The sequence below is a fragment of the Strix uralensis genome, chromosome 26 (assembly GCF_047716275.1).
Source record: "Strix uralensis isolate ZFMK-TIS-50842 chromosome 26, bStrUra1, whole genome shotgun sequence".
Taxonomy (NCBI): Eukaryota; Metazoa; Chordata; class Aves; order Strigiformes; family Strigidae; genus Strix; species Strix uralensis.
Window position 1 is genome coordinate 4,851,421 of NC_133997.1, and position 1,120,562 is coordinate 5,971,982.

Below are 1,120,562 nucleotides of genomic sequence, written 5' to 3' on the forward strand. Positions count from 1 at the left end.
TGTTATTTGCTGAGTATTTGCCCTCGCGCTCTTCCCTTTGCCCTGCGCTGCCTCGGCTAATGAGGTTATTGTTTAGCCAGAGAGAGGCATCCGCTCGTGTTTGTGCCTGGCTGCAGCGCGGTTCCAAGCAGAGATCCTCCTGACAGCGCCAGATGGCGAGCCGCGAGCGTGGGGAAGAGGGGGGAAAGGAGCCGCAGCTCTGTCCCCTCCCGGGAAAAAGCCTGGTGGGAATGTGTCTGCCCCAGCTCTGCTGCTGCTTTGGAGTCTGGAAGGGGGAGATGGAGCACAGTCAAGGAGTGGGCCTCGGGATGGCTGGGGTGGGCAGTGTGTCAGGCTGGGAGCATCTAGTTTAGGTTTTCTTGTGCCTCCAGTCCTGTGGTAATGAACCTTACATAAACCTAGCCGGAAGCACAGCATTAATATTTAAAAAATGACATTTAAGGTATTAAATATATGCTACGTTCCCCAGAAGAATATCTATGTGTGTGTGTGCGCGTGCACATGCTTGGGGCTTTGTTTTCCTTTTTATAGTGTATTGTTGCGTGTATGTATTTTACTTGGGGTATTCTGTGCTATAATAAGAAGGGGGAGGGAGCGGGAAAATACTGCTCTGTTTATATACACTGCTGTCAACAGCGATGCTGCATGTTTCAGATTTGCATCCTCTGTGAAGCACTCTGGATTCCAGGCAAACACCACCCTTCCCCCCTTTATCCCGAGATCCTTTGGGAGGATTGCCTGAGCCTCTCCTCCCATACGCCTCTTACCCTCTCCTGGAATTTGGCTCTGGTGAATGTGGCACACTCCGTACCCAGCATGCAAACAAGTCGATATGCTAAGGTTCAAAGGGACAACCTTGGAAAATGTCAGAGCGGTGTCTCTGCACCATTGTTCTGCTGCTCTGATCACAAAAAGGAGCTCTCAGCGAGTCAGGCTGTAATTTTCAGGCAGGGGGAGAGGGGAAGGATGCAGCAATGCCCCTCTCTCTGTGTCTATGTCTCTCCTGAGCTTCTTTGACACTTTTCCCAATGTCTTTCACCTTCGTGAGTCTTCGGAAACACTGATGCAGGGCTGAGCCTGAAATGTTACTGCTCACCCATAGTTTTCATAAATCTCAGGTGTAGCACACCTCCTTTCCCTCCTCCCTGAGCTTTTATGTGGTTAGGTTATGTGGCAGCGGTGTTTTTCTGTCTCTTCTCCCTTGTTTTCCCCTCTCTCACCCAGCCCTGAAATAGTCAATGAATGTGCCCTTTCTTATCTCTTGATACAGGCCTCGAGGGACAGTTCCTTCCTATCCATCTCCTGAATGCTGTAAGAGTAGGTAGCTTGGGACATGCTGGAAAAGCGCTGGGTCTGAATCCGCCCTTTTGATATAAGTGGACATTATGCATTTTTAATAGACATAGAGTTCAGTGAAACCCTTAGTACTAGCTGAATTGGCACAAAATTCCCAGGCAAATAGTCTTTGGAGCCGATCTCTCCCTAGGTACCTTGCAGAAAATGAGACCAAGGACAAAAAAAGGACCATGTTCCCTTTGATTGCAAGAACTGCCTTGTTTTGCAGAGGAGGTGGCTGAGGAGAAGCTAGCCCGGCTGTGCAGTCTCTTTAGCTGTGCATGAAGGATTCTGGATTGGCAGTCCTTGTTCATCCTTCTCCAACCACAGAGCAGGTGCAGTTTGAGGGGAGAGGCTGTTAACAAAGTGCCTTCCTTCAAGCATCACCCTCTGTGGAGGCATCATCTCCCTGGTTTGTCCAGTGCAGGCCCTGCCAGTCTCAGCAAAGCTCACTTCCAGCCGAGGCAGAGGCTTGGGGCCGTGCGTGGAGTCCTCCAGCTTGCTTCCCTTCAGGAGGGAAGAGTATGGGAGCCGCTCTCCGTGGCCCTGTGATGGTGCAGTTAGGATGTGTTGGTATGTCTTGATGTTTGATAATTTGTGGGTGATGCTTTGACTTCCAAGCAACATAACAGACATCTCTGCTCCCAGGTACCCCTCAAGGTGCACAAGTTAAAACTGGGGTCTGAACGCTGTAAATTCAAAACAAAAAGCCCCGTGAAAACGGTGGGAATCACTGGTGAAGATCACTGAGATTGCTCCACAATGTGGACCTCAGGTCCCTGAGTACTGAAGCTTTTCACAGTAACTGGAAGGTTGTGTTTTTAATTTGTCGTTCCTTTTTTGGTAAAGCGTAAGTAAATCTCCCTATACCTCCAGGTTACCATGGCACTGTAACCCTACCAGATCTGGAAGAGTGGGAGTAAGAAGGGAGTAGCTGTAGCTGTGGATCTGTGCGTGTCCACTGTGGAACGTGTAACCAGGAAGAGAGGGTGGTATGTGGAGGGGGTTGATCTGGTTGGAAGCAGGAGAGCAGGCGGCAGCAGCAGGTAACAGGTAACTCGCCCCCAACCTCGAGAGTGACTTTTGGCTCGTGTTAAACTGTCCAGCTGCGAGCGTGGCATTCGGAGACATACGTACTGTGGTGTTCAGCCATCTCGGAGAAATCTGCTGCTGAGCATGAGTCAGCCCTGCCTGGGTTAACTATTAAAGGGCAGTATCAGGAGATAAGATCTTTACTCTGGTCCCCAGCCCCTTCAAGCCCTGTGTCCTCTAGGGGGTCCCTATGAAGGATGGGAGCATCCCTAGGGTCCTGCTGCATTGTTAGAGGTCACACAAGTGTCCTGTCTGCCCTCTGGGCTTGGTGCAATTGTCCCCAGATTAGGGGCAGCCCTAGTCACACCCAGAGCCCCCTTCTCATGGGGGAAGCATGTTCATGCTGTCCCGTGCCCAGTGCCGGGGCCCTTAGTCAGCTGCCAGGGCAGACGTGGGGGTACCTCACTGTTTGGGTAGGGATGGCTGAGTGGGGCCATGCAAAGACATGGTGTTAGATAGAAGAGGAGCTGCACGAGATCTAATGAGTGTTACCCACTGCTGGCAAAGCCCAAGTGAACTCAGCCTGGGAGCCATCACTCCAGGCACGGAGACATGCACTACGAGGAGTGGAGGGACCTTCGGCTGAAGAGTGCGTGCAGAAAGTGGAGCAGAGCTGAGCCTGCCTTCCCGAGAGGCTGGAGGGAACCTTGCTTCTCACCTAGCATATGGTCACTGCTTTCTCTCGGAGAGGTGCCGAGCCTCCTCACCGGCAAGAGCCTTCCCTCACACCCAGCCCTTCCTAGCCTCACACTTTCTGTTTGCCGGCTGGGCTGGGGGAGCGTCTCCCCTAGCCTGTGGCAGCAAACTCGGTGGGTGATGCCGTGGAGTGAAGAGAGCAGGAACCAATTCCGTAAGGGGCCATCTCAGAGCCTTCCCTGGCTTTTCCTCCCGTCGCAGGGAGAAGTGCCCCTGCCTAAGTGGAATAAATTGGTACAGACCATTAGCAGCGCAGGTCCTCCTCTGGTGGGGGGGAGGGAAGGGGCTGTCGGCACTGCTCTGGATACAAAGCAGCCAGCCACGCTCTGGCTCCTTCCTCCCGCACCCCGTTGGCCTCCTCCTCCTCCTCCCTGTTTGCACGCTCCCTCCCTCTTTCACTCTCTTTCTTTCCCTTGACGCCACGCTGCAGAAAAGGAGACCTGGGGAACCGGAGGTCCACAGAGGCAGTGGAGGAGGAAGCATCTCTCCAATGCTGTTTCTTTGCAAGTGAAACGGCGAGGCAGAGAGGCGATGAAGGAGTGTCTTGCTTGCTGCCTGGATTAAGAAAGAATACATTAGAAAAAAAAAAAAAAAAAATCCGGACCCAACAAACGAGGAAAAAAGGGAGGAGAGAAGGAGGAGGAGGAGGTTGCTGCGGGGAGCCCACTCTGGTGGGTGAACAGCCGCTTTGAATCGTGCCTCTGTTCCCAGGATTAAAGCATGAATGGGAGCAGCTTCCCAGCCACGATGGAGAGAGAAGGAGGCTCAGGCTGTGGGGATAAGGTAACTCTTGCCTCTTGCAGACATTGCATGGCTGAGCCGAGCAGGACAGAGATCCTTTATGCACAGGGCTGGGTGTGTGTGTGGATGTGTGTATGCAGCGGGCAGGGAGTGGGAGGAAGCAGCAAAGACTCAAAGCGATTTTTCTACCCCTCCCAGTGTCTATAAAGAATGCAGAATGGGTCCCGGGGGCTGCAGTGCTGGAGATCACTTTGCCCCCCCTTTTTCAGGCTGGGTCCCTGAGGACACCAAGCTGTTTTGCCTGGGGAAAGCTGCCTGGGTTATGGGGAAATGCACCCGTGTCTCGCCTCCAGGAGCACTGTGCTCTCAGTCTTGCCCTCCCAGACCTGCACTTGCTCTGGGGCTGCCCTCGTGGGCTGGCGTGCGGCTTTCGGGGAAGCTGAGTGGGGACGACAGTGGCCCCGCGCCCTTCCAGCCCGCCGGTGCATCTGTGCAGAAAGACAGGAGGGAGGTGAGAGGCGACCAAGAGAGTTGCTTTTCTCTTCCCTTGGTCATCCTCTGCCTTTTCTTTGCAACAGAAAGGGATGGGATTTAGGAGGAGGGGGAACTGAAATCCCTTTCATTCATGCCAGCAGTGGTGAGAGCCAACTTTGAGGCTGCTTAAAGGGAAAAGCTTTCTGAGTGCTGTCCTTTGGAGGAATAGGAGATGGCTGAGCGATGCTTTGCCATCTGAGGAGTGATCTCTGTGTTGTGTTATGTTGTGGGAGTGGGTGGGGATGAAAAAGGATGATTATGGGGGAGAAAGTCCATGGTGACCAGTGAAGCTGTCCGCAAATGATGCTTTCCTTTTCTCTGCTGGGCCTCTCTCTGACTTGATTCCTGGGTCCCTGACCCTGAAAGTCCTAATTTCTCTCAGTTAGACCAGAAAGCACAAGTTCAAATAGTATTGGGAGGTGGCTTAGCCCAGATGTTTGGGAGAGCACTGAGGAGAAGCTGGTGTATACAGCTGTGGAGCCCATATCCAGTAAATCCCAGCAAGTAGAGGTCTTGGCTGGGCGGCTCTCACTATGTTTGGCAGGATCTTGCTGCTGCAATATCCATTTTTTTCAGTGCTGTCCATCGGATACCCACTCCTCCCCTTGCCTTCAGGGCCTTCTTGGTGGGTCTTGGCATGGGGTTAGGAAGTATTCGTTTTAGTTACTTAGATAACGATGTGTCACAGAAGTCCCTGCTTATGTGCACACAGTGCAGAAAGTCATGAGCCCCAGTGTGCTGTGAATTGATGCGAGAGCTTGTACACACATCTAAGGAGCGTGTGGTCCAGTGATATGGACTGGAAGAGGCTGCGCAGTCTGTTGCATAGGTCTGTACGTACTTGTGTAAGTAGTTGGTGTCCCTGAACATCTACAGTGAGGTGACACCAACTTGTGTAAATGAGTGAGGTTGGGTGTGTTTGTCTGTGCACATAAATATGCAAGAAGGGCTGTGTAAAGGTACAGTGGAGCTTCAAGTCATTCTTCTGTTTCATGAGTAATCCTTGCTCATATGAGGAAATTCTCCTAACTCACCCAACATGCATCTTGCTTGCCTTGTTCATGTAACTAGTCCTACTCTATACACAGACCTCCAGTGCGAATGAATTAACCAAGATTTGGCTGGAAGCTGACAGTGGTTGGGATTGCTTGACTTACCTGTCAGAGTTGGGATCAAATAGGTGTGGGAAAATGGAGGCACTCAGGAAAAGAGGGTAAAATATTTTCTTCTGGTATGTAGCACTCCACTCTGTTTTCTGTGTCAACTTCAAAGCATTGAGGAATATGGAAGATGTTCTGGTGAAGGAATTGAATGATTAGTGAAAAAGAAGGTTGTTGCTCTCAGGAAGATTAATTCTATGATAGGGCCAGGAGCTTTGGAAATGGCCAAAGCCAGCAGGACAGTGGATGCTACTAGAATGGGAAGGTAGCTGACCAATAATTTTATTTTCCTGGTTGAATATGTATGGGGGTATGAAAGACAGAGGAAGAAAAATGAAATCGGTGACATTGACTCCGAGTACTTTCCCATTTCATGCAGCTGAGTTACAGATCCCTCCCTGCACCCCCCATAGGCATTCCTAGTGAAGCGCTGTCAGCTTCTCCGGCGGAGCACTGAGAACTTGGAGTCGTTAGCAACGCAGCAACAGCTTTAATGAGAGCTGGCTCCCTCCAAGCCGGGCTGACCTGGGGACCCAACTCTCATGTCGTTTTGCAAAGCAAGAGCGCATCCGTAAAGGTCTCCCTCCACATGCATGTGTTGGCAAGGAGGTGGGGTGAGCTTTCCCACCTGTTAGTTGGCATCCCAACCCATCGAGGTAGCTCATAGTGGAGTGTGAATGCAAAGGGGGGACAGTGCCCTGACCCTAGGAAGGGACTGTCACTTATATGCATCACAGGCCTGACGCGGTGCTGCTGGGGTCAGCGATTCTGTTCTCTGGTGACTTTGTCCTCATCAGGGCAGTGTCTCGCAGAGCTCCAGCCAACTGCAGCCATGCCTGGATTTGCCCTTTTTCCTCCCTTGACCTGCAGTGTTGTTCTGTGTCTTTCTGGTTTTTGCTCTGCAGTTGTGCACTTTCTGAGGCAAGAACAGCAGCGAGTGCCTCCAGTATGCGGGGACTTGACGGTTTTTAGCACGCTCACAAATGCTGCATCTTTCTGGCAAACAATTGCTGTAGCTGGGACATCTGGCCTAAACTGACCAAGAAATTGTCCAGTAACAAAGTGTGAGCACTTGTGCAAAGCTGGCTGCTCGGTGTCAAAATAATCCTTTCTTAAAGGAAAACAGTGCATCTGCCCTTTTAGTCTTTTCCAGCACCCTCATGTTGCAACAGCAGAAGCCTTGGGAAATGAAAATAACTGTCTTTTAAGAGACACTAGGGCAAATGTTGCAATTTGGTTTTTAGTGTTTCTTGGACAGTTGCCTTTTGCAGTGCTTTAGCTCTCTCTTGCCCTCGTTCTATTTCTACTAGCTCAAAAAAGAAATTCGCGCAAAAGCAGTTTTTTCTTCTTCAAACAAAACCCAGTGGGCAGGTATGAATCCACAGGAAGACAGGGTATGGTCCTTTCTTGCACCACTGTGCATTTTGTCTTGTAGGGTTGAGCAGTGTCAGAGGCTGCCTGGCTTCCAAGGGCTGCTTTTCATGTGGACTTACCGGCAAAACCTCTGACTTCTGGGAACGCAAGATGGCCTTGCTCAGCATCTTCCTCTGTGGGGGATGCCCTCTGTGGCTTTCTCACCCTTTGCTTTTTCTGCAGCCCTCCATTGCATGCAGTAGCCTTGAAAAGTTAGGTGTGCTGTAGCTGTAAGTCTTGTTTGGGGGTATGGCTGGAGATGCCTTTGGTGTGGCTTCAAGCCACCTGAAGGCAAAGCATCTTCTGGAAGCAATGTCATTGGAAGAGCCTTCTGCAGGGTCTTTTTCATGGGTCCTTGTCCTCTGTAACGTGTTGTCTTTTATGTTTTGCTTGTGGAGATCCTTAATCGGTTACCTACCGGTGTTCTTCTCTGGTGGCAAGAGAAGTGATCTTTGCCACGCACAAGGTCTGCAGAGTGAGAATAGATTCTCCCTTTTTCTCCTGCTAGCCCTAACTGTTGGTGTTTGGGTTGGCAAGCTGACATCAGGGCTGGATTCACCTTCAGAAGCTAATAAGGGCTTTGCTGAGTTGGAGATCACAGGGTGTGGCCCATAATCAATCTTTGTATCCTGATCTAGACACATGAACACCCCCAAGTGCTCCAAGTAATACAGCCTATTAGTCACTATTGAATATATCCTCCTACATTTTTTTTTTTAATGGGAACCCCACGCCTCCAGGGAACGGGGGCACTGGGAGATTGAGGAAATAACTGAGAACAATTCACTGTGCTGGGGAGCAGATCCCAGTCTCTTGCAGTGATAATGGCTTTGTCCCACAAATTTAGCCAGTTTAGTCCTCCTCCTGTTCTCGACCCTCTCCGTCTGTGGACCCGTTAGCTGTGTCAAGTGGCCCTTTCCAAAGTATGTTGTTCACAGGCTCATAAAATGACTCCTGCACAGCGAGATACCTCATGGATACCTGGGCTGTCCTGGAGCACACTTGCACAGCTTTGCACACCTACATTTTCTATCCTGGCCTGTGTGTTCTTCCCCTTGTACAGCCGTGTGCAGATACACACATACTCCGTGTTTCTGTCTGAGAAATACCCTGTACTGCCCAAGTACCACAGAGCCTTTAAGAAGTTTTCCAGCTGCAACGGCACCTCAGAAATCCCTCCAGCTATCCTATCCATATAAGCCATGGGGAACGCGGTGTGATATGCTTGGCAGTGACAGCAGAATAAATAGGAAATGCTCAAGATCCCCCTCCTGCCTGGATCTGAGCTGTTTTCCTAAAGACAGGACAAGGGCTAGTTCTGTACAAGGTTTCCTGTGCTTCTTGGGCTGTTCTTTAAGAGCAGGTGATGTATTAGCTCTCAAAGGGTGTGTTAATGTACTGGACACTGCTGGCCCAGCTCCAGCCTGTACACTGCCCTGGAATGTTATTTATTGTTAGTTCCTGAGATATGGTTTGATACTCTAGAGTCCTTGGTGCTGTGAACATCTAGGCCCTGCACTGGAGCATAGCACGTAAGTAAACAGGATGGAAGGAGAAAATACTACATATTTGGGTTTGATGGAAGTGTAGCCAGATGCTGACAAGGGAAAGGTGATGGTCCTGCGATCACATAGGGAGTCCCCTGGCAAAGTTAAGGGAACCCAGAGAAGAAATTCTGCCATTTAGAATGGGACAGTCTTCAGAAAGGCATTAACCCATCTCTGAAACCTCTGGGGAGGGGTTTTACATCTTCACATCATGACTGAGAATTCTCTCCGTTCAGCTCCGGGCTGTTGCAAAGACACGTGTGCACTGCAGAGCCCACAGAAGAGATGTCCGCTGATCCTCAGGTTCCTTCCGCAGTGTCTGCTGGAGACTGGTTATCCTCGCTGAAATAGCAGCAGCTGGTGCCCTGCTAATGCAATGTGGAAAGTAGAGTTTAGACTCTCTCCTTCCATTCCTGCCTTGTGCATTCTAGACTGGTGGGCTGGGTTGTCAGAAAAATTTGCTCTTCTGCACTGCTGCCATCTGGGAACACTGTCACAGCCCAGTGGGTAGGGAATTGAAAGCTGTAGCTCAGAGAACAAAGTCTGCTTACCCCCCAGAAAGGTGGGGAACCATTTGCTTAAGTGTACTGAAGATGTGATGTCGGCTCGTGTAGTAAAGAGAAACGAGCGCTTCCGGGGTGCAGTTCATCTCATCTGAAGACACTCATCTGAAACAGGCCAAATGAATCCTCCCCGTTGATTGCACGAAGAATCTAGGCAGTGAGCTCTGCTGTGGGGATCCACACCGATGGCACCTCAAGGTCAGTGCAGCTCTCGGTGGGCCTTTTGTGAGCGGGAATTCATCTGGAGGCCGATGTCCACATCGGCAGCTGCGGCACGAGGATCTCCTCCCGGCCGGCTTCAAGGTCTCCCTCCTCCAGCCTCGTGACCACCGCACATTGTCTTCTGTGGGTGGCAGAGCCCCGGTTTCTCCAGTGCCACAGCTCGCTGTGGTTATGGGGGTCAGAGCTCGTGGAGAATGAGACGCGTTTCACTTTCTGACAGGAGAAAGCGTCATGGGATTTATCTCAGCTGCCTTGCTGGATATCATTCTTAAATGCCCTAGCACAGTTTCTTCCTCAGATTTGGCACCCGAAAGACAAAAGAAGGCTAATCCAGAAGAAATACCTTGACTCTGCCTCACCTTCCATTCAGCTGGAAAGAGACCAAGAGCGAAAGGATGGATGCTGAGGCTCTGCTCTGGATTTCATGAATGGATGAATGCAGAGATGCAAGTGGGGATTTTGAGGGGATTTGGAAGCCTGCTCCAGGATTTGTCTGGCACGGAAGGCATTTATAACACTTCCAGCATTATCATAACATAATGCCAGCGTGATTCGGGGCCCACTCTGGCTCTCAGTGAATAAAAAGCATAACTCCTATCGCCATCAGTAGCAGAGGGATCCCGCTTCTGATAAGTTGTAGTTTTGCATAGCCCGTACTCTTCTCCTGGTGACACAAAGTGAGGGTTAAGATGCTTTCGTGTGCTGCTGTGAATGAGTGGGTCTGGTTGCATATGTGTGTGGGTGCTGAGCAAGCTGCACGAGTAACGCTGCCTCGGAGCAGCGCACTGTGGCCTCCTGCAGAGACACGCAGTGTGACAGTGGAGTGGGTGCCTGGGTTACCTCCCCCTGGCCTGGTCTATAAATACCAGGTGCTGAAGCGTTCTGGCTAAACTCCTTAGATTTCATCCTTTTGTTTTTCCATCTGTTTATCAGCTTCTAAAGCTAAAGAAGAAATGTGTTCCAACGCATTTCTCTTAACACAGGTGGCCCTGTGAGGGCCAGGACTGTGCTTACCAGCAGCTGCATGGGAAAGTCCTTGGGGGAGAGCAGCTTCTCAGGGAACGAGCAAAACCCAGCAAGTGGCGTTGCTCTGGTCACACAGGACCTGACTAGATGATCTTCGGTGGTTCTTCCATCTGCATCCCCTAGTCTGTGACATGGAGAATAAACCTGGAGCTGTGCTGAGACACCGATGGCCCTGCAGTGCTTCTGGCAAGTGCATCCAAGTGAGCTTTTTCCAGCTTCAGCTCATGTCTTCCCATCCAACCGCAGAAGCGTAGTGCCAGCCTTGTTCTGATGCAGCAGTCCTGGGGTAGGAATTAGTACTGTGGGAACCACTGTCCCAAGGCCTTCAGCCCATCCCTGCTCAGGAGAAGCACATCAGAGTGCTGTACCATTTTGGGACACTCCAGTGCAGGATTTTGGGCCTTTTTACAGTCTGCTCTGATGTGCTCTGCTCATTTTTAGAATGGCTGTGGATGTTCAGAGTGCAATAAGAGTTGCACTGAGCCTGCATGTTTCCTCCTGCCTCCTTCTCTCTGTGCCTGCCCACCCAGCCTTGCTGGTCATCAGCAAAGGAGTAGCACTTCTGGAAGGATTTTTTGTGTGTGGAGATGCTGAAAGAAATCATTCATACTGTTTCAGTGGGCGTAGGAGCCATCCTCCAACCCAGGGCAGCTATTACACTGTCCTGAGGAGTCCAGCACTGCCACATTCACATTCAGATTTGATGAAGGGAAGCAGAGCTTGGTGATTTTCTGTGAGCCCCTGCGTGCCTGCTGTAGCTAGATGCCCCCCTGGTATGCAAAGAGCTCTGCAGGGGCCTGTGGCAAGGTGCTTGGTAAGTCACTGTCCTCCTGTGGGCACCACGTCACTTCCCATGTCCTCCTTGCCCCACCATCCTTCCATCCCTTGGGAAACTGTAACTGCAAGCCCAAGGGAAAGGCTGGAGTTTGTGGAGTGTGCAGGAGGTAAGCGATATTGTGCCGAAGCCATTAACGAGGTACATTAACTAGACAAGGAGGGAGCGGCCCGACAGGGTTGTTAACTCCTGCCCCTCACCATAACAAAGCTGTAAAACCCTCCGGAAGGATCAAAGCAAGAGCAGCACTGCACTCCTCTCAGTTGAGTCCAGGTTGAGGAAAGAGCAGCTTTGCAGGAGGAATTTTGTTAGACTGGGTGCGGTACCTGGAACCTATTTTGGCTCATGAATAAGTTGATATTTCTTCTGAATAATAGATGCACATGATGGTTGCTGAGAGGCAGATCTGTGAGTGGGTTGGGTCTCTGAAGGAGGGAGTGAGACACAGGGAGTAAGCTGCAGTCCTCTTCTGAACTGGGAGCTTGCTGGCTGCTGGAAGCCTGGCAGGACTGTGCAAGGATGACGTCTGGATGGTAAACCTGCATGGCTGAGGCAGAGCGAGTGCCTGTTTGGTCCTTTCCTGTCTCCTGTGGTCAGTGTATACCACTGCCCAGCTCAGGCTCTGGGGCTGAGGAAAATAGATATTTGTAACAATACCATTTATCTGCCTCCATCAGTGGCTTGGTGTGGCTGTGTGACTGGGACGAGAACGGTGTCGTGATTAAATCCTAGCACAGTTTATGGTGGGGGTCAGCAACCCATGACGTGTGTCTGCCGGGGCAAGCAGGCAGGTTTGGGACAGCACGAAGCAAGGCTGGATCCTGAGAGCTGTGGCTTTTTTTGGGAGGCAGCGGCTGTGCTCAGATGAGCAGGATGCTTTAAGATGCTGCCTCACACAGTGGTGCTGAGAGGCAGCCTCTTTGCTTCCTTGAGAGACAGCTTTCACCTGACTTTCTAGTGGCACGTTTTGCTTCTAATTTGGGAGAGAGAAGTATAATCTGGCACAAGCCTGCCACCCTTGAAAGGCTGCCAGCCAGTTTATGGCACTCTGTCTGCATGCTCCCTACAGCCTTGGTGAGATACAGGAATATTCCATCCTTCCCATCCTCAGCTCTTGCAGTAGCTGCAGGGATGTGGTGCCCCAGGAGAGGCTGACTTTGGCTGTGTGATGTGCAGTTGTATGGACATTCAAAGGTTTATTCAGGTGGGCTGTGATCCACTTGGATGAACGGCAGCTGGTTATGGAGATTAGAGCTACAGAAGTCACTACTAATGAATAATTCTTCCAGTGTCTTTCTTATAATAGTGGCACATCCACAAGGCGTGACTCTAACATACTCATTTTCAGAGAGCGTGCAGCTCCTGGAATGACCTTCTGTGAGGGTTTGGAAGTATTTGTTTCTGTTTGTCAGTTAGATGAGCGTCATTTCTGGCATGATTTTTACCAGCAGAAAGTTGGAAGCGCTAAAATTGGGAGCGGTGAAAAGATGGGGTGGAATCTGAGTGGTAAGGGTGGGGACCAGGACAACTCTACCTGCGTGGGAAGCCATTGGTGTGCACGTGAGATGCCTGAGCAGGGAGATTCAGGTGTGGCAGGAGATTGTTTAAAAGAGACTGTGAAGCGATGTGATGGGAGTTCAACTCGTTCTTGGGTGGCTCAGTTTGAAGTCACATCTACCTTAGACAGAGTTATTAGTTACTCTGAGTTATTAGTTACTTTAGCTCTGAAATTCTCCAAGTGCAAGCAGCCAGTGTTCAGCCAAGAGCATTGAGAAGGGGGCCTGGCAGGCATAACTGTGAATAAAAATACTCTTAAGATGAATCCCTTGGCAGCAAGGTGGAGCTGACTGGATCCTGGAGGTGTAGATACTATCTCTGCCTCGAGCCTGGCAGACTAGCCTCAGGAAGTAGCAAAAATGGCAATAAAAGGTGCCTTCCTATAAATAAAGCCCAAAGGACGGTAGGAGGGGGAGCTGCCAATTTCTGCCCTTTGTGGAGGAATAACTGTCCATGGCATTGTGAGGATACTGGGATTATTGTCACCGTAACCATGTGAAGAGGTGCTGGGGTCAGGAGGACATTGCACACTGTAAATCTGTTACTGCTGAGTACTTTGGGGGTTTTGCACTAGCAGGACACGTGTGTGGAGGGGTGCTTTGACCTGTGGAGCAGGGGGACCTAAGCTGTCTCCCTGTCCCCTGACTTTGGGACATTTGACAGCTGTGAAGCCCCTGGTGGCAAAGGATTTGTTACAATCCTCTGAAGCTGTCACCCCACACATACACCTCCTTTCTTCCTCCAATTTATCTTTTAATAATGCTGCCAACATTACTTCTCATCGCTGTCTCGTGCGCTCTGTCCTCTGCCTGGCAGTCCTTTTTGTCTCACCCAGGCATCTCGTACCATAACGCTCTAATGGGAAGAGACTCTGGCTGCTGAAGTTAATAACTTATCCGACAGCCTGAGTCATTCTCGTTAACAGAGAAAATTGTGAACTATGCAGTGATGCAGGGCTGAGACCCTGGGCTGTGGGGGTAAAAAGGTGTTGGGGAGTAGGTGAGCGTTCGCATTCAGGTTGGGACCAGCACAGGCAACTCCTCTTGCTGCTAACGCTATGGTGCGCTTTTTGGCTTGTAAATCTTGGGCTGCTTCCCAAAGCAGTGTTGCATTGGGTAGATGTGGGAAAACGGAGGATCAGGGAGTCCAGGGAAACCTGTTCAAAAGGGAGCCTGTGGAGGAGGCAGAATGAAACGAGGTCTTCACTCTGCACTGAGAAAACCAACACATTCAGAGAGACTGAAAGAGGAAATTCTTCTCTTTTTTGTCAACATGACAGCGACTCAGAGGAGCAAGTGTGCTGAGATGTTCCCACAGACGTGCCGCATCCCCCATTTCTGTAGCTGGCATCCTGTATTTGTCAGGAAGCCCCAGTCCCTCGAGATGCAGAAAGGCTTTAGGGCCACATGCAGCACTGAGCCCTTCTGGGTCCAGGCAGCACTGATCTCTCCTTCTCAGTCTCAACCATCATTATTGCTCTGGCTCATTATCAACTGAGTCAAAGAGTTTAGTAACTCTTGTTTTTAAAGATTAGTCATCTGCAAGAATGACATTTGAAAGACTGACAGTTCCAGTCAAATGACAAGGGCTGCACTTGTGCTTGAAGATACTTGTTTAATTAAAAAAAGGTAAAGTCAACCTGACTAATTAAGCCTTGTACCTTGAGATACAGCCTAGGAAAGTACAGATGTGGTCCTAGTCACGTGAGGAAGCTCCCAGGCTGCAATCGCATGGGCTGGCCAGGCCTGAAGGGAGTCTGGTGGGTCTGTGCTGTGGCTCTGCTGATAGTCCCCTGACCCTGTTCCCTCCCTGGGCAAGGGGTGGCCTGCCTCTCTGTCCCTGCCACGCAAGGTTGGTGACAGTCGTAATAATAACGATGTAATTTGCCTGGTTGATTTGAGAGGCACCATAATTACTGCATGATTACAATATTCTTAGAGCAGCCATTACAAAACCCTCCAGTTTTCTCAGAGCTCCCCACGGGCTTGTCTCGCTCTTCACCTTGCAAGTAGAACCCTGCAAGGGAGTCTGTCGGCCCAGCAGCCGTGTCAGGTTACGTGTGCATGTTTTCAGCCACGTGTAGCTTAGAGTTCCCTGGTGCTGAGACACTCTGCGGACCACAGGGAGGATTTCCCTCTGTCCCCGCTAGTTTGGTGGCAGGATGGTGCTTGGCTGAGCAGGTCGAGCTTTTGCAAGTGATGAAGATGCTCTTAGGAATGGCAGGGGCTGGTGAGGGCTACTGGGAGCTGGGCAGCAGGGAGAGGTACTCATAGGTGATGGTCTTTCCTGTTCACTGCTTTTTGGAGTTGGGCTGCGAAACTGTTGGCTTAATTCTGTCTCCAGCTTTTGTTTGGCTTCTCCATTTTTCATTCATATGGAGAAGATCTGGGCTGGATTTGGCCCTTGGGTGAATCTAAAATTAGGAGACATGACCTTCCCCAGGCATGCACACCAGGCTGTCAGATTGGTGTGAGCTGGGCTTTGCCAGCACCTCGGGCATCAGTGCTTGTGCCATTTCTGTATTTAGCCTGTGAGCTACTTGAGCCTTGTGATTCCTGTCCAAAAGTAGGCAGCTATTTTCATCTCACCTCTAGAGCAAGCCGAGGTGCAGGTGAGCCAAAGTAACTAAGCCATGGGGGAAGCCAGAGTCAGAACCAGGCCTAGACTGGAAGCTTGACAAACTGGTAGATTTAGCCCTCGCCTTTCCCACTAAGAGAGAAACTAAGAGCCAAATCCCACCGCCTTGGGCAATGGTGGAATACCTCTGGGTTTATTGGATTGGCAGATGGGGGTTTTATGCTAGTAGAGGAAAAGAAATCATTTCCTTCCAAATGCCTCTCAAATGGAAGATGGGCCGTGTTATTTTGACACGTCAAAGGTTCCCAGGTAGACAAAAGCCTCCGTGTTCACTGTGGAGAAAGGACGTGAGGGAAGAAAGATGAGGGCATCCTGGGAAGCCCTGTGCACTTCCTTTCAGTGGGCACAGTGGGGTTAGGACCAGAAATTGAAGGGAGATAATTTTAAAATGACCTTCCTGTTTCCAAGGAGAAGATTGTGTAGGTTTGTGGCTATACTAATGGACTGCAGAACTGCAAGCGGCGATTGATTGTGTTGCAAGCTGCTGAATTATAGTTGGGTGTTTGCTTTATCATCCCAAATCCCCCCGCCTTCCCTTTCCACGCTGTAGCATGAAAGAATCGATGTTAATCCCTCAGTCCCATTAGTGACTTTTGCAGAGGTCACAGGCTGTCGGACTCTCTATGCCCTGCTTGACCACCCAGCACTGAGCAGGGCTTAGGATTTGAGCCTCGTCTCTTTAAAGAAGCCATCTAACAGAGAAGGGAGCTGGGGGGTTTCTCTGTAGGTTGGTGTAGTGGTTTTGACTGTGATTTTTTTTTTGGCCAACCGCTAACCAGGGAGCTGCGGGATCTCTGAGCGCCACGCTGCATCTTTGCTAGGTCTGTCCCCCAAAGCCATAGGAGAAAAAACCTGTGGGAAATACTTCTGTGACTCAGTGAATGGCCCTGTCCCTCTAAGCACTGCTGCTACGGTATAAATATATTTCTGCAACGTTGGGGTATGCTGTGATGCTGGAGGGTTTGTTGCTCAAGCAGCAGCTAACAAGGACTCTTGAACGGGCTGCTTGAGTAGGGTGCAGCAGCTGACCTGGGAGCCCTGGCCCTGTTGCAGGCTTGTCTGCAGTAAAAAAGTAGTTTGCAATAAGGCAGAAATTTATATGTGAACATATAGCCCAGCAGCTCTTCAGCTCACATTACCTGCATGGCTGCTCCTAGTGCCTCTGAAATACAAAGCAACTCATTCCAGGCTTCCGCAGCTGCCTCGTGAGCAGCACGTGTTGGAAGTGGTGTTGTGGGAAGGAGTGTGGAGGAGCTGCCATGTGTGAATTCACAGCGTGCTAGGAGCACTACTCTGCCCCCAGGACCGTTGTGCTCCCCCGGCAATGGACGCTCTTCGCTCCTGTCCCGAGCACCTCTCAGCCTGGACACGTGCACTCTCACAAGCAGCTCTGACAGCAGCTCCTGCAAAGCAGTTTTTACTTCAGTGGCGTCTTCAGGGACTTGTGCTTACAACAGCTGGTGTTTTCAAAAGTAATGGAGAATTTGAATGCCTGCATATTTTTTTCCCCAGCCTTCAAAAAAAACACCTTTAAGATACTTGATGTTGGCTATTGAAAAAAAAAAAATTACGCTTTTGAAAACTAAATCCCTTTTTAAGGTATTTAGGGTGCACAGTGGTAGCTTGCTGCAGTGGGAGAGGGCTAGCTTGCTCACTAGCTCCGCTAGGCTTCTTTTTTTCCCCTTTTTTTTATGCATTAGAATCAGGTTATTAATAACTCTTTTTAAATAGAGCAGGATTTATTTTTTTTCAGGGGTAGGGAAGAACTCCGTAATTAAAAGTCAGCGCTGATGGCTATGAAGCCAGCTCTGAGGTACGGAGCTGGCGCTGAGAGGCGTGTGCCACGTGCTGCGTGCCCTGACCCGCAGCTGAGCGGGGCGGTGGGCTCTGCTGCGCTCCCCCCGCCTCGTCTCCCCACCGAGTCAAGAGGTAACAGCGTGTGGGAGGTGAGCAGTCTCATCTCCAGGTCTGGAATTGGGAACATACTGCAGAGCCAGCTGGGAGATGAAATTAAGGCTTGTGGCTTGCTGGGCACAGCTCTTCATGATCGATGGTCGTATTTGTGAACTTTCCCAGGTGCCAGTGGAATGGGAGGCAGCCCCCAGTGGATCCCACCAGCTTGGGGTTCTAGATGCACCCACAGAATCCTACACCCTTAATTCAGACGGTGTATAAAAGCCTGGGGCTTCTCTCAACCGCTAACAAGTAAAGCTGTGAAGTGCGTGGTGGTGAGGTAATCCTTACTACAGCATTAGCCAGCATCGCAGGCTTTCTTCTGACAGCCATGTCCGTTCTTTCATCACCCAGCTGTGTTACGCATATTTAACTTCCTTGTGCAGAAGGAGAAAGGCAAGTCCACAGGGAGCCTGGTGTTATCTTGACATGTTTGGCTCAATGATTGAGTTTTGCAGATCCTGAAACAGTGGCCTTCGCTGGCCTGCTGGTTGGAAAGGTGAGGCTGGGTCGTTGCGGCCTGCCGCCTCTCTTAGATGAGGTATCACACGTGTCTTCAAACCCTTTGGACAAAGCGTATGCAAAGCCTATTATGGAGCTGTGGGATTTAGTCCAATCATGTTGAAATTGGGTCATCCTTTGTTAATGTCACTTTTTAAAAATCTATGAAAGTCAGCAGTGCACAAAATATTCAGTGCAATGCAGACCACAGAGGTGGAAATAGAGGGTCTGGAAATCTGTCTGCTTCTGACAATGTTGACGTGGTCTTAGCTGAGCAAAGGGGATAACTCAAGGTATCGTTGTGTCACCCGTTCGAGAAGACTTGATGGAGAAGCCCTTAAATGAGCTAATTGTCGGAGCAGTCTTTTCCCAGCACTCATTCAGCATTCACCCACAAACAACCTTAAAGAAAGTCGAACAACTTTTCATGGGTGTCATCAGCATTTCCCCTAAGAAAACAACTCCCAGTTGTCTTTCTATTTTGGAAGTGGGCTGTAATTCAAACAGCTTTTCATCTTGATAGAGATGCTTTTTAAAAACCATGTGTGAAGTGAAGTGCAGCCGTTTATCAAGAAGTATTGGGTGCTGTAAATGCTTTCTCATCCAAGACTTGAGTCAACCCACAGCTTTCCTTACTTGAGAGAGAGTCTGGACCAAGCCTTGCCAATCCTGACTGACAGACCAGCGCATCCTCTGGAAGCAGTAAGGGCAGCACTGCCTCTATGACAGACAGGATTTCCTGGGTGGCCAGGCCAAGGCTGATGAGACTCTCCCAGGCACCAAGGATCCACATCAGCCTCACCACTTTCTGTTGCCAAGTGCGTGACATGTTTCTTGCTTCTGCTTTGCTTATTACAAGAAGATTGCAAAGCCCAGGTTCAACCCTCTTCAAAAGCACCGAAATAAAAGGCTACCTGTCCCTTCCAAGGTTTCCCCCTCTGTGTCTGTGGAGCAATAAGGAAGGAAGTGCAGTGACTGTAGCTAAGGATCTTCAAGAAATCCCGGACAGCACTGGGCACTGTGGTGACGGTTGTAGTGTAAGAACCTGTACAAGGAAACAAACACATTTAGGACAATGCATTAAATCTTTTAAATATTTCACAGAAGATCTGCCTTGCTGTGGGAAGCAGTGAGATCTTGGGAGTAGGCAGTGTAGCCAGCATAAGAGCAGGGCCATCACTTCTCCTGTCCTGTTTCTAGCTCTGGCCACCTCTACCAGCATCTGCAGAGGTGGAGCAGCATGGGGGGAAGATTAATCTGGAGAAGAGAAAGTTTCTGATGCTTGTTAAAATTTGGCTGAAGCTCCGAAACTCAAGGGTTTATATGTTTTCCAAACTGGTGGGTGGTTCATTCTAATTCTGGATATGCAGTTTATTCGCATACACAACTAATCCTTTTTCGAATCCTGTTAAGTTCTTGTTCTTTTTAGTATCCTGTGGCAATAAGTTACAGGAGCTAATTGTGCTTGTGTTGAGCTCCCTTGATCCACTTTGCTCATGCTTGCTTTAAATGTTAAGTGTTGTTCTGAGAAGCTTGGTTAATATTATTTTTTTCTGTGAGATAATCTGAGTTCTTGATCCCATTTGTTGCAACAGGGCTCAGGGACTCACAACTGGAAGGGGAGAGTAGATCAGGTTTTGCCTCAACTGTTGCAAGGTTGGGGAAATTCTACAATCTTTGTGCCTTAATTTCTCTAACCGCTTGGAAGACACAAGGAGCGGCCCCTGTGTATGCACCCAAGGCAAGTGTAGTGACAGAACTAAGGTTTGCAGCTGAAGCTGGACAAAAGTATTGAGTGGAAAAACAGCCTCCTAAAACCACGCTTCCTTTCCAGGCTTTTCCAATATTTCTGAATTTTCTAATTTTTTTGCATGTAAAAAAGAAAGAAAGAAAAAAGAGCACCACATTATTACTCTATTTTTGGCCACAGGAATTATTTTAATTTTTTATAAAGAAGGAAGCAAATGTTGCATGAAGAGATGATGCAAACCCTCACCCTCCATCACAGACCCAGTCTACATTGGCTCAACATTTTTGCTTCCTGCGGATGAATGTAGTTCTCCTCTCGCCAGCAGATTGGTAACGGTGATCAGAAACACTTCTGACTCATTCTCACTCCCTTTCTTGACTCGCAGTTTCAGCTTCGCGTTGTACAAATTGGCTCTGGCTCAAGGATGGGACATTGCCCCATGTGGTGGCCCGTGGCCTTCTGGCAGGGCTGGGCTGCAAAGCCTCCATCCTTTTCTCCCGTGAGTCGGGAGAGTCTGAGGTTGAAGCTAGCACCCCTGATTAAATCCTTGAAGAACAAGCAATTCTGTGTGCTCATTATTCAGTGCTGGCTATGTTCTGCTTAATAACTAAACAGTAATTAGCTCCACAGTTTTGCTACTATACTTATAATAGCCCCCATTAAAGTTATGGGGTTTTTAGGCAGTAATGGCTTACAGAGTAATTAACGAGCACGAGGCTTTTATTACTACCTTTATTTTTAGCCTGTGCTTTACAAGCCTTTTCTGCCAAACACCAAAATCTTAGACAGAGGCTTGTCGTGCCTGTCCCCTGCCACACAGTGTGGAGAGGAGCAGGGCTCCTACGGAGCAACTCCAGCCGGCCACCAGTGTGCCCACATGCAGCCGGTGGTAGCCCAATGACCGAGCCCTTGTCCCCAGTGTCTGCTGTGCTGTGTGATTGCCAGGGAGAGCCGTAACTGCCCTGTGCCTCAGTTTCCTGATCTGAAAAATGGGCGTGACACTGCCGCGCTCACACGCCCGCAAGTCGTTTTCTGTGCAAGACGAGCGGCTCAGGCGCGTGAGCCGGGATGTGAGTTCAGAAGGGCTTGTTGGGTCGCTGGGGTTGTGCTCCAGCTGCTCAGTGCGTCGGGGTGGCCTCAGCGGAGGGACCAGCTCTGGCTTGTGCTGCTGCTCCATCATTTTCCAGCAGGGATCAGAACCAGTTGCTATGGCAAAGGTGACAGAAACCCTGTGTTTAGGTTTAGGGGATACTTTGCCCAGGGGGAAAGGCTATTAGTGAGAATATACTTTGTATCCTGAAGTATGAGTGGTTATTTTCTTTGTAAAGCTTTTGTTGAGGATTTGACTTTGTTATTTTCTGGCTGGCTTGTAATACAAGTAAGTGCTTGGTATGTTTGTTTGGGTTTTTTGTGTGTGTGTTTCTTATATCTGGAAAGTATTTCTACTCCAGTGACTTATGTATATATACAAATTCCGTTAAAGCAGTTCTTTAGTTTAACATGTTCTAAATCACTTCTGTTCAATGTGGGAAACCCGAGGAGTAATGACGCAGGGGCTGCTCAGCCCCAAAGGAAGAAAGAAGGTAAAACCAACTATAAACCAGATTGCAGATCAAATCAGTGTTTCCTATGGTAAGTGTCAGAGCCGACGCCAATTAACTTGATTTAAAAAAAGAACCTTCAGCATTTAATAATCCAGCACGTTACTAACACATGGCTCCAGGATTTATTAGAGCTTTTTTATTAGATGAGTGCCCTTTTAATATTGTCATGCCTTGACACCATTGCCCTCTGCCGGAGGATGTGAAATCTCTGTCACCATGTGGCACAGCCCTTCCTCTTGCAGCATGTCAAAATATATTTCTGCCAAGGAGCGTCAACAAACTGTGCAAAACACCTTTGGTTTAGAAATATTTTAACCCCCAAATCGTTTCCATTTAAGCTGGTGCTTTGTGTCTTTTGCATGATTTTTCACAACTGAAAAAAGGAAGTATACTTTCTGTAGTGGAAAAGGGAGTTTGATCTTTGTAATTAATTCATGTTTCAATTTGTTCCTTCTCCTTCTTTTCCCTGTGGAGGAGGAGATAGAAGCAGCCTAAAATTGGCATTCTGAACAAAGCCAGGTTTTGTTTTGAACCGTTTTCAGTGGGAAAAGGAGAGTGGTATTATGATGGGGCAGGGGTAGAGTGGATGCCTTGAAGAGGAGCATAATTTTCCCAGACTAATTTTTCACTAGCCTCACTTGTGCCATAGACAGCCACAAAAAGCATCGTTCTGCTTTGGTAGCAAGGGATTTTTTGGATGCGGGGTGAGTCTTGGGCTGTGAAGCTGTGACTTCTCGCACCAGCAGTGTAAAATCACAGGCGACCATGTATTTCCTAGCTGATGTTGTTCGCAGGAGAAAATGGATTTCACCTTTGGCAGCTTTAACACGTGACGGTGAGGTGGGAGCGTGGCTTTGTTACACTGAGAACTGGCGGCACCCTGCGCTGGGGCCATTAGTGTGTTGAGAGGGAACACGCTTGAAATACTTTGTCTGGATCCAGATTTCATAGTGCTCACAGCAGCCCCAAGCGAATTCTTACGCTGTCCTTCAGTCAGGCTTTTCAGGGACATCAATAAAATCAAATCGCTTCAGGAATTAACGCCTTTGCTGCAGAGCGGCGTGCGTGGTACGGCGTGGCTGCCGACAGGCAGCGCGGGGTGCGGGGGCCCGGGTCAGCAACCGGGGGTCAGGCTGAGCTCTGCGGCTCCCCGTTCTCCCCAGCTGACCCATCGCCATCTGCGATTCGGATCCACGCTGGGGTTGTGTCCCTCTGGGCATGCGAGCGCGCTGTATGTAGGGAAGGGAACATTAATTACAGCCACCGCGCGCGGGGTGTCCGATTCACATCTGCAGCCCGCAATTGCCGACGGTGCAAAAGGCAGGACGTGGGGAGGAAGGCTTCCCACGGCGGAGAGCGTCCCCGGGAGCTCTCTGCTGCCAGCCCGAGCAGAGCTGCAAAGCAAAACCGACAGCTCTCTGCTGGGGCACGAGTGGGCTGTGTTGGCCCTTGGCAGCTGGAGCAGCAAAGTGACAGATGAGTGACCAGGGAGCTGCTAAATGCTCTGTAGCAAATTAAAAGGAATCGATGCTGAAGAGACCAACGCACAGATTGTTGGAGGCTGCTTGTTTTCCCCTCTGTTGAGGGGATGGAAATCAGAGTAGCACCCCAGCCCAAAGCTTCTCCATCGTAGGAAGCCCAGGGTCAGCGTATCCTATGGGAGGATGCCGACAAGTTGAGCCTGAATTGGCAGGAGGCAGGGAAAAGGCGTCTTTAAGGTAAGAGCACTGTATTTAGAGGAAGCTGCCCTTGACAAACGGGGCATTTGATGCATGCCAGCCCACTGTGGCAGCTTGCCAGACGCTGTGAATTGACTCTGAGTGGCTCTTTTAGCATGTTGTTTCCTCCCACCCCCTCTCCAGTGGCAGAGGCCTTTCCTTGGTGCATTTGCAGCGAAGGCACTTTACTAGGCAAGGTGTTGGGTCTTTTCAGAGCTGCCCTGTACAGCTCTGTCCTACCGGGATGCTCAAGGGACATGTTCTGGCTTTGTTAGAGGATTCAGAGGATGCCAGCGCTCAGTGTCCTCTGTTCAGGCACTGACAGCAACTGCTGGGACAGCAAGGATGAGGCCAGATGCTCTTTCCTGAGGGCACTGTGTGCTTTGGCAGTGCTAGGCCAGTGGGATTTCTCTGGCTCAGAGAGCTGGACAGGGATGCAGCAGAAGGCTGATGTTTGCTGGAATAATTCTTCCTCTTCCTCCCTGGTTTAATTTGTCTGGATGAGGCTGCTTTCTCCGGTTCTGGAAAAAAAAAAAAAAAAAAAAAAAAAGGGACAAATCCGCGTTGCTGGGAGATGCTTCCTTGAAAGTCTGCAGGGTGTCTGGCTGCACAGAGCATATCCTTGGGTTCTGAAAAGATTTTTTTCCTGCTGGTTCCCCATACTTGACTGCAGGAAACTCTGCTTTCCATAGAACCAGATGGTTTTGGTGGTTCGTTTAGGGATTTGTTGTTGTTTCCTCTTATCACCCTCACTAGCTGCAGCTTGCCCTGATCCACCACAGCCTCCTTCCATACCTCTGGGTCCTTGCATTTCCTAAATGCAGTTTGCCAGCACGTCTGCTGATGGCGTGTTCTGACGAGGGTCTCCCGAGCGAGGCTTTGCCTCTGTGCACGGTGCCGGAGGAGGGAGGGTGCGCACGAGGAGGATGGGTCCCCAGCTCCATAGATGCGGGCAAGATTTTTGTGGGAGAGGTGGCAGGTCTCTCCCTGGTGAGAGACCTCTGGGTGGGGAACTGACTGTTTGCTAGTTGGCTGGAAATTTCTTGATGAGTTGGGGTTTTGTATGTGTGGAAAAAAAATAGAATTGCTGCAACTTTTGTTGAAGGACATTTACACGTCCCTTTTAAAGACAGTGTTTTCCCTATCCCTCATTTTTCCTGGTAAATTAATACCTCTGATTGAAGTGCTAATTTGGAAGAACCAGGCTCTGTCCAGCAACTTAAATATCACTTGCTGGCACTTTAAAAGGACAGCCCATGGGTTCTTGGAGCCCTTGCGCTGCAAGGCTTCCACTGGGCTCGGTGCCGGGGCTGACTGTACAGCCCAGTGGTCAAGGCACGGCCAAGGCAAATTCAGATCAATCCAAATGGGGCTAATCAGGGATTTGAACCTGGATCTCTCCGTGACTGCCCCATGCAACCAAGAAAAAGCCAGCTCCAAGGGTCTCAGGAAAAACATTTGCAAAGTAGCATCGTATCTACAGCCCAGGCTTGAGGAGCTCCCCTCTGATTTAAGGAGGGGATCTGACAGTTGCCAGGGCACTGCAGTGGCAGTGGGAGATGGGTGCTTTTCCCCAGAGCAGGCTGCTCCCTGCCTTCGACTGCGGCACTCTCTGGGCTCTCCCTGTCTGCAATGCAGCCCTTTTAGCAGCAGGCTAATGTGTTCCCCCACCTGGGAACAGCGGTACTAAACTGCTACCCATGTTTGCAAACTGTCCACCGTGCGTGTCCCTGCTAAGTGATGTACTCTGCTTGCCAAGATACTTGGATAAAATACAGTCTGCTTAAATCTTGTATGGGCTTGTATTGAATCAAACTAAGCCATTGTGGCAGTTTAATATACTCCGGTCGCAACACCTCTGAGATGGAAGAAATGAACCTGAACAGGCCATTGGAAGCTTGAGTTAAAACTGGCTGCATCAAAGATTCCAGCAGGATGGTCTGAGCTGAGGGGATTACAATGACGGGCAAAATGTGGGGTCACTATTCCCAAGGCTGGAGGCACAGTCACCCTGAGTGCTGTGCTGGCAGAGGGCGAGGGTCTGGTGGGTCAGAGCACGTGCTGTGTGTCAGGCAAGTAACACGGTTGTTATGGTCTCTGTTTCCTCCCGGGGCTTGGACCCAACACAGGGTGTTGGGAGGCTCAGCTGGCTTGTGGACGAGGGGTCCTTTCCCGCTGCGGGGATGGTTCAGATGCCGCAGCACTGAGCAACTTTTGCTTGGCCAAAGCAAGGGCTTTGCTTGACAAGGGGATGCAAAGGAAAGCAAGGCTGTGGGCACCCACAAGACTTCTCTCCCTGGAGGGGTGGGACACATTGCTGCTGCTCGCTGCCCCAGTTTGGTTTGCTCTTCTTGAGGAGGATTTGTGAACTCTGAGGAGCAGCTCCCTAGTACTTTTCTCTGCCTACTCACCCTTGCTCTGTGTTGCAGGTTTCCTTCCAAATGAGTCCCTGAGGTTCCTGCTGGCAGCTCCAGCAGCATCCTGTAGAAGTGCCCTCCTGCTCCTGGTCCCAGCCGAGGCCCCTCCAAACCTGCTTCTGCAATGGGTGGGTTGTAAGCACTGGTAAGACCTACGAGTCGTGTCGCCTTTGCTGCTCTCTCCCTCTCTCGCGTTCTCTCTCTCTGTCCTTGTTCCTTCTTGCCCATTTATTTCTGTTCTCCATGTGCTCTGCTGTTCTGTCTCTGGGGTTTTCACTGTCAGGTAATGAGGAGCTGTGGGTCCAGTCAGTCTTGGAGATGCCGAAGAGACGAGACATCCTGGCTATCGTGCTGATAGTTCTGCCCTGGACACTACTAATCACCGTCTGGCACCAGAGCACCATTGCTCCACTGCTTGCAGTGCACAAGGGTGAGAGAAATCAAACCAGCCCATGCCCAGTCTGTGCATCCCTCCCTCGTCCTCATCTCCTCTCTCATTTCATTTCTCCATGGCAGCCATGCTCATCTCAGCTCCCAGTCCATGCTCATGCAGAAGCCTTCCCACTTCTGCTGTAGGAACAGCCCAGTGCTCATAGGGGTTCTTCAGAGACATCAAACTCCAAGCCTCGGGATACACTTACTGCACTTGGAGAGCTCTTTGTGGCCTAAATCCAGAAGAGTACTGAAGGAAGATGCTTTTCTTTGCTCCCTGATGATCCATGAGAAAGGAGTCCCTTCCTGCTGGCCTTTGCAGCATTCTGCACACAAGTTAGTCCAGCAGGAAAGCTGCAAAAAAGAGCAGAGGAAACAAAGCTGCCACATGAGACAGCTGCTCTGGGAGACATGAGGCAAAGAGCATTTTTTAAGTGATCTCAGGAAAGCAGCAAACTGGTGCTCTTGCACTTGAAGGAGAAGGCAAGAACCAGCATCTCACCTGATTGCTCGGTGGAGTTACGATGCTATGAGAGTGTCAGCTTCCATGCTACCTGTCACACAAAGCATTAAATAAAACCCTGGCCTAAATCAGATGAATGCAGGGAGTTCTGAGGGATCTCCTCTGGCCAGAAAGGTCCTAGTTTTTATCCTGTTCTTGGCCTAGCAGCCATATCCAAGGGCTGTGAGAACTCTTGGGGGCTGGAAGAAGCCACGCTGCCTACTGTGCTCTTCATTCCTGGTTCTGCCCCTCTGCTGAGCACCAGGGCAGGCGGGTCAGCTTGGCGAGGTTTGTCTTGTGGTGAAGGAGGCCAGCTCATTCCCTCTCTAGTCCCTTTCTCTGGGAGATTTTCTCCCCTTTTCATTTTAATGTTTGCACGCATCCTCCACAGTTGCTTATCCTTTTGCTGAACAGTCTGATGTGTGGTTTGAATTGTCAGAAGTTCAGAGTCTGTCCTGAGCAGCTTTACCTTTCCCCTTGGAAGACTGACAGGGCCCCGTGAGGCTTTGGGCAGTTCTTAAGGGAAAAATGACTGTGATCCCCTCTGGAAGGTGGCCAGTGTTTCAGAGGATGAGGGATCTATTGGGCTCTAAAACAGGACTTGAAAGACTACTAAGAATACACTGGCTATATACCAGTTTGATTCAGTGGCCTAAAGCCTAGGAGCTGTTTTTTGTGAATGGCCCCAAACACTGAAGTTACAGCACAGGGACTGCTCTGCTCTGACTCCGTCATGAACCTACCGATGACCTTGGTAAGACACTTCCTGTGTCTCTGCTTCTCTGAGCCCCCAGTGGAAAAGGAGTGGTGATAGGGAAAGCTCTTGGGAGAAATTGCTTTGTTCTTGTAATGCGTTTTCTGAGATCCTGTGGTAGCAGGTGCTGAAAAAGAGATGTGCATCTATACACTAGGCGAGCCCAGAACGGCAGTGCCAGGTTTTACAGCTGAGGGTTTGACCTGCAGGGGTTTGCAAACTGTCTCAAGCACCGTCCTGGCTAATTACATTTGTGTCTGTGTCCAATGCATTTTGCAGATTTATTTCTGAATTAATTCCAGTGTTCTCTGCTTTCAGAGAGCTCTGCTGTGTGATGTTGATGTGCTTTGCCTTATACAGGGCCTGATACCAACATGTGCAGGACACCTTGTCCCTGCCCCCCGCCCCGAGATGCATCCTCCCTTCACCAATGCTGTGGAGTACAAGGCCTTCATTTGGTTCAGGGCTGGTATCAAAGTCTGTGCTGCTGGAAGAGTAACATGCTATGAAAAAACCATAGGTAGTACCCTGCTGGGTCAGATCTAATGTCTGTCTGTTCCTGTTCTTTCTCATCTGAAGTTCCTGGTAGTAGCCAGTTTTGCAAAATCTATGGCTCAAAGTATTACGTGCCCACTAGAGAGCAGCTGACTTATATCCTAAATGGAGGTGCCCCTTCATCTCTGCCAGTTCCTGACTGTGGACTGTGGTATTCCTGCTGGTCTACAAAAGTGTGAAAGTCGCACCCTGGAAAAGCAACAGCTGCATGGACATTTTTTGTTTCCTTGAGCTGATTGTGAATCTCTATTTGCAAGGATTTTATATGTTTGGGTCAGTGTATGCTATATGCGTGCTGTTCCCTGTTCACATCCGCACTACTGAACGGGCTGTTATGTTCAGAGATTGGTAGGGGCTTTTTGAGGAGAGGTTAGTCAGAGGCAGGTGAAAGTCTCTGCAGGAAAAAGCCTACAATTACAGGCTTTAATTCCTACTCTCCACTTCTGGATTTGAAGTGTGTCTTTCCCTGCTTCTCCCATCCCAGGCCTGTCAGGAGAGCAGGGGGTACTGTGGTATCCTGGCCAGCCGATGCTGCTGGGGGATCTTCACTGACGTGGTATTTTCCACCAGTTAGTTTCCAGCCTCCCAATCCAGGTGCTCCAGCGCAGAGCCGTGAGTCCTGTCCCGCTGAGCATGCTGCCCAGAGCACTGGAGCTCTTCAGGAATGACAGATTGTCAGTCCGTGTTGCTATTTTCTTTATCTAGATCTAATTGCTGTACAAACCTCTCTCTTCTGGGTGCTTTTTGAAGTTGCTTACTCTGAGCACTCTGCTGCAGCACTATCCTGGGCTCTCGGGCCTTGTTTGGTGCTGCTTTTCTAACAGCAGGAACTTCTTTTCTCATGTGTGTTTGTCCCGGATTCCTTTATTTATTTGTGTACTCGTTTATTAAAGCCTCCATCCGAGCTTGTTTCCTTTCCTCTGAAACCATGAGGGTGACCTGCTATTAGCAAGCAGCCTGCTGGCTCAGTTGGGGGGTGTTGGAGGACTGAGTCCATGCAGCTTTTTCTTCTCTCTCGTACCCTTGCTCAGATGATGGTGGTGACTCCCGGCGTGATCTCGCTGCAGGCTTGGACTCCAAGGAATACTGCCTGTCGGACCGGGACATTGTGGAGGTGGTGAGGACAGAATATGTTTATACCCGCCCACCCCCGTGGTCAGACACCCTTCCCACCATCCACGTCGTTACACCCACCTACAGCCGGCCCGTACAGAAGGCAGAGCTGACGCGCCTGGCCAACACCCTCCTGCACGTGCCGAACCTGCACTGGATCCTGGTGGAGGACTCCCAGCGGCGCACGCCTCTCATCACCCGGCTGCTGCGAGACACTGGGCTTAACTACACCCACCTCAACGTGGAGACACCCCGCAACTACAAGCTGCGGGGAGACATGAGGGATCCCCGCATTCCCCGGGGCACCATGCAGAGGAACCTTGCCTTGAGATGGCTGAGAGAGACCTTTAACAAAAATAACAGCCAGCCTGGGATTGTTTACTTTGCCGATGATGATAACACCTACAGCCTGGAGCTCTTTGAGGAGGTAAGACCCTGCTGGGGGGTCTTCAACTGGCTGAACGCAGCAGATTAGCATGCAGAGTGTAAAAGATGCCGTGTGCGTCCTCTCCTGAGTGCTGGATCGCTCTTGCCTGTATAGTGGTCTCGCTGCAGCTCTCCTGAGGTTTTCTCTGGGGCTTGGTCCCTGCGCTGCAAAGCTGTGTTTCCCAGTGTCAAAGGCATCCTGCGTGGTCAGTGTGAGGTTAATGGTTGGACTAGATGATCTTCAAGGTCTTTTCCAACCTAGATGATTCTGTGAAGTAATGGGAACCCCAGTTTATCCCGTGGCATGTCATCAGGAGGCAGATAATTTTTACTGGAAAGGAAGCTAATGAGGGGCTGCCTTGCCCCGTGGGGAGCCTGGTCAGGGTTGGAACATCACCTGCTGTCCGACGTGCCTGTGCAGAAGCACGTACCTAGCAAAAGAAACCTTGGCCATCCTCCTTCCATGCTCCAGCCTGGAGGAGATTCCCAGCTGGCTCCTGATCTGATGTTTTCCACCTTTTTTTCTCCACCGCCCTTATGTGCATCGCACTTGGCTGCCTGTTAATTCATGTTTGCTTTTGTTTGAGGAGTCCCTGGGGTTTCTCTTCCTTTCTTGCTGTTTGCATTCGTTTGCTCTCATCCCAGAGTGTCCACTGGTTAAATTCTGTAGCTGTCAAGAGCCTGGCGCCTGCTCTGCGCAGCTCCCCAGCGGAGGCAGCGGTGCCCTTTCCGCGTTACGTCTGAGCGGTGTCAGCACAGTCATAGCTCTTGCAGAACATCTTGTTCAGAGATGCTCAGTGCCGTTGTCTCTGGCCTGCCGCACACGCGAGGAGCATGCGTTTGTTACTGCTTGCTGCTTCTCTCAGAAAAGCAGAGCCTTTCCTGCACTGCCTTGGAGAGGGGCTGTCTCTCTGCCGGGAGATGTGGAGCACTCCGCTCCGGAGCGCTTCCTCTTGCAGCGTCAGGGGATGGGTGATCTCTCAGGTCGTCGTAAGCAGGCGATGGGGCCGAGATCTCAGCCTGGCAGTGTGCAGCTCCAGGAGCTGTGATGGCATGTCCTGACAACCTTGTCGGGCTTGAGCAGGGGAAGGTTCCCATGTGCTTTCCCCCCTTTGCTGTTTGTTCCACTCCTACTGGGGCTCTAAATGAACCCCTGAGCCTTTCCCTGTCTGCAGGTTTGCAGTGGTCGTACAGTGCACTGTACCTCACCTGGCTTCCAGCTCAGAAATTACTCATTCCCTTTGTCTCTTGCAGCAAGGGACAGGTAAGGAGGGTTGCTGCCTTCCCCACCAGTTGCCAGTTTTCTAACAGGGATCTCCTATTGATTTGCTCCATACATGCTGCCTTTCCCTTCCCTGATGGCTCTCCCTTCAGCTTGGATAGCCACAGCAATATACACACTTTTAAACCTGAAAGTAAATTCAGACTGAATGCTTTTCTTCCACAGTCCCCTTTGAGTCTGGCTCTGGCAGCATCTTGAGACAGCACCGTGCTTTAATAAAGCAGAAAGGGTTCCTTCGCTCACTCATGTGCTTTGCTCGTAGAGCCTTCTCCTTTCTGATATGGAGCTGCAGTTAAGGTCACATGGAGCCAATGAAATGTGCTGTGAAATGCAGAAGACACGCACTATTGTTCCCTGTGGACAGGGGCTGCCGTTAGCATGTGTATAATGCAGAAGGGCAAGTGCCAGAGCTCTTCTGGTCTGGTTTGCAGTAATTAGCAGTGATGAGATTAGCTCTGAGAGATCCCTGATCTAAGAACCTGGGCTGAGAGCAGAGCAGGAGGCTGAGCCTGCCAGCAGAGCAGGACAGGGCGCTGGGGGGCGAGTGGCCAGACTGGCATTCCAAGCATCTGCGTAGGCAAGTGCAGGCATCTCAAGTGGCCCCTTGTGGCTCCTATCTGTGTCTGTTGACTCTACAGGGAGTCGAGGCATCCAGCCTTGTTCCGCTGGGTAGCAGGAGCAGCTACAAACCCTGTTCTGCTTGCTGGGAGTTTCCGGAGCGCCTGCGCTTCTCAGCTGACCCTGAGGTTTTGGGCTACAGCTGCAGTGCCTGATGCTGAAGATGCTTTTAGCCTTATTGTGGCTCATAGGCTGAGAGTGCAGCTCAAACTCCTCAGCACCTTTCTTCCTCGATACGCCATTCCTGCATTTCCAGGTGGCCTTGGACAAGGTGCTTCCCTCCTCCGTGTCCTGATTTGCCCAGCTGTCTGTGTGGAGGACTGATGCCACAGCTCTAAAGACCTTTGGACAAAAAACCTCACTCTTAAATCTCAGTTATGTTTATTACTGGCAGCTTTGGTTTTAGGGCTGAACTCATGCCTGGCTCCATGGCTGTCCGTTACTATCGCTGTTGTTAGTTGTCACTTTCCAAAGCACTTTGCTTCTCCAGCTCCAGGATGCGCATCCTTGTGCAGATGAATGATGAGCTCTGCGGCTTTTTCCCAGCCACAGAGGGTGCCTGGGAACATAAGCCAGGCTCTTAGCTCTAGGGTTTGGGCTGAAGTTCAGGGCCATTCACCTCCTCCAGGACAGCGAGCGAGGTGGAAGTCGTTCTGCTGGGGTGCTGGTTTGTGAGTTGGACGTGGCAGGCAGCCGATCCTTCTGTGTGCACCCACCGTCCCCTTCTCTTTCCTTGCCTCCAGATGCGCAGCACCAGAAAGGTGTCGGTGTGGCCAGTAGCCTTCGTCGGTGGCTTGCGCTATGAGTCACCCAAAGTGAACGCTGCTGGGAAGGTCTACGGCTGGAAAACTGTGTTCGACCCCCATCGCCCCTTTGCTATAGACATGGCGGGGTTTGCTGTGAACCTCAGACTGATTCTCCAGCGATCTCAGGCTTACTTCAAACTGCGAGGAGTGAAGGGAGGCTACCAAGAGAGCAGCCTGCTCCGGGAACTAGTGACCTTGAATGACCTTGAGCCGAAAGCTGCCAATTGCACTAAGGTACGGTCTTGTCCTCCTGTGTGGGTTGGAAGGATCCAGAGGTAGGGGAAAGCCTGTTCAGCCCCATCCTTCAGTCACCTGGCCTCTGTGTTTGAAGGGAGAACACCCCCGTTGCAAGGGAGCTGGGAATGGGGGATTATGTATCAAAGTATGGGCAGGGCACTCACCTTTTTTTGGTTGCAGGCTGCTAGCGGTCGCCATAGGCCCTGAAATACGGAATCTTCTCTCCCCTGTAATTGTTCCTCTTTCTTATATTAGAAAAATATTATTTTCAAGATGGGCTTATTCGTGGCCTTGCTAATCCCATGGAGCAGGGAATTCCATAGGTGAAATGTATGTTGGTTGCTTTACCTGAATTCCTGAGGGGGGGGCTTTTGAACATTGGTACTCCTGTGATAAACTGGCATCACCTGAGATTTGGCCCTCTGGAACCCGTCTGAGCTGTAACCCAGGAGTACCAGCCACTCCAGGACAAAACTGTTCACACAGTCGCTGCCTTACTGCCAAGTTGCCTTCTCCCCCTTGGCACCTCTGCAATATCGCTCCAGTTGTCAATAACCTGGATCTGTAGTTAACAATAACCTGGATCTTTCTAGATCAGAGATAATGTAGAAATGTTTTAATGCCCGGGATGTTCTCTGAGCTCTAGGAGGCTTCCAGGAAGCTTCATTCTGGGGGGATTTTACTGCTGTCAAACGGCTGCTATTTATTTGACTGTACACGTTGCCTGAGAGCCCCCAGGTCATGGAGCAGGACCCCTGCGTGCTAAATAACGTAGAACCTCAGAACACAATGATGGTTCTTTCCCTGAAGACTTCCCAGGCTGAGATGAGAGACAACAGATGGATATCTATCTGGAACGACAGCGGAGCGTGCGAGATACAATGAGACAATGCTGGTTAGTGTGACAGGCATCAATCACAGCGCGTCAGCGACGGAGGTGCTGTCAGGAGCTTCTGAAAGCTTTGTGAGTGGGTCTGCTGAGCCCCGCAGGAGTGGAGGGGGTCCCTCTGAGATCCCAGACCCCTGTGGAGCACTCTCATGCCTTTGGCTGTAATAGCCACCAGCCGGTCTGATTTAGAGAGTCTTTATTGCTTCATTATCCCAGGAGGATTCTATGATTCTATGATGATCTTTTTTTGCAAATAAGCTGTTACCACCAACAGACCCAGTATTGGCTCCAAGTCTCCATCCCTTTGTCTCTGCTTTCCCTCTGCACTGCTCCACAGCCCCCAGCTGCGGTAAAAACAAGGATCTCAATGTTCAGCAGTGCTCAGGCAAGGAGTCAAAGAATGAGGAAGAGGAGCAGAGGGGGAGGAGCAATTTTGTTTATTATCTGATACCTGCTGTGCCTCATTTTTTAAATCTACATGGCTGTGGTTATGGCTGTCCAGCACTGGGACAAATAACACAGATGGTCTCCCAAGGGTGGGAAAAGAGATTGGATTAAAATTAGATCTCTGTTCTTGGGCACTGTGTGCCCTACTAGCTAAGAAGAAAGCCCTGGCTGGAAATAAGTGTGTTTCCAGCAGGCTGAGGGAGAGGCACAGGTTGCTTTTAGGCTGGTGTACAGAAGATCAGGGGTGTTTACTCCATGGCCAGTTATGCAATCTTTGGTATATTGTCCCCACTGTAAATAATTATAGGAAAAAAGCTGCATTAAAAGGCTGGGGATAGGAAATGACAGTTGTGGAGGAGCACATGGACGAAGGAGAGGAAGGAAAAGGTTGTTTCCAGGCAGGAGGAAAAAAACCGGTGCTGTCAGACAGGCTGCTGTGTCAGTGCTGTCACACCAGAGCTGCAGGTCAGGGATGGAGAGGAAGCAGGAATCTCTGGCCAGGATTTAAAGCAGACTGCATTTCTTTTTTTGGCTAGGCTGGGGAGATCTTACAAGGGTCCTTGTTGTGAACTGAATGCTGTCTGCTCCTGGCAAACTCTGAGTGCAGCTTTGCAGGTTGAGTCTTGCCTTTCTGCTTTTAGCTGATGCCAGCAGCCTCCATTTCCCAGTTGCTGTTTTGCTCACCCGTTTGATGAGGAGGAGAGTCCAGACAAGCGGCAGAGAAGGGCAAATGCAGACAGTGGTCTGGGGTCCTTTTGCCCCGAGATCAAAGCACAGGTTTCTTTTTCATTGTGCTAGTGTGCTCCCAGCAGTTGTCATGGTTTGCAGTGAGATTTACATTAAAAATTATGATGTGCTCAGACAGAGTCGTTAAGGAGGGATCAGAGAAGTATGTAAGATAAGCACAGACATCTGTTCTCCAAAAATGCTGCCTTCCCTGGGTGCAGTGCTGGTGTTCGTGATATTTATCAGAATTCAGCCCACAAATGCACACTCCTGCAAAAAGCTTAAGCTTTGGCCAAAGACATGTATCCTGCTTCTTTTCTTTCATTTGGGAACTGCCCAAAATGAAGGAGAAAATCAAGGAAGTCAGTATTAATTGCCGAGGGGAAAGGAGAGAGCTATCCCTCCCTACCAGGAGGGAAGTGTTGGTTTATACTTGAGTTGTAAGGAAAACAGACTTTGCAAGCATGCTAAGTACTTCTGTGTTCTGCTGCTTCTGCATTTTCCCCCACACACACCCCCAAAGCAAACCACACTCTCTCCACTGACACAGAATCGAGGTCTGAGATTTTACATTCCCATCAGCTTGATGTAACTGGGACATACTCTGCTCTCCATTTTCTATTAACACCTGAGGAAGCGAGCTGCAGTGTGCTCAACCAGGGAGCCCTTAAAGGAGAGAGACTTTTGAGTGGCCCCTGCTATTGAAAAAGCCTCAGCTTGGGCTGACAGGAGAGGCCAGACCACAAAGTACAAGATCATTGGAAATGAGGCGTTTCTTGTCCAGCTGCTGCTGGAGTCACTTGTTTCCCTGGGGAGACAGGCACAGGTATGTGTCTTTGGGGAGGCAGGCTTCTGTACTCTCAGGTGGTCTCCGTAGCAATTCCCTGGGATCGAAGTGGTGGCTGAAAGTAGTCATTCCTCCTCTCTCCTTATCTCTTGGCTGTGTGAAATCTGAGATTAAATCTCAGCTCGGTGTTCAGGTGGGTGTTATGAAAGGGAATTTGGCTGGCAGCTTTTCCTGCTGGACTGGGAACGGCTGTCTCTGAGCCTTAGAGGCTATTAAATGCCACAGTCGGTATAACAGGTTGCTGTCAGACACTGGCTACAGAACGGGGAGCAAAGAGAGCTCTCCCAGCAGTACCTGAACCACATACCAACGCCGTGGGTCTTGGAACTGGCTCTGGGAGAGGAATAAATCCTCATGTGCATGGAGGAGACCAAGCCTTTGGGCCCAGGACATTACACTGCAAAGGGAGACCAGAACTGGCTGCTTCATGATGTCACAGATCCAAAACAGCTAAAACTGGCTCAGAATGGGCAGGAGAGAGGGAAAATGTCAGCCTAAGGCAAGAAGGCTTGAAAAAGAGTATTTTTATCCTGTGGTGCTACATACGGCAGGGAGGGGAATCAGCTTCATGAGCTCTTTGTTTTCTTTGCCTTTCAGGGGCTGAGCAACAGGGTACAGATGGAGCAGATCTGTCCTCTTTTGGGTTAGATTGTTCCTGAGATCGGGCTCCTCTTTTCTTGTGGGTTTGTGACCAGTGGTTTGCGGTGAGCTTTCAGTATCCTGGCTGCTATGTGACAACACTTTGTTGGTTAAGCTTCACACACACACCAGTAAAGGCACCAGTGCTCAAGCCGTTGATTTTTATGACAGACATGCAAAACTTGGAGGGTACCTTTGGCCTTGTCTTGTCCTGATTAGTCACCAGAACTGCTGTGCCAATGCCATCCCCTGTACCACAGCTGAAAGCAGTCATCTACATCAGAGTAATTCGGGTTTTGCAGCACCGTCAGCCTGCACTGCTCCATGGTGGACCTTCAGATCTGTGCTGCAGCAGCAATAGCTCAAATCAGACTGCTGTGACCTCGTCTCCTCCTGTGGTCTTGTATATTTTGCCCATAATACCCAAATAATATCACAAAGCACAAATCTTCACGTTGGTGGAATTGCACAGTTGAAACTTACTGTTTGAACTCTGGCTCATTTAATAGCAGTGGCCACAGTTCTCTCGACGTGTGAGAAAAGCAAGAGTTACAGGGAGAAGCAATCTTTATTTGTTATACCAATGGATGTGCTTCTGGGAGAAGAGGGCCTCCACAATGCCTAAGGGAGCCTGCAGAAATCTGGTTTAGCACAAGCTGGGAGGAAGCAAATCTGTCGTTTCAGCTTGGTGCCTCTTCGTGTTGTAGAGTCTCTATTTCAAATAACAGTTATTGAAACCCTGCATGGAGGGTCTGCGTGCTCGAAATCCTGTGACCCCCTCCAACTGTAGGTCGACTTGCCTGTTTGCTTTTTCATTTCCTGTTAGAAGACAATGAAGAAATTTACTGTGGAGATGAATCCTTGTAATCTCTTGGATCTGTTTTGAGTCCTGTGATTCTGAATGGCAAGGCTGTAAACGATGGGAAGTGTTTCACAGTAGTAGAGATTTTTAAAGAGGACTCCCTCAGGTCATCTATATGAAACGACTGTTCAGGGAAAGTCAGATACTCTGTCCCCCTCACTGTTCTCTCCCTTGCAGACTGTACTTTTTGCACAAGCCAGAGCTTCCCCGAGGCATAAAACAAACACACGGCTTGTGGAAAAAATCAAGCAATTGGCTGAGAGGAAAAGCAGGTGTTTCTGTACTAAATGGTGATGTCCCTCCCACATTAAAGAACACAGCATGAAAAACGGTAGAAGCTGCTGTATCAAGCTGCAAACTCTGAAAATTGGTCCATTTTAGTTAATTTAATATAGCTGTCTTTTTTGGCGCTTGGCTACAACAATGCAAAAGTGGGATCCAGGTTAGAGGAAAGCTAATGACGTGTAGTTGTGGTCTTCTGTTTATGGCGTATGTGGTTGGAGTTGCTTAAGTGTGAGTCCCGTTCCTGGCAGAGTGCAGCCCTTGGCCATCTGCAGGGTTGAGTTTTTATGTGTCAGAAGTGGAAAGAGCTCTTACCTGCTCCTGCTGGAAAGGAGAATTGGCTACAAGATTTTTCTAGCACCTGGACTGCATCAAGGTTTATGCATTCTGTTTGTCGGATGAGGAGCCCGCCACGGAAGCTCGCGTAGCACCGAGAGCCACTTGTACAGACCTGTTTGGTTTTGCCTTTTCGTAGGAAAGCAACACAGTAATTGCAGCAGCATTGCTGCAGTGGGTGAGCAGGACTATAATAACGGCTAACTTTGATGAGCGGGCTCTGAAGTGGTTGTGGGGGAGCGATGAAATGGTTTTTTGGACCCACTCCAGACAGCAGTTGGTCTCTACTGCCTTAGTATTAGCAGGCGAGATTTAAGCCCTGCGCGGGAGGTGACTGCTCACATCAGAGACAAATCTGGCCCAACAGCTTCTTGGGAAGGTGGGGGTGCTCCTGTTTAACCAGAAGCGTTTGAAAAGTGCTTTGTACATCCTTTAGAAACAGAACATGCCCTCATTTCTCAGAAAAGCAGGGCCTGGGTATGAAATGGTTTGCAGATACTTGGATTAAATGTGCAGAGTATTGTCATAGCAACAAGAGGGAAACCCCTGCAAGGTAGGAAATATCAATGTGAGCAGGTGAAGGGAAGCAGGAGACTGTAGCTCTGAAGGGATAAAGCTGCTCCCAGCAATTCAGGTTCTAGGAGCAAAGCAATAAGTATAATTGAGTCTAGTAAGGGGAGAGTATTTTAAACAGCTTCCAGAACTGTCTGTGCCAGCAGTACAGCACAGCTAGTAGAAATTATTTACTCATAATACACCCCCCCCCCCAAAAACGTTAGACCACCTCTTCAATTTATATTTTTTCCGGTTCTCCACAGATGTTATCTATATTAAACTTCGCTGGTAAAACTGAGGGAAGCTTTTAGTAGAAGCTACAGTTCTGTTTTAAGCAAGTTGGAGAGGGGCTTTAAAGTGATACAGCACATTGTACCTGGTACAGAACAGAGGGGGCAGCATTTCAAAGGAGGGGGCTTTTGAGGTGATATGGTAGATTAGTGCTTCCTGGGTTCTAAAAAGGGCTGTGTACAGCCCAGAGCATGTGGGAGGAAGGGATTAACTAGCTCCTGCATCCTGCACCTCTGAGACAGCAGAGGTTGCAACAGGGAACCGGAGCAGCAGTCAGTGCTTCTCAGATCAGTGTCACTCCCCTATCTTTTTAGGGGCTTGAAAGAATTTAAAAGTGAAAAAGAAGTGATAGTGAGGTTAGGGAGCAGCCTGATGTTTTCCATCCAATAATGGATTTTCAGGGATGCACTGAAAAATCCATTTTAGTCTTGCACACAGCCAAAGGCAACGGTGAGGACTGGAGCGGCGGGCGGTGCTGGGTGTCACTGCCTCTTCCCTCTAATGCAGGAGTCCGGGTGGGACCTGATGTGGCAGGAATTTGCATTCCCACTCTGAGCACTGGCCAAGGATGTGGTAACATGCTAACCAAGAACCAGACTAAGGAACCTGGTCTGTGGGGAAACATGCATGTAATCCTCCAGTTAGGAAGGAACTGCCTTTACATCACTGAAAAGGTTGATGAGCCTTTCGAGGAAGATGGTTGATAACTACATGGAAGGAGCCGGTTAATGTCCCAAGACAGTACACTGTAAAATGGGTAATTTCTGTGCACTGTGCATTTTGGATAGCAGTAGGCCTGCCTAAATGAAGTTTTATGCAAACCTCCTTTCAGCTGTGAATGCGCCATTAGGCTCCAGGGTAGATGGTTAAATTGCACTATTGATTTAATGTGCAAGAATATTTGTTAGTGCAGTGAAGAGGTGCAGCTAATGACTTCTGTTGGCTTCTTCAGATTTTAGTCTGGCATACAAGGACAGAAAAGCCTGTGCTGGTGAATGAGGGGAAGAAAGGATTCACAGATCCAAACGTGGAAATCTGACTGTGCATGGCTGAACGGAGACCAACACCAGGTGAGAGCTCACATTTTTGAACAGTAATGAGAAGCAACAGTAGAAAAGGCAAAGACTAGGCAACGTCAGGAAAAAGATAAGAGCTCTTTTAAATGTGCTTTTTAATTTCCATTTTTCACATCCCTGACCTTCCCCTACTGCAGAGCTTCTTGAGACCATTAGTTAATCTCTATCTTTAAGACAAGCTGCTAAAGGGGGAATACTTGGTGAGAGGTTGGGGGGAAGAAGAGAAAGCCAGGGAGTGAGAGTTTAGGCAGAAGTTACATTGGTAAAAAACCAAACCCTTGTCTAAACAAGAAGATTGCCTTATTAACTGTGCTGATACAGCTTAAGCACCAGGGTGAAGGATGTGGATTCATCCACCTGCAAACACCTGAAGAAAGCTAAAGCAATATCAGGAAAGCATTTTTAAGTCAAGCAGCAGCTTTCACTGAGGGAAGAGTTTAATTTATAGCCACATCAAAGCCACACAAAGTCAGTGACAAGTAAGGCAGGGTGTGGATTAAACCCCACGTGAGGCGTTTGTATACCTACAGCGAGCGGCACGGCTGACTTCTTGTTCCTTTGTTCATTTTAATTACCTGAGCACCCCGGTGCATTCAGTCTTCTGTTATTTCCAGAGTGCACTCTGCAGTTGGTTTGCTATGGTGAAGAACGGGCTATTCGCTTGTCTCTGCATCCGGACTATGTTGCTGTGCTTTATTATGATGGGAGAAAAAAAAAAAAAAGTACAGTTTCCTTTAACTGGAGTGTAGAACCAGGCCTGGAGGGGAGAGAAGGGTGCTGCTTGTTCTCTTTTCCCCTTGAATATAGAGAAGTAAGAGGAGCAAAGGAAAGGGGTAGGTCTGCTCAGCAGCAGTGTATTTTTAACAGTAATGAGCTCTCTTACAGCACGTTCCCTCGGGCTAGCTGGATGGAGCCCTGCCTGCTGCAGCGGCCTGCCTTTGCGGCCCCTTGGCAGGACAGCAGAGGAAGCCTGCACTGCACATTATCAGCGCTATATATAGCAGCTTTGCAGAGAGGCCATAGCTCTTCAGCGCTGTCACAACTGCTTTTCACCAACACCCAGTTGCCTAGCAGCAGGACTCACAGATCTGCAATCCGAGATGGGTTTTGGGATAGTTCCAAGGGGTGGCAGCTAACTGCAGAGAGGCAGAAGGGTAATACACATGCTGGTTGTGTCTCTGTTGCAGAAGATTTCTTCACACACAGCCTGCAAGGTTCCTCTCCGCAGCATACAACCAGCCAGACATGCAGTAGCCAGGACCTCTGCTGACTTCCAAGAGTTTTAGCGTACTGAAAACAACCAACACTGCATATAAACTACCCGGATTCCCCTGCCCTTCCTCCCGGACTCTGAGCAGAACCAGACACTCTGGAGGTGGAGAAAAAGCACAGAAAATACAGGACTGACGTCAGCTTCTGTACAAGACCAGCTGCCTCGTGAGATGCTCAGTTTGGGAGAAGTGCATGCAGGGGACGATGCACTGAGGACGTGGCCCAGCTGGCATGGTAGTCTAGACTGAGGGGCTGTTTACAGGACCTGAAAGCAAGGGTGAGAATGCCCACGGGAGTGTGTTGGCCCCCAGTGACTTGTTTCTCCTGAGACACACGTACCTTGTGGCTATGTGTGCAACAGCCTAAGCAGCTCTCTGGCCATGGAGGGGACAGCTGCCTTCTGAGATGGCACCTTAGCCCTTAATTTTAAACCTACTTTAATCAGTGTTTATTACGCTGCACAAGACAGGAAGGTTTTGGGGAAGGGTGAAAAGCAAGGCAGGTTAGAACAAACCCATTAAGTATCTCTGTTCTCTTTGTATTTCCTCTCCTTTCCCTTCATTAGTTTCATGGGTTGGAGGGCACTCTGACATATCTCTGTGTTCATGGGAGTTGTGGAATAGTTTGGGTTGGAAGGGGCCTAGAAAGGCCATCTAGTCCAACCCCCCTGCACTGAGCAGGGACATCCTCAACTACACCAGGTTGCTCAGAGCCCAGTCCAACCTGACAGTGAACGCTTCCAGGGAGGGGGCATCTACCAACTCTCTGGGTAACCTGTGCCAGTGTCTCACAACCCTCATTGTAAAAATCTACCCTCTTTTAGTTTGTAAACCATTACCCCTATCGCAACAGGCCCTGCTGAGTTTGTCCCCACCTTTCCTGTAGCCCCTTTCAGTCCTGGGAGGTCGCTCTAAGGTCTCCCCGGAGCCTTCTCTTCTCCAGCTGAACCCCCCCAACTCTCTCAGCCTGTCCTCACAGGGAAGATGCTCCAGCCCCCTAAGTATCTTTGTGGCCTTCTCTGGCCCCGCTCGAGCAGGTCCGTGTCCTTCTGATGTTGGTGCCCCCAGAGCTGGACCCAGCACTGCAGGGGGGGGTCTCCCGAGAATGGAGCAGAGGGGGAGAATCACACCCCCCCCTCACCCTGCTGCCCACACTGCTCTGGATGCAGCCCAGCACACGGGTGGCTTTCTGGGCTGCAAGCGCATGTTGCTGGCTCACAGTCAGTTTTCCATCCACTAACACCCCCAGGTCCTTCTCCGCAGGGCTGCTCTCGATCCCTTCATCCCCCAGCCTGTGCTGATACCAAGGGTTGCCCTGACCCATGTGCAGGACCTTGCTCTTGGCCTTGTTGAACCTCATGAGGTTTCCACAGGCCCAGTTCTTGAGCTTGTTCAGGTCCCTCTGGATGGATCCCATCCCTCAGACCTGTCACCCACACCACACAGCTCGGTGTCATTAGTAAACTTGCTGATGCTGCCTCGAGCCCACTGTCCGTGTCATTGATGAAGATATTAAACACTCCTGGTCCCAGTATGGACCCCTGAGGGACCCCCCCTTGTCACCAGACTCTGTCTGGGTCTTGAGACATTGCCCTTAACCAGTTGACTGTTCCTGGATGGAGTTCTGTTTACAGCATGTGGTTCTCTCTCTATTGATCCATGCTAAAATAATTGGAAGTGGGTTTTAATGAGATTGTTGTGGCCATACACCACAATACTTCATCCAGGCTCAGATCGTGGTTCTGTTGAGCTCTACTTTTGATTCACATGAGCATTAGGTGTGGGATTCTCTGAAGGGCGCTCCTACATAAAGCCAAATTTCCAGACTTTAAAAATAAAAGTTAACTGCTTAAAACTAGGGATTGAATGGTAAAAGCTGATTTTAGTGCATTTACCATTCTACTGGAATGTATCCTTCAGCCCTAGCCCCTTTTTCAGGGCCATGCCCCACTACTGCAGAGTGTGTGAAAAGCCACGCTGGGGCTGTTGGAGAGTTAACTTCTAACGGATAGAGCAGCACCCTTGTAAAGGGGATCCTGTGCCAAGTGCTCTTCCTTCAGCACCCGGCTTGAGGTAGGTTGAAAAACTATTTATGTAGAACATTAGTCGCCTCTTCCCTGCTCCAGAACATCAAAGGACCTGAGATAGCATTGACGAAAGGGTGTTCTCTGATGAAACTGTATTTTGCTTCTCAGTGAGAGACAGAGGACTGAGCAATGCAGAAGAGGAACCTGGGTGCTACTACCTTGGTTGACTCTGTATTTGAGACTGACAAACTTGCTGAGGAAGAAATTGAGGTACAACATACCCCTTCTCCCCACCTCCAGCCCCTTTAAAAACAACCAAAACTTACCTCGCCCTCCACAGTTTTGTCAAACCTTTGATCAACCCCCACTGTCCCAATTCTTTCAAGAAGGTCTGAAGCACAATTTTACCTTTGAATTGAGGGAAAAACGTAATCCTGGAAATAGATGTGGTTATTTTTAGCCCTAACAGATAGAACTATTAAAATGCTATAGATTTGATTGTTAGCTTCACAGTGCAGAAGTCTCCCCTTGGACTAATGACATTGTGTATTTCCTAATATTTAAAAAGAAATATTTTTTGTAAGTTATTTGCTCCCACTGTACATCAAAACCATTGGGGGAAAAGTTGCATTCTTTAATTCCCAGTCACAGAAGCCTTGCTAGGTAGCCTTTACAAAAATATTCCTTTAGATGCACTGGCTGAAGGGCTACTTGGATAGAAAGTGTTTGATGCTACCGACCGCTGGCTGCTCTGTGGGAACGGGTATTGTTATCTTGTATTAAAACAGTAGCTCTCTGCACTCCAGCAGATTTATTCTGTTATTGTCCTAGCCTCCCAAGTCCACTTCAGTCTGCAAACCCTAGCGTGGAAAGAGACATTTTTAAAGGACTACAAAGTTTTCATACCATTTAAACAGTTTCCAACTGGCGTCCTCTCCTAGCTGCATGTTTTGTTTCACTAATCTTAATTCCAGTCCCTGCTGGGTTGCAACCTTCCCTCCTTGGAAGGAAATACCTTCCAGAAAAATGCAAAGGATCGAGTCCTGAACACAAGCCTGCATATACGCTCCACTCTCCTCAAAGTTGGTCACACGAGCCTGGGCCCTTCCAACTTGCTACCGTGGTCCCTGGGAGCAGAGAGACGCATGGTCAGTAAGACCAGCTCTGGCCAGGATGGAGGGTATTACAGCTGCACTGTCTGTTCTCAGTTTTAAACAAACTGTATTTAAATTTGTTAAATAAAATTATGGTTTCTAAGAGCCAGAATACCCCGCAACTCCATTATCAGAGACAGTGCGCATGTTTGGTGTTTCTCTCATAGCCTGAACCGTCTGGTTACTGGAACAGAAAGCAGGGGCTGAGCGACTTCTCGGGGATTCTGAACAGATGCGCAGCTTGAATTTGATCTCTTCCTCTCCCTAAAGAGATGGCAGCTCCTCAGTGACTGCGGAGCTGGTGAGTTTAAAAAAAAAAAAAGTCATGTTTTCCTAAATCCTGTGTTTCTGTTTTGAGGGACAAAAAGAAAACGGGACCCAAGATCCCAAGAATTTACAGCAGGTTTAAGTAAAAGTTATGGATGTGCTCTCCCATTTGCAACTGTGTGTGCAACCCCTTTACTTCTGTCCCAACCCAAATGTGATCCCTGCTCATTTTACAAGGGGGAATTTAATCTTTAGGTGCTTCAGCGAGAGCAGGGGTGGAGGGATGACTGGAAGACTAACTTGTCCTTTTCTCCTCCTGCACCTCCTCCTTGGAAGTTCCCATTCCTGCCTGGCTTGAAACATGCTGATATATCTGATAGAGGACAAAACACATTTCACTTTTTAAAACTTTTTTTTTTTTCTCCTTTTTGAGAGAGAGACAACCTCCATAGTAAAATTTAGTGGAAAAAAAGCTCGAGTTAATGTCACTTGACAACCACCCTGGCTTCCAACAAGTAATGGCCTCTTTGCAGAGCGAGTTGTTAAATTCTGCCTGGAAGCACCACAAAATGGTTTTCCACACCTGGTTACTCACATGTTCACCGACTATTTTCCCTCTATCTAATTATAAAAACGAGGTGGCCAGTAATAACACATTTTTAAAGTCACTGGAGAGCTGAGCTCAGCTTTCAGTTCAGATGGCTTCAGTTCTTTCTCTGTCTCTCTCTCTCTCTCTCCCCTGCCTCCAGCACCTTTTTACTCCCCCACATTCACCAGACGGTCCATAACATCATGCGCAGCCACCCGAGCTGTGGGTCCTCCGTAGTGCAGGGAGATGAGCGTCCACATCCATCTAGGAAACAATGGACTCTGGTTCCTTCGGGGCCCATCCTCTCTTCTGAACTTACTGCCAAAGAGCAAATCCTTTACCTGGGTCTAGTAGAAATTAAGATGCCCAAGTGCCTGGGCCATCGTGTCCCAGACATGCAACCAGGAGTATTCAAGATGAACCAAACATGGGAAAGAAGGTCTCATCAGTCCACGTACTGAGTTCTTCCTAAATAAGGTATGTCGACAGACTGTATTATCCGTCCTGCAGTGCGTTCTTCAAAAATGACAATCTGCAGAGGAGAGGGATCTATAAAGTTCCTTCATACAAAGGCTGAGTTACTTTAAACATTTTTAGGAGGAAAAGGCATGCGATCACAGCAGGGGAAGGAAGCATCATTTAAAGAGATCAATCAATATGAGTCTGAACAGTAACTGTGATTCTTCTTCAGCACCACATGATGCAGAAAGTGAACCAGCATCAAATCAGGTTTGTCTTGATTTTGAACTTGATGCAGTGCTTTGAAGTTTAGCTGCCATCCTCGTTCGTGTCTTAATGGCTGTCAGAGCCACAGTCAGCTTTAGAGCAGCACCTTCCCCAATTTTCACAGATCTTAGGAGATAACAGTCTCCTTCCTCTCTACTGCGCTGGTTTTCAGCCAGAGGTAGGTAATTAATCTACTGTATGTGTCTAGCTCTTTGGGACATGACTCAGAGCAGGATCCTTAATAATACCAACAAGCAAAGAGAAATCCCACCAAAGCCTCTCACCTCGTTGCTCCCTTTCCATAACCAGGGGCCAGGAAGGTAGAGTGTTTCCTGAGGTCCAATTTTCCAGTAGCGGCCCAGGTTCTGACCGTTGACAAACACAACTCCTTTTTCCCAGCCCTAGAATCAAGCCAGCACACAGAATTACTGATGCAGCTGTATTGCCCAGTTAGCATCCCCACAGGAAACTAAGTCTACTTTCACACTTGCGTTCTTTCAGGCCACTTTCTACAGGTTTTCTGCTTGCTTTCCCTGTGCCTGACACCACTGACATTTAAGTAAGCCCTGTTGAACAGGAGTTATCCTTAACGTACTAATTAAAAGGATAAAGCTTTCAAAAACGTGCAATTCATGATTCATGCTTGTACAGGAAACTTCATCCTTTTGAACAGGCATATCTTTATTTCTTCCCAAGCACAGAGTATCTCCCCTCACCTATTTCCCAGGTGACAGAAGTACTGTATTGGTACTGACTAGCGTAACTTACAACAAAGCATAAATGGAAAAGTGAGTACAATAATGATTGGCATGAACCGTGGCTCTAAGGGAGCGAAATTGGAGGAGAAAATTGAACAATACTTCATATCACATCTTAAGTTCTATGCAAGAGCAGCAATCTTCCACAGAAGGAAGATGTGAACACTAACTCTCACGCCATGGCCACAAAGAAGCGACTCTTTCCATATCACATTGAGGAGGCAGGGATAAAACTAGTGCCTTTGCTTTTTTTTTTTTTTTGGTGCCCTTTACTCCTCTGCAACTAGAAAAGAAATAGCATTTTTATGTCAGTGAAAAAGACTTAACTGTTCATTAGCAGCTCTGCAGGGTCAGTACTGCACATGTTTTCTCATCAGGATCACTACAGACTGAACAGAATTACCGGCCAGCTTGAGAAGACTTCTACACCCTCAAAGTAATTCTCTTTCTCCAAGATCAGAGGAAGACTGCAAAACTCCAGACTACAAGACAGAGCTCAGTCAGAGCTATTACACGAGTGTCTTTCTAACCAGCTTCTTAAAAAATCTTGCTCGAGAAAAAATAAGGGGGAAAGAAAAATAGGACTCGCCTGTAGCTTCAAGAAAGTGTCCTGTGGCTGATGCTCTATCCACAGCCTTCCACGAAAAAAAGCTGGACCGACAAAGTAATCTGGGACTGCGCTCCACCCAGCAGTATGTCGCAAGCTGTAAGAGAAGGACCAAACGGAGCAGGGAAGCACCAGGCAGCACTGAGAGACACAACACTGGTCTCAAGATCATTTCAAATCGCTGCTTACCATGGCAGGTGGATGTTGTTACAACAAAGTTGCTATTTCCTTGCATGCCTGAAATGTCAAGCAGCTGCTTTCTAGTGGTAGGGCCTAAAGGTAATATTCTTCACGCTGCAAAGGGACGAAGTGTTTATCTCCTGTAAACACTCAAGGCAAGCACCTAGCTGATCTCTCCCCGTCACTTAAGATGAGTGTACTGGTGGTACATGTCTCAGTCTTCATTATCCTATGCTTGCCACATCACTGATAGGCCAATTTCTGGTACAAGAAAAGGATATATGGGGCTATCACCATCTCTAGTACTTTACAGCAACGTAAAAAACCTCTGCTTTATGTGGGCTGCTGAAGTGCTGGTCCTCCTTCAGATACGACAGGGCCACGGTGCCAGCTTTAAATGCATGTGGCTCGCACAGGCTAAAGGAAAACCTGCAGAATTGGTAGGATTCAACACAGACATTCCTGCCGAGGAATGCAAACCCATCCTTGCAAGTCTGCAGTAATTGGGGGCAATCTGGCATTATTTCTTACCCGTGGAAACAATTAGGGGCCAAACAGAAGAGAAAATACGAGTGTAAAAGTCCCACAGAAGCCTTGAGCTTCTGTCAGAACATGTTTCTCCCAGCCCTTACAAACTGCACTTGGATTCAGGGAAGTTATTGATCCAGTGCAGCTCGACTGCTACCAAATTACTCAACTGAAAGCCCACGACAGTTCCTTTCACAACACCACGCACTCCATCCTCCTGCGCAGCGACTGTGAGCTGATGGTGTTTCATTGCTACCGGTCACCTGCCAGTACCCCACTGCAGTGCTGACTAATCTGGCTTTTCTTTGGGCATGGCAGTGTGCTTCCTTTAATGTTCCTCACTGAAAACACTCTTCTCAAACCCTGCAGGCCAAGGTTAGGCAAGTTACCCCAGCAATAAGAATCCTTCAGGTAGCTCCCCCCAGCACCTAAGAGCGTCCTTAGAAATTTCAAAATGTAGACTTTTTTGCCTTTTAAAAGCCATTTCAGTTTAATACGGCCCCTCTCTCCTTCCTACACAAGCTGAGGGAGCTGTGATATCTTGGGGGATGCAGATGTGTTACTTTCTGGTATTAACAACATAACTGAAAACAGTCTCTCTGGATTGTGGCAAGAGTCCAGAGGGCATCTGTTGCCTTAAACGTTTGCTGAGGTTTTCTGTATCTACTAACAGAGGCTCCTTAACTTACCCCTGCTAAATTTCTTTTTCAGTCTTTCTTGAATTAAAGCAAAATAACTTAAAAGAGAGGAAGCCATCTGGACTTGTTAATGTACTATTAGTAGCTTCCTAGAATTAATCTGTCCCTTGCGAGTTTGAATTACTAAATATATCAGCCATATTGCTAATTTCAAGAAAGACACAAACTTCTCCCACATGTGGGTGTGCTGGGACCCACCCCTTTGGGTAAGCCGTGCTTTTACCTACCCGATCTAACCCTGCTGCGCAGGCTGTGAGGAAGGAAGTCTTTAAATCCTCCACAGTGGGAATACATTTCACACCTAAATAATGGTATGGGTAAGGCAGCACCATTTTCTGCACTATTTCAGGCAAAGATATCAGTAAGGAATTTATCAGTGCAAAAACCCACTTACCTGCTTTTACCTTGTGTTGCCTTTCTGATACATTTAACTGCTACCTATTAAGATTTTGTACTGATGGTAAACAGTTGGTTTCAAACGAGGAAGAAAACATTTTTAAATCCCACAAACCTTTTCATGAAGCCAGGTTTCATCTCCAAACTGTAAATCTTGAAGTTCCTCAAGGGGGTTTTATTCAGGAAGACGTCACCAATTAAGCCTGCAAGAGCAATGGGGGTAATGAAGAGTTGAAAAACAGCTAAAGCTGATAGATTTTCCTATTTGAGTGCGAGGAACAGCAGGAGATGGAAAGCAGCCACATTCTGCAATGGAATTAGAGTCCATATGGTCCCATTGCTCAGCCAGATTGAGTGGGGAACATTACTATACTTTGGCCTCTCCAATCTCTCCTTTGCTTCAACTCACCAAGCCGTTAAACACCCTCCAAGCAGAAAACATTGTTGGCACACGCAGCAGATGGGGTTTTGTTGTTATTGTTGTCTTTTAGTTAGCTGTCCATGTATAGATTTTTTTTAAAGCAGTAAATCAGTTACTTCTCTAATAGGCACAGCAAAATATAACACGGGCAAGCACTAATGTCCAGTGCTGATCCAGTGCTTTTCATCCAAGGATCTTAAGACACCTTAATAAGTAATTTTCCCTTTAGCACTCTCTTGTTAGATAAAGTTATTCTCCATGTAGCAGGCAAAGCCTGGGTCCTAATCCAGCCTCCTAATTACAGGACTGCAGTTGAGACTGCCTAAGCAGAACAGAGGCTTTATGCACCTCTTCTGCAGTAAACTAAAATTAGTACAGTCACGTGCTAACTCCATTAGTCTATTTTGTATAGTTTTTGCATACAGTTCCCCACTAAAATAGAATCCTGGGGTTTTGACCTCTTCCAGCTCCACAACTGTGTGTGATAAGACTCGAACATTTTAGTAAATTCTGCTCAACAGGATGCAATTCATTCCTCCCGATACTGTGTGAATTTTTAAATGCTGTGATCCTCCAAAAATCAAACCCCCGGGGGAAAACACGGATTAAAAAAGGTATTTTCCTTCTCTTCCTGTGAAGTAACATGCTCACAGAGCAAGAGAAAAGGTACCCTAACATCACCTAGCAAATGTAGAGCAGAATAAGATTCACTTAGTGATTCACTTGGGTGTAGCTGTCCCCTATAAAATAAGGAGCCTCGATGCAAGCCATCAAGCAGCCACTGCTTTTCATCTACGATCGCTCCAGAGAGGGGCTGATGAACTGTGTTTTTTAACAAGTTCCCTCCGTCACACCATCTCCCACCGACTCCCAGATGGTAGTTTTGGCTAGCACTACGGTAGCTGTACTGGGTCTTCAGTTTGGTTCTGTGTAAAGCACACAAGAAAGACAGTTCTACAGTGTTTTAAACTCCGAGAACTATCTAGGACAGTTGGAGAGCAAAGAACTTCACTTACCTTTCCTCTGTTCATTCAGTGCCAGCCCATAATTGACACGCCCGCGGTTCTCTACCAAGAGTCTTAGCTGCCTGAATCCCTGTAAAAAACAAAAAAAAAAGAAGAGCATCAGCTGGACCAGTGCACAGCATGTGCTGTATCAGCCCTAGTGCTTGGTTAACAGAGGTCAGCAGAGGTGTTTGAGAGGGGAGGTGGCACCAATACCTTTGGCAATTGCGATTTATCCGTTCTGGATCATGTGACAGAACAGTGTCGCCGTACCTTATGCAAACACTTATGCTACTGAGGAACTCTCAGCTTTTTCATAAAAGTTTTCCTTCTTTATTTTTTTTTTTCTGTTGAAGTTTTAAGTACCGTTTTGATATCACCCACAGAGCCAGAAATGGAGTTTGACATAGTACAGGCTTATTTCATACAGCTCTCCCACAAAGTCATAAGAACAGCTAGTATATCCACCCACTCACCTACTCCTAGGAGCCACGCACAGCTCTGCTGACACGCCTTCAATCAATCTACTACTCTCACTGCCAACTTCTGCCAGGGTAAGACCGCTCTCAGAGCTAAAGAGAGACATTCCCCCGCCTTTCATCTGAGACTCAAAAGATGCAAAATCCCCCAAACCCCCTTAAAACCTGCTTTGTGCTAAGGAAGATGAAGCCTACACGGACTTAATCTGCACAAATCGGGTACTCCATGTCTACAGTTGTGGGTGTGGCAGGAAGGCTGGCAAATTGTGCACCGCAAGGACTACGATGACTTGTATTTTCTCCGTGGAAAAGTATTCAAAAACCATTCTCAATGACAAACAGTAACTTGGCAGTGAAATCACACTGTATTTCACTAATAAAATAGTGTCTAATTAGGGTGTAACAACCGTTCCCTGTGTCAGGCTACCGTGGCAGCTAGTTAAACAGATTAGGTGGGAGGTGCCTTCTTGAGAGCGCTGTCTCTTTAGCAGTCTCAGTTCTGTTATCCACATACCATTGCTGTGAACAACCTCCAATTAGTTACCTGTCCTTCAGGAAGGGAGAGCTCCACGCTGTTGTAGTCCAGCTCACCAACATACATGGTGTTTACAAACACCTGCAGAACAGAGCACAAGAGAGGAGAGCAACTTCTCATCAACTGTACTATAATCACGTGTTGCATAGCCTACTGGAGTTGGTTTTGGGGAGGAAATGGTCTCTACTTGAATCCAGAACTCAGCATCCGTAACTGTGTCACTGATTCAGTCTAGGTGGGGAAAAAAGAATCACATTTCTCAGAACATTCAATATTCTGAAGTATCATAAATTTTAGCAGGCTGGAACCTCAAGCTGATTTACAAATGATAAGGGGTGGTTGGGGCTTAGCTGAGACTCGAAAAGAGCAAATCACAATTCTAATCTAAAAATTCACATTTTCCTTCACGGCTGACCCACTTCCTGCCTAGCTGCCAAGACCAAAGCATTTACATCTGACTGCAGTCAGTCACCCTCTGCTCCTCACCTGTGCTCGGTCACGGACATGGTCTCTTGAATGCAGATGTCCACCACCAAATATAACAGTCTCGTAGAGCACATATCCATAGGACTGCCCGCTGCTATCATTTAGATGCAGATTCTCCATGTTAATAGGAAACTCTGACTTAATGGGCTGCAAAGGAGAAACAAATTTAACGGCAGAAGTAGCCTCTTGGCATTGACAGGCCACACAGAGGCAATTAATTTAAGACAGGTGTTCTGCTCTGCCACAGGTTACATTTACCCTGTAAGCCTCCAGAGTGTTCCAACCTGAATCACCTTATGCCTCTATGAAAGCTACAGCAGTAAGGACAAGGTACCAGAAAATGGAGCCAAGGCCTTGCAACACTGGAATTCTGAGAACAGAAGTAGCAGCAGAAAAGGTGAGACAAAGATTTGCCTCCTTCGCATATCCTTGACAAAACATTCCCCAACCTTGCCCTCATGGGGTAACAACCAGCACACTCATTGTCTTTTCCACCTAAGAGGTGATGCCTTTTAGTACCCAGCAGCATTAAAATTGGTAGTACTACCTGTAAAAGAGATGGTAACACATCCCAGAGAGAGATATATTGATGCAACAGGATTGCACCATATGACGCCTTGCTTTCAATCATGGGAGGGAGAGGAAGAGGCTGGCCTGTGATGCAAAAAAGAAAGATGAAACAGCTACTTCAGATGCAAAAAGCCAGCACAGATTTAAGGCCCCTCCAGGCCTCCTTTGGTCCTCCCTCCCACTTTCTGGAAAAAGCACCCAGTCAACCAACCAGAGCCACAGGGCTCCAGCAGAAGGGCCAGTTTAAACAAGTCTCTGCTTTAACACTGTAGGTAGAACAGTGTTTTGGTTCTTGCATTTATAATTACCAATGATCATGCTGAAGAGTTGTCGGAGCTTGAAAAATTTGGATGTATAGTCTCCAGCCTCTGTCAGCACAGCGTCGTAATCTGAAAAAGAAGCACATATGTTTCAAAAAACATACAGCAGCTCTGGGACAGCCTTCATGTACACTGTCGTCAAAGTAGTAAAAGCCCAAGACACAGTTTTCTTGGCACTGTCTATATTATGGAAACCTGTACATTTTTATCTGTGTGAATGTAGCTAGACAAGCACAGAGTTGCTTAATTTGGAGAAGAGCCACTCACTGAGGAGCAACATACTTCGAGAGATCTAATTTGCACGTATTCAGAACTTCACACGAGATAAAGTCAACAATTAACTATTTTAACAAAGGGCTGCTGGGATGAAAAGAGCTTTGCGGTACAATTTGACTTGGTAAAATTAAACACCAGAACTGTATCTTGGATCACCATCTTCAGGGCAGTGAAAGAAAACTCACCGTAACTGGTGACATCTGACTTGTATTCGTCGGCCTCCAAAGCGCCGTTCATGAAGCCGAAGTTGGTGCCTCCGTGAAACATGTAGAGATTGATGGATGCTCCTAATTTGAGGATGCTTGCTACAGTATTCACCATTTCTGTAAAGGAAGGGCAGTGCCAGGAAGGCCACAGACCAAGAAGCAAGGCTAATGCTCTTCCAGTAACTCAAGCAGATGCAAACATTCTGCTCCTTGTCAGTCACACCTGGGTAGTTACAGTGATTCGTGCTGTGATTTGTGTTTTGCCCTCAGTAAGGGCAGCACATCTGCTGACGTATCGGGACATATCCATACATTCATACATACCTCTCCTATAGCTGAAAATGGGTAAAGCTCATGCACTTGAGGAGGAATTTTGCTTTTAAGCAGAGGAGTTGTAAGGACTACTCAGTCAGACTCCTAAACTCAACACACTAATGACCCAATTACAAAGACAATTGCAGGAGGATGAGAAAGTCATTAAAAGTCTTACATAGCTCTGTTTTCACTGTACTTTAGATGCCCTGGAGGTTCTGGGGCTGTTGGGTGGGGTTTTTTTCAGTACTAATCTTCCATCCTAACGAGCTTTTAAACTAGAAAAAACCTGATACTTTTCAGAAGGTGCTATACTTGCAAGAGGCTTAAATTCATCATATTCCCACAAAAGGTAAAATAATCCTCTCTTAATGAGGAGTGTTTACGCACTAGACAAGTAATGCCGTTATGATCGAGGTTTCACAAAACTTGTGACAGTTCTACAAAATGCAAATAAAGTCTTCACAGGATTTAGATTAGCTCAGGAGACGAAACAGATGATTTAAATCACCGGGCTGCATTTTTTAAAATCAACCTAGGGTAGCACAAGGCCTTAGGACACATTGACATTAATAACTTAAGGGGTTTGGCGCTCTGCACACCCCACAGAGTTCGTCTCCGAGAAATAAAAAGATAATTTTTTTTTTTTTTTTAAAAAGAGCTGCTGTTTACTAACACTACTAAAGAAAATCCAAGGCACAGCAATGTGACCCACTCACTGAGAGATTATTCATTTACAAAGACTCACACAAAACAAAGGTTACAGCAGGACAGAAAATTTGAGAAAGCAGTATGTAATTTCTCCACGGCTGTTTGCTGAGCAATAAACCCCCCTATCTACAAGAACAGTCTATGGTGCTCACCGTCTGCATCAAAGACATAGTGAGGGCCTCCCCAGTTATCAAACCACCCGGTCCAATACTCCATCACCATCTTTGGCTGACCTCTCTGTATCAAAACAAAACCAAAGGGTTAAAATGGAGACAGCACAGTCTTGCACTCATCCCTATTTTCTAGGGAAGCATTGTTCAAACGCAGCTTGGCAATGTGGTTTGAAAGAGGGTGTTCTTCTCCTATTGGCATAAAAAAAAAAAGCAGCTAAGGAGCCCTGGACAAGTAAAGAACAAGATGCTGTGGGCCAGTGATGCCCAGAACAGGCAAGCAAAGCAGCAGAGAAGTCCTCTGCTAGGCACAAAGCAAAAACCACAGCACACAATCAGGTGATACCAAACAGTTCTGGATACTGTTGTTCGGTAGAGCTGTTGCAGAAAGACAAACCAACTGTCACTGTTTAGCTTCTGCTAGAAATACAGATTTATAAATGTCTGCTTATCAGCTACACCACTGCCAGCTGAGAGTTTGCAGGTGCACCGCAGCCAGAGCTTGCCAAGGTAGGAACAGCAGACCTTAGCGGCTTAATGCCTTTTTAATGCCGCATATGGTGTTGGCAGGAAGGAATTAGCCTTTGCAGGAATTAGGTCTTCATTAAAACGACTCTGCACACAGAGCAATTGCTTCCCATTTGTTGCTGCTTGCCAGCTCCCTTTGCTCCTGCAGAATTCCACCCGGCCCCATCACACCGGACAGGACAACATGTGCTCAGCCTGGCTGGCACTCCGTCCTCACGGTATTTATTTCAAGTCAAGGCAATTTTGTCCTTTATTTGAGAGGGGCTTTATCTGATGCCACATGAAATGGCCACGGTAAGTGGCATTAAAGAAACTCGTGTTTCATTAAGAGAAAACAACTGCAGGTGCTGTAATAATCTAATTGTTCCAGGTTCAGACCAGCTCTTGGAAATATGTTTTTCATCAATCCATCCGCAGTAAACTAGTCAAAGAGGGAGTTTTATCACCCTCTGAAATAAGAGATTGTAACAAGGAAAAGATAACATAGCTGCATAATCCTTACAAATATGAATGACAGGCTTCTTATCTTGTAATCAGTGAGTGTGGCAAAGGAGGAGCTGCTTTTATTGGGCCACGTTACATTTGGGTATTCAGTTGGTGGGGAAGGTGCCTCCTTCTGTTCGTTTGCAGGGTTTGGGGAATTTTGTAAGGCCTAAAGAAGGCAAAAGCACAATGCAGCAGAGCCCCTTTTGCCTGTGCAGGAAAAGAAAACAAATTAAAGCTGTAGGATTCAACGTTCAGCATGCCAGCAGCAAGGTTTCTTTTCACAGTACAAGCAAAAGCCAAAGGAAGGGATCAGAAGAGGATCGATCACGGCCTGGGGCACAGGTCAGTTGTTCACATCCTTCCAGGCTGGTATTTGGAGCAAGCAGAGCAACAAGAGGAAGAAGAGGACAGAGAATGCAAACAGAGAGAGAGCCTATCACCAAAAACCAAAACTTGTTATTCCCTCACTACTTCCTCATCACACAGTCAAGATGCTTTTTGCATCAAACGTTCATGAGGCAATTCCCTACCCCTGATTCCCATCTCTGACAGCACAGGACGCTGTTAAAGACACGCAAGCGACACCCTGAAGTCAAATGTTTTTCCACAGTGAGCGCTGTTAAATGCCAGGTAGGCTGGGCTGCGGAGAGGGCAGGAAGAGCCTGGGACTGCACTGTGTGGAAGGAGTTTTGTGAAGTTACTGTGGAATCATATCTGAAATCAAAGTGTTCCTCTGATCAGTTCTGCTGCAGATCTTTGCCGAAATAGGGCCAAATGCCTAATGGAGCCAATACTCACTTCTGCACAGCATGCCATTAATACAACTTCACATATCTACACTCTGTATGAGGTGCTGGAGATGACTGAAACACCCATCACAGTGTTCCCGGCAAGAACTGGGGGAAGCACTTGAAGGCTACAGTTTTCAATCATGCTCTTGACGGCATCCACAGCACCAGGGTAAAAGAGTTTGGGAAAGAGACGACTGAACTTCAAGACAGAGGTCTGACAGTTGCAAAGTGAGATGCTACTGGGTATCAACACTGAAAAGTGTGAAGAAATCTATCCCTTACAGCTAAACACAGGCCACAAGGCACAGCTGAAGGCCTTTAAGAAGGCGCTGGATAACAGCCTACTTAAAATCTCCTTAACTTTCCAGAGAAATCATCCTAAGTATTTTCACTGATTCCAGAAGGATTTGGCCTAATGAGAAGGAAGCCCAAGCATTTGTTCCAAAAAAGCCCCAAACCAAAACAGACTACGAGCACTTCATTTCTAATGCTGTCCTGGAAAAATCTAGGTGAACAAAGTTTTTCTGCATCTTACCTGTACTGTGTCCAGGTATTTCAGTAGCCCAGGTTCCAGTTTCTGGAAGTTAACAGTGGCCAGTGCTGTTGGGAAAAGAAAAAGCTTTTATTAATTGACTCACATACAAAAGGCCTAGGGAACCATCTCCTTGGGCATCAGCCCAGCACAAGTCAGGGGGAACCGGAGCATCTTCTGAACCACCAATACAACCTCCTCGGGAATTTCCCATCAAAGTCTGCACTTAGTATGCAGAATCTAATGGGACCACAGCACAGAGAGGAATACTTGCAGGCCACCTTTTTAGCTCTAACGTTCAGAGATACTAGAAAGAGCATCAGAGCAGCTCATGGGGTGTCACAAGCTTTAATTAGAGGCTGTAAAGCACTTGGAGATCCTCAGATAAAAGGCACCACATAAAGGCAAACTTATTATTAGAAAGTCATATCTAGATGCCACACTGATCTCCCAGGCTTTAGCTGCAGGAATCGCTACCCAGGCAATATCTTGCAGCTTGTCATGTCTGTGCAGGTGGGCGAGAGAAACCACAGTACAAGTGAACCAGATAGAAATTGTAATTGGAAGACTTATCTGTGCTTCTGCCCTGTGCAGTACGGGGGAACCAGCAACTAGTCTGTGTGTGCTGCATGTAGAGCGAAAGTCGCTGCACGATCTTCAAGCACTGGCGTGGGAAGACCCATCTGCAGGTCCTGATGCATTAGAAGACACTAATCTGGCATCAGTGTCCCAGCCCCTGGTACATTTTTGAACCATTTTCATACTTTTCTAGCCCTTGGTCACGCTGATGATCTTTCTCCCAAGAAACTTTAAAAATGCAGCAGCAATGATATGATTCTGTATTAAAACTTGACTTCTTACAAGAGAGACGGTATCAAATCCAGCCCCAGTTGTGTCAGAGCTCTTCAAACAGAATATTTACAGAAGCAAAACCTCACTCCTCACTATTTATACCTCGATTTTAATAGGCTGACCTACGTAGTGGGCTGAGGTGAAGAATCTGGCACAGGCAAACGTGGTGGGAAAACAAAATAAAACGTGGATTTAGCATTGATGTAATACGTTGGTTGGCAATCCTGAAGGCGAACGTGCCCAATTCGTGCAGATTAACAGCACACCATTGAAAATGGTGTAAAGGTGCAGAGAACCAGTCCCCAGAGCCTTATTCATCCTTTCCACAGTAGGTAGTTTTCACATACACACAGCTTTCCGCCATGGTGCTTCAGCCATGGCCTGGAGGGAAAGCAGAGTTTTTATTTTGTCACCTATCAGCTCCCAGAAGGGCTGTACCAGGTCAGATTAGAGCCACCCAGTTTGGGATTGTGGCCCCCGAGCGTGCCCGTGAAGGGAGGAGGATTGCAGAAGCTGCACAGGTACTGAGAGATCAGACTGACTGCTCCCGGCAGGAACGGCAACCTACAAATGCTTCTTGGAAAGAAATCTGCTGATGAACAGAATAAAGAAAACCACAGAATCACTGCATTCGTTTTCAACTCCAGTATGGGGTCTTCTCTCTGTTTTCTTACACATTTCTACAGTGGATTTTGTTCTCTCTCTTTTAGGGCTTTCATTAACCACCTTGCCGCTATACCGCTTTGAGCCCTAGTTATTCCACACATCTGATTACTTGACATGTTGACTCTAATGAGCAGATTGTTATGACATCTAAAAGGCAAATTGGTATCAAAGAGCTCTCAGCATGCGACATGCTGGAAAAGACAACTGCAAAGAACAAGCTCTGAGGCAGGAGACATTCCCTCCCTCCAAAGATGGTGAGGGCTAGACAGGCGTTTCCACAGCAGCCCCTCTGCAGTCGGGTTGCTGGCAGGGAGAGAGTGACTCTATGTGGTCAAGGCTGGAAAAGGCTGCACACCAAAAAAATACAGCTGAGAAGACCACCGTACTGGTGAAGGCCCACGGAGTTACTGAATTTGTCCCTCTCATACTGTCATATAAAAACAAAAGGAGGGAAAAGTCTTTTCCCTTCAATCATCTCCATCCCTGAGATTAGAAAATTAACAGTATTTACAACTGAGCGATGACAGGAGCACTCAAAGACTGCACCCGGCAAACACTTCATTCGGGGAAGCAATTACTACTCAGGCAGACAACTGGCAGGAACACAGGAGAGATCAGAGGCCAAATACGTAGTAAATCTCAGCTGAACTGGATCTGGAAAGCTGAAAATCAGCATCACGCTATGCCCCAACCAGTCAGATTTAGGGCACAGTGAAACTCAAACAGCTGTACCTCCATTTCCTCACAGTGAAAAGCAGGAGGGGTGCTAAGCAGCATTTTTAAACACTGAATAGAATTACACTTTTTACAAGGGAAAGGGAAAATGGACATCCTTTTGCATTATGCACATCTGATACCCTCCTTTACCTCCCTACCACAGGCTGTACACCCCAGAGCAAGCTCACTGAGAAGACAGGGCTGCCCTGCAAACTACTGCTAAATTTACAGAATATTAAATTTCAAGGTTTTGATGGACTTTTTTTTTCTTATCTTTTTAATTGGAAAGCAGGTATCTTAGGAATAAGTTATTACTATTGGTAAGTGCTGAGGTACTTGTTTAATATCTACTCTAATGAAGCAATAAGAAGTAGTATTTTCAGCCTTTTAATCTGGTGGAAGAAACCATCAAGAAATGCTAGGTGCTGCCATCTCTTAACTAACCTCATTGGGAAGTAGATGCCCAATAGCAGACAGAAGGCAGCAAGGTATTTAGTCTGCACACACTTAACGTCCTTGAAAGCAGAGGGACTGCCTCCCCACGGAGCTATCCTGCTGTCACCGTGTTACACCTTATGTCAAAAAAACCACTCTAAACCTTTTTGGGAAGGGACTGGGTTTGTTCTGCGTGTATACCAACCATCCTTCCCAAAACCAGAACACAGATAACGGGTGCAGCGTGGCGAACAAAGCGTACTGCTCTCCTTCAAAGGCTACGTTTCACCAGCTGCCCCAGACAAAGAGCATCTTACCTCGCTCGCCTACAGACACATACCTCCTTCCACCAAGCCAAACGACAGCCCGTTCTTGTTGTCGGAGGTCATTAACAGTTCTACAATCCCTCTGTTTAACAGGGCCTAAATTAAAGAGAGGAAAAGCCATTGTGTTAACAGCCCCAGTTTAGTATTTGTCAGGATATTAAAGCACTAAAGTACATTATCACCTCCTCTGGGGAGAGCTTGAAACTGGTAGTGGCTTGGTAAGAAATATTATTCCTGTGACATCTCCCATTCCTCCTGAAGCTTCCCTGCCTACTTTTTCCAGCTTAAAGACAACTGAAAAATCTTATTTTATTTGAGAAAGCTGGATCGGTTTCTCACTGATGCATGAAACTTCAGGATTTTATCTTCCTCTTCTGCGATCAGTTTAATAAATAGCTCCACTGCTTTCCATCAAAAGAGGGCTTCAGGTGGAAGAAGAGAAAGAAAAGCAGCTCACTCTTCCTGACTGTCTCACAATGGAAGCTGAAAGGAAAAAATAGCTGGTTTGCCCGTGAATGCCACCACAGGACAGCTCAGGTACCCATGCTCTTGAACAGTCAAGTCTGGATGAATTTACTGGTTCTTTAGTATCACAGCACTGTACAAAATAGCACGCTAAGGTTTTTTAAATGCATATGCACACACAAGGTTCTTCCCATTAGGATTGTTCTCTTAACAGTTGTTTTTTTACACAACAGCAGCTAATGTTTGAAGGAGAGATTAGGAAATCCTAGTTGCAGATTAACCCCTCTTTTCACTGCCTGCATTGGAAGTCACTCCTTCAGCTTCAAGGAGCTTTGAAAACAAACCTTCCGTCTCTTAGTTATAAATTATTAACTCTAAAATGGTGATAAAGACACACCAGCTCACACAGGAGTCACCTGTGTTGTGCACCAACTAGTTAGTGTCTGCTGCGTGTTTAAAGAAACCTCTGTGTATGGCACAGGTCCACACACCCCGTGAACAAAGAGCAGATCTGAGCATTACACACAGTCCCCATGAGAGAAGCGTCACAACACAGAGTTTAAAGACAAGCCCAGAGTTAAGACAACCTGGTTAATTTATCAACCTATCATCACTACATCGATACATGAACAGAGGCTGGAATCTTGACAAAATTCAGCTACTGGGGGAACTGGAATTTCTAACGAATTTTATTAAGATAATTCTTCGAGCACTGCATTAACACTAAGTTTCTTCCCTCCTTTTGAATATAAGTGCAAAATGGAGAAACGGCAGAGAGCTGCCACACATTGAAATGCATTACAGGATTTCAGGGTGCAGCAGAGAAACCAGGAATAGAAACAGCGTCTGAGGCAGACACAGGTGTGTGCTCAGCTAATCCCAGCTCATGCCCTGTGTGGGGAGGGAGGTGCCAATACACCCCTTCACGGCCTTCACGTTTTGGAAGGCAAAGGCACTGCACCCAAAAGAGGGAGATAAGGACAGGGATTTCTGGTTTTGTATGAGTTGTGGGGTTTTTAATGGGTATATTAATTCCAGGAAGAATTGCAACATTATCACACAAGCCAGAGGCAGATCGAATTAATCAACTTGCCACATTCAAAGCTCAAGGCCCAAACCAGAACAAAGACTAGGAGCTACACCTCACATTAGATCCCACTCCAACCAAAAAAAGGAAGCCCTGCAAATCCTGCTTTCCCACATTTTCATCTTTAACCACTATAATATATTTCCTCAGATGTGAGCTGCACACAGTACCTGAATATGACTAAACAGCACTGCAAAAATACACCAACCGGCCTGGCAAAGAAATCTGTTCTGACAAGTCTGTAAAACATCACAAGCTCTTTCATCACTGAGATATGGAGAAGCAAGCACAGAGTCGACACGCTGTTCAGACACAACAGAGTCTCTGTGCCCCATTCGTTTAGGGCTCCAAAAGCTGTTTGCTTATATGCTTGTCACTGGTGGGACACAGGGAGGGAAACTACATAGATAAAACAATTCTGACATTACCAGTTCACACTGGCAATTAACTCTCTAACTTGTTCATGTGTACACTTCATATTTAACCTTCTAAGCCGTGTTAAATCACTCCACGAGATGGAGTTAGTGCAGGAGCAGGCACCGCTCTAAGCAGATTAGGACTCCTGCCACACAATTTATTTGGTTGAAGAGTTTCTCTATACCTTGAGCAGTGGGACAACCTGAGCCTGAGCTAACCTCAGGGTGAAGCTGGGGTATCCTAAGAGTTTCCAAAGGATCTGATAATGCTGTAGCAGAAAAGCAGGGAACATACACTTTATAGCACGTACACACCACCGGATGGGTGACCGCTCTCAAGCGCAGCAGCACTTTTAAGCATTCAGTGAGAAGAAATTAAACAACGACCCTTGTAAGACACACTGCAGATCCTGTAAACTGTCTGCCTTGCAATTGTACTGGGGGCAAACGAACAGGTCAGATGCACGTTAGATCCACCAGGATACCCTGGCCTCTCTGGGCACTGGCCAACTCATTACCATTCAGTGCAGAGGCAGGAGCCAGGGCAGAGTCTAGTCTCTGTTTGACAAGAATAAGGGAGGCATTAGGCAAGTTAACTTGCCTGATGCCGAGCTCCAGATTACACAGGTTTAGGAGAGGGCTGGTGGCTTGTTCACATAAAGCTTCCTCCCAGGAAAGTCAACAAGGACTAAGAGAAACCCTTCTCTAACATCATCTAAGAGAAGCAAAACAGGACCAGCAGGAGAGAGCTTCTTCAAGGCCAGCTATGTTTTACAGATACTTCCCCACTTCCCTATCACCCTCTTCTCTGGAAGAACATGGGCTTATCAGTGTTGAGAGGGTCATATGCCATCTCTTCCACTCCAGGAGGAAACATCAAGGGAAATGCAGCTAGATTGTGCACTGACGTTTTCAAGCATTTCTGAAGCTATGCTCAAAAGTTATTCAGAAGAAAGAAAATACTATAAGGAAGGTGGTTTACGAGAAAGATTCACCACAGAAACAAGTAAACGTGCCAACGTTACCATTTTAACATAGGACATGTAGTTTGGGTCTTTGGCGTAGGAACCATATTCATTCTCCACTTGCACTGCAATGATGGGACCTCCTTTCTTGTACTGTTGGGAACAAAAAGGAGAAGTTGTTCACCATGATTTCTAACCAGAGAGAATGATATCACAGGGGCACTGGCTTGCAGGAAAGATGTACAAGTCTCAGATGGACTCAGCTCCACCCTCTCTTCCTCCCAAAGTCTATGCATAACCAAACGGACAGATCTGGAGAGCTGACACAGACAACTTCAGTCCATACTGGTTCCTAAAGCGAAGCTGGTAGGTTTGTTACTGCCTCGACCTGCTGCTGTTACACACAGCTCACAGTGCAGACAGTCCCCACGTGTGGACAGAGAGAGTGAGGGATTGTACTTGCCTGTAGAGGGACGACAACAGGCATTAGGTGATCAAAATAGGCATCCACAGCTTCTGTGAAGCCCTTGTACGTTGTCCTCAGTTGCATCTCTGGATCTTGCAGTAGCCAACTATGAGAAAAGCAGCAAACAGAATCTGAGTCTCCTGTCCAGTCAAAGCTGCCAGAGGCACCACCACCCACCGGCACCGAGTCACAGCTGGGCAGGAATCACTGATCTTTCAGTGCAGGTACGGACATGGCGAGCCGGTGCAGGACACCGTGTGAGGGTATCTACCACACACCTGCAAATGAGCCCAGGCTGCAACTGCCAAGCTGTTCCCCTTCTTTTTGTTCTGTATTTGGGGCCTAAGCTCATTTCATTAACTCTCCCAATCAGATTTCAAGGGCTAAACTTACCACTCTAAAGGTTACTCTGGAATTCCCTGCATCCCCAAGGGCACTCTACAACCAAGTGCTCCCTCATAAAACCCCAATCATCGCTCAAAACAAAGCTTCTGGTAATTGTTCCCATGGTTTCTACTGCTGATTTACAAGACACAGTTTGATGGTTTGGGGTTAACACAGAAAAGAGCAATTTGTTTAAGAGCAGAACAACGTAGTGCTATAACAATTTAAGCAGAGTGAGCTTGTACCTTCCTTGTCTCTGCAAAAGGAGGTGTTAACTAATAGTGATTCCAGAGGTCTGAAAGACTCAACTCCTGTATGCTATATGCAGCTCGGTGGACTTACAAAATCATCGCCTCTTTATCTGTAAAATGAGAATAGTACTGTTGCTCTTTATCAGAATCTTTTATCTAATAAAAAAAAAAAATACGTGGGCGATGTGGCAACAACTGACAATAACTTCTTGTAATCTGATGTAGAGCGAGCTACTGCCTCTGGTCACAAGTAGCCACTCTCTCGTGAGCAAGTCCCTGTCACACCTTCACAGTGCTGCACCTGAACCCTCTGATGCCAAAGGCGTGCTGGAAAATTAAAAGATTAAAAGAAATAATCCCCAAATTTTGCCAAGTGTCTCCACTGAGGTTTACGCTCTGTGAAGGTAAGGGCAACAAGCGGTGTGTAACCTGGCACTGGTTCCACTGGGATCTAGTAACCAGGCAAGTCTCAATGCTGGTGTGTTCAACTGGGCTCTCAAGGCCTCTTACCCACAGGCCAGAAAAGTGATGGGTCTTTATCACTGCCAGCCCTATAATACATATGTTCTAGCAGGGCTTCTAAAATGGACCTGAGATGAAGCAAATTTTTACATCAAGCTGCAAATACTACTGTTCGTATTACACTGAGAAAACTGGGTTTCCCCAATTCAATTTTCTTGCTGTAACCATTATGCCACAACACAATTATTATTTTGAAGAATAACCACTCAAAAAAAATCCTGGTTGCGGGCTTACTATCTGTACTGCTGAGGAGAGCTCAGTAACACAACAAGTATTCACCCGCTTTGGGGAGACAGAAAATAAATATTCCCATCTAACAGCCAGACATTCTAAATCTTTGAAGGAGGCTCAACTGTATGATCAGGGGGTTTGCTCTGTTTTATTTCCACGGTCTCAAACGCTTGCCTCAACTGCACTATTTACACACTGACCTGGGCAGGCCACCGAGGTCCCATTCGGAGCAGATGTAAGGTCCAGGACGCAGAATCACCCACAGTCCATTTTTAGCTGCCAGCAAAAGGAAGGCCCTAGAGATCCAGACAGCGTAATTATTGTCTGACTACAGAATCCCTACACCATGCACACCAATCACCATGAAATTTCAGTACCAAAACCAGAAGAGGATTGCTGGATGAAGCAACTAGACTGGATCTAGCAACTAGTATTAAATCTGTAAGTCCCCAGGACTCCAGAAAGCAGGGGAAGGAACGAGAGTCTCCACTGCCTGGTCAAGGCACAGGCTTCACTTCAGAAGCTGGAAATTACATCTTCATCCAGAACCGATACGCACACCCTCCCCTCAAAACAGGAGTATTGAATAATAGAGCTGTCTGTACCACATACTCTAGATCCAGGTTTTGACTGAAGTCAAACTTCCCTCTTTCTTGCTCATGGAGGTTCCACGGCACGTACCTGAAATGCAGAGTTAGGGCAGTGGAGGTCAAGGGCTGAAAAGGGCACTGCGTTTGTGAAGCACAGAAAAAAGCCTCTGCACTCCCTTTGTTAGTCAGTAACAGATGCAGAGATTACTGCATGTACAGATTACAAGCGTCTATTTGCATGTTATTTGTGGCTTTCTTTCATTTTTCTGACAAGTCCTTACTTCGTGGCACTCTCTCCTGTACTCTGCAATATCTGAGTTCCACAAGACCATCATACGTGGTCGCTCTCTAGGTATAGATTTCATTCTCCAAACCAGAGCAATTTCTAAATCACAGCCGTGCTGAAGGACTGTTTCAGCACCAGACCCTTCCTCCCTGGGTCAGCATTACGAAGGCACTTTCCCAGGACATCTGACAGACATCTGTCCCAGTCAGTATTTGAGGATACAGCAGCATGTGATGGTTAAAGAAAACCTGAATCTACCCTTTTCTGTCTCTTTTCTCATAACAAGTACAGGCAGACATTGTTATGGCCCACTGGAACTAACAACAAAGTCCTAACAACTTCTGTGGAAGAGGGGAGAGGCTACAAGGAATGTGTGACAGAGCCGAGGGAGTGGGGACACTTACGTTGTGAGGGTGTTTAAGCCACATGCTTTCATCTTAAGCATGCGGTCTTCCCAGTACTCCCTGGGGACTCGGAAATAGTGCATCGAACCCCCAAAGATGCGGAAAGGCATGCCTTCCAGCAGGAACTGCGAGTTTTCTGTCTGCAAGCCTAGGGTCCTCCCCCATAACCGCAGAGGGATCAGCTCACTCCAGTTAAACCTAGAGGGGAAACAGAGAGACATATGAGCATCCCATCTCTGGTAAAGAAATCTGTGCTTACCATAAAGAAATGTGACCCCCTAAGAGAGGCTGCTCACTTCACCCTACCTGGCAGGACGTGCTCTGACCTTCCTACTTCTTAAGCAAACCACTGTCATATAGAGCATATAGATTTTTCAGAAGACTGTAAAACAGATGGAAGATCTGCCCAAGATGTGTATTTAATACTCATTTCACTAGCAGCTTCCGTCCCGAATGCCCCGAGCCACTCTGCCATACTCCACAACTGAGATGTAGCACTACTCAGGCAGAGATCATCAAACTAACTTGCTGAAAATACAAGATGGGCAAGTTTTCACTCAATCCTAGCAAACGCTTTCGGCGCTTTCGTAACTTATGAAATGCAGGATCTGCCTGTTTTGCAGTAGGATGACATACGCTGGCTGATTTCCAGATCCTCGCTCCAGCAGCGGCTACGTTTCAGTATTGCTGCCCTGGATGTCTTGTGGTCTCTGAAACCTTCCAACTCAAGCCATGGAAAAAATAAAGAACCCTCATCTGCTCGCTGTGAACAGAGAATCTTCTCCTAAATTTTATGAAACTCCCTGGATTATATTCATCACTCAGGAAAGACTAAGTCACAAACTTACCTCTGCCTGGATCACTGCTTGTACTAACTCCTTAAGATGTTATTTGTCAAAAGAACCAGAGCAAAGGGGATACCAGGTTCCACAGCACTTACCAGCTTGAGTACTCTATCACAGCTCCATTCGGGTCGGTTCCTGCATGTAGGAAACTACTTCCTACTGCCTTACGTGACTCCCCAGTTCATTTTGGCTGAACCAAGAACACACGTTACCAACTAGTCCAGATCCAAGGCAGTTACACTGCCTCCGTCAGACCCTCCCAGCTCCACAACTCTGAATACACAAAGGAGTTAGACAATAGCAGCTTGTTCCTCTGAGACGTTATCACAGCCAGATGCGAGGGATGGATTCCTGTCTCGAGAAAGCAAGTGTGACCCACGCATTTGAGAGAAATGTCACATTCAGAGAAGAGGGAAATACCTGAGCCTCCGGCTGTTTTCTACACTACGTGTAGAGCGGGTATTAGCAGAGGGGGAGGACTTCTCAGAACTCACAGCTTATGGGGATTGCTAACCAGGAGCCTGAAGCGATTACCTGGCCTCCGACACAAGACAAGGGGACTACAAAGGAACTAAATCTAAGGCTTCCAGGATACTGCACGGGCTGGCTGACAAGCACAGCGGGTACCTGTGTAGCACATCATTCTCACAGGACTCTGAAACAATCGGCAGCAGGCATGGGTAATACCTGGAAAAGGAAGTCTAGATTAGATATTCACTGCCTTCAGTCAGAGAGCACTCACACGCATTTATTGTCAAACCATTTCCAAAAAAATAGTGCTGAGCATGGGGATTTTAACGTATCCCGTTCAGAACGTGGTGCAGGAATAGCAGAGCTTTTATGATTTTTTGAGCGCAGCTCAAAGTAGGAGAAATAAGCACAAAATACCTAACTGCCATATTTAAAGGGTGACTGCCTGAATAGGAACAGGATAAAAAAATGCCCATCTACGCAAGAAAGTAGGTACAGGCAGAGCGTGATGACGTGAGGCTGGGAAACAGCAGCATTGCTCCCAAACAATTACTGTGAATTTTACCAGCAGGAAAGGTGGTTCTCAATCCACACAGAGGATATCCTATGGCTCCCTGCCCCTCTCTTCTGCTAGAACTGCATCTCACACAGACTGCAACTTCTGCAAATCAGATCCTGAAACTGCAGCTATACCTACTTCTGTTGCTTGGTGGCAAGCCAGAGGCGGAAAGCTCAAAGGAGTCTGGAGACACAAAACTCTTAATTTGTAAAGATTAGGTTGGAAAATACCTAAATTTCCAATTTGTTTCTGAGCTAGGTAAGGCTCTAAATCACCCCTGCACACAACAGTACTGCCTAACTGCCACTGGTGCCAGAATGAAGGCTGTACATAGCCAGATAAAAATAAACAAATCACTTAAGCTTATCTTCTTAATCCTGGGCATAACTTAGTTGGCACGTTTCCATCAAGCTTCCTGCCTTAAAACTCCCTGGCTCCAGTGTTTTTTCTCACCAAGGACTGGTAGGAATCTCCCAGGCTCCCAATATTTTCAACACATTATGCTAGATATCCTGAAACCCACATCTCTCACTACGATCTGTTCAAGCAACTTCTGAAAAAAACTTCTGTGACTCAGCAGAACTTCAGCCCGTTACCCTCGATTTCCACAGCTCAAAGTCCACCACTCTGTGCTATCTCTTGAGAGCAATGTATAGCTCCCAGTATATTTTTTTTCACTTCTACAATGACAGCACAGATTGCAAAGAATCCTTTTTTGTCTTTGCTAAAGGTTACTGGCCTACTTTGTCCCTCTGTATCCATTCCCTCCCTGCTTCAGGAATTTGAAAAAAAAAAAAATAGCATTACATTACCAAGTTGCCCTGAAACAGAAGCATCAAAATTAGGTTGGACAAGTCAGTCCTTAATGAAACAACCTGCCTTTATAAGACGTTAAGTTGAAGTGCAAAACACTCCACGCGGAATAGGAAAGTCGCAGTTAACTGCTAAACCAGACAGCTACACTAAGGCATTTGTGCCTGTAAAACAAAAGCCTAGCTGAAGTCCTCTCCGCATGAGATACAAGATTTAGATTTGGTGTTGGTCTACCACATCCCCGGACCAGCTGGGAGAAAAACCCAACAGAAAAGAAAGTCAAAACAAGGGAAGAAGCATGGAGACCATTAGGTTGTTTTGCCAATACTAAAGGACGCGCTTCAGAGGACGAGGGACTTTACAGTTAATCCCTGAGCTCTGCTTAGACGTGCCTCAGAGGGCTTTGCTGTTTATTCTGGGCTTCCTCTGCCCAGGGAAAAGTGAAAGCTCTGAGTTGCCTTCACTCACGGCTCGCTGTCTTGCGGCAACCGAGGTGCTGTGTCGGTCAGACAAGCCCCAGGTGCACCCTGACCACGGCTGGATAACGACCGCTGCGATCTGTGGTGCCGTTTATTCTCGGGTGACCTGGGCCACGGGGAGAAACACCGGCTACCGACGGATAGGGTGGTTTATAGATACACTCTTACAGGAGACAGCCTTCTGTGCTTTTATCAGGTATCGGCTTGCAATAAGCCTCTGCTAAAAATGCATGTGGCACAAACCCAAGACCAGCTCTAAAAGAATTTTGCTTCTAATTATGCAAAGATTTATCAAGGCTTTTCTATAGCTCTGAGGATCAGGTAACTTCCCACTATGAATTTAAGAACCCATTATAAAACATCGAAGGTATAAAAAGGATGAGAGTGGTAACAAAGAACATCTTCCCTTGCTTGAATATTATCTCAGCACTTTGCTGTCAGGGACCAAAGAGCTTCTGTCACTTGGCACAGAGAAGCTACTCTGCAGACTGGCTACAACACGAGTCCAGGAAAGAGCATCGCCCCCAAAACGGGATCTAAACCACACAGATTTAAGTTAGAACCTTGAATAACTTTTGGTTACTCCAGGTGGGCTACAGAGGAACGGCTGTTGGCCCTGAGAGTACAAACGGGACCAGGAGAAGAAAGTCAAGGCTGTTGCGAAAGGGGAGCAGGACCCCACGGCGTGCTGCAGCCCGGCTCTCCGGGTACCGCCCTGCTCGGTCGGCGTGGGGACACGGGCAGGGAAGAGCCAGTCCTGGAATGGGCTGGAGCGAGAGGGAAGCAGCTCCGGTGCGAGCACGTCAGAGCCAGCTCAGGGATGGGTGAGATGAGACGGAGCGATCGATGGGCACCGGGATGCGGTGATGTAGAGCCTCACCAGGGCGAGCACTCGCCTAACAGAGACTCTGATTTATGGCGCTGGCAATCGGCCTTTCCATATCCGTACTTTTTATGATAGATGAGAAGTTGTGTAAATTACATGGAACGTTTATTTCAAGCTTTTAAATCATTTCTACGTGGAGGCAGCTTTACTCTCTCCGGTCCTTCCCACGCTCCCGTCCTGCTGGAGGAAAGCTCTCCGCCAGTGACTGATGGGGAGCGCTGTGCCGGCTTTCCCTCTGCGTTCCGATAAGAAAAGATATTTCTATTTTATCGAGCCTGGCTCGCCGTAAATTAATTTTCCAGGCAGCGAGAGGATAGCACAAAGTGAATCGCCGTTTTCCCGGTACCAGCAGCCCCCGGGTTCCATTCAGGCGCAGCTGCTCTCCACACCAAACCCCGGTCACGGCGGCAGGCCTGCGCTCGGGAGAGCGCCCGCAGCCCTGCGAGCCCGCCCTGCCCCGGCCCGACCGCCCTGGGGAGCGGGGGGAGCCCGCCCGCCGCCCCAGGGGATGCCCCGCCACCGGGGCGCGACCCCCGCCACCCCCGCGGCGCGGCGGGGCCGTCCCGGCTCTCACCTGCGCAGCAGCAGCCACAGCACGAAGACGAGGAGCGCGACGCCCCCGAAGCGCCGCTGCCGCCGCCCGCCGCATGGCCACATGGCGGCCGCCGCCGCCGCCGCCGCCCTGGCCCCGGCCCCGGCCGCGGCCCCGGCCCCGGCCCGCCGGCCCCCGCCGCCTCGCCCCGCCCCGCCGCTCGCCATTGGCCGTCCGCCGCCGCGCTCCGCCCCCTGCCCCCTCCGGGGCCTCCGATTGGTCGCCACCCACCCGCCCGCAGGGTGGGGCGAGGGCGCGGGCGCTGCCGATTGGCGGCGCTTGTGCCCGTCATGAGGCGGCGGGGCCGGCGGCAGGTACCGGGCGCTGGGCGCCCGCGGCCGCTCCCCCCCCGCCAACACCGGCCTCGGCGCGGCCCCGCGCCCGCCGCGGGGAGCCCCCTCACCCCGCCGCCGGGCGGGCGCTACCGCCGCCTCGCTGAGGTAACGGCCTGGCGCGCCTGTCCCCTCAGGCCGCCTCCCGCCCTGCCCCTGAGGGCACCCCGCGGCGCCGGGGACGGCGTCTGCCCCGCCCGAGGCGTGAGCGCTGAGGGTTTAACCTGCCCCCCTGCTGAGGGAGGAGACCTCAGGGCCTGCCGATGGCCTCTTGCCGCCTAGCCCAGCCCGAGATCGAGAAACACCCACGTCTGCCGCTCACGCTCTGTCCTCTCCCTTCCCTGCCATGTACTGAGAGAAACGAGGAGCTGGTTCATTCAAGAGGTTAACAGAGACCCTGTAAGTAAAAAAAACCACCTCAGAAACTGAACTTTTTTGCAATCCCCTGCTTCAGAAAGCTCCTCTGGTTAAATACCTGAAGCAAATTAGACTCACAGAATCATTCAGGTTGGAAAAGACCCTTGGGATCATCGAGTCCAACCAATCACAACTTCTGACACTCCGTAAAGTTGCCATCATTGCTTTATTGATTCCAAATCCGAGCAGAAAAAAAAAAAAAAAAGAGTTGAATTTACCAGTTTTTACTTCCCCTACATTGTACACAGGGAGTACTGATTTGAGGCAACAGAGTTAAGTGCTTCTGTGCAGGATTTTAGTTCCTTGATTTGTACCTCCATACTGCAAAGGCTTCTTTGAGATGAAGCACCAGTACGTGGTGGGAATAGGGAGAACAAGCAGCAGTCGGTACGTTAGAAAAGGTGTGCTGGAAAAGGAGGAGTGCTAGATAAACGAGAGGCATCCTGCTCCTCAGTTAAAAAGCCATTGCACTCTGCAGGTGGTCAGAGCTGCGGTACTTGTGGCCCACTTGTGTCCAGGGGCGCAGTCCACACCCAGGACAGGTTTTTAAGCACAGCAACTAGTTCCCTTGACCTAAAGATTTCCCTGCTAGAGGATGAGTCCCATGGGATCAGGCTGCACCTCTGCCTGAATTCCCATTTCAGTCCTGACTCAGCACAGATCACCAACAGGTCTAGTGTTTCTCTTTCCGAAGATCATGGGCTGCTTGGCATCCATCCTTAAGATTTGGAGACAAGAGGCTCGTATTTACAACTGTGATTTCTATCTTCAGGCTGCACAATACTAAACTGCAGCTCTGCCAGGCACAGAGTGCAGCTGTGGCAGCATGTGGGTGGCATCCAGCTGTGCTCCCGGGCAAAATAAGGCAGAAAGACTCTTTCCACTGGGGTATCCCCCTCTCCACTCCCTGGGAGAGAGTTGGTGAACAGGGGAGGGAAACAGTCCAAGCTGTAACAGGCGAAGTGATTTAAGGCTGGAGATTAGCTCCTGGCTTCAGCCCTGTAGCAGATTCCTGGCCACAATCATCCGCATCACCTCATTGGTACCTGCAGCAGAAGGGTGCAAAAGATACTTAAGAGATGGTCCAATTTTGCCCCCCAATATAGGCTAAAAGAATTCTTCCCTGATCTGCAGTCTATAGCACAGAAAAGGTCTTCCCACCAACTGAGGTGGCATTTAGGAGGTGCTGGGCCAAAATACAACTGCCAAGTGCCAGCACACTGCTTGGGAAAGGCTTCAGAGTGGGAGATGCTGGTGCTTCTTTTTACTGGGGCATTGAGAAGATGCGGGCACCAGGCGTCAAGCAGAACTGGATATACACAAATATCTGAGTTCTCTGCTTTACTATTTAATACATATACAACACACAGAAAGACAGTTTGTAGGCCCACTTGGTACTGGAAAGAGCACATCCCTTATCAGGTCCCCTGGTTGTAGGTGAAGGGATTTCAAAGGAGGGAAAACAAAATGGTTAGGAGGCCGGACTGAGATTCAAAAAGGCCAAGACACTGTTAGAGACACAACATCAAAAGAGTGACGGTACACTGGAATCCCAGGAAAGGAATTGTTGGGAAGTGTCAGCACCTGTCTGTAGGAGTATCGGGATGAAAGTGGGCAGAGGCACCGCTAACATGACAACTAGATACCTCTCCCTCCTGTAAGACTCTTAAAATACACAGTAACTGCGCCAGTCCTCCCAAGAGCTCTTGGCCAGGGGATTCGCACACATGACATCCAGGGACACCTCATGCTCAGAGCATGCTCTGAAACCCAAGAATCAGTCATGCAGGCAGGCAGGGGCCTCCGGAGGGGCTGTTCTCTCCTGGCTTCACTGCCAAGTCACTGGTAGTGTCTTTTACCTTCCAGGATCTGGTGGACTCTGATGTCTCGCACAAACTGCTGCACAGCATAATCCTTCAGGTAGCCGTAGCCCCCGTGCATCTGTAGAGCCTGGTTACAGATCTAAGGAGACAGCCGGGGACAAGTCAGCCACAGGAGCTCGGTAAGAACCCAGGAACCTGAGCTCATTTTTTTTTTTTTTTTTCTGGTCACCTAATCTCATCTCTTAAAGCCTGGTGTGACAGCAGGGTGCTCTCAGTCCCCATCAGTGCTGCTCTCAGTGCTATCATGTTACCTAAGTGCTGTTTCACAGTAACGCTGCATTTATGTGAACGTGACAGCACGGAAATACCTCGGAAACGCTTTACTGAGGCAATTTTTGCTGCATTTCTATGGTGCTACTGATGCAAAAAGCAAAACGGCAGATCCCCATCTAGTGGTCGGTCAGGCGAGGAGTCTGCTCAGGGCTCTGGTTTCTACTGAAACGCGACTCCATTTCTGTCAACTTGGGACATAAAACATAACAAACAGCAAAAATGCAGAGTGCTGAGAAAATAACGGTAGCTGCTAAATGACACTGATCTGGGAAGCGTCAAGGTGCAGATTTCCTTTTCCTTTCTTTTTCTGCCTTCTTGCATTCTCTTTTCAGGGAAATTTTGCAATAATGTATTTTTCAGTGGTCTGGGAAAGACCACTTGCTACCTAGCAATGATCAGCCTGCAACATGCATCTCATCCTTTGAGAATAAAGATGCTCTTCTCCCTGTCCCGTCTCCCTGCTTGGTCCCCTAGAAAGCAGTGCTGAAAGCAGTAGAAGCCAGGAAGCCTGAAGTGTGGAGAGGCTAATCCTGCAGCCTCCACAGGGTGCAGAATTCTGTCTCGTAAAACATCCTGGTCCTGAGTTGAGGCTTCTGGCTCAATGAACGTGCTTGGGTCTGCGTCCCTACAGCGTCAAACTTCTTTCTGACATCCCGAGCACCATGATGGGAGGTCTCCAAGCTTCCAGTTAACGACACCGACCGAGATTCGAGTAACCTACCGCAAAGCATTCATCAGTAGCAAAGAGCTTGGCCATGGAGCAGAGCACGGCCGCGTCCTCCCGTCCCTCCTGCAGCGCCCGCGCCGCGTTGCGAACCATGAGCCGCGCTGCCACCAGGCGCGTCGCCATCTCCGCCAGCCCGAACTGCAGGTACTGCCAGCGGGCAGCGCCAGAGGGAAAACAAGGTCAGCACCTTTGGAAGGGCCTGAACCACATCCCCACTGCCCTCAGGCAGGTCTCAGGCCTGCCATGCTTTCTTCCTCGGGAAAAGCCTGTCCCTGCCCGCTCCAGGGAAGACTCTGCAGAGCGATGGGACCTCCGGCTGCTTGTTCAGCCAGGATCAGAAAGAGCACAGCTCTGGGAGCGCAGATCGATGGAGAGGTTACCTGATTGTTTGCTAGGGGTTCCCCAAACTGTTTCCGGACAGTGAGATGTTCCTGAGCCAGAAGAACAGAGGCATGAGCAGCTCCTAATGAACAAGAAGCTGGTGGGAGAAGCCAAGGACACAGAGTGAACACGGAGCTAATGGAGACAGGCAACAAGACGATCCTGCCCTCCTCCCTCAGCTCCCCGCTGCCTTTCTTACCAATGTTTATCCTGCCTCCGTTCAGCCCCTTCATGGCAATGCTGAAGCCCTGCCCTTCGGCTCCCAGCCGGTTGCCAACAGGAACAACGCAGTCCTCGAAGATCACAGCCCGAGTCGGCTGGGAATTCCAGCCCACCTGGGAAAAGCAGAGCACCTTCCAGACTGCCTGAGGCGCAGCACACCTCCAGCTCCCGGCCCAGAGCTGCCCAGCCCGCTCTCAACGCCTCGGTTTCATTCCCAAGCTGCTGCAGAGCGCCTGTGGCCTACGTGGTTTGGCCTCAGTGTGCTGAGTTGGAAACTGGAATGCAGGTATTTGAGAAGAGGCACAGATCCAACCAACCTTGATGTTCCCCAGATTAAAATCCTTCACTTACCACAGGGACAGGTATTGTGCAAACTTCACCAAAGCTGGACTTGGCTTGGAAAAAACACACCAAGCTGGGACTCCGGTCCCACCTAGAAGAGATCCCTAATGCTTTGCACAGATGAGCTCGTCTCTGTCCTGCACTTCCCTCAAGCACACACGAAGTGAAAAACCAAGCCTCTTACCTTCTTCTCTTTCTTGCCAAAGCTGAGCCCTGGTGTCCCCTTCTCCAGCACCAGGCAGGAGATGCCCTTGGGGCCTGGGCCTCCTGTGCGACACATGACCACATAGACATCGGTGTCGCCTCCCCCGCTGATGAAGGCCTGCAGAAGGGCACAAGAAGAAAGGGGTGGGTTTTGTATGCTAACCCTGAGCCCGCAGCAGCAGCTGGGGTACAGAGATGGAGGGGAAAAGACCCCATGGCCAGGAGGTATTTAGGGACCCGACCATGCTAAGCCCTGGTGAATGCTCTGCAGAGCACATTCCACCTTGGCAGAATACACAGAGCAGTAGGAAATGGAAAGGACGGTGAGAGCCAGGCCCTCTTGCGCGTGCAGTGCCATCCAGCAGCTTTAGGAGGAGCAAAGAGGTACCTTGGAGCCGTTCAGGACGTAGGTGTCCCCTTTCCTCTGAGCTGAGGTCAGCAGGGAAGCTGCATCACTTCCGCTTCCTGTTGGAGAGGTGAGGAAGCAGCCAGTGAAGCAGCAGATCCAAACTCTCCCGGGGATCCTACCCGAACGACGCTCAGGTTTGTACCACAAGCATCTCAGCAATCATCACCTGCCCCTTCCCAACTTCCTGGTGATTGCCCAAAGGAACACGAAAAGAAACTTTTCACCTCCGCCTCCGTGCAATGTCCAGTTAAACCATGCTAGGAGTGAGGGAAGGGAGGAGGAGATTTCTTGGTTGAGGATGCTCACCTGGCTCAGTCAGGCAGTAAGAAGCAAATTTTTCCATGCTACAGAGCGATGGGCAGAACCTGCGCCTCTGTTCCTCACTGCCAAAGGTGTCGATCATCCAAACACACATGCTGGAGCAGGAGAGAAGGAGCAGCGTTACAAAAGTGAACAGGAAGGCGGCTCATACCAGAGCATCCCTGGCTGAACAGAAGAACAAAGCTCCGTGGGGTTCAGCCAAAAGCACCGAGGCTTGAAAGCCTGCTCCACCTCAAAACAGAACAAAATCAGGTGCCAGCAAAGCCAGGAGGAAGAAGATTGCCTTCCATTCACCACAGACTCACTGCCTCGGGGGACAGCAGGTTCCTATTTAATAGCCACAGTGTTCCCCTCAGCGCTAAGCCCTGCTGTCTCTTCAGAAAACTGCCCCTGGAAGCAGGAGTCATTGTCACTGCGCCGAAGGGAGCTGTCACTGAGCATGCCTGTCCAGCTGGCGCCTCTGGGCTCTGTCACAGTAGGACCAAAGCACAAAGGCTTTTTCCAGGCAGGTTACTATCTATAGACAGCTTAAGTGGAAGAGCAGGGAACAAAATCCAGAACTTAATCCCACCTTGCATGCCACAAAGCTAAAGTTACTTCTTGGTGGCATCTCAGTTTTTGTAGCCCATTTGTTTACTGTCATCGAGAGATCCCCACGGGGATGTGTCTGCTTGGGGTCCCAACTTTAACAAATAAGCAGCACCAAGGGAGCTGTTTCCAGCTGGACTTAGAGCACACACAAGTGTTCTTCAGCCAGGCCAACACCACCCACCGCTCCCCAGACACACTCACTTGTGGATGCTCATATAAGCAGTGGTGCTGGTACATCCTGTTGATAAAGCTTCAAAGATTATGGAGGTATCAAGTCGTGACAATCCAGAGCCACCGACGTCTGGTTTCACGTAGATCCCACCGAATCCTAGCTGGGCTGCCTTCCGCATTGTTTCCACGGGGAATATTTCCTATTGGGACAGGCAGAGACATCAGAAGTGAATATTCATGGTCAATTCAAGCTCAATATTCCATCTCAATATTCTCTCTAGTCCAGTCCCAAACTCCTGCAGAATTTAAGTTCCAGTCCCAAAGTCCTGCAGAGTTTAAGTTAATCGGGTGGGTTAAAGAAGAGCCAGCTACTAAGACAGATATATACCATCTTCTGGAGTAAATTCAGGTTTTCAGGTGATGGAATTGCCTGGCTAGGAAAGCTTCAAGGAATTCCTGATGGCTTCCCACCCCAGCTACAGCAGCAGCTTCAAAGAAAATCACTACAGATGGCATGACAGCACCGAGGGGCTATTGCAGGAACCCCTCTGATGAGACCCAAGGATCAGAACGCCCTAAGGGAGGAAAAGGTGAGCAGTACAGCCCTTCCAAGGCTGTCATACCTTTTCATCCCACTCAGCCATGTGAGGAGCCATCTCCTTGGAAGCAAAATCAAGGGCAACTTTTTGGAATTCCTTCTGCTCCTCAGTCAGGCCGGCAGACGCTAGAAAAGCAGGAAGAGGTCAGAATACGTGTCTGTTGTGGGAAAGCAAGCACCACCACCTCTTCTATACCCCAAACAATTTCAAAGTGTCCCTTAACTCACACAAACAGTTCAGGGTCTCTGCTGCAGAGACCGTCTCTCTGGTCCTCGGGGCCATACAAACTGTGCTGATAGAAGGCTTTGGGAAGGGGCTTCCTTAGGACAAAACAAACCCAAGGTCCCAGCTATCTCTGCTCAACGCAGCCCTTTGGAAACAGCATCTTAAGTTTTACTTAGATCCTGCATTTGAAACCTCCTGCTCTCTTTGCACGGAGATCTGACGTTGTTTTGCCAGTCCCTCTCCTAAAATTCACGGGGATGCCGCCGCTTCGATCCCAAGCGCCGTCACATTTAACCAGGGGAGCGACTGGCCCGGGAAGGGTCTGGCAGTGCTGTAGGAGGAGTCCGGCTCGCACCCAGCTGTTATCCCGGTAACCAGAGCCCACGCTCCGCCACCGGATGATGACTTCGATCACAGGACAACCCAGACCTACCGATGGAGTGAACCCTCCGCCGCGCTTTACCCGGCCTTTCCGAGATACTGGTTGATTCCCAGCCAAGCCTGAAAACCCGCGGAGACCCACCGAAGGTAGAGGGGAAGGGGACGGAGCTTTCCGTGGCGGCTGGGCACCGTCCCGCGCTGCGGGGTGTCGGTGCAGGAGCGGGGCCACCTCCCTCCCCGCTCACCGACCTGCTGTCCGGCTCCCTCCGAGGCCGCCCCCCCCCAACCCCGGCAGCGGGGAGCGAGGGGGGGATCCCCGCGGCCGGCTCGGCCCCGACCCGCCCCCCCCGCCGAGCCTTACGGTCGATGCAGGAGGCGATCCCTCGCCGCCCCGCCGGCCGCCGCAGCAGCAGCCGGGCCACCGCACCGGGGGCTACTCGCCAAGCCATGGCGGGGGCTGCTCGCCAAAGCGTGGCGGGGCCGGCCGGGAGCCGGCGGGGCAGGCTGGGAGCTGTAGTCCCGTCGGCGCGGTGGCTGCGGGGAAGGAGGCGAGTCTACAGGCCATGCCTTCGGTTTTGCATAACGGTCACCCACTTCCGACTGCAGGCGGGCGGGGGGCGGCCTGTTTCCTCCTCCTGCGCCGAGGTTTGGGCCAGGCGAGAGCATCCTTCACCCCGGTGCGAGGTGAGGGGGAGCCTGGGGTGGGGGGCGGGAGGGAGGGAGGGAGGGGAGCAGCTTGGCACAGAAGGTGGAAAAGTTGATGCCGCCCGCTCTGGCAGAAGGAGGCCAGCTCAGAGCCAAATAACTTCTAACGGGCTGCTGGCAGGAGGGGGCAAGGGTTGGACCAGCCAACTCGCTCCCTTTCCCGAAGGGACTTGGCGTGCAGAATCTGTGCGAGCAGCGAGCTGAGCCGGACAGCCCCGGTGCGAGGCCGGGGTGAGCTCTGGAGGCAAGCTGTTCTCCCTTTGCCAAAGGCACAGCCCCTCTTGCATGGCAGAGAGGGGCCACGCTTCGGCCGAGCACCTTCGGGACCCTTCTCCAGCAGCTGCGCCGCTGTGGAGAGGAGCCAGCGGCCCTCGGAGCCCGGCTGCGGCCGGCCTGCCGCCTCCAGCGCCGGGGTGTGGTCCTCAGCCAGGGCCAGCATTGCACTGATAGAGGAAACGGCTGAGCTCAAGGAAGCAGATTGATTTACTCTCCACTTACTGTACGGCTTTTACCATTCTCTGTCTCGGATATCTCCGCTTTTGTCAGCTTGCCTGAATAAGCAGTAATTCTTTCTTCTTCTCTCATTCAGCAGGTGCTTCTCAGTGACAAGAAGATAATTCAAAGAGACCAGGGATGCCTTGGCCGAGCAGAAAGAGAGACAAAGGAGCAGTAGCAGGTCTGTGCTGACATCCAAACTAATTTAGCATCTCTCACTTGAGGTTCCAAGCTATAGTGAAAGTACAGTCATCTTAACCGTCTGTCTTTCAGAGCCACAGGCCTCACAGACAGCATTTCCTCTGTAAAAATGGGCTGAGCACCCATGTGTGACTGACACAAGTCTGCTAGATATATGATAGGGACTGTGATGTATTCTCAGCACAAAGTGGTTAAGAAATGTAACCATTTATGAAGGGCTTTCACATCCTATGTGCCAGAAATGGTCAGTCAGAGTGTACCCAGTGTCGTGGCAGGAAGCTGATGTGGTACCATCCGCAGAAAAACAAAAAAACAAAACCTTGCACTTGAGGCACCGTTATGTGGTGTTTAAAGCATAAGATGAAGAAATTGCACAGTTGGCTCATCCATGCCACTCATCTGCTTAATTGACTCCAGCAAATAACCACCTTCCTACCCTTTAACCTCTTATTAACTGTATTTTGCTGTCTGGGTCCTGGACAAACACGGATCTAGACACCCTCTGAACAGGTAGCACAGTGGAGGCTTAATCTAAGGTTTCCAGCTACTGCAGTAATTGAAATAGCTTGCTTTGCTACTGAACTTCCCGGTTATTCACCAGACTCACCTAAATCAACTTTGTTGCCTGCAGCTGATTTCTCAGCAATTAATTAAAAAAAAAAATTCAACTACACTTCATGTGAGCAATCTGGTCTATCCTGGCTTTTTTTATGATTAACTATGACTATTCAATTACATTGGTGCACACCACAAAAAGAAAAAAAAATAAAATCCTTATTTCAGATGCAAGCTAGAAATACTCAGAAACAGTGGTGCATAATGCTGCTACCTTACCCATAGCATCTGGGGTGCACCAAACTTCTATTGCAGTCAAATATCAGTATGTGAAATCAGCTTGGATGACTAAAAATGTTTCAGCACCAGTCCTTCTTGGAAACAAAATGTGTTTTATCTGAATGGGGGGGTGGGTTGTTGTTTCTTTTAAGATAAAAAAGAGCCTGATGCAAAAATTGCCAAAACGGAGGAGGAGACTCCGGATAAGGAGGAAGAAGAGAAGTCCACAAAACCTCCAGCTGGGAGTTCCAAGTCAGGATGGAAGAACTGGAAGAAGACAAAAGACTCTGACTCCGGCGGGGAGGAAAGCAAGATAACGTATTGTCACTGGCTTCTGAAATCAGAACCAGAGAGCAGGCTCGAGAAGGGAGTGGATGTGAAAGTAAGCACCGACACCCATCCTTACTCAGCAACGTATAGAAGCAGTGTCACTACTGCAGAGCATTAGTGCCTGAACACAGCGTTACGGGATCAGACAACTCCGATTGTTTGCAATATTAACACTATTGTATCTTTACTTCTCAAAACCCATTTGTCTTCCTGGAAATAGAAAGACATAATGTCGTTCTCTTCCAGGGTGACAACCTTGGGGTTTGATACTTGTAATAAAAGAGGAAGTCAGGTCCTTGGGATGCTTAGCTGTTCGTAGCAGGGGCAGCATCTATTTCAGACTCTGCCTTTACAATGCTGCAGAGTTCCTCCTTTGTGAAGGCTTTTCTTTAGCCCCTGTGGGAACCGAAAAAATTGTGTCAAGTTTGTACTATAATTGAAGGAGCTACTAGGAACAAATGTTTGGGCACAATGTAGACAGTGACACAATAAAGATCAGACTACCTCCTGAACTTAACCTGCATTTTCATTCCATTTGGCAGTTCAGCATTGATGACCTGAAAGCTCAGCCCAATCAGACAACCTTTTGGGATGGAGTAAGAAACTACCAGGTAAGGAGCACATGTCAAAGCAGGAGTCACTGAAACAGCACCCACAGGCTCCTTTTGCCTGAAGGATTTCCTTTGGAGGCCCTCTGCCTGTTTTTACAGGTGCATTTTGTCAGGAGTCAAAACTCCTGCCTCCAGGTCAAAGGTAGATTCAGGCTGGGTAATATTCTGTCAAATCATCCAGTTTTTCTTTAGCTTAGACCAGCCTTTATTTCCCTTGACACCTTTGGCAAGTCCGTACTTGCCCGAATACTGTGCCTTGTCTGTACAGCTTTCTGCCCCAGGCCTCTCTGCTGAGGAGATCCACATGTGCTTCCCCTACTATATGTGCTTCCCCCCCTATATATGATCTGCTCTGCTGCTTATCTGCTGACAGATAATGTAAGTCTTCTGCCATCCCTGAACGAGGGTGGCTGAGCTGCTGAATTCCCACATACGTCCCAACCAACAGGATCTTGCTCTTTATCTTTGTTTTTACCTAATTTCACTGCATCACAAAACATCTGTATGACCGCTGTAGGAGACCTTATCTGAGCAGCTCTGAAGCACAGACACCTCTCTTGTTGTTAGTTCTTGTTCCTAGCTGCTTATAATGAAACCCCAAGAGTTTGATACAAAGAGCTCAAAGTCTCATGTTTACACCTGACAGGCGAGGAATTTCCTGAGAGCCATGAAACTTGGGCAGCAGGCCTTCTTCTACCACAGTAACTGTAAAGAGCCTGGCATCGTTGGCATTGTCAAGGTGAGTGCCTCTTTCTTGTTCTGTTTTGGGGAGAGGGGTAAGTAATAATCGATGGGTCATCAAAAAGCTCTGTGGCCCTATTTGTGTCCCAGCACCAAAGGAGTGCAAACGTTGTGCAGTCAGAGCAGCAAACGAGCGCAGGGCCTCTAGGCTCAGCGGTACGTATCTCAGCAGGGCTGACTCAGGCATCTTTCCCCAGAGAAATGGAACCAAGCTGCTGTTTTCCTGCTGACATTTCAGAGCTTCCAGCCAAGCCAAGTGTTGCTCCACATTTTGATTAAAATGATTCACTAAATTCTAGTCAGCTGAGCCTGCAAGGCAGTGGTATAAAACCCAGGGCACAGAAAAGCTTTTTAAGAGGAGAACTTGTCACAAAGACTATCATCATCTACCCAGTTTTCCTCTGTTGCGTGTGCTCTTTCCACACTGCTCTCCAAAGAGGTGATGATGCTTCTTTGACAGCCATAGTGTTAATGCAGCACGTCGACCCAAGAAATGTAAAGGAAAAAAAATATCTCTCGCCATTAGAATGGAGTTCAGGGAAAGCAAGACTGATTTTTGCACCAGGATTGTTCCTTACGTCTAGTCACAGCTTGCTCAAGGGCATTTCGTACCCTTTGCTGACAACAGTTTTTAACTTGTCTCACATTCTTCTCCCCTTCTGCTCCAGATCGTAAAGGAGGCATACCCTGATCACACACAGTTTGATCAGAAGGATCCTCATTATGATTCCTCCAGCAGAAAAGAGAACCCCAAATGGTCCATGGTAATGTAATAAACTAAATACAGCTGCTTCAAGCTCTGTGTGCAAGCCAAGTGAAGGTAGAAGCCTCTTTGCATCATACGGCGTATCTTCTTAAGCTCCTGTCCTGGCCTAGCCACCTTTTTCTCTCTCAAGAGAAAATCCTATCCTGATTTTTTCTCTACCTTTCCCCCACCTCTTCCAGAAGACTACCAAAATGTATCTCCCTAAATTTTCAAATCTTACTTGGATGCAGAGCTGACCTCCGTGCACGGCAGAATTCTGGGTTAGGAAAAAGAACAAACATCTTTAAGTACCACTCTCAGTCTACAGCAAACAGAGCTGTAGTTTTGAGGCACACTAAATTATAGGGAAGTGACTGTTCACAAGCTGGCTGCATCCCGCATCTTAATGTTGTATTGTCTGTGACAACATGAATGTGTGTTGCTAGTGCACAGTGCTAAGATTCACGTAAACAAATCGCCTGCCAGAAGTATCTGAAAGTTCTTTTAGCCTTGAGCAGGGAGAAGCTTCCATACCATTATAAGGTTGTACACATCAGCCGTTTGCTTCAGTTTAAAAGCTTTATCCCCCCAAAGATCTTATGTGACATCCAGAGGCTCTCTCCTTTTCCAACCGTGCTCCTTTGCTGCTCGTCACTTCCCAGGTGGATGTCCAGTTTGTGCGGATGACAAAGCGGTTCATCCCCCTTTCTGAAATCAAGGCTCACCACCTGGCCCACAAAGCAGATGGAGGCCCCCTGAAGAACATGATGCTCTTCACCAGACAACGTCTTTCCATCCAACCACTGACACAAGGTAAGAACCTTCCGCTCTGGACTCTCTCGGTGCCGTTCCCTCTGAGAGGCAGCCCTTGCTCAGAGAACCTGGAAGTTCCACTTACAGCTTTTTCTTCCTTACCTTTTCAACGCAGAGGAATTTGAGTTTGTCTTGAGCCTGGAAGAGGAAAAGCCACATTAAGAACCTGACAGCAGCACAGCTTCTCCCCAGCCCGCCGATGCCTCCTCCTAAACCAGCGTAATTCTCAAGTTTACTTGCTCAATCGCAGCAACAAGAACATGCCCGCACATGATTTGCAGCTACACGTCCCTTATTCTGACACACTGTTATTTTTGCTTATTTTTAAATAAAGCCTTTTAGAATCTATCGCAGCTACTCAGTTTTTAATAGTGGAGAAATCTGCAATTTTATCTCTTGAAGGACGGAACAGGTACATCCTCCTTGAGAATGTTTACTACAGAATTCAGTGCAGTTCCAGGTACTGCAGAGGGACATTTTTCTGCAGAAAGGTATCACTAAGCTGCTGTCTAGAACAAGACAATTTAGACGTATGTACGCATCCAGCCCGACTGCTGCAAAGCAGATCACAGTTAACTCCCTGCAGGTACAAACCTTCCCATGTTATTTTAGTACTGACGTCAGGGAAATAGAAGAAAACAGAGCTAGCTTGCTAATTTTTAAACTACATGGGTCCTCCACCAGCACAGTTTCTAAGCAGTGACATAGCTTAAAGACCAAGAATTTATGAAGATAACACAGGACAAACTCCTTGAGCATGTTTGGAGGACTGCACAGTATGGCACTAAAGAAAAATGTCTTAATACCATAAAAAGAAAAAAAAAGGCAAAACCAGACCCAAGCCAGGCAATATAAACCATATCAGACAAACTCATGCACAGCATTTGACAGCCAGGGCTGGCTCTTTTTAATTGGAGAGACAAAAAACCCAAGTTTTAAAATACAGCCATTGAAAAGACGACGAATTAAGAAACATGTAAACACAGCAGAGGCTTAATTACAGGTTGCACTGCTTGGTTTAGTACTGGCACACTCCCCCCTGCCTGACTCTGCCTGGGAGAGAGGGAATGACCCAAGTACTGAACAGAACCACCCAGCTCAGGGGGACGCGACTGCTCGAGTGGCGGCTGCCCCTCACCATGCTAATGAAATGCTTTTCTAAAGTACCTTGTCCTGGAGTGACTTTATGCTTCAACTTCTCTCTAAAAGATGCTCCGCACATCTGCTCTACCCCAGACAAACAGAGGGCCTAGTGGGTAACAGGTTGAACGGTCCGTTTAGATGAAGAAAAAATGTCTAAATTCCACAAGTAGGGACAGAGGGGAGAAGGGCACAAAGTAGGAAAAAAAAAAAAAAAAATCCAAACCTGACCCAACATATAGGCTCATGCACCTTTTCCAAGTAAACCCTCCAGAAGCGATGAACAGATGTTTAATAGAAATCTCCTTACAGTGCATTGTCTGGTCAGACAATTATCTTACACCCAGTACTGATGCTGTTCGGCCAGTAAACGAACTGAATGCAGAAACATCATCCATGGGGCTTCTTTAATACCACACGGCCTACAATCAGGAGTAGGCGAGGGGAAAAAGAATTGTAGGCGGGATGGGAGTTGAGGGAAAGCTAGAGGGTGGGTAGGGTGCTGCTGTGCTCAGCCTAGCCGTGGAAAGAGAGTCTGCTATCCCCAGAGGCTCCCGCGGGAGCTGCTCTTGTCTCTAATGGATTGTGTGTTGCCACGGCACAGGCGGTTCCCCCTGCACAGAGCGGGAAGTAGAGCGAGTGTCAACAGCAGCATGCAGATTCCTCTGCCACGCAGCAGCAGGTTACCACCCCTTGCCCTGGCGTAACAAGGGAGTTGTCTAAAGTAAGCTTTTGCTTCAGTCTTAGGAAGACACGGCTCCAGCCCATGGCACAGACTTCTCATGTAAAGAAAAGCAAGCCACGTCTTCACTATTACAGAGCAGAAACATGGTGTGACACACGCATTCAGCAGAGATGAGATCATTAGTGTCCTCTACAACACAGCGAGACTGTCCAGCTCTACTAAAAACCACAACCTTACACGTGGTGAGTAAAAGATAACTTACTTTGGCAAGCAGAAACACACATTTATCACTGAAATACAGTAGCTGTCTTATTACAGAAAAAGCTCCCCTTCCCACCCAGGCCCCACGCCCTCCACCAGCACTGTTCCACTAAACAAAGCAGAAGATACTTCCATTTCCCAGCTGCAAGACAACTGTTCTACATTCAGCTGTAGGACAGAGGCAGAGGACGTTCACTCTAGTCAAAAGGAAGCTGGACAAAACCCTAGCGAGCCACAAACTCACAGGGAAATCCAGACAAATCCCACTTGCTAGAGCTCATCTCCCAGCACTTCAGGCAGGCTTGTCTCTCCCTCTGGTAGGAGGTCGAACCACCTGCCTCCTTGAAGGGCATCTAAACAGGATGGATATTCTCCAGACTCAGTCAAGTCTACAAAGCCACATCTAATTTTTAATGGAGGAGTGACTCCCTTCTGGGAGCGCTCTCATGATTCTACTTAGCTGAAGACTAAAAGAAGCTTATTTTAGAACAGAAAAAACCCGCCTTCAGGTTCTCAGTTCATGGCATACCCTCAGACCTCACTGGTGATTTCAGCTCAGGCTTCAGGAATGTGACTCTGGAATCAGAGAGCTCTACCACCTTCCGGCTGCTGCTTGGCTTCACCTAGCAGCACACACAGGCCATGAGCTTCTTAAAAACGATTGCATCCACTTCCTGTCCTTATTAATCCTCATCCCACAGGTGCGAGGGAGCGAACAAACCAATACACACGTGTTTCTATACTGCCTCTATCCCTACTACAAAGCCTGCTCTGTCACAAGGACACAGATGCGAGCAGGGCAGCGTGTGCAGCGAAGCCCACTCCCACAACAGCCCCTGTTTATTTCTCACGTTCCAAAACTCTTCTCTAGACCTCCCAAAGCTGGTCTGCCCCTGCTCTGCAGCAGCAACTGGAACCTGTATGAGCGCAGCAACCAGAGAGACCGAATCCCAGGGGCACTTGGGCTGTTGGGATAAGACTAGGAAGACGCTGCTCTTGGCCAGGAGCCTTCCTGCCCCCACTTCTTGCCCACCCAACAGCATCAGGACCGTCACCGCTCTCGGCCCGACCTGTGTCACCTCCCGCTGCACTCGCGTGCCTCACTCCCTCCTCCCAGCCCCAGCTCCCCCCTGAAGCAGCCCTGCAGTCGGGAGCTCCACAGCAAGGACACAGCAGCACGCCTGCTGCCCGTGCTCCACGCGGCTCCGTGGCAGTCCCAGGGCTGAGTCAACTACGTTACACAACTGTTTGTGACAAGGAATCAGACGCCAGCGTGAAGAGGAAGGGGAGGCAGCGAGGGGATAACGCTAAGCAACTTCAAGTAGGCCGCGCCTCAGTCTCTGACTCCGTCCTCTACCTTCCAGCTAATCCCTGTGTCATTTTCCCTCGTGAAGATTTCAGAAAGGCAAGAAAAATATCCATCCTACACAGCCCCGAAGCAACCTCCACACCGCTGGGAAGAAGCGGCGGATTTGGCCTTCACTTGCTCTCTCCCTCCCCGCTGCCACGCTGACAGTGTCTCGGGGCAAGGAGGAGATCAGGCAGCTCCGCAGCCTCCGGACACGTGCCTCAAAGCAGCCGACCCCAGAGGAATGTCGTCGATTGGGAAGCGCTGAGGTACCTTCAACTCCGCACCACCAGTGCTCCAGCTTTGCCTTGCCCTCCCCTCCCCTTCCCACCCTACGAGTCCTTTGAAGAAAGGAATTAAGTCAAAAACGGATATTTATTTTCATGAAGTCTCTGAAGTGTTTTTTTCTTCCTCCTCGCTGCCGTCCCCAGTGGCTCCGCAGCAGCCTTCCTCTGCGCGGCCTCTCACTGCCGGCCGTTGTTCTCTGCAGGCTGGCTGGGGGTCTTGGCCTCGGTGTGCGAGGACGTCCCCTCAAACCGCTGTGAGGCGATGGCTGCTTGGTGGGACATGCTCTTCCTCACGATGTCTCCTTTTCTCCAAAGCACCACCTCCTGCAGTAACACAGGCTTGTCAGGGCTTGAGACCTTCTCCTGGCCCCACCCAGACCCAAAGGCTGAACCAAGCTGCCAAGCAGAGGCCTCGCCACGCAGCCCTCCTGGAAATTTGGGTAGAGCGCTCCTCCCCGGGATCTCAGCACACAGAGGCAACCCACTGCAAGTCCAGGGCAGCTCTCTGTTGCCGCTGGCTACCACGTTGGAATCGATCAGGTGAAGCACAGAAGCTGCACCACAGAGCAACAGAGAGGACGAGAAGTCCCACCTCCTACGTGCATCCCCCCCACCACACACACCTGGCCTGCGTGGACCGTTCCTTCTAGACCGTCTTTGCACACCGATATGTCTCATCCTCATAGATATTCAGTCAAGATCATGATTCTCCCCCCAAATTCCCAGAAGGTCCTTATAACAATATCCCAAGTGATGGTCTGCAGGTCCAAGAAGAACCAACAACTCTGTTGCTCACCTGCTGTTTAAAGTAGCGTCTCTCTTCCTCATCGATCAGCACCAGGTTGAGGTAATAACGCACTGAGAACTTCTTATTGATGTCCCTCATCGTTGGAGTCAGCTCGTAGCCAGCCAGAAAGAGTCTGATGGGAATGGACTCCCCTAGAAAGTGCACAGCACCATCAGCACAGACAGAACACACAAATACAAACTAGGAGAGCACCAGCAAAACAAAAGCTCACTAGGCTTTGTGACCATTCCCACAAGTGGAGTAAGATGAGCTAAAAGACCTTCAGAAATCAGCACACATGGTCCACAGCCAGATCCTGCCCCTGCTGACAGCTATTCCATCGCCACTTTAACAGCACAGGGCTCATTTGTGACCTGCATCAAGACAGCACTGCAGGAAAAAAATGAGTAAGGTGACATTTTCTCTGGCAGGTGACTCTGCTGGGCAATGGAACTGGAAAACAAGTGGCACAGGAGATTGGCACAGAGCTAGAACACCATCTTGCTGCTCCAAGTTGCAGCAATGCCAGCCGGTGGCCCATGCCAATAGTGAATTTACACCTATTCCTGGTTCTGCCACTGCTTCATCAAAAGAATAAAGTCATTGCAACTCATTTTGCCTCATTTCCCCCTCATCCTACCAGCAAACGAAGGGGATCATATTTAATCACGCATGCAAACTGCCGTGAGTCTGACAGTGAAACAGGATGCATACTACTACTGAGCACACAAATTCAGCTGAAGATACAGCAGGACTCATATTCCCACCCCAAAAAACTTCAGAAGAGGATTTCTGCAGGGCTCATCTGCCTTCTCACCTCTCACAGGTGCCCCATCCATGATCTCATATTTAGCTATTGTGTCATTCTCATGATATACGTTGGGTCCAGTCCCTGTTGTTTCTCTCTTGATGATATCTATCTCCATGTGTTTGATCTTGATTCGCACCAGCAGGAAGTAAATCTTTCCAACAATCACATCTTTTAAATGATACCTGGCACACGAAGGAAGAAAGCACCACAATCAAACACTGCGCAGCAGACCAGGACTCACACTGAAGAGCAGGAACGTGCTCGTCAGGCACTCTGCTCTTCTCCACGGCCTCAGCTTTAAATTTCAGACCGCATTATCACCCACCACCTCCACTAGGCTGCTGTAAACAGCACTTCATCTTTCATCCTCCGGTCTTTCAGAAATCAACAAGAACACGGAGCGCAATCAGATAAATAAAAAACAGAATTTCAGGCTGAATATCTGCAAGAAACCCCTGCAACAGCAAAACCTCCAAACCTGATTTTTTAGGTCAGTTAAAACTAACCCAAATGTTACACTGCAGGGAGGTTTGCTACCATCAGCTGGGAAAGATGCAGTAAAAGTAATTTAAAAGAGCCGTTTCCAACTTTTGTGCCTGAATTAAGCAGTATTCAGCTGTATTGCCTGGTAAAGAGCAGATGTTATACTTTGAAGACACCTGGAAATACTGATCTTGCCAAGGATACAGGGAATGCAAAGTTACTGCAAGAGCCTCACGCTGTGCTCCAAGCTCGGTAACCCACAGCCACTGCTCCCCACTCCCTGGTGCAGAGAGCAAGGAGAGGAACCCAAAAACCCACCACCAGGATCCAAACTGCCTGCCAGCCTCACTAGAGCACAGCAACAAAGAATCCCTTTGAGGATCACAACGCAAGACACGTGCCTCAGGCCTCCAAACCAAGCTCTCCCCTGTACCAGGCAGTTCCCCACAGCCACTGGCTGCTCTCGAGACACTTACTTGGATTTGTTATACTCGAACTCGATGTGCAGGCAATCCTCAATCCCCACCTCCATCTTAATAGAGGAGTTGAGCTCTGGGTAGGTGCTCAGGGTGTGCACAACTATGTCCATCTCCTTCACCACATCGTTCAGTCTGCGGCTGACCGTCGCTCGGAGGAAATACCTGTGAGGAGAGTCCCCCTCCTGTTAGGGCTGAACAGGCGGCAACAGGGATGAAGCAGGGAGGGACATGGGGCTGAATGGGTTGCATGGGGCTATCCAAGCAGCCTTACTGGTACCCAGCTTCTGGAGCCACCATACCCCACGTCGGAAAAGACAGAGAGGAATTTTCAAACAGAAAAGCAGACTCTTCTAAGACTTCTCTAACCCTTCACCCATTTGTGAGCCTGAGTTACCTAACCACCGTTTTGGGGATCTGAGTAACATCTTGCACATGTTCAAACCACTGCCCTTTTGCATGAGATTAGATCACACTGGTCTCCACAGACACACCTCTTTCTGCAGATCTCAGAATTTTCCAACCCTCCCCTTCAAAGCCAGTGACTGGATTTCAAGTCAGCTGGAGTGCCTGGATGTGAAATACAGTTCGCAACGTATGAACAAGATAGAAGCTAGGCATCTGTTTGCATACAGAGCACAATTAAAGTCGACAAGACTGATTACAAGGCAGCAAAAATGTCCCCATTGGAGACTAAAGCAAACAATTTACTTTAGTTTTTGGATTACCAAATAAATTAGAAAGCAGTGGTTGATTCAGAAGGGGCTGATTTCTCCTGTCACTTAAATGGGGCAGAACAAGTTCCACAAAGCCTGATGCATGCTTATAAAAGCAGAGCCCCCAAAGACAGCCTTTTACAGCTCATCCCACCAAAATGCATTTGGAGTCCCATTAGAAGCTTGCAAGGATGTCTGGGAAGGGATGCTGCACTCTGGTGTCATCACGGTAAATACCAGTACTTGCACACCACACAGAACCAAGAACTGGGGTCAGCAAGGGGAGGAGACTCACCGTAACTTCACATTCTGCCCCGTGTAGGACTCGTAAGGTTTTTCCACATGAGTGAATTCAAAGTCAAATGTCTGCGACTGAGTGAATTCACCGGGACGGGCCAGGTCTTTCACCAGAGACACGAATTCATGGTGGTTTCCTCGGTCATAGTAGAGTTCTAGGAAGACAGAAGTCCAAGTTAAGCAGTGACGCTTAATCCTGTGTGACACAGTGAGGAAAGACAGGAGATTTCACAGCTACGAGCAGCTCTCTTGTCCGGATCACTGCTTCCTTCGCCCCTGTTCAGAGAACCTACCAGGGGAGCTGCAGCTGCAGTGTGCTGCGTTTGTTCGCTGCTCTCCATCGGAGCCAGGTGCTGGCCAGTGACACGGGAAGGAAAAGGGCCACACAGCCTCACCTACTGCACCGAACCGGGAACTCGGCTTGCCTTAGTGTGGGTCACCTATTATCAACAGTAACTATGTTCAGACTGTTTGAGAAGAGGAGCCAACAGCTCACGCAATCCCTTGCAATAATTTTCTACACAATATTCCAGGCCAAAGGCATTGCCACTGTAAAGAGAGGAAGAAACACCACTGCTTCTCTGCAACAGCAGTGACAGAGCAAAAACGAAGGGATAGGCGGCTTCCAACTGTTCCCGCTTGTCCTTTGACAACAAAGATTTCTGAGTGGTCTTGATTCGCACCAGGGAGTAAGTGTAACTGTGGAGATCCTCACCCATTCTGCACAAAGCCAGCGTTCAGTGCATGGCTACCAAGTGTGCGGGGAGGCAGCTGAGTCCACCAGCCCCTGGAGAACGCACTAATGGCCACGTGAGCACCAACGAGGGAAGAGCACTCGCCTTTGGAAGCCCCGTTCCAGCCAGCTCAAGTAACCAGCACGGTCACATTGCTACAGTTTTCCTCACAACCTTCTTGCATCAGCAGGAAACAACCGCAGGTTTCCTCATTTAATGAAAGCAAGCCTCTCTACACTTCCACAAAGTTTCCTCCCTTAAGTCAAAGCCACAGAAACTTAAAACTCTACAATTTGCATTAACAGCTCCGTATTACGCATAACCATCAATGAAACCTGCCCTTCCCAACCCTGCGTGTGAGCTGTGTGACTACGAGACACCCACGCAGTCCTTCCAAAAGGTAAAGCCGTAGCCAATCTGATACGGTGAGATGAGGAAACACAAACCCAAGTCATCAGACAATCACACACACACAAGTTCACTGTCAGCACTAAACTGTGCAGAGGCGGCTTCTGAGAGGTATCACCAGCGTTCAGCAACTGCAGCCAGACTCAGTTCTCCGCTCCTTGAGTGCATGATGAGATTTCAGCTTTTTGTTACTTAAAACCTTTTGTTTCTTACACCCCTTTGCTCACCTTATCTCTATAATGGGAATACTGGCACTAGAACACCCCTCACTTAGGCGGAACAGCGAGTGCCATCAAGCCCTTCAGGCCAGGCAGACGGGTGACATAAATAAACCAACTCTCTCTGCACTGAATACGTGTCCATTGAGAGGAAAGTGCTTGTTGATGTGACAGGGCGAGGCCACGTGCCACATAAAAAGAGGAATATATCATCTGCCCACACGATGCAGGAAGCAACAATCGAATTCAAAGCAAGGGGAGGCAAATGTCAGCGCACCAAGTTCTCTGCTACCTTGGAAGGGCACAGATTGGCACTCTGCAGCCTTAAGAGGAGGAAGGATTGACGTTTCCCACACTTCAGAAGACATTAGCATGTCAAACAGGTATGAGCTGTAATTTCAGGTTTTCAGAGCTATAAAGTTTCCAGCTGAAAAAAATAACCTGCCAACGTTTTGGCTCAGGACACAGTAACAGCAGGAGAACCAAAATCTTTAAACGGGTTCTGCGCTCACCGGAGACCGCGCAGGGCACAGCGATCGCAGCCGGGATGCCGGTACCCGGTGTGGAACAGCCATCTTCCCTGTGACACATCACTCCTTTACGGCTGTCTCCCTACCTGTTAAATTGTCTCATACAGTTTACCGACCTCACGGCAGCGAGAAGTCAGTGTAAGGCAAGCTGTTTGAGATGAAAAGCATTAAGGAAGTGTGATCGCTTTAACAAAGTGACCCAATGGGCAAAAAGAAAGGACTGGTGTGCAGCCACAGCAGCCCCTAACACACCCTGCTTGGGCAATAATGTGAACTCAAAGCAGTTACTCTAAATACGTACGGCTCAAAAGTCTTCCAAAATGGGGACTGAGAAGCAGGCGAGGCAGCGTGGAGGAGACAGAGTGGAGCAGGAAGCAAAGTTCATGTTTAATTTCCACTGACGATCATAATCAAATAGCAGGAGGTCACAAGCTCGCTCCCGATGCACCGGCTCGCTCACACTCCCCCCCGTTTACCAGCTCTCTCTGCCCGCCCTCCCTTTTCTTTCCAAAAAGCAGTGTTACGCACAAGCGAGGCCAGCAAAAATATTAAAACAGCAGTATCAGGGTTGGGTGGGAAAACCTCTGGTTCACTTTCTTGCACCGCATGATTTGCAATGCAAAGGTCGCAGGCCCACGGCTCGCGCAGTGATTTTGAGGGTTAAACCCGAGCACGGAGAGCCACAGACGTGAGGCGTCGCCGAGCACGGTCACATCGCTGGGAACATCTTGAACTTATTTTGGCGTGCGGGACTCAGGCACGTCCATGAAACACGGACATCTCCAAGGCCGATCGAAGAGTGGGCGTGGCGGCTACCTTTCCTCTAAGAAAGCACGAAACAGGAAATCTAAATTGGTTACACGCACAGATAACCACGAGTTTTGAACAACTTGAAGCCGCCCAACTAACCGCGCAGGGGTGCGTGGTCACTCCCTCAAAGAATAAGAGAATAAAAGATGGAATCAGCCGAGCTGAGCCCGTAGGCCTCAAGAAAGCTGATCTACCCAGGTAAAAGGTGTCGTGGGGTAGGGGCTGGGAAGGTGCAGCGGGTGGTTTGAGACGTACAGGTAAAACCCACCCGATTCACCGTCCTCGGCAGAGCCGTGGCTTCCCTAACCGAATCGACAGGCGCAGAAGAAATGCAAACAGACAGCCCGTAGGGCTGCAAATAAAGACGGCCTGGAGAATCCGGCCCGAGAGCTGGCGTTGCTACGCTGTCCGGGCTCAGACCTGCATCTGTAGGACAGAAACTGAATTTTACCCCAGAGCTGAAATCGGTGACCGAGCAGAAGCAAGAAAATAGGACGGGAGAACAATGACCTGGAAAAGGACTGGAGTGCCCTCCCTTCCGCCGGGGCTCGAACCCAGAGAACCCACCGGATTGCCCAGCTCGAAGGGAGGTTGGAATAATTCCAGGCAACCGTGGGAATTGTCGGTGCAGCAAAGCCCCGCTCGGGAGCCAACGTAACCTACTTCGCACCGGCGAGGATTTCCGTGCCGTGGGGCGCAGCGACGTCCCCACCAAGGCGAGAGGAACGCACCGGGGCCTCCCCGCGACGCCATGGGGGAGAGGGGAGACCCCCGGACAGGGGTGTCGGGGACCGGCGGGCCACCCCCCCGCCCCCCCCTCTCACCGATCTGCCCGATGAACTCCACTTTGATGCCCTGGTGCTCCAGGCGCTTGTTGGGGTGCTTGAGGGTGAGGACCACCCGCCCGGAGACGGTTTCCCCGTCGTAGAAGAGGAAATATTTCTCCTTTTTGCCTTCCTCCGTCTTGTGCTCCACCCGCCGCCGGCTCTCGGCGTCGCTCAGTACCAGCTCCAGCTCCGCGCTCTGCCCGAACCCGAAGAAGCTCATGGCACCGGGAGAGGAAGGGGCGGCCCCCGCCCTGCCCCGCGGGCACCACGGACAGAGCTCTGCCGGGACGCCCGCCGGCGGATCGGCCCCACTCCCGGTGCCGGCGGAGGGGCGGCTGCCGCGCGGGGCGGGCAGCGGCACGGCGGGGACAGCGGGCAGTCAGGGCCGGGGCGGGGGGGGCCCGCAATGCGGCAGGGATGCCGGGGAGGGGGCGGCGGCGGCAGCAGCAGCAGCAGCGGCAGCAGCGGCGGCGACGGGGCCCTGCGGCCCGGGGCCTCCCCGGTGGCCGCTGGAGGGAGCCCGGGGCTGGCACCCGCACCCGCCCCCCCCCCCCCGCACCCTCCCGCCCTCCGCCGAGCGCGGCCCCCGCCTCGCCGCCCCGAGCGCTGGCGCCGTCCCGGACCGGGCCCCGCCCCGCGCATGCGCCGCGCGCGCCTCGCGCCGCCCTCCCCGGCCGGGCCCGCCCCGCCTTCCGGCCCGCCCGCCCCGCGCAGGCGCACTGAGGGCGGGCGGCGCCGCCGCTTCCGGGCGCCGGGCGGGGATTGGCCGCGGCCCGGGGCGGCGCGCGATTGGCCCGTTCGAAGGGGCCGTGGCGGCGGGATGGCGGCGGCCGAGCTGCCCCGGGCCCTGTCGGGGTGGCGGCTGCGGGACGTCGGCGCAGGTGAGGGGCGGGCGGGGGTCCCCGAGGGGTCCCCGGGGGGCGCCAGGCAGCGGCGGGGCTCGTCCGTCCGCGCTTCGACCCGCTCACGCCGTATTTCTCGTGACGCCTCGTTGGGATCTTAACGCGCGCGCGGGGGTGAGATGAGGAGCTAGGAAATTAAAATAGGAGAGAGAAATTAGGCACTCAAGAAATGAAGGTATAACTTAGTTTAGAGATAAAGATGGAAGACTTAGAGATCAGGCTAGGGGCTAGACGCTCATTAGTTAAAAGATAACTAAGATTGAATAGGATAATAGATCATAGTAGATGGGCCAGAGAGCAGAACAATATGGAAACCTTGATTAATAGAAGCTGTGAGGGAACGCTTCCTGATGGAATAGGAAGACAGCCCTAAAAACTGGTCAAAACCAACCCTATGGTCCAGCCTGAGTCCGGGAGGCGACAGAGACTGAGCAAGAAACCGAGGTAAAAAGCTCAACAGTGAGGAAGAGGAGCTACTTCATCTCTGCGACCCCAATCCACGACCACCGGGACACACTGCGCAGATGTGACTAGGAGGAGACCGGGGCGGAACATATGAAAAAGACTTTCAGGCTTTATTATAATACGAAGTGGGGATAGGTCATGCATATGCATAGGCGTATTATGAATATGTGATGTTTTGTAGCATAAAGCCAAGACAAGGTGCCACGAGAGGGGCACACGTTTGTGGTGGAGCGATCCCCGTGCGCCTCAGCGCTGAATAAACATACCTACTTTATAATCTTATAGGTTGGGGAGTTGTGTTTCCGCAAGTCGGGGGGACTTCACGTCTGACGCTGAGAAACTTCTTTTTTTTATTTTTATTCCAGCCTGGGTGAACACGGTCTGGGATCTGGATTTCACAGAGGCTGAACCTCTGGACCCCAGCATAGCGGAGGCCATCACGGAAGAGGGGCTGGACCCTTTCACCTGGCTCTACCAGTCCCTGTCGCCATTCGCAGTGGAGAACCAAGGGGACAGTCAGGTAAGGGCAGCGGCACCGGCTGTGATACAGAGAAATGATTACTTGTTTTAGGACTTATTTACTTATAGAAAACTGCTTAGCAACTTATTTACTTACTTCTAGCAAGTTATAATATTACTTATAATAGTTTTTAATATTGCTAAGAATCCTGCTTGCCCAGACTGTTCTGTGGAATTTTACCAAGGACTACTGTGTCCATCAAAACAAAGCAGATTACTGCGAAAATCTACCAAGAACTGCAGTGTTCAGCAAAATATCGTGTTTTTGTCCTTGAGGAACAGGTGTGCTCTAACTAGTTGGGTCTTGGTAATGAGTAAAGATAGCCATATACGGATTGTAGAAGTTTCATTGGTTCCCTTAAATAAGATAGGATGAGTAGACCGGCTGAAAAACATTTTTGTTGTTCAAGAAATTGGCTAAGAGAATCTGCGCATGCTCCGGGGAAAAAAGGTGAGAAAGACTACGAGCCTTCCTCCCAAAGACCCCCGAAGACGCCCCCCAGGAGGGAATGCGCAGGTGCAAAGAGAACATAAACTGTTGACATCAGCCTCTAGAACTAACCCAGCCTTACTCATGCATATGTATGTTGTGTTATGTAATCCAATGAATATGTATATCCACACTCTATAAGTTTTTGGTAAAATGTGCGGTGGGTCTGCAAGCTTTGTGGAGAAATCCCCTCGCACCCCGGCGCCGGAGTAGACATACCTGCTGTATAACTCTATTCGAGTTGTAGAGTCTGTTTTCCGCAAGTCAGCCGCCTTCCGCCTCACCGGCGCTGCTGTCACCTGAGTCCGTCCTGCCTTGAAATACACAGAATGTTCCATAAACCGCCCAAAACAACCGTCATCGTCTGTGCCAGAGCGCTTCAAAGAGAAGCTATTCCCAACTCTAAAAACTATCATTTAATATAACGCAGTATAAATGATATATAGTATTATATATTGTAACATAATTATTAAAACCTATTTTAAAATACATCTACTATAATACATATGGGGGCTGGTTGCAGTGACAACTGTTAAAATGCGAATAGTAGCTACTTGCAGGGAGTTATGTTACTGCGGGATTTCTCACTATTATTCACGTGTTTTGCCTCAGAATATCTGGACTTTGTTTGCCGAAAACGGCTTCTCTCATAAAGCTCTCGTGGCTGTGTTGCATCACTTTGTCCAAGAGGGCCAGCACAAAAGAGCTAACGCAGAGGAGAGGGTTTACGCTCTTCATGCGGCTGGGTTGTACTTCTTACTGCTGGAAATCCCAGGTGAGCGAAGGGGTGGGCCTCTTGCTGTTGGATAAAACATTGTTCAGACAAAGCCAGCTTCCTCTCATTTCTAAGAATTCCAGGTGCAACAAGCGATGGCTTTTGAACCCTTAGCTTGGTTCTTGGGTATCAGACTCCGCCGTGGTGTTGAGCGCTGATCCGCTGTTACAGTCTGACAGCAGCTCGGTCTCCTGTCATAAAGTGGCTCGATGGTCTCAGTTGCCATGTTCTTAGTAGTTCTGTGACAAGGTCAGTGGAGGAGTCTGCTCAGTACACAGGGCTGGAACCACACGTATCCCCAGCACAAACCCAGGCTGGGCGAGGAGGGGATGGAGAGCAGCCCCAAGGAGAAGGACTTGGGGGTGTTAGTGGATGGAAAACTGACTGTGAGCCAGCAACATGCGCTCACAGCCCAGAAAGCCACCCGTGTGCTGGGCTGCATCCAGAGCAGTGTGGGCAGCAGGGCGAGGGGGGGAGATTCTCCCCCTCTGCTCCACTCTCCTGAGACACCCCCTGCAGTGCTGGGTCCAGCTCTGGGGGCACCAACATCAGAAGGACGCGGACCTGCTCGAGCGGGGCCAGAGGAGGCCACGAAGATGCTCGGGGGGCTGGAGCACCTCCCCTGTGAGGACAGGCTGAGAGAGTTGGGGGGTTCAGCTGGAGAAGAGAAGGCTCCGGGGAGACCTTAGAGCAGCCTCCCAGGACTGAAAGGGGCTACAGGAAAGGGGGGAGGGACTCTTGATAAGGGGGTGTGGGGATAGGACAAGGGGTAACAGTTATAAACTGAAAGAGGGTAGGTTTAGGTTGGGTGTAAGGAAGAAATTCTTCCCTGTGAGGGTGGTGAGACACTGGCCCAGGTTGCCCAGAGAAGCTGTGGCTGCCCCCTCCCTGGAAAGGTTCAAGGCCAGGTTGGACGGGACTTTGGGCAACCTGGGCTAGTGGAAGGTGTCCCTGCCCGTGGCAGGGGGGTGGAACTAGGTGATCTTTAAGGTCCCTTCCAGCCCAAACCATTCCATGATTCTGACATCCCTCTGGTTTGACAGTAGTATGCAGTGAAGGCAGAGGGTTATTCCCGTTCCCCCTCTGTAACTAGCGAGGATTTCACTGTGCAGTGCTCTTGGACAGGTTAATTTGTGAAAACAGAAGTATTTGTTTAAAATAACTATCCGTTGGAGTTTTCTAGCAGGTTGATTCACAGCAGTATCCTTTTGTGTTCAAGGCTAATGCGCACTCTAAGGTTTTGCTGATCTTTGGTGTGCAGCACGTTACCAGCTAGAAGCGGTCAATCAGCTGGTGATCCTGCTGGCGAATGTCATCACTGATGACATGTCACCCTGATGCAGTTTGGCTCTGTTCAAACAATTATTTTTTAATTCTCTTGAACTTTCTTAGGCTCCCAGGACAATGGCTTTCTCCTGGCCATCTCCTTGGCTGGCAAAGCAAATGAGGTGGCCAGATGATTTGATGCTCTCTCTGTATTTTGTCTGGATGATGGCTAATGTTGTCTTTTCTGGGCAGGCAGCATAGCTAACCAGCTGTTCCATCAAGTGATGTTTGATAAATGTCTGCACACCCTGACAAAAACTTGGCCTCACGAACAAGATCTGATGAGGAAAAGGAAGAAGATGCACGCTCCAAGCTCTCAGACCAATGCAAGAAGAAATAGAAAGAAGGGAAAACCATGCAGGAATGACTATGTAAGATGTTTGTGTAATCTCTTCAGATATAAATCTCTATTAATAAGCGAATTGTTGGCAAGCTATTTCACTTCAGTGAAAGGTCAGTGTGATACTCATCCTCTTTTTCACCCCTTTTTTAATTCTTAACCTTTTATTCAGCAGTTCAGCTGTGTTCTTGATCCTCTACCTATTAGGAATTTCAGAGGTCTGATGATTCAACATTAGCTGCAGTTTCCTGGCTGCTGACTAATGGAAAAAAATACAGGTTATTTGTCTGTGGCATGTTGTTAGAAAGCTCAGTAGCAGAGGGAGAAACTAATGGATATCGGCTTCTTCAAGACACCTTTAAGCTGGTATGTGACCAGCTTGCAAATGGCGTTTGCGTTTCCTTGCCAACTTACTGATGGGAAGTTAAGGGCTAAGTGCTTTGGTTAGCTGTACTCAGCTGCTCCTTCTAACGTTTATATGTTGGGTTTTTTTAAACGGAACTGAGGATTATGCATCAGAAATCCTGAGAGAACATCAGTGCCGCAGGGTCACGACAAGCAAGGGAAGAAGGTCATGGGCACAATGGGAATTACTTGAGGTGAATCTCCAAGTGTCAGATTAGAATTCAGATAATTGTCTTCAGTTCTGATGGACTTTCTCCTTCAAAATGAGAACAGGCTGTGTTGGAGCTTCTTTTTTTGTATCCAATTTTCTGTCTTTTTTTTTTTTCCCCCACTGTTAAGTGCGTTAACTAATCCGAAAGAAAAGATTTGGAATTTAGGATGGGAAATCATGTAGGACGTAGCCTGAGCACCCTGTGAAGCACTGAAATGTGCAAAAGAGATCAGCCAGTACTGTGGGGCAGGGTGGTGGTGTTTCTTTTTTTCTACCAATGTAGATGGAAGAGATATCGGAAGAGGAGGAGGATGATGAGGAGGAGGAAGACGATAATGAAAATGTTTACTTTTCAACGGACGATCTTCTTCAAGTTCGCAACTCAATCTTCCTGCTTTTGAAAAACTTGTTGAGACTTCTACCTAAGTTCTGCCTAAAAGAAAAACCTCAGTGTGTGCATAACTGCTTGCGGGTAATAAGTTTGAACTTAAGGAACCTTCTGTTCCCTCACACAAACTTTTGGCGGGTGCAGAGCACTCCATAGCCACGGGAGCAACGGCAGCCCTGCCCTTCATAAACTGGGCCCCTGGTTAGACTCCTCAGGGTGAATCTTGCAGCGTGGTGCCTGCTCCGTGTCTGTCTCTTACGCTTAACACTTGCTGGCTGGGGCTGTTCTGAGGTGCTTCACCCTCACCACTGGGGAGGGGAAGACACACGGTATTGAGCTTCTGGGATTTGGGGTCTGCTTATGTTCTGCTTCAAGGCAAAGCGCCGTGGTTTGAAAGTTAGACTCTAATTCTCTGTGGTCTGACCCCCAAGCATCCAAGCAGACCTCCACGTCTTGCCCTCGTGTGGATTAGCTAAGCTTGGCTTTCTTTCCTTGCAGATCTTTGTTGAAATGACAAACTTTGAGCCAGCGGTACACGAGTTCGTGTTTTCAGCAGCAATGTGAGCAAATAATTCTTAATGTTTATATGGTGCTTTGAACAAGTAAAGCACTCAGTGCTTGTGTTGTTATTATCTTGTTTATACTAAAATGAAAATGGTGATTTCTTTCGCTAAAGATAATTAGAACGTGTTCTACCTAGCTAACAGTAAACAACGTTCACTGAATATTGAATGTTTTCCAGTCTATGATCACATTTAGTTGTAATAGTCGTAGTAAATGTTTCTCTGATGAGGGATGAAGACACATCTTTGCTTTCTTTTGCTTAGGAATGTTAACGAAGCCAAGTACGTTCCCGAGCTGGCCTATCATGGGCTGCGGTTACTGTGTTCCCCTCTACATGGTGCAGAAGATAAGGTAAAAGTTGGACAAAACCTTTAAAATCCTCACTGCAGTATTGAACAGGAGTCGTTTCTTTCCTTCTTTGCGCATCACTTTTGCTTGCGCATATTTTACTCTTTCCATTAGTTCTACTTTTTGTGTATGTGTGTGCTGGGTCAGAGGCAAGATGCTTTTTTTCCACCCTGGTCCTTATTTCCTTTAATTTGTATGATGGTGCATTTTGTGTGCACTGAGTTCTGTGCTCTAGTGACTCTTGTGGCAAATGAATCTAAAACAGAGGATAGACACAGTGGCATTAGATCTCTTTATATTAAAAAAGAGAATTCTAGGTTACTGCATTTGCCTGGAATTTTCTTGTTTCCTGCTAGGTGGAGCTCCAGCACTGCTCGGTAGCGTGCTGTGGCGGGTGGTTGTGCAGCAGTGAAGCATGATGGGGGAGTGTTATGCGCAGATGATGGTAGTAAGCAGGGTTGATTCTCATTAGGAGAATACCCTGTCATCATGGAACATCCAGTTCTACCAGAAAAGTGTCAGCAGCTTTACATTGTTTTTATTTAGTTAAATTATCAAGCACCCTGTGTCATCTCCCACTTACCTGTGCGCTGCCCCTGTGGATGGGGCTTTTGAACTTTGTGTGTGACCCTGCCACTGTGTTCACGAGTCCGTAAGCCCATCTGAACTAGTTCTGAGCCAGCCAGCCCAGGTATTAGCAGCTGTCTAGTCAGGAAAGCCTGGAGCTTAGTACACACTAACCCAACGTACACCAGGTGTGGGCCCAGCTTTAGCAGCCCCAGACCTGTGTGTTTCAGCCTCCTTGGTTTCTCAGTGCACCACGAGCTTTTCAGAATTGTTGACGTTTGTGGTATCAGGAAGATGTAGGAGCTCCTCTTCTCAGACCCACCTCATCTTCCCTGCCTCTCCTGTTTGGCTGCTCAGTGAATGGCAGGATAACGAGGCGTGCTGGGGTCCCAAGAGCACGGCAGGCAGGAAGCTCCAGAAGTTCAAGTGCACGTGGTGGTAAAAACATGCATTAAGATGTCTTCTGTGCAAAACCCCAATGAGTTTCCTGAATTCACCAGAAGTGTCTGGAATTTGAAGTCTGCTGTTTCCAAGAGGATCGGTTGATGTTGTCAGGAAGCCCTTTTTGAGCCTCACTGGACTTGTATGAGAACATCACAGCTAGGAATGATGTTGTGTGTGTTAAAGAATGGGTCCTCTTAGATTACTCTGCTGGGAGTCATGTTTTGACGGGTGCTGTTATTTGGACCTCAGTTTGTTTGTTTCAGAATTATTTCATAAACCCGATCAGAATGCTTCTCCCTGAGCTCCAGCAGCTACTGTCACGAACCTGAAAACAACCTTTTCTTTCCAGATTCTTCGTTGTGTCTTCCAGCGAATCCTCAACATCATTCTCATGCTGGAAAGCGCTGCGGGTTCCAGACGCGCAGTCCTTGCCATCACCTCGGCTGTGATCAGTGCCAGGAATCAGGCTATAAAATTCATCAGGTGAAGTACAGAGCTCTGGCACTACCCTTCCTGGGTATGTCTTCTCTTTCTTCTCGCCTGCCTTCGCTTTACTGTTTAGTTGATAAAGGGATGAGACAAACTGGCACCGGCTTTGAAGTTGTTTGTGCAAATGAGGTTTAATTAAAACGTCTGTAATGGGAACTTAATGAACTCGCTGGTGGAGGGGAAAGAAGGTGCTGTTTGACAGAAGAGTGGCGGTGAGTGGAAGGGACCTACCGCCTGTACTTTGCATCAGTTTTTCAGGTTTTGTAGTTTACTACAAAGTATTGTAAAGATAAAAGATTAATACGGAGCTCACTTCTGCTTAGTCCTTTGCTTTCTCCTGCCTAAAGATATGTTTTGCCTATGTTTATTATTCCCTGGGTGTGGGGATCCATGTTGGAAAGTGTGGTTTGTGCAGAGGTCCCCGGACAACATGTGCTAAGTAGACTGAGAATGAAGCAGCTTTTCCTGTTGTCCTTCTACATGTAGGAGGGTATTGAAAGAAATGTTTTCTGCCTGCAAAGCCGGGTTAAAGCAGAAAGTGGATCTGCTCTCCAACCACATCCTGTTGCACTAGCACTCGTGATTCCAGAACATGCTCTCTTCCTGGCTTTTGAAATGTATTCCAAAAGGAACGTCCTTGACTTGATTTTTGCTCTAAACCCAGCCTTATTAAATTTTGCTTCTTTTTGTTCTGTGCAGTTCTGTAGTAGATGAGCTGAAAGAAGTTGTTTTTCCTGTTCTTCGAATATTACTGCAACATATCTGTGCCAAGGTATGCTAAGCTTTGTTGCATGTAAGAGCTCATGTGTGGATACATTGCAGTATCTTTAATAGTGAGGAAATCCATTTTCACAATGTCTTGTAAAGAATGAAAAGATTGTAATCATTTGCAAATTTCCTGACAGCCTGATTGTGTTTTGTGTTGATCTTTGTTGGAGTTTTCAGAGATCTTAAAAGTAGTGTCACGCTCTAGGAGAATGCTGAGGGTGAACACTTCCACCCTCATTCACAATTGATTGTACCCTACTTTTGTCTTTACCAAAACTCGCAGTTCCTTTTACCACTGTTTTGGTAGAGGAAAAAAGAGGATTATGAGAGCTCTTTGCCTAGCTAACTATCTGAAGACTGCCATGTAGAAATACTGCCTCTGGATTTAGTCTGAGCTCCACCTTTGCCTGGGGGAATTTGCTGTGTGATTGTGGGTGAGTGCTGAAGTAGTGACCAAGGAGGCTGTGATTGTTCTCCCAGTCCTTGCTGAATGTGACCATATTGCCTCCTTAAATAAAAAAATACTCATCTTAAGCCCAGAAGTGCCATTCTTCCTTCTAGAGCAGAGCATCGAAATATCATACCATGCAATTGCCCTTGTGTTTTAGGTCCCAGATAAGGCTGATTATCGCACATATGCTGCACAGGCCTTGGTGAATTTGCTGAATAAACTCCCTTGTATAGAGTTTGCTGACTTCATCGCTTGGCTTTATAAATACTCACACAACTCTAAAGTAAGTGCATCTCCTTGGTGTGCCAGGGTTCAGATACAGCAGTATTTTGAAGAGGAAGGGTTCGATACCAATACTGAATAGCCTTGTTGTTCTTGCTGGTACCTAAAAAAGGGGAAATGGAGTAGGCAGTGCCTACAAAGTGTCTTTGCTGACGTTAACAGAGCACCTTGTGTGCTTTTTCTTCCGAACAGATTGCCTACAGAGTGTTTGCTCTTGACGTAGCGTTAGCTTTGTTGGATGTGCCCGAGAGGAACTTGGACAGCTCCTTGTCCCTGGACCATCAGAAGTTTCTAAAGCATAAGTTTTTAGTTCAGGTCATGGTGTTTGGCCGGTGTTCGGACAAATCACCCGTGGTCCGTAGCAAAGCTTTAAGCTGCTTTGCCCACTGTCTTGAAATGAAAGCTGCTGCTACCCAGGAGAGTATACAGGACTTATTACAAAGCTGTAAGTATTATGGATAAATGAGTGAAAATATTTCTTGAGCTTTCAGGGGGAATAATTACTGGGAGATAGGAGAACTAGTTGTCAGGAACTTAAAAATCTGCACATAGTGTCCTTGTGTATTGTGTCATAATGAGAAGTAATTGATGAGTCTTACTCATGAAGCCTTATATTTGGAAGGGATTTTTTTCTCGTATATCAGTTCCAGATAGATTCCTCCGTGAGATACCTTTTGAAGGATATTTATAGACGACTGAAATTGCTCAAGAAAAAAAAAAAAGTTCATTCTTGCCTGAAAGTTGATTAAATCTTGAGTTGCCTTTTATTTCTGCTGCGTTGTGTTGTTCGTGATTGGCATTCTGAACTCCCTCAGGTGTGGTAAAGGCCAGATGGCACGATTCAGAAGTATGTACGTAGCATCCTACAGTTAGATTGCTTGCCTGAAAAAATGTGGAATGACAGAATATCCCAAATTAAAATACTTCATTTAATTTCTTTTTTTATTTCTTTTTGGCAGCCACTGTCCATACAGACTTGGAAGCAAAGACGAACACTGCGAGTTGGATAGTCAGTACAGAAGGTATAGAGTCATTCTCTTATAGTAAGTCTCAGGCTTTTCTTGGCGTGCCATTTTCTAAAAATATGCACGTCTGTAAAACCTAGGGCATGCACGAGGCTCTGTGTCTAACAGTGAACCATTTTGCTGGGTGAACATATGCCTTTTTTTTATTCTTAAACTTTTAACTTTTCTTTCAGCCACGTCCAGCCATCCACTGAAGACGTCACCGACTTTCAAAACTATTGAGTTGACAGACAGTGGTGATACTGCTGTTCTTGATGGTATGTCAAAGTTACACTATCCTTTCCAGATAACTTTTCAAAACCTTAATTGAAATTAGACTTTCTGAAGTGTATTCATTGTCCGTTTTTCAAAGAAAGCGGAGAGAGCTTTCTGTAGAGCTGTTAAAATACACTTATGGGTGAGGAAGGGGGTGGAAGTACCAGCCATGAAGAAATACTGTTTCCACTCAAGTCTGAAAAATACATTTAATCTTGAAATACTGATGTTCTTTTATACTAATATGGTGGCGACGCTTGTTGAAAAGCAGGTAATTTATTCTTTCCAAAAAGGATGGTAAATGATGTGGGATATAATTCTTCTAACTCCATAAATTTAAGGGTAATTAAATCTCTTGCTCCAGTGCACAAAGATCTAACATTTTTGCTACATAAAACACAGCACCTTTGACTAGCACTGTTCTGTAGGGAAGAATTCACTTGTCTGCAGCATCAGGTATTGGCTGGAGTTGAAAGCAAAGTGTGAGGCGAAATGGACTGATGCAGAATGGCAAGCAGCTAGTTCTCATTTGTTGATAGCATGAGATCAGCATGTAAGTTGGCTTTTGTGGCCACAGTGTTCCTTCTTTAAATCTCTTCCTTTCTTTTCCTCTTCTGTGTAAAAGCTTTTCTTCCCAACCTTTAGGCCTCTGCCAGTATCTTTGCTCTTGGTTCTTGCTGTTCACCTCTCTTGAACTGCTGACAATTCAATTCGCTGCTTGGTTCACATCCTGCATTTGTGTCTTTGTTACACGTCTCATGCTGCTCTTCACATGGGATCTCTCTCCCTATCTCTGCGAGCCAGGCTCCTATCTTCTTCATTGAAAGCTTTCTTTTAAAACATTTTGCTGATAAATTTCATTAATCTGCTCCCTCAGATAGAGAAGTCCTCCAGGCCGCTTAAGGTATTGTGTATTCCCTATTTAGTTGCAGACTCCTTGTGGCAGAGGATGCCTGGTTTTGTATTTGATACCCAGCTGAGCATACACTTGGCACTTGGCAAAACAAATTAAGAAAAGGATGGAATGAAAAAGGACTGTCTGGAGCTCAAGAGGATAGCTGAAATACAGGGCGCTCCGACTCAGTCAAGGTGCATTAGCAAAGCTGTCTGGCACACGCTTGTGTTTGGCTTATGCCTGTGCTAATTTTGCACTTCTATGAAGACCAAACAGCTCATATTTTAGAAGCGAAATAAATCTTCACTGAGGATAGTCAGAACGTGCTAAATGCAGAAGGACAAAGATAAGAAGGGTGGGGATAATCTGCAGGGTGAGGTATGCACTGCAGAATTACCTCTGCCTAACAGCGTACAAACATTGTGTTCCCTTGATAGTTTTAGAGCTCAGGTTGGTTGGGGGGGGGGGGGGTGTTTGTTGTGGTTTTTTTCCTCTTTTCTATATCACTGTGAGTAAAATCAGTGTCAGTTGACAAAGTGTGATTATTTTAGCAGATTTGGTCACCTTCATGAGAGCTGGACTGTTTTAACAGCTAAATCTTGCAATAAAAAGGTTCTGTGCTTTTTCTGTCAGGCTGTTCTCAGGAGGAAGATTCGATTGCAGTTAGCTGCCCATTAAGAAAGTGCAGATCAAAGTCCCTTTTGCTTCTTTTGATAAAAATTTATTTTCAAACTACTTTTGATAAGTTCCTATTTCTTAATGGCAACAGAGTGGGTCTCCACACGAATCTCTCTAAGCAACAGATTTCCAATTTTGGCATATATTTGGGAAACCTTACTTACTGCTGTAAGAAACCTAACAAAGAGCAATAAATAGAAACCTTAAAAGCAATGGTAAAATGCTTGAAGTCAGTATTTGCAGCTTGTCAATAGTCGATTTAAATGGTTCAAAAGGTGAGAAATGGTTGATTGTGGCTCTGTGTATTCAGTTGTGTGTCATTTAATACGTAATCAAGATGATAGTTTATTTTTCCTGAAAACGTGCAGAAATAAGTATGAATGGCTATGGAAAGTAAAATTTGAGGCCTAACTTCACGTTCGGGGAGGGGAGATGTGTTCTGGTTTCCTTGTAGACTCTTTGGTGGTTCTTTGCAGCTGCCATTCTGCAGCCTCAAGGAATTCAGTCAGTTCATAAACGGAGTAATTTCCTCTCTGTAAAACACAGCAGTTCATATATTAGTGCTTTTTACCGTGTGGAGCTCTGAGGCATAACTCACCAAAGGTTGTAGGCATTCCAAGCTCCTGGCATACGAGGCTGTTGACCTCTTTTGGGTCTGCCTGGGATCCACTTGCCTGTGGTCTGCCCTCAATGTGTTTTTTGGTTACCTGTGCTACAGACTTCTGTTAGAACGGTGCATGATTCATCTGCTGTGAAGGGAGACTAACGTCTTTTATGTAGACAAATAAATAGGTCAGAAATTACAGATTTGTTTGGTTTTGCTGCATGGATCAAACGATTTGGTGTCTCACTTTCTTTTGTGATATGCCCTAAGATATATTTTCAGATGAAAGAACTTGGGAAAATGCAGGGGTTTTTCCCCTCTGGTTTATACCTCATTCTAAATTATTTTGTGTGGTTTTTTGCTGTGCTTTGTTCAGCCCTCCTTTCTTGCCCTCTGAAAGTCTCAGGCAACAAATTGCTGCTCAGTTGAGCTGCCGCACGCTGTTCAGTGTGTTAGCGCTGCTAAATGATGGCGTGGGTCATTTCGTTTTATCACGGTTTTGCACAGGAAAAGAAGTCATGGCCATCCTGCGACTGAGAGCCAAGGATGAGAAAACCAACGTGAGGAAATCTGCTCTCCAGGTACGGTGGCTTTTGCGTGCTTCCCTGTTCTCGGCGATTACCCGCAATGCCGTGAAAATGTACAATTAGGCCATAGTACTGTAGCGAGCTGTATGTAAGTTTGCCCACCTGTAGCTTCCTGCTGTTCCTGCAGAGTGCCTACAGGGTAAATAATGCAAGCATGAGGATGGAAAATTTTTCTAGTACTCTTGCTGGCAGTTTCTTATTCCGTCATTTAGAAAGAGAGGCTCTTTTCAAATGTCAATAGGCATTTCAATTAAGCGACTTCCTTATAAACTGAAGCATATTAGCTACTTAGTTTGTTTTGACCTTGTTAACAAAGAGATTAGGTTATATCCAGCCTCTTTGAGGTATGCGTTGCTTTGCTTGCTGCTCAATTTTTTTTTAATGAAGTCATTAGCTTTTAAAGAGATATGCTTTGATGAAAACTTCATCGCTTTAAAAAATGTGCGTCTGCTGGTGATGGCCTTCCTCTGTTAGTCCTCTTCAACCCAGCTCCTCTTCCTCAGCTCACACATTGATTTGAGCTTTCCAGTTAAGGCTTTACAGTTGTTTTAATGCTTTTTGATTTAAAAAAAAATATCCCCTCTTCCTTATTACCAGGCAAAAGACCTGGTTTGTACAAGAGACACATTATTTTCAAGGGCAAATAGTGACATTCACTCTATGCAAATGCTGTTATAAAATCAGAATGACTGAAAAGATGCTTTCTGTTTCATTCTACATCTCTGGTTGTTAATGTGATGTTTCACTCTGGGTGAGATAAATTAATCTCTGAAGTTGGTAGGAGGTAGATTGTATTTTTGATTTGCTACTCAACGCGCGTGGCCTGTATTCCCGACAAAGTTATGCTGGTATTTGGACTTGCAGGTCCTTACAAACATCCTGAAGCACAAAGTGACCCTGTGTACTGCAGAAGATTTGTCCACTCTTCAAGATCGTTGCCGGGACCCTGCTGTTTCTGTGCGGAAGCAGGCCTTGCAGTCTATAACAGAGCTCCTTGTGGTGAGAAAACAATGTCATGAATTCTTATGCAGACCTGAGAGGAGCGAACTGTGGGTTAAAAGGAGGAGGAAGCAGACAGATCTGGTACACGTCAGTTGGTCGTTCAGTGAATTTTCATTTTATGACTCTGTTTTAATTTTATTACCTTTTGACTTGAAAGTCATGACTCATTCTTATACATACTTGTGATTTATGTAGAATGCTTCCAACTGTTGGAAACATTTATTTTCGTGGCTGTTGATTTATGTGTCATGGAGAAAATGTTTATGTTGCTGGCCTTCTCAAGTTAAAAAAAAATCTGAATCACTTTACTAAGATGTAATGTGTAGATGATAGCACTGCAATATTTTTCTTTCTTTTCTATTTATTCACAAAGGGTTAGTAACAGGCTTAGAGCATCAGGTTTATATTAAGCAAAGCTCTCTTTTTTTTTTTTTTTTTTTTTTTTTTCTGTGTGTTAAATCATCTGCTGTACAGCTTTATTGCGATACTGTTATAATTATTTATAGGGTTTCAAAGCAAAGCATTACAGTACTTTAGCAGAAGCACCAGGTAGCTTGATCATACATATGATCAAATACCTCGTGGTGTCAAGTTCCCTTGTCCCATATGCTGCCACATTGCAGTGCTAGTTCAGCAGCATGCTGGGGGTTATTAAAATGTATTCTCAAAGTTAGTAGCTGAATCTGGGGGTTTCTGGGCCTTTGCTGATCTTACCCTTGTATATAGGATCCTCAAATGATTTAAAAATGTTTCTCATACAACATGTGTTTCTTTCAGTCTCAGCCCAATAATGCTCTAGTGCAGAAGGCGTGGTTAGAGGGAGTGGTGCCTGTGGTGATGGATGCTGAAAGTACTGTCCAGGAAAAGGCCTTGGATTGCCTTGACCAGCACTTGTTGCAACATATAAAATGTTATAATAAATTCAGGAGGGAAGATGAAAATCAGGCTCTAGCATGGGATCTCCTTACCCTGCTGACCTCAGAAAGCCGGGAGCTGAAGTAAGTGCATTTCTTCACTGTGGGCTCTGATGGCTTTTCTGTAATAGCCCCTTGTCCAATGCATCGAATGTTTTTATTGCCTTTACTATGTTAGCATTCAGGGACAAAGTCCAGAATTTTTTTTTTACTTTTAATCCTGTTAGAATACACAACTTTTCCTTTACAGAACAAAATTGCCTGGAGGACTAAGATAAGAGTCTGAGCTTCTACTCTCAGTGCTCTCATTCACTGCCTGGCCACAGACCATTAGGTATCATAGTTTACATATTGCTTAAATGCATGTGCTGGTTATGGTGCAAGGACAAGGAACTAAGTTGATTGGTTTGGGGTTTTTTTTAAGCTATTTAAATTCCCTGCTTGAAACAGCATAAGTGCATATTACTGCTAGAGGTGGAAACTATCATGTTGTGAGGGGCTCGCCTTGCTCTGCTGGTTCCTGGGACACCGGAGCCGTCGAGCACGGACAAGCTGGCAGCTGGTGGGCAGAGCGTGGTTTTCCTTTGTGTCGGGTATTTTCACTTGCTGCTCTTGTTACCTGTGCTCTCTCCCTGAACCCTGAACACTGCTCATGTACAGGAGTGTTGCGTGCTCTTCTTGATGTGTTGATAGCAGCATGAATATTTAAGTCAAATGGAGGTGTTCTGATGACAGAAGTAAGAGAAGATATATAAAGAAAGGAGAACATCGCCTTTTATTAATTCTGATGTACAATATGTTACTTGTCTTATGACAAATAGAATTATTCTGCCTTTTGCAGAATGCTGTGGGAAGAAGCAGAAGAAATGGGATGACACACAGTATGACAAGGACACAACATTGATTAAAGACAGCTGTATGTTTATTAGTCAACAGGGCATAATAGCTCAGAAATAGAAAATGAGATACTGGTTGTGCTGCCTTGCCAATCTGTGAAACTTGTCAATGTTCTAATTTGGGCTATTTTATAACATAGTTTGCAGATTCATGGCACCACCTTCTTCATGACCTTATTGTACCTTGCAGCTTGATAAATCTCAGAACTCTTTCAATGTGAAGTAAGTAACTAGGGTTAAATAGAAAAATGAGCAAGTTATGGTGTCTTAACATCACTGTACCCTGTCCCATTATGGGTATTAAATAGCAACTGCTAGAAAGTCTTTGTTACACATTGCTGAAATTACATTTTCTTGATGTGTCATGGTGTACCAGCTCGACCTTCTGTCCTATGGACACAGAGCACTACATCCATGCTTGTATGCCAGGTCTGTAGGGCGTCAGGATTAGGAACTGAGAGACTGAAAATATTGCTAATAAAATATCTACTCTGAGTAGTGGGAATGCCAAGCAATAGCAGCTTTGTTATGTTGCCCAGTGTATCCTGAACAGGGATGTTGGATTTTACTGCCAGTGTCTAAGATCAAGTGTTTTGTTTAATCTTCCTTTAATTTACTTTTCTTTCTTCCTTGTAGCCGTTACTTGAACAAAGCTTTCCATATGTGGTCCAAACAGAACAAGTTCCCCTCCACTTTCATCAATAAAGTCATGTCTCATGTGGAAACAGAGAATGCTGTACCAGCTTGGATGTTGCTTGCTAAGGTGTCAGGTTCTTCACCCAAGCTGGATTATTCCAAGATCATTGAATCCTGGGACAATGTCAGCAGGTATATGTGTGCTTTGAACACCATCCTCCATTCTGCAGGGGAGAGATGGGGGTGATGAAGAGGAGGAGCAAAGCAAGTGGGGACTTTCTGTCCTTCCACAGGCAGAGTGCTGTTCAGCTGCTCGGATCACAGTTCTTTATTCAGGCAATCGGTTCTGCAGCTAGGAAGCAAGCAATGGCCTGCAGATTTGTGCAGTAACCACCTCTTACCGTGAGCTTTTTGAGTTTTCATTTGGTTTGACAGGTCTGCCTTAGTAATGCATATCCCAGATGAAAGAATTTTTCTACTGTGATTTGGTGTTGGTTCCGTGGCATTAACGTTAGTTTGTCTGCTCTACCATTTTTCAGGCAGCAGCAGATGAACAGTGATACTACAGGACATATACTGTGTGTCGTGGGTCATGTTGCAAAGCACCTCCCTAAAAGCACCTGTGAGAGGCTGATTGGTGAGTGGCCCTGAGAAACTGCAGAGGGGAAGGCAGGGTTCATGCCTCCCATCTTAACAGTTATTTCCTCTCCAGAAGCAGTTGATAAGCTTAGAAAATGCTCATTTTATGTGTGTGATCTCATTTTCAGATAATATCAAGTGCTGGCTGAGGGAGTCTCAGTGTCCCTTGGAGGTGATTAGCCCAGCTGTGGAAACTCTGCAGAAGCTCTGCCGTGCGTATGCAGATGTGCCAGAGGAAGCACAGGTGTGACTTAAAATACATCTTTTAAAATAGCTTGTTTCACACTTAGGAGGGCTGTCTCTTCAAGGCAGCTTCTGTCTCCAGTCTGTAGGTTGATTACCTCTCTAAACAAAGAGGATCTGACTCCAGCAACTTGAGTCTGTTCTGCTCAGCTCTCTCACTCGCTGCAGTTGTGCTGGAGAGCGTCCTGTAGCAAAGGATGGGCTCGTAAGAAATCTTTTTTCAGAAGGACTTTTTCCGCTGCCCCCATCTGAAATACCTTGCGTTTGCCTTCTGTCAAAGTTTTGACAGAATTCCTAAAAGAGACCTATTGCTGTGCCTTTATGATATCAGCTATTTCTCAGGCTCGGTCCAGTTTGAAGGTATAGTTTTATACTATAAGCTCCGATTATTCTATATCAGAGCTGCTGTAGATACATATATTTTCTAGACCCCTTTCATGGGATCAAACAGGGAGTTAAGAACACATCACTTGCCCATTTCTCTTTTCTACCCTCAGTTGTTTTATGCCATAGCTTTGTTCTGCTCCCGTAGTGAGAAGGTGGGCTATCTTTTGCTGGTGAAATAGAAATCTCAGCCTGAGCACAGTCGCAGAGAAGCTAAAACTGATGCAGGTCTCCCTTGCTAATGATTTCTCTTTCTGTATGTATTATATTTCTTTTTTCAATATTGATGACAGCTATTTTGTAACAGGCATCCCAATAAAGTTCAGTAAACAGTGTGCAAAACTGCACACTCTGTGCTTCAAAAGCCGGGGTGGATTGATGGTTTCTTTGTGTTTTTAACTGGCAGACAGAAAATCCTCCCCTGTAGGTATAGTCATCACAGTAGGTTGGCTTACAACCAACTGCAGATGTTCCTGTACGTTGGTCACTTCAGCTGCCATCCGTATATGTATTTGGTTTCTTATGTTACCAAGTTGAGTTGAAAATAAAGCATTGGTTCTCTCTTTCTGACAGCTAAATCTGGTAGACAATTAACTTTTTTTGTTTCCCTTCCACCTCTTGGAATTCACATCGTGTTTTCATTTGACCGGAACTGCATTTTCCAAACAACATTTAAAAATTTCACACAGACAACCTCAAACATGTTGGATATACATGAAACAGTCACCTACCTCCTTCTTGTTTAAATCTGTGTGATTTCTATAATGAAGTAAACTTAGGCCTGTGGATCATTAAAAGCCAGATTCTCCAAGGCGTTTTGACACTTGCACACATCCTTTGATGTGCAGGAAGAATTTTAAAGCTCTAAGGCACTGTCTGATTGATTTCAATAGGATCTAGATTATTAAAAGCATATAAGGACTTTCAGATTAGGGATTCATGTGTGGACAGATATTACAGCTACATTTTGTTTAATTAATAAAGTGCTGAATTAATGTTGTTTAATTATGGAACAGAAGCTGCTCAACCAGGTGTGTGGAGATTTAGTATCGACCTGTGAAAGCTATATTTCAAATATAGTCCTCAAAGAGGATGGAGCAGAGCAGCTGCAAGAAGATCTCTTGGTAAGTTTGGTTCCTCTTCCCAGATTGGTCAAGGGATGTAGGTGGACTTGAAATTGGTGTTCGTTAAAGTTCACGCCAATAACTGTGTTACGTAGGAGAATACTGACGTGCACACCTTGTGCGTAAGCTCGTAATGAAATCTGGTATTTATGGGCCTGGGAGCATACAATGGTTTTATACATCAGCAGTTGCTTTAAAGATATGATACCCCATGTATTTTTAATAACATGACATGTTTCTTTGCTTCTTAGATGAGCTGTTTGGGAAATAAGTCTGTAAAACGCATAGAATGCTTTGAGGAGTATTTCAATATTATTAGTAGATGTGTGGGGGTTACAGCACATTAAACACACACACACACCATTTCTGTTTCAAAGCTTCACCTTCTGTTCTCTAGCTACTGTCTTCTTGAAAGGACTGAGGGAGTTCTAAGTTGTTTTTGGAGAAGTACCATACCAACTCCCGCTGACGTAATTTTCAGCTCAGCCGTTGCCTTTTGACTGCAGTGTTGCTTTCTCTCTGCAGGTGAGACACCTCTTTGTCCTGGGTGAGGCTGCCCAGCTGTGTCCAGCCAAAGTGGAGAAACGCATCTTTCTCCTGATTCAGTCCATCCTGGCTTCTGTCAGCGAGGACCAATGTGAGCCTCTCTCCCTACTGCCTTTAGTTTTGCATTTACAGACAACGCTGTTGACCAGAAAAGCACGTTTTCATTCCTGACCTGTTCTTTCCTAGTGTCTGGTTCTCCAGATGGTGAGGAAATGCCAGATTCTCAGCCACTGTCCCAATTCAGAGGATCAGCCATGCCTCCCGTGGTCAGAGCTCACGCATTCATTACTCTAGGTAATTGCCACCCTGCAGTAGAAGCGTGCCCTCGTATATCCAATTCCTACTCTTTGTGGTTAAAGTTCTGCTCAAAAGCTGTGTCAGTTGTAAAGGATAGCCACGGCACTCAATGTTTGCATTGCCTCAGCTCACAGCTTTTAGCAATGCAAATATCCATGGTAACAAGTTGCACAAACCATAAAAATCCTCCCAGCTATATGACTGCTTCTCAAGGCAGTTAATGTGTTAATGGTGATTAATAATTAGCAACGTCCTTCAGAATTGTACTTGGAGTTGGTTGCTGTCTGGCTGAAGGATCATCTTAGGTGTAGTAAGGCGCTCGACAGCGGATGAAGAAAACTTGGTGCTCTTGGTGCAGTTGAGAGCAGAATGAATTTGTTCTCCTCAGCACGAGTGAAGAGCTGCTTTGAGAGGAGCCTGGTCAATCCTGGTCGTCTGCGTGGAGAGTGCAAAGTGAAAGTTCTGGTTTTGTAGTACCTCTGTGGTTAGGAACAAGTCTTTTCTCTTGCAGATCGATAGTATTATTCTTTCCTTAACTGCTTTGGGACACTTAATACTTTTGTACAAGAGCTTAGAAACAGTTAGGGAGAAGTAACGTTAGCATGCAGGCTATTTTATTTTAAGTTGGTTTAGTGATGCTCTTAGAGGTGGGTGTCTCCCTGCTATGCCTATGACAGCTGGGGCTGTTCTTTTTAGCTGCTTTGAATAATACCCTGTACACAGAAATAGTTCTCTGTGAAGGAGGGAATTTGGCATAGAGACCCACACTATAGGTCTCAGAGGAGTTTGGAAGAACTCCTTGAAGTATCATTTCTTTGAGAGATCGTGCAGATTGCTCATCAAGTTTCAGCGTGTTTATCCCCCTGTTTACTTCCCGATTCCTTTCTTGGCTCATATTGGACTCCAAGGATGCAGTAAGCTGGGCTGTGGTGGTTAGGAAGAAGAATATATTCACAGCACTGACAGTCTCATCTCTGTTTCACAGGTAAATTGTGTTTACAGCATGAGGATCTGGCAAAGAAATGCGTTGCAGCTCTAGCTCGAGAACTGGAGGTGTCGCATGATGCGGCTGTTCGCAATAATGTTGTCATCGTTATGTGTGATCTGTGTATCCGCTACACATCCATGGTGGACAGATACGTTCCCAACATTTCGTTGTGTCTGAAGGACCCAAATCCCTTCATCCGTAAGCAGACGCTGATCCTGCTTACCAACCTTCTGCAGGTAAATAGAGGTCCTAGGCGTGTAGCTGGCAGCCCGCTTCAAGTACCTCAGGTGTGCTCAATACTGGCAGCCTGACCAGGGGGTGTATTGCTTGTACCTTGATTAATCTACACTTACTCAAGAAGGTTTTTAAACTATGTGTTTTGTTACTGCTTTTTTTTGCTAGCTAGGCAGGAATCATATCGAGGACACAACACAGTTGGATAACAAGATTATTTTTAGTCAATGGTTACCACTTTCCTTGTCTTCTCTTTGTTTCTTTGAATTCCCTTCAATTTTGCTCCTGTATGCATGAATATAACGAGCATCACAGCACCTTTTTTCTCCTACTGTCTCTGCTTATTGTTCTAGAGATGTAAATGTTGAGAGGCTCAAGATGTTTACCCTCCCAATGTTCATAGGAAGCCAACCAAGACAGATTTGGAATGCATTTGGCTCTGAGAACAGTGTTGAAGAGCATGTGTGCCTTGAGATGGGAGAACAGATTTTTCACGTTTCTGCTTTTTTTTATTGATATCTGTGGTAAAGCTAGATGCTTGCTGCTGTGGCATTTATGCTGTTTAAAGCATCCTCCAAAACATTGTTGTCTTGAGGTGTGCTTTGTGTGCCTCCAGCTGAAGTTGAATAGTTTGCTCATTTGCCTGATGTACGTTCTGCTACGCTCCCTCAGATGTTGTCCTGACTACAGTCTGAACGTTCACATTTGTTTTTTTTCTGATTCAAGTTGATAACGTATTGTCTGCCGCCGATTTCTTACAGGAGGAGTTTGTAAAATGGAAAGACTGTCTCTTCTTCCGTTTTGTCAGCGTCTTGGTGGATCCAAATCCAGATATTGTCAGGTAAAATAACACAACTGTAAAATAACGAAGGAGTTGAAGATCAGAGATGTACTTAAAACCAGTCTCAGTCTTGCACCTTCAGCATGCGAAGAAAAATTTCAGTCAGAGAGCAGATGATTATTCCATTAACCTCTTCACTTCTACAGTTGTTCACGCTCTAGGGTCTGCAGTGGTAGCAAAGGAATGGTGAACCTCTTTCCAAGTCATCTGAAGGTCCCACAGTAGCAAGCTGTGTGTTCCTGGCTGTCTGCAAAACACGCAGCTCTGCTCTATTTGTGACTCTCAGTTTTGTCCAGAAAAAAAGGAATTTTTGAAAGAAGCCTTTATGAAATCTTCCTTGTGGTTTTCTAACAAGCTCTGTCTTGAGCGCTGGTTTTGTTTTAGGAATAGGATTAAATATTCTGTTTTTTCTGATAAGGCATGCCTTGTCTTTTTAAGCCTTCTACCACATTTTGTAGTACTTAGGAATTATGCACACTGGCTTTAAGTGCGTGTTTGTAAAGTTTTTGGAGGTTTCAAAGTCTCAAGCTGCTCTGTTACGTGAGAAATGGAGTGGGGCAGGTTTCTCTAAGGATGGTAGATCGTGCAGAGATGCCGGATGCAGAGGAGGCTTGGACACCTTGTGACCTGTTTCCACCTGAAACAATCAACATGAAGATTGGTGTTTCCAGGACCATCAACCTATCGTTGCTTACTAGTGCATATTCAAACTTATTTTCTCTTCAGTGGGTTTTTCATATGTAAAAATGTCTTTCCAGTAGATGGTGACATTGCAACATTATGTTCCTAGAGCTTTAGCTAAGGAACACGGTGCTATTTCTTTGGGACCCTTTTTCTTTACATCTGCAGTCAGTGACTGCATCTAGACAAAACCACAGTCTTCAAGGCTGGGTTTGAGTTGCAGCTCTTGCAGAACTTCTGGTGATTGACTTTTTTGCAAAGTACTGTGAGTGTCTCAGCCACAATGGAACTTAAGTTATTTAAATAACAAAAGTGTTGTGCCTGGATTCAAGTTCAAATTTATTTTTGTCTCTGTTTTAATGGCAAAAAAAATGAAGTAGTATCGTGAGTGCTGAAAACGTCTATCTCTTTCTGAATGAAAAAAGGCTTAAAGGTAACGAGCCGATATCCTTGTTCCAGCCCAGATGGAACTGGGCAAGAATTAAATGTGGTGTTGAGGGAAACTTGGCAGGGGAAAACCATCCTCCTGCTTTACGGCTTGTGAACCCTACACTGTGTTTCAGGGGTGGCTTTTAGAAGCTACCTGATGAGAAGTTCTTTTTTTTAACTCCTTCCCAGGTTTGGAGAGTTCTGCCTGGTGCATCTCTTGCTGAAGAGGAATCCAGTAATGTTCTCCCAACACTTCATTGAGTGCATCTTCCATTTCAATAGCTACGAGAAACATCAGAAGTACAACAGGTTCCCCCAGAGCGTGCGGTCAGTTGAGCACATTTGTATCTCCTTATCGCTAAAAAATGGGCTGTCTGGCCACGCAGCAAAGGCTCATGGTGCTTATAATTATGTATGCAGCAGGGGGGAAACAGTGTTAAATTAAATGTCCTGCCTTCCCCGTGACACTTCTGGGAGGACTTCTGCATGTAATTTGTGGGAGTGTGTGGTATCCTAACAGCTTTATGGGTCTTGAAAGTGACATTCAAACATTCCTTGCTGATTTAAAGTCTTACTATTTCTGTGAGTTCGCATAATGTGACTTGGCCCTTGTAAAATGTCTCGCTCTACCACAGGGCAAAGAATCTTTTCTCTCTGAAGGGAAAAGATAACAAAGAAAAAAGGATGCGTATCTACAGGTTCCTGCTAGACCACTTTACAGATGAGCAGAGGTTCAGCATTACAACAAAGATCAGCCACAGCCTCCTAGGTAAGCGTCTGTCTTTAAAAAAACTGGCAAACAAGGAACTGGTGCCTATATAAAACCATTAGGCTCTCAAACCAGCCACGTTATCTTCCTGTCTTTACTGGCAATGCTGTTTCCAGTAAAATACTTATTTCTTTCTGTGTGTTCCAGCATGCTTTGTGGATCAGATCCTTCCACTGGACTTGGAAGCCAGTGAGCTGCTCTCAGATACATTTGCAGTCCTTAGCTGCAAAGAAATCAAGCTATCAACGATGAGATCAAAACCCGATGAAGACATTCAGCCCGATGAAGATGAAATGGCAATGGCCAATGCTGTCATGCAGGTGGCACAAAAAAAGCTCATCTCACAGGTGAATGGCACTTGATCTGGTGTGGGAAGAGGGCTGGCCACCATGCTGGGAGGAATTTTACCCTTCTGTGATGGATAATTTTTTTGCACAAGTTTCTCCAAGTAACGCAGGGATGCCAATGACATACTGTGCCCGTAGGCTGTTGTTCAGGCTCTGATCTGAGGGCACCTGGGGAAGCACCATGTGTTGTAAATGAAAATGTTACGGCTAGGTTTGTGAAGGATGCTTGTACTTGAGGGGTTAGTTGGAGTGATCAGAAATGCATTTCCTCTGAAGTCAGCGAAGCTAGGCTAGGCTAAATTTGTTCCACGGGTCTTTTACTGGTAAAGCATTTGAGCGTAACAATGTTTTTTGATGCACCTTTTGGCAATTTGCCTTCAACGTGAGAACTGACTGATTTAGTGATGTATCTTAAAAGACTCCATTTAGGTTAAAAGCCTATCTGCCTGCGTGCGGCCTAAGAGCAGGCTTAATTGCGGTAATTCCCTTGCTATGGAGTGATAACTCCTCTCGCTTAGGCCATTCATCTAACCACAGAGAGTGGCTTCTCCTTTATTGCACCGTGTAACTGTTGATGCCTTGTTCAAACAAAGGTTCAAAAGAAGAACTTCATAGAAAACATCATCCCAGTAATCACGTCACTGAAGGCTTTGATGGAACAGAAGAGGATCCCAGCTCTTCGGGACCTTATGTACTATCTACGGGTAAGGGGAAGTGTTTTGTTTTCGGGGGTTTTTTTTGACTCTCTTGAGTTAATGTGTTAGATGTGCAACCAGTAATGGAACGAACAGCCTTCTTAGAAGGAAATTTAGAAGGCATATGAAGTTGTGACACTGCCACTGTGTTAAATAATGTAGGAGGTGGAGGGATTTTAGATAAGGATCTCGCAGTGTGTTACGTGTGAGCCTCCTCAGTGGAATGTGGGCAGAAAGCTTGAATGCTGGAAAGCTTTTCCATGTTCTGAAGTACAAATTGGAATCGAAACTCTTAGTCTGTTAAAAACACCTCTGCTCTACCAACTGGTATTTCCTTTTGCACTTAAGCAGCTGTGATCTGAATGGGGACATGAATCAGTAGTCAGAAGAGATTTCTGAAAGAGTTTAAACATTCCTTATTGCTCCAGGAAATGATGCAAGATTACCGAAATGAAATCAAAGACTTCTTTGCTGTGGACAAGCAGCTGGCAGCCGAGCTGGAGTATGATATGAAGAAATACGAAGAGCAGCTGGCCATGGAGAAGGAGTCAGAGCAGGAGCAGGTCTCGGCAGCGCAGGCAGAGGTGGTTGGTGCCGTTAACTCTGTGCACGTGCTGTCTCCTCTGCTAAAGTTTGTGTACATGTAACACCCAGACCCTCTATGCCTGCAGACCTCGTTACAGCACTTGGAATGGTCATGTAATGTTCTCATGCCTCTTCGCATTTGCCGACAGAAGCTTTGGTTTCAGAGTCATTTGATACGCTTAGAACGACAACAAACAACACATTAGGCAAAGGGGAGCAGCAAACAATTAATGTAAAAAGAATTCAATTTAAAGGGAAGGCTAAGTCTAATTTGCAGCTGGCTGTGGCTGTGGTTACATGTTGTATTGTTCTCTGTTCCCAGAGTGATAAAAATGATAAACAGGTCAAAAAGAAAAGGGTTCATTTTGTCTGACTTTAGGTGGATACAGAGTGGAAACTTAGATCTGTCCTAGTCATGCAGATCCTCTTTCAAAGTCAATGTAAAGAAATAAGTATGTGCTTGGGTCAATTGTCCTGAACTATTTTAGATACCTACCTTAAGATGAGATGACTTCTACCCTGGAAGTACCTTTCTCTCTCTGCTGACTTTAAAAGAGCACCTATGTATAGACCTCTAAACTAGGACATACGTATCCCATCAAAACTTCCTCTTCGCTTCTTGTTAAAATTTTGGCCAATAAATTCTTTCTCCCTGGCACCCTTTTACATCCATCACACAAAGGGCAGTTCTTAATCACACAGCCTGTAGGTCTAAGCAGCTTGTATCTAGGATTTTCTACACTTGTATCTGTTGTTAGACATGATCTTTTCTCCTGTTTTCTGTAGCAACCTCCAACTTTGGAGAGAGCTGTACCTTCTGGTGGCCGGAATAACAATGCTCAGTCTCCTCAAAGTGGGAGACAGTCCTCACCACCCGGATCAAGTCCTTCCTCCGTGCCTTCTGAGTTTACTACACCTAGTGCTGATGTTCCAAAACAGCCGTTACTCGGTCGCAGGTATGGGTTTCTCTTTCTGTTACCAGTTATGATATTCAGCAGGGCTACTGCTTTGCTTATCCACTCCTTAGTGGTATGAAAGTCACCGGTGCTGCAGTATAATCCTCTCCATTGCATTTGGTGTTTAAGATCACAAGGGACTGGGAGGGGACAGGTCTCTCTCCTCATTCCACGCATCTCATCTGGGCTTGCAGAAGGAAAAGCACTTCACTGTTTCGGTCATGGTTTTTGCCCTGCAGGCCAGCATCCTTGAGCACACTTGCCATCCTGAACTCTGCCAGGAAAGTGATGGAAGCCAGAAGCAAGCAACGCAGCAAGAGTGTTGGAGGAAGTTTATCGGCTGTGGCGCTTCCATTGAGCGCAGCTGGCAGCAAGCAGGGTAGGGAGCTTGCTGCAAACTGACCTGGCATTGGACTAGACCGAGTTGACACAGCCTCATTGTTAGACCCTTGCGGTCTCTAAGTGAATACATTTCTATTCTTAATTATTTCCTTGTTATTTCTAGTATCCTTTCAAAGCTTGAATCAGCAGTCTACCGGAGAAAATGTTTCTGTGGTGGGCCGTGCAATCAGCACACCAGAGCGTAAGTATAACCCAAAGGAACCTGTTCCAAATTGGGCTGAGCACTCATTTGCTGAGAGAGGTAGCAGTGCATGGCTCCCCTAAAGAGCAGAGAAAATTAGTCACTGACAGCTACAGATTATTTATTTATCTAAATGATTGTAGTAAATAAGAACGGTTCTGAAATTGAAGGTCTCGGATGAATTATGTACATGGGAAAGGACAGTCCAATACGGTCTCCATTTACCTGTCAGAGGGTATTACAGTATGGAGTCAGTGTGGGAGAGCATTTATTTTGGGCTGCTGAAGGAACAGAGCTTTCTCCCTTCCACCACTCTGGGGTGCCGAGGAGGCATGTTGTGGTTCCTTCATAGCGTGTGTTGCCTGAAGTGTGCAAGATTCTGTGGCGTTTGTTCTCCTTGACTCTGGAAGTGTAGCTTAGCATTTTTAGACTGAATTACAGAACCCTGCTGTGGAGGGAAATACTCAAGGTCTGGTCCTTTTCAGCTCTGAGATGGGGAGTTCCTGTTGTCCAAACAAAGGATCTTAGGTGAGCTGTGACCTGCTTCTAGAGCAGGCAGCGAGCTGTGACAATTGCAAGAGAACACAGAGATCTGCTCAAGGGGGATTGATAACCTGCAGAGTCCTTTCTGACCGTGTGTCTGTGTGTTCTACCCTAAGAAAGAACTGAACTGAGCGTTGGAGAAGAAATGATTTGGGTTTTATTTTTAATGGTTGGACTAGATGATCTTCAAGGTCTTTTCCAACCTAGATGATTCTGTGAGGTTTTTTACTCTGCTGTGGAAATTAAAAATAGACAGAGAGGAATCTCTAATACACAAATTGTGAGAGTCTGCTGTGCTTATGTCCATTGCAGCTGAACTGCCATCTCACAAAACCTGACTTTCAAAAGTTTGGTTTTATTGGAATGCTTTCTGACAGCCCTGCAGCGTTCTGCGGCATCGCTTTCTGCAAGCACAAGAGGCAGTTACAGTAAAACACAAACGGAGCTGAGTTCTAGCCATAGATTCCCTTCCCTTATGTCAATTTGCTGCTGAACTCCTTTAGGGCATCTCCGCTGTGGTGCGAACTGTGAGTGTGATGAACACCCTCCCGCGTTCTGAGAGCGCTCCGATTAAATTGGGTGTAGAGGCGAGTGTCTGACAGGTCACCTCTCGTTAGGCAGTTGTGAATGGTTGCGGGGAGGGGTCGATGTTCCAGAGGCACAGCTGTCTGCCTGCCCTCTCATCCAGTATCTCTGGAAACACCCGACCTGTGTGCTCACAGGCGAGCAAACAGCCTGCGAATACCTGACATCTGCGAGCAGGCAGGAGCAAACCAGCGGCACTGATGTGCATCCACTGGAAAACCTGACCCGTCTCTTCCCCGCACGCTCCACTGTTTGGCTAGATTTGTCTGCCTCGATGTTTCTCTCTGCTGCCTGAGCAACAAGCAATGATCTTTGTGCAAAAAAAAAAAAAAAAAAAAAGGGAGGTGTGTTTTTAGAGAGCAGAAATCTTTAAGCGCCATATTTCTGTCTGGAAGCTTGCACGGCTGTTTCTCTTAAGCACCATATGGTGAAAAAGGAGGAAGAACGTTAATCTGCAGTGGTACTAGGACTGAATTCTGACTTTGCTTCGAGGCAGCATGTGTCCTTCAGCAGGGAGACAAACTGTACAGAGCAGTATCATCACTTCAGTTAGCGTGTGTTGAGCCATCTGCACGGTGGCGCTGGGTCTTGCAGGCTGATAGACAATCAAAATAAAACATTTTTATGTCTCTGGCATATCATTCGAGAGTTAGTGGAGATGCAGTTCTTTGTAAACCATTTTGTACTTGTGAAGTTAAGAACAGCTGTCTCTTCTCTCTCCCTTATTCGGCTGTTCTGGCTGTCACCCTCTTCCTTGCTGTCTTTGGGTCTCCTTCTCAACTCCTGCTCATTACTTAGGGAACAGCTAAGTGGGTCTGGTGTCGATTGCTTCACTGTGGTATATAAACATGTGTTGTGAAGATACCACTTTTGATTGCATGGGAACTCCTACTTGATGACGGTTCTCTACCGTTTCCTTCCCTCCTTTCATATAAACTTCTCATTAACCAAGATAACTTGTGAAGGCACACGCTGTACAAAGTCAGGACACCTGCAGGTCAGTCCTGAGAGATGCAGAGGCCAGCTAAGGCAGATAGATCAAGGTGAGTTTCCACTACAAGCTTCAGTGATTCCCTTCCAGGGCAGGGAAGCAGTTGAAGAGCAAACCCAGTTAGTCTGTAGAGAAAAGTCCTTATAGCAGAGTTTCCAACTCCTGGCCTATAAAGTGCTTTCTACCTTAATTCCTTGTGATAGATTCTGGGAAACATGAGCATAAAACAGAGCATTGAATAAAGTAAAATCTGAATATTGTGACATTTCTCCTGAGATAAATGACAGGAAAGAGACAGCTGACAACTCTGGCCTATTCAGGCAAGCTGAATTCTACCTAGCTTCCTTGTCAAGTGATTCCTCTTGTCTGGCTGCAGGCAGTTCCTCACAGGGGGGCTCTTCAGGCCCTTTGTCAGTCTTCAGGGGCCCCACATTGTGCCTCCACGAGGTAAAGCAACTGGCCTAACGTGTTGTTGTGAAAGATGGCAAAGCTTCAGTGGCTCTCCCACCTAGGTGGGACAAGGAGGCGTGTTGCCGAGGTCTCTTTATTTAAATTAATTTCCTCCACGTGGAAGGAAGGCTGTAAGTCTGGAGTATGAAGCTGATGCGCACAGATGGCCCATCAGATTTAGCGTGTAGTTTTGAGGCTGGATGGGAGACACAGATCTGCTGGGCTGGAAAAGAGATATGTATGTGCTTGCAATTAACTGGATATACTTACTCTGTGACACTTAAGTGTTCTACTACAGCATGCTTTGCCCTCTGGCTATGTCACAAGCTGGCTGCTAATATGTGCTTTTTCTTTCAGAGACCATTAATGAATTGACTTTCGGTGCTGGGGTCAGTTACATCAGCGTGATGCAGACACCCGGTTCAGCTCCAGGCAAGTCACCTTTGTGATTCTAACTTGAGGGGAGAAAAACCCCCAAATGATCAAATCTGTGGAGTTTTTAAAAATAAGAAAATATATGTGCTATTTGCAGAGAAGAAAGAGGCTGAGGATGAGCCAAGAGGTATTATCTGTTTGACATCACCAGAGCAACCGTAAGTTCAATGCAGGTCTTGAAATGGCAATCACAATGAGAAAGACTGGTAGAGTGCTTTAAAATAAATGGTCATTCTGCTCTCTTCTTCTAGCCCATCCCTGCCCCGGGAGTGGAAAGTAGAATCCCCAGCAAGGAAAAAGAGCAGCCAACGTGTCCCTCTGAGACGGTCCCAGAGGAGAACCCCACTGAAACCAAACAACTGAACCTTTCATTGAACTTTTGTACAGAATGATCGCATTCCCTGAAATCTGTCCTTTTCCTCTGTAACTACAAATCATTGTGGGCACACGTCCTCCCTCCCTTATCTATTCTTATTTGGCTTTTGCATGAAACTGTCTAGAATATGGGCATACAAAGCCTGCATTAACACATGTATGTATTATAAGCTGCTGCCGTTGACAAAGCTCACTGGAGTGCTAGAAAGCTGCAGTATAAAGGGAGGCTTGCTCTTCACTCACAGGATGTATAATTTGTCCATTTGGAAAAGTACGAGCGTAATGTTGCCACAAGCTTAGCAATAAATGCATTTATCACAGCTTGCAGGGAAGCGAGGGGCTCAGCTTATTCACTCGATCCCTCATTGTCCCTCTGGGTTATATACTGGAGTTGCTTTGATTTCAACAAAGGTAAAGCAGCTTGTCACTGCCACACCCCTAAATCTGGTAATTGCACGCTACATCACCTCTCATTTGTTGTGCAAACTCCTGTGTGTATGAACAGCCTTAATGTTCTTTTTATATGGAATATTTCCATTCTTGAACTATGTTATTTCCAGCTATTAACATTTTATGAAAATAAATGGTTATGGAATTAATTCCACCCACAGCTTCTCCCCTCTTCTTGATCTGACAGAGAAATTATTTTTTTCTGTAGATTTTTACAGCCTCTAAGTCTCTTCTACTACGTCGCTGGTATCTTAGGCACTCAGTTCAATTAATGTTGGACGCAGCAGCTTTTAAATATAGACTCTTATTTGACTGCAAGCAGGATATGAGTAACTCACTAAAATCAAGGTTGGTAAGTCATATGCATAGCTTTGTGCTCTGCGCAGATAACTTACCATAAATGCGCCGTGTAAATGGCCCATTCCTGAGTCTCTCCGAAGCGATGTGAACCTCACTGAAGTTCTTCCGTTGTTAACTTTGATTACAGAGCCCTTGCCCTAGATTTCATGGAAACTTGACAATGGAATCTGTTTTATTCATGCTGGTTTGTCTTATCCCGGCGTGAACACAGAGTAGGGTTTTCTGCACAAGCAGAAACAAAGAGGCTGAGTGTGCTTCTGCCACAGCCCTTCCAGAGGCACTTGCCTCCTGCACTGGAATCTCATCATTCCCCCTCACTTTCCCTATTCTGTTTTGAAGATCAGAGAAACCTTCAAGTGAGGTTAAATTTGATTCTCAAAATCAGTCAAAACCTAGGAACAGGGGACATAGGGAAGGGCTTTGGCTTAAGCAGTGGTCAATTATGGCCACATCCATTTATTTTGTACCTTCTCTCCTGCCTTAAAATATTGTTTAGCCACTCTGAATGGCAAATTGGAATAGTTTCTTTCCTAATTTGTGCTTTTCTGTCTGTCCTCAAGCAGCACTGAGATGAGCCCTGTGAGCGTTAATCTGTCTTCTCTAGAGAAGAACCAGGGGTAGACAGATGTCCAAGAATAAACTGATGAACAGCAACATACCTTGGACTTTCTGTACCCTTCAGCCCAGTACAAGTAAACGAGTGCTCTGACAGAAGAGACTTCCCCTCATTTCACTGAATTGAAAACAGAAGCCTCTAATAATACGGCTGTTTTAAAAAGAAAACCAAAATCAAACAAAAAACCCTACCAGAATGCTTTATAGCTTGGTATTTATGTAAAACATTCTTGGCAAAGTTAAACGTAATACATTAGTACAAACCTGAATATTATCCACAATGATACAATGAATTCCATCAATCAGATCTCATGAGCTGTATCGGGGGATCATCTCCCCTTCTCTCGTTAGAGATGCCACTGTCACATTTTAGAACTGAAAAATGTTTTGATTCTTAGCTTGCTGGCTTTTCCCATGAAGGCTGCCTTTGGCTCACGGTGAGACTGCAAACTGCTCCCATAGTCCCCAGAGCTACCCTGATTCAACCCTTTTCTTTCTCTCCCTTATAGATATCCTAAAAGCAGCATAGAAAAGGAGTAGTGGATATACTGAAGGTGCAAAGGAATGTTATGCTCGCCACTGTCATCGTTAGAGGCAGCGTGCAGCCGGTGAACGGGACTGTGCGGCTGGGGTGAAGAGCATGTCTTAAGAAGGTAACCATAAGTAGTTGCAAGATAGTGGTAACGTCCAAGTTACACAGAGAACATATGGTTATTGCTGCCCCATCCTTATTTTTACTTTCATTAGCAAAAGGAGAAGTGGTAACACTTTGTGTAGGCAAAACAAATGCAGCAATGGCATGTCCAGCGAGGCCCCTAGGAAACAAAGCAGAACACTAAAAAATAACACTGACAGTCCAAATCGTCAAGTATCCAAAATACTGTATACAGGAAAAGTTAAGACAACTCAATTCATATTGGAAATACAAGAACACTAAATTATGCTACATTAAAAAAAATTCTTAAACCACAGCACAGTTCTAGTGTTGCATCCACATCTTGCAGTCTTATATTACCCAACGCTGTTCAACACTATCAACATGTATGTTGCTGGGAAACACGTGTTTCCAATTATTCTCTCTAAAGCCAAGAGAAGTAGATTTTTTTTTTTATTTTTTCTTTTTTTCTTTTACCATCTAGAGAAAAGTTGCAACTGACACTACAAAAGTGCTTTTGTAATTGAGCTTTTGCTGTCCCAACTCCAGAAACAGTTGCCTTGGCTATGCAGCTTAAACCTGTAAAGTTGCCATAGCTGTCACACTGTGTTAGTGCTTTAGGGAACTTGCAGAGGGGTAGCAAACATTGAAGTCACTCTGTCACCTTGTTGGAACTGAATCCAAAAGCCATCCCTGGATATTTCTTGCAACAACAAAAACAAAATGTTGGTCACTGGCAAGAAAACTAAGTTTTATATATAAAAAAGTTGATAGCTCCTGCCATAGATTTACAAAAACTATCCCTGAGTGACTCTGTTCTGTGTCTGGTAAGACCTCTTGTGACAAGGAAATTGCTGAAGCTAGCTTAAGAGGAAAGAGATGCTGTTCCACCCGCAGTTTTTTATTACACTTTGCAATAATACTGATATGCTCTGACAGTGCCATACTATAGCGACATTTGAGCTCCTCTCTGTAGCTTAAACAGTAAAAAAATAGCTACGTTACTTAGACACTGCTGGCATCACGTATTTACACTTTAAATAGAAATGTTACCTTTTCTGAAGTAATCAAAATACATCTTTGCAAAAAATTTAGAATGTGGGATTTTACAAAATAAATGGAGAAGGTAAAAAAGCTTGAAGATATCTCAGTACCTTTTATGGCAACCTTAGCCCATGAAAGTATTTGGCTTTAATTTTCCTGAAAGGGATGTCTTAGCACTAGGTCCTCTGCCTCCACTCTAAGCCTCTTTACAACACCAAAAGACGCAAGAGGCAAGCCTGCTTTGTGCAGATTAGAATGAGGGGTTACCTGCGTGCAACGGGTTTTCAATAAAGCAGGGAACAGAAGCAGTCCTTCTGGCCTGACGCTGCCCCCGTTTCATGTTAAACGGAGTAACGAGGATTCGGTAAATTTACAAAAGGGCTGAAAAAACATCAGCTGCGTTTGCTGTACCGGTATCTGTCACTGGAGACTATTCAGATACCCCGTTCTGCACCTGAGCAGTCAGAGTCAACAGCGCAAGACAATCACACGCGTGTAAAAGTCACCAGCCAGGCCTGGGCAACAAGCTGCTGAGAGGAAGACTCCCCCTTGCACGGATAAATCTTACTCTTTGAAGTCCACCTATTGCCGTATCAGCACCTTTTTTGCCTACTAGTAATACGTACTAGTAGTGTCTACTACACGTTTACCTAACGCTGCTCCCCTGGTTGGTTTGCACATTGTGGCTGTGTCCCTGCAGCACAAATAGAAGGCAATTCCACAAACTTCCACAGCCCAGTCTCTTGGGAAGTATTACAACGCTTCCCCAGTCCAAGGACAGGTTTAGGTGATCCTGTTGGTATCTCCGGAGGCAGGGGAGACGCAAGTTGGGCAGTGAGGAGTTACTTTAAACTTTGGCAAAGAAAAAAAAGATATACAGATAGCTAGCTATCAAGTTCTTGTGTGTTCCAAACTCTTCCAAGCGCACTTAATTCATCTTTTGCTCTCGCTCTGAGTTCCTGGAGGAGGTATTTTCACACTTGCTTTTGCTGGTTTGCAATATTCTTTTGGCGTCTTATATGACAAATGAAGACTTGTGTCTGAAGTCACCCTGCAACAAAACAGTTCTGGAGGTAGGAAGGATCTAGTGGCTTTCCAAGCAACTCTTTGTTCCTGCTGCCCCCAGCTGCAACGTGCCCGTGAAAGGCAGATCCAAAGTGTGGAAATTGTAGCATTCTGCCCAGGTAGCCCCCCCGTCCAGCTGGTAAGGTGAGGGAGCCACCAGTCACACTGGCCAGGTCTTCCTGCTGTCCCCCTCACGTACCAAGGCACGGCAGGGGCCTTTCCCATTCCCTCTTCAGTATCTCTGCTCCCAGGGAGAGGCTTTTTCTGACGTAAAGCTCAGTGATCTATTCAAATCCCAAAATGCAAATTCTCTTGTAAAAGCATCATGGCCTGCCCACTTAATCCAATGAAACTCATCCTAAGGGGGTCAAGCCATAAGATAACAGACAGAGCAGAGCTGCACTTGACAGCTCTTGGCATCAGTCACTTAAGGCAACTTAAACTGTTCACCATTTCTAAGGAAATGACTCAGCCTTCACCCTTCTGTTTTCTCTCTGTTCTACATCCTTGCTTCTGAGTGGTGCCCACTCTAAGAAAGTCTGCAGGCCCTAAAAAAGCGAGTAGTCCTCTGCCCACCCCCTTCCTCTCCTAAACAGAGAGATGTTAAATGCAAATCATTTGTTACCTCGTCGTCTGTCCGGATATAGTTAACACCATCAGGTTTTGCTGGAGTCTTGTAGCTGAAATAAAGGAAAAGATCTCATTTCTGGGACAAGAAGACTGCAGGATTTTGGAGGGGAGGTGCCAAGAAAGACGAAAATGAGGAAGAACAGCCGAATAAAAAGAAAGCAGAGAGAAATCCAGCTCGTTGCTCAAATGATAGATCTGTGCTTATTCCATCATTTGTCATGACTGGGATTTTTTTCTAAGTTCCCCTTCAGCACAGGGTAAAAAAATTGCTGCATGCTTCCACAAGACTACCTCTGCACAGAGATTAACTGATTCTTTCCTGGGCTCTCCTGCTCCGGTCCCTGTGCAATACCTTTGTGTGTGCCTCCTGCATTGTTTCCTGTGCCAATTATAAGGTTCATTTTAAACCTTCACTGCCAGATGCCTCCAGCATTTTCCTTAGTTATAAGGAAGCGCCACTTGTTTGCAGTCCCACAGGAGTTCAGAATTTATATACGACTGTCAAGTCCGGTGTATGCCAACCCTCAGCTGCATTTAAATAGGGTATTTGGAGCTTTTTCTGAAAACCAAACCAAACCAAACAAAAAACAGACAGGACTTCTGCTGAAAAGCAACACTTAACATGGAACAAATCTATCTGGTGAGAATCTTGGGTTTACATATATTATCTCTTCCACAGATTCTGTAAGGACATCAAGGCTTGTTTCTGACGCTAATGCTGTTGTTTTTAACATTTTAATGTGCATTCTAAAATGGTTGTTTTTAATCCCAAATTTAGGTTCTCACAAGTAGTGAGATTTCCTGTAGAGAGCCTACTCTTCTGCATATATTTTCTATGCATGTCCTGATGCTTTAAACTAATTGCGCAGTGAGCTCTGCTCATTAAATTGTAGACCTCATTATGCCAACAGCACAAAACCTATTGGACAAACACCTGTAGGCATTTAATTGTGCTGGTCCCCCTTTTCTGTGCAAAGTATGAGGATATCAGAGCAGAGTTTTCACTCCTCTGTCTGGTCTTGGTAGCGAGCACAAGAGGAGCCAGACCAAAATCCTCCCTTGGGCAAATAAACCTTCAGCATGGTGCAGGGTTTACAGCAGGGAACTGGGCACTTCAAGAACTGGGTTGGCCTGTAGCCTTTGGTAGGGAACCAGGAAGAAATATGTCCGAGTCAGGCACTGAAATACATTTTAGCCACCGATTTCTGGCACCCTTCAGACTACTTCATGCTAGCTGTGGGTGCAGGGACTTGTATAAGAACACTCTGAATCCCAGCTTACCTTTCCCCACTCTCTTTGCTGTTTGCAAAGTAACCCCTTCTGTAGGCGCAGCAGATACCAAGAGTGATGAGCACCAAAACTGCCAGGACCACCAGGACTCCACCAATTATCCCACCGATATTGAGGTCATCTGGCAAAGAGAAAACCCATCATCCCCTATTTCTTTAAGGCAATAGCAATATTTTAGCTTTACATACACTAAAACATCATCTCTCAAATATTTTAAGCAAACCCCAGTAATTCATAGGCAACCCTGATTCCAAGCCTAAAACTGTTCATGAATCTGAACAGTGTTTTAATGTTTCCCTGAATTTTTACTTTTTTTTCTTCTTCCTGCATTTGGGGCTGTGAGAAAGCAGGAAAAACTTAATGCTCTAGGATGTGCCCCTTCCTTCCCTACGGTGATGACAATTTATTTACGATGATATATTAATCAGCATTGATGATGTAGAGCCACTCACAGACTTCCATCTCCTGCTCCTCGCACTTGGCAAAGCCAGCATCGTTTGTTGCTATGCAGGAGTAACGGCCTGTGTCGCCTTTGTGCACAGCATGGAAAACCTGGGGAGGAGAAAAGGGAGGGGAGGAGGACGTGAGAAACAGAAGGTACTGTGAGGGTATATGGTATAAGCAGCTCCCCCAGGCTTCACGGTGGGCTGTGAGACATCTTTCTTTTTCTAAAAAGGCAAGCGGCATTGGCAGCGATCAAAACCAAACAGCTAGGATCTTCTTCCATCATTAATCTGCCCTTTCCCCACTCACCCAGATCCTAGAACACCTAACCTTCTTCAGACTATACCTTCCTTGAAAGCCATGCAATGGCTTTTTTCTTTTACAAGCAACCTTAAAAATAACCTGTCCAGCGAAACAAGTCTTGATTATGTCTGTCAGGGCATTACCAGAGTGCCTGTGGTGGGGTTCAAGGTGTAGGAGGAATTCTGGAGTTTGGCATTCGATTTTGTGTCTGGTGATAAAGGTTCACTGTTGCGGTACCAGCTGTAAGTGGACTTTGGGTATCCCTCGTTTTCGTGGCAGTGAAGAGAGGCTGTCTTACCAACAGGTACAGCTTTAGGCACAGTACATCTAGGAGTCATAGGTTTCACTGTGGGAAAGACAAAAACCATGTGAACAGCACTGCTGAGCAGAACTAAATCATTTCTGACACACTTTCTAAGATGGCTGTGCTACAAAGGCATCAAAACTTTCCACTATTTCCAGCTGGTTTTAAACAACTTCCAGAGCGCCACTGTTTTGATTCTGGAAAGACCCGCAGCCTCTCCTGTTAGCTAGCAGAGCTTGCAGAGCTACCTGGGTTTGAAGTAATACCTTGGACTGTGAGCTGGATATTTATCTCATCTATGGTTTTAGTATCAAGAGGCGCTGCCACTTCACAGCGGTATGTGGCAGTGTCCATCCGAGTGGTGTTTTTAATCACCAGTGACGTCCGGCTCAGAATTTCTGCACGAGTTGCAAAGTCTCCTGATAGAGGAAAGAGAGAGAAAAAATTCAGGGTAGGCACGCAGACTGATTTTAGCCGTCTGAATTAAGTGGTTGATCTTGGACTCTTTCTGGAGTCAAGAGAACCAACTAAAAGGAATTTGATGCTTGAAAGTTAAGAGCCTTCCTTTGGCCAGTAACCACAAAGGAAACCAATGCTGCTAACCATGTAAGAGGATGAACTGGAAAGCACTGCTCCAAATCTCAAAAACTATGGCAAAATTGGACTTCCGAGACAGTCTCAGGTCTTGCCTCCTTTGGAAGATTCATTCAGATGTGGCTGTTGGTGCCATCTAGAGTGTTGGAGGAATTCCTGATGGAGTCAAGCCCTCCTGGCAGTCCTGATTTTCACCCTCAGGCCAAAGAGTCTGCTTCTAACCTGCTGCAAGGCGCTGTGCTACCCTCACAGACCCCCTCTGAAGCACAGGCAGAGCCCTCAGGTGTTATCTGGAAAGACAGTCCTGAGAGCTCAGACACCTAGTGACCACGCAAGGACCAAGAGGTGCTGGAGGAGGGAAGCTGGAGCATTTGCTTTCTTACCCAGGAAGTATCTCCTACACAGGACCTCGCTCCAGCTCTCTGTGGCTCCCTACTGCCACTAATGAGGGCAGAGAGCAGAGAACATCCTGCTCTCTCTCCATCTTGCACTTGGACTGCTGAACTCTAGTGCCAGAAGAAAGCAGCAAGACAGCCAGAGGTCCTGCCTTTTACAGACTTGTTTGTTCTCAGCTGTACCGTTTCTGAGGCTGTTTTGGAAGTCTAAGAACAATGTATCCTCATACCCTGCATTTTATTGTCAAAAAATACATAAGAAGTTTCGCCATCTCGGATTTTCTTCCACTCGATTCTGGGATCTGGTGTTACGGTGGATTTAATGATGCAGGACAGCTCAACACCTAGCAGGAGAAATAAAGGAAATACAGATTAATAGGAAGCAGCTGTATTTTTGCTCTGCTTTGAGCAGTCTTGCACAGTGTTTTATTAGCAGATGCTGCCCACAAAGCAAAGCCTTCTCTTTCATCTGCCTCACAAACAGAAACACTGCTGGGTTCCAGGAGCTATTGGGGAAGATGGATTTTGGCCAGCAAAAATAATAGTCCAACAGATATCAACTATGGAGAGAAATGAACACACTGTTCTCTACAGGCTCTAACTTATGGCAAACAAGACCTTATGACAGGGTGAGTCCACAGCACTGTCTCGCTGCTAATCAGAGCCTACAACATGAGTCAGGGATGCAGAATCTCCCTGGGTGGTGTCTGGTAATGTACTGAGGACCATGACCCCTGGGGATAAATTCAGCAAACCCACTCCCCTTTGAAGCAGGCATTGTCATCTCCATCTCCTCTGCAGAAGGCGGCATCGCAGCAGGGTGGAGAGGTGGCTCACCCACTATCACATTGCACGTTTGTAGTAGGGCCAAGATAAAATATAAATTTCCCGACCCCCTTTTCAGTATATTAATGGCAAGGCGACCGCCTTTCCTCCTTTTGGGATCCAGTTCAAAAAAGCACTTAGGCAGACGCTTTGCAATGCGAAAGGCTTGCAGGGGACTCCAATAAACCATTTCAATCAAGTGCTTTGCTGAACAGGGAGAGATACAGACATATTCTTAAGCACATTTCTGAATCTCAGGCTCTCTGCCTCCCCCAAGAAACCAGACACCATGAGCAATAAGCAAAATTGTTCTCAATTGTTTGGCCTGATGCAAATCCCCAGGCAGAGGGTAGTGCAGCCATCGCGCCAGGCAGCCAGCGGGCCCCCGCAGCACTCACTCTGAAATTCCTGCACCACGGGCTTGGTGTTGCTGGATGTCAGTTCCACAGCCGAGACTCTGCAGCCTGGAAAAACAAACAGAAGGTAATAAGAAATAGCACAGCTCATAAGTCACCCAGCTAGAAACACACTGCCTGCTGAGAAATCTTCTCAGCCAGCTACAAGGACTAACTTCCCTAGATAAAACCTGTTCCTGGCTATTAATGCCGGTCCAGCAGGCCTAAGTTTATTTAGGAGTTGTGGTGTAAATACAGGAAAATATCATTGTTAGAAATAGCAATTAAAGAGGATGATTAATACAATGGCACAAAACCAGTGCCAGCACAAGCCATTTCCTTGTGCCTTGTGCTTATTTAGATGGTAAAGGAAGGCTTACTCTGACGATGCAAGAGCGAGTGTATTGTTTTGCAGATTAATTTGATGATCAGGAAAAGACAGGAAGCAGACCAAGCTCAGGAGTTCCGCTCAGTTCTTCCTAGAAGATGAAATGTGCCAGGCCTCTCACATAGGCCCGTTACATCTTCAACTATTTTAAGACTTGGCGTGGTAATGTAAAATGCAAGGTAGTAAATCATGAAAGAGCTGCAATTCAGGAGAAAACAGAGGAGTTCAGCTCTTTGGGTAGAGTCCCAGCCAGCCTGACACTGGGACAGAAGCTCAACCATGCAATGCCACAAGGCATCCTTATACCACAAGCTATTTCTCTTTACTGTCCTTTCTCTTGAGCACCAAAGTGTTTCCAAGCAATACAGTTATTTTCCCTCTTTCATGTATTATTTTATTTTGAAAAATCTGCCTTCCGTGTCTTTTCTGCTGTGCGTTTCACTGGAGCAGGTACCAACAACATTCACATGCTGCTGGATACCCACACGTACCAACCACTCTCCTGAGGGAGAAGGGAACAAGCAGGCAGCTTCTGGCACGGCGCAGAAGGAAGAGGCAAGCTGTGCCTTCATCACAGAGGGTATTTTGGAACCCTCAGTCAGTATGCACAAAACATAGGCTGCTCCAAAGCCCTGTCTTACAGGAGCAGGATACATACTATAATGGGTGCCAGATAATCAGCTAGAGGGGCACGCCACGGCCCCGTATGCAACTTTGCCATTACAAATCCCATCAGAAGTTTGTTGAAATCTAAGGGAGGATGTCCGCTGCCTTCACTGGGCATTCGATCAAACGGCAAGTTAAAGATGACGGAAACCAGTGCCTCAGTGACATGAGATGTATCTAAAGGTTAAAACTGTCCTATTCAGAGTAAAAAAGTCATAACAAACCTGAATAGAAAGAAAGGGAAGCTGAAGGGAGATGTGGAGAAAGGATCTTTAGCATCATGACACAGCTGGAAATTTCTACATGCTGGCCAAAGCTTTTGGACAGAAGAGAATCTGACAATGCAGGGGCAAAATTCCTCTGGTGGAGTGGATCAGACAGTGTAACAGAGCAAGGCAGCAGTCTGAGAAACACCCAAGAGCTGTGAAGTCCCCCGCACTGAGAGCTCAAGGGCCTTGAACACCTAAAATCCTTTCAGCGTTCTTGAAATGTTCCCTGACGATTCTTGTCCCTCACTGTTTGTTAAATGCTGCCACTTTCCTGGGTGCCTTGGCTCTTGGTGCTTACACCCCAAAGACCCCTGGAGAGAGCTGAAGTTTGGCAAGGTTTAGAAGCTGCCTTTGTGTACAAAATAACTGTTACTCACATAAAAGCCACCGGCCGATGCAAACTAGTATTTGGCCCAGCCAAAACTGCTCTTAGCAGGACCTTTCCACCCTTCCCCCTTCTGCACTTGAGACATTCATGCAGCATTTGGGAGAAATCCAATATTGAACTAAGATGATAGTGCTCTGGGCTATGATGTAGCTATTTAGGAGGAGTCTTGTGTATCAGAGCTGAGTAACAGGGCAGTGCAGCAAGCACTTTGCTTTCAGTCTGCTTATGCTTCACTTGGTAGAGCCAGAAGAATGCCATTTCCAGAGCTGGTTCTCGGCAGGTCGAAGCAGGTGCTCCAGTCTTGGTTTCTTTCAGTCAGGAGGTGGTCTAAGCAACCACAAGTAATTTGTTCACGTCTGCTCTGAAGCAGAGTCTATTTTCCTCAGGCCTGGTGCTTCCAGACCTACCCCTTGAAAAAAGGTAATTATGCCACAAGACACTGACACGTTCTTTTCGCTCTGTTCATCCTTTGATCCTCTCGGGTGTTCTGTCTGGGGTTGTGATCCTTGCTTTTTGCTCCCTTGTGAGCATAAACAGATTTCACTAATCCCAGCAAAACCCCAGAGCATTAGAAGTAGCTAGTCACCAGAAAACAAGAAAGAGTCTTGGGAAAATCCTTTTGAAATCTTTGTTTTCAACAACAGTGTAGGGCATGTCATACAAACGAGGCATTTGATTGCTTCTGCTGTGAGATTCAGCCACCCGTGTGCTGGGCTGCATCCAGAGCAGTGTGGGCAGCAGGGTGAGGGGGGGGATTCTCCCCCTCTGCTCCGCTCTGGGGAGACCCCCCTGCAGTGCTGGGTCCAGCTCTGGGGGCACCAACATCAGAAGGACACGGACCTGCTCGAGCGGGGCCGGAGGAGGCCACGAAGATGCTCGGGGGGCTGGAGCACCCCCCTGTGAGGACAGGCTGAGAGAGTTGGGGGGGTTCAGCTTGGGGAGGGAAAGGGTTCCTCATTCCTTAAAGGAAACTTGATGTACCAGTTTGGGTTTTGTTATGCAGTCTTGCTTACACAAGATCTTTTTTTGAGAAAAATTGTGTCCCATCAAGCAGGAAGCATGGTAACAGTTCTACTGAAGTCCATCTACTGTAGCTGCAATCTAAGTTCAGTTGAAGGTGGAGACAGCAATACCACAGTGTTGTGTTACTTTGAAGGAGTTACGACTCCTTCACTCCAAGACAGTGGGACTCCACCAGACTCCGGCCCCATCTCGTTTCTCGGAAATTGTTCACAGCAGGCTTTTTCCCACCCACTAAACACAAGACATTTAGGCCTATCCCCAGGCACAAAGCAGGATGTCAACAAATTTTAGACAGAAGCTGAGTCCTTGGAGACTGTGTGAGAGGTTCTGACATTATTACATGTATTGACTGTGGGCAGAGATCAATGGGGCTGCTTAAATCACGGCTAAAACAGATTTATTCTTCCGTGTGTGGCAGAAGAATACTGCAAATAGCATGTTCTAAATTACGAGAAGACTACAGCTCTGCAGGGAGCAACCCGAAACAAAAACCTCAAGTGACCATATAGCTCCTTTCCAGCTCTTCTCAGCATTACTTTGGGGGGTCCCTTGTTCCCCAGTCTCCCTGGGGCTGGAGGAATCTGCACCAAGGCAGTGCTTCCCAGCTGTCAGCACTCTCCTGGCCAAGGAGCCGGGGCATCTCTGCTATGTCACATTTGCCAGCTGTTGGCCAGTGTTGTCTTTTTGGTGACCACACTTAGGGGTTGCTTTGTTTTGTGTGTTAAATCACCATTAGCGGCGACTTCCACCTTTTAAAAAGAGTATTCCAAAGAGGTTCCTTTAGGCCTCTTTCAGCCCAGTGCAAATAAGCAGCAAAGGTTTTGTGTTATGTAAATCTCACTTCCAAGGCACCCAGGATCTGGAGAGCAGCCGGGCCTAGACGTGCATTCCTTTCCAGAGCAGCACGCATGCCACAACAGACGCACCTACCAGATCTGTATGTGCTACATCTCCGAATACCTACCAGATCTGTATGTGCTACAGACTCAGCCAGACATATGGTTGAATCCCAAATGCCATCAGTTCTCCAAAATAGAATCCAGGACAAGGCAACGAAGTCTATAGCATATTCTTATGGCACTTCTTTCAGCTAAAGAGATCCAGCCCATGCTTGTTACTGTGACTCATTATCTGAATCATTTTAAAACGGTACACTGAAACTATAGCTTCAGAAAAAACCTAGCAGCTTTATAGTCATCTATACTGTGTTCAATCTCCTCCATAAAAAGGTTTAAAGTAAAGCCTGACCTTCCATCCCAATCTCTTTGTTTAAAAACTCTAGGCAGAAATTCGAAGAGGAGGTGAAGTATTCCTAAAGTATTATCGACAAGGTAAAAAGGATGACCAAGAAACAGTTCAAATAAGTTGCTGCCAACAGTCTATGCAGCAGTATCGTTCAACGCTTCTTTGCCAATATTGCAGTTATCTGATACGGTAATTTTAGTTAACGCACTGTCAGGCACAAGCAGTACAAAAACATGCAGCTGTATTTAAACACCTGCCCACTAAAGCAACAAAAATATGCCTTGCTTGAGGTGTCCATCATCACTAAGCCATCGCTTGATTTGCAATTCAAAACGCAACTAAGCCATGTGGGAATGCTGCTACAAACCACATGCCTTGTTAAGCATCTTCGCTTTCTGGATGGTTACTCGGTGTAGCAGGTGTGCTACGGAGTGAGAACGAGTGATATATTGTTAGGTGTTAGAAGCGTGTTAGCCGAACCCTCTGCGTGTCAGCAGATTTATGACTGCCAGTGTGGAGATGCCCCTCGGGGCATCCATCCTCAGTACCGTGAGCTGCAGTGAAAGACGCGGTGACAAGGACGGGACAGCAGAGATGATCAGAGCAGCAGGCCGGACACCAGAGCTGCTGTTAAGGGCAGCCCAGCTGACCCCAGGACTGTCCCTGCCTTAGAAGAGGTCTGTGTGTGTGTGCAGGAGGGAGGAAGCTGTTAAATGTGTGAGAAACCTCCAGAGGAAGAGCAGAGGAAGCCACACAGTGCTGGGCTGGAAAAGACAAGGAAAAGGGAGGCCAGGTTTCTGCCCTCAGCTTATTCTGAGCAAATCACCATAAGCCCTAAATTTCAGAAAGAAATCTGCATCTCGGAATATCCATTCTTTTGTCTCTCAGTGTTTCAGGCTCTTTATCCTCCCTCCTCTCTATCTCCAGCACATCTCATTGCGATTCCACAACGCAACTCGTGCCAGTGCAGACAAGGTGGCATAGGAATGAGATCCAAAAAACCCCTAACCCACTCTGCTAAGTTTTGGGGGTTTTTTGTCCAACTGTCCTTTGGCTGGCATTTTGGGAGTAGCTTAAGGGACTTAAATGTACTTGTGATCTATAAAGACTGGATTTATAAAGGGTCCGTAAATGTTTTGTAGCACTGTCTTAACTTTGACCTCTGGTCCAAGGAGCTGGCTCTAGGTTTGCTCTGGCATCCAAGCCACAGGTTAAAAGCCCCTTCAAGCTGCTACAATGGAGCAGGCAGTTGGACCATGCTGGTCAAGTCACCCGAGCGAGCTGCACGCCTTTCTTTTATTCCAGCTTTCCGTGGCGCCTCCCGGAGACCAGCAAGCCAAGCCTGACTCACGGGTGGGCTGCCCTGCTAGAGAACAATGTAGATGTGCAGCCAGAGATTAGCGGACAAAAGCTTAGGAGTGACTCCGTTCAAATTAAGTAACAGATGGACCTGATCTGTGTGGGAGCTGATAACGGTTATAAAAAGGCCATCACCAGACTGTGGCCAGCCCACCCTGGAAAAACCCACTCAGTTGTAAATCCTCTGTGCCGTTATAGCTGCCTGTGCTAGTAAGGCTTTATTTTTACCAGCTATCATAAACCAGCATGGCTTATTTTAGATGCATGGCTTGTACCGCTCCGTTAAAAGGGTGCCAGAGCTCTGATAGACACCTACAAACAGAGGAGATGTGCCCGCCTGGGCAGGGAACATGAAGCATAATTAACCTAGAGAAGGCAAACGCAACATTACAGCGCAGTGTTTGGCATCCCACATGGTTCTGGCTTTTGCTTTTCTCCTCTCTAAGGTAGCTAGCTGATGGCACTCGTTTCTTCTGAAATGCTGATAATCAGGGAGTCTCTGGTGGTCTCAGCAGGACCAGAACCCCACAGGACCAAGCTGTGCGGAAGACTACTGAGTATCTGTGTTCATCTGAAGATGTAAGAATTTCGGATTTTCCTCTTAATTTGCTCTCTTCCCGCTCACCACTAGAGAAGGCAGGGAGATGCCTGTCTGCGAATAGAGTACGTACAGTTCTGGAACGAAATCTTAAACCTGTTTAAATCTCCTGATTTAAACTCCTGATTTAAACTGGCACCTTAAAGACCTGACTGTATTTGCTGCAGAGAAGGCCCATTAGCATCCAGACCATGCACGCAGCCTTTTTTCATTTGCCTTTTTTCCCCCCCTTTCGGGCAGGAGGATTTACTGTTCTACCTCCTAATCAGACAGCAAAGCCGTTGGTATACACACAGCCTACACACTCACCCTCAGTAAGTGAAACAAGTTGCTATCAAGGAGATATGGAGCTCTCTTAAGACAAAAGCCTCTCTGCAAAGCAGCGTCTTTCTGCAGACAAACACTCCTCCTCTCTCCCCTGCTGGGAGGGAAATGTAGGTGTTGCCTGGTGAAGACCGCACAGTGCTTTCTGGTGGTTTCCCAAAGTTTGGTTTCGTCACATTGGGATGCAGCTGCAGACACGCTGCCTCAAATATCCATCTGACAAGGGCTTCTGGAGGTGAGAATTTCACAATCTTTGGTTGCCGTTTTGCCCGTGGCGTTGCAGTGTGTTTAGAGATGAGATATTAAGGCCCCTCCACCAAAATGAGACAGCCTGCTCTCAAGATCAGATTTGCACGCCACCCCCTTTGCAAATCCTTAGGCCCATGCTAGGATGAGGCATCCTGAGCCATGCTCTGGAGCTGTCTGAACAGGAGGAGTTCAAGCTTACTCACGGTCTTAGAGTTAAGTCTGAGCTCTTGGCTGGACGTGTTGAGCTTGGACCTAGTCCACCAGCAGGTTCTCATGCTCTGCCCTCCCTAAGGGAGCACAGATGGTTTTAGGAGAGAGCCAGAGCCAAGCCCATGGCTGGCAACCTGAGGAGAAAGCTCTGGGTGGAAGGGCCTAGCACGCTTAGCCCATTTTACTCAAACAGCTTTTCACCCATCAGGACAGACACGGCTCGAGAGACCAAGAGCCAGCTCTGCAAAGGTATCTCAGTGCTGCTGACATCAAGGGGAAGATGGGCATTTAATACTGTGCAGATGTGGCTGTACGTGCCTTGCCCAACATCCTAATCTGTGCGTGATCTGATCCTAGCTCTCCTGTTTTCCCAAGCTCATACCCCAGTTTCTGGCTCTTCTCCTGGAAAGGACTGAATGTACGTGCGAGACAGGAAGGAAGCAATACTTGGGTGGATGACTAATATCTAATACTTAAAAGAGATTAAGATGGAAGCAGCAAGGGCTAGAGAGTTTCCAGCACGTCAGATTGCATCTCTTTCTGTAACAGATTTTGGGCCATCTTTGGCTCAAAGAAAAGATGGAAAGAGTTAGAATTTGCCCCTCAAAATCTAATGGAGAGGGAACAGAAAGGAAACATGAATAGGAAAACTGTGCATAGAAGAGGCTGTTATTACCAGCCTTTGCATTCCTGAATTGCTTCTCCCTTCCCAAGAAACGCGAGGCTGAACTGAAAGTCTCATTTTCTTTGGGTAAGCAACAGGGAATAGGGCACGAAGCTTCTGCATTGCACAAGATACCACTAACCAGGGGATTAAGTCCTGCCCGGATCATTTATTTTGCCTTGCTACCGGCCTCTGAGGTCAAGCCCCTTACACAGATGCTTCGGGCTTGCGATGTCAGCCAACTCTCTAGGAGGAAAAAACAGGGGCAGGTGGCCGTGTGGCTCTGAGGGAAGGCCATTAGGCAGGAGAGCTTCTAATTATGGCCGTAGCAAGTCTTTGGCAAAAGCCAGAAGAGAAATAAGACAACAAGGAAACAATTACAGATCGCTTGGCTAGGAATGTATCAAAACAGTCACATTGTACTGAGCACCGTTCTTGCCATTTTCATTAACAAATGGACAGTGTAATTAGATCTTCAAACCGGTCTGGCTCACAGCCAATACGGACCATGAACATTAGTGCATTCACAGAAGATGGGACGTGAGGGGATCTCAGGAGGTCAGCTCGTCCCCACCTCTGCTTTAGGGCATGAAAAGCCAAGGAATACAAACTGGCCGGGCCCCTGGATGTCTGCTGAGGTTCTCACAGCATCTCCCCATGATCACGTTCATCTGTTAAAGTGCTGTACATTTATCAGTTAAGCCTCAGTCCCTTCAAATTCAGTAAGGATGTACAGTAATTCAGTAAGGACATACAGTTCCAGTACACTGGAGGAAAAAACTGAAAAAAATGAGGAATGGGAAGTCACAGGAAGAGTAAGGAACACACGACTTCAGCTGGCAGTGGATGTACCATTTTGTGACCTGTTTACCAGCTGAGAGTGCCTTACAGCAACAAAAGCAAACGCCAGGAACGAAAATGGTGAGTGCCGAAGTGGGAATATTTGCACAAGGCAGATTTGAAACCAACCCTTCCTGCCTATTCCCACTTGCCTTCCATTGTTTCCCTAGACAGCCCCAAGAATTGCCATACAGGCACATCCTACGTTATTTCTCACTTCAGCGAGTCCCTTTCCTCCCAAAAGTGGCAGATGCTGATACCAAATTAGTGCAAAGTGGGAGGGAACCAGCAGATAACTGTGATAAGAGCCAGGGGCAGTGGTCTTCCTCCTGTCCTCGCCCTTCCTCCCAGCAGGGCTCTCCTTGCAGCAGACAGATGCTAAGGGAAGTCTCCGGGGCAGAGTCAGGTCAGTGGGACGTGGCAGGAATCTACGGCCAGGATCGGGGAGACAGAATGAACTGTAACGGGAAAAGGGGCAAGTTCCTTTATTTTTGTCTTGTGTGGGAATTTGACTCAAGGATTGCTGAGAATCTCATAAGCCAAAGTGACGTTTTCCAGGCTGAGCGCCAGCCAACGCGCAGAGTTGATCTCAGCAGGTATTTGACTTCGACAGGAGCTGGGATGCTCGGTACCTGCCTGACCCTGGCTTTTGATGAGGGCACATATATTAAAAGCTGCCTGAAATGCAAAGACAGGAAATAAGCGGATATGCTATCAGCACCAGGCTTTGCAATACTCTTTAGTGTCTGGCTGTGTCCCAACCATCAATACAGAGACTTGCAGGGTTTTAGCCTATAATCCTCTATTCCTCTGTCTGTGACTCTAATCTCTTGATCCTCCGTTCTCCTCCAGCTTGACCAACAAAACACAGATCTGAAGTTCTGCTTATCAGAGACCAACCATGTCATCTTCCTGTGGAAAATGGGAGTTGGGAAGAGACTAGTAGTCATCAGAGCCAAGAGCTGAGAGTAGGCTAGAGAAGGGAACAGGAGAGGGCGTGAGCAAGCACACAGAGAAATCATTTATGACAAGACTGAAAACAGCTCTTTTTAAGAACATTTTTTCCGATTTTACAGTATCATTTTTGTCTTTTTTGCGTGTATAATTCTAGCCTCGGGTATAAAACACAATTGTCTAGCTAATGCGTTGCACAAAACATGTACAAATGAACGTTGCAAGGGACTGACTGCAGGCACCGAGGGAACATTCACATCTGCCTATGAGCGTGCGACCAAGAGCCTGTGAAACTACTGCCGTCATTCCACGCTGGAGAGGTGGGGCCATCTTCTGTAAGGCAGCTTTGAAGCTTTGCAGCGAATCTGTCAGAACAAAGGCTGCAGATCTACAAGGGGAAAAGGCATTCGGTAGAAAGCTGTGCGAGCCATGTGCATGCCTGAAGACATGTGAGTTGGGAAAATGTTGTTCTAGGGGCAGCCCTGAACCAGGCGAGCAGATCTGATCAGACTTAACATCAGCCTGAGCATGGGCTGCAAACCTGCAGGGGGAGTTGCGCTTGCAGGTTCAATAGAGATTATTTTCTTAGAACGTATATCGGGAATTAAAGGGAGCCCAAATGAAGTCACAGACAGATAAAGGATGAAAAGCTTGACATAGAACACTGTTAGCAAGATGCTGGCATAAATAAGCAGAAGAGGGAGGAAAGTAATGCCATGCCAGAGCGAAGAGTGAGGAGGAAAGCCATTCTGGCTTGTCCCAACCTGGATTCCTGACCAAGGCAAGCTTGTCTAAAGGAGCAGAAACAAGCCTTGGCGTGGAGGGGTTAAAAGATTACTTGTCCTGGAGGAGCTGAATTAGCCACATATCTGGGAACTAACTTCTCCCAGTCCCTGACTTGTTTTTCTCCTTAAACATCTCCTGCTGCTATTTTTAGCAGAGAATTTTCTCAGCCGAATGCTCCCAGTTGAGTCCTGGTCAGAGGCCCTTCTCCCAGAGAGACACGGGCCCGGCAGCACGTGCTGGTCCCCCGTTCAGCCTAGCTTAGAATTCACAGTCCTGCTGGCCTTGGGGTTTACATGTCGCACTGCCAGGTCTCTCCTGAGGCGTGGGGGACGATCCCCCCACCAGCCTGGTGCAGGCATATTAAATGCTCTCACAGACCCTAAAAGCCAGGGGAGGCTGCAGTCTGGTCTGCAATTTCAGAAGCAGCTAAAGAAGAGGGTGGACCGGACTTGATAACCGCCTGCAGGCTTTTTAGGAGTATGAATGGCAAAAAAGGTGGGAAGGAGATAGAGAGAAACGATTAGGCTGACGTTAATAACAGAATCTGCTTCTCAGCACTAAAATCTATTTGGATTCATTCCAGTTCCTCCAAGGGAAACCATGGAAGCCTTTATTGTTCATAAAAGTTGCAACTAAAATCGGTCTGGATAAAGCTTAAGGAAATACCTCTCGGAGGACAACCCTGCCTTGGCTGCTGGAAACAAATGAGGTAACTCCCTTCCTCTTCTCTGTTTTTCTTGGGGGACTTATTCCTCCTTAGCCAAACTGGTAACGTGTCCATCAGTCCATCACTCCCCTCCCCTGGCTCCTCGCTGCTCCAGCACAGAGCAAAGCTACCAGTCTGCTCAGGCCGTCTGCCTCTGTGCAATCAGCAACATGTCGGCGAATGTCTGGGGTGGTTCACGGGGAAGCAACGCTTCTTTTTTTTCTCTACAGCTTGATTTAATACCTGCTGCCAGAGATGGGCATGTAAATCCAAAGGCCAGATCAGGGCACACGGATGGACGGGGAATGAACCCCTGGCTCGTCTGGGCTAATGTGCGGTTAAAGCTGGGGGACCTGGGAGGATGGAGCGCTCTGGATCCTGTGAGCGAGGCGCGGGGCAGGCTGCAGTCCAGCGCTGGCTGGTCACAGCAGAGCCACAGTCAAGAAGGTCCCTCTAACAATGGCCCCTTCTTGGTCAGCGGATCTGTTGCCTGTGTGTCTTGGAGTCACGTCAGTGAAGCAGATTGGGAACATATTTGTACTCCCCACAGCAGTACAGAAGCCAACCCAGACATAGAAGAGCAAGCTGGGCTCTTTTCTGCTCCTTGCCTCAGTGCCAAGTTTCCAGCTCTGCTTGAAACCTGTGGCCGAGCCCTGCTTTGGCAGGGGTGAAGGGAGAGGACAGGCAGGATGGGGAAAAACTCCACTTCCAGCTCATGCCTGCATAAATTGGCAGCTGGCTACAGGAGAAGGGAGCCAGACTGATCTCGGCTGCGCACCTCCGAAGGCCCCCACGAGAGATTAAACCTGGCACTGTGTGGCTTTGCCCTTCTCCCCTGCTATGCTGAACCAAACGGGGCCGAGAACAGCCGTCACCTGGACAACCCACAGAGGCTGCAAAGGCTCATCCCTGTGGCAAGAGCTACCTTCAAAAAGCTTCCCCAAGCCCAGCAGGAATCCCAGGAGCCCAGGATTTCTCTCTTGACCTTCACGTAGACGTTCCAGCACATGGGCACTTAACCTTTGAGGCTCCTTTGAAAATCCCAGCGACAGCGGTTTACGGATGAGTATGCTTCCCCTAACATCTGCCCCCTGTATCAGATGCTGCCAGAGCTGCTCTCTCCTGGCTCTGCTCCCAGCTGAAGGACAGACAATAGGCATTTAAATGCGGTCTCCACTTCCCCTCCCAAACAGCCTGGGGGGAGATGGCATATCAGAGCCAAGGCAGCGCTGACAGCACAGCTTGCCAGCCAGCGACAAGTCTCTCTAGATCATGGCCTGCCTTTTCTTTCCCTCCCAGTGCAGCTGAACTTCTGGCTACCGTTGTTACTGGGTGTGCAGGCCGGCTCTGCTGGGCAAGTCGTGGCAGCATCCAGCTAGCCAAACCGAGGAGGTCTTTTCTCAGCACACTACTACTGGAGCCAGCCTGATCCCTCTCTGACTGCTGCCCAAATTGACTGGTGTCCTGGATTCCCAGCCCTGCCGGCCAGAGCACTGGTTAATGGACCTATCCTGGACCATGCCACCTCACCTGGAAACACACCGGCCACTTCTTGGACTTCCCTTGCGCACCCTTAATAGGATCCAGCTGCAATTAACTGATCCAGGCAGTGCAAGGGGCAGGGAGAGGAGCAGTTCCACCTCCAGGAGGTTCCACAAGGGTTCAGAGAGAGCTGGCTTGGATTCTCCTGAAGAACCATTGTTCCATCTTTCTAGAAATAGCTCTGCTTCTCGCATCCTGGAGCCATTCAGCCTGTTTGGCACTGTTTCTGCTGCTTCAGAGACAACAACAGAGAGTGAGAAAAACCTGTCTAGACACCGTTTACCTTCCACGGACTCCCATTGCCACATCAAAGCACCACTTCAAACCAACCCGCAAACTGGCCAGGTAATAATCCCCAGCTCTCCTGTGCCTGCTCCAGCCAGAGGCAGGCAGACCCATCTCATCGTGCTTCGGAGCTCATCTTCTGACAACAGGAAGAGAGGCAGGATGAAAAATCTCATTACAGGAGCATCCGCAGAGGTTACCCAGCCTCACACTACTCGAGCGGGGGGCTACGTCCTTTCTGCTCAGCATGTAGGTAGAAGTAGAAATCCTATCAGCAATCTGCAAACCTCCAGCTCCTTTCAAAAGCAGCCATCTAAGGCAGTCCTCTCAGCAGTCCCACCTGCTCAGATGCTGGATCCCTCACCTTCCCAAAGCCGTGTGTGTGATGCCAAGCAAGATTGAAGAATATCATTCCACGGCACCCAAGGAAATGGAGGTTGCCAAGAGCTACAAGCAGCTCGTCTACCGCAAGGCAGCAAGTCACTATCAGTGCAGGACAAAGTCACAGGAGCTCAGGTAAATGCTCAAGATACCTTGAAACCAAGGGAGCTGGAGAGGTTTTTAGGTCACTTGAGCACGAGTTACTTGAAGTCACTGCTTTGGGGAAGCACCTGGCACTAGCATCAAGCACTGACCCTACGCAGCCACCACAAGAGCAACATCTAGCTCATTATTTTAATAAGGGTCCTTTGAAATACCTTCTGTGCGAAAGACAGCTAAGAAAACCGAGTCTGGCTTTACTCTGTCTCGGGCAGAAACAGCCTTTATTTAGCAAACTGCTGCTAACAGCTCTGTCTCATTAGTCAGTGTTTAGGGAACCAGGCTGCAATTGTTCTGAAGTCTGGCATTGCAGAAAGAGGCTTGATAATGAGGTCTACAGGAGCCGATTCCTCCTGACAGCCCCACAATGACCCAGAAATCCTACTTAATTCCCTGTCAGTGAAAAGTGCTGAGTAACAGCGAGGTGCAGAGGCACTGGGGGCTGATTTGAGAGGGAGGCTGCAGCCTCCGTTCACACTTTGGGCTGTGATGCAAGAGCTCGGGGGTGGCAAAGCCAGCACCGCTCAGCTACGCAACAGCTCCCCAGATAAAGCAGAGGGGAGGCATGCCAGGCAGATAAACTGAGGTTTGTAGCCTCGTCTGTAAAAGCTCTGCCACCACGTAGAGCCTGAGGAGCGCTGGGAGCAGAAGCCTCTGTTTAACACACCAGTAGAGACAGGAGTGGGCACTCGGAAGCAGCCTGGCCCTCGTTAGGGCTCACTGAACCCCCTCAACTGCAGCACCTGGATGTTGTCTTCTCCGTGCAGTGGGCATTGTCTCCTCTGGGTCATGCTTTCTTGCGGAGTGTGCCAAAACCCTGCCAAAAGGCTTTATTTAACTCCCCGACTCAAACAGCTCAACTTTTATTGACGTTCCTCAGCCCAGCATGCCCAGCAGCTCACCGACCTCATCTGCACAGCTACTGCTGCTACCCACAGAGCCTGGGGTACGTCCTGCTGTGGAGACAGCCCCTTCTGCCATGTACCGGAGTCGTACCGGGTGCTGCCTCCTCTCACGGGGCCGTGGGATGAGCAGCTCCTCTCTGCCACACCAGGCAGCGTGCGTGCCCCGGAGCTGATGCTGAGCTTCTGACACGTTCTGCACCAACTGCTTTTCCCCCCCCGTTTCCTTGGAGGAAAATGCAGCAGGCTGGCACAGGCTTGGGCCACAGACACACCACTTTCAAGTGGTTTGTTTTCAACAAGCAGCGTGTGTACCACGGTTAGGAACCTCTGGGCTGGGTGGCTCAGAGCCAGCTAGGCCAGAAGATGAGGTAGAGGGACTCAGCTGGAATGTGGGCTGGATACAGCTGACCTTGAAGACCACCCCCAGTAAAGACCCTTACAGGCATGTGCTTGCCACCTGTTTCAGCCAGCAGACGAGGGACTCAAGCAGGAATTCTGGAAGTGAATGCGGAGTCTGTTAAAAAGTGGTCTAAAGACTCCCACCCACGTGAAGCTGTCGCTGATGTGTACAGCCCCTCGCAGAGGAATGCATCTTTGCCCATCATGTGCAAGGCTGCTACTCCCGCACTGCAAATGCAGCCCTGTTTAAAGTACAGCTCAAATCCGCAAAGGACTGCTGTTAAAAAAAGAAATGTGGAAATGAAATCACCAGCCGAAACAGTGTCTAGAGACAACTCAAGCCAAGTCCCTCGAATGTCAGCACCAGAAGGAGGGCTCTGAAATGGAGAACCTAGCTCACTCTGCACCGGCTCTGCTGGCACAGACAGAAGATCTGCCTCAGACATGAGGAAAAGACATATGCTGAGAAAGGAAGGACCAGCTTTATTTTACCAGCCTGTGTTCCCACCAGAGATGTGCTTTAAAGACTGCCTTGCAAAGTAGGAATTAAATCCAAAGGTGCCTATGCATCTTCCTTGCTGTCATCCCCTTATCAGTTATCTCCAGCCTGCGCTGAGCCAGAAGATGAAAGGATCCTACCACCACTTATCTTCCCACTTAAGAACACGCTTAACAGCTTGCTGTTAAAGAGGAGGACACTCAAGCCTCGGGAAGCAGCTGTAAATTCTGCAAATGGGTTCCCTGGCATTTCTTTGAAGGAGCTACTGCTTCTCAATGAGGGATACAGATACAAAAAGGAAACTAGGGAGGGAGGAAAAGAGGGAAGCCGTTGTAGCAAAGAAAGACTTTGCCTCACGTCCAGAACGTGAAGCTGAGTGACAGATGTGAGACGTATGGCGTGTGTCTCTCAGAAGTGACCGAGGATGAGCCAGGAATTGAAAAGCTCTTGGGAAATATCTAAGCAGCCAGAATTATGACATGTTTGTCACTAGACCACAAAAAGCTCCAAAAACACGCTCTCCTCGAGACTGTGTAGTGCTACAGCCAAGAAGGTTAGGGGATTCCCTTACGTGCTGCGGGCAGAACAGAGCTGCCTCGTCTCTGAATCGGACCCTCATCTCCCCTCCCTGTAGAGCTGTTATCACGGTGAACCTGGGTCCAGCTTGCCTTTGTCATTTAATAGCTGAGTCAAACTGTCAAAACGGCCAAACAGGATCTGTTCCAAATAGTTGCAGAAAGAGGAGGACCAAGGAGCCTGCGGCAGAACACCAGGAACCTCCCCGGGCGAGGAGAACAATCGCTATTGTTGACCCACGGCGGGCGACGAGCACGCCTGGGCGCATCGTCGGGCAAGAGCCCCCGAGTCCTCCCGTGCTCACAGAGCAAATGAAGTGGAATCCGGAGTGCCCCTGTGTCCCCTGGCAAAGCCCCAGCGACCCAGCACCACGGACTCATCAGTCCCCATCGCTGCTCAGCTGTTGGCTTGGGGAACTCGAGGCGCGGTCGGCAACTGGGAGAGGGGGGCACTGGAGTGCCTTTAGAAGCTGCTGCCAGCCCAAACGCAGACTTCAAAGGGCTCATCTTGCCCTGTTGTGTGGGAGAGCGTGCAGCGCCTGTGGGTGAGGACAGCTGTGTGTTGGCCAGGCCCACCAGAGGATTTTTTTGATGGAAGAAGAGAAACTAGTACCTGGTTTAACCTCCCCTCCAGCACACACAAGGCAGCTCTGGCAGGCAGAGCTCCGCACTGCCCTGTTATTTATGGGATGTTGAAAACTGGCCAGAATGAAGGGAAAACACCAGATACATAAGGATGCTTACCAACTCAAACAGCCAGTTCTGCCTGAGGGAGAACCCACGAGACGCAGAAGGCGATTACAAGGCACTTCTGCCTTTCATCTCCAGATCGCTGGTTCAAAGGCAACTCCCATCAGCACTGACCAAGCTGCAGCCAACTAATAGCTATTTAAATGAGATAAGCCATCGCCTCCTTGCTCCCTGAGAAGTCAGACCAGCCTCATCGATGTATATATGTGCAATCTCAGCAGAGTAGCTAAGACCAAAGAGGGAAGCAAACCAGCAGCTCCTCTGCTGTAGGAGCTGCTGATCAACGACGAGATCCACAGTGCTTGAAGCCAGCTCACTTCATGTCTATCCAGCCCCGTTCAGCAAAGCACAGATCATTCACCTAACTTGGGGTTGTGTATTACTCCTTCCACCTTTGTTGTTGGGATCTAGACCCCTCAACAAAACCCACCCGCTCTTCCAAGGACGAGGGACTCCCCCGGGCCTCAGGTACAAAGCTGCTTTGTGCACAGAGCTGGGACTTCCCTTTCTAAGGTCTGTTACTGATGTGCAGGACCTCGCTACTACAGAGCGGATGTTTTCCGGGTTCTAAAAATAACTAACTCCAAACAACATGGTGGGCATAAAGAAATATTTATCTTTGGGCTTTTGCGGAGATCAGTGCAGAAGGAAAAGATTAAAGCAATGATTTAAGTGTGTATTAAAAATAGCTGTTGATAAGATCCTTTGAGGGGATGAAAGCTATTTGACAGAAGCAGCAAGAGCTGCAGGACTTTGCAACACCTTCCCTGCAGTTAACTGTGTGAGCTCCCGGAAATCATTCAAGAGAGTGTTAGCAGCCAGATGCCTCAGGAGGAAGTCCATTAGCAGGCAGCAATCTCCTTAATGGACCCTCGGGGTACACGGTAGATGCTGCCTCGCCTATGGACACTGGGTTCTTTCCACTGCTGTGATTCAAGGGCTGCTCACGCAGCCATTATCATCCAGCACTCCAAGGAACGCTCCTCATCTTTATGGCAGCCCAGTAGCACGATGAATTACTCTTTTGGGTAGCTTTCATTGAGCGAGGACACAAATTGATATAGTGAGGTTCTTCTCTTTTTTTACCTAGCAAAGACAGACACTGATCCGCACATGCTACTGCCGTGCAGGTAAAAGCAGCAACATCTACCCTTTGTTTTCCAAGGATAACATCCTAGCGAAACAAAAATGGCTGATCTTGGCCCAAAAGATCAAGCAGAGCCGTGTACATTTATGTTTAGAGAAAATCATTAAATCCTCAGCTGGGCAACCGACTCGACTCGAGCAGGTCTGAGAGAGCACGCAGCCACCCCGGAGAGATCTGAAGCGGCAGGAACCTTTCTACTGGGGATGAAAAGCAGGACTGCTGTGCAGAGCGCTACTGGCTCTGTTAAAAGGTAAGCTTGGTTTCTCAAAACAGCTCTCTTCCGTGACACGGTTTGGCAGTCTTATTCTTTACTGCTAATGAAACTGAAATTCTGACTTACTTTGGATGTGTAGAGTATTACGGGCTCCTTCAGCAACCATTGAAGGACTTCATCTCGAGACATACTGGACAAGACTCAAAAATGACAAGTGAATTCGGTGTCTTGGGCAGAGGAGTAAGCAACGAAGTCAGACGCTTTCAGTGGACCTGAATTTTTAGAAGTATTATACTTCCACCCTCCAAAACAGAGTCTAAACCAAAGCGCCCTGATTTACACCCTACCTGTGAAATGCTGGCCACTTCTATAAGAAATTGCTCCAAAGTTTATTACGGTGGGGATTTTCAGAAGAGGCCACGGGTGTTAGAAACACAGCCTAGTAATGGGAACAAATCCCCTTAGATTTCAGTGGATTTCTCCAGCTCAGCAGAAAATCCGACCTAGGCCACTAAAATGCATTTTTAACAGTGCAATTAAAAATCTTGAAATACCGTTGAACATTGTCAACTGCTGCCTTTCAGCCACACGCCAAAGATATAGTAAGTCCCTGGCACATTGGCAGTTTTAAAGCTCAACATCTTCAAATGAGCCAGCTGTGCCCAAATGAATTAAGAGGACTCTTAAAAACCTGCTGATCTTACACTTGTGTTGTAATAATCAGGTACATCGATGCGAGTAGGTTAGAGTGTGTTCTGGCTCTGAAATCCCTGGGATTTATGACTTTTAAAAAAAACCCAACAAAACGTTGAGCATTATCTGAACACAATTTAATTTCATTTCCTCTATTGCTGCGCTGAAACCTTCATTTCCCCTTGTAACTGACTCTGTGTTAAGCCCCGTGCTCCATCCCGCGAGGGGCACTACATAACCCAATACATTATATTATTTATACTGACAAGTGATTCTTGCACGACAGAACAATTCCCATTAATTTTTCGAGCTTATCTCAAGTACCTGTGGGCTGTCAGGTTACCGCATGCATGTGACTGGTTTTCTTTTGAATTAGTTAATGCCAGCCCAGTGTTGACTGGACTCCCATCTCAGCAGTTTGCAGGTGAGTTCATGGGAATTCTACCCAACTGTGTTCTCAGGAGGGGGGGAAATTGCAGAGATGAATTCCTTTTTTTTTTTTTTTGCCAACTCCCATTCATAAATTTTGCTTCTACATCTGCTGCTCTTTTCTCTGCCAGTTGTCTGGTTTGGAACATGCACCAAAAGCAATTTCCTTCAATGCCCAATGCAGCAGACACCGAAGAACTGCAAGGGAACACCCTCTCTAGACCTTGCTTCTTGCGTATTAGTGTTTCTTCTAAGAAATTTAAAGGCCTGGCTTAGGATGCTACTCTAGTAAGAACTGGGCACCAGCTCAGTGATGCAGCTGTCTTGGTTTTGCAGTTCCAAGCTGTGTGTTAGACAGCTGAACTTCTGCACAGGAGCCACACAAAGCTTTCTTACAGGATGAAATGCAGCAAGGCAATCAAAGCGAGCGACTGCTCAGAAGAAGTGAGAAGAGAACCTCAGCTGGCCGTTCTTGTGCAGGAAACATCTCCAATATACACCTCCCTCAGTGTTTATCCCCAGAGGAAGCCTGCTTGACCTCCGCTTAGCTAAAATGAGAAGCAGAAGTCTGTCAGGAGTGAGACCAATGTTCTGGTGAAGTCCATGGAGTGCCTTGCTGTCCTGCTCCCCACAGATGTACTCTTTTGCTGGTAAGTCTCTAAAAAAAGAATTAAACTCTCCAAACAATACCTCTAATCTCAAGTTAATACTGAGGGTGTTAGCACTCTGAAGGGTCATAAGCAAACATATACCCGAGCTTTCCAGCCAAAAAAAAAAAAAAAAAGTCCAGTTTTTATATTACTGCATATTTTCCTGAAACTGAAAACTCTCATTGCCAGCATGGGAGTTTCAGAGCAGCAACCCAGCAGGTATTTCCTCTGCCCCAAGCGCAGCTGTTGACAGAACTGCACCCAAACAGCAATCTAGCCCCTCTGGGTGAAAATTAAGACTGTGTCCAGAACATTCATTAGCACAATTAAAGCCATTAACTGCTTCTTAGGCCATGCCCTGACTCAGCGAAGGAATGGGTTTTGTTGCACGGCACACACCCTTACTCCTCCACTGCATGGAACTGACGGTTAGTGGTTGAATTTGGTTTTGATCCTGTGTCTCACAAAAACATGATACTCCCTAGGGGTTCAGAGGGAAGGCAAACAGCCCTTATCAATTGGAAAAAGATGGTGCAGTTCATAATCTAGCTGATAGAGAAGCCAGATTGAGAATGTAATTATCCTAATTAATTTTATATCTCGAATTAATCTCTTTTTATATAAACAGCAGTCTCAAAGCAGGCCACCAGCTTTTACACACAGAGCAGTTGTTTTATCTTGTTGAGGGGCATGTTCGCAATACACGCTCTTGTTTTGCAGGAAAGGACTCTTGAGGACTCAAGATCCTGTTGGTCTGTGGAAATCTTTCCCCTCGCTGACTCCCTCCCACCACTTCAGGCCTGCTCCGTAAGGAGTTCACGAACCTTCTCCGGGTCATCAGGGCTTGATGCAATGAACTGTGAAGCATTAGCTCTAAATATACAGCTGGGAGGCCAGTTCTGCTTCAACACATAAACACTCATTGCAAAGGTGGATAAAGCAGTGAACGCCGTTTGCAAGAGAAATTTAAATAATAATCCAAGTAAGCTGCAAGGGAAGCAGGAGCGAGCCGGGGCTCACTAACGTTTTACCCGTTGGAGGGGGCTAAAGTTAGGGGCCGACTGGCTCAGAAACCAGGCCCACCCGCAGCCGTGATGTAGAACAGCTTCTGTCCTTGTTGGTGAAGCTACAAGCAGCAGCTCATTCCGCTTTATCTACTCGTCGAGGTGATTTTTGGCAACTCAACGTGTGTTCCTGGTGCAAATCCTCAGTGCGTGGACAGATAACTGAAAAACAGCCGTAGCGGGCCAAGAGACCCAGAATTCAACTTGTACAAGGAAAATAAACAGGTCAGTAAAAGAACCTAAGTTCACGAGCAGAGCAACATCTCAGTCCCCAGCTCCTTCTCCTCACTAAAGAAAACACATTTTACTCTTTGAATCTACTTGTGCTTCAGTAACCAAGTAATTCTCAGAAGTATTCAGAGCAAGAGGGAATGTGCTGGTATCACGTTCTTTGTCAACAGCTGTAAAGTAGATGTGCATCCAACTACTCTTTGGTGGTGATGCCAGATATTGCTTACCCAAATAGGAACACCAAGCCCTTCCTAAGAATTTTTTTGAAGATGTTATTAAGCCTCTGATTTTGGCACGGCTCTCAAAGCTGTTTGTCCTGATTTTTTACTGCCTGTTGAAAAGAAAGCAATACTGCAAATACTTCCCATCAGAAAATACCAACAAGCGACTTATCATAACTGCAGTAGAGCTAACAACATTTCCACCGAGTGATTTTTGGCACTGACAGCTGACTCGGAACAGTTGTTGGTGGCTGGGACAGATGGACTTCATATATTAAAAAAAAAAAAAAAAAAAGGAAATGAGAACTACTCTGTAGATTTTGAAAAGCCTTTTGCACAATCCAACATATTAACAAAACCTCAGAATTAGAGGTTTGAACACACTGAGCTTTAAAAATGAAATGGGCCAGGGACTTGCTGTATCTCCCCATCAAGGACTGTGAGGTATCAACGTGTTTTATCAACAGGAAATACTTGAGAGTTTTAGGAAGGTCTCCACAGTCTAGCATGTGAAATCCTCAAAATCTAAATGTCTGTTTTCAGGGGGGCGCTTGCAACAGAGACCTCAAGGTAGGACATAACACTGATGTCAATTTTAAGCCCCCTTTCCATCACTGACGTCTGATGATGACCACGGCATTTCCCTGGTGTGCAGAATCTTTAGATGCTTTTAGTGCCTAGGGCTGGGTATGCACTGAATACCCCATGCTTCACTGCCTCCCGTTTCGGGGCGATGTTTTAAGGCCGTGATCAAGAGCAGGGTCTGTTCTGGCAATCACACTGCAGGAGGAGGCAATCCCCGCTCCGCAGCCAGAGCAGCACCTTACAGCCTAAAGCACACAGGTCAGAGTTTTGCAGCCTGGGATCTCAGCATCTTTTTAGCTTTGCCCGCTTCCTTTTGTGCCTTTTTTTTTTTTTTTTAACAAATTGCCATCAAACCCATCCTTACGGTCACACTCCTACCTCGCTATCCAGCACCAACCCTGCAGACCTCAGTACATGTTTAATGTGAGGGACCGCTGACAGCGTAACCTCCACGTAGTGGGATGTGCCTCAGTACGTAATAGTGGAACAAACTTTTTCATTCTCAACCTCACTTCTGCCCACTCTTCTGGACTGATGACCCCAAATCTGAAAACAGCTGGAAATCGGTACAGCATGAGGCACTTCAATTTGGCCGTAACCCTTTGTATTTAAATGGAGAGCAAACCCTGTTACCACTTGGTTTACTCACCAGATAAATGTTCTCAGGCAGAAGTGTGAAACTAGTGGTGCTTGGCTGTTTTTAGCAACTTTTGTCTCTCTAAAGAAACACAGATGTATCTGTAGCTCAGTTCCAATCTGGCTATCTTTTAGGCCAGATTCAACAGGCACCGCTCACATCACAGAGGAAGGAAACGGGCACCTTTCTACCTCGCAGCTCAACTGTAAGGAAAAGTTGTGTTAACTCTGTCGTTCTTCTCACTCAAGGGGAGCATCCAAATCCAGAGTTAGCACCTGGAAGATTACGCGACGCTCCAAGGATGAGGCACTCCCAATTTCTCCTGCTGAAACTGTTTCTGCTACAAACCACAGAAAAGCAAGCGAACAGACCCTGGCGCGCGTGACAACCATCTCCTCATTGCAGGTGACTGTCAGAGTCATCTTCTCACCCCTCCGCTTACTTTTTTGGTAAATAATGCCCAAATCTCACTTTATTTGAGGCCCAAGAAGTTATCTGAAGTCACTGGAGAATTGTTTTGTCCTTACATAAACTATTTGAAGTATTTCAGTCTTGAGTTGACCCAAACCACTTATTTGTGTGTCAGTACAGGCAGAAACAGCCCCGTGTATTTTAGTTATCAGTTGCTGGTTGTCACCCTAACCCCACTCCATCCCATTTTCTCCTTCTGCCATGCGGGCAGACAGGGGGGAAGGGCGATACAAGCCCACCGGCTGCTGTCCCCCTCCTCATCCCCCCCCACTATTAATAGCCAGACAACAAATGAGCCCGAATTCATTCCTGAGGGGAATTAGCAAATGTTTTTGCAATTAAAACTGCAAACATTCATGCGGGGCCCCCGGAACAATAGGCGCCTGTGCCTGGTCTTGAATAGGCACTAGTGTCCGCCCTGCCTGCCTGCCGAGGCTGCACATTCCTGGCACCCTCAGCCCTGGACCCGCTCCTTGCTGAGCCGGGCTTTGGGCTCCTTTCCCCCTCCCTTGTGTCCGTGTGTGTCCCCACACACACACAGTCCCTGCAGCACCCTGCAACCGCGGGGGGAGCCGGCGGGTCCTCGCTGCGGGCTCCGGGGCTGACCCCCGGGGCCGGGGCAGCGCATCCCCCCCGCGGCCGGGGCAGCGCATCCCCCCCGGGGCCGGGGCCGCGCACCCCCCCCTCCCCGCAGCCTTCCCCGGTGCGCGGGGGTCGGGGCAGCGCATCCCTCCCCGCCGCTCAGCCCGTTACGGAGCCGGGGCAGCGCATCCCAACCCCCCCAAATTCAACACACACACACATACACACACACACACACACACACACCCCGACGCCCCTTCCCCGGGATGGCGACCGGGGCAGCGCATCCCCTTCCCCCCCCCGCTCCCTCCCAGTGCGCGGCGGGTCCCTGGGACGAGGCGGCTCCGGTGTCCGGGACTCACCGAGCAGGGGCAGGAGCAGGAGCAGCGCCGGCGGCCGCAGCGCCATGATGGGGTGTGCGGAGCCGAGCCGAGCCCCGCCGAGCCTGCGCACTGCCCGGGCGGCGGGGGGGGCCCCGGGGGCGGGGGGGGGGGGCGCGCTCCCGTTACCGCGGAAACCGGGCGGGGAGGCGCGGATCCCGGCGCCTGGCACCGCGGGGGGGGGGGGGGGGGGCGGAGGCAGGGAAGGGGCGGGGGGGACCCGGGGGAGCCGCCCGCATCCCGGCTGCTTCCCGGGAAAACTACCCCGGCGCTGGCCCGGGACGCTCCGTCGGTTGGGAAAGCGCCGTGGAGGAAAGTTCAGCGGGAGCAAGGAGCTGGGAAGACTTTTGATGTCCAAAACCTCGAAATTAGCTCGAAGGAAACGTTTGGGTTATCCAAACCCATCCAAGTTTTGCTCTAGAGTAGGTGTTTTCCCCCCGTGTTTCATGAGAACCCCTAAAAAAAAGGGATTTCTTTGTGAGAATTTCCCCTAAAAAGTTCTCTCACCTGTGTGTTTCACTATAAACTTTTAACCGACTCGAAGCAAGAAACGCAAGGAGCTGGGAAGACTTTTCATGTCCAAAAACTGGAAATTAGCTCAAAGGAAACGTTTGGGTTATCCATACCCATCCAAGTTTTGCTCTAGAGTAGGTGTTTTCCCCCTGTGTTTCATGAGAACCCCTAAAAAAAGGGATTTCTTTGTTTCCCCTAAAAAATTCTCTCACCTGTGCGTTTCACTATAAACTTTTTACCAACTTGAAGCAAAAAACGCAACCAACCAGCTGGGGAGGGAGCGCTTCTCCTGAGGAGCTTCCCCGAGCCCTCGTGTTGTCCCAAATTGTTTCTGACACAGCCACGTGTTTAATTCAGTGATTCTGCCCTGAAACGTGCCTCTGCATGGAGACCCCCCCCAAGCTGCTGCGTGGCCCTCAAAAGTGTCCCAGAGCCTTTTCCTTTGATTAACAGAAAGAAACAAAACTTCTCGGCACTGGACGCTCGCCCCGAATTCAGCGAGTCAGCCTGGGTCAATGCTGGTTCCTGCGTCACTGTCAGGAGCGTGTGAGGGGGATGTAATTAAGATGCTGTTGAAGATCAAGCAGCTGGAATGAAAGCCAAGCTCTCCTCTGTTCTCTAAACCAGCTCGGGAGAGCTGGTACAAATTACGGGATGTAAAAATCTATTTAACTTGATAATGTAGCAAATCTAACTCAAGATGCTAATGAGTAGATTTAAAGGGCTGATCTGAGCCTGGTGAAATTAATACAGAGATTCTCATCAATTCTAATGGCCAGATGGGACATTTCACTGGGGATGAAGGGGAAGGAATCGCCTAATAAGACTATATGGCTTAAAACCTGACTCCAGCAATCTTTGGGTTGGGTCCCTGTTGAGTAAGGAGTCATTTTAACACAGTCCATTTGGACTGAAATGACAGGAGATGTAAAATACGATGACATAGAATATAATCAGCAATAAAATGCAATCACTGAGGTGTCAGGTTCCTCTTTAACTTCCCGCAGCAGCTTAATCAGAGAAGATGGAGCCGAGAAAGAGGAAAGCAGGAAGGATGGGAGGGTTTCTAGCTCCTGCGCTCCTTCTGGCCTTCTAACTTGTATTTCCACTGCCGGGTGAAACAGGGACCTGCAAAGGCTCTGCAGCACCCTGCACCGTGGGCTTTCCATCTCCTGCTGGCCACGGGCCCCGCTGGAAACCGGGCTGGAGCGGGGAAGCGCCGTGCTGGGAGAGCAGCAGGTCGGCGGTGCTGCGGGGGAGCTGGAGCTGGATCTGTGCTAAGGAGCTCTTCTAAGTCTTGATTTCCCTCTCCAGGCTGCTGGAGCTTAGCCTAGGCGGGCGTTGAGAGTGTGTTTGTGAATTAATCAATGCAGACAGAGGCCGGGTTTGAAGGCAACTGGCAAAGCAGATAGGACCTTAGCGCGTACGGCCAGGGCACAAAACCTTGAACATCCTCTTGTATCTACATCCCCGCACAGGACAGACGTGCCAATTGCCTATCTCAGGCAGATCTCTTCTCTTTCTGCTGCTTCCGTGGTTTTATGACAGCAACGTTCTGCCTTTTAATCTGCCGTCGTCACTGAGGAGCCATTTGAAATGTGAAACTCAACAGGCAAAAGGAGTCACAATAAATATTATTTAGAACCGTAGGACAGCAAAGCGCTGCAGTGTAAAACATTGATTTTCACACACAAATGGAGCTCCCACTTCATTATTTAACGTTGAAACAAGTAACTAGAATAAAATACGCACTAAGAGCATCCCTGTGTAGAGCAGGGGTGTATTCAGGCATGATGAGGGGCAGCATAAAGCTGCCTCTTCCTATGATTTCTTTGTTCTCTGAAGAGCTTCCCATCTGTGCTCAAAACGAGAAGAGGAATCCGCAGGATGAGAGGGAGGGAGCACATGTCCTGCCACGGAGCCCTCCCCAGCTCCAGCGCGTGTTGGGCAGCGATGCAGAAGAAGGTGCGGCGTGACCCACCCCAAGGTGCTGGATAAGACAGGGGGGCCTCCCTCCCGGCACTTGTAAGAGCAAAGGGAAGGTGACCGAGGACTAAACTGGGAAAAAAAAAAAAAAAAAACACCTTAGGGATTTCTAAAGGTTGTGCGGAGCGTGTTGTACACCAAGTGTTTGGGATCTGAAAGCAGCTGAAGGCAACTCGGGGAAAATGAATATCCTTTTGGTGCTTGTAGTGCCTGGAGGCCCAAACTGAGGTTCAAGCCCTGCTGGGAAGAAGCTGCTCAGACCTGTAGTAACAGGCTGCGCCTGTCACGATGAGTTTTCAATAGCACTACACATGGCAGACAGGAATGTTGTTATTATCTGAGGCACCGGGGCTCCGAGGACGCTGCCAAGGAGCTGTGACATACCTTGCGTGCGGAGGAGCAGCCTGTCTGAGTCCTCAGGGCTGTCCATCTGGACCTTTCCCAGCCAGGAGGTTCTCTCCAGACCTCTTTAACTTTGAAGCTGTGATTGTGGCAGGCTGGCCTGCTGTCCTGTGAGGAAGGAGGTGCTGGCAGACGCCTCCGCCAGTGCAAGAGCTTGGCTGTTCTCAGGGGTGGGAGCTGATGGTGCTGGCCCGGCGGGAGGACAGCAGCCCCGGAGGTAACCCGCTTTGTTCAGCATTAAAGAAAAACTTCTTTCCATGTAAGAGGAGGGCTGTGGGCCACTGTGTTTGCTCGGGGGGTGAACGCCAGCAGACAGAGTTTTGTTAGACGACGTGAATTGTCTCTAGAGCCATCTTTGTGTGTGATGGAGGGAAGGTCAGTAGGTGACAGAATCGGCCATTGGAGAGGGAAAGTCTCCCCAGAGCTGCGCTCGGGTGAGCAGGATGCCACCACATTCAAGTGCATCCCACCCCTGTTTCCCCTCTGTGGGGGCTGGACAGGACCTCTCAGTCGAACTGGGTAGGACGTTTGGAAGCAAAGTCCTGCCTTGTCTTGGAGAGTTTCTAGAGTGACTTTAGGCTCTGCAGATAAAAAAGACACTCTTATTTACACATATCAGTTTTGATCTGAGGATCTCAGAGCACCGTGCAGATACCCATTTACCCAGGATTGTTCTCAGCAGCTCTGGGAATAGATGAAGGCAGCTGGCCTGCATCCTTCCCTCTTCCACGCTGCTTCTGCTGCTAGGACAGCTTTCTATGGATACACTCCTGCTGCAGCGCCTCTCACTCCTAGCTTAAGACAGCATCTCTTTTTTTGTCTGCTGTAGTCTAGACAAGTTGTTGATTCCCTGGTGTCACAGACCATGACCCCACTCCTACACCAGTCCCATCATTTTTCCCTAGTTCATTGCTCAGGCATATGCTTGTCTATTTTGAATCATTTGTATGTGTGAGGCTGAGGCGCTCCTAATCTTGTCTCCCTCCCAGGGCGTCAGTCACACTGGCATGTGCCTTTTCCCTGTCTGCCTCCCTCTGTTTATGGACTACAGATATTTTTAATTCCACCCTCTAATTAGAGGTAGTTTTCTCTGGGTGTTTTGCACACAAGGCCTCTCACGTCTGTGGTCAGCAGGGCACAGCAGTAAGACTGGTCATGCGTAGAAACCTCCCTGCTAAATAAATCCGCTGCCCTTCACCTCCCAGCAGAGATTGGGATGGGGGGGGGAAGGTTTGCATTCCTCGGGGGTCTGTCTGCAGCAGCGCTGTGGGATCACAGCTATCTAGAGCCAGCTAACCCCCCGAGAGAGGGACACAGCTGCCTTCTCGTCCCACACCCCCCTGCCTACGGCCGCTTAGAGCTCTCTGAGCCGCACAGTCAGTGCTCATGACTCTGCATCCACGGGGACCCCCAAGCCGAGCTCACTTACCCTGCGCTGCTCCAGGGGCGGAGAAGAGAGCGATACTAATGAGAGATGGCCTTGAACCCAGTTCCCCCAGCGAGGAACCTGGTCTTGCTGACTTCCCAGCACCAGGCTGCCCAAGCATCACCGCCTACCCAGCTCTCAGCATCCTCCCGAGCCGCAGCCAGGAAGGGAGCTGTGACCCCGGCGCAGGAGGGGGCCGTCGCCTGTGGTGGGTGCGGGCAGTCCTTCTCCCCCTCGACGAGCAAACAGCAGCTGGCTGACCCGTTAGGCAGCGAGCACTCCTCGGGCTGCTTGAAGATTTCCTTTCGCTCTCTTCACAGCCAAGTCCTCTCTCCTGCCCTATCCCTCGGCAAACTGGAGCCGCAGATTACCAGGCCAGCTGGTCATTATCACGTTACACTGCTCTCTTCCCTTGCCAAGGCGAGCTGGGGAGATGGCACCAGCTCGCAGAGCGGCAGGTTGGGCTACCGGGCCCAGGGGCTGCGTGGAGGAGATGGATGCTACTCCCTTTTTTGTCTCTGCCTGGGGCGTGGAAGCAAGGTTGGGCTCTCAGTGGGAAGGGGATGCTTCATCCCACCTAGATGCTGGTTCACAGACATACTTATAACTGTTAGAGCCAATGCTCTGTTGAATTTATCTCTATTTTCCCCATTTTTTGAGGGGAAAATATTTGCTTAAGGAGGGTGAGGATGTACTGCAAAGCTTGGGGCTCCCGCAGCCCTGATCTTACACTTGGGGTGCTGAAGGAGCTGCTCTGGTTCCTCAGCATTGTGGCAGGAGAGCAGTGGGGTCTCCCAATCCTTACTGTGCGGTACGAACAGCTTGTTTTTGCAGTGCCTCTCGCTGCCTGCCCACAGCCCTATCCCCCTGTAATCACCTTTGCTCGTTCCCTTCCTGAATCACTGTTTATTCTGGCTCCGAGGGCTCATGCTGATGTGGAGGAGCAGTCTTGTCTGCGAGCCGAATTTTCCAAACTCTCCGAGATTGTTTTGACATGCTCAACTAGCAGCCGCCGTGTCAGCCAAGGGTCTCCCACCACCCAAGCAGCACCTTGCTCGCCAAACACCACACGCCCTGGGGCCAGCAGTTAGCCATGCAAACCCCCCCCACGCACGCACACACCTATTGCAGCGCTGTATTGTTTAATGAGTGCCTTGGGTTTTGCCATTCCAGCTCTCCTCTGAGGCTCTCCAGCAGACAGCGCTAGGCTCCCCAGCTAAAACCAGTTTTAATGGCTCTGGTGGAAATCTCTGTGTTGGGCTCAGGATTGGCAGCTGTGCTCAAGTAGGTTGCTTGGAAAGGAGTCAAGAATTTGGTTCTTCTTGATCTCTCAGGTACCTGGTAGTGCTGTTTCCTGATCCCCATCTACCTGATGACTTAACCAGGTGACAGCCATCCCATGCCTTGAAATCTGAAGCAGTCAGAGGAGGGCTTGTCTCATGATGTGAGCTGCCCAGGCTCCCTTGGTGGCTAGTAAAAACGGGGATTTCTCAGTCTGAGGCTTGGCTGCGTTAGGGCTTGGGTTTCTGGAGGCCTGTGAGGACAGGGAGGACTTGCTCCGCGTAGCTGAGTGCCATCCTTCGTGCCCTCCCTCCCCGCTGCCCTTGAGCAGCCAGGTAAAAGCACTGCGAAGTGCAGTGCTTGGTTTGGAGGAGGAGCAGGGTCTTAATCTCTGCCAGTTGAGTTGCGCTCGCAAAGACGATTAGACATATGCCAGCTAATTCATAGTAAACAGGATGGAGGGAGAATTTGCCACTTATAAATGGCAAATGAGCAAGCCCATCATTCCTGTCACTCTTGGGTAATACATGCTGACATAAGCCCAGTTTAGCTGTGAGTTTATCATTGCTAATCCTGCTTGTCCATGCCTCTGCTCCCCATCCTCCTGGCATCTCTCTTCCCCTTCCACTGCTTTGCCTTTCTCTCCCTCGCTCGTGGTACTAGCACCTCTGGCCTCGTGGGGCAGCCAAACTCTCCAGCATCCCCCACCCTTCTCCCAGTAAATCAGTGTTAGTTTTCTTCCAAGGAAATGTTCTTCCTTGTCCAGAAAGTGGAGAAGATTAAAGCCACAGGGAGATCTTGTCATCCCAGGGTTTTGGATAGACAACTTCCCAACCCCGTTGTAGCTCTTGCCACCTCTATTTGCCTGTCTGCCCCACTCGGTGCTACTGCTCCATGTGACAAAGTGTTGCCCGTGTCCCTTCCCGGCGCACTTGGTGCGTGTCACCGATGTGTCCGTGATGCTCCTGCCAGGGCCCCAGACACAGGGACGGGGAGCTCAGACAGTGGGGGGACCCCGCAGGTCCCGAGCTCTGCTGTGCTCAGCGCTGGAGCCGGCCCAGCCTCGAGTTTATTTGATACTTTTACCTAAACAGACACTCCCGTGGGCTTCTTGCTAACAGCACCGGGGGGAGCCTTAGCCTGGAACCGCCCTGTTGTTTGGAGAGCCACATAGCCAACCTAAATACCCTGCTCTTCTGCAGGGGGTTGGAGCCTCGGGGAGGTGGAGGGGAGGATGCACGTCCACACCTGAGCGAGCCTGACCCGGCTTCCAAGAGCCGTTGGGGCTGTAAAGCTGAACAGTGGGACTGGGGACCAGTGCTCAGCTCTGGTGGCTCTTTATGCCCCACGGAAGGACCCCGGGCTCCCTCCCGAGTGCTGTGAGTCCTGCTGGGATGCAACACCTGCTCCCAATACACCTCTGTGGGTGCTTTGGGGTGGCAACCGGAGCCAGGTCAGCTACTTTTTTCCTGGAAATCTTGTTGGCTTTCCTTCACCGTGATGATACGAGTGTCCCAGCTGTCCTTGCTTGACTGATCCACCCACACAGAATATGTGGCTTTTTTCTCGTGGTACTATCAGATGCCTAAGAAACCTTGCCCTGCTGTGCTCTCCTTCGGCTAAGTGCTCCCCCGCATCCCGGGCGTGAGTCGTGTGTCCTGCCTGACCCTCATCCCTCGGATCCGATCAGCTGGGAGGAGAAGGTCAGAGGACAGGAATCCTGTGAACCGAAAACAGGGTCAGGACCCCGTGTATCCGTGGGACAGCACCTCCCTTGGGGCAGGGGGAGTTGTGGAGTGATGGGAGATGCTTGCAGGTAGTTTGGGGCAAGGGAAGGGGTCCAAGGCCTCTTGCTAGCGAGCAGAGAGTCCTTTGCTGGCCAAAAAACCCTCTCTGGAAAGAGGGGCTGGGGGTGCAAAGCCGTGAAGCATCTCTAGGACGGATTTCTCCAGCCCAGGGGTTCCCTCTTGTGGCAAAATGCTCCTGGCTCGGCTGCCCCGCTCGCAGCCAGGCGCGGAGCTGGTCCCCAAGCCCCGAGCAGGGTCCGGGGGTGCCGGGGGAGCCCGGCCCGGAGCTTGGGGGGGACTTGAGCCCCCCGCTCCCCATGGGCGCTGGTCGGCAGGAGCTGCACGCCGGTGCCTCGCTGGCTTCCGACGTGCCGCCGGCTAAAGAGCAGCACCCCTGGGTGCTGGTGTGGGGGGTCTTGGGTGTCTTGTGCAGGGGAATGAGCCCCAGCCGGCTCAGGGTTTGCTGTTCTTGTGGCCGCAGTGTCTGGCTCGGCTCAGCAGAGCTCTGCCTGTCACCCAGTTTGCCTCCTGCCTCGCAGTGGGTGATGAACCAGCTCTGGATGCCCGGCACCGGGTACCTCCACACCCCATCCCCTCACCCGAGCACCCCGCGTCCCCCCATCACCCTCTTTGTGTCAGTGCAGGGATGCTGCAGCGCAGCCAGTTTACGGTGGGTGACCCCCACATTCGCAGCTGTGAGGGGGGCTGCAGCGGGGCTGCGTGGCACAGCCAGGGCCTGAGACGAGGGCAACTCCCCCAGACCTCCGTACCCACCCCTGGGTGGCTGAGCTGGGGACAGACTGGGCTTCCCTCTCGCCGAGGAAACCAGATGCTTTGCAGCTGCCTGATGCTGTTTGTGGCTGCTGCAGCAGCCAGGCATGAAGAGGAGGCCTCAGTGGGCTACCCCACGCCAGGCCGGAGCTCTGGGCAGCTTCTCTGAGCCCCATCCCTGCTCGGCTGGTGCAGGGAGAGAGGCTGGAGCCGAGGGGAGCTGGTTGCCTTCGAGCCGTGATGAGTCAGCACCTCACTGCAGTGCTGAGCAGGGCTCCGCACGGCGCGGAGGCGAGCAGCACCCGGGCGGCATCGATGTTTATTAATGACTGTATTGGGGATGCTGTTTAGTCACCGCTCCCGTGGAGCCCGGGAGGCAGCCTCCCCTCCTGCCGTGGGGCGGGAAGCTCCTCCGCTGTCCTCGGGAGATGTCTGAGGCACCCAGGCACCCGCCTCACTTCAGCACGCTTGTCACTGGGTCCCCACGAGAGACCTCGGTGACGCCACCACCGCTTCCCCCCACTCCTGGCACGTCGCTCGCTGCCCCCCCTCCCAGCAGAGCACCAGGGTGATGATCTCAGCTCGAGGGACGGGGGAAACTGAGGCACGAGGCATGGCGAGGGGTGACAGCAGGACACGGCCTGGCCGCGCTGACCTCCTAATGGGCAGCGACGCAGCGGGCTGTGCCAGCAGCCCGCATCTGGCGCATCCAGGGGGATTTATTAACGTGAGAGGGCGGCAGATTTAACTAGGAAAAACGTGGACAAAGCGATTAGGGGGTGGGAGTGGGGGTACAGCCCTTAAAGTGCTGGGCAGCGGGGAGGGGGGGCTCTGGGCAGGCAGCGGGGCTGCCGGTGGGCTGGCACAGCCCTCCCCGGTGAGGAACCCGTTTAAGGGCCGGATGCTGTTATTAAACTCCGACAGGCGTTTTCCCGCTCTGCCATCTGCAGTGGCATGAAACTTGCATGAGATTTGAGATGAAAAGTCTATTTCTTTGAATGAAGTTTTAATAAGATCAAATCGGAAAAAGAAAATAGTAACTCTTCTCTCCTCCTCCCCCCCCCCCCCCGCCTCCCCCCCCGCCCCGATTCCTATCGAGTTTAGTCTTCTGGAGGCAAAAATCTTTGCAAATTGGCAGCGTCCCCCCGGGCGGGGACTTGGGCTGGATGCTGGGTGCCTCTGGGGGGTCTCCACAGGGGATGGCGATGAACTTGAGGGCTATAAAAGCTGTGTGCTCCACAGCATCACAACAGATGTCATATTGCCACGGCCGGGGGCTGTCCTCACGCTGGGGGTGATGGGGGCTTCACAGCCCAAAGCAGGGGTGCACAACCGACACGGGGTGTGGAGAACAGGGGGGTCCAGCCCCTCATCCTTGGTGCCTCGGGTCCCTTATGATGCTGGGAAGCGCCCAGCTGCAAAAGCCTTAGTTTAGCCTCCCTGAAATATGACTTGAATGTGCTTAAACCGAGTCTCTGCTGGATGGAGATGGGGGGGGGGGACGGAGGGGGGGGGGGGGGCGATGCCGCTGGCCTGCACCCCGCCGTTGCGCTGGAGCTTCGGACAGCGCGGGGGAGGGTGGCTGGTGGCGGGAGGCGGGGGGGCGGGAATGCTGCTGAGGGGAGATGCTGCCCATGGGGGATGCTGCCGAGGGGGGGATGCTGCCCATGGGGGGCCGGGGGAGGGCGGTTCAGGGCGGGGCGGGGCCGCCAGAGGGAGCCCGCGGCCGCGGCGGGGAGCAGCATCCCCCGTCGAGTATCAGCATCCCCCCCTCGACCATCCGCATCCCCCGCCTCGAGCATCAGCATCCCCCCCATCGAGCATCAGCATCCCCTCCCCGAGCAGCATCCCCTGCCGCCGCCCCCCTGGCTGAGCCCTGGGTGTCCTCAGCATGAGATGAGAGTCCCGCTCCGTCCTAGACACCCCCCCCCCGAGTCCACAGGACCCCCACATCAGCCCCCAAACACGGCTAACATGGCAGCAAGGCCACGGAGGGAAGCGATGGGGGGCCCAGGTAGCTGGGAGGGCTGAGCCTCAGCCAAGGAGGAGCCTGAGGAGCTGCGTGGCCTGGTTTGTTCTCTGAAGAACCACAAAGCCCAGCTGGCATCTCCGAATTTCCCAGGGAATGGCTGGGTGGCCCACGGCTGCACCCCACGTGCTGGCAGCGAGCAGCGGCCAGGTGTCACTTGGCTCTCGCTGCACAACCTGGCTGAACGCCGGGCCGGGGTGCAACACCCTCACAGGGGGCTGTGAGATGGACCCAAGACCCGCGGGAGCTGGCCCTCGGCAACAGCCAGGCCCCAGGATCTGCACTTGGGTCAGGCTCGGCAGATCCTGCTGCAGCGTCAGGTTGCCGAGGGGGTTAGGCCACGTCTGACATTAAGGGGAAAGTGAGGCACGTCCCAGAATGTGCGCTGGGGTGCTTAGGAGAGAAAAGGGGGTTCCTCCCCACTGTGGCCAGCCTGAGGAGCAGGACATTGAGGCCACTGTGCCCAGGGCTGCTGTAAGCTGTGAGTTGGTCTCAGTCTTGTGTCACCCACGCGGGAGGAGAGGTTGGGGTGTTTCGCACCGGCCCCCAGCGCAAAATCACCTTCTCCTGCGGGTCCTCGTGGCCATATCTGCTGGGAGCCAGCTTGTCGCTGCAGCCTGCGTGCCCTGACACGCTGCTGCCTGGCTTGCCGCCTCATCAGCGCATTAATAAACCATCTCTCGCCGGCCTTCCTCGCCGCTGCCGACTTCTGTTTTGATGCCAGAGGGCTAGTGCTGCTCCAGCTGGGAAGGGAGCTGGGAGGTTCCTCCAGCATCACCTCTTCCATGAGCTGCTACGGCCGAGGGAGAGGCGAGAAGCAACCCGGAGCTCAGGGAGTCTGTTAGCAGGAGCGACAGCCCTGAAAAAGCAGGCACAGATTCAATTTGCTCGGCAGCGTGGGCTGGATCCTGCTGCTGGATCCTCCAGCGTGGGTCCTGAGCGCCTGCAGTGTCCGTGGAGGTGGTGCTGCGGGTCCTTGTCCTCCCTCCGCTCCACCGCCCTGGCTGCTCGGTGGCACCATCCCCAAGCGACGGGTGGTTGGAGCCCGGCGTGGTCCTGAGGAATGGGCCAGGGGGTGCGATGCAGAGGGCTGAAAAGCTGTGACAGATTGGGAGGTGACCCCGAGACCCCGGGCGAGGGCTCTGCAGGGCAAGAGTGCGGCCGTTGACCTGTGCGTCCGCGTCCGAGCACTGTGGGCACGACTGGCCTGGCCTTTCCTTGCCCACTGGGGTGGCCCTGGTGGGTTCCCCTTCTCCATACGGCTGCAGGTGTCTGTGGATGCATTTGAAACCCTTGGATGGGTAATAAATAGAAGCAGGCCCGCTGCCTTTTGTTTTGATTGATTCCATTTGTTCTGCATAAGCAGCACCTTCCCCTTGCCAAGGCTCGGCTCCCAGGGAAGGAAGATGCTGTGAGCCGGAAGGGCCCAGCCGGGCCGTGCTGGGGGGTTTGAGGTGGCCCAAGGCTGAACACGGGGGAAACTGAGGCGCCCGACAGTGCCAGCTCTGCCTCTGCAGCGGGTGGATGCCCTTGGACAAGAAGGGAAACTGAGGCAGGGAGGGGTGATGTGCTGTGCCCCGGGGACATGTGGCGAGGCTGCAGGATCTGACTTCGTCTGGTGCCGGGTGGGTGCAAAGCCACCGATGGGCTGGGCCAGCAAAGGGTGATCCAGCAGCATCGGCCACCCCACGGGTGACGGGCACTGCTCTGCAGGGACAAACAGCTTCATAAATGAGCTCGGGATGAGCGCAGGAGCCAGGATTCCTGGCTTCCCTCACCGGCTCTGTCGCAAACAGCAGCCTTGGGCAAGTCTGGTGTCTGCCTGCCTCAGTTTCCCCAGGCAGGAGAGGCTGTTTACCTGTCGGGAGCTGGGGAACCGGCAGGTTTGGCAGCAGGAGGATGAAAGGCACCGCTCAAAGCCAGGGCGGCGGGTCTGTGGCTCCCTGTGGGGCGGCACAGCAGTGACAGCCCCAGCAGCGGGCGATGGGTGGGGGCTGGACGGACCCCAGAGCCATCATCCTGATGGTCCCCCAAATGCAACCCCACTTTCCGGGGCTTTGCTTCCTGGCCTGGGAGCCCCTGACATCCCCCATCCCCAGCAGGAGGAGGGATGGATGTACCCGGAGTGGGGGCTAAAATTATTCCCCCCCCCGCCCCAGCGCTGCCGTGCCCCCCGGGTGAGTCAGAGCGGCCGGGGGCGCGTGTGCCCGCACCCCAGCTGCGGTGCCGCGTCAGGGGGAGCGGGTGTAGGCCCGAAGGACGCAGCTGCCTCCTCGCCACCACGTCCGCTCGCTGCTCTTCTCCTCCTTCTGATCTGCCTCATTATCTCCTGAGTCATCGCTCCCACCTCCGCCGCAGCCACAGCCGCCCGCAGCCGGCACCGCGCAGGGGGCTGCTCCCCAGCCCAGCCGGGGCTGGGGGCTGCCAAAAAGATGAGGGAAGCCGGTGGGCTCCTGTGGGTGACCTCTTGATCTCAAAGGCGGCCCGATGATGCGGGGTGGGGGGCCCCACGGGTGGGCAGCGCTGCAGAGCATCTTCTCGACACGTGCCCAGATGGAAATATGGGATTGCGGCTGCTCCTGCCCGACGGGGACGGATCCCTGGGCACGGAAGCCACGGTGTTTGTCTTGCAGGGATGCTCTTGGGCTGGGAATCAGGATTCAGTGTGCCAGGCAAGGCTGCGAGCTGCTTTCCAAGCCCTGCCCGGGGCAGGAGCCGGGGATAGAGCTGGTCTGTTTGCTGGGAATGAGCTGCTCCCCAAATAGCTCAGGATCCGGCTGCTGGCGTTGCTAAACACATGTTGGCGTGGTGCAGATCCTGGGTTTGGCTGGGTCCAGGGCATGTCTGTCCCCGCCGGGGAGCCCGGGGGATGCTGCAGAGGCTTCCCCTCCGAAGGTGCTGGGATAAACCAGGGCCAGGGCTGGCTCCCATTTTGCTGCTGGGATGGGAGACGCGGCTCCGAGCTGAGCAGAAAGCCAAGGAGGTGCCTCTCTCTCCCCGTGCCCCTTGGCAGCCTCTTCCCAGCGTTAATCCCTCTTGCCGCTAGCAATTTGTGCCTTATTAATTCTAATTCGAGCTTGCCTGGTTTTCTCTCCCAGCCGTTGCTCCGTGCGCTGCCTTTCCCCGGCAGACTGAAGCGCCCGCAGCGGGCAGCGCTGCTCCGGGGGGTACCGCAGCCCCCACATCTCCGCTCGGCTGCGTGGGTGCAGCAGTTTAAGTCTCTTGTCAGAAGGTGTTTTCTCCCAGCTCTTGAAATGTCGCCGGCTCGGTGTGACCGACGGCAGGATGAGCTGCGGCAGCTCGGAGCCAGGGTCTATCTCACAGACCGTTTTGGAAGCTCCCTGGCCCTGGGTTAACTTGTCCATCACCCGTTTATTTCTCCATCTCTGGGCCTGGGATCTTCCTCCATCTCTCTCTGCTTTGTGCTTCGCCTCCCCGGCTAATAACTAGGTCAGGAGTCCTGGAGACCGGAGAGCAGCACCCGGGTGAGCAGTCATCTCCCATCTGCTTTCACTCCTTTCTCTTATTTTCCTCCTGCCTTTTTGGCTGGTGGGGCACGGAGACCCTCCAGCTTCCTCCTCTTCCTCAGGGCTGCGGAGAGGCAGGAGCTGCCCTGTCCACGGGACGAACAGGAGGTATTTTCACCCAGTAAATGGATTATGGCCCCACCAGCCGCCACTGTCGGCGGCGGGGAGCCCGTCCTGGCATGAGCATCCTTGGGGTGCAGCCCTCCCCGGTGGAGCTTCCCTGACTCCAGCTCCGATGTGGTACTGGGGGGACCCTGTGGAAAACCCCTGGGAGTGCCAAGCTGATGGTGGCAGCGGCCTGTGAAGGATGTCGCGAGCGGGAGGATGCTGCGAACAAAGCGCCAGGAGCTGCGTGGGGGACGCTGAATCGGCGGGAAGGCAGCAAGCGGCTGAGTGACAGCTACAAGAGTGCCCGAGGGCCGGCCACACGCTGCTGGAGGGCCTGGAAACCAAAGGCTTGGAGGATGCTCGTGTCTGCAGGCTTGGAGGATGCTCATGTCTGCAGGCTTGGAGGAGAAACGCTGCTCTCGGGAGGAAGGTCTCGCATGGAGATGCAAAGGCCACCTGCTTGCAGCGCCCCGCTCCAGCGAGGACTCTGCGTGACATTGAAAAAGCTCTCAGTGATGCAGCCACGTCCTTTAAAGCATTTCCTCCCCCGCCCGATGCCTCAGTTTCCCCTCTGAGGGGAAAACGCTGCCCTGGAAAGTTGCAGCCCCCGGGGGGAAGCTGCGCCGAGACGTGGGGGTCCCGCAGCAGCATCCGGTCGTTCTGGCAACGGCGGGGAAGGCGTCAGCATCCCGCCGGGAAGCGCGGGTGCCTCCGAACAGGCTTCCCCTTGTGCGCCGGGGCCGGCCGGCAGCTCTGACCCTCCGCCGGGGAGCGGGGAACAAGGGTGGCTGTGTGTGCCCGTGGCGCTCGCTGGCCCACCGCCCCGACACACATTTCTGTAACGGGCTGGGCTTTCCGGGCTGCCAGTGCTGGGATGCAAGGGGGGGGCGGTGTGCTGGCTACTGTGGGGGGCCTTGTTGTGGGTTTGTTGTTTGTTGGTTTTTTATTTTTTTCCTCCTTTTTTCTTTTATTAGCAGCCTTTGGGTGTCTTTTTGAGCAATTAATCTGGGTCGTGACATTCGCCGAGCAGATCGGAGAGCTCGGGGCTCGTTAGCACCCGGCCGAACGTCGCTGGAGAGATGCTCTCAGCGGCTCCGTGGCTCTGCCTGCTTGTTATTCCAGGCGAGTCGGGAGCTGCGGCAGCGGGAGAATCCTCTCGGCGGAGACCCCCACCGCACTGCCGTGGGCAGCGGGGGCAATGCGGGGTGGACGGGGTCCCCCTCCTGCCGCGATGGCGTGGCCGGAGCAGCCAGCGATGCTGCGCTGGCACTGGGGTGCCCGGTAATCAGCAGGCAGTGCTGTGCTGCAGGGCTCAAGGACTTTTGAGGGTCTCAGCCTCCCTGCTTCGGCTTCAGCTTGACTTTATTCCCTTTCCTGTCAGCTGCTCGAGTCCTCGGCAGCTACCTGCAGCGGCCGCTGCGCAGGGAACAGCATTGGGTCTGTGCGGCCGGGGCCCTGCCAGCCGTTTGCACGAGCTGATGCTGCTCCGCTCCCCTCTCCTGGCTGGGGAAACTGAGGCAAGAGACCTCGCCTGGCCCCAGTCCCGCTGCCCGCCCTGTCCTGCCCCTGCCAGCAAGGGGGGAACAGTCTCTCCCTGGCCAAAGCCACCCCAGCTGCCATAGGGAATCGCTTTGTGGTTCCCAAGCTGGGAGTCGTGTCCATCTCATGGATGTTTCCTCTGTGGGTTTGTCCGGCTTTGGCTTTCGGCTTCCACAACACCCACAGCCATGAGCTGCACCCGAGCTTCCTGTCCCGGCTGCACTCCCGCTTCTCTACCACAAGCCTTGGCATCAAAACCCCCGAGGTTTTCACCCCGAGCCTCGAGCCTTCACCCCGCTCCTGCCACCAACCTCCCCACGCGGCTCGGGGACGGGGACAGGGACGCCGAGGAAGATCCCTGCTCCTGGCTGGCTGCGGCGCAGCATATGTGCTGGGATCTGCTCCCTGCCTGCTGTTTATCCGCTTCCTTCGAGTTAACTTATGTTTCCATCGCTGCCCATCTGTCTCCTTCTCTTCCTCCCTTCCCTCCCATCCTTGCGCTGCCAGGCGCTGGCGGAGCACGGGGTCCCCGTCCCCAGCACCTCCAGGTGACCCCCGGGGGGTGGCAGCCATTTCGCCTCCCTCCGCCGCTCCCGCGTGGCCAGACGCTTTGCCAGGGCACTTTTTTGGGGGATCCTGGTTTGGATGCACCAGAGGCCGAGATGCGTTGAGCTCCGGCAGTTCCCTCCATCCACCATTAACTCCTGTAGCACATTTGGGCTGGAGGATCCTCTCTCTCCCGTTAAACCTGAAGCCGCTGGGGCTGTGTTGGTGCCGGCAGCCCCCTCGCAGCCTTCGATTCCCTCCCTCCCTCTTCCTCGGCTCCCTCCGCTCCCCGGGCTCGGCGATGCTCCTGTCCCTTCCACGCAGTATTTGCTTTTCAGCCATTTGGGCCTTCCCAGCTCGCAGGAGGGAAGCCCGGCCCCGCTCCCCGTCTCCACAGCATTCCCACCCAGAGCCCGGCTATTAGGGATACCCGGGCTTCTTCGGGAAACACAAAGGCATCGAGTGCCAGAGCCAATGTGCACCTGCTTTTCTTGCTGCTTCAGAAAGCCCTTGTGGCTGCTGCCTCCCACTTCTCCAGCTTTTATTTATAGTCTGTCTTGCTCGCGCTGGGGTTTTTTTTTCATTTTTTTTCTTTCTTTTTCTTTCCCGGGTGCAGCTGAGCTGCTGAACTCGTAACGCCGCGGAGAGGCTTCTCCCTTGGCTCGGCTGCACGCGCCATGGCAAAGGAGAGAAACTGAATGCCTGCAGGAGCGGCCCAGAGCCTTCGTCACCGCGCTCTTCGTTAGCGCCGATCGCCTCCTGCATGCGGCCAGGGGGGTTGTGTGTCAGCTCACTGCTGGCAGCCGTGACCCACATTCAGGACCTCATGAGGTGCTGTTGCCACGAGGGGTCTTGGGGACCCTGCAAAGGACAAACCAGGCCCTGAGGAGGGGCGTCCCTCCAGCTGTCACATCAGTTTGGTGGCAGCAGTCACTTGCAGGCTGGGAACCCGACTGAGGCCCAGCAAACTCGTGCCAGGCAGCGATGGGGTGGGCGTTTGTCTCTTTGCTGGTGGTCCCAAAACCTGTCACCTCACCGGGGCACTGCAGGGTGTCCCCGTGCCCAGGGCCACTCTCTGACGTGCAGAGGAGCATGTAGACCTCAGCTGAGGGACACCAGCATCACCTGGGGAAGCCCCGGGGTTGGCTGGACCCCAGTGCACTGGCCAGTGCTGTCCCACGAGGGACACTGCCGGCCTGCCACATCCCTCAGGGAAGCCACCAAGGGCTGCAGGGAGGCACCAAAAGCTCCACTCCCTTGTGCCAAAAATCTGGTACTCACCATGGCCACCCTCTCCTCTCCTCCTGGGAAGAGGTGGCGAGGGGACACAGCAGGGGAAAGGGAGGGAGAGGGGGCCACGGACCGAAATAACAGCCAAAAATTTACCCCCCCCCCCCAAAAAAAACAACAAAATCACAAGGCGAGAGGCTTGCCATCTGCCGCGTGGGTGCCAGAGCAGGAGCCGCCCGCCAGCCCCTGCATACCGCTGGCACCAAGTGACTCAGCACCGGGGAGAGAGCGATGCTCTGGGATCCCTCGGCGCTTGGCCCTGCACACCCCGAGATGTGCCCCGACGGGGGGACAGCCTGGAGAGAGACCCCCATCCCGGGACGGAGGGGTGGCTGCAGGCAGGAGCTGTGGTCAACCCATCGTGGCTGGGGTCAAACCCTTCACACCTCTGGTGTTCCCTCAGCAAGGAGGGAAAACCAGGTGGAAACATAGACTTTTCTTTTTTTTTAACACAGGAGCCACGTTTCCATGGCACCCAGTGGCGAGGTGCTTCTCCATGGATGTGATGTTTTGTGGGTCCAGCAGCACGGCAAGGGGAACCCAGGGTGCCCCTCCACCAACCCGGGGCACCCCCCGCAGCTGGAGGGAGCCCAGAGGGAGGACACTGCCCAGATGTCACCCAGCTGGGCACAGCTCACCGCAGGCAGAGGTGGCATGGCATGGCGTGTAAACCGCTGCGTGTCACCCCCGAGGTGTCACCTCCGGGTCCTGAGTGGGGCAGGGGGCTGAGGTGACCGTGGGGCCATGCCGGGGTGGCCCCATCCCTGGCTAACACCGTGCCGGCGAAGGAGACAAAAGTGCGATTACTCACTGCCGGGGAGGAGCGGCTCAGTGTATTACTCAGCCCCGCCAGCAAACGGGTCTATTCTTCGCGCATCAACCTGGGGGACCGGGGAGGAGGAGGAGGAGGAAGGCAGAGGGACGGGGTGGGGACTCATTTTTCCCATCGAGCTGTGACAATCCACCTCCCCTCTCCGGCCCCCTCCTCCTTCCTGCTGCATCACTGCCACCCCGGAGGGACACCAGGCTGGGGGGGACAGGCGGTGGAGGGGGGGGACAGCGAGCTCCAGGCCCTGGCTTTCACCCCCAGCGTGCGCTTTCCCAGCCAACACAGAGGGATTTCAGGGATGCTGATGTCTGTGGGGCCGTGGCCGGACACTGCTGCCCACAGACACCCTGCTCTGGGGGTCAGCGTGCAGCCCCCTGTGCTCCTCTCCCCCCACCTGGGTATCTCCAGGGGGGTCCCCAAAGGACGTCCCCAAGCCCCTGTCCCTGTGACGTGCCCGAGGCTGTGTGGAGGTGCTTAAAGCACAATGGGGGCTCTGGGTTTTGCCGGAGTCTGGTGGATACAGGCATGTCTGTGCATCACGCCGGTGCGGCATTTTCCAGTGGGCCACACGTCCCCTCCTGAGGTTTGCTCCTGGCTTAGAGGTTTTTTAAGGAGCTCTTGGCACGGCTGATGCCGGGATGGATGGAGGTGCCAATGGAAGGGCGCTGGAAAGAGGAGGCAGGGGTGAGGGATGAGCAGATTTGCAGCCGCAGATGCTGCTTCTTAATGGAGGAAAATAATCAATGTGGGTTTGGGTGGGGAAGGGGATTTTAAGCAGGGAAGTACATCGCTGCCCTGGGTGGGGAGCACAGGCGCTCCCAGGGATGAGGGGGACGAAGGGGGACAGTGTTCCCGAGGGATGTGGGGTGAGGAAGGATGCAGGAGCACCAACAGCCCTGACGGGGAGCACCTGGAGCCTCCCAAACCCTGTGGGGGCCGCAGCTGCAGAGTGGAACCTTTAAATAGGGGAGCAGGAGTCCTCCTAACCCCTCGGCTGCTCTGCCTCGGGTCCTGCCCGCCTCAGTGTCCCTGCGGCTCCTCTAGCCAGGTACTGGCAGCACAGCCAGACTGTGTGTTGGGGGGTCTCCTCGCTGTCTTGGTGGGGTGCTGGTTGCAAGCGGGTGTCCCCTTCAAGATGCCCCGTGGCAGAGCCAGGCGCTAGATCCGGACGCCTGGGTGGCAGTGGCGTCTGGGGAGATGCTTTTACTGAGAAATACGGGGTGAATTTGGGTGACTCGAGTCCCGGCACCCTGCCACAGCACCGATGGGGGGTCCTTACTCACCGCCCTTGGCACATCCTCAATATTGCTCCTGTTAATGCACCCACAAGTCCCTACGAAGCAATTAAAACCGCAGCTGCCCATAAAAATTCAGCGTGCCGTGCAATATTCCTCTCTCGCTGATGAGCTTGTCCCCACCTGGCCCGGGCAAGGGGGACCCCCGTCCATTTTGGAGCCCAACCGAGGGGAGGGCTGGCTACCTCTGCAACCGGTTGCCCCAGCAACTGTCACTCTCGCGCAGCATCCATCACGCCAAACATTTTTGAGCCATTATCGTGCCTTCAGTACAGCGAGGCTGCGGTGATGGAGCGCTGCTGGGGGATAAGCGTCACCCACGTCACCTTGCTATTTATCTCGCAGCAGTCATAAATATCCGCTGGCATCTGCGTGTCCCACTGCTCTAATCCCCTCGCAGCGCTGCTCGTGTGAAGAGTTACCCGAGCAGAGACCCGTGGCTGGAGGAGATTCGGCAAAAAACCAATTAGGATTTTTCGAAGCGCAGTGCTGTTAATTGCCTCTATGCTTGCAAATTAATAAAGCATCCATGCTATTGTTTAACTTTGCATCTGTGCGCGTGGCTTCGGGTGCAGCCTAGGAATATCTGAGGGGGCCTGAGTGATGGGAAGGGTTGTGGGGGTGATGGGGAGGAGGAGAGGGGTTGAGGAGGGGGCTGTGTCAGCCCGACATGCGATGTGGGTTGTGGAGCAAAGAGCACGGGCTGTCCCCAGAGCCGATCTGCCTGCCCGGGGTGTCTACAGGGTGCAGGGAGGATTCCTTGCCCAGCATGCCCTGTTCAGGCAGAAAGCGGTCTGAAGACTCTCCTGACTTTTTCCCCTCTTCAGGACATTTTCTACTGCCTTTATTCTGCTTTCCCTCTCCCCTAGCATCTAACCTGGCTCATGCTGGGGGATTCCTGCTCCTTTTCTGAGTCCACACCACTCTTGATCTAGTGCTTTGCATCGTTGAAGGACTTAAAATCCAGTGCAAAAATATGTTGTGTAAAATAGCCTTGACTTGTTTGGTGCCGCCTAAAAATAAGCAGGCTCTGAGGGTCAGAGCTGCAACTGGGGGGAGCAGCAGGTGTCTGGGGCTGGGCTGATTTATTGCAGGGGTGCTCTGTCCTCCTTAATTAAATCGTAAGGCCTTCTCTTGTGCTTTTACAAAAAAAACCCACAGAGTTTTGGCTCGCAGCATCCCTCCTGAAGGGAAGCCCAGCGTGGCGCGCTGTAGAAGACACCCGCTCAGCTTTGAGTTTTGTCCTCATCCAAGGTTTTGCAAGGGGATGCCTGGAAAAACCGTGAATCAGCCATTCTCTGAGCACAAAGCGGAGCGAGCTCCCGGCAGCCCCCCCGGGGCTTGGCTGGGATGGCTCCCTGCCTGCTGCAGGCAGCTTGCCTGCGGCGGAGGGGGGGCTAATTTCTTCGTATCCCCTCAAGCAACCAGCCAGGAGTGTCCGGGTCCTTCAGCTGTGCCCGTGCAGGGGATTTGGGAGCAGCATCTCCTGCCCTGTCTCGCTGCTCAAAGGCAGGTAACAGGCATGGACATTTTGGGGGAGGAAAGCCGCTGCAGGGAGGGGATTGCTCTGCCTTCCCCTGTTCCCCAAGGATGCTTGCTTCTGGGGGTGGTTCCCAGCTGATGAAGGAGAGGGGGGTCATTTCCCTGCTCTCCGATGGGACTGACCCCAGGGATCAGAAAGGCGCCAGTGGGTCCCCACGGGTGTTTTCCTGCCTTGGCTTTAGGTTGCGGGGCTGCTCCAGCCGTGCCTGGTGCTGCATCCCCCTAATCCACCTCGGTGCAGGGCCGGAGGGGAGATATTTATATATTCAAATGCTTTTGCATCTTGGCAAGGGTTCAAAGAGCTGGGGCTGTACATTTGTTTCCATTAAAAAAAAAAAAATCTGCTGTGATTCTTTCCTCCCTTTTTGCTGCTGAGGAGTCAGGCCCAGGCGTCGAGAGGGAAATGCAAATGCTGGTGGAGGAATGAGCCCATGGAAATGGGGAGATTAGCTGAGGGTTTGTGTCCTCCGAACCGTGGGACAGGTGAGGCCACAGCACGTGGAGCTCAGAGTGGCCCGTGGAGCAAGAACAAGCAGGACCAGGGGACGGAGCGATGCCCCTGCAGAGGCTCTGCTGTCTGCACAAAGCCTCGTGCAAGGCCACTGTGTCCTTGCCAGCCCGGGGTGACGCAGGTACGTGTGGCTGCTGCTCCCCGGCTGTTTTCCCCGTGGCTCGGAGCTCTGCAGCGGTGCTGGGAGCCACGGCCGCCGTGCAAGCCGCGGAGCGGGTGACCAGAGTGCTGGCGGAGCTGCAGCACAGCAGGGAAACGGCATTTATTTGCTGCGACAGCTTTGCAACAGATTCTTTGGCGGAGCTGACTGCAAACTGCAATCCTAAACTGTCGGACGGCTCCTTTTTCCAGCCTGGGAGTGTGAGAAACAAATTTGTTTGGGTTATAAAAACCATATTAAAAAGCAACACATTTTGTTTTGCAATATACATAGTTCTTCATGCCAATTTTTTTTTTTTTTTAATGAGTGCCATTCTAATCCCTTCCAGACAAAGACGTTTCTTAATAACTTTTTGTGGAGGTAATTGCTGGGGAGACGTTTTGAAGCACTAGGCAGGGAGCTGTCAGTCACACAGCCGCCGGTGATGGCTGTGCATCGCTCAGGTATGGAGGGAGGAAGGATGAAAAGCTCTTGGGTGTCTCCTGCCGCAAAAAGGATCCAGCCCTGGGGACCCGGTGCCCAGAGAGGTGATGCCTGACGCCAGCAGTGCAAGAACCGGGATGTCTGGAACAGCACAGGAAAGTGGCTTTTTGCTCATTATATGTGCCCAGATGGTTGACGTCTTGATGCACATGTCTTGATGTCTAGTTCTTTAGTATTTTACTGACTGCTGGCTTAGCTCTTCCCCAGATCCTGGGCTATGAGTATCTGGCCTCAAGGAGCATCTTCTGGGTACCACCAGCTTCCTTCACTCCTGGATCAGGGGATAACAACCTCCTGCTTTGGGCTCGATGACAATCAGGACCTCCAGCGACGGATTCCTCTGGTAGGAACAACATGTGAGGGACCCCTGGAAGCTGCAGGTGGGTTTTGACCCCAAACCTCCCAGTCTCCATCAGCTCCTCTAAACATCCACCCAACAAGAGGGGCTGAGAGGGGAATGGAGAAGCTCCCCACCCAACATTTGGGGAATTACCATCTTCCACCTGTCCTCTTTCACTGCTGGCACGAGCAGTGTTGTCACCTGATGGAAAGCTGTCCCACCAGGCTAACCAGACACTGCCATCAAATATCCATCTTTTCTCCAAGTGGTGCCTCTCCTCCCAGCTTCCTCAGTACCGGGGGTTAACAGGGGACGTTGGCATCACTTTCTGCTCTTCATTTTCACTACAAGGCTGCTTTCCGTGTCGCCTCTCCGTGCCAACGCGTGCCTGCCTCTCCCAGTTTCTGCTGTGCTTGTGGCCCATCCCAGGGTCTCTCCAAATCTGCTTTGGTGCCGTTGCAAATGAGTGGGTCCGAACCTGTTTTTCCAAGCCGGTGTCAGTTCCTCTTCGAATCAAGGCAAACGCTTGCGGGTTATTTTTTTTTAAATGGGATTAACTTTGATTTGTAATTAAAACACTCCATTTAATTAGGCAGGTACCACAGAACCTTTAGAAACATGACTGTTTTTATGTATTTACTCCTCTTGTGTTTTTCTTAGTGACTGGAGTTCCAATTAAAACAACCTCCTTATTAAACTGTTGGCTCTTAAATAAAACCAGGAGCTAAAAATACAGCAACGCCACCGAGCTGCCCTCCCCGTCCCCACACCTCTCCCTCAGACCATCACCTCTGCGTTGGTTTTCTCCCCGTGAGCTTCTCGAGGCACTTGACAGAGCTGGTGCAATCCTGGCAGTTGACTCCCTGGCTTTCCTCCACCAAGCATTCTCCTACCTCGTGCAGAAAACTTGCCAGCTTCAGGCTGGAATGTGCCCAGAGCAGCTCGATTGGGATGGAGGGGTGGGTTTACTATGGGGCTGGGATGTTGCAGCTGGTTTTCTCTCACCGCATGATCTGGGGAGCCTTTGGAGGTGGCTTCACCCTGAGAAGCCCATCTTGACGTGCCTCCAGCTGTAAGACAATGCCTGCCGTTGCTGTAGCGTGACTGGGGGGAACAGTTTGCTTTTGCTCAAAACATTTCTGTGCGATACATGCATTTGCAATATAGGAACAATAGCTGTCCTGCCAAGCTAAACATGAGCTGTTCCTGAGCTGTTGGCATTTCGCTTTTCACCGAGGGTCTAGAGAGGAGGCGGGTAAACAGCCATTAACTGCGAGCTGCAGCAAAGAGGTGGCTTGTTCCTGTGAGTTAGGAGAGGGGAGCTTGGGGCTGGAGGAAATCCCCCTCCAAGCATCCAGGTTGCAGCAACATCAGCAGCCATTGCTGCTGTGTTTGGCCTCTGAGCCAAGAGGACTTTGTGCTCAGGGAAACTGAGGCACACGGCCAGAGTTTCCATGCACAAACATGTGAGTTGGGCACTCTGAGGAGCACCATTTTGTCCTGGTTTCCCCAGCAAGGCCAAATCCTGCCCAGTGGCAGTTTTTGCCGGGCTGCCGAGCGCACCCCCCCAGGCACCACGCTTGCTGCAAGCTCTGTTTAACGGGGAGGTAATTTCCCAGAGGTGCCTGAAGTTGCCTTAATGCGAGCTGTCAAAATGATGTACAATTGCGCCGGGCTCCCTCGCTCCCCCTGCCTCTCCTGTGACAATTTTGTCAAAGCTGGTTTTCAAGAAGCTGTTTTGACGGGGTGTTAATGGCTCCTTCCTCATCAGGCAATTGTGTCCCCAAACGCGCCGAGTGGAAGCTGTTTCTTTCTGTGATAATTAAGAAAAATTATAATAACGGGTTTAAAGGAGAGCAACCGGGGGGTCGATGCTGCTGGGTACATCGGCAGCTCCGTGTCCCCAGTGATGCTCACAGCCTGTAAAGGCCAGAGGTTGCATCTCCTCAGTGGGTTGTGGTTAACCAGATTTTTGGGGGCATTTGGTGTCACCAGGGCATCCCATGTCAGACCTCCGAGGGTTTGCTGGGGGTGCGGGGCTGGGGCTGCCCCCACAAGCAGGGAGCTGCCTTGGCTTGTCTTGATAAAAAGCAAGGTTAAAAATAAAAATCAATAAAAGCCAGATTATCGAGATGGGATTAATATAAATTTTACACACCCCCCAACATAAATAACAACCCAGCGTAGCCTAGCTAATGAGATTGGGAGCCTCAGCAATCAAGGCGGGGGATTAGAGATGATCAGAATAAATCCCAAATGATGAGGGACGTTGACAAAGTCTATCCTTGGAAGACCCCACGGGCAGGGACCTGGTCATGGGGGATGCTTGGGGCTTGCTCTGCCCTGCCCTGAGGCCGGGATGCTCGTACCTGGCTGCGGGTTTGGGCAGAGGCAGCAGCCCTCGGTGCCTGCTTGGGTGTCAGAGCTCAAAACCCTATAGCACCTCATGGCCATGGCCAAATCCCACCTGTCCTGCAGCATCCCGTGGATTCCCTCCTCCGTTCCCGCTGGATCAGGGTGCTGGGAACGCTTAGACCTCGCCTAAAGCCTCTTTACCCACAGCCCTTGGGTAGCCCCAAGCGTCTTCTCCCGCAGCCACCCATGGTCTCCAGCTGTGCTCTCCCTTCCCAGTTCCCAGCTTAATCCCCATGCGTGTTTTTAATGCCTCTGCATGTCTCTAAGCTCTTCTGTACCCAGAAGCCAAATGCTCCTTGTAGGATTCAGATGTCTCCCCTGTGGATTAGATGGGATGGCTGCAAATTCCTTGTAATTTCCTCATGCGGGGTCTATTATCTGCTCCCGGGAGGCACAGGAGGAGGGGGCTCAGGGGCAGCCCCCCCTGTTTCCCATCTGTGTAACGCTGGGCCAGGGGGAGGTTTAGCCAGCGATCCCTCGTCAGGGCTCTGATTCAGTTATTCCCCTCTGCATCCTTGCCAGTGGCTACTGAGGAGCACAGTCCCGTGCTGGGGTTTGGTTGTCGCATGGTGTGATGGAGGTCAGCTCATCCCCGTGCCGGGGCAGGGGAGGACCACAGCCTCCCCCTTCCACACAGGGCTGATGCTGCCTGGGTGAGCTCTCCCCCTTCCCAGGCTAGCTGGTTCATCAGCTGTCCGTGCTATTAAATATCACTGCTGCTTAATTCGGGGGACTGGGATGCAGCCCTGGTTACAGGTTGGATTTGCTGATACAGCAGGTTCAGAGAAAATTCTTTCCATTACGGATGGGAGCAGGAGCTGGGCAAAGGGGAGGAGGTTTTGGGAGGGAAATCCTTTGATGCTGGGGATTTCTGGATGGTCTGGGCTGTGTGGTCCATGAGCTCGATCCCTGCTGCTGGTTGTCTTGTATCCAGTGGTCAGAGAACGAGTGAGCTGGTGCTTTTAGGTCCTTGAAGGTTCTTTCCCTATCCACGTGGCTCTAGGGACGGAGAGCATCAAGGGAAGGCAGCCCTGTGCATCCCACATCGTGGCATCCCCCCCCCACCCCGAGGCTGCTGCCGCCTTCCCGGGGCAGGGAGCCCGGATTTGTCTTTCTGATGCCTCAGTCAATGGCATCGATTGGGCTGGAGCAAAGAATCGATTGTAATTTGGTCAGAGGGCCCGGCGCTGGGTGCGAGAGGAGTAATTAGAGCAGCAGAGGCGGCGTGGGGCCGGCTGCCGCGAGGTCGGGGCGCTGGGGCGGCCGCTGGAGCCCATCACCTGGGGAGGGAGGGATGGATGAACATTCCCCGGCAGCCGAGATGCCCTTTGGCACCCAAAGCGCCCCCCCAGGTCTGGCAGGAGCAAGGGGGTTTACACTGCTAAGGCCTAACTCCTGAAGCCAGGCATTTTCCCAGCGTGTTTTCCCTCCCTCTCACCACTGGAGCAGCATCTCCAGCCCCAGGAAGCGATTTTCCCCAAATAGAGCAGAGGCTGGGTGCTGGAAGATGCCTGCGAGGGGGGAACCTCAGGGATCCACTGCACTCCCCAAGGAGCAAGTGATGGGGGATCCCAGCGGGAGTCAGGTCTTGCTACAGGCGGGGAAAAATAGGAAAAAAATTTCCCTGCGGCCCGAGGAAATGGCACCGAAAAGTCCTGAGCTGGGCTGCAATGCTTGCGTGTGCTGAAGTTTTCCTGGCTCTCCCTTGCCCTTCCAGCCTGCCTGCATCTTGCAGGCAAAGCCCGCTGCCCTCCCCAGCCCTGCCCTCGCAGGGGGCTGCGGTGAAATGGCCTTTCTGCTCTTCCCCAGCAGAAATTACGGGGCCATCTGGATTTCAAAGAGCAGCCGGGCAGCTGGTTTAATTGGAAACTGCTCCTGGCAGAAGGAAGGAGGGGGCTCAAGCCTGATGGACACCCCCAGCTTTGTCCTCCGGTGCTGTCCGTGGGGATGCTGGAGAACCGCATCCCGCCTGGGCTTTGGGGGATGTCTGCACACAGCCGGGCTTGGGAGAAAGCCGGGGGTGGTTTTCAGTGCTGGGTGGGCGGAAGGGAAGGGAAAGGAGGATGTAAACTTGGGGAAAAGGTCAGGCATGCTATAAATAAGTGGCATCCGGGAAAGAAATGTCAGTGTGCGGCAGTAGCGATACACCAGTGCTCAAGATGGGGAGGGAAATGGTTGTTATCTGGGCGATCAAGATGGGGAGGGAAATGATTGTTATCTGGGCGATCAAATCCATGGGAAGCGGGGCCAGGGCAGCAGTGGAGGGGGCTCTCCCTGCATTGGGTGGGACAAAGCGTGGCTGTTGTGCTGCCTGGGTTGTAATCGGGGATGATACTGCAGCCGAGCAGGGTTGGGGCACACGTCAGCTACAAGCCGCCCAGGCTCTCAGGGCCCAAAAGTCGTCCAGCTGCTGTCTGGTGGGGGGAAAACAGGCTGGAGCTGAAGATTTCCAGCTGCTCCGCTCCCAGGACCATCCTCAGCCCTTTCGTCAGCAAAGATGGGTAGATGGGGGCGCCTTTTCATGGTCCTCCTGCCCGAGCTGGGAGCTTGTGGGTCAGGATGGTGGGCGAGCATCCCGGGGGGGTTTGATTTTGGGGATGGGGAAGAGCCAGCAAAGCAGGGTGCCAGCTTCGGGGCATCCCCGGGGGCTGTGCCGCCCTTCCAGGGGAGCAAGACGCGCTCCCCGGGGCTGATTGCACATTTGTCCCCGAAGTGGTTTGACTCGCCTAATCATCTTCCCTGGCAGCCCTCTGAATGCAAGGCTGATTGCTGCCTGGCGGGGAGGGAGCACGGCGTGTGTGTGTGGGGGAAAGCCGACTGGGGGCCAAGCCCAGCTGCAGGGAAGCGATGCCGGCAGCCGCCGCGCTGTTCCCCGGCCGGGCTGACTCGCCAGGGTGGTTTCAGCGGCGAGTTGAGGACTAGCCAACTCATCTCTCTAGTTTGTGCCAGCTGTGGTTGAAGGGATGGTCTTGGGAGCTGTGTGTCCTGGTGATGCAGGACCCCCACGTCCCCAGCAGAGCCCTGGGGGGTTGTCACCTCTCCCCTTGTGTCCCCTGGGAGTGCCGTGGCAGGGCTGTAATGGGGTGACTGGGGAGGTCCCTGGGGCTGGAGGGGCACGGCTGGTCCCCGCAGCAAGTTGCGCTCTGACTGCTTCCCCCCTCCATGCAGCCCCCCCCGGTTTGCTCCCACAGCTCGGTTTCTGGGGGCTACTCGGCACAGCCATGGGGAAAGTGACACCGCAGGGGATGGTCTCCAGCTATTCGTTCCTCGAGGGCCACCCTGAGACCCCACTGAACCCCCCCGGGGATGCTCGGTTGGAGGGAGGGGAAGTGCAGTGGCTGATGCAACTTGGGCAGGGAGGTGCGAGGCTCCAGCCCCCCACAGCCGCCTTCTGCTCCCCTCTGAACAAAGGCGGCTCTGAGCCTCCCCTGCCTCTTGGCACGTTACAAGAGAGCCCTTCTCTCTGGCAGCAAAAGCCCTTTCCAAGCCTGCCCCCCCCCTTCCCGGGCAGGCTGCAACCCCCTTCGCTGCCCTCCGCCAGCCCTGCCTGGCAGCTGGAGCCCAGCCTGGCACCCCCCTGCCCATCCCCTTCCTGGGGTGCTGCAGCGTCCAGCTACAGAGGGGACCCCGACATGCTTGTCCCCTCCTGGAGCTGGGCCGGCACATTCCCCCATTGCTGGATTTTGGGGGGGCAATGCTGGTGTGGCAGAGGGTCCTGCAGCCCAGTGCTCCCCACCTGGCACCGGTCCCCGAGGCTTGGGGAAGCGTCGTGTGCCTGGGGGGCTTGGCTCGATGGGCTAGTCAACCCCCCCAGTTAGGGGTTCCTGCTGCGCCAGCAGCAGCCACGTGGGCTCCAGCCACGGGCACCGGGTAGCCCAGCGTGCCCCGCTGCCGCAGGGAAGGGGGAAGAGCTCCTGCCGCTGGTAATTACCGGCGAGGTTGATGCCACATGATTCAGGGACGTCAGCAGAGTGTGTCACAGCTGATGACATGCTGCATGTGCAGGGGCTGGAAAGGATGCCGGGGCGAGAGGTTGGAGTACCAGGACAGCAGCGGCTGCCTCGCAGTGCTGAGCCAGCCTCGCCGCCCGACCTTCAGTGAGTCACCTCTCCTCCTCCCCAGCCTGCTGGAGCGCCTCTGAAGTGGCTCAGCCCGTCCCTCTCCCTCCAGGAACTCAGCTCCTCGGCCGAGCAAAAGCTCTTCCCCGTGCCTCAGTTTCCCCACGGTGCAGGGGAGGCAGCAGCTGAGCAGCTGCCGTGGGGCTGTACACACACACACACATACACACACACACACCCCCCCCCCGCAAGAATAGATGCACGTTCCTGGCTTTTGGGGGACGTTCTAGGGGAAGCCAAGACAAAGTGTCGTTACTCATGGCGATGACAGCGCCGATGACAAGTCCCCCAGCCCCCAGGAGCACGTGCTGTGCCCATGCTCCCCGTGCGGGGAGGTGTGTTCCCAGTGCCAGAGAGGCCCAGTGAGTAATGGGGTGGGCGGCAGTGCCGGGGTGCCGTTTGGGGGGGGGGGGGGAGCAGCAGCACGGTGCTGCCAGGCTGGAGGGGGCTGCAGTCGGTGGCACCATCTCCAGCATCCTTTTAAGGTTGGGGGGACACACCATTGCCAGCCCCAGGAGTGCTGGGGGGGACCGTGGGGCAATAAGATGGAGTGGGGCTACAGCGCAGGGACAGTCTGCCTGGTGCTGAGGGTGAGATGGATGCCCAGGGGGGTCAGCGGTGCCTTGTTGCCCCTTGCCTGGGGGAGCAAAACCCTGCCCACGGTGCCTGGAGGTGGCTGCCATGGGTTCAGGGTCTCCCACCCGCCCTGGGCTGCACCTGCCCCAACCAGGGTCTTGCAGAGCAGCGCTGTGAGGCTGAGCCCGACCGTGTTGGCTTCCCCTGGCCGGTGTTGGGAAGGGGATGCCCTGCACGGTGGAGAGATGTATTTTGGCTGGAGAAGTAGGTGATGAGATAAGGATGGGGTATCGCGTTACGGGAGTCGGATCCTTCTTTGAGGTTAATAAGACAAGACAGACAATTGCTGCTGCTTGATCCGGGGAGTGCTGTGTGAGTGAGTCTATTAGTGGGCTGATGAGTAATCAGCAACGTTGGGGACCTGCAAATGGGAGGAAAAAGTTGTTAACGTGACTCAGCTGACCCCTCTCCCCAGAAGTTAGTGTGTCTTTTCTGAAACACCACAGGTGGATTATTCCACGACTTGGATGTGGAGCCGGGAAGGCATGGCAGGATATTCCTCCTTGCTTGCCAGCCGGAGTCACGCGCCGATGATGAGCCACCAGTGATGGGAGAGGGGACAGGGAGGGAACGAGCCTAACCCCGGCTCGGCGTGAGCTGAGCCCATCTGCCTGCTCATCCTTCGGTGACTCCGTCGAGGGGCTGTTTTCATCTTCCCCGTGGCAGGCTGGCTGTGCACACAGCGACGCTGCGGGCTGGCTCAGCATTCCCATGCTCAGCTCCCGCGTTTTCAGGGCTGCTGTGTGTCCCTGCCCTGAAGCCATCTCCCTCGCTGCAGTGGCAGGGATGGGGCAGGCTCCCTTCTCCTGGTCCCGGAGCAGAGCAGGGAGGAGGTGACAGCTGGGTGATGTGGGATGCCGTGAGACACCGAGTCCCACTTTCTGAATGTGGGCCGTTGCCTCCCGAAGTGCAGGAGGCAGCTCTCCCGGGAGATCAGGTGTTGTGAGACTCGTGACTCCACCATGCAAATGCTGGAGGCTGTGAATAATCATGTACTTGTGCAGGGAGACTCAGCCCCGCGTGGGTTGGAGCATCCCGCGGCCAGGCGGGAGGCAGCTGAGTCCCGATCTCCTGGATCGCCAGCAGCGAGGGGCTGGGAGGAGAGTGGCAGCAACTTGCACCCCAAGAAGCCCCATTTTCAGGTCAGCCCCTCTCTAGTGACAAGTATTTTTGCTGCCCTGTGCTGCTGAACGAGAACCTTGCTGCTCCGAGGGCTGGAAATCTGAATTTCCAACCTGGACTTGTAGTTCATTCCCACTTTTCTTGTGCCGATCCCCAAACCTAAACCTCTGTCCCTGATCCCGAGAGCCAAGTCCCAGGGAGCTGGCAGCAGGGCTCGACCGGGGCAGCATCTCTCCCAGATGACCGTGTGCGCGATGGGGAGAGCTGCATCCCCCAAGTCTCTTGCTCTTGTGCTAATCTGAGGACTGCTGCCTCATCTGTCAGAGTTTTCCAAAAAAACCCCAAAAGCAGTGACATTTTTATCCCTCTTGTTAGGCAAAGTGGTAAATTTATCGCTGGGCAGTTGTCGAGTGACTCAGCTGTGCGTGGTAGGCTGTGCTCTCCCTGGCCGCGCGCGGGGTGGAGGGCAAGGACAGTCTTAGTGAGCCCTGGTCTGCAGTGACTTTTTTCCCCTTTCCATCCCCTTTCAAGCCAGGGAGGCCACGGAGAACCCCAGGCCAGTGGCACAGAAGATGGATACGGCTCAAGCCAGCACAACGTTGCTGCCAGAGCTGCTCCAGCTTGGAAAGAGAAGGGAATTCACCCACGGGGTGGGAAGGTGCGGGCCCCAGGGCCACCGGCATCCCATCGCCATGCCCTGCGGGGACGGGGCGTGTGTGGCTTATTCGGCTCCAGCTCTTTCTCTGGCAGCTCCCATCTCGGTAGGGATGGCTGCCTGCCTGCTGCCTGCCTGCCTGCCTCCCACATGGCGGGCAGGAGGTGGCCATGGCCGAGGACCGGGGTGCTCCTCGCCTTGCCTCGCTGCCTGCTGCCTTCACCCGCTCCCAGCTCTGCCACCGCAGACTGACGTGAAAGTACACGGAGTGCCCTGCTCATGTAAATAAACCCAGCTATAAATAGAGAGGGAGAGAAGTGTGAAAACAGTGGGGAATGGATTTCATAAAACCAGCAAATTAGTCTGGAGAAACAAGGGTGTGAACTGGCAGCCGCGCTCCAACCCAAGCCCATATTCCCAGTTCCTTGAGGGATGCTGGTGCGGCCCCTGCGCTGTGCTCAGCTGGGGGAGGTACAGACCGGGGCTGGGGCTGGGTCCTCCCCATCTACCACAGGCTCCCCATGCCTCTCGGGCTGTGTTAGCGTAGGTGTCATCAATGCCCTTCGTTTTTTTTTTTTTTTTTTTCTCTTTGAAATTGTGGCAAAACCCAGCTAAAGACCTGAAGATGATCTGGCTGGTAACATGGACTCCAGCTGCACCAGAATATATCGACACCGTCCGGCTGGGCGAGGGTGGATGGAGCTCTGCTGGTCTTGGGCTCGCTCCCTCGCAGGCGGTGGGTGATGGCGGGGATTTTTTGGGTGCTTTGAAGCTGGCAGGACCAGAGCGGGGAGGATGCTGGCCAAGAGGCCGCTGCAAACCTGACTTTCAGGAAACAGGCTGCACCGACCCAGCTTGGCGCGTGATCCGGAGAGCAGCTTAAAGAGCCAAACCGCCCCGACGCGAGGGTCATCCTCGGCTCTGCCAACCCCGCCACCCCACCTCGCAGATTTGCAAGCTTTCACTTCAGACTTCAGCACTAAAGAGCTGAGTCAGACTTTTTATGAGGGTCTTGGATTTTGCTGGGGAAGCAAACCGCCCGGGCTGGGCTGGGGGATGCGATCTGCCGGGCCTCGTGCTGCCCACAGGCTCTCTCCTCTCCCGCCCAGGGCCGTGCGATGCTCAATAAGCGTAATCGCGGGCAGAGGGTGTGGGATGCTCCTCGCGCTCCTCAAACGCCTGCATCCTCTGCAAGGGATGGGGTTTTTTTTTTACCTCTTTCCAGGACACGCATGGGAAGAGGTGGGTAGATTCTGCTGCTCCAGCTTTTCCCCGGATACTCTCCCAGCGGCGTGGGCAAGGGGAAGACGGTGAGTGCTGGGGACAAAACGGCGTGTCCCCCTCTCCGTGCGAGCCTGTCCCCTCCCGGGCTGCCTGTCAATGCGGGGGAAGTTCAGTGGCCCGTTTCTCTTGCTGGCACGCTCCTCGGGGAGCCAGCCTGCCTGTTTGCCCATCTGGCGTCACCGGAGGTCTTTGCAGGGAGGAGAGGTGGGCTGGGATGGGAGAGCAGAGGGGCATTTTCTATTTTCTACGCATTTTCCATTGGAGGGGCCCCCAATTCTCACTTTTTAAACAGAGGTGTGTGCTCAGCGGGGCACAAAGCGGGGACAGGGTGACACGGGGCCGTCGTGAGGTGCAGGTGGCGTGGAGCGGGGGGAGGTGACAGCAGTGGTGCCGGGCAGCAGGAGGAGGTGGTACAGTCAGTGCAAGGGGTGGCAGGTGAATGTGACACCAAGCTGTGGCAGGTGGCCAGGAGGGGACTGAGCGGTGCAGAGGTGACAGCAAGCTGGTGCAGGGCGCAGGTGGCATGGGGGTGGTGGGGTGATGTGACCCTGGAACTCTGCCAGGGGCACAGATGGTGGCGGGTACGTTGCCCTGCGCTGATGTTGGCTGCAAGGTCATGGCGGCACCAAGCAGGTGGCAGGGAGGGGACCCCAGGGTGGGGCGGGGTGGCAGGGACAGACGGCACGGCTGGTGCTGGTCAGGGTGATGCGGAGCTGGGGCGGGGGGCGGGTGGCTCAGCCCGTGGTGGGGAGGGGACCTTGCGTGGGCGCAACGTGGCACTGGGGTGTCAGAGAGGTGATGTATGGCAGCAGGGACAGCTGGCAGAGCTGGGGACAGGGAGGTGACACTGTGCCACAGCAGGGGACACGTCTGGGGACAGGGAGGTAATGCTGAGCTGGTGCAGAGGGCACATCTGGGGGCAGGGGGTGACATGGTGCCAGTGCAAGGGGCACATCTGGGGACCGGGAAGAGACACTGAGCCAGTGCAGGGGGCAGGGAGGTGACACTGAGCTGGTGCAAGGGGCAGAGAGGTGACACTGAGACAGTGCAGGGGGCAGGGAGGTGACACTGAGCCGGTGCAGGGGACACATCTAGGGACAGGGAGGTGACACTGAGCTTGTGCAGGGGGCAGAGAGGTGGTACTGAGCCGGTGCAGGGGACACATCTGGGGACAGGGAGGTGACACTGAGCCGATGCAAGGGGCACATCTGGGGACAGGGAGGTGACACTGAGCCGGTGCAGGGGACAATGAGGTGCCGCTGAGCCGGTGCGGGGGGCACATCAGGGGGCCGTGGGGAGACGCTGCTCCGAGGCGGGTGTCCGGGCCGGCGGGGAGGTGACCGTCCGGCGGAGGTGACCCCGAGCCGCGCCGTGCCGCGCCGTGCCGCCCGCCCGCCGCTCCCGGCAGTGCGCATGATACTGCGGCGCAGGGGCCCCGCGCGCGCCAACCCACCTTGAAACGGGCCCGGGCCGCGCCGCCGGCCAATCACCGCCCACTCCGCCGGGGCGCGGCCAATGGGCGGCGGGCGGGGGCGGCACCGAGCCGCTAAAGGGCGCAGGCTAGGCTGCGCCCCGCGCCGTGCGGCGGAGGGCAGGTGCGGCGAGGCGGCGGCATGGGCGCAGCGGCGGCGGCCGGCGGCCGGCCCTGAGCCGCCCCTCCGGCCCGGCCAGCCCCGCGGCGGCCCGGGTAGCCCTGCCCCGGCCCGGCCAGCCCTGCCCCGCCTCGCCCCGCCCCGGCCGGGCCGCCCGGCGGGCGGAAGATGCTGCGCACCGGAGGCCGGTAGTACTATGATTTGGTATGTGGCCGCTTTGGTAGCAAGTGTGCTCGGTGCCCGCGGGCTGCCCGTCCAAGGTGAGTGGGGCCGCGGGCCGTTTTCCTCCGGGATACCCTCGGGAGGGGTCCGCCGGGCTCTCCGGGGCGGCGGCGGCCCCCCCGCGTAACCCCCCCGCCGGTGTACCGGCTGCGGCGGGGGTGGGGGGAATGTGCATGCACCGGGCTGGGATGGATGCACCGGGGAGCATGCACCGGGGGGGGCAGCACGTCCCGGAGCTTGCACCGGGGATGGGGGGGAGCGCTGCGGCTCCCCTGCGGCTCCGGCGGGGCTTGGCGGCCCCCCGGTACCCGTGGAGCGGGACCGAGCGCTGCCCGTGTCCCCGGGCGCCGCCGCTGCAGCTATTTCTTTATTCCCCGGTGCCCCGGGAAGGCGGGGAATGGCGCGGGGGGGGAGCAGGGAGCGCCCGGCGCATCTTCCCCAGGCGGTTTTTGCAGTGACCTCCCAGAGGGCAGCGGCCGCGAGTCGGGAAGTTTAGGAGGCAGGAGCTGGTGTGCGGCTGGTCCTGCCCCTCCGCCGGGCTTGGTGTTCCGGAGCCTGGAAATTCCCTTTGGGAGAAGGCGACAGGGTGGGGGGTCCTTGGGGGGAGCACCCCCGGGTGGGTGCGGGGGGAGAAGCGGGCAGGGTGGCCCCTGGCAGATTTCTTGCACCCCCATTTTTTTTCTCCCAGCCCGGGGGGAAGCAGCGGGCAGCGGCTCCGAGGGGCGCGGGCAGCGTTTGCCCTTCCCTGCAAGGGTAGCCCACTGGGCAAGGAGAAATGCGGGCAGGATTCGGAGCCTTCCCCTGTGCGCCTGGCTGCAGGTTTGGGGGTGACTTTGCCCCCCGCTGCCCTCCTTCCCCCCACCCCTCCACTGCAGGCTGGCTGCTGCGCCGGGGTAAACTGAGGCACAGGGTTGTCCAAGGTCAGGAGGGAGACGGCGGCGGGGGATAACCCTGATTTTCCTGCTCTGGCTTCTTTTCCTTCAGCTGCCAGCCCCTTTCCTCCCCCCCAGCCATCGCTGCAGGTAGAAGGGGAGCTGCCTGCCGCTGGTGCGGCACCATCTCCCATCCCTGCTGGGGGTGGTCCCTGCACCCCGGTGGGTCCCCCCCCCGCCAGGACGGGACCCGGGAGCTGCACCCTGGGTGTCACCGAGCCCTGCCCGTGGGGATGCGGTGGCCACCAGCAGCAAGGGAAGATGCCTGGCTGGCAGCCACCGCCGCTCCCCTCCCCGCGGCGCGGGGGAACGCTGCCTCGGCGGGCGCGGGTGGGCTGCGGGGTGGGAGGGGGGGGCCCCTTCGGCACGCACCGGGGTGCCGCAGCCCCCGCCGCATCACAGCGCTCCTTGAACACCCAGCCACGGTCCCTTGGCATCCCTGCCTGGCAGCTGGCTCCTTGGAGGCAAGGAGTGGGGGGGCGGAAAGTCAGGATGGGGCTGTCTTTTTGCGGGGTATGGGGCCCCCCCTTCTCGCTGTCGAGCAGCGGCCGGCTGCTGCCTGCCTGAAATGCATCCTGCGGCGTGGCGAGGCGGTGGTTTGCAGCAGCGGTTTGTAGAGGGATCACTCTGCCCTGGGAGAGGAGCAGAGCGGCGAGTTCAGCGCCGGAGAACTTGGAAATACCCTGGAGCCACTTGGTTGGGGGCTCCCCAACGGGTGCCTGGGTGGGTGGGTGCTGGGGACCCCCCCCCCCCCGGGTGCGGGGGTGCTGCGCGTATGGAGCGGCGTGTACGTGATGAATGAGCGTGCTGTGAGTAACGTGTGGGTGGGTGCTGGGTGTAGTGGGCGTTGCGGGCCGGCACGGCCCCCACAGGAGGGCTGCGTGGGGACGGGGAGCCCACGGGACTCGCCCCGGGCCTCTGCAGCCCCTTGCCCCACTGCTGTCCCCTCCTCGTGAGGGGCTGCCACCCCGCATCGCTCGGGGACAGGGCTGGGGCTCTCGCCATGCGCTGAGGTTTTTTCCCCTGGCTGTGGCCTTCCTCCCCACTCTGCCTCCTCCTCCTCGCAGAGCCAGGCTGGGGTGCAGCAGCGCTGGCCCCACGCAACCCTCTTGCCTGGCCCTGCTCTCCGAGGGCTTTCCAGGCGTTAATCGGCTCAGAGAGGGAAGGAGGGCGCGTTATCCCCTCTTACGGCATGGGGGAGGAGAGCCGGGACGTGACCGCGCTGGGAGTGGGTGTCGGAGGAGGGATCCGGCCTCCTGGCGTTCCCGGCACTGCCGTGACACCGAAGGGTTTTTCCTCTGTTCTCCCACGAGCGTGACGCAGTGTCACGGCAAGCGGGGCTGCTGGCGGATCCGGCAGGCGCGGTTTGAGGAGGGAAGGATTCGGCTTCGCCAGCCCCAGGCGAGGGCTCTCATCGAAGAGATTCCCCCCGGCCGCTGTGGCAGGCGATGCTCGTGGTGCTGACCTTGGCTCGCCGTGGCCGCTGCGTCCCCTGCTCGCTCCCGGCGCGGAGCCGTCGCACGCGAGGGCCGGTGCCTCTTCAGCCATGGAGGGGTTTGGACCAGCAGCCACTGACTTTGGCATACAGTGTGGCTTTGGCCCCGCTCTCCTCTGGCAAGGGGATGGTTTGGCACCGGGAGCGGCCAAGGGGGTTGGCCCAGCTCCTGTTTTCATCCTTCCCCAGAGGATTTCTGCTCCTCTGGACCTGTTGGATGGGAGTGCGCGGGGCAGGGAGGGATGCGTGCTTGGTCGTTGACTTGGCTTGCCAGAAGGATTTTTGCGGTGATGTTTTCCCGGCTTGGATGCCTTTTGACTTGGAAGATGCAGCTTCGCTGGTGACGGGTGGACCCTGCAAGCTCCTCTGGCGCTGCAGCGGGATGGGTTAGCTCCCATTCACCTCCAGTCCTCCATCATGGAGGTCGTGGCTTCAGCCTGGAAGAGAAGCCCTTCAGCTGGGCGAGCAGCGGGTCCAGCCCTGCGCCGAGCCGCTGGAGCAGCCCTTCCCTCTCCCTTCCCCTGCGGTAGGCATCTCCCGAGCTGGGGGGGGGCCGTGAGCGACCAGCTGGCCTTTGGAAAAACATCTCCCTTCCTTCCCGCTTCACGATGACGGAGAGGCTGGCGTTGGTGGGAGGGCTGCCTGAGCCAGGAACAGCGTGATTCAGGAGCTGCTGGCGGGCAGCTCGGAGCGCTGCCTGCAGCCCAGTTACCAGTCAGAGGGTTGTGAAAGCATCGGGGGGGTACGCACTGCTCTGTGGGGAGGGCGATGTGGGCAGCCTGCCTGTGGGTACCGGGGCCGTGTGGGTCTGGATGCGCTGGGTTGGGTTTGGGGGGAGGGCACAGCACCTTGGCAGCGCTCTCTGGCTGCAGGTCTCCCCCCCACCCCCACCCCGGGAGCAGAGTGAGCTCGCAGGGAGCATGCAGGTAGCTGCTGGTCGTTGCTGGGAGATGATGGTTCCTGTGGGGATGCTCTACGCCAGGCTGGTGGTGTTTAGAGGGAGGGGATGCTGGGGACCCCCAGGTGGGAGTGGGGACATGGGAGTGACCCTGACAAAGTAATTTCCTTGCATGCTCCACCTCTGTGCGCCATGTGCTCGGTGAGCTGCCACCCAGGTGGGCACGGGTCCCACTGGTGTCAGCCCGAGGAGTGGGGATCCACCATGGAGGGTGGGGGGGCTGCTGTGGGGCACCCCACTCCCCTGGGGGTGCCTGCCTGCGTGGGGAGGGTGGTGGTGGTCCCACAGGACACCCCTTGTCCCCAGGGATGGGATTTGAAGTTGCCGTCTCGCCGCGAACGGGGCGCCGAGCCACCCCTCGCAGCTGATCCCGCTCGTCCGCTGGCCCCACATGACCTTGAGGCATGTCACTTGACCTGCGCGTCGCCCTCCATCCATCTGGAAAATTCAAAACGCAGGAATCGCACTGAAAGCCCAGATGCTGCTTTCCAGCTGGGGGAGGAGGCAAGGGCTGTGCTCCTCGTCCCCGGGGCTGCCCCCTGCCAGGGGACAGGAGGATGCTCTCGGGGGGCCACGGGTACCACTGGGCGGGCAGGGGGGGACTGAGCTTGCAGTGGGGGGTGCAGCCCGTCCTCTGCCCTGGGCTGTGGTTGCTGCCCTCCTCGTTTCGTGACTGTGGCTGCCTGCTCTCCTTCCCTGCTGGCCTCCATATGCCATGCTGGTGGCCTTGTCCTCGGAGATTCCTGCCTCTGCCGATGTGAGCGGGATGTGTCAGAGCAGATCTTGTCTCCACTCGCCAGGCAGGAGAGGTCCCCAGGCTTGGGGCCTTGCGCCTGTCCCCACGGCAGGACAAGGATGGGGGCAAGTGCCTGGGGTGGGGGATCAGGAGGGGATCCCCTCTCTGACCCCAGGGTGTGTGCTGGGCAGGGCGGCCTTCCTGGGCTTTTCACCATCATCCTTTGGCCATGGGATCGGTGTTTTCCCCCGCTGCGAGCCGAGGTGCAGTGCTGTTTCATTTGGAAACTCGCTCTGCCATGGCCCCATCCTTCTCATGAAGCATCTGCAGGAAGGGTCCCGCTTCAGCCAGCGCACCCCAGACGCTGGGTACCATCAGCTTCACCGAGTCCCATGTCACCTTATTTCTCTCCTCTCGGGACGGGAGGAGCTAGATGCCCAGACCTGGGCAAGGGTCTTCCCAGCCTTGGCATCACCATCCTGGGGAGCCCCGTGGTGGCACCGTCTCTACGTGGCAGCAGCTTTCCCTCCTCTCCCTTTGGGATGCTGTTCAACTCCACCTCCGCATCTTGTATTCTTGCCTCCTGGCACGCGGCGTGCTTTTATTTTTCCTGGATCTGCTTGGATGACGAAGCCTGTTGATTACTTGTTTTTCTTTACGAGGCATCCCCCAGCTTCATGTGAGCTCCCGCACCAAGCGGGGAATTGGGGTCTGCGTCCCCGCTGCGGCTCCCTGATGTTGACCCTCTTTCCAAACCACAGGTTGAGCCCTGAAACCCCCCTGAACTCGGCTGGGAAAAAATCAAGTGGGTTTAAAAATACCTTGTATGTTTGCGCTCTGTTTCTTCTGGCGTCTGCAGATTGTTTTCAAGCGTTTCCCCACAAATGTGGGGGTGAGAAACGCTTCTTTGAATTGAGAGCTGCAGTCTCCATCACTCACATGCCTTCAGCAGCCAGGATGTGGAAGGAAAACCCAGTCGGGGCTGGGAGCGCAGGGTTAGCAGGTTGGGAAGTTGGGGAGACCCAAGGTTGGGGGGGTCTGTAAAACACCTCCCCAGTGCTTTCCTGCTGTCTCTGGAATCGGGGACAGGAGGGCAGGGGGACCGGTGGTGGGGCGGGTGGCAGCCGGCGAGAGCCGGGGGCTGGTTAGCCGCCGTGGCTGCCAGTTGGCCGTGCGTGTGGGGAGGTGATGCTCAGCCGTGCGTGCAATTCCCCACTGGCCTTGCGATCAGACACCGGCGCTGCGAGCTGCTGGGGCTGACCTATTTTCCTACGCCCGGGTGGTCCCGGCCAGGCATGGGTCCGGCGGAGTGACTGGCTGGTCCCCTCTCCGGGAATGTCACCCAGCAGTTTGCTGGGGAGCCAGTTGGGGATCCCAGTGTAGGGCTCCTGGTGTGACTCCTCAACACCCATCCCTGGGGCATCTGGGTGGCCTCTTGGGCAACGTGCTTCTCCAGTTGGGCAAGCATCAGCATCCCAGGCTCCATTTGGCGTTGAGGAGCTGAAAACCAAGATCACACCTTGGTACCCCAGGAGCTGGTGGGCTGGGGCAGGCGAGGGGCTCGGGAAGGGGCTGGGGTGCTGCCCCCTCCATCTTCTGCTGCCCGTGGAAAGCAGGACTGTCCCTTTGAAGGCGGCGAGGTGCTGGGGACCCGCTCGGGGAAGCACGCGTCCTTGGATGCTCTTGAGCAGCACGTGACAGCCGCTGTCCCTGCTCGGTGCAGGGGGGCCATGGGCAGGGAGGGGGGTTCCCAGCCCTGCAGCTCAGCACGCCCCCTGCCCCGGATGGGCACAGCGGGGTCGGAACAAGTCCTGGTAGCTCTTTGCCAGGGTGGCAGGGGAGAGCTGACACCGTCCCCGCTGACAGGCTGCGAATGCCTGAGCTCATCGGCGATGCAGCGATAACGAGGGCTGGAGAGGTGCAAGAGTGTCGTCAGGGTGGTGCAAAATGGGGGGCAGGAGCTGGGTGCATGTGTGGGTGCACATGGCACGTGTGTGCACAGCAATGCCACCGCCCAGGTGGGGTCCAGGCAGGGACATGGCCATGCGGGACCCCCATAGCAGGGCTGAGCGCGACGCAGCCTCTGCTCCTTGCAGAGGGTTCACAGCTTTGCACCCCAGCGTCCCCCTCCCCACTGCTAACTGACCCTCTCAGTTAAACAGCTGCCATCTAGTTCGGAGGACGCCTGGCTGGTCATCGGGCTCCTCGGTGGCGGTGCACCCCACACCCCTTCCCGCGGGGCCACTCGGTCGGCGAGCCCATGGGGTGGCACGGCGCGGGCCTCTCGCGGGTACACGCTTGTGCCAGAGCCAAAAATAGCCGGTGATGCTCGGCTCCCGCGGCGGGGAAGCGGTGATGTCACTCGCCGCCAATCACCGGCGGCCCTGAGGAGCAGCGCGGAGGAGTGGGAACGTGCTTCCCCGAGCATCCTTCCCCAAGCATCCTTCCCTGAGCATCCCCCGTGGAGCAGGCGGTGGCCGTGTGTGCCAGGAAAAGGCGGGGGGGGGGGTGTCCCTTCCTTGGTGGGAAGGGAAATGTGAAGCTGAACCTTGCGCCTGCAGTTTTGGGGACCCCCCTTGGCTCCCCCCAGCCCTGGGTTTTCCCCTCCCTCTCCTTTCCTGAACGCCGTGCTGAGGATGCAGCTTTGCTGCTGATGGTGAGAGCAGGATGACGACAGGCTGCAGCTGAGCGGGGAGGCACAGCCGGGGTGGAGCAGCGCCTTCGTTTGAGGCTGAGACCAAAGCCCTGCTTAATTACCCCAGCCGGGAGGAGCAGGGTGCCAGACTCGACATGCAGGTCGCAGCTGGGTTTCAGGCTCTTGGGGACACCCGAGGATGGGCAGGCTTGGCTGGAGCATTGCTGCTCCGGGGGCTCAGCCCAGGAGAGCCGTGGGTCCCTGCATGCTCGGTCCTGCTTGCCGGAGGATGCGGGGGCACAAGTGGGGCTGCAAAAGCAGCGTTTTCCCCGCTGTAGGGATGCAGGGCAGCCCTGACGGTGCTGCTGGATGGGGAGCAGCACTAGGCATGCTCCATGCACCCCCTCTGCTGAGAACAGGGTGTCCCCAAAACCCCCTGGGCACCACCCTGGCCCCAGCGCAGGGGGTAGGAAGCCATCCTGGAGCAGTGGGGACTTGGTGGTCACCATCCTGAGGCCTGGGGTGGCCCTGGAACTGAGTGGAGGAGCTTGGGGAACCCCCGCTTGGTTTTGGGGTAGGGGAGACCCAGGGGCTGCCGTCAGCAGAGCCAGGCGGCTGGGGACAGGCGTCATCTCTGATGTGGCTTTTCTGGGGTCCCTGTCCTCTGGATAACGCCAATGCCGGGGTCTGACAGCGGGATCAGCCACAGTTTCTTCCTTCGTCCCCTCACAGGTGCCCTCGGCTCGAGGGAGGAGCCCGAGTTCGTGACCGCTCGTGCTGGCGAGAGCGTGATCCTGCCATGCGACGTGATCCACCCGCTCACGGGGCAGCCCCCTCCCTATGTCGTGGAGTGGTTCAAGTTCGGCGTCCCCATCCCCATCTTCATCAAGTTTGGGTTTTACCCTCCCCATGTCGACCCGGAGTATGCCGGTGAGTCTGGAGAGGGGGGATGAGGGGGACGTGCCGTGTCCTGGGATGCACGGCTCCGCTCCACCCGTTTCTCTGTCAGAAACCGCGCGAGCTCTGCCTCTCGTTGCTCGCTTTCCACCCAGTTGGTTTTAATTAAGCAGCAGTGCTAGGGAGCCAGCTGGGCTGCGTGGGACGGGAGCAAGCGAGGCAGAGAAACCCAGGGTGACGCGTGGTGGCAGCGGCGGCTGCTGCGCCCCGGAGCAGCTGTGAGCCTGGGGGGGTCTGGGATGCTGTGGGGATGGATGGTGTTGGGGCCACGTGCCGGGTGGAGGTGGCAGGTTGGAGCTGCAGAGCCCACGTGGCCACTCGCCAAGGTGCCATCAGCCACGTGGACCAGCCTGGAGTGGGGTGGCGTGGTGGGACAGGCCTGTTTCCATATGCCATTCCTTGGAGAACACCATCCTGAGGGCCTTACCCTGGGTCTTACCCTGGTTCCCCGCTCGCCAGGGCTTCCTCTGCCCAAATTGCTCCCCTGGGAAGTCCTGCAGCAGGGAGGATGCCAGCGCCTGAGCCTGGGCTGAGCCCTGCCAAACTCAGCTCATGCTTGAGCGATGCCGGAGCCCAGTGGCCGCCGGGCTGGGGTGGAGGTTTGGACTGCCTTGCTGCCGGTCCAGTTTCCTGGGCTGTGCACAGGGTCATGGCGGGGCCATGCTGCTTTTTGGGAGGCTCCCAGGCCAGGGGAGAGCTTTGGGGCACACCTGCTTGCCGGCTGTACCGCCGCCAGCCCCCGGCCGGGAGCAGAAGGCCGGTGTCGCTGCGGGCAGACGCCGCTCGAGGCACCTCTCCTGGCCGTGGCAGCTTGCTCTGCCCTCCTCGCCAGATGGGCGAGCGCATGGCCGGCCGGCTGCCACCGGCAGCAGCGTGCCGTGAGGCTCAACCAGCCCCAAAACCGCGGACGGTGGGGCTCTGCCTGGCCTCAAAGCTCCTGCAGCGCAGGTGTCCCCTGCAGCGATGCTCCGGGGGGGGCTGGTTTGGTGGCGGGTGGCCATCATGCGGGATCGGGGGCCACCGAGCCCATGGCTATGCTCTCCCCGTAGGCCGGGCCAGCCTGCACGACAAAGCCTCCCTGCGTATTGAGCAGGTCCGCTCTGAGGACCAGGGCTGGTACGAGTGCAAAGTGCTCATGCTGGACCAGCAGTACGACACCTTCCACAACGGCAGCTGGGTCCACCTCACGGTCAACGGTGAGCCGGGCTGCGGCATCGGCAGGGGGGGGGGGGGCTGCAGCATCACCGAGGGGCCGTGGCGATGCTTGCGGGCAGTCCCAGTGCCCAGACGGGTTTCCCTTTGGTTTCTGATGGACGCTGGACATCAGTGGTATCTGTGTCTTGTAGATGAGCGAGCCCAAAGACATCCAGGCTGACTGCTCCAGCCAGGGCGTGACTTAAAAAGGGACAAACTTTTATTAGGGATCCCGCAGTTTAATTAGGCAGAGCTTGTTTAAAGGAGAGACATCAAGAAGCAGGGTTGGGAATGAATCTCCTCTTAACAAACAGATCAGGAAATCAAATCTTTGTTTTCTTGAAATTCAGATTTACTCAAATTACTTTTTCATTTTATTAAGGCTGCGTATTAAACTAATTAGCAAACTGTCATTTTCCACGTCAGGAGAGGTCTTTATTTCTAGCCCAGCAGCAGGGCTGTGCCTTTCCTGCTGCAGTGGGGTGGCTGGAGAGGAGAAATGGGCACCGGCAGCTCCTCGCTGGTCTTGCCTGACCTTGAACAATTAATTTACCCTTTGGGGGGGCGGGTGAGCTGCAGCACAGAGCAGAGCCACCTAATTGAGCCCAATTAGTGAGCAGGAGCTTTGCAAGCGGGGCCATCAGCACACCAGCCCTGTCCCTGCCTGCTGACGAGCTCAGAGGGCTTGGGAAGGAGGAGGAGGAGGAGGAGGATGGTGCCTGCCTCACCTCCACAGCATGCACGGATCCTGCAAACCACTGGCCAGAGGGGCTGGAAGTGGCCATCAGCACTGTCCCACCCCAGGCTCGACCCCTTTTACAAAATTATCTGCTTTTTGGGTTTTATGCAGCATGGGGCACGCAAGGACTTAGTAACAAAATTATAACCGTAATCCTCCCGGCCTGAGGAATTGCTTTCAGGGGGAAGGCTGTGGCTTTCCCCCAGCGCATTACAACGCTTAATTTTCTTAGGGGAAAATAAAAATCATTTGGGGAGAAACAAAATATAATTCTTTTTTTCCCCGAGCAGATTAAATTGCCAACCTGTCTTCCTCGAAAGTGGGCTTTAACAACCGCTGGTAATTAGGGGCGGGCTGTAATCCTGCCAGCCTCTTTAATCAGGAAGGAGCCTTTCGATCTGCACTGCGGCGTTTTCCCGTGTTTTGACAATAGCAAGTTAATGTGCAGCGGGGTGGCGGGGGGGGGACATGGTGCCGTGCCCCGGAGCTTCTGGGGAGGAGAGGGGACAGGGCTGGGGTACGGTGTGGCGTGGAGGGGGTGCCCTCAGCGCGTCTCCCCGGGGACAGCCCCTGTGACAGCCGCTGTCCCCGTCCCTGCAGCCCCGCTGGCCTTTGGGGACACGTGGCGTGTCCCCCCTTTGTAGGCAGCAGCCTCCCCTCTGTCCCTGTGCCGCCCTCCCCCAGACCCACCTGCAAAATGCAGGGGGGGTCACGGCGGTCTCCCCCTGCCCCGCAGCTCCCCCCACTTTCACGGAGACGCCACCGCAGTACGTCGAGGCGAAGGAAGGCAGCAGCGTCACCTTGACCTGCATGGCGTTTGGGAACCCCAAGCCCATCGTCACCTGGCTGAAAGAGGGAGACCTTTTGGGTGACAATGGCAAGTACCAGGTAGGTGGGTGGCGGGGGCTATCGTGGGGGCTCCTGGCCGTCCCGCCAGTGGGGATGGTATTGATGGGACCATGGTGGCCGCAGCTCCGCCGAGCCTGGAGCCTGCTGTGCTTTCTCAGCGCTTCTCCATGCTGAGATGCCCGTTTCCCACCCCCATCTCTGCCTCTAACGCTGCTGCCCCTTGGTGCAGGCTGGAGACCCCCCCCCCCCGGGGTCGCTGCTGCTTCTTGGGGACTTTCATCCCGGGGGCCAGTTGCTGTGCCGGGTCCCAGAGATGGGGTGGGGGCTGCAGCCTGGGGACACGGTGTCACTGGACAGGGATGGGTGCAGGGAGGGGTTGGGCAAGGAGGATTTTCTTCCCCCTCCCAGGACCCTCTTTGCATCCCAGAGGCTCCCCGAGCAGAGATTCCCCCCTGAGCTGTAATTGGTAAATCAGGCATTGGAATCAGCGCAGGCACTAATGAGAGTAATTAGGAATCATTTGTTACTAATTGAAATAGAAGGATGAGGCAGAATGAGGTGGGGAGGGGGGGGGAGAAGCCTGGCTGGGAGCAGGGCTCCCTGTGCGCGGTGGGGGCTGCTGCCCCGGGGGTGACGGTCCCCCCCCCCGTGTCCTGGGGAGGAATTCGGCTGCTCCTCTTGCACCTGGGAGGTGGCCCCGCGGGGGCCGAGCTGGGGTCTCCCCCTCATACCCTACGCCAGGGTGGGGAGCAGGGGATGCTCTGGTGAGGTGTGAAACGCGGATGGTGCCGGGGTGCTTGGCAGGAGCGGTTTGGAGTCTGCTGCCTGCCAGTTCTGCGGGAGATGAATACGTTGCGAGGGTTATTTTTTTTATTTTTTTTTAATTTTTTTTTTTCCCCTTCCCCTTGGCGTCGAGCGTGTGTTGGTTTATTAATATCCGAAGTCTTGCAGAGCGGGGAAACCCGCTTCTCATCCGCCCTTAAAAGCGCCGGCAGCTCTCTGCTGTGGGAAGTGGGGAGGGAGGGTGCTGAGCCGGGGCTAGGGCGCATCCCCCCCGCCCCACCCTGGGGGGTCCCTGCCCACGCTCCAGGGTCTTCCCTTGTCATCTCCAGGTGAGCGACGGGAGCCTGACAGTGCTCTCCATCAGCCGGGAGGACAGGGGTCCCTACACTTGCCGGGCGTACAGCATCCAGGGAGAGGCAGTGCACACCACGCGCCTGCTCGTTCAAGGTGAGACTTCACCCCCCCGACACCCCGAGCCCCTCCACCTTGTCCCCAGCGGGCTGCGAGGGGACTCCGTGGGGACAACGCCGCGGATCGCGGGGCTGTGGTGCCACCCCGAAGCGACCCGCCAGCCTCGTGGGCTCGGCATCGTGCCCCATGGCTCTGCGTCCCGTTTGTAGGACGGAAGAATCCCCTTAATTGGGGCACCGCGGTGCCGATGAGCAGCTGGGCCCCGACAGCAGCTCGGTTTTGTTCGGGAAACGGGGAAGAGATTGAGGTTGTCACAAAGCGCCTCGTCAGATAGCGGTGATGCATGGCAGGCCTCCCGCTCCTCGCTCCTTCTTTTATTAAATAAATCTTTAATTAGGTCAACAGCTACCGGCAGGGAGAGAGGAGTGCAGGGTGTCCTCTGCGTTCGCCGTGGTGGCGAGCTGCGGACGCTCGCTGCCGGCTCCTGGCACTTTGCTGTTTTCCCCCTGGATTTTTCTTGCGGGTGATGCGATCCTGGAAACGTGCCTGGGATGAAGGCAGGGGGGAGCTCCTGTGTCCTGGGAGAAGCAAAGCCGTGTGCCACGGGTGCGGGGTCCCCTCCCCAAAGCTGCAGAGATTAGGGAAGAGGGGTGGGAATAACAGATCCTCGAGGTCAGCCCTGTGATCCCAGCGGGGTCAGGGCCAGCCCCGGAGCCCTCCAGCCCCCAGCCGATGATGCTGTGATGGAGCTGAGCCCGAGCAACCATTGTGGGGACAGTTGTACTGGTGGGGGTGACGCTTTTCTCTCCTCCCTCCAGGACCTCCTTTCATCGTTTCCCCTCCGGAGAACATCACGGTCAACATCTCCCAGGATGCGCTCTTCACCTGCCAGGCCGAGGCGTACCCCGGGAACCTCACCTACCTGTGGTACTGGGAGGAGGAGAACGTCTACTTCAAGAAGTGAGTTGATTACATGTCTTATGAGGAGCTGCTGAGGGAACTGGGAGTATTTAGAGAAGAGGAGGCTGAGGGGAGACCTCATCGCCCTCTACAACTCCCTGAAAGGAGGGTGCAGAGAAGGGGGATGAGTCTCTGCAGCCAAGGAACCAGCGCCAGGACAAGAGGGAATGGCCTCAAGCGGCGCCAGGGCAGGGTCAGACTGGCTCTTAGGAAGGATTTCTTTGCAGAAGGGGGTGTTGGGCATTGGAATGGGCTGCCCAGGGCAGGGGGGGAGTCCCCATCCCTGGAGGGGTTGAAGAGTCGGGTTGACCCAGCGCTGAGGGATCTGGTGGAGTTGGGAACGGTCAGTGTGAGGTTCATGGTTGGACTGGAGGATCTTCAAGGGCTTTTCCAATGATGATTCTGTGATTCTGAGTTTGCAGCTGGAAGGGTGGCATGTCCTCCTCTTCCTCTTGCTCTCAGATTGTGCTGGGGCCACCACCCTGGGTCTCCCTGCGATCCTCTTTCTCTCTTTCTCTCGCAGCGACCTGAAGTTGCGGGTGCGGATCCTGATCGACGGGACGCTGATCATTTTCCGTGTCAAGCCAGAGGATGCTGGAAAATACACCTGTATCCCCAGCAACAGCCTGGGCCGCTCGCCATCAGCCTCTGCCTACCTGACGGTGCAGTGTGAGTGCGGGAAGCAGGGCCCGATCCTGGGGGATGGGTTGTCCTGCTGTGATGCTGGGAGGCTCATGTTGATGCGACATCAGCCTTCGGATGAGCATGCAGTCATCCTCAGCAAAAGGCCGAGAGCATCCCATGGGTGCTTGTGGGGTGTGGGCAACGAGAAAGCAAATAACCTGAGCATCCTGGGTAGCACCGTTCTGCTGGGAGTGGTTTTTGATGAGGTGGGCATCTTCCCACCACTGCTGCCAGCACGTCGTCCTCATCGGCTGCGTCGTGTCAGGCAGGGAAACATCAGATCGGGGCTCTCAGTCTCAACTACCTGCTTGTATTTTTCGGTATTTACTATGCGGCCTTGCTCCCGCGGCGTGGTTTTTTTGTGAGCTCGGTGGCTTTGCGTGTCATATTTTTCAGGCAGTAACTGATCTAAACAAGCGGAGGAGAAGGGGCTGTAGCAGGAGCGTTGCTTCCCACGCTTGTTCTCTCCAGCTCCCCGGGCGGTAATGGGTAGTGTGCCACCGGCGTCCCGTGGCATTCGACAGTAATGGCCTCAATTGCTGCCGCTCACAATTGCAATATTGCTTTGCTGTCAAAGACTGCGGTGGTTTTATTTTATAATGAAAAACAGGCTTGAGCAAAGTGGGCTCACGACTTGTGTTTTGAAGGCTGCCTTAGAGCTGCTGCCCGTAGACCCGGTGCTGGTTACTGGGAAGCCCCACGCCGGCGCAGAGCCGCTGTGAGAAGGGCTGGTGGGTGCGATCCTTCCCTTACAGGGATGGCTGGAGGGGCAGGGGCACGGTGTGGCTGGTGCTGTGCCCAGGCAGAGCCTGATTCGGGGCTCGGATGTGCATGGCTGGGCAGCTCCTGGGAAAACGTGCAGCCTCAGGGCATTAAATCTGCCCTGCCGCTAATCCAGGACCACTCATCAAGGCTGATAGCTGTTAAAAATAGCAGGAAAAAGGGCGTTTGGACAATCTGCTGTTCAGTCAACCCTGCGAGGCTTCGGTGCAAGGAGGTGTACTTGGCTTTTTTGTGCTGCAAACCCCTTTCCTTCAGAGCAAATTTCCCCATCTGTCCCAGGGCTGATGCCTCGAGAGGGAGGCTTCCCACTGAGGCAGCCGTTGGACGGGGACATGGCTCCAGGTCATTAGTGAGCCAGGCTGGCCCCCAGCCAGTGACCTAGTAGTGAAAGGCTCGATCCCATTACCCTCTCCCACGCCGCCAGAGCCCTTGATTACATTTCCTAAGAGGAGGAGTTAAGCGGAGGAGGGTAAAGCCAGGCAGCGCTCGGCAATCTGGGTTATGGTGCCATTGCTGGGGGCACACGGTTTCGGGGAGAGGTTGGGGTTATGTTTTGGCAGGGAGGGAGCAGAGCTCCCAAAGTTGGCAGCTTTTGCCCCAGGAAGGCAATAGGGAGAGGGCAGCCCCACATCCTCCTCCTAAACACTTTACCTTTACCCCTGGCTTTGTGTTTTTGCATCAGCAGCGCAGGGATGCTGCACCCCAAAATAATGAGTTCATCCCTTAATGCAGCGTAAGCCCCGTCAGGATTTTCCCATAACCTTGCGCTGCCGGTGTCTAGACAAGATTGTAGAAATACTCGCTCTCCTTATTAAAGGTAACTTTTTTTTTTTAAAAAAGCTTCTTATTAAAGAAAGTCTAGATTCTCTCCAACCCACTCGCACTTAATTAAAAAGCTCTTAGAAGCACTGTTAATGACACATTCTAGACTGGAGGATTGCGAGACGCCTCTCTGCGTGGGTGGTGCAGCGCGGTGGGGGTTAGGTACGTATTTTAAGCTTTTTGCATCCTGTTGGAAAGGGTGGAGGTGGCTGATGCTCAGCGCGACCCAGCCTCGATGAGGCACGAGCTGCGAGTACAAACAGACAGGGAGGTAAAGGGCTTGCAGCAGCCCGGCCACGGATCCCTTCTCCCATCTCGGTTGCTGCAGTTGGTGTGTTTTAAGGCTCAGGATTTGAAATAGTTTGCATGGCTGGTGTGCAAAACCAAAAAAAAAAAAAAAAAAGGGTGGTTTGTTGGGTGTGCATCCTCGTACGCATCCCGTGGTGGAGCAGCTCGGGCTTCAGCAGGACACGAGTCAGTGTGGATGTGGCAGCAGACGTGTTTAATATTTCTTTTTAAACGCAACTTTTAATGAGCCCCAGGCAGGAATACCCTGGGCCTGAGTAAAGCCTCCCAGAAATGCGAGGTATTACAGCGGATTTGTGTTTAGCAAGCCTGGAGATAACAGCCTGCGGCAACCAAGGTGGTGGTGGGGTTTGGAATTCATTATAAAAGCGATGTAGGTCCTCTGAAGCCGGGTGGTGGGGGAGAGATGGGCTCTTTCCCCGTGCTAACGTGGTGCTGCTGCTCTCCCAGATCCTGCCCGCGTGGTGAACATGCCCCCTGTCATCTACGTTCCCATCGGGATACACGGATACATCCGCTGCCCGGTCGAGGCAGAGCCCCCGGTCACGCTGGTCAAGTGGAACAAAGACGGACGTCCCCTGCGAATCGAGAAGGTAACGAAGCCCCCGGGGGAGGGACGTGTGGGGGCACGGAGGGGTTTGGACCCTCACGTCCTCTGCAAATGCCAGTGAGCATCGCCAGGCACCCCGCGCGTCGGGAGAGAGGAAGCCCCGTGGGTGGGATGACGCTGCTTTTCCTTATCAGCTGTGGGCAGAGTTAATTCGGGTTCTTGTGTGGAGCCCAGGGCATCTGTAGACGCGCTGTCTACATCTCCCAGACCTAATGCCTGCTTCCTTCTAAAGTCACCTCCTGATGGCCCTGATTTTTTTTTTTTTTTCCCCCAATGGCAACTGATGGTTAAAAGACCCTTTTAACAAGTCTCTGTCTTCCTATAATCATGGTTTGATAGTCTGAGCAAGGATATTAGCCATTAAATATTTAATTTAAAATACTGAGTGTTTTATTTTTTTGCTTAAATATTAACGATCCAAAGTTTTTTAATTCCATTTAAACCTATTGCTGCTGTGGGTTCCTGATCCTTGGTGCCCTCAGCTCCTGAGGTGGAGTTGTCTCCTTGGTGCCACCAAGACGAGTTTTACTTGAGGTTCGATAGATTCTGATGTTAAATCTTTTGGGTTACTGGAAGAAGCCTGGCTGCGTGTAGGGAGGAGAGAAGCCACAAGATAAACCTGCGTGTTGTTGGGCGTGGATAGAGCAGGGCAACCCTTCCCAGGAGGGCTGCCTTTGGACGGGCTGATCTTGCCCCTGTTCCCCCTCTCTGCAGTTGAAGAGATGACTTGGATGGTGGGAATTGAGTTGGGCATCTCCCAGGGACATGACAGCCGCCCTGGGTGTAGGTGGGGGGCTTGGCTGAAGGGAAAATAATAAACTGGGAGGGGGCGGTGAAGGATAAGTCAGCTCCCTCTTTCTCACTGTTGCAGTATTCTGGCTGGAACCTGCTGGAAGACGGGTCGATCCGGATAGAGGAGGCAACCGAAGATGCTCTCGGCACTTACACCTGTGTGCCTTATAACGCCCTGGGTACGATGGGCCAGTCTCCCCCTGCCCGACTGGTACTGAAGGTAACTCGCCTGCTAAAATCCTCGCTCCGCAGCCGGGCATATTTGCCAGGAGTTGTGGCCTCTCGTGCTGAGAAGAGCTGCAGCTTTGCGTGGGGTGCTGGGGTCCCGGGCCGGGCGGCGTGGAGGCGTGCGTGCTTTGCAGAGGTATCTCGCGCTGTAATTAGGCTTTTTTAACGTGAATTTTGCAATGTGTGTGTCATGGAAATGCCCCGCCGGAGCAGCAGCACGGGTTTCGGCACAGGCTGGGCCATGCCCAGTGTATGAGGAGTATAAGGCTTTGGTAGTGCTGGACCCGGGGTGGTTTGAGGAAACATGTCCCTGGGATGGTCTTTTTGCCAACAAAACGCTTAGCCCTGCTGACCCGGGCTTGGCTTCACAGAGGATTTTAATAAATGGATGATCTGAGCTCGAGAGATGCTTCACGTGCTCTTGCTGCGTGCGGAGCCCGAGGCACACTGGGCTTCCAGTGCAGTTCCCGGTGCGGCTGGGGTGGGAGCTGCTGCCTCTTCCTTCCCTGAACAAAAAGTCCCGTGCTTGCAGGCGGTGATTCATGGTCTCTCGCTGAGGTTCACATAATAACGCTTTGTGTATCATAGACACGCGCATCCGCTAAGGCGGCTGCGGAGTTGATGAAATCAGGTTGATGTCTGACGCGATGTGGGTGGTTTTTTTTTCCCCGTTTCCCTCTTTAAAACTTAAACAAGATGCCCTAGTGCAGCGGCTTTTCAGAGAAAACTTCCCTCCGGACGTATAATTTGGTGTACCTCGCTCTCCGCCGCGGCTTTGCTCGCGATGCCTCACCCTTTCCCAAACCGGAGTTTCGTTTGTTTTGCAAAAGGGCTGGTTTTGGTGGTGGGAGTTGGTGTGGGTTGATGCTCCTTGCCTTTTCTCTTGGCTGCAGGACCCCCCCTATTTCACGGTGCTACCAGGCTGGGAGTACAGACAGGAGGCAGGGAGGGAGCTGTTGATTCCTTGCGCTGCTGCCGGAGACCCCTTTCCCATCATCGCCTGGAGAAAGGTACCCGGCCTGCCAGACAAATCTGCAGTGCCTTTGGCTTTTGGTGAATATTGCAGACAGAGAAGCCACACTCTGTCCCGGTAAGAACAAACTGCAGGTACAGCTGCTTCGCTTTGGGCTGAGCCACTGCCGTCCTGTCCCGCAGGTGGGTGGGGGAAACCCGGCTTGTGGCCACCGAGTACTTGAATCCCGTGAAACCGTCACGGCAGCATCTGCAAAGCTGAGCGCTGCCCCAGCCCCCCCCGCCCTCCTCTTCCTCGCCAGTGCTTGCCCACAGGACACCCTCCTCCTCGCCGGCCTGCGAGGTGGTCACCGGCAGGACACGGCAGCCCCGTTCTCGTGGTGGGAAGGGATGTGCCACTGGAGCGTGTCTGGGGGTCTCTTGGCTGTGTTTTGGCAAGGGGCTGGACTGGTCAGCAGCTGCTTTGCTGCCCCGTGACTTTGAAGAGCCTGGGAAGAAGCCGTTTTAATGATGCTGGACTGGACACGATGATTTCAGGATGTCCCTTTCTGTAGAGCAGGGTAGGAGCTGGCGTGGTGGCACAGCCTGGGAGCAGCCGGGGCTTCCCGGTCCTCCTCCAGCCTGCCCTTTGCTTCCCACCTTCACTGCTCCCGTAGGAAAGCCACCGTGCAGGGGACCTCCTAGGCTCTGTCCCCCTGCCAGCATCTCTCCAAATGTCCTGTCCCCTTCTTAGGGCTCCTGAGAGCGAGCGGGGTCCCTGAATCACCCAGGGGCACCGTCCTCAGTCCTTGTGGTGTGAGGTGCTGGATCTCTTCGAGTTCCTTTTACCAGCACGAGTTGGTGATTTGCACAAGTTGCAAGTGACCTACCTAAAACTTCTTGGCTGTTTAGTCTTTTTCTCCATCTTATTTTTCTTCTCCCCAAACCCCCTCCCCTCCCCATTCTTACTCAGGTTTCTTTTCAACCCCTCTTATGCCTTCTGGCGGTCCTCCTCATGTCACGACTCTGGGCTTATCCCCCCCCAACTCCAGTCAGGGCTGGCTTGGGCTGGGCTCAGTTTCCCAGTGGCAGGAGCAAGCTCCCTCAGTCCCCATCAGCCCAGCAGCGCTGACCAGTCTCTTGAAGGACTCCTGAAGACTTGGGCTTGGCACTGGTAACCCCACGTGCCTGTCTGCTCCTCTGCTCATCCTGTGTGGCATCGAACCGTGGGTCCCCGTGTCGATCAGCAGAGACCTCTGCATGAAGAACGGCTGAAGAGGACTCAGGACAACGTGGGGTTTGCACAACTTTGGCTGATGGGCGTAGACATGAGTTGTTACAAGATCCATCTTTCTGCTCAGCTTGAGAGCTCCTGGGCACCTCCACGCACGCCATCCTCCTGTGTCCCCGTGGGGCCCTTGCAGCCCAGATCTCTGATGTGAAGGGTCCTGCCCCTCCTCTGCCGCTGGCTGAGGGGCAGTTTGGGCATCCCCTGGGGCAGGTGGTGCCTTCCCCAGCCTGGGAGGGTGTTTGCTGGGGGTGGCCGGTGCACCTTCCTCTGCAGCAGTTTCAGCTTTGGATGCTGGAGGTTGAGCCCCGGCGCTGGGCTCGGTGTCCGTGCAAGTGCCGTGGGGTTTTCCGCTTGCGTGCGAGCGCTGAGCATCAGCCTCCCTGACCCGTGCCTCTCGCGTTGCCCCGCCAGGTCCTCTCGAAAACGGGGGAACCGGCTGCCTTGCCACGACCGGAGAGACCAGATCCCTTGCCGGTGGCCGGCGGCGTCCCCTGGGCCGCGCAGGTAGCTTAGTGACCCCGCCGCCGCCTCGCCCTGCCCCGCAACCCGCTTCTGAGTCGTGTCTTTTTTTCTCTCTTTGCCCGGCTCCCCACCCCTGCTCCTTGCCCAAGGTAGGGAAGCCCAGCAGGAGCAAGCACAACACGCTGCCCGGCGGCACCCTGCAGATCCGCTCCCTCGGCAAGGACGACCACGGCGAGTGGGAGTGCATCGCCACCAACATCGTCGCAAGCATTACTGCCAGCACCCACCTTACCGTCGTAGGTACGGGCAGGGCGGGGGACGGGTCCTTGGGTAGAGTCCCCCAGGCAGTGCGTGGGCAAGGCAGGAGGTGGGGATGCTTCCCGTGAAGAGCAACACCTCCTTTAAACATTATTTACTGGTGGAGGTGCATTTTTCTGCTCTGTTATTTTTGGCTGCCTGTGGACACAGCTGTCCTGCTGCTATTTCTAGCAGAAATTCCACGTGGTCTTTGCTTGGTGCAAGAGGAATCCCCTCAAATCATGGCTGGGAGCAGCCCCCTTGACTTTGCCGGCCAGGGCGTGGTCTTGCTCCCCTTTAACCCCTCTCTCTCCCTCCGCAGGCACAAGCCCTCACGCCCCGACCAGCGTGCACGTTGTGGTCGCCATGACCTCTGCCAACGTCTCCTGGGAGCCCGGCTACGACGGTGGATACGAGCAGACTTTCTCAGTTTGGTACGGCCCTCTGTGAGTCATCCCGGCATGCTTTGCTCTCTGCTTCTTTTCTTTCCTAGCCGACCCGAGCTTCGAGCAGCCGAGGGGGAGGAGGGTGGTGAGGGTGGCCTTGCCCGCCTCTACGCCCGTGGGCATTGCAGGGCTGAGCTCCCGTTCGGTGCCTCGGAGAGATGGGTGGTGGTGGGATCACGTAGTTCCTGTGTTTCTTCTCCCTTCTGTGCTAGCCAGTATCTCCATCTGCCCCAGCAGGTTTTATTCTGCTTATGGTACAAGGGAGATGCTTTGCATTCATGTAACTTTGCCTCCGGCATCTAATTTCAAGATAAACTGTTTATGAAGCTTAACAGCCAGAGAGAGGATGGAAAATACCACCTTTATAGAGTGCGTCCTGGAAGAGCTGTGACTAAGCAGAAATGATCTCTCCTTGCAGTGTGGCTCTCTGGAGGTGGTTAAATCCCAGCTGAGTTCACAATCAGCTCTGAGCCTCATGGGGCTTTGCTTCCATTGCTCCCGTGCCAGCCTGCGCTACCCAAAGCCAGTGGGTGCATCCCACCACCCCACAATGGGGATGTTGGCTTTCCCCCAGGGCAGGGGAGGGTGAAATGTAGCTGCAGCAAAGTCAGGGTTTTCTCTGGGCTCTGCACTTGCTCTTGGCTTCCTCTTCTGAAGAGCTGGCCTTGGAAACGGGGAGGGGATGATGCCTTCCCTTCCCAGCCCTGGGCTGGCGTTCTTCAGCCTTTCTCCTCGCTCTCTCTTTCCTTCCTTGCCTTAATTTGCCCCAGTGGAGACTGCTGATAGCGTGGAGAGAGGGTAGATGCTGCCTGTAATAATTTCTGCTCTGCTCCAGCCTGAGGCTGCGGCTGGACAGTCTGTTGGGAGAAGGAAAAAAGAAGGAATGGAGCGAGCAGAGGGGAAAAATGAGGGAGCGAGCGGAGCGGTGCAGACTTTGCTCTGATAAAAACGTCCTTGGGAAGGAGGTGGTCACCTTGGAGGGAGCTGACAGCTGCTGCTGCCAGGTTCCTGCCTCCTCGAGGCTCTTCCAGACCCTGCATGGGGAGAGCACCAAGCTTGCCTGAGGGAATTTACAGGGATAGGGAGGTAGAGACCCATCCTGCCTGAAAGGTTGGGTGTGAGCCCTGGGGGCTGCGCTGCTCCCTGAGACCAGGGATCTGGGATGGTGCTGGGCATCTGTGTGTTTTCCTCCTTGCTCTAGCTATGGGATGCTCGAGCAAAACACGGCTTTGCCTCCTGTGGAGCTCGTGCTCCCCTCCCGCTTCTGCGGTTGTCGGTGCTGGAAATGCAAACCCTGCTCCCCAGGGATGGCCAGGGCCACCACAGCATCCCGCCTGCATGCGTGCTCTCCCTCATCACGGGTGGGCTCCCATCCCTGGGGGGCAATTAGTGCTGCGTTTACCCTCCGCTCTCAGCCCCTTGCTGTTGCGTGCCTGCCCGCAGCAGCGTGGGGAAGAAGGGTTGCTTGGTCGGTGGGGTTAAATGCTGCAGGAAAACCCTCTCAGGGTGATGGGCTGCTGCTTCTTCACTGCCCTTTACAGGGGCATATTATTTGGTGGATTTACCTGGCTGTATGCCCGTGGCTACAGAAATGCCCCCTTCCCGATGCAGAATAGTCCATCTGCAGTAATCCTTCCCAAATCCTCTGCAGACACCACCGAAACCTGCAGCAAGGGCCTGGGACTCCCTACATTATCTCTCTACTGATACTTGCAGTATCGTCGCAGCGCGGTGATGCTGCTTCGGGCCGTGGGGCCCTTTTGCCGCGGTGCTTCGCGGCGGGGTTACGGCTTGTGGAGGTGGCTGCACGCTCGCGTGGGCTGGGGTCACGCTGGCATGGCTCTGGGAGCCTTTTTTTGCCTGGGGCTTGTGGGTTAGACCTGTCCTGTGCTCCTCACAAGTACCTCTGCTGCACTGCTGAACCCCCAGTTATGCCCTGGGCTGTGCTGGCAGCCCCCAACTTGTGCAAATATGGCAAAACCGGTGATTTAGTTAAATGTGTCTTGTGGGATTGCATGTACAAGGCTACAGCTGAGGGAAAACTTGGCTCTGGCTCTGGAGCTATCGAGGTATAACTGGGAACAGGGCCCATCTCCTGCTCCAGCCATCCCCTTTGCAGCACTCACCGGAGTAGAAATGCACCAGCTGCCACTTTTGCCCATGGGAATCTGATGGAGATAACCCCCGAGTGGGGCTATTGGCACTGCTTTTGTCCCTGATCCTGCTCAGAGGGTGCAGGCGGTGCAGGACAGCGGGGAGGGCTGGTAGCTGTGTCCGTATGAGCTGGGGGATGCTGGTGTGGCCCAACGGGACGGTGCCCCATGCCTGGCAGTCCTCGTGTGAGCCGTCCCTGAGCCAGCTCTTGGGTGGCGAGCGGCTGCCCCACGTCCATACACATTGCTGCTGTCAAACCAAACCATCGCTCGGGAAAGCTCCATTCTCACTCAAGAAGTTAATGCTGCTTCTTTGTCCTCCCTGTCGAAGGCACCTTCCCTGAGGATGCTTCCTTTTCTCTTGGCAGGATGAAGAGAGCCCAGTTTGGCCCCCACGACTGGCTGTCTCTCCCTGTACCAGCTGGTTCCAGTTGGCTACTGGTGGATACCTTGGAACCGGAGACTGCCTACCAGTTCAGTGTCTTGGCTCAAAACAAGCTGGGCACCAGCTCCTTCAGTGAGGTGGTCACTGTGAACACTCTAGGTAGGTCCTCCGTGGGGAGAAGGGGGTTCAGGAGGTGCGTGGGGAGAAGTGGCCCTTTGTCTTGGTCCGTGTGTCCTATCTGCTGGGGATGGAGATGGTGATCAGCAGCAGTAGTTTCCAGCCACCTAGAAGATAGTTTGTGGAGGGTCCTGGATGAAGCTTGTAGGCTTTGCTGGATGCGTGAGGCTCCTGAAAGCTTGTCCTAAGAAGCAGCGTGGGAGAGCTGTACTGTAGCGCAGTCACTTTTCAGATCTTCCTTAAGTTCAGCTGGGGTCAGGAGGTATTAATAGAGCACAAAATCGCTTGCGTGCGGCTCAGAGCAGGAGCTATCACAAAGGGCCTCATGCTGGTACCTGCCTTGGGGCCGTCTCGGGTGGAGGTGGCAGGAAGCAGGAGGCTTTTCTAATGCTGTGCCCCTTTTCTTGGACTCACTGCATTGTTAGTCCCCTGCTTTTTTGGAAAGCCACTTTTATGTCTCTGGATAAGAGAGCACGTGCCTGAGACGTGCCCTAAACTCGTGAAGGTGGGAATGGCCACCACCGCGGTGGTCCAGCTGCTGCTGCTGGGGCACGCGTGGGAGAGCACCCTCTGCGCTTCCCCTCGCCCCATCCCAAAGGTGTCCCTGTCCCGTCTGCTCTGTCTCCAGCATTCCCTGTAACAACTCCAGAGCCTCTGGTGTTGGTTACCCCACCGAGGTGCCTAACAGCCAACCGGACACAGCAAGGCGTCCTCTTGTCATGGCTTCCTCCTGCTAACCACAGCTTCCCCATCGACCGCTACATCATGGAGTTCCGTGTCGCGGAGAGGTGGGAGATCTTGGACGACGGCATCTTGGGGACCGAGAGCGAGTTTTTTGCCAAGGACTTGTCCCAGGTAAGCAGGGAGATGCCCACACCGCACCTCTGGTGTCGCACCATCTGCTGCAGCTCTGGGGAAGCTTTTGGGGTCGCTCGGTCCCCTGTGCTGGGGTCTTCAAGGAGCTGGGCAAGGTTGGAACTGTGGTGGGGGACGTGACGGATGTGCTTGTGTTTCAGGACACCTGGTACGAGTTCCGGGTCCTGGCGGTCATGCAGGATCTCATCAGCGAACCCAGCAACGTTGCTGGCGTGTCCAGTACAGGTAAGGGGTGACTCCTTCCTCTACCCCCAGCTGGTTTTGTGTTTTTGAATGAGATGTTGAGGCTGGGAGCTGAGCTGACGGGTTAGGATCGGTGTCCTGGGCACGCTGCTGGCCCTGTGCTGCCTCCTGATGCAAACGGATCAGCGGCACTCGGGGCGGGTGAGGACAAACGGCCCCATTTAGTCCTTCCTGCAGAGCGCGGTGTTGTCGGGTGGCCGCTGGTGCAGAGTGACAGCGCATCTCGGCTCTGTGGGGGTGCCTGGAGAACAAAGCTCCGACCGGGCACTGCGCAGCCTGGAAACGGGAATGAAAGGTGCAGAGAGGGAAACGTAGCACTGCAGTGCAGAGTCCGGGAGGGGAAAAAAAAAAGCTTTGCAACAGGAGACTGCAACACGCCGCAGCTCCTGCACGTACCCTGCGCCCTGGTCCAGCTCAGGGGATGCTCCTCCAGCAAGGGACAGGACGTGATGGCGATGGGGAAGGCAAGGGCAACAGGAGATGGGGATGCGGCGAACCCTGCTTTTATGGAAAAGCCGAGGAGCCACCCAGCTCTGCTGCACGCAGGAATGCAGCAGTCTCTCTCTGCCCTCAAGTGGTGCCGGCGCAGTGTGGAGAGCCTGCCTGCTGCAGGCTGCCTGCTTGCCTGTGCCCTTCCTCCTCTCACACAATTTTTCTGATGGGGTTTGGCAGCGTCCCCGGGGTGTGCATGTGCCCTGGCCTTGGGCAGCTGCCCTCCCAGGCTGAGAGCTGGTGCTGCCGGTAGGCAAAGACATGCTGATCCTGCATGCGGGAGCACTGGCGTGGGCAGGGTTTGCGTCTGCAAATGGCTGCAGCCGAAGTCTGCTGGTGGTTTGGGTGTAGTTGTGGTTAGTGAAGGGGTGTCATGAGTGTTCGGAGCCCAGTTTTCATTGAAAAGCTGAAACAGAAGCACTGACAAACAGGGTGAGATACCGTGTGCTGCTGCAGCGGGTTGTTGTGCCAGGAGATAACTGCAGGTTTAGTGCAGCTGTGTGCGCTTGTACGTAAACGTGTATTTGTGTGGCGTGGAGGCTTCTTCCCTGGGGGTCCATCCGCTAAGATAAAAAGCTTTATCTGGTGCAAGGTCACTAAATCCCGTAGCAGTGGCCTGCAGCAGCACTGCCTGCCCTCCCCAGCTGGGCTGGCTTGGAAGCAGGGTCTTTACTTCAAGATTATCGTTCCTGCTACCAGTTGCCTTCACGCTGTGGTAGGTCCCCAGGGAAGGCAGCAGGCAGGGGTGTGTGCGTAACACCTAAATGTTGTGTTTTTTCCCCCCAGACGTATTCCCTCAGCCTGACCTGACGGACGAGGGTCTAGCCCGCCCAGTGCTGGCTGGCATCGTTGCCACCATCTGCTTCCTGGCTGCTGCCATCCTCTTCAGCACACTCGCCGCCTGCTTCGTCAACAAGCAACGCAAACGCAAGCTCAAGCGCAAGAAAGGTGAGCCCGTCCCCGGCGTCCTTCCTTCCTCCCTCCCGCCTCCTCCTCGTTTCTCCTCCCTGGTTGTGTTGTGGTGGTAACCTTCTTCCCTGTCTGTCTCTTCTTCCGCCCGTGCGCGTCCTCAGGTGAAGCCCTGACTTCATCCCTCGGCTGTGCCTGAAAGCGCCCATGGTCGGGAGCGGGAGAGGCAGGGTGGGTGAAGAGGAGACAGAGAAACTAGCCTGGGATTTCCGAGGGAGCGCTCTCGCGTGGTGATAACTCCTAGAGCCGGGGGTTTAGGGCTGGGATGCCCTCTGGGCCAGAGATGGGTGGGGGCACCACTCACCTCCTCGAGGTCCCACCCCCGGAGCTGGGCTCTCCAGCTGTTTTCTGCCCAGCCCGGAGCGGGCAGTGCCCGACTGCCGCACTAGGCTAGAGAAGACCCCTGCCAAGGAGACCCCGCCGCTCTGCTTCCCAAAAACTGGGGCTGCAGCTGCCGTGCAGGAGCGGCTGGTAGGGAAAAGGGCGGCTGGGGGAGCCAGAGCGGGCAGGGGAATTGGCTCCTTCTCCTCTAGCCTGCGAGACTGCGGCAGCAGGACGGGCAGGACCCTGTGACGGGAGCTGTTTGTTTTTAGCAACCATTAAAGCGTTGGAGCAATGAAACCTTGGCCTCTTGTTGAGTGTCTTTTGTTGACTTGATGTTGAGTTTGTCTTGCCTCTGTCGTGTTGCGCCTCCTTAGCGTTCTCTCTTCTTTCCCCTTTTTATTCTCTTCCAGACCCTCCTCTCTCGATAACCCACTGCAGGAAGAGTTTGGAGTCCCCGTAAGTATCTGTCTTGGATGTGGCACCAGGCTGTGGGTCTTCAAGGTGCCTCCTTCCTACAGTTGTTGCAAGGCTCAAATGGAAATGTCTGACCTTGTTTGGCTGCTTCTGATGAGTTGTTTTGGGTGTTCCCTGAACTTGTGGGAACACAACGGTTCACAAGAGACAGACAGGCTATGGAGCAGAAAGCAGCAGGGCCAAACGCAGCGGACTTTAAGCCCATTGGATCCCCGCTGGATCTGTGGACGTTGACCAAAGCTGGAGTTGACTTGTGGAACTCAATTGCACACCCTGCTTGAAGGGGCTCCTTAGGAGAAGGGTAGCCTGCTGCGTGTGGAGTCCTTTGTGCAAGCTTGGTGTAGTTTTTGGGTGCTTCTCTGTTGGCTCTGGTTTTTCTTGGGTAATTCAGAGAATCTTACACCTGTGTCTTTTCTCACGAAGAGTGCCCTGCTGAAGCCTCTTTCCACACATGCCCAAAGGTGGTGGATTGTGGTGCTGCAGTAGCGACAGCTCCTTGCAGGGCCCATCAGAAGCGTCTATAGCCACTAATCAGCTGCAGCATCTTCCCAGTGTGAGCATGGGAGTCTGAGATGTGGACACCTTATGCTTGGGCTCCTGGACCGTTGCAAAATGTCCTGATGCTGGTGGAGCTTAATCTTGCCTTTTTTTGGTTCGTCCACTGCACTGTCTCTAGATCTGTTATGTTTTGCCTTTCAATCCTGTTTGTCCAAGGCTTTTGGGATAGGGATGAGTGAACTATTCTGATGCTCTCTGCCTTTTGAGGCTCTCGGCCTTAAGTTTGAGTGTTGAGAATGGGGGAAAATGTTGATCTGAAATGATCCGTCAGCATCTCTTGAGTGAGAGTTGTGGGAGGGGACATTTACCTGATGTCCCTCCTCTCGGAGGCTTTCCCGGGCGTGGATAGCTCAGGTGAATGTAGGAAAACTTTGAAGCAGTTGGAAGTGAGCTCTGGATCTGTCTTTCGTTCTGCTAGGGCTGCGGAGCTTGTTGCAAGGTGTTGGTGGAGCTTGTTGCAAAGTGTTGGTATGAGCTCCCTGCTCCAGGGGGGATGCCGAGGGTGCCAAGCTCCGCTCCCGAGGAGCGGGAATGACGTATGCTGCTGCTGGTCCCCTGGCCTGTGCCGCGGCCAGGCAAGACTCTGCCATCCTGGTTAGCCCCTGCAAACTTCTCCCCGTGGTTCCTCTTGAGAGCTGGTAGTACGTTGTTCTCCGGATCCATCCGGCGGTTCTTCTGGGTGAGAAGACCTCCTTTCCTCTCCAGGTGACAGTCCCCTCTCTTGGTTTTTCTCCCCTGTGGTCCAGGTTGTCTTCCGGCAAGGTGAGTCCCGAGAGCATCCGCACGCTCCGTCCCCCCTCGGAGTCCTCCGACGACCAGGGCCCGCAGGCCAAGCGGATGCTGAGCCCCACCAAGGAGAAGGAGCTCTCCCTTTACAAGAAGACCAAGCGAGCCATCAGCAGCAAGAAGTACAGCGTCTCCAAGGCAGAGGCAGAAGCCGAGGCCACCACCCCCATCGAGCTCATCAGCCGCGGGCCAGACGGCCGCTTCGTCATGGACCCGGCGGAGATGGAGCCCTCCCTGAAGACACGGCGGATCGAGGGCTTCCCCTTCGTGGAGGAGACAGACATGTACCCCGAGTTCAGGCAGTCGGATGAGGAGAACGACGACCCCGTTGTCCCCACGTCCGTCACCGCCCTGAAAGCCCAGCTCACCCCTCTCTCCTCCAGCCAGGAGTCCTACCTTCAGCCACCAGCATACAGCCCCCGGTTCCACCGGGCGCTGGAGGGTCCCGGCGCCCTGCAGGCCACCGGCCAGGCCCGCCCGCCGGCCCCCCGGGCTTTCCACCACCAATTTTACGGTTACCTCAGCAGCAGCAGCCCCGGGGAGGTGGACCCACCGCCCTTCTACATGCCAGAAGTCAGCCCGCTGAGCTCGGTCATGTCCTCCCCGCCGCTGCCCCCCGAGGGGCCTTTTGGACACCCCACCATCCCCGAAGAGAACGGGGAGAACGTCTCCAACAGCACGCTGCCCCTGGCCCAGACCCCCACGGGGGGCCGGTCCCCTGAACCCTGGGGCAGGGCCGAATTCCCCTTCGGCAGCCTGGAGCCGGCCCCGGCGCCATTTCCCCACCAGCTCCAGCCGTGCGAGGCGGCCGAGGGCACCCAGCCCACCGGCTGCCTTCCTCGGGGGCCGCCCCCCTCATCCCTCCAGGTGGTCCCCGCGTCCTACCCGGGCATCCTGCCCCTGGAGGCACCAAAGAGCTGGACCGGCAAGTCACCCGGCAGGGGCCAATCCTCTGTGCCCACCACCACGAAGTGGCAGGACAAACCTATGCAACCCATGGGATGTCAAGGGCAGCTAAGACATACCAGCCAAGGTATGGGCATACCCGTGTTGCCTTACCACGAACCGTCCGAGCCCGTCGGCCCCAGCGGCACAAGCACATTCAGCCTGGACACCAGGTGGTACGAGCCCCAACCCCGACCTCGGCCCAGCCCTCGGCAGGTCAGGAGGGCTGAGCCCAGTTTACATCAGGTGGTGCTACAACCTTCGAGGCTTTCTCCTCTGACCCAAAGCCCCCTCAGCTCCCGCAACAGCTCCCCGGAGCTGACCGCCCGTGCCCGGCCCCGGCCAGGTCTCATCCAGCAGGCTGAGGTGTCGGAGATCACCCTGCAGCCCCCCGCGGCGGTCAGCTTCTCCCGCAAGTCCACGCCGTCGACAGGATCCCCCGCGCCGAGCAGCCGGGGAGGCAGCCCCAGCTACCGACCTACTGCCACCTTCGCCTCCCTGGCCACCGGCTACTCCGGCTCCCAGGGCTCCTCCCTGCCCGTGGACACCATGGATGTTTTCGGAGACATCCCCTCTCCAAGGAGGGCTGGCGAGGAGATTCTCCAACCGGAGCCGACATCCACCACGGTAGCCGCCACGGGGTAAGTGCGTGAGCCCCGTGGTGCCCCCCCACCCCGGCCCCCCTCCCGGCTTCCCCCACCCTGCCTCACCCGCTCCCTCTGACTCCCTCCCCGCCATCGCCATCCCAACTCGTAGGGTCTCTCTGGGCGCGCTGCAGCATCCCTTTTGGAGACGGCGTCCCGCGGGCTTTGCTAGGAAAGAGGCTGGTGCCGCGGGCGCGGGTTGCATGGCCGCTGCCCGAGAGAGCTGGGATTTAGGCAGGCGACCTTCCCGGTGCCGACGGCACGCTTGCCTCCTCCCCGGCTGCTCCCTTGGGAAGCCGGGAGCGCTGTGACTCGGGCTACGGGCCGTCTACCAGGCGTGCAAAGACCTGGCTCCCGGCTCGCTTAGGTAAGTGTCCTGGTGTCACCGGCGGTTGTTTCCTCTTCTAGCTACTGGCTCTTGGCTTTCTTCGAACGTTAGGGCCGCCGCCGCCGCGCCTCTGTCTTCCTCCTCTTCCTTCCCGCGGAGTCTAGAGAGCTTTAATGCATGAGAGAAACAGCTATCACGGTCACCGCCCCACCTGCAAAAGGGATGCTGCAGCCCCAGGACGCGGGCAGGGAGAGATCAAGGACTTAGCCACACCAGCAGCATGTCAGGAGAGGAGGAAAAATAAAAATAAACTAACCCCAGCGGAGATCGGGAGGCTGCCGGCACGCTCAGATCCTGCCCTAAAGAGGGATGTGGCTGCACTAGACAGTAGCGGCTGGTTTTCCAGGTACCAGGGTTGCTCCAGGCAAAAAGCGTCTCTCTCTCTCTCTCTCTTTCTCTCTGTATTTCTCCTCTTTCCCTCCGTCTTTCACAGCACCTTAGACCCCGTAGCCGTGCTTTCGTCCCATCCTTTCGTCTTGCTTCATTTCGGCTTGTTGTCTGGCGGGGTCGAACCGCCCCTCCTCCGGCTTGCGGCAGAGAGGAGTCGGGGGGCCGGGGCACCCAGCCCCACGGAGCCGGCGCGGTCGGAGGCGTACGGAGAAGAGGCGTGTGTTTCGGGGAGGGGGGAGGCAACGTTTCACCCCCGCAGCGCCCTCCGCATTTCACTCCCGCCCTCTGGTACCTGGAAGCGTTATGGCCTTAGAAAACCCCTCCTGGGGTGCGCAGGGGGAAGGAAGGAGGGCTCAGGGGAGAGAGGATGGGGAGGGAGAGGAGCTGAACGAGCCTGAAAGGACTTCTGTGTGCCTCTGGAAAACACAGCTACGGAGCGATGCAATTAAACCTGTAGACGTAGGTCCACGTCTCCTAGCCAGGGCACCCCAAGGAGACCCAGCTCCAGGACAGATCCGTGTTAGAGCAGCACTGTTGTCCGTGCTTTTACGCAGTGTATCCATTCGCTTTGTTGATTATTGTTTTCGTTTCTTCTTTTCCTTTCTCTTCTGTTTCTTTCCCCCTTTCTTCTCCAGCCTCGTTTCGTTTGTGTTTCGGTTTGGTTTCTTTCCCTCCTTTTCCTTTGGAGTTGTTGACGTGCTGATGTGTTGCGGAGCTCGGCTCCTTGCGGGTGTTGATAACTGCTTTGTTTTTGATTAATCTCAGCTATCTGGGCAGTGTTGTCGAGACAAGCTTCTCCTCAGCTCAATAGGTAAGGGTGATCCATGTCCGAAAGGATGGTGTGGGCGCTGTGGAGGGTGGCCGGGAGTGGGGCATGAGAGGGGACACGGAAGGGGCTTTTCCAATACCATCTCTTCCTTTAAAGGGGAATAAGGAATCCGAAAACACTAGGAAACACCTCTGGACGCACAGTCTCTGTGGCTTTTGGGTTTCCCCTCCCAGCAGCACGCCGCTGCTCCCCTGCCTTCGGGGAGACGGCGGCGCTGGAGAGCCCGGTGGTGGCAGCCCTGTCTACGTGTTGGGGTTTGGGATGAGCCAAGCTGCTGTCTCCCCGTGGCCGCTCTTCCGTTCTTGGGGGATGGCGACGTCTGGCAAGAGGGTCGTGCGGTGTTAGGGAGGAGTGTGTTGAGGTGGGGTTGTCCTGGATGATCCAAACCAGGAGGAGCTCATGGCCACCCCCTGCAGCCGGGTAAAACAGCCACATCTGGAGCAACCGGGCACAGACAGCGCTCTCGGAGTGGGGCTCCAAAAATCAGTCTCTAGCTGCAGTCCAGGACATGGAGAATTTTGCTCCCAACAGTGCCTGGATCTGTTTTCTTTTTCCTAAGCCTCCTCAATCGTGGAAAATGGGAAAAGTCTTTCTTTCAGGGTGGACTGTACAGTTGGCAGCAGCATAACTACAGTTTCAGGCTGCTGGTGAGGTGTTTTATTGTTCCCGTCACAAGTGCAGTCACAGTAAAAGCCCTCCTCCTCTGGAAAACTCCTTGGAGAAATCTTTAAGACGACTTCTGACCCAGCTGTAATTAAACAGCCCTAAGCAGATCTTGAAAGACTCTCCCAAGAAAATACTTCTCAGGCTGCCTTTGTGGGGTCGGTTTCCTAGAATAGCCATGGGCATCCCTGGAACTGGGATGGAGTAATCAGGAGATGGTTTTTCAGACCTTAGAAGCAGAGAATGTCACTAAAATGGCTAAAGCCAGATGGGATAATAGTCATTCCTGATCCCAAGGTTGGGAGGGCTGACCCGTTTGGCTCTCAGCCAGGCTGGTTACGAAAGGAGAGGTGGGATTGCAGATGGGACCATTTCTAGGGCCTGGCCATGCCCAAGCTTCCTTAGGACAGGTCTTGAAAATAGTTAAGCTCTGCTGCCTTGGATGGGAAGAGTCGAGGTTTTGGCTAACGCTCTCCTAACAGCCTGAGGAGCCTTGTTGGGCCACAGAAGAGCCTCATGAGGGAGAGATGAGATGCTTAGCGAAATCAGGTGGATGTTTCTGGGAGAGGGGAATTCCTCCAGCTGACCTGGAGGGTTGTCCTGGGGTGGGGAGAGCAGAAGAGGTGAGGGAAGGAGTGTTGGGTCACAGCGGTGGGAGCGGGTACAGGGTGTGTGCTCCATGGAGGAGCCACCCTCTTGGCATGCCAGAACCTCTCCAATTCGAGCCTTGCAGCCTCCAAAGCTCTTGAGTCCTTGGCTTCCTGCTTCTGTTTTCCCCTGCTGATCCCAGAGCAGGGTGTCCCATGAGGAGCAAAGCTGGCACCGAGCCTTGGTGAGATCTGGGCTGTGCCAGACTTCTCGAGAAAGGGGGAAGCCCTCAGTGAGGACGTGACTGTTTTCTCTATTCTTTTTCCATGGTGCTTCCCTGCTCCGGGAGCATTAGGGACACGAGTGAACATGGTTTTAGTGCAGGAGAGGTGAGTCCAGGCTCATGTCTGAGTTCGGTGTGGCTCTTGCATAGATCCTGGCTGACTCCTGTGCTGGGTGCTGCGGGCTGATGGGGTTTCAGGAGCAGGGTCACATTTCCCAGCAGGACACTTGCTGAGGAGCAGCCGTGCGTCCTACGCTGAGATGCTGCCAGGGGTTGGAGTCACAGGACCAACTCCAGAGTCATTATCCCCAAAAAGGGGAAGCCAGAAGAATAAATCTCACTTTAATAAGCGAGGAATCCTGTAAAGAGCCCAGCCAAGTAATTTCTTGATGATTTGGGGTCATAAAATTGTCAGTGCATGCGGAGCACAGGGGTTTTATACCAGACCAGCCAGATTTCTGTACTGCAGTAATAAAAGCTGAGAGGAGGCAAGGGAGAGGCCGTTTGTGGGCTCGGTGTGGTGGCTGCAGCACGGTGGCTTTCTCTGGGTGAAAGTCAGGTAGTTTTTACCTGTGGGCAGGGATAAATAATGCCATTACTGAGTCGGCACGAGCAGTTTTCCCGTTTTCTTCTCTCTGGATGCAGCGCGCAGCGATACATCTCCTAACGGGGAAGAGGGGGCTGTTGTCTCCCTGCAGAGGGAAACCCAAAAACCACAGACAAAGCACCAAGCTCCCATGCCCCTCGGCACCGCAGCCTGCCCTGGGCGGCCCCCCCGGCCCCCCCCTTGCCGGGGCAGCGCCGCCGACGCCGGGAGTTTGGGGGCTCGGCCGCGGCGTAGCGTTGAGTGATGAAGGGACGTCGGCGCCGGGCGTGCGGGAGGAGGAGCACCCCTCGCTCCCCGCTTGAAAGAAAACAGGTTCCCCTTTAAAGACTGTCCATGTGCTGATCCTCTGCATGTGTTTCATGCCTCCTCCCGCTTGGAGAAGTTGTGAGTCTGCTTGTCTGAGTGCGTTTTTCTTTTCTTTCTTAATTATTATTATTTTTTTCTTTTCAGTCTCTTTAATTTACTTATATATTTTTCTCACTCCTGTTTTTCATTTATCTTCCTCTCTCCCCCCCTTCCCCATGACTGTACCCACCTCTTCCTCTCCAGTCCGGCCCCTTTTCCCTCGCCCTCTCTCCTCCCTGCTCCTCTCCCGTCAGCATGGTCAAGTCCGTTGTGTAGGTGAGTTGTGGTGTCTGCAGACCTGTAGAAGGGACCCCCTTCTCCGGTGTGCTCCCCGCTGTGACCAGCCCCTTCCTCCCTCATTGCGGTGCCTTGGCAGCAGCAGCAGCTTTGGGGCTGGGGGCCGTCACCGCTGTGTTTCTCTAGCACCTCTCGCGCTGAAGGATCGCAAGCGATGCGCGATGGCGTTCCGGGATGGAGGCAGCAGCCAGCGCTGCCTCAGAGCAGAGGGGGAATTCCGACTTGCAGGACATCTCGTGGGATCGTGCAGGACTTGAGCTCGTGACGGAGCCTCGCGTAGGCGAATTGAGCTCTTCGTCTGAGAAGGATGGAGGGTTGAAGCCACACTGGCTGAGACACGGTGGGCTCTGGTCCAAGTGGGTGCTCTAACATGTCCAAACTATTCCTGGATGTCAGTGTCTTGACTCAAGGAGAGGAGGAGACAGGGAACATGTGTTGAGACCTCCACGAGGTGAAATACATGTATTGTGCCCTTGAATCTCCTGGACCCTTCCTCTATATTGGTTCCCCCTTTTGGGTGGAAGAGGTTAGTGATGCTTTCATGGGCCTTCTCCCTTGCATCTTTGCTTCCTGTGTGGAAAGAGTTTTGAAGAAGAGCAGCCGAGGTATGTGTTGGGTTGGATAGGTCTTCTCCCCCAGCTACCTGCTCCTGTCCTGGGGCTCTCTTGAGATCCCTCCATACTTCACAGCTTCTCCAGTTCCTCTCTGTCCATGCAGTTCAGACCCTTGCTCGTTCAGAAGGGTTGTTCTTTGAAGACTTAAGGAAAACTGCTGCTCTGGGTGTTTGTGGTGCCTCGCAGAAGGCTTGTGTAAGGAATTCACCTGTGCTTCCTGAAGCTCCTTTGCTCGGCTCTACGCTGAAGTCTCCAGAAGAAGTTCGCCTGCCTCCCTGAACCTCCCGTCTGCTGGTGTTCAAGATAGCTCTCGTGCATGGGCAGCTGCCCAAAATGCTAACTCTGGGGGCAGGAGGAGGCTTTTGGCTGAGCTTAAAATGAAAATTAATTTGAGTGAATCGGAGTCCTTTGAAGAAATAAAGGGTGGGTAGAGCAGATAAAATTTGGCTGGTGAGCAGCATCGTTTTGTCCTCCTTTATCTCTTCCTTGCCAGAGGTCAGACAGTATTTATGGTGACACATGGGTTCAGTGCGCTCGCTGTTTATGTTTGTGTGTATAAATACAAGTCCAATTATGGAGAACGAGTGGAAATGAGCTTCAGGCAATTTCCTCATAATCCCTTGTGTAAATCTGTCTAATTTTGTCAACATGCCATAGTAGCATCTTCTTAGAAGGCAAAAAGAATGGAAAGAGCAAGAGCCTTTTACAAGTTGAGCTTTAGTAATATTAGTGACGTTGTCTGGGTGGTGGGAACAGGGCGGGATGGTGGCAGGATCGCTGAGCTCGGCGGTGTCCAGGGCTTGGCACACCTGAGCTCCACAGGAGGTGGACTGGGGCTGCAGTGGTTGAGGTCACTGTTAGCCAAGCACCTGCATGAACGTAACTATTGTGCGCATCATAGAATGGTGGATATAAGTGGGAGAAGCCTGTTATTGACCATTCAGGCAGGAATTAACAGAGGGAAGTCCCATGCTGGTGGCCCTTTGGGTCACTCTGAGCCGGCGTGTGCGTGAGGTGCAGCCTGGCGGGTAGTGCCCTGACAGAGCTGGGAGCTGCCGCTCGCAGGCAGCCCCTCTCATGAGAGGCTGGTTGTGCTGGGAAGAAGGCATTTAAGCAACTGTACGGGCTTGTATACATCATCTTTCCTACGAGGGAAAGCTCTCGCTTGGATCCTGCCAGCAGGACTACCAGCTTGTCTAATGAGTTGCTTCATCTTCAGCTGATGTGCTGCTCTGCTGGGAGCTGGAACAGAGCCTCTCCAGGAGCATCCACGCCTCGATGTCTCTGTTGCGATGGGAAATATGAAAAGGGGCTTTTTCTATACCCAGTGTTTGGGTTTCTGTTGCATCTGCTGTGTCCCAGCTGCTTCATCAATTCACACCGCACTTTTCTTGATGCTCTCCAACGCTGCTAGCAGAACTGAGAAGCTTTGCAATCACACGCATCTTCAAAAACAAACCCGTCTGCTCCCCACGGGGAAAAATCCTTGCGAGCTCTTCGCCTGCTCCACTCCAGCTGAAGTATCACCACTCTGGCAGCCTCTTGGGATCTCAAGCGTGAAGCGTTGCTATCCCGCCGTGCTCTCTGCAGCGGTGGCGTGCATGGGGACTCTCAGAGGAAAGCTTGCGGGGTGTCTTCGGTGCTGGAGAGGCTCCACCTGAAACTCAAAGGAGGTGAGAAGCTCCCAAACCCGCCGCTGGGGGACGTGCTCTGGTACCGCAGCCCCGGTGTGCTGGGGCTCTGCGCCTGAGCCCCTGTGCTCGCCCGCTCCCTCCGCACCAGGCGCCGGATGGGTCGCACCTTACTGACAGACTGGGAGCGAGGTGGGTGAGTTCAGCCACGGCTTTTTGGTGACAAAACAGGAGTCTGAATGCACCAGGGCTGCCTCCTTGCAGTCAGTCAAGGTGACTCTTCTACCTGCCTTGTGAAGAGCCCGTGGCTTGTGGGGTTTGCTGATCCCTGCCCCGGTCACAGCCGCCGGACGATGCAGGAGTTGCCATCGGCGCTGTCCTCTGCGTGGCTGTTTTGAAGAGGTTTGGTCGCTGACCTCCGGTGACCGAGCTGTGAGAGCAGAGGAGTGTCACCTCCTCTTGAAGGGTAGGACAGGCTTGTTAGAGGCACACTGGTTTTAAATCACCAGGCTTTTCTTTCTGGAGCCTGGCTTTGAGTGTTGGCTTTCTCGCAATGAAAGGTGCTTTGTGGATGCTTCCCCTGTCATCTCTGGGCACCCCCTGTGTGCGTTGCTCTGTGGTGACTCTGGTTGATCCCAGGTCATTACCTGTGGCCTCTGCTGCCTTAACTCAGACTTCTCCTCCTGCGGCATTAGGTGTTGGTGCAACTTGGAGGGACGTAAAAGTGAAATGGAGAGGGGGAAGGAAATGGGAAAGCAGCAGGAGGGGGGGATGCTGTGATGTGTGATAGATGAGCCAGACTGACCGCTCTCCTAAGGAGGAGGTTTTCCTCTACTGCCCTGCTTTCCACAGCAGTCATACTGTCCAATCCTTGGATGGGGAAAAACAGGTACAGTGAAAAAAATAGAGCAAAAAAAACCCCTTTGCAAAGGGGAGACCACTTAACCTTGAGCTGGTTGCTGTAGAAGAGTTACTCAGGGGCTAAGGCTGGAGAACTGTCACTTACAACTGCTGCCTCTCCTGCGGGAAACACCCCTTTGCGAATCCCCTCCTTGTCCCCCCGCAATGAAGCCTTGTCAGTGTTTTCATTTCAACGTCCTGTCCTGCAGGGCAAGAAAACCCAGCTCCCAGCCTCTGGGTGTTAAGGAGTTAGACGCTCCCATGCTGTTGCGTTTCTGTTGTCGCTTAATAGCAGGGACCTGGGAACGAGGTACCGCTCCCGGCCGTGTCAGCGTGTGCCCTTCGTGTCCCTGTCTGTCGTGTGGCCCCTGGTTTTTTTGGCCGTGGGAGCAGGGCTGGGCAGGATCCTGCCTCTCTGCTGTTTGTGGCACCGGTGTTGTCCACCCCAGGTGGCTCATGGTCTCGATGCTGCCGTGCCGCTTCTGCCTGTCTCTTCCTCTCTCTCCATCCCAAGGGGGTTTCCCACCACTTCCCAAAAATGCCTTATCGGACATAGGATCTGCCCCGTCCTTTTTTTTTGTTGTTGTTGTTTAGCGGAGCTGGCATGGCAGGCAGGTGAGCTGGGGTGCCGGCGGCTCTCTTGTGGGGGGCCGGGTGTTGGACGTTGCCGGCGGGACCAGCCGGGCTCGCGGCACCGCTCGGCAGCGTGGAGGAGACGCAGGGGGACGGCGGGGACCCCGCAGAGCGGCAGGTGCGGGCGCCTCGCTTCCTCCGGCACGTCTGGCTGGCCCCGCTCCCGCGGCCCCGGGTTTCTCACCTTTTCCTTTTCCACGGCAGAGCTGGCTGGGGTTGACCGATCCCCCACCGGGGACATCCAGAGGCCCGAGTGTGGCCAGGAGCCGCTGACGGCACCTGTCTGCTTTTCCTTCCTAGAAAACATCCATCTCCGTCTGGGGACGCTGCTGCACCTGAGAGGCTCGAAGCTCTGAAATACCAGCGGATAAAGAAGCCCAAAAAGTCATCCAAGGGCTCCTCGAAATCCAGAAAACAATCCAGTGAGTGCGAGGACCCCACGGTCCCCAACAGCATCCCCTCTGTTCCTCCATGGGCAGAGCTCGGGCAGGTCCCTGCCGGCTCCAGCGCTGAGGGGGGGTCTCCAAGCCCGTGCCTGGATGCTGCCCTCACCCCCTGCCCCCCGAAGCGATGGCTCGTTGCCCGCAGGCTGTCCCTCCCCTGCTCTAAACCCAGTTCCACTCCCATGCGTCTCCTCTAGAAATTTGGTTTGGATTTTATTTCTGAGCGTTAATTTAATTTTCCCTGATGGCCAACGTGCTCCCTTCTCCCCAGGCGGCCGGGTTTGGGGCCGAGCTTGCCGTAACCTCCCTTTCACGGCACGCAGAGCGCTCTGCCTGCTGCCGGCGCTGCCGATAGCTGCCGGCTCTGGTCCCACCTGCCTTCTTTCCCCCCCTCCCCGCAGACGGCTCTGCCTCCCAGGTTCAGCAACTTCCCAGCTCTCAGGTACTGTGGCCTGACGAAGCTGTCTGCCTCCGCAAAAAGAAGAGACACCCTCGTCAGGACCCCTTCGCTCGCCTCTCGGCGCTGAAGGACGACCTCTGCCACCGGCAGCTCCCCGAAGACCAGACAGCCATTCTCAACAGCGTGGACCACGACGACACCGGCGGGCACGCCACGTTGCTTTAGCCTAACGCCGGCCCGAGAAGGTTAAACAGGAGGGGGTGGAGGGAGCCGACATCGTGCCGCCGGCGGACGGAGGGGATGGGAGAGACGGGGGGGGAAACCCCTATGCTGCCGCCTCTTCCCCGGGGTGGGGTTTGGGGATGAGCTGGGGGAACCCTGGGGCAGGTTGGGGGGACGGGGAGGATGCCTGGAGCTGGGCGCTCCTCGGATCCGCTTCTCCCCCCACCCCAGATGACTTTGGTGGGGCGGGAAGGGGGGGGCGTTGCACCTCGGTTTCGGAAAAGATCTCTAGGCTTAAAAGGCATAGACGGAGCTTTTGACATCCGCTTCTGCAGCGCGCGTTTAGGGAGAAAGTGTGGAATTGAGCAGCTGGCCCTCAATCGCCGGAAGAAATTAAATGACACAGGGTGTAATTAATTGACAAGAAACTAACAACCCAGACAGGAACTGGTAATCCCATGAATCTGATTATGATAAAAACATGACCAAATCATCCCAGGAAAGCTGTAATTGTGAAAATCTCCCTGCCTCCCCCTTCCCAGACTCCTTTTATGTGACGATAACAGCAACAAAACAATACGTGACATCTTTCCTTACCTGTCTCTGAAAGGGAAAACCAGAAAGACCCTGAGTCTTCGAATCGGTCTGAGATGTGAAAAATCACCAGTTTGTCTGTGCAAATGCATTCAAACCTTGCTAACGCGTACTCAACATTGCGAGCACGCAGGTATGGGGCTGTTTTCATCCAAGTGTGTGTTTTTCCCCCCGCCCCAAGTACAGTGTGTGTCAGCTTTGATGAGGGTGGTTTTGATTAATTCTTCCCGACACTCCGTATATTGCTGGCAAATGTTCTTCAGTGCTGTGTAGTAATGTGATTTCTTACTACGGTAACGTTTGTGATCTTTATTCATAACTGCAAAACGGGGTGATGCCGCCGCAGGCGTGTGAGCGAAGGGGGTTTGGCTGTGTTTGTCCCAAAAGCCTCCGTCGGCAGACGCTGAGCCCAGGCGAGACCGGAAAATCCCCAGCTCTGCGGTTGGAGACGGATGGCTCCTCCGAGCGACCGTGCAAAGCTAAGCCTGGCCTTTTGCGTCAGCTTAAAATGCGTTGCTGCTGGTTTTACTGTTTTCCCCTTCTTTCTCCTGCTCCAGCCTGGCCGTGTGGGCTGTGACACCCGCCGGGGTTGTGTCTCTCCCTTTGCCCCGTCCAAGGAGACCCGCTGTTCCCCTCTCGGTAATGCTGTACTAACTCTTCACCAGAATGTATTTCCTCCTCAAAATACTTAGGGTAGGTTTGGCGGCCGGTGGTTTTCTGGATTGCACAGGCCTTTTTATTTTTCAGCAGGAAAGGTGTAGCCCGCTCTGCGAACAGCCGGGCTGGCTTTCCTGCTCTGCCTCCGCTCTCTGACTGCGTGGCCTTGGGCAAGTCACTCAACCTCTCTGTGCCTCGGTTCTCCCAACTGTAAAATGAGGATAAGTCATATTTAAGCACTTTGGACAAGCACTTGGTTGCCTACAGACTGCAAGTGCTGTGTAAATGCTGAGTGCTATTACCAAGTGATCCCTACCTTTAAAATATTTAGAGATTTTTTTTTTTTGAAGTGGTAAAATCAACCGCTGCATCCAGGTTTGCACACTTCTTCCTCTGCGGTAAAGTGCTAAACCCTCCAGCCTGCCTGGGAATAAAATACTGAGTGTTTCATGTGGATATTCTTGCTTTGAGTGATTCAGGCTGTAGAAGCCTCAGGAGAATCGAAGAGCCTGTAGGCATGTTTTTTGCCCCAGGCTGTCCATTTGCATATGAAACTTTTGTTTATTCCCAGGTAGAATTGCCAAGAGATTCTCCGCAATCTCGCCTTTAATTCTGCTTTGCCTTGGTTATTGCTCTTGCTGCTGGTTGAACCTCGAAGGGCTTAGATGTTTGGAGAAAGACGTGAGCTCTCAGCCGGGCGGTTGGGATACGGCGCTCTGACCATGCCACGCTCCCCAGGAGCTTTTAGGTCGGAGCCTGTTCGTCACTCTGCCTAGAAAATACCTGGTTTTAGAGGTTGTGCTTCCTCTTCCAGCAGGATGCTCGGAAACCTGCAGCCACGGAAAGCAGAGCGCTGCGTCTTTTCCCATCTCGAAGCCCTGACTTTGGTTTGAACCACTTGACGATGAATCCTCTAAATCGATAACGAGATATCTCTGAGCTTTAACAACTTCGTGTAGGTGGTCTTCAAACCGGGAGCGGGTTTGTCTCAGGAAGGAGGGAGGGTCTCATAGAAACGCCCCTCTCTTTCCAGCCTGCACCAGGGCTTTTTACTGAGTACGTGACGAGTGACCTGATGTAACGCCCTCAACTATCAGAGTGAGAATTCAACTTCGCTAACAGTATGACTGCGGATTCCTTTTATTTGAGTGTGTTTTAGGGATTTTCCTAGAATCCACTCGGATCTGAATTGATTTAATGCCATTCACCCGCTCGGCAGTGGGGAAAACTCTGCCTGGCTAACTTCAGCTCGCCGGTAACTTCAGTGGGGCGGCGAGCCAGCGCGGTGCGGCGAGCCGGGCTGCTCCCGACGGAAAGGTGACAATTGGGGCCGGGGGATGCCCCGCCTGGGGGGAGGCGTGGAGGCTTTGTGCTGGCTGTGCCGTGGCTGATTTGCTCTTCCTTTCACTCTCGTTGCCTCAACCTCTCTCGCAGAAGGTTGTTTTTCCATTTGAGTGCTTTCCAAACTATTTACGACGCCCGTTCGTATGGGCAAGGCGGTGTCTTCAGGCTCTTGAGGTCGCTACCTCAGGACCGTGCCCTCATCCCGTCTTAAGGAGCTCTAGAGGACTTGGAGTGCAGGGAAGGTTGACGGAGCGCGCTGGCTTGCTGGGTCAGTCTTTTGAGAGTTGTTTTCCTTTTGCAGGTGTTTTGAGCCGCTGGGCCCCCCTGCTTTTCATGGTCTTCGACCTTTAGAGGCTGGAGCTGCAGCCCTCTCTCTTTCAGCCGTGTACCTGCCACGCTGCTGGAGTGGGAAATCCCGCCCGGGCGCCTCGTGGAAGCGGCTCTTCCCTAAAACCATCCTTAACTCCTTTTCCCGCTAGACCGAGTTACCTTCCGATAGACTCGGGCCGTGCTTTGGCAGACGGGCTCACCTCTTGCTTTGGCAACCTCCTCGCTTCTCCCAGCCCTCTGGTTTCCGTGCCCTTCAGGGGGTCGCTCCTCTCTCCTCCCGCGGACCTGGGACATCGGAGCTGTGTCAGACGATGCCAAACGCTTCCCCCATTTCATCCCTGTTTGAACTCCGTTTCGCTTTGGTGGTTTGCAAACCCAGCTGCTCTGCTTCATTATTTTTTTTTTTTTCTTTCATGCTGCAAAATATATCTTGATTTTTATCTTCCTGGGCCAAACTCTCTTATTATTTTGTAAGCTTTTCTGAGGTAGACGGCTCTTGCTTTATCAGTAAGCGTACAGTTCCTCCTTGCACGTTGCGAACGTGATGCGTTTCGTTAGGTCCCTCGGAAAATCCAGGACCACAATGAACAAATGCCTCTGAATCACAAGAATATTTGTCCCTGGGCTCTGCTGAGGCATCAGTGCAGTGGGCCCCAGCCCAGCTTTGGGAGGTCCTGGCTGCTGCCCTCTCCTGCGAGGTGGCCGCGGTGGGGATGCTCCAGCGCCGTTTTTGTGCTGCTGCGGTTCAGCCACCCCGAGCTGGGGGAGGTAACGTGGAGAGGTAGGTACGGGGGCGCCGCTGAGATCCCTCGGAAGGAGGGGGAGGTTGTGGGGTGCCGTCCCTCGCACCCTCTCCATCAAACCCGTGCCGTCCTGCTGCAGGCAGGTGGTGGGGCAGGGAAAAAGCTTTGCCTGTTTTTCCAGCAGGAGCTGCTGAGCAGTCGGCCGTGTATTTTTAAGGTGATTTTGCCACACAAACCCACAGATGCTTTTAGGTTTTGCGAGGTTGACGTGAAGGAAAACGCATGTTAGTGTAAGTGGGGGGAGTGTTTAAGGCTCGTTTGTGGGGCCCCGTTTCTGTACCTGCCGTTAACAGCATCTGTGGGTGCTTGGAGTGATGGGTTTGCAGGATGGGGGGGGAGCTGGGGCGTCTCTTCCCAGCTCTGCCACAGATCTGTACTGTGAACTTGGGCTGGAGCCCTCAGTGGAAGGCACCGGTGTCCCCAGACCACCGTCACGGTTTGGGATCTCACCGGGTGCATGCGTAGGTGCCCCCCCAAGCAGAGCGGTCCCCGGGAGCTGCCAGGGTGGTGGGGGCCAGGCGATGGTTTTCCCGCGGGGGGGATGCTCGCTGCTGCCGCTGTCGCGTGCCGGTCACTCGTGACTTGGAGGCTGGTTTTGGTCACCGGTGGGCTCCGGGCTGTGGATCTGGTGTTCGTTTCCTTGTTGGCTGGTTCAGTGCCACCCGCTTTGGGGGAAGGCTGGAGTTGACTGTGTTTGGGTAGATAATATAAAGGGAATAACAACTTTTCTGTACCTCCCTCCAGGGGGTTGAAGGCGCAGAGCTTGTGCTCAGCAGCCCAGGCACAGTCCCGGCAGGGCTTAGTCATGTCTCAGGGCATCCAGGCACGGCACACGCATTTGAGGTTTATTGCTGCTCACGCCTTGCAGTCTGTATTAGGATGAAACCTGCCTGGCGTTTTGGTTTCTCCTCCTGCTTCAGGCAGTGATGTAGATTTGGGATTTCTCAAGAGTTTTGGGTTGGTTTCAGCTGTAGTTCTTGGCTGGGGGTATTTTCCAGCAGGGCTGGACCAGCTGCCTTCAGGGATTTCCACACGTCCCACGTGGGCTCGCTGCGGCCCCGGGCTGGCAGAGTTGATGTTTTTTGTGGAAAGAAATCTTTTCAAGGAACCGGAGTAAAACGCACTGTATATATGAGATATAAATACATAGAGAAGCGTAGAACAAAGATAGATAGGTATGCAGAAGTCCAGTAGATTTGCATGTCGGGGGTATGTTTGTCTCTAGGGGAGAGTGTTTAGAGCCGCGGCAGAGTGGGGGGATTGGGATGGGTGAAGCCAGGCAGGGGCTGGGAGCAGCTGGAGCCTGGAAGGGGGGGGATTTGGGAATGGACAAGGCACTGCTGCCCCATGGCAGGCGTGACCTGCACTGCATCCCTGCTGCGCACAACCAGATCGATTTTTTTTTTTTTTTTTTTTTTCAATTATTCCCCCCCATTTTCATTTTTCTTTTGCTTTGTTCGTTGCATGTGACTCACCCCCAGGCCGAGAAGCAGGAGTGACAGGTCCTCTCCTCTGCGTGTCCGGTGCACGTGGGGCATGACATGGGAAAGAGACGTCACGTTGCCTCATCTCTGGTGCCATCGTTTAAAGAAAAAGCATCACCATGCAGAAACCCTTCTCTGAAGTCCCTCTAGATGCTGCTCTCGGGTTACTCATGTGCAAGCGTTTTGCTTTGCATCTGTTCTTCCCAGAAAAGCGTGAGTCAGAAGGGATGAGAGGGATACGGCTGAATTTGTCCCTTGGGCTGAGGGACGCGGCGCCAGCCGTGCCAGCCAGTCCGAGCAGTCCTTGGCAGGACAGGATGTTCTTGATAATGTCTTTTTTTTTTTAAACCTCATTAGCAGGACTTTTAGGGTCTGAAGCATTGAGGGGATTTGTTCACCGATGATGCCAGAGCCAGTGCTGGTGCCAGGCATGGGGGTGGCTGAATTCCTGCTGGATGCCCATTGCTCCCCAGGAGCCCATCCCCGTGCCGTCTGGGCACGGGGTAACCCTTAAACAGGATGTTTACTCCCATTTCTCCCCTTCAACTTAGGTTTTGTTTGTTTTGGTTTTTTTTTTCTTTTGCTGAATATCTTTGCTCCTCTCTGCCTGCGTTTGCCGGGGAGGAGAGGCTGGGAAGTGCAATTTGTTCCTATTAGAGGCGACTGCTGAAATCTGTCGGGGGAGAACAGGAGCCAAGTGCTGGATGGAGGCTGGGGAGCAGCAATGGCACCTCTGATTTGGCAGCACCGGTGCCAGCCAAAGAAAAAACTTACCGTAGAACTTAATTTCCCTCAGTCTGTACATCCCTGCGTGGTAAGGACCAGTGCGGAGCCGCTGGTTCCTGGGAAGGGGCTGGAGGTGGGAGCCTGTTCCCCTCCCCGAGTGCCTGGGATGAGTGAGGGCTGCCTGATGCAGTCTTTTCCCATTTTCCCCACTTTTTATGTGTTTTGGCCTGACAGATTGGCACCGTCTAAACTGTCTGTTCCTTGTCATTTGTGTGGCAGTAGGCGTCTTGCTCAGCGATGCTGGGTGACCTCAGGACATGTGTGGATGAGCATCCCCAATCCCCAGGGCTCTGCCTGGCTTTTGATACGTGCATGGATGGACAAAGGACCGTACCGGGGAGGGGGGTGGGCAAGAGAAACGGGGGGCAGACGGGCTGGTCCAGGCTGAGGGGGTTTGGATGTTGAAAGCATGTGCTGTAGTGGGTAGCTAAGGATTTTTATACTGATTGCAGTGGGGTGGGACACGTGGTATGGAGGGGCTGGCATCTCCTGGGGACGAGAGTTTGCCCAGATTTTCGCTTTACCATCGAAATGACAATTTCTCTCCAGGGGGGGCTTTTATTCTTGTTCTCCTGAGGTTACAGGGGACCGAGAGGGCTGCAAAGGAGGGGGGTGGCCATCTTCCCAGGACAAGGCAGTCCTGTGGTCTGAAAGCTCCTCTGAATTCCACCCACTCCCCGCCCAGCACTTATATTTAAAAAAAAAAAAAAAAAGACTTGAAAAATGAACCCCAGTATCTCTATCTAAAGAACTGATATTGGTGTATTGAAACTGCATTGTATATAAAATTAAACAAATATATATTTACTTTCTATTTTAGAAGGGGGGGAGAATAAATATTTAAAATAATTCCTTAGTAATAGGTGTCAGAAACTTCTGTGCAGCATGAGAGAGGCTGTCAGAGGTGGGGAGAGTCTGAACAGCGGGAGCAGAGCGACAATTTTTACATTATATTGCGCTTCAGCTTCGCTGCTTCTCCATCCACCTATAAATAGACAAAAATATATATACAAATATATATATATAAAAAAAAATTATATATATCTAAGTCACATAGCTGTTTTATTTTTGTATCCATGCCTAGTGCTGTTTGAGCAATACGGTGGCGAGGGAGAGGAGGGCTGGGCAAGGCTGGGGGGCTCCGAGGGGGATCCGCCGGCTCCGGCTGCCGTCCCGCTGCCGGCTGGGCATCGCTGCTGTTTGCTGTCGCGTTGCTGTTTCAATAGGGAAAAAAAAAAATTGAAAAGGGAAAAAAGCCCAGGGACGGGGCAAGCCCGGGCACCCCGTTCGCTGCCAGCTTGCCCGGTGCCGCGGCGAGGTGGTGGTGTTTCCACCAAGGGCTGTGTCTTGCTTGGGTGTTTTTTTGTTTTCCAGAGAAATAAGACGAATTTCAGCTCCAAGGGTGCTATTTTCAGCGGGAAGGACGAGGCCGGGTTGCAACCTGGTGGGGGTGGCACAGGACAGGGGGGACACTGCAGGGACAAGCTCCCCGTGCCGCTACCTCGCCAGGTGCCATCGGCCACCCGTCCTCGCCACCTTCATAAATCCTTTGGGTTTATGAAACCCTCCTACGGTTTCTGGAGCCCCGCCGAGCCGCCCGGGTGGCTGTGGTGGGGTCCCCCCTGGTCCCCGCACCCGGTCGGAGCAGGGCACCTTCTCCATAGGCACGTCAATACCTCTACAACAAACAAAAGATCTGCGACCGTCAGGGTTTTCCTGGGTGTCGTGGGAGCTGCCGGTACCCGGCTGGGCGCCGGGGCAGGATGCGGGGCTCTCCCTGCCCCGTGGGTGAAAAATGGCATCGAGCCCCGGCTCGGTGGGCGGCAGATGCTGGGGGGGGGGAAGGTGCTGGGGATGCTCGGGGCTTTTCCTGCAAAGCAGTACGGACCCGCCGGGCCCCCCGATCGCTTTCCCCGCAGGCAGCGGGGGCGAGAAGAGCTGTTTTGGGGACTGAGTGATGCCAGGGAGTGGGAAACCATCCCTTCTGCCTTGGATGCAGATTTGGGGATCGCCTTCGGGCAGCGGTGAGAGGGGCTTCTGCTCCCCTTGGGCTGGGTCCCGTGGTCCTCAGCCCTTTGGGGGGACCCGGAGGCTGGTTTTTGGGCTCAGATATCCCTGCAGCGAGGCAGGGGACAGCGGCGCAGACCCCAGGTGCTCCCATCCCTCCGGGGGCAGGCAGAGGTCCCTCACCGTTGTCATGCCGCGTCCCCCATGGGCTGAGGCACGAATGTAATGCCCGGGAGCTGGCCCCCTCGCAGCGGCACCGTGTCCTCCGTAGGTGTCACCTGTATTTTCCATGATATTTCTGTCTTCTTCGTTGGGGAGGGGAGGGTTGGGAGGGGGGGATGTTTCTATTATGAAGCCAAGATTTGTTCAGCACCAATTCTTGATATCGAAGCAAAGCATGTTTGATGGGACTAACTTGCATTTATTAGCGGTAAATACGTGAGTATTTTATATGTTAAAAAAAAAAAAAAAGGGAAAAAGGATGTGAGGAGAAAGAGAAGGGATGAGATTTCTCGCCGGTTGGTGTTTAGGCTGGGGGGCTGCGTTGTCCCCAGCCTCAGCCGGCGGGGCTTTGGGGTATTGCTGGGGGTGGGCTGGGGGGCGGGCAGCTTTCTCCTTTCCCCATCTCCCCTGGAATCACTTACAGAAAAAAAACAGGAAAAAAAAAAATATAAATGTTTACAAAGCACACTTTCCACAGTACCGTTAACCCTCTGGATGCCAAACAGACACATAAAGAGCCGCTCCTCCCCAGGTGCCGTGGGGCGAAGGGGCGGCTGCGCCAACAGCATCGTCCTGCTTCCCTTAATTTTATTTAATTTTATTTAATTTTTTTTGTACACGCAACCCCGCTTCCTCCATCTGCCGCAGCCGTGCGCATCTGGCAGGAGCTTGCTTTTCGAGGGGGGGGGATTTGCTTCCTGCCCCTTCCCAGGCTCTTCCCACTCGGCTGTTGAGAGCGGTGGGCAGAGCTGTGTGGGAAAGCGCCCAGCTCCTCTTGGGGAGGTTTGGGCTCGGTGGGAGATGCTGGCACCCGCTCCCTGCCCTCCAAGATGCACTTTAAGGCCAAACTTATCTTTTTTTTTTTTAATTATTATTATTATTATTTTCTCCATGGGGCCAGCAGAGAGCAGGCAGGGGATGCTCCCATGGCCCCAGGGGGATGCAGGACCTTCCGTATGGCCCCTTTGCATTTCCCGAGTGGGAAAGCAATGTAAAAATCCTCCTGGAAACACCTACGTTGCCGTAAGTTTCTCGAGCCATCCTTTGGGCATTCGGAGATCGCACCCGCATGCCAGCTCCTGGGGGAACATCCCTGGATCCCCCGGGGAGCATCTCCAGCTCACCCAGGGGAGCATCCCTGGCTCTCCTGGGGAGCCCAGACTTTTTAATCCCCTTTGATAGGTTTGTAGATTCTCTGAACCCTTGTAGACCTCCATAGGTAGCTCTTGATTTAATTCCCTCCTAACTCTGTAGTGTTTTCCCCTAAGGCAGGATTTTCTTCCGGACCCAACAGGTCTCTGGTTGCATGGGACAACTTTTTCCTCTTTTAAAGAAGAATTTCTTGCCTATGGATATAAAGACTAGACCATCCAACCTCGTTTCCATTTCTTGAATGTCGAGTATTACGATGTATAACACACGTTAGGGTGCTCTTTGGTGCTGTTTTAATGGTAACCAGTGGAACTGACTTTTTTTAATAACAATAACAATAAAGGAAACTTTAGTACCGCTGGTTCCATAATGTTTGTCGTCGTGACTTTTTTTTCCTCTTTTTTTTTTAATTTTTTTTAATTTTTACTAAAAAGTGAGTAGCGATCAGCTGCCGAATCTCTGTGGTGTTAATTTTATTGACTTGTGCACTGCGAACCGTTGGCCGCTGCCTTGGCTGGGCGGCGTGGGCAGCTGCTGCGAGCCGGGCGGGCTGTGTAACAGGTTAGTGGGAGTTGGGTTCGAGTCGCTTCGTTTTCAAATTGCACACAGCAAAAATAGCAGTTGGTGGGAGCCCAGATGGCAACTAGAGGGTTAATTTTTGAACTTCAGGTATGTTCCTCAAAAGAAGAAAATTTAAAAAAAAAAAAATAAAAAAAATAAGAGAAACAAAACACTATTTTTTCAGTAAGCTTTTTTTTTCTGTAAACGATTTACAAATAAATCTGACATGATGGTGCTGTACCAAAGCCTTATACGAAACTTATTCCGCGCTCTATATAATCTCTCTGTATCTGTATTGTTGCTCTTGGCCTCCGTGCTCACGAAGGCCGGTAAAATGCCAGCAGGAGGGACCGGGGGCAGCGTGCTCGGCATCGGCATCCCCGGGAACGGCCGGGCTCCTGCCCGGAGCTGGTCCGGGACCGTGGGGAGACGATGCCAAATTTCCACATCGCTCCCCAGGTGTGCGATGAGGGGCACGAGTGGGGGTCCCTCACCCCAAACTCTCCTTCCGATTGGGTGCTAGCCTGCCCTGGGCAGGTAACCGAGACCTCGCCGGGAGCGCTGCCCGCTCCTCCCGGCTGCCCTCCCGGCCCCCCCCCCACTGCAGGCAGCGGCTGGGCCAACTCAGAGCTCATCTCTAAGGGGATAACGACCCGCTGAGCCCCCTCAGCCAGGGGGGTTTTACATCTTCCAGCTCAGCCCGACCTCCGCAGCGCTTGGCCAAGGCAGACCTCTCCTGGCTCTCGCCCTGCGAGCCCTGTCCCTGCCCTTCCCCATCCTCCCTGGGGACAGCCGGGAGCTGGGTCTGCTTTGATAGCTCTAAGCAATAATCCCACTCTGCCAAGAAAGTTGGGTCCCTTTGGCTCTTGGACTGTTGTCAGTTAATGAGTTAAATGCTACTAAGCCAACAAAAATTGGAAGAAATGAGAGTTTGAAGCCCTGCCTTACTGGGAGTAGCTGATCCCTCGGTCTCTGCCTGTTGGGATTTTAAGGCCTGCTGAGTACTTAACAATTTATCGCCGGTAACATTGCATGTTCATAGATTGACTTTTTGTTTTGTTTTTTTTTTTATTTTAATGTACCCACTATAAGAAATTCTGGCAGTGTTGCAATGTTACGTACAACTAGCCATGCTGTAGGAGAATGATGGGTTTTGGAATCGATTAACTTGCTCCTCATGTAACATTACCCTGCTTCAGAAATGTTTTGTATTTTGATATAAATAAACATTTGCTAAAAAAAAAAATAATGAAAAAAGGACTTAATGTCATTGATTCGGGCTGAGGGGAGGAGGTGGGCTGCCCCAGGGATGGTTGCAGAGAAGATGCTTCTCCCTTGGGGTATTTGGGGTGCCCCAAGGTACATCCTCCTGCCAGGTCTCCGTGAGCTACGCAGCCACATGGGGCTTTTTTCTGGGTCCCTCCAGCCTTCCATAACGCTTCTTGCTCTCTGTGGTCCTGTTCAGCCACGCTCGCGGGATGGTTTATGAAAAAACCTGTGAGGGTTGCGCCCCGCATCCCCCTGCCCCATCGCCGGGTGCCACGTTCTTGGCTCCTCTGGGTGCCCTGAATTGGGGTTTGCTCCCTTGGGATTCGCTCTCCCTCCGCGTAGCTCCTTTGTCCCCGTCGCTGTGGAGCCCCGTGCCGGGACACGGGTGCTGTGGTGCCGGTTCCCGGGTCTGACCCCATAATATGCTGGGCTTGGGGCATCAGTGGGGTCACCGGTGAGCACCCAGGATGATCATTTCTGTGTGGCTGGTGCATATCACAGCACAGAGAGGCATCAGCGCTTCCTCACCCCCTGCCAGAGCCCAGGTAAGCACTGGGATGGGGAAGGGGCTTTGCTGGTGGCACTGGGGGCTTTGCAGCAGGTTCCCCCTGAAACAAAGGAATTGGCTCAACAGTAAAGTTTTTCCTGTTAAGCAGATATTCTTTATTAGCAGCGCTGGGGTCGCCCTGGGGATTCTCCACCATAAGGGCTCCCAAAAATTAGCAAGGGACATCAGTTTACATACACACAAATCATATATATTAATTAGATTTCCTGGAAAGGGGTGGCTTATGATAATGAGTTCCCGGAATTAAAGTCCAGGTGCCGCTGCCTTAAATCAGCAGAATCATCCTCCCTGTAATAGGGTCTCTGTGTCTCTTTGTGTGAGCCCCCCCTTATCTTAGTTTTCCCATTCTAGGAGTTCCCCAAGTGTCCATTGTAGGCCTTGAGTCTGCTACCAGGGATTTATGTAGGGAGCCTGACGAGTGTTTTAATCTCACCTAAACAATGAGACCTAAGGAAACAAGTTGAGGAGTCAGGAGTCCTTGAGAAACAAATGAAGCAAAACACAAGCAAAGCTTTGAAGCAAACAAAGCAAAACACAAGCAAAGCTTTCATACATCACGGTTTAGTCCTAATAATTGTCAGAAATTCATTTGTTTGAGCTCTTCCCTTTCACCCCCCCGCTGAGTGCCAGCTGGGGTGTGGGGCTCAGCAACCACCTCTCTTCCAGGGTATCCCTGCGGTGGAGGTGGGAAGGGGCTCGTTGATGGAACGGTGGCTGCGCAGGGTGAGGCCGAGGCGTGCGAATGCCGGTGGCAACCCAGGGGAGCCTGGCATTTAAATCCAGGGAGTTTTTCCCAGGTTTTCACGCCAAGGCAGGGTGTGGGATGCAACCTCCCGCGGTGCCTGGGGTTGATGGCGGCTTCGCTTTGACTTTGCAGGTCAAAGATGGGACCTCCAGGTTCTTCAGGTGGATGCTGGCAGAGGCCACATCGGCTCCTTCTGCGCGGCCGGCGGCGAGCAGGCTGGACCCCCAGGTTGTGATCCACGGCCGTGCCCCACAGCTGTGTCTGGGAGTTTGGCAAGGTGCAGCTGGGAGGTGCTGGGGATGGAGAGGGTCCCAGGGGCTCCTGTGGGACTAAACACACCCTCGGATGAGAAATCTTCCTATTCGCAGCGGGATTGAGCCACCCCGTGTCCATGCCACCACCAGTGTCTCTCCACCCCGTGGCTCCTCGTGCCAAGTCCCCAAACGCCTCTTCCCCCTCTGCTTTTGGCAGGGTGATGGGGCTTTCACTGCACACCCACAGGAATTGTCACTCGGCCACTCCTTCCCGGAGGACAGGACCATGATCCATCCCTTGAGGCGAAGGTAAAGCCCCGTGGTGCCCACCGGGACCGGCTGGGAATGGGGTGGGATGTGCCCCGTGGGACTGGGGAGCTCAGTGGTGGCAGCTGCCTCACCTGAGGGGACCAGCGTGGTTCTTACAGCCAAACCCAGCTCTGCTGCGTGGTGAGTGAGTCGGGGGACGAGACGGCGCAGGAAGGGCTGGAGCAAACAGAAAGCTGGTGAGCATCCCCCAGCACAGCCTTTGGGGGGGGCTGCCACTTTCCTGGGGCTCCCCTTGCCCTGATACCACCCAGCTTGCCAGCCCTCGGCAGGTTGAAGCCCAGGCTCCCGTTCACCCTGCTCCTGGGAATTAAAGCCCCTGGGCTTCAAACCCCTGTCCCCTGCAAGAGAAAGGGCTGGTTGGTCCTGGTGGACCCATGGTTATTCTGTGCACCCCCCCAACCTTGGCTTGCTGCAGCATGTCCCAGCTGGTGCTCGAAGCCAAGCTGGCCACCAAGCCGGCCACTAAGATGGACGCTGAGCTGGACACTGATGCCAAAGTCCCCCTGTCAAGCAAGGACTAGGAGGTCGGAGAGCCCCCAGCCCATCCGACGGGGTGAGGCTGGGCAGCGAGCGGGACCCCTCACCGTCTCCTTTGAGTCCGGGGATCCCACCCTGTCCGCTGCCGCAGCTTCCCTTTCTCACCCCCCTCTTTTATCCAGGCTGACCCCTCTCCGCTCCCCTTTACCGGCTGCCTTGGAAATTTTTTGCCACCTTTTCAGCGCTGACTCATCCGGAGGCAGCTCCCCTGCTAATAAAAATCTGTGTACGGTGACGGAGCGTGTGCCTCGTCCAGGACTGCGCGGTGTGTGGTGTGTGGTGTGCAGTGTGAGGTGTGTAGTGTACAGTGTATGGTGTGTGGTGTACAGTGTAGGGTGTATGGTGTTCAGTGTGTGGTGTACGGTGTATGCTGTGAGGTGTACAGTGTGTGGGGTACGGTGTATGCTGTGAGGTGTATGGTGTACAGTGTACAGTGTGCGGTGTACGGTGTGCGGTGCCGCACAGTCCCCGCCTCGCCGGTGGCCATGCCACGAGGTGGCGGTGCCGGCTCGGCAGCTCCCAGCGCTGGCGGAGGAGAGATGGCGAGAAGGGGCAGAAGAGGCCTCCTCCACCACCTCCAGCATCTCTGCCCTCCAGTATCCTCCCACGGGGCCGGGATGGTGGGGCTGCTGCTGCCCGTCTGTCTGTCCGCCTCCTTCCCCTGAGTCACCCCTGCTGCCCCCCGGTCCCCCCCCGCCTCCCTGCAATGATGATTTTTAGGGGCTGGCTGCTCTGCGGGAAGCTTGCGCTGCCCTGGGCATGTTGGGGAGGTGGCTCAGGGCGGTTCAGCATCCTTGGGGACCAGCTCCGGGCCTTCCCAGTTAAACCCCCTCAGCGAGCAGGGATGCAGAGCGAGGCCACTTCCACACCCCTCCCAAAAACTGGGTGTCGAGGGCAGCCCCTCGCCTTTCCTGGCTTGCCCCGGGTACTCCCACGCGGACCTGCACGCCTCCATCAGTGCAGGGACCAGGGACCCTCCCACCGTGGTTGCCACAACACCCTGCACCCCAGCAAGGATGGGCAGAGCCCCCCACCAGCCTGCCCAGCTTTCCTCCACACTCGATGAAGCCCTGCGGGAAGGAGGAGGGGGGAGGTGGGGAGCCAGCAGCCCCCCCTCAACCCCGCAGCTGAATCCTGTGTTACAGGGGGAACTGATTCATGCTGCGTTAGAGGGAAATGAGTGAGCAAATACGAGGTTATCAGGCTGTGACCGAAGCATTTGTGTAGCTAAATGATGCTGCAGGAGCTCATCAAAGCAGGGGGGTGCGGGTCATGGGCTGGAGGGGCAGTGTGTCATGGGGATGAGGGATGCTCACCTTCCTGGGGGTGGTTTGGGCTCTCTCTAAGGATGCAGAAGCCAAAAGCAAGACCTGGGTAAGAAGTCAAGGCCTTTCCAGTGTTTTGAATGTCCCCAGGTAACAAATTTAAATTTTCATCTCCCGTCACCTGAGCCAGGCACTGTCCTCCTCCTGCGGGGCTCTGGGTCTGGCCCCTGTTTTTTTCCCCAGCCTCGGTGGGGGCCAAACCTCTGCTGCCAGGGTGGGCGATGCTGGCAGGGAGAAAGGAGGTGGCAGCAAGGTGAGGGGATGTATGTCCTGCCCTGGGGGGAAGCACTGTGCGCCCCGCAGGTAGGTCTGGCTGGAGGCACAGTTACTGCCTATCAGTGAATTATTGATTGGAGTTACGGCTATGGCTCTGACAACACCATTACTGGCTTTGACTTCATGTTTAAATCATCACTCCAATAGCTCTGAAAGATGCAACCTTCTATTTAAAATGCACTTGGCAGCTTTTTCTGATCCCCTGGCTCGGGTGTGCTGCTGGGCGGGGGGCTGGGGAAGGGAGGAAGCGGTGGATGCACGGCCGCGGGAGCTTGATCCCTGCAAGAGAGGCTTTAGGGATGCTGAGGGTCACTTGAGGCCAACGTCCCTTCCCTGGGAGCTGTGCAAACAGGCAGGGGCTGGGTGCTGGGGAGCTGTGCTGTGTTTGTCCTTGTCCGAGCTCGCAGGGCAGCTGGGCTTGGTGGTCTGCAGCGGGGGCCGGGGCTGGCTCCCTGTGTCTTGCTTCTCCTCGCTGGGAAATGGGAATTGTGTGGTGACAGGGACAGCATGAGACAGGGGGTGAGGGAGGTCCCTTGCAGCCTGGAGAGGCAGCTTTGTGCTGGATTTCTGCATGGAATAACTCGCTTGTGTCTTGTGCCTTGGGTGCCAGCTCCCTTGCTCCAAGAGAGGTTGTGCAAGGCGTCAGCTGGGATCCCTGCTGCAAGAGTTACGGCCCCTTTCCCTCCTCTGTCTCGCTCCGGTCCCACCAGGATGCAGGAGCTCTCCTTCGCCGAGGCCGGGAGAAAACAAACTTCCATCTCTCATGCTCGAGATCAGGCGAAGGACTGCAGGTAACTGAGGAAGGCGAAGAGCTGTGGCAGCCGTGCCATCCCCTCCGCACTGCTCCTGCCCCCCGCTCCGCCTGCAGCCCCAGCCCTGCTGCACCCGCACGCACCCCTGCAGCTGAGGGAGCAGGCGGTGAGCATCTCCAGTGCTGCGTTCCCCCAGCTCACCCTGCTTTGCTCTCCCACACAGCCCCAGGCCGTCGCTGTCCCTTCTGCCCATCCCTGTGCATCCCCAGCTCCCAGCCCAGCCTTGATGCCCGCTGCTGTGCCTGCGCCTCGACGGCTTCTCTCCACCGTAACCTGGCTCTGGGACATGCAGGCTGCAGGTTTGAGGGTACAGCGATGGGAGTAGCAGCTCATCAGGCCAAAATTCCCCCTGTATCAAGCTGTGGGGCGCTTTGGGACGGCCCGTGCCATCCCCTGCCTGGGAAGCAGACCGCAGCAGGACGGCAGGGCTGTCTGCAGCCTGCTGTCGAGACGGTCCCCGTTGCGTTTTTATCAGCATTACCATCCAATATTCCCCGGCTGCTTTGTCTTTGCTTTACATTTATCAATATTACCAGCTGATCCTCCGGTCCCCCTCTGCGGGTTTATTAATATTGCCCTCTGATCTGCGGGAAGCAGCCGCGCTTTATATTCCAGCCCCATCCCCAGCTCCTCCAAACCCCGACGCCATGTTTAATTAGATTTTCTCCTTGGCTCAGGCAAACACAAATTGAGCTCCTGGTATCTCTCTCCTGCACTGGAACTGGTGCCTGGCCGAGGTGGACGGCATCCTCCATCGCATTAATATGCCAATGCTGTCCGAGGGTGGTGCAGTCTGCGGGGGACATTATTATTTTTAATCCTCCCCCCCCTGCCCCGTTTTGTGTTTTAACCTGGCAGGGAAAAAATATGTTTGCCCATGGGGTTCAGGGTAGCCAGGTTGAGGGCTGCTGATTAGGAAGCAGCCCAGGGTCCCTGGACCAGAAATCAGAAGCTGAGCTTGGGGCAGATGCTGCTGAACCCTCTCCCATTGCGTTACCCCCTTCCTGCTGCTCTTGGCCCATTAATGTCATTTTTTGAGGGGTCCTTCTGGGTCTGGCTTTCTCCAAGCCGGCGCTGGGGACCAGCGCTGGCCTCTCCCGCTGCTCCGTGGCAGTCTTTCCAGATCAGAGGGAAGGAAAATTGGTTATGCAAAGTTTGTCAGTTCCTCCAGGCATGAAGGGAAGCGCTGATTGTTCTCCAGCTATCTCAAATCTTTTGCCAATTTCCAAGATTAAAAATTTTCCCTGCGTCTTGCAGACATATTTGGTGTTTGCGCTTTGATTTCCAGTCTCACTGTCCAGCAGACGCTTGATTTTTTTTTTTTAAATTCTTACTTTTTCATTTTCCCCACACTGGATTTGTCTTCCTGCCACGGTCTCACCCGTGTGTTTCTCCTGGGGAAAACAGGATGGAATTTGCTTGAGGGATGCTTGCCTGGATGCTCATGCAGGGACCATAAACCACTCCTGGGGCTGGATCTGCCCTTCTTGACCAACCTGTGATTCCACAGGGCAAGATGGGGCAAAGACCTTTTTAACCCCCTCCAGCCTGGCAGCTTGCAGCCCCTTGTGCTGCTGGGGTGCAGGATCCGCGGGGTTTTATTGCCTCTCCTCTCCCAGCCGCTGCCTGAGGAGTGTGTTTGCCTGAGTCAATAGAAAGCTAATTAAGCTATTTATCTGGGAAAAGCAGCCACTCCTGGTAAGCACTGCTGTCGGGATGAAGGAGGAAAGGGCACAGCAGCAAACGGGGGAAGGCAGGGGCGAGGGAAAGCTGCTGGCAGCCCCTGGGAGGGGGAAAAATCTCAGCTGGGAGCAGCCCTGGGGCTGAGCGAGGTGGGTACCACCAGCAGCATCCCCAGTGGGGCCGCTGCCGACCCCCGCCAGCCGGCTCCTTGGCTTCTACACGCTGCCTGAAACCAGCCCTTGATGATGCCGTGATGACTAACACAGTGCTGAGAAGTTGGCAGTGTTTTATAATAACACCCATCGCTCCGGGCCATAACGAAGAATGGCATTTGCTGCTGGGTGAGCAGAGCTGGACCACGGTGCGGTGTTACCCTGTGCAGGGGACCCAGACTCTTTTTTCCCCTCAAACTCTCCTCTCTGGGCAGGGCAGGTTTGCTGTTTGTAGAGCATGGCTCTTTAGCTAAGCAGGCTGCACTCTAACTTTAAATTGACTTTTCTTAGCAAAGCCCTGGGAGGTTTTCCCGAGGCACACAGTCTATTCTTTGGGGGTTTTATAAGCCTTTAGTAGCTTAAGACACAACTAAGTTTGCCCTAATCTCTCATAAAAGCGTGTAGGTTTTCTTGCCCTTCTGCTGCATCAAGGTCTTAGCCTGGCACTTTCTTCCTCTGTTGTGTTTGTCTCAAAGATGGGAAGAAAACACCTTCGAATCCTCCTTTTGAAATACCCAGATCCTCAGACAAAACCCCTCAGTGGTGGCTGGGGGAGGAGACGGGCTCCCTGGGAGGGGTGCGATGTCTAATGGGGGATGTTGTCCTTGACGTGGTGGCACAAATCCCCCTGGTTTCACAAGACTGCAGCACCCGTGAGGATCTTGTACTGGATCATCCCTGAACCCTCCCTTCTTCCAGGGTGATGGAGACAGTGGAAGTAATTGGGAAAAATGTATTTCTGCAGAAAAACAGCAGTAACCCAGCGGTGAGAGGGTCCAGAGGGCTGCGCAGCTCATCTCTGCCCCTCTCCGTCCCCACGTGCTGGGTGCCCGGCGCTGCACTACGGGTGAGTTGGCTGATGCACCGCGTGGCCTTAGACACCTTGATCGGTTTTTATCAACCAACGTAGAGCTTCTCAAATTCTGACCGGGGTTTATTCTCAGAGACATCAGTGGAAACAGCTTTTGTGGGGTGGAGGTAAAGCTCTGCCTTGAAGATTTGGAGATGGGTGGGGGCTGAGCAGGAGCGGTCAGTGCTCAGCCGCGGGGCCGGCAGGCTTTTACTCCCCAGAGAGCAATTTTTGTGTGCTGAGCTGCGCCTCCATCTCTTCCAGACCTCACGCTGCTCCTGGGTCACTCTCCGGTGGGGTCTGTGAGCGCTTCAGACCCCAAAAGGAGGGTTTCTGCAGCCAGGGCAGGCTGCTCCACACCCCAGCACTGCTCACAGTTTCAGCACAGCGTGTTTGCCAACGCCGGCGCCCGAGCAGAGCCGGGTCCGCCTGGGCCAGCCTGGCAGGAGTCACACCATTTGCATATTCCTGGCGAGTTTATGAATTATGCAGCCACCACAGCACGTCCGGAGGAACCGGCTGCAACGTGCAAGTGCTGAAAAGCATATTTATCTTCATGTCTTATTGATTTATTTTCCTCTCCCGGTTTTCAAGCTTGGGCAGCTGCAGTGAGGAAGGGAAAAGGGCCCAGGCGGCTGGAGGCTGCTGCAGCCGGGCAGCGTATCGTCCCCCAGCCAAGAGGTCCCTTTGGGTTTCTCCACTTGCAGGATGAAACCACAAAGCTGAGCGCTGCCTTAGAGAGACCAACATCTTCTGAGTACTCTGACGCTTGTTTTGGTGGAGCAGGAGCCTGGGAATAGTTCAAAGACAGGGAGTAATAATTTCTGGTGGCAGCAAAGATGCTGGGATGCAGCCGGTTTGGGGAGCTGGTGTCTGTCCTGGTTTGCCAGCCTCAGGCAGGCTCATCGCACTGCGTTTGGACCAAGGGGACACGCTGGGCACAGCAGAGGAACCAGAGCCTTCTCCCGCTTGGCTGGAGGGGGTCCTGCTCCCCACTTTCCCAGTAGCTTGCTGAGAGAGCCAGTCCTCCGTGGGCAGCACCGGCTCCTAAACAGGAGGTTGCGAGGACACATCAGCACATTCGTCCTCATCCGGGTAGAAGCGCAACCATCCATTATGGCATTGCCTCCATTGTCTCTTTGTCCATCCATCTACCCTTTCCACTCATTAACTCCACCATCTGCTCCTTCATTTATCTGATATCCCCGCCAGTAAATCATCCCTGCCTTCCCCCTCCCTCCACGCATGGGAGAAGTACTCCTGCGTCCCCTCCTCATCCCAGATGCCCAGGGCCATGACCGTATTTTGAGCTCAAAATTCAGGGCTCCATCCAGGAGGAAAGCTCCCAAGTCTCTTGGGGCTTTATTTTACCTCTTACGATGGCTCTGAAAAGCTCCGAGACGCGGGAAGGGAACGGGACCCGCCCCATCCCCAGGTGATGGGCTGCGGGTGCCTCTCACATCCACACTCCGCCTGCCTTCTCCTGCATCCCTCGAAGTGTCCCGGCTCGCAGCCCTCCCGGCTCTGCCCTTCTCCCCCGGCAGGAAAGGTTAGCCGAGATCACACAGCCAGCCGGCTGCCCAGATTCCTGCTCCCTGGGGCTAATTATGGAACAACATTAGATAAAAGTCAACATATGTTGTAAAAGGCACTATGTATCACTGCCTGACAGTTCCTAACAATGTGCTCATGTAACAGCTGTCAGACTGCAATGCTCGAAAATGAGTAATATGTTGATTTATGGATATCAGATCTGCCCTTACGTTCACCAACAGCAACACGCGAGGCCCGCGCAGCAGCGCCCGTTTCGCAGCGGTAGCGAGGACGGGCTGTTTCCTAACACACGACTTGGCTCAGCCTCCCGCTTTCTCCAGCGAGGCTTAATTTCCAGATGTGCCCGTGTTTGCGTGGCTGCTCGTACGCGGAGCTGCCACTTCTTCTGCACGGTGCTACCGGCAGCGGGAGGAACCAGCCCCTCTCCATGGGCTCAGATAGTTCATTTCTATGCTACCTGTAATATTTTGTTTCAAATCCAATCAATAAATACTTGCCAGCCCCATAGAGCCCTCCTTCCCCCCCCATCCCCTCTCTGTTTCAGGGCTCTGGATGCTCAGACCTGCTGATGGAGGGGACAAACCTCCCCAAATCCTGCACCCCGCTGCTCCCCGCCAGCTTTCGGGGTGAAGCTCTGCCTTTTTACTGTCCTCTCCCCAACCAGGATTTGGTGGGGCCTGAATCAGCGATGTCCCCATTGCAGCAAAAGGCAGAGACCCAACCCAGCTGCTGGCAGAGGCTCGTTAGTGCTTCGCACTAATCAGCTTTGATGGGGAACAGGGGTGGGAAATTGCTCCTCACCTTTATTAGGCACACTCACGGTTCTGTCTGGGGGGTTCTGCTTCTTGCTGCTGTGGTGTTTTGGGCAAGATAAGAACTTTTGGGAAGTGTTTCTTTGCTGGGCAGGAGGGATGTGGTGTGTCCAGTGCTGGAGCAGCTGCTGGCTTCTGCTCAGTGTGATAAAATGGCCTAAAACTCATGTAATTTAGAATATATGTATGTATTTGCTTTTCCTCCTTGGTTTTAGCAGACCTTAAGGCTTGCTGGAGATGCTTCTTCCTGGGAATGGGGTGGGACTAGGTGTTTTTGGTGAAAGCTGGGGTTTGCTCTGCTGTGGGAAGGGGGTGTTGGGGCAGCCCCCCAGCTGGGGAGGCAGTGTGACTCAGGGCTATGGGCTTTGAACAGCCCTGCCTGTTGGGGTGGCAGTGGATCCAAAATTAATTTGAGGTGGGGATGTGTTTTCAGCTCTTAATGTTATGAGACATCAGTTTTTCTTTGGTTTTCCAAATGGTGATTTCTAGCAGGATTTGCATCAGCCTCTTTAATTTATTCCAACTCCCAAGACATGTTTTCTTGTATGTATGTGCTGGTTTTCCAACCTTTTCATGTGACTGTTCTTGTAGTTTTTGATGAATATGAATAAAGATATGAGCTACACTTGCTTTAACTCTTCTTTTTGGTGTTGGGGTCTCATAACTGGTAACAGCACTGGGAAGTTTCACGTGCTGCAGGGGAATGTGTAAATCCCAGTAAAACTGCTTTGTTTTGTTGAGATTTGAAAATATAACGAAACTGGTTATGCCATTTTATAAAAAGTAATAAAAAAGGTTAATGTCCTTCCTCAACTAGCAGCCTGTGTTTTTTAATCTGCAAAACAATAATGGAAAACTCCATTTATGGAGTTGTTGTGTAGGTTGGGCTGAGCCTTCACAAAACCTCGCATAAGACTAAATAAACTAAGGCTGCACTGCAATTTGCTCTTTATAGACTGATATTTACCAGCCTAGCAACTACTCTACTTTCTAACTGAATATATTTCATTTTTTCTAATACATATTCATTATTTACAAATTTGTTTCCCCTCTTAAATTTTTTGCTGCTTTGTGTGATTCCTTGTGGGAATTCTTTTAATATGCAGATTTGATATAAATTATTTTATGTATAGGTATTTTGGCTAGGTAATTATCAGGTTCTATTGTGTTAAATTCCAAATATAACTTTTAAATTCCCTGAACAAAGACGCTATTTCGGGTTTCCACCTCCTGGGGAGGTTGTATTAACTTGCAGGTGTGGCTAATATGTGGGCTGAGACCTGTGTGCTGGGCTTGCAGCCCCCTGGGAAGCTGGAGGGGAGGGCTGATGATCTCGCAGGTGGTGCTAGGAGGGCTTTTTGCTGGCTGGCATTGCTCTGCTCCCTCTTGGGCTGGATGATGATTTGGGGGACTGGCTGGCAAGGTGTTGGGGAAAGCATCCCAACCTCCCCATGCAAGGTAAATAAACCCAACCCTGGACCTGCCAGTGTCCGCTTTCAGTGGGAGGCGAGCTGAGAGAAGTCCTAGCTCAAGCCTGGTGTCGAAAACAACCCTCCTGCTCAATTTGGAGCTGCTGGGAAGATTTGCACAGCAGAAGCCAGCCCTAATGTGTTAGGAGAGGTTGCATAAAACCCCTGGGGCTGTTGCCTGCAGCGTGTCTGCTTGCCCCTTCATGTGGTAAGTGGAGCTAGCGGAGGGATGCTGGAGTGATGTGCTCACAGCTGGCAGGGGAAGGAAACGTGTAAGACGGGGCTTGGTGTGCGTCTGCCAGAGCATCCCCTCAGATGTGTGAGGGATGTCTCAGAGGGATGACTTAAAAGCACATCACCTCGCCCCTGGTTAGCTGTCTTTGTTCCCCAAGTAGAGGTTTAGCTCCTGAATTACTACAGCCTGCAAAACCACTTGAAACTATGACCAAAGCTAAGTGAGGGTGGTCTGAGCCACCACCTTCTCCACCACTATTGGGCTTCATCAATGAAAAGAGGAGATGGGAAAGCAGCTGCAGGCTGATTCTCTTGCCCTGAGGGGAAAAATAGGGTTTTTTTGAAGTCTTCTCTGAAGTCAAGAGTTTCTGCCTTGCACCTCTTTGATGCTGCTCTGATGGGGAATGTGAACTGGTGACCACTGGAGGAGCAAGAAGCTTTCTTCTCTAGCTGAGTATTTATCAACCATGGCAAAAACAAGCACCTGTTAATGGGCCTTGGACACTAAGCCTGTGACTCAGCAGGCCTGGCCCAAAAGCCTTCTGGCATTTGTAATGCAAATCACCCATCCATGCCTTAATCATTACCACCGGGAGACAATTAGGGTTAAAATCTAGATATCTCTACAACAAGAGCAAACAATAGAGAAATAAAAAGAAAGCCTTGATATGATTCATTTATATCAGCCTGTTGCTTTAGGGCTTAGGATGGCTGTTAGGGGCTTGAGCTGGGCTGCTTCTGCGGGGAAAACCTCCTCAAGCCGGTATTTCTGACCCCATACAGGGGCTAGTTTTAGGAGAAAAGTGGGGTTTGGGTGGGGTCCCCCACCTCAGGGGTCAGGGCTGGCTGTTCCTGCAGAGATCTCCCTTCTGGGGGAGCCCCTCTGGCATGAAAGCCCAGCAGCAAAATGGGTCAGAAACAGGGAAATGAATCAGCTGTTCTGGAATCTGATCGAAAGTGCAAAATAAAGGACAAAGGAGGTGAAGAGCAAATGGCCTTTTTTGGTTTTTTGTTATCTTGTGGGTTTTATGGTCAAGGTAAATTTAATAATGCGGGACAAGAGCCTTACTCAGCACTGCCCTGAGGTTATGTGGGGAGAAAGGGGCTGGGTAGGGGCATGGGGTGCTGCTGAGACCCCCAGGAGCTGGGGTGGGTGGCTGGAGCCAGGCTGTACTTCTCCTTTTGCCCCCCTTGCTTTTCTGTAGGGTTTTATCCACACCGGTCCCCCTGACTCAATCTTTATGAAACGCTATTATTTTTTTCCACTTTTTTTTTCTTTCTCTTGGAGAGAGGAGGAGGGGGGGAAAAAAAAGGCTAATTTCATGTGTTATTCCTAATCACATCCCCCTGTGGTATCTCCTCCTAACCCAGCTGTCCTGCCTCAGCACCATCACCCCAAGAGAGGGTGGGAATGATGCAGGTAGGTTGTATCCCCATTTTGCCTTCCTTTTGCTTTCTGCTTTCCCAAAATTAAGTGCAAAGGGGGAGGAATTGGAAGCAGTGTGTCCTGCCCAGCTCTGCCCATCCTCGATATCTTGGAATGCCCTTTCCAAACCAATACAGTGGCCAGAGCCACCACTACGACTTTGCATAATACTTAACCAAGATTGCATTTAAAACTCTCCCTGTGGGGAAAATACAACAACAACAGTGCTCTAATCTTTAATTAGAGAGTTAATTAGCCTCAGTAGCTATGTAGTGCATTGTGAGGGGGTGGTTGGACATGGGATGAAGCTGCTTTGTGAGTGTAAAAAAGGACAAAGACCTTTCTTTTTGCTGATGCTGGGTTTTTTTAATCTTTTTTTTTTTTTCTTCTTGAGTGCCGAACACCAGAACCTTGCAGAAATTCACTTTATTTACACCAGTGGTGTGGGTGAGGGGTTGTGAATACCCAATTGAGGATCTCCCAGGACCCTTCTCCTGGTGCTGGGTGGGGAAGGGTGGTGGGCAGGGGAGGTGGGCACCCCTGTGGGGTGGGGGCCGCTCATCCCACCTGGGTTAAAACTCCTTGCAATTGGGACAATTGCACTTGATTTGCAGCAAGTTTTTGGCTCTACAGCAAGAAAGACAGCACATCTGTTGCCTCCCTTCGAGCCTGCGCAGCAGTCCTTCCGCAAACCACAATAATTTTGATTTTTGAAAGACAGGGCAGGAACAGCAATGAGCTTCCCCTGCTGTCTGCCAGCTCCAAGCACCCATCCTGTCCCTGTCTGGGGTGCGCAGCAGTGTGCCATCGCTCCCTGCCCTTTCACAGCCAAAATAATCCAGTTTAACCCCAGAGGATTAATTAATTTAATACCCTCTCCCGGGGCAGCAGGGAGGTGTTTTGGCCAGAGGAGGGTGCTCTGGGCTCAAAATTGCCCCAGCTGAGCACTTGCCTTGCTCCAACTGCAAATATCCACACCCCCCCTCTCCGATCCAGGGAAGTCTCCCCCAGTCCAGCACCACCCCCCACCCCCACCCCCCCCAGCGGGGTCCTGCTTTTCCTCCAGTCTGGGTGTTTCGGGCAATGGGGGGGGATTCACCTCGGTGCCCCCCATCCCCCGGGGCTGCTTAATCCCAGTCAGGGTTTTGGGGACACCCCCCCCCAACTCTCTGATAAGGGGGAGAGCATGGGGAGAAGATACAGCAAATGAAGGGGGCTTGGCTGTCAGGGAAGGAGTGTGAGTGTATTAATGATGAAAAAAAAAAAAAAAGAAAGTAGAAAATCAACACAACAAAGTTGACTAAACCAAATATTTCCATCCCTGTAGGAGGGAGCCAGGCTGACTGGAATGCTAAAATCACCTCTATTTGCATCTTTTTAAATAGGAGCTGATAAAAGCAAATACTCCACCACCAATAATTAGAATATTTTAATTGCGTTTCTTCGGGGCTTTTGTTTTTCTGAGAGACACAAAGGCTGAGTTGCAAACTGGCAAAAAAAAAAAAAAAAAAAAAAATCCCTGCCGGTGTGGTTTTGGGTGAGCTTTTGAGCAGGATGGCTGGGTGGGGGTCCTGCATGTGCTCCCCAGGACCCGCAGCACCCCTCAGGCCCAGGTGGGGCGCACCCCCCAGCACCCACTGTAGGCGTAGGGGATGAGGGGGTGAATTTTGCTCCCCAGTTGCCTCCCTCCCACAGGGTTTTTGGTTACAGGGGTCCCCCCACTTCCCCGTGCTCCTCCTGTTGTCCTTTTACAGCATCTTTACAACAGCTGAACCTGTGGCTTTGGGACCCCCCCCCCAGCACCCCAAACCCCCAGGTTTGGGCAGGATGGTGGGCCAGGCAGGGAATTGCCACACGAAAAAGCGAAACCCCCTCCCTAACTCTATTTTCTTCTGAAAAAATGAGCCTCTTGTTAACAAATACATGATAAACTTGAGGGTAAACTCTGCATTTTCAGCCCTAACAGGGTTTTTGGGAAGCCCAGGGGGGAGTTTGTACTGCAGAGTAGGAGAGACAGAGGGTGTGCAGGAGGCTGGGGGTATTTTTCTTTCTTTTTGGGTTTAATTTCTTTGCTACAATAGAAAGGGTGGGGTTTTTTAATAGGTAAATGTAACTTGCTGTGTGCAGCAGCCTTCTCTCGTGCTGTTTCAATAAAGGGGATTTTGGTGGGTTTTCTCCCTCTGGGAGGGAGTCGTGTTGTGCAAATTGCTCCCCAAACTGCTCCGGGGTGCCCAAGAGCGGCTCCAGTAAAATAAACACCTTTCACTCACCCTGGGCCTCAATACCCCTGTGTGTGCCCCATGCCAAAATGAGCTGGTTACGATTTAGGGTTACCAAGAAGCGTTCCCCCAAATCACCCCCCATACTTTACAAGTGTAGGGCTTGTGTTTAGTGTCACTGAATGTCCCCTGAGCATGCCCGTGTGTTGCCCAGCTCCCTGGGGAGCTCCCTGGGCATCTCGGCCTGGGGGCTGCAGGAATAACAAGTTAATACCAAATTCCCAAAGTAATAAAAGTCAGTTCTGAGTTTGGTGTAAGCAGGGTTTGGTTTGGTGAGCTCTGTTCTCCCCCCACTTCAGGCCCTGAAGCTGCTAATTACTCCAGCACAGGAGGGCTGGGGCCTTTGCTTTGGGGAGCCGGGGATGGAGACTGCTGAGGGTGTCCTGGGGGTGAAAGGGTCCCCCCCAATTGTTTCTGTACCCCCAAACTGCAGGTGAAGGAGTGAGCAGGGCTACGCATGTGTGGTGCTTCTGAGTGTGAAACTTTATTGCTTCTGAGGGACTGGGTTTGCCATTTACTTTTATTTGGGTTTCCTTTTCAGGAAAGAAAATAAGACTCTTTTTAAATTATTTTTGTATTTTAGTGTTTCAGCTTGATACAAACCAGCACTTTTTGCCATTTTTTCTGTGTCCAGCCCCTGAGCCAGCAACAGCTGGTGGGGTGGAAGGTGGGATGGAGCAGGAGGAGATTTTTCCTTCTCTTTCCCTGGTGTCAGCATCCTCTGTCCTTCCCTTCCTGGGACACAAAACCAGCCCCAGCTTCACCCAGAGGTGTTGAAGCTGCTCCAGTGCAATGTTGTCCCATTTCCAACCTGTCCACCAAACTCGAGGGCAGCTGATACCTTCAGGTGCAAATAAATCTGTAATTGGCCTTTGGGGCTGGGGGGGGTCTGTTTCTTTTGGGTTAAAGTGCATTTAACTACACCGAGGTCGAGGGCTCTGCTCGCACCTGCAAACAAACCCGCGGCACGTCTTGTTTGCATGCACAAAGTTCCACATGCAATAAGATATTTGCAGGGTCAGGGACTAATAATTTAAACTGCCGAGCAAAATAAATAAGTGTAAAGCAAAACCAAACCCAGAGCGCCGCAGGAACAGGCAATATTGTTTGCTTTTCAAATAGACACACAAAAAATACAAACAGTAGCAGGAGGGATACAGAGATTAAAATTTTTATAAAAACAAAATACCAGAAATCCCACCAGGAAGCAGTGTTTCCATTTTGTATGTGCATAAGATTAGCAACACCTTGCTGCCTGCTTCGAGTGTCCCTCTCTGTCTCCCCCTGGAAAACTTTGACAAAAACCAATCTTTTTTGGGAATAAAAAAAGATTGAAATTTTCTGCAGAAAATATTGACTTTTTAAATTGAAAACTGCCCCTGCTCCGGCCTGGAAGGCAGCCAGGAAGCAACCCGTTTTTACTTTTCCTACACAAAAATTGAAAATTCGAAAGGAAATTAGATGCTTTCCCTGCAAATCTTGATGTTGCCATCAACCCAAAATCCGCAAGGCCACGGAGGGAGGAGAGGGATGGCCTGGCTCTGTGCAAGGGAACTAGAAGCCAGAGGAGAGCAAGGTGTGCAGCTGGATGGATGCTGTGCAGCCACGACAGACGCTGCTGCTGGGCTTTGTGTCTTCCCCCTGCGCATCATGGGTGGGGGATTGCTGGGGGGGGAACCGCAGACCCCTGGCTTTTCCTTGTGTGACCCATGTGTCAGGATTTGTTGTTCTGCCCTGCAAGGCTTTGCTCTTTCTTGAAAAAGTTTTGCCGAGCGGTTTCTGCTGCAGCCTGGCCTCTGCTCGTGCCTCCAAACATGGCCCTATCCTGTCGCCGGCACGGTTTGCTTGCGTGCACAAAGATACTCATGCAGTAAGATATTTTTTATATATTTCCAGATGGATTTCTGCTCCCACGATGGCTGACAACAGCTCCGAGTCAGGGCTCTGCGCTGCTAGCTGCTGTAGCCAGGGGATGTGCTGTGGGTTTATCCAGATTGTACCCTAAAAAACCAGGGAAACACCTCTGTGGGGCAGGGGGGGAAGAGGGAGAGCTTTGCTTTAATGCACCAGAGACTCAGCAGAGGAGCCAGGAATTGCGTTTCACAGCCAACTTCCACAGCAGCACCTTAACCTCAAAACCCTCTTTTCCTTTCTGCGTGCTCTGGCTCTGAATCCAAACCTGTTTAAAAAGCTTGCAGTGTTTTTTCAGTGAATATTTCAGGGATGTTTTTAGAGAGCAAATGTGCAAACAGCATAGGCAAAGGCCAGGAGCTATACATTTGCTTGTCCATATGTATGTGTTTAAGGGGAAGGCGCTGGGGGAGGATGGGGAGTGCGGATGCTGCCAGCTCCAGGGGAGGAGAGGGAGACGTGCCGGGGGGCTGCAGTGCTCGCAGGAGCTGCGCAGAGCTGGTTTAGTCTGACGGCTGTGGGGGAGCCAGATACACGGAGCCAAAAATTAGATATATGGAGTGAATCGGGTGGCCTCAGTCAGCAAAACAGCAATGATGCTCCCAGGCCGTGGTTTTCAGGCTCCCGGTGATGTATTTGCATCCCTGTGGGGATGGTCTGTGTGCTGTGCCAAAATCGCGCCAAGTTGGGCTGTAAATTGTGATTCCTGGAGTGTCACTGTGGGGCTTTTTGGTGCCGGGTCCCCAGGTAGCTCGTGCCTGAATCTCGCTGGCAGGGAGCGGTGCCTGCAGTCCTGTCTGCCTGCCCCCAGTCCACTGCTATCCCTACAACTGCTTCCCCTTGGTAGGGGAATATTTTCTGCCTACTCTATTTTTAGGATCTCTGGATGTTTGAGTTTTGAAGTTTCAAAAGCGTTTTATTGCATTTTTAAGAGAATAAATGACGTCTGTTTTGAAAGCAGAAAGTCATTGTACAGTAAGCAAAACTGGAATTTCTTCCTTTTCATTGAAAACAATGCTGAAATGGATGGTTTTGGCTAAGAAAAAGCTCGGTTTGGTTTGCTTTTCAATTTTGCTTTTGCCATGTGGCCTGGTAACACCTTGTCCTGGTTCTTTTGGGTCGCTCCTGAGCCCCTGGGGCTCCTCTCTCATGCTGTCATGTATCCAGAGGCAGCTTGGAAACAGGCAGAGCCGGTGTTCAGAGGTTTTCTGGACCTGGCATGGATGATGCTGGGTGCATCCCCAACCAGCACCCAGGCATCCCCCCAGCCCCGCTCCCTTCAGGCACCCATATTCTTCCCCAGGGCCGAACCCAAGCCAAAACGTGTGCCGGGTGGGAGCGGAGGGGAACTGCAGCGGGGCGGCTTTGACAAGCAGATCCCACCATCATCCTCGCCTTCCCCGCAACCATTTGTTGCTGGCGGCGGCGGCGGGGGGCCGGCAGCGCCCGTGCCCACCCCACCGCAGAAGGCTGGAGCCAGCATTTGAATAATGAATTCTGTTTAAGACTGAACGCTCGGAGATCCATCTGTAACAAGACTCGAAATAATTACAGCTGATGATTGCCTGGTACCTCAGCCAGAAAAAACAGAACAGATTTTGGCCGCCAGCAATTACAAGCAGCACCCGCTCGAGCACAGGGAGAACTTTCTGAACGAATTCATGAATACATTTGTGTGGATCGGGAGCGATGGGGATGGTGATTCGGGGTGCAGGACTGCAAGGAGGGGGTGTCTGTATTTGCGTGGCTCCCAGACCCCTTCTCTGGGGGGACGATGGCATGGGCATCCCCTCGGGGTGTGTGTGCCAACCCCTGCCTGTCTGAGCATTGTTTGGGGCTGGGAGGAGCAGGGCATCCATACCTGGACCAGAGCTTGTGTGGGCTTGTTACCACGCACTGGGATGAGAATTGGTGGGGAAATAGGAGGAAAATGGGGAAAAGAGCGTTATTTTCTCATCATCTTATAGTATTACAGCTATTTTGTTACCTTCTCCCTGCTGAGGGTGGCTGAAGCATTGGTGGTGTTTGGACACAGCTTGGTTCACTCTGCTTTCTGTATATTTTTCCCTAAACTGTGGTTGAGATGAGGCCATTCCCAGGAGCAGTGGGATACCTGGAGGTAGCGGAGGGGGGTGACAAATTTTGGACCTGACTCTGACAGCTGTTTGGCCCTGTTCCTGCTTCATGAGCAAGGGCTGAGTGGAGAAGGAGGGTTTCTCCACCCGGCGTGGCAGTGATGCCCTTTGGTGACTGCTGCAAACACACGAGCTGTCCCCAGAAGCTTTGCGCCTCTCCTGAGCTCAGATTTGCCTTCTGTATAATGGGGAAAATTTATCAAATAGTGAATAATATGCTTTTCTTCTTCCATGTCTCTTCCACGTATCATTTCAACCGGCTGAAAATTGTCAAATTAGACTATTTTCCTTGACTGTTCCATTTAGGAGTGGGGGGAGCTGAAGGCTTTGATAATTGTGCCGTGTGCTCCGCTGATGTCTTGTAAAATAAGCAGTGAGTAAAAACGTTCTTGCCCGAGCTTTGAGGAATGCCCTTTTTGGTAAAGCGTAGGCTTTCTCTCCTGAGGTTAGATGCTGATGATTTTTAAAAGTCTGTTTTCTTTGCCCCCTAGAGCGTGGCTGCCCAAGCCTGGCTGAGGCTGACGCGGGGAAACCTTGGCCGCCGGCTTCGCGAATCGCTCGGGGACTGTAAGTACATTGCGCTATCGCTTTTTCCCATCCGCCAAAATTGCATGTGCTTTGAATTGTCCTAGTGTAATGCGTCTATATTCATCATTGCTCCCTTATCTTGTTCGGCTCCAATCTACAAGGATCTGCTTAGTTCTCCTCTGCACCTTAAATTCTCTTTTATCTCAACTGGTGTCACCACCGAGCCTGCAGACAGCTGTAGCATCTTTCCTCCTGCAGCTGGAAAATGAGCGTGGGGACTCCCTGCTCTGTCCCCACCCCCGGCTTTTGCACGGGATGGGGGACCTTTGTGCAGCCTGGCTGGAGTAGTGTTGCTGTTAAGGAGGATGCGGTGGCCCATTATGAACAGGTGCCTCTGCTCTGCAGCCGTCCTCGTGGCCATGCAGGATGCTGGTGGGAGGGATGCTGGCCAGCCTTCGAGGGTGGCAAGGTGAGAGCTTGGTGTCAAATGAAACGCTGTGATGGGATAGTTGGGTGCTAAGTGAAGCTGTTTCCTTCACCCCTGACCAGAAGGACACCAGTGACTCCCCATTTCTGACAATGAGTCCACCTCTCGTGAAGAGCTCTTGAAGCTAGGAGACCTGATGCATCCCTGGGTATTCCCATATCTGGGGCAGAAAGTGTGCAGCCAAGTCCTGGGGTGCTTTTCCTTAATCTCCCGCACATGTACTTTCCATCCAAGCAAAGGTGAATGCAAAACTAGAAATCACTTTATTTTATGCCAAAGCAGCCTGCCATCCCCAAGTAGATACACAGGTTTTGCTGGTCCTTCTGTATGTTTTATATTCTGCTAAGCCACTATCCATCATATTTGAGAAGTCATGACAGTCTGGTGAAGTTTCCGCTGACTGGAAAAGGGGAAACATAACCCACGCTGTTAAAAAGGGAAAAAAGGAAGATCTGGGGAACTACAGGCAGTCCATCTCACCTCTGTGCCTGGCAAGATCACGGAGTGGATCCCCCTGCAAGCTGTGCTGGGGCACATGGAAAATAAGGAGGTGATTGGTGGCAGCCAACATGGCTTCACTAAGGGTGAATTGTGCCTGACTAATTTGGTGGCCTTCTACAGCAGGGTTACAGCGTTGGGGGATAAGGGTAGAGCAACTAACATCATCTACCTGGACTTGTGGAAAGAATTTGACACTGTCCCACATGACATCCTGGTCTCTGAACGGGAGAGACATGGATTTGATAGGAGCCACTGGGTGGGTAAGGAATCGGCTGGATGGTCACAAAGAGTTGCGGTCAGCAGCTCGATGTCCAAGTGGAGAGTGGTGATGAGTGGTGTACTCAGGGGTTGGGACCAGTGCTGCTTAACATCTTTGTTGGGACATGGATAGTGGAATCGAGGCACCCTCAGCAAGTTCCCCACCGACACCGAGCTGTGTGGTGTGGCCAACACGCTGAGGGAAGGGATGTGCCATCCAGAGGGACCTGGACAGGCTGGAGAGGGGGGACTGTGCAAACCTCATGGAGTTCAACAAGGCCAAGGGCAAGGTCCTGCCCATGGGTTGGGGCAATCCCAAGCACAAACACAGGCTGGGTGAGGAGGGGATGGAGAGCAGCCCCAAGGAGAAGGACTTGGGGGTGTTAGTGGATGGAAAACTGACTGTGAGCCAGCAATGTGCGCTCGCAGCCCAGAAAGCCACCCGTGTGCTGGGCTGCATCCAGAGCAGTGTGGGCAGCAGGGCGAGGGGGGGGATTCTCCCCCTCTGCTCCGCTCTCCTGAGACCCCCCTGCGGCACCAACATCAGAAGGACACAGACCTGCTTGAGCGGGGCCAGAGGAGGCCACGAAGATGCTCGGGGGGCTGGAGCATCTCCCCTGTGAGGACAGGCTGAGAGAGTTGGGGGGGTTCAGCTGGAGAAGAGAAAGCTCCGGGGAGACCTTAGAGCGGCCTCCCAGGACTTAAAGGGGCTACAGGAAAGGTGGGAGGGACTACTGATCAGGGGGTGTGGAGATAGGACAAGGGCTAACAGTTATAAACTGAAAGAGGGTAGGTTTAGGTTGGGTGTAAGGAAGAAATTCTTCCCTGTGAGGGTGGTGAGACACTGGCCCAGGTTGCCCAGAGAAGCTGTGGCTGCCCCCTCTCTGGAAGGGTTCCTGTGGCAGGGGGGTGGGTCTGGATGGTCTTTAAGGTCCCTTCCAACCCAAACCATTCTATGATTTTGAGCTGATCTTACACTGCTAGTGGGTTTTTGCAGGTCCTTTATTTCTGTTCGTATTAAGATGGGAGGATTTCTTCTTCAGTGATCCAAGTTATTTCCTTCCTTTCTATCTTTATCACAGGAGCTGGTTAAATAAAACAGGACTGCAAAATAACTTAGCAACTCTGGGTGCCAGGTTTGAATTATACCTAAAATATCCGATTCTGTCTCTCTGTGCCATCCTGTCTTGGGATGAAACACAAGGCGCCAAGTCTGCCATCCTGAACCGACGCGCTTCCCTCAGCCTCTCCTAGAAATCTCCATTTAAACCCTGCTCCTTCCCAGAATATAGGAGCTGCTTGGGCAATATAGACCGTGCAGCATCGCTTAACGGGGACCCAAATAAAGGGAACAGCTGGTTAATCAGTTCAAGTGGCTGGGAACCAGTTTACTGTGTATTAAGTATTCTTTGATTCTGTTTAATTGGGACATTGCAGAGACCCTGACGTCCAGTAATAAGGACAGTGGGAAGCTGATCAGACAGCTCGTTAACACTCAATTAATGTCGCTCTGTACAGCACAGCAGTAACTTTTAAAAAATGTATGTGCGCAGCCGAGGTGGAATGAAATTGTGACGGCAATTTCCAGAGTGCCTGCTCCGAGGTTGCCACACGGCACGGCGCTACCTTGGTGCGTGTGTGCAATTGAAGTGGAATTAAAAGTTGAAGTGCAATTTTTTTTTTTTAGGTGAATGCAGTCACTTTACACAGTACAGAATTAGTTCATTTTTAATTTATAGGCGCAATTAAAGCGCACTAAGAATAAAATTCATAAATCTTTTGCTAACTGACTGTGATTCTTCTGAAAACTCTTTTTGTTCCTCCTGATGCGGGCGATATGGGCACCTGGTGTGCCTGGAATAATAATAATAGCCAGCTATTCCCCTTCGCCCTCTTCCTTGTCAATCCTACGCAGGCTTTATTAATCTTACCTAGATGTGCCCTTGTGATGCCTGCGTGCTTGCTTTGTACCCGCAGTCATATAAAGGCTCAGCAGCAGGTTTAAGTGTCAGGTTTTGGCTGGGCGACCTGAGCTATGGGGGCGAATTTCTGCCCGTGTTACTGGTTCAGGTGCAGAAATCGAGCGTGGGCCACCAGTAGCCATCCTTCTCCTAGCTCGGGGGATCTGTGGCTCCTGGGGGGCAAAGGGACGTGTCCCTGGGCATCTCAGGGCTGAGAGCGGTGGCCGTGGCTGTACTGGGAGCCCTGGAAAGGGGTTTCATTGGAGAAGCGTTAACTGGCAAAGGAGGGAGGAAGCAGCGCTCTCAGGAGTGGTATCTTGGTCTGTAAGAGCTCTGGAGGGTTTTTCCCGTGGCATGGTGGAGGCAGATCTCAGCCAGTCAGGTTCAGCTTTCCCCTTTCCCAGTCACCTTCCCGTCATTTTCCCCCCAGCCAGACCATGTCCATGCTTGGCATAGCATGGCTGGATGGGTAATTGCCATCTCTGCATTTCCCTAATGAGCTCTGGGTCTGCTAACGAGCCTATTGCTCCTTGGCAAAGCGTGTCCAGCTGAGAACCTCTGCTCTGAGGGGGGCACAGCTTTGATCAAGGGATGTATCTTGTCCCCTGAGTGGTCAGAGGGGGACAATTCCCCGTTGGCCGCTTTGTAACTCAGCTCCCTCCAACCATTCATTGCTGTCAATTGCGGATTCATTTAAGGGCCTGATTTCCCCCCTGCTTTTTTCTTTTCTTTCTTTCTACTTTTTTTTTTTTATTACATCTGCGCACTCAGTCATGCAAAAAATTACATGATTTCAGAGATTCAGCTGACTCTGGTCTCAGATTGCGAGGGCTGCTTAGTACCGCCATCACCATTCAATTAGCCCCGGCACACAAAAGAGATGTGCCGGAATAATACGGCCTTTAAATGAAAAGCTGCTCTGTCCTGCGCTCCGTGGGGAGCACTGGCTCTTTCCCAGCCACACAGCACGTGCCGGTCCTCGACGCTCATCCTCTGCCCTCCTCCCTTGGGGTAGTGATGGGGACCGGCTCCAGGAGGTTGGGTCCAGTTTGAGCGTGCCAAGAGATGCAACAAACAGGGATTTAGGGGTTTAGTGCTGCTGGTCCCGACCGGGTGCTTTGGTGTTGCTTTGCAGAGTAGCTGGTTACATGTCTTCTGCAAAATTCAGGGTGGATGCAGGGTGAGCCCAGCTGTTCTGAGCATTTTCATCCTCCCAAGGGGCAAATCAGCCCCGTGGCAGTGCTGCTGCATCCTCAGCTCTTTGGATGTGCCCTGGAGGATGCTCGTGTGTGTGGAGGGTCCTGAACCCTGTCACAAACTCGTGCCCCCAGCCCATCGCTGTGGCATCGTCCTGCCTTTGCAGCATTTACGGGTGGGCTGCTTGAGATGGGGGGGTGTGAGGTTAAACACATGGTTGGGGTCAGCTTGGGGAGGTGGTGTAAGATTTTTTCTTGCAGTTTATAGACTACAAAACCCCACCTTTCCAACACTTTCCCCCCCTTGCTGCCAAAAGCCTCAACTCTACTGTTAAAATGTGGTTTGCAGGAGAGTCAGGCGCCCGCTGCTGAGCACATGTGCCAGTCCGGGGACTGAAGCGGGGCCAGCCCCTGACTGTGGCAGCCTCTCTGGCCGTCCCCTCCCCAGGCAGCTGAAACATTATGACAGCTTTGCCCTTTGTGATCAAACCCCCTGTTTTTTTTAAGAAGTTGATGACTGAAAGCAAATCTGTTGCTTTAAAAGGAGGGGCAGAAGGCAAAATAGAAGTTATTTCATTCCTTCCACCTCTGTCCTTGGGTAGGAGCTGATAAAAAGTCAAGGGCAGGTCTCTGCTCTGCCAGGAGATCAGACTCCACTCCGGCTTTGCCTAGGAACCGTGTGGATAAAATATTAAGCACCAGGGCTGGAGCAGCGTGGGTACAGCAGGCATAATCAGATGAGTAGTTAAAGGTCTGGCATCCTTTGGGGACATGTGTGATTGATCAGCCCTTGCAAAAATAAATAACCCGGCCCTTTAGATCTATGTAGCAATTTTAAATTTTTAATAAATCTGTATGTATGGTGAAGGATAAGTCGTCACCCTACGCTCTGTGCCTGTGATTCTCTGGGTGAATTTATCATGCTCTCCCTTTTGGAGGGCTTCAGATCCTGCCAATAGGCAGTTTAAAATTCCCATCCCATCGTTATCTTGCTGAGGTGTGACAGGGAGCCGGACTGGGTATCGGCCTTGCTGGGGATGCTCTGACTTGGAATGGGGGGAGAGGGCAGCCCAAAACGCGGTGCCTCTGGGTTTGCCAGCCCATGGTGGCCCCAGGTTTGCAGAGGGAGGAGGGAGAGGGCCTGAAATGTGTCGGGGGGGGGTACAAAATCCTCCAAACTGCTTCCCGAGGAGCAGCATGTGGGGCAGGGGCAGCTGCTGGTCACGGCGGCAGCGGAGATAACGCTGCAGCCTTCCGGGCACGGGGAAATGATGGCACTGGGCAAACACCATTTGCAAACTAATTATAGCAGGGTCTTCAGCGCTGGCCCTGCCTGCGCACCCCTGCGCTGGTGGGGGACCGGGTGAGAGACACAGCAGCATCCTCAATTTGCTGCCCGGGCTGCTCTGCCTGCAAGATGCGGCGGCGTTTTGGGCTGGGAAGCAGGCAGGGCTGACTCCGGAGCTGAGCGTTGCTAAAGAGAAGCTGCAGATGGCAGGGCTGGCTCCTGACCCGCTCCGACGGGGAGCAGATGGCTGCTCCTGCCACACACACAGGCCGGGCAGGCGATGGCCCCCGGCTTTGCCCAGCTCTTGGGCTCTCTCCACCCGCCTGCCTGCTCGGGGGGTGAAGGCACGAGGGGCCGATGTAGGTTGGTGGAGCTCATCGGATCCTGCTGGAGACAGCAGCTGGGGGCCTGGGCAAAGGGTTTGCTCCTCTGCGAGCGAGGCAGAAGGATCCAGGTGTAGCCAAGTTGCACATCCAGGAGGCACAGGGCCTGTATGAAAGCAAAATGTGCCTTTCCTGCGGCTTGGTGTAGGGTTCCTGGGAGGAGTTGTGGGGTGGTGGGACTCCCCTAGCACTGCCAAAGCTTTGCAAAAGACTTTGGGCCCTTTTGTGCTATTTTTCTGCTGTGCAGCTGTACAGTTACATCCCACTCTGCCCCCCATTAACATAACTCCGGAGTCAAACCAGCAGTGCTGCTGCCCCCCCTAAGCATGCAGAGGGGTCTGACATCCTGCGCAGGCTTTCTAGCTGAGGCTATAGCAGCCCTTTCTAGGACAGAGGATGAATTTTCTCACATTCCCCCCCTCTCTGCTGGGGTCTGGCCGAGGGAACACATGCACTGCGATGCCAGGGCTCTCGTCTTTGTAACTCAAAGCCTGGCTGGTCCCTCTTGCTGGGATGTCTGTGGTCAAACTGGGAAGAGATGCTGTTAAAGAGCATATCCCAGCTTGGCAATACAAACTCCATGCTTAGCGGGAAGGCAAATCTGAGCTCAGGAAGGGTTTGGGTTTTATTTTTGCCATTGCTGTGGGAAAGCCTGTAAATTCTCCAGAGCCATGGTAACGTGGATGCTGTCATTTCCCCACGCTCGGCAGTGCTGACATGTCTGCATGTGTCATCTGCACAAGGCCCGCGCTCCTGCTGGAAGCTCGTGGTGGTTGCAATTAGCTTGTACTTAAGCCCAGATAGTTACTACTGATTTTCTTTTTTTTTTTTTTTTTTTTTCATGTGGTGTGTATAACAGCCATCAGTATTTTTAAAACCTGAGCTAAAGAGATTACTGTAGTGGTAGGAGCCTCTGGAGTAGGAGATCTGTGCCCGGTGCCTCGTGGATGCTCTCTGCTCACAGTGGCTGCGGGAGCTTGGTTCAGGCAAGGAGAAGGCAGGAGGAGGTTGGCTGGACTCGAGCTGAAGCAAAACCAGTCATCATTGGTCATCATTTCCCCCTGCACAAGAGCTCACCTTGACCTCCTGCCCTCCCAGCCGGTGCCGATGGGCAGGCAGGGAGAGACCTCAGCTTTGCAGAAGGTCCATCCTTCCCCGCGCGTGGCTGGAACGTGGCTCTCGCCAACAGCAAAGAGGCCCAGCGAGCAGCCTTGGGGACAGGGGACAGCATACACAGCGTGGTGACAGGCAGAGGGAGCCCCAGGCTAGAAAGCAAGGAGAATGAGCAGGGAAAGGTGGCCAAGCCGTCCAGGAGATGCTCATGGCACAGCGGTGGGAGCCGAGGCTGCCGCCTCCGGGTAGTCCCAGCCTGGCAGAGCCGTGGTATCTGTCCCTCCTTAAAGGCTGCTGCTCAGCTCTTTAGGAAAACTTATTAAAAGCAAACATCTCCTGCTCCTGCAGTAATTTAGAGCTATCACTGGAGCTGCAGGATTCTCTTTAAAGCCTGGTAGGGGAGGAGAGAGGGGAAAAAGAGCGCAGGGATGAAGGCCAGTCAGGAAGGATGAAATAGCATTCAGTAACGTGCAGCTTTGCCTTGGGCATCCTGGCAGGCAAGCAGCCTCTGGGTCCTCCTAGGTGGGAGGATGCTGACACCTAGTTGTCACCTACTTTTGTTTTCTGATGGCATCTTTAACCTTTCAGAGGCCAGGAAAGCTGTCCAGCCCTGCTATCAGCGCCGGTGAGGATGGCTGCGGGCGCTTTGGGTGCGTTAAGTCACCTACGGTTGGGTTTTCTCCCCTGCATCTGAGGCAAACCCTGGCAATGTTTTCTGTGCCTCCCTTCTTTGCTACAGCCAAACGAGGTGTGACTCTCCCCCGAGGAGCCAGGAGACTTGCCCTGGGGTGAATTTGGCCCCGTGTGCGTTGCAAATCTTCCCACTGTTTTTTAAATTCTCTCATCAGTAGAGCCCAGATCTGGCAGCCAGATTCCTCGCCCAGGTTTAAATGAGGGATTGAATCCCTCCTGTGCTCTGTTTGTTGTCTCAATTTCTCTGATCACCAACAAAGATGATTTTTTAGACATCCTGTTTCTTGCAGATAATATTCCTCCTTGAGCAGGCCTGCTTGGGCTTAAATAGGCAAGGGGCGGTGGTGGTGGTGGGGTAGATTTTGCTGAGCTGCTTTATGGTGAAGGTGTGGGGGGCGCAAAATGCTGCTCCTGAGAGCAAAAAGGGCTTCACAGGGACAGGGTGTGGAGGGGAGGAGGTGGAGCAGAGCTGTGACGGAAGATGATGACTGGGGAAAAGCAATGGGGAGGAAGGCAGCATGCAGTAGGAGAAGGTTGTAACGTCAGCCCAGCCCCGTGCAGGAGGCAAGTGATTCCCAAGCACGCCCAGCATGTTTTTCTCCCAGCTTTTTTTGGATGGCGCTGTGCTTTTGGGTAAGTTTTTGCTCTGCTGCAGCCCCTGGAAGCTGCTGCCTGACTCGTCTCACCCTTGTATGTCCAAATCATGGTGTGAGTGGCATCTGATGGTCTCTCTGCTCCTCTTTGCATCCTTCCTCTTGTGACTGTATGTAAAAGCCACTTTCATCTCCTGGCTCCTTTAGCATCCTCCCTTCCATTCTTTTTTTTTTTTTTTTCTTTTTTCCATAAAAAGCAAAATTTTTGGAAATGAAGTGAGAGAGAGAAAGAAAGCCCAGATGCAAGTTTTTTGCTCATGAAAGGGAAAGCATGGAATACAACAAATTAAATAGCCACCTGGTGACAAAAAAGGGATTGGAGTGTAAAATGGGGAGGGGGGGGATAAAAGGTAGGCTGGTGCTGGAAGATGCCAGGCAGGTCTGGGAATAGAGGCATAGCATGGTGGTAAAATAATTGTGCCCCTTCAGCTGACGTCCACCACTTGCTTTCTGCCTCGCTAACCCAAGCCTGCCATCCTCTGTTAGCTCCTGCAATATTTTATCTGCCAGCTCCAGCTCTGTTTCACCGGCGATGGAGAGGACTAGATTAATTAGGAGAGATCTCTTTTACACAGCCAGCCTGGCTCTGCGGGGGGAAGGCTGGGAACTATTTAAAGGGATGAAGATGTACTGCAGCAGCTGCCATCTCTCTGGCTGGTAATGTGCTCACTCACCTAGCTGAAAATTCATCTCCTTTTGCCCTCTGCCAGTAATTCCCAGCAAATAAAAGCAAAGCGAGCGCCGAGGCCCGGCACGGTGCGCGGCTAGGCTGGGGTGTTGGGTGAGAGGCGGGGAGAGCAGGCGTATACGAGGAAACGGGAGCGAGATTATGTCTGGATGAAGCTTGGGACCTTGCAAAAGTCCTGAATGTTCCTCTTGTTTATTATAGCACTGCCTGTGGGAATGGGGCTGCGGGTTTCCCCCTGTCCAGGACGACCCAGGTGCCTTGCGGGGGGGCTGTGGGAGCGTTGCTCCCCCATTTCTCGGCTCATTAAGGCCCAGCCTTGCCTTCAAGTGACACAGGTAATGAATCCTCTGCAGGGTGCCTGCTGGCTTTAATAAGATGGAATGAACTGAGGAAGAGAATTAACCTGGCAGGATTAGCTCGCTCTGCAGTGAGATGCTGGGGATGTCTCCTCCCAGGTCGTGCTGGGAATCTTAACACCTCTCCTGCCCACGACCAGTCCCCAGCTGCTCTTTAAAGCTCCCAGCAGCTTAAAAACCCCCGGTGAGGCTGGGGGGGAGCGTGCAGGGGGTCACCACCCTTGCTTGCATGCTGCAGATATCCTTTTGCCTCTTTTTACCCCTGGGTGCAGGGAGAGGAGCGATGCTGGTGAGCTGATTTTTGGCAGCTGCCAGATGTGCGGTGTCCCAGATGGGCTGGCTTCCCTCCCCTTGCCACCAGCCTCCCTCCTCCAGAGAAGGAGAGGAACAGGTAGGATTTGGTTTTGGCTCGGGCTCCTGATGCCTAGTTTATCACAGCACTCGTATGCGGAGTCAGAGCGCCTCGCGCCTGAAAACCCTGCAATTATGATGCATTTGGTTGGGTCTTTTGGCTTTTTATTTTCAGTAAATGGCTTTGTAATGCAACCCCCCCTGCGGGGGACACTCGGTGGGGCAGGCAAAAAAAGCCCTAAAAAGCAAAAAAAATAAAACAAGTCCTAAAAGCCAGTTGGATGCTTTGCTGGCTGCGTGGGAGCAGTTCAGGGGCTGCAGCTGCGCCAGAGCCCCCAACACCATGTTGGGGCCCTCGCCCCCAATGTCCAGGCTGCCAGGGGGTCTGGGAAAAGGGGGTGCCGTGTTCTTGCTTTAACTCAGATTGCACAGTGCTGTTGGGGAGCACGTGCAGCGAGGAGCTTTCCTGCAGTGACACGTCCCCCTGCTCTGTGTCGTCCTCCCTCCACACTGCAGGTCCTGGGGAAAAACTCATCCTGGCAGCTGGGTGAGCCATGGCGGGCACCCGGTTGCATGAGCCATCCCTCGGGATCCCGGGATCTCTGGGCGAGAGCCCAACTGATGTCACCCATCCAGCAGGGCCTACAGTAATGGTTAATTGAATTGCACGCCTGGCTCCGTGGGCAGAGGGATGTGGGAAGGGTGGGCGAGGGTCAGTGCTTTGCCCACCAGCCCCGGTAAAGCGGGGGGAGCCCTGTTTTTTTGGGGCTGCATGCACCGGGAGCCCCTCTCCTCCGTGGGCATGGTGCACGCATACTAACTGCAGTAGAGGAGTCTTTCCCTGACAGATCCTTTAAGAAGAGGTGTGGGTTTTGAGAAACCCTTGATGGCACTGCTTGTAATTACAATGTGATCAGTGTAACTGAGAGCCCAGGGGCTGATTTGCATCTTCTTAATATTATATCGAGGCTTGTGGGGTTATCCCCCACCTTCCTCTGCCTGCTTTAGCGATGCTGGGGTTGGGTCCTTCCTCCTGCCCGTTGATGGAGAGCAGGAGGAGATGAGGGGGATGAGGTTTGCAGGCGCAGAGCAAACGGCTCTTTGTGGCACCGCAGCCCGGGTTTGAGGGCCACTGGAGCCATCCATAATTGATAACGCCCAGGCTGTAATGAGCTCCCAGTCCAGGCTAGGAAATCATTTGCAAGCTGATCTGGATTTCCATGGAACAAGCTTGATCTCTGAAGGGTTTTCAGGCTTTCAGAAAATACTCATTCAGAGTGCGAGGGTGTAAGGCAGAAGGTAATGTTTATACCTCTGGGTGGATAGTGGGGATGAGTTTTAGCAAGTGGAGAACGGACACCACGTGCTGAGGTATCTCATCCTCAAGATGCTGAAGCGGGAACTGAGGTCCTGTCCCTTGGCATGGGCATGAGGCTGGTGGCAGCCACCAGCTTCAGCACTGGAGCTGCTGGTGGCTTGCAGAAACGAAGCTCAAGCGTGAAGCTGGAAGTGGAGAGAACCCAAATAGCCCAAAAGGGTTTTGAAAGGGATGATTTAGGGCGAGAAGAGGGGGCTTTCCACCTCTCAGGGTGATGGAGTTAAGATTTTCCTAGGAAAAATCTGAGTGAAGGGCACGGTTAGTGGTGCGATACAGAAATGTGAGGGTAAGGGTACAACCCAGATAGCATGCAAGGTCAGGCAGGGTGGCTGTGCCTGGCCCCCCTCTAACCTTAATAGCTGGTCACTGCCCGTGGGGGTACGGTCTGTGATGAGGAAGCATCCAGAGAGAGTTTTATTCAGATGTGGAATTTTGGGGAGTTGCAGGAAGGCGTCTGCTTTTCTTCTCCAGCCCGGTTTGTGGAAGAAGAAAAACAATCAAAGAAAACCGGGGAGGGTGATGCTTTTAAATCTGCTGGGGCTTTGGGAGGATATTGTTTGTGCTTCTTGAATAATGGCTTTTGATATGTAATAATATATTGTGCAGTTTTTGATGGCCAATATTACATTTATTTTAAATGATATAATCAGCCCTCGGCGTCTCAGTTGATTTAGTCAATTAAGTTTTTAACCTCATGTCTTCAATCTCATCTGTGAGTAATTTAAATGTGGTGATTTTAATGAAAGTACATCTACCTGTTCATTTATCCAGACATATCATTGCCCTTTGGATCTCTGGTGGTAGAGACCGGAGATGCTTTTTCTCTTCTGCATCGAAATGTTTACCAGGGGTGAGGAGACAATAAATTGATTGGCATTAGGGAGTTGTTTTTTTTTTTTTTTTTTTTCAGAGCAATCCAAATATAACAGATGCAGTAATTTCCAAAGCGAAGTGACATGTACATTAAGGCTTTCAGAAAGGACAGCGGGCTTGCCTCTAATTCTGGGGTTGTGTTTAACCCCAAGAGGAGATGGCAGTAATTAACCATCCAAAGCCAAGAGATGCACAGCAGCCCTCAGACACTGGTGAAAATGCCCCAGTTTGCCCCAATAATTATGGCAGCTTGTGGGGAGCAGGCTGAGATTCAGCAAGAAACCCCTTTGCGCTGTCACCTGGTTTGGGCAACTCATTGCAGCAAAGTCCTCAGGGAAGCGGTGCTGGGGGTCCCTTCCCATCAGGATTGGGGTGCAGGGTGGTCCCTGGGGAAACACAGGGCTGCTGCAGCCCCTCAGGTCACCCTCGCAGCGCTCCTCGCTTTTGCCTCGTGCTAAATTCAAAACTGAAAAACGAAGCTGATGTTTTCTAACCTTCGCCGGCGTTGCTAAGAGAAATCAAGATAAATGACCCGGGGCTCCTCAGCGGCTGGCTTTGCGTGCTCCCAGGCATGCTCGCTCCTGCCAATACCATTTTTTGGCTGGGCAATGAGGGCTCTGCAGCCCCCCCCATGGGGGGGTGGCAGGTGTCCCACCGCGGGCACACACCTGCTCCCCTGGGAGAGGCGGCTGGTCCAAGGGGGATGTCTGCAGTAAACTTATTTCAAACCAAGCTTGGAAACGTTGGTATTGGCTTTTTGTTCCCATCTCATAGGTTGACATTCCTAAAATACATTTTCTCTCAGTTTTTGAAGCAAAAAATACTCCGAAGGGGCATTATGTGTGGTTTTCTCACAGAAGGCAACCTGCCTCCCCCTGAAAATACTTGTTTTAAAATTTTCAGTGGAAAATGTGAACAGTTTTTGATAAAAGCATTTCTATTCATGAGCAGTAGCTCATAGAGATTTGCAAGAAATAAATAGGTTTTGGCAGCATGAAAGTCTCTGTCGAACAAAGGGATAGGGAAGGTTTGAAACTTGATTTGGTAGAGTTTACCTGCGGAATTTCAGCAGAAGTTCCCCAAATTAAGTGTCAGGGGATGTTTTCCATTCAAACCCAAACCCAGATCTCCTGATGCTGGTGAGAGCTACAACACTCTTATGTTAATGATCATCTTCTTGGCTGTTGCAGTGACTTGCTCATTGGAGATTTAGCTCCACCTCACCCTGGGACATGTTTGCTGCTTGCTGGGTGTGTTGGAGAGCTGGCCTTGAGCTCCCTCCAGATTATTAGCAGGTGAAGGTCACTGTACTGTGTCTCATTGGAAAGTCAATTTCCCCCAGACTTTTAATAAACACACCACCTTATTAGTGCTGGTTCTTAACGAACTCCATGCATATCATAAGCCAGAGAAATGCAGGGACATTGCCTGTGTTTGAAGCCAGTTTTGTCTGTAATAGTGAGGTATTTATTTCATAGCCCCATTGCTAATGCTCCATCTCCTCTTGACCTGGGATATGAAGGTCCTTGGGGCAGGGGGGATTGTCGCTCTCTCCTATAGGACACTGCCTGGTGTAAATGGTCAATAATGCCTAGCTGAGGGTAAATGAGTGATTAATGTGTAATGAATTCACCAGGCTCCAGTAGCAAATTCTTCCAGCATACCCCTACTTGTATCAAGTCCTTTGCTGTGTTTCGTCTTGGAGATACGTGGTATGACCCCCAAGCCTCTTGTTTGGGTGTGCTCATACCAGGTTTGCAGACTGATGCTGGCTCTGTCCTGCCCTAACTCTCCCAGCTGAAGTTTTGGGTCTCCTCTCTTTGCTAGTTTGAGGCTATTTCTCTCCCTGCTGCCGTGGATGTGATAGAGCTGATGGTGTTTGAGAGAGTGAGATTCTGAGCTGTCAAAGTTGGTCCATCAAATACCCTGCGTGTCCCCACCACCTCCCCTCTTTATTTCAGAGCTGCTTATAAGGAGGCTCAATTGTGCTTGAAGACTGCATAAAAAAAAAAAAAAGAAAGGATATTTCCATCTCTGGTAAGGAAGCACTAGGAGCCAAGGATGATTGGAGCTGCCTTTCTACCTCCAGCTCTTCCCCCATGTCCTCATGGATGCAGCTCCACTTCCCTGTACATAAGGGAGACGGGAGGAGAGGCGCCCGCGCTGCTTTCCTTTAAGCAGAGATTCAGCTGTGGCTCTGAAAACAGAATTAGAGGTAGGGTTTAATCATACAAGCTCTGGAAATATGGTAGATTAAATCTTTTTTAAGGAGGGTGGCTAAGCACTTTATTTGCAGTGCAGGAATCTTCAGGGGGTCGGAGACCAGAGAACTGGATTTAAAGCTTTTAAATTCCTTTTTTTTTCTTTTTTTTTAAAAAAAAAGTTCTTTCACAATGCACGGTTGGACAGGAGAGACTTTAAAGTGACAGTTAAAAAAGACAGAGAGAGAAGGATGAGTGGAATGGAGACACTTGTCGAAAATAGACATGAATAATGTTGTGTTGAGTTGTCCGGCCACACTTAATCCTTAAAGTATGAGTCTGCTCTAGGAAGTGATTTTTTTGTGGGGGAGGGAGACCTTTCAGGCCTTCTGCATTGTTTCTTGCTGTCTTTGAGGACAAATTTACTCCGGGTAGAAATGGCATAGGTCTTTGCTAGCCCCATCCCCTCTCCTGCCTGCTGCAGCCTCCAATGTAGCAGGTGAAGATGGTTGGGGATGCTGGCAGTGCTGGGTGCTGTGGACCCAGGGGTGATATTTAAGCTGAGATTGGTGTTCTGTCTGGAACTGGGTTTTGTTTTGTTGGTGTGGTTTTTGGCTTTTTTTTTTTTGTAGCTAAGTGCTGCCTGCCAGCTCCCCGAGCCTTGCTTGGGGGAATTGGTCCCGTTCGGTTGCCTCTTAGACAGCCTGCCTGGGGACGTTCACTTGTGTTTGTCTTGCGTTTTTCTTAATTTCACGGAGCTGAGGAGATCGATGGGAAGGTAGGCCTGGGATTTCAGGCTGCCTATAGCATGGCTCCGTGACTGATGACCCTGGCTCTGCTGCTGCTCTCGGGGGTGGGAGCTTGCAGGGCTGCCGGGGCCAGCTGCAAAGCCAGGGGCTTGGTGCCGCAGGACGGGTGACATCCCCAGGAGGGATTCTGCGTCCTTCCCATGCCCGAGGGATACCCGTGTGGGTCGTGATGCTGTCACCACCCCGGGAGAGGAGCGGTAAGTCAGTTTTGAAGCCTCTCAACAGCTGAATTCTGTCCTGGGAGCTGCGGAGCAAGGTGAGCCTGCGGGACCATGGCCTCCTGTGTCAGCAGAGCGGTGCTGGAGTCTTGGTGCCAGCTATATCGGGGATGCTTGTTGCCATAGAAACATTCTGTGGCAATGTGTTTATTTGGAGTGAGGTGGCATTTGTACGTTGGCAGGAGCCCGGTGTGGACACACCACACATTAACAGGTATTGCTGCACTTTTCTGAGCTGGTGCAAGTGCTTTTGGTCACTAGGCATTGCGTCTGTGGGAAAGAAGGGTTGGCTTGGGTGACTGTGGTGGTAGGGCTGCAACAGCTGAACCCAGAAGATGGTGAAGGCAATGGGGAGAAGGTTGCCTTTGGTGGTGCTCCACCATCCTCTTCGGTGCAGGCAGCAACGAGGCAGTCTGTTCCAATGACACGGTTTGTTCCTGCTCTTTCTGTGCCAAAGGCTGCTTCACGCTGTTAAAACGGTTTGCATAGCTCCAGCTATCCCTGGGGAGACCTTTTTCCATCCTTCAAGCAGCATGGCAGCTTCCACCGCCCACCCCATCCTGAGACCCCCCACCCTTCCTTTTAATGGCCCACTTCCACCGAGCAAATGAGGCAGCGCTCCTCCGATCCCTCCCCTCGGTCTGCCAGTGAATTAGCACTCCATTAACTTAACGAGGGCTCTCCCGCCCTGGACATGGACATAGTGTGCAGTGCTGCCAGCCAGGCTTGGCTGGACCCGGAGGCTGCGGCAGAGCCCTTGCAGCTGGGCAGGGAGGGCTTTGCCCAGGGGTCTTGGGCTTGATGAAGCTTTGCAATGCTTCTCGGGCCTGTGGCGGGGACAGCCACGAAGGGGAAGGATAGTGGGAATGACTGGCGCTGCTGAAAGTCCTGGGTGGATGTTGTGGAGGCTGTGATGCTCCATCATTCTTTACAACCCAGTCTGTGGCATTGCCCCATGGCCACGGGGGAGCGAGCGGGGAGCCGTGTCCCTTGGAGGAGATCCCCCCACCTCGCCGGTTGGCCAGGCAGCCCTGCCTCAGGCAGCGCCAGCTCCCTGCCAAGGCTTTGTTTGTTGACAGAGTTAAATTTGCAATTTCATGGTTTGGTTACAATGAGTTTAGTTTATAAAATTCATGAGCTGTTAGGAGGTGTTGAGGGGGGGAGTGCCGAGTGAGAAAAATGCGTCTGTGAGTCAGCAGGCAGCCGGGACGCGGCTGCCGGCTCTTGGCGGTGTGCGTCCTGGTTTGGGGATGGTGTGGGGCTCAGAGATGGGGTGAGCATGTGAGAACCTTGGGCAGGGGGCAGAGGGAGGTGTCCCCACTGGAGGAGAGAGATGTTCCCTTTCCCTGGTGACACCAACCGTGTCTTGACCTGCTCGCTGGGCTGGAAGCTCTGCAGAGCCTCGTGGTGGCCTTCAGAGAGTCATTATCTGATGAAAATCCTTTCAGGGATGGAGCCCAGATGTTGCAGTGATGGGCTCAGCCTGCTGTGGGACCCTGGCGCTGGTTCATAATGGGAATTTGTGGTTCTTTAGGGCTTTGGGTGGGAATCCACAAAATGAGCTCCGTTACCTGGAGCTGAGGAGGGTTGGGACAGACACAGCTCCCCTGACCGGTCTACACTTGGGCAGCGTGCTTGAGCCCGTCGCCTTGTGAAATGAGCTGGTTTATCCCCTTACATTTGACTTTTCCAAGGGATTTCTTTGCGGCTTCTCCTGTGGGTTTGAGGGCTGACTTGGGAGCAGTGCAGACCCCCAATGCCACCCTCCACCCTGGCTGGCCACCCCCTGCCCCAGCAAAGGCAACGTTCCTCCAGCAACCCACGCCGGAGTTGCTGATGCACTGCAGTGGGAATCGAAAGGCGAAGTGTCAGGAACGATCTAAACAAATATTAGCCAACTAATATTACATGCTGGGGAGCTCAGAGGCAGGAGAAAGGGGAGAGCTCGCCAGAGGATACAAAGCCATGTGGTACCTGTTCTGCATGGCAATGGCCATGAGCCCCATGCGGCGTGAGCAGGAGCCAGCAGCGTGCATGCGGATGCGAGTGCAGGCACCACCGTGGCTGGGGCTGATGTTACTGCGATGTCAGGAACTGTATTTGCAGCTTCCTTACTGGCCAGAAAACACCACTGGACTCCACTGGAAATGCGAAGCTGTTGGGTTTTGGCATTCCTCAAAAGAAACTCGTTATTAGTCACTGCATGGTCTGTCACTGTGTGCGGTTGTTCACAGATGCAGGCCATAAATAGACATCAAAACCCCTTTTTCCTCCAGTGTTTATAGGGTTGGGAACTCCCTGGGGTTTGTGATCTCAAAGGCTTGGCAGCATCTGTGCCTCTTTTTTTTTCATGGATGTGGTAAACAAAGCCCAGAAGTTGTTGGTGGAAATGGAACTGTAGAGCAAGATGAGCAGCTAGATCTCACCAGGATCTCTGAGATGTCCAAAACTTGTAAAGGGGGGGTGATCCAGGCAAGACCATTGCCTTTGGGTAGTAATTAGTACCCACTTAGCTCGGTGAACCTCTCCATTTGCAGCCATTCACCATGTGAATCACAGAATCATCTAGGTTGGAAAAGACCTTGAAGATCATCTAGTCCAACCATTAACCTCACACTGACAAAATGTCTCCCTGTGAACCCATTGGGTTTGTTGGAGATCCTCATGGCTTAATCTAAGGTTTCTTTTTCTCAGTAACCCTTCATACATGACGGATGGTATGTTGATATACAGGACCCACGAGGGGTTCATGGTCCTTTGACTTGTGCACGGGGTCAACATGGCTGGAGCCTGTCTGAAAGGAGGTCTCACTCTCGTATCTTATTATTGGGGTGCCTATTTTCCATCCAAAGGGTTTTAATCACCCAATTTGTGTTAAGGAGCGTCAGATTTTGGTTTCCAGCTGTGCCAGCACAGAAGACGTTACCTTGTTAATGAATCCTGGACTTGAAACGTCTTCTATGCATGCAGGGGGACATGAAAGCCCAGGGAGGGGAGCAGACTTCAAGGTGCCTTGGGAAATTGGGGGCAAGGGCAGGACTGAGCAAAGAGACAAGACCACCCGCAGATCACGCTGCATTGTGCTCAATCCAGTATCCAAATTTTAGTCTTTTAAGAGGATTATCAGGTGTCTGTTTGAATTACTCTGACATGAACAGTCAGTCAGAAAATGTACATTCATTTGAAAGGTCAAGTACATCTGATTTCTGCATTTGGTATGCCGGGGCTTATCCTTTCAACTCTCCCTTTCTTAATGAGATTCTTGTTTCAAAGTGTCGCGCTGCACGCACAGGATTTGACGAAGTCAAGTGTGGTGGAGATAGTTTTTGTTAACATGTTTACCCTTTTATCTGCCTGTCCTTTGAAAGCTCCACAGTAGACAATAAGGATGCAGCAGGATGGCCAGCTAGGGCATGTTTGCCAGCAAAATGAGCCTTTTTCGGGCGGAGAGACGGGGATGTGCTAGCAGGGTTCTGCATCACCAGGAATTTTGATTTGTGCATGGGAAAGCATGCAAATGGACAGGGGCATCGGAGGCTTTGAGAAGACCCCTGGCCACCACGGGTGGCTTGGGCAGGCAGCGGGGTGCTAGCAGCTCCTGCGGAAACCGCGGCGGAAATAAAGCTGAGTTTGGCCTGGCATGGCAGAATAGTGTTTCTTGATTAAATTAATGTGTATTGATATTTCTCCTGGTGTTTTGACTTCACAGGCTGTTTAAATTCAGGCTTGTCACAACAAAATACAAAGGAGGTTGCTCAGAGATTGATTTTTTTTTTTTCTTTAATCCTGTCTCTGAAGAAGAGTATTTTAAAATTTTATTTTTTCACTACTTCCAGGTTGACAGCCAGAGAAGGCTGCAAATGTTAAAACTGTTGCACAAATAATTATGTTAAAACGCCGAGCATACATTATGGAGGAAGGTGCTCCTTGATTGTAAAGTACGAATCAATTTTCTGCGTCACAAAATTACCGACGTCGGAGTTTGCTTTGGTGATTTATTCCCTCGAATGACGATTTTGTGATTGCCAGCCTACTTTCCCCGGAGAGTTTTTTTTTTTGATGGGTGAAGCTTTGGTCTCCTCTTTGTTGTCAGCACTGTCTCCTCCCTGCTCGCGTGACGGTCCCCTCCGATTCTTAAAAATAGAGCATTTTATGCAAGCTGCGTCCCAAAATGCTCCGCCAAGTTAAATAATGTAGTCACAAAACCAAATATTGAATAATGACTGAGGAGAGGATTAAGGGAGGCAGTCAAGGAACAAAAGAGAGATTCTCAAGTGTTTTGAACACAAAATTGAGAAGACAGAGATGCACAGGAGGCTTTTTCTCTCTGCAGCCAGAGAGGACACAGATTAGAGGGGTCCCCCCAGGACCGTGCTCCCCCAGCCAGCTTAGGCTGCCAGATGCCTAAATATCTGCTTAAATCCGACCTTTTCGACAAGCCTGGATGGTTCAAGGGATTTCTGTTGGAAATAACCATTTTTTAAAAGGAGGTCTGGGGAAAATATCTTGTTTTCCTGGTAGAAAGTTCCCATGGAGATTTTTCTGTTTACTTCTGGGCTCACTTTCTGTAAAGGAAACGTTGTTTTTCTCTTGTTCCTTTGGAAGGCTGCAGCCCAGACAGAGCCATCAACCCCAATTCTTTACTTGATTCTGTATTGCAGGAAGATTTAAATAAAAAATGCTGGGGGGGTGTGGGAAATTCGCAGGCATGTAATTTCTCATGCGATTCGTGAGGTTTTTCTAGTCTACCTCTAACTTGTTGAGTTGCAGTAACCATGGGGTGGGTAGTTGTTGGATACTGATATGGCGAGAGAGAAATAGACTGAAGGAATCAGCTTCTGATGTGCACAAAATCTTATGTAAATGCCTTTTGTATAGCTCGAAGAAAATCTAGAACTCCTCTAAATCTAAGAGTTGGAAATTCGGTTGGGAAGCCATAAATTCAATAGATGTCTTTGCTGCAGTAAATTCAAAATCTTGGCCAGGGAAGAAGCATCCAAGTTCAGCTGTGGCAGAAGGGGTTACTGGACCTTCTGCTGGTTTCTCTTTTTTTTTTCTAGTTGGTCCAGAACAGGTTGAAATGTAGCTTAGGATAAATTGCAAGGTGATGATTTACATGGCAGATGACACTGGAAAGCACATTATTCTAGGAGGAAGCATGAGATGGGATGTATTTACTGCCTGTCTGGGCAAATTATCCACTCTCAGATGTCTGACATGTGCTTGTGTAGAGAATGCGTATGTCCAAAATAGCTGATAAAGTGGATGCAGAGAACAACAGTTAATAAATGCAACCCCCCCATGGCTATTGCTGTATCCCTGACACTGAACACTTTAACTCCCTCTTTGGAGAAACTGATGCTGGAGATGATCTGAAGTGAAGAAGCCGGTTTTGAGCGAGCAAGCACACAGGCAGATTGCCTTTCTGCTGTGGAGGTGAGACGAGCACAGCTTTTGCTGGGAAAAGGAGAAGGATCTTTATTTGCGGGGATGTCGACGCTCATAACCCCGTGTGTTGTGATATTGGAGATGCAGAGGCCAACTCCTCGTCTCGCCTCTCTTACTTAGCGGGGTTATAATGTCCCATCCCGCCGGGGAAACTTCTCATTTGAGATCAAGCAAATTATCCTGTGCTGGCTGCTCCTATTTCTCAGTCTTGTCAGGCTGGCTGTGATTTACTCTTAATATTTATCCCTCTTCACCTTATATTTCTTACTGATGAGTAAAAAACCCTGCAAAGTGATGAAGTGGAGGTGGTAAACTCTAAGCTCGTGCCATACAAGGGGACTGCAGCTCACAGGCGGTGATGGTTTGGGAATTGAAATGCAGTTTTTGAGACTCGACCTCCACTGCGTTAGTCACTCGTGACCCTTCACGTAGAGACTGCTTTAGGCCATATCTATTATGAATGGATTGCCTGTGTTTCCAGAAGGCTTCCCCCTCCACCACCCCGGGCAGGTTGCAGGATGATTGCTTTTTATTTGTGTGTGTGTGTGTGTGTGTGTATGCCCACGGAGAGCTCAGAATCTCATCTGGCTTTTAACTATATACTTCTGTTATCTAGCAGGTATTGTAGGTGGATGTGTAAATTAGTATACTTCTGTTTACATAGAAATGAATGCATAGTATAAAAACAATTTACTTGTAAAAGACTCATCCTGCCTCCAGAATATGTTTGAATCTTAACACCAGACAAAGTAATTTAATCCCCCAAAACCCATACGTTGTTTGCCTCTCATTTTTTCCAGCAAATTTTACCTTCATCAAAAGATAAATCAATTTGTAGCAGCTATTGGCAGCTATTTAAGCTGGCGAATTGAACAGCTTAATTAGTGAAAATATATTAAGGGATCTGAGAGATGCTAACCCGTTCAGTGCCTCCTCTTGGGTACGTGTCTGCATGGTTGTCCGCCCTATAGCAGTGTCTGGGGCTCCGTAGTTCACCTCCAATTTGCTTGTGTTTGCTGCTGCTTTTATCTGGTACTGCACGGCGAAGGCGGCCGTGGTGATGACAGGACTAATCTGCCCTATAAAACCTGGCAAATCTTTTCTTGGCCCTGCCAGTTTGGGGACTTGAAACTTTATTCTCTTCCAAAATTTTTTTCTTATTGTTTAAATCAAAGCAATAATAAAACTTTTATTATTGATGGACTCTTCCTAAAGCATCTGGGAGCATCCCCATCCTGATGCCCTGGCAGAGGCTGCCTGGAGCATGAGATGTAGTCACGGTCTCATAGTTTGCACCACACTGAAATCGATAGAATAGAAATGGTGGGGAGCAGCATTTCCCAAGTACCCCTTCCCGTTCAGCTCTGTTCTTACATGTTGTTTCCACTTTGAAGTAGGGGAGGGGGAAGAGCACCCAATAAAAGTGCAAACTGCATGAGTCAGGCTGAATCTGCTGTTGTGCCTCATTCCTCCCCATTAACAAATACCGCGAATGAGTGTGTGGGGACGTGGGTATCCCCTCGTTCCTAAATGACAGCTTGTTTCAGTGCTAAATTCATTAGTAACGCTGCTCTGACGAACACTGCCAGCCTTCCAGTCTTGCTCAGTCGATGCCGGGCGCTCCTGCCCAGCATCCCTGTCTCTCCCAGAGATTCTGGCTGTCGGGGTGACTGCTGTTGGTCTTTCCACTTCTAAAATGAGGATGCCTCTCTGCTGGACCTGTGCTGGTGGGAGAAAGCTGCTGGGGCCTCAGTCCCAGCCTACGAAAACCTGCTAGAAAGTGGATTTTTGAAAGGCATTTCAGGCTGCTCCTGTTTGGGAGGGAGAGCGTTGCCGTCATTAGCTGAGGTTTTCTAAAGCTCCACTTTACAGCAGGACTGACCTCTATCTATGGCTCTTCCCTTGGGTGGGTGTGTGGATCCAGGATACCTAGAGATGAGCAGGCTATGGGCTGGCTTCAGCGGATAAAGATCTTTTTCTTGCAAAGGCTGAGAATTTGCAGAGCTGAACTCCCCAAGGCTTTTAGCATGTGGGATGGCGATGGGTTACAACAAAAAAAACAATGTTCGGTTAATTTAAGCTTCAATTTGAGGTCCTCAGATAAAATAGAGTTGGTATCAGGATAGTCTTGCTTAAAAGAAGAGTATTGTCAGCGCAGACCAAAGCGTTCTCCATCTGTTCCTGTAGCTGTTAAGAGCCAATATTAGATATCCCCACTGCAGTCTGGGAATCCTTAAGTGAGTGCTAGTGGCAAAAGCTTCATGTGGGAAGTTTCTTCCCTCCTTTGCCTTGCTGGAGGTTAACTCACGCCCAAACCAGCCAGGCTTTGCAAAACAAAGTGTTCCTGGTGATATCTAGTAGTCATTTAACATCCTCCACTTCTCCCTGAAAGGACAGGGCCAAAAGGGGAAGGTGAAACATCAGCTGGAGAATCACCTTGTCATCAACTTGAAAATCTCCTAATGACCCAAGAAGTGGTTTCCTTGCTCTTGGAACTTGTAACAGATGACAGACCTTGAGGTTTTTCTTCTCCCACCTTGTGTTTTTTTGCTCCACGGCAACGGAGCCGATGAAGTTTTACTGCCATGGAAAACGATGAAACTTAGAAAACGAGAAGAGGTCTTGTGACAGGCTAACACCTCAGATTGCTTCGAACTTGATATTAAAATATATATATATACAATTTTATTTTTTCATTGCAGATGGCTTATTCCACGGTAGCATGTGCCTATCTGTGCCCATGCAGCACGTGTGTGTGTGCACATGTGTGTGTGTGTACATGCACAGTTATTCTTGCCTCAGCACAACGATTTCCTAACGATCTCTTACCCATCCAAGACAGATTGCTTTTCATGGTTCGGTGGTCACAGCTCAGGCATCCATTTTAATCAATAAAAAAGTCAAAAGAGAGAATAGATTTACTTGTTTCTGGTTTTTTACATTTAATTGAAAATTTTCGAGTGATTACAAACATAGATATTGTATAGATTGCGGAGTTTAGAAGACAATAAGTGCCAAAAGAAAAATCTCCCTGTAGTGTAGCATCTTCTCCCGTCGCGATGCACAATAGATGTCAGTGGTTTGCGCCTGGCCGTGTCCTTTCTTCTCCTTTCTCAAGGCTTGTAAAAAACGGGATGGATTTAATGGGGTTTTACCCAGACATCTCAGGGAGTGTTCATGCTGGTCTGTGATGAACACCGTTAAATCCTCTTACCTGTGACGAGGGAGAATCTCCCTTCACATATAACATTTAAGTACCAAGGGAAACCCGGAGATGCTGTCATCCCATGAGCTGGTTGTCAAACGTGTGAGAATACGCTGTAAAAACTCTCCAGATCCAATAAGAAGGGTTTAATTTTAATGAGAGCTGATTGAAAAGCAGTTTCAGGGAAAAAGAGCTTTAGGTCATCAACAGGGAAAAATATATATAATTTTCCGTTGTGTTTTCAGCACTCTTTCCAGCCTGCCCCTCCGAGATGTCAAAACCAAGTGCCTTCTTCAGAGGGCAGCCGTGGGAATAAACAGTTGGTGAATAAAAGGGGTTTGGGCAGCAGGAGGATACAAGTGCCAAATATATTTGTCAGTGCCGGAAGGTGGATGCTGCAGTGGTATTTATCCCTTACTAGTGGGCAGGTTAACCCTTTCTCACTGCCCTGGAATATTGCATTTAATTATTTAATCTCTTTACTGTTGTTGTGCCTGGAGAGATGTGTGCATCTAGAGATGTGCGTGTTTGTAGGGGTACCATGTATATAATAATTTCTTGAAATCTGAGTAAATACGTGCATGGAGCAACGTCCCTCTGGCTTGTTGTGTGGTTTTGTGGAACGGGTCTTCTGAACCCCCATGGCTTCCTAGCTTACAGCTCAGAGTGATGCCCAAGAAACTTTGCCTTTCTTCTGGGCAGGGGTCTTTGTGCAAAATAACAAGCCGTCTTGTCTCTCTGGTTGTAAATTTAATAAACCTGGAAGCAGCACAGCAGCTGAACATATAAAAGTCATAGACTGTTAACTCAAATGAATGCAGGAGAACTTTAAAAATAGTCATCGAGACCCCCGCGCTCTCTGCGAAATGAGATCTGATTTCTCTTTAAGTTGATTTTAATAGCTGGAATTACCGAAGATTGGTGTTTACCAGCTAATAGGTCTGTGAGCGAGCTGCCTGTTTGGTGCCCATGGTGATATCATTTACACTGGTATTCATGCGATAACCTCTCGAGCTCACAGGTCTCCTCACAAATTAAAGTTGAACCTTGTGTGCTGGGTGCGCTCTGTCTTCCAGACAGAGAATTTCCTCGATACTTTTATTGTCATCTCTGATTTACTCAGCTTCGTTGCCTGCTGGAAGCATATTTGTTCCAGCGTGGGCCAAGATGTGACTCCGGAGGAGCGGCTGTCATCCTCGATCTAGTCAAGGGCAGCCGTGCCCTGATGTCGCTGTCAGCTTTCAGTAAGCGTGGCTTAGTCCCTGTCCGCCCAAACCCAGGGTGCACATCTTACAGAGATGCCAGCTTGACACCCCCCGCCCCAAAGCCAGTGATAGGAAGGTTTGGGGAGTCCATCAGAGAAGAATAATGAGGTTTGGGGTGGTTTTATTCACATAACGAGGCATTTCTGTCTTGCTTATCCCCTGTACGACACTGTGAGCTGGAGACCCCCGGTGCGGCGAGGGGTGATGTGCAAACACATCCCGAGCAGCTTTGCAGTAAAAACAATTTTGCTGCCACCAAAAAAGTTTATAGAGTCATGGCAATTCCTCTCTTGGCAGCATTTCAACTCTTCAGCCCCATAGCATTTTTACAGTTTTTTTGGGGTGAGTTTCCCCCCTTATATATCCCTTGCCAGAAGGAAATGAGCGTTTTGAGGAAGAACAGATCCTTTTTGCGATTTTTCTTTTCGAACGCAAAATCAAATTCTTGTCGAAAAAGCTTCAAATGGCAAACTCTGACCAAGCCCATATTAGGGGGAACTTAATTTACTATGGGAAATTTACTATCTACTTTGAGAGCTGCAGATGAAAACTGCAATTTAAGTACCTAATATTATAATTATATACTGATGTGTTTTATTAATGGGATTGAAAGCTTTGTTAGTAATGAGCTTTTTTGAAGATCCGTATAATAGAGTTTTCTGATGGTAAGGACTCTGGCACGCTGTTCCCTCTAAAAAGCACCTCAAAACTCAGGGATTAGCCAGGGACAGCGTTAATTTATTGACTTGCGTAGTAATTAGTCGCCTGTCTCCTTGAGGAGCCCTTCTTGGAGGGGAAGAGAAAGCCAAACCTCCTGCTTGAGGCGCCGTATGGATGATCTGAAATCTTATTGTGGTGGGACAAGTGACTCTTGAGCAAATGAAGTGTTTTGGGAACCTTGGAGATGAAAGGTATCATGTTGACAAATTAGCACTTAGCAGATTGCTAGTATTAAATATCTGTGGGTTTCAACAGCGTGTACATTCGGTCCTTTCTGACGCGGAGGAAAAACAACTTTGCCATCCTGCAACACCATTTTGAATGCACTTCAGACAATGAATAGGAACAAAAAATCAAAACCGTGAGCGTTTTCATGGGCCAGGGGCCCCTCTCCCACCAAAGTTAGGCTGGGTCAGTTAAAATGGTGCACGTTTATAGCTTGCATCTGCTTGCATGTTCCATCTGAAAAAACCCTGCACGATGCCAACCTAGATTTTGAAATGAAGACAGACTTTAAGACAGATTTCAATTTTAAAGAAAATGTTGAAATGGGATATCTTGACGATTTAATTTTTTCTTACAGTCAATTTATCACAACTGACTTTCCTTTGAATGAATTTTGACTTGGATAAATCAACATATCGTATTAATTATATTAATAGACACATTAATTATATAACTCTTAGTGCATAAGATTTCAAGACACTCTAAGACTGAATAGGGAGAACATTGAAAATAAAGTAACAAATTGTAAAGCTGTTATAGTGGACTGGATATTTCTTATTAGGTCTCTTCTGACAGGAGAAAGTAATTTTTCAAAAGACATCATGATGTTCTTTACAAATCTTGCGTTTCTCTAAATCTTCCCTTTTATGCAAGAGCGTAATTAGCTTTTGTTAACTTTTGTATGGGCAGTTTTCATTTTGCACTTTCTTTGGAAACTGTGGCTGCTTTTCTAAAATAGCTGAAAGTTTTGTTTCTTCCCTCGGCATCTTTAGTCTCAAATTTTCGTGAAGAGGAAAATTCACGTTTGGCCTCCCCTCACTAGTTAGGTGTCCTTGATGCATTTATTTAGGAAATGCAAAGGCAGGCTAGTGTTCGTCCTTCTCCCTTTGTTAATTAACCCAATATGTACAGTCATATTTTATTTGGCAGCTTGACTTGAGAGCCCAGCTGCTGGGAGATGAGCCATAAGAGGAGAAACAGAAGCTTTGTATTGAGATAATACGTGGATTTTTGTAGCTTGTTCGTGTTTCCTGGAGCATCTGCTCCTTGGCACTTGCCTATCCATCTTAAGCTGGATGTTTCCAGGAAGGATGGAACAAGGTCTAAGGAAGGAGAAGTGGGAAAATGGGGATGCAAATGGGAAAACGGGGATGCAAAGCGGGTGGACTTAAACCACGTTACTGCGTGGATGCTGGTAGCTGCTCCCACAGACGATGTCTACATCAAAGAGCAAAATCTTTGGGCCGTTCTCAGAGCAAAACCTACTTCTCTCCTCCTGAGGCCGAGAAACCATGTCTGGCTTTCAGCATCATCTTCAATCACCTGCGGCAAGCTGGGTTTCAGGTGGGTGGGACAGCAGAAGATGGGCAGATCCCTGTCCTGTGTGTTCACCATCCTCGCCTGCATCCCTCCTGCTCTTCTCATTCATGGTCGCTGTCAGTAATGAGATGGGAAGACTGGGCAAGGAGACAGCTCCAGTGCCACCCTGTCCACCCCCACATTATCCTGACTTATTACATTGTAATAAATTGAACCATTCTACTTCATTATTTCATATTTGAGGAGATTTATAGATTGTCCTGGTGGCTGAAGAGGCAGTGATTAAAGAAGCAGTGTGCTAATGAATGAGCCTCAGCACAAAGCCTTTTTAATTAATGCACAGCCCAGGGGCTGTAAACGGCTTGCTGATAACAAGCCTGGCCCATTCAGGACATGAACTGACAACTTTGCACAAAATGAAGGCTTATGTGGAGACATGGGTATGGTATTGAAATGGCAATTAAGGCTAATAAAACGATTCGTCTGCCTATCCATCGCTGCGGTGCTGGCCCTCCTTCGCTATGCCCGGCCCTTTCTCTGCCTCAGAAGTAATGACAGGTGGAGATTTCATTTGGCTCTTCCAACCTTTCTTCGGTGATTTAATTTACGGGTTGGCTGCTGCATCTGTTCCTTCATGTGGCTCTTTCAGTTGTGTTAGAGATGGATTTTCACTCCAGGCTTTTCTCAATTCGCTTGAAATTTCCTTCAGTCAGATTTTGTATAGCATTTTCCACTGTTTTTTTTTTTTTAGTATTATTACTTTTTAAACTTTTCTAATGGAGTGTCTTGCTGGGAGAGGAGGCAGCAAACTCGTCAGCAGTTGTCCATCCATCCATCCTTGACTGCGGTCTTGTCAGAGCACTCAGCTAAGCAGAGGGTGGTCTTGCTTGCGGATGGGAGGGAGCCTGCCAGGATGAAATGTCAGCTTGCCGCAGGATGACCTCAAACCTGCCCGTGCTTTTTAACGGGTTTTGTTACCTCTTTCTGCACATACTCTGGTTGGTGGTGTCAATGTGCTGTTAAACAGGCTCTGTGCTTTGGAAAAAAAGACTTTGAAAAGCTACATTAAGGGACCAATCAATGTTTAAGTAAACAGTTGCAATAAACTGGAAGAACCCCTAAAACAGAGCGTTGTCCTTGGGAAGTTATGGCTCAGCCTAAGTAGGTCATTGCTGCTCCACTGAATTCTGAGGAATTACCCTAATTTGTGACAAATCCTGCGTGGTGGTGCTTTGGTGTGTTTAAATGCTGTGGGTCAACCTAGTTGCAAAACTCCCTTGATGCGTTCAGTGGCATGCAGCTATCGTGAGCTGAACCACATCGGACACCTCTGATGCTGCACGGGACCAGGCATCTCTGGAGTATTTGGGAACTCTGTTCCTCTGAGCATCCCTAGTGGCTTGGGAGAGATGAGGAACCCCAAACCTGGCACTGTCCCATCTTATCAGGGCTCAGCTTCTCCATTTCGCCTCACTGAATCCCTGACAGGTGGAAGCACTGTTTTTCAGTAACCGCTGTGGGGAGAGAAGGTGGCAAACTTTTGAAACAAAATAAAAAAAAAAAGGGCAAAAAATATAAACGATGCTGCCTGTGGCCTGCAGATTTAATGATATTTACCCATTTGATTGATGAAGATGATGAACGAGGCTTCGTGGCCTGTTGAGGGTGAGAAGTCTAAGTACCAAGATGGAGAGTAAATCAATCACTTCTCCGGCTCCCCTGCCAGATGGGTTCATCAGTTAACTGCGGTTCCCAACAGGGTCGTATATTACCCCTGGCTGAGGGACGGCACGTCAGCTATGGCTGCTGACTCTTCTCCGGAGAGATCGATAACCCATAGCCAGTGGAAGCAACACAGCCTAAATGAAACCACTAAAACTCCTCTCCAACTTTATTTTCGCGTCCGATTTTGTTTGCTAATATACATGTTCCCATAAAACGTCTAGCAAGGGTTGGACTAGGCAGTTGGGCCATGCAGTGCTCTGTTCTTCAGGGCCAGGTAGGAGACATTAACTGGAGAATGTGGTGGAAAGTGCTGGTGGTTTGTTGAAGAAGAGTCTTCTCTGAGTGCTTGCAGTGGCCCTGTTCTTTTTTGTGTGTGTTTTTTTATGGCCTTTATGTAGCATTTTAGCATTTGCTCATCGTTTTCATGCTGAAGTTGGTAGAGGTGGTTGTGAGGAATGGTTCTGCCCCTGCTTTGGGCAGAGGGATTGGGGCACGGGAGCTGAGGGTGGGAATTGTCTCACCTGAGCTCAGATGCTGCAATGTTGGACTCCTACAGCAGGCAGAGGACTCACTCCTTGGGCACCACAAGACATGTCCTCTACATGCCATCACCTTCTTTGGGCCAGGACTGTATCTTTATTATTTTGAGTAATACCGTGCAGAAGTCAGTGAATTTACCCCTGGTAAACAGGGTTTGAAAAACAGTTGCGCAAAACTGTGTAACAAGCTCAGGGCTCGGGATGTTCATCAAAAGTTTTGGGGTTTTATATTTCCCGAGTTCCACCAACCTTGTAAGCAAAGCCAATGTGATTTATGGCTTTGTGTTATGTTCCTGTGAAACTTGCAGGATTTTGATATAAAATTCTCCTGGCTTTAACTGTCAAGTTTCACCTGAGTCCTGCTTTGGAGGCCATTATTCTTTATGTTATCATTTCTGAAGAGCCTTTTACAGCAGGAGCTCGGCATTATATAGCACTTAGTAACGAGGAGGTTACACTCCAGAGTAAAGAACATTCTGCTATGTTCAACCCTTTTATGGTGATCATTGCAACTGTTCATGTCCAGGACAGATGTGCAGAGTGTTTTGCAACATATTTGTGTAGGGAAACGCCATTCCGCTCAAGTAGTTTTTTGTTTGTGATTTAGAGCTTAGAGGTGCTGGAGGATTTTTACACCATCTGAGTTCAGTTATTTAAACGAGTCCCAGGTTGTGTCAGTGGAGGAAGAGAGGCTCCTGCTTTTGGTGATGTGAGCTGCCCTCGGGAGGAGTCTGTCCCTCTGACTTGGCTTGTTGATCTCCCCAGTCTATAATCAGGACCTGCTGGAGATCTGGCCTTAATTACCTGCCCTTAATATTATGGGCTTAATGCCTTGGTCAGGTAGAGATGCTGTCACGTGCCAAAGTCCTTGCCAGCCATGAAGAACGTGGTGAGAAGTAAAGGGAGGAGGGTGTTGAGGTGATGCAGGAAAGCAGGAGCCGAGGTGGTTGCAACATGGGTGTCCAGACCCTGAGTTTTAAGAAGGTAGATGTTGTGGGCCAGGCTTGGTCGCCGTCACAGCACATGCAGAACTGGCACACTAAATTTTCAGCCGTGGGTGGTGTGAAAATAGGAGGAGGGGTGGCTTTCAGGCAGCGCTGTTGTACACGGATGTCTCAGCACTGTTTTTTTTTTTTCCCTGGCTGCACTGCAGACTCCTTCTGTGACCTTGGGGATGTTTTCAAATCTTTCTTTTCTTCTTGTATCTGTGCAGTCTGCTTAGACTGTGCTTCCTAGGGCATGGAACGTCTCTTGCAACGTGTACTTAATCGAGGCTTGCCTCTCATTTGAAGTTTCTGGGCACTGCTTTTGATATCAATAACAATCATGATAGTGAGAGACCAAAGACAAAGAAATGATTCCCAGGAAAAATAGAGCAGTGGTGCTCTCCTGTATTGGTAATTCAGGGGTAAGGAATATAGATGAGCTTTAACAAGAAATAATAAGAACCGGAGAGCTTCAGGCTGCAGTCCTAGTGTGGACTGATAGCTGGTATACAATGAAACAAGCTTTTCAGTTCTCCCTGTGCTCTTTTTCTTGGGTGGGAGGGGAGGAAGCGGAATGCAAACATTTCCTAGGAAGATCCGCTTGAATTCATAGGAACAGTGCCTAGAGCAGAGCTCAGCCTAGGCGAGGGTTGTGAGATGGGCCCTGAATCACGGGCAGGGGTAGTGGAGTTGGGGAGAACCCCATCTCCCCCAGTAAATCCATGCTGTGCCTAGCTTGCAAATATCATGTGAATCGGAACTTTTTCAGGTTGGAGTTGCTGGCTAAACTCCATGACTTATATTCAGCCCAATGCAGTCGTTAGAGAGGGGCTTAAACTCATTATCTCCTTTTCATTAGCATTAACCATTAACTCTGGATAGCCGTGTTATTGATATAAATGTCTTTGAAACCTTCCGAGCTCTTGGCTTCGTCAGATTTTATAGGCTGGTTGGGGAAAGTGTTTCTTTTCATCATTTCTGAATTTGTCACTATTTCAGTGGAATCAAAGGGGACTTCTTGTGTTGCAAGGCAGGGAGGATAGAAATACCAGATGTACTTTGTCTCTCTCATTCATTAATTCATATACATTTATCATAAGACTTCCTATTTGTCTCCTTTTTAAGATAAATAATTTCAGCCCTTCCAATCCCTTGTCATGTGGAGACAAGAATGATTTAAGGACCTGGAAAAGTTACATATGACAAGGGGTACAGAGACTGGTGTATTTAGTCTGGTCATCTCATTTCCTGAAGGATGGAGCAGAAGATGGAGATGACCAGGCTGAGTGTGCCAGTTTCTCTGTAGATGTCCCACTGGCTAACACAGGGACAAGTGCATGGATACACACGTCTGTCCACCCAAATTTTTTCTGCTGCTAACACATTTCTGGGCTGTGTTAGGTTTGACTTGAGTATGGAATAAGATAAATTTGAAAGGAGCTGTCTGTACGGCATCTCGGGTCCCAAACCCAGAAGTGGATGCTGAATGCGTTTGGGTCATTTACTCCACAGGCATGATTTATAACTTGACTGAGGTTATATGTGCATCACAAAAGCTGTGGCATTTGTTTAAGATCTGATCTAGATCTCCTGTAATTGCAAGGTGTCTTCTAAAGGATTTGGGAGACCTAGACTGCCTTATTCCTTTCCTCCTATTTTGAAGGTTAGGCATCCCCGTTTCAGTCTTTCATGGGATACTCAGGAGAATTCGAGAAGGAGTCACAGTCTTTACTCTGGGCAGCAGCAGCTCTGCTTCAGGGTACTAATCCTATTGTAAATCCCAGCGCTTAGATATCTCTAATAATAATTCCTGGCACTTGAATGGTGGTTTACATGCACCCGTAAAGCACTAGGGTAAACACCGAGCTAATCCTCCTAGTGCCCTGGGAGCAGCAAGGTGAACAACTAGTTAATGTTTGTGCAACGTTTGAGTGCCAAGGAGTGGTGGAAGGGTGCTACTGCTTCCCTGAGTGTGGCAAGGACACTGGGACCAGGAGGAGTGATGCCAGGAGGGGTGGCATGGCTCGCCCAAGGGACGGCTCTTGCAGCAACCTCACCGTACGCTGTGTTTACGAGCTCCCTGTGAGCTCAGTTGGAACAAACTGTTTGAGAAATCTCTCCCCGCAGCCGAGCCTAATTTGTCCTGTCAATCCGGTGCTCGCCTTCCCTCGCTCGTATTTAGCGCCATTGATTTATTGGATTGCAGGAATATTAAGAACCTCAAACTATTAGTCCTGATTACAACTTCTTGGCGGCTTCATCGGGCCGTGTGTCTTGCCATGCTCTGAGGGAGACTAGCCCTTTCGCAGCTCCTGAGCATCAGTTCCCTGCTCTCCTCCTCTCTGCCTTCTCCCCATCCTCTCTTGAACATGCCTTTCTTGCAGCCACAGGTATTTTGGGGGGGAGAGGGGAGGCGTGGGGAAATAAAACAACTTTCTCAAGCTGGGTTGAACTCACCTGTAGCAGAGCCAGGGAAATGAAGTTGCTTGTGTCCTTGCCCCGATGCTCCCAAAACATTGGGGCTCCCCTCATTTCTCCTCTGCTGCTTCCTATCCCTTTGCTCCCTTTGGGTATCACCAGTCCTCTTGCAGTTAGCGCTGGCTTTTCTTTCCTACCTTCAACGTGCGCTTTGAAAAATCCCAACATCTTTTGCCTTAGAGTGGCCTGCACAATGTTTTTCCCTTCTCATCCCTTTTTCCGACTCCTGGATGCTTCCAAAAAGAACTGGGGTCATCGTGAGGATGGATATTTACTTGGTGGGAATGCATTTAGCTCCTCTGGAGAGATGGAGATGTCACCCGCAAAGAGGTGCTGTGGTAGTCCTGGTTTTGAGGCTGGCCTGGATTAGGAGAAAAATAGCCTCTGGCAGGGAAGGAGGTGGGGGAGAGCAGGGAATTTGGGGCGAGAAAAGTGCTGAAAGGAACAGTCTGTGCGCCATGCTGTGCCGGGGAGGGCTGAGTGAGGGGGGGGTGCGGGTGGGCTGGGCCCCCCCAGGCTCCAGCTGGGGTGCGAGTGCCGGGGAGGCTGCTCGGAGCAGCTGTGTGAGCTTTCCCTGTCGCTGCAGGGATTTTGTGGGTGTGCGAGGGAGCTGCAGCCCCTGTCCCGTGCTCCGGTTGGGCTGGGGGGGGATGCAGCAGAGCTCGGTATGTTGTGTGAGAGGGTCTGGTCGCTGGTGCTGATGCAGGGGTTGTGTTTGCAGGGGTGAGCCTGTCCCTGTGCATTTATCTGAGGGGCTCTTTTTGCTCAGGCTGGTATAGATGAGTTTGTTTATGAGCCGGTGAGCCAGAAGCTGATGGTACTTTTGTCACCGTACTCTCCCATCTGTCTTCATTGGATTTGCAACCATCTTGTCCCTTTGCTTGGGTTTTCCCTCTGGTGAGGAGTTGTGGGTTTACAAAAAAGCCTCCAGGCTGGGGGGACTGGTGGTGACCCTGGAAGTCTTCATGGACAGGGGGGAAACTTGCCTAAGAGTTCATTAGTGGGGGCAAAAAGAAAGAGAAAAGGCTTTTAGCTGAATCTGAAAGCTCCACGTTATTAAGATCAGTGAGGTTCTTACCTCTGCAGTGCCCTCTAAACGATGCTGGGTGCTGCAGAGGTCCCCCAAAAGCCTCATGGCTGGGATCCAGCTCCCTGCCTGGGGTTGCCAGCTGTGTGATGCTTTGGAGATGATGTTCCATGTTGGCTGTCCCAGGGCAGAGGAGAGAGGCATCAGGCTCCCACCAACCCCCATCCCTTCTCCTCTGTGTCGGGGAGAACGTTGCATCCCAGCTGCTGGGAAATGGGTGGACTCCTCCATCGGGAGAAGCGGGTGCTGGACCTCATGTGGTGTCCCCACTCCCGACCCTCCTCTCCTGCCATCCCGAGGCTTTGTGGTGAGATGAGAGCTTCCTCTCCAGCCCTGTCCATCCTTCATCACTCATGGCCTTAGAGATATTTCAGAGAAAGGGTTTCCAGTCTGCTGGCTCGAGGCTTACTAACTCATCCAGGCAAGCTGCTGGTGAGTAATGGCTGGTGTGTTCTCCACAAGGACCTGGCCATTTCCCTGTGAAAAGCTTTCAATCATGCTTTCTCAGCCCCGTGGCCACACGGTGCTTTAGCCTAATTACAGCAGCGCTGCTTAATACACTGAAGCCACCAGCAGAAGGGGACTTCTAAGCTTTGACTGCGCCTCCCAGATTTTACTGCCCCCCTGAAGAGGTCTGATGTGCCGAGGAGCACCTGGTCCTGCCATGTGGCTGTCACTAGAGAGGGGTCCTGTTGCCTCATCCACCCCTTCCAGGGTAGGACAGCAGCATCACCTGTAGCTGGAGTTTTGGGTCCTGGCTCTTGGGTCCAGCAGAGGGGGAGGAGGCAAGGGGCACACCAGGTGGATTTGGATGGGTAAATTAGTAGTGGACAATTCTTCAGTTCACTTCCACTGTCCTATCCCTTGGCCATCCTTGCTCCCCGATCCCGTAGCTCAATGCCGGTGCCTGGGAGCGCAGCAAACACGTTACTCACGGAGCAGCCGGCCTGCTTAAGGAGCTTAATTTATTTCATTTTCTAAACTGCAGCTGGGAAAAAATAAGGAGCCATTAGGCTGTCAGTTGTCAGAGCTTTACAGGAGCATCAACACATGTGTTTTTCTTTACTAAGACATTAAATGTGTCAAGACCCGTGATGGACTGTCTGGATCACATTCAGAGGGCAGATGGGATGGAGAGCAAGGGCAGGAAGGTTTTCTCTGCTCTCTCAGCGCTGCTGGGCCGTACGGTCCTATGAGCCTCAGCAGTGCTGTGCTTTCTGAAATCTAAGGGCAAAGTCCTTCAGTGCTGTGGCCGGGGGCTGCTGCCACGTGGGCATTGTCACCTTAATGGGACCAGTCACGCTGGTATCTATGGGGATGTCGGCAGGTAATGACGAGGCTCGGGTGCTCGATCCCATTGGCATCGCTGGATGCAGCAGGACTGCACGTCTCCGGTGCAGCGCTTGGGTGGAGAATTTGGATGCTGCCCTGACCAGCAGACAGGAATGTTTCCCCCCATTTTCTCCCCATCAGGAGGTTAATGACTGCCTGGCCACGGCAATACTCCGGGGCGGAGAACTGACAGGGAGAGCAATGTGGAAACTGTGACTTAGGCTAAGGAGAATTCAATGTGAATGTAGGTTTTATTATTTTCCAAAGTATAACTGGACTCATGATTTTTATTTTTTTAATGAGTTTGTTGAATGCCCAGAAACCTCCCAAAGCCTTCAACATCACGAGGCTCTCCCGAATGCAGTGTTTGGTCTGCATGTACATGAGATGTATGGCAAATATTTTATTTCAGATGCTGGCATATTTGCACTGGCACTGACTGCATTACATGTGAGTGATGAAAGGCCCTGTATAAATATGGTGTTTCCATCAGTATTGATTGCATTATGATTGCAATTGCATTTGCAATGGAGCTGACTGTATTATGCGTGTCATTATATTGGCAGTCATCTTTAATGCTTGCCTGTGGCCACTTTCTTTTTCCTCAAGCTGTGTCTGGAGCAGGAATTGAACTGTTGAGGCAAAGAGGCAGAGGCAAGGTGAGAGCGGGGACCAGCTGTGGGTGCATGCAGGACAGGCCTGTGTGGTTTCAGGACCCAAGCAGGTCTGGCCACTCATGCAGGTGTCCGGTTGATGCTCCCCCGGCTGTTACTTCTCGGTACCTTCAGCTGGACGTCCCCTCACACACGAGGTGGCCGAGCAGCTCTGCTCTCCTGCCAGCTCCCGCTGCTGCCACAGTCCCTCCTGGGTCGTGTGCGTTGCAGCAAAGACCTCTAAAATTTCAAGATGCCATTTAAATTTCCTTCTTGCTCTCCATGCTGACCACCTCATTACAGAAGCTAATTTCCTCGGATCATCTCTGTAGTAAAATGCCTTTTCTTCTTTGATTGAACCTCCGTCTCTTTTTGTTTTGTGAGAAGAGGTGCTGTGGGCTCAGAGGCGGTTTTGATATTTTCCAAGTCAATATCCCTTCCTGCTAAGAACAAGGTGTAATCTGTGTGTCTGTGCTCACAGGCTCGCACAGAGCAAGCGTCAAGTTCCTGGAACAGGAAGAAAGGGATGCGTGTTCCCCAGATGCAGGCAGGGAGGGATGGCATTGCCTTTTACTGTCCTCTGAAGCTCATGAGAAGGATGCCCTTTGCTACCCTGCCCTGGAAATGTCATCCTGGGCGGGGAGGGAGTTTTGTGCCTGCTCCTTGCCCGAGGCTCAGGCAGGCTCCGTGGCAAATTGATTAAAAGCAGATGCTTTGAGCTCAGGAATGGTTTTCCCTGCCTGGGCATGTGTTAATGGGAAAGGTTACGGTTATGATGAGGAGCGAGGACTGGAGTGAGAAGGGGCAGACGGGTAAGCTAGGGGGTAGGGACGATGGGAGAAGGTGAGAGGAGCAGGGATGTCTGTGGAGGCTTTTTCATCTGCTCGCTTAATTAGAGAGGAGATGAGGAGCTGGCGTGGTGACCCCAACTTGGCCACCTCTGTCCCTTTGAAGGGTGGTGGGGATTTGCTCTGGACTCTGCCTCTGGCTCTCAGACGCTGCCCCAGAGAGTTTGCCTTCCACCTGAAGAAAGCCAAAAAAAATTTTAAAATCGATGAAGAGGTGAAAATGGTGAGGGGGAGGCAGGGATGAGGAACGGACACAAAATACACTCCCTCTGACAATCCACATGAGTTTGAAGTCAAAACATTCTGTGCATGTCTGCTTTTTTCTTCCCTCGCCACCTGGTAGCTATTATCAGATGACAATTTATTCCAGGCGTCCTCCTGGGAAGAGATTTCATAAGCATCAAGATTTTAAATCCAGAAAGGGCCACGATGAGCACAGTGGCGGTGTGAGCCAGAGCGTTTGGCTCCTGGTTCCCGTCCTGGGCCGTGTACCTTGCTGTTGGCTTTGTCTGTCCCCCCAAGCACAAAACCTCAGGCTTTGGCTCTGAAGTTTGAAGTCCAGGAGCCTCCGCCGGCTCTTGGACCATGGCTGATTGGGGGAAGGACGGTAGAAGGTGGTAGAGGCTGTGCGTGGGCTCTGGGCATGTGCTTAATGAGGAATTGCATCTTTTGTAACCTCTGGAGGTTTGCAGTGCTGATATAAATGGGAGCAGGTAGATTGCAGGAGCTCCTGTGGCCCTGGAGAAGATGTTTCCCACAGCAACGCTACGCAGTTGCCTCTAATTCAGGAGTTTATCATTAGGGCAAATTGCTGGTTCATGCAGTGCCTTTTGTCTTAGCTTTTGCTTTTGCCACAGAGGCTTATTAATCAAATTGTTAACTACTAGAATATTAATTTGCTGCTAATGACTTAGGAATAGGTTGCACTGGGGTAATGCAACTCCAAAAGCCCCTCTATCTTATCAAAGCGGATGCCTTTTCCCTGTGTATTATGGCTTTCCCTGCAGTGGGAAGGTTTAGCCTTCTGTCACGAGATTATTACTGTGAAACCCAGTGTAAAAACCCACCCCAGCTCCTCTTGCAGTTGCCCTGTGGCCACCCCGTTCCCCATGCTTCATGCAAGTGCATGCAGGCATGACGCACGGGGCTGTGCATACCTCGGCGCCTGCAACTTCGCCTCGCCGACGGTGAAAATAGACTTGTCATGTTTGGTTTGGTTTGGTTTTCAGCAGATGTATTCACAAATAACTTCATTTGATGGCGATGATGGGGAAAGAAAAGAAAATCATCCCGATCATTTCCTGAATGTTATCCAGTGATCTACAGAGCTAGTCAGAAATTTTAAAAAAAAAAAAAAAAAAGGGGAAAAAAAAAAAAAGGAATTGTGAATAGTTTGACAAGAATGTCAGTGTTTCTTGAACAAATTACTTGCAGCACATAATTCAATTGGCTTGAGTTTCTAGTGCGCTTCTGCGCCGGTTCCCAAGCACCGAGGCAGGGCTGTGCTGTCTGCGTTCCCAACACGCGAGGGACATGGCATGCATTAAAATGCAGTAAAAAATCACAGAGCCTTTAATATTGCTCCTAGGGCTTCAGTGCCGATGTTTCGGGGAGGGAAGGAGGGATGTGTTCAGATCAGTTTGGTCTTGGCTGCCCGAGGGTTGTCCCCTGTGTCTGCTGCATGAGCTGGAAGCGCCAGGGTTTACGGGGGCTCGGCTTGGTGGGATCTGTAAAAACCAACACGCTCCAGTCCTGCTGGCAGCATTCTGTGTGCAGAGGTCTGGAATTTTTGCAAGCAGGAGCTGGGTCAAATTGTCTGTGCCTGCAGGGTCCCATAAAAGTGATGCTGGTGGCAATTTGTATCTCATATGGAAAGCAAAGGTGCTGGGTAACTTTAGCCGAGGGGCTGCTGTTCAGGGTCTCCGTTCGAACTGGATTTTAATTTGCTTTTATTTAAAAGGTGGATTTGTTTTGTTGGCAGGCAGTGGGTGAGGGACTGGTGCCTGTGCAGCTGCTGGCCTGCCCCGGAGGGGCTGTGTCACTGCAGTGCTGGATTAGGTAGCACGAAGCAAGGAAGCGATAAATACAAGCGATAAAAAAATAATGCTGTAGGAAGACTTAATGCAAATTCCCTTCTTGTCCTGGCTGCGTGTCTGGTGAGTGACTCCTGCGACACGGGGTTTGGTTGCCAGGACTGGGGCTCTGAGATGGGGCAAGGGACCTGGACTTGGCTTGCTTGAGCACCCTGAAGAGAGAGCCTGACGCCCTGTCTGAGGGCTTGTCTCCGGGTGGCTGGAGGCACAGTGCGAGGCTTTGTCTCTTGTTTAGAGAGCTTTGGCTTTTATAAGTTCAAAATGAGCTGGCAAATTGAATTTGTTCATGAGCATGGAGGCTCTCTAGGGCTTCCTCTTTAATTCAGTAGACTTGCTTTAAGGGACTTTCTATTTTAGCAGAGAAAGGATGGGATCGGTGCTTTCATCTTTCTGGCTTCCTTTACTGGTTTTCCCTGTGGCTCCTGCAGAGTCTGTCTGAGAGCAGAAATGTCCCTTTCTGCAGCTCCCATCCGTGTCCCTGTGCACGATGCTGCACCTGGGTTTTTGGGCCAGACTCCTCTCCCTGCACAGACGGTTTGCAAAGTGCTTGGCAGGACCCATTGGCGGGGCTGCTGCAAAGCCCACCTGGGCTTTTGGGGCTGGCGGAGGGTGCAGGACCTCGGTCCTTTCTCCCCATCCTCTTTGCCTGCCCATAGCAAGGGCTGCCTGGGTGAAGCGTTGCCTCCGAGCACGGCTCGCTGGCAGCTGGCTTTCGCCGCGCGCTGTCGGTGCCATCTGAGCAACAGGCTAATGGGTGCCATATGGAGCGAGCGGCGAGGCTGGCTGTGACTCCCACCCCCAGCTCTTGCAGGGAGCCCTGGGGGGGTTCCAAGCAGTGACAGGAACAGTCACGGGCAGAGGGACCTGTTAGTCGCTCTTTCATGGTTCAGCAGTCTCTGTTTCCACCCAGTGCTCTCCGGGGAGTCCCTGTGGGCTGCAAAGGGTGTCGTGGACAGGGGAAGATGGGGGCTTTCGTGGGATGTGGGGCATCTTTGCACAGGACAAGGGTGTGCATCGGACCTGGAGCCCCTGGCTCTTCCCAAATATCCCCTCCCCAGACAGCGGAAGAAAAAACCACAGTGAGATTTTGCAGCAGCTTTCGGGAAGTGGGTTATTTCTGCCCATTTCCCTCCCTTTTTCATTTATATTGCTGCTGAAAAATGAAGGAGGGTGCAGCTGAAGAAGCAGAGGCTGCTTCAGCGTGTGAATATGGTTTGGGTTTGTTGGTATTTTTGTCTCTTGTTTAACCCAATGAAGCACTGTGGTCTGCTAAGCTCACAGGGCTGCAAAAACAGTGCTTGTAACAAAACTGAAGATTAGGTGAATTTTGCTGTGGTTTAGGTTTTGTTATGAGTCAGATGCCAGCCTGGGTTTGTCATCCTTCTGGGAGAGTCGGGAAAAGGCAGACGGAGAGGTGCAGCACTAAAATTCATTGCTGAGCTTGCCACTGGCGCGTGTACAAACACTGCACTTACAGCAAATCTCTGGGGTTGTAAACCCCGTGGAAAGGAGGTGATAAACCCTCCTGAGGCTCCCTGGCAGAGCTGCACCTCCACGTCTGCTTCTGGAGCTAATGGGACTTCCCGACGCACGTCGAGATCTTTACGGGGAAGGTGCTGTTGAAGGACAAAGTCTGATGATGTTTGGATCTTAATGTTTTACAGCTCCCCTGCCTTCGAACAATGCCTAAAAATACAAGTGTATGCAAATTATAAACTAATTTAGATGATGGAGCATGGGAATATTGCTCATACTCCCCAAGCATGGCATTTCCAATCATATCTTCGTTTCATTTTTAAGCAAAGAAATCATAATCTTGACATGTTTATCATTCAGTGCCTGCACCAATTATCTCTTTGGGTTCATTCTATAGTTCATAGAACTGATAGATTATGATCATGTTGTTAGGAGAATTGTGCAGTCATTATTCCTCCAGCTGGAGGAGAAGTTGAAAAACAATTATAAAGAATGATTCTCCTTTGGATTGCTTTCCGAGTTCATGAAATAGGCAAGTTCCTATTACTGGGGGCCATGAGCTGCTAGGCTACTGCTACTCTTGGTTTTGAACTCTTGTGATCCAAACCAGATGACTTGTAACACTGATTTTCTCGAGCAAGCTCCAGTTGTAGTTATTATTTTTTTATGGGTTGATATCAGAGAGATGAATGCTGCTTGGCCACGCAAGAGCTGAAACTCTGAATGATAATTTCCAGTTTAATTACAGTGCAGGAGTGGTGGTGATGCACTAGTTGCATAGCTTTTGGGGAGGGGGGTGGGTTAGAAATTGAGACCCAAGGCTTAGCAAATAACACAATATTGGCATCTGCGTGTAATTCTGACTTGAAACTGGATGAGTGTGGGTTCCCCAAATTAAGTTTTGTTTTCTTTCAAGATCCTTAATGAGACTCAGGGGATTGTGGCCACCCCCAAAGAAAATGTTTGTGGGAGCTGCTGCAAAAGGAGTCCTCTGGGAGTTTGAAGGCAGCATACTCCTGGGGGAGAGCTTTTCTTTGATCCCCAGAAGGAGCTCTCTAATCCCATCCATTAACACACTTGGGCAGCTCGAGGGTGATTTGGCAGCCTTCCTTCCGTGATTGATTGTCCCCAGAGGAATACATTGCCTTTCTGCTCCTCCCTTGCCCCAGTTCTCCACGCACACTATTGAATTTTCAAGTTACTTGACCAGAAGGGAACAGAACCAGAAAAACAAATGTCTTGTCAAGGCATCGTTCCCATGTCAGGATTTTGCCTCCTTGTCTCTCCAGGGCTTTCCTTCCCTTCCCCGTCTCCCAGCTGGTGTTCAGGACATGAGCAGAGGGCTATATCCAGTTCATTGGCTGCATTCATGCTTATCCAGTTTGGGACTGGATGAAAACCCCCTGTCCCCCAGGCCTTGTTGTTTTGCCTCCTTGAAGTGGTCAATATTGAATGCTTGAGCAGATCTATTTATTTAATAATGTAGCCTGTCAATATTTGTGTAGCTTGTAGCTGGCTGGGTATTCCAGATCAGTGTGGGTAATGACTGACGTGCAGAAGTAACTCTCCAGATGTAAAGTGCTGTGTTCCTGGGGAAGGAGGGAGCAGCACTTGAGGGGGTCTAGTGATTTTGCAGTGCCTTGGAGTGGCAGCTTTCCTCCCCGCACCGGTCACAGCTTCCCTTTTGCATTGAACTTCTTCCTTTTTCCTATCCACCCCAGCTCCAGAGGGCTGGCTCAGATTTTCCTCTGGGGACAGGAGAAGATCATGGCCAGAAGATAACGTGTTTGCTGTGAGACCCCCAATTCCTCTGGGGACCAGAGCTTGCTTCTGTTGTTAGTACGGGATCTGCCTAGATTGCGTGCCCCATAGCAGAGAGCCCTCGATTCGTTTTTTCAGGCGCTGCACGCTCATGCAAGAGGGATGCATCTCCTTAAACTAAGCTCATGCTTTAATAAAGAACCTGCTTTTATATGGGTGACCCAACCGTGGCTTAAATTTGCCAGCTCTCCTTTGCAAAGCATGGATCTTTCCCCTGGCATTGCATGGAAATGCACGGAAAGAGGGTCCCTCCCAGTCCTGCCAGCTGGTGCTGGTTGACCAGAGCAGCTTTTTCTGGTGTAAGCAGGAAAGCTGGGCGTAAAGCGAGCTGGGTCCCAGGTCTTTTGGCTTCTCTGGCTGCAAAGAAAGCTGGCAGGCTTGACAGAACGGTGTTGTGAGGCTGGCTGGCTGTTTTTGCATGCTTGAGTTGGGCGGTAGCGTCAAGAGTCCTTGAAACTTTAGAGGAAAGATGGAGAAGCAAGCATTACTATTTATTATTTTTGAACACCTACCACCCCGAGCTCCCGGAGTTAACAGGCTCCCTGTAGCTCTCTGCTTGCTAGTAGTGGGTAGATGGATAAACATACTTTATTTCTTTATAAAGGGGAAAGGTTGTTTACAAGTTTTAAAACAGAATGGAAATTCTGTTTTCCATCAGAAGTGTTTCGTGAACAATGACAAAATAATGTTTAAAAAGCCCTTGAAGTGTCCCTTTCAAACGAAAAACTGAAGTGCTGGGAGGAATATTAAATGCACACAAACCCAAGGTATTAATGCTTATTAATGAACTAAGAAAAAAAAATAAAAAGTAACTGAAAGCAGAAATCTATGCCTGGTACCAAAACCTTTGTGAAGACAGTGCCAGGCCTCCACAGGAGATGGTCATATCTTTATTTAAAAACAAAGAACGGTCACAAAACCTAACCCCACCCCGAACTCCTCTGTTTGCTGCGTGGCCACGGGCTGTGCAGGAGGGATGGGAAGCGGCACTGCGGGTGCCTCTGCCTTTGGGGAAAAATAAGCCCCAGGGCTTGCAGGCATAAGGTGATGTCTTATTAATGGTGGTCAGGGAAAAACGCTTTCTGGGAGGGCAACGCCCGAGGAGTTGGCTGTGAGGTTCTTGCATCTTCCTCTGCTGCTGTTGTAAGCAATGTGCTGTGGATGTGTTCAGGTGCTGCTAATTCTGCTCGCAATTGCTTTTCTTAAAGTGTATTTGATTACTTTTTTAATATTAGACAGTAGCAAGGGTAATATTCTTGGTGAATTCTCCTTTTTCTTTTAATTATTGTAGCAAGCATACTAAAAGAGCTTTTAAAAACAGGTTCTCTGACAGCACGTAATGAGTCAGAGCAAGACTTGCTTGTCTTGAAGAGCAGGTCCAAGGAGGACGCTGGACATATTTCCTTTTACTTCATAGCCAAACCCATTACAAAATAAAAATATTTCCAAGTGCCAGAGGAGGGAGCCAGCAAAACACAGGAAATCTGAAGGTTTTTGCTTTTTTAACGTCTCTTTTTCTAATGAGATCAGAATAAATTGAGCGGAGTGGCACCAAACTTTGCTGGCACTTGTGAAAGAGTTGATAGAATTGGAGTCAGTGTCAGTTGATGAGTTGGGAGCACTCACTTTAAAAATCAAGTTCGCGACTTTTTATCTCAAAGGACGGGGCTTTCCCCTCTCTCTTCTGCCCACCTGCTCCAGTTAATTTTTTGCAATAACCTCACGGGGTTTTTTTGACCTCTGGTCTTTCCCCTGCTCTTACAGCATGGAGTTACCCATGCGGATAACTCGGGCGGAGAGTTTCACTATAATAATGCTTGTCAGGGCCTGTCGCTGCTCGTCCTTCAAGGCAGAGATGGTTTTTTGCTGATGCACTCTTGAACGGGGCCAAGGTGCAGAATAATTGGCTCCACTGGCAGCTCTTCTTGCTGCTGCTGCTCCATGAAAAAAGATAATAACGGAGGGATAACCTTGGCATGGAACTGCCTTCCTGCAGCTGAGAGGATGTTGGGTTTGCACGGAGAGACGGGGGAATGGGGGGATGGCGGTGCTGCCTGGAAAAGCTGGGGGAAGCAGGGAAAAGGACATCTGTGAGATGCCGGAGGCGTCTCTCCACCCCGCGGCGTGGCTGTCGGAGGCAGTGATGGAGAGATGGAGAGAGGCATGCTCTGCCCTGGGCAATGCAGGTGTTGCCGTGAGGTCGTTGGCCCAAAATGTCCAGGCGCAGCCCCGAAACTCCCCTCTGGTGTCTGGGATGTGTGGGAGTTGCCATTCCTGCTCATTTTGGGGCCTTGCCTTTTGATTTACTTGTGCTCCATCCCTCTGCAAATTCCCATTCCCCGTCAACTCGCCTTGCAAAATGCCTGTGCCGCATATGAAATGGAGGAGATAAAATTACAGTATCTCAAAATTGGCCGGGCTCGGTGCAATATATAACATAACAGATGGTACTACATGATGCCTCTGAAATATCTGTGCAATAGCATTTTAAGAAACGTATAACTGATCAGGCAGCATATGGAAAATACTTTCTGTGCTGCACGAGGGTGCGGTGCCCCCTCTCCCGGCACCTGCTCTCCCTCCTCAAGTTAGGGGTGCGACACGGCGATGAGCATCTCCGGTCTTTAATGGAGATGTCCTCATCATGCTCCTGGGGCAGGGCTGCCCCTGCAGTTGGGTAATCACCATTTCAGCATGATTTAAAAAAAAAAAAAAAAGGGAACAAAGTGGTTTTCATCCAGGAGCAGAGTGAGAACATGGTGGTTTGGTGGCTTCTTCACAACATCCAAGAGGTCTCTTCCCCTGGGAGCATCCCAAGGATGGGGCTATTTGCGCAGAGTAAAGGACTGCTCAGCCTCCCCTCTGCTGCTCCTGGCTGAAAATGGGGTCTTGATCACATATTTCCCACTTCCCAGTGCCTTAACCAGGGGGCGGTGGGTTCATGGCTGCTACCTGGAGTAGACAGACCACCAGAATGCTCTCAGAGGAGGTTCCTGGTTGAGGGGAAGAACCACCTTCCTCATCCCCCGGGTGCAGCACAAGTGGTGGGTGTCCAGCTGGACTTTGTGCCGCTGCCCTCAGCCCTTTAAGCCCCCCCATTTCATCCAATTTCCAATGCACCTCATGCACTCATCTTGCCCATGCTGTCTGTGGGCTGCCTTTGGCCTTGTACACATCTAAAGTCTCTCCTGCGTATTTGCTGCTCCCTGCTCTGCTTGCTGGCCTGCTGCCTGTCTTCCTGGCCTCATACGTTGGTTGACCCCTCTGTCTAACAGAGAGGACAATATTTCCTCTCCACAAGGCTCAGCTCATATTCTTTAAGGTGCTTTGGGGTCACGGGATGAAAGGCTCCTTGTTGTTTCTGCAATGAGTCAAAGTTGAGCTAAGAATAGATCTATAAACAAGACAGCAGGAAGGTTTCCTAGCAGAGCCTGACGGGACCCTGGGATTATGTCATTGCTGGAGTCATTGGCAAAGGAGACGTGAACCCTGCCAAGCCCTCAGTCTGTGGGGTGCCTGGCTTTGTAATGGGGGGGATGGCTCCAGACAAATCCCCTCTCAACTTGCAGGTAGGGTTGCAAACCTCCCAGCCTGGTGAGGAGAGGGAGCTTCGGGTCTCATGATGGCTGCAGGAGCCTTGCCGTGGTGGGTGATGCTGCAGGAAGCAGCTGGTGGGCCCTTGCTGGGATCGGGAGGGATGAAACCAAGTCCTCTTCCTAAAACCAGGCCTTGCTGGGCGCCTTGATAGAGGAGCAAGGGCTGGGGCGAGCTGCACAGCTGGGTTTTTCACTGGCACGTGCGATGCTCTGGCAGGAGGCACTACGCTTGGTTGCTACCCACGCTCGTGCAGAGAGGTATTTAGAGCTGTCAGTCTAGCGTGCTGTCTGTCTGTCCACCCACCTAGATATCTGTAAAAATCCAGGATATATTAAATGTCTGTGAGAGCTCTGGACACTGCGCCCTGCTGCTGAGACGAGGGCTCCTGATGCGGTTCGTTGTCCTGTATCCCCACGTCCAGGCCAAGAGAGTTGGGATCAGAGTCTGAAATGTGCAGCTTGGTCCCCATTTCTGGAGTAATCTACATAAAAGCCAATAGTGGGAATCTTGCAGAAAGCAGACTTCCCTCCTTTGTCTTTCCTGACTTTGTCCTCTCTGTTATCTCGACGGCTTTCTGCTTGCTGCAGTGTTTCTCTTTAATCTGGAGCCCTCTGTTCTTACCTGAGCTACAGAGGCTTGACGAGGAAAGCCACTGAACTCAAAGAAAAATGAAAGGGAGCAAAGCTTAAAAAAATGTTTTCTTTCTCTCTCATTCTTTAAAAAAAAAAAAAAGGAGAGAAAACCCAACCCCCAGAAGCACAGAGCCAGTGAGCGATGCCTGAATTATCCTTGAACCGTCTCTTGCTTATGGATCAGGATGCCTCGTTTCTGCCCTGTTTTCTTTTCTTTCCCCCCCGCTCTTTCCCTGACGTTCAGTCATTTTGATCAAAGCTAGGCAAACAAAAGTCTCCTTTCTCGAGCCGCCGATGGGCGAAGGGAATCCTGCCCCGGTGCTGGCGAGCGTGTGTTCGGAGCTGATGGGATGGGGGAGCCCGGAGCGTGCAGAGATGGAGGGTGGTACAGAAGGAGCTTGACGTTTTCACAGAGATAATGTTTTGTACACGGCAACAACGGATAATTACTGTGATCAGAGATTTGTGTGAGGGTATCTTGCGTTTCATCGCTCTCTGAAGCGGGCCCAACCTCCTGATGGCAGAGGAGGGGAGCAAACTCCATCGCTGGCTTTTCCTACCGTCCTCCTTCCCACGAGGATTTCTCCCAGAAATAAGGGTGCTCTGGAGGCTGGGTGTTTGGGGGGGGGGGGTGCTGGGAGCACGTGGGTGTGCACAGGGGACAGGCTCTTCTCAGGGGTTCCCACAGAGGGCAAGAGGCAAAGGGCACAAATTAAAGACAAGAAATTATCTTTAAATGTAAGAAGCAGCTTTTTTAATGGCAAGGGTGCTCAAGCATTGGAAAAGGTCGCCCAGGGATGTTGCGGGTTCCCAGTCTCATGGTGCTGCTGCCTTCGCCGCTGCTTGTAGGGCATCTGTGGAGGTACCTCATCCAGCACGGGGCTGGTAATGATTCTTGACAGAAATTAGTAAGTACCCTGTCCATCTGGCCCCGTTCTGCCATCTAACAAGAAGAGATAAGTGCACTTAACAACACACCAGCTCTTGTTCAGACCCCTTCTTCCCAAGCCAGAATCAATAGCAGGTCTCTCCAGCTTTCAGAGACTTAGATCCCATCTTTTCATCTCTCTCTCACTCATTTTTTTCCAAGCAGCACGTGCTTGATTTTTCTTTTTTTCACGCTGCGGAAATTTTCCCATTCTACCTTTCATCTGAACCCGCTTCGGCGTTCACCCAGCCGGGGCTGCAGCTTGCACACCAGATAAGAAACCCCACTGTAAGCGGGTTCCCTGATCCCCATCTCCATCTCGCTCCCGATTATGAGTTCTCCTGTGGCTGCCTTTATCTTCAAAGTGCTTTACAAACACTAATTAATCCTCCCAGCACCTCGCTGCGGTAGGTGAGGGAGAGCTGTTTGCCTTCACCCACTTGTGCCGGTACCCATCTCCGGTGCGGGGTTTCTCTTCTTGGGGCATCCCCGTTTGGTGGGTTTGCTGGCCCTAGTTTTGAGGAGCAGGATGCTCTCCCCCGGGCAGGGCTAGCAGGACAGTTGGGGTCCGTGCCACCATGGCTGGGACCTGCATGAAAGGAGCATCGTTGCTGGGGACCTGCGTGGAAGGAGCATGCCTGCAGATTAATGCAAACCTCAGGAGCTTCAAGAGGTGAGCAGTGCTGCTCGCCGCATCAGCGAGCACCCGCCTGCTTCTCCCTTTGCTTTTGCTGCTAATTTAGTTGTCTTGCCCAGTTGAATTATTCTCGGTTTGCCTTCACCACGGAGCTGGACGTGTGCTGCTCGCCCAGCCTGGGGTAACTTGCTGTGTTTGCCCCTGGCAATGGCTCTAGGGATGAAGATGCACTTGGGGGGAGGTGATACATCTGCTGGGGTACCCGGGGATGATTGTTGAACTTCCTGGGGTCTGGCAGATGATCAGACAGGTCCCTGTGCTCCCCACACTGGGTCAGGGGTGGCTGATAATTGAAGAACAGGTCTGAGCTGAACGGCTAAAGCTGGGGGAGCAGAGTCCTGCCAGGGTGCTGGGGGCAGGCAGCTCAGGCTGCCTTCGCCTGCATCTTCTGTTTATTCCTGTAGTAGCTCTGAGTTCAGACAGGCGCCTTTTTTTTTTTTTTTTTTTTTTTTTTAAAAAAAAGCTACTTTTTTTTTTTCTTTCCTTGCATGAAATGCAAATCAATAGATGTTGTATTCACATTCTAACAAGATGTCAAGGAGAAAAGGGTAGCCTTTCATTCAGGCAGAGACACAAACACACAGAGGGAGAGGAGGGGGGGCAGGAGGGGACAGGAAGGAGGGATGGAGGGAGGGGGCGGGCACCGGGGCTGCCTCTCTGTGCCGCGCTGGGCATTGCTGCCAGGGGAGGGGGGAGCAGCGGGGGTAAAACCCGCAGCCACGCCGGTTTTTGGACACTTTCTGTTTCCCTAGAGCCTGGGGGAGCCCAACCTTCTGCTTCGCTCCTCCAGCAGCTCACAGCCCCGAGGACAGCAGCAACCCAGCAAGGGAGCACTTGGGGTCTTGGCAAAGAACCAGCCCTGCGGAGAGGTGCAGGGGGAGCTGGAAATTTCCTTGGATTGGGCTGGGAAAGGGTGATCCGTGGAGGCGGGTGCTGGGTGGCTGGGAAGGAGGGTGGGTGGGTGGCCAGGACGAGGCCAGGTGCCCGTGGGACCTGGTGGCCGTCGGAGAGAAGATGCTCTGCGGCGTGTGGTCCTGTGGTCGCGCAGGCCTTGGCCTCTCGGTCGAGGGGTCCGGGTCACGGCTGGGGTCAGGCTGGTGAAGGCTGCTTTGAGGCCTGGGTCCCGGGGACACGTGGCTGGACGTCGTGGTGGAGCGTCGGTGAACGGGGCAGGGCTGCTCTGCACCCCCCGCGCTCCTGCTTTTGGGGTGCCCCCCCTTCCCTGGCCGTGCAAGCAGAGGGCGAAGGAATCTCAGCTTTATTGAAGACTGAAGTGTTAACTTGCCCCAGAGACCAGGCTGGTCCCAGGTGTGAATATGCATTGAGGCAGCTTGGGAGAAAACCCTCTGAAAATACACGCAAAAATCATGTTTAAATGTGCCCAGCGGACCATAATGTCTCCTCACAGATCAGGTGCTGTCTGTCAAATTGAAATATGCATTTTAGATTCTCTGCTTGATATCAAAAAACAACCCCAAATATCCCAGAAAAGCTCCACCAGCTAAATGCATATTTATACATCTTTATTTTTTTTTGCATCTTGGAAATCAAACAACCGAAACGGGCAGTACCCTGTTTGGTCCTGGAGAGCTAGTGAGCAGTGATAGATTAGTTTGCCTGACCAAAGCACATGTGTTCCCATTTTGCAGATGGGAAAGCAAAGGCATCGATATACTAAAGGTCTGGTCCGAGGTCATCCTTCGAGCTGCGCTTGGCAATTTGGGTGCCAGCCTAATTGGCCAAAATAGATGCAGTGTGTGCTGGATTTGGTTAATAGTCATTGCCAGGTGAAAAAAAAAAAAAAGGCATATGGGAGTAATGTGGTGGGAGGGAAAAAAGTAAGAATGTGTTGTTTTGAAATTTGCCCAAATATAGCTTTTCAACTTGGGTTTTGAAAGCAGAGCAACATGTTTGTTCTGAGCCCATCAAACATTTCTGTTAATTAGAAATGATTTCTTTGTTCATTTCCTTTAGTTCCTTGAGGATAACAATATTTCTTTTTGCCTTGGGCGGATTCAGAGCTCGCTCTGTGGGTTTTGGAGAGTGAGCTGTAGCCGGAGGGTTCAGCTGAGCCCCCTCCCAGGCAGCGCAGTCCCCTCTGGGGACAGATGTCCCTGTCCTAGACTGTCCACGCAGGACGTGGGCGCATGCCTTGCAGCCCTGGGAAATCCCAAATGCCTCCTTGCAGCTGGTTTCCCAAAACACTTGTGAAGCAAAGGCTGAATTTGCTTGACGTCGGCTGTTTGGGTGTCAGTTAAAGGGAAATTCAGGATAGAAATATCGCCATCCTCATCTCAAGCTGGGTGAGACACTAGGCTCATTGTTTTTTATTCAGTTCGATGATTTAGCTCTTTTAGAGGTCAAGGTTATTGCAAACAACATAACTTTACTCCTGTTAAAAGAGGAAAGCCCGTGGGCGTGTTACCTTCGGCATGCTCCTAAGGATGCAGGAGATGGGATGCCTTCAACGGATAATGTGGGAATGTGGTTGAGTTAAAAGCTTTTAAAAAGTTGTGGTTTATTCATGCAGAGTAAAAACGAATAGAGATTAATGGCTAAAAGCCAGAGAAAGTTCATCCCGGCGATGCGTGCTCATCTCCCATCCCTCGCTGGGTGAGGGTACCCCTTCGAGAGCATGATGGATATGGCTTTGCTCCCTGAAAGCACCGTTCCTGTTCCTCCTGGTGCTGCTTTGTACGAAAATAGTGTGAGATAAGAGGTGTGTGCATGGAGGGGGATGCGGTGCCATCTATGTGATTAGTCTGCGTCATGCTGCGACAGGTGGGTGGGAGAAACCTGGGGAAGAAAGACAGCAATTATTGGGGTTCTGTGTCTGGGTTTGGATGTGAGGTGTTTGGTGGCAGAGAGGAGCTGGAGGGCCCCAGCCCCGACTCTGTCACAGATTGGGGGAATTAATGTTTGCAGCTGGGTGTTTGAGGATGCATCATCCTTCCAAAAATTGTGCACGCTCGATGTGGAGCATCTCTTTTTCCAGAAACTCCCTGAGATGATGAGTTTAATGCAAAAAGGAGTCTCGAGGGAGAAGAGTCCAGGGAACTGATGTGTCCTGGAGGACCAGGGATGGTGAGAGGATGCCCAGGCAGATGAGGACAGAGCAGGATGAAACCCTGGGTTGGGAGATGCGGGGATGGAGGAGTTTGTGACCGCTGGTGCCAAAAAGCTGTGGTGGGTTGATAGCTGGAAGTCCAAAGTGTTGGCCTGAAAGTATGATTGGGCTGGCCTGGAACCCAAAAAGAGACCTTTAGCCCTCAGTTAGTGGGGAAAGAGATTGTTTTGAGCAAAACTAAACATTTTAGTTTGTCTTTAAGCATTCAAGTATGCTTACAATTTATTTTTAACAAAGTGCAATGAATGCAAAATAAGAAACATTTTTTTTTGTTTGTTTAGAAAATGTCAAAAAAAAGTGCTGTTTCTTTCAGAAACTTACCTTTGCAACCTTTTTTTCTGGCAATACAGCAAACTTAAGCCCTAGCTGGCAAACGTGTTGATCTGGGGGTGGCTGTGGGAGGGGGGACATGGCAAGGCCAGCCAGCAGAGAGGTGGGAAGCTGGATCCAATGCCTTGTGCTGGGAATGCTCAGGGCTTGGCAAGGAGGTGGGAATGTGCCCAGGGAGGTCTGGGGAAAAACAGGGATCCAGGCAGGGTGGGGGAAGCTGTGGCAGCCTGGAAGGAGAGGATTGTATTAGAGAGCTGGAGGAAATACTCCTTGGCTGTGGTGGGAACGGGATGGTATCGGGTAGGGGGTCTGCAGGGGCAGGTGTCCTGGGCTCGGTGTCCTTTTGGGGCTCTGTGAGCCTGCTGAAGGGAAAAAATACAGCTCTGGTTGGGATGCACAGAGAAGATTGCTTCTTGGTTTCAGAGATTCTTGTGCGAAAAACACCCACTCATGCTAAAAAGCTTGGATTGCTCGCCGGTTTGCCTCTCTTGGCAGTAGGCAGAGCTGCCGGTGGCTTCCTGGGGAGGGGAGCAGAGCCCACAGAGGGGCAGGGGCGAGCCAAGGGGCTGAAGCCCTGGGCTGCCCCACTGGCCAGCTCCAACCTGGGGGGAAAAATATTTCCGAGCCCCTTTGCAGGCGGCTGGTGCAGGAGGAGTCGGTGGGACAGTGCCTGTCCCTCCATCCCGGGTACCGATGCTGGCCGGCACTGGGAGGGATGCTCAGGGGGTCGATGCCCGCATTTAACTCCCCGGTTGCAGAGTGAGACCCGCAGAAGAGCAAGTGTGTGTGTGTCAGTCAGCATCTCGAACCAATGGGTGCCTGGTAGGAGGTCTGCTTTCCCCCGTGCACGCACTGAGCCTGGTGCTCCTTCTGCTAGTTGTGTGCGTGTGTGCGTGCGTGCGTGTGCAAGGAAAAATCAGAGACACTGACTGCCTGCTCCCGTCTCTCTCTCTCTCTCTAGCTCACTAACTCAGTCTCCCTCCCTCTGCAAACATTGGATTTAAACCTGCTCAGAATTCAACGCAGACGAAAGCAGCGGCGGCAGCAGCAAGCAGCAAGCGAATCAGCCGCTAGTCTACCGCAGCTCCAAGATGTACCATCCTGCCTGCTGGATCGTCTTCACGGCCACCACTGCCCTGCTCTTCATCCCAGGTAGTGCAAAAAGCCTTTTTTTTTTTTTCCAGGGGGTGAGAGGGTATCGGCTGGCAGGGTGAGAAAGCCGAGCGGTGTGCGCGTGTGGGGGACCCGGACTTCATGCACATTGCGCACGAACGCGCACACAGAGGCAGTGAGTTGCTCTGCAGCAGGGAATTGCCAAGTGCTCCCAGCGAGTGGGGTTCAAACAGCCGTGCCTGTACCCCCACAGCAGGGCTGGCCACCCCCCCCTCCCCTCTCCCACCGCGCCGGGTGGTCCCCGAGCCACGCTGGCACCTGCGGTGGGGGCTGGCCAGGCTGGGCAGAGTCTGTTCCCTCGGGCAACCTCTGGCTGTAAATGATGGGGTCACCGAGCTTTTTCCCCCCTTCAAAGTTGGGCACCTGCTGTGCCCTCCTGCACTGTCACTCTATTCCCCGTGCTCCCCCTCATCGCTGCTTCCTGCCAGGAAAACTCGGGTGTCTGCCCCTCGCTCCTTTTTGCAAAGTGAAAACGAACCCCCCAATCCGGGCACCCCAGGGGGGGACCACGTCGGGCTGCGGCGAAGGTGCCGCAACCTCCCCGAGCCGAGCAGGCGGCTCCCGAAATGTGGGTTGGCTTCGTCCCCGTGGCTTTGCCAGGGGGAGGGCGAGGGGGGAGATGGTGGGTTTGGATCCAGCGCTGATGCTCGGCGAGCGGGTCGCGGCGGGGCAGCGAGCGCAGCCCTGCACTGCATCTGCGGGGGGGGAGCGATGGGGGCGGACAGCAGAGCTGCACGCCGAGGGAGACGGGGGGGGGGGGGGGAAAGTGGCCGGCATTTTTTTTTTTGAGGATGATGTGCACTTTTATAGCAGCTGAAAAAATTACGGTCCCTGTGCGAGCAGATGGAGACTGGGTGTCGAGGCTCAGATCCGATCTTAACCCAACATGTGTTTTTCATGACTGTCAGCGAGAATTACATTGGACTCGGGAGGGCAGGGAAGAGGCACAGCTATAATTTCAGCAGCTTTCCATGGTTTAGTTACAGCGCTTTGCTGTGCAGGGCTGGCGTGTGTGGGAAGAGGCTGAGGCTGGCGGGGGAGAGGTTAGCTGTGTCACAGCTGGAAAACGGCTCTTCCCACAGCTGTGATGAACACGAGGGGACTCAGGCTCAAACTTGCTTGTGGAGGCTCGTGCGTGGGACATCATCCACATCCAGGGGTGCCATGGCAGAGCGGCGCCACGCTGCAGCTCAAGCCCTGGAACGGGGCTGGGTACCACCGATGCTCTGTGAGGTTGCATGGGGGGGTGTGGTGGGTGTGTGTGTGATGTGCGTTAGCCCTGGGCCTCTGCCAGCAGCGCCTTAAACCAAAATGGTGCACCTGTAGTTTAGTCCGCGAGAAGGGTGACGCGGCTGCATGAGGTGCCTGACTTCGCCAAATGCAAGGGGGGGATTTAGTGAAAATATTATCTTGAGCAAAGGAAGGCGGGTGTGCCTGGTGCGGGGGCAGCTCGCTGTGCTGGGTAGAGCGTTGGCTCTTTCACCGTCTTGCTAGAAGAGGTTTCTCTGGGTTGAAATTGCAAAGAAATGGATGCGAGGCAGCCGTGCGGGTCAACTGGGAGACGTGTGACACTTGATGGGCCGTCATCAAGGTGTCCTTGCGCTGGCAGAGACCTGGCACGGAGCATTTGCAGTTTGCTGGTGCCCTGCTGCAGCTTCCTCAGGACGTGGCTTTTTGGCCCAAGGGCTGGGCTAGCTCTGACATCTGTGTGTGCCAGGGAAGGAAAAGGCCCCTGCTTTTAAACCCCCAATAACTTGGGAGAGGTTTCCTGATCCGCGCTTACACGGTTGTAGCTTTCCCTTCTTATTGCTCTTAAGCAGCAATATCTGCTTTGGCTTTGACCATCCCCTGAGCCAAACCAGCCCAGGACTTTGCCCAGCTGGGCTCAGCCGTTAATCCATCAACTGAAACCTGCTGCCTGCATTAGAGGAAGGGAAATATTCCCGTGCGCTGGGCTGGCTGCTTGGTGCTTTGCCTTCCTGCCCCCACACCGGCCGCTTTCTGTCTCGAAGCACAGGATTTGAACATCTCCTCTCCCTTTTATTTTTGCATGGCTTGCAGAGGTTGGATGTTTTTTTCCCCTCCCTGCCCAACCTGACCGCAGCACTGATACCAGTTGTGGTTTCGCTGCCGCGGGCTGTAACACAAGTGGTGTTGGCAAAGTCTTCCTGGATGGCAGCCGGTGCGGAGGGAAGTCAAATGATCCCTGCTGGCCCTTTGGAGCAGGATGTTTTTTTTTTCCTAGAGCTTTTTTTTTTTTTTTTGGGCTGTTTATTATTTGCAAGCGTAATCCCACGTGTTTTATGCAGGTGACGCTCCCCTGGGATATGCAGAGGCTGTTTGTGAAGTGTGAACTCTTTCCCTCTCCATTTTTATCCAAATCCTGCGGGAGTTTCACACGGGGTGGTTAAAGTGAGAAGGGAACCTGCTTTTAGAAGGTGTAATTAGAGTGAAGGGAAACATCACAACTTGAAGGCTCCTGCAGAAAATAGCATTGCAAAGTTATTATTAGCTGTAATAGCTTATTTGCCAGTTTTTCCTCTTTCTCTTGCTCCCACCTCTGTTCTTCCCCCCCTATTACTTCTGTTAGGAAAGATGCGTTTTTCCCATCGGGGCTCATGTCGTCTCGTTACCAATTTACTCTTGTGGAATCTAAAGACACGAAAGGTTAATGCAATAATGAAACCCTGACCCCTCTGGTCATACATTGCGTCTTACTCTGCAGCTTTTTATTTCTTTGTAAGACAAGTTTCCATCCAAAATAATTTCAAAGGCTTAATGCTGTTGTCATCTGGTGCCGTGGGGGAGGCGGGTTCCTGGACATCAGTTGCTCTGAGGTGGGCTCTTTCTGATGGGAAGGATGCTGAGGATTTTTAATGAGCCCAGCGCTGCAGGATGGGGAGGTGGAGTGGGTAATTTAATTGTCAAGCTATCAGCAAATGCTCTGAGCTGCTGGGCATTTTGGGTGCTGCTGTTTTGAGATGTACCAGGGTGGGCTGTGATGCCTTGGAGAATGAGTTTGGGGCAGGGGGGAGTATATTCAGCTAATCCGCAGTTACGGTGTGACATCATGGCTCTACAGGTGGCAAAAATCAATGCACATCAGCTTTTTCAGACGTTTATATTGCTGCCTTTGCTGGCTTAGCGAAATGACTTGTCATGGCAGCGGCTCCTTTCGGAGGTCAGAAATCTGGCGGCGCCGGGTGAGATGGACAATCCTGTTTTTTACTGCTCTTGGGCATCGGGGCCAAGATAAAGCTTGCAGAGCTTGGAGAGTCCCCCAGTGCTCTGCCATCACCCCTTGCACCTGGGACCTGCTTTCCGCATCCCCCCCAGGAGATTTTAACAGTGCAACCCCCCACCTCCCCTGCCTCACCTTTGTTTGGGCAGCACGGCTTTGGTGGTAGTTGTAAATCCAGTCTAGAGTTAAGAAATGGACATTGAAAGAGTTAAAAACACCTTTCCATCCCTTCCTAGTACAGAATCTGTGCCATGGGAGGATGTTTTTCCCCACTGCCACCACCGCCTATGACATGGCCATCACCTCCCTCTGGCTGGGCTGGTGAAGGGCTGATGTTCCCTGCCACTAAGCCCAAGAATAAGTACCTGGAGCACATTAGTTCCACTTTAGTGTCATTTCAATATGAGCAAGAGGGACTTAAAGGGATTTTCTGTGCTCTCCTAAAGGCTGGGGATACTAGTGGATAAGGTACTACAGCCATCAATCCTCCATCAGTCAGAGATGCTGGGGAAGAGGTCCCAGCAGGATGGGGAGCCTCCACTGGTGGGCATCAGCCCAAAACCACAGCTTGGTCTTCCTCTTCCTGAGCTTTGGGCTGTAGTTTCCCTGTCAGAGGTCGATTCCTCCATCCTGTGGCTCTTGGGACAGGGAGGAAGCTGGTGTCGGCCTTTTAGAGGATGTTTTGTTTCTGCTGGAGAGGAGCAGCACTTGCTCTCATTTCCAGTGACGCGGGGAGGGAGGGTGATGGGAGAACAAACACACGCACCTTTTGCTCCGTGTAAATCCCCATGGCACAAGTTTTCAGTACAATTTCAGAACAATTTGCGGGTTTTGGGACCGGTGGCTCTGGCAGCTGCCTTCCAGGATGCCCCAAAGTGGCGAACCTTGCTTTGCGTTTTCCAGCAGCTTCTCTTTGACAGCGTCTCCTTTGTGCGTTCACTAGTTGCAGGCGGCCGGGTGGAGGAGCTTTTGCTGGTGTGAATCCCTGTGAAAACCTGAAAAAGGAGAAATGTTTCAAAGGCACCGATGGGAGCTGAGTGCCTTAACTGGTGCCTTTGAAAATCTTCCCCAAAGGCTTGAATATTTGGTTATGGCGAATTTCGAGCTGCATAAACAGCCGTGTTTGTATTTTACACTTGAATATGCAATTTGAAGTTTGCGCTCTGCTCGATCGGAAACCAAAGTCACTGGGTGAGGAGCAGGGAAGGAGGCTGCTGGAGTGCTGTGACGAGCCACATTCGCGAGGCAGCAGGGTACCCAGGAGGATCCTTTTGCTGCCGTCAGGTGGGAATAGAGGAAAACTTGTGTTGTTTGGGGTTTTTTTTTCTGTAAATCCTTCATGACCCTGTGGTCAGCCTGAGCTTTGCAGCCCTATCCTTTTCCCCTCCCCAGTTAGGCAAAGCCGGATACTGGTCCCCATCCCTTCTTATCTTCTGGCCTGACCATCCCCTGAGATGCTCTCAGCTGCTGGCGTGTGCAGGATGGGGAATGACCTCAGCTCTCACGCTTCTTTTTGTTTAAACTTAAAAATAACAGCAGCTCTGCTGCAAATCTCCTTGCCTCCCAGTCATCTCTCCTTTTCCCTAATGAAGGCATGGTACTTATAATTACCAACACGGCAACAGCACATACAGAGGTGGCTTTGACACTTGCTGCTCTGTGGGTGGGTTTTTCCAGGGAACTCCTCTTCGTTTCATGCTTAGAGGAAAAAACCACTTTCCTGCCTGCTTCTCAAAAGCTCTGGGACTGTATTATCACTCTCTCAGGGTGACCAAGTGAGGTGGCTTCCTAGTTCTAGAGAGGTGGGAATGGCAGGGGATGCGTTGCCCTTGTGAATTGATGGTAGAGTGAGCCCAGGTATTGTGGGGTCCGGTTGAGCGGGACCTTGGAGCTGGTGGGCTCTCCCTCTAGTCTCAGCTTAGGCTCAGAGAGCATAAGGTGGTGGAGAGCAGTGGTTTGGGGCGTTGGTTTGAGTTGTGTGGAGGTGGTGGGCTTCTCCTGGCAGGACCAGGGAAGAGTGTTTTGCAGAGGAGGTGTCTCTTCAAGATCATCTGAAGCAGGGAGCAGTTGCATGGTGGCAGCAAGTGGGGACTGTGGTTTCAAGGGATTTCTGGAAAGGGGACGTGGTGCTTCTCACAGATCTCGTGTCCTGGATCTGTCACCGTGGGCTGAGTTTCCCAGCCGGACACAGCAGCCTTGCACGCCGAGGCTCAGCAAGCTGCAGAGACCCATCAGAGCATCAGTGTCGAGAGCAGCCTCCTTGGGAGGAGCCGTTTTGGGGAAGTTGGACCTGTTGCCTGTGCGGCAAAGTCATGTGCACGCAAAACACGTGTGAGATGAGGCGAGGAAGGGGGAAAAAGAAGAGTTATTTTTAGATTTACTTTTCTGTGAATTCAGCGCTAGTGAAAAGTGCTGGATTGACAGCTCTGGAGACTGAAGCGGGCTGAAAACTGCAGGGAATGGGTAGCCCAGCAAACCTCCCTGCGAGCTCCATGCTTCAGGGTGGGATGCTGGGATCAGACCTCATTGGCTCAGACTCTCTGGACAGCAAAATCACAGGGAGTGTCCGTTGTGTTGGCCAGAGCTGGTACATCCGTGGGGTTTTATGCAGAGGATACAAGCCTCCCAGGGGAGGGCAGCTGGGGTTACTTGTGCTTGATGTGGCTTTGACCTTCGTGGCTCAGCCCACGGTGAGTAAATCAGCCACGTGAGGACCAGCCAAATGCACAGCAGGAAGGCTTGAGCTTCCTTCTGGTACAGCAGGACCATTGCCATTCCCACTAACCAAATTGCCCAGGCACGTTTCTTCCTGTGCTCCTTGCAGAGCATGGAAGAAGAGGTCTTCACCCGGGGCTTCAGGCCCCCGCAGAGCAGCTCTGAACTGGTGAGACTGGGGGGGAGCCAGGCTGTCTGCACCCCATGATGTGCTCTCCACTTGCCAGCCCATCGCCTCCGCTCGCCCAACTGTTTACTTCTGGCTTTTGTTTCCCAGACTTGTTGCTATGCATGCGGCGTGTGGAAGGAGCTCCAGCGAATATAGGCCACACTTTGATTGTTCAGCAAGCTGGAAAATGATGATTATAATTTTTGACAGAAGGGAAGGAGGGGGAAGGAGATCTCTGGGCTTTCAAATCTGCTCTGTCATAAGCAGGATCTTGCAAGGGCCTTCTGATGACTTCTCCCGCCCCAAAGGAAATGGCGTTTGCATAGCAAGAGGGGTTAGAGGAAAAATTCTTCTCTTTACAAGGACAAACCAGCACTTCTTTCAGCAAGCCTTCCACCTTGTGCGGCGGTCCTGTCACAGCGCATAAGAGAAATACGGTTGGTGTTGGCCAGTAATCAAATGGGAAGCATCTGAGAGAAACCTGGATGCTGCTAAAAAAACCCCATCCCTGCTAGAGCAGCGTGCTCGGGGCGCATCCTTCGTGGCAGAGGGCCTGGCAGAGCCCGCAGCGCCAGCCCCAGGGGACACGGCCATTAAGGTCCTTAAAGCCAGCCTGTGTAGAACATCCTGAAACTGGAAATGAAGCCTGAAAGACCTCATAGACTAATCCCAAACAGTTTGGGGCCGCATCTCGAGTGGGACCTGTCTTGGCACATCCCTGTGCCCATGGAGACCTTGGCTGCTCCCGCCGTGCCCCTTCCTGGCTCGGCAGTCCAGATGATCGCCGTTGGCATCGGCTGCATGGTCCCCGCCAGATCTGCCCGTTTATTTATTTTATTTAATGGCGTTGGCTAATTTCCACTTTAATTTTTTTTTTTTGTTTATTTTAACGCGATCACTTCTAATGAGGCTAATGACATTTAGTCTCCATGGCGGCGCATTTTAATTTGGTCACTGAAATGTCAGTGCGAGGCAGCCGCCTCCTATCTACCCGCGACAAAAGGCACCACAGACAAAGGGGCTCTGTCCCCGGCCGTCCCTCGCCCTCCTTATCTCCTGCCTCCCAGGGATGGGCCACGACGTTTGGCAAAGCCACCCTCCCGCCGTCCCCTCCTCTGCTGGCACCAGGGGAGCGGGCTCAGCCGCCAAACGCCACGAGGATGAAAGGCGAGGGCTGCCGGAAACGCAACCTTTTGAGGCGAGCCAGCGCGACATAATTAATCAGATGTCAAAACCTCTAAGTAAAGTTAGCTTTGATCGGCAGGGAAATCTGTCAAATACGTTGTTCTGCTGCCCGTGGCGCTCTTCTGTCTTTCTCTGCCCATCCGTCTACGTTGCCACCTCTCCTTTCCGTGGCTGGGGTGGCAACCTCCTATAGCCAGGCAGGACCTTCCAGCTTGCAAAGCGTGGACCAGCATCTCCTCGCCCTCACCAGAGCTGGCAGCAGGACTGGTGCCCTGGGACAAAGCAGCATGGGCACTCGTGAGCCCCTTTGCTGAAAAGCTGTGGGCATCACAGGGTTGGAAATGGGACAACGGGGAGGGGTCCGGGGTAGCGGGTCCATGAGCCGAAAAAGGATGCGGACATTTGCAGAGGTTGAAGTGGTCAGCTGCTGCAGTGTGAAATTAGAGAGGGCTCTGGTGCAAAGTCGAGGTGTCAGGAGCAGCCTAAAACCTGAGGGAGGCAGCGCTGGGGTTGCAGGTGGCTGCACTGGAGAGATGGCAACTTCTCTGCATTGTGTTGTACTCAAATCCTCTCAAGATGTTGAACCTTAGAAGTCCGAGCCGTTTTGCTTAAGAATGAGTCCTTTTTTCTGCAATCTAGGTCCAAATGCAGCTGAATTTGATCTGTTCTCCTTTGATCTGTTCCTCCCCCTCCATTCTGTGTACCAGGAATGGATGAAGATTAAAGTTTGCAGCTTCTGAGCAAACTAGGTTGCTCATCACTGCATGATACCCAATTACCTGCTGATACCTCAGGAGTGAGAAGGTATTGATCCTGCTTGGATTTGAACTTGTTGAACCAAAGAGTCTGGATATTTCAAATCTGTTGCTTAGGACATGCCATTTCCTTCAGGAATCAAAGTGCCATGCAGGCTGTGTTTCTGCGCCCCGTGGTCCTCAGAGCTGATGGGAGGTGGGTCTGTTGTCTCTGCCACATGGGAAATGACCAATAAGTGATAAATAATAGCATCTGTACTCTCTGTAGTGCAGGAGGGATGTAGATGTAATGACTTCTGTGATGTACGTGACGCATATCTCCATTTTACTGAAAATGAGTCCCCAGAAACTGATTTTTTTCCCTCACATGGGTGGTTTTCTGTGCCCTCCCCACACACCATCTTGTTGTGAGCACCGCAGGCTGCAGAAGTGCCTTTGATGGCATCCCCCGTGTCCGCCTTCCTCCTGTCGTCTGCTGCCTGTCGTGTTCCCAACCAGAAATAGCCTCTCAATTCAAAACAAAAACAAAAATTCTCCCAAAATTACCTGGTGAGACGAGGCCTGAGGGACTGGATCAAAACATTTATTACTGAAATTTGGAGGTATCAGGTCTCTTGCGTAGTGGTTGTTTCCAGTAGATCTTAAAACACTTCACGGAGAAGAGAAATTTCGTTGTCCCTGTTTTTGCAGACGGGGAAGCCAAGGAATAAAGAGGGAAAATTACTTGCCCGAGGCATGTGCAGAGACATGTGTTAAAAGACGTGTCCTTGCTGTAGCTCCAAATCTGAAGTGGAGGTTTCTGCACGTTTTTCCTTGTGAAACAGTGAGTTTCAGCCTCCTCCTTTGAAAAAAACACGAGAAAGACTGTGAGATCTATACATTGGGTCCTAAAATCTCTGTGCTGGGCTGGCACGGAGCTGGAGCATCACAGGGCTCTTGGGCTTGCACTTCTGTGACTGTTGGAGCAACGGATGCCCTGGTGAGTGTCACCGGCAGGAGAGGCTGTACTACACTTCAGGTAGCGATGTCTGGAGGTAGGCAAACATGAATTCATGATTAACAAGACTTAGTCTGGCCTTGTGAGTTGAGGGGCACCCTCTGCTCCTCTTGAAGTTGGCGGGAGGGCGACGTGTGCTTGATCCCCCCCGCCCTTTCGCGTCTCATCTTGGCCTGGCTTTCCCCAAGGTGTGAGAGTGATGGTTTTCGAGTTGAAACCAGGAGATGAACAGAGAAGAAATTCTTTCAAGCACGCTCTTCACTCAACCCTTGGGCTCCAAATGGAAATGCTCTTTGTGATTTAACGGAGAGCGCGTGTTTGTCCCGGCGGTGCCTGCCCTACCTCTGCCTTGTGCGCTGCAGCATCCGCCGGCCGCTCCGAGGCCGAGAGTCGATGCCTTTGCCAGCCTTTCCGTATCCTCGGGATACTTTATCTTTATAAAGTAGCAATAAGTGGACAGTATAATATATTTCACTTTTAATAAGGTGTTGCCAGTTGCACACACTCCGCAGAGCAATTAGTGTCAAAAGCAGCTAAGCAATGGCGGGGAGCCGTAATTCGACTGTTTACCGGGTTGGAGGATTTATGGGCAGGCGTTGGGGAGAGACGCGGTCGCAGCTTGGCTGGAGATACGGTGCTGTGCACTGGCTCTAAAACCACACGCCTCTGAGCTATTGAGTCCTGCCGAGCCGTGGCAGCTCTTGAGAGAGAGGCCCAAACAAGCCACTACTTCATTTTGGTGGCCCCCCAGCTCCGAGGCTTGGGAGGATGCCTCTGTAAGGGGATGCTGAGCCTGCTCAGATGTGCCAGCCAGTGGACGGTTGCCCAAAATTCAGGCAGGGAGGACCTGTTTGCTCTTTGTGTGTTGGCCTGGAAGGCAGGGCTTTGCGGCGTGAGGTTGTCCTCATCGGGGAAGGGTTGCATCCGGATCAAAGGGAGACCCTGGGCTTGGTTGGTACATGGGTGTTGTGCTGATGGAGATGGTCTGACCATCTGGGTGGAGACAGGACTGGAGAGGGGAGTTTTCAGGTCTGGGGGAGGCTTTTCTGCATCCTTCCAGCCTGTGAAATACCTAGAAGTATCTAGAAATGATGGGGGACCATACTCGGTGACGCTGTTTTTTGTGAGAGTGACCCCGTTTTCCATCCCAGGCATCTAGGACTTCTTGCTTTAATTTTAATTTTCATTTTAACGTCGGGGCATGTTGGGCAAAGAGCTTCAGTGAGCTCAGCCCGGGGAGGTGCTCGTCTCTGTCTCCTTTCCGTGAACTGAACATCCCCTGCTTTTGTCTGGGGACTCTCTGATCATCACAGGTTGTACTGTGCAGCAGGAAGGCAGTTTTTATAAAGACTACTCCACGCGTTGATCTCTCTGCCGAGGCAGTCAGCTAAGTGATCCTGCCAGAGCCCTCCTACCCAGATCTAACCGGGCTCACGCTGGCACTCGGGGCGCAGGTTTCCAGAGGCTTGGCCCAGCAGTCCTTGGCTGGCAGTAGCTTTGTGGGTGGACAAAAAGCAGAGTTACTCTGAGGAGGTGGTGTGGCTGGAGCTGCCGCTGTGCCTAACAGTACAGATCAGGCTGCGGATGCTGTAGATTCAATCCAGCCCCGATCCGCTGCGGGGAAGCAATCTCAGTTTGTGTCAGATCTGATTTTTGGGGGTCTGAAATCAGCCTGTTGGGGAATGCGTGTGAAAGAGCTGGCTTGCAGCAGGTGTGATGCAAGGGATGCAGTGGATGGGTTTTGCATCCCCGGTCCCCAGGTGCCATCGACTCCATGCACCTGAACCTCCACCTCTCACACCTTCACCATCCCAGCTCCTGGAGCAGCCCCTCTTCCCAGGTGAAGCCTTCTCCTTCCCCCGTGGAGGGAACGGCCAAAGCGTTTGGTTTGTAGAGTAAGCACAGGCAATATTTCTGAGCCCGTGCCCCCATCTGCTCCCCCTTTCCCACCCCCTGTTTCTCAGTTCAATAAAGTCCCAGTTTCTTGGGTTTGCTCTCCGAATTGAAAGCCTTCCATTTTCACACCTCTGTAATTGGTGCTATCTGTTGAGAGAAACTCTGCAACTCCAGCCAGCCAAGGTCAGGAGGAGCTGAATTGAATTAAAAGGAGCAGAAATTGGTTCGAGGTGGGCAGAGGGCCATGGGGAGAACTATGCAATTTCTCTCCTCGGGGCTCCTGATGAGCAGAGTGAGCGGCAGCTTCCCATCTCAGCCCGCGGGGGGCTGACATCGGCCCACCCACACCTTAATCTGCACACCGAGGTGGGCACCTCTCAATTGAAAACAAGGAAATGAAACCCAGCATCTTCTCCTTTTATCTGGTCAGCTGGACAGGGCTCTGCTCCTCTGGTTCCTTGGCTAGGATGCTGACAACTGTCACTGAAATGACCTTGCGGTGATTAAATACAGCAAGAAATGATGTTTTTAATACAAAACTAAAGCTGTAATACAAGCTGATGGCTAGGAGATTTAAGATGCTGTGCATTAATCGTACCTGTAACTCAAACCCAGGTGGAAAGCCCCCAGTGCTGTCGGACTGAGTTAAGGGTGAGCATCCTGGCTTTTGGATCACGGTTCCCCAGCTCAGTCTCTGCTGGCTTAAACTGGTGTAAAACTGGAGCAACTTTAGCCAAAGCCGGTGGATTTATAGCCCTGTGGTAGAGCTTGGCTGGAGAGTGTGCTGGGAAGTGCCATGGTGTGGAGTTGTCTTAGGGGAATAGATGTGATGCTTATAGCTCTTACAGAGCAGCTTGGAAATTCCCCCCCTCCCCCGCCTTTTTTTACCCTTGAAAAATGTGTTTCTTCACTCGCAGAATGTATGAGCACTCTGCTTGGCTCTGGAAAGTTTGCTTGTCTTGAGGATGCTGTTTCCAGGAGCAGGAGGAGACCCATTCCGGGAAGGGAGTGCTGTGACCTCCAGCTCCTGCTCCGCCCTTATCCCTTGGCTCACATGGTCTGTCTTCCCCAGGCCAGGCTGGGCTGGCTTTCTCTTTTGGAGCTCTTTGACTGGGTGTATAATTAGTGTTTATAAGGGATTTGGCCCCAGGTCTTCCCCAGCCCAGCTAAATGTCCTTGGCTCTTCAGAAATAGAGCCGCTCTCGCTTTGGTGCTGGCTTGGTGGGTATTCAGAGTAGAGTGGTTCCAACAGGATAGCGCAGAAAGGGGGAGACGTTTCAAATGGTGAAATTTCAGGCAACAAGGGAACAATTTTCCACCCACTTCTGAGCTGGAGCAAAGCCCTTCCACTCTCTTTTTCTCTCGCCCCCCAGCTGGGCTGGCACCGGGGATGTGCCATTTATTCGAAGCAGCAAGAAGGCACGTGGCCAAGGTAGCTTTGGAGGATGCCAAGCGCGGTACCCCGGCTGCCCAGCTGTTTGGAGGGTGTGCTTGGAGGATGTCCCCAACCCCATTTTTTTTGCCCTTCCTCCCTGGGGGACGACTCGGTGTTTGTGGCCTCGCTGTCCCCTGCTCCCATCCCTGGGCAGGAGAGGAGCCATGGGCACGGCTGCAGCCGGCTGAGCGCCCTGCGACCGCCCCGGGCCCCCGCTCTGCCTCTCTCGTAATTTATACAAGAGCAAGCCGATGTTCCCTTTTAAATTGACAAAGGCAGAGAATGGAGCCCGGGAAGCCCTCTGACCCCAGAGCCCTGGTCCATGAAAATTACAGGCGCTGTACAGCGCGTTTCCTCTTGATGTACTTGCAGTGGGGAGATGCTGGTTAATTTGCCAGGACTCAGAGGTGACCCGGGTTTAATAAAGAGGATTAATGGATTTGAGCTAAAGGTCTCGGCTGTTTTGAGCTGATAGCCTTCTCCTTCGAAGACACTACGGCAAGGCACGGCTCAGCCTCTTGCGGGGAGAGGCGGAGGCGGCTCGCTTAAAGGAGCACGCTGCTGTGTCGGCAGGTGATTTCCTGGGGGGTTAATTAGCAAAGCCAGGTACCCCGACCCCGCCTGCCCGGGCACGAGCAGTGCTGCTGTGAGGCTGCCAACCTGCCCTGTCTCCTGCCTGTCCTCGCTGCCTCCAGAGACGGCAGCGGAGTGAGAAGGCTGGTGCTGCCCTGGGATGTCCCCTTCCCTTCCCACCTCCCGGCCACGTGGCTGAAGGTGAAGGAGTTGATGGCTGGACGCAGACCTTACGCTCAGCCTTTTGCTCCAGTTTTTGGGGTTTGATGCTGAATTTGGGCTCAGACCCATCATTTCTGCAGCTACCCCCGTGCCGTGGCTGGTTTAGACTAGGCAATGGCAGCAGTGCTGTCCAGCCTGCGCGTCCCTGTGGCAGTGATGACCTCCCTAAGATGAGTTTCTGTTTTGTACCGAGTCCAACAGCGCTTCCCACAGTGATTTACACTCTTCCCTGACCCCTTGAGGAGGAGAGGCAGGGGTTTTGGGATGGGTACCAGGAGACTCTGCAGCAGCAGGGACCCTGGGAGCAGCAAAGGAGATGGTTTGGCTCAGGGGCTGGATGCCTGAGCATTGTCACAGCTGGGTGTAAGGATCTAGGTAGGATGGAGAGGGAGTTTCTTTCTTGGGGAGGAAGAGGAGGATGCACGTGTGAGGGGTGGTGAGGCTGAGCATCGACAGAGGGGTGGGCAGGAGCTGCACGAGGGCAGTTTTTCTCAGCAGATCTGCGCTGTCCTCGCTCCTACGTGCCGTTCTCTTAAGGGTTAAAGACAGCCCTGTGAGAATGATCCCATGGGGCTGTCAAAACCCATAGCAGGAGTGATAATCTGCCTGTGGCCGTGATGTGGAAAAGGCTGAGCTGAGCTGCTGCCATACCCCCCTGCTCTGCCTTCTCTTAATGTTCCTAGCACTCAGAGCAATGAATTCCCTGTAGCGTCCCGCTCCCTGGCCCTGGAGTCTGGCGATATTCCCGTAATAAGTAAGTGGAGTGCTTTGGATGGGAGCAGTGAGGGACTGGGCCACTTTCCCTGCCGGGAAAATGCATTCACAATCAATGCAATCAACTTACCCTTCAGGTCCTTTTTGGGTTGGAGGGAAGAGATGCTCTGACCGAAACCCATTTATCGAGTCGAGAAGGTGCAATGAAATGACAAGCTGTAGCTTTTACCAGCTCCTGTCTTCTGCCTTGTCTTTTTCTTATCCAACAGCATGTCTAATGTTATGAAGTGTTATTTTCTTAAAACCCCATTTTTCCTCTTTTCAGAGGGGTAGGTAAACACCCAGCACTCCATGCTTTGCCAGCCATGGGTAGAAGTGTTCAACAAGAGATCCCGGCGTGGAGCTGGGTCATCTTCTAAACTATTATTTATCTCTCTAAGGCCGGACACTGACCTCTCTTACCTTGGCACTCATCAGGGAAAGCCAAACGAACGATTTCCTTGCAGAGCTGAGCATGAGGTCAGAGCCAAAGCTGTTTGCACTCTCCTCCCGGTGAAACCCCCAGCTCTTTAGGACAGGAAGCAAAGGTATTAAATGTATCACGGAGAAATTAAGTGCAGGAGCCCGAACAAATGATTCAGCAAATGCACTTAAATGTGAGGCTCTGCTATGATGGATCCAGATGGGTTGCTGGATCCCAGCTCCACGTGGAATTCCAGGAGGGAGTTTGTAAGGGTGCGTACAGCCTCACAAACCCCCAAGCATCATTAGGAATGAAGTCAAATTTTATCCATCCGAACATGTGTTTTGGTCACTTCTGGCTGATGCTGGCTATTTTTTTTTTGTCTGAAAACTGCGTGACTCATGGGAAATTTTTCCCTTTATAAACAGGCCTATTTTCGAGTCGGTGCTGAAATGAAAACAGAAAAAAAAAAAAAAAGAAATCATGAGTTTGCTGTCATTTAATCTCTTGTGCTGCTCCTACTAACCAGCCACCACAGAGCTCGGTGCAATAGCCTGTCTGGCAAATAATCTTTAATGCTCACAAGTGGCCAGGACTTGAGTTTTGTCTCGCATCTGCTTCCTCCAGCAGCCTGGCAGAAAGCAGCAGCATCACCTCCACACCATCCTCTTCCTCAGGAGGTGTGAGGGTGGGCTCCTGGCAGGGCTGCGTCCCTGCCTGCTGCGGTGAAGGTTTTCTGATGTGACAAGAGATTTGGCTAATGACCTTGTGTTCATGTATCCGGGGGGAGGCTGGGGACTGAATTTAGCTGTAGCTGGGTGAAGTGTCTATTTTGGTCAGCGGCAGGGACTCATCCAGCGTGCGGAGAGAGGAGCGCTTTGACCCCGCAGCTGCTTCCCGAGGGTTTTTCCTGGGAACGCCCTGACTGTGGATGCAAACAGCCACTTTGCAGTCAGGTCAGGCGCTTTCCCTCGAGCTGAGCCCTGCATCGAGCCCTCCTCGCCCCGCCGCGACCCGGGGGTGCCGCAGCGGGGACCCCCCCCTCCTTTGCAGCGGGGTCTTGCAAATGAGTCAGGCTGCAAGGGGGCTGTTGCCTTAATGCATTCAGCCTGCATTGTCTCTCCCCTGCGCTCCTGCCTGTAATTTATACCTGAGATTGTCATGTATTATTTAGCTCGGTGTTGGAGATGAGAAATGCAGTTTGCTGGGCAGAGTGTCCCCAGCTCCGGCGCTCACCTGGGTTTTGCGTGGGAAGCGAGTGGAGCAGCTCCCTGGTCCCACCCTTTGGCCCCGCGCTGCTGCTGTGGTTTTTCCTGGGATAACTCTCATCCTGGGCAACAGACCTAGCATGAAATTGCTGTTCACCCCTGCAGCAGGAGATTTAATTATCATTAGCTTAGCTTGCATAGCTCCACGTGGTGTCGTGCAGCTGTGAGTTTATCTGAGTCTTTTAAAAATCCAGCTGCAATATATTATTATTTTTTTTCCCCCCCTTTCCTTGTGTTTTTATTCTTTGCCTCTTACAAAAACTTTGCTGTCCTGTAATGTTTTGGGCCACTTTGGCAGCCTGTGCATACTCAAAGTGGGAGGATGACACGTATTTCAAGGAGACTTGCAACCAGGCAGCGGTAGCAACCTGTGGGCATGTTGAAAAACATGCAAGTCCCGTTCCCAGGGCTTGGGCAATTTTTGCAGTATTTGATCTTTATTTTATAGCCTATCAATTACACTGGGGGCGGGAGGGGGGGGGGAAGTCAGAAGCGTTCAACAAAATCACCTTTTCCTTGCTGGCAGGTTTTGAGTGGGAGTCAAAGTCGTGGTGGCTGTGGGAGGGAGGGGAGAAATCCCTGGGGAATTTCCCTCTCTGGTCTGGAAAAGCCAAACTCCCTAAATTGCCCAAATTTTCAAGTTTTTTCTTCCAAGACCCTGGCAGCCCGCACGATGGGCTGGCAAAAAAACAGCCCAATCTCTCCACGAAACTGCTGCCTTTTAGCTGAAGTTTGCTTGCATCACGCAGTTGCCACAAAACTTTCTTTTTTAAACCCAAATTGTTTTTCCTCCACTGAAAATCCACTTTTGCTGGGAAGTCCCTGTTCTCTGGGCCAAATCCCTGCTATGGTGACCTTTTCCCATGGCTTTTCCCATCCTTTCCCTGCCTGCCCCACTCAGCCCTCGAAGCCGCTTTCCCCCCATTGCCAATAAAGGCAAACAAAAATTAAATCTATAATTATCATTACTAATTCCACTTAATTAGTCACAAGCCAGCAGCCAAATTGGCTTTCTCATAATTATCAGATAAGCAGTAAGCACATCTCATAGATTATAATTAACACTGCTTAATTAAAATCTAATATACATACACCCTTTCCTCAACATATGCCTAATTGGGTTCACAAACAGAGGGGGTGTGAAGCCCCCTCATCCCCATTGCTTCCCCCCAAGGTTTGTTTCATGCCACTTTTGCGTTAAGTTGGTGGCTCGCGGGATGCTCTTCGTTTGCTTTAAAACCCATTGCTTTGGAAAAAGGCGTCTCCCTGATGCATGATGAACTCACACAAGATACTCTCCCGACTTAACTATTTTTTATTATTATTGTTATTGCTCCAGCTGTGACCTCTCCATAATCCCCCGTCTACGCTGGGTTCTGCAATAATAAAGCAGCTTGAATAAATTACACTTTCAAAGGCGAAGGCCGGATTTTGGCGCTGAGCTCTGGAAATTGATGTCTCTCTTATTTCCTCCTCCTTTTCCTGAGTGGGGTTGGGAGAGGCTCCAAGGCTGCAGGGAAGCTTTTTGCATGGAGGGAAACTCTTGCCCTTGCTTTGCACCCTCCCTGGCCATTCATATCTCTGTAGGAAACGCTCTCCTTTCCCACGGGGACAGCAGCTGTGCGGTGCTGGGGATGCAAGAAGGACTTTGGTACCCTCCAGGGCTTGGATGAGGGGTTGGTGCTGGCAGGCAGGAGCCTGCAGGTGATGGTTTGTGCACTGGGATAGCCTTTAGCTCCGCTTTCCCTGCCTTTGGAAACACTCGTGGGTGGGAAACTAGGGTCTGAGCCAGCTCTGCTGTCCCTGGGGAGCCACTGCCTGCCCGGGTGACACCTTCAGTGTCCCTGTGCGCGTGACCTGAAGAGGTGACTTGTGAGTGGGTCGCCGGCACTGCCGCTCTCTGACCTTGGGGCAATAATTACATCTTGTTCCCAGGTAGCTGTGCCTCCCGTTTGCAGAGAAGCTCTTGCCTATTTGGCTGCCAGAGAAAAACGGAAACTCCTGATAGTGCTGATTATTAATTAGATCATTTGCCTGCCAGTTTTTTGCTGAGCTAATATCTGACTGGTGAGTTGATTCACTGTGGGAGATTTGCGAAATGTGATTTCCGTCTTGAGAGACGCTGAGCTGAGCTCCTTGCAGCTGGGATGAAGGGAGGCTCCTTCTCCAGGACTTAATCCCAGCGAGGACTCCTGGCCCGTGGTGCCGGGGCTGGAGATCCCTCCTCTACGCAGGGCAAGAGATGGGACTGAGTGCTGGTCCTTGGGGGGCTTCCAGGTCTGGAGTGTCACGGCTGTGGGCGATGCAAGGGCATCCCGCCGCTCCGAGACGTGAGCTAGTCTGGAAAGGCCTTTAATGCGGCGGCTGCAGAAAGTAAAGGCTTGGCACGTGTTCTGGTGTCGGGGGAGGATTTGCGGATTAGAGATGTGTAATTGTATGTAGTGCATGACAAAACAAAATAAGTGGCAAAAAGAACTCAGTCGTATTAAGAATTCAAAGCAAGCGTTAAGCTTTTTTTACATTAAGGGGAAAAAAAAAAAAACAGGCGAGCAAAATGCACGAGGCAAAATCCCTTTTCCTCTCTGCAGCCTTTGCTCCCCCTCCGCTCTTGGCCACTGCGATGAGGCGCAGCCTGGATGCGGGGGTGCAGGATGCTCCCCGTCCGTGGGAGGGAGAGGGGCCAACCCCTTCTGAAAACTTCTCCTCCCCAGGTGCCAGACTTGGATGGATTTGCTGGCCGGGGATAGCTGCGCATTTGGAAAATGAAGGCGAAACACGGCCGGGGCTTCCTGGCTGGTTTTCCTGGCGATGTCGGCGTGCGTTGGAGGAGCCAGGTGCCTTGAGCCGGTGGTGTGGTCCAAAGCCCGTGGCAGGAGGGACTCAGCTGGGCCCCCCGCCCCTGCTGCCGTGCAGTTGAGCATCTCGGCAACTGACTGCTCGCGAGGTTTTCGCTAGACCGTGCGAGGCAGCTGTATGCTTTTTTCCGTGGGGATTTCTCGCCATCATAAGATCTTCCCAGATTAAGTAAATAATTTCACATTAGCTTAATTAAGTCTAATAGACTCATTAGTTCACTCTTTGCGCACATTCCCAAGGGGCAATGGCCGGGAACCGTGAAGAGTTGCTGCGGAGAAATCCTGTGGCAGTGAAGGCAGGCACCGGCAGCAAGGAGCTCTGCTCCTGGTTGAAGGTCGGCTCCAGGAGGTTCAGGAGTTAAAAATCCACGTCCTCTTGGCACCTTGAATCATGGGCAGGTTTTTCTTGCCCAAAATGCTGCTGGGTGTTGGGGCTGGCCGGTGGCTCAGGTGTGGCCCTGTTGGCGGAGCATTGTCCCAAGCAGGAACGTGGTCCAGACCATCTCCTGGTGTCCCAACAGCCTCTGTGAGCTGGGGGATGCCTTGACCTGCTTTGAACATGGTAGCACCATGAGACCAGTTTGGCAGTTACATGAGGTCAGACTTTGGAATGAATTTTTTGATGCTTTTGTGGCATTTTTGTTATTTCTACCTGACATGAAACCAAAAGGTTTTGAAGCCCGCTGTGCCTTGAGGCATGGAGAAGAGCAAGGGGTCCCAATCCAATGGGAAGGTTTGGACAGTCCCTCTGGTTGCTGCATGGGATGGCAGGTTGGGGCAGGAGCTGCTCCTTTCCCCAAAGCCGGTGGTCACAGAGTGACTGGTAGGGGACAGATGTTGAGCAGAGTAGCAGAAATGTGAGGAAAAAGGTTGAGGCTTCCCTGAAAAGAAGGTGATGGGGAAGGGAAAGAGCTGATGGAAGCTAAAACGTACATGTGTGTGCAGGCTCTGGCCAGGGGAGGGAGTGTATCTGGTCACAGTAGGGGAGGATTTTGGCTTTTCTGTTACCTGCCTTCCTGGTGGTGCGTGGTACTGAATTATACTGCGGCTCACAGGACATCTTTATGATGTGTTTTAAAGTTACATCAAGGGCACTGACAGCATATAGATAGGTGACCTTTTTTTTTTTGGCATTTGCATAAATCTAAATAAATAAAATAAAATTGAGAGAGGAAGGCAGGGACCTGCGGATCTCTTCATCCTGGTGGCGTGTTTCTATCTCCCGCACACAATGCCGAGGAGCGGAAGGCACGGAAGAGGGAGGTAGACATCTGGTTTCCCTTTCAGAAGTGTTGCCTGTTCTTTATTTATAAAGAAATGATTGTATTTAAAGCCAATGCTCATCTCTTGTACCAGCAGAAGAGCAGAGATAGGTGGATAGATTAGAGGGAAGTGGATTGTGCATATAAATGGGAGTTAATTTGCTGACTCTTTGGAGAAGTGAAACCCAGCTGAGAGCTGGGGTCCCTGGTGGTATTTTGCCTTCAAAAGCAGCATGAGAGGTGCCTATCCTGGCCAGGGGGGATGCTGCATTAGGGGGACCAGGTACCATCCTCTCTTCTGCATGGGAGAGGGGCAGGGTTGGATGGAGGACTGGCAGCATCCCTTGGGCATCGGAGGGGGCAACTTCTGTTATACTCGTTGTTTTTGAGAGTTGTGCCTCCAGATCCTGTCCGTATCATTTTTCTTTGCCCCGTGGCATGGCGTGACTCTGGATGGGCAGCAGGGTCTGGTCCTGGCGTGCATTAACTCCAGGAGGGATGGGAATGGGAAGAGAATAGATTGAAATGCTAAATATACCCAGCAGGAACCAGCTGGAGCCGGTGGAAACCTCAAATGTATACCTATAGAAGAAGAACACAATGTTTCATTTATTTTGTTTTATTTCACAAGAAAAATCTTCACAGCCCAAACTGTCACTTTGGAAATAATTCGTGGCTGAGGATTTCAACACCCACTCCAATGATATTTTATTGTGACCCTAAACAAAATCAATAGCTTTTTTTTCTCCTCCTTTTTCTTCTTCCTTGAGAAAACAGTATTTTTCAGCTCAGTGGAAGAAGAAAATAGATTCTGCCCAGTGTTGTTAAAAAGATATTATAACCAGTGTCTCTGGAAGTGTAAAAAGTACATGATCTAATATGTCTGAAGCAATTTTGAAAGGCTGCTTTATTTAGGATAATGGAGAAGCAGCAGTAAACCTCATAATCTTCCCGGATAAAGAGTACAGCAGGAGGGTTCAGAGCTGCAGCTTTTCTGCCCTGGCTTCTATTTTTTCACCTGTCAGAGCCAGGGTTCAATGCTGGCTGAAGCGCAGCGTGGTGGTGGTACCCACAAGCAGCCTGGGTCACCCTGGGGGGGTTTGGTTGGGGGGGGGTGTTTGTGTTTGGGTCTGCAAAGCTCCCCTGCAGAGGGGAGGGGGGCTCTGGGATGCAGAGGCATCTCTAGGAGGGTTTAGGGCAGCAGGGATGCAGCGGGGAGGGTGTCTCTGGCACTGATGCTGCGTCTTTTCATGTTCCCAACCTCTGAGAGCAGAGAGAAGCCTTCAGCAATATTGTTCTGTCGGTTGCCCTTCTCGGGAATTACAGAAAATCTTGTTTGTCAGAAGGGAGGCAAAAAAAAAAAAAAAGAAGAAAAAAAAAGAGAGGAGTCTGATGAATTTTAAAATAAATTATAAATTATTTTTTTAATAAATTATGAATACATTTTCTCTGTCAGGATTTGAGACTCTGTGCTCTGATCAAAAAGTTTCCGAGTGTGTTTTCTCCCCGCTTACTCAAATGTAGATGTGTGCATTCCTGCTCCTGATTTTATTTTATTTTGATGAATTTTTTACTCCACCAACAACAAATACTTTGTTTGTTCTTGACGGGCACCGAGGGAGAAAACTTTTGAAATCCTGCTCAAACACTTCACTTGCAATCAGGGTGAGCGGTAAGAGGATGCTCTGTGCCGCCGCAGCCCCTGCGGCACTTGGATGGGGAGTGGGAGGAGGCAGCAGGGAAAGGGGTGTAGAGGAAAAGGGAGGGTGGACAGAGCGGGTGCAAGGTGGGCTTGACGTGGATCACCAGCCCCGATGCTAACTGAGGTTGCTTGCGGCGTGAAAGCAGTTTCTTGAAGGTCTTTCCAAGGGTCTGAGATCTAAATCCTTTGAAGAAATGAGATCCAGCAAGAGATGCCACCTTACTGGGTGGTTTGCGTCCTCTCGTCTCCATGTCCAAGCTTCCACGTGTCCAGATTTTGCGTCCGTGCCAGGCTTTGGCTCTGCTCTGGCTTTTGCCGTGCGGGTGCAGGTAAGGACCCGGTTCCTCACAGAGCTTTCTCCTGTTGCCACCCAAGACTGCTGCCCAGCAGCATGTCCTCGGGCTGCTCGTTGAACTGGATAAAAGGGATTTTATTAGCCTTCCCTTCAGAAGATGACAGGGGCAATCACTCTTGTAGATTTTAATTAAAATGTTTAATTAAGCACGGTTCTAGCAGGCAGAAAAGTTAACACTGATCCTGGCCGAGTCCCCAGACTTTGGAGTTAGTGAAGGTGGGGGAGATGGGCACGGAGGAGATGCATTAAGCTGCCCATCGGTAGCGTTACAGGACTCCTGTTTAGACCGTGCAGGAAGGGCAGGAGACGACCGCGGTCACCGCGACACGTGCGTGTGCTGGTTATTGATTTCTCTCTGGTGAGTGGTGGCTTCCTTGGATCTCCTGCCTTTGTAGGCTGGTTCTTTACTTTTTTCATAGTGGTGGCTCATCATCTTCAACCTGAGGTGCACTGCGACCCCCAGGTCCTCTCAGCAGCTCTCTTGCTCAGCTAATCCCTTCCCAGCCTGGACCAGTGTGTGGGATTATTCTGTCCCGGGTGCTGAGCTTGGTGCTTTTCCTTGCTTAATGTCATAGATACTCTTCAATATTTTGAAGAACACGGCCGCTCCTGTGAAAACAAACCCCTGAAGCATGTTGAGTTTTGTAAAACTCATTTTCTGTGTGGAGGTCCCAGGAATAACAGTGCCTGAAGTGGCCAAAGAGCCAAGGCAATGGCTGGACTAATTGGCTACTGTTAATTGTACTAGGACAAAGAGAAGATCAGCAAGACAAGACCTGTCTCTGCTGGGTTTGGACTCTTTTTGCCCATTGCCTTGGAAGCACAGGTTTTCCATGCGAGTACATCCATGGCTTTAAAAAAAGCATCAGAAACCAGTTCCTGAAATAGACTGTGGGGAAGGAAGGAGGGGAAAAAAAAATATCAGTGCAATGTACAGCCTTTCTCCAGGGAGCAATTACCAGCCCAAGAAAAAGCTACTGGTGCTCTGCTCCCTTAAATGCCTTTCCGTGTGTGTGTGCATCCTCTGCAGCTCCCTTCCCGCTGGGTCCCCAGCAGCAGGTACAGAAGGAGCTGCCAGCCTGGCATCACCCTTTTACTCCTCCAGAAACCTCCCCCGAGAGCCTGGAGCACGGCTGCACCTCCCTAAAGCCTCACCCCATTCTGTCACCTCTCCTTAGGCTGAAAGGGAAGGGCAAACCAGGAGAGCCCAGTGAACATGGGAGCTCCTGGAGGTCTCCTGCCTTGTCTTGCAAGCGCTCTCCTTTTATAACAGGTTTCTGCTGAAGCTCTCCTGCTGCCCACTCTCTCCCGCCGCTCAGCACAGGGGGATGCTTGCCCCCTTGGCTCCTTGTGGTTTTTCCTCCTGCTGCAAATCCAACTTGTCTAAGCCACGTGAAGCAGCAATGATACCCCTCAGCCCCTTTCAGCCCTGCTGCAGGTTGGGGCTATCCTCACCTCATTCCCGAGATACTTCCACCAAGAAGCACCACGCTTTTCTCATGAGGCATGGCCAAGAAGCCCCATATCTGTTAACTTCGTTAATGCCTAATAGGATTCAAGCCATTTCCTCTATTTCTAAGCATTGTCCCTTAATAGGCACTCTGTGTCCTCACATATCTTGTCATTGAAAGTGCTTTGTTAAAGCTCCATCTCCTTCTTTCAAGCTTTGGGGAGGGGATGCTCCCACCAGGGTTGGGCTTTAGGACTCCTGTGTTACCAGCTGTGGGGTGAATTTTCAATTTGAGGGTGATAGTTGTAACTTCGGGGCTGGTGGACAGGATTGCTGAGAAGCTTCTTAATAATAATAGTAGTAGTAACAATAATAACAATAATAATCTACAAGAAGCTGAGATTGCAGGGGAATGGGATGACTGAGACGACCAGAGTTACCAGCTGGAGAGCGACGTGGTCTTGTTATCCAGTTAACACCTCGCAGAGCTGGGGAATATTTAGCTCTGGCTAGCAGGAGCCCCAGGGTGAGTGGCCAGGGGTTTTACGGCTAGCGGTTTGGTGTGAAAAGCCAGGGCTCACCCCGAGCTGAGGATGCAAACCGCTGTCACCGGTTCCCTGGTTAGCATTGGTGCCGAGGTCGGTCTTCTCCATCTCAGAGGCAGGCTCCTCTGCTTCCCCTCTCCGTGGCGATCGCTGACGTGTTTATTTCTCTGATTAATGAACTCTGCAAATTAACCTCCACGCTGCTCTATAATTGCTATTAAGGCTTCAAAAATCACTTAAGCGTTTCCGGCGCTTGCAAGCCCATTCCGTTTGGCTGGCCAGTGCGGCGTGCTGATTGCAGGGAGATAGAGCCCATCTCCTGACCTCCACGTTTACAATTAATTATTGCATTCAGCACCCAAATTACCCCCGGTCTCCACGTGCTCAGCTTTATCTCTCTGCACACACAGGCTTGGCTTTTAATTAAAGGCCCTTCAAATTAAATGAAAACAAATTCAATTATTGCCTCTCATTGGAACAGCTCACTGCAGACTCCTGACTATACTTCTTCTATGGAGAACCTGGGGAGTGCTGGTCTCCCATAATCCAGTCTAACTAAATTTGCCTGGTCTGCTATTTTCCTTATCATCAGTTGAGCTGTTCTCTCGCCACTAGGTCAGATGTGGGCTTGACTTGCAGAGAAAGCTGAGTTTTAAATGGTATTGCCCTCTCTTGTCTGAATCTTCATATTGTTGCCCTTCAAGGAGGAGATGCTCTTGTATGCTGTGGAGGGGTGGGACCATCATCATTAGTCTTCATTTGGGCTGCAGCGGAAGGTAAAGGACCCCAAAAATGAGTGTTTGGCTTCCTTTGGTGCTGGATACCCAACTGCCAGGCAGTGGGATGGTCCCTCACCCAAAGGGACTGCAGTGTTGTAGATGTACATTCGAGTGTGGAGTCCGCCGAGCCCCAGGTCTTCTCAAAGAGGAGAGCATCTCATGGGAACGAGGGCAAAAATTTTCCAGAAGTGTGACTTGCGTTATTGTTGGGAAAGCATCATGAGTTAGTGTTATTTCTGATGGCCTTTGCTTTGGCAAAAAACAAGTGGCTGAGAAGGTTTCACAGCAGGTGGACATCTTGGGGAGAGCTTGGCTCAAACAGGAGCTCTTGGCTGGAGATGAGCTTTATTGAACCCAAATGGTGCCTTCTAACTCTTAGGTGCCTTTTCAAATGATGTTCTTGCCTTCCCCCTTCCGTCTGCAACCCTCCAGCCAGGGTATCTAAGCTAGCAAAGCGTTTGTCTGTCCCACACTCTAGCGATGCCCTAAAACGTCCTTATTCATCTCCCATGTAAAGGAGAGAGAGAGAATGCGGCTCTGGCATTGCTCTGCCAAGTCGCTTGGTCCCGCTTATTTTTTTTCTCCCTTTGCGGAGTTTGTGCCATTATCTGTGCTGGCAGGAGCTGGCAGGAGGGACCAGCTCCAGCCTCGCTGATGCGGAGGGGGAAACAGTCCAGCGCGTGGAGGAGGGGAAACCAAAGTCATCAAGCGTGTCCAAAAAACAGAATGATAATTAACATCTGGGGTAAGACTCTCTGATGGTGTAAATTAGCAAAAGAGCCGCAGCATTTTGCCAAGTAACCATCAGCGGATGATCAGCCTCGTTAGCTTCACCTATGGAAAACCTTTCCCTGGCTGAAGGGTCTGCCCGTGCCCGGCGAGGGGTGAGCGGTGGGCGAGGACACAGGCACCGGGCAGCAATACCACGCGCCGGTGAGTCAGAGGGATGCTCTGCCGGCACGGTTCAAAAAACACCGGCCTGTGCTTTCCAGAGCAGCCAAACTCCTCATAACTCTCCTGCTGTGCCGAGCCTCTCTGTGTGCCGCTCTGTATGGTAATAACATGAGATTATATTGCTCTTTAAAAGGCCGCAGTGATTTCTTTTATTTTGCTTGCAGCCAAGCACCGCTGCCTTGTGGTGATTGAAGGTTAGGCTGCTGTGACCGCTCGCTCCCTGCCTCGAGGGCAGCCTGCCCGCTCCCCCATGCCGCTGCCCGGCTTTCCTCTTCATTTGGTCACCGCTGGGACCTTTGTCTGCGTCCCTTGCTCATGGTCGGGCTCTCTGCAACATCACCGAGGCCACCACGGTGACATCTCTTTCCCCAGGTCTGTGCAGGGTGTGGATGTCCCATCATCCAGCCTCAGCTTGCGGTAGGGAGCATCCTGCAGCACCTCCTTAGAGGCTGCAAGGGGTTTTGCTTTTCTCCTCTTGCTCCCTTGCCTCTGCCGGGTGCGAAAGCATCTCTGTGACATGAGCAGCCTGCTTGGCTTTGTAGTCCAAGGCAGACTCCGGGTGGCTTCGCTCCCTCCAGCGTGCTGACAGCGAGCTGCAGAGTGAGGGAGAAGCGTCTGTAAATACCCACGATGTATACACGGGCTCTGTCCCTCTGTGCAGCCACTGCAAGGGGAGGAGAGGGAGGCAGAGCCCATGGGAAGGGGGAGGTTTAAAAGCTGGGAGGTGAAGGAAAAGGTGGCAGGGATGGGAGGAGAGGCGGTGCAGATGAATGCACGGGGGGGACTGGAGAGGAGCAAGCACTGGAGAGCCAGAGCAAGCTCATCTCGCTTGCCCACGGGGTGCCCTGAGCGAGACGGCTCTGTTGGCATTTAATTTGTTGCTGGACACTGCGTCCCATGGCTCGCTCGCCTCCTCGGGGCAACGGCAGAGCCAGCTCCTCCGGGTCGAGGAGCAGGGCGGGTTTCAAAGCCAGGCATCGCTTTGTGGGTGTTTTTTTTTTTTTGCTACCACCCGGCGTTTGGGCAATTATTAGTCTAGAGCAGTCGTGGAGGATTTTCTGCTTCAGTTCACGAGTTCCCCCTTGCTGCACAAACACTCTGGTGGGGAACTGATTTTCTCTGTGATGTTCCCGCAGCCGCTGAGATGTCAGCTTGGCGTCTGGAGTATCGCAATGAATGTCTCTTCCCCATCAAAACCATCAGGAATGCTTTAATAACACCGGGTGAGATCCCAAGGTAACGGTCCTGTCGTGGCCGAGGATTAAGATAGGGACGTCAGAGTTTGTGTCCGAGGGAATCGCATTTTCCCTCACCCGCAGCATCTCTCCATCAGTGGATCTCAAGACGTGTTAATCCTCGCCTCTCGCCTGCAAGGCACAGCGGGGTTAGCAATCTCGGGCTGCTGCTGGGGGAAATTAGGCACGAGGGGAGGAATCACTTGTCTGGAGATGGGTGGTCGGAAAGGAGTCCTGACACCCATCAGCTCTGTGCCAGCCCTTTGCTTTTCATTAAATAAATGCAGTATAGTAAAGAAAACACTCTGTGCTGAGCAGTAAAGGGCTGTGCTGTGTGGCGGGAAGCTCATAAATGTTGGTACAGCCCGGGGACGCGGCAGAGGGGTTTTATCAGTCTTCTTTTTTCCGGAGGTTTGCAGCGTGTGGAAGAAACGCAAAGGTCTGAGTTCAGGTTTGACTGCAGTTGGGTGCTTTTTACGCACGTTGGGGGAAAAAAAAGAAGTTATTAGGCATTTTAGAAAGTGTTTATTTTGGGCATGCATTTGCCTTGAGAGGCCCATTACCGAGTGTGAGCCCGTACTTTGCAGTGCAGTGATGGCAAAGTATGGTTTATAGGCCTAATAGAGCAAATTTGTCACTGGAGCAAGGAGGTGTGACTCTACTCAAGTTGGCAAATTGTCCCCCTGTTTCTGCAGACTGCTGGTTTTTCTTTCCTTTTCCCCCCTTTCCTCCTCCATCCATCATCATTCAGTGCTTGCCACAATGATTTCCCCAAAGTCATCTATCCCGAGGCTGTGCCATTAATGCGCAGGCTTCGGCGTGATAGGTTTGTTTGTTCTTGGAAAGCTATAAATATTGCTGAAGTAATGGCTTAGAGGATGAAGCTGGGCCTTTTTTGGGTGTCTGGGTTCCAGGGGGCTGAAACCTAATTAAAAAAAATAAATAACTGACCAAGCTGGTTCGATGCTGGGAAAGGAATGAAGGTGTTGGGCAGGGTTTTGCCTCGGTCTCCATCAGAGACCTCATCCTTCCAGCTCCAGCTTGTTTTGCCCTGCTGCAGCACCGTAGCCCCTTTCTGCGCCCCATCTTGTTGTGCCCTGAGCATCCCGTGCCCCCAACAAAGCAGGGGAAGGGCCAGGAGTATCCCAAGGAGAAATGTTTAGTGGTTGCAATATGTAATTTGGCTACCATTGCTATTTTACCAGAAGAAAGTATCTTTTTCTGGTGTTTTGTTGGGTATTTATGTCTATGAAAAGTGTTATTTGGGAGGAGGACGTAGCTTGTTTTAAGCCAGCTCATCTTCTGTGACTGCAATATAGACATAATTTTGGTAATTAGCCACTGCCACGTGAACCCTTAATTCCTGGGGCGAGCGTGCTGCTGTCTGGCAGAGGGATGTTCATGTGGTGCAATGCTGGGGCCGTGTGCATGGTATCTCAGGAGCTTTCTGGGCTTTAGTAGTGGTGGGTCAAAATATTAAACAGGGTCTTCTATTAAAAATGAAGCATCGTTGGTCTGTGGGTGCTAGGGTCCCCAAAGAGAAGCTGTGGACAGGAGATGCTGGAGGGTAGCCTGCCCTTAGTCCAAATGTCCTTATCCCAGCAGTATCAAAACGCCCTCTTTATATTTAAGATACCTTCTCAGAGATTAAAAACAAAGATCACTTGACTTCTCCTCAACCCTCCACTGCAGGTAGAGCAAATATTTCATGGGAACTGGCTGTGTGGGATGGTTTGGCCGGACCCTGCTGTGAATGTTGATGATGGATGCATAGGAAAGGGAAAATGGAGATTAAATTATGACCAAATGAGACAGAGTCTGGATTCTGTGGATAATTTATTCATAGTGAAGGTTTTGATCAGGGAGAACTTTGTAGAGTAGGGCTGATGGTTGGACTCGATGATCCCGAGGGTCTTTTCCAACCTGAATGATTCTGTGATTCTGTGATGGGTAGTGGGTTGCATTGCCCATGGGTTTTCCAAGTCCTGTGGAGGACCTGCCGACACCCTGTCATTGAGGTCAGGTGAAGATACGTGTCGGTGTACTTGTGAAACGCTACTCTTCTTGGTTTCCCCTTGCCACCTAACAGCTCTTTCTGCTGAGGACAGAGCAGCTTGCTAAGGAGTGAGAAATAACTTGTGAACCCAGAGGATGGCACCGCCACTGCTGCTGGAGAAGGAGAATGTGGGTGGAAAAAGCTGGTTTTTGGCTCCTCTCTGCCGATTGACTTCTTCTCCTCACCAGAGAGCAGAGGCTAATTGTTATTTGTAGCCATCTACATCCTTTGCTTTATTAGCAGAAAAGAGCAAGGGGACAGAAGATGGATAGGTCTGTGGTGCACCTTTGCCTCGTTCGGAGAGGCACGGTTCTGGAGGCATTTTTGCTGTGAGAGATGATGATTATACAAGGAGTTTTGCTTTTCCCATCCTCCCAAAAGCTGGCACCATAGTCGGCAGCTGTGTAGTGAAGCAGGGAAGAGAGATAAGATGGAGAGAGAGTAGCGCCAGGGAATGAGTTAGACCTGTAATAGAGCATCTTCCTTGAAAGAGGCTGTTACTGAAAATCGTTGGCTATTATAATGCACCGAGAGGAGAAATGAGGCAGTGGGTATGGCATAGGTTTGCATGGGGAAACTTTCATGTAGTAAAGCTTTTAACAGGGGCTTCTCAGCATGGCTAATTTGCCTGGAAAGCAAGGAGGCGTGTTTTGCCTGATGCCTGGCCATTTCCCATGTTTCACGTGGCGTACCTGCTTCGTGAGTCCTGGTGATGCCTTTGAGTGCGAGCCCTTGCATGAGGGATGCGCCTACACAGGTTTACATCACACTAAGTAAAAGCAAAGCCAATAAAATCTTCCCAGTGAGCCCAAACTCTATTTTTTTTCTACCCAACCTGAATGCTGCCCAAGGCATGGCTAAGGTTAAATCTTTCCTTTTCATCCCCGTCTTCTGTGAAGACTGGACGACTTCGCTAAGTGTGATTGGAGCAGTTTGTTTTTAAGCTCCACATAAGCACTATGCTGGATTTATAGCGTTTTCATTCTTTCTGAATCGACCCGCTGGGAGCCATTAAACTTTTATTGCTCTCTGCAGTTGCCTGGCCAGAGCGGGATAGAGCGGCCCTGCTGCTGGAAACGCTCTGTCTTCAGCTGCCGGGGTTGTGTAGGAGAAGAGGGAGGCCAGGGAGAGGCATTCCCACATGCAGGGCCACCCAGGGCTTTGCTCATCAGCTGTGAGATGCTTTGGGTGCAATGGTCTCCCAGTCCTCTACAAGGCAGAGCGAGACGTACGAGTACGTCCTGCTGTTTCCTGCCTCTATTGACTGAGAATATTGCTGCTCGTCTTCAAATGCTTGGAATGCAGGAGATTTAAGACTATTATTTTTGTTGCATCCTTGGACTGTCTAGCTTAGGAAGTACCTGGTGCAGGCTGACTCACACTGTGCACCTTGCCTGTGCTGGTGAGGACCTTGAAACGTGTCCTCCAAAGGATGCGCAGAACCACTGCTGGGGGTTCATCTGGGCGTGTTGCACGTCTTACTCATTTCATCCACAAACCTCATTCCTAAATACTAACAAAAGGAGCCTACCTTTCAAGGAGTGGGAAAAGTTTATTGCATTTTATAGTGTGGGGAAGGCAAAACATGGATACTGTAGCCTGAGCTACCTGACTTGACACTTTCTTGGTACAGGGAGAGAGAGTAGCCTCCCAGGGAGGGCGTTTTTCTCATCACAAAATAGGTTTTCAGGATAGGGGAGATGAGTGCCTTGTTCTGGTGCTGGTCCCTCTCCAGTAGTGCTGAGGCTAGATGACCGGCTTGTAGCTGGGGAAGATGTTTCCTACCCAAGAGAGAGGGACCAGGCTAGGAGCAGGGCTAGATCAAACTGAGAAGGTGGTCCCTGACCTGGGTCTCTTGCGTCTTAACTGCTGTCCCTCAAATGCAGCAGCTGAAAAAGTTTCTGGTAGGAATTTGTCTTGGCGTTGCAACCTGTGGCTCCTGTCCCACTCTTCCCCATGACACCCAGACCTTCATCACCGTGGACTTTTTTCTCCAGCAAGGCTTTTCTATGAGAGGAAATGGCATTTCTGGGTTTTTCTTTTTGGCTGAACTTTCTGCAACCCTTTCCTCGGGTTCCCGCGAGAGCCCTCCTTCAAGCTCGAGTGCGTCAAGTCAGGGATCAACCACCCCTGGGGCTCCAATACTGAAACCGAAACATTGGGTGACTGGAGTTCTGCAAACAATAATTGAACAGACCCATCGTGGACACTTTCCCCTGCTGAAGGAAGGTTTGCATTATCCTCTTGTAGCTCCGAGAAGGCCAGGCTGGGGTACTTCTGTCGGCATGTTTTCTAATTTAATTACTTATCCTTGTCTCAAATTGTTTATGGTACACTAGGCTATTAAATGTGCCATAAGCAAATGGCTCTTGAAAGAGGAAGAGGATTTATTTGTTTTAGCAACCACTCCAACAAAAGTCTATTTCCTCAGCTAATTAAGATTCCATTCGCTAATTTAAATGTTATGCTAATTAAAGCATAATTCTGAAACTGTAAAAAGGAACTTAAAAAAAAAAAAGGAGGAGAAAGAAAGAAGCAGCAAGTAAGAAAGAAAACTGGTTGGCCTTTAGGAATTACATTAAATTTATTGCGTTGTTGTAACAATGGTGAGCGGAGTAATTATTTCGTTTGCCTCTCATGCTATTCATGCTGTTGCTTTTATTCATTTTCCCCCCATTCTCGCACTTCATCTCATTAACACCCGTTCTCTCCCCTCTAATGGGCATCATCATGCGACGGTTTAAGATGAATTGTGAGCATGATCCTTGTGTTTCTCGATGAAGGGCCACACGGAGAGTATTTGAGCTTGTTTATCTTCCAACCCAAGCTGAGACAACGCTCCATGGCCAAACTCGCTTACGGAGCTACATTGTGCTCACTTTAATTAAAATATAAATAATCTAGTTTTGGGGAAGAAAAAAAAGCAAGAGTAAAAGGAGCAAAGTCTGTTTTGTTTTGTGTTTTCTTCATTAGATCTCGCTATATGGGAGAGACCAGGACTGACTCCTATTCTCAGTTCACCCATTGGATTCTTGCCATGTAACTTAGAAAATAGTATCACTGAGCTCTTAAAAAAGAGATTTAATTCACAGGAGACTTTGGTAAGATTGTCGAGCTGAAACTTAAATACGTCGGGGAGCAGGGCAAACTTCAATTGAAGTAGGGAAGCTGGACTTGCGGTTGTAGTTTTGGCTGTTGGTTGAATGCCAAGTGTGCAAGGTCCATTGCTCACCTTCAGTCTGGTTGATGCCGCTGAGGTTGATCACCCACCGAGGGCTGGCATGGTCCTGGGACAGCCGGGGACATGTCAGGCTGTGGCTTGAGGCAGGCACTAGAACTACAGCCTGAGCATCATCTCCTTGCTTTGATTTTCGCCTTGCTGGCCTTGCCCGGTCCAGAGTAGCCACAGGCAAGATTCTGACGTTTGCTCGAGCCTCCGGAGGCCATGATGAAAGAGCAGAGCTGTCTACAAAGTGAAGAGAAACCAAGTTATCGGGAGCAACTGTGTGCCTGTACTGGAAAGGAGATAATAAAAGGAGAAGGGGGATGTGAAAGATGAGCGTAAGGAGGCCTGTCTGTGAGGAGCAAGCTGTGAGCACCAACAAAATGGAGGTTGTAGCAGACCCAATTTATCCCCCTGTACGTCCTCCTTGCAGGCAGGCTCCCTGCCTTCCTCTGGGACCCTCTTTGCCCCACAGACCCATCCCTGGGGTGAGGGAGCTCCCCTGACTGCCGTGGCTTCCCCCACTCCTGGCTGCTCCATTTTGGGGGAGAGGATTTGCAGAAAGTTGCTTTGCAGCGTTGTCTTGCTGTGTTAATATTATTAATAATGAAAACCAGGCAGGAGTTTATTATTTTGCTTTAATTTATGCATTTGGGTTTTTTTAAGAGGAAACCAATTAAGATTCTCTGATGAGCCCTCCAGCTCCCAGCGGCTTTGGGAAACACTTGCCACGAACTGCATTCAATCTGCAGCCAACACCTTTGTGTGTGGTCCTGATAAATACATTTGGGTGATGCTTTAATAACTGAAAATGTCTCCTCCTGCCTCCTCCGCTACCTCCCCAGCCCTAATCCTGCTCGCTGCCAATACCTTGCCTGGCAGGCTGAGTGCCTTGGTAGTAGAGGTTGGACTGGTGCATACTGGAGTTTGTAGAAAAGCCAGGGTGAACTTGAAGGCAGGGCTGGTTGACTTTCTGCACTGCTCAACGGTGTGGGTTGTGAGTTTTTAGCTTGGGTGCAGAACTGTGGGATGTTGCCTGCATCAGCTTGGTGTGTTGCTTTGGGTGCTCCCAGTTGGACGTAGGCATCTTTGGGGTGTTGCGCCGTATCTGTGGAGGGATGGGGACGGAGGGGTGCTTGTTCCTGGGGCAGCAGCTGGCTCAACCTCTTTCCCAAACACCAGTCCCTCTGTCCATCCCTAGCTTCTCCCTGCAGCTGTGCTCCAGCCGTGGAGCATCTCCTCTCCATCCCAGCTCAGCTCCCCGATCCCTCGGTCCGGACCCACGAGCAGCACCTGCTGTTCCTGTCCTAGTCCACAGATATATTTAAACTTTGATCTTGATGGGAAGTGACTGGTGATACATTAAAGCCATATGTTTTAGATGGAACGGCGAGGACGTGTAAGCTCAGTGATATTCACATCTAGAGAGAGCTGGGAACTTGTAGTGCCACCCACGCTTGGTATTTCTGCTAGCTCTGCGAGGCTTACACAGCTGTGGAAGGCAGAGTGGGAGCGAGATCTTCTGCTTAAGGGATTTTGTAGAGAGAGATGGATTAGATAGATTTGATGGAAACTGATAGTTTATGAAAATGAATTCACCTGCATCTCAATTTGGTTCTTGATGCCAGAAGAGAAGAAAGAGAAGGAAAAAAAAAAAAAAAAGGCAGGAGGGGGAGAGAAAAAACAATCCAAAGTTAATTAAAGTGCAGTTTTGATGTGCTGTGCTGGACCGTTTTCTTTTTAACTGTTTAGCAAGAGGGATCTCTTCATGTCAGCTTGCCAGAGAGGAGCAAGCAAAGCGATGCCGCTTCTTGGGATCTCTCTTCATCTCCTTTGACTGCCTAATCGTTGGCTTAGGAGAATGAAGTGGGACTGTGTCAAAAGAAGTGAGGAGAACCGTATTGGCCATGGGTACTTGGCAGCATGAAAAAAAAAAAAAAATTGCTTACGATGGCTGTGTTAATCTCCGAGGCTATCGGAAGTATCCTGCCAGGAGTTGAATGTAGAACTGCTAATTCAGCACCCAGCTGGAGGAGGCTGCCATCTCCGCTGGCTGTCACACTGCTCCCCCGTGTTTGGCCACTGGAAGCTTTGGGGGGGAGCCAGATGTTGGGTAGGCATAAGAAAAAAAAAAACCAAAAACTTTTTCAAACTTCCCTGAGTCAGCAGGAAGATGGGAAGCCAAAAGATGGGCATTTCTGTTGGAGATGGGGAGGATTGCAGGGGACTTTCCATCCGAGTCATGGAACGAGCTGTGCAAGCCCAGGGAGGGAAATGGGACCGTCTGCATGTTGAAGAGCACAGGAAGAATCACAACCTGCTTTTCAAAGGTTTTTGGTAGGCAGAGGTACCCCTGCCTTCGGTGTGCCCTCAGCGAGGGCGCAGGCAAGGATTTGCAGTGAACCCCTTTGGAGTCAGGATGCAGGTGGCTGTTTGACCTTGGTCCAAGTGTTTTCAGGTGACAGGGCCGCTGGGACCGGTGGGAAATCTGGCTTTTTCCTGGCTCTGGGTGCTCAAGCAGGGCCTTTCCTTTCTTCCCTGGGATGGAAAACCCCATGAGCAGCTTCCCATCCCAGGGAACTTGTATACCTCAGTGGTGAAATCCTGTTGTCAAGGGCAATGAAGGCTAGATAGATGCCTGGAGTATCATCAGAGCAGCAAGATCAGGAGCTGAACCGTGTTCTTCGTTGCCATCTATCGATACTTATTGCTAAATAACTATTGGCATGGACAGGCACAGGCAGCTCCTCAAACTCTGCATGACCTTAGGCAAATCACTTCATCTCTGTGCTTCAGTTCCTTCATCTAGACAACAGGAATAATAATCCTTATTTTCTCTCAGCCTGTGTTTCTCTTTCAATATAAATATGAACTCCTTTGGGCAAGAAGTGTCTTTGAAAACATGTGAGGAATGGCGAGTGTTTGGAGGTGGTGTTACAAATACGACCAGGATCTTTATTAAGGGGCTATACACAGCTCCAGAGAGCATTTTTCAAATGAGGATGGGAGGAAAAAAAACCCACAGAAAGTTTAAAACAAAACGTGTAGGTAAATTGAGGCATGTAATTCTCACCTTGGCGTGCGAGAGAAGTGTCTTTACCTGGTTAGTTTATCAAAGGGAGGTTAAGAGGTGATTTGGTTGTGGTCTACATATTTCTCTGTGGGGGAGAAGTTGCTGAAAATAGACAGGTCTTTAATCTAGCAACAAAGAGTGTATCAGGCTCCAGTGTTGGAAAGGTGAAGCTGGACTCATTTACAATAGAAGTGGCGTCCAATTTTTGAAGAGAGGGTAATTAATCATTGCAATGACTTACTCTGAACCACAGCAGGGCTGCCGTAACTGGTAAGCTTTAGGCTTAAGGAAGAGGCTTTCTGAAGAGCTTTCAGGAGCTACAAGGAAAGTTAGGAGCTTGTGTGGGACCCACTGGCCACAGGACCAGGGGGATGGGGATGGCGCGGCCCCACGCTGGCTGCTCACTTCAGAAAGCCTGGGCTTGCTCGGGTTGGGGGGTTCACCCCAGTTTGGATGTCTGCAGGGTGCTTGGGTGTCCCCAGGTGCACAGAACAATAGTGGATGCATTAAGCACTAATCATTGCTGGCCCTCCAGGGATCAGGAGAGTCATGGTGCTTTTTATTTTTTTTTATTTTTTCTTATCCCTTTAAAAAGAGTTTTTAAAAATCAATATAAATAAATAAAGAGGCCATAAATCTAGGAAGACGCCCGCAGCTCCCTCCGGAGCCCTCTGCTTTCTGGGGATGAGTAGGAAGGGTGACAGAGCATTGACCTGCCCGAGATAGATGGAAGGATAATGGATAGGTGCTGGAGCAGCCAGCGTGCCCTCCAAGGCTTCAGCAAACGGGGCTCAAGGGGGGGTTGCAGCAGTGATGGGCTGCAGCATGTATGTTTTGCACCTGGTTTAAGATATAGGACATCCCCAGCTGGCTGCTCACCAGGGGAAAAGCCTGGCTTTAGGAGTGTTATGCTAATTTGGAGGGAGAGGCCAGGGATTGCTTGGAAAACAAAACCAAGCCAATGCAGATCTGAATAGCAGCCCCTTAACTCATTGCTCCCCCTTAACTCATCTGGTCAGATTTGCTTTCGCAGCGCCTGAGCTTGCAGCTTTGGGGGCACATGTTACTCCCAGTCTAATTTATTTGTGCTGAACAGCATTGCCTGCCTTTGGCATAGACGGGTGGAAGTGATGGGTACTTTTCTGCACGGGGACCCGTCCAAGCTTCCTCTCATTCCTTAGCAGGAGGGGTGTTTTCATGGGAATGGGTTTGGAAACATCCTACCTGTCTCTGGGAACTTGGGGTTAATAGTGAAGTGCATTACCCTGCTGTGGAAAGCTAACTAGGAAATCGTAGATTAATTGTGAAATGCAGTGCAGCGAGTCGTTTCCAGTGCTCCTTCATCCACGGTTGATGGTACAAGCTAGTTAAAGCTCTTCCCAAGGGGCAATATTTTCTTATAAAACAGGAGATGCTGTGCATGCCCCCTCCTGCCCTGGCCAAACAAACACTATCTTGGGCAAGTAAAGCATATGAGCTAGTTGACATATGCAGCGATACCCTTTACAATATGTCATCATCCCTATGGTGTGCAGCAGAGAAGCAGCTCTGCCTTGGCAAGAGCCCTTCCGAGAGGGAAATATTTATGCATGGCACCTCCAAATTTATAGCAGTGGGAGCGGTGGGTGCTCAGGGTATCCTTGCTGGGTCCCTGGGAGGAGAATTCATCCCTCTGTGTGCCCAGCGTGATCTCAGCCTGTTGCATGGCTCTCTTGTTCCCCTTCCCCCTCGCAGGAGGCTGTTTGTCTGTCTCTGGCACGGAGGATGTTTCTCGGGCTGGCCGCTGCCTGGTTTTGCAGCAAGTGCTGCGCTACTTGGTAATCATAGGCTGTTAGCAGCCTGCGGAGGGTAGTCCAGCTCAACACCAACACTGTAAGGAGAGATAATGGTAAATAACCAGCAGCTATTGGTGAAGGTTGAAGTAAAATAAATGGATCCAATTTTCAGTCCTTCTTTTATTTTTTATCTTATTTTTTTCTTGCTCCATCCTTTCTTCCAGTGTGACAGAAGAGCAGCTGGAGCTGGTGCAGCCCTGCACCCAAACTAAAGGTGCCCTAGTCTTTTACTTGAGTCTCCCCCCAGGTTTCAAGTTTTTAGGTGGTGAGGGGGAGGCAAAAAAAGCAATCTAACTTCTTGTCAAAGGATAAGCTGGGAAGGAAAATGCCTGATTGCTGCTAAGTGGATGGAGGAGGGGAAAGGGGGCTCAAAACGTCTCCTAATGTCTTAAATAAATCTTTTCCCTAGTCTTGCTGCCCACATGTAAACAAAATGCATTTTCAACCTGTTCTTTCTCTATCCTTGACATCGCAGCAGCAGTTTTTGCGAGAAGTCCTCGGGGGCTGTTGGTGGAAACGTGGTGGTGGGAAGCGAAGGGTCCCTGTGCCCAGTGGGGGCTGTGGGAATCACGCTGGGTGCTGCTCACTGACCTCTGCTTGAGGCTTTGAAATCAGTGTGATAAAAACATAATAGTTTCCCACCTTGCACATCCTCCTTGTCAAAGCAGAAACGCTTCTTCCAGGACCTCATCCAGGACTTAAATACCTCCAGAAATTCCTCTGCAGCAACTCGCTTTTCTGTTTTACATCCAGAAGCTCTGCTGTCAAGCTGCTTTTCTTCCTTCTCGCCATCTCTTTCTCATTACTGCCTGCTGGTTTTGAGGAAATGGGAGGATGCAATCCTGATTGCCCTGATGGTGTTTTCTGTCAAGCCCTGGGATTGCATGTTCCTGGCAGGGATGAGTAGGTGCAGTGACTGATCCCACTGTTGGCATAGGACAGGGGAGGCCCTGGAGCCCCTTGTCCTTTGCAAAGTATTTCTGGGGCCAGGGTGAGCTGCTGTGGACAATTTGGGTGCCAGGGCTGGGTGCACCCCTTTGCCACGGGGGATTGCTGGAGCCCTGGGTGCCCGCAGGTGTCACGCCAGCCCCTTTTCCATCCCTGCTCAGTTTCCCGAGACTCAAGAATGACAAATATGCAAAGCACGGTTTAATTAAACACGCAATGCACTGGCTCATTAAGTGGTTGCTCAGAGTAAAGAGAAAGCCTTGCTGACAGCCCCGTCAGCCTGGCCTCTGAAGCGTCGCTGGCAGGAGCAGGGGCCGAGGAGATGACTCACGGCCGAGCACAGCGTGATGCCCAGCGTGTTTCCGACGCCGTCACGGGCTCCTTCCTTGCCGCATGTGCCAAGCAGGGATGCAGAGGCACCACAGCCCCTCTCCCCAGCCCATCTTGGTGCCATGTCCTGCTCAGCTGTCCAGACAAGGAATAAAATAAATCCCCACTGCGTGCACAGGCTCTTTATGTGCTGTCTGCTTTTCCAAGTTTTCCCGCAAAAGCATGTCAGATTTCCTTGGAAACTTCTGAAACTTCCCGTCCTCGGTGTGAATCCTCAGTGGTGTTGAGGATGTCGTGTGCCGCAGAGCGGGATCGTTGCCAGTGAGCTGTGGTGTTGCCTTGTCTGTGTCTGGGTGTTGCTCGGGGGGCGCTTTTTGCAGAGATGCTGCGTGTGTGGTACCCACCACCAAGGAGCCCCCAGGGACAGCTGCCTGCGGGGGCATCATCCCCATTGCAAGAGGTTTACCTGGGTGTGGGGGTCTGCTGAGGCCGAGTGATGGTATCTACTTTTTAGCCCTTCAGAAAAGACAAGGGGAATCGGTGCATCAAATATCGTAGGGGAATCTTCTCAAACAGCAAGGTCATCTCCAAAAAGAGGGAAGATGGAGAGGCTCTTGGGCACCTTTTTACAGCTGAAGAGTTCCTTGCCTTAGAAAAGGCAGCCTTGCCGACCTTCCCCACCACGCTTTCAGAGGGGAAAAGCCCAGGCAGCTCTCGTGATGCCCAAGCCCTTTTCTTCTCCCTCTTTTGCAATTTTCATTTTCTATAAAACTAACCCCAGATCTCTGGTGAAGGGCGGCTTCTGCCGAACAGACGTAGGGAGACGAGAGGAAAAGGGTCTTCCCTCTCTTCTTTAAGGCCTCTCTCTCGCCTTTTCTTTTTCCTTGAGCCTTGGAGTGAAATTCCGCAAGGGCTCTGTGAAAGAGCACTCACACAAGACTCTAATTTCAGGTGTGAATATGGAGACGTTTTTCATTAGGAAACATATGGTGTTAAGGTTAAAAAAAAGAGATGAAGTTTGACAGCCAGGAACAAAGCAATGAAATAATAACTACAGGTGGGCAAAGCCTCCAGCAGGGTTTGCAAACAACAAAACCAAGCCAGGGGCGGTTCAGATCCAAGTGTTATTGTTACTTATTAGAGTTAGTGGAAAATTTTACGGGGGAAGAGTTTTTTTGACAGAAACTTGGGTTTTCATCAAAAGTGAAATTTCCATGGGAAGCGTTCACCTTCTGCGGGAAATTTGGGCATCTGATAGGAGACAAAGAAATAAAAAAGCCAAAAAAGGAAGTCAGCAAGCAGCTGAGGAATTCATATGATGAGTGGTGGATGAAGTGCCCCCCCCTCGCTAGTGCAGGGTACTGGGCAAACACAGACTGGAGAGGTAACTCATGGCTAACTGGGTTGACTGGTCACTCAACCTGTGCTGAGGAATAGCTGATCTGACCTTCAGCTCGGGGGATGCAGGTCGCTGGCTCCATCCCTGGTATCAAACACTGGTCTGATCTTCCCGTTAAAGCAACATCATCTTGAGTCAAATACAGGCCAATTTTCCCCCCTATAAGAGGAGCTTCTTTCCTTTGGGACTTTGTGGAAGTCTTCTGCCTCCTCATCTAATGCTTTATCCTTATCACTTGGCAGCGTTGCCTAACGGGTAGAGATCTAGACTTGGATGTTTGAGAGACAGCTATTCTCTAAAACATCTCTTATTCCTCTTTCTCTCTGCCTTGTAAAACGGGGTTAAAGATATTAATTTTCTTGGTGAAATGCTGGGGGAGATACTGATTAAAAGCACCAGGCGGGAGGTAGATCATCGCTCCTGGAGCATTGCGTCCAGCCTCCCATCCCTCCTCAGGGCTTTGGGAGAAAGTTGAGCTTGAGAGCCGAATGTCATTGCCAAGGCTCTGCTTTCTTCTCCGCTCTTTGAATGCCAGGTCCCGAGCGACACTGCAATTTATGGTGAATATTTTATACCTCCAAATGATGTTTTGTGGGATTCCACTCGTCTCGCCTGCTGTGCCTCCGTCAGTCTCGGAGGACGGCTGCCTTTGTTGTATGTGTCAAGCTTGACGAGGCGCCGTTTTTCCAAATGGATAATTCTGTTCCTTCACCATCGAGGAAACTGTTTCCTTCCTGGAAAGGCTGCTCTGTCACTTAAACGGGGCTTTGGCTGCCAGCGAGTTGACTGGAGAAAATATGTCAAATGCCTGCAGGTGACCTTGAGGAAAGGCATGGATGGGTGTGTTGAGGGGGTTGCCTGCCTTATTATTTTTTTTACGGTCCCTTTCGCAGCTTGTTGCAGCTGGGAAGAGCTTCAGTGCAGGTGGGAAGAGGGCAGATCTGTGGGTTATTGAACCCTCAAGGTTGTTTCCTTCTCTGTGAGGGCAGTGGCTGCCCCCCATATATATTTCTTCCCCTTAGCAGGCAGGGCAGTATGGAGAACAAGCTGCTGCAGGGGGGCATGTTTCTCCCCAAAAGGGAGAAAGCTCAGGGACTTTAAAAAAGAAAAATTGAAAAGCAGTATGTATTTAAATGTGAAGATAAATGGCATGAGAAACAAGTCACTAGAAAGACCTAAATCAGGAGATCAGATTTGGCGTGTGCTGCTCGTCTTCCAATATCAGCCGTTACCTTCTGCCTTGAGGTAGATAAAACAGGCTTGATGCTGCGTGTGTCAGCCTGGCGATAGCGGGGCCGGTCCCGTCGTGCACCCCTGGAAGGCGGAGGAGGATGGAGCCCAGCCAGCTTTGCTCGCTGCCGTAGAGGCTGGAGCATCGCGCTCCGCAGGTGGCTGCATCCCATCGCCCTCAGCGTGCGCGCTCCCACCACGTCTGCAAAGGGCTTTGACTTCAGGGACCTGCGGGAGGAAAGGTGCCATAGAAACATGAGTTTTATTAATACTGTGGAAGGTTGCCAGTCGTAATTAAAGCCGTGAGAAGCTCGGTGGTTTCACTTCACGGAGTTTGGTACAAATATTTCTGTTGGGTTTGATCCACGCTGCTTCATAGCCACTTGGTTTCACCTTGCGCTGCCGAGCTGCATGAGGTCTCCTTGAAGAACTTGGTGGGTCCTTGCCGAGGTGCAGCAGGGCAAAGTCTTACGTGATTTGAACACTGACAGGCCGGCCAAGTTCGCTCTCAGTGGGCCACGGTCTGCGTGCAAAGTTAGGATAAATTGGATGGGAGTGAAGTAACTTAGAAAAGTCAGTCAAGTAGCGCCTTGTGTGGGATTTCACCGGCATATTTCCCGCATATTTCTCTCTGTCTTGGAGAGGAGGAGTGTGGGGAAGGAGGTGGGGAAGGAGCAGACTAAGAAGAGGAGGCAACCTTTCGTAACTGCGTAGAGATCTCTCTCCTCCTTCCCCACTCTTGCAGCGAGCCATCTGCTGCAGCTCAGCAGGCTTTAGCCCAGTCAAACTGTTTTTTTTCCCCCCTGCCTCGTAAATCGTTGCTTGCAAATTCAGGCAGGTGTAATCATATCAGTTATAAATGCATCGTTTTGGAGGACCTCTTTGCAAACATGGTTTCTCTGGGGACTGAGGGTGTTAGCTTCATGGCACCTGCATTTAGCCCCCTAAAAGTTCAGTCCATGGTAGGTGCCCCAGTTCCTCCATAGTCACTAGAGAGACATGGGTGACCCAAGAGTTACCGCTCACTTTTTGCATCTCTCTTGACGGTAGAGGAAACCTGGAGGATTTGCTCGACTTGGCACCTAACATTTAGATGGCAAAATCTGAATGAGGTGACACTTGGTGGGGTTTTAGGAGGAGATCTTCTTCCTATTTGAGCGAAAACTGAAAGGAAGGACAAACTGAGATCTGTCTTCAGGCTCCTACCCTTAAACTTTGAAGTTGGCTTTAATCAGCTCCTGAGGAATTGTGCCATCCTTCGTGAACTCCAGGGAACGGAGATGATGGCTTAACCTCAGTACACAGAAACATTTGGTACAGGATGTAGTAACTATGATATCATCCTTGTGACAACAGATGGCTCATCCCCAAGATGATGAGAGCCTCCCCTAAATTCTTAAAAGTCTTCTCTCATCCACACCGTTGAGCTCAGCCTGTTGGATCCAGCCTACAGACGCAGTCCCGCTGCTCTTCCCCTCTGTTCTGCGAGTTAAAGATATCCCTGAGCTCCGCAACGATGGTTTGAAGGTGGGTTTCTTGAAAGCGCCGCCTTCTTCCTCAACAGCGGCTTCCCAGCCGCGTGCAGCGGGGTTAAAAATGGAGAAAAAGATGAAGAGCTCCTTCCATCTGTTGCCCACCTCCCCTTGCAAATCAGATGGGAAGGCGGCACAGCGACTGCCTGCATTGCGGCTCCCCTCCCCGCAGCAGGCAGAGCAAAGGGGGCACAGCTGAAAGCGCGCCCGTGGGAGTCTGAACGGTGAGGGATATTTTTAACGCCGTTCCCCGAACGTGCAGTCGGCACCGGCAGAAAGTGCCAGATTGCCAGCCCAGCCAAGAATTTCAGGCTTGCGAATCGTCGGGGAAAGGAGCCTGAGGCGTGAATTCAGCGTGCCGCGCGTTTTCCCAGAGGCGTGTGTGCTGTGCGGGGACCTCCTGGCTGCACGGAGGGGGTTGGAGCATCCCTCCACAGGCAAGTCCTCCTGCACCACGCAGAGGACACCCCTGTTTGGCCCAGACGTGGGCTTCAGGGCAGTTTTCCCCTCTGAAGTGTCGCCTGTTCTGCAAATACCCTCTCCTCGGTGGCCATGTAACAGGGTGGGACCCATCACCCGTCTTGGGTCCCTGAGGATGGTTAATGCAATGAAGTGGTGCCAACCTAGCCAGGGTTTTGCTGTTTCTCCCCCAGAAAGGGACAGCTGACAGCCAGCTGCTTCCTCCTCTGTGGCAAAAACGGGGTTTTTCCTTGTTTCTGACCTAGAAATTGGGCCAGCCACCTAAAGGTGAAAAGCTCTGCATCCTATTACCCATCCCTGGAGCATTTTAATCTTCTGAACCGAAGATCTTTTGATCTAAGCAGCTCTGTAGCGCAGCCCGGTCTGGCCAGGCGGTGTTGAATGTTTAAAAACCCTCGGCTGCTCTCGCTACAGGGGAGCGATGCAGGCTTGAAAACGGGTCTGCGGTTCCTCTCGTGGCTGAGTTGTGCGGGGGGGACGCTGACACCTGCCAAACACCTTGGGGGCCACTTAGCTGTCTAATATCCATGTTCCTGTGCTGTTTTTCATTGTCTCAGGGTACAGCAGCATCCCTGGGGCTTGGGGCTGCTCTCCAGCGATGGGGCAGGAGTCAGGAGTGCAGCCATCCGTGCTGACCCTTTAATTTCCTCAGAAAACCCCTGCCTGCTTCTCAAGCTGGCCAGCAGCTTGAAAACCCACCAAGGATGGGGAGCTGCTGTCCTTGAGGCAATGCTGGCCAGGTGCTGGCTGTTTTTCTGGGGCTTGCTTGCACCCCTCAAACTGTGCTGTCTGCTCCATGGCTCTCCCCAAACCCCGGAGCAGAAAGCTCATGGGGGGAGAGTCTCGCAGCTGATGCCGTGTCCTTAGAGCCACTGCAAGAAAAACTTCATTTCCAGCCTCCAAAGCTGCACGTCGAAGCTACCTCTTCAGCAGTGAGGAGTATTTTTTGTAGAGCTGTTATCTGCCTGCTCCTGCATGCACCGAACGGCATCTGAGCCGCCGAGATGTTTGTCTAATGCCTTCTCTGCGTAAGCGCTTTTCTTGCTGCAAACAGGCGCCGTTTGCTGGCAGCTCAGAGAGGTTTTAGGGGATGCTTCTGTGGCTTGAGGAGGGAGCTGTGGCCTGGCAGGGCACAACCTTGGACTCTGACCTTACAGCGCCTTTGCACAAGGGCTTGGTGCCTGATGAGGCGGCTGCTTTAGTGCTGCGTGGCAGATCGTTGCAGGAAGATCAGCTATTATTGGAGTTGGTGCAGATGATTCGAGCGATGATTTGCTTCTCTCTCAAAATACAATTAGTCACTTCCACCAGCGCAAGGGAGAGCAAGGGCCTGAACTATTTGTGGCTTCAAGCTGAGGAAGCTGAAGGATTGAGTCCTCCGGCTCCTTTGCCCCCGGTCTGGACAACTCGGGATGAGCTTTGCCTCCCGGTGGCTTTTGTTGCTCACACTCAAATCGTGCTCTGTGTTACGCGGCCGCCTTAGCACCCTTACATTTCCAGTTGTGCCCTGGGTGTTGGGTGAGGTGGTGGAGGCAGAGGATGGGCGTTGATGGAGCCAGTGGGCTCCATCAATGATGCTGCAGCAGTAGGGGAGGGGGAGAGAGAAACCACTTGCCAGAACGCAGCACTGAGCGACTGTTATTTTGTTGTTCACTAGACTGGAGAAGGGCCGTAAGCAGTTGTAATTCTCCCCTTCCCTCTGACTGGTGGCGTTGCGACGGTTTGGGCTCAGCCATGTCCTCTGTGCCGTTGCCAACTCTGCACCCGGGACCGTTTCTCTCCTCGGCAGGAGCTAAGGAGGAACTTTGTCGGCTGGCAGGCTGCCTCCTCGCTTCGCAGAGGCGTGCTGGCTGCAGCTTTGCTCATTTGTAGGTGAGCTCTGGCTCGGCTGGAGCCAGCGGAGTCATGCACCGTGCCAAGAAGTTGCTCGGGTGAGATTTTTTCCTGGTTTGATACCCGGTGTTGGGTGCCTTAAAGGAGCCGCCTTCTCTCTGCATTGCACTCTGCCTTTAAACGTGCCTGGTTGTTAGTTGCTGGGAGGATGAAAGTACCTCGAGTCAATTGGTGTTTCTGAAAAACCTTAATTAAGTGCTTTTTGCTTCTATTGAGCTCCTGCCCTTAAAAACCGGCCTTGAAATTGCAATGCATTACTGATACCTTCAGGTTTCTTTATCATCTTAAGTTTCTGCTTACAGGGTCTTTCTTGCTCAAGCAATCACTTCTCCCTGCTTTCTTCTCTGCCTGCCAACCTCTGCTCCCCCTGGGATCTCCCCAGAAGGGCAGCACACACCCCATCCCTGCTTGAAACCTTCCCACCCCCGAGTCCTGCCAGGTTGGCTGTAAAAACAGGGTCAGGGTGGTGTTTTCATGCCAGTGGGGTGCGCTTAGGTCTGTGGGCTCCCAGGGCTTTGGTGCATGCAACGTCTTTGGGCTGCGTTTGGCATCATGCTGAGCTCTGGATCCAGGTGAGATTTGCAGGGTTTCTACTTTTTTTTCAGCCTCCCTTTCCCGGCACGGGCGCGCACCCATCCCGATGCCACAATGCAAGCCACTGTTACCAGCCCTCCTGCCCTGGCTGCACTGGTTGTCTTCACTCTCCCCTCCTCCTCCTCCTCTCTTCTTATTATAGCAGTGGTATTGTTTTAAGCTGTAACCACGGTGCATTGTGAATTTTCATAAAGGACACGTTGTAGAAGGGAATTGTATTGTATATACTGGCTGTGTGCTTCCTTTTAAACTATACCCCTGTCACCAGGCAGCTTTCTACAGGTTGGTTGCTGAGTGAACAGCTGAGAACCTGTGGGAAGACCCAAATGGCACTTAAATTATATTTGCTCTTTGATTTCGAAGACATTTAGTACCATTTAATAGAATCAGAATGCAATTTAACTCTGCGAAGTGGGGGAGGCTGCCTCGGGAGAAGTGACACTGCCATAGCTGGGGAAACAAAAAAATTTAAGTGAGCAAAACAGCAGGGTCGCGTTTACTATCCGGATAATTATTATTAAATAAAGAGCAGAGTGGGACTATGTCTATCAGCTTCCCCGTGCACTCGAAATGGCATTAACCACTTCAGCGCTGTGTGATGCTCTGGGTTAGCTGCACCGGAGGGGACATCTGCAGACGTGGCATCTGAAGAGGCCGTTGCGGTGGCGTGTTGATCGTCAGCCAGAATTAACTTGGGAGCTTTTAACTGGAGGCTGATTTTAGTGCACACAGCGTTGCTATACCATTAGCTCTCCTAATGCTCCCGTTACCCCGTCTGGGCTCGCTCCCCCGAGCATGCAGCAGCAGCACTTTAATGCCAATATACTTTTCTCCACCAGGAGCTGGTTATTAAAAAAATAATGCAGGAAAAGAGATGTTTCTCCAAGATGTGAGCTGTGCTGTGCTGACCGGGCTCTCCAGCACATCTAGGAGACAGCACTGGGGGGAGGTCTGTCTTTCCTGCCTCTCTGTTTTAAAGGATGGTGAATACTTCTTGTTTGACTTTAGCCAATATTTTTTTTCTTTTTCTTTTTTTCTCCTCCTTTTTTCTTTTTTCTCCCTCTGTTTTTTTCTGTTGTGGTGTTTGGGGTTTTTTTGTTTTGGTGGTTTTTTTTTTTGTTTTTGTTTTTTTTTTGTTTGATGTTTGTTTTGTTTGTTTTTTTTTCACTTTAAACTGGCCATTTCAGCCATGAGGAAGTCTTTAGGTTTGGCAGCACTAAGTTCTCCGCAGGCTGCAAAAGCCTGGCCGCAGCAGCTCAGGCTAGCTGCCTGGCAGTGCCCCACTTAAGTTTTTTTGTGGGCAGGTCTCCAATGCAGCGAGACAATGCCGTGGGCAGACTATTTCTAGCCGATGTTCCCTACCTGTATAAAGGAGATAATAGCCCTTTCCTACCTCACAAGGGGTTTGCGGAGGACAAGTCTATTAAAGATTGTGAGGTGCTAAAGATTCTTTACTGATTGGGGCCATACAAGTCGCTGAGGTATCTAGTTTAGGAAAAGCTCTGCAGTTGAAAAATCAGAAGATTGTCTTTTTTATTGCCTGCCAGCTCTGCCTGGCACCTGGAAATGCAATTGAGTCGTTAAAACTTATTTTTGCCTGAAAAAAAAAATACGGTAAACTGGGAGATAACATGTGTGGTGATGATATATTGCATTTCTCAAGCATGTTTTGGCTAATAGCCCCAAAGCTTCTTATGCAGCAGGGAAATACGCCCAAGCTGCAGATGTGGAAACTGAGGCACTGAGGATTGAGGTGATGGTGTTCACCTACCCTGCAAGGAACAATCTCGCTCTCAGCCCTTAGCATCCTCCAGACCCAACTGCCCAGGAGAGCAGCTGGTGGACCAGCAGGTCCGTAGACCCCAGGATGTGTTGGATGGATGAGAGTTGTGGGGAGGAAAGATCCCCCCCAAAACAGCCAGCAGTTATCTTCTGGTTTGTCCAGGCAGCCCAGCATCTCTGGTCACTGCAGCTCTGGTGCTGCTGGCTCTCAGTATGGATGTGGAGGCAGTGGTTGCTTTAAGATGAGTTTTCCCTGGAAAACATTGAGTTCTTGTAGAGCAGCCATGACAGATGCAGGCACCAGGTCCACATCCCTCTGCTAATAATAGGTGTGAATTTATGTCTGCATCTCTAAAATAGCTTGATATGTCCAATCCTCCTGGATAAAGGCGAGGGATTGAATTATTACAAAAGGACAATATTTCATTTCCTATAAGTGCCTTAATCTCGTGAGTAAATATTTCAGCTTTGTGCTATAATCCCTAAGCTGGTATATCTCTTCCCTTCCCAGTTACCTTTTGTGTTGATTTACATTTAATATGTTGCCATTAAATCTCTTTCTCTCTCTGAGGCCTATTATAAGTGCGGTATTTATTCTGTTGAGTCTTTTTTAGTCACATTTGTATTGTATTCTAATGTGCTCGCACAAAAGGCTGCCGGGCACATTCCTGAGATATTTGCATCTTTTTCTTCCCTACTTTTGTCTGCGCTGCTGAAAACACACGCTGGTTTGGCCCTGCACCCGAAGTAGCGTTCCTCATACTGATGAGATGCCTATGGGAAAGGCCTCTCTGCTAACTCCTTGGTCTGCTGGTCCTCCTGGTCCCAGGAGGAGCATCTCACCTACTAGATCTGAGCATCCTGGTGTGTGGAAAAAAACTGAATCACCCAGGGAGATCTCCTCCATCTCCTCCTTCCATCCTTAGGCTCAGGGTTTGCATGAAGCTACCTGATTCATTAGGCTGGTACAGGAGAAGTTTTTCTAGAGTTTGCTGTCAAAATTGATGGCTGCAGGGAATGAGTATTTGTTCACCATCTGGGAGAAGGTGGGCGTTTACTCTTAAATGATTGACCTCCATGAGTGTGTGTTCCCTGGGGTAGTGCTGATTTACCCAGCTGCATGTAATTAGTTAATTGTGTACAGGAGGGAGTGGTTTGCAAGATGGCTGCTGAGTATTTAATGGGTGCAGGTGAGAGCAGTGTGGAGACTGTAGTAAGGTACCTTTGGCGTGGTGTGGAGGTTTTCTGGCTACTTGCTGTGATGGTAGGTCTTTCTAACCCACTCCCTGGTTATCTGAGGGTTTCTTGCAGCCAGCTGGCACTTCAGGGAGAGAGGAAGGGGAGAACACAAATAATAATTGAAAGGTTTCTCTGAGCTGGGTGTCCTCAGGGGACCTCCCCTAGATCCTGTGGTTTGGGGTGCATGTGAGGAGGAGGTTGGATTTGGGGAAGATCAGAGGCTGTGGGAGGTGATGGAAGGGGACAACTCTTGGGGGCTGTGGAAGTGGTGGGGGGGGGCGCTTGCCTCTGTCTCCTTTTCCTCCCTGAAATGGGAGAGTGCATATCCAGCCTTGAAGGCACTGTTTTCAGGGTCACAGAAAAAAGCAGGGAGCATTTCACCTGCTTTCTGAAACCCCTTTCCCTGCTCTCAGCATCTGCTCTCTGTGGGCACTGCTCTGACTCGCTCACCTCTGCAGCCTGGCTGCTTTTTGGGTGCTGTACCTTTGCTTTCCAGGCTGTAAGCTCAGCCCTCGGAGGGAGGTTTGAGAGATTGGGGCTGTATGGTGCCTGGGTTGCTGAGTTCCTTGTGCAAATCCTTATATTTCCCTGTTTTTTTTCTCTCCTGTGTCCCCTCAATATAATAGCTTTACTCCTTTCTAAAGTGCCTGGATCTCTATAGATCAGGGGTGCTCAACAGGAGCTATTATTATTGCAATGTTTTTATTGCATAGAGAGACCGAGATATTAAAGGACTCCTTCAGCTTAGGCTTTTTGAGATAGAGGATTGGCCAGAACAGATTTGGGTGGAAAGTTCCACCCCAAGAGACAACCTTAAGCAGCGAAGGGCTGAGATCATCTGCCTGGGTTGGAAGAGAGACTCATGCTCAGACTGCAGATTTCCACCAGCAGTCTGAATGTCAGCTCTTCTCTGGAGCATCCTTGCCCACGGGAAGCAGTGATAAGCTTCCCTCCTTCCCACCTAGCCCTTTGCAGAGGGTTGGGTTGTAAAGCACGTGGTCTCACAGACTCAACTTGCTGTGGGGAAGCTGTGAATAAAGCCTGTTCCACGTGACTGGAGGAAAAAAAAGAAAAAAGAAGCAATATGTTGACTAGGGATCTTAATCAGGTTAAAAGTGTGCTCAGGGTGGGGTGTCCTGTGTTCCCCTGTCTCACATCACCACCACCACATCTACTAGGGACAGGTCTTCTGGCAGAGGCAATGCCAGTCCCTGTGCTGGGGCCACTCCGTCAATTAGCATGGACCAAGCATCACAGACTAGCAGGCCTTTCCCTGCGAGACTCGAGTCTGGGATTAAGGTTCTGCAAGATGTAAAAGAAAATGAGCACACACAAATATCCAGGGGTAGTTACAAAATGGCTGCGTTTCTGAGCTGTGCCAATGAGGCGTACAGCAAAGGAAGAAAAAACAAACGTTGGCGGTTGGGGGACACACAGAAACTATGCTTTTATCTCCTTTAAAATAACCCTGCTCTGTTTGATTTTAAATCTTCCATCCTCACTGGAGTCATTCTGCTACTCACTGCAAAGCTACCGGGGGAGTTACGGGGAGAGGGGGAAAAAAAAATTAATTGAATCCTTACGTTTGAGTGATGGCTACTCTGAGAGCTTGTCAACCTGATGGTAAATCTTGGGGGTGTTAATTGCTTTGAAATCCCTTTCCTCTCCGGTTCCTCTCGTCAGCGGTTCCCCACCTTCCATGCAGGCTCCCATCTCGCTTGTTTGCAGCCCACGGTGTGCTGCCCATGCACGGCTCCGAGCGTCGAGGGAAGGCTTGGGGTGAGAGGGAGAGAAGCGTTTTCCTTATTCCGTTTCAAATGGCTCCTGTTTGCTGATAAGGTTAATTGATTTCTTTTGCTTTAATTAACGAAATTCAATTTCCACTTAATGAGAAAGATTTTGCTGTGACACGTGTAAATGGCAAAGTGACGAGTGCCGGGTTGAGGCGAGAGGGAAGGGAGGGAGCAGCCTGCGTGCGGGCAGCCAGCCAAAGGGAGGTGGGGGCACCCTGGGCATCCTCCTCACCTCCCCAGAGCGACCTGCAGCCCCCAGCTCCATCTTCTGTGATACCCAGGTATGTTAGTGTCCGTCACCAAATATGTTTTGCGGTTCAGTAAAGCTTGAACTGTTGCACCCTCCCTGCCTGGCAGAGAATCGACCCTGGGATGGATAATATGCTTTTCTGCTGCTTTTACTGAATCCTTGGGGTGAGATTGGCAGGGCTGATGTGTGATGGCGTGAGGGGTGCTCTGTGTCTGGGAGGGGCACGAGGCATGGTTGGTTTGGTACCATCTATACATGTGGTGGGAGGCACCACTACCCTGTGGTGACCCATTTGGACCCCTGCACTGCTCAGTTATTTGTGCCACTCAGGCGAGAGCTCCGTGTTGCCCAAACCTGTGTCCTACCCATCAGAGAGGCTTTGCCAAGACTCGTGGGTGGGTTCTGGAAGAGGCTCCCAGGGAGAACTGCCACCCCCAGGCAGGGAACCGGGTACCAGCAGCATCTCAGACCTGCATCCCCTGTGCTCCCCAGCTATCAACAAGTGGGCTCCTTTCCTGGCCCTCGGCTGCCTTGTTTGCACTGAAACTGGTATCAACAGGAGAGGAGGGCGGGGGGATAGGAGGATGGCAGAGAGAGAGAGTCACTTCTCATCAAGTTGATCAATCTTTCTGCTGTTGAAGCCTCTCAATGAGTTGAATGTGATTTTCTCTGCCTTACGCGCAAGGTGGAAGTCGATCGCTTTCAATTTTCAGCATGCAGAACCAGCACTCTATCAAGCTGTTGCCTTGCATAACCATGATTGCTGCTGGCGAGGGCTTCCAGCATGCCCGGAGCCGTGGTGACTGGGCGGGGGGGTGGCCCTGGATGTGGGCAGCAGCCCCCCTGCCTCAGTGATGGGGGCTCTTGCCTGTTTGCTGCCTGCCCAGGTGACAGCCAGCTTCAGGCTGCTGAGAAAAAGAGGGTGAGATCTTTGTGTGGGGCTGAGCGAAATGCTGCCAGGGGTCAGTTGTGGTGTCAGTTTTATCACCCCAGGATTGCAAACCCAGCGCCCCAAGACCGTGAAACTCACTTCACGTAAGCTCTGCAGTCAAGGGAATGGGAAAGCGCTGAGTGGCGTTAACCCACCCGGGAGCACGGAGATGCTCTTGGCTGCCCTAAAAATTCCCATCTCCCAGGAACGCATCCCAGAGGAGGACGCAACAGGCGCCGGCAGGGTTATCGGGACAGCATGTGTCAGGGCTGTTCTGCAGCTCGGGGGGGCGAGCGTGGTCGGGGAGCCTCCTGCCCGCTGCACATAGGCCAGAGGCTGTAGATAAGAGAAAGTGATTTCTGGTTTTAATTAACTGAGCTTTCATTTTAGGATAAACAAAGGCCATGTTTGTGTGCTGACAGCTGGCTGTCCTTCTGGGTCAGATAAGAAGGCAAGTTATTGCCTCCAAGCTGTGAGAGGGACCAGGAGAGAGTCCAAGAAGCGGGAAACGTGAACAAATGCCGAGTGAACCTACATGCCGGCAGCGGGGATGCTTTATTGTGTGTGTTAAATAGTGAGTCTTGTGCTTATTCATCTGCTTGCCCCTGGGCAGGAGCTGCTGTCCTTCCATTGTCCGGGCAAATCCCTAAACCAGTGTGTTGGGGTGGGTGTCCAAGGTTTCCTCTGCAAAAGTGGGGTGATCCAGGGGGCTTTGCTGCCTTTGGGAAGGATGGTTGCCCATCCTTGCGTGAGCAGCCTTGTTGCCAAGGCTTGCTGGTACCCCAGGAGGGTACAAATGTCCCCAGTATCTGCTCCAGCAAGAGGGCGGCATTGCCCCGAGGCAGGGCACTTGCCAGCCGGGCACTGATTTGTTTTGGGAGCCCCTGGGCTTGGTTGGAGCAAAGGAGGAGCTGGTGGTACCAGGGTAAATGCCAACCTGCAGTTTCAGTATCACCTCTGAGATGAATTAAGTGTTTGAAGACCTGAGAAATTGCAGCATTCGCAGGCTTGTCATCTAAACAATTGCATTCAGTGGGGGAAAATGAGCGCTCCCAGGCCATCAGCAGTCACCTTCTGCTGCTGGTAGGTAGCAGTTAAACTGATGGAGGAGTGAAAATGCCTCTCCACGGCTGATGATTCAGAAATTCAGTCAACCTACATGGCACCTTTCCCCAGTCTTGTAAGGAGAGGGTGTTCGCCGTGTGTGCCGCTGCTGTGTTCTGGCTTGGCAGAGGCTGGGGCGTGCTGGATTTTGGCGAGGGCGCAGGCGTTGGCGGAGGGCACCGCTCCCTATAGATACCATACTCACCCTGTAGGTATCTACGTGCACTTCTGGTGGATCAAAGCACCGGGACAGTCACCTCCAGGTCTTGGGGGCTCTTCACAGGCGAAAGCAGGGTCAGCAGATGTGCTGCTCTGCACATCTGGGGGGGACAGGGAGCAGAGAGCCTCCCCCACCATGTGAGATCTCTGAGTTCAGCTCTTGTCCGAGATGGATGCTGAAAGGAAGATTGAGCTGGATGTTTTCTAAGCTAGAACATGTCTTTATTTTCTTTTTTTTTTCCCCCCACTGCCAGAAAGTCTCTTTATGACCAAAATGAATACATTTGCTGGAAGTTCTTGCATAGTCCAGGGTTGCCAGTTGTCTTTGTGAAAAATCAGAAAGCAAAACCTGATGTTTTTCAGACTGTGGCTTTTGCACACCATCCCTTCTTAACTAAAATAAAGTAGCATTATGTTCATTTCTTAGCTAATTTTTTACTCGACATTTTGCTTGTTCTTTTTCACTGAAGAGAGAGAAGCAAAAAACTTCAATGACTTTGTGGGATGTGGAGGAAAAAAGGTTGTTTTTCCTCTAATCTTCAGTAAAACAGGTTGGCAGTTTCAGTCCAGTTCTAGTCTTGGCACATTTTCTCCTTGTGCCTAATTTAAGGTGACCGCTGTAAGATCTGCTCTAGTTTCACATTCCTCAGCCTTGTGTTTTTGCACTTCCAAGACTGTGTGATGGATCTTAAGGAGTCTGCATTATGCAGCCCTGTATCCATCTGTTGTCCTTACAAGTTAAACAGCCTGAAAAAAAATGGATTAGAGCCTCAGCTCCTATAATGAAGCAGCAATTTGTCTCCAGATCCTGATCCAGGTGTAGCAGAGCTAACGAGCCGGCTGGCCTTGAGTGTCAGAGAATGTTAAATACGTTTTTTGGTGGAGAAAAAGCTTGAGCAAGGAAGAGAAAATGGTGTTGGGAAGAAGGAGGGAGGGAAGAAGAGCATCCCTGCTGAGCATTGGCCATGGAGCAAAGGGGCAGTCTGTCTGGCCGGGCTGGACGTGCAGATATCATTGGGCATCCTCTCCAAGATGTCTTTGAAGGCAGTTGCAAGCAGTTGTTAACCATCCAGTGGTGCCACGTGTTCCCGGGAACCTGGAGGGGAGGAGAAAGTCCCGCTGACACTGTCTGGTGGTTTTCCTGCGAGGGGACACCAAGGGTACGGGTTAATGGAAGGGGTCCCCCCAGATCCGCTCCTGCTACTTTCCAGGAGAGAAAGCAGGCGTATTAAGGCAGGTGAAAACAGCCGTGAGAAAATACGGAAGGGAGAAGGTCTCATTCCATTATGTAAGAGAAAATACCTCCCAATTAAAGAGAATGAGCTGAAAGTGGTAGATGTAGGGGGAGAGGGAAGGGGGGAGTCATGCAGGCTCCTGGGAGAAAAGCTGTTGCCTTCAGTGGGGCTGGTCTGCCTGCAGCGAAGTAGCAAGAGGAGAGGATGGGGAGGACAGCTGGTAGGGTAATTTTTTCATGGTGAGGAAGGTTTGGTTATGAAAGCGAGAGGAGAGGGAGGGGAAGCCAGGTTGATGGAGATCACGTTCCATTCAATTTGGAGAAGAGGAGAGAGAAAAGAAGATGAGCCTGAAATGAGGCTTAATTTTAATGAAGGAAAATTCTCTGCTAAGTAAGGAGAGTTGAAAGGGAGGGGAGAGGAGGGTTTGAAAATGATAGGAGCCTGACACGCTATTGTGGTGGAGAGATTTCCTTTTCTTTCTTTTCCCTTTGGTTAAAAAAAAAAAGATAATAAAGACAGTGGAAGGTGGGAGAGAAAAGAGAGGAGAGATCTAATAAATGAGTTGCAGCACCTGAGAAGAGGTGCCCTCACTGCTGGGGGAGGTGGCCCTGCAGTGACTCCAGGGTCCTGCTCAGGATTCCATGTGTGGGAGGCAGATTGCCTTTTTTTTTTTCCCCCCCCCTATGTCTGTGGCCCCCCATGATGTGCCATGCCTGCTGGGGTGGGTTGGGTCTCAGCCCAAACCTCATCATTGATTTTTCACTTAGAAATGACTCCCTTAATGGGTACTGGGGAGGGGCTTGAAGCACCCCAGGGACCACCTGATGGATGGGGCTGGAGAATGGAGCCAGTGCTGGGCAGTTGTGCGTTGTATCTAGCACGTTAAACAAAGTGATTCCCTTACTGGCACCCAGGATGAATTTCTGGACTCTTGAGAGTTGACTGCACTTAAGATGTGTGCTTCCGCTCATTCCCAGCCACTGATTTCCATTAGAAGTTAAAAATACATGAATGATTGTCTTTGTGTTATTTTCTTTGTCTTCTGAGCATGGTAACTGCAGCACCTCACCCACAGCTGTGGCACAGTCAATGTCGAGGGGAGGTCCAAGCAGGGACTGGTTGCAAAATAATGCTTCTGTGGGGTGGTTGGCAGTGATGAACCTGTGAAACCCCTTTTGCAGTGGTATTTTATTGCTCTGGGTGCTGGTGTAAATGCACCAGGAACCTGTGTGATCCTTCACTGGCACAAGCCCTTCAGCTATGCTTGAAATGTTTGGCTGAGTACTTGTTGCCGTTGTCATTCTGGCTGCCCTTGGTTTGGTGGGAATTACTGGGTATTTCATAGATTTAGTTTCAATCTGTTTCACAGATTTCTGCTCCTTCCCCAGATCTCCTGCCTGGCTTCTGGATGGTGGGTACACAGACTGAGAGCGCACAGGGAACCGCAGTTAAAAGCTCATCTCATCTTCTGCGCAATTCACACTGCAGAACTTGCTTGGTTTAAGGCTTATTAAAAGAGCAGCAACACATCCTCTAGGGACAAAGAAATCCATCTTGTTTCAAAATGCTTTTGTGTTTATGGGTACAAATTCAAATGCTTGGCAATAGCTAGCACAGGTGAAGCTCACCATTTGCTAATTTATTCTCTTGCTCAGGTGATTTTGGGTTCACACAGACTTCTTGTTCTTGATGAATAATGCTTAGTAGGTGTTAAAGTAGCATTTGTATAAAGCTAGCTGAAGAACTAGGAGGCAAATTGCCTTCGTTTGCTGGTTCCTAATCAACAAACAAACAAGGGACTCCTGGGCAATGGTGAATTGCTCCCTCCCCTGTCCAAGCTGTTACCCTTCCTCTTCACCAAAGTATTTGAGGATGCTCCAGAAAGGAGTGAAATTGCGATGATTTCATTTCCCATGCTCTGTCCTTTTTCCCCTCGCCAGGAGACAGCTGTGTGGTGAGTGCCAGCCTGTTTCTGGAGCAATTTCTTAAGGGACATGAGGAGGTTGGGAGGCTCTGGAAATCTCTGGTTTTGTTCTGCCAGTTAAAATGCTCACTTCCCTCTGATGGGGCCTGAAAATGCATTAGGAGAGTATCTGATCTGTGAGTTCTGGGAGGTGGCTCTGAAATGGGGTACGTAATCTCAGACTTTGGATCTTTTTTCTCTGTAATCCGAGGTTTAGATCCTTGATTTGGTGTGGACGATTCCCTCCTGCTCTCCTCTTCCCCCCAAATCCTTTCCCTTTGAAATAACACCTGCTCATATCCTTGTGTCTGTCATAGGGAGAGAGAAAGATCTTCTTATCACAAGGAAATGCAGTCCTTTCCATCCCCCCCACTGCCACACATCCTCTTCCAAAATACTGCATAATGTCAGACTAAATCCTTATCAGAAATTTTAATGAGCAAAATAAAACCTGAAATCTGTGTGATTAAAATCAAATCTTCCCTCTTCTGCTCTGCTGGAGCTGGCTGCCAAAACAGAGTCACAACGCTGACAATGGGAGGCCCCTTGTACTTAATTACCTCCGGCTTCAGTCGGTGCTTTAGATAGACGTCCTCTGTGGTCCCTGCTGGGGCTATGGGTAACCTCAAAGAGCAAACAAAGGGAGTTAAAGTGGTTTCCACTAAAATCTTTGGCAAGGGCTGCTGCTCTGTGCTGTTGGAGATGGCCCACTTCTGGCCCTGGGGAGAGTCCAGTATCTCCAGGGGTCTCTAGGGACAAGAGTTGGCCAACATTGACCCCAAGTGTTGCTTTTTCCTCCCCACAATGATGGTCAAACTTAGTGCTTGTGGAGGACTTTTCCAGGGGTGATGGTTGCTCACAGCAGCTGCTCTGAAGACACTCCTCCTGTCCGCCCACCTCTCTGCCAAATTTCTTTTGACTTCTCCCATCAACTTTGCAGCACCCATGTTTTTTCCTACCTCATAGAGATCCCCTTTGTCCTGCATCAGTTACATGTAGGTCCTTGAAAGACAAGTCATAGTCCTTTGCAGTTGCTGTTACGTAGACATAGTGCTACCAGCTACCACCATCCAAGATATCTCCCTTCAGACCCCAGGTGGATGTTCACCAAAGGGAGAGGAAAGGGTAATTCTTGGTGGCTCTTGCCAGCTGCCTCAGTGCCGTTCCAGTTCCACATCCCCCCTGTATGCATGGCAAATCCACCTTTCAGCCCCTTTCTTGAAAATGTGGCATCCCTCTGCTCCACAGTGCCTTTCAGCCTCCCCTGGGCACTCCTTGCAGCAGACCTCTAGTCACAGTTCCACGCAGTGCTTCAGTGAATTAATTGACTTATTTTCCTGTTACTTCTGTTCCTGGATTAATTCCTTGGGTACCTTTCAAAATCACCATCTGACTTTCCCAAAGTGTCTTGAATTATGTCTTCACCCATGTCTTCCATCGTTTGTCTCCTTCCAAGAGGCTGTTTCATTTCGTTTGTCCTTCGAAGGAAGTGGGAGCATATTTCATGAGCCGTAGAATTGAATCAAATAGAAGAGAGCAGGGAGCACTCACCTGAGCTCAGACCTTTCCCCATTAGAAAGAGAAAGAGATAATTAAGAGATACTCAGAAGGTGCAGCCAGCCCATGTTTCTGGCAGGCATCCTGACTGGGTATCTCTGTCTGCTTTGCCCAGAATGCAGGATGCTTAAATTATCATAATTTAATGGCAATAATATGAGAATCTAGATAGAAATAAGCTAGAACAAATGCTGGGACATGAATAGGAGAACTTCGGTAGCGATGACCTTACCGCATCTTAAAACCTGATAAGCCACGGTGACTTGAGCTGGTGAGACAGTAATGAGGTGAATATATGCAGATGGCAGTGTCCTCTTCAGTTCCTTGTGACATTGTTCACAAGCAGTTGGACAGGACTGCCATCGTGACTTGTCTCGTAGGCAGCTGGCTCTGAAACGGTGGCATGACAGTGGGATATCGACTCCTTATTGCTCTTCCCCCCTATTTTTTTTTTGGTGTGAATTGAGACGCAGGAGTAATTATGCCAAGATTAGAGTGCTAATCATCACTTGCAAATGGGGGAGTCATTTCGGAAGAAGCAATAATGTATTGAGAGAGAGTATGGATTGACTGACAGTGCAAGTCTGAGAGGAGCCATATAACTGTCATCCTTCAAGCATACGTCTCCTTGACCTTGTGAATCTGATGTTGCTGACGTGTGGGCAACATTAGGTCAGAAATCTGTAAAAATCATAAGAGAAATCCTGTCTTGATTAATGTCAGCGTGGCCAGATATTCTCCCTTTTTCTGTAACTAACCGTTCAGCTTGCTGAATGTGCTGGGAGAAAAAGACTTGATGACTGGCTTGTTGAGACAACTCTGTGTGCATTTCACTTGATGTTCTCCAAGCCACGTCCTAGGAAGGCTGGGCTGGAATAAACCATCTCCTCTCAGAAAAACGTGGTGGAACTGGGTAGGAGAGGAAGGCATTTCAAAGACTGGCGTAGTAGAATGCAATGCCTGCAGTCCCCTCAGCTTTGTGGGTTTTATTTTGTCGCAAATCTTTATCAAAAAGGAGCAGAGAGAGATGTCTTGTTGCAATTGTTGTTGCCTATTTGCCATCTCCCAGAAGCAAAAGCCCTCTGGGGCTGGAAATGTAGATGCTCCCTGGAGGACCTGCAACTCCTTCTTCCTAATTTCATTTCATTTGACAATGATAAAATAGAAAACCACAATTAAATCCATATTAATAGATAGAGTTACACAGAGTCATGGGGGCTGTTGAATTAAGATCCAATCCTGCTCGGTCATGAGTGCCTTTTCCCTCTGCTTGACTGCAGTGGGGGCTTGAGAGTTTGCAGGCTCTTATGTGGGGTACTCAGTATCTTGCAGGGTTAGGGCTTTTAATTTTGCAGATCATCAAAGGCAAACCAATCCATCAATTATCAACGCCTCAGCTTGCTGCTGAGTAAATGAGAGTATTACTGTGTATCAATTAGTAGCATCGGATGCCCTGAAATGATAACAGAAGAGCCTGCTTTTGAGACGTGCCTGGCATCTGCTCTTTCTCTGTCTGCAAACTGCGGCAGCAGGTGCCGGGATGTGTTGAAAAGTGGTTGTGGGATTTGGCCTGTTGGGGAAGAGGAGACGCTCGAGAATTTGACTTCAAGGGAAAAAGAAAGTGTCTGTGCTCCTAGATTGGTCCAAATCCCATCTCCTGTTCAAGAGTTGTAGCTCTTATGTAAGGTAGCTACTTATAGGGGTTAGCTGCTGATAATTAATTATATTTGTGGTGCTGAGAGATTTGGGATGCTTTATTTTTTTTTTTTTCTCAATGTATCTACTTCTGTAATATCAGATCAGTAGGAAATTCAGCAAAAGGAGCAGCATTCCTGACCTCGCGCTCTGCCCTCTGTGGCCTATTTCCCCCTCTTTTCAAGCCTCCGTGTTTGGGCTGTGACACGAATAATTTCACTGGAAATGCTGATCTGCAGGAGATGTTCCTAATTCCTTGGCACCCGTCGGGGAGCGCGTGTGCTGGCACGGCGCCGGCTCCTGTTCCCTACACCGATTCTCAGTGGTGGTTTGTCCTGCATCCCCCCTTAGTTCGTCACCACCAGGCTCTCATTATCTGTTCAGATTCATGCACTCTTTCTCCTTTTATTTATTTATTTGTTATTATTCTGCGCATTGAGCAGAGCTTGGTGAATAACACATTTTTCTGCTCATTTGCTGGATGGCAAAATTCCTTAAAAAAAAAAAAAAGGCGGGGGGGAGCTCAACCCCTTCTCCTGCAAACCCCACTGTTTTGTTTTGATTTCATCTATTTAAATATATTCCCAAAAGGTTTAAATAAAACAGAAGGAAACTCTGTGATGGGCCTTTGAATCGAATGCTCTGCATGTTTTTGTGCTTCAACATCTTTTGAAGTGGTTAATTTCTTCTCCTTCCTTGAAACAACCTGGTGGTTTAGATGCAGGAAATATTTTGGGATCACCAAACCTTTGGGTTTTTTTTTTTAGAGAAAGAAGTTTGATAGTTTAGGTTTCTTTTCTTTCTAGTTCAAAGAATGGATCTCACAGCCTTTCATGACATGGGGTTGAGTGATGCTGCCATTTTAGGCTTATGTTGTTGCTGCAAGGATGTATCTAATGTAACCAAAGTTAACGGGGTTATAAGCGATGACGCAGATGTTAATTTAGCAGCTGATATTTAACACCTCAGATGCATTCTGCAAACAATTCCCCCTTGAATTCCTCTCACTGGTGGCTTTTAGCATCCCCCTTTTCATCATGGGGGAAACCGAGTCACGGCAATTGGGCTGCCCAGACTCCCGCCACGGTTTGTTTGGGGTAAGGTGTCGCATCCGTGCTTCGCTTTGCGTCCAGCTGTTTGCAGCTGGCCAGCTGTGGCATGGGAGGGGATGTACTGAAATCAGCCTGGGTGTATGTTTTGGGACCTTTATGGTGACCTGCGGTGGGGTGGCGGAAGCTGATCCTCCCTCCTCCGTGTCCAAAGGCACCTGGCAGCATCGTTGGCTCTCCTGGGCTTGCTGCCTTGTGCCTAATATGCAATAGCCTTAAATATTCCTGGCATGTTACATATTTAAAGAGTATTCATACAGCACTTCTCTTAACAGCTACAGCAGTGCACCTGAGGGATTAGAGCTGATCTTTGTTACAAGTGTTTAGTGCTTGATACACATGTTTATTATATATTTCAACTAAATTGGAGTCAATAAACTATCTGCATAAATATAATGTATATGAACAAAATACACATCCCCTCCCCAAATAGGCTATTTCCTATGCAGGAGCTCTAAAGAGTTGCAGGGATGTCTGATTTTTACTTCTGTTGTAATTGGCATTAAAATATAATACCCTTCCTTCAAAGAAAGGCTCCCATACTGTGAAAATGCCTTTTCTGTCCAGGCAGGGGCCAAATAATAGCAAATTATAAGCATGGAAAATATTTAGAACAAAAAAAAAAGAAAAAAAAAAGAGGAAAGAGGACTCTGAATTATCAGAGCTGATCCATAGCTTGCAGTCTCGTACAATTTGTCTTTTGAATACACTATATGAACCAGCTATGAATAAAATCAGTCAATTTAACCCAAAATCAATGCGCTTTTGTAGAAGTGCTTAAAATCTAAGTGGAAGGGAAAGCTTTGAAGCTGCCTATCCCTTGGTAAACGCAGGACTTGCTCAACGTTTGATTTTTTGCAGAAACTCCCTTGGTCTCCCAGTGCCCAGCACAGCACCTTCATTAGAAATGCTGACGAGTAATTAGCAAATGTACGGAAAATGACTAAATTAATTTTTTTAAAAGGGAAAACAATGTTTTTCCTTTCCATGTTTGGCACACATGGCTTCCACGAGCCCTGCTGCAACGAGGTTGCGTACTGGCTTCCTTGGAGTCGTGTGCCAAGACCAGGGAATTGTTGGGGACACGTGTCCCCTGGCAAGGACCACACACGTCTTGTAGGAAGCATGGTTCTTCCTTTGTCTGCCTCGTGCCTCCAGGGAAAGCCCATTGCTTCTCCACCTTGGGAGAGCTGCCAAGGCTGGGAGCGCTGGCAGCCGCTCGCTTCTCAGCAGGTTGGCAGGCTTGCATCTTCATGAGGGATCCAGGCAAGCCAGGTTGGCTCCTGCTGCCAGATTAGAGTCTGTGGCGTGATAAAGACATGCAAAGTGGTTCCCTCATCTCCCTTTGGGAGGGAAGCTCACGGTCCCGCGGGCGCCGGGATAACTGCACCGGTGGAGGTGGCGTTTGTGCCGCTGTGGCTCTCCTGGCTTCAAGCCGTTGCCCCTTTGGTTTCACTCGTTGGCTACCGACAGTTTTATCCAAGCCAAATTTGCAGCCCGGGCAAGATACTAGTCCCTGTGCAGTGCAGATGGTTGAAACCCCATTGAATGAGATGTTTAGAAATGGATGGGATGTTACAGCCAAGGAATCGAGCCTGACAGGTCGCTGCGGAGGTGCCCAGTGACCCCAAACTCTCTCTTTTGAGTCCAAGTCAAGAGTGCTGTGATTCAGCAGCTGTGATCTGGCAGGGCTGGCAGGATTAAAAGGCTGCTTGGGTCTCGTTGAAAGGATTTTGCCCCTTTTGCTGTCTTATCTTGGCTCCCCAGACTTGCAAATGTGCTTTCTCCAAAGCACCCCTAAAGGAGATCCAGACCCCGCTGGGAGCTGAGACCAAGGAGATTGTGTGATGTGCTCAAGGTCTCGCCGGGAGGCTGTGGCAGAGCAGGGGGGTGACCCCTGTTATCCAGCACCCCAGACCCCACTTTCATCAGTAACAGCTCTGATCTTCCAGCTTTCCCCATTTACCAGTTATATTAAGGTGATGAAGGGTTTTGCAGTATTTAAGAGTATTACAGCGTTGTGGCTGGGCTGGTGGAGAAGGGGTCATTCCCTGAGCAGGTCCAGGAGATGGTTTTACTCTTTCTTTGGTGTCAGGTCTTGTGAAGATCCATGTTTGGCAAGGTGCTTTAACGGGGTAAAGTCTTGGTAGACAACTGTGCAACCTGCAGTCTTTAGGAGGTGGTGGGTCTGATCTTGTAAGTCCTCAGGTATCAATTACTGAAGTGAAAGGTTTTGTTCTCCCTCTTTGTTTCAATCAATTGTTGATAAATAGCTCAGTGCTGTGATGGATGTTGTGATCAGAAGTTTGAACTTACTCTGGGCCTGTCAAATTTGATGTATACCAGATGTCTGCACTAATTTATACAAATGCTTCACAGTGCTCAAAGAAATCAAAACCTTGGAAGCACAAGAGTTTGACCAAAAAGGACCAACTTTTCTCTCTTGTCCCCAAAGACCTTGTTATTTCAACTATATCCTTGGACATTGCGATGATCGTGGTGTTGTGAAATGCAGCATGGCTTTGAACCAAACCTTGTATGCTTGTAGACATTAATGCCTAGAGATCCCAGCCACGGTGAGCGTTCTGCAGCGTAGCTGTTGTATGCATGTGTAAGAAGACACAGCCTTTCTTTCAGAAAGTTCAAATAAACACAACTCTTGGAGGGGAAGAAGGGAAACACTAGCTTGCCATGACTTGCAGAAGGGCATGTAGCTGGTCGGTAGCGTGGCCATGAGTATAACGTGGTGTCCTGTGGCTTTGTCTTCACTAGATCTGCTGCTTTCGTCTCCCAAGCTGGCATTTCAAGTAGGTTAAATACAGAAATAAAAAAGCAACTCTCACTAAATTCCCCAAATAAAAACAATTTGTGGCTTAGCCTATTTATAGTTAGATGAGTGAAGGCAGCATTCAGTCAGGGGGACATCAGGAGGTTAATATGTGTACAGCTGGTTTGGCCAATTGATTTCTGTGACTATTAAATTCCACTCCTGAAAGCCTTGCATACACATTTTGGTTGATACATCTTGGATGGTGGTGTGCTCAAAGCTTTGTTTTTTCTGGTTTAGATGCAATAAGATGTGGCTGGTGAAAGGTGCTGGAGATAAACATGGCAGGGTTTTTTTTTTTTTCTTGGTGTTGTTTTTGCTTTTTAATTGGCTGGCAACTCTCACCATTTCTCCCCCCATCCAGTCCTTATTTAGTTCAGTATGTAATTCCATACACAATACGCACACGCTGAGGTGTGGTTTCAAGGTCTTAGTGTGTTTAGCAAATATTTCAGCCGAAACGATCTGTTCAGCTGTTACATTGATTGCCAAGATTACAGCACGACAACAAACATTATTTGGGGGATCAGAGACGAAATTACAGCCCACTCTCTCCGGCGTCTGCAGCGAGGAGCAGATGCACCGTTAATTTTGTGCTGCAATGTCCATTACTCCACGCGGCGGTATGGCGATGCATTAGCTTTGCAGCCAGCCGTGCCTGATGGTGCCGCGGCGGAGGCTGTAAACCCCGTTGCTCGCTGGAAGGATCCATGCAATGCCAGGGCATTTTTTTGACTACTGAGGGCTGTAGCAGTGGAGGCCAAAGCAGGGAAAGCAGAACAGGTGGTGGAGGTTGGCAGAGTCATGTTGAACGGCTGGGATGTAGAAAGTGACTCCTGAAACAGCGACAGCTCCGCAGCCTTTCTGTGGAGTGCGGGACGGTGGCACTGGCCATGGCGCAGGTTGGTTTTTTCCATAAGAGTAGCTCGTTTTGGACTGATTGAACAACTGTGTGACGATAAACCTATTTATTTTGGAAGGAGTAACGATGGGCAAGTGGGGTGTCCTCCCTTGGTAAGCTGGCACAGGGTCCCCTCCGGGCATGACATTGGGGCACAGTTGTGTTAGTTTGGGATTTGAACCCAAATCCGTTGGCTTGCAGATTGCGTGTGACTCTGGAGGTGGTGGAGCTGCAAAGGATAGAGGAGTTGGGCTTTGGATTGAGCTGGCTCCCTCCCTGACCTTGAGAGCTGAGCTGGAAATGGAGCGTGCTTACCACAGGCACTGGAAACCTGGCCACTGTGAACTGGCGTGCCTCAGTTTCCCCATCTGTACAGTGGGGATTGTCCTTCTGCAAGCGTGCAAGGGGAGCCACCGTGCTGTTAAGCACGTTTTGCTGAGTGCTGCTGGCACATCATGACTCAAGATGTTAGGGCGGTGTGCTATGCTGACATCCAGGGTGCCAGGGAGGGACCATCTGCAAGGGTGAGGAGAAGGCAGCAGGGTTCTGCCTCGTTCCCTCCTCCCTGTGCATGCTCTCAGGTGGAGAGGGACTGCAGGTGAGCAGGCTGTGGAGGAGGAGGATGACTTCCTTTGGGGAAAGGAAATCTGACTCCTGTGCTGTCCTTCCTGACACCTCTCACTGTGGTGCCTTCCCTAAACATACACTTTTCACCTCTCACATAGAAAGAGTAAAATATCTGCTCTAACACGTGAAGCTGGCGTGTGCCGAATGAGGTCACTGCGCTTGATCTCGTAATGAACTTTTTATTTTTATGGTTGGAAGTTGAATATACTGTGTAGTGGCCACGGAGGAGATAGGAGGAATGTGCAGCCTAATGCACAATTACTGCTTTGAAGTTTGGGGCTGGGGCTTTGCAGTCCCAAGGTCAAGGCTGGTTAGGGACTCTCTGACCTTGGATGTGCCGCTCTGATCCTGCCCGATGCTCTCGTGAGATTTCTGGCAGAGAGAAGAAGCCCAGCTAGAAAAGTGGATTGAATGAGATTTCGGCTTCTGTTCTGATGCTAGCAACGGGGTCACCCTTCTTATTAAAGTTACACTCATTGATAGCTCTTCAGGAGTCTGTACGGAGTTAATAAGTGGTTAGCAGATGTTAGAAACATATTGCAGATATTAGTAGTAGATTGGTATAAATCCATCAGTAGATGATGCTACTGGTGGCTCCACGCTGTGGTTATAAGCTGAGCACTGACTCATTGGCTGAGTATTTGGCAATTCATTAACTGTTAACTATTTGCCTCTATTATGCCTTGTTTAACTCCCTGTTAACCAGCCGAGAGTCCCTCTCCGGGAAATTTGGCCTGAAATAGCATGAAGTACAGAAATCTCTCAACATCTCTGCCAAAATCTTGGGTAGCAAGTAATTTGTAAATCTGATTCATGCCTTTGCCTTGGATCCCGCTCCCTCCTCAGCCCATGTCTCCCATTTATTACACATCTTTGTCCTGAGAGCGATAGAGGCACAAAAAGGAGGTGATCAAAGGGAAGGGGGAGGATGGAGCGAGATCAAATATTAAATTTCTGAATGTTTTCTGCTAAGTGACAGCGAGGGAGCAGGAATGAATTGAGTGTCCAATACCGCCGCTTTCCACGGCTTTCTCTTCCAAATGTCACTGTGTAAAAATAAAACTGGAGGGAAAAGGGACACAAACAGCGCCAAACAGCGAGAGGGACACATCACAGCCCTGCGTCTTGCTAAATGACACATACCGAATGCTAGAATGGTTTCAGTACCTTTTATAGGAACTGCTCCCATCTCAGTGAAGTTAATGAGTATCCAGTTTTCACTGCCTGCTGGGTAATGTCAGGTCTAAAATACAGCAAAGCCTGTCTGAGGCAGCCACTCAAGGGAGCAACAAATACAGGTTGCTGGCAGAGATGGCTCAGAATTGCTCTCCACGGCCCCGGTCTTCTGCTGTGACCAAGGAGCTCGTCTGCCAGTGCCGAATGGGGAGAGATGACAAAAATGGTGTGGAGCTGCATCCTTCCCTTAGCCAGGGAGGTATTTCTGGTTTTCTCTGCCTCTGGCTCTTCGGTGGCCCTCTTCCTCCACCCTAGCTGGACGTTGGCGTAAGGTTGTCTCTCACTGGTTTTCTTCTGCGAACGTGAAAAGTCTTTAAGCGTTCAAACACCTCCATTTAGCCTTGTGTTGGGGTTTGCAACAGAGTAGGAAGTCAGGGAAAAACTGCTGTAAAATTATCATCTGGATGGCTCACAAATGTATAGACCTAATGCTGACATTTCTGATTTTCTTTATTTCCTACCAAGCTGGCCTGTGTGGCCTGGTCTTTAGCTAAAATTTCTGTTCTATTGTCAGTTCTACTTTTGATTAAGCCATTCATCCTGAGATGAGCTGGCACAACCCACGTGGTCCCATAATTTCCCAGGGCATGTCTGGAGCCCACGCTGAGGCTCGCTGCTGACTCTCCTGAATGTCTGGTGACCGTGGGCTCTAATTACCTGCCGTGTGGCCAGTTGGGATGCGCTTGGGAAATTATTAGGTTGGCATGATGATGAGTTGCTTGCAGCTTAGTGAAAGTGTGATGAGTTGCAGGTCAGCCCCTCTCCTTCCCACCTCATGGAGGTAGAGGAGGGCAACAGAGAAGAAGGGACATGGAGAAGCCCATGTTGGGCTTGAACTCAGCTTCCGGGTGAGGAACATCTTCATTTCACAGCCATTTCGGTAACCTTGCTTGGGGTTTTTAGTGTCTGTGTGCAGTGTGGTTGCTGTGGGAGTCTTTTGGACCTTGGAGTTGTGCTCCCCTGCACTTTGCACCTGCATGAGGGACTCTTGGGTCCCAGTAGAGGAGAAGACCTGGAGGAGAGTCCACACATGGTATTCAGTGACGTGTCCTGGTGGGATGGTGTGGGCTGGGGAGATTTCCCAGGGGCAGAAAAGCCCAGGCAGTGGCTGCTTGACACCCTGGCACTTGCAAAACAGAGTCGGGAGCAGAACTGAGGTTTGCCAAGTGCTGTTGCCCATCCTTCATCCAGCGTGAGAGGAGGTTTCCTCTGGTCCGTCTGCATTTCTGCTGAATAATGGAGCTGGCATGGGGGAGCGTGGGTGGGTGTAATGTCGCCTGTTACCATGGCATCGAAGTGCTTCTGCAACGCTCGTGTCTCGGTGAAATGGGTCGGTGTTATTATTCCCATTAGATAGATGGGAAACTGAGGTGCGGAGAACTCGGGAACTGACTTGGACTTAGTAATACTGTCACTATTTTGGGAACACGGACCCCGAGTAGAAACTACAGCTCGAAATGAGGAGCTTGGGAGAGCTGGGTGCTTTGCAGTGGGGTGCTAGTGGGGATCTTAAAATCTGGGGACATGCTTTTCCCATCTGAAATATGTACCATCGTTCAAATAGGAACTATTCCAGAAATATTTTTATGGTTGCACTCGTTTGTAATAATGGCAATGGCCTTCCCTGGCTTTTTGGAGCCATGTTGTGCCTCTTGCATTTACTTTCATTTCTTTATTTTGATAATCCCCACTTCACAGAAGGGATCTGCAGCTAGAGAATTAGTGGCCTGTCAAGGCAATTTCTCACCCTCTTCACCCAGGGCATCTGGTTAGTTTACTTTAGGGATACTTTAAAAAATAATTGTTTGGAGTCCATAATTAATTTATTATTCACTTCAAAACATTTGTGTATGACTTTGCCTCTTTTGAGTTTTCCCGAGTCTTAGGCAGTTGACATTTACTGGAATTATTTTGTCCCTAATTACCTCTTTTTTTTAATGAAAGAGAATTAAGGCGTAATCAGCATCCCCAAAGTATCTGAAGTCAGACAACTGCAGAATGGGTTTGTTCTCAGCAATACTATATATCATGAGGACAGCTTATTTTTTTTAATCTTCTTGTTTCTTTATTGTTTATTTATACAAAGCTCACTGTATATTTTACTCTAGCATTTTGTATATATTTCATCTCTTTTTCTACCACTGGTGCCTGGAATGAGCAGGGATGTTTATATTGAATTTCATGCTCACTTATGCCCAGGCATGGTTTTTGCTTAACTGACTGACATAGCTTTAAGAACCATGGATGGTTACATATTGTGTTTCCAATTTCAGTTGGGTTTTTTTTATTATTTTGAGCCATTTCCAGTCACTGTAGCATGCCGCCAGTTTATTGCACAGGCACTATTTAAAATACCCACGTCTTGTTAAAAATAATAAAGGTTTAAAGTGTTATTCTTGGAGTATCTTTAGCTGGTAATGACCTTTCTACTTCTGCCGAGCACTCAGGTGAAGGAAAGACGTGGTTGTTCTTTATTACTGGAGGAGCCTAACTAAGCTGCATTTGCCAATGTCAAATTGCTTGCGAGCTGTTTGACCTCCTATTTACTTCTAATTCCTGCAAGCTGTTAGTAAGAGCTACACTAAATCAACCTGTCATTTGATCTCGCCTTTGGCGACCGTCACTGAAAGATTTTTTACTTATGAGCATCAGAGAGGAACTGCGTAAAACTCCTTAAGAGCATATTAGAGTTTACAAAGTGTGTAGGAAGTTGTTTGGGGATATAAATGGTACAAATTATAGAGGAAGGGCTGTGGGAGAGGAGACAAGCTAGTGTCTAGCCTGTGCTCCTCTCGCTGGAGAAATGTAGGGAGCAGCAAGGGAAAACACGGACTTCAAAGCGAGACTTCACCTGATGGGATTCCACGTTTATTCTTATTCCATGGTTTCAACACCGATTACGGGTTTACAAGATTTATTCTTTCCCCTAACTGCTGGAGCTGCAAAATCAAGCTGCATTCACCCTGCTTCTTAGCTCATCACTAATAATAAAGATCCTTCAATGGGAGTCGTGTTGACAGTTGTGCTGAGGACAGTCATCGCAGGAGCCAGCACCAAGAGCGAGAACACGTTATTGTTTGGCGTGAACCATTGTACCGACATAACGCCGCTCGTTCAGAGGCTCTTAAAACGCTGCTCAGTTGTTAAGCTTCTCGAATATCTCTGTTAGAGAGCTGGCGTTCAAGAGTTCCTGCTGCAGGGGAAACAGAGGCAAAGGGGAGATGAAAAGGGAGACGTGAAACAAGGCGGCGATCCTCTGATTTCTGCACCCGAGCCGTCTGTGGGAGGCTCGGTCCACAGCTCTGGTGTGGAAAGTGGCTCGATTCCCCTCTTTTGGAGAATTGCTGCAGAAATGTTAGTGTGATAAGTGCGTTATGGTATGTGGGCGCTGCGATGGGAGCTGGGTGGAGATGCCTGATTTTCGTGATGGTGAAGTGGCATGGCATAACTTGCTCTGTTGTTCTCCAGCTGCTGGAAATCAGCCTTTGACCAGCAAGCAACTTTTTCTGAGCACTTTTAAAAGCCTGATATTACACTGATGTATCTGCGCTTGCAGAATAGCGGCAAAAGGCATTGTACTGAAAACTCACTCTATTGAAGTATTTACTGATATATGTATATATAAAACCACTGCAGAAGGCAAAGCCATAACGGGTCCCTTCAGTGGGTATTTACGGTCAGGTTCTGCTGTATCGTCGTTCCCATTCCTCTTCCTGTCTCCGAGGAGCGTTTTGCCGACACAGTTCTCCAAGCAATCTGTCCTTGCAAAAACAACCCGGGGAGCAGCATGGTCCACCTTGGCGTGGTCACTTAGCTGGGCTTTGGGTGTGGGGTTGCTCGTTACGGGTTTTCCTGAGACTAGTGCTTGCCTGCTTACGTTGGAGAAAAATAAAGACTTTTGGAGGCCTGTAGACATCTACGTGCAAGATCTGCATGATTTGCAGCATCAAGAGAAGGGGACCAACAAAAGACAGAGTTGCAATATGAGATAAGGCTGGGAAGAAAAATTCCTGGCCTGTTCCATTGTGGAGATAAGTGAGGTGTAAAATTGGGTCCATATTTAAGTCTGAGGGAGAATTGCATTCCAGGGATAAGGGCATGCTCTGGCCAGTGCCTACAGAAGTGCTGCTGTGTCTCCTAATTGGGCTGTTAAAGGGTTAGGGAGCAAAAACGTGGTAATGACCTTCCTTGAAACAAAGCTTGAGAGAAGAGGAAAGATGTGGAAGTGTCTTAGCAATCTGTGACCGAGTGCTTAGCGCCAGGCGCTTGGATATGGGGAAGATGAGGGCGATAATCTGTCTCCAAAGAGATAGCAGCGTTGTGAAAACACAGAGAAGTAAATCACAGCTCCCTAAGCAGAGCCAGCCCATATAAATCAACAGTAATATCTCAGCCCTCGCTGAGTGCACGTCTGAGACACTGTATACAGCTCTAGTCACCGTGTTACAAAGAAGGAAATTACAGAATAAGAGAAGGTGAGAATTAGGGCAACAGGACCAGAGCTCTGTGAATATCAGATATTTTTTCTTCATAGCACTTCTGACCAATTGGGGTCAGATTGTTTTTGATTTTTTCTATAAAATCAAAGTAACACCCAAAATGAAATATCAGACAATGGAAAAAAGCCAAAATGTTTTGAAAAAAATCATGCCCTTCTCCAGGCATGGTTTTTATTTTTCTGGAAGCCAAAAAACATTCAGTGGGATTGGCATAAATTCACTCAGAGTTTCAGCAGAGCCAGGTGCAAATTTCTGGTGGAGCCAGTTCTCCCTGGCTCGGACTTCAAAATATATTGGAAAAAGGGCAATGGATGGAGGATCAAACAAACGTAAACCTTCTCCTCTGTGGAGGACAAAGAGAGAGCGAGCGAGCAGAGTTGCTGGAGAGGAGAGCAGGGCTGGCTGCTGCTTTAGTGGGAGCAGTGTCTTCAGAGGAAAAGCTGGTTTGGGCTGGAAGGGGGTCAGACAAGGCAAGGGGAAGGAGAATGTTAGAAGTCGGTGTGATGCACAGAGCTGGTCACGGCTTTTGAGTAAGATTAACGTTTCTTAGGAATACTGGCTTGCCTCTGGGGTTTTGCATGGGGCAGCATGATTCCCCTGGCCACATTTAGCCTGGCTGGCTGCGGCAGCAAAACCCAAACCCCGCAAGTCTGGGACATGAGGGACTACTGCTTTCATTGTCTCTTAACAGTGAAGATGGGAAATGCAATATTGCTGAGTGATATGTTCATTATAAGCCTCCTTTATTAATGCTCTGTAATGACCTTGCCAGGGCACAGTTGAGCACCTTGTCATCTGTCCTGAGCTTATTAGAGGCGTCGGCGGGATTCGGTGTGCTGGATTGTGAGTTACTCTTTATCTGGGTTGCCATCAATATCGTGCACTGCAGTTGTGTAGTCATGATGGGCTTGTTCCCAAGGGCCTTGAATGTGTCTAAAACCCTCTTCGTGACTTGCTATTTTAAGAGTCGCATTTATAAGGAAAAAATAGACAGTCGCAGTAGACCAACAATGTCTTTCCTATCAACAGCAGATATATCAGAGATAAAGTACCCTTTCTCCTTCCTTTTGCTGGTGCCATGCAAGGGAAGAAATCCTGTTGATTCATGGGCTGGGGGTGGCCATTGTCTCCAAAGCCTACTAATCACAGGTATTAACGGGGCCAACTGGAGAGGTGGGTCAGTGCTCGGCTTGAGTTAGAAGGGAGCGGGTGTCACTGGGAAGAAAAATGAGTGGAAAGCTCAGAAATGATGTTGGTGGGGGGGATTTCTGCAGTCAGAGGCTGGGAGAGAGCTGAGAGGAGAAAGGCTCTGGTATCTCCACAGCAGATATGAGCAAACATCTTGTGCTGTTGTAAATGGATGAAATTGAATTGCTTGCTTGCTTGTAAATTTAAAAAGATAGCGTGTTTCTATCAATAACCAGAGGCTTAAATAATAGACTTTGGCCTGACTACCAATCTTCTTTCCCCATTTAGGGAGAAAGTCTCCTAGAGCAGCGGGGAAAGTCTCCATGCAACAGTTGTAGCTCTACCTATCACATACCTTATCAGTGGGTGTACTGCAAGTTCTTGTACCAAGTCATCATCTTTTTCATTGTCTCTTCATCCTCTTCTGTACTTTAATTTGTGGTTTCTATAATGCTACTTGCAGGCAGGCAACGTGATGGCTCAGCCTAAACCACTGCTGGGATTCAACCATTGCAAAGGAGCTGGAAAGCAAAGCATGGTGTTTGTGCATGTAGAGGACGAACGGGGTCCATGCCTGTGTACATCCCAGCGTGGCTATAGGAGTTTCTGGGGTCTAGAAAGAGCCAAGTCCTTCTCTTTTTAAACACTCCTGCGTCTAAAAGTGCTCAGTGGCATCCCCAGCGTTCTACCTGGTTGAATGTTTTATGTCCCATCATTGGCTTTCCCCTGCTCTTCTAGGGGAGGCAGGCTGAACTTGGGCCTGTTGCAGTGCAAGAAATCTGTATGGAAATCTCTACCTTGCTGCACACTTGCAAAATGGGATCCCAACCAGGAGCTCTCCCGTTACCTCCTCAGCCGAGCCATTTTGTGCCCCACTGCCACCCTATTAAAATAAGCACGAATTGAGAATTAGTGCAGCACAGTGGAAGGGACAGGCAAAACAAGTCCGAGGCTCCAAACAACAAATTATTCTTGAATCAAACATCTCATTAATGGCTGCAGTGTCGCCACTCTGCTTTGCATAATTAAGTTTCATGGGGCGTTACAATTAACAGTTGTGCCGCAACGTAGGTAGGAACAATCTCCCGTTTATTTACCCTGGCTGTATCTGAAAGTGCTGTGTGGTGAATAAGACGCATTTACAAGTAGATTAGGGTGCATTCTGGGTCATAAATTGAGTAAGGCTGTAATTGCTTTCCAACAAAGGAGAGCTGCAAATAAGACAGGCCGCCTCTCTTTTTTTTTTCCTCCCGAAACCCCTTTTTTCCTGTTGATGTGTGTCTGAAAATTCTCATCCCCAGCTAAATAACACAGTTATGGCATTGAAAACCTTGTAGAAGCTTTTTCAACTTGACAGCTCCCACTCTGTAATATTTCAAGGCATATTTTCCCCCCTCTTCTTCTTCTTTCTTGAGACTCCACTGCAGAGACTTGTTTTAAAACCGCATATTATAGCTTTGTGTATTATCAGTCAAATATCCACATGTGCATCCACGATGGGGAGGGCGAGAGGGGAGATGCTTGGGTTTCAGGCACTTGGAATTAACTGGGAAAGAAGCCAAAATGTCATTAGAAGCACTCGGATACGGCAGAATGCAAACCACCTCCAGTCTATATTCAGACACGAAGGCAGGCCCAGGAATTAAACATTTATCAAGGCAGGGGGATTAAAGCCTGACCACAAATACTCTTCTTCGTGAAGGGTTTTCCCTGCAAGGAAGGAAGGATCCAGAGAGTTAGCAATACTGCTTGCATGCTTTTGAGGAGCAGAGAAGCTCTCAGTGCCTAGAAACTCTCTAGGCCAAATGAGCTTTTCTTGCTTCAAATATTTCTTAATCGTAGTTTCTTATAGGATTATGAAGAGACTGGTGGAGAATGTTAAAAAAAATGGGGTTTTTTTTCAGCCTCGTGAGTATTTCTTGGGTGGTTGGTAAGACTTGGAGCCGGAGTAGCTCAAAATGGAGAGAAAGATTCAGCTCCCGACCAATTCTGCTCCTCGTTATACACTTAAGGAAAAGCTGCCATTTCCTGCTAAAAACCCATTTGTCTTGCAAATTTCTATAATGAGCAGATTTTGGAATAAATACCATGTAATCTGCAGTGACAGTTCTCTCATTTCTTTTTTATTAGTTCAATCTTCTCAGCATCTGAAACACGTAGCAGTGGAGTCTCAGAAGAGGTTTAGGCAGCTCTGTGGGAGTTTTTTTAACACCTTGGCACACAACTCTGCCAATCGCTCCCCCATTGCATCCCCTCCCCTCTCCGTTACCTTCCATTTATTTATTCAGTTGTATGTTTTAGCAGCATCTGTCCATAGCCCCAGGCACCCTTTAAGTAATTTATAGTACACACAGTCGTGCATTAGTGAGACATGCCCCGTCACGTCATCCTCAATTCCTGCAACAGCCGGATGGGTACAGGCGCCGTCTCGCTCACTTTTCCGTGGTCCCAGATGCCTGGGGAAAAAATGGAAGGGCTTCCCATGTATCTCAAGGGGATATCTTAATATTTATCACATCTAGGAGGCAGATTTTTTGATGGGGATTGGCAAGGGTGGAATTTGTCCTAGAGAAGGTCAAACTGGTCCTTCTGAAAGCAAAGGATGAATAGCTTGTCGTGTTTGTCCTATGGCCGTGGTCTTGGCCATTGGGCTGGAGCTCAGGAAGGACAATCCCCATCTGGAGGGATGAATTGTTGCAGCTAGAGCTCAGGAAAGATGGATTGTGCTCACGGCTGTGGGTGCGAGTCGAGCTGTTGCTTCCCAGAGAGCGGGGCACCAGGGCTGGGGTTGGAAATAGTTGGTGGCACTGCCTGTTTGGGACTGCAGAGATGGAAAGCGTGATGTTAGCCCTTGGACTAGGCTGTGCAATATTGCTGTTAGGAAAAAAACTACATAAGAAAAAGCAGGAAGTGACTTCCTGTGTTGATTTAAGTTTTTGGGATGAGAAAAGGCAGCTCTTGCCTCTGAAGCTGCATCCTCCTGTTCTGCAGGCCAGGATAGGGCGGTGGAAAAAGCAGCTAAATGAGACTGTGAGAAATAAATAAGAAAACAGACAGCTCGCGGGATGGCCTCTGTAACCGTGTGCTATTCAAGCTGACCTTTACCAAAGTGTATTTAAAACTTGAGTTTTTTCCCTTTGTGTTTCCTCCGGTCTGCAAGTGAATTACAAATTCCATTGCTTTTAAAATGCGTAGTGTTATAATACTTGGTGAACTTTAACTTTTATTTTTATTTCTTCCATTTCCTTGTAGGTAAGTGGCATTTACTTAATGTTGAAGTACTTGAAGGTCCAGAGTGGGGGATGTAAAACATCCTTGCCCGGTTGGAGGTTCCTTTGCAGGTAAATCCAAATCTTTTTATTTCGTTTGTTCTTTTTTTTTTTTTCCCCCATGTCCAACCCAAGCTGTTTTTTCTCTCTTCTGATGTTATTGAAGCGGGCTGATGCTGCAGGGGAAGGGCTTGAAGGTGCGTGAGCTTCGTTTACAGTTCACTGCTTTGAGGAGTTGAGTTGCAATTTGGAATGGCAGCGTTGTCCGTCTTCTGTGTGGGGTTTGAGCATCGCGATGTGGGGAAACAGAGATTCAAAATCCTCTGGAAAGGTGATGCTGAGACACACTGTGCTTGATCCAGCCACGTTTTTCAGCAACACTGCAAACGGTCACAGCGCCTGTTGCCATCGTTTAAACACAGAGGAGTTTGTGCCAAAGCCGGGGTGGGTGCGATTGCGCTGGGCTGGGCGGGTTCCCCAGTGAGGCACTGAGTGAAGTTTTGCAAAGCTTCAGAGCTGTGTTTCCAGGAAAATGATGCTTAAACTCGCTCTCACCTCCCTCTGACCTTTTAAAGCATGGTGCCTGCCTCTGCAAAACCAACTATCATGTGCGTAGCTTTCAAATATTTCCCTTGTACAGTGATTTTCACAGTCAATAGCAGTTCAGAGCGGTTTTCTCCCCCAAGCCCTTCTAGCCCCAAACCCCACACGAGCTGATATTTTCTTTGCTCGAAGCTCACCCCTTGTTTCGTACAGAGCCCCAGACACCCCGTGTCCCGGCTGCCGCCGGCCGGCAGCACGAGCTGCCCGGGGCTGGGCGTGATGTGCTGAGCAAGGTTTCACTGCGTCGTATAACTCTCGGCAGCTCATTCCCAGCATGTCACTTTTTCTCAGGTCGGCGTATTATCTCACCCCGGCAGATGCAGTGAGGTAGAAATACAAGGCTATTTGCAATGCAGTTTATTAAGACGTGTTTTAGAGGCGGTTTGAGGGAGCACTGGCTGGAAATGTTAATCATCATCTCTGACAATGTATTGACCTGCCTTCTGCCTCACCCCGCTGCCTCGGGGAACTGGAGGGGAGCGCTGGCCGGGATATCGGTGTGCTTCAGCCGTGCCGTCCCCCCCGCCACCCTCTGCACCACCTCTCCCGTGCAGAGCAGAACGCAGCACTGCTGGCAAAGGGAGGAGAAACTTTTTGTCTGTGGAAAAGCGTTTTCTGGGTGGGGAAGGCAGAGGAGAAGAAAGTTTTATTTTATTTATTTTTCATTTTGCATTGGGTTTTGGAGCTGATAGTTGTCTTGCTGGGAGAAGGGAGTAATCTGAGTTCTGTGGAAACAAATGATACTGCATGACTACAGTGTTGCCTTCTCCTGCTCCGCCAGAAAAGGTGTCATTATTTTTCCCCTTTTGTTTTAGACTTCTGTGAACCAAAAGGGCTTGAGGATTTTAATGGTCTATCTCAAAGATTGAGAGGCCCTTTATATGTCAAGCCACAAACCCATCCTAGGCTGTACTGGCCTCTGTTTGATTTTATGAAGCTTATTTTGGATAGATGGTATTTTTATAGCTCCTGCCTTGCTTCACCGATGGCCATATTGATGTAGCGCTACAGGACAGGGCTAATAAATAGTTTATAAAACTGTAGGTTCATTCTCCCAAGTGATCTACAACTGCGACTGAGCAGACTGCAAATCACCGTCCCGGTGAGGCCGAGCCTCCGTACCGGTACCGCCACAGTCCGGGGCAGTCCCGTGGCACGCCACGGGGGAGGGAGGAATTAAAGCAAAGCTTTCTCTCGCTGAAGCTTACACCAAACTTTCCCTCAAGGTGATGTTTGGCCCCAGCAGAGGATGGTGGAGCAGCCAGCTTGGCGTTGGGTTAGAGCAGGCTGTCCCGGTCGCTGGAGGAGCACGCCTGCTCCCAGCCCTGCCCGCAGGCTCTGTGGGGCTGCCATCGCTTTGGAAAGCTCTTTCTTAGGCTACCATGATACTGTTACCAAAGCCAAATTTTGCTGACAATACTTTCTTTCTCATATGGCCCTTCCTAACCCTTGGGATGAAATTGCACTGAGCGATGGGTGTTTGAAGTGTGGTGTTAGGGGAAATGTGTTCCTTGCCCTGTTCTGCAAAGTCTCCACAGCTGATTTTGTGTTGGATGAAATATTGCAAGGAGTTTCTTATAGATACGGACCTGGTGTTGCTGGGAACGTGCCGTGGGGCTCCCACTTGTGGCAGGTCAGGATCTTACCCAGCACAGGACCCTCATTTAAATGCTGCCAGCCCTGATGAGCTGCATCTCTCTGTCATTGTGCCATCCTGCTGCGCTGCTGGTGGCACATCAGCTGACAATCAGCTGAAATGCTCCTCCCAGCAACTGCCTTAACACTGATGCAAAAGCTGTCAAGACAGGGTTGTAACGAGCTTGCTGTTTGAGGACGCGAAGGGTCCCCTCCCCTGTGACACGCCAGCCACAATGACCAGATTCTATGGTGTAAGGACATGAGAAGTGAAGGATGGACGACAGCTTGGCTGTCATGAACTCTGGTGTGGGAGGTAGCAGGCACCCATCCTTTGCTTCTGCCTCTCCTGAGCTGCACTGGCTACTGGGCCATCCACCTAGCACTTGAGTATGCAGTTCTAATAGTGATTATTTTTATTGCCTTTATTTTTATACCATGAAACTTTAGGCATGGCTGCCTGATTTTATGCATGGCTGGAAGGAGGTCAGTAGGCTGGAAGGAGGTCAGTAGGCTGGAAGGAGGTCACTAGGCTAAGCCTGGCTTTCTGGCAGGTTAGTAGGGAATAAGCACATCCTTTTGTGTAACCATCTGTTTCTATTAACCTTGGATGGCTCATGTCCCAGGAGGTATTACCCACCTTTCAGAGACGTGAGCATTTCTTCCATGCTTTGCATGGAAAGCTGTTGCCAGGTAGATTATCTCCAACATCTTCTTTAGGAGAGATGTGACCACTTGGTGACAGGGTGTCTGAGAAGGCTTGGTCCAGCCTAACCAGGTGGATGCAGTTCCCAGCCTTTTCGAGTCCATCTCTGGACAAATCCTCTCTCTGGCCCATCGGTGTACCTATGAAAGCATCTTAGCTGCTTGTGTTTGATGCAGGTAGTGTCCATGTGCAGATCGGGTTTATGGGCTGTGCAACCTAATGGGATCTTCTTGATGACCTGTCTCTAACCACGATGTCAGTGAGGATTGTACCGTGGGGTTGATGGGAGCCGGCTCAGACCCAAGTGGAGCCCTTTTAAAGATCCTGCCCTGTTTTTCACTCCTAAATGCTTATGTAGAGAGTTGCCTTTGAGTCTCTGTTTTAAGTGCCAAGGTCTGGTATCTGCTTGGCTTATTCTTCATTCTCCATAGCTGTCTTTTTACTTCTCCCCGTGAGCTGTGTGTGTGTGAAAACCCACGGCTGCCTGCTTGGATTAAAGGCTATATCGTGTTGCTTCCTTTCGGGTATTAGAAATATGAGCCTCCCTCATTTCTCCCACTTTTCAATCTTGTAACGCTTAGGATTGAAGAGTCAATGAGGCTTTCTCTTCGTGGATGGTGGCATACTCTGTAATGTGATCCTGAAAGGGACATGAGGCATCTTTATTAGTCTGTGTGTGTTGAAGCTGGGTTTACTTCATCGAAACACAGGATGTGCATGTGCAAAGAGGCAAGGGCTGTGATGTGGGTGTGGGATGTACCCAGACACACATATATATTTTTACTATGCCAGAAATGCCATGCATCCCCTTCATGGTCTGTGCTTGCTTTGGAATCGTCTCCAGACATTAACTACCAAAAAGAGTTGTCCTGTCATCACTAAGGAATTTATTCCTTTGCGGATAGCTCAGAAGAAGAAAAAAAGCAAAACCAACCCACAGCCTTCCCTGCACCCACCGTCCACACCCCGCTAGCATTTGGCAAATGATAAAATATTAAAGCCATGTTTTTTACTGCTGTGCTTAGTTACCACGTTGTCCTTTTCTTTGGAAAGAAAATGCAGTTGGGGAGACATATGGAGGTGCTTGTTCTTCTTGTTGCCATGGGTATGTCTGCAGTGTCCTCAGACATGCGGCTCTGGGTGCCCACTCTTGGCTTGGTCCCCTCAGCTCCACCGCTGCCGCACACTTACCAGGGGTGTTAGGTTCATATTGCTGGTGCCCTCCGTCTCTAAGAGGTGTCTTACACTGCTTTGGGATATTTTTCCCTGTCAGCTGTATAGTTTGAAGGTTAATTTGGCTATTACTACACTATTACTATTGCAATGATGTTATTACAAGGGCTTACTACAATCGCTGCAGCGATTGATATTTCTTTAGGTACATCTTTGTCACAAAGCAGGGGTTTCAGTCTGGCTTAGGGGCATTCAAGTCTGTTTTATGCAGGGTGAGCTTAAAGCACGTGCAACCTCCAAAAAGCTATTTGGGGTGTGCGGGAATGGCCAGGCAAGAACCGGAGCACCTCTGTAGAGGTGAGGCATCCAAAATTGGGACCTCCTGAGGTGAGTCTTGGGCTCTTGAGGAGTAACTGGCTATAAGGGATGAGTGGGTGATACCGATACATCCGTATCGCAAGCATACATCGTGTTTGACGCCAGCTTGCACAAGGAAAGGTGGGAAAAGACCCATGGGGGCTGTTGTGTCTTTTAATTTGTTCCCTGAACCAGTCTAGGACAAATTGGCGTGTTGGCGCAGGAAACCTTAGGCTGTCCCTGCTTGTTTTGTTCCTTGTTATAACTACCTTATGGTTAAATTTAAAAGACTTCAGTCTCCAGATAGCTCAGCTGAATGTTTTTTTTCTTTAGTACTGTGCATGAAAGAGAAGTGCAGCCCTTCTTCCAGCTCTGCGGTAGAGTTCAATGAGAGATTTGGAGTCGATGCATTTATTAGTAACATTAGGGCAGAGGAATGTGCACAGATACGTCGCCAGCTCCATGCTTTAAACTGGCATTTTTCCCCCTTGATTTAGATTGCTCTCACTCTTTCTGTGCTGATACAGGAAAGTCCCAGCATGGGATGATGAGATCAAGCGCACATTGGTAGCAAATGCAATTTGTAAAGCATTGGTTGTATAAATGACATTGTGTATGAAAGAAATGTTGCAACACAACCATACTAATGCAGCCATGTGACACCAATTTAATGTATTTTCCCCATTAAGCTCCTTGTTCAAGACATCTTTCGACCATTTTGAGTACAGCAGTGGTGTGTAAGGCCTCTATTTTCTGAGTATTACTCATTTTCCAGCTAACAGATGTCAGTGTCTATTTGTCCCTTATGGAAAAGTCCCCGTAAAGTTCAATAGGGATTAAATTTGTCAGGCTCTATAGAAACATAACAGGATTCTATGGAAATTACTCTGCAATCCTATAGAATGTAATAGATAATCTCCTCGTCTCTGGAGGTATTTTAACTCTTGCATAATTGTGGACCAGAATAGAAAATCTCCATTAAATTCAGCAAGATGGTTCAAAAAATCCTATAGGAAAATGATCATTTTCTATTAAAATCAGTAGGACTTTTTCATCAGCACGTCGGTATTCATTGGGAGGTTTTATTCATTTGCCAATCCTACTAAAAAGTGTTTTGTCAGGAGGCTGATACTTGCTTTGTTCTAGGGAACAGTGATTTGTGCATAAATGATGCCTATGTCCAATGCTCGTATAATTTATGGCGAGGCACTAAATTCCCTTTCAGAATAACTGGAGCAGGATGAGGTTTTAAGCCCTGCGGGGCGGAAAAAAAATGTTGCTGGGGATTTGGAGAAGGGGTCTGCCTGCGAAGACACCTCGGCGTGCTGCTATTATGTTATACAGGTCGTCAGCAGCCGAACAGCAGACCACAGGCAGGGTGATGTGTGCATGCACGGATGTGCCACGGACGCAAGCTTTTCTCTGTCATCTCTCTGGCTCTGGCGCTGCTTATCTGAAGTGTTCAGCCCAGGATGCTGCAAATTAATGTTGGATTGAAGCTCTGTTTCTGTTAAACTGCCCGTGGCTGGTTTGAATGGCTCTGCTGCCTCTTGCAGCCGCAGTCTGGCTTTTTACGTGTGGCCTGAGTGGTGCGGAGCATCGGCTCCGCCGAAATCCAGGGCTTTGCTCTTGGAGGTCGTTGCTGGTGGAGCTCAGCCAACACGTGGGCTGGAGCGGTTAATTACGGAGAGAAGGCTCTGCTTGGCTGGGGGATGTGTGTGAAAAGCCACCCCTGAAAGGATCATCTTCCTTTTCTCCAGCCTTGGAAGGTGCTGCTGTGCATTTTGATGAAGGCAAAGCACCCAAGTCAGAGGAGCATTAGCAAAATGCTTCCTGCAGATCATCTGCCGTGTCCAGGTGGCATCTCGGGGCGTTGCTTGAGCCCCACGCCGTACACAGATGCAACCTCACAAGGGAGCTTGCTGAAAGGTTGGGGACACGAGCAGCGTGGGCACGGTGGGTGGATGATGCTGTGGGGAGCAGGTAGAGCTGTGCCCATGACCGCTCTTGGGGGCTGAGTCAGAGAGGGGAGCGCTGTCCCTGCAGCAGACTGACATGGCAGCGTGATTGCTCTTTTCATGGTCCGTTGTGTAGGAGGATGAATCATCTTGGAGAAAGGCATTGCTAACTCCTTGGGGGGTATTTACAAAGGATAATTTCAGTGAGGAAGGTTGCTTTATTTTGGCAAGGCACAATGAGAAGGACTTTCTTAAAAGGGTGGTGAATCAACCCGAATGGCAGCTACGTTGGTGCCGGTGCAGAGGGGAGCAGCATCCTGCACTGTGGTTGTGCTGGCCAGCGTGCATCTGCCCTCAGCAGAGCGTAGTTAGCCGTGTGCTAAGGGATGGTGCAGGTCTGAGTTTTTCATTCGGACGTGGCCTAAAGCATACCTGAGCCTCATTGAGGGCTTACACCCAGTATGGACCTAGGAAAAGTCTGGGGCAGATTCTGGGATTTTGGTCTGTACGTGAAACACAGGGCACAGATGCGGCGTTTACATATCAGAGATGGGATCAGCTGATAAAGTTGAGAAGGTCCATGGCCAGGAGAAATGTAATGCCACAAGGTAAAGGTCAGCATGTGCCTCTTGATGGGGTGATACATAGAGACCAGGAGCCAGGTCCAATTTTAAGTGCCTGCATTCTTTGCACTTCCCCCGTGCCAACGTGCACAAAGCGAGGACTACAAAAATCAATTGACACAACATATGTAATGGTCTCATTTACTGGCGAATAGAAATGTGTGTAAATCTGGCATTAAACATGAGTTTACATTGCTCCCCTTCTTGGGAGAGCAGTGATTGACGGCGCTGTGTAAATGGCATGAAGACGCCGGTAGAAGCAGGGAAACATTTACCCTTCTGAGATACGTGTGTACATTGGAGAATTGCCTTGCCTCGCCGTGAGCTTAAACACATCTGGAGGGATCACTTCTTGCACAATTCCTTGCGGTTGCTTACAATTAATACCTTTGTGTGTAAGAAGCAACGCAAGGAGAAGCAGCCCTGTCTTGAACAAATTATAACCGGTGTTTTCTCTCCTCCTGAGCCATGCTTGTTCCCTCCTAGAAGGTGCTGGAGCAAAAGCTCCTGCAAAACCATCGTGCAGCAGCAGGTTTTCAAACTCCAGAAGCTGGGAAGGCTGCGTGGGTGCGTAGGGGCTTGGCTTCTCTTACTGCGCCCATCAGCCAGCTAGCCCGAGCGAAAATCCAATAACAGCCATTTGAGATTAAATTCTGAGCACTCGAGTAATCTAAAGGCAGTGAGGAGTTGGTGTCTCAGCAGTCAGTCGAATGGTCTGGGCTGTCATCTTATTAGAGGGAGAGAGAAACTTTGATTTAACCCAAGACCCTTAATTTTCAAACAAGGAGGCGAAGCAATAACGCTTTCCGACTCCCACTGGCTGTTACCGTTTCACAAAATCTTCGGCTTCTAAAATTTGTGACTGTCTTCACGGTTTGGACTTCTCAGGCAATTTTCTTTGACAAGAGGATCCGTACAAATCAATTAATGGAAGCAGGGGTGAAGAGCAGTAGGCTGTATGGGCGTTTGGGCGTGGAAAGCGCTAGAGCAAACTCCCTGGGATTGAAAACAAAGAGTTGCCATTAGCAATGCCTGTGGATAACAGTATAGGGAGGGAAAAAACCCGAACCCCACAACTTGATAGAAAGCTCTGCTGAAGTTCCTCCCAGCGCCGGTGACCCAGGTTTCATAGCTCTCCTCCTCAGCCTTTGCAGTGGTCTGGATTTAACTCTGTGTTCCAGCAGTGTGCCCAGGTGGCCGAGAAAGCCAACGGCATCCTGGCTTGGATTAGAAATAGTGTGACCAGCAGAAGCAGGGAGGTGACAGTCCCCCTGTGCTCTGCACTGGTGAGGCCACACCTGGAGTGTTGTGTCCAGTTTTGGGCACCTCAATACGAGAGAGATCTCGAGGTGCTGGAGCGAGGGCAGAGGAGGGCAACGAGGCTGGTGAAGGGCCTGGAGAATAAATCCTGTGAGGAGCAATTGAAGGATCTGGGACTGTTTAGTGTGAGGAGGAGAAGGCTGAGGGGAGACCTCATCACTCTCTACAGCTCCCTGAAAGGACGTTGTAGAGAGGTTGGTGCTGGTCTCTTCTCACAGGTGATTAGTGACAGAACAAGAGGGAACGGCTTTAAACTGCAACAGGGGAGGTTCAGACTGGACATGAGGAAAAAATGTTTCCCAGAAAGAGTGGTCAGAGAGTGGAATAGGCTGCCCAGGGAGGGGGTGGAGTCCCCATCCCTGGGTGTGTTTAAGGGTCGTTTAGATGAGCTGTTGGGGGATGTGGTGTAGGGGAGAACTTTGTAGAGTCGGGCTGAGGGTTGGACTTGATGATCCCAAGGGTCTTTTCCAACCTGAATGATTCTGTGATTCTGGGGTGCCCCGGTAGCACCTCTGTCCCTGCCTGGTTCTCGAGGCACATGCCGTGTTAAATCGCTGCCGTTAAAATGTTAACTGATCACAGCCTTCGGAAATGGCTGGAAATTAATTGCAAGCTTAAATACTGCCTTGGCCTTTAACTCTGCTCCATACTGAGTGAAGTAAAGGTTTTGTCTCATCAGAAAGACATCTTTCTGAAGAGGAGGAAGTTGTTCTTTTTCCCCACTGGAATCCATTTTCCTTTTAATTGCTTTGTGCAGAGCCCCGGCCCCATGCCAAACGTGAGAATCGGCCGTGGGCCGCTTATTTATTTAACTCTACATTTATTTATTTTATTGCAAATTCCCATTTCCTGACTGAGGAGGATTTTTTTTCACCCTCAGAGGCGAGCTTTAAAAATAAGCCCTGGTGTCCTCTCTGCTTTTTTCCCCCATGCTTGTGAACCAAAAGGGCAGTCAGCAAAGAGGTGTGAATTAGATTTCGGTGTTGCGGCGCAGGAGCTCTGGCTACGCCGCCTTCCCCCTTCAATGCAATCCTTCTAGAGCTGCTCGCTAGCACATCTCACCTCCTTCGCTGCTATTATTCTCGCATTTATTGCCTTCATTTCCATAGCACGTATGGCACCCGGCTGCATTCTCATACACAGCTCTCCCCTGTAATGAGTGACCTAGATAGTGCTTTCTTTTTGGACAAAGCAATAAACAATAGCTTCGCTAACAATGTGCTTGGCTGCTAATTCACGCTGAGTAGGGCTTGGACTTAGCATTAGAGAAATATTCACTTGGAGCCAGATTATCTAAGGTACTCCAATGCCCCCTATTACCATAGTATCTGAGCGCCTTGCGGCTTTTGAAGATGCTTATTTTCATGTTAACCCTGTGCTGTTATCCTTTTTTATTTAAAGGCTGAGTACTGAAGTATCCAGAGTGCAAGGAAAGCTCTGGGCACAGGGGCTAGAGTGGCTTTTTTGGTAGAAAAAAACCCGTGTTTATTTTCAAATAGTTATGCTGGGATGAAGAATGAAGGCTGGGCTGAGAGAGATGCTGTGGGGTATTAATATCAGGACTATTTTGTGCTGTGCCCTTACCATTCAGCCTCTGTCCAAACAATTTTCCCTTCACTAGGAAAAACCGATGTTCCTCTCTCCGGCTGGAGTAAATCGATGGAGCACAGCTCCATTGCCATCGCTGCAATCGCCCCGCGTCTGTAAAACTCTGAGATGTTTCAGAAGGCTCCAGGGCCCCTTTAAACCACCTTCTCCTTCCTGGTGTGAAGTGTCTGGTTCGTTTGACCCAGCTTGTGGTCAGTCCCGTGTGCCTGGGGATGTGCTTCCCCCACCTTTGCCATGTTGCAGGGCCAATAATTTACTGCACCATGCTGCTTCCTTTATCTCCGTTTATACTCGCTTAATGTGGTTGGGAATCCACAAATTCCCTTTTACGCTGTTCTGAACGTAACCTACTAAACCTTAATCATGGTTTGGGGAGTAGTAATTCTTTCTGTTATATGACTCTCTTTTTATTTTTTCTTATATAATTTTTCCTTTAAGAAAAGATCATTAATCCATGTTTCTGAGCCTTCCCATCAATCTATAATTGAATCATATAAAAAAGACTTGATTTTACATCCGTATAAGAAAGAATTCAATTCTCCCTAATGCCTGCAGATTTATAAGCCTTAATCTCCAGATTTCTCTTAATTTATTTTTTTTCTAATAACCCATCTTGTCTGGAGTTATCTAAATTAATTGTGAACTTGAATACACTGTGATCTGAGGAGATCAGTTATCTTTTTCCATAGAGGAGACGCCAACAGCTTAACAGGCCCATCTCACAGGGAAAACAAAACCACTTCTAATAGCTACCTAACCTTGGTGTGTTGGGAAGCATCCCTCACAGGCACCTTCAAAAGATGCTCACTTAATTATCGCATTTTAAATGCCGTATTGCACTGCGGGGCTTTCCCCTCTTAAGTCTCGGCTCTTCTATCACCTTCTCCTTTAAAAGTACAAAGGGAGCACGTGGTGCCTCGCTAGCTTGGTGGGCTGAGAGGAGAAACTGCCTTTCCAGCCCCAGCTCCACCACCAGTCTCGCTTTTAAGCCTCGAATGAGTTATTGCTATCGCCTGGTTCAAGGCATCTTCTCTTTTTAGTAGCAGCAGCCCCCCGCAGAGCACAGAGCCCATCCTTTGGCTGCGTTGGATGGGTCGTACCTGCTGGGGCGGATACCAAGTGCTGCTCTGAGCCTTTATTTTCGATGAACGCAGCTTTCACTGCAGTTTTAGTACACCCAGACAGAGGGGTTTGCCGTGAGGCTGCGCTAATGAGAAAGGGAGCGAGCGACCAACTAACTCGCACTCGAGTATATCTGTAAGTCTTGGAGCCCTCTGCCAACCTCCTCCTGAGCTGTGAAACAGTACTGGGCTTTTTATCCTGAAGCTGGGATGGAGCCGGAGTGTCTGTGGATGTAAGGCCCACAGGGAAGCAATGGCTTTTGCTAATTTAATAATGCCTCGAAAAAACTATGGGGTTTGGATTGATGGAAAGCGTCCTGCGCTGTCGGGCTCAAGCGTCCCAGTGACTTGGATGGCCCTTTATTTTCAAGCCAAACGGTGTCCGTTAAAGCAGCCTTTGCCCCAGCTTCGCCCTTGGCATCTCAGGGAGATCCCACCTCGGAGGCGCTTGGGCACCCCAAGGAGCTGGCTGCTTCGCCTTCTCCTTCCTCCTCCTCTCCGCAGCAGAGGAGGAAGACAAAACCAGGTAATTGTGCTGTCTCGCAGACAGTAAATTCCAGCCAGGGTGTCCATTTTAAGCGCGCTGCTTGGAGCCTTGACAGTGGCATGCGTGCGGGAAATTGCTCTGAATTCCTCCAGCATCCACTGTGTTTAACTCCTGGGAAAGGTGTTTAGAAAAGCAATGCATCTAATATTTGTTCTGAGTTTCTTGTACCGGGCAGAAGAGCAAAAGCCAAGGTTTTGCTGTACGTGCATTTACCAGCTTCCATCCCTTTCTTCTCTTGTAGGCTCACAGTCCCATCTGTTAGAGATTTCTTGTGCTGATGTGCTTTTTCTCTATTTTCATGCCATGCCTGTGCCGCAGATTCATCCTCTTTAAATGAGACGCGAGGATGTGTTAGCAGGTCTCCTGCTGCGTCTCCTTGCTGTCCGTCTCTCCTTCCAGACGTGCCCATTCACCTCCCCTCCCCTCCCTCCTTGACCAGCTGGTTATTGTTTTTTTGGGGGTTTTTTTTTGGGGGGGGGCGGGGTGGGGTGTGTATGCAGGAGCTCAGGGGTTGCAGGTTAATGGGGTTGGTCAGACCCCTGGAGCTGTGGCTCTGCAGACTCCTGCCCTGAAAGAGAGCACCAAAGCAGGATTAAAATCCTGGGCAGGTTTCCCTTGGCCTGACCCTATACCAGTGTCCGTGGGCAGGTTGTGTGTTTGGATGTGATTACCCAAATAGCTTAACTATCCCCTGGCTCCCAGTAACATGTTACCAGTTACTAGGGAAGCTCCCAGGTCTGTTGGAGCACTGGAGGTAAAACTGCTGCTTGGAATGGCTGCAGACAGATTTGTGCTCCTTTTTATTTTATTCATTACTTTTTCTCCCTCCTTTCATTCTCCTAGTTGCTTTCTGAGTTTCAGATGGATTATCCAGATTGCAAAGCCCAAACCCTCGCCTGCCTGCCAGGTCCTTCTGTTCCCTTCCAGTTCATCCCTTAAACCAAATGTTGCAGCCCCCTCTTTTCACAGAGCGGGGCCCGAGGGTTTGTAAGGATGATGCAGCAAGGAAGAGCTCTGTAGCATTGGGTGTCAGGGCTGTGGGTCACCTCTCGGACACCCATTTGTCCCACTGAGGTCTCTTGCTGGTAGGTGAGAGCTTGTTTGGCTGCAGGAGGAGGCCAGGGCTTTGCAGGAGCCCCAGGAGGGGTCCCTTGTGTTGCTTCCCCCAGCACAGACTCAGGGCTCACCCTCCTGGTGTGCCCTGGGTGGGGGTTACCCCAGGAGTGTTTCTGGCTGCCTGCCTTTCCCGAGCTTCCTTTCCTCATGCCCAATATCTCTTTTTTTGGAGAGCTTTAGGAAACAAGCTGGCTTTGAATGATGTTTGTAAAGGTAGAAAGGGAAGGAGCAAAGGGATCTTCAGCTCATTGCTGCCAAAGTCACTTTATGTCCCCTTGTCCATACAGATGACGAGCTGCCCCAAGCAGAGGCTGTCTGTACCCCCCCAGCACATGGGGGTCCCATCAGGGCTGGGGCAAGGATGAGCCCACTAGTGATTTCTCTTGGATGTTAGTTGGGAAATTGCAGGTCGAGAGACTGTAAGTGCTGCTGCAGCGACAGGAAAAAAAAAAAAGACTATTTTTCATTACTTTCCCCTTTATTTTGGAGGCAGAGGAGGAATTTGGAAACATGGTTCTTCCCTTGAGGAGTTCACTCTCCAGCTCGCTGCTTTGACTTAGCAGAAAGGGGATGTTTTCCCCTCCTGGAAGGGAACAGACATGACCATTTTCTTTCTGTATTGATTAAAACCAACAAACATCCTCGAGTGATCCTGTGCTTCATTAGGTGGAGGGAGAGAACAAATCCCAGGTCTTTGTTTGCTCGTCGGCATCGTGGGGCTTTGCCCTGTGCTGTCTGCAGTGCTGGCAGGGAAGAGCACTTAATCACTGCCGCCAGTGGGGTCCACCAAAAAGGGTGTTTGCTCAGGCTGTGTTGAAAAAAAATAAATTACTTCCCTGGCTGGGGTCAGAGGGGAAGAAAAAAAAGCAGTGTGATCTACTGACTAGGTGGCCAGACTGTAGATATAAGCCGTGGTTTTCAGTCTCAGGACACCGGGCAGGTCACTTTGCTCTTAGCCTGCCTCAGTTTCCCCGTTAGCAAAGCTTGATGTGTTCATTCCAACACTTAGCTTATTTTACGTGCAATGCTTTGTACCTGGGGATGAATATGTATATAGTAATGCACCTGAAATGCATAATAGGTACATATATGTGTATTAGAGAATAACATCGTTTCACTCTCTGCATATTAAATTCAAGGTGATGTCCCTGGCGACATTACCGTGGCAATGAGCCAGATTCAGGGCCCCAGCCCACGAGATGCGATTTAGGACTCTGTATAGGTGAACACAGATGTTAAATACTTTCTTGTGATTATACAGCCCTGGCTTGCTGATGTTTTCAGTGGATGATGGATGACTACTGAACAGCTGAGATTCTTTGAAATGTTCTGCTTGCTGTCAAGCCCTGTCTTTTTGCCTGTCTATCCATCTTCTCAAAATAACTATGTTCTGAAGTCCTCTTGCACACGTGTTCAGCTGGCTCCGTGGGGAGATCCTGGAGTGGGATAGCTGCAGGACTGTAAGGATTAAATTATTAAAAGCAGCATTTGTGACGCTGTTTCCTCCCGAGGGTCTCAGAGCGATTTGCTGAGGTCTCCTTTGCACATGGGGGAAGCAAGGCAGAGCCCGAAATTGTGCAGCAAGTCAGGAGCAATTTGGAAATGGAGCCCAACAGTTCTCCCAGCCAGGGGTCATGCTCTTTTCGAGGACTGAGAAGAGCAAAGTGTGCTTCTGAGTAGGTAGAAGGGGCATGTGGTGGGCCCTGGAGGGAGGCTGGAAGCTGCAGGATGACAAAGTCAGTCATTGTGTCTAAGCAGTGATGTTGGCTCCATCCTCCTCTTCTTGCTGTGTTTTTCTTGTTTGTGCTGCCCCTCTGGGAGTCCAGCTAAGGATGGAAGAAATTGCCTGGAAAAGCCATCAGCCCACTTCTAATTCCCTTCTGAATTGCTGTTTCAGGCTCTGAGAGTTTGTATTAAGCCTGCGACTTTGGAATAATAATTCTGTTTTCCATGATGAGTTGGTTCTTCTAGCTCCAAAGGCTCTTGTGGCACCCCTAGGTCCAGCCATCTCCCAGGTTTTGGCCAGATTTCTTGTTCAGGTTGTCCAGAGAGGCATTTCCAAGTGTTGAGACATGGGGGTGCCCACTGCTTGGCTGCCTCCGCTTTCCTGTTGCTTCCCCGGAGCAGCTCCTGGCTGACAGCAGCTTCGTCTGCTGGACACCAGAGCTGAGGGGAAGCATAAACCTGGTGACAGAGAGCAGCAACGCTCCTCAGTTCTGCCACACACAAGCCCCTCAAGATGTTCAGCTGCCCTGCAATTAGATAATAAATCAACTGGAAATGTTAATATTAAATATCATGAGGAAAGTACCAGCCTTGGCTTCCCAAACCACCCGATAATTTTGCATTAATTCATTAATTACAGGGTTGGTGCTTTGGCTGGCTTTTTTTTTTTTTTGGTGGTGTTTTTTTTTTCTGTTTGAGTTTTATTTGAGTAACTTTGCACAAGCAAAGCTGTGCAAGAGCGTGTCTCCACGCTCTGGTTTTCTTACCAGAAATCATAAATATTTGGAGCTTGTAGAAATCATTATTATCCCTTAGAAAGTCTGTTTTTTGAAACAGGAAGAGCTGGGGTTACATCTAGGGACAGAGCTGGGTATCTGCAGCATGCTCCATCGCTCTCCCCTTCCTGGGCCTTTTAACTGGAGGCATTGAGCCTCACCTTCCTCGCTCAGGGTGACGTCTGCACTTTAATTAGCAACTGCCACTTCCCTTGCAGGAAAGTCCTGTAGAGTTTCATGGCGATGATACTAATGAACGTCTGTGGAAATCGTTCCTGGAACATATGGCGATGAATATTTCTGTTGGGTTCGTTGTCGCTGTCCCACCGAATGCTGTGACAGGGAGATGTTTCCCCGCTTTGCTTTGAAAGTCAAACACACTCGCACGGTCTGTAATATGTCTGTAGGATTTTTCCATAAAGATGAAAGGTGTGAGAGGAAAGAAGAGTAATTGCTGATCCTTAATTATTGTTTTGCTTTAATGATATGAAGCCTTGGGCACCAAAGAACAAAGTCTTTGCCTCCTGGTCCCCTCCCTACCCTCTAATACACAAATTTAGGGTCATGTCTCTCATTTTCAGAGCTGCCATGAGCCCCATGCACATCACAGATTATCCAAGGTATTGTTCTGGCCCTGTTGTGGTCTGACTTTTGGAGTGAATCATCCCACGTGCTGTCTGTTTTACTCTTTCCCTCCAAACCCCATTGCAGAGCAGAGATACCAGCGCAGCAGGATTTGCCCTGTTGCTGTTTCCATGCAAACAGCTGCTGTCTCCTGTTGTTGCAGTCATATTCTTTTGTCCAGAAGATAAACTGCAGAGTTTTGCTGCACCGTAATCAGGGTCTGATCTAAACCTTGGGGAAACCGAAGGATCCTTCAAAGGCAAGAAGCAGTGACAGCCTTTGACCCCAGAGCGTAGGGCTGCTTCTTTTTCTCTGTTATCCTGTTGGTGACTATGTACTTCTGCCCGTTGGGAGGGATGCGCAGGAGCCACAGCATGTCCCGTTATTTTGCACTATCCCAGGTTTTACTGTAGGTAGAGCCACATCCCTGGTGATGCCAAAGCTCAGCAGCCTGTGCTGTGATTGCAAAGGAAAGGATTTTTGGGCTGGTGAGCGGTGGAGAGTCTCATTTGGAAATGCTGTGATGGGAAGCTTATTCCAGAGGCTTGAGTTTCTCCTGAGCTGGTGTTGAACATTTGGACCCCAGGAAAGCTCCACCAGTTTGGATTAAAGGTCCATCACCCATTGGCTGATAACCCCTGTATGGATCGCAGGGTATGGTGGGCATAGTTGTAACTGCAGCCTAATGGGGGATCCTCACTCTTTTTTGTTTTGTTTTATCTCTCATGCTGAGGTGCCCAGCTTGCATAAAAGTGCTTTACAGAGGAAAAACTCTTCCCTGTGCACCAAGCCCACTTCTGAAAGATGTTGTGTAAGCTTCTTGGTGAGCAAGTAAGTTTTGTATTTAGACTGTAATTGGCTTTAAATTCCAAAGGTCCATTGGTAATGATATTCAGAGCAGTTTAATTAAAGGGGCACTGTCAAGTACTTCCTTTATAGTTTTTCTTTCGTGTGTGCTCTCGGTTGTAATACCCTTTTTTTTTTTTGTAAGCTTGAAGGTAATAATTAAAGTAATTCTCGGCTGATTTTGTCCTTTTCTATTTGGCAAACTTTGATCCATTATTATTTTTTAATGGAGATGAGATTAACACGGCCACTTTTGTTCCGTGACCATTTTGGTTCAATACAGCACCTTTTTGTGCTGAGACCTCGTGGCTCTCGTGCCGGTGGCATCGCTTGGAGATGACATTGGTGCAGCTTTGGGAAGGGTTGCTAAGACAGCCGCAGGAGCTCGTGCTCCACCTAAAGAGTCTCTGAGCTGCCTTATACACTGCAGAGAAGAACCCAAATCTTTGGTGAAAGGTGGGGTTTTGAATTCCTCAAAGTGAGACAAAGATAAATCTCTCCTTTCCCTTACTAGGAAAGCCAATCTTTGTATATGTAATGATATTTTTCAGGAAAAAAAAAGTGTATTTGCAAGATGTCAGCTCATAAAGAAGCAATCTCATGATCTAAGTTATAAAAGCACTCAGTTCTAAGCTGTCTCTTTGCAGTTTTCAACTCCAGGCTGAAATTGGGAATAAATAATCTGTCTAGGACTTCAAACTCCCTATTTTCCCTGCTTGTTAAAGGGGAATAAACAGGGCTGAAGGATCGCAGCTGACTGTCCTACAGTCTTTTGCAGCAACTCAGCTTGCTCTGTGCTTTTCCCTTCCCACGTGTCTCCTCCGTAGGAAGAGCTGAGGTATGCTTGTCCTATCCGTGGCCTTTTTCCCCGAAAGTGCTGCCTGGAGGAAAGCTGTGCTGTGTGGTGCGAACACGAACCTGCTAAGGGAGTGGGTGGCATGGAGCAGGAATGTTTTGCCTGGGTTTCAGGCAGTGATGTGCCTCCAATTAGCTTTGGGACCCCATGACGTAGGTCGGGAGGGAAATAGTGACTGACCAAAAATCCTCTGCGTTCACCAGCCGCTGCTCAAAGCCGCGCTGTCTTCCTTAGAGCAGCCAAGTGTGGAGAGTGTTATTTAGATCCGAGAGGATAAGGCAATAACCATTTTAAGAAAGATATTCGCAGTGGGTCAAATTTTAAACAATGAGAGTTTTTCCACATGGCAGCCTCCGCCAATAATTGCTTGTAATTGCTTTCCCTTCAGTGCTGCCTTTTTTTTCCTCTCTCTTTTACAGGAGCTGCTGTCCCCTGTCCACCCTGTTTGGCTTTCTCCCCACCTTGTGCTGAGCAGGAGCATATTTGCAACGGGGTTTTTTTTTTGCAGACACTGTAAACCGTTCGATTGCATCTAGAGGGATAAAGGGTTCCTGCTTCCCATCTCCCACATCAAATTATTTGGCACCTGGTTATTGCAGCAGCAGTGAATTCACACAAGGTTCACGTCGAGGTGTAGCTCAGGGCTGAGTTGCTGGAACCAGCAGCTTTTTTTTTCTCCAGGCAGTGAATGAAGGTGCTAAGTGATGTGTCTGAGCGGAGGTCAGGGCTTTCTGGAGAGACCTGGGCAGTGGTATGTGGGGGTAACATGCACAGGGAAGGGTCCTGTATGTTCATGCATTGCAAGTGAGCACAAATCCTGGCTCTGGTCATGTCACGGGGGAGTATTTATGTGCAAACAAGGAGACTACATGAACCACAGAGACAGAAGCCCACCGGGCTTTACGTCGGGCTGCAAACACCTACTCCATCCCTGGGATGCAGCTCCCTGTCTGAACCCAGTGTTGGGAGTTTTGGGGATGCTTTGGGTTGGAGGCACTGCCAGCCCCAGCTGTGCTCTGAGGGCCACCACGGTGGTGGCTGCAGCCAGCCAGCCATGGTGGCAACCTGTGACTGTCCTCTGCTGAGCCAGCCAGCCCTTGAAGCCCTGCTCTCATTTAGCCCATTAAGGCTGACTTTCGTTTTCCCTGGTGAATCAATTTCTCAGTCGTTAAATGGTACCTTCCTTGTGCTAATCATACAATAGGACTACTAATGAATGTCTCAATTATTTAATGTTTGAATCGAGTAATTATTTTCTTGAGGTAGCAAATTGAAGTTTTCAGGAGAAAAAATACCATCTCCCCCCCCCCTTTTGCTGCTACATAATTAAGTAATTGTATAGCCAGTGATTTAATAGCTACAAGATCTGGAGTGACATATTTTATTCATTTTGAGCAGGAGCGTTTCTCATTTCTCCTCTTTCTAGGAGAAGCCCTGGCCACCCTCTGGGAAGGCAGGGAAACCGGCTGCAAAGCTTCACCGTTGCCTCTGTGGCATTTCTATCAGCATTTAAAGATTTTTCTCTTCTGCTCTGAGCTGCCTCTCACGTTGCCTGCCAGCGGGTGCTTTCCTGGGGAGTCCATGGAGGATTGTCTCAGAGGGATGCTCTGTGGGTTTGCTGCATCCCATCCTTCCTGCATGCACGTGGGCTGTGTCTAATGCATTTCGTCTAATGCTCTTGCATTTTTTAGTGTGTATTTGGAAGGAGGGGAAGAGCATGTACACTGTGTATCATTTAGCTGGGAGCTGTTTCTGCAGTCAGTGCAAGACCCCCCCCAGACAGTGCCCCGGTCAGGGGATACCTCCCTTTGGAGGAGACACCCACCACTGGCGCAGAGCGTTTGTCACACATCATCCCCATCTCGCTGTCGGTGAGAGATGCCGAGTGACAGTCGTGCTTGTGAAAGCCTCTCTACTGTTTTTAAATAAATAAAGAAGTTAATCACTAGGGAATTACCGTGCTCAGATGTTGAGACATCCTGGGGATGAAAAGAAGTGTCTAAGGAACAAGCATATTTAATGTCAGCTGAGCGTATGTCTGAATTACCCTTGTTTGCTTGTGTGTTAGATGTACATGGATATCAGTGCTGGAGGACACAGGAAGGCCTCTGTGGTCATCTGTACAAATAATTCACCTTCCTTGTTTTTCTTCCACTGATGGATGGACCGTGGTTTCTTCAGAGCCGGTTGCTGTAGCTGGGTATTTTTTTGCTAGTGGGACTTGATCTGTAGCTTGTTTGTAGGTAGTTGCTTGGAAGTAGAGACTTGTAGCCATAAAATGACCTGCTAAAAAATGGATGATGTCTTGTATTCCTGTTCTTCTGCCACAGACAGGGTCCCAGGCAGGCTGTGATGGCTTCCTCCTTGGATGAATGCAATGTTAAGCTGTGCTCCTGGCGTGAGCGTGCGTGACCGTGAAGCTGAAATGGGCTTTCTTGGCACGATCCCCCAGATCTCAGACAAGTTCCTAACAGCCAACTGTTTGGCAAGAGCGCTGGCAGAGGGGGGAGCGCAATTGTGCTGCGAATAGGCATTGGAGGGAATTCATTAACAGGACTTAATTAGCAAATTCTAAGTGGCAGCGCTCTGGGGAGGAGCAGGGCTGGACCCATCCAGGTCACAGTGAGCACCCCACCAGCCGGAGGGGTGTAAGGTAGGGATGTGCACGCAAGGACGTGCACACGCCTGTGCCTTCTGGAAAAAGGCACTTTAGCAGGAATTTGGTGTGGATCTGCACAGACACATCCCTGCGTGGCTGTCCTGCTCGGCGCCGTGTCACTGCCGGGAGTGACAGAGCCAGTGTCCCCTGTGACAGGGTTAAACCTCTGTGATGGTGAGTGATTACTCACCAGATGACAAATGAGGCTGTGGTGGCATTGCAACTAGATTTTCAAGGGCTTGGTCTGTTGTTAAAGAAATAGCGACTTGCTTGTAATTATTTAGTTAAAACTTTGTGTCGGGGGCTGCTTCCTCCGCAGCATCACGACTGCGGCTTCTCACACCTCTCTGATGTGAGAAGCCACAGCTTCAATTTTTCCACTGTGTTTGAAGCCCCCTCAGGTGGGAGTCTTGGTGGCCTTGCTGTAACATCAACCCCTTTGAAGCCCGGGGGATTACACAGCTCTTCGATGTGGTGGCCACCCTTTAAACCAAAACAGGAGCAGTGGTGATGTCTTCACAACCTTTTCCAGGTATTTTGAAACGCTGCTTTTTGGTGTCCTTATTTAACACGCACATTGTAATTAAGAAGAATTTCCTGTACTCCTCTGGGGCTCCTGAGAAATTTGAGAGCTGGAGGGTTTTGTATGTTATGTTAACACGCTTGTTAAAAAGGATAGGTCTCCTCGGCAGAGCTAAACGGAGCCCAGACACCAGCTGGGACAGCTGTAATGTTGGAAGACCTTTGGGAAGCACAAGTGTGGGATGGAGTCGGGTGTGTGGGAGACACTGTAGTGCCCTGTAAGGAAAAGGAGGTCAGGGTCCTTTGGGTGTGAACGGTGAGCTCAGGTGACCTCAGATGGCATGTGGGTATGCCTTGCCCCTGTGTCATCTTGCAGGGTGGCTCACCTTCATGGCTGGTGCTGAATTTGGAGGGAGATGGTGGATGCTGAACGCCCCTGGCTTTCCATGTCTGGTTATCCTGAGCCATTGGGCCATGTGCACAGCAAACTTCTCCCAATCATTAAACAACTTAAATCATCCTTCAGCCTGGGCGTGGGTCTGCATTTCCCTACCCAAATGAGTTCAGCCGTTCAGTTTGGTGGCCATGGGCACAGCTGTAGCGCCAGCTGCTACGAAGCCTTGAGTTGCTCGGACCAGAGGGCGGGAGCATTCGCTTCCCAAAGCCTCCTGAGAGTTTTGCTGTTTGTGGGTCAGGATACAGCCCATCCAGGTGCTTGTTGTGAGCTTGCTGGGACTCAAGGGCTGTAGTGCTATTCCGCAGCCTGGCCAGGAGGGTGCAAACATCTTGCTGGATGCTGCTGGGCCAAGCACTGTGCTGGTGGCATGGTGTCTTTCTTTAGCTGGAAGCTTTTAAAGTCAGTCACCATAGGCAGATATCAGCTGAGAGCTCAGCAGCATTGCTGATGCCTTGGGAGGAGGGAAGGGACTGTTGTTTTTCCTGGAATATCAGCTTGCTTGGGTTTTTTGTTTGTTCTTCCTTTATTTTTAGTTGAGCTTTGCACAGCAATTATAATGTTAGGAGCTAGCCAAGGGTTAGATAGCAAAGAGAAACTTGGCGAGTCTTCGCCTGGGACCAATCTGCCCTTTCCCTTTGTGCTTCTGCTGCTGCAGTGCAGATGTGTGCAGCTGTGCTTCTGCACCGCGCCTCGCACACAGCCTGCGAGAGACCCCGGCGTCTTCCCCCCCAGGACCTCCCTGCCGCTGTGCCGTGGCGGTGGGTGAGAAAGCTTGGATTTATGTGTCGTGACTTCCCGTGCCCACTTCTGCAACTGGTAGACAGCCTTGCCTCTTAGCTACGCTTTACCCCGTCCTCGACACTTCCCCGAGCATCTCCGCTGCCATCAGCACTGGGTGAGTTACCGGGTGTCCCTAGCGATAACCGTTACCAGCTGTTTACACGTCTCGAGATATCGTCGCTGGGGCTCTATTTCTTCTGCCTCATTTCATAACGAGGATTTGTATTTTGCAAAGTTAACTTCCCTCCCTAAATTCAGCTCTTCCCCGGGGCCTCGCTGTGGCACATACTTGTGTATTCCAGTATTCCCGTGGTGGGGCACTGGGATGTGCGAGGAGCATCCAGCCATGCACAGCGATCTGTTTTGGGCCATCTGAGTGGTTGTTTAGGACTGGAGGGTATCAGAGCGAGGCATATTATGGGGTTCCCATCCCCTCTGGATGGCTTCCCTCAATATAAGCTCCGTGGGGAAGCATGTCTGTAGCAACAGCACTGGGCATGACGGGTGAAGAGAGGCGATGATGCGCTTTGCAGGGGCAGGACAGCTTGGAAATCCACTCTGGTGTGAAAAAAATTAAAAGCAAGACGTTGTGTTTTGAAACATTCCCTGCGTGCGAGGTGTTTGCTTGCCTGTGTTGCAGTGATCCCAATTTAAAACCCAAGTTAAATAACTTTTTGGAGTTGTCATTAAAGGCCCCCTTCTTGGGTTTGTTTCTGTTTCTTCCTGAAGGTTGAAAGCTGTGGGAGTCCCTAGTTATCTTAATTTAACCTTGAGTGTTTTTGGCTGCAAACTTGTGGTGTTTGGCTTTGTGGAGATGATAAAAATCTAAGATTTCACTCGTGAAGGTTTCACTCAGCTGAAAATCCCTGTTGAATGAGGAGCATGGGATCAGACCCCTCATTTAGATCAATGGTTCAGGGGGAAAAAAAAAAGCAAGAGAGATGAACTCTGAGCCTGTGAAGAAAACCTGGTCGGGGGATAAGGGAGGAGGGGGAGAGCTGAGTTAATGGAAGAGAGATATCTCCAGCCTGGAAATGGATGAAGGGAAAGGGAACGTATCACGCCTCATCCTCCTGGGATTAATTTTGAATATCAAACGCTTGATCTCGAGCCGTTCCTCAAGGCAGCTGGTCATGTTTCTGTGAAAGCTGTATTTTGAAAAGAATTTTTCTGATGCTTTAAAACAGAGGAAAGCAAAGCAAATGACCTTATCCTGCTTTGCATTATGTCACACTCGATGATATTCTTTTGCAGTACTTGCAGATAGCTTGACACATCGAGGCAGACAGCCCCTTATTATTAAATCTGTTTGCAAATGTGCTCGGATTGCCCTTCACATCCACCCCTGGTTATGAGCGGTGGCAGACCGTGGCTGCGAATCGCAGGTCCCCATAAACACGCACCGAGCTGCCTCCCCTTCTCCCTGTCTCCTGACTGAGGTTGTCAACACTTTAGGATTTAATAAAGTGTCCTACTGGAAAAGGAAAGTGTTTTCTTCTGGTATACTAGAGGGATGGAGGGGAGGTTCCCGTAATGCCCTCTTCCCATGGGTCCTCCTCATCCTCCCACCGGCTCTTCGGCCTCCGCAGCTGATATACTGAGCCTATAAATGGCACTGAATAACCTGGTCCTTTTTAAGCTGTGTCATATCTCCCTCTGGGTCAGATCAGGCCAGCGGCACTTTTTTTTCATTTTTTTTTTTTTTGCTGTCGGTCAAAGCTGAATCAATAGTGCCTCATGCTGCTGAGCCTTGCTATTGCTGCCGGCGGCCGTCCCTCTCCCCGCACGCTGCGAGGAGCATGCAAAAGGCCACGTTCTTTGCTCCGATTTACATCCTTTTCTGAGTAAACCCACTGTGCAAAGCACCTCTCTTGTCAGCATCACTCGACTTGCCTCCAGCAGCAGTCGTTGCGGGGATGCCTCTGGTGCCTGGCTTCCTCGTGAGCGAAGGGGAAAAATCCTCCCGAGAGAGAAGTAAGGGAAAATTTTCTTTCCTAACTCCAGGCCATTGGTAATTGGCCTTGGACCTCTACGAGGAGCTGTTGTTAAATAAATACCAGGCTGCCCAAAACCACAAATAGGAAAGACTCCCAGGGGTTTTGCTTTGGCCTCCATTTGGATCCTAATAGATTTTTATCCTACAAGCAGGTCTTTGGGCTTCGATATTCGTGCTCACGTCTGATGCTGCTGCAAAACCTGATAATCTCTGTGCTGGTAGCTCGTGGCAAAGGCTCCTGTAGCAGCTTGGGCATTTCTGCTGAGATGTTGTCTATCGCTTCCAAATTTGTTGGCTTTCAGTGTCAGTGAATATGCACTTTTCATTATGGGATGATGAATAAAAGGCACCACTTAACCTTGTTTTTTGTTCTGCAATCTGTTTTTCTTCTTTCTTATCCTTCTCTTGAATGATACACCCCCAATTTTTTCATTTGGTATGGAAATGTGTTTAAGATCAGATTTGTTTTTTATTGTTTCTTCCTATCTTCTTTACATACATCTGTCTATCCGATGCTGAAGAAGATATTGCAAGTTGAGAATGTTGTTTTCCTCCACAATACCATCACAATATTTTCAGTTATTGTTCTCTCTCCCTTTCTCACTGTCTTGCTTTCTTGGTCACTGCTGTCTGTTGATCAGATGTTTTTGTTAAGTTGTCCAGAGTGATGTGTGGTTTTTTTCCTTTCCCTGAGTGCTTACAATTAAGTTAGAATCCATCAATGTGTATGAGTTGTTGGAAATGTTGCTTTTGATAGGCATTAACTTGTACTTGTCTGTATTAAATTTCAGCTGTCATTGTTTTCTTAATTGCCTGTGTTAGATAATGTTGAATTTCCCACAGTCCTCTCCTCCTGCCTAAAATGAATAGCATTTGTATCACAAATGCTTCAAACTTGACACCTTTTCTCCCCATGCCATTTAAAACTTCACCCCAGCTTGGCTGATTTAATCTGCTATCAACTTCTCATTTTTTTTAGTCATTGCTTGCTTTCCTTTCTGTCTCTCTGTCCATTTGCTGCTCTGCTGTCGTTGCTGCCCGCCGGCCTCGAGAAGTTTTTGCCGTGGTAGGTGTTATGCACACCTTGAGTTTATCTGTGATGGGTAAGGAAAGCTCCAGTTTCCTGCAGGTGCAAGGGTGAAGACGTAGCACAGGCAGTGTAACCCCTGCAGGAACTCTGGGATGTGGATTTGGGTGGTTAAACCACAATTTTCTCAGCAGTGGTGGCTTGAATCTAGCTAACGTGCATGTCATCTTCTGTCCTCCTTGCCACGTTGATGTGCTTGGGATCTGCCTGATACAGGGGTGGGAGAGCCATGACTCAGGAGATCTGGCTTTTCTTTTTCACTCTCCCACGTCCCTGCTTTGTGTGGCTTCTGACAAGCTGCTGCTCTTCTCCAGCTGCTGTCTGGTTTGTGTACTTTACGCTCCAGATTCCTTGTTCAAACGTGACATCCCTTCACAAGGCATCTCCAGGAAGATGGTTTTCATCTTCATAGCCTGCTGCTTCTTCAGGGGTATTGGTTATTATTAATTAAGACATTTTTGAAGGTCCGATGAATTATACCTGCTTTTCTTGAAGGTATCGTTGCCTTCCTCAAAGAACTCTAATAGATTAGAGAGGTGTGACTTTATTTTCTAAAAGTCATGCTGTTTGCCATGTCATGTTCATCTAGGTAGTTTATTACAACTTTCAAACCACTAATTTAACAGGTTTACTTAATGCTGAAATGAACCTTTGAAGTCTGGAATTATCTGCTCACTACCAAAGCAAGGGAGTGATCATTTCCATGCCAGCAAAAATTACCGAGTGAAATTGTATGGTAATTTTAGTCTTAATTTAGTTTTCAATCTATGAAAGTTTCCTGGCATTTTTAAGTGACATGAAAGGATCTGCTCTGTTCTGTGTTGCCCAAAATCCTCTGCCGCAGCAAATGAAACCATTTGGCAACGTGGCATTTATGAGAAACCTGTTGTAGCTTTTCTCCCTTCCTAACACCTCTTTGAGGAGGAACTGGCCGGCACGGCACGTTAGCTGGTTGGCAGACCAGACCTTCAGAAGGGGCTGGAGGGCCATAAAGAGGTGGAGAGACCTCTGGCATTGCTCTTGAGGCAGATTGAAGGCACAGAGAGAGTTTATGGACCCATCTGCAGGAGGAAGGCGGCAAGCTTGCCGGTTCAATGAGGCTCAATTGAATCCTTCCTAGTAAGGGTAGACCCAAAGTTAATCGCTAGGAGGTATGTCGGTATTTTTATCACTGCATTTATATTTTATGGAACCATCTGGTCCCATTAAAGCTCTGAAAGTCAGCTTAGGTTGTATTGAGTTTTACAGGATCTGAGAAGAAGAGAGGGGCAAGAGTAGGTGAGGTGTGGGGATGAAGCATGTCACATTGCAAACCAAGCATTGATAAATGCAACAGACTGTCAGGGTGAGAGGAACGACAGAGACTGAGCACAGCATTTAAATCCTGGCTGGTAATGGGGCTCCGTGCTGTGTCTCCCCTGAAGGTAACTGGTTTTCTAGCTGTAATGTTCCCATCCAGTGAAACACCATCAGCATCTTCTCCTCTGGGGTTACTCAGAGAGAAGGAGACCTTGGTAACTCTTTGAAAGCAGCGGTGACAGCTTGAAAAATGGCTCAGCCAGAGGGCGAGAACCCATCCTAGGCTGTGATGAGTTGCTCCAGGATGTTAATGTCTCCAGCCGGGTCCCATTGATGGCCCCATCCCGGTGGGGTGCACGAAATGGTCCAGCTACCTCCTTTCCCACCTTGCTTTCCCCTCCCTCGTGAGCTTTGGCAAAGCCAGCTAAATCCCTGCCGTCGGGAGAGGAGCTGCAGCCCGATGGTGGGCAGGCTCGCAGCTCGGGTCGTTGCTCTTGTGCTCTGGCGATGCCAATCCTGACAGCAGAGCAGCTGTGGAGTTATCAAAACTTGGAGCTTTCCCCTTGTCGTGTTGGTATTTGCTTGCTTGGGCAAGGCTCTTGGAGCCTGCAGGTCCCTTCCCCATTCTGCATGTTGCCTTTCCAGGGCTATGGGCTGGAAAAATAGGAGCGGAGGGGCGTGTGTGGATTAAATTACCCTCTGCTCAGCAGCACTGGTGGCTTTCCCAGAGCTGGCCTGGCTCACACCGAGCTTCGGTGGCGGTCCCGGTGTGTCTGGCTGGGACACGGTTACTGTGCGAATCCTCTGCTTTTCAGTGTGTTCCCACCACGGATGGTGATGGGAAAGGAATTTGTGGGTGTTTTGGTTTTTAGCAAACACCTCAGGTGCCATGATAATTCGACAATAGAAACATTTTTCTTTGGCTGCAAACAAAACTTGCTCTTCCTAGCTGGATCCAAAGGTCCCCTGCGGATTTGAAAGGCACAAAACAAAACTTTTATTGATTTCTTCCAGAGAATAGCTTGCATTTCCTCTGTAAATGCTCCTGTAACCACCCGTGATTTTTTTTTTTTTCAAACACCTTTAACCTAAGTCCACAGCTTGCTCCTCTGTGAGGATCTTGCAGCACCGGGGTACAGTAACCCCTTGTTCTCCGAAGGACTGGGAATGAGTGTCTGAGAAGCCCCTTGAGATGCAGACGAAAGTGCCTGCAAGGGAATCTGCCGGTTCCTTGGCAGAGGGAGACTTTTGCAAGCCAAGGGCACCTCCTCTTTGCAGAAAGTGATATTTCGTGGTGATAACTTGGCCTAGCTTATCTTGGTCACGATTTTCCCTCTTGCCCCCAAGTACCTCGAAGTTGCTGATAACACTGTGGTTTTGAGGCAGCTGCTCTTGAGCAGTGCTGTCCATGTTAGATTTGAGGGAATAATTCATGTAAGCAATTTATTCATTGAATTCACCAGTCTCAAGCTTGGGGAATGTCTGCTGGGCAAGTTGCTATTTCCTTCAATTTAGTAGTCGTGGAGTAATATGCTAATATACACTGAAACTTATGTATTAGAAAGCATTTGTAATTCAGAAAGCTGGACTGCCTGGCAAGCTCAGGGTGGCAGATGTGGGCTGGTGTCCTCCCTTCTGGTAGGGCTGCCCTGAGTTTTTTAGGGCAACATCCTTCGGATGGATGCACGGTGTCCATCTGCAGGCTTTATTTACCCAGGTGTTTGCAGGAGGTGGGTGCTGGAAGTGTTGCAGATAGCGGGGAAGCTGTTTGCTGGTCAGCCCTGCTGTCTGTTGAGCATGCCAGGGGCTCTGGGCTTTGGGAAGAGGAGGGACTAAAGCTTTTCATAGCCTTAAAACAGTGCATGCACAGGGCTTTACGTTCACCCTCTGCTCCTCAAAGGCCAGGGAGATTGGAGCTCCTGTTATTATTTAAGTGGCTTTCCAGCTGCTCCATCTCTTCCTGTCATCTCGCTGCCCATCTTTGATTAATGACTGGACCGTCCGTTCCAGCGCTTCCCTCTCTCCTTCACTTAATTCCCTTTTTTTTTCCCCTTTCCCCTCCGCTTCTGTGTTGCTTTTTTTTCCTCACACAAACTGCTGATCTAAATGTTCAAAATAAATTATGCTGAATAATGGATGAAGGCAGCTGCATAATTTATGGTGCCACAGGGTGAGGCGAAGCCGTGTATGCTCTTCCTCTGCTTCTTGCCCCCTGTGCCATCCCGTGCCCTTTCTCCAAGCAAACCAAGAAGGTGGTGGCACTGGGTTCACTGGTGACTGCTCTTTAGATCCCGTATTAACTTAGAGAAGGGATTTAACATCGCAGGATTATGCACACAGGGGTGCTGTGACCATCGGAGATGCGAGATGCTGCTGTTCAGCCCATCAAAGTTGGTTCCTGCCTGCTGGGGCAGAGATAATGGGGATTAATTAGCCCATGACATTCCCACCTTCTGCCTTTCTGGAACAGGATTGTGCTGCTGGAAGAGGTTTCAAAATCAGGTGGCAGGGGTGGGCTTCTCAATTTTGGGGTCTTGCTTTGCCCCGAGCACCAGCATGAGAATGTCTTCTGAAGTCCTGATGTTAACTAGTGTGGTTCATTTTGGCAAGTTGCAGCAATTTCTTCTGACTTTTATATAATATTCAGAATTTCTCTCCATAAGGATATCGGATATAATTATAATATGTTGAAATGAAGTACTTCAACCTTATCAAAAATAACATTTTGATAATTTTTCGCTGAAAATGTCAACACAATCAATAGGTTCTTGCAAATGTTTTGATTTCATTAAATTCAGCAGATTGTTCTGTTGGCATGTTTTAACCCACACTAAATATCCTTTTTTCCATATTGGGATGAACTTAGATAATAAGGTTACCTTTTACAAAGCCACATGGTGATGAAGTAGAGCTTTTTAGCAACAGCCTTCCATGTTCCTTAGTAAAAGGATGAAAGAGTGGCAGAGATGACTGAGACAGTGAGGGGAAGAAAAAAGGATAGACGGAGAGACATCATTTTTCTCTATCCAAGTTTATTATCCCATCCATTTGCCTCTGTCTCTTTGTGATGTCTTGTCCATCAGCTGCTAAAACCTAATTCTGTAAGAAATAAATACAACTTGAGTAAATTAAGTGAAAAGGCTGCACAGAACCCAATTACTCTCTGTCCCCCGGACATTTGGGAATGGAGTTCATTTCCCTGTAATGAACAACACGGTGAGTGACAGCCTGGCAAAACGAGCCATGGCTGGGAGCTGCTTTCATCCAGGGGCAAACATGGGGATACGGAGTATTTAGGAAGGGTTATGTCCATGTAGATGGAGATGTGGGGATGAAGGGTCTTCCCCTGGGATATTCCAGCTCGTGGCAGCACACGTTGCCTCCTTGGCCAGCCCTGGCTGGCTTCCTGAGAGAGATCATATTTATTATGGAAACCATTTGTTAATAAAAATCAGAGCAGCGGAGACAGTTAAAGGTGCTCAAGTGTTTATCTTCAGTCTCTCCTGGTTTCATTTGCTTGAAAAGAAAGTCTTGTCTTCTAGGCTGGTGTTGTACAGGCAGAGCCATCCCCTGCGAGCAGGGAGGTTGGAGAGGACTGCTCCGGACAGAGCGCTGCCTCACAGCTTACAGGAATGAACAGCAAAAGATGTAAAATCAAATGTATATGGCAGCTAGAAAGTGGCGTGGCTAAGGAATTGACCTGGGACGCAGGATTCATCCCTGCTCTGTCGCAGCCCTGACTGCGTGACCTTCAGCAAATCGTTTTACAGTCTGCTTCTCTCTTCCCCAGCAGTGCGTCATTTTGCTCACTCTTCTCTGATTGCAGGCAGGTTTGGTAAAAGATTTTGTTCCTCTTTGTGTGTATTGAACTTTGCACAAAAGCCTCTCATTCCAGCTGTTGCTGTAATACGTGTAGTGTGCTTTGTAAGGAAAAGGAGCGTACTGGAATAAGGCAGGAGGGAACCCATGCTGAAGCCCTCAGCTTGTTTTTCGTGCTGTGTGTGCACATGCAGCGGTCTGTGTTTGTAAAACTAAACCCAAGAGCTTGCTTAAGTCTAAATGGAGGCGTGCGTGTGCACGGGCATTGGGTTTCATAGGTTTCAAAACCGGAGGGGAGTAGATAGGGTGCCAGTCTCGTGTAACACAGGGAGTCAATTCGATTGCTGTGATGCTGGTGACTGTAGAGTCGATTGTGTATGTTGTTACCATAAATAAGATGAGGACGAGTGAAGGATCTTGCCTGTTCCCTTTGCCTTTTTGGATGCATAGACTCTTATATAACTTCCTGAATGTTCCTCTGACTCCATAGGGACTATCCAGGATGCTGGACTTGATGGGCTATTGCCCTCCGAGTCCCTGTGGCACGTACCTGGTCCCTGCTGTGTGCTTGTTTTAAGTCAGAGATGCCTGCGGCAAGTCTGAGCCAACACAGCTTGTTTGCAGGAGTCGTGGTGCATTGAGTAATAACTGCAGGAGAGAAGGAACTTGCAGTGCTTTATTAAGCGTAATATCCAGCCGGTGAAAGACAGCTGCTGCTGCTCTATGGAGTATTATATCCCCATAATCAATATCAGGGAGGAGGAACTGTTGGGCAACCTGTTCCCTATTATGGGCACTTAAGCAATGCTTGGGTTGACAAAGAACCTTGTACCAACTGCAGGCAGCACATGTTCAACAAGCTCCTCATATATCAGGGAGTGATCCAGCCAAATGCCCAGATGCTCTTGACAGCTAACTTTGGAGAGGAGCAAATGACAAAGCAGCCTTCTCAACCGGGTGAGCCTCCTTTTGCCTTGGATCCTCGGTGATCCGCTTTGCTTGAGTCTGGCGACCCAGGGCGGGGAGACTGATGGTTGTATGTAATTAAGCCAATAAATACCCAACCAAGCAGGCGAGTGGAGTGGTGTGATCTGATGTCAGGTGTGAAGGACCGGGAGCCCGGACTGCTGGGCTATTTTTCTGGCGCTGCCACTGATTCGTTTTGACTTTGAGCAAGTCATTTAATCGCTCAGTAATTAATTCTATTCATACAGCTAAATTGAGTACTGCTAGGTACACGAGCTCTCACTGCAGGCACACTGTGGCCATTCAAAAAAATCACAGCAACACCTCTAATAGAAGAGAAGGTGTTTGATTTCAAAGCGTCCTGTCCTGCCACTTGAATCCTTCCCATCACGTACCTATAAAGGGCCTGTGGCAGGTCTCTGAACAGCTCCGCTTCCTTACTGCGGGGAGGAGCGATGCCCACTGGCTAGAGCCTGGAAACCCGTCACCTACCTCAGCAAATAAGTGTTAATGAAGTTCGCAGGGAGCCTGGGAGGGATGGTACTAGGAAACGGCAGATAATTTGTGCTGTTTTAGAATTGATCTTCTCCCCGGCCCTTTGATTTGAAGCTGCCGTACCAGCCTTGGGACCTTCACGCCTGTGCTAACGTGACCCCCCGCTCTCCTAATCCTTGCACAGTTTAACCAAGGAGCCGCTGAAGTCAATCAGAGCAAAGTGTTTGCAAGCAAGGCCGGCGCCTTGTGCTGTTTTTATTAGCTCAATACAAACTGCAGCAGAACACTTATTGATTCCAGTGATCCATTGCCATCGGTAACATCATTTGTAAACTTTTGGGGAAGCAGGAGTGGTAGCAAAGCCTGCTGCATGATCCCAGTCGCTTGGGCATTCAAATTACCTTTACTGAGTGGAGTATTTACTCTTTAAGACTTGACTCCAGGCTTTGCTGGCAGGTTAGGAAGGGCCTGGCAAGCAGCGAGTGGATACAAAGAGCTGCAAAGCCCGTCCCAGCGCACAACCCCAGCCATGAGAGTTTGCCGTCAGGCTGGAGGCCGTGCACATACTGCTTAACCTCTGCATTGCATGGGAAAATGTGAGACCTCCTACGTTTCTGTCTGCCCTGACTTGAATTAATGCTGTCTGGAGATGCTTTCTTGTGCTCACAATAAGTAAAATTAAAGATCTTTAGACCTTTAGCTGCAGGGCGTTGCTCAAACACCCCTGTACTTATCCTTGCTCCTGGCAGACCCCTGTAATTGTCCTGTGTGTCTCTCTGTATTTATGCATATATATTGTATATCAATCTGCTACTGAGTGGGCTACTTTACTGAATAAAGCTGCTATTTGGTAGTCCATTAAGTACGTTTCGTTGACCAGATGTGGCACCACAGCCCCATCAGCGAAGAGTTTCCCCTCGTTGGCTGTTGTGGCCGTAGGTGAGGGATGTGAGTGTTTGAGGCTCTTCACAGATGGAAGCATCTGCAGTTCTGCATGTGCACAAAATGGCTTTGGGGAAGCTGGGATAAGCATCTTGTTCCTTTAGCTTTTGAAAACAACAGATCTCTATCGCTTGGAGGAGTTTCTCAGCTAAATAGTGGCAGTAGATCCACTGGGTACTCTGGGGGAACAATAGGCTTAATACAAAGTCAGGACAATTTAACTGGGATTTACAAACCCACCCAGGAGTTGTGGGTGCGTGCTTCGTTTGAATGGGAATTTAATACCCGAGTTCCCCCAGATGGCTTAGAAAGTTTTGTTATGTGTTTTCCAAAAGAAGGTTTTACAAAAACCTGGAAAACCACCAGTAAATATGTTTTGCCAGAATAACAACGAATTTGGGCTGACTGGCTTTTAACTTATTAGCAGCTATGGGAGGTTGTGGATTAACAGAGGATGCAGTTGTGAAATAAAACTCTAGCTCTTCCCTTCAGTGCAACTTCTGCCTGCACTAGAGATGTCAGTTTGTCCAGTACAATTTAAGAACACATAAATCCATGTGTATTTTTTTCTTGCTACATCTGTAGTAAAACTGTTTAGGTGGTGGGACAATGTGTACTTTTAGAGACACTAAATTGCATTTAGAAGGAGGACTTAGGAAGAGAAAAGCAAGAAAGGGAAAGCCAAGGTGGTACGAGCGGTACAGACTGTGAATTAGCTTTGCTGGAGCAAGCAATCTGGGCTACTGACTCATCTTTATTATACACACGTCAACTTTCCTTCCCTGCCGGGTCCCCAGGGCCACGATTCCAGGTCGTTTCCATAGTCCTTTCTTCAAATACACTTTCCTCTGCTTCCTGCCTCTCCCTCTGTCAGAGGTGGTGGTGTCTGGTGGAGTAATTGCTCCGGGGATAACGCCGGACTCTGAGATGAACTGGGAGCCATCTGACACTATCTTGCCTCTGGTCCTGCACTCCACGGGGAAATTTTAAGCGTGTCGGAGTGATGGCTTTGCACAAATTCCCAGCTGACGGGATGCGTGTTTGGGCTGGCTGGCTGGTCGGGAATTCATTAGGAACTTTTGTGTTTGCAGCTGTCTCTCGGATTATATCTTTATTGATCCTGCCTGCCCATGGCCAATGGGAAATATGTGGAAATGATGAAGCTCTTCTGAAGGGGAGTTCATAATCTTGCTCAAACAAAGCCAGGCCCCCAGAGGGAAGGATGAATGGCCTGTGTGTAGCCTATTTTGAGATGATATGGCTATCACATCTTGTTCCCCTTGTTTTACTGGGATAACATTCAATTACCCCTGTCAAGAGCAGCTTCCCGTAAGGGTTGTTGAGACAGCTAATCACTTGCCCCAGTTACTCCAAATGAGAAATACACGTCAGCTGCAGGCTTGTCTGGGTCTGAGAAGATCAGTGGGGCCAGCACCAGTTTTAGGACTCTGCAGCAGTCACCTGAAGACCTGAGATCATGGAGCTGAAGGTCAGCCTTGGCCCCTGCTCTGCCATGGCTTTGCTGCTTGACCACAGGCAAGTCGCTTCATTTTGTGGCGGGGTTTGAGCAAAAGACCATGGATGCTGGCCAGCGGGTCGAGAAGATGGCAAGTAGGGCCGGAGAGGGTGACTCTGTGGAGTGCGATGGATTATTTGGGCTCTGCTGAGGGGCTGCCAGCCTGGGTGTCAGCCGTGCAAGGGTCAGCGTCTTCTGCGGGGAAGCTTCTCCGCAACCCATGCTGTTTTGAGCGTGCACGGTTAGATCTCGGCAGAGCTGTCAGCAGGTAACAGCTTTCACTTGCGATTAGCCTGGGCTGGATTTGTGCAGGCACCCTAGAGAGGTAAAGCCCTAGCAGCCCCGTATCGATGCCTGACAGCACCTTCTTATTTGTATACCCGAGCAAGGAGACAACTTGTGAGACAACCGCACTTAGCCCCTGCCAAAGCCAAGCGCTGGAGAAGTCCCTGATGTATTTAGAGAAACACACTGTCTTGCCGTGTCTGCTTTGGAGAAACCTTGCTAATCCTTCCTGAAAAGCCCAAAGGGGGATCCAAAGCAGCTTTTCATTAGCCAGACAAGCCCTACAAGTCACCCAGCAAAACACATACAACAGGAGGGATGCCGCTGCCCGCCTCGCCGCGGCAGGCTGAGCGATGGGGGAGCGAAGGGGAGGGAAGGGGAGAGACGCAGCCGTTGTGCGGGAGCAGGGAGGGGGCTGCGGGTGCCAGCGTTGCAGCGGGAGGGGAGAAAATCAGGGTTCACCCCTGGGACTGCACCATCAGACGGGCGTCCCTTGGGGCTGCAAACCTCTACCTGCTCTTTTCCCACTGGAGCCTGTCCAGGCTCATTCCTTGGACTCCCTAATGATGGATAGCCCTCGCTGCTGCCCGCAGGCAGGCAGGGCTGCCTGGTGTGTTTCTCTATGCATGTGCAAACAAGCTATCCCTGACGCAGCGCCTTTATGCCAGAATAACTATATCCATTGGATTGGGCTGTGCTGTTTCTTGCTGAGCCGGTACAGCTAGTACAGGAACTGCATGTAAACAAGTCCAAAGTGCATGGAAAGCACTTATTTAGACTTCCTACCGCATTAGCGAAGGGATGGGAATTCATTTCTGAGTGAGGCTGGCTGAGCCGCTGCTGCTGGGTATCCTCAGGACCCAGAGTACAAGCCGCAAGGCCATTAACAAGGCTGTGGACATGTAAATACTCAGCTGCTTGCTTTCATGTGTACCTGCTGTGTACCTATCCCTGCCTCTGCTTCCCCCTCATCTCTGCCAGCTGACGGACCCTTGAGCTGCAGCAGGTCAGATTGCAGCCCGCTCGGGATCAGGCTAATAGGTGATGCTAACAGGTTGTCAGCTCCGTGGCTGTAAGAGGATGCATTTCCCAGGCTGCGGTAGGTAAATCCAGACGGACGTGACTTGCATGTCCACAATTCCCCTCTTAAGTTGCAAGACTTGCAGTAGCTGAGAGAGTGCTCTGGCGATATCTGCAGGCATGGCAGAAAATCATTTTCATTGGTGGAAAGTGACTTTGCTGTATGGATAAAATCTTGTGAAATTACTCTGGGGTAAGAACAATTTGTTTCAGTCTCCATCTCCTGAGATACTGATGTTAGAAACGTCCAGATTGGCCAGACTTGCTCTCCGTGTACCCATTTTAAATGCTGGTTTTGTTGGGGTTTTTTGGTTGTTTTGCATGGTGCTTGTGGCCTCAGGGACAAGAGTTCCACTAAAGCACATAAAGGGCTTTTAAATATGCAGGCGTGCTCTGCGGATGCATAAGCACCTGCTAAGGCGTTACGGTGTGATTAAAAAGAATAAATCCTTCCGAGGCCAGGAGAATACCTGGGTGAAATTAAACCCCTGCTGAAGAACTGGGTGTATATATGTGCGTACATAAATAAATGTATGTCTATATGCTAGTATATGGGCATATAGGCATAGATATATAGGTGTCATCGTGGTGACACGGTGCAGACCTGTTGGGTGTGAAGGGACTCTCCGAGGGCCCCCGCTGACGTGGCGAGGTGAAGTCAAGAGCAGCATTAATTTAGATGGTTTTCCTTCCCGTTCCAGGGCTGCTGTTATGGTGCTGTTGGTGTGTAATGAAAGACCTTTTAGTGCTGGGGGAAATCAAATACTCTTAGGCAAATGCAAATGCATCTGGACCATGATTGTCCTAATGAAATTGGAGATTCAGCTCTGACTCTGTGTGTCTATTCGCCTTTTCTTAGGGTGTTTTTTGCCAGTCCATGGATTGATAGATTGACATCTGAGTGCCTTTGTCATCGGGAGCTTGTCATTAAGGGTCTGTGCGTTGCTTAGAATTTAGACTAACCCATGCTTTTCTGGCTGGGGGATATTTTGGGAAAGATTGATGAATTTTATGAGATGGACACAAGTAGTGATAATGAAGGCTCCCGGATGGTAAAAAGTATTTCTCTTGAAGAATAGGAAAATATTATGAACCTTGACACCTCTCCCACTCCAGAGGCAGCCAGTGTACTCTCAGTGCTGGAAAATGACTTGGAGAACATGCCACAGGGAGGTGTTTCCTACACTCTGTTGTGCCCCCTCTTTCACACCCTCTCCTGGCTTGGCAGGGTTGAAGAGGCTGTAAAGGAGAGCACAAGGATTTGTCTGGGCTAAGAGAGCTCCAGCCCTCCTTCCTCCTTTCCCCACCATGGTTCTTGGTCCGGGTAGCATGAGTGATGCTCTGGGGTACCCGAGTGCCTTAGAAGCTCTGGCATCCCCGAGCATCAGCGATACTGGTCCAGTCAGGGTGTACCTGATGGCTCCCAGTAGCAGGTAGAGATCATTTGCCTAGGAAGGATTTTCCCTGCAAATCTCAGTCAGTTAGTGACTACCTTCTGTGGCAAAGCGTGAGGGTTTAGATCCCCGACACGTTTTTATCTCTTCTAATATAACGATGAGCTTCCTTATGGGTCTCCTCCATCTCTAATTTCTGTGAAGCGCTATTTCTGCTCCTCCATCATCGCAGAGCTCAAACCAGGCTTGTCAGAGGCAAGTGGGATGCAAAGCCACAGACCTTTCTTGTTAGAGACATGCTTCTGTGGGTTTCCTGAGGGCTCGGGGACTGCACTACCGACACTCTCAGAGCAGCAAATGCACTTTGTACAAACCGTTTAACGTCTCTGTGCCTCTGTTTACCCTTTTAAAGAGGTGTAATACCCGCAGAGATGCTGTGAGGATCAATTACTCTTTCTGTATTCTGAGATCCCAGGATAAAAGGGTAGAGAATTATCCTGCCAGTCTGCCTCAAATATTGTTTTCATTAAGATTAACAGTCTTCAGTAAACAGAACCGTTAAAGCTGTATTAGGTGTTTAATAAGTAATATGTAGTTGATATCCATCACGTTGTCTTTTTGTAGTGAGCTGTTGGGTAACGCACAGTAACAGGCCTGTGGAAGTGAAGCATCCTCCTCTAATTGCTCTTCCCTACGTATTTGATTAGTGGTACTTAGGGTTATGTGAGGATGATTGAGTGGACCTCATAAAAATTCCATGTCTCAAGGGCACGGAGGCAACAGGAGACGCAGGAACAACATAACTCTGGAGATTGTTGAGGCCAAGATGTGTAAACCCAACTCTGCCTTGCATAGCCTCCTAAATGTGGAGGGAGGCAGCTCAGGGCAGGTGGAGTGATTGGGACATGGGCAGAGGGCTGTGGAATCCTTCTGCACTTGGCAACTCTAAAAACCAAAATAATAAAATCAGGTGCTGTGTTTTCCCGTTGCCTGTAGGCAGTATCTGTGCCTACTTGACATGTAGCTATGAAATCAAGGCTGCTTTAAATGGAGTGCTTTTGTGCTCGGGCTCCACCAGAAATGAAGGGAGAGTCAAGTGGAGCTGCGCTCCCACTCCCCCATCCTTGAACTCTGTGGGGATGGCAGAGTTCACAAGGGGAAGATTTCCTGGTCTGTTGCACCAACTACTCTTTAAATTTACCTTCTTTTTTGCTGGTTCACGTGCTCCCAGACCCTTCCAGGCCAGGAGCTCTCAAATGCTGCTCCTCCTCACTTACAGAGACTGTCCTACAGCCTTGACCATGTGAACAGGTCTCTGTCTCTCCCTGTATCTGGGTTTTTCTTGCCCACACTTGGCTTGGCAAAAGCTATGTAGCTGAAGAAAAATAGAGTTTTAAAAGCCAACAGCCAGAACTGGGTCCTCAGCTGGGTCAAGTGCAAGTGCATAGAGCTCTGCTGATTTACACTGGCTGAGGTTCCGGCCCATAATCTTTTGTGATCTATCATAAATATTATGTTGATTTAAAATGAGAGGTCTGTCTCAAACTTGGCTGAGCTTTCAGTATAAATAGTGCAACCATTGGAAACCCGCTTCCATTTTGTCCTTGCTGCCCATGCAGGCATAACTCTAACTTAACACTGATGGTTTGGTAATGGAAGGGATTTTTCTTGCCCGTAATTTTGCTCAAACTTGGAGGCTTTTCCTTTCCAGTGGGCTAGACTGAGAGGCAAGCAGACTCATGCCTTGGGCTCCTGGCTACTGGAAGCCAGTTTACTGTCTTACAGCAGTTTTCCTCGCCTCTGGAAAAAGTGGTGCTGGCACTTGGTGACCGGTTGTGCCAAGTCATGTTCCCAGTTATTGATGGTAGCTCTTAGGTGCTGATATTACCACGTGCAAGCCTGGGAAGTGATGGGGACATCACAGCTGTGATGTGCAGCACGCATGGAGTTATCTGCCCTGGCAACTTGAACAGCTTTTAGCTGAGAGTGACATTTGAATAATATATATGAAAGCTAGTTGAGTTTCTGAGAAATTAGCTTAGTCTCAGAGCATGCCCTGACCCTGTATGGGTGCAACAGACCCGTCTCCATCTTGAATACTGGGTGACATTCCCAATCTGTACAGTGGAGACTGATGAAGACGGCTGCGTCCTTTGGCTTGCTGCGGAGTGACAGAGGAAATCTCTGCTGCATTTCAAGGCAGGCGTGAAATGACAGTGCCTGTAAGCCTTTGGCTGCAGGTTCCTTCCCCGGGGAGGTATGTAGTGAGATATCACTGACTCCGAGTACTGCTCTCCACTAAGTCCCAAGGAAATCCCATTCTGCCCACCAGCCAGAAAAGGAGTCTGCAGGATTTCTACCAGCCTGGAAATAATGGGAGAGTAACACTAATTAAGAGGACAGGCTCAGCCCGTCTCCTGCTGCTCCGCAGAGAAGATCAAGGCAGGTTTGTCACCATTTGAAGACCGGCCTTTGAGAAAATTGCCAGTGAAGATGTTCTGAAATCGCTCCAAACCTTGTAAGTTGCTGCTGCTCTGAATACAAATGGGTTGAGTGGAGTTTCATCTGAAGAGGAGCCGGCGGGGAGCCTTCCCCGCTGCCTGGCGAAGGGTGATGGAGCCGGCTCACCGCGGCGTGCCAGGGGGGAACCGAGTCCCGGGGTGCTGTGCCAGGAGGAGAGTGCTAAAGCTGGTGAGGAGCAGAGGCAAAGAAGGAGGAGGTTGAAGCAGGAGGGCATGGGACCAGCGCAGCAAAAGCGAGGCTGTTCTTTGCCTTGAGCTGGGGGTGAAGAGAGAAGGGCAGTGTTTTCCACCTAGGATTGCCTTCTTCCTTATAACCGTTGTCTTCTGGAGTGGGGTGAGGCCTGAGGAGGCAGATGGGATGGTACCACTGCATCTGTGTTAGCTCCACGCTCAGACAGCCTTGTCCCCAGGCTGGTAGTCCAATATTGAGCCAGCGTTTAACTGGGCATCACGTGGTAAAGGTCCTCTGGAGGGGAGGAGGAGAGATGTAGGAACATCTCTATCACGTTGGTGCTTCTTTAGTGAAGATCTGTGAGTGTGTTCTGGCTTTGGGGCTGACAGCAGAGCATAGCAGCCTGGCACAGTGTCCCTAGCTGGGCGTCTCCATCGCTGTGTTGAGGGATGGAGCATGTGGATGAAACCGTGGGGTTTTTTCCTAAACACAAAGACCCAACAGGCACAGCTGTCACTGAAGCACCAAGCTATCCTGCCACCTTCTCCATCACACAAGGTGCCAGCAAGGAGTGGCTTGGGCAGCGTGTCAACCTGCAGCCCCTGCGATTTGCAGCTTTCTGGCTCTTGGATTGGAGATGCCCAGAACTCCTCGGGTTTAGCGGGTGTGTTTTTAACAGTCTGCTTTCTGCCGCTGCGGTGTGAGGGCAGCTTGACCTTTCAGTGCCCCAGCAAACTCCTGCCAGCCCCTGGGGGAGCGGTAAGCCCGAGTCCTCCCACTTGGGACCTGGCACTGATCTTCGCCAGGTTTTGGCTGCTCTGAAACAAGGCATTTCATCTCAGGGGCAGCTTTATCCGAGCTCCCTTTGATGCTAACCAAGCCGTTTTGGGTTAAGCTGAGTGCCTGTGTTAAGTCTTGGCCCCAGGCTTTGGCAGAGGGGAATGCTTGTGGAGAGCAAGAGCCATGTCCCTCGCTTGCCTGAAAAGAATGCAGTGCCTGTGCATCAGTGCCTGGGCTGTCTGCACCTCTGACCCGGTGATTTATTTAAACCCTCCTTACAGAGTTTGCCTCTCTATAAGCCAAGCCCAAAAGATGGCTCCAGCAATCTGCAGGGCTGAATTAAACATGTGCTGTTGCTTCTTGCAGGCTCGCACTAATTTTTGTGCAGGCAGGGAGGAGGGAGAGCTCAAACAGATGGCCCAAGTACCAATCTCACTGTCTCTTACCTCCTTACTAAATAAATGAGCGGTGCAGAGAGAAATTTGGGGGGTGTGATGCGCTCTTAGGATGTGCACTTTCCAGGCAAGGCTGGGCTGTCTGAGGCTGCTGGGGTCAGTGTGGATGTTACTCTTGTATGCTCTTGTCTTGAGATATCAGTTAATATATGCAACTCTTGATCAGACTCTCATTATTGGGAGATTCAGCAGGGACAGCTAGCATGGGTTTGTTTTTTTTTTTTTTTCCTTGCTCCATGTTCATTTAGTTTGGTAATTTCTTTCCCTTGGGAAATTCCAGCTCAGATGCAGCATCTGGGTTTTAAATGAGGTCCATCTTTATTTTATGGTTGCAACAGGCATTTGGTTTTCCAGCTGTGAAAAACAACACACACACCCCCATTTTAAAGGACAGGTTTTCTTTGTATAATGGTGCTGGATTCTGTCAGAGCAATATGTGGGAAAAGGCCAGGATCAGAGAGGCCATGTTGGGAAGGTATTAGAAAAAGTTTCTTCTATCAAACAGGTCCATCCCGTGAGGAAGTTGGTGGCCCTGCCATCCACTGGTCTGGGGGTGGCAGATGGATGCAGTCACCCTATCCATGGTCTGAGGGCTTCAGCCAAGGATGGGAGGTCAGGCTTGGTGAAGTCCCACAGGGACCTGCTCTGGCTGGGCAGGGCAGACAGCAGGGCCTGGCCGCAGCCCTTCTTGGCCATTCCTCCTGCGTGGAGCCTGCTGGCTTGTCCGGCGTGGGGCTGCAGTGGAGAGTGGGAGGCAGAGGCGATGCAGGGAGGGACAGCAGCCGCTGATGGAACGGAAAATGCTGACATAAATTAATCAAACGAGGCATCTCGCAAGATTGAATTAGATCCTGATTTATGACTGCAGTGCTGCTGCTTCTGCAGTTCCTATGCTCCATGTTTATTCCTCACCCCCCTGATTTATGGGGAGGCTACTGCTGAGAAGGGGCTCCTACGGAAAGAGTAGATGGGTGGATGGATGGTGTTACCAGCTGGGCTAATACCAGCCATCACATCATGTTGTTCCTGAGGACTTCACCTATTCAACTGCTGTATAAGCTCAATTTCTGGGCGTTTTAGATGCATTGCATAGCTCTTGAAAGAGCGATGCCTAGAACTAGAGAGCACCTTTAGTCCTGCATCTTGTTCATCCTCTGCCTCCTCAGCACCACCAAGAAAGCCCCTACTAGCACTTTCCTGTGACCAGCTTCACCCCATCGGCTACAGAAAGGTCTTTCCAACCCCTCCAGATTATGAGAGAGTCTGGTTTCTCTTCTGAGAGATGTTTCTACTGCCCGGGATCCAAATCCCTTCACGTCTTTTTTGCTGTAGGAGCTCCTGTAGGTATCTGTTTCCTTATCGTGCCTGTAGAGGAGAGCATGATTTGTCTGGACGTGTCCAATACGTTTGCACGCTGTACAAGGCAGCAGGTTGTCGAAGCATGAAGTGGGCTGAGCATGAGCGCCTTCTCATCCCTTGCATTCAGAGAGGAGCCAGGGTAGCTTGAAGGAATGTGATGCCAAGGTGGCTTTGGAGATATTTATGGGGACCTCGCTCCCCATGCGGAGGGAGCAAGAGAAGGTAAAGGGATTAGATGAAAATTGAGTGCTTTGGCAGTGGACAGCCTCAGAGCAGAAAGTTGGTGTGTGATTGCTGATGGGAAGGGCCGTGGTCGGCGTGGAAAATAGAAATGTGTAGTTTGTATGAGATGGAGGAGCCTGAGGAGAAATGTAAAGGGTCCACGGAGCAGGTGAGGACAGGGCTTTGGAGAGAAATGAGTATAGTGCTGCCTTGTTTGCCTACTGTCCGTGTAGGATTCATTCAGCTTCTTTAATTCCATGTAGGAGAAGCATTTTCTAAAAAGCCAGCCCCTTTCCTGACAGTGAGTGTCCTTCTGTGCAGTGGCTGGGGTGGGAAGCAGGAGGACTTGGCTTCAGCAAGAGGGCAGTAGCCCACAGCCTTGTTTGCAGCGATGTTCCCTGGGTACCCGGCGTCAGAGATGAAGAATAGAAACAGATCTTCTGTCTTCCTGCAGCGTATTGATTTTTTGCTCCCTGCTCCGGCCTTTTGCACGTCCTTTTCAGCAGCTGGCGGTGGAATGAAATATAAGGTTTGAAAAACTAAAAATACAAAAAGTGACAGCTTCATTGCTCCGAGTGATGGTATTTCAAGGGGAAGCATGACCTGAAAAAAATGGAGACGATGCCGTCTGGCCTGTCTCCGCTTGCTTGGTGAGGAAGGGAGCAGTGAAAGGAAGGGTCTTGGAGCTGGGGTGTTGAATTGTGTCACTGCTGTCCTTGGGAGCGACCCTGCTCCTTCTGCAGAGGCAGCTCTGGGTTGCTTTGGAAGTTTGGGAATGATGGGATGTCTGCAGCCCCAGGATGTGGGATGTGCTATTCTTGTCCCTGCCACATGTGGGCATGGAACCCATCAGTTTGCCATGCCCGTGTGTCCCCATCCAAGAAATGAAGGTGGCTCTGGGTACCTCAGGTGATGGGAGCAGGGATAAACCTAACGCCCCGTTGCTGTGTATCTTGCACCATTGTACCTGGAGCGTGGTTTTAAGGCTATTTGCAGGCTTCTGAGTGGTTACTAATTAGCAACTGCCGCAGCTCGCTGCAACGCGGCATCCTGCCTTCGGTCAGAGAGTGCCCAGCGGGGTTTAAATTACTTGTCATTTGCCTTGTTTTGCTTGGCCATTTGAATGGTTGACTCTCTCCTAATTGGCATCGTAACCACTGGGGTGATATACTCAGAGATTCTTGATTGGATTCCTTATTTTTTGGGAGGGGGGGGAAAGCCTGGCAGGTGCCGCAGAAATTAAGCAATGGGATTTAATTCCTCTGTGTCGTTTGAGAGACAGGCGATACAGAAACAAGAAATCCTTCAGGTTTTCCATGTTAGGGTGAACTCATCCTGGGATTTGGGTGGTGCAGGTAGAGGTTGGGCATGGAGAAGCTTCATCCTTTCCATCCTCCCTTGGTGCTGTGGGCTCCTGGGCTGCGGGAAGCCTCTGCGGAGGTGGAGGGCTGGAGGTGCTTGGGTTGTACCAGCAGAGGTGGGTAATTTTGGAAGGTGTTTGAGGGCGGTAGATGGGTTAATCTGTGCATGCCTAGCAAGGAATTACACAGCCTAGAGCAAGCGTAAGAACTGCCCCATGCCATAGCAAGCATCACAAGCATGGCTGGTTCCAGCCCTGGGCTACTAACCTCTTAACTCTGGCTTTTCTGATGGGCTCACAGACTCAGGGGGTTTAGGATCCACATGAGCCCTCGGGAGTTTCTGTGCCCCCCCAGCACAGCCGAGCTCAGCGGTGTAATGTTCCTCTTATTAAATCCGGTGGCGATGAATGGGACATGACACCTGTGTATATGATTCAAATCGAGTCATCCCATTACACGGTGTAAATCAATAAACAAAATGTAGCCGCTGACAGCATTTACAGTTCCCCCTATTACTGCCAACCAGCCCATTTTCTGTGCACGAAAGAGGCATTTACACCCCATTTAACTGTGCTTTGATGTGGGATCCTGTTCCGGGGAAGAGTGGAGGCTTTGACAGGTGACATTAGGAGAAGGGGAGATCTACAGCGCTCATTTGCAGAGACCTGAGCCAAGGGTTGTGAAACATCTCTTCCCCTGTTTGCGCTGTCCATCACCCTAATTGATGATGTGTGGGGTTGGGAAATAGAGCTTGGGCAAAGGGTGGGGTGATGCTGGGGAGGCTGGGATATAGCTGCACTGGTATTTCCCAATGGATCAGTCCCCGGGAGAGAGGGAAATGTTGTGTTTCCCCTTCTATCCTGTCTGGGGAAAGGTCTTTCTCTGGAGCTGAGTGACAGGAAGAGAAAGGACGAGGGCGAAGCAGGCTGGGACACGCACCGAGAGACATCGCTCTTGGAACACCTCAACTGTCCGACTTGATTTTATTTAATGGGCTTTGCAATCTGGTGATTAATCTGGTAATCAGAGCAAATGTTACAGTAACGGCTGGCAATAAAAATATAACCTAAAGTAGATATAAACCCTCTTTTTCTTCTCTTTTTCTTTTTTTTTTTTCCCCTCGCTGAGAAATTGTCAGTTGACATCTCTCCCCTTTATGAGAGACGGCAGGAGGGAGAGGGAGATGCATGCGATAAGAAAACCTGCTGCATCTTACCAGGGCTCAGAAAACTTTCCAGCTCCTTGCTGGTGCAGTGGGGGTGAGCAGTTCCTCCACCCTGAATTTAGGTAATCAGCACCAATTCGTATGAGTATTTTTTGAGGGTAAGCATGGACAGGCATCAGATCAGCTGCCCTTGGAACTGAAAATTGATAGTTTTGTCTCGTTTCCTGGAACTCTACCAAATCTCTGAATTATTCCAAAAAGGACAAGAAAGGCCTCTTTTTCTCTCTGCCTGCCTTTGTTGTTGGTTGATTTTGTTGGTGTTTTGCCTCTGCAATTGGCTACGTGGATGAAAAGGGCAGTTTGTGACCAAGAGAGAGAGAGAGACGTGGTTAGAAAACAGCAAAAGAGAGCAGGGATTTAGCAAAATGTACTGCTTGAACATCATTTTGGCAGGATAGGGACATAAATCCAGGCATGTTTTTCACATTCCCCATCACATTTTCCTGCAGATTTCCACCAGAAAAGTCCCCTAAGCCCTAAAACGCAGCTTGGCGAGAGACAGCACTGGTGTTGATTCTGGAGAAACTGTATTCCCATATGCTTTGCTTAGTCCAGATCTGCTTCCAGTAAATATCCTCGGCAGCCGGTATTGAAGTTCGACTCTCTGCCAGTCATCCTCATCTAAGACTCGCATTTATTTATCCTTTGCAATTCCACTGGCGAATGTCCGAGGTGACTTTAGTCCTTTCTTTCCCCAGCTCCTTGAGCTTTTATCGTAACCCTCGTGGGAAGGCGAGGCAAGGAGCCCCTGCCCTCTGGTGCTGAGGGATGCAGGGGATGGGGATGGCATTTCCAGCCTGACTCGATGCCAGACCTGAAGCTGCAGGCTGGAACCCCGTGGAGATTTTGGGGAGCGGGCTGTCAAAACGGGAAACAGAGCTGAAGCTCGTGCAAGAAGTGGGAAAGGGGATGTTTCAATGCGACTGCTCATTAGAAAGGTTAAATATATCAAAACAGGTTGTTTCTTGTTAAAAGTGTTGGTTTTGATGCTTCTTTTCTAATCAGGAACAAGTCGAGAAAGATTTTGCATTTGTGTGCAAGGACCCTGGGGCTCTGCGAGAGGTGGTGGTGGGTGGGAGCAGCGCCTGGTGCTGTGGCCCGTAGAAAAAATAACCTTGGGCTTGATGAGTTTCAACCCCAAAAAAATTGAATGTCGGCAAGACGGCGCCCACAAACTCATTAAAACTCCTGGAAGGTGACCCAGCACTTCTGCAGCAGATAGCAACCAAGCGAGCTGTGGGTGTGTTTACCTGCTGGTGCAGGGTGCTTTTGCACCCTCTGGCACCAAGCACCGTCATTAGTGTTGCCTGATTTCACTTTGCTACCTTGGGAAAGATGTTTCTTAATGCCTCTGTGTCCTGTGTGCCCTCCTCTGCCCTTCTCCAGGCTGCTGAGCACCGTGTTTTAACTTTGAAGGAAGCGCACCCTTCTTATGCATCTCTCCCATCTTTCCTTGGCTGTCTATCACCTTTTGCTGCCAAATTTCCTGGACTGTGAAATGAAGCTTTTATTATCTTCCGAGAAGGGGGGGGACAAATTAAATTAGTGAAATTAAAAAGATGATGATGATGACGACTGTAACCTAACTTCAACCCTTTTCATTACGCCTCACGTAGCGAGACAGCAGGCTGTGTTCTGGGGCTTCTGCTTGGATTGCTGTAAAGAACCAAACTTTTACTTTCAAATTAACCTGTCAAATCATATATTTATAAAGGAATTGAAGGCAGGAGAATGAGGGTCCCGGATATTCCCACGCATCAATTAGGGGGAAAATTAATTACAATTTACTGGCATTACCATATTAGAGCTCCCTTGATTAGAGAGCAGATCGCTTCGTGCTCTGGAAAAAGTTGAAATAGAGGGTGTAGAGGGAGGGATGTCGGTCCTGGGGCTGGTTCTGTGGGTGGGCACCCTCTCGAGGGCAGCCGCTTGGGGTTGGTGTTCCCCTCAGAAGAGCTGTTTTGGGGTGTGAGGGCATTGAACACTCTGAAAATTGTTCATTAGACCTTGACAGAGGCCATGGATTGGGGTTGGGGTATTACCAATGGTGGGGCAAGGAAAAACTGGTTCTCCTTGTCAGCACCTCTCACCCCATCCTGGTGCTGCATCTCTGGGCTGATGAGCTCCCTGCTTGAACCCATTGTCAGGGAGTCCCAGAGCGCCATGAGATCTTCTGTGTGTTTATTCTGGGGGTTATTGAATATTTAATTTGTCTAAATTAGCGCTGGAAGGAGCTCCTGGGCTGTGGTTCCCCCAGTGTCTGCTCATGTGACTGCTAAATGGGACCCGCCGCCGCTCAGCAGAGACCTGGGGAAATGGCTGCAAAGCTGCTTTTTTTCCGATGGAAAAGCCAATATCATCTCCGTGCCTAACCACCGGGCCATTAGCAATTTGCTGCCACAATAAAAGGTTGCAGCAACGGGCAGAGGCCACGGGGTGAGGCGAGGCACAGGCGGTGCCCTGCCGATGATGGTTCAATCCTACACCACTTTATTTTGCACCCTCGGGCAGCTTTGTGCCACGGAGGCAGTGGCTGTGGAGGGGGAAGGTCAGAGAGGTCTTTGGTGGGGTCTGGGAAGGAGGGGAGGCAGATTGTGTGCCGCGGGGAGAGGGAGGGAGGGATTTCAGGAAACTTTGAGTAAGTTTGGGAACAGATGAACCTGGCATGCGGCCACCTTGCAAAGCCTGTTGTGTTGGGTTTTTTTAATATTCCTGGCATCAACCACGAGTGAAGATGAAGTTCATAGGCTCAGAAAGCCCAGATTCAGAGGTCGAATCTCAGGCAGTGATGCAAAATACTGAGGTGCTGAATTTGGACTGTGAATGTAATTATGTGTGGCTGGAGATCACCCTGAGACACAGAGTTATCATCTCTGGGAGTCAAGGGCAGCATGCCTACAGGGCTTTGCCTCGCTGTTTTATGTCCAGATAGAAGAGTGCCTTATGTGAGTGTACCTGTTTCCAGGCAGCTGGGACAGGGATATTTAATATTTGCCCTGGGAGGCTGAGATTAAGTGCTTGGAGAAATGGTCCAACTACTGGAACCGGTCCCAGACGGCTCTTTTTTTTTTTACCCCCTTGCAGAACGAGGACTGCTTTATGGCTGGGGTGTGCCACCTCTTATCAAGGACATGGCAGCCGTGGCACAAGGTGCCAGGGATGGTGTGGGAGGAGAGGGAGAGCCCAGGGCTGTTCACTCATGCCCCATGTGCCCCTTCTACGGGGATGGTGGGCAGGATCCAGCCTCTGAGTTTGCTGCTGTGCTCGGAGCCGCGCAGGCTGGGGAGGTGAGAGCTGACTGGGATGGATACACCAGGAAAGGGGCTGCTTTTCAGGTGTGATAGGGCTGTGGCATCTCCTGCTTCCCCAGTAAGAGCCTAAATCCTGCTCCTTGAAAGACAGCCCTGCCCCTGGAGTGAGCAAAATACCCACCTACCCTTCACCTGTAGGGTGCTACCATAAGAAGGGGCTTCTTAAGCCAAACACCTTTCCTCCCCTATTCCTAATCCCAGTTTCCCTTGTTTTCACCGTGGGTTATACACAGTCTGTCCCAGTCCCTCCAGCGAGGGGAAGGGCAGTCCCTCAGTACGAGCATCTCCTTCCAGGAGGACCTCTCCAGCGCACACCGTAACGGGTGCCTGGGGTGAAGGGTGCTGTGCCTTCCCCTGGGAGCTGTCCTGGGGAAACCAGGTGTTTTGGGGATTGCCCCCCCGTGAGTCTGTCACTCCATTCCCCTTTAGTGACCAGCACTTGCTGCTGGGAGTGAAACCTGCCGTGAGCCTGCGTGAGCACTCAGAGCGCTCTCTGCAGCAGCTCCAGGCTGATTTACGGCAGCGAAGGATCTGGCCCTCCAAGGGAGCTGAGGGTGGGAGAGGCACCGGGGTTAGGGACCCCGAAAGTGCAAACATCCCTCTGACAAGCTGTTTGAAGCCAAGTTGATCAGAGAAGGTGACAGCCCTGCCACATCTGGGAACAGTTTCTGTGTCCTCCTTGCTGACAGGAGGAGTTTGATTCCTTTAATATTTGATGTGTTCTGTCTTTTGCAATGTTTGTTTTCGGCATTGTGGGTTTTGGCTTTTTTTTTCCTTTTTCTTTTTCACTCTGCACTGTTCCTCAGAAACAGCCGCTCGTCTGTAGCATGGATGAGAGCTCTCTGGAGAGGCCAGCGGAGGGGGAGGCAGTATGACAGCAAATGTGACACTCGGGTGGCTGGAAACTCTGCCTGACCTGTGCGGTTTCTGCTGCTTTTCCCCATCCTCCTCCATCCACCCTTCCAGCTGGAGTTAGGTGATTGCATCCTTCCCATGTGCAAGAGGAGACAAGGGACCTGCAAGGGACCACCCCTGCCCATGTGCCACCATGTCAGGGTGCAGGTGAGCCCCGTCCTGCCTGTCCTTATGTGGCAGCCACCCCTCTGTGCCCACCCCTGGGAAACGCGTGGGCCGAGCAGGTGCCGGTGCTGGGGAAGGGTCTGGCCTGGCCCGTGAGTCCCCTTGGACCTGTTCTCACAGGGGAGGAGATGGGCGTTTTGCTGCTGTACAAGGAGCCTCTGTCTGGGTGACAGTGCATGATGTGACACTGCGAAGCCTTTGGTGGCTCCTGGGCAGAGCTGGCATTGGGGATGTTGCCACTTGGAGACTGGCACTTGCAAAAACTCCTCCGTGGCCGACATGCTAATAAGGGTTTTCATCCTCCTCCTGTGCCTGGTTCCCTCCCACGTCACACTGCTTGAAGAGGGGTGGTGGCAGGGGAAAAGGTGACCTCCTGGGAAACTCTTGGACCCTCTTGCTTCAGACCCCTTTTTCCGAGCCTGGGCCCTTCTCCTGAAGGATAATGAGCTGCTGGCGGCTCCATTGGAGCGTCTCCAGCAGCTGGGTGCCCTTGGGCTTGTGCAACAGCTGTGGCACAATGCTGGTGCAGAAGTCCCACCTGCGGGATGCCGTGCTCCCACGCCTGGCCCCCGCCGTACCCGTTGCTGCTGCAGATGGGCAAAGCTCCCACCTGGAGAGCAAAATTTCCCGCAGTCGGGAGGACTTCTGCTCCCCCGTCGGCTTCCTTCTCTCTCCCAGCACATCCCTGCAGAGGCAAATGTTCTTGTGTCTTGAAATGCTGAGCTGCGGCTGTCTCTGTGAGAGGAGAGGGTGGGGGAAGCGCATGCTGAAGTTGTTCTGAAAGATTTCGGGAGTCTGTGTGCAGAGCAAACATCTGCTTTTTCCATTTAAGGCTCATCATAGAGCAGGACCGAGCTGGGGAACATGTTCCCCTTTGAAGGGGAGCTTTGCTCGGTGGCACGCTGCCTGTATGCCTGGTGTGAAGGCAGGAGCAAGACCCTGGAGATGATGAGCGACGGCTCTCCCAGGCTGAGCACTGGCAGGGTGAGCTCCCTTCCATGCAAAGGCTTCCTCCCGTTGACATAAATTTAAGTGGGTGCCGCAATTACTGCAGGCTCTGACATCTGAAATGAGCGGAGCCACCCTTGCTGTAATTCATTGCCAATCTGATTACAAGGCAGAGCAGGGAAAAGTCAAATTATCAAACAAAGCAAAAAGAGAAAGGGAAAAAGTCATGCCTTGCCGTTCGAGGTCGGGTTGCCTTCCGGGGCAGGACGGGAGGCTGCTCTTGCACCCTTGCTGCGCTCAAGCGATGTTGTCTGGGCTCAGGTTTGAAGGTCTGTCACCCCTTTGGCATGGAGAGGTTCATCTCTGTAGGATTTGGAGGTGCGAGTGCCGGTGTGAGACAGGCCAAAGCAGAACAAATCAAGGACGAGCACTTGCTTGGGTAAATTTCTTATAAGCTGTTTCTGGAGAAGTGGAGCTGACATGGGAGTTAGTTGGGCTGGACGGAGATTACTGCTGCTTGGCTCCAGGTCAGTCATACAAATCCTGCTTTCTGGTTGCTTACCAAAAGCCAGGCATGATGTGCCTGACAGCAAAGCTGTGGCTTGAGCCTCCTAAGCTAACGAGCATGAATTTCCCTATTTCCTACTCTAAGTGCCTGAGCTGTTGGCCAGCTCTGCTCAAGGATGCTGGACAACCAAACTCCAGCTCCTACCCACTATCAGTGCTTTTGATCTCTGCCTGCATTTCCCAGGGGATTTTGCTCCTGCCCACCAGCTGGGAGGAGGAAGAAAGAAGGCACTGCCACACAGTCAGCCGCTCCTTCACACCCCCTGCATCCCCCCGGGGGTGCCTGGGCAGGGAGCAGCAGAGCTCCCTGGGTTGCTGTCGCTCCTCTTCTCTTCTCTCCCTCCTCCTTTTTCTCCTCCCAAGGTGCATTTCTACATCTGTCGGATGCGGCAGCGCGCCAGCTCGGTTAATTACAGTCTGCTTACCTGAATTCCCCCGTGCAATTCTGCCTGGATAACGTTATCCTTTGCTGGCTGCCCTTAAAGAAACACAGGCGGCAGGAGGGCTGCTGGACCCCTCTGCCTTTGGGGTCTGAACGTGGGTTTCGTGATGCTCTGAGCTCCCCCAAGGCAGCAGCAGGGCAGTCATTGTAGTTATCCTGAAAGGCTTCAGACCCCGTCCCGTGCCTGTTTGCTCGCTGTGTGGCTCCGGGATGGATCCAACATCCGTCTGTCCAGGAGAGTGACTCTCAGGGATGGTGGCAAATGTGGGACTTGGGAGCAGAGCCGGAAGCCACGAGCATCGTAGGAGGTGAATAAATACACTTCAGAGCTGCTCTAATGGTTAAGTGGACAAGATAACGCGATACTTTTTTTTTTCTTATTGGCCCAACAGATAAGTTATTAATGCATGCGCTTTCAAGCAGCGCGTGCGATTTGCATGGGTACAATAGAGCAAGATTTTCATTATTTGGCGGGGCGCTGCTGGATCAAGGGCTGCTGAAAGGAACTTGGGGCTGATTTTGTGCACTATTTATTGTTCTTCATTACCAGCTGGCCAGGCGCTTTATCCTGCCTCAGCTCAGCACCTCACTGGTGTATCATTAGCAAAAGAGAACCATTTCACCTGTGTCTTGTTGGATGATAAAGTTACCAACATTCACAGTTACTTTGCTTCACTTGTAGGCCCCGTTCAGGCTATGTTGGAGGCAACGCGTGTGATTTGTGTTACCAAAAGCACCCATCTCCCGCACACCAGATGAGGTGCGAGTCTGATCTCTCAATAAGAGGAGCTCAGGAGGTGTTGGCGTGGGAGGTCCTCTCCCCGTCACCCCGTGCTCCATCTCTGTCCCCTTTCAGGCCAGCCAGGCTAAATTTAGTCAGAGGAAGGATGCCCTGAACCCCTCAAGTCTCCAGCTTGGGCGATCCCCAGGACCTGCAGGGAAGCCGCGTGCTCCTGCAGACCCTGCTTAGCTACACACAGGTGCCCTCTGGGCACTCGGACTCTAAAGCAGCTTTTCTTTGCTCCGACCCATTTTTTCACACTCTCTCTCTGGAAGCCGATGTAATCTCTTTCTTTATTGACACTCACTGCAGATCTTTATTGACAATACAGTCCAGGGGCGATGGTGGCAGCTCGGGAGCTGGGCCGTCAGGTTACCAAAGCCCCGTTGTTTGCTATTGCAATTCCTGCCTGCTCATGAGCTGAGTGAGGCCTATGCCTGTGGTGTGGGACCCTCGGTGATGCAAATTGCTTGGAAAGGGGTTTCCCTTGCTCTGACATCCCCGCTCTGTGAACAGCAGAGGCTTTGGGGAGCTCCCTCCGCCTGGGAATTAGTCCCTTCCACCCAGCTCTCCAGAGCTTTGGGGTTCAGGGCTGCTGGCAGACGGGAGGGAGATTTGACATTCAAGGCGTAGGGGCAGGAAAGCATAGCCTGAAACGTGTCAGTCCAGTCTCATCAGCCTTTGTGCCTTTATTTATCTGAAATCCCACAGAGCCATCCTTCACTGTGGCTTGTATCAAAATTCATCTGATTGTGGTGTGGGTTTTGCAAGGTGGTTTTTTTCCTTAAAGCCCCAGTTCCTGAGACGGTGCAGGAATCTTAGGCTGCCTTTTCCTTCTAATGAGAAAGTTTCTCAGACTGCCAGAGCAAAACTGGGAGACATGAGCCTTTGGAGGTGAAGCTGAGCTTTCCTCGGGGTTTATGGCCCATAAGCAGCTGCCTTCCTCCTGTGCCACTGAGCTTGTCTAGGAGATGCTCTGAGCCAAGTCCAGCCCTGGTTGTTGTGCAGAATAATTGTATAGGTGTCTGTGTTTAAACTAGGTGTGAACCAGGGCCAAAAAGTAACTCTGTAAAGGAAGTAGCCTCATCATCTCCACCTGCTTCTTTTTACCCCATATTCTGTCTTGGACAGCTCAAGGGCAGTGCGATCCCTGGTCCGTGGGAGATCAGGACCTGGTGTGCAGGCTGGAGACTGGAACATCCTTCTGGCTGCTTTGCCTTCAGCAGAGACAAAGCGGCCCCTGGAAATGCTTTCAAGCTCTCTGCAGGTGAGGGGCCTGGGCAGGACGCTGCCTGCATGGCGCGCTGCCTGCGTGGCCGAGCCAAGGAGGGAGGGTCGTGCGACAGCTCTCTGAGCTGGCCGGCCCTTTGGCATATGGTGCTGTTGTGCTTGGGTGCTTCATTTTAAAGAATTATCAAAGAACCCATCCATCTGGGCCCCCTCGCCGCTGCCGGCGCGACGGGGCACCGAGCAGATGGTTTGCAAACAAAACAGTTTCAGCTGAGAAAGGGAAGGAGCCCTGTCCAAAGCGTGGTGTGTGGCTGGAGCTCAGCCCCGGCGCCTTGAGCCCAGAGCTCTTGCAGGAACATCTTCCCCGCGACGTGCAGGTGGACGTCTGCGGCTCTCACGTGCGTTTGTGCCCCTGCAAACCACCTCCCGACCGTGCTGCGAGGGCTTTGGTTGAACGTTTGGCCTCAGAGCTCTGCGCTGCTCGTCCCCGCTGCCTCGCTTCCCTGTGTGCGTGCACAAACGCGACTCCGCGCGGGCTCCTGCCTCCTCGGGCTTCTGCGTGTGAGATCGCTTTGCAAACGGCGGTGCTCAGCAGTTTAGGGAACGGTTGATCTGCTGCTTGCATTACCTGAGCTTTCCCTGAAAATCCTTCAGCCATCCAGTCGCTGACCCTGAGATGTGACAAGCTCACAGCTCTTGCCAATAAAGTAGTGACTTGGTTTGAATAATATCTGACAATTACGTGCTGAGCCCCAGCGTTATGCAATATTTATGCATGCGTCTGGACTGTAAAACAGTGATTATCTAAAAGGAGTAATTGTTTGCAATCTTACACTGAATTTCTTTTCTTCTTTGGCCTCAGAGAGCCACGCTGTTAACCAGCGGCACGCGCGCGCCGCTCATTAAACGCTTGCGCTAAAACCAGACCTGCCATTAGCACGGCGGGGCTCCGTGTAGCATCTTGGTGCGGTGGCACGAGGCTTTGCGCGGCGCTGGGCCGGACGTTTATTTTATTGCCTCAGGCTGTCCGATTGTTCATGCTTGAGAAGCATGGGGCGGCAAAGAAGGTCCAGCACCCAGCCCCTGCCAGCTGAGCCTGTGTGGGAAGACGGGCTTTGATGTGGTGAAGAGCAAACTCGTGCCATCAGCGAGAGGTGCCTTGGCAGAAGGGCTGAGCCCAGGCATCCTGCTTTCGGGGCAGTGGCCAAGCTCTCCCCAGCCTTTCTCCCTCCTGGACACGTCAGGCAGCTCGATCGTGCTGCCATGCCCTTGGAGTGGAGCAGTGATTGAAATCTCTCTTTGTTCCTCGCCCCCTCCACCACAGCAGCTGCCGCGTGCCTGACTTTTATTTTATTTTTTTTTTTTCCTCCCCTCCTCTTCTTTTTCCAAGTGTTGTTTGCTGTCAACTTGGGCCGAGGAGGAAGTCAAAGCTGAAAAGACAAATGCAGGCTGTCAGATTGCAGGGGTGGGGTGGGAAGGAGAGGGCAACGAGTCCTCCTGCCCTGCCGGCAGCAGGAGGAGGTGCTGCACGGCACACGGGAGCCCCCATCGCGCTGGGGCCGCGGGGGTGATGCTTGTTTCTGCAGCAAAGAAGAAAAGTCTATTTTGGAGAGAAAACGAGCTTTGCCATTCATTTGACGCTCTGCAGAGGCGGCAGCGGGGCAGACAAACTGTTTTTGCAGCTTGCACTCCATCACTGACCAGTGACAGTGTGGTCACAGCATTTGGCACAGGATGTATCCCACGGTAATTCCTGCAGGGATGCTCGGATTTGAGGTGGGGGAAGGCTCAGGGGACTGGGAACTGTACCTGGGTGGTAGCTCTCAGGCAGCAGAGACAAACGGTGTTGCCTGGTCAGCAAAACAGGCGATGGAGCCGGAGAGGCCAGGATTACTGCTGCCACAGCTTGTTAACATAAACTAATACAGGCTGCCGTGTTGGACACAGAGAGATAGGAGGGAGAAAAATGGGAAGCGTGTGCAGGAATAAGGGCCCTGATAATGAACCTGGCAATGAGAATGCAAAGCAAAACAAAACAGGAAGAAATGGTTTTGTTGCAGAGCCCGGGCTCTATCTGCTCTTGCTGGTTTTCAAAGACTTTCTTCATGGCTGGGATTGTGCTTTCCAGCAATGCTGCTGGGGTCCTCTCTTTGCCCCCAGAGTTGTGGGAAGAGAGAAATGTCCCATTTGGGGCTTCGCTGGCACCAAGCCTGGTTTGGCAGGGGTGTGCCACCATCGCAATATGGGTGTGAGCAGGGTGATGCTTTGCAGCATGTCCTGGGACTGGAGCTTACAGCAGGAGACACATTACCCAGGCCCAGGATGGGTTGTGCCCCCTTTCCAGCTCATGCAGGACTAGTTGCCTGCTGCTAAAGTAGAAGAACCAGTGGTGAAATGGCTTTGGGCTCCTGCAGCAAAGAGCAGGGCAGGGTCTGTAGCTGTTCCTGACAAATTTGGGGTGAGGGGAGTCCTCACGTGTCCTGGTGAGGGAGGGACGGGGAGGCAGCATGTGTCACACTGGGTTGTGCTGTGTCAGTAGGTAGCCACATTGAACTGCTGGGTTGCCAGAGGGCAGGTGATCTCCATCCTTTCTTTTTTCAGTATGAGAAGCAGAGGGGGGGGAGTTTGCTGCAGCGTGTAGGACCAGGTGCCCACGCCAGCAGCGTGGGGCCAGCCCTTGGTGAAAGGCAGCGTCGGTTTTATGAAGTGTGCTTTCTTGCCTAAAGGGTCCTGTCTTATCACAGGTCCCTCAGCCGTGGACAATTCATCTCTTTTTATGGTGATGACGGAAGAATCCAATCTGCAGCCTGTAGCCGGAAAGTTCAGAGCCACGCAAGGCTGGCTGGGGAGGAGAGCAGGTTTTATTGATGGTCTGGGCTCCTGGAGGTTGTGTGGGAGGAATCTTGTTAATGGGTCCCTTGGGCCATTGCCTCCTGACTCTGCCATATCTCCTTACTCACCCGCCTCAGCTCGTATGCTTTCTTTTTTCTTTTTTTTTTTTCTTATTTTTCTGCTCGCTTTTGGAGTAAATGTTGGTGTTGCAATGTTTGAAAACGCAGCAGAAGGGAAGGACGTGGGGCTGACCCAGGCACCTCCCAATGCTTCCCTTTTGCAGAGCCCTTACGGGAGCTGCCCCATCTCTAGTGGTGTGTGTCCTTCAGGGTCAGAGACTGCTGCAAAAGACGTCTTGGGCTTCGTGATGTGACTCTGACAACACAGAGTGATGGCCTTGCCTCCAGGGTGACCAGGGAGCTGTTGATGGGTAGCAGCCCCATCCGTCTCTGGCGTTGGTTCAGAGGGGTGAAAGGACGATCGCTCACTGCTCTTCCACGCAGCCAAAATAGATCTTGCAGAAACCATCCCATAGCCTGGTGCTTGGTGGGGAAATTGCAATTGCCAGCTCTGCAACCCCGACTGTGCATCCTTCTCGTGGGATCGGTGATGCTCACTTGAGCCTCTCTGATCGGCGTTGTGGTGCGTGTGGATCAGGCTCCAGCTTTCTGGCCTGGTTTTGATAATTAATTGATAGTCGAAAATGTTTGACAAACAAACAGCAAACAGAAATCAAACCCGCTCACGTGTGCATTAACATTTCATGTTGCCTTTCTTGTTTGTTTGCTTTTAAATCACAAAATGCTGTGATACATTTTTAATCGAAAGCGCTATTGGCTGTTTCCATCACTATTTCAATAACTTTCTTGATGAAAAAGAAGTTCAATACAGAGCTGTAATGGGATCTTTTAGGAGGTGGGCGATGGGTTTTTGACAACCGTTTTCATTTCTACAAAGGACGTTTTTGTCAGGCAGAAATATATTTAAAAACATGCTTATTTGAAAAAAACACTCTGAGCTCTGGGGATGCTCTTTGATGACTCTCTGCATCCTCGGCATATCGGGGCCGTACGTGGTGTGATGACTGCTTGTATTTAGTGGTGGCTGTCCACAGGGCAGGGTCCTCAGTCCCTCGAGGGGTTGTTTCTTTGAAATCACAGGGTTGCAACCCTCCCTAAGGCGCTCTCAGAAGAAAATCCTCCCTGCAGGCTAAACCCAGTGACTTGCACATGACTCTCTTATCTTGGAAGCTTGACTAAGGTTTTGCCCCCCACCTCCTTTCAAGGCAGAGATGAAAGGCGTGTTGTGTGTATCTGTGTGTGTGTGCAAGCACGGTAAATAGTGGGTGGGGAATATTAATACAGGACTAAACCCATCCCTGGCATGAATCACAGGGAAGACATATGTTGCGACAACTTTCCTAAGGGGGTTCTGGCCAAGGTAGATACCAAGTGTTCCCTGGAGGGAAGAAGGAGGGAATGACAGCTCTTTTCTTTCCAAGACTGATGTAATTAAAGAGTTATAATGTCCTTTAACTTCCCTGCCCTTGGCACTGTTGTGCACTGGCGTATTTATTTATTTATTTTTTTTAGCCCTGATGAGTGGCTAATAGGCTTTATGTGGAGAGGCAGGAGGCCCAGAATTACAGTTCAGCATTGCAAAGAGAGAAGATTATTGTATTTCCCTGAGAGTGAGTGTCCATTCATCCATCTTCCCGGTGCGGCTGACTCTGTGGCTAAGCGTGAGGTTAAAACCACTGTCCTTCCAGCTGTCGGCTAACACTGAACTTTGTAAAGGGAAGCTTATTTTAATTTAATAGAAAAATACATTATACATAATCCTCGCAATAAATTTCACTTCGATCTAAAGGAGAATCTACCGGTGTAATGCGTCCGCCCAACCCAGCCCAGATACCTGCAGATTTGTGGCTGCATGGCTTAAATTATAACAATAACAATACCAGTAGCAATAATATCCTTTGCTGCTGTCCTTGAGTGACAAAGATGATGGAAAATGAAGTTGTAGATAGCTGGAGATGACAATGTGAGTATCCTCTACCCATCTTCCAGGTTATTAGCAGGTGTCAGTCACTGGAAGGAATCTAATCATTTCCAGACGCGGCGATGTCTCCGAACATCAGCTGTGGTGCTGTGGCTGCAGAAAGCAAATGGTTTTCGTGGGCTCGATTCCCATTTCTGCTCTGTAAGGGTGCAGATGTCCATGGCCACATCGCATCGCCCGCTGCAGCGGGGGTCCCAGCACCCTGCTCCTGGGTGTCACCATAACAGACGTATGACACCCGCTACCTGTTGCTGTTGTGGAGTTGCACCACCCATCCTTTCGTACCTTGCTCTGCTAACTGCCCTTACCTAGTTACCCATCCTTCATCCTTGATTAAGCTGAGAAAGGTGGTGATGGTGAGGCTGTGGCCGTTGAGAAAGGGGGGAGCACGAGAGCATCTGCTTGCCTGCTTCCCCCTCCCTGCGGACGTGGTGTGCATTTCATGAGCTATTCTGGAGCAAGTCATAGAAGGAGAAATTGCGTTGCTCCCTTTGACTTGGCCTCCTTGATGGGGAGCAGTATGAACATGCAATAATAATTGCTTTTTGAATAAACACACGACAGACATGATGGGCGTCGAGGCTTGCTGCCGTGGGGAGGCTTGCTCCCTCGTGTCTTTCCCGGAGGGTCCGACTGGTCTGGAGGAGCTGGGGAACTGCACAAGTTCATTGTTTTCCAAGCAGGTGGTGCTCTGCGAGCTTAAAGTGAGCACCAGATGGGCAGAGATGATGAAAGAGGCATCGGTGTGAAAGGCTTCCCTCTAGGGTGTTAAATATTACATTCACCGAGCCCGCCGAACTGTTGAAACCAATAGAACTAATTAGAGAGCCGATGCCGGGGGAAGGACGCGCCTTGGCTAGCAGCTGAAAGAGATGCCAGATCGTACAAAAAACCTCCCTTTGTCTGTCCCAGCCTCTTGCATGAGCGTGGCGGACAGGGCACGCTGTCATTTGGGGGGTGGCGCTGGAAAGGGAGCATGTCCCATGTCCCAGGGCCCACCTTCCAGAGTGGATGAGGGCTGGGAAGCAGAGGGGCCAGCTGGCTCCTGTGGTGCAGGGTGTTTTTCCCCCCCCTTCTCATCTGCGAAGCAGAATGAGAAAACCTCATCAGTGTTCGCATGACTTTGGAGGGATATGCCGTGTCCCGTGCTCTTGCGTGAGGTCTGGGAGGAGTTTCCAGGGGAGAGGAGAAGGAAGAGGGGCTTGCCAGGATCGTAGGGGCTCTAGGGAGCGTGTTAAAGTCACCATCACACGGCTGTCACCCTAACGATATCACAATGAGTGACTACTCCTCTTTTTTGGCAACAAGTCAGGCTTTGTAAGCAGAGAGACCCAGTGAACCCATCAGCACAGGCTGAGTGCAGCGTCCGTGTGGGTTTTGTTGGATTTTGGGCTCTGAACCCGCAGCTATCCTGTGCTGCTCCCCAGTGGTGCCCTCGATGAGGGGCAAGTGGGCACTGCCACGCACCTTGGTCACCCCAAAATCAGTCTTTCCCCAGATTTCTGTCTCTGCTGTGGAAGCTCCTGCCATGGTATGCGGGAGAGCCGTCTCCACGTCGTGAGCGAGAATAAATCCATTACTGTGCCCTTGTCAGTCTGGGGTCCTATTCTCTTAATGGGCTTGTTAAGAGTGTGCGTGCCAACAGCTGCCCGGGAAGAGGGCAGGATTAGCCAAGCCAGCCCAGACCATCTGTGGCCTCTTTCGGAGCCGCTCCGTGTCTTTGTGCTGCAAGTGCCCCTCTGCCTCTCCCTCCCTGGCAGCCCTCGCGATGGAAATAATAATAATAATAATAAAAGAAAAGGAATTAAGACAAGTAGGCAAACATAAAGATGAGTTGTTGCGTGGCGTCTGTGCAGATTCTGATCTCAATGTCAAGGGAGCATCATTCCAGCCTAATGGCATCTTTCTGTGAAAGCGCTTTGTAGCAGTCATAAATAAACATGCCGGCTGAAAGGCATGATAACAAAAAAATGGAAACTGAGGCACCCGGGATCTTTATTATTGAGCGGACAAAGCATCTGTGATTAGCAAGAACAGGGGAGAGGAGAGGGTAAAAATAAAAGGCGGCCGATTGTGTTGCTGCCTTGTCCGTGTCAGGAGAGGATCTAGCTGTGGTAGGTTGACAGGTTGTCTGGATAAATAGTTTGGGGGCAGAACATACATTTCTGATGGAACTTTCTTTTTTACAGCTGAGATCAGGAGCTCCAGAGGTACTGTCAAGGACGGACGAAGCTCTATAAATCAGGACAGGCTTTTTTGTCTGTCTGAAAAGTCTTATCTCGGAGTTCGTCCAGGCAATTTTTTGAGGTCTCTCTAGCTTCCTCCCTTCTCCTTATCAGAGCTCCACAGCTTTAAATGCAGATAGATACCCTCTAATGGAAGCACAAGCCAGAGCCCTCACTCCTTGTAAGTGCCAGCTCGTAATTTAGTTGTGTGCCCTTTGGCACTGATGCATCCATCAAGAAAAGCAGAGGCAGCGTCACCTCCCGGCACGCCGAGGAGCGCAGTGGCGGCGGGGGGCTCGGCTGTGGTGAGGGGGACCCCCGGCTCATGCCCTCCTTGCCCAGTGAGGGATGAGCCATCTGTAAAATGGGCTGAGACCAGTGGATTTTTTTACCATGCAGTTGTGTTGAGAGGATTAGGGAAGGATAAAGAAATCCTTCCTGGTATCTGAGGCAGCAGGGTGGGGATGAGCAGGGCGGAGATGGTCCTGAGCAGCCATTTCTCTATATCTTTTAGTTTTTCTATTGCTGTGTCTTTCCCCTCACCCCCTTTTTGTATTTAAACAAAATATGCTGGGAAGGAAGGGCCGCTTTTTGCCTGGCTGTGGTCCAGAGGGATGTCATGCACCCAAAATCAGAGCTCACCAGGATGAAAACCAAAATGGGGTGGGCTTCTCCGCTGAGCGGTTTCATAGAGGAAGGTGTCCAGCAATCCCTCGGCTCCTGCAGCCCTACCCAAGCCTCCTCAAACCTCTTGAAAATCACCTGTCTTGCCGCTTTCTCTAACGAACAGCACACAGCTAATGGCGACGCTTCACCATTCCCGACAGCTCCAGATTGTTAATTCCCCCTGTTTTTCCCCCAAATAGCATTTTGCCTTCTGGCCAAAGCAGCGTGGTTGCATCAGCCCACGAGCTCCTCACCTGTGGACATGTGAAGGGGGTTTAATAGGCTTCTTCTCTTTGCCCCACTGGGCTGTGACCGGGAGGGGAAACCGAGCTGCGTGAGCCGCTAATTGCTTTGGCCCTGCAACTCCCGAATGATGAAAAAGATTAAAAGCGAAGGAAAACAGCTATTATATCTCTTTCTTGAAAAAACTTGCAGCATGAAAGGCTCATTAACATCATTAATGTTTCATTAACCTCTAGCCAGACAAATAAGCTGGAGGTAATTTAACAGTATAGGGAAAAGAAAGAAAATTAAAAATTACCCAGGTGTAGGTGACATTCTTCCAGCTTACCTCTGCTGTGCGTTTTGGAGAGGTGTGGGCTCCGCTGCCTTGCCTGACTGGGGCTTGGAGGGCTGCCAGCGGCGCTGGCTGCTCCGAAGGGCTGGAGGTAATGACGAGCGGGGAAAGTCATTGATTGTGACAAAATGGGATTCATTTGAACACAGCAACATCTGAAATCTTGAAAAGGAACACGGCTCCGCACAATGCCGACTTCGGAAAAAAAAAAAAATTAAAAAAAATAGAGGGGAGAGGGGGAAAGAAAAAAATCGGTGGCTGCAAAATGACTTTCTTTGTTTGAGTAAAACGCTTTCTCCCCTTGTTAATTTTTGTGGGGTTTTATTTGATTTTTATCTCGCCCCAAGTTTATGTGCTCCACCCCCACCCCGCTCATCCAGAGTCCATATGCGTGTATACACACACGGAGAGATGTATTTATATACATGCAAACGCACGCTCTGGCTGCTGCTTTGTGCCAGCTTTGTGAGCCCGATTGTAACTCATTGCCTCTCTCAATTGCCTTCCCTTTAGCCAGACCTTCTGGTGTTAGAGGAACATTGTTAGTTCCTCCCCGAAATCTAAAGGTAGATTGAAAATGTAAAGAAATTGCAGTGCTTTTTTTGCTCTTTTTTGAGGTGTATTCTGGTAGCTTCCAGAATTGCCTAATTAATCTGGTTGTCCATGAGCAAGCAATAAGAGGCAGTTCCTGCCTTTTAAGAGTAGAGAATAAGGGAGATTAGTGAAGGGGAGATGTTTCTCCCCATCCGTCCATCCCCAGTTGCAGAGCGATGGAGGTGACTTGCCCAAGGTCACTCAGAGATCACGCTGGAGCCGAGTTGAACGTGCTCCTCATGGATCCCAATCCTGTGTTTTCCACTTGTTCTCCCATCCCACCAACCGGACCTCGCACAACTTTACTTCTTCCACACAAGGTTTGCCTGTTTCTGGCTTATTTTTGATTTGTGGTGTTAGAACCAGCGGTTTCTTGCTTTTAGCCATGGGGGTGGGAGGAAGAGATCTCTGCTGCTTCATTAGCTCTAGTCCTGGCTCTTCTATTTGCTCTGTGGCCTAACTTCCACGGCTCCCTTTTCCCTAGCCATAAAATGCGGATAACTTAGTGTTGTTTGAATTAGTCCTTATAAAGAGCTTTAAGTGTGAAATATCACATTAATGCCAATTTTCATGTCTTTGCCCACTCCTGCCCAGCGTTTACTATGACAAGAAATCTCAGCAAAGTGAGTGGATGTTTGCTTGAGCTGAGATTGCAGTGGGGCTGTTGTCTGGCACAAGGAGGGGATGGGAGATGCTGACTAATGTTGCACCACAAGCTCTAGCTCCTTGTATTCATTTTCGGTAGCATCTCAAGCCCCTGCACTGCTCAGGTACTTAAAAAAGCTGCAGTCTTTAGCACTACAGGAACTTTCTCTCTAGTTCGAGTCAGCCTGAGACCTCTGTATTTCACAGGTTCCCGAAGTAGCCCGCAGGCGCAAATAACCTTTACGTCCTGCTCTCCACTCTTTATGTAAACCTGGCTTCTGCTTGTTCTTGTCGTGCCGTGCCTTCGCTCTTATTCCTGCGAGAATGGAGCGGTAGATAGAACGGGTAAAATTTCCTGGTGAAAAAGGGTCTCCTATGTGCACCACGAAGGGGAAACAGCAACGCTAGTAGGGGCCCTGCCTGCACCAGCATCCCTGTCCTGGGGAGCGATGCTTGGCGTGGTGATGCGGGAGGGTGCTCTCTTTCAGATGCCTTTTCTACGTGCCTGGGGCTGAAGAGCATAGCCTGCAATTGCAGGTACAGATGTGGGCACCCCACTTAGCCAGATGTGCAGGCAACAAGTCTGATTCTCTCTTTAGGCAGGGCAGGCAAGCCAGGAAGGGTCTGAGGAATGTCTTTAAGCATCTCCAAATCAGCCTGTGGGGTACAAAATTCAGCCGAATTTCCTGGGTGACCTGATACGGAGGAGTTGAGCTGAGACTTCTGATAAGGAGTGGTGATTTGGGGTGCTTGTCTGAGCAGGGGCCTGCATATGAGCAGTCATGAAGAGCTTTCTGAAAATTTGGGACCCTTTTTTGCCAAATTTTGCCTTTTTTGGCGCCTTTGAACAAGGTGGAGTTCAAAATCACTTGGAGAAATCTTAGTCTAGTCTTGCCATCCTGAAACAGCACAGACTGAAACACTATGAAGATAATTTTTATTGCCATCTATCAGTGTTTCTATCTGTGTTTCCATCCCATCCTTTTGACAACAGTGTATGAGCAGCCAGGATTTATCCTTCCCGGTTAAATCTCTTTTCAACCCATACAAGAAACCCAGGAAATGATTTGACAAAAATATATAGTTCACCGAAATTATTCAACCCTCAAGCGCTCAGGTTTAGGTCAGTGTAAATTTGGAATAAATATTTGTTCTGGTTCTTATCTTAGCCAAGCTGATTTACCCAGCAGCAGCCGATAACTCGTTTTAAATTCACTGCAGAGTCATCTTCTTCCAAATGCTTATTCCCCGCTTCTCCCCCATGTCCCTGCCTGGGTTTGTTATCGTGGGGTGGCACACACGGGTGCCAGGTTGCTGACGAGCTCTGCAGGATCCTCAGCTCCGTGTTTTTCCGAAAAGAAAAACATGCATGGGAAGTGCATGGAAATGTCTTTTTTCAATAGAATTTAATCAAAAAATTAGGAAGAGCTTCTCCAACTTTTCTTTAAAAGCCCAAATTGGGAACAGATGTCTGACTTGCACAATAAATAGTGTTTAGCTGGTTTACGATATCTTTTCACTTGTTCAACTTTTAAGCAGATTTTTTTTTTTTCTCTGAACTTAAGCATTTCCTTCTTTGACTACAAATCTCATACTTGAGGTGGAGAGCGCTTTGGAATAATTATTTACCCGTCTCTCTCTATGAACAGCCTTCAAATGAGCTGAAAACCAGGAGCTACACTTGTACCGGCTCCTGCCAGCACTTTGGCTGTGCCACCCCTTCCCAGCCCTCTGCATTTCCCACATCTGCCCCTCGATTTTCTGCAGTGCGAGAGTCGGAGGGACAGCAAGGAGGGTGGTCTCGAGCACCCCTGCCCGGCATCCCATCCCTTCTCCGCCGCATCCCTGCCCGTGCCTGGGGAAGCAGCACCATCTCGCGTCGGTCTGGGGGAACCCAGGGAAGTGCTGGCAGTCCCCAACACCAGCCCTTTCCCAACTGCCTTATTCTGCCCACTCAGAACCTGGACCACGCTTTCCTCTTTTTTATTTTATTTTTTTACTTCTTTTTTAAATCCCGTGTTTCAAGGGCAGGGACCTCTGAAGCCTTCTGCTAATAAGATGGTGCTGAACGGTTCAAAAGTGCATCTTATTTCCCAGGGAGGTAGGGGTGGGTCTGGTTCAGGACACATAGAGGTGCTGAGGTTTATTTGCTGTTGTCCAGACTCCTTTTGCACTGACCTATTTTATACCTGTCTGAAATAATAACTGCATATAATATAATTAGGAGCCCTGTTTATTTTGAGGTATGGTTTTCAAGGGTATGTATGATATAGTGTACTTCACATTTGCTAGTAGCCACGGTTAATAATTGTGCTAGGAGCTATAGTTACTGCACATATGGGGACAATTACAAGGTTTTGAAGCTTGGTTGAGCAAGACTTTGAAGCGCGGTCAAGCTGACCTTGATTTTTGATAAGAAGTTCATCAAGATTAAGCTTTGATCTCCAAACCCTAGAAAATAAAACAGAACATCCTGGACCATAAAAGAGAATGTCTGGGATTGTGTTGAGGATGAATTATTTGACAACCTGGCAAAGTGACTCTTCGATTAATTAACTTGGCAATGAAACTAACTTTAGGCTGTCCTAAAGTGAACTACCTTCATTATAATGCTAAAAAGCACAGCTGCAGGTCAAAAAGACCCCAGCCCAGGTTAAGACCCTTCCCCAAGCGTGTGTAGTAGTAGCAGCATTATGTGAGCTGTATGATAATTGTATGTTAATCACTAACCAATCAGTATCTAATAGGCGTGTTTGGAAAAGTGCTAACCTCTGACTTTTGTGTATAAAAGGAGCACGAAAACCTGCTGTTGGGGTGCTTGATTTGTGGAAAAGTCCACCGAGCACCCAGGCCTCAATAAATACAATAACTCTCCTGAGCGTGTTAGGATTGGGTTATTGCACGCTGGGCAAAATCTGCTTTTTTGATAACATGTCAGACCCCGATTTTACAGCACTAAAGAACAAGGAGTTGCCACATTCCCTAAGGGAGGTTTATCCTCTAGAAGGCTGCTGCCCCAAGAGACCATGACACCCAGTGATGGTGGGTTAAAACGATTTCTGATGAAACTAGGACTGGGGACAGCATAAGGTCCAGAGAAACTTGTTTTGATCGTCTGCTTTGAGACGAGTATTTCTAGCGCTGTGAGATGCTGAAAGGAAAAGCCAGCAGCATCTTGCTGGCCAGGAGCTGCGTGCGTCGTGGTGGGGAGAGGCTGCAAAGAGTGGGACTTGCAGCCAAAGGCCTGGAGATGGCAGGTCTGAGACTGAGCTGGGGAACGCATTTCTTTTTAGAGATGCGTAAGGTTTTTGCTGTGTTGGAAGCAGCTGAGTTCAAGCTGACGTTAAGATGCTGCTGTCTGGAAACGATCAGCTCGGTCTCTTCTTGAGAATATAATGTCCTCTTGGGGAAATTGAGGCACATTGTCTTTAAAACAGCAGTAAGAGCAGCTGTATCCTCTGTAAAGCAGCTCTGGGCACGGTGAGTGCAAGCTCAGGTGGGTTTCTGTTGGGAAATGTTGTGCCCCATCTCTGGGAGAGCTGCAGGTCGTGCTGAGGGGTTAAGCAGGAGCCTCCTGTGCTCACATGGAAGGAAGCAGAGGGCTGGAGTAGCAACAAACACTGGGGTAGCAATTAATACTTCTCACGAAGAGGCTCCAGTTCCTCTTGAGCAGCTCTGGCTGTGACATGGGGCACATATCAGTTGTCACTTGGATGGCTTTGCTGCCGTCTGCAGCTGCCTTGCAAACAGATGTGTGACTCCCCGCGTGACTTCCCGGGGCAGAAGTCCTATTTAAGTGCCTTCTCTAACCCAGAGGTGTGTTTGGACTGCCCCAAAAAGTTCTTGAAACAGAAGGCTGGGAGCATGCAAGGTAAGGGAAGCTGCCTGCAGGGGATTGGAGAAAGTGAGTTTTCCCAGGCAAGACTTTTTGCCGAAAAGCTGTGAAAAAAATATCAAAGAAAACATTTGGAGAAACAAAATACTACAGCCTCCTTCCCACCAGCAAGTGTGTTTTGTTTGGCTTGTTCAAACTGAGATATTTGCATTTGAAATGCACCTGCAAATGTATATATATTTACAGATAGACCCCTCGAAGATGAAACTTGTAGTTTCAGCAAAAAGACTAAAATAGCCTCATGTGTTTGCCTTTATTTTTCCATTCTGGCTAGTAAGGAGTCTGTTCCTGGCACAAGGCTACCTGGAAAATGCCCAACTGGAGAGCGCTGATCAGTACAGTCCAGTATCATATTGGTGGGGGCCAGCTTGGGTAGATGGAGAATAAATGCAATTCCCTCTGTTATCGTATGATATTATATGATTTTACATTCTTCATCATGCCATTGTTAGGTAGCAAATGCCTTTCTCCTGTGTTTTCTGTAAATTGTGTTATGTAAAACATGTTGTCTAAAAGCTTAATTGGCAGTGGGGGTGCAGGAGGGGCAGTGATGAGCGTGTGGCTGGTGACAGATTTAGCATTATGGGTTGTGGGGGGGTGGAGAGCAGCTCTGAATGTCACAGGGCTGCTTCGAACGGGGATTCTGGGGGCTCTTTGGAGCCATCCAGCAGCCAACTCTGCTAATGCACCGGGGAAAGAAGCTCTCCGTGCAATGTAGAAGCTCTCTGTGCAATAAAGTTTGTTTGCCAAAGACCCTCCCCAGGAGCTCTCCTGTGTCTCCCAGCACCCGAGACCAGCTCGAGGGATGAGGCCGGACCTCCGCGGGTCCCCGATGAAGGCGACAGCATCCGGGAGATGGCAGCCGGCTGCCGAACGCCCGCGGCGGCGTTTCGATGCCGGAGGGCCCTAGGGCGGGAGCCAAATTGGGGCTGGATATTGACATTGAAAGTTGGCTTTTTGAAAGGCACAACAGCCTTTGCTTGCTGCAGAGCTAATTATTATGCAAATTCATGCTAATAAACTCTGCCTTGCATGTTGTTGAGAAGCTGCCTTTCCCGGTTAACATACCAGTAATGAGAGGTAGATTTGTAATTCAGATGCCGGTGGTAATATCCTAAATTACTCTGCGCTATAATGGACTTTATTTCTTTCTCCCCTCAGCTCCCCCCCCAGACCAAATGTCAATGCAAATCAGTTACAACTTTGCATATTTATTGCAGATGTATTTATTGTTGATACAGGGGTGAGACCCTCAGCTAAACAGCTCCCCCCGGCACTGCCACGGTGCTGGGGGACTCGAGGTGAGGTTTTACCTGGCCGCCGCCGCACGGTCCCGCAGTGCTCAGAGGGCGTTGGGATGCTTTACATCCCTCCAGCCTTCTCCTGCTCCACTTTTGAAACGGGGAGTTTTGTGACTCTTGTTTCAAAGAGCTTATGGCTTTGGTCTACTCTGTGCTGGCCGAGCAGAGGAGGGGAACGCTGACTTGCTGCTTTTTTTTGGTAGCAGTGCCTTGCTAAGAGGCAAAGCCCAGGTAGTGTTTGGCACCGGGGGTTCTGCCAGCTGCAGGGGGTGGGCAGGGGAGCAGCATCCTCCTCTGGACCCAGCATCCCCCCTCCATCGCCTTCCCCCCCGCCAAGGAACAGCTCCGAAGTGGGGAGAGCATATGGTATTTTTTTATTCATTAATTCCTTAGCATCTTTCAGTGTGTGGTTTTACATGACTGCTTATTCCCTGAGTTGGTAGAGATAACCAAGGAAGCACGGATCATTTCCAGACTAAGCTAGGATTTAGGCCTAAAGCTAGTGAACTGAGGCTTAGATTAGATGGCATCAGCCCTCTGTAATCTGTCTCTGTAAGATTTTGGCCCAACTTTGTCATCTTAATCAATGGAAAATCATGCAAGTCAGCTGTGCTTGACGTTTCAGCTACCGTTGGGCCGCTTCTGAGCCAGAAATACCCTTCTGTTACTCAGTGTCCCATGTAGCAAAAATGTAAGCGCAGGTTTCTTTCTGCAGCCATGAACCCATGCTCGGAAAATGCTGATTTGAGGCCATCTGACAAGGAATGAAAAGCAAACCCATCCCCACATTGCGCTGTAGGTAACCAGTGGTAAAGAGTTGCCACCCTCACTCCTTTTGGGGTGAAAGGTTCTGCTCCTTCCTGGTGTTTGGCTTTCCTTTGGAGCAATGAAGGAGCTGTGCCAAAAGAAAAGAAAACAATTTGTATTACTTCAGATTATTGTGGGTTTTAGTTTTCCATCTTTATAGCTTTAATAGTTTCCCCTAGGAAAACCCTGCCAGAGGAGCAGGGACTGTTTCAGGGTATTTCTCTCCTCTCACTGAGCAGAGGGAATGTTAAAGGTCAGTTATGTTCTAGTGGGTTTAAATAAGCTTGGGCTTGGAACTTGCTGGTCCTGGTTTTCTGCTTGCTCTGAGGTGTGTTTTCATTTTCTTTTTACCTTGCTGCAGAAGAGACAGCTGCGAAGCTTAGGAGTACTCATGGCTCTCCAAATCCTTTGCATCACTAGGGACAAATTTGCAGTGACTTGAAAATTGGTTTTTGGGCGAATGTTCTCTGCTTCTGCCTCTTGGGGTGCTTATTTGGGGAGGGAGTGGTGAACTCAAGCTGAGCTTGAGCCCTCTGAGCCGTTGCACACACGCTGTGTGTAGGTTGTGCATCCCTCATGGACGATGCGTTTTCTTCCCTGGATTTGCTCCAGTTTGGGGTCAGAGCGTTGCACCCACATGTAAAATAGCACAAGGGTCCGGGGATGCTGCTCTGGGGTGAGACCTTGTGCAAGTGTGTGAGTGGAGACAGAAGCAGGAATGCCTCCAGCTCCGCCCGAATCAAACGCAGAGGTTTTTGAAACCTTTGAACATTTTTACTTTGCTTCCATTTGCATTCTGGCTTCTGTGTTGGGAGAAACCAGCCGGCCTGAGGAGAGAGGGAGAGACTTTTGAAAGGAACTAGGAAATGCTCTGCAGCCCTGCTCCTCCTCCTCCTCTCCATGGTCTCCCTGTGTGGAGCAGGCACACAGAGGGATGATCGCTAGATACCCAGTGTTTGCTCTGAGTCAATGTTTTGCAATTTTTTCCAAGGCCACGCTAAAATTGTCAGAATCATCCCTTCCAGCCTCAAAATATCGATGAGTCACGGAGAAGCAAAGGGGTGCAGAGCCAGAACACCGTGTGCAGCCTGTGGTGGGTAATTTAAGACAGAGGGTAGCCTTGAGGGTTGTGTGTTATTCCCAGCCCCTAATTTGCTTGTGTGGCCCCTGTGATATGCCCCAGCTTCACGTGTGTCCTCGTGCATCACGTGTGTCCTCATGCATCCTGGCTCCGTGCACGCCGCCACACTTGTGGTGGGGATGCCAAACGTTGCTTTGCACTAAGCAGAGACCAAAAGATATTATTGTAGCATGATGCCAGGCCTGGGGAGTGTGGGGGTACGTGCGGGTGGGCTGCGTGTGGCGAGGAGCCGGGAGCAGTGTGCAATGCTGCAGCTCTTCCACATGGTGCTGACAAAACTCCACGGCAGCTCTTCCACATGGTGCTGACAAAACTCCACGGAGAAGCCACCAGATCATCACTCATTTCCACAGGTCCACATTTTCCCCCACCACCCTCCATAGTTCCCCCATGCCAGACGTGGCGAAAGGCTGGCAGTGCCTACCTTGCGACCAGGACAGTATTAAACTTGACCCCAGGGATGCAGTAAAGAGGAGATGCTGCTCGGTTGGATGTGTTTAGACTGTAGCTCTCCCAATTGCTGTGGGGTCTGGAGACCCCAGGGACGTTCTGCTCCTCTTCACCAGCTGCTCTCCAAACCAGGGAGTCAGGATGGACAAGGGAGAGGGGGTTTCCTCCCATTTTCAAGTCAAAAGCTGAGGTTCAAAGGGCACATCCACACTCTGAGGAGCAGGGCACAGCCCAAGGACTTATATGCTGCAAGCTTGGGGGGCGGGGGGGCTTGGAGACAGTCATTTCCCAAGTTCTTGGGGTGGCAGAAACAGGGGTGAAATCTCCTCCCGTAACTGTGTACGCTGTGGTTTCACTCAAGAGCCAGCCTCCCACCGAGTGTCTGCAGCAATTTCTTAATTGCTTTCTTAACTTTGTTACTCCTCTTCTGTTGGCAGTGCCCTGAAGCAAGGAGTCCCCCAGGTGCATTAGTTCTTGCATGCCAAAATTAGCTTCTTTTATTTAATTTTAAATAAACGTAGCTTCCTTTGAGTGCCTCCCAGCATCTGCCGCGGAAGGGGGCAGAGGGAACGCGTGGTTAATTTTGCATGTGCTGTTCCTTAAAGAACTGTGTATTATTCGGCCTTCTGAAAGTTTTTAATGTTTCTGGCAGCTGTCCTTTGTGACCCTGTACAAGTCAGGCTCTGTGGCTACAAAACAAGGATATGAATACTTCATCTCTCCCGACGTATGTCTGTCTGGACTGGTTAGAGCTGACGCTTTTCAGGGTGGGTGTATGGGCTCTGGTGCACACTGCTGTCGTGCAGAGCTCCGAGCGGGGTTTAGAGGTGTTTCAGCCCTGCCTATGTTACGCTGAGCCTCAGGACTGGTTTTACCTGGGCAGAAGCACAAGATGGGACAGCATCTCTGCCACACGTTTCCCATATGACCTTGGGCAAGTCGCTTAGGATACCCATACCTCCTCTTCTTGCTGTTTGGGATCACGATGGGGTGACATTGGGATGGCAACTGGAGTAGTCTGGCACAGAGAGCACAGGGAAGCGTCTCAGAAGTGAGTAAAGCAGGAGGGAGAAGGGCCAGAAGGTCTCTCTTCTTGCAAAGTTTACTAAGCTAAGGACGGCGGGCACGTGCGTGTTTTACATAGGGCGCTAAAATAATTTATGGAGAGCTTCTTCCTTTCAGCAGAGGAGGTGGTCAAGACGAGCGAATAAATCTTTAAAAGAATAATGTTTTCAAAATCAGGCTCCTTGTCCTCGAACCCTTTGATGTATGAGAGCAATAGTAGGTAGGACACATAGTGAAATATACATGAGATCTCCCTGGAAGAGAATAGCGGAGTGGAGAAAATATTAGTGTTTACATCAAAACTCAATTGGAGCACTCGTTTCAAGATGATAGTTTATTATATTGAATGCAATTTAGTCCCACAAGGATGTTTCTTCTGCGGGTGACACGCAGGCTCGCTCCCCACCTCCTCCCCCCTCGCCGTACCTGGGCGCTGCCGTCCCCACTGGGTGATTCATTCGCTCCCTCTCGCTGCAATTTTGGGATGGTTGGGAAGAGAAGGGGAGGAAATCATCAGCTTTTGGCAGCTTTTCTGTTTCTTTGAGGCCTGGGGCTGGTGTCGGCTAGGGACATCTTGACCCCAGGTTGGGAGAGATGTGTTGGGAGATGAGATGCGGAGGAATTGCAGAGGGAGGAAATCTCTGGTGAAGGGGAGAGCTGGTTTTCAGGTCATCAGTCCCTCCTCTCCATCCTGCTGCTTTCAAAATCAAGCCAGCACCCAGTATAGCTATGATTAATGGATGGGAGAGGTTTGCTCCTGCTCTCAGCTCTGCTGGGAGCTTCACGCCTCTTTGCTGAGCCTGGACTTGAGCAGATCACCGGTGGGCTACATCTGCCAGTCTCCAGGTAGTTTAATATTGTGCCATGGGAAGGGGAGGGCTGGGGAGAAGAAAAGGTGGGCAAGACTCAGCACCCTGATGCAGTGGGGATGGGGAGGGCAGTGTTTTCAGACAGATGACCCATGGAGACCTGCCTCTTCTGCTCCAGATGCAGCAGATGTGGGGGATGCAGGCCTGCTGGGTGTATTTAATATGCTTCTATTTGCAGTGGGTGCACAATGTGACTTTTAATGGCTGGATACGCAGTACCAGGTGGCAGGTATCCTTGGGCAGAGGATCCTAGAGGGCTTGCCTGAATATTTCCTCCAGACCACACTGGTACCCATCGCAGAGTAGGTGACGTGGGGCAGCCTGGCTGTGCGGGATGCCTGACATCACCCCACAGCTGTATATGAAGCCCTGAGCATCCACAGCAGCACAGCTGGGCTGGGAGTCTCTTAGTGTCCAGCTTAGCCAAGGTGGAGGATATTTTAGTGCCTCCAGGCACGTGGCACAGCAGAAGTATATCATTTTGTTTACTCCTCTCTTCCTCAATGCACTTTCCTCCTGGTTATGAAGAGCTGTGTCAGAAATCCCTCCCGCCTAGTGCATTTTTTACCAGTATATTAGCCGCTCTGGATGGTGGGGATCTAACTTGCTCTTGAATAATGTTGGCTGTAATCTCTGCACATTTCCTGGGCTTGCAGTTGATGCGATTCCCCAGGGTTGGGGCTGTCAGGGCCAGCAAGTGTGATTTGCTTTGCAGGCAGAGGATGAATGCCCTTAGCAGAGTTATTAGTTCTGCGGGTGGCTGCTGCGCACGGGGGGCTGCCCCTGGGATGGGTGCCCCATCCTACCGGGGTGCTCTCCAATTGCAGGAGATCTGAGCTCTCATCTCTCCTCCCCTTCTCCTTTGTTTCCTAATGTGCAATTAGTTATATGTATGTAAATTACAGAGGGAGCAGGAGAGAGGGAGATGAGTGAGAGATTTAAAAAAAAATAAAAAATATTAATTTATTCCGGTGCAAATGTTGTTTTTCGTAACCCTGTTTCTCTCGGCAGCCCTGGGGTGGAAGGAGGGAGGCGGTGGTGTAGGCACTGGGCAGCAAACGGGAAGCGAGGATGAGATTTTCAAAGTCACCTGGGAGATTGAGATGCTCAGTTCCCATTAATTTTAATAAGAGGAGGACATCTGTCTCATAGCTGACTTTGAAAATATCAGCCCAAACTTTGTCTAACCCTTAGTTCTTTCTCCACCTGTTGCTCTCTTGTAACAAAGCTTTGATGGCATTTCACAATAAAAGTAGCTTTTAAACATGCAGGTGCTTCCTAACCAGCTGCCGTGATGGATTTATAGAGACCTTGTTAAAGGGAGAACACAGCTTTTTCATGGTTTCAGACCTGCTGTAAGGCAGCAGAGAGAACACCTCTTGTTTTTATCAATGATCAAGAGATCGGCCACCATCTCGCTAATACAGGGTCATGAATATCTTTAATTTATTCTCAAAACCTCCGAGAGGAGAATAATCTACATTCTCCCACGGTAACCGATTCCTGCCGGCGATACGATCCTCCTCGGGAACCAGCATCCCAAAGTGGACCCTCCCTGCTGCTCCTGCCCCCCCAGCTCCCTTGCAGCCGTGCGATGGTCGACTTGTATTTACCTGGTGATTGACTGTCTATTTGCACACCCCGCGCCGCAGTACCGCTGTCTATCCGGCGTTTGATTTCTTCATCCTAAGTGTATTACTTTGCAGTTGTCTATTGAATTTCATCTCGCTGATTTTTTTTTTTTTTTTTTGGCTGTTTGTCTAATTTATCACAAGTATTTTGAATTCTGAGCCTTGCTTCTGGAGCATTCCAGGCTCCTCTCTGCAAGATCTCAGGCTTTCTGTTTTATTACCGCCATCGCTGCTGAAATATAAAGCAAATAGACTCTGGCCCATGGCAGACAAGGGGAACTCATTTGAAATGCCCTCCCCGGTGATGGGGAAATGCTCACCAGCTATTCCCTACATTCGTTCAGCTGACGACATTTCCACCCCCAGCGCTGCCTGAGCTTTCTTCCCAACTTCACTCGTAGGGGATGTCACATGGGACGATGTCAGGCACTTTAATGAAGTCAAGGTATATCGCATCTGCTGCCTCTCCCCCCCTCCGATCCATGAGACCAATTACACCGTCAAAAAAGGAAATTAAGTTGGTTTGACATGATTTGCTATTGACAAATCCGCAGTGGCTGTTTCTTATCACTCCATTATCTCCTCAGTGCTCCCAAAATTGATTGCTGTGTAATTGGGCCATGCGTCTCACGGAGGATAGGGCAAAATGTGCACAACCCCTTGGGCAGCCAGGGAAGTGGAGGCAAAAAGCAGTTTCCTCCTCAGCTTTCGTAGTTTTGGCTCCATGTGTGACTCATGGTCAGCGTCCTCCTGTCCTCATGCGATGGGCACCTTTGATAGAAGTCTTGGTTGTTTCCATTTTGAAAGTGTCAAAAAAAAAAAAAAAGGGCTATACACTTGGTTATTTAGGGATTTATGGGGTCTCAGGGGAAGCTCAGCATTGATCCAATTTATCCCATTGACTCCCAAATCCCTGGAGACCGTAAGCAGATATCGAGTGAACCGGTTCTGCAGCTCTGCGCCTGCCCCTCCATCAGCTCCCGTGTTTACTCTTCTTACGAGCACCGCGATTTAGTTTTATGACCTAGCGATCAATTCTCCATCAGGAGCTCTGGAAAGGCTACTGATGTGTTTCCAATAAATGGTACGTCAAGGAAAATATATATGATCCTGTCCCCGTCTCATTTCCTTCTGCGCCGCATCCCCCTTTCGCAAACATCTCCAGGAGGCAGAAACGGGGACTCGTTGTTTGTTCGAGGCATTAGGAACGAGGAGATATCGATTCCTCAGGGATGGGAGGACCAGTGGAAAAGGAAATTCATGTGACAGCATCACCAGCAAGGCCGCTGGTCAACTGCAAGGCTGCCGAGATGGGGAGCGTGCGCCGAGCACGCCGTGGGTTTGCAAAGAGCAATTGCTCTGAAGTCAGAAATGAAACGGATGTCAGGGAAAATAACTGGAGGCTGATGTTAATAATTAAGCTTTCTAATGAGAGCATTAGTTTTTCTCCGGTAGATGGATTCAGCCTTTCCTGTCCTGGCGGTGTTGTGTATAAACCGCACTCAATTTTCCATCTGCCTTTGTTGTTGCTCAGGACAAAATACAGCACAGGCAGCAATTCCTTCTCTCTTGCCTTCCTGGATGGACAGGCCAGAAGAGGGTGGGAACAATTATATTATTATATTTAACATACTCCTTCTCCACCAGAGTTTGATCCTGCCGCTGTGACCCTCTGGTTTCCTCATCTGTAAAATGGACTTTAGGGATCCTGGAGCTGGGTGGATTTTGTTAAAAAAAAGTATCTTCTAATAGCAATCTGCATTTCATTGAGATTTACATTTGTGATGGTAAGAAGGGACTGGAAACAGGAGCATCTATTATGCCCCGCTTTTTTTTTTTTTTCCTGGGGAAAATCCAAACTAAGACATTTTGTTTGAAATTGGCACATCAAAACATTGCAAGTGCAGTTTGGTACAACGCACCGGTTTGATGAAACAAAAAAGTCCCCATTTCTGAATTTCAGCGTTGTGGAACTGATGATTCCAGAAAAACCTTTCAACTTCTCACCCTATCTCAAGATGAAAACAAATGTTGAACTACTGAGATTTCCCAGAGGAAGGAAATTCTGCTTTCCTAACACCTCTAACACTTACTTTTTGTTGTAAATCATTCTGAGCTCAACAGATGAAAAGCTCTTGGTAGATGCAAAATATTGCTGCTTTTTATTTTATTTATTATTCATCATGATAGTTCATGCCCAAAGAGGAATTCATATTCTTTCTTTCTTAGCTGCTGGGACCTATGAAAATCACCCAGCTATGGAGCCTGAATGCTTGTACTTGTGGAAGAAATGGGAAATTCATTAAAATTTCATCGTTTCTGGCTTAAAGTGTTTACTTGATTTGACCAGCTCTGCTGGGGGATGTCTTCTGGCTCCCGAAGACCCAGTGGGCTTTGCTTTGCCAAGGGCCGTACGTGCTCTTGGCTTGTTGCAGGAGGGGACGCAGGAAAAAGGGGGGTCCCCCGTGGGAACTGGGGTGCTCAGGCTGCGGGAGGAGAAGGCAGCTGACGAGCTTTGCTAATTGCCAAGGTTTGCAGGCAGCCAAGCCCCAGGTGGCGGTGGCAGGACCGTGTCTTTTCCGACACCGTGCCGGTTGGATTTGCTTTGGCATGAGGCAGGCACAGCACCTGCTCCCCGCCAGTCCTGGGGGGCACAGGTAGCTGGGAAGGGGGATATTAAAAGGATGCCTGGCAAAGCGCCCGTGTGGCAGAGGAGGGAGGGAGCCTTCGATGAAGTTTCCCCAAATATGCAATTAATTTTGACTTAATAAGACATTTATTGTATAATAAACAACAACTGATTCATGAAAAAATATTTATTGAGGATTTATGGCTGGGTAATGAATTTGTAGCTCAGTTTCCCTTGACTAGATTTATTTACATAGCAGTTAAACCCCAATCAATAATATGCTTTTAATAATCACTATATTTAAGTAGTATTTCAACAATACACTGTAATTAGACCATGAATTCTGCTGTAATTCTTTAGATTTAGTATACTTTGGGGTTCAGAGTCTCTCCTTGATCGTGATGCGAGTGCTCCATTAACATTAATTAAGTGCGTGCCAATCAAGCAGAGAATAAACCTCACTCTGTGCGATCCATCGGTGAATAGCAATAGGGTAGTGGGAGAGAAGCAGCTCAGGCTTCCCGGGGTAGATAGCAACTGTTTCGCTTCAGCATCCTTCACTGACTCGTATATCTTCAGATCTGTCAGCACCAGGATTAGCTCTGGGTAGAAGGAGACCGGCCCTATTGATGGGCACGTTGCCATCCACTGATGCCACGCTGTCTTGTGATTTGTGCCAAAACAGCACCCAAACAAGGCTGTATCTGCCCTTGAGATTAAATTGCTGGTTTATACCCATGGAGCTGTGACCACAGCTCAGGCCAGGGGAAGGACGTCTTTGCTCTGTCTCTGGGAAAGCAGCTCCTGAGCTGGGGGATGCTCATCCCGCTCCCTGTGCGGAAGGGATGTAGATTCGTGTTGGGTGCAGGGAACGGGTCCTGCTCTTTGTGGCTGTTCAGCTGCCGGTGCAAGGCAAGTGGCTACAGGGAGGTCTGGCACTTTGCTTCCCTCTACCCGAGGTGGTTTGAGCTTGGCTTTTTTGTCGGGTTTAGTATTCTGCTGGGCGCGCTGATAAACGTGAGCGTAGAGTGGGTGCACTTCAAAGCATGATTCTGCAAAGTTTTGCTCTATTCGCAAGGCACTTGGAAGTCTTTCTAGATGAATTATGCTTTAAATCCCCATTTTTCTCCTGCTCTTGGTCTGTCTGTCTGTCTAATCTCTCTTTGTCTTGGCAATTGTACCTCCTGTCTCTGTCTGCAGCTGATGATATCGCTCCTGAGAATGATACGGTTGTGTATATTTACAAAATGTCTCCTGCATTCCTCTCCCACAAGGGACATTTGAAATGGCTTTGAAAAAAAAAAAAAAAGCCCAAAAATATGGTCCTTCACTCTTTTGCTTCTGCCTTATTAGAACAGGGCCCTAGGCAGGAGTGGTGCCATGGAGCCATGCGTGGTGATGCACTGATGAATATTTACCACACCTGGAGAAAAGATTCAGTGCTAAGGACTTTATTTTTTTAAAAATTCGGTAAATCACCTCGTGCTGCAGTTAAAGTGTCATTGCTGGAGGTGTGTGGGAGGCAGAGAGGGGGGAGTGCCTGATGAGATGGGGCAAAAAACTCAGCGGGGTTAAAATCTCCGCATGAGAAACCCTATGTGAGCTTTCCCCGGAAAGGCACGGAGTCGGGAAATTAAGCAAGACAGCAGACAGGGAAGAAGGATGTGGCGTGTTATGGTAATCGCTCTTCTTAATTGCTCTGACTCCAATGACCAGTCATTTCTTATCCTAACAAAGACATGATAACTACCCGGTCCTGATTGCAAAGCAAATCCCAAAGGTAGCTCCTCTTCTCGCTCCCTTACAGACCCGAATTGCCTCGTGCCTGCCAGCCCCAAGGTGTAGCGTGTGTCGGGACATAGCGGTGGCCGGTCCGGGGGTCACGGTCCCATGAGGGGCTGAGCCTGACGGTCCCAGAAGGATTTTACCAGAGTGAGGGGTTGTGCGAAGCATCAGTCCAGCCACCTCCGCTCTCGCTGCCTGTGGCAACCACGGTACAGAAAGAGAAAGCAAGGCCGCTGCCATCAGTATGTTACCAAACCCCTTTTGAGCTAAACAGGATCCTGATGCTCAGCTATACAATTTGCACTGATTCCTCAGTAAACTCGCGGTCTAAAGCCAACAGGAGCGGGTGGAAAGGTGCCTGCTGCTTTTCAGCTGGGCTTGATCCAGCGCAGAATAATTGCATTGACTGTTTCACTCTGTGCCTGGCAGTTCAGGGCTTAGAAATCCCCCACAAAAGAGACCTGCATATAGAAACTTGACTCGGAGTCCAAAGCAAAGCTGCAACTGGCAGAAGTGCAGATCTTCAGGCTCAATCAGATGCATAAAGACAGGCAGGCAAAGCTGAGATGGGAATATGTTGCTTCAGCTGTGCACAGAAAGCTGCTGAAATTTTCCATATCAGAGAGATGCTTTACAAAAAGGGATAGTCTGGCTTGGGGTTTGCAGGGAGGAAAACAACAGTGATGACGATAGCAGCAACAAAAAGCTCCCCCTGCTTTCCACACTGGTGGGAATTGCTTGTTTACTCTCTTCCAGTGACTTTCCGAGCCAGCTTTCTCCATGTACAAGTCAAAAGCGTCTGCCTGTTCGCCCTTGGTGTGTCACAAGCTCCAGCAGCCCGTTGGGGAGGGTGTCTGCCACCAACGTCACCGGTCGCAGTGAAGCTGTGCGTCCGGCCCGGCTCCGTCGCCATCGTCAGAGCCAGGCTGGGGATGTGTTTGGGCTCAGAGATGCCCAGAGAGCGACCGCGTTGTGGAAAGGGGCTGGCAGAAGCAGTTGTGGGTATTTATTTATTTATTCTGATGCGGAATGGTGATTTCATGCATTTCTCCTCATTCCCTGCAATGTGCCTCTTGGTGATTAAATGAGCAGTTCAGCTATAGGGGGGCAAGTATTGGTCATGCTCTGAATTGTGCTGGAGATATTCAAAATGAGTCTGAGGAGGAGGGGAATGCACACTCTTGCTCTGCAGGAGATTTTTAACTAGTCTTAGATATTCAGTCCAAGTGAGAGAGGTCATGTTTTGTGATAGGGAAAACTTTGCTGCTACCAGCAACATCTTTCTCTCCAGCCTCTCCAGTAAGGAATAACTTGCCCAGCTTGGGCATGCAGTCAGGAAGCCTGGCTGGGCCCAGCCATGGCCACGAGAGGACTTTTGCCTCCATGCTGCATTATAATTCCCCCGGCATTGCAGTAGCGATGGACACTTGGACATCGGTTGCATTAAACATCGGGTCAGTCATTTCCCTGCCTTCATTCTTTGTCTGTAATTCTGCATCTAATGGCAGCAATTAGTCACTGTCCAAGAAGGGATGAGCAAGCTCCTGGCTCATCCCTGCTCTCTGACGGATCTGCTCCTCCAGAGGGATGGAAAGGTCATTAGCAGAGGGTTAGTTATTGATCGGCTTGGGGGAGAGAGAGGGTCCAGAGGTGAAGCTCAGCACCTAACTTAAGCAATGGGCCAGAGAAAGGAGAAGAAAAATAGGCTGGCAGCAGCCCCAGGGAGCCCACAGCCACCGTGCCACAGATGCAAAGGACAAATGCTTATTGATTAGAGAGGTGGTTTTGGAGGTAGGTTATTTCTTTTTCCTCCCTAAAGCGGGGACCAATTATGGCTTTTGACTGGCACAGACAAATGCCAGAAGCCTGGATTTCCTAGGGCCAGCCTGCTTCTCCTTACGGTGGGGTTTCAAACCCAACGTGCTAAAATGAGAGCCCCCCTTTTACTGCCTGGAAGAATGATGTCCCAAGAAGGGGGATGGAGCTGCTTTTGCGTGCGCTCCTCTGCCGGTTGTGCAGGAGCAGCTCTGCCCCGTGGCTTGCAAGATGGCGCAGAGGGAAACAAGTAAGGAATAAGTCACTCTTGTCTAGGCAAAACACGAATCAAAGGAAACCCCGAGTGCAGGGCTGGCGAAGGAGAGGTGTGTTTTGGGTAGTGGCTGTGCTGGCGTGCAGAGAGAAGGATCCAGGGCGGATTTGATGATTCGATCAGCTCGTTTCTGGCACTGACTTTAATTAAGTTGTGCAGCAGATAAATTAAGCCATTGCCAAGTTCCTAGGAGGGATGCGGGAAGCAGCTTTATGGTGGATGAGGGCCAGGCTGGCGTTGGGGTGGGGAGTTGGCGGGAGGCTGTCTGATGGGTTGGCGGGCTCTCCTCTCCCACCTCGGCCGTCAGTCACACCTCAGGGCCTGTTGAACACCCTCTGACCTCCTCTTCCATCACAGCCTTGTCAAAAAGAGGGATGAGGTTATTGACCGTGTCAACAAGGCTGATAAATCACAGCCTCCGAGGCCAGCGTCACGGCACGCCTCAGCTCAGTGCAGGATGCCCTCGGTCTGCTTGGGTTGGGTTTCATCCTCCCTGCCCAGCTCCCAGGGTCTCTCCATGGGTGTGGAGACTGTGCTCCTAGAGAGACATTAGTAGTGATGCTTCATGCTACCAAAGCTCTTCCTGAGGATCTCACCCCTGGAGGCTCCTTTCTTTCGAAAGGAGGCACAAAACCATTTCTGCTCCTCTGGTTCAAGGGTTGCACATCAAAACAGGGGCATAGTAGAGAGCAGGAGAGCTGACAAGCCCACCCAACCCTTGCAAGCAACGCTGCCGAGAACCTCTTGATGCCTAGTCCCACCGGGATGGCTGACAGCCAAGCTCAGCCCCGGTGGAAGCAGGGATGGCTTCATCCGCGGGTGGGAAGAAGGGAGGGCAGCAAGGTGGGATATCTGCACCCTTTCCATGGCTCGTGTTGTCTCCACCCTGCAAGTGATGGAGTGCAACACTCTTCTCTGTAGTGATTATCCTGTCCTCAGAGGCTTCTTTGACCTTCAACACCAGATGGATAGTGCTGCGGGCAGGCAGGAGGAAGGCTCAGGGAGCGCTGCCTTCAATACGGCTTCACCCTCCTGATTTATATGGGGGAGAGAGCGGTGCTGATGCACGCTACTGCTCATAGATTATCTTCATTCCAGCAGCAGTCAGGCAGACAGGAGAGGTAAACGGAGAGCTATCCACCACCCTATCCGTCACCTTCCCTCCGGCAGTGGCGGTGGCTGCCGCAGAGCCGTCTCTTCCAAGGGGAACTTTCCCTCTCCATCAAACACCGCAAAAAAAAGTCATATTCTGCGAAGGGGTCCATGCATCTCTGGAGAACTTGTCATGGCTGCGTCTCTCCCAGGCCTCCTTTGATGGGAAAATGCTGGAGAGGAGCTGTTGACCGTGGCCTCAGGGGAGTGGAGTCAGTGTTGAGGTCTCTGTTCAACTGGGAGGGTGATCAAGGGCAGTGCTGGGACTTGCGGCTGTGTTTCAACATCTGGGCATGGTGGTTCAACCAGAAGAAGGTAAATCGAAGGCACTGGGGACCCAGTGTGATTTCTTGCATTGTTTCCCCGCCCCGCCCCCCCCCCCCCACCCCACCCCCCCCTTACCTCTCAGGCCTTAGTTCCATGAACTGGGATTAGTCTTAATCTTGCTTACCTTCCTCCTAGGGGAGTGGGGTGGCTTGTGCTCTTCACATCTGGAAAATGCTCTGAAATCCTCCAATGAAAGGTACTGACAGAGCACCAAGGATTTTTAGGATTCCCGGACTTAGATAAATAGATAGGCAGACAACCAGTGGGAAACCACTGGGGGCTGAGGAGGTGGATTTATCGGCTGTGCCGCTGTACCACATCCTGCTCTGGCGGGGCTTGGTGTGCTGGGGCCAACTGGCAGTGGGGTCCCTGCGAGACGCCCCATACAAAGGACACAGAAAAGCCCATTTTTTAGGGCAGAAAGTAGAAAGTCTTGTACCAGTGCCATGCAGGAGCATCTCAGGAGGAGGGGTGGGAAGCCTGAAGGCAAGTTATACCTTTCTTCTCTCACTGCCTCTGAGAACACATGAATTATCCAGCCTTCGCCGCCTGGAGACTAGGATCAAACCCAGACATGGAGAGAGCTGGCTTTGCTGCCGAGGCTGGGCGGACAGGGGATGCGCTACGAGCAGGCATGGTATGGGGCACGCAGGCATGAAACCCAGTGCTCCCTCTTGGAAAGCATCATGTGCTTTGGGTCTGAATTTAATTTTAATTCCCCCTTTTCTTAAATATATCTTTTTATTTAATAAAATAGTCATGCTTTAGATCTTTGTACTCTTTTTTTTAATTTTTTTTTTTTATTAGCTGTATGTAAAATGTGCCCAGTAGCCCAAATATAATGAGTTTACTCAGTGTGGGGCCAAAGTAGTGTATGTGTAGAGCGTCCAAAGCCCAGCTCTGCAGGTTCCCAGTGCCCCTGATTTGCACACAGTTGTTGGGTAGCCCTGAACAAAATCTTTTCACCTAAACCTCTGCAGGCTTCAGGGAAGATGGGAGACTCTATATCCCAATCCTCCTTTTGCTTGGGAGGCCCCTGTTTCTAACATAAATCTGATTGCATCCCGTGGCCAAGCTGCCTGGGCTTTGGTGCATTCAAAATTGCCCTGCGGCATAAGATGAGCAAAATTTGAATGCCTGGTAAGCAGCAATCCATCGAGCAGGAGCAGGGGGATATATTACTCCAAATGGAAATAATTTCTATTGCTAGGGAAGAGAGTGGCCTGTTCTGAGCTATTGCACTGAACTGCTCAGTAATTTGCATGGTGCAGATGGGAGGACAGAGCCTTATTTCAGGAGAAAGCTCGAGTCAAATTGTTAAGGAAGAAACATAGTCAGAAAGAGCCAGGAAGCATAAAGATCAAAGTTGAAAATCATTTACATTTCATCAAGAACTTGTGGAAAAAGGGCAAGAAAAAACCTGCATCAGTTATGCTAGGTTTTCAGCAAGAGGAGTACAATTTAGACTAGGAGGAAAACACACAGAAATTGACGTTTCCCTGTATTTTCAAAGTGAGAATTGACTGCTGAGCCGCAAGTGTTACTTGAAGTGCCATTTGTGGACGCGTTGTGAAATCCTCAGACAGCAGAAAGCCTTGTTCAGCACCCAGCCAAATGTCACTTTGAACCCTGGGATGCTCTTGCGAGCGCTCTGACGACAGAAACACATCGCAGGATCCAGGGGCTTGGAGTAGAGATGGTATTGAGGTTATCCATAAAGGGTTGGCTGTTTTTTGGTCTGCTCCCAGCCTTTCACCTCTAGTTTTTGGGGCAGGCAGAGCCCTCAGCACCAGCACAAAGCAGCAGGTCCTCCAGTGCTGCTAGTGTGCAAAAGGGGGAAGCCGACACAGGCAATGCATCGTCGTGATGCAATTTGTCCTCTTGCCCAACTCCTTTGAATGTTCATGTGTCGTTCCTCTATCTGTAGCATTTTAATGCCTTTATAAAATGTTTCCTAATGACAGAAAGATAATTTGGCTAATGCAGCTCTGCGCAATTAGGTTCCCTAGTTAACATCATGTTCCTGCGTCAGATGCCCTTTCATCTCCTAGCCTATTTTTCATACCCTCAGTAAATATGTTTAATAATCAATTGGCATATTATTAACGCACAATAACGATCTTACTAAATCGAAGCTTGGTCTTTATTTGAGATACTTACAGTAAATATTGACTGTTCTGCAGAATTATGGCAGAGCCCTGAGCAGTCTGTTCCAATGGGAACTGGATCCATTTTTTAATACTAGTTATTGATTTTTAGCAAGCAAACTGCCTCGAGGCATCTGTGGTTTTTCTCCTCGCCTGTGAGCTGTTGGGAGGTAATGGACACACACCAGGTAGACAATTTCCCTTTGCTCCATCAATGGTGCCATCGCTAGAGAGGAGCAGAGCTAGTGGGCATTTCTCCATCGCCCTTTGGAGGTTTCCCCAAGGGCAAGGTCACTCCTGTCCCCCCGGCCACCTCCTTGCCATTAACCACCACGGTGCAGCTGAGCGAGGAGCGTGATGCCACCCACCGAGGTGACAACCGCCTGCCGTGAAGATGCTAGTTTAATTTTCTGCCCTTAATTGCTGCTAAGGAACAAAAATAGGCTCGTTTGGTCATTTGATGAAGACTCCTGCCAGGTCCCATTTTCTTGCTGTCCTGTGACCTGTCCACGTGAGGGCTGATGAGAAATGACACTCGTTTCTCCCTGCGCGTCCCTGGATGATGTGCCACTGCATCTCTGCGTGGACGAGCTGGCCGATGTGCGGGTGACATGTTTACAGCCCTGCGGAGAAGGCCCACTCTCTTCCTCCGTGCTCTCCGTGTCTCACTAATTCAGCCCTTTAATTAAGGCCAGCCTTAGCAGGACTTTTTTGCATGCTAATTTAGTTGCACATCCACACGAGTGAGGCCAGTTACCCTGCTCGTGCTGTTACCTGATGATAGTCCCACCAGCTCGATGTATTAGGATGCTTTCCTCTGAGAAATGGGTTTTAGCTTTCCCTCAGCGCTTACAAAAGCCCAGGGAAAAGAAGGCATCTCCATTTTTCCCTCAGGTGGGAGAGGAGGGAGATGGAAATTAATCATGTCCCATGCAAGATCTGTTAGCAAATGCCTCAGAGGGAGCAGGCAGGGTGGTTTTTCCCTGTTATTGTTTTGCAACAGCCTTGTGTTCTTCCACGGAGAGACATTTGAAGGGAAGATTGACTCTTAGGGCTTACTGCATGGCATGTACTGCACACGTGAAGTTCTTAGGGAATGACTTGGCAGATCGTTCTTTTGGTGGGCCAATGCATCTGTTGAAGCTAACAAGGGACGAGAAGCACCTTTGTGCTAGGTGTGTGTCCATGAATGCAGGGATAGCCGTCCACACTCTGAATCCAGAGGAACTTCCAGATGTAGACAAGCCCTTATAAATGACTGTGATGCCCGGTAAAGAGCTAATTCCTGGGCCATGGGCTTGTCCCCACGCCCACAGCTGGGGAAGGGCTGCGCCTTGGCCATAGCTCATTGAGATGTGAAGTCCATTGGCGTGGCTGACTGTCTATGTATATTTATGTAGAAGACTTTGCGTCCCTGGAAGGTGCTGTTGCTTGTTATTTTGACTGATTACAGGAGAGTGACTGTACTACAATAGCAGGAGCCACTCATTAGCTTTGGCGTAGCGAGAGAGAAATCGGCAACTCATTCCAGCCACATCCGCCCCTGGAGGTGAATATTAAACAGGAATTGATCCTGGGTAATGAGAACACAGCCCGGACTGCTGCGATTAGCACTGGTTGAATTTTAAATAGTTAATTATTACAACAGGCAAAGGGAGCTTGTTGGGGGCTGGGTGAGTGTGCTGCCTTCGGGGTGGCGGGTGGATGGTAAGGGATAGGAGTTGGTGTGGTCGCAGTGAGTGTTTTGGGGGGGATGTGGATGGGTCATGTCTCTGAGGCATAGGTGTGAGCAGGGGATGCTGCCTGGAGAGCGCTGGGAGGGCTTTTAGCTGGATGAGGAGGTAGGTGGGCAGCCCCATGCCTTTTGGGGGATTTGGAGGTATATATCTTGGAACAAACAAGTTTTGGGCAGGGTTTCAAAGAGCTGCTGGAGATGAGGGTCAGGGACATAAATGCTGCTTCACCTGAGTGTTGCAAGATCTATTTCCAGTCCTTCCAGCCTCAGGTCAAGTAAAACCCAGACTACTTGGGATAGGCAGAAGGTCCAGAAAGCTGTGGTGGGAATATATCGAAGCCAGTTTTTCTTGCGTTCCCCCATTTCTGCTGGCTTCCTTCTTCTGGAGCTCTATGCAGAAACAAAGGGAAGGTGAGAGAAGGTGGCATGTGCCAGGGGAAGGCATGCTATCTGCCTGGAGACAGGGAAATTATCCAGCTTGAATAAATATCTTTCAAAAAGAGAGGAAGAAAGAGAATTTCGCCCTTCTCCTCACCCCATGCCTCCCAAAATACCAAATCACCATGATTAAAAATTGACTCAAATGGACAAGCAGGCGCGGTAATTGATTGTGGCCTTTCATTCTTGCAGCCACACTTAATTAACCTTTAGACTCAAATACCAAGCACTGGTTAGACAGAAAGGTGTAGGCAGGGAAGAAGACGACAGTGCCTGTTGGGAGGATCCTGGGCTGTAAGAAGTCCTTCAGGGTGAAGACGCATGGATGAGGCTGAGGAAGAGCAGGCTACCCAATAATGTAAGGCTTGGGGGCTGGAGGTTTGTTTGCCAGACTGCAGAAAGCAGAATAACCCCTTTCCAGATATTTTTTTTCCCCCAGTGTGTTCCAGCTCAGCTCCATTTCATGTGCTGTTATTGATATTTATTGCTGTCGCACTTAAGACTGTAGTCAGGACCTGATGCCGAGTTGTGCTCAGTGCTGTAGGAAGCCATTGAGCTGACAAACTATGCACTGGTGGGTTTGTCCTCGTGCTATGAGTGTTACCTTGTAGTGGTGGGGGAAATAAAAAAAAAAAAAAAAGACAAAATGTCTGGTGAAGAGTTCTATAAATGGACTTGCTGGTAGTAAAACGCTGTTCGTTGGAAGGGTGCCTGTTTCTCCAGTGGTGTGTCAGGCTCACAGAGGTTAGTGCTGAATCTAATGGTTAAGATGCCTGCAAGATTGCCTTGCCCGGGGTGATTACCATTGACCATCAGCAGCATCCCAGCGTGTCTCCCGTTAAATGAGTCTCCAGAATTGAACTGTGGCCTTTCCCTTCGGGAAGGGCTCAAAATACATTGTTGGGTATAGGAATCTGAGAGAGACAAGAATAAATGTTCTGACATTGCGCTGTGTGGAGCTTGGTCTTCCTACAGTACTATCTCCTAGGCAGACCTTCCCAGGCTGATCCCTGAGGATCTGTGGGAGAGTGTGCTTGGGTGAAAAATGGGTATTTTAGATTCTTTGAAGATCTGCCTGACTCCCACACATCACCCTTTCTTTTCAGCCATGGACCCTGTCCTTTCATGCTCATGATCTTTAATGTAGAGATCCTCTGGCCTCCTTACAGCATGAACTGTCTCTGCTCTGTGCAGTGAAAACATGCATTGACCTGGAAAGCCATTACCAGCAGCAGATGGAGTAGACCTGCAGGCCAGCTGGTCCGTGTCCTGCCAGGTACTGTGGTTGCTTTGGTTTAAAGAAACTTTGAGTTGGCCCTAGAATTGGGGCTATATCAGAGGAACTTGGGGTGAGGTATCAAAATGTAGACTCTAAATGAGGTTACTCATTTCAGAGGAGACAAGGATGAATGATGAGGAGGCTCCGAGTGGTTGATCTAATGAAGGCAACGTGTCTTTGAAACTCCTGTGTGGTATCAGTTCTGGTTTTCAGATCAAACTCTGGTTCAGCGTAAAAATGGGATGCCTGCTTCGGAGAGGATGGCTGAAACCCAGAAGGGTGAATACAAATACCTTGCGTCGCTTGGCACCATAAATAGGAAGGGTTCCTACAGGAACAGTGGCAGCTCTTGAATGCCTGTGGGAATTTGTTTGCTTTCAGACTTGTGAATGCCTACGCATCAAGGAAGCCCGGTCCCACATTTTTGGACAGAGCTGTGATGAGATGGAGCGATGCCTGGGCTCAGCTCCTACTCCAGCCTTGGTGGCACTTTCCTTGTGGTGAGCTGGGTTGGACCTGCAGCTCTTTCTGTATGCATCTCCCTTCGATCGGGGCCTCGGGAGGTTTTGAGACAAATTGCATTTGTGCGTATCAGATGGAGACTTTGGGGGTTTGAGCAGGAATTCTCTGTCTTTTGTCTTTTATCATTAGGAGTCAGGGATGGAGGTGACAACAGAGTCATGTATGAATGCAGAGTAAACAAAGCTGTGTGTGGGTGTGATGACATGTTTCTTTTGTCCATAATGTATTCATCCTCTGAGTGCTCCAGGGTTATACATTTAATTTGTTGTGCAATTGGCAGCTTTAGAAGTACTTAAGCATCCAGCTATCCTTGCCTAAAAATAACTGAAAAGCAAGTGCTGGGTTTTTTTTCAGGATAAGGGGAAGAGAGGTGGGCCAAGGGGACAAATGAATGCTGCAAACTCTGAATGCAGCACACAATCCTGACAGGTCAACCATCCTTTTCTGGTTATTTCAGTCTTTACTCCATCCCTTCCCCAGTTAGAAGCAGCTCTGACTATGAGTGAATGTAAGGGGAGGCAGAGGAAGAGGACACTGGTGGTTAGAGCACCAGCCCAGGATTTAGAAGATTTGGGCTGAATCGCTCATTTTGCTGCTGTCTTTCTGTGTCATCCCAGGCTCTCTGTGCCTCTCTGCAGTCGTAATAATATCGCTTCTGCACAGGGGTGTTGCAAGAGTAAATATACTAAAGATTGGGAGGCATTAAGGTGCTGTGGTAGGGCTCCTGCGTAGCAAGAGCGTGCACTTGCAAATCTCGATGGCTCAGAGGGTCGACGAACGCAACCTCAAATTTATTATTTTTAATATCTCATTATTACTGAGTCAATCGGAAGATTTTGAGCCGACCTTGGCAGGGAGAGAGCCCTGCCTTGCCAGGTCCAAGGCAGCTGCTTTGTCTTCACTCGTTTTGTGCTGTTGGGTCCCTGCTCTGTCTTTCATTAGAACAGGACCCGCAGGAGTATCTCCAGCCCAAGATGGATCCAATACCCGCGGTGCTGGCAGCGCGGGCTCTCTCTGGCTGGGTAATTTTAGGGTTTTGAGTTAGTCTGGGTGCTTGGCACTCCTTGAAGCCTGGCCCACGGGGCTCGAAGGTGCCTGGTACCCAACTTCATCTCAAACCGCTCCGGTTCGTTCAACCCAACAATGCGACGTGGACCTGGTGCCACTTGTGGAAGGGACTCACGCCTCGGCGCACGCTTTCAGGGCTGTTCCCTGTCCCTATTTAGCAGCAGCACCACGCAGGAGCAGTTTTTGAAACGCTTGCAGATGTGTTTGGCAGCTGATAATGGGGCTGAACTTTTTGTTTCAGATCCTACAGAAGTTTGGAGCTGAAAAACCTTGTGAGCCCAGGGCCTTGAACCCCTAGGAAGATTAAAATTCCCTACCCCTACTTTGCAAAGGCGCTGAGAGTCTGTCTGGCAAGACAGGTTCATTAACAAATTAATAGAATAATCAGCGGGGCTTTGTGTGCCTTTTGCAGATAAAAAACTGGTAACAGCATTCTTTGGCTCTTTAATGGGCTGATAAGAGCCAACTATCTGCTCTGTGGCGGGGCTAATCGCCGAGATAACAGAGGTTAAATCAACTGTGGGGCTCTGGTGAGGGTACTCACAGAGGGAGCTGCTTTGCGGGGATGGATGGAGGAGGGAGCTCAGGGTTTTTAAACATGATAAAAGGGAATAGGCAGCAAAGTAAGGGAAGGGAGAGAAACCAGTGCCAGCTCCATGAATTTTTTAGGAGCGCTGTGTGAAGCCCCCAAGGGCTGCACCTCTGGGAGGCTGATGCAGTTAAAAAGTGGCTGGCAGAGCTGTAGGGAGCCCTGTCTGCTCTCCAGCCTTTCCGTGGCAGTTTGGAAAAAAGGAGAGGGTGGTTGCCAGCCTCTTCTCTTTACGATAAGCAGTCGGGGATGTGGGTTGTTTTAGGGGTCCTGCAGGGAAGAGGCGGGCTGGGCTGGTGCAGCAAAGCCGAGGCACTGCGTGGTCCACGGTCCCACCACCCAAAGTCCACGCAGAGCCAGGCGTGAGCCTCTTTACGAGGATTTTAAGCTCCTTAACACAAATTGGACTGGAAGGGTAGAAAGCAGACTACCCTTGGCCATGCTTAGCAGCTTGCTTACCTGTTATCCCAGCCCAGCATCCTCCCCGCTGCACTCCAGGGGCCAAACACACCGGCCATGAGCGGCAGGCGGAGGCGGCCGGGTTGGGTAGCGCTTCCCATCCCTTTCAAATCGAGGTGTCTCCTGGTCTTTTTGAACAAAGACCACAGCCTATCTCCTCTCCGCAAGCCTTCTGCACCTGCGACTCGCTGCAAGTGGGAGCAGCCCTCAAATTTGCAAGTAGGAGAGCCGCATACATGATGGCTTTCGCAGAAGTATCATTTTACCATCATAAATTACAAACGTGTGTGCTGAAATATTGATGACGATATAAGAGAGATCCTTGGGCTTGCCTGAGGAATGCAGCGGTGGAGAGAAATCGGGATTCAATGCTTGTTTCGCTTTCTGCAGTCTCCTCCGGGAAGGTTTTGGGGTGCAATCTGGCCTCCAGGGACCTTTGTTTGTGTGTCACGCTGAAGGTGGAGGGTTTGTCCTCATGTCACTTCCCCAGCCTGCCAGCAGTTTGCTCTTGGTAGGTTGCAAGAGCGGGTTGTGGAAAGTGGCCATGGGGGCTGTGATGGGAAGCGCTTGCCTCTGTCTTTCCCTGAAGGGCTATTAATTTATACAATATTTGCTTTGTTAAAGAAAGGACATTGTCAGGCGGCTTTCAAGTGATGTGTGAAAGTGACTCTAATAAGATGTTCTGGGGAAGCCTGCAGGCAGCTCCGCCTCTCCTCCAAACCTCTCCAGGTCTTCTTTGAAAGGAGCATCAGCAACCTTGATCCTCCTCCTCCACTAGCAGAGGCACTCGCCACACTCGCTGCAAACTTCTCCGCGCGGGGAGCTGGGGGTGGAGGTGCTGGGCAGAGCGGGAGGGCCGGGGAGCCAGACTCGGTGGATAATTGCACGCGTCTGGCTGCCAGGGAAGAGAAATGAGGAGGAGATGGCACGGAGGGGTGGGAGTTTTCTTTGGAGGAGCAGCTGCAGCTCAGGGCTGGCGCTTGGCTAATCAGCACGGCGTGGAGGAGACTGCAGATGAGACCTGGCTTTTCTGCTACCGAAGGCTTGTGGGCTGGTGGTCAGGGGCTGTGCTTGCGGGCTGGGCTCTCCTCTCCTCCAGTATCCTTTGGATGGAGAAGGATGGTGACCCCCAGTATGCCATTGCCACCAGCTTGTCCTAACCCTGGTGCCAGGCTCTGGGTGTCTTTGAGGGGTTTTGGTGCTCCCTGGGGTCTCCCTGCCATCCTTGCTGCAGTGTGCAAGTTAAATAAATTTAACTACCATTGCTCGTACGCTGCCTTTCTCCAACGGACAGCATGCAGTGGGGTCAGCTCTCCCCTTGCATATCCACAGTATGCTGCCTGCTGCATGTTTACCGTCTTCTCCAACGCTGGGATGAAGAGTGGTGTTATTTAAGGTGCTTCTTGCTGGGCCATTTCCTTGTATTATAGAGGAAAGTCAAAAAAAAGCCTCCAAATCAAGGCAGCTTCTGGTGCAATGAAGTACCAGGACCAGCATGTGCAACCCCGGGAACATAAATCTGTGTGTGTAAACCTTCCCGGGTAAACCTTGTTGTTTTTCATGGATTTCTTGTTTTGTTTTTGCAAATATTAAGGAATTGACTATTGATTAACTAATTAGTACCATGCACTCGTATCCCACCTTTCATCCCACAAACCTCCAATGCCATTAAAGATATTAGTGAAGCTTGAAAGCAGGGTGATTTGTGTGGCAAAAGGGTAAACTGAGGCATCTGTGCAAGCTCAGCAGCAGAGCTGGGCTCACAGACCCCTGCCTGCAGCTCTGCTCGCTCCTCTTCCTCACTCCCCTTCCTCTCTTCCCGCTCTTCTGCTGTCAGTCGCAAATGACAGGAGGCCTCCAACTGCCTCGAACAGAGCAGGACTGTTAATAAAACATCAAAACCATTAGAATCTAAAGAGCGAACAGAACTGGGAGATAAAAGCATGCCTCTGCTCCCTCAGTCCCCAGAGAGATGCTTGCACCCCGGGGGGGTGTTAACTTGTGGAAGGGACGTTTAGGAGGTGCTGGCAAGAAGGCAAAAAAAAAAAAAAGGGGGATAAATAGGTACAAATAAAAGGCTTAAGGATGTAGGAGTCCAACTTCTGCTCGGGGCAGTGGTGCGGAGGTAGAATCTGCTAGCCCCGAGCAATCTCTTAATTCAGGGGTAAGGAGCCTTAACATGAACTCTGGCAGTAACAAACTGCCTTTTTTATTTATTTTTATTTTCATAATGGTTCTGGGGTTGTTGGGAGGCTTAATTAATTAGTTGAGATGTTTTCCACTGTTATTGTGCCTCCCCTCAAAGGCTTCTGACAGTAAATTCTCATCAAGTGGAAGATCTAATAAGTGCCAATTATTGAAGTTTGCTAATTGCCAGATAATAATAATGCTGATTAATAATGCTTTTAACACCACTGTTTATTTCAAATGTGGGTACATGCACCGCAGCACCATTGATTTAAATAGTAATTTCTTATGCTTTGTGGCTAAGTGGGGTAAAAATCAGGTCAGTGGTGTTTTTTTTTGTCCAAAGAGCGTGTTGTTCTAACCCCTGCTTATAAAAACCTGCTAAGTTCATGAGCAAGAGATTTAAAAATAAATAAATAAGTGCGGGCAGATAATGCATTGTAGAGAAGTGGTTCGTTCATTTCCTTGACAAGTGTAATTTAATTTTAATTATTTATGATTCTTCATAGCCCGCTAGTAAATGTTCTGTAGTATATTTTGTAAAACTAATGAAGTCTTAGTAATAGGAGACCTAACTCGAGCCCTGCACGAAGCAGTGGGAAGACTCAACCTGTCTTTTGCTTTCTGGTTATTCCATATCGGACCGATGACGTTTTGCATAATGATCCTTCGTGGATCCCACCCAGGTGGGGATGCTGCTGCTCGGCACGTGCTGGCATGGGGGAAGCAGATCTCAAGGCTTTAGTCTGGGTTTACCTGTAAAACTTTTTCCTTTTTGGGCTGTAGCAATGGGACAGAGCTCCAGCAAGAGGGGAGGCTCGCCGTTGACGTGCAGTTAGAGCATCCCACACTGCCCCTTGGGGTTTGCGATACCGCTGGGGAGGTTACGAAGTGGGTTTTTCTGCTAAATTACTCCTTTTTGATTTCTGCTCCTAAATGCCCCAGAGAGTAAAGGAAATGTGGAGCAAGGAGGCTGCTTGCTTTGAAATTTGCCAAAGGGGAAGAAAAAGCGTGTTCCACCACGGGCATGGTGGCCAAGGTTTGGGGTGGGTGCGGGATGCTGGCGTCCTCGGCCGCTGGCGTTTGAGGAGCGGCGGATGGATCCGCTGGGCCAGGCATGCCCAGAACAGCATGGGGCGTTGAGCGGAAACCTAAATTTAAATGTTAAAAAGCTTTTGTTCATTACTGGTGGCATTTCCTCCCCCTCCCCATTTGTCACTTGGAGCGGAGCTGTGACTCTTTTAATATCAAACAAATAATAAGCTCCCTCTAAAGTGATTTTTCTGACAAGGAGCTCAATATATTAAACTTTATCTATATTTTAATAGCCAATTTCACACCAAACTGCCTTCTTAATAATGTATTTACCACCTGGGGATATTATTCCAACCCATCTGGAAAGAATTGGAAATTAACTGTCCCTAAACTGAGTCTGTGTGTGCTTTAGATGCAGCGGAGATAACAGCAGTGTCATTCCTAGGGGAAGTGGGGGAGGAAGCTCATCATGCACCGAGCAAAATGTCAGCAGCAAAGGCAATAGCTGGCGGCGAAACGAGTGCTCTCCTTTTTGCAACTGAGCGCCCAGCCCACCTCAGGAATATTCAGCTGCTCGGGGAGCGGCCAACAGCACCTCAAGGGCCTCTTCTGTGTTTGTAAGAGCGGAGGGTTTTGGTTTCTGAGGACACGGCATGGATGGAGGGCTCAGGGGAATGCCAGCATCGTGCTGCTGCAAGTGGGCACCCAAAGGATGGGAAAAAAGTTGTGTTCCCCCAAGCCGGTGCTGCTAATGGGAATTAATCTGGTTAGGCAGCGCTTTTAATTCGCTCCATTTTGGAGTGGTCCTCTCTGGGTCTCCCTGGTCACATCTGAATCAACAGTGTCTGATGCAGCCTAGACAGATTGCAGCATCCACTCTTCGTGTGTATGTGCAGGCATGTGCGTTTGGAAAACATCATTTTGTTTAGTCTAAGTCATATATATAGTTGCTGTTGCTATTCATTTACTTCCTACAGTTTCAAGGAGTTGACCAGTTTGGCTCCCTTGATGCTAGGTAATGTGTGAAGGTCCCAAACCTACAGAACTGGTTTCCCCTCTGGACAGAAAGCCAGGCAAGAGAAAATACCTCTTGTGGCTCTTTGCCCTCAAAGACGGGTGCCTAGTCCAGAGAGCAGAGCTGTCCTAACCACAGCGTGCTAAGATGAGCTTAAATAAGTTTTTTGACTATAATTCTTGTTAAATATAAGCCTATCAGGGTCTGTCTAGGTGATGTTGCTCGTTCCTGGCTGTACAGAGCATCCCTCGCCTCCATTTCATGGTAGGGAGAGGACATCAGGGATGCCATTGCTGGGACATCAAGTCCAAGCCAAAAGTGAGCTTTTCATTTCCCTCCCAGCAAAAAGCCCTTCCCGAGCCTCCCGGGTGTGTTTGCCAGGGGAAGACCGGCTGTTGGGGTCAGGGCTATTGGTTTTTATGCCAGACCTGGTCTGCAATTACTTACTAGACTGGCGATGGCTGATAAAGGCTTCGCGGTGCACAAGCGTCCCTGCCAGCATCCCCACGGCGTGGTGCAGCAGCACAGACCTCCCTTGCACCGCTCTCCCTGGCAGAAAAACCCCAAAGAATGTGACTGTTTTAAAGTTTTCCTTGAATTTGCCTGTGTTTGGAGGTTTGTTTTTATTATTCATAAATTTCTACAAGACATCACTGGCACTGAAGCAGATTAATCCCTGCAATGTTTCCTTTTGTTTTTAAAATAATTAAGGGCAGCTGCTACTTAAAGTCAACTAAAACATCCTAGTTTTTAGATAAAAGTGCCTTGTGTTTGTTGTTGTAATGAAGCAGTTTGACATCGAGATGAAAGTCTCTGCTGTTTGTGTTGTAAAAACTGGTTTTGACGCCATTTTTGAACAATGTCAAACTGTTTCCTTACATTTTGAACAAGACGTGCTTTGATCTAGGAAAAAAAACCCAAGATGTTTCAATCAGAACGGAGAAGCAGCAGTCCTTAATGATTTTAAAATAGGATCAAATTGTAAAATGTTTCAATCATTATGTTATGTCACATAATGACATCCTTGTAGCTGTGCTGTGTGATGCTCAGCGTTGCATTTAGTATCGTGAAATGTTGTAGAAATAATTCAAAATAATCTAAAATGCTGAAATGAAATACTGAAATTGCAAAGTGATTCTTTAAAGCGTCAAAAGAAAATTCTGGTTTCTGGCGTTTTTGGAGTTGCTGGGCTCGTCGGAAGAAAGTATGTGGGTGCTTTTGTATTTTTTTTCATTGCGAAATCGAACCAAAACAAAGCGTGAAGAAGTTGAAAGCGCCTTGTGAAATGGAAATTCTCCAAATCGACCCATTTTAGCTGCGATCCCATACTGCTCCAGTGAGAGGGGAAAACGCTGGGGAGGAAGAGTGGGGCTCCAGCCCCTGCAGATCAGGCCTGAATTGGTTTCAGATGAGTTTGGGAAGCGATGCGGTGTGTTTGCTCATCTCTGTGCTAAACCGAGCACTTTTGGGTACCTTCACTCTTGCTGCTTTTGGAATTTCCCGTTGGAGGTGTCGGGAGGGGAGGGATGGAGGCAACAGGGTTTGGGTTTGCATCCTGGAAGTTCCAAAGGGCTTGGTGCCGCAAGGGGCTTCCCTGATGTCACGGCTGAGCATCTGGGAGCAGGGGGGCGGTGGCAGTGGCCATCTCTGCGGTCCCCAAATCGTCAGCTAAGCACGGAGACAGCGTGTGACAAGGCAGGTCAAGGAGGAGAGGTGCGTAAAGGCTGCTTTAATCCTGCAAGGGGAGGATATGAGCGCTGACAGTTACCTGGGGACCCTGAGATACCAGAATCCCTAACTTAATCAGACAGATAACGGTAGCAGCTAGAGATGAGGCAGGAGCAGGAACCGCTGAACAATAGGAGCCAGCCCCCCCGGGCCCCCGTGCTGCGACTGAGATAATAAACTATATAAAAATCTGTCACCGTGCGATAAGTGATGAATTAGAATCAATTATATGTTTAAAATAATAGACCTCCCCATGGTGTTACCCTCCAGAACAGTGATGGCTTCTGCCTGGGCTTGGCAGCAGTGATGGCAGGTTTGCTGGCACTGTCACCATCGGGGCTGGGGCAGCTTTGCGGCGCCGGGGAGCCCAGTGTGGTGGCAGCCGAAATCAAAACTGGCAGCCGAGCTTTTGGCCTTTAATTTTGCATTTCCTCCCGGTCCCAGCAGAGCTGTGTGGCACATGGATGCAGCCGGCTTGCGTCGGGCACGCCTGGTGCCGTGATCTCCAGCCCGCTGTTCTTCGCTATTTGTAGTTTTTAGAGATTTACCATTTTTCCTGAATTATCGGCCGCTTCACGCGCATAGCCTTGCTGCTGCTCCCTGCGTGGAGCAGCTATTTCCGAGCTGCTGAGTGCTGTTCTGCTAAATAACACCGCTTGAGTGTTTTTTTCCCTCCCTCAAATGCCAGGAGGACAGCCAAAGGTGTGAAAATGCAAGATTAACCCCGTGAATCATCCATCAAATGATGTGCGGTTGGTTTGCGAGCGCAGGGCTGGCAGGAGCGGGGAGTATCCAGGCTTGATCGCTTGATTGTTGCTGCACGTTGGATGCAGGGGTTGGCAAACACTCTCCGTAAATCCCTCGTGGAGTGGTGGGAAGAGTGTGTCTGTCCAGCCCAGTATTTAATTTGGGTTGAAAACAGATATTTGGTCTTTCAACCATGCTGCTTGCAAAGGGGCTCAGAAGGAGGACTGGGGCTTGGATGAACATCTCGCCTGGAGGTGGTGGTTGTGTTTCTGAGCTGGTCTGCTCATTTTGGTGAGGATCACACCAATGGACTTGCTTTTCCATCCGAAGCTATGGTGCTGTAGCTTGTCACGGACTCACTATAAAGGGTTTTGAGACTGCTGGGTCTGTGTCCTTCCTAGGCTCGTTTCCAAACCCAGCCTTTTCAAACAAACACATAACCCTGCTCAGGTGTTGTCAGATGGTTTTGCAAAGCTGTATATTGCTCTAATTAAAGTTGATGTTTTTCCCACCAAACGCTGCCTGCTGCCTTCCTCCAGCCACGTTCCTTTCTCTCTGCAAGCTGGTAGGTCTCCCAGCTCCCTGCGCTGACGGGAGGGAAAATATTCTTTGTCCATCAAAAGTTGAACTGGAAACCCATGCCTAGCCTGGCTTGCTTTATTATTTTGTTAAATAGCACAAGTTGCAGCCATAAAGCCCCTGGAAGCCTGCGCTAAGCAGGGGCGCTGGGACCAGTGCTAATGGATTGAAGTGAGCGGCTCACCAGCCACAGGGGTGCCCTGGGATTTCCCTTTTGAATCTTATTTACATTCGGACTAACAATAGCTCCCAAGCTTGGCTATAAATAATTTCTAGGAAAGAGTTGTCTAATTAAACGTACATCAGCAAAGAAAGTACTTTTAACCACAAGGCTGGTGTCCTAATGAACGTAATCACTGGATGGGGACAGCTTAGGAAACAGAACTTGACATCTCCCGGCGGAGGCAGAGCGATGGAGGGGAAACATACTTGGGGAGAATTCCCAATCAATATTTAATTGCATAGCATGTAATCTGCCTTAATATTTTTTTAAAATAAAATTGAAGCCCCGCAGAAACTGGAGAACCTTTTAAAGCAGATTTGAGGAGGGGGAGCCTCTTTTTTTACAGCTGTCTGGGGAGGGAACAACATCTAACTGCCCCTGTAGGCATGCAAATTGTTCTGTAGTTGGCAAAATGGTCCGTAGGCTCTGATGGCATGGATTTACAGCCTTCCCCCATCCACCGCAGTCTTCCTCCTTTCCTGGTGCCTCAGTTTCACTGTCTGTGAGTGGGGAAGGCAGAAATTCCCCCAGAGCTCACAGACGCCCAGCTAGAGTTTGCATCTGGAAAGTATTTTGAGAATGGGAAGAAGTCAGGTTCTAACTGTGTGCCACAGTGCTGTATGGTTAAAAGAAAACTGAAAGCTGGTGGGACTGGGTGGTGGGCAGAAGGTGTGTGCTGCAAACAGATGGGCAGGTTGAGCTTGAGATAGCAGAGAAGCTACTGGGCAGGGCTTGATGCTGAACTGGGAGGTTCTGGCTGCACGCGGGGGTTAGGCAATAGTGTAAATGCCTGAGGAGTGGCTGGTCCCTTGCAGGATGGACCTGTGCTTAATAAAGGCAGCGTGTCCCCATCTCTGTGAAGTGTCACAGCGGGTGCTGGTGAGCCCTTGGGAAAAATCCAGCATGGAAAGGCGTCTAGGGGCTGTCCTACCCAGGAGAAGTTGCTGGGGTGGTGGGTGTCCTGCAAGAAATGAGCATGTAGCTAGGGAGCAATGGACAAGTAGCCACGGCTGATGCCCATCAGGTTTATAACGGCCTCAAAGCCTGTGTCTAGGGGTGAAATACAGCAAGGCAGCTCATGTGGCGTGGCTGGCTTGCACCCTGCAGAGTGTTTGGACTTCCGAGAAGACTTGGACACAAAATAAGGAAACCAACTGGTGTAAATTATGGCATCTCCAGCTGGAGGAGAAATGCTGATTTCTGCCGGGGGGGCCATAGTATCTTCCAGCATGGAAGAGGATTTGGGAATAATGAAATGCAGTTTCCCCTGGTTTGTGGTGGTGGCCCTGGCAGGGGGATGCAGAGGAAGGGCAGCGGTGGGGTGCTAGTGGCTTTTTGCCTCTGGCAGCTCAGACTGCACTGCCAGCCCTCACTCCAGCCCCAGAGGAAATACTCTGGCTCTGCTGCGATTAATCTAATCGGCCACTGGATGTCAATGTTGCCTCATCCAATTACAAGTGGGAAAGTACTGGATCTTCAGAAAGGGGGAAAAAATGCTGTTGTCAGAATAGTGGAGGTTGGATGTTGTTTTCTTCTGCAAAGTTCGGCTATTAAGCACCGTAGGGCCACGTACGAAGCTACTGAGGAGGAAACAGTCATTGCTCTTGTTTTGCTCAGCCAGGGCAGGATTTGATCCAGTCTGCGTAAAGACTAAACCCTGATTTGGGACAAAAAGCCTCAGCAGAAGGAAAAACTGGCTACAAAAATGTGTCCCCTTCTTTGAGGCACAGCTCGGTGTGTGCTGAGTTGGTGGTGGTTGGCATCAGGCCCTTACGTGATGTTCAGGAGGATGGTGATGTGTCCCCCGTGGAGCTGGATGCAAGGGAGGATTGAGGACATGTAGTCAGATAATACAGCTCTAGAAGGGGAGGATCCTCAGCAGCGTGTGAGAGCAGATCGGGATTTAAACATTGCAGCTTGGCCTCCTCTCCGTTATCCATCTTCTAGCCAGTCGTGGGGAAGCACAGACAGCAGCTGCATCCTGCCAAGATTCATGATCAAGAACGCCTCTCCCCCACCTCCTCCCTCCCTTCGACAAATATTTTAAATCCAGGCCCCGGGTTGGGAAGCAGGTGCAGCAGCTGGCCTCTCCAGCCTGTTTGCATGCCCAGATGGGGCATCTCTGGGGGGAGCACAAGTCCTTGGGAAACAAGAACCCTGAGTTTTGATGCAGGTCTGTAGGTAGGGCCCTGATGGGATGAGCAAGGATGGGGCGAGACGCATCTCCATCCTCTCCTATGTGCTCTGTGGTGTGAAACCACTTAACGTAGATCTCTCCACAAAGACCTGGGGTTGCAGAAGTTCTGCGTGCCCTTTGCTTGGGTAGCACGTCTCTGGCAGTGAGACCTGGGGGCTGGTGAGGGCTCCTTGCCTTTGCTTGCACCTCTGCAGCAGTTAGGCAGGACATTGCTCCCCTGAGCTGTCAGCCCGCTGCCTTTCTTTTCTAGCAGTAACAAGGAAGGAAAATGGACTCATGGTTTCCATCCCTTTGGAATTATTCCCCCCCCTTTCACGTTGGGTTCGTTTGAGCACGTTAATATCTCAAATTTAATGATAAGTCTAACGGAATTCATTTATAAGATAAATAAGATGTTATTAGTACATTAGTAGCAAAAAATGTGCAAGGACACTGCTAATCTAAGGTGAAAATGCCTTCCTGCGTGAAATTTAATTAGCAGATTGTGTTCTATTAGTGACTTTTATGGGGAGTTCATGAAAATGAATACAAATATGATCCAGGCAGCCTCTCCTGTGAAGTGAGAGCCTCGCTAACCTACCCCCCCTCTCCCCACCACACTGCTGCTAGCAAAGGAGAACACTGATGTATGTCCTCTCCCCTTGCCAGAGGAAGACTTTCTGGAGGCAGAAAGACAAGTGTGGCCACCTTGCAGCTCAGGGTTGTGGTTGAAGGGCAGCAAGTCTGGGTGTCACATAACTTGAGTATGCTCACAGCAAATGAAATGGAGTGGGAGAGTCAGAAATGTCCCATCTTTTCCCTCTGCCTGAGCAAGCAGATGGTCAGAGCTGCTTTTCCATGATAAAAGCAGTGATGGTTATGGAGATCTTCATGCTCTGAATTTTCTCCCTAGCCAGATGTCCTGCAGCGGTCAGCACCGGTAGCAGAAGATACCAGGTCCTGCAAAGGATCCATCACAGAGATTCGGCGTCAGACTGGCATGTGCTGGCAGACCTCTGCCTTCATGCACGCCTGTTGGCGTGTGGTAGCTGCAGGGGAATGGATCCCATCCAAGAACATCATACATCTTTTAAAGACTTACAGTCCCCTAGCAAGCCAGAGGGGGTTGTGCAGCTGCTACTGCCAGGCTGTGCTGGAGTCACGCTGGAGAGATGTGCTGGTGTCCTTTTTCCTCCTGGCTCATCTCGCAGAGCCAGCACAGCAGGGACTCCCATGAAGGAGCTGTGGAGGTGACATTGATGAGCCTTCCTAGGTTTTGTGCTAAATACCAGCGCTTGGGGTGTTTCCAGAGCTGGAAAACATTCCCATGCTGTGTGTGGTTTCGAGACTTTATAGATGACTTAGGAAGGAAAAACATCTTGGCATCAGCAACAAAAAAAAAGAAAGAAAGAAAAGGCTTCTCTGTTCTCGGTCTTTCCTGGGAAGACTATCTTGCACACTCTGCTTTGGGAGTATCTGTCACTGTGGCATAACCTCCTCCACATCGATCTAGAACCTTCTGGTCCCAGTCCGTGTGTGGCTTAAGGGCGATATCCCTTGGTGATGCTGCTGGCTCCTTGCTCTTGGGACCAAAATCCATGGTGGGATTCTGCCTCGGCCAAAACTGCTGTTGACTCTGGGGTGACTGGGAGGTCTGGACGCTGTGCAACAGGCTACCCGTGCAATCTTTGTTCTGTGAGGTTGTTGGAGCTCCAGAGAAGCAGAGAGAGGCTTTGTGCACTGAGAAGTAACATGAGAGCAGTCGCCTTCCCCTTAGCAGACCTGTCCCATCCCTTGTGTTCATGCAGAATGAGTCTGGTGACCCCTGCCAGGCTTTTGAGGCTGGGGGAGAGCCTGTTAGTTATTGCTGCCAGTGTAGGAGGCATCTGGTGGTGCTTCAGAAGATCCTTCCCTCCCGTCTGCGGGTGCAGGATCCAGCTCTTGCCGATTTCTTTGCTGAACAGAGGCGGAACAGTGAGGCAAATGCATGGGGAGTCATTATTCATGCAGATGATCCTCACAATTCAATAGAGATAATTAGGAGAATGATGGAGGAAATTAGCACTTTCTGCGGGTTTATTAATATTAATAAAATGATTCCACGGTTAAAAATAATAATAATAATATTAATAAAATAAATACAAAACTGCGGAAGAGCTCTGCCCAGCTACTAAATACCAGTCTGCTCCAGGCAGTGATCAACCAGTAGCTTGAATTAGTCTTCAGAGACAGGTTTTTTGCCCTCTGTTAAGATGATATCATAGAAGCCAGAATAGATTAAGGCATATTTGGGGTCATTTCTTGCTTCCCACTTTTATCTTCCACATTAGGGAGAAGAGCTGAAGCTCAGCAGATCCTTAAGGCATTGGAAAATTGAGTGGCTTGTCTTTAATGTGCCAACAGTCTTGAAAATAGGATGTTTTCTGAGAACTGCCTCTGATGCCTGTTGTCCTCTTGCTTCTTCACCTGCTTTGTCTGTAGTGGTCCTAGCAAGAAAAACGTTCCCACATCCCCACTTGCCAGAGTCTTGGTGTGATGTGGGTTCCTGGGTCTGCCCTGAAGACCCATTTCCAGGTTGCCCACTCAGTTGCGTTTCCCATTCCCTCTCGTATCGATCACAGCAGAGAACTGTGGGCCACTGCCACCGATGTGCCGTGTGGCCTTGGGAGAGTTGTTCAGCTCTCCGTGCCGCCAGCGTGCCAGAAACGCTGTGGTATTTGGAGGAGGTTATTTGCAGAGTGTGAGGAGATTATCAAATTAAAGACGGCACAGAATGTTATTAATGAAAATACATGACAAATGTATTTAAACATGTAAAAATTTAATTAGAGTTTTTATTATTAAAACATTGCTAAAAATGCTTACTGAAGCCCTCTGCTTTCCTTTGAGATCAAGGCTTTTTCGGTTTCTTGCATGCTAAGAGGAGGATTTGGGGTAAGGAAGGGAATAATTGATACCAAGTGGATTCATGTGGAGGGCAGTGGGGCTTTTGCTTTGGATCTTAGACTCAGGATTAGGCCTGGCTATACGCATGGGAATACCTGGCTAGACTTGATTCTTTTAGGAAGGCATTAATGGGGTTTTGCAGTTATCAAAGCACTTCTTTGCTGGCTAGGAGGGACATCTGGAGAGGTTCAGTGTTGGGCTGGGAACTGTGCTTAGCTCCAAGGATGGTGGAGACAGTTCTGGGAAGGGTGGGAATGACCCTGGTTGGGCTGTCGGACTTGTGACTCCTCTTCCATCTGTGGGAGATGTGTGTGCCTCAAAAACTTAGTAGGGGAGCAAAGAAAAGGTGCTCAGAGACCCGCTGAGGTCCCAAGCTGCGTGCTCTGTGCCCTTTCCTCCTCAGCACATCTCGCATCTCCCTGCTCGGGGCACCAGGGAGAAGCTCTGTTTGTTTTCACTCCGGGGAAGCTGTGAATATGTCGGTAACAGCTCTCTCCTGGCTGACCTGATTGCGCTCGCGCTCCCGAGTTAGAAATGCCGGTCTGGTGGGTGGTGCCAATTCCCAGAGCCTTCTCCATTCGTCTTTATTTAAATGGGAAAAGATCAGAGCAGTTGTGAACCCATTGCTTTAATGATAGATTCCATTATATTAAACAGTAATTGCAAAAAATCAGTTTCTATAATTAAAAAAACCCACCACAGCTAGACACGGTGGCTTTCTGCTGGTGTGATCTTCAAAGAACTCCATCTTCAGCATCTTCCTGCTGAAGATCCTTGTGTCCTCCCCACTTCTGTGTTGCATGGGGGCAGCGAGAGCACCCAGTGCTTTGTCTCCGGAGAGCTGCGGCTCCAGGGTCGGGAGCCAGATGGGTTTCCCTCTCTCATCCGCTCGTGTCTTGGGAGCCGTGCCCAGGGCCATATATCCTGCGCTGAGGTGGCAGAGCGGGCGAGTATTTCCATTCCAGAGGAATTTGCAGGGCTGGCAGTTTTAAGGGAGCGGGGGGAAAGCAACCCTATCTCCCAACTTGTAAATTAAGCAGATCTGGTCAGGAACTGTCATCACAGGAGAAGAAATATGAAACCTCTGGGGTCGTGTATGCAGAGTAATTTTTCTGACTGTAACTCTACTTAAAAGTAAGGATATGATGAAAATGCTTAGAGCGTTTTAAATGGACCCAGCAGAGATCTGATTCAGCTGCACTGAAGTCTGTACAGACTTCATTGGGTGTTGGCTTACTCTAAACTTGCTAACACCAGTTCCGTGCGTGGCTGAGAAATAAATTGGTTCCCTCTCCTTATTAACTGAAAATATTTGTAGATGAAGGAAAAGCAATAGTATTTTTATTTTTTAATTTATTTTGGTGGATTGCAATGCAGAAGAGCAAGGAGGTTGGTAATGTTGAGATGAGGCAGGTGGTGCATGTAGACTCTACACTGAACATAGGATGGGTCAGGTCTCCAAAGTGATGGAAACGCCCCAGAGGTGAAGTGGACCTTGAAAGGCATCCAAGGATGTCTGTGTGTTTGTCAGCCTCCCTGCGCAAATGCAAACTGGCCATGTGAGAGATTACAGGATAAGGCTCATTTTAAGGAGATTTAAAAAAAAAGAACAAGAACTTCACAAGAGCTCAAAATATAACCCAGCATGAACCTCCCTTGGGAGTGAATCAGGACAGCTCCAGTGCCAGTTCTGCTCCCCAGTCTTTGCCTCTCTCGCTTTGAAGCAGCTGAGCTGGGTGTGCCTGGCTTTTCCCCGGCGGCGTGCGAAGCGAGCCCGGTGAAACCTTGCAGAAAAACCCTTTGAAATCAGCTGTGACCCTGAAGCTGTCAATCTGTGGCGCATTGTATTCCGGGACATGCCGGGTGCGGGGAGTTCATTTAGGGGGAAAAAGCAGAAGAGATGCATCACGACCTCTCTCTGGCATACAAGGATGCTGCAGAGACTCTGCTCGACTCCCCTCCGCTCCCAGCCCTCCTGGCTCTTCCAGCAGGCAGGAGCTGAGAGCTCCTGCAAACCAGCTGCCCCATCAGCGAGATGTTTTGAGGGCTCATGCATGTCGGCTGGTTGCCGTGGGAGAGGTGTGTAGGTGCAAATTTTGCGTGTGTGTCAAGTCAGAGGCAGGCTCCTGGGCTCACTGGGGCGATGGTAGGCAGGGCGAGGGGTGCGTTGCTCCTCCTTGTGAGGTTTGTGGAGCCATCTGGGACGCCGCCCTCATGCTGCAAGGGAGAAGGAAGGTTTTGGAGCTCACGTCCATCTCTGTATGATTAGCTCCCTCTCTGCGGTGGTGCTCCCGCCTCCCTTGGCCATTCTCTCCGAAGCAGGATGTCTAGACCAGGCACATCATCCCAGGCAGCAAATGTAATTCCCTTGGTTTTATTTGGAGGGACGACAGACAGGGCAGGGTGTGCTCCGTCGTGATGTGGTTCAGTGGAGAAAGACATGCCAGGCTGGCCAGCTGGCCTCGTGAGACCCTCCTTCTGCTCTGGCATCAGGCATCCTATTTCAGGGGAGCTTTTTAAGCGCCCAGGTTACAGCCACAATAAGTAGATACGGAGGAAGTTGCTGCTTTTCTATTCTTTTCAGGAGTGTAGGGAACGCCCCTGATCATTAACCCATAAGAAAATAATCAAGCTGGCTTTAGTGACTAGTAGAGGACTGGGCAACTGTGAGTGCATTTGCATATGCCTCCATGAAATGCAGCGTTTGGGATTGTGGTGTGACGGGAGGAAATTTGGATGGAGAGGAGAGTGGAAGCCACCCTAGCTTTCTCCTTTCTTCCCCTGTCTCCCTTCCTGCCTCCCTTGGATTTCAGCGGTGTGAGATTTTCACCCCATGCGTTGGAAACAATATCTTGGAGGAGCCTTAGAGCCATTTGTTTGCCGTTTAATTGGCTAGTGGGAAGAAAATAACGAAGGGAAGTCATGCAGGGGAAGTTCTCATCGGTGCTGTTTTTGGCAACAGAGTCACAACATCCTAAATTTATTTATTTAATTGCATTATTAAAAGTATAAATAAAAATAAATCCAGGAGAGCAGCCGGATCTATGCTTTGCATCTCTAAAATAGAACCATAAATGCCACGGAGCACTAGGGGAATGATTTATTAGCCTGTTATCGTGAGTGACTGGGACGCTTTCGATGGAGTCCTTGCTAATTTCTAACAGCTGCATTAAATCACAGATGCTATCAGCTATTATAAAATAATCACCCAGCGGTCTGCAAACCAGCACGAGCCCAGGGTCAGTGCTGGAGCCCTTCATTTGTTTCACATCTCAGCCCCTCCGATTCCTGCGAGGGTGGGAAATAAATAGGACTTGTAGTGGCCTCATTTTATCATCCAGGAGTTGACAATAAATAAAACCTCTATAAACCTTTTTCTAAAGGAGTTTGGACTGGAATTTGCAACGAGAGGAAACCTTGTTTTGTGCTTAAATATGGCCATGTGATGTCAGGACTCCTGGGTCCTATTTCTAGCTCTGAAAGGGAGCCTGCGCTTGCTGATTTATCGGGCAGACGGAGGATTTCAGGGTTTCAGCTGCAGACGGGGCTGGAAGGAAGAGAGAAGGTCCTGTGGCAGTTGGGGACATCTGTCTCGGCTCCTCTGCCTTCACTCCTTGGTGCTGTTTCAGACAAGTCACTTAAATTTCCCTACAGCTTGACTGCATTCCTCTCGTTTGACAAATAACGTGTGTGTTTATGTGGCTGAGCTCTGGAGGGGGTTAATACTTGGCCTGGAAATCTCTTTAGAAGTGCCAATTTGTAGCGAGAAACAACAATGAATAGGAGAGCCTGCAAAGTCCAGAAGAAGTGAGGAAGTGGCTGCTTATCAGGATGGTGGCTTGCAGAGCCAGCTGCAATAGCAGGGGTAGTTCTAAAGGGTGAAGGAGATGGGAGGGAAAAAACACAAATAAATAAAAATAAAGCAGTTAGGAAGAAAATGCCGCCCATCTGCAACGCTCATATTTTTCTTGACAGTTTTGCTTTATGTTGGAACAGCTGCTTAACATGACAAATGCTGGCTTTAATAATAACGTACGTGAGGAGATGCAGGCTGGGCGGGCGAGGGATGGAGCTCCCTAGCTCATCGTGTTATCTGGGGCTCTTACCTGGGGATGAAAAGCCCTGGGCAGGGTGACCCTGGTGTCTTGCACTGACCTTGTCCAGCCTGGGAAGATAATTTTGGGAACGGTCATGGTTTTGCAGCCATGTGTCCTTGTCTGAGTTGCTGGGTAAAAGGGGCTTTGCCCTGAATACGGTAGAAGGAGCCTCAGGGCTATTTGTTGGTGGAGGAGCCAGCTCCTGGTGGCAACCTAGGATGCTCCAAAGCCATGTGGAATGGTGCATATTGGAGGGACCCTGGGCCTCCAGGGTGGCCTTGGGCAGGTCACTTCTTTGTCCAAAGGTATTTGGGTTCCTTTGTCTTTTCCTACCTCGTTATTCTCTCTGCAAAATGGGATAACGGGCTTTGCAGCTTGCAGGTTGTTTCCTTACTGCAGTATCGGAGATTGTCGGGTTGTCAGCAACCTGGAGATAGCAGGGATTGCTGACAGCAAGCAGAACTGAGTCAGTGCTGTGTACAGAAACCTTGCTCAGCCTTTGAAACTGCAGTCAAACCCTCCCCCAAGGTTACTTTTCTTCATAAAGCATGCTTAGTTTTGTTTGCTGCAAACCTAGATTTTAATCCCAGAATCCAGACAGACCCAGGCTTTGAAGAGAATTGGGTTGGAGTCAGAAGTGAATGGCTCAGACCAGGCTGACTCTAAAAGATGAATTAAAACCGACCTAGGAAGATGGAGATGTTCACATCCACACCCCGGCTTTGCAACTTGCATATTTATCTTGTTGTGCCCAATACCACTGGGAATAAATCAGCAACGAGACACGCACGGAGCGGATCCTCTGGTTCAGATAGCGAGGGACCTGCACCGGCATTTACCCACAGCTCAAATCAAACTCCCAGGGAAGTTTTCCAATGCCTGCAGGAACTGAGATCCTTCCCTCACCTAATGTTTTTTTCGCCTTGCTTCAGCCCTTAGAAGCAAGAATTTCAAAGGTGAAAAAACATCATCTGCACTGGCCACAGAGGGAAAAGACTGAAAATACTGAGAATTTTTATTTCTCCTGAGACTCGCAGCCCGTGAAGCCTGGGTAGTTCAAACAGGCTGAGAATAAGTGTTTAGACCGTTACCTGCTTAACACAACTGCCAAACCTGCCCAGCAGCACTGCGGCAGTGAGGGTGCAGGGGCAAGAAGGGGGAACGGGGGTGTTTTCCTCCCCAGTTCTGCAGAGACTCTGCTCGACTCCCCTCCGCTCCCAGCCCTCCTGCCTTTGCCCCTTCCAGCAGGCAGTGCAGGCGGGAGCTGAGAGCTCCTGCAAACCAGCTGCCCCATCAGCGAGATGTTTTGAAGGTTCACGTACGTTGGCTGGTTGCTTTGGGAGAGCGGGCACGCGTGTAGGTGTGAAAGCGAGTGTGTCAAGGCTCCTGGCCTTGCCTGGGGTGGTGGTAGACAGGGCAAGAGTGCGTTGCTTTGTGGTGAGAGCACATTGGAGGCTGTCTTGCCTGAGAGGAGAGGACCGTGTTGGAGGGGTGAGGGGTGCGTGGTGGGCAGGTAGAGCACAAAGTGCAGTGTTTCCATCCTGTGTTGCAGAGCACAAGCTGCTGCTTGCAAGGGAAGATAGGTTTTCAAGCTTCCATTCATCTCTGTAATTAGGCAAATTTTTGTCTTTCTCCTTCCCTCTTCATCTTTAAATCTTGCTGTCTTGGCTACTCTGCTGATACCGAGGCAGGTCGGAGGTTTGGTCTGAGCTGGCAAACCTAGAGGTGGGTGGCTCTCGTGTCTGCCAGGTGTGAAAAAAAATCAGTGTACGCTGCAGAGAATGGCTAGATATGATTTTCCTTTATTTCACCTTCTGAACGTGTGCTGCAGGCACCGTTTCTGAGCCTCCCAGGACAACCAAGAATGTGGCGTTTCCCTCTTCCAGCATCTAGCGTAGGTGGCACAACTGTGCTCTGATCATTTCCATGTCTCTGTATTTTGTAAATAAGCCCAGAGGCTATGCAATGGCTTCATATTTAGAAATAGGATAAACTATTTATTTGTTCTTTTATTCATTCAGTTAAGAGCTCACAAAACGCTTTGTAAGCCTCTATGAAATGAGCCTTGTAATGTTCCCAGGAGAGGGAAGAAATGTTCCTACTCCTCTTGGCAGAGGGGAGAAGCTGGGGGGCTTTGAGAGGCTCACTGCCTTGCCCGTGGTCAGGGCAAGACTGTGGTAGACGCCGGAGTAAATCCCAGGTCCTGTTTTCTGTTTCTAGTCTCTAATGGCTGCTAAGACTCAAATGCACATTGCATGCCCAGGCTCAGCAATGCGAAGCCACCTGTGGTCAAGATCCCCCTTTTCTGGCGTTTCTCCTGCTTCTGGACTAATTTGGGAATGTGATTGTGCCTCCACACCTCGTCCCAGTGAGAAGTCATTAGGTGATACATGAGTATGAGACTAACGATGGAGAAACCAGGTCAAACCCAGCCTGGCTCCTTCGCTGTCAGAGCTCATTCCCATCTGCACATCTTCCTTCCTATCTTACGTCCAGGTGACCAAGAAGGCCAATGGTATCCTGGCTTGTATCAGCAATAGTGTGGCCAGCAGTGACAGGGAAGGGATCTTACCCCTGTACTCAGCACTGGTGAGGCTGCACCTCGATGACTGGGCTCAGCTTTGGGCCCCTCACCCCAAAAAGCCCATTGAATGACTCGAGCGTGTCCAGAGAAGGGCAGTGAAGCTGGTGCAGGGTCTGGAGCACAGGTCTGATGGGGAGCGGCTGAGGGAACTGGGGGGGTTTAGTCTGGAGAAGAGGAGGCTGAGGGGAGACCTCATGGCCCTCTACAACTCCCTGAAAGGAGGGTGCAGAGAGGGGGGATGAGTCTCTTGAACCAAGGAACAAGCACCAGGACAAGAGGGAATGGCCTCAAGCTGCGCCAGGGCAGGGTTAGACTGGCTCTTAGGAAGCATTTCTTTCCAGAAGGGGTTGTTGGGCATTGGAATGGGCTGCCCAGGGCAGGGGTGGAGTCCCCATCCCTGGAGGGGTTGAAGAGTCAGGTTGACCCAGAGCTGAGGGATCTGGTGGAGTTGGGAACGGTCAGTGTGAGGTTCATGGTTGGACTGGAGGATCTTCAAGGTCTTTTCCAACCGAGATGATTCTGTGATTCCTTCAACTCCTCCATCTCAGAGATGCCTCAGGCCTGTCCTTGCTCCTGGCCCCTTGGACCTTGGGGTGGCCAGTGCCCTCAGTTGGAGACCACCATCCTGTGCATGACCTCTTCCTGGTTGCTCCCCCTCTTCCCTCTCCCTGTGGTTCAGGTTCAGCTTGTGGCACTTGAATGTTTGCTGTGGCTTTTGCCAAACTCTGTCCTCAGCCTCCTGGTGCTGAGTCAGCATTTAGGGTGAACCTGAGATGCTCATGGATGGTGGGAACCCAAGTGCATGTATGGCCCTTGGCTTTCTCTAGGCTGGCAGATGATTTTGCAAAGCCTGGCGTACTTGATAGGCTCGTGCTTCCTTGGATCTGGTGGGTGTGTGCAGCTGGGAAAAATGTCTGTGTCCCTCCCTCTGCAGAAAAGATATGTAAGGTTTTGGGGGCTGTTTGTAACCTACTTTGCCTCTTTTCCCTCTAAATAAGACTTCGGGCCACGGGTGGATGGAGCAGCCCTCCCCCTGTCCTCCTTCCCCCTGTCCTCCTTCCCTCTGGGAAAACCCATGGCCCTTTGGGGTAATATTGCTCCAATTCCCTCCTTTTGGCCCCAGTCTGATTTTTCCCTCTGCTTCCCAGGGATGTGGGAAATTTAGGAATGGGCTCCTGGATGCATCTATTTGATGGAGGCTGGCAGGGAGCGTGCAACGCGGTGGGGCTTTTGTTGCGCTCTTTGGCAATCAGCTGGCAATTTTTTTTTTTTTTTTTTTGCAAACAATGTCCTTTGTGAAGTAGGCTGAACTTTGGCGTGTTTTGATATGGAAATGTTTTGGCAATGAAGCAAAATGTCGTATGCCAGTAATGGTCCCCCCGCCCCTTCCCTCGAGAGTCAGGTTTTAAGGGAAAGACCGCATGGGAGTTGAAAACTTGCCCAAATGCACTAAATACCAACAGGAATGGCAACAACAAAAATCTTGGCATCGCAAAGAAAATCTTAACATTTTGCTTTCCTTAGGAAAAAGAAAAAAAAAAAAAAAAAGAATCTTGGATCTTTGTCAGAAATACTGCTGGAAAATGAAATCCTCGCCTTTCAAGATTTTCGGGCGATGTTGTGACGGTTCTGCCGCACCCGGGTGTCCCAGCCCCTTCGAGGTTTGCTTGAGCGGCGCAGGGTGTATTCAGAGCTGGTTTGTTTTCTTTTTTTCTTTAATATTTGGTGTAATGAGGGAGGCTGCTTTTAACTCCGCAAGGTGGGTGTCTTCAGAGCTGCCTCCTTTTTGATTTTCAGTTGTCAGGTTTACACGCAGTTTAAGCGTGCCATATGTCTCTGGTTCAGCTGGGGATTTTAGCTGCACGCTGAGCATTAAGTGTAAAGTAATCCCGTTAAAATCCACAGCTGTGGAGTTGAGCGGGTGTTGCAGGTCCTCCTGAACCACGACCTGCCTCGCCACGCTGTCGGCGTGACCCCAGGCTGGGTTTGCATGTTCTTAGAAGGATTTTATGGAAGTGGGGAGGATTTGTGCTGCCATTTAGGGCACGAGGATGGTGTCGGAGGAGCTACCTGGGCATTGACTGCTAAACCAGTCCAGCATTCGGGTGTTAGCAAGGAGCATGAGTCTCGAGTTTGCATTTTCTGCCCTGGCGAGCTCAAGCACCGCGATCAATTTGAAGAATAGGCTGCATTTTTTTCACAATTACCTCAGCGGGTTTTTTTCGCTAAATTCATGCGATAAAATGCATTAAATGTAACAGCACAGAAAATAAAAGTTCGGTTTGCAGAGAGAGCCTGATTTAGTGTGAAGATAAAACAAGATAAAACAACTGGAAAAATTAAGTGGGATAAATAAATTCTGCCGGAGGCAGGCAGGGGTGACAGAGGGGGAGATCTACGTGTGTGCCATTGGCTGGGCAGTGGTCAATCCAGCTGTGAACAGCTGTCCTGAGGATTTCAGCCTGGGAAGGGGGTGATGCTTTGTTGTACCCCCCATCCCACACACCAGCGGATGCTCAGCTTTACCTGGAGACTGAGATGTGATTCTCCCTGCTGTGCTATTTTGCATGGGGTGTGCGTCCTCCTCCTGCCTGTGCACGCTCTTGCTTTCAGGTGAAGAAATGAGAATATTGGGCAGCAAACGGGTAAAGCAAGAAGCAGGGCGGTGGCGGGGTGTGGGGGAAGAGGTGTCGGGATGGATTGCCAAATATGCTGGGTAAAAATTAGCAGCTGCAAGTGTGCAAGAGAAAAGGTGGCGAAGAGACGGGGTAGGGACAGATGGAGAGAAGGAGGGAAAGAGGAGGTGGGAGAAAAGGGAGGAGGGGATAATAGTGCAGAAAGATATTAGTTAAAAATCTTATAGCCCCAAGCCCAGACGCCATCTGTACGTAGCAGGATACCAACAAGACGCAGCTCTCTCTCTTCGCCATGAAGGTGTTACATACATCTTGGCCACACTATGTGGCCAAGATGTTCAGGATTAGAAATTTCACATGCCCTGGGAGAGAGATGCCTTAAAAGAGCCCTGAGTTTGGAAAGCGCCAAGCAGCTGTCTGCAAGCTGGGGACTGGGACTGGAGAGGAGCAGCGGCGTCTTTGAAAAAGCTTGTCTGGGTTTTCCAGAGGGAGATCTGGAGAACTTCCACCAGTGCTGGAGGGCGAATCCCTGGGAGCAAGGATTAGCTCTTTGATTAAACAAGCCCAGGTGCTCCAAGGATTGCTCTCCCCTACGGCTCTGCTGGGTTTTTGCTTTCCTGGGGGCAGCATTAACCCCTTCAGCTGTGAACAAGGCAGAATGGCTTAGAGACACCAAAGTTCATCTCAGAAAAAGAAAAGCAAGCTATTTCCCATTATCCTTGCCTTAAGATTTTGCAGTTTTCCCTGCTTCCTGAGGACTGTGTTTTCCCCTTTGATGAGGCCATGGTGGTTGTGCCCTCCGTAGGAGAAGCTGCTGTCCTGGTGTGAAGTGCATCTTGCTGGTGCAGCTGTGTCCGTGCTTCATAGCGTTCCTCTACCCAGGCAGGGCGCTTGTGGGAAGGCCATAGGCTGTGAATATCTGTATCTTGTTTAAAAGAAATACTCTTTGGGCCTCTTTTGGAAGAGGCAGTGTCCCAAAGGATGCTCGTGAGCAGGGAGGTGACACTGGCCAAGTGCAAAGGGTCCCGCTATCATTGGAGTCCCCCCATCCCTCGCTGCAGCTCATCTCAAGGGAGCTGGATTTGCTCCCTGCTGCTCAGAGGGCATCTCAGCAGACCCTGAGCTGTGTGGAGAAGGGGAAAATAATCCAAGAGCAGAGTGAGGCTGAAGAATAAAGTTCAGGGTGGCCGTCCATAGGTCCCGGCGGCTGCAGGCTGCTCCCCAGTGCGGTGCCGGAGCAACGCTGCTGTTGAGCTGCTCCGTGGCCCCCGAGCTCCAGTCCCTCACTAATTACTTCCAGGCCTGTACTCTTGACATTTGCAAGCTCCTGATTAGAGCAACGAGGGAGAAATCTCTGAGGGAGATGGAGGCCAAACTGCACCACTAATAAAAGCTGAGATTGACAATCGGCTGGGAGGTGAGAGACGGGGAGGTGGAAGGACTTTGTCCTTGCAGTCTCGGTTTCTTTCTGAGCCTCTGGGATGATGAGAGAAGGTCAGGGCTTGTTAACGTCACCGTGAGGAGCAGGATCCGCCACTGCCATATGCTTGATGCCCCCAGGGCCTATGCCAGCCTGAGTCCCTCTCAGCTAGGCGATATTTTTAGACATGGACCTGAACTGAAGCCACCCGCATGACTAGCCCATGCAACCTCGGGTCTGCAAACTGTCTTAGGCACAAAAGTGGCTCTGCTTTCCTGTCTGCTGACTTCGTGTTTACATCTAGATTTTGCAGCCTCCTGGATTGATTTCGAGTTCTTTTTCCCTTGCCCTTTTCTCCCCAGTGTCCCAGCTTGCTCCCTTCATTTGGTGGCATTGTGCTCACTCAGGAAGCAGCATTAATCAGAGCAGTGGGACTGGGAGATACTTGGCAGTGGGGTGGTCCAGAAGACGGGAGCAGGAGAGGCTGCTCTGGCTGCCTGTACCTGCTGTAGGATGCCCAAAGTGGTCTCTGAGGTGAGACACGTCTCCTGCATAGCTGTTCCAGGCTGTTGGGTCTCTACCCAGTTAGGCAGGTTTATGTTACGTAAATATGTATAATATTCCCTTTCCAGCTCCCTCTTTTTCCTCTCCGATGCCCCATATATGCTTACCTGTGCCCAGCTGTCTGCAGCAGCCAGTTTAGCTATCCGTCTGTCTGTTTATGCCCTGCCTTTACATCTGTTCACGTAGCCATGTCTCTCCAGTCTCCTCAGAGGCTCTTTCTGAGGCAGACAGGCTTTTTTCCCCTTTGAATCTCCCCTTTCCCGAATTGCACCGGCTCTGGTAAGCGTTCTGCTATGCGCACTCTGCCTTACAGCTTCCTATCCCAAGGGGTAAGCATCGTTTTACCCAGCAGAGCTTCTGGTCCCTGCAGCATCCTAAAGCTCATCCTGCTGCTGGACGAGGCTCGGCAGTGCCTGGGGTCGGGCTGTCTCGCTGGTGGGGGGTTTCAGTGGGTTTGTGCTGACTCTTTTCTGCTGCTGCTCCCTCCCTGCCAGCAGACACGGTTCCTCAGTGCCAGGGTGGGAGCAGATCGGGAGGGAGATGGGGTGTCCTTCCTCTCCATCCCTGCCCCCCGAAGGATGCCTGGCATTGAAGCAGCCAACCTGCATGTTCGGGGTTAAGCCAACTTTCTAGCAGCGGAAGAGCTTTCTGATGGAAAACTCAGCCCTGCTTTTCTCAGTGCTTCCTTCGACTCCTAGACTGTCCTATTTATCCAAGCTGCAGTGAGCATCCCTCTGGTGCCTGCAGCCATAGCTGGTGTTGGGAGCCAGCACGCGTCTCTGCAGTGCTAGCCCGTGGCTAGTGGTGTATTTAGGGTCACTGCATCCCGCTGCCATGTACAAAGGACCTGCAATGCTGATAACTGGGCTTGGGATCACTGAAAAACCGTTGTAAAACCTCTTTATCAAATCTAGCAGCTGTGTTTGGGTCTCTGGGTGAGGTTGGGGTCCCAAAATAGCTAAAACTCCTTCACTGGGTGTTAGGCTTCTCCTCTGGCCCCTGGAAGGGGCACGTTCCCCATGATATATTTGGTAGAAGAGGCAGATGCCCTTTGGAGGAAGGCACCCAACCAAGGTCCAGCCTGTCTTGGCTTGGGCATGAGGAACTGTACAGCAGGCTGGGGGGGGATGGCAGTGTGAGGTTGGGTTTCCTTTGTAGGCACAGAGACAGATGTGTCTGGGTGGTCACCGAGGTCTTGGTGCCCTTGGTTGCTCTTTGAGGAGGGAAATGGTGGTCTCTGGGTGTCTCCAAAGGAGGAAATGTGTTGCCAGTGTTGTGACCGGTGGGGTGGAAAGCCCTCGGGCTTCCTACTGCTACATTTCTGTGTTGGGGAGTGAGGACAGGGGCTCCCTTCCAGCCTTACACCATCCAGTGGGGCAAATGCATGGTGGCAGGACACGGTTTCTCACTGCAGGCAGGCTCCCAGCCCCTCTCCACTCCCCGGGCAGAGGGGAGAAAGCGGTTCCAGCCCTGCATCAACAGGTGGATGTGGAGAAAGATGCTGCGAAAGATGCAGCGAGGAGGTTGGGGTGGGCAAGGAAGCCCAGCGGTGTCTTCGGGGGCTCTACAGTGAGGGCGAGGCTGCGCATGAGAAAAGCCCCTTCTGCAGCTGGGGTGGAAATGGTTAAAGGGGGGGGGTCCCCCGCTTGGGCTGGTGGGATTCTCGGTCCCTCTGCTCGGCGGGAGCGTGGCGCGGCAGGGGTTAAAGACTGGCGTGTGAGGTGCTTGCCACCGCCCCGCTCCCCGCCTGCCCGGGCGCTGGGGGCTGGGTGCTGGGTGCTGGGGGGGGGGGTGCGGGAGCCAAAGGGCCGGTCAGTGATGGAGCCGCTGCCATGACAACCCCGGGCAGTCATCCTCCGCGCCGCTGGGGCTGGGATGCTGCTGCCTCCTCCTCCTTCTTCTCCTCCTCCTCGCCCGCTCCCCCGCGCCCCGCTTTTCAGCTGAGAGAGGGGAGCTGGGAGAGCAGCCCCCCCCACCCCGAGCCCCCAGCGGGGGGCGGCGGGGGGGTGGCTCCGGAGACCCACTTTGCGGAGCCGAGGAGCATCACCACTGGCTCTGCCTCGCGTCCGGGCGGTGGGGACATCGCCTGCAGCTCCGCGGGGAAGTTTCGATCTTGCGACAGAATCGGCATTTTGGGGAGCTTTTTGGGTTTTTTCTTTTTCTCTTTTTTTTTTTTGGTCTTCATCTTCCTTTTCCCTCAATGATTTAAACAAAAGAGCAACAGCCGGCAAACAACCCAACTCCAAGCCCGTTTTCCTCCCCCAGCCTATTTTTATGGCCGCCCTCCCTTTCCTGCCAGAGACACTTACGTTTCCTCCTTGGGTTATAAACTTTTGATGCCAGATCTCCGCAGCGCGTGCCCAACTGAATCTTAAAGTAGCGTCTCGAGCAGACACACATCTGTGACCTTCATCTCTTGCTCTGCACCTTCTCTCCTCCTCTTCCTCCTCCCCCCCGGCCCTCCCGTCCTCCTCCCTCACCCAAGGATACTGGGGACTCCCTCCGGATGCCGCTCGGCAGGCTCAGTGCTCGCAGGCTGCCTTGCCGGGGGTTCTCCTGATCTCCGTGGAGCTCCGCATCGCTCGCCCCGGTGGTTTTGCTCCCCCCCGTCCCCACACACACGCACCCCATCCCTCCTCTTCCTCCCTCCCCCCCCCACCCCACCCCCTTTTCGCTCCTGGTGGCCTTGTCGGGTGTGTTTTTTGCCTGTTGGAAAAGTCCCTGCTGCCCAGGATGGGGGTCGGTGGGTGCTTAGCCCTGCCCTGGAGGTGCCTAGTCGTCCTCTGTCTCAGGCTGCTCTTCCTTGTGCCCGCAGGAGTGCCCGTGCGCAGCGGAGATGCCACCTTCCCCAAAGCTATGGACAACGTGACTGTGCGGCAAGGGGAGAGTGCCACGCTCAGGTAGGAGCAGCTGGATTTCTGCCTTGGGGGGCACTGGGGGGGTCCTGGCTGCGGTTTGAGGGAGATGCTGTGCGCCAAGCGGGGCTGCCGGAGCCTTTTGGGACCGGCTGGAGACTTGGCGTGAGTCCCAGGGGCTTGGCCCCATCGTGACAGGGGACACCCCAGCCGAGTGGTTTTGGGGTGGGGGTGGGGGGGACAGATGTGCCGGGGCTGTGTGGCGGGCTGCGGCGCGCCGCTGGCAACCTCCCTGTCGGGGCTGCGGGTGCCAGACGAGGAGCTGACAAAAGGGTTTAGGTGGCAGACAGTGAGTTAGTGCTGCCTGACGCTCCCAAAGTTGTCTCGGTGTGTGTGCCTGTGTAGGAGGGGAGGGGAGGGGGGTCCGCACTGCTTGCACCGATGCCAGCCTGCATTGCCAGCGGGTTTCCAGGGCTGCGATGCCTCTGAGGTGTCAGTGTTTCGCCTTGATCGCTTTATAGTCTCTGCACGAATCTGTTAATATCAAATCAATCTTTTACTCCAGGGGTGCATCTTATGAATTCTGATGGATGCTTTACCTTAACGCTGTTTGCTGTAGGAGAAATGCAGGCAGCTTATATGCAGATGGGCCGCTTCTATGCTGCACGATACAGCAGAGCATCCCTTTTCGTTCCCTGAATGAGTTACAGGTGTACATGGTGCATTACCCGTGTAGGATAGCAGCTCTCAACAGACATCGCAGCAGCGTGGCCAGATGAGCAGATAGCAGCCCAGCCTTTCTCGGAGGGCGGTGGGGAGTCAGCTCGTGTCCGGGGCTTTGGGTCGTGCTTTGTGAGCTTCAGGCAGCCCAGGGAGGATCTAAACTGGTTAATCCAGCTGGGCAAGCAACCCTGAGACATAGGGCAAGAAGCCCAGGGATTGGAGGGGGTGGTGTGATTCTGGAGCAAGCGAGTCCAGAGGAGTTAGTCTGCTGCTTTCTCCGCAATAGTGAGCAGCATGTGGCCCCCCCCCACGAGGCTGGCTGCTCCCTCGCTCAGACCTGGAGTAACAAGGCTGCAGCAGAGAGAGGTTGCTCTTCCCAAAGCCAGGCTTAGGGATGGCACAAGCGAGCCGAGCGTGCCGTGCTCTCCGTCAGCGGGGATGAGGAGCTTGTGCTGGTTTCAGTGGAGGATGCTCCGCTTACCCAGGCGACGGAGGCACGGGGTGGGGGGGTCAGGAAGGATTTCTGTGGCTGGGGTGGTGTTTGTAGAAGGGAAATGTTGGGTGTGTAACGTGGTGGTGGGAAACAGGCTCCGGCTCGAGGTCTGTGCTGCTGAGAGAGGTGTCGGTCGCTTGTCTGCCTGCCTCCCGTCACGGCACCTGCTGGACTTTGGGATGTTGCCTGTGCAGGGCACATCCCTGTTCCTCATCCCCACTGGGACGAATTGTCATCACCCCATGTAACTGGGGGGCTGTGATAGCAGGAGAGCAGAGAGCGTTTCCTTGTGCTCTTCATAATTGAACTGCAACGATGATTAACCTGAGCTGGAGTGAGCGAGGCGGTGTAAAGACGACAATCCCCCTGAGAGATGCCTTTGGCCTTGGTGCTCTTTTTTTCCTTCCTGTCTGAATTTGTCTCCCCAGTGAAGCGTGGGGTTTGGGGCCTGCCAAGGCAATGCTCGTGGAGGGCAGAGCAGGATGGGTGCCTGCTTGGGGGGGGGTGGGGGCTGAGCCCCTTTCTCGGGGAGCCCCCGCAGCTCCAGCACTGGCCGAGCCTGCTGCCAGCAGAGGGCTGACTTGGATCTCCTTTATTTTTTTAAGCTTCTGGACTCTTTTCTGTGCTGTTTGCTAGAGGGGATGTTTGTGAAGCAGCCAGCCCCGGAGCGGTTGGGTATTTTATCCTTCCTGTAAGAAAGTGCGTCCTGCAGTGGAACTCAGAGTGCTGGCACTTAGAGGAAGCCCCCGTCCCAAAAGCACTTGTTCTCTACCCATTTCCCTCCTCGGCATCTGCTCCTGTCCGGGCTCTCTGATGCATCTTTTCCACGCTCTCATCCCCTCCCTTTTTCTCCTCAAGTTTAACTTTTCCCTGCTGCAGTCAGGTTCCTGGCCTCCAGCTCCCATTTGCCCTCAGTCAGCCCCATCCTTTCTTGCATTGTTGTTTTCCAGCGTTCCCCCCACCTTCTCTCCCTCCCCTATTTCCCTGCTGCTGCCCCTCTGGGTAGCGAGCAGCTTTCTGTCTTCCCTCGGAGTCCGGAGGTGGGCAAGGAATTCCGTGCAGTAGCCCAAGGGAGTAGCATCAACCGGGGGTTGCATGCAGCAGCCCAAAGATGGAGCGTCTCGAGGATGTGGCTGGTGTTTATTTGCAGGCTGTGGTGTCCCACGGAGAGCCAGGAAGGGGAAACTGCTCTGGGCAATCTTCCCGTGTGTGTGATGCTTGTGGTAGATGGAGTGTGGAGCCCCCCGATGGGGTTTTCTCCCCGCAAATAGTCTGTGCGCCCATAGTAGGAGAAGATGTGGTGTCCTCGGCTTGCAAAATGGCACTTTTTTGGGGCTCAAACCAAGGAGTTAGGCCTTGAAAAAACGAGACCTGTAATTCCAGCTTGTTGCACTTGCAGAATTAGTTAGCCGCAATCCTGCGAGGTCTGAAGGGGCCAGGTCCTCTCCCATCCTGCTTCGTACGGGCTGGTCATGAGACGGGCTGAGTCTGTGACTCTCGCTGGCTTTGACTGGGCTGATGGAAGTTCTTTGCTTTCCAAGGGCAGCTCTTTAACCACACGTTGCATTGCAGAAAGGAGGAGATGAGAGGGAGCAGAACCGCACGCTAGCGGTGGAGGAAACCTGGAGGCTTTTCAGACTGGTTGTGGTTTTCCTGTATTGGATTTTGGGCGCTTCCATTTCCAGCTCTCCACCCTTTTTCGGAGGCAAGCTTAGCATAATCCTTGCAGAAACTAAGGCTCCATCTACAGGCAACTTCTAGGTCATCTTAGATGAGCAGCAAATGATTCCCTTGTTTTAAGCAGAGGTTGTTGATAATTCACTATTTTTATTGTAAGAACAAACAATTCCTGTAATAGTCACGCACCTTTCCTCTCCGGGGAACTCAAGGCAGTTTGCAAATTCTCTGTGCACTATTAAAATCAAGCTGCCTCTTGCCTGACTCTGAAATACAAACCCCTCTGCCGTGAAGCGGGGCAGGTGTTTAGATGGCAGCAATAACCCATGTTACATGCCAGTTTGGGACACGAAACAGAACAAGGAGCACACTGGTAACGGACAGGGAGGGTGAAGAAGGTCACTTTTTAATTTCCCAGCTGGGATTTGATGTGGAAACAAGGATTAAGTCTCTGGTTTTGGGAAGAGTGCCATCGAGTCTCAGCTTTCTATGCATGATGCTTCTTGGATGCGTGCCCTGCGAGCCACGGGGCATGGGCATCCATCCCCTGAGTTGCTACGGGGGCATCGCTGGCAGGTCCCCAGCACTGTTAGCAATCCCAGCGGGCTGACCCTGGCTAGAAACCTCGGGTTGTGTTTGAGCCCAACTGCATCACCGTGGTGGAAACATCTTCACCGTTGCAGAGGGCCGCCGGAGTGCGAAGGCGATGCAGGTAACGCCGCTGCTGGGGCAAATATTCAAGAGGTGTTAAAAGGAGGATGTCTAGTGATCGTATTGCTCATGCCACCAGCCAACCGACCTTTTATAACAGGCATCAGTACAGTTCATAAAGACATAAAACAACAGCTGCTCAAAATTTCAAGGCTTTATAGTTTTATCTGTATTTAAGAAATATTGACTTCTTTTTTAAGGCAAAGAGTATGTTTCAGTGGTTGGAGGGAGTAACTGGGAGACGAGGCATGCTGGATTTTCTTCTGGGCTGTCACCGCAGGGGTGCTGGGACTTGAGGAGGTCCCTCTGTTGCTCCCTACCTCAATTTCCCCATCTGTAAAATGGAGCCAACAGCAGTTGTTTGCCAGCTATGACTAGATGAAATGAGTGCTCATAGGTGGTGCTAAGACGTGTACAAGAAATGTTAGGCATGTATAACTCGGCTTTTCTCTACACGACATAATACAGAGGTGCTTTTTCGCTGTATTTAAAAGGCAGATTTTCAAGTCAAATCCCCCTCTGCCTTTCTACTTGCTTCTGGCAAGGCCGTGGCCTCCCCCGTTGCTTGTCCATGAAGGAGACCAAAAAACCAAGGCGGCTTTGCTCATTCTCATCTGAGACTCCGCGACTGGCTGTATTTTGTCAATTAGTGAGTATGAGAACAATTCCAATTAAAAATAAAAAGCCAGAATAAAACATCATGAGATGCTGTTCTTCCATTTATTTTTGCAATTATAGTTTTAATTATTTCTGACAATGCTGCTTTTTTTTTTTTTTTTGCTTTTTTTTTTTTTTGGTGTAATAATCTACCGCAGTCTATTTCCCAGCACACGATGAGGCCTCAGTAAAATACAACCAGCAGGAGCAGGCGGCAGGGCTACAGTCGCTGGGCATAGGTCTGGGAAGTCAGGAAATCAGATTTTTTTGCCTCTTTCTCGGTCAAACTGCCAGTCCTCAGTTTACCTACCTGTTAATGGGGGTTGTGACACTCACTGGCCACCGTGCAACGTGCAACCGTGGTACCCAGCAGAGAAAAGAAGCATTAATGTAGCCACGTCTCTGCTGTTAAATCCTTGCTTAGAAGTGGGAAGAGAGTACCGCTTTTTTGTGTGCAAATGCTAAAAGCGTGGGGATTAGCGAAGAGCAGATTAGTGAGGACTTGCTCCATCGCTGCCCCCTCCCTCCCCCTTCCTACCCAAAAAGTTTTCTGGAGCAGCTAAATATATACCTGCCGTTTCCAAGGTAGAGCTCGCTGCGTGGCGGAGCTGTAATTGGCGACTCAGTGAAATTACAGCCACGGATTCTGGCATTTGGATCCTCCTGGCTGGCATAATAATTTCTCCCTAGGTAGCTGGTATTTAACTTGTCTTATCTGCTCCTGATAGTTATAATTACAGTGCCCGCTAATTTCACTGTAATATTGCAGCCCTTGGAAGGGTGGTTGGAGAAAGGTCGGGGGGTTGCAGGAGGGCTCCCTCCCTGCCCGTCGCCTCGAGGAAAACGCCACTGTCGAATCGCAGATGCTGAGACCACGCAGGTGGTGCCCAACCTTCCTGGTCGTGCCCCCTTCCCACCTTGGGGGGGCTGGAGCAGCCTTACAGCCCTCCCCGTGCCGTGCCGATGTCCTTGCTAGAGTCAGGGGAGGAGATGCTGGAGGGAGTTTGAAGTCGTGGTGTCCTTGCTGCAGGATGAAGCTTAGGCTCCATCTCGGGGGGTTTTGGGGGGGGTGCCTGCTTGGGTTGCATGGGGAGAGGTTGGTTGTCCTCTGCTCGGGAGAGGGGGAGATTCAGGGCTGGCTTTGGGGGGTTCCCCCTCAGCTGCTGCTTGTGCCAACGCCTCTCTGGCCTCGCCGGTGCAGGTAAGACAAGAGAGGCTTTGCCACGGGTGTAGGCAGAGAGCTAGAGCCCTGCTGACGCAGGGGTCGGAACTGGAGCACTGGGATTTTCCTTCAGAAAAGCCTGGTTTTGAGAGCGCAGCGAGCTGGTCCGGCTCTGCAGCGGGAGGAGTCGTCACTCGCCATCACCTTCCCAAGCAAGCCCAGGGAAGGTCCTCTTGCCTAGCAAAAAGCCAACCCCCACGCTAAGTTTTTGAGCTCTGCTAGCCAGAAATAGTTACAAGCGGTGATATTTAGCTCCAGGGGATGAGACTGAACTGTTAGTAATCCTTTCGCTATAGGGTACGCGAGATCTTTTTGCAAGCATAATGAACTCCCTGGGATTGCAAGCGGTAATAGCTGTCCTTCCCCTGGATCAGGCACGCTGCTCCAGGAGCTCTGGTCTTTGTTTCTAGAAAAGGATTAGGTGTTAACGCTGCAAAATGAAACAGGGGCACGGTGGCTGTCTCTCACATTCCTGGTTTGCCGAAGAGTTTCTCTGTTCCCTTGACTGCTCTCACAGTTTGCCTCCTCCTTGTGTTTCTCAGCCCTAAACCACGGATGCTTTTTACAACAGCTGGACATATTGTTTTAAGTGATAATCTTTAGATACTGCAGCCGAGCAGACAGTTCATAAGGAATATCTGATTCAGTGACTATCACTTCTTCTTCCGTCCTTGCGAGCAGCCTCTGAGGGTTAGGATGTTCTGGTTTTTCTTCTTTTTTAATGAGGAAAATAATTCCCCCACAGCCCCTGCCAAGATTCTTAGCCTGTAATGGGTTGTTTACTGCAGGTTTGATTTGATGCGTAGGTCTTGTCTTCCCTGACAGACAGAACCCTTCAAGGTCGGCTCTTTAGTGCAAAATACTCACATATTGTACTTCTGCTTTCCTATGAATATTTCCCAAGATTTACTTAAAATGAGTTGTTTCCATGACTATACCTGCTTGTTCCTCAGGATACAAATGGGTTTCAAAGTTTGCTTCTCTGTGAAGGGGGAGGATAATGAGAACAAAAACTGTTGTGGCATAGGATCAGATCAGGAAATTGTGCTGACGCCGATAAGGTGCTTTGTGCCATCTCCAGTGCAGGTGGAGTTCAGAGTGGGGAAACCCGAGGAGCCGTCCCATGGAGCATCTTGCTTTGTCTTCACTTGGTGCACCAAGACCAGGTGTCACCTCCTGTCTGGAGCTGGAGAGAAGAGAAATGCGAGGCCAGGAGGGAAAAAGCAGAACGAAGGAGGGGAAAATTTGGGAGGGGAAAAAGAAAATGGCAGGTGCTGGAAGGAAATGAGTAAAAGGGAAAAACAGAGTGTTGGAAAGGATAAACCGAAGAAAAAGCCACGATTGGTAACTCCCATCGTGTGAAGTTCAGCGCTGTGGGATGAGTTCCTAAATCAGAGCCCAGCAGTCAGCATGGTCCTTCTCTGGACCATGGGGATGTGCTGGCTGCAGGGAGCTGAGATGTGGGGGGGCTTTGGCTTGAGCCAGCTGGTACCCAAGTCCCAGGACCAGTCACAGCAGGGCAGCACATCCCCCCTGCCTCTTATTTGTTTATATTTTCTCTGTGTTGTGTGTATGTGTGTGTGTATATATATATGTATATAAAAAAATCTAACAAATTTCTAACCCATATAAATCCAATTACCCATGTTTTGCCTGCAGGGAGCGAGGGAGATTAATGTTTGGTATTTTGGCAGGAATGTAAAAAGAAATAGGTGGTAATAACAATGAAGGCTCGTAAAAAGGAACCGATAGCCGTGTCTGCGCCCGGGAACCCGGCCGTAATTCTCATGGGCATTTGTCGACAGGGTGTCCTGTTCCTGTGGAGGGACAGGGAAGAGCCAGGAGTGCTTCCTGGGCACCTGAGCATTCATCCTGTGAGTGGAGATGACATTAATGTGATAATAACAGAGGCTGATAAAAAGAAATGGTTTATGCTCCCAGGGCACCTTCTTATAAGACATCCCACTCTGTGTTGCGGCTTGAAAGAGCCACAGGAGCATGCTGCTGTTATCCCCATTTTGCAGAGAGGCAAGCAAGTCCCAAGAAAAGAGGATGAGCGTGGGTCATTTTTTGGAAGGAGAGATAGGAGCTAGGATCTTCACCCTCTGTGAGGAGTCTGTGGTTGTGTTGGCCCTTGCAGATCTGGCTTGGAGTGACACGGCCCAGAGTTTCTCGGGCAGTTATGGCTGTGGGTAGGAGTTGGGAGTATCAGAGTTGTGCTCTGGCAAAGAACAACATGTCTCATCATTTTTGACCCCTTCTCTGCAGTGTCTCTGCATGCTGAGTTTTCCCCAACTCTTTCCCTTCCCTAGCATGAACCCAGGCACGTGGGATGCCTTTTCCCTCATCTCTCTTGGCCAGGGGACAGTAGTCTTGTCGGAGGATGAGCTGTCACTGCAAGGGTGTACCCATTGCCTCACATCGGTGCTCGGCTTTGTCCCCTTCTGCTCCTTGGTCGCAGCCCACAGTCCGTCCCGTGGGGTGACCGCAGTCGAGAGGGTGTTGTGCTACCAGGCGCCTCTCCTCCCTCGGCTTTGACACTTGGGAGCCAGCCGCTCATCATCCTCCATCGATACCCTCCCCTCTGCTGCCCGGGTGAGGTCCCCTCTTGGGCACAGTGCTGCTCTCTGTGTCCCCTGCATCATGGGTTCAGCGCAGCGAGTGGCATCCCGCGCCGCTCCCACCACCGTCACCCGCGGTCATGTATTAATCACGGTTCAGATATTGCATCCCTACAGCGGTTTCTGCCTTCTCTGCTGGCTTTGCATCAGGCTCCTTGCTCTCCGTTTATTACCACCACTGGTTTTATAACCCACTTTATCAGATGACTTTTTTTTTTTTTCTTTCTTAAAGAGCATAACCCATGAGCAACTCATCATTTCAGAAAGAGGGAGAGTGCCGTTAGCAGAAGAGAAAGCCTCCATGCTTATACCTTAAATGAAGAGGCTGCTTTACCGTGTTGTTGCATTTAATTCAATCAAGGCAGTTAAAGCCGAGATTTAAAGTCCTTTGTGTGATCACAGGAGTTGCTCTGATGCAGCAGCAGGTAGAAGAAAAGATTGAGCCCATTTCCAAGGAGACTCGGAGTAACTGTTGGAAGCAGCCAGGCCTGGGGCTTACTGCGGCAGCAGCTACGGTGGGAAGCTGTTAGCATTCACGTTGCATCCCATCTCTCTCTCCGTCACCCTCCCTGCTCTTGCTCCTTATCCCCATATATTCCTTTAAGTGGAATTTTGAGTAGTTTGGCCTTTTTTTTTTTTTTTTTTAAACTGGGGGGAGGGCTGTTTTTAATTAATATTCTTAACTGTATGATAATTACGCTGGCTGGTCCCATCGCTGTCTGAGTCACCCTCTCCTCCCTTGTTCTTGTGAGAAGGCTGTTTGGACTTAATTAAAGTTAGGGATCCAGGGCTAGCGGGAACAGCGGGAGTCTTGCAGGGCTTTTGATGAAATGATTGCTGTGGGGGAAGCGGCTAGTTTCCTCCCAGAGCCATAGATTGTGATGCCGAGACACCGTTACGACCGTCTGGTTTGACCACCTGCGTCGCACAGGCCATTGCATCTCATCCCTCTGCCCATCTTCCACCTGCAACTCCTCCTGGACACCACAGCCCCTGTTTTGGGGTGGGATGAACCCAGTTTCAGTGCTTAGACCCTGCTTAGAGACATCCTGTCCTTGCGGGAGCTCAAACACCAGCTGAGCAACTCGTGCCTGTCGCCGTTGGGGTGTTGCGGGTCGTGGCGGGGGATGATGGAGAAGCTGCGTGGACTCAGCGGGTCCTTTTCATCTCTCATTTCAGCGCTCGTGCTAGCAGATAGCACTGCCACCAGAGCTCAAATGCAGCCCAAGCAAGAGCTTAACAAGCTCCGAGAGCTGTCCAGAAAGTTATCCTGACACCAAGTGACAGACTCTCAATTGATATCCTCTGGAGACTTTAAACTCACTTCTGCGAGGTTTCCAAAGCTGGTTTTGTCTCATACCTGAAGAATCCTTTATCTGCTGCGACGCCTCCCCTGCCTTGTCTCATTGCTCTTGACGTTTCTCTTTGTTGCCTGCTGCAGCACGGGTAAACTCCGCTGCAAAACTATTTAAGGGGGGGTTTCTCTTGCTCTCTGCTCCTCCTTTACTCTGCTTTACTCTCTTGCTGGGGTTCCCATATAAATTACCTGGGCCAATGTTCTTGCTTGACTCTGCAGGGAACTGGTTGGAGCTGCTGATCCTCTGAGGGGGGCAAGAGATGCTCCAGATCACAGGGGAAGGGTAAATATGGTGTCTGGTGTGAAAAAGGGAGGAGAAATTGTCCTAGGAGGTCTCTCGCCTTCCATTCTGAGAAAGCTCTGGAGCGAACAGTCAAGCAAAATTTTTGTGATTGACTAGGAAAGGGCGAGAAGCAGCGCCACAGCCAGCGGAGATTTGTCAAGGAGAAATTGTGTCAGACTTATCTAATATCCTCTGTACGACAGTGTCACAAGCCTCGTGGGTAAGGGGGGAAGCAGGAGATGCCTCAGACAGTGACCCAGGCAGGGCTGTAGCTGCTGTTCTGTGAGCTGATGGGAAACCAAATGAGGGAACCACCATCCAGAGCAGGCTGTAAGGGAACGGGCTGGCTGCTGTAAGGTGTTTCCCTGCTTTTGAGGCCCAGCCCAATACAAACTCTTTGCCCAGCTGATAGCAAAAGCTATCTTTGCAGTGGTTTCAGGCTGCAGCTGGTTGGTAATATCTTGCTGGATTGCACAGAGGGCTTGAGGGACTGTCTTTATGTCCTAAATATCCCTTGCACAGGATTCCTGGTGTCGAGTGTGTCTGTTTGTAGCATCGTTGTGCTGCAGGACTGGTGTTTTGGGATGCCATCGAGGACTTTGAAGGTTTCTGAAACAGCAATGTGCAGTCACTGATATTGTTGTATACTCCCTCTGATGGTTCCCCGTGTGAGAAGGCCCAGGGTGGAGCAGCATATTCTCTGGTCTGTAAGGTTGGGTTGGTTTTTCTGCCAGGCAGTGGGGACTGCCAGCCTGCTGCAGGATGGATGCTGGCCTCATCCTGCTGCCTCCTGCCACTTTTTTTGCATGGTGGTCCTTCTTGTGGAGAATGTCATGCTCCAGCAGAGCCGGCCAGCTCCCCAGCAGATCGCACCGACCCCTTCCCTACTCACCATACGGACCCCTTACGCACAGGAGAAGGTTTTAAGAGGCAGCTGGGGCCTGCCCAGACTCTCTAACTGGGGCTGCAAACTCTCACAGGTGTACTTGGAGCATTTTCCTTGATTTTGCTTTTATTGCCCGGTAAATCAGACCTTTTGCCTTCACTAAAAGGTGCTGGCTCTCCCTGTTGGCCTCATCCTGAGCTCTGAGGGTCCGTGGTGCGTTGTCACCTCAGCCAGCTTTCCTGCTGGCTGCTCGAGTTTGGACCCGCAGCAGGGATTACGCTGTAGCCGCATCCCTCCTGGCAATGCCCCGAGGCCAGGGGCAGCTCCCAGCTGTGAATCCCTTCACCATCCCTCTCCTAGCCCACCGCCCCAAGCCAGGAGCCATCTAAGGTGGCCAAGACCGACCAGTCCTGGCCACGGGCTCCCTCTGGGAAGGAGCTCTGACATCTGCTCGGCCTTGCTCTCCAAAACCCATGCTTTGTCCTGCGATTGCTGAGCTTGCAGCTGGTTTTCCAGACTGATGCTGCACTTAGCAGGGTGCTGCCAAGCCCACTGAGTCCAGCAGGTTATTTCCCTTCAGAAGCCATTTATCTTTTCTCTTTCAGACATAGGGCTTCTGTCTCTCATTTTTCTTTTCCTCCCACGTGGGAAGGAGCCCAGTCTTCCCAACCCTCCTAAATCACTGGTGCCAGGCATGGGATCAGACCCCATCTGAGGAGCACGGGGACATCCCGGGGAGCAGAGGCAGCGATGGGGAGTGGGCACTGTGGGCGAGGGGGTGGCAGGGCTTGGTTGGTTTCTGTGATGCGGCTTGACATCTATTGATTCCTTTATGGTTATTATTTAGAGGGAGATTGCTCCAGACTTCAGCTTCTTGTGCGTGTCTTTTTCGATCAGGTTTTCGGCTGAAGCTGCCCTGTGGGCTGGTGGGATGCCAGCAGGTGTTGGGCTCAGGTTTGAAAGCTTTTTTCTGTCAGGGAATTGGCGATTTGTCTCTGCTTCTCAGGAGTTTGCACGGAGTGAGAGTGAAGCTGAGATGCAAAATGTCAAATTGGAAGTTTAGGAGCGCCTTGGGCTCTGCCACTGCCTCTTGCTATGACCTTGGCCACCTCACTTACCTTGGGGCTTTGATCCCTCAATTAAAAAATCCAGGTCTCCAAATTTCCTGACTTTTGTTCCTATTCCCCGCAGCTGGAGGACTCTGATCCTTGGGTAGGGGCTTGCATGCTGCCGAGCACTTCTGAAAATCCCATCCAAAAGTTACCTTCAGGAGCAACACTCTTTTTCATTAAACACTAACTTAATAGTACAGGAGAATGTTGTGTGATGGTTATTAAAGTTTAACAACTGTGTATATCTATTACCTAGCTGCTAAATCTTTATATGCCTTAAATAATCAATTGATATTTAATTAGCATACAGTACTATTACTGCCTTCCTAAATCTATAATGATAAACCAAGTTACAAGTTATTGGACGTTAATTACTATCTGATGATTAGAAACAGCAAGACATTTACCAGCCTCATCCCAGATATAATACAGCGTGTCCGTGCACACTGCAGAGCCAAACCGCGCTTACTGTCTCTTAATAATCAATGGGTGTTTAACATGCAATATTTGTCTAATTAGCACTAAATTAAATCCTCATTGACAACACTTCAGGGTAAGAGATCTGCATCAAATATGATGGATTAGACACGGAAGGGCTGTTATTGTAAGCAGGAGATGTGCGTGTCATTTGCTTTGCTTGTCATGGCTGGCACATGCCTCCCTGTGACTGTCAGCCCGGTCCTGGGGGGACTGGTGATGGAGTGATGCCTTGATGTTGGATTGACAGTCCCAGAGACCCCGGGTCTCTCTTTACTCAAGCTGTAGACACAAGCAGCTCTTCCCAGCACCCTCCCCTGCTTCTGATCATCTCTCACCCACTTATACGTATATATATATGTATATACTTGTGCCTCCACCTAGGAGGATGGGCTTTGGGGGGAAGCTGGGTGTTTTCTGTGCCTGGTGCTTTCTGTGCAAGCAGAATTCTTCTGCCCAGCCATCGTGGGCAAACGTTTCTTCTGCATTTTGTGCTGCCAGGTAACTTTTTGGCGTGTCTGTTTGGGCAGTGAGGATCGGGGAGGTGTTTACAGCCATCAGTCTGACCTCGCACTGGGGACGCTGGGTGAGAATTGGAGGGATGTGGGGGTGAGAGCAGCCCCGAAACCCGACGGTGCGTGGAAGAACTCCCTCGGGGTTGGCAGGACGCTGCCGCCTCGCTGCGGTTTTGTCAGCAAACGTGGAAGCTGTTTTGCGAGAGCAGCGGGATGGATTGCACGGCCTCCGGCTCTTTGCGAGAATCGGCCTGTCCTTCACACTCAGCGTGGATGTAATTAACTGTGCTGATAGGATGTTATGCCAACAGCAAAGCAGAAAACACCAGAAAATGAGTCAGAAGCGGCAGCGGGGCTGTTCGGTGCGGGGAAGCGGCACCCGGGCGTGCTGCATGGCTCACCTCCTGCCACTCCACACGAAGGAGCATCGCTGCAGCCGGCCCTGCCTCTGACCAGGGGCAAGGTCAGTGCCCCGGAGAGGAGCAAGCACAGGGAGGCTCCCCGCAGGGTCTGCCATGGCTTTGCTTAGCGTACAGGGGGGGCGAGTGGTCCCTGGGAGGTGTTTCTCTCGCTGGGTTGCATGATGGATACGTAACTTCTAGCTACTAGCTCCCTCCTTTAATCCTTTGCAAGGAATCCCTATCCTTGCTATGATGTCAGGGGAGGTTTCTCGCCACCGCTTTTCCTGCTGCTTTCAGGGTTTCGCCAAAAGTGGTGAAACTTCTTGAAGCCTGAGCAGCTCCTTGGATCCTTACGGGTCTTTCTCTGCCCCCTCAGAAACCCAGGTCCTGCGAGGCACAGGACGGGCTGGGATGGATTGTCTCCTGCACTCAGCAGGAGCTGGGATGAGGAAGAAGGAAGGAGGGGGGGTGGGGAAAAAGACTTCCCATTAGCAATTGAAATTGTTCTTAAAAGAATTTGCCTATTCTGCAAGGAATGTTTAGTAATTGATAGCAATTTCTAGCAATTAAATACAAATTAATTCTTGCTACTGAGTAGCAGTTTATTTATGGCTCTGTATTTATGGGCACTCCCTCTCCTTAAAAATATCATCGTTGCTTTTGATAAGTAATTAGAGTTTACTGAATAATTTCCCAATGTAGGTATGAATTTTAAATAATTTTTAGTACCAAGCAAGTGTTTCATTGTATTGCTGAGTGAGAGATTATCATTATTTATACTGTGGTAGGGCCTAGAGCCTGGGACAGGCACTGTGCGAGTGTATAGCGAAGAGATAGTCCCTGCCCAGAATTGCTTACAGTGATTTTTGTCTCGGGTCTCCACATCAGGCTTCTGAGCATGTTTTTCCAAGAAATAAAGGTCATTTGCAGTCATTTCACCAGTGTAGCCTGGGCTGCAAGCAGCTGTTTTGCTGTAACTGTGTTTCTTTTTCCTCTTGATAAGTGGGAAATAGTAATTCCCTACTAGTAATAGCAGTGGTTAACCACTCGAAAGAGGAGGATCAAGCCCCAGACCGTGAGGTGGTGAACAAAAGTCATGTCTTTTGATTAGTTTACTTAAGTTTTGGATTTGGGGTGCCTTTTCTTTGTGGTTTTTCTCAGATGGTTTTTCTCATATGGTGGTTGCAAACTTTTGGTGGTGCTCCTACAGCTGTACACATGCGTGTTAGCTCTTTGCAAGGTGAGATCTTCATGTTATCACATTTCCAGGACCAGCTGTGCCAGTGGGTGTGCGACTCCCCTTGAAGCATCCCCTGGCATGGGTGGCATGTGAGGGAGATACATCTCCTGCTGTGTGATTTACAAAATGTGGTAGTCATCTTAAAAATGCTGTAAGACAGACAAGCTGGCCAGACTGGAGGGAAGGTGCTAATTAAAGCACATGGTAATACCATCCGTGTGAGGAAGATGATGGACAGAGGGAGAAACCCAAGCCTGGAGTGTGGGCGTCGCACTCGGAAGTGAGTTTATGAGCTGACAGCAGTGTTTGGGCTTGTGGTGCCAGGCAGGGGTACGGCCAAAAGTAGAGTTTTTGTGCCCTAAATGTGTTTTAGGGGTCCTGAGGTGGAGTGTATTGCTTCTACTGGAGTCAAACTAGAGCCTGGGAGCCTTGGGGAAATAAATACCCCATGGTGTTAATGTGTAGGGTAAAGCTTTGGGATTTACCACATATACTTATGTTATAGCTGAAGTGCCCATGAGCTGTTTGGAGCTTTGAAGCTGCTTGGGCCTTTCTGAGCATCACAGAGATGTCTGGCTCCGTCGCTGCTCCTGTCCCCTTTGTCACCTGTGGGTAGCAGGGTCGGCCCCCACCTCTCGTTCAAAGGCTGCGCTGATCCTGCCTGTGGCTGCACAGCCTGTTCTGGGTTGTTTCTGGCTTCAGTACCGAGCTTGATTAAATGGTACTTGTACAGCCAAAGGTTGGGAAAACACACAAAGGGACTTTTCTAGTTATCTGAGGCACTTAGATACCCTGAAGGGACAGAGATGGGCTTTGACATTACAGTTGCAGTAATGAGGTGTCACCCATTAGGGCAGTGTCCTCCTGGGCTCCAGATGCCTCCAGGGAAGGGAGAGGGTTGATATGGAGCCTCAGAACCGCCTGCTAAAGGCTCCTTTTGGAGAGAAAAAGAGTGAACTGGAGAGTTGCCGCCTGAGAGGAGCCGGGGACAAGTTGCTTTGGCTTTTGCAGAGATTGGGAGAAAATGAGGGTGGGAAGGTTTTGACCTCAGGATCTTCCTTCTGTATCTTATTTTATAGAGTCTGTGCGTGCAGTCAGGGATATTGCTCATACTGTTCGAGCACACAGTGGTGGATTCAGCCACCGTCTCGTGGGCTGTACGGGATGGGTACGGTGCATGGAGTGATGCTAAGAAAGGAGATTACTCTTGCCATGCCTCCGTTAACCCTCAAACGGGATGCGGTCTCCTAGACTGTGGGGTCAAACTTGTCTTTGGGGGCTGGGAAAGGCTGCAGCAGAAGGTGGTAAATCTTACTGCAGGTCAGGAATGGGTGAGTTTGGCCAGCCCTGAAGCTGCCGTCTCTGAGACAAGACCGCAGGGTCCACCCTGAGCAATGACGTGAGGCGGTCGTCTTGGCAAAGACAGGCACGGGAGGGAGTTTTAAGTGTGAGCAGCAACTTCAAACCAGCAGTCTTGTGGTCTTGAACTCTCCTGGTTTGGCAGTTTTCCCTTACATTTCACAGTCCAATTATTTCATGCAGTCCTTCTTGTGCTGGAAGAGTGGGGAGATTTCCTCCCTGTCCATCTGTAAACCTCAGCGCACGCTTCACTTAAACGTTTTCCTTTTACCCGTTCCCTGCTGCTGCGAGGGTCCGGGGCACGACGATCGCTTTCATCTCCTCTCCTTTCTTGTGATGATTCAGAGCTGGTGGCTTTTGGCCTCTGCACTACAGGTCTCCGGTTTGTTATAAGCTGTTGTGAGGTGGTTTGTGGCGTGCTGGTATGTGGAGGAGAGATGCTGCGGACTCTTTTGGGTTAATCAGCTGCCTGAGTGCCAGGGATGAGACCCAGTGACCCAGTGGGTCCCCTCTGGGCGCTGCGTAGCCCCCCACTCTTGCCCTGTGATCTGAACATGCTGGCACCAGGCTCATGTCTGGATGTGGAGATCTTAGGAGATGGTTGAGACTTTTAACTATGGTCTCTGATGGCCCCGCTCTCCTTTCCGGCAACTCCGAGACGCTCGCTTGTGTGATTAACTTCACATCCCAAAAGTCACTGCCTCTGTAAAGCTTCAGGACTCCGCCAGTGCTTCTGACTGCTTGAGTGCCCCGCAAGCCTCCAGACAAGGGTCAGCGAGGCTGCTGCTGTCACAGGAGCTCAAAAGCTCCAGGTTTGAAAGGCAAGAGTACTTCTCCTCTCTTTGATTGCAGACTGAAATGCCTGCAGACTGCAAGGGCTGTAAACAGGGAGTCTGGGCTCTCGGCAGCCTTGCAGTCACTAAATTTTTGTGCTCGAGCTCCCTCTGCGCAGAGCTCAGAAGGGGAGTGCCTTGGCAGGATGCTGGTAGATGCCAAAATAACCACGTGATGAGCAGGAGGTTCCCAGAGATGATGGTGGTGGCTCTGTCTGGCCTTGAGGCTGTGTCCCCAGAGATGTGGTGCAGAGGGTGGCCTTGCGGGAGGTGGTGGGTGAGGGGAAGGAGCTGAGCCATCCAAATCCCTTCTGGCATGATCACAGTTAAACTTCTGTGGCAGGATTGCTCACCCGTGATTCATCAGCCCTCTGCAGCTAGCTAGCGCTAGGGCGGTTCTTTGCTGTCTGCAGAAATAACACTTGGGGACAGGGGAGGGGGACGAGTCATCCCCTGGGGAGTTTTTGGTGGCTCTGAAGTGCCACCGCATGAATAACGGTCCAGAGCTGGGGGGGTTGAGGGGAGGGAGTTTGCAGAGCAGATGTCAAGGGAGGAGGTGGAAGTGCTGCTGGCATGATGACTTTCTGGTGTCTCGCTGACCGTGTGTGGCCAAGGGGTGCTCCTGTGTTGGGCAGCGGTGGGTGGATGCTCAGGTTTGGGATGCAGAGGTGCCTGTCAGCAGCTACAGTGGGATTTTGCCCTGGCCTGGCTCCCTCCCTTTTGCATTTTAGAGCAGATGCCTTGAACTTTCTCCATTGCTCAGCTAGAAGTAGCACCTGAACCAGATGAAACCCAGGCGGACCTGCAAGTGAATTTGCCAGATCGAAGCCTCGCTGCCTTTATTGCCATTTTCCTGACAGCAGCCCGTCCCTCCACCAAATAAAAATTCCACACACGGAGCTGGGGAAAAACATCAATTAGCTCTAAAACAATTATTATTTTTTGAAATGCCATTTTATATATGCAATAACACAACACAATAATCCTGGGTTATTTAACAGAGCATTTACCATGAAAACAGTCATTACTCTTTAAACGCTGCTGACTGTACAAGCCTCTTAACATTAAACGGCAAGTGAGGCAGAAGTCTTGCCATCAGAAACGCCACATTCCCCTGAATATATTAGAGACACTGTCACTGGGAAGCTCGCTGCTTGGCTGAGTGGTGTTTCCCAGCCCCAGGAAGCTCTCGGGATGCTCCCGGCTGTGGGGCAGCCCAGGGAGGATGGGGGTATCGCCCAAATTTTGCCTTGTTGGTTTAGGCATGGCCACATGTTGGAGAGGATCAGATGTGTTCAGTCCAACTTTGCTACTGCCCCATAGCTTCCCTTTAGCCTCATCCCTCCCTTCCGTACTGCTCTAATCTCCAGGGATAGCAGCCGTATTCATTATCCAGCCTAAACCCAGTAGATTTAGCTATTTGAATATTGGTGATAGGGCCTATCATTGCGCAGATAAAGACATTTTTGCTGCTAAGTCAAGAATGAATTTAGTAGTAAATTCTGCTTTTTCACCCCTTTTGTGGTTTTAGGGAATTGTGCTGGATGTATATTATTTACTTACTTATTAGACCTCTTCTAGATACCTGGCACGAACCCGGGGGACCAGCTGGAAATACCATTCTCAGGCTACCAAAAGCCTTTGGTTTAAGCAAAATAGTTGTGTTTAAAGATTAATTTAAGATGCTTTAAAAATTGAGCAGGCCATGCATTTTTAATATTGATTGATATTATTATAAAAGATTCAGCTGCAACTCTTCTCACCAGGACCTCTCTTGGCGCGCAGACAGCGCGTTTGTCTGCGAGGGACACGGCTTAGTTATTTTTAATCTTTGATACTCATTCTTGTGAAATTTATGGGAAGTGTCGCCTCGTGTCTGGCACACCAGAGCATCCCAGGCAGGAGGAGCCTGGGATGTGCTTGGGAGGGCCTGGGGAGGAGGTGAAGCTGGATGGAGGGCTGGTAGTGGTTGTTGAAGCCTGTGTCTTTGCTCAGTGAAGGAAAGGGGATGGTACGTGTTCTTCCAGTAGCATCACAGAACTGGGAGTGAAACTTCTTCCATTAAACTGGAAGAAGCCTCAGTGCAGCAAACGCCAAGGACCTGAACAGGCAGAAGATAAAATCTGCCCAAACAGCAAGTATGTTTGGTTGTGCTTCTTGCAAACCTCCCATATATTTTTTTTTCTCTTTATTTAACATTTTTTTACATGGAAGTGGAAAAATAATACTGGCACAGCACCCAGGAGTGGGTGCCTCCTTTGCAGAGGGCTCTCTTGATAATGTTTTGTTGGCAAGTTGGAGAGACAAAGCAGCTACCCCAGCCCTGGAGGAGCTGAGTTTGCTGCTGAGGAATAATTCTCCAAATTGCATTTATTTCACAGGCGTGAAAGGTCACAAAGTGAAGGGAAACAAGAACTGTATTCAATTAGACAATTCGATCAAAATAAATCTGTCAAGATGGCATTCCTGCTGAGGAATCAATTGACTTGGAAAATGAAGGCGGCTGCTGCTGCTGTTGTTATTATTGTTGTTATTATTATTATTTTAAATTAGCTCCAGTACCTGACATGAGTACCTGAGTTGGAGTGCCTGAGCGGTTCACATCATCTATCACTCTTATTAGATATTAATACATCCTCCTCCGCCTTGCATTTAGTGCCCTGTTAATAGTCAAGTGGCCCCAGAGTGCTTCCTGGGAGGTTGATATGAATGATTAGTAATGAGAAGGGATGGCAAGGCTTTTTTCAGGCAGAAGGTTAAGGGGGAAAAAAAAAAAAAATGAGAGAGGAGAACAAGTAAGCAAGTGTGCGGCCAGTGTGCTTGGTCAGGCACATTTCTTTGGTGGCTCTAAATCAACCTGAGTAGTATCTTGGCATGTTCCCCTTTGTTGACGGGTTATAGCAGAGAAGGTACCCAAATAATTTAGCTTATGGCTGGGGATTGGGAGGAAAGGGTTTCATCTTCCCCACGTCGCTGCTGCTCCTGCCTCCCTGGGTCTCCTGGCTCAGGCTGGCTTGGTAGTGCCGAGGGTGGTCGCCATACCTCCGTGGGTGTAGGTTTTTGCCGAAGGGTGCTACAGGAGGATGAGGGTAGAGGAGCATGGTCTGTTGGGTTGGAAGGTGAGGAGAGACTAAAGCGGGCAAAAGCTGAGACAAGGTGTGCTGTTACGGAATAAATGATTTTGCAGTGGAAGAAATTCTCCTGTTGGAGAGATCTCAAAGCCTACACAGTCCACTCCATCATTTGAGCTATTTAAAACTTGACTTGATAGAACACTGGAGAATACAGCAAAGAAACAGACCTGCCCCAGCTGGATGAGAGCCTGGATAACTCTGACAGATCCTTTCCAGCTTTGGCGCTTCCCTCTCTGCTGCTGTCAGCCCTTGGCGGCTGAACTGGCGTCGCCTCCCCGCTCTCCTAGGGATGTCCCCTCTTTGAACATACGATATGGGGAAATCAAATGTGAAGGTTTCCCAGGGCTGGCAGGTAGAAGTTGCTAGGAGTGTCTGGGCTGCCTGTGATAGGAAAGGTGATGAGAGAAGTTTCCTTCATCTTTTACCGACTGGGGTATTTTCCTTTGTATCAGGCAGCCTTGAAAAAAAACACAGAAAAGAAAGAAAAGCCACCAACCTCCTTTAAAGACAGACTTTATCACAGCAACACACTGATCTGCTTTCCAACTGCCTTCAGCTTGGTGTGCACCTCATCAAAGACGTTCTTCCCATGCCTTGGGCAGCTCTGTGACTGGGAGGCTTTGCCCAGGGGGATTGGGCGGGTGATTCACCCAATGTGACACCAGATCCTCCTCTCCTCCACGTCTCAGAAGACAGCTGAAGCATTAACGTTAGATGGCAGGGAAAAAACAAGGTCCTCCTGGACAGCTGGTAGGTACCAGCATGCTGGTGCGGTTCTGACCCCACACCCCAGCTGGTTTTTGTGGGCGTGACTCCATCCTTCTCCCCTGAACTCCCAGACCACTGCTCCATGCATTAAAATGAGCACGACTATCCTCACCTTGAGACTTTGGGGCAGGGGATGCGTATTGAGAGCCAGGCTGAAAATGTGCTTCCCTTTGCACACCTTTGTGTGCGGGTGGTCTGGCTGGGATCACTCGGGTGCGACGTGGAGGGCAAGGGACACCGCCGATCGCCACCTCCTCCCGTTGCTTGCATTTTTATTGACCGGTGATGACAAACTGGTTTATGGACAGATCTTTTATACCCGCTAGGACTCGGCAGTTATTTTTGAGATGATGCTTTGCCTCAGAATCTTCCTTCCTTCATCCTTCATAAATCTTGAGCGAGGCTGCTGCATTCAGACCAAGCTTAATATTCTTCTTGCAGATCTCTGCACCAAAATGGCTGCATCTGAGCAGGGAGGTGTAGGCGGATTCCCCTCCAGCCCTTTGCTCTGCTCAGAGGGCAGTTGTGAGCCTTGGTGTGAGGGTCTGTAAAAGGGTGTGGGGTCCTTGGACAGGGCAGAATGGTGCTACCTTGGGGGTGTTTTGTGTGAGGATCCAGTGTGTGGACGTGAGCCTCCTCTCCTCTTCCCATCAGGGTGTGGGTTGCGAATAACGGGGTTGGAGTACGGATGTGGTGACGTTGGCCAGGGAAGACTGAAGGAGAACAACGAGGAGAGTAATGGGAATAAGAGAAAAGAGTAAGGAAGAGACAGAAAGAGAGACTTGTTCTGCAGCCGTGTGTTGCTATTATTGGCCTTTTTCAAGTAAAAAGTGGAGGAGGAAGAGTCCAGCCCCCTCATTTCACCTCTCCTCCACTAATGCATTCCGTTGCAAAGGACAAATCCCATTCACTTGGCCTTTCTCCTCTCCTCATTAACTCCAATGACCTTGGGGCTGTAGTGAGAGCAAAGCGTTTATCCCAACAAAAGGATTATCAAAATAAATAACCAGAGTTTTCAGAAAGGTCATGTCCCTCGCAAGCCCAGGCAGAGGCAAAACCTCTGTGCTCAGCTCAGTTTGGACTGGCTTTTCTTCCCAATGTGTTGGGTGATAAATCCCACTTGCTGTCACCTCACCTATGAGCATCGTCTCTTCCCTACTCTCTTCATGGCAAAACTGAAGAATATTTCCCTGTGAGGGTGGGGATGTCTGAAAAGCCCCGCGGGGCCCCAATGTTGAGCTGTCATCGCCGTTCCCCTTCCCAGGGCATCTCAAGGATCTCCCAGTGGGCAAAATAAGCCCCCAGGGTCCCTGTTAGCAGGTCACTGGAGTGGTCCTCCTGTAGAGAGGCTCCATGAGATGAAGTGGCACGAGCTCAGATGGAATAAAATGCTGGAGAAGGATGTGTAAGAGCTACTTCGGCAAGCTGTCAATAAATCCTCATCAGCATCAAGCAAGGGGAAAAAAAAAACCCACCTGAATTTATCAGTCGATTTGTGTTCTTCCAGTTTTGCTTATGAAATGCCTTTTCAGCGTATGCTGTTCAGAGCAGCCCCAGACATTGAGGGGTTCAAAATCACGATTGGAGCTGCCGGCTTTTGAGCAGGTCTTTGGTGAGAAGAAATTAAGGGTGCACCACACGATATAAAAACAAAGTGCACGTGTCCTGGGAGGGGGCATGAGAGCTGGAGGTGGTTCCTACAAATAGGTGTGTGTTGTGTGTATGTATGCACGCGTAGGTGGTTCCCAGATAAGCCACAAAGTTGTAACTCCTGCTCTTGGAGTTAATAATAATAATCCTTCTAATTTTCATTGCTCCCCGGTGTACTGCACTGCTCTGGTTTTGTTTAGGCTGGGCTCAAGAGGGGCCGGTTTTGCTCTCAACTTATCAAACAGCACCTTCTTTAGCAGATGGTCTTTTTTTCCACATTTCCAACAGCAAACAAACATGTCTCTTAGGTGCTCCGACTGTCTCCTTTCAGTTTCTCTGAAAAAAAAATACATCTTTGGCTGGCACGAATAAATCTGCCTGCTTACAATCAGCCCCATCGTAGGCTGTCAGCAGAAGCCAGGCATCATGCACCCAAGTTTTGAAAACCAAGTGATGAGCTGATGTGAGTGTAATACCTGTCTGGTGGAAGAACAGAGCTGAGTCGCTGCTGGAGGCTTTCTCACATTATAGGGTGAGATCCTGGTTGGGATCTGAGCCGGCTCGGCTGCTCGGCACTTCCCTTCTGCTCCTCTCGGCTCTGTGCAGCTGGGGAAAAAAAAAGCACCTGCCTTTGCTGCCGCTGCCCGAGTGAAGTGTTATCAGGTTTTATTCTCCTTCCTGTCTCCCTTTTTCACACCTGTGTACCACAAAAATGTCTCCTATCATCATATGCCCCATGAAACTCTCCCGGAGCGTTTATCTATTTGAGAGAAATAGCGGAGGATGTGATTTTGAGGCTGGCGTCCTCCCTCCATCTTTCATCCCTTCCTTTTGACATGATTTAGCATCTCAGAAGTTGTAAAGAGCGTCTCTCTTTGTGTAGGTGCACCTGCTCCGCATGTGCGCAGGTGGGCGGCGGTGGTGTTGTCATTGTGGAATTTGTGAATAATTTACCACGCAACCAAAAGGATCCATAAAGCTTTAAATTATTAAAATACATTTCAGTTCGGAGGAGAGATATTGGAGATGTTTGCTTTGGCTGTGGGCTCTGCCTCGGAGTTGGGGTGGTGGGAGCAGGAGTGTCTCTGGAAGGACTCTGATGCCGCAGATAGGCTTGCGGTGATGTATGGGCTGGCAGAGCGGGAGCCAATGAAATAAATAAATAAAAAGATCCAGATAGGCGCAAGAACAATCCCGACAGCTTTCATTATTTAAACCGGAGACGCCCTTCCCTGGGAAAGAGGGGAAAAAAAAAAAAAATGACCTTTTGTTGCATTGCCAGAGAAATGACATTTTCTTTTCATCGCCTCCCTTTATTTGTTGGGAGGCAGATGAGCAGGCGCTTCCTCTCTCCTCTGCCGGGAGCCCCCTGCCCAGCCCACCCCAGGGATGCAGGGGCTCAGGCTGTGCATGCAGGGGCAGCTCCCTGCAAACCCCCTTTATTGGGGTCCGTGCTGGAGCAGTTGATGCCCAGAGGACTTTACTCACCGGTGTCACAGCCAGGGACATTCCCACCCATGCTTCCACCCCCGCATTTTTTCCACCGATGCTCTTTTGCACCCATCTTTGCGCTGCTGGGTGATTTCCCCTTGGATTAGGCACCAGGAGTTAGACCCAAGCCCAGCCAGCCCCTACAACCTCGAGCCCCAGCTGGGATGCTCACCAAACACCCAAATTCCCGGCTGCTTTCAGCAGCAGCTTGTGAAGGTGATGCACAGCAGGTAGGAAGCCGTGCCCCGGCCAGGCTGCATTCAGCGTTTGGTTGCTTTCTCATTTTGAATAACAGCAGCCGAGTGTGAACCAGTGCTGAAGCAGAACCAAGTGCTGCCATTTAAGGGGCTTAACGTGCTTCTCTCCTTTTTTCTTTTCAAGCATGCCGAGAGCTGGGAGTTAATTCTGGAAGCGTCACTTGTGTGAGGATGTTTCTGGCAGGCTCAGGGTTGCTAAGTGTAGCTAAGTGCCTCGAGCATCCGTAACTATTTGGCTCCTTTTTTTTTTTTTTTTTTTTTTTTTCTCTTCTTTCCCCAAAGAGAAACTTTCTGAAGGGGAAGAAGGAAGCAAGCACAATTAGCCATGCTAAATAATACCATAAGGTGCTGCAGAAGGGTGCCACCAATACAGACACGGAGGGCTGATGGAAGTGTGTGCTGCCTGGGCTGGCTCTTTCCCCATCTTTTGTCCCCTCCATCTCTGATCTCCTCTGGATCCTTTTGCTGGTGTCTTTTGAGTAGGGAAGCGGTAGCTGGGTCTCGGTGGACCCTCAGGAAGGCAGCGAGCACAGTGAGGGGACTTCAGTGGCTCTGAGATGCTTCTGGGCTCTGAGTCCGCTTCCTCCTGGTCACGGCAGTGCACTGATGGGTTGGGATGTGCAAGGATAGAGAGCTCCGGGTGTCAGCTTCAGAGGGCAGTGACCCCAAAGAGACGTACACCCACCCTCTCTCTTTTATTCCCACGTGCTCTGGGATGTTGGGTGTGTGTTAAAGTGGTGGTAGGGTGGGCTGAGCCTTGTTCCTGCTCTGACACGATGAGGTGGTTAGTACTGTTGAAGACTCTGGGTGAAGGAGCTCATTTCTGGAGTGATGTGATTTGCCTCTGGTGTTTTCAGGAAGGATTTTCTTAACGGTTTAAAACTGGTAAATTGCAAATTACTTAACAGCGTGTTTCCAAGCGAGGTATAAAAAGAAGGCTCCAAACCTTCTAAGTGGTTTTTAACAAATACAAATTTCATTTTCTATTAGGATCTTGGAATTGGTTTCTAAGGTAGTTAATGCAGCTCTTTGTAGCTGTTTCAGGTCCTGTTCTTGCAAGTGTAGGAGGCGGCCCTGTGTAAGGCTAAACCCCAAAGCTGGTTCTGTTTGGTGGCTGCTCTTCTTCTCTGGGCTCCTGCTGTGGTACCTTCGGGGTGGTGGGTCAGGACCCCAGTTAGGCATGAGCTGGGCTGAAAAGCTTCGCTGGTAAAGGATCATTCCTGTCCTAAAGCTGCGTGCATTCCCCAGCTAATTCAGCAAAGCAAATCCTCTCTTGCCCCTCTCCTTTCCACCCTCAAGTCCCATTTCCAGGGGATGAAGAGGGAGTGAAAGACCTGAAGCATCATCTACCTGCTTGCCTCTCAAGCCACAAAAATTAATAACAAGCCTCAGCTCCTGAGACCGTGCTCCTAGAAGCTTATTTATACCTGTGCTTAGTGTTGATTCAGCTGCCTTGCAACCATCGCTCAAATTCACAGGAGCCCTTGTAGAAAAGAGAGATGAAAACCACCCTACCCTGCTCCTGCCCCTCTTTCTTTTTTATTTTCTCTCTCTTGCACACTCGCAGCACCTTCCTCCTTGGTTTTGAGCACCGGGGAAAGGATGTTGTCACCGTATGTGATTTCAGAGCCTTTGTGCAAGCCCCCGGCCCCCCCAGGGGCATCGCAGCCCACAGCCTGTCTCCTGATTAGGACTGGCTTTGCAAGGCGAGGAGCTGCAATTAGCAGATCCCTGCCCCTTCGAGAGCCTGCGCCTCGCGCTGCCCACATCAAAGAGGCGAAGAGAAAAGGCCCGGCAGGTGCCTCCTTGGCCTTTCCAAATATCCCACCGTCGGCACATTTGTATTAGATATTGATTTCTGTTTAATAGAATAAGCCAGGAGAAATCACACTCTTTGTTGGCGTTCAAAGGATAAACCATAAAAGCCATTAAGAAGTACTGTAAGCGGCGGGATGATTAATGAGACTTTAGGTGCATTCTACTGACTGCTTCTAGATAATGTCTTTGAAAGATCCCGTTGCTTCTGGCTGCAATTCAGAGCTATTTATTTGCAAGGTGAAGCTCTGAGGATCGGAGCTTCCAGCACCAGCCCTGCCTGATACCGTTACGGAGACAAACTGGATGCCCCTGATTTCCCATCTCTGGAGGGATCTTTTTGCTTTCCAGTTTTGCTGGGCAGCCTTGCCGAGATACTGGGGAGGTCAAGTGATGAAAGACGCTACGTCTGCCCTCAAATTGCTGTTTCTTGTCTGTGGCGAGATGCTGCCTTAGGGAGGGCCGTAGGGCTTAAGGCTTGTAGGAAGGAAGCCCTTATCAGGAGATATCGATCCTGCTTTTTTTCTTTTTTTTTTCTTGGTGCTAGCATGTCTTTCTGTGGCTCCGTATGTCTGTCCAGGTGATCTCTCTTGCAGTTGGGCTGTCTGCGATCCTGACAGTGCTTGTGCACCCATAAATACCCTCTTGGTTTTGCCTTGGGCAGAGCTCCCAGCGGCTGAAAACCCCCAAGACCTGTCTGCTAGGTCTCAGTGCGGGCCAGCATCCCACCGTGAGCCCCAAAACCCTGTGTCCTTGGGCGGCCGTGCCCGCTGGCACGTGACCTCTTCTCCGGCAACACAGCACTTTGCTGAGGCACCAGAGATGTCACCAGGGACAGAGCTGGAAATGAACATTTCCTTCCATCTCCTTCATGGCATCTCCACAGGCTTTTACGCTCTGGGGTCCATAAATTGGGTTTTACAGAACCCCCCTGTTTTTCAGCAGATGTGCTCTCCATGGCAAGCAGAGGCATGGTTTCTCTTCTCGGATAAAAACACGGGTGCAAAGGGAGTCCCAGACCTAAGGTCTAACCCATTCTTTCTGTTTCCCCGCTTTGTTTTCCCAGCTGCCCAACTTGCAGACCTCAGGGCATGATGTACGGAGGGATGGGGTGGTCGGAGTGCAGAGCTGCTCTGCAGAACGGGGACCTACAGCCCCACATCCCACCTGCTCTGCTGGGTTTTTGCTTTTCCTTGGGAGGTGGAAGTTACTGGCATCACAGCAAATCCTGTTTGTTTCTAAACCCAAGCCCATCTGCAGCGAAATAACAAACAGGACCAAAGGAAACAGATAAGCAGAGTTAAAAAAAAAAAAAAACTGCTCTTGAAATGTTGGTTTTGGTTTTTTGTTTTTTTTTTTTTTTTTTTTTTCGCCTTGGAAAAAAAGATCCTTTCCCATGGTGGGGCAGGATATGGGAGGCAAGGATTTTCTGTCAAGGGAGCATGAGCTGCCAGAGTTTGTCATCAAGAATAATAATAACAACCAAACGATGATTGGCAAACTGTCGTTGAGGGGGTAATGAGGATATAATCCAGCGCAGCAGAGGAACGAGGAGGGGGGAGCAGGCAATATCCCATCTTTAATGAACAGTAACACTGCCAGTAGGAGGGGAAGGGCCCAATTCTGCTATTTCCTTCCTTGGTGACGGTGCTGCAGAGAGAGCTAGAGAGAGAAACCCACCTTCCTTAAGCAGGGAGTTGGTTTCCCCTGTTAAACTCGAAGATAAAACTCTGCTGCTAAATTGCTGTCGCTGTTTTAATTCTCCCCAGCTCGCCACCTCCTCTCTCTCCCTGCTACCTCCTTCTTCTGCTTTTTTCCTTTATTTTTGTCTCCTTCTTTCTCCTTTCTGCGCCTCTCCTCCATCTTTGTTTCACTCTGTCAATCTCTTCCTCTTTTCTAAAGCTCCCTTTCCTTCCTCCACTCTGCTGTCTCCTTTATTCCCTTTAAATTCGTCACCGCTTCTCTCTCCCAAGCCCTCCTCCTTCTCCTCTCTCAGCATCCTCTCCCTCATAGCCTCCGGGCTTTGCAGCCTCTCCCCAGGGCCTTTTGCTTTGCCAGCCCTTCCTGTGGCTGATTTATTGGCTTGCTTGGAGAAAATCTGGGCTGTTTTCAGCTCCTCCAAGATGCTGCTGGCAGCTGGGGGGGCACTAAAAGGGCACTGAGTTCCTTTTAAGCGTCGCGGTCAAGTGCTGTAGTTTGGGCTGGGTAACCTCTCCTGTGGGCTGTGTGTTTGGAGAGGCAGGTTTTATGGTCTTTTGGCTTTCAGCATCCTCTCCCTTTTATACCTGCCCTCCAGACGTGAGCTCTCGAGCGAGGTGCTTTCCAAGCTTTGCTTCTTGCACGCACTGAGCACTTAATAAGCAATAGTTAGTAGTAAAAACGGCAAGTGGAAGGTTGTGCGGGGTTGGGAGCCCTGAGGTGGGGGATTTATAATGTTTATGAGCTCTGGGTTTGCCTCTGCCACTGACTGCCGCGGGAGATTTAGCAAATCCTTTAATCTCTCTCCTTCCTCAGTTTCTCCAGTCGGTTAAGTGAGGATAATGAGCCATAACTAACTTGCAAGCTGTCGAGGGAATGGTTTAATTAGCAGCTGATCTTGCTAGGTGCTGTGGGGCTTCGGTTCGCATCGTGGTACGGGAGCGCGGATTCAGGCACGAGGAGGCTCCGGGGGCTCAGGACCTGTAAGATATTTGACTGCCTAAATACTTTGCATACTTCATACCCCAGCTCATGTGGCAGCTCGGTGTTGACCCCTGGGGGAGGTAACGTCCCTCAGTCCCCTAGCTGGCTCTGCCCCACGGCAGCGAGCAGGGGATGTGGGGGACCTGGGCTCCGTTTCCCTTGGCCCCGCATTTTGCAGGCAGTCCCTCTCCTTCCCCTTCTGCGTGCACGGGGGTTAATTGCCTCGTGCATCTGCCAGCCGCAGGGCTTCCCAGCCAGCGCTGCTCTTCCAGGAATAGAGGCTCTTGGTTTTCAGCTCTCTGTCATAAATCCAAAAAAAGAAAAAAGAGAGAGAAAGAAGGGAGGAAATCTATTCCTTCCAGCCTTCTCCAGCTTACGTGACTGATCAGATATGGAGGTTTCTTTTGGAGTAGGCAGGAGGTGAAACAAAGGTGGTGGAGGAGGAGAAATACATAGATGCTCCTCAGTCATGGGGGTCAGCTGTGGACCCTCACGTGATATCATCCAGCCTTCTTCCGTCACGATGCTCCTTGCTTCGTTCAGATGCTGTCTAGAACTTGGCTGCCTTTCTATCACAGGGTGGAGAAAACACCGTGCTGGATACTTGTTATGAGATCTGATCTGACTTTTATCAGGAGTGTACTTGTCTTATTACCTCCGCTGGTTTTTAGTTGTAACCGCACGTTAAGAGGCGTGACGGGTGTATTTGTTACTGTCCCCTGCTCTCCTTGCTGGGCTGCCTCGCCTGCACACGTTCCAGAGGATTAGCTGACACCGAAGCAAACCAAATCCACTGCCTTCCTTCTGTCTACCTGCCTTAGTCCCTTAACAAACGCAATTATATTTGTCTTGCACCATCTTTTTTTCTCAAGATTAGCCCCTGCTGACTAGTGCTTAGAGTCCTATTCTCTTTTCCCCTGCCAAAGACACAGGGGAATGGTATTTCACATAAAAACCTTTGAGAAGCAAAGAAGCTCTTGAAATCTCACCCTGGAGTGACCTTTTTTCCCCCATTCCCTTGAGCAGGCAAAGGGCATCGTGTGACCCGTCCACTCAATCCCATAAATCGTTTTTACGGACATTTAAAATATCGGTGAAAAATACTTCATCCCTTTAAACAGAAAAATAAACAGTTTTTCTCATCATTATACAGTTTCCAGGATGAATAGCACAGTTGGTATTGACAAAGCTTAAAAAGAGGGGTGGGGGGAGAAAAAAGAAAACCCAAACCCAAGATGCTGAACTTCTCGCAAAACAACCTGCCTTTGATATTTACAAATGTGTAATTTGCTCCTTGTCGGATTTGGTGTGAACTCGCTGTCAGTAGGGCCGGGCTCCAGCGGCGAGGCTCCCCTCCCCTCCCTTCCCACAAGGTCATATGATATTTGTGGGCTGAAAATCTAGTGGGAGCTGTAGAATGTCTTTGATGGTCATTGGGTCTCTCAAGAGGATGAATCGTTGCACCCTAAAAAAGTCATCTAAAGCAAGAGTGCTCATTTAAAGGGTGCTTTAAAGGTTCCTTCCAACCCAAACCAGTCTATGATTGGGGTTGGCCATCGCTCTTTGTCAACTCTGGTGGGAGCTTTGAACGTGGACAGCTGTAGTTAGCTGAACTCAGCGCTATCCTGAGTGTCCAATGCAAGGTGCTTGCCTGGGCTTTTGCATAACTGCAGCTCCAACCAGTAGTGTTTTATCGCTCCAGAATTCCCTTTCCATCAGCTGGGATTGATTTCAAGATGTGAACTTGACTTCTCTTGTGACCTGTAGTTGACTGTGCACTCCGTTATGTTTCAAAGTACTCTGAGAGCCATAGAAATGTGAGGCCTTGTCTTCTGCCATTGAAATATTTTCATTCTTCTCCCCTTCCTGGGTTTATTGCCTTTGAGTTGTGCTGGTGCCTTTGAAGTAGGGATGAATTTTAGCCACGGAGTTTCATCTCGGGGTGTAGATCCACGCTCAAAGGCGGGAAGCATTCACTACATTTTCTGTTCCCATTCAGCCTGTTACAGAGTTGGACCCAAGCTGTGAAATTCAGATGTAAATTCCTCCTAAGCCTGGGCATGGTTTGATAGTCCAGCTTTTAAGCTGGTGAGCACCAATGCCTGGGAAGGGAAGCTCAAGATGCTTTCCTTAGAGACAGGAGTGGCCACTGACTGTGGTCCCTCTGCATTCAGAAAACAAGCTGGGGGGTGGGATTGGTGTGAAGCCCATCTCCAGCTTCCCAAGGCTAGGCTTAAAAAGGCTGTTTCTACCTCTGCCTCCGAAATGAGTCAGTGATGTAAAAGAAATGCAAGGTTAGGCTGAAAATGATGAGAGCCAGCTGGGACTCTGGTAGGGGGGGGAAAAAAAATATGCTGCCCCATCACCACCCTGAAAGCATCTGAAATGAGAGACTTTGTCCCTATTGCATTCCCTGTGTTGTCTTTTGGCTCAGGCCCGTGGGCGAGCAGGATTTCCACGTGGTCTTGCCAGCAGAGCCGCCCTCGGCCGGTGGCTAATTGGCCATAGTCGCAGCTCCCGGCTTGCTCCATTTATATCCACAAACGGGGATTACTGGGAGCCGACCGACTTCAATGCCAGCTGCGGAGAAGCGGAGGGGGAGAGGGGAGAGCAGCAAATGAGCCATGCAGATGTTGGAAAGTGAATTAGCCTTTCAGAGTGTTTTCCGTGGTGAGGCGGTACGGCGGCCGAGGTAAGAGGGAGCATGATGCTGACAGCATCCCTCCAGCAATCCCTCATATTTACTGAGGGATTGAGATGAGTTTGTTCTCTTCTAGCGGATCGAAGGCTACGGAGATCGCAGAGCCTCCTAGGGTGCATGGCAGGGCTTAATAATAAAGAATGAGTCAGGTCTTCAATATTTTACACGAAGGTACTGGGCTTAAATAATAAATGAAGCAAAATTAATCAAGGTGTATCTGAAGGGAGGTATGGACGTTCCAACGCAGGGAGCTCAGGAGCAGCTCGGCAACTGTCAACGCGCAACAGAAATGAAGTTGTTCCTAAAAAACAGCTTCAGAGGAGCCTCTCAATGTCGTTCCTCTTCCTCTGAACAGTGTCATTTGTTCTGAGATTTCATGTTAAATGATCCGCTGCTTCCCAGGGAGAGTTGTCCATGCTCAAGAAAGGGACTTCTCTTGGCGACGTCGTGGTGCTTCACAGTCCCAGTCTTGTCTGGTGTGTGGAAAAGGTGAGGAAGGATAGAAATAAAAATGTAACAGGAGTTGAGCATCTTGAGTGATGCTGAGTAGGTGCAAATTCAAACTGAGCTCTGGAAAAGGGGAGCTGTCTGAGATTGTCTGAAGCTTCCTTTCTCTGGTCCCCTTTTTCATCCCTTTCCTACCCTACAATGCTGCTGTTTCTTCTGCTGATCCCTGCCAGCCTTGTATTGCCTTCACATCATGTGTAGAGGGAGGGGGAAAGAAGTGGGATGGATCCCAGCCACTTCTCCCTCTGCATTTGGTACTCTTTTGGAGCAGAAAAGCCAAGCCCAGGCACAAAAGCGGCTGAACTTATTTCCATTTTGATGGTTCGGAACAGCCTTGTGGGCTTAGATGTTCATCGTCCTTTGAGTTTCAGTGGGCTTTGGGTGCCTGGCTCTCAGATTCCTTTGCAGATCTCGGCTTTAAGCCTTCTGGCTTTCCTCTCCGACGAGGGCTCCGTTTAACCTTTCCTCTTGTCTGAAGAAAGCACATCACATTAGCCCATGCACGCAGATGGAAAATTGAAGAGGATCTTTGCCCTTTTCCTTCTTCTAACGTAACGACTCAGGGATCCCCCGTAAAGGCTGGATTTCCCTTACGAAGCAGTTGGTGGCAAAAGGCGTACAAGGTAATTGGAAAAGTAGCCAGGTTTGAGATTAAAGTTGTTCCATCAGCTGAGACGTTTGTCGAAAGCTTCCCCTCTGGCTGATTTACATAATGCTCCTAACCATTTCAGGAGGAGTGTTGGGAATCCCATAATGCAAATAACCCCCGAGCCTATATAATCAAATGCCTTCACCTGATCCAAGATGAGCGCAGAAAGAAATTTGCCACATGTTTTACCCAGCTCAGCAATGTCTCCTCTGCAGACGGAATTGCTAACAATATTCCGACCTGTTGGAGCACAACATTGAAACGTATAGAAACAAGACCCGCAGCCACGTTCTGCAATTCAATCTTGTCTTTATTGCAGCGGTGGAGGTGTGCTGCATATTAGCGAGTATTTTTTTCCCCTGACTAACCTTGGCGAGGTTTCATTACCAGTTTCCAGCTCTGCGGGGAGTCGGTCCGCGTGGGTCCTTGTCCCGTCCATGGGAAGGTGACTGGCTTCCCATCCTGGCTGGGGATGGGCTGGTGACTCAACGTCGGTCCCCATAAGCCTTGTCCTGCAAAATGTCTAGCTTGAATTCCCACCGATGGCCAGATGCAGTCCGGGTTGATGGGAGAGGACGTCCTCTTACCTTCTCTGGATTATGGTGATGATGCTGTAAAGTGATGGTGCCGCATCAACTTCGGTGCCCCTATGCAGATTTCCCCCTGCTGAGGATCTGTGCTCTAATCCTCTCTTTTTTTTCCCCACTTTTATCTTCCGGAGAAGAACAATATATCTCTTACCCGCTTGGTAGTTTCATTTCCGTTCCTCGATTGAATTATACAGAGGGTGCACTCGAGTGATTTTTAAATCTAAATGAAAATGTAAAGAACCCTTTGCCGTAGCGCCGAATCCTACAATAAGGCAAATTGTTTAACTTCTTCGCACACCCATCTGGCCCTAATTGATTCTTGTAACCCAACTGTGATTTCTAACATGTTCTAGTCAGAGAAATCTACCGGCACTAATTCAACACGGTGAGTGCTGGTACGGTGTTTAATGCGACGAAGAGATCAATGTCCCTTCCAAGGGAGCTGGCGAGCGTTCACCACCCTGCCCAGCCACGGCAAAGCAACAGCTCTGGGGCAGCAAGTGTAGATGGGGCAGGCTTTTGCCAAAAATTTTGTTTCCAAGGATGGGAAAATATGTTTTTTTCATCCCCCTCTTTCCCCCCATGCATACCTGCAGCTCTTTCTTTTCCTGTAGAAATCCCATGGGAGGAGACTGCTCTTTCGGGAGCAAAGATTAAAAGCATTTTAGATGAGCCTGTGTTTGCCATACCCCTGCTTGTGAACCCCGGGATGTTTTGGCATTTGGGATTCAGCGTGTGGTTTGGGCAGAGGTTGAATCCTGTTTCTCTGCAGCGGTTTCCCTGAGCCTCAGCCCTACTGTGCACAGCAGGGATCCAGGGGCTGTCGTCCAAGGATGCTTTCACTCAGCATTACAACTTGTATCCTCTTGAGCCGTACTATGAATAGAAGGGTGGCTTTTCTTTTTTATTTTTTTATTTTTAACTATGGTAAAAATATTGGGTTTCTGGATATTCTTGGTGAATGGGGGTGAGGGTGTGGACCTCTGGGCCTCATCCACCTTTTGCGTTATGCTCTGCTGGGAATAGCAGGAGGCCCCAGAATGTATTCAGCCAGGTCTTTGGAGCCACAGAGGATCTGGCCGTAATTTCTCTAGCGCTACAGCTTTTTGGAAGTGTTAACATTTTATCTCCTTGCTCTGGGCTTTGGATGTCAGGAAATTGGAAACAGTTTACCCTGATTGTCATATTTTAAACAAGAGGAGTAAGGGTTGTGTTGGTGGGAATATAGCCGCAAGACTTTTCCACTGGAATAGCTTTAAGTCATAAGAGAAGCCTTTATGGAAGGGGGTCTTCACGGAGGGGAGGTGGACATCCCTGTTGTCTTCTTATACACCATATAAGAAATATGTTGTATGGAAATAAGATTTACATATACAGTGTATAAGAAATGCCTTGCAGCGTGGTCGTGGTGATGGGGGACAATACTCCCCCATGTCAGGCTTGGCATCGGTACAAGGACACTGCTGTCATTGTCTTGATCTCTCATTGCTGTGTCTTCCCCTTCCCACCTCCCCTCCTCCAGGAGGCATTTCTAGCTGCCAGCGTTTGGTTAAAACAATGTGGTATTTTTGGGCTGCTTATTTTAGGGCTGCGTGCAATGTGACTGGCGGGTGACAGGCTGCTTGATGGCGGTGACTGGCGGGAAGCCGGGCTCCCAGTTAGAATTGATACCATGCCATGTGTGTGGGCTGCTCCTTAGCCATGCTGGGAAGAACGAACAGCATTTCCAGTCTTGGTCAGAACCTTTTAGTTGTCTAGCAGTTGCGCCCCTTGCTTGCTTCTCCATGTTGCTACACTTGCATCTCAGGATGCCATAAGACCAATCTTTGGAAGCTCCTTTTTGACCACAGTCAACCAGCTGAGTTGACACCAGGAAACCAGCATTGACCGTGGCACTTCAGGGCTTTTGCAGACAACAGTTGGCTTGTCCAGGCAAAGCCCAGGCTTCTCTCCCCAGGACTGGCCACACAGGCATTTATTTGTGTGCCGGTAGCTGTGTGTGGTGGTGGGTATGGCATGGATGGAGAGCAGGCTTGTCCTCTTCCAAAGCAGACCTCATAACACCAGCTTCAGAGTTGTTTGATGTAGTTTCTCTGATGGTGGCTACACTGAGATTCAAAAGAGTTGGAAAAAACAGATGCTGGAATCTATGGGAGATGAGATTTACATATATAGAAGGAATAAAAAGCTTCGTTTTTGTTTGTTTTTGTTCCTGTTTGTTTGCTTTCCTACTTTTCTGGCTGTTTTTCACATTAAAAATTCAAGATATGTCTGTCTTCTATTTTCTGGAAGGCTCAGAGGACATCTGGAGAACTTGTTAGGATTATGCTGTTTGAGACATGATTTCTTTGGAGGACGAGGGGTAGTTGACTGTTTGAAACCCCGCTTTTGGGGGTGGATTTTGTTGTCACCTCCTTTTTAAATGATTTTTTAAGAGAAAACCTCATGAGAGAGATGTCCTTGTTAAACCCTGCGCCGTGAAATAACGGCTCAGAAAACCTCCAATTTTGGGGGACCTCTAATGAGCCTCCCCAGGAGACAGAGCTCTATTCCTATTTTGTCTGAGGTCATGTGAAAAAAGAAGAGTCAAGTCAACTGTCGACAACACTTTTTCAGTTAAAAAAATAAGAGAACAGGCAACCTCAAACCCCACCTTTCTGTATGCGCTGCTTGCAAGTCGGAAAAAAAAAGGCAGCACCCCGCTTTTTTCCATTAAGCTTCTTCTATAATGTATTAATAGAGAATTATATCCTCGCTATAGGATTATTAAAAAAGAAGAGAGATAAAAATGATAGAAATGAATCCGTATGCTATTATGCGGATGACAATAGAAACACTTAAGCCTTCCAGCCCTGACCTTGGCACATGTTTCATCTCAACTCTCGGAGAGTCTGAAATTGATACACTGACACTCACCATTAATATGAAGAACCATCATCTTCCCCCAGGAGCACGAGGGGATGGGAAGGATTTTGCCAGTGCTCTGAGGGGCAGAGCAGGATCTCTTCTTGTCTCAGTGCAAATCCTTAGGTCCCCCCATGATTTTTTTTTAAATTTTTTTATATTGGCCAGAAGTTTTTGTGTGAGGCGTGCAGCTGGGTGCCATCCTTCTCTCTCCCTGCCTCTTGCTCCCCACTCCATCATGGACCAGTTGGCACAAGGAGAAACCCATACAGATCTCTGTCCCAAATGCCAGGCCACCTCAATAATGCGAGGGGACCCCGCTGTTAATCACATGGTGGAGCCAAAAGAATTCCACTCTCCCTTCCTTCCTCAAACCAAGTTTGTTTAGCCCTTAAGCTACTGTGAATATCGAGAGGGAGAAAGAGCTGCGCAATGTAGTGACAGCTCTGCTGTGTTCCTGCTAATGCAGATATCGTTTGATCAATGTGATCCTCTGCAACCTCTTGCGAGGATTAATAACGAAAAACGCTTCGCTGGAGTGAAACTCGAGGAGCAGAAGACTTTGTTAGCCGAGCGCTTCAGGTGGGAGCTGGCTACAAACAGTACGGCTGGGGATAAAGGGACTTGGGGTAGGTGTCTCTGGGGGAGCTGTGCCCCGGAGATGCTGCTCAAGGATGGGGAGGATGCAGCAAACGCAGGGACAGGAGGAGAGGGAAGGGGGAGGCAGTTTTCCTTTTACTTGAGAAAAGGGTTGCAACAGCCCCCTGAGCCTGCCTTTGCCTCTTCATCACCTCTGCACCCCAAAAAGGGGGGGTTGGCCACGGCACCTCCCCATCCCCATGCTGTCAGGCATCACTGTGGGATGCTCTTGTGCTGCCAGTCACACGTGGCCACGGTGCTGAGTGACCGGCTTGAGATAGAGCATCTGATCTGGCCACAAAGGGATAAATAGAGGATAGCTGGGAGGGCACACGGGAGGACTTCTCTCCAAAGACCTTGGCGTGGCTGCTTAGCTGCCTCTAAACACCGCGTGTGCTTCTTTCTTTCTTTGTCTCCCATTTTATTTATAACCCTGGTTGGCTTTTTTAATTATTATTATGATCACTCCTGCTGAGCTGTAAAGTTGTTGAGGAAAAAAAGGAAAAAATAACCAGGGCAAATGTGTCAGGCAAATTAAACCGGCTTGTTATAATCACCTGCTTCTCCTGTATCTTTTGCTTTCTGTGGCTCTCTGTCCCTGGTCCCTGTGTACATATAGATGCTCTTCCTCCTCTCAATTTCAGTGTCAAGAACTTTATTGGCATGACAAGATATACTGTGTTGCTGGAGTTAATACAGTCTCAAGTGTGTATGTCTGAGAGAGGTTTTCACAGTAGTAATTGGGTTTTATACAGTGTGTCCAGTTCTATATTTGGTGGCTGAGGCGCAGCTATATCAGGAAGCCATTTCTGCTACCTCTGCTTGAATTATGCAGATGATTTTTTCCCTCGCTTTTAAGGGTGAAACAGAGGCAGTTTGTGCAGCCAGCTTGCTCCTTGCCCACCCCGCTGCATGGCCGGAGGGGGTCCCTTGGCTCAGCCTTGTAGGATTTGGCTGTGCCAGCATTGCCGTCATGGTAATTTCCGCTCCGTTCCCCCTGGCACGGTGATAACCTTCCCATGGAAGCAGATCAAGCACAACTGGTGTGGTTGAGCCTCCAGAGTGGACCCGAGGGTATATTTGGCCTCCGTGCTCAGCCGTCTGTGTGCTGCTGAGCTGGAGCAGGCTGGGGGGCTGCTCCGGGAGAAGAGGCATCTCAGTGATGTCCATCTGGATTTGGGCAGGGATGGGGCTGGCTTCCCTCCTCTGCCCTGGCTGTCTCATCTCTTTTTCCCCCTCCCCTGCCTTCTCCATACCTCTCCTTCCCATCCTCTTTCTTTCTCTCGCTTTGCTTCTATTTATTCCCCTCACTCAAGACTTTCCTCACCCCCCCCATCACCTTCACTCCTTCATCCGGTGGGGACGTATCCTGGTTCCGCATCACGGTGGCCCCGTTGCAAACACCCCAGCAGAGAGCTCAGGAACTATTTGCAGACCTAAGGGACAAATGACACCGAGGACAGCTGGTCTGTGAGACAAGAAACCTTTGCTCCAAGAGGCGATGAAAGGCGGCAGAATTGGAAATGATTTTATTTCAATTAGATTTTAATTAGCTGCTGTCTCCAAGCCGTTGGATCAGTCGCCAAATAATTGAAAAGCAACAATATTTGCATGTGGCGCCTCAAAGAATAGTTGCGTCTGATCTGTGGCAGGGAGGGTTTGGGGAGATAATTCCCAAGGTCAGCTGCTCCTCGCTGGTAGTTCAGCGTGGGCAAGTTTCTTGCAAATAACCCACTGTAGCCTCACGCTAATTTTACAGTAAATTAATGCCGAGCCGGCATTTGTATGGATTTAATTAGCAGGCAACACAAACTTTTATAAACCTTTTGCAGTGGCAATTTAAACCTGATTGCAAAGTTATTAAAGGCAGCCATGGCAGGCTGCTTCTAGGAGTCTGCAGGGACCGAGGAACGCTAAGGCACGGGGGCTACACAGCGCCTTGGTGCTGCTGGAGCTCTTCACGGCAGGGGCAAACGGGCGTTTTGCTGGAGATGTGCACGGGTGGGATCAGCCGAGCATCTGGTGTGTCATCGCCTGCCTCGAGGTTGCTCTGTGGCCGGAGCAGAGCCTCGCTGGTGACTCCTGCCTTCCCCAGCAGGTTGCATCCTTCTAGGAGATCAGAGATGTTGGCTCTCAAATCTGCCCCAAATTGCTCTTCTCCCCATTTCCAGGCAGCTGCCGCATGGTTTTTACAGTAGCTACAAATAGTTGGGAGGCGGCGTAGCCCATAAAAGCCAACGCACTCCTCTCAGCACATGCAGGCAGAGCAGTTTATGAGCAGGTCTGTCGTCTGTGGCAGTAATGTGTTGCGTGGTCCCCGAAGAGAGCTGCTAGAAATCACAAGATCATGAGTTTCACAGCACATATCTATAGCTGGTGTCACAGATAATTAAAATAAGCAGGTTAGTAGCCTCGGTTGGGCACGTGGATTACAGCACCCGTAATTCAGAGTGGGCATGGGTGTCAGTCCAGATGTGGCTTCAAGCACGGACGAAATAGCCCTGCAGCAGTTGGACGAGGCTGGCTGGCTGCGTTAAGGACATTAAAAGTATTTATACACTCTGGAATGATGGGAGTCCTTTTTAAATGCCTGCAGAGTGAGGCCATTCCTTCTTTGGCAAATAACTGCATTTAAAGACTACCTATATCTGTATATGTATGTGTATGTACGGAAGGGAAAATGCCGTTCTTGACAGAGCAGATGTAATTGCCAACCTGCCTTTGTAAGAAATGGGAAAGAGCAGCTTTTAATTACAACTGAGGGTTTTGTGTGGCAAGTCCAGGACACCTCTGCAATCAGCCAGAGAGATTCTGTCCTCCATGCTTCCCTCCTCACATGTTTGGAGGACAATGGCAAGTCATTAACGAACTATAATGGGAAAAGCCGTATCTAACGATTACATTCTCTTAGCAAGGCTGGGCGGGTGACTAGCCACTGGTGTACTTTTTCTTCCTTTTTCTCTTTGCTAATAGCGTTTTTGCTGGAGCCAGTCAAATACAGCCCAGATGCTGGGCTGCTGACTGCTGTGCTTGGCTTCGGGTGCCGCGTGATTGAGTGCTGAGCCCTGTTTTGCTGTCTGTTGTGCCGTGTAGATCTGGAGTCGCTCCACGGGCTTGCATTTGTCTGACATAAATGGGAGCAGAGCCTGGCCTGCTTCAGCCCCCTTCCCTGGTAGCTGGAGGAGAGCTCTGATTAATGATTGATTGCCGGTATTAATTTGCTGTGTGTAAGAGGTGTCCAAGGACAAGTCTGAAATGGCTCTTGCGTATCCAGGGGGAGTCGGGAAGAGCTGATGGATTCAAAGGGGAGCTGAGTGCCAGCAGAGAGCTTTCCTAGGGTGGCTGAGGTACACGAAGCCCTTTGGGAAGGTTTTGACATGGCTGGTTATACCTGGGTAGCTGTGGAGTCATTATCTCCTTAGCTCCTCCATGCCTGTACCCCCCTTCAGTCCCTGAAGACATAGCCTGGTTTTCAGAGATGCTGGGCTAGCATTTTTCCATACAGATAGAAACTATTGGATATCCAACATCTTTAAAGTGGGGCTGAGATGTTCAGGGGGAACGAGATAGGCTCTGAAACTCCAAGTATGCTGGCATCCATCCCTTGAGTCCAACGCAGGTGACGGGCAGGATGAGGCTTGGGTAGCTGGCGTCTTTGGAGAAGCAATTTTGAGGTCTTGGTCAGAAAGGGCCCAGCTGTTAGATGATCTGGTCTTTGAAAAAGTGGCCACTGTGACCCAGACCCTTCTCATCTCTGACTCACTGGTCCCTTCTGTGAACCGGAGCCCGGATCTGGATCACATTGAGGTGGGAAAGAGGAAAGGGGAGTGCTAAAAAAGTCGGGTACACCAGAGTAGAAAATCTGAGAGATATTTCCAGATGGATGTGGGTAGGAAAATGAGAGAGAATGCTATTTGCATCTTGCAATTTAAATAAATCTGAGCAGGAGAGGAGATGGCAGTGCTGAGTCTGTTGATGTGTCTGATGAAGCAAAGCTGATTCACCTAGAAGTTGACACAGCTGTGTTAATGTGCCTGCAAATAGCAGCTCCTGTCTGCCTGTGATTAAGCCACGATGGAAGGCCGGCCTGTCACCTGTGGGTTTATAAAAGCTGATGCCTCCCCTTTGACTGGAGATGGTTTCTAGCTGGGTTCCCACGCACGCGCCCAGCTCCGGCTCCCGCTGCCAGCTAAAGGAGCAGCGCCCGCCGGTGCGGTACGTTGGCTCCAGCTCTGCCAGTCGAGAGCGAGGTACCACTGACTGTCTAAGCATTTCAATTGCCACCCATTACTTTGTTTTGCAGGATGCGGGCATGTGCGCAGAGGGGCGGGAGGGAAGGACGGGGACGTGGCTTTTTGAGTGTAATTGCAGCGATTTACCCATTTGCTGTTGTGAGCACAAGTGAGTTGTCAGGCAGGGGTCTAATGCCGGCTGCACGCACGAGGAGCAGCATCGGCGTGTCGTTAGCCAGCGCTGCTGTGTCAGAGTTTAGGGAGGGGATGGAGGGAATGAAAACCCTCAGCTGGGGCAGGGTAGAGGATTTACACGCTCCCCCCACATGCTCTAAAAATACCCCTCGGTAATCAAGCTCCTGCCGCTCGCCATTGTGCTCTCCCTTGCTGCTGGTGCTCATCAGTCCCTCGGGATATAAATAGCAGCGCTCCTGACCGAGCCGCTCGCTCTTGTTTTGACATCCCCATCGCTGTGGTGGTGCTGAGCTGCGGTGGCACAGATATCGGGCTGGCACATGGCCTGAGGAACCAGCTGGGACATGGACCCTCCTGGGAGGAGGCAGCAGCCCGGGACTGGGGCACCCACCCGTGGGGCATTCGGTGGGAGAAATGCAAGGGTGGAAGGAGACGCGGCTGTGCAAGCGTGTGGGGAGCAGGGCTTGAATGCTACTTTTTGAAGTCTTTCTATCACCTGAGCTAGAAATGACCATCTGGTCTGTCGGTTATTAGTTCCCACATCCTTCCCCACCCCGTATCATTCAGGCTCGGGGACTTCAGCCCCCCAGTATAACTCTCAGAGCAGCAGAAGAGGGAGGGAGCAGATCTGCAGACCAGCTCCTCTCCGTGCTGAGCAAGGCTGGGTGTTTTTTGCGGGGCCAAGCAGAGCTCCCGGCAAACCTCCAACTGCTGCCTGCAGGACCCAAAGGCGAAAGAGGGAGATGTGATCTTGTTTTTTCCAATATGTCAGAAGTTGTTATAGAAAAGAGACCGATCGATCGCTCTCCATGTCCACTGCGAGACAGAACAGGAAGGAATCGGATTAATTTGCAGTAGGGAAGATCAAGGTTAGATATTGGGGAATAACAATCTTTCTGGTAGCAAGCATTGGAAAGTGCTGGGAGAGGATAGGAAGAGAGATCAGTATGTCTCACTGCTGGGGGCTTTTAAGAGCAACGTAAGCAAATATGAGCTGGGGATGGGATGGGTACAGCTGGTGCTGCCTCGACGGTGGAGTCTGGGACAGGCAGTTTCATGAGGTCCCTTCATAAGGCTGTAAGTGTTGGCTTCCCGGTGTGGTGTTGTCCCTCACCGCCAGACGCACGCGCAGCAAACAAGGCCGCTGCGATGCAATGCTTATTAAGCAATTACTAGGGGAAGCGGAGGGGGTGTCTTCAAACTGGCTGCTCGGCAGATTTCCTGTGAAAGCTGTCTCGCCGAAATCCAAATGTCATCAGTCATCAGCAGCTGAACAGCCTCTCCGAAACCTCCAAGTGGGACGTATGCACTGGTTCATTACAGCTGTCATCCTGCTGGTGCTCAGGTTTATTTGTGGCGGTGGTGGTGTTCACAGAGAGCCTCTGCTGTGCTTTTTGGACACGAACACTGGCTCTGGGGGCTGGGATTGGAAAAAAGTTTCATCTGCTCTGAAGGCAGACGCTGTGTCAGCACCCACCATGGTTTCCCGAAACTGTGCAGGTATAAAGTAGCTCCAGGCAGCCTTGGCCCCCCCTCTGCAAGCCCCCGCTACATAGCAAAAGCAGCAATCACCATCGCATCTTCCTTGCTCGCTGTGCCTTATTTACATGGCCTTGGAGGAGGTGGGGGACTTTGCAGAAAGATTTGAAGGGGGCAGGGAATGAGGAGGGGAGAGGGTGGGTTTCCAAAACTGCAGTCCTCCTCACGGTAGCTGTGGCTTGGCTTTCTCCTGTGCCCAGTGGTGGTTTGGAGCAGATGGGCAACCCAACAGTGTCCCCTCAGTGTCCAGCTTACAGCTGCGACAACGCCACTTCATCAGAAGCTTTTTTGCCTCCAAGAGGGAATTTCTTGAGACCTCCCTGGGGAGCGTGGAGTTCGGCCACCCCCCTGTGCGTGGACACTTGCCTAAACTCTTCCCCCGTGGTCTGTTGCAGGGTTAAAGAGTATTCCCTGCTGTAATCAGAGAAGGGATAAAATGTGGAGCCAGGAAAGAGGAAACCTAATGGGTAGCTAATTAAAGGACATGCCAGGGGATAGATGAATGAATAGAGCGAAGGGGCTATAGAAACACATCAATACATGTATGAGGAAGGGAGAGATGAACAAGAAGATTAATTTATGATCGTTCCTGTCTATTATTATTCTGAGTCAGAGGCTCAGATCACATCTGGAAAGTCTCCAAACGTGCCCTGGTGCCATAAGGTTAATACAAGGCCAGTGACTATGCCAAGATCCCCTGGGCTTGGAGCTGGATTAGGCAAACGCCATCTGAAATCTAAGGTGGGCAGATAGGGGAGCGAGAGATAAGAGGGCGAGCAGCGGGGTTAGAGGGCTTCGTGGCTGGGATTAGTGAGCAATGATACGGGCTGGCACAGGCTCAGGGTCATCAGAGAAGTGTTATCATCCAGGATGGTGGCAGCAGAGAAGCCCAGACCTATTTTAGGAGGGAGGAGGCAGTGCCGCCTTATTTGTGCTGCTGGGTGGGGTGGACTTGTAGTTGGTTGCACTCCTTGATTTCTAGGTTGGCTGGATTTGGCCGCTGTGTCTAAAATCCCTCTCTGCCCCAGAGGTGCTTCAGCAGTTGATGGCAAGTAAGGGTTTCGGAAACCTCTGCTGCCCAGGAGCTGCTGGCATCCTGCTTCAGATCTTTTATAATATGGGTTTTGGTTGAGTCTCAGGAGCTGGGGAGCATTGAAGGGCCTTGTTGTGTGTGGATCCTGAGTTAAGACCAAAGGGAGAGATGCAGTGCTGCCTGAGCAGCGATACAACATGCTCCCGGCTTCGCTGCCTCACGGGTTACGTACCACAAAATGGCCCTTTCTCCTTGTTGAAGTTAAACAAGTGGCTCACGGGCAGCTGCTCACCTTGCTGTAGCATTTCTGCTGTGGTTCAGAGGAGGTCCACAGCCGTGTGCTCTTCAGAGGGGGTTCAACTGCTCAAGAAAGCTAAATCAGTACTTCACAACAAGGTGTGAGCCGTGAGACTTGTTGAAAACCACAATCATTAGATATGGTCCTGTCTGGAAACCTTCTGAGCATTTTCCTTTCCCCTCACACCTCATCTGAAGCACACCTTTCTCATTCCATCTCCGCAGGCTGGATGGGCTGAGCAGGATTACCCTTTCAAATGGCACAGAGGGGGCAAAAAAAAACCCCAAGTGACCGGAGCAAGATTTGTCTGCTGGAGGCATGACCCAGCTGGGCTCCCCTGGGTCCGCAGGCAGGGGAACCGGGCAGCGTGTTAGGAAGGACAAGGGCGCGTCGCCATTTGTTTATTCCCCACTTTAATAATCGGCTGATTAAGTTGCATTTTTATTTGGTTTCAGTGGCAATCAGATTGAGAGCTGTAATATCCACTCGCACCTCGTAATTACCATTAATTTCTTCTCTCTCCTCTGTGTGAGGCAGGGTCGGCGTTGGCAGAGGCAGCCAGGGAGCGCGGGTGAATCGGATCGTGGCACTTTGCATATTGATGAGCCGAGGTAGTGCCCGCTCCTCGGCCGGGGGTCGAGACAAGCAGAGAGGGAGGAATTGGTGGGGAGGGAGAAGGGGTGAGGAGCAGGGGGAAAATCCACCTTAAATCCCAGACAAAGGCAAGCCCGGCAAAGTGTCGGAGTCAGCACAACAGCCTGTGCGAGCCTAATTACCATAACGATGTGAAAGAGCCCAATCAGCAATCTGGGGCTAATCTTTCATGTATTACAGGTCTCTCTTTCGGAGTGCTCCACAGCTAAATGCATTTTTAATGAAGATATTCCTAGACTCGCAGATAATTTCCCACTCTTTACAAGGAGGGTATCAGAGCTCATTAAGCGGGTCGTTCTTCTTTTTATATATATATATGTATCTCTGTGTGTGTATATATATATCCCAGTTCTTCAGGAGGCCGTCAGTGCTGGCGGCGGCGAAGGAAGACATCCCCTGTCGCAGGGAGGGAGGGATGTTCGCTGCAGGGGGACCAGCTCTCGCTGGGAAGGTTTGCTGTCTGCATCTCCCGTGGGTTTGGGTGCTCCTTCCCTCTCCTGGTGCAGCCAGCATATAATAAAATATAATAAAAAGATAGCAGAGTGAGGATGGGGGTCACTCAGAGGAGGATGGGTTGTGGCGAGGCCAAAGCCAGAGTTGAGCGACGGCTGCAGTTATTGCATCCTCAGCTATGGCCGTTGAGGGACTGTAATCATATTATTGCTCCGATGGTGATTTCTTGTACTGCTTTCTAAAGCGCTGTCAGATGAAATCTGGCTGGAAATTAAAGGGGAAGCTGAGGTTGGCCTGCAGAGGACGAGTTATTTGGGAAGAGAGCGGGGCTGTCTCCTCGCACTCCCCATGGCACTCATTTTGCCAGAATCTCAGCAGAGGCTTTTGTGGGGAGCAGGGGGAGGGAAAAAACAGGGAGATTGCCTTTAAAGCATCAGGCAGCTGGCTCCTGACAGGAGGAGGATGCTGAGGGTGTGTTTCCAATTATCTCTGTAGATGGGGCCAAATCCCAAGAGGGGATAAGGAACCACAAGTCAAAATGAGACTGAGGAATTGCCGGAGAGAAACGGGGAGTGATGATGGGTCTTGTCCTGTGCTGTGTCTCCGAGAGCGGCCGGTGTGGGTAGCGTCACGATGCTCAATTATAACCTGCCCAAAGGGAAGAGTCTTTGAACTCGAGGGAAGAAGCAGATGCTGTGTGCCTGCAAGCGGGAGGGCGTCTGAAGTGTGTACCTGATGCTGTTGCAATGCTGGGTTTTCTCCTGGGCTATGCATTGCCAAGTCTTTGTTTGAGCCTTGGCAGGAGTGCTGGGGGCTCCTTCCCTCTTGGGATTTAGCTTGTAAACCTGAAGATGGAAAGGCCTCTGGAGCATAAAGCTCTTGAAATACACTCTGGAGATGGGCTGGAGCAGCAATCTGTTAGGTCTGATCCCTCGCTTTTGGGTATGAGCCTTGCAGGAGCTCGCTTTGGCTCATGGCTGAGCCAGACTCAGCTCTTAGGTCTGGATGCTTGCTTTGAGTGGACAAATTTTATGTCCCTCTGGCACCTCCTTCCAACTTGCAGGGAAGTTTGGTTTCTGCTTGGATTCATTTCTGGCCTCGTTCCTTCTTGGTACTGGGATTGCAACCAGCTTGTGGAGGTTGGGAGATACGAGGGGCAAAAATCGTCTGTTCAAGCAGAACATTTTCATTCTTCATGGAGAAAATGTGCTGGTGAGGTTGCTGGGAGCAGACACTTGTATGTCCTGGAACTGCTTCCCTCCTTGGCCTGTCCCGAGGAGTGTCCAATGCGAGAGCAACAAGAGACTGCAGGCAGCGAGGGGTTAAAGATGTAGAGGAGCGAGAGGAGGATGGCAGAAATTTGCAGGGATGATAAACACCACTGAGGATGATTTTCTCTCCATGGAGCGGGCCATTGATCTGTGATTAGAGTAGCTGAAGCTTTTACAATCAATCAGGTAGGAAATCACATCATTGGAGGTTCAGAGGTCAAAGAAATTGGGGAGAGCGGGAGGAGAGGGAAGAGCTGCTGGAGCCATTCGGAGGGGTTTGGAAAGGTGAGGAGGAGCTGTGTGCAGATGTGAAGCTCAGACATGGTAATGTTTTTCTTGTGCCTGTTCGCTTTGGGAGTCCTCAAGGAAACGACCAAGGGTCTTTAGCTTGATTTGGCTGGTTGGGAAGGTTGAGGCTTTCCTGACTTGCACACTGAATATCAGTCTTCTGTACTGTGGACAGTTTATGGTGTCCATGCCAGGCCTGGATTCATAGCTGTGACCTAGAGATGGTTTCTCTTGTTGGACCTAGAGATGTTCCTGTTGGAGTGGATAGTGAAACCCATGACGGGCTGAGGTTTTGTGCCAGGAATAGGCATGTGGAAACATCACCCCAGTCCATTTGCTAATTGGGGCTGTGCTGTCCAGCCCCAGAAGCGCTTGCTCTGAGCTATCCTTCTGGGTTTGTGCCTCTGCTTGGAGATGCTCCTTGAGCTGAAGTCCTTCAAGCACTGGAGTTTCACCAGGGCTGGGCTAAAAATACCTCGTGAAGCTGGTACTTGCAATGCTGCGCTTTGATACCACACTGAGGAATGAATAGATTATATGTGTAAGCTTTGGTGACTGCTGTAAATAACTAGCTACTGTAGCCAGGTAGCTATTGCGCATTAATTCAGTAATTGGTCCATCTGGAGCATCTACTTACAATATCAATTTATCTATGTACCTCCAAATATATTGAAAGGAGCTTTAGGAAGATGCATGCAAATCGCTGGGAAGGGAAGACTGGGGAGAGCTCATTTAGCAAGGAGATGGAGAGGAAGGTAATGAGATGAGCCATCAGGTAGGTTGGTAAAGGGTTACTCTCAAGCAAATCGATCACGTGTAATCTGGCCTTGCACTGGGAAAAAAAGAAATAAGAAAGGTAGGGCAGATTAAATAGAAGACAAAGGCAGAGCGTGTGATTACAGCCTCCCCTGTCCTGCTTTTCCCTCACCCCATGACGACAACTGCACCTCTCATTTTCTGCCTGTTATTTTGTCTCCGGCCTCAGCCCCATGGCTTCTCAGTGGGGTGTTTTAGAAATATGATATGATTCTGTTGCCTTCTGTGTTTGGAGACCCATAGCAGGCACTGACCTTTCAAGTCTCTTCATGATTAAAGCCCTTATTAATTTCCTGTGGGGCTGCGGACACTCTGAGGCAGTAAAGTGTTGGGAGTTTATTAACGTGTGGGGCTTTAATTAGTCAGCCAGAAATCTCCCTCTGTCCCAATTGGACCAAGGTAAAAAGAGGAAGGGTGGGTGAAAAAAAAAAAAAGGAGCAAGAAAATGATGTTGAAGTAAAAATAGTTGCACCAAACGTCTTCACAGTAGGAATAGATTTGAAGGCTCACGATCTATTTATCAGGCACTTCAGACCTGTGTGCATGTTCCCCATACAAACCATCAGCAATGGCCCTTTATATCGAGATGCTGAGACGTGCTCCTGGGGAGAATCGTCCCACTGGCACTTGGAGCAATAAGTAACAGCGTCAGGAAGGCAATGGGGAGAAGAGTTTGAAAACCAAGCCAAGTGAGCCCGTGCAGCAGCCTCCACGCAGCCTGATGCTGCAGTCGGGGAGCGCTGCGGTGCCAGGCCCTTGCACCCTCCCAAACTTCGCAGGGCGTATGTTAGCATCGCCTCAAACCCCGGCGCGACGAGCGTTGGTGTGTCGGGGCTTGACCCTTCCCCCTTGTGCCTTTTTTCGTAGCAGCGCCGTGCGTGCAGCATCGCTGTCAGAGCAGATGAAGATGGAGCGAGGAGCAGCACTGGGCACCAGGAGGTGCGCGAGGCGTGGGAGCACGCCATCAACATGTGGCCTTTTTATTTATTTAAACCTCGGGTGGAATAATATATGTTTGATTGCCCAGTTGATCTATTTGTGACAAGTGTTAAAACACATGTGCATTGATTTTTCTTTGAGGAGCGTATTTCTAAGGGTAATTTAATAGCAGTATTGAGCATAGCTCTTACTGGCCGGGGAAAAGGCAGAGGGAGGGGATGGGGGGATTAGATGAAGAAGAGAGAGACGCTAATGGCATTTTCGCAATGCAATTGCTTAGGTCAGTGAAAAGCTGTCACAGTTTAATGCACTCGCTTGTTGGGGATGTTATCATATACAGGATTAAGCCATTCCAAAACATGAAAACAAGAGCAGCTTGTTAGTGAGGGAAGCTGTTAAAGAGCTGCTGTTGCAAAGTTATGATCGCTGCGTGGAGAGAGTTACGTTGTACTTCTCCCGCTGCCCTCCAGCTGCCGTGAGCTCTGCGAGACTACAGGGATGCTCTTGTCTTCTGGGACTGGCTAGTCTTCATCGCCCCTCCTCCTGGAGGAGCTGGTCCTTGGCATTTGCACGGAGATCCTGGATCTGGAAAGGTCATTAGGCGATAGGCGCAGAAGGGCTAGAGCCTCGGAGTGGGTAAATCCGTGAATATCTCTCGGCTTCAGGCTGAGACCTGATGTGCTGACGTGTCTTGTAATGACCAACATTGTTAGCAACTGAATCTTGGGCTCTTGAGGCGTGTGCCCCATCTCAGGGAGACTGAGTCCAACAGTCACACGCCGTCTTCCCAGAGCCTTAGCAGGTTTGTGTTTTGGCTCTTGATGAGGAAAAAAAGATTTTCTACCAGGTCTGGGCTCTTCCAGCTGAAATACTGTCCTCATCCATACCCATGGAGCCTCCTTGTCTCTCACGGGGTCGCAGAGCCGGTATTCCAGATGGCAATAACGCTCTTCATCATGCGGCAGTCAGGGGAGGCTCCGGCTCCCTCCTTCCTGGCTGCATCGACTCTGCAGGCCTGACAGGAGCAGAAAGCATTACAAACTTGTCTGTGTCACCCAAAATCAGCAGATCTGGCTCCGAATATGCATGGGGAGCTGCTTTGTGGAATAGGATGGGAAGGCTGTGTCAGCTTCCCGTTGCCACTTTTCATAGTGGGGTTGTATTTTAGTCTATCTCCTTGCTAGCATGTAGGCTCCTCTCTACCGCATGTAATATTTAGTCCTCCATCCAGTCTAGTTTGAAATGTCGAAAACAATGGAGCATCTCCTCCTTCCTCCCAGGAGACGGTTGCACAGTCCTGTAGATCTTGGCATCAGGAACTTTTTCCATATTTATACTTGACCTAAATTCTCTCTCTCTCTCAAATAGCCATAGTTTTAGCCCTCTGGCACCTATACCTCTTCCTTAGAGTTTTCATATTTGAAATACTTACGGATTGCAATAATATGGGTACCTTTATATGTATCTTAACCAGGCTATAAATCCTGCTAGTTGACAAGGTTATTGTTATCTGGCTTCTGCCATGACCCACTGTTAAAATACATGACATAAATTACACAGAACATATCATACAAGCCATTTTTCCTTGTATGAAGCCTGATAAATATTAATGGCCCATTGCTGGAGCTTTGTACCGCGGTAGTATTGGAGTCAATGAGGTTGATCTGAGGCACGATAATTGCTAGTGGACATGGACCCTAGGCAGCCGCCAAATCGGCGCTCGCTCTCCATGCACGGTGTACTTCTGGAGCTCTGAATTGTGTGTCAAGGGTGGGTTTTTTGGCCTCTGCTGTTTTGAAGTCTGTACCATAGAGGGAAAACCCAGGTTGGATGAGACAAGAGTCAACCCAAGACTCTTCCTGTGTCTTTGCTGCTGATTTGTCCTCAGCTGGGTCCCATGTAATATTAATTGCATGCGTGTGTACTTGCCATAGGATGGTAAGGCAGCGGCGTGGATGTCTTCTTTGTCCCCAGGCTCACATTGCTGCTCTTCCCTCACGCCCTTGGGACCCATCGGCCTGCACCTCCCCTTATCTCCCCAATCTAAATTCGTGGCACCTACCTCCTATAAATGGCACTTTATCCGCTGGAAATGTGAATCTGGTCGGTAGCGTCGGTTCCGTCATGCTTATCAGAAATACATTATCAGGTGGGGATTAGACAGAGCTTCGCGCTCCTGTTGCTGTCCACGCTGGGTGAATAATGAATAATGAAAATTCCTGGGACCAGAGACAAACGCACTTGACAGGCAGGGAAGCGCCCGCGCCTGCCTTTCACTCACTTTAATGTGACAAACATGGCTCCTTCAGAAATCTTTCCACTCCATTCACCATGGCATGGCTTGTTCTGGGTTTTTTTCCTTTTTTTTTTTTAACTTCTTCTGCCTACCTGTTCTCCCAGCCCCTGAACCCCTCTGCCATTGAGAAGAAAAGGGTGAGGATGGATTCAGGAGGCCACCACTAGCCCTGATGGAGACAGCTTTGTGTGCGGTCAGCTCACCTCATGTAGGGATGTTGCATGATTTGGGTCCTTATTTGCTCTGAACTTTGATATTGCAAGTGTTTCTCCCCTGTTGTTGGTTAATAAGTCTTGAGGAGAGGATGGAAAGTGGCAGAGATGTTGCTCTGCTCACACGGCCCTCTCTTTTGTGGCTGCGGGGAGTTTGGTGTGCATGAGAGGGAAGGGACTGCGTCTCCCAGTACATTGGTCCTGCATCCTTCAGTCCTGACCTTCCAGAACCCTTACAGTTTTGTCCCTGCTCCCCTAGGCGCTCTAGACCTGTCTGTGCCTCATCCTGTTCTGCAGATATCTTGGTCGTCTCAAGTCCTTGACCTTTTCTCAGGGTCGGTGGATGCTCAGTTTTATTCTGTCTCGTACCATCAGCAGCATCTCCCTTACCTCCCCTTCCTCAGCCACGGAGACAGCACACACTTTCCCCGGGGCTGACCGTCCGCTCTTGTGGCTTTTCTAAGTGTGTGATGCAGGAGGACCAAACTCCTTTTCATCGTCAATATAGGAAAGGTAGCAGCAGGTCCTACCACAGCGTTCCTGGGCTCAGAGAGACGTTTCCTGCCATTGCTGTCCTCCGTCTGCCTTATGTTGTGTCTGTTATGTACGATTCACACGTATGGATGGGTGGATGTGGGTTATGTAGTGCTGATGTACACAAGCGAGCAGCCACCAAAGACTTCTCCAAAGTCCCTAGACATACTGTAGCTTTCATCGGGATGCTGTAGTTGACCTGTGGAGTGGGGCCCTTCTCACAAACGAGTGTGCAAGCAAGATGGGGCCACGGAGAGGAAGGGGTTTCTTTATGCCCAGGTATGGGATTTTTCACGGCGCTCAGGTTTGGCCTGCCTCTTGTCTCATGTAAATCAGCCGTGGCAATGCCATCTGTAAAGGCTGTCTACACGAGACGCGACTCCAGCATTGGGGGTTTTTTTCCTGCAGTTGTCATCTAGAAGCATGCAATAAATTTTATGGACCAGGGTTTATCGAGCACAGAGGATGAGGAATTGAGCTGCCTGGCTTGAATCTGAAGCTGATGTTCTGGAGGGAACAAGCGCTTTCAGATGAGTGCTTCAATCACTCACTACCCACTTTCTGGAGGAAATCAAATGACCGTGTCCCAAGCCGGCATTTCCCGGGGGGAGCGCAGAGCCCTGGTGCCAGCCGTCTTCCGCCTTTGCCTTGTCTATCACGGGTGACATCTGTCTCTTTCCCAGCCTGTCTCTTTTAAAACACATCCAGTCTGCTGCTGGGAGGGCGTCTCAGCTTGGCACGGGTGGTGACAGTCCCTCTTGACGCAGTCTTCCTGGACGCGTCACGCAAACTCCGTGACTCCAGCTCTTCCCCCCATCCACCCGGCAGGGAGGGAAGGAGCTGTGAGCCCGCATCACATCTGCTGCGCAGTGTGAGTCTTTGCCAGCGAGATTCCTGCTAATTAATGTCAAACTTATTTTAGCAAATAATGCACATTATCTCGTCCTGCAGAAGGGGTTAGTGCCAGCTCCAATCGCGGCAGCTCCGGAGGAGACGTGGCTCTGAAGCGTTGGGCTTTGAGCATGGAGTGAAGTGGGAGTGTGCTGGGGAGTGGGGAGCCAGGGATCACTCCATTGGAGGCATGAGAATGCTCCTGGGGTTTTGTACCTGGGACTGCTGGTCTAACCCGTGGTCCTGGCCATACTTTCGTACTTGTGAAACCAGTTTGTGCCACTGGCTCGAGCAAGGACAGACTCTGGATTTTTGAAGCCCCCTTGTACACGCAAGGTATACTTCTTTGGTCTTTATCTTTACAAAGAGCGAGAGGTTTATTTGCTTTTCTCTTCAAGCATATGGTTCTCCTCATACAGGGGAGCTGGAGGAAGAGGCAGAGTGAGCTTCAGTCCTCTCCTCCCTCTCCTAGTGCTGCACTATTCAATATTTCACACTTGTGAAGGGATTTGCCGAAGCGCTGCTAGTTGACCACTACCCTGATTCCCTGACTATCACGGAGCAGAGATGAGCTGGTGATTTATTGTTAAGGCCAGAAAAAAAAAAAAATCGGTGTCTGGCGATGCTAGCAGGGTCGCTTCTGTAAGCTGAGACAGCTCACCTGTTTTAGCAGCACTAATATTTCAAAGATTGCCACTGTTAGCTGGCTATTACCGTCCCCATTTTTCATATGAGTCAATTGAGGCGCGGGGAGAAAACAAGCACAAAATACAGTGAGCCAACAAATAACCAGATGTCCTGGTGCTGAGTCCTGGGCTTGTACTGTTTTGACTGCGATACCTCTTAGAAGTGACGGCTGAAGTGACCTCCTTTCTCCTTGCCCTGTGTCAAGGCCATAATGGCCAGCTAGTGATTGCAAGCACTAGCTGGCACTTGGGGTTTTGTGCCGTAAGTGTAGTCTAAATGTGGTTTTGTCTGTAGGGTTTTAGTGGAGTTCTATCCTCCTATAGGTCTAACGCTGCATTATGTCCTTAATTGTGGACTCCTTTTACCTTATGGGACAGTTACAGTTGAAGTTAATGAGAGTTATTTACTCCCATTAATGGCAATTTCCATTATTGTGCCATTTTTGTAGAAACCACCCTGAAGGCAATGTGTAAAGCTGAGTAACCACTCAAGAGAGACCGGTGTGCTGGGATAGCCCGGAGGACACCCTCTCTCTTGTGCTCTAGCTGGAGGCACAGAAAGAGCCGTGGGAAAGCTGAAGAAATTTGGGACTAGAGCTCGGAGGAAAATTTCCTTCAGAGCATCTTTTCCCCAACAGAAAAAAGCCGCCTTTGTCAAGAGAGACACTGACGTGTGAAACATCTGTTCTGTGCTAAAAAAAGGGGAAAAGGCGTATAGAAGCAAAAACTCTAGAATATGATTTCCCCCTCCCCCCTGCTTGTTAAGCAGCAAAATAGAAAAAAAACTCCACATAATTATGAGCGTATGGGGTGAAAAATAATAAACAGATGAATAAAGTCAAATGATTTTTCTGGCTGGGCAGCTGTTTTTTTGGCTTTTATTCTGTTTGTGGATGTCAGAATTGGTATGGGGGGCATAACATAGCATCTGGACTGGTAAAACAGGCAAAGATAGATCAATTAGACAAAATTAGTTGTGGCACACTTAGTAGACTGGACATGGAAATAACACGGTGTTCAAGGGAGCTCTGAGAAAATGCCTGGGCTGAAAGAGGGTCAGCATGGCCAAGCTGAGCACCCTTGACCTGCCGGGTCGGAGGTTGTCCATGCAACCTGAAATCAGCCCCCTTTGCATTAATGGAGCCTCTAATTACTTTTTGCTCACCATCCCCCGGGGCTTGAACCTGTTACGGTCCCATCGTACCAGAGCAGAGAGCTGCCTCTCCGGTTGGGGAGGTGGCAAGGCACCGAGCAGCCCGCGGTTAGAGGCTCACATAAGAGATGAGCACTAGACGTGGAGTACTCTTAGCAGATGCCATGGCTGACCTTTCTGCCTCACTTGAAGCGAGCGGTGATATTTCTCCGCAGTCCTAGAGGAGGGGGATGAGTGAAAGCAAGAGCAGAAGCTGTGATCTCGTGTAAGTGATAGCACATCGGGCGGAAATTAAATGCCTCTTCGTCTTCTCCCAGCCTGCTACTTGAGCAGTGCCTGGGGATCATCTCCCCGTTGCTCCGCTGAGCTTGCTTTTCCCCAGGGGTGATGCCACACTGTGGGTACCCGAGCCTGGGAGTGTGGGGTGGTCGTCCAACCAGGGATGGGAACAGCATCAGCGGGGGCAAGACGTTGCATTTGTCTGATCCAGGGCTTGGTGCGAGCTCTTCACACTCGCCCGCTGTGCTAATGCACCTGTTTGTCACTGTCCTTTCTCCTCCTGACAAAGTGGCCTTATGTTTCAATCAGAGGAGGAATCTGTCTTCATAGCTTGAGAGAAGAGAGGGAAAGGGAAACAGCTCAAAACCTGCAGGAGAGAGGTATGACATGATAGGCCTCCCTGAATTTCAGCGTGACAGTGTCAGCCATTAGAGAGATGGCCTTTGCCAACTGGTAGCTGAACCTCCATCACGTCTAGGCAGTGTGCTGATCCTGGAAACCATCCATCTTGTCATGGTGCATGCCCATGTCTGATGTTGGTTGTTCCTCAGGTCTCCTTGGAGGAGCAGAAGGCACCAGGGGCATTAGTGCAGCTGAGGGCAGCAGAACCCTATTGCTTGTATGAATGATGCTGTCCTGGCTGTGCTACCCAGCATGGACTCAAGGGCACATGGACACTGCAGTGGCCCGAGGACCATACGTCCTTCAGGGTGAAGGTGTAGCTGCTATACGGAGCCCATGAAGAGCAGGCACAGAGCAGCGAGCAAAATCCTTGCTCTTTGATCCAGGTCTCTAAAGACCTAGGAGCAATACTGCAGCTTCTCCTCGTGCCTTGCCATCCCTGCAGGTGAGCTCTCCTCTCCAAAACCTCCATGCTCAAAGTCCCAACCCTGTACCAGGCTCTGCGAGGCATCTTGTTGGGATCACAGGGTTGGGGTCCTCTCCCTTTCCGGGGGTTGGAAACTTGCCTCTGGCCACCTGGTGTGCTTGCCTTCTGAGTTGCAACTTCTCCTGCTCATTAGCACATAAATAATATAGACCAGCAGCGTTCAGTGCTAATTAATTTTGTCAACTGAACCACAGTGAATGGGGTAATTGCCCGTGGCGCGTGTGGGCCGTCAGGTGAGCCCTCCCGCTTTTGCCCTCCTTGTTTACCAGCTTCTCTCTGTTTATTTTAAGAAGCATTTGGTCCCCTCTCGGTGTGAAGAAGAAAAGCCATGTGATCCAACCCAGAGAGAGCGCAGCAGGCGCTGAATATTAAATTAAAACACATCCTCGCTTATACACAAAAAAAAAAAACCCACCCAAGCTGGAAAGGTTAAGAGCTAACAGAGATCCTCAGAACAGTCTCTGTCTGTTTGGAATGAATTAATCAGACCATTAAACAAATCTTTTAATCTAAAGTATCCCTTTCATTTCAGTACTCTGTTAAACAAAGTGTCTGGAGTGTTGAGGGAAGAGTTTGCCATTGCTTCACCTTATTTGTATTGCGGAGGCGGGTGGGTACTATGATTTTTTTTCCTCTGTGTCCTTCTTTTTTAGAAACAAAAGCAGAGTTAGATAGAGCACCTGAGCTGGGGGGGACAAAATGGGCACGGAGAAGAAAGGAGCCCCCGTGGCTCATGAGGTGTTAGGTACATTATGGACAGAGAGCACTTTTTTTGTCTCGGGGAGAAGAAAAAGCTCAGGAAGAGGAGAGATCTCAACTGGAGATGAATATTACATGGAAAGTAGTATGGAGGAGAAGCGTTGGGGTGATGAGCCCGGGGCAGGGTGGGCAGCGAGCGTTACTGAGGTCTTGCAGCCCAGAATGAACAGGAAAGTTGTTCCTGCAAAGGCTTAGGGGACCTTTTGGCATGCGGAGCTTACCAGTCAGAGCTGGGGCTGGGGAGCCACGAGGCACTGGTCGATGCTTGTTTGGAGTGCCGTCCCGGAGACCGCGGTGGCAAAGCGCAGGCTTTCTTCAGGCAGGAGACTTTGCAATCATCCATCTAAGGGAGGGTCTGTGAGGGCACGTGCCTGGCAAAGCACTCAGAAACTGTGTGTGCTACCTTGGACATCTTGCGTGTTTCAAGACTGGCACTTTCTGAAGTGTCGAGCTGCACCGGGGCCTCTCGAGTTGTGTTTTTAAAGCTTTTTGCAAGTTGGTGGTGCGTTGAGCTTCCCGTTCCTGTAGGCTCAGCTGGTTACCGCAGCCTTAACGTCTGGCTCTGGTCTTCGGGGCGGCACTGAAAGCAGCTGCAAAACTGTGGGGATGTGCTCTTCCCCATTCTTCACCCTTCAGATGTTGCCTGACGAGATTTTTAAAGCCTTTTCTGGCTTTTTTCCCAGCCGAATCTGTGCAGGGCTCTTGGGAGGACTTAACCCAGCAAAGGATCCTCTCCCCAGGGCACAGCTGGTGTCCCACCACACATCCCCATGCTTTGGTCCTAACTTTGGTTGGGGAGGGAGACCTTGCACGCTGGTTGCCTTTCACCCACCACCTCTCCCCTCTGTTGTTCCCACAACGTCGCTGCAGCCAAACATTTGAGCAAATGCTACTGTCGCGCTCGCATCTGCGGGGAAGAGCGTGAAAAGGAGGGGCAGAAATAAAGGAAGGGCAAATCCAGGTAAAAGCAGGCAATCCTGTTGAAAAATCAAATGTATCCTCTTCTTTTTTAATTATTTTCTTTTCCCTTTTTAATACACTCTTCAAAGCTTGCTAAGATTAAGTGCGCGATTTATCTTCGCGGAGTTTGAATTTTAAAAGGAACAGCCAACTGTGTGATCGTATTATTAATATTTATACCTCGTCACAGAATGTTGACAGATTAATTATGCAATATGGTATAAAAATCAGCAGGCAGCGTGGGAGGGCGGTGGCAAAGTTCATGTATTAATAACACAGTGGGGTGGCTCGCACGCTCCCTGTGTGGCTTGGTGTTATCAGCACTGCATCCCGCGTTCGTCGAAGGCACCTTCATCCCGCGCGGGGCTCCTGGGGACGAGGATGCTGACAGTGGGAAGAGAAACACAAGTAGCAAAGGTTGTGAAGTCCCAGCCCCTTTGCGCTGCCCTGGGAGATTTCTTGGGGCCAGAGAGCATGTGTGAGGAGCTTTGCAACAGTTCTTGACCTGGTTTGGGCCTGGAGAGCATCAAGAGGTCACTTTGGGCAGCGGAGAATCTGGGTCAGGAGTTGGGGGTTTGCTCTGAAGCTGCGGCTTTTGTCCCTGCCTCATCCTCCCGCCCCCGTTTGCCCTTCTCTTGGCAAGCGGTGTCAGCCCTTCTCACCAAAATTACTTCTCCCCCATGTGTCCGTGGCAGAGGGTGCAGTGTCCTCTTTCGAGGTCTTGACCAGCACTAGGCGCTTTAGAGAAAGTTTTAAATCTTTGGTGGACAAATATGAGATGGATAGTTGTACAGGGAGAGGTTTTCCCATGCCCAAGAAGCCAACTTGGGTCGTTGGGCACAGCATCTGGTAGATTTATATAGGGCAAAATAGGAAATTATAATCGTGTGAGCCCCAGGGGTGGGAGCAAAGTCACCTGACAGCACCTTCATCTTGTTTGCCATCCAAACCCAGCTGGGGAATTGAAGTTTGTAGATGTTTTGAGAGGCATCTGAGGAGTGTTACCTCTCAGGATCTTCTGTGACCCTGCTGGGTTTCTCCTAGAGATGTGCAGACAGTGAGCCTGGTCCTGCCATGGGGCCTCGGTATCTGTTGGCATCCGCTTCGGTGAGATGGACGGACAGACGTTAAATTAAGATCGGCTGTGTGGATGATTCATGTTAGCCAACACTGCTGGACAGCAGATGTCTGTGGCTGGGAATAAATCCTTCCACCTGGAAATGGTGACATTTGTCATCAGCAGAGCTGCCTGCGCAGCTCACACAGCTCACGCTGTGCCCTCCGGTCATCCTTGGTGGGAAGAAAAGCTCGCCCTCCTGAAGCCCTTTTGGGTTGCTATTTCCATCACGGCCTCTCTCTGCCTAAGTGCTGCTCTTTTTTTTTTTGTTTTTTAATGAATCTTTTCACAGCGTGTCTCAGGGGGATGTTTTATATGAAACGATTTGCCTGATCCCTCTCGAATAATTTCAAGCAGCATCTGGGGTCAGGCCACAGGATGTACTTAGGCTGGTTAGAGATTTCTTTGTCAGCAAAGTCCTGGCTTTTCGAGAGGCAGCGAAGGCGTCAGAGATGCGTCGGCGGCAAGTACATCTCTTCCTTGTGCTCTTGAGTCCCACTCCTGTTCGGCCCTGGCACAAGCTCTTTGCTAAAAAAAAAAAGCCCGTGTGCAGCCACACTATCAGGAACAGCCTTTGGGGAGATCTGAAGAAGCATTTCAAGACAGATATCCCAGCTCCAATGAGGTGTTTAACCCACTGGACAACAAAGAAAATCGTTTAAGGTGGGCTTTTGAAAGCCTTTCCAAGGATTTGGCTTCTCAATTTCCATTCAGATGAACTTTCCCTCTTCCCGTGCATGCAGCTTCCCAATGGCTCTTTTTACAACCTCGGCCTTTCGGTCTTAATTAAAAAATGGAAAGAACAAAGGTACAATTGAGAAAGGCACTTAAGCAAATGGTTGAAGTAACAGATTTTTCTAGGCTTTCAGCACAGGCTTAGAGGTGCTTCGGGGCTTTGCTCAGTGAAATAGGGGCCGTAAGGCTAGTGGTGCAAATCCCTCCTGCTTTTCACCCCCAGAAGCAAGACCATGTTGGCGAGAAATGTTTTGATCTACCCAGAGCAGGTTCTCATCTCAGAGACTTGGGGTGTAAAATTTTTTCCATTTTTATGGGTTTCTTTCCTAATTGGAATGGAAACAAAGGCAGAAGCCTCGGAGTCATTTGGAAAATGAGTTTTCTGCTAACGGCAAAGTTTATCTCCTTCGGGGTGGCCGGGCAAGATTTGTCAGCAATATCTGTCAGATGCATGGAGAGCTCTTAAATAGATGGGAATATGGAAATGCAAAGGATTGGTTATTAGTGAATGGAAATTGGGAGCAGGAGGTGAGGGGAAAGGCAAGGTAGGTCCAAAACGCCAGCGGACAGAGCCGTCCCCTGCAGCTCCCCGATCGGAGCTGGATCTTCCTCCAAGTTCCCTCCTGCCTTTCCGGATGAGAAACGTTGGATAATTGATTTATTCCAGCCGCGACCCGCCTGGCTGTCTGCTGCCCTGCTTCCCCTGAGTGCCTGTAGTCGCTTCTCTGGCCCCGCTTGACCGCTTTCCCACCACATGAGGACACAGTGGCTTGGCAGGGAGCAGATGGACAACCCATCCTGTAGACATCAAGCATGGGAAGCTTACTGCTGAGCTCTTTGGAGGTTGACGGCTCCCAAGACCCCAGCGTGTTGCATGGAGCATTCGAGAGAGGGCTGCTTGTCGGCAGGAAGGCGGCTTTTCCTGGCTGAAGGTCCTTTTCCAAGTAGCCCTCAAGGTTAAAGTTGGATGCTCCTTCCAGATGGTCTCCATCTGATGCATCTCATTACAGCGTTGAGCTGCCTCACAGTCCCAGCCTCCCAGTGCCAAGAATAACAAGGATTGGAAGCCAGCAACAGCGCTTGCTGCTGTTAGAAGGGCATAAGATGATTTAAGGGTCAAGACAAGACCATATGGCCCATCAAGGCCCCATCGTAACAACCCAGAGGAATATAAAACAACTTGCGTTAGAGATCATCCCTCCTGCTTCCTATCAAGGCTGTTTGCTGTAACCTTTGTGAGATCAGTTCCCCATCTCCTTCTTGCTCTGATTTATGCCCTGAGATGTTTTCCAGTGCCCTATGGGTGCCCTTGTGGGATGTCCTTCCTGAAGAGCAGGGAGGAGGAGCAGAGGCATCCTGGGATCTTTGGCCACAGGCACAGTCCTCCTGTCACCATGCCTGCTTTAGGGCAAGCTGGTTGACCCTGCCTGTGTTGCCACAAAGCTGGGTGTCACATGGGAGCCCTGTTGGCACCCAAGGGTGCACCCGAAGGATTTACAGCTCCTGCCAGGATTTCTCATTCTCAAATTGGTCTGAAGCAGCCTCTTGGCATTATGGATGGCTCACTCCTTCGCTGCCTTCAGCTCATCTGCCCTCAGCCAGCCCTTTTGCTAAAGCCGGATAAGCCGAATCTGGCTGGTCTTTCCTCAAGATTTATGTGCCCCCTGGAGTGCGCTCAGCCCGTTGTCTTCTCCAAATAGTCTGGGGCTCTCCTTTGGCTCCTTCACAGGCTCTCAACCTTCTGTTATCCTTTACCAAATCTGATACAGATATCAGCTGCCAAAATAAGACTCATTTCCATAGAGGGTGTGTGCTCAGGGCATTGAGGAACCCCAGCCCACGGGCAGGAGGAGGGTACGTCTGCATCCCATGCACTTTGAGGCCATGGTGAAGCGAAGCATCTTGGCACAACCGATCCGAGTGTTGTGGCCGCACGGCTAAATCTGTGTTTCTGAGAGTGGAGTTGATGCTTTCCCAGAGTGCCAGCTCAGGGCTGGAGGCAGTGATGCTCCTTCTTTTCACAAGGCTTTTACCCGAAAAGCCTTACACGTGCATGTCTGGGATTGTGTGGGCAGCCACACCTTGGGGTCGTGGGTCCTCACCCCGGTGCTGTGTCTCAGTCCCACTGTGGTGACGGAGAGGCGCCTTTCCATGCTCAGCACTCATTCTGCAGTCCATTTGCCCAAGGGAACACTTACAGTGCTGACCTTAAAGAGCAATTTTGGGCAAGCACAGAGCAGCTCAATTGTTCATAAACCTGACATTTATGTCTCGGAGATTCTTACTGTGCAGGATGCACTGCTCTTCATGATTTTATCAAATAAAATGCCCCCTCGCCCCCAAACCACCTCTTTCTCCTTCCCTGATGTTTTTGTAGGGCAAGCATTACGAACAGAGAGCTCGAAGGCATCTGCTTGTCCGTAATATTGTGGCATGGAGAGGGTTGGGGAAATGGTTGTGTATGCATTAGCTAGCGTGAATGGTTAAGACTGTGCTCTGGTCCTTTAATGTTGGCAATTACTGAGCAGGGATTAGGGGCTTGCACTTCGCACGCGAAGAGAAATGGAGTATTAAATGTAAACAGATCAAAGTACCTGATGGACCCTGAAAGTTTATTCCTGTGATTTTCATTGCACCGCTGAAATACTTCCCATGCTTTCAGATCATTTCCCTATTCTTCATGGGGATGAAGCCCTGGCCACACGGCGGGTTTATAAAGAGCGTTCTGTGAGTGTGAGCCAACATAACATTAATGTCATCCCAAAATAGCTGCTAGCCGGGGGGCGGGATAACTCACTGGTATGCGGGGAGCGCATCCTTAGCTTCCTGCTTCCCTCCGTGTTTCGATCTTACAAAGCAAAGGCAGCGGCTGCGGCCGGAGGTACCTGTGTGAGAGCAGCCTGCGGCGCGATGCTGCGCTCCGGTCCCGAGTCAGTGGGGACAGTGGTGACCTGAGGTGAGGTGCCGTGTTGCTAGCTGTCATCTCATCCCTCCCTCCGTGCTGGTCCTGTCCCCCAGTTCCTCCCCGCTTGCCACACACGGACACCCACTGGGTGAACAAACCCCGCTTACTCTGCTGACCAGGGCACCTTCTATCTAGTCTATTAATATCAGCTCCACAGGGAGAGCTTGCTACCCTGGAAGTGTTAATTAGCTTTCCCCCTCCTCCCTCCCATTATTTTTCTGCCTCACTCTTTAGAAGATCTCTGAACCAGGAGATCAATGCCTCCTGCTAATCCGCTCTTCGGCAGCTTAGAGAGGCACCACAGAAGACTCTGTTTAATTCTCCTCTAACACCTTTGCTAATCATCCTTTCCAGCTCCAGAGCCCCAGGCAGGCAGCGAGGGGAGAGGCCGGATGGGGAGCGCAGCAGACGCTCATTTACACCCGGCTCAGAGACGTGGCAGGACCCGCAGGCTGTGGTGGGAAGAGCAGGGGTGGAAGGGGGCAAAGCAGTAGGAGAGAAGGGAGGGGAAGACCCCTCGGGATGAGGAATGTGCAAACCATGCGGGAGGGGAGAGAGCCCTGTCTCCACTGGAATCCCTTTGCTGCTTCACAGTCGCGTTGTCTCCCATCTTGTCCTCTCCTTCAGCGGTTGGAGATACAGGTTGTGTTGTGCAACTGCTGGTAATAACACGATGCTCCTCTTGGCTGCTCCACGCAGTGCCCTGGAGACTGTAAGAGCTTGTCAATGTGGGTCAACACCTCAAATCCTGGGGTCTGAACCAAGCTGTCTTCTCTCTGAGCAGCCTTCCCTGTGGGCAGGGAGGTGCAGGAGGACCCGAGAGTGTGAAGTCACCTCCCTCATGCTACCACGGTCTTCGTGATACCGCCCGTCCTCAGGCTTTTTAGCGGAGTTCAGCCGGGAGCTGTGGGTGTTGGGACCTCTGCCCGTTGCCTCCCCAGCCGCTTGGCTCCTTGTGCTGTGGCCATCCTCCCCTCCACGGGAGCGGGACTTCTCTGGGGACACTCAACTTTGATGCATCCTGTCAGTCCCACATGGCATTGGGGAAGCAGAAACCCCATAAATAGCCTGGGGTTGCTCCAAGGGTTGGACAGAGTCCCCTGTGGGTGACAGTTGCCGTGCCTTGGCTTGTTGGGTAGTGCTGCACAGGTTTACCAGAAGCTGTCTCTCCTCCATTGAGAAGACAGTGGCCTGGATTTAGCTACAAGGACCTTAATAAGCCTTCCATCTCCGACTGCTGTGATCCAGCTAAATGGCTGCGAGCAAAAGCCCGCGTGGAAATGCAAATGCATGCTAATGACTTGTGTTGCCAAAACCAGAAGGAACCAACTCTACAGGGAGTTAGTACTTTTACTTATTTTTTTTTCCCCCGCTACCCAAGTTCAATAGCAGTGAATTGCATATTTCTCTGAGGCTTCTCAACAAACAATTTACAGTGTAAATATATTTGTTGGCATGCAAATCAGTCTGCATTATGAGTCTTGATTAATATTATAATATGTTGATGAAAGCCTGTAAGTGGTTCTTGGAACTAAGGTTCCTGACAAAGATAGGTTGTTTGGGTGCCCAGTGTTTGTGGAACATTAGATTAGGGTGATTTTTTTCCTTTGGTTTGGGTTTTTTTTTCCCTGGTGTGTGTTGTTTAATGGATTGTTTCTTTCCCCCCTCCCTCTGTTTAAGACACTGAGCGTTAAGTGGCAGTGGCATGCTTCAAACCACACAATTAATTAACGCAACTAAGCTCTTCCCTGCACTGCTGCAACCCATTTCTGCTCCTCACATCCCATCTAGGAGGGATGCTGCTGCCCTCTGCCTCGCTGCGGGATGGTCCTCAGCCCCTGCCCCTGATTTCAATGCTGCTTGATGTCGTGTCTGCAGGTGATCACAGCTTGAGGTGGTGTCTGCGATGCTGGGGAGGGCCATGCCACAAAGTGTGGATGGATACAGGATTATTAGCAATTCCTGTGCTTGCAGGTAGCCAGGCCGGTACATGGAGCAGCAAATCGGTGTGTAGACCGAGCAGTGGAGCTAATGAGGCTTGATTGCCTACGGGGCCATCCCCAGGGGCTGCGCTCCCCCAGGGCCTCTCCTGTGCAGAGGAAGGTTTGTGCTCAGTCCCGCGAATGCAACACCATGAGGCTCCTTCTCCTCTAAGGAGATTCCCAGCACTTTCCAGGACCGAACAGCTTTGACGTTGCACCTCAGGGGGTGTTGGGTCCCCCCGTCCCACCTCCGCTGCTCTTCTCGCCGGCTGCTTCCCCCACTCCATCCTTCATGACAGCTCCTGAAGTGCCTGGAAAACACATTTCTCCCTCTTTCACCACATCCTCCTCACCCAAAGTGGGTTGCTCCAGGCACTGGCTCACCCTTGGGGAAGAGGATGTGCTTCCAGCCCCTCTCATCGCTTGCAGAGTCAGGAGAGCACGATGGCGACAGGCTTTGGGAGCTGTCCTCCCCCCTCCGGCTTTTATGACGGCTGCTCTCATTGCCATTTTCCTTCTACCCTTTGGTAGAAGGTGTCAGGACAAATGCCACTCTCATCGGCGTGGATGTGCTGGGACATAATGCCCAGGCAGGTGGGAGCGGTGAGAAAAGGCAAGGGGGAAAAAATAACCCTCTTTAACAGGCGGTGGAGGAGGGTTTAGTGACAGCCTCCAGTTTTGATCTTTGTTAACTGCTGTTTTGCTCAGAGAGTGACAGGGAACGCCGTGAAATACTGAGTTTTATGCTTGTTCTGCTTCGGAGAGCTGTGCGGGTTGTGCGTGGCTCTGCTGCGGCGTGCCAGGTGAGGAGCACAGGACACACCGAGCTCCCCTGGCTCGGGTGCTGCAGCAATGGGCCATTTTGGGGCAGCATCTCCCTTTTCAGCAGCTTCCTGTGCTCGAGCCAGCTCCTGGGTTTGCTCCTCTCTGTCTCGCGGTAGTCCCGAGTGGTTTTGTGCAACAGCACGTGGTGCATCTGGCCATCCCCGGGGAAAGCAGTGTGGCATGGCCATCCCCACCCTGCTCGTTGCCCTCCAAATGTGGCAACACATGCAGAGCGCTCGGAGTTGGAGCCGAGCTGGGCAGGGAAAACACAGGCACCTAAAAGAGAGACCGAGAGGAGGAGGGGGAAGAGAGTGAACAAGCACACGCGCGCCTTAAAAGAACATATTGCTTTTTTCCCCTCTTCCTTTTCTTTTTTCTGAAAGCAGCTGTGCCTTTTTCCAGCACTTTTAAATGGTTGCCAGGGAAACAGAGCAAGGGAGAGTGGAAAGGTTAGATGGATATTGGACGAGGCTAATGCACTTGTTTCAACCAAGAATTGACAGGTGCTTAGGACACTGAAGGTCCTGATAACTCCTCATTTGCACGGCTCCTTTGCAGAGCTTCGAGTACCTCCCTACTGCCGTTAATTGTGTTTTAATCATTTGCAAATTATAATCCATCTCCATCAGGGGATCTCTAATGGTGGGTTTATGGAGCGCGTCCGCATGTTCCTTAGCCCTTCCGGGACACTGGGGATGAAATATTTGGTACGTTGGGCCCCGCTGGTACAGGTGGTCTGGTTTGAAGGGAGTTTGATGCAGGCAGAGATCCCGATGGAAAAGGTGGGAATTGCAGCTGGGCGGCCCAAATACACTGTGCCAATGGGAGAGAAATGCCGAAGGGAGCTGCGTGCGCACATCACCAGCCGCTTCTCCCAGCCAGGAGGCTGCTGTGGGAGAGGTGGTGATGTGCAAATCCAGTTAGTGCATCCCTTTGCCTGCTGGGTCATCCTCAGACCTGGCCCCGGTGCCGGCGTTGGCAGAGCTCCAGGCAGCTCCCTGCCCACTGGCAGCTCCCGTCCAGCCTTGCAGGGCTGCTGGGACCTATGGTCCCCAGGCACTTACAGTCCCGCTTGGCTTTTTCACCTTCCTCTGGGTTAAAAACCAAAGACGAATGCCTCGCTGTGGATTTTTGTCGCTGTTGCAGTGCTCAGAGGGCTTTTTTTCCCCCTTCCGCTTTAGGTTTTGTTTTTGTTTTGCATCTGTCTTGTCTAAAATAGCAGCTCCATCTACAGAATAACCAAGGGGCCTTAAACTAGGCTGTTCAGGATGAGCGTCACATCTGGTATTTGCAAAACACAGCCAGCGATAAATAGCTACAGTGTCGTAAAGCTCAGGCTCTGGAGAGGCAAGGGTGGCTGGTGAGACTTTTATTGCTTTTGGGTTTTTAGTGTTTTCCTGGGGGAGGCAGAAGGGTATTGATTAAAAAACCCAAGCAAAACCCCACTTGTGTTTGTGGGTGTGAAGGTGGAGAGGAGTGACAGTGTGATGCTGAGGGCTGGGGGACCCCAGCTCTGCCCCTGATACCCTGAGCCCTGTCCTGCACCCTCTGAGCACTGATGGATGAGGGGGCTCCCTCCCACCCAGGGCTTTCCAGGGCGACTTCAGGGTGCTCTGCCCTCACCCCCTCTGAAATGCCTGACTGAGACCTCCCAGGCCAGCTCACAGCCAAGCCACGGAAGGCAGCAACCCGCCTTTTTCTGAGCTGTTGTGAGCCAGGGAGGGAACGGGGTTTAGTCTTTGCCCAGAGCCACAAATAAAGCTGCTCGCTGATCCTTCTTGTCAGCAGCTTCCCAAGCCTGCTGCCTCTCCATCATGCCTGAGTGATGGGCACAGGGCCGGCGCAGAGACATGCAGCTCTCATATCCCTATTATGACGTTGTTGGTGTCACAGCTGAGTGTGAGGGACTCAGGAAATGTCACTTCAGGTATTAGAAAATGACTGCCTCTGCTGTGCCATGGTTTGTGATCCAAAGTGCTATTCCTCCCATCAGTCCTGACTGGAGGGGCCTCTGCCTTTGAATATGGTATCTCAGCTTTGGGGTTTTTAAAGAAAAGTGATTTTAATCATGGTGCAAAGAGCCAGGCTGACAGCCCCGGGCCACACAGCCCCTCCAGCTACGCACAAATGCCGAATGAGCTCCACGTCTCCTCCGTGCAGGTCTTCTCCTCTCCCCAGCCTGCTCTTCTGCTTCTGCTCCGGACTACTACCAGCACGCTCTGCCCTGCCAGGTCCTTTGCAAGCATCTCCCCCTGTTTTGGAGGGACCCCATGCTCATAAGAAGACTGGAGCTTGGTCCTAGTCACCATCAGGAGTGATGTTTGAGCATCTGGCACCTGGATGCAACCGCATCTCCCATCCCTTCCGAGCTGCGTGTGGAGTTGCCTTCTCCAGCCAAAGCCAGTTATCTTAGGGTGAGGGTAACCAGTCATGCTCAAGCTCACCCCAGAGCTGGTCAAAATAGGTTGTCCCGTGCCTGATGTGAGCCCTTGATGAACCTTAATTCAGGAGGACGTGCCGTACCCATATGAGGGACTCTGGAGGAAGGGCAGCAGAGCAACAAGTGCTGGCAAATTGGGTGGTGAGCTGGAGCAGTGCCCACACGCCTGGCTCCAATGCCGGCAAGACAGCTCCTTGGCACCTTGCACTGAGGTGGGCTCCAAAACTGGTCGCTGGGAGGTAGCGACCTCATTAGCAGCCTGAGTGGCTCCTTTCTGGTGCCACACGTCTCTCCCAGTCGCGTGGTCTCATCCCCTCGGCAGCAGGTCTGGCTCCAGTGGCGTGTCTCAGCAGTGCCCACCTGAAACGTGCCTCGCGGTGCCAGGGCAATGGGCTCCCCAGTGAGCTCGTATTATACAGCTTGAAAAGAGAGATCAAGAACGAGAAAGGGGGTGGGAAAAAGGAATGATTTATGAGGCTTTGCTTGGCCAAGCAGGGCATTCTCAGCATATTCCAAAATAATTTAGCATCATCTATTCTGCCTGCAGCGGGAGCTTGTTGCGGAAAAAGAAAGGGAAAAAAACCCCACATAAAGAACCCAGAAACCCCCTTGATGGGATGGTTAAAGCTTGAAGTTTCTTTTTTCCTGAGGGTGGCTGTCTCCTCTCCCCAGTTCTCTCTGTAAATCAAACTGTCAGTGTTGGATCGGCGGCTCCGTCTTTCCCACGGCCGCTTCCCCGAGGCCTCCCTGTGCACCGAGGGGACGTAATCACCACCTAGAACAGCTTGAAGGACACAAGCGCGGGAGCCGAGAGGACGATTTGTAGTGAATAATTTAGTGGATGAATTTAAAGCTTTTGTTCTCGTTCACAAATTACCTGCGAACTGTATGGGAAGGCTTTGATCATACAAATTCATTTTACATCATCTCTATCTGCCAACAGACCCACCTACCCGCTTAGCTGTGTTTTTAACCGATATATTTTTCCCTGCACATGGGTGTATTTTGGGGGTGGGCTGGACCCTGCCCGCTCCACTAATTAACGCATCATTTTGGTGGGTGCGGTTTTAATTACCGGCAATAGGATTGCTTGTCTTGGTTGCACTGGAGTTTGGAGAGCAATGTTTGTAAACGGGAATGATTTTGTGGCGTGAAGTTTTCAGTACCCGCCGTCCCCTGAGTATCACGGGCTGTCTGTGCGGTCCTCAAAGGGTTTTGCTTTTAGGTGGAAGGGGACAAGATGGGCATGGGGCTGGGATGCCTGACCAGAGGGTGCGGGTGGGGATGAGTGCTGGTGTTTGCAGCCTGCGATGTGCTCCTTGGACGGCGTGCAGTCAAGGTTGCCTTCCCCCCTCCTTGTCCCTCTTGCGCCGTCGAGAAGCTTTTCGCTGCATTCCTGGCCTCTTAGTGCTTGACGTGTACGGTCAGATCGAAGCTCTCTGCCTCCCCCCTGTTCAAGCTGCAGCAGCGTAGCACCGAGTTAGTTTGGGGCTAGGGAATTTAGCAAAGTGCATGTGAAGGAGGCTGCAGCCTGCCCGAAGAGAGCCACGTGAAATGAAGTTGTATCACGCTCCGAGATCAAATTATCCTTCTCGGCTTTCGGGGAGAGGACTCGCCGCAGCCCCATGTGAGAGCTCGCCGCCTCCTCCCCGTCTCGGTTTATATCCCCGGTCCCCTGGCAGACGCTGCAAATGCTCACTCATCAGGGCTTGCTCTCTGTGCTAATGGCCCTCTATAAATAAGCCCCAGGAACAGTGATAGAGAACAATCATAAAAGGCAGGCGCATAAATTAAAGCCGATGTTATAATAAACTAGACAAGCCCTTCATCGAGGGTTTTATGTTTCTCCTTGAGTCGGCAGCTTTGCCAGGAGAAAATGATTTCTGCACGCCTTGGCCCGGTCCTCCCTCTCCCCGCTCTGTAGGTGCACGCGGGCGTGCGCAGGCGGGTGGCAGAAATAGTTGGCATCACCATCCCCCTTTTTTTGGCGTTACGGGCAAAAAAGCCCTAGGAATTTCCTGGAACAGCTCTCGGCTTCCCTTACTCAGGTCATTAGGGTGGCAACAGGACCACGGATTAACTGTCCAGGGTGAGTTTGTAGCTTTTGGGTAGCTATAAATGAAATGTAGTACCCCTGGGTGACCAAGATCGCTGAGAGCTCAGCCCTGTGCCTCCAGAGAAAGGTGGAAGTCGTCGCATTTGCCCCGGTGAGCTGCGGTCAGACCTCACGGGGCTGGAGGCAGATGCTGCAGATAGAGATGCACACATGGTACATCCAAAAGGCTGCTCCTTCCCCTTTGCCCCAAAGCACCTCACTGACTGGAAAAGCACACGCCAGTGGCAGGCACGCAGGTTTTCTGCTGTGTCTCGGGAGTGCTATATATACTGCGCCGAAACTCCTGCCTCTCCCAGCGAGTTCATAGCTGTCTCTCCACATCATGTCCTGGATGGCTGAAACTTGGCAGGGCAAGCAGGAGCTGCAGGCAGAGCCGCCCGCTCCCAAAGTGTACAACTTCCCTGCGCTGAAATCATCCAGGAGATGCAGCAAGTCATGGGTACGGGGTCATTCAGGGCTCTGGGTCATGCCCCACTGAGAGCAGGAGCTGGTCTGCTGGTCCTGCGATGCGGCATGATGCTGTGCAGGGGGCCTTTGGCAGAGCTTGGCTCTTGGTGAGGTCCCACCAGCTCAGTCTGCTCCTTAATCCTGTTTGGACACTTTGGACCCGAGCTAATGGCCCTGAGAGCCAGCAACAAGCCTGCAAACTCTGGCCTCTGAGCTTGCTTTCTAGTCCTTGCAGTAAAATCCAGATACTATCCCTAAGGTGGCAGGTTGGGGATGGGGAAGCAGCAGCAGGTTCCTGGGGGTCCGGCAGGCTCTTGCACCCTAAACCTGCTGCGTTTTGGCTCTGCAGAGGCCATGCTCATCTCTACGGCTTTGCTGGCAAGGAGAGGCAGGGCAGAGGGATGTGTGCTTGTGGGGAGATGGCACCTTGTGCCTCTTGCAGAAGGCTGTGGGGACAACGAGGAGAATTATAGGAGTCCGTCTCATCGTTAGAGGTTGAGAACAATTTGCAGACACGTATTCAACTCTGTGATTGAATTCATGCCCGCCACACGCCCAGCTTCGTGCAGCGACATCGGTGCAAGGGGGGAAGATGCTACGTGGAGTTACGTGCATCTAGGGGCAGCTCAGACACATCCTCTTGGTGCTCGAGCATCTTCGCCCTCCGTACGGTTTTATGGAGATGCAGCACAGCCCGTACTGGTGCGGGGAGGTGTTGGCTGAGTGGATTATGTGCATGGTGGTGTGGGGCAGGTAGAGAGGACGAAGGAGGCAAGGAAGGAGAGACGGGAGGCAGAAAGGGAGGATGGGGAGAGAGAGTGAGCGGGTAGGCTCCACTTTCTGCTCCCCTCTCCCCCGTGCGCTCTGGCCCGAGCTCCCCCTCGTGTTCAGCCGCACTTATTTCTCCAGCGATCTCCCGACGGTCCTCTCTGAGTTAACTCGGAGATGTTCGATCTTTCCTGCCACGTTTGCAACGGAGGAGCCGGATCCCCGTCGGGCAGCAGCTAGCCCGCTGGCTGCAGGCTTGCTTCTCCCTGCAACCAAGGCATCCTCCCTTCTCCCCAGTGAAATTACAGTGTCGACGGCACCTCCGGCCTTTCCAAATATTCAGGCCCCAGAGCCAGATGCTCAGACAAGTTCCGGCGAGAGCCAGAAATCCATAGTTTTGATTGTGCGAGGAGAGGTGTGTGCTGCAGATGTGCCCCGGTGCTGCTCAGGTGGCTGCTGGGCTCCCTCAAAGGGCAGAGGCTGAGCCGTGCCGTGCCGGTACAGCATCGCTTCCCTCCAGAGTTGTCTGGCCGCTCCCTGCCACTGTCGCCGCCGCTCATCAGCCCCTCGCTGGTCTCGCACAGGGTCGTTTTCTGCTCCATTTCCTCCCCCTGCCTTTGGATCCCCCCGCCCCGAGCTCTCCGCTTTCTTCTTCGTCATCGCAGCTGGGATAAAATATGACTGCAGCCGTGAAGCGCCGAGATCGCAGCTCCCCTCGGGGACTGTTCGCCCACATCACCTGTCGGATCGGGAGCCTGCATGTCCTTGGAAAAATATGTATTTCAGGCCGCCGGGGTGCTAATTTGCAAGGCCCATTACTCAAACGAAACATTAAAATGGCCGTCCATAAAGCAGAGCCTTTATCCGTGCCTCCCCCTCGGTCTGAACTCCCCGCGCCAGGTATAGGCTTCCTGTCAAGCCTAAGAGCCAAAAGCAAAGATTTATTGATAGGTACCTTGACTCTGGCTTGCATTTTAATTATGTCGCCGTCAGCCTGTGCTGAGAATAAACTCGGTGGCTACTGTGTTATCCTCGCTTCATCTCTCCAGATGAATGCACCAGGAGAGACACAGGTTTATGTGTCCCTAACAGGCACTCTCTCGCTTTCCCGCATCCTTTCCCCTCAGCTCGTCTGCACAGATCAGCAGAGCGGCCGCCCGGTGCCGAAATACCGCTCGGCACGTGAGGGTGGGAGGGAAGGATGCGGGGAAGGAGTCCTGTGCATCCCCATCTCTCAGTGCCTCAGTTTCCCTTCGTGTGGGAGCTCCGTCTTGGCCTCTCCCAGCCTGCTGAGTTTGCAGGGAGGGCAAACGCTTGCCCTGCCACAGCCACCTCCGCTCCACCGGCGCGGGAGGCGAGGTGCCGGAGACAAAATTGCTTTTTGGAGGGCTAGATTTCACGCTGGGAGCGAAACCGTGGCACTGTGAGGAATTGAGAAGCCACGCTTGTCAGGGAGTAGATGCGATGAACTTCGGGGTTTGCTTGTTTATTTTCCATATATATTTGTGTGTGGGGGTGTGTATAAATATTACTCGCGTGTGCCAGACGACACTGGTGTCTTGCTTAGTGAGGGTGCAAAGTTTGACCTGGCGCTTTCCGGCGGAAACGTTGCATATTTATTAGTGAGGCAATGGGTGGGAACAAATCCCTCGCTTGGTGTGGCAGACGCTATCTCAGCAAAACAGGGGCTATTATTAAAATAAACAAAAGCAAAACCAGCTCGACTGTGACCGTATCTCCCGTGCTAACTTCATTATGGAGCCACCTTCTCCCGGGGCAGGAGTGGGGACCGGCCGCAGAGGAGATGTTCTTGGGAAGCTCCGGCCACGCAGGGACCTGCTCTGCGAGCTTCTGGCTCCGCAGGCACCAGAGCTCATCCCCTGCCTCAGTTTCCCCATCAGTCACGGTAACTTATAGATGTGACGTAAGTCTTAGCCTGCAGCCCGGCAGGGGAGTGCGAAAAGCTCCCGTCATTAATAAGCACAAAGTGCTTTGATAATTTTAGATGGAAGTGCCACGTATTGATATAATATTACTGTACCTCATTTGACTTCTTTTTCGATTGCGAGTCCCCTCTTGATCCTGTTACCTGCAGTAACAGTTATCTGGCTATATTTTATCATCTGAATATTTCAATTAAATTACTTTAAGGGAAAAAAAAAAACCCTACGCTGAAGTTGGAAATGATCACTGTATCACTCCAACTTCCCTCCATTCCCAGAAGGTTAATTGAAAGGCAGCCATCTTGGTGACGTTTAGACAAATGAGGATAATTATGTGTTCTCCAGCTCTTTGAGAGGTTAATTGCTTAGATGTACGAAGACTTGAAGAACAAAGAAGGAATAAATCAGAAGCAGGACTATGATCTGATAATGTAATTTGGTATATTCACGTACAACTCAAACAAATAAACCCCCTAATTGCACGAAGTTGTTCGGCTGCGTGGATGCCCCGCGGGGTTGCCAGGATCAGGCACCCAGCCCTTGGTGATGCTCGGAGAGGGGGTACCGGCAGGAGAGGTCTTCAGCTGGCTCCTGCACAGGGGTGGCTGTTGTCACCTCACGCTGGGGATGACTTCTTCATCTGGCGGTGCCACGGGGCTGTCGTCTGGCTCCTTAGCGCCCGTCGCATGAAGCATCCAGCCTTCATCCCAGAGGCGAAACGGCGGGTGGAAAGCAGAGGGGTCAGCGGAGGCGCAGGAGTGGTGAGCAGAGGATTTCCTCTGGTGGGTTATTTTATTTTGCCTAATTGCTGGTGAAATTTCTGCAAATTGGCAATTATATTCTTGGGCTGATGGCTTACCCAGGTCATTTACAGATCTCACGTTTGGCAGGAGCGCTTCACGGCATTCGCCATGAAATATGGCTTCACCCTCCATCAGCAGAATTTCCCTCTTTTTAGAGGTTATTAGTTCTGCCTTCAGGGATTTCACACGCTAAATCTTGTGGCGGCACCATCGTGAAGGAAGCTGATTTTTTTTTTTTCCCCTTTTAATTCCCTTCAGTGATTGGGGTGAGGGTGCTTGTGTCCGGGCCAGTTGTTTGGAGGGAGTCAGTTTGTCTGTCTGTCGACCTCTCCATCCTGCTGGGATGGGGTACACGAGGCTCTGGAAGTGATGTCCAGGCTCAAGGGGCGGACAGAGAGAGTTGATTTGCCCCTTCACCCTTCCCTGCATGGCTGCCCACCAGCACTGCAGCAAGGGGTGCAGCGTGGAGCCGAGTGCTTGGAAAGTTTGGGCTTTTATTGAAGGCTCGGGGCTGTGCAAAACACCAAGCTTTCCAGCCGGGATCAAATACCGCTTCATTTTTCAGCTGTGAGGGTCAGGAAAATGGTGCTTTTTTTCCTCCACTGTGAGCTTGGGGGTGAAACATCTTCATCTGGCATCTCCTTTCTCCCTCTGCTCTGTCTCTGGGGAAGTTTGAATTGATTTTAAATGAGAAAATGCCTCCCCACCCCTAATGTGCGAAGCCTCAGAAACACCGGCGAGTGGTTTTTCCACCTATCTGTCAGGCCTGTCTGAAATTGCAGTTTAATTCTCTGTATTTGCTCTTGTATTGTGCATTAAGATACAGCGAGTTTATCCAGCAGTCCAGCTGTTTTGAAGATAATTACTACAGAACTCAACCTGATGTAAAATAATCCTCCCGGGCAAGCAGCCAAGAGCCTGAGACTTATCCTCCAAAGACTGAAACCTCTCCATTACCCTTAAGAGCCGCAGAGATAGGAGCAGGCGTCTCATGACAAATATATTTTTGGTGGTAATTATGGGGGGGTCAGGAGAAGAGGTTTGTTTCCCTATGGGGAGGGTGGTACGGCTGGACAGACTGACCAAGAGTGTGAGGACCACGTGCAACGGAGACCTGGCCAGGTTTCCATCCCAAGCACCCTACGTGCTGTCGTTTCTCCCAGGGACCCATTTCAGGCTTGTCACCCGCGTGCCTTTCTGCCATCCCCCTCACTGCGTTGCTGCTCTGTTCTGCACTGGGGCAACTTCAGACCAATTTTCCCTCGTTGCAAGCCAGGGACAGATGTACGATCGCTTTGCTCTAGCTGTACAAGAGCTCCTTCTGTCGCAGACGCACCCTGGCCCGTGTTTTAATCAGGCTGCCAGCATTCTTTCTTCTTTTGCAACTGCAGGATGCTGCTGGAGCCGCAGCCACTCTCTCATGGGTTGAAAACAGCTCCCTTGCCTGGCCAAGACAGAGACGGTCGCCAGTCCCATCAGGACATCTGAATCACAGTGGTCGGAGCCTCATATGGCCACACGTTAATTACTGGTAGTTAACTACATGGCTAACTGTGACAGCAAAAACAGTTACTTCTGTCTCTCCCTGCTTGGGAAGGGTGACAAAAAATAGAGAAAAGCAATAGCAAGGGAAAAACCCAACCCTAAAAGCCCATTGCAGGCATAAAGGACTCCAGGTTCTCAACTGTTTGGGTCTGCTACCACTGCCAGCAATAAACTCTGCGTTTCTTCTCCTCCTTTTGATTGAAGAACACTAGAAATCAGCCGGGGCGCAGGTGCTGCATTGTGTTAGATTAGCCCTGATTGAATCCGTACACGGGCACTGATTGAGGCGCGCGGCTCTGCCGATGCTGGCGTGCTGCGAGCAGAGGGGTTTGCCGGATCGTGTCCCTTAATCAACACCCTCGAATAGTGGTGATGGTGTTGGTGGGTGTCTCTTGTTGGGTCTTCTTGTCCCTGCTGGGAGGCAGGGCAGAGCCCCGGTGTAGGGTAGAGGGGAATTTGACTTCCCTGGTGAGAAGACAGCTCTTTGCTGATGTTTCCTAGGACAGGTAGCGATGGCTTGATGGTAAATGCTGATGGATGTTGGGCATCTCTTTGGAGAGGAGCTGGAAAGACATCCCAGCCTTCTTCAAACCACAGGATAGCCCAGTGGCCACAAGCAAGTTGGAAGTAGGTGTTCGGCTGTGTCGGAGACCTGACTTTGGGGAGAGGGTGTAATCACTTAGGTACCATTTTGGGCAAAGAAAGATGCCTTGCTGCACTTCTTCCAACGTCCATGGTTTTCCTGGACTGGCTGCCCCTGCTCGGTGCCTTCATATTCATCTCTTCAGGAGATCAGGTGTGGCCGCCAGCATCGACTGACTCCGACGGTAGCATTTAAATGCCACCCGCTCTATAAACATCCCCATTGATTTGCTCTATCGAAAGGCCTTCTGCTCTATTTCTTTTGCTGCCACCTTGTATTTCCTTATGAAGATTTCTCTTAAGCTAATAACAGCTATTGGCCATTGGGTCTTAGGCTGAGGCCTTCAGACCTTCCCTGCTGTGCCGGGGGAGCATCCCGATGCGTGGACGTGGCCAGACTGCAGCTGTGTGGGGAATTGGGGGCTCCTGGGCTGTAGTCAGAGGCTGTTGGCAAACCCGGTACAGTCCTGAGGTTGCAGTTGCTTTTTTTTTTTATTTATTTCAGAGCAGATTGCAATGGCCATGACTTGCGTGGGGCAGGGAGAGCAACCGGGAGCTTTGTGCAGGGCAGGGATGTGATGGCTCCCTGTAGGAAAGGGCTTGAGTAGAACCCTAGTCCAGAGCATGCTGAAGGCTGTGCCGACCTTCCTGGGGGCTGCAGAGATTTTCTGAGCTGACCCTGAGACTCATGGTAGGAAAATCAAGTGGGAACTGGGAGCAGAGCGTGCCTGAGCGCCTGACCCCGTCACACCACCCTTCCTCTCACCAATGATGTTGTCAGGGCAGCGTGTGATCCCCTGAGCTGGAAGCAAAAGCAATGAGGAGTGAAAGAAGGGCTTTAGGAATGAGACTGAAAGCCCAGCTCGCTTGACCAGAGCCGACTGTGGTTTCTGGATTTGCTCAACGTGGAGCGTGAATGCAGAAAATCCCGTGAAGGGCTTTGGGGAGAAGATGTGGTCTGTTAGCAGCAGTGGGGGCATCATGGAGCAGCTCGCCTCGCCGCACGTCCCTTCCCTGAGCAAACTGAGCAAACTACGATCCGTTTCTAAGCCATCTGCTCTGCAGCTGTCCCTGCATCAGCCTTAGCATCACTCTGTGCTGCCCACAGCGGTACCCGGGGCCGTGGCTCCAGCCTGAGGTGCAGACATGGGGCAAGCCCCTTTGAGGCCAAAGAATTTGGCGTCAGCTCGAGCTCGGTGGCGATCCAGCATCAGGCTCAAGCTTTGCATCCCCCAGGTTGTCACAGAGGCCACCCAAAGCCCTGTGAATGCTGGGTGCAAACCAGTTGGTGGTGGTTGGTGTGGTGTGGCCCCCTCAGGGGGCCGTGTAGTGAGCGGTAAGTCTTGACTTCTTGATGCCTCGCACAGACAGCGCCTGCCCTCCTCATCATCTTGTTATCATTCTGATCTCTGGGAGCTGCGGTCATGGACCAAAACACCATTAAACTATCTGAAATGGAGCAACTCGGCAGCCCCTGCCCTCACAGGCTTATTATCTTTGTAGATGGATATTTTATATTTAGCCACCTCTAATGTATCAATTTGGGCTTTGATTTTTCACGGGGAGCAGCTTCTATTCTGGCACTCAGTAGCAGGTGAGCAAACCGCCATCACAGGGGAACCGGCAGGGAGAAACTCTCCCTGACAAACCCTGATCCCCTGGGGAGGGCAGGAGGGTCCCGTAGCCCTTGGAGGGCTCTGGGGAGGGGGTGGCTAGTGGGGAAGGGTTTGCTGGTGGTCCAGAGCTTGTTTGAACAGCACTGGGAGCACTTGGGGAATCAGGGCAGTGTGGAAGCGGTGGGGCCAGGCAATTAATTAAGCCTGGAGAGAGTAAGAGCTGGTGGCATGTGGCTTTGTGGGACGCATTTGGGGCAACTGGCGTACGGTGCAGAGGGGGGGACTTTATGGGGAAAAAGAAAACTTTAGGCTGGCCAAGCTCCCTGTGCATCCCACGCTCTTCGGTTTCCCATGGGAGACGCGGGTGTGGCGATGGATTGGGACTTGCTGGATGGGAGACAGTTGTGCCGGGCAGTGCCAAATGGCCCATCCCGGGTCCCCTCTGTCCTTGGGGCGCTGGGATGGTGTGGGGATGCCGTGGGACTGTGCACCCCGCATTTGGGCACTGGGATGAGCTGGGAGAAGGGGTACTGCGGGTGCCTCAGAGAGGAGACAGGGTGCCAGCGGAAGGGATGGGGAATGAAGACAAAGTACCTTCCGCCCTCCACACTGAGAATAAATATCAGGGATGACAGTGACGGAAACCCAGACGGCACAGTCCTGCCCTCGGGGAGCTATTGTGCGAGACCCGCCGTCACACGCCACAGATGCCATTGTACCCGCGGCTAATGTGACGGTTTACATTGTTGAGAGAGGATTAGAGGAGCCGCTGTGTTTTGATGGCCTGCTTCTAATTTGCATCTTTAACGAAGTGGGAGCCCAGCCAGGTTCTGTTCTTTTGTGTTTACTTCTGAGGAAGTGTGTTTATTTCTGATGATTACAAATAAATCTCCTCTGCCTTTGCTCCAGCCGCCCAGAATAAAGGCGTTCAGAGCCCGTTAACTCTGTAGCCAGGGCGAGGATGAGAAGAGAAGGAGAAATCCCATTAGGAGTCCCCGGCAAACGTAATTAACAATTTCTTCTCAAAGACAAGAGTGCCGGGGTGTTTGCTCTGCCCCTGTTACAGGCACTTTAGGTTGGAAACTTCCCAGGGTGAAGCACCACCCTGTTGCTGTCGAGGGGCTTCGCTCGGGATCTGGGTGAGCTATTTTAGGCATTGAAAACTGGGTCAGCCAGCCAGTTTGCGACTGGTTTCGGCATCTCCATTTGTCATTTTGATGAGACGTGTTGCCTACAGGAGAGAAAAGCGGTTTGGGGTTGAAGGGCCATGGAAGTATTTAAAAGTAGAGCGTTGGTGGTTTGCATAAGGAAGTGGGAGGGTTTTGGGTTAAGCCAGAGACGAGCAGCTCCCCCAAGCCTCTCGGCTCAGCCGGGGGCCAGCGGTCTCGGCTCTGCGGGTGTGAACTGGTCTTCCAGACTGCTCAGGATGCACATCAACATTTTGGGGTCCCAAGCATCCCACCCTTTGGGATACTTTTCACCCACGGAGAGGGGTTTGCAAGACTTGCTTTATGCCTCCAAGTCTTCGCGTGCCATTTATCCCTCCAAAGCAGTGCCGGAAAATTTGTGCCAACCCTGGACGTGGTATTTTCCTCATGTGGGAAAGTGTTGAGGGCAGCCACAGCCTCACAACGTATGTGCAGCCCCAGGCTTGACCCTCGTGCTCAGCTGAGTCAGCAGTGCAGGAGAGGTCTGCGATGTGGATTGGGAAAGGCTGGGGGTGAAGGCAATGTGTGTTATGTCACGTCCCATGCGTAGGAGAAGAGTTGTCAGTGTCATTGATGGGAACAGGCAGGAACCTGCCGTGGAAGCAACGCGGGGGTCTCTCCTAATAGGTCTGGGAGGAGGGAGATGGTCACTTTGTGCTGCCGAACACAAAGAGCACATCGGGCGAGTTATCTGTATTGTTGACACTAAGCGAAATAATTCCTCGGCAAACTTCAAAATTAGCATTTAAGGATGAGGAATAGGGGCAATTAGAGGGGAAGCGGCACCGCACCGCTGCCCCCAACTCCCTCCCTCATGCATCTTCCCGTGCTGCCGCATTTGGGTTCATCGCCTGAGAGGCCACGTGTATCAGTGTGAGCGTTGGGGGGGGCTGGAGCTCGGGTGAAGCCCAGCATCCGAGGTTTCCCAGCATGCTGCTCTGGCCGAGAGCGGTCGCGGTGGGAGGCAGCCAAAGGGCTGCAGATGGTGAAACTTCTCTGCTCGAAGGCGGTGAGGGTCTAAGTGGGATGCAGAGATGGAGGAGCAGATGGGACGGGTCACGATGCATGAAGAAGGGCTGTGTGGGGGAGCTGGGACGAGGCGGGTGCTGTAGCTTGGGTTCAGGCTGACAGTATCAGGCCCAGATACTCCCCCCACCTCGCTGATGGGTTTTCTCCAGGTGAACCGCAGAGCCAGGACAAGTTTATTTCCCTCCTGCTTGACAGGCGCTTTATTGTCTTTTGTCCCTTCTGGACTTGTAAGGCAGGGTTTCTTCTGGAGATGGATACGGCGCCTTCAGGAGACTGTTAATGGGGGTTTGTCTTTGTTCTTAATTAGATCCCTTCAAGGGAAAACCTCCTGGCCCGCTTTATTATCCAGCTTTGTCAGAGCTTGTCTGCTTTATCTAAACACTTTGCAGAAGTCTCTTTACCTGTTTGCTTACTGGAGACATTATCATAATCCTGGTCAATTGGAAATAGGTAGCAAAGACGGCTCAGCAGACAAGGGAGCGCTGGCGGCTTAGCGGCTAATGGAGATCGCTTTCTGAGCCAGGTAAAGAAGCTGGCGGGGTGCTCCTCATGTTGGAGTGTTGGTCAGTATTTGCCTTTGAAGCGCCAATTCCCAGGGCATGGGAAAATTCATGGCGGGAAGGCGAGGTCGGGCGAGAAGATGCCTCTGGAAACGCCACGCTCTCTGTGCCAGCTGATGGACGGTGGCTTTTCTGCTGGTGGTTGCTCTGACATGGTGCAGGAGGGCTTGTTTTTTGAAGGAGGGTGGTTTGTCTGGTCCTTCCTGGCCTGCAGCTGCAGGCGACAACCCAAGCTCCAGTGGAGAGGAGCACGATGTAAAGCAAGCAGAGCTGAAGGGATTTGGTCCCAAATCAGCTATTAAGTGGCAGCAACTGAAGAGTGATCTCGAGGGATGGGGAGAAGGAGCCTTTGTCTCATTGGTCTTCGCCTGAATTTGTTAGGAGTCTGAAAGTTTCTCCTGCCCATTTGCTCTGTGGGTGGTACCAGTCCCCAGGTGCTACAGGCAAGGGAGGGTGATAATGTCCACCCATGCTACGGACATCCATCTATGCTCATGCAGGCGCAGCTCTGAGTCATAAACGCAGAACAGGCGACCCCAGTTCTCAGGGGTCCGAGACTGGCCCCAAATCTCCCCAGGAAGAGCACCCGGTACGCACCAGCCAAAGCTGGGCGGCGGCGGTTGAACGTGCTCAGTGAGGGCACGAGCTCCTCGTCCCTGTCACTTCAAACCCTAGTCCTTGTGCTTCACCCCTAATGAGGGGACCCCAGAGTACCTCGCAGGGCTGTAGTCTGGATATTTATATGAGCGCAGACATGCAAGTTGTCTGTTTTACATATTGCTGCCCTGATTTTTCAGTGCATGCAATGAATAATTTACAGAAGCCGTGTGTAAGTATCTCTTTATTATTCATTATAATGAAGTGAGACAGCGGTAATAGTCCACTAGACTGGAATCCCCCAGGGCCGAACTTAACTCGGCTGCGCTTAGCTCTCCCCCAGTTAATTTGAGTGAAGGGAGGGCTCGGCTTTGTGACAAGGACGATGCTGTCCGGCGAAGCAGAGCCAGCACCAGGGCACGTACGACACCGGGCGGGCTCCCGGCATGCCGGCAGTGCCGTGGCAGGCGGGGAGGGCCATCCGTCTTTCCCGGCATCCGTACGTGATGTGGCTGGCGGAGACGTACAGCTCCTGCAAGGGGAAAATTACTTGTTTGTGGGAGGATATATGGCTCGTTCCTCTGAACCAAGCGCCCGGGGGGACCCTCAAACATGCCAAGTATTGCCCCTTCCCTCCACCCGATTAATAATCTCGATCGAGGTGACGCTCTGCAATCCCGGCAAGGGAGGCATATAACACCCCCAAAGCCTCTGCAGGAGAGGTGCTGTGGCGGGGATGAGGACAGGGACAGCCTGCCAGCCCGTCTTTGAATTTACAGGCGTGCGGATAGGGACTTGCACGAGTTTCTTGATTGACTGTAGGTGCCTTTCCCTAAGATCTCGGCTGCGCCAAGCTACGGCAGCGCTGCCGCTGTCGGCACAAGCTTGCACCTAGCTTGGTTTTCCTGGTTTGCTTTCATGCTGAGAGAAAGCTCCCCTCCCGCAGGCCTCGGGTGAGAAAGGCGAAGCTCCGGAGAAATGCTGGGCTCTTAATTTTGCCAAATTATTGGCGGTTTTGCTGCAGGTGCTGTGGTGGCATCAGAGAAGGCCACAAGTAAATAGATCGAGAAAAATCTATCAAATGGAATGAAAATACCATGTTCTCTGGGAACATTTTAATTCCCTTCCCCCCCACACACACCCCGTTCTTTGCCAAGCATAAGTCAGCGCTGCGGACCGGAGCTGCCGAGCCCCCGCGTGTCTTGGAGCAGGGAGGGTGGGAGCCAAGCAGGAAATAAATAATGGAAACGACCGTGTTGTGTTTTCAAGGCACTTGTAGGATTTACAGCTCCTTATCCAAATGTTCCCTTCTCTTCCCCACACGCTGCCTTCACCGTCTCTGGCTGTTTCTCTTCTTCCCCTCACCCCGCGCCTGTGCCGCGGCCCCTCTCCCCCAGCAGTGGGTGCATATATCACCCTGGGGATGGCTTGAGGGTCGTGCCGACAAGCCGAACTGTCAGCAGATTTTACAGCTTCATCTGAAATTCTCAGCACACAGCGAGGGTGAGGCAGGGACAGCAGAGGTGGGTCGGGGGGGGGGTGCGGAGGTCAAACATAATGGATTCCCCAGCTCTGTATGAAAAAAGTAAAAGGCAGGTTTTTTTTTTTGCTGGTGAACACGCCATTTCTGTGAAATCTTAGGCGATGGGGGGATGCAGGATGTGGTGGCAGGGTAGCGTGTCCGTGGCATCTGCTAGCAGTCTGTGCTGCAGCTCCTGTCCTGCTCATGACCCCTTTCGGGAGCTGGGATGCTCACCATACGTTCTGTTCCAGGTTTGTGACCCTCCATCTCTTCCCTTGCAGGTGTACTGTGGATGACCGGGTCACGCGAGTAGCGTGGTTGAACCGCAGCACCATCCTGTACGCTGGCAATGACAAGTGGTCTATAGACAACCGCGTGGTCATCCTCTCCAACACCAAGACCCAGTACAGCATCAAGATACACAACGTGGATGTCTACGATGAGGGCCCCTACACCTGCTCTGTGCAGACAGACAATCACCCCAAGACTTCGCGCGTCCATCTCATTGTGCAAGGTAGGTTTGAACAGGCCTCGTGTTATTGCTGAGCTGACCGTTTGATATGGAAGGCCGTGAAGGGTTTGGAGGCATCCTTGGGGATGGAGATGGAGAGATGAGCCCACCATCCGTTGCTTCAGGGATGGAGCAGCATGGGAAGCAGGGTGTGGACAAGCACCTCCTGTGGTAGGGAGGAGATGGATTTGGGTTGTCTCAGCCTCGCCGTGTTGTACGGTCATCACGCAGGGCAGAGGACACCTGAGAACTAAAACTGGGGCTGGCGTCTCTTCTTTCTCCCCCTTTTGCCCATCCCTGCTGTGAATTTGACCCGTCTCCGCTGCTCGGGACCATGTTGCTTGGGTAAGGCACTTGGGCACGTGTCCGAAGATGCTTTGGGAAAGCCGAAAGCAAAGCGTTGGCGGGCACGGGCCCCAGTGGCACAAGGCTCCAGGACAGACTGCGCTTGCATTGAAGTCACCGCGGGGCCTTGAAGGGCTTTTGGAGGCTTCCTAGGTGAGCGTGTCGGTGTACCAGCCACGGTTGGGTTGCAAAGCAGTGTTCCTGAAACTGCTCTGATGGGGGGATCTGGGTGCTGGCAGATCAGAGGTGCCCATAGCACTCTGGTGGGTGCTGCCTCCAGATCCTTGAGGCTTTGCATCGGCTACTGGCTTTTGTCCGGTCTCTAGATTAATTTTTCAGAGTTAGTGTTAGTTCAGGTTAGATAAAGATAATGAAAGTTTCCTAATCCTCTTAAAGAAGATTTATCTGACTGAATAGAAAGCTCTCGGAATACAATAAAGCGTGTATAAAACCAGGACCTAATCTTTCCTTTAATTTCAAACAGCTGATGGATATTGATTTTGCAATGAGCACATCTGAAAAATTTCTCGGCCTCGGCATGTCTCTGTGAAGCCCCCAACATGGATATGTATGTGTTTATGTATCCTTCTCACTTGGAGGAGGCAGGGTTTGATTGTGGCCACTTATCCAAGCAGTTTTCCTGCCCGGTCTTGGTGGGAGCATGCTGGGGGGCACTGGGCTACGGCAGAGAGGGGAGTGCTCACCTCAGCAAGAAGGGAGCGGAAGTTTGCTGGGAGCATCCCCTCCATCCCCCTTCATTGGGCTTCTCCCTCTCTCCCTTTTGGAGTCCGTCCGTCTGCGAAGTTTAATCTGTTTATCCTGTCTGCTCTCTAATCGTGCTAATCCATCCAGTCAACACCCGTGAAGCATCCGAGTGCTTTGCACCTCATGAAATCAGGCGAACTGGCAGCAGCGCTCAGGGCCCGCTCCCCTCACCCCTTTTTCAGAGCGGAGCCTGCAATATGGGCACTCGCCAGGCTCAGGTGGGTGAAGGTGAGATAGCTTGCATCCAGAGTGACTGTCCGGTGGTGAGACATTCCTAACTGTACTGGGAAAGGTTTTCCCCTGGTGTGAGGAAAACCCATTGAATCGTGCCCACCACATCAATGACTGTGGCTCTCGGCGGCGTTGCTTCTCCGAAGCCCGAGAGGAGCTGGGGATGCGCAGTGATGCAGTCGTCGGTCAAGCAGACCGTGCTGAGAAGTTTCTGTGTTTCTCTTTCCATGTGTTAAGCTCAAGCCACGTGGTTTGCCAAGAAAATCCATCTGTAGGTGCTGCCTTGCTGTTCTGTTGATGGTGGCGGCCAGAGGAGAAAATCCTTCTAGTGCTCTGTCCTTGCTTCAGCTCCAGTGCAGTTTCTTGGTGGCTAAAATGTGCTTTTTTGGTGGCTCAGACCAAGCGGTGTCACCCACCAGCACCGCTGGTGGAGTCTCCACACTCATGTGCCAGGGACGAGCCAGCTTTCTACAAGGGTGAATAACATAGTGCTGAGGGATCTGGTGGAGTTGAGAACAGTCAGTGTGAGGTTAATGGTTGGGCTGGATGATCTTCAAGGTCTTTTCTAACCGAGATGATTCTGTGATTCTGTGAACACGTAACCCAGTGCTCTGTGCTGGGATGAAGGGAGCGGTTTTCCAAAGACACGTTCGGTCCTGGCCACGCGTGCAAGCAGAGCACGTGCTTTACAGGGACAGGAGCAAAGCTCTGTTTTGGTTGTAGCTCTCCTGGCACTAAATACGGCTTCAGAAGCGAGGTTTGGGCCCTCCTTTGTTGAGGAGGCAGCTGTCCCGGCAGCGGTGGCAGGAGGACCGCGGGGAACGGCCGTGCATGACCCAGTGGCATGCCTCGCTCGTGCCAGCTGGCCAGCGAGCAGGCAGTAATGACCAGTTAGCAACCACGTTCAGGTCAATTAATTTATATTTGTATTTTGCAAAACTAAAAGTGGCCGAATAGAGTATTGATTCTTTGTCCCCGTATTCAATCGGGTTTTAATTGTGCTACTGCGGGGCCTGGCCTTCCCTCCTAGCAACCCAGTGATAAATCTGCCAGGGAGTCGCAGTCAACAGTAAACGTGTCTCTTATGTCGTTATTGATATGTCTCTTGGATTGGTTCATGGCAACAGCCGTTAACAAGGGTTGATAAGAGCGTAGATGGCAGGAAGCCAGAGGGTTTTTTTTATCTCCCTTTTCCTCTTTTTTTCAAGGGCTGCCTCGTGATGATGGGACGGACGCTTTCAGGGACATGCGTGGTGCTTGTGGTGCGCCGGTGTGTTTTGGGGAGAGTTAGGAACACAGAGAGAACTGGCATTTAATCTTGTATAAGTAGATGATGAACCACCTCATCCTCCTGTTGTCAGAAACAGCTTGAGCGGAGGATGCTGTGGGGCTGGACCTCGGGTGAGCCCTCCTGCCTACAGGTATGCCCCCCCCGCCAAGCTCACCTCCGCTCCTGGGAGGCGCAAGCCTGAAGAGATGAGCTGGAAGACCTGCATCGTGCCGCAAAATGGTTTTGGTGCAAGGAATGCGGTAGACCGTAGGCAGCACCCAGCCATGCCTCCTTGGTGTGGGCCGTTTTGGGACACAGGGTATGTTTCAGTCTGAAAAGCAGAGCTCGGGATCAATGTTTTGGTCGAGGCTGTGGCTTTTGCAGTCTGTGTCCTGGGAAGGAGCAAGCCCGGCATCCTCCTCGTAGCAGCGGTTGCAGAGAGGAGGGCGTATATGCCGAAACTGTGTAGCGTAGCGCGATGTCGCTTTGACATCTACGTGCTGTGCAGCACCCTGTGTGGCAGAGATCTTGGTGGTGAATGTCGATACTGGCCAGTCGCTCCCTAATAGTGGTCTTTGGTATTCCTCAGATGTCCCCTGTTTCTGATTTATTCGGAGAACCCTCCTCTGTACTGCCTTAATCCTACTCACCAGAGATTTTTCATTAAAACCTCTCTCAGCTGTTGGCGTTGTTACTGTTAGTTTCTGGTTGGTGTGATCCATTTTCCCATCTCGGCGTTTGCCATTTCCTCACCCCAGGAGCCAGGATGGGTTTCGAAGGACCGTGGCCTTTGCTTGCAGTAGTGAGGTTGCAGTTGTGTGGTCGGTTCTCCAAATGCACCTAAGGATGCTCTCCCAGAGCCAGTCCCGCAGCCCTTGTCGCATCTGCCACCTCTCAAAGCAGCACAAATGCAGGCGTTGCTCTTCGGTGTCTCAAAAGCAAATTGAGTCTTTACTTTTTCCTTCTTCCTGATAACAACTGGCTCCTCCAGTCTCTGAAAGGGCAACCCCCCCACCCTGTGCTGGCCCCGTTGAGCTCTTTTTCCCTGATGTAGACTGTGCTCTGGGCTCCCCTCTGCACCTCAGATTTCAGAACGGCCGTAGTTAAGCTTGCTTTTATCGCCCTACCTTTGATATCCAGGCAGGAGCTGAGACTGCGATACTTATTAAACCCTTACCTGGAGGCTGTATGGCGCACGGCGAGGGGAGGGGAGCGGCTCAGCCTTCTTTGGTTCTCCTAGGAAAGACCCGCTAACAGGCTTTAAATGTAGAAAGTGCTTATATATTAACTGCTTAGTATTTAGAGGCTGGAGAGTTTGGCGTGAAGGGCGTGCGCGTGGTGTACAGAAGCAGTCTGGAGAAGGGAAAGGGTGAGAGCAGGTAACGTCTGGCAAGCTGCAACCTCCAGAGCAGGCTCGTGCCCTGCTCGAGAGCTGCATCTGCATTTGGGATACTTATCCTTTACTGGGTGGTTTGTTGGTTGGTGTTTTGTGTGTCTACCTAAGAAACAAACTGATAGGAAAAGAGACAAAGCGCAGTCAACATGATGCAAAATGTTCAATACAAAATGTTGGCAGAGGTTGCCATTGCTTCACGTAGCATGCTGGGCTGGCAAGATTTTACATACAGCTCGGATTAAGGGTTTGCAGGAATGGAGAAGGTGGTTCTTGGGGCACATCTCTGTCTTGCTGGGTGACCTGTGGTAACCAAAGCGCTCTTCACCTGCCCGTCCTGTATGTGCTACTCAGGGGGTCAACTGCCCTCCATCCTGGCAGCAGTGAAAGAGGGCGTCCCAGGAGGAAGGCAGCTCCTTGCACCGAGGTCTCAAAAGCCTGAGGGCTCAGCCCAGGTCCTCCATACCGGCCTGAGCTCATGTCTTCGCATTTTTGGAGCAAAGGCACAGATATTGCCGAGCAGTGGCCAAGATTTCTGGCCAGGGTGGCAAAGATGCAGGTAGAGGAGATTCTTCCGTGCGCATTTCTCCCCTCTTGGCATTGAAACTGCTCATCAGGTGGGGTGGCAAAGGGGCTGGTGATGTTTGGACACATGTTGTATCTGAGCATGTGTTCTCCTTTGCCTCACCTCTGGGTCTAATCAAGCGTTTTGTTGACAGCTCTGTCTGGAGGCTTGTAGCTGTGGCTAGCCCTCCCTGCACCAGGTGAATCATCCCGGTGGGGATGAGCAAAATGGTTAATCCAAGCAGACTTTCCCAGAAGTTGGGCTCGTAGCGGTGGGGACGGAGTGCAGGGAAATAAAAAGGAAATCAAAGGGCTGTTAAGAGGAAATGGAAAAAAAATCACTTAGGCTGGAAAGACATCTTCCCAGCAGGAGCAAGAGCCCAAAGGACATAATGTCTGTGGCATTTAAAGTAATGTTTCCCACGTCCTTCTCTGGGGGCATATGAGCAGGGGGGGAGGGAAAGGGACCTCACATGGGCAAAGTGGTTTATTTAGCTGGATGGCACAAGAGGGACAAAATGCAACCGCAAGCAAGTGCAGAGGAAAAATCAATTAGTGCAAGCGCGGTTAGGAAGAGCTGGGGGGAGCTGCTGGGAGGAGCAGGGTTTTTTTCATTCGGAGGCTGGGGGCCTTTGAAAGGTGCTGCTCTGGGAAGTGAAAGCCTCAGCGAGCAGTCAAAACTCGAGTGATCCATAAGTGTCACTCAGCCAGGGCTTTGCATCGGTGCTGCTGCTCGATGCCACTTGTCTCCGCGCCTGCAGGTCTTGTGTGAGACTCTCCATCAGGCATCTGGGGAACAAACTTACTTGTAGAGCCCACAAACAGGAGAGGAGAGCCTGGCCTGCGTGGCAGTGCCAAGCAAGGTGTTGTCGTGGCAGCAGGAGGTGGGGAAACAATTTCTTTTCCCCTGAGGCAGAAGCAGGATGGGATGTGGTATCCAGGCCTGGTGTGTATTTGCAGGAGCAGAGCTCGCTCCTGCCCTGGACCTGACAATATCTCGTGTTTCTTGTGAGCCTGTAAGGGTCATGACAGGATGCTTGAGGGCATGTAGCTTGTGGTGCTGGAGAGGGAAGGTGGTGGTGATCGTCACGTTCATGGCAGCAGGAAGTGTCCAATGCCACCACCTCTGCGGGCAGGACCATCTCAGCGAGGACGTGTCCTTCACGCTCCCAGTCACAGAGAGGAGCGCAGCCGGTTCCAGAGGTGTGTGGGATGGCACAGGTCTAGGTTATGGCCGTTTGGCCAGGAATCAGGTTGATGGTGGACTCATGAGGTGGCTTGGTGGGAAGCCAGCGCGCTTTCCAGATTTCCCCAAAAAGCACATCAGGCTTTGGAGAGTGATGCCTATGTTGCCAAAGGTGGTGGGTGAAGTCTTGCCTAGCACAGAGAGCGGTGCTCCCATGGATGGAAAGGAGCACCAGTGACAAGTGGTGTATACTGGTGTCCTGGGATGGGAAAAGGCTCGGAAGGAGCCCTACTTCGCCCTCCCTCTCTCCCTGAAGAAACAGATGATGGGCAAGAGAGCAAAGACGGCCAAATGAGGGAGATGCGGCAGTGATGTGGCAATAAATTCAAAGCCAAAGGGAACCCAGAGAAAGTCTGGATGGAATAGCAAAGACTGAAGAAAGAAGCAACTGGAGGGAGAATAAAACCAAAGAAAAAAAGGATAAGAAGAAAAGTCCAGAGACTTGTAGAACAAAGGGAAGAGAGAAGGAAACGTACGCACACAGAAAAGCACTGAGCATCAAAAGAGCGGGAGGCAGCAAAGGGAAAAAATGAAAAAGTAATGAAGGAGCGAGGGCACGGAGAGGGGGAAGGTCTGAAAAGAGGGAGAGCCTGACTGGCAGAGAGAAAACAGCACCACTGCCCAGGTGGGCACAGCCACTGTCCCTAAAGCAGCTGGTGTGACGCGCTAACCCGAAATCCAGATGGGTGTAGGGAGGAGGGACGGGACGGGGACTGTCCTCGGGCTTCTTGAAATTGGTGAAAAGGAGCCGGTGGGAGTGGAGGCGTCGAGACGTGCTGTGGGGACCAGCAGCCGATGGAACAAAAGCACGGCGGCAGCTGATTAATTACTGAAAACAGCAAAAATGAGGAAGAGGGGGGAGAACCGGAGAAGTTGTTTCCCCATTATATTTCCGAACAGAAAGAACATTTTAGCGTACGCACAAATAGGTCCCTGGGAAGCACTCTCACTTCCTAATTGTTCATAAATTTACTGACAGGTGGTTACACAGTAGGTATAACACTCTGAGTTTTGGTTTTATTGCTTTCCCCGTCTCAAGGCGAAAACCTGGAGAAAAAGGGTGCATGGCGAGCGATTGGGAGATGCCACCTAGCACGGGGCCCTCAGTGCCCCTGTTTTATTTGTGCAGTGTCTCGTGAGCTGTCGGTCCCTGGCATGGCTGGATTTTGCCTTTCCTTGGATGGAGGGGTCTGCGCCGGCTTGTTGATCCCTTTGTGCTTAACTCCAATGGGTCTCATGGCGTTGCAGTCCAGTTTCATGGGAGGAGAACAAACTTCTGCGGTCCTATGTGGTGGTCTTGGGCTCTGAAGGCATCCGTAGGGAGGTTGTTTTGGGTGGGTTTTTTTTATTTCTTTCCCTTTCAGCTGTACTCAGATGGCGTGTAGAAAGACAGACAGGCAGGGGGAGAGATGTGGTCGCTGGGGGAATATCAGCCAGGCCGGAAAATCTCACCTCCACGGCAGAGAGAATACGTTTAAAATAGTGTGTTACGATCCTTTTCCATAAATTTATCACACAAACTATGGTTTATGGGGGGAAGGCTGTGAAAAGGGACCCAGAGAAGTGAAAGGGAAGATCTCCCCTGAAACGAAGTGCCTGCAGAGCGCGCGAGGCGACGGCGCAGCACGCCTTGGCTGGGAAAATTGACCAAAATCATTCTGTTGACCAAACTGTAGCTGTCGGTTGTGCTTAATGCATTATCTCAATAAAATCAACTCTGATGCGCCTCTCAGATTGGTCTCTCGTCAGAACGCGTTCGATCAAAGGTGGTAATTTTTGCTGTTGAGAAGCAACGCTTTGTTAAAACTCCTGACATCGCCTCCTCGTCTCCCATCGCTTCTTCCTCAGACCAGATGGGAAGTCGAGGCGTGTTGGCACAGGGTTATGCTGCGTTTCCTTGTCCGTCCCTCTGGGCACCCGTCACGCAAGTTGAGGTGAGCAACTGGCTGTTGTCTGGCGGTTTGAAGAGCCCATAGGTATCCATCTATCACCTCGCCTTATCAAAGGTGTAGGAAGAGTTCTCTTTTAATGGATTAGGAGCTAATGATGTGGAGGAGGGACATCAGTCGTGCGTCAGCCATGGCGCTCACGCAGGCTCTCCGCTCCGAGTCGTGCAGCAGTAACAATCTGGCAGCTAAAAATAGTCCGGGGCCACGGCGGCGAGTGCCTTCGGTAGGGATCGGTGCTAAGGACCAGGTGGGAGATGAGTCGGCCTGCACGCAGTCGTGCACATCAGCATCACATGTTGGTCACGCAGCGAGTACCGACGTGCTGTTTCTTCCTTCACGGTTTAGCAGGGAAGAGGCGTCCCCGCCAGCGCGGGCCAGACCCACGCCTGCCCCAGCGAGGCAGTGGCCACCCCTCCTCCCGCTTGGGTGTCTGATAGCAGCTTGTAACATCTCCAGTTGCTTTCATCCCCAGTCGGACCAGCCACGGAACAGCAGCAGGGGCAAAGCTGGCAACTGAAAGAGGCCCCATGACCACCCCAGGTGGTGTTTGGGAGAGTCCCAGGGATTTCTTGGCTGTGCTTACGAGAGATACCCTGAGTGTGGCATGGAGCATCGCGGGATACGGCAGCGTCACCAAGGCGCGATGCCACAGCCAGCACCCAGTTTGGGAGGTGAGGGGAGGGACAGGATCTCACAGTCCCCGTGAGTGGCAGCAGAAACCAACACATGCCCAGGCCGGATGGAGAGCGTGAATCAGCATGTCGGGCGGTTCGGGTCTCAAGCGGTAAAGGAAGGAGATAAATCATGGGCTTATTGTTATTGAATTTAGTGGCATCGCTTTCACATTCAATTTCTCTCACTGACTTTCTGAACAAACAAGAAATTACAGCGCAAATGTATTTTTGGGCCTACCAAACATTATGCATTAACTTACCCGTGATTAATATTACACAGGGTCGACGAAAATCCTCTGCAAGCCACTCTGATGAGACTGCGCTGCTCCTTGCTTCCTTGGGATTTATTCTGTATTCAATTTGCTTGTAGTTGTAGTGTTTTACAAGGAAGGCAGGACTATGAATAAGGGGGGAAAAGGGACCACGTGCTGCCATATCACTTTTCCCCCTGCACCTCCAGAAAGCGAGTGTCTTGCCCCCATCCTGCGAGGAGTCATAGGCCAACGTCAACGGGATGACCTTCAACAAGGCCAAGTGCCAGGTCCTGCACTTGGGCCACAACAAGCCCCTGCATGGCTACACGCTTGGGGAGGTGTGGCTGGAGCTGTCTGGAAGAGAAGGATCTGGGGGTTCTCATTGACAAGCAGCTGAACATGAGCCAGCAGTGTGCCCAGGTGGCCAAGAAAGCCAACGACATCCTGGCTTGGATTAGAAATAGTGTGACCAGCAGAAGCAGGGAGGTGATAGTCCCCCTGTGCTCTGCACTGGTGAGGCAACACCTGGAGTGTTGTGTCCAGTTTTGGGCACCTCAATACGAGAGAGATCTCGAGGTGCTGGAGTGAGTGCAGAGGAGGGCAACGAAGCTGGTGAAGGGCCTGGAGAATAAATCCTGTGAGGAGCGATTGAAGGATCTGGGACTGTTTAGTGTGAGGAGGAGAAGGCTGAGGGGAGACCTCATCACTCTCTACAGCTCCCTGAAAGGACATTGTAGGGAGGTTGGTGCTGGTCTCTTCTCACAGGTGATTAGTGACAGAACAAGAGGGAACGGCTTTAAACTGCAACAGGGGAGGTTCAGACTGGACATTAGGAAAAAATGTTTCCCAGAAAGAGTGGTCAGAGAGTGGAATAGGCTGCCCAGGGAGGGGGTGGAGTCCCCATCCCTGGATGTGTTTAAGGGTCGTTTAGATGAGCTGTTGGGGGATGTGGTGTAGGGGAAAACTTTGCAGAGTAGGGCTGATGGTTGGACTCGATGATCCCAAGGGTCTTTTCCAACTTGAATGATTCTGTGATTCAGTCTCGGGGCCGGGGAGGGCTTCTGGAGGGGGTGAGCGCTGTGCCTGTCCATGGCAGGCCCCCAGGAATCGGCCTCTGAGCATTTGGAGTTGGCATTAGCTGCCCTGGAGGTTGCTGCCTTCCTCTGGCAGCACACTCGCCTGCAAGCATTAGCCTGTACCGAGAGCACGTAGTACGGCTGTAAGAAGGAGATAATGGCAGCACAGTATTTGGTGGTTTGATTATTTTTTTTCCCCTATAATCCCTGGCTTGCATAGCCCCTCAGGTAGCGTGAAGCATAGAGCAGGGGGTCATTCCAGAGAAGTGCTGGGAGGGGTGTGGGTGGGAAGGGATAGTGGCCCTCGCGCATGGCCGTGATTTTGCCGGCGCCCTGCATCGCGCGCTGTCGCTCTCTGGCTCCACGGCTTTTGTAGGTAAGAGCAATCAAAGGAGAGGCTGGCTGCTGTCTGGAGCAGGGGTCCTTAGGTCTCAGCATCCGCTAACAGTGCTGCTGCCATCTCAGACCAAAACTGCTGGCAGGGAAGGATGGCTTGCAGGCTTGTGAGCAGGTGGCAACTTGTCTTGGACGCTGTAGTTGTTTTCAGATGTTCCTGGTAGCTGTTGGAGGTGCTGTTAGTGGAGGGAAGAGGTGCAAGGATGCTGATAATAGGGGATAAGATCATCTCTAGGAGTGAGGAAGTGCCGTTGGCAGCCTTCCCGTGGCGGAGCTCGTCAGGGCTGCACCATCGGAGCTGGCCGGCTCCGTTCCGAGCGTTAACTACATTTTCCAGTGGTCGCCAGCGCACACTTTTCATTTTCGGATTGCCGCTTTCCCCTGAAGGACTCAGACAATCTCCCTCTGCTGTAACAGACTGTACTTCTATATTAATGTGTCAAGTTGCTGGGAAATTTACTGCCTTGCAGGGCCCATCGGGCCACAGAGACCGCACCGCGGCAAAGACGCGGCATGTCCCAGTGCGCCGCCTCTCCCGCGCAGCTCGGGAGAGCGGGCAGGGGAAAACCCATTCTCTGCCTGCACCCAGGAGGCTGCCAGGGAGAGAAAAGCTCTTTTGGGGTGATTTTTTTTTTTTTTTTTTCTTTAAGCCCAGTGAGGCTTGAGCACCTCATGGGTGGTAGCTGCAGCTCTCCTGGTGCCCCACTGGGCATCCCTCTGTCCTTACCCAGCCCGCTCAGTTTGGATAATGATGCATCAGCCTGAGCAAGGCAGGGACCGTCCCTGGGGGTGACAGGAGAGCTGGGCAGCCCTCACATCCCCTTCCAGGCTGTGCCGGTGTCAGCCACAACAGTTTTCAAGTGATCATCCCAGTGCCCCAGGAGAGCCCTTGGCACAAGGGTTGGCCACGCGATGCCACGTGAGCTGGAGTTCATGACATCTTTTGTGCTTGGGGAGGGGGCATGGGGCATCATTTCCGATGTTATAGGAGTAATGTTTAGTTTTGGACTGGTCGTTTTCTATGGCTTGCTTTTCTCCCCAGGGCACAGGCCACTTCAGGGGCCGCGTCTGTTGGCCCAGAGCACCAGGAAGTGGCGTCGGCAAGCGGGCTTTAATTGCTTTTTGCTGGGGCTGGGGATATTTATGGGTGCGGAGATTGCCAAGTTATTTATTAGGTGGAGTATCTGGGGATAGAGTAATATAAATCACTGTGGCTGGTATTGAATGGAGCGGACGCTCAGTAATTTAAACAGCTTTAATAAATATGCTCAAATATGAGTCTTGTTGCAGGCCGTAACAAGAGACTGTTATCAGGGTCTCACTGCAGCGGGGTGGGGTGGGGTGGGGGGGCGATGTTTCTGGCCCCTGCCTGGCGCAGGGAACTGGTGAGTGGTCCGAGGTGCTGGTTTGGTGACACAGGGTTGGTGATGGCACGGATGGCGCCAGGGTCATAGCGCTGAGGGATCTGGTGGAGTTGAGAACAGTCAGTGTGAGGTTAATGGTTGGACTAGATGATCTTCAAGGTCTTTTCCAACCTAGATGATTCTGTGGGTCCCGCAGCTGGGGGTTGTGTGTTGATGGTGGTTGTGCTTTTCTTGGTGTCTTGCAGTTCCCCCTCAGATCGTCAACATCTCGTCGGACATCACCGTGAACGAGGGCAGCAGCGTGACCCTCATGTGCCTGGCCTTTGGGAGACCGGAGCCCACTGTCACGTGGCGGCACCTCTCTGGGAAAGGTGAGACCACACTCAGGGGTCTGAGGAGGGATCTTGCCCGGCATGTGTGAGAGGCATGGATGTCCCCATGGAGGTGGCTGGGGGGGGCATGAAGGTGGCCTATGGTTTGCCAGCAGCTTTTGTGGAGGTGCTGGCCCTTTTCCTGTGTCCTGGAATGAGGGTGAGGATGCTCGTTGAGTGATGTTCTAAGTTTTCTGGGTGAAGGGTGATGGTGCCACGCGTTCGGGACATCTCCCAGGGCAGGGCTTTGTGAGTGAGGACGAGTACCTGGAGATCACGGGCATCACGCGGGAGCAGTCCGGGGAGTACGAGTGCAGCGCTGTCAATGACGTGGCCGTCCCAGATGTGAGGAAAGTCAAAGTCACCGTCAACTGTGAGTGCAAGGGATGGGGGAATTGTGTAGGGTGGGCGTGTGCGGAGGCCGGTGTGACACGGCGTGGCATCTCCACAGACCCGCCCTACATCTCGAATGCCAAGAACACAGGTGCCTCGGTGGGCCAAAAGGGCATCCTGCAGTGTGAGGCTTCAGCTGTCCCTGTGGCGGAGTTCCAGTGGTTCAAGGAGGACACCAGGTGAGGGGCCATGGAGGGGGGGAAGAGTGTGGCACAGCGGGGTTGTGGGCAACCACACCAGCCTCATGGCTGGAGGGCAGTGAGGTGGCGGCCGAGGGCCTCGTGCAGTGGAAAGCTGAGATCAACTAATTTTGGTGGGTCCAAGCACTCGCCTAAGAGCTGAGGAGGCCCCAAGGTAGTTTTTCTCCTGGGGATGGTGGCTGTGGCTTGTGAGGATTAAAGTGGGCTGTGTGGGTCGGGCAGGGAGATGGGTTATGGAACGGAGAGTGCAGTGTGCTTTTGGGCAGCATGGTGGGGCAAAGGGTCTTGGCAGGATGCGGGAGTCCAGCAGGGGAATTGGTTGGTGGGAAGGGAGGGGGTTCCCGGGGAGGGGGCATGATGTGGCTCTCCAAGCATTGGTATCCACGTTTCCCTGCAGGTTAGCGAACGGACTGGAGGGCGTGCGGATCGAGAGCAAGGGCCGCCTGTCGACGCTGACCTTCTTCAACGTCTCGGAGAAGGACTACGGCAACTACACGTGTGTGGCCACGAACAAGCTGGGCAACACCAACGCCAGCATCATCCTGTACGGTAGGTGCCCTGTTTATTTGCAGTAAGGTCCACTGAGGAGGAGGAGGAAGAAGAAGAGGAGGCAGCGAGGTGGCCAGCAACGGAGCAGAACTGGCTGTATTTAATGTTGGTGGCCCCTCAAGGTGCTGAATGGCGTGAGATTTGAGCGGCAAGGTCCTGCAGAGAGAGCGTGCATCAGCTGATGAGATCCATAGTGACCCAAGTGGGCACGCATGGGGTGTTTAGGGGTGCACAGCAGGCTTGGCTAGCAGGTGGCTGTTTGTGGACCCAGGGCTGTGGGCGGAGAAGAGGCTCCTGGCTGAGCTGTGACATCGCTGGACCACAGGGCCGAGGAGGCGGCCTGGGCCAGGTGAGCTCGCACTTTGGGTGTGCGGTGGGGGGGTTTTTCCCGGGTGTTGTACAGGTGGGACTACCAACAGTTGTGTTGTACTGGCAGAAGCAGGCCTGGTGGCTTAGGCATCGAGGACCATGGCAGGGTGGTTTGTGTCAGGCACCTGGGCAGGAAGGTGTTTGAGGAATGGTGGCTTGGACAGCTGTCATTGAGAAAGGTGACATGTAGCTGTGGCATGTCCTCATGTGAGGGTTCCGGTGGCCTTCTGACAAGTCGGGCTTGGGCTCCGGTGCAAGGGAGAGGATGGAGTCGGGTGGAATGGGCTGCCCAGGGAGGCGGTGGAGTCCCCATCCCTGGAGGTGTTCAAGAGGCAGGTTGACATAGCGCTTAGGGATATGGTGTAGTTGGGAACTGTCAGTGCTAGGTTAACGATTGGCCTAGATGATCTTCAAGGTCCTTTCCAACCTAGATGATTCTGGGTGGCAGGTTGGAGGAGCCGTGGAGAGCGAGCAGAGCATCCCTGTTGGTGTGGACTTTGGCAGCATCAGGGCAGAGAGTGGGGGCAAAGTGTCGTGTCGTGGTGGGGACCCGTGTCTTGGTTATGGGCTACCCCTATACTCCAGCTGTCTGGGACCGTGGCAGCAATAGGGAAGCAGCGGGTGCCACAGCACCGAGATGTGCCCCTTGGCATTCCTGGAGGTGCCATATGTGGGCTGTGTCATGCCCTGGAGAGTGCTTGGTGATTTGGGGTGGCGTGAGGTGCACATCTTTGGTTTTACTTGTGGGGCATTGGCGAGCCCAGCACTCAAGGCACCTTGCTTTGGTGCAGGTGTGTCGTAGGAGCTGGGCAAGTGGCTTCTAGAGATTCTGGGTCATTGTTGCTGTTGGGGGGGATGCTTGATAGGTGGCAATGGGGTATGCAGCAGTAGGGGGGATGGACTGTCACTTGGCAGGGGGCTCTTCCCGGTGGGGGGCAGTGCCTGGTGTTGTTCCTTGGGGAAGAGGAGGTGCACATATGTTTTGGGGAAGGGGGACACAGGGCCACTTGAGTGGGGTGAAGTAGTGCAAAAGTAGTGCAAAAGGAGGTGGAGGCATCGTCCTGAGGCGACGTGAGGGGTCAAGGGGCTGCTGGTGTGGCAGGGCAAGAGGCTTGAGAGCTTGATACTGCACAGGATGGTGCTATCACCCAACTTGAGGGACAGGAAGCCTCAGACAGGAGTTTAGAGAGCTGGGAGAAGGGTGAAACGGAACAGGCGCCCCGATGCTGTGGTCCACGGCTGGGATGGAGTGGAGAGGCTGGAGAGCAGCCACGTGGAAAGGGTGCTGGTCAGTGGTGTGGTGAACATTGGCTGGCAGAAAGAGGTGACTACCTCTCTGTCAGTAGTGTTGGTGTGGCTTCACCTCGTGTACTGTGTGCTGTGTTGGGCCTTGCACTCTCAGAAGGATGTTCAGGTGCTTGAGAGCATCCTGAGGAGTGGTGGAGGGCACAAGGGTGCTATTGTGGCTCTGTCTGGCTTCCCAAGGTGTGGAAATGGAGTGGGAGGTGCTGACCTGTCCTCATCCCTGCGGCACTGGGAAGCACGGGAGTGGGGCTGTGCTGTGCCCTGCCAGGGGATCTTCCAGGGAGATGATAGGAACTGCACCTTTCCTGAGAGGGTGTTCCTGGGCTTTCCAAGGTGTTGGGGTGAGGCCCTCCCTTACTGACACACTTCGATGTTTTAGTCGGGCCTGAAAGGCTCAGGTAGTTGGATGGGATGATTGGCGTAGGTCCCTTCCAAGCAAACTAATGTATTGTGGTGTGCCCCCATCCTGGTGTCCCAGCCCTGTGTTTCCCCCCCAGTTTCTTCTTTCTGCTCTCATGTGTTCTACTCTAAGGTGCTTTTTTTCTGTTCTCCTGTGTTTGGTTCTGCATTCTTTCTCTCTATTTTGTAGCGGTCAGTTCTGGTCTGGTGTGGTCTGTGCTATTCTGGTCTGTTGAGCTTTGCTCTGGTGCAGTCCCTGGTTAGTCCTGTTCTGTCAGGGTTGAATCTGTTCCAGTGTGTTTTGGTCTGTTCTCTTTCTGTTTAATCTGTTGCATTCTACCATGCCTCTGTCTTCTGTTCTCTTCTGCTCTGGTCCGTTGCAGACTATTCTGGTCTGGTCTATGGCACTGTATTCTCCTTCAGTGTGTTGTGTTGTATCATGGTCTGTTCTAGAGCGTTCTAATGGCCGCTCTTCTGGTCTGGTCTATGGGGGTGTATTCTCATTTGTTGTGTCCTGGTCAATGCTATTCTGCCCTACCCCACTCCATTCCAGAGCAGTCAAGTTGGTCCTGCTTGGGTCTTTTTTTTTCACCCTGGTCTGTTCTGTATGGTTGTGTTTGGGTCTAAGAAGCAGTTGGGTTCTGTTCCCCTCTACTCTGGTCTGTTGTCTTGTGTTCTAATAATTGATCAGGTGAAAGCTGGTCTATTGTGGTCTGGTGTGGGTTATCTTTTGTCCTGATTCAGTGCATGCCTCGTGGCTGGGGGGTTGAATCTAAAGCCTTCCTTGCACTGCCCGGCAGTGGGACAGAGAGAACAGCCCTGTGTTGGCAATGTGGTGTTGCTGGTGAACTGGAAGGATAATGTTGCTTGAAGGAACAGAACTTATGTCAAGAAAAAAACTTTATTAACTTCAGGGATAAAACATCCTGTTAACATCCAGGGGTTGACCTACACTGGGTGGGGGGCTGTTTGGTGCACATCCATGTCCTGGCTCGTAGCTATCAAGCCTCTCTCCCACTGTGGCTTTACCCCTGACACCTGGGCAAACTACCCCTGAGGGCAACCTCCTGCTGCCCAAACGCTGACAAGCTGCTTGCTCCTGTTTTTGAATAAAGGCTTCTCCTCTCCCCTGTCTCTGTGTCCACACCACCACAGACAGTCTAAGACTGGAAGGGCAGAGACACAACAGAGACTAAGTTGAGCAGGCTGCAAGAGATAAACAACAGAAGTCACCAGGAGAGAGGCAGGGAGACCACCAGACAGACCAGATCAGGGCCAATTGGGAGAACAATGCCAGCACCAAGACGGGAGATGCAGTAGGGGAGAGAGGGACAGCAGGGAGATGGGGCAGGGAAGAGAAGCACAAATAGGAGAGGGAGTGCAGGGTACCGAGACAGAGGGACACACACCAAGAGGACAGAGAGAAAGAGGGGGGAGACACAGAGCAAGGCCGAGATAAGACACTCATGTCGAGGGGAGGGAGCCACAGAGACAGACTTGGCAGGGACACACAGAGAGGGACCTTGAGATGTGGAGCAAGGAACCCTCAAACCACAGAAAACAACAGCCAGGAATGGGGAGGGGGCAACACCAAGAGTTAGAGACAGGCTGACACAGAGAGAACACGATCACAGAGAAAAGGGGGAGCAGAGGGAGAGGGAGGGATGCAGAGTGAGATACATGCACCCAGAGAGGGAGCAACATGGGTGGAGAGAGGAGCCAAGATGGGAGAGAGGGAGCTTATAGAGGGTCAATAAAAGGGAGCAGCAGACCCCAACAAAGATGAGTAGTAGAGGGACAAAACCAGAGGCAGGCAGTGAGGGGGAGAACACACAGAGATGGCAAGACACGGGAGAGAGTCAGAGAAAGAGGGAGATGGAGCAACTGCGCTGCCAAGAGAGCAGGTGAGAGAGGGAGACAGAGGGGCATAGGCAGCTGCTAAGACAGAGAGAGGACTGATGGGAGAGAGCACAAAAGACAGAGAAATGCCAGAAAGGACACTGAGGACGACACAGGAGGGACATAAAACAGAAGGACATACAAAAGGGACATGAGCAGCAGAAAGAGAGAGGAGCAGAGCTACCCCAAGGCAGCACGGATGATCAGAGATGGGCCGGAGACAAGGGGACAGCAGGAGACCTGGAGAAATACATCAGGCCAGGGGGGAGAGGGGGAGCCAGCCAACAAGGAACATGCACACAGATCAAATGGTCAGGTGTGCAGGCAGGGAAATGGTCAGATTCCAAAGAAAAAGAAGTCAAACAACAAAAGGGAGAGAAAGAGACATTCAGGGGAAGAGGGAGAGGGCAAGAGGCAGGCACAGAGAGTGTGGGGTGTGTGTCGTTGGTGTGCTGAAGAGAAAAGAGCCAGAAAGGGAGAGGAGGAGACACACGGACATGGACAGGGCCAGAGACAGTCCAAGGATAACCAACCAAAGGGCATCTCAGGAGAGACAGGGAAATGGGGACAGGGGGAGAGGGAGGTGGACACAGAAGACGACACACAGGGGTGTCAAGAGGGTGACAAACACAGGCTGAATTAGGATTGCATGGCAAGGTGGCCAACTAAGGGCAGAGAGGGACAGGAAGGGGGCAGACAGACCTTCCGAACAGGAGGGATGCGCACCCAAAGGTGAGGAGACCAAGCGAGAGCTCAGGGCAGGGACAGGCACCAAAAACACTGATGAAAGGGGGTAGACAGTGTGATGTGGAGGACAACTCAGGGATGTGGGGACGGAGATCCAAGGAGATGGAGAGGCACGTGCAAGGAGACACAGATGTGCAGACAAATTGGGTGGAGACCGACAGAACAACAGATGCTGACAGAGGGACAGGCAGAGAGCTACCAAAAGCAACATGGCCAAAAAAAGGGAAAAATACACGGGGGGAGATGGCAGGAGGCAGAGGGAGATGCAGAGAGACAGACGTACAAGAGACAGAGAAAGGACAACGGGTGGCACGGCAGGAGGAGACACAAGGAAGGGTGACTCTGCAGAGTGCTACACAACAGGAGTGACAGAGGCAGCCACGGGGGAGAGGGAGACAGAGGGACATGAGGAGGAGGAAGAGGAGGGGAGGGAGGAGGAGAGGACACACACAACACACAGAAGGGGAGAGGGAAAGAGGGAGACGTGCAGATGGTGGGGAGTGAGTGCAGAGACAGTTGGAGGAGAGATGCCCACGAGTGGCACAGAGGGAGGCTGAGAGAAGGGGGACCTGGGCAAACACGAAGAGGGAAACCTCTGAGGCACATCCCCTGAGAGAGACATTCATGAGATCGAGCAAGATGGGGGGAGACATACAGTGCAGAGACTGAGAGCAGGGGAGACCGAGACAACCACCAGACAGAGATGTAGCAGCAGACACAACAAGGGAACACGCCAGAGGGGAGGACAGGGAGGCGGGGAGACAGGGGGGAGGTTGGGAGGCACAGAGAGACACTGTGAGGAGGATGCAGGGAGGGAGATGTGCGGATGCGAACGAGGGTCACCACCAGAGAAAAAGGAGACCAAATATGAGCCAAGGGAGAGCGAGTGATGAGCAGGGAAATGCTGCAGAGGGAGAGGGCACCAGAGGAAGAAAGTGAGAGACAGCACAAGGGGGGACAGGGGACCCAGAGTGCAAAGGTGGGGGGGTGGGAGACAGGGAGGGGATGTGTGTGGCTGGAGACCAGGAGGCAGGGAGAGCGACAGAGGCACGGACAAGAGTGACAGAGGAAGATGGGCACAAAGACCGGGAGGCAGAAAGAGACCAAAACACACGGGGAGACAGACAGACACACACAGAAAAAGGTGCAGACAGTGTGACATGGGGACATTGATAAGGGCTCTGAGAGACGGGGACGGCAGCATGGGGAGATGGAGCATCGCGGGGGGAGAGATGCGAGGAGGGAGACAGGCAAAGAGACACTGGCACAGGAAAAATGGGTTAGGTCATAAGAGGGATGCGGCACAACACAGGCAGATGTACTGAGGAAGAGAGAGCACAAGACACAGGAAAAAAAACAGAGACAGCAGAGGCCAGAGAGAGAGACACAGGCACAGTGACACAGGGAGGGAGGGACAGAGACTGACCGTGAGGCACACACGGAGACAAAGAAAAGGGAGACAGACAGATGGGGAGAAGACACAGGGATGCCAGGAGCACTGAGACGGACTGAGGGAGACACTCAGACACACAGGGAGGGGTCGAGACAAAGGGGGTGGGTGTGTGCAGAACAAGGGAGAGGGTCGGAGGAGAAACAGAGGAGACAAGGTAACAGACTGAAGGAGGAGAGGCAGAAAGAGGGAGAAACCCATCAGGGAAGAAACAGAAAGGAGGGAGACTAGAGAGACAGCACAGGGGTGAGCGATGGGGAGGCAAACAGAACTGAGATGCAGAGGGAGACTGAAACGGAGACGGGGGGAGGCTGAACAAGGAGTAGTGACACAGGGGATGACAAAAAGGAGGGGAGACACAGAGGCTGGAGAGAGGGGGATGCACAGACATGGAACAGGGCCCAAGACAGAGACATGCAGAGAAAAATGAGGACCGACAGTGGGCTGGGGATAGTCACAAAAGGGAGAATGGGCCAACCATGGGAAAGACCCCCAGGTGAGGGACAGAGGAGGAATGGGAGATGTGAGGGAGGGAGATGGATGAAGAAAGCCACAGATATGCACACAGATGTCAAGAGGGAGACCTGTACAGGGAGGGGGAACTGGGAAAGACAGAGAAACCACACACACGACAATGGGGGCGGGGGAGAGGCAGCAGGAGAGAGATGTGGTGGAGGGGCTGGTACTGGTGAAAAACATCAGTGGATGGGAACAGAAAGGGCAGATGGGCAGAGAGGGAGGCAGGCACAGACACTGAGAAAAGGGGGCCCCCAACACAATATAGGGAGAGGGAGAGAGAGAAGGACTTGCGGGGAGAGGGGAGGAGACATGCCACGAGGCAGACGCACGCAGACTGGCACCGGAGAGACGGGAGGGCAGGAGCCAGCAGGAGATGTGGGGGACATACAGAGACAGAGGCAGCAGGAGACAGAGACAGGAGGGCAGTTGCAGAGAGAGGGGTGGAGGTGGTGGAGGAAGATGGACTACCAGGCACAGAGGCAGAGGGGAAAAAAGGAGGCAGAGAGTGGGAGACAGAGAGGAAAGGGGAGAGGGAGATGGAGACACAGTGAGAGAGGCAACGGGAAGGACCATGAGGGACTGGGACTATGAGGGAGAGATGCAGAGACCACGTGTGGGCTGACTGCCTAGAGAGACACGGACAAAGGAGGATGGAGGGTGACACAGAGGGACTGACAAAACAAGTAATAGAAAGTGGAGAAGGGAAAGAGAGTGGAATGGGGAAAGGGACTCCACAACAGGGGACAGACAGACACTGAAAGTGCAAGGAGGGCAAAGAAAGAGCAGAAGAAAAATGAGGGAAGCCAGAGAGTGAGCGAGGGGGGCCAGTGAGGGGTGAAAGGGAGGCAGAAAGACAGAGACAGACCACAAGACCTGCAAAAAGTAGAGGCTTTGGTGAGAAAAGGACCTGGGGACAAATACAGACAGGAACTGTGATGCGGGGACAGGGAGGGGCACACCCCCAGAGAGAGGGAGCAAAAATAAGGGAGAGGCAAAAAAAAGAGAGAGGGGAACAACAGAATAATCGACAGGCGGGCACCAAGAGATGGAAGGAGAGGCAGAGGCACAGACTAGGACAGACCCAGGCACCAAGAAATGGGATGACAAAGAGGGACAAGGACCAGGGGGTGCAGGCAGAGGGCCAAGACGGCTGAAGGGAGCCCAGTTCTGTGAAAGGAAATGCTGGGAAAGACAGAAAATCCCACACATAGAGGGACAGATGGAGGCAGGGGGAGAGACGGTTGTTGAGGGAGACCAACAGCCATGAGGGGAGGCAGGGCAAGATGGACAGACAGACACGGATTCAGACACAGAGAGATGGGACAGAGGGAAGCAGGCAAACAGGGGGGCAAGTGGAGAGACATGCCACGAGGCAGAGAGAGACAAACACAAAATCAGCGGGATGCAGAGATGTTACAGACCCGGGGAGGGAGAGGCACAGAGATGAACAAGGGGGACGGGGGCAGGGAGGGAAGACAGAGACAGACGGGGAGACAGAAGTAGGGTTGAAGGAATGGATGGCAAAATACAGAGGAGGACACAGGGAGAGACGGAAGAAGAAAAGGGACAGATGGTAATGCAGACACAAGCGGATGTGGACACAGAGGGAGACACACAGATGCAGAGCGGGGACAGGCATGGGGTGACGCAGAACAGGGCCGACCGGGACACAGGGAGAAACAGGGATCGAGAGGGAGAAACAGGGACAGAAACAGACCCAGAGGCAGGCAAGGAGATGACAAAAGAACATATCGTGCTCGCTCTCTGCCCGCCCGCCCGCCCACGCTCCCAACCCGCCGGCTGTTCGCGCTGCCTGCCTCCTGCCCAACTCGGCACCGTCGCCACGGTTTTCCTTCCCTCACTTGGCCCACGTACCTGCCTGGCCAGTCACCCAGCCGCTGCTACGACTGTCCCCTCTCAGCAACGACCAGCACCCACCTTTCTAGGCTTCCATCTGCCCATCTCGCCGAACGACGGCCCGTCCGGCCACTGCCCTGGCACAACCCCTGGCCCTCACGCGTGTGCTCCTTGCCTGGCCTCTCGTTCTGCCTACCCGATGATCTACCCCATGACCTGTCCTGCTGGGCAGCTACACCCCCACCCACCCTGCCTGGCCCTCCATCTGTCAGGCTCTCCTCTCTGCAGCCATCTACCTACCCAGCTTCCAACCCAGCCAGCTGGCTGCACGACCTGGCCAGAAAGAACCCTGCAGCTCTGCCTCCCTTCCCCCATGGGGATGTGCTTCCCCCCCTCTTCTATCTGCCTGTCTGCCAACCGTCCCACACTGCTCGCTTGCTCTCTGCTCATTCTGACCATCACCCTGCCCATCACTGTCTCTATCTCCTCCTCACCTGACCTGCCTGCTGAGGACCCCCCATGCTGCAACCCCAAAACGTCCCCGCGTACCTCAGACTCCATGCATCCAGACAATGCCATCTCCCACACTGGCAAGCCTTTATTCCTGCGAGTTGCAGTGCTCCAATCCCTCCGGTCCCAGCAGCTCCCTCATGGCCATTTGCATCTTGCTGATCATGAAGTTGTACTTGCGCCCCGCGCCTCCCACACCGTGACCCACCACCTTCATGCACACCCAGCCTCTCCCAGTGTCACGTCTCTGTCACACGTGTCTCGTCCACGGCCCTAGGCATGCTGGCCAAAACATGGGTGGCTTCATGATAGGCATCCTGGCAGCCTCCCTCACCGATCGGCCTGGCTGCTCCTCCTGTTGAAGGACATCCAGCTTCTCCTCTGCTCCCCTGACCATCTGCCTGGCAGGAACGAACCCTGCATCAGCCCCCAGCCACACACCCCTCCTGGCATCCCCAACTCCTGAGATCCCAGGCGTGAACCCACTACACACCCCCACACCTGACTCGCAGCCGGCCCTTCTTGGCCATGGGACTCCCATATTCCACCCAAAATGAAAGACCCCCTGCCTGCACCCTCTAGGACACATGGGTGCCCTCACAGCCTTGCCCACCCTCCCCGCTGCTGCCCACCACAGCGTCCTCACCCTGGTGCCGCTGCTAAGGACCTGCCTGTGCAACAATGCTCTGCTCCTGATGAAACCGAGCCGCTGCTCTGCACCCTGCTTGGCTCCCACCGTCTTGGGGACCCTCTTCCCAGCATGGACACAGCATGGGGCCTGTTTCTGACCTGGACTCTCCAAGGAGAGTGACATCCCAGTGCAGCGGGGCTCGACTGGAACCTGCCTTGGACATCTTCCCCCTCAAACAAGGACCACACATCCCCTAAATGTCCCTTGAGCTCCCTGACATCACCCGGACCCCATGCCAACACTGACAACGCTCTTCCAAAGACAAACCTGTTAGACTGGCTCTTAGGAAGTATTTCTTTCCAGAAGGGGTTGTTGGTGTTGGAATGGCTGCCCAGGGCAGTGGTGAAGTCCCCATCCCTGGAGGGGTTTAAGAGTTGGGTTGACCCAGCGCTGAGGGATCTGGTGGAGTTGGGAACGGTCAGTGTGAGGTTCATGATTGGACTGGATGATCTTCAAGGTCTTTTCCAACTGAGATGATTCTGTGAAACTCACCCCCCAACCTGCCCAGAAGGGGAACCGGAAGCCCCAAGTCAGCTCCAGGGGACACTCAGCACAGGGGGTGGGACATGAATGAACCAGGACATTCCCTTTGTGCTATCTCAACACTAGCCTTAATGCTCTCCTTTGTCTTCCTCTTCTCTCCCCTGCACAGGGCCCGGAGCGGTGCACGACGGCGGCAATGCGGCATCCCGGGCAGCCGCTGGCCTCTGCCTCTGGGCTGCCCTCCTCGCTCGCCTCCTTCTCGACTTTTGATAAGGGAGCGGAGGGTCCCGGGAGGCCCCGCCGCGCCTCTCCCCCGCCGCGGGCTCGGCCCGCCGCGCCGCCTGGGGACTCCTCTCCGTCGGACGGGCGATGCGCCGGAGGACGGGCGGCGGCGCCGAGCGTCCGAGGATGGCCCCTTCTCCCGCGTGCCGGGATCGTTCTCGCCGCCGGTTACGCTGTACAGACCCCACCACGTGCCACCAGACTGTCACCTGCCACCGTCGCCCCGGGGACGCGGTCCGGCACAGATGAGGCTCCCCGCGGCCGCCTCGTCTCCAACGCGGTGGGCGCGGAGCTGTCGGGGCGGGCGCTGCCCGGAGCCATCACTGGGCACGTCTGTCTTGTTGTCTCGCTAAGCCGCCTATGCCCAAAAAGACCCCAAGGTTGAAGCCCCCTGGCTCTGCCTTCAGTCCTCTCAGTCCTGAATGTCAGTTCTCGCCGCCAAAGCTCCTCCCTAAGCGCCCCCAGCATCGCCTGGCCCTTCCTGCTCCCCAGGACGGTGGTGCAGCCCCACCGCGATGCTCGCCGGCCCTTTCCAAGGGGGTCACCCGACATGACTAGTTACCCTTCGAGGTCACGCACATCCCCACTGCTATTTCTCCCGGCTAACATCGTACCCCACCTCCCCAGTGACACGAAGCTGCTCTCCCAGGAACGTGAGCCCTGGAGACTGCTGGTGGCCTCTGTGGGGACAAGACCCTTCCCACCATTGTGGCCGTCATCCCTCCTCGCTCCGGACTCCTGCCCTGTGATTCTCAGCCTGATGCACTGCCGACACTCGTCGGGGAGGTTCCTCCGGGCTGGTTTTCCAACCAGCACATCAAAAGCACAGCACCACCAATGCTGGGCAGAAGCACTAAACTACACAGCAAAACTCCAAGGCCCTTTTGCTATGGCTCCTTGCGCGCACCCAGAGGGGATTGGACCTCCCCAGTCCGTCTCCCAGTGTGGCCTCCCAGTACCGTTTGGCCGAGCATCCTCCCCAAGGGGTGAAGGAAGCACAGGAGCCAACCCTGAGCTTCTACATCCGCACTTTGCCTCTTCTCACGCCTGCCACGTGCCCCTGCCCGAGGAAAGTCCAGTATGTTCAATGCTGTGGACAAGGCTCTGTCAATTTGCTGCGCTGGCACGGTAAGGATGACTCCGATGCCCCTGTCCTGCTGCTTGCTGATCCTCCCTGCTGCAACATGCCTTCAACACCAAAATGGATGTGCCCAGACTCTACCCTCTGCTTCCTCTAGGCACCCTGGGAGCTTCTGCCCCCTCCTGCACTGTCCACGACAGCAGCGGCCACGTCACCTCCCTGCGTACCAAACTGCACGCCCGACAGTGATCTGCGCCACGGTCACCCTCACCCATGATGGCGGCCCTGAGCCTTCCCCATGCTCCTTTGCTGTCCGCGAATACTTTGGGGCCGTGGTCTGGGAACAGCCCCTCCTGTCCTGCTCCTGAAAAAAAGTCACATGCAGCGCCAAACCCTGTGCCAGAGAGACTCAACTCTACAGCGCTGAGTGAGTGCACAAAGCATCCCCCTGTCCTGATGCCTTGCCCCTTCCTTCTCCCTCCACAAGCGCAATGGCCCCGCGCACACCGTCTTTCCCACGCAAACCCTGCTGCTGCTGACACCTTGCCCCACCGTCCTGCTTTCTGCAGCTGTGAGGAAGCTGGGGCCAACGGTCCTCAGTGTGCAATATAGAAAAAAAAAAAACAAACCCGGAGCCAGAGGCTGCGATGGGCCACCGTGCCGTCCCCGATGCTGCTGTGCCCTCTCCTTGTCCCTGCTCTCCACGGGCTGCCCAGGACCCGTGCCGACTGGCACACAGCGCAAGGTTGTCGCCAAAAAAAAAAGCAACAGCTACAAAATCTCGAACGGACACTCCTGCCCCCACACCCTGGATGTCCAACACGTCCCATGGCTGATGGGCAAAAAGCACGTGGCCCAAGGAAGGGGCTGCTCCGGAGCTGGCCCGACGCACTGGCTTACCTGATGGGCAGGGATCCGGCACGGCACTGCCCGGGCGAGTCCGTGTCCTGCGGTCCCTGTGGTCCTGCTCTGTTTCTCCACCACCATCCTGGGAAGGCGGCACTGGCAGCGATCCTGGTCCTACCCAGGCACCTTTGCAGAGCGGGAACGCCATCATCGTCAGCCGGCACACACATCCTTCCCCGTGTGCCCGCTCCAAAAGTACCCTTGGGCATGGAAGACGCCTCACCCCACCGCCTTCGCCGGTCCGCACCACCCCACGACAGCCCCCTCTCTACCCCAGCACCTCCCGGGGCCAGCCCCAAATTTCTCTGTCCCCGCGGCAGAAATGCTGAACTAGCCCCAGACACGCAGGGCCAGAGGCCGTGGCATAGCAGAGAGAGGAGGCGACAACGAGACGCCACAATGGGACCCGGCTCCAGGGCCGCCCCCGCCCCATCCTTCTCCTCCCTGGGCCGGGTCGGCTCCCCTGTCCTCCTCCGCCAGGACGGCGTTCAACTTTCTCGTGCCATGTAACGTGCCATTGTGAGGAACGTGTCGGCTGTCTGAGGCCGGCGGCGGACCCCTTTGCAACCGCCACTCTCCGCGTTTGGACGCTCGGGGGGCGGCCGGGTGCCCAGGGCAGGGGGAGCACAGCTCCCAGGTCTCTCCTGCCAACGGCCGCGACGGCTGGTCTTCAGTTTCCGTCCATCATTGTATTCCAAGGGTGGCTATACTACCTGAGATTTGTGCATGTTACATTGTAGTTGTAACCTTTTCTAATTCGGCAAGAATAAGAGATGGTTGTGATTGTGCAGTGTATCAATAAAGTTTGACGAACTTTGTACCTTCGGGGCTTTGCTTCGTGGACCCCCCACGCACCCCAGGGAGGGATGCGACGCCCGGCACATGCCGTGACAGGCTGGGAGGGGTCCTGAGCACCCGGGACCTCCCTCGCTCCCGACGCTTAGTGGGAGCCTCTTTTGATCGCCCCCGCGATGGTGACACTTCAAGCCCCCAGACCAGGGGCCCACTGCGGTTCGGCCGATCCCTCGCCCTGTCCCATGTGTCTCCCCCAAGAACCTGCCTCGTGGCTCCACCAATGGGTCCCGGGTGCCTCCTGCCTCCATCACCCAGCCGCCGATGAGCACTTACCTGTTGACGGAGCCCTGCAGGGTAAGGACTGGCTTTGCTCTCATCGCTCACCTATATGCAGTGGAAGCGGAGTGATCAGGGGCCTCCTTTCAGCAACGGAGCCATTCCCAGCATCTTCTCCATCAACAAGGCCTGCTCCAATGACTAAACCTACCCCTGCACAAGGGATGCCTCGCAGATGATGTGCTCCTAAAGGTGGTTTTCTCCTATCACGATACGACGGCACATGACGTGGACAAAATGCCTTCATCAAAGGACCAGGAGCAGAATGAACCGCGACCCTCGGCATCTCCCCGGCATGGCTACCATCTTGCCCTAAAAACACTGTGCCCCCTGCTCCCCAGGGCACGGCCGCACCTTTCCAACCCACCAACTGGGAGAAAACACTCAAACTCCCCTAAGGTGGGACTGGCTGCTATGAGACTTCAGGACCCATGTCTTGCCAACAAGCTTGGGCATGAGCCAGAAGACAGGCATTGCCCGATGGGCTGTGGGTGGCTGCTCCCCTCCTTGCTGTATGCTGCCAAGCTGCTGAGAGTCCCCGTTTCCCAAGGGAAATTCCAAGGATGACATCTCTTGGCCAATACATCCCAGGATGGGAAGGCCACTGGAGGCACCTGAGGCAACTTGGGGGGACCATGGGCTTGCAGGATGATGCTGGATGTGTCAGGGGGCTGCTTCCTTTCCGTGATCCCCTCGGTGGACCAGGCCTCTCTTCCCCTTCCCTGACAGACAGGTGAAAAGCCTCGTCCCAAGAGTTCATCCCCAAACTCCACAACAAGCTGCCCTGCCCCATGAAGGCGGGTGCTTGTGTGCAGCAGGCAGACGAGCGAATGGCTCCATCCCGGCACCACTACAAACTACCACGAGTCCATGCATCAGGGACACCCCTGCTGTTCCCTTCGAGTGACCCCAGCAAAAAAGGTAAGTGTTTCCCAAAACCTACCAGCCTCCCCAGGAGAGGGGTCCAGAAAGGGAGAGCCACCCTGCCTGCCTGCTGCTCCCTGGGGCTGCCTGATCCTGGCAGAAAGTCTCCCAACCTTGGGCACGGGACGAGTGATATCCTGACTTCCACGCTCACTTCACATTCCCAGTCAAGATGCCTTCCCCAATGGTCCCTGCGGCAGGGTGAGTGGCATGGCTGATCCCTGCAGGAAACCCTCTCCATTCTGAACCTTTTTTTTAAAAAAAAAAAAACAACCCATCCATAAGCAAAGACCAATGCAATGTAACTACAGCTGCCGTGAAGCAACGCTCACCCCTGGGCATCCTGCCACCACCAATGGGGCCTTGCTAACGCCAGTTCTGCTGGGTATCCAGCAACAGACCTGCCTCCGCTGGAGAGAAACACCTACAGACACCCAAAAGCCTCAGATCATGGTGCATCCCGACGCTTCATCTGCATCATCCCCTTTTATACCATCACCAAGTACCAGGGAGGCACCACAGCCCCTTCCCACCACGAGCCCAGCCACAGGGTGCCCGCCAGCTCCCTTCCCGGGTCGAGAAAGGGGTTTCCTCCATGGCCATTGGCAACGCCTGACCCATGCCGAAGGCCAAGGAGCACAGCAGCTACGCCCAGAGGGATGGAGGACCTATTTCAGGCTGTGACCTCCATCCCTCCCCACCACCAAGAGACATACATACATAGTCAATAAATAGATGTATCCATTAAGCAGCCTCTAACTTGCTCTTTGTCCCTCTAACTCTGCCATCAGACACTCCTTGATCAGACGCCTAGAGCACCAAAAAAATTTACAGAGAGGAGGCCACGGAGATGGCCCAATTTCCTCCATACCAGAGGTCAGCTCCCTCCCTGTGCATCTGGGCACTGCCTTTCCTGCCAGGCTTGCTCTACCCCAGCCGTCCAGCCTGGCCTTGGAGTTCCAAGATCTGCACAGAGACCTCCACCATTTTCCCTCTGCTATTTTCTCCTCTGGGAGAGGCAGGGGTACATCTGCTGCCAAGGACAAAACTGGCCGCGATGTTTTCTCCTCTAAACCATGGCCACCAGAAGGGATGGCTACCACATGGCGGGGTTGGCCAGCCACCACCTTCTGTGCCATCCCGACTCTGGGATGTAGCAAGCTGCCTGTGCCCGTCCTGTCCACACGTCCTCACCACCCTGTCCCTTACTGGGGACATGCCATGAAGACTTTGAGTGAAGCTCTTCCCTCACCAGTATCGCTCGGCCTGTCACACTGTGAGGCAACTCCTCGCTGCCTCTTTTGCTCTTTCCCTGTTCTCCATACTCATCTCTCGGGTTACACAAATTCATAATGAGTCAAGAAATTAAAAAAAAAACCTCACAGAACAGTCCCACCACCACCAACCATCAGCTTCTCAGCCTACAAAAACATGCTGGGTGGCTTGGCCTGGAGGCTACAGTCGAGGCTGAGGACCAAATGCACTAAGTCACCTTCTGTACACCAGCAAAGAAACAAGACAAGCTTGATGCATGCCCTGCCTGCGTGGACAGCGAGTTGCACCTACACCCGAACGCCGGCCCGCCGCACTGCGCCCGTACACAGCTTTGCATGGGGGCACCCCATTTCCCACACCCACCTCGTATCGCCGCGTCTCTCCTCCCCCCGGGACTCAATTTGGCCACTCTACGACAGGGTGCGAGGGCTGCATGGAAAACTTTTGGGGTCCTGAGCAGCCGGGTGGGATCCTGTATAGGGGGGTTAGGGCAGAGCTGCGCCCCACACCCTCCCCATCTACTCCCCAAAGCCTTACCTGCAATGGGCTTGCTGATGAGGTCTGGGTGCTGTCTCTCTGCTGCTCTCCTGGCCCCGTTGCGAGGATTCAGTGGTCCCACCCGGCATCCCTCCCCCGGTGTCCCTCCCCATCCCCGTCGGCACAGGGGTGGGGGGGGAAAGCACGGGGCGGCCCCGGCCCCCGCGGCAATGAGCACCACAACCAGACGGAGCGGCCACATGGAACAATCGTTTTAATGGATAGGCAGAGAGAGCCCCCTCGCCGCCCGCCCGCGCCCGGGCCCCCCGTGTGCCCCCCGCCGTCAGCCGTGGGGAAGGAAAAGGAAACCGAAGGAGGAAAACCCACCGCAGGAGAGACCCCCGCCAAAACGTGTGGCGAGTCGACTGGTCCCGCGTTTTTGGCCGGCGGCTCGGCCACGTGCCAATCACTTTGCCCTCTTTTCCTTATTTTTGTTTTTTTTATATATATATATACACACACACACACGCACACACACACACATATACATACATATATATATATATAAAAAAATATAAAACTGAGCTATATAGATCTCCCTCTGTCCCTCGGTTCGTTTTATTCCGCCGTGAAGGGGCCGGGGCCACACGGTGAAAGGTGACGGAGAGAGGCCCCGGTCCCCCACAGCCCTTCGTCCCCAGCGCACCGGTGACCCGAGGGCAGAAAGGTGAGGGGGGTTTGGGGACGCGTGGACCGAGACGCTCGTCTCGTTGAGGACCGATACACACCTAACTCCATATACAGCATGCAGTAATGGCAGCGGAAGGACCCTGGTGGGAACCGTGGCTAGAACGCTAACGAAAAAAAAAATTATATATATATATGTATATTTATATATACTGTATATATATATCCCATAAAAAGATTCAGCGTCTTGCTCCGCCTCGACGCGCGGCGAGCGTCGCCCGTGCCCTTGGCAGGAACAGTTCGGACAACCGCTTTTTGGGCCGGTTTCAGGGGGGGGGGTTCGGCGTGGGGCTCCTCTTCCTCCATGCCGACTCGCCAGGCTCGCGAACCTCCTCGGCTGGTTGCCTCCTCAGCGAGCCAACAACTTCTCTTCGCTTGCTCCCCCTCTCCTTTCCGGATTTTTTTCTCTTTTTTTTTTTTTTTTTTTTTTTTTGTTTTCTTTTGTTGTTTTTTTTTTTCCCCTCTTTTTTGCATTTCTGTTTTTTAGGAACTAAGAGTTCTAGGCTCGTATCAGAAAATACAATTAATAAAATTAACCATGACTCAGAATCCCTTATCATTCACGATGTCCGCGGGTGGTACGATGAACGCGTGGCTCGATGCCGGTCTCCTTCCTCCCTTTCCGTTTGTGGCGGCGTGGTAACTGTTGAAGATCTATATATCTATACACATATATATATATATATGTATACATGGATATATATATATATATTCTGGAACACAAATGGCGGCACGGTCCATGAGAAGATGGGGAAATCTCAGCAAAGAAGAAAACCAGCACGTCCTGACGGAGGGGTCCCCTCAGGAGGGAGCGGGCGGGCGAGGGCAGCGAAGGGGACCAGGGAGGGGGGGGAAGCGCCGCACCCCAACGGCCCTGCCCATCCTCCACGCTGGCCCACGGCAGAGAACGGCGAAAACAGGGGGAAAAAGGGGTGGGAGACCAAAAAAATAGGGGGAAAAGAAAAAGACTCAGTCGCGTTGCATCTTCAGCAGGAAGCCTTGGATTTTTTTTTTTTTTTTTCTTTTCTCTCCTTTCCAAATTCCCGTTGCGGTTTTTTTTGCATGTTTTTCCTCTCTCCCCCTCCCCCAGGTGGCCTGGCCGGATACTCTCTCAATTCTTATGATTATTTTCGGAAACGGTGAACACTTCTTCTTCTTCTTCTTCCTCTCTTTTCTGCTTGTGCTCGCTGGCCATGGTCGTCGCCGCTGCTACTCTGCGGGCCGGCTCTCGGGTCAAAACTGGCGGGCGAGCTGGACGAGGGGGAGGGCCAGCAGCCACACGCAGCCGCCTCGCCGCCACGCACCGTTATTCCCGTCATGCACTGCGCCGGGGCCTGTGGGAAGGGAGAGGAAAATACCCACGTGGTTAGTCACAAAGCCAACAAACCCCATCAAACACAAAATAAGAAATAAAACCAACAAAACCACACCATTTGGGGCCCCTGGTGTTACTGCACATGGTGGCATTGCCTCGTGCTCCCTGGGTACCCCCATCCACCCGCGTAGTCCTCGAGAGCACGGTGCCAGCCATCCCTGTCCCCACCAACCCTGGTCTTTGGGACATGACCCCCCCCATCCCAAGCCCATCCCCTTCTCATCGCGGCCAACCGCCCTCCTCCAAAATTTGTCCCAGTTTCAAGCCACGCTTACAGCAGGGACGATATTTTTTGCCCAACACTGCCCACATTCTGCCAGCCCCAGTGAGCCAGAGCAGGGGTGACCACCCCATTGTTCCCCACTTGTCTCCCTTGGGTGGGGGTCATAATACCCACCTGCCCACCCAGCAGAGACTCCACCAGCAGCACTACACTCCAGACTTGGTGTTTTTGGGGCTCACCACCAATAATGTGCTCTGCCCATGGGCGTGACCATCTCAAGAAAAATGAGATGCGATGAATTGGGTGGTCAAAGAAGAGCCAAGCCCAACCACGCCTTTGGGGATCACTGGGGGTGAGGAGCTCATAGCTGGGAAAGGATGTGGAGGGTGCCTGACCCAGTGCCTTTCACCAAAACACCCCAAATAGTTGGCCTAGGGGAACACTAGGCTGGCAAAAGATCTCAAGAAGACATCCAGGCCAGTGCCCTGCCAGAGTGGGGCTGCCCACGAGGCCTGATCAACCCACGGCTTTTGAAATCCTAGGACACATCCCCTCACTTCAAAGCCCGACCGGGGCACTAAGAACCATTAACCATTTGATCTCCCGCCAGTTGCACTCTTCCAGCACACTCACAGACACCTCCCAATGCTTCCCACTTAGCCCCAAATCCTGGCATGGCTGGAAAACCATGCGCATGGTCCGATCTGGAGATGTGATTGTCTCTGTGCTACCCCCGTAGCCCTCCCGGCGTGTACAAATCATCCCAAGGGCTGACCCCTCACAGAATCATCAATGTTGGAAAAGACCTTGAAGATCCTCCAGTCCAACCATGAACCTCACACTGACCGTTCTCAACTCCTCCAGATCCCTCAGTGCTGGGTCAACCCGACTCTTCAACCCCTCCAGGGATGGGGACTCCCCCCCTGCCCTGGGCAGCCCATTCCAACGCCCAACAACCCCTTCTGCAAAGAAATACTTCCTAAGAGCCAGTCTGACCCTGCCCTGGCGCAGCTTGAGGCCATTCCCTCTTGTCCTGTCACTTGTTCCTTGGCTCAAGAGACTCATCCCCCCTCTCTGCACCCTCCTTTCAGGTAATTGTAGAGGGCCATGAGGTCTCCCCTCAGCCTCCTCTTCTCCAGACTAAACCCCCCCAGTTCCCTCAGCCGCTCCCCATCAGACCTGTGCTCCAGACCCTGCACCATCTCTGTTGCCCTTCTCTGGACACGCTCGAGTCATTCGCTGGGCTTTTTGGAGTGAGGGGCCCAAACCTGAACCCAGTAATTGAGGTGCGGCCTCAATGCATCACAAATGAAGCTGCCTGGCTACAGAGCCCCAAAACCAAGATGACAGCCCAAGCCTGCTGGCCAGCTAAAATAAGATTGTGTTGCCCTGGCCACGAATAACGCTGGGAAGAGCACTGGATGCCACTCCACCCCTACCACAGCCTGGAAAAAAGGCACTAGAAGCATCCCGGAGGAGGAAGGACCTGCCACAAAGACCATTTACACAGCAACATGGGGAAAGCCCCGATGACATGGCGATGGGGAGGGAGCACAGGACCACGACGGGGGCACGAGGCATGCAGAGAGCACAGACCACGATCAGACGGGCACAGTAGGCTGATGGGGAGGAGGCAGAATGGGAGGGTAGCTAGAAAACAGCGAGAAAGCCCTAAATTCATCGCTACACCAGCGGGAGCGGTGGGGTGGCAGGGCAGGAGATCGAGGCGGCGGGTGCCGCGGCTCCCGCTGGGATGGACTTGGGGTCGGAGCCAGAGGGACCCATGGGGAAATGGAGGGGGGGAGCACTGGCATTGCGGGGGTCCCCAAATTACTGACCTTTCCAGGGTGTCAGAGCGGTAGTTGTCTCTTCTAAAAATTAAAGAACAAGCGAAAGTTAAGGCAAAAGGGCAATGGAAAGCGCAGGCTTGAGACGCTTCGCTCAGCCTGCCCTCGACCTGGGGCTGGGGCAAACAAGTGGGTGGGGTAGCAAGTGTGATGCTGCTGCCCAAATCGCACCCCACTCTCCGGGGCCACGGTCCCCCCGTTTGGGAAGAATGCTGCACCAGCCGAGACGAGCCACCTGTGGGACCCCAGACCTGGGGCAGGCCCTGGCAAAGTCTGCGGTTGCACCCTGAGTAAAACGCAAAGCTCAGGGGCTGGGATTTGGGGGATTCTGGGGGTTCAGCTCTCCTGCGTGCTCCTCCTGTTCCCCTCTGGCACGGATTCAGGGCCCATCCCTCTTGCAAAATCCCAAATAGGTTTATCGCCTGACACCAGCCTCTGGGACCGCACAACTGGGGAGAAGCGGAGGGCTTTTCTCTTCCCCAACTCCAGAAAATGATGTGGTTCCACCGAGCACTCCATCACGTTACAGACAGCACCAAATGAGCCGCTGAATGAGGCGGCAGGCCTATAATAACAAGTGCTACGTGTTAAATAAAGCACCAGTTGACCTCCCTGAAAAATTAGATTAAAAAAGGGATTAAAAGATGTACGCTACATTAGCCTCTGTCACACAGCCCTGGAAAGGCTTACGTCATGGTACCTACACGGATTAAATGGGTGGGGAAAAATCCAAAACACTCACTCAGCTTCAGGGAAAAGGGGAGACTCACAAAATTGTCCCCAAAACCTCACAGGTGAGATGTTTCTCACGGCGCAGGTCGCGCAGCCATTGCATGTAACTTCCCTCTTGTTTTTCATTACGATAAATAAAGACACATTAATCTCCAGACCGAAGGTGCCGGTTGCTTAGGGACCGGCGAGCTCGGCCCTATGACGCTCGATAGCGGCGCGCGGGGCTGACCGCATTGCTGCTAATTATGGGGTGGGGGTTGTTTCTGGCAGTGCCAGGGACCCCTGTGCCAGGAGACGGCAGTGTCACGGTCCCCTCAGGTCCGCAGCAGGTTAGGGCGGCCTGGGGAGCCATTGTCCCCTGAGGGGACTCAATTAATAAAGACTGAAAGGATCATTAAATCAATGTGCCTTTATGGAAATTACAGCTGGTCAAAGGACTCCAATTTCATTCCCTGATGGGAGTCACAGCCAGACCGACAAAGCTAAGGGGATCATGAAATAGGCTGAGACTTTGGCAGGAGTGCACGAGTTATACAAAACATCACTTGTGGGTTAGAAACCAAATACCTGACAGCTCTCAAAGCCATCAGCAGGGAGAAGTTGTCTTCAACGTGGGGGGCTTTTCATCCACTCTGCATCTGCGGATCCCACACCGAGGTCCCACGCTACTGAAGATTTTAACCCCATAAACCTACAATATCAAGGCTAAGGACATACATGTAGCCCAGGCTTTGCTGGGGCTTGGCACAGCCACCCTAAGGACAGACCTGGGCTGGGGTGTTTCTGTGGTGCCAGAGGTGTCCATCTCCCTAAAAAAATGGGGTTATTGGGGACACCAGGAAGCCCGGTGGAGAAGAGAGCTGAGATAGTTCCTAGGCAACGCTATGGCTTACCGGGCAGGTGAAGACACTAATGTTCATCACTTACAGCACAGACTTTTTGCGGGGAACAAATGGTTGTTAGGCTCATTAACATCCAAGGTTAGCTCTACACTGGGGCTGCGGGCATGGAGCTGAGCATCCAAGATGGGATGAAGTGTCGGTACCAGTGTCGGGTGAGGATAAGCCCTTCCTGCAATGCCGGCCCCGTGTTTGGGGAGCACAGGAAAGCCCGGCATCCTCCCCTCTCCTGGTCTGGGGCTCCCCTGAACTACATCCAGCCCCTCCCTAAGGATAATGAGAAGCAAACATTGTTTCCCAGGGTCTCCACACACACACCTGCTCACCATGCTAAACAACCCAACACATATCCTGGTGTGCTCTACACCACCCAGCGCCCAGCCTCCTAGCCCTGAGCCACCCCACTGAGGGACCTGGGGGTGAGGAAGGCTCATCTTCCCCTCTACTCCCCCTCTAGACATCCAGGAACAAGAGGTGAGGAAAAGACAAGGCAGAACAGGCAGGGACATGATGCTTTGCAGCGCGGAGCCTTGCAAGTCACCTGGTGCACGCTGCTTGAGCTTGTGTGCTCAGGGGGAAAACAATGGAAGAGAAAAATTACATGATGATGGATTATTTATGACTTTGCAAAGACACCGGCATGGGAGATGCTCAGGACGATGGAGGTGCCTGGGATGATGGCAGCTGGTTGCTAATACACTCTGTCCCTCTTCCAGGGAGAACAAAACTATCCGTGAGGAAAAGAGGGGGGAACAACACAACACGCTGCATGGCCATTGCGAAAGGGTGACAAACACCACAGAAGTGCCTACCGAGCCCCTGCCCAGCTGGTCACTGCACCCACCCATGCTGAACCAGAAAAGCTTCCCATGCGTGTACACGGCGACGGAAGGAAGACACGAGATGGGCATTGCCTTCTGCAAAGATACGCAGGAGGACAGCAGCAAAGAGACCAGATTTCCAGGGACACTCTTTCTCCTATCCCACAACGCTTCCTTCCTTTTAGTGGGTTTTTGTTTCATTACTTGCAACCATCGCACACCTACAAGCCACCCAAGCCCCCATGTTTGGACCCACCAGGACCCTGCTGCCCTCCAGCCCCATCTCTCCTACAGAAGAGGGGGTCTCCTCCATGCTCTCTGTGGGTTTAATTAAATCCTTTGGATATGCTGGGAAAGGGTTTGCAATACCAGGACAGCTCGAGGCCGTAGGAAACCCATGCTTTGCATCAAACACTCTCAGTGGCCATTAATACCAGCCTCTGCTCTGTGGGCTGGTATTATTGTCACCCATGGTCAGTGCTCGCCACGGGGTGGGACTGCCACGGGGAGGAGGACAACGTCAGGGTGACATCAGGAGAGGACAGATGTCCCCACTCCTTGCTCTTCCCATATGTTTTAGCAATGAGGACTGCCTGCCCCATATCCCTGGCAGGGAAATATCCGGGTGGCAGTGGCCAGGGACAAGGTCTGCTGGCCGCCTCCAGCTCTCAGTGGCCCTGAGAGGGATCTGGGGAGCACAGCTCTGGCTCTGCCATCACCTGAAGAAGCTTGACAAATGTGTCGAGTGATTACAGCCCTTCCCAGCCATGAGCAGTGTCAGATGGATGCATCGCGCTCAGCCCAGCTCTGACACGCAGAGAAAACAGCCCCTGGATGAGGGTACAAAGCTGCTCGCCCTCCCTGCCCTCTGCACCTTCCCACCTCCCTCTGGCACCATCAGTAGGAATATATCTGCTTGGCAGGAGCAGAAAATACGACCTGGGAGGTGGTGGAGCCACGGGGGCCGTTTATTCTCGGGCGGAAATGGGGCGCACCATGCAGCATCCTGCGGCATGATCCCGCAGGTTTGCCGCCATGACCCTGAATGCCATCCCTCCCTCCCACTGTTCAACATGGGAGGATGCTGTCAAACAGAGATTCTCCTAGGTATTCATCAGAGCAAGAAGATGGAAACCCGCAGCCGAGTCCTAACTTTGCATTGACAGCAGATCCCAAACAGTGCCAAACACCTTTGAACAGTGGCAGACGTGGCACCCAAATCAGGATATAGGTTTCGAAGTTTTCCTTGGGCTCACCATGGCCTCCACTCCATGGCACTGTGGCAGAAAGGATCAGCAGCAAACACACCTCTCCCCCAAAAGACAAAGAAAGAGACCCATCCTGTGTCTTGCATGTTGGCAGTCTCACTGTTAAGCTGTGTCCCCTCCCTGGCCAGCTCCCTCGGCCCTACTCACCATAGAGGATCATGCTGGCATTGGTGTTTCCTAGTTGGTTGGAGGCTACGCAGGTGTAGTTGCCGTAGTCCTGCTCGGAGACGTTGAAGAAAGTCAGTCTGGAGAAGAAGGCTTTGTTCTCCACTTTCAGTCCTTTCTGTCCTTCAGCCAGCCTGGGAGAAAGGCAGAAGGGGAGAAGGTCAAGGGGATGGCATCAGGAGGAGAAGCACCTGTTATTTTCCACAACCCCTATCCCATGGTCCTGCCTGTGAGCAGGGACATCAAGCTTAGGGGAAAGATCAGGCATGAATCATAGAATGGTTTGGACTGGAAGGGACCTAGTTCCGCCCCCCTGCCATGGGCAGGGACACCTTCCACTAGCCCAGGTGGCCCAAAGCCCCATCCAACCTGGCCTTGAACCCTTCCAGGGAGGGGGCAGCCACAGCTTCTCTGGGAAACTTGTGCCAGGGCCTCATCACCCTCACAGGGAAGAATCTCTTCCTTAGATCTCATCTAAATCTCCCCTCTGTCAGTTTAAAGCCATCACCCCTTATCCTATCCCTGCACCCTCGATCAAGAGTCCCTCCCCCCTTTCCTGTAGCCCTCTCTTCTCCAGCTGAACCCCCCCAACTCTCTCAGCCTGTCCTCACAGGGGAGATGCTACAGCCCCCCCCCCAGCATCTTCGTGGCCTCTTCTGGCCCCACTTGAGCAGGTCTGTGTCTTTCTGACGTTGGTGCCCCCAGAGCTGGACCCAGCACTGCAGGGGGGTCTCACAAGAGCAGAGAAGAGGGGGAGAATCCCCTCCCTCGCCCTGCTGCCCACACTGCTCTGGGTGCAGCCCAGCACACGGGTGACTTTCTGGGCTGTGAGCACACATTGCTGGCTCACAGTCAGTTTTCCATCACCACTCCCATCCTTGGGGCTGCTCTCCATCCACTCCTTGCCCAGCCTGTGTTTGTGCTTGGGATTGCCCCAACCCATGGGCAGGACCTTGTACTTGGTCTTGTTGAACTCCATGAGGTTTCATGAAGAGGAAGAAGGGAAGGTATTGGGAGAGATAGGGGAGATGGATGCTGATGTCCCTAAGCTGCCAGCCCACAGCGTCCCCATGCTGTCTAGAGGCATCCTCACAGATGCAGAATCAGAGGGGTCGGAGGGGGATGGCTTTGGGGCTCGGCAAATGCCGTGCAGAGGGAGGGATGCTCACAGGCCCAGGGAGGGTACCTGGGAAAGGCTCCTTCCCATCCAGAAGAGCCCGGCTTCCCTCTCATGTCTGCCTCAGGGGCTCCTCATTCCTCCCTGCTCTGTGGGATGCCTTCCTGCACCTTCCTCTTCCCTCGCCCCTGCCAGCTCCCTGCGTGCCCCCGACTGGGCTGGCAGTGTGCGCAGGCAGCAGACGCTGCAGCAAACATCTTTGGATGGACCAAAACACCGGCACTGCAGCGGGCTCTGCGCCACGTAGCGGGGAGGCACTTCTCAGCCGGCAGAAATGCTGAAGCATTAAGCAAGTGCTTTGACTTCTGTGAACTGGTGTCCCCCTCCCGCTTCACTCCTGCAGCTCTTTTACTTGCTAATTCCTCCCGGGAGGTGCCGGATCTCCATTATCGCCCCTGCCGGGCTCCGACTGCCGATCCGGGCGGGCTGAGCCTGTTCCCGCCGCCGCTTGGCGGGCCCTCGTGATCTGACCTACTTCTGAGCAAAGCCTTTCATCCGCCACGCAAACATCCGCCGCTTTGCACACTCCGCCTGCTCCTTTCCTCCCAAAACAGCCTAGGCAGGTGGCCCCAGCCTCCCTTCTAGCTACTTAGCATCTTTTTTGGCTAAAACATGCCTTCTTACTAGTGACCTGCTTGGCTTGTCCTGTGCTTGGATGCACCACAGCCCCTTGAGGCTTCCCAGGGAGAAACAATGCAAAAATGGGTTAAAAAAGCTTTGCCTGGGGTTAGAGAGACATTTGCTTCAAAGCAGGATCCTGTGCTGCTTCCCAGCCATAGCCCTGTGCCCTTTGGCAGGGCATGGGACCTGCTAGTTGACCTAAAAGGGCGATTTTCACCCCAGTGCTGGGCAGACCAGCTCTGCGGTGTAGCAAACCCTGCCTCTCGACCCACACTGTGTTTCTTCTGCCTTTTCAAGAGCAAGGGGCTGACCCCGCCTTTTGGCCAAAGCGTTTAAAACGATGACAGGGGTTTCATCTGCTCCTAAGCGCTTGGATTCGCGCTGCCAATATCGCTCTCGGCCGTTATGCTTCACCCAAGCAAGGATTTACCATGAGACTGTCAAGCGGAGGCACGGGCAGCAGCGATCCTGCCTGCGCTGCCTCCCCAGATGGAGGCCAAAACTTGTCTGGCTCAAAGAGGCTCCTGGAAAAATGCCCCCCCCAGCTGCCCCTCATCCATTTTCCACCACCCAGACAGCGCTGCTTTGAACAGACACTCAGTGGCGGCCTGGATTAGCCCCTGACAAACACAACCTGCTGCTGCTCTCGGAGGGGACCTGCCTTGGCATCCGAACCTGGCCTGTGCTGAGGGTTATTGGCAATTCGAGCAGCTACCCCAGCCCCGTTGCCGAAGCTGCTGGCACCGGGCGCAGCTCACACGGGGTTGGGGATGTGCCCTCCTGTTTTGTCCCCCCACCCCCGGCTCTTACCTCTTGTCGTCTTTGTACCACTGGAAGTCGGCGGAGGGGACGGCTGAGGCTTCGCACAGCAGGATGCCCTTCTGCCCCACCGGCACCCCGGTGCTCTTCGCATCCGAGATGTACGGCGGGTCTGCAGGGAAGCCAGGAAACCTGGGGTCAACACCCAGTAGCCTTGGGACATCCTACCCCTTTCCCCTTGCTCCTCAAGCTCTATTTTCTTCCTCTGCACTTAGGAAGGAGCCAAAATCATCTCTGAGTCCAGCTCCTGCCACTCTGGTGCTGCTGTCCAGGGGTTTTCAGGCTCATGGGGCCCATCTCCCCGGCTCTTGGGCACCACATACACCCCTATGCCAACCCCATGGAGCTGAAGGGGTGGCCAGAGGGGAGTTTAGGAGGGTCTTCACCTCCATCTCTGAGCACAAATGGTGCTGCTTTCTTCCTCGTGCCCTTTCTTTCTCTCTTGTGTTTTTTCCAAAGGAAAAAAAAATCCTATTTACTGCTCACTTCTCTCCTCTCCCTGGAGGTTATCAGCACAGCATCTCACCATGGGCGGAAAACCCAGGTTGATGGAGACAGCTGAGGAGGAGGTGGTGGAAAAAAAATGGAGCTTGAAAAGAAGGGGGGAAAAGGGCAAAACACCACCTGCTCAGAAAACTCCTGCCGCCGCCTGTTTCAGCTCTGGGGCCCAGAAGATAGGTTCGGCCCACTTTCCACCGCCAACGTCCCGTTCCCTCGTGGGGTGGCATGGTGACCCGCTCCGGCCCTGGCCCACCCAACAGCCCCCCCACGCTACTCACAGTTGACGGTGACTTTGACTCGCTGGACGACGGGCGCTGCCACGTCATTCGAGGCGCTGCACTCGTACTCGCCTGACTGCTCCCGCGTGATGCCTGTGATCTCCAGGTACTCATCCTCACTGATGAAGCCCACGGCTGCAGGGGTGGAGGGAGAGGGCTGTGAGCAACGGGGAGGCACAGCAAACCGTGTCACACTGCTCTAGGACACCCACCCTGCCACTCCCAGCCCTGGCATGCCCACATGCCTGTGCCCCACCACCCCCAAGAAAACCCCTGCCAGAAAGGGGCCCGCTGAGCGCATCGCTTGCTGGAGATAACATCCCCGACGGGCACAGGGTGGGCAAAGTGGTCCTGGTGAAACCTGCACCCTGCTAGAATGATCTGAAATCATCTTCCCTTAGCATCTGTGCATCCTACCTCTCTCTCCTGCTGGGAGGCACCGCCGGGCTCACCTAGCTCTACACAGACACCCCTATTGAATTTTTCAACTTCAATTAATTCACAGCCAGTTTATTCCCATTAGTTGTGGTGCCAACATCTCCCTTTAGCTAAAATGCTTTGTCCTTGGCCGTTCCAGGCTCATTTGTGTGGTCCTCATGGCGGGCTGTGCTCGCCCCCCTCTCCCCTGCCTGGGCTGCCCCACAAAACCTCCTCATTTTTTTTGCTCAAAGCTGGGCAGAGGTATTGAGCAGTTTTTCCTTTTGTTTGGCATTTTACGCCACCCCCCCACGCCCCTTCCTTCCAAGAGCCTGCTCTTCGCTTTGAAGCACTCCTGGAAACCCACAGCACTTGGTTAGTGAGATGCAGGTGTTGGGCCGTGATAGTCTCCAGGTTGATGGAGATCGCGGCGTTACAGCAAATGCAGAGTTAAATAAAGGAACCTAGCAATTAAGACACGTCTGCCAAACATCCTGAAGAAACACTGCTCACCCCTGAAAAAACAGCACCAGTGGGTTTTTGACAGTCTCTAAATGGGGGCAACTTCTCCTTTTCTTTCGTTTACGTCTCCCCATCTCCCCATCGGTTCTCCCGCAGCCGAGATGCTGTAATTACTGTGCGAAGCATCTCCGAGACCAGTGTCACACTTAATATTCCTATAAATTTTAAACGGTAGTCCTTGGTACATATGTGTGGCAATTGGTGTCATATTTTAATTAGGCTTGCCCTACACCATCTGAAATTAATAATAGCTTGAATTACCAGTGTAATTTATAAATTAACATTGCTGCAGCATTAGGAAATAAATTAGCTCTGGACAGCTGTTTCTGGGAGTGAGTGCCAATGGCAGAGAGGCCGAATGCAGGTCCCCAGTCCCTGGGGGACCCAGCGAGCTTGGCCAGCAGAGCCGGGCGATCCCGCGCTCGCCCTCGCTTCCCGCCCGGCTACTGCCATCTCCGCGCTAGCGTGACCCGGTGGGCCACGGCTCGCCACGCTTGACTGGTCAACCGTACGCATCTTGCTCCTAACAAATGCATGCAAAATAGACACGCAGGAGGCTCCCGTCGGGGCACACACCGTCTGCATCCCACCGGCTGATGCTTTTATAGCATCTCTTCCCGCGGTACAGAAATAGTGAGCGTGGTCACACGCCACCGCCTGCCAAGGCGGCCGTCTGGAAAGCACGTGTATGCGGGGGTTTGCATGCAGGGCCCCAAGCCAGCACTGATGTGATTTCTGTAACGCCCCCGGCACAGCTCGACACGGCGAGCTCCTGCGGCTGGGATCCTGCTGCTGCAATCCCAGGTGATGCTACTTTCGGCTCAAACTAGAGCAAAAAAGCTCAGCCAGAACGAAATCACACCTTGGCTCTAGCCTGCACCAGACCTCGTGGCAGCCACCTCCGCATGGGACTTTGCACATCCGCTGCTCCCTCGCACGCTCGTCAGCCAAACTGAGGACCCCGTGCACATGTGTGTGTGCATCCCACTATCCCAGGCTGACTTAATTGGGAAGGCAGCCCCGCACCACCGTGTGAGCTTCGGGAAGTGGTGAAGCAAGTTTTCCCGCGTGACCCACCGTGATGAATTGCTGACGTCCGCCTGCGCCCTCAGCCCCGCGCCGAAATTCCCACCCGACTGTCTCGCAGTCAAAACTGCTGAGCTCATCAGTACTTAGTGCAACTGAAGGGCAAGATATGAAGGCGTTACCCAAAATCAATATCCTTTGGAGACACAAAAATTGCAGCGTTACGTCCACTGGGCCTGCAGCAGTGTGAGCTGCAAAAGCAGAGGGGAGAAAAAAAAAAAAAAAAAAATCCCTTTTATGGCTGACCTAGAATCGGCTTCTCTGTAGCACAGCGCTGCCTGCTGATAAAATAACGACACAGCCGGTGGCCTTCAGATGCTCCGTGCGCAAATCTGACTCCAGTTTGTGCAAAGGCTTAGATAACACTCTGACACTCTGCTTCCTAACTAACCAAAGGCCCTTCCCTAAGTGCACCGGAGCCAGCTCGCACGTGGCAAGAATTAGCTCTCGCCGTAGCCGAGCCATAGCACACGTCCCCGGTTTGATTGGGGAGTGTATTTCATTACTCAGCAAAAGACGTCATTAAAGTAACCACAAGGGTCAGCTTTCCACCTGCAAAAGCTCAGGAAATGGAGAGGTGAAGGCTTCCTCCGTGCCTGCGTAGTGCTGGTCTGAGATACATCCACTGTCATCGGCCAACGGAGAGGTAGAGCGCAAACAGTTCGGGGTTTCGGGGTCTGGCTCGTTTTGCATTGGCCTCTGTGGGATTTTGGCTACAGCCCATCGCCCCTAACGCACAGAGCCTGCCTCGGATGGAAACAGGATGCTTTGCACCAGAGCTGCTGCCTGCTTTTGCCCTGAGCACAATCTGGTATTACTCATGCTCAGATGACGATAGCGTTAGGAAGATCGTCCCTGCTAAAGGCTCCGGCCAGATCCTGCTTCCTTAGCGTCAGCTACGGCACCCTCGAGGAATAAGGTGACATGAGGGATCCCTTCCGTGAGGTACCAGATGACTGGGACACCCACCGTGTCCCCCCGTCCCCTCCTGCATAAGGGGCTTTGCAGGAAAACCAGGTCCCTAAAACCGCTTCGCTGCCAGATCGCGCCAGCGCCCGCATCAGCCACGGGGCAAAGGCGTGGGCCGAGAGTAACAGCTGAACCGCTCGGCTCCCTGGCCTCTGCGGTTTTGCCTGTTTATAATGGAAGTCTTGTTGATAGTTGGACAAATCTCATTCATTAGTGACTGCCAGAAATGGAAAAACAAATAGATGGGACCCAGGGAGCAGGGCTAGGGTTAAGCAAACGCGATCTGCGAGTGCAGACCTTGCTTTACAGAAAGCAACAGGGTGCCCGTGTCACCGTGGCTGCTGGTGTCCCCTGGGGCTGGCGGGGCACGGGAGAGACATTTATCCACATGCTGGGTTGCACGGAGACAGAGATGCTGCTTTGGGTGAATCTCAGTTCCCTGCATTTAGGAGCGAGACAAGCCCCAGCCCAGGTTTTGGATGGGGATTCTTCCTCCAACCAGTCTCACATATATCAGGCCCTCTGGGGAGTTAGAGCGATGCAAGGGGCACCCAACTGCCCCAGTCCCTGCGTCCGAAAGCACCCAGAGCTTGGGGATGCTCAGGGCAGGGCTGGCCCAGGGCCCCGCAGCTCTGGGAGCTCCCCCAGAGAGAGGTACTGGTCCTGCTCCGCCTGACTTAATGGTGGGAACTTTTCAAGGCTGTCTCTGCTTGAGCACAATTAGGAGCTGAAATATTGCAGGAATTAATGGGAGAGCTCTCTCATCTCCTTAGGAGCTAGAAAACCAGCACAGCCAGCACCCATCATTATTATTATTATTAATACTAATAATATAATACTGGCCAGAAATGGAACAGCCACGGACTAGGCAAAAGCGTAATCCTGGCTCATCAGCCGAGGATGACGAACTAACCCAGTGAAAGCTGGGGAGCTGGAAAACCAGAGCCTGAATCCACCCGCTCGCCGAGCAGGAGTCTGCACGCAGACCACCACGCACTATTTCGGACTTGCTCTGCCAGACCTGTAGCTCTGCAGATCTCCATAAAAAAACCTCAGGGAAGGGGAAGCACAAAGGAGCAAAGGGGAAAACTCAGCCCGGAGTTGCAAAATAGCCAAGACAGACTCGATGCATAATCAATATATTGCCCATGACACAAAGAGAGCCAGGGAGCTCGGCAGCGTTTGGGAGCCTCCCGCCAGAGACGGGCGAGCACCACGGCAGCAAACAGCCCGAAATACAGAGGTATGAATAACGGAACGATGTCTCTCACGTGGTGCAGATAAGCCACTGTGGGTACATTAGAGAGATTGTCATCAACAAAGCAGCGTTGCAAGGCCCCCGGTGCAGGAGATCTCGGCCATCACGGAGGCGGGGGAACCGTGGAGGTGAGATCCTGCTCTGGCACGGAGCTGACCCAACAGACAGCAAAGCTGTGCTTGGGTCCTGCACGGTGCCGATGCAACAAGGCACGAGCAGACGCCTCGTGCAGCCACATTCCTCCCTCCTTGCCTTTCTCCTTCCCTTGCTTCTCCTCATTTTCCCAGCCCAACTCGTCTCCCTTCTGCCTCCTCCTACCCGTTCTCTTCCATTGAGCCTCTGACAAGATAATAACTCACCAGAAAGCGAACACATGTTCCCAAATTAATTACGTGCCACTGTCCCCTGGCTCGCCATTGCAGCCATGTTCAGGTCTCTAGGACACACCGCGTACGGCTTTCCCTGCCTGAATGCTGCCTGTGATGCCGTTAAAAAAGCTTCACTGAACTGGGAGCGAGGTAGGTCCAAGCACTGCCCATTCTCCACCAGTGTCCTGCAGAGCTTGCTAATGCCTCGCCACAACTCCTGCCAGCACGCTGCGGTGCCCTGAGCAGGGCAAGCAGCATGGCTGCCGTTCCTGCTTCTGTGCACCATGCTAGCTCCTAAAGATCACAACCCTAACAAAGTCTTCCTGCTCTACGTGTTGTCTGCAGGCATCGCGAGCACCCACCCTGGACACCATTATCCATGAGAAACAGCCTCAAGGGGACAAAAGCCACATTGCCCTGATTCCGGAAGGCAAAGGCAGCCCAGCCGTCTAGGGCTGCAATATTTCCACCTCTAAAGCCCAAAGGCACAACCTCAGCAATTGCCCCGCGTTGGGTTTGATCCCCAGATGCCCAAAGACCCAGGGCTGGTCCTGAGACTCTACCCTGACCGCTCCACCGTGCTGCTGCGTTTGCCAGGCACCAATCCTACTAGCCAGGATTGGCCAGAGAAGGAGAATATTTTATGGAGATAATTTTATTAAAATGTTTACAACAATGCAGATATTGACATCTCTCTTCAATCAATAGCACAATTTATTGTCCTTCAAGGTGAACATTAAGCCAAGCTGCCCATTAGTCAATATTTACCTCCAAGGTCTATAAATCTTTATACAGGCTTCAGCAGATGTTGACAGCGGCTGATTCCAGATAAGTAAAAGTAAGAGCGTGAAACATTGCTCCTTTTGGAGGTGAAATAGTAACTAGTTAATTACAGTCCCTACAGCGATTCTGAACTATCAATTTATGGCTACTTCTGGCAATAAAAATTAACATCGCGCAGACTCCCGGCTCCAAGTGACGTGCTAAAACCGAGAGCCATATATTTCAAACGTCACTCCGATGCGGTCGTGATGGCCGTTCTATAATGGTTTATAGTAAATAAATAAAACACACAAAGGTAATAAGAGCGAATTGCCGGCGCCCGAGACCTGCTTCACCTCTCCTCTGCCGTGGCAGCAGGCGGAAAAGTGCAGGGCAGGTGATTTAGTAGCGTCGCGTGGGCAGCTCGGCTCCTGGTGTGCAGGGAAGGAGGTGGGAGGAGGAATCACCCCAAACCCGGGCTCTTAGAGCAGGGAGGACAGTCCTGGTGATGTGGGTAAAGAAGAGCCAAGGCTGCCTCCAGCATGTGCTCTGGCCAAAGATGGGGGAAGCACCTGCTTCACCTCTTATTAATCACTATTACCCGCTCCTGGCTGCTCAACTAACACATACAGAACAAAGTTCAGGCAGTTCAAAAATTCCCTTTCCCTTTTTCTTTTGATCAGGTGAACAACATCAGTTAGGGCAGCTTCCCCTCCGCGCACCCGTCCTTTCCAACTCCTTGGTGCCGGCTTAACGCTGCCACGCTCCGGTGGAGAAAGATTGGGGGTAATTAACCTGCTGGAAATCATCCAGAGCAATCATTAAAAAAATGATTTTTTTTAAGATTACCCTATCGACCCAGGCAAGCATGGCATGCTCTTCTCCTCTTCTCACAAATACTCCATCCCTGTACCACAGGCTCCAGCCCATTTCCATCTGTGACCCTCCCTAAGGAGTGATCCCTTTAGAAAACACACCTACAGAACCAGCCTACAGCAGGCCCGGGGTACGAACCTCCTCTTCCTCACTCTTCACAAGCCTTTAGACTAAGGACTGTAACCCCAGAAACAGGCACACAGCATATCAGAGGCTGCATCGTGCTTACGCAGGGCCAAGTCTCTCTCTTTTTGAAGTTTCCCAATGACAAGGGAGAAATCTTTCCTCTTACATGTTTTTCCATGTTAATTAGCATGTTTCTGTGGCCTGATGTTGTGCGAAGCCCCAGGGGATGGTGCTTTCGCTGCCGGGCTTTTGTGTAGCACTCAGGGCTGCGGGAGCTTCGCAGTAGCTCCCTCCGCTGCTGCAGCTGGGGGTCCCTCCTCATCCTCATGCCCTGGGGGTGGTGACCATCACGAGTCGTGCCCAGCATCACCAAGGAGAGGGGAAATATCCTGTTTTCCTTGCTCATACCCTTCATTTAATTGGATTCAGCCGAACTTTCACAGGCAGTTTTGTTCCGTGCCCACATGCGTGGTGGCATGGGCTGCGAGGAAGAGGGGTGGCTAGTGCCAACCGCTGTGCCGAGGGCTCCCAACACAGCCCTGGCAGGTGCACGCTGAGCGATAGATCCGTGCTTGCCATAAAGTCCTTCTGCATTGGTATCGGTGTCCCCTCCCACCCTGGGCTGCAGGACCCTCTCCTCGTGCACGGCCACACAGCACTGTGGATTCTCTTCTCCCTGCAACAGTTTTGGGCGTAACAGGGAGCTGATGGGGCCTTGCATTTCTCCGAGATGTGCTGGAGGACCCTCCTGGGCATGATTTTGGTCTGACATGAGCAGAGGTGAGTATTTCTGAAATCCCCATCTCTGGCTGCCCATGAGCATGGGGACAGGACACGGGGATTTTGACAGGCACCCTCTGAACACAACTGCCAAACCTCCGCTCTTTGCTGCCAGGGAAGATGTTTTCTTCAACTTCTTGTGCCGCTCGGAGCTAGATATGAGACAGGACCTCCTTTTGTGGCTGTATTTGCTCAGTGCACCCACAGTCAGCCCTGAGATCACAGTCGAGGCTCACATGTCCTACAACTATTTAAGTATTTAACTAAGTGAGCATGTGTGACACATCTTGCTAGTCACCGAGACACGCAACTTGCAGAGATCACCACGTTGCCTGCTCAGCCTATATTCACAGCTTATATTCACCATCCACACCACGGACAGCCAAAGCAAGGCACGGGGAGCCAAAATGTAAGCGGGCTCTCCTGGCACGGCCACCTCGCCGCCGGGCCCTGCACCCAGGGCCGGACCTCCCACACAAAGCTGTGCCGGGGATGCCCGCCCGGTCCGCTCACCTCGCCGGCGCTGCGCAGCGCAGCCGAGTCAGTCGAGCCACCCATTGTAGCACCATTATGAAGAGTTTTTAGCTTAAAAGTCCTTGAAAGTTTCCCACTGTGACTCGTCGAACAAGATCTTTTTCTCTTTTCCTCTCTTCTCTGCTAACAATATTTATACTCATTTCTTTTATTGAAATCTATCTGCCGCCTGTTCTATTAAAGCCACCTGAGTGGCAGCTCCTATTCTCCAGGAGCCCGCAGCCCATCTATTCTCCAGACAATGAGATACAAGCAGTCTATCTTCTATTGTGCTTCCCGGCCTTCGGCTCTCAAATCTTCCATCTCCAAAAGGCATGTCAGAGACGCCTCCACGCAAAAGATCGGAATCCCAGGCTACACGGGGGCTTCCCAGTGCCGGCCAGGCTCGCTGCCCTCCCTCTCCAGACGAGCATCTCAGGGGAGATGCTGCCACAGTACCCGTGATTCCCTCGGGGATGCTTTTCTCCCATCCCTTACGCACTGTGAGTTGTCCTTAAATGCGGTTCATCACCATCAGGCGGCTGCTGCACACGCACAGCTCGCTGCTGCCGGGATGTTTGCACGCCTCAGACAACTTATTTGTTACCGGGAATAAAAGAGGAGCATTAAACCTTTTGTTTGCAAGAAGTAGTTCCTTGGGAAATAAAAGGATTATGGAAATTAATATTTAAAGAAACAAAACAAAACAACTCCGGGACCAACCACCCTTGAACGAGGCTCTAACTCAGGAGCAAACGAGTCGATAAAGAATGAGCCCTTTTATTTCGGTGCAAGGGAGAGCCGGGCTCGCTCGCAGGCAGCTCAGGGCTCGGCAAACCGGCAGCAGCCATCCTCGGCTTCTCCCAGCCCCTACCTCCTCCTGGGCTACGGCTAAGGACCCCGAGCCCCAGGAAAAGGTTCAGACAGCACGTGCCACCCCTTTAGAGCAAATTAGCAACGGTTGCAGTTCACAAAGCATCTAAGTGGTGCCAGATCTGTAGCAAAGATGGGTGTAGGGCTCATTAGAGGGCTGCTTTTCTTAATAATAGCCATGCATTATTCACAAGCACGGAGCCAGACAGCTTCCTCCCCAGCCCCTGGGGTCCACCTGCTCTGAGGGGGAGGCAGTGGCCCTCGTGGTGGCACCACGGGAGGGACAGATGCTCTTAAAGGAAAGGTTTGGCAGAGGCTGCGACCGGCACTGAGCCACTTCCCACACAGCTTTTCTGCCTCCTTGCAGGAACGCGGGCAAAAGGCACATGAAAACCAAGTATCGAGGCTCCCACAGAGCCAAGCCCTCTCCGGAGAGTTACTGATGAGAGAGCAGCTCCCAGCAGCTCCACGCTCCCGCTCAAGCACTGACGCTGCTCTTGGGACACCTCCTCCCGCAGCCTAAGAGCCAGACCCTAACGAGCCGCCCAACAAGAAGCCCTCTCTCCTTTCTTCCTTTACTTTTTCTTCCTCCCCGTGATTTTTTCCCTGTTGCCGCTTGCAAGGTGAGAGAGGACAGCGTCGCCAGAATGAAAGATTCTCCTGCGTGCCCTCTCCCAGCAGCGGCCCTAATTCATTTTTCACGGCCCCTTGCAGTGACAAAAGCCGCTGCTTCTCTCTTGTAAGCGTGCGCCATGCAATAAGTCAAAGCTGATGTGCATTTTCCCCCTGGGTGCCGAAGCTGTGCTTTTGATTTAATTTGTCCTGTTGTTTGGCGCTCAGCCTCTGCCGGTGAGTTCCTTTGGAGAGGCAGCAAGGTAGGGCCCCATACGTGTGGAGGGGCTGCCTGACAGATGGGGTACAGTGGGTAGTGTTTAAATAATTTGCTGCAATGATACCAAAATGTTGGAGAGTGACAGATGCTGCCAGAGAAAATCACTCAGACAAACACACGCATCCTGTTTGCGGGAGCGCTGCTCCTCGATTAAATCCTGTTGCAACTTGGCTTTCCTGGAGCCCGTCCCATTTCTGGCAGCTTTCTCGCCGTCTCTACGAGAAGCTGCGGTGCACAAGGCTTGACGAGGAGAGAGGCGGCTCAGGATAACGCCAAGAAATGAGACGCTCCTGCCTGCTACTTGCAGAAGCCTCGCAAAGCACCTGAAAAAATTGTCACGGGGCTCCCCAACTGGGAGATCCACCATAACCCATCCCAACCACACACCCCTGTGTGCTACCGGCATTGCTCTGCCAGTGAGAGCATCCCCGTCCCCTGCCAAACCCGAGGCGTCCCGCTTTCCTCTGGATTTGTCTGAAAAACAGCTGCTGGCAGCCAGGACCGTAGGGTCCCTCTGGCTGCAAATTTAAACCCAAAGGCTTTCTCCATAGGACAAGCTCTTAAGAAGCAATTGCAATCCAAAGCGTTAAATGCCTGTAACCTCAGTTAAGCTGTATTTCAGCCGCATTAAGAAAATATCCCTAGGATGGGAAGCAAGTGGCATAATGGCATTAAGAGTGAAAAAATAAGCATCAAGTGCCGGCTAAATCCATCCCCAGTGCTGGCAAGAAGTCACAGGGATCTGGGAAACTTTCCCTTCTCCCTGTGTATCCCTGCATGCGGCTCCCGGACACCATCACTGCTGTGGTTTTCTGCAAACGGGGGATATTTTCCTTCCCCTGGGACCTCCTGACCCCTCTTCACCCCCCGGAGCCACCTGAATCGTGGCAGGGTGAAGCTCGCTGTTGCCTCTCCATCATCTTTAGCCCGTCTTTATTTTTTCAGACACGCTATTTTCCAGCCCAGTGGCCTTGCTCTGTCCCTCGTGTTTTATGGCACTGATGTCTCCATTTCTGGAGAATCATTCGCAATATTGCGGCTTACTGAGAGAAGCCAGGGAAATGCATGGGTGGTGAGACGGACGGGCTCGGCGTGGCTGGGGGGCACAGGAGGCTGTGGGGGGCTGGCAAGGATGCTGTCAGCCCAGGGAGGAGAGACAGGGAGCAGGGGACTGTGCCAGGAATTGCAGGGACAAGTGACACTGGCATGGACTGGGAACAAGGGGAGCAGAGAGCGGGCTGAGCCCCCTCGCTTGCGCCCATCGTCTCCTCTCCAAGCCTCCTGCAAAGGTATCAGCCCCTCTATGGGCACTGGGAGGGCAGTGAGAGGCATTGCTCTGCCAGGGAAAAGCCATTTTAAACAGCAGTGTATCACAGGAAGGGGAAAAACCCATGGGCTACGGCATTGCTCTGGCTTTAAATTATACTGTAGGAGGATAAAAATAAAAGAGAGGAAGACAGAGAGACCGAGCAGGAGGAAAAAGAATTGCCATTGTTTTACCAAGCAGATGGGAAAGTTCAGGGGATCAGAAAAAGACTATTATTATCTTGACTCGACCAAGAGAAGATGGGAAAGGAAGAGGCATTCTTTTTCCCCTCTAGTGAGGAATGCTGTGGCAGAAGTCATTTCAACAAAGAGTCGGCAGGAAACGGTGCCATCAGCTCCGGGCAGCACCTGAATTACCCCCACAGCCTGGGCAGATCACCCGGATTTGGCTTTTTGTCCCCCTCCCCCGGCAGCGACACCACATCACACACCGCTCTAGTGAGGCCGGGGAGGGGTAGCCGGGGCACACATCCCTCACCACCTCCAGCTGCCGCACCGTGCCAGATGTGCTGCCAGATGTACCCGCTGCCTGAGCACTGCAGCTGTGGGCACCCCTCCATGGCACCGCTGGCCCCAGCTGCCTGCCCAGCCTTGGGGCAGACCCACTTACCCCAGCTACCCAAATTCCTGCTGCCCTGCCCCAGAGCGACCACTCAATTTGCTACAAACCATTAAAGAATACACTAAATACACAACAAATCTCCCCACTTCTCCTGCCGGCCATGTAACCACGAGCAGACCATGATTATTTTTTTTCCCCCCAATTCACGTGACAAGCCCTTTTTCTGCATGTGCAACGGTGCCTGCAACACCAGGGCTATTCACTGCTGTTCTTTAGCTTGGTCTGGGGCAGCTGAGCAGCTCCAGCTTGCCAGCACGTTTCAGCTCCTTGCCCACACCAGCGCAGCAGCATTTCTCCGCCTCACCAGAGACAAGAAAACTCTCTTTTCTACCCATGTTCAAGCTAGGGGAAGGGCACAGCCCCGAAGCCTGCGGCACTGGCCAAGCACAGACACCAACAACTGATTTACAAGCCTGAGCAGACACTAGTACAACATCTTTCCTGCCAAGTATCAAGGCCATGGGACAGGGAAACAAGGAGGTGGAGCACAGGTCTGTTCCGTTGGAGCATCCTTCACCCACCACGTCCCTCCTTACAGCCAGTCTCTTTGCCACACTCCAACTTTTCTCCCTTTCGCTCCAGAATATTTTGCACAGTTTCCCTCTCTCCTCCCCTTTTGCCTCTTCCTCTCTCTGCCATGTGGTCCTTCCCTCCGTCCCTAGACCTCGCCTTGTCACCTTTCCTTCTCTGCACCCACGTCTCTCCCGCACCCCTGGGATGCGGAGAGGGGCTGGCAACCTGCCCTGCCTAATCCTGCGGATACCAACTCCTCGGGCACTTAATATTCACGACAGAGAGAAACATTTCACGGCGAATTGGACGCACATTCAACTGGAAATGGAAATTTTATGACTCTTCTCACTCTGCGCTGCAGATTACACCAGCTGAGAAAACATGGAAGCAAATGAACAACCTGTGAACTGTAAAGTATATTAATAATGAAATCACAGCCCGGGAAATGAAGGCTTTATTCTGTTTATATTCTGCTCCATTAATAGAGAGCGCTTGCGCTAGCTCCACCCCATTAGCTGGCAATCTGTGCTGAGGAGGAGAGCAAGGACAGCCGAGGAATGGTGGCGGGGGCAAAAACCTCCTTCCCACTGGGGTAAACACCCCAAGGGCAGGAGTTTGGCTCAAAGTATTTCCACGTGCTGTCTCCACCAATGGACAGAGCGGGCCAGGGAACGCAACGGATGTCTTTGGCCTCAGTGCTCTGCCCTGTGCAAGCTCAGCGAGTGGAGCAGATGTTACAAGGGAAGAAAGGGAGAAAATGGTGATGCTGGGAAAAAGAAAGGCACAAATTTTTGGGGAAATCAGCTCCAACACCACCAGAAAACCACCCACGTGCAGCCTCGCAGCAGAGCTGCGCTTTCTCCCTGGGCTGCTCATTCCCCTCACCCGTCTGCTGGGGTTTGAGCATCTCCAGCACCTCTCTGGGCATCCTTCCCACTCCTCATCATGACGTCCCATCCCTCTGGGGATGGAGGTACATCCACTTGTGCACCCGCAGCCCTGAGGCCATGCTGATGGCTGTGGGAGAGCAGCAGCACACTGAGCCAGGCTAGCAGAGCTTGGACAAACAAATATTTCGGTGCTACTCGCCCACAGCCAGCCCTGCCCTTGGCTCAGCAGACCTGGGCCACATGTGTGGCAGCCCAGACGGGCTCTCTCCTCCCAAAAAACAACTGCGGCGGCTTATGCAAAGCACATCACGGGAGCTAAAATGAGCCGGAGCTGAGTTTTCTATAGCTGAAGCGACCCGGTGTTGACAGAATGGGGACGCGTTTCCACAGCTCAGATTTTTATAATAATACCTCGGGGGAGTCGCTGGCAAAGTTTGGCCCCAAACATAATTAGTTTGCACAGCTATTAGGGGCTGATAAAAGGTTTTAATTTGTGTGGAGATCTCTCGAATCTCACACACTCCTGTCCCTTGCTCTTCCCCACACCAGCTGAATGAGAGGCGAGTCCCAGGCAGGGAGCGAGCCACCGACACAAAGCCACGCATTTACCAGGGAAGGAGGGAGCCGTGCTCAGCGCTGAAGAAGAGACAGAAAATCCAGCAAGCTGACACCGGCAGCGTGTTGGGTTTTGTCCGCCTCGTCCCACCACGCCAAAGAAATAACTAACCCTTCTTCCTGCAGTTAGCCGAGGTGCTGCTGGGGATGGAGAAAGGATGCTGGCATGGGCAATGCTGCCGGTGGCGTGAAAATCGCCGTCTCTGCACAAAACCCAAGCGTGGGATGCTCGGGTGGGGGGTGGCGAGGGCGTTATCCCGAGCAATGGGAGTGAATAGAAACTTCCCCGCTGCCCTAAGCCGGTCCCGCCGCTTCGAGCATGCAGGGCTGACAAGATTGTCATGCAAATGGGTCGGCTCAGGAGCGAGAAAAAGAAATCTCTGATATTTTTATTAATATGGCTTTGTACGGGGGCGCCAGCTGCCTCGCACCGGGCACGGCAGCGGCACAGATTGGGGCCTTTTGCAACACTGCAGCGGGTCTTGCCTTTGCGGGCAAGGTAGCTGGAGACTGACGGGATGGGCTGAAGGGTAAAACTTGGGGGCGCAGGCAGAGCTGCCTGCTTCTGCCCCCCAAGGGTAGAAGATGAGAGCGACTGGCCCACCCACCTCCCCAGGCTGCCATAAAGAGTTGAGCACGCTCTGCCTCTGGCAAGGAGGGAAAGCGTGACATTGCAAAGCTATGTTTAGGGAATATGCTGAAGCCGAGAGGTTTTTTTTCTTTTTTTTCCCTTTTCTTAAGGGAAAGACATTGCCTCATTTGTAGCTGGTAGGGGTCTTGTTATTTTTGTACCGAGATGCATATTTTAAAGGCAGCCTATGCCAAGTATGCAAACAAATCAGCTCAGAGAGTTCATTTCCACCATGTGGGGAATCAAAAATATTACTTTTATATATATACATGTACAAGTACATAATCTCCCATTGCTTAGAAAAAGCAGGAAGAACCAGGGCACATCGGTGGAAAGGAAATGCTAAAAGGAGCTACCCACAGCCAAGCGCTTAGCACATGGACACTAACCGTGTTGAAGTCATTCCTTGAGGAAAGCAGACCCTGGAGCCCACGAAGCAACGCCAACAGATCCTGGATCCTTTTGAGCCAGATCCTGCTCCCATGGGAGCCGATGGGAAAGCTGTTGGCACTCAAGGGGCTAAATATTCACCCTGCTCCTAGCTGGTCAAGGCACATGTCCACAGGCTTTCCAAGCAACCCCTGGCAATGCCAGCTGCCAGCTTCTCCTTCACACGACCATGCACAAAACCAGCATCCATCTCAAAGTTCTGCTTCTCCAACCTATTTATTTGCACCCCACATGATGCAAATGGAGCCAGGCCACCAGTGACCCTTTTCCTGGCCGACCTGTCCGGCGTGCGCTGATTAAGCGGGCATCAAAACCGGTGGCAGATTTACAGGTTAACAATGATTTAGTGGAGTGCACCGCAGCCAAATTAATGCCGGCTATAATGTAGTTTACCTCATTAAACAATGCACACCAAGATCCTGTCTGTTGTAAAACAATTGGTCTCTGAAGCCTAGTGTTCATCTTCCAGGGTTGCTGGGAGATAATAAATGGGTAATATTCCGGCGATAATGGTAATGGAGTCACGGCTCAGAGCTAATATTATGGCAAAGCAGTAATTATTTCAACAGTAAACAAGGGGACGGTTGAGCTGCCGACAGGATTGGAGCCGGTTGAAATGCTTCAGTTAATTTATCTGGAGCCCAGGCCTGCAACTGCCTCTTGGAAGGAGGACGAGGTGCTCAGCCACTGAATGAGTTGGATGAGCCTCTGTGAGACACCCGTCCACCACGAGATCGGGGGGACGCATGCAACAAGGTGAGGTGGGACATCACCTACGGCATGGTGGCCAAGCCAACCCAAGGCTGCAGCTCAGGGCTGGTTCTGTGCTCCATCATACAGCCACCGTAGAAGGACTCACGTCCCTTCTTTGAGACACCACTTCTGTTGGTTCACACACCACCTCAAAAGGAGGCAAGAGACAGTGCAGAAACACAAGACCCAGGATGGACACAGAAGCAGCCTTACACAAACCATCCACGCTCTCTGGGAGAGATTTCCTTGTTAGAAGGACGAGCAGAGAGCACAGCTCTCTGGTTTTAAGTTAATTAGATAACGAGGCAGGGTTTAAGTGAGCTATCTCACAGGACACTGAGCTGATCACCACGAGGGACAGGGCAGCACAGAAGCAGGCAGAGATTTTCCCACCCAAGTGGATCCTCCTTCTCTCTGTGCCTCCCCGACAGGCTTCAAATCTAATGTCTGACCTACATATACCCCCCGTCCACAGAGGATCCTGGAATGATGAAGACAACAAGCGAGATGCTTAATGGACAAACCTCTGAGAAGGAAGGACGTGTCCCCTTCCCAGGGACAAGCAACTCTTCAAGCTGGATTTTTTTTTGCAGTTGCTTCTCCTCTTGTTTTAAGCCCCGCCAAGAGCCAGAGAGAATCAATATATCCAAATATACCAGACTCTCCCAGAGTCCCTTCACTGGTTTGCTGCTGATGTATAGACAGATGATCTCATGAGACCTCTGCCACATTAGGCCACAGTGTCTCATCTATCTTAAGTGCATATACGAGCTGTGATTACTGCCGCGTCTGAGCGCCTCACGTCTTGAATGTAGTTATCCTCCCATCAGTCCTGCGAGACAAGGGACTGCTATTATACCTCTTCCAGGGAGGACGCAGAGGGCCACGGGGGTTAAACGGACCGATCGCTGAGGATATCCGGGATGTGGCAACGTCGGGACCCTCTGAGCATCTCCCCGTCTCATGCCTCTGCCTTGCAAAACACCGAGACAGCACCTACCCCACAAATCACAGCTCAGACTCAGCTCAGGACTCCGGCTCCACATGGGATGTAGCTTTCAGCACCCAGCCTAATCCTGAGATTAATGAGGGATTCCCACTATAAAGACCTCTCAATCAGGCCTCTTATGAGTAAATATACCATCAAGCCAAACCATAATGTTTCCTACCCTGGCAGCCACTGTCTTAAGCCTTACACCAGAATCCATCATCTACAGCAATATTCAAAAAGCAATTAGACAAAACCATGGCAGAAAAGTCCATCAAGGGTCGTTAAGGATGACGACTTGGATGCAGGCTCTGGCTCAGGACGTCTGCGTGTGGCAGACCAGTGCTGGCCAGGCAGATGTGCCAGCAAAGGTATCCACGTGCACACACCTAGTTTTTACACCCTTTCCTTGTGCCCCTGGCCCTGTCACGGCAGGATAACCACACCTGCTGTCTGACCACAGAGCCCTCGTTATTACTGCTAAGCCACGCGTGCTCCTCCTGGGACAGGGGCTGCCGAGTCCTTGTGCCTCCTGGGAGAGCCCTCACTTCAATTCCTCAGCATTTTTCCCAAGCTTAACAGGAGGCATGACGAGTCTCATGTCTGCAACGTGGATAAGTATCCCCCGGTTAGCTGCACATGGTGCCGCTCGCTCTGCTAGCGAGCAGCTCTGCACGCTTGGGCATCACCCTGTGCCCAGCAGCTCGGGACGCCGCACTTCTTCCTAGCTGAGAAATCCCAGCCTTCATCCACCGAGAGATGAAAACCGGCCTGACAACATGGCCATCACCATGACAACATCAAAGTTACCCCAAAAAATAAATAAAAAGCCCAGTAACTATGGAAACACCTGAGTGACCAAAACCAGACTATTAACTAGAAGACCTCTCTGCAGATAGCATCAGCACTGCGAGGCTGGGGACTGTAATATCCCCAAAGCCTTGGAAACAAAGAGATGCTTGGCACCTATGGGTGCAAACACAAATGTGCATGGGCACACACATCACCACCTTTCAGACCCTAGTGTCCAAGTTCCCTGCACAACCTCCATCTCCTCTGGAAAGATGCTGCTGCCTTCGTGCTGGATGTTATACCCAGACCATGGTTATCTACATCCTCCTCTCCCTCTTTGCCCTCCCCTCTGCCCTGCTGAGGATGCCTCTCTTGAGTGCCATCCTCATGGTCTTGGTCCCGCAAGGGTGCCAAGGGGGGATGGAGCCACCCCATTGTGTGCTGGAACTTGGCTTCCCAGCGTGGTTTTGGTGAGCTGCGTTTTGAAGCCCCGGTGCCTGGCAGCTCTGGTGGCAGTCGCGCTGCTAGCTGGAGCATCCGATCCCAGGGCAGAGCCCCAAAGCAGTTAAGCCTCCTCCACCAAGGCAGAAGCAGCTGTGACTACACCAGCTCCCCTTCTTGTTCAGCTTCCTTCCCTTCCTCAAACTGTTCAGCTGCACTAACAGGAGGTGCCATGGGCTAGTACAGCATGACCAGGAGAAGAAATAAAAAAGCACAGAGAGGGGTGAGGCAGAGGGACAGAAGATAGGCTGTAGCACATCTTGCGTGGACTGGCCACAGGTTCACAAAACCCTTCTCCAGAACCATCATCCAGCTTTTGCTTATGGCAGGAGGACGAGGATGGGCACAGGTAGGGCCAGCCACCGTGAAAGGCTCTGAGCCGTGATGGAGGCACCAACAAGGCCAGTACTTGTGCGATTCACTAACTCCCTTGCTCAGGTCTTGAGTTATACAGCAAAAATACTCTCCTCCTCTCGGCTGCGGAGAACTCTTCCAGCCCCCAAACCAAACAGAGCCTCAAAAACAGGCTTAACAGCTTCCATAACATGGCAACAACTGCAGACATGAAAATTCAAGGGAGCTTACCAGACCAAGCTGCTAAACACATTCTGCACTGGACCAGAGCAATGCGCAGGCGAAGAAAACAGACAAGAGGTCAAGGGAGTTGGGAGAGGCTGGAAAAGGGTCTCAAGTGAGATCAGTCACCGGGGAGCTGGGCTGCTCTTTGTAAACCCTCTGAAGGACCTGACCGTGTGCTCCCCCGGTGAGCAAACACTCTTATTTGCTCCGTTTCTCACCGAGAGCCGCGCAGTAGACTTACAGCTGCCAAGAAAATAATAAAGCCCGTGAAGTGCCTTTGCACAGAGGAGCACTCGCCAGCATAAGCATGGGGACCGGCTCCTTCAGCTACCGGTCCGTCCGTGCCTGGCACAGACAGCACTATCAAAGCCTCTCCCCAGCGACATCGGTGAGAGCCGCTTACCCATCCGCTATGCAAACCCTTAAATTATGCACCAGCTTTCCCTTAACCAATTCTCCCTGGTCCCTTCTCTCCACCACTCCAAGCGAGACGGAGAAAGACGGCGAGAAGGAACAGGAGGCAGCTCGCTCGAGTCTTCCCCGGGGATGAGCAGCGAGGCAGACCTCCAACTGAGAGAGGGGCTGGCAGCTAGATTGGGGTCCCTGCTTGCTCCTGGCTCTCCGAATTAGAGTATATCCTACCAGGGAGAGGGTTACCCTCTCGGCATCTGCTCTACAACCTCTGTGCGCCTGCCCTGGCTCTTATTTCAGTTCCCGTGCTTCCAATCCTCATCTCTCCTTTGTGCACTGACTGCAAAATGGAGGAGTAAAAGTCCCCCTTGGTGGCTTGGCAGACCCAGAGAGAGAAATGGACGAGCTGCCTATGGAGACCGGCAGCCACCAAACTTGTCTCAGGCCACCTCTGGGCTCAGCACCCTCCATCAGCAGGAGGCCAGACTCAAGTAAATCTCTGTGATCATTTGTTCCCTTTGAGTTTTGAAAGCAGAATGCCTAATCATGGCCAAAATCAGGTAAGAGCTGCTGCTGCAAATTACACAGCGCCACAGGTAATTTCTGATTAGCTCACTCTTCCTCTCCTGGTGCATCCTCAGTTTCCATAGCAGCTAAGTCCTAAGTAAAATGGAAACATCTGGTTCAAGCGCAGGTAAAGATTCCCTGGGGAAAGAAACCTGCTGGATGGCAGCAAACACAGAAAATAGCTCTCGCAAAAGACAGAGGCATCGTAAGCCGGGAGCCTGGTTAGGGGAGGATGGATGGCACGCGGGAGAAGGCAGCGAGGGGCACGGGAGTGGGAGAGGAGGGTCCTGGGGAAGCAGGAGGGAATGCGAGGAGGAGAGTGGGGCTGCGGGGAAAACAAGATGCACGTGGAAAACAGGCGGTTGAGGAGGTCGAGAGAGACAAAAACATATGGTCAAGGTAGACAAGGGGAGAGGAGAAAGAATTAAAGGCTTCAAGGTGGGAGCACGTGGACTGCCACAACCACAAATGTCACCTGATGGTGACAGATACAGTGACAGCAACTTTGATGCCACGGATAGACGCTCGGGGCTGGAGAGGAGCACACAGATCTGCGCCCTGCATTTCATCATTCATCCACGCACAGACCCCGGCCAAAGGCCACCGTCTCGGAGGCACGACCACCTAAGGAGGATAAGCCAACACGTGGAACTGGGAGGGAATGGTTTTTACAGAGGGTCCTGTCAAGGGAAGGGGCTGAGATGCTGCCAACTCAGCTTGGTCTCTGCCTGGGCTATGGAGAGTGATGGATCTGGCCCAGCAGTTTGCTACAGTGCAGACAAATAGCAAAAAATCAATGGAGCTGCACCGAGACACCGCAGCCATCGTCAGGCAGCTGAACAGAGAGAGCAGACGTGGCGCCATCCATCACTGCCGCCGCTGCGTCGTCTCCTTCGGCTGCCGGACAGGCTGGCCGGGGCATCCCCGAGGACAACTTGAGGCAGTTGTCTGGGACAACAGCCCACGTTGGTAAAACCTCGGGGGAAAAATGATTGAGGTTGAACTGAAGCACTTAGATGGGATCAGAGGATCAGAGCCAGGCACTGCCCCTTGGCCAGATAGCTCATCCCCCCCCCGAACCCCCAGATCTCACCCCCAGCTCACTGATGAGAACCTCGCAGCCACCTGGGAATAACAGGGCAGCAAAATGCAAAGCAAATGCCAAAAAGCAACTGGGAAACGATTTTAAAATAACATGCTCCCGAACAGGCACGTATGGGAATTTGCTTCCCAGCAGTCACACCCACACAGTTCTGCTCAGGTTTTGCTTACCAATTAACAAGGCCACCAATTAATGCTTTGTGTGTTTTCCTGCTCATTTGCGCTATTTACAGTCCTCCTTTGAAGCAACGTGCAAGAATTCCCTGAAAACTTTTCAAAATAGGGTCGGACAAGCACATTGAAGCACAACAACCCAACCTGGCACCTCCTGTCAGTTCTCCACACAAGCAAAACCGTAAGTTCCTCTCCCAGACCACCAAGATGGATGTTTCTCCACCAGAGTCATCAACTCCTGCATTAAGTCACGTCTTTTTGGGGCACAATCACCTTCTCTTTGCAACTGAAGTGCCACATGAACCAGTCAATGACACCCCCCCAGCCGCTCGCAAACGGCACTGTGTTGTTTTCAAAGAATTTCAAAGAATATTTCTGGTAACATTTGGCTCTTACCTTTGGGCGAGATGTGTCTCCAGGTGATTGTTGGATCTGGCCTGCCCGTGGCTATGCAGGTGAGGCTGACGTTGCCGCCCTCATTGATGGAGATGTCAGAAGATATCTCAGTGATTTTCGGAGACACTGCAACGACACAAAGAGGGAAATGAAAATGCCACCGGTTCTGCTCCAACTCAAATCTCAAAATGTGGGTGAAGGAGGCTGAATTTCCTTCCTCCCTCCACCCTGATGAGCTATGCAGTAGCCCATCAGTGTCATCTGACTTGATGAGAACATGCAGGGGAAAGGTGGGGGCAGAGAAGACAGGGTTGAAGTGGGAAGAAATTGTAGCCAGAGGGGATTCACTCATTATAGGGAGGCTCGAGACAGCTCCTCCTCAGCACCTCCACAGCATGTGAGACGGTGCTTCTTCCCCACCCCACTTCCAGTACCCAACCTGTCCTCCCAGCCATGATGAACCCTTCCTAGCAGCTCTGTGTCCTACCAAGAAAACACCACCCACCCCCTTCAAATTCCCCCAAAGGTAGCAGTCGCTCCTGGCGCAACAAGAGCGCCCGAAGCATGCACATAGCTTGCAGCTCTTCCTGCAGCCGTGCAGGCTCTCTGTTACGCCCTTGCAACTAGAAAAGCACCAAGAAGAGGAGCTGGGCATGAAGATGACAAGTCTACTGAAGAGTCTCTAAGGTCTACCACCATGAGAATGGAAATTCAATCGGGATGAAGCTGTCCCCGCTGCATTGGCACTGCCGTCATGAACACTCAGGAGCAGATACAAGGTGCCCAGACCCAAAGAGGGGACACACGTAGAGGATGGGAGGTGATGAGAAGGGGGGCTGAGAAGGGGAAGGGGTGAGGAGCAAGCAGGGAGCGCTCAGCCCCTGCTGCCACTGAGTGGAGGCCGCGATGCAGCTGCCAGGGAGGGCTAGGGTTTCTACAAGCTCTACGGCAGGGCTGTACAAGAAAAATGATCGGCTGCTGTTATCAGCCTGCACCTGCAGAACATAATAAAGACCATCACCTTCCTCAGTTTATTTTTTTTTCAGGCCATTCTCCGGAGCCTAGCAGCGGATTGGCACCCCGCTGCGGCGCTTTGCAGAAGAGTCACAAATCACTTGCAAAGCATCCTGCTCCTTCCACCCTCCCTGGGCGAGCCTCATTCATCGGTTCACTTGAAGCTGCAGCCCAGACCGTCACAACACCCCAATTCCTGACTTGGACCCCACTCCTGAGCACCCCTTCCCTGCCTCTCCCCACCTTCCCGGGGCTGCGCCGAGCCGGAATGACTGCAATGGCCTTGCACGCATTGCCTCTGCTGTGCAGGTAAGTAATTTATTGATCCGTAAAGCACTCCAAGACGCTCTGGAAGGGATTATGTCATGCCAGTGCCGTGCAATAAAATAAAAAATGATGGATTTTTTGTGAACATGAGGGTGATTTAGGGTTTGTAGTTGGAAGTGTAGTTAAAGTACATTTTAAGTGGAAATCAAGGTGGGTAATGAATTATTCTCTGTTTTGAAGGGCTTCTGGGAGTTCATTTTTTTGCTGCTCCGGGCACAACGGCTAATCTGCTAATCATGCATCGGAGGACAACTATGGATCAGACGCTCCCAGAACAGTGGGGGGCTGTGGGGCAGGACAGTGGAGGGCAGGAAGACGACACCAAAAGAAATATTAATATGCATCAGTGTCATTAAGCCCAGCGTAAGGGGACAGCACAGGCCTCCTGGGACCACCCGCCCAGACGGAGCTGGGAGATGCTCTGCCAATAGCCAGGTAGTCCATTAAGGACAGGCAATTAATTACAACGGAGCTATGATTGCCCCGCCGTGTTGCTGATGAGGCTGGGACCGTGTGCTTTAAAAGGACCGAGCTTAAGGTCTGGACAACAAAAATAGGCCAAGGAGGTATTACCATTGCCATTTCAGAGAGGTGGAAAGAGACAAGCGGAGGCGCAGTGAATTGCCCGTCATCACCCAGGAAGAAGCAATAGCTTCCAGCTGTAAGTCCTGACAAAACTAGAGCAATATCTATCACCTTCAACGCGATGCTCGCTACATCACAGAGGAACCTTTCTCATGTTTTTAACTACTGCATCCACATCAACCCAATTCAGCTTGTTTTGCAGAGCTCAAAGAGACATTAAAAAAATATATATACATATATAATCAAGTCAGACTTTTCACCGCGACTGGTACCGCACACATGGATTTGCACCCGCCCAGGTGATAGACCAAAATCTGTAATCAAATCAACAGATCAGATTCTAAAATGTAATTAAAACAAATTAAACTTGGATTTCCTGAAACATGAATGTTACATCCTCCTCCTCAGCAATACAGCAGAAGATTTAAATTTTGCTCAGACCAGGCAGAGGAGAAGAGATGATTGCATTGTTGCTTGGCCAGGCAACGGGAGACTCTGCAACTCTCTTCGACAAGTGCAAAAGGAGCTTGAGATGCTTGAGCACCAGGGAAAAAGCCCACCGTGGCCTGGAAAGCTCGGGACACCCTGGGGAAGAGGCAATTTACTGCGGCCTACCCGGGCCAAGATGAGGCAGGAATGGCTGGGAAGTAAAGCAGAGCGACAATGTCAGTGAATTCGTTAGCTAACCCTTAAATTAAATGTGCAGCGGTAGGATTTAACACGACAGTTATTGTATGCTAATTAAACGTTTGAATAATTAACCGCACGAACTATTTAAAATGGCTTTCTGGAGACTGAACAGGTATGTTGTAAGGTTTTTACCACACTAGAGAGGGAAATCTTAATAAATAAGTGATCACAAGTATATATTTAATATTATTTAACGATCACCAGTGTTCCTGTTCCCTCTGCATTAAAACGCTTTCACCATCAGCTGGCATTTCTGCGGCAATGGGGCAGAGGAGAAATTTCTTATGCTGAATGCAGGATGCAGATGGAGCTGTGCCCCTATGGGAATGAATAAATAAATAAAGCTAAATAAATGCAGACTTCCCAGGCGGGAACCCTCTCCTTGCGGGCAGTCCTTTTGTGTTCAGCATCTCTCTAGCTCAGAAGTGATTAAACATGGCAGTGCTGGCCAAGCTGCTCCAGTGACACAGCACAGATTTCCCCAGAGGCAGGCTGGTGTTTTATCGATCTGACTACTTCTTTTTTTTCCCCCCCCTATCCTTGCCACAATGATGAGAAAGGTCTCTGGGCTGCTCTCAGCCGCTGCACCCCCACCAGGTGCCCAAGGCATGCCCCCAGTTTGCCCAGACTTGGCACCCGCTCGCACACACGGAGTCCCCGGGACAGAAAGCAGCTTGCTTAAATATTTAACTAAACCATATGGTGCGTTACACGTTTGAGGGTGTTCAGTCAGGTGATATATGTCTTTACGGATCCAAGCATATGCGCTTGCCTACACAGATCTATTCCCTGGCACACAGACACCCTCCTGCCACTGGCACTGACTATATCCCTGTTATGTTTTCACCTCCAAACACCCGTCCCAGAGCCAGCGCAGGTGCAAAAGCTCACGTAAGCCCATGCATGTACCCCTTGGCCCTGCCATCTCCTATCATCATTAATTCCCCACCCATCTTCCTTGCGTGCAATGACCACGCTGCTTGCCTGGGCTTCCCTCTCCCCAACACCGTGTCCCCGCTGCTGTCTCCTGACACACCCATCGGCATGGCTGAGCTCCCCGGGCACCCCAAATTTCAGACACACAGCAGGCAAGAGACCCCTGAGTATGAGGGGAGCGTGAATCTGGAGCAACATCTCCAGCAGAGACAGGGAAGGAGACTTCAGATGAACCTCTCACCAAGTTGGGTGCCTTCAAGGAGTTTTTTTTTGCCTTAACCACCTCCTTTCTACCCAGTTTTGGGAGCCAAGCAAGTAACACAGAAATACACATGTGAACTTTCCAGACCTACAAACCCCTTCTCATGAGGGGTATGTGCTTGTCCCAGCAAAGTTCCTGGTGCTGTGCAGGACTCACAGCCCCCAGCAGCAGCCTGCGAGTGAGCGGGTTCTCCCGGTAAGCCTGGCAGCGCCTTGCTTCCCCCTCATAAAACATGCAAACCTCCATCTTCCAGCACGAGCAACATCTGCTCCAGATCAAAGGAAACAACAAAGAACAACTATAAAAGTGTCTCGAAGAAAGAAAAAGAGGGAGATTCAGACTTGCAGGCGATCTGTGATGTGAACTGGCAGCTTCCTGAACATCAGGCTGTGGCTGCTCCTGCTTTTAATAACAGTCTCTTACTGCTGTCACCCAACAAACTTCCCCGTGTTTTACAGAGCACTGCTACCATGGGTCCTGCCTCTGGGACTCACTGAGGGGGAGCCCCGGGCGCCCCAGCCCTCTTTGCGGTGATGCTACGAGCCAGACTGAGCCCACACTCCCGGGCCAGCAATGGAGGGGTCTGCCAAAGCCACCAGGGACCGGGGTGCAAGGCAGGGACCCCAGCATCAGGCTCCCCATCCAACCCCTCCAGGTTGTAACCAGACAGCTTCCTCTCCTCTGGCAGCAGCTCCCGGGTCGGGAGAAGGCACGGCGCTCCAGCTGCCTTCTCCCTCTTTTGTGTTCAAAACCCTTCTGCCTTTTTAAGGAAGGCAGAAAGCAAATTGAGAGACCTGCACCTTCAATTACAGGTGTATTATAATGGGCTTTTAAATCACTTTGTGCCACTCTAACACAACCATAATTAAGAGAAAGCAGAGAGGGCTTCTTCCTTCCATCCTATCAACACAGCTCAGGAGCTACATTGAGGAAGTCCACGGGGTATGAGGACAGGCAAACGCAGCTTTAGAGCCTGTTTGCAGCTACACTCCTTGTCTACAAACCCCTTTACAATCCCAGGGGCCCATCTTGCCCCCCAGGGCTGCCTCTGCCCTGGGTTTGCACCATCACTCCCTTCCCTACCAGCGTGCGGGGTTCGGCTCGGCTTTGCCCGAGCCCCCTCTGCACAAACCTGGCGGCAACCAAAGAAAGCAGCCTGGAAATGAAGAGCATACACGTTATGGCCTTAATAAGCAATTAATAAATAACTAATGGCAATTGCTTGTTTTAAAGCAAGGCCTAATGAGATGTGTCATACAGCACCGAGATGTGTCTAAATGATTTCCCAAGCAGATAACGGCTCTTGTTGCAGCAAAGCTCTCCCGAGCTTGGAGGACACAAAATTTTTTACGCCCGTCTCTGCAGCAGGTTATACGGCACAGCATCATAATAATTCAGAGGAGGAGGGGGGAAACAAGACGTTTCCAATCATTCATTAGTAAAGTATTTGTGAATACGGGTATAATTCACCGCATAAGCAGCAGGGTTTCTGCAGACAAACTTTATAGCTAAGTGCCAAAAGGGAGCCCAATCTGATTCCACTTATGACAGCATAAATCAGCAATACTCCTACCGCAGTCAACCAGGGATACGCCAGAATAAACATGGCATGAAAGGAGAGAGTTGGGTCTCCAGCAACAAGGATTTTCTCCTGACTTTTGGACAGGTCTGGGTCACCAATCTGGATCCAGACTGCCGCTACCCTAAGGAGCTGGGGTGCTGCCTGGTTAGATTTGCTCCCCTGCTTTCAAGGCTCATAAGGGTTCTACATCTTTTTTCCTACCACAAAAAGGAAGAAATACCTGACAACAAGCCCCACACCTTTGGGAAATCAAGCAACAGTTTGCTTAGCATGAGTATTAATAAGCTGCTTTATAGAGCAGGCAGAATCCATCACTCGGGTTTGGGAGACCCAAGTTCTGCTTTCACATTATGATGCCCGAAGGAAGACATGACACTGCTCTGGACTTTGTTGCCTTCTCTAAAAGGAGTCTAATGATGCTGATCTCCTTTATAAACTACTTCAGACTCCTCTCAAAAAAAAAGCACAACACCCCAAACCCCAAAGAACCCCATTGCATTGCTAACTGTGAAGAAATGCAGATGAACAAGGACTGTTCGATGGTTCAGCTCCCTGTCTAGACAGATCTCATTTTCAGCTCCACACACACTGCACGGAGCAAGGATCTAGTTTCCAGTTTTTGCACCCCGAGCCTCCTGGGATTCCCCCCTGCAAGCCAAGCAACGCTTCATAAAAAGCAGAAAATTGAAGGATCTCAAAACCTTAAGATACCTGCATCATCTTTCCAGCATTATTGACACCTCTCCTCAAGGCATGACAGCCTCTCGCACAACTACCTCCACGGTGACTATCAAACTGACAGCGACTCCATCTCACCCTGCTTGGGGATGCAGGGTCCCCAGCTCTGTCCCTCTCGTTACTCCAGGTGCTGGCGGAGGCTCCGTCAGACCCCCTGGGAAAAGTCCCCGCGTGGGGACAAGCCGCAGCGTGCTGAGGGCGCCTGAGAAAGTTTGAACACGACGTCTTGTTAATACTAAAGCTTGTCAAACCCATCACCTAGAAATACTGAATGTCTTTATTAGATTCCTTTATCTCCCCCCGAGATCGGAGGGACACGACGAGACGATTCTCAGCGGAGATGTCATCATCCAGAAACTAATTAAAGGCTGCGCGGGAAGTCGGGCCACGCACACTCTGGAGAACAAAACGCATTAGCAACCCGAGTCGAGAAAAATATTACAAGTGAACTTCAGATCACAAAGGGCGAGTTAGGGATTTGACAATAGCTCTTCTCTCTCCGTCTTCCCTCCCGCTTGTCCCCACACTCCCTCGTCCTCGAATTCTGTCCCCCAGCAAAAACAAGCCGCCTGGGATCTTGGGGCTGTCTGGGACCACCTCCTGCACTGCCATCTCCTGAGGGATGCAGGACAACCTTGGATCCTCTCCTCCACCGGGTCACATCCCAGGAGAAAATAATGATTTGTGGAATTTCCTTTTTTTTTTTTTTTTTTCCATGTGCTAGAAAAGCCTCCTTGCTGCAGGTCAATAAATTGCAGAGAAGGATGGCTTGATGCCTGCACCGCTCCCTGCGCTGTCAGAGCAGTCCTGGGCAAAACACTCAGCTCTCTTTGGGTCTCACCTCTCTTTATCAACACAATGACAAGTATTTCTCTTCCTCGTAGGCTTCTTAAAAAGACAACAGCGTATAAGATGATATACCCAGAGTCTATGGTCACAGGAACTGTAGGCGGGGACATTTCTGTATGGGGACAGTCCTGCTAGCCACATCCTATCCATAGCTAGGGCTCACGTAAGCCAAGATCTGGCTTAGGGCACACATCTTGAGTGGATGTGCCAGCAAATAGCACTCCCCCATCAACCTGGAGTCTCCTGTACCAACGAGCAGTAAGTTGACGTGATATTCCTCGTCCGGTCCATCAGCACACACTGTCCTGCTAAACTCAGCAGAAAACCTCAGCTCCTCTCCCCCAAACCAGCCAGAGGGCAAGGGGCCATGCCCCGCACTGACAGTGCACTCCTGGAGAGCGTGGGGGGGGTCTCCCTGTGCCCCCCCAGCTCTCTGTCCACAGGAATCACACAGGGGGCCGAGCACGCCGAACTGGCCCTGCACCATTTTGCTCGTCAAAAGGGACCCTGGCAGGAACAAAGAAACACAAACATCCTTTTCAAAGATAAATCAGATGCTCTAATGCAGCCCGCATCTCGAATGAATATAGGGCAGGTGTCTCTGAAGTGAAGTATTAGTTAAAATGATGCTCTTTAAATTGCATTTCGGCTATTTCAGGCAGACAGGTTGTGTGTGGGTTGGGTTGGGTTTTTTTATGATCTATCTAGAGGCTTAAAAAGACACAGAGAGAAATAAATCTCCCTTCCATTAAAAACACACTATGCTCTTGCATATTTGTTCTTATCTCCGCGCTCTCGCACTCATGCTCCCTCTCCCCTGACTCGAGCACAAAGTAAGTGTTTATGATTACACTTTCCACACTGACACTAATCTAATTCGAGGAGCCGCGCAGCCCGTGCCCAGGGAAAGCGTGGCGGCTCGCCCGCCCTTGCAGGAGGATGAGCGGCGCTTCCTGAAAACGCTGCGACGGGTGCCCGATGCTTTTACTTCAAAAACCGTCGAGATTCGTGGCGTTAATGTGGAACCGAGTGAAAGCCCCGAGTTTTGATTGAATTGCAAGTGAAGTCTATTTGTATCTTCTGGGTCTATCTGTGTCCTTTTCACCTCTATTTATCTGTTTACATCCCTCCTCCCCTCCCAGGCTCCCCTACGTCATCTTTGACACCCTCAGGCCTCATTGCACCAACAAGACACAAAAATACAGCCTTTGGTCCATGGGGGTCTGGATGAAGACGTGAGAAAGGAGACAGCAGATGAATGCAGGCTGCATCCTTGGCCCTCCTGGACATCACCTCTTGCAAACTACCTTTCGGCGCTGCGCTGGCATCGTGCTTAGGGGAGGGACACGATGGGGAGCAAGAGGTGGATGTGCGGAGAGTTGCCCTCGTTGGTGCAGGGAGCAGGGTTGGATGCAAACAATCTCTAATGCTACAGGTGCCGTTGCCATCACTGCTCATCCCCAAACAGCCCCTTTCCTCCTGTCCTTCCCCAGGCCTCTGCACACTCAGCTCCAGCCCTTGCAGGTGCCTCCTCGTGCTCCAGCCAGAGTCTTTACTTCTGCGCGGCCTTCCTCCCATGTTCACCTTTGACTCCAGTGAAAAATTAATGGATCAGGCAGGGAGCATGGCTCCATTATTCTCTGATTAGGTGGTCTGGAGGCTGCTGCTTATGACCAGACCCTTTGTTCGGCAGCTTATAAAGCAGAAGGTCAGCAAGGCCCAGCAGTTCAAAAGGAACCGCAGGTGAGGTGATTTATGCCTCCAGATGCTGCCGCTCCTCCTGTCCCCATGGGAACACATCTCTTCGCACCAGACTCCAGCAGAGGCAGACCTACCTTCTCAAAGATGCCCCAGTCCACTCCTTCCTCCCCTTAGTCATTCCTTTACATAGTCCTGCTCCTTCAGGCTCTCCTCTCCAGGTTCCAGGAGCCCCCCATCCATCCTCGCTCTTCCCATGGAGTATTTTGGGTCCTGCACCCTACCCAAGGCACTTTGTTAGCATCCACCCTGACCCAACACACCAACTGCCCCAAACCCAGGGGATCAACCCAAGGCTTGGCCAAAAATGCCATAAAAAAGCAGGAGAGCAAATACCAATGATCCAGAGTCCGTGTGATGATGCAAAACCATCCTTCCCATGCCTTAAGTGGTCCTTAACAGAGCGGCCTTAGCACTGCAAGGTTTAGCGCTCAGAAATTTCAGCAAAAGTAGAGGTAAGGTTGGTCTCTGCTGCCTTAATTCATCTCCTCAGCTCACATGCCCCGAGGATGACCCTTTCCCACAGGTGCCTGGCTTCTCTCGGTACTGTGCACATCGTCGCCTCCGCTTTCTCGGGGTCTGGCAGCCGCACGGACATTCACAACCCTATCTCCAAAACACCCCGGTGAGATAAGGGAGCATTATTATCCCCACTTTGCAGATGGAGAAGTGAGGCCTGAAGAGCAAATGGCCCAAAAGCACCCGTTCGGATCGATGCTCCATCAGCACCTGCTTTTCATGCTCTGCGGCGCTCAGGAAGCCATGGAAAAGGCACTGGGAGAGCGAGGACGGCTGCCAGGCCAGGTATTTCCAATGGGTCACACGAGACGAGAGCACTGCGGTTCAAAATTAGTCATCAGGCTGTAGAGAGCACAGCAGGATATCCACGTACACAGAGGGACAATTAAAATTTCATTACCAAATTTCAACCCAAATAGGCTACGTTTGACAGAGTTAAAAGGAAAGGAAAAAGAGGAAGCGATGCTACCGCAGGACAGGGATATCAGCATGCCCGGAGTACGCAGGGGCTGTTCTCCTTTTCCATCAGGACTGCTCCTATGTTTTCCATTTCTCCTAAACGAAGCCCTCAAGCCTTCTTCTTGGGCACCCTCGCACCTCCTAGAACGCCAGAAAAGCCAGAGGGAGTTATTTCCCCCCAGACAATCCTTTAATTTCCCTATTTGTCTTTCTAATGCCCAGCCTCACCAACGGCACCGTCGATTCCCCACGTGCTCTTCATGGAAAGACTATTTTTACCCCTTCCTTCCTATGGCTCCTTCTCCTCTCGTTTAATCATTTTGGAGGCTCTTTATCCACACTTTCCTTGACTTTCTTTCCTTTTTCCCTTTCATTTTTAAAACCTGTGGTCCTCTGATTCAAAACCATTACTGTTTTTAACTTGGCTCGAGCTTCTTTAATTAAGTTACTTTCCATTATTTTTTATCTAGTCCATTTGTCTACATCCCCCGCACCCTCCCTCATTCTTCCTTTTCTCCCCAAGGCAGGCTGGGTATGAAATCTTACATTTCCATTTGGCTAACAATCACTTTGAATTTTTAAATGCTATTAAATTGGATCACACCGGTCACTGGACTGGAGTTGTCGAGCTGTGATATTTACTTGCGCCAGTCAAAGGGAAATGAAATTGCGGTGGTGCGGGGGGGAGGCGATGGGGAAGCGCAGATTTATTCTGCCCTCGGTACTTGCAAACAGGCACAATCCCTTTGGATTTCCGAGCAAGTTCAAAGGAAACTCTTACGCTCAACCATGAAAGTATTGTAATGTCTTTAATAAATCAATTACTTGTTGGCAGGGAAGTGTCACTGCATCTCCAATCCTTGTAATCACCTCGGTCTTGCTGTGTTTTAAGTGCTGAAAAACCACAGAGGTAGACGGGGAGCTAGAAGAAGCATTGGCGTAGGGCAAACCAGAGAAAGCAGTTCTGTTTATCTTGCCAAAAAAAATGCCAAAAGATGCAGAAAGCAACGTGCATCATGCAAAAACACACCTGCCCAGTGAACCCCAGCACCAGAATAAGGAGATCACGGTGCCGGAGGGACTCTCCCAGCACTGCATGGGGTTGGTCCTTCCCAAGGCATCTTCTTGGATGCAAAAGTTTGGGAGGGTTCACCAAGAACTTCAAGTTTTAAGCCTGTGGTGATCGGAGCAGCCCCTGCTCCCACCCACCCGGGGCTGAGCATCCCAAAATCGTGTTTTCCTGCCGCCCCCAAGAGCGAGACAACCTTTTGCTGCACGTTCATTATGGGGCTGAGTTTTGTGCTCCTGTCTTCAGGAGGGTGCCGGTATTTCAATTTTGCTAAAAGAGGCCTTTTCCACTCGAAAATTTGCTAAAAAGAAAGAGAGCAGGATTTGATTACAAAGCAGTGCTGGCCAAATCCAGCCCCTCCTCCTCTCTCTCTGCTGACAATATCCTCCCCTCCACAACAACAATCATCTGAGCACAAACAGACAACGAAGCTTTTCAGAAAGTAATGAACTCCGGTCGGAGCCAAGGCAGGAAGGGTTTAATGTTCAGCTTGGAAAGCTTGGCGAGGCCATCAATTATATAGCCCTGCTGCTGAAGGAGCAAAAAAAAAATAGTATTTCAGACAGACTTGGCCAAAAAGAAAAGATAGGGAAGGAAAACACTGCGAGAGAGATTTAATTCCACAAGCAGAGAGAAGTGTTTGCAAAAGAGGAGGAGGATCAAAGGCTGAAGCTCTCGGGCTGCCTGCGAGGAGGAGGGATTATAAGGAGGGCAAACCCATGGAGAAGATATCTCTGTTGACCCCTTGTCTCAAGGCTGATCCATGCAAGGACAGTCCCAGATACAAATCGGGGAGCCTGTTTGCTGTGAGGGCTCAATGATGGGGAGGCTTTGGCAGCGAGGGGGGTGGATTGAGACCTGTTCATCTCATCTCATGTAGGACAGCAAGCCAGGATAGCGTCTGCGACCTTCGCTGCCTTGTCCCAGTCTTACACTAGATGCTACCAAAGGAAAGGAGAGAAAACCAGAGCTGAAATGTTCTGCACATCTACCGCTGACACGATGGGATCAGCAACCCAGACATGAAAAATGAGCACGTGGGTCCACCTAGAGCAACAAGACCCCCTCGTCCTCTCACCTGCACCCAGTGGGGCTGCGCTGTAGGACTCTTCCAGGGACCCAGCCCTGCACTAATGAACAAAACCACCTCGTCTCTGAGGGACAGGGCAGACATGCCACCAGCTTCTCAAGCAGACAACCAGGCAGACCCAGAAAACCTGAACCAGAAATATTTCAAGACCATATTACCACGTCTTTTCTGAAGGTCCTTGCCTTTTTGTTCTCCACTTCCCACTTTTCTTCCCCTTTCTCCTCTGCTAAATCTCTTTCTTCCCCATGGTACCACCCAGAACAGACAAGAAAATATCACAACTCTCCCAATGTTCCAACACAACCCCCCTTCTCCAAGATTCAATCTCTCCTTCAAAACCCAAGAAAAACCAACCAGTGCAAAAACCAGCACATTGTCCCCCTGGTCCTTCCCTTCATTCTTCCACAGGCTCAGTGACCCCCTCCCAGCCCATCCTTAAGCTTGTGGATATTTGCTGGAGGTTTTTTAGCACTTGGTGCCTGCTGCAGGAGGTGGCAGGGCCGGGCCCGTTCTTCGGCAGCTGTTCCCTTGGCCTCTCCTTTATCTCCAGCATTGTGTTCACATCTGCTTCCCCCTCTGCCTCTTTCCCTGCCGCTGGGAGCCTGGTTTTAAATCACTGCTCAGTGTGCCGGCTGCCAGGCGTGGGTTTCATGCCGCCCAGCATGCCCTGTTTGGATGGGGATCCAAAAGCCGTTCACAAGCCTTTTTTATTTTTTTTTTCCTTATTTTTTTATCTTCCTGAACCTGCCAGCACTGCCACACTGTTTTCCCCTCCTCCTTTTTGGCTGTGGAGTCATCTTGGCTCTGGAAACATGTTCAGACACCTGGTTGCTGGCAGGCAGGGCTCTGGCAGCGGCCGGCTGCATGCAGCTCTCCGATACGGGAGGGGAGGCGAGCGGGGCCCAGCCGGTGCGAGTCAACGCGACCCACCTTGGCTACCGGGGACGTGCCGGTGGCTGCCTGCACCGCTCCCGCCTGGCCGGTGGCTTTCTCGAGCCTGGTGCTAGCAGCAATCCCACCACCAGGCAAAGCCAGAGGGATGCGGGAGTTTTGGCAGAGACCAACTTCTGGTTTCGCTGGGGATTTGTACAATAGAAAAGCACAGCTTTGTACAGCATCGCTCAGGAGCTGCGTTTTAAGAGATGTATTTAGGACAAGACACCGCCATCTGCGGCTTCCTTCCCCAGCAGAGAGCACTGCTCCTGAGCGTGGCAATTTTGGCAGAGCAAGGCAGTAAGAACCCAAGGGAGCAAACAGAGCGGGGCACGTGGAGGAAACACCTCCCTGCCACTCTACCCACGCACTGACTCCAGACTAAATTCCCCTTTCAGACTGCAATCTCTCCACGCTATCAAAAAAAAAGAGACGGTTATATCCTTTCCCCAGCCGGTGACATACAAACTTCCCTGAAAAACTTGGCTGATGCCACCCCCAAACTCCTTTCACCCATGGCCTGTGCAGGATTGCAAGCTAGGATCCCTGTGGATGCCACCTCCAATGGCAAAGGCTGCACCAAACTCCCTTGGGAAGGGCCCCCTGCTCCTGCTCTCTTGACTCCCTGAGCCTCTGCAACAGGCTTTTGCTTCTGGACCTGCCTCCGGGGGGACTGGCCAGAAAAATCAGCTCTAAAGGCCACAAAGAAGAGCCAGATTAAAGTATCAACTCTGAATTTATGCTCGGGACTTAAGGTTTAATAATGCAACAGAAAATCAATATTTAATAAAGCAAATGATGGAGAAAAACACTGAATGGGAGATGAGCCGCTGCTGGTGTTTTCAAACATGTAACTCCCGGAGGAGCTGGTTTGGCAGGATGGATGCAGTACCAGATTGCCATGGAGAGCTGGCACGCAGGACAGCCCAGGTCCCACCGATTCCAGCTCCGGTGTCAAGGGGGCTCACGGGTCTTTTATTAAAGGACAAACAAGGAATTACTGCGGTGGTCAGAGTCCAAATACCCATGGAGAGAGATCAAATGCTGATGCACAAGGGGAGGCGAGCAGCTGCCTCACTGAACAGGCCCAGATTTGTGCTAGGGCTGGCGGCTGGGCTTGTGCAACGCAGGCAGGCAGGCAGCAGCACAGCCAAATTCACGTTTCGAAGAGCTGTCAAGGGATGGAGATCTCCTGAGAAGCCGGCCGGGAGCACAGGGGCTCAAAGCAGAGGATAAATCCCTGCCTGCCAAGAGGTAAGGACTAGGGATGCGGCAGGGATGCGGCCGTGATGCTGGGGACAGATCGGCAGCTCTGCCTCCCTCCCCTGGAGACTGGAGAAAACTGCAGCGAGCCCATGTGTGGCACAGAGATGTCACCTGCGCCTTGTGCACATCAAGAGCTGTCCCAGCAGCCACGCTCCACCCGAGAGTGGCCTCGCTGCGTTTGTCAGATTTAGGGTGAGCCCCGTGAGTCTGGGCTGAGACACTCCAAGACGTTTGATCCCGCAGCCCCAGCCAGGATGTCGCTTGCTTGAGCCACGTCCAACCTCATCACACCCACGCCTGGGGCCGCATCAAACGCTGACAAGTGATGCTGAGCTGCAGCATCCCCTGCAACGACCTGCACTGCAATAATAAATGCCTTTTGCAGCAGCAATCCTCACTGCCTGCCCGCACGAAGACTTTCCAGCCCTGATCTGAGCTGTGCTGCCAGCTGGGACACGCAGTTCAGGATGTGCGAAGACCCCTGCCCCATCTCACAAAGTTTGGGGACTCTGGATAAGCCCTCAAAACAAAGGAGACTCTCAGTCGCCGAGGTTTTGGTGCCCAGCAAGTAGGTATCTCTCTGGGGCAGCAAAGCCAGCTCCAGTGCCCTTGGAATAAACCCCCTCCTCTCGCACGCAGCGTGTGCCGGGTTGCCTGCCTGGCCCTGCAGCATGGCAATAATTTGTAGCTTGTGTCGGGCTCCTTCACAATGGAAGATGACATATAAATATAAAACGTTATCGCTCCATAACAGCCACATGCTATAAAACGCCAGGCAGAAGGATCTGGAATTAGATGGAGGCAGTGCTTTAAATCCTTCCCTGCAGAGTTACTGCTGCTAAAACAACAGACCCGCTCCAAAGAGCTCCGGCGACGGAGGGAGAAGAAGAAAAGCCCCGATAAAAACACCACAATTGCGGAATTAGACGATTAAGGTGACTTTATACCGGCGTGACCTTCCTGTGCTGCCAACCCTGGGGTAGCTGTAAGTACCGGCGCACCAGTGACGTCTCCTCCCATTCATCCCCTGCCGCGACTTTCGGCTGATGCTCCGCGTTACTATAGTAACAATAAAGCGCTGGTACCAGTATTACACTACAACGAGTTGACTCTGCTCCCGCGATTACGATAACAATGCTGTTACTGTAGTAACATTACATTGTTGAGGTCTCACTGTTCTACCCTTAATTTTATTGTCGTAAGATTAAATTGCAATAATGTTATTGAGCCGCCATTAGCGTTACCATGGTAACAATAACATTAAGGTAGCGATATCGCATTACAGTGGTCCAACCGTTCCACCACAAATATTTTAATGTAGTAAAACAAAAGAGATTACTGCAGTAACATTAAACTGCAGTGACCTCATTAAACCCCCACTGGCTTTATCACGCTGAACAACGGTACTTTGGAAACCGTACGCGGCGGCAGGGAGATGCTCAATGTGCATCCCGGAGGCGTGGGTGCTGCCGTGCCACCCCTTTGGCCCGCAAAATCCTTGGGGAAGGAGAGCGTGAGACCTGCAGACAACTTGAGCCCTCCTCCAGTCTCACTTGGAGAGCTGTCGGTGCAGCGTGCCGCTGGCCTCCCCATTTCACCCGCCCCGCAGAAAGGATTAGTGGAGTCACTGTTGAATGGCTCTGGGTGAGGCGGGCGACCTCTCCCTGAAAGCTTTTGGAGAGGACGGGTGAAGGGGACCACCAGGAGCTCGTGTGCTCAGGAAGGCTCAAAGAGGAGTAGGCTCTTGTTTGCTAGAAGAGGGGGGATCAGAGGGCGACCTCCACGCATCTCCGAGGGAGTAGGAAAGAGAGTTACGCTGAGCTGGTCCTGCCGCCACGCAGCTGCAGCTGGGGAGGAGGGAAACAGCAGAGCCACAGGGGTGTCGGGGGTGGAAATGGCCCCATGGGCATCACTGTGCTGTTCCAGCACCCAGTGGGGCCGCAAAGAGTTCGTGTCGGTGCTGCTTAGAGGAACCCTGCCGCCCACCGGATGACAGCGTTAGCAGTTCACCAGGGGAGAAAAACAAGAGAAAATCGCCACAGCCTTGGTGTACGCAAAAAAGAAAAACATGAAGGAAATGAAAACGGTCTGCGTGTCCTATGAATCACTGGTTCTTCCTTCCCCTCGCTCCATTCTCCTGCCAATTATTTCTGCTTGGGAACAGGATACATCCTCCCATGGGTCTGGCAGTGCCTGGCCCGCTACCATCGCCAGGGTGCCAGGCGAGCACGGAGGACGCCTTCCCTTCACCACTACTTCTCCGCTACCAACTTGCTCTCTTTCTAATGAGGACGGCAGTTAACACACCCGAGAACTGTTCACCTCCCCATCCCTCCCACTCTTTAGTCCCCCCGCACCCATGGGGCTCACCCACAGGCCCCCTGAAGGAGGTCATGCCACAACACGAGCAGGACATGACCCCAGTGGGCCGGAGCTCACCTGGCTCCCTCCAGCAGCACAGTGGGCACGTAACTGGGCCAGCTCAAAGCTGCAGTGTGTGAGCCCGGAGTATGGGCTCTGGAGTCTTTGCCTTCCCCCCTTCCCGCCCTACAATATAATTGCTAATTAATAATAACGTTTAGCTCTCAGATAGCGCGTTCCATCTTCAAAGACCTCTGTCGACATTAATGAATTAATCCTCATCAACCCCCCTGTGAAGTAGGTGACAATTATTATCTCTGCCTCACAGATGTTAAATTGATTTGCAAAGAGGTCAAGTGACTTGGGGGAGGCCGGCGGGAGCCTGTCCAGCCGCACGCCGGCTACGCGGCCACTCCACGAGGGAACACGGACAAGCACATCAGTGGGTTAAACCCACCCTCTGGGCTGATGGGCCCTGCAGAGAAGTGAGGGCTGGTAACCTTGTGGAGGGAGATGGAGAGATCTGGGGCAGCGACAGGTGTGGGAACAGCAGAGGTGCTGCCCAGGGCCACAAAGCCAACAACTAGGACAGTGCACAAGAGCGTGTGGGAGACCTTCAGTCCTCGACCACAGCCCCGATACAAAAGGAAAAGATGCTTTGACAGACGGACGGTGATTAGCAACGAGAGAGAAGGGGAAGGAATGGATCAGTCAGAGGAGCTGAGAGTGCAGGCGAAAAGGAAAGATTTTGACTTTGTGCCACTTGTTTCCCTCTCTCCACCAGCTTGGGGAGGCTCTCCCAGCTCTCCACGTGCCTTTTAGAAGGCATTATCTAAACCTGCTTTTGCTTCTAGAAAGGACAGCTGCTCTCACAGGGGAAAAGGTGTGGACGCAGCAGAAAGACCCCTGCCAGAAGCAGCTCCTGTGGTTTCTGCTGGGAAGCACCCTGCCCAGCACAAAACCCCAGTCCATGGCTTCATATGTGGCCAAACTGAGCTACCTAACAGCCCTGGGCACATCCCTCTGCCCCTCCTTACCCCCAGCACCAGTGGCTTTGGCGGTGCAGGGGACAGGCTCAGGCCCACGGGTGCCAAAGCTCCTGGGCAGAGGATCATCATGAATGTTCTGAGTGTCTCTGGCAAGAAAAAGAAAGAGCCAGGCACAAGCAACACATTCCCATCTACCCTGTTTTCCCTGCAAGCCACCTTGAGGCCTTTGGACAGGGTGATGATGACTGCAGGGACTGATCCTTCCTCCCAGCCACGTGAACCGCTGCCCCTCCGCTCGGCAAGGCAGGAATTTCCCATGCACCCTGGTGCAAGGCAGCAAAGCGGCCGCAAAAAGTTATCCTTATTCTCCCACGAGTGAAAGGGGCTTATAGCATCAAAGGAAAATTAATTGGGCAGAGTTCGGCGCTTGAAACAAAGCCGGCTCGGGCGCCGCAGCCCCACCGGTGGCTTTATCTCGCTGGCGCACACCTTGGCAGTGACGCTCTGGGGGCGAGGTGCCACCGGCACGCCACGTGTGCCCCACGCCACCGGGGTGGCCCCGGGCCACCTGCGCCCGCAGCCCCCCAACTCCGGTGAGCAGGTAATTAACTATCAAACAAAGGCAGGGATTTGCTGATTAACCCGGGCTGGGAAGGAGTGGGAAAACTCATTTACACCAAACAAAAGGGGAGGGGTGATTAGTTGCTCCAGTGACAACAGAAAGAGCCAGATAGGGCCAGGGAAACTGATAAAGAAGCGAGAAAGCCTAATATCCCCCAGTTGCTTTTTTTTTTTTTTTTTCCCCTCCCCTCTTCTTTCTTTCTTTCTAAGCACTAAAATTCCACCATTTTCTATCATGCAAATTTGTGTGCCTAAGTGAGATTAAACCCTGGCAGGCACTGTGCCTCCTTCCCCAAGTCCATTTCCCGTGCCGAGATAAGGCCAACTTTCCTTAATGCATCTTACGAGGCAGTGGGAGTGTTTTGCAGGCACGCATTGGAGACGGCTTATTATCAATACAAATAAGAGCTTTCCAGACACCGTCCTCCTCCTCCCTCTCTTCTCTCTTTTAAACCCAGGAACCGGGGGAACAGCTTAAATAGCTGAAGTGTCCTACTGGGAGTGGGGAGGAGGAGGTGGCTGCGCCTGAGATGCTGCTGCAGGGGCAAGAAGTGGGACTTGCTAAGGAAAAGCAAGGGAATCCAGTGGGGGAGAGGGAGGGAAAGCATCGCTCCTCGGAGGTTAACGGCGCCCAAGTCCTACTTCTCACTCTGGGTTTCTCCCTCCCTCCAAGTTCACAATGCTTATTGCAAGTGGGGCTTCCCTGAATTCTGTCTCTTTGGGATTTTCACCCCAAAACACCTCTCTCTTCCCAAGAGTCCAAAGCAGACTCCTGCAAACATGGGAAGTGCTGCTTCCCTCTGCTTTGTCTTGTCTTACAGCAACTCCTCCGAAGAAGAAATGAGGGCTGAGAGAGTGGGAGAGGCAGGGACCACCTTCCAAACACTGCAGATGACACAGACACTCCCCGAGTTGTTCATTTTAGGTCCAGCTGTAGTCTGGAAGCTTCTTCCCTGGGGAGGTCCAAGTGCTAAGACCTTCTTTGTACCTCTTGCTGCTATGTTGTTGGCTTGCATCAACTTGGCATTAGCAACGCCGAGCCTGACCTCATTTAAAGCAGTCCCTGAAATAGCAGGTCTGAACTTTGATGCATTCAATGCCAAGGGTCTGTTGTCTCGTTCCCGGGCTCATTTGTCCCACATTAGCACAAAGGCAGCGGGAAGGAGAGATGCGCCGACCTGCTATTCCTGGATCGGCAGCAATCACCTTTTGCCTTTTGTAGCAGGATTTCAAGACTGACAAGTGTTTCTGAAAGCCTGACCGACAAGGCAAGGTGGGAGAAATGGGGCTTGCATCGTTTCAGAAAGAAGGTGGCTAAGGGGCAACACGATAACAACCTTCCCAAAAGCAAAAGGTTGTTACAAAGAGGACACTGATCAATTGTTCCCCGCGTCCGCTGGGGATAGGCTGAGAAAAACTCCACTTCATTTGCAACAAAGAAGGTTTAAGTTAGATATTAGCTATACATTTTCTAATTATAAAGGTAGCGAAGCAGTAGAATAGAGCGTCTGGGGAGACTGAAGAACCTGCTTTGTTAAAGATTTTCAAGAATAGCTTTCACACGTGTTTGCCAGCAATGTCTCTGCCTCGTTGCAGGGGGACAGGCTAAATTAGCTCTTGAGGTGCCTTCTACCCACCTATTTTGGGATCTCAGCCATCAATACAGTCAACCTAGAAATAAATGTGCAGCACTTCCCTTGCTGAAGCATGGACATCCTTGGTTCCTGGTGGTTTCTAGGTGGTTCTCTCCTGCTGCCTTGGGGGACCATCCCCAACCCTCACATACTAAAGGAGGCTCCTTCTCCCACCCCTATCCCTCTTCTGGTTTTTGCTCTTTCCCCCTGTAGCACCACTTCCTCCAGCAGCCCTTGGCAGACCCCAGGGATGCCCCAGCTCCTCATTCCCAATGTCCATGGCTGTTTCCCAGCAATATCCCCTAAACCTGGGGAGAAGGAGGGATACACGGCAAGGGCTGAGGGTGTCTGGACGCTGGCCAATACGCACCCATCACACCTGCCTGGCAGGCTGCTGCCATCCTGGCTGGAAGGGGAAGACATCCTTGCCCCTTACGGCCAGTCCATTTGGAGAGCACAGCCTGCCCTGGGGCACGATTTAATCGCATCCTGAGAGGCTGGAGTGCTCCTGCTCCCAGCCCTTTCCTAGTGCAGCAAGCAGAAAGTCAGGACCTGCTCAGAGCAACCTGCACACCTCCCTCATTCTGGCTGCACTTGGACTAACCCCGTTTAAAAGAGGAGATCCCATTTCCCATCTCCTCTCACCGCTTCTCCTTTCCTATCAGGTTGTGGGAAGGGGCAAGAGGTCCCACAGCCACGTGCTGAACTTGGCACATCTCTGAAATCCGGCACTTGGACGCCCTGATTTCCTGGGAGGGAGGAGTAAGCACCGCTTCCTGCAAGCTGAATGTCTTTTAGGACAGGATTATACCAGCCTGCGTATTTACTGGGCCCATTTTCCAAGGCAGGAGAGTTAATCGTGGCACCCCAGCCAAATTTTAATCGGGGTCATTAAGGCAGGCTTCCCTTCAATCAGATATGATATTCACTTTCATGTCCTGCTCCAGCACGTTGCTGCACATTCCACCTGAGAAAGGGTCAGGTGAGCCAAGCAATAGCTCTTGAAATTAGGGGGCCCTCTCCTGAGAGTGGGTATTTCTGTCAGCAGCGGCGAGGATGCACATTATAGGACTGAATCCATCACTGATTCCCTCAGTATTTAACTGTACCGCTGCGAGGAGTTAAGATATGACCTTTTCCTCCAGTAGCCAAACATCTCTTCCAAATGATATAGGAAGACACAGGAGGGATGGACCTGGATATCTGGTGATACGGGAAATTTAGGTCAGGAAACGGGAATCAGAAGAGAACAGATAGAAATTGTCCTGCATCGCCCCGGTGCCTGATAACAACTTCAGAACTTGTGGGTGATCGACTTTGGCTTAAGAAACTCAGGCAGGTAATAACAGATTGCAAGATAAACTGCAAGGACCGGAGCTGGCAATGCATCCGCTTTCTTTCCGCAGTTAATGGAGATGGAGAAAGTCCGGCTCTGTTTAGTTTGCTTGATTGCTTGAAGAGGAAAGAGAAAATGGAACGGAAGGGAGGGGGGAAAATAAAGGCCCTGGGTTTGGGTTTTTTTCCCCCGTTCTATTCATTAGGCTGTCAATAACGCTGAGGCCTGGCATATCGACGACGGATTAGCTCAACCCAACTCTGTGTACAAGACCAATGCCTTTTTAACCCAGCTTGTTTCCAAATCAATACACCCATCAGCATTCGAAAATTAGCCTGAGACGAGATTCCAATACTCGAGCTGGTGTGTCATGCTAAGAGGGCTCTTGGCCAAATCACAGAAGGAGGAGGAAAAAAGGTTGCTAGCAAGGGATTAGAAATTTTCCATTAATCTTCCCAGAGGCTGCCTCCCTAAGAGTGCACCGGGTCCCCTATCTCCCACCACGCAGGCTCCCCCTTGCCCAGCGTACGTCCTGCAGCACGGACACGGGAGTTATCTTGCGTGAAGGCCCATCTGCTTGACCGTCGTGTGTGGCCACGCTTGTACGTCCCCTTTCAAGAGCCTGTGTGTGCTTGCACGTTTGCTGAATCACAGAATTATTCAGGTTGGAAAAGACCCTTGGGATCATCGAGTCCAACCCTCAGCCCGACTCTACAAAGTTCTCCCCTACACCATATCCCCCAACAGCTCATCTAAATGACCCTTAAACACACCCAGGGATGGTGACTCCACCCCTCCCCCTGGGCAGCCTATTCCACTCTCCGACCACTCTTTCTGGGAAACATTTTTTCCTCATGTCCAGTCTGACCCTCCCCTGTTGCAGTTTAAAGCCGTTCCCTCTTGTTCTGTCACTAATCACCTGTGAGAAGAGACCAGCACCAACCACTCTACAATGTCCTTTCAGGGAGCTGTAGAGAGTGATGAGGTCTCCCCTCAGCCTTCTCCTCCTCACTAAACAGTCCCAGCTCCTTCAATCTCTCCTCACAGGATTTATTCTCCAGGCCCTTCCCCAGCTTCGTTGCCTCCTCTGCACTTGCTCCAGCACCTCGAGATCTCTCTCGTATTGAGGTGCCCAAAACTGGACGTGTATGCATGTCGCGGACTGTGCAGCCTTGGCAAGCCACCACAAGAGCTCCACCCTCCCATGCTAGCCTTCCTCCTCCTCCTCCTCCTCACAGAAGTACAGTTTCAACACACAAACACATATTGTTGCTAGGCATACACACACCCCCACAAAGTACACAAATCTGCCAGCTCTCTCTTTTCCCCCAACACAAGTTTTACTTCGAGCATTGCCTCCAGCATGGAAAACAAAAACCCCACCAAAATACAACAACAAACAGCAACACGGGTTTGCCAGGGACTGCTGCGGGAGGCAGAGCTGCCTGTATCAGAACCCCATGACTGCTCCAGGAAAGTTGCATAAATACTTTGCCTGGCTTCACTGGGACTCTCTGAGCCTGTTGATCAGCCTCTACATTTGCACCAAATCATCTTACACACTCAACGTAGGAGCAATGGGAGGAGAAGACACCAGGGCAAAAGGGAGGAACAGAAATCAAAGCAAGCCCAACCCCTCTACGAATTCCCTTCCTCTTACCTTGCACGATGAGATGGACACGCGATGTCTTGGGGTGATTGTCTGTCTGCACGGAGCAGGTATAGGGGCCCTCATCGTACACGTCCACGTCTTGGATCTGGATGCTGTACTGGGTTTTGGTGTTGGCCAAGAGCACCACCCGAGGATCCAAGCACCACTTGTCATTGCCGGCATAGAGGATGCTGCTGCGGTTCAGCCAGGCCACTCGGGTGACTCGGTTGTCCACGGAGCACCTGCGAAGAGGCAGAGAAGGGACCCATCAACACGCTGCTCTTGGGTGCTCTGCCCCCCCCCCCTTCCCCAGCCCCTCCTGGTCCTCCTGGCACTATTTTTAGCTTTGCTGCCAGCAGCTGTTTCAGAGACCAAGTGCTCTCAGTGTCCGAAGAGGACAATGTCAGCACTTTACCTGTGGTGCTCAGGGCACCGATATCCATCTAAACTGGTGGCTCCAGAGATTTGCCCAAGAGCTTCACGATGATTTCAGGTGTAGAGAGATCAGAGCCATCCCGTACCAGCCACCAAAGGACCTTTTGCTCCTCTGTTCCCATCTGCTCCTTTGCAAACTCACAGACAACCAAAGCTCAGCTAAAATCTCCATCCTGAGTCCAAACTACACTTTTTTGGGGTGGATGCAGGTTGCTACCTCCTGCCCAAACCCACCACTCGTCATTCTCTCCGCAGACCTTCATATTCCTGCGGCCAGGCAAAGAAATGCAAAGTAGAGCCAGGAAAGCAGCTTGTGCTGCTTCACAAAGGAGCGAGGAAAATTTATCTCAGGATAAAGCCAGCTCTGACACACCTCTAAAGAGAAACCTTGAGCTTCCTACCATTTGTCCCTCTGTCAGCTCTGCCTTCCCTACCCATCATCTGCATCGCTGCATCTCCCTCACTTACTGCACCTTACCCCAGCTAAGCGTTTCACTTATCGAGCGATGTTTTGGAGGTAGAAATCTTCTATATCCAGCCTCATTAAGAAACTGAGCTCCCCCAAAGGACAACACGGCACAAACCTAGAAGAGACTTTGCTCCTGACAGAGATTATTTTCCTGTCCACATTAGTGGGGGCCAGTCTTGCTCCTCCCAAAGGTCTCCATGAGCCCTGTAACCCTCCATCCCCACATCCCCAAGCAAGGTTAGAATCCTCCATTTCCACAAATTGTCTCCAGATGAGCAAAGAGCAGAGGGCCTGGAGGCTTCCTACTCTCCAAGCCTTCTCCCAAGCAGCTAAAACCCCGCTTCTCTCCAAGCAAGTTTGGGATTATGGAGCTGTTAGGACTCAGCTGCGCTTTGCTGGATGCCGACGATGGAGGATAATGTCCCTGCATAAAACCACTCAGCCTAAGATCCACTGTTTATATTCTCCCCAATCTACTTCATTACTTGTGCTGTGGCTGGGATGCAAATTAACTTCAGAGGCACCGAAAACAAGCGCAGCAGCCTCTGGGAGGTCTCACAAGGGGTAACCTCAACAAATGCAAAGGGCTTAACGGGCTACACGTGTCAGACTGCGGTAGCAGGGGAGTTAACGGCAAGGATGAATATATCTGTGGCACGCGGACTTATCCTGACACTTTAGGGATTGTGTCCTTTCTTGGACTGTCTCTTCACTGGTGGGCGACCTGTTCCCTTGTCCGCTCCTGATGCCAGCAAAGACACAGGGAACCACCTAGGGACAAGTTGTCTCATCCCCTCTTTTTGGAGGTATCTCCTGGAAGTGATTCCAGGAGAAGCCTGAAGAACCCACTCAGCCTCAACACACAACATTTGGAGGTTAGGGATGATGGATCCCCACGAGGTGACGTGCCCGAGGTGAGATGGGTAAGTCTGTAGCCCTGCTGATTTGCTAGGCAAGTACCCAAGCTACTGCACCATCCTCCCTCTCTGGTGTGAAAAACATCCGATAAATTAAACAATTTTACTGCTGTTCCATAATGATATTACGATAATAATAAATTAAATGTGAGCAGATTTTTATTATCTACATAAAAAGCAGCAATAGATTCAGGCTGGGCTGAACACCAAGAACTCGGCTCTTGTTCTCAGCTGCATTACAACTTGAGCAAAACCTGAGAATTTAGTTGCTCAAGTTGAACAAAACTTGAGATTTCTTCCCAGAAAATAGTTTTAGTATACTGTACTCTGAGCCTCAACTCTGCTGGTAGATTAAGACTCGAATAAAATAGTGCTCAAATAAAATGCAGGTGGATATTTGGTGCTTGGCTCTGGCCTGCCCATCGCAACGCCGTGAAATAGGCTCCTGCGGTTGCAGCGAGCAGCACTTCTGCACAAACACAGGGGTGTCCACCCTCACTGCCAAAGCCGTATCGCGGAGGAGGACTGGGTGATGAGAAGCCAGACGTGGCTTGAATTTCTCGGACCAGTCCCTTCTGCGGAGATTATCCCTGAGGACCTCTAAGCAGGCTGAACTAAAAATATATACTTCATCTCTCCTCCCTCCGCGCCAGTTTTTTTTTGTGAAATGCATCAGCTTGGAGATCCCTGGATAATAATGGAGCCAGACAGTGTGCAATCCAAGCATTCCCTCTATCATATGGGCATTTAAGTGCTTTTGAAAAGCAACGGGGCTCAGGTAACGCATGAGGCAACAGTGAAATAAGTGCTTTCGCCCTTCACAGCACCCGGCCACAATCTCTTCTTATCACCTAGACACGCTTCTCTGTCCCTGGGATCGGCAGGCTTAAAGTTGTTATTTTATTTTCTTCCCTGCCTCTTAAAGCTCCTGAGCCAATATATATCTAATAAAGCACAGAAACAGCTCCTGGGGAAGGCACACTTTGACCTCTGGACACGGTGTGCTATTTAGGGAATGGCAGGTCACGTTCACACCCAAGCTCCTGCCAACCGCTGTCCTAAACCCTGTTCCTCCTCACACAAGCGCCGGTCGGGGTCCCCACGGCCAAGGCTCGCCACAGCGACCCGATGCTCTTCCAACCCCTCCATCTGCTCGCCCTTCCCTCCTCCAGCAGCTCCTCTCTCCAGAAAGCCGGCACAGGGATGGGAAGCCCTCCTCTCCCCCACGCAGGCAGCCAAGCGGAAAGCCTTTGGCCGGGAAGCCAGGCTCCAAGCACAGGTGGAGAGCACAGCCACCACCGAGCCTGCAGCCTCCCCCCTTCCCACCCCACTCCTGGCAAGGTGCAAAGCCCTGAGATGCTTCCTCCACCTTGCTGGAGGCTCTCATCCTCCCTCTTGCCCCATGATGGGCCAGGGAGGGAGGGGAGAGAGAGGTCCCCGGCGTGTTGGGAAACAGCGCTTGCCTCCAAAAGGATGATGTAAAAATAATTAAGCACAGATGAGGTAATTTTCTCTCTCTCAAGATCCTTAATCCTCGTTACATTCCTGCTCGGAAGGCAAGGCCTTCTCCTGGCAGGAAGATGAAAAACTGCTATCTGTCAGCACAAGGAGATGACACCGCTCCCTCTCTCTGCTGTTTCCTTCCTTCTAAACCCAGAGTCCCAAACCTCAGGGTTTCTCCTCCGGGAGGTGGAAACACTGCCACGACACCACTGCCGCATCATCCTGGGGGTAGGTAGTAATGGTTTGCAGAGAGGCATAGCTCCTCAGGCTACACTGGACCCTCTGCTGCCTGTTGCCACTGAGGGCACCTCAAAATGACCACAAGTGATGGAGTTTGGGCATTTGAAGACAGTTGCATGCACCGACCTACCTATCCCAACATGCCCTCCTTGCCCCACGCTCCCTGGTCAGTGATGCATGGTGGGTGCAAAGAAGATACAGGCGCAAGCTGCTGTGGCCCTTTCCAGATCCCTTAACATCTCCTGTAGCCAAAGCTTCTTGGCTTTGCTATCCGCCCTTTCCAAGCAAGCTGGTCCATTCAGCAATGGTTGCGCTCCCCTAAACCAGTCGTCATCCCCACAGCCTGAGGGGCTGAGCTCATACAGCCACAAAATCCTCACGCCTGTACCCTCTGCACCCTGCGCAAGGGGCCCATGGGTGCAGCCGACCGTCCGCCCAGCTGCCGGAACACCAGTCAAAGACAGAAATTGGAAGAGGGAAAGCAACACTGTAAGGTTTCTGCTACCTTAGGTAACACAAGCACAAAGATGAGCAGGGCTGAAAACGCCACCAAAACCCTCGGTGGGGACAAACCAGCCCTGGTTGGAGGGGAACAGGCTGCTTTGCAGACACAGACCTGCTCCCAAAGAGCCCTCAACCAAACTGCAGCCGCCACAACCGAGTATCAGGAGTAAATAAGTAACAGGGTGCCGAAGCTGAGTGTCCTGACCACTGATCCCAATCGTGCTTCATACAGCCCCTGGTACCTCCCTGCATTTTTGGCGCAGAAACAGATGGCACACGCCAGCAATGACCTGCCCTCCTGAATTTCCCTCTTTGTTTTCGCGAGTTTGCACACAGAAAATGACGGCAGAGGAGGTGGCCCGGCAGTGGTGGGAAGGAGGTTTTTAATTACTGAAGTGTAGTAATTGGCACGCAACACTTTTTTGTTGCCTCTTACGCAGCTCACTGGTGTTCCAGAGGGCTGGGCTGGAGAGCACAGATTGTCTCAACCCAGCAGGACACACAAGAAATGAATAATGTTAATTAGAACTGAAAAGAGCTCAGTGAAATTACCAACCTGATTGCCGCTTTCATTGCAATTATCAGGGTACAAGCTCCATCGCAGGGAGGCAGGGACGGAGCTAAGCCTGGCTCACCCCAGCAAACTTGGTGGTCCAAACTGGGACCGCGACCACATTGACACCCCCCCCCCGGGCTCGCAGCACCACCTGATTTTCACTGTGTACCCACCCTGGAGAAACCACTTTCCCAAACCCAGGCCACCTGATGGAATTTCACACACGTTGCACCACGGCACCGACCCACCTTCAAGCATCCCTAGATGTTTTTTCTTTGTCTTCCCAACCTAACTCAGCAATTCCCAGACACCTCTGGATTTTGAAGCAATCCCTTCCACACCAGCAGCATTTTGTCTCTGCTACAGGCCAGACCAAGCTGGAAATCAGCTTGCAGGAACCAGTTAGGGGTTTAGTTTAAAACTGGGAGTAAAAGTCTCCCGCTGAGGCTGGGCAAGGACACAAGCTGCTCTGGCCCTGCCTTGTCCCCAGCATCTCATGTCGCAGGCATCACCCTTCAGCTTCTGCACCATCAGCCACGCTATAAATGATCAACTAAACTAGACCGCCGCTGGAGGCAGGAGCTTCACATTGCAGATTTATTTCTGTGATTATCACATTTTATTGTTATTTATTAGGATTAATTAAAGGCTGAGCTGTGAACAACTCAATCCCATTCAGGCCCAGTCCCACCGCTCTCATAGACTTTCCTATGATGTTTATGCAATAGAGGTTTGGCCATCAATTCCTGAGCGAAGGGAAAGGTGGGATCAGCTTGTCCCATGCTCCTCGGGACATGTGCTGCCCATGAAGCAGCTGGGATGCACACACCACTGACAGCCCTAAGTGTGGTTATCACGGAGATAAGTCTAGAAGCTTTTCTACTAATAAATATTAAGCCCAAAAAGCCTCGTTGCCACAACCCAGTCTGGTTTCCCTCTCCTTACTCTTTGCTGTATTGGGTTAAGTCATGCACTAGCAATTTCTACCAGTCCAGCCCTTCTTCAGCAGGATTTACAGCATCTGCTCACTTTCCGTGCACATACAGACTGCGTACGCTCACACACACTCAGTGCAGCACCGTCTGCTCACATATGCACCAACATGCAATGCTACCCTACACACCAAGCACCAACCTGCCAGAAAAGGCTTTTTTTTCAGGTGGTGCGTGCGTGTGACACGCAGCACATACTGAGAGCAGGCGTGCTCATCGACACGTGTGGCAAATGGTGTGTGCACCTCCAGCAATAATCCCATCCCACTGGCCCTTCCGCACACTGCAACTGGGCTACTGGATCAAAACGGTCCATAGGTTGGGTCCTAGACTGCTGAAAAGCCCCAACTGCTCATCCAGGCAGCTTTAATAGAGGCTCGAGGCTCATCCCTGCTGGGGGCTGCGTGGTTGACACAGCAGTGGGGTTCTTGGCATGCCCATCCTCACCCGCACCCCAGGATCACCCCAGCCGTCCTCACCCTCAACTGTAAGATCAGCTGGAGGGCATCCCTCGAGCTCACACTGATGTGACACCACCAAAGACACAGCCCGAGGACTTCACGGCACAGGATGGCTGTCAGGACCGAAAAACCACTTCCCAGCACGGGGAGCCTGCGCCTGCCAGGCAGGAGCTGACCGAATGATTAACTCGGGGCAGGAAAGGGGGGGTCCTGCTGGGGCTGGCGCCTACCTCCAGTCCCCCCCCCCCAGCAGCTGGAGCATCTCCAAAGGCTGTGGGGTGAGGAGGTGCCCTCAGATCAGCTGCCGCCCCAGTGCCTCTTCAAAATCACGCTGAGCCAGTCAAAAGCAGCGCTCAGACGTAGAAAATAAAAACCCTTTGTGCTTCCCCCTCTCTTCCGTGCCCAGAGTTTCATCTCGGTTGTTGCAGAGGGAGTCGGGGCTCTAGACTGGGGAGGTCCTGCCTTTCCCACCGGCTCATGCTGCAACCTGCAGCGAGTTCCTTGCAAGTCCCGGCCCTTCAGTCCTGCCCTCTGCAAGACTTTAAAAGATATTTGGCACCTCCTTGCCAGGGAGGGTGAGTTAACGCATGTTTGTAAAGTACCTGATCACCTCAATTCGAAGTTTATACATCCAAATGATTCACACTAATTACATTAATAATAATATACCGGGCTCGAAAAGATCTGCCTTGGTTCCTTGCCCGGGATTTGCAGAGCTGCAAACAACTCCCAGTATGCTGCCTTAGACGAGTTTACTGGCAAATGCCAAGAAAACAGGAGGAAACCGGACTGAGGAGGAAGGAAGAGCTGCAAAAAGAGCCGGAGGTCCCATTTTACAGCCTGCGACCGAGCGCCAGGCAGGGTACGGAGCAGCCACGAGCACCTCTGCATGCACCCACCACCTCGCCAGTCCCGGGAGAGCCCTGAACCAGCCCCGAGGACTGGTGTGAAGCAGGCAGGTCGCGATGCAGCAGGCAGGGACGGCTTGTCTGGAAAAGTCTTTATCTCTCTGCAATGCAGCAGTGCACTAGCACCTTTCCAAGTCCCCTGCTCCCGTGCTCGGCTCATCCAGCCTTTCTATTTATCCTCCTATTGTCTCTGCTAACAACAGGGCTCTGCACATCTATAGCATCTTCCATCTCAGCCTCTCGGAGCGTGCCACAAAACATCAATGAGGGCAGCCGCTCCCAGACTGCACGTTGAGGAAACGTGTCCCTAACCTGGGCTCCCACCCCTGCCACTGACCCCGTGGAGTGGCACCAGGGCGTGCTCCTGGCCCATCTGCTTGGGTGCCCTCCAAAACCGCTAATGGCACCGGGGACCGGGGGTGACGCCAGCACCAAAATGCCTGTAGGCAGCTGTGCAGGGACACGGCTGGTTTGTTAATGAAACGCCACCCCGCCAGGGAGCTCCTGCAGCGCCGGGATCTTGCGCTGAGCTCGAGGGACATTTTGTTCCTCCTGATTTTCTCCTTTTACGCATTCCCAAAGCTCAAATAAATGCTCGGGGAGGGGGGCGCTCCTGGATGCCAGCAGACAAACAGCCCCAGGCAAAAGCCTCCCCTATAAAATAGGGTCTTCTCATCTGAGGACATGTGGAGAAGTCTCCTCTCTTTGCCTCCAAAAACCTGGTGAGATCTCTCCTTGCTATGCACTTTTCTCTAGAAAAACCCTCTTTTGCCACCTACAAGCCCTGGGTTGAGCCACTCAAGACACCCCAACTCCCCATCCTTCTCAGCCCCCCCCCCCGACAGCTCCCGCTTGCCTCCTCCAGCCCAGCGGGGAAGTTCCTCCAGGCTGCACTCCCAGCAGTTAGTGCCGATCTCCGGCGCTGAACTCGCTCAATTACGAGCTGTGCCCCCTGAATAAATCCTGGTTCTGCTTTGCGCAATTGACACTAATGGCCCAGGAATAAAGCGATGCCATCCACCCCAACGGTCTGCAAAGGAGCGCGTTTAACTAAGCACACAGGCAAGGGACTGCTGAGCTTAACTGCACTGAAAATGTATTCGAAAGGAAGCGATGCACTTAACTTATTACAAGTGGGAAATTATCACTGAAGTGGCTTTTCCTTAGAAGTTGAGGCACAAAATAGGAACGGTGAGGGGTGAGCGCTCTCTGCCAGGACTGCGGAGAGGAGTGAGGAGCGAGCAGGAGCCGGCTGCTAAAGGATGCTGCGAGTCGGGAGGCAGTGGGACAAGGAGGAGCAGGGGGCAAGCAGGAGCAAAAAGTGTTGCAAGCAGAGGGCTGAAGGGCACCGATGGGGACAACACGGGGAAATCAACCCAGGGAAGAACATGGGATCAGGTTTTCAAGGCACTGACAGAGCTCTCCAGTAGCCAAGGACACTAACACAGGGCTGTGATGGGGAAATGGGGGGAGCTTGCACTGGTACAGGCTACAGCTGACCAACCGGGGCTACCCGTAGCAAATATATGCTCTTACACACTATGTATTTATAACCTGAGAATAATTGCAAGTTACCACATCACCTTCCTACACCAATTCTCCCTCGTGCTTCTGATTGCAATTTCACCACCACACCCAAGCTCGTATTGCTTCTACTGTCAGATGGGTAGAGATGGACAGCACGAGGACAATGAGCAAACCCTTAAAATTAATACAGAGAGGTGATCCAGGCAACATGAGTCTGCATGGGAGGAGCAGGGCATCCCAAGCCTTTGGGGATGAATCCCCAAGCCTTGGAGTGCCACTCTGGGTCCCAGCGTGATGGGCAGAGGACCCTCCCCTTCAACAGAAGAACAGGCTTCCCTCCATCCAAGGTCACAAGTGGCCAAGACAAGAAGGGAACCCTGTGCCTCTTGCTCCAACATCCATCTCCTCATAGAAAGCAGCTCCCTAGCAAGAACCTACAGTTTCTTACAGACACTCAAAGCCCACCACATGGCCAGATCTTCCTCTGCCACATAACCAGAAGGTTGTCTGCCACATGAACAAAGTTCAAGAGACCCATCTCATGACCTCCCATCACGATGAGATGGGACTTGCCCCTGAGAGAAGCTGTTGGAAGGGCACTGGCACAGCAAGAAAAGTGGAGAACCAGAGGAGGGGAAGGGAAGGGACAGGAAGGATGTCAAGGAAGGAAACATGATGGAGCCAAAAGCAATGGGACCTTCTCCAGCCATGCCACTCACACCAATACCCTCTCCCCATTTATAAAATGGTGTTAATGAGACCAAAAACAATAGAGGGAGGGAGGGAAGGGACCCTTCCCAATACAGACCCACCCGCCCCCCTCCTCCCCTCTCCCCTTGAGGACATCATCCTTAAAATATATTTCATTTCACAGCTGCATTATGGTACCACAAAATCCTGCGAATCCAATTTAAGAACAGATTACCTCCTCACTTACTTCATTTGAAGCAATTACATGTTAATTTTCATTGAGACCAGCCTAATGCATACCAATCTGATGCTGCAATCTCATTTGAATACTTGAGGGAACGCTAGTTGGGCTCCGGGCTCTGGAGGCTCATATTTAAAGGGCCACTTCACATTTTCTTTCCCTTTTCCCCCGGTTATTTATGCTTTCGTTGCACTTGTGGTGCTCCCTCCCTCCCTTCCCTACATTCCCAACAGCTGGTGCCACTCGTGAGACCAACTAAAAAGGCCAAATAACTTTTGTAGCAAACGCTGCAGAACGATGTTGCACCCATCACCAGCCTGGTCCTCAAGGCAGGACCTTCCCCAGGCCAAAATTCAATATCGCTGACGTCTTTCTGCATCAAGTAAATAACCTTCCAGCATCAAAGTCTCTGATAAACACGTGCTGCTACTGCACTTGTCTCTGCAAAGCAACACCTCCTTCTCCCAGGCCAAGAACAGCCTCCGCCAGGTTTCTAGCTGATGGTTATCTTCTCCCTCACGCTCACTTAAAGCTTCCTATCTAGCCAGGCCCACGGTATCGATTGGTGTCTCAGACACCAAGCTTGGAGTAATTAATAATGCCATGAGAGTGTGGATTCAGCTCCTGGTTGAGCCGTGGAGGCACGCCGCCTCTGTCTCGCTGTACACGTTTCGGTGATAAGCATTCATGTTGGAGGCTGCACCTTAATTAGATTTTTCAGATTGCAAAGGGCCCTGAGACGCTTGTGCAGACACCATATAAATGTATATTGCATTGTACTGTAATTAATCCAAGGTGACGCAGAGGCAGATGGAGCAGGAGCAAGGGACCGATTCATGGCGAGACAACCAGCCCCAAGACTTTAGCACGTCACTGGGCACAAGCCCACCCCGCAGCCGAAGCTCCATCAAACCAAGAAAGCTCCCTCTTCATACCACCCACTGAGTGCTGGGCGACCACCAGAGACACATTGGACAACTGGTATTTGGATAAGCAATCTCAGAAGCAAAAGGTTTCCTGGTGCCTCCTCACCAGGCAAGGGTCCCCACCATTAAGGGGACATGTCTCCCTCCACACACGTGGTTTAGCAGCCAGGAAGACAACAAAAAGCAATGAAGACAAGCAGAAATTAATTGCAGCTCCTCCTCCCCAAAAGAAATAATCAATTGCATCAGGCAGTTGTCTATGCCATTGCTGAAAGCACTCGGATGTCACAGCCGTGGGGGGCTGCAGTTGGGGGTCCCCAGGCATTCGTGTCCCACATCAGACAGCCAGGATGTGCCATGAGCACCAATGGAAGTGGCAGGATGAGGTTAGTGAGATAGTTTTGTTGGAGAAAATCTTTGGGGAAGGAGTTTGCGCTGAGGACGACTCGGGAAAGGTGTGATAGGACAAGAGGGAATGGCCTCAAGCTGCGCCAGGGCAGGGTCAGACTGGCTCTTAGGAAGGATTTCTTTGCAGAAGGGGTTGTTGGGCGTTGGAATGGGCTGCCCAGGGCAGGGGGGGAGTCCCCATCCCTGGAGGGGTTGAAGAGTCAGGTTGACCCAGCGCTGAGGGATCTGGTGGAGTTGAGAACGGTCAGTGTGAGGTTCATGGTTGGACTGGAGGAGCTTCAAGGTCATTTCCAACCAAGATGATTCTGTGCAAAAGCCGATGAAGTGACAAAAGAAAAACTACTGTCTGAAACATCACTCAACCTCCTAAAGCCTTCTGCGCCCGTGCAAGTCACCTGCCTAGGGCTGGGGGAGGGCTTCAGCATGCTAGGAGCTGTGGGACTTAGCGCAGGTCCTTTTTTTTCCTGACTCTTATGAGTTCCCCTAGAAAACAGAGATGCAAAATCCAGGCTTGGATAGTGCAGGGCCAGTCTCTGTGCCCACCGGGTACTTTGCCTCCAGCAGAGATGCTCTGCTGACCTTGAACACATGCAGACCTGGAGATGAGCTCGCTTTGTACACGAGTGCCTCACCGTGACACTGCTCCGTTCGTATGGGGCCAGCCAAGAGATTTCACACGCAATTTGGGAACTCCCTTTATCTCAATTAATGCAATACAACTGCTGCTGCTGGAGTTCCAACAGTCTTTGCCTCCAGGAAGTCAGCTGAAACTCTAAGGAGGTGTCAACCTGAAGCTACGGCACTACCACCAGCACACTGGACCCTACACTGGGCTGGATGAGACCCCCAGGGAACTTCATGGCTGCTCCAAGCCCCACAGTAGCTTGTTGAACAGGTCCTAGAGCAGTGGGTGAGATCTTCACCTCCCCATGGACATGATGTCTCAGCCTCAACTGTGCCCAGGTACTGACCCACAGGGTAAAAAAGCCTTTTGGGGAGGGAGGGAGCCGGGCTGGGAGGCTGCATGTGCAAAAGGGGAGCCTGTGGGTTTGGACAGGATGAAATGTCGCCAGGCCCCACAGAGTATGGCAAGAAACCAAGTAATTAGGATTCAGGGGAGGAAAGGTAGTTACCTGGGTAACAGCGTGCCGCTAACACATCTGCCGCCCCGCAGGACTTCCCAGATGCTGCTCAGCTGTGAGAGCAGACCCACAGACCAATCTGCAGCTCCACAGCATCACGAGGCCGATCGCACAGGTGTTTTCCCCAAAACACTTCCAGGCTGAGTGGGAAACCAGAGGTGACCCCACACCTGAGCCCTGCCTCGACACAGCCCCCAGCCGCCAGCAGCTTTCGGCAGGGCCAGCAGCTCTTGCTGTCCATCCCCACAACCCGACTGACGGTGGCCATCACCGAGACACAGAAGGAGCTGACATCCCACGGCTCTGCTGTCCTGCCCGGGTAGCATCCCTTTGTAATGGAATCACCATATTTTTCTTATTCCTTCCCTCATCATGCTCGCTTCCCCAAAGCTCCTCTGCAGCAAGCAAGGAAGAAGATGCCTCTGCTGGCAGACACAGATGAACATGCCAAGGTGACACAAGGACACAGCAGATGCTGGCGACACCAGCACCCAACTTTTTAACATCGTTTCACTCTCTTGTCCCAAGACAATCCCCCCATCACCCACTTTCCACCAGCGACCCACCCCACCTCTCCGTGGGGATGGCAGCACCCTCTGCTCCCCACACAGCTGACTGCAGGATGGGTTTGGCAGGCGGAGAAGCACCCGCAGTCGAGCTAAAAAAACAGCATTGTGGTGGCTCGGGGACACGCTTTCAAAGTGCCAGGAGAGACTTTGGTTGCCCGTTTCCCCACTGAACCAACTCAGTCCCTGTATGAGCCTTTGAAAACGCATCCTTTATAGTTTTCCATTTTGATGTCACATCTGTAAGAATATATGGTGGTTTTTCTTTTTTTCTTCTCACCCTATTCTTTTTAAGAGGAGATGTCACACTTTGAACTCTAATTTTTATTTATTTTATTTTCCTAGGAAAGGGCTGACTCCACACTGAGCACAGAAGGAGAAAGAGAAAGGGGGGTGGGGAGGAAGCCTTCAAAAAGTGCCCAGATTTAATTTTTTTATCAGATGGACAGAAAGAAATCTGTTGAAGATCAAACAGATTCAAGTACCTTAAAAGAAAGAGACCGCCAGTAAATGGAAACTAGTTAAGGAATTACACAAAAGACACGGGAGACTCTCAAGAAGCAGAAAAGATGCTGTAACCAAGTGGGAAGCCAAACCCATCAGTCCCAAACCACTGGAGCAGTGAGAAGCAGTAGGTGAAGTATTTGCTCTACAAAAGCAGCAGACGATGGGATAGCTGGTGGTTTGCAGAGGTGCTGAGCTGGCTCAGCACCTGTGGCTGCCTGAGGGAGCCCAGCACCTCCGAAAGAACAGCTCTGGCAGGCTTTTTACCTGCTCGCTTCCCTGCATAGCTAAAACAAGTGTAGGCAGTCAAATAAAGGGCTGCATTGCTTTGAAAAACGGCACCCCGGGGGCTTTGTGTTTTCCTATTCCTCCTCGGCACCTTCCAGCTCGAGTGTGCTCAGTTTATAAATCCAAGAAGAGTGGGATTGTTGTTTTGTTTTGTTTTGTTTTTTTTCTTTCCCCTGCTTTGCTTTGGTTTTAATCCACTGGCTGAGCTTTGCAACTCAGGCTGGGATCTGAAAAGCCAGTGGAGCCCTTTGTGGGCTGGGCAACGGGATGCGGGATTGAGCGATTTAGGGAGGGGAAGAGCAAGAATAAGAGGGAGAGGAGGGGGAGAGACCACAGCAGCACCCAGCCAGCCTGAAGCAGAGTCAGAGGTGGACAGGACTTGAGAGGTGGAGACCAATCCATCCTCAAGCCCCAACCCACCTTCTCAAGCCCCTCCTTGCCAAAGCCTTTAAGAGGCCAGATCCTATTGCTTCCTGAAATGTGACCCACCTGGCTTAGCTTGGAAATCTTTTAAATAGGAAAACAGAGCCACCGTTTGCTTTCATGCAGAGTCAGTGGTGAGCAAAGCCCAAGGGTTGCATTAGATTAGCAGCCAGCTCCTCCGAAGGCATGGAAACTTTGATCATTTAATATGTATGCACCGTGTCGGAGCGAACAGGTCTCCAAACCCCAGTAAATGTTTTATTAGGGCAGCTCTGGCTTTCGTGCCCAAGCCTTGCTCCTTTCGGACTCTGGGGATCTTGTTGTGATTGGAGAGACACCGCTCATCATCTCCCTCTCTCCCAAGAAGGGCCGTGCAACTCCTGCCTTACTTTTCCTTTGCATCACGCTTAAAATGCAATAAAGCCCAGTAGCCTGAATGATGGCATGAGCACCCCAAAACCAGCCCCTGCCTTCCTCAAAGCACCTCTTGCACCTTGTGGGGAGACCCAACACATGGACACAGGTGTCAACATTGATCACGGCAAGAGCAAGACTCTGCGCTTCCTCCTCCATCACCACCAAAGCAACCACCACAACCATCTGGAGCTTCCAACCTCACCAGGACAAGGCAGAGCTCCTGGAAGCCACCAGGCAGGAGCAGAAATCTCTCCGGAGCTGGCTGAGGTATTGCATGAACCAACCCTGACCTCCCCCAAGCACAGAAGAGTGGAGTATCTCGGTGTTATCAGAGGCACCATATGATTTTTGCCTTTTTTTTTTTTTTTATTTGCAAATGACTCGCAATGGCTTGGGTTTGGAAATGAGTTATTCCCTAAGCAATTATTTGTTGTTGAAAATGTCATCTTTGCCGGAAATTTCAAGAAAAAAATTAAAATAGCGTAGGTTTCCCTCCCCGCTGCCGCTCTCAATTCGAAATGAATATAAACCCACTTGTCGCTGGATTTCCAGCTCCCAGCGAGCTGGGCTTCAGATTAGGAAACCAGCGCATGAAGAAAGAACGGGGCCAGATATGATCTTGGCATTCAAAGGACAGTGGGACACTATCATGAGTGCACACAGCTACTTCCCCGCTTACATCTGTGCCTCGAGAAGCCCTACGAGAGCCATTCTGGGGGAGAAATTACACCACTCGTGTCCTATTAAAGTGGTTCCCTTTTTCTTTTTCTGATTCTGAAAAATATTTACATCCAAAATAGACAAGAAAAGCCTAGTACCAAGAAAATAGCGGATTTTTATAGATCCTGTTTCTGCAAGAAATTACCAAGACAACAAGTCACTAAGTTCCAAGAAGGGATTTGACATTTTCCTGAATAAAAATAGCACCTGAAGTGGCATCGCTTAGGATAACACCTTATGGGCAAGCGCTACCAAAGCAACAGGAGAATGAAAACGTTCCCACAGCACGGCAAAACTCGCCCGTGGGATCCCACCGGGGACACCTCATTGTCTACCCTTTTCTATAAATTTTCACACTAATTTCCACAGAACTCTGTTGGTCTCATCCCTATTAAGTTTGATTGGAATTTTTTTTTTTTTTTTTGCCATAAAGGAAATTACAAAGGCTGGCGATTGTCTTGCTTCGAGGCATACACACATCATCAGCTTGGAGTGGAATGACAATTACCCACGCGGTGACACACTGTACAGCTAGGTGTGTTAAGGGATTTGTGTATTAAGAAGGTCAGGCTTTTTTTTTTTTTTTTTTTTTTTCCATCAGCTTTGAATCAAGTCCTAGGTGCAGCCACTTGTGTCACAAGATCTGCCTATAAAAACACACTCCAATGATCCAACCCATGGCTGAACGCAAGAAGGAGAGGGATGGGTGTGGATAGGTACTGGGTAGGAAGGGACCACCTGGTCCAGGCAAAAGATGCAGCTCTGGCAGTTTTACCATTCACTCTCTCTTGAAAGCAAAACAAAAACCCCAAAACCTCAAACCATCAGACTGCACACATGGTACCACACCATGAGAAAAGGAGACCAGAGGCCAAGTCAAAATACAGGGGAAATCTTGGACAACGAATGACTGAATGAGGACACCAGGATTTTGGATAAGCATTATGACTACGACAGCTTTCTGTATTTTCTACCTCGAGCAACAGAAAGCCCTGAGGTGCGTGGAGAAAGGCAAATCATGAGGCGTTTCCAGCGCTACAACCACTGCAGATTTTACAGGGAAAGCTGCCGTCGCGTGCACCCACCGGTGCCGATGGGATCTGAGCTCTCCACCATGAACACACTTCGATCTCCCAGAGCTGCAAGCGGGATGCAGCCCAGCTGCATCTCTCCTCTCTGGGAGAGATCACATCTCCACAAGCCACGGTCCTCTCTCTTCCCCAGGACTGCTAATTAACACCCAACCTGTCTGGTGACTAACGATCCCCTGCCCACACACACATGCCAAGTCCCAGGCATTGACCCAAGGCCAACGCTGCCTCCCGTGCCTTTGGATGCGGCTGCGCCGAGCGGCCAGGCAGGCAGATGGACGTTGAGGAGGAGGAGGAGAAGCAGCGACAACGCCGACCGTGCCGGGAGAGCTGGGGAAGGGAAAGGATGTGCCTTCTGCTAGGTGCTTTTGTGCACCGATCCGCTGCTCTCCGCAGCTCCTTTGGCGAGGCCAAGCTGCTCCGCCGCACCGCGCCGCCTCATCGCTGCCAACGTGGAGCTTGACCCTATTTATCCAGATGGCCCAGATCTCCCACGCGCGGAGGCTCCCACCGTTTTCCAGGAAAATGCCCAGCGGTCTCATTACATCCAAACCCTCCTCCCTCACCTAGCCTGGCAAATCCACTCCTTCCTCCCTGCCCATCCCCAAAGTCAGAGGAACAGGGGGAAAGTAGAGTCTGACAGGGAGATGTGAGGATCTCATCTATTAAGAGGCTTGCTTTCTTCCCCTGTTTGAAAAACTAGAATATGAATGTGTTTATTTATAAATCGAAATTCAAACTAATTATTAGCTGGAGGCTTTCAAGTAAAAATGTAGGTCATGCAATATTATGTGGGATAATAGCAATTGTTTCAGCTTCAGGAAGCGCATAAGTAATGGAGACTCACTAGTTGTCCGGCTTGGTTAAGCAGCTGATACATCCACCCAGCAGGCCTTGAGCTCCAGCACCAGCCTCTAACACAAAATGGGGTACCCTTTCGACTTCTGTCCCCTGCCTTCAGCCCGGCCACCCTCTTCGCTTGCACCCCAGGAGCGCTGGACCAGAGCTGTGTGGTCCCCACCCCAGCAGCCAGCAAGGGCTCACACACAGAGGGTTGAAGCACACCCCACAGCACACCCCAAACTCAGCCTGAAGGGCAAGCCAGACCGGACAATACAATATTTTAAAATAATAATTAAAAAAATAATAATAATCAGACAGACAAGAATCATGGAGACTCCAAAGACAGGAGCCCGGGATGCACATTTTAAGCTCCTCCTTAAAACAGAGATGAAAGCATGGTGAGACCTCCCTATTTCTGCCTCTCAGCCGCCAGAACTGACTTAACTCATCGCACAAAAGAAACGCTCTTTGCGCCCATTTCTGTTTTAAGAGGAGCCTGTCTAATCTTGGGATGTGAAGAGCTGTGAATCTTCAACAGCTTTTCAGCGGTGCCAGTGCTTGTGGGCAGCAGATATCAAAGCCAAAGCCAGGGAAAGTGAAACGTGGAGTTTACACGTAGGAAAATGTTTGGCAGCAAGAACATCTTTGTGCCTGCACCCAGTCGAAAAGAGCAGCATCAGGAGATAACTTCTGCAAGCCAGTCCAAGTGCCTGAGACAGCGCGCATAGCAAATGTAACCTACTTGCAGTCAACTGTGATCAAGGCAAAACAGAAAGGTTGCCAATTAAAAACACTGAATGATTTCAAACAACAAAGAAATCTGTGGACATTGTTTGATCGTGCATATTCTGCATGAGAGGGGAAAAAAAAAAAAAAAAAAAGAGGCTAAAAATAGGCTGGATGCTGTGAGCCAGATCCTCAGCCCGACAAAGGCACCAGCTTCAGGGAGTTACGCGGCTTTACCCATACAACTGTCATTGTTGCTAAGTTCTGATCTCTATTTAAACTTGCAAAAGGTTTTCTTTTCCTGCAAAAATACAAGAATCTCCCCCCACCCCCCCATCTTGGAGCTCATCTCTCCTAAAGCAGCTCACATGATGATGATCAAAAATAAGCCCTCCAAGCCTAAGCTCACTAACATTCATTTCTCTCCTGCTAATGCTGGACTTCTTACTGTTAATCCTTAAATATATCCTTAAATAAGAATGACAGTACGTGAAGCGCCTAACAACCCCGGTATCATAAACAGAGACAGCCTCTGCATTCCTAATTTAGGTTGCCACATGAGAGCTGACACTAATCCCAGATCCTGAGTCCCGGATATCTCCAACATAAATGCCATCGCTTTGCTCACCTTGACATTACAGAGCAGCCTGAACTTTCCTCGTCCTGCTCAACTTTCGTAACTGGTTGTTTGTTGGTTTTGTTCCACCTCTCCCAATCTTGTACAAAAGCTGACCCACAGCAAACTCAACCTCTGAGCTTGGGACTTTAGGGAAAGTGTCACCTTCACCCAGCGTCGCTCATTGCCACGGGGACACCAGCCTCGGGTGACCCTGGGGGTAGGAGGCTGCTGAAGAAATCTCTGCGCATCAGACAACCACCTGCTTACGAAACACCCTGTCTTCTGCCCAAATCTCCTACCAACCCGTTTGCATGGCTCACGGTGGCAGAAGCCAGAGCGGCGGGATGGAACAACCACACTGGCTCATCTCAGGCACTGCACCAAAAATTGCCAATTTTTGCAATCTGCAAGCTGCAGATGACTCCTAGGTCTAAAACTCCAGTTTTCAAAGGCCGCCAGACTGGCACAGAGCAAACAGGGAGAAACAGGTATCCTGCCTCCTACTCAGACTAACTGCCAGTACATGGATTTCCTCCATTTACACCAGGATTACACCAGGAACCTGTGTAAGTGGGTGCACTTAGGACGCAGGAGAAGGGCGCTTGACATTTTGCAAGGACTCCAGAAAGAAAGGAAAACGAGGCTTTACAAAGAAGAGCTCACCCATCATTCCTTGGTGGATTTTTTTTTATCTCCAAAGAGGCAACATGAAAACAAAAGACTACAAGGAACCGCAGCTGTCTCCTGCAAACCAGGCACCAAATCCAGCGACTAAATGCAATCTTTAACATAAAAAGCAGAGAGGAGGGAGGGATTTTAACCTCGCTCTGCAAGCAAATTGCAGCACAGCTTTAACTACACCAACTTCTGGGGCCTGCAGAATAATTACCCCCATCAGGGTGAAGGTTAGCACACTGCAGCTGCAAACCAGCCACGAGCCAGAGACAAGAAATACTGCCGGAGCAACGAGAAGAAGCAGCCGGTGCCAACAATAAGCCAGGCGCAAGCCCTAAACTTTACTGCAAGCCTCCGCGGACCCAGCAGACGCGCCGTGGGCCAGCTCCAAGCTGGCGAAGGGAAGGTGCCAAAGCCCATCATCCTGTCAAAACCATCAGCTGGCAGGGCTGCTGCGGCACGTGGCCCTGCGCCGTGGCCGGGGGACGGGCAGCGTCCCCCCACAAAGCATCTGCGGGAGGAATAACGAGTCGGAGCGAGTGCTTTGCTCTGGTCTTCCACAAATTTGCATTGCATAAGCTACGGGCACCCCCAGAGCTGAGCAGAGCGCCGGGGCTTTGCACTCCAAATTGGCTCCACTGTGCTTAGAAGTCGGCGCAGTGTTTTAATGCCTCGACCCGCGCTACGTCGTGAGCACCTGTAACTGTTAGAGGGGCAAAAACCAGGGGGGTTGGGAGCCTGAGCACCTCTGACCAGCATGAGTCGTGCCTGCGGGGTGCAGGGGGCACCCCAAATCGGGGCAAGCAGGCAACACGCTGGCTTCAACACTGGCCCCACCAGCTACTCGCATAACACGGGTCTGTGTGAGCATGTCGTGAATGGCAAAACAGGGCTTGGTGTTGCTTTGCCTGAAAGCCAGACGCTGCCTCTCCTTGCTTTGATTTTCATCCCGTGGCAAAACAGAAGGGATAATGCTTGCCTAGCTCCCAGGTACCCGGAAAGGTTGTTAGTTATACGGTGCTTGCTGCAAAGCATTAAGTCTTCCAGCACAGAAATACTCGCAGATTTAGAGACAGACGAATGCCCCCGAGGCTTACACCTCTGCAGGACAGGGCAATTACACTCCAAAGGTCAGGTGCTGCAACAGCAGAGACACAGGTTTCCAGGTTTGATTCCTATCGCGGCTGAGATAAGCAGCAACCACAGTCTGGGAGCGGGTTCAGCTTTCAGGCTTTTGTTCAGAGCTGGGATTTTGCTTTGGGCCCATCCTTAGCCAACAGTGAAGTGGAACAAAAATCACTAGAAGAAAGCAGTTGGTGTCTCTGTTTCTCTGGACAAGGTCTGGTTCCCCGCCGGCTCACACTCCAGTGGCTTAGGAAAACAAAATCGTGCTCAATCTGTGTATCAGATCACGCGCACAAATGGGAACTGGCAAACGTCTCCACCGCTCACCGGCAATTTCTGCTGGAGGAAGGAGACTCAGATCTAAGCATGCCTGCATTATATACAATTTACATCCCACTTAAAGACTTAGAAGAGGAAATAAGGGGCCTGTGCTGTGTTTGCCTGCTGCTGGACCCTCTTTCATCCTCAGATGGAGCACGTGAAGCTTTGTTCTATGCAATAACACATGAGGATATTTCTCGGTGCTGCCAAACCTTATAATATGACCAAGTATTTCATAACCCCTCTTATTTTCCTTTTAAGCCCAGCTCTCAGTTGTATGTGGTTATACAAGAACCTCAGCTTTCACTAAGGAAACAGAAACTTTGTGCTCCTTCCTCTTCCCCTTCCAAAAACAAACCAACCCAACCCCATCACCAAAAAACCCAAAATCAAACAAAAGACCCAGCAAAGCAACAATGAAACACTTCAGAAACCACCTCCACTCTTCAGACACGCAGTTTTAAAAGCGAGGCTCCAGGTTTTGAATCCGTGAGCTCCGCTGTGCTTACTCCATACTGCACAGGAGCTCCTAAGAACAACTCTCAGGCTCCTTCCTGTCTCTAATCTGTCTCAGCAGGCACAATAAACAACTACAAATGGAATAACAATATCGAAAAAGGGGGCCGGGAGGAGGGGAGAGAAGATGCTGTAATGCAGAGAAGGCCTGAAATACTGGCGAAGGCTTTTAAGAGCCATACATGCTAATTACGGTGTTAAAAATCTGTCAGTCGAAGGGCTGGATATTAAGTGGAATTGGCTTGAGATGACAGGGCTGAACTGGATTTTTAAAAATTATTTATTAAAATGCTCTGGATACAAATTAATGTTCTTAGTTCAAAATGTATTATTGTCTCTCTGGCTTTGATCTGCAGAGCACTTTGAGCGATGAATGGGAAAGGTTGTCAAATTTCCCTCTGCATGCACTCTAAGTGACTCCGCATCCCTCACCGAAATGCTACTTTGCAATTTCCTTCAGCAACACCTCTCATCGCAGCCCCAGGAAGACGTGCCCGCCGCAGTCGTGCCCCGCGGCACCGGGGAGGAGCAGGGTTTGCTCGCCAGCCCTCACCTCTGGGGTGCTACAGGGCTGCTCAGTGCAAGTGGCCCTGGGGCCAGGCTTAGGGCCAAGCTCTTCTCCTGCCTGCCCTGCCTGCTGCAAGGTCTGCAGCAAGGTGCAAGGCCAGTTCTGGGGTGAACCGCTTGGAGAAAGAGCATGGCCAACTGTTCCCATGCTTGGGACTAATAAAAAGCTTGCCGAAGCCAGGAATAAGGCTGTCTAACCCAGCTTTTAAAACAAGCTTTGGATCTAAGAGCCAGGACTCAGCTTAGCCCAGTGCAGAGCATCTTTGGGAAGGACTCAGCTCTCCCACTGATTGCAAGCGGCCACTCGGCCTACACACACCGGTCAGACAGAAAATAACCGATCAAATCAACCCCAGACTCAACTCCACCAGATCCCTCAGCACTGGGTCAACCCGATTCTTCAACCCCTCCAGGGATGGGGACTCCCCCCCTGCCCTGGGCAGCCCATTCCAACGCCCAACAACCCCTTCTGCAAAGAAATCCTTCCTAAGAGCCAGTCTGACCCTGCCCTGGCGCAGCTTGAGGCCATTCCCTCTTGTCCTATCGCTTGTTCCTTGGGTCAAGAGACTCATCCCCCCTCTCTGCACCCTCCTTTCAGGGAGTTGTAGAGGGCGATGAGGTCTCCCCTCAGCCTCCTCCAGGATAACCCCCCCCAAGTTCCCTCAGCTGCTCCTCACAGGACTTGTTCTCTAGGCCCTGCACCAGCTCCATTGCCCTTCTCTGGACACGCTCGAGTCATTCAATGGCCTTTTTGTAGTGAGGGGCCCAAAACTGAACCCAGTCATCGAGGTGCGGCCTCACCAGTGCCGAGTACAGGGGTCAGATCCCTCCCCTGTCCCTGCTGGCCAACCCCACTCCAGTGGAAACCCTCACATGTGTTTTTGGGCAAGTCCATCACTGCTCCGCACCCTCACACCATGCCTGGGTCCAGGGAATTGCTCTCCTCTGCCCAAGCAGCTCATCCATCACATGAAAATTCTCCCACCGCCTTCCAGCAGCCACGTGCCTTGGCTCTCTACAGAGTTCACTCAACTTGGCTCCCAGGTCACCTCCTTCCTTCCTCCTTTATCTCTTCTTATTTCTTTTATTTTTTAATTTTTTATTTTTTCTTTTTAAACAATGTCTGTACAATTTCACTCTCGATAACACGCGAATTAATTAAGCCGTGATCTCCTGGAGACAGGTTGCTACAAGGAGATAAGCAGCAGCTTCTGTTCACCATAAACAGCTGTGCTCCTGACCAGCTTCTGGGGATTTGCTGCTTTTGTACAGAAGACAAAACAATCATTGCCAATTAAACCTGGACATCATATTTTCCCCACCAACGGTGAGTCTCTTGACGTCACCTTCCCCATGATCCTTCCAGAGGAGTCGAGGGTGCAGCGGTGTACCCCGCGGCTTAGGAGAAATTAATACCTGAAGTTGTAGTACACCAGATAATGGCGTTAATTCAACAGCAGTGCAGCAGTGCTGCTTAAAAGACAAATGCCACTGTATTTCCAGTAGAGTTGTGTCAATAATGTAGTTTGGGTGGATGAACAAATGGAAGGAAGAAAAAAAAATCCCAGGGGTAAAGAAAATCCTGCAGGGTCAAGCAAAATGTTTCATCTGACCCAAACAAAACTTCCTGTATTTGCATTTATATTCTGACACCATTTCAGTGAAGGCAGCTCTCAGCAGCGCGTTGTCAAAGTGGGACACGTCAGGCTGGGCTCTGCCAGGGCCTGCCCGGTGCCTGCTGCCATCCCCATTTTCACAGACTATCAGAGACGACGCACGTTTCAGAAGGGCTGGGTGACACTGAGCTGTTGGGTTTGCAAGGGCTTTGGAGGGACAGATCTGGAATTGAAAAGGTCTCCAAGCACTGGAGAAATGGTCTGATGTGAAAAGGAGAAAATTCAACAAGTAAAAGTGTGAAGCAGGATGCTGAAGAAGGGAAAAATCAAAGCAAAACAATTTTGCTCTGCCCAGTGTGAGAGACCTTTGCTCAGCTTCCTGTCACTCTTCACCCACTGCAGAACCACTGATTTTCACCAGTTCTCACCAATTTCACCAATAGAATGACATCAGAAGACCAGCATGGACACAAAATCACCCACAAAATTGTCATAATAACCTTGACCTCGTTCTGCGCCCAAGGGTAGCTACCACCAAGGCTGGGGGACAGTCAGATCCAGAAGTGATGAGGGACTTGGAGATGAACAGAGCTGGACTCATTGCACCCGCCGGCACTGCAGGGCTGGGTACCGGACCAGAAAAATCACCAAAATGGCAGGATCTGAGACTTTCACACTTCTGAACGCTCACTAACCTCCTCTTGGGCTGCTCTGCTGCCGACACAATTACCAGAATATCATAAGTGATATGCCAGGAGCTGCTCATTAAACACAGTCACTCTGTCTTGAGGGGTGGGGGAGAGGAAAGAAAGGTGGGGGTTCCTTTTTTATTCCCCTTGAATGTGGCTTTAATGATTTTAAATCCCTTCAACCCAATTACAGCTCCGTTTCCTGATTAGGGACTCTGAGCTATTGTGCACTGGAGCCATTATCTGGCGGCCCATAGAAAAATTAGTACCTGGAGAGGCTGCACTGGGAAATAAATCTTTCCCTGACATTTTGGGACCAATTCTTGGCCAATTAGAGCACACTTTGCTGCGTAGGTAATGTGTATCCAAACTGTTCTCCCTGCTGAAAAGGCCAAGCAGAGAACAAGTGTAATCCATGCAAAAGAGAAGGAAAAATTACCCGCTGCAGACTTGTAACTCACCAGTGCTCCCCGACAAGTTATGCACCCCACTGTGAAGAGCTGCCTCGCCCAGCAGCGACAAGCTCCCTCTGACCCCAAAGCCATGGGCAATGGAGAAAAAAAAGAAAAAAAAAGCTGCTGAACTTTGTGCTACCAGCCCCATCCTGCTCCTCTTCTGTTGCCTGTCTGATCTCAGTGCCCTGAGCTTGTCTGGGATATCGCTTTTGCCTGCAAAGCCTGGCTGACAGAGCTGAGCTAGGCTTTGCACAGGCTGTGCAGCAAGCGGTGATGGCTTCGAGACACCCCGGAGGGGACAAGGAAAGACCTCCAGGTGGATCTGAGGAGGTTTATGTCCAACCTGGGGTGGGATGGACCAGAAACCTGCTCCACCAGGACCACTCCAAAGACAAATGGAAATCCCAGACAAGCCCCCATTGCACACATAGTGTGTGGGCAAGGTGGTTGGACAAGGGGGATATTTGAGATGGCCAGAGGGAAAAAAAGGTTGTGATTTCTGCTGGTTCAACAAGAGGAACACAGTTTCCCCACACTAACACCAGGAGGTAGCTCCTCTTGAGCTATTTCTCCTTTGCTGGCATTTGTGTGGCTGATTTTGAGCCTCTTTGTCCTCTACCCATGGGCTGAAGCGGTCCTTAAAGAGGCTCCCTAATTGCTAATAAAGAAGCTCCCTAATTACCCCGCGTGGGTATCCCAGCCCCATAACCCTCCCGGCCATCCCCACGGTGCAGCAGGAGCTGCTCCCACAGCCACCCTTTGCACAGGAACATGTCAGGTGGCCTGGCTCTCCCTCCTCCCATCAACTCTCCTCTCTACAGTGTTTCCAGGGCAACGGGGAAAACAAGGATTAAAACAAAACTGAACCCAAGAAGGAGAAGATGATCCCAAACCTACCACCTCCCAGCCGAGCAGAGGGATCTGCTCAGTCCAACGACCTGTTGCAAGAGCTCAGGCAAATACCAGAGGACAGGGGAGCACCGGGCACGGCACTACGTGATGTTTTGAGCATGGACCAGCCCTGGTAGGGTCAGAAACTCCAACTACATGGTGCCTCCTGGCTCGGAGAAGATCTCAGGCTGCACGGTTCCCAGAGGAAACCTGGGGACCTCTGTAGCTGTGTCTTTGCAAGGTAGGAAAAGCCTAGTTCTACCTTACAGATGAATTTTGAAATAAGCAGTAGTCCTGCCCACCCTTCCAGAGGAAGAAGACGGAACAAAGAGCTAAGACCACCATAGAAAGCAGGTGTCAGCACGTACAAACCATACCAGCCTCCCCCAGCACACAAACTGGGCTCAGCAAAGACCAAAACCCCCAAACTTCCCACCCGCTGCCAACTCTGAAACAGAAAAGTTGCGCTACAAATGGCAACCGTGTGTTTACGATGTATTTGCACTTGGTTCAACAGCAAGATCAAGGAGAGCAGCCCTGCCTGCCACGAGCACAGCGGTCCAGCTGTGCAGGCACTAATGGCACAGCTGGGGCCGCGCCTCGCAGTGACGGCAGAGCCAGTCGCTTGGCAAATTAAAACCGGTGCCTTGCGTTGCCTTTTAACACCTTCCTCACTCACCTGCCTGGGGAGGCGGAAGGAGAAGGGATGGAGGGTCCGCGGGTTCATCACACAGTCACAGCAACACAGGGAAGGCTCGGGAGGGAAAGGCATGGATCACAGCACGTCTCCACTATGGGGTCGAGTTAATGTTGCATGGGCATCTTGACGCAACCTTTTGTCTATAATAATACTAATGGTGAGCGCTTAAATTCATCCCTGGTGAGAAGATGATCATAGTTAATGGAATTAATGCAAGGTTTTAATTTGCCTCTTGCTGCTCGGTCCTAGCAACTCCCCAGCCTCCAGCAGAAGCGCCAAAAATATGGTGTTTGATCTTCCCTCCCCTGATACTCATGTACTTTTCATAGTATTCACCATCTGGAGGTGAGAAAACCCATCAGGCCTCCCGGCTCCGCTGCAGCACCGATAATCAGGCAATCTGGTGCTGCAGCCACAATGCAAATCCCAGCTCTCCCAGCTCAGCCTCACCCCTGGGGCTGCAGGGGCAGAGGTGGAATTTGTGGACCTCAATACATGGTCCAGCAGCATGGTGCTTACACGACCACAGAAGTTGCTGGCATCTCCTCTTGTGCAGGAGCACCCAGGGATGCCACCAGACTTTGTGTAAATAAGGGAGAAATAAGTGGATGTGGTCTAAATTTTGGGATGCAAGCCTAAAAGCAGAAGGTTTGGGGGCTGTTGGGAGTACTGCGGGTGGTTAGGATGGCTAAGCCACTGGGGAGCACACCCAGCATGGAAAAAGAAAACATGGAAAAGCTGCAAAACCAAGTAAGGAACCAGCCAGGAGAAGTCTGATCCAAATAGACTGGGACAGCAGAGATGGGGGAAAAGGAAAACAGTATTTTAAAAAGCAGCAATGTGTTGCTGAAATGAGATTAGAACAGTAACAGGTTCACTCCCGTGCCAGCTAAATCCCCATTAAATCAGATTAATGCAGATGGGCTTTATGTAACTGACCAAGAAGATCAATATTGTTGTTTCGGTTAGGAGAAGGAAAAAACTTGTCCTGTTTGACAAAAACATACCATTGATTACACACAGCCACCTCCATCAGCGCCACCTTGCTCAGGACTACTGAAATTCAGCTGGCTAGGTGGGACTGGCTAGATCAAAACCATCAAGGGTGGCTCATTCCCATAACCTACTGCCACTCTGGGGGCTCACTGAGGTTTTTTCCTTTCTTGGGGGGAGAAAATCTGGCGTTTCTCCCCTTGCCAGGGCTGCGAAGCTCCATGCCCCATGACAAGGCGCTTTCTGGGAGCAGCCACAGAGCCACATTTCTAATTCATCCAACAATACTGAAAAGGGATGCATCCCATCCCTAAATTGCATCCACCATGATATTTTCTATTATTCCCCACTCCTACTAAACCCGCTCCCACTTTTTGCTGCAGGCAATTACCTCTCCCTACAGGTATCACCCAAAGCCTCCCAGCCCTCCAGGATCCACCAAGAGTTTAGAGAATAAAAAGAGGGAAAAAAAAAAGGCAGGGGAGGGAGGGAAGACAGCACAGGAGAGCCTGGGATTATTTTCTCTAGGAGCCATTATCCCAGAGCACAATTAGCACCTGGAGAGGCTGTGCTGTGAAATAAATCTTTCCGTGACATTTCAGGACCGATTCCCCGCCAATTAGAGCGGGCTCGCCACGACAAAGGCCAACCCCAGAGGATGGGAAAATCCATCCGGAGGCGAGACAGAGCGGCGGCGTTGCTTTGGGAGGGGGCTGGAGCTGGGTATCTCCCCCGCCAGCCTGGGCCGTGCACCCGTGGTGCTCCTGCATCGCAGCGGGCCATGGGAATCGTGTCCGCTGGCTGCCGAGAGCTCAAAAGCCTGTCCAAAAGCCCTGGCGCAAGCCCAAGCTTTTTCCCAGAGCTTGGAGAAGCACCCAGGAGCTCTGGCTCCCTCCCTCCCCATCCCATCATTAGGGATGGATGAGATGCTCTGCAGAAAGTGCTATTTTTGTTACTCAATCCTGGTTTTGCAAATGGAGAAGCACCAACGTATTTCCATGAACGTGCCACTTGTCCCGCCTTTTTGTTCTGGTTTTTAATTCAAAACTCTTAGGTTTAAAACAGTCTTTCTCTGCAACCTTTCCTTTACATTTGCTTTATATCAGCCATAAATCTGAAAGCTCAAAAGCAAACAGAAGACTACTTTGATTTTGTTGAGGCAAAAGAGTGAAATCCAGTCAGAATATTTTCCTGGATTTTAAATCCGGTGACATTTTGAAATGTTTTGTTTGCGAGCTGAACCTGAATGATTTTTTTTTTTTTTTTTTTTGGATACTGCCATCAATGCAAGCACCACTTCAACCTCAGCTCCTGGTTTTTCTTAACGATTTGCTCTGCCCTCTACAAGAGCAGATTTCCTCCATCCCTCCTCCTACCTGCTTTGCATTGGTGCCTCTAAGTGCTCTCTCAGGGCAGCACCTCTGCCTACAAATACACCACGATTCCTCACGGACCAGGGCTGCTTAGCACAAGGAGGGTGAGCTGTAAGGATCCCTAACTTTATAAAAATCATCCCATTTTCCTAGTTTTGACATCCTCCCACCAAACCCCCGGCACCAAGGATGGGGCGGGCTGCAAGGGGTTAAGGCAGGCAGAGCTCAGCCCTGCCCATGGAATCCCCCTCGGTGCTTGAAAAGCTAAAAATAATCATAAATTGCTTCCCCAGGTAGTGTTCGCGGGTCCCTCGGGGGAATCAATCACAGCATCAAAGCAAAGGCATCTCCAAAGGGCTCCGGCAGATGCAGGAAAGCACGAGCTCAGATTGAGGCACCGGGTGGGTAACTGCAGCAAATCAGGTAGTCAGCAACCCCCCTCCCCACCTGCTCTTGGGGATTTGTTTGTTTGTTTGTTTTGTTGGTTTATTTTTAAAATTATTTTTGAAGTTGTTCTTTTTTCAGATTTGCGCAGGAATGAGTGGCAGAAATATCAAGTTTAATTTAATTAGCACCTCGTCCCTGCCTGGAAATGGCTTTTCTTCAACCCTGGCTGTTTCATCCTTAGCTGGCTTCCTTCAGCTAACACTGACTACTTCCCTCTGTGTTTCTACTGGACCCGAAAGACTCTTGTTACATACTTTATTTGTGCTCCAGCAGAAGCGAAGATAGACTAAAAGCTGCTGGGGGAATAGATTTAGATGGTGAAGGGATGCAGCAGGCCCAGCAAGGTGGGAGGAGGGGGGGAAGCAGCACACACGCTGCTTTTTCTTTCTTTCCGTCCTAGGGAGATGCTGATTCATTTTGTTTTTTAATTTTATTTAATCCTCGGCAATCGGCGGCGGACGTGGAAGTGACAGTGACACGAGATGGAAGGCAGCTAATAAATACCAGCATTTAAAAACCAAAAACCCCGCGTGTGGATGCAGAGCGCTGTAAATCAGCGTCTGTGTGGGACAGGAGCCTCGTCTGCCAACGCCCCGTCGCGAAGCTCGTGTTAATGAAGCGGGGAAGGCATTTAAAATGCAAAAATTACCTCCTGCTTTTACAAGCCCCTGCGTGTTGAGGGCAGAGGTAAAGCTCCCACATCAGCAGCTGGACTTGTAAATCCACTTGAATGCAGCGGGCAGTGAGCACAAAAGGAATAACCTGCCTGCTCAGATGTCCTGTACCCCCCCCAAAAAAGCACCCACGCAAACCCTTCCTTCCTGCGAGTGGCAGAAGCGGCCTCGAATACATCCCTCCTGCAAGACAGGAATTTGTTATTCTAAATATATACTAATTTATACTAAAAGAGAGCAAGGAGCCCCTGCACCGCCGCTCGCACGGCCGAATGAATGCGCCTTGATTGGCATCGCAGGCTCCGCTGCGCTGTGTCGGAACAAGCGTGCGGTGTGTTTGCTGATGGGAAGATGGGTTGGCTTCGGGGGGGGGGGGCTGGCTAAGAGCACACAGGCTCAGGATTAAGGTGCTGCAGAGGCTCCCTGGGAAATCAGTGCGGACCTTGCCTGCAATCGGGGACACCAAGGTTACTCTCACCATTAGCTCGGAAAAACACACGCGTAGGGAGTGTGCGTATAACCTGCCTCTGTGTGAGAAGTTATGTAAAGAATTATTTCCAAAGCAATATTTGATTTCTCACTGAGAAATGGACCTCTTAAATACTTCTGTCTCAGTTTTGAACAGGTTTGGGGAGCTCTATGTTGTGCTGGCGAGAAGGATTTGCAGGTGTCTGATGAAAACCCGGCATTTCTATAAGAAAAAAATTATTTACAATTGTCTGCTTTCAGAGACATTTTCTTAAGAGAAAGGGAAAAGAAAAGCCAATCCCACTTGACTGTGCCCTTGGCTCCAGCAAGCTGTTTAACCCCTTTGCCACCCGTAACGTTTTGCTCTGGGGTTAGTACAGTCACTTCTAAGCCTATAGTTGCATATCTCAGCGACTACCGTGCTGGTAACCACGATGCTGGGAATGGATTTGCACTGGGGAGCGGGACGACACCCAGATCGGGGACTAAACCCCATCCTGCTCAGCACAGCACACCAGAGGGAAGGGAAAACAAGGGGAGATAAAGCCCAGGTCTCTTCGTTCCCAGGCAGAATCTCCTCCATCAGACACTGCTGCCTCTTCAGAGGAACAGATCACACCCTCATGGGCACAACCAAGGTGGCAGAGACCTGCAGTCGATGGAGACTTGCAATATTCAGAAAGCACAGACTCACAGACATGGCCAGCAAGAGCAAAGCAGACACAACTACACCTCTTCCTCAAGCATCTCAGAAACACAGTACCCCTCACTCACCTCCTCCTCCTTCCTCTGCTCTCCAACCCATGCAACACCCCATCAAGCCTTCACCCTGCCTTCCTCCTGATGATGACCCTCCCCAACGCCTGTTGTTCGAGCACACACTCAGCATTGCATTTTCTAAATACAATCTACTACCTAGCAATTACTGAGTGTAGAGAGTAGAACTGGAGTTGTATTGACTTACAAAGCCCACACAGTCGGAATGCAGCCCAAACAAATCAATGGCATATTTAGTCAAATAAAGTGCTCTAGCAAGCTGATGACTCCAAGGCCTCCTTGCGTTCACTGGTCTGGAGGGTTATTTTACTGGAATGCCCTGTGGTTTGGAGTTTTAAAAGCATGAGGCAAACTAACATCGGCACTATGGACCTGACTCCCACATCAGCAGGAGGTTCAGCCAGATGACATCCAAGAAGCCACATCCAACTGAAATTATTACAGGATTCTGCCCGCTTATGGTCACAAGAGCGCGGTCTCAGATGTTGGCAACCACCCCCAGTTATTCCCTCTTCCCCATTCAAATCTGGTAGTGAGAAAGGATTGGCAACACTGTTCTGGGGCTCACGGCTCTTGCAGAAAAGCAGACAGGAAACCAACGCTGTGGAGGAAGAGGAGATACCAGGAAAGAGAGGTATTGAAAGGGGGAGTGGAAACACAAGCAGGTGTAGCTTAGCTCTTCCACAAAAACCATCTCCTTTTGAAATAGCAAACCCAGTCGCTTTTCAACCCATGGCTCCCAATTTCAATTTTCAGCTTAAGAACCAGAGCAGACATCGGACCATTTGTCTCCCTTTCCCAGAAAAGTCAGTCCTTAGGCCCTCCCACCAACATGGACACACAGACCCTGCTGTGGACGGGGCCGGGTTGCAATAGTCACTGTACAAGCACCAAACAGGTCCCTGAGCAGACTGGATCTGCTTTTCCCATAGCTTTGAGTCCAGGCAGCAAAAATATTTCCCGTACAGAAGCAACAAGCCAAATAACCTAAGCACTTGAGGTCATCTGCTCCAAACCCTTTAAAAATACATACTATTAAACAGGCAAATGTCAAAAGAAAACGTAATTTGGAAAGAAAGACCTGAAATGTTTGTTTTGAAAAGTGGTTTTGAAAATGGACATTTTCCAGGCTTTTTAATTTTTCCTTTTCTTTCTTTCTTTCTTGGCTGAAACTCTTCACCAGATTTGGCAGGGCTTCACAGATGGGGCTGGCCGACCCACAACTGAATTTTCAGAGAATAAGCTATTTGTCCAAAAGAAAGAAAATATGCCCAGATTTCGCTAGGCTCCAACCCTCTCCCACGCTGCTCTCCCCGCTGCTGCAGCCGTTGGCTCGCCCACCCCACAGCAGAGGCTCCAGCAAGAGACTGCATGGAGGAAAGCTCCTCTAGAGCCAGCGAGGAGCTACTCCTTCATCAGCAGATGGATACAGACGGGCAAAGAGCATCTCTTGCAAAGAGCGCTGGAAGACACAACAGCACCCAACGCTTCCCTGCACTTTGCTTCTCCCCGAGCTTAATGAGGAAGAATATTTGCACCCAACAGGGCTGTTTCCTTGCTGAGCAAGTGCCCTTGGTCTCTGCTGCCCGCAAACGCGATGCAAAGCTTGGCCTGGGCACCTCGAAACGGTCGTGATTTGCAAGTAAACAAATGTGCTGTTTAAGATTTGCTCTATCGCTGGGCAAATCCTCTTTGATTCTGAGCCTCTGGAAGCGGAGCCAGTCGAGGAGACTAATCCCGAGAGCCCCTATTCAGGCAAGCTCAGCACTAAAGTTGCCTGCGGGGGTTGATGCTCAGGGAGATGCAGGTGCTCAGCACCCATCAGGATGTCACTCACAAGCTTGCCCTGATCTCCGAGCACCTCCAGGAGAGCTGGGAGATGCTTTTTAACGGCACTTTGGAACCTCTTTGAGGCCCATGGCAGGAAAGGAGGGCAGAAAGGGCTGCCACTCCGCCTGTGTGCAGGCAGGAGGGGACAGCACCGTGTTATTCTGCAAGACAGAGATGCCAACAGCAACCCTTGCCACCGCAATGCCACCATCCTAAAGGCAGCTCCGCTCCCTCCTCACCCTACATCCTCCCCCTGAGCCACGATGCCACGACCTCGCTGCTTGCAGTAGCAAAAAGGACGATGGGGACAGCTGGCCCAGGGGTGCGAGGGACCGTGACTCGTCCTCCACCTCTCCTCAGCACCGAGCCCCTCTGATGGACAAAAACACCCACCAGACCTAATCCTGATCTCCTTACTGAGACAATGTTCAGTCCCCAGTCCCCACTTAGGGAAATAAGGAGCGTTTATCCACGCCTGGGATGGGAAGCCTGGGATGCAAGCTGAAATCCCCACTTAGCTTAGACTCCCTGCAGTTTTGGGGGCAAGACAGAGAAAGGAGGGTTGGCGCAAGCACGTAAGGCCCTGGAAAAGCAGACAGGCACCCAGGGGGATTTTCAAAAGAAGACATGAGTGTTAGAGGACTAGGGAAAGTCTTTACCAATCTGACTCTCAGCTCCAACCATACCACACAGCTACAACACTGGCTCAACCCGTAACTGCATTGTCAGGAGCAACATGTTAATAGCTGATGCACATAAAGACAAGTGAGGCATTGATACAGCTCGGTGGAAGTCACCACATGGCTATGTCATTTGCAGCAGCTGAGAAGCTAGCTGTTGGTGTTTGCTCACAAACAATATGTTCGTCAGGATTTGGCCTCGTCTCTCAACTAGAAGATTTCCTTATGGAAGTTTCTCTGCAGGGAGCAACGCCACAGAACACGCACGGCGGGATCAGTCTGGCATCCAAAGCTCCCGAAGAAAAGGCACGGCCAGTGCTCTAGTCACCTCCTCTCCACTGGATCCATCTTTCAGTAAACTAAATATTGCTTCAAATAATTTAAATATTTTTCCCTCCTTGTCTGAAGTGCCCTGTTGCTGCTATTACCCTGCTGCTACTGAGCTAGCGAGGGCCCCAAAGAAGTGCTTTCATGTTTTTTTACACTTGCACTTAAAAAAATAAAATAAATAAAAAAATCAACTAAAAATCTATTTCTGGTTATTTGTGTTTTTGCTTCCTGACAGGTTCACACCTTTGTTGTCCCTTCAGAGGATGCATCAAACACTTGTGATGTGCCAAGTGACCTGGAAGTGGCCCCAGCTTGTGCTGCGAGACGATACCCAGTGCATGAGAAGCAGATGCAGCCTCGTTTTCCCAGGAAGCACAACGCAGCCGCATTCACCTGGAGGGGGGGGCTCCCAGCAAGCGCCGGCAGCCCGATTTTACGACTAGCACAACGCAAAGACTGAGGAAGTAGGGTGATTTTTATGCTCTTGAGAAGTACTGCGTGACAGCTAGCAAGCAAAGTCTATTTTTGTTTGGGTTTTTTTGTTTTTTTAAAACCTAGAGGACAGATATAACTTGGCTGTGCAGTATGAGCACAGTCGGGGAGCTCAGCCTGAAAGGGAAGAACCCCCCATCCTGCTGCCGAGCCCCCAACCCTACCTGCAAAGTCAATTTACTGCTTTGGTTTAATTGTTGGGGAGAAAATTCCCCATCCTTGGAGGCGTGTATGGAGGAGGATCGTAAATCTGCTCCCGATGCCTCCCCGGGGCTGGCCGCAGCCGGAGGGTGTCCGGGCTGCCGAGGGAGCCGCACGCAGCTCTGTGTGGTCGTTCAAGTGTCTGATCAACTGTGGAGAGTTTGCACAGCTTGGGAGGAAATTATCTCTTCCAACTCATTTCTACAATTGCCAGCTCTTCCTTTTAGCCCCCTGCCTGAGCTCCTTGGAAGAACTGGCTTTGCTCATAAAAGCAGTGGAGCAGTTATTGTAATGTCCAGGGACCCCAAATGCTGCTATTTCCAGCACTGTCAATAAAAAAATCAAAAAGCTGGTCCCGTGGGGACTGCAAAATTCACCCCTTGGGCCCACGGGGCTGCCCACAAAGGTGCCCGGTCCTAAATTAATCTGAATTTCTGCAGAGGCACCCAAATCTCCAGCAGTCTTGGACCCAGCCAGTGGCTTGTTCCAGTTTAGGAGGGGAATGGTGACACCCTTCAAGCAGCAACACGTCTCAAGCCTTGAACAACAAGTACTTGCACAAGACGGGCTGCCCTCCAAGGCACAGCCTGGGAAGCCAAGGGGATCAGGGGAGCCTGACACACACATCAGGCCCTGCTTCTGTTGTGCGGCATCCCATAATGTCATGTCCATTTGCAGATTGCACTTTATTGGTTTTTATTTGGCAGCCTCGCTTGACTCTGCCCTTTAATTTATCCATTATACATTCTGATTAATTGGCCGATAAAGCTCTGTCCAGTTTTTTAAAACAAATTCCCAGTCCATTTGCTTTTAGTGGAACTGCGAACAAGCAGTTTAACTCATTACATTATAGCGCTTGTGCTTAAGGTTCACTCTGGAAGAAGATATTTCAGGATCATACATATGGAAAACAGCTCTGATCTGCATTAATAATCCCTCAGAGGGCTGGGGCACGGTGCTAGTTAAGGAGAGATCCCACAGCTCTCCCTGTGAGCTGCACAGGAACAGACCCTGCCCTCCTGGTGGTCCTTTCCCCAGCAGACTGGAAACCTTTTTATCCAGGCATTGACTCCAAGTTAATGATTAGTTCCCATAAAACCAACTTTTGCACCTCTTTTTTCCTGGGATTCATTGCCCAGACATCCTCTCTTGCAACGAGCCACCTCCAGGCTCCCTTTCCTCCCACATACCCTCCTTTAGGGCTGGGAAAACATCTCCTTAAGCCCCCCCAAAGCCACTGCTGGAGCCTCTTTCCAGCCCACGTCCGTGGTGTTGCCTTCAAAGCCCTCAGTGGTAGCTCCATCACCAGATTTCTGGCTGCCAGCCCTGTACGACCATGGCAGCAATCCCTCATACCCAGATATCTTCAAGCACAAACACCTCTGCCTCAGCAGCACTTCTGGAGGAGGATTCACGCCGCCCCACTGCAGATGCCTCCTTGGGCATCCCTTGCTCCCACACCGCAACTTGCTTTGGCTGAGAAAAAAAAAATCTCCCTCTTTTTCTCAGCACCCAAAGCCCCAAATGTAAATCTGCCAGACCCTATTACAGGTGCAAATGAGGAGTGACACATACAGAGATGGGAGCGAGGGGAGAAGAGAATTAATTCTGCCGACCTGACTTTTAAAAAGCATGAAAGGAAGAAAGAAAACTAACCGGAAAGCAAACGCCATTTCCCCTGAATATGAAACTAGGAGTGAATAAGCGATGGACTTCCACAGGGCGCCTTAATTCCCGTCCGTCAGCCTCACTGCCTTTTCTCCCCTTGAAATGTTATTATCTATCACTCTCCTGGCGTGAACAGGACTGGGTGCATCTCTCCGTCTCACTAGCTCAGCTGATAAGCTTGACAGACCTGGGCACTGGTGACAGCATTCACATTTCCAGTGGATAAAGTGCCATTTACATGAGGCAAGCGCTGGTGATTTTCCATCAGCCGGGACAGAATGAGGATGGGAACAGCTTGTAAGCCTCCCCTCTGGAGCAGCACTTTTTTTTTTTTTTTTTTTTTTTTTCTGTTTGCTTTTTTTTGTTGGTTTTTTTTTTTTTTTTGGTTGGGTTTTGTGGTTTTTTGTTTTTTTTAAGGGCGAAATCTGGACCTTCTCCTCCACTCAGATTTATAAACACCACCATGAACAAGGCCCTGGCCCTGATTAAAATTCCCAGCATGCCAGAGTTTGCAAAAATCTCCGGACCAAAGCAAAACAAGCTCAGGGGAAAGTCTGGCAACCCATTATATCTGGCTGTTGTCGAGGGGATTAGAGGGGAATTTGGCATGCTCCCTTTTTCCTTCCTTCGGACTCACGCCTTATATTTTTCAAGGATCCTTCTTTAGACCACACTGCTTTCTTCTGGAGGAGCTGGTTGTTTTTTAATGTTCCCTTTTGTCTTCCTGACACTGCCACTTTCTTTGCCTTTTACTTCGCAAATCGTTGCCTTCTTTAGGCAGGAACAACCAGCGGCCAGTTCCCACAAGGGAAACCAGGGGGGCTGGGGAAAACGCGTGGTTTGAGACAAATTCCTTCGCTATCAGTCTCCTTCCACTCTACGCCTTCAAGTTTTCAATTCTTCTGTCCCAAGCAAGCTGGACCCCTCAATACTTAAGGGGGAGAGTGGTCCACACACCCTTCTGGTCCAGTTGACCTTAGTCCACCATGGGTGAAGAGAAGAGGGTCTGCAGGGCACAGAGCCATCCCCAGGGGTTGCACAGGGGACCAAGGGGCTGGGGAACGCAGCAAGCTGCGTGAAATAGCTGCAAAACCACTGCCTTGCTCCCAAAGCCATGCTCAGTGGCTCGTCCCCCCCTCGGCGCCCAGACGAGTCACGTCGCGAGCAGTCACGCCACCAACACAACTAAAACTTCATCCCTGGCAAGCGTGATGGAAGCAATAAAGATCTCTGACAGCACTGATAACTGCCAAGGTCACCAGCTTAAGGGCACGCTCCTCTCTGACAACCAAGGCTTTATTGACTTAAGAAAAGAAAAGATATCTCTATTTTTTTATTTTTTTTAGTTGATCTGCAAACTTATTTGCAGACCTGTTTCAAACCAGGGGTCCTGAAGCCAGGAAGGTGGATCCCCATCCAACAGCTTCTTTAGCTCATCGCTAGGACGCTCAGAGGACCCTGTTAGCCCTGCGATGGACGTGGCTCCATGGAGGAGACGGTGATCGGACAGAGCTCAACGGCTGCAGCCTCAGGGGTTCACGCACGGCAATGCCAGAGCTAAGGGCAACACAAGGCCAACAAACCTTGTTTTGGACTGGAACCAACCAGCCATTCACCTTTTGGCAAATGAACAGCACAACTGATTAAAAGATAGGAAAATCTCTTACTTGCCATTTCTGCTTTAAATTATACTTGCAGGAAGACTCTACGTTTAAGATTATTTTTAGCAGAATACTAAACCTACCTAACGCTCTACATCTCCATCTTCCTTTCTAATTGGGAAAGTCTCTAGATGAGTGGAAAATCCCACACTTTTACCATCGATACTGTTCCTCTTAAGAAACCAAGAGTTTCCATGAAGGACTACAGGACAGTGCCATGTCATAGGTGATGGAATACAGAAATGCGCTACCACCTCGGGAACAGGAGGGGGAGTAGCAACAGTGGCAGAGGAAAAAGTAAAGAGAGATTTCACGTTACTTCTGTCCCATTTCATCCAGGTACCAGCCCATCACTGCTGTAAAGTCACCTGCTTGGACACCTGCCCGGTGCTGGAGACAGCACCGATGAGCCAAGCCACTTCCCATGACATTCACCTCCAGCTACAGTCATTGCCCAGAGGGCATCTGCAGGAGCTGCTCCAATTTCACACCTAAATCCTTGCTGGAAAGGACATCTAAGTCCCAGCTCTCCAGAGGGGTATTTGCCCTGCGGCACGCTGCTGGGCTTCCAAGGATATTATCCAAGGATAACCCCAGGACCTGTATCCAAGGAAAGGCTGCTCTCCTGGGGTCAGGCACAGCATGGGTGGGAGGCTGCTGACCACAGGAGCTGAGCAGCAGCCGTGGTGTTTCTTTGCCTCGGTCATTAATCATAAGGACACAGGGAAGGTTTACAGTTACTCCAAGCAGGCAGCGAGCCAGTCAGAGAGGAGGGGGGCGATACCCCTTTCGCCTTGTCTTCAGGGCTACTTCTGGAAATGCCAGAAGCCAGGAGAAGTCTTTGGCTCCATCCCCTCCCTTGAGTAGCTCCAGCAAAGCCCAGGAGCTGCAGCTAGCAAAAAAACAAACGGGAGAAATCTTCCTCTTTTCTTCCCCCCTGTAAAGCTCCTCCCGGCATGGCAGAGCCAGCCTGGCAGGAGGCTGCGCAGGGAGGAGCTGCTCGCCGGAGAAGCCCGTCTCGCCCGCGTGCCTTTGCTTCCTCCTCTCCTAAAACCTGCTTGGGCCAGCCCCTCAACATCTGCCACGCTGCTCCTCTTGCCCCTCACCTGCTGTTCAGACAGACCTTCCCACCCATCTCCGGGCCGCCAGCTGCACTGGTTTTTTCCAGCAACCTCCTCCTCCTCCATCCAACCCTGCAGAGCATCTCCACTTCCACGTCCTCACGCTGCCAGACACAGCAAGAGCTGGAGGGGCTGCAACCTCAACCCGCTTATTCAGCTGCAAAAGGAGGATTTGGGAGACACAATGCTCGAGCTTCTATTTAATTCATCCAGAGATCTGCATAGAGCCCCTGCCTGGCAGAGGGAGGGTGCCCTAATAGCACAGAGCCTGGGAGAAAAAGCTAATTTGCCACTATTTATATTAATTCATACAATCTGCGCCTTGAATTCTAACCCACAGGAATTCACAAACCTTTAGGGATACAAATATTGCACAGAGCACGACAGCCTCGCAAACTGTACAAGACAGGTAAGAAAATCGACTCTCAGCTTCACTGGAGAAGGATCCAGAGTCAGCTCCGAAGCTCCAGCTTGCCTTGGTTTGCACAGAAAAAAATAATCCCCCGGAGTCCAGACTTGCAGCCATGCCCCCAACTATCTCCCCAGCCATTCCCTCGCAAAGTCTTTCTTCTTGTCTTGGTGCTAGGAAGGGTTATTACTCCTTCCTCGCAGCATGCGACAGAAATGTTTGTGCAGAGAAAAAAAAAAATCCCCCAAGTCAGTACATTAATGTCCTGCAATGAAAAATAGATCTGTCTAAATATGCTCAAGGTAATTCAGAATACATTTGAGGTGATTTCAGGCTCTAAAGTCTGCCTGTAACAGCATTTCAGGCTGTGTTTATCAGTGCTTTCCCCCTGCACTTGCATTTTTTTCCTCCCTAGTTATTTTTAAAACATTTGCACAACAACAGAACAAAATGATCATGGTTAAGGGTAGAAATCAGCCTCACAGCAGCCTCTCCCAGCAGCTCTGGAAATTTTACCTTCCCATTTACCAAACCCAAAGCCTTGCCTACTGCAGGCTGGGGTTCAGCTTAGGTCAAGGCGAGGAGTCTGATCCCCATCCCGCAGCAGCAAATCTGCAACAAGTTCCCTGAATTCAGCCAAGTCAAAGCCCAATTTCAACCTGGGCGACATGCAAAAATTTGGAGTGACACCAAAGGTCAGGCAATGGCTTTGCCTTTGTGGCTCTTACACAAGAGCTCCCGTTTAGCAGCTAAACCCAAGGATGCTCTAAAGTTTCAACAAGACCACGCTTTCCTCTTTTTTTTTTTTGTTTTGTTTTGTTTTGTTTTTTTAATCAGAGCAACCACACCAAAGAGCCACCCAACCTCACACCCACTGAAAGATCGGCCTTCCAGAGCCAAAGCGTGCACAGGGTTAGGTTTATCCCTCATATTCACTGCTGGGAAATATCCAGTGTGCCCACTCGGAGAGCTCCGAAAGCTCCTGCTGGGGCACCCCAGCCCTCCCCACTGATTCACCACAAAGAGACAGGAGCCTGAGAGATGACCCAGCACGGCGAGCCATACATGCTAGAAATGAAACATCCAACGGGCTGTTCCCAGTAACAGATCACAGAATCATTCAGGTTGGAAAAGACCCTTGGGATCATCGAGTCCAACCCTCAGCCCGACTCTACAAAGTTCTCCCCTACACCACATCCCCCAACAGCTCATCTAAACGACCCTTAAACACACCCAGGGATGGTGACTCCACCCCTGCCCCTGGGCAGCCTATTCCACTCTCTGACCACTCTTTCTGGGAAACATTTTTTCCTCATGTCCAGTCTGAACCTCCCCTGCTGCAGTTTAAAGCCGTTCCCTCTTGTTCTGTCACTAATCACCTGTGAGAAGAGACCAGCACCAACCTCCCTACAATGTCCTTTCAGGGACCTGTAGAGAGTGATGAGGTCTCCCCTCAGCCTTCTCCTCCTCACACTAAACAGTCCCAGCTCCTTTAATCTCTCCTCACAGGATTTACTCTCCAGGCCCTTCACCAGGTTCGTTGACCTCCTCTGCACTTGCTCCAGCACCTCGAGATCTCTCTCGTATTGAGGTGCCCAAAACTGGACACAACACTCCAGGTGTGGCCTCACCAGTGCAGAGCACAGGGGGACTGTCACCTCCCTGCTTCTGCTGGTCACACTATTTCTAATCCAAGCCAGGATGTCGTTGGCTTTCTTGGCCACCTGGGCACACTGCTGGCTCATGTTCAGCTGCTTGTCAATGAGAACCCCCAGATCCTTCTCTTCCAGACAGCTCCAGCCACACCTCCCCGAGCCGGTAGCCATGCAGGGGGTTGTTGTGGCCCTAGTGCAGGACCTGGTACTTGGCCCTGTTGAAGCTCATCCCATTGACGTTGGCCCACCGATCCAATCTATCCAAGTCTCTCTGTAGAGCCTCTCTATCCTCATGCAGATCAACACTCCTGCTTACCTTGGTGTCATCTGCAAACTTACTGATGATACACTCTCTGTCCTTATCAAGATCATAATAAAGATGTTGAACAGAAATGGTCCCAACACCGAGCCCTGAGGAACACCACTTGTGACTGGCTGCCAGCTGGATTTAGCTCCATTGACCACACCACAGAAGTTCTGCAAAAGCCCATTACACACGCACAGCAGAAGCTGGGGGGAACAGCACCGTGGTTCCACCACACGGTGCAGAATCGCACCCCGTTTGCAGAGAAAAGCGGAGTTTTGTGGCAGGGCAAGGAAGCCCAAGCAGAAGCAGGCATGCAGGCTGCTGCAGGGGTATTTTCCCCATGTGACGAAGAGAAATTAGGCAACTTGGAGCCAGTTTAGATGTATTACCTGTGGCAAAACCAGCCGGCACAGACCATGCACTGACAACACACTGCGGCAGAGGAGAGCGTGTGTGCGTCTGGTACACAACTCGTACGCTGTTGTGAAGTACGAGCTTGGAAAAGAAACAAAGAGAGATGGCTTTGGGCTCAAGGGGACCCATCTGTTTTCGAGAAGTATTTATTTATTTATCAATTAATGTATCTATTTTACCTTGTGCTTTTGCACCATCTTGAAAACAAGGAGTCATAATATCCCTCAAGCAATTCTGCCCCTTATCCATCTGGTAAACAGCCATTCCGCTTTATTTTCTTGGTAGCTTTTTTTCTAAGCTCTCGGGTTTCTAAGAGAGCTGAAATCTACCAATTTCATGACAAGGACATCACCATTTATGATGATAGCAGTAATAATGACATTGCACTCGCGCAGCGTGCCTCCGCCAGCAGATTTCAACCCATTTTACAGTCACCTGCAAGCGCCCATCCGAGGGAGCCAAACATGATGCTAATTTTAGAAGAAGCAAAAACTTGCAGAAAGAAGCCGAGCTCTTCCTCCAGTCCCAAGACAAGACTTTAACGGGGTTATAAATAGGAGCCAGGATTGCCAGCACCTTTTCTCCTGGTAAATACAGGATATCACGTGTGTGTACACTCTGTGACATTTTCCCAAGCACTTCTGCAATTAAACCCTTTCTCTGGCTTTACACCGGCTCAGTATAATTACCGAGAGCTTTCCAGGGGCCAGAGCCTGGCGTTTGCCAGCAGAGGGAACCTGCCCATTGCCGGCTGGAGACCGAGGGACCCTTCAGAGCTTCTCTGCAGCAACCAGCATCACTTCTCCCACATCATCTGGGGTCGTGGCCCGTGCATGGATGGCTTGGGACCCACTCGGGCACCCCAATGCATTTCGAGTCGGCGCAAAGTGCCTGCCTGCTGCAGATACTCCTCTTGCCGGGATGCGCACGGGTGACGAACACAGCCCCGTGCACAAATCTCCCCACCGACAGCACTGCAAAAAGCCATTTGCATCCCCCTGGGATACGTCCCTGCAGAGCCCCAATCGCTCGACAGACCCAAGACTCCCTCAGCCCCCCCCCCCAAAAAATAAAAAGCAGCCTCTTCCCCAGGTTGGGTTGAGCGTCCAGCTCGCAGCCCTGCGGGCAGGGGGTCTCTGCCCGTTGTGGGGGAAGAGCGCTGCTGCCTCAGCCCCAAATTTATGTGTCGCAGAAGCGTATGCCTGCATCTATTATTCACGCTGCTCACCCTAGGCTATAAAATGTTCCTTTTTAAAAGTTTTTAAGTAAAATAGAGTCTCTAAACGAATGACACGGGGTTAAACTATGTCTATTTCCCAGCAAAAACCATTAAATTATTACATATATATATATATATTCCCCCCTGAATGACGGAGCTGGTGCTGCAGCTGGAGGCAGGGCTAAGGAAGGAGAGACACACGGGATTTATAGCCTGAAACCCTCTAACAGTTGTTCACAGCATTAGCTCTCTGCACATTATAAACACTTACCATTTCCATCTCATGCACTGATTGTACTTTGCAGTTATGAAGTTGTTTCCACTTTCTCCTCCCCACCCCCCTCCTTCCCTACTATAATATTTAGTCGGCAGCTCTGCTTATTTACATACTTAATTTCAGTTCTGTTTGCAAACACAAATTAGTTTTGTGCAATTACTTTGTGCATGGACATGGAGTTTATCCGCTTCAGCGGTTTAACAACACTAAAAGTGACTGCACAGGACCATATGGCTCTCTATATATAATCACAATATTACCTGCACATATTAGTTACATAAGAGCTACGTTATAATTAGTGCAGTTCAAAGAGGTTCAAAGAGAGAAGGAAAGGAAAAGAGGAAAGGAAAAGAGAAAAGGGGGGGAAAGCAGACAAAAAGGAAAAAAGAAAAAAAGAAAAAAGGGTGGAAAGGCAAAAAAAAAAAAAGAAAAGAAAAAAGGGGGAAAAAAGGAAAAATAGAAGAGGAAAGAAAGGGAAGGGAAAGAAAAAATAACACAAAGAAAGGAAAGGCAAAAAGGATTCCCTGACCCCATCATGCTGGCAGCGTGGGAGAACAGAGCTATGCAGGAAATTGATTTTATGACAGAAGTGAAAAATCAGGTGAAAAATTGTTTGGGTCAAATTAAATATTTTGTTCAACCAGAAAATAAAGGTTTTGTTTCATTGTCAGGTTCTCTCTTTTTAGTTAGCGTGTTTGTTTAACCTTAATAACAAGAGTTTGCTACGGGGGGTTTTTTAAGCAAAAAAATGTGATTGAAACAAAAATCCAAAATGTTTTTTCTGGAAAATGAAGCAAGTTTTTCTACATCGTTTTTTCCTTTCCCCAGCCCAAAATTGCTGGCCCGAGCTTAGTTCAGTAATACTTCCAGTCGACCCAGAGTTCCCTTTTCCAGGGAAATGAATATTATCATGAAAACCTGTAATGGGATCTACTGGATGGAAGTTTTTAACCACCCCCGTGAGTGGCTCCTGCGTGCAAAGACATGCAGGGTACTGGGGTGGGGTTTGCAACTATTTCCCACATTTTTTCAGTTTTTTTGGTGGGTTTCTTTTCAAGTCAAACTCTGAATAGGCACGTTTTTTTGCTGGGAAGTACTGTAACCACATCTAGGCATCAGGTTCCCTAATGCCCCCCAAAAGCCATCTGGTGCCTGTGACCTCACCAGGGGCACCTGGGCTTTCTCATTCATTCTCATACCAGGACAATTTGACCTGAAAATCATGGAGATTTCCTAGGGACAGTGGGGTTCACATCCCTGACTTCCCAGAGGACTCCAAACATGCAGGGTCCATGTCTGAGGGATGTTCTCTCGCCTCACTCCTCTGCGGTTACCCCTCTTTCCCTCCATAGATTTGGCAAGGAGGGTTTTGGCTGCCAGCTCTGCCCCTCCAGAGCTCGAAGGGCTGAGGGGATGAGGACAAGGGACCCATGAACCACGCGAGCACCCTGGCAGCAGTGGTGACAGCACCCTCGCTGCAGCACCTCCACCGCAGCTCCATCTCCACGGCCCATTTAATCCTGGTCTTTCCCTACAAGCAGCCAAAGACCCCGCGAGTGCATCATATTTTATGGTCTGCTAGGAACCGGTGTAAGAACACAAATTCATTTCACGTGCTGTGAACAGCCTCCAGATTGAAAAGCCTGCCAGCCTGGAGCGATGGGAGCCTCTGACCTACGCACACAGCATCCCAGTTGGCTCTTCCCGCGGTCCCTGGGTGCTGGGGACTTTGAATCACTTCAAGGCTTCACCTATTCCCACGAACATCGCAGAAACCTGGTTTTTTCTTTTTTTTTTTTTTAATTCCCCTCTTCCCCTGCTGCTTGCAAGACGGTCTTTATTTATATAATACATTTCACATCCAAGACATCGCTGAGAGCTCTACACAAATATTAATTACCAAGCCCTAGGTGGTAAATTATAAATATCCGTTCTCTCAAGATTAAAAATCCTACGTTTAATAATAATAATAATAAAATAAAAAAGACTGCACTATGGCACATAAAGTGCTACATGAAGGAGTACTCCTTTGCTCCAGGGCTGCAATAAAACACACTAGACCCCAGAAAACTTCAAATAGAGGATGACCAAGGGTCAGTGCTTAGCGGCCGGGCCACCAAGGCGGGTGTGTGCACACTCAGACACGCAGCTCCCCAAGGGGACGCTGGGCGTTTGCAGCCTTGAAAAACACAACAAGTCAATGCAGGGGGCGAGTGGAAGCGGCTACAAATAATGACGGGTGGGAGAAACCCTTGCCAACATCTGGCTTCGCAGCCCCTAAGCATCTCTCCTCTGCCTGGCCTTTATCTAGCAGCTGGAAATCGTTACTCTGCGATATCTCTGCTGATATCATCTTTTAGGCAAAGCAGGGCAGCATCCCTCTGCTTGTCTAACACTGATTATACCCGGCAGGATTTCTGTGCTACACGAAGTGTCAGAGTCCCGACAACGTGATGATGGACTGGCTGGGTACAAGGCCAGGTGTAATAAGGAAGCAGCTGCTTTCCAATTCTGCTCTGGGATCTCTTGTCCTTGCAGAGCACATTTCTGGGGTATACTTGACACTCGTTCCCCAAGCAAAAACTGCCACAGCTGACAGCGAGGAGTACACACGATGGAGATGAGGCCCTGCAGCAATCAGAGACCTGGGGTTGGTTCTGCTCGGCTGCAGCACCAGGCAGTCCCCAGGGCTGCGGCCGCTGCCCGGCCCGCTCACAGCCAGGTCCAAACCCAACCGAGCAAAACCCAACACTCAATCAGACTCCAAATCCTTCCCGTCGCCCTGTTGTGATGGCGCAGGACCACAGAAATCCATCCGTGAGCAGATGTGCATCTAAGGGATGCACCTTCAACAAGATAAGGAGGAAGAAGCTTTGCTTCTTCCTCTCCGTCTTTTTATCTCCTGCCACAACACGCACCAGGCCACGCTGACGCCATCAAACCCCGAACCTCTCAGTTCTCCACAGCAGCTCTTGTGGCTTTCGCAAAACTTGCCAGGTTTCTCCCAGCACTAAAGCACACCCGCCCGCCAGAGTTTGCCTCCAAAATGCCCAAAAAGGAGCAGTTTGCTGCGATTTTTGCTCTCTGCAGCCCTACCCAAGCCCATTCAGCTTCGGTCCGAGCGTTCAAGTACATCACTTCCAAGCTGTGGACAGTACAAACAGGGAAGATCGTTTAGGACTTGGGGTTTTTACTTATTTATTTATTTATTACTATTTTTTTTTTTTTTTTTTTTTTTGTTGCTGCCTGCTGGCCTCCCCTTTTTTGCGTAGATCAGAGCAATCAACAAAAAGGACAAAACCCCAGCTCCCCAAAGCGGGAGAGGGAGGCAATCAGAGCTAGTTGAAAGGACACGCCGGGAAGTCAATGAAGATTGGAAATAACATTTACAAAACTGGGACTCAGCAGGCCCAGGGTACTTTGCCTGACTGTTTGAACAGTGTGTGCTCCTCTTTCCGTTTGAGTGCAGCAAACAGCTGGTCTCTAAGTAAGGGTACCTGAGGATAATAAAGCTGGTGATGATCACTGCAGTAGCTTCCCTGTGCTTTGACTGTGATTTCTGCTTGCATGGCTAGCAAAGTCTGTGCAGCTGACTTTGTACCCAGGGTGGGGGGGCGTGTTTAACTATTTGCCTTGGTCAGTGAGCTACCTCCCACGCCAAACCCCAGCAATGTTTTAAGGACCTTGAGCAGCTCTCTGTCCCCACGCGTGGCTTGCAGCAGGGCTAACCGCTCTGCAAGGGGCAGGCAGGAAGGCTGGGCACAGCACCCGCATTGCCCTCTCCTCCCGCTGCCCTCATTTTGCACAAAATATTAAGCAAAAATAGACAGTGGCTCAGTTTGCCACCTAATTTCAAAGGCTGGTGCCTCCAGCTGCCTCTTCAAACCACCCTTGTAGAGGAAGGAGGCTTAATTTGGCATTCGTTTAGCAAGAAAAAGCATGGGTCCTACAAAAACCCATGAGCAGAATGTCATAACTATTTACTGCTCACCCACAGCACTGAATTGCTACTGCAGCATTATTAAGCATCCTCCCAGGTACACACATCCCATCCCCAAGGAATAGCCACAGTGCAGCACAACACATCTTCAGAGGAACAAAGGGGAGAGACACAAAGAGAAGAACAGGGAAAAAAACATCTCCAACTAGAAGACTATTTTGATTTTAAATGAAATCTCTCATATATTCACACAAGGAACAAGAGTAACCATTACTTCTCAGACAGACTGGAGGTTTGACATGGAAAAAAAACACCACCCTGTCCCCCTTTTTCTGTCTCATCACGATGCCTTGGAGCACAGCCTACGTGTCACGAAAGCTTTTGCCCATTTTGGCTACTACCACCATTGCAGAGGACATGGAGCACACTGTACCAAAGTGCCACCTCTCCCTCCACTCAGCCATAGTCCAGGATCTGGTTAGCTACATAACTCCCAAGGAGCAGAACAAGTAGGACCTCCTACAGACTATGGTACATCAAGACACATGGGGAGCAATAATACCACCTACAGCCATAATGGCTTTCTCCCATCCCTGATTTTCCTCCCCACCCAGCCATACTCCCTGTTTCTTCTCCTCCAGCCCCAGCTGTGGTCAACGGGTCCAATTTCACAGCTGCTCAGTTCCAAATTGAACTAGTGCTTCCCAGCTGTACTTGGTCTCCTGCATTTGTTTGCCATCAGCTTTAATTAGGAGAGTTTTCATTGCCTGACACATCCAACCCTCTGCTTCAGCTCCTCCAAGGCCACCTTCCTCACCCACTCCATGCTGAGCAGCTTGAAAACTTGCAGCCGCTGCCTTGGACCCATCTCCTCATCTCCTGCCCTGCCAGCTCAGAAAAGGCACAGAGTGAAGGCTTATATACCCCTGCCCCACCAATGGGCACCTCTGCCGGGTCTCTCCCTGCCTGTTCTTGCTGAGCCATGATGCAGAACTGAGCTGGAGAAATCAAAGCTGATTCCAATCTTATTATCCAACACGGCCCTATCAGCTGAGACAGCGACATTTATCACATTAATAGGAATGATAGAAGAAAACTGGGATCCTGTCCAACAAGAGCACTTTATCACATGTTGCACTGTCTTACAAATCCAATTATCACCAGCCGAAGGTCTTAACGGCCCTCCAAGAGTGGCTCTGGAAATCTTAAAAGACTATAAAAGCACTTGTCCAGAGCCTGCAGTATCGCCTTTGCCAGGGCATGGGAAGAAGCATCACGTGCTTTTCAGGATGCTGTAGCAGCTTCATCCCTTAAAAGAGAAATCCAGAAAAGGGGGATAGTTGTCACTTGGAAGTCTCCCACCATGGGATGGGAGGAAGAAGGAGAAAGCCAGACGCAGACAGCCCAGCTACGCGGCACGAGGAGGGGAAGCCCACCATCAACCGAGCAGGGACTCGAGCAATGCTCTCCCTGCTGCATCCCAGTGCATCCTCTGCCTCAGGGGGCTGCCCAAAACCCGGGGACTTCTCCATGCGAAGCACGAAGTGCCACCTGAAGGAGAGGCAAGAGGAGTTTGCTCTTCTCCCTGGTTTTCCAGACAGAGAGCAGTGGCAGGAACAGGCCGCTACAGGCACGATCTCAAAGGACTTTGCTGCTCTCTTGGCCTTCTGGCCTGTCTCACTATGAAAGCACTCGAGCAAAGCCCTTCACAGTTCTCACTGAATGAGGAACAGTCAACCTGGCATCAATTCTCTTATTTTCCTTCAGCTGTCAGTTATTAAGGTTTCATTCCAGCTTGATCCAAAATGATTTTTTTTCCCATTTTCAATATTGCAAGCGAAGCAAAAAGCAAAAACTTTGCCTCCCCCCATTGCTCTAATGATTGTACCTTAAATAATTTATCCACCCCTCCCGCCCTTCACTCGCCATTACCTAAGTATGCTTCAGCATTTCTCCTTCTGCCCCACTTCAGCTACCGCTTGCGCTCAGAAACAATGACCAGGGGAATTCATCACAGCAGGACAGGCTTTTCATTTTGTTCTACTCCACTGAGCATCTACAAACAGCAACTTCGTATTTTTACTGTCTCCTGCCCCATGCAGGCATCCTGATATTCCCACAGGCACACGTGGCACGGAGACACCTCTGAAAGCCACCGCGAGTTAAGCATCTGGGCACCATTTGTGCCTCATCTTCGAAAGACTCCTTTGAACTTCAGCGGGATGCTGAGACCAAACAAGCGTGATGACAGGAGTGAGAAAGACAAGGTGCAGGGCAGTGGAAAATCCCGGCCGTTGCCTTCAGTCACGTGAGCGTGCAGCACTGGCTTCCCGGCAGCTGAGAGGAACAAATTCTCCTCTTGTTTGTGCATCACTAACGCAGGGTTGGCGTGGATACAATAGGGGAGTGTTTGCTTAATTTTGCACTGGCGCTTACGACGGGTGCAGGGAGCTTGGGAGGCACCTTGTCCCACCTCACGGGGACGGCAGCCTCACCACCCTGGGTGAGGAGAAACGGGACACGTGTCCCCCTCAGCTGCTCTAACCTTTGAGGGGTCCTAACAGCTCTGCCGACGGCTGTCCTTCATCCTGTTGCCATTGATACAGGCAGATTTATGGGATAAAGCCAGAAAGCATGGCCCAACTTTGTTGGAGCAGAGGCAGAGCTGATACAGGCTCAACTGGACAGGGCTAAAGCATCACGTGGATCCTGCCATAGAGAGATGGTCCATCATCAGATGGGGACTGCGCCAAGGGACACACTCCAGCCCTGATATAACACAGTCCCTAATCAGATACAAAGTTCATAGACACAGAGGCTTTCTTGGATGGCGGTTCACCATTTTACACGAGCACAGCTGGTCCCTATAATCTGGATTATTTCTGCTTGCAGGAAACCCGCTCTCCAGGCATAAAGCTGCCCCTAAAGAGAGCTCTACCCAGCTGAAGCCGGCAAAGGAAGAGCAGCTGCTGCCTCACATAATCTCCAGCAGTGCCATGATGAACTAAGACACCCCCAACCCGTACAGCCGACATGGGAATTTCTCTCCCGATCCTCACCCCACATTTCCAGGCATTACTACTAAATAAAGCAACAACCAGACAAATTTCTACAGTCCTGTGCCACAGCCACAAAAGGTGGGGGGGGGGGGGGACAAGAGAGCAACATGCTTATCCACACCTGGATGGCATTACCACTGCCGGGAAGCAAGGGGTCTCCATTGCGCTGCTCGTAGATATTTAAAGTGATTTAATGGTTGTCATTCATTATTAATCATGGTTATTAGAAGGATGCCTATGAACACATGGAGAATGGGATCTTGCGAGGCTAGACACTGCACAAACACTGAGCAGAATAAAAAGGTCCCTTCTAGGAAAAGCCCTGCTCTGATAAAACAACAGCACTTGTGGGAAATATTTTGATTTTAGAGGCAGGGTAAGGAGAGAGAAACACACATTTCACAAAAGCTTTTCCAGCTTTTAATCCTGGCATATTTCATGGCTGCGTAGTCCCAGCAGGACTTGCTGCCCTCTGCTTACTCATGCTGAGGTGGGCTGGGAGCCCCTACGAGGGACATGAGCTCCACTCTACAGGCTGAGATAAAAAAGATGCTCCCTGCCTCCAAGCATCACCCTCTAAAAGACTCCTGGCAGGTATAAATCTAGTGAATTCACAAGGCAGTGGGGGAAAAAAAAAAAAAACCCAACAACAAATTTGCAGACCGCCGTGGATGTTCAGGGCAATAAAGAGAGGTTTTAATAAGCACCGTAATGGAAATTTATGTCAGGGTCCACAAAATATTACAGATGGTAGCTTATGTAGCCCTTGTATTAAAAACAAAGTAAATTATATTATCCTAAAACAACAGATGAAATTATAAAGCATAAAAGGAAATGGAACATACCCAGCTCCTTCCCCGGTGGCACGGACACGACTCAGCTCTGCATCCCTGCCCCAGCATCCCACTGCTGGATGCTGCCCCTTACAAATCACTTTGTTGCCTTCGCTCGCTCTTAATTAAAACCAAAAGAAGCTCCCGAGGCTTGGACAACAGAACGGACCCTCTCCGTGGGCATACAGCAAAGAGATGGATGACAGCGAGAAGCGTTGGATATGCAGGGAGATGGAGGGGAGAGAAAGCAGGAGGAAGAAGGGGGGCGGAAAAAGAAAAGAAACCAGCAGAAAACCTGGGGATTTTCAAAAGCATGGCTTTAATCTTTTCAGAAATGATGGGGATTTGGAAAGCTGAGACACACGCCAGGCATCCTGGAGGCACAGCCTGCTTTTCACACAGGTGCCTCGTCCCTGCACAGGACCCGTGCCTGTGCTGAGAGCACAAAGGTCTCCCAGCTCTCCAGCCCATTTTTCTGTCCCGGGAGGGCTGAGGGATTTGGGGGTGGGTTAAGAAATGAGACCAAGCAGATGCTATTGCACTCCTCTCTTCTCACCACTTCCCCAGGAGACTACCCAATTTTCTCTCAGTAAAGTATCTCTCGCACCCTTCATTTTTCACAACTGTGGGGAAAAAGAGAAGAAAAATCCCAAAGCTCATCCACCGTATGTTTTTCAGCTTCTTGAGGTTTTGCTCGGCTTCAGGGATGGCAGAAGGTGCTAGGGCTGGTTGTTCAATGCAGTTTGGTTGTAGCCCATAAAAGCACTTACAAGGTGGATTTTCTTCCACTTCCACAGAGCCCTGCACACCGATGCTGAAAGCTCCGGTAAGAGGAGCTGTCAGGGCACATTATCCAGAGGGGCTGATGCCTCTAGAGAAAGGGAAGTTGAAACTATGAGCGAGAACAAGGAGAGGTGACCGCCGGATGAGATGTGCATTAAGAAAAAGACACGATCGAGAATTTTAAAATCCATTTGGAGATCTGTTGCTTGGTTTTGGATGGACTGACAACATGCCAACCTGCTGCTTTAGCAGGCAGGGCACGGGGCTTTTTACCTGTGCTTCAACCCCCATCGGGTGGCATTCCCTCCTAAAAGATGGGATTTGTCTTTCCAACTGAGATTTCTAACAGTGTGTTGTTTCTATCAATGGCAGCGGTCTAAGGTCCTCCCGTAGCAAGAGTCCTACTAATTCTCTTGAACATCTGACACAGGTTGGGATGAGCTCCTCTTGGAGATGCCTTCTGCTGATCCCTGATGGGGCTCAGAGGACCTCCTTACCCACCAAAACCCCACATTTACAGCTCCACATTTTGGTCAAATTACTTTTTTCCTGAGTATACAAGTTGGTCCAGTGGCAGTGGAACATTTTCCAAAATTCTCAGCGCATCCTTTGTGGTCTCCATCAGAGACCTGGGTCAGAAAAGCAGCAAAAACCAGAGCTGGTGCTACATCTTGTGTGCTATTATCACCTGTACAACGACAATACCCTCATCTACCTCCCCTGAAACCAAAATTCAATGCACCAAACAAGAATGGGGAGGCACAAAATTGGCCACCTCCCAAAGCAGGGTGATTATCACAGCGTGCGCCTGCCTCTGCCCATGGACAGCCACTACCAGCTGGGCAGGACACATCAGGAAGTACTAAATAACCAACATTTGGGGATGTTTTTTCCAAACCCCCATTGCTGAAAAAACAGTCTTTGGCTTGAAACAGACTTCACAGCCCTTTTGCATTTGTTTTTTTCATTTTTATAATCCTAATGTAATTGAGGATGGTCTCATTCCTTATATTAAGTGCCTAATCCCCCCAGACTGAGTCACGGCGTGAGACAGAAGTGGCCAGGAGGAAGCATGGTGGCTTGTCAGATAAAGAAAGTTAGCAGCAGCGCATCGCTGGGGGAGGAGGAGGAGGACAGCAAAGGTGTCACCGGGACTCAGCTCAATCCTGCAAGTCACCATGTCTTCCCCCCTGAGGCCCCTGTCATCCCTCGGCTCATTTTAGACCAGCGTGAGGATCAGCAGCAATTGGAAGTCTGGGTTTTTTAATGCCTGCAGCCTTAGCTTTCTCCTGGCAGAATTCAGAGGAGCTCTGAAAACCCTTCTCGAAAGACACTGAAGGTCTCTCTAATTGGCATGATGCAGTACTAGAAGGGAAAGGCCCAGAGTAGGTGTAAGAAAGCCAGTTTAGGTACCAGAGGTTAAGAGCATGGCAACACTAAGCCCTGTCCTGGCTAATTAGCCCCTGCAATCAATAGGGTGTGTTAGTTTGTTGAGAATACCCAGTTAAACCAGTTTCCCTGTATCCCTTCTAATGGGGATGCGCACAGACCACCGCATGACACCCCACGATGCGTCGGGGCTGGGGTTGCCCCTGCTCACCCCGGGTGGGGGGAGACCCCAAGGTTTTCATGGCTCCTTGCGACCCTGCAGACACGATGCAGCTCTCATAATATAAAATATCACAGAGCTGAGCAACTCAGAACAGCATTATGCTCCTGATGCAAGGGGAACGCTTAAAATTATGCAAGCAGGGCACAAACTCAAAGGCTGTTCGGTGAGCAAATGCAACCCTTCTTGGCAAATACTGCCCAAAGGAGCCATTTACCCGCTGCTTCTCCATCCATCCGTGCCGCAGGACCTCCTAAGAGGCAGCAGGAACTGGAAAATCTCTTTGACAAGAAGAAAGGTGATATTATTGGCATTACCGAGTGATCGGAATGACTGGCCTGTCAAAGTCTTTGCTATAATCCATTTAGTTTCCTACTTTTAGAGCTGTTGATCTCTTAGACCCATTGGATACGTATGGATTGCTACCGACACAAGCGGTGCCAGCTCAAGCAGGCACAGACCATGAAGGGAAACTACAGACCAGGATGAATTTCTACATGAGCACCATGCTGCAAGTGAGAGGAAAGATAAACAGCTCGGTCCTGAGGAGCTTGATTTGGGGAGATAATAAATTAGAGCTCACAGGCAGGCAGTATTGAAACATCAGGGTCTAAAGACCGTCAATGGTGATTGTCTAACAAAGGAGTATTCATCTCCTCCATGCAGGCTCACTGTACTTGGCTGAGCATCCTTCATAGTAAAATACCGCAGACTTGAGTACCGGGGACAGCATTACACTGACAATGTAAACACATTAAGAAAGCAAAGAGTTACAAGCTCAGATGCTGAGTGTCGCAATCACGTCCAACCTATTTAGCAAATAACGTGGAAAGAAGACATGATGGATAAAGACGAAATTAATGACTGAACCGGTGCTCAGTGATTATCAAGAAACTAGTGATGAGGACCTGATTACATTCACAACGGATAATAAAGGCTTGCCCCAATCAGTAATATATATACTCAGTGCTTCAAAAGGACTCATTTCCAACGCTGAGGAAAATTATGGGAGAAATTGGCTGGAAGGAAAAATGTCAACAGAGAAATGTGGGCTCGTAACGCAAAACTTATTAGAGAGCCAAAAAGTCAGGACTCCGCAATCCAAAAAAGACAATTTTGGCTAAAAGCCCTATTCTTATTGCTAAAGCAGCAATCAAGCATAACACAAAAATAAAAGGAGAAATAGACAGCAATCAATGCACATTAGAAGTTATGAAGTGCATTGATAAGGAAAGCTAAAAACACCGCGGGGGAGGCAGTTGCTGACTGGCAGAAGCACGGAGGTGATTTTAACAGTGCTACACCCAGCCTAGCCCAAGGCAAGCTGGTGTCTCACTCCCAGCCTAGCCTAAGGCAGCTGGTTTCTCTCCGCTAAAAGGCATCACCAGAAATAAATCGGCTTCGTGACTGCTGCAGGGCCTCTGCAACCCCGGTCATGACATTTCACCCCTCTGCAGCTCCGTTCCCAGCTGTGCAATGGGTACAAGGAGAGCTGCCGTCCCCGCGGGCAGTGTGTCCTTCCTGCAAAGCAATGACTCCCCACCGCCATCAATGGAGCTGCGCCCACCTCCAAGTCCAGCACCCTTGTCAACTGGACAAGGGCTAGAGCCAAATCACCACCACGACAAATTCACAACAATTTGGACCCAAATCCCCCAATTATGACCCAAAACACCAGGCCAGAACTCTTCCTCCAGATGTTGGTTCAAACCTTTTCCTGTGCAAGGAGTGAATTAATTACTAACCAGCAGCTCATTTTGGCTAATGCAAATACCACGGTGCTAATATTGGGAAAGGAAGGGCCGCCCGGTACATTTTGTCTTAGGAAGCCAAATCCCAGCTAAGTTTTAGCTCAGGTAATTACAGTCAATCTCCCCAGATGCTCCAGCAGAGGAAGATACCTTCCTCTCACCCATCCCTGAGTGGCTGAGCTGGAAATGCTGCACACTGACAAACAGATGTGCCAAGCATTGATATTATTGTAACGTCTTTCAAACAATTTGTATCCCCAGAACGGTGGTAAAGAGATATTATATGGCAAATAAATTAAAGCATTTGGCCATAAAGCCAATAACAGAGAGAGAGAAAGAAGCGCAGACATTGGAAGAGCGAGAGGTTTTTAAATGAGATTAAAGAAAGATGGAAAGTCAACGGGAAATAAAGGAATCCTAAAAAAAAAAAATATTAAAGAAGCAGCAAGGATGTGCTTTCTGGGATTTGTGGATATGGCTCAAACAAAGGGGCAGCCCATTTGTGCCAGTCTCACAGAAAGCGCTCAGAGGTGAGAGGTTAAACCCTTATAAACACCTGAAGGAATAATAACGGCAGAAAACAGAAAACCACGGGAGGAGAGGAGAGAGGGGAGCTGGTCCACTTGCTCTCCTGCCTGGCTGAGCCGCCCCACTCACCGCTCACACCTCCCTGCTCGGCCGGAGCACGAGGCACAGGTAGATTGATCACTCGCACGACTGCTGCTATTTGCTCCCAAGTCCCTGGGATGGCTTAAAAAACATTTTTATTAAGCCAGATGGAGAGAGGGGGAAGGGGAAGAGGAGGGGGGGGGAGGAAGGGAGGGAGATACGTCTATGTGCCAGGTGCCAACAAGGGGGAAGGAAAAGAAAAAGAGAAATCAAGCGTGGAAAATAAAAGAAAATGTAGTCGGAGATATAAAGCCTGTCAAATTGGCTGCAAACAGTAACAAAAGCAAAGGAGAGATAGTTTTCTCTTTAACAAATGCTTTGATCAGCTGTAGTTGATATAATTACTATATAAAGCTACAGCAAGACAGAAATAAGATACATTTATCTTTGCAGAGCAAAGAGAACCTTTCTGATCGCTTCCTTTCTCTCCCCCAAGCTGTGACAAACAGACTCCAGGTTGGAAGGTCACACAGCTGAGAATTTGCTGGTCCCTCTCCATGGGGAGATGGGACCTGAGCCTGGCCCCTTAGGCTTGGCTTTGCCTGTATGGCCCCTGGGAGCCACCACGGCTCCTGCAGACCACGCCAAGCAACAGGCCAGCATGGTGGGTGATGCCCTGGGCAAGTAGCCGGGGAAAAGGAGGTGGTTGTAGCAATGGAAGAAGCCACTGGTATTGCGTGTTTCCTCCCTCTGGTGAGCACCGGCTCAGGGAAAGGGTAGAAACATCCCAACTGAAAATTCTGGCTGCTGAGAAGGAGATGCCCATGGGAATGAGAGACAGGGAAGGGCTCAGGGTGAGCAGCACCGGGCACACCCAGCAACCAAGACCTGACCTCGCTGCCACCTTGCATGGTACAGAGAAGAGGACAACAGCCGAGGAAGTTTCCAGTGCAAATCCAGACCCTTGACTCGCTGCCGCAACCGCTCCACGGCTCCAACCACACGTGCTTCGCCTCCTTCCTCCTGCTACACTGACCTTCACCATGTCCCTCTCGCTTGCAAACTGCTTCATCTCCGCAGCTGGGTAGATGAGACTCCCGGCACCGAGAAACATTTCCCTGCCCCGGGTAGTGAGGGAAGGCAGGACCCGCCCCAAACGTTCCTGTTTTCAGGTTGCACCACACCAAGACATCCGATTCTGCAGTTTCTAAACATCACATTTAATTTCAACCACTCTTATTTATTTTAGTCTAGCTAGGTAATGTTAAAAAAAAAAAAAAAAAGTCACAACAAGCTATTTCTATGAAATATTTCCCTTTTGACAAACTGACATTGCTCAATAGAAATACCATTTATCCAAAAAAACCCTGCCAAACCCCAGCAGCTCTCATCACAGCCACGACCGTGTGCTGGGGTCTGTCCCTGCCTCGGTGACAGCCAGTCTGTGCAGAGAAAGCAGGGACAGCCCTGTAATCCCCCTGGGGTTCGAGCCAGGGGCACGGGGGACACGAATGATCATCAGATCACAGAATAGTTTGGGTTGGAAGGGACCCTACAGGGTTACGGGGCAGCACAGAGCTGGAGGGACTGAGTACCTACACGTGTGTTTGGGGGGAGCACGGATGGGGTAAGCGTGTGCTCGCATAATGCAAGATGAGTGATGCAGCAGAAAACCATGCCCAAGGGAAGCGAGCGTGCAGGCAGCAGGACCTACAGCCCAGCAGAAAGCTCTGCAAGATGCATCGTGTCTTGTAGCAGGACAACCAAGACGTGCCCGTAAGGATGGTGGAGCACCCATGTCACCAGGGACAGCGGGGAGTTTGCACCGGTCCCGCCCGGGCACCAGGACAAACACACGAGGAGCACATGCGTGTCCCTGCGTGCACGCAGCCTGGCTTGCGAGGGGGAGTGGGGCTCCTCTCTCATACTACATGCAAAGCCCTGATTTATTTAGACTGGAACAATTTGTCCGTGGCTGTAATTTTAACTACCTCCGTGCTGAAGAGCCAATCAGGGGCTGTGCTCATCGAGGCTTTTATGAGTTCCCATAAAAGCAGCAAAATGAAAACTCAGGGGCCCTTAAAATATACTCCACGGGTTTGTGCAGTGCAATTGGAGGCTTTTATGACTCCTGTCAGGGCTTTTATGACCCTGTAAAACTGTGCAGCAGCCTAGCCTGCGATGAAAAGTGGCCTCGGATGTCTTAAAAGCCTAAATGGTCCTGTACATTTACAAGACCTGTTGGTACAAAGCGGGGAAGCCCTGGGGGCCGTCGCCCCAGCTCAGCTCTGCCCGTGGCTGGGTGCTGCCGAGGAGGGCGCGGGACCAGCGGCAGCACCGTAGAGGCTTATCGTCTCCCTTGAAAAGACAAACCCCACCATTTTCCTAGAATATCAATAAAAATAAGCAGCTGCCCTCCTGCCAGGGCCAGGGCACGGGCCACGGGAGATGTGCTGCTGAGCAATGAGCTCCCTGGCTCCACAAAATGCGATTTGCAAGCAGCCGGGATGCAAACGTAGCCAATCTCCAGAATAAGTAAGTTTGATGGCATCACTCTCTCATTTCCCAACACAAACACCACTTGATTTAGCAGAAGCAGCAGGGGTTTGTTTCCCGCCCCCCCCCCCCCCTTAAATGAAGCCAAGACTGTAAGATCAGGGATGCTGCAGGAACGCAGAGAGAAAACCTATCAGGCAGGCAGTGACAAAGGAGTATTAATAAACTGTACAAGGTACAAAATGCCAAAGAGAAATAGGGGAAAGGAATGAAGAGCAAAAAGGATAATACAAGATCCAGGGACACAGCCAGAGGCTGCAAGATGCTTGGGTTTGGTGCTGTGAGCCAGGGCAGATGCACATTGGGTCAGTAAGCCACAGAATTACAGCAAATGGTGCAAATAAAACCAGTAGCACATCGCAGAGGGCATTAACAAAACACATGCCTGATCCCATAAAAAAATAAGCCATCTCCCTATGCTCTCCTGAGCAAGAAAATATGCCACAGACTCCTAAAATAAGAAGAGTTGCTTCATGCATGAGAAAAATGCTAGTATATCAGCACAGGAAAACTTCCAGCCTCCTACATGCCACGTCTAAATATCTGTTTTATTGCTCTGAGAAGGTAAGTGAGGAAAGCCATCCCCGGCTGGGTCACACACTCTGCAACACACAGCCTGAGCTGGTGCCCAGACAGTGGCTTTGCAGCATTTCTCAGTGAACTGCAAACCAAAAATGACTAGCTAGCAAGACCGACTGAATACAAAATGGATTTGGGAAAACTATAACCAACACGCAAACAACCTGCTGGAACTCACAGAGCTGAAAGTGGGTGACTTTGTAATCCAGCAGGAATTCTTTCATGGGACTGCAGTGATAATATCTATCTCAGCTGGGTGATGATGGGACCAACAGCATGACTGCTGAACCAACTGCCTCTCTCCCAGAACTTTGCTTTTTGAATCAATAGCTTGGAATGCAAGTTCAGATGGCAGATGACCGACATCATCTACCTGGACTTGTGCAAAGCATTTCACACTGTCACACACAACGTCCTTGTCTCTAAACTGGAGAGACATAGATTTGATGGAGGAACCACTCTGTGGGTAAGGAATTGGCTGGATGGTCACACTCAAAGAGTTGCAGTCAACAGCTCCCATGTCCAAGTGGAGAGCAGCAACAAGGGACATTCTTCAGGGGTCGGGGTTGGGACCGGCGCTGTTTAACATCTTTGTTGGGGCCATGGACAGTGGGATTGAGGCACCCTCAGCAAGTTCCCCAATGACACCGAGCTGTGTGGTGGGGCTGACACACTGGAGGGAAGGATCCATCCAGAGGGACCTGGACAGGCTGGAGAGGTGGAACTGGGCAAACCTCACGGAGTTCAACAAGGCCAAGGGCAAGGTCCTGCCCATGGGTCGGGGCAATCCCCAGCACAAACCCAGGCTGGGCGAGGAGGGGATGGAGAGCAGCCCCAAGGAGAAGGACTTGGGGGTGTTAGTGAGTGGAAAACTGACTGTGAGCCAGCAATGTGCCCTCACAGCCCAGAAAGCCACCCGTGTGCTGGGCTGCATCCAGAGCAGTGTGGACAGCAGGGCGAGGGAGGGGATTCTCCCCCTCTGCTCCGCTCTCAGGAGACCACCCTGCAGTGCTGGGTCCAGCTCTGGGGGCACCAACATCAGAAGGACACAGACCTGCTCGAGCGGGGCCAGAGGAGGCCACGAAGATGCTCGGGGGGCTGGAGCAGGTCCCCTGTGAGGACAGGCTGAGAGAGTTGGGGGGGTTCAGCTGGAGAAGAGAAGGCTCCGGGGAGACCTTACAGTGGTCTTCCAGGACTTAAATGGACTACAGGAAAGGTGGGGAGGGACTACTGATCAGGGAGCATGGGGATACAACGAGGAGTAACGGTTTTAAACTGACAGAGAGGAGATTTAGATTAGATCTAAGGAAGAAATTCTTCCCTGTGAGGGTGGTGAGGCCCTGGCCCAGGTTGCCCAGAGAAGCTGTGGCTGCCCCCTCCCTGGAAGGGTTCAAGGCCAGGTTGGACGGGGCTTTGGGCAACCTGGGCTAGTGGAAGGTGTCCCTGCCCGGGGCAGGGCGTTGGAACTAGATGGGCTTTAAGGTCCCTTCCAACCCAAACCATTCCATGATTCTATGAAGTCAGTTCCTGATTAATATCACTAACAAAGAACACAAACAACTTTTGATGGATATTTCAGAACATGCTGTTGCTGCCTTCCCCCATTGCTTCAGCAGCCTTGCAGCTTTAGCATGGCACAGAAAGGTATTAATTCCACTAAACAAGGGTTGAAATAAAAATGCCAACAGATCGGTAACATGCCAGACTTGACAAAATGCCGCAATCCATCTGTAAGTGTTCCTAAGCAACTTTGCACACCCAGCAAAAAACAAATCCCATGGTAAAGCCTGTATTTAGCATGCAAGTTACTGGCTCTTAACATTCAGGGCAAACACACGCAAAATCAGGGTAAAGTGAAAAAAGAGAAATTGTCTTTATTTTCCTTCCCTTCTCCTCCCCCCCCCTTTTTTTTTTAGGAACAGAGCATGGATGTGGAAAATAGCCTATTGAGCCCACTTCCCCGCCTCAGAGGAGCTGCAAATGTGATCCTTTGCTAGCTCAGACAAAATCTGCCATGCTACATTAGGCTTGATAGCAAATTTGCTACTTGCAAGCTTTTATCAAAACTGTATATCTAAAAATCTTAATAATACAGAGCTTTTGGTTGGCCTTCCCAGTTGCCTCCTCCCACCCCTCCGCATCCCTCTCCCCGCCGGGCGCACAGGGCTCTGCTCGGAACCAATTCCCAATTTGGAGCTCAGCAATTTTTAGCCAAGCAAGAAAGTGGAGCGTGCTGGGGAGGGGAGAAATCGGCCAGATCTCAACGGCTGAAATTTATTCTGGTGCAGAGATGATCGAACAAGGCCCGTACGCTTCTTCCATCCCACTTGTGACCTATTTCGAGGACTTACAAGTTCATTTCTGAATGAACAAGCTATCCACAGTCAGTGGAACAAATGTAACACGGCCTTCAAGGGCTCTACAGCCAGGTTCCCCAGCAGCTGTTAAGGTGCAAGGGCCGGTCAAAGATTTTATTTTCCTGAAATTGCTTATATAGAAAAGTCTTTCTCCTCAGCTACTGTTTGATGTTTAACAAAGACTCTGCATATGCCAGAGCCTCGGTCTCATGGGGCTGCTGTAATAGCTGGTCCCTTCTACCCAGCCACCTATTTTAATGAAATTTATAGAAATTTAATATCTCTGAGACCTCTTTCCTTCTGTCAAATTGGGTAGAAATGGGCCAGAAATTGGCCAAAGGGCTCAAAAACTACAGAGGCAAAGGAGTGGGTAAGGCAGACAGACAGGGACTGCATGATTGCATAGTCTCCTCTCTGGAAGGATCCAAACTAAAAATCAATATCTTTTTATTTTGTCTCTGCAGTTTTGTATTTCTTTTTCAGTTTTGGTTTTTTGAGGGCATTTTTTAGAGAGCAAAATTTCCCCTTAAAAAGAAAAGATGCTCCCATGTAAAATTTTCGACGCCAAACGCGTGATGGGGAGCTTTCAGCCAGCATCGCTCAGAGCTGCAGGACAGGCTTTGGAAAGGGGATGCTGTCACTTGCTTCCCTTCCTGCTCAACGCTTGATACCTGGGGTTATCCCCACAACATCTGAAACTATGAGATAGGTGATGGAAAAGCAGAGGAGGTTTTGTGTCGAAAACAAGGCATAGGGAGCCCCTACACATGGGTCCAGTTGGAGGACCAACTCCATGTTCTGGAAAAAGACATTTCACCTCCCCAAAGCTCTCTGCAAAACACCAGTATCCTCAAGTGAAAAAACTCATCCAGCCTCAAAATCAAGAGAAAATGAGAACTTTGGTGGAGCTGTGTAAACTGCTGTTCCAGATTAATCTCCAACCGCAGGCACTACATATCAAGCCAGATTGACCAGTTTTTTGTTTCTGGAGTGGAATTCTATCACCCAGCAACTGCCTGAGCCAGCTGGGAGCTGAGGGGTTTCCTTAGATTATATTAGAGGGATAATCTCTGTGCCCTGGCTCAGGAAGCCGGGGGGTCTTAACTCCATTACCAAAGTCGATAGAGCAGATGGAATCAAAGCTTTCTAGGAAAATGGATGCTCTGCAGATGTCCCTGAGCTAAGCAGGGCAAACGCAAAGGGAGCCATCAGAGATTGCTGTGAGGGACTGCTGAAATGCAGAGGACTCCGCTTAATTCTTAATGGAAGTTTGCTCAAGCTTTAGCAAAGGACAAAGCCTTCCCCTCTGCAAGGAGCATGATGCTCTTGCCAAGTACAACAATATCTGGATTTTGTAGCTTGCCCGGTTCCAGCAGGCCAAATCCTCAAATAATACTTAAAGATATTCTCTGAGGCTGTTCGGCTCTGAACACAGAAAGCTGCCGTCGGAGCTTGCTAACGCTTCCTATCCGAGGGGCAACCGGCGCTTTGGCAGGCTTGCCTGAAATTAAGCTTTCAAAGGGTGGCTAATGAGATTCTTTCCTCTCCTTTCAGACCCTTCAGAAATGCCTGATTTAGGGTGAGACCTTGTGGACTAGAGCTTTTTTTTTTCGGTTGTCCTTACAATTACAAGGAGGGAGAGGTCCCGAGGATCTCTTTATTCTGCTAACAGGGTTTTTTGGTTTTTTTCAGGGATCCAAATGCCCAAATCTGCCCACCCTGATGTTCTCACCACAGAAATGGTAAAGCTGCCAGCATCTCCTTCCACTTCTCAAATCGATAACTAAGCATGAAGCTGTCTAGTCTCTCCCAGACAAGTCATTGAGATGAGTATTTTTGCCACATTAACCATCTTACTCCTCCGCTGACTGATTAGTTACTATGCAGGATCCTCTGTATTTCCATTAGGAAAGGAAAGCGATGACAGAAGCACATATTTCTTCGGGTTAATCTTGCATTTTGTCATCTTTCTTTTAAAGCAAAAAAACAATCTGCAAACACACCACATCCTTCTGGGAAGGGCAAAGGTGTGCATCTATAGACAGCAATTCCCAGACTCCATAGGGAAGCAGCTCACCCCAAAAGGCATTTCCTTGCACCATGCCTCTTGGCTACTTCAGCAATGCCTCTCTGGGTGTCACCACCTGCTTTGGCCTCCATCCCCCAGCCACGCTCAGCACGCCGCAACCCCAAGAAGGCTTTGGTCACAGCCACGTTCCTCCAGCAGCACCAATTCCCTCATGCACAGCAACCAGATAAGACCTTTATCAGCCATTTCTATTCTGCAACAGGGAGAACACGGGATGAAATTCAAAGAGGTTGGAGTCGGACTTCATAAAAAGGGCTGATTACCCACTTCACGAACCGGAGCAAACCGCAGCAGCTCCCTGAGCCTCTCCGTTTTCCCCGGGTCGGCTCAGAGGAGGGATGCTCAAAGAAGAACAGAGTACCCCTGTTTCCTTCTCCCTGTTTCCCAGTTGAGCAACATCTCTGATCGAGCTGCAGAGGCTGCCCAAACCCGTGGCTCCCCGCCCAGAGATCCTGGGTACAAGGTGTCGAGCAGGCATCTCTGTATTTCAACCACTGCCTTTCTGAACCAAAACTCCAGCAGGGAAGGGAAGTCCTCGGGGGGTTGAGATCCCCCTTGGCTGTGTGGCGAGCATCTCCTGAGGGAGCTATTTTCTCGCCCCGCTGCACTGTGCACGTGTCAGAGGGAGCAGAGTACGTGGCACGGCATGGACCTGTGTGTCACGTCCAAGTGTCACTTAAAAATGAATGGTTTCTTCTATTTCCCCTGAGGAGAAAGGAGCGCACACCCGCACAGACAACACACACAAAATCAATACGCTGTTGGGTCTCGGGGAACAGCTCTTTTAATTACAACTCTGCCCCGAGCTGAACGCCGGGCAGGGTTTGCAGGCTGGCAGTGCAGGGCCACACGGGGAAGGACAGTCCTTGGGGATGTAGGGGGCGGGCAGGGGGACCATCGGTGATGCTGGAGGCAGAAGGGAGGGAAATTACCCATTTGCCCCAGTGCTCTCCCAGTCCCACCTGGAGACTGCCCAGTTCTGATCTTGCTTGGCTGCAAAGTATCCGGCCAGCGCAGCCAGCGCCTCTCCTTACCCTGATATGAACCTCAAACAAGACAGCAACACGCCTGCTATTTATCATAAAAGGACTTAATCCAAAGAACCTTTTGCTGCTGGCTTTATCCATCGCGTTTATCTGCTGATCTCTCCCATCTCATCTCGCATTCAGCACAGCCTCCCCTGAGCTGCAGCTGGTTTGTGAGCGGGAGGCATAAATCCTGATTTAATACCTGGGAATGGGGGGCAGCACCCTTTTCTGGGGAGCAGCAGCCTGGGCGATTCCTTTGCAAGGGGCATTGGGATGCTGTCGGTCCCATCAGGCTTCTCCAGGCAAACAGGCAGCCTGAGCCTCTTGATCCCCCAAAAGCATTGCCAGAAGAAAGGCGAGATCTTCGCCCTAAGTCTCCCCTCGATTCAGCCAGCTCCCCCATCCCTCCTCCCTCTCACCCGCACACACTCGCTCCTTCTTTAACTCTGTTTCCAAGTGCTGAGTTACTATCAAGGAAGGTTTAATAGGGTCCTGGATTTTAAAGCCACTGGCAACACAGTCTGGGCCTTTTATGGTTAGTAATGAATAAAAGAACCCAAATCACTTTTTTTTTTCTTTTTTTTTTTCTCCTCTCTCTTAACAGTCTCTGCCTACAAATTAAAGTCATTGTGCTTCCCTCTCTGTCTTGCTCCTTTTGTCTTCCTCTAACACCACCCTAGTCCATGAGGCACTAGTCCAAGACCTGCTGTGCCCTACTTCCCTTGCCCCTTTTTAAAAAATTTTGCAATATTTACCCTTTCCCATTCTTCTCACTATTTGCTCTCGCTTTCATTCCATCTTTTCTCCTCCCTATCATTTCTCCTCTTTTATTTTTACCCCAAACTTGTCACAGGGGTAATGACATTTCGAAGCCACGCTGCAGAATGAAGCCCTTGACTCCTTTCCGTAGGGCTGGCAACCAGCCCTTCACGGTACAAAAAGCCAAAATTGCTACTATCTTGTCACCGATTCTGGTTATTTTTAGCACTCTTTCCCTTAAAGCACCAGCTCCCTGAATCACGTGATTACAACAAGAATCTTATCTCCCATCTAAAAAAGTTTCGTGCCCTCACAGCTGCCGAGAAGTGCTGGGAAATATGAGTCAGACTTTCAAAAACACGCAGAAAGGCTGAGCTTAAGTGCATCTTGCTGAAACCATAACTCAGGGGGCACCTAACCCCGTTTTTATTAAATGCTCCTAATTTTTAATTCAATGCTGGAGAGAATTAGCCATCCAAACACTGTCAGGTGGCTTCAAAAGTCTCCCTGTTACCTCACTTAATTAAGACAGCACAGAAGATCTTCACATCCTTTGGGTGAAGCACCAGCTCTGTTGGACATTTTTTCATTAGCTTCACCATAAATAAGATTTCAAGACTTGGCATTTACCACAGGAGCAGAATGAAGAAATCAACATGAAGACAAACCCTTTTGGTAACCACAAGTGGATTTCAAGGCAAAACCGACTCTCTTATCTTCACATTTATCTTTATACCATTGATAAAGCGCTATCGATGTCCGGCAGCTATCTGATGGCACGCTAACGGCTCTATTTGTAGCTCGCAATGCGATAGCCCCGCTCTCTCCCGCCTCGCCAGCAGATTTTGTATGACAGGAATGTTACATGACCTTTTCTTACACTTTTTCACCCGCCCTGGACTTATTCTGTATGCAGAAACCGGATCCCTGTTAACTGGGAATTATATAATTATAATACATAAGCCAAGAAGAAAAAGGACAAGAAGAAGAAAAAGATGAACCTCCTGATCTCCATCTCATCTCCCTACGAGTTCCTGCCTCATATTTACCCTTCTCACATGTGCTTACAATTTTTCCTCTGTAAAGCACGGGGAGATGCACTGAACAACACAGGATATATAAGTACACATTTTACCGTACTACTGTTATTCATTATTAATAATAGTAATGCTAACTCTGCCCTTGTAGGCACCTCTACGAGGGAAACAGTGTTTGTAAATGTCAATAAGCAGTTTCACAAAACGCCCAGGCGCCTAAAGCAGCCGTGCTCCCTCCCTGCGCTGTTAAACGGGGGCACATCCCTGTTTCTGCCCCCGCTGGTCCTCACGTCCTTTCTCTGGTTCTTTTTGCATGGAGGATATAGCTGGGTAGACGCTTCCTTCACCCCCCACAAAAGAAAAACCAATCTCTTCAGACTAGCCCCAAAATATTTTTCCCCATTTTGATGACTGAACTTGAACCTCCTTCACTTAACACTCCTTCCAAAATAACTCCGAGTTAAGCAATTCAATTTAAAATGACAAGAACTGTGTGTTTGTCCCCCCTCGTTTCAAATGACACACTTGAAAATAAAAAGCCATTTTTGTCTTAGTTTTCCATGCTTTCCCTTTCCCCCAAATAACTTGAGAGCTCTGGTATGAATGGGGAAATTATTTCAGATGGCCTAAAAAGGCATTATTACTTCTTCAGTAAAAACGCGTGTGGAATTTGATCCGGCTGCCACAAGAAGAGAGATACCATGTCCGACTGACTACAAAGGCTGATTTATGTAGGACATAAACACTTCAGGGAAATTAGAGCAGCACAAGGGCTTCCTCCAAACCCCATCTGGCTCATGAGGACATCACCGTGGACCACCAGGGCCACCATGGCAGCTCCTGGTGCAGGGGACTTTTTGGATCCCTCTCTTTTGGGACTAAAACCTCTCACGCAAAGTCCCCAGGATTTCAGATGCATTATCTGGGCTCCACAAAGATTCACCTTCCAGCATAAGAATTTGTTGAAATGTTGCTGCCTGCCAGAATCTGGTTGTACTAAAGGACAGCTGATGCCTGACATTTATCTTCATGACTGAAGACTGTAGACCACAGAACATGAGAGGCAGAGTTAGTTATCTTCTCCTTACCCATGACTGACAGTAAATGTCAGGAAAGATTAGTTATTCTGTTTCATATACATGCCACGCATGTTTTTAATTCTCCTACCGCTCCAGTACTATTTTCAGTCGCAGTTGTAATAAATCAAATGTATTTGCTCTCTGTGAAGAAGAGACTCTGCAATTGGAGAAGACCTGCTGGTCACCCACTATTACCGACTTTACGTGTCCTCACCCCAGCCAGGGAGTTCCCTGCTCTGTATCTCCGACCATGATACCTTAATGTCAGTTAAAATTGTAATTAAAGCCATTTGCTGTTTGTGCATCAGCCCCCATCACGATGGATCCAACAACACAAGCTCATAAACAAATGAGTTACTTTACCCATCAGTGAAATGCAGCTACCTCTGGGGTGAAAGTTGCAGTATTTGGCAACCTGATGCCACCTGCACGGCAATTTAGGACAGCCAACGCAAGGACGCGAAGGGAGAACTTACAAAAGAGCAATGGTGAAATCTGGAAGACACTAAAAGTACCATCTTTACCAGCAGAAATAAAAAACAACTACCTGGAACGTGGTAAGCAGTCAAAAACTTTGGGTTTAGTCTTGTCTAAATGACAGGGCTTATTGCAGCAGGGTGACCTGCCACCACACTCCCGCGAACAACAAACCCAACGTGCTCTGTAGAGAACACGCATTAACGTACAGTTCTAAATCACAGCCGCCGGCTTTGTGATTGAGCTAATTACAGCTTCGGCGCAAGATACAGCAAGCTCTGCCGCAGCAGCCAGGCTTTCCTGCGGTCAGGCTGGAAGGCAGCCTGCCCCAAACTCCCCCGCCCATCTGAGCTAGCATTTCCTTGCGCTCAGATCACCCGTAAACCCGTGTTATGCGGAGGGACCGGGAGGGACTCCACCTCGCCTAGCCCTAGGTGCCTAGTTGTCTGTACCCAAACCGGCAGCCTCCTCTTCCTCTACTGTCCCAGAAGGGCATCTCTAAACTGCCAGATACCCTTTGAAAGACGAGCTGTGTGGTCCTCTACAGTCCCCAAGGAGGCTGATTACATGACTAAGTTTTATAGGGCTGAAGGAAGTGAGATTAACCTCATCATAAACCACCAAGATCTCTCTCTGATCAGAAATTCCCCTCTGTGCACGAAACAGCTTCCTAAAAGACCTTCCTTTAAGCCAGCCCTCCCTTGTTAAAAAAAGAAGCCATTTAGTTGCAATCTCCCCGGCTAGCTTTAATCACAGTAAAACGCAAAATGGTGACAAGTATCACAGATGGAGCTGTGTCACAGGCAATGAAGCCCTTTGTGTCAGCAAGACCTGGTGACTGAGAGGGTGCTGGGTTTAGATCTTGTTTCCCCAGTGTGAATCACCAGGCAAGCAGAGGGGAAGGCGCATGCCAAGCCTAGGCTGTAGTCCTTTCCCATCATAACTAGGAGCTACGGGAATAGAAACAAACTCTACAAGACCTGGAGATGCAACAGGGAAGGCTAATGTTGTCTTAACCTGCTGTCTGTGTTGTTAAAATGGATTTCGATGTGTAAGACAGAGCACGAGTCATTTCCGAGCACATCACAGCTCCGCATTTGCCTGTACAAACCTGACAGTATCTAATGCCTCGCTTCGCACGAGGTTTGAGATTCCTCCGCAGTTTAACAGGCGTCACATAAATTCAGGCTCTTTCTAGGATGATGTGTCAATGAAACACAAGAAATGTGTTCAGCCGAGACTATCTCCTTCTGGAGCATGTGCGCGTATCACACAGGCTCAAGTCTCCTTCAAGGAGAAGCTGAAAGGAAGTCCCTCGCTGGTGTGTCGCATCTCGAAAGGTGCTGAACTGACTGTCCTTGGGAATCAAGCCCTATGTCTACAACAATGAACACAAGGGATAGCAAGTCTTGACCCCCTGCTGCCTGGTCTCCTCTTTTGGGATCAACCTGCCTTGCATGGGCTTTGCTATTCTCTTTTTTCGGGGGTCCATGCCAAGCTGCAAGCATTGCACTCAGCTGACCGATTCCAAGACAAAACTTTGGGGCCACTTGAAAACCAGCTCCAACTTTAGGCCAAGGCAATTATCATCTGTGCTTTCACAGAATCATCTCGGTTGGAAAAGACCTTGAAGCTCCTCCAGTCCAACCATGAACCTCACACTGACCGTTCTCAACTCCACCAGATCCCTCAGCGCTGGGTCAACCCGACTCTTCAACCCCTCCAGGGATGGGGACTCCCCCCCTGCCCTGGGCAGCCCATTCCAATGCCCAACAACCCCTTCTGGACAGAAATACTTCCTAATAGCCAGTCTAATATCCAGCTTTGTTTCATCCCACACACCCCTCCTCCCCTGTGTCCGTGCTGGTGTTTGCAGCTAGTCCTGCAAGCTGTCGAGGGGAAGCATGGAGAAGACTGCAATATCTCCGGGGGGCATCAGGTCCCTTCCTAATGGCTTTCATGTCTTCCTGTATCTTTAAATAATTGAAATCTCTTTGTTGCTAAGTACATCCAAGCAAGAGGGCACTAAAAGTTTTAAGCCTCTCTGGGGAGACCAGGGCCAGGAAATCTACACAACTCACAAGATGTCCTGCCACCAAAGTACCTTGTCTCCTGAAACAAGACCAACTACGCCGCCCCTCCGAGCCACTTGCCTTAATGGCTGCTCTCTCAGGATGCTTGTCGTTACTACGGAAAAGGCGTCCTCCTTTATTCATAACACCATTTTCAAATCTAGATTTAAAAAAAATCACTTCAGAGTAGAGCGTGATGTCTATACAAAGTGCTCCTCCAGAGAGAAGTAGCAGCAAGGTAACTTGAGGTTCCTGTCAAGCCTAGAAAAGCACAGCACAGAGCTATACGTGGCTGGGCCTTGTAACGGATGCATCACCCCTGCAGAGGGGTAGCTTACATCTTTCTGCCCCATGAATTCTCCAAGAAGGAAGACGACCTACAAGGCCTGTTTTCTTTCCATATATCAGCAAGGCAACTCCTCTACAGCTACGAGGAGTCAGGACATTGCAACCAGGAGAAAGCCACCGGTCAGATCAGCAGCACGGGTTGACTCACAGAATCACAGAATCATTCAGGTTGGAAAAGACCCTTGGGATCATGGAGTCCAACCCTCAGCCCTACTCTACAAAGTTCTCCCCTACACCATGTCCCCGCTGCTCGCTCACCAGAGCACGGCTACTGGCCGCCAGCCCACCCCGAGCCACTCGGCAGCGGGATGTGACCAGCAGATTGCCAGCGAGGAATCGCTCAAGTCGGAAATCAGATCTAACAGCTTGTCCTGAAAAGTCCATGTCTCTTCAGATGTCTGCCTAATTAAATAATCTTTTGCATTTTACTTGAAGATGGTAGAGTGCTCTTAAAGACCCTAACAGCTTGCTAATGATCCTGAGAAGGTGAGCACGCATTCCCCGTGATACAGAGGAAGAAGGTGAGCACCAGAGAGGTGCCTCGGCACGCAAAGGTCTCGAAGCAATGACCCCAGACAACTGTCCTTTGCTGCAACGACCAGTTCACCCTTCCGATAACTAAATCCCTGTGCATCACTCCTGATGTAAATAACCATCCATTTATAACTCATTGTAATTACCTGCCTATTTCTGTGTCCCGCCTTCGCAAGGTAGTCTCTCTGCAATTATAGTTAATTGCCTTGATTGCTACTGCATATTTCAAGAAAGTTCAAGAAAAAAATACATGAGACAGGATAGTCTAACAAGGAGCTATTTGGGGACCAGCACAGACAGAGTTAATATTTGAGGCATTTGATTTATTTTTAATTCCTGCCACCAAAGCAAGCCCTATGAATGTGAAAGCCCTACCAGAATCACAGACACTAATCTTGACCATTTCTGTAGCAGTCCATGAAAAAAAGGACTTTTCTTTGGGAAAAAATCCTAAGCAGCAGCTGAAACAGCCCCCTGCCAGCTTTCTACAGATGTTCTCAGCATCACAGTAGTAGCGGCAGGTTTACATCCCATTACCTACGGTAACTGTAGATATTCTTTAACCCATAACTGACTCATCCTTGGCTGGGCTCTGTATTTTGGGGGGTGGTGAGCTCAATGGTACTATTGTTTTAGTGAAGTAAGGAAGTCCCATGGGCCATCCCCCCCAGTCTGAGCAATCAGCAGCGATAATGAAACACTCCCCCTTGCTCAGGCACAGGGCTTGAGCACGGGCTTCAACACAGGACCAAATGGCAGCCCCAGCTCTGAATACCACCACGAGCCATCGGTGTCCTCAGTTGCCCTCTGTCCATCCTCCACTAGCCCTCCCTGCCCACGTCTCCTGGCTGGTGCCCCACTCCCGGAGCTGCACCGATGGCATTACAATCCCCAGCTGCTCCTCAACGGGAAGGTCACGCAGAGCAAAGCCTCCCACCAAACCACAAAACCTCAGCTCAGCTTCCTTCTGAAGGGACATCAATTACTTGGGGCTGTCAGGATGATAAGGCAGCCCAGCCTCCACAATAAGGAGGATATTCAGGCTAATAACTTCCCATTAAGCTCCTCGGAGCTGGATGTTTTCCATGCTTTTCTGCAGGGCTGCTGCCAGGGCTTGTTTTCTCCCCTTACCCAGCTAACTCTTGAAGGGATACGGCTTGAGGCACTGTTGTAAAATAAGCTCTCCACCATCAGCCCTGCCTGGAAATCCTTGGCAGAGCTGGACGAAGAAACCACAACCTCCAGGTTTTCGCTCCAATGCCAGGTTAGCCTTCCTCCTCCAAAGGAGGATGACAGCATTCAACGCAGGAGATTCAAACAAAATAAAAAAGAAGTTCAAGAAGCCTTTTATCCAGCACTTCTGACCAAGTTATTGCCTGCAAGCGCAATGCCAGTGTGCTGAAGGGAGAGCCAGGTAAGGATGGCCAGGATGCTACATTTCATTCTTCTCCCCCCGATGTTCATTAACCTTCAAACATCCTTCACCACAAACCCAGAGGCAAATCACAGACATTCTCAAGTTCAGGGTTAGTTTACGACACCGAGTTGAATATCCACATTAGCATCCCTCCACTTCTTCGACCCATCCTTCCCAGCAGCTTCTCCCCCTTCCAGGATCAACAATCCCACGGCGTGCACGGGGATGGGAATGAGCTCTCCCCTCCCCGTCCAGTGCGAACCAGGGCTCAGGAAACTACCCCAAAGCACTCCATGTCCTACGTTTCTCAAGAGTGCTAAACTGGGCTGGATCCTGGGGCGGGCAGGGGGGTTACCTTCACCTCGTAAAATTTGCTTGAGAAAAAAAAAAATCTCTGATCCATTAATGCTTCATAAAAATTTTAAAAGGCTTCTGCTAAAGGAAGGAAAACAAACAGAGATGGTGTCAGCATCCAGGCACTCTTTAAATCAAACATTCTTTCTCTAATGCTTTTTTTTTATGGTACCAATCAGGAAAGCAATCAAGCATGAAGCCCACAGCTCCCAGTGCCTCCATTTCCAGCATCTGAATTTTTCCCAGCTCAAGACAGAGACTCCCAGTGCTCCCATCAGCCCTACACTGGCTACAACAGCATGTCCCACTGAGTCGCCAGAGCAGCTGAGAGGGCAAGCTAAACACTGCAAACCACCACCCAGAAAGCCAAGGACACAGCATCCTGACAAAGATCCTGATCTACAGGAGAGATGCTTTGATCAAGTTAATTAACTTTACTGCACCAGCATCCCGAAACGGAGTGGGATCGATGCACAGCATGCACGGGGACTGTGAGCATCTTTCAAGTGCATGGGGATGGGTGAGGGAGTCAGGAAGCTCCTGTCCTTCCCTAATAAAGGTAGGAGCCTTTACACCCGCCACAGCATTAACACCTCCCTCATTAAAAATCAGAGCCTAGGCTGCTTCACCAGTGGGGAACGGTGCAGCACGACTGGGCTAGCAACAACAGGTTTGGCATTAAATCAGCAGCTGAAGTCCCGTTCAGACAGAGACATTTTAAAACTGGGTACCAGAGTCAGCTCAGGACCCGTCTAATAAGTCTGGGAAAATGTCAAAGGTATTTCTGCAGTATTCACTGTCCCAATAATCATCATTTTTTTCCCTCTTGTTTGTGTGTTCTTTTGTTTTTCTGAGACCTTCCCTTTCGCTGCAGAAACGTTCTGCTGCAAACATACATTGTTCCCAAAATCAGGCTTCTTCATAAACAGTATATTAAAAACCAACCCCCCAAAGAAAACTCTGCAACTGAATACAAAACATAGTTATTGAAGAGCTGCACAGTGACAGCTAGCGATGAGAAACCAGAACGCCAAAACTAAGGGGGGGAAAAAGTAAATAAACAAAACACCGAGCAAAATACTCTGCTGAGAATTCAGGAGACATTAAACATCTAATGTCAGATGTGTATATATAAAATATACATAAGCTTCAAAAATCTACATCATATATAGATGTACAATGTAAATATATATTATTTATTTCACAAAACTTTTTAAATTAAAGTCCATATTCAACCATAAATGGTTTTTGCTCTCTTCTACCTGCCACAGATCCTGAGAGAGGACAAAGTTTTTTCCCTCAAAGAGCTGCATAGAGACTTGGGATAATTCCTGGAGTACAGGCAGTTGGGTGTGGGACGGGAAGGGTGCAAAGCTGGTGATAAAGCCACCAGCATCTCAGGCACCTCAGCAGTGAGATCCTCCCTCTTGCTGTCCTCAAACCCCTCTCATCTCTCACCTCCAGCCTGTCTTAAACAAAACCTCTGGAGAGGAAAGACTGGAGCTGCCTTTAGCGGAGCAGCACCCCACTTCCCAGCGTCTGCTAACAGCCCCAAGAGCTCACGCCGTGCCCCATTATTCACAGCCTGGCTGTGCTCCATCCCTGAGGAAGAGCTTCGCAGACCGGCAGCGAAAGCATCAGAGCTGCCAAATAAAGCCAGAAGAGACAGCTTCTCCCACCCGCCTGCCCCCCACGGCTGTTTTACAGAGCTACGTGGGGACGTCTAAGCTGGTCAAATACATAGGGGGCCTCCCGAAACACAGGTACACACAGGGGATAAGTCAGATTAGGGGAGCTTCATTTCAACCTCCTATTTCTTCCTGCTCCGTTCTCAAACCTCTCTACACCTCCCAGGCTGCAGCCAGAGCTGCTGAACGTTAGCAAAGAGCAACAGGAGAGAAACAAGCCTAAGAGGAAAAAAAATTAGCAATAAAGCCTTTGCTGCCTCCATCCCTTGCTCTGGAGAGGCTGGGAGGCTGGTTAATGGATGTCAGTTTTGCTTCCATTGAAGAAAATAAAAATCAATGCAAGCCTCTTAGGCAGGCAGGGCACAGCCACGGCCCTCGTGCTGCCTTGTCTTTTTGGCACTCACCGCCTCAGCCAGCAAAGGAGTTTGCACCCGTGTTACCCAACACACAAAGGCGAGCCAAGCAGCCCTATAGGCTCCTATAGGGGCAGGAAAAAGCAGAGCATCCCTCACCCAACCCTCAACTCTGCCTCTCTACCTGCAGATGTTTAGTCCTATGGATTTCTGCAGCGACAGCTGTGCTGGGGTGGGAAGATCCTCAGCTCAAACTGCCACGTTGGCAGAGGCCCCGTTGCAGATGCAATTAAAAAAATAAAATTCTCTTCTGACCGCTTCTAGGGTTGTTTTTTTTCCTTTTTTTGCTCCTGTGGTTTTGCCACACTGACACAAACAGTGCTTTGCTGGCAGAAGGGGCCAGCTCTGGGTGGTCTCCATAGCACTGGAGTCTGATTTTCCCTTACTACTAAGGCGTTTCAGGCTCTCATGCAGAAAAGATGCAGCTCGGACATTTCATTAGCACTAAAAAGAATACTAATGAACTTGCAGGTTGCTGGGTGAGGTACCTAATGACAAGCCACATGCAGAATTGCTTAGCTGAGTCTCCTGGAAGTTAAAGGGATGAGACGCAGATGGACTCAGGATGCAAAAAAAAAAAAAAAAAAAAACAAAAGTCCCATTTCTTCCCCCATTTCTACTTGGTGAATTATCAAGTGCATTCCTGCTGCTGAACACCCATGCCTGGCTCTAATACCACGCCCTGATCAATGTTAGATATTTCCTATTTTGATCCGATGGCTTCCGCTAAATGCTTGGGTGGGATTTATCACCTCCACATGCAAGCTAACTGTTTGGACCCCATTTCATAGCAAATGGAGAGAAAAAGGCACTGCTAGGACACAATCTGTCTGACCTATTTTAGACATCTGCCTTAGACTGGGATGAATTGCACCCTAAAAAGGCCCATTGCTCTCCAGAGACTACAAAGGGGGACTAGACAAACACGCTCAGATGCAGACATCCATCATCTCAGACACCTGCAGTTACAGCAGCAAGTATCCCAGATTGCTCGTGCTTTTCTGGGCTCCTACAGAAATGCTAATTGATCAAGAACCACCCAGCCTTTGAGGGAGTTTTTGCCGATTTCTTTGCTTTTTGTCTCTAACAGACACATTTCATCCCACCTTAGCCCATGCTGGTCATCTATATCCCCCCTCTGGCCAACGACAAGAGACAGGACTCAAGGAGATGGACTTGATCTCTCTTTCCAAGACCTGCTTAGATCAGACACTAAATTTTTGGATGCCCAAAGCTCAGACTGATCTGCCTGGGAACATCCTGGTTTGAAACGCGCTCCCGGGTGAAGCGGTGGGCGATGGGAGCACACTGAGCTCCACCTGACGATGCCCCGCGAGCATCGCCTGAGCCAGCACTCGCAGGGGGAACACACAGCACGCACAGGAGGAGGAGATTATTACTCCATCCCCTCAAACAGCATGGCACAAAGCCTCTCCACATGTTTCTTGCCACCCATGATCTCCTCGGTCATTTCACATGGGCAATCCCATCTGGCGCCCACTCAGGATTTTGCACTTGGGAGGATGGCATCCAGGCAGCACCGGAGGGGAGCTTTCAGAGGAAAGCACCAGCACTCCCATTGTTAACGTCTTACTGGGGCTGAGAAATACCACGCTGAGACACAAAATCAGAGACAGGCACTTGAGGAGGTCTGCAGGAGGCACATCCCGCCACGCCGAGCAGAGACCTCGTTCAGACTGGCCTGAGGGAGAGTGACCTGGGGCTCCTCCTGCTCACTCGACCTTCTTACCTACATACAACCCTCCCCTCTCCTCTCCTCCAGCAAGGGAAGCTCGCTACTAACCGGCCAAGCTGCACGCTTGCTTCTGCAGCCACCGCTGCGCCAGCGATGCTGCATGCCACCGCCAAGCAAGCATCACATCCCAGCCCTTGTTGGAGGCGTTCTTCAGCAAACAGCTGCCTGGAAGTACAGCTGCAGCATCTCAGCGTAAGGGTCAGTGCCTCAGAAAAGGGAAAACGGGGCTCATTCTGGACAGAAAGCCACGTGATACAAGAAAGAGAAGATAAAGCACCACATCCTACCCAAAGCAAAGTCCATCGCCACAAAGAAGCTTTCTACAATACCAAAAAATAGTCTAATAACCCCCGTGCTGGGGAAAGGTTGGATGTGGATCCCATCTCCCCAGCTGCCTTGTCTCCAAATAACATACCCTGATGTATTTTTAGCCTTGAGTCCTACTGGAATGAGCTTATGCAATCATGCTCTTTGCCTGTGTGCCTCTGTCTAGCAATCTTCCCCAATAATTTGTGAAGCCTTTGGCCAATTTTAACTAAATTTGACAGAGGAACAGATGGCTCAAAGACATTAAGTACCTGCAAGTCTAGTACAGATAGGCAGCCAGGTACAGAAGAGGGACTCTGCGAGTGCCCCATGGAAGGAAAGGCCACATAAAAATGAGATTCATCCTCATCTGAACCTCAGAGAATCCACACAGCACAAAGCCTTTCCAAATGTCCCCGCCGCAGGTGGCAAGTCATTTACTCCTACGTGGACCAAAATGAAGCAAACTTGTAAGAAACCCAGCTTTATCGGTTCCTGTGCCAGTCAGAGGACGGATTTTGCATATGAAAGCAGTGCCTGCGTTGTTGGTTGGAAAACCAACAAAGAAGGAAAGTCAAATTGCTGCTGGCACCAAGGAACTGCTGGAAATCTTGCACTAAGAGCAAACCTTCTCACATCTATCCCAGGGCCTTGGACCCTGCAGCTGGGGTGAGGGGATGGCTCATGCACCGAATTTTGGGTGGCTCCATGGAATGATATTTCTTGCATCAAGGGAGGGGATGCAGCACATCATCTCAGCGGCACCGGGCTTGCACGGCACGCTACACACCAGTAATGGAGCTGCTCATCTATTTCCCATCAATGTATCTTTTTAATGAAGGAAGATGGCTTTTTAATAAATAAAACCTTCCACCAAAAATAGCTACGTGGTCATCTATAACCGCCTGAAAACTTAAAAAGGCCCAAAGTCAAGATGCAAAGTTAGCAGTGGGGGTGGGATTGATGATGAAATAAGGCAGTCCGCCCCCCGTCCCCCCCCCCCCCCCAATCTTTTGCAGCAAAAAAAATACACACAAGCCCTTATGCACACACCTGCAAACGCCTCACCCTCCCATCACCAAAATAACATCAAAAGCATTTTGCAAACGAATACGCACGAATTCTCAAAGCTGAGGCAAGTACTATTGTTCCTGTTTCAACACTGCAGGGAAGGAGGCAAAGAGCAGCAAAATGACTTCATCTAAAGGGCGAGCTAGTGGTACAACCAGGCCGGAGGATGCAGCAGCCCCCCATGCTCTGCTTGAGCCAAAAACGGGGAAGGATTAGGCAGTGAGCCACAGGGCCACCTCCCCTTTCGTGTCTATCAGCACCATCTCCCCTTTCCTCCAAGTAAAGCAGATTTGTCCGCAAAATCAGCTCCGGGTGGTGCAGCCTCACCCAGCAGGTACAGATGGGCTCGCTGATCAAGATGAATCATTTGGCATGTTAAAATGACCTGGACGCAACCGCAGAACGGGCTCTTGCTCAACGATTCCTCCTCAGCTGGGGCACTGGGGGAGAAAAATGAAAGGAGCCTCCAAAATACGGAGGACCCCCACATCTGGCCCCTCCAGCTTGCCTGCCCCCTCCCCACCAAGGTCTGGCTTGTTTGCTTCACCAAAGCCCCCCTCCCCGCTCTCAGACAAGGTTAATAGGGTAGAGAGAGAGCATCTGTTTATGAGAAGGTTATCAAGTGAAAGGCAGTAACGCAGCCTCCAAACCAGCTTTTCATAGCCTCTTACTTATTATTTAATTTGGCTCCAGTACGTGAAATTAGGCTAATGGCTGTTAAGTGGTTAAGGCACGCACATTGTCCATCTGCCGAGAAGGCTCCGGGCCGTTGTTCTGTTTCAAAGGCTAAGGAGGAAAAATAATATGAGAGTTGCATGCTGTTAGTTTGAGAGCTCATAAATGCATTTTCTCCCTCTTTCCCCCGCTTTTTTATTTCTTTTATCTCCAGCGCTTTGCCTGTTGCAGCATTAGGAACTTCTGGAAAGCGAGTTACTGGCTTTTCTAAATTTTTTGTCATTGCTGTTGTGCTTTTTTTTTTTTTTTTCCCTTTTATTTTTTTTAACTGAAGGGAAGGGTGAGCCAGCCGGTTTCAGCAATGCCACAGCGACCAGCTGTTGCAGTCTTCCCATTCAGGCAGGCTAAGTGCAGCATCCCCCATCTGATATCAGCTGCATTAAGCACGAAACCCTGAGCTTTTGTCTCTTCTCCCTGACACCGGGACTGGCAGCCTGTCTCCATCAACACAACATCATCTTCACGGTTTTCCTTACATGCAATCTGGAGCACTCAACCCCTCCCCACCTGGACTCCTTGCTGCATTTAACGAGTCGCTCCACACATACCACGGAGGATGCGTGTTTTCCTACACATTTTAGTTTTAAATGATGTAAGCTCAGACTGGAGCTCCCTCTTCCCTTGAGTCTTGCATACAGCCAGTGCCCACACGGATTCTTGGGTGTTTTGTACAAGAGTTGAGCTCATTCTGTCATTACTTCAGAGGACTAACGAGGTCTCTTGTCCTCTCCCTGCCTATTTTCATGGAAGTTGTAGAAACGTAACACCCAGCCCTCTGTAAAACCTGACCAAAATCAGCCAGCTGATTCACAAAAATTAGCAGAAATGGTGAAGGGGAAAAGGGACAGGCAGAGGAAGAGACATCACCTGCACCTTGCTTCCATGAATTCACAAAGAAGCTCTTAATGACTTCTAGGCAAGTGAGCTAGAGACAGGGTGGCTAAACTGCATGCAGAACCTAGCAAAAAATCCTTAGTAGATGCCACAGACATCATAAAAAAAATCTACAGCAAGATTTTTTTTTTTTTTGTCCCTTGGTTCCCAGACACTTTGCAAGCTCTGCCTCCCCCACGGAAGGACAATGCTTCACTGCTGGATAAAGCTGTCGCACGGCTGGACCTGCTTTTATTAAAAGAGGGTGGACGTGGAAGGATTGTGGAACATCATGGGCATTTTAAGCAGTTTGTGGTTATGTCCCCAGGAGCAGGCACCTGGGACTGCTGCTGCCCACCCCCCCAAAGGCTCATCGTTGGCTTAAGGAAGCCAGGACTGACACCCACCGCTGCTTGGGACCTCCACGCTTCGGCAACGCAGAGATAAAGCAGGTGAGGAGCCGGCGGTGATGCTTGTACCCAAGAGCCAAGGCTGCCGGGGACCAGCCCTGCCCGCCGCGGGGGCTCTCCGCAAACCAGAGCCCATGTCAGAAGAGAAACCCAGAGAGCAGCCCTTGGGAGGAGCAGGCTCGACGAGGTGAACTGCAGACAGGAAAGGGAAGGGGCCCTCAAGCTGCGGCAAAAAAATAACAGCCAAAACCCAGCTCTCTCCTCTAAGTAAGAGCCGAGCCGTCTCCGAGCGAGAAGGGTTATTTATGGGGACGCGAGAAAGGAGAAGGCAGCTGAAGAGCATTTCTCATTTCCCTCCATTACGGCAACAACCCCACTTGAAATCCAACTTTATTTCTTCCTTCTCAAGCCAGGAAAAAAATAAATACATGTCGCAAAAAAAGTCAGCCTTCCCTCGTTATCCTCCTGATTTTGCCAGAGGTTAGTGGGGCTGTTTCAGACTCACAGCAGGAGAAACAAGCAGCAGTTAGCATCACCCAGACAAAAGATTAGAGCATTTACTACCGGGCTTGTCCCCCCACCTCTCCCCAAAGCGGCCCCCGCCGCTGCTTTGCCAAGGGACCGGTTTTCTCGGGTACGGCTGCGGTATCTGCGCTCGCCATCTGCGCTGGCTCCCACTGGCTTTATCCCCATCTCCTGCCTCTCTCGACAGGTATCTGCACAAATTACTCTCCCCCTGTACTGTATCTGTCTTCGTTCATTAGCCCTGCACAAGCTATATAAATACATATATATACACACACACAAATACGGTCTCTGTGTGCGACGACGGCTGGCGTGCGCAGAATGCAAGTGTGCTCGGGGGTGGCTAGTTAGCACTCAAAAAACTCCAAATTACCACCCATCTATTCATTTTGATACTTCTCTCCCGGGTTCCTGCTGAATCTAACCCAAAACACACCATCCAGACTCCGCTTTTTGGGGAAGGGATGAGGCAAAAGGAAATTAAGCTGAGGAGGAGTGCTGATCACGCTGCCTGACGCGAGAATGAAGTGGCTGTATGCTGGAATAACCACCAAAGCGAGATGCTCAGCCCATGTCCTGCAGCTCTGCACCTGCTTGAGCTGACAAATAAATGCCCGGCGTGCAAAGCTGACGGGGATTACGGAGAGGAAAGTGGGATTCGTGGAAACTTGTCTGGATTTGGCCGACCGGTGCGGAAAACTTTCGCTGGTACAGCAATCTCCGTCAGGGGGGAGTGAGCTTCTGCAATATTTTTTTACGCTGGCAAAACCCCTGCTTTGACACATTTATGCCTGCACGTCTGTACTGTTGCCAGTCCTGCTTATTCCCCTCGCAGGCTGGTAGGAGCTATTAAGCTATCCTAGCAGAAGTCTGACACCAGGAGAGTTTTGTGTGAATAGCATATCCTGGCAAATCTGCAGGATAGAGAACATCTAAAAATCAGGTTAAGGGATAAATACTGACAAGCCCTGACTGGAGAAAAGAGAGCGTTCATTCAAACACCTGCACAAACTGGAGGATTGCTACGGTTTTCCCCCGAAACGATGCTGAACCAGGTCGGCAGCAACTGAGCCACATGGAAGACCAGAAGAAGGAGGCGATTTCCAAGCTGAAGGACTCATGTGAACCTTGCCAGGGTTTTACAGACCCTTCAACCTGCACCCAGAGCGTGGGGGGCTTCCATCTGAATTTTGGGGGAAAGCTGGCAGGGTAGGACTTGGAGGAAGCCTCCTTCGAGGAGTCCTTAAGTGCTAACATGCTGCCAGGGAGCATATGCAAGGAAGGGAAGCATTACAGCGCTTTGCTTCTGATCATCAGTGTTTTGAAGGGTTTTCTTGGCCTTAGTCGCCAGCAAATTTGGCAAGAGGTTTCCCAAGCACTGAGCTGGCAGTTATAGGAAAGAGGGTGGCTTTATCCAAGACACAAAAATCCGGGGAGATGTCTTTGAACTGAAGCTGTCAGGGGAGAAACGCGAAAGGAAACGTCCTCGTGGGCACAGCAGCTGCTTCGGAGGCAGCAGGGAAGATTTGTGGAGATGAGGGTGAGCTTGGAGGAGAGTTTTTCCCAGGCTGCAGGATTGCAGCCTGTAAGGAGGAGAACTGAGGAGGGCGGGCTCCATCTTCTTCCTCCGATTGCTGTAAGAAAAGGAAGCTTTGACCCTCTCCTCTCAGGGAAACGGTGAAGAATCACGGGACGCTCACGGCCTGCAGCCTCACCAGTGGGATGGGAAATTTGCTCTGACCCTCCTGGGATCTGCAGCCCAGGCCGCTAAGGGGAGTGATGGATGAAAGGGAGGAAGAGGAGGAGAAAGCTGCATCTTAAGGCTCTGCAGCAGCAAATGGCCTCAGCGATTAAAACTGAGTGGGCAGTTGTGTATCACTCTGGATTTTCTGCCTGTTTCATCACTAGCAGTGACTCAGGAATATTCTTCATCGCCCTCAAGCGAGGATATGATCATTTTCTGCCACTTGAGATGAAGCTAATTTTACAGCAGCTTAGAGAGAGAGATGTCATGTGCTGATTTCTATACTGCCTGCATCACACATCAGTACAGCACGGCAAGGCTATAGGTGCTGACTGCTGAAAATTAAACCACCAGATACTGGGAGAGAAGCACCGTGGGCCAGGGGAGGGTTGTTCGCAGCTGCAAGGGTCCCTGAAAGATAAAAGCAGGACAGGATCAAGACTTCCCAGGAAGGAGAAAGACAACAGCATCTCCTCTCCAGTCAGGTTTGTTAGGACAAGAAGCATCCAGACTGCCTGAAGGTTTTGAATATTCTCCTAATAGGACAAGCGTGCTGAGCAAGATGGATGGCCTCAAAGGACAGATCTCTCCGCTCAAATCCAACCCAGTCCCAGAGAGACCAAATTTACCGAAACCGAAGCTTGATGCATGAAGAGCCCATGCTCCAACACGAAAAGCGTTCACGGTGCCAGTGCCAAATTGCTCCCCTGGTGCATCAAAGCCCAAGTCTGGCTGGGCTCCCCATCTCATCGTATCCTACCCGTGCTTCCCACGGGGCTGGGACGAGATGACAGAGGAACCGCTGCCACCACCGGCACTGCAGCTGGACTGCCCAGGATGCTGGCTGGGAACCTACCAGCCCTACAGCCACATTCAGATGGGTTTTCTTGCTTGCTGATGGGGCCATTTATTCATTTTCGAGATGCAAAAGCTGCCTTCGCACCAGGCCCTGGCAATGCCTCGCTGGGCTCCCTGCGCGAAGCCACGGTCTCCCAGCCACCGGCCGGCATGCGATTCCTTGACAGCCCTGGCTTCAGGAGCTAACTGGCAGTGGTAGCTGCATTTGCAGGGGAAACGGAGCGGTACTGCCAGCTTTTAGTGACAAAAGGAGTGTTTATAACAGGCGCGGTGACAGCTGTCCGAATGCCACATTTATTTACAAAACGTTAGTTAAATCACTGACAGTTGGCGCTGCATAGGGAAGCTGAGAGGAAGAGCTGACACCTCCCCATCGCACCAATTCCGCAGCCCCGTGGCACCTCTCCGCACACCGCAGGCTTTCACCCTCCCTTTCCCCGCGGGCTGCAAACCCCTTGGGCTCAGGACATTGCTCTGCACCTTCCCAACCCGCTGAACCTGCAACGGGGTCCTGCTGCAACTCCCACCAAGCCCGGAGGGTCGGTCCCAGCAGGGTGAGAGAAGTTTCTCCTACACAATGCATTGCCATCAAGCTTTCAGTCTTTTCTAGAAGGACCAAGAGGGTATTTATCACCCTGTGATCTCTTCAGACCTTGGCCGTCTGTTGAGACTACTTTGGGCAGTGCCACTTGAATGGATGGAGGTCACCACGTGGACCTCTGAATGGCTAAAAATGTCCAGCATGCTGGTTTCAGACTCACAGAGGTGTCCGAGGTGAAGGGCCCCGTGTCTCGCTAAACAATGTCAACAGTCTGCATGCTGTTGGCTTTAAACCAGCAAGGAAATTGCAGCTGCTGTCTTCCACGAGCCAAGGACAACCAGAGAAATTTAGGAGACCCAGCTGACACGCACCAGTGAAGGCGTCTCCCTCAACCAACCACCTCCATGACAAAGCAGCAACAACCCAAGACGGGATTTTTGACCTTCTGACCACATCCTACCTGCCACAGAATACAAGCACCTAGAGAGGGGAGAGGCTTGCTTTAATTTCACAAGTACACAAGTCAAGGCTAACTGATACCTTTTGCTCCTCGTGTTTGCAGAGGACTAAATCACATCACTTAACACACACACACTCAGAGCTCCTCCAAACTGCTCCCTCCCAACGCTGCCACATTTTGCCCCGACTCTCACACTGTGCAAGTTTGCTGAGCAAACAGGGTCACAACGTGCATTGGCCAGCCTGAAATTTGGCCTTGGAAGACATATATTCCACATAAACTTTGTCTGATTCAAAGCAGAACAGCTCCTCCAACTAGAAGCAAGCAGTAGGAAGGGTGAAGTATGATAGAAAAATTGACTCCAAAACATAAAGCAGCTGAGAGGTGGGAAGGGAAAGATTTTTTTTCAGCTGAAGGCAAACTCTGCGTATCCAGAAATCCTTCCCTTCTTAGATGAATGAAATCAAAATCACACTATTTCCTTTAAGACACTCTAAAACCCAAAATCTCACTTCAGCTTAATCAGAGTGCTTCCAGTAAAAGTTGACAAGATGCTTCAGTGAACTCAAACTCAGATTAAAAGAAAGAAACACTATTTTTCCAACCAAACCCAAACCTGCCCTTTTTCCAACAAGGAAATTCTAAACCATTTTCCAGTCAAGGTACACAAGGAAGAAAAGGAATGTTTAGTGAAAAGATCTGTTTCAGAAATTTAGAAAAATTTATTTTCTTATGTTACAAACTGTAGAAATCAGAATTTTTAAAATAAAAGTACAAGAGGCAAGCGCTTGCCCAGCTCCCACTGAATTGCAATCTAAGATAATCATCAAACCTTTAGAAACTTGCTCAAGTTTTCACCGAGGTCACTCTTCTTTTGAACTCATCAAGAGCTTTGTACTGGACTGTAAGAGAGGAACAGGGATGCAAGATAATAAAGATCATCCTGGAATAAAGCCCTACACCTATAATTTACTGAATTTAAAGGACTTAAGGGTAAGAACCCAAACATGCCTTCAAATATCACTGCTGTGCCTATCGTCCAAACCATCCTGAGATTTGGAAGTGGCTCTGAACCCGGAGCTGCCCTGCTCTTCTTTCGTACCTTTGAGAATTTGCTTTTCTCAACAGCTTTCTATCATGTTTCTTATTAGAGACGTGTAAGAAACATAAGCCTGAAAAACACACCGGTTTTGCTGAACAGAGGACGTGAAGCTGGGAAAATAATGATCTCACCATGGAAAAAAAAAAAATAAAAAAAAAGAAAAAAATCAGACTCAAAAATCCAAAGTAATGAATGTTTGGATCATGTCCGGGGCTCTGCATGTGTCTGATAAAACAGACGCAGGTGTCAGAGCCATTTATGGTTGCAGGCGCAGAGCCGGTCAAAATCTCCCATCTCTGGGAAAAAAAAAACCTGTGATATTTCACCAGCTGCTCATGTTGGAAGGTGGTTTTATTCCTTATTTACTCTGTCCTCATTGACATGCAGAGCTGGACTCGCACGTCCCTGTTTGACCCTTGGTGTCCTTCAGCACTCTCCCCAAAGGTGTCCCCCCACCTTCGGACCAGGCTCAGCTCCCCAGACCTTGTCTCCATCTCACTGACACTGGCTTTTCCAGGGGACGATCCAGCTGCAAAGTCAAGTTTGCCTTCAGCCCTTCCGTACCTACCCATCTGCCTCCTCACTTTGCATATAAACTAACGACTGCTTCCCAGCATGACTGCTGGTGGCGAGAGCCAACACCACTCACCGCCAGCTGAAGAAGCCTTATTTAAAGTGAGATTTTTAATATACTAATGATTAAGACGCGTTTGGCATTTCAGCAGATGCTGCAGCATCCAGACAGCTAAGCCCAAGTCTCAGACTTGGCTCCTTCACAGCCTTGCACCCCTGAAAACTAAACCTAAGGAGAGCAGAAGGTGTTTCCCGTTTGCTTTGCGAAGGTGCCGCATGCAACAACGAGCAAAGTCTTTTTGTTAGGAGAGGGCTTTCTGCATCGCTATTCCACGCGCAACCCGTTAACAGTTTACATATTGTAGCAAGACTAAAAAGCTGTCTTCCAACCTGATCCACAGTCCATTACAGTTAGCATAAAGACTTGTGGTGACATTAATGAGCGCTGGATCAGCCCCTCTGTCGGTGTAAATCTCTCTATTGCACTGGTGGGATTGCATTTTCCCATTTGCTTGTTTGGCTCTCTATTCTCATTACAATTTCTATTAGCCCCTTCTCCAACTGATACGGTCATAGATTAGTTCCTTCCTGATTTTCCCCCTTTTCTCCTGAAGGGGTGTCTGAGCTCAAAACTGGCAGGTTTAGGCACATCTGGGAGGAGGAAAGAACAACTCTGCTAGATCAAGAGAAGGATTTTTCCAACAGTATAAGTTGGAGCGACTCCAGCGAAGCCAGAAGAAGAGACAACGATTTAGGCAAACTGAAGATGACCCACGTCCCCAGCCCACCTCAACAAGACATGTGGAGCTGCTAGGTCACCATGAGCAATGCCGAGCAGTGGTGTGCTCGTTGCCTAAAGGACTCTGCCAAGGCGGAGCAGCACAGCACAGGGACGGCGCATCAGGATGGCCAAGAGCTAGAGATGAGGCTAGTTGCCATCCCTTGGACTGTCACTTACAAGCCCTTAGGTCCGAGGCTTAGGTTAGGCTCATGGTCACGATGAGAGCAGCTTCTCAGCAAAGTCTGGGGCTGTGAGGAGTCCCACAGCTGGGGGTGGCACTGCTTTTGCTGGCCCCAATCCCTGATTTTGCTTCAGGTCCCCAACCATACACCATATACCCCTGCAAGGACAATCCCCTGGCACCTCCAACTTCAAAAATGCTCGCAGTGGCCCCTTCAAACCCCAAGCGAAGGCAGGACACTGGTGGGACATCTGTGGTGCCCTCCAGTAGGACACTCATCGCATTTTCCTTACAGAAGGCTGCATCCCACCACAAAGAGACTGCAATGCAAGCAGATGAGTCACGGAGCCAGAGAAAGGAAGTGTTGCAATTGCTGCACATGAATATACACATTTATAGGACCTAGGAGGGCGCCTAACGTCACAGGAGGGGTCGATAACAGGGCTACAAACTGAACCTCCATTTCATAACCGCAGCTTAACAATTCGAAATGCCACCCAGCAGCCCTCCCCTGGCCAGCTCTGTCATCTGCAAGGCTGCTCTGACCTCCCTCCCTCCTCGCTTTTCTTCCTCCACATCAGCCATTCCCATCCCAGAGGAACAGGGTACAAGTCTGTTTGACTTAAATCTTTTTCAGAGCTGGTAGACCGGAGATGCTTAACCCTACAATGGAGATGACAGCTCCAGAAAAGCACATTTGTCCCCTAGGAGACCCCTGCCCAAGCAGCTCCAGTGAACCAGAGGCAGCAGCTCTACCAGGAGAGCTATAAAGGGAAACCCTCCTCTGGCACAGCAATCAGGAGCTTGTCTCATCTCAGATGGAAATTGCACTCAGGGAAGAAAAAAAAAAAAAAAAAATCCATGCATATGACAATTTTTTTCCCCACTTTAAGCTGATTCCATCTCCGAGATCGGAGAGAGGTGGCGAAGATTTGCTGACATGTCACTTTAGCAATAAACTCCTCTTTCAAAAACATGCCGTCGCAAGCAAAGCAATCGACTCGCAAGCTACAAAGAGCCGCGAGCATCGCACGTGGGCACTGCTCGGGGCTTCTGCAGCCCCTCTGATGGAGGATCTTCAGGAACATGGAAAGAAAACCCTGGCCAGAAAGGAGGACCCAGCAATGGTGGGAGGAGGAGAGAGGTCGGGGTGAAGGGGCACTGTGCACCGATGGGAACAGAAACTCAAATCCTAACCCTCAGTACTGCTCACGTTTGCACTGATTTCCCAAGTAAGGGCGCAGACATGGGAGAACATGCTCTCCCCCTTCTTCAACTTAATATAGGAGGGGTCACCCCAGCCCTGAACTTATTCCCTAACCCTCAGGAACAAAAAGGAGAGAGGTTTGAAGGAGAAGGTCAGCGTTATGGATACTGAAGGAGTCAGGAGAATAAACTTTGGTGGTTAATATATAAGTTGGCAGCTGAGCTCCATCCTCACCCCATGCCCACAGGACTGCTGGGGGCTGGTCCCACCCAAGCCCAAGCCCTCAGAAGTCCTTCATTGCTCAGTAATCAAGAAAAGCAGAGTAATTACACCTTGGCCTCCACAGCCTGCAAGCCCAAGCTGTATCGCCCAGGTGTGGGCTTGGGAAGAGGGCAGAGAAGCAACCAGGAGCTTCAGTCTCTGCCAGGTGAGACGCTGAAATAAATAATTGTAGCAGGATGAATATTTCACAGGGGCTGGGCTTGGAGACCATCAGAACAGGATGAGTATTTCACAGGAGCAGCATGCCTGAGCCCTGGGGCGGGAGATCCGGGAATCCGGATGGGGGGTTGTGCAAGGATGGGGGGAGTTGGCCAGGTAGGGAAGGAGCTTGGAGTGCTGCGATGAGGAACAGGTAACTCAGGGTGCCCTCAAGGGTGCCGGTGTGTGGGAAAGGGCTGGATAAGCAACCACCCCCTCGCTGGGGTTACTGCAGCTCCCACCACCAGCAAGCAGGAGCCTCGAGCAAAACGGACACAGAGCTGTGCAGCTACCAGAGGAGATTTAGCCATCACTGCTTGGCCTTTTTGTGAACAATCTCTGCCCCATCTTGCTTTCCTTATCCACACCAGGAGCCCAGCCCCACGCTGAGCACCTGGCAGTGCCCTTCGAGCCCCCCATCACTCAGCCCCGAGGCTACGGGGATGGCGAGCACTGCTTTCTCGGGGACAGAGAGCCTGGAGCGGGTTTCCCTGCCCCCTGGCAGGCTTTCTGCACTCATCGACTGCAAACCACAAAGGCAGCTGCCCAAAACCTCAGCAGAGTATCACCATCGCTCAAAGCCCTGGCAGGAGCAGCCCGGCACGGGGGGAGACACACAGCCTCCCCCAGGACCCAAGCAAAAGCATCGTGCTGGAACACACCACGCTGTTCTCCGTATTTTTCATATTACACAATAACACCACAAAAAGGCAAATTCCCGTGATAAAGGGGGAAAGATGGGGCAGCAAAGAGTCACAGAAAACAGACTCATTTCTGAGAAATACTCTTTTCTGCTTAGCAAACAAGCACTTTCTGTTTGCATCCGTCAAACAAACATGCTTGATTTTGTTTTGTTTCGCGGCCAAGTTATCATTTCTCCAAAATTATTTCAAGAGCACAACAGGGGCAAAATAAATTTGCAAAACAGGCTTAGGTAAACCATGGCAGATCTCAGTGGCAAAGTGCACGGCCCTTTTCAAAGCCTGAGTGGAAACCACGGGAAACATCAGGGTTAAAAAGCAGCTTTGACTCATGTTAAACTCAGATTTGACTTCCAGCATTAGAATCAAAGGGGGAACAAATAAAGGCATCGCATCACCCTGCCAAGAAAACCAGGGGAGGTGTACAGAGGAGCCTGTGAAAGAAGCGGTGCTTGCCCTACAGCCAGATCTGCTCGCCATCTGCCTGGGGCACCCGGTGAATTTGGGGGGATACCATGCAAGCGCCTGTGCATGCTGATGGGATCGTCAGAGCCTCGCCGTGGAAAGCGCTGACTGATGCCAATTAAAGTGAAATCATAATCAAGCCATTTGTTTTGGTGCTAAGAGAATTGCTCCAAAGGTCTCAGCAACGCCTGGACTTGGTTCAAGCTCCAGAGGAAAGTTCAGGAGGGGCCTTCTCCAGCATGAACCACTCGCTACTAGTGCTGTCTGGACACGGTGGGAGGGGATGCAGACCATCCTCATCCTCAGGATGTGGCCGTGGGAGGTCCAGCACGTCAAGCCCGCGGTGTAACCCCAAGAGCAGGAGCAGCCCCAGCTCAGGGACCAACACATGCAGCAGTAAAAATGCCAAGCTGCTCGACCCAACACCCACAAACCCTATTCCTGCAAGTTTTGCTGCATCCAGGAGCAAATCTCGCCCCTCCTATCCCAGATGGCAGCTCTATCCCAAGGTCTAAATCTAGGTTTAAATTTAATACAGTGATCTAAAGTTCTGGTACTGAAGCAAGACACATGACTGCACCCTCCAGCAGATATCACAAGACAGAAGGAAATATCTGAACATCTCTGGTGACTCTGGTCCTAAACTGACTCCTAACGGTAGATTTACAGTAGCTGGGTTTGCACGGAGCAAAGCCTGAGCCCCTCACAACAGGGGAGCCTCCTCCCAGCCATCAATCCAGCTTCTTCCTCCGGTGCTGAATTAGCTCTGCTTGAAGGGGCGGCAGGGACAGAGCTGAAAAGAGCCTCCTTGGCAGGGCACCGCTGCTCGACAGCAGCTTGGGGTCCTCGGCACCCCGCCACCCCAGATAAAATAACTTCCAACAGCCAAACCCTCTCCCTGGGAGGGGACAGAACTTTCCGAGTGAGAAGCGGCAACGTCTGCTGCTAAGTTCTCAGCTTACTCTCCCTTTTGTCGGCTGTGAAAAACCAAGAAGGGACCTCTAGAAACATCTCTTCCCTTCCAAATCCTTGGCTGCGACTCAACGCGCTCCCACCTCGCATGGAAACGAGTGGGAAAAGAGAAGACCCTATTTTTTTTTTAGCTTCCCATGCACACTTCCCTGACTGCCACCCTTGTCTGCATGCTGGGCAGGAGGAGGCCGGGGTCCCCGAAGCCTTTCTGAGCAGCATTGCTATTCTGAACAAGTTAACTCCTCCACAACAGATCGATGGTTACGCCGGGCTGCGGCCGGGAGGGGAGCGGGCAGGAAGATTCACGCTTCCTTGATTTCCTCCTCTGGAAACGTGTGGTTTTCACGTGCTCTTCTCCTCTCGGCTCCTGCCACAGCGCAGCACGGCTGCAGGGACCGAGACCTACCGGGGGATGTAGCGTTGCCTGCCAGATTCACCTCTCCCACCTCAAACCAGAAGGAAAATGCCCCAAAATGTAAAACCCAGTCCTCTCCAGCTACCGAACCAGTGTGCCGAGGTGGCGGCAGCAGCAAGCCATTAATTTCCAAGAGTAACGCCCACTCTAGGGGCAGGACAGCAGGAATCTCACCGGCACAGTTTGCACACCCCAAAGCCCATGTGCCCGTCTCCTGGGGGATGCTCGGATGGGCCACCCGTCTGCGCAGGGACACGGACATCCCCTGCCACCCTTCCAGCTCTCCAGCTGAACCGGGACGTGCGTACAGCAGCTCTGGGGCGATGACAAGCCCACTGCCTGCCCTCCCGCTCTCCAGGGCCACCTCCCAGGGTCACCATTTGCCCCCTTCCCACCAGGCCTCATGGACAGAGGACAGCATCCCTCCTGCTGACTCACCCCAGCTCTCCTTTGTTCTCCACCGACACCGGGCGAGCGCTCGGTGCCAGGGCAGAGCACCAGCACGATCTGTGCCACAATCGCTTTGCAGGCCCCCGCTACGGCGTGAACAATTCTCCTCCTTCCAGTAAATTTGCACAGCACCCGTGCCCGTACCACCCCACTGCTGCCACCCTTCCTGTGCATTTTGCACCTCCAGTAACCCAAACCCCTCCCTCTCTGACACCCCGGTGGCAAGATCTGTAGGATTTTCGATGCTTGGGAGAGCAATTCAGGAGAGGAAAGGAGCGACTTTTTTTTTTTTTCCAGCCAAGCTCAGTGGGGCAAATTCCTAAGCGAGACACCCTGTCCTCCACCCTCAGCCACCCATTTCCAAGCTGCTTTGCCCAGTCGTGCCATGACGCAAGAAGAATCGGGAGGGACGGCCACAACACGGCTCCCTCCCTCCCTGCTGGGAACATGCGAGGGCTGGGGTGGGCGAGAGGTTCGGCTGCAAACGGCTGAGTTACAGGAAATAACACAGGGAGGGGATTCACATTTCCAGGGGCCAAACCATGGTTTAAGTCCTCCCACCGCTTGAAAAAAGACCTCTGGATGAAATTCCTCCTTAAGGTATTTTTTTGCCCTGGCTTGGCCCTGCTCCCCACTGGCTGGCGTAAAGCAGGAGTGCGGCTTTCACCGCACACACCCAGCTGGCCCCGCAGATGTTGGGTGTCACCTACGGAGGAAAGTCACTCCCGAGCACGCTGGAGTTCCAAGCACCGCTCCCCAGCACTGCGATTATAACCTGGCTTTTTATTTTTAACGTCCCTATCAAACATCCTCCTGGATGACTGCGCCCATCTGCTGCGAGGACAAGGGATGAGTATCTGGACATATGATGTCCCAGAAGTTACGCCGATCACAATTACGGTTTCCTTGGCAGCCCCTGCACCCCTCAGATTGCTGTCACAGGCAACAGGACCCCGGCGCAACGCCCAGCCCCACGTTTCCCCCCACACCGAGGAGTTAATGCTGGCAGGGAGCAGCACCCCCCTGTCCCTGGAGCAAGGGGGTTTTTAAGGAGGGCGGCATCTGCCTGCCCAAAACCAGCCCCATGCTGTGCTCCCCCCTCATCCCAGCAGGTCTGGACATGGGGAAAAGGCACAAAACCCCACTGGGCGGGGAGGGGGGGCAACAACTCCCCCTTTCCCCAGGCTGGGGCACAAAGGCACTCCCAGCGCTACACCCCAGGGAGCAGAGTGATGTTTACCCCCACCAAAGTCGTGATCATCGACAGCAGGAGCCCAGCCCGTGGCGTAGGGTGGGGGGCTGAGAGGGAATCGCACTCCCCTTTTTTCATCCCTCAGTAACTTTCCCTGAGACAACTGGTAGGGGGTGGCGGGGGGCGGGGGGGGAGATGTGCTAAGCCAAAGCCCGGTCCCCTGGTACCCTAATCCTCTCAGCTTGCTGCTACCGATTGACACGATGCATCCATCCCCCGTGGGGAAACTGAGTCACATCCCCAAAGGCACTGACCACCCTCCCCATGCGGCGGGACCCCCCGGTGCCCCCCCCACCCCAAGGCAGAAATCCAGCTGCTCCTACCTGAGCGTGGCACTCTCCCCTTGCCGCACAGTCACGTTGTCCATAGCTTTGGGGAAGGTGGCATCTCCGCTGCGCACGGGCACTCCTGCGGGCACAAGGAAGAGCAGCCTGAGACAGAGGACGACTAGGCACCTCCAGGGCAGGGCTAAGCACCCACCGACCCCCATCCTGGGCAGCAGGGACTTTTCCAACAGGCAAAAAACACACCCGACAAGGCCACCAGGAGCGAAAAGGGGGTGGGGTGGGGGGGGAGGGAGGAAGAGGAGGGATGGGGTGCGTGTGTGTGGGGACGGGGGGGAGCAAAACCACCGGGGCGAGCGATGCGGAGCTCCACGGAGATCAGGAGAACCCCCGGCAAGGCAGCCTGCGAGCACTGAGCCTGCCGAGCGGCATCCGGAGGGAGTCCCCAGTATCCTTGGGTGAGGGAGGAGGACGGGAGGGCCGGGGGGGAGGAGGAAGAGGAGGAGAAGTGGCAAAGGTGCTGGACGCTGGGCGAGCCGGCTCTTCCCGGGAAGCAGTCCGAGGCTCACTTGGGCGAGGAGGCGCCGGGGGAGCCGCCCGGCTGCGCCCCGCTCCCGCGCACTTGTCCCGAGTTCGCAGCTCCCCTCCGCAGCGCGGAGCAGGGGCAGTCCAAAAACCAGTAAAAACCACAAAAAACACCCCCCGGAGCGAGCTAGCCGACGGGTCCAGAGGCAAGAAGGCACAGCGGGCAAAGGCCTCCGGGGCGCCCAGCAGTTCCTCTCCTCCAGCCCCGCTGGTGGGTCCCAAAGGAGGGCTGGTCCAGGCGGGATGCAGGATGCCGGGATGCAGGAGAGATGCAGGATGCTGAGATGCCGGGGTGCCCTCAGCGGTGGGAAGACGGGGCGAAGGGGAGCAGGCGAGGAGGAAGAGGAGGAGGAGGAGGCAGCAGCGGCGGCAGCATCCCAGCCCCGGCGGCGCGGCTGGCCGGCAGCATCCCCGGGCGGCGCGGAGGATGACTGCCCGGGGTTGTCATGGCAGCGGCTCCATCACTGACCGGCCCTTTGGCTCCCGCACCCCCACCCCCCCCTCCCCCCCAGCACCCAGCACCCAGCCCCCAGCACCCGGGCAGGCGGGGAGCGGGGCGGTGGCAAGCACCTCACACGCCAGCCTTTAACCCCTGCCGCGCCACGCTCCTGGATGGCTCCCACCATCTCTGACGGGATGTCAGGACCCCCCCTACCGCCACCATCACCTTCCCCTCGCCTCCCCGGCGTGCTTACCTGCACCCAGCAGCCAGCACCGGACTACCTCTGACATTTGCCCTCCTCTACCTCTGCACCATCCCCTCCCCAGGCGGCAAAGTCACTACACGCAGGAGGGGAAACTGAGGCACGGGACAATTTCCCCCCCCACCAAAGTCAGGCAGGTGGGCATGGGGAGAGGCAGGAACGTGCCCTCCTGGTCCTCTGCACGAGCTTAAGTGGCAAATTCCTCCCCAGCTGCAAGCACGGTCCCCGCATACTTTTTATCAGCTCATAATTTAACAACTATCGCATTTGCTTATGCCTAGTAATTCCTCCTTCCCTCCGCTAGCGGCTAAACACATTAATATTTCCAGGCACAGTTTCATGCTGGTAAAAGGTGCCAGGGAGCCATCCTCAGAGCACAAAGTCCTGGAGCCACTGAGCAACAGCAGAGCCAGCAGCTGAGCCACAGCTTTCGGGGTGCTGCGCCCCTGGAAGCTCCCCCCACCCAAATCTGCCGCAGCCCAGCGTTAGGGGAAACCAGGCCTCCTCCACCCGCTGTCCCCAATGACTTCTCTGCGACACGGGACCTTATCCAAAAGTCCTCCCTCCCTCCATTCCCCACTGCGTGCTCGGCAGCTATTACACAGCACCAATTTTTTTTTTTTTTTTTTTTTTTTTGTGAAATCGCTGCCAACCTGAGCTGGATTCAAACTGGTGACCTAGATGTGAAAGGATCCATAGCCCGTTACTAATCCCTGGAGTCTCCGAATCCCCTGTAAACTACTGCTTAATTCACTAACTGTGCTATTTAATCTCTAAAACATTATGAGCTGTGCCAGGCAGAGGAAACACTCAATCAAATAAAGCTTTATTATTATTGTGTGTGCTGATAGGTCATATGAGAAGGGGATTGCTTTGCAAGTCTCTCTACTTTTTCCTCTTCTGAAGGCTCTCTGCTCCTTGAATTTAGCACCGGTGGGACGTGCTGCCTCAAGTCCTACGTTTCCCCAGAGAGGACAGCAGCTTTCCCCAGCTCTTGGCAGAAGGAGTTTAATCTCTGCAGCTCACTCTGTTGCTCCTGGCCAGTCTGGCAGCGAGGGGGTAAGCGCCTGCCTTCAGCACATCCTTTGGGCCCACAAATTACACAGGAGGGGACCCTGAAACCTCACTGCAAAAAGTTAGAGACCATCAGCAGTAGGGTGAAACTCCCTGTCTGGGGTTACAGCATTGCACTGGGGCACACGAGTCTATGAAGAATAAAAACCACTGCTTTTGCTGATTGCTGCACCATCCAAGCACCCCCAGGAGGATGGGGACCCCACCATGCTACCTCTTTGCTGCTGGGGGACACCCTCGTGTGCCATCGCCACTCTCATCACGCACGAGCTCGCTCTCGTCGTGAGGCCGCTCCTTTGGATGGGCAGAGACCATCTCCTGTGTCAGCAAAACCAACGGGATTCCAATAACTACAGCCAGTTAACCTTTTAACACAGCGTTCGGGTCCAGATCGCCAGGAGCATCTTAAATCATGAGAGAAAGCACCTGCCTACACTGAAAGCATGCCAGGTTGGGGCAGAACGTGACCTGCCGAGCAGCTTCAGCCCTCGGAAGGGCTGGATTTGGCCCACTTTTAGGACATCATCAGCGTTGCTTGAAAATCCCAAGGAATTTAAATCACCGGCTGCTGCATCCTAAAGCCCAGCTGAATCCCCGGTCTATCTCCCCTTCTCCAGCTCTCCCTCTCTTGCATACGTACAATGTACATATAAATCAGCCTGTCACAGCTCGTCTCTTTTCTGACAGCTGTAATTGCTTCAGACTGTAAAAATATCTATAGACAATAAACACAACGCATGAAAACAGCAAAGAGCAAACCAAATCAAGGTTCCTTTAAATAATTCAGTTGCTCCAGCAGCAGAGGAGCCAGCAACTGAGTCCAGCTGTGAAGGTTCAGCAGCCAGAGAAAGAGAGCTTTGTAGCCTCCTCTGGGGATGAGAGAGTCTTTTTTTCCTTCGCTGGTTTTTGACCACAGCAGAAGAAGAGTCTGCCGTATGCGGGCTAAGCCGCTTGCAAAGCAGCACCTATCTGAGCACGAAACGCAGAGTCTTGCTTTCAGCTTCTTCCCACTTAGATAAAAGTATTTTTTTTTTTTTTTTCCACTGCGAGCAACAGGCAGGAGACAAACAGAATGAGCAAAGCACAGGCGCACTCTAGGTGTATATTTATCTCCGTATCTATCTCCTCAACCTCCTCCTTTCCAGCAAGGCTAAAGGCCCCCCTCTCCTGGCAGAGACCACAAACAGGGTAGCACAAGCAGCGTGGGCATTGCTCTGGACTGCGCTGGGAAGAGGAGCAAGGAGGGAGGCAGAGGAAGGGTTTCCCCTGAGGAAATGGCAACTGGCAGGGAGGATGCTGAAAGCATGGTCAGGGAAGGGGTTAGAAGGAGCAAGAGCCCCTGGGTTTGCTTTGCAGAGGAGCATCTTTATTGGAACAATCCGAGAAGCGATAGCTGGGGGGGGGGGGTCATGCAGGCAGAGCAGAGAGCAAATCCATCCCCAAAAATGCCCCCGGGAGGTACCGTAGCCAGGGCCAGTGCTTCCCCCAGGCTGCTGCAAGGGACCCCGGCTCCTTCTGCAAGGCCTGGGAGCCTTCCAGCAAACGCTGCCCCAATTGCAGGCTTTTTGAGCAAAACGAAGCCTAAGCATCTAATCTGCTGATTTGAGTGGTCCTGAAGGCTGATAACCAGATGCGAAATTGCAGTTAAGGTTTCTCCATCAAATAAAACAACATGATTGCTGCATTTTTTTCAGCTTTCTCAGAAATAATCTAGCACCATTCCAGCATCTCTTTTTCATGTAGCTGCTTGCAGGGATGGTTGATAGATCCTCCCATACAACCTGTGCATCTATACCTGCCTGAAAACCTATATACGTACACGGCTACATCTCCCCACACGAAAAGATTCCATTCTTGAAAAAAAAAAAAAAAATTACTTTCAATAAGTAGGTCGTAGCAAGGCAATTTGTACAGCCAGATTTTTCTTTTAATTCCTTTTTTCCTTTTCACAAAGCTGATAGATGGCAATCTATAACCCCAAAGTGGAAATTTATTTTTAATCTGAAATTGCCAAATATGATCAGAAACATAATTTATGCTTGAGCCATTCTTGTTCCTTCAAAATGAAAACATGATTTCATAACCCCATTCGTGCTATCGCATACCACATTATTCTCCAATAAGCCCAGAGTTGCAAAAAAGTGCTTAATTTTCTTGGCATTAGTCAGGTGAATGACACACGAGTGCGGGGGAGCTTTTCCTGAATAACTACTGAGCCCTCAATGTCTACAACCATTCACCACAGACACAAAGGACGTGGGCTCCCCGCTCTGCTCACCACGCTGACTCATTTATCCCCCTCGTTAATGGTGGCCCCAATTAAGAAACAATGATTGAGAGCCTTACTTGGCTGGAGCCATTTTGAGCCCTTCTCGCCCCAAAGGCATTTCTGTGCCGAGCTGGAGAAATTGCCCATTCCGGGCCGTTTCTAGGCCAGTTTTCTGAATGCAAGAAGCATCCTCATGGGCACTCAGCCCGCAGTCCCTTCCACTGAAGGCAGGCAGTGACTACCAGCGTTCTCTTCATGGTGTTTAAAAACAACACAGGAGACCCCATTAATCCCCGCTAAAGATGCCGTTAATATTTAACTGGCATTTATATAAACTTACAGTAACCATCCTATTAAATTCGAATGAAGTGTGCTTTTGGGAGCTTTCCCCTAAAGCCACACCGGGATCTGCCGCCCTGCTCTGCCTGCACTTTGCACCAGGCGCCTCGCCATAAAAAGGAACATTTTGTTTGCCCTTTAAAAAACTGCTGGGCTTGGGTTTGTCGCTTGCTCTCACATCGTGCTCGGAGCCTTGGGATTTTCAAGCACGAGTTAACTCCTTCCAGGGCACCTCCGGCTGAGCTGCACTGCCTCGTGCTCGCTGCAGCCAAGGGGCTGGAGGACCAGTCACCCTGCAAAAGGTTGCAAAAGCCTGTCCCCAAGCTGGTGCTTCAAAGCCAAAGCCAGCAAAGGACTTACCTCCCTGCAACACCTCAAGAGGTAACCCAGGAGGTACCACGTGAGGAAGAGGAAGGTGGCCTGGGCATGAGGAAGCCTCATGACTAGCTGTCAAAATACCCTGTATAGCACTGCCATCCCTAACACATGCAGAGATACACGACAGCATCCTTGAGGATGCTCTGATGTATGTTACAAATGGTCCAAGCAGTGCTGCAGCCTGGACACGAGCTCGGGGAGGGATGCGCAGCAATCCCCAAGGCCTGGCTTTCCCTTTGGGATTACTCCTTTCTCCCACGGTTCTCAGTGTCTGAGCCTTTTACAACAACCCAGCCAACACAACACACGGATTTATGAAGTGACACCTCCGTATGTGCAGCCTTAATATTAAACGTCTATACAGGGAGTTAAAAAAAAACTGTCGAGGAGATACTGAGCCACGCTGGCACAGTGAAAGTTATGAACTGGGATTGATCCTTGGTACAAATCAATATCGGTTTTATATAAACCTGTTTCTTCTTGTATTGTTGGGAGGTTACGTCGCTATATTAACGCCCCACAAGGCATGCTTTACACTCGCTCCACATCCACAGCAGCGTTTGATCGGCATAAATCAGGTGCCAGAGACAGCTGATGACATCAGATAAAACCATGCCATTAGCCATCTAACAGCATTTTATAAGCGTATGACATTAACCCAGTGCTCTACAACTCAATCCACTCTGCGTTTTAACAGAAGTGCGCACGGGAAGAGCGAAAAAGCTGAATAGGCTGGAAAGCAAAGCCAGCCATGCCTCGGGTCCCACCGCGGGCATTTGGGAGCTCCAGCAGGGCCACCTTAAATTTGAAAACATGAGCTTCTCCCCCCTGAACTTCTGCCCACAGTTTGGGGGCATTTGTGAGCTCTGCAATGAAAAACCCTTTGGAGGAGAAGCTCCAAGAGCTTCTGTGCCTTCTCCTGGGGCGGCCCCAAACAAGATACACCAAGCCAAGCCTTCCCCAGCCCATCTGGATATCAACACACACATCCTAAACTCTAAGGAGAAGTGAGAAGACAAATGTCCCTGGCTGGTGCTGGCCCATCACCACATTCACCCCCCGCCCTTCATCTCATTTTCCCCGCCCGAGCCCTTTCCTACCAGAAAGCCGCTTGGTCCATGCAAACCAGGCGGAGCAGGCACCACGAGACGAGTAGATATCTTGATTTAGACCATGGTGTTAAAAAAAAAAAAGCATATATTAAGGAGCAGAGCCCCTGAAATCCCTCTTTTGAAACCACTGAGCACACTCAGCAGCTCTCAGCAAAACCCCAACCCACTGCCAGGTGTTCAGCATCTTTGAAAATCAGACTCTCCTGGAGACACTGATTTGCCTTTTGCCCGCAGCTGCCTTTGGACCTGGATCAGTCACCTTCAAAACCAGGGTGGGGAGATGCAAGTTTTCCTCTCCGACTCCCGACCGGCCACTGTCAAAAAGGGGCTTCTTCAGCAGCACCTCAAACCTGAACGCCTGCACCTTTGCGGGGCCCACTTTTTGCCAACCTTAAGCCTCATTTCACAAGGCACCGAGGCTGCCAGACTGCTCAAGAGCTCCTCAGGAACAAAAGCTGGGCACGCTGCTGTCTGCCTGTATCAATTTTAGTTGTGCCACTGGTCCTCTGACCCTCGCGGCGCTATGCATCCAAGAATAATATTAATAATAGTCATGCCATTAAGCAAGATGCTTGGTTTGAATCTGAAGATTTTGAGAAACGATCTCATAAATTTAATTCCCGGGGTACCATCTTTGAGCGTTAACAGACACAGTCGCCTCTGAATTCTGGGAAATGAGCATAATTATATGGAGATCGACAAGGCACAAATGCCAAGAATTCTGTTAACCTTTAATACTGCAAAAAAACTCTCCCCTTGTAATTATCTCTTTCCTTTGTCTTAAATGTTACTGATGAATATTTAGTGGGATAAGCAAATAAAAGGAGGCTGAGGGGCACAAGGAAGTGCAGCCCTCTGCAGAGTAAGTCTGCAAACCTCACAGCATCGCTGTGGGATCGGGGACTGGGGGCAGGCTGGGCCCTCGGGTCACAAAAACTGTCACATGGGGCAATGACACCCCCATGGTGACATGCAGCCACCACAGAGCCAACGGAGGGTAATCCGAGTTACACCAAAATCCGAATTAATTCCCAGCACGGCTGCAAATGCACCTTCACCCAGGTCCATGGCACGGGCACGGAGCGATGCCGCAGCCCCCAGCGGGACGGTTCCAGGTGCCCTTTCTCCAAACTGAACTTTGTCTTGGAATAAAACTTCCTGGGTAAAAAACACATCACCTTTCAAACATATCCTCCCTAGGGTTGCAAATGGCACTGCCCTCTTGCTGCACATTGAGTCTGATGGAAAGAAGATTTTCTCCCGGCGTGAACTGCATTAATATCTGTCACCACTCTGGCATTTCTGCCTATAATGATGAAAAATATGTGCAGAGAATGCGGGGTGCTCTCAGCATTGCCTCCCTCCCCATGAAGTGAAATTAGAAGCAGCTGCTCCTGTTCTCGTCCTCTTTACGGCCCTACAGCATTATCTCTGGAAGCTTATTATTTGGGAGATGGTGTGGGGATAACCAAGCCTCACGACCTATCCATATTCAAAATGTGCCTTGCTGCAGACGGGGGCTCAGCTCTCCCTTCCCCTGAGCTGGAGACTTGGTGTAAAGGTCACCCTCTTCTTTTAATGTCGCGTCAGACCGACCGCTGCGTGAACAAGGAAAAGAAAAAGGCACATCTCCCCCACCGGCCGGAGAAAACCTGTCTTCGTCTTGGGAGGAGCGTGCCAGCATGGGCTGTAACCACCTGCAACACCAAACGCTTTCAGCCCACTGTTCAGGAGCCCTGGAAAAGGTGGAAGGAGCTTCCTCCTGGCTTTGAAGATGCTGCTTTCAACTGCATCCCCATGGACCCGCTGGCTGGGATGAGCGGGGAGGAGGCAGCGGGTCCTGTGCCATGGAGGAGGGGGAGCGCAGCACAGCCCTGAAACTTGCCCCAAAATGCTGCAGGCAGCAGCGGGGACAAGAGGATACGAGTGTGCCAGCCTCAGATGCAAACGCATCCCCAATTAACCGACACTGCCCGGGCCGCCGAGTTTGCAACTGGCCCACCTCGGAGTCCCACAGTCCTCCCCAGAGAGGTTGGGTGTCATGGGAGAGGCTGGAGCAGTCTGCAGAGCAAACTTTCCCTCCAGCCTCAAAGCAAGACCTTTACAGACTCCCTTCCTCCCTCGTTCCAGGAGGAACAAAGCCAAAGCAGTATTTATTCACAAAGGACCGGGGAGAAAATGAAATAAAAGAGGTTAGCTCATTAAGTATGACACCTACCCCTCCCAAGAGAGGGCTGAGGAACTGGCTTTGCAGTCGCCAAGAGGAGGAACATGTGTCAAAGCCCAGAGCCAGGGCTGCTAATAGCAGCAAGGGCTCCAAACCTCCCCAAGACAGGTGACACTGCAACCAGCTCGGAACTGGGGACCCAGCAGACCCACCTCCCAGTTACTTCTGACCTCAGGGCATGGCAGATGTTTGCTCTCTTCCCTTTCGTCCCTCTTTTTGCCTGCCTTCAACTGGAGCGAGTTTTCTAGTCTCCAAGCTGCTTTTATGCCCCTTTAAAAGGTTATAAAAGCTGTCTTTATATTGCAATAAAGGGATATAAAAACAACTTTCTTCGCAGTTCAATAAACGTGGTTAACTTTTCCCCCCATTAATACTTTTTGCCTTGGCGCCATGGACCACTGCAGGGCAGGGAGGAGGATGGGGCTGCGGGCACTGCACCCCGAAACAGGAGACAGCAGAGCATCCCGAGGGAGAGAAGGACCAGAAGGCCAAGCTCAGGTCAGGCTGGGGGCACCAGGAAAGTGTGATGGCAAGCAGAGATGGGCATCATGACTTGAGCTGCTCCCCAAAAAGGAGACAGATGAGGCTACAGCGAGAAACTAATCACCAGCTACTCTGTGCTGGTGTGTTTACTCCAAGGGAAATGCCTCCTGAAAGCTGGCTGGGACCCAAGGAAGGGCTATGCTGTGGCATGGCAAAAATTCCAAGTCCAAGCGATGCACTACCTGGAGCACATCTTATGAGAAGCGGATGAGGGAACTGGGGGGGGGTTAGTCTGGAGAAGAGGAGGCTGAGGGGAAACCTTATCACCCTCTACAACTCCCTGAAAGGAGGGTGCAGAGAGGGGGGATGAGTCTCTTGACCCAAGGAACAAGCGCCAGGACAAGAGGGAATGGCCTCAAGCTGCGCCAGGGCAGGGTCAGACTGGCTCTTAGGAAGTATTTCTTTGCAGAAGGGGCTGTTGGGCTTTGGAATGGGCTGCCCAGGGCAGGGGGGGAGTCCGCGTCCCTGGAGGGGTTGAAGAGTCGGGTTGACCCAGCGCTGAGGGATCTGGTGGAGTTGAGAACGGTCAGTGTGAGGTTCATGGTTGGACTGGAGGATCTTCAAGGTCTTTTCCAACCGAGATGATTCTGTGATTCTGTGACTATAGACATCAAGGGCTGAGCAGTTGCTCAGCAGCGTTTTGTCTTTCCTGGTGAAGCCCCCTTGAAGTAAGCGATGATAAACTGCAGCCCTCCTGGAGAGCATCCTTTCAGGAGCTAGCTAGCAAGCCACAGCATCTAGGACTGTGCCACCTTTCCTCCTGGGCAATGAGGGACAGGTCGCTTCACTGCTCGCTGGCGACCCTCTGCTATTTGCAACATCCATTTAGACCTTACAGACCGTGGGTCAGGAACTGTCCCTTTCAGAGCAGCGGCGTCACACGGAGCGCGACGGGACCCTGCTCCCCACCGCAGCTTCCAGACGTGGCTCTAATTGTTATTTACCGTTTGTGCAGCCATCCCATGGCTTGCAATCCATCTTTCTCAGAAGCGCCTCTTTCCTTGGAAGAGGATCTAAACCCGTCCTGCCGCCCGTCCAACAGCCTCCCCGGGCATTAAAACAAGGAGGTTTATTATTTTTTGTGACAGCCTGTTCTGCAAGGTGAACACAACTCGTATGAATCAAACCGACCCGGATTTCATACATCATTCCCCAGCACCACCAACATGAAGGGCAGGAGGGGGTTTGGCTGCCGAATACAGAGCAGAGGAGCGTGTTCAGCGGTGGTGATCTACTGGTGATCGGGAGGCTGCGGGGCACTGGGACGCTGGCACGACACTGCCCAAAGGAGAGGAGCAAGGGAGATGTGACTCCATAAAAAAGGGGTGCCTGGCACGGGCGGCTATCAGGAGCCAGAATTGAAGCCCAGCACCGAGAGCCTTTCCAGTCTGTGTCCCCACTCCCTGACCTAATTTACCTCCTCCCTGCCTCTCCACATGTACCGTGGGATGGGGACCGTGAGATGATCTCGCACGCTTTCGCTGAGAGGCTCCTTGCCCCCACCACACACCCTGCCCCAGCTCACTCCAGCAGGCAGGCTGAGCCCTCCCTGCCACCACCGGCTAATTAATTTAGCTAATTGCCTTTACCCGGCTCCTTTTTGAAGGCTGCAGGAGAACAACGAGGACAAAGGGAGAAGGTGAGCGTCCTGGGCTCCCCAGGAAATTCAGAAGTGTTTACAGTCCCTGGCATGAGAAAATCCATACTCATCTTGACTTCAGGAGGCAGGGCTGCCCTCCCGTGTTCCTATTAGCAATTTCCAATCATCTTTTATTAGGCCTGCATTGATTTGCTGCTCATTTCAGTGGGAATGGAGGCCTAAGAGCCTCGACCCGGTCTCAGCCAAGGAATCCAGGCGTGGAGCCGTTGGTGCCGGGATGCTGACAGGGGTTCAGCAATGCCATTGCCAGAGCAGAGCAGAGCTGCCATTTCAGAACAGCTTTACACATCCCGCTGTGTCTTTCCACAGCCAGTGAGCACGTCTGGAAGGACCAAGGGCAGGAGGGACTGCGGGCTCCTCCTGATCTTCATTTAGGAAGCTCCTTCTGTGCTGGGGAGGGGAATTTGCACTGTGCCCCCTTCTAGCAGGGATTTCTGGAGCTCTGTCCCTGCCTGCTGTGAGAAGCCACCCGGATCCCACATTCCAAAACCCAGCTCTGCAGAGCAGCTTGGGGCCAGTTATTATCCTCCGGGAGAAACAGGCTCCTAACGCTACACTTCTGTTTCCAAGCCAACACTTCCAAGTAGCTTGCGAAACACAAATTCTGTTAGGAATCATCTGAATATTTTGTTCCGATAATGCCATAACACCAGCGTACACATTAGCACACACACCACACGGAAAGGAGTATTTGAATATGAAAACAAAGTGAATTTACAGGGTCTTTATTTTTTTTTCCCTCCTGGCAAAGGCATCACTGCAAGTTATCAGTTTCCAACTGTTTGCACCACAGCTTTTCCAAGCATGTCCCTGCTGTCATCAAGCCTTCTGCTCTCTGCACCCTGTGTCCTCAGATAACCCGTGATGTGCAGACACGGGTACAAAAGGACCTCACAGCCTCCGGGGATGAGACCCCAGTGCCAGCAGGGAAGCAAGCAAGAAGGCAGCTCTTTGAGTCCTGCAGAGATAGTGGGAGATGGCGCACCTCTGTCTGTCAGAGCCTCAAATACATCCCTCTGCACCCAACAGCACCCACCTCATCCCAGCACAGCACCCACCTCATCCCAGCACAGCACCCCGCGGCAGGGAGAATGCATTAAAAGCCACAACTTTGCTGCATTTAGGCTTGATTATACATTTTTTTTTTTTAAATGCCCCTGCGTTTAGAGAGCGAGACCCACTCTCTAAAACACCCCAGGAAATATTAAAATGGGAGAGCCGATTCAGAGGAGAGAGGTTCACAAATGCCTGCGGTGAGGCGGATGAAAGCCAAGGGCTGCAAGCCTTGGATGTGCCTCACTTCAGACAGCGCAGGGGGAAATACAGACGCTCTTAAAGCTCTGCCCCAGATCTGCCAGCACAGAAACTTTAACTCTGCTTTGAACCAGGCAACTGAATTATCTCCCCGGGAAGCGGCCGCCTCCGGGCAGCGTTTGGGAGGCGATGGGGAAGTGCAGCCCGGCCCTCGCTGGTGAGGGGGACAGAGGGGTCCGGTGGGTGGTGGCCGAGGGGATGCTGTGGGGGTGACTGTCACCAAGCCGGGCGATGCTGGGGCTGCCGTGCTCAGGATGCTACAAGGGATGAGTTACGGAGAGAGGCAGCTCTCCCGAAATTGCCCTCCATGGGAATGTGGTGGTGAGCTCGGTGCAGTCACCAGGTAAACTTTGCCACCAGGAAACAAGGCTTTGCTTCTAAGCACGTCTCTGATACCCATTACAAGCATGTAATGAGCAAATTGGGTCTGATCCAGACGGCCTGAGAGCAGCAGCTCTTCAGCTTTGAGACAGCCCTCATAATATTTAAGGATCCTCTGCCCATTTTTTCCCCATCTCTTGTTTTTTTTTTTTTTTCCTGTATACCTCCAGGCAGTGAGGGAAGAGGACAGGGAGATGAAACTGAGAATACCACAAGATGTGAAGCCCTACACTTCATTGGATTCCCCCTTCTCTCCTCATCAGCAGACACTGGTGCCCCACACCAAACAAAGATTGAGGGACTCCTGTCCCATGCTGAAATTGGGCTGTCACAGCCCTTTGCTGGCACCCGCCCTGCCTTTTGACTGGCATCAGGGCACAGCAAGCAAACAAAGCGGGCCAAATTTCTCCCTGGCGTAGCTTAATTAAAGTCAAAGATGTTACACCAGGGAGGAACCTGGCCCACTGTCCTGAGCTGGAGTCCACAACAAGTCCAGCTGGCAACTCGCAGGCAGCTCAGCGGCGGCAGGAAGGATCCCTGGCACCGGGAGCGGCGCTGGGAACCGTATTCAGCATTTGCGAGTGGGAGACAGATTCAATAAACACAGCACTAAGTAAACCAGATCCGTAATAAATAACAACAACCAGCGTTTCGCCTCTTCCAAATGCTACAGAGAACCGGACCAAATTGTCCTCCCAACTCCCATGAGCGGTGGGGACATTTCATTAGCCCTATTACACTGACAGGGAAAGAGTCACTGGGAGCTTAATAATAATAAAAACCCATTATGTTACAGCGCTTGTCATCTGTGTATCTCAACTAGCTCCAAAAGGCAGGGAAATGGCTACGTTTGTTTTAATGGAGTAGGGGGGGATGGAGATGCATGAGGGGGTCAGCAATTAGCTTCAGGTCGCTCATCAAGCCAGACCAGAAGTTTGCTGAGTGGTGCCACTAAGCCACGTCCAGGCTGGGCTGATGGGCTCGAAGCCGCAAGCAGGATGGATCAGGCAAGCTGCTGTTTCACGGCTTTTAATCGAAGGATGTTTTTGTCTGGCTGGAGGAATCTGCTGCAGCTCAGCTCCCTCAGCCCAACCAAACCAGTGCCAATAGGCCTGGGGGAGGTCCCACCAAAACTGTGCCGTGGTTATATGCTAACAGCACGAGGGGTGCAATTACCCAGCAATCGCGGCATGATTACACGGTAGCTACGCTTTCCACACCTGTAATTTCCACTACGCTCGTACAACTCCAAGGCTAGCTCCACGGCTGCAAATTAATTAGAGCCTAAGTGCAAAATCAGTGGTGCCACTGAATGCTAAAAACACACAGCCACGGTGACCAGGAAGCCAAAGCCACAATTGTGGAGATGCAGGTAACCTTATAGCTGAAATGTAGAGAAATTCCAGTTATAGGGACTAGTGGGTGGTGATGAAGTGATTCAAAAGCCTTACCATGGTGTAATTACACTGTATTCATAAGGTAATTACAGCCCCACTATTATATGCTACAACCCTCCATTTCGTGCCTAATCCCATAAAGTAGATTCAGGGGATAAAAGGCAGCAGTAAAAGACACATGACTGTTGCAAGAAGGACGGACAGACGCGGATTGACAGGGGCAGCAAAAGGAGAGGAGTTAGGAATGGAAATGCTCCAGACATCCGGGGACATCGCTCATGCCCAGACCAGCCTCTCAGGCATGCTGACCCTCCAGGGATTCACACCAGGCAAGGGGGAAGAGCTGGGCTCGCTTGACTGGGATCTATCGAGGAGGTATAAGCATTCATCAAAAGCCAATCTGCTTTTGAAAAGCAGAAAAAGAGGTTACTTCGGATTAATTTTTCACTTCAGAAGCTTTATGGGTGAGTTCTGAAACTGTCAGGTCGAGATGCTTCAATATTTTCTGAACGAAAAGCTCGAGTGCTGGTTCAAAATGCCTCTCTGTTTGGATTGTCAGGTAATTTGTACCCAAGTATTTAAATTAAAAATTTCTGTTGGCTCATCTGTTTTTTGAGGGAGGGGAGGAGGATTCTGAGCTTTTGTTTATTTCTCAATTTCCGAAATTTAGATTCTTTATAGGCTACTTCAGGGTTGGAAACCTAAAGACCCACTGCAGAGAGAAAGCATCCAAGTGATGAGTCCACCCCCACAGCCCCTTCCCCTGCCCCATGTCACATCTGAGCATACTGTGGTCCTCAGGGCATTTTTTGTCTGGCAGCACCATGCTGGTCTCCTCCAACACAGAAATGGAGGAACAAGCTATCTGCTAGTGCACAAGGCCACCCCAAAGAGGGGACAGGCTTGGGCACCCACTCCGGAGGAGCAGCCCTCCAACAGCCCAAGTCAATGGGATTTTTGCCCATTGAGCTCAACCTGCACATTTCCAGGACTTGCCTACACCCAATCCAGCCCAAGGCTGGGTAAATATTCAGCTGATTAACTTCCATCCAACTCCGCCAGGTCCCGTTTGGACCTCCAGTGCTGCATGAGCTTATTTAAAACTAACTCAGGTTACTCAGTGCAGCCCAATCCCAGCCGGGCAGACAGACCTGACGTGACTTACAGGTCTCCTGCTGCTCCATATCTCCACCTGATCTTATTTGCCCGGTGCTATTTGCATTCGTATTTCCACTCGCTCATGAGGCGGCGGATGGGAAGACGCGGGCACAGGAGGGGACGTGCGGTACCGTATCCATGGTGTAATTCAGCAAGGTCTCCAAATAACCCAAACCCTTTCTGTTGCACAGCACGTCACTGCAACAAGAGACTATTCCCCCCGGCGTTCCAAAAACATTTATGCAGAGCAGACGTGTGGGCATGAAAACACAATCAGATGGGACACAAACTGTGCTTTTGCTGGTTTTTTGGGGTTTTATTTTCCTTCTTTTTTTTCTTCACGTCTAGCTGGGCCAAATCCTTTATTATCTGCTTCTGCAGAAGCCGTGCAGAATTTGTGGAGCACAGCGTCACCGCAATTACAGAGGAGGGCAAATCCCTGCGGGATGCAAGACCACATCCCCAGGGAGCAACTCCTGGATTTGCAACCATATGGACCTGCTCTAGTCCCTCTGGGTGCAGTTTCACCCAGTGAAACCCATCCTTTGCAAGGCGTGAGCACGCCTGCCAGGGGAAATAAGGCCTGAGCTATTACAGGAATGGCTTTCCCCATCTCTATTAGGGGCTCAGCTAAGCCATGAAGCCTGAAAGTTGATTATATCTTTCATTAGGAATGACTGAATGATGTTTTTAAACTGGAAAATGAACTCGCAGCTAAGAGGAAACACTTTCTTGGCGAGGCCGTAGAGTAGGTTCCCCGTGGAATAGATGCAGTTGTGAGAGTCAAAATTAAATTGATATTAGAAAATTTCCTGAGGGGAAAAAAGTCATACGCTGCCTGCAGAAACGGTATCTCACAGAGAGCTGACTAGAAAATGGAAATCCACTGAAACTCAAATATATATATATATATTTTTTTTAATGAAAAAAAAAAATCCCCTAACTTCCCCATCTCAGCAGAAATTCCCAAAAAGTAAAATTTCCATAGCAAGAAATTTTTCTTTCCCCTTGGAAATACCACTTCAGCTAATGCAAGGAGGACATTTGGGCTAGCTCCCAGCTCCTGGAAGTGTCACATGGGTTTCACAAACTCCCTGTAGGTGGGACACAACATGACAAGTTGCCTTGCAGGCAGGCTTGGCTGGGGGCTGGGGGGGGGTCCCCTTGCCCTCCCCGTGGGTCTCCCCAGCCAGCAAGGACAACTCTTCCCGGCTTATCTATCACCAGCCAACCCGCTGAGCTCCTTCCAGGCAACCAGCCACCATCTAGATTTAGATTTTCCCAATGGAAAATCAATTTCTCTGGAAAAAAATAGAAATTGTCCCAGGAAACCTGTGTGGTTTTTTGCAATAAAGGCACTTTCTAGCGGCAAACGTGCTTCGATAGAAGATTCTCAGCTAGAGTTTCAAAGGTGGCTTTCTCCATCCTTAGTGGCCATGCCCTGATGAGTATTTGGGAATGGGCAAATGGGGGCAAAGCGAAAAGCGGGGAGCACACTGCCTGGGTGCAGACACAAAAACCTCTCATGCATCAGCCTCCCTCATCTACCTCCAACCTCACAAAAGCACCAGGAGCTTGCACGCTGCAATTTGCATTCGCAGGGAGAGCGGGGAGCGCTCCAGATGCATTCACAAGGGGTCCCTTCAGATCAGATTAACAAAAAGCTGCCGATGGCGACAGTTCCTCTGCTGTGTCGTCGCCTGCTAACAATTTACTGTAACAGCCTCTGAAAAGGGACACACATTCCTTTGGCATTTATGCACTACTCAGTCCAAGGAAAGGTGGAGGCTCCTCGGGGAGCACAGCCTCAAGGCAAGCTGGAAGGATGCTGCCAGCGCCTACTCATCCCCACCCTGGGGCATCACTCCTGGACACGCTGCTCGTCCCAGCCCGCCAGCACCGGGACGCAGCCATCCGGCCTCGGCACGGCTTCAAACGCCCCCTCTCCCTTGCCTATCACCGATTTTCTTAAATAAAAACACCCAGCATGGCCGGCTCCCCTCCAGGGATGAGTCAGAGCTCCCCACGCTTCGCACCTCCCCAGCCCTGCACCACAGGGTCATCCCTCCATCACCACAACTCAAGCCAGTGCAGCACCGCACCCCTTCAAAATCCTCCCTCCGAGCACCTCCGCTGCTTCAAGTTACACCCCCCAAACCTTTGACATGTAAAATAAAAACGATCATAATTAAGATGGGCTGGTTTTATTAGCCTACAGGTTCCGGTCGTCTTTTTGTGCTTTTTTCTGCAACCTTAGCATCTCAAAGCTGCTGCTAAACAAAAGCCCGGATTCCTGCGCAATCACATGATGCCAGTAACATTAAGAAAAACATCAACCCTGATGAGACCTACGAGACCCGCAATAAAAACAGGAAGGCTGGTAGCACTCCGCGCATCTGCTGCCAACAACATTCTCCGCACCTTTGGCAGCTGATTCCTGCTCTCCAGGCTGGTATCAAAGGGGGTCACGGCACCACCAGGGACCCCCATGCCGCCCACTGATCTCAGCTTTAATAGCACCATCGCCAAATCAGCCCTCAGAGGATGCAAACTCCAAAGACACACTCTGGAAGGCGGCGGGGCCGGGGCGAGGTCAGAAAGGGAAAGATCAGTGGCAAAGAGGAGCCAGGACCTCGAGTCCAGGCTCCAAAGAGAGAAGCAAATAAAAAGGCATCATCCCTTTGCAGACAGTGAACTGTTGCTTAAACCCAAGGATCACAGACAGCCTTCTTAAGGGGAGCAGTCAAGTGAAGAGATTTCCTAGCCATTAAGTCAAGCTATAAAGTGCCCGCAGTAAAGTAGGGTAAGTGGAATTTAACATGGCACCGTATAGACCGTAGGGCCAGGAGAGAGCCGGCTTGGGTCAACAGGTTGACCTCTTGCATTGTCTAAAGATCCTTCCCTTCATCATCCCCATTAACGACCGGCCCTGCCGGCGCCTGTGCTCCCTCCCCGGGGACTCTCCCCCCACTGCCCGCTTGCGCCACTGGGGGGGCACTTTCTTAATGGGCAGGCAGAAAAACTTTCCCTTTCCTAGCTCCAGGCCACCGCTCCTTGTCCTACCACCTTCGGAGACCATGAATAAATCCCTTTCTTCATTTCCAGTGTTGCCTGGAAGGTATTTATAGGCTATGATCACTTCCCACCTCCTCAGGAGGCTTCTCTTGAGCTAGACTATAATTTAGCATCAGAGCCGGGCAGCCCAGCCTTGAGACGCGCATGCCCGGGGAAGGCACCTCCCTGGCTTCTCTATTAACTACCGGGAAAGGAGTTTTATCCTGCCAAAGATTTTTTTTTTTCCGGCTCAAATCTGTGCAGGTATCATCCCAGGCAGCAACACAGGTTTAAGGTCCTCTTCGGCCATGGTCTTAAATAAATTTTTAAAAAAATCACATCCAGTCAGGAAAGGAAATATGGGGCAATTGCTTTGTAGTCAGAGATGGCAAAAATTCCTCCAAACCCCTGTGATCTGAGATCTCGGCCATTCAACTACCATCAGGCTGGTTTTTGTTTGGGATCAATGACCTTGTTTAGACCAGAACCAACCAAGCCCAGCGAGACCTGCAATACAGAGGATGTTTTCTTGGTGGCAGTTGGTTGGAGTTATTCTCATTTCTGCCTTTTTATATTTCCTAGCAGAGGCAAGGCAGGAGAAGAGATAGAAGAATAACCAATGGGAAGACAATTCCCAGGACGATTCCTGCCTCATATCAGAGGAACCAAAACACGCAGATGAAAACTCTGCAAATGTTTTGCAAGGGAACAGGAGCCCTTTTGAAGATGGCTGATTTCCCAGCGCAAACATTTCATCTAGCCCTGCAAGTTCTCTGCAAAACAGTTTGAGCCCCACACAACAACAACAAAAAAAAACCCCAAACTGTCAAAACATTGGGAAGGAGACTGAAATTTTTTAGCTGTTTAAAAAGAAACCATCAGCACCTGCTTGCCCAGCAGACTAATGGATGCAGAAAAGTGCACGTGAATCAGGTAGTTGGTGTTTTTGCCTTCTCCATGCAAAAGCCAAGTAGTTGCAGTGCTCCTTGCTCGAGGGACAGCACAGGGTCACAGCGACATCGCTCTGCAAGTGCCCTTTCACTTAATAGATGGTCACAGCCCTACCAAGCCCCTTGCTGTCACGCGAGGGGAGCCAGCATCACCTGGTTAATAGTCAGCTTCTCTCTCAGCTCATTAAGTTTTTTGGGAATTGGGAAGAAATTACCTTCACCAAGGGTTAGCTTGTCTTGAGATTGTTTGCTCCAGAAAGGAACGTTCAAGGGGGAGAGCCCCAGTCCTCGCCCACAGCCTCAGCATGAAGCACCTGACCCTGCTGCACCCAAAAATGATGATTTTGTTCCCATGCTGTTTTCTCCTCCCTGCCTGGCTGCTTTCCACCCTCTCTCCCTTCTCTCCACGCTCATGACTGCCACTTCTCCCACCATCCCCAGGTCCCCTGAACCCCGTAAACCCTCCCAGCCAGTCTGGGCCCCTCGGCCGCTGCCCAGCAGAACAGATGGCTACCAAGAGCCCAGGGGGAGGCTTTGCCGGCCGCCCCTGCAGCACGCGGGGGCTGCGTGCAGGCAAGCGAGGCAGGCAGCCCTGCCTGTACATGGCCGGGCACGCCAGTGAGTCGTCTCACCCCGTTTCCTCCTCTCCACCTGGCTGCTCTGCTGGCCTGGCTCCTGCCAAGTGCAGCCAGGCGAGGGGAGCAGGGGGGGAGCGCCGGATGGATGGGCAGCGACTGTCAGCAGAGCTGGCGTCGCACAGACGCACCGAACAAGTTCCTAGGGGTGCCTGCCAGTTCCAGGCCCGGTGCGCTCACAGCTAATCCTCTGAGCCCATCCTGGCTTGCTCCAGCAGCAGGTTTCAACACTGAGGCTGGGGCACCATCTTTCTTGAGGAGCAAGAAAATCAAACCACTGGAGCACGCTCAGCAGGAGAAATACGGCTGTTACCGCACGTTCCTGGCTCACGTACCAGGCTTGACCAGGGCAACGTGGCCCCCAAGCCTGTCATCCCACTGCAGACTGACAAAAATGTGACCTGTCCCCATGCCGGCATGGGCTGTGTGTGCAAAATAAGCTCCAGCTGCCCAAAAAAGCAGCGCATGACCCACTCCCACATCCAAACTCTCAAGACACATCCACCCCGAGGCTGCTGCCCACCCCCTCCAGCCCCCTCTCCTTTCTCCATAATCCAGCAACGCAGGGCTGGGAAGCAGCCAGTTATATAAGCCAGCTGGGAGGGAGGGAGGGATGGATGGATGGAGGGAGCTGCTGCTTTTTGACAAAGCCAGAACGCAGCTACGGTGCCTACGAGCTTCCCCTCCCCGTGCAAGTGCTGAGAAGAGGATTGGTACCCTGGGTGCAGCAGGCTGGGGGCTGATAGGATGCATCAGCTAATTTGCACTAATGGTCCCAGAAAGGCGGGGAGTGCTCTCCAGAGGAGAATGCACTCGAGCAATAACCTAAATAGATACGCGTTTCCAAGCAAAAAGTCCTTGAGGAGGGAAGAGAGGCCCTACAGCTGAATTTCAATCCCCACCTGCACTGAAACTTGGCTGGGGATGTTGGAAAGGAGCTGCCTGGTCAGGGAAAAGAATTGGATCTGCAATCTGGGGAGCAGCTCTTGGAAGAAGCTGGACCATGGCTGGACATCCAGCCCCGCTTTCGGAGCCCGCTTGGACAGACTGATGGCAGCCCTGGGCAGAGCCCAGCCCGGAGCACACTTGGCTCCGCCGTCAGCCCAAAGGAAAAAAGTCAGCCCATCTGTGCTGCGACAGGTTGATATAGAGGGCAAAATGCCTAAGTAAAATTCCACAACAGGGCATTAAAAAGATGTAATAAAATATACACGAGTTATTAAATATTGTCATCAAGATGAACCATAAATCAGAGATTTTATGGTTTCTGATTATAAATTCCATTTATTCTGTAAGCGTTTAAAGAAAGAAAAATGGAGACTCGGTAAAGATTTAAGCCCAGCCATGATGCTGCTGATATTTCACTGTTGCTTCTGGATGTCACGTCTGTGGGAGCCCAGTGTTGGGTGCACAGAGTTGCCTGGAAGGAGCCTCTCACCAGGCATCCTGCCATGCCATGAAACGCCCCGGTGTCCTTACGGACACCCCTACAGATGCTCCTGCCTGTGCAAACACGATGACAGGGTCCCCACGCTGCCTACCCTACATGCACTACACATTTACACCCTCCCAGGCACCACTTCTCCCCCCCCCACCTCCCCCCGCACCCCGTTTATGGGTTGCAACACGCAGCTGACTTTTGCAGAGTGAGAAATCAACATCACTTCAGGAAAGAGAAGGACAAAAACACTGAGTGTACGTGGGAGATACTACCTTTTCTCCCCTTCAAATGCCAAGAGAAATATCAAAGAAATTGCTTTCTTGGAAAGACTCAAGGGTTTGAATAAATTGTCAAGTGTCAGTTGCCAGCGCCTCCCCTCGCCGCCCCGGCAAGACCGTGACGCTTCTCTTTTGACCTGTATTTTCCCTTCCCGCTCAGCCCCTGGGGCAGAGGCACTGAGCTGCACCTCCTGTCACCACAAAGAAACATCAGGAGAAGCAAACCTTGCAAAGTTTTCCGTGGGAAAACAAGCAAATGGATAGCCCACGCCCATACCCTTCCAAGGGGCACCTTGAATCAAGGCAGCCTGAGACTACCAAAAAACCACTCTGCCCTGATATTTTACAGGCAGCAGTACCCAGGAGCCTCGACAGCTCACCATCTCCTACAGGTGCTCACTCCAAAATTAGTATTTCCTACCTTTAATGCCCATTCCCATTTTTCAGCATCACAAAACGGCGTTAGATGTTCCTTCTCCAACCCCAAACTGGTTCACTCGGTCCCCAACCTGCGTTTTTCAGCTAAGACCCTTGCAGAAACATGTGTGTGATGTACAGCTTTGCATGGCCTGTTTCTGTTCACCATCCTAGTGCAGTTCATTCGCAGGGGGACCAAAGCCCACGGACACAGAACCATAATCCTGGCAGTTAAACCCCATCCCTCAGATAGGCTGGGTGGAAGGTAGACCACAGGGCAGATCCTGTTTAATTAGGGCTCGTAAAAACAGCTCAGTACTGCACCAGAGAGTGGGGCTGATTTGCAGCTGCCTTTAAAACCAAGCAGGGTTACTGCTTCAGCAGTTTTCCCAGCCAGTTTTATGGATGCAACAATAAAGCAAAAAAAGTTTGCGTGCCGAGAGTTTTTAGTGCTGAAGCATCTGATAACGTCGCGCCAGTTTATCGCGGGATCGAGGGAAGGAGAGCGCTGGGGTGGGGAGCAGAGACACAGACAAGCTGCAGGAGGGAGGCAAACCCAGCCTTGCTAAGCCGCAGAAGCTTCTCAATGGGGAGAGATAAGATGCACTTAAAATGAGCTTTGCCATATTTCCAAATAGCCTGTGCAGAGGTTTATATCCTTCCAGATGAAGCAATGATGGGCTGCCAGGCCCGGGAGCTGCCGGCCTGTATTTATCTGCTCATCAGGGAGCAGCTATTCACCGCGGCCCCGGCACTGAAGTTTAGGAGGTGCGCTGTGGAGGGGACCCCACTGAGCCAGGCACTGCACCATGCCTCAACCAAGGGAAAGCACCTATTAAATAAGGATTTTTTTTAACTATTATTTTTAATTACCAGGTAGAAATGCTGCTTCCCCCTCCCAAACTCCTCCCGAGCACCACAGGATGCACCTAACAGCCGCACTTTGCAGCCCAGCGCTGGGCAAACTCTCCCCCTTGCAGAGCGGCTGTTTGCAGAGGGCACCCACCAGGCAAAGGGCTGGGGGACGGGAGCAGGGGTGAGTTTATTCCTGATGCTGAGCCTCCAGCACGCAGCCTGGCCCCTGCACGAGGGGAGCTGGTGGTTCACAGAATCACAGAATCATCTCGGTTGGAAAAGACCTTGAAGCTCCTCCAGTCCAACAATGAACCTCACACTGACCGTTCTCAACTCCACCAGATCCCTCAGCGCTGGGTCAACCCGACTCTTCAACCCCTCCAGGGATGGGGACTCCCCCCCTGCCCTGGGCAGCCCATTCCAACGCCCAACAACCCCTTCTGCAAAGAAATACTTCCTAAGAGCCAGTCTGACCCTGCCCTGGTGCAGCTTGAGGCCATTCCCTCTTGTCCTGGCGCTTGTTCCTTGGCTCAAGAGACTCATCCCCCCTCTCTGCACCCTCCTTTCAGGGAGTTGCAGAGGGCCATGAGGTCTCCCCTCAGCCTCCTCTTCTCCAGACTAAACCCCCCCAGTTCCCTCAGCCGCTCCCCATCAGACCTGTGCTCCAGACCCTGCACCAGCTCCGTTGCCCTTCTCTGGACACGCTTGAGTCATTCAATGGCCTTTTTGGAGTGAGGGGCCCAAAACTGAACCCACTCATCGAGGTGCAGCCTCACCAGTGCCAAGTCCAGGGGTAAGATCAGGGTTTGTGAGAGCCCCCTGATGCTACCACAGCCCTGGGCGTGAGCAAAGACAATCCAGGTGGGTATTTAGGAAATATGTACTGGCAGATGGGGGAGAGAAGGTTAGGAAAAAAGTCACATGTAGCGTTTCTGTGATAGCAAAATAATCAGAGGGTGTAAACCCCCCTCAACGCCTATACTCAGCCGCGGGAAATCAGTGCTTCCCTCCCTGCTTCGCCGACTGTGGCTTTGGGTAAAAATCTGATGAAGCAAGCTTTATGCATGAAAAAGGCCAATTTAAAAAAAAAAACAACAGGGCAAGTGTAAGGAAAAAGAAGAACAGAGCGAGACTGATGGGGTCAGGGCACTGTTAAGGATGTCAATACCCATCACTCACCAATAACCTTTCTGTAACTCCTGACCCAGCAATGGCTGTCATGAAACCGCAGCAAAATTAAAACAGAAATGAAGCAGCTTTAGGTCCCGGCAAGAGGAGGCAGCGGCTGACAGGCAAGGTAAGGGCCTGACGCGGAGACAAGAGGGGGCACGGCGCTGGGCCTGCCAACCTTCCCCGAGGCGTCCTCCTGCGCTCCCGGGAAAAGTGCAAGGGATGCAGGATGAGGCGGGCGGGCGGCGGGAAGGGGGAGCAGGTTGGACGCGTGCTGCCTGGCGCAGCGGGGCACGGAGGAGGAGAGGGCACACGGTTCGGCTGACAGCAGCGGGCTGGTGGAGGTGAGAGTCCTCTCCGGGGAGAGAGGAAGGACGAGGCTGATGTAGCCCCAACAGCTGAGGCTGGCGGAGGGACAGCGGCTCGTGATAGCCGGCGGAGTTACAACGCTATCGCTCGGTGCTTTGGGGGATTTCTGCTAAGAAAAGGCTATTTCCTCAGGTTCCACGTGGGTCTGGGGGCCTTCATGTGGTCCTGTATCACATCTATCCGTAGAAGCAGAAAAAAAAGCAGCAAACCTCCCTCTGGAAGGGCTGGAGCTGCTGCAGCACTACCCTCCCCTCTCTTCCTGCCCCCTGCTCACTGTGCAAATTTAAAGCATGTTCCAGATACAGGCTGACCTTTACAGTACACATGAAAAGGCAAAAGGAGACTTGGAAATGCACAGAAGGGAAAATACACTTTGCAATGGAAAACAGACTGTGCACATCCCAGCTAAGAGAACAGGGGCGACAATGGAGGAATGGCCTGGGGGCAGTCCCAACCAAAACCAACTCTCTCATTGCTCTCCTGACCCCAAAGGGCAAGTCCCAAGGGCAGACCCTGAGTGGCTTTAGCCCAAAAGCGCATGGGACCAGCTTTTCTGCCAAGCACCCCTGCTATCACCCTCATTGCACGCCCCCCTCCCGCCCCCGAGCTTTGAAATGAGTCTAGCAAAGGGCAAAACATCAAGCCCCATCAGAGGGGTTGCCCTCACTGGGAAGCATCCCTCAGGCTCATTCACAATGATCTCTCAGCTCTTTAATCAGTCACAGGTAGAGATATCGAGGGAGGTAAACTCCACAGGTTGGATTATGGAGCAGACAATGGCCAGTAGACCATGGCCAACTCTTTCCTGCTGGCCTGAGCTATACCCTCAGCACTGGCTCACCCATCTCATGCAGCGAGCAGAACATTCCTCTCCCTCCCTGTGGCATGGATACCTGCCTTTCTGCTTTACCAGTCACTCCCCCAGCCTGCTGTTGTGAGAAAAGGAGGACAAGCACATCCTCCCGCCCTGTGCCAGCGGTTCTTCGCCGCACCGAGCACAGCACTCGCCAAGAAAAAGCACAAGGAGGGAAGGCAATCAGGCGAACCGCGGGAGATGCTCTCGCACGCACAAACAGTGGCGAAGCTGATGGGAACCCGTGGACACATGCGTATGGCAAGGACACACAGGCTCCTGGGGTCCACCCTTCCCCGTCACGGCTCTTTTGGCTTTAACTTGGGCCAAGGCGAGGGCTCCTGTGATTGTGGGCATGACCCTCCCTTCATCTCCCAGCCCGGCAGCGGCGTGCAGGATCAGCTCAGGCTCCTCTCTGCAAGACATCCAGAAGCTGAGACAGAGCTGATCCATCTTCCCTGCTGAAAGAGTGTAAACAACTCAGCTGCAGGCTTGGAGTGCAAGAGAGGACACGCAGTTGGAAATTTTAAGGGCCAATTTACTAGGTAATTTACTAAACACGCTAATAATTGACATTGCAAGCACCATACCGCTGTCCCCAGCTCCCGCCTAATACCCGTAGCAAGAGGGAGAGAACAGCTTTCCCTGTCCTAGCTGCGCCGCAAAGCCTCCTCTGCCAGACACGATCCTGTTTGCCATCTGGGCAGCCTCGCTCCACTCAATCCCAACCAACACAACAGCAACCCTGGCAAAAAACCCTCTCCTGATTAGTATGCATATTTCCAAGCACTGATTTCACCTGAGGATCTTTGCAAGGGAAGGGTGTGTTGTAATTACCACCTCTTCCCTAGCTGTAATTAAAGACAAACTGAAGGGAGTTATGCCCAGTCTCTTAGTTTCCCCGAAGCTTTTCCCCGTGCCAAAAAAATATCTCTGCAAGAAAACTCCCAGCAGCTTCTTGGAAAAAGGCAGCAGCTCAGACTGGAGTTGCAACCTGTTTCAGATTATGGTAGTTAAGACTAGGCTTCCCATCCAGCCAAGAGGAGAGAGATGGTGTCCAGGTATCCCACATCCTTTAGCCACCTGCTTCAGGAGGGGATGAACTGTCCTCTCTGGGTTAGACCTGACACCTACAATTTAAGCGACTAAGCCTGAGTGTGGTGAACCTCAACCTACGTATTTATCAGTAATGGCATCTTTACCCCAGTGGAAGTTACAGGTTCGGTCCTCAGAGATGTTCAGCTAACCAGCCCAGGTCATTTAACCCCTGCACAAGTGGGAGGGATGGGGGATGTCTGGTCAGAAATGCTGTTTTATTGAAATTCAAGCTTCCCATGGGAACATGTTGATTTTGATAAAAGCACACTTGTGCTTTTATTGGTTGTAATTCACCTCATTCCATTTCCAGGCGCCTTTGCTGGTTCTTAGTGGTTTATATTTTCATTTAGCAAACCTTTCAGAGAGGCGCGCTTTGAACAGGGCCAGCCAACACCCCCCCCTTCTCCCCACCACGGAACTCCATTTCCAGGACAGGAAATCAAATTCAAAATTCAAAACCCAATTCAAAATTCAAAACCCAATTCAGAAGTAACACAAACCTAGGCAATATTGACATTGATTCAAAATCAACACAGTCCTGGGCACTATGGAGAGCAGTTTCTCATGCCACCACAGCTGGGTGCTCAAAGGACTAAGCGAGCACGTTTGTATTTATTTCTGTCCTGCACCTGGCTGGATCTACACATTAGAAAAGAGGATGAACATCTGACAAGCAGTAAGTGACTGCGAGCGCTCAAAGGTACAGGGGTTTATAGAGCCCTCTCAACTACTCTCTCAAGAAAAACCCAAACCAAAAACCACTCAGGCTCCTTAAAGGCATTTCACGTTGAGCATCTTCAGCCTGAAAATCCTTCAAAACTTGTCATTTACAGTAACCTGGGTCACAATTTGCAATTAATCATGCAAGCACACTGAGTCGGTGCCGCGTGGTCACAACCGGCCCGGGAAGTCGCAGAGCGAGTCATCGATGTCGATGCTGCCTTGGCGGGAGCGCGAAGCCAAGCTGCCCACAGCACCCTGCGAGCAGGGCTGGGCACGGACACGAGGTCAAAGTTCTTGCCCAACCGCTTGGGCAAGAGTCCAACTTAACAAATTCCTCTGCTGGGTGTAAATGATGTCGCTGAGGCATCGTACCGCCCATCCCTCCTCCTCACCTTCGCTGTCAGATGCTCAGCTCTACAGTACAACGGACCAGCAAAATGTTTCTTTAAAGTTGGTGGGTTTTTTGGTATTGGATTACTTTTACTTCCATTAGGAGACATGTTCATTAGAAAAATATCAGAAACCTCTGGGGTAGCTTGTGCTTCTAATTCATTTTCCAAAGGTATAATGAGCCAGGATTAAATTTTTTAGGGTGAATTTCATTGACCTTTGCAGTAGCATTAGGCAGATTGGCTTAAAGTATCAGAGCATAATGTAACCAGGTGAGATTTTAGGGAAGGTTATTGGAAAAAACTATCGAGTAGGACTGCTTTTCTCCTTTCCTCCCCCTTCCTACCCTTAGCTTTTTTCATGGAGAAAAAGAAGGATGGCTCGAGAATAGAGAGGGATGAACAGAAGGGGAGAAGGATGAACAGACGGGGAGAGAATTAAAAGGGAGAAGTGAGGAAAAGAGTAGGAGGGAGAGAGAGGAGAGCAGTTCAAACTGGCCCTCAGCTGCAGAGCGGTGCAGCGGGCTTGGCTGCTCGGGGACAGGCATCGACACCCACCGACCGAGCAGCTGGCCCATTTGCTCGGTGACAGGGTGCCAGCTTACACCAGCTGAGGATCAGGCCCTCCGGCAATGGAAGACATCCCAGCTTTGCGGGGACAGCTCGCGAGTCGCTGGTTCCTGCTGTCTCCTCAGGAAACACGGATCTGCAACGGGTGACAGATGTTGGGCTCGGTGCTGCCTTGCTCTGGATGCCACGGCCAGGGACACGAGCCTATCTGCACCTGCTTAAAGACGCCCTTTGGGGTCAGATTAAGCTGTTCCTATGGAGGCTGGGGGAGGCAGGTCAGCGACACGTCCCAGCTCATATCCAGGAGGATACGTCAGACCTCCAGTATTGCTAATAGGGGCTCTCCAGGGGCTGTTTGAGAAGCCACAAAAGGTGAAAAACACTGGATTTCAGTCCAGTGCAGAGGATCAGCACCACAAGTTGGCACCACCCTACAAAGCCATGTCCTGCACACCTCTGTGACTTGGGGCTGGCGCTCTCAGAGCAGGCTTGGGACTCAAACGTACTGGGGTGCTACCCCATATGGCACCTGGAGGCTCCAAGCACCCCAACAGCCCCATGTAAACACCCAGGACGTGTTTAGAAGAGACCCAGCTCTTGTACCAGCAACACCTTCCCATCCTCTGGGCAACCAGAACATGTGCACTGCGCACCAACACACCCCTGCAAGCACCCTCAGATTTTTATTAAGAAAATTGCAGCAATTAAAGGCCCCAGGCAAAGCTGGATGCCAGGAAGCCGGCGCGGCACAGACAATCCCACCCTTCCCAGTTTCACAATGCTGGCACGCCAACCCCGGGAGGCTTAGCTGTGTTTACAACTAAGTTGAAACCCCATCCCGATGGCAGCCAGCTCTCCCAGGGACCACGGTACAGGGGCCTGATGCCCCAGCAAGGGCTCTGGATCCCAGCACCATCCTGCTTTGCAGCCACCTCTTGAAGGCAACGCGGGCGGCCGGCTCTCAACCGTTTATGGCAATGCTGATCACAGCTCGGTACAGGGGTGCCCCTGGGACACCATCCAGAAACCCCCAGCTCTAACCTGTCAGTGCTAAAGAAGTATTTTGCCTTTGGTGTTTTTGCACCAGCCCAGGAATGAGGGCTGGCAAATCAGCCTGGGAAAATCTGCTTGGCGGTATTTTGAAACTAGACTTGTTTTCTGGGTTGGGTATTTTTTTTGTTGTTGTTTTGCTTTTTTTACCAGCCCTGATAATCTCAGGCACACCCTGTCCATGTAGGGGTGGGGTATGAAATGCCAGGCTCGCTCCAGCCCACACCATTCCCACCCAGCTTGCAGCAATCCTCCCTGACCTCATCCCCCCGCCGCCGATGAGGAGGCAGGGTGCAAACCCCAGAGATGGGCGAGCAACGCATCTCTGAGAGCCCAGGGCAGGGCAGGGCTGAACTCAGCTACCCCTGGGCTTGGGCTGATACCCTGATGTTGAAACCATCCTCCCTCCCCAGCCCCACAGTCCCCGCCGTGCAAAGAGCTCAGCCAGGATGCTCTGCTCTATGCCACGGCAGAGGCGCAGCTCTCGCTCGCTTTCCCCCTACTGTGACATAAATGAGATTTCCAGCAGCCCGATTTCCAGTTACAAATCCTCTGCTGTGCACCGACCGGGGCTAAACGCGCCTGTTGTGGCGGCAGGTCGTTGCTCACGCAAACGCTGATGCACAGGCTGGGGTGTAAGATGCCTCTCGCTGCCCTCCCTGCACCAAACCGGCCACAAAAGGGTTATCGACCTGCTCTCTTTTCCAAACTTTGCTGGTTTCTGTTCCTCCCCTGAGAGGTTGCTGTGAGGGAGAGGAGGGTTTCAAAAGAGAGCCGGAAAATGAGAGAGAAAAGGAGAATGTTTCAGCTGGATGCAGTGAAATGGAAGGCTTTGTGTTTTAGAAAATTAAGGGTGTAAGGGGTCTCTTTGTGCTAAATGCTCTGGATGGGATGAAAGTAAATAGAGCTCAGCTGGGCAGGGGAGTTAGGGCAACATTGAGAACAATTTTTAGCCCTGTTAGATATTAATTTCCCATACATCATCTGCCTGTCCTCTGCCTGTTTGAAGTGCTCAAGGTTTCAGGCTTCAAAGCGCACCACGACTGCCATTTGCACAAAGCTCATGGATCCGTGGGGAGCCGCATCAGCAGGTTACAGCCCCGTGTCCCAGCGGGACCCCCCTCCCCGCACGGCTGCACCCCCCCGCCAATCCCCCCCACCCCGCTTCATCCGCAGCCAGGACCCAGCCCGGGGATGCAGCAGCTCGTGCCACCGTGTGGCGAGTTCCTCGGGTCTCTGCTGCAGGAGGGAGTGGGGAGGGGGGCAAAGCCAGAGCAGATGAAAGCGCTGACCCACTTCGCGACCCAAAGCGCTCATTAAAACCCAACCGCATGTATGCAGACGCCTGGAAAAGCCGGTGGGGTCATAAACCCCATCCCTCGCATCCCTGTCACTGATGAAGCACCTACCAAAATCAATGGCGCTTTGTTAGGTTGCGTCAGCTAACGAGGATAAGGCCATTTATTGTTTCAGCAGTGGAAAGGCTGACGCACCACAAAGAAGGCCCTTTGCCTGACTCCGAGCAGGCAGCCTGCAAATATCTGGGGGCTTTCCAGAGTGATTTGGCTTTGACAAGAGGCTTCTGTCCTCTAGTAAGATGCCTGGGCTCACGGCGGTGCCAGGGTCCCCCCTCACCTGTCCCTGCTGGGAAAAGCAGCGGGGCAGCTTCAAATCCCCACCTAAGGCTTTGCAGTAATTTAATAACAATTTAACACCGGTGAGTTTTCCTGCCATGCCCGGCCCGAGTGCGGAGCAGAGCAGGCAGAGACATTCCCAATTTGCACAAGCGACCGAGGGGCAGGAGGCAGAGCCAAACCTGAACCAAAGCCAGGCCAGGCAAAGCCCTGCCATCTGCCTACTGCAAAGCAAAACAAGCTGAGGTTACTTGATTGAAATAGCAAGTGCATAAATATCTAACAAAATAAACAACAGTCATAATTAATTAAAAAAAAATAAAAAATAACCTTTCCTTTTTGCTCCTGCTCTTTGTGGCCACAGTGCTCAGGGAACATCACATGCCAGAGTAGCAACTAATTATAAGTACCAATTACAATGATAATGAAATAATCTACCTTCGAAAGATGACTCCCATTAATTTTTCGCTGCTGTAAATAAGGTTGAGCGCTCGCACTTCACCCTGCTCTACGTTACCAACCCGTGGGGGACAGGGGCATCCTCACACCCCCAACCCTCCCGCAGCAGTGAGTTCCCCAGGTCAACAGAAAAACTGCGCGCTGTCTGGGGTCAAACAGAAGCAGAGCAGTACTGCGAAGGCTCGATTTATCCCCTCTTTCCAACGACTGAAAGCGACGTGAAGCTTTTACTTCACAACACCATCAGTGGCCAAAAAAAAAAAGGGGGGGGGGGGGGTGAAGGAGGACACTTTGGATGGAGACGCTGAGGAGCAGCGTTTTTTCCCCTCCTAGACTGTGACTCAGGAAAGCACGTGGGCGCGGACTGATGTGTAAGCCAGCAGTTAAGCAATAGCCTGAGTGATGAAGTACTCAAGGTTTGCACTTCATTGCTCTCCTGAGTCAGAGCCTGCATCTTGCTCCTGCTACCGACTCATCTCGCATAAGGCTGCGGATGTCACTTGGCTGACCTGCGCCTCCGTTAATCCACGGGGAGACTGGCGATAACGATGCTAACGCATAGCTCTTCCTCGGTGCCACCGAGACGCGATAAATACACTCTGCTTTCTGGCTTCGGATCTCGCTTTCGATTGCAGAGGAGCTCGGTCGATGCATTGCATCAGCTACGATGGCGACCAAGCCCCGCAACGCTCTCCTCCAACCTTGCAGAGACCCACCAAAGCGCCGTAATTGGGTCAAAAATGCAAAATTTGCGGGCTGTAAAGAGGGAAAAGCAAAAAGTCTGTGTGCCAGAGAGGGGTCAAAAGACCCTCGTGTCTCTCAGGCAGGCTTTTCCCAGCCCAAATGTTTTTGAGCTACAAGATGTGCTGAAAACCCCAGAGCTGGGGCTGGCACCAAGGGGTGAGAAGGGCCTGTGGGTTTTTTTTGGGGTTTTTTGTTTTTTGTTTTTTTTGTTGTTTTCGACTGACAGCATGTTTGCTAGAAAAATGTCATTTTCAGGAACCGAAACTATCTGCGGATTCAAGTCAGGTTTAGCGAACAGTTTTCACAGAAAATAAATAGAACGGGGAGAGGAGGGAGCTGAAGAGAAGTCAAAACATCTTGCGGTGATGTTTCTTGTGTGTTACATTTCAATCTCTCACTTGACATGTCATTGTCATTCCAAAAAATTGACATTTATATAAAGGTTAAAAACAGGCTACGTAAGTGAAGCATATGGGTTTATTTTCAGGTTTGCATAAACTGTTTCATTATGATTTGACAGAAACACTGGGTTTATGCCATTAAAAAAACCCAAAACAACTCCCTACTTTTCGCCGCGGTGACCCCAAGCCAGTATTATTTCTTTGCTCTGGCCACCAAGCAAGCTGTGAAAAATAATTAAAAAAGCCATTATTCAGCCAGCGTTAGCGCAGAGCAGTGCTGGGGTTAGGTGAGCGCGTGCAGCAGTGTAGGTGTGCAGACCCCACCCCAAAAAGTCATCACAGGTTTCAGCGGCTATCACGGAGCAAAACCAGCACGAGTCCTTATTGTGCTAATGGAGGATGCTAAACCCCACGAATGCGGAAAAAACAGGGCTGAAACATGACGCAACCGGCACGTCCAGGGAATATAAATTGTCCCATCCATCCTGACTTTGACCCCAGGTACTTAGAAGCCCATGGAAGTGTAACCACCGGCTCCCACCAATTTAATCCTGTGATTTAATCCTATGATAATTATAATGCCATGCTTCCAGGCTGGTTTTTTATTCCTGGACCCTGGAAATCTGAACAACCAACCCCCTCCTCTCCCCAAGGCAGAAAAGGCCCTTTCATTCAATCTCTGAAAGAACTGGTCAAAGTCCCGATTTCTCTGAATTTCCCCCTGCGCTGATGTAATGCAAATAAAAATTAGAGGGCCAGAGTGAATGATTGACTGGAAAATAGAGGGAAAATTTCTCTGTGAAATGGCCAGTCAATGGGTCTTTTGTGATATATCAATTTGAAATTTCCAACGGGAGGACCACTGGAGGGGACTCATTCAGACCAACTTTAGGAAGACGTTTGCTCCCCCCTGTGTTTCTCAGGGCCGAGAATGCGGCTCCCACCACGGGCAGCCCGGGGTGGTGGGCAGCATCAGCAGGCAGGAGCGGCCAGGGAAGGACTGAGATGCCCAACTCCTTCCAACCTCATGCATGGTTGGACCTCCAAGGCCCCTAAAAGCAGCACCGGCACACTGAGGATCTCATCCTGCTCTCTCATCTCACTCCTAGCCCAGCACCTGAGAGGAAGAGACTTATTTTTTACAACCTACTTCAAACAGGCTCTGCTTATAAATTAACTGCTTTAACAGCTGTGACTCTTCCCAACAGTGGCAAAAATTCAACTCAGAGCAAAAGGCGGGTGGTTTTAGCAGCCAGAGTGCTGGCAACGTTTCTGATCTGGATGTCAACTCTGCAGAAGCTCCTTTTCTTTCTTTTTTAATTCCGTAGTTGTTTTTTTAAAATATTTATTTATTCTTTTTAAACAAAGCTTCAAGAGCCTTAAAAAAAAGGATGCATGTTTTTCTATTCTGTGCTTGGATGATTCTCAGCCCCCTGACAGAGAATCCAGAGGTGCTAACAAAATACAAATGGATAATTAATCACCATAATTGTGGATTGGGTGGTTTTTATTCACTTCAATCTCCTCTGTGGTGTTTCTTCAAAAGAAAAGAGGGGGAAAAAAATATCTAGTAGAGAAAAGAAGAAAAGAAAGCCCATAAGTCTAAATGGACTGCACAGATTTATGGAGAATTAGTTTGGTCCTAGGGACCTTGTGACATGAGAGTCCAACCAAACTCCATTCTTGGCTTTATGATGTTTTCAAGCCCCCTCAATGCAATTATTTCCTTGTCTCCCTACAGCCCATCCATTATTCTCTATAATAATATGTTTTCTGAAACTCCTTTCCATAAACAACTATAGCAGGCAGCGAGAAACCTCATTGTTATTGATATCATGTCACATCACCAGTAAAACGGCTTATGGAAAATGGACTGTGAATGGAGATGGTTTCAATTTAAAACATCCCGACCTTTTACATCATTTCAAGATAAATCAAGCTAATGCGCAGTGACGTCACAGATGGAAATTCAACCCCGTTGGTGCTGGCGACCGGGGGGTCATTTTAGGGGCAAGATTGAGACAATCTTGATGTGGATCCCAAATTGTTGGTAGGAAACAGGTCCCCGGAGGAGTTTCGCTTGCTCCTTCCACCAAATCCGGCCCTACACCATCGCTCACCTGCCAGCAAGCAAAGGCTCTCTTTGCCCGAGCTGCAGCCACCAAATTTTAACTTATTTGCCCTTGAACCCCACACTTATGAAGGGAAATAGCCCCCAAATAGCCAACAAAGCACTAAAATGTGGTTCTTCATACATACTGAATACAACGCTCGAAAGCACACGCGCTACCCAGCTCTCATTAAAACAGACAGCAACAATCCTCACCCCCCAAAGTACCATCCGGGGGGGTTCAAGCCCACAATTCTCTTATAATAGGTAAAATCGCAGCAGTTGTGTGGTGTAACTGGTAATTTCAATGGCAATATCACAAACATATAGTGTGTGAGATGTGCTTAAGTATATAAAAACAATGTTTGCAGCATCGTATGGTGGATTTCTGGAGGCTGGGCAGATAGAGCTGGGCTATAGCTCACGTCACACCAACAAAAACACAGTTTTTGCACTCAAGCATATGGATCATGCTTAATCAATTAAGGTAGTCCAGTTACGGTGCTGGCAACATCAAATAGGGAGTAATAAGCTTTCTATGCTTTCTAGCTAGACCCAAGATTATGTCTGACCCCCGACCTACCCCAAAGATTTTAATGTCTCTGAAAAATTTCAGGTATAGCTTGAATGACCCCTAAGCCTTGAAAAGAAATCCTACGGAATCAGCCTATTCATAGATTCGAAGACAAAGATTTTGTATCAAAAGATCAAGAAAGAAAATTATTTATTTGCCCCTAGGGAAAATAAAAATGAAAACATGCCCCGACACACCTGGAAACAGCCCCATAAGGCGAGCTAACAGATCCCAGAGGCCCAGCATCCTTCCTCATCCTCCTGTTTATTCTGACATTTCTGCAGCAGAGGCAGCCAGGCAGTGCACCTTCTCAGGGACCAGATTTTAATCTTCCTAATCATGGTCCAGGACCAATACATGGAAGCATTTACTGGTCCAGAAAGCATTTGTACTGTTCCAGTAACTAAGCACTTTTGAAATACTCTTTTCCACTTGATTGTAGGAGCTGATAGCTCATGAGCCGCTAGCTAGAGATTGATGCTTCATATGTTTGAAAGCTAAAACTCCAAGAAGAGTATATAGCACTGGTTTCTAGCTCTAGTGGTTTTCATAACACCCGGCAGCAATATCATGTCAGAACAGCAGCTGCAAAATCTGGTCTTCAATTATTGCCAACTCTAAGTTCAAGGAGAGCTAAATCCAGGGGTTTTGTGCAACCTGTTGTAAAATGCAGCTCCTAACAGGGCTCCCCCCCCCCCCATATTTCAGGAGCAGCCAGGTGTCCACACTGAATTAGAGACTGCAGAGTTCAAAGGGGTGCGTGGCTAGAGGCATCCCTTGCCACGTATGGCTGAAATAGATGGGATAAATGGCACGGACAAACAAAACCTTAGTGCTTTCAACCTCAGTCGAAGGGGACCTTCAACCCTTCCCCCCACCTCTTACAGCCTGCAAAGGGGCAAGTTGAGCAGCAGAAAACGCTAGGTTGAGACCTGCTTTCCTGCCTGTCCTCATTTAGCCCAGGAAAAATGCGAAGGACATTTATGCCATCCTCGGGGAGGGCAACCTACATCACATTAGCTTGCGTAGACACAACAGCATTAGAGACTATGGGAGCAGGTACTACGGAGAGACGGGTGCGTGCTAACCCCGCTGCCCCCATCACTTCAGAGCCTTATATCCTGGACTTTCCCCCCATTCCCAATGAGAAGATTTTGCCAGTTAAAATTCACCCGATTACACACATTTCCACAGCGCAGATTATTTAGACAGCAAAGAGAGATTCAGACAGCAGGGCTGCTGAGCTTTCCCCCTACAACGACATGTGCCAACGCGTCCTGAGTAATTTTGTGGATTTGATAGCACCACACGTGGGTTGTGCAAAACCCCACGGCAAAAAGTTTCATTTAATGTCACGCGAGCGACCCGTGCAGAGTATTAAAGCAGGGGATCAGGATATGCTAATGCTATCACTTTTGTAAACAAAATTAATGCTTTTCAAGCCCTGGAGCCACCAGATTCCTCTTCTCCTGCAGGGACTCATGTTGGGTGAACATTCAGTTCCCTCAAGGCACGTGGGAACTTCATACTCCAGCGATATAAAAGATGAGGTTTTAGCACATAGGGAAGCTACGTAAGGACACAAGAGAAAGGCCATGATGAGTTTCCATCAATCCACAATGTCAAGGGCCAGAAGAGACAATCAAATCTGACAGCCTGAAGATGCCATGCTGCACAATTTCACCCTGTAAGCCCTGTAGCAAACAGAAGGATTATTCCCTTGCGCTCAGGCAAACACTATCAAACCCGATAACTTCTTGCTGATGCAACGGATAGGTTTTAGCGGGACAATCAGTCTTGCTTAAAAGACTTCAAGTGATGATGAATTTACCATTTTCCCCACATAATCAAGGGATAGCTTGGTTTGCATCTGGCTTCTGTTTTACCAGAGTTCAAAAAAATGTATTACACAAACCAGCCTGGATTTAGGTCATGTATCACTGACAACTCCATCGAAAGAGTAAGTCTTTGCCAGCATCTACAACTAAAACTCCTCTTCCTTCAAACCAGCCTCTCAGTGCCCAGAACAAAAGCTGTTCTAGCCTGGGGGTGGTGAAGGGGACGCATCCCCATGCTGCCTTGACACCAGCCTCCATCCTAGGAAGCTGCAGAGAACCTCCACGTGCTTCTTGACCCCCTCCATGCCTATAAGAGATGGGGCAAAAGACCCAAAAAACCTGCTGCAATGGTCAGCTCAGACCCAAAGCATCCTCTGGTTCCCATCTGGGGCGGGGGGAGGAAACATGGGCAAAATAAATAAATAAAAAACCAATCTCCATTTGGAGGCACTAAATCCCCACTCCTTTCCAGATGGCTGGGAGATTTCTCCCAGGTGGTAAATATATTATTAAGAACTCATTTCACCGTGAAATTGACTATTCAAAACACAGACAGAAGTTAATATATTAGGACAACCTGTCTGAAAAACTCACGTTAGAGGGAATTTATTTTTGTTTAATACAAAACGTGGCACTACACACATGGCCTTCCTCAAGCTGCACCCCAGCAGGAACATGCGTTCATACATTGGGGTGGACTGCTACGACAAGACAAAGGTCGCTGGATGAAGTCACCGTCGCCTCTGGGGCTGCCCAGCCATCAAGGACACCGTCCCTGGGAAGCCGTACCCGTGCCTTAGCTAGGATGCTTCTCTAGCTCTTGTTGACCATCTCAATGCTTTCATTGTGGCGCTCCTCAGGAATCCAGCATTTGAAGAGAAGAAAGCAAAGCATGGTAACAATAATGATCAACTTTTCACAGCTGCTCAAAGGCTTCCACTGACTCTGAAGAAAAAAATCCAAGCAATGTGACAAGGACATGAAGAATGCCTTTCACATAGGCATCGCTTAGGTCAGAAGAGCCCTCTGGAGATCACCTGATCTAGTCCCCCACTCAGAGTGGGGGTAGGTTTCAACCTGAAGTTGAGACAAAATTTCCCCCAAATTTAGGTTAAGCCTATACCTTGAAACTATTTTCATTTACGTACCAAATCCAAAGTCTTAGGAAGGCTGGAACCTACCATTACTAACTGCACAATTAACGCATTATTTGCTATTAACCACCATCTAATAAGAAGATGCCTAAACTAGTATGTCTGCTAAAGCATCTTCTAGTTGAGACAATTGTTTTGATTTGGGTAATTATTTAAAAGGATCCCAGATATTTTGGGGGAGGAGCAGCATAATTTTGAAAATTGGTAATGAATAAGCCTCAAAGGAACAACAAATACTTTGTATTGTTTAATTTGCTTCACAGCCTTTATGTCAAGGACCTTCAGCTTTCCTCTGCTGTAAGACCTGCCCGGGGAAGATCAAAGAGGGTGACCTTTTTCTTCCCACTTAATAGCAGAGGAGGAGAGTCTGACTGCTGGATACATGCAGACTTCAGAGTGTGTCTTCATTATAAGCTACACCACACCTTCGAAGTCCTAGCCCTCCTGGAAAAGCATGGATGGAAGAAAACTCTGCAAGTCATGGGTCTATTAGACTATAATTTCTCCTTTCCTTCTAATTCAGCTGCTAATTAACTTGCTTCAAGCTAAATGCCTATATCTAGAATAAAGCGAACTCTTTGCAGACCTTTGGTCCAGGACACACATGGCTTGACAGCCACCTCAGCTGAACTTTGTGGCAGCTGTAGCAGCTGAGCTAGGAGGAAAGCTCTTCAAAGAAATGCCCCAGTATACTGCACTAAGCATGTCCTTGTCTACAGTGTTGGTTGGGAGACTGGGTGTATGTTAGCTTGGACAGACAAAATACAGGTTGTACAAGTTGTCCTTTGAGAAGGGAAACTGCTGGAAGGTATCTGAGGAGCAAGAGAGCAGAGAGGTCCAATAGGTGATGTGAAGGGAAGGAGTTATCCCCCCTGGAAAAAGCTGGACATTTCAAAGAACCACCACCTTTCCTAGATCTTGGAAAATGTCCATATAGAGATGTACAAACATCACCTTGCCACCCACCCCAAACCAGCCCAATTTATCAGGAGAAATCTCTAAAATCCAGTATAGCTTTCCTGTTCAGACCTGGATCAGAAAACCCACTTGAACCCTAAAAAACCCCAGCTATCTGCAGTAATAAAAAAATCACGGCCTCTCTTGGCAACTAAGTATCTCAGCTATCAGGCTACAGGCTTGGCCTCTGGCTCTTTCTCTCAGTCTCTTCTCTGAGCCATTCTGCTGCAGATGAATAATTAAATACGCATTGGAACAGGAACCTGAACACACGTCTCCTCCATCCCGGCTGAGTGCCCTAGCTGATGGGCTATAAAATCTCTGCTGGCCCAACAAATATTTATTCATGCAAAATGGAGCAGCTTTGATGAAAGAGAGACGAAGTCATGCTCTATCCTTTTGCTCTTCAGAGAACTCACCCAGGAGCAAACATTGACAACGTGGACATGTGGTTTCATTGGCCAAACTCAAAATGTTTTCATCTCTTGGCTGAACTCATCCTTCCAAACGCAACCATACAAGTAAAAATAACCGTAATCACTGCAAGAGCAATTTTTATTAATAAAATTAAAAATGCTTTAGATGAGGAAAATATCCCCACAGCCTAAGGTGGTCTACCTCAGCTGTTTGGACTACTTAACATGGAACACCCATGGTGGTCCCCTCCAATGAGACTCAGGGCCACCCAACCAATTGCAAACTCCACCTGCAATAACCACAGTCCTTGAGGATGCCAAAAGATACCTGGCCCTCTTATTAAATCCACCCTTCCTTGATTTGCTAGGCCATGCCAGTGAATCAGTTCCTAGACAGAATTTCTCTTTCTTGGCCCCCTTAGTTTTGATTCTCTTCCATCTCCCTTCTCTGGTGGAATAAGCGATCATTGATCCCATCCAAGGAAATGAGAGTTTCGCTCACATATAGGAACACATCTGAAGTTCCTGCAAGAAGTAACACATTGCCTTGATACTCTGACATCATGAAAAATGGTTCTTGGAAATGTGTCTTGCTTTTCTTCTTGTTATCAGTTATTCATTCAAGACACCAAAACCAGCTTTTATGAGTGGCTGGCATTTGCTTTACAAAGGGAGCAGGGGAAAAAAAATAAAATAAGAAAAGCTTCCTCTGTGCATACATTCTTTCTACAAATCTGAGTGCTAATAGTATTTGACATGTTGGTAATTTGGGGTTTTTACCATAATTCATTTAGTGTGGTTCTGCTTTATTATTGTACATTTTACACAGTAATGCACAGAAAATGCTGTTGCTTTTTTTCCCCCCTTAAACAATTTCATTCCTTCTAGAAATCACTCACTCATGCTAGCCACATTCTAGGCTAGCAAGGGAGGGAAGAAAAAAGCAGAAATCAAACAGAAAAATGGCAGTGAGAAAAAAGAAAATAAATGAAAAGAAGGTAAAAAAGACAACAGGAAGAGAAAATAAACTGAGAAATTATGCAAATAGAAAAAAACAAAACCAAGAGCCGGAAGGGCAGAGAGAGGAGACAGTTCCCCGAGTTTTGGGGGAGCACATCCTACTTCTGCCAAGACACTGGAGCAAAGAGGAATCTAGCTAGTTAAGACTCATTTGTATTTATTTTTCACGGAGTTGAGATACTCTTTAGCTCAACAACTTAATTTCTTCTCCATGCCCAGAGTGCTTGTGTGACATTAGACAGGATGTTCTGGAAATCTCCGCAGTCTGAAAAAAGCTGGGCAGAAAATAACTGTTCTTGCTCTATAAAAATTTTGCCCTTTCTAGTGAAGGGAAGGAGGGAGGGAAGAAGCCCTAAAGATTCACAAACCAAAGTTCTCGAATTATTTAAACTCAAGTAAAAACTGGGCCAAAGTCAACATGATCTTTAAATTTCAACTTTTTTTGCTTATTAACTAAAGGAATTCAGCTGCGCCTCAAGTTTTCTTTTTGAGCCAGAAGATCACTTTTTTCCTTAAAAAAATCAATTATATTTTAAAAACTCACAAAATGCTTTAATTTTCTCTGTATTTGTTAGGTCTTCTCAAGAACTCCTTTGCAACTGGCCTGTTCTCCTGGAAAGGCTGGTCTCCCTAAATCAGCATGTCCCAGCTTAAGAAGAACCAACCACCTTCCCTCATCACCTCCTGACCAACCATGGCAGAAGGGAAGTCCCCGCCAGTGCCACGAATCTCAGCCCACCCTCAGCTCCCCACATGCAGAACAGGGAAGGATTCAGTCCCTCAGCTCCCAGCATCTTGAGATAAATAGATGGACAGGAAATAACCAGAGTCAACTTAGGTGTATGACCAGCAACGGAGACCTGGATAATCCACCCAACCTCTTGTAGTAGGAAGGAGCCGCTTCGCTCCCAAGCCATCGCTGATGTTATTACATCTCTCCAAGGGCTTCAAGCCGCCTGCAATCCCCTTATTTAATAAGGAAAGTAAGAGATTCAACAATTGTTTTTGCTCGGGTGCCTTGTAAAGGCTTCGTCGCTCAGCAATGAAACAAAAGGGGACTAATAACACCCCGCGCCGCAAAAGCAAGTGCCAAGGAAGAGACAGAAATCAATTATCTGGGTGAAATTCAAAGGGAGAGGAAGTGGCAAACACGTACACATCAGCAAACAGCACGCATAATCCCATTAACACAGACGCTGTCTCCCTTGCGGGAGCGCCGAGCCAGGGAGAAAGATGATAATTAAAATAAACAAACAAAAAGTAGCCTCAACTTCATGGGTAAGGGATGGAAGGGCGGCTGGCTGCCACTGGGACGTGGTGGAGGGCAAAAGAGGGAGCTGAGGGGAGCGGGACACTGGGAGGGGCATTTCCTAGGGGAGAAGTTGTGGGAGGTTGCTACACACTCAGGAAAGCCACCCCTCCCTCTCCCCTGAAGGGCAGCAGCACCCAAAAGGTGGTTAAATCATGATATCTTTAATGCCACCTGCCAAAACGCAACGTCACAAGGCTGGAGCAAACCCCAGCAAGGGATGAGCACACTCTCGGGATGTGCTGCTGCTCCCCACAGCAGGGACCAGCCCTCTGGCATCCTCCTGGCCCCACTCTGCAGGGGCGGAGGCGCTGGGCTGGTACCCTGGCAAACACACAACCATCAACTGGCTGTGCCACATCTCCCCTAAATGTCTCTGCTCTTTTGGTCGATTCACTGAAAAATGTCAAACTCCATCTCCCACTATTTTCTATGGGGATAAACCAAGGCAGCCTTACTGGCTTGCACCAAAACACAATTTAAAACCCCTCAGTCTCTTTTTCTAACAAGGGCTGCCCTGGTAGTTAATGTGGCATGAGCTAAAAGCGCGGTGGAGAAACACAACCCTTCCTGGTGGGCATCAGGAGACCACTGCTGAGGCAGCTGGGAAGATCTCTGCCTGCCGTGGAGGCTTCAGAGACAGGACACATGGCTCTTGGGGCTGTCGCTATAAACGCATGTTTCCCATGTGGGGCGATTAGACCCAAAGTGGTTTGGGCACAATTAGAGCCTCTAAAAATGAGCAAATTGCAGCCACAATGCCAGCGCATCCAAGGGGGTTAGGGGAACCCCAAGTGCATCCGAGTCTTTTGTATGGCATGAATCCCCAGAAGGTACATGAGAGAGCAAGGGGATGGCTACAGAGCTCCTGTGAGTGACCACGGTCGAGAGACATCCCCCTGCAGACCCTAAGTCCACAAAAATCTCCTTTTTTCAGGACTGATGCTGTATGAGGCACTTCCAGCGATTTTGCCAGTGCTCTTGCCCTAGAGACAGATTCAAGGAGCTACACAGGGGAACTGCAAGAAAATAACAAACCAGCATCAACACTTCTCTATTACCTTGTCATTTCTTAACACTTGGGGCTACAAGGGGACAGAGATGACCCTTTCAGTTCTCCCACAGGCGATGACATTTCAAATACTGGTGACTCTCTATTTTATCTCGGGAACCCATCTGGGCAAGGACAGGTTTGGTATAATTGTTTGCACAGCCCCTATCACAGCTTCCCTGATAAAATTTATTACTCCAGCGTAACTCTCTATTACTTTTTTCCTGAGCATCTGCCACTGGCAGTTTTTGGAGATCAGACACTGCTGGTCTAGTATTGCAATCCCTATTTCTGCTCAGAAAAGGGCTCACTCACTCCAGAGCCTGTGAGAATTAATGGAAAATGGGATTCACACCATCTTCCAAGGATTTGGGATCAGAACCAAAATCAGCTCAGGAAGTCAAGAAAAGTCTAAATCCTTTTCTTCTCACCCCCATGACTGCTTTCTCTAACAGAGCACCCTTCGCCTTCAACTCTGGCTCAGATATATGGCTACTCTATAATTTACACATTGTCTCCAAAGATGACAGAGCAGCTCATAAATTTAAAAAAAAAAAAAAAAAAAAAAGTCCTTTGCAAGGATGGTTTTAATATTAGGCTTTTCATTTAAGGAAAGAGCAATTCAAGTTAATTCCTGGAAATACTGTCCTTTTGCCTGCTCCACTCGGTCCATCTGTCCTGGGAGCATCAGCAGCCAGGGACAGGGAGGGAGAATGAATCTGCAGCCCCAGGCAGCGTGCTAGGACCCGCGACACATCCCCACAAAGGCGGCAAGATTAAAATACAGTCACTTAATCCCCTGCAAAGCCTCTTAAGCGTTTATATCAGGGTCAGCTCAGTTGGTGCTTAGTCAACCTGCCTCTGGAAAACATCCCAATCTAGGCCCTTCCGCTGACTGTCAGGTAGGTTGAAATGAGGGATGGGATCAAAGGCGACAGGAAGCAAGAGGATGAAGGTAAATGCCATGTAAGTAACCCTCATTAGGGAGCAAGAGCCTTTTACAACCTCCTCTTTCTCCCCCATCCCCTTCCTGGCTGCTCCCGGATCCTTCCTCAAACCAGCCTGAGCAGCTGCAGAGGAAGATTTTCTCTTCCTTTGCTTCTCAGCCCTCAAAATTTCTGCAAGAGATAACCAGGATGACTTATCCTGGGGGTGAGTCCATCAGCTTCAATGGAGTCATTTGCAGAGACAGGTATGTTGCCTGAGCTGGGGACAGCATACAGGCTTTTAGCTGGAGAGGTTCAAAGGAGAGTTAAATCCTTCTAAAACCAGTCGAAACACGGGTCTTTGACCTCTTGGACTCCTGACCTCTTCCAGGCTTTCCAGCAGCAGTGCGTTGGCACCCAGAAGCAAAAGGCTTGCTTCTCCTAATGACCTTCCCCAGGCTCCTTACAAGCAGCTCACCAAATCTCAGCCACATTATCCTAAAGAAATAAGCTGAGGATCGCATTACAGAGCGCAACAGGGAATTTTAAGGGCTTGCAGCAGGCATAATGAAAACAAAACATCCTTTGACAGTTTATTTAGGCTAGGCTCTCTGCTCTGCCACATTCAGTTTGTATCACCTCAGCAGCCAAAATTTTCCTTTCTCTTTTCTCCCCTGCCCCGGTCAACCAAAATTAGAAGGGAGATCCTGAGCTACAAAGGCACCTTCTACACCAGTCCTGCTCCTGATACGTAGTGGCGACGACAGGAGTACACTGAAATCTAGGTTAATGGTTCATTGGAGCCGGAAAACCAGCCTTGTGCCATGGGACATGCTGAGCCCCAGGCTACCAGCCTGTGCTTTTCTGGAGCAAGCTCTTCTGAGCTCGGTTGCCAGCATGAACCTGCCTCTGCTCTGCAACGTTACCCCCAAAAGCACCGGGACCAAGGCTCCTCCAACGCTAAGCAATAACTGGATTCAGCGGGAGTTCATCTCCCCAAGGACACAGGAGTAGCACAAACTATTTCTGCCTGAGCCAAGAGTTGATAATACTACGTGGAGTCGTCTACTTTGCAAAGGCATACTGTGCACATAATTATAACCATAAGCACAAGTGTATATATACGCTCAAATACACACAGACATACACTCAGTTTGCAAAGTCCAGGTGATCCTACAGCTGTATTTTAATATTTCAATACCAGGGTCAGAGCGAATCTCACTGTCTCCTTCTTATCTTCTCTCCGCATACCAGTGCTGTCAATGCCATCGGCAATTTTACATGTAAATGAGCCCATCCATCACTCCCTGCTCTGCAGCGCCTCACTTCCAAGACTACCATGGAGTTACACCATTAAATCTCCTGGCTTTACAATATACATCATGACATATTTGACATCAATCAGCTGTGTCAGTCCGCTCACTGTAAACCATAAACTTGCTCTGCATTCCAGCTCCGTGCACAGTGATTAAAACCTTCTCAGCCTGGTTTCCTGATTATGGTGATAAATGATGATGCCGTCCCTTCTGACTCAACGTTCGCCCATCCTCCCCTGATTGCCCCCACCCTGGCCGACACTCTTCTGGAGTTATCCATGGGCACTGTTCACATGCAGCTCTCTGGTCTTTCCCATCTACCATTTCTGGGCCACCTCATCCATCCATTTACCTCTCTGCCAGCCTGTGCATTTCTCCTGCAGCTCCATCTGCCCCCACATCATTCCAAGTAGCCACTGGTGCAGCTTTGACCATCTCTGGAGTTTAGGTAAAGCATTAGAAAAGACATTCTTGGGAATGACCATGACCCGGATGGATGTAGGTGGGTCAACATGGTTCCCCAAAGTCATCCCTCACATTCACAGTCAACATCTGACAGACTTACACACGTACAATCAATGTGTCGAGTGACTTTGGTCAGACATACCATAATCCTGCTTCACACAGAACTGTGCTTTGAATCACCTAAAAAAACCCCGTCTCAATTGTCAGAATGACTGATCCTTCCCTAATCCCATTTGCTTCCCAAAGAAGGAGCAACGCTGCATGATTCCTGAGGATGTTATGTATCAGGCCTATCGAGCCAGGGACCAGGTTTCACACCATAAATGCAGGTTAGAGGAGTTGGTTTCCAGCTACCAAAATTTTGGCCTTCTACTTCATTTTCATCTTTCTACTGTGGGAAACTCAGGATGAAGAGTTTAGTTGGGCAAGTCTAGACTTTAGTATCTGTTCTGGGGACATATTTTTTGTCAATCTGCCTGAAACTGCAGAAACTCAATAATTCCACATCATATTTTATATTGCACACATACACTTGTTCTTCTGGACACATTTCTCAAAACCACCAATCTTGCTAGTAACTCTAGCCCAAGATTGAAACCATTTTGGAAGGCGTGATCACATCACTAAAAAAAACAAACGAGCGAAATCACATCACCACCTAAGACAACATTTTCAGATGGGTTTCTCCTAGGTAAGGAAATGGAGTTATTTGTGGGAAAAAAACCCCACAAGTGAACGTAAGACATCACAAGCAAAGAGATCATTACAGCTTCCAGCCAACTTATTTTGCTAGAATTTCTTTCAGCATCTAATTATTGCTGTTTCTTGCAAGAGAGAAGCCACACAATTTATTGCCATTATGCCCTCCCTCTGCACATCCCCGTGAGAGTCGGGGATAGAATCCTCATTAGGACTTACAGTATCTAAAATAGACTCCTATGGCTTATACCATCACTTGGGACCTTTCCAGCTGGCCTTTCTGCTACCACGTCACCTTCTGGGCACCTGAAGGGGCACGAGGGCTAGCTCAGAGATGATGTTGTTCCCATCTAGCACCTTGTAAATGACCTGAGACGAAGGATGGAAATCATGGGTGAAACCAGACAGACAGAGGCAGAAGGAGGAAAAAGTTAGCAGATCGCTTTCATTCTTGGGACATCCACAGAGAAATGATCCCTCCTTCACTGAAAGATGAATGGGCAGCTGTACAGGTTATGAGGGAGGTTTTATTGCAGATCAATAAATCTGTGTCAGAGACCCCATCTGGAGGGAGTTTTAATTTAAAGAAAAGAGTGATGAATGCCGAAAGACAATAAATCAAAAAGTTGTGGAATCCCATTGGCATTAACCTTCTATCAATGCAAACACAGGCTCTGGGGTATGTGTGGGGACAAGAGTTTGCTGGCCCCATGGACCTAGGTATCAGGGCCATGAGAGACAAGAGCATCAACAGGGATCAAGGAAGTGAAAGAAACCCAGGATTTATTACTGTGGTGCTATCAGAGATTAGTGAGTGTCAGTAGGAGACAGCTCTCCAAGATCCAAATCAGAGAGAGCGAGCTAGAAAAAAAAAACAGACGAGGAAGAGAGTTCACAGCAACAAACTTGAGACAGGACTGACAGCAAGAGGGGAATATCAGAGATTATCTCAAATCTCTCTGCTCGAAACACAAGGAAAAAAGCTTCCCCCCCAAGCCCTCCTTTTCATCATGCGGCTTCCTCCATCTGCCAGGCGCTGGCTCAGCTCTGAAATAGAAGTCAATGGCAGCTCCCATTGCGAGGATGAGAGTGCAGCTCTAGCTCAGACATTACGACACATCCACAACTCAACCTAACCCAAACCTGGTCAAAGATGATGGTGAGGGAGGCTATAGTAATGCCAGAAACCTTCAGAGAGCTGTTCTGGAGGAAGCCACAGGTCCACGGATGGGGATTCCCAGCTACTCCGCATTAGCACAAATCTGTTGGAGGCCAGACTTGGACAACTTGGCTTTGCTCAAAGAGCCTCAGGTTCCCTCTTACATTAATTTAAGATGAAATCAAGTGCCCGCAGCCCATTTCACACATCTGCACCCACCACCCCTTTGCCTGAGCCTGCCTGCCAGCTGCAACACCTCCAGTTCAGCCTCGTGTCACGCTGAACCCGAGATGCCAAAGAGAAGAGACTCTTAACGTGGACGTTTCTGCATCGTGATGAGGGTAATTGCACCCAACACCTTGCAACAGTGCCTTCTCCTGGTCCCGTGGGTTAAAACATCACTACATTTACCGGATCTGGAGAACATGCTTATTACCCACACTGAGAAAACCCACTTTAAAGAAAGGCAAGAACCATTTCATCTAGGTGACCACAGTTATTTTCTGGGCAATCAGTGGTTTGGGGTGCTCTTAATACAATTTATAGAGATCTGATTTTTCACAGAGTGGGTGCTGGGAGAGCACCAGATAGAGAAACCTCCCGGACTGGGAGGTTTCCAAACATCTTAAACACCAGTTGCTTTTAAATTTTGGAAATCTGCACTTTTTCTAAATTCCTGAGCTGTGCTATTAATCTTATCTTCCATTAGGAAAACGAGAGGCTTTTTAAAAATCCAATTTACTTTTTAGCATATACACTTCAGGTTAACTTTATTTTTCACGTTACTCAGCTTGAACTAAGCAATAATCATTTCCAGATTAATGATGATAATTTCAAACACTTTTCAGAGCAAGCATCTTAATATCCTCTCTGACCAGTGGAGAATTTCCTGTTCTACAACAGGATTACATTTAGTAAGATTAAACACATTTCTGTTTTGCTGGCAGCGATGGCGATAGGACTTTGTGAAAGACGCTCAGCACCACTCTCCATCCAGGACAAGCTCAGGAATGCAAAAAACATGGGGTTTTTTTCTCCCCTAAAAATAAACGCAGTTAATTTGTAAAAGGTACGCTCCTGCAGCAGGTCCTGGAAACAGGCATCCTGCTGGAAAAATACTCCTGTGTTACACTGTGCTCTGACACTGGACTCAAACAGCACTTTCCATCCCTAATTCCACTATTTAACCCCCAAAAATAGCGTTGTCCTACTAAAAATGCTTGTCAGTTCCCCAGGCTTCCGGCCGTCGGAGCAAGGCAAAGATTCACCAGGTTTAGATCTCAAACACGCTTTACAGAGCTGGGTAAGTGCTGCCAGCTCCATCCTCCGAAAGGGAAACTGAGGCCAAGTGAGGTGATGCTGTTGCTTAAATTGAAAACACAAATTACATCTCAGAGGATTTAGTCGAGCCAACTGAAAAGGTGTCGTCCCAGGGGGCTGATGTTGGTGAGTTTAGAAAAATCCCACTACTGTATTCAGTCCTGCTTCTAATGAATTCAGTTTCCTTTAAAAAGACAAATACTATAATATGAGAGGATATTTCACATCGGCTCTCAGGGGCTTTTTATGGGCTTTGAGCCACCAAAACAAGAGAGAAAGCACAGCAGGCACTTCAGCAGCAAAAGGCAAGCTGACGAGTTGATGGAAAACACGGACCGGTTTGGAGGCACAGTTGATGCTCCTGCAATTCAGGAGCTGACGGGAGAAGGAAACTGAAGGGATAAATGGAAAAGCAGCAAATATGTGATCAGAAAGACATAAAGGAGCTCCCTACATTAAAATTACACTAAGCTGTTGCTGATTTTCCCCTGCACCCCAACTCAGACCTGCCTCGCAGAGCTTCACCACAGCCCCGACCAAAACCATCGCCGCTCTCATGCACTTTCCCACTCTCATCTTCACCCGAACGGGTCAAACCACAGCACGTATTTCTGCACTCAAACACAATATGCTTTCAGGCATGGGGAAGGAAAACCGGTCAGGAATTCACAAACCTTCACTAATGACTTCTACATGACCCGTGATTCACTGAGCTGATAATGCTTCCTGGCCCCCGAGGTTTGAGCCCGAGTTTTAAAGTTAGCAATGTTTCCCCGAGCAATAGTTCAAAATGCCTCAAGCCATTCAGAACAGGACTGCTTAAAAAATAAATAAATTAAATTTAAAAACCTGAAATCCTTCAGTCAGAAGAGGCAATACTAAGGATGGAGCAAAGCAGAACTACATGCTTAGAGCCCGTTTCTGCAGCAAATGTCTAATCAGAGGTGGCTTTCCAAAGAGATTTTACTGGTTTTCTCTTTTTCAATGAGGTAGGAGAGACCTGAGGCTCTCCCAACTGCAGGATAGTGTCTGGAGTACAAACACACCCCAGCAGCAGTGCCTGAAGAGATGGAGAAGCCCTGGGCCCAGAGAAGCTCATGCCATTCAGTTCAGCATCACCACTTTGATGCCAATTTGTGCCAGAAATGGGCTGTGTGGGGAGATGTCCAATGGTGCTGGTGACTGCCAGACAAATCCATTGCAGTTCCCACAAATACTGTTACTTTTTTCCCCACCCCTCTGATCCATCACCCTTTTTCTTCTTTTTTTTTTTTTTAATTTATTTGTCTTTCCCCAGGGGACATTTGCTCCCATCACAATTCCCTTCATCAGCTGTGTCATTTTTTAATCGAGGCTCCTTTGGGATACTGATCTCTCCACAGCCCAACATTTCCTCCCAGGGTGGGCGTGAAAGAATTTTTTTTTCCCTGCTCAAACCTGAAGCCTTTGACAGAGAGGCAGAAAGGAGAGCCAGAGCGAATATTAGCACATCAGCTTTTTGGGTCACCATTAAAAAGGATCATGTGAAAGGAGGTCAGATAAATATTTAACATGGTTATTAATATCTGCTCCTAATTTCATTCCTCCTTCTCCCCCTCCCCAGCTCCTCCCTTTACTCTTCATCTCTTCATTTTCCGCGGTTGATCCCTTTTAAGAAGGTCAGCCGGGATCATAGGATGGCGCTGGCTGGCAAACGGAGGGCAGAAAGAGATAGCCACAACCTTCCTCCTGGGGAGCACGGCCCGAATTAGGCTGCCTGCTGGCGATGGATGCCAAGGCATTAACGATACCCTTGGGTTTCTCCTTCCCAGTGCACAGCAGCGTTCAGCGCCAGCGTCGACTGCTGCTTAAACGTGGGGTTTAGTGGTGAAAAACAGGGGTGGCAACACACCCAGACAGACACACGCACACGTACAAGGGTGAAATGCCTTGTGCAGAATTGCTGGCAGATCCCCTGGAGCAAAGAGGGGGCACATTATTTCTGCAAAAAGGGGTCTTGGCATACCTCAAAAGGGCTCACCAGTACTTACACACCAGCAGAAAAACAAAACAAGTGCCCAAAACCCACAAACCACCTCTTCCCCCATGGCTGCCAACTCTGTTAATGCGCTGCTGAACCCACAGTGGTGGGATTTTCTAGGTTTTTCCATGGGGAGAACAGGATCAGGTCCCACTTTCCTCCTTCCTGAGCCACCTCTGCGGATCTGAGCTGCTGCCACTGGGACCTGACGGTCCGATGCACGCACCCCCTTAGCTGATTTGGGAGTTTTGCAGCTGTGTATCACGCTTTTTTTTTTTTTATAAAGCCTTTAAATTTTAGAGATTTCACACCACACACCTGTAGACTATACTTCTTCACATTTTACTTGCTGTCCTATACTGCCATCCTGCCATCATTTCTTAAAACAATATTCCTTCAGGGAGAAAAGAGGAGCACCTCGTCCAATTTTCCTACACAAATGGCCCAAGCAAGTGCTTTGGGGCCTTTGGGCCACTGCCCCCACACCCCTTCCCAGCCTGGAAGAGGATGCCAACAGCTTCTCATCCCCCCCATACACCCAGAAACTCATTTCTCCGGATGTCCGCACCCTGCTCACTGGCTGCCAGGCTGCTTCTGAAAATTTATGGCTCTGTTGAGGAGCACTGCATGACTTCAGGCCAGGTCTGGTTAAAAATAAAAGGATCCTAACTTGAGGAGATGCAAGTCATCCTGCGCCATGCCAAACCCAAGCAAAACAACAGCCAGATACATAATTTTAAAAGGGTGGAGAAAGAAACTCACTTCTCTTATTTGGGTCTTAGAGATAGAGCCTGCTCTGGCGAGAGGCACCCAAGGGCAAAAAGGAAAAAGCCAGCAGCCCCAGGATCCGCCTCCATCTTCTGGCATCGCTGTCGCTGAACACCCAAAGACACAGCCCGTGCCCAGAGACTTCAGCTCATCCTTTTGTTTTGCGTTGCAGAGAAACCCCAGGACACACTGAGCAACCAGCACAGGGGTTGAGGAGTCAAGTGATTAAACATTAGGGCATGTATTAATTGCAGCTCTTGGCACATCCCTACTCCAAAACAGATTTCGGCACGGGTCCTCGTTGCTCGGGCAGCTCCAGGCCTTATTTATTTTACTTTGTTCAAACCAGCACCAAAACCAGAATTATTCACCTCCTCCTCAGCCCTTCTCTGGTGATTCTCATGACAGTGTTAAATGCTTTGCAAACATCCTGCATTCATCTTCACGGCCCTCCCTCAGTTTCAATATTTTCCCTGTTTTACAGCCAGGAGCAGAGCCCTGGGACCCTGGTGGTTGTCTCCCTGAGTAACCTTTGCCAGCAGGAAGGAAGGAAGGGGAAGAACAAAAAAAAAAGATCACCAAACCCAACTGAGCATCCAGGGGGATGAGGGTGACCTTCAGGCACAGATAAAATAAACAGTTCAGACCCACAGCATCTGAAGCACAGGGTGGGATATTTACATACTTGTGTTCAGGCATCTAAATTAAGAAGCCAGTCTCCCTCGTCAAAGATGTGTGTGAGAGAACTGCTTCTCCAGGAGGTCACCCAAGGAGACGCCTGCCTGCTGCGGGACGAGGAGCTCTGGCAGGAGAAGCCACCCCGCTGCTTTGCAGGATGGCTCCGAGGGACCAGAAGGAGGGATGGTCTGCAGGGATGGCACCCCAGGGACCCTAGTGCTCCTCAGAGTTCCAGCCCCAGCAGTCGGACATCTCCTGGGCTACCCCTTGGTTCTCCCAGCTTGATTATACCAGAGGAGCACAGCAGCTGCAGGCAGTACCCAACAGCCATGTATCAACAGTCCCATTTCGGAAAGCTGCCCTTAAGATCTTACTTGCGCCCTTTTCTTCCTCCAAACCCTTCTTTTCTTCCTCCAGACCTCCCTTCTCTCTCCCTTTTTCAGTATACAAAAGGTCTGCTGCTAAGCAGAGGTTGCCATGATAACAAGACAACCCCTTGGCTGCCTTGGGTGGGGAAAAGCGCCCACGTACACTGCCATCCTCCTCTCCCAAAATAAATAAATAAGGAAAAAAAAAAAAACCAAGATAGATGCTTAGTGTCACTTGAGAGGAGCGCAGAGCAGAAATTATGGCAATTTCCTGTAACTGGAATCAAATGCCCAACTTGCCGGCTCGCAGCAGGCACTGCCATTAATTCAAACACTTGTGCGAGAGCCGGGTTTCCATTAAAGGGACCAATTTTGAGTCCATTTCCCTGATAAACAGACAGCAGCTAGGCTCCTAAATTGGGGCTTGATAGATTTGATTAGGGCAGAGTTTGCACAGGTTGTGATTTTGGCAAGGAAAACTGCCATTTCGTGTGTGAGAAAGAATTACACTCAAGGTCTTCTGGTGCTGGCGAGGGGGTGGGAGATGCCCCGCATCCCGGCACCATCCCAATTATCCCCAGTGGATGTCACCAAGCGGCAATGCGTTAGGGGAATTGGAGAGATTAGCCACTGTGAAAACAAAAATGTTATTTAAACAAGGTATAACGAAGTCCAGCTATCTCCCACGGGCTGCGGCAGGGATTGGCAGAGCTTTCTCCAGCCCCAGCTAGGGACAACTAAGCTGCAAAGAGCTCTGCTATCCAGGAGCTGGTTCCTGGAGTTTTCTCCCTGTTACTTCCAGCTGGAGGATCAATTCCTCTGCAGCACAGACATCTGTGGCTGGTTGCTCCTGGTATGAAGCATCCAAGATGCTCATACAGGTATTGCAGACAGACAGACGGATGACTGCAAGCAGCAGCATGGCGTTATCTTTCCATCCTGGGTCTTTAGACTTGGAAGAAGCAAGCGCACGGGGAAGGCAGTGTCACTTTTTCTGCCCTGTCCCAACTTAAGTTAGTGTTCTCATCAGCCCAGCCTGAAAATCAGGACTACAGCCCTGGGACGTGGATATTTGGGGACAGCCGGCCTGCTCCCCATCCCAAAATAAGCTGTCACCACCCCAGCCCTTGGGAAAAGGCCTGTAATCCCCCCAGAGATGGGAAGCGGGATCAAAATTCCCACCGCAAAGGATGAATATTCATTTCGGCATTAAGTCCCCTATCAGGACTTCCAGGCAGGTGGTATTAAGACTGGATCTCCAGAGAGTTTTGTTTTATTCTCGGGAAGCAGAGCTCTGACTTTGAGACACAATAACTCACTTAAGGAAAGCTAATTCGCTCCGCCGGTGAATTTAAAGCGCGGCAGAAAGGCGATGGAAAAAAGGCAGCCTGGCAACACCTCTCTCCTCGCCCATGCTCGATGCTCGCAGGGTATGGCTGCAAATCCCCAACTCCCCAGGTGCTCGCTCGGTGCGAGGCCTGTTTGAAGGCAGGTAGTGTAGAAAGAAAAAGAAAATAACCTATATTGCATTTGAGCCGAGTGCTGTGGTGGCATTTACCAAGATACTTCAACTCCTGGTCATCACAGGGGGCTGTTAGGACTCTCCGGAGGATGATGGTTCCCCCAGGGAAGAGCAGTTGGGTTTTGGAGGTGGGGGGTAAAGGGAGACAAACTATTTCTTGATGTTGCTCAGCAGCTGGGACACCCAAGTGGGAAACAAAACCCCTTTGCAGGCATGTGCCAGGCTCCCAAGTGCGAGTGCCTAATGAAAACATTTGCAATTACAATGATAATATTATGATTTTAAAGCGAATTAGATTCTGCTGACCTAAATATTAACCATACAGCAAGTTGTGGCTACGTGGGCTTCTTAAAATAAGATTGCACGGCTCCTTCCTGAGGATTTACAGGCACATGGGGTAGGAGACGGAGCGATGCTGCAATAACCCCCACCAACCCTCAACCCAAGATCTGCCTGTGCAATATGCTGCCTCAGTTTCCCCACTTCACAAAAGGGATAAAAAAGGCTAAAATTGAAGCATTGAGAGCATGGAATATTTTTTCTCTTTAAAAAAAAAGAAAAGAAGAAATCATCACAGAAAGATGTTTCTCTCTTCTGAAATTGCACAGTATTAAACTCCTGAGCAGTTGTGACAGGTGCTATAACAGCAGCATTCATTATCAGTTTTGTTCTGTTTAATGCTTCTCACTCACGTGCTCCTCCCCAGAGCCTGGTTTACTCCTCCTCAGACATCACACTGAGTTTGATGCCTTTTAACCCAGTAATTGGGATCACGGCATCCCCAAGGACGCAGAGCCCAACATCCCATCCTGCCAGCCCCCATCAGCCGGTGTGTCACTCCGTCTTGCCTTCCAGACCACCTTCCTCCTCCCCAATCCACCTTCCTCCTCCCCAATCCACCCTCCTCAAGGGGTTTGGGGCACCTCACCCCATTTTTTAGCACCAACATCCCGCTGCATCCATCCATCCCGCAGTAGGTGACCAAATTGTCATCGATCAGCTGTATACATGGACCTTCTGTCAAGCTGCAAAGCCTCGCTTGCCTCCATCACGCATCTCCCTGCAACACATCCATGGAAAAATCACCCAACCAGCTGCATTAACAGATATTTGGGGGGGTGCAGAAGATGGTTTGTCCATCTCTATCCTGGAGGTTTTAATAAAATAATAGCTAAAGCTCTTTGGGGCTGGCATGGAAGTGTTAGAAAAGTTAAGCTGTTTCCCATATATCTCTCGAAGAGCGCAGATCTCCTTGCCAGCGGGCTGGCGTTCCCCATTTGCATGGATGAAGGCAGGCATAAAACACTCCCTACTTCAGCCTGCGCACGGATATAAATGAGCACAAGGTCTGCTGACGCTCCCTGCATTCAAGTACCTGGTTGCTGAAGATCACGGCCTCTATTTATCAACAGATATGAAGCTTTTTCGTGCTCAAGACACTGCCTTCCCGTACCGGGCAACTCGCAGGTGATTGAAAAGCAACTCAGTCTCTGTCGGGGAGGAGGTTAATTATAGCTACATCATCATACCACGGACACGCTGCAGCCGGGGTCTGATGAGAAACCTCTTCCCTTCCCTTTGGACTGTAAAGATGAACATATTTAATCCCTCCTGTGCTATTCGCAGAGCCCTGCGAGCCCGAGAAGATTCATGGTTGGTTTCTTACAGTGCTGCTCTTCCTGCTAACGATGCCCTTCCTGCTAATATATGCCGGATGGGATTCGCATTAGTCAGAAAGGGGCACCATAAAATGGCATATGGAAGAGTGGAGGAGCCTGCAGGCAATAAAACAACCTGGGAGAAGCACTGCCGCCTGAGAAGCAAGCCTCAGTCCCCCAAAAAAAGGCTCTGCCCTCTGTGCCGAGCCACCCCACCGCCAGCTCTCTTGGTATATCAGGATTTTTATATTCCCTGCTCAGCGAGGACTTTTCAGTGCTCCAGACCTAAGAGGCTGCAGCAGGTACCAGATGACGATACAGCTGCGAAGTCCAAGCGTCACCTGGCGGGTGTCACAGGGGTCCCTCCTCTCCCTCCCTGCCCAGCCTTCCTAAGCAAAAGCGGAGGGTGGAATAAAATGCATCATTTTCCTGCTTCTAAATACGTAACACAAGCCAAGGGCGGGGGGGGGGGGGGGGGGGGGGGAAGCCGACACGAATACACAGAGGGCTGCAGTGAGCACAGCCAGCTTGGCTGCTAAAGGTGTAGGTGTGACATGAGGCTCCGTCCCCAGCACTGCAGGGAACAGTCCAGAAAGCTGCAATAGCAAGAAATTCCCTTTCTCTGGTCAGATGGTAACAGCAGGAAAATGCCCTCCCCCCCCCCCCCCAAAAAAAAAAAGAGGAAGAAGAACCAGGAGCAACCTTTTTAAAGGCGCGTCGTTTCTTTCCGATTTTTAAATGGCATCATATCAAAACACCCTATAAAAAATGAATCTGAGTGTGTTTTGTAAATTATAGATTAGCCAGAAGCGATCCTTCACTAAAGAGATCGGTGCCAAGTTGCAATTCCAGCAGCGTTTCAGCGGAGCATGCTGGGCAGGAGGTCACAGCAGTCGTAACAGTATGTTCTCTCCGTATTATTGTTATTCTGATGCAGAAATAATACCGGTGCGCTACACAAGGCTGGTGCGTCGGGAAAGAAAAGGTGGGTGGTGGGGGACATAAAGAAGCAAGGACGGGGCTAAAATTGTCTTTATTCCCTTTATCTCGCCCTGACTAAGTGAAGGTACATGTCGTACACAGCTGGGTGGAAAAGAAATCACTCCTCTTCCCTCCCTGCTTTGAGTCCATCTCTGAATAATCTAAGATAATTCTTGCAAAATCAAGGTCTTATGACTGAGTGGGAGTGAAACTATTGCTCTAAACATATACTCTTGGGCACGAAGCTGAGCACGCGGCTGTATCTCTGGGTTGCCAGCAATCCTGGGGATAGGGTAACCGATGGCGCACCCGCGTGGAGCATCACCTACGTGGGGATGGGGGGTTATTTCACATCACCTACGCTGCGTTTGGGGGTGTATTTCGCTGTTCTCTGCAGGTATCAGAGTCGGGCAGACTGAAGAGGTTAATATTAAAGGCCAAAAGGGGATCTGCAAAAAAGCTCTGTTTGGGTTTTCTGAGAATTTCCAGAGAGCTTTTCTTTCTCCTTTGTTTGGCAATTCTTTTTGAACACCAGTAGCAAGATCGGCCAATTATCATAATTGGGTCACCCCTAAAGATTGTGATAGACACCCAGGGCAACCTACCAGAGAGAATCTGACTTATGCCTCATTATTAGCTTGAGCTTGACAGGCTATTTCAGTAACAGGCAGAAAAGCCATCAGAGCAAAGGCACTGGGGAAAACCCAGAGGCTGTGCAGCCTGCAAGGCTGGAGACTTGGCTGCAAAACCCCACAATGTCACCTACGGGCACCTGCTTTCGGCCACAGGCTGTGGCCGGGGGGATGCAGCGTGGTCCGTGGAGGGGTAACACTTGCTGGCACTTGAGCTGCAAACACAGGCCTAGCCTATTTTAGCCATTGATGGGGTGGATGTTACACCCACCCATCAGTTCAGCTTGGAAATGCAGTGACCCAAAGGTCAGACCAAGATGCCGAACGCCGCAGTGCGCAGGTTTATGTAAATCTGTGCTTTATCTTATTTTGGGGAGCTCTTTTGATACCAGAAGGTTGGCTGCTGGTTTTTGTGATGGCTTAGGGAGAGTGCCTACTAGATCCTGACCTTTGCCCACCTCTGGCCTTAATACTCTTGACTCGAAAAGGCCAAGAATCAAGTGTTTATCTCCACCCTACGTGGTGCCTGATGAAAGCACGCTTGCTTTTGTAACCAACAGCTCACAGGAGGAAAGGACTAAAAAGCTGATTTCTTACTGAACTCCTACAAGACTCCTTCAAAAAGCCCGACCCCAAATCCTGATCTTCCCCAACCTGTGCTGCAGCACCTCGGGGTCCTGCCTGCATCAAGCCTGGACCGCTGGGATGAATTTCCTTCACTCCATCCCTTCCAAGGAGGGATCCTGCTCCCTTCCCCCTTCCTCCATCCCCACTATTAACACTCAGCAAACGCGTCTCTATCCAAACCACGTGCAGCCAGACAGCTCCGCTGAGGAACATCTCTTTCTCTCCCCGAGCCACTAAAGGACTGTGGAATCAGGATGGAACAGATGTTTTAAGGACTTCATAAATTCGTGAAGATAAAAAAACACCCACCCAGCACTTTCTAACAAAACCCCATGCTGACGGACTGGCGTATCAGAAATAAATACAACCACCCACAGAAACCTTCTGATAAATCTCCTCCGCATTATATTCTATATATATTATATATACATGCATATGAGCATGTGTATATATATAATATATATACAAAAGTGTGTATATATATAATAGATATATAAAAGTGTGCGCACATAGGAATACTCATGTTTTTGAAAAAAAAAAAAATTGCCAAATTTAGACCATTATGACTAAAAAAAAAATCTTCCTTCCTTTCTCCCATCTGTTCCCAGGCTTCCTTTGCTCCCATTAATCTGACCAGCTCCCCCATCACTCGCGTTTCCCTCTGTCCCCTCTCTCCCACGGCTGTTGTCACTCCCCAACACCCCCCACCACTATCATCTCCCCCAGTAACTCCTCACCGAATTCCAATGAGGTTTTCTAATTAGACTAATTAATTTTCTGCCCAAGTTAATAAGACTGTCTGCAGTTCAGAAATAATTGGACTTCCGAAACACCAATATCCCCTCCCTTCCCTCCTTTCCCTCCACAGCAAGTGACAATAGGGCTCCTTAATAATTCAAAATCAGCCCCTGCTTTTTCAGCCGATGGCTTTGCGCTTCAAGAGGTATTTAGTTTTTTCATTAACACTCTGACATCAGCCTTTCCCTGCCCGGGAAGGCAGTGGGAGGGGAGTGTGTGCTGAGGGATGCTCTGGTGTGTGGGGGATCCCTTCAAGAGGCAATAAATCCCTTTGGGGATCAGCGCACACTGCTCCTCCCATGTTACCAATGACCAGCATCACGCTAGATTAATTTTCCCCACACCGGGGTTTGCTTTTTCCTTTGAAGAGTAGTCTGGAATTAGGACCAATTTTAGTGCTTGGTACTGTAAAAGGACATTTTGCTATCAGGAAACTCTCCATTATAGCCCTCAGCTAAGGCTTTGCTAAAGACCTTGCACTACCTGAGGTTGCCCTTCGGCGCTCTGGGACAGATTTGCAAAGGGCAGAAGTCCCTCCCGCTGTTCCTGGGGACAACATGGTGATGCCCCAATGCACAAAGCTGGCAGCCCTTATGTTCACCAAAGCCTGAGTTGGTCTGAATTTCCATCTGAGCTCCACACGTCATCACTGGCATGATGCTAAACCTGGACAGCTATATTTTCCGGGTGGGAAAGGATTCAAGAGCATCACGAGGGACAGCCCACGCAGTTCTCCCTCTCTAAGCCAAGGTGTCAGAGCTCCAAGAGGGGCGTGGACCACACGGTTATGGGGACAGCATCCCTCAGCCTTGAGCCCAAGCAAACACAGGCTGAAGTTCAGAGGTCAGACAGGACAACTGCTTCAGATTTAGCAGCCTCAACTAAATACTAAAGCAAGTTCACGAAAAAAAGCAGAACTGTGACACCAAAGGAAAAAATCTCCCAGTTTTAAAAGCATTAATGGAGTGGGCAATTCAACAACCTTCACCTGAAAGCATCCAAACACTTCGACTTTATAAAAGAAAATGGTTTAGCGACAATGAAGTTCAACGTTTCAATGAAAAGGGCCTGTCAGGTTTGGAGAATAGTGGATCAGGCCATTGGAAGAGGCATATTCACATCAACTCTGACTCATCCCCAAGGCAGAGAAGAGCAAAAAGTTTCCCTGTTTTTTTGGAAATACAACCCCGGACCGAGAGATCCTGGCTCACCAGGCTCAGGTGGGAGGGATGGAGGGAAGATTTCACCTCCCGACATTCGTAGAGCATCTCCTCTAGGTGAAATTTTGGCTGGTGCTACCCAGAAGGTTAGACTAGATTAAAGCAACGAGCTCTCCTGGCCTTAATACCCTGAAATGGGCGCCCTGCCTTTCGCCCCCCCTCCTGCTAATCAAATGAAAGAAAGAAGATAAAATGCCAACCACAAACGAGAGATTTGCAGCTGGGGGATCTAATTCCAGGAGGCTATAGGCCGTAAAAAGAAGGGATCCATTAGCATCCACTTACCTGCCATGATGAAGTGACCGCGATAAAGTGCACAGGATTAAATAAATTTAAGTGAATCCCCTGACGGCATTTTTATGGGATTGAAAGAGGTTTTATCCACTCGCAACCTCTATCCTCGGAGGAAACTGATTCAATAAAAACCAAACCCACTTCATCTAGCAGGAAGGGAAAAAAAATACACAAAAACTCCGCAACGTTTACAGAGTCACTAAAGCAGTCAGGAAAAAAATTAAATATAGGGCAAATCCCCAAGTGGGAGAAATGCACGCTAGTCTGCTGCTATAGCTGAGCTCCATCAGTTTAACTTCAAACTTTTAATGGTCCTTCACTCCCTGGGGCAGAAGCAGAGTCAGTCCCTGCTGCCGGGCACCTCGCAGCTCCTACAGCATTTGGAGCAAGTTAAAAAAAAAAAAAAAAAAAAAAAAAAAAAAAATCCCACTTTTTGCTCCATCTCCTGAGACTCCTACCTCCATCCCTCCAGCTCAGCACCTAAATTGCCCCTGTTACCCAACACAAAAGCAGCCTGGATATCTATAACTCCCTGCAACCTCCTCTCCCACCAGCCAGGCCAGAAATACGTCTCACCCCCATCTGCTGACGAGGAAGGGAATTAGTCCCTTCCCCGCTCTGCTATTTTGTGCTGAGCTTTGCAAAGGGAGGCACCGCCGCTGCTGCCTGCAGATAAGATGCTGCTGCTCCCCGAGGAGAGTGATGCCATTTCCCATCCAACAGCCCCCATCTGCCACCAGCCTGAATGCTGAGCACCCCGAATGCCAAGCATCCCACCCCAGCGGCGCTCCCAGACCCCCATCCAGAGCCAAAATAACACTGCCTGGAGCCCCAAGCCTCGCTCTCCTGTGTGTCAGTGTGGCCTCAGTTTCCCCAGGTGGAAAGCAAAGCACGGCACAGAGGGCACCGTCTCTGCTGCCTCAGCTCTGAAAGGGAACTCGCTTCCAGCAGCATAACCTGGGATGGAATTTGGGGCTGTCAGTCCACTTAAAAACCCTTCTCTGATGTCCTGTGGGAAATGCCTTTTTCAGTCCATAGCCCCATACAAACTCAGGAGGGTGATGATGTCTCTGAGCCCAGCCCAGGAAAAAATCCCCACATCACTGCTCTTCTTCCACCTCTTTTACCAACCCCTCCTTGTTCCCTTTCTTCCCCCGTGCACCCCAATTTTTCTTCTTCACTTGGGTGAGGTACAGCAGCATCTGCTCCCACGGGAAGGTCCTTAAAACCTGCATCTGATCTAGCAAAGCCTCACCCATGGGGACAAGCAGCTGCTGTCACTCAGACCGTGGGCTCAGCCTTGCTGGGGTTGCTTTTACCCCCAGAAGGGCTCCCTGGTCCTCCTGAGAAGTTGTAGACCTGCCACAACCTGGGAGAACTTCATCCAGACCAACCCTTTCCTGAGCCATCAGCAAAGAACAACCTCACCACACCAAATCAGCTGCACAGCGCCTGTTTTGCTGTAAGATACGTAGGAGCAGGAGACACCAGAACCCGGGGACAGGGGTCTGACACCTTCGCTGTTCAAAACAGACACATTTGGGGTCTTCTCCCCACCAAAGAGGGAACTGAAGGTCGGCAGAGCAGTGCTGCACCCTCCCAGACATGCTTTAAGCATCCCCACAGCCATCTGCATCCCGCACCTCCGACCCCATTGCAGAGCACTTGGGTTGGCAATAAACCCCCCTGCACCCCATTTATCTGCCTCTAGGCGGATCTACTCCCAGGCAGGGCTTTCAGAGGGGTTTGGCTCCTCCTAACCACAGCCACCCCCCATCTATCCAGCACCCCCTCATTTCTCTGCCCCGAATACAAGCCATCATCACTAAGCTACGTCTTTTGGAGCCTTGTCTCCAGTCCTGCCTAAATTATCCAAAGGCGTGAGAGCTATGGGGCCACGGGATGGAAAACCTCTGGTCTTTAGGAGACCCAGCAACAAGCTCTGAAAGTTCACGAAGGAAAAAAAAAAAACAAAAAAAAATCACAACGCCGAGAGTGCAGCGGTCTGGCCCCAAACAGCAAATGTTATCGATTCGTATCAGAGGAAGAAGAATAAAAATTAGAAGCTCCTCAGAACAAAGCCATTTTCTTCTGATGTGCATGCATGGGGGGAAAAAGCCATTTTAATTACTGATCAAAAATAAATGACTTGCCATTTGCTAGGACTTTTTTTTTTTTTCTTGAAATTACTTTGTAGAATTACTTAAACTTATTAATATATTTATAAGGAAAGAAAACACCCATAAATGCTGGGAATGCTGAGCCAACGAATTAATTAACATCAAATTACTAGTGGTTACTACAGCTTGATACTAAACATTGCTACCCTATTATGTGGAGGATGGACAAAAATCTCTTGCAGCTGTTAATTATTTCAATTATTAATTTTAATTAATAATTCATATCCCTTTCCCGACCCCCTGGAGTACACTACAGTATCTACATTTTTTCCTCTCCTCCTCCATTTCTCCCTAACTCCACTTTCAGCAAGACAATCCATCACTCTGCAAGGTTACCGGCTTCAAGAGAGACTGGGGGGGTGGGGGGTGTTTATATTTTATTTTATTTTTTATAATCGACAGTCATTTCCTCAGAGAAATACCCCCAGTAAATACTAGCTCTAGAGAAATGATAATAAATCCTTAAAGGTGAACTTAGCTGCTTTTTCCCCCCCACGTGCTCCCTTTAAAAAAAAAAAAAAATAGTAGTAAGTCTAAAAAAACCAAACCTCTGAGAGCCCAAATCCTTAATAGTACATACATGGAGAGCGAATTACAAATAAATCCCTTTTAAAGTCAAGCAGAGAGGATTTTTTTTAAACACCTTTTAGGTTTGGATTCATGTTTCACCCCCCACCCGACACCTCTCCATGCCCCCAGCATCGCCCAAGGCTCTGCTCAGTCCCTGGACCCCTCCCTGGCGTTCACACCCGCTGCCCAGACATCAGAAAAAGGGAAACTGAGGCACAACCTGCTGTTAAGGAAACCCATTAATGAACTCAAGTTCCCACCTCTCCCCATCACACACGTCTCACTACTGGTCCGAAGGGCAGCCCTGCCCTCAGGCATCTCTCATTAGGTGAGCACAGCCCTTAAAATATGAAGGGATTAAAAAAGAAACACTAAAAGCCTTTTTCCTATTTTTTTTTTTTTCTCCTGGTTTTTAAGCCCTCAACATCTGCCTTTTGGAGCTTTTGTGCTTAACCACCCTGAATAGAGTCTTACTTCAAAGCAGAAAGGGAAGTTGGGATTACAGCGGGACTCCCTGTCAGCTGGGGCATCAGGAAAACTGGCTTGGCGGGTGGGAACAAGCTCCGTGCACTGAAAATATTGCTTGTGGAGAAAAGTGGGCAGCTCCTGAACAAAAACGCTGCCTCCCCGCAAAGAAAAAAGCTTGCAAAAAATGAGAAAAAAAAATATAGAAAAAAAAATACATATAAGTACACATTCATATGTATATTTTCCCATAGAACAGCTTTATCCTCCAAACACATGTTGCATTTGGTGCCTGCTGTGGTTCAGGGGTGTAGCAGAAGTCAGCTCGATTCGCGGCATAATTTCAGCTGGTGCCACCAAACCGTCTCCCCGCTCATGGATGCGCGCGCCCGTGCACGCTTCTGTGTGTCTGAGTTTATCTGGAAATTAATTTCCAGATCAAAAGGAGACTGTTTAATGACAGAAAATAAATGGGGGTTGGTGGAGGATGGAGAAAAAGATGACAAAACCCGAGGCCCCAGGGCATTTCTTGCTGCTGAGGGGATTAATATTTCTGATGGGTTTTTTTGGAGGGGGAAGGGGAAGAAGAGGAATTTGGTGTTCAACTCTGGGGCAGAGTCTTCCAAATCTGATTCCAGACAGAAAACGTTTAAGGAGAAGAGAGAGCTCTACACCCCGGCACGCACACGCACGTACCCACACAATAAAAGCCCTCATCTATTAATCTTCTCCTTTGATCTAGAGGGTAGAGCTAAAATGACGTTTGATGCTCTTTGCTGATCTCTGGAGGGCAAATCAAGTAACAAATAAGGGGAAAAGCAGTCAGAGAGATACAGCACCGTTTATATCGCATAAAAATAGACACACAGAAAAAGCAGCATGAGGATTGTTGGTTTGGGGTTGCTTCTGGGAGGAAGGGAGGGGAGAGGTCGCTTCCAAAACACAATTTTTCTTCTTAATTGATCTATTAAACCTTGTGAATAACAAGATCGGATTATTTGATGGGTGGCCTGGCTGGCTTTTAAATATTCTCAAATGGGGTAACAACTGTATAGAGCATAAACATGATAGCTGAGGTGTCTGGTACTCTGTTATTGAGTCCAAAAAGTACCCTGTCTTTCCATGGCATCACTTTTCTGGGGATGCCCAAGCACTTGGCAAGAACAAACCACGCTTCGCTTACATCTGTTAGACAGAAGGTAAAAATCAGCCCCATTCCGAATGGCTGGGGAAACTGGGGCAACAAAGATGGAAAACAATTTGCCCACGCTGTCTCAATAACGTGGTTATAAAAGGAATCCAAGACCACTTTTCCCATCTAACCAACTCCCTTTCCCGAGCCACCCAAGTGGCTCTGAATAACTGTGTCACTTCTCCTGCAATTTGCAGAGGCCACACGCTGCTCCTCTCTTCCCCGAGCTCCCACTGATTGGCATTTCCATCTCTGCACCGTGGTGTTTTTCCATTCACCAAGGGAAATGATGTTCTTTGGGGGCTCCTGACTTGGCTCTAAACCAGCGAGGGGGTCAGAAAGCAGAGGACAAAAGCCCAGCAGCCGCAGAGGGAGCGGGGAACACTCATGGTCCCTTCTTGGACCCAAACCTACATGAAGTCTGCATCTTCCCCCAGTGGCTCCTTTTTTTTTTTTTCTTTTTTTTGCAGAGCAGCACACACCTTGTAGCATTACGGTGGGATAGTTTGTGATCCCATTCCTGCAATGCTTCTCCCACCATCAGCTCTACCAACCAGCACACCCCCAGCTTCCCACTGCCTGCTGATGCAGCACACCAAGCCCCAACACATTCTCCCTAAATTAAACCCCACGGCTTCACGTTTTCCTGTCTGGCACGAATGCATTGGACGCAACCCTGAAAAAAGAGTTACCCCAGAGTCCTTTGCCCCTCCAGCATCTCAGCCCCAAACCTGCTCCCTAACGGGACCACAGGCACGGTACCTGAGGCACAGAGATCATCATCCAAAACCAGCTTTTTCAGCGCAGGCAAACAACAAACAGATCCCACATCCCGCATGGCTCCCCCAGAGGCACTTTCCTTTAAGAAAAGCACTGGGTTTTGTTAGCTGGGTTTTTTTTTCCCCCCTCTTTTTCCTCTTAGGCCTGAACGGTTTAATGAGCGTCCTTTTGACCTAGGAAACTTAGTTTTAATTTTCATCACTTTATCCAGAGAACAATGTGTCCTGGGGGCATCTTTGAGCACAATGTACACTTTCATCATCAAAACAAATGCTAGAAATACCCATCTGCCATGTTATCAGAGTGTATTGGCTCACTGAGCCGGACACCGCTTAGGGGACAAGGGAGGCTTTTACTCTTCTCAAAGTCATGAGTGCTCCCTCTAAGCTCTTTAGCATTAGAGACTCCTGTGGAGATGGGTATTAGAAGCTCCATTTCTTTTTTCCCTAGTCAGGAATGATGGGAGATGGAGATTTCTTTGGAGATTTCTGCTCCTACAGGGGAAAAAATAAGAGCAGATCCTCCTTTACTCATTCCCGTGGGTTCCTCGTAGGGTCTTGGAAGCACCGGGTGATGCTTGGTGGGAGGGATGGAGAAGCAAGCTGGACCCAAAGTCAAGGACTCATCTCCGAGCTGAAGGTTAGCCAGTGTAAGCAAGGCTCCACCTCAGCTTTCTGTCCCAAAAAGGGGGGTAATGACTCTGACCTATTTTGATTGTGAAGCATTCGCCCCTAATGCGCTTTTGTCTCCACATCAGCCCCCAGCGCTGTGCTCACATAAACAGTCCAGCTGATGTGCACCAGCTCCATCCAACGCCTTTCGTTATCCAGACCTTCCCAATTCCCCCACCAGAATCCAGATAATCAAGACCCTCCCGTGCCACAACACTCGGCTTTATAGGATTTGTCTCCTTCAAGTCCCTTCCCCAAAACCACTTCTCCAAGGAGGTTTGCAAGCTACACCCTCCTCCCCGTTTCAGACTGGAATAATTTGGAATAAGTTATAATAATAGTAAACATAGTAAAAACAACAACAAATCAAACATGCTTTGTTACTCCCCAGGCACACACATTTGTCTTCCAAGCGACAAAGTAATCACATTTTTGGTTTTAATTTATTACGTGCATTACAGTCAGTGCCTAGGGGCATTATCACAAGTCACAGCCCCAGTGCGCAACGGGAGGAATCGAGACTCTTAAATCCTCACCTCCTTTAGCTTCTCCACCTGCCAACAACTCCAGAGACAACATATTTCCCCGGGTTCGAGCTGATTGCAGAGGGACCCAGAGATCACACCCCAGCTCCATGGGGGTGAGATGAGCCCCCGGGACCACCGGTCCCTGGGAAGGGGTCTCACAAAACTCACGCAGGCACCGCTGAAAGCCAGACTGTGTTTAATTTCCTAAGGAACTTGCATGGAAAAGCATATTTTTACCTATTAGATTTTACATTCTCCCTTCAAAGGGCCTCAAAAACATAATGTCCATCATTACTGTTTATGGGACACCGACACACATGCAGAAAGCCTCGGAAACACAGAGAAATACAGAGGGACCTTCCCACCAGCCCTGACACCCAGACAGCAGCAGGGACACGGAGGCGAGGACCAGCTATGGAGAGGGATGAGCAGCAGGATCTCTGGGGGAGTTCAGGGAGTGGCTCAGCATCTTCCCAGCTGCTAGAGAATATGGAAGGATGAAACAGGAAGGTACGAGGCTGCTGGCATGATACGGCTGCATCTGCCAGCAGCCGTCTGCTGCCCAGCCTCTCCCTCCGCACCGAGCCAGCGTCAAAGCTTCCAGAAGGTATGTCCATGCTCAGGGTGCTTCCACAGAGGAAGAAAAGCATTTTCCCCCTCTTCTGACCGTGAGCCCACGTACGCTGCTGGTACTTTTTCACAGTGGGTAGCAGTTTGTACTTAACCCAGCGAATAAGGGGGTCTGCACCCTGCACCAGAGAGGTGCAGAGGGTAGGAACTGCACCAGCATCCCACTGCATAGAGAGCTCTGTGTCACCTCTACATCGGGCCAAAATAAGCAACAAGCCTTTGCTGGGCTGGGGAAGGAAATGGGCTGGGGGCTGCGATTACCTCCCCCAAGATAACGCTGAGAGAAATCTCCGCCGTGAAGCAGACTAATCACATTTCTTGCCAAGGAGCACAAGCCTTTTGGCAGGTAGGGGATGGATCTCAGGAGCTGACATGTCTCTCTGCTGTCTACAGCTGATGAAGTGTCAAATGAGATGGAACAGAAAGTGAGACCCATCTGGGGAAGCGGGCTCCGCCGGGCTGATTGATGCCAGGAGGAGGAGGAGGAGGAGGGTGAGGTGACTGGAGCACCACGGGGACCTGCTGCCGGTCGCTCTCGTGCTCAGCAAGGTGACGCTGAGGGGCACTTTTGGGCTGGCCGGCCTTGAGCATCGTGGTCACTCCTCCTCATCCTCTCCCACCGGCCAGCACAATGCGGGAGCAGCCTTTGTAATCGCCAGCACAGTCAGCGGTGACACAAGTAATGACGATCATTAATTACTGTCTTTATTCATTAGCATGAGCGGGGGTACCTGGACAGGCTCCTTTGGATCTGACAGGTAGCTCAGGGGGGACTTGGGTCCAGGGCTTTGCAGGAGGGCTGGTTTTAAATATGAACATCAGTGGTTGGGTTTTTCAGTCCTGCAAGAACAGGGGGAGGAGGGAAGTCCATGACTCTTATCACCAGGTCATGGCGACTCCCAAAATCTCTGCACGGTCCCTGGACCAAGGGCTGCAATGGAAACAGGGGAGGGATGGAGATGTTCTGGGAGGAGCAGTAATGCACCTGGGGGTCACTGGGAGAGTGTAATGAAGCTACAACCCCCCCAGAAATGGGAGAGTTGGTTAATGGGGAGGACACGTCCCCCAGCCTTGCCCATGGCACCCACATCCCATACAGGGTTTAACAGAACTAGGAAATTGCCAGCCTGGCCCCTGAACTGTCACAGCTCCCTCCATCCAAACAGACCATCAGTCACTCCAGAAGAGAAGAGGGTGACCTTCAAGATGTGGGGCATAAAGTTTCTCAAAGAGTCTTATGGGAATTGAGTCCCAGGTTAATGGAAATCCCCTTCCAGCCCCCTTATGTCTGGGGGTCTGGTTAGACAGGGACTGAGGCAAGGCACAGGATCCACCAAAATGAAACATGATCAAAAAAACCCCCTGCTTACCAAAAACCAAACACATATAGCCATGAGGTGCTGTGTTTCACGATACCCCTTAACAGGATCAGCAAAACAGGGTCAGCATATAAAATACAGCTGCTTTAGAGATCACAAAAAATACCTGAATCTGCAGTGGCTTTTCACCTCTAGGGGCCTGTGAACTGGTATATTCTATCTGCTTATTTAGCTGATCCTGTTAAAAAGGTATCAGAATAAAGCGGGCGGGGGGGGTGGGGGGGTGGAATCCTTCGTTGTGTGAACTGAGCCAGAGAAAACTTTCCCTCTAGCAAGACTCTGGCAAAAATCCCAGTCCCAATCCAGTGGTGCTTTGAAATACAAACAAGAGGATCTGCTGGTCCTAAAGTGTGTTTCCCACTGGCCCGGGGCTTGCTGCCCGCAGTGGGGGTCCTGGAGATGCTCCTTGGAGCTGGGTGTCTAAGCAGGGTGGTCATACAGCTCGTGGAAGGAGCAGCTGGGAGATAAGGCCATAGGAAGATCCAAGAAAGCAAAAGGGACCTGACTACAGGGAAGCCTTGATGGGTGAGTGCCTCGGAAGGAATAAAGTGCAATGGAGTTTGTGTCCGACCTCGAAATGAAGCTCCCCTTTCTCCCACTGCCACCTTGGAGCCTGAGGGCAGCGGCCAGGAGGACTTTGTCACGAAGCAACATCACAAAGTGACTGAGGGAGGTGGGAAATGTGGGGCTTGCTGGTCAGAGCCGTGCTGCCATGCTGGACAAGGATGCTTGGCACAAGCCACTGCCTGATAGAAACACATCACACAGTGACTATGCACGCGAGAGACTCAAGAGCTGTCTTGACACATTGCTAAAATCAGGAGAAAAGCCACAAAGGCAAGATTCAAAACCAGTTTTTGGTTGTATTAAGTTATCCGGTGGCAGACCAGAGGGGAAAACCCCCAACTCTGTAAAGGTCTGCTGCCCACCCAGGTTTGCTCCAGCCTGTTGACATTCAGCCCCTGCTAACCTGTTCCTATTGACTTTATGTGGACTCCACTTTTCAGTCACATTTACACATGAAAGGCAATAAAGCGAAGAGCTACGTGAGGTGCAAGAGGCACCCCAAGGTGTAGGAGCTTCAGGGTAGGGGCTGCCAGAGCCCTGGGCACCGACCACCCAGCCCCAAGGCCACTTGATAGGAAAATGGAGCCATTTCTGCACGCACCTCCTGCTGCAGGGCCAGCAGCTCCCTGCAAAGAGCCCAGCAGCAAATTTCAGGGGTGGCAGGGGGGGAAGAATAAGGCGATAGAAGTAAAAGTGCAGGCTGGGCAAAATGGGGTTCCCTCATTTTGTGTGAAGAGATGGGATCTGCACGTCAAAGAGCCAGCAAAGCGTGAAGGGACAGGAGTCCGTCCTTGCATTATAACTCAGCTCTACGGGATATCTCCTTGGAGAGTGAGAGCGCTCCGTTGTCTCAGCCTCCATGGAAAACCCAGGGCATTGAGCTCTACGTGTCACCCACATGCCTGTTTCTCATTCATGTTTCCTGTCAAGATAGAGGGGACGGAGTCCAGAAGCCCCAGTCCCGTGTCGTACAGCAACTCATGCCGCTCACCAGCGGTATTTCAGCCCATCACAGCTCCCGGTATGCTTTGGGGAGGTGGAGGGGCCCCCCTTAAAACCACCAGCACACCTTTAGCTTGTTTTAGCCCTTAACATCAGTTAAATCTCCTTAAGGAAAACGTTAATAGCATTAATTTGGGACAAGGGAGATTTTGGGGCAGCACCTTGGCCTGCATCATCCCAAATCCCTGAAACAGAGCCACGAACTGCAACTGGCTCTTAAATTTAGCCACACAATTCATCCCAGGAGACAATGCTGCAAAACATCCAGCCTGGACCGAGGGGTGACAAGGAGCCACATCCTGCCCTGTCCTGTCCCCATCCCTGGGCTGGGCTGGCGGTGTGAGCCAGCTGCTGCTGTTGCTGCCACTCAGGACCAATTCAGCCCCGATTGCTTCCACCAGATCAGAAAGAAAATTGAAAAGATTGCGGCCCCCACACTCACGCCGCACACAGGAACCGGGGACAGCAGCGCTCGGTGCCTCCAGCCCTGACCTTTATTTTCCATTAATGGATCCAGGTGAGTGTCGGCTGTGTTTGAAGCTGCATAAAATGAACTGAAAATAAGAGGAATAAACAGCAGCAGTTAAGGCCCTTTTTTTTTTTTTTTTTAGAGGAATGCTGAACCAATTGCAGCCGAGTTATTGACACTCAGCGAGCTGCTTCTCGATGCAGACAACTTGCTGGGAACCAGCTCGCAGCCTGGGGCTGCCGGCTGCGTAAGCAGTGAAGACAAAACCCAGAGGAAAGCTGCTCCACGGGGGGAGGTTTGCAAGCCCCCAGATGCCAGAAAGCATCTGGCTCAAGTGCAAGCAGAACAGAGCCATCCCATCCCCCTTCAGAGAAAAATATAATAAAACAAATAAGTGAGCATCTCTAAGCTCGAAAGCAACGACAAAGTATGGGAAGGTGATGCTGAGAGTTGCATTAACTTTATACCAATGTTGTGTGCCCTGAGCATTCATCATCTGCCCCATGGATGCAATTTCTGCCCTAATTGGAGTATTTTGCCCCACTGCCCATCAAACCTGCAGAGAAAAAAGGGCTCCTGCCATATGGTGCCCATGAGCCCCACGCCGAGGGGAGCTGGAGGGCTCCAGTGCGAAGTGGCAACACCAGGAGAGCTCCCGTTTGGGCTTTACGCCCCCAAATTGCCAGCAGAGGGAAAGAAGCCAGCCTAAAACTTTTCAAAACATTAACCTTTGATGCTATTTACAGAGCAAACAGGGAGCTCGCTCAAATTAAATGGCAATGTTTTGCTTCTCTCTGCTATTCCCCCGGCAGCTGCTCGGTGCTCCAGAGACAGAGGCACTGAGCTGCCCCGGGGGAGCCAGGAGGCCACGGGGATGGGTGTCCCCAGCCCTCCCAGCCCCGTGACAACACCTCTGGGCTGCCAGAGCAGGCAGCTGGGCATGGCATGGGAAGATGTGCAGGGATGGGGCCAGGTTAAGATAAACAGTTTTAGGATGCCAGCACATGCTGTGCTAGACCACTAACTGTTTAATACTTTAAACCCAAGCTCATCTCTCAGCTAGGGCTTTAATTTAAATTTAAGCTGGATAGCTGCTCTATGTTTAATAAATAACTATTGATTATTTAAAGAGCACCTGGGTTGAGGTTGACCACCTAAGGCTGGGTACACATGTAAAAATACACAGTACCTATTACTGCCTTATTAAACCTTAGTCTTAAGCATGTGCTTAAGAGCCACTCGCTATTTAATTAGCCAGTTCAGGGCTTGTTGGGGAAAAAATTAAATACTAAAAGAACTGTAGCTCTGACAGCCCTGGGAAACAGCACCTCCTTCCCTCTTCACTGTCCACGGAGGGCACGGCCATCCATGCCCGGCGTCGAGGAGCAATCGGAGACTGGAGGAGGCGAGATGATGGCTTCAGCTGCCTGGCTGTCCCACTTGCGGGGTCAAGCCAAGGTGTGTCCAAGCCCTGATCACCCCCCAAGGCAGCCGCTGAACCCTCATCTCCCAAAAACCAAGCCCAGAGCTGCCGTCTCCTCCTCCGCGACTGCGTCTCACCGGGCTCGCTCTTAAAATCCTCCCAGGAGCAAATTAAGTCCTGTGGTTTGCAGCAGGCAACGCCCGTGTCTCCCCCTTCTCCTGGACTCAGCATTACCATATTTCACACTGAATGCCAGATATTTAAAGGTAAGTTTCCATCAGGATCCATGAGGATTTATCTACGCGGGCTCCCATTAGCGGTAATAAGATGAAGGCGATCAGCCTCATACATTTCACTTTGGCCAGTATAAATGCCTTCAAATTCATTAGACAGATGTCTGCTGGAGTCATGGGCAGGAAAGAGCAGGGGGAGAAAAAGAAAAAGGAGGGGAAGAAGAAGAATAAAAAACACTCCCAGGCTATTTCTAGCTTTGTCTTTGCCGGGAAGGTGGTTGGGCTTAGCAGAGATTCAGCAAACGCTGGCTGGGAGGGTGCGAGGCAGCGTGTTACACCCGGACCCTCCTCCGGCAGCGGTCCCTCACCCAATCCTCCCAGCAGACACAGCCCTCGCGCTCATCACTGACTAGATTGGGGGTTATTTTGGCCATTTCTTTGCAGGATTTCTAGTTACTCATTTGCTCTGTCCCAGTGGAGGTTGCCATCTGCCAGCGCGTCACCCCGACAGGCGATTTTGTCAGTGCCACGGTCGGCGTCACTGTGAAGGTGACACTTTCCAGGGGGCTGGCTATGATTTTTGTCTGCATTAAATTTATTCGCAGAGCAACTTAAAAAAAAAAAAAAAAAAGTAAAATTCAAACGCAACTAGGAGAGACTTTGTAAAAACAGTCATTACAAAACTCCATGCTTTCAGATATTGTTATTGTTCCAGTGAGCCCCAGAGATAACAGCTGAAATCAGGGCCCTGCTGTGCACTTCAGAAACATGCAAAAATAGTCCTTCCCTTCAGAAAAGGTCTGCACTTGCTCTGAATTATAGTACAGACAGCGGAGACTTGGGCGCTAAGCATTGCAGACGTGTCAGATGTCTTATCACGCATTCACACCAGTAGATGTTAACTCTGAAGCACACTGATAACGAGTTAAAAGTCATCTGGGTGTTTTGGTTAACTTGCTCAGCTGCTCTTTGGCTGTGTGCACAGCCTTCCGCTTCCTCTCCAAGCAGAGGTCCCTTGGCACCCATAAACCAACCCAAAAAGGGCAGTTGGAGAGCATTAACCCCAAGGCAGCAGCCACGCAGAGCCAGGTAACATGACCCAACACCTTTGCATTGTCAGCTTCCTGCAGCCACGAAACAACCTGTCGTTATCTTTTACGCTTCCTCCCCGCTCACCGGGTGGACACAGGGTCCGGACAACCTTTGCAAAGCTCCAGCACCGTTGAGCCAAGTCACCGCTTCCCTGACATGACATTTGTTATCCCTAATTACCAGCTTGGCTTCATTTTAAAGTCATTTGCACTGATTACTCCAACTGCTGCCTTGGGTAGTCAATGACTTAGATTAACTAATCACAGCACATAGGAAAATATTTTTAATATATGTATATTCACCTAAATTCCTTTAGTGTCCTGCTTTGCAGTGTCTTGGCTTAAATTGATGCCCACTTGTTCCTCTAATCTGACACTAGCTCAAAGAGCCTCGTGGCATCAATCCGCTCAATTCCCTTCAGAAATGTGTAAGCCCTCAACGAAGCCCCTTCTTAATCTCCTTTTTGCCAGTGATTACAGAGCTGGTGTCTCTAACTCAGCCTGGATAAGAGTCCCCACGTCCCCATTGCGTTGCCTTTTGTTCGCTTGGCTGCTCGGTGTTACTCCTGCAGCATCACCAACCCCGCAGTCACCTGCTCTGCTGTGGTCCAGGAGAGGGGTTAAATGCATTTACAAACTGCTGAGCCTCTGGGGTAGTTTAGATCCTTACTTTCACGGTTTTCCCTAAAACCACCGAGCAATTTTAATTAAGAAAAGGCAGAAAGTTGAAATCCTCAATACTAAAATCCAGATTGTGGCAAATCCACAGCAGAAAATGAAGTCCCTGGATAAGTGTGTGCTTGAAAGAGAGGATTAATTTGCTCTGCAGCACCGCAGCACCTCTCCCCATGTACCCCAGGATCCCTCATTGCACCCGCTTCCATTTTTCCCCCCCTAAAGCCCACGCTGCCGTGCAGCAACCTCACTTCTTGCTCTAGAAACAACATCAGCTCTCCCGAGCTCGCCTCTGAAAAGCCACGGATGCCTCTGGCTCCCCAGCTTGCAGCGACTGCACCCCTTTATTCCCACAGCCCCGGGTAGGTGGGAGCACCAGGGCTATCGGCGTTCAGAAGAGCCCGCGCAGAGGGACGGCTACGTGTGCGGACAGACAAACAGACGGGCCAGACGGCCCTCCCTGAGCCAGCGCTTCTGCCTCGGCTCCCTGCTGGGATGGATTGCTGCGGTTTAGCATGCAACAAACTCCTTCCAGACTTGGCATCGGGAGGAAAAGCAGCTGCAAGAGCCCCAGCCAACTCTCGACGGGAAGGAACACGCCTTAGGCACAGGTCGTAAACACACGTGCGGCGAAGCTGCTCGGATGAGAAGTAATTTCAGCTCGGCATAGCCTGATGGCAGGAAAGCAAACAAATGGCTGACCAGCGGGAACCCGCTCTGCCCACGGTGGGCGGGAGCCGGGCAGGGCTCTGCCCAGCACAGGCAGCCAGCTGCTCCCCGAAATGGAGGCGAGAGCCCCCGGAGGCAGCGAAGAGTCTGTCTGAGCTCAGGAGCCCAAAAACTCTGCGACACAAGCGCCAGAGGGGAGAGGAGATGATGCTGCCTCGCTGTTATGACAAGAATGCTCCGTGTGCCTGCACAGGGACAGACAGACACGACCCACACCCATAGGGGAAATCCCCAGGGGACCAGCCTGGGGACACGGTGGAGAGACCCCAGGATGGGATGGTGCTCATCAGAGGTGCAGTGATTTCCCACGCAGAGGGATACAGGAGCCCAGGATGAGCCTGTGCCCAGCCTGCTGCGGGACCGTCTCCTCCTATTCCTGCCCCCCCTCCAGCCTTACTTCTCCCAGAGTTTGAATGCTGGAGAATATCCCCCCACACCTCCTCCAACCAGCCCGTTACTGCTCCCAGTTCCCACCGCAGCAGTGAGTTCTGTCCGGTCTCAGAGCCCCGCACCCATCTGCTGCAACCTGTGCAAGCGGGGACAGCGGGGCTTTGCTGCGAGCAACCCCTTTGGTGGGATCACGGAGCAAAGGAGGGAGGAGAGGAGCAGGAGGGCCAAGCTGAACCACCCGCACACCAGCATCGTATCCCGGACTGCGGACGCTCAAGGTCAGGGAAGAGTTGCAGCTCCACGTCGCAGCCACGCTCAGAGAAATCGCGTTCCCCCAACTTATCTCTGTTTTTTTTCCCCAAGTCTTCGGCAGAGCTGATAGGGGCGAGAGCGGGGAGGATGGCAGGGTGAGGACCACGGGGCTTTTTCCATGGCTCGTTTTCGCCATCTAGCGCTCAGCTCTCCACCGAGCTAAAGCCATCCCACACACCCTCTTCCACCAATAAACAGCCAAAAATACAGAGTATTTCACAGGTACAGAACAGCCCAGAACAGAAACCTGGCTTGTAAAGTCAGCTCAGACCTGGCCCTTATGCACCTGAAGCCCCAGAGCACGAAACGGTCATAAATGCTCACGTTTGAGCCAGTTTTAAGGAGTATTTTTCGCACGTGGACGCAGAGAACCGGACTGAGCAGTCCCAGATGGGCACAGGAAAGGAACGGGGAGGACACACTGTTTTCAGTACACGAAACCTCGCTTTCTGCTCCTGTTTCCCCTGCCCACGGTGCTCCCCCCTTTTCCTTCACTTTGAGAAATCACTGCAAGTGCCTCGCTTTCCCCAATCAAAAACAGGCAGGAGGAAGGAAAACCTCTCTTTAACAACACAGAGGAAATGATCTATTGTCACACCTCATCAGTATGCTGGGAACTGTAAGGGAGGAAAGTTTGCCAGTGCCTTCTTGCAAAATAAATGCTTGAATGCGTGATGCTTTCCATAAGACCCAAAATGTATACTTCGCCCCAACAGACCGTGCAAAGGAGAAGCAGATTTTGAGATCCACCAGCGTGCCCCACATCAGCCTGGATATTCGTGAACATAAAAATGATAAAGTGTTTTAATTGATACGGAAAACCCAGCAAGCCCTGCCTGTGACCCCCTCTGGGAAGGAGCAAGACAGATGCTCCTAAAGGAGCAGGAAAAAACCCAGCCCCACGCAGAGCTGCAGCAGGAACCAGGTAAGCCAGAAAATAACAAAATAACACGCTGAGCCCGTTTCTCCCCAGAGCAAAGCGCTGCGGGATGCTCAGCCGCCGTGAGAGTTGCCGGCAGCAACGGGCTGCCTGGAGAGGGTGGTCTCCTGCAGCCCCTGCGGTCCCCAAAGTGCCACCAGGCTGGTTTTGCAGTGCTGCGGGAGGGCATTGCCATCTGCTGACAAGCCGCAGCCCTGCATGCTCCTGCAGCAAGCCCTGCCTGCCTGCTCCTGCCTGCAAGGGCTGCTAAGCAGGCAAGGGGCTGCCACGCAGGCAAGGGGCTGCCTGCTTCCCTCCCATCACTGCCCTTCGTCGGGGAGGCAGCACATGGCTGCGTCCTGCTCCCCTCGGTGCTTCCCAGAGCCCAGCCAGCTCCGAGGAGGCTTCCCACATCCTGGGCAGGATGAGGCCCCTGGCCCGGGATGTTGCCCTGTACCGGCACGGCGGGCGAAAAGCAGCAGCATCCACCAGCAGCGGCTGCTGCTCACAAGTGAATAATCAGCTTATTACAGATTCAGATAGAAAATCATAATATTTGCTAATCACAATATTAATTTCTTGCTAATTGGCTGCCTGATGGCACAGGCAGAGCAAGGGGGCACCAGCTGGCTGCCGGAGCAGTGCTTTGCCTGGCTGCTACGTGGTGCCAGAGGTTTTGGCTTCCTGCAGCAAAGTCGGGTGCAGAAGTCGAGGTCCCCATTCCCTGGACAAGGACAGTTTGCAACCTTTCACCATCCTGCCAGAGGAACCCTCACCCTCCACTTACCTGAGGGCAGGAGGAGGGGAAGGGGCACAGCACGAGGGCAGGGAAACTGATGCATAAACCAGCCACCCCATAGGAACTAGAAGAGCAAAGCAGGACACCCAGAATCTCTAGGCAGCATTTCTTGCACTCTCTTTTTTTGCAGCAGCACACCATGAAGCCAACACCACCGCACACCATCCACCTCCAGGCCTGTCCCCGTGCCCCCTCGCTCGGGGTCCGGGATCCGGGGAGGAAGGGGGAGGCTTTCAGCAGCGGCTCTGCCCCGTTCACAGGTAACCCCTTTGCGTGGAGCCTGTGTGACATTATGCAGGTTGGATGCCAGGCAAGGCTGATCACAGAGTCATTGCTGCTGCTGCTGCTAATGAGGCCCTTAGGCTAATTAAAAAGACGAGTAGAACACAAAAACATAATGAGGAGCCAGTTTATCAGTCAATCGGAGGACATGAATACACCAATAAAAGTTTGAACTACCTCCTTGCTGCCAACATCCCGGCTCTGGCCCAGCCCAGGGCTGGAGGGGGACCAGACGCTCACCAAAATGGGTTTGCGCTTCTCCGCTCCTGGCCAAGGACAAAACGGGATGATGAGAGACTGGGGAGAGGCACGCAGCCTCCTCTCCAGTGCTCTCTGCCCGCCTGGCACAGGGCTGCTTGCATTTACTGGGCCGAGGATGGACAGCTTGACCAGCATCTGAGAGGAGGGGGCTTGGGTAGCTCTTTGGAGCTGGGGAGCTTCAGTAGGTCCATACGGACACAGATGGACCTCCCAGACTCAGCCCTGTGGCTCTGCGCTCCACAGACACCGCACTTTGCACCCACGCGAGGGACAGCAGCAAGTTTCCACCTCTTGCAGGCTTCGAGGCTCTTCCCCGGCTGCCACCAACATCTCAGCAGTCTGAGATACAAATCTGCGTGTGCGGAGCTGCTTGGCTCAATGTCGGGTCTGCGAGGGCAGAGGAGGGTGGTGGGAGGCTCCTTCGAGCCGGGTCCGCTCAAAGCTGCGCTCCCCTCCCGTGGGTTTCACATTAGCCTCTAACCAGGCAGAACAAATGGGCAGAAGAGGCCACAGCCCCACTGCCAGCACCTTTTTCTTGTTATTAATAGTATTATTGTTGTTATTCTTCCTATACCAGGCTCAGGGTGTGATAGTTGCAAGATGAGCACCTCAAGCAAACCACAGGGGAGGAGAGGATGGCTGGCAGAGCCCAGTCCCACACTCCAGAGGCACCCCAACATTGTGGACTGGGGACAAAGTTCCCCCTGGCCCCAGCTGGGAGGTTCCAACATCTCCCACACCACCCACACGGGCACCCAGCCCCATTCCCAGCACCTCCAAGCAGAGGACGCAGCCAGGTGCTGGTTATGGGGATGTTTTTGCTGACGAATGCCTCTCACAGGTTTCCTTGCTGAGCTCTCCGGCCCCGTTTACGGATGAGCCAGGAACTCTCAGGGGTGTCTTTGTGATAAACAAATGTAAACACTTATACCTAAACAGCAGCAGCTGGAGTTGGCGTGCCTGGGGCTGCCTGCCGCCGACACAACGCCGGCACGGGGATGGAGGGGATGTTTTGTGGGTGGGAGAGGACGGCGGGGTGTGTGTGTGGGGCGTGGGGGGTGTTGGGGAATGGGAAGGGGCAGAAGGAGGGGAAAAGGAAGGGCTGTCCAGCAGGAGAGGGGGATTTGGGAAAACGCCCCTTCTCAAACCTATCAACGGGCACTCGGTGGCTGCCTGCGTGTCCAAGCACCTGATTTCCCCAGACAGCCCCCGATTACTGCTGTGCCACACGTTCCCTTGCAGGAGAGAAATTCCAGATATATCACCGGCGATGTCGGAGGCGCTCCTCCCGGGCTGCGATTCATTACAGCAAGGCAGACACTTTGCAAGAGGAGGCGATACCGCTTTGTCCGCAGTCCCTGTCCCCCCAGCTGCTCCCCATACTGAAGATAACGAATTGGCAGCAGCCTCCCGGGCAGGGGCTGGCTGGCAGCACAGCACAGGCTCTCTCTGCCTGCAGGAGATGCTCCCTGCAGTGCCCTCCTTCAGCCTCCATCCAAAGCTCTCCCCCCATTAAGCTTATTTTCAGCACCTGCCTTTTGTACCACCCCGGAAGTGCAAGGTTCACCCCAATCCATGTGATAAACCTCATCAGTGCACAGTTGCACCCCAAATACACCCCTGGGTGGTCCAGACCCCCAGCTTGGGGAGTCCCCCCCACCCCATCTCCTCTGCCAGAGCTCCTCTGCAGTCCCAGCTCCTCTCCCCTGCCTGCCAGGCCAGCTCCGAAATAGGGATGCTAATTAAATTACACTGCCAGCCGAAACTGCTTCGTCAAGTAAATAAATAAATAAAAATTAGAAGGTCATCAAAGTTGTGTTTGGAGACCATGGCATTAGCATACATCTGCATAGCAATGAAGGGAAAAAAAGGGCCATTTAAAGAGAGCTGGTAATTTACCCAGCCAAGTAAACTTCATTACCTTTAAGTAGCGCTGCACGACAAGCACTAATTCACACCTTTAACGACCCTGGCACAGATGGCAGAGAGGGACTCAGGGAAGGCAGGGGCAGCCAAGGTGCCCTGCCCCAACCCCCCCCCCCCCGCCCCGCCAGGCTGTAGCAGTGGTGGGAGACACAGCATCACCTCCCCAGCACCCTCCACACACACCTGGGCCAGGGGATTTGGGTGCACCGGGGTGTCAACACCAAAGCTTCGTGTTCTGGGGGTGCAGCTGGACCACGGCACATGGGCCGAGCTCCCTCCGAAACCACCCCCCGAGCACAGCACATCTACAGCATCGCACCACTGCGCCGAGCAGCAGCTGGGGAGGAAAATGGGGCTGCTCTTCTCCTGCCTTGGGATAAGCCAGCACCCTGCACGTCCTCCCAAGCATCTCTACTCCGTAGCGGAGCCTTGTAGTACCCGACGGAGCCGTGCGAGGCCACCACAGCCCCGTGTTCCCATCCCTGCCTCTCCATTAAATGCAGCATCTGATTTCTCCAGGCTGTTATGTGTATATTTATTTCCAATGAGGTCAGGAGTATCAAGGTTGTAAAATAACATATTTTCACTTGCTTTCTTCCCAGATCTCATACGAAACGCTTCTGAAGTCAATTATCTCCCGGAGGCTGTGCTCCCCGCACACGTACGCCCGCTCGGCTCTGCCTTGCGGCACATCAGCCGTCTGACATCGCCATGCCGGGGGGGCCAGAAACCGGGGTGGGGGATGAAGGAGAGACGGGAAGAGGGGGGAGGAAAAAACACAATCCCCTGACAGGGATGTCAAGCCTCCAAAACGACAATTGCTTGCAAAAGACGATCGGCAGCACGCGAGCACTTCGAGAGCCCGCGCTGGCATGGAAAGCCCAGGCGGGAGGGTGGCAGCTCCCTCCCGGGTCTTGGCTCCCACACTGTGTCCCACCATGGCGAGGAGCTCACCCCCAGCTGTATCCAGAAATTAAATTGTCACCCTTTGGCAGACAGCAGGAGGGGAAACGGGATGCAAGCTTCCCCAGGGTGTTGTGGTTACGCTCTTCGTTAGAAGAGGACAGGACTGTTTGGCCGTAACAGCGCTCCTTGCAGAAATGCCCCTGCCAGTTGTGGCATCCCTCGGTGGGGGTTCAGCACGTTTTGTTAGAATAAGGGTTCCCCTTTTTCTATGGGCTGTATCCTCAACCCGCCAAAATTAAAAATTGCTTTAATGCACTCAATAAGCTTTGGAGAAGGTCTCAAAGAGGCAGAAAGTCATGGCAGGAACCTTACAGAAGACACCAGCCCACCCAGGAGGTTAGGAGTCCTTCCGGGAAATTCAGGTTCAAGCCCCTTCCCAATATCAAACACAACCAAAACCTCAACATTCCTTCACGCAACATCCCAGCTGGCCCTCACGGGTGGGAGCACGGGTCACCGTTCCCATCCCCATGCCACCCAAGGAGCCACCCAGCCACGAAGCCAGGACATCATCATCCCCGTTTGCCGCTTCTCTTCTTCTTCTTCCCTTCCCACCTGCTTCGCTGTATTTTCTAAAGAGTGCTTTTTGCAACGTCTCATTTCATTCCTCATCAGATGCTTTCACAGAGCATAATCCTGGCTTGTCAGCCAGCCCTTGCAGAAAGGAGTAAATCCTGTTTGATCCATTCCTGTGCGCTTTGAAAATGCAGAAGAGCACCTGAGGCAGAAACACAATAACCTGGTGCGTAGGGGGCTTGCTGGGCTCCTTAATTATCCAGGCACCAGAGTCCTTTAGCTCTGGGTAGAAGTGGTTTAGCACAGCGTATTTCCAGCTTCTTTCTCTCTTCCTTTAACTCAAGTACCAGCCCAACTAGCTAACAATTGAGGGAAAACAATAATAATGTTTTAAAAGACAAGGTCAGGGTTATTTCTTTTCTCTCTCCCCTTCTTAAGACAATAGCCATGATGATGGTGGTGATTACTGGGAGTGTGAGGTAATTTCATGCTGTGATTGAGGGCTCCCTATAGCTCTGCAAAGTGAGACGGGTTCACTCATTGATCATTTTTTCCCCCTTCCCTTGGCCTCTTGAGGGAAGGAGATGCCAGGGCAGGGCAGAAACAGGGTGCAAGTGTTGGCAGGCATGGACAGCATCTCTCCCAGCGCCCAGGGGAACAAATAGCATTTGCCATGTGGGTACCAAGCAGGTCCCGGCTCAGCACGGGGGCTGTTGTCACAGCATCCCCAACCCTCCTGCCCCTCATCGCTTTCCTTCAATGTCCTTATGGGCAGAGGAAAGACCCCAAAGAAGCCTTTCCAAAGCATTTAGGCAACTCACACCCACTGCCATCAGTGGAAGCCTAGCACTACAACACCCTGAAGAAAATAGATCCCAGGTTCGGATTCAGAACACATTTAATGGCTTGGACATGGGGTCTTGTGGACGAGGCAGTGTTGCAATAACCAGTTGCTCTTTTGACATTTGAGCGTGTTTGCTTACGCCTCCAGGGAAAGACCAGGACACTTAATGCACTTGCTTTTGGATTTGCTGCAGGCTAAGGGCTCAGGCAGGGCCAGCTAAGCGGGACGGCCGGCGAGGTCCTTCACCAGAGAGACCCTTCACCCCTCCTTCCCCACAACGTACCCGGCCCCCCAGAGTTAAGTAAGTTGGACACAGACTCAGGGATGGGGACCAGCAAAAAGACATCTTAAACTGGACTGACCAAGTCTCACCCAGACCCAGCAATACCCTCTTAGCAGCACGGCGACACACAGGCTATTAGATTTGTTTTGCGTTAACTAGACCCATCTCAGAGCGATGCAGCTGGAGCGGTACGAATGCGTTCAGAGACAGATTCTTAGAAGCAGCACAGATATTATTATGAAATATTTGCATTGCTGCAATACATAGCTGGCCCCATTACGGCACTTTCTGAGCACCTTGTAATTACAGATGCCTGTATCCTCGCAACCCTCTGCAAAGGCAATGTACCACTATTACTTCCCATTAACAGCCCGTGATCTCCGATCCAGGGAGGCGAAGAGAAGGGTTTGCAAAATAACACTTACATAATCCTGGAAACACTCAGCAGGATTTGCAAAAGCATCTGTGCGAGTATCTGACTTGTTCTGCTACTCGGAAAAAACCCGCCCCGGGCATCAAAACTAAACCTGGTCAGGAGTGGCACAGACTTCAGGTCCTCCAAGAGCAGCATCAAAGGGAAACAAAGTCCCAGGAGAACATCACATCCACCAGATCTATCCCATCTGCATCGGGGGGGTGACAAAGTCTCATTGCTGGGGCTGCCGAATTAAAACGTGATGTGGGTACTGACAGCAAACACATCTCCTTCCATCCCTCCCCCGGGTACTGCTCCCTCGCCTTCTCCCCAACCCCACTAGACACCACAAAGCGTTTTCCCCAGCTGCTTGATATGAAAGACACTGCACAAAAATAAAGTTGTGTTGCAAAGTAATTGCACCTGGAAGGCACAGCCACCGCTGCGACCAAACACCGGGTGCTGCCTCTTTGAAATTTCCAAGAAGAGCCAGAATACGTCAGGAATAAAAACAACAAAGAAGAAAATTGGGACAAGCCGTGCTAATACAGGGGAGGTGGGAGCAGCCAGTAGCTGGAAAGGAGAGCGGGGGTAGAACTGTTTTCCTTATTCCCTCATGAGATATATAGACATACATATATCTATACAATTTTTAATTTTATTATTTTTTTAAAGATGTTCCTGCTTCCTTCCCTGCTGTTAAAATCCAGCCTGGTTTCAGCTGCTGCAGTGCCACTGACTCCAGGGCAATCTGAGGTGTGATTGTGGCTCACAGGGATGTACCTGCCCCAGTTCTAAGCTGTCTTTTTACACAAAAGCAGTAACGACCAAGCTATGGACAGAGCGAGCTCACCCAAACCCTGCAGCCAAAACTCTGCAACCCCCATTTGCAGTGTGACATAGATGAATAACCCAAACCCTACCTCCCAACTCTTCTTTTTTATTATTTCTGCTCTTTTTTTAAGCCCACAGAGGACACATTTCTTTGACTTGGCATTTCTTCATGCCCACAGTGCCTGGCATGGGGCTGGCAGGCACCCATAGGCATCACTGCAAGACAGATGATTAATACAAGCAGGGAGGGACATCCTGGAAATCTGTGATGTCCCCTGGAAGTCACCCTGCTGCTCGGCTTATGCGTCACCTCCCAAAGGTGATCCTTGGAGACCAACATATCACCTCTTCTTTTTATATTTTTTTTTCCCCCTAAAGCACCTCACTCCAGTAATAACTTGGAGAGATGTCTTGGGATGCCAAATAACAAAATGCATTTCCGCAGCGGCTTCGTAATTAATGTTTGCATCGTTTATCTTTCATGGAAAGATTATTCTGACTAACGAGGTTCTGGGCCACTAATTCATTACAGTGCCTTGTCACTTCCTGCTCCTTCTTATTACCCAGAAATAGACTCATTAGTCAGAGTGCAATGACAGGGAGAAATTGTGTTCGTTAATTTAATTCCTCTTCTCTCCCTTTCTGGGTCCGTGTTTGTCCAAAATCAGGGATTAAAAGGAGAGGGAGGAAATGCGACCTGTTGCAGTGCTCGGTGCTTCCCCCGTGCTTTCCATCTCGCTCGGGGAGAGAAAGCGTCGTGCATCGCTGAGCCCATCACTCCTCTGCCATAACAGATGCCTGTAGGGATGGCTTATCTGCGGGGGTTTAGCCTTAAAGCTTTTTCACAGCCTGGGCAATGTTGGCTTGTGAGCACAAGGCTCCCTGCAGCGGGTTGCAGCTGAATTTCTTGCATCGGCCACACTCAAGGGAGGCCGGGAACCAGCTACCCCCAACTTGGCTGGAGCAAAGCAAATCACCAGGTCCTGCTGAACCCATTCTCCTTCCATCAACACCTTCACTACCCGTCTTGATTAGGGATTTACCACCTCGGTGTGAAGGAATTACAGCTCCGTATTTCACAATTATCCATTTCTACGTTTCTGCTATCGCTCGCTGTCTTGCTCCCAGCAGCATTTCCAGCTGGGCTTCCCCAAAAAGCCACAATGAGCCAGCCCCAAGCAGCAAACAAATCAATAAACAAATAGATGGCCAAGGAGAGGCAAAATCATTCCCAAATGAGAAAGGAAAAGCATTGTCAGTTGGGGCTGATGGGAACCAATGGGATTCATAGGCAAGGCCTGGGCCCCGGTCCCACCATGGCCAAGCCGCAGCCATCAACCAACAAAAAACCTGCAGACTCTCCGCGGCACCGGTACAGGGGATGGGCAGGTATTAGAAGCAACAGGTCCATTTATTTTCTTCTTGGGTCTTGATCAAGGCCCTTTTCTTATCAACTACAGCCTCCACAGGCTTTTTTCTTGTCATTTATGCAGCCCCAAACACCTGGCTGAGGAGGAACTGCTTTCAGCCTTTGCTTCAGGGGTATAAGGCAGAGGTGCAGGGTCAGGCAGAGGGAATTCAGAGAGAAGAGGGAGCAAAAGCTATTTTATTCCCCCCATATGGGCGCTAAAACCTGAGCAATGAGTTTAACACCTGCAGTATTTAGCACATTTAATAGAGCAAAGTCAGGACCAGCAGGGCAACGGGATGGGGAGCATGCTCAGAGGCATCTGCTGTCAGGACTGCTCAGCATGGAAAGGGTTAAAAGCCCTTTGATTTACCCAAGTTTGGCAGCATGTTCCTGGGTTTCCTACAGGTAATTACAATAATTGTGGGATGTAAACACTTTACAAGAGAGATCAAAAACAGGAGTGTGAACGGGAGAGGTATGAGGACAAGCAAGATCAAAGGAAAAATTATTAAAATCTATATAGTGCTGCTTCCTAATTCCTGTGAAGTCTGGTAACGGGGCTGGAGGGGCGTGGGAATGGCCCCAGCGCTGCTTTAGTCTCCCAGCCCGTATATCCCCACCATCTCATTAAGATTTCTTGCTAAACTACACAAGAAAACCTCCATCCAGCACTGCTCCAAACCCTCAGCGCTGCAGGGCACAGGTCATATTCCCAACACCAAACCATGGCGATGGGCTGCAGGACCTCACCCTTTTGGGGAAGAAATTGCTCCATTTGTCGCTTTTCCAAGCGGGTTCTGAGCAGAAACTCAAGAGCTTGGGACCACTTTGACTGCAGTCCCCCCGCCTCAGCAAAGCTCTCCCGCTCTAATCTGCGCGTGGCAGGAGGATCCGCTTTTCCCTGCGGGATCCCCTATTAATGGTTGACGCTTCGTTTAAACAAAGCCTTGAGATTGTCCAAATATTTGCCTCAAACACACTTTGTGTTTTGCCTCTCAGCTCAGCCCCCCTCAGGGGTGTTTTCGCTTCGACTTCCCCATCTATCTTGGGTCCCCCAGGCCACCGCAGCAGCCCGGGTACCGCCAGCGATGCTCGGGACTCGCCGGGAGCGCAGGAATGAGATCTCAAGTCACCTGATAAAGCAAACCTCGAGCCAACACATCCCCCTCCCTGAAACAAAACATCAAAGCGAAGGGAAAATTATCTTCTTGGAGCAAAGTGGTTTTTAAGTCATTTACTTTCTATTTTCCCTTTCATTTTGCAAATCCAGGTGGGGGAAAAAAACACCAAAGTTCAAAACGGAAATCAAAACACTGACTTTTTTTTCAAACTTCTCTTTTCCTCCCAGCCCAAAAGGTTCAACTTGTACTTTTAATACAAATTAATTATCTGTTTGCAGGAACGTGCCTCAGCCCCCTCACACACACCTTGTCTCTTCCAAAGTCCCCCCATGCCTCCATCCCTGCTCCTCCTAACGCCCCCAACACTGGAGCAGCAAAACATGCTTGGAGAAGGGCTTGACACTTCCTTCTGGTAAAGAAAATATAAGCAGCTGAGAAACAACGATATGGCTTAAAAAATATTCCCCTCACAGCAAGCTGCTAATGAACAGCTCTCTCTGAGAGTCCCAGGGAGCTGCGCATCCGTGCAGACCTCAGGTGGGATTGCACAGACAACAAAACAACTTCATATAGACCTGGGGTCTCCACGGCCCGTATTTATTCTCTACCAGCCTCTTTTCCCAGTCCTGCCTTCAATTTTAAGTCAAAAAAATGCAGATTTCCCCAAGTTTCACCTGCCAGCAGCTCAGCCAGAGCTGGGCTCTGGAATAACCCAGCCAGGCAGCCAGTTGCTTGGAGCATCAGCATGAGCACAAGCAGGGAGGGATTGTGACATGGTGGTCAACTCGGTTGATAAGGAGCTGAAAGGGAGATGAAAAATAAAGAAAGGGCTCACAACACGCTGCTCCACGTTCCTCTGGGCTCCACAGGGATACTGGGAGAGGAAGGACACACTGCTGTTTGCTTAGGTAGGGTTTTTTGCTGTTGTTTACAGCTACTTTTTTCTCTTGCGAGACTTCCAGATAAGCCCTGCAGCTGCATACCTGCTTGGCAATACCCTGTCCTGCTCATACACGTGGTTATAAAGACATCTTGCTGCAGAGCAAAACAGGGCAGGAAACAATAATTCTTTCCCGCCTGTTCCTGGACAGTGCCCAGGGCATTTACTGCTGTAATTTAAGTTTGCCTTGCCAGGCCAAATTTTCAGGAGAAATCAGCTCACTCGCAGAAGATCAGTCTGGAAAGGCCCCCAAGAAATTACCTCATTCCTACCGCAAACCATCAGCAAAACCAGCTCCCACTAAACCATTCCAGTTATTCACGCGACGCTGTTTCCACGTTCTGCTGCAGCTCAGAAATGCAAGAGCAAGGTTCACCCCATCAGACCTACCCTAAGAGCTTTTGGGGCTGAGAGGGACGTGCAGGAAGGCAAGGAGATGTCTAGTTTCATTGCAGTATGTAGTCCAGGAGCTACAACAGTATTTCCATATGCTAACTGGATTAATTTCTGCATCTATATCATGTTTTCCTCCTACACCAAAAGCGTTCCTATGCCCCATGTCGTTAATAAAAGAGATGAACAAGCAGCAGGCTGCAAAAATGTCAATGAGCCACCGCATCCACACACTTGACCATCAGCACACCCAGCCCACCAAAACCCATGGCACCACCCAGAAATGGGGAACGAGCCCTGTGTCCACGGTCCTGCCCCCCATCACGGGTTTCTCCTGTCCACCAGCACCTCCCTCTGCTTCCCAAGGGCCGCCGGGAAGGCCCCTGCTGAGGCTCTTCTCAACATTTTGCTCAAAACTGGGCGCAACAGAGGATTTGGGGATGGCCACAGTGGCTGTGTGTCCCCCAAGGGCTGCACCCCTTCCCCGGGTCGGTGGCGGTCCCCGCTTGGAGCCACCTACCTGCACAGCTTTCTGATCCCTCTCTCCCGGTGCCACCGGCTGCTATGCCTGTGTGGCTCTTTCACTGCATTGTCTTATCCCCCCCGCTTTAAAAAAAAAAAAAAATTATCAAAAAACCCCAAACAACTTTGCCTTGAGGATGAGTAGAATAAAATGTCACTTACCTATTAGGAAAAAAAAGAGAGAGAGAGAAGAAAGAGGGAAAGTATTACACACGCATTCTTTGAAATCAGGTCAGCTTAAAGCTTTGAAATGGCAAAAATTGAAAGATATTTTCCTCCCACTTCCTCTTTTTTTCCCCCACTCTTTTAAAGGACTCTACTTTCAAAGTGTTTCCTTGAATCCAGATTTCCCTCTGTTACAGCTCTTTTTGCTCCATGCTGAGCCAATGCCCACCTCCTCCCATCACACGTGTGCGCACACGCATCCACACGGCTGCTTCCCCTCTGAGGGGGCAAAGGAAAGAGCTGGAGAAAGGCAAAGTAACAAATAAAGGAGGAGAAATGGTGGGGGGGAGGCGAGACGGGGGAGTTCACCTCAATGTGCTTAAGCTGAACGCTTCAGCAACCACATCTTTGCATGCCTCAGCACTTCCCAGTTAATTTTCCCAGACTGTTCCCATTTAAGGGATGGAAAATGCAAGTGCGAGGGGAGCCCGGGAAGCCTTCTCGCTCCTCCTGCGGCTCAGGACTGACCCGTGAAGGGTTTTCTCCAGCTCATTCCTGAACGATTGAAGCAAAAGCCTCCTACCCCATCTTTTACAATGCTATCTGCAGCCTAACAGGCCCTAACACTAAGGAATGCTTAGTACTAGAAAAGATTTTTGTTATTAAGGAGAAATTTTATCAACTCCATCTATCCACCTGCCCACCTTTACAACACGCTCGTTGCTGGTATATGAGCTACACGCTGAAAACCTCAAACGTGTAGAAATACGACGTATGGTCTCGCTTGTTCCAACTAGGAAGGGGGAGAAATTTGGTCTCATCCCTCTGCAAAGCATCTGCAACCCCATGTGCTGCCTGAATGGGAAGACTATGGGTTATGATTTAAGACCTCCTGAAGACGTGGGGGTTATTCATCCAGGCTGAGCATCGTGCTAACAACTCCCGCGGAGAGCTGATGGGAGGAACAGATGTAGGACCGCCTGCACCCATCCATATGCCTCACCAAGCCTGCTGTCTGCCTGCACGGGCTGCCAGTGGGGACAGCGGTGGCCTGCACGCAGGCAGGGCACACGCCAAAGCAGCAGCGTGCCCGACGGGGCGTGCAGGATGCTCTGGAGGGAGGAGAGCACGTCCCGCCGCAGCCTGGTCTGCTGGTTGCAAATACACAGTCCTGTGCAGAGTTAATGGTTGCTACCGAGAGTAGCGCACGCACAAAAGAAATCCTTCTGCTCGAGACTGGCTCGATGTGTTGCGCTTGTGACGGGCGGTGGGGTTTTATTGCAAAACCGCCAGACTGAGACGGCCCAGCGCGCCCCGTTCGCAACGGGAGGCTGCAGCCCCGAGCGCTCCATCACCGCCGCTCCCCGCGGGCGCAACGCCACGGTCGGCTGCTGGCTCTCTCCTCCTCCTCCTCCTCCCCTTGCTGGACTTCCAAACGCTCGACACCCCAGCCCTGCCTGCTGCCTCCACACCTCTCTTTTGCAGGTAGATGAGATATAAACCCCTCTCCCTTTCTCTCCTGAAAAGGTCGATACCTGCTCGGAGGATGCCCTAAAATGCAGCCCCAGCCTGGAGCAGGGCAAACAAAGCCCCCTCTGACAAATTACAGGTTGCTCTTTCTAACACCGTCATAAAACCAGGAGCGGTGACAGCCTGGCTGCTCCTCATCCCCTTCAACTCACAGGCTTTCTCTCACTTTCAGCTTTAACAGCAGAAGTTGCTGCAGTGGGTTTCACTCCCCTCCCTCCCGCTGCCCGGTGAGGGTTTGGTGCTGCCGGGCAGGGAGGTGAAGGCAGCCCTGAGCAGGCAGGGGTCAAGTTCAGCTTGTTCCCATTGCATGGGAGCAATCAAGCGAAAAACAGGAAGCATTCCTGCGCTACTGAGGCTGCGGCAGTGCCAGCCACAGCGCAGCCATCGCTAGATGGGGACAGAGCCCTGCCGAAGCCGGGGAAGCTGCCCAGCATCATCCCCACAGCCCGGCCCGCAGGGATGCTCCAGGAAAACAGAGAGGGACCGCAGCCCCTTTTCATCGACTGGCTCCACTCACGGCTGCAAAGCTGGCATGGGAACAGGACAAAAACTCTTCTGGAAAACCTAGGGCTGGAGTCAAAACCTTTTCACCAGGTTTGTGTCCTCCCGCCGGGTGCCCGCAACATCCCCAGTCTGATGTTATTCTACTTCCCCAGCAAAGTGCTTCGCTTTATTACCGGTTTTCTAAGGTCTCCCTCTCAAACAACTATTCCTTTGAGAGGAGCTCTTGCTCTCCCTCCTCCCCGCTTTGTAGCAAGTTTTGCTGTGCATTGTGGTTTTTTTGCAGCAAGCATATTTATTGATTTTTCACACTGGGCAAAGCAACATGTTCTGCACCTGTGGGGATCTTCATTTGCAGGACTCGTGGGGCTCCCTGCCATCCCTCATGAAACAGGAGGGAGGATTAGGGGACAGAAAAATGCATGACAGCTTTAAACTGTTGCTCCTGTCACCCAGCAGGACACAGGTCCATGCAAGCACACAAAAAGCACTCCTTTCATTCGTTTCTTACTGAAAAAAATGATGTGTTTTTTCCAACTGACATGATTTTCCTGTTTAAAATCCCGCCCTACAACTCGTCCACAAGAAAATCACTGCAAACCACCCGGGCTGCTGGGGTGGGTCTGCTCAGACCGGCAGCAGGAGCAGAGCCAGGCTGCCACTGACCACCCTCCCTACGAACAACTGAAGTTCACATTGGATGTACATATTTCTCCCAATTCTCTGCTTAAAATGCTCCATTCCAGCCACAGCAAAGCAAATGGATCTTCCCCAAGCAGCAACACGGAGGGATGCAGCACCCCTTGGGGAGTATTATTGCTAATCTTCAAGCAACAACCCTCTTTCCCAACATCTGTAAATAAACCCCAGGGCCTTCTTCACTTCAACCCCGCCACGCTACATCAGAGCAGGAGATGTTTTTGTCCTCGGCGCCTTCTAGGCTTGGCCAACTCCCACAGCCCCGCAGTGATGACGGGATGGAGGGGAAGGCACAGCTCTCGTGGTGCCCATGCTCGCAGCTTCCCATCAAACTCACGGCTCCCTCCAGCAGCCCCCTCCATAGCTACAGCAGGATTTGGTGGGATTTAGAAGACACTTTACTGTGCCACCATCACTCTTGCTCCCCAATATCACAGGTACTGACTCTTCCCTTGCTGCATTTATCTCCCTCAAGGCAGGGGAGAGGAAAAAACTAATTATTTTTTTAAAGTTCATGAGAAAAAGAAGGAAAAAGGAAGGAGGATTGGGTCAGAGAAGGAGGGATGTGCGGAGGTGTTGCTACTATCACTGGCAGAGGACCTTGGGTCCCTTTCCCACCCTTTAAGGTTGAGGGTGGTAAATAAAAGGATAACAAATCTGAGCAAGGAGGGCTCAGGCAAAGGAGGAGGGGTCCCTGCGTACAGGGCCACAAAGGGGCACGTGCACGGGAGACAGAATGAGCCACAGCCCTGGGGAAACTTAGAATTTCTTCCTCCTCACTGATACTTTTAATAACCAATTAATATTTAGTCAACAAACAGCTCTGCTAAATCCAAGGAGATGGATTTCACAGGAGGCCTATTTCATGTTAAATGAGCACTGACTCATCAGCAGCATTTACCGAGGTTTATGGATTAGCGGCGTGCCCGGTATCCATCACTACAAGTCCAGTGGGGAGGCAGCTGCCGGCGGCGCCAGCACGCAGCTGTCCCATGATGGGGGAGCACCTGCAGGCCCTCCCCAGCCCCTCCGAGGGACAGGAGCGCAGAGTCCATCCCCCTGCTCAGACAGACCCCTAACAGGGACATTTCACAACCAGAAGCCAAAGCGGGTGTCCCCAAGCAGTGATTTGAGACACCTGAAGTCCTCCTCAAGACATAACGCAGCATGGAGCTGGGTTGGATAAAAGCTGATACACACCAGTGATGAAGGAAAGCATCCTAATGACCAATCCCCTGAAAAATATGGCACACAGCATCACACCCTGCAAAAAATTTTGCAGAGGGATCACTCCCTTGTTTTGCCAAGGGTGGGTTGCATATGAAAAGTAGTAGAAAATACAAGGCAGGTCCTACAGGAGCGTCGGGCCGTGGCTGACGGCGAGGGAAGCATCACCATTCTGGAAAGGCTGTTGCTTCTCTGGATGAGAAGGGAAAGCTCAACCTCCCCAGGGAAAGTACTTCTTCCCGGCCAAGCCAAATGCCAGCTTCCCCACTCCACTTGCACCCCATATGCATCCAAACCCAAGGTGGGTACCACAGGGTGAGGGGCAGGTGAGACCCGGGCAGAGGCAGGCTGCGGGCACGCACCCCGCACCGCCGCTTATCGGCGTTGCTTCTGCTGGAGGAGGTGATTAACTCCCTGACCTGCCGAGCTTTAACGCGACCTCTGAGAATAGATAGAATCTTGTTATCTTGTAATGAGTTTTATGGCTTATTTCAGTACATTTTGGCCATGTTTCTCCAGTGATTAGGGCAATTATCAGCCTGTGCGTTTCAGGATTATGAATTATGGAGCCTCTGAAAGGCTACAGAAATTTAATATCTCCCAGCGTCCCTTTGCCTCACTTCCAGCGCTTAACTCACTCTAGACTCCTTCTGTTTGGAGCGCGGGAATGATAGCACAGCAACGGAATTACGCATCAAAGCTTGCTAGTGTGATCCAGTCGTTACAATTAATAAGACATAACACGTAACACCACCTGACAACCCGGGGCACAGGGCACCGTTACATCCCTGGGGTACCCCCAGCAGGGATGCAGGGGATGGGGAGCAGAGCCTGACCCTTGCAGGACCGAGTCCCAGCTCCCAGGCTTGGCCACAGGCTGGGATCTGGGGGAGGTGATTTAATCCCAAAGTGCTTAACACAGAAGCTGTGGACATCCAGCTCATCTGACCCAGCCTGTGGCTACTTCAGGGCACTCTGAGTCACCTAGCTGGGTCTATTTGTAGTCCTCTCTCCCTGGGGTGCGCTGTCCCATCCAAAGCTTATTTAAAGACCTAATGCCCGTGAGCAGCTTAGGGCAGGATGGGGATTAGCAGGAGAGGAAGGGAGAGATTCCCGTTGGATGCGACTTGGCTTAGACTTGCTCCAAGCTGCTGTCTGAGCAAAACGCACGGATAAGCTGGAGCCATTCATGTGGACAACAGCAGAAGTACCTTGCTCTCCTAAGGGCCCCGATAGGTTCCAAAGCGCCTCAAGAAAAGGCATCAGAATAGCTTTATGGGAGGGGAAACTGAGGCACAACATATCACTGTTGGGACTGAATCTCTGCTCCCAGCCTGGAGCTTTACGATGGGGCCCCACGCACAAAACCCACCTGAGCTACATGTGCCCCCTAGTGGGAGGGGAAGGCAGGGCTCTCACGGCAGGGTGAGGTGGGCAGAGAGAGCAGCAGCAGCACATTTTGCCGTTCGGCAGCCCTGGACTGCAGCATTGTAGGAGCGTGAAACCAAAGGGCAATCCCTGCCCCAACGCCAGCCCTGCACATGCAGGCACAGATGCACCAGACCTGCGCTCAGCATCCCCCCACCGCTGCAGGGCTTTACTGCACAAAGAGCCAAGAGGCACAAAGGACATTTAGAGGCTCCTGCGAGCCCCCAAATATTGTCTAAATGTAAAAATAGTCTGGCTGGCTGTCCCCCAGCTGCAGTGGGTATAGCAGAGGCCAGGCAGGTCCTGCTGCCATCGCCCATCCTTAGCACAGTCCAGATGGAGCCTTTTAATGATCTTGATCCATGCTCGGTTTTATTATTTTTTCCTCCCTGCGAATGATCACCAGAACTTGATGGCTGCTTAGGAAAACACAGACGGCACCAGAAATGTTTTGGTGTGAGGAGCCACGCTGGCTCAGCCTCCTCCTCTCCCCCCTTGCCTGGATGCAGGCATTTCTTCCAAGCACAAAAACGTAAAATATTAATTTTGTGTAGAAATAAAATTAAGCCTTTGGAAATGAGCTCCAAGAAATAAAGCCATCGCTTGAGTTAATTAAGAAGTGATTATATCGAAAGCCTGTAATAAAGGCTTTACAACACAGGACACACCGAGCTGCTACAACAGCCCAGGATGGGCCCAGGACCTGAGCATCATCCTGGGCAAGCGATAGGGGAAGAGCAGCACCGGGGCTGCCCCCAGCCCTCGCTCCATCCCCTTTGCTCTGCTCCATCCTTCAACCTGCCACCCACCCCGCTCAGCTGCTCGCCCAGTGCCTCTCCTGCACCGTGCTGGGCTAGGCTCAGTCATTTCACAAAGCACTAGATGCAAAAAATATGCAAAACCAGGCTTCCCCCAAGGGGTGCAAGTGCCTCTGCCCTCCACGAGATGACAGATAAAATCCCCTGTTACTGGAGGAAGGTAATTTGACATAACAGCTGTTCTGACATTCTCTCCCTATGGATATTGCCGGCAATAAGAATGCAAATCAGCGCTCTTTGCACTTCTCCTGGAGAGCAACTTTCACCTGAAGAGTTGAGAGCACTTCCAAAACGTGCACTCATTAAAGCCTCCCTTCCCCGGGGCGAGGCCGAGCCCGTGATGCCCCTCTGACTCTGCTCTGTCCGCAGCCACCTCGGGAACCAAACCTGCAGTCTGGTGACTGAAGCAGTGGGAAAATTAAGCAACTTGTCTTTATCTTGGCAGTAGAATCACTGTCTAGCTCCTTGCCTCAGTTTCCACGTTGGAAAAGCAGGATCAAGGTGCCTGCTGTTGCAAAAGTCCGGGAGATGCAGCAGAGAGAAGGGCTGCAAGCAGCAAGAGTTTGAGGTGAGGCTGTCACTCATCCAGCACCATTTCTCCAATTCAAAATGAAGCCATCCATGTACAAACCATTCCCTGAGTCCTCTCACCCTCTAAATTCCTCCCCCAGGGATGAGCCCCCACCCCATGCAATGAGTTGTGCTGGTGTTGGACCCTCCGGGAGGTCTGAAGAGGAAGGACAACGCCGTCCTTCCTCCCCATCGCTCCACCGCCTGGGCAGAAGACACTCCGAAACTCAAGTGAAAATGGTTAGTGCCCCGCTGCTTTCTGTACAGCAGCTACTAATTATCCCTTGAAATTTATAGGCTCCCGAGATGCACACAGATGGGTATTTAAGTTAACAGCAGCCTCAGATCCTCTGCCATGCATTCCACGGCGATACCTGGTTTCTCTCAGGTGCCGACCAACCTCCGTGGCATCAGCACTGTCCTACACCACCACTGCTGCAGGCTGGACACCCCAAATTCACACCACAGCTCTTCAAGTGACAGAATTGAAAAGGTCCCCCCCTTTGCCCCCCCAGTGGGAACCATTCAGCTTCTCCCATCCGTAGGGACCCAAAGCCGTGTCCATCTCCCACTTGCCAGCGTGTTGCCAGCCACCCCCCTCACACAGCATTCAGGGGGGCTTGCTCCCTCCTCTTGATATTTTACTTTGTGTAATTAAACCTTAATGAGAATAGGGACCAGAGCTTCCCTAGTGAGTAGCCTAACCTCTGAACGAGGGAGCCACTCGGATTCCTAATTAATAAATATCTATTGGTATACAAAGCAAAGAGCTCCAAGCAGGAGGGTAGCCCAGCACCTCCCATCTGCCAACGTCCTTCAGTGCTTCCCGGCGAGCTGGGGGTTCAAATTCCTGAAGCAAAAAGGAGGATCGATTCCCAGGCGGCTGCTCTAAACCCTCAGCTACTGGATTAAAACACAGTTATCACCACTCCATTTCTTCCATCAATCTAGACCTCTTTTTTTTTTTTTTCTCCTCCTGCAGTTGAGCATTTTGATTAATTCAAATCACATCACTCCCAGACAAGCAACACAGCAAATTTATGATCCACTGAAAAACACTTGTTCAGGTGGACGGAGGCTCCTCTGCTCCCAAAGACCCAGGTCTGAGCCATTCCAGCATATGGAAAAACCACCTTAATCTTAAACTCTCTGCTGGGGCTCAGCTCTGGTAAATCTTGGAGGAGCCAGCCTAAGCTGGTGCATCGCAGCAGCCTCCCTCCATCTCTCTGAACAAGCCCTGAAAGACAAATGTCAAAACAAAAGGCATGTACGGTTGTGGAGCGTGTATTCCTCCCTATCCCGGAGGAGATGCTCCAATGCATCCCCAAATACAAAATTTGATGGGCAGAGGAGGGATGCAGGCAGCCCTGGTTGGGTTTTAGACCTCCCGATAGGAAAATGTGTATTTTTCTCCATCCTGCAAACCAAAATACAGCCCTGGCTTAGCTTGACCAACTCAAATTAAAACTATTAGCAACTACTTTACTATTATTTGAACTTGAGTTAGTAAAGAAGTAGCTTTTTTTTTTTCAGGACAGATAAACCCTAAGGTGTCCACTTCTCGCCACCAAGGTCCCAAGGCAACAACACTCCTAGAAAACAGGAAAATTTTATAATCCCCCATCACATGGAGGAAACTGAGGCCCAGGGAGGGGGACCTGCCATCTGTGGCAGAGCAAGAAAGAAAAATCAGGTTTCCCAAGTTCCCCAAAAGCTCCCAATGACTGGGCCATCCTCACCCTCCAAACCAATGAAAACCCCCAAAATGGACACACTTAAACAGGCTTAACCCTCCATTAAATCAGTTCAGTCTCACTCAGTAATTTACTGTTGCAAGCAAAATCAATTTAAGCAAAGGTTAAACTAGTTCTGTCTGTGTTAGGAGTTTGCACCATTTTAAATAAATTGATTTAAAATCAATTTATTTGATTTTGTGCAACTTTTCTAATACATGCAAAGACATCTATAAGCTCAGATTGAGTTTCGGTCCACTGCTTGCTTTATTTCATTGCTGGCGCTTTCCCAAAAGATGTCAAGTGCCAAATTTGGATGATAACTTTAAGTAATGATGAAGGACTCCGTAGTTAACCCAGCTTTAAACAGATATTATCCCCTATAAAAGTCATGGTACTCTTCCAAAAGGAGGTAGAATTGCCCAAAGTTTTCTGGGCAGCACAGAAGAGAACAGCCTGCTTTTCCCAAGCAATCAAAGGAGAGTCAATACAGAAAAAAAGCTTTTCTTTTTCTGTTCCCCATCCCCGGAGTACTGCTCTGCCCTCTCTTCTTTGGTGGTCCAGGCTTAGATTGCGAGCAGGTCCAAGTGTGGCTTCAAAGCATCTTTAGCATAAGGAGGACTGAATAATAACCCACCTCCAACTTCTGCACAGCCTTCTCCGAAATGAGGCCATGAAAGCACCCTGTTGACTGCCTCATCCCATCATGAGGGTGGAAGAAGGAATAAAAATAGCTTGAGCACAGTACAGAGCTCTGGAAGAAGAAAAAAACAAAGTCCCTTCTCTTTGTCAAGCAAAACTGACCTCTCGTCCCACGAAGAATAACCCCCCAGCAGACTGCCTCGAGCTTGCAAAAAGCAAGGTACCATTTGATTTTCGTCTCTGTGGTCTGCATAAAGTGGTGAGGCAGGACCTTTTGTGCGCATCATCATCTCTAACCCAAAAAATTCCCGGAGCGTGAGGAGCCCAGACATGGAGGGGGGAAACAGCAAGCCAAGGGGTTGCATTACAGCCCTAAGGGCACGCAGGTGGGACAAGGATGGAAGAGCCACCTAGAATTGGTGTAGTAGAGGTCTAGTCAATGTAGAAAGACATCCCAAAAGACCACGTAGTGCACTGAGACCTGGATTACCCACCACTAGCCCTTGAGTACTGCAGGAACGACGTCATCAAAGGTTTCTCCTCTGCACCATACCATGCCAGATGACGTTATTCTCCGGAGCAGTCAATTCTTCCTGAGGTCCGCTAAACTCTCAGCCTCTGTAATAACTTGGGGCAGGAGGTCTCACAGGGCCATTGCATTCCTACTAAAATTTTATTATGGATATAAAATTCCCCTGTATCAGGTTTAATTTTGTTAATTTTCAATTCCATAAGACATCCTTTGGATCTCAAATTACGAGAGAGCAAGGAGGAGTTGCCGCTGACTTCCTCTCCATCGTTAACCATCCCACGAACACTGCGAAACGCTCCAGAGAATTGAAATATTTGGGCAAACAAGACCCTGATTCTCTCCATCGCCCTCATGGGCAAACAGAGGAATAATTCACCTGCACCCAGAGCAGATGCCTCAGTGATGGCCAAGCACCTCTATGCCTGGTTGCAGACCAAAGGAAATAATTTTAGGCTACAAATGGCCATACCCTCAGCTCCTGCAAATTTGCAGCTGCCCATGCAACAGACTGCAGAAAGTTTGATGTTCCCTGTGCTGACATTTTATTCTTGCACCTTACCCCACAGTACAATTATACATTGCACAACCAACCACCTCCTCTAGTTTCTTCTACCGCTCCCATCCCCGGGCGTTATGACAGGAACTATTTGCAAGTTAAATATTTTACAGCTGACGATGCAGGGAGTGACATGCAGAGATTGGATTGTATGGAGAAGAAAAGGATCAGAGGAGAGGGGGGAGGATTTGTGGGTTTGGAGGAGGGGGCTGAGGAGAGGACAAGGTTGGAAATTTCCTCCTGGCAGCCCTTTTCAAGAAGAGTTATTAGAATTTATTTTCAATTATACACAAGAATAAGCCGTCTGCAGTATAGTTAACTTTCAATTTCAACCAATTTTCGACGCATTCAATCACAGATGCCTCAGTGATTAAGAATCTATGTTGCAAAACAATTCCCACTTTGCAACAATGCAATCAAACAGATCTACAACTCATAACCCATTATCCAAGAGTTTCTCAGCTCATTGGTGAAGTGAAATAGGATTTACCAAGCATGCCCTTTTTTACCCAGTGAGCCCCCAAGCTCATTTGCAAACAGATCTGTGACTCAAAACAACCCACGCAGGGGTTTAATTTTTTTTTTTTTTTTTCTTTGTGGTGTGTGTGTTGCTTTTCCTCCCTCCCTCTCGGTAGATGCCGAAGTGCAAAGGTGGGATGCAGCGGGTTTGCTGTTTGCAGTTTTGGGGGGTTTGGAGCTCCCCCCTCACAGCAGAGATGCATCGGAGAGGAGTGGGAGAGCAGAGAGGGACTTTTCCATCACCTGTAAGGGCGAAGGCCTGGGGAGGACTTTGGGAAAGCTGCTTCACTTGCAGCTGGCTGCTTTCCCCCCACCCTTTTGCATCTCAACAAGTGCAACCGTGCTGCGCCCAGCGATACCCAACAGGTCGTGACAGCCAACAACATGCCATACCCCTTTCCCACCCCGGGCTTGGTGATGCTCCCTGCCTTCCCTGGGAAAGAGGGGAACCCACCAAGTCTTTGAAGGGTTGGAGGAGGAGGGGGGTTAAAGGATGCCTCCTGCCTCTGCAGCCCCAAGAAGGCAATGGGTAAATTAATCCTCTGCATGGCAAGCACGCCATGGGGGCAGCGACTTGAAAAACAAGATGCTTCCTCTCCTGAGACCTTTTTAAGTAGATAAATATGATTCAGAGCAGCACAGACCCCCTTACAACCCTCACCGAGCACAGCAGCCAATTATTCCTGCTCCTAGAGATGCTAACGTGCCCATCTGCTATTCAGCACACAGAGCATGAGTGTCCAGCCCTGCTCACAGGGGCCTCTGCAAAAGGCCACCAGATCCCTCTGGGAAGGGACACGTCACAATTTCACAGTGAAGACGTTGGGATAGAAGGGCTCAGGCTGATGGGAGAAGAGGAGGAGGACTTTAAAGCTCGCTGAGCCTGAAGGATAGGCAATAAAGCACCTGGAAGCCTGCTGAAGGAAATGGCTTTCCTGGGCAAAGTGTCATTTTGTCAAGACCGAACTTCTCCCTGGGAATAAGTTGATTTTGAGTAAAAACCATAAGGGAAAAAACCCGCCACTGGGGACCAGGTGTTTGAATGACACACTTTGGAAAGGCAAAGTAGAAGCGCCACAAAACAGCTACACAGACCTCAGATTGGCTCCCTATGTTCTGAAAATTACACCCTATATAGAAAGCGCATTGAAGCCCCAAAATCCCCCCATTTTGCCCTGATTTGGGACAGCAGGCAGCAACAGGGTCCGTGGAAGGAGACAGACATCCCTGCTAAGGGACAGCCCCAGTAGAAGATGAGCTCCCCATCCCAAGGGACCACGCGTGCACCCCCTGCACCCGCTCCTCTCTCTCTTTGATGCTGACAAATAACAATTTCAAACTGGGGAAGGCACCTGGGAGAGCCGAGGCACTTGTGCTACAAGATAATTAGAGATTATTATAATCGAAATTTCATTGCCACATCAAACTGTGTCTTTTAGCATTAATTAATCTCCTCTCCCAGCCTCTGAGCACTCTCAGCTCTCGCGCTGTAGGACAGCAGCTTGTCAAACACACCAAAGACTTGCATCTCATTACCTTATCAGAGGGGGCGAGCGGGGAGCCAGGGAGCAGCAGACAGATTCCCCGGCGCGGCCAGGGACGTGAGGACGCCTGCAAACCCGCTCCCTGGTTTGCAAACTTGTCGAACAAGGCGCACGAGGGATCTTCCTCCCCTCTTCCTCTACCTCTCGCCCCCTCCCTGATAAAAAGCAGGCCTGGGGAAAAGATGCAGCTTCCTCGCCAGGAACTTGTCCTGCTCCACTATATGACCTTGAACAAATCATATAAATTAAAACTGCTGACATCCTTGGGGGGAGCGGGGTGGTCATGCCTTGCTTTCCCAAGTGATTTAGGCTCCAAAAAAATTGATGCAACCATGCTGCTATCCCAGTTATGTTGCAAAAATTCACCTTTAGCATCCCATTACCAGCCTGATCCGTATTTCCTTCTTTTGGGAGGTTTGGGGAAGGTGGGAGGCAAAATCTAGTTTTCTACATGAGGTTCACTGCATCTGCTGGATGAGACCAGGCAAGACTGGCCTTGAAGGACCAACTAAGAAGTGGGAAGAGGGGACCCAGCTTGAGACACCGTAAGGAGACCTATTTCAAAAGCTCTCAGCACCTCTGAAAAAAGCAAAACCAACCACCTGCAAGAGGAAAAACCTCAGCGCAGGAGCTTGGTGCCATGAGCCAGGCACACACTGCATCACTTTTAACAGTGGCTGAAGAATCTGGGCACCCTCAGTCCCCCCCCCCCACCCCCAGCATCTGGCCAGGGCTGGCAGCAAGGGCTGTGTATATATTGGTGATACGCATGAGATGCTCTATGTTCTAGTCATTGATTCTCACTGCTTTCATACCTCATCTGAAAATAAATATCCTCTCCCTTGTTTCCACCTCTCCACTCCCCCTTTCCCCGTTATTGGCTTTGTGACGGAAAGCTTTAATTTATTCCCCCTGCCATATCTTTGTGCTGCTGTTTTCTTGCGATTTACACCATATATTACCCACCGTCTTGTGTCATTTAACTCTAGAAAGCACTCTGAGATACAGTTTGCTTGAAGGATGCTGGAGCCATTAATCCTGATTCCACAGCCCTGCAGAATGCCCATGGCATTGCCACTGTGCACACACACAAAAGCCTCCTTGGCTTCTCTTTTACTGCACCGACAACCACTGCCCGACCCTATTTTAATACCAAATGAGTAAAATTAAGCCCCTCCTGCCCACACACAGTTTCCTCCCCTCCCTATCAGCTCCTGGGTGCAAATGGTACCAGCTCCAGGAGAGCATGGTGGGCAGCTGCATCATGGTAAGCAGAAACCAGTCCAGGGAGGAGGACTACCAGCCCCCTTCATCCTGGAAAATGGGGAAATGAGAAGATGAGAAACACATCAACTACGGCAGATCCTCTCCTCTGAGCCGCTAAGTGCCACGCTGCCTGGAAATTGCTCACCAGAGGGAGAGCTTTGATGAAAAATAGAAAGGAAAAAAATGGAGGAAAAAATTTAATGAAATGAAAAAAATTCATTTATTTTATTTATTTATCGGAATACTTCTGTGTGGGGAGAGGAGGACGGGCATGATTATTCATTGTATTCTACATGGCAGGCTCCGCAGGGAAACACTGCCGTCGTGCTCACATCCCCGCGCCGCCTGACACGTCGTTAGGGTGTATTTAATTGCGCTCGCGATTGAGAGATGAGTGAGCCCCCGTCTCAAAGAGCTGCAAGTTCAACACAACACCCTCCTGCTTCAGCAGAGAGCGGGCGCTGAGACACTTCAGCTGCAGGGAACCAGTCACTTAACAGCTTCCCAGGCTGGAAAAAGTGAACAAGGCCCCCGTGCCCAACCCACGGCCCTACCTCGCACTTGCACCTATTTCACAGCAAGCAAGCGCAACCTGGATTTAAAACCACGTCTTGTTTTCAGCACTCCTGACACAACAGCAATTTGCAACCCTCCCGTGGCATTTTCCATATGCAGATCTCACCGGGAAGGGTATCTCCTTGTTCTTATTTTACTGATGGGGAAACTGAAGCAACTTGGGCAGCAGACCAGCCTTCCCTAACCCGTGCAATGCCCGAGCGACGGCATCTCCTCTCCTGGGCTGTTCTGGAGATGCTACATTTCAATAACTCCTCGTTTCTGCTGCACGCACGATAATTTTAACAGCTTTCCCACTGTAGCAGTGATGAAGCAAGCAAGGTTTGCAGGGAGAGGTGATGCCTTTCATTAGAGCAGCCGAAGCAGTTGGAAAAAGCAGCTTTTATGCTGAAAAGCCAGATCTGATTGAGCCCTGATGAAGGAAGGCTGCATTTGTCCACCTTCTCTGGCTGCCTAATAAAATCTCGCTCCTGCAGCACACTTCCCTGCTAACTTTTTATAACAGGGGGAGCATCAAATAGCAGCCAGCCCCTAACTCCTGCATTCAGCACACTGCCGACATCATCTGCAAAAACCCTTAGGACTTGCAAATATTTCGATGATTTCCCAGCAGTCTGCAGAAATCTCACAAGCAAGAAACTATTACGAGTCCACAAATAACAGGTGACCTGAAATTACCACTTGGATTCAAGCAAAACGCTCACGAGTTGCTTTTTTTGGAGGGGGTGGGATCAATTTTCCGATCCCGCCAGGAGAAAGGCGGTCGTCTCTGAAGGAACAGGCACTTTCTTTCTATTACTGAAGCCAAAATAACGGTCCGCACGCAGCTCGGCATCTCCCAGAATGAGGAGGAAGAAGAGAAGAAGGCTGAAGAGGGTTGGTTCTGTAGTTTGGTTGTTTTTTTTTAAAAAAAAAAAAATCCTGTAATTTAAAGGCCAAAGCACTAACGAGTGCACAAGGGCAAGAGGCGACAAATGCCTCGGTGAAAAATACAAAATTACCATTTTAATGGATGAGTGTTGACTCCCTGGCTCTCCCCGGGGAGGCCTGTTTGATTTCGTTAGCTTGTTAGCACAAGGATTTGACACAAGCGATTAATGCCGAGTTCATTAAGGGAGGGTGAGTGCTTTTTCTTTTCTTCTGGATTCAGCACGGGGAAAGGGGCAGCGGGGGAAGGCGGGGAGCAAACCTGCTCTGTCAGTGGGAAGGCGCTGGCTGCCTGGATGCAGAGGACAGAAGCAGCTCAGCACACAAATATCCAACCCAATCCATGGGCATCAGTCCCTGAGACCCAGCGGCATCAGGATGCTGCTCATTTGAGGGTTCAAGATTTAATCTCTGCCCCCAGCAAGGAACTGCCCTCCTTCACCACCAGCCCCCACCCCCCCCCCCCATCACAACAGTGACCAGCTTTGATCCTAAGCCTGACAATAACCAACCACCGTGTTTGCCAGCAAGATCCCAGCTCTGCAGCGGGGAGGAACCGAGGCAGAGCCCTGGGAAGCCCTGACCATGCCCACAGGCTCCCGCAGCATCGCTGGCAGAAGCCACCCTCGGAGCAGAGTCACCAGCCCCAAGGACACAGTGCATCTGCCCCTCGGCAGCGGAGCCAGGCATGCACCGTGCCCATAGCTCTGCCACCCCAACCTGTCTCTGCAGAGGGATGCTACGGGGTGGGTGGTGTCCAGCCCTGCTCTTCCCAGCCACGAGCATCTGTCCAAAAGGGGGTGGTGGGGGGGGGGAAATCATGGCGCCTTAGAAGGGAAGCAGAGTGGTGCCATCCAGAGCCAGATCCTGTGCCATGATCCGGCTGGGCTTGGGGAATAGCTCCGGTCTGACGCTGCAAGGTCAGCTCCTGCCTTGGGAGCTCCCCACCAGCCTCCCCACCGCCCCTCTCTTACCACCCAGTTCTGGGCTTCCCTCCCAGGGGAAGCTCCCTCTTGAGCGGCTGGGAGGTTTCAGAGCCTTTGAAGAGAAAGAAGCAGGGATGAATCCCTCTTTCCATGGGGATGCTGGATGCTTGGAGGAGCCAGGGCTGCCAGGCCTGAGCCAGATGCTCACCGCAGCCCAGCTGCCTGCTTTCCCCTAGCCCTTGGTTCAGATAAAGCCCCTGCTCAGCAAGATCAGCTTGTTTGGGGTTTTTCTTTTTGTTGAGGAAGCAGAAGCGGAGGTGGAAGGTTAAGTCCACTTAGCTGCTCTTCGCCGACGCTCCGGCCGGTTTGGCAGATGAGTTCCCGCACAGCAGGCAGCTTTGAGAAATGAATGCAGCTGGTGCTGGCTGCATCCGTGTGTCCCTGTCCTCTCCCCACCCCGAGCTACACACAAGGCTGTCGATCTGCAGAAATACAGCCTCCCCTCACCTGCTCCATCCACACCGAAGCCACCTCACACCCCCCCGGCAGCCCGCCCCCAACCCAGCACCCATCACCAACGCTCCCGTAACGTAACCAAGAGATGCAGACCCATTTGTGGCAAGGCAGAGAGGGCAGAGAAGTGATTGCAACTGAAAAGGCTCTGGTTCTTTTGGTTTTTTTTCTTTTAAAAATAAAGCCCTGCCCCTCTTTTCCTTCGGCTCCTTCCCCCTTAATCTTCCCTCCTCTGGCCTTTCTGCTAAGCGCAGCTCCCCAAGCAGGGGGCTGCGTTTTCATATTCTGTCACCTGGGGCTAAGAGCTGCAAAGATGCTTCTCAGTCACAGCTGTACTCTGCCACATCAGCTCAAGTCACCAGGCCATTACTAAACTATTACCAGCTTCTCACAGATTTTTTTTTTTTCTTTCCCTTTCCCCAGACGCCGACAGATCTTGCCGGGTCCTCAGAGGGGGCCTCAAGACGTCACCGGCTACAGCGATTCTCGGCTGCTCCTCAGACTGTTCTCCCAGGCTTGTATTTTAGACAGGCAATCAGCTTTTGGGCTGCACTTTGCATTTTGCAGCAGGTGATGGGCACGCTCGCAGACCCGGGATGTGCCCAGAGTGCTGGCAGCTCACCTCCCCATGCCAGCCCTGCCGATTTGCAATGCCTTCCCACTGGGGAAAGCTTCCCTCTGCAAGGCTCCATCTCTCCTCTTACTTCCCCTCTGAGGACGGCAGCTTGAGGGGCAGGTTTAATGATGAAGTCATCCCTCACCTTGCCCCTGAGCACAAACCAGCTCCCCGGAGAAGGCAGGCAGAGGAGCGAGGGGCTGACAGAGCTTTCGCAGCCCCATCACAAATGAAAAACACCAGCATGGAAAGGGACAAGTGGCACCACCAGAGCCAAACACGCTGGGGATGTGACTCAGGAGCCCCAGCACCAACATCAGCTCTACTGGAAGAACAAGCACCAGTGCCCGAGCCAGGGATGTCAACTGCACCGGGAGCCGGGTTGGGCAGAGATGCACAAACACTCATTTCTGCCTCAAGCTCTGCACAAAGCCCACAAATAAAGTTTGCGCATGAGCTCTCCTCAACACAAAGCTCACCAGGAGCTCAGTGTGGGGGCAACTGGTATCCCCAGGGAAGCTCAGAGGGGTAGATTTGGGCCGGCGCAGCGGGTTGCACGCAGGAAAGCCCCGATGACAAACTGCATCAGCGCCGCGACGCCAATTAGCTGCTCCGAGAGGTTAAGACAATGCAAGCCCCGTCCCTGCCAGACAGAAGATGCCAAGGGAACGTGTACTGAAAGGTTTGGCCTCCTTAGCATCTCTCCAAAGTAATTCCACTTGTAACTCATAAAGCTTCCCCAGCCGACTGCGCAGTGCTTGCCAGCTCCTGGATGAGACAGACATTTGTATGAGATATACAAAGCCATTTAGCTGTTCAAAAGCTATCAGCACTTACATGCAAGGTTGAAGCAGGACAGATTCTGCTGTATTCAGGGCATCAAAGGGGATTATCCGGGAAATGATAACAGATTTTAATTTAGATCGTCCAAGATGGGTACTGGGGCTGGGGAGGGAGAGCTAGAGAAAGAGGCTAGCTTAGCTCCAGATTGTAAGAGAGGGGGAGAAAAGAAAAATAAATAAGAAAGGAGAGATAGCTGATCACAGAAGTTGTGTCCAGCAATTTGCCATGCTGACCACGGAGTTTCGCACACACCGCTGCCATGCTGTCATCCCTCTGCCTGCCCGCGCGCCTTCCCCACCTAATCCCCCCTCCGCGTCCTTCACAAATCCAGGGTGAACACTGACCTGCAGCCCTCCACCACCAAATATTGCCACTTGTCCTGCGCACGGCCTCTTTTCCTTCTCAGACATATTTTTTTTCTAGGCAGGAGAGGAAGAGACTGCCCATCCGCCTGTGACTGCTGGGTATCAGGCAGTCTATCAACGGCTTCTGGGTACATTAAGTTCTCCTTTGCAGCGAGATCTCTATATTCCTTCACTCCCAATCTGATTTTCCATGCAGATTTAAAGAGCTCTACACAATGAACGCCGCTACATTTCAGAGACGCGGCTGCTGCGGCACAGGCAGGAGCGCTCGGTTTTACGTACTTTCAGGTATCTAATTTGAGAGGCAGGGTCTGGGGCTTTCCACGCAAGGGAAGGATGGACGGAGGTACCTCCAGAGATGATCGACATCAGCGCTTGGTCAGCTGCTTTTTGGAGATACTGGAGGCCCTGCTCAATTTAGGACACTCCCTCAAAACCAAAACATTTCATTAAAAACCACAAAAAAGGGGGCCTTGGCTCTTAAATTGTTTTAATTGAAGATACATGGCAAATCCTTCCAGATTGATGAATAAAGTCAATCCCAACCCTTGTTTCCTTTTTAGAAGCAGCTATTTGCCTCATGTCCCCTCCTGCCACATGGCTTCTTTGCAGGTTTTGCCTTTCTATTTCCGACAGTCCCAGATGGGATCTATGAATAAAACTAAAGAGGAGCTGGAGATAGGCTCCGAGTCATTAACGCAGCAAATATAGACACAGCTCAAGATCTAAGGCGTGGAGGGGGGAAGAAAAGCTTCCACATCTCTTCTCAGGGGTGGATCCAGGCTGATGTGAAATGACGCATCCCCGCCAACATTAACAGAGCAGTGGGTCTAGTTCTTCCCTTTTAATCCCCAGATAAATTCAGTGTACACAGACAGTATATAAAATGCACTCCCTGGGGGTAAAGGGGCTCCTGGCTATGTATGACAACTTTCCTGCCCAAATGGTCCATCTCGTGGACCTGCTCTTGGAGAAAAAGCCCAAATATCCCAAATCCAGCTGTTGGATGACCTACCTTTCACCTACAGAACAGTATTTTTTTCCATGAAGTTCTGTGAGAATGAGATCCCATGGGTGCAACACAAATTCACACACTGGTTTGACCCAGGTGTCTACCCATCCCCAAAACACCCACCCTCAACACGCTGCAGGGATGTGGCTGGCTCAGGAGTGGGGGGACACTCACCAACTGACTCCTTCCAAGAGGACAAGACTGAGAGGATAACTCAGAGATATTTTCAGTCCTAATAAAGCATCCTGGCATTTTGTCAAGGAAACTTCTTGGCACAACTTCCCCACCCAGCTTTGCACAACTGGATGGGTTAGGAGAGCAACAGAGACCAAACAATGCACCCAGCATCCCCAAAAAAACCCCAAATCCTCCAGCTTCCCAAGTCAATGCTCAGGACAGGTCTGCAAGCATGGCCTGTGCACGGACTCACTGTTTATAAAGCTATCACAAAGCACCCAAAAACAAGAGGGACGAGCCCAGAGTGACAACCTGAATGTCACCAGCACCACAACAGTAAAGTTCCACCTGCTTCCAGGCCTCCGAGGTTGACCTGATGTCCAGTGAGATAATGAGAACCTCTGAAAAGCACCCAAAACCTTGGCAGAAACCCACCCATCAGCCATGAAAACCCCCCGTCCCCTCACCCATCAAACCAGCCGTCTGTCCTCGGTTCCCCTTCTTGACAATTAAAGTAATAAATAAAGGTGAACGAATCTCATTTCATTTTTAATGCACAAAGCATGAAAATGGAGAATGAATGGCACCGCTGAGAGGCAAGGGGCCGTAATTAAACCCTCCCCCTTTTTATTTTTTTGCTGTTTTTGTGAAGGCCTGACTAAAATGCCTGTTAAACCTTCCTCCACAAAAGCGGGAGAAAGACCCCCCCTTCCCCTCCCACCGCCCGCCGCTAAATGGAATGAAATGGATTTTTCAAATGTCATGCTAGTATCCACTTAATAATACATTTTCCTATAGACAGGACAATAATATATATTTTAATCACTTTTCTACAGGCAAATAAACGGCATGGAAGCCTGGCCTTCACTGGCGCTTGGAAATTATGAATTTTTCAATAACCTTTTCTATTATTCATCCTGTGTTATTCCGTAACATTTCTATGTGAGGAATGTGCTTGCCAGACACTTTATGAATCTCTTCTTTTATTTATTAAACAGCAAGGTGTCTCCCTGAAACCCCTCCTCCCTCCTCTGGAAAGATGTCAGCAGAGCCTGAGCAAGGCTTAAGACATATATAATTACACCTTAGGTTATTAATAATTTCCCCTCCCTAAGAGCGGCTGCGTCAATAGTCCTGGGATGCAGCTGTCTCAGCCTCAGGTGGTTTTCAGGGCAGATGCAGGGACCAAAGGCCAAAGTTTAGGGAGCAGGAAGAGGGTAATAGTGTAGGCTCAAGGGAGATGTCCCATAAAAGCATCCTTCCCCCACGCACCATAAATATAAGGAGGGATTTAGCGCCGGCGTAAGCCAGCACAGCTCCCTTGTCTCTGGCAGGGCTGAGCCAAATCAGGGCTAAGGGCTCGGTCTTGCGTTTGGGAGGAGGGATGAAAAAGAGAGGTGAAAAAAACCTGGCTTCACACCCCTGGTTCCCATGGGTGCCCTCCACGAGGGTCTGCACTGTGCCCTGCTGGGTAGGATGGACCGTGGCCAAAAAAAAAAAAAAAAAGGGTTTTGTGCACCAAAACGCCTGTGCCCTGCTCTCCCTCAGCATCTGCAGGGTGACCTACTGCGGGAAAAGACCCTGTAAAGAAAAATAATGCCCTTTTTCATTTTGTGATGATGCCTCCATCTCCTTTCTCCCTCCGTCCGCAGCGGAGGGGATGAGGGTGTGCTGGGGCTGGGCCAGGTGTTTGCGATGCCGTGTACGGCACAGGAGGGGATCAAAAAGGGAAGCGCTGCTTCCTGATACCTAATATCGGCTTAATTATCTGATGACACCTGTGACTTACGTCCCTTCACAATGCAGAGACTTCGGCAGCTGAAGGCAAAGAGATCCTCTGATGCGAACCAATTAGGAATACAGATCCGACATTCAAGAGAGCTGAATGGTTTATGTGTACATTAAAAAAAAGGAAAGGAGGCGACAAGGAAGACCTGGAATTAATCTAAGTGCTGTGCTCATGTATACCCACAAGGTAATGGTTAAAAAGATTTATAATTTAGAGGGAATGACCTCTTGGGGATAGAGCGGGGGTGCTCTTTTTGCAGCAACCGGGACCTTATTATTTTGCAAATGACATCTCCATCGCAAGGCAGAGCCTCTTGCTAAAATACATATGAATAAATGATACGTGGAGGAGCTGGTTTATGCAGATTCTTGGCGGAGATAGGAAGGAAAAAGAAAGATAGAAAATTAAAGCATAGATATCCCATGATGTTCACTCTCCCATCCCCAAGGTTCAGATACCAGCACCACTGGGGAATTAAAAATAAATAAATAAGCAAAATAAAATGATAGAGAAACATTGCCTGAAGCTCCACGCTTAGAGGTAAAAGGAATTTTAAAATATGTGATGATGGATCTAAAAGCAGCTTTGGCAGCACAGCTCCAAGCGGGTCACAGCAGTGAGACAGTCCCTACGCATGGTCCTAGTTCAGCATCTGGGGGACCTAATCCCACATGTGGAGACATCAAGTTCACGGGGCAACCCACTAAGGGCTGGCCAAACTCAGATCCGAATCCCGATTCCTCCATCTACGCTCAGTATCTTTAATTAGAAGATATCTCCTGCCCATCACAAGGACGCAAAGAAGGACGTCACCCCAGTCATGGCCAGAAGCCCATTTCATACTTGTTCAAATACTGATAACTCTTAGTCCTGCTGCCTCAGGTGGCTGCGGGCTGACACTTGGCAAAGTATTTCTCTGATAACTGCTTGTAATCAGTATGGGAAAACAGCCTCCCTGAACCCAGCCAAAAAAAATAAATTTTAAAAAAAAAGCAACCATGAGAAAAGGACAGTGACAGGGTCAGTAATGGATTTTCAGGGGCGGGAAATGCTTTTGCACAACTTTTTGTTGTTGCAACAGGGGGCTGGAATTGGAGGAATTGATTGCAGGGCAAGAAAGCGGCTCGATGCGCTGAGGCCAGCGTGCCAGCTGGGAGAGCACATCCCCGCTCCAGGGTCCTCACGAGACAACCTCCCAAAAAACAAAGAACAAAATCATCATTCGTCTATTAGTGTAACTGGCATCGTGGTAACATGGAGAAGCAGGAGGTAGAGCCAGGGTCCTATCGCACAAAAAAAAAAAAAGCAAGCCCAAATAGAATAAGCAAAATCTCCAGGAAACTCATTTCTTTCTACACCTTGCAGATGAGGAGGAGGTCCACAAAGACCCACCAGCTTGGTGCCATCACCAGGACTGCAAAGGCTGCTGCTGAGGCAGAAAACGTTCATATTTTATGCCAGGTGTGAATTGGAGTGACTGTGGGTGCAGGGTGGCAGAATTCCTATTTCGTGCCCAGCGCTGGTTATTTTTCAACTTGCAAATCTGACACGAGCAGAAAGCTGAGAAGATGAGTGGCTCCAGCCAGAGTGGGGAGAAAGCAAGGTCTGTGGCCAACAGCAGTGTGGGGGGGTGAAGCGACAGGAGAGCAGGGCACAATGGGAGTGTTGTCAACAAAGGCAACTTCAATCCCCAGCATCAACGCGGTCAACAGCCAGGAACCGTGCAGCCACCCAGCATCCATGTTCAGCAGGGTTGGGAGAAAGGAGTAATTGCTTAGGGAGGGGATTTCCAGGCAGAGAGATGAAGAGGTGGCTCAGAGACAGGAGAAGGAAGCCTCCTCAGATAATGGAATCACCATCCTCATGTGCTCCTCTATAGCAGCATCAGCATGGAAGACTAACCTGATTTTCCCAGTCCCACAGGCAACAAATGCCCCCAAAAGTGTACACGCTCAACTGCAGTTACCTCCGCAACTCTGTCAAAAGCACAGCACCGAGGGCCACCCAAAATTGAGGTCTCCCAAATCGCAGCCCATTGCCTTTACTCTCCATTTTTGTCCTCACTGTACGTGTTCTGACAATCAGGTTCAACCTCAGCTAGCAGAAAGCAAAGGCTTGCTGGTGAACCTCAAGACAACTGGGAGCCCCCAGCAAAATGAAATGAAAGTACCAGGATCTGTGATGGCTAACATTTTCAGAAGGATCTGGTGGATCCAGGTCCATATAGGTACCCAAAAGAAATAGCTAAATTTTCCAACACGCTCAACAAGTTGGCTGTTGAGCTCCTCAGAAATGCAGGAATTTGTCCAACCGACCAAGATAAGCACTTTGAAAAGTACAGACTGAACCAAGCACTTGGGAAACAGCTTCCAAGTATTTCTGAAGTTTAATCCTTAAACAACAGTCACCAGCAGCTCCAACTTTTTAATGGCACCCAAAGTATTTTCAGTCTGGTTTCCTGAGGAAATGAGGCTTACATGCCGGCAGTGCCTGCCTGGCTGTTTCCTTTCCCCATCTCTAGTGATTTCTAAAACCTTATAACCCATACCAATAAAATCTGATAGAAGGACACATTTATCTCCAAGATACAAGTTTGGGGAAAATAAGAAGCTAGTCAGATGAAAGATACTATTAATGCTCTTACCGAGAGAAAGGCAGGACTGTGAATTCAACTTTCCTTCGACATCAGAAAATCTAGCACCAGTTTGCTCTTGAGACACAGACACACAGGGATCCAGGAATAATTATTTCTGCTGCTCACGGAAGTAGCTGTGTGGTTTTTTATATGTATGAAATCAACACCAGAATATTTGCCTGGATAAACTAATCGAAATGGCTTGTTGGATGAGTTCACCGGCTATAAAACCCTGCAGTTACAAGGTATAATTACAGCAGCTTTTATTTTCCTCAACAAAAAAAGTCTTCATTAAAACAGAGTTAAGGTTGTAAACAGATCATTAATTTATAACAACATTATCAGATGGGTTACAGTTATTAAAAGAGCACACACTGAAGAGCCAGGAAACCGAGGACTGAAGGTTAAAACAAGCTGAAATTTGGAAAGCTGAGTTTCATAAATATCACAGCCACAGCCTGATCAGCAGCAGGGCTAATGCAGCAAGGACACCCGGAGAGATCTGCATTACACATGGGCTGGTAGGAGGCCCGGCGCAGCGGGGAGGTGCTTCGATAACGGGCATGGGGTGATGGGCACGGCGCTTCCCTGGCAGAGCTGCCCCACCGAATAGCACCAGCAGCCCAGGAGGTGGATGCTCACCCTGGATGACGCCTCCCAAGCCCTTTTTTTGGCTGCAACTCATCTCACACAGAGGTACAGATTATACCCCAAGGCAGTGAACTCAATGGGGGTCTGCCCAGCTAACCCAGCCCCACCTGAAACCCTCCGGGAGACAGAATCACAGAATCATCTCAGTTGGAAAAGATCTTGAAGCTCCTCCAGATCCAACCATGAACCTCACACTGACTGTTCTCAACTCCACCAGATCCCTCAGCGCTGGGTCAACCCGACTCTTCAACCCCTCCAGGGATGGGGACTCCCCCCCTGCCCTGGGCAGCCCATTCCAACGCCCAACAACCCCTTCTGGAAAGAAATGCTTCCTAAGAGCCAGTCTAAAGACCACGCATGCCCAAGAGCAGTGACAGTCACGGGGACGACACCAGGTGACACACAGCAAAGCTACTCTTCTCTTTTGGAGGAAATCTCATCTTAACCGGCTATGGAGAGCGAAGACCATTGCCACCACCAAAGCGCAGCACCATGATGAGATTTCAGCCCATGAGTTATGGACCTGGCACATCCCTTTGCTGCTCAATTCAAGCAAAGGTTTCTCCTAGAGGGGCAGCAGACAAGAGCTAACAGAAAATGTGGGTGAGCATGTGCAGAAGGCGGGGGGGGAATAAAAATCACAGGAATTTGGAGAAAATAAGGTTTCTTCAGCTGTATGCTTTCCCTCCAAACCTTGGATTTGCATTCCTTTTATTCCTTACTTTTATCCTAAGTACCAAGCATTAGCTATCTCCCAGTAACTCCTGGAGGAGCCAAACAAGCTGGTGTGAGAGACCCAGCAGGGAAGAGACACGCATCCCACAGGGCCCCAACCCCAAGCAAACCCGGGATTTGGTGTCTTGCCATAAAGCAGGGCACAGGCACAACCCATTCCCTCCCGGCCACAGCTCGGGGCCCCTTGCTTCCCTTGAAACTTGCTTCAGGTCTGATTTCAGTGCATTGAGTGGAAAGAGAGAGAGAAATACAACCCTGGAAAACCTTTTAAAGCCTGCACAGCTTTTCCTTGATGGCACATTGTTAAAAGGGATGTTATTCCGAGGGGACACTGTGAATCTATACAGTCAATGCTCCAGCACTTTAGTGGCAAAACAACTCAATAGCCTCAATTGACTGCATGAAATTCTATCATTTTACCACTATAAAGAAAGCAGACAGGAGAAAAAAAATAAATAAGAGACTACATTGCATTTGTCTTTCGTTAGCTCCCTTTGCAAGAGCATCTCTATCCCTGTCCTTCACGCAGAATGAGCCAACTCCTGAGTGGCCACAAAAAAAAAGCCAAACACGCCCAAAACACATTCCCCACACTCCAGAGCTACTCTCATGACTACCCCAAAAAGAAGAACAGCCTCGGCGGCGTATAAAAACAGCATCATCCCCAGCCAGCTGCCTTGATTACCACCTTCCCTCTGATGAAGATGATGCGGGGTATGATTAAAGGTGCTCTGAAAAGACACAGAAGTAATAGATGAGAACTTTTTGCCTCCTTTCCCCAGCTAGGTCACTAGGTGTTCCTCCTCAGCCACTGATTTCTTATTCCAAATTTGTCCAGACCCTACTCTTCATCAGCAGAAGAGCTCAGAGACCGCCAGCGCCTCGATTGTTCCCCTCCTGCTGATTGGGCTTTGTGGCTCTCAGAGAGCTTCTGCTTAATGACAGGAGTCTGTCTGCACCCTCCATCGACTGGCGCTTAAGGGGGCTCAAAGGGATCGTGGAGGGTTCAGAGCAAAGAACCAGGGAGTATTATTTTCTTAAAGCAAAACCCCTACCCAGCTTCTTTTTACCCCCTTTTTTTTCCTGCTGTCCGTTCAGGAATTCAGCCGCTTTCGCCACAGCGGCTAGGAAACACACCAGTAGCCACGAGCTGCCCTCCATACGTTCCCAAAAGAGAGGGAAAAGATGCTTTTAGTTCGAGCAGCACAATCTAGCAGACAGGTCCCCAGGCTGAGAGAGCAGCCTGGCTCCCTCCCCACACGCTGCGGCATGACTTTGGGCAAGTCACCGCGCTTCTCTGGTTCCCTTTTCATTTTTCCTTTCTTTTTGCCCTTCTCTGCCATCTGACACACGGGCTGTTTCCTTGTCCCCCGTCCAAAACCCCAGCCGCTGCAACGCTCCCTGCGAACGAGCGATGCCATTAAAACCTGGACACGCAGGGCTGAACATCTGTGCTTCCACTAAAACCTCTGGATTTAGGGGTCTGGAGGCACCGGAACAGCACAGGCAGGGGGGCTTTGCCTCAGTCCCCCACCATCCACTGATCTTCCAAGCCCTCTGCCCACCCCAACAGCCTGTCCCCAGCTCCAGCGTCCATCTCCATCCCACAGCAGCCCATTTTACACCGAGTCAGAGCACGGGACTGAGCAGCAGCTTGAGTCCTGCCTGCACCAGCGTATCCACGCCAGGAGGGACCATGCCGACTTGTTCAGCCTCCTCTGTTCGAGGCAGCACCTGCCGGGATTTCTCATCGCAAGCAATTGATATTCTACCGCGCATCTTTGGAAAATAATCTGCAAACAAGGCGCTGCAGGCTATAAAATCACTCCCTCTCCTTTGCTTTAGATCGCGGTTTAATAAAAGCATAACACAAGCTAGCTGAGGAAAACTGCCACACTTTGCCCAACCACATCATCCCTTTGTGTATTATTAATCGGTTTCAAGTTGTACCACGGTTTCCTGGGGCGGGAAGGAGAAGGGGGTCTCTGGTTGCGGAGGAGACTGTCTTTTTCTTTCAGGATTCAGCGAGAAAAGTCTCACTTAGAGCAGCGGAGAGAGTGGTACTTGCACCTCTGCTTCCCCGCATTGCTCATGGTGAGGATCATAAAAGCCATTTGGGGGCTCATCTCTGCCAGAGGACTCAAATGCAAGCAGGCTCTTCCAGCCTCAAGCTGGAGAAGAGGTTTCAGGTGGAAATAGCCTCGTTGCCCGATGGGAAGATGGGGAAAACGAGGCGCAGAGCCAGACACCCCAATGCAGGGCGAGCTGTCAGCACCCCTCATCTCCCACCCACACCTGCATGTCCCACACATGGACCAAGGGCTTGGCACTACGGGCCCTCGGGATGCAGCCCCCCCCCACGAAGGGCAGCGGAGCTGAGATCCCAGCGGTCCCTCAGCCACCACAGCAAGTGGCCCCAGTCCTCCAGTTCTCTCAGAGCTGCACTCAGGGCTCCCCAGAGAGCTGCCACCTGCGTTCCAAGCCCATTTCTGAGAGCCAAACAGGGCCCTAAGCGGTACCCTGGTATTTTACAGCAAAGCAGCTGACATTTCTCACCCAAAGCTTTCTCCACCTCTCCCTCACTTCGTGCTCAGCGTGCAAGCAGCTCAGTGCAGAGGTCTCCTCCCCAGGCCCTGAGCTTTGCATGCTCCTGATCACCACAAAAAATAATGCACATAGGAACAATAATACAGAGCTTTGCAACCTCTCCCTGGACCTCAGCGTGGATTTGGTTTAAGGCGCATGCAGACCCCTCTCTAAAAGCTCTTGGGATGGATGTGGCAGCTGCCTGGATGCTGCAGAGCCCGTTTGAGAGCAACTCTGAGATGGTGAGTGCTCCCGTCTGGAGGGTTTCTGCATCGCCCAGCCCCTTCACAAGGAAGGTTTGAGGCACATGAAGGCAGAGAGCAGCCGTCACAGCCCCAGGAGCAGCACAGGGAGGAGACCAACAGGCTGCTGCAGAGGCTTCCAATCATTTTTCCACTCCCACTGAAAAAGTACAATATATTGTCTATTTGGGAGCAGTTTAAGTTGGTTCATTTCACACAGTAAATTAACCTGATTTCTTTAATAGGGGATTTTTATTTGGTGTCAAGCCCCAACTGTTATACCAAATACTGTGCCCTGGGACTCCAGCTATTAAACTTTCTCTCTGCGCTATGTGCATACCGAGCAGAAAGCACTGCCAGACGCGCTGCTGGGGCAGCAGGCTTGGTGACACTTTGAAATAATGGCTCAATCATTTCTAAACGCCCCGGCTATTTACTGCTGCCACCTGACCCAGGAGATTTCTCGAAGCAAAACCACTTTTTAGATTTACCAAATGGAAAACAAGGCATCGGGAGCCTCCCTGAGTGCAGACCCTTCCCCAGCTCACGCAGGGATGCTGAAGGCAGCTCAGTGATGCTCTCGACCACGCAGCATGCAAATTCACTCTAGGATGAGATAAAACACTAAAACCCCATAAGTATCCTGCTCACGAAGAATATCAAGGTTTTCCTCTTCTGTCAGGGCTCGGTCTCGACTTTCTTTCAACCAGTTATTGCAGTCCAGATGGGAGCTCAGCTCCCTTGCTGGAAATTGGTACTCTCTGTGCCAGGGATGAAATGAGGCCCTTGCGCAGGCTGCGGTCAGGCCGTTTCCTGCAAATAACGGCACGGATCCGGCAGCCTGCTCGTCCCCTCAGCTCTCCACCGTGGCTAATGGGGCTCCACATCGCTTTAACGGGGCCAGAACCAGCGGCCAAGCCAGGAGGTCACCAACCCTTGCTCTGCGAGCAGAGAGGCACCATCTTTTGCAATTAAAAAAAGGAAAAGAAAATACCGAGATTTACAGTAATTCCCGAGGGGTGAAAAGTAGGTCTTGGGGAATAGGAGTAAGGTATTTTTTTTCCCCTCCACAAAAAAACCCCACCAAAAAACTCAAAAGCTGCACCCCACGGCACGTGGGGGAGCAAGGGTGCTGAGGAGATACTGCCCCGCAAGGCTGCCTGCTACAGCAGAGCCCAACCCCGATGCCAAAATCCCCCCACTTCAGTGGGGGGAATGTTCCCCTTCTGCCCTGCTCCCCCCTCATAACACCTCCCATCCCACGCCGCTCCAGCAGCCAACGCCTTGGCATCCAGCCGCTCTGCTCCGATCCATGCCTGGTTTAACAGCTGACAAATGTCCCCAGTTAATTTTTCTCCTCTACCCCTATCTGGGGTGCTGCTGACATTTTGATATTTCCCGGTGAGATTATCCTTCACATAATGAATTTTCTCCCCGGCCCCTCCTTTTTTTGCCTTTTGGCTTTGCTGGCACACACTCTCTCTCAACTCTGCCGACTCCAGGAGCATGCCCGACACAAGATGAATCGCCCAGAGACTCCTGGTGCATCCTTCTTTACACTTCACATCTTCCCACCGCCGATGAGAAATAGGTTTTTTCCTCATCCATCATAAGTCAGCGTGACAAGGCTGTCGTTCTCCAGCACCGCATCGCTGTATCATGCGCCTCTCCGTCCCGCTTGGCTGAGCAGCCCGCTTCCCTGCGAGCATCTGGGACCTTTCCAAAGTGCTTTCGGTTGTATCTGGGATTCGGGCACTGAGCAAAAGTTATTTCCGAACTCTTCCTTCCCTCCCAATCGCTCCCTCCCTCTTGGGCTGTGCCCCAGTAACATCCTGCGTGGCTCAGGCGGTGTTAATGATAAGGAGAAGACACGTTGAAAGGGGAAACTGAGGCACGCAGCACCTTTCTGACTCCCACGAGGTCCGACTGTGTCGGTGGCAAAGCCAGGAATAAATATCTACAGATCCTGCCTTTTTATTCGACGTGCAGCCAGCACTGCTTCAACCATCTCCCAGCACGGCCACAAAGCAGCCATGACCCCACAGGAAACTGGAAACCTTGCCTTTGCCAGACAGAAGCATCTCCACACCATAAAACACCACCCCAAACTAAACACACACTCATGCACAGAAAACGCTCGTGCTTTAAACAGCAGTGCTTCCCAAAACCCAAGTGACTGCATCAAAAATAAATAAATAAGGGTAAAATTGTCGATTCTCATCTCTTCAATAAACTCTAAGCATTTCATTTCAATTTTCCTCCTACAACATGAGTCCAAACAGAGTATTTCTGCCTCAGATACAACTTGAGATGGATACTCCCCTATTTCTGACACACGATATTTTTCCAACAGTTTCCACTTATTCAGAAATTTCTCTCAGGCCTAGGACAGAGGGAATCTGGGGTGGGGGAATCACCTACTACAAATTCAAGCAACACAAAGTCCATCAGAAAGCCGGACCCTCCTGCAGTAGTTACAAGCAACTTTTCACCACGTGCTGAGCATCCTTCCTCGGAAAGCCAGTCTGTGAGAGCCCGACGGTGGCACCGGGGTGGTTTCAGACTGAGGATATTGGGGCAAACGGGGGGAAATCAGAGGCAGGTGAGGGTCAGATGGCTCTGTGCTGTGTGTTAAAACCCAGCCCTGCAGCAGAGCCCGTTTCCATGACAATTGCAGGTAACTTCACTCCGAGCCATCAAAAAAAGGTGAAAGCTGTCCAAAAGAGATGGAGAAGCAACGGCTTAGCAGTAAGACATTGGGCTTGAACCCCCATGAGAAGGCTCCCCTCCAGGCTCTGCTGTGCACACCCAGGTAAATCACTGCATTTTGTGCTTTCACCCTAAAACCCGTGGCAATAACTCACGTGGCAACGGGGCTGCAGGAGCCCCCTTTTCCCTGCGTGGCCCCTACAAAACCTGTCCCCCCGGTGAAGCCACACACAGTTTGAAGACCTGCGGTGAAGGTGACTCCGTGGGTCCCATGGCAGAAGCAGGGAAGAGCTCCTGGCCATGAGCCCTCTTGTCATTCCCAAGACAAGCAGCTCAGCCGGGAAAAGAAGATTTAACTGTGTTTGCTTCAAAACCCCAAAATGAGTTCCCTCCCATCTGCTGAGAGAGATTGATCTCCTAAGTCAGCTGTAAATCGCTTGAAAACTCCCTCGGCACATTTAGGCAAGAGAGGAAGGAGACTGGGAATCGTGTTCCTCTCTTGGGGTTCACGTCCTGCAATGGCACCGTGCTAATTATCCAGCACGCTTCTCGGATATAACGATTTCAACTCGCTAGTTCACTTTCTAATTTCTTTTACCTGCAGGTAAAGATCTTTCCACCCCAGAATGAGAATCCTGGTTCCCTAACAGCCTGCAGATCTCCTCATTCAACCCTAAATAGCACTGACTCAGCATTAGGGGAAGGGGGAAAACCCTCTCCCATCACTGAGGTCGCAGGCACCCCCAGGAGAAACTTGACACCTAATGTCACTTCTGAGCACTGGACAGTGTCACAAGATGGAGAGGAGCTTCCAGCAATGAAACTATAAAGCAGCAAGATGGAGAAAATTTGGGGTAAACAGTGGACATCAAACATGACCCCAAATTGCGTGCGTTTGCAGGCCATCCAAAAACTGCCAATACTTCAAAGTTACAAAGGTGATATATATATATAGCTATATCTATTTTTAAACACTCTGGCTCATTAGTCAAGTTCAAGCTGTGTTGCTCTACTAGAAAGGCTCTGATGATGCCATTTTTACTCCTGACTGTTATCTGTTTTTTCTTTACTTTTGCAAGGTAAAGTTTTCAATAAGACATGCTCAAAACTCACTTTCTGTAAATCCGTATTACTGGCAACAAATTCCATGCAAACCTGTGGAAGATGCTCACCATATTGTTGGATCTCAAACCTTCAGCAGGAGTCTAGACATCAAAAATCAGGAGATTTGAAAATACCGGGGTGTCTTTTCGCTTTGCTAACACCTTTCTAACCTTAAAAACCTGCTTTACGGCCATGCTTTTGAGTTATTTCTTACCTTGGTGAAAGAGGAGATCTCTGCACTGCATCACCAAAACTCTACAGATGATTGCAAAGTACTACATAAGAACATTGAACAGGACACTTTGAGACACTGGGAGAGGAATCAGAGTGTCTGAATTTTGCTGTGGCAATACCTGCTGAATATAAACTGCAAACTAATTGGGGACTTGAGACGCTCATAACTATTTAAAATAGCAGGACAAAAGAATAACTCTTTTCTGTGAACAATCACCAAAACAAATCACTCCTGAGCATATGCTCAGGCAAATTAGGAGGAAAACCAGAGAGACGCACAAAGAGACCAGCCATGTTAGACACAATAGAAGAGGTAGAAACTTCCAAAATGAACAGATGCTGCTCAGTCCTGCTGAGCCCAGGAGAGGGGGAGAAGGTAACCAAGGAAGTGGGAGTCAGAGGGCATTTGGGGAAGCGATCAAGAGGCACAAGCAGCTCATGGTGCACATCCAGCTCCTCTCCTGCTGCTCATCCACCCGCTGCACGCAGGTAGCAGGAGAGATAGTGGAAACAGTGGTGCCTGTTCATATCATTTCTGGCACGCTCGAACATTTTGGCAATGCTACTGGGACATGCATAAAACATAGCAAGCTCTGCCTCAACCCCAGCAGGAGATATTAGCTGCATTAGCACTGCAATCTGAATTTTATCTCCCCCAGGACAAACGCAATTGCTAGCACTACAGGAGGTCCAGGGGACGCTGATTTACATCTTTCCAACTGGGACATTTATAGTGAGAGGCGAAATGTCCGTCTCACCCTAAGTAAAACCTTCCCTGAGTTTATAGGGTGATAGACACGCTCAAGACCGTGACAGTGCAACGCCAGGCTCCCACCTACCTGCATCGAGCACTCACATTGCAAGGGCAGGATAAGGATCCAGGAATCCTAATCCTTCCACTTTCAGATAAAACCCTCAGGTTTCAAAAAGAAACATCCCTACGGACCTCGCAGCAGACGCAAATCTTGCATTTGAAGAGGACAGGCACTGCTGACCCCATCTGTTCCAGCTCCTGCCCACCACGTCCCCATCCTCACCCACCCGGGTGCAAGAGGCAATGCCCATGTTACACCAGTGCCCCCCACCTCGCCAGCCCCCACAAAGCCTCGACAGGGCCAGGGGTGCCCAGCTGTGAGGGATAAACAGCTAGAGACAGATGTGGGGAGGCAATGTCTCCAGGAAGAAAGCGATGGAAGCTGTCACGTGTCACCAAGCCACAGCCACCAAGGCTAATTGAGCCTTCAGGCCCCACTCCTCCCAATGATGGGAACAGGCGAGATTAATGAACAGAATCAAGCACTTTTTCTCTTTCCCCCCCTCTTTTTATGATTCTTTTTTCCTAGCGATGTTTGAGCACAGCAGCAGAACTAGGATCAATAGGTGGAAAAGGTAGATAATAACTGGCCTTTAAGAAGACATCTGGGACCTGCATGTCCTGCTCAACTACAGATCCCAATCCTGCCCAGCAGGCATAATTTTGGCACACAGTCCCCTTGACTCCCACAAAGCAGCTCCATTACTGGAGAGAGGCCAACAGCTAGCACTGCTTCAAGGACTAAGTTCATCCCTTGGTCCCCCCATCACGAAGGGATCTGGGATCTCGGCTTCATGGGGCAGCAGAGGGGATGGTTGGCAGCAGACCCCCAGAACATGGAAGGCTTCTGACCTATTCACCACTTCTGGGAAAACGTTCAAGCTCTGCAACACCATACCCAGTATTATCACCCGCAAATCAGCGCTACATAAATTAAGATTTGCAGAGGTGCCCATTGACGTTGCCACTGGGACAGCTTGAGGTTTTGAAACAACCTTCAGCTGCAGACCAGGGATGGGAGGGTGATGGGTCAAGACCATCATTCTCCAGCCAGAGCTGAAGATGTGAACAGCAGCGTTTCCAGCCAGAGCCAACACCACCCATGCCAGCCAAAGGAACTGCATAGCTACCACCCTGAGTTGCTTCAGCTTCCCAGAGTCGTGTCTATTTGGGTGGAAAGGCAGCACAGCTCCCCCCCAAGACAAGCAACCAACCCATCTGCAGCTTGGGCACCCACTCGAAGAGAAGGCAGAGGGATGGGGACAGCTCGGAGGGCATCGCAATGCACCTGGTGAACCCGGACTTCTGCATCACGCAGCATCTTTTGCTGAATATCCAAGCAGGCTGGCGCAGGCGCTGCTCGAGGGATGCGTTCGACCCAAAACGCCGGTTATTATGCGAGTCAGGCAGCTTTTGTGACAATTAGGCATCTCTTGGAGGCGGCGCAGGTGGCTGGCTGCCTGCACCTGGGGCTGTGCGCAGTGCCGAGCTCAGGACTGCCACCACGGGCAACTGGGGGCTGGTTTGGGGGAGCTGCTCCCCTCGCCTCACTTCTTCCAACTGCCCCCCCGCCTCAGAGGATCACAAATCACTTCATATCCCACGTGGTTTATTGCAACTCTTCTCCACGAGATTCAATCACGGTGCAAAAGAGAGCCAGCCCTGCTAAGGAAGCCACCTGAGACAGGACAAGCCCCGACCGTGCGGAAAAGATCTGACTTAATTCAGCTCCCGGTCACCGAAGGCATCCCAAGTCCTGGCTAACGACCTCTCCCATCGCGTCAAGGCATTAATCAGCTTCGAGTGCTGATTTCACACGACTTCTGGAGGCAGGCAGGCTCCTTGGCAGGAGCGTGGATGTGGACTCCTCCAGACCTCTCTCTCTCTTCATCAAAGTTACTGTTTTGGGTAATGATGAAGCAGGGGAATTGATTTGAAGCCTAATGAATAATCAGCCACCATCAATAATTGTAATCACTAATCTGGTGCAATTAGAGGCAATTATAATAAATGCAATTTCCTCCCGAGCTGCTAACGAACTGCAAAAATATGAATTGACTTGAACTGGCTGCCTGTGATTTGTGCAGCCGCAGGATCCAGGATCCCATTACACCAACGAAGGCTCTTAAAGAGACAAGGAAGTTGGTTTGTCCCCCTTCTCCATCCCACCCTCCCAGCAAAGCCACCAAACTTCACAAGGAGTCCTAAAGTAGCACCATAAAAAGGATTAAATCCCCTTTTTTGCCTCCTCTTTCCCTCCACGGGAGACCCATCACATCAACGGACATACAATTCCCACATTAGTTCCTGCAAAACAGGGATCATACATGCGAGGAGAGGTACCACGCGCCACGTCCGTGTGCGTTGATTGCCACCTATTGGCACGTCCACACAGGCGATGGAGGAGACAGCATCATCTGCAGATCCAAATCACAGTTCAAGCAGCAGGTTCTTGTCATTTTGGAGATGAAGCAGCCAATTTCAAGTTGCCTATTATCCTTACGATGCCGTTAAAGGCACTATATCAAAGTACCTTTTAATTTCAAGTGCCCAGGATGACACACACAGCCTCAATTTGAAAAGGTGATAAGCACAAGAGTGGGATCTTATGAGAGTTTTTGAGATGAAAAGCGAGCTCACGAGCACTTTTTCCTGCCAAATGCAACAGAAAGTGAAAGATCTTGAAGCACAAACCACTTCCCAAAACAAGAGAGCTGAATTCAACGGAAGAGTTGAATTGAAAACGCCAAAAGGAAACATTTCAGGGATTTTCAGCAGGTCCCAACTTCTCCATCAATTTGGGAACTCATCAAAACTGGATTTTGCCAATAAAAGATTCAATCCCTACAAAAGTGGTTCTAATATCGATACACAGTAGATTTCCAGTCTCAAAGCACATCTGATGACACACCAGGAGGAACTAGTTGTCACCAGGCAGGTACAGACACCAAGGCGCTGTATTTCTCCAGTCCGTCCACCCCGAAGCTGGAGAGACATTAAACCAGCCCCCTAACTCAATACCAGCTATTATTCTCCTCGGAGTCAATAGCTTCCACTCTCACGTCGGTAAATCTTGATACTCACCTCCACGGAAATCAATAGCTGCCTATTATTGGTCTGTAATTGTTACAAAAATTTAATCAAGGGTCAATAAAGGAAAGGAACAAGTCTATTGCAGCAGCACAAGAATTTCAAACGGAAAATATGTCACTGACCAATTATCCAACACTCTTCCCTTCTGCTGATTTTATTTATTATTTGGGCAACTGCAACGCCCAGAAGACTCAATCGCAGCTTCACGTGCAAAGCTCTGTACAAGGAACAACACTACCACCACTGCCCAAATTGCTTGCAAGGCAGAGCACCAACTATATCATGTAGAAATGGGTACAAACTGCTGTGGAAATGATCACTGAAATAAGTCTGGGTCCAAAACTAACCACTAAGCGAGCTCTGAGAAATTAAAAGACAAATGAGATACTCATTCCCACAAGAAATAGAAGTCGGCAATAACTGGTAGAAGTTAGTGATGTTTCTTCTGAGTGTATTTTGGAAATGCAAACTGGATTTCTGTGCAAAATTACTACTTCTGTGGAGACTATTTGGATCAAATTCTCCTCAAAAAAGGAAAAAAAATTTAGAAGAGAAAGGGATTAAAAAAATCCTTTGTAATTTCCACCCGGAGCAGTTCCAGGGAGTGAGTTTATTCTCCATTCTTCATTTGTGTATGTCTTGCAGGGAAAAAAGAAGAGAGGAAAGATAGTGGGGAAAACTAAAGCAAGTCTCAATGTCTTTCAGAATAAAAAAAAAAATCATTTGGCATTTCTGACCTGTGCCAGCCCTCTCTGATAATTTCTGAGGAGAGGCTTGAAGGGGCTATGAAACTTTCCTAGAGCTGCCACGACCCACATTGCCACTTGGAAAAAAAAAAAAAATAAAAATAAACAAAAAACCAAACAGATTTCCAGTTTTCACATACATTTGGAGAGGCTCTGGCCTAGAGATCTCTCCTGCCTCATTCTCCACTGGCCTTCTGGTCTTTAGAACTAAAGTTTTCAAGCTTCCCATAAACCCATCATGTTTATTTCATGCAAAGGCCCCCATCAACACCAGAACCAAAGCAGCAGCGAGTGTGCCATGGACCTTCTGCACAGAACTCACAGGCTTGAAAGCGTTTAGTCGTATTTATGAGAACCCTTCAGAATTTTGTTAAGTCAGTCGAGGGTCATTTTTGCTTCTCCTCTTCTACTGATGTCTGCTTACCTCCCACCCTTCAAAATACATGAAATCAGAAAATTTCAAAACCTCTCTGTTCCCATCTGCACATCCCCCCAAAACAAAGCAAAGGTTGCATTTGTGCTTCAGGGTTTTATGCCCAAGCAAGGATCTAAATAAAGCCATCACATAAAAGCACAGAGAACATTCAATCACAAAAAAAACCCCAACAAAAACACCTTAACAGATTCTATTTAATTAATGAGCAACAAACGCTGTCACCACCCTACAGACGCAGGAGCAGCGCAAGCATCTCCAACCCCTCGCATCCTCCGCTGAAATTTCCAACTGCAAAATATTCTTCCCCCCTGCGGCACAAAACAAGTAATAAATATGGAAATCCATAAAGCCAGCAAAAACAGGGACTCTGCTGTCTCTCACCCACAAAGTACAACGCGGCTTCGTAAGGAAATGAGCAGGTTTATTCCTTCGCTGCGCTTTGATGAATTCCATGTGGTTTCGTGTTTTTGCTGGTCCATCACCGGAGGGGGACGCGGAGACAAGGGATGGCTGGTGGGTGCGCTGGGGGGATGCGGCGAAGCAGCCTCCCCTCCACAGACCCACCCTATCACGAGTTTGTAGGTTTGAAGCTTCATCCAACTCTCCCATTCAACTGTTGCCAGTGATATTTTCCACCAGTGACTTCCACAGGCCAGCTAAACCCTGCTTAAAATTATATTTCCTTTGGTCACTTACGTATTTCTCACTTGGTAATTTCCCCAAGAACTCTGTCATTCCTTCCTTCCAGGGTGAAGATGACCAAAATCCCAAAAAAATCTATTTCAGGGCAGTTTCTTAGCACATATATAACAGCAAAGCCTCACCCCATCCAAAGGCAGGATAAAAACTTTAATTTGCTGCAAGTTTGTAAAAATTTGGGTGTATTTTAAAGTCAGACCCAAAGTAGTTTGAAGTTTTTTCCAAACACTTCGCTGCTGGGCAACTGGAGCATTTGCACAAAATAATTTCTGTTTGCTTCAGTTTTCCCTGCCTTCAAGTTCTGTATTGTGAGATGCAATCAGAGGAGTGAAAATAAAGCAATTAAAGAAATCGCATGGGATTCACAGATGGCCATTGATACCAATCAGTTTCAAGAGGGTCTTGGCACCCAACTTGCACAATATTTGAGTTTCTAGAGTGGGTTTGGGGTGGGTTTTTTTTGGTAAGTGGAGTTGGAGCTTGGCTCTGTCCACATTTGCATACAAAGAATGACAAGGAAGCTCTAGAGAAGACCCGAAGTGGTGAGTGCTTTTATCACTGAGCTCCAGTGCTATGTGATGCTTTTCTTATTTATGCAACCCACATTTATTCTCTGGAGCTCAAGGATCAGGTTTGGTCCTTATTCAGCCTCCTGCCCTTTCCTTGCTCACCACCACCTTTATCTCTTCTTCCCAGAGCTCCCGTTTACACCGGGTAGACGCACTCCAAACCACCTTCCCCTCCTCTCCATGTAAGCAGCCGCCCCAGTAATCACAAAGCAGCTTATTTTTAATTGTGCTGGAACTAAATTGTTATTTAAACTTCAGATCTTGCTTTTCTCCCCCAAGACCCCTTTAATTCCTCCCAGATGTTAATTATACTGAACCACAAAGCTGCAAAAATCTCAGGCTGGCTGAAGAAAAAGCCCCTCCGGCCGGATCCTGACGTGAAATCGATGAAGCCGCTGGAGCTGTATCAATTTACACCCGTGCCGAGCTTTGGGCATGGGAACCGTGTGCCGCTCTACAGCACCACAAGGACAACGCTTCCCAAAGGACCTAGATGATTTGAGAGGTCTAATTCCCGTTTTTCCATACAATTCCAAGTCTCAGCTCCACTAACTTTTAATGAATCCTTGTGGTCTGCCAACTCTCTTCTGAAATTTGGAGTAAAGCCTCCAACCCATCAGGCTGTTGTACCCTGGGTGTCTACACCTTTGCCCTTATGCTTGTCCCCTCATTCATTTTTCCTTGCAGATGACGAGGACGCTGGAGCCGGCGAAGATTTATCTGAGCAGATTTGGCAGCTTTTTCATATTTATTTGGAACTGCACGATATAAATTGAATTGCGGGCTCCTTCCATCAGGACATATTAGCGGCTCACACAAGGATAATGCTTTTCTATTACATCTGTACATGGGGAAGCAGGACTTGCACCTCGCTTCATCATTTCAGATGTGTTTTAGAGTTTCTGCTACTGAATTACATTGTTGTTGGGGTTAGGTTTTTTCCTTTAAATACCCGTCACGGTAGGTTGTGGCATTTTGGTGGCAGACTTGATAACCCTTAGGATATGAAAGGGAATGTGAAAAGCGGAGAGAAAACACTGTTCTTCCTTCTCCTCCCCATCACGGTTCAGCAGCAGATATAACCCGTAACAAATTGATTTGTCAGAAAGAGAGAGACAGCACATGGTATTAAGAAATTATGAATTATTAGAGAGATTTAAAAGTGGAAAAATTGATACCTATAAACCACATGGAAAACACACTGCTAGAGGCCAAACCCTTTGGGATTTGCATCGCCTTTGCACAGTGCTACAACGCAGGTCCTGCAACGCTGCATCCTGGGCTAAAAACTGCAGTGAGAACAGGGCCAGTCTTCCATTTTTAAGCCTTGTTTCCACACCAAACTAACAAGAGGGATGCTCCAGCTCTGTCTGATTCCCCCCCCCCCCCCCCCCCCCCCAACTCATGGTGGCTCTTGACAAATCAAAAGCATTCCCCACATTTCTTCATCTCCTCTCCAAACTCCGCGCTCCTCTCATCTGCTCAGCCTCGCAGGAAGCTCATTAAACAATTCATTGAAAGCGCCTGAAATATAACGAGCAGTGGGAGGGTTTGGTGGGCCGGAGCACACAGGGCTGTGTATCCCTGGGGTCTCTGTGCAGAGCTGAGATGCTGGGGATGGCCCAAAACCCCACATTTGGAAGTGGCCACCCTCCTGCTCCGGATGATACGGAGCAACTCGCATCCCTGGGCAGGCAAGTTTACTTATTTCTCTGCCTCCTGCTGGTAGAGAGCAGGTTGCTCAGAAGAAAATAATAATAAAAAGAAGGCTGAGGAATGCAAGAGAGCAGGATGAAGCCCAGGGGAGCTGGAGCATTGCAGACAGATAACGGCCTGACCTCCTCCACTGAGAGCCTGAGCAAAGTGCAAACAAGCTGCAGGCTGCCTGTTCCCAGGATGCTCCGATGCCTGCCTCCCGCATCTCCCCACTCTCTTTCAGCCACAATCGCCAAAAACCACCTTGCCTCAGCAGCTCTTCAGCCACAGTGGCATGGCGGGGGGGGGGGATGAGGTGTCCGTTTACCCTCACACCCCATCATCCTATTGGCACGCAGCCCCTCCTGGTACCCAGCCATGTGCTCAGCACTGCCCAGAGATGCGAGATTTTTAACCCACTTCATTCACACATCATTAAACCCACCTCTTCAATCCCTGGGAGAAACAGGAGTTTAGCCTAATATGTATTTAAAGATTGAACGTATGTATATATTTCCAAATATCTGCCACCCAGACACACAGCTAATCCACTTCCAGACATTTTACCAATTATCCCAGGGTCTTCTGCACAGCCCATTACCCCGTAGATGTTACTAAGTGCTGCATAAACAACCCTCTCTGCTGCGTGGCTGACACTTAAGCGGACAAGTGTAAGCGTATTGCAGCAGGACAGCAAATGGAGCCATAACAGTCACAGCAGCGAGCTCCCCCCACTGCGAAAGCCATTATCATCGGCACATCTGTGCCGCTTGCCCACCCAGAAATCAGCTGCACGAGCCACATCAGCAGAAAACTCCCACCCTCTGGCACTGCTGATGTCCTGCCCGGCAGGGTCAAACAAAATTTGGGGTTTGCAGGAGGTCAGTGACTCTGCGGTGCTCATCGGCGTGATGCCAGGAATCCAGCATGGGAGAGGACACCAAGCAAATTTCTATTTCCTCAGCTGCCCAAGCAGAAAACACTTTCCATATATCCCTACACCACAATAAAGCGTGTGTCCCGCACATGTGTGCATGCACTTGTCTGGAATGAGCAGAGCTACAGTGGGGTCAGGAGGCAAGAGGAAAGCCTTGCAAAATAATGGCAACCATGAGGTCGATTTTGCCCCATCCCCGCTGAAAACAGTGTCCTGCTCATGGCAGCAGCTCCAGGACCTGGGTTTTGTGCACAGGGAGTTTCTTTGCACGGAGGAGGCAGAGGATGGTGGGGACCACAGCCTGCCACCCTCCATCATTTCCCACAGCCCGAACCCAGCCATCATGCCCAAGCCCGGGACAGCCAGGCTGATAACCCTAATCCTCATGGTCTGCTTAATGCAACAGCCCTGCAGGAATCCCCAGAGCCCCAGTCTCCAAAACAATTCCCTTGTTAAACTGGGACTAGTCCAACCTAACTCTCTTCACACCGGGCAGCACCTTGAGCTTCTCCAACAGCCCACCGAGTGCCTGCCCATCACCCAGCCCACGCCACTAGCTCCAAATGTCACCACGTGCCTTTCCCCTTCCCTTCCCTCCTCCCTATTGTTTTTAAAAGCAGACAGACTGTTAATTAAAAAGGCAGAAATCAATTGCCCTCATCTCCCCATCAGAAGCTCCTCTGCATGCAAGGATTAAAGCCTGCTTCTACTTTAAGTCAATTAGAGATAAGGGGAAGCTGACATTTCTACAACCCGCCTTATCAAACTGCTTGAAAACTGCTCAGATTAAAATGTAAAAAGATTATTTCTTCAGCTCTCTCTGCCTCTCTCCTCTTTTTTTTTTTTTTTTTAATTATTCATAAGAAACCCAGCAATCGGTTGCCGATAGTCCGAGATAGCCCTGCTCTGATGGATTATTAGTAATTCTCAGCTCCACCCGGGAAGGTGCTGGCATGAGCATCCTGCAGGGATGCTGCGATCCCCCTGCACCCCCAAAATGGGGGCAAGAGGCCAAGAGACCTTACGACTGCAAAGCTCAATCCCTGTAGGCTACAATCCATCTGAGACCCCCAGGGAAAGAGTCAAACCCCTGGTCTGGAGCATATCCTAATGAGGCTCTGTTGAACCTAATTAGCTGCAGGCAGGAGGAAGCTGGAATGCAAGTCTCTATGCCTCACGTCTGCTGCAGGCCAGGGACCAAATATGAACCTAGAACAAGGTCTGAATGATAAATACAGCTGGGGACAGGGACAGGGACACTGCTGGCACGGCGCAGGCTTTGTCAGCAGTACCTGGGAGCCTCTGCCTCAGACCTGCATCTGCACAGGGAGTGCTCTGGGATTTACCTCCCAGCATCACCCGGCTAATGACCTCTGAGGCATTCCTGGGAATGGGAGAAACGGGGCTGGAGCTGGAAAAATAACTCGGCATCAAGTTAGGTCTTCAGATGGGAAGGAGCTACCTGATGAGATGAAAACTGTGGCATCTGCCTCGTCTGTCCATCCATCCCCCACCCATCAATCTGTATGCTCCTCAAAATGCAGGTTTCAGAAAGAAGAGAAAATATTAAAGTTTCATATCAAAAATGTTTGGGGATCTTTCAGAAATACTCAAAATGTTAGAAGCAAACTGCAACAGCAACACAGGGATTTCATTGATGTTTTTCGCATAGAAGAAAAAAAAAAAATCTCATTTCAGCACCAGCTGCAGGAAGCAGAAAGCTCTTTATTCCTCAAAGCAGCAGTGCCACCCCCAAAGTCACCAAGACTAAAATCGCTACGTCACATACAACGTGTCTGAGTCGTTCCCCAGGCTGGCCCATGCCCCCCACCGCCTCTCGTCCCCCCGCCCCCCCGAGCCCTGCGATGCGGCAAGTCTCTGCTCAGGGAGGGGGCTGCCCTTGCAGCACCAGTGCTCCTCTGACCGGGTACTGCAGCACCGTCAGCGCAGAAAGGCCACGAGCATCTGAATCGTGAATCTCCCCCCAGCATATGGAGCAGGAGATGGGAGCGGACAGATTAATGGCTTCTTTCTTTTAGATGTGCACAAAAAAAAAAAAAAGGGAGGGGGGGTGGAGAAAGCGAGAGGGGAAAAAAAGGAAAAATAAAACAGGAAACAAGAAATAAGGGGCAAAGGGGGCAAGGAAAAGGAGCAAAAGGGGCAAGGAAAAAGGAAAAAATAAAAAGGAAAAAAGAAAAAAAAGAAAACGGGAAAAAGGAAAAAAGATTTTTTAAATGATGGGAAGAAAGCAGGGGCAGAGACAGGGACCTGGGGGCTGCCAAGGTGATGCAGCACGTACTCTGCTACCAATGCCTACAAAACCACACTAAAGAAAAAAACAAACCAAACCACAAACCCCCCCAAAAAAACCCCAAAAAACCAAGGAGATGTGAAGCACAGCATTTGGGGGAAAGCCATGAAGTAGCTGAACTACCATAAACCAAGAGCGGGACTCATGGGTCCCATTTCTGGGTCTGCTCATCTCTGTATCTGTGCCTCAGTTTACTCATCCGCAGAAGAGGCTTAATCCTCACCACTGGCATAAGGATTTCATTAACTTAAACCCTTAAAGATTTATTTATAAAGATTTATATTCTAATGTCACTGAAAACGTCAACTATAACATATTAAATCTCTCTCTCTTAAAAAAATAATAATATGAGATTATGTCCCAGGAGGAAATTTTCCCACTAGACTTCTCTATTCTTATAAAAACGATCTAGCATCACTTAACGGCTCATAAATTCCATCTCACATTAAGCAGATATTAAACACGTATTTATAAAGGTTTAAACAGATCAGTTCGCTTAATTTTCAGTTCTCCTTTAGGCAAAAAATAGCGCATTTCAATCGTGAGAAAGTCCTGCTGTGGCTAATGGAGGAGAATCCGCATCAGACCAGAGCCTGAGACCCTGGCACGGGAGGGATCGGGGGACAGACAGGACCTTTCCTGAGGATACGCAAGGACCAGGCTCAGCAGCACTTTATGGCCCTCCAGGACAGCACTGACAGACAAGTCCGTCACACAGAAATATGAGAACCTGCACTTAAGCAGGTCACAGGGACTTAAAAGTTAAGCATAGGACATAATTCTCTCATCTACTTTGAAAAGGGTATAAAAACAGTTTAATTCCCCGTTCAGCTGTATGGAACAGATCTTTGACAAATTGCTGTCCATCCACCAAACTGAGCTAAGTATATCATTCTTAATTACTGTTGGGTTTTTTTTTTTTTTAAACTCACATCTTTGGTCAGTCAATTCTAACAGCCCATTCCAGCACTGAGTGGCAAGACACAGTAATATTGAATCCTGGAAAGGAGAAACTCTCTCCAAAGAGCATCTGGGCAACCATAAGCACAGTCACTGAAATTCCCCCATGGTCAAAATAATCCTGGCCTCTTCCAAGATCTAGAAACATCGTTTGAATGCCTGGACCTAAAGCAGCCTAAAAATGGGGGGGGGGGGGGGGGGGGGGAGCTGACCTGCTCAATGGGTCAGGCACTGCTTTTTGGGTCCAGCAGTGTGATTTTTAGAAGACAAATACAGATACAAAGTCACATAGGTCTGGTGGAGAAGTTTTCCTTGGTTTTGGCTTAAGCAACACAAAGGCTGGATTCGCTGAGAAAATCAAGGCTTTAGAGCTCAGTAAATAGCAGAGAAGGACACTGTGACCCGGGAAAAATCACGTATTTGGAAGGCAAAGGGGGTCAGGACGAGCACTGCTCCCACATTCAGGTCTTCCCATAGGGTGGAGAATAAAGTCAGACCAGAGAGAGCAACCTGAGATTTTATCATCCCACCCACAACCTCCACAAACCAGCTCCTCAGCCATATCCCTGCCCATCAACAGCAGGAAACTTTCCAACAAAGCTGGTCTGCTGGGGACCAATTAGAGCATAAGGACATGGAGGAGAAATTAAATAAATTCCTCAGTCATCTCTGCCACAGCAGGCACGGGGGAGACGGCTGTCCCAGACTTGCCCCTTCTGCATATTGAAGGGAGATTATCTTTGGCAGGATCAGAGCAGGAAGCGAAGAATTAAATGACAAGCCCTGGGACAGGTGGTGACATTGAGAAGGTGACCTCCAGCTGGAGGTTGTGGAGGAGCCTCAGATCCTCTCACTCCAACAAAAACTTATCCTCTCTTCCTCAAAAACAACGGCTGGACCAAATGCTGGGACCGCCAGCCAATGCTGTACCCATCCGAAAACCTGCAGACCAAGCAGGCGTCCTTGCAAAACCCAGCAATTTAGCTGAGACGCGATGAGTAAACCTCAAGCCGTTTTTCTATACCTAATCCACTGACTGCTTCTAAGACATCCACAAAAGGCTTTTAAAAAAACAACTCCATTATTATCGCATAAAGCAATCTATGCACATAATATTTCTCAAATGCTCTGTGCCTTCAGTTGAAAATTTCTAGGTTTGACAAAGATTGAATATTACTGTCTAGATGAGCATGATACAATAGGAGTAAAACCAGACATCTTTATTCCCTGGAAAAAAAGTCAAAACATGTAAATTCTCTTTTATAAGACATTCTGAGACTTTGAAATCTAGGGCAAAACCTGGGGCAAAACTCTGAAACCGTGAATTTCCTTCACATCACAGAATATTCCCAGGAACAATCTTTTAACCTCACTGAAAGCTTTCATTTTGATTCCAATATTTTTTTTTTTTATTCTATAAAATAAGACCAAAAAAAAAACCCAAGGCTGGGAAATAACACTCCAGCTTATGAAAATGATACCCATTGGTGATGCTCAGCAAAAGCTCTGGTGAAAACAACCCTACCAGATATTTTGATTTCACTGTAACTGGAGATGGAAAAGCCTTCCACCACAAGCCTGCTGCCTAGTACTTCCCAGCCCTCAAAGAGCAGAAACAGAGGAGCCCCTCCACAAAATTCAACAGGCAACACCGTGCAAAGGTACGAGACGAGACCTCTCTTTCCATAAGGCATAATTAACCTCCCTGTCACTGGGTATCATTAAAAAGAAGAGCTTAAAAGGGAACCAAAAGGATGGAAGACTTATACGAGCAATGAGAACTTGCATAGCTCCGTGGCGGAATAAAACAAGCCCTTGTGCTTCGGGGTCAAGAAGAAACATCTCCAAGAGGGATGTTACTCTGCAGCCACACTCTGAGAAGCTTCTTGGACCTGCCCCAGACTCCCATTTTTTCAGAAAGAGGACAGGGAATGAGTTGGCCCACTGATCCTACAAGCCCCACGCTAGTCCAAAAGCTGGGAGAACTGAAAAATAGGATTAGAAAACCCTCGTGTTTCTGTGACAGGGTCACTGGAAGCATGGCACTGACTTGTCCCTTTTAATGAGTGTTAATGCTCTCCTTTCATTTTGGCAGCCATGGGATGCCAACACATTTATCTGTTTTATGAGTCTCAGTTCAATTTCAAGAGACATTTCTTTGGACATCGAACATTGTAATTTGCACTAGCTCCCCATTGCGAACGGCTGAAGTTTGAAAAATCACCGAGTGAGTGATCAAACACATTATAAAAATAGTCAGGCAAATGCACCACTATCTTCTCCTCAAGAGCCGTTTATAGGGGCCAATCCAAAAGCCATTGAAGTCAATGGAAAGACTCCTGCAGAATTCAATGGCGTTTTGATCGAGTCCTTATTGTGCTATCCATAAGAAATAGGTCAGATATTTATATATAGTCTTGAAATGTTGTGTGCCACCATGCTGGCAGCTTGCCTTTTTGAGTCACAGTGTCACTTTTTGCCATACCTGCTGCAAACCTGAGTGTTTTGCAAGTCCATCTTTCTAACGTTTCCCACTTTGGCACGTTAGCTTTCACCTCAGCTTGTCCCTTCTGCTGCAGGAAACCCAATGCCAGCACGTTTCTCACCTGACCTGGTAACGGTTTCACGTCCAGTTTACACTCCCTTTGCACGAGGGTAACTCAAACCTGCAGCAGAAAATTCCTCCTGGCATCCACCCGGAGGGAATAATAGAGGGTATGTAGCTAAGCAAGAGCCTGCGCCTTTTAACAAAAGCCAGTTATTAAACCAACACACCTAAACAGGGGCAAACACTCTTGTAAGCACGAACCTATTTCAGTTTAAAAAGGGCTTGTTCCATCTTAATCTTAAATATGTTCCCAATCAAGTTGAGCCAAAATGGAGCCATTCACCCTTGCATGTTTTCCAGCTTAAATATATCAGGTTAAATTCATATTAAAACGTACGGGGAGACAAGTCTTGTGCTGTCAGCAAGACCTCCGTTACGCACACCTTGAGAGCACGACTGCAAATTAACAACCTTATTTTGCATTCAGCGTGTGCTCCTTTGCGATAACTTGGGAGGGGGCTTAGAGTAGGTTCGGTGAACATAATTTGAATTGAACGCACAGACTTCCAGTGAAATAATTGTTACTCGCTAACAAAGTTAGTTCTTTCAGTACCAGTTTTAGTTTAGATGAGGCTTTAGAGTCAGTTATTTCCTGGGGCAACAAAACTCACCTTTATTCATATGACGCACCTACCATTTTTTGAGCGCTGCGAAATAAATAAAAGCAAGCTTCAGCCCTTTAAACCATTATTCATAAGCTTAAATTCATACAAATGAATCATCCTACTGAAAGTGGTAATACTTCTCGCATACTCCGAGTGAAATACATGTCTGTTTACCAATTAGTAGGCCTGCAGTAGGTTTATTCGGTGTAGTTCCACGTTAATTATTTATAACACTTTGTGTTACACTAGTAAATGTACAGTAGCACTTCCTCTAAGAGTAATGGGACACTAGTCCTGTGGAAACTCCCTGCAGCATCTGTTATTAAAACTTTACTGAAGTGAGAAAAAAATGGATGTTTTTGCATCTGCAGCGCGAGTAGCAAACTCTACCGAGTTGAATTGAGCCTTTGTATATTTTGGTCCTTTCAGTAAAAATCAATGGTGAGAAATAGCAACACATAATGTTTTCACCAGACCTTTTATACGAAAGACACTTTGGGAATGTGTGTCACTTTAATGACTCGTCATTTTAAGCGAGCGAGGACGGGGGAGATGGGTGAGCGGCTCCGAGGTACACTAATGGAGCTTAAGGTAGGTGTTCTTGTAGGATCAATTTGACTGCAGATAAGTCTTGCTTCTTGGCATGGATTTGATGAATGCTGGGCATGGCTTAAAGATGAGATAATCTGCTCAATTTATTCTTATTATTTATTTGCTATCCTTGTGACAAAATGAATTATGATTCTGCACTGAGCCAGAAGCAGGGATAAAGTTACCATTGGGGAAGAATATGTCATTGTAATAGTATCGGGTTTGGTTTTTTTTTTCCCCTGAATGAAATCAGTACACTGAAGAAATGCTTCGCACATAACCTGGAGGAATCATTTCCAGACAGCAGAGGGGTAAACCGAGCCTTTTTGCTTCACTGTACAAACACAATTACTACAACAGCGGCTTAATACAATTGTTTATACAGATGCCTAGTGTTCTCAACAGCCAGAAAAATCCTCGTCTTTCTAGGAAGAGACGTGGGGCTCAGCAACCCTGCACTAGAGGAGTGCTCGGGAAGCAGAGGGGGGGATAATGGGACTGTGACTTGGGGGGTCTTGATCCCCGTTGGCCCCAAGGTGAACCCTCCTTCACCCAAGGTCTGCAGCAACCTTGGGAAGAGCCTCATGGGAGGCCGTGGCGGCAGCACCCGGCTGCCAGATGCACCCTGGTCACACTCACCCGCGTTGCCGGCCAAGCCTGACATGCAATCTGCAGCGGGTCTACCTGCCTTCTCGAGAAGCACCAGCAGCCCCACACCACGGCCGTTTCTCCTCAGCAGGTCACTAAGTCCATGGAAGGGCTTTCAGGGGCAGAAACAAGTGCTGAGCAAACAGCCAGCAGTTCAGCTCCTAACGTACTAACAAAAAAATAAAAATAAAATCACTGTTTTCTTTACTTCAGGTGAAATACCACACCAGCTGCTTCAGCGCCTTGACGAGGAGACCTTAGCACCAGGGTTTCACCATCTTAAAGACAATCTGTATGGATGCACAACTTTACCATCAGCAGATGATGCCGCAATCCCTTTTGCATGAAAGCAAGACGGTCACCTAGTTGGTATTTAACCAGCGACTGGGACAGAGAGTTTGAATATGGGGTAGACTCACATTTAGCTCCCTCCTTGCAATAATTTGATGCTTAGCTTTGGATCGATTGCCTCCATTCCCCAACTTCATCAGAGGGTGAATATTTCCCTGCGATACAGCTTGCTAGTGTATAAACCCAGCAGTAGCAATAGTCTGATGTTCTACATACCACAGCCCATTAATTTACTATCAAAGGGGTGTTACAAGGATAACTGCATTAATGATCAAGTCTTTGAACGTCTGATTGTTGGGTAGCCAAGGATGTGTCCAGGAACGTGACAGGCAGGTACTTAAATTTGCTACCTGCACACAGCACAGGGTATTAACCCTTCATCAATACTTTATTTTTATTTTCCCTTACATAAAGAAAGGGCACAAGCCTCTTGAAGAGCTGAGCTGCAGGAAAAACGCACAAGGTTAAAGCCCTGAAAAGTCCCGATCAAGGAGCCGACTGGATTACAGCCAAAGCTGTGGCGAATTTCTCTCTTTCTTCCCAGACAGGGATCTAAACACAAAGAAATAGGTTTTGGGGGGAATTCCGCCTAATTCCATCAAATCCTTTTTGTCATTTCTTCACCATCCTTTAAACATCTGACAAGGCCAATGGACCGCGCCAGGCACAGAGGGAACCGCAGAGCCGGGGCTATAACTCTAAGTTCATTAAGCGTGAATTATTATTTGAGCCAGCCTCAATTTTCACCAGCAGAATTACACATTCCTAAAATAATGTCCCTGACACATGCAGAAAATGGGCTTTACAGCTCTCACCTTGAACTCCGCCAGAACTCCCACCTCATCTGTTACCCTTCCCCGGGCAGGAGACGGAGCGCAGCGCCGCAGCTTCACCTTTAATTATGCCAGGTATTTAAGGGCTAATGTTCATAGAAGAGGAGTATACGAGGCAATAAATGGCTTTTGCGGGTGATTAAATGCCCAAGCAGAACAGAGGCACTTGATAAGCGCAAAGGCCATTTGCTCGATTATGCTACCGACACCGTGAACTTTATTCCCGCTTCCCGACGAGGAAGGAGAATATTCAACAAGCTGTAGACAGGGAAAGAAAAACATGAACGTACCAGATTTAGTTTTTATTTTTTCTTCACCGTTCATTGAAGCTTGCTCTGCTCAAGTGCAACAACTTCAGAAGCTTAAAGGACAGGTGAAATGTCACAAATCACCCAAATCGAGGAGGACACCAGCCCAAACGCTTGCTGCAAGGAAGATAAATCACATTCCCCAAGTACAGCTCCTTTCTATGGAGTGAACCCATGGAGGAAGGAGAATTTAAAGCAGCAACACCGTCTGGAACACAGGCGTGTGTGTCATGCCGAGGGCTCATACGCCTGCCCTGGGGATAGTGGATGGGGCCCGAACCACGGCAGCACCAGGTTTGAACAAGCCTTGGGCAGGATGAAGCAGAGTTGTGGGGAGAAAAAAAGCCAACATTAAATGAAAAAATTTATTCTTATTAAGTACTTAGATTCAGTTTGGGGTTCTTTTTTATACTGTTGCATTGCAAAAGTTCTCTTTTTTTTTTTTCCCCCTCTAATTTTTATTTTCTTGGAAGTGGTGGGGAGTCTCCAGAAACATCTTTGTATCAGCATTTCCTTCCATTTATAGCTGCAGCCCACAGGCTGCAAAAGCAGCGTTTAAATACCAGTCTAGCCATATGTCCAGCAGCACAAGAAATCTATAACTCTATTTTGCATCGGGTCACTTCCACCCAGCGTGACTAAGGACATCAGCACCATTTGTTAGCAGATATTCGCTATTTCCTGCCAGTGCCTAACCAAAAGCTTCTCCTCACCATAAAATCACACGCAGAACCCATCTCCTCAGCCTTTTCATTTCCTCGCATCTCTGCTGAGACCAGAAACTTGCCTGGTTTTTGCCAGCAGCACATTTCAGAGCTGCCCCTCTGCAAGCCCCGGGGATACGCAGCTCACCGTGAAATCCCACCGCTCCAGCATGAACACATGGATCGAGCATCCCAGTATTTCTCTCCCTAGAATAAATTCTCCTCTATATACAGCAAATTTGCCCTGTTTTTTCCTTTCCCCTTACTTAATAATGATATTTACCTCTCCAGAAGGACATAGCCATTGCCACACACAAGACCACAAGATAATTTATCCAGTTCCTTTTCATAACTCCCAACGCTCCATTATTAGGGCAACTTCATATTTCTCTTGTAGTCAAAGGCCACAGCCCCGGTCACCCTGTGTTTCAGACCATTAAGAAATAAGTTAAACAACATTAGACCCCAGAGGAAATTTGAGGCCCTCTACTGTTAAGCTTTGGCTGTAATGAAAATTGATCTATTCGTCTTATTCTCCATTTCCTGTCAAGAAGACAGTTTTCAGCTCCTAACAAGGCTTGGCCATGCACAGCTTTCATGCTCACTGTATCCTCGGTACAGGGTACAAAGCTTCAGATTATTCTGAGCTCAACTATCCAGCATGCATAAAAGAATTATAAGAATTAATTTAAAAAATTAATATAAAAATATTTAATGAAAAAAAATCACGTTAAGGTTCAAAGAGAGAATAGGCTGTTGTCCCTCTCCTCACCACTTCTCCTTCCTCCCATATGAACCCTTCTACAAATAAGATCCAAAGATCATCACTACAACCTAATTTTCCTTCTGGATGGGAAAGGAGCATCCTATTTCAGCATGGACAAGAATGAAACAGTCCTCTCTAAGCAAACTATTCATGTTTCTTCTGACTTGCTTGCCCCCATCACCGAGCTGTTTGTTGTTACTATTTGTTTCCTAGCTGCAGAAATGGATGTCTCTGTTGAAATCCCATTGGTTTGGGATACGTTGCCAGCAGCACCCAGTGCCAAATGCTTCAGGAGGTGGAAAACCCCCTCCAGGACTTTTTTACCACTTCCCTGTTTCTTGTTCAGTTGGTTCCCCCAAGGACTGGCGATGGTATAGGCATCAGTCCTCGCGCTGCACGGCATCGCTGCGATGCGGGTGGCCCTGCAAGGGGAAATGGTGCTTCCCCCTGAAGCTTGAGGGGAAAAAAGGGGGATGAGAGAAATAAAATTAAGCCCCCAGGAGAGCCTGTGGCAGTCTGGCTCCATCACCCTGCTCCCTGCCTGCCCCTTGCAGCTGCAGTCCTCGGGGGGAAAACAGGGCTGCAAGCACGTTGCTGGAGCATTGCAAATGCAGAACACATGGAAATGCATCACGCTGGCGGATTCGGGCAGGGGGGTGGAGATAATCTGGGGGTTGGAGAGGGAAACGTGGAAATCTTCCACATTGCTGAACGTGGGGACCCCCCGCAGCGAGTCACCATCTCATCTTGACCATGAGAGAGAAAACTCCCCTCTCCACATCTGTCATAAGGAGACCTTCCACTTGGTCACGTACAAGAGAAGAAAAATGAATATAGTGAACAGAACAGCTTCTGTGATACAGATATTAATATTTAATTTCTACGACGGCAGAAGCAGCAGCTCTCTCCCCAGGCAGGACCCCGCTACGCTGGGTGCTGTTCAAAGACACGAGCAGACAGCTGCTAGGAAAGGATGCTGGATATGGAAAAGAGGTGAATACCCTCATATTGGCATTTCTGCTTTACTGAGAGAGAAAAAGCAGGTGGAGACAGAGTGACTTGTGCCCATCACATGGCCCCAAGGCACCGAGTGGGATATACCTCCTGAAAGCACATGGAAAGCGTAGGACCTACCAAAACACAGGCACACGCCGCTTAAGGTTTGCAACAGGCTCACACAGAATTATCCCAAGAGCCCAAAATTCCACCTGAGCACCCCAACGCCTCACACCCACCATGTTGGCGCGGTCTGGAAAGCAGCGAGGGGTGCGTGGGGAGCACTGCTGCTCCACAAACCCTGGCCAGCCTGAGCCATCTGGGGAGTCAGCGTGAACACCCTGTCGGAGCCACCGAAGTGACAGCTCGGCAGAGTTTGAAGCCTCCAGCATCGCTTCTCCTCCGCGCTATTAACGCAGCAGGTGCTGGGTTGTTTACACCGAGCTGCCGGCATAGCTCAGGTGTTGATTTTTTTTTTTTTTTTTTTTTTGCTTTAATTCAGCATGCCTTGGGAAAGGGTGGTGTTTAGCTGTTGACAATCAGGAAGCTGAGAGCCACGATACCGGATGATTTCCTAGAAAGTCTCACTCTGAAGACTGAAAAAATAAAAAATGGTGACACGATGGAATTAATTTGTCCAAGGGACATATCTCCACTGGCTTTTCTGGGAAGAAGTGAGCAGAGGGAGATGCAGCCCGCGAAATGGCTTTGAAGAGTCCCTTGGTCCAGGAGAGGACATCTCACCCATCCCCATCAAAGCCTGCAAGACATTGCATCGATTCAAGCCCAGCTCCAGCGCTTCGGGAGCACAGAGAGCTGCAGCCACTGGCCCGAGAGAAGAAAAGCTTGGGATTTCGAGAATTTGGAAGAATTTGGAGCAGCCTGAGCTAAACCACTGCCCGGTAAGCACAAGGGTTGCTGTCCCCAGCAGCCCTTTCCACACCCCCTCCTTGCACAGATGTGTGCAGGCAGGACTGAACAGCATGGGAAGCAAAGCCTGAAGTGCAGCAGATGGTACCAATTTTGCATTAACTCTCTGCTGTAACTGGTGGCAGCTCGGGAGCCCTTCCCCATGTTGTTCCCATGTCCTTGCTGCAGAGGGACCTGTGATGTCCCTACCAGGGACACCCACCTCCTTCCTCTCTCCACCTCCTCTTGCAGCTGAGACTGTGCAAAAGCGAGTCTGCTGTTATTTCACTTTTCCCCAAACATATCAGTTAGTCTAAGAGAAGATATTCTCTCTCATCACAAATTTTGCCACAATAAAAAGTGACATTTTCCTGCCTTCACCTATTTATTGCACAACATGATCTCGTTCTCTGGTGCCGATTTATATGCAGAACTTCTCAACTTTTTTTTTTTTTTTTTTTAATAAGGAAAAAACTCTGCTACTTCGGTTGCATTCCTAAAGCGGCAATTTAAAAACCTGGAGCGAGCTGTTTACAGATAGGCAAATTTCTGTTTAGCGCTCTTGAGATCTCTTTTCAAACCTCAGACTTCCTTTATAACCTTGGATAAATCATGGGGGATTATTCTGTGAGCTTTTATTAACTTGGACCACGCATTTCCCCTTGGCTCAGCTGTCTGTAAAATGGGAATAACAATAGCTGCTTTATTATCTGTGGGGCAGGTTTGCCTCTTGCAATCTGCTTGTACAGCACCTAGCACGAGGATGCCTGACGTCAGGTTGGGACTTTTGGGAAGCTCTAGAAATGTGATGACAAATAGGATTTGCAAGAGAGGTAGATGCGACCTTGTTAGCTATCAGGCAGAGGTGATAATAGATAAGATAAAGCCTACATGCCTATACTGCTGTAAAACAAGAAGAATAGGGCCAGTCTCCTGTACCAATTTGCAGCTAAGTACGACAAAACCCCAGCAGACGTCCCAGGGAAATAGGTGCTACTCAGAGAAGAGTGTGGGGAGCTGTTTAGTTACCGGTGTCAAAAAGCGTGGAAGCAGCTGCAAGGACCCATCAACCTGTGATTGCTCCAGAAAATAATACCACCATCTTGACTTTCTGCGATCAGGGCTGGAGAAAAAGCAATCCAGAGCTGAGATTGGATACAGTAATACAAGATTTATGGCTCTGGCAGTCGAGTCAGGCGCTGCCCGCTGAGGAGGGGATGAAGTGAGGTTGCGTGTCCTGTGGGTGCCCAAACGATGCTCAAATAGATTTGTTTGCACCCGTGGCTACTGCCCGCTCTGCCACACCTGCGCTAGGCGAGGGATTTATAGAAAGGCCATAAATGCATTGCCCTCCTATGCAACGAGTTCTATAACCTCATCAACATCTCCAAACGCATGAAAGCGAGGGAAGGAATCGGGCCCCGAAGATGAGCCCAGGGGGTTTCCCTGCCCTGGGTGGGTGCTCTGTCCATGGCCACCCTGCAGCAACCACGCAGGGCACTGGCACTGCCAAGAAATCCCCATCCCACGGTGCCACAGACTTGATGGTCCCCTGCCACGGGCCCCAGCACTGGAGCGGGCTGGGAAAGGCAGTTGTGTGCTGGATGCGACCTCTGCGCTGGAGCCTGACAGTGACAGAGGAGACTCATCTGGGGGCTAGCGATGGAGGGCAGGAAGAAATGGGTCCTGCCAGAGCCTCCCCAGGTTTATTAGGGCTTAATTCCTTCAAGGCCACGGGGAGGCTACCCAACTCATTGCTGAGAGCAATCACAGAGGTGGTCGGTCCTGGCACACACATGTGCAAGGAGGGTGAGCCCACAGGGCCAGATAACGACCCTACAACCCTACAAGCAACAGCCACCACCCCTACATCCCATCAGCCCAACCACCAGCATGTATTGCCTGGCAATACCACCCAGCCAAGCTGTGGTGATGCCCCAAGAGCACAAAAAGCAGCACTGGGAGATCCAGCAGACCCCCAACGCGAGCATCATCCATGAGGGCTGCCGCGGGTGGCAGCGGGCACCATTCCCTTCCCAAGCCACCAGCCCCCTTCATCTCCAAGAGAATTTATAGGGCTGTCCTGGTGACACACCGTCTCAGTAACTGCAGAATGGCAGTTGTAAAAAATCCCATTTGCCAGCGTATTAGAATCCTATTAGCGCTCCCGGCGGAGAAATAACGCCGGCCCTCCTGGCGGGATTAAAGGGACTAGGACTCAGCCTCCGCAGTTTTATGGCCCTCTCCCCCATTTGCTGATCAAACTGACAGATATAAAGCTGCAGGCGAGAAGTGTCCTTGGCCCATAAGCCCCATGACATAAAAAAAACCTTTGAAGCAACATGAGTGCCGGTAAGCAGGCTCCAGTGCTGCCAGGGGAGTCAAAGGGGCTGCTTCTGCTTCCTTGCAGCATCATTTCCTTCAGCCAAAATTTGGGCGGGGGGAGATGCAGGGCTGGGGCAGCACCACAGGGACATGGCAAAGGACAACAGGGTGACTGGTGCTGCCTCCCATACACATCCCCATGCAACACAGGGCGCTGCGGGTACAACCTAACGAGCCCTGCCTTGTCGCCTGGTCGCTTTAAAGACCAGTTTTCACAAAACACAGGCAGCTGCATAATTATTGTAATGATCACTCATAAATACCTATTGATTGTCTGGGGATGCTGCAGGGAAAATAGTCTATTTAATAAAAGTAAGCGGATGGAGAAGCACCAGTGGGCAATCCCCACCCAAAAGGCTCAGAGCAGGGGACAAACATTAAACTTGCAGCCCCTCAAGGACAGACCTTGATTTTCAAACTGAAGAAATGGCTCCATTCCCTAGAAACATTGCATGTGTCTTCATCATCTGCACAAGCCATTAGGAGCTTATGGAGGAAGCACATGACAAGCCTTCATCACCTTCGTTCACCACACACTGTCCTGAGCTGAAAGCCCATGTGCCCGTTTTACAGACAGGGAAGTAGAGTCCAAAGAGGGGAAACAACTTTCACACAAGCTGAAATAGTTTGTGTTCCAGCCCTTACTCATGTGCCTGAGCAGAATTACTTGTGTGCTTATACCACCACCCTTCCCTACACCCCAAACCAGCTGCAGATACATTTCACATGGAACAGGCTCCTCCAACATGTCTCTCCTTGCCAGGCAAAATGCTCTCTGCTTCTACAATATGATTTTCTTCCTTTTTGTGGCCTTGGGACAAGGATGCCCAGCCAGAGCAAGGCTGAACATATGCTCAGCACAAGGAAGGGTTGGGTTTTTTCCTCACTAAAACACAAACAAGATCTAGCACTGCACACAGATACTCCTAGGGCATGTGTGCTGCCTTTTGGGACCTCTGGGGACTCCCCAGGTGTCTCCCCAGGGGAGAGGAGACCGTGTGGGGCTGGACACGGGCAGCCCTGGCAGCCTTCCCTGCTCCCTGGGCTCCCAAGCGCAGCCCGACAGGGGAGAATAAATAAATAATTGCGGATTGCTTGCTCAGCACAGCTGTAAATAGTTCATGAGTTCCAGGAGATTTATTCCCCTCTTCTCGCCTTAACGAGCCCACAGCAGCCACAGAGAGATGGGAAAGTTCATAGTTTACAGCCACCAACCAGCATTTTTCGGGGAGAACAGGGAGCCCTGTGCTGCACGGCAGAGACAAGCAGGACTCGTGGGACCAGCAGGCGCAGACCCACCAGCATCGGCTCATCCAGCAGCTTGTGCCTGTTCCGGAAAATGGGAATTACAGATCCACCAGCCAGTGAGTAAATGCTTTTCCTAACCCTGAAGGATTTGCTAAAAGATCCTTGACAATGATCCCACTTGCTGCCTACCCTCATCTCGAAATGGCTGTATCCACCAGCCATTAGGAAGGCCCTTTGAGAGATTTACGGCGTGATCTTACACTAACTCAGGAGACCCAGGCGGGCTCCCAGGGAAACACTCCGTCCACAAGAGATTTGCAGCGCAAAGAGGATGCGGGAAGTATTAAGAGTTAATTAAGAGGTATAAGCATGACAGCCACCCCAGGGACAAACACTTACAGCTGAGGACTGCGGAAGAAGTCGACTATTCATCCAAGCTTTCATTTTGAGGTCTCTGCCTTTATTTCCCAAGCAAAGTTGGCCAAACAGGGTTGTTCCAGGAGAAATTCTCCCATGCCACCTCTCCCTTCGAGCCATCTAACAAAGGGCCAGCAAAGCGTGTGAGCTCCACGAGGCACCCACCCCTCCTCACAGCAGAGCCAGCACTGTAAAGGCTTTATCAATCCCCGGAGCCATCCAGCCTCCCCTGCTAGGTCTCTTTATTATGTGCCTTGACATTTCAAAGGGTTATATTTCCGCCTGTGAGAACCATCAGTCCAGCAGCACACAGTAATATATGGAGTAATAGAGTCTCAGCACAGCAGGTTTAATCTCATATTGCTGAAGCCCCTGGTGTCCTAGCTGAAGTAAGTTTGTCATTAGGAATTCCTTTCTCCCGACTGCAAGCTTGTTTTGTTTGGGGTTATTATTTTTCCCCTAAAGAGAAGAGAAACACTCAAGATGGATTTATGACTTTCCCATTTCCTCCTATGCAATGCAAACTGGCAAGCTCCAGGCAGGAGGAGAGAAGAGAAATGGAGAGAGCCCAGCACTTGTTCTCCCTGCCAGCCAGCACAGCAACACCGTGTCACTGCTACCACCAGCTGGGTGACACCTTGGGGACCCTCCCGAAGCCTGAGCAGGGTCAGAGCCCTTTGCAGAGGTAACTCTACAAGCTTCACCCCAGCAGATTTACCAGCAGTGCTCAAGAGCCACAGAAGATTAATGATCAGCCATGGTGCATCTGCTAATTCAATGAGAGGGCTGGCTCTGAAGGGGCAAAGCAGGGGAAGGGAATATAATCATGATATTTTCCACGGTGCCAACCTGGATTCGGATGAACAACGTGGCAAAATAGGACAGCAGAGACTGAAAAATCAGAATTCCTCTACACCTCTTAGGGCTACCCCAAGGGAAAGAGCTTGAGCCCCTAAAAAGCTGAAAGCATTAGGAGCAGATCAAAAGTGTGCTGGAGGCAGCAGCCTGCCCAGCCAGGAGAGGGCCCTGGTGCTCCCATGCCCATGGGTCATGTTCCTCCAGACTAAGAAGCCTCAGTCTAACCGCAGCACTTGGGAGAAGATGCAAGCATGGAACCATTTCATTTTCTCTGGGTATCCCAATCATCTGGGAAGGATGAACTTCAGGGGTCAGTCTGGTGAAGCACGACACATCGCACTGCCGGAGACAGACTCTTGCCCTTGCACCTCCATCCCAACGCTCCTGCTTTGGCTTCTGGCTGAATCGCTTGCGCAGCAGCTTCTGAATCATCCCCCATTGAAGCCCAGCACCCAACCTGATGCTCGCTGGTGTTTCGTATGTTGCTCTGTGACTTCTGGCAGCTCAGCAGCTCCTTCGAGAGCATCCCAGCCAGCTCTGCACCAGGGCTCAGCATAGGCACAGCTGACAGCAGCAACTCTCCCAGCCACCCCAGCCTACGTCATTTCGCTCCTCAGCCAAAGCCCTGGAGCCCATCAGCTTCTCCAGCTGATGGCAGAGGAGCAGGAGATGCAGCAAGTCCTCTCCCACTGCCTGAGCATGCCAGCACACTTCCCTGGTTGTGACAGTCGTGGGAGTATTTCAGCATGAGCCTCAAGCAAGGCTTGGATGCACGTCTCTAGATCCCTAATGTGATGTGCCCTAATGGCCGTGAGGATTTTCAGTCTGTAACGTAAAAGCCAGGATTAAATCAAGAACAGTAATGGGGTTGGCAGCCTTCTGGAGCCATCTTAGGGCAAGAAGGCCCATGGGACAGACTGGCTTTGTGCTCAGCTATTGCACAGCTCCAAAAAGGGGGAATGAGGTGGAGAGAGCTGGGACACAGATGCACGTGGCAATGCTTGATACCAGCTTGAAAGCCCCACGTAGAGAGCCTGCAGCACTGCATCCACCTCTAGCTGGAAAGCAGAAACACCACCACAGCCTCCAGCTCCTCAGAGCCCTTCCCAGACTCCTGGGACAGATGAGTAATACTGAAAGGCTTTATCTCAGACCCCCAAAGCGCAGGGAAATTGGAGAAAGAGCCAAGCACACCATCCCCAAACAGAAGCACTAGCTAAATGAAAGGACTTGGGAAGCCTGTCCACACTCAGGGCCTTGGCAATAGGTTTTTCTCTCTTGTAGGAGCTTTACTCCTTGATGCATTTGATTGCTTCTTTCCCCTCGAGCATGGTCATTCCTGGGATCATAGCTTCATGGAGGAATGAGATAAAAAGGTGCCAGGAACAACACCAAAACTCCTGGGCTTAATCCATCCAGGGCTAGTTGACATTTTCTAGTTGAAATCTCTGGCTCTATCAGAGCAGGCAATGCTCTGGCAGGCACCAGATAGGAAATCAGAGGACGCTGACACAGCGAGATGCTTCACTCTGATGTCTTGGCCACGACAAACAAGGACCTCAGCTGGCCTCTTTGCGATCTTCAGATTTCCATTTGGGAAACTAATTGCAGCAGCTTAGGGGTGCTTTGTGGGGTCACCCGCGTGCATCTGAGCAAGCAGGAGCCACGTGGGCTTGCAGACATCCTTGGGGGCAACAAATGCTCCTGGAAAAGCCCAATGTTTTGGAGCAAACCTATTGCATCTCTGCATCTCAAAAGTTCCTTGTAACCAGCAGAGAAGAGCTGGAGGGAAATCAGGCTGAACTGAGCACGGCATGCTCCCGTTCGTGGGACCGTGCACCCGCTGCGTGCCCTGATGGCAGCTCCTCCGGCTGTCCATGGCAGCGGGAAGACACCACAGGCTCATGAATATGCAGAGGCAGGGCAGGAAGACAGCCGGCCAGAATTAACGTATTTAATGAAATAATAACACAGGCGAGAGTCTTATTTGCCTGACCACGGCTTGGTGACTAGGGAAGCATGGGGAAAAAGCCGTGCTGGCATGAAGCGAGTCCTGGAGGCTACCTGGAAAAAAATATCCTTCCCTCCTCCTGGCATTTGGGCTCCTCTTCCAGCCCTCTCCTCACCACCCATCAGGAGCCACGGGAAAGACACCTACACCAAACCCATGGGTGTGGGAGCACAGAGATACAAAAATTTAAAGTGCATTGTATATCCTAAACCGTGAGGATCCGACCCAGCCACACTGGGGCAGCTTGGGAATTCCAAAATAGCATGGCCAAGATCCCCAGGTGAGGCCAGAGACTTGTGTGTTTCGCCAGATATCAGGGCCGCCTGTCCCTTCAGCAGCAGAAAGGGATCCTTTCCCACCAGCAAACCAATCACCACCGTATTGATTACATTTCAATTAGCAAGAATCCCATCAGGGTGGTAGGCCGGGCAGGACACAAGAGGCAGCGACAGGACTGGCAGCATGGTCGAGCCTGTCTAACAGCAAAAACTGCATTTCAATCCAGAGACACCTCTCGTGCTCCATGCCATAACCAGCATCCCTAGAAAAAACCTGCTTAAAGACTCGTTATATGTCATGTAGAAGAGCTCCTCTGCTACAAATCCCAGCCACGCCGCCGGATCTTTGTGCATATTTCCATTTTCCAGCTCCTTGCTCCTTTCCCAATCAATTCATCTTGCTTTTGTGCTCGGCAGGACAGCAATCAGGGACCCGGGTCTCAACCTCACAACCTCAACTAAAGCAAGGGGCTTTCCTCCTGCAGAAGTGATCCCTGTCTTTCCTCACCACGTCTCCAGCGGCGAGGGCAGCTGTGTACCCCACCTGGCTATTTAATCTGCACCAGCAGCCCTTGGAGAGGCTCCAGCTCCACCAATAAAGCTTTCTACATGGACGTGATTCCAGGATCACGGACTTTCATCACACATGTCTCTTGGCAGCGCATCCCCACGCAGCCCTAGGGTGTTTGTAGCATCACAGCAAAGCGTTTCCCTGCGCTTGCTGGGGAGGGCAGCAGGTATGGAGCTGGCGAGCCCAAGCCCCAGCTTGCTGCAGGGTTAAGAGGCCCTTACGGCGCAGAAGGAGGCTGAAGTTTCTCCCTCTCTTTTGTCAGGTCAAATTTACTGCAACAGGAGAACATTTCAGGAGAGATTTGTCATTGTTTGTGGCAGTTTGGAAAGCTCCTAAATATGCTCTGTGCAATCGTGAATGTAAATTGAATAGAAGGAAAAGCAATTTGCGAGGCATTAAAATCCCTCTGCAGGTTCCTTTGAAATGATCGATGTCTTAAACCACGATGTTATCTAGACGTAACCGAGTTGGGCAACGCAATCCAATCCCCGAAGTCATTGCCTTCACAGGTAACTTATCAACCCGTGGACCACATTTGCTCCTGACCTCGGCGCAGGCATCACCGCGCTTGCAAGGTGCTCGACTCCCTATCTCCTACGGCGCCTTTTATCACACAGCAAGAGAGGAGGGAGAACTGGCACAGCCAAAATTTCGGGACGCACGTGCCTGGTCTCTCTGAGCTCCCACCGAGCAGCATCACAGCCCTCAGATGCCTGCAAGAGGGGACCAGGACCACATCTGCTTGTATTTTTGCCTGATGCACAAGAACCAGGTGACATCGCTTGGCACGAAGCTGTTAACCCTTAAGAAGTTCAGTTATCAGCCCCGTGCAGCATGTCCTCGCAGCTACCCAGCTCCCCCACCCGAAGCACCAGCAATCTGCAGCAAAACAGGAGCAATCACCACATCCCTGTTCCCCGGGGAAGGAGGGTTTGTTTTTTTTTGGAGGAGATTCATTGCACCGGGTGCCTGCCAGCTCTCAGAGTGCTGCAATGTTGCCTTGGGGCTTGCATGTGGGATGGAGATCCCAGATCACACAGCTGACAGGCATAAACCTGAGCAAACAGCAATCATACCCATCAAACTCCCGGGCCATGCCCACAGCTCCACCGCCAAAAGCTGCGCGTTCGCTGCGTTAAGGATTATGGAGGTTTAAGAGCTTTTACAAGTTTTCACAAGATGAGCCTTCGCAAGAAGCCCAAACTGCGCCAGCAGCCATTGTGCAAAGCCACCACCAACGACTTGCTTTCCACGATGCTCTTTATATATGTAACCCCGGTTCCTGGATCTGGCCCTGGTCCCCCAGGAGCACGGAGCTGCGCCGGTGCACGCACACACCGACACAAAGCGATGTGCGCTCGCTGCAAGGCGGCTTCCCGTGGCACCCATCAATCCACCCGCGAGGAACGGGTAAGAGCAAGGGGGCCGTATGGGCCGGATGTTTAATGCACCGTAGGAAGGAGCCGCGACGCTGAGCTGATGAGGAGGATACAAGAACCGGGACAGAATAGACAATGATCTGCCGAGCGGAGGCATCCGCCTCCCACAGTGACCGCTGCTCCCTGCCTCCCGGGGCACCCGTCTGCAGCAGGCAGATAGGCAACGATTTCTCTGCAAGAAAAGTTTCGTCCTAATCACATTAGCAAGAGCTGGGCCCATGCCCCGAAGCAGACAGGTTTGTATCTATTTCAAAGCCTTCGCTTATTAAAATAAATTCACTATTAGAGCTGCGGACCATCTTGTGCATATATAAGCAGAAGGCCTTTTGGGACTGGGGTTTTGAGTCACACAGTAGCAAGCAAGGAAGGACTGAGCCAGCAAGAAGAGATGAGGGGAGGCTAGAGAAAGGGTTAAGGCTCCCTCCTTCCCTCCCCAGCCCAGGCAGAGCAAGCCTCTCTCAATCAGTGTGTGATTGCAATCAGCAGGAAGGTGCCGTTTGCATTAAACAGAGCAGACAGGAGGAAAAAAAAAAAAAAAAGAAAAAAAACCCAGGCTGTGCAATCTGCAAAATTTATGTAAAAATCACAAACAACAATAAAAAACAGCTATTTTTTTTCCCCCGTTCTCTTCCTCTTGTTACTATTCTCCCAAAGGGCAGAGGACCAGGATGGAGCAGGGAGCCAGCACTTCCCGGTGATCCTGCCTGTGCTGGCCGGGCTGCCGTACCTAAATCCTCCCTACGTCAAGCCTTGCAATCAGTCTCCTTTACTACTAATTTTCCCCTCATGTTTTTTAATTAAATTCTCCGCTTCCTTCAAATACCACTCAATGAACCATCCACATTTCCTCCAAATACCCTTGAAAATGTTGAATCAGGCGATTTAGTGCAGTGCACTGCAAAAATACCCAAAGAAACATCATCAAGGAGGCATTGCCCAGAGCATGCATGGCCACAGTGAGAGCTGGGGAGGAGGGCTGGGGTAAAACACAGCATAAACTTGGGCCACGCTGGATTTTCGGCATGCTCAAATCAGCAGTCAACTGTGGTAGCAGCAGCACCCAACCTGCTCGTTTTAACTTCAGAAAAAAAGGTAACAACAATCCTGAAGATGGCACTCATGGGCTACCCTTCCCAAGCCAACCTCCATTCCTGACCCTCTCTAATGAGAGGTTGCCCAGCGCCCTGAAGCGGGATGATTCAGAGCTCCTCTAAACTCTCCAAGGTTGTCCAGGTTGGCTGTGAAATGTGTTCTTCCCACCCGCCCTCCCACAGCTATGCTTCTGGTTTCAAAGGTGGCTCCTGACAAGGGATTTGAGGCCGAAGACCAAGAAAAAAAAGGCTGAGAAACTTCAGGAGTAACCATGCGTTTTGTAAGAAGGCAGAAAAAAAAAAAGAAGAAAGATTTTCTTTCATCGGTTTGACATTTGCTGCTTTTTGGTTTCACTCAGCAGCATCCCCTGTCCATACACCACGAGACAGGGGAGCCAGCACCTCCCTTTATTCACCCGGATCCCCTGTGCCAACTGGGGGCCGACGTACAGTTCTGCATCGAGACTCGATGATAATTGGATGAAACGCGACAGTTTTGCTCGGCGTTTGACTTTGAGGGCTCAGGCTTGTTTGAACAAGCAGCTCAAAGGGAAGGGAAAGGGCCTTTGAAGCCCCCTGTGGCTTGGGACTGCATGAAAAAGCCCCCCCATGAGCCCTCGCCAACTCGACAACACCCTCGTTTCCCTTTGTGCCGTGGCTCAACTCGTGCCTCAGTGGAGCATCGCTGAGAGCTCAAGACTGAGCCCACATGAGCCATCGTTGCTCCACAGGGTTGCTGGAGCCAGTTACAACTCCGAGCAGGCGAGTGCTTCGTGCAGAGCAGCCAAGACTGAACCATAGTTTCAACCGGGCCACCGAGCCACCAGGAAAGCCTTGGGCTTTCACCCTGCCAAGTCATCATCAACATCAGAGGCCATCAGCAGTTAGGCCTCGAAACGAGCAGTTGGAAGCATTTTGATCAATGATACGGAGCAAGAGTGGATCCTAAGATGCGTTTCTGTGTGTCACAATGCTTGTGGGTGAAGACCCAACTGCATCTGAACCTGCTCTGCATCCTCAGCTGCCTGGATTTGGCCTTCCCACTCGGCATTTTCCGTATTTAAACGGACAAGCAGCTTATCCCAAAGATGAAGGGAGATGGTGGGAAAGCAGCATTTCAAGCCGTGGCGGGGACAGGCAGAGACACAGGCAGAAGGATAAACCAGGCACATTTTCCCCCCCCGTCCTCATATCACCTTGAGCATGGTGACTTTGAGAAGCGTTAAACTCAGGATACTACGCCAAGCAGGGCGTTAAGAGGGCTGCAACGATAAGATCAGGCAGGACTAGTGATAACTAGAGGCTTTATTAGGCTATTTTATTTATTTATTTCCACGAGTGGTAGGTGTTAGCCTCAGGTGAGCTAAGAAGTGCTGGTACTGGGGACGGTAGACAGGGTAGTATGTTATTGAGAAATCTATTTGTAAGCAGAGGGCTGCTCGGGCTGCTCCTCTGCTCTATGCATTATTTATAGCCCTGCCTAGCGCCGCCGTCCCCTTTATCTGCCTTCCAAGGGGCTCAGTAAGAAAATGAGTCTTTGACTCAGCAATTTTTGTCCCAGCCAAATGAAAGAGAGAAACACACACACACACATATATATATAAAACGAATCCACTCTGGGGAGGTGACGGGGAGCTAATCCAGCCCCTCGAGAGGCTGCAGGTATTGGCTCTTGGCAGCTCAGAGGGAAGAGATTTAGCTCGTACATAAATTGTCTACGGCTCTTCCCCTTCTGCTGACCTCTACCGCCAAGTCTGTCTGTCCTTAGGCTGCATGTCGCTGAAGCAAAACCAAACCCAGCCTTTGTGAGAGCTTAGGAAGCGCCTAACACGCTCTAGATGCTGTCATCAATTAAATAAATCTGCCCAATACATCAAACAAATAAATAAATAAGTGGAGATGACTGAAGAGCAGTACTTTTTTTTTCTATATGCACATATACACACATGTACTTAAAGCCAATTTTTCAAACAATAAAACACTGCTGAATTTCTTCTGCATGAAAAATTCATTCTGTCTCACAGCCATCTAAAAAGCAAATAAACAAATAAACCCTTCTTGGTGGAAAACATCACCCAAACCAATGCTGATGAATCCTCTTCGCCACACAGACAGACAATTCCAACCAGCCCTCGACGCCCTTATTGCTCCCACTGCCGGGAACGAAGAGCAGATGTAACTATGAAAATAAAACAGCGATAATAAAATAGCATCAATCAGCAGGGCCTCTTGGAGAGGGGCAAAGGAGAAGGGAGTTTTTCCCTTCCCCATCCTGGCCACCTTTGCCCCGGGAGGATGGATCCGCCTGTTTGAGCTGGTACCCATCCCGAGCCCCCCACCGCCACCAGCTAATTATCACCTCTTCCTCTCCCGCATCCAGGCTTTTTATAAATAGTTCTTTTAATCAGGGCCGCTTCCCCCACCGGGAGACGATGTGCAATCCTAGCACCGGTTGCAAATGGGTGCCCCAGATCTATTTTGGGCTGTGCCAGGGAGCTGAGCTCCCCCGGGGGGGCTGCACCTCCGGCAGACCCCCCCATCATCGGTGCACGTGGGTTGCACAAGCTGGCTCACCCGGTCGGGGTGGGAGAGGGTGCTCGAGCTGCCTGATCCACAGGGAGAAAGAACAAGGAGCAGTTTTTCTCCCCCCAGGAAAGAAGCTGCAACGCCGCTAATTCCTGCAGGCGAGGAGCTGAAGGCACCCATATCCTCAGCAGAAAAACCCGGGCTAGAGAGCTGCTGAGAGGTGATGCTGAAGACATTTGCAACATGTACCACGGAAAAAAGTTGCGTCAGACCCTACTAGTGGGGAAACAACACCTTCCTCCTCCCTTTTACAGCTCCTCTTGGTAAATCCCCACCGGGCAAATCCTCTTCATAATAACGAGCTTCATCCCAGCTCTCCCCAAGCCTGCTCCCATCTCAATAGGAATAAAAGCAGAAATATCCAAATGGGTTTTCCAACCCCTGGTGTGAAAATAACCACAGTATAACCAGGGACTAATCCATCACAGCCTTGCAAGTGCTGCCATGCTCCAGCAAACCCCTGGGCATCAGCACTGGTAAATGAGCAGCGCCGCCTGCCCCATCAGCAATGCATCGCTACGGCAGGTCAACGATGCTGCGTTACGGGGTACTTGGTGTCACCTCAATTCCTTGTTCCTGAAGCCATCTGCAGGTGTGCTCTAGGTGATGGGAGCATCCGGGCACAGGAAAGCTGCAGAAATAACCATACTTCCAAAAAGCTGACATTAGGCTGCAGCAGCAGGACACGTGCCCCGTGGGTGCCTCCTTCAGAGCATCCTGCACCCAGGATCACCCTGTGCATGCACAGCCAGGATCCCACACCACTCGTGTTTCTCCTTGCAAGGACAGACCATGAAATATCATCCTTAAAACCAACCAAACCAAGCCCAAAACACTTCCTGGAGATTTTTTTTGGTGGGGACAGACGGTGGTTCAGATGCTAACGGGTAATGTCCCTCACCCCACGGCCGCCATCCTGGGGTGACACGGCTCCCGCACAGCCGTGCCTTTGGCTCTGGGACAGCTCTGCTCTACCAGCTGGTGGGGAGAAAGGTTGACCAAGTGACAGCCAGTGCCAGCACTCACAGGCTGAAATCCATCACAAGACAGGTGGAGCAGGCTGAGTTGTTTTTTTTTTTTTTTTCCCCCAGACATTCACTACCCATAAAAGTCTTCCCTAGCACAGAAAGCATCCTCCGTCACCAGCCCAGCACAAGGGTGGGCTTGGCAGTCCCAGCCCAGGAGACACACTCATTATCAAAGATCGGAAAAGCATTAAAATAATTGAAAAGGTAAATAAAAGAGAGGCGGCAAAGGAGAAAGTGGTTGGCAATGCCTTCTCCTCGTTAGGAAAGGGGGGCACTTAACACTACACAGACAGCAAATTAGCCTTTAATCATCGACTGCGTTCAGTGGGTTTTATCTGCGAGCGTGTTTCAGCCCTGGCACCTCCCTCGCACCGGCAGCCCTGGGGACTCCAGCTTGCCTCCTGTTTATTCCCCAGCTGCTTTGTTGTCTCAGATCAGCAGAGTTAGGGAGCCGTGTCGGCAGAAGATACTTCTGTGCAGCCAGCGAGAAGTTCACACAGAAAATTGATATTCACCGCAAATTATTTTGGATGATTTACTGGAAGGAATTAACTCGCAGCGACGCGGAGAAAATTCCAACACCACTGCCGTCTGCCTCCCACCATCGACAGCACAGCTCGGATTTCAGCCTTAACTTTGTTTTGTGAGGATGAGGATGGCAGTAGTTCGGAGAGGAGCCTGTCTTACTGCCTTAAAGGGGCTGCCCGCCCAGGGAGTTCCAACACAGATGAATTTGCTGAATAGATGCTTGTAGAGCCTCCAGGTTTGGGCTGCAGCACAAGTCCTGCAAATCCAAGTTGACCCAACACACATCAAGTTGCTCATCAAATTTGGGGCAGGGATGCTCAACTGGCATCCTGTGGGGAGGAGTGCCAGCGTGGGTGATGAGGAGGAGTTGCTGCAGTGCCCCATTGATTCGATCATGAGTTAAATTACATCTTGGTTTTCTAAAGGGTATGGGGAGGGAGAGGCGCTCCATGGGCGAGACCCCTTGCAAACCCTGGGTGCTGGGTCCCTGGGAAGTTTTGAGAGGGGTGGGAGCACCCAGGGAGGGCAAGGACCAGCTCTGCCACCTTGGCTTCCCTGTTCGCAAAAAGCAGAGATAATGCCACTGACTGATCTTTTTCAGCTCTTTTGAAATCTCAGGATAAAAGACTCGGGTCTTAACACTGGGAAAAAAGAGCGGGTCCTGCTGAGACAGGTCTTCCCTTTGTCCGCACGTCCTCGTGACGGTGACTTCTGAGGTGCTCCCTTGCCCCCAGATCAGGGCACTGAAGCGGCCCAGGGCTCCCCCGAGTCTGTGCTGCATTTGTTGAGAGATCCTTGTGACTCAGAGCGCCGGGCAGGCCCTCGGTGTGACTGCCAGCCAGCTCAGCAGAGGGTTACACTAAGTCAATAGCATTTAGGGATTGCTCTTGGGCCGCGAATGCACCGGGCCAGCCCTGCTCTTGCCGCAACTCCGCTGACTTTGACCGGCTTACAAGGGGGATGAACTCAATCCCTCAAGCCTGGATTTCCCTCCCACCACCTCCCTGGCCCTAAATATGATCGGCATGGTTTGTTGGGAAGAGGGAGTCCTACCTCACCGGGGGCTTCCTCAGTCATGCATCCATCCACCCACAAATGCAAAATCAAGATGAAAATGTCCCTCCACTCCTTTACTTGGCCAGAGGAGAGGAGGAGGAGGTTGGCTGCAAGCTGCCTTGACATTTCCTTCGTCCTGGGATTGCTCATAACCCTGCCTAATCCCTTGAGGAGCTTAAGCCATCCTCAGGGATCCGCCACTTTACACGCTGAGCCCTGCAAAGCCAAGAACAACGAAGGACACTTGCCGCAACCATGTTCCCACCCAGGGAAGAAGCCCAACACCCCATGGGTGAGGATGCCCAGAGGCACCACTGCCCACCACAAACCCCATATGGGGGCTCCCAAATCTGGGAAGAAAAACAAAAAAGAAAATCTGGGCTCCCATCCCTCCCCTGGCACAGGACCCTGTGCTGAAAACAATACTGATTTTCATCGCCCAGTCAGTTTGAGGTACAGATGTCCATCAGACAGGAGTTATCCTGTATTTATCCCCACGCTTGCCCGTGGGGGTCCTCCACCCTCTCCCCACAAGGCACTCAACCCTGCCAGGCTCTGTTTTCCCATGGTCAGTCCATGTAATAGCCTGTACATAACCGCCTAAACGCTGCAAACTCTTTGAAATAAGCACGGAAATTGGTTTCCAGGCTCCAGCAGTTTCTAAATAATGGATGTTTAAGATAATAATAATAAAAAAAAAGTAAGTGACATACAAAGTGGATTCTAGAGAGAAGAAAAAAAAAAAAACACGGAGCATGTTCTCGACACAAACCTCCAAGAAAATCTGAAACAGCAGAGAGGGAGTGAGCAGAGACCAAGAACTACTGGCTGCAGCTGCCGATGTAACTCCAGGCTCTTGCAGCAGAGCAAACCTCATTTCCCTGCGCTCCCCCCCAGCTCCTCTTCACTTTACACATTCTGCCTCAATGCAGATGTAATATATTCTGTCAGTGCAAAATTTGGGCTGAAAAATGTGCCGGCCTTCGGGAGATGTCTGGATTGGATCGGTGAGAGGAGGAGGGTGGGTGCCGAGTGCGAGCATTGTAGTCAGGCTCAAGAGATGGAAGGGAACTGAAAATCTGGAAGGCATCAACTTTTGGCTCTCTCCATTAGCCAAAAGACATCCTTGGCTACAACTCAAAGCAAAGGACAACTGAACTGCTCATTCCTGTACGGCAACATCATCTGTGTGACTATTTCAGCTGCAAAAGGAATCTAGTATTCACGTAGATCCAAAAAACTTTCTTAATGCTGGGCTTAGAGCTGGGATGTGCGTGATGGGCACCACCCAGAAGCTCACGAGCAGGCAGGAGGGTCTTTGTGACCACAAAAATGAGGATTTTTGAGCCTGGGGAACAGGTGGGCAACACAGGAAGGAGGCTGCAGTACCACTAACAAGGAAAAGCCCTAAGAGGACAGCGGAGCAGCGAGTCCCCCAAAGGGACCACGACAGAGACATCTGTACCAGGGTGATGCACCTGAGACACCACGAGACATCTGTACTGGGGAGATGGGGCTCCTGACCCCCCTCACAAGGAGCGATCCCCACAGCTTTGAGCTTCTGCTGCTCCCTCCCCTGGCCTGGGTAGGCTGCCATCTCCCCTACCCTGGCAAGGGAGGCAAAGTCACCGGGTGAAAGGAGCTGAGGTTTGAGTCCCATGCTGCAAGAAGAGGAGGGAATTTGTTTTTCCTCTTCAACAGCTATCAAAAGCTCGGTCTTCAGGGAAAGGGAAGTTTTGGAGAGCCGAGTGATCCTCCCCATGCTTGCAGCAGGACCTCCCCACGGCGAGACCATCAAAGCAGCTCCTGGGCACCCCAAGGGCAGCGACACCGACGGGGAGGGATGTTCGCTTTAATTACACCAAGCGCGTTACCTTTACGCGTTGCCCAAATTATATACAGGCATCATAATTCACTCAAAGGGGCTTTTTCGCCCAAGTCAGCAAAATGAAGAGATTCAATTACAGCCTTTGACTGGGCCTGCTTATTGTTATTTATAATACAATACATCCCGGCTGCTAGAGAAAGAGATGTACAGGTGCTGAAATGTTGGCTGTCTTGCCGGTTAATTGAAACGCCGGCGCCTTGCTAAGATTGCTTTTCCTGGCCTCCCCGACGCCGGGTGGTGGCATCTACCTGCTGCACCGTAATAGAGAGGCACTGTCTCCAAAGGACACCTGTGGCAGGAGCAGACCTCTTAATAGCCACCAACTCCTGCGCTCCAAACCCAATAGCTGCCGAGGTACAATGGGGGGTTTCAAATGAATCCTGGAAGAGTGCTTGGAGGAGAATGGCTCTATTTTTGAAGAATGGCACGGGGGGGATCCACAGCCATTTCCTCTGAATGGCTTCAGACCCAGCTGCACTTTATAAGCAAAGAGATGAATTATTTTTTTTTTTTTCCCCTCTAGCTGCCCAGTCTCCCTCCATCTGCGATGAAGTCATGCTACCTGAGTCCTTTCTGTCCCTGCCTCGCTATGAGGGAAAGGATGCCGAGGTCAAAAATGAACTCATTAGCTGCTGCTGGGGGCACAAAGCGGGACCAAAAGTGGCTTTCCCTCCCGGAGCAGGGCAGACTTCGCCAGGCTCACGGGAAGAGCTCGGCTCGGTGCCAAGGACTTCACAGCTTGCCCGGATCAAGGCACAGCGGGGATAATTTCCCAGGCGTGCAGCATCCAAGGCCGCCGACACGGGCAGCAAACACCCTCTCACCAACTGCAGCTTCACAGGAAAGCACAAACCCAAACAACTACTTGCCTGGTCCCTGTCTGCTCCTCACCCCACTTGAGGGCAACACATCCCTTAGTCTTGGCTCCAAATACCCCAGCTCAGGACTAAATAATAATACAGGGGGCCCATACAATGCTAGTTGGCTTCTCCATCCACATCTAGCCCCGAGGAAGACCTTTGAAAACCAGTATAGACCCACTTCCAGGGAATCTGGCTTCCCCTTTCCTAAAGTGGAAATAAATGCACGTGATAATAAGTATCTCGAGCAGACTGACAGTCCCCGATGCTCCTCCTGGCTAGCGGAGGAGATACCCTCCCATGTAGGCAGCAAGACATGGGGAGACGCAAGCTCCATGCAAATCTCTCTCCCCTTCCTTGGCAACTTCATCTCTTGATCATTTCTGACAGCCCAAGTTTTGTCAGCCAGACGCATTTAAAAAAAAGAAAAAAAAAAAAAACAGAGCAAGTCAAAGCAAGTTGGAGATGCAATTGGGGGAGGGGATAGAGAATAAGAAGTAGGAGGAAAGGAAAGGTCCCTGGAGATAGCAGTGAATATGTAAACTTTCTCGATTTCCTCTGCCTACTCATACCTCTGTGTGTTAACAACTAGACAGACATCTTGTATATATTTGATAAATAAGCCTCTCCATTTATTCAGGGGAGTGAATTTGTAGCTATTATGATTCAAATGGCATGACAGGTTCTGGATTGTTGTATTTTTTGCTATTGAGTTTACAAAAAAACCAACATGAAAACTGCAAAATTCAAAGCAATTTTCTTTGGCTATGGATCCTCACAATGCACAGATAGATAGATACAGTTATATATATATATAAAAAAATACAAAAGCCGGTCCAAGTGCCTCTTCCCTTGAGACAGGAGGATGAGGGGTGCAATAAATAATTTAGAAATTGCTACCATCGCTTGATTCAGAGTGATGGATTTGGCATGTGTTACAACAAGGCACATGCTGTATTCATTACCCATTGAGCTACATTTTAATTTCTCCCTCATTAACCTTATCTGTGACTGGGGTTGTGCATCAAGTCAAATCCTTCGGATGTCAATCAATTCATTAGACGGTTGTTTAGTTTGTCATATGTGCTGTTATCGCTTATTAGACTGCCACGCCGATCAATCAATCAAAAGGCAGCAAGGAGCTGGCTGGAAGGGGACGCGCCGTGGCGGGCAGGCAGGCAGGCAGCAGGCAGGCAGCACTCCATGGAGGAGGCTGCCTGGAGCAGAGCCCATGCCTCCGTAAGGAGCATTAACGTTTTGCAAAGCAGAAGGGAAAAAATTCAAAGAAATTCAAATAGTTCCCATTAAGCGTAGTCGAAAGCCACAGCTTTGTTTCAGATCATTGAAGCAAACTATAGGCGTATAAAAATAATAATAAGGTTAGCGAAGTGTTTACCGTCAGGGGCCGAAAACTTGGTACAAAGGACGTCATACCACCTGCCCACCAGCACAGAAAGTCTCCCCTCCTAAGCAAGCCTGCCTCTGTTTCCACCTGGTATTTGCTTCCCATCAAGTTCCTCACACATCCCCTGATGCTTCCAATTAATAGAGCATCAAAGAAAGGCTCTGGGCTGGCTGGAGCTACGTTCCCACCCAGTCCCACCTTCTCAGCATTGCCTATTTGAGCATCAATACTGTGCCTGGATTAGAGCAGAGGCCTCACCCACCCTGCTGGGAGAGGGGCTGGATTTGGGCCAGCACCCCCAGGCACAGCCTGTGCAGGATGGAGGATCCCAGGAGCACCAAGCACCCTCCATCAGAGTCAACCTCATCCCTCACATCCATTTATTTTTGCTGGTGACACTACAGGGGGGAAGCACGAGAGCACTTTCATAAACGCAGGGCAAGTTTTGATTTATTTTCTTGGCTACCAGCAAGTCTTCATGCAGAAACCTCCATGCCAGACCAAAAGCCCTCCGTGGAGCACAGAGAACCACGTACCAGCCCAGCAAGGGGCTGTGGGTGATGCTACACCCCTGCAGCCCAGCTCTCCATCAGTAACTCTGCCTTCTCATCTCTCCTTCCACTTCCCAACACGCAGCTGCGGGTGCTGGAAGGCTGAGCCCTTCCACTAAAATAAAATGCAATATTCTGGCCGAGGGTTGCAGCCGACACTACACAAAGCCTTCATGCTCCGATTCACACGTGCTTGGCCAAGCGGGTTTAGTTTGCAAGGCTGTTTGTAAGGAGGAAGAGTAGAGGAAATCCCAGCGTGAGCACTTTAGTTCTGCTCAGTGTTTCCCCCACTCCTCCACCGCATTAAATAAAACAAGCAACAGCACGCTAGCTTTTATTTTTGGTGCAAGGTATTCACCAGAAGGGTTGGGATACAATTCACTTGCAGCAGAGACGCTTTGCAGGTTCTCAGTCCGGGAAACCAACCACATTACTCATGTGAAATATGAAAACAGTGAAAAATAGTGGAAAATATTTTCAGTTCTACTGAAAATAGTGGAAACATGGAGCCTGCATCCAGCATCTGTGACCACCAGTCAAAAAATGTCAACTACAGCAAAGCATCAGGGCAGCTGGGGCTCCAGGTCCTGCAGTCTCAGGCAGAACTCCCCAAATGCTGTGCTGAGCATCACCAGATGACACCCCCCGCCTTTTCAGCCAGCTCTTGGGTGAAGCTAAGAGACCCGAATTACTTTCTTCCTCATCAGCAACATGAGACAGCGAAGCCAACCGGGTCTAGGCTGTATTTTCCACAAAACCCTTTAAAAATAATGCCCAGCTTCTGTGCGAATCACTTCACTGCAGCGGAGCAGAGGCAAAGCCTGCAGTAAGTCCAGCGCTCCTGTTGCTCTCTCAAACCAAGCACAGACACAGAGCGACAGGTAAAATAGCATCCCGTGGCTCTCAAAGGCAGGCTGAGGTCAAACCTCCACGGGGATGCTCAGAAAACATCAAGGGCTCCCTGACCTTCCACACCACGCGTGGGATGAAGAGGGGTCACTCCAGATGCCACCGCAGAAGGCACGTTTAAGTGCTAGGACTTGCCGCCAAAAGCTTTCGCTTCCCACCAGCAGAAATGTTTGCAGATGAGAGAAAGCTTCCAGAAGGCTCAGCGAAACATCCACATTTTTTAGGGGCTCCTCTGAACCCATTAGCACATCTTAATTGCTATAGGCACAGAGGAACGACAGACTTTTGCACGTCTGCCGAGTCTGTCTGCCTGCTCAGGGAGAAGGAAAAACCACCGGCGTGCAGCCCCGAATCCTGCAGGCTGGAAGTTCGCTCTCCTCCGTGCACAATCTGTCCTCGGGGCTCCTCAGCTGTTTGCAGGAGGAGGCAGGGAGAGGGAAAGTAGCCAACGTTTGTCTCCCAGCCCTCCTCTTGGCGAACGCTGGGAATCACACCAGGCTTTGCCAAAACATACGTGAGCCAGCACCGGAGACATCATGCACACCGATGCCTTCCATGCCTATGACACCGTGGTGAGGTTGCCCGAGGACAGAAAGGCTTCCCTGAGCTGGGGAGGGAGGTGGCAGCCGAGGGACGGTATCTCCCTGCCGGCACCCAGGCAAACCCCACCAGAGCTGCATAGAAAAACTTGGAGCTGCTGCAGAGCATCAGTTAATTTGTAATCATGGAAACGGCCAGCCCGGGTCAGCGGCTGTCAGCGGAGGAGCCGGGGAGCGCTGCCGGTTGTGATCTGTTCATTTTTTTTCATTTCTTTTAAGGGGATTTCATTTAAAAAAGCTGCCTTGATAAGGAATTTACCAGGGCAAAATGAGATTACACCGGAGCTCAGAGTAGCTAAAAGCAGCAGCGTTGCTGGGGACTCAAAGGCTGCTGCTTATACTATCTCTCTATCATCACATATATCCTTCTATCTAATCTATCTAGCACCGTATATACCCTTTAGCTCACCAGCTCTCACAATCCATGCCCTCTATCCATCATCCACCTATTCATCAACACACATCCAGCTCTATCTACCTAGCCATCACTATAAATATCCCATCCATCCATCTCTCCCAATCTATCTCTCATCAGAGAGACCCTTTCCCTACCTACTTTCATATATATACACATATATATCTATACACACACCCCCTTGCCTGTCCATCTGTCATCAGCAGAGTGCTCACCCCCTCTTCCCCTTCCACCCCCCTATCCCTCACTGCACGTATCCTTCTATCTGCCAGCCCATCCATCACAGCCGCTCACTCGCAGGGGCCGGGGTGCTTCTCTGCTCGATTTACTACCCGAGGACAAGGCGTATTTTGCCATGGAGCACCAGCCCCATACCCTATCAAGCAGGGGGTACCCTTCTCCCACACCCTGGCAGCCCGGGAGAGGGGATAAAGTGGGAAAGGCGCTGGGAAAGGTGCTCCGAGCCAGCTGCAGTGACTCGTTGCTGGAGCAGATGAGGAGTGCTCAGGCTGCTGAGCCCGTTGGGCTGTGCTGGACCTGCACACGCACACACGGGCAGGAGAAAGGAGCAACCCCCTGGTCTGGGCACGAGCAAACCCTGGCAGCCACTTATAACAAAGGTGCTGAGCATCTTCTGCCAGCACGCAGCAATGATTTAAAGTAAAATCCCAATCCTCATGCTGGGGAAGAGCATCAGCGCCCCATATCCTCCCCAGCCCCTTGACAGCGCTCTGCCAAGCGCAAGGGCAGGAGGGGAATTTCCCCGGTGCACAGCGCAGAGGCATATGCCACCACGGCAGAGCCCTTGTCTCCCAAATCCCACATTCCCTCTCCAAATCAGCCGCTGACCAAACCACGCCGTAACCTGCCTCTCGCCGATTGCCAAAAGGTACATGATGGTGGGGCAGGGATGCTGCTGAGCGGCACCAAGATGCAATATTTGTCAGAAAGAAGAAAAAAAAAAGAAAAAAATCACATAAGCAATGCTTAAAAACTGAAAGCTGTTACTTTAATTACGGGCTTTCTGCTTTATCACCAATAGCATTTCTCACACATTCATCAGCAAACCTGGTAATAAATCAATTGCGGGTAGCCAGGAGCTGCAGTCTGGCTCCTTCCCTTTCTCTTCCCTGCTCCCTGCGAGCTCTCACACCATTAGTATGCAGTCCGGCACTGCCGGTCTGTGCATTTCTCATCGGCTTTGGACTGGAGCTGGTATCAAGCGGATGCCCCCAGCACAGATTTCACACAGCCAGCTTTGGCTGTGGGGAAGGCAGGCGCTGGTGGAGATGGCAGACGTGCCTGAGTCTCTCAGGACACGTGTCCAGGCCTGCCCGCACACCGTATGGGTATTTCTGCACCCACGGGGTTTTGGGGGGATGCAGGGATGGGGCAGCTGGTCAGGCAGGGTGCCCCGTGGCTGGGTACAGGTTCCTGCTCCATCTGCTTCTTGTTTTGTGCCCAGAAAACCTTATGGCAAGGTCAGGGTGGGGGGCTGTCAGCATGCTGACTGTGCAGGGTGGGCAACCCCCACCTCGGGCACAAAATATTTTCCAGGCATTGGTCTACGCACCTTATCCACCATCGAATGCAGGCAGAAAACTTGAGTCCAGGGAAGAACCACATACAGGTGTTTTCCTGTGCCTTTGCTGTGCCCTCGCACTTGGGGCAGGCACAGAAAGCACGCTCTGCTACCAGTCCCACACCCAGGGAAGCCAAATTTGATAGTGCAAAGGACTGAAGACCCAGCCATGCTGCTGCCAGGCTTGTCCCCGCACACACGAACTGCTGGAGGGATCACTGCATCCCTCCCGAGTGCCATCACAACCCTCAGATGAGGCAAAGTGTTCCTGCCCAGAAGGCTGGAGCAGGATTCGTCACGGGGAACCGAGGACAAGGACGATGACCCTGGCTGAAGACTGCGACCTACTACCATCCTCTGCAGCAAAACTGGTGTCTGGATGTAAATTAAACAATTCCAAACCCTTCATTTCTCCACTCCTCTTTCATTTCACTATTACCTCTGTGAGCTTCCCAAATCTATTTTTTTTTTTTTCCTCCCATTTGAGTGCTTCTGAGCTTCACTCTCCATTAGCAAACCCTGGCTGCACAGTGGCAGAGGTCCTCCTGTTACCTGCCGCTTCCCATCAACCGCTCGAGTGCTGCACAGATGTGCACGGCAGCAGCCCAGATGCGCACGGCGCATCGCCAGGTTGCCGGGGTGGCGACGGAGAGAGGGAGCAGCCGTCTCACCTCCCACTTCCCTGCTCCGAGTCAGCCTGGCTCGGCGGTGACCCCCAGTCACAGCAGTGTCTGCTGTGCAAAACGAGGAGACGGGCTCCCTCCGATTCCTACTGGAGTGAGTGTGCAAATCAAATTGACCTTGAACACTAATTGGCCCTCTAATTAGCACTCTCAGCAGAGAAGCAAAGGACCAGGAGGAAGCTGTCTTTACAGAGGAGGCGGCAGAGCCCTGGCTGGGGGAAGAGGAGCAGCCATCCCTCCGCGCTCTGTGTTTCTGCGTGGGTGAAAGGGCACATCTGCATGTTTAACTACAAAAATCCCCTCCCTGAGGCAAACTCTTGGCACTGAGAGCTGGCCTGAGAAGCTGGGACCACCGTCCCAGGGAGATCATCCTAAGGCAGAGATACCACACAACTCAGCGACACCTTCCCGTCGCCGCAGAGTCCCACATGGGATTGATCCCCCCGGGGTGTCCCTCAGCCCATTCCCTGCGGAGGAGATCGGCTCCAGCCCTCCCTGCCCAGGGCTTGCATCTCTGTCACGCACCGACCGTCTCCCCCCATCACTCTCTCCATCTCTCGCCCTCCCACGCCAACACATGCATTTCCCTCTGCTTATCCCCTCCTTTAGCCTGGCATTAGGAGCTTCGGGCTTGACATTTTCATCTATGATTATTTACAGGAGGGCAGATCCAAGGAACCGGTCACAGGTGATTTCCCTTTGCCGCCAGCTCTGCTCTGCACAGAGCCACAGGGGCCAGATACCTCACTGCAGATATCATTAATTCTGCAAATCCCCAAATCCCACCCTCCTGCCACTCCCGTCCTGGGGAACCTGGAGACACAACCTGCTAAAACCGACAGCAGCTGCAGCCCCATGGAAGCCCCCGCTGCCCCTGCCTCCTCCAGATGGAGCAGGAGCTGCTCTCCCTGCAGAGCCCAGCAGCCAGATCCTGCCCATCCCCACTTTAGGGCAATTAGGGGAATCCCTACACAAGGGGGGAATAAAACCCTACATGGCATCACTTCCCAGTGGTGAGCTACCAAGCCAGGGAAGAGCTGGGGTCACCCCAGCTTTGGGCCTGGCACAAAGGGACCCAAATCCAGGGTCAGTCCCACTCCTGTGTGAGGTGAAGCTGAAGAGCATCACTTGCAAAAGTAAACCCAGGCCTTCATAAGCTTTCTTTCTGAAAATAACCAACCGACATTTGTATCAGCAATAGCGTGGCCAGCAGGGACAGAGAAGGGATCTGACCCCTGTGCTCGGCACTGGTGAGGCCGCACCTCGATGACTGGGTTCAGTTTTGGGCCCCTCACTACAAAAAGGCCATTGAATGACTCGAGCGTGTCCAGAGAAGGGCAACGAAGCTGGTGCAGGGCCTAGAGAACAAGTTCTGTGAGGAGCAGCTGAGGGAACTGGGGGTGTTATCCTGGAGGAGGCTGAGGGGAGACCTCACCGCCCTCTACAACTCCCTGAAAGGAGGGTGCAGAGACGGGGGATGAGTCTCTTGAACCAAGGAACAAGTGACAGGACAAGAGGGAATGGCCTCAAGCTGCGCCAGGGCAGGGTCAGACTGGCTCTTAGGAAGGATTTCTTTGCGGAAGGGTTTGTTGGGCGTTGGAATGGGCTGCCCAGGGCAGGGGGGGAGTCCCCATCCCTGGAGGGGTTGAAGAGTCGGGTTGACCCAGCGCTGAGGGATCTGGAGGAGTTGAGAACGGTCAGTGTGAGGTTCATGGTTGGACTCAATGATCTTCAAGGTCTTCTCCAACTGAGATGATTCTGTGACATGAATTGATTGCAACCACCAGAAACCGAAGGAGATATTTCTGCTACACTGACCGCCAGGAGCTGCTGGTGAACTGGAAACTTGGGTGGCAACTCCTCTATGAAGCTGCTCCTGCAGAAGGGACACTTTGGCTTCCAGCATGGCTGAGTTCCAGCAGCTGTCACCACCCTCCATCGCTCATACGGGTGGTCAGTAAAGAGGTGAGGTCACTCCTACAGCCACCAAGCTGTCCCAGCTGGCCTCCAATCCTGATGGCCCTGATAAATCCCCACCTAGCAGGGATGATGTCCCAGAACAGTCATCGTCATTAACCAGCATGGCAGCAGCGGTGCTTGGCTGGGCAGGATTGGATGAGTCGGGCGCATCACCTCCACCCCCAGCATTGCTCAAGAGTCCAGACCAGTAAGACCCCAGTAAAACCCAGTTTTCCTGGCTCACACCTCGCCGCAGGAGTGGGATGGGAGCGTGCCACCCCCAGCAAACTCCCAGCTCTCCTCCTCGCAGCGAGTGGTGCTGGCAGCAGACCCGGGGAGCTGGGCTGTGCACTCGCTCACCAGCTGCTGCTTTCTTCACCTAGTTGCCTCCCTGACCATAACTGCTCTTTAATTATTTAATGTGTGTAAAATACCTCGAGACTTTGCATTGGAAGGGAGATGAACTGCACGACCTAAAATTGGTCTTTTCCATCTCAAACTCCTTGCATTTTATCCTGGGATGAAAGGAGCTCTATTAGGCAAAGCATCAGTATTATTAGATTTCCTTGGAGCCCTAACAAACGGATATTAGATTATTACTGCAGATGCATTTCTAAGGCACTCATCACCAGAGTATCTGGGCATCAATTACACAGATTTAGAGATAAAAAAATGCTTCCCCCAGGAGAACAGGGTACAAAACCCCTTCTCTTTTTGCCTCCCTTCCCCATTTCTTCCAAACACATTCACCTCCCTCCCACTGCCTTCTGCAGAGCCAGAACTGCTTACAAGGAAAGCTCTCCGGTTGATGGGCAACCCTTCAATCTTTGAAACATCTGAAGCAGCAAAAGCTTTTTGTAAAGACTGGCAGGAGTCAGCTGAAGAGATTTCAATGTGCAAATGGACATAAAAAGATGCAAGAGAGCGAATGAAACACTGGATTTATTGTTCTAAGGACAAAGGATTTGCTATTAGATGAGATGACCCAATGGCCTGGCTCCAGCACCTACAGGTCACACCACACAGAAAGCCACTCCTGCTTTTAGGGGTGAATGGGAAAAGCTGCAAAGTTTGGGTTTGACTGTCTTGATAACGTCTCTGATAATTCCCTGCATTACTATTGCCATTATGCTAACCCCCAGCAACACCACAGGAGTTGTGCTGGATATTGAACATACAAATCCACGGCTGGAAGTGCTTAAAGGCTGAAGAAAAAAGATCAAAGTTTGAGAGGGAAAATGAGGAGAAGGGGCTTGGCCAGGATCTGCAGCAGGGACCGAGATGATCCTCATCCCTCAGGTCCTAGAGCACAATCAAGCCAGGGCGGGACCACGCCACCTCACCCCTGCCTAACTCAGCCTTTCTTCCCCTTCCAGCTTATCTCACTTCTAAAAAGACTAAATATCACGATGTATACACGTCCTTTCATTTCAATAGCTAGATCCTGAGGTTGCAATTTGGCCCAATTTCAGAGCAAAGCATCACACTGATCCCTCTTATCTGGCAGCGCCAAGCCATGCCCATTCCAACCCATAGATAAATGCTTCATGACTACCCCCAGGAGATCCTTTCGCAGCCCAGCTCGCTCATCAAGCTGCCAAGAGGGACAAAACCTGAACCAAATCTACTAATTCTTCTTCCAGTTGCTGCAGACCAGGTCCCCTTCCCCAGCGTGGCTTCGCCCTGCCTCTGCAAGCCAAGCCCAGCTGCTTGGCTCATCGCAAAGCACCTTCTGCATCGCTGGTGGAGACAAAGCCGGCTTCTCCAGCAAACCCAGCTTTGTGCATCGGCCAGACCAGCCACCGCGCAGCAGGGAAAGCAGCTTTATTTCAGTAAAAAGCTTTCAAAAGCGCCCTATCTGTGGGCAAGACTCCAACTTGGAGCCAGGACCAGGGTCTCCCCCTACAATCCCAGCTCTGCCACCACGAAGGGCCAGGAGTCCTCCCACTGCTCACAGCAGGACATTTCAACATATAGATGAACGTGTGTAACCCTTCCAGTGATTGGGTGCAACTTCCAAACAACGCAGCTCTTGGCATCAAACTGCCTTGACATCGCCGTGCTGGACCAGGTGTCCCTCTGGGTGAAGCCCGGGAGCAGTGCCTCAGGGGTTAAACACTTTGCAGGGTGACTGGGAAGGCCCAGCTCATCAGCACGAGATCCTGACCCACTTGGAGATACCCCATGATCCTGTCATCCTACCCTATAGCAAAAACCTGCCTAGCCCCTACACAGAGGGAGCCAGCACAAGCAAAGGGATGTGGCTATGTCCAACGAGGGCACGGCTAGCAAAAGAACCCCACATCCCAGAAACAGAGCATTACTCCTGCCCCATTAGTACACCAGGGTCTAGCCAAGGGGCTAGCACAGGGTAACCACTTGCTTGTGTGATGGGACCCAATGTTGAGTGTGGATGCCAGGCACAGCCAAAGCTCAGACATTCAAACAAGAACCACCACCACACCTCTTCTGGATGATTTTACGGGTTACAAAGTTGGTCCTGTCTCAGGCAGTGACGCACCTTGACCTTGTGCTGCTGCTTTAAGCGCAGCTGTGAAGGCACTTTCCAACCTCAGCAAGGGTCAGGCACCAGCAGCATTTCTGCTCATCTCCCAGCCAGAGCCAGGGGATCTCACTGCTAAAGCCCCACAAGGCTGCAGGCCCCCTCCTCCCCCATGCACAAGCCCCCAGAGCAAGTCCATCACCATCTTCAGTAACTGTGCTGAGGAGGAAAAGATATTCCAGCAAATCACCTGCCCTGTACAGATTTATAATGAAGAGGAGGAAGGCTCCCCAAAGGTTCCAAGACCCATCTGTTCCTCCTCTCCTCCGTCATAACCACCTCTCCAAGCAACCTCAGAAATCGATGCTCCCTGAATCATAGTTTAGTTTCTTTGGTTTATTTATTATTTTCCCAGCTTGAACTCAAATCTCCTTCCGCCTGGGGAGAGCAGGGGAAGAACCACCCAGGGCTTCACAAACACAAACGCTGTGGGAGGGTGAGACAACTGCAAGACGCAGGAAGGGCAGGAGACCTTCCCTTCCAGAGCATTGCTTTGGGTCCCACCAGGCACCACCCAGTGCAAGTCAGCACTCAGGAGATGGATGCGAGATCTGGGGAAAGGGGACCTCTGCACACCGGCTGTTGGACAAGGGATTTCCTGGCTATTTTTCCAGATTTTGCATCTCTCGGGCTGTGCTTGATGCACCAACCCTGCTGCAATTCTCCTATGATGACCGATTAAAGGAAAAAAAGCAGGCAGTTATCAAAAATCCCCATCAGCAAGGACGGAGAAGCACTGGGGCACATGTCCTGCTCCCATTTCTTCTCTCCATCAACTTTGCAGTGCATTAGCAGCCACCTTTGCCCCAGCCAAGCATCTGATGCTTTGGGTCAAGGACCACATCCCTGAAACGAGGAGGCAGGACTGGCAAGGTCCCATCTTGGCTCTGCCCGCAGCGACACTGGGCAAGACACAGGAGCTCCTACAATGAGCACCAACTCCTTACAGCCCAGCATCGAAGGGACCCGGACCCACGGGGCTTCTCCCAAAGCCTGGCCTGCAGAGAAAAGCCCGGCCTGCAGAGAAAAGCCCTCCATCAGCTCGCTGCTTCACCGGCCGGGGATCACCTCTGCAAAGTTAATTGCAAAGACGGCTGAGCAGAAGGCAACCGGCGGGGCTTTCCGGAAAAGCCAATTCCCACAACAAGGAGCTGATGGGATTTCTATGCGGAAGACGGCAGAGAGGGGCAGGGGTGAGGGAGCCCAGCGCGTCGCAGACAATCGCTCCGCCGGCGCTAACGTGCGGATAAATAGCCGGTGCCGACATCTGCTGAGAAATACCTTCCCCGTTCCACACCGAGAATTGCAATCTAATAATATCCCATCTGCCCCCCCCACTCCCCTTTTCTCCATCCCTCCCCCACCCAATTACCGAGCCTGACATTATCCGTCATCTTCCCTTTGTGTCGGCGAGAATCCAAATGCAGACGCTGGGAAATTAATAATAATTGTTGTGTCAAAATGCGGGATGTAATCAGGATGCAGCGTGGAAGCTAATACAAACACAAACAAATGGTATTTATCCTCCCGAAAGATCCCTCCCCTCCCTTCCCTTCCCTAAGGGCCGCTGATGATAATACTCATGGAAGAGATGAATCAGTGCTAATATAGGGATTAGGAATAGATCCCAAACCCCAGCCTGGGCTGCAATCAAAAGGAGCGCTCTTAATTGAAATTAGAGCTGGGATTTCTGCGCCTCTGCAGAGATGGGTTAAGCCCATCAGGGCTAAACAGAAGGGAAAATAAAAATAGCATCTTTATTCAAGAACAAGAAGGTGGGCAACGAGGTAAAAAAAGCTCCTCTCCGGCTTCGGCACACCTGGTTTTCACAGCCCTCGCTTCTGAGGCTGGGTTTTGTCCCAGCACCAATTCCCGCAGGCAGGGCAGAGACGATGTGCTCCCGCTTCTCACGCAGGCATCTCTCTCCCTTTTCAGCTTGAGCGTGGGTTTAGAAAGGATATTTCAAGATCAAACCGTGCCTCCCGTGCTCTGATGAAACCCGGAGTGAGCTGAGCTCAGGGTCCTGTTCCCTACCCTTTCCTGAAAGTTTTTCCCACTCTGCAAGTGAAACGTGCTCTTCACCCTGATGCTCACACAAGCAAAGATAAGTGCCCTCGCTTTTATTCCTTTTATTCGCCAGCTGAGGCGTGCAGGGCACAAAAGGTGAGGGACAGACCACCAGAAAATAGGCACAACTCCTGCTTTTATTCCTGCTTCAATTCCTACATCCCTGTGCACCCTGGGACCGATATCCCAAGCAGCAGGAAGACACCTTCATCTCCCACTGGCTCACCTCAACAAGCAGCCCCCAAACTAATTTATTCATTTATTTATGTCATCTATTCAGAGGGTCTGAATTCCTAAATCCCAGTCCCAGGCAAGATGGATACTTAGGAGTCAGGTACTTAATGGCAGTATCTCACTTTCTCTCTGTCCAAAAGTCCTGGTGATGGACTGACTCGCCTCACCTTCTTTCTCCCAGCCCTACACATCACCCCAAGCGATCTCTCTCCATGGATGATACTCCAAGGAATCTCGCACACATGAGAAGCAGAAAATAGTCCCACGAGCCTATTAGCGATTCCTGTGCTTTAATTCCAAATTAGACTTTACTTCTAAAAACAGGTTTCTAAATTCTTGGCTTGGGAACGGTGCCACAGTCCATGCCTTCCACTAGCAAATACGAACCTAGATTCCAAACAAACCTAAAAATAAATCAGCCGGCTCCAAACACTCTCTCTTCCCAGCAAAAGTTGGGATTTGGCTCTGACCTTCACCAATCTCACTCTGGCTTCCCCCACCTCCAGCTTCCCCTGCCCCTAGCCCAGTTGTGCAAAAAGCCCAGCCAGGAAGAAAAAAAAAAATCATATTCCCAGAGCCAAGAGGCAGAGAAAAAAAACCTCTGCAAAGCTGCCTGCAAGCCTGTGCAGACTTAATTCATCTGCTCGGCAGTGACAGGTCCTCCAGGGCAACCCAAGGGGTTGCAGGTCAAGAGAGACTCAGTCGAGTATGGCCAGTTGGAGATGACTTAGATGCATTCCTATTCCCCGCCTAAACCCTCTGTATCTCTATAGTGTCCTCTCCAGGAAAAACTGGCACGACAACAAACACGAGTGCATTCAAAAAAAAACGTAGCAGCAAACGCTGATACCGCTGCTCACCCCAGCTGCATCGCTCCGCGATGATGCTGTGGATTTTACAAGCCTCCTTGCATCCTGGCCAGACTTTGATTTATCCCTTCAAGCTGCAGAAAGCTTTGCAGACACCGAGCTGACTAGACAGCTGTAACGACCAAGATTTCAGGCAGTGAGCTGGTTATATAGAGACCAACATTTTGAAGACTGCCCATAAAATTCCTCCTTAGCTTACGTTTGTACAGTCAAATACGAGCGCACCAACAATCCGGCGAAGACAGCTCTGGATTAGCCTTAAGACTAGACTACACTTTGAGAGTCGCTCCCAGCTCTCTACATATTGAGCCACTGAATCCAGTACAGGTCTTGAGGCTGGTCCAGAACTAAATTGATTTTAAACACAGGCACCATCTAGAAATTTGGCGCTTTCACAGCCAGATGCATTTGGAGTTGGTTTGCAGCTGGGCAGAGCAGACCATTAGGAGTTCAGGCATGTAGAGCTAAATGAGCTCCCCAAGGTTGCTCAGCAGGATGGGGATTCTCATCCAACTTCTGCTCCCAGAAGCTTGACTATCTGGTGCAACAGAGAAATCTGGCTCCTCCATCAGAAGCGGAGATTGACGCCTCTAAAAAACCGCTATCTAAGGATGATAGGAGCTGCACTTTGGCACTGCCTCTCCACACATGGGCTGGACCGCAGCCTCCACACCCCAGAGCGGCTCTAGCAAATCACAAAACTCCACCTAAAGAGACTCAGCGTTAAAGCAAAGACCCGAGAAGTTCTTGTTCCTCCTGCCACCTCTAAACACACGCTTTATTCCCAGGCTGATTTTCCTGTCTGTAAAGCACATGTCCGCGCTGTCGGCATCCCGAGGCTGGACAGCCTCCAGGTCCTCCTCCCGGCTGCACCGTCCCCTCGCCGAGCTGGTGCTGTGCCTACTTGATCCCTCTTCAAGTAACAAATTACAACAGCAAAAGAGAAGCTGGGTGAGGACAAGCCTGCAAGACACGGCTGCTCCGCAGCAAACCCCGCGCCCACGGCGGGGCTCACGGCTGGATCATGGATTGTTGCGAGCATGAAAATTCATTCATATGAATTTGGAATATAATACCTGACACAAGATGTATCGCTGCTGCCATGCTGCAATCCCAGATAAGGACACAGCAGTAACAGATGGAGGAACAAGGCACTTATCTTGTTAGCTGATGGATTTATCTCTCCTTCCCCCACCCTTCCCTACATATTCCATAGTGTGCAAAGAGCCACGTTCCTCAGCAGAGCAGCATATGGAGCACGAATTGATTTCTTCCTAACACCCCCTCCACACTTTAATTCAATAAGAGCTGGAGTGGCGGATAAACAGCTTGTTGTGCTAGGAAAATTTCAAAACAGTCAAGAAAATGTCAAACTGTCTTTTTTATGAGTGGCTTTTTTTTTTTTTCCTCCTTTTCTCCCTTTTTTCTTTCCCCCCTCTTCCTCGGGTGCTCAGCACAGTGGCTGGCAGTGAGGAGCTTGGTGTCTGGAGAGCACGGTCCTTCCCTGGCTGCAGGGAGGTGAGCACCAGAGCATCTTCTGTCAGGCCAGTCCATAGCAGAGGGTGGCTTCAGTCCCATCCTTGGATGGAAACTGGGAACAGAGCGGCTCTGGGTAAAAGATTAGGCAGATGGTTTCATCTGGCAGCTCCCTTAATCTCATTACTGGAGCTGGTAGAAGTTTTTAATGTGATCTCTCTTTCCTTCTCTACCCTCACCCCATTCAAAATGTCTTTTTTCCCAAAAAAAGACATATTTCCATAGTGGTTTCTTTGTTAGGCACGAATAAAAACTTTTTTTAAAAATTCCATTTTTGGTGTGCTCTCCCTCTCTTTCAGTGCTTTATTTTAGCTCTGAAAAGAAGGAAATATTAGAAAGGAGGAAAAAGCACCATCAGACGTTTTCTGGATCTTGCTTAAAAACATGGAACATTTTGTAAATACCAAGGACCTGCTTCTGAAGACCACAAGCTGCCTCATATGCTCTTGCCCTGCAGACCCCTGTGCAATATCACCTTTGCTGGTATAACCTAAGCAGAAGCAACGGCTGCAGCGTGGGAGTTTATCTGGGAATGCAGAGATCCGACCCTGCGTGGCCACCAGCATGTCCCACTGCTCAAGGGTCCCTGCAGGCCTCCAGACTTGCAGACCTCTCCCCCAGACACCTTTACCTGCCTATTCCTCACACAGCTGCACATTTCTTTCCACCCCGTAAGTCAGCCAAGAGCCTTAAATCTCCTCCTAAACGTGCCACCCCATCGCTCCCCTCCTTCCCAGCTCTCCCCACACCTGCCACAGCTTGCTCTCCCGTTTCTTGCAACATAAAAGCCTTCATGCTTTTCCTCCCTGACTCATGCATCCTTCCCACAGCTCATTTCCCTCAAACTTCTCTGCAGAACAGAGACCACCACAGCCCCAAAGCTCAGCCCGGGACCACGCATGGCCCGAGACACCCCTGTCACCAGGAGCAGCTCCCAGGGCTGGTGAAAACCACCTCAGAGTCGGTTTGGAGGAATGAGACCCAGGTTTAACTAGAGCAGCTCCCTGTGAGGACAGGCTGAGAGAGTTGGGGGGGTTCAGCTGGAGAAGAGAAGGCTCTGGGGAGACCTTAGAGCGACCTCCCAGGACTGAAAGGGGCTACAGGAAAGGGGGGAGGGAGTGTAGGGATAGGATGAGGGGTGATGGCTTTAAACTGACAGAGGGGAGATTTAGATTAGATCTAAGGAAGAAATTCTTCCCTGTGAGGGTGGTGAGGCCCTGGCACAGGTTGCCCAGAGAAGCTGTGGCTGCCCCCTCCCTGGAAGGGTTCAAGGCCAGGCTAGACGGGGCTTTGGGCAACCTGGGCTAGTGGAAGGTGTCCCTGCCCAGGGCAGGGGGCTGGAACCTATATGGGCTTTAAGATCCCTTCCAACCCAAACCAGTCCACGATTCCAAGAGCCTGCTTTCATATTTTGAAAAAAATCAATGCGAGCACAGGGAAAGAAAAGAGGAATGAGCTCCCAGAAGTGACACTAAACCCAATAGATTCCCAACAAGCTCAACAGAAGACCTCACTCAATTGAATGAATAAAAACGTGCCTCCTAAAAAAAATGTAAAAGCTGCTTTTTTTCCCCTCAAAACTTCTCCTGCAAAGTCTCTGCACTGATGCAGGACCAACTGCAACCCGGACACACACACAAAACCCCACATACCCACAGTTAGATGCCACCGGTGGCCTCAGCACCCTGGTCAGGATGTGACACCACCGCCACCTTGTCCCACAGCACTGGCAACTGCTGCTGTAGGCCAAGGAACAGGGAACTTGTGAGCCTCAGACTAGGGCTATCACCTACAGACCCACTGGGGAGCAGAATTAAAGGCAGACAAACCCCCGGGGCAAGGAGCAACAAACACGATGCTTGGGGTTGCACATCCCTGCAGGGTGCAGGAGGGAAAGGAGCTGCTGTTAACACGCTGCAGCAGCACATGGGCACAGAGCAACTCGGATCGGGTGCTTGCTGAGCATGAGCTGGGATCATTTGGGGGGAATAACGGACCCGCAGGAACGCGTCCAAGGGAGCAGGGCTCCATCCTGCTGCTTTCCACCTCCCTGCCGTCCGCCTGCTGCTGTGCTAGAAGACGAAAGCCATCTCCCCACCCCCTCTGCAGCAGAGCAGTGCAGAAGGCTGCAGGATCCTGCAGGGAGATGGCGTGTTTAGCATGCAGAAGACAGTGCTGAGCTAAAGCCCTGTCTCGTGCCATGGTGCACAGGGCCTGCCAAGCAGCTGGCCAGGAACAGCGAAACGCTGCTGGAAGGAGAGCAGGGTGGCGGGTTAATTCATAGCCCCTCCGCTGCTCCCCTTCTTCCCTTTTAGCTCAAGGTTGCAAAGTCAGGCTTAGGTTTGGCACCTAAACTCCCTGCCTCAGTTTCCCTCCACGAAGCAGCAGGGACAGCTCAGAGCAGCAGGAACATCGAGGAACTAATCTCTTTGCTCCACGAGCATCACCTCTTCCCTCCATCCTTCCCTCCCCAGCTTGTACTAGGCACCCACAACCCCTAATGACAGCGGCAGCACCCAAGCACCCACAGGTGATGCATCCTGGCCAGCATCCACCCCACGCCACAGCCCCCAGCCCAGCATTGAGCTCTCCTCCTCCAAGCCTTACCTGTCACCAGCGTCCCCACCTCCTCCCTTCCCCACCTGTCACACCAGGGAGGGGACCAAAGCAGGTGGCAGCACACCACCACCGAGGGCAGCCAGTCCCTGTTTGCCTCTGATCATCTCCAAACCCCTGCATCCACCTCCCCTCCCAAAACGGATGGTGAGCCCCTGCCCCCCCCCCGCGGCGCAGGACCCTTTCAAATGTGCCTCTTTCAAGTAGGACTCTCACCAAGCACCCAATTACAGCTCCGTGGCCAAGGATGAAAAGCTGCTCTAGAGAGCATCCTGTTTTCTCTCTCTCTTTTTTTTTTTTCCCCTCCCTTCTCATGAGGTTAAAGAGCTAAAGACCAACTCAGAGACAGATAATAGAGTGACAGTGCCTCATAAAAAAGCAGCCGAAGCTTTGGAGAAAGCAGGCATACGGTGCATTAGGGATTTCTGTCGCAGCAGCTGGGAGTAACAGTGACCCTCTGAACTCAATTTGCTCCACAGCTTTAAAATGAAGGAAAGCCTTTGGACTGTCAAACTCCTCCTCTGTGGCTTCCAAGGGTGGCTGCAGCCTCTGGCACGAGCTTTTGGGGGCCCAGCACGCTCCTCACCCTGAAGCTATTGCTCTTGGTGCATACCTGGGGCTGGAGGCAGCATCCCAGACCCTGCAGGGATGAGGTTAGGCAGGACACGGTGCAAAAGGGAGAGCAACTACCAGACGAGAGCCCCACCGAGCCCTGGGGTGTAGATACATCTATTTATTCACGACAAGCAACCCTTCAGAGGATTGTTTTCACACAGCAGCCCCCCTTACTGCTCCCTTTACCCCAACCCCACAAGAGCAAAGGGGCAAGGGGGGGGACACGTGCAAGGCTTGTGCTGCATGCAAATAGCTCAGTGCCGCTGCACAAACCCATCACATTCCCTTCTGCTGCTGCCTTTTTTTTTTAAAACGAGTAGAAATTCTTCCCACTACGCATTAGCGCCCAACGTAATGGTGCAAAGCATTTTTCATTTATCATCATAATGCCAGTCAAACGAACCCCCTAATAACATAAATGCAAGAGGAAAGCTATTAGAGTTTATTTGTGCAGTGGCTTTGAACTCGTCCCCACTGCTCCAACCGTGTAACTGGAGGGAATGGATGGAGCTCGCATCTTTAGGCCCTTTCATCGAAAGCTATTCCTCAGCTAGCCAAAGTTTTTTTCCTTACAGACCACGGCAACCCTGCACACATCGCTGTATTTGCTGAATTATCAAAATAAATACCTAAATACCTGAAATAATCCCGTCCTGTTTAGAATCACAAGCAGCCACTGAGATCTTTTGTGCCTTCCCATGTACGAGGTACTGGGGAACAACACTCCTCACTACTAGCACTCACCTTCAGCTAAAGATCTCCGAATTCTTTTCCTGCTATTCCTCCCATGCGTACCTGAAACTAGGCATTTACCTCCTGCATCACACAGCCCCGCGTGGGCTCCTTACCCCAGCTCTGCATGTCCAACACACACCCTCAGAGCTTCTCCGATGCAGCTCAGTCCAGATTCTCCTCCTCTGTGACCCACAGACTGCACACACTTGGGAGACCAGTGCTCATGCAATAGCTCTACTGATGCTGGTGAGGCTCATTTACACCAGGAAACTTGTCTATATGTAAAAACTTGGAAGACTCGAGTCATTCCTCTCTACAGCTCCCTGCTCTCCTTTGCTGTGGCCGTTCCCATCCTGGGGTTTCACCACAAGCGCCTCTCCCTTCTGCCTTGCAGGTTCATCCTCAGCACTCCAGGTCTAGCCCTCAGCATAGTCCATCCCCAAGATCTTCCAGCTTAACTTCTCCCAACAGCTCTCATCCCACAGCAGCTCCGTCCTGGAAAGCCATCACAAGGCATTTCATTTTATATACAATAATTTCCTCATTAAGCCTAAATTAAATGCATATTTCAGAACCTATGAGTGAGAGCAAACTGTTCAGTCTTATGCTTTATTAAACAAAAATCTTTGTGTGGAAAGAGCTTTGGTGCCAAATTACAGCCCTGCTGATGGGGCCGAGCTATTCCCAACCGTACAGTAACCGGCGTGTCAAGATGTGCAATGCTGGCAGAGAGGACCTGCACTGCGGAGGGAAACAGAACAGCGCCCGCCTGACAAATTAGTTTACTCATTAAGTTAAGAAGCCTATTTTGCTCGACTTCTACAAATCAGCGTGCTTAGCAATCGGGAAACTTCCAGGGAAGGGATGGGGCCGGCACGGTTGCAAGCCAGCAGCAGCCCCAGCTATTGCTGCTGCCGTGCAGAAGCCTCCTCCCCTTCACCACACTGTCTGTTGGAGCAGGGAAAATTCAGTGTATATATGATGGGATGGTAAGAAATCCAGGTTCCCTCAGGGCCTGGATATAGGGGAGGGTGGGAGCCGCTGCACGTTTGCAGCAGAGCATGCACACTGGGTTGGAGCTACAGTGGAGGGCTGCAGGTTTAGCAACCGAGGGACCTGTCCCTGTGGTACAGGTTGGGGATAAGGTGCCAGCATGAAGCACAGCCCGTGTGGAAGAGCATCCCCATGCCAAAACCAGCAGGCAAGGCCAGGGATCAGGCTGAGGTGCAGAGATAGAGGCGCTCACCAGCCCCCTGCCTGTCACCTGCCCACAGCCAGAACCAACAAGCTATCGACCATCTCCCCTTCCGCTCCTGCCACCTTGCAAAGCAATAAAAATAACCACCAATAAAATCTAGCTGCATTTAAAAAGCTCTACCCCTGCCTCTCGTTTGGCAGTTGACGGACTCTGGGACGCAGCCTTTGTAAAGAGCTTCCCTGGGTGCAGAGGTGCAGCGGGAGCTGGGCGGGAGGGGAGAAGGGGTGGGAGACAAAACTTGGGTGGAGAGAAGATGACATGAATTGAGAGCAAGAGTCACGGCAGAGGAGGGCTCGCAAGAAGGGAAGACAATAAAAGGCAGGGAGGCAGACAGAGATTAATGAGTGTTTCCCAAATATGATAATTTCTGGACATCAACACATTAAATTTAATATCCTCCTGGGCTACTGAGAAGCACTGCATCTCGCTGACCCTATGCACAGAGGGGAGAGGTCCCAACCAGCTTTGCAGGACCCAGGCACCACCAACCCACCCCACGGCACTTCTGCCTGAGTTTCGGTGCACACAAGGGATATATTTTCCACTGCAGCGTAGCTCCAAGCCTGTGAATTTGTGCCTCCTCTGCAGCAGCACATCCAGCTGTCAGCGGCCAGGTGCCGGCGACACATCCCTGAGCATAGGCTGAGAACACAACAGCCTGTTTTTTGGGAAGGTGTCTGTCAACGAGCCCACATCACCCCTGCCAGCATGTCACATGCTGGGACAGCGCTGGGGCACGCATGGCCCTGCTGCGACCAGCTGCCGGCTCCGTGACCTCCGAGGAAATGCCAAATGGCATCCCTTGTGCATGGCTAACCGGGCATTAGCCTCCCGTGTTCCATCTAAACAGAGAGCAGCTGGGGGGAAGCTCAGCCCTGAAATCCCCGTATTTAACACCAACTCAAGGCATGAACCAGCCAGGGGTTTCCGGAGAGTTTAACTCCACCATGGTTGGTGCCAGCATTTTGCACAAGAAAAACATACACAGGTTTCTTGGGCACTGCTAGTGGAGCAAATCTCATGCTAAACTCAAAGGGAATAGATTGTTTTTCTGAGATAGTTCAGCCTGAGTCTGTTGTTGCAATTTCAGACTTTGCTGGGTGTCTCTTGACACCATCCAGCCGCTCTGCATCATCTCCATGTGTGCAACTGAGCCCTGCACAAACCACGCTTGAGCTGCCACAGCCTGGTGCTGCCTGCTTTAAAAAGCTACCACAAAGCCCGTGGGAAAGGGGTCTCCCACCACAATGTCCACAGAAACCACTGAAGAAGACTGATCTGGTCTAGCAAGCATCAGCGTGCCCTGCTTCGACCCCTTGGCTTGTGACCGCAGCTACTCCGCAGGTCTCGTCTCTGCCAGAGGCTGCTCCGAGACAGACCCGTTGCTCCGGAGTCAGACAGTTTGCCCAGCACTGCAGTCCCTGTCAGCTCCCCACCAAGATTTGTGGGCTGTGCAGAATTGCTTTATTGACATTTAAAGGTCTTTGTCAACCTGGCCCCACATATCTTTGTTAGAGAGGACAGGATTCGCTTCACCCAAGTCTGCTGCCTTAAAGTTCAGAGTCAAGTGTAAGCTATTTTTGCCTTCTCAGCTGTGATGACAGCCACCAGCTCAGTGACAAGAAGCATGCCCAGGGCCCCAGAACAGCCCCATGGGGTCTGCCACGGCCACCAAAGCCTTACAGCCGCCATGCACAGGGCATTGACACAGGAGGCTCTGCCAGGAAAAGCAGTAGAGAAGAAATAAGCCAGTCCTTCCTACAAGGAGCTGGACACACACAGACATAATGTTTGCCCAAGCAGCTGAGATGATCAGGATGACAGCAGACTGCCTCATGTCCTCAGCTGGAGCAGGACACAACCAGGAGAGCCCCCAACCCAAAACGTGCAAGCCTAGGACAAGAGGATGGAACCAAGGGCATGGGTGCTCCGTCCCTGGCAAGCCCTTATCAAATGAAGAATCAAGAGACAGACAGAAGGACACATGGTACTTAAAGCACAAACACCACACAGCAGGACACAGTCCATCGAGCCCCTCTTATGTGTTCAAGGGAGCTCAGGGTATGGGAAGGTGCAGGGAAAAACCTGAGACTAGGGTCTGCCTAGTAAAGACGGACTGCAGGCTTTAAGGGGGAAGGTAATTTGGGCGAGAGCGGTGATGAAATGATAGAGTTCACAACCCGATGGAAAGCAAGCCGCAGAATAAGGATAAGGGACTTCAAAAGCCAGATTTCAACAAATTCAGGAAGCTGGTAGATGGGGTCTCCTGGGAAAATAATCTAAGGTACAAAGAAGGGGAGAGCTGGCTGTTACTGAAAGACGATATTACATGCACAATAGCAGACTATCCTCACGCAAAAGGAAGATAGGAAGCATAGTAAGAGCCTGCTATGGCTGAATCAGCAGCCATTCAATGACCTAGAAATAAAGAAGGAACCACAGAAAAATAAAACAAAATGGGGAAACAAGGGGTCATAATTAGGGATGGGTATAACAGACTCTCAATAGCATACAGGGATAATAAAGTCAGCAACACTAACATGCAAAACAAGTTTCAATTAGCAAGGGACACGAGAGAACAAAAAGGCTTTGGGATGTTTTCAAAGGAAGAGGAAAAGGAAGGTTAGGTCCGTTACCAAGCAGGGGAAGAAAGCATGTGGCAGCGATCTTCACTGCTGTGTTTGATTATATCTGTATAAAGGAAGGTATACGGTGAGCAGACAGCTCCAAAAGACATGTTAACAGGGAGATGGGCATTCACACCAGCGCAGGGAGGGGAGAGGGTTAAAAAAAAATAACCTGGCAGAGACTGAGGAAGCTCTCCTGAGAGTGCTGAAAAAAATCGGGCAGAATCATCCCCAAGCCACCAGCGCTGCTCTCGGGGAGCTCGTGGAAGCCAGCAGAAAGGGCAAGAAATCTTCATATCTTTAAGAAAAAAGCCGGGAGCTGTAGGCAATCAGCTCAACTTCAATCACCAGGAAGATACTAAAACAAACTATCACAGCTTGTAAGTCCCGGGAATTTAATAAAGTGAGGAAAAAAAACCCCACAACCACCACCAACACGAGTTTGTCAAGAACAGATCATGTCAAACCAACCTAATTTCCACCTTGACAGGATAACTAGACTTGGTGGATAAGAGGAAAGCTGTAGACGTGATACACCTTGACTTTAATAAGGCTTCTGATGCCAGTCCCACACGGCACCCTCCAAGGAAAGTTGAGGAAACATGGTCTGGATGTAATTGCCGAGGCTGGGGGCAGAGGGGAGGAGGGATAACAGTCTGTTGACAAAGCGCTCTCAAAGAGCCCTTATCTATTATTTACAACCAAGCGGGGATGGCAACCTACAGTGGGATTCCTCTGGGGCCCGTCCCAAACCCCACGCTCTCTCTCCAACATTTGCATTTAACAGTTTGCATTACAGATCCAAGAGCACACTTATTAAAATTTGTAGATGATGCCAAGCCAGGAGGAGAGGGGCTGGAAGGGCTCCAAGGGTAGGACCAGAATCTCAAATCACCTCCGGAACTGAGCGATAGGAAATCCAATATGGACAAGCGTGATGTGATAAGCTTAGGGAGGAGGGTGTGTATAAAACTGAAGAAAAACAATTAGGGAACCACACGCAGAAGAGGACAGGGGTGTTACAACAGGCCGCAAACTATAAAGGAAGTGACCACGCTACAAAAAGATGGCAAATCTTACATTAACATGAACGTTGTAAGAAAGACAAAGGAGAATTATTTTGCTCCACTTGGTTTAATGCAAGGGCTCAGCTGCAGTACTTCATCCTGATGTGGACATCGTGCTTTTAGAAAGCTGAAGGTTAAGTCACTGTGGCTTAACACATTAGCACCTACCCACTGACCTGTGCTAATCGGATCGTCTTCTTCCGCAGCACATCTGGCTCCACTGAACCCTCAGCTAGAGGTTCCCTTTCTTTTCAGGTCAATCCAAACTGCGTTTGCCACAGTGCAAGACACCCATCTCTAACTGATATGATGCAATTGATTGCACGTCCGAGCCACAAGCGAGTAGGGGTGAGTCCACGGAATAGCAATGAAATTGGTGAGAGATGCAGACAGCTCCAGAGAAAGATGAAAGACACTGGGGTTTGCTCTGTCACTAAAAGAAGAGATTGAGTAAGACATGACAGCGCTTTTCCCATACATAAATATCACATGAAGGAAGCGGTGAATAATTGTTTGCCACATCCCTTCGTAGAGGCAGAAGAGAACTGCCTAATTTGCTGCAGAGAAAATTTGGGTTGGGTACTTGGAATAACTTTCACTTCTGCTCATGAAACCTTTGTGGAAGGTCTCAGGGAAGCTACACCAGCTCCATCACCAAAGAGCAGCTCGGTTACCCATGAAGGACATCCCACATGTGGCCAACTCCACTTCGGGGCAACATCAGCTGGGATCCCACCTTGCCCTACGGTTTTGTAATCCTACAGAGGTGACTCAGCAGCAGGCTGAGATAGAGCAAGCTTTCAGGTTTCACAAACGTGTTGTGGCAGCGTAATAACAGGCTGGACCATGAACCGTTTCGTCCCGCTGGCAAGCGAGCGCTGTACAAGTCATCTCCGCAACGTCAACGAGATCCGCCTGCGAGCACCTGCTCGCCAGTGGGAGCAAGGGCTCCACCGTCCAGACAGCGTGACCCCACAAATCACAGCAAGCCACACTCAGCACTTTTATTCTTTATTGTTACAGTTCAGACAGCTCCATTATTTATCCAGATTACTTATTCATGTCCTATTTCCAGGGACAACCCGCTTCACTGGATAGAGTTATCATAGTCTCGCCTCTCCAGTCACCCCCAGCTCTTGTCCCCCTTTACATGGTATTCGGACATGGTGCTACCACTGTTCACATAATAACGTTGGCTTTGACTAGAGAGGCATCCCATCCACCTCAGCCCATCATGGGTGACCATCCCATCACTCCTTTGTCCCCCCTCTCACACCACTCAAGGGTTCTGACAAGGGGAGGATTGAAAAAGCTCAGCTAAAAGTGACAGCTAAGCCTCAGACACTGACTGACAGAAGCACTGAAAATCTCCCGAGACAACTCAGACCAGGCTTTCCGGCCATCTTTAGAAACTCAAGAAGCTAAACCAGTTCAGACAAATATCACTCCTACCTGGAGAGACAGCAAGGACTGGTCATTAAGAGCAGGGTGACTGCTGACTTGAATTCAATAGAGATATCCAACACATTTCCCTATCCCTCAGCACCACTGTTTTAATCACCCCCTCATTTCAAGGCTGCACCTTGGAGTTCAGATGGACTTTTATCCATTTTGCAAAGATTTGAAGGCTGAAACGTTATCGTGGTGGGTCAGTACCTGTCTCCAAACTTAGATCACACCATTTATCCCCAGGTGAGCGAGACCCCAAGGCACAGCCCCACCTCCCAGACAAGCCCCCACCACCCAAGCCAAACAGGAGCAATAACTCCTGAAGCCAGCCAGCTCCATGAAACACATTCTCCTTCCCCTGGGGGGTTCAGTTTCCCTATCTGAAATGTTGATGTATTAAAGCTTCCCAGCCTGTGAGAAAGCATTTAGAGAAAAAGTATTTAAGAGCAAAACATGTCATTGCTAGAACTTGGGATTGCTCCTCTGCTAAGCCCCACGCGTGTCCTGCGCCTCCAGGTAGCATCATCATCAGCTCAAACCCACATCTGCAACATCCATCCTCTCCATCACACCACCTCCCTATAGCACATACAATTTCCCCAAGAACATACTGAAGTGGAATAAAAAAAAAAAAGAAAACCACAAACTCAAAACAACCAAATGAATTCCCTTAACAAAATGCTTCACTCTTGTAAAACAAAAGGAGGTTTCTCCAAGGAGCTACTACAATCAGAGCAGCAGCCTAACTAGGCTTCAGACAGCACTCCAGGCACACGTTTCTGACTGTCAGACAGCACTCCGCAAGGTTTGCACCCTACTGCAACGGGTGTTGAGCACCTCCAAGCACACATGGCAGATTTTAGATTGTTGCTGGCTTCAGCAAGAACAGAAAATACTAAATACCTGAACCAGAAGCCCTCTCCACCTACAATATCAGGTGTAACAGTTTTTAGTGACTTGCTCAGTATTCCACCATTCTTGCTAAAAAGAAAAACAGGGCAAAAGCAAGAACTCCAACTGACCCTGTGTGTTCGTCTCTCCTCTCTGAATTAATTGTACATCTCCTCACGGGCACGACCCCCACACATCACAGACCTCCTACCAAACACATCAACGCCACCAACAAGGCATTTCATGACCTACAAGCAGACATCTATTTCCAGGTCACTTGAAGAGAGCTACAGCAAGCATGTAGTCCCAAGAAATCACATGCTGAGCACATAAATACTCCCAGCTCCAACTTCCAGCCTCTTCTCCGAGTCATCCTTTGAGGTGCAGAACAGTGGCAGTGGCTGAGAGATGCTCTAATCAGTGCATCTAATTTCAAACAGTCTGAGGACCATGTTATGCCTTGGGATAAACGTGAAAGGCTGCCATTGAAGTAAAGAGAGGTACGCACTTCAGAAGCTGGAATTTGGCCTCAAAAAAAGTCACTAACACTAAAATATTAGAGTGCATTTCAAAACATAATAAGGCAGATTAGCAATCAAACAGAGCGGCTTGCTGGGGGACTGATAAGTGAGGAGGATTCCAGGGGCAGATACCACTACTGAACCAAGGCCAAAAAGGCCTTGTTTAGAGTAAAAACGGCTTTTGATCCGAAATACAGCATGGAAATTCATTTTTTCTCATGCATTTTCCATGAGAGAACAAGCCCAATCAGCCTTGTTTTAAGCAGCAAAGCTTGAAGCTCCCACCTGGAGTGTTTTGCACTGGGAAGGATGGGAAATTGCCTGGTGACTCAGTAGCATGATGCAAGCTACAGCCCCATCCCTCTGTTAGATATTCAAAGCACTTTTGACTCACTCAGAAAATTATTTGACCCAGCCTGGTCCCAACTTTCTGAACCATGCAGCGAAGGAGCTGCAAAAGTCTTGCTCCTTCACCAATCCTGCTGGAATCAGGTCTGGGTTTTATTTGCTCATTAAAACATCCATGCGGGAGACACCTTTCATCTGTTAGCACTGTCCTAAAAAGCAGAGAAGTCATGGGGAGGAGTTAGCTTTGGGGATGGGCTGGGAGGAACAGTGTGTGGAAAGGCTTGGAGGATGGTGGGGATGCTCAACACTTTTCTTCAAAGATTTTTTTCTCAGCATCTTACTCAGCGATTCTTGAGAAACAAATAACAAGACAGCAACGTGTTGAGCTGCAAAAGCTGGAGCACCCGTTGCTATAGCCCCAAACCTTTCACTGTCTTCAGACTGAAGAATCGATACAGGTTTTGACACCCATCAAGCTTCAGTGTGCCTACAGGCTAGCAAGGAGAAACCCAGGGCCACCTCCGCCAAGACCTCTCTTTGTCTAGTGATCCCCTCCCCTCCTGGCTTTGCAGAAATCCTCCCGCACAAGGGAGCTGAGCAGTTTCAGCTCCCCAAGACTGGCATGCTGAGCTTGTTCCCAACCCGATTCAATGACTGAATTTTGTCTGATTTAGGTTGGAAAGTGCATGGCAACTCTTCTCACACTAGACCTTGGAAGCTTGTACGATAACCACCTTATAAAGAAGGGGCAGATGGCTCACGTTCAATCCAAGTTTCACATGTATTAGCCCAAAATGTGGCTCAGGTCTAATCGATCTCTAAAGTCTCTGTACAACTCACAGGACACCTCCCTCACTTGCACCAAGCTCCTTTAAGGTGTGAAAACCAGCAGGTAATCAGCCATCAGAAGGTGCTCACTGTGATGAGCATGCTGGGGCTCAGCAGTCCAAGGAAATGGGGCAGGAAGTGTTTCTCCCACGGTCCCCATGGGCTCATCCACAAAGGGGAGAGGGTTGACCCCCACACACTAACTACAATCAGGATCCCTGTCGCATCTTCCCAGGATGGTCTGAGTGGCTTCTCCGGCGCAGCCCAGGGGACCACTGGCCAATCCCCCGTCCCCAGCACGCTGTCACGTTCACGCAGTGCTCTGCTCCCTCGAAACGTGGGGATGTTCAAGCCTTGTTACTTTGGCTGGGGTCAGGGAGACTGCAAACATAAGTGTATAATCCTTTCACGAGTTAATTAAAGTACCCATCCATCCTTCATTCAAACCATTAGCCATGGCTTTTTACAATTAATTATTTGGAACCAAATCAAACAAACAGAAGACACAGAAAGAAAAGAGAAAGCAAAGCAGGGACAGGGCACTCCTGCAGCAGGGCATTAGCAATGCTCCTCTGTGCTCCCCAAAGCAAGCCACAAACCCATTTTAGCCAGCACCAAGGTGTGTTGAAGGTGGGGGCCCTGATTCAAGTTTAGGTGCTATCTCAAGCTGCTTCTGTGACCTTGGAAAAACCTCTTGGTCTCTCCTTGCTTTACTGCCAGCCCCTCATGCCATGACCCATTGCTATGCACTGTATCCTCCCCACCCTCCCTTGACCCCGGGCAGACCTTTGAAGTGCAAATAAACTACAAATAAATGATTTGCAACCACAAGGGCTTTTTGGTGAGGTCTTGGTAGGCTGGGGCACTTGCTTGGACTGGAGTCAGCACTCCCAGCACTGACTTGCCCCACCAGCCACAGGCTCACAAAAGCAGCTGCAAGACCTCAAACAAGCTGAGAGCAGAGCAGAAGAGCCTTTCCACCTGCACATATAGCCTGGGAAGGGCTCCTGAATATTGCAAGGAGGGCAAGCAGCTCTCCTCCCTGCTCAGGTGGAGGCTGGCTCCCCAGCTGGAGCTCTTTGGCCTAGTTTATCTCATCTCTTCCATGATCTCTCTCTGAATGCTTCATTTCAGCACAGGTATGCAAGGGGAGAAAGGGAGGTGGGGAACTGGGAACCATCCTTCCTTTTCTCTGCTTTTTTCTCTCTTGCCTTGCCTCTCATTTGCTGTCACAGCTACGCCTCTGTCTCTTATCCCCAACCTTCCTCTCCTCCATGCCCTCGCTACTCCCCATCAAGACAAGGTTTAATGTCTTTCCATCTCTTCCCGGGTAAATTGCAGCAAGCCTGCTGGCTGCTCGGGTGGAACACGCTGTTTTATATGCACCATAAAAGGATAGAACTCTGTAAACAATATTATTTTTAATAAAATCCTAGGCTTTGGCAGGCCAGCTGCTTTTGTGTCTGTCTTAATTTAATCAGACGATCAGCTCTCTCAAGCAGCAAGAGGGAATGAAAAGCATTAGCAAGGAATCAAGGAACTGGTGAGGAAGAGACAAGATTTCCATCAAATGCTTTCTGGCCCAGTGTGTTGTTATGCGAGCAGGACCAAGTTCTCGGGAAACAGATTCCCAGCCTGGCTCACACGAAAACAACTTTGTCAAGGTGCAGGAAGGACACGAGCACTTTTAGGCATGTAACACTCGTTCTGTAGTGCCTGAAAAAAGAGCCGTACAGCTGGTACGGGCAACGAACAAACCCAGGCTTAATGATATTTTCAGTTGGAGCAGAACACTGTGGCTCTTCCTGGGCACTGGCAGGTCTCTGACATAGCCCCATGCTCCCCAGGATGGGAATCCTGCCTGGTTCAGCATCCCCCCCAGGCTTGTACCCAGATACAGCCACCCAAAACTCCATCCATCAGCTCCCTTGTCCACGGCCAAACCCCAAACCATGCTAGTCAGCGGTGGCACGCCCCGTTTGACATGTCAAAAATCAAAACCAAATTAAATACAATGATAGTATTAAGGATGAAATATTAAATTCTTCAAATATATCCCCAAAGGTCCGGCCAAGGCTACAGCATGCATCGGCAGGGGAAAAGCCTTCTCCAAAGAGCTTTGGTGGGGAGGAGGAGATGATATCGGCAGCTGGAACAAGGGGAGACGGAGGGCAGCCCCGAGCAGCCCTTGACACTCAGTGTCGCAAGCAGCATCTGAGTTTGAAAGGTGTCACTTACAGACAGCAAAAACCTGGCAGAAGCAGCTGATTTTGTAACGCTTCCACTTTTCAAGACCAAGCAACAGCCAGCGAGCACATGCCGTGAACAGACAATTCCCTCCTCCTTGCTCCAAACGCTCCCAAGAGGCTTCACTGCCAGCAGGCTCAAAACTTGGCCATGATGTCCTCTGAGCCTAAACCACTGCAGATGTGATCCCCGACTCCTTGTCCTGGCTCTTTGGGGTTTTATTTTGCAGCTAGAGCAGCCTGGAGCAGAGACCAGGACTCCCCTGGCTTGGGAGCAATCAAGGGCTCCTCTGCTTCCACTCAAAGCCACAAATCCTCCAGAAGAGAGATCCTCAAAAATATGAAATAATAATCGCTAATTACATACACAAAGTAAACAAATTAATTGATATTTACTTGTTTACCCAGTTACAAAAAAGCGTTAATCACTTAGCATGTATTTTTAAGATATTAAACTGTGCTAAGGCGCAGCCATAAATATCACCAGTAAAGCAAATATGGTGCTCAGCACTGCAAAGGAATTAAAATTAGTATTTAATTACAAGAAATCGCTCGAAGTTCTTTTGCTACCATTAATCACTTTCAATTATGAATGTAATTATAAGTCATCTTTTCTCTTTGGGTGGTCGCTGCTGGGACCTGAATCGGTGACCCTCTACTCCAGAAGTGAGCACCCCACTTTGCTCGCCAAATGACAACTCCTCGCTGACTGCGTTAACAGGATCGATCAATTAGTGCCTTTACGAAGCTCCTAAGTGCCAAGGGCATGGAAGCTAGGGGAGGGTGAGGAAGAAGACCAAGTTACTTCATCCCTTTCGCTTGCACCGGATTTTTACAATATCCACCCGCTAGCAGCATGAGAGAAGAATCAGGGCTACAGAGATAGATAAATTGATGTGAAAAACATTCTGTCCTCAAATCATTAAAAGGACAAGATGATAATGTTATCTCTTGCTACAAGACAAATCAAAGCCTAGAGAGTTCCTTCCCTGCAACACGAACCTTTTCAGCAGGGACACGTGGCAGCTCAGCTCCGTGAAGGCAGAAGAAGAGAGCATTAGAGGGCACAGCTGAAACTTGCCCCACCTCCACCTCTTGGCTCTGCTCTCCCCCAGTCCTCACCATCTCTTGGGTGGGCAGTTTGGAGCCAAACTGGCTCTACTTGATTTGCTCTATGGTCAACATCATCTCTCGGCAGTACAAGATGGAGCGTGCTCATTGCAGAGGTAATTTCCAGCTACAGATCAGTTCTCAGGGGTATCTTTATCAGGAGTCTGCAAAACGTAGTCGAGAAGCAAACCGATTGGCAAAAAGCTCTAATTTTTTGGAGGGCGGTGACACTTCTGGGGGACTTGCAAATAAAAAGACTGAAAAACTACGTCTCTGCTCAGTGCGAAGCCTCCATCATCAGTTCATTTTGCTCAAGGAGTTTGGGACAGCAGAGCTCAAGCCCTGACTGCGGGCAGTCAGTGAAATAAATCCATGCGTGAGGTCGGACAGAGGCTGCTGCTGGCAGAGCATCTCCAACCTGAAACACCAGTGCCCTGATAACTGTAACACTCCCCCACATATTGCTGCCTTGACTCCCCCCACAAGCACATTTAACCTCACAGTCTGCTTCTGGCACCACACGGTACCAAAGATGACCAAAACACAGAAGACAACACGGAAAATCAAATGGAAACGTTCCCTTTTGGTTCCCTTGGTACTTCTGCACAGGGAATGTGATTAGACTGTCCTTATCTTGGTGGGAACAGTTGTTAGCAATAATGAAATCATCCAGTCCTTTTCTTTTTGAAATCCAGCCACATCCTTTGGCTCCAGGAAACAGGGGCAGTGACATGTGCTGTTTTCATAAAAAGCCACAAGACAACATATTTCATTGCAATAAATCCCCTTCCCTCAAGTGAAGAGCAAAGGAGAGAGATTTCAAGGACGAGAAAAGTTTCAGCCAAAAGAAGGGGCTGAGCTGAACTTCTGCCCATCTGACACTTCTCACAAAGCTGGCTCTTCACAATCTGAAGAAAGTTGGGTGATGACAACACTTGTTGCTTTCTTCTCTCTTCATGTTTGCTCCTTCTGTCTCAGCTCCTGCGACGATACCAGGAATTGGCTGTTGAATTTCCACGCTGACATGGAAGTCCAACACGATGACTTTCTGCTGGGAGAGCCCAGCCTCTGGAGGACAGCCACTCCTCTCCTCTTGTTGGCCAGGAGTCCAGGGAGGACTCAAGCCAAAACCTCCACATGTTCCTCCCAACAGAGACTCGTGGCCAGCTTAGAGTTGGGAATAGGCTTGCTAGGTTGTAAATCTAGCCAAACTGCATGCATCATCCTCACCTCATCCTCCCTGGGCTCTTTCATCACTTGGTTTCAGGTTCCAGACCAAGACCTAAACCCCCTTCTAGGTGCTCCTCTCCGCCAAAGGTCAACCCAGCATCCCCTGAGGACAACTTTGGTGTTCCAGCAAGCATGTTATCACCCAGGCAGACGACACACATCACAACTTAGCACCTGAATTAACCAGGCGCTGTCCCCCTGCTCCGTGCTGTGCTGCCTCCTAATTAGCAGGCTGCATTTCGCCGTCCTCCCGGCACTTGGCTGAGTCTCCCCTTCCCTCTGCTCCTCGCTTATTCTGTTCACTGAACTAATTGCCGAGCGCCTGCACCCTGGGTGTCTGCTGCTGTTGGAGAAGATTAGTATTTTTACAGAGGGGGAAAAAAGATTAAAAAAAAAAAGATTGTGTTTTTTAAAGCAGATGAAAGGAGAGCCCAAGGAGATGTGCATTTGACTCTCAAACACGCTCCTTCAAGTCTCCCTCAGCAGTACTTAAAGGCGTTTCCAAAGCAAGACTTTATGAATGCTAAATGAACCCGGCGCCTTGTTCCTCTGCCACAAGAAAGGGAAAAAAAGAAAACTTATCTTTTATATACAATATTTCCTTTATGGCCGACACTGTGCATCATGCATTGCTACTACCAGCCCCACTTCAGACATGAACGCTGACCTTCACAAAGTCACAGGGAGACCGCTGCCTCACCGGGCTGGAGTAGCACGCTGCTGGGCAGGGGCCGAGGATCCCAGCTGGATCCAAGCACTCACATATTTCAGCTGCTGCTTTCCAGAAAGGGCAAGGTGAGAAGAACACAAATCGAGAAAAACTGCAAGTCTTGCTTTCAATCACTGTGATCTCAGATACCCCAGCCAAACCTGGGATGCTGGTTGAGAAGTATCACCTTCCAAAAAGGTTTCTCAGGAGGGATGCAGGTTGGGCAGGGGAATGATGAACCAAGGGGGAAACAGCAGCAGCCCAGCAAGCCAGAAAAACAAGGGAGAAAATGCACCGTTGACCATCCAGCCCTGCAAACCATCTGCACCACCAAGGGATACTGGCAGGGTCCTCATTTGGGTGCCCAGCACCCAAGCTCTCCCTGATTTCATAAAGGAGAAGCAATGAGCACACCGCTACGTTGAGCATCTGAGCACCTTTGGCTATCTAGGTCATCAAGTCAAGGCAACACAATGCTCTTGCAAACAGAGCCAACAGCACAATGCAGCGCCGAGACTGCCCACTGCCCTCACTGCGAGTCTGCTCCCGAGCTCAGGCTCGCCCTTAGCAAGGATTTTCAGTAGGACCTCGACATTTCCCCACCTGTGAAACGGGGGAGAAACGCACTGAGCTTTGCACAAAACCCTCTGGGCAGAAGCTGGTCCACACTCTTCGGAAAACACCCACCCAAAGCAAGTCTTGGGAGATTTAATTAGCTTCTGTCTGTGCTGTTTGAGCTTGTTAGGTGCTATATAATTGCTAAATATTATTATTATCTCTGCAGGTACAGCAGTTTGTTAGGATAATGATAGTGATTGACATTTCCCTGGCATCTTTCATCCCAACCAGATCCCATATTACTCTATTATAAAACACTGTTCTGCCTTGATTCTCCATATGTCTCCAAACTGTCAACAGGATCGTAACTGGCTCCGCGTTGCCAAAAGAAATAAAGGCACAAAGTGGCTCAGGCAAGTTCACAGGATGTATCAGAAGTTGGGCAAGGACCAGTTCAACTTTATGCTCAAGAACACAGGTTGCACAGGTATACCTATGGTATAGACAAGGATATACCAGCTCTACTTCAACGTCAACATGAAGCAAAGCTGCAAGGAGCAGTCCTGTAAGACACCACAGCACTCAAATCCCTCCCTAGTCCGTCCCTGTCCCCCTCTCCTGGCAAGTAGCAGCGGGTACCACAACCCAACCACCACTTTGAAAAAAATATATTCCAGGGACAGCAAAGCAGAGGGGCCACTGAGTGATTAATTGGAGACTATCAGTTTGGGATAGGCCTCTAAATTCTCATTAAGTCAGGTGCTGAGGCATCGTACATTAATCCAGAACATTTCCCCTTCGGCCCAAACAAATAAATAACTCTTGTATAATACAGGGAGAATTGGGTGGAGCCGTCTCTCCCCCTCTCTCTGTCTCTTTCCAACTAACCAGTGAATAAAACATCGCCCGCAAATCTATTAGGCTAATTTTAAATCCTGACAATTTAGCAGCACTTCAGCAAGATAAGAGCCATTTATTAAAAGCCACAGTTCATTAAGCCAAATGCTGCTGGCGTGTTTACTCAGAGAAACGGGGCTGGGCTTGGCTCTCACCACGACCAGAAGTCCCCAAAGGAGCAGGAGTGATCCTGTTTCACCCAAAAAGAGAGGCCAGCATGAATCTTCACCCATCCCAAGCCCACGTGGGGCTGTGCGTGCTTCCCACCAAAGGGGCTGCGTGTCGGTGCTGCCGAGCCACACGCGATCACAGAGCAAGGGTCATGGGTTGCTTTGTGGGTTTATCACCCAGGGTTACGGAAAGTCTCCAGGAGATCCATCAGAGAAGCCGTTCACGTGGTGCCGTGCCTCGCAGCAAACTCCTGCAAAGCTGTGCACCATCAACACCAGGGACCCCTCCCAAAAGGATCCAAACCAGAACGCGGATCAGACATGCACCGCTTTGGACCCGTTCCCGTTAATGGCAAGCGCAGATTGACTTCAGAGAGGGGACGATTGCTTCCAACAGCAAGTCAAGAGAGGGCTATTTAAGAGGAGCTGTTGCTTGCCAAAAGCTACCAGATTGCACCCGGAGCTTTCCTTACTCCAAGCTGCCGCTTGACATCTCTGCTAAGCCCCCTCTGCTGTGCCGTTGCATCGGCTCCCTGAGGGTCTGGGGCTGTGATGACGACAGCGGGTGCTTTGGGATACAGGGTAAGGGCTGGGGGTTTCCTCTTTCCAGGGCGGCAGCGGGAAAGAAAAGGAGATGGACGCACCCCTGTGAGCAACCCTACTCTCTGGGAACTGGGATTTTTAACCTTCACAAGGGACAAGTTTGACGCTCCACCCAAACCAAGATGCCAAGGGGATGCAACAACCACCACCCTGTAAAACCAAACTACGCGTGAGGCCACCTTATGCCAAAGCAAGTTTGCCCAGCAAAGCCATGCCCAAGCACAGCCTGGCAGGGCACACACGGCCCTACCAAGCTCTGCGCCAGCATCGATGAGTTTATTCCCCTCCAGGAACAGCTTGCTGCGACAGTTCCCAGCGGCACAGGGGTAGGGTCTCGGGGCTCGGTGGTACCAGAGATGGAGCTGGGAGGGAGGGAGAGCGATGCCAGCATCACTGCGAGGAGCAGGCAGCAGAGGGCAGTGAAGAAATCCCATCTCGCAGAGTTTGTGAGTGTAATTCATTCCAGCGGGAGACATCCAAGAGACTTTATCAAGTGCAATTGTCCCACTGCGCCTTTCACCTGCACACACTTGCAAGACAGTCTGGAGTCACTACAGAGTCTCCCTTTACAGTCAGAGCTGAAAGGAGCATTATAAAGGTGAATTAACATTTTAAAAGAAAGTAAAAAAACCCAGAACTGTTCTAATGATGATTAATGGGAAGCTATAAGGGAGGCCATGACCTCCTAGTGTCATTAAATGGATTGGCAGGTTTCTGAGCATTAATTATAAATAGCCACAGGAGTTGGAGTGCTTAGCAGAATGATGATAAATCCATGACACAGGCAGAGGGACAAGGAGGCAGGAGCACATGGGAACACGTGCCTGCGTGTGCATGCACATGGCTCGGTGTGCAAGGAAATATGGGTTTGCACATGTGTTATGTGCAGGAGAGACAGAAAGTGAAAAAGAGGAAATGAGTCTGAGCATACTTCTTTGTTTGGGTGGATACGAGGATGGAGAAAGAAATGGGTAAATGATAAATTAGGCCCTGCCAGTCAATCACATTTTCTAAATGTTTTATATCCCAAAAGCTATAAAAGCAATATTCCTTTCTGGCCTTATTGGAACCATTTCTGTAAGGCAATCACATCTGTTTCCTCAGGGATTTGAGCTGAACTGTGCCTTGGCTCTATTTTTTTTTTCCTCCTTTCTTTTCCCTCCCCTTTATATTTACTCTCTAGCCTGCTACCAAAGAAGGGTCAGAGCATGCATACAAATAGGGAGGAGGAGTGAAAAACAAACAACCCCAAACCAGTGGCCAGCAGTGATGAACAGACAAAAAAGTGGCTGTGAACTTCTCCAAATTCCCCAGCCCATTAGCAAAGCAACTGCTGCAATAATCCTGGCTGCCTGGATTTTGAATCTGTCAGCTCTTACGGTTAAGATTTTCTCACGCTTTAATGTGCATTATTCCACAATTGCATTGATATGATGGAGATCTGCATCCCGGGGCACTGCTGGGCATGACCCACCAGCCCAGCTGGGATTTGCAGCACCAACAGCATCATCATGCTGTTCCTGCAAGAGCCCTTAGAGAGATGTTCATCCATAAAAGCCCAAATCCCTCTCCCAATACCCACGGGGACCCAGAGTTGCAGCCACAAAGGTACGTTTGCTCCGTAAGGCTTGAGGTGAGTTTTTGCAAGGGTATGGAAACAAAAGTTCATTGCAAAGAGAGTATCAAGCAAACGGTCAGAGCCCTGGGATTGTGGGTCTGAATAAATACAGGGGATGAATGAAGTGAGGACCTCAGGCTCATTAACGAGCTCTCCCAGCAAACCACTTCGACTACGGAGGGTAAAGGCTCCTCTGGCTGCCAATGGAGAGAACAAAAGGCTCCGAGTGAGATGCCAGAGGGGCAGCCCCGTGCCTGGGCACCCAGAAAACCCCCCCTTAACTCCCCAGATGGAGCTGGAAGCTCCCAGACCCAATATAGCTCCCAGCATCAGCTGCCACATCCCATCGCAGCAGTCCCAGTATCCAGCCACACAGCATCTCCATTGGGATTGGGATCCCTATTTTCTCCAGCATTTTTGCTAACTGCTGTTTCAGCTTCTGCCCGCTCTATGGGCAAGCAAAAGCACAAGCTAAAATCCCTGCCACCGAAATTAAAAATATTCCTGTTCCTATTTAGATTTAAGTATCATTACCTCACTGGGCTCTTCCAGGGGGGAGCATTATTTCAACTGATTGGAAAACGGTGGCAAAGGAACAGGTTCTCCATACAATTTTCTTCATATCCTATTAGTTGCAATACAATTACAGTGAATACATCAATTCTTAGTCCCAGCAGCTCCTGGAAAGAGCCACCTATTAAAAGCTGGCTTATTAATGGAATTGTACATCCAGGATTAATCGGGCTGTGTTGGCCATTTCCATTTCTCACTCCACAAGTGCTTTTGTTTGCTTAATAGGCTGAAGTAACTTGAGAATGACACAACTTAGAGCTTCCCCCATTTGCTGTGCATATCGCCAGCAAATTTAATATCACCTTTCTTTCCGGCGTTGCTCTGGGATAAAACCTGGCACATGCCGCCAGGGAAATCCAGACAGCAGGGTGGGGAGGGGGGAAAAGGGGGCTTTCTGTCTTGGGCAGAGCCAACAAGGGGAGACCCCTAATTGATCTAAGGCTTTAAACCCCACAGGAATTTGCAACACCAAAAAAAAAAAACAATTATCACAGCAAACAGGCTGGACAAGAACCAGGCTACCACCGCAACATCTCAGAGCATTTCAAAAGCCTCCAGCTGCCCCAAAGAGCATCACCCCCCCCCCCCCCACCCCGCACCAGCCCTCCCCTGGAAGCCCCATCAGATCAGGGTTGTGGGACACCAGCCCCATCCCCGCAGTTCGAAGCGAGGACCACTGTCTCCCAGCGCAGATATATTCCTGTGGCAGCAAAGTCAATGCATGTTGAAGCACGGTAATATAGTATGACTTTTCCCTTTAATGGAATTTTTCTAGCCCACTAGGAAAAAAAAAGACTCCATTAGCCATACTACAAAGGCTCCTACTTATTAGTATTTTAGAACAGCGGCAAAAACATTTCTTGAATCTAATTATTGCTGACAAATATGAAAATTGAAATCAAAGTTAAATTTTCAGCTACAGTGCCTCATACGGCAGCAGCTCGCCGGCTCCCAACTATTGCATCAACACATTTATTCTGCTGAGAAGGCTGCGGAGATTGGACCCCCCCCACCCCCTCCAGCCCACCCCTCCATCTTCGGAGGCATTAACTCTGACATATTCATCCCAGCAGCCAGGGCCACGTAACTAACTTCATGTTTACCAGTCGCACGCAGCCAACCGACTGGAGCGAGGCTTGCAAGGGCTGAAGAAGGGAATAGGGCTTTTTTTAAAAAAAAAATAAAATTTATTTTTATTTATTTCTAACTTTGCACTCTCCCACCCCCTTCCAACCTGGTGGCAAAAAGGAGTTGCTGTGTGACTTTAAATTCCTCAAGGTAGAGGATCTGGAAAGGAGGGGAGAGTAGAGCTGGGGGGGGAAAAAGCCTTGTCAACATATTTCCTTTCTCCTACCTCCCCCCAACATACTGTAAAAATCAATCCCCTTTGTCATTTTGCTCTGCTTGTGTGAATGTTTAATGGCTGTCGAGGGAGATAATGATTGCTGCTAGGAAATTCATTTCAGATTTGCTATTTATAAAGTACTTGGTGCTCAGGTGGGAAATTAACATAAGGAAGGGGGAAAGGGACCAAACCAGGAAAAAAAAAAAGCAGCAGGAGAGGAGGGATGAGATGCTGCAGGGCTGGCTAGAAGGGGCCAGTGCCCCAAAGATGTTTTGCACCTGCTCCCATCTCTCATGGGACAGAGGGAAAAGGCTCGCCCATGGCAGGGACAGCCACGCTGGGGACACATGTGATCCAGAGCCAGGGTTATCAGCCAAGCAGCCGGCGGCTTTTGCAGCCAGCAACGCTCCTCACACACACCATCCGCCAAAAAAACCTGATCACCAACACCAGCACCACCAGTGGTTTGCAGCCCAGCCCCCTCCCCAGCCTCCCACCCCAGACCCTCGCCCCTCTGGAGTAACTGCAATCCTCCTTCGAGCCCCCCCTCCCCGCAAAGCCCGACAACCTGTTGCCACGCGTTTGAATTTTCAAATCCTGGGGGAGTTCCCATGTTTAAAATTTTGAATCCTGGGGGAATTCCCATCTGCGGTACAGCCGGATCCTGTACAGCCAGCGGTACATACGCTGCCATTGAGTTGCTAATTCCTTGTCTCAGAAGTTGCTTTTCACTTTCTGATTTTTCAATAATAGGCTTGGTATGAATCCCTTAAGCTTCTGAAATAAGCTGAAAACCGCTTTTCAAGCCATTTACATAAACACAAGTGGATCAGAAGGAATAATCATAGTTTATGCATTATTTGGGGGCTTTGGAGCCGGCTGCTAATGTGATGTCAGGTTTTGAAGCCCAAAACGTACAATGGGAACCGCTGACACGCAGAAAAGCTGCACAAAAAGGTAAACAATAAATAATACAATTTTTTAAATGTGGTCTTCAATGACAACGTGGTTTTGGCTTCGCCATTACCCACCGGCCTCTAATGGCTCCCGCTCCTCGCCAGCCTTGTTCCAGAAAGGGCTTCATTAAGAGACGTGTCACTCACGCTAAATCCAATTTCACCTCTTGCCAGCCAGCCCTGCCACTCTCCCGTGCCTTGGCCCGCTATCAAAAACCCCGGTGCTGGCTTTGGGGATTGACTTCTCAAAAAAAAAAAGTCTAACGCAGGCACCCTCTGATCTATAAATACCATCTGTCCTGCAGAAAGATAATAAAAGCTAGAAAACAACCAAACCAACCCAGGAACTTAGTGCTATTCACTAGATAACTCCCACAAGATGGGGGGGAAAAAAACCCAACACTTAAACTGCAAGATAATATTACAATATTAATGAACCTTGCTTTGCTTCAAGTGCCTGTCATGCTTCCAATGAGGCAGGTCAGATGTGGCTTTCAAACCAGTTCTTTAAATCAAGAATGCTGTTTCTGGCAAAATCAAAACATTAGCAAAGGATCTGTTTTGAAGAAATAACAATAAAAAAAAGTGTAGCTAGGCTCAAGACTCCAGGCTCTTTTGATACCGCTGGAATACAGCCTTCGGATCTCTTTTTTTCTGTTTGAAATCACTTCACAACTTTGTAAAGTTTCTGCAAGCTCCGAATCAGAACAAAAATACTTCAAAAAAATCAATGCATATTTTTCCCAGAATTTACTTTCACTGGGAATTTTCAATTGTTCTACTTTATTCCATTTTGGAATAAATAAAACCCCCACTCCGCTTCATTTCTAATATTACACAATTTCCTGTGGCATTTCCCACTTTTTAGCAGCTGCTGTCTCCCATCGCGAGTCACAGGAGGATGCAAACCAGCCACATGGGCCGAGTATCACAAGCTCCTTTCCAAGCTAAATGAGGGTTTCCCCATGCTCAGTGATGTATAATTATATAGTGGGGGGGGAAGACCCCTAAATCCAGGTTAGCTAGGCCAGACAGAAGAAGGGAAGGACAGCTGGTATCCTCATGGAGTGCATGGCCAAGCAAGGAAGGGGAAGGACCATGCAATGAGGCCAAATCCCTGCAGGATGAGCAAAGGACATGAACTCAGGACCCACATCCCAGTCCAGGACCTCCAGGCTCACAGCATCTTTTTCTGCCCCTTCTCAGCAAACCTTCGTTGAGGACCCACTCCCATCCTCCCCACAAGCCACTGCAGCTCCAAAATTAAGGGCTTGGCATGAGCCAGAGCTCACTAGGTGGATAGAGGTGCTGAGCACCCTTGCACCCTACTGATGCTGAGGTCCACCCACCTCCAGGAGGTCCTCAGGGCCTCACCGTGACTTTTTAGCTTGGCAGCAGCTACATGGCTCTGTCCCTGTCCCCGGGGGAAGGAGGGGGATGCCATGCCAGCTTCCAGCACCGCCTCCCCGGTGCTGCACAGGGAATACTCCAACCAGCAGTAATTTATGCACCATGGGTCCTCGGGATCCTGGCTTCCCCGCACAGCTGCTACAAAGGATTTCGGAGCCGCAGCTCCTCGGCTGGATGAAGCCCTGCTCAGAGAGGGCCTTTTTCGGCTCCCCCTGATTAGTAAGCAAAGCATGCGGGAGGCGGAGGAGTCAGAGGAAGGGAAAAACGGCGGGGGGAGGATGCCAAGAACCCAACACTGTCTTTAGTGGGAACAGTCAACAGGACAAGGGGGTCAAGAGGTCAATTAATTTACAACAGCTTTCAGCATTGAACATATTAACTGTAAGCGCATCAAAAAACCATGATATCCTTCATGGCGGGAGATAACAGAGCACGGCAAAGGCAGCACCTCTGATTTATTATTAACCAAGAGCAAGGTGCATGCTTCAGGAAGGAGGAAGGGAGGTGGCTAGCTCCTCCGGGTTAGCAGCCATGGCTCCAAGCGTGCCGGGAGCACGGGGTGTGTGATGGCCAGAGGACGGCACCAGCACCCACAAAAGGGCTGGAGGCCCCTGGGGATCAGGGTGCTCCGACTGGGATTGGGGTGCCCCAGGGGATGCAGCGACAGAGAGCTCACCCTCAGCAACTTCGGGTTTTGCCTATAAAAGCTACTTAAAGGCATGGAAAGACCCACGTGAGGAGGTGCAGGATGCTGGCTGAAAATGGGAGACAGCAGTACAGCTTGGACTTCCGCTACAGAATCCCAAAACCTGGCACCTTGCTCCTTTTGGCCCCTATTTGAAACAAAGAGCTTAACTCCAAGTCCAAGTTGCAGCTCCAAGGCAGCTGCGAGCCTTTGCCATGAACAGCTGAGATGGATCATGTTTGGGTCCCACGGAGTCTAACGGGAAATTTGCCACTGCACATCAAAGAAGCACTACCAGTAACGCCAAAAAAGAGTCATATTTACCCTCTTTAAAGCTTTGCTCTGGTAAGGCATCCCTTCAACTGGCGAACAAGCAAAGAGAATTTTCCCCTTTCCCGCCACTACTGAAGTTTGGGAAGGAAAGACACATGCAAAAGAGGGGGTTTTTTTGGTTTGTTTGGTTTTTGTGGTGGTTTTTTTTTGTTGTTTTTGGTTTTGGTTTTTTTTTTGTTTTTTTTTTTTTTTTTTTTTTTTTAACGATCTCCAAGGCCAGAAAGATACTCCCCATGTGGTGCTTCACATGCTGCGGAGGAAGGCTGGAGCCCACCTCCGCTGTCTGACTGCGAGTTGCCTGGGAAGCAAGCTGGTGAGCTCTCCCCCTCCACCTCCACCCCGGTTTATCACAGAAAACAGCAAACCCTGCTTGCTAACTTGACCCAGATCTGTCAAATGATCAATTTTTTTCCCCCATAGGGAAAAAATACAATATGGGGGAATCACAATATGGATATTTTTAAGCAAAAGCTGCAAGAAAAGAATACACGAAGCAGACACTTCCAATACTGAATGCACTCGTCTCATGCACAAATCACGTTTGGCACAAGAGGAAGACAGAAAAAACGTAAGCCAGGCTTACTGTGATGGTCAAAATGCCTACATGGATAAAGAAAAAGCAGCTTTTGCTACACGCTACGACATCCCAAAACTGGTTGCAGCCTCCAAAGCACCCAGAAGCAAGTCTTGTAAACAGGGATTGGCAAGTCTGTTTTGAGCTGGTTGGGATGGTCCCTATGATGCTTCAGAAGTCTAGTTGTACTAGAGATTTTTTTTTTTCCAAGCTCACAGCTACCACTTGATCTTCTCCACTTGTCAAACTCATATTCGCCTCCTCTTGGCCTACCAATGAGTCCCAGCCCCATACCTCCTCAGCCATGCAACCCAGGTCTGCTTCATCGCCTCCTCATGTGTCCCACCATAGATAACCACAGCCACCTTCTTCCTCCCTGCATTTTAAGAACAGCAAGCAAGCACACGCCCTGAAACATGTGGCAGCACGCACAGGACCTCACACATCTCTATGCCTCAACTGGGGCTCCTAAACCTATTGCAGCTACAGCATGAACCAACTCCAGCACATGTTCCCCATCACGCCACGCTATCAGCTGTCTCATTACAAATGACGACTCTTCTGATAGAGATCTCTCCATACACACAGCATAGAGCAACCGCAAGTTTACTCCTCGCTGTATTCTACTAGCTCACCACCGCGTGACCAAATCAACGGGGGGATGCTCCCAGGGAAGCAGTGATACGCCACACGTGGAAAACCCCACGTACAACACTGCACAGAGCGCCCACGGCAAAGTCACCGACCAAACCGAGATCCGAAGCGTCGACCCAGCATTTTGGGTGCCATCCCACGTTCTTGTGCAACGCGGCCTTGCTTTCAAAAGCATCTTCCCAGTGGCAAAGGTCTGCTTGGGTTCTCATTTACTCTGCTGAGTCTTAAAAAAATGTGCCAATTAATCCCATGTGGTGGCCTGATTTCCAAAGGTGCCGGGTACCTGCTTGCAGCTTCAGTTAAAATCAACAGGAATGACAGATGTTCAGCAACACTCCAAATCAGGCCATTGAGTAACCAGAACGCATTCCCCTCCTTTTATGTACTACACATAACTGGGTTATCTAATCATGTAGGTATTGATTATTACTGTTATTACCTATTAAATAGCTATTTTCTGCTGTTGGGGTGAATATCACATTTTATTGACCTGCACGGTAACTATTATCCACCATGAAGTCACATCCAATATTTTCCCCAGGGAACAATAAATCCGGGTATTCACAGAAAGATGTCGATACACATAATTTTTCTTATACACATTCATTAACGCAATTACCTTCTTGCATGAACTGCCAGAAGGTTTCCCCTCCCGTCTCCGCCAAGAAAGAGTCCTCCCAGGATGCACAGCCCCGACCCACGCAGAGTTCCCAAATTCTGCCCTTTCCGAGGGGAAGCAGCCGCCTGCTCCTCCCTGCAGCCACATCTCCAGGCCAGATCCAGCCTTTTCATCACACCCGAGCGCAGCCCGTGTCTCCGTTGGGGAGTTATCTGCAACCCAGCCGCATTGACAGAGCGAATAATTCTTTCGGATGAGAAACACTCCGTGTATGATGTTGACATATGCTATTATTTTACATACCTATTTCAGCTTGTATGCTTATTAGAATAAGGTCTTTATGCTAATTTGTAAATCAAATTCCCATAATTCTTGGCTTACTGATGCTAAAGGCCCAGCTAAATCTTCTATGACCTTTTAGCCTGGTTAATCCTTTTACGCATGGTTGAGTAAAGAGTTTTCTTCTCTCTTCCACTCCCAAGTGCTGGGGGGGGATTCTTCCTCAAGCCCTCCTCTTCCTCAAGAAATCCAGGTGGGTGCGAGTCAGGGACACCGGGCACAGGCAAGACTTTGAAACACGGAAAGAGGGAAGAGAAAACACTGCTGCTGGGTCCTTAAATACGCTCTAGATATTCGCTGGCGCTATTTAAAAATCGTGCAGGAAAAAAACATAGCAAACACAATGAGAGTTGTGTTGCCAACTAGCCACTCATTTCCTGATGCCCGGGGCTATCCCAGCCCTTCGTAGCCTCCCTCTTCCCAGCTCCTTTCCCCGAGGCAAGCTGGACCTTTGGCCACGGGATGGACACTCGCATCTCCTGCCCACAGAGATGCAGCGTCTGAGCAAGCGCCCCGGCCTTGGTCTCTCCCACCAACACCTCAGAGGCAACAACTCCCTTAAGAAGGGCAATTTTGGGGCTCGCATGGCTCTTTCCTAGGTCAGGACACTCAACAACCCTCCGTTTGGGGGCACTTTCCAGAAAACCAACAGTGAATCTGCAAAACTTGGAGGACTTCAGGAGGTTTTCACAAATGCAGATGGTCAAGCACTTGCGAATTATCCCACTTGACGCTCCATTTTACTCTCAAGCACACTCACAAACCACTCTTCTTATTGTTTGTTTGGCTGTAAATAGGTAAATGACCTGGAGTATTGATAAACTGCTGCAGAGGGCAGCACAGATCTCTTGAGCTATTTGTAGTAGATTTGTCTAAAACACAGTTTTCTTGCATGACAATAATTTTCGCATTCTCAAACACAAGCCAGCTCCACTTTTGTGTAACAAGCAAGAGAGAAAAGTTAGAAATTCAAAAAAACCCACTGTATCAGAGGAGTTCATGAAACTATGTGGCAATGCATGGATACCTATATACTGCCTTTGGGGCTGAACCACCCCCAGTTTCTCAAAACTCCCCCAAAGTTTTTTGTTAAAAAGCAAAATTATTTTTGCTTTATGTTTTTTTAAATTTTTTTTAATGACTCTTTTAAATACAATTATGCAAGAAAACCTCCCAGGGGGAGTCCTTCCCTCCGCTAACCCAGCATACCCATCTCCCAGCCCAAAAAAGCCCCCAACCTTTTGCTACCGAAGGCTGCCCTGGGCAAAGTTTTGCTCAGCACCCCACAGCTCTGCTCTGGGTCGTCCCCCCGCCCCCCAGCCCGCAGTGCAATATGCCAATTGCATAATAGTCTAACAGTTAGGTGGTGGAATGAAATTTCTTCACCATTGTAAAAAAAAAAAAAATCTTGTGTTCACTTTTTTATTTCTTTTTGTATACAAACCTAAACTTGAGAAATGGAACCATTTGGTGAAGTTGTCTATGGTTTCCCCCCACCCCAGCGGTGACTCAGGGACTTCTTGCACCCACAGCAGACTCCTGCAAGGCAGAGGGGGGAATTTTTTTTTTTGCTTGGGGAGGCAGCGCATTCCTCCCCACCGGTCTGCTGTCGAGGAGAATAAAAAATAAGGGAAAAAAACCCAACTACTTTCTGATCTGTAAGCTTTGATGGGAGCTGGGAGAGGAAGCATGAGAGATGACCAGAGGCAGGGAGTAAGACTGCAAGGAAGCCAAGTCAGGAGCCAAAGGCAAGTATTACCAAAAATAAATAAATAAATAAATGAAGCAGAAATTCTGGGTAGGAGAAATAAGAAGGGGAAAGGCAGTTTCGCCCCCATCCTGGGCTCCCCGCAGAGGCAGCAGCCGAGGGGGTCAGGGCTCCCGTCCCCAGAAAACCCCCTCGGGAGCCGGGATGCGGGGATGCCAGCATCCCGAGCAGCAGGAGCGGGGAAGCAGCAACCCTGTGCGAAGGAGAGAGCTTGAGGAGGGAGAGAGGGAGGAAGGCGAAGAGGAGAAATGCCTTGGCGTGTGCTGTGCATGCTAAGCAGCCCGCGCCGGTCGATATGGCAGGGGTGGCTCTCGGCAAGAGCGGGCCCAGCCTGCCCAGGAGAGAGAAGTTTGAGCGGAGATGGCGGCCGGGCATCTCCCCCCGCTCCGCCGGCTCACACCAGCCCCCAGCCCGGCTCGGGCAGCGCCCCTGCCCCACGCAGGCAGGGCCTTCACACCCCACCCGAGTCCTGCAGAGCACTTCGGCTGAAAGGGTTGGAGGGGAGGCGGGGGGGTGACACCAGGCAGGGATGGATTTGGGCATGGGGGTACCCAAACCCTGTCCCCAGCCCTCGGTGGGCACCGGGGCAGCGCAGGGGTGCTCTCCCTTCCCCCACGCAGGAGGGTGCATCCACACCCCACACCCCCCCCAGGGGTACATCACCCCCACACACACAGGGGTGCCTCCATCCCCCGCAAAGCCCCGGGTACCACCCGCGATGGGGCTGGACGCGCTCCGGCCACGATGCATTGCAGCCCCCCCCTCCTCCCCCCGCTTTCATCCCCGGGGCGCATTTCCCCTTCCCAGCCTCACGGGCGGCCCGGTGCAGGATGTGCCCCCCACCCGAGATAACCCCACTCCCACGGCCCCTCCAGATGGCTGCGAGGAGACTAACGCGAGCTGACAGGCTCGGCGCTCCCGGCCAGATGGGGCTGGCTCCTGCCTCCTCCCTTCCCCCCCCCCCCCCCCCCCCCCCCCCCCCTTCTCCCCTTGCTTTTTGCTCTTTTTCGCACAGCCCCCCCCGCCAGCGAAGCACCATCCCCAGGGGGGGTGGGCAGGCAGCCGGGACAGGCTGGACAAGGACTTCCCAACTCCCCAGCCCGGGGCGGGGGGGGGGGAGGACGGGCAGGAGCCGGGGCTGCACCGAGTTTTTGGGACGACCTTGCAGACGGGTCCGGCAATGCAAAGTGGGGGGGGGGGGGGGGGGGGGGGGACGCAGCACAGAGGGGGCCCCCCCAAACCACCCCCAGCCTGTTGGATGCATTGCTCCTGCAGGAACTAAGTTGAGATGGCTGAGTCTGTCGGCACCGGCTTCCCCCCCGCCCCCGAAAAAAAAAAAAAAAATCAGCACGGGGGCTGCTGCGCCATGGGAGAAGTTCCCCCACAGCCCGGTGCCCCGGGGGAGGCGGGGGCACGAATAGGGAGATGCAGCCGTGCCGTACCCGCATCCGCACCCCCCGCAACTTAACAGCTGGGGACCCTCTCCCAGCTCTGCCCCCGCTTCGGGAGGGTTCCTCAGTCCCCCCCACAGCCCCCCCCCCCCCGCCCAAGTGGGGCCGCGCACCCCCCGCCCGCATCCCCGCAGCATCCCCGCCCGGCCCTACCTTGGGAGAGGAGGAGAGCGGCCATCCCGGCGAAGATCACCCAAGAGACGGGGTGGTGCATTTTCGCCTGGGCCATGTTTCACCGCGGGCTGCGTTTTTTCCTTTCCTCTCCTCTCCTTCCCCCCCCCCTCCCCCCCCCCCCCCCCCTTCACTGCCTGCCGGGGAGAGGTTTAAAATCCAGCGTTTCCCGGAGCAAAGCGCAGGAAGGAAAAGGGGGAGGGGGGGGGGGAAGGAAGGAAAAAAGGCACCGCAGGGTGGGGGAGGGAAAAAAAAAAAAATAAAAAAAAGGGGGGGAAGGGGGGGTTGGAAGGGGTTGCAAGGTGCGAGGGACAGGCGCTGCCGTGCCCGCCGCTCCGGCCCGCACACGCCGCCCGGCTGCAACACGCCGCCGGCCGCGCACGCAGCCCTCCCCCGCGCCGCACTCATTGGCTGCGGGCCCCCCCGCACCCCCCCCCCCCCCCCCCCCCCGGCACCCGCACCCCCCCTTCGGCATCTGCACACACACACACCCCCGTCCACTGGCACCCGCACCGGGGGGCTCCCCCACCACTGCCCTTCCCCTCTTGGGGAAAGGGGGGTGACCCCCACCAGGGTGACCCCCCCACGGGGTGACACCCCCCCACACCCCCCCCCGGGGTGACCCCAGCCGTGCCCTGACTCAGTTTTACCACCTGTGTGATGGGAGGGACACCCCACTGTACCCCCACACCATCCTCCTATAGGACTGATCCCCCATGGAAATTGCTCTAAAAGACAATTTAATAGGGAATAACTCTTCCGTTTGTAGCAGAAGTCTACTCTTATTCCAGATTAAGGCTTTTTATTCCCTGATGTAACCATGCTCATCCGATTCCTCACAACAAGGTATCTCCTGCTCTGAGCAACATCTGGACCACTTGCACCCTTCTTGGGTTTGAACACGCTCCCTTTACTTAAACTCCTTCCCACACGCCAATTTCTGGTGCTTATTTTGCAACAACAGAAACAAGAGAGACCTTTCTCCAACTCAAGATACCCAACAACACCACATCTGTCCATACCACAACCCAATGTCAAGAGCGTGACACCAACATGCCTACATGAAAAAGGTCCTCAGGCCCAAACAAAACCTTACATTTTTTTTCAGCTGTTGTCCAAGATGGAGAACATTACAGGCACTGAACCCCGAGACTCCTATTTGACACAACCTAAATAAATAATATCTTGTTAAATATTCATTATTTTCAGTGGTGGTAAGAATGGCTGATTTTGTTGCTCGAGGTGACTCACAACCCCTTAAAACAACATTATAGGCAGAAAAATGACAAAGGAAAAAAGGTATCTTGGCTTTTTGTATTTATTCCTCCTCAGAGGCTTCCAAAATCTGAGCTGTTCACTTTGCAATTCAGAAGATTTGGCTGCAAACTCTTGGAAAAATCTAGCTGTGTTTCTCCCTCTCCCCTCTATCACTGCTCCCCAGAGAGACTCTCCGAGTCAGATCTGGGCCAGCCATTCTGCTGAGGAAAGGTGACAAACCACCAGCACCAGGACCTGTTGATGGGACCTCAGGAGAGGGACAACAAAAATGATCCACACCTCACGAGTTGACAGCTGAGGAGGGATCAGCAGCGCCTGTTGGATGTCCCCAACAGCCCTGTCTGATCCCTGCTCGTCCCTGCCACCAGCTAAAGGGTCCCCTCGTCCCCAGCCAGGGAGATGCATTTCCCCCATCTTCAGGTTTTCCCCAAGATCTCTGCTGCCATCATCCATCAGTTTTCACAGGGGTCTTGCCAAAACAGCAGCAGGTGTAAAGCTTTCAGCGCTCCTTCCTTTTCCTCTACCAAGTCTTGGTTCAAACCATAGACCATGAGGAGGTCTGACTGATCCAGAGCTCTCCACCACCATTTTATGGTACCCTCAGGAGCAGCCTACAGCTTGCTAGTGCCTGCACAACCTCCCACCTCGCTAGGATGGGAAGAGCTAATGGCAATGGCACCGCTAATGATGCAGTCCTGGCTGCATATTCAGCAGGGTATTTCTCAGGAAACAAATAAAGATTCTGGGGTATTTAATACCTGATCCTACCAATCTCATGGTAACAGAATCATCTCGGTTGGAGAAGACCTTGAAGATCCTCCAGCCCCACCATGAACCTCACCCTGACCGTTCCCAACTCCACCAGATCCCTCAGCGCTGGGTCAACCCGACTCTTCGACCCCTCCAGGGATGGGGACTCCCCCCCTGCCCTGGGCAGCCCATTCCAACGCCCAACAACCACTTCTGCAAAGAAATCCTTCCTAAGAGCCAGTCTGACCCTGCCCTGGCACAGCTTGAGGCCATTCCCTCTTGGCCCGGCGCTGGTTCCTTGGCTGCAGAGACTCATCCCCCCTCTCTGCACCCTCCTTTCAGGTAGTTGTAGAGGGCCAGGAGGTCTCCCCTCAGCCTCCTCTTCTCCAGACTAAACCCCCCCAGTTCCCTCAGCCGCTCCCCATCAGACCTGTGCTCCAGACCCTGCACCAGCTCCGTTGCCCTTCTCTGGACACGCTCGAGTCATTCAATGGCCTTTTTGGAGTGAGGGGCTGTTCCTCCAGCTCAAACTTGTCACTGCCCCAGAAACCTCCAGGTGATGCATTTTACATGGGGAGACCTTGTTAGGGGGTAAGGATTCCTACCACCATGACATCATCTCATCCTCTCCACTGCTTCCCCACTACTCTGTCAAGGCAAGTTACCTACGATAACGCAACATGCCACGTAGTTTTTACCACCTTTCACAACGCTTCCAAATTTGACCCTGGCTGCCAAGCCAGCTACCGTACTTACAGCAGCTGGAAGCGGTTGATTAGGTTACTTTGGTTTATTACCTACCCATTATGCTTTAAAAAACACAACTTCCCTGTCTATTTGCCTAAGCAGAGAGAGCAGTTTATAAGGAGGCCCTATGCAGTAGCTGCTCTTCCTACAGATTTGCTCTATGCATTATTAATTCACACAGCGCTTGTTCCGAGCACGTATATTTACCCGATGCACCAGAACAGCTCTTAAGGAGCCTTCGGCTTGTGGCTTTGTGGAACATCAACTTTTCATGTTGAACAGCAGGTGATGTTCAACAGAATGCCTTGCAATAAATGCCTAATATCCATTACACTCATACATATCTACGTGCGGGGCTGATATGAACATACAGATAGCAGGGCTGCACTCCCGAGATAGGGGGACAGGGGGAAGAAATTATTCATTGGAAATCACATATATATGGTGTTAAACAGGGATACCACACCTCCATGCACATCCAGCTGCACAAGGCCACTTTCGGCAGAAATTTCTGCAAAATTTTAGATGAGATTTTTTCCCCCCCTCCCCAAAACTGAATAGAAGACTAAAATACAACACCTTAGCTAAAAGTCTGCAGTGGGGAAAAAAAAGTGACATGCTGCTTTGAAATGAAACCTCTTACTGGCTCTAAAAGGAGCGTTGTGACCTTGCTGAACAGCACTGCATAATTTTTAATAGACATTTTTTGCTGGAACTGACATACTCCCAGGCGTGGTTTTATTCCGCTAACATTTTTCCAGAGGGAAATGCCATGTTTCATTGGATTTTTTTTCATCATCCCTACATATACATACCTATAATTACTATATGCATTACAATAGCATTCACAAGCTTTTGATAAGATCCTGGTTCCATTATGTTAGACTCTGTATGTACACCCGGTAAAAAACAGTCCCTCCCTTGAGCTCTTAAAGTCAAAATAGAGAAAGCAGAGAAAGGTGTTGAGACAAGAGCAAATTACTTCTCATTTTATGGCTACAAAAATAAGACTTGGAAAGGCTAAGTCACCGCATGAGGTCAGGAAGGGGATTTCCAGCTGTGTCAAGAACTGAACAAAAACCTCCCAAATCTTAAGTAAGGGTTGCAGGGCTTGCCTCCTTCCTCTTGCAGTGTTTCCCCACCCTGGGTTACTTCTGCTTCTAGTTTCACCAGCGTGAGGGGACAGTTAAAGAAACACTTCTACCAGCTATACCAAAATATCAAAGATGAGTTATGTGCAACATATCCTTTTTCTTAATGAGGGATAAGAGCTGAGGGGGGAAAGTTTGTAAAGCCCAACGTGTAGCCCAGCCCACGTCTGCATACAAAGGCATTTCTGCACTCCTGTGCCCTTGCATGCACAGGACACATGGAGCCAGACAGACGAGTGCCCACAGGCAGCCGCCGTGCGCCTGGATGCCCGGCTTTGCTCCTTTAATTACACCTCCTACGGGTGAGGAAGATAAGCCCAAATGGAGTGACTGCATGAAGGGAGGAAGCCTATAAGTTATTCATAAGTTCAGGCTCAAGCTCCTCTCTTGCTTTCACTCCATGACACCTTCAAAACATATTATTCATCTATTTTTTCCTCCTCTGGGAAGAGAGATGGTAATTGTAGTAAATATATCACTGCCAAGTCATCCTCGCAGCCTCCGAGCCTGCACGGCGCTTGGGGTAGGGATCCGAGGCAGCGGCCGCTCTCGAGACATTTTGGGGTGCCCAGGCTCCGTGAAGGACACCCTCACGCTGCCGGCAACCAAACCCACCAGGGGAAAACCTCCACCAGCCCATCACCAAGGCATTTACCATCCCCAATGCTTTCATATGGGAAAAAAAAACCAACAAAAAAACAATCAAACTCTACTGCTCCCATCACCTCCACCACATCCCAGATGAAAGCGCCACCATCCCCTCTGAGCACTTGGAAGCAGCTCCACAGCGACTTGAGCAAAAGACTTTCCTATATCCCCACCGAGCCCAGCAGAGCTGGGACTGGGACCCGCAATTCCCTTAGGTTGCTGCACCCCATTCTCATCCCAGCCTGATGGCGTTTGGGCAAATTTTGGGCTCTCTTTCTGGCTCACAGAGAAAAAAAAAACAACCCTACAACAAAAAACACAATCGCCAGCAGCCCTTCCTGCAGAGAGCCTTTGGAAACAAGAGCCACAGCACAGAGGTTTTGTTTGCCCTCTCAAGGCTGTTCCAGACAGAATAAAGCACCTAATGCTACTGCCAACTGAAGCAGCTCTCCTTGAGCTCGAGAGGTTAGTTTTTCTGAATGCAGTGACACGGATCTTCATCTCGGCCCCATAGCACAGAGGATTTGTTGTACTCCAGTGCAAAAATAACCCTGAAAGCAACATCTATGGTCATACCAGGGAGGGGAGGGCTAAGGCATCGACAGAAGGCGCCTGGGAGAAGAGAGACGGGGCATAGATTTTATTTGTCCTCGATTCCCAGGGAGGTCATTTACTGCAGTGCCCCTGGCACTTCCCCAGCCCTTTCTAGCACATTTGATTCTTGTGAGTTTTCTTAATCTCATCTCCTTCATTGGTTATTGCTCCTTCAGTGCTGAACTCAGCAAGATCGCTTCTGTTTAGAGAAAGATTAGCGCCGAGTACATTAAACACGGTAATGCCATGTACTAAAGGGCACTGGGTCACCATCCCAGCTCCGAAAGCCCCATCACACCTTCCCAAAACAGGTGCCTTTCACTGGGCCTGCTTTTAGCTCACAGCTGCAATGCCTAATGCAAACAGCCCCATGGAGCACTCTGTGAGGAACCCTTCAGAGATAAAAACCCAGAAACCAGCAGCTTCAGTGCTGAACACACCTTGTTTCTCATTAAAATTGCACTTGGAGTTGGACTCTGAGCTTTATCAGTCCCTTCCAACTCAAAATGTTCCACAATGGCAAATTATGTGCTGAGGAACATGATCTTCACAGCAGAAGGAGCAGAAAGAAAGGGTGGATGGAGAAGGGGTTTGGTTCAGCCAGGCAACGTAGCCACCCAGGCACGAGACTGCACCCTGCAAGAGTCACCCAGCTCTGATCGACACCTTCCCGTGCTGGTTTGGCCCTCAGACTTCACAAAGGCGCAATCTCAGAGGGAGCAGTGACCTGCATCCCTGCAGGGAGGGGATTCACACAGTGCCATGCTTGCAAACCCTGCCCTCGCCTAGCACACAAGGACCCGTCACCTGCAGTACCTAGAGAATAAAATTCTCCCAATTTCAAGCGTGTTGCAACACAGAAGTAAAACAACAGGGTTTGACCCAGCTGGTAAGAGCCTCTGGAGAGATGCTGAGTAGTCCCACTACTCCCTTCATTTATTCCTTTCCCAAATGAACCAGGTTCCTCCTTATTCCAAAGATTTCACAGCAACCTTCCCCAGCACCCACCCGCCAGAGCACGTGCTGCCGTTAGTCCCCGTCCCAACTGGGCTCTTATCGCAGCTCACCGCCTCCGCTCCCTGCTTTCCAGTTGATTAGATGTCTATTTACCTACGGATTACAAGGAGGCAACAAGTCCACCCAGGGAAGAGGCACTGTTGCGTGGGCAAAGACTCTGCAAACAGATGGCTCGAGAAGATAGAGGATATTTACTACCTTGTGCGTGCTTCTGGGCTTGAGGGCGACACAGCCCTGGCACATCCCTACGATTCTTTCTTTGTTTGTTTGTTTTTTCCCCTCACCATGCTCTCCATCACCCTCTCTGGGACTTGGAGAAGGAAGACAAAGACTCAGCCAGCTGCCTGGGTTGCAAGACATGCTGGTTTTAAGATATCTGCCCTTGGAGCTCTTGTGTTTTTACATTTCCACCGATTTTTTTCAAAACTGACAATGAGATATTGACTTCAGGGGTGGAAACATTCACACAGCTCTTCTCCAGCCCCTCTGAAGATAATGGTCACAACGAGAGGGCCAGGACTTCAGCAGTGACCCAGCACACCAGTTTGGCCTGTGGGCAACAAAGGAGCCTGCAGCCACCTCAACATCCCAGGTGATCTCACCTTGAGCAAACTCGGGACCCAGGAACACACAGAAAGCCACCAGATGCTCTTTATTGACCAATATTCTCAATTCTGGAAGGGCTATCCTCATCCTCAACACAGAAACAATGTCTTTGCTGCAGTACTCAAACACACCCAGCACCTATTTTGCTTTCGAGAGCCCGTGTGACACCTCAGAATCCAGCCCAGCCTCTAATTACCAGTCGATCCCTGGCAGGCCTCAAACATGAGAGCCTTTGTACTGCAGAGGGAAAAATAAATGCACACGTTACAAAACACTTTCTGTGATGAAAGTGCCATTTGAGACCCTGCAGACTGTCTAGGGATTTTTTCCCCATCTAATTCATGTCTCCCACTCTCCAGCTGCCAAAAAAGAAACCCAGGTAAGCCAGTCCTGGGAGGAACAAGATTCATTTTCCCCTAAATAACCTGCATTTGCAATTTTAGCTTCTCCCGCTCGTCCTGCCGCCCCAAACTAATTGCATTCCTCGCGTGCTCCTTTTCCTTCTCCCCTCCCCTCAATCTTTAAAGGCTTGTGGTGTTATACAGTAGACTCAAACCACGTTCAAGATTAGTTCTATAACCTGCCCAGCAGAGTCAGAAAATTGGACGTGATAGAAAAAGAGGAAAGAAAAAGAAAAAGAGAAAAAAAGAAAGAGCCAGCTCTTGTCAAGAGCGTGGTAGTACAAGGAAGTAATTTTTCTCTCCCCATTTCAGTTGGACGTTGCTGTTTACGTCCGTGCTAGACGCTGCATCCTTTCTTCTCCATCGTGCAGCTGTAGCATCGGCAAATTGGAGAGGGGAGGCACCGGGGGAAGGCAATAGCAATTGAAATTGGATCCTATTGAATTTTCAATAGGACACCAAAATATACACATATTTCAGTGTGCGTGTGTACAGATATATAAGTCAATGGAAGAATCTGTGAATAGTCGGTTCCGAATAATTACAGTGGGGGGAAATCATTGGAATAATGAGCAGTTGCTACCAGAACATTCAGGGAAATGAAATGCCGACTGCTGTTTATTAAACAGCACTTTATTTTCAGTTTAGGGTGTTTGGGATGAAATTAGGTGGCAAACACACAGCATCACCGAACGACTGGAAAAGCGTGGGATCCTTAAGGTTGTTCAAGCCATCTTGCCAGTTCCCTCCATTTCTTTCCCTCTTCTCCCTTTCCTTGCTGTTTCCTTCCTCCTTCCCTTTCCTTTCAACTGCAGCAGCCTCGGGAAGAGGCTCTTACGCAGCTCTGATGCCACAGGAGGAAGAAAGATGGTCTCTGCCCTCAGATCTCACCAGGGACATTGCCGCAGTGCTGCAGGACGCCGGCACAAGACCGGAGCAGCTGGCTGGGATTATAGACACCGAGGTGGGATGGGACTTGGAGAGGCAGCAACCAGAGGGTCACCCTTTATCAGCTGCAGCTTTCCAAAGCTTTGAAGTTCTGGTTTTTTTCACCAATATCCCTGGAAAGATGACACACAGCCCACCCGCATGCTCCCACCTCCAACACCTCCTGGCATACACTTAACTTTCTTCTTTCTGCAACAAGACCAAAGGCCACTTAAAATGGCTGTGCAGATCCAGAGCACGACCAACAGGTTGGAGCCTTGCAACAGCAAAGGAAATACAGCAGGAAGAGCACACAAGCCATGTATGAAAACCAGGTAGATACCACACACTTATATTTAGGAAGAAACATTAATTTCTTAGTCTAACAGACATTTTCTGACATGGTTCTCAGCTTTGAGAAATAGGGCAGAAAAAAAAGGATCAAAAAACCCACTTAAGACATGGAAACGCACAGCCCCCAGCCTGCTGGAGGTTGTTCCCACCATCCCCACATCTAAAACCAGGATTTGAATGAGGACTTTGTGTTTGGATCTGGGTGGAGCACGGAGAGGAAAGCAGAAAGAGGGGCAGGATGCCGCTGGGGAAGGGAGATGGGGAGCCCAAGTCTACATCCTTCACCTGCTCCTACCCGCTCTGCCCCCAGCTGCTGCAGCATAATATAAGCAGACGTGGATTGACTGAGGAAGGAGAGATGAAGTTTTAAGGAGATGGAAGCGCCTATGTGTATATGCACACGATTTAGATATCTCAAAAGATTTCTCACCATATTTTATGTAATTCACATTTCGAAGCTTCTCCCTTAGCAATGCAAGAGGCGAGCATAAATGAGACAGGTCAAAAGCCTCATAAGCTTGAAACATCTCCAGGTTTGCAAAATCATTTTCAAAAGCTTCTGGTGCTGGATTAAGCAGGGTTACCTAATGCCAGTCAGATGAAACCACGCTCCCAAAAAACTCATCGTGCAGGCAACTTCACATCCCACAGACACAAAAAACCCACCTTTTGATGCATTGAAAACAGATTTACGCCCTTCAGACACACATCATCTTGTAATCAGAGAAAAAAAAAAACACAGTCTACAGTACCTTGGAGATGTCTTTTCCTCGAGGTGATGCAGGGGTCCAGCGTGGCCAGGAGAGTTGAGGTGGCTGCAAGTCAGCCTGGCCCTGCCTGCAATGAGAAGAGGATGCTCATTTATTCAAGGTGCAGAGAGCTCAACTGTTTCTCACTAGTTTAGCTACTGGGGGAGCAAATAAAACAATTTCTAGCAATTTTTTTTATAAGCATAACAAAGTGGCCTAAGGAAATGCATAGAAGCCTTCCCCATTGCACAGTCTAGTCCCAAGGAGGAAAACTTAAACTCCACAGAAATCTTTGAGGGTTGTTTTGTGGGGGAACACTGTCCCCTCAAGCACTGAGCATCCTCAGTTGGCATCAGATCTCTACACAAGGATGCAGGAGAAGCCTGGCTGCACAGACAAACAGAGCAGGGATTCAGGCTGTGCCCCAGTGAAAACAGGGGCCCAAAACAATTATAACTATGGGGAAAAAACATAGACTCGCTATTCAACATGGAGCTAAAGCGACCCCACAGCTTATTGACAACCCTGCCACATCCCTCTGTGCTAACTTATCATACCTATTAACACTCTGCTGTTTGGTGGCCTCTTTTTTTGCACCACCTCTGCTCTGCAGTAAAGCCAGCTTCCAGCATTGAAAAAAAACCCTAAAAAAACCACAATGAAGCTAGCATCCAACACAATAAAAATAAATTAAAACCCCTAGAGGACACTGAGAAGAGTTGTGGCTTCTTTTACTGCATTTTCCAAGGTGCTGTTTAAACACAGACAGGGGAAGGTGCATAAATACATCAGTTCAGCCCTCTGGCCTGCAGAAGCGTTGGCAGAGCACAAAGAGCGACGGGAGCTGGGATAATTATACCTCTGTCTCTGTACAGCCAGCACGGCCGCAGCCACCGCTCCGCAACAGCTCGCCCATCCCTACACAACGGGCTTTTGGCCCTGACCCGGTCGACACTGGAGTGGGAGGGATGAGAAATTACCTGGCAAGAGGCTAACACAAATATAGATCTCGAAAGAGAGATGCCTTCTCAAATCATCAGTTGGTTTGCAAGAGGGGTCAAAATTGAGACATCTCAATGCCTCTGAGCCACAGGCTTTCTAACCCCAACGAGCACCTGGCTCTCTTGCACCAGCTGCTGCAAAAACACATCTTTCCCCCCCCAACACCCCCAGAAGTTTTACATCGAAGCAAAAGACAGCTGGTATTTCCAGCTGGGACTGGTCTTTGCCTTCTTCTGCAGGCTTAAGTGGAGGGGGGATTAAGAAGGGGAGGGTGGTGCAGCACATCATACCCCCTTTCCTGCTATCTTAAGGGACACAGTGTTAATTTGCTCCAAGGAAGGGTCACCTGTGTGGCACATAGACAGAGAAGGCAGATAGCACAGACATACCAGGAAGGCAGTGCCCTCCCCCAAGCACTGGCTTTGCTGGCATTTCTCCCACAAAGTGCACAGCCAGACCCCTACACCCTGCAGGGGCACCCCAGGAGAAAGCACAGCCTTGGATGTGCTTCAGAATTAGCAGGGGAGAGGGAGAAGGAGAACAGAACATTTGCTTTTTACTGTATCTTACACATCCACCTTCCCCAGCCCTTCTCACTTCACCCTAGACCCCCTGGCCACACGCACGATCCCTCAAGCCAGAGATCCTGTCACCTCCCAGTCTAGCAGCTCATGTGTGGGCAGAAACAGAGTCAAAAGCATCTCTTGAGCTGCAACTTGACCTGAGGAGGTAGAGCAGAGGGACAATAACCACTGCAAAGTGCTGCAGGACACACCACCAGGCCTAGTCAAAGCTCCAAAAACAACCTGTAATGGGGAGGGGGATTAATACCCCAAATCCCTCTCCCAGTTTGCAAGAAGCAGACCTCTAAATGATAAAGGGGAGAGACCAACTCACCTCCTGGCAAAGCTCCTCAGCACAGCCCATAACACCAAAAATAAAGTTATTTCTCCTCCCTAACAACACTCCAACTTCTCACAGAGCTCTATGTCTGCCTAAACCCTCCTCCTACCTGCCTTTCATCTGAGGAGGAGGTGGCCCACCAACACCTACCACCTGGGAGGCAATTAATCAGTCCCAGGCAGGGTAAAACCCAGTTCTTCTGAGCAGCATCACAGGTGTTGCAGCTCACAGCGCAACGAGCCGCATCAGGCTCAGGTGGTTTGTGGTTATTGATAAACTCCACAGGCTTTTTCAGCAATGAGGGAGCAGCAGCTCCAAGGGCTGAGCAGACAAGCCCCTGCTTTCTCTGAGATTCTGCTGCAGATATGGGTTTCTTCATCTCCTTTCCCTGGTGATTGCATAACTTTGCAGTCATTAAACCAGATATAGCAGCATGGCAATTGCTCCTTGGGTTACCCCCCACTTGTTAATCCAAAAAAAAAAAAAAAAAAGGAGCTCTCCAGGCAAATTCTCCCTACCTAGATGGTCCTGAGCCACATGGGGAATCAGCCCACCCACAAAATGCAGAATTTGGAGCAAAGTATGCTCCTGTCCTTTGAGAGCGAGGGGTTAGCACGATGTAAAGGGACAAAATGCTCTGGGGACCTCACAGAATCATCTTGGTTGGAAAAGACCTTGAAAATCATCTAGTCCAACCATGAACCCTACACACTGGGAGATGCACACTTAGAAATTCATGCCACACGTGCCGCTGGTACCGCTGCGGCATTGGAACATCTGGGGGAAGATAACCCCACCGCTGCCCTGACGCTGTCCACAACCGCAGCCTCCCTCCTTTGCTGATTCCATCTAATGCGATAACACTCATCATAATAAATATTGTTAAAAGTGAAAGTCTCTCTGGAGACTTCAAATCTTGGGCACAGGTGTTCAGGCAGTGGTAATTGGGTGACTCATTCATTAAACAGAATGCAATTTAAAATCTATTACATTTTTTAAAACACAAAGCTTTTTCCCCCCCCCTGCCTCCTTGTTTCTGGCCCAAGCTCAGCAGTAGGCAGGCTCCCCTGTGCTTAGCAGGACTATTTCTGCGGTGGAGGAGCAACAACACAGACCTTACCCTCTGCCATCCCCTGAACCTTGCTGGCTTTTAAAATCTCCCCTCAGTTTTGCAGAGCCCTTTTAATTTTTTTCATATTTAAAAAATAACTAAAAAAGAGAAGTTGGAGAAATCTGAAAGGGGAAAGAGCTACAGAGATAAATTGGGTGATAAAAAACAGCTGAGCTGAAGGACATTGAGAAACTCTTTAGTCTGGGGGGGGAGAGAAGTGGGAGGTCCAGTTAGATCAAAGAAGAATATGCCAGGTGATTTCTGCTAGCAGGGAAAGACACCACAATAACCAACAACCAAAAGTTAAAGACAGACAAATTAAATACTGCACAAATGTTTAGCAGTGAGGGTGATTAACCTTTAGAATCCACTACCAATGGCAGTCCTGCATTCAGCATCTCTCGAGATCCTTAAATCAACCCTGAACACCTTTTTGGAAGATTTATGTTCGACAAACACGAAATCCTAGGCTCAGGAAAGAGGTTTCTAATGACTTTCCAGGGCCTGTTTATGTGATCTAAAAGTCCCTTCTGGCCCTAAATTCATTGCGCTGCTGCACCTGATCCTCAATTGATCTTGGGAAGCACAATCCTGCATGGCCAACCCTGAAATCAAACCCCAAAGTTTGTCATTGAAGCTGCTCGCTGTGTTTCTGCTACCACAATCTGCCTGTGCCTTGCCTGAAATTCAAGCTAAACCAAACACGATGAAATGGGGGAAAGTTTCAATCAAACCTTCTCCCTCTTTGCCTTCTCCTCGTGCCTGTTTGCAGTTGACTTAACGCACAAAAGGGGGGCTGGAGATAGATTATTCTTGAGAAGTTGCTTCTGGCTCTGATTTTGCAAATCCAGATGAGAAACAAATTGACCCAAGCAGTTGCCCTGGCTTTGCCAGGCACCCAAATACTGTTGGCATACGAGTGGCTCTGTGCTGTACAGTGTGGACGGGTTACCGGGACAGGTTGTCCTGCTCCTTGGGCAGAACAAGCAATGACAGAAAAATACTTTAGAGCGGTGTAATTGCAACCACGGTGGAAGGGTTGTGTACATAGACCTACTGGCAAAGGGAAAAATCGTGCTTCCAGCCAGCGATATTATAGCAGCAAACATTTTGAGTGCCAAGGTCTGCTGTGGCTCCTTGTCTCTGCCTTTCCTCTCCAAGATGATATCCTTCATTTGCTCTTGCCCTGAGCTCTCATGCTCAGTGATTACCAGAAGTCACTGGAGCTTTATGTAGCTCACCTCGTGCTTACCACGCCATGCACCATCCGAAAAACACACAGGGCTCCTGCATGACCTCAAGACACAACCAGGGGGTGGAGGACGACACCCAGGACACGTTGCCCAGTAACAGCATTGAGTGAAGTGAGTTTCAAACCCTCGAATTCAGCATAAAGATGCAGGAAGGGCACGTGCTTCTCATCTGCGCGTTAAGCTAAGGCATACAGAGAGCGTCACCCAGCATCACGCTCCTCTTAAGATTTCCCTTTGTTGCTGATTTATATCAGCAACTGGTTCTAGCACTGACCTGGTTGCAGCCCCTCCTTCTCTCCCTTTCTGCTTCAAGATGTTCCCTTCATTTGTTCTGGGTTCATTTGTTCTTCCAGCAAAGGGTTTCCCAGCACCGCCAATATTTAGCAGCAAAGCGTACGGTTCAACCAATGTCTTCTCCTGAGCTGGGCTTCCCCCAGGAATTTTCCACCTATCTCAGCTCCTACCACCGTTGACCCACACGTGGATTTGCATGCACTCAAGGCGTGCAGCGAGTGGAAACACGGAGATTTAGCCTTTGCCTGGCTGGCCTGCGCGGCGTGAGCAGCGAACGAGCAATAACCTGAAATTCAATGACTCCTTCACTGTGCACCGGGGCTGAAATCTCAACGGCGGCATCTTCCCTCTCCATCAGTCTCATTAACCCGAGCTGATGAATGTCTTTCCCTGCATCAGGCACACTTCTGCTTGCACTGCCCCTGCCAGAAGCTCCACTCACACCCTCCGCACTCCTCCAGCACATTTAATAGGATCCCACCACTCTCATTTCCAAGCGGCAAACGCTCCCTCGACTTGTTCCTGGCACCTGGAAGCACTGGAGGAAGACAGGAACGATGTCTTCTCCATCGCAAGCTAGGAGGGGGTTACATCTACCCGTGGAAGAGCTGGATGCAGGCCTGAAGTCAGCAGCATCCCTCTGATCCAAGCAAGATCAGAAACGGTGCTTTTGGAGGGCTACCAACAGATCTGTCGTGTCTTGTCCCAAGCTGAACGTTGTTTATCCACAGCTTGACTTCCAACGAAGTTGCAGGCTGCCCGTGGTGGCACCAAAATACTTTTGTCTCTCTGATACGACTCTGTTAATGCACCCATGGTACCCACCGAGCCTCCAAAAACCAGCCAGTCCGCATCCCCCTTTGGCTGCCGATTCATCCTTTGCCCGGGGATGAAGCCTTGCTCCCCCGCGGGCAGCGGCTCTGATGGAGGAAACCGCAGGCCAAGGCAATCTGGAAGCAACACCTGACTCCTGCCTGTTTTGAGCAGCTTTCAGGCAGTTTTCTGGCTCCGAAAAAAACAGGCAAGGACTTGGCTGCTACGGCACGCTGTCAGAGGGAAGAAACCAACATGTCTCCTTGTTCTCTTTTTCCCTACCCAGCCCTAGGGTGGAGGGGGACAAGAAAACCCTGCAAAGAGACAAAATCCCAGCAGGGAAAATCCCTTAGGAAACTTGGCGATTGCCTCGTCGGGAGGAGGCAGGGGAGCCAAGAGCCGGAGCCGCTCACCAGCAGCCTGCTGAATGTACCAAAGGGGTAAATTAAACACGTTCATCTCACCACAACTCACAATGGCAACGTTTCTACCCGACACACAAGTTTCTGACAATCAACCTAATTTACTTCAATAATAAATGAAAAAGGGAAGTTTTCTTTTATAATAGCAATCAGGGACGAGTGCTGAGGTGCCTTTTTGTGTGGATTTTTTCTTTTTTTAAGCAAACTCCATTCAACTCATTCTCTTTAAAGGAAATGATTCCTTTATCTATTATTCATTTGAAATACAGAAGGAGGACACAAGAGACTGTGGAAGTGCGTAGTTTGTTTCTGACATCTCTGGAATAGTTTTTAGGAAGACAAAACGCGCAGAGCTTAGGGGTTTAGTAGTTAGGAGCCCAGTATTTCCATTTTCTCTGGTTTATGATTTTATAATGTTGCCCATCATTCTAGCGTCTACATGCAAACCTTTGCTAGTTGAACCTATGTTATTTCCTTGCTGGTATTCACAAAGACTGGTAGTTTAAGGGTCCTGCCTATACCTGTGAGATGCAGCTATGCAGCAAATATTTGTGGGGCATCCGTCTGGTTTTCATGCCAAACCATGAAGTATACGTGACTATAATGCCAAGAGAAACTCCAGCTTCGGTCTGGAGATTCGGCGGGGAAATACTCCTCGGGATATAAAAGGTGTGGGAGGGGGCAGCTGCGAAAAGGCTGGTTATCCCCTTGCTTTAGGTATGGCCTTGCACCAGCGACTGAAAGCACCTCTGCAGCTCTGCACCCAAAGTCCCCACACAACTGCAGACCCGTCTCCTTTCAATCCCAACAGGCAGGATTCACCTTCATCCCCCCCCCTATATTTTTAATATAAATATATAAGACATACCCAGAGCTCCCTTTGTCAATGGAGAGAGACCTGCACCTCCAGAGGGCAATTCATCCAACCAGCCTGTCTGGGAGGAGATAAATGGCCTCTGGAGATGCCTATTTCTCTCCACCGACTAGGAGGGAGCCCGAGGCAACCAACCCCGACATTGACATCTAACTTTTAGACGTGGAAGTCAGAGCAGATTAATTCAACCCATTACTGGGGCCTTTAATTTTTGCTGGCTTGATTTACAAGTGCTTGCTCAGCACGTTGAGCCCCAATGCCACAACAGAGAGTGGACCCAGAGTCCTTTCTCCTCTTCCTGCCTTGGATGCGGCCATCTTTGACAGGCACTTCACATTATTAAATACAGATCAAATAAGAATTATCCTCCCTGAAAACTTTCTCTTGGAACTCGAAAAAGTGAAAATGTTCAATTAATGTGCATCGTTGCCAGAGTTTTTAACACACTTGGAGACAACAAGCTCTTTCTAAAGGCAGAATGTATCACTATCCTCATTTTATAGATGGAGAAATGGCTGAGTCATGAATAAAACACAGCTCTGGAGCCATAATCTACTGCTCTGTCCCTGTCAAATATATATAATCCACAGTGTTCCTTGGGGCTCTGCCTGACATCAGCACCATTTCCTAGGAGGATAGAGACCTGCCTGGATCCAGCTGTGCCACATCTAGATTCACAGACTTGGCTGGTGTTAAGCAAGAGGGATGAAAGTGCCCATGGTCTGGAGGGGCAGCTCCTCCACTTTGAGGAGGGCGGCTCAGGGCAGTCACATCCTGGGGTGTGAGTGTGAACCCCTCTGCTCGCAGCCTACCAGCAAAACTGCAGGTAATCACAGAATCATCTCGGTTGGAAAAGACCTTGAAGACCATCCAGTCCAACCATTAACCTCACACTGACCGTTCTCAACTCCACCATATTCCTAAGCGCTCGATGGAGCCTGGCGATCTAGTCTGGACAGCCCAAGCCCATCTTCAGGGCTGGAGATGGCTTCTTGCAGCATTTCAGCATCACGTAGCAAGGTGATGGCTTTGCCCAGCACAGCAGAGGCATTGATACTGCCCATGTGCCCTTTTTGCTATAGCTGCAGGTTGACAGCATCTCAAGGACAGCGTTCAGCCCTTCCTCGCAGCAGCTCAGCACGCTTCTGTGTGGGATAGACCTGCCTGGAGCCCACACCACATCAGTCTTGCATCCTAACTGGGTGCCTCCTGGGGGCTAATTAGGCTCGAGACCCCGATCAGTGCTTGTGGGTACATTTCAAGCTCTCTCCCACGGCCTCCGTGAGATGAATCCAACCTTTGGTTGTTCAGTTTTTGTTAATTGCAGCTATTCCGGAGGCACAATGGAGCATTTTTTATTTCTCCAGCATTGTGTGCTAGCAGGTGGAACCCATTAGTGCCTGCGCCTGGCGATGCTAACAGCACCACATCCCTGCCCTCCCAACACCGCATCTCCCGCAGGTGGGAGCCACCAGCTGCAAGGGAGGAGATTGGAGCCTGAAGGAGTTGTCCTCTGCAAGAAACAAAAGCTGGGACATCTCCTGCTTAACACAGATGCTGTCCTGGTGACACCCTGCCCTGCCTGTTCGCTCAGCTGAAAATTACAGACTAACCTCTCTTCAGCTGGGAACACGCTTTCCTGCTCTCCGTGTAATGAAGTCCAGCTCCGTAAAGCAAGTTTCCAGCATCGTGTTGCAGCCATGCATGCAGAGATGGTCCTAAGTGCACACTCAGATCCCTTTCCCGGCGTTGTTGTCCACCTACCAACAGGCCAGTCAATTAAAACTGGCTGTGCTGCACTAATTTCTCACTCAGCAATACTTGCTAAGCCACTACACAGAGGAGACTGATGCAATGGCTTATCCAAGCTGCAGAGCAGCCTGGCTCAGGGCTGGCTTTTGGACGTGGTTCCCGTGGGTCAGATGGGAAGCATGGAGCTTAAAGCACCTCCTGGATGTGGTTAAGAGGTTTATTTTGCCTTTTTTTTTCAGTGTAGGCCCACCTTGATTCTTCTGGGGGAAATTTTTACCAGTTCCCAAGGATTTTGCACTCATTCCTTCTTCCTTCGGGGCACTGTAGCAAGAAAGGTAGCAAGAGAGCTCTGCAGGCAATTTAATGATTTACCCACAGAGGGAATGGAAAAGCCAGCAACATTGCACTGGAGAGCTAAACAAAGCAGGCACATGCTGTGGGAGCAACAAAACCCACCAACTCCCACCTCCCTTCCTTGTGTATCCTATTTCACACCCAAGACATCTCCAAGACTCTGTCCTTTCCCTGCTCCAGTGCTCCCGGCTCCATCCTCCATCTCTCCCCGCCGGTCTCCTGCAGTATGGCCCCCCACTAATCTATGCAGGGGAGCTCCAGCTCGACTATTGATCACTGTTTGCGGGCTCTCTGTAAACTTCAGTTGTAAAGGTTTCATTAGGCTGCCTCATAGTCATTACATCAAGTAATGGAAAACATCCATCTTCTTCTGCTCCTCTGCAGCAGCCAATGGAAATCGGTCTGAAGTGCGTTAAGCAAGCTATGAAAATCATTGGCAGCTCATGCCCTGATGAAGAGAAACCCTGTGTATTGGGTTTGCATGGCAAGGTTTGGGTAGTGGGGGGGCTACGGGGGTGGCTTCTGTGAGAAGCTGCCAGAAGTTTCCTCTGTGTCCGATAAAGCCGATGACAGCTGGCTCCAAGAGGGACCTGCTGCTGGCCAAGGCCGAGCCCATCAGTGATGATGTTAGTGATCTGTGATAACATATTTAAGAAGGGGGAGAAGAAAATTGCAGTCAGAGAGAGGAGGGAGAATGTGCGAGAGAAACAACTCTGCAGCCACCAAGGTCAGGGAAGAAGGAGGGGGAGGAGGGGCTCCAGGCACCTGTGGTGAAGACCACAGTGAGGCAGGCTGTGGCCTGCACCCATGGAGGTCCACAGGGGAGCAGACACCCACCTGCTGCCTGTGGAGGACCCCACACTGGAGCAGGGGCATGCCCAAAGGAGGCCGTGACCCCATGGGAAGCCAGCGCTGGAGCAGGCTCCTGGCAGGACCTGTGGCCCCATGGAGAGAAGAGCCCACGCTGGAGCAGGTTTGCTGGCAGGACTGGGGACCCCGCGGGGGACCCACTGGAGCAGCCTGTTCCTGAAGGACTGCACCCCATGAGAGGGACCCACGCTGGAGCAGTTTGTGGAGGACTGTCTCCCGTGGGAGGGAGCCCATGCTGAAGCAGGGGAAGAGTGTGAGGAGTCCTCCCCCTGAGGAGGAAGTACCATCAGGGACAACGGGCAACAAACTGACTGCAACTCCCATTCCCTGTCCCCCCACGCCGCTGGCGGGGAGGAGGCAGAGAAAGTCAGGAGTAAAGTTGAGCCCGGGAAGAAGGAAGGGGTGGAGGGAAGGTGTTTAAGATCTGGGTTTATTTCTCATTATCCTACTCTGATTTGATTGGCAATAAATTAATTTTTTTCCCAAGTCGAGTCTGTTTTTCCCATGATGGTATTTGGTGAGTGATCTCTCCCTGTCCTTACCTCATCGAGCCTTTTGTTATATTCTCCCCTTTCCAGATGAGGACTGTAGTAGTGATAGAGCAGCTTTGGTGGGTACCTGGTGTCCAGACACAGTCAACCCACCACACCCTGCGTGGATTCAGAGGCCACAGCACCTCAGGAGGAATCTGTTCTCCCACTACCAGAGCTCATCGCTTGCATTTTGAGAGGAACCGAGGCTTTGCTCCTCTCCAAGGACAGCTACAGAGAGCCACGGGTCCTGCTACCTGGGGCACGGTGCCATCCCAGCCTGCGAGCGAGCAGAGCATCTCCACGAGCTCCAGGGTATCGTTTCTCCACGGGCTACTCAGCTTTCCATATTTACACAAGCCCAAAACCGGGCCTTCACAAAGCTGAGTCAAGATCCCAAACCTTCCCTTGGACCTTGCAGATGTTTTGCTCTGTGCAGCTGGATGCCAAAGGAAGAGGAGAGAAGGGATTCAGGCTATGTCACAGAATCACAGAATCATCTCAATTGGAAAAGACCTTGGAGATCATCCAGTCTAACCATGAACCTCACACTGACCGTTCCCAACTCCACCAGATCCCTCAGCGCTGGGTCAACCCGACTCTTCAACCCCTCCAGGGATGGGGACTCCACCACTGCCCTGGGCAGCCCATTCCAATGCCCATCAACCCCTTCTAGAAAGAAATACTTCCTAATAGCCAGTCACACTCTGGTACCTACTCTATAGTACCTCTGGTACCTACCTGCAAAGTTTCCACATGGGATATCAGAGTCTTCTCTCTCCTAAGGTTCAATACTGCTCCAGAAATTAATATTACTCACAGAGATTAAGTCCAGCTACTTGCAACAGCATCTTAAAAAAAAAAAAACAAAAACCCGACACAACAGAAAAAATCTGTTTTAATAATCTCCCACAGAGATTATTAAAAAAATCAAAAATAATCAATGTTCCCACATCAAGAAAAAGCCCAACATTTTTTTAAACTGCGTCCAACAGCATCATGATGGATCCTCAACTCGCACAGCACCGTCTCTCTCAGCAACGCCAAGCTCAAGGCTGCATTTCCCAAAGGTCTTTCAACCACAGGGAAGCAGGTTTGGACACGAGAAGCCACTAGGCCAACCCAAGCTCAACAAAGCATGAAGAAATTCAAATATGTTTTGCCTTATAGCAGGTTGCAACTGTTTAGGGAGGAGCAGATTTGAGACTCAACAGCAGCCTCTAGTTTCAAAGGCCAGTACTGTTCTTGCCCCTGGACCCTTCCCAGCGTGAGAGGATGTTTGCTGACCCTAAAAGTTGTTGCAGTTATCTTGGAAGCAAAGCACCTTTTTGTAGCAGTCCTTCCATGTTATTTTAGCAGCTGCTGTCTTACAGACTTCTGGAGTAAGAGATTAATGCTTTAATTATACCATCTGAAAGCTGGGAGCCTGAGCTTTCGAATGGTATACGGCACTGACTTCTGGCACTTGTGGATCTTGAGGGAGTACACACTAAAATCAAGCTGGAATCCAAGTGAGGAATAACAGTGGAAGAAGAAGTAAGACAGTAATCAGAATAATGTACTTTTAATGCCCAATATCTCACAACCAGCTGGGGCTAGAAATTAAAGCTTCATGCTTGTTGCAAGTGGGGGACCCTGTCTTGCAGACTTTATCTCTCCCATCTCCAGCCCCGGTGTTGCAGGAGGTATCAGATGATAAAGCTGCCTGCATTTGCTCTGTGCTCTGCAGCACATCTGTAAGCACCTGATCATCCTCCTTCCCCACCCAGACAGCTCAGGGCTACGGCCAACTGCTCCTGCATCCCCTGCCCTTCCTTGGGCATGACTGGCAGCGTGACGGAGGGCTGCTGTGTCCCTGGCGTGGGCAAGGAGGAGGTCAGAGGACAACCAAGCTGGATTCCCTCATTATTCACCAGTAATGCCTCCAACACTCGTGACAGCTCTGGTGCTGGTTGATGGCACAGCTGGAGCGTAACCAAGGCTGGTTCTGCATCCCTGCCACCTCTGCATCCCTGCCGTCTTCCTCTCCCTTCTCCTCCTCTCTTCTTCCACTCCTCATTTTTCTCCTTCCGCCTTCATTCTCTCACCACCTCCTAACCTATTTTTCTCTCCTCTCCCCACTCCCCACCATCCCTCTCTCTGCTCCCCCTCCCTCCTACTTAGGAGGAGATCAATGTACTGGGAATGCTGACTAGGGAATTAAATCCAGCCAGCCTGTCTCTTTGAGAGACTTCTCACTAATCAGCTTGGATGGCTTCCTATTCCCCGCCTCCACTCGACAGAGAACCTGCGATGAATTCGTCCATCCCCGGTTCTTGTCAGCCTGCACACAAGGAGGCAAATATCTCTCTCATCTGCTCTGCACTCGGCTTTTCTTCTCCATTTCTGTATCAAGTAGGTTGGAGGCAATAGCAGGACTACCTTGTCTGCTTCTATTTTCTCACGGAGCTGTGATCTCGACTGGAACACGGTCCGCGAGCGAGTAATTCCTTCCCCTCAGCTGTGGGGTCCGTCTGTAGCACATGGGGCTTCTGTGTTTCGCCACGTGTCTTCTCAGAGCACAGCTGGGAAGGATAATGGTGCAAATCAGGCTTTTCAGAGCCCCATTTATCTTCCTCCACATCTTTCAACCGAGGAGTTTTACAGGAATTATGCTTATGGAAGCGCCGCCGTGCCTTCCATGCTCAGGGCTGTCCTCCACCTCCCTCTGCAAGAAGGGATGCTCCAAAACCAAGGGCAGGGCAGAGGCAGAGCTGAGCACGGAAGCCCAACAGCTCAACTCACAGAACGTGATCACGCAAAGCTCTCCAAACCCAGCCCCAGATTGCAGCCGGTTCTACCTTAATGGCTGAAGTCAGCCCAGAGTTCCATCCCGCGGGGACTTCTGCTGCTCTGAAATCTGCTTGCTTGCCCCCGAACCACGGCTGACAAGTCCCTCTGCCTCTTCCATCTATTTGTTTTCAGAGAGTTCTGAAAAGGTTTGGTTGGGAAATGTCGAAATGTTTCTTTTTGACATTTCTGCTGCCTGGCATCCTTGAACTGCAGTGTTTAACTTGGGCTTTTTGGGCTGAATCGAAACATCAGCTCGGCGCAGGTCAGGAGTCAGTTCCTGCAATGCAGCAGTAGGAGAAACATGGATGTGTGGTGGGGGATTGCGAGTCCAAGCTGGGAACCTGGCCCATGGGGCCCATGATCCAAAACATGATCCCTTGGGCATGGCAGATAGATACGCACATTAATATTCAACTAAAAGAAAACTTTTAGCTTGCTTTGATGAGACAAAACATTCTGATTTCAGCCACCCAACGCCTGCTGCAAAGATCTCGCTGGAGCCCTCTGAGCAAAAAAACATGGGGTGAACCAAGTCCTCATAAAAATAATTAAAAACAAAAGTCAATTTTGTAGCATCTACGTGTTCCTTAAGCAGGCAGTCCCATGAGCAGCAAAACTAATGAAGCCTGGCTGCCTATGGATCGGTGTCTCACGGCTCAATTCTCTGATGTCTAATGAGGTGCGAGCTCTGATCAAAGTTTTTCTCCCCACCATCGGGGAATTCATAACAATACACTCATTTGGGGATCCTCCAAGGCTCCAGTAAAAGATGAGTTCACGTCGCTGCCTCTCCTCCCGCCGCGGCTCTTGCTGGGTGGTTTTCTCCCCTCCTCACCAAGCTGCCTACACCAAACCCACTAACTTTGGGTGCAGTTTGGTTGAAAAAGACTCATGCAGAGCCCCGTGGGAGCCACTTCCTTGGAAATCCAGCTGCAAAGATCTTGCCAGAGACTTTCCAACTTATGCTGCTGCACGCAAGATGGGCACTTGAGCCGTTTGCATGAGAAGGGAACATAGATGTTGCAGGCAGCAGGACAGAGACCTTCTAATCACAGAATCACAGAATCATCTCGGTTGGAAAAGACCTTGAAGATCACCTAGTCCAACCATTAACCTAACACTGACAGTTCTCAACTACACCATATCCCTCAGCGCTGTGTCAACCCTACTCTTAAACACCTCCAGGGATGGGGACTCCATCCTGGGTAAAATCAAAAACCAGCATCTTGCTACCACAGATACAGCATTTGGATCACGCCCCACCCTCCCTCCCCCCCACCTTTCTCTCCTAGAAGCCATGGGCAGTAGGAAAGCAGTAGAGTTGAACACTGAAAATGATTTGAGACGTGTGGGTGGAGAAGAGATAAGTTACACTGGAGAAGAAATGTTGTTTGGTCCAAGGGGAGGCAGATGAGGAGCAGTAGGAGCTTACCAGCTGCTGGTCCTTTATTGTAATAGAGCAACACAACTGATGCAGAAGTAATTTCTTTGCATGGCTGCCTACACAGGATGCAAGTGAAGTGAACCAAACTGTACGCCAACATGTGTACGATTACGCCTGTGCGCTTAAACATGCATGCAAACAAGCTCTGCTTCTCCAAAATCTCCCATAGGCTCATCTCTGCATCCAAATGAAGCAAAATCTGTGTTTACCAGCATTTCTAGAGCTCACTGACAGCCAAAATACAAGATTTCAGCTTCTGAGGCCCTCCTAGGATTATCATGTTTCTAGCCTTGCTTTTTAATCAACCTTTTCAGTCACTAGCAAAGATGTTAGAGACAAGCGGGACCAAGCAGGGCAGGACATACCAAACCTTGGCGTGTGCTTGCTGTGACCAAGGGAGACGGGTTCAGGCAGCTCAGCTGAGTCTTCACAAGCCCTAATACAACAGGAGGAACCTCAGCAGACCAAGGGAGGATTTAAAGGGAGTGGAAATGGAGCTTTTTCCCAGTTCACAGCCCTGGGTCTGTTGCACGAGTTTTCCCTGTACCATCTCAGCCCACGACAGCGTGAAGATGCAATTCCCTGCTTCATTGTTCCCTCTGAATTCAGCTCACAGGGACATTGCTTGGCATCATTTGGCTGTTGGGGCACTCGCCATGGAGCACCCTGGCACGTGGGTTATGCCAATTTATACCAAAGACACCGAACTGATACGAGCACAACATCTCTGGTGCTGCTTCATCTGCATCAGCAGCTGTGGCCAGCTGGGATCTATCACTTGGGAGATGTGGTCACCTCATGGCACTTGTGCCTAGCAAAGCCCTGACTAGCTCCAGGGCAAGGAGCAATGACATGCAACCATGCAATGCCACCCTTAAAGCAAATAGTGTCGTCTTAACTGGCCTGAGCACTTGCACAGAGTGTTGTGTTGCTGACGAGGATGCAGGTTGCGCAGATGTGCAGAGCTGGCTGCGTTTTCCCCTCACTGGGGCAAAGCTAAATCCACATATACCAGCACTGGGGAGATGCCCTGAGCCGCCTCCGGCGATGCCGGAGCTCAGGAGCTCACTGCTGCAGGGTGACGGGCTGTCTCTTGCTCCACACAAAACTGATGAAACCCCAAAACCCCGGCATCGGGGCAGGCTGGCAGGTCAGGGGGAAGCTGTCGCCTCCAAGGCACTGGCGTGCAATGAAGGGATGCGCCAGCCTTTCCCCGCTCCAGCCAGGGCCGCGGATGCTGATGGCTGTCAGCGCCTGGCCAGGAGGGCAGTTTGCTCTGCTCTGATAGGAGACGGATGCACTCCCGCTCTTGAAGCTGGCAGCATCTGCTCATTTCTATTGCCGCGCCGCCTGGCTCTGTGCTGAGATTACGTGGCATCGGACCACAGCTAACATGAGGTGCCCGACACTCGTGTGCCCTTACGAGACCCGCTCTCACAACCGATGCCCGTTCAGCATGCCAAGGAGCAGCGAAGGAGGCATTAGTGCTGTCACCTCGCCTGACGGGCTCGGGAGACCTTTAAAACGGGCACTACACTTGACCTTCATCCTCTTCTTAATTAACGGCGCGGGTATTAAATTGCAGCCTTTTATTCATGGACAGGTGTGCGTCTTTGTCAGAGGTCCCTGCTTAAATCATCCGCCTCGTCTCCAATAACAATGTTAACGATGCTCAGAGCCGTCTCTGGACTGTAAAACATATTTCCCTGATGTTTGTTCAATAATTCCCCGAGAATTAAAAACATCTATTACCGGCTGCAGGATGCTAAGAGGCCCCTGGAGCAGAGACCAGGCTGTAAGTCACTGGAGGGGCTCAGCTGATGCTGCAGATGCTGTTATCTGAGTACCAGGCTCTGGCACTCCGCGGCATTTGACTCCGTACCAACTTGTGGGCACTGCAGCACGGCCACAGCACAGGACTGAGGGTTATCAGCCATGCCCGTGGCCCTGATGTACTCCTAGGACACAGAACTGCAGTTGGTCTTTCCTGTCCCATTACCATCATTGCCACCGTAAGTGCCAGGATGTTATTCCAAGGCACCGGGACCATATCAAGGCTCCATTAAGACAAAACATCCCAAAATAGGGTCCTTGCTCTGCGTCGCTCACAAGCTCAATGGAAAAGGAGGGAGGAAAGCTGCTGAGGAACAGCAAGCGTGAAAGGAGGGAGGATCACACTGTGCCACTCTGTAGCAGTGCAGGAGCGGAGCCCAGGTGTCCCCAGCCACATCCCAGGCAGTATCACCAGCCTGCTAAAAAAACCCATTTATCCCCCAAATCTTAAGCCATAGAGTGTGTGAGAGAGCTGCCTCGATGCAGACCGTGCCACAGACTAGTCCCCATCCCTGTCATGACTTCTGGCAGCTCAGAAATGTTGTTTCTGGAAAAATATTTATCCTGTTAATGAAGCAGAGGCAGCAGCGGAGGCCCCAGAAGGTCAGAGCAGCGTTCGTTGCAATCAGCTCCCTTCACAGCTCCTGCTGAATGGGGCTCTGATTGCAGATGCCAATCAGAGCACTCAATTTTGCCTGCCTATTTGGAAATTAAAACATAAAGGCACTTTCCCAGACACTGCATTTAGAGGTGGTTTATATAACATAATCTTGTGGGCAGAGAGCCAGATGGATTTGGAGGGTGGGACGCTGAAGTTGAGTGACTCGATGTAGATAGGAAATTCACCTTACATGTCTTAAAACACACGCTCCAGGGAGAATTAGAGAGGGTTCGGGGGCTGCTATCCATCAAAACCTCACCACCACCACCCAAAGCCTCCAGGACACGGGGTTTTCATGCAGGTCCTATCTCTGTGCCTCAGGACTGAGCTGTCTCCAATGGCCGCTAGCCAAACTGCAGGCTGCGGTTTTGGTTCCACTGCCTGTTATTTTTAATTATTATTGGTATTTCTAAGCATCTTTGCATCTCACCCAAACAGTGAGACAGTTGGATGATCAGCAGGCAAGAGGAGAAATGAAAACAAACTAATCCACTCCTGCAAGAGCTCAGATCGTAAAATGTACAACGCTCAACTGCTGTGGAGCGGCTGGACGCGTCCCGCGGTAAGCTCTCATGATTTCCATTTAAATCATCTGAATTAAAGAGCAGTTCAAGTTCGAGCATCTGCCTGAAGATTTTCATGCCTTCCCATGCCCCCACGAGCACAGCTGTTTGGATCGGAGGCGAAGGAGCTGGCTGCAAAATCACCAGTCGAAGACTGATGGAAATTAGATCCAAGCTCAAAACGATCTGCCTGGACGTTCCCAAGCCTGTAGGAATGAGATCTCACCACACCGAGCTGCGTCCCAAGGGGAGACTTGGGTGACAGCACACGGAGGACCCAAGTCCCACCATGTCTAGGGGTTTGCAGAATTTAAGAGGAGCTGAGCAGAAGAGCACGTGCGGGGTTGCCACCCGCTCGGATGTGATTCAGAAGGTGCAAGAGAGGAGCTCTAGAACAGAAAAGCCAGCTTCAGCAGGGTAATGCATCCCCTCCGCTCCCTGGGCTGGGACCCTGGGGCAGTGCATGTCACCCCTTCCCTGAGGCTGTCACTTGGTCCCTGCACGCTCAGAGGACGTGCTGGTAAGCAGCCACTGATTGAGTCACAGAATCACAGAATCATCCAGGTTGGAAAAGACCTTGAAGATCCTCCAGTCCAACCATGAACCTCACACTGACCGTTCTCAACTCCACCAGATCCCTCAGCACTGGGTCAACCCGACTCTTAAACCCCTCCAGGGATGGGGACTCACTTGGGATCTTTTCCCTCTGGCCCAGGTATGGGGTTTATTTTCCACTTTACTCTTAAATCAGCAAACACTTCCATCCCTCGCCGTCCTGAGGAAGCGAGGAGCTGAATGCAAACCTCACCTAGGGTGGGTAAAGTTGGCCAAGGAGCCAGAGGCAGCTCTGTCCATCCCTCAGGGCTGGGGGGAGAGCCACTACGGCCCTGGGACACCTCTGACGTGGGATACGGGATGCTCCAGCTGAGAGCCAGTGCTCGGACAAGAGCCACCTTGTCAGGAGGAGAAACAACAGTGAGTGTCCTGGGCAGCTCCCTGCCTGCGCACGCAATGGGGCTGTCTCGGCAAGTCCCACAGCCCGGCCAGCACAAGCCCATACGGCACCACGGGGATGCAGCAGCCTCCCCGCCGTCCTTTGTGTGCCTGACCCTCAGGGGCAAGTCCAACCTGACCATCATTGCCATCCTCTGGTTCACAAACACAGGGAGGACAACCAGGATGTCACAAGTCAAAAAAACAAACAAACAAAAAAATCCTGCTTTGTCTAGATTAGCCCCTTTGCCCCACATAGCCTCCCTGCCCCATGCTAATGTTAGCACACCAGTTATGCAAGCACCTTATAGACAGCTCCTATTTAAAGCTCTGCTTTGGTGACAGCACATGACACAGACATTTCAATCCCCCACACGAACCATCCTGATGCATTTCTGCTCATTCATTCCCTTCGCTCACAACCCGCCGGAGTACACATCTGCTCCCAGATCTTCCCACTATTCTCGAGTGCCTCCATGCCTGTACTCAAGGCTGTACTCCAAAAAAAAAGGCTTTAATTACAGGATAAGAGAGCCCATCAGATCTCTTAATTTAGCCTGCCTTTTTATTAATTAAAACTTAAGACATTTAAAGTAGAAAAGTGTTGGTGGGCAACTAAAATCAAAGCCCCTGGTGGTGCTTTGGGAAGGTAAGCGATGCCCATGCAACCGCTGCCCATGCTCCTTGCTTTCTGCTCCAGGGGCTGAGACGAGGCAAGTTTATAGCTTCATTGGCGAAAAAAAAAAAAATATTAAAAAGTCACATCACCAATCTGTGGCTGCCAGTAGGGAGCAGCACGGCAGCTCTTTAAAACAGTCAGGGGAGCGTGGGACAGCAGTGGAGAGGTGTCCGCATCTCCTCAGGAGCTCCAGCGCATCATGCCAGCGGCCCTCCAGCTACCCCAGCTCAGCAGTGGCACTAATCCCCGTCACATCCTGAGGCCAGTGTCCCCAGGAGAGCTGCAGCTCACCACGGGAAGGATGCTCAACCCATGAAGCCACCTTGTCCCAAAGCTCGGCACCCTCCTTGCAGGCAGGCGAGATCGTTGCTGCAGGACGGCGGCTCTCATGTTGCACAAGGCTGGCTCCGAAAGGCGCAGTTCAAGACGCCGCGCCAGCTGCGTGCACCGACACAAAACCCAGGCTTGCACGAGCTTTCAGTGGGGCTCAGGTATCTCTCAGCCAGTATTTGTGTGTGGGTACAGGAGCGTTTCTATCTATCCTGGGTACTCATCCAGCGAGCAAATATCCTCTGCCTGAAGCAGTCTCTGTGTGTGCAGATACCAGCTAGACCTACCAGAAGAAGGAAAAAAAATCCAAACCCAAACCCAAAGCCTTCCTCCGGCATTCATCATTTTAATTAGCGAAGCTGTGCCTTGAATCTCAATGGGAGATTATACCATAAAGAGAGCCAGACGGAATAGCACAAGTGTCTCCTCTCACTTCAGAAACGAACAGAGCTGTCTGTGAAATTATTAGTAATATTACGTGTCCCATTTACAGCTCAACACGCATGTCCTGGGGGCTCACCCAGCAGCAACACGCAATCTGATGGCTGGGATAGTTTCAAGCCTACAGCAGCGACTGTCAGGCCGGATGACATTTCCAACACCAGTGTCCTGCCAAATCATTCAATCCCAGGGCTTGGTCCTTTATCCCTTTCCCCCTCTTCACCCACCTAGATGTCCCTCAGTTGTCACTCACTGCGCCCTGGCATGGTAATATAAATGTTGGGAGGCGAAGGAGGCTTCTAGCACAGTCAACCCTGCAACACTGAGTTGCCTACGTGCATGCCATGTATGTGCCATCCATACAGATACACCAAGGAAAGAAATAAATATATATGCACTAAGTCTTCCATGCCCCAAACGTCCTCAGGTGATCATAAAAATCACGGGAGTACATAAATGCACAGTCCTTTTTCTTTGGCCTTAGACAGCAGTCACCTTATTCTCTCTTACAATGGTTAAAAACTTCCTCTTGGAAGATTAAAGCCACGATTTCACATTAAATAGTCCAGGAGCTGGGACTGCACAGTCCTGACTGTATTTGTGTGTCTCCTCTGAGCACAGGCAATCCTAAGGGTCCACTTCTGCTTGCCATGAGGGAGGGCAGCAAAACCCCACATCCAGCATTCCCTGGAAATTGTTATGACCCAGCCCATTGCCAGAATAAATAGGTAGCAAGCAGCAAGCTAGAGAATCACCCCAATTTGTCTACCCTAAAAGCCTCCTTGCTGTAATCTCATTTCTTTATTAAAGGCGCCTTGGCTTGCAGTAGGCTCTACAGAAACACTGCTCTGCCACCGTGACCAGGTTTAGAGCTCCTTCCCTATCGTTGAGTGAAAGTTACTGGAGTAAAGAGCATTTCAGTCGCGCGGCGTTATCGCTTTATGCTGAATTGGAGGCTACAAACGTGTTCGCCATCCCCTCAGTGTTCAGATAATAAAATAAAAATAAGGGAGCGCCAACTGGAAACTCAGGCTGGCGCTGAACCAAAACCCCGTTCCCGAGGTTAAAAATTAAAAAGGCAATGTTTGAAGGAGTTAAAGCCGCTCTGTGAGTTTTCACACGCTCGTGTGGGTTTTCGGGAGCTTGGCTGGCACCTCCAGCAGAAGTGCCAACGTGCCTCGAGGCAGCCTGGTGCTCCAGCAGCATCCCGGACAACGGGCTTCACCGGCTGCGCCTCCCTTTCCCTCTTTGCAAAGTGATGGGTAAAGCCATGTCCTCCGTAAAAAAGCTCCGAATCTACGGGTGGAAATGCTAATAAGAGCTAGTTATGCTTATTAAAGCAATTCCCCAGCAGCCAACGCAAAGAGGACATTACAGGAAAGCCTGCTTTTGGAGATGACGAGTGCAATTTGTAGATCGTTATCGCTTGGGTAAAATCAGATAACTTTAAAACAATTGGAAATGTTGAGTTTAGACCATCTCCCCTTGGGATATAATATATGCTTTAATGATGCTGCGTGTAAGTAACGCTAGAATTGCCAGCAGTGATACATTCCCACTGCGGAGAACAGAGCCAGGATCTGCGACTGTCAAAATAAACCCTCCCAAACCAAAGGAAAGGCATTAGCCAGCAGCAGTGGCTCTTTTATCCTCCCAGTGGGTGGAAAAAAGTCACCTCTTTCCCCTCCAGCTACTCTTCTGGCAGCACCTAACTGGCATTCAGAGACTTTAAAAGACTTATGGGTGGGACAAGAGCCAAACTGGAAGCGTAAAAAGCCTCGGAGACCTCCCAAAGGGGTGGTGGGGGCTAAGGTAAGAGGAAGAGTTTGACCCTAAATTAAGAACATTAAAAAAAAAGTCAGAAAAAACAAAAAGCATCTCAGAACAGGACCTCATCTCACTCAACTCTTCCCGCTCCGCAGCCAAGCCTCGCCACGAGCCTCCATCCTCTGCACATCAACAAAAATCATATCCCCTGGACCCAAGCCAGGCTGGAGCAGTTAAGAGAACTTAAAAAACACAGCCCTCTGACTCCACAGAGTCCCTTGCCCCGAGTAAATCTGTAATGCCCAATATTCAGCCATTGAAAACGCGATTAGTAAGGGCAGGTCAAGGCTTGGCGAGCCCAGAGCTATATACAAATAATAAAGGAGAGGCTGCCCACCTGCCTTCCATAACACAGGCCCATTAAACCGCAGGGAGGAGGGATGCTCGTGCACTCGTGGACCATGGCAGCGGTTGTTCTTGCATCGTCTCATAAATATTTAACAGTAAGCACTTTGTAAAGAAGAATGTTATTAAGGCTGGTGTAGTCTGTGGCTCCAAATGTGGCCATACATCAGATGTTGCCAGTCTAGTATGCATAACCCTCTTAGAGGAGCTGGTGGCAAATCAGTTTCTTCAGGGTGGAAAAAAAAAAAAAAGGGGGGAGGGGGAAAGTAAAATCCAGAGTTGCAGAGCCCTGGGGAGATGCATGTGAGATGTTTGAGGGATATCCTACCAATAGATCAGACCTTCACCATCACCTACAGCAATACAGATATCTCAGGGAGATGGGGGAGGAAGGGGAGGGCGAAAAGGCAAAAAAAACCCAATAAAATAGAATGCACAAGATGAAAAGCAATTCTTGGCAGCAATTTTTAGCATAAACCCATTGTTGATTTTTTTTCTTTCCTGCAATAGCAAATTAATCTTTTTATTGTTGCCAAAGATGCTCTAATAATATTTATTGCAACACTTTACGCTTTATTATGATACTTTTGGCTTCTTTTGGGGTCTGTTTTGTTGGGTTTTTTTCCCCTGGAGTATTGATTTCACTTGCTTCATCACAGGCCTGACAGCCCTGAAGGGAGGGATGGAAGAAAGCCTGCTCCAGCTGAGAGCAAACCTACCCATGCCCCTTTCATGGAGGCTAAGAGCCAAGCTGGGCTCCTGGTCACCTTTTGGAGCACCCAGGAGTTGGAGCAAACCAACCTCCTGCTTTTCAGCAAGATTTAGCAGCTCGTTGAAGCCACTGAGAGGTTTTTTCAATGTTGGGGATCAAGCCCAAGAGCCCAGAGCTGTATCCTGCCCCAAAATAAGAATTTAAGATCCCATCTTCGGAGCCCACAAATGTCTTCCTGCTAATCTACTGCTGGTTTCCCCCCACACACCTACGTTGTCAACAAGGAATAAAACCAAATGACCCAGTCAGTCCCCCCAGGAGCATGCACAGCCTGGAGGACCCCACTTTTGTTTGCATTTCAACCAGCATCCCGATGCTAAAATATCACCGCATCCACATACTGTCCTCCTAAGCTACGCAGTCCTTGCCAGGTATTTATTTCTGCTCCACAATGCCGATAATTTCTTTTATTAGGCTTCAACAAACTGGTCACTTACTCTCACTGCATAACCAGGAATGGTTATAGTGGCTGTTGCACATTGACCATCTGAGCAATGACATATGAAGTATATCTAAATAGGAAATAGGCCTATTAAGACACTTAGCAATATGGCAGCAGCAAAAGCAACCCGTGAGTTCACCATTTGGTTTAAAAATATTGAAAATTATTTTAATCCCCTCATTACCATAATGAAAACCTGGGAAGAGAATGTATGTGTGGAGGGGAGGGCAGGCTGGTGGGACAGCAGGAGAGGCGAAGATGAGCAGAGAAGGGGATTTGTAAGGCACAATTCCCCCAAGCAAGCATTTGTACAGCGAAACAGCCGCGGGCCCAAAGGCCAGGGGAATGGATCCTGCTGCTTTCTACCCTAAATATTGGCTGAGAAGACACAGAAAGCTGTCAGGAGGCAAGCTGGGACTTGGCGCCCGCAGCAGGCAGCTGGTGGGTCCCTGCTCCACGTGGAAACCCCTGGAGCATCCAAGAAACCCCATGAAGCATCACCAAAAGATGAAGATCGGGTGGACCCAGGGCTCACTCTGCACGTCCCCTCCCATCCACACACCATCGTCACCCGCTTTCCATGCATGCACCCCAAAACACTCTCTGCTCCCCAGCTGTGTGAGCCCAAGCCAGGCTCAGGCAATACCAGAGCAGTCCTGCTTTGTCAGTACTGAGTTCATTTAATCTGTGCATGTGTTTAATTCCCTGCTCTGGCATTTCTCTCCTCTATCACTTTTCACAGACTGTCAGTCCCGAAATCCTTTACAGAGCAACCACATGCCATACCTACTTAGGAATTACGCCAGCTCGAGCAGTCATTAGGCACTTTCCATGTCCTACATGCAGCTGTGAACATTCATGCTACTGAGACTTAATCAGACAGCGTATCAGCTGCAAGTGGAGCGGGGAGGTAAGCAGGGATGTCACCAACCACGCTTCTGCCTTGAAAGCTTTCGCGTTGCTACTGTGTGGTTTTTTTTTTCTTTTTTCTTAAATGTTAAAAAGTTCTATTTGCTTTTTTTTCTGCTCGAGGAGTTTCAGCATCCAAGCAGAGACTGCTCATTGCCTCACACCCCTGCTCCTGGCAATTCACCCCTTACCCTGACCTTGTCTGCCTGTCCCGGTGCAAACTCTCCCTCCCACCTTTTTCTGGGCATCCAGGGGTACTGGCAACTCCGGGCAGGGTCCTGAGCTGGATGCGCTACCGCTCTGATCTGCTCTGGCAGCTACTGAGAGACAGATCTGCAAAGGCATTTAGGTACCTCAAGATGCAGATGAGTTGCCTGGTGGGATTCTCACATGCACAAGCCTATTCCAAATGAACCCTGAAGGAGGTAAATATGTCGCCTGCTCAGGCGCTGCTGAGATTTCTGCATGTCTCTGCTCCACTGCCCCCCCTGCAAGACAACCTGCAAACCCCCCGTTCAAAACCCCACAGCAGTTCTCAGCTGCCCAGGACGAGCTAAGACAACACCAACCACATATCACACTGCACCCACGCTCCAGCCCTTGACAGCATCTAGACCTTAGAAGAAATCAGTACGTGAGCAGCTGCTTCCAGCTTTAGTTGCTTATCCACCTCCGTGGGCCAGGCTTTAGCACCAGGGGGGGGTCAGGTAGGCCCCTTTGCTCAACAAGTACAAACTCAGGCTTTAGACTGAAGTCACAGGTTGAGGGCCTTTCCGAAACTGCGTCTGGGGGAATGGTCTTTGCAGCTGGCTCACGCCTTGTCTCCCTGAACTGCCGCTGCCTCAACGTCTCCCCCAGTGCTTCATCGTCTGATATTTTATTTTAAGTGCTTCGCTGCCAAGTCTGGGGCTACTCTTGTATTCACAAAGCACCTGTTTGATTTTGGATGCTACTGTGAGAGTAAATAATGTTTCCTTCCTTTTGCCCAACACACGTTGCCAGTAAATCTCTAAGTTTTGTTTTTTTAAACAAAGGGCAGTTTAAGACAGGGAAAATGAGGCACGCAAAGAGGACAGGACCTGCTCACCCATCGCTCAGCAAAGAGCCACATCCCCAGCTGGGAATGCAATCACTAAAACTCAACGCAGAAGGTGGTGGGAAGATTTCCCTGTGCTCCAGCACGGCTCAGACCCACATCTCCCCAACAAACCCAATCCCATGGCAATTTCCATCCCGACAAGCCCTATTTTTCCCCCTGGACTCACTAGAAAAATCCATGAGGGTGGTGGGGAAAGCAGCGTTCGCCCTTCGCAAGGTCAGGAAAAATCCCTCACAGTGTCATAGAGTTTTGAGAGTCCTAAATGAAGAAATTGCTTAATCTACCTGGAGGATTGCAGCTATTATATCCACTGCCGTAAACAAGCTTCAGATCCAGCTCCTAAGGATTGCACCGACAGAGAGGAGCCGAGGCTAAATTGACAAGTTGTCTCTGCTGCCCTTGAAACTCAATTTGCCATCGCTCACCTCATTTCAAATTAGCACAGAAAGAAGCCTCAACGGCCGAGGCTGCTCTTTTGGGGCTCAGTTATGCAAGATCCCTGCTACCTGCTCTGCACACCAGTGGTCCGGGGTTTTGTCCTGTTGCAACAGGTATGGGTGGAAAAAAAAGATTAAATGCAGACCCTTAAACATAATCAAATAAATTGGGGAGAAATTCAGCCTTTTGCCAACAAGCCCGCAAAAGGTGTGTATATCCCTAAAATCCTTCCCTGAATGCTTCAAGGGAATGAGCACAAGAGCAGACCTCTGCGTAGAGGTGAAGTTTATACCTGCTCCAAGTCTGGTGTCATTTGGGACCAAGCTGAATATTCACAGTGGGTCAGGATGGCTCAAGGAAGAAGAGATCCTCCAGATTGGTGTGCAAGGGCCCTGAATAAAAATGTGCTGGAGCCACATTTGCAACAAACCTGTTCAGCATCCAGGGAACTTGCTTTGTATTTTCAAGAGGGGGCTTTTCAATAGCTAAAATTTCAGGTGAGAGTTTCGCCTCAGTGACGGATGGATGGCCTAAAAATTTAAAAAACAGCAAAATTATGGGCAATCACCCCCTGATATGTCACAAAGAAAGTTGGATACAAGCAGCTCTGATAATGACTTTTCAGAATTTGAAACATTTTTGGGGCGAAGGCAGTTGCATCAGACACCCAGTGTCAGGGATCACACAGTTCTTCTGAATTTGGGAACGGGTCCCAAATCAGTTGCTTTACTCCAGGAGTCCCACTCTCAGAATACAACAGCAGAAAGGCGACTTGTGGCCTCATGCCTCCCAAATCCAATCAGCCAATTATGCTCCCTAATTGCCTACAATGGATTTAATTGGGCTGGGCCAATGTGCAGCACCTCAAGTTTCCCAAAAAAGTGTGAAAATAGCACAGCAACCAGCCCTTGGCATTAGCCATATCCTTGAGCCCAAACTGAGGCTTTCAGACCTCAACCTGGATCTGGTGGCAACTGGTGCCACCACTTGCACACGCTTGATGGTTCCTGCCGCCAACAGGTCCCTTCAAAGGGATGGAGCTTATTTACATGTGCTGGTACAGGCCACCACATGCTCCCCCTTGCTCGTGGGGCACCGATGAGAGACGCAGCAACTGGAGCAGCTGAGGACGTGCAATCGTCGGAGGTGCGGGAGTGGAGCGGGGCTCTAATTGGGGTCACCAGCACGGCCACAGCAAAGCGTGAAGCTGCCTTGTTGCGGCAGCTGAGTCCTCTCTCCTGTTGCCACTCACAGACTAGCATTTATCCATTGACATGCCTTTCATCACGGAGGGGTTAAAACCTTGGTGCAGTCTCCATTGCTCTCAGGAGAAGCACCACCTTTGCTCATCTCAAGGAAGCTCCTGGAGATGCTCAAACCAAGCTCTGCAGCCCTCAGGCAGGGAGGACAACATCCAGAGATGCTCCTGAGCTGCAAAAGCAGCCCCGAGCCTTCCCCAAGGCAGCTCCCTGGGACTGCGCAGGGAGCTGGGCAAGCGAGCTAAAGGAGGAGAAACACAACGTTGGGGAGAGATGGAGAAAGAGGATGCTACTTCTTGCTCTTCCCAGTTTTATTCAGCACCGAACACAACCAGGGCTGTGGGCGCTCGATGCAACCAAGTCCCTCCAGACCCTACACTGCAGCAGGGACCGATGTGACAAAGCCACATCATATTTGGTCACCCACAGCACACAGAGGGGTGACGGGCTTCATGTCACAGCCTTCTGCCTTCACTCCCTGCACAAAGGGCCCGTTGACAGCTCGGTTAACGATAGCCTTTGGCCCGAGCCTGCAGCAGCACTCGAGCCCGCTCCTCGGGTGCTGCCGCGAGTGCGATGTGCAGGAACAAGAGGTCTTGTGTTTGCAGAGCAGGAGGCAGATAAAGAGCCAGTGTTTGCTGCCGCCGGCGTTACCGGCTGACCTGGGCCTGCAAACAAGCGCCTGCCTTTCCCCACGCCCGGATCCGCGATGGCCCCGACCCCCTCCAACACCCCAGCCCTGTGAGGGGACAGCAAGGGACACTTGGATGCTGGAAAGAGGCAGGTACTGTGCAGGAGTCCCTGACTCGGGCTCTCCAGGGCGCAGGGGGAGCGGTGCTGACAGCAGAGCCCTTCCCTTGAGCATCACAGCTCTGCTGTTTGCCTTCATTCATTTTTTGGAGAGTGACACCAACAGTTTATGCAAAAATACAGGGGGGTCCAACCAACAAACTTTGGTTTCCATCCACCTCCAGACAGGGTATTTGATGGGGATCCCTGTAGGATGCAGTGGGACCAAGAGGGGTTGTGCCAGCCCCTACCATCTTGCTGACACACACCCCTTTATCTTTCTGCCTCCAAAATACACCCTAGGTTAGGATGAAGAGTGGCGGATCATTTATAGTGGCACGCAGAGACATGGCCAATGCTCGTCCTGACCTTGACACCTGCAATTCTTCTAAGAGCATAATGTGTTAAACCAGCACGTGTTAAGAAATTTCTGGTCGATTCAGGTTTCACAGCATCAAATAAGTCACAAAACGCATCTTCTTTCTCCAAAAAACATCAGAGCATGGAAACAAGGGAAAGCAGAAAGGCAGCTAAGAGTTCCCAGGAAATCCCAGACAATTAGGAGGCGGGTACCACTGGCAAACCAGCTGCAGCACCCAGATTGGATTCAGCCTGGGTGCAAGGCACAAAGTTTAGGCCATCTAAACTTTGGTTATCTTTTTCTGTTTCCCCCATCCCGAGTTAAACCAGCACAGGCTCACACCAAACGCTCCAGCTCCCAGGATTCAAATGCATCGCGTGCGCCGCATCCCTTTGACTCCAGCTGTGACTGTCAGTGCAGCCCAGCTCTTTGGCACAGAAACCTTTCCCCCTCCTCTCACCCTCTCTAATTTATCCCCCGTGCCTGGCCGAGGCACCCAGCGCCTGGCACATCGACCTGCCTCCACCCCCGTGCAGCTTCTGGTGTGACCGTGACAGTGGCCTTTGCTCCCAGCCCGGGGGGGTTGTTATCTACATCAGTGACTGCAGGAGAAGGCAAAACCGTGCCTGCTTTCAGAGCGGATGGCAACACTCACCTTTCTGCCACCATGCCCACTAACTAAATTCAAGGCCAAGTGCATGAGCAGATGGAGAAGAAAACATGAAATGCCCCCCCGCTGCTTCCATTTGAATCAACCACCGGTGATTCCCGTGCCCTGCCAGGCACAGGAGATGCTGAGCTCGGGGGGCAATGGAAACAAGCAGGGAGGGGGGATTAGGTCCTGAAGTAATGGACACCCAAGAAATAACCGAGCTATCCATCACAGAGCATCAGGCACATTAGCAGAAGCATTTGCCTGAGCAAATTACCTTGAATAGGCATTATCTCAGAGCTTACTGCTCACGGAGCGGGGAGAGAGCTGCAAGCGCAGGCAGCAGCTTGGCGAGGCGGGCAGCTTACGGCGGGGCTGGTGGGCACTAACACAGAAAGAAAACCCTGGGCTCTGCCAAAACACACCCTTTCACGACCCCCTGCTTCCCTCCGGGCTTCTGGACTGAACCTACAGCAAGACACACTGAAATTGTACCCAATGGAGGAGCCCTGTGCTCTCATGACCTGTGGCTGGCTTTCCCCTATAGCAGAATATACAGGACCAGATCCATAAGGAGCATCCCAAAACCCCGCTGAAGCTCCTGCTAATTTATGTCACCAAGGATCCTCCTACAAGCCAAGCCCAGATCAAAAGCAGTCCTCGGAGAAGCCCTGCGCCTCCCTGAGTCCCCACCAGCAAAAAGAGCTTTTTGACCATGGTGTGTGATGTAGAATTTGACTTTGAGTGACTATCACAAAGTATTTTTATTTTTAAGCTGTTTTATCCTGTTTCCCCAGCTCACAAGGAGTGCACCTGGGTGTCAACAGGACTCTATTGTCTTTGTAAGCTATTTTGAGGCAAAATATCTGTAAATTACTTCCCCAAACCTCCACACAAGCAGATCATGCAGAGAAAATAGGCTTTGCAGGAATGCAGTAAATTGTTTCTGTCACACAAGGAAATATAACCAATAGAAATCGTTATGGATGAGTCATTATGAGAGGGACCAAAAAAATTAACCTTCATCCATTTCCTTCGTCTCTGTGCGTGTGCGAGGGTGCGCGCAGGAGAAGAAAGGTGGCGAGCGCCTGCTAAGTGAGCACATTAGTGCTGGGGGAAAGGAGGACATGCAAGCGGGAGTAGAAGGGAAAAAACCCAATGTGGGGCTGAGTATTTGGGAGAGGGTGTAAGGAAATAGGGTGCACAGGGCTGCTGCAAAACGGGAGATGCATCAGCCCCCCCCAACCTGAGATGGGAAGGGATGCTCCAGGGTGGGGAAGAGCTCCATTCAATCCCATTACGCAGGAGGGGGATTCTCCTTTCCTGCTGTTGTGCACTGCTTTTGTCTTTCTGTGTCCTCAAATCCTTTCTCAGCCCTTGCAAGCATCAGGAGACGAGCGCGTTTAAGGAGAAAGGTGAAGCCAAATCTCCCGAGCACCAGCAAGCACAGGCTCTCCCCCACCTACCACCACCAAAGCACGTCCCAACACACTGTTTCCTTGCTCCATCCCCTGCAACACCACCATGAACATGCAGGGTTGTCTGTTTGTTGAGGGTTTTTTTGGTTCAATACACAGAAAATATAAACGAAATGCAGAAGTGTGGGCCAATGAGCACGGGGACGTCTGCTGCCTGCGTGGGAGAGGTGGCTCTGAGAGACAGAAACATCAGATAGAGGAGTACGTGTGAACACGGCAGAGGAAAACATTGATTCCCACTCGTTTGGGGTAAGCGCTGTCAGTAGTAACGCCAGCTTGTGCATCACGCATCGCCCCCGTCCACCTCTGTTCAGCCCCTGGCCATTAACTAAGCGCTTCTGCACGCGTGTTTTGCTCTGTACCTGTGCACATTTGTTACAGATGTTAAAAAAAAAAAAAAAAAAGAAAAAGAAAATCCATTTCCAGAGTGGCAGATAACGATTCTTCCAGCCACGCCGTGCAAATAACGCGGCAGAAAAGGCTCAAGTGTTAAATGTTCCCTAATGTGCAGTAATTGATTTCCATGTGTGCAGTAATGGATTTGGTCACATCATGCAACAATGGATTTGACATGGGTTCTCGCTGATATTATAAACATAGTTAAGTCGTTAGCCTTGTGCCCGAGAATTAGGCCTTTAATAGCGCTGACCTCCGCGACCCATGCTGGCTGGCCAACGCTGTATATACATCCACCAAAATCTTCAGGGCTAGTTCATAGTCAAGGACACAGCCGGCAATTTAACAGCTAAAAGCTGCTCGGAGCTACGCAAAATACATCCTGAATTTTACTCCGGCCATTTGCTTGCACATACACAACTCCCGTCCAAGCCTTTGTCCTTCCCAGACTTTTTGCATGGTGGTTGTACACCCCAAGATGTTGTCCCCCCTACCCAGGGATGGGCAGGGGTAGCAGCATGGTCTTTGCCTCCACGAATAATAAACTACTACATCCCACAGCCCAGCCTTTTGCAGGTTCCTGCACCCATTGCAAACACCGGTGGGAGAAGTCAATCACCACCATGTCTCCTGTTGTAGGAAACACCAGCTGAAGCCCAGCATCTCCTGTCAGTGGTGGCCTCCTCGGAGGAACAGAGAGGAGGTCGGGAGGGGGGAATTGTTTCGCATCGGGTACTTACAAGCCTTGCTATAGTGTTAAAAATCTATTATTTTCACTCCGGCGCTGCAGCAGCGCTCGCCTTCTGTCGAGAAGTGATTGGGCTCCTGTCCGTCAGGGACACTGAGTGATTGTACTGAGAAAATTGCATTCAGCAATGGGGGATTTAAGAGGGTGCTTGTCCTCAAACAGGGCTCCAATTAATTAACTCAGAGGAAGGGGCTGCTTGGGGTTTGCTTAGTCTTTTCTGTGTTTTCCTTGGTGCATTTAATTTATTGGCGGGTGGTTTGTTTTGTTTCCTTCTTGCTTTTCTGTTTGTCTTTAAGACTCTTTGCAGGTTGATAAAGCGTAGGGAATGTATTTACTCGGCAGGGGATTAATTGGCAAGCAGGCAGGAGAAATGGCTGGGCCAAGCCCTAAATCCCAACCCTCATGCTGCACCCGTCTGCACCGGGAAATTGAAAAGTCTCCTGGCCGGTCAACCCAGCATGTTCATGGGGTTTTGTGGCACAGGGCTGTCAAGGTCCACTGGAAGCAGCAAAGGACCTCAGTGATGGGGCTTTCACCCCAACTCTGCCAACCCTACAGGTAGCATGCAAAAAAATAGGGAAAATTAGCAAGCACCAATGGCATGGGTATGTGGGATGTAGCAGAACTGCATTTGCAAAAAGTGGGTGTTTGGCAGCAAGGCTGAGCTCTGAAAAGACTGAGGAAGTCTTTTATTAGGATGGTGGCTTCTCTCTGAGTCAGCTCAGCGCTGTTTTGCAGTGTATGATATAGGGTTGCAATACCTTCCACTCCTCCCTCCATGCCTAGTTACCTACTAGACAAGAAACTCCTCAAGACATGGATGATTCCTTCATTTTTTCAACCACCACCACAGGAGGGTTTGACCTCAAATGGAGTCCTATCATGCAGACCATACCCCAGAAGATAATATTCTATGTTTAAAGAGCATTAGCAATTGCTGTTGCATATGGAAAGACTGGGGTGCACAACCGATGGGCTTCAACCAAAGCACAAGAGAGACTTGGAGAAGCACTGTGGGGATGTATGTGACTGCGTTGAGAAGAGCAGGTCCCCATGGCTCGGGATGGGGATGGGATTTGGGGGAGCACAGCCTTCAGGATGTAATTCCCAAATTTCCAATGGAAACACGTTTCTCGAGAGCAGATGGAGACCAGGATGCTGGAGGTGCATGCATGGCTTATGGTGACCCACCACGCAACACAACCTCTCTTTGCTGGAGACCTGCTGCCCCACCGCTCCAGGCAAGCCCTCCCCAAACACAACCCCAACCCCCTCTGCAACCACCCAGCCCTGCCGTTTCCTCAGACCTCGAGACATTGCACATCACCGCTGCCATTTCAAGGGGTGAGAAAGGTCCTAATCTTGCCCGCAGCCCTAATCTTTCAAAGGAATTAATCTTCAAAGCAATCTCGTCCCAGCTACACTGCAGACAAAATTTTGATTTATGAGTTGTGGCGACAGCTGAGCTCCTCTGACAGGGGAGATCGCAAAGTGTTGGGTGGATGGGGTCAGTGCTAGGAGAAACCTCAACAGAAATAGGCACCCAGACCACAGCTGGAGCAAACACCACATTTTTGTCCTTGGGAAATTCCAACCTGCATTGTTTTCTTCATTAACCAGAAAAAGCAAGTTTCCCGCCTCCCTGAAACAATTAAAAAAAAAAAAAGGTTGACCTCAGCAATATCACAACAATCTCATCAAAGGCTTTGTTTTCCTCTTGTAATGCCATTTCTTACTACAAATTGCAACATAGCCTGCACGCAAAATGATCAACTGAACCAAGGGGATTCAACTTCATTGAAATAAAACATTTTGATGAAATTTTAAATGAGAAAATGGTGACGGCCCCATGAAATGATTTGATTTCGGTGAATTTGTGTTTTCATTTTGAAAACTGATTCATTAGAAAATTTTTTCAACCAGCTCTAATCAAAGTGCTTTAGGCATTTTTGAAAATTTCAGTCTTGAGCTCCAAAACAATTTAATTTGTGTTGTAAAGCAGAGAAGTTTATGACACAGAGATACAGCGAATGGAAGCACTTTTTGACTTTGCAAACACTTCAACTTTAAGAAATTAATTTAATTGTAATGTGGGAGAGTAATTTCAAAAGTTTCTTTCCTGAAGTACAGAAAGTATATTCAAACTCATCTAAAGGCAAACTTTATAAATATAATATAAGGTTGTCATCTTCATGCTTACAGCTTGCTTTTCACTAGCACCATCTCCATTTAAAATTTCTTAGGGTCGTGAGCAAATGAAATAAAAGAAAGAACTCGTTTCTCTTCAGGAAAGCTCAAGTGATGGGATCATTATATAGAGCATCTCCAAAGGAAAAAGGCAATGCACAGAAAGAAAGTATAGAGGAAAAAAAATAGAGGGTATATAGCAAAAATGGAAAGAGAATGAGAACATCACGGGAAATGCTCATTCCAACAAGAGCCCCATTCACCCTCGCTTGTCTTTCCCTTCAGGGTTAGTTCTTGTTTCATTACAGATTAACACAGCATCTCTTCTCTCGAGTCTCACTTGCTGGAGATCGCTACATCCATTTAAATGGATTTCAAAAGCCAGGATTGATCTATGCCAAGTTGTAATTTTGGACGGTAGCATGATGGGTAATGCACTCCAGCCTTTGCTGAGAGTGAAGGAGGTGTGTGAATTGCTTCCTTGATATGATAAATTCATTAGATAAAGGAACCCAAGATAACAGGCGCAGCACTTGGAAAGCATCTGGTGGCACGAAGCGCAGATGCACAGGAAAAGGGGTTGCGGCACAGCTCGCCGGGTTTACATTAGAGTAAAGAGCTGAACAAAAGCGAGTTGTACGGGGGACGGGAAGGGACCTTTGGGTCAAGCAGCCCTACTTTTTCCCATCAGAGATAGCCACGTAATACCATTCTGATGGCTGCCTGAACCCATGAACTCCACAGCATGGGAAGCATCTTGAAACATCGACCAGGCAGACTATGGGAAAAATGAAATATCATTCCCCTAAATCCAGGAGGACCGCTGACCTTGTCTGAAACTACACAAGGCAGCTAGTAGAGACGTAAAAAATTGATGCCAGAAATCTGCTCTGCTGTCCCAGCTGGATGCAGAGGACTGGACAGTAGGTAGTGACACAGCTACGGGCTGTATAATCCCTGCTAACGCACTAGCTCCTGCCACTTCCATCGGCAAGCACCGGGACCTGGTAGCTCGCTGAGCCAGCCCTCTCCAGCCTTTGTTTAAATTCAGCTCCAATGCCACAAGGAAACGAGCACGGCAGGCTCTGAGTACCTGCTCCGGCGCTTTTGCTCACAGGAAAACAGGACAGAGAAATAGGAGGATGTTTTGGCAGTCGCAGAAGGGAGACTAATGAATGCTGCAGGTCAGAGCGGGAGGAAAGCGATGGAGATCATCAGGAGACTGAAAAAGGGGAGGGATGCTCTTATGGAGAATGAGGGGAAGGAGGTAGGAAAGCCAGCAAGGGATGAGGGATGCTAAAAGCCGTAGGGTTTAGGGGGTCCAGGAGTGTCTCCCAGGGCATTCCAGGGAGCCCGTGCAAAGGAGAAGCCACAGATCACGGTCCTGCAGCAGAGCGAAGCTCAGTGATCAGAGAAGAGCAGGTCGGGCTCAAGCTCTTCCAGAAATGCCCTGCCACAAACCTCCCTGCCACCACGACAGCCAGGAGCACCTTGCATCCACCCAGCCTTTTGCCATCCACAAAGCTACTTTATCTAAAACAAGCCTAGCACTGACATTAGTTAATCAATACAGTGAGGCACAGGGAGGTGGAATCCGGCACGAAGAGATTACCGCGGCAGGAGAGCCGCTCGCAGCCACAGCACTGGCAAAAGCCTTCCCACGCCAGCAAGTGAGCTGCCAGATTGATTTTGATCTCATTAATGTCTTTTGGGGTCAGTTGGCAGCGCGGTGCTGCCATGGGCGAAGCGGCATGTGACACCTTCCTCCAAACCCTTGGCAAAGGGGAAATATTTTAAATAGAGATGTTCTCCCACCCGGAGCACTGCAGGCATCCAAGTGCTGGAAATATGGGTCCTATAGCTGAGCTATTTACTCATTTATCTGTTCTGCAGCTCACTATTATTTGGATTTCACATAAGGTAATGAGGATGATGCATGCCTCTAGCCAGGGAAAAGTCTTTCCTGCACTGTACTTGAGGGTACACAAATTAAACATCCCTTGTAGCACAGTGCAAGGGGACAGTGCTGCCTGGTGTATAACATACCAGGCTTGGACCTGGGTTTCCCGCTCTGCTGCTGGCTCAGTAGATAACCTCGAGCAAATTAAATCCCCCATTGGGTCCTCTCTCCTAGCTCGTAAGTAAAATAGGGATAATATACAAATTTGAGGTCCCCCAGTGGAAAGCGCTCCGTAACTGTTATCTCAAGGATTGGAGAACAGACAGAGGGTCTCCAGCAAAGCCTGCATGAGGTACCACAAAGGAGGAGGCAAGAAATGTGCCACGTACAGGCACTGATGCATTAGCCACGCTGCAGGGGCTGTCTCTCAGTTTAGGGTAGCAGGCATATACCTGCCCCTTTGCAACTGGACCAAGCCAAGAGCAAAGCTGGGACCACCACACAGCCCTTGTGCAGAGAGACCACTTTCAGCTGCCACGAGCAAAAAAAAGGACCCGTTGCTTTCGGTCGCCGCAGGTCCTCTGCTCCCCCCAGCCCTCTGCCGTGCTCATCGACCGCCCAATGCTGCAAACTGGCCTCTGCCGAGCAAGAGTTCAGCTTCAAAGCCATTCAAATCCACAGATGTGAGGGGCTGCTCACAGCTCAGATGAAACCAAGTTCACCGCAGTTTGGTCTACGTCAATTAAGGACAAATTTAAGCTAATGAGAAGTAAGCGTCCAGGCAGGGCTTTACATCGATTTGGTTAAACCAATGTAAGAGAGCAAGTGCATGTGTGGACGTGTGTATGCATGCGCGTGGATAACTCTATTGCACCTTGGCAGTTTGCCCCGAAACCTTCCTTGGTTAATTCTTGAAGGTTTTCCAAATCAAGCCACCAAATTTGCAATGTTTTGTTTTGTTTTAAAGTAAGGATGCTCACCCCAGTACTCCTAAACCCTCTGTGAAATAGTCACTGTTTTCTTTTGTACAGAAAAGTTGGGAGATAAATTGCAGATGATTCAGTAAATAACTCAGCCTATGACCTTGATGCTTATTGATTCCTCAAGCTGTTTATCTTTCTTGTGTGCTCCCCAGCAAAAACAATTATCACTTAATTATAAAGCAGCTTGGCTTGAGGGAACCGCCAATTGGCTGGGAAGCTTTGTAAAGGGGCGAGTTCATCCGTGTGCACCACACAGCCCCTACCAAAGCGACTGCTTAAGATTCAGAGCCACAAACTTCATTATTTTCTCCCTAGCTCATGTTTTTCCCCTCATTTTAAAATCACTTAAGGATGTTTAGCCAATCCGGGTGTTTGACTGCCCGAACACTCACAACGGATGGGATCGAAACAGCAGGTGCCAACATTGGAAAAGGGAAAAAAGGGAAAACTGTGATGATAAAAAGAAGCACAAGGAAAGGCTATTGGTCCTGGAAATAAAATACCCAGACTGTTCTCTCCTTCAGTGACCTTGTGTAAGGTATTTTCTCCATCTCCACCGCCTCCCCCCTTTTCTCTATGCAGAGCCGCGGCCAGTCTGCCTGCAAAATCCAGCACAAAGTATCAGTCTTGCTCTCGACCAAAGTTTCTCAGTGCCACTGGGATGTGAATAATGACAGCGCTTGGCACTTCTGCAGCCATGCATGCTTTTGCAAAGCACTTAGTGACATCCACAGCACACAAGAAAGGGAGTTACCATCTCCACCCCAAGGCAGGAGGAGGGAAAGGTACCTCCCCTTGGCTAGAAATGATGGATTTGCAATTTTTAGGCACTTCTGGGTGGTGCCACCCTCCAGCGAGAGGATGGCCCCTTGCAGGGGCTCGCAGAGGTTAGCACCAGCCTTGCGTGGCTCAGGGTCTAGAGCTGGCACACGAGAGATTTCCCAAAGCCATTTGGTGGCATTTCTACCCGTATGACCACGTCACCGGGACTGATGGAGCTACTGTAAAGTAGAGAGGGCAGCAGAAACCTCTCCCTGCAGCTCGGAGGCCTTTGCAGCACGTTATCATTCCACAGGGCATCGCGTGTACGGCTGAAGACGTTTTGGGGCACGGCTTCAGGGTGCAGACTTCGTGGGCGAGTTACCCAACAGCACTAGTTGTGTGCATGGTGAATTGTTGCTATTTCAGAGCTAGGATGAGGTCTGGAGGTCTACCAGCCTCTGAGTACCCAGCAGCTCAAAACCCCCCCAGTACTGGATCATCACAGACCCAGCACCTTCCCTGAGCTGCCATCGTGTGTAGCTTCATACTCCAGAGACTCCCTAAATGTGGCTCTGCCCTGCAAAAATTCACAACCCGGATCAGAGCTGCTTCATTTCCCAACACTAGATGCTCTTTTGCAGCTGGCTTCCCCAAATCTGCCCTCCTCCTCCACGAAACCTAAACGCCAGCAAACACGATTAGGGGGGTCCTGGACACTGATGTAATCAGACACTGCAGATTGAGGGATCCGATGCAATGAAGAGCAACAGCAACTGAAACCACTAAATGGACAAAACATCATTACACACTGTAAAGAAATAAGAGATGGGGAATACATCCCGGGGCCGGCTCTGCGGAGCTGCGTGGGGAAGCCAAGCCTCTGTCCCTGCCTTGCAAGCAAGTACCAGGAGCAAAGCCACACGATGGCACTGCGTTTTCCAAATTCCTCTGATTTCAGCGGGTTTTGCAGCAGTGTCTGGCCGTGCAAGACACAATGCAGCATTTGCCTTTGCAATAGCAAGGGCAATGGCTGCTTTTCTTCTCAGAGTTGGCATAAGGGGAGAGCTGCAAGGACAGCATGGCATGACGCTCCTGAAACGTTAATATTAAACCAAAAGGCTGTGCCTATAGGAAAAGCTGGAAACAAAAAGCTCAGGTTTTGCAGGAAAGTTGCAAAGACCCCACAAATCACTGCAGGCTCAGCACAGGCTTTGCAGAGCACCCATGCCTGAGTGCTGGAAAATGCTCGAGCTGGGGTCACAGCTCGACAGTTCTAAGAATTGTGGCTCTGACAACCTCAGCAGAGCAGCCCAGAGCCGTCTCTCTGACAGCATCATTTCAACTCCATTCCAATCCAGGGCAGAGGTGCTCAGCATCACACTGCAGGCAGGAGGGAGCTCTGCGGCTGGACACCGAGTGCTTGGCGTGGTTGCAGCAGCTGGATCAGTTTATACTCCAGCACTTTCTGATATCTCAAGTCAAATAAAAGGAGATTTTGGTGTCATCTGCAGCAACTCTGAGAGCTTTTGTGCCATTCAGGAGCTCCCAGTAAAACTCAGGACATGGATCTAACGTGTTCGTGGTTCCCAGGCTGTTGGTTTTAATTAATTCCTGCCTTACAACTAGAGTAGCAGGGATTGCAAACAGATGACACCACAGCTTGCACAAAGGTTGTTATCACTATTTATAACAAGCAGAGCTGCCCGTAATTACCCCTATTCCTTTCATTCACCAGCCAGGTATCAGAAAAACCTACCCATTTTGTTGGGTTTTTTTACCTTTTAAAGCAGTTTAAGGAGTGAAAATAAGCAATACCTTCCCTCAAACTCCTCTTTTCTCCCCATCACACTCACGTACAGCAAGTCTGCCTTATACCTATCTCACCTGGGATACAGGTGTGCATCTTTCCAAATGTAAGTACGAGCATCCTCTGCATCTGCTCATCAGCCATTAAGCCATGTGGCAGGAGGATATTCCACATCCTTGTGTTTCAAAGACGGGGAAGCCGATCCAGCCTTGGAAATTACAAGGTTTTATGGCCTTGTATTTCACAGGAAGCAGTCACGAGGAATCCAGTATATACGGTACCCTTGCAGGAGGGGATTGTCACATTAAAAAACTCTAAATGCTTAAAAGGGTTTTCGTTTAGACTCTCCTGCCGTGAAGTGTCTTCAAGGGCCCCAGATTTATTATTTCATCAGAAGATCAGAGAGGGGAAGTTTGTAGGAGATCAAACAAATACGAATACATTAAAAGAGACAGTAGGAGAGGCTGGAGAAATTGTCAGATTAAATAAAGTGGCGTCAGAATCCCCGCCGACCAGGCGGGTTGTTTTCCCTCGCAGCTCCCACCCTGTGGACCCCCAAACCCTGCCCAGGCACCACCGACCAGGGCAAGACCAGCAGGGTCCTGGGGTGGGGGATAAAGCCCCGGGCATCAGCAAGACCCACCTCTCATCTCCTGATCCACTTTCTCCTCCCACCCCTTTCCCACCACATCAGGTCTGGCAGCTCTAGGATTCAGGGGAGTTAGTGTTTTTTTGGCAAGATAAGATTTGACATGGCACTGCCAACACCAAGTCCTGGGGCTTGCACTAGCCAGGATCCGTGGATGCAGTGAGAAAACCACCAGAAGACAGGAAAGCATCTTCTTCTTGTCATATTCACCACAGCAGAGGAAAATCGTAAGAGACAAGGCTGGGGAGCCTCTGCTTTTCACTATGGATCCACCATAGGTATCAAAGATGGCTAAAAACAAGCAACGTTGCAATATTTCAGGGCATTTCTGGCACCCTGTTATGCTACCTATTAATAAAGGTAGATTTTATGACAGCAGAGGTGAGTATACATCTTACTGAATTTCACTGTAGATCAGAGACTTGGAAAATACCCCGAGGGAGATGATGCAAGGGAAAAAGATGGATCTTCTGAAAAATGCCTTGAGATGGGCGTGGATTTGCTTCCTGGCTCTGCTGCAGACTTCACGGGTTATTTCTTGCTCCAAGAGCAAGCCTCATAACCTTATTTTCCCACACATCATGGGATGGAGATGGAGCTCTTCAAACCCATCTGTGTCAAACCCCAGAATAGTCCCCTTAAATATCAGCTGGTGCTTCTGGCCCATTAGGAATGGGGGCTTGCTGCAGAAAACAGCAATTATCCTTACGCTATGCTGGAGACTCGACTCAGGCCTGTGCTGTTGGGCACTGATATGTCGTGCCATGCCTTCTTCAACATTTGTGAGTTGAGACACGTCAGCCTTTCTGTTGCCTTGCTCCCCTCCCCAGCCCGTAGCAGCTGAGCAGGCTTCAGAGCCTTCTGTTCCCATCCCACCCCCAGCACCTCTCGGCTCCTCTGCAGCTGTCAGCTCACACGGCTTCATCTCGGGAGATCAGTGGGAGGACATGAATATACACCAAATATATATAGAAATGTGCACAGGAGGGCCTTGCTTCTGCTCTCATGTCTCGTGGGAGCAGGTCAGGAAATGGGCTGCCAGCGCATCTCCTCCCTTAAATCCTCATTCACAAGGAGGAACGTCACACCTCCGAGGTCAAGCCTCGCAGAGTTTTAATTCATTAAGCTAACTTCAGTGCTGGCTGAGTCTGCAGTCTTGGAGAAAAGTGCTGTTTTATTGGGGTAGAAATGGGAAAGCTTTGTTTGCTGCTACCCAGGCGGTTGTCACCAGCATTTGGGTTCCCACCAGCACCTCCTCTGCTAGCCTGGGCTTGGGCACTTTGTCCAAGGGTTAACGCAAGAGCGGCAACTCTGATGGCCACCAAATCTCTGCATGGTGACATGCCCACAGCAGCAGCTTTCTGTCCTCTCCTCCACCACAACACAGCCATGCCTGCACACTGCCCAAAATCACCCCCAAGCAAGCAGGCATGGCCCCATCCTGACTTATGTGGGGAGATCAACACTGGTGCTGCCCCCAAGGCAAGCCAGCAGCTTCCGCCTCTTGCAGACCTTTTAAATAATGAGGCAAGACAGCCTGCAACATCCCTGGGCAGGGCTGTGAGGCACAGGAGGTGGCAGGAGCATTTTCTTGGATGCTCCGCAGGCTGATGGAGTGCCTCTGTGCGGCAGGGCAGGAGGCAGGGAGGTTCTATGTCACCAAAATACCAAACGTGGTATTTCCAGGTGACCTCGACCCCCAGACTCACAGCTGCCACGGAGGAAGGAGGAGAAATAATGTTTTTATTCCTAGCTGCTTGGCAGAGACAGCACCTGCTTCTGCCCGCTCCAGACTCAGCAAAACTCAGCTTTCATCACCTGATAGTGTACATGGCGAGCCCACGCAGACACACAAAAATCAATGCACATTGATCCCTAAGCCAGGAATTCATAAACTCCTTTAAAGGTCAAGGATTGATTTTTCACTTTCTGTAAAAAGAAGAGACTCCTGCCATCATCCTCCCGCCCCCATCAACTGACTCGTCCGGCGCTTCCCTCTCCCGCAGCCGGCATCCTGGCAGATATTTGCAAAGTCTGTACGCCATCCTCCACGTGCTATGGGCACAGCCATCATGTAAAAACATAAAAGGCACGTATATAAACACACCACGTGCTTGGGACAGGCACTAGTAGTAATGCATGTGTCCATGCAACTCCTCACCTGCTGGAGGTCCTCATTTTCAGGGCTTTGGAGAGGGTTGAACCCTTGCAGGCAGCCACCGTGATGTCCATGGCCTCGCCAAGCAGGGTCTGGTTTATTCATTTGGGGACCCCCATAAGTGGCTGTTGTACCTCTGTACCTCCGTCCCCCACAGGGACCTAAAATCACGTCACCCAGCATCCTCCAGCAGCTCCTGGCTTTGGAGGACAGTGACAACTTCCTTCTCTCCAAACGATGCGTGCAGCCAGCCTCGAGGCACCAGGGTCTGATGGACATCCACAGTGTGTCAGCAAGGGATGCAAGCACTCACCCCAAACCAACACGGGGTCCCCTGCCCCTCGGTTTGCTTTTGGTTCCCCTCCAAAAGCAGCAGCCGGCAGCAACAGTTAATTGCTGCAAAATAACTAGTCTCTATTTCAGGGTGCTGCTTTCTTTTGCTTTAGTAGCTGGCAAATCGATCCTCCAAGGAATTATAATAACCCTGCCCTGGCCCCGTTCCCTGGATTTCTGGCCCCTTTCCCTGGCACACCTCCTCGCCAGGCTGGAAGTCCCTCTGCCTCTGCCCAGAGCCCTTTCTCCCTCCTCGCACGCCTGTCTGGCTTCCCACCAGTTTTCACACACACGGCACCATCGCCTCTGTAAGTCAGCACTTTGCACAGAAATCCCTCGCTCCTTTAGGCCCCGAGTAGCTAATTGCAGAAGTAGCGACATTGTACAAGCCTTTACTACCATCCCCATCCCTGTGTAAGCCTGGTCCACCTCTGCAACACGTATCTATACTCACTCCTTGCTACTATCAGCAACTCTTCCTCTATCCAGATACAGGATGCAAAGCTTCAACATGCAAAAAGCTTTCCCCAGCTGTGCCGTGGCTTATTGCTCTTTGGAGGTGTAAGAAAACAAATTTAAAATTGTGCTGGATTGAATTGATTGCTCCACGTTTCCTCGATGGACGGCCAGTGGGGAAGGTCAGAAGTGCAGAAGCACGGAGGGTGCAGCCGGCAGCACGCAGAGGAGCAGCCGTGCAGGGACTGACCCCTGCCTTGGCACATAGGCAAGGCTTTATGTTTGCTTTAGCAAGAATTAAGGCAGTCCTAAAACCATCGCTGCAGCTCGGAGTGAAGGATACCTGTTGCAGGAGGGAGTTTCCCTCTTTTGGAAAGCTCAGGGAGGCGCCGGCTGTTTCAGATGCTGCAAAGTGCATGTTTCCCTGCTAGAAAAGCATAATTTAAATGATCCTTTGCAGCAAATAAAGGGCTCAGCATAACAGCTCTGGGGTTCCCTGAAAACTTCCTACTGAAACATTTCCTCCCCAAAGGGGAGCTTGGAGCAGCTTTTGGCAAAACCTCAAGAAAACTCACAAATTAGTCCTCTTTGTAAAAAAAAAAAAAAAAAATCCAGATTTGAATACGAAGCACAAGTGCCACTTTCTGGCCAGCGCCAATAAGCTCTGTCAGCCCTTGGCTGGTGTTTACTGTCCCGGCTTGGCTGCGCGCAGCCTCTCTCCTTCCACGTTGTCCCTCCAAACGCGCTCGGTGCCACGGCATCGCATCTGCGCCCAGGCTCCCCGTGCTGCGGGCAGGAGGCGGGTTATTATTTTATAGGGAATGGAAGCAACTGTCAGCTCTCCCCGCCCGTGCCGCCCGCTCTGTGAGGGATGTTTAATGTGGAAGGATGCTCAGAAATAGAGGGGAGCATAAACACCCCTAATGAGCATAATTAGAATTCTGCACCCACCGCTAATTTAAAAAACGAAGCTCCTCTAAGGTTAAGGGGGCCAGGATTTGATTTGCTGGTTTGTGGCCGTTGCAGACACAGCCGCAGATCCAAACCACCGACACATTCAGAGGGGAAAGATGGCAGGAGACCATTTTGGGCCAGTAGCACAAAAGACAGATTCAGACCAACCACAAGCCTCACGCCAGCTGCTCGATGACATTCCCAATGCCACTGGAAAGGGGGAAGGGAATAACACCAAGTCATTAAAGCCAACTTCCAAGAGAAGATGATGTTAAAAAAGCCTCCCTGAGCTCTACAACGCTGCCAGAGCAGCATGGTTTGATGGGGAGAGATGAGAAAGCACTCTGGACGCGAGCGATGCTGTGGAGGAAGGACAGCCATGGGACTGCCTGCTCCAGCAAAAACCAGCTCAGTTCCCAGCTCTGGCACATCTTTCCGCACAACCTTGGGCAAGGCATTTAATCTTCCTCTGCCTTGTTTTCTTGATGCTTGCCTCGGAAGACTTTGGGCTAAGACTTTGTCTTACAAGGGGTTTGGCTACACTTGAATGCTTACTTTAAATTCAGTAATTGCCAATTAAATCAACATGTTTAGCATACTTTCATAGACTGTGCTTTTCTCCAGCTAAACATGTGCACCTTAATTAAAGGAGTCTGCAAGTCATTGCAAAGCCATCATGTCCTGCCAGTTCAGCCTTATCATTTAAGCATTTGTGTGCCCACAAAACCATTTTTGTATGACTGGCACTAAGGGATGGGACCTTCTGTTCATTAGGATCTTCAAAGTGCCACTAGGCAAGAAAATTAAATTCGATCAAGATGGGAGGAGAAGGATGCATGAAAAAGACAAGTATTTTCAGTAAAGGGAAAGGGAGTAGATTGTTTTAAACTGCATTTATAGAAAATATAACATATAGGACCTATTCTGAGGCAAAAGAGCAAGGTCTGGGCCAAGCTGGCCACAGAGGTTAGCTTTGCAGATCTATTGCTAGCTTTTCTGCTTTTTAGCAAGAGGATGTGGTTGCTGTATTTATGGTTTCTAAGGCACTTGGAGTGTTTGGGTTGTGATGTTCAGCCCCGGCTCCCCAAAGGCAGGATGTTGCGAGAGGGGGAACCACTGGAGAGGATGTACTCAGGAGAGAGAGACTCATTTCAGATCATCAGCTCCTTTGTCGCATTGAAGGACTCAAGTCAGACAGCAGAAGAGGATAAAGGCGATGAAGTAAGCAAGAGATTTACCTGCTCTTCCAAGAAAAACAGCTGATGAGAGCCAAGGCAGGGAACACGCCTGCACAAGGTTCATGCCATGGGAGCACAGATACATGACCCTCGTTATAAGCAGTGCAGTCGTGTTTTATCTGTCTGTGCTTGGAAGTCGCTGCAAGAAGCGGCCAGTGGTGAACTGGGCTAGACTGGGAGGATCTGGATGCAAATGCACTGGCAGAGGTGTGCAGCAGGGGATGGGGAAAGGGGGTTTGGCTACGCGGGAAGGATGGGTGGGTTGTTATTTGGAGGGGGTGGGTTTAGGGGAGGAAAGAAGGAGGTGCAAGAGGAAGAGAAATAAAACATCTTGCAAACGAGCCAGCTGAGGACCTGGGGACATACCAGCAATGCACTTCACAAAAGAAACACCCAGCACACACGCCTCCATCCCAACCCTCTCCCACCCGTCCTGCCAGTGACTTGCACAAGCACTAAGTGGCACTCGATTAACAGCAGTGGTGACAAGCTACAGGCATGGGGCTGTTCCCCACAGCACCCACGGGAGCAGCCCAAAGCTGCCCCAAAATCTTGCTGCCCAAGCTGGGATCACCCAGCCCCCTTCGCAGTAGGGCTGCTGGAGTATTTTAAGGTAAAACCACCAAAACTTTGCAGGAAAGCTAAGAGGGTGTTGGGTTGGGGTTTTTTTTGGTTTTTTTTTTTTTTTTTTTGTAAAGAGTATTTGTTTCAGAAAAGCTGTCAAAAATGTTTAATTGATGAAAAGCTGGATTTTCAAGGAAAGACATGTTTCAGAAGTGACACTGATAGCCATGTGAGTAGAAAGTCTGGGGTTGAGTGTGAGGAGTGGGTGGGAGTGCAGGGGAAGAATATATTAGAGTTGCAAATGCAAAATGAAACAAAGCCCTCCATCATTTTGAAATCTTTCCTAAAAGGGAGTTTTACTTTTTGACTTGATCAGAAGTTCACGCGGTGTCATTTGGTCTCCGAGCTGAAATGCGAGGACCAGTTGAGAGCAGCAATAACCACCCAAACGCTTAAACACCCATTTTATGCTCACAGGGAAGGATGACCTGACATTTCCCTAACACCATGGCTCAAGGCTGAGGGCTGGAAAAGTAATCCTCTGTCCCGATGCTGGTAGAGACCTGGATTTCAGCTGCCCCATGCTCTGAGCACTGACAAAGCTCATGCTACTCATTGCCAAGTGGCTTGAGGATGGATTTCTTGCTCCTGTGCCAGATGACACACCACGTTAGATACATTACTAGTATTTTACCATCTATTTCGAACAGGAGGTGCTCATTTAAAGAAATCCAGAGGGACGTGGGATGGTGTCTATGTGATGTATTACTGCTGTACGACTGGCAAGAGCTAGCAGCCAGACGTGGTAGGATACCGAATCCTGCAAACGGGTACCAGGAGAGCTCAACTCCAGTGCTTTGATGTTGTAAAACTGAAGTTAAAATGAGCAAGGGAACGCAACAAGGAAACTAAAGGATCGAAATATTCCCTAGTATTTTCAGAGAAAAACTTCTTTTTACCCCTGTGGCTTATAAATCATGCAGCAAAACTACAAAGCTAGAGATTTCTGTGTTTGACTAATGTTGCTGTGCTTCCCTTGGAGAGGAACAGTTTGACCTCAGGATGTCAGCATTAAATAAGACAAAACCATCGATGACGCTCCCTTTTTTTAATCATAACGGTTGTCACAGTGTTTCACCCATTTCAAAGTGCCTCATCTCTGCAGCCGCCTCTCTCCAGGGAGTTCTAGGACACCCATAAACTTTTGGGAGCAGATTCAACCCCCTCCCCCCCCGCCTCCGCCCCCCCCCCCCCCCCCCCCGCTAAGGTGCAGCCCCCAGGTGCAGCCCCCAGGGCTCAGACACCTATAGATAAATTAGATAAATTCACAGAGCAGTATCTGAACCTGAAGCATGGCTCTGGGATGGGGAGAGATGCCTAGGAGCTGCGGTCACAGCCCTTGGCATGCATTTTTGATGCCTTGGCATGGGAAGGGCCACCAATGCCAGCTGCTGTGGCCATGAGATGATTTAGGGGATCACCAGACATGTCACGTGGCCATGAGGTGTTTTAGGGGATGATGAGAGCGGTGGCATCCCAACACCAAGAGCACATACCCTGAGGTGGGATTTTGCAGGCAGGTGCCCTGGGGAGCAGCACCAGGCCAGCTCTAATACACATCTGAGCAGCCCTTCTCGGAGGAAACATCAGGTCTGGTTAGCAAGATGTAGTGAAAGACTTACAGAGCTGTCTATAAATAATCAGGCTCTGTGCAATAAACATGTCCAGACAACTCTGCCAAGACACTGCAGTCCCCACGCTCTGCATTTCCAGGGCCTTTCTTGTTAGGGAGCTGGCAGCTCCCAATCTCCCAAGCAGCCTCACGGGTGTGTGATATGAGCCAGAAGGGCTTGAGGGGGGAGAGTGAGATGCCCTTCAGCTTTATGTGGCAAAACAGCCATCCAAAGCCAGCTCCTGGAGCAGCCAAGCGTTCAATGCCGCCGCTGTGGTGACCTTCAGAGAGTAAAGGTGGGTTCTTGTCCAGGAAACAGCTGGAGCAGGGATGGACCTCAATCTTTGGGGTTAAAGGAAAGGGTTAAGCGATACCTTAAAAGCCAGTGGTTCTTCCCATTGAAAGAAAGCATCAAGATGATGCCTCAGGACCCTGCGTCATCCAGATCGAAATCTAAAATCAATCTAAAGGGTTCTCCGATAGCATGTACAAAATAAGATAGTTCTTATTTCAGTGCTTTCCCCTCAATTTTCCCATACAAGGAACACATACAGCATGTTCTGCCTCCTGATAAAACTCAAAAGAACAAGCCACCAACGTAACAGGTCGCTTAAAAACATGTACGTGTGTTTCTAGAGCTGAAAACATCACTGGAACAGTTGAACCAGCTGAAATACACTGCTTTCAGATGGCTTTTTTCCTTCACAAATCCCTTAAAAAAAAAAAAGTCTGTATAGCTGGCTTTATAGAAAACACACACCATTTGGAAACAATTTGCTTCTTTTTTAATTTCTTTTTTCCTGGCTGAAAACATGTGCTGAGTAGACCGCTTGGGTCAGCACAAAACCGCGTTTGGGGGTGAATAAACTAGTTGCTGCGAGCAATTTGCCCAGCGCTGCTGCAGGCCAAATTGGAGAGTTAAACTCCCAGACACTGCAAGCTGGCCCGAAATTACCGCATGGACTCAGAGGCCATTCGCTCCGAGTGAAAAACTAAACATTATTTACCCAGAATAATACAAGAGGATGGCTGTGTAGCCCAGGAAACCTGGCAGATGCTCCAGCACAGGCTCTGCAAGGTGAAGTTTGAAGAGAAGGTGAAGTTCTGCCTGATTTTGGTGGGTGTTTGAAGCTTAGAGATGGACCCTGCGGTCAGGTGCACGTGGCGAGGAACAGCTTGGATGGTGTGTAATGGAGGCATTACCCTTGAAACCGCTGCAGCGAGCCTGCGATCACCTTGCTCGTTAGAGCTGGCAAGAACGCACAGCGCTTCTCTTCTCCCCATCCCTGCTCCCTCCATGCCCCTCCATGCCCCGTGCCAACTCAGTCGGAGCTGCTCTAGCTCCTTTCCCCTACAAAATCACCAAGAAACTTCTCTGAGGCCACAATTTGCCCATCTTTAAAGCAAATGGAAACTTCTGCAGTGCATCAGCCCTCAGCAGCTGCCTGCAGGGCAGCAGGGAAGGAGAGGCACGGACTCCTAGGAGCTCCTTCAAGGAGAGACAATGGGCTTCTCCCCTGCCTTTGAGAGATGGACCCAACCCCAGGAGGTCAGCAAGAACCACCCTCCTCTCCAGGTGATGCCGCAGGCCTTGTCCTTATTTCGGATACAAGAAACCCCAACCTTTCCAAACAGCCCTTGAGAGCATGTGTTGAATCAGATGGGGCTGGGAAGAAAAGATCATCGCTTTGAAAGCAAAGGGGAACAAACGTGAGAGCAGCTCCAACCACTTGCTGCAGGTTATTCAGATTAGGTCTTTTTTCCCCTTGTTCGTGCAAATTATGGGGGGGGGAAAAATTACAGAAAACAGTTTGATCAAGATGCCGGTTTGATCCAAGCTGCGGGTGGAATAATTTAATGTTTAGCAAACTGCAGCCAAAAGTGATTGGCAATTTTCAGACAGACTCCTCAGTATCTCAATAGGACCGGTCTTCAGACAGGGCTGGGCACTTCCCTTCTGAAAACTGGGCCCATTTACAGGTACCTTAAATAAGATGAAGAAAAAAAGTCATCAAAGCACTTTTGAACTTCTTAGCCCCTGATTAACTGTGATTCGTTATTTCTGAGCTCAGCCTGGTCATCCGAGGCATACGGGATCAATTCTGCTTCCTGATTTTTAGATGGCCAGCGAGAAAAATTTCCAGTGAAGACATGTACGCGGCAGTCTCACAACGGCTGGCCCTTTGGAGATGAGCCAAATGGTGGGGCAAGGAGGAGGAAAAAACAAGCCCAACACAAAGCCTGCTGTTGGGTTTGGTGTCTTATATTCTAGTGGAGGAGCTAGATGCTTTAATCGAAATCAAACCGGCCAGATTGGAAAGGAGGGAGCGAAACCCCGACAAAATAAATTCTCTGCGAGACACAGCTTGCCAGTATATCTGCTTCGTGACACCTCCTGTAAACTCCAGAAATGCAAATTGCATCGAGCGCAGTCCCACCTCTGCGAAGAGCACCGAAAGGCGAGCGAGCAGGGTGGCACCGAGCAGCCACGCAGAATTCAAATGAGGCTTTGCAGGCACCATTCCTGCAGTGTTTGCCATGGCCAGGATGGAGGGAGAGGCTGGGCAGCCTTAGGACTTGCACAGGATTGTATTCGTGCTGCTCTGCAGGGTGGTAAAGGTTTGGAGGGATGCTGTGGCTAATGCCCGGTTGAGCCATCTGAAATCCTGCAGTGCAGGAGGGACAGCAGGGTGGGGACCATCTGCAAGGGACTGCACAGCACCTCCTTAGGCTGGCAGAGAACAACCCCCCCCCCCCCTTGATTTGGAGAAGAGCAATTCAGGAGCAGGCACTACAGCACCGTGATCCCCATGGGGCCCTTCCCATCCCCATGCCTCAGCTCCCCCCTGGAGCAAGGAGCGGGGCAATGCTGACCCAGAGAGGGATCCGCGGGTCTTTGCTGTTTGCACCCACCAGGCTCCTGGGGAGCCCGGGATGCAGGGACATGTTTCTCCAGCTTCCTAAGGGCACAACTGAAGCTAATTGCACCACAAGTCACCACCCTGATACCCTTTCCCCTCTAGTCCCGACTAACAACATCCAGACTCAGCAGATCTCCTTAGCCCCCCATCCTTTGCCACATGATGGGAGCACCGGGCAGCGCTCCCCACACAAAAAAACCCCAAGAGCTCCTGCCTGACACAGCAAACCCCAGCACTGCCTCGCTAAAACCCTCACCTGCCTCCCCATTGCTGGCCATGGCTGTGTTTCCACATCATTGCGTGCCCATCAAGCCCTGGCGGAGCACAGAAGCCCAAGAAGCATTAAATATTGCCACAGCACAGACCTAGGTGGGAACCCAACCATAGACCCTCCATCGCTCCCGCACTGGCCCCACGGAGACCGAAAACTGACTGAATGACTCCAGCAATTAACTTACTTAGTCTTTAACCCAGTTCCTTTTAAGGTAAATTTGCTCGCGTTAATGGAAAAGGGTATTTTGGTTTTCCATCACCTGCCAAGTCATTTAAAAAATTGTTTTCCCCCTTCTCCCCTCTGCATTCACGACTTAATTGCAACAGCTCTTTGACAGCAGATAGGTTCCAGTGGGCTGCCACTCCAGATGTCAGGAACATGTTAGCAGGAAGGGGCCCTGTAGGATATTTATGGCTTTAATTCCTCGGTAGAGGGTTTTGTTCTGTCATGCGGTGACACATGAATTGCTACTCATTTGATCCTGTATTTCCACATCAGTGACACTTTATGAAGGGCTCCTGGCTTCTCTTTACTGTCTCCAAAGTTATTGGTCCCTCTTCTGCCAGCGCTGGCCTGGGTAAACCAGGCAGCAAGGGCAGCTGGAAATGCCGAAAGGGCTGTTCAGCAGCGGGTCTCCCTCCTGCATAGCACTGGCAGAGGATGAGGGAGCTGAGGACTTGCAAAAAAGACCACCAAGGTGCCTGCAAAGAAGCAGCATGGGTCATTTAGCTTCTCTTCTCCATCCCTCTATCCGCCGAGCAGAGACATTCACAGTGATCCCCTCATTCAGGCGGCTGCAAGGCTTTCCCAGAGCAGATCCTTTGTCTCATCTTGCAGCAGCACCCAGAAGTCTCAGGTCTGGGCTCCACAACCCTGGACGAGCAGAAGACACTGGGCTCTGCTCCACAGAGCTACACCTGCAGCTCCGGTAACACATTCCAAGCGATGCGCAGGCCCCAACTGACCACAAATCGATGAAGGATCTGTCCTTGACTCCAGGCTGCCTGAATATTGGCAGCTTGATCCCAGATCTGGGATCAGCAAGCACGTTAAGCAATTACTCTTCATGCAGCACCATTCTCCATCACCACGCTCACACACAGAATGTGATGAACCACCCCATAAACCAGGGGAAACCGAAGGGAAGGGATTCCCACGCTGCACTGGCAATGGGCGACAGGAGCGGATTTGCCAAAAAAAGGAAAAAACACCCCAAAAAAATCACAGTGTAGTATGCACTCAGCACAAGCAGCCAGGTTTTCTGACAGAGGGAAGGCGTGCAGCTGCTGTGGGTATGGGAACCATGTGTCTCGGGGTGGCATTTTGTTCAGCTCTGCTAGAAACCAGCCCCGAGCTCGCACAGATCCCGAGCGCTCGGGAAGCTGCCCGCCGCCGCACAGGACTCTGCCTCGGAGCCAACGCACCAACTCAGCTCGTGCTCCTTAATCAAAAGCCACCCTTTAAATTAAAGAGCATCGGGGGAGACGACAGATGGTGTGTGACTTCTGCGGGGCCACAAGGCGTGTCGGTGGCACAGGCAGGACTAAATGCCATCCCTCCATCCCCCTGGGCAGCGAGGGCAGGAGTAGGGTGAGAGATGATGTCTCCTGCCGACCCACCAGCGCAGTGAATTCCTATCATTTCCCAGCTCCAAATTGCCTGAGAACAGCAATACCAAAACAAAACAAAACAAAACAAAACAAAACAAAAACCAACGGTGGATTTCTATTTGCTATAGTTTATATACAACAAGAACAAGTGCATACAAATACTTTCATTATTTTGTCAATACAATTAGCTCGGGAAGCACCAATCTGAGCTACTGCTTCCCTCGCCTCGCCGCCTCCCGGTCCGAGAGGAAATTGGCTCCGTTAAACGCAGCAGTTTGATTTTCCCTTCTCCAACATGCACATTTGCAGGCAGATTGTGCTCTCTCTCCCACCCCCGCCCCAGAAAAGCAATCTTGCCAGAGCATTGCGATTTCTCCACCCTCCTGAGAAACGCACTGGGGGTCCTTCCCTCCATCAGTGCAGCGTCCCCTGCCATTTGCTTCCACCAGGCAGCTTGCCAGCTAGCCACGAGCTACCAATTTGCAGAGGAAAACGGGATGGGAAGTGAGGAAAAAGGACAGGGAGGACCGGGGTTTGACAGCGCAAGTCAACCTAGCTCTAGGGCTTCTTGTAGCACATCAAAAATCCGGCGGTTACACGATACAAAGCACCGGCGAGGTATAAAGTCACCCTGCCATTTCAAATTTGTTCAGCGGTTTTTGACAGGTTGACTTTGTAGCAGCCCGTTTTACACTGGATCAAATATTGTCTGTGCGTGCTGCTGTAACAGCAAGGGAGAGCTCACCCAAATCCCCGGAGGCAGCGTTGTCGCAGAGCTCTGCTTCAGCAGGGAAGGGACCCACCTGGCATCCAGCCCGGATGGAGGCTGCACGATATTGAACAAATCTGGGAAAAATAATGGGAAGAGCATAACATCACCGCTTGGGGAGTGGGGGGGGCAGAAGGGGTGATGGCAAAGCCGTGCGGCTCTTCAAACAAGTGTTTTGCGAAGAGCCCTGAGCCACTGGCTCAGCTGCAAGAAGCTTTTGGGCTCTCACACGGATTTCCCGTGCACTGGGGCTGCGATGCCAACGGTGTTGCAGCTCAGTCCGTGGGGAAGCGGCATCAGGAACAAATAACCCACGGAGACTCCACAGCCCCCCCATCGCTCGCTCCAGCACCACAAGCTGGACCCCACACGTCCCCTTTGCTGCTTGGCACCTCCAGCACCCATCTGTCTCCCAGGCATGGAGTCCTTTCGGGGCTAATTGACTTCTTTTTCCTAGTCTTGTCCCGTCTGCATGCACGATCATGCAGCCATTCCTCTTGCACAGGACATAGAAGAGCCATTCAGGCTTGGGCCATTAATTAAAACCCGGTAATGCTAATTTTACTGCCAAGTTGGAAGATCCTTACTGCATTTTATTAGGTAATTGCCACTTGTAAGGGGTTTAAATTGATGTCTTTATTAGACGATGCAATACAGGGTAGTTATAATAATAGTTGAAATCATATCCTATAAATGTTCAGCCAGCGCTCGCTTCAGACGTTGCTCCAGCCCTGCACCTCTGAGCTGAATGGGGAATTGCTTCCCCAGCGGAGACCCCGATCCCAGGGCAGAGATGTCCCAAACCAGTCTTTCTGCAAAAATAATATTTTCTGGCCTATTTCTAAGCGGGGAGAAAGGGAAAACCAAAGGGCAGCAAGGGAATAGCCTCCAATCGCCCCAAAACATTGCATTCCCACCACCTTCTTGTTTTCTTATCTGTTAGCCAGCATGGAAAAACCAGCCAGCTGCACTGCTGAGTCATTTCAGATCTGAAATAAAAAGCCAATGCAGTTTGTCTTTTTAGAAACTCTTTTCTCATTCAGGGGGCTGATTTGTGTCAATCCGAATCACCTGGATATTGCATTGTAGGGACAACTTATTTTCCCAGCAGATCTCGTACACCTTCCCCTAATAGAGTCCCTTGTAACATGCTTATCGCTGAAGCACTGAGCACCTTCCAGCCATGCCTTGGATGTTACATGACAGCCGACAGAAACGTCAGTTTTCCCATCCCTTCCCTGGGGATCGGCGCACAGGCAGCAGACTTTGCTGTTGCTTGAACACCGGGGCCGTGGAGGGAGGGACCGGAGAGACCCAGCTCTGCTAGGACCACCCCAAGATGCCCTGATGGCAGCATATTGCTAAACCTCGTAAACAACAGCTACAGCCTCTGATTTCTACAGGATCCCAGTTTTCCCACAACACCCGCTCCTTTTTCCCTCCCCAAGCTCTGGCTCTACCAGGGGATGAAAGATAAATAGTCCCAGCTTAAGCCCAGACGTTTTAGAGAATTACAGCCTACGGACAGCTTTATAACAGTGTGAGTCACTGGCAGCTCGGTGGCAGCGATGCCCGTGACCGCTGGGTTTGGATCCTGTTGGTGCTGGGAAGGAGCCAGCAGGAGCATGGAGCAAGGGCTGCCCGGGGGTGAGAAGTGCAGGGGGATGTCGTCCTCATCGCCGTGCCACCCAGGAGGGGACGTGCCACAGTGAGGAAAGGACTTGTGCACGCAGCCAAGGAAAAAGGTGCCAGGGTTGGACCTGGCGGGGAGGTGGCACCCATGTGGGTGGCACTGAGCTCCCCCCCAAAATGAGAGGTCCCGGGCGGGGCAGGGCGGGGGGGAGCTCCTGCTCAGAGCTCTGCCTCCCTGCACACCGTCAGCCCCTTCCTTCAGCCCTTTGTCCTCTTCATCACGCCCGCGCCCTTGAAAGCCATCTCTCCCATCTGATCTCTCCGCACACTGACTTTCCTTCCACACCCTCTCGTCCACCCTCTTCTTTTTCTGCTTCCCCATTTCTTTGTTCCCTCACCTGCACTTCCCTTCACAAAGATTAAAGCTAATGATTTTTTCTCCCCTCTCTTTGGCAGACTGGAATTACTGGCCTGTACTCTCCCGGAGGAAAAAGCCAGTAGCAAGTGCAAATGACATTGCAAATCACGTCTGCATGTGTGGAGAGGAGCAACGGCAGCTTCAGGAAGAGGGGATGAGCGTTGCCCCAACCTCAGTCCAAAAATAAGGCAGGGCAATAGCCTGGTTTTCCCAAGGAAAAATTAGTTTTTAGGTAAATGAGGCTATAGCTGCATAATTTCCAGCTAAAAGTCAGGAGAAGGAACTTTACTGGTAAATTTGGGGGTTGGGGGGATGTTTAGCCCAGCCTCGGCTCGCCAGCATGGGGATTTCAGCCCAAGGTTGGCTACCAAAGAGGTGAGGGAGGTGGCCACCAGCCAGCCCCTGCCTCCAGATATAGAGATGGCGAGAGCATCAGTGGTCCCACAAGGCGCCGGTGCCAGCTGCACTCAGCCAAGGGATCTCATCTCCCAGCCCCAGCCGAGTACCGAGAGGAGAGCAGGGATGCTGGAGAGGAGAGGAGCTGCCCACGGCCGCTAGACAGCCATCACACTAAGTTTAAAAAGTAAACTCAAATTAACACAGGAGATTTGCAACCTGGGAACTTACAGGTTCCCCGCGCTAATGAGGACCCAAGGTCTCTCGTTTCACATCAGGTTCCTCACAGCTTGCAGCAGAGTCGACCCTGACTGATAAATTTACAGCGACGGAGAAAATAAACACAGGAAATAAGAGGATTCACCTTCTTAAATGTTTAAAGCCTATTACCGAAATAGGTGCATGGTGTTGCCATTATAAATGTCATTCCTAACACCTTCTGATTTCCCCCTTCCCGCCTCCCCCACTTTTGCACCGAAGTGTCCAACCTATTAGGGAACAAAAGGAAGCTGCCTTTTAAATCTCATTCACTCCAGCTCCTTGCCTGATAGATGGCTTCCCCTCTGAAGCTCTGTTTCACATAAAAGCATCTCAGCACGGTGCTGTAAATCTGGTCTACATCAGCTTTTATGGGAGGCTGGGTTGGGTCCACGACTAAATTACCATTTATTTATTTGCTTGCTTCAAATATTTTTTAAAAATACTCACTACCGCTCAGATTGGAGGGCTGGCATCACTAAAATGTATTTTGCAAAGGGGCCTGGATGGAGCAGAGCAACCAAGGGTTCACCCACAGCAGGAGGAGGCTGAGCTGAGCTGGTGGCAGGATCCTCCTTCCCTGACTCAGTGCCCATGAGGGATGGGCTGATGTGGAGCTGGGAGCTTCGTGTCAGCAGCTCCTGGGTGCCCATCCGACTGCTTCACACGCTTTATACTCCCGCTAGTCTCTGAATAATTATGCATTCAATAATTACCACCAGTCTCTGAATAATTACGTGTCAAGTAACTACCTCCAAGGCAGGGAAACTGAGGCACGGAGCAGCATTACTTGCCAAAGCCCGTGTAGTAAAGCAGTGGTAGGTTTGCAAGAAAAGCAAAGGATGCTCATGTCTCTACCCTGCCCGTTCAAGGCAGCGTGTTCGTGTTTGTACAAGCACCAGCTATGAGGCACCTTGACCCCCAACAGCTATTTGCAAGAAGGGGATGGAATTTGAGACTTAACCAAGTGTTCAGCTTCCCTTTCAAGCTTTTATTGCTGTTTGGGTTTCTAATAAATATAAAGGATGTTTCAAACAAAAGGTCAGCTGAACCAAAGACTGCTTCTGTTAATAACAGACACTTTCATGCATTTTTAAAATTAGTTTTTCCCAGACATCAACAGCTTGGGGAAAACCATGCAAAACAGCCAAATCTTTGGGGTTTCCCCTCTGAAAAAGCCTCACCTGGTTCCTGCCAGCCCCATTTAAGGGTCGGTGCCGGCACATCCCGCTGTGCAGGGGGAGATATCCCAAACCCACCATGGGCCTCCTGCGTCAAACACGGCCCCTTCCTCCACCCCACCACCCTTTCCGGACCTGTGTGTCAAGCCAAAGGTCCCAATAAAGAGCCATATCACACATGTGTCCCCCAGGAAAAGCCCTTGCCCCCCCCACCGCAGCTCATCACTTAAACAGTCGCTATCCACAATAATCTTACCTTCGCCTCGCAGCCAGTTTTACTGCCTCCTGCCCCCTCTTCTAATAATCAATATTGATTTTACTGCCTGCGTTATTATCCCAGTTTGGAGATTTATTTCCTTGTTTTGCATCGCATAGAGACGGGTGGTTTATAGCACAAACCCTTATTTTACGCCTCCTCAGGATAATTATCTTGCCCCATTGGTGAACCATGGTGCTTATACATATTGGAAAATAATCATCAGCTTTTGCACAGAGGCGTTTGGGTTACGATCGGGGCACGCACGTGGGGACACGGGTGTAGAAGAGCCACGCCACTTGCAGCAAGCCCTCAGGCTTGCTCTCCTTCCACTTATTTCTATCATCTACTGCATTTTAGGCTTTGCCCTCACCCTCCAAAAGCAAAGCATCGCCGTCAGCCCCAGCGTGGCACCGGGCACCCAGTGCCAGCTGACCCCGTGGCGGGACGGGTCTGCTGACCCCTGCACCCAATTAGCAGAACAGACGATGTGAAACGTGCACTTGACATTGATATGATTTAACGTTAATAACCAGGTTTCAAATATTTATTACAATGGCTGTTTTTAATAAATATTTCATGAACACCAATTTTTATTTTTTTTTCTGCTCTCCCCTTCCATTGCCAGCTTTGTGGGCTTAATTTGCCTTAATGAGGATAAAAATCGCTCTGATAAATTGCTCCTTTGCAAATGCACACGACGTGAGAGCAACACTTGCCTGAAATATTTGTCATGTGGAGCTGAGCGTCTGGCTAGGCGTTGGCAAAGGGACCCCGAGAGCAAGGGAAGACAACGCAGCAACAGGGATATCCCCCTCATCACTGCCGGGGCTGTGCTGGGATGATGCTGGTCCTTTTGGGACCAAAAAAGGTCCCAGACACCAGTCGGGGCAGCTTCGACTATCTGACAATCTGCAGAAGGAGAAGGTATCTCCCACTTTTATCTTATTTTGAGGGAAGCATCCAATGTTTTCTCTGCAGTAAGAGCTCATGTATGTTTATGCCCTGATCACGGGGAAGTCTTGAGTTAATACACTGAGGCTTAGCATTAAGAGGTATTGAACTAAAAGCTTTATTGAGCGCATGCGGCTAAGCTGAAGCTTTACCCAAAACTAACCCAAACACATGTCCTCTCCCTGCAGGCACCAGGCTGGGGAGATCCTTGGCATCACCACCCCTGGCCATCACCACCCCGTCCCCAGACGGGAAGGACCCGTGGCTCGCTTGTACCCGACTCTTCCTTCCCAAATGCAATGGGGGGATATTTTAGGAACTTGGCTGGCTTGGCCAGCTCAGCAGACAGTATCTAGGTTTCTCTCTTTTCCAGTATTTATGTTGCGCGCAGACATGGGAGACAATTAGAGGCTGTATAATCAGCAGTGCTAGGGGCAGGGCTTTCATGTGCACGGCGCTTGGGGACTCTCAGGAGGGGTTATTACCATACGAAGCATCTTTGGCTCAGCTTTGCTCAGCCGCAGCTTTCTGCCCCCCTCCTCCAGCCCCCAAACCGAGAGGAAATCCAAGCGGGATGTGCAGAGAGCCACAAAAGACGCTTGAGAAGCAGAACTTCACTTTGTCTTTCGCTGCCTTTTCATTTCTTTTGATGTTTAATTTTCCTTCTCTCCTTAGTTTTATTTATTACTCTTTTTTCTTTTTTTTAAGGCACATTTTGGTGCATATTACAACCCTCCAGCCTTCTCTCCATGCACACTCCCCTCTTTATGTTGCTGCAGAAAACATCCCTGTTGCACAAAGCGTGTCAACAAATCCCATCCCGTGGCCAAGAGCCCGTGGAGGGGGTGACAAGGAGCGAGCGTCAGGAAGAGCCCAAGTCCAAACACGCCCTGTGAGAAACATCTGCATATCCTCTGCCAGAAGAGATTTTGAAACCAACACATGCAAATGGACTACTTGGAGAAATTAGAGAGATCTCCAACCTGGTTTCCTCCCCCAAATACTTCCCAGGCTCTGTGGTGACCCCCATTTTGTGCTCTGCTCCCTCCACCCTAGACAAATGCCAGGGAACTAGAAAAACCCAAAATGAACCAAAGCAATTCAACTCTGTCTCCACTGCAACAGCTATTTCTGGCAAGAGCAGCGACTTTATTATCCTGCTTAACTCCAAATTGAATTGTGTGAAATCAAGAATAATTTATCAAGTTTTCTCCCAGAAATCCCCCTCACAGCAAATCCAAATGGAGACAATATTTTTATACCAACCAAAAAAAAAAGGAATATGAAACCATCGCAAAGCAGAAGAGATTTCCCCCACCTCCCTTGGGAGTTAATTTCAGTAATCAGGAAGTTTTGAGTGGAAAAGAAGAGAAAAATCTTCGTATTCAAGAAAGCCCCTCCAATGGTTCAGAGATGCAAAACTCAACGGGACCTTTGCCACAATTGGTGAAAAAAAAAAAAAAAAGAAAAAAATCAGGCTGATGGGTACTTTGGGCCATGATTATGAATAGTGATGGAGAGATGAAGCAGAAAACGAACAGCTTGGTTTTAATGAGAATTATCTAGAGGATGGCATTTTTTACCCATTCAGCAAATCAGTTATTTTAATGCCTTGCATTTTTTTTTTCCCCCCAATCTCACTTTTACCAGGTGTGCAGAAAGTTACCAAAAATATCAATTGGGAAATGTCAGAATGAAAAATCTCAGCATTTCACTTCAAAGCGAAGCTTTCTGCTTCGAAATGTCGGCGTTTTATAATTCAATAAGCCGATTTGAAGCATCTTATCTGGCAGTCCTCTGTCAAAAATGGGAAAATCGACTTTTTCTTCCAACACCTTGGGTAAAACCCTGTCTTTTCTTTGGCACATTTTTAGTCACATTCAATCACCTTTTGTTTTATTGTTATCTCTGCTGTGCCTCCTTATGGGAAATCTTTTCCTGCTTAGGAAATGGGAGTTTGTCTCCAGTCAAATCCTACCATTCTCTGACCAAAACCAATAATAAGCTTTAAGATTCCTGGAAAAAACCCAACCCCACCCAACATAAGAATACCACTTACTGCTTAGGCAGGTAATGCCATGCAGAACATATTAGCCACACATTTAGGATACTGTTTATGTCTTGTATTCACAGCTCAGGAGAACAGTTTGATTCTTGGCCAGCCCCAAGACACTGGGGGATTAAACACAACCATAAACCCAGTTTCATGGTTTCTAACAACAACATACCAGTGTCCATTGCAAAAAAAAACCACTTAGAAACACTAACTTCCAGCAGGCTTCAACGTCAGAGATGATCATTATGCAAACCAGTTCCTTTGTGTAGAGAAAAACTTGTTTTAAAAGCATTTACAAACCCTGGTCTCGCAGTCTAACAGCCAAGATCTTCCCTGGACAGGATCACACATATGGGGAGCAGCATCCCAGGGCGAGGGTATCTCCCTCCCCATGTTAATGACAGGTCACCTTAAAGCAAGAGCAAAGTGGCCAAAGCTGGATATTTTTTTTACAGCTACAGGGCATGACTCAAATTTTTTGCCAGCAGAGCAAGATAATTATCTCAACAGGGTATTTCTGCATATGCACACATGCAGACACGTGAGAAAAATATGTGCTTTATTTTATAAGCTCATCGAGATTCTAATCTTACAACAAATAAGGCATGGCATCTAGATGGACGCTATTATGAGAAAATCAATATTGATTATTAGGAGCAAATATGCAGGATATAGCTGACAGTTAAAAATCCTTTTAAGATCTTGGGAGAAAAATGACAGTTAGACACTACAAATATGGCAGCGCTGATTCAACAGCTTAATCACCGAGTCAATCAATAGGGAGCTTGGGCAAAGTTTGTATGGTTGCAGAAACCTCAGCCTGGGAGAAGACAGGGCGAAGATGTATTATTTTACAGGGCTGCACTGGGGGGAAACACCAGAGGGGATTTTGGAGGTTTTGGCTTTCTGAATATCTGCTGGATGGATCATCTGGAGACCAAACCCAAGTCTGTAGGTGCCATGGGTTGGAGGAACATGGGAGAAGCACGAGGCAGGCAAGGTGCAGAAGTACCTAGGTACTTGCATGCAGTGTAAGGATATATGCAGATATCCACATAGAACACCTGGTGATAACATCTGTGCAGCCAACTCCAGGAACATGCTCCCCCTTGCTGGGGGATGAAAAGGAGTTTCACTACCTAGTGCCTATTGCACAGGGAGCAAACGGGATGTTTCCTCTCTTTGCAAGCGCCTTTTCCCTTCTCTGGGCATGGAGGCTTGTGAAGTCCTGAGCAGAATTTGCTCCGAAATGCTGCGTCTCCTCCAGGATTGCAGGTGGCATTTCATAGCTGACCTCCCTGATTACCGAGCCTGGGGAATCAAACTGCTGCAGCACCCTCTTTCCTTGTTCCTCGCTAGTCATAGTCAGGTAGCACGCTTGTGCACACCCCCCCACCCCCAAGTGTTATCTCTCCTGCTGCACCCTGCTTATCTTTTCATTATTTTTTATTATTATTATTAATCTGTTTTTGCAAAGGAGCCATCCCGCGCAGCTGCATCCCAGGCGAGCGGTAACTCCTGCCACGAGCGGAGCCCTCCCCATGGGGATGACGCTCATTACGTTTGTATCGATGGCCTTCCACCTCCCCAGCACGCCACGACGATTCAGAGGCGCAGACCTCTGCGGAGCGAGCGAATGGGGTTTGTCAGTGTTCAGCGCGTTACAGGAGAAAGCGTAATGCGTTCTGGCAGTCAATCGAATATGACATGATAATGAATGTTAACATCATGTGCGCCCCTTCGCCAACAGAGGGGAAAGTCATGTTAGATTACAGCTAAACACGGTGCTGGTGTGAATGCCGTTTGCCGCTCTCATTGCCTCCTCTCTCCTTCTCCAGCCTCAGTGTTTGCTCACTCCTCGCTTGACATCCTCTCGCTGCTGCCTGGGAATCCCACAGCAAGGGATGGTCTCAAGCAAGCGCTGGTTTTCGGTCAGCCACCTGCCAGCAAGCCCTAAAACCATGAGACTCCACTCAAAAGGATGTCTTCAGACCCAAATGGGGAGGTGAACCCCTTTGCTCAATCCACCTTCAGCAAGGAGCCAATTCAGGGTATCCAGAAAAAAAAAAAAAAAAAAAAAAAATCATAGAAAGGCTTCTCTTTAGCCCAGTTTGCTGCGCAATCCTCCCCTTGCAGAACGGCTGGTGTTACTCAGGACCCCGCAGCGCTGCTGCTGCACAGGATGCTCTTCAGGGCTTATACCCCTGATGCAAGAAAAGGTGCCCGTGGGCTGAAACCAGCAGTGAAGAGCCCCATAATGAGCCAATGCACATGCCAGGCTGGGGAAACTGAGAAGTTAGGTGCTTTTGGTCATACACCGTGGGAGCCAGTTCCCTGGGAAGCCCTCAGGGCTGCCAAATCCTCAAATTCTTTGTGGGAACAGGCTCCCTATCACAGATGTTCTTTTTCAAGCAATAAAAAAATTAGGGAATTTGGGGCTTTTTTTCCCCGCTGGAGTCCAACAGCAGGGACTTGCCTTGTTCACTGTGGGAACAGGGACCCTCGGCAGCCTGCCCAGCACACTTGGTCCCATCTGATCCACCACCACCTTGATCCCAGCTCCCACGGTTATGCTCCGGGTAAAGCGATGGCTGAGGTGGGAAAACAAACAATAGCAATCAAGTGGCACTAACGCAAGCGGTGTTCAAGGTGCTGAGCTGATGAGGCTCCCCACTTCATCACTAATTGGGACGGCCACTTAAAATAAAATAACACTACCTAATCACTACGAGATCCTCCGATGCACGGCCCGGACTGTGGCGTATTCTGGGAGACTGATGCTGCTGGAGACCTGGTACCTTAAAAGTCACCTTAAGGGAAGCAGCACTCTGTCTATTTAGTATTTGGGCTTTTTATCTGAAGATTTAAGGGCAGAAAAAGCAAAATTTGCCTTGCAGACACCCAGCCTGCTGTAACAACTGGTTTCTTTGGGATCGCTGGGGTGCAGCACTGCTCCCTAATGCTGCAGCAACACACGCTGGACCCAGCGGTGTGCCCCCCCTCCCCGCCGAGGACCTTGAATAACCCGGAAGCCCGGCTGCAGACACATTAAGAGACATGCTGCTCACATTGCAGATGCATCGATCACACCGATCCCGTTGCAGGGACACGCTGATATCATACCACATCTCAGGAGATGAGTTAGATCAGAGCTAACCCTCAGAGGACGCTCTGCCCTCTTGGCTTGGAGCAAAGACCAGAGCAGCTTCCTGACTTATTGGAGGTAAAGACCAACCTACAGCCATGGTGAGCAGTGATCCCTGAAGGGAGAAGATCCCTGCTAGGCAACCTAGGCCAGGCTTAATACAGCTGCTCAGGGATACCTACCACTTCTCGGCTCGCCCTCCATGGTCCTATCTCTCCTCCCAGCCCTCCCATCTCAGCACCCACCCCTCACCCTGCCCCAATGCATTTATTCCACCCTTCAGATTAGCCCTCATTAGTCCAGCAGCCAGGCTTTCCATCCCAGCTGTATTTTCAGCAAGGCAGAACCTAAATCTTAATCTTATCTTAAGGAAAGCCTGTCCCAAACCATACCTCACCTGCACCCCCCATCCCTAGGCATCCTCCATCACCTAATCCTGGCCCTCGCACCCAGCCCTGCTAATAAAAGCACCGATGATGAAGTTTCAGCAAACTTTGCCAGAGCTCAGCCGGAGCCAGCTGCCCTCTGTGCCGTCGGCACGATCCACCGGTGGTTGCCGGCTCAGTGGGCGTGAAGGGGCCATGCAGAATACAAATGGACTCTTTCACTTAGCAGGAGGCAGGTAATTTCTTTTGTCCCTGCTGATGCATTATTGATTGTGATGAATGTCAGAGCAGGAGCCTGTTCCAAAAGCCATTAAACAATAATTTCATCTCCGGAGGGTAATTGATTGTCAGAGGGAGCAGCTTTGCTAGTTGCAAGGTGGCGGTGATGGGGAATGTTTGTATTTGGGTGGGGACAGAGGGAGTCTTGGGCAAACTTCATGATTTATTAATCAGACATGGAAAAAAGAATTGGGAGAGTGAGTGCACTGAAAATAAGAGACCGACCTCTTCTGAACCACTGGGCAAAGCCGGGGAGAGCTGAGAGCCAGCCTAACCCCAGCCCGGGCAGGCAGCACGGCTCTGTCACGCTTTGCATGATGTCCCTAATGGCACTATTCTGGGGGCTGCTCGGCTCTGTCCCCACACCGACCTGCCACCACCCTCGTTATTCCAGTCTGTGGCCCACAAGCTAAATTGCTTTTCTGATGCACCTCATCTCCTGCTCTGCTTCTCTGCTAATGCACTGCCGGCACGGCCTACGCAGTGAGCGACCCGCACCCAAAATACCCCATCTCTCCACCTCCAAAAGCTCCACTGACCCCAATTTATCTCACCAGCATATGCATTTCACAGATTTCAGAGAAAATTTAAGACTGCATCACATCCCTGTGAAGAGAGATGGAAGAAGCAGAAGCAGCAAGGTCTGGGTTTGGGAGCTGGGATTAGATTTGTACTTTGGGGCATCTAGCTGGAGGAGCAGCTTCAGTCTGCTGAAGGACACCCCCATCCCAGAGGAGGGGAACAAGAGCCCGATGGCCTCAAAATTAATTGTCATCGGTCAAGCATGAGGGTTCAACGGTCATTTAGCAACACTGAAGGGAGACACAGCCCTACAAAGGGACATGGCACTTCCGGGGACAGCTCTTCTGCCCCAACCAAGCACAGCCTTCCAGGAGGACATGATGCAACACGGTGTGATGTGTCTGTCCGTCTGTCCACCAGTGCCGAGGAGGGGAGCGAGGGGTGGAGATGGGAGCACTATCCTTGCCGCATCTCTCGTGGCGGACGCGGGAGAGAAAAATCCTGCTGTCATGAGGAGAGAAGGAGTTTATCCGTCTCCTCTGCGGTGCGTGAGAGGTGGATTTATCATGGATTTCCCTTTCTCCCATGCTTTATTTGGCAGTTCATTATCTTGTCAGCTGGAACCGGCCAGCTCCTCCAGCACACTCCATCACTCGCAAACCCTTGCAGGAGCCACACATAAGACCCAGGTAAAATGCCCACCTGGACCACCTGAAGGCCACATCTGATCTGGGAGAGGACACTTCTCTGGGGCTGGGGAACAGGCTGGAGTGTAATTTTGGGGCATTTGCTCCTTGCTGGTTGTGCTGTCCCATCTCAGCACCCCAGCAGCCTTTCTGCACCAAGTTGGGAAAGGGCAGCCAGTTGGTGTTTTCAAGTAAAGACCACACTTTCATTTCTTTGGTTGCTTTTTAATCTAGAAATATTTAGTCTGATACAAATGAGAAAGAAAGTTCTATCCTTTGGGTGCAAAAATATAGTACTGCTGAAGCAACTCACCTTTAAACACCCTCCCCATGATGGGCTAGTTTGAAAAAAACCCAAAACAAAACACCAAAACCACAAACAAGCTTAAAATTATAGTCCTTCCAACTGTTTCAGACAATGCCTTTTGCCTTCATATCAACCACAAGGCCTGGAAATATTTCTAACAAAAAAATGAGAGTCTCTCTCCGCCACAGAACTCTCAAAGGAGCAAGAAATATCAGTGAAATGTCTGTTCTAGGGAAGAAAAAGTAATTTTTAAAGCTGTAGTTCTGCTCTGTGCTGAAGTCATCATCTTCAACCGGTATGACATGGGAACGATGCTTCTGATGCTTCAAACTATTGATGACATTCCTGGCATCAAATTCAAAAGCAGGGCTGTTATGCCAGCTTTCAAGTCAATAAATGATAGAAGATGGACCGTGAGCCAAAACACAAGCCTAGATCTTTCAACGCTATTGCAAGCTAAAAGCCTGGCCAAACCAAGCCAAGCAGACTATACAACGTATCCTGGCAAGGAGAGGCAGCAGTCCATCTCCTCTCCCATGAGCTGAGCTGGTGCAAAACCCCATTTGCTAGGTATATTTGCCAGGATATCTTCATAACTGGCGTAGACCACATATGGTTGTGATCGGGATTTACGAGCAGGTGCCTGCCCCAACCATTCACATATTTATACCCCTTTTGCTGCCACAGGCATTTTGCAACTACACGCTAATAAAGGAGGTACCAGCTGCATCACCAGTCACCGCTCCTATGGAGGACACAGACAGTTCCTTGACTTTCAGAACCAGACCTTGAAAAAGTTTAGTACAAATCTTCTGTGTTTATTTGTTTTCATTTATTTTCTCCATTACTTTTTCCACGATCAATACCATTATTTGAATAAAAATGCACTATGTACAAGAGCAAATGCCATACAGAGAATACCAATTGAACGCGCTGCCTTGAAGTGAAGCCGTTGAGGGAGAACGTAATTCTCCCGGGGAGCAAGAGGCCATCAAACCTTGATACCGGCACACCACTGAGCCACACTCCTTACAGAGCATTGAAGGGAACAAAGAAGAAAGAAAAGCAAAGAGCCAAATCCCGACTTCAAAAGCCTCCCCGTTTCAAAGCACTGTGCGAACATTAACTGACTTGTCTTCCCAACACCTCTTTGTGGTAGGCACTATTATTTTCTGTGCTGCAGGCGCAGGTTGGTTCAGGCCCCAGCCCGAAGCTTTGCAGTTTGAAGCTGGTGCATCCAACGCTGCTTCCGCAGCCACATGAACAGCGGGTGCCCTGGGCACCAATCTGCCCTTCTCTAGTTGCTGGGGGGCTCTGCCAGGGTAGAGAGGGGGCAGTGCAAGTGGTTTCTTCATTGGCCTGAACCCTCAGATTTATTAAGCCGTTACAGATGTTCTAGTGGGAGATCTCACCTGTCACAACACCCATCCTCACGGTAAGTCCATGCCAAAGTACATGAAGTACAAGGGTGCTCTCCTGCATCGCAGGAGGACACCGGGGCCCAGAGAAAGACACACGCACACACCTCCCCACCCCCTGCACCCAAACCCTCTCTCCTTACGCTCAACACTAGAAGGGAAATGCTCAAGTCAGGGTCTGAGCCCAGATCCCCTCTCCCAAGCATCCTCCGCAACCATCCCAGCCCATGGCTCAGCTTAAGAAATCAAAGCACGGCAACTTGAAGCACCACTTGTAGCTTAGCTTTTGCTGCTGCTCTTAACCCAAGCGACCTTTCCGGCTCTGCCCTGCCAACACAGAGGAAAACAAGCCACTTGACAGGCTCCCAAGGAGCATTTCCCCAGGGAAGGAAGATCAAGGAAAAGACCAGTTCCCTGTCTAAAAGATGAGGAGATATATTCCAGCCGACATTCAGCACTATCAACATTTTATGAGCTTTGGAATCCAGTTAGTTAGCCAATATTTTACTTAGCTCCAGTTTAGATTTAAAAACTTGACCTTCTCCAAGCACACGTCTGTGTGGCATTTCATTTGGCCCCGTTCAGCTGAGCGTGCCAAGTACCAGATTATTTATCCCCCTGTTTTTATTGTTGCACTGTTATTTGTTCATTTGTACTATTCAAAAATCAATAAAAAGATGGGGCTCCCTAAACAGGCACTTAGGGCACCCACATGGCTCTCACAGGCAGTTATCACATATAGCAAGAGGCATATGACCCTGGCCTCTCCTCCTGGCCAGAAAGGCTGTAAATCAGAACACAAAGCAGCCCTGATCCTCCTCCTGTTGTTCAGGGGATAGAAAATTGCCTTTCATCTCTGAGAAGGGCAGTGGTTTGGATGTCCAGATGCAGACCAGAACCCCTCCAGACCCAGACCAGAACCCCTCCAGACTTGAAAGCGCTTTACAGGGGGGAAATCCCCACTGTTTGATGAGGGGAAAGACCCAAGGATAGAGCAAGGCATCGATTGCCTGGCTGGCCAATTCCAGCTCTGACAGCAACAAAACACACAGACCAAGAAGGGACATCTCCCCGAGGGAAAGGGAGCAGTGGGATAAGCCACCCAAAATACCCAGCACCCACAATCAGAGCTGGAAGATCCCGCTGGGCTCCCATCCCAGGGGCTGAACATCCGCAGCATGAGCAATAGGTGACAACAGCAGCAACACAAAACACTGTCACAGGCACCTGGCTCCTTTATCTCCTCTTTGCAGAGAAAATACTGCAGTAATGAGGCTAATTAATACCCCATGACACGTGGCTGGCTGGGCATATGGCTTCCCAAAAGAAGATGCTCCCCACTGCACTTGCACACACACGCAGACCACAGCCACGGTGTACCCGCTCGTGCGGTTCCCCGATCCCATCTCAGGATGGCAGGCGTGCCGTAGGTGAGCAGCCACTGTCCCCCTCCTCACGCCACCTGCCTGAAGTAATAATAGATGAAACAATTGCTTTTTAATAGGGAAAATTGATTTAGTTTGGTTTATTCATTAACAAACGTGAGCACACGCCGATCGGGAATGATTTATGTCCACAATTTGCAAAATTATTTCTCTATTGATCAGCCCAGGTTTGTTTTCTTGTAGGTTCAGTCAATTAGAGGGAATAGCACTCAGGTGGGCAAATTAATCAGTCTTAAGTAGAGCCCCACTATAGAGAGAGTCTCAGCAAACCCTGGTGCTGATGGAAACCCTCACTGAGCAACCCGCACTGAGGTGAGCTTTACCCTTGCAAAACGGCCAGCACAAGGTTTTCAGCATCATCTCACTCCCACTAAAACTGAGTTTCAAAAGTTCTCTCTGCTTCTGACCACAAGCAGAGTGATTCGAGACCTGCCAAGGTTTTCTCTCACAGGCTCTCGCATCCAGTCCTCTGCACCCAACATGCCTCATCTTAACTCAAGCAGTCCCTCCTCGGTCCCCTGTGTTTTTGGACAAGCCACTCCTGTGATGGCCGGCCCCTCCGGGGAGGGTGGCCACCAGCCCGCCTGCAGAACAAGGCACAAGCTATAGGGAAAGCACCATGTAGAGCACATACATATGGAGCAGCATTGCTTTACATTACAGACGCCTACCCGGGACAGAGAGCAGCGAACGCAGGAACAGCAGATTGCCATCTCCCACGTGGTTATCACGGCACGGCAGAGCAACCCGACCCCTCTGTTAAGGCTAAGAGAGTAGGCACGCATCTGCCACAAACCCTCTGAGCGTGGCTTGATGCCGCGCTACCTCCCGCGCCCTGTCCTGCCCTTGCGGCAGAGCTGATGGATAGGGCTGTGCACTCTCCTTATCTGCTCCAGCGCAAAGTCAGGCAGCAATGTCAGCCAAGAGGGGCTCAAGCAAGCCCACGCTGAGGCAGACAGGGCGTAATCACACAGGCTCATCTCTTCTACCAAAGCCAGCTTTTAAGGACCATTTAAGGCACTTTCCTTAATCTCAGCGGTTGCAGTAGAACCCAATAAATCACAGAGAAACTCCCCCACTGGCAGCCACAACACTGCTCCCTGCAAACTCCCCTCTCCCTAAATTTTTCCCCCAGGAAAATGCCGGAGGGAAGCATCCCTGCTAGAGCGCAGAACCTCGCATGAAACACACGCTCAGGGCAGAGTCCCTGCCCGTGCGCAGCAAGGGATGCACAGTGCGGATGCAGAGCTGACCCCGCGGATGCAACACGCGAGGAAGAGGGCTTGTCTCCGTCTTTGCAAATGTCAGGGCCTATTCTTTCTTGAATGAGATATGTATGTGGCAGTGTGATATTAAATTACAAGTCAAATAGTACAAAGGCTTTTAATTACACGGCAAACACAAGCTGCTGTCAGAGAGGAGACACCGGGCTCGATGGCCCATCAGGCTGTTCCGCTCTGGCAATTCCTATCTACCCGGTAAAAGTCCAGGAAATTGGATCAGTAATGGGAACGGGGGCCTTTCACCTCCAGACCAGCCATTCAAATCCAGGCCAGGAGGGAGAAGGAAAGTCATTACCAACCTGACAGCCGGGCAGAAGTCGGTGTGAAATGAGTCGGTGGGCCAGCAAGTCCTGAGGACAATGAGGAACAGGTTGCAGAGCCTCCGAGCAACACCAGTTTAATGTCACAGAGCAGCACAGAGCATCCTCCCCAGCTCTCTGTAACCAAGTCCCATCACTTTCTGCCATTAGGGATGCTCCAGACCCTCGCTCCTAGAGTGTGGGGTCCAGATCAGTCCTCCTAGATGTGTTTAACAGTATCTCACCCCCTCCCTGGCTATAGCTTGAGGTTATCCCATCCCATTTACAGAAAAAAAATCTGTTTATCATCTTTGTTGGCGACATGGACAGTGGGATTGAGGCACCCTCAGCAAGTTCACCAACGACACCAAGCCGTGTGGTGGGGCTGACACACTGGAGGGAAGGATCCATCCAGAGGGACCTGGACAGGCTGGAGAGGTGGGACTGTACAAACCTCACGGAGTTCAACAAGGCCAAGGGCAAGGTCCTGCCCATGGGTCGGGGCAATCCCAAGCACAAACACAGGCTGGGGGATGAAGAGATCAAGAGCAGCCCTGCAGAGAAGGACTTGAGGGTATTGGTGGGTGGAAAACTGACTGTGAGCCAGCAACATGCGCTCGCAGCCCAGAAAGCCACCCGTGTGCTGGGCTGCATCCAGAGCAGTGTGGACAGCAGGACAAGGGAGAGGATTCTCCCCCTCTGCTCCGCTCTCGGGAGACCCCCCTGCAGTGCTGTGTCCAGCTCTGGGGGCACCAACATCAGAAGGACACAGACCTGCTCGAGCAGGGCCGGAGGAGGCCACGAAGATGCTCGGGGGGCTGGAGCACCCCCCTGTGAGGACAGGCTGAGAGAGTTGGGGGGGTTCAGCTGGAAAAGAGAAGGCTCTGGGGAGACCTTAGAGCAACCTCCCAGGACTGAAAGGGGCTACAGGAAAGGGGGGAGGGACTCTTGATTGGGGGGGTAGGGATAGGACAAGGGGTGACAGTTTTAAACTGACAGAGGGGAGATTTAGATTAGATCTAAGGAAGAAATTCTTCCCTGTGAGGGTGGTGAGGCCCTGGCACAGGTTGCCCAGAGAAGCTGTGGCTGCCGCCTCCCTGGAAGGGTTCAAGGCCAGGTTGGATGGGGCTTTGGGCAATCTGGGCTAGTGGAAGGTGTCCCTGCCTGGGGCAGGGGGGTGGGACTGGATGATATTTAAGGTCCCTTCCAACCCAACCCATTCTATGGTTCTATGAAAACACTCCAAGCATTTACATACCTCTCTCAGCAAGCACACTGCAAGCATTTTGGTCTAGCAGAGATGAAGAGCACACTTGGATGCCGGCTGTTTTTAACAACCTCTCACTGCAAAACCAACCCCTCTTCAACTGATGTGCTTATACCCTCGCAGCCCCCCGGGGAGGTGGAAAAGCATTGCACTCATCATTAAGGGCAAGGCACCACAGCACTGAGACACGAGGGACTTGGCGGCTACCGCAAGACTTGGTGGTGGAGCCAGGTAGCAAACGGAGAGCGTCTGCATTTCAGTCAAGTCCATTAACAGCTCTCCTTCTTGCTCTGTCTCCCTGTGCCTGCAGACGGCAGGGCCTGTAACAGGGAAAGTGAGACAAGAGAAGGGCTGAGCCTCCTTTCCAGCATGTTTCGGTCAGGATGTAAATTGAAAAAAAGAAAAAAAAAAAAAGAAAAAAAAAGAAAAAAAAAAAAAGCAGCTGAGTGCCATTGTTCCTGGGCACATTACAGGAATCCACACACAGCCCGCTTTGGTACCCAGGCTGTCGCATCTGCAAGCTCTGCCTCCAATCTGTAAGGCTAATTTGTTCAACAGCTTTGTTCTCCCTTGGGAATGGGGTCGTTGGTCACAGAAGATTGATTAAGCTTTTGGTGAATCAACATTAATGAAAATCAACACTGTCTAATGAGTGTTTTTTATGGCAGCTCCATAAAAAGCATTAGGACAGGTAAACAAAAGTAACAGCCAGACAAATCAACAAGGTCCAGTCCTCCCCGAGCCCCTCCTCATCCTCCCTGCTCCCCTCCGGTGCGGGAAGAACCCGCTACCAGCTGGCAGATGGGACCTTCCCTGAGCGTCCCCAGGGATGGGATGCTCCTACAAGCTGCGCCTGCCTCTGCCAGTCTCTCACATTTCTACAAGACTCATCTTCAGCACGAGCTGAAGATTCCACTAAATTCAACTAAAACAGCACCGAAGTTTTCTTTCTGAAGCCTCACTCCTCACATAACAAATGAAAAATAATAATAAAAGGCTACCCTGAACCGAGTATTTTGTTTCTGAGCCTACCAGACTGCAGCCAAACGCCTGCTTTAGGGCAAGTAGCATCAGCAGAGCCATGCTGGGTCAGACCAAAAATCTCCCTTGCCGCCTTCTGGGCTCTAAAATGATGCTTGATTGGGGAAATCACAGATAATCAAATCGATGCCCCCTTCCAGCCTTCAGCTGTGGCATCAGGGCTGCAATCTCCTGGCACTGCCATACCATGGAAATGCCTGGCAAAGGTTTTTGTTTCTTCCCAAGGTGCTTCAGCACTTCAGATTTTCCAAGCCATCCTTTAGAGGCTTGAGCTCTAAATGGGATGATTGCAGGAGGCTTCTTGTTACAGGACATCATTAAAAATAATGTATGTGCTTGAACTGCAGTCAGCAGGGCCTTGCCAGGGATGAGTGAGGGGAAAGGCGAGCTCTCTGATGTTGGATAGAGAGAACAACCTATTAAAAAGGAATTTAGCTTCTCATATAGAGCCATCAAACTGTTGGAAAGCCCTGGTCTCTGCCTCTGGGCTCTTGTACCTTTCAAGGCCAGAAAAACACCAGGCTTAAGCCCTTCAACTGTATTTGAATATTTAATTTTTTAAAAGTCAGCTCTTGTACCGTTTTGACACCAACTCATTTGACCAGGAGAGTCAAGGCTCTGACAACTCCTGCAGTTTTAACTCAGGAATAGGTTCTTCCCCTTGAAGCACCGGCTCAAGTCACTCTAGCGGGACAAAAATAATCTCTTTTGTTAAATATACTCACACACACAAAAAAAAAAAAATTGTTCTAAGGCTAGGCAGAAAGTCTTGCTAGGGTTTGACAAGGGAGAGATGTGCAAGACGCCCAGCTGGGAATTCCCTCCTTGTCACCAGGCTGACAGCAAGGAAGCAGCTCGGGGATTTCTCTCTGAGCATCCCTCCCTCGCAGCACTGTCGGCGGTACCCCCAGCACCAGCACGAGCAACGCTGGTGCTTTTTGCATTGGAAAAGCTCCTGCAGACATCGCTGCAAGCCCCACACAGATGCCAAATCCTTGGGACCGCAGTAAGAGTCACCGCAAATCTTTATTGACAGAAATAAGCCTATTTTTGATAGGCACCAACCCAGGTGAGAAGCCAGCTTGAGCTCCTGTGCCGCTCTGGACCCAGCCCCATCTTGCTCTGCTCCTTCTGCACATTCCGTGGCCTCCCCTGAGGAGCCCACCCAGCAGCAGACCCACTCCTCATCTCCCCCTGGTTCCCCTGCACACCCCTTGCCACTGCCGAAAGCCAGCAGCGTCATCCTTGTACTGCATAATATTTTTATCGATGCCGCTAGTTCCCGTGCATGCAGCCCCTTGTATCTTTTTGGTCTTGGCAATGTATTATTCATGTGCTCCCTTGTTCCTGTACAAGCTGAGAAAAATGGAGAAAGATTAATTCCCAGGGAAAAAAAAAAATAAATAAGCAGGATTGCCTTTTTTTTTTTTTTTTAAAAGGACTCCGATTCATTCAAAGAGCTGCCTTCTCCAAGCCTCCTGTGTCACTGCTGATTGAGTTTCTTCTCTCCTCAGCTCCTGGTTCTGTTAGAGTATCTTGTCTCCTTAGTATTACTGTCGCACTTCCTTTTCATATGCCTGAAATATATACTATTGTGTTCCGACTTTTAGTTTTTGTGCAGGGATCCCTTTCATGTCTCATCTTCTGTAAGGTCCTTTTTTCTTGGCAGTCAAGTGCATGAATGTTTGCTGCCAGGAGATTTTGCTTCTATTGTATTCTAGACATATTATAATTTTTTTTTTTGTTCTATATTGTCTGTGAGGTGTTTCATGGGTATTTTTTTCATGCTAGCATGACTTTTTCCACGTGGATGCTGCTTGCCTTGCTCTTGCCCCTACGTGTATGAGAACAGCCTCCTCAGAAATGAGCAAGCGAAGGGGTAAGAGGGCAGAGAGCCGGGGCAGCACTGCTCGGGGTCGTGATTGAACTAATTATCTTTCCCCACACGACACGTGGTTTTATTGCTGGCACTCCCTTTGCAGAACTGGGACACCAAATAGCAGAGTGGCCTGTACCAGGCCAGGCTGCAAATAAAACCAAAAAAAACCAACCATGGATTTCTGTCCCAGGGCCTCTGAAAGGACTTCTCTGTTAATCCTGACCTAACTTGCCACCGGACTGTTTTCTGCTGCTAAACGCAGTTTTTGCTACTGCTTTTTGTAACGTTGGTAACAATTTTCAGTCTTAATGACAGCAAAGTCCCAAGTGAGAAAAACCAAAGTGGAGAAGCCGTTTTTAGGAAAGCCAAGGGCACAAGCCTGTGGGAGCCTGCAGTGGAAGAGCAGAGCAGAGCCCAGGAAGCCCACCAGCCCTGCCGGACCCCAGTCCACCTCCCCAGATAAACAGGGATACTGAACCTAATTTCAGCAAGAGGATCGTGCAACTGCAGGAGCCAGTGAGAACGGGGTCCCTGTCGCCCCAGTCACAGGAGGACAACTGAGCTGAGTCTCAGAGCAGATAACACCAAACACAAGCACCAACGGCCCCAAGACCTCCAGCCTCTCTGGACAAGCCAACAGCCACACGAGAAAAAAAAAGGAGGTACAGACACGTCCCCTCTTGCAAACTCAACCCTGTGCAAGAGGGTGGGATGCACTTTGCTGCATACATGGCTGCAGCTCAGCGGGCAGAGGATGGGCTGTGCCTTCCTCCCCTACCCACGCACACTTCATTTCAACCATTCCAGCACACATTCCATCAACTGCTTGAAATGCTGTGGATAAAGTTTTGCTGCTGGTGCTACGGTGAGTTTTGTCTGATCTGCAATGCAGAAACATGCATTTTGGTTACTCAGCAGTGTCAAAGTTTCACTCTTCATCTGTCTGCCAAGCTAAAGGAGTCCTTTCTGCAGCTCAGCCTGGTTTCTCAAGCTCTGCTCTTCCTCACATCCTACACCCCACCTCTCTAGGTCAAGAAAAAACTCTGCAACCCCTTTATCAGCCTACATGGCTCCACCAGTGCAACCCAATCATGCCTCAAAAGCAAGAGCCTGAAAAGCAACAGCCTCAACGCATGGGGTGTTTCTAATCCTTCTGTCCTCTAGAAGTGAAAACATCAGAAAATCCAGAGTTTATAAGGCTTCAGACAACTCCACTAGAGGCCTAAAGACCAAATGGCTTCTGGAGAGATTAGTTCTCCTGTAACACGCTTGTGACCAGGCTTTCTGATCTCTATCGGCACCCCTCGAAGAGTGGCTCCTTTCTCCATTTGTTCTTTGGACCCCTCTCCTCACTTCTTTGACTAATTATAGTTTGTTGGTTGTTATGGCAACTATAGATTTCTCTCGGCATCCAAGTCTCATGATTTGGCTGCAAATTGCAACACCGGACAAATACAAATAGGGTTTTAAATCCTTCTTGCTTTCTAGCCTTCCTGGTAAATCCCCCCACAAAAAAAAGAGCTGTCCCGTTGGGTTGCTCCTATTGTTGTTACTCAAGGAGCTTGCAAATCCAGAGCAGAGTCTTCTGCACCCCGTGGTAGGTAGAGAACCACATGCTTTAAGTAAGACCACCAGCATGCTCCTACCCAAAAGGAGCTTGAGTAGGACCTCATACCAATCAAACATGAACGTACAGTCTCACCCATTTCATCTCACACCTACTGTGACAGTTTTCCCACAGTTGCTTAGTAATAATTTAAGCCAGACACATAGCGGGAGCCATGCTACGGTCAATTCAACCCATTCCAGATGAGGATGACATGTTCAAGCAGGACTGCACAGCCAAGCTTGGGACCACTTAATTCAGCCAATACATCTAGAAGCTGAAACCAAGGGCTTTTCTGTCCCTTTCCCTGACTGTCCTTATCATCTTGTGCGCAAACACTCAGATAATGGGTATTAACAGCTCAGGGACACGAGGCTGCTTCCACCAGCAGGTATCAACTCATCCTGCACTGCCAAGTCATGGCAAAACACCCTCCTCCCTGTTCCTCAAGCATCTCACCCCAAGGAGAGAAGGACACGCCTGGGCCATTCCGTAATATTTCTAATTAGAGCCAGTAAAAACAATGCTCTGGACTCCATTTCTTGATGGACATGGCTTTCATTGGCTATGGTGCACAGCCAGTACTATGTGATCAGCTCCACGGGAGCTTGGACACTGCCTCTGAAACCACCACTCATTCAGCAGCGTCCCTTGCAGAGGGATTGAGCAGGGAGGCAGCTTTCCCGCAGGACTACCTGTACAAGGAAACTGCTTTAAAGCAAACACTGCACACTCATAATTTTTACCCATATCAGCAGCACAGGGTGACCATATTGGTAAAATGAGAAAAAAATCACTTGCCCTAGGCTTGCAGAGACAGCAGCACCCTCCTGAGCTGCGCTCCAGCTCCCAAGGTCATGGGAGGGCTTTCCAGTTAGAGGCTTGGCAAATTAATATGCCCCATACGCTGCAGGGGTTTTGCACAGTAAAGGCCTTGCATACAGTACATTGCATTACCAGCCAGGAAAAAAAAAAAAAAAGCAGGTCTCATCCACTCATGACCCATCATTACACATCACATCGTCTAGTCATGTCTACTCTGAACTTCAAGCGCTCCAGGAAAGATTTTCAATTCCCCAGCCCTCGAGGACCTGCCATGCAGACAGGGCTTTGCAAGTCATGGATTATTTTGGCCCAGCCATGAAAGCAATAAAGGCTGGCAAACACCACACCAAACCAACCTTCAGTGTTCTCCCCTTCCTCACCAAAACAAAAGCAAACATGAGATTCACAGTAATGAAATCCTTTCAGTCCAGAGCAAGTAATTTCATTTTTAAGTACATGATGCAAGGCAAAACAAGCTGGATCCCCCAACTTGGACCACGGATCACATCCTGTTTTTGCACCCCCAGTAACACATACTGACTTCATTACAGGAAATCCTGAGCATGTTTCCTCCTAAACCACAGCAAGGATCAGCTCTCTCACCTCTCCAGGAAGGGTTTCTCTGGTGGGCAGTACTCATTTTTCTTAGCAACACTTTTAAGTAACCCGTGGAAAATGGGAATCCCCATAAAGTACCGTCAACAAGTCACCAACCCATAGCATAACTGGGACATCAGTGTCCACCCACTGCTTGCAATCTTGCAGCCCCCCATATGCAAGGGATCTTAAAGACCATCTAGTTCCAATGCCCTGCCACAGACAGGGACACCTTCCACTAGCCCAGGTTGCCCAAAGCCCCATCCAACCTGGCCTTGAACCCTTCCAGGGAGGGGGCAGCCACAGCTTCTCTGGGCAACCTGTGCCAGGGCCTCACCACCCTCACAGGGAAGAATTTCTTCCTTAGATCTCATCTAAATCTCCCCTCTGTCAGTTTAAAACTGTTACCCCTCATCCTATCCCTACACTCCCTCCCCCCTTTCCTGTAGCCCCTTTCAGTCCTGGGAGGTTGCTCTAAGGTCTCCCCAGAGCCTTCTCTTCTCCAGCTGAACCCCCCCAACTCTCTCAGCCTGTCCTCACAGGGGACCTGCTCCAGCCCCCCCCGAGCATCTTTGTGGCCTCCTCCGGCCCCGCTTGAGCAGGTCCATGTCCTTCTGATGTTGGTGCCCCCAGAGCTGGACCCAGCACTGCAGGGGTGTCTCAGGAGATCGGAGCAGAGGGGGATAATCCCCCCCTCACCCTGCTGCCCACACTGCTCTGGATGCAGCCCAGCACACGGGTGGCTTTCTGGGCTGCGAGCGCATGTTGCTGGCTCACAGTCAGTTTTCCACCCACCAATACCCCCAAGTCCTTCTCCTCGGGGCTGCTCTCCATCCACTCCTCACCCAGCTTGTGTTTGTGCTTGGGATTGCCCCAACCATGTGCAGGACCTTGCACTTGGCTTTGTTGAACTTCATGAGGTTTGCATGGGCGATCCAGTTTTAGGTCCACAGAAAATGCTGGGGAAGGGATGACCCAATTTCTTCCTACTTCTCACAAGATGGTTCACCTTTTCCTTACAGCACTCTGCCTGCTATGGCCACAGGAGGATGACGAGAAACTTGCTCTGTGACATTCATGAAGTGCCTGCTGATGGAGAGCTCTGTTTACCAAGCCAGCTGGGGAGGGACCTACCATCAGCTCCCAGCGTGTAGGAGATCAATACTGTAATTGGGCCTGTTTGTAGCACATGAACTATTGTAGCAATAGGGGCAATGCCGGGGAGGGGGACGGGGGACCAGGACAGGCTGGCTTAGCGGGGGCTTGCTGCCCTCTGCCGTGCTGTGGCAGCACGGGGGACAGTGGCCTCCTTTGCTGGCTTTGGCATGGGTGAGGGAGGCAGGGATGGGGTGGCACCCCCAACAGGGAGCACTAACCCACACCCTTCCCACTGCAAACCGTGCAGACCCGAATATCCCCCCCTGGGTGAGGCAGCTGTGGACCCCCCGCACCGCGGGCAGAGCCTGCCTGCATCCCCTCTGGAGGCAGGTACTGGGTCGAGTTCTTTCACGACTCTTTTCAACTTCAATACAGATTTAACACATAGGAAATCACAAATAAACCTTCAAAGTAATTTCAGAGGGGCCAGGAGGAGAGAGAAAAGAAATCTGCCAGCTGCTTGGATTTGGAGGAAATGGAGAAAATGAAGTGTTACAAGTGGCAGTAATCAATAAAGTATCAGGGGCCTGACACCAAGACCTCCACGCAGCCTGGGAAGGCAATCAGACGGCTAATGATGGGAAACTGCCCCCAGCACTGCAGTCAGTGCCTCCCCAGGGAAGCAGGGCTCCCCTCCCATGTCCATCACCACGTTAAAGGCTCCTTGTTAGCATTCCTGAGTGGGTCCATCGGCCAGCCTAGCTCCATCTTACAGAAAATAAGCTGATGGAGGATCCTTTCTGTCTCTGGGAAGATCCCAAGTACAGGCATTTCAGTTGAGGAGCCACCTCTGAGGAGCTTGGCCTCCCCAAGCAGCAAGTCTAGCTCCTAGAAGTAATCCTATCCCCTTCTCCCCATCTACAGGGGACCAAAGTGCTGAGCTTCTTCAGCTTCTCACATCTTTGGGGATGCAACTCATGACTTCGGGTACGCTAAAAGAGCCCCAAGTGCTGAATTTTGGGCAAGTCCGGCAGCTTGGACCAAGGTGAGGTGGGTGCTCAAGCATGGGTGCCTGCGTGGGCACCGTCTGCCATCTCGTGGGCAGCAGGAAGAGAGCACGGGGACTCTTCCCCCGTGGGTTTCCCCGGGGCTTCTTTGTCCCCTTCACCGTTATAAAGCATTTATCCCAAGTCCATGCGCTCTCTGCTCCCCCGCTGTGCACAGTACTGCTTCAGAGGTCACCAAGCTGGCTGTACATTTAGGTGAATTATTTATAGGCCAGTATCAAATATTAAAAGCAGAGTTATATTGACATATTCTTTGTATATTCAAGAATACTTTCACCAGTAAATTGCTCTTTCCTTTTTTCCTCCTTTGGACTGTTTCCTGAGCAGCCTGAGGGCCTGCTGATGTGTCTCGCTGTTTAATTGTACCATTACACTCCCCCACGCTCTCTCTTGGGATGGAGACCAGTTGGACCTTGCTGGGAGCACAGAAATCATCCAGGCCAGCAGGCTGCAAATTTCTGTTCCTCTCCAACCTCTCCTGCCTCCCTTGCTCAGCTCAGCAGTCTCATGAGCAAATCCCGCTGACAGTATTTAAGAGAAATGTGACCTCTTTAGCATTGCATCTTAGAGATGACAAGGTCTTCTGCTCTCCCCTGCAGATCGGTTACTGGAGAAATCCAGAGGAAAGTATCTACACCACCATCTATTCCAACCGCTTCTGGTTGCCTTTTTGTCTCCATCCCCAGGAGTTATTGAACAGGAAAGTCTTGCTGCTGCCAAGTCGCAGGTCTGTAATTCCCAAATCTCACCATCATCACAAGAAAGCACCCCAGACCCTGCTCCTGGAGCAGGCTGGAGTCACCTCCACTTCCACCGCAACAAGCTCTGAGCCTGCCTTTCCTCCTCCCCTGACACCTGCAGAAGCCTCCAGAGAAGGAAGGAGAAGAAAAAGGGAATACATGAATATACCAGGCATCATTTTCATGGCAATCTGCAATGCAGATGGGCTCGGGGAAGCTGGTTCAGCCAGAGCATCGCCCACTCCCAGCTCCGAGGGATGGATCCAGACAGCATTGCCTGCTCTCAGCAGGATGGGAGGGGAAGAGCCCGGGAACAAAGGGGCACCAGTGGTACTAGGGAGTTTGGCAGCTTTTGCACAACTGGGACGAGGAGTTTACCTCCTCTTAACCAGGCCACGTCTGCTACGGAGATGCTCCATCGCAGGTGTCACGCTGCGGCAGGTGGAGATGCGGCACCAGCCACTTACCGAAACATTAAAGTTCTCCTAAGCTGCCGAGTTAATTCCTCAAACGCCCTTTCAAAGGGCTAGATAAATACAATCTGGGAGCATCTCCGCTCCCTCGGCTCACATATCTTTAGTCAGGCAGAGAGATAACATTTCATACAGATTGAGACAGTTTAAGCAAAGGTTGCTGGCTAACCTTTCCAGCAATGGCTGTTTCCAGTGCTCTGGTTTCCCTCCCCAGCAAGAAGACCCGGTGCAAGCCCAGCTGCTGCCTGTGCAAGTGCTCCCAGTGAGCAGTGGCAGGGCGCTGCCTCCCCATACACTGATATTTCCAAGCATTACAAGTCATCATCAGTGTTTTTTCAGTGCCATGACACTGATGCTTCCAGGATAGAGTCCCATTATCACACCCTGTCCACCAGTCCTGTGTGGACATACACGTGCAGTTCACTCCAACTCAACCTACCAACCTGTGTTTATCCAGTTCTGAGTGGCTAAGGTCAAGCGTGACATCTTTTTCTCCCAGCAAAGACCAGTCTCCTGAAAGTCCGAGCAAGAAGCAAGGCTAGAAGTACTCTCCACAACATGCACTTCATCTTTGTCATGGGAACTGTGGACCACCCTGGCCTTGATTTGAACCAGGCTCCAAGCTCATCCCCCAAGCTCTTCCCAGATGCAGCAGGACATGGCAGAGCATCTCTGTTCCTGCAGCCTCCGCTGAGCATCGCAACCCCAGCACAGACTCCAGCACGGCCTGTGGAGAAGGTCTGCATCTCAGCAACATCCAAGCACGGCCCAAATCCAATTTTCAAGCCTCAGAGACTTAAGAAGCATTTGGAGCGACAGTTTTAGCTAAAGCTGTCAGCCACAGGGTCCAAGCAGGACACGCAGTGCCATCTCAGACTCCTCTGCTTGGCTGGGATGGGCTCAAAGTGCACCAGAAGTTGTTTCCTTTATTGCTCATCTCACCATCCCTCGCCATAGGAGTCCTCAGACAAACAGGCAGTGCCACAGTGAGATGGAGAACATCTCAAAACCCATGGCTGGCAAGGGAGGGAAGGAGGAATACTGGCAAATGACAGAGCCCTTATCTTAATTACAGGCTTATTTGCATTTAAATGAAGGTTATTCTATAATTACCACCAAATGTTTTGTGTTGCAGCTGAAATACCTCTCCATGGGCTGTCAAGCTCCTTCCCATTTTCATTTTCTCTTGCCATTCTTCTGCTTTCTAATCAGCTGGCACATGCAGGGAGGCATTCACACCACCCAGCTCTGCCGAAGCAGCGCCAGCCCACTGCCTCGCCTTTGGGGAGGGGGCCTCGGGTACCACCCCAGCCCAGAAGCCCTCCCCAGGGAGGGGGGAAAAGATGCAGCTCACTGGCTTTCTCCACTAGCGCTACGGGGGATGAGCAGCTCTGAAGTTCAGACGCTGGTTTTTGGCAGGCTTCAAATGCAAAACCAAAGCTGGTGTTTTCTCTGCACGCACACACACACATACAGAGCTCAAACTTGTTGCAACAGGGTGCTGTGAAAGGCAGAAGTGTGGGCAAGGTCAGTAAGAGATCAAATTCAGGAAGAAAAAGGTTTTGGAACAGGAGCATAATCTCACACATTTAGCTCAAACTCCCTAACCCACATGTTGCTGGAAACCAGCATCCAAGGACGTCTCCAGCCTCTCCTGTCTTTTGTTGTTGATGTTTATTCCTGCAGGCAAGACAGAGACAAACCAGAACCCAGGGAGGGATGTTTGCGCTGTAGCTAGCACTTCCTCGCAATAGATAAAACGCTCCCATAGAGAAAATAACACCCAATTACATCATTCAAAACAATCACAGTGAACCAACCCATGCAAATGGCCAAATTAAGGCTGAATGAGAAGCCTTCTGCTATTTCCTAAATTGCTATACCTTTAATCAAGCTCCTTTAACAATCTCTCGTGAACATTTTCTCTATCTAGCCAGGAGAACCACATTAACCAACCAGCCCATACGGGGACGAACAAGACGGCAGCTATTAGAGCCACAGCAGAGCCTCCTGTTTACGAGTCAGTAGTAATGAAAATAGACAGTTATCTCTCACTAGACCCATCGCTCCTCTCCCTGCTCTTACCCACTGCTGAATCTCAGCATCTGCACAGCCTTCGCATTCCCCTGCCAAACTCCAAGTCTCTGCCTCCATCTCATGGAGAGAAGGGATCTCTTCAGCTCCGTTGTTAAGTTACTTTTTTTTAAAAAAAAAAAAAAAAATACAAAAACCAGACAAAAACCCGTCCCCTCTCCCCCAATTTCATATAGCCTGAGGCAGACTTGCAGCATGGAAATTTTTAGCCTGAACAATTATCGCTTGGCAGAGAGTTAACTTGCTGCAAACAGGATCTTATAATGGGCAGTCTTGGCTGTAAGCAACTTTGCTGGCTCCATTTAAAGCAAGCTCCATACCTCAGGATAGATACCCCCCCCCCGCAGTCCGTTTCACAGCTATTTATGTTTAATAAGAGGCAGCACCAGCAGCATGGGAAATCAGCAGCACATCCGCGATGCAGGTTGGGTGCTGATGCACACGCCAAACTGATTCATCTTATTCCTCCATCACACAGACAGGAGAGATATAAGGGCAAAACCCTCCAACCAGCCCCAGTCCTGGCAGTATAACCGTCTCCTCTGTTTTCTCAGCGATCCCAGCAAGAGATGCAACAGCCACAGCTCCTACCACTTTGTCACCCCAGCAAGGGCTGCCTCCCAAGGGCAATTGTCATAGCTGAACACTTTTGTTTGACCCTCCAGTCCCCGGACATTGTCATTTTTTAGCATGGAGCCCATGGTGCCAACAGACCCTGGGGAAGATGGTGTTCTTGCAGCCCAAGGTTACAGAGCAAGAGTTTTGGGGCAGGGAGCTTTTGAGGCTCCCCTGGAAAGCTACAGCATCTGGATTTGGCTGATATTTTGGAGGGGGGTATTTATCTGCAGAAGCCTGTGTCCACAAAAACTCCAGCAACCCAACATCCAATAACGTCCTTGTCTTATAAAATCTGAAAGGTCCCTCCTCCTTTTCCCCCCACCCAAGCAATAGTTTTATTAGTCCATACTGATTTCCATCTCTAAATGGCATCAAGAGAAGCCTGCGGATGCCACGCAAAGCAGCCCTGTCACAGGGCATTTCTCAAGGGCAGTGATGAGGCTTCAGCTGGTGACTGCTTGGGATGGACTCATGGTCCATTAATTAAGTGACAGCATTTGCCTGGTGCAGAGGTGGAGCTGTGAGGGGTATTAGGTGGAGGAAGGACCAGCTTCAGGAGATGCTGCTAACACTGGGAGGCAGTTGCAGCAAGGCACCTTGTATATCACTAGGTGCAGCTTGGTCCTCTTTGTAGGATGATTAAGGCTGGAAAGGATCTGCTAGGGGAACAGAAGACCCTCATCTCCCCACCCTCAGAGCACGAGTGGCTGATCGAGCCTGTGCCCTGCCTGCAGCAAACCTTTTGAGATGGAAGGTTTTGTTTCAGACCCATCTTTAAGACACCAATCTATATAGAAAGCCGTTTACTGGCACACTGGAAGTTCTCGAGCCCTGGCAGAGCCCAGCACTGCAGGAACTGCCAGACATCTTACACTGGAGAGTCAGTGCTACGCTTCCCCTTCACCGTCAGGGGATTCAGTACAAAATGAAACTCTTCTGAGTTTCTAATATAGTTAAAAATCTCTTCCAAACCTTCCCTCCTCTGGAAAAAAAAAAAAAAAAAAAAAAAAAAGGCAAGAAACATCACATCTCTCTTCCTTCTCCATCTCCCTCCCCTCTGCCTTCAAGTGCTCCTTGGAGTGTCTCTGCGGAATCATGTTTATATGCAGTGAGTGCTGTTGTTAGTTAATAACATCGCGATCGCTGAACCTCCCTAATGAAAGAGAGAGACAACATAAACTGTCATTTCAAACAAACATGCAATCAGGGTACCAGCAGCTCTGAAAATATTATCTTCCCCAATTTCACGGGCTTCATGCAGGAAATAGGCTGCTTTCATGGAGATTCTGGTGCATCGCTCCTCACACGCAGGATTCGGGAGCGGGCTGGGAGCGGTGGGGACACATTAGAGCCATGAAATTGGCTGGGCTATGAAGGAGGAATTGTTTTAACAGCTGGAGCCGGGAAGGACAAATAACAGCAGTGATTATATCTTCATTGCTCATCGTAACCAATGCACCAGGCAAGTTGTAATTAGACTGTGAAGAGCTGAAGGTTTGATAGCAAAGGCTTTGAGCTCATGATTAGACACAGCACATTTGTGCCTGCCCCACAGCCACCCTGCCCCTTTCAAGAGTGGAGAGCAGAGCTCAGGTCCAGGCACTTCAGTCCTGCTACAAACGCTGCTCAACCTGCACAGAAGTAGTGGCTGGTACGCTGCAGCCATGCACTGCGCTTCCTCCTCCTCCCCTTACTCACAACCCACATGCCAGTCTCCACAGCTTTCCAAAAAACACCATTTTCCAGCTTTGAGGTGATCTCCTGCTGATAGAAAGCTTTAAGCCTACAAAGCAATGCTGATTTAGAGCAGCTACTGATCAGCTCTGTATTTTGAAGACCTCAATAATCTTAAGTATCAACTGTTCTAGATAGCCATGTTGATGATGATAACGGTCCTTTCCATGCAGAGGAAACTTCTCCTAGCCCCACTACTGAGGGTTCAGCAGGCCACTGGGGCTTAGAGACCCTGGGAGAGCATGCTTGGGATGGATTGCCTTCCCAGCCACAGCCCACCTTGCTCAGGGCTGGTGGAGATCTGCCTGGGTTCACCTGAAGCCGCCTTACACAACCCTTCCCATGGGAGCCAAATCCAGAATGGATTTGCCTTGCAGCCCCCTGGTCTGACACTGCCTTTTGGAGCTGCTTGGACAAGCTGCTGTTTCTTTCTCACACCAACCAGAATGAAGTAATTTCCTCCTGACAGCCTGCATTCCTGCACAGGCTTCTCAAGAGACACCCAACCTGAACAGAGAGTGGCCAGAGACAGAGCTGAGAGCTTCAGAGAGCTTTCCCTTGACATTTTCCCCCTCCAAACACACCATAAGGGAGCCCTTTGGAAAACAAGATCAGAAGATGAAGCTTCCTCTTCCTCCTGATGCCATCACCGCCAAGGTCAGTGGAGGAGAAGGACCGTGCCTCAGTTTGAAAACGAAGGCAGTTCCCCACCACTGAATTAGACTGATGGAGCTTGAGCTGAAAAATGTAGACTAAAGGGGCTGAGTTTTCCCTTGCAAAATATTTTGGCAACCCTTTTAAAAGCACGCACCTTAGAAAAAGCCAAGTTGCACTTATTTACCAGTGCCTTCTCTGGCCATCACTGGATGGAAGGAAAATGGGGTGAGAACAGCCCACCCCCAGCCACACGCCAATGCCTATGTGAAAAGAGGTAGCGTTAAGGGAGGTAAATCGCAGGGGAAAAAAAAAAAAAAAAATCTTTCCCTGGAGGCAAAGGAGAGGGCTAATTTCCCCCCCACCTCAATGTTTTAATAGACAACCACACACCAACAGGACTCCCGCGCACGGCAGACAGACCTCGTGGGAGAGTCGCGCGGGAGGTGACAGCGCTGCCACCGACGCTTGGCAGCCGAATTCAAATGAAGTTTAAACACTCTTCTGACATTTAAGAAAAATCAACAAGCATCTAAAGTGATGAGGGGACCAGGCATATAACTGGCTGAATGTCACATTTAAAGCTAGAAAGATAGCAGCTGCTTTATCTCCTAAAGCAGGTGGTTGGAGTGGTAAATAAGGCACAGAGGGCCAGATTCTGCTCTCGCACCTGCATCCCTCCATTGACTGCGATGGAGCGACTCTGGATTTGCACCAACGTGACAGACAGCCAGAATGGGACTGGAGAGTCTATTAAACTTTAATACTTCTAGACATCAACATAGAGCATGCTACCAGTCCCCTGCCTTGACTCAAAATATCTATACAGGCCACAGCCACACCAGTAAAAGTTTATTGATTTAAATTGGCAGTGCCCTTTTTGAATCAGTTGTCGTTCTGACTGATGTACAGATATGAGCAAAAGGACATTTCAAGCATTTTAATGCACTTTTTACTGCATTATCTCTCACCATGATCTTAGCTGCTTCATGAAAATGACTCACATAGCAAGTAGAAGAACCCAATGTAATTAACGACCTGGCAACTCTATAATGATCCTTTCTACATAAAAAGGTCTTCCCTATGCTATGAATAGACTTGAAGTAATTTATTGCAATCCATATAAAGATGAGACTGCTTTGACCTTGGGGATTTTCTTTAAGTTTTTTTTTAAACAACCATAATTGCTAAGAAGATTTTAAGTGATAGCAGTTTAAAGAAAATTTTTTAAATGCGATGTGAAAAGTGAAGAATCATCATGAACAGCCTTCAGAGAGAATATTAACAAGCATCCTCTGCATCACTTAGGGATGAGATTTCAAGACCAAACAATAGATTTCTTCCATTTCCTCCGGGCATTACTCTAATCCTCAATACACTAAAGCACAGATGTAGTTTTACTCCCACGAGTAGCTCCCAGGAAATTATGAATATGCAGGAAAGCCTGTGGGGAAGCCAAGAACAAGCAGTTTCACTGCATTCTCCAGGCTGTCCCATGAAGCCAATGATCTGCCTTTTATGGACCCAACCGAGATGAGCCTCAGTTCTGCACATATTTAGCCGGTAAACCCCCTCTAACAGCGCATGGACCTTCTTGCTCATGTAAACATCTTTCCTCCCCCATCCCAAGGAGCTGCCTACACAGTCCACACATCAGCGCTCCTTATATTCAGATTGACCTTAACCATGATTTAATGCCACAGGGCTGTTGGTAAATTGTTAGCTTTATGTCCAGCGTGATAGCTTCATATTGGCTTTTATTGTTTGCAGTAAAGCATTTACTCTTTCCATCTTGCTAACACGTTGCCTGCCCGTGTGTGTTGCTTGCTTTCCCCTTGTTTCTCATTTCATCTGGCTCGTGAGTCTTTCATATTCCACAGTCCCCTGCATTTTCACAGGGAAAGTATCATAGGCAGGTGATTTAAGCAGAAGTCGAGTTCAGTCTATCAGGACTCTTTTCAAGGTCTTTGAGAGAGGCAGGGACACCTGGAAAGGGGTCACATCACACACTGGATTAGTTGTCACAGGACATCTAACACGATGTGCTAGAGTGACTTCCACCCTTTGAAGTACCCAGAGCTGTTTTGATTCCTTTCCCAGAGCTTTGGGGCCATCTCGATTACATGGAAACACGTTGAGCAAAGGAATAAATCTGGCCCGGGAAAGGGTAAGTTGCAGGTCTGAGTGGAAAAAGCTGGGATGGAACCGCTTTCCGTCAGAGAAATGAGATTTGTCGGAAGTGCAATGCTCTGCCGAGTCAGGTCTTTTTCTGCAGAAAATTTCATTTCACAGAAGAGGGGGGAAAAATAACATCCGACTACTTTGAATCATCCTGCTTTGATACTCCTCAAAATCCAGTATTTGCATTCTTTGTTTTGAAACAACTTTAACCTCAGACTTGTTTTCCCTCAATTGTTTCCCGTTGTGCTTTGTCAAGTAAGACATAAATAAGCTAATGCAAAACCAAGATATGTTCCTACCTGTAATGTTTTGAAGGAGTCTGGAAACCCAGCGTTTCACTCCTATTCAGAACAAAGCCATTGTCACCAACACTCAGAGCTGAAGACAGAATTTCTCTGGTGGAAGGGTATAAAAATATCTACGTATTTCAAAAGTCACACCTTGGATGAGGGTAGAGTCCTCACCCTCTCCACCAAGTGGAAATGCTTGAATTAGTCAGGAAGCGTCAAAATGACTGCAGCAAAACACAATTTGTTTCACCACTTCTAGGCTCAGTTTTATCGTATTAAAGATACAAGATTAATTTTTTATACGATTTAAGCTTTAATTAAATGTGAGAAGTATATTTAAGAGAAACAAAGAGAAGCGACAAGTCAATACCCACTATTTTGATTTCAAGTCACTTAAAATGCTGGTGGAAGCGATCAGCCTCAGCATGAGCTAAAAAGCATCTTCCAGAAGAAAGTTATTTCTCGGAAAAAAAAAAAAAACAAAAAACAAAAAACAACACCCTCTGCCATCCTGCTTCCTATTGACTACCAGATCGCATCACTCACGATCGCTACCATATCTCACATTAAAAAATTAAGTCCATAACTGCGGAGAAACATCTACCCATTTCTTTTATAGCTTCTTGCCACAACGAGTTATCTATCTCCATTATCACGGCGCTATCACCAACACACAATAGATCTGAGCTCGCATCATAAATAACACTTTCATGTAACAAAGTTACGCTTAGGAGTATAGGCATAAATTAACACTCAGCCATGTAACTCTAAATAGTATTTTAGGCCTTGTCAGAAACCAATTATGCAAAATACCCTCCTTGCAAAGATCTGCTCATGATACTTCAAAGCATTACCTCATTTCAACCGCTGTGGACAAGGCACAGGGCTGTGAATCAGGAGATGAGGGCTTAGCTGGGGGATGCTTGGATGATTAAACCCTCTGAAGTCATCTAATTACTGACATCATTGCTTGAAAGCATCTGTACGCCTTCCAAAAAAATATTCTAAATTGTCATTTCCATGCCCATAATGAAGATGCCTCCACCCAGATCCAAGCCCGTTATCCCAAGTCAGTGAACATCCCAAAATCTAAACAAACAGGAGGGACTACCGGGAGTGAGATTTGCAAGGTTTAATAAAAGATATTGCCAATAAAGCTTGCGCTGCCTGTATCTTTACACCATTTTGGCTGCAACCCAGAGGACTACAACATGGCCTTATTTCAGCCAGGAACTAAGGTACATGAAGATTTAACACCTTTCTCAAGGTCACACACAACCCGGTGGGAGAGGTGAGGAAAAATGAGAAGCATCCGTTATCTTTCCATCCCAGGTTGAGTATCTGAAACTGGAACCAGTCAGGAATCAGTAGCTGGCTGTAAAAATCTTGGCTGCTTTCCATTCAAGTGAGGAATGGGTATGAAAATCCCTGAGGATGTTTACTAAAGTCCCTGGCAATTGTTTATCAACACGCATTTAATTGTCCCAAATATCCTGTCCCTAAGAAACCAGCAGTTCCTTTTTCTTTTTTTTTGTTTCATTATGATGCTCCTACCTCACCCAGCAGCCATTCAGATTTTAAGTTTTCCATGATCCTCCCCAAAACCCTACAGCTCCCGTTGATCTATGGACACTTCTTTTGGCCAGCTGAAGCTGTCTCCTCCTGGCCACGTCGGCTGCTCACGCCCCCCTCAACTCACAAGACTTTGCTGCAAATCTGATAGCAGATGTGATTTCCAGCTGGGTCTATAGACCGACCGCAGCAGGTTCATTAATAACAATTATTAAGTGCTTTATGTTACAAATTAGGCCTGTAGGAATACAAAAAAATATCCAGCCGGTTGGTTTACAGTTTCTTGTCAGAAAGAACTGTAAATTCACATTATCACAACACTATCACCATGGCAAAATGGGTATAGGAACTCATCATAAATAATGCTTTAAAATAGCTAAATCATCACTGGATGCAAGAGCATAAATTAGTACCCGTACACAACGCCACGGAAGGCCTCAGCTAACAGCTTCCATGCATCAGCCAGCAAACGCACCAGGTTTTTGGAAGCTGCACCGAAAGCATCTTCCTCGTGCTGCTTCCTAGCACCCAGACAGCGCCAGAAACTGCACCAGAAATTACAATCACCTCGGTCTGGGCATTTTGCTTAACATATATAGCAACTTCACCCCAATAAGCTTTGGGAATTGATAGGTTGGGCAACAGAGGAGCTAGAAAAAAAAAAAAAAAAAAACACAGAGGGAGGAACGAAATCGCTCCCAGCCATGCCCTCAAGAGCTGCCATGACTTTGTGGGCAGGTTGGGAGGAGATGCAGCTACCCAGGCAGCCAGCACTGGCTGGAAAATGCAGAGAAGCAGGGTTTACTGCAGGATAACAGGAGGCCAGACTAGGAAAAAAAAAAAAAGTTCATTTAATTATTTCATTCCCCACTCTAAGGGTCTCCTGCTCTGGAGAGATGATGGGGCAAAGCAGAGAAGCTCCTTCTGCTCCATCCTCCTACTAATAAGCTTCAGCTCCCCAGAGTGTGACACAATGGCACCAAGAAAGAAGGAAAAAGACTCAAAGCCAGAAGAAGCCTAGCCTGCTGCCCACAAAGAGGGATGGGAAAAATCATTTCCACTCTCCTCACCCAACAGTCCCCTACTCTGTTCCATAAAAGCAATTTTTCCCAGGGTTCCTGGCTCCTCTCGAGGGCGTGTCTAAAGTGCAGTGGACACAAATAAAATGGATCTGCGCACACAAGAAGAGATGCTGGGGCCACAGATCCCACTAGGGATATCTCAGGCATTTATTTTCAGTCGCTTCTGCCTGGGGCTGGATGCAAGGCAGCACAGAAGAGGGAGCTTATTCATCCCATTACTGGGCCCTTGAGGCATCCAGTTCCCCCCACCATGAAAATTTTAATAAAACCGGTGCATCGACTTTCAATTAGAAGGCCGTAAAACGGTTCATTTTCATCTGTTTGTTGCACAGTAACACAGATCCTCGGGAGAAAACAGCGCCTTTTCCAGACTGTCTGCGACGCAGAGAGCATTAATTGAATATTCTGTTGAAACCACCTTCAATTAGTGCCTCCGAGTTTTGCATGACATTCATCACTGCAACTCGCCCGATTCTGCATGCGGCACGTTTGGGGTTTCATGACGCGCACATCACATTAACTCGCAGCATTATCCCGAAAATAACAATTTTATTTGCTAATGAGATGCTAGCTGGTGTAGGGTAGGCTGCTGCATGAGGCGACGGCTTCCCGGTCTGGACGGCACAAAGCAGAATGGGTTCCCCAACCAAAAAATAACCAGCACTGATAATAAATTCCTCATGCTAACCCAAATAATACCATTTCTTCCAGTTTCTCTGTATGAGGAGTTGAGGCCAACCCTATGGCTAATGTTAGAATATAGATGCAGCACCCTTCGTTATAGTTCCCCCAACAGTCCGGAAACCAAAATTAACTGCATTCACATCCCAGATGGGATTCAAGCTATAAGTGTTTGTCCTGTGGATCCTGAGGCACCATCAAGCCCTAAACTTCCTTTTTCAGCCATACTTTAGGGAAAGGTTCAAGCTGAGTGCTAGCCAGGAGACAGATGCGAGGACAAAAATCTCACTCCAGTTACTCCTGCTGGCTGCAGGTCTCACCCACAGCAGGGATAGGTGAAGCCGTCCATCCTGGGTCTGATTTCTCCCACCAACCAAAGGAGTTTTGCTGCAAACGCTACCCCAGGCACGTTCAGTTCAGAGCAAACGAGTCCCCGCTGTGATACCCAAAGCTCCGCAGAGCTGCGATGCTGCTCTCCCCTACCTCACAGGCAATCACTCAGCATGGAGCAAAGATGCTGGAAGATATTCTGGTGGAAAGGTGCTTTCATCTTCTCTCTCTCTCTCTAAAAAAAAAAAAAAAAAAAAGCATGTATGCATCTCTGCTGACTGGGGGGATCTTTTTCTGCTGAGTCCTAATACGCAAGAAACTCCACTCATTTCAGCAACTGCCAAAGTCTCTCCAAACATTGATGAGAAAGGCAGAGGGGAGCCAAGGAGCTTGTGCCCAAATAACCCACAGCAGTACAAGAAATTACGGGACCAAGAAAACTTAGTGGGCATGTGGATGAAGGATTTAGACACGTTCCACGTGGCCGTGCATCCTGTGTGCTATGGAAATGGTTCCATTCGTTTAGGTCATTATATAGGGCAGCAATATTGCTTAGACAGACAAACCATGCAAGCAGGATGCACCGCTTCCCCGTGGCACAGTCTCCGGTTCCCCAACTTCAAGAAAGCCAAGCATTATAAAAATAAAAAATAAAAAAGCGGAGCAGACTTTGTAGAGCATACTGTCCTACTGAGGTGACATGCCGCATTAGCAAGGTGATATTAATAAGCAGATCTTACACGCAAAATTTTACATACAAAATTGCATGACGTTTAACCTTGTGTCAAGTGCACAGCAAGGTGATTATTTTAATTACAGGGTGGTGGGGTTTTTTTTCCTTCCTGTTGCAGCTCTATTATTCACTTCAGCCAGCAAATCACCAGAAAGCTGCAGGCGAGGAGGGGAGTTAAAAAAGCATCCGTAGGCCTGCATCTTGTTACACACGCCGGCAGCATGCGTGAGGGTAGTTGGCCACTCAGGTGAGCAATTAGCAAGGCTACACCATGCGCGCACTGATTGAGGTCCCCTCCCAGCACCAAATCGCTGCTCAAGCCTCAGGCTGAGCCGTTGCAGTGCAAAGCTGCCATGACATTTAAGGCTCAGCGCGGGGCAAATTTCATTTATTGTCCATAAACCAGCCACGTCTGCATTGTCACCGGGGCTTGGAGTTGGGCTCTTGGCTTCCACCGAAGACACAGAGAAAAAACACATCTGCTTCAAGAAAAACCCAAATACAGCAGCAACCCGAGCGCTTTTGAGAAACCCCACACACTGGCCAATGGAGTTTTTTTTAATTGTTTCTTAACTTTCTATCTGCAGATCTGCAGAACACTCTAATATAATCAGGTCCTCTGCACAGGGGATTAGCAGGCTTATATCCTGTGGATCCAATCAGGAAAGTCTATCAGCAAAACATACTTATGTTGATACAGCTATTATAATCTGCATAATTCTTCTGAGTTCACATACTTAATGGATAGCAAACAGAGTCATTACTGCTGCAACTTACATCCATAGGATCTCTATAAGCCATTCACTGCAGTGTTTTTTATTATTCATAGCTTTAGTTATTGATTTTCAGGAGAAGATACATGCTTTTAAGCACCATAAAAGCAAGAGAGGAAAACAAATAGCACTATTCCAAGATTAATACACTGCTCATAATAAAAGTATGGCTGTCACATTGCACTGTGTATAGCTGATGGAGCCTTGACAAATTCCATGCAAAATGGCTGAGTTGCTTAAGAAGCTTGTTAAATAATTTAAAGGCAAGTTTTACTGGAGGCAGGAAAGTTCTTCCCCAAATCCACTTTCTTAGATTTATGAGCTAGGAGTATGTTAATCAACCCAAGTGCGAGATTTCGCTGGGATGTTGCCTCCTAGCAGGGCACAGTCTGGGTGGAGGATTTAAGGAATATATGATCAAGTGTGGTTCATGTCTGCGAGGTCTCCAAGCCACAGTCCAGCTGACAAGCTTGGATGCAATGGTGATCCGTGCTCATCAAACCACGGGGCACCAGAAATCCTCTACGGGGGGCCCGTATCTCTGTATAGCATGAGGACCATTAGGAAAAAATTTTTCCCAGAAAGAGTGGTCAGACAGTGGAATAGGCTGCCCAGGGAGGTGGTGGAGTCCCCATCCCTGGGTGTGTTTAAGGGTGGTTTAGATGAGCTTTGGGGGATGTGGTGTAGGGGAGAACTTTGTAGAGTAGGGCTGAGGGTTGGACTCGATGATCCCAAGGGTCTTTTCCAACCTGAATGATTCTGTGACCACTTATCCAGTCCCTTCCCAGCTCACCAACACAGGACTGACCTCAAACCCAGACAACTTGATCACACCTCAAGATGCCCTCAGGGTCAGGACTGGCTACAAAGAGACTCTTCCCCTCTTGCTCTGATGGATTTCCATAGCAAACTCATCTATGAGCACAGACCCTCCTAGGAGGTACGAGCAATGCACAGGGACATCTTTAGCCTGTACAGTGCAGAAGTGGCACTGGGAAGGGCTGGTCAACTCTTGAGCACCTCAGCATGACGTCTTTCATCGCCTCACACTCCCTGGCAGGTGGAGAGCTGCACTGCTAAATCAACCAGGTAGATCAGACCTATCATCCCTGGCAGAAAGACTCCCAGCTTCAGGGTATTTATGTGAGGAACAGCTTCCAGTGCCCAAGAGCCCCTTCAAAATCAACATCACAGGACAGCAAGTGCAAAGCCAAGCTCAAAGCTGGTGGAACATCGCAGAAAAGCAACACCACACTTGTTTGTTCAGTTAAAGGCTCACGTAGGAGGCAAAGGACCTTCCAAATTACATTTCTATAGCAACTAGGGTCCCACCATGGTCTTTTTGTTCCAGGCACTGTACAGACTGTCTCCATATTAATAACCCTGTTTCCCAAGGAGGCAGAAAATAAGAAAAACACCCAGAAGAATAGATGTAAGGAGCCAGTCTGCTCTTCATACCTAAGCAAGGAGGGGTGCAACTAGGGGAAGGCTCTGCAAGAGCTTGCAAAACACCTGTATTCAGTGTAGACACCTAAAGGACCTTATAACCAGCCTTCCAGGGCTGTGCTGGGGATGCTTTGCAGCTTGTGTCAGAGTTCAAGTCATGAAAATCATCCCAACAGCTTCACACACCCCTCTTTCAAGTCCGCAGAAGAAGAGCCAGGTGTCTAAGTCTTCTATACTTGACCTCCGAGTTCCTACTTCAAAGAACAAGTCCATTTATTTGCTGGTATTTAAGCAGACCTGACTGACGAATGCAGCATCGTAGGGCTTCAGAAGATACTCGTCCTCCAAACAGCGCAGCAACATGGGCAACAGCCCCAGTTTCGCTATGGGGAATGACCAAGGGTGGGATTTATGTGACCCGTCTTCCCCATCCTTCTTAATCAAGCTGTTCCTGCCTTTTTTTTTGGCAAAAAGAGGGTGGATAGCAGCCCTGGGATGAAGCTGCCTGCTCTGGCAGCGCCTTACCAAACCATCAACTCTTTTGCATCCGAACAGCAAGAAGATGAATCTCATCTTAAGTTATTTCCCACATAGGAAAGTTCTGTCAAAACAGGGAATTGCAGATATTTTTTCCAAGGATGAGGAGCTCTAGGAGATGGCATACTCAAGCCAGTTCATTTTTTTCCTGTATCATTTACATCCACCCCCTTTAAAACTTCCAGGCAGCCATAACTTCCATAAAGCATCTTTGCAGAGGTATCCCCCTTCCCAAGAGCGGCCCGTTAAGCAAAGCACCATTTAACTAAAACAGGCATAAATATTTAAGGATCCCAGAAATTCTTCCCAGTCCTATCCCCATGCTTGCAAGAGGGGAAATTTGTGATCCAAATGAAGCTAGGTGCTTGAGAAAGGCAAAGCATCTCAGGCAGGTGACTTAATCCCAACTATCAACCATTTGGGAGGAGCCTCATCTCCGAGGGCAGGCGGGAGCTGGTTTGTACACAGCGTCTCGCCTCCCCAGATCAGCAAGGCTCTTTGCTCCTTGCGCCGCGCACTCTGTTCTGCATTTATCCATTAATAATAAGCTGTCAGATTCCTCATTCGTACCTGTTATAAATTAATCTCTTTTAATTGGCCACGCTTCCCAACCCAACTCAGGAACAATAGCTCCCCGCGGGTTCTTTATGCCGCACGGTTACATGGCACTGAAGAGTTAGTACCTGCCGAAGGACCCCGCTGCCCGCCTCCCACCTGCAATAAAGAAACCAGTGGGGGAACGGAGACATTTGTCACCACCGGCATCACAATTAAAATGCGTTGGTATCGCTGTGGCAGCTCAGCATCCTCCAGCTCCAGTACCCTAATATAAGGGTAAGGCTGCTCAGCCCATGCAACAGCTTGCAGAAACTCCTCTCCCCAAAATCTCTCCTGAAGAAGGAAGGAGAACCGGAGCAGATGGCTGGAGGCGAGGGGGAACCTGAGGCACGAGGCTTTAACTGCAATGTGGCGAGTGTGGTGAGCTCCAGCAGAGAAGGAGGAGGTTGTAAACCTCTTCGAGGTTCAGCGCCGGAGCAGAAGTCAGGCTCTGCTGTTCAGCTTTGCTAACCCAAAACCTCAAGCTCTCCCGTGCATACATGTACTTTGGAGCACGCCTAGGAGGCAGCAACAATTTGCAAGACATACATTTTGCTCGCTTGAAAAAAAAAAAAAAAAAAAAAAAAATCAGACCTGCTTCATCATTTCTTCACACCCATCTAACATATGGTACCGGGTACTGGCACTTGTCTACCGTATGTATTTACACCATAACACTCCAAAGCAGGGGTGGGAGCACCCGGGCAATGAGGGGCACAGCACAACCCTGCACCCAAACTGCTCCAGCACCCAAAAACGCCCCTGGATGTGCAGCAATGCCAGTACAGAAACCAGCATTCTGCCTCTGCTTCCCAAGGGATTCAGGCTGCAAGGAGCCCCTTGAACAGTCTTTCCCAAAAGGATCCTTTTTTAAAGAGGAAGGTTTTCATTAAACCAAGTTTTCCTTTGCTGCTCTGTCTTCCTGCCGTACCCACCCACGGCTAGAAGACATTCTCAAAACTGACATATTTTGGGCAATTGTTACAATAGTGCCAAATTCTTCACTCAGGAATGAGCAATTTCACACCAAGCTCCCCATACCCGCCATCTGCAGCACCTGAATTCACCCAACACCAGCTCCCGCAGACATGAGCATCGGCTGCCTCCTGTTCTGGGGGGTTTTTTGTTATTTTTTTCTCTTCACATGAACTCAAGAGCTGCAATCACACACAAAGGAGAAAAGAAAAACCCTGACAGGTTTTGTACGTTGCAGCCAGGGGAGTTTCTCAGCCCCAAACAACCCTTCCATATTTAACAAATAGCATCACCCAGGACAAATAAATCTTGCATCATCACCTTCCCACAACACTCCAACCACCAGAACCCAGATGCACACAGCAAGGTCCCCAACGACAGAGCAGGGACCCCTCCAAGCCCCCTATCCCCATCCCCCACTCCAGCATAGAGAGGATTTTTAAAATTTCTCTGACTTTTTTGCATAGTGCTTGTTCCTGCCACCATCTTGTGTCTCCTCTCGTGTGGCCTGTCCCCAGCAGCTCCATGAGTGTCTTTGGGAAGCCCCTTGTAGAGAGAAAACGGAGGTTACCAGGGGTTCTCCACCTCCTTAGTCACAACAGAAGAAAACCCAGGTGTAATTTTTACATCCACAAAACATTTTTGAACACAACCCCAAAGCCAACATCGCGAGCAGGAGCACCCCATGTTCACAGGGAGCCACCACAGACCTACCCCTCCACAGGCCCCTTTTCTCCCCACAGCCCCACCACAGACAAGCACCACCACACTTTGCTCCCAAATAATTACCTACTGCAGGCTTTAGGTGATGATCCTCATGCCTGTTTGACCCCAATGTGCCTTTTTTTTCTTGTTTTTCTTCTCTTTTTTCTGGCAATGTTTAATGAGGCTAATTAGACTCAGGTGTTTTCCAGGGCGCTCAGCACCTCAAATGACTGTTTTCACCACCAGCAGGCTCTTTTCTTTTCAAATAGTAGAGACGCAAACTTTTTTTTTTTTAAATACATACATAATAAATTCAATACTTCTTTTTTAACACATGCAAAAATAAAAATAATGCATCGCTATCAACTTTTGCTGCTCTTAAGACTGACAGAATAAACCCAGCGTGGGGGCTGCACGCTTTTTCCAATGCATTAAAAAAAAAAAAAAAAAAAAAAGCGGGGAGGAGGGAGGGAAAGTTTTTGCCCTGCCTCGCGCCAAAAACTTTTCGGAATGTTTTTGGAAGTTTTGTATTTGAGTCCTCCCGCGAGCCCTCCCGCCCGCCAGGGGGCGCTGTGGGGAGGCGCCAGGCCGCCGCCAGGCCGCTCTCCTCGGCGCGGGAGGTACCGGAAGTGGAGCCGGAAGTGGCGGCCGGCGCCCCGGGAGGCTTCGCCGCCGAGAGCGGCCCGGCGAGGGGGGTGAGTCTGGTAGGGGAGGGTCTTGTGTCTCGGGATGGGCAGGGTACGGTCCGGTGCCTCGCAGCGGCGTGAGCTCCGGTGCCTGCAGAGCCAACCCTGGTGAGGAGCCCGGTCGGTTGGGCCCCGGCGCCCCATGAAGGAGCGCGGTCGGTTGGGCGCTGGTGAGCCCCGGTGCCCGGTGAGGGGCCCGGTCGGTTGGGCGCTGGTGCCTGGTAAGAACGTTGGTCGGTTGAGCCCCGACAAGCCCCGGTGCCTGGTGAGTTGCCCGGTCGGTTGTGCTGCGGTGCCCAGTGAAGGAGACCGGTCAGTTAAGCCTTGACAAGCCCCAGTGTCCAGCCATTCAGGCCGTGGTGGCCATTGAGGTGGCAACCAGCAGGGCCCCGGGGCGGCTGCCCCTGCCCAGCCCTGCCATGCCAGGCCAGGGGCCATCAGGGGTCCGTCGGGCGCTGCTGGTGCTGGTGGCCACGCTGGGCTGGCTGCTGGCCCTGCAGCTGCTGCTCGACCTGCGAGCACTGGGGCTGCTCTGCGGGGTGCTGGCGGCACTGGGAGGCTGGCTGGGCCCCCGGGCCCTCAGCCCCCCCGGCCGGCGGCTGCGGCTGGAGCGTTTTGTCAGCTCCCTGCGGCCCCAGCCCCACTGCCCGGCGGCCAAGGGGTGGCTGGAGAGAGAGATCGCCAGCACCGTCCACAAAGTGGTGCGGGACTTCGTCGCCTCCTGGTACCGCACCGTCAGCAACGAGCCGGCCTTCGAGGCTGAGGTGGAGAAGGCCATGATGGGCCTGGCCGCCGAGCTGAGGTGGCGGATGGGGCGAGTGGACCGCCAAGCCCTGGCCCACCGCCTCCTCCTCCTCTGCGGCCATCACTTGCAGAGCTACCTGCAGGCTCGTGAGGCCTTGAGGGGTGATCCAGAGGGCAACCGGACCCTGTGGCAGGAGTACAGCCTGCTGGTGGGGCCGCACCCTGCCCTCCGCAGCCCAGCAGCTGAGGTGGGCTACGCCCGGGCTGCTGTGGAGATGCTGCTGCGGGCGCTGGTACCCCGGCCCCACCTGGAAACACGGACGGGACGTTTCGTGGTGGTGGAGCTGGTCGCCTGCAATGTGCTGCTGCCAGCCATCAGGAAGATGGCCGATCCTGACTGGATCAACCTGCTCCTCATTGGGACTTTCTCCAAGAAGCCCCGGGGTGAGGAGTTACCCCCTGCACCCCCAGTGCCTGATTTCTTACCCTTTGTGGTGCACACGGACGCTGCTCCTGCTGGGCTGCCCCCCTCCCCGAGGGTCACGGAGGTGCCCAGGCAAGAGGCAGGGGCTGCTGGCGAGGAGGGAGAGGATGTGGCGAGCGGGCTGTGCCACACAGAGGAGCCTTTCCTCCGCCCGCGAGCCCTGGGCTCCCTCTTCCCCTGCGAGGGTATGGAGCTGGAGTCCCCCGCGCCCGATGTGGGCCAGGACACAGACCTGCTGGTGCCATCACCCGCGGGGGAGTTCCTCGATGAACCCCTCCAGGACACCTCCGCTGTGCTGGAGGGACCGGCCACTTCGGAGAATGGCGTGGGGGACCTGGAGGAGGGCATGGCCACCAGTTCGGATGCTGGCCTGCTTCCCACCTCTGCTTTTGTGCTGAGCTCCTGCCCTGACATCCAGATCGACCTGGCAGTGGAGAAGGAAGAGGAAAGCCCAGCTGTCCCCAGGAAGTCCTCCTCGCAGAGGCCTTCCAGCTTGGGGAAAGATCTGAGGGCAGCAGAGGGCCCACCACAAAGCCCCCCAGACTCTGGGCAGACTCTGCCCTTGCTCTCATCCTCCTCTCCAACGGCTTCCATCAGCACCTTCAGCTTTGAGCCCCTCAGCAGCCCCGACGGGCCGGTCGTCATCCAGAACCTGCGGATAACTGGGACCATCACTGCCCGAGAGCACAGCGGGACTGGCTTCCACCCCTACACCCTGTACACTGTCAAGGTAAAGGGTCCCCTGGTTGTCACCCCTTTTCCAAGTTCTCTGCCCTGGCAGGGGCGCACATGTGGTTTTGGAGACAGGGACTTGCTCTGTGTGTGGCTCAACAACAGATTTTGTCTGGCAGTGGGGGATTATTGGCCACAGTGGCTTTTCCAGTGGCTGTTTGGGTGCGGGATAGGGGTTCCCACTCGTGGCCAAGGGTCGCGTGGGGCTGGTTGAGTGTTTTGTATCCTTTTTTTTCATCATGAGGGGTTTGTATACTGTGCAGTTGCTTGTTCTTCAGGGAAGGGTCAATGTGAGGAACCGCTGGATGGGGCCTCTGTGGGGTCTGTGGACTGTGGGACCAACAGGGACCACAGCACATCAGGAATCTTTTGGGGTAAGGATTATTGACTGTTGCCTTCCTCCTCAGTATGAGACAGCCCTGGAGGGTGAGAGTGCAGGCAGCCTTCAGCAAATGGCTTACCACACCGTGAACCGCCGTTACCGGGAGTTCCTCAACCTCCAAACCAGACTGGAGGAGAAACCGGAGCTCCGCAAGTTCCTGAAAAGTCAGTGCCTGCATGAGCTCCCTTAGAAAATCCTTCTCCCTCTCACCCCAGTCCATGTTCCTCTGCTCTGAGGGTATCCTGTCCTGCATGTGCAGCTCTGGGCTCTTTGTGATGCCCACCTCCTCCATTGTTCTGTGCAGAGCTGACTGGAGGAGAGATTTATTCCTTTTGGCAGCAAATTCCAGTGTTTCAAAACATCCTTGCTCCTGTTCTGATCACAACACTTGCTTTTGTAGTTTTGCACTGTAACAGTGAATAGAAACACCGGTATCTGCAAGCATGTTGCTTGCATGTAAGAAAGGAGAGTAGTATGGGTTGAACATAAACTTTTTTAAAAAAGAAAACGATGTTTCTTCTAATGCTACTTATGTATAAAGCTTCATTAAATTTAGCCTCTTCCTACATAATCCTTTGGTTCTGACAGAGCTGAGGGTTTGGCTGGAAAACTGCTTTGTTGAGAATTTTGGGGGCTCTTTGAGTGATCTAGAGTCCTTGTGCTAAACTGGTGTTCTTGCTTCTTTGAACTTGAAAGGCACGGATGATATGAAGTCCAGCAGAATGCAAGTTCTGTATGGATTTGAGGTCTAATTCAGCTACCCTGCTTTGAGGGGCATATTATCTTGGGCTGATGCCAGGCAGTGCGTAGTGGTAGTTTTAAGCATGAGAGCATTAAGATTTTAACAGAACTGTTGCAGTTTTCTCAAGCTTGCTAAGGGATTTGTTTCCTTTGTAGATATCAAAGGCCCAAAGAAACTGTTCCCTGATCTCCCGTTTGGAAATATGGACAGCGATAAAGTGGAAGCCAGAAAAAGTCTGCTAGAATCTTTCTTGAAGGTGAGATACTTGCTCGTGTGCCCCTGTGAGCTGCTTTCCAGCTGGGGACAGCTCTGTACTGACAGTGGAGCACATCAGATCTATTCCCCAGCACTTTACACGATTGAGCTGGGAAGTCGACTCAAAAAAGACCTAAAGTTACATCCTTCCTTGCAGCAATTGTGTGCGGTCCCTGAGATTGCAAACAGTGAGGAGGTGCAGGAGTTCCTCGCCCTGAACACTGACGCCAGGATCGCGTTCGTCAAGAAGCCCTTCGTTGTCTCCAGGATAGACAAGGTAGACAAGTGGGAAACTGGTTATCTGAGCCACTTGCAACTGCACCCAGATGTGCCTCTTGGGCTTCAATGTCTACGTATGTGGCTGCTGTGGTAGTAGCCAAAAAACTCAAACGCTTTCTGTGTAGCTGGGCTCAGCTTGCCCAGAAAGCCATAAAGCTAGGAAGACTTGGAGTCCATCTCAAAGAGCCTGGGGGTTATCCTGGAAAATAGAGCGCAAGTCTGAAAACTCTTAATTCGTATTCAAGGAATAGGAATATATTGAATAATTGACGGCACTGCTGGCTTTTGCAGATCGTTGTCAATGCCATTGTGGACACCTTGAAGACGGCGTTCCCCAGGTCAGAGCCCCAGAGCCCCACAGAGGATCTCAGCGAGTCTGAAGTGGATGGGAAATCTCAGACAGACGGGAAGAAGGCTAACAAGTAAGGGCTCCCCCAGCTTCCCCCATGCTTTATGCACAACACGGATTTCATGCCTAAACCAACTCTGTTGTGGGGAAAAGACTTGGTGCTTTACCTGTTGTGGATAAGATGTTGTACTGTAGCCAAATTGCTTTCTCTGTCACCTACTGAGCAAGGTTATTTGAGTTTCTGTTTGGATAAAGGATTTTCTAAGAATGCTCAGCTTTTCACAGAAGGTGGGTTTCCTCCTGAGGGACCTATGGGGCGGTGGCACTTGCCAGCAAAGATGTTGATGCTGCTGGAAAATTGCTTTTTACCCTTAAACATGCACATGACCTATATATGTGGTGAGTCACTGCAAAATACAGCTGTAAGGTGTCTACCTGAAGGTTCACTCCTGCCTTTCCCACATGTTTCACACAGTGGCGTGCTGCCTTGCCCAGCAAACATCTGAATATTTATGTAGGAGTAGTGTTTAAGGTCACTGCATGTATGTTGCTCACCGAGTGTTTATTTGGTGTTGCTGGCAGTGACCAGCCTCATTGTGTTCATCAGTGATTCTTCCCTTACAGAAGGGAAGGTTTCTGCGTGAGTATGGCTGTTTTTTTCCGGAAAAGAGACGTTTTGCTAGAAAAAGCTGCTTTGGACAAAAAGGCAAACCAAAAAAGTACAAGTTTTGAAGCATCTTGGCTGAAAAGGACATTCCTTAATGATAAACAAGCTATTTTACAATTTGTCCCACAATCCCAAACGCCCTTCAATAGCCTCCTTTCTGTGTGTGTGTGTTTACGATTGGATTTCCCAATCCTGCTGGGTATGTTTCATCTCAGAGGCATTTCTGAACGCTCTCCTGTGTATGCTGCAATGCTTACACCTTGCTGAGCAGAAATGCCTGTATCTGCATGAAAATTTATGTCACATACATGCCAAAGAAGGTGGATGTCAGAAAGCCTTGGCTAGGCCTGTGTGTAGTTGAGGAAAAGCGCCTTAATGCTTTTGTTGCATCGTTTTACTGCCACCTCTTCGTTATCCTGGGGGCAGATGCTTTTTTTGAACCACTTTAGGTCTTGTCAGACTGCTTAGCTTGGACATGACACTGGACAGAGGAGGCTGGTCCAGGTTCTTGGCTGAGGCTGGGAAACTCCTCACTTGCAGTTTGCAGAGGAAACCTTGACTCTGGTGTGTCTCTCCTCTTCAGGTCCAGGCTGAGGTTCTCATCCAGTAAAATTGCTCCAGTGCTGAGCGTGAGCGAAGCGCATGACAGGATCGTGTACTCAATCAGGGAGGGCGGCGCTGTAAGTTCAGATCCCTCTCACCATCCTTTCATGATCCGAATCATCGCCCTGTTTGGCTGCTGGCTGGGAATAATCCACGTGCACAAGAGTTGTGGCTGCTGCAGCCTTGTTCCTGCCCGCCAGGTTTTTGCAGAGAGGCGATAATCAGTCGTAGTTGTGCTGGTAAAACCACAGCAAGTTGCAAACCAGGTGGTGGGGGGCTGTCTGGTGTGTCTGGTCAGCTCGGGCTGGGTGCAGCTCACTGCTGTGGTACTTTTGTAGGTCTCTGGCACCCTGTCGCTGGCAGCTATGGAGTCCTTCATCCAGAAGCAGGAGAAGCTGCTGGAGGCAGTCCCCAGCAAAGCTCCTGAAGGCGAGGGAGGCAGAGAAGCGAAGGAAGGCTCCGTGCAGGAGGGTATGGACAGGCTGGAGCAGGGGACACATCCGGACACGGACTCTGGTGAGCTCAGCCCCTCTGTCAGTGCTTCAGTTTATCTCCCTCAGTACTGCAACAGCTCCAACATCTGCAGGCTCAGCTTGCAGGGGCTTCAGTATGAGGAGCTGGTCTCCTGCCCGTTGCACCTTGATTAAAGGGAAAGCAAACTGCGTTTTTCCAGTCCTCTTAGGCGATTGCTCTGGTCTTTATTGCTAGTGGAAGCAAACTGGGTCTTGGCTCAGTTGTGTCACTGTCGATCTTCACCTTAGTGTACTCAGTACAGTTACAGCAGAAATAAGTTTCTTAAGGACACACTGCTTAAACTGCCAGTGTTATAAAATCAAGCTCTTAGAAAAATGGCCAAACGATGTTTTCTTCGTAGTCTCCAAGTTACCCTTGATATGTCCACGGACCTTTTGAGATTCAGTTAAATTTGGATAGATTTGGTGGGAATAGCAAATATGTAATCCCAGTTCAAGGAATGATATTCCTTTTCTGGTTAGAGATCCCTCCTCTGAAGCACAGGAGGCTACGGCCTCTCAGAGCGGTTACGAGATTATCCTGAACACGAACAAAAAATATGTTCTCTAATCTTTTTCTTGGAATAGCTGAGCTGTATCAGCTGGAACTTTCCAAAAGTTTCACTCCAGTGGTTCAAGTTTGGCAAGCTGTGACTGAAAGCATGTGCTTGTGACAGGATGGGTCTGTTATTCTGAAACTTAGCCTGTGCTACCAGCTTTGCCTATAATCTTTGAACACCCGCCCGCAGTTGTTTTGGGTGTGCTGGGAAGCAGGACTGGAATTGGAGGCCACAGAGCCCAAGAGATACAGACAGGCCGAGTTAGCTGAACTCTTAAGGAAATTTAAGGTAAATGATGTCAAATGCCTGCAGGTCTGTGATGCTTCAGAGCCGAGACAGGGCAGGCTGGTCTGGCAGGGTAAGGGGGATGAAAGTCTGGGGAGTGGCTGGCTAAAAAGGCAACTGGTGTCTGTGTCTGCTCACTGGGTGACTTCTCGGAAGAGGTTGACCAGCAGCTCTCTGAGAAAGGGGACTTGGACGCTACAGGAGTAAACAGAGCTTGTTGAGGATGCTCTTTGTACGGGGTTATGGTAAAGCTGAACAGCCTGCTCCAGCTTTCGCACAGGGAAGTTAAGTCTCAAAGCAAGTGAGGAGTAACTTGCACATAGCCCAGAGCAAGAGGCACCAAATGCACTCGTGCCTTCTCTTTTCCAAGTGAAATGGCCTGGAGTTAATTAGTCCAGCTCATACGCAGCAGGGAGAGGAAGAGGAGGGAAGGAGAGGTGCTGGGGTCCAGAATCCCTCTCCCCTTTATCTCCAGCAGTAAATCGCGTGTGAACAGTCTCGTTGGCTCTCTGTAGGCAGTGGTTGAAAGATCAGGCATTGGGGAATGGCAGAGCAGGGGAAGCTGCTCTGCAGGAGCTCCCTCTGCCAACAGAGCCGACGCGGCAGCCTCAGGTCGGGGCTCTGGCCTAGGAGTGGTTGTCTCAGGTTTGTGGTACATCAATAAGCTCTGATGCTTTGGGGCCAAGCAGCATAGAAATAATTCTCTAGCAAGCAGAATGTGTTTATGCTGCTGGCTTTGACATCCTCCTGAGGGTCAGAGAGAGGTTTTGCTGTCCCAGGTCTCTGTCACCAGGGATATGTGGGCATGTGTGTGGGTTTTTGTGTGAACTGATACATCTGGTTTATCCAGGTGTGGTTCATCCATCTTGCTGCTGAGACTTGGACCTGCCACACGATGGCAGCGTGCAGACACCATCCGGAGCCTTGTGCCTGAAAAACTGCACGTTGGAAGAGGGGAAAGTGTTGGTGAAGACGAGGAAAATAGTCCTCAGCAATGTACTTTTCTCCTGGCTACAGTCGCTGCCTTCCTTCTCACCTGTTTTGGGCACACTGCCATCCCCGTGCGTGGACTGGGATTTGATAATCCCCCAGTTTAACTAAGAAGGAACTGGGCAATCGGAGCAACCACATTCTGGGCTTGGTAGGGAGGTTGGGACTGCTTGGATGAAAGTGGAAATGAAAGAGAGAGACTGAGGCAGGAGCCTGGGCACGTGGCACAAGGTCCTAGGCTGGGGAGAAAAGCAGTGAATTTTGGATGATGCTTTCCACCAGATTTGCTTAGGCACTGAGTTGTCTTCTTCATCTGACCCTCCTCTTCCTTCTGCCAGACTCTGAGACAGCATTGGCTGACCTGGCCCTGGACGTGCTTCGTCTGCTGCTGATGGATCACTGGAGCTGGTTGTGCACGGAGAACATGCAGAAGGTCTTCCACCTGCTCTTCGGGACCCTCATTCAAAGGTAAGGCCTCAGCGACCAACCTCACAGCTCTCTGAGGTGGCATTGCCTTTGGAGTTACAGTCTAAAATGGAGCTCTGAATGCAGATAAAAATGCAGCTCTGAATGGAGCCGGAATGCAGATAAATGCTTTCCGTCGCAGCAAACAACAAGGTTCTGTAATGAAGATGTCGTGTGTATGTAGAGTAAACATCTCAGAGGTGTGCACTAGGAGCTGTTTTCCCCGTGAGCAGCAACATAACTCTAGTGAGCAGCCTCCTATCCTTTAATAACAGGGGAAAGGAAGGATCTGGCCCTGGGAATGGGAGGATTCTCGCCTTATGAAAGGGCAAGAGTGCCCAACTCCCTGGCTTTCCAGGGAGAGACTGTCTTGTGGTCTCTCGCTGCCCAGGAGCTCGGCTTGTTTTTTCTACAAAAGGAGAATAAACAGGCCCAGGGAACAGCAACTTGTCAAGTAACAGCTCGGAGTGTGTCCTCCCAGGGCCTTTGCTCTCGCTGAGGCACCCCTCTCTGATCTGCGGTGGGCCAGTGGTGCCCGTGCCTTGGGCAATGACCCGCAGATGTATTAGGGTCAGGCTTCCTTTCCAGCTGGTACATACTTGCCAAGCTTTTCTGGGGCCAGTACCTCTGTGTGGTAAGGCACTAGGCCAAGACACACAAACAGACAGCATTTCTGTTGTCTTGTGTAGGTCGGTGCCTATCACTAGCTGAGGAAATGGTCCTCTGGAGTAAAAGGAAAGCCTTCCCGAAAGAGTTTTGGCTAGGAGGAGTCTTGGAGCAATGCTTTTCCCACTCCTGCACTCTTTCTTCTCTCGCAGGCATTCAAAGCCAGTGTCAGAATGTGCAGGGCAGCACATTATAACCAAGCTGGTAAATTAAGCTGACCCTCAGCAGAGGTTGCTGAAGCTCTTTGAGGTCAGGGGCTGCTGGCCATCGCTCCCCAGTCTGTTTCCTTGGGTGGGAGGAGGTGGATGTTGCTCCCATTTCTCCAAAATGGGCTTTGGTCTCTTGGGGAATGAGCTGGAACCCAATCCTTGTGTGTAAGCACAGAGGTATGAAAGCTTGAATAGGCACGTCATCACCTCCTAATAAGCTGTGTCCCGGTCATCCAGGGAGCCTGCAGCACCGACACGTGGCATTGGTATTTTCCACTAGAGAAGCTGTCACACACACACAGAGCACATGCCTGGCTCTGGAAGAGGTGAAGGACCTCCACAAGTTGTGCTGGTGGAGCAGCATGAGGGTGAATGTGTTTGCAGCTGCTCCGCTGCGACAGGTCTGGCTGAACCCACGTGTGCTGCAGGCAAACCTCTGGCTGGAGGTGGTGTTGGGAAGTCCCGTGGCTTCTTGGTGTCGTGATCAGGGTGTAAATACAACCTTTTGAATGATCCCTGTGCCCCTGGGATGTGTCCGTGCTGAAATCTGTGCTGGCTCTGCTCTTGTTCTGGGACAGTTGGGAGGCCGCAGGTCGGGATGTGGAGAGGACGGGGGGAAGGAGCTGCACAGTGTGAACTGACCCGTTGCCAGGAGGATGGTGTTGCTCATGGGTTGCTGCAGGGAATATTTTCCTCCCCTGTTTCAGGGGAGTCACCACCCCAACCCAGAAGGCTGTCCCTGGGACAGTGCTTTGGTCTCCTGAAAGGGAGGAGTGTTAGGGCAGAGGTTCTCCTATCTTTAATCAAGGGTGGCAGGTTTTTAGTGAGCGTAAAGCCCACGTGGAGGGCTGGGGCTCAGCAGGATACTGCCCTGAGAGCAGTCAGGGTCTGCCTGTCGTGAAAGCTGTGATCTGGCAAGAGAGCAGAGTTCAGACAATGCCTGAGACGGACATGCAAGACGAGGCAGGCAGCTGCCTTTGCGGCGGAGGAGAATTGGGAAGGGGGGTTCTCTGTGCTGGCTTGCCATTGCACCCTGTTCCCGAGCCACACAGAAGGGTGGCTGAGACCTCTTGTACTCCTGGCTGGCCCAGGTGGCCACTGCTGTCCTGAGCAGCTCAAGAAGTCTCTAGCTCAGACCTGCTGCCAGCTGCCTATCTGGGAGCACAGCGTGGATTTGGGGATATTTCTCTTCCATTTAAGTATTTGCAACTTGATCTCTGCTCGGCCAGACCTGGCACAGCCCTGGCACTGGCATTCTGGCTGGCACTGCGTCTGGGTACCCTTTACAGGTGGAGAAAATGCCAGAAGCTGTTCTGGGAGCTTGTGCTATTCAGGGTCTCTGACAGGCAGACAAACGCGGGGCGGCAGATGGGCACGCATCCTGTCTCTAACTGTTGCTGGTCACAAAGTACAAGTAGGCATCATCTCTTCGAGAGGTGAGGGGGTCCCCTCTTCCTGTCAGTGGCTGGGTTAGGTGGTGGGTGGTGGAAAGAAGGTGTCCCGTCAGTGGTTTGGGTGTAAGAAAGGGGGTTGCTGCTGGATACTCCTCTGCCAGCTTGTATTTGGTGAGTAGCGTGCTGCTCCTGCAGCCTTCTCACAGCTGCCTTCATGGACATTGCTACCTGTCTGCACCGAGTGTCCCTCATCCCAGAGCAGAGTAAACAACAAAAAAACCACCGAGAACACAGTCCAGCTTCTCCAGAGAGCCAATCCCCCTCTCCTTTGGGGACTTTCTCCCTTGGGCTCGTGGTGCCCACAGCATCCCCTGCAGTGACACCAAGTGATTGCTGTGACCGGGCTGTTGCTGATTATGGGGTCTCTGCATGGAGCATCCCACCACGCTCCTTTTTCCCCTCTTCTCTGCAGCTGAAATAGCTGGAGCCAGGCACTATCAGTCTCCCCTGACTGTCAGTTTAATGGCAGCCGGGGAGAGGAAGGCTGTATGACCGAAAAAGGTATTGTTAAGTAAAAGGGAGCCCGCATCAGCGTGGCGCTCGTCCCATTATGTAACAGGGAGTGATCCTTTTTCGGAGCCGAAAGAAGAGGTGGGTGGAGGGGAGGTGGAGGGGCTGGGAGGCTCGCTGGGAGCCGGAACGACTCCGGGGCCGAGGATTGCTTCCAGCAGCCTCTCCGCGCGCTGGGTCCGTGCCTGTAAACAAACCCGCTGCCCCGCTCCGGCTCCGCACCCCTCCTCTGTCCGGCTCTGCTTCCCTCCCACGGGCTGGAAACGCGGATCTCTCTTTCCTGGGGAGGCTGCAACGGGGACCTGTTTGCAACGGGGAGTAGATAGGGGCTATTCTGGGCTCTGGGGGTGTTTGGTGGAAGAGCTAAAAAGCATTTGGAGAATCCGTGTGCTTTTTAGAGCCTTGTGAGTCAAAAGAGGCATTAAAAATACGCGGCGACCCGCGCCGTGGCTGTGACCCCGCGCTCTGCCCTCGGTCTGTCCCTGACGGCGTGATGGTCACTGGGTCAGGGGTCTGTCAGCACCACGACGGGCTGGGGGCAGCCATGGAGCCGGGGTGACAGCCACCGGCTACCAGCTCGCCGTGCCCTTCAACTGCTACTGGGGGGGTGATTCTCCCAGGGCCACATCTGCTTCTCTCTCTGGAGAGGAGCCCCAGCAGAGTGCCCGGATCCTGGGGATGGACCTGGGAGTATTTTAGGTGCAGATCCAGGTCTGTATGCTTTTCCTAGCTCCTTCCCACACCACAAGAGAAAGCCATGACACTGCAAACCCTCGAGCGGAGGGAAGGTGTCTCGGCGCACCCCAGCTGTCCGCACCCTGTAACCTGAGCGGGTCTGGGGCGCAGAGTCCGTGCCGGCGCTCGGAAGCGCCTGTGTGTATATAAGGGAGCGTGAGGAACTACGTAGGTGGCTTTGATGGTGTCGTGTTCCACTGAGCATGAGTTAAAATAAATGCAAATCACCCCAGCCTTACCCGGGAGCTCAGCACCGCTTGGCCTGCTGTTTGCTTTGGGTCACTCTGGTGTTCCTCCAGATTTTGTCCCCTGCCCCATCGTTCATTGGCAGAGCGGCTGGGTTTGGGGAGGTGATGTTCCAGTCTGTGTGAGATATAGAGGGAGAGCCAGGGACGCTTTGAGACTGATTAGAGATGACCATCAGGCTTTTATGAGAGTGGTTTCTTGCAAGTTCTTCTAGCTCCAGTTCCCTTTGCGAGTCTGGCTAGCTTTGGCTTCTTCTCCTTGTAGGGTTTGCTCTCCTGAGCTGGTTCTCCCAAAGTTTCAGCCTCTGCTTAACTAGCATAGGAAAGGAAATTCTGTCTGAGCTCAGATCCAGCCTGGAGCTGAGTCCTGGGCTGTGGTCTTGCAGGGAGCCTGGCTCTTGGGTGCTGCCGTGAGGGACACTGTGCCCTGGGGTGGGATCAGAGGAGAGAAGGAGCCCTCGGGCAAAACACAGGTTTTGATTATGTACACTAAAACAGGGCTGGGTGGTCCTGGGGAGGCTGTAGCAACAAGGGCCTTGTCTTTGATTTGGATCTTGCTGGATCTTGCCAGGCGTCACTGGGGGTCAGGAGCTGGGCAAGGCCACAGAGGCATGATAGTCTTCATCTTAGCAACAGTAAGTCTGGAGCATCTGAATTCTTTTTACAGCCTGGATTTTGGCAGGGGGTTCAGTCTGTTAGGGTTAGGATCAACGGGTTGGCTAAACCCGGTCTAAAGACCAAATGCCTCAACAGAGGCGGCCCTGCTTGCCCATGGAAATGATCTGGGCAAGGTTTGGCTATGACATGTGTGCCCCCCCTCCATCCCTGCCTCATTGAGAGGTAACGGTTCAGCCACGTGGCTGGTTTCATGAGCCCTCCCGCTGGGGGCTCGCTCAGCTTCCAGCCCCACCGAGGGAGAACTTCTCAGACCAATATCCATGGCCTGTGATTGACAAAAAGGTCTGGGTTGTCAATTTAATGGGGCAGCAAAGGGTCCTTGCAGCCAAGCTGGGGGCCCCTTCAGCAGCCCAGATATCTGCACTGGAATGGGCTGCCCAGGGCAGGGGGGGAGTCCCCATCCCTGGAGGGGTTGAAGAGTCGGGTTGACCCAGCGCTGAGGGATCTGGTGGAGTTGGGAACGGTCAGGGTGAGGTTCATGGTTGGACTGGAGGAGCTTCAAGGGCTTTTCCAACCAAGATGATTCTGTGATTCTTATGCATGCACAGTAGGTTGTTCCAGAAGGTTCTCATTTTCTCTGGCTTGTACGTGTGCAGTTAGGCAAGTTCTGTCTCTGGGCAACAACAGGAGGCGGGGGGAGAGAAACATCCCACCACACTACCTCTGCAGAGCTCGCTCCGCTTCTCCCCCACAGGGCATCCCACTTGAGTTGTTTGAGACATCCTCTTTACGAACAGTTTCCTGTTTATGAACAGTTTGTGACGTGACACACGTCTCCCATCCCTCCCTCAGCGGGGATGCAGCACGGTGTCCGACCATTGCTCAGGATGGGGTTGGGGGGGGCTGGTGCTGGGGTTACCCCCATGCACAACCCCAGGCTTGCCCTTGCCTTCTTACTGTCCTCTTGGCTGCGGTGCTCTGTGCCAGAGCCTGACGATGTCAGCCCAGGTGTTGCGGGCACTTGTGCAACTGCTGGCGTGAGTCAAGGAGCTCATAGCTTCAGGGAGTTGCGTGCTGGGTGGGTTTTCTTCTGTTTTTTTTCTTCTTTCTTCCTTGATCTCTGTGCCAACAGAACTGGCGAAAACAAAGACCCTTGGCAGCCTCCTTGATCCTCTTGACTTGAAAGTGCCACTGGCATGTAGTGTTGCCTGACCCTCTTAAATGTCCCTGAGTAAACCTGCCCACTCAGGAAGCCAAGCACCTGCAGCCCCGGGTGTGCTGGGAACACACTGCCCATGGGCAAGCAATTCTGCCCAGCCCTGGCCGCCTGGAGCCCCTCAGGGGCTGTGAGCCAGACCTCATCTCGGTGCCAGCTTCCACCGGGGCTCGCCACAAAGCTGGGCTGCACATGTGTCACCCGGCGTAGGGGGTATCCTGGGGGGGGATGTGGCTGTGTGTGGGCAGGCATTTACTGCGGAGGCTCCCTGTTCCCTCCCGGGGTTATTTCTGAAAAAGACATTAAAGCCACAGGTTGACTCGTGCTCTTCAGGAGAAGCCGGGAAGGTTTATGCTAAAGCTGTTCCCAGCGTGACTGCTCCTGCTTTCCTTTGGTTTTGTAGCTGGCAGGTAACTTACCCCTCCAGGCTGAGTTTTGCTGGCAGAAAGGAGCTGCCAAAACTGCAATATCAGTGCAGCTGGGGCAACTAAATCCTTTCGCTGTTGTTACCTGGGGGGGTTGATTCGGGCACGTTTAATAAGGACCTTTGCAACCACCTGGCGAGGGGCTGTGCTGGCAGGCCCAGGTACGTAGCAGCAAAGGTCCCGTCCCTCCCGCAGCGCTGCAAGGGTGCACCCTGGCCTAAAAGCCAGCAACAGAGTTTGTATATAGGGAATCAACCTTATGGTATCTTCCTCCTCATCTCTGGATTTGGCTGTTTGTCTTGTAGCTGCAAGGAGCAGTAGAAATTGCAGGCCTGTAGTATGTCAGCAAAAGCGATCTTCGGGACTGTGTGTATGTAAAGTAAATAAAAATCAGCTTGGAAATGGGCCTCGATTCAGTTGTCTCCAAGCACCTGGAAATTTTGGATCTGACTTTGAGTCTCTGTCCCAAACAAAATTTTTTTTTCCCTCTTCTAGAAGCAGCATTCTTCCAAAACCAGCCACTAGAATGAAGTAAGCACTCTGTGCTTTGATAACAATTGCAACATTATTTTAACTGCATCTCTCTTTTTTTCCTTTTGATTCTCTTTCAGCGATGAGATACTTGCCAGGTTTTTTTCTAGATTTAAAAAAAACCCAAACCACAACAACTTCCTCTTTCAAATAGAGCAGATGAAGAAGAAAGAGATTGGGAGGAAATAACGTCTGCTTGTTGGTTTTAGTTTCCCCTGGCTCGTGAAGGGTTAATGGTGTTTTTATGTATTTTGATTCTGAAGTGGGCTAATGAAGCAATCTGCTCTGAGCAGGACCTGGCTGAGACAGCCTGGCCTCTCCCTGGGGCACCGCTGAGAGCTTAATTGGCTCAATAAATACTTGATGAAGATGTTATCAAAAGCCGGGATGCTTTGTTAAAAATCAAGGGATTTTGGGGACGATTTTTTTTTTTTAAATCACGTAGCTTTCTCCCCCTTTCCTGAGCCCCACGGCATCGCAGGGAGATCTGACTTGAGAAAAGCAAAAAAACAGAGCAGCTCGGTGAATTCAGTGGGGAGCAAAGACGTTGGGAGTGGGAGCCCTGTGTGTTTACACGATTTCTTTTTGCGGCAGGTGTGTTTTGGAGAGAGCAGCACAGAGCGGTGCCCCCAGTCCTGACACAGAGGTGCGGTTTCATGCTTACAGGCAGTGGGGGATGATCTCTTTTTTCCTCCTCTCTGCCCAACAGTAAAACATCCCGCATACCCGCTTCTCACAGGGCTTCTTCCAGCTCCACCTCCCACTGCCTGGGTCAAGCAGGTAGAAAAATCCTGCTGCTGTACGCCGGTGAGTTTAATCAAGACATGTCGGCTGCCAGTGCTACTGGTGTGAGCTCCCTGCAGCTTGATTTGTTTCTTGGTTCCTTCGGTGCCCCCACCCTCAGGGGAGCTGTGCTTGGGGGGTGCAAGACACTCTGCTCGAGGAGAAGGCGCTCAGCCACTGGGCCGCTGCCAAACACTTCATTACCCCGTGCTGGGGCAGGGGTACAGGACGTATTGTTCGTAGCATATACAATTGTAAACTTTTTATAGGGCAGCAGGAGAGGAACATTTCCAGTAAGGCGAGAAGGATAGTTTACTTTTTGCATGTGTGTCTTTGGCCAGAAGCTTAAAAGGACTCAGGATGCTTCGTATTCTTTGATTTATGGAGGGCTTTTTTTTTTTTTTTTTCCTTTCCTGTTTCCTTCCTCCGCGAAGGGTTTACTGATGGCCGGGACAAGTGTGGGTTTGCTTTGAAGGTGTTTTTAAGCTGAGTGTGCCAGCAGTCGGCTGCACGTGTTTCTTCTGGCGGCTGTGCCGAGAAGGTGGACCTGGGCTCAAGTAGCAGGTGCTAAAAGCCGAGCCTGGGGGCAAAAGCTCTAGGTTTGTGTTTTTCCATTCTTCTAACTGTGCCCGCTGCAGCTGTTTCTTCGGTTTTACAAGCCTTACTCAGAAATGTTTTACAGTCAAAGCATTGAAATGTTGCTCTTTCAGAGCCCTTGAGTTAAGGATATTCTTGTGGTTTGAGGCACGATTTGGGGAGGAATTTGGGGGACGAGGACTGTGAAGGGAGGGATGATCCGGTGATTTAAGTACCAGCCTTTCTTGATTTCGTAAGAGTCAGATGCTTGAATGCCTTGTGCTGTGCTTCCAGATGTTGCCTTTTTCTTAAATCTTTTTCACTACCTTGGTCTCACGGGCCTTTTTTGAGCTTCTGGTTAGCCATGCCGTGTTAACTGACCTCAGGGAAATGGAGGCCTTGTTCTGGGGTGGAAAGTAGGAGATGTTGAGCTGGACTTGCTACTGTTATTCACGGCTCATGTATGTTTATAGAGCTATTTGTATTTACACAGCTAAAGCAGACTAGTAGGGGCTTTCTCATCTTTGTCATCTTCCTAACGTGGCCTTCAGTTTGTGTTTGTCTAAATCCTTAAAATCCCCAGTTCTGGGGGAATCGCATTGCTATTGCTTCAGATTTTAATTACAATCAGCTTATTTAACTCAACCTTTACTCGGCTCAAGTGAACTTAGCAGTTCTTGCCCTAACCTTGATGGATGAGCAGAGGTTTACCAGCTTCTAGCAGCTATTTGAGCGTACCATATCTTTTTGTCCTATTCCTGGTCCATCTTTATTTTCCAGACCAAGCAAATCCAACCTGTCCAACCTTTACTAGCTGAGCTGAGCTCTCTCTATCTGCAGGTGAACCCTCTGGGTAGGCCACTTAAGCGAGTGTATTGAGTTCACAGGAGCCAGGTAAAACCAAGTCTGTACACTGTGTTTTGCCTGTTGCGGACTCATAGTCTGTCTTTACTGTAGGCTGCTGTTCTGAGCAGCCCTTGTTGCTTCTAGGTGCCGGAGGAGGGCCAAGATATGTACCCCCCAGGCCTTGTTTCTCATTCCCAGGGCATTTCTGCCGTTCCTATCTTAATGGGCCCCTTCAGCTGACCTTGGAGTTCCAGCTTAAGCCATGGCATTAAATCGGCTCTTTTTTAGCAGCCATTTCATTCCTTCATCAGCAGCTATTTCAAACAGAGGACCCTTACAGCATGGGCAAGTTATGCACCTCCAGACTAACATCCAGGACTTAGTAGCCTTTGCAGTCTGTCTCTCTGCACTGGGCATTATCAAAGCATTTGAACGTCTGAGCCCAGGAGGTCACTTTCTATCTATTTCTGGTCTCAGCTGAAGTGTAAGGAGATGGTTTGGTGATGGGTTTGTTTTTCTTTCTTTCTTATTAAGGCTATTTCTTCATGAAATAGCAGAATGGAAATAGTAACTCATCAGCCATCCAAAAAAAAAGAAAGTTAGGTCTATTTGTGTTTCTTGCTGGATTTATTTCTACCTGGGAGCAGGCGTGTGTGTGCTTTCGATGTGGCATATGGATCTCAAATGCTTGGTCCTTTAATAGTATGAAAAATCATCTGTGATCTGCTGGTGAAGGTCAGCTTTGGACCAGCACGTGTTTGGAGTTCCTGTGTAAGAAGTGTGAGGTGTTATTCCTGATCCTGGGGCAGCAAGTCTGCCTGATGGAAAGGTCAGTTTGCCCTAGAAATCTGGGGTTTACTCAGGTGGGATTCTTCAGTAAAGCTTGGTGTGACCCTCCCTGAGTTGCAGGTGCATTTGTGAGAGCTGAGGTTTTGCTCCTTGCCATTTAATAACTGTTGCTCATGCGTGCCCCTGTGTGTGTTGTGTAAACGTGGCGTGCGTCCCCCAGAGCGAGTGTTGGCGGAGAGTTTAACACGTGCACGTTGAGAGGAGGGAGGAAAACTCTTCATGGCAGGTTACTCTGTTTTGATATTTTCCTTTGAAGCGTCTGAGAGCATCAGCTGCTCTCCCAGGGAGGATGCTGAGCCAGATGGACCAGTCTTGACAGTTCCTCTCTTCCCAGTGCTTTTGGGATGGGGCCGCACACTGACAGACCGACAAAAGGGAACCCAGAGCACAGTGATTTTAGTCTTCCTACCGTTTTCACCCCGCTTTGTTTTCTCCTTCTTCTTTCTCATCCCCTTTCCTGTCTAGTTTCTTCTTTTTGTCTACTTTGTGGTGCCTCTTCCCCCTTTCCTAGCAGTGGGCATCCTGCCATCTGAGCACCATGCGATGGTCAAATTGTCTTCTTAGGAGCTTCTGTGGCACAGGTGGGGCAAAACCGACAGAGCCATTCTCCGATCCTGCCCTTCGCTATCCAAAGCGGAAGGCAGCGAGCTGCCAGGCTGAGTGAACAATCCATCAGTGGCATTTTGCAACTGTGGGAACTAAGACCCGTAAGCACTTGCATAATCACAGCGTGTGCATGTGTGATCAGATTTATAGGTGTTACTTCCAGGCCTCGTTGCCTAGTTCTGGTGGCTTTATGGAAATAAATGAGCTAGAAATGGTAGGTTGTTTGTACGGGGCCTTCCAGCATTTGTCAGTTCTCGGTCCACTCTCGAGCTGTCTGGAAACACGTGCTATATTCTCTTAAAATTCAGCTTTCACTCTGCTCACTATTTGCTTGATTTTTTTTTTTTTTTTTTTTGCTATTTTAGGAACATTCCTAAGAAAAAGAAAACTTATTCTTTGCTTTCTGCAAGCTTTTAAAGGATGGTAGGTGGCTGTTGCTGAGATGAACTTCAAGTCAACGTTCAGTCTGATCTCCCTAGATGCAGGGTCGTACTGTTTGCAACTCTGCCCCCAAGTCTCTGCACTTCTGTTGCTTGTCAAATGTTTTCTCATTTAGGAAAGCAGGTTGCATAAGAAAACATGTTAATGAAAAAACATGTTAATGAAGGCTCTTACCCCTAGAGGAGCCACAGTTTAACACTTTAATTTGGTTGGGGTTGGCTGGAGGGTTTAACATAATCCAGGTTATTAAACTCTACTGATAGCTGGAGATAAAAACCCTTTTAAGCAGGTGTGTTTCAAACATGGCCTTTTCCCAGGCAAGACTGTGCTGTGACATTTTGTCCTCTAAGACAGGTAGAAGCTACGCTTTGCATCTCTGGCACTATCTTGTAGCAACCCCAGTACTCAAGGTCCCTGGTGAGGCTGAATGTAAAGGCTGCTTCCCCATTTCCAGCGCCGTTACTGGGATCCCCAGGAGCACTGCCTGTGCTCTGACACATAACAGGCCTCACACCTGTACCAAGGCTTCATTTTCAGGTTTTTTAATGGACTTTGCTTTTGCAGCTGACATTTCCTAGGTGTGCATCCTTCAAGAACTGCAGCTAGACACCTCGTTTTGTGCTGAAGAAGGGAGCATCGTGTGGCAGCCCTGGTCCTGGCGATGGCTACCTGCCGTTCCTTTGCCCCTGGTTACCTTTAGGTGTTGCTATTCCCAGCTCTCCGCTCGTGTTGCGTGGGGAAAGACGCCCTTGGCCTGAATGCCTCGCCTGAGAAGAATGCAGACAGTCTGGCAGAGCGCAGGTTAAATAAAGTTTGCCTTGGCAGGGCCCATGCTCTTGGATGTACTATGAGCTGCCGGGGCGTAGTGGTGACGGAATTGCAAGCACGAACACCAGCTGCCAAGAGGAACGGGTCTCCTGGCCCTGCTTGCGGACTCTTCTCCTCTGGGACTCTTGAAGTACTGGCGAAATCGCAAGTCTTCTCCCTACCCAACCCCGTGCCGACGCTCCCCTCTTTGCTCCGGGCCCTCCTGCTGATGAGGACGGCGTCAGCGGGGCCGCCGAGTTCCGGTCTTGTTCAATCATTGGGGACCCTCCCGTTGTCCCCTGTGGCGTCAGGGATTCGGCCTCTGCTTATTCTGGGGTGAAAGATTTTAAGCAGTGGCGAGTTTTGACTGACAGCTGTGGCTTTTTCTATTACACGGGGAAGTGATTTCACGCCTGGGAAAGAGGGTCTGCCTGATTGATTTAGAACCTTTCCCCAGCCAGCGCTTGGGTGGTGCAGACACATCTCCCCCCGGGCAGGCTGCAGACGCCTCCGAGCCCTAACGTGGAGCAGCATTCCCTCGGCCCCGGGATTTGCAGGTTGTTACCATGTAAAGGGCATGGTTTTGGCCCAGTGGGAGGGCTGACCAGCAGTTTTGTTTGGCAGGTACCTAACTTGCCTTTTAATAGACGTGCAGCGCGGGGTTTTGGATGGGAGCGGCGATGATTTCATTGCCTGCCACCAGTGGATGGAGCAGGACTGGACAGCAGGGAAGCAGGGGGATAAGAGGGAGTGCAAAGCAGCAGGATATTTGTGCCTTGCCATCCTGGGAGCGTGTGTTTGGGTCTCCAGGCAAGACACTCTTGACTATTTAAGTAGCAGAGGGACTGATGAGGGGAGAACTGGTTGCCAGGCCACGCTCGTGTCCTTCCAGTCAGTCACAGGGCTTGTTTTAGAGTTAAAACAGCAATTTTGGTGATTCTCCCAGCTCTTTCTCATCTCTCCCATCTTGTGTGTGGACATAACTTAAGAACTTAAGGCCAGTTGTACCCCTTAGCCGTGCTCCCTTTAGGCACCAGTTACTCAACTGGTTTCCTGCAGGCAGCAGGGCGATGGAGCTTCTCATGGCTTTTGCTTTTCCACCATGACTTTGCGTTAGTGTCTCTCTCTATAAGGTGGGGGAACATCTACATACTTCTGTGCACGGGGAAACTCAGCTAATTAATACTTTTGAAAATGTTTAACGTATAGAACTGCATAACTCACCCAGCAAACTGATTTCTCTCTCCAGGGCCTCTGGTCGGTGGAAAGCTCATGATTTGGTACCAAGCCTGACTTTTTCTGACCTTTCTTTCTGTCTCCCTCTACCCACAGGTGGCTGGAAGTCCAGGTGGTTAACCTGACCTGCACCCAGCGTTGGGTCCAGTACCTCCAGTTGCTACAGGAATCCATCTGGCCTGGAGGGGTTTTACCAGCAGTGCCTAAACCAGCCAGGACAGAGGAACAGAAGAAAGCAGCAGCAGAGCAGGCCCTGCAGAGCCTGATGGGGATCTTGCCTAGTAAGTGTGCCCCAGAGATGTGTCAGCTGCCCTTGAGAAAGGAGCAGTGGCAGGGGGAGGCTGAGGAACCCTCCGGTTCGTTGGCATCTCTGGAAATGTGGTTAAACCCAGAGATGGAGTCTGCCTGTGCCAAGGCACTGAGAAACGTTCCTGACCTTTGAGGTTTGAATGGTTTCCTGCAAGCAAAAAAACCCACAAGTTTCCCAGTTCTAGGTAGTTTGCATAAGCATTCGGGGAGCAGCACAGCTCAGGGAGAAAGGACACACGTCTTGGTGATTCCCAGATGCAGAGGGGCTGCGTACTCTGTGCTGATGGTGCGGTTCTCGCTGAGCCAGCTCCAACAAGGTAGGGCTTAGGAAAGCCAGTGCCACGCCGTGCTCCCACCTGCTGCCAAACGGTGCCATTGCTGAGAAGAGCCATAAAGCAAAGCCTTTGGCTTCTCACTCTAAAGGGTGGCTTTTCCACCGGGCTGCAATCATGAGCCCAGCTGCACTGGATTTCCCTCTCTTGAAGTTTGACACGGGGACCTTTGGCATTAAAGCTGCTGCTGCCTAATCGTGTGAGTGCAGTCTGAACTTTGAACTCCTTGCTGCAGCGTAAGTGGCCTTTACTATCCTTTGGGAATGAAGAAGCACTACCAGTCTGTGCCCTTCCAGCCTGGAACCCTTTTCTGGCATTTAGTCCTGTCCCTGGCTGTTTTCTGTCATGGTAATGCTGGGCACGAGGTGCCTCAGGCTCAGAGCCCCATCACAAACTTTGATTTAGTACCCACCAGCAGCAGACTGGCCCTGTTTTACTACCGTGGAAATGTGCAGTTCCTAAAGCTTTGTCTCTGACCTTGACAGATGTGATCCAAGAAATCCTTGGAACCAGTAAATGTCGGATGAGCTGGAACCTGGTACTGGAGTCCCTGGCCCAGCCTGTGATAAACAGGTACGTGGATTATAGTCTCTTTACCCCAGTAGCCTTTGCAGTGGGGTCTGTAAGCTACACTCAGGGCTTCGCCGTGAGATTCACGCTGCCAGTTTCTTGGCACAGAACATATCTGGATAATTATCCTAGAGTTATACTATCAGAGGGCATCTGGCTTGCTTATTATGAAGGTGCACGTCTAGGACCTCGGTCTGGCTGGAGATTATTGAGCCAGTCTTGTTAATTATGTTGTTGGGCCTGCTTAGTTTGTGGATGTCAGGGGACTGTCAGCAGAAATAAGACAAATCCTGGCTTAGTTTGTTGTTTTTAGAGGAGCTCAGGGAGCTGCATATAGCCAGTGTTTTTCTGTACACCCATCGCTGTGCATTGGAAGGCAACGTTTTTGTGATTAACTGCAGAGAAATGCATGTGCCACCTCGTTCCAGGAGATACATTTGTGTTTTCTGTGCTGCTCAGCAGCTTCAAACACCCACTGGTTTGGGGGGTGGAAAAAAACCTGAACCATCCCTTAAAACATTTCTTCTAGGGTACGAGATCTTTTGTCTTTCCCCTGAGGGCAGTCAGAATCCTTCTTCCTTGCGTGAGCTTTGGCTTCTGCGTGTCTGGAGCTGATCTCCCAGCTCCGCTGTGCCCTGACCAGCCTAAGCTTTGTCTTCTCTCCATTTCAGGCACCTGGTTTTCTGCCTCTTGGACATTCTGCTGGAGTTCTTGGTGCTGAAGGGCTCCAGCGATGAGCTCGAGACCGCAGCTGTCGCGCCATCTGCGTCTAGTGGCCTGGACAAAGCAGGCGTTGCGGCACATTAACCAGGGCTGGTGTAGCCAGCGGTGGAGGAGAGAAGCAGCCACAGGCATGGGATGATTTGATTTTCAGTGTTTACTGAACATGTCTGAGAGCTTCTTGTAAAGAATTTTTCCAGCCAGTGCTAAATGAGGCTGCTTCCAGGCTTCTCTGTTTTGGCTGGGTGATGGATTAAACCCAGTGTCAGGGGCTGAAGATGCTTTTCTGCTGCGTAGCGCCTGTTCCGTTGCTGACCTGATGGAGAGCCTGGAATGAAGATGCCAGGCCTCTGCTGTGCTGGACAGCTGGAGAAGGATATGCAGGCTGCCCACAACCCCTGTTGTCTTGCCCCACATTTCTGACCATCTTTAACATCTAAAGGCAGACAGCACAGATTTGCTTTTGTGGCCTCAGGCTCCACCTGGCACTGGCATGCAGAGACTTGACGCACCGGTGTGTTGTTGGTAGATGTTTCTCCAGGACAGGTGAAGGGAGGACCAAATGCTGTCCCTGCTCTTTAAGCAGCCCACTCTGTGCCTACGCAGCACCATCCATTTTACCAGAAGAAAAAAGAGGGAGAGAACGGAGCATGGAGATGTGGGTATAGCCCTGAAGTCAGCATTGGGGATCTATCCCACCTCACTGGGAGGTCGAAAGCAGGGCAGAAATCAAAGCTGCTGTCCTTCCTTAGGGACGAGGATAAGCTGCCTCCCGCTGCCACTGCTCTGACTTGGTCTTGTTCTGGCATTTTTTGGTGCCCAAGCAGCAGGATGCAAGTAGGGTAGACTCTGGTCCTGGAAAAGAGGATTGTCCCCAGGCTAAAGAGGAGTGGTAGCTAGGCTGGACTTTAGGATTACCATGTATTTTGCCTGCTGAGTCACGTTTTAGTCCCAGACACTGTCACCTGGAAGGCACTGGAGGAAAGGAGCTGACCCATGTGTGACACAGAGCAAGTAAATCAGCTCCCACACAAAAGTGCTTGTCACAGCAAGCTCTGGAATAGGAACACCGGCCGCATGTTGTGGACAGCCAGTGGGTTAGACCGCAGTGACAGGCATGAAAGCACCTCCTTAGCTCTGTTGTCACTGTGCTTTGGTTTGCTCTTCCTGCTCTTGCAACAGCTGTGTGCAGAGGGCTCTAGAAAGCTTGTCAGGTCACGATGCCCAGTGCCACCCAGCACAGAATGGCGTATCGATTTGGCAGCTGCTTTTCCGGGTCATCCAAGACTTGTGTGGTTTTGCAAGCTTGGGCTGCCCAGCTGACAGTTTTGTGACGAGGAAAAATGGACACGGAGGATATGGACACGGAGAATATGCACCAGCACACCAGTTCGGTGCCCTGTTTTGGTGTATTTCCTGGGAGAAATATGAACTGGCCAGCACTGGGCTTTGCTGATCAAGGGGATACTGCTCCTGGCGTTGTCTACAGTTTAAAGTGCTTCGAAGAGGAGACCTCGCAAGAGGGAATCTTGCAGGATCCCAGCTAGTGTCCGTGTTACAGTACCAAACGGCACATTTCATATGGCCTGCTGCTTCTTGGAGCTGGATACTCTCTGGCATGTGTGGAGAGAAGGCCGTGTAACTCCAGCATGTGGACTGCTGAAAGCAGACCCTGCTCTTTCCAGAGGCAGCTGCTTAATAATGGACACACAGCTTCTTGTGTGCTTCTTCATGCTTCTGTTTGTGTGCATGTATTGTATGAAAATACAGGGAAGGACTGGCTTGCTGTCAGCAAGTGTATTTTAGGGAGCTCTAAGGGCATCCCGAGATGAGGCAGAATCCAATGTAATGAAGCAAAGCAGTTTTGCATCGCTTACCAGAGCCATTTCTCAGCCGTGACTACTTAGAAAAGGAGGGAGCAGGTGCATTAAGAGACTTAAGAGTAGGTTAGGCAAAGCGTTGGAGAATGCTCCATGTGGGATAATCCCAAATGGCCAAGCAGCAGGTTGGGAAGCAGGACTCCCATATATCCTTAAGCACGACATCTGCTTGGAGCAGCCACTTCCCCCTGTCTTTCACTGCCAGGCTCCTGTTTCCCTTCTTTCTCCTACTACTTCCATTTACTACATCGCCTGCCTTGAGGAGCAGGAGAAGGAGCCATCAGCCAGGGTTGGTGCAGCATAGCCCTGTTGTGTTTGGTGGCTTCCCACATGCTCTTGGTGCGTGCGCTTGCTATCACTTCCTTATTAATTTTACGGGTTTGGAGCACACGATTGGAGTCTGTCGTTGATTAGGGATATCATTAAGAGGGTGTTTGTTGAAGAGGATCCTTCAGAGGTGGACGGCAAAATACGCGCTGCCAGCTCCACGTGAGGGCAAAGGTCTAGCACAGTCCTTACAGACACTGGATGTGATGTTGGAAGGCCGAGCTTACATTTCTCCTTTGCCAGGAAGCCCGAGCATCCCTGCCCTTAACCCTGACCTCTGGTATTATGCAAATGACTCAGTATTCAATCCTCCTGATGGAAATAATTTGCGATTTCTGCTGGCGGGCTCTGAGGAGCATAACTTGAGAGCTGGCGCTTCGCTGGGATGGCGCAACCCTGATTTGGGGTTGTACCAGACAACTGCTTGATCTGCACCTTTCACCCAGGGGCCCCACAGCCTGCGCTGTGCAGACTCGCTCACGTGGCAAAGCAGCAACATCTCCTCTGAGTTTCCGTGGGAGGCGCTGGGGCAGAGAGGGATGAAGTAGGTTTACTCGCACGTGCTCTGAAGTCAGTGGCGGAGTTGGGAGCAGACCCCGGGAGTTTGGATTGCAAGATCCTTGTTTTAATCTCCACAACCCCTTTTCTTTTCTTAGAGTGAGGAAAACAGAAACCAGGGTTGCCAGAGCCCTTTCTCATGCTCTTACTGGCTGGGCTTCAAACTCCCATTCTCTCCTCCTAGATCTTAGTCCATTCTCACAGCTGAGGTGAAGCTGCCCAGGAACAGGGCAGGAACAAGTAGCCCCTCTCTGTATCTCGTTGTTAAGGAATACAAACTCCAATAAAAAGCTCAGCTTTTTTCTATTGCCAGTTCTTTGCCTCATGGTAATTTTCAGATTAAACTGAGCATGACGGTGGCAAAGGCAAACTTCTGCATTCAGGTGGGCTGAGAGTTTATTTCCATTGGACTAAGACTAGAAATACTGCTTTGGTAAAACAAACAAAGCCAACAAAAAACCTTTAACTCGCTCTGTGTGTCATACTCCCAGCAAGCTCCCTTTTTCTGCAGGAATTCGTGCAGAAGGCTCTAGATACCTCTTGCTAAAGGGAGGGTGGTGACAGCAGCCAGATTTGATCTCAAGAAGAAGTTGCAGGCTTCTGTCATGTTAGCTACAGGGCAGTACAGGCTTCAGGTGGGTGCTCAGCTCTCGAGGTCCTACTGGATGTATGGGATCTGCTTCCAGCCCACCGCTTGCCAACTGCACTGAGGAAAGCGTTTCATCTCCCCCTGCCTCAGTTTCCCCCAGTGCTGGCTAGTTAGACTGCAAGCAGGGCTGCTCGCATGTGTGTGTGTGTACAACACAGAGTGCAGTGGTACAGAGCCTCAAGGCACCACCGTAAGCTAAACAGTAGTTGTTGTGTTGAACCAGAGCTTGTTTTTTGATTGTGTTTTTCAGGGAAGAAGAGAGTGCCACCACACACTGACTCCCTGTTGTATTTTCTGTATTCAAACCTTTGTATCAGCTATTTGTGGGTGCAGCTACTCCAGTCAGTGTAGAAAAGTGCTGTCTTGAAACCTGTTTTGTTAAATGGGGAGCAAAATGCTGCTCCCAAGCACTTGTGACTTCTGTTCTGACTCTGTGTACAATAATACTCCGTGTCAAACTTGTTTCTGTGTTTGGGTTTAAAATTCACCCTTGCCAAGAAGCTGCCTGTAAGTCAACCCTCGGGAAGGGAAGAGCAAGTAGGGGAGAGGCAAGAAAGCCCAGTGGGAAGGGGGGAGCAGGCATCTCCCCGGGTGTCCTGAAACGCCTGGCTGGTGGCAATGGGTCTGGGACAGTGGTTTGCCCTCCTGGCACATGGTGGCATTAGTGGGACTGCTCAGACATGGGAAAGACCAGAGTCCTTAACAGCTTGGTCAGAAATAGGAACAGTTTTCCCATCTGTGGTAGCATCAGCTTTGCGTCTTTCCCCCTGACGAGAAAACTTCTTGATTTAGGCTTTCCAGTGAGTGCGAAACCAGAGAAGCAATGTGGGGATCTTTGGCCTTTCTCCTGGAAGAAAGTGAAAGCGAGAGAAGCAGGGGTTGTGCAGACCCATCTGCACATCCCTCGGGCACTGCTGCTTAGGAAGTTCACCTCGGTATCAGTCCTGGAGGAGAAAAGCTGGTAAGCTATAAGGAAATAGAGAATGTCTGAAAATGAGAAATTCCACATGAAATTTGAAATATTACGTCGAAGAAAAAAAAAATAGAGGGAAGAAGAAAAACCTGATACGATGAATGTTTGAGTCATGTATTATTCTGGATTAGCTCTGCCACAGAAAGATCCCATACACCCTATGAAATCCATTACCTACAAGCCAGTGAACATTTGTACAGCACATGATGCAGGGATCATAGCTGAAGCCAAGTTCCCCTGTATAATATCCACCCCAGGGTAGATTGGTCCATTTCCAGGGTCAACAGCCAGAGGATTAAGCATTTATCTCTGCAGAACAGTGGATAATTAATACCAGATCGAACTAGGGGCTACGCTCAAGAGAGCTTGTGACTAGATTTGTGACTGAGTGTGGCTTTATTGCCTGCGGGTGAGTTATGGGGAGCAGGATGATGGGTTTTTTTGTACTGCAAAGTGCAGGCGTGGCTTTGGTGATCTGCCTCGTCGCAGAGCATCGACAGGGCTTTGTGCTGGGATGGCACCGGGCTTCCCAAATGGAGCTGAGGGTGAGCTCTCCCGTCATGGCCACAGGCAGTAGGTGTTAGGGGTGTGAACCCCTCAGGAGATCTTTCCTTCCAGCCAAACGCTGGAAGAATAGAATCGGGATGCTGTGATTTGCCATCTTCTGGATTTAAATGTAAAATCCAGGTTTTGGCACTTCTGGCTTGCTTGAAATAAATTAATACCATTATCCTGGCCGCAGTCCAGTTCAGGTAATTATATTCTTCCTACCTTAATGCCACTCCAGCCCCCTGTCTCCACTGGATATGCTATACTCTAATTCCTGTCTGGAATTTGCTTATTATGTTACAAAATCTTTTTATTTTTTTTCCCTCTGAGTATAACTTGTGCACAGAGCACTAGCCAGCCCCCAGCACTATGCTGAGCCGCTAAAATAGTCGAGAGAACCTGCCTTAGACATTTGAGTGTGCCTGGTGGTGTCCTGGAGCATCTCTCCTGACTCGTAAGCCTGCTGAGCTGAGAAGATGGATAACATAATAATCAGAGCAAGTGTTACATTCATGTTTAACATAGTGGACTGCTAGAAGCCCGCCTCTCTCTTCTCAGAGTGCTTTAGGCTGGTGAGTGTGTTAATGGGAGGAAATTCAGCACTCCTGGGTGCTTGGCTTACCTTCCCGTTGCCATTTCTTCAAAGATTTTGAAGACTAAAGTATGTCGTTACTTCCAGGTGGGGGAAGCATCCTCTTGTCTTTGAGGAGAGTATTGGCAGTGTTTTAATATAAACACGTCCAAATCTCCCTGCTAATCTAGTGGAGCAGTCCTGCCTTGATTTGAGGTTAGCGTCCAGCCCTAAGAAACCCTGTTTCCTGCAGTACTTGAGCGATGCTAAAAGCTGCCTTTGAGTCTTTGGTTTCCCTTTTGGAGCGCAGCTTGCTTGTCCGTGTTGGTGGCTGACTGGCCCTTACATCTCCTGCGATTGAGACATTGGGTTGTTTTTTCCCCTTCGAAAAGTATTTAAAGTCGCCTTCTTTCCTTACCCTTTTCAATTACTCTCTCTTCATCTCCTGGGCTCGCTGAGCAGCTGAAAAGGTCGCTCAAGCAGTACTTGAGGAGAGCATCCTGCAATTCCACGTACTTCCTTCCTGTTCCCAGGCCCCTTTGCTCTTCGACGGCCCTCGAGGACAAGGGGGGTTTGAGGGACGTGCTGGAGGAGGGACAGCAGGGGTGAGGATCAAAGACCATAAACCACTGTTTAAAAAATATAATGCCCACCAGCTTCTCTCGAGTGTCGCATCTGGGAGAGCCTCATTAACCTTCTGTTTCCCCCTCCTACTCCTTTGCCCCTGAAAATCAACAAAGCCAAACATAACAAGTTGCCTTGATTGAAGAAGGCTGGAGTGTGTGTGCTTAGTGTGAAAAAGCAAAAGCAAAGCCATTGGCTAAAGCCCCTTTTCCATGCAGGCCACTTCACATTTATTACGCTAGAAGACGGAGCTCTTTAAATCCCGATGCTCTTTATAGTTGAGCTCTTTAACTTTCTCCCTTCCTCCCCTTGCAGCCTTCATTCTCTCCTTGTTCCGCTCCTTCCGCTCCGCTCCTTTTTCTTTTGTGCTGTGAGAACGAGTCTTTTAATCCCCTTGTACTGCAGATTAAAACTATTATAGCCTCCCCAACCTGACATTTTCTCAGAGAGGCTCACAGCCAGATCTTTATGAGTGCTCTCTGTCTGTCTGCTGCTGCCTTTCTTCTCAGCACACTAAACCTCCGTTCCTGACCTTTCCCTGAAGAGGGAAGGGCTGGAGCGAGCAATCCCATGTAGGCAGAGGCTGGTCTCAGCAGGGCTCGGGGTGCAGGAAATTAACAAGTAAATAAGGAGAGAAAGAAAAGACGATGGGAATTAAGAGAGAACCAAAGCAAAATTCAGCGTGTTTGGAAACCAAAGGCCGGGCTTGGGTCTGAGTTTTGCAAATGGTCCTGTCTTTACGAGGAGCCAAAGTGTAAACCTGGGACTCATTTTTAGTAGCAGATCGGGGTTACCTGAAACCTAAGCTACAGTCCAACTCCGCTTCTTGAATTTGGCCCAAGAATAACAGATCCAGGCACCTAGAAGTACGCAGGTAGATGTTGAGTTTGTGAGCTTGCAGGGACAGGAGTGACTCCTACACTATGGGGCTCTGTCCGCAACAGCGCGTTTCCTAGTATTTGTCATCAAACAATTGTACCTCACCTCTGAGATTGCAGAGTGGGTCGATGTGCTGGTCCTTGTCTTGTACACATCATAAAAACACAAAGGGTTGGGGTAGTTTGCCTAAAAGCGTGTGCGCTAATGGCAGAAACATCTTTCCTACAGAGTTTTCTGGCTCTCGTCATCAGTCCTGCTACTGCGAGGTGTCCTACAAATGTCCCAGAGTTCTTGGCGAAGCATCAAGGAAGGTGAAAAACTGGCCCCAAGACACATTCCCCAGAGAAACAGTATAGAATTACCCCAAACAGGCCCCCTTTCAGGTTTGTGTACAACATATAAGGATGCATTACTGAATGGGAGAGGTGTCTGTTGCTAACCAGGTTTTTGAGCAGGGAGGAGGCAGTTTGGGTTCCTCTTCTCTCAGACCTCCAGCATGAACTTGGCCTGGTTGTTTTGAGCCATCGTTTCAGCCAGCTGTAACATCAGGTTGATAACCTGACCCAGAGCTGTGCCGATGTCCTAGCACTGCAAAGCTCTGGGTGCTCTGCTAACCTGTTCAGCTTGAACTGAAGAAAATCACACAGAACCTGTGGCAAGGAAGTAAAAAAGGTCAGGTTTCAGTCCTGCAAGGCTTTCTTGCATCCATTTATACATGGGTTATGTTTTACCTCCCTTGTAAAAGGAGAAATGGAGAATTTGCTTATCTTTTATAAGCACCTTGAGAGCACAGCCTTCACAAGTCACGCATGGGGTTAGGAGACATTTGAAGGGTTGATTCAACGCCTCCATATTTTGCTAAAATAGGTGGTGACCACATAGAAGAAGATTTCCCATGCTTAGGGGCAGCAGCAGCGCTGCAACGACAAGCCAACTCATGGCATTTGTGCTCTCCCATCGTGCGCCCGAGCCAACACGGAGGCTTCTGGGGGCAGCGGCGAAATTGCTTTCAAAGCAGATAATAAAAGAAGTGCAACTGTCCCCTTTTGCAAACTCATTTCGGGGCAAAAGTTCCCCTGGCAGCCCAGCTTGCCGATAATGAAATCGAAACAGGAGCTCGCCCCCGGAGGGGCCGTACGTGTGAAACACTGCCATGTCGAATCCGTATGAATCCTCCTTGAGGAAAGCCCGAGCCCTGTAATTACTGGTTTTCTAGCAAGCAGCCTTTTCTTTCTCTTTGTGTGGGCCCGGTCCCCCCATTCTCTCCCCCCATGCGCGCATGATAAGAGGATATTTGTAATGAAAATCACTGGGCAGAAGCGGAGAACAAAAGCGGGGGCACAGCGCGCTCGCCGGTGGGGATATTAGAGGCGCTGGGCTCCCACCTCGTCCGGTCTGCTCTCCGCTGGGAGAGCGCGGTGGGCACGGCGGGCTGGGGAGGCTCTTATTAACCTTAATCTGCAGAAAGGGGCTGAAGCCACGCCGTGGCCCGGTTTCATAGCTACAGCGGCTCGCTCCCAAGCGTGCAGCCTTATGAAGGGGCAGTCTCCCCAGCAACTCTAATGCGTTTTTGCACCGTTACCGTCTAATCTGAGGGAGAAATGTCACCGCCGTCAGACCCCAGGCTGGCAGCTCCCAGCCACGGCCGTGCTGGTAAGCACATATCCAGCTTCAACCTTCTGGTTGCTGGGGTGAAAGGGCCTCTTTATCTCCGCGGGGAGAGGCAGATGAATCCCGGGCTCAAACAAGGGACCTGCTTTTTTTTTTTATTTTATTTTCCCCCCCACCAGACGCTCCCCCTCCTGTTCAAGGGCTCTTTATTATGTCTTTTAATTCTCAGCTGAGAGTGGGAGGGAGCAATAAGGCTGGAGAAATGGGGAGGGGGGGGAAAGCCCCTCGCAGTGGGGAAAGGCCCCAGCCACCAGTGTGTGAAAAGGGAAGGCAGCGTGGGGATTAAAAATGTCAGCTTCATGGGAAGTACTTGATATTTAATAGCTTTGCTTGGTTGCTGCAAGGTGGTGACGTGCACAGCACTGTGAGGGCAACTGTGAGCCGTGTCCCCTTGGACAATCGATGCCATTTCTGGGTGCCTCGGGAGCTATCGTCATATAGGATGGTGAGAAAGAGCCGTGGAAGCTGAGCTTGTGTTACTTAAGATCAGGTTGTCAGGTTGGTGGCTCGTCCTTTCTGTGCCTGGCCAGCACAGGATGCCCTGCTCCTGACACAGCTGAGCTTTCTTCCCACTGGCAGCTAGATGATAGTGTTTGTGACTTTTTTTTTGTTGCAAAAATGCTGCTGGATGGTCTGTCTGCAACATATTCTCTAGTTTACTCATGTTCGCAGCCGCTGCGGGACCGAGGCCTTTTAGAGCATTAGCAGTGGGTAATCTTCTCTTCTTGACAGATGCTCTGATGTTATCTGCTGCCCGTACAGTCAGGGCCACTGGAGAAATTTGTTTGTGCAACAGGAGAGTGCTCCTGAGCCAGTAGGGACCTCGTCAATGTTTTTGTCTGATTAGGCCAATAAAAATTTTTCAATTCCTCCCTCACCTCCAGCACGCGCGTGCTGCAAACACCAGCACACAAATAGCACGCTTTATCTCTCCCCCAGATTACCTCCTGTGCCCCTCTGGATGTGGCCTTGGGAGAGGAAGTAGTTTCTCTAGAAAAAGAGTTGTCGGAACAATTGAATAACTGAGAGGATGGAGATTGCTTCTCGTTGCTCCTTTTCTGAGGAAGTGATGAAGATGAAGCGACTGGAGCTTTCCCAGCGTGACTGACTGATAAAGAGCCTTCCCAGCACTGCACTTCATCACTATCTCAAAAGGCAATGTGCTTTTATTAAACCAAGTCTGCTCTGGGCTCCATCAAGCTGTATTAAGTTTTTCCTTTTGTCCATGCAAATTCTAATAAACTAGCTTCTGGCTGTCATTCCCAACACACTTCAGCACAAACGTCCTTGCACGTTTTGAGAGCTTTATCCCAGATTCATGTGCATCTCCAAAGCAGCCCCTATGGATCATCTGAAAAATCCCCCCTGCCCCTCGAGGCAGGCCCTCAAAAAGGCATCTGGCAACGTTCCTGCCACCACCTGCATGGAAAAGCAGGAGGCAGGGCCTGTCCATCCCTTGGCTCTCCTGTCTTGAGGAGAACAGCGTCCAGGGTATAAATAGGCACGATGCGCTGCGATCCCTTTTAAGGGCTGTTCTTGACCCAATATGCTCCGCCAACAAAAATAAGGTTCACCTGAAGCCCAAAAGCTGCATTAGAACAGTGTGTATTAAAGTGCATCACACATCAAGGGCTTGAAAATAAACACCAGCGATGTCTCTTTTTGATCACATTCCTTTCCACGACAGGCTGACGATTTCCAAGCCAAAAATGTCACTAACCTCTCATATTTCTCCCGGTCATTTCTGTCCTGAAATTGGAATGCAGCCACAGGCAAAAGGGGGTTGAACGCCCTCGTGTCAGGGATCCAGATTTAAGAGACATTATCTCATCGATAGCGAACAACAAGGCTGGCACGCTGTCAGGCGTGATATTCCCTGGAAAGTTCAGCGTGCGTGGCGAGGGACGCGGGAAGTCAAGCTTAACTTGCGACGCTAAGCTCGCGCTAGTCAAGCCTGGTAAGATCCTGGCTGGCAGCCTCAGCGAAGTGTCTCCAGCAAGTTGGAGAGCAGCGTGGGCATGGCCCCGTGCTTGTGGGAGGCAGGGGATGGAGAAGGAGCTGAGAACAATTGCACAATGGTTAGGAATGAAAAAGTGAGATTGCGTGGAGGGAAAGAGGGGAACGGGATTGAAAACTGCACTTCTTTATTGTGGCTTGAGAGGAAAACTATGCGGGTGAGAGGAACGCAGGTCAGGTACCCTAAAACATCCAGCTGTAAGATTAGCATGAGGGACCAGGACTACTGTCAGTACCTTTCTCCGGTGGCAAAGATGGAGCTAAAGCTACACCTAAAGCTACTAATACTCTTTAAAAAGCTCCTTACGCTTGGTCTGTAGATCTCCTTGTCCTTAAGAAAAAGTTCATCTTTTCTGCTTGGCAGCAGCTGTATTTAGCCTGGAGTGCGGCACAAGCACTGGCAGATAAGACGCCACTAAGAGGTTTTGCAATCTGTCAGTCCTGTGGATCGTTCTGGGGGAAAACTTCAGAAGGACCCAGTTTCATCACCACGTGAAATTCAAAAGTGGTTGCAATAGGGGAAGAAATCGCTTGGGAAAAAATAAGGACAACCTCATAGGAGCAAATCCCCTCCAGCTCTGTGCCGAATCGGTTAAAAGTGCCAGCTTTGAACCTGCAGGTGTGGAAAGCCTTGTGGCCGCTGTTGCGACAGCACGTTTGCAGCAAACATCCTCCTGAAACAACCTTGAGCTGTTGAGCCAAGAAGTTGGCCATTTAAGTTACACTGCCTGTAAGGTTAATTTTTACGGGGCCTAGCACTGCAGCAGCAGGTCACAGATGGAGACGCCTCCCCTTGGCTTTGAATATCTTTTGAAGGACCGCAGCCCTGCAGATGTTTTTTTTGGGAACAAATTTAGTGAAACCTGGTAGCTCCTGAAATAATAACGTGCCATGCTCTGCGGCAGCAGGTCTGACCTACCAAATCCAGCCTTGGATAAACCCTTGCCTACGTGATGTCCTTGTGTGGACCCCGGCTGCTGTGGCTGGAGTTGGGGACAGACGTGGCACCAACATGCCACGTCCTGCTGTGCCCAGGAGTGACTTCTCAGAAATGCTTTCGTTTGGGAAAGCTGCAAGGTCTGGTAGAGATTTAGCTACTAGAGATTTAGCAGGGGCCTCACGCCTCCTCTCCACCCTGCACCTCAAGGGCTGTGCAGGGAAACATCCGCTCCAGGCTGGTGTGACCTGCTCGTTGCAAGAGCCGCAAGAGGGAGCTTTGGGGCTGTCCCTTAATTTTTCTTCCCCAGGCCAAGAGGCACAAGATGGTGCTGTTGTCTCAGCCATCGCAGAGCCTGGGAGGGACGAGGGAGAACCACTGTGGACAGGGGGACACTCGTGAACACCCCCCCCCACGCCACCACACCTCCCTGCAAGCTAGAGCTCTGTGCAGGACAGGGCCCAGCTCCCGGATGGGAGCTTCTCCCAAATTTGAGCCCATTTCCAGGGTGATCCCAAGGCTCTGCCTGGTTTTCCTCAGGAAAAGCTGGTGGACAAGTGATCTAGAAGAGTCACGTGCTGGTGAGAGTGGCTTCACATCCAATCTGCACTTCTCCGTGCCCCGAGATGCTGACCTGCCCCAGGGCTGAAGGGTGTGTCCCTGAGGGTTACAGCATTTATAAGGGGTAAAATAAATCTGCAGAGACATGAACCTCACGGCGAGAGGTCTGAGGGGTGTGGAGATGGGGAGAAGAAAATACAGAAAGGGGTGTTGGTGTCCACATCCCGGCAGGCTGCCAGCTCTGCCAGGTGATGGGGATGTTGGATGCGGGGTGCCCTCACTCACACTTCTCAGGCGGAAAGCTCCAGCCTGGCTTTGAAGAAAATTTTCCCATGAAAGATTCCCCGAAACTGGTACGTTCCCACAAAGGGCTTTGATTTCAGTGTATTGGCATTTTCCAATGAGAAACCATCTCATCGGAAAATTCCCAACCAGCAAAGAGAAACTCCCCGGTGTATCAGGGGAGGGTTACTGTCGCACGTGGCGGGAATTTAATACCAGTGGAGTCTTGTGTCTGGAGGCTCTGGGTAAAGAAAGGTGAAATGCAGCCAGCACCGCTTACGGCAAGAGGGGAAACCGTGAAGTCCTGCAATTGAGCAGCTTTGCTCTCTGCCCATTTTCCCAACACTTTCCTCTTAATATTTCTCTTTCATCAGGGTGTCGCTGCTTTCTGTGCAGGCAGAGGGTGCAGCATGCAAGTGTTAGGGACTGGAGGCAGAACAGGCAGGACCTGTTAGGGCATGGAGGCAACGGGAACACAAGCTGATGCTCCAGTGGTCCACCCTGCTTTTGGTAGGGGTCTTGAGCTAAATTTGGCTCTTATTGCTTCATTTCTTTAACATCATCACTGACTGCAAAGGAGGCATTAACCCCAGCTGTCCTCACACAGACATGAGTACCTGCTCCTTCGGAGGTGCCCTCCACTCCCTAGATGATGTGTGCTGCTTTCAGGAAGATTTTCAGTCCTGCCCATGCAATGCTGGTGGGCCTCACACGCTGCATATCCTTAGTTATTTAATCCACCTCTCTCTGCCCAGGGGCTCCCCTTCCTACCCCAAGCTAGATTCTTCTGTCATGCATCAACTTCAGGGTTGTTGCACAAGAGCGGAGCAGAACAGACTCCAGCCACGAATCTTCTCCAGGGCTTTGTCCAGTCTGGTTTCAAATGACTCCCCTGAGAGGGCTTTCACCAGGCCCCGTGGGATAATGTGCCACAGCCTGTTCGATCTCTGATGGAAAGCGTGCCTCTCTTCAGTGGCAGGTACTTCATCTGGGCTTGAAGGCTTCCGTCGCTCTGCTTGTTTTCTTGGTGGTTGTCTCTCTGGCAGAGGTTAGCAAGTCCCTTTGTGAGGCCTGCACTTCTCAGATGTTATGTCTGGAAGTTTGCTCTGTTTTTTTGGCTAGGGGGCCCAGGGTCTGGAAGTAGAAAGGCTTTTATGGGAACCCAAGTCCCCTTTTGACACGACTTCCTTGTGCTTAAATTTCAGGTTGAGTTACAGACGTGAACATTTTCTGGTTGGATATCTTTCATTGTCAAAGGGGATTAGACTAGTGATTATTTACATGCACCTCTATTACACAGAGTCTGTTTCTTTTCTTTTTTTTTCCCCATGTAATTCTCCATAATATGTAAACATTGACTAAAGCAGTCCGGTAGATGGGGGAGAGGGAGCACGTGAGGCTCTTGCTATGCAAAATGAAATGGGTAGATCAAGATCTCTGAGCTGGGAGATGCCTGTAGGCCCAAGGATGCTTTGGGGAGAGCATCCTCTTCCTTCCTCACGTGGACATCGTCGCCCAAGAGGCCAGGTTCATCCTGGGGCGTCACCTTTCTCCTGTGCGTTGGAGCTGGCTACAGGAGGAGGCTGAATGCTCGGCATGATGGGCCACTGGTTTGATCTAGGGCGGCTCCTCTGGAGCTTTGGCTGTTCCCCAAGAAATTGGGATATTTTTTTTAGAACCCAACATGCATGAATTTTAAAAGGGATTTTTGATAGAAGTCCCATTTACTCCTTTATTTGGCTTGGGAGGCTGCAGTGGAACAGATTTCTTTACATATCCTTGAGTGTTATTTGATTAAGGTTATGACTGCTAATAAACACTCTGAGTCTATTCTCCTTCCCCACCACTTGTAATTCAGGCTAACCGTTGCCTGCATGGGACTACACCTTTTCATCCCAGTGCAAGGGACCAGAGTGCTGATTCTGCTCCCCTTTCATCAGTTTACCGGTGTACTGCTCACTTCTGATTTATTCCAGCTTTATAATGTAAGAGAAAATAGAAATGGGAGGAGTGCCAGAAGTGATTCTGGCACAATAACCAGTTTACTTCCTTTTCCTTCACTTTGCCATTTACAATCACAAGTTCTTCTATAAAACAGCTATGAGAAGAGCAGACATTGCCCAGGAGTAAGAAAACTCGAAGCTGCAGAATCAAACGACAAAACCCAAAATCTTGTTTGCAGTGTAGGAAAGAGAAGCAGGTTCTGCTTGGAAAGACAGAAAGAAGGATGAAAGTAGGGACCCCAGAGGACTGCTCTACCTATCATCTAGAAAATGAGTGTGTTTCTTAGTATGGTTAGTCTTTTGCTATGTAAGAAAATATTTTTAATTTTTCATGAAGCAAAACAGAGGAAGTGATACAGACACCCCAGCTAACCCGCATCACCACAACTGCGGCGGGAGATCTTAGCCAGAACTCAGAGGAGTCTGGTAGGTGAATCATGGCCAAAACCAGTGAGCCACAGACTAAGGAAAGAGGTGGTCAGCCTCATCTAGGGGTACATAGATAGTCTGGAGAGAAAGAAGCAGAGAGACTCAAGAGACTGCCTGCAGTCACCAATGTCTAGGGAATAATCAGGGTGCCGCAGAAGCTTTAACAATGATGAATACGCCACGTGCAATGAAATAAAAATGTGCTTGGATGTACCTGGAATGAAAACTCTAGGTAAACGAAACTTCGCTCTGCACTTAAAATTCACACTGATGGCCATTTATGAATCCGTAAGAGCACAGAGGGCTCCCTGTTTGCACCAAGCCTTTCTGCTCCCCTTTTCCCTGAAGGTTGGGGGCCTTGATGCCTTTTTCCTGGACGTGAAGCACCGTCTTTCCACAACAGTCGTAATAACTCTTGGGCTGCGGGCGCACTAACAAAAAGCTGTGTGGGCCAGTCCCTAATTACAACCATCAGTTAAGCTGTCAGAGGGAGCTCTCGGCCTCGGTTGTTTCATTATTAGACTTTGGGCCTTGATGAGCTGCAATCAGGCATGAACGGGCGACCTGAGCCAGGGAGGTCTCCACTCCCCCACCGAGCTTGGGGCGCTTTAGTACCAGCCCTGGTTTCTTAGGCCCGGGGCTTTACCTATTGTACGGCAGGGAGGGAGCTGGGAGCAGAGAGGGAAATCAGGAGGAGAGCTCCATGGGGCATGCGATCGCCTTGGCCACAACCAGCCATCTTTCCCCACACCTACATTTACTGGCTTTTCAGGGTCTGCGGGCTTCATCATTTTGAAGCCAAGAAGCCGTTGCCATCAACTTAGGCTTCCTTGCATAAAAGCTTAAGGACTTGCAGCTATATACGTTTAGTTTCAATGCAAATGCTGTGCAGGGATGAGTCCAAGTCACGGTGTCTTTCAGCCACATCTGGATTTTGAAGTGCCCCAAAGGATGATGTGGAGGGACTATTTCTCCACACAGTGGTCCCTTTAAATTTCACACTAGACCCAGTGGAAAACAGACATGCAGATGGTGGGTTTTAATGACAACAGCACCAGTTTATTTGAACTAGGGTCTTTATGGGGAGATGTGTTTGTTTTCTCAGACCACACATTATTAACTAATCCCTAGACTTTGTTTTTATAGTCGCATTGTGAGCAACTTCCCACTTTTCGCCCCTTTCCTCCGTCAAAACGTCTTTGGCTCTGCAGTTGTGTGTAAGGCATCCTAGGCTGCTGCTGCTCGGGATGGATTTCCATTCAGCAGTCCTGCCGCGGCTGCGGCTCCCCTTTCTAACGAGGAAAGTCAGGCTGGGAATTTCCTTATGCTCTTTGGAAATGATCAGCTACGGTCATTATGCATCCTGTTCCCTCTTGGTAGGAAGGGGTAATAATATTTCTTTTGTCTTCCCCGTGTATCAGACCCTTCTTATTCCAAAGCCCACATCTGTCTCCTTTTCCCAGCTTCCAGGACAAGACTGTCTGCGTGCCTGTACTAGAAGAGAAGAGCCCATTTGCAAGGAGCTCAAAGTGAAGCGCTTGCAAGACCTTCTTCTGAAGTATTGGTTATATTAAACATATTGCATTTAAACTGCAACAGGGGAGGTTCAGACTGGACATGAGGAAAAAATGTTTCCCAGAAAGAGTGGTCAGAGAGTGGAATAGGCTGCCCAGGGAGGGGGTGGAGTCCCCATCCCTGGGTGTGTTTAAGGGTCGTTTGGATGAGCTGTTGGGGGATGTGGGGTAGGGGAGAACTTTGTAGAGTCGGGCTGAGGGTTGGACTCGATGATCCCGAGGGTCTTTTCCAACCTGAATGACTCTGTGATTCTGTGATAAATGCCATGAGAAGAGGCTTCACTGGAAGCTTTTTGCTCTTGCTTCGTGGATTCAAGAAACCTTGAAATAAGCAATTGAATTTTTGCGGTTGTGGCTGCAGGTGCTGCGCGAGAGGCGCTGGGCAAAGCCAACGCAAGCTGCCACAGCCGGCGTGCCGGGAAGGGGATGGGGTTTTGGGCAACAGCTTCTCCTCACCAGGTTTCCCACCTGTGACTTTCGCAGAGAATCTCCTCTGATCGCTTCCAGCCTTCGCCTGACAAACAGAAATCTGAAATGAAACAGCTTGTTCTGGAGGGATCGCAGAGGTCGGGGGGGTCTCTGTTGTATAGCCCCACACAGCTGTTAATCACCAAAATATCTCTGGCTCCCAGCAGCTGTCTGGTGTTTATCTTAGCCTGGATATCTACTGGCCGAGCCCACGGAGAGCAGGCTGTGCAGCCAAGCTAAATACAAACGGAAGACAGATAATTTGCACACAAGGGTGTGCACGTGTATTTTGCGTGTGTGTGTGCGTACATACACGGGTGTGCGTACGCGCAGGCTTTGTTTGTATCCCGCTGCTGCGGCTGGGCGTGCACGTCAGTGATTTCTGAAATGAATGTGTGATTTTGTGGATGCCTTGGCACCTACGAGAAGGGAAGCCTCGTGT

At 50.6% G+C, this 1,120,562-nt stretch overlaps 12 protein-coding genes and 2 long non-coding RNA genes across 45 annotated transcripts; 7 read left to right on the forward strand and 7 right to left on the reverse strand.

Annotated features, from left to right (window-relative positions):
* Positions 1 to 3,519: 3,519 nt before the first annotated feature.
* On the forward strand, positions 3,520 to 43,074 carry B3GAT1 (beta-1,3-glucuronyltransferase 1). Of its 4 annotated transcripts, XM_074851140.1 has the most exons (8): positions 3,521 to 3,906; positions 25,314 to 25,446; positions 25,585 to 25,731; positions 28,576 to 28,661; positions 28,745 to 29,084; positions 31,727 to 32,023; positions 38,853 to 38,970; positions 40,164 to 43,074. In XM_074851140.1, exons 4-7 carry the CDS (start codon positions 28,576 to 28,578, stop codon positions 38,937 to 38,939), a joined length of 810 nt encoding a protein of 269 aa, XP_074707241.1. In that variant the 5' UTR covers positions 3,521 to 3,906; positions 25,314 to 25,446; positions 25,585 to 25,731; the 3' UTR covers positions 38,940 to 38,970; positions 40,164 to 43,074. The 4 variants fall into 4 exon arrangements, with proteins under 4 accessions (XP_074707240.1, XP_074707238.1, XP_074707241.1 ...); XM_074851139.1 differs by having other exon boundaries at positions 3,520 to 3,906; positions 28,576 to 29,084; XM_074851137.1 differs by having other exon boundaries at positions 3,520 to 3,906; positions 25,314 to 25,429; positions 28,576 to 29,084.
* On the reverse strand, positions 36,329 to 40,207 carry LOC141935155 (uncharacterized). The gene is made up of 3 exons (XR_012626486.1): positions 40,061 to 40,207; positions 39,552 to 39,667; positions 36,329 to 36,393 (listed from the first exon to the last, which is right to left on the reverse strand). It is a non-coding gene; the product is annotated as an uncharacterized LOC141935155 (long non-coding RNA).
* Positions 43,075 to 44,088: 1,014 nt separating the features above from the next.
* Positions 44,089 to 69,819, reverse strand: LOC141935148 (beta-galactosidase-1-like protein 2). Of its 2 annotated transcripts, XM_074851134.1 has the most exons (20): positions 69,695 to 69,792; positions 66,540 to 66,599; positions 65,068 to 65,265; positions 64,400 to 64,468; positions 63,988 to 64,083; positions 62,397 to 62,505; positions 61,994 to 62,086; positions 59,015 to 59,096; positions 56,008 to 56,072; positions 53,650 to 53,734; positions 52,454 to 52,591; positions 51,981 to 52,061; positions 51,650 to 51,756; positions 51,103 to 51,249; positions 50,626 to 50,697; positions 49,615 to 49,693; positions 48,293 to 48,380; positions 46,358 to 46,472; positions 45,295 to 45,411; positions 44,089 to 44,816 (listed from the first exon to the last, which is right to left on the reverse strand). In XM_074851134.1, exons 1-20 carry the CDS (start codon positions 69,775 to 69,777, stop codon positions 44,730 to 44,732), a joined length of 1,971 nt encoding a protein of 656 aa, XP_074707235.1. In that variant the 5' UTR covers positions 69,778 to 69,792; the 3' UTR covers positions 44,089 to 44,729. The 2 variants fall into 2 exon arrangements, with proteins under 2 accessions (XP_074707235.1, XP_074707236.1); XM_074851135.1 differs by lacking the exon at positions 66,540 to 66,599 and having other exon boundaries at positions 69,695 to 69,819.
* Positions 69,820 to 70,608: 789 nt separating this feature from the next.
* Positions 70,609 to 77,675, reverse strand: ACAD8 (acyl-CoA dehydrogenase family member 8). Its single transcript, XM_074851136.1, has 11 exons — positions 77,552 to 77,675; positions 76,609 to 76,709; positions 76,016 to 76,185; positions 75,209 to 75,318; positions 74,882 to 74,958; positions 74,474 to 74,611; positions 73,925 to 74,060; positions 73,725 to 73,822; positions 73,339 to 73,491; positions 72,321 to 72,423; positions 70,609 to 71,507 (listed from the first exon to the last, which is right to left on the reverse strand). The coding sequence occupies exons 1-11, from the start codon at positions 77,637 to 77,639 to the stop codon at positions 71,455 to 71,457; spliced, it is 1,227 nt and encodes a 408-aa protein (XP_074707237.1). The 5' UTR covers positions 77,640 to 77,675; the 3' UTR covers positions 70,609 to 71,454.
* THYN1 (thymocyte nuclear protein 1) lies at positions 77,036 to 83,013 on the forward strand. Of its 4 annotated transcripts, none has more exons than XM_074851144.1 (8): positions 77,036 to 77,337; positions 78,485 to 78,571; positions 79,578 to 79,807; positions 80,298 to 80,366; positions 81,013 to 81,105; positions 81,776 to 81,871; positions 82,515 to 82,665; positions 82,781 to 83,013. In XM_074851144.1, exons 2-8 carry the CDS (start codon positions 78,529 to 78,531, stop codon positions 82,825 to 82,827), a joined length of 729 nt encoding a protein of 242 aa, XP_074707245.1. In that variant the 5' UTR covers positions 77,036 to 77,337; positions 78,485 to 78,528; the 3' UTR covers positions 82,828 to 83,013. The 4 variants fall into 4 exon arrangements, with proteins under 4 accessions (XP_074707245.1, XP_074707246.1, XP_074707243.1 ...); XM_074851145.1 differs by having other exon boundaries at positions 78,488 to 78,571; XM_074851142.1 differs by lacking the exon at positions 77,036 to 77,337 and adding an exon at positions 77,727 to 77,874.
* A 3,442-nt stretch (positions 83,014 to 86,455) lies between these two features.
* On the reverse strand, positions 86,456 to 94,034 carry VPS26B (VPS26 retromer complex component B). Its single transcript, XM_074851141.1, has 6 exons — positions 93,481 to 94,034; positions 89,955 to 90,111; positions 88,944 to 89,108; positions 87,991 to 88,166; positions 87,183 to 87,325; positions 86,456 to 86,710 (listed from the first exon to the last, which is right to left on the reverse strand). The coding sequence occupies exons 1-6, from the start codon at positions 93,701 to 93,703 to the stop codon at positions 86,564 to 86,566; spliced, it is 1,011 nt and encodes a 336-aa protein (XP_074707242.1). The 5' UTR covers positions 93,704 to 94,034; the 3' UTR covers positions 86,456 to 86,563.
* LOC141935154 (uncharacterized) lies at positions 91,737 to 93,474 on the reverse strand. The gene is made up of 2 exons (XR_012626485.1): positions 92,148 to 93,474; positions 91,737 to 91,932 (listed from the first exon to the last, which is right to left on the reverse strand). It is a non-coding gene; the product is annotated as an uncharacterized LOC141935154 (long non-coding RNA).
* Positions 94,035 to 94,245: 211 nt separating the features above from the next.
* On the forward strand, positions 94,246 to 125,039 carry NCAPD3 (non-SMC condensin II complex subunit D3). 3 transcript variants are annotated; one of them, XM_074851000.1, is made up of 35 exons: positions 94,246 to 94,364; positions 95,216 to 95,370; positions 96,472 to 96,634; positions 98,153 to 98,331; positions 99,200 to 99,388; positions 99,803 to 99,864; positions 100,132 to 100,219; positions 101,577 to 101,710; positions 102,416 to 102,488; positions 103,093 to 103,218; positions 103,410 to 103,662; positions 104,177 to 104,239; positions 104,416 to 104,499; positions 107,182 to 107,255; positions 108,126 to 108,260; positions 109,041 to 109,261; positions 110,710 to 110,901; positions 111,249 to 111,346; positions 111,477 to 111,592; positions 112,992 to 113,099; positions 113,625 to 113,736; positions 113,832 to 113,939; positions 114,928 to 115,166; positions 115,926 to 116,005; positions 117,305 to 117,442; positions 117,751 to 117,884; positions 118,032 to 118,231; positions 118,825 to 118,935; positions 119,355 to 119,513; positions 120,298 to 120,467; positions 120,707 to 120,846; positions 120,973 to 121,050; positions 123,977 to 124,051; positions 124,152 to 124,212; positions 124,306 to 125,039. In XM_074851000.1, exons 1-35 carry the CDS (start codon positions 94,304 to 94,306, stop codon positions 124,415 to 124,417), a joined length of 4,491 nt encoding a protein of 1,496 aa, XP_074707101.1. In that variant the 5' UTR covers positions 94,246 to 94,303; the 3' UTR covers positions 124,418 to 125,039. The 3 variants fall into 3 exon arrangements, with proteins under 3 accessions (XP_074707101.1, XP_074707102.1, XP_074707103.1); XM_074851001.1 differs by having other exon boundaries at positions 119,355 to 119,510; XM_074851002.1 differs by lacking the exons at positions 94,246 to 94,364; positions 95,216 to 95,370; positions 96,472 to 96,634 and having other exon boundaries at positions 98,253 to 98,331; positions 99,167 to 99,388.
* Positions 125,040 to 126,051: 1,012 nt separating this feature from the next.
* Positions 126,052 to 157,350, reverse strand: JAM3 (junctional adhesion molecule 3). The gene is made up of 9 exons (XM_074894961.1): positions 157,249 to 157,350; positions 133,802 to 133,867; positions 132,809 to 132,922; positions 131,856 to 132,008; positions 131,429 to 131,631; positions 130,991 to 131,090; positions 130,530 to 130,659; positions 129,244 to 129,298; positions 126,052 to 128,604 (listed from the first exon to the last, which is right to left on the reverse strand). Exons 1-9 carry the CDS (start codon positions 157,292 to 157,294, stop codon positions 128,569 to 128,571), a joined length of 903 nt encoding a protein of 300 aa, XP_074751062.1. The 5' UTR covers positions 157,295 to 157,350; the 3' UTR covers positions 126,052 to 128,568.
* Positions 157,351 to 191,567: 34,217 nt separating this feature from the next.
* On the forward strand, positions 191,568 to 230,278 carry IGSF9B (immunoglobulin superfamily member 9B). Of its 7 annotated transcripts, XR_012626474.1 has the most exons (22): positions 191,568 to 191,713; positions 199,164 to 199,361; positions 200,438 to 200,584; positions 202,058 to 202,209; positions 203,283 to 203,400; positions 204,183 to 204,324; positions 204,848 to 204,993; positions 207,370 to 207,512; positions 208,401 to 208,541; positions 209,443 to 209,559; positions 211,203 to 211,295; positions 211,403 to 211,553; positions 211,873 to 211,996; positions 214,518 to 214,693; positions 215,340 to 215,566; positions 215,728 to 215,812; positions 217,109 to 217,270; positions 218,026 to 218,071; positions 219,394 to 221,019; positions 222,566 to 222,611; positions 229,491 to 229,612; positions 230,035 to 230,083. XR_012626474.1 is itself a non-coding variant. In XM_074851118.1 (21 exons), exons 1-21 carry the CDS (start codon positions 191,650 to 191,652, stop codon positions 230,256 to 230,258), a joined length of 4,404 nt encoding a protein of 1,467 aa, XP_074707219.1. In that variant the 5' UTR covers positions 191,568 to 191,649; the 3' UTR covers positions 230,259 to 230,278. The 7 variants fall into 7 exon arrangements, 6 of the variants coding, with proteins under 6 accessions (XP_074707219.1, XP_074707220.1, XP_074707223.1 ...); XM_074851118.1 differs by lacking the exon at positions 222,566 to 222,611 and having other exon boundaries at positions 230,035 to 230,278; XM_074851119.1 differs by lacking the exon at positions 222,566 to 222,611 and having other exon boundaries at positions 211,873 to 211,984; positions 230,035 to 230,278.
* Positions 230,279 to 314,264: 83,986 nt separating this feature from the next.
* OPCML (opioid binding protein/cell adhesion molecule like) lies at positions 314,265 to 614,879 on the forward strand. 6 transcript variants are annotated; one of them, XM_074894814.1, is made up of 9 exons: positions 359,298 to 359,323; positions 389,287 to 389,375; positions 506,380 to 506,464; positions 588,292 to 588,524; positions 600,294 to 600,419; positions 600,658 to 600,792; positions 600,871 to 600,991; positions 601,410 to 601,561; positions 611,960 to 614,879. In XM_074894814.1, exons 3-9 carry the CDS (start codon positions 506,421 to 506,423, stop codon positions 612,058 to 612,060), a joined length of 912 nt encoding a protein of 303 aa, XP_074750915.1. In that variant the 5' UTR covers positions 359,298 to 359,323; positions 389,287 to 389,375; positions 506,380 to 506,420; the 3' UTR covers positions 612,061 to 614,879. The 6 variants fall into 6 exon arrangements, with proteins under 6 accessions (XP_074750912.1, XP_074750915.1, XP_074750913.1 ...); XM_074894811.1 differs by lacking the exons at positions 359,298 to 359,323; positions 389,287 to 389,375 and adding an exon at positions 314,265 to 314,495; XM_074894812.1 differs by lacking the exons at positions 359,298 to 359,323; positions 389,287 to 389,375 and adding an exon at positions 505,425 to 506,154.
* On the forward strand, positions 612,623 to 614,879 carry LOC141954841 (uncharacterized). The gene is made up of 2 exons (XM_074894816.1): positions 612,623 to 613,200; positions 613,311 to 614,879. The coding sequence occupies exons 1-2, from the start codon at positions 612,623 to 612,625 to the stop codon at positions 613,519 to 613,521; spliced, it is 789 nt and encodes a 262-aa protein (XP_074750917.1). The 3' UTR covers positions 613,522 to 614,879.
* A 3,243-nt stretch (positions 614,880 to 618,122) lies between these two features.
* Positions 618,123 to 973,597, reverse strand: LOC141954839 (protein CEPU-1). Of its 6 annotated transcripts, none has more exons than XM_074894804.1 (9): positions 973,289 to 973,597; positions 764,979 to 765,063; positions 672,769 to 673,001; positions 650,091 to 650,216; positions 629,340 to 629,474; positions 628,552 to 628,672; positions 625,926 to 626,077; positions 622,050 to 622,082; positions 618,123 to 619,947 (listed from the first exon to the last, which is right to left on the reverse strand). In XM_074894804.1, exons 1-9 carry the CDS (start codon positions 973,362 to 973,364, stop codon positions 619,847 to 619,849), a joined length of 1,062 nt encoding a protein of 353 aa, XP_074750905.1. In that variant the 5' UTR covers positions 973,365 to 973,597; the 3' UTR covers positions 618,123 to 619,846. The 6 variants fall into 6 exon arrangements, with proteins under 6 accessions (XP_074750905.1, XP_074750907.1, XP_074750910.1 ...); XM_074894806.1 differs by lacking the exon at positions 973,289 to 973,597 and adding an exon at positions 766,220 to 766,709; XM_074894809.1 differs by lacking the exon at positions 973,289 to 973,597 and adding an exon at positions 765,509 to 765,753.
* A 106,764-nt stretch (positions 973,598 to 1,080,361) lies between these two features.
* Positions 1,080,362 to 1,113,045, forward strand: SNX19 (sorting nexin 19). Of its 7 annotated transcripts, none has more exons than XR_012632273.1 (12): positions 1,080,362 to 1,082,394; positions 1,082,804 to 1,082,942; positions 1,083,676 to 1,083,776; positions 1,083,933 to 1,084,052; positions 1,084,346 to 1,084,476; positions 1,085,654 to 1,085,750; positions 1,086,012 to 1,086,189; positions 1,088,359 to 1,088,488; positions 1,101,335 to 1,101,519; positions 1,102,365 to 1,102,452; positions 1,107,376 to 1,112,664; positions 1,112,790 to 1,113,045. XR_012632273.1 is itself a non-coding variant. In XM_074894787.1 (12 exons), the coding sequence occupies exons 1-11, from the start codon at positions 1,080,856 to 1,080,858 to the stop codon at positions 1,107,503 to 1,107,505; spliced, it is 2,838 nt and encodes a 945-aa protein (XP_074750888.1). In that variant the 5' UTR covers positions 1,080,362 to 1,080,855; the 3' UTR covers positions 1,107,506 to 1,107,544; positions 1,110,408 to 1,113,045. The 7 variants fall into 7 exon arrangements, 5 of the variants coding, with proteins under 5 accessions (XP_074750888.1, XP_074750889.1, XP_074750887.1 ...); XR_012632274.1 differs by having other exon boundaries at positions 1,107,376 to 1,110,562; XM_074894787.1 differs by having other exon boundaries at positions 1,107,376 to 1,107,544; positions 1,110,408 to 1,113,045.
* The last annotated feature ends 7,517 nt before the right edge of the window (positions 1,113,046 to 1,120,562 follow it).

What these genes read in the sequence shown, in the direction of transcription:
- JAM3 (XM_074894961.1), bottom strand. Translation starts at nt 157,294, where the DNA reads ATGGCGCTGCGGCCGCCGGCGCTGCTCCTGCTCCTGCCCCTGCTCG. An exon ending in ACCCCACCACAGGCACTCTG is followed by an intron (nt 131,091 to 131,428) that starts GTAATGCCCTGA and finishes TCTCCTCCCCAG; the next exon opens with GTTTTCCATGCTGTGCACAA. An exon ending in ATATCCGGACAGACGACGAG is followed by an intron (nt 128,605 to 129,243) that starts GTAACAAATGAT and finishes GTTTTGTTGCAG; the next exon opens with GGTGACTTCAGACACAAGTC.
- LOC141954839 (XM_074894803.1), bottom strand. Translation starts at nt 765,145, where the DNA reads ATGGGGGTCGGTGGGTGCTTAGCCCTGCCCTGGAGGTGCCTAGTCGTC. An exon ending in GAGACACATCTCGCCCAAAG is followed by an intron (nt 629,475 to 650,090) that starts GTAAGAGCCAAA and finishes CCACCCCTGCAG; the next exon opens with CCGTGGGCTTCATCAGTGAG. An exon ending in TGGTACAAAGACGACAAGAG is followed by an intron (nt 626,078 to 628,551) that starts GTAAGAGCCGGG and finishes CCTTTCTCCCAG; the next exon opens with GCTGGCTGAAGGACAGAAAG.
- IGSF9B (XM_074851118.1), top strand. Translation starts at nt 191,650, where the DNA reads ATGATTTGGTATGTGGCCGCTTTGGTAGCAAGTGTGCTCGGTGCCCGC. An exon ending in GGTCACTGTGAACACTCTAG is followed by an intron (nt 214,694 to 215,339) that starts GTAGGTCCTCCG and finishes CTCTGTCTCCAG; the next exon opens with CATTCCCTGTAACAACTCCA. An exon ending in TGCTGGCGTGTCCAGTACAG is followed by an intron (nt 215,813 to 217,108) that starts GTAAGGGGTGAC and finishes TTTTCCCCCCAG; the next exon opens with ACGTATTCCCTCAGCCTGAC.
- LOC141954841 (XM_074894816.1), top strand. Translation starts at nt 612,623, where the DNA reads ATGACTAGTTACCCTTCGAGGTCACGCACATCCCCACTGCTATTTCTC. An exon ending in CAATTTGCTGCGCTGGCACG is followed by an intron (nt 613,201 to 613,310) that starts GTAAGGATGACT and finishes TGCTTCCTCTAG; the next exon opens with GCACCCTGGGAGCTTCTGCC.
- NCAPD3 (XM_074851000.1), top strand. Translation starts at nt 94,304, where the DNA reads ATGGCGGCGGCCGAGCTGCCCCGGGCCCTGTCGGGGTGGCGGCTGCGG. An exon ending in CTTACTGCTGGAAATCCCAG is followed by an intron (nt 96,635 to 98,152) that starts GTGAGCGAAGGG and finishes TTTTCTGGGCAG; the next exon opens with GCAGCATAGCTAACCAGCTG. An exon ending in TGATACTGCTGTTCTTGATG is followed by an intron (nt 104,500 to 107,181) that starts GTATGTCAAAGT and finishes GGTTTTGCACAG; the next exon opens with GAAAAGAAGTCATGGCCATC.
- ACAD8 (XM_074851136.1), bottom strand. Translation starts at nt 77,639, where the DNA reads ATGGCTTGGCGAGTAGCCCCCGGTGCGGTGGCCCGGCTGCTGCTGCGG. An exon ending in GATCGCCTCCTGCATCGACC is followed by an intron (nt 76,710 to 77,551) that starts GTAAGGCTCGGC and finishes CTGCTTTTCTAG; the next exon opens with CGTCTGCCGGCCTGACTGAG. An exon ending in TTACTGCCTGACTGAGCCAG is followed by an intron (nt 74,959 to 75,208) that starts GTGAGCATCCTC and finishes CCTCTCCAACAG; the next exon opens with GAAGCGGAAGTGATGCAGCT.
- B3GAT1 (XM_074851137.1), top strand. An exon ending in ACTGCTTGCAGTGCACAAGG is followed by an intron (nt 25,732 to 28,575) that starts GTGAGAGAAATC and finishes ACCCTTGCTCAG; the next exon opens with ATGATGGTGGTGACTCCCGG. An exon ending in AAGCTGCCAATTGCACTAAG is followed by an intron (nt 32,024 to 38,852) that starts GTACGGTCTTGT and finishes TGGCTTCTTCAG; the next exon opens with ATTTTAGTCTGGCATACAAG.
- SNX19 (XM_074894785.1), top strand. Translation starts at nt 1,080,856, where the DNA reads ATGCCAGGCCAGGGGCCATCAGGGGTCCGTCGGGCGCTGCTGGTGCTG. An exon ending in TTGTCTCCAGGATAGACAAG is followed by an intron (nt 1,084,053 to 1,084,345) that starts GTAGACAAGTGG and finishes TGGCTTTTGCAG; the next exon opens with ATCGTTGTCAATGCCATTGT. An exon ending in CAATCAGGGAGGGCGGCGCT is followed by an intron (nt 1,085,751 to 1,086,011) that starts GTAAGTTCAGAT and finishes GTACTTTTGTAG; the next exon opens with GTCTCTGGCACCCTGTCGCT.
- OPCML (XM_074894810.1), top strand. Translation starts at nt 506,298, where the DNA reads ATGGGGGTCGGTGGGTGCTTAGCCCTGCCCTGGAGGTGCCTAGTCGTC. An exon ending in GGGGAGAGTGCCACGCTCAG is followed by an intron (nt 506,465 to 588,291) that starts GTAGGAGCAGCT and finishes CTTCCCTTGCAG; the next exon opens with GTGTACTGTGGATGACCGGG. An exon ending in GCGGCACCTCTCTGGGAAAG is followed by an intron (nt 600,420 to 600,657) that starts GTGAGACCACAC and finishes GACATCTCCCAG; the next exon opens with GGCAGGGCTTTGTGAGTGAG.
- LOC141935148 (XM_074851134.1), bottom strand. Translation starts at nt 69,777, where the DNA reads ATGTGGCCATGCGGCGGGCGGCGGCAGCGGCGCTTCGGGGGCGTCGCG. An exon ending in GTTTGGCTTGGTGGAAGGAG is followed by an intron (nt 56,073 to 59,014) that starts GTATGTGTCTGT and finishes TTTTCCCAACAG; the next exon opens with CACTGGCCACTGTTAACTTC. An exon ending in TCTCCCTTCCTGAAGGACAG is followed by an intron (nt 49,694 to 50,625) that starts GTAACTAATTGG and finishes TGTTTTTTACAG; the next exon opens with GGATTCAGGCAGCTAAGACT.
- VPS26B (XM_074851141.1), bottom strand. Translation starts at nt 93,703, where the DNA reads ATGAGCTTCTTCGGGTTCGGGCAGAGCGCGGAGCTGGAGCTGGTACTG. An exon ending in GGAGTTCATCGGGCAGATCG is followed by an intron (nt 90,112 to 93,480) that starts GTGAGAGGGGGG and finishes CTGTCTTCCTAG; the next exon opens with AACTCTACTATGACCGAGGA. An exon ending in GACGCTACTTTAAACAGCAG is followed by an intron (nt 86,711 to 87,182) that starts GTGAGCAACAGA and finishes GTGTTACTGCAG; the next exon opens with GAGGTGGTGCTTTGGAGAAA.
- THYN1 (XM_074851144.1), top strand. Translation starts at nt 78,529, where the DNA reads ATGCCTTGGCCGAGCAGAAAGAGAGACAAAGGAGCAGTAGCAG. An exon ending in AGACAAAGGAGCAGTAGCAG is followed by an intron (nt 78,572 to 79,577) that starts GTCTGTGCTGAC and finishes GTTTCTTTTAAG; the next exon opens with ATAAAAAAGAGCCTGATGCA. An exon ending in AGAACCCCAAATGGTCCATG is followed by an intron (nt 81,872 to 82,514) that starts GTAATGTAATAA and finishes GTCACTTCCCAG; the next exon opens with GTGGATGTCCAGTTTGTGCG.